Genomic DNA, 836,492 nt, shown 5'->3' with positions numbered 1-836,492 from the left:
GATGGTCCTTGTTTTTCTCCCGGTTCCACTTCACTCTACATTATCTCGCCGGGGAGAAGAACATTCGTGCTGACGCTCTCTCTCGCTCCCTGGTGTCAACTGAGGAGGAGGAGGACGAGCCTCGGCTCATTGTCCCTTCAGAGAGTCTGAGAACCGTAGCTCCGGTATCGCTTGAGTCTGTGCTCCGGGCAAGACTTTTGTCCCCATCAATTTGCGTCCGGAGGTTCTCTCGTGGGCTCATTCATCCAGAGTGGGTGGACACTTTGGGGCAAAGAGGACATCTGAGTTGTTGGCGAGAATGTATTGGTGGCCACATATGGTTCGTGACGTTGGAGACTACGTTCGGGCATGTGTCTCTTGTGCCAAAAATAAGTCTCTCCGTCAACGGCCAGCTGGGTTGTTATACCCTCTGCCGGTGGCAGACAGGCCCTGGGAGATGGTCGGGATGGACTTTGTGGTGGGTTTGCCCAAGTCACGTGGCTGTACTGTCATTTGGGTTATCACCGACCATTTTTCTAAAATGGTGCATTTGGTGCCGCTTCCCCGGCTACCTTCTGCACGGGCCTTGGCAGCATTGTTTGTTAAACACATCTTCCGTCTTCACGGTATGCCAGACAAAATTGTCAGTGACCGGGGTCCCCAGTTTGCGTCTCGGTTCTGGAGAGAGCTTTGTCGCCTTCTCAGTATCGAGTTGAATCTCTCTTCGGCATATCATCCCGAGATGAATGGGTTGGTGGAGAGAGCCAACCAGACCTTGGTCACATATCTGCGACATTTTGTCTCTGCTAAACAAGATGACTGGGCATCTTTGCTACCGTGGGCGGAGTTTGCTCTTAACAATGCTGTAGCTGATTCCACTGGACAGACCCCATTCCTCCTTAACTATGGTCAGCATCCGCGGGTACCTGTGCCCATGCCCGTGTCTTCCGCCGATTCCAGGGTGGCAGACTGGGCTGTGGAGGCACGGGACATTTGGGATCGCACTCAGGATGCCATTCGGGCTTCCAAGGAGAGAATGAGGTCCTCCGCCGATGTTCATCGGCGCCCCGCTCCGACCATTGCTCCTGGCGACTTGGTGTGGCTCTCCGCCCGTAACATCAGGCTGCGAGTTGAGTCCACTAAGTTTGCGCCTCGCTAGTTGGGTCCCTTCAAGGTTCTCGAACAAGTTAATCCTGTGGTCTACCGCCTGGCTCTTCCTCCACGCTTGGGTATCACCGACACCTTTCATGTGTCCCTCTTGAAACCCGTATACATGTCCCGGTTTTCCGAGTCATCTGCCGGGACATCGGGTTCGTCTATGGACGATTACGAGGTGAACGCTATTTTGGGGTGTAAGGTGGTACGCGGCAAAAAGTTCTATCTGGTGGATTGGAAGGGTTATGGTCCAGAGAACAGGTCATGGGAGCCTGCTGAAAACATTCGGGCCCCACAGCTCATTGCTGCCTTCGAACGTAGCGAGGCCCAAGGAGGGGGGGGCCCTAGGAGGGGGGGTAATGTTAGGAGTCGAGTTTCCTCTGCTGCACAGGGGGAATCTCGATCCGTCTCCGCTGCGGTCTCCCATTCTCCTCCAGCCGCAGTGGAGCCTGCTCAGCAGGGACGTCGATCCCAGCATCTCGCTCAGTCTGACTCTGTGAGAAGAGTTACTGCTGCTTCTCCAGCTTCTGCCTGTAAAGCCTATACTGGTCAGCAGCGAGAAGACTTCTCTGGGACTAAGTCCTTGTCTGCGCACACTGAGCATGCCCAGGGCAAGATCTCCCGTTGGAGATCGAGGGTCATGTGCTCAGACTCTGCAGCGCATTCTATTGGTCCTCTTGGCAGGTCTTGGAAGGGCAAAGTTTCTGTGGCCGCTTCCTGTCCTGCAACTATATAAACTGCGCATGACCGCACGGCCATGCGCTAGTGTACAATTTAATACGTGTGTTTGTTGTGAGTGCAAGTCGTTCTTTAAATACCCCTACCCTATTGTATGACTGTTCGCGTATGGAGTATGGCTGCTATCTAGCGCCCGACTTATCACTCATCACACACGTGTCAGCGTCTACTGCTGTGACCGCCAGTGCGGTGCCACGCGCCTGTGTGCGCTTCCTGACCCACATCTGGGTGCTTAGTGGTGCCTGCCAGCACGGCACAGTTCGCACTTCGGTGCCTTAATTATATTATTCCTTTCACACCCAGTAGCGGTGTAGTGCCAGCAAGGGTCTAATCGGACTACAATCCCTGTTGGGGTTTAGTTCGCTGACCACTTGCTTGCGCTCTATGTGCGGTACCGCGGTCCTGTGACGCAACAGGATCGCTTTCTTCACACTGGGTGAGGATTAACCCACGCGTGTATACTTTTGAATACCGCCATATTGTCTGTCATATCCTAGCAGCAGGTTTCACCTGCACGGTGGACCCCGGACTGCGAACGCATCTATATTATCTCTCTTGGTGCGTTCCGCCAGTCCTAACAGCGCCTGAATCCACAAATGCCATGACAGAATAGGGAGACAAAGAGCAGATCAAAGTAACGGACAAAAGAAATTTCGACTGTACCATACCAATGGTGGCAGACCTAGCGAACCGCTTAGTGCGCTAAGGACAATCGGAGATAGCATGAGTGGAATCACCACAGTAGAAACAGCCCATTCTGACGTCTGTGTTCTTGCCTTTCAGCTCTGGTCAAAGTCCTATCGCACTGCATAGGCTCAGGTTCATGCTCAGATAATACCGCCAAATGGTGCACAGATGTACGCTCGCGCAAGCGTCGACCGATCTGAATGGCCAAAGACATAGACTCATTCAGACCAGCAGGCATAGGAAATCCCACCATGACATCCTTAAGGGCTTCAGAGAGACCCTTTCTGAAAATAGCTGCCAGCGCACATTCATTCCATTGAGTGAGCACGGACCACTTTCTAAACTTCTGACAATAAATCTCTATCTCATCCTGACCCTGACACAGAGCCAGCAAATTTTTCTCTGCCTGATCCACTGAATTAGGTTCGTCGTACAGCAATCCGAGCACCAGAAAAAACGCATCAATATTACATAATGCAGGATCTCCTGACGCAAGGGAAAATGCCCAGTCTTGAGGGTCGCCACGTAATAAAGAAATATTGATCTTAACTTGTTGTACTGGGTCACCAGAGGAGCGGGGTTTCAAAGCCAGAAATAGTTTACAATTATTTTTAAAATTCAAAAACTTTGCTCTATCTCCAGAAAATAACTCAGGAATAGGAATCTTAGGTTCTAACATAGGATTCTGAACCACTAAATCTTGAATATTCTGTACATTTATAGCGAGATTATCCATCAAAGAGAACAGACCTTGAATGTCCATATCCACACCTGTGTTCTGAATCACCCTGATGTAAAGGGGAAAAGAAAGACAGAACACAGTGCAAAGAAAAAAAAATGGTCTCAGAACTTCTCTTTTCCCTCTATTGAGAAGCATTAGTACTTTGGGCCTCCAGTACTGTTATGAACAGGTAATTCAGAACCACAATGGACATTGAAGTTCAGAGCACACAAAGTGACCTGACAAATACCAAAAATAAAGGACGGGCTCTGAGACGTGGGAACTCTGTTGACCGCAATCCCTAATCCTAACACACCACACTAGAGGTAGCCGTGGATTGTGCTTAACGCTCCCTATGCAACTCGGCACAGCCTGAGAAACTAACTAGCCCTGAAGATAGAAAAATAAGCCTACCTTGCCTCAGAGAAATTCCCCAAAGGAAAAGGCAGCCCCCCACATATAATGACTGTGAGCAAGATGAAAATACAAACACAGAGATGAAATAGATTTAGCAAAGTGAGGCCCGACTTACTGAATAGACCGAGGATAGGAAAGATAGCTTTGCGGTCAACACAAAAACCTACAAACAACCACGCAGAGGGGCAAAAAGACCCTCCGCACCGACTAACGGTACGGAGGTGCTCCCTCTGCGTCTCAGAGCTTCCAGCAAGCAAGAAAAACCAATAAAGCAAGCTGGACAGAAAAAATAGCAAGCAAAAATAACACAAGCAAAACTTAGCTTATGCAGGAAAGACAGGCCACAGGAACGATCCAGGAGGAAGCAAGACCAATACTAGAACATTGACTGGAGGCCAGGATCAAAGCACCAGGTGGAGTTAAATAGAGCAGCACCTAACGACTTAACCTCATCACCTGAGGAAGGAAACTCAGAAGCCGCAGTACCACTCTCATCCACCAAAGGAAGCTCATAGACAGAACCAGCTGAAGTACCACTCTCGACCACAGGAGGGAGCTTGGCCACAGAATTCACAACAGTACCCCCCCTTGAGGAGGGGTCACCGAACCCTCACCAGAGCCCCCAGGCCGACCAGGATGAGCCACATGAAAGGCACGAACCAGATCGGCAGCATGGACATCAGAGGCAAAGACCCAGGAATTATCTTCCTGACCATAACCTTTCCACTTAACCAGACTGGCCTCCTGTGCTACATCCTGGTTTCATTCTACGTATGTCTTTTCCCTCTCCACTCACAGTCATTACTTATGGGGGGCTATCTATCCTTTGGGGATTTTCTCTGAGGCAAGATAGTTTTCCTGTTTCTATCTTTAAGGGTAGTTAATTCTCAGGCTGTGACGAGGTGCCTAGGGAGTGATAGGAGCATCCCACGGCTACTTCTAGTGTTGTGTTGAGCTTAGGGACTGCGGTCAGTACAGGTACCACCTCCTTCAGAGCTCGTCCCATGTTGCTCCTAAACCACCAGATCATAACAGTACAAGTGGCCAAAAATGAATTAAATGCATCTCAAAAGAAGGAAAAAAAAATTCTGAGGCATTTTTTTTCTGTGCTCTGTTTTGTCTTTTTTTTCCTCTTGATCGCTGGGTGGTTCAGGATATATGCTTTGGCATGGATGTTCAGTAGTGTTGAGCATTCCGATACCGCAAGTATCGGGTATCGGCCGATACTTGCGGTATCGGAATTCCGATACCGAGATCCGATACTTTTGTGGTATCGGGTATCGGTATCGGATACATAGAGATGTGTAAAATAAAGAATTAAAATAAAAAATATTGATATATTTACCTCTCCGGCGGCCCCTGGACTCAGCGCGGGTAACCGGCAGGCTTCGTTGTTCAAAATCAGCGCTTTTAGGACCTGAGAATCACGTCCCGGCTTCTGATTGGTCGCGGGCCGCCCATGTGACCGCCACGCAACCAATCACAAGCCGCGACGTCACCGCAAGCTATTAACGCGCTCATTTTTAAAAATGAGCGCGTTAATGACTTTCAAAGACGTAGCGGCTTGTGATTGGTCACGTGGCCGCGACCAATCACAAGCCGCGACGTCACCGCAAGCTATTAACGCGCTCATTTTTAAAAATGAGCGCGTTAATGACTTTCAAAGACGTAGCGGCTTGTGATTGGTCGCGGCCACGCGACCAATCACAAGCCGCGACGTCACCGCAAGCTATTAACGCGCTCATTTTTAAAAATGAGCGCGTTAATGACTTTCAAAGACGTAGCGGCTTGTGATTGGTCGCGGCCACACGACCAATCACAAGCCGCGACGTCACCGCAAGCTATTAACGCGCTCATTTTTAAAAATGAGCGCGTTAATGGCTTTCAAAGACGTAGCGGCTTGTGATTGGTCGCGGCCACGCGACCAATCACAAGCCGCTACGTCACCGCAAGCTATTAACGCGCTCATTTTTAAAAATGAGCACGTTAATGGCTTTCAAAGACATAGCGGCTTGTGATTGGTCGCGGCCACGCGACCAATCACAAGCCGCTACGTCTTTGAAAGTCATTAACGCGCTCATTTTTAAAAATGAGCGCGTTAATAGCTTGCGGTGACGTCACGGCTTGTGATTGGTCGCGTGGCCGCGACCAATCACAAGCCGCTACGTCTTTGAAAGTCATTACCGCGCTCATTTTTAAAAAATGAGCGCGTTAAGGACCTGCGAATGACGTCACGGCTTGTGATTGGTCGCGTGGCGGTCACATGGGCGGCCGGCGACCAATCAGAAGCCGGGACGTGATTCTCAGGTCCTAAAAGCGCTGATTTTGAACAAAGAAGCCTGCCGGTTACCCGCGCTGAGTTCAGGGGCCGCCGGAGAGGTAAATATATCAATATTTTTTATTTTAATTCTTTATTTTACACATCCCTATGGATCCCAGGGCCTGAAGGAGAGTTTCCTCTCCTTCAGACCCTGGGAACCATGAGAATACCTTCCGATACTTGATGTCCCATTGACTTGTATTGGTATCGGATATCGGTATCGGCGATATCCGATATTTTTCGGGTATCGGCCGATACTATCCGATACCGATACTTTCAAGTATTGGACGGTATCGCTCAACACTAATGTTCAGGGTTTGTTTTCTTGTGTGGATCAACTTGCTGCAAGAGTACAGAGTATCCAAGATTATGTTGTCCAGACTCCGGCTTTGGAGCCTAAAATTCCTACTCCTGATTTGTTTTTTGGGGACAGATCCAAGTTTTTGAACTTTAAAAATAACTGCAAATTGTTTTTTGCTTTGAAACCCCGTTCTTCTGGTGATCCCATTCAGCAAGTTAAAATCATCATATCCTTGCTGCGTGGTGACCCTCAGGACTGGGCATTCTCCCTTGAATCTGGGGATCCGGCAATGCTGAATGTAGATGCATTTTTTCAAGTGCTCGGATTATTGTATGACGAACCTAATTCTGTGGATCATGCAGAAAAAACACTGTTGGCCCTATGTCAAGGTCAGGAAGCGGCAGAATTATACTGCCAGAAATTTAGGCAATGGTCTGTGCTCACTAAATGGAATGAGGATGCTCTGGCTGCTATTTTTAGAAAAGGTCTTTCTGAAGCCCTTAAAGATGTTATGGTGGGCTTCCCTACACCTGCTGGTTTGAGCCAATCTATGTCTCTAGCCATTCAGATTGATCAGCGTCTGCGCGAGCGCAAAGCTGTGCACCATATGGCAGTGTCCGCTGGGCAGAGTCCTGAGCCTATGCAATGTGATAGGATTTTGACTAGAACAGAACGGCAGGAATTCAGACGTCAGAATAGGCTGTGTTTTTACTGTGGTGATTCTGCTCATGTTATTTCTGATTGCCCTAAACGTACTAGGAGGGTCGCTAGGTCTGTTACCATCAGTACTGTACAGCCTAAATTTCTCTTATCTGTGACCCTGATTTGCTCACTGTCGTCCTTTTCTGTCATGGCATTTGTGGATTTCTGAACTTAATGGACTTAGAATTCGCCAGGCGCTGTGGTTTTTCCTTGCAGGTTTGCAGAGCCCTATTCCTTTGAGGGGCATTGATGCTACACCATTGGCCAAGGATAAACCTCAGTACTGGACGCAGATGACCATGTACAATGCTTACAAGTAGTATTCAACCCCCTGCAGAATAACAAGTTTAATAAGATGCAAATAAGTTAGAGCCTTCAAACTTCAAACAAGAGCAGGATTTATTAACAGATGCATAAATCTTACAAACCAAAAAGTTTTTTTGCTCAGTTAAATTTTTATAAATTTTAAACATAAAAGTGTGGGTCAATTATTATTCAACCCCTAGGTTTAATATTTTGTGGATTAACCTTTGTTTGCAATTACAGCTAATAATCGTCTTTTATAAGACCTGATCAGGCCGGCACAGGTCTCTGGAGTTATCTTGGCCCACTCCTCCATGCAGATCTTCTCCAAGTTATCTAGGTTCTTTGGGTGTCTCATGTGGACTTTAATCTTGAGCTCCTTCCACAAGTTTTCAATTGGGTTAAGGTCAGGAGACTGATGCTCCCAACAGTGGAGACAGGTAGGCCCAACTCCTTGGAAAGGGTTTTGTACCCCTTGCCAGCCTTGTGACCCTCCACGATCTTGTCTCTGATGGCCTTGGAATGCTCCTTTGTCTTTCCCATGTTGACCATGTATGATTGCTGTTCACAAGTTTGGGGAGGGTCTTAAATAGTCAGAAAAGGCTGGAAAAAGAGATAATTAATCCAAACATTTGAAGCTCATTGTTCTTTGTGCCTGAAATACTTCTTAATACTTTAGGGGAACCAAACAGAATTCTGGTGGGTTGAGGGGTTGAATAATAAATGACCCTCTGAAAAGACTTTTCACAATTTAAAAAAAAAAATAAACAAAGAAATAACATTCTTTTTTGCTGCAGTGCATTTCACACTTCCAGGCTGATCTACAGTCCAAATGTCACAATACCAAGTTAATTCCAAATGTGTAAACCTGCTAAATCTGCAGGGGGTTGAATATTACTTGTAGGCACTGTACATGGCTCCAGCACATCAGGAAGATTGCCGTTTTCTGGTGTTGCATAACCTGCATGATGTTGTTGTACTGGGTTTTCCATGGTTACGGGAACATAATCCGGTGCTGGATTGGAAAACTATGTCTGTGACTAGTTGGGGTTGTCAAGGGGTACATAGTGACGTTCCTTTGATGTCAATTTCCTCGTCCCCCTCTTCTGAGGTCCCTGAGTTTTTGTCGGATTTCCAGGATGTATTTGATGAGCCCAAGACCAGTTCCCTTCCTCCACATAGGGACTGTGATTGTGCTATTAACTTGATTCCAGGTTGTAAGTTCCCTAAGGACCGACTTTTCAATCTGTCTGTGCCAGAGCATGCCGCCATGCGGAGTTATGTTAAGGAATCTGTGGAGAAGGTGCATATTCGGCCGTCTTCGTCACCATTGGGAGCGGGTTTCTTTTTTGTTGCTAAAAAGGATGGCTCCTTGAGACCCTGTATAGATTATCGTCTTCTTAATAAGATCACGGTCAAATTCCAATACCCCTTGCCTTTGCTTTCTGATTTGTTTGCTCAGATTAAGGGGGCTAGTTGGTTTACTAAGATTGACCTTCGAGGGGCATATAATCTTGTTCGTATTAAACAGGGTGATGAATGGAAAACTGCATTTAATATGCCCGAAGGCCATTTTGAATACCTCGTGATGCCATTCGGGCTCTCTAATGCTCCATCTGTGTTCCAATCTTTCATGCATGATATTTTCCGTAATTATCTTGATAAATCCATGGTTCTATGTTTGGATGATATTTTGATTTTTTCCAATGATTGGGAGTCTCATGTGAAGCAGGTCAGGATGGTATTCCAGATCCTTCGTGATAATGCTTTCTTTGTGAAGGGGTCTAAGTGCCTATTCGGAGTTCAGAAGGTCTATTTTTTGGGTTTTATTTTTTCTCCCTCGTCTATGGAAATGGATCCTGTTAAGGTCCAAGCTATTCATGACTGGATTCAACCTACATCTGTGAAGAGCCTTCAAAAATTTTTGGGCTTTGCTAATTTCTATCGCCGTTTCATTGCCAACTTTTCCAGTGTGGTTAAGCCCCTTACTGATTTGACGAAGAAAGGCGCAGATGTGACGAACTGGTCCTCTGCGGCTGTTGAGGCCTTTCGGGAGCTTAAACGCCGATTTACTTCTGCCCCTGTGTTGCGTCAGCCGGATGTTTCTCTTCCTTTTCAGGTTGAGGTTGACGCTTCTGAGATTGGGGCAGGGGCCGTTTTGTCTCAGAGGGATTCTGATGGTTCTTTGATGAAACCGTGTACTTTTTTTCCAGAAAGTTTTCGCCTGCGGAACGCAATTATGATGTCGGCAATCGGGAGTTGTTGGCTATGAAGTGGGCGTTTGAGGAGTGGCGACATTGGCTTGAGGGAGCTAAGCACCGCGTTGTGGTCTTGACTGATCATAAGAATCTGATTTACCTCGAGTCGGCCAAGCGGCTGAATCCTAGACAGGCTCGATGGTCCCTGTTTTTCTCCCGTTTTGATTTTGTGGTCTCGTATCTTCCGGGATCTAAGAATGTTAAGGCTGATGCCCTCTCTAGGAGTTTTTTGCCTGATTCTCCTGGAGTCCTTGAGCCGGTTGGCATTCTTAAGGAAGGGGTGATTCTTTCTGCCATCTCCCCTGATTTGCGGCGGGTGCTTCGGGAATTTCAGGCTGATAAGCCTGACCGCTGTCCAGTGGGGAAGCTGTTTGTTCCTGATAGATGGACAAGTAAGGTAATTTCTGAGGTTCATTGTTCAGTGTTGGCTGGTCATCCTGGGATTTTTGGTACTAGAGATTTGGTTTCTAGGTCCTTTTGGTGGCCTTCTTTGTCGCGGGATGTGCGTGCTTTTGTGCAGTCCTGTGGGACTTGCGCCCGGGCCAAGCCTTGCTGTTCCCGCGCTAGTGGGTTGCTTTTGCCTTTGCCGGTCCCTGAGAGGCCCTGGACGCATATTTCCATGGATTTTATTTCGGATCTTCCTGTTTCCCAGAAGATGTCTGTTATCTGGGTTGTTTGTGACCGGTTCTCTAAAATGGTCCATCTGGTACCTTTGCCTAAGTTGCCTTCCTCCTCAGATTTGGTTCCATTGTTTTTTCAGCATGTGGTTCGTTTGCATGGCATTCCGGAGAATATTGTGTCTGACAGAGGTTCTCAGTTTGTCTCTAGGTTTTGGCGGGCCTTTTGTGCTAGGATGGGCATTGATTTGTCTTTTTCTTCTGCGTTTCATCCTCAGACTAATGGCCAAACTGAGCGAACTAATCAGACCTTGGAAACCTATTTGAGATGCTTTGTGTCTGCTGATCAGGATGATTGGGTGGCTTTCTTGCCGTTGGCCGAGTTTGCCCTTGATAATAGGGCTAGTTCTGCTACTTTGGTTTCAACTTTCTTTTGTAATTTTGGTTTTCATCCTCGTTTTTCTTCGGGGCAGGTTGAGCCTTCTGATTGTCCTGGTGTGGATTCTGTGGCGGACAGGTTGCAGCAGATTTGGACTCATGTGGTGGACAATTTGACGTTGTCTCAGGAAAAGGCTCAACATTTTGCTAACCGCCGTCGGTGTGTTGGTCCCCGGCTTCGTGTGGGGGATTTGGTTTGGTTGTCTTCTCGTCATGTTCCTATGAAGGTTTCTTCCCCTAAGTTTAACCCCTTTACCCCCAAGGGTGGTTTGCACGTTAATGACCGGGCCAATTTTTACAATTCTGACCACTGTCCCTTTATGAGGTTATAACTCTGGAACGCTTCAATGGATCCTGGTGATTCTGACATTGTTTTCTCGTGACATATTGTACTTCATGACAATGGTAAAAATTCTTTGATAGTACCTGCGTTTATTTGTGAAAAAAACGGAAATTTGGCGAAAATTATGAAAATTTCGCAATTTTCCAACTTTGAATTTTTTTGCAATTAAATCACAGAGATATGTCACACAAAATACTTAATAAGTAACATTTCCCACATGTCTACTTTACATCAGCACAATTTTGGAATCAAAATTTTTTTTTGTTAAGGAGTTATAAGGATTAAAAGTTGACCAGCAATTTCTCATTTCTACAACACCATTTTATTTTAGGGACCACATCTCATTTGAAGTCATTTTGAGGGGTCTATATGATAGAAAATACCCAAGTGTGACAACATTCTAAAAACTACACCCCTCAAGGTGCTCAAAACCACATTCAAGAAGTTTATTAACCCTTCTGGTGTTTCACAGGAATTTTTTGAATGTTTAAATAAAAATGAACATTTAACTTTTTTTCACAAAAAATTTAATTCAGCTCCAATTTGTTTTATTTTACCAAGGGTAACAGGAGAAAATGGACCCCAAACATTGTTGTACAATTTGTCCTGAGTATGCCAATACCCCACATGTGGGGGTAAACCACTGTTTGGGCGCATGTCAGAGCTCGGAAGCGAAGGAGTGCCATTTGACTTTTCAATGCAAAATTGACTGGAATTGAGATGGGACGCCATGTTTCGTTTGGAGAGCCCCTGATGTGGATAAACATTGAAACCCCCACAAGTGACACCATTTTGGAAAGTAGACCCCCTAAGGAACTTATCTAGAGGTGTGGTGAGCACTTTGACCCACCAAGTGCTTCACAGAAGTTTATAATGTAGAACCGTAAAAATAAAAAATCATATTTTTTCACAAAAATTATCTTTTTGCCCCCAATTTTTTATTTTCCCAAGGGTAAGAGAAGAAATTGGACCCCAAAAGTTGTTGTACAATTTGTCCTGAGTACGCTGATACCCCATATGTGGGGGTAAACCACTGTTTGGGCGGATGGGAGAGCTCGGAAGGGAAGGAGCGCCATTTGACTTTTCAAAGCAAAATTGACAGGAATTGAGATAGAACGCCATGTTGCGTTTGAAGAGCCACTGATGTGCCTAAACATTGAAACCCCCCACAAATGACACCATTTTGGAAAGTAGACCCCCTACGGAACTTATCTAGAGGTGTGGTGAGCACTTTGACCCACCAAGTGCTTCACAGAAGTTTATAATGCAGAGCCGTAAAAATAAAACAAAATTTTTTTCCCACAAAAATTATTTTTTTAGCCCCCAGTTTTGTATTTTCCTGAGGGTAACATGAGAAATTGGACCCCAAAATTTGTTGCCCAATTTCTCCTGAGTGCGATGATACACCATATGTGGGGGGAACCACTGTTTGGGCACATGGGAGGGCTCAGAAGGGAAGGAGTGCCATTTGAATGCAGACTTAGATGGAATGGTCTGCAGGTGTCACATTGCGTTTGCAGAGCCCCTAATGTACCTAAACAGTAGAAACCCCCCACAAGTGACACCATTTTGGAAAGTAGACCCCCTTAGGAACTTATCTAGATGTGTGCTGAGCGCTTTGACCCACCAAGGGCTTCACAGAAGTTTATAATGGAGAGCCGTAAAAATAAAACAAAAATTTTTTCCCACAAAAATTATTTTTTAGCCCCCAGTTTTGTATTTTCCCGAGGGTAACAGGAGAAATTCGACCCCACAATTTGTTGTCCAATTTGTCCTGAGTGCGCTGATACCCCATATGTGGGGGGGAACCACTGTTTGGGCGCATGGGAGGGCTCGGAAGGGAAGGAGCTCCATTTGGAATGAGGACTTAGATGGAATGGTCTGCAGGTGTCACATTGCATGTGCAGAGCCCCTAATGTACCTAAACAGTAGAAACCTCCCACAAGTGACACCATTTTGGAAACTAGACCCCCTAAGGAACTCATCTAGATGTGTTGTGATAGCTTTGAACCCCCAAGTGTTTCACTACAGTTTGTAACGCAGAGCCGTGAAAATTAAAAAAAAAAATCTTTCCCTCCAAAATTATTTTTTAGCCCCCAGTTTGTATTTTCCCGAGGGTAAGAGGAGAAATTCGACCCCAAAAGTTGTTGTCCAATTTGTCCTGAGTACGCTGATACCCCGTATGTTGGGGGAAACCACCGTTTGAGCGCATGGCAGAGCTCGGAAGGGAAGGAGCTCCATTTGGAATGCAGACTTAGATGGAATGGTCTGCAGACGTCACATTGCGTTTGCAGAACCCCTAATGTACCTAAACAGTAGAAACCCCCCACAAGTGACCCCATATTGGAAACTAGACCCCCCAGGGAACTAATCTAGATGTGTTGTGAGAACTTTGAACCCCCAAGTGTTTCACTACAGTTTATAACGCAGAGCCGTGAAAATAAAAAATCTTTTTTTTCCCACAAAAAATATGTTTTAGCCCCGAGTTTTGTATTTTCCCAAGGGTAACAGGAGAAATTGGACCCCAAAAGTTGTTGTCCTATTTGTCCTGAGTACGCTGATACCCCATATGTTGGGGTAAACCCCTGTTTGGGCACACGGGAGAGCTCGGAAGGGAAGAAGCACTGTTTTACTTTTTCAACGCAGAATTGGCTGGAATTGAGATCGGACGCCATGTCGCGTTTGGAGAGCCCCTGATGTGCCTAAACAGTGGAAACCCCACAATTATAACTGAAACCCTAATCCAAACACATCCCTAACCCTAATCCCAACAGTAACCCTAACCACACCTCTAACCCAGACACACCCCTAACCCTAATCCCAACCCTATTCCCAACCGTAAATGTAATCTAAACCCTAACTGTAACTTTAGCCCCAACCCAAACTGTAGCCTTAGCCCTAACCCTAGCCCTAACCCTAATCCTAACCCTAGCCCTAACCCTAGCCCTAGCCCTAACCCTAGCCCTAACCCTAGCCCTAGCCCTAACCCTAGCCCTAACCCTAGCCCTAACCCTAGCCCTAGCCCTAACCCTAGCCCTAACCCTAACCCTAACCCTAGCCCTAACCCTAGCCCTAACCCTAGCCCTAACCCTAGCCCTAACTCTAACCCTAGCCCTAATGGGAAAATGGAAATAAATACATTTTTTTAATTTTTCCCTAACTAAGGGGGTGATGAAGGGGGGTTTGATTTACTTTTATAGCAGGTTTTTTAGCGGATTTTTATGATTGGCAGCCGTCACACACTGAAAGACGCTTTTTATTGCAAAAAATATTTTTTGCGTTACCACATTTTGAGAGCTATAATTTTTCTATATTTTGGTCCACAGAGTCATGTGAGGTCTTGTTTTTTGCGGGACGAGTTGACGTTTTTATTGGTAACATTTTCGGGCACGTGACATTTTTTGATCGCTTTTATTCCGATTTTTGTGAGGCAGAATGACCAAAAACCAGCTATTCATGAATTTCTTTTGGGGGAGGCGTTTATACCGTTCCGCGTTTGGTAAAATTGATAAAGCAGTTTTATTCTTCGGGTCAGTACGATTACAGCGACACCTCATTTATATCATTTTGTTATGTTTTGGCGCTTTTATACGATAAAAACTATTTTATAGAAAAAATAATTATTTTGGCATCGCTTTATTCTCAGGACTATAACTTTTTTATTTTTTTGCTGATGATGCTGTATGGCAGCTCGTTTTTTGCGGGACAAGATGACGTTTTCAGCGGTACCATGGTTATTTATATCTGTCTTTTTGATCGCGTGTTATTCCACTTTTTGTTCGGCAGTATGATAATAAAGCGTTGTTTTTTGCCTCGTTTTTTTTTTTTTCTTACGGTGTTTACTGAAGGGGTTAACTAGTGGGCCAGTTTTATAGGTCGGGTCGTTACGGACGCGGCGATACTAAATATGTGTACTTTTATTGTTTTGTTTTTTTTATTTAGATAAAGAAATGTATTTATGGGAATAATATTTTAATTTTTTTTTTCATTATTTTGGAATATTTTTTTTAATTTTTTTTTACACATTTGAAAAATTTTTTTTTGACTTTTTTACTTTGTCCCAGGGGGGGACATCACAGATCAGTGATCTGACAGTTTGCACAGCACTCTGTCAGATCACTGATCTGACATGCAGCGCTGCAGCCTTCACAGTGCCTGCTCTGAGCAGGCTCTGTGAAGCCACCTCCCTCCCTGCAGGACCCGGATCCGCGGCCATCTTGGATCCGGGGCTCGAGCAGGGAGGGAGGGAGGTAAGACCCTCGCAGCAACGCGATCACATCGCGTTGCTGCGGGGGGCTCAGGGAAGCCCGCAGGGAGCCCCCTCCCTGCGCGGTGCTTCCCTGCACCGCCGGCACATCGCGATCATCTTTGATCGCGGTGTGCCAGGGGTTAATGTGCCGGGGGTGGTCCGTGACCACTCCTGGCTCCTGGCACATAGTGCCGGATGTCAGCTGCGATAGGCAGCTGACACCCGGCCGCGATCGGCGGCGCTCCCCCCGTGAGCGCCGCCGATCGCGCTGAACGTACTATCCCGTCCATGGTCATAGGGGCCCACCCCACATGGACGGGATAGTACGTCCGATGTCAGAAAGGGGTTAAGCCTCGGTTTATTGGTCCTTATAAGATTTCTGAAATTATCAATCCGGTGTCTTTTCGTTTGGCTCTTCCAGCCTCTTTTGCCATTCATAATGTTTTCCATAGATCTTTGTTGCGGAGATATGTGGTGTTGTGAATTCTGTGGCTGAATTCACTCCTGTGGTCACAAGTGGTATTGCAGCTTCTGGGCTTCCTCCCTCAGGTGTTCTGGTGAGCTCGTTGGCTGCCTTGTTATTTAACTCCACCTGATTCTGTCTTCCTTGCTCCTTGTCAATGTTCCAGTGTTGGATCTGAGCTTCTGGATCTTTCCTGTGGCCTGCTGCTCTGCTTAGATAAGTGCTTCTTTGCTTTTGTTGCTGTTTTTTCTGTCCAGCTTGTCTATTCGTTTTTGCTGGAAGCTCTGAGACGCAAAGGGTGTACCGCCGTGTCGTTAGTTCGGCACGGTGGGTCTTTTTGCCCCCTTTGCGTGGTTTTTTGCTTTAGGGTTTTTTGTAGACTGCAAAGTTCCCTTTGCTATCCTCGCTCTATCTAGTATATCGGGCCTCACTTTGCTGAATCTATTTCATCCCTACGTTTTGTCTTTTCATCTTGCTAACAGTCATTATATGTGGGGGGCTGCCTTTTCCTTTGGGGTATTTCTCTGAGGCAAGTCAGGCTTGTATTTCTATCTTCAGGCTAGTCAGCTCCTCAGGCTGTGCCGAGTTGCATAGGTAGTGTCAGGCGCAATCCACAGCTGCCTTTAGTTGTGTGTAGGATAGGTTCAGGTATTGCGGTCTACAGAGATTCCACGTCTCAGAGCTCGTTCTATTGTTTTTTGGTTTATTGTCAGATCACTGTATGTGCTCTGATTACTGGCACACTGTGTTACTGGATTGCCTTCATAACAGTACAAGGAGCCAAACTAATGATTCTCAATAGAGGGAAAAAAGAAGTTCTGACATCATTTTTTTTTCTCAGCTCTGTGTTCAGTCTTTTTTTTCCCCTAGACATTAGGGTGCTTCAGGACACAGCTGTGGACATGGATATTCAGGCTCTGTGCTCTTCAATGGATAATCTCGTTATAAATGTACAAAAGATTCAAGATACAATTGATCAGAAATCTATGCTAGAACCAAGAATTCCTATTCCTGATTTGTTTTTTGGTGATAGAACTAAGTTTCTGAGCTTCAAAAATAATTGTAAGCTATTTCTGGCCTTGAAACCTCATTCTTCTGGTAATTCAGTTCAACAGGTTTTGATTATTATTTCTTTTTTGCGCGGCGACCCTCAGGACTGGGCATTTTCTCTTGCGCCAGGAGACCCTGCATTGAGTGGTGTCGATGCGTTTTTCCTGGCGCTCGGATTGCTGTACGACGAGCCTAATTCAGTGGATCAGGCTGAGAAAAATTTGCTGGCTTTGTGCCAGGGTCAGGATGATATAGAAGTATATTGTCAGAAATTTAGGAAGTGGTCAGTACTCACTCTGTGGAATGAATCTGCCCTGGCAGCTTTGTTCAGAAAGGGTCTCTCTGAGGCTCTTAAGGATGTCATGATGGGTTTTCCTATGACTGCTGGTTTGAATGAGTCTATGTCTTTGGCCATTCAGATCGGTCGTCGCTTGCGCGAGCGTAAATCTGTGCACCATCTGGCGGTATTGTCTGAGATTTAACCTGAGCCTATGCAGTGCGATAGGACTATGACCAGAGTTGAACGGCAAGAACACAGACGTCTGAATGGGCTGTGTTTCTACTGTGGTGATTCCACTCATGCTATTTCTGATTGTCCTAAGCGCACTAAGCGGTTCGATAGGTCTGCCGTCATTGGTACTGTACAGTCCAAATTCCTTCTGTCCATTACCTTGATATGCTCTTTGTCATCGTATTCTGTCATGGCGTTTGTGGATTCAGGCGCTGCCCTGAATCTGATGGATTTGGATTATGCTAAACGTTGTGGGTTTTTCTTGGAGCCTTTGCGGTGTCCTATTCCGTTGAGAGAAATTGATGCTACACCTTTGGCCAAGAATAAACCTCAGTACTGGGCCCAGCTGACCATGTGCATGGCTCCTGCACATCAGGAAGTTATTCGCTTTCTGGTGCTACATAATCTGCATGATGTGGTCGTGTTGGGGTTGCCATGGCTACAAACCCATAATCCAGTATTGGATTGGAACTCTATGTCGGTATCCAGCTGGGGTTGTCAGGGGGTACATGGTGATGTTCCATTTTTGTCTATTTCGTCATCCACTCCTTCTGAGGTCCCAGAGTTCTTGTCTGATTATCAGGACGTATTTGAAGAGCCCAAGTCCGATGCCCTACCTCCGCATAGGGATTGTGATTGTGCTATCAATTTGATTCCTGGTAGTAAATTCCCTAAAGGTCGTTTATTTAATTTATCCGTGCCTGAACACACCGCTATGCGCAGTTATGTGAAGGAGTCCCTGGAGAAGGGACATATTCGCCCATCGTCATCACCACTGGGAGCAGGGTTCTTTTTTGTAGCCAAGAAGGATGGTTCGCTGAGACCGTGTATTGATTACCGCCTTCTTAATAAGATCACTGTTAAGTTTCAGTATCCCTTGCCATTGTTATCTGACTTGTTTGCTCGGATTAAGGGGGCTAGTTGGTTCACTAAGATAGATCTTCGTGGTGCGTATAATCTGGTGAGAATCAGGCAGGGAGATGAATGGAAAACGGCATTTAATACGCCCGAGGGTCATTTTGAGTATCTAGTGATGCCGTTCGGACTTGCCAATGCTCCATCTGTTTTTCAGTCTTTTATGCATGACATCTTCCATGAGTATCTGGATAAATTCCTGATTGTTTACTTGGATGACATTTTGATCTTCTCAGATGATTGGGAGTCTCATGTGAAGCAGGTCAGAATGGTTTTCCAGGTCCTGCGTGCTAATTCTTTGTTCGTGAAGGGATCAAAGTGTCTCTTCGGTGTGCAGAAAGTTTCATTTTTGGGGTTCATCTTTTCCCCTTCTACTATCGAGATGGATCCGGTTAAGGTCCAAGCCATCCAGGATTGGACTCAGCCGACATCTCTGAAAAGTCTGCAAAAGTTCCTGGGCTTTGCTAATTTTTATCGTCGCTTCATCTGTAATTTTTCTAGCATTGCCAAACCATTGACCGATTTGACCAAGAAGGGTGCTGATTTGGTTAATTGGTCTTCTGCTGCCGTGGAAGCTTTTCAGGAGTTGAAGCGTCGTTTTTGTTCTGCCCCTGTGTTGTGTCAACCAGATGTTTCTCTTCCGTTCCAGGTCGAGGTTGATGCTTCTGAGATTGGAGCAGGGGCGGTTTTGTCACAGAGAGCTTCTGGTTGCTCAGTGTTGAAACCATGTGCTTTCTTTTCCAGGAAGTTTTCTGCTGCTGAGCGTAATTATGATGTGGGCAACCGAGAGTTGCTGGCCATGAAGTGGGCATTCGAGGAGTGGCGTCATTGGCTTGAAGGAGCTAAGCATCGCGTGGCGGTATTGACTGATCATAAGAACCTTACTTATCTCGAGTCTGCCAAGCGCTTGAATCCTAGACAGGCCCGTTGGTCGTTATTTTTTGCTCGCTTCGATTTTGTGATTTCGTACCTTCCGGGCTCTAAAAATGTGAAGGCGGATGCTCTATCTAGGAGTTTTGTGCCCGACTCTCCGGGTTTATCTGAGCCGGCGAGTATCCTCAAGGAAGGAGTCATTGTGTCTGCCATCTCCCCTGATTTGCGGCGAGTGTTGCAAAAATTTCAGGCGAATAAACCTGATCGTTGTCCGGCGGAGAAACTGTTCGTCCCTGATAGGTGGACTAGTAAAGTTATCTCTGAACTTCATTGTTCGGTCTTGGCTGGTCATCCTGGAATCTTTGGTACCAGAGAGTTAGTGGCTAGATCCTTCTGGTGGCCATCTCTGTCACGGGATGTACGTACTTTTGTGCAGTCCTGTGGGATTTGTGCTAGGGCTAAGCCCTGCTGTTCACGTGCCAGTGGGTTGCTTTTGCCCTTGCCGGTCCCAAAGAGGCCTTGGACACATATTTCGATGGATTTCATTTCTGACCTTCCCGTTTCTCAAAAGATGTCAGTCATTTGGGTGGTCTGTGATCGCTTTTCTAAAATGGTCCATCTGGTGCCCTTGGTTAAATTGCCTTCCTCCTCTGATTTGGTGCCTTTGTTCTTCCAGCATGTGGTTCGTTTGCATGGCATTCCTGAGAATATTGTTTCTGACAGAGGTTCCCAGTTTGTTTCAAGGTTCTGGCGAGCCTTTTGTGGTAGGATGGGCATTGACCTATCTTTTTCCTCGGCTTTCCATCCTCAGACTAATGGCCAGACCGAACGAACCAATCAGACCTTGGAAACATATCTGAGATGTTTTGTTTCTGCAGACCAGGATGATTGGGTGTCCTTTTTGCCGTTGGCTGAGTTCGCCCTTAATAATCGGGCCAGCTCGGCTACCTTGGTCTCTCCATTTTTCTGCAATTCTGGGTTCCATCCTCGTTTCTCTTCAGGACAGGTTGAGTCTTCGGACTGTCCTGGTGTGGATTCTGTGGTGGACAGGTTGCAGCAGATCTGGACTCAGGTAGTGGACAATTTGACCTTGTCCCAGGAGAAGGCTCAACTTTTCGCTAATCGCAGACGCCGTGTGGGTCCCCGACTTCGTGTTGGGGATCTGGTTTGGTTATCTTCTCGTCATATTCCTATGAAGGTTTCCTCTCCTAAATTTAAACCTCGTTTTATTGGTCCATATAGAATTTCTGAGATTCTCAATCCTGTGTCCTTTCGTCTGACCCTCCCGGACTCCTTTTCCATACACAATGTATTCCATAGGTCGTTGTTGCGGAGATACGTGGCACCTATGGTTCCATCTGTTGAGCCTCCTGCCCCTGTTTTGGTGGAGGGGGAATTGGAGTATATTGTGGAGAAAATTTTGGATTCTCGTGTCTCTAGACGGAAACTCCAGTATCTGGTTAAATGGAAGGGTTATGCTCAGGAAGATAATTCCTGGGTTTTTGCCTCTGATGTCCATGCTCCAGATCTTGTTCGTGCCTTTCATGTGGCTCATCCTGGTCGGCCTGGGGGCTCTGGTGAGGGTTCGGTGACCCCTCCTCAAGGGGGGGTACTGTTGTGAATTCTGTGGCTGAATTCACTCCTGTGGTCACAAGTGGTATTGCAGCTTCTGGGCTTCCTCCCTCAGGTGTTCTGGTGAGCTCGTTGGCTGCCTTGTTATTTAACTCCACCTGATTCTGTCTTCCTTGCTCCTTGTCAATGTTCCAGTGTTGGATCTGAGCTTCTGGATCTTTCCTGTGGCCTGCTGCTCTGCTTAGATAAGTGCTTCTTTGCTTTTGTTGCTGTTTTTTCTGTCCAGCTTGTCTATTCGTTTTTGCTGGAAGCTCTGAGACGCAAAGGGTGTACCGCCGTGTCGTTAGTTCGGCACGGTGGGTCTTTTTGCCCCCTTTGCGTGGTTTTTTGCTTTAGGGTTTTTTGTAGACTGCAAAGTTCCCTTTGCTATCCTCGCTCTATCTAGTATATCGGGCCTCACTTTGCTGAATCTATTTCATCCCTACGTTTTGTCTTTTCATCTTGCTAACAGTCATTATATGTGGGGGGCTGCCTTTTCCTTTGGGATATTTCTCTGAGGCAAGTCAGGCTTGTATTTCTATCTTCAGGCTAGTCAGCTCCTCAGGCTGTGCCGAGTTGCATAGGTAGTGTCAGGCGCAATCCACAGCTGCCTTTAGTTGTGTGTAGGATAGGTTCAGGTATTGCGGTCTACAGAGATTCCACGTCTCAGAGCTCGTTCTATTGTTTTTTGGTTTATTGTCAGATCACTGTATGTGCTCTGATTACTGGCACACTGTGTTACTGGATTGCCTTCATAACAATGTGGTGCCCGTTGTTCCCTCGGTTGATCCTCCTGCCCTGGTGTTGGTTGAGGGAGAGTTGGAATATGAGGTTGAGAAAATTTTGGATTCTCATTTTTCGAGATGGAGGCTTCAGTATCTTGTCAAGTGGAAGGGTTATGGCCAGGAGGATAATTCTTGGGTTGTTGCCTCCGATGTCCATGCCGCCGATTTGGTTCGTGCTTTTCACTTGGCTTGTCCTGATCGGTCTGGGGGCTCTGGTGAGGGTTCGGTGACCCCTCCTCAAGGGGGGGTACTGTTGTGAATTCCGCTCTTGGGCTCCCTCCGGTGGTTGTAAGTGGCACTTTTGTGAGTTCTGCTCTTGGGCTCCCTCCGGTGGTTTTAAGTGGAATGGCTGCTCCTTGGATTTAGCAGTCTGCAGCTGCTTCCACTGATTGTCTTTCTGCTCGGCTATTTATACCTGGCTCTTCCTTTAGCCAGTGCCACTTGACAATGGTTCCTGGTTGGATTCACATCTCTCTCGGATTTCCCTGATATCCTGACCAGTTCTGCAAAGATAAGTCCTTTCTTTGCTCTTTTCTGTCCACTTGTTGTGGACTTATTCATTCTGTGCATTCTATGTTTTGTCCAGCTTGTATTAATTCAGTTTAGCTGGAAGCTCTGGGAAGCAGATTTACCCTCCACACCTTTAGTCAGGTGTGGAGATTTTTGTAAACTCTGTGTGGATTTTTGTAGTTTTTTATACTGACTGCACAGTATTCCGTCCTGTCCTATCTATCTAGCTAGACTGGCCTCCTGTGCTACATCCTGGTTTCATTCTACGTATGTCTTTTCCCTCTCCACTCACAGTCATTACTTGTGGGGGGCTATTTATCCCTTGGGGATTTTCTCTGAGGCAAGATAGTTTTCCTGTTTCTATCTTTAGGGGTAGTTAATTCTCAGGCTGTGATGAGGTGCCTAGGGAGTGATAGGAGCATCCCACAGCTACTTCTAGTGTTGTTGAGCTTAGGGACTGCAGTCAGTACAGGTACCACCTCCTTCAGAGCTCATCCCATGTTGCTCCTAAACCACCAGATCATAACACGCCCCCTGTCGGCTGTACCCGGGGCACATGCCCCGGCTGCCCCCCCTGGATACGCCACTGTCATATTGTGTATAGGGAAAAGGAATTTTGGGGAATTGAACTATGCATAGGTAGTGTGTGAACATCATACTTTGTAAAAAGGAGCTAAGTTGTAAGTTCAGCTATGTACAGTTGTGCTCAAAAGTTTACATACCCCGGCAGAATTTTTGCTTTAATTGCCTTTTTTCAGAGAATACGAATGATAACACCAAAACTTTTTCTCCACTCATGGTTAGTGGTTGGGTGAAACCATTTTTGTCAAACTAATGTCTTGTTTTTTCTTTTTTAAATCATATTGACAACCAAACACATCCAAATGACCCTGATCAAAAGTTTACATACCCTGGTGATTTTGGCCTGATAACATGTACAGAAGTTGATACAAATGGGTTTGCATGGCTACTAAAGGTAATATTCTCACATGTGACCTGATTGCTTGTAATCAGTGTGTGTGCATAAAAGCTGAATGAGTTACTGGGATCCAGACAGACTCTTGCATCTTTCATCCAGCCACTGACGTTTCTGGATTGTGAGTCATGGGGAAAGCAAAATAATTGTCACCGGATATACAGGAAAAGGTAGTTGAACTGTATAAAACAGGAAAGATAAAAAAAGATATTCAAGGAATTGATAATGCCAGTCAGCAGCATTCAAATGGTGATTAACAAATGGAAAATCAGGGGCTCTGTAAAAACAAAACCACCGTCAGGTAGACTAACAAAATGTCTTCCACAACTGCCAGGTAATATGTTCGGGATGCAAAGAAAATCCCACAAATAACATCAGTTGAAATACAGGACTCTCTGAAAACTAGCAGTGTGGCAGTTTCAAGATGCACAATAAGGCTACTTTCACACTAGCGTTAACTGCAATCTGTCACAATGCGTCGTTTTGCAGAAAAAATGCATCCTGCAAAAGTGCTTGCAGGATGCGTTTTTTCCCCATAGACTTGTATTGACGACGCATTGCGACGGATTGCCACACGTCGATTCGTCGTGCGACGGATGCGTCGTGCTTTGGCGGACCGTCGGGAGCAAAAAACGCTACATGTAACGTTTTTTGCTCCTGACGGACTGCTTTTTCCGACCGCGCATGCGCGGCCGGAACTCCGCCCCAACCTCCCTGCACCTCACAATGGGGCAGCGGATGCGCCAGAGAAATGCATCTGCTGTCTCCGTTGTGCAGTGCGTTAAATGCTAGCGTCGGAATCTCTGCCCGACGCATTGCGATGGGGAGATTCCGATGCTAGTGTGAAAGTAGCCTAAGGAGGCACTTGAAAAAAAATAGACTGTATGGTTGAATCGCCAGAAGAAAGCCATTACTGGTCAAATGCAACAAAGTATCTCACCTACAATATGCAAAACAGCACAGAGACAAGCCTCAAAACTTCTAGAACAAGGTAATTTGGAGTGATAAGACCAAGATTGAACTTTTTGGCCACAGCCATAAACGATACATTTGGAGAGAGGTCAACAAGGCCTGAGATGAAAGGAACACCATTCCTACTGTAAAGCATGGAGGTGTATTGCTGATATTTTAGGGATTTGTAAGCTACAAAGGCACAGGAAACTTGGTCAGAGTTAAAGGAAATATGAATTCTGCATGTCATCAGCAAATAATGGAGGCAAATTTGCACTCATCAGCCCGGAAGCTGTGCTTGGGATGTACTTGGACGTTCAAACATGACAATGATCCAAAACACGAGGCCAAGTCGACCTGTCATTGGCTACAGCAGAACAAAGTGAAGGTTCTGGAGTGGCCATCTGTCTCCTGACCTCAATATCATTGAGCCACTCTGGGGACATCTCAAGTATGCAGTTCATGCTAGACAGCCCAGGAATTTACAGGAACTGGAGGCTTTTTGTCAAGAAGAGTGGGTAGCTTTACCACCTGAAAAAATAAAGAACCTCATCCATAACTACCACAAAAGACTTCAAACTGTCATTGATGTTAGAGGGGGCAATACACGGTATAAAGAAATGGAGTATGTAAACTTTTGGTCAGGGTCATTTGGATGTTTTGGGTTCTCATTATAACTTAAAAAGTGAAAACACAGTAGTTTGACAATAAATGGCTTCACCCAACCATTAACCATGAGTGGAGAAAAAGTTTTGGTGTTATTCATATTCTCTGGAAACAAATGCCAAGAAAGCAAAAATTCTGCTGGGGCATGTAAACTTTTGAGCACAAAAATGTAATAAGCTTGGCCCTATTAAATAATCTTTATATTAAGCTTGGTTCTAGTCTTGTATATTTGTAGTAAGCTTGGTTCTGTTCCTATATCTATTTAACAAGTTTGGTTGTAATATCTATGTAGTCAGTTTGGTTTTGGTCCCATATCTATGTAGGAAGCTTGGTCCCATACCTATGTATAAAGCTTGGTTCTGTTCCCATGTTTATATTGTAAGCTTGGTTCTGCTAATAGATCTATGTAGTAAGCTTGGTTTTGTTCCTGTAACCATACAGTAAGCTTGGTTTTGTTGCAATAAGCTTTATTCTGGTACAATATCTATGTAATAAGCTTGGTTCTAGAATAATATCTATGTAGTAAGCTTGGTTCTGTTCCTGTATCTACAACATGTAGTAAGCTTGGTTCTGGTCCTATATTTCTGTGTAATACGCTTGATTCTATTAACGTAGTGTCACTTTTCTGGTAAAGATGAGTCTATTTATAGTCTGATGTATTGAGTTTGGTGTAGTTGGCTAATAGATTTATATTTGGGATGCTGATGTTCAACATCTAAGACAACCTTATATCTAGTTGTCTATCATGGTCTATATCACTGAACTATGCTCCATCACCTACTATGATCCGCTAAAAAGTGACAAGGGCATTCTTCGTGCTGAATGGCATCATGGTGGACTAGTACAGTCTGAATGGGATGATATAAGCAGAGCATTCCCATGCCTCCCAGGTCAGGGGAATCTGCCAATATCCCCAGCTAAGATCCATGTTGGTCAGGTACTTGGCCCCTGATCAAGCAACTCATCTATGCTTGCATTGGGTACCCATGTTTGACAGTGACAGCATTGAGGTCCCTGTTGTAGTCCATGCTGAATTGGGTTGTCCAGTCTTTCTTTGGGATGAGGACAACAGGTAAGGTCCAAGTACTGCTGGATGGTTGGATGACCCCCCGATTCAGCATCTCATCTATCTCCTGGCACATGTGCTGCTGTACCTCAAGGGCGACCTGATATTCTGAACACCACATTGGTGGGTGATCCCCAGTGTCCATGTGATGGATGGCTGACTCTGTCCTTCCAGGCTTGTTGCTGAACATATCCCAGAAGGGGTGTAGGGTTGCCCACAGCTGGGACTATTGGTCCTACATGAGCTGGTGACAAACCTACACATCCTTGATGGTCCCACTCACCCTAGCCTGAGCAAGCATATCCAGGAGGGTACAGGCCTCTAGCTCATGGTATGCAGTCATCGTGTTCACATGGAAGGTCTGCCTTCCCCTGGCGTGGTCCAGGGTGACCAGGTACATTGCGGCATTGAGCTACTGGTGCATGAGATACGGGCCATCCCAGGCCACCTGAAACTTGTCCTGGAGTACAGGGATCAGTGCTCACATCTTTTGACCTACCAGGTAGGTCCTCTCACATGCATGCTGGTCGTACCATCACTTCTGGAAGGCCTGGGCTCAGGTCATATTATCGTGCACGAGTTGTGCCAAGGTCAGCATCTTGTCACTGAAGCGTATGACATTCTCTATGACCAACACTCCAGGAGTGGCTATATCTACTTCCTAGACTTCTTTCACCAAAGCCAGGGGCCCCCGCACACGTCGCCCACACAAGAGCTCAAAGAGGGAGAACATTGGTTGAGGACTGTGGAACCTCCTGGTAGGCTAATCGCAGGTGAGGGAGGTACTAGCCCCAGATGCACCCGTGGGAGTCTACCAACAGTTTAAGTATCTGCTCTAGGTTGCCAGTGAACCGTTTGTAAAGGCCATTGGTCTGTAGGTGGTAAGGGCTCTAGATGTTGCACCTGTATCTGCTAACTGAGGGACTCCATCAGGTGCGACATGAACTTGGTCCTCCAGTTGGGGAGCATTTCCTGGGGAAAACCCACTCAAATGGATGACAAGGCTATCACTTCTGGGTACTAGGTGGCATATTCTACTATCATCAGTACAAAGCTTTTTCCGGAGCTGCTGGGAGTGGCCATCAGACCAACCAAATCTACAGCCACCCTTCTGAAAGGCTCTTCAAAAATGGGCAGAATTACCAGTGGGGCTTTTGGGCGCCGCTCTGCCTGTCTCATTATCTAACATGTATCGCACGAACGGCAGTGGATAGCCACATCGGTCCCCATCCTTGGCCAGTAGATAGAATTGTTGAGCTAGCATGGCCTTTGTCTAAATGATCCCTAGATGTCCGGTCATCGGAATCTCATATGCAATCCTCAACAACTCTGCCCTGAATGGATAGGGTACCACCAACTGTCGGTCCCTAGGCCACACCACAGTGAACCCTGCTGGACCGTTGCCCGGTTCCAGACCACCCTCTCAAGGTATAAGTCCAAGGAAGACTGTGCCACCTGCTCCTTGAGAGCTTTCAGACTGTTGTCAGTTTCCAATGCAGCCTGAAACGCCTGGCTAGACGTGGCCATAATAGGCAAGACTGCCACGTCTTCTGTCAGTTCCCCAGGACTTGTCTCCTGGCTTCCGTCTGATCTGACAACAAAAAACCATAAGAGGAAAAACCTCCACTAACTATAGACAAAAAAAACACCAGTACACAGGCAAAGGTGCTTACCTGTGACGACCTCTGACCAATTGCACTATCAAGGTGCAGCGGACCCAAGTTAAGATGGCAACTGTACAGGTGCAATAATACCGATGAGGCAGCCAGTCTACAATCAGGGATTGGCCGCTTGGTACACCAGAGCAAACAGATAATCTGTATGTGGCATGTTCACATAGAGAATTCAGAGCATATGGCTCAGCCTATTAATGACGCCATATGGCGGGCTAACTAGTGCTGACTAATACATCCTGTGTGAACAGAGGCCACAGTTTACAGAGCCATCTAGGGCCCAATTGCACCACGAAAAATATAAAATGCATAACAATGTATGCAAGGTATTGGTTGATACTATGGCCACAATACTTAAGCTGGCAACCCACATCAAGGGTCCTTACATCTTGCCAGTCCTAATCTAACAACAAAAAACCATAAGAGGAAAAATCTCCACTAACTATAGACAAAAAACACCAATACACAGGCAAAGGTGCTTACCTGTCATGGCCTCTGACCAATTGCACTATCAAGGTTCCGTCTGATCTGGCAGCCATTTGATTGGAAAAGGGGAAGCCGTCAGACCCCTGAGGGGCCCCTGACAGTGGCCACATTTGCGGCAACCATGGGTAGTGCACACTTCTCATCTGCTTCCGACCAAGCAGACTTGACTTGGCCCTCTGACATCCCAGTTGTGGAGGAACCCTGCAATGAGACCTTACCTGGAAGCCCTACATCTCCTAGAACAGCCCTGCCCTCAATTGCATGCTCCTCCTTCACAGCTGTCTGCCCTGTTTCGTGACAACCTCACAGGACAACTGGTTCCAGCATGCTGCATACAGCTTGCTTGATTGATTTCCATCGCCAAGGGGAGATGGACACAGTCCATCACCCACCCGCACATCCTCATCAGTAGGCATGCTAATCACATTGACATCAACACGGGTGGACATTACATTGCTGTCTGGAGGATCAGGCCATGGGCTAAGAAGCCACATACTGGGACACTAGCCACCCTAAGTCTGTTCCAAGCAAAACAATCGTGGGAATATTCAAAGTTAACTCCACTTCCAGCACTCCCTTCCTGGTGACTGAGTCCAAATACACCTTGGTGATGGGCAGCACTTGTTCAAGTCCTCCAATCCTGGAGACAGCAAGCACCAAATCCTGTGGAGACACCAGCTCAGGCTGCACAAGAGTCATCTCAGCGCCAGTGTCCCATAGTTCCATGGCCATGGCCTGACCTACATGGGTTGAAAGTTGTCAAGGGACCTCCCACCACCCCTGCTCACACAGAAAACAGTAGATGTTTTTTGGGATGGGTATGGGCCTTTCTGGCGCATGGGACACATGGCTTTGAAGTGTCCCGGCTGTTTTCAGAGATGACATAGTCAGAGTTCCCCCACCGATGTGGAGAGGGAATCATGAGCAGGTGCCCCCTTGGGCTTGGGGGCAGGGACAGCAGGCACCGCATTCATCTTACTCCCTCTCCAGCCAGGTTTCTTGGCCTCTGGAGTCGTTTCTAGAGTATTCGTCATCAAGTGTTGCTGTTGCAGAGGCAGAGGCAGCTTTAGGCTTCCAATCATGGAGATACTGCTGGAGGTCCTCCGGGCAGTTCTAAAAAAACTGCTCAGTGGTGATGAGCTCCTTCAGCTGCTAGAAAGTGGTAAACTTCAATCCCGTAGTCCATTGGCCGACTGATCTCATGTGATCAGCCTAGGTGTCTGCAGGACCCAGGGGTTAAGTCATACTGCTGGACTAGAGCCTACTTGGTGTCCTTATAGCTCAGGCTAGTCTTGCTTGGCAAGTACCCAAAGATTTCCGGGACCTTACTCCTGAGGTGAGGAGTTAAGAACAGTAACCACCACTGGTCTTCAGGCAGATGGTACTAATGGCAAGTACTTTGAAATGCCAGCAAGAAAGTGCCCAAGTCCTCTCCTTTGTCCAACAGGGAGAAGTCCTCTGCATGTAGCTGGAGTTGAAGCATTTGTTGCTGGTGCTTGTGTTTCTGCTGCATCTTCCTTGCAACGTTCTGCTGCTTCCAGTGCCTCATCACATTCTGCTTCTGCTCTGAGGGTCTCGTATGAACCCTTGTCTCCTTCCTTCTGGCCAGGACAGTTTGTGGCCAGGACCGTTTGCAGAAGTGTATCCGAGCCTGCCTGGCTGAGGGGATGGGCAGGTGGTGAGTGGCCGACTGTAGGACCAAACACTGGCAACGGGCTCCTTGTGGAACCTGGGCTGGACTCCCCCTCTGCTTGAGCAACATCATCTTCCACCTCCTCCCCAACATCCATAGCATTGGCCAACTCCCTGGATCTGTCCCTGGAGCCACTGGCCATCCTTGCAATCTTTTGTCACTGACACAGTGCTGCAACCTGATGTACCCACACACCTTACAGTATTTGAACATGGACTGTGTAGTGCTGAGCTGATCTTAGGACCTCAGCTGCAAAAGATACTGCTGGTATTCTTTAGAGTCTGGGAGTATGGGTCCAACACTCTCACACACTATTATCTCGATCCCATCGCTCTGCCACCACTTATGAAGGATAGCACCACTTATGAAGAGATCACACAGAATCCCACCGATGCCACCACATGTGATAAACCCGCATAACACTGTTACGTCAGATGGATCACATAATGTGGTTTCCCCACTTTTACCAATGTGATGTTTCAAACACCCTGGAGACATGTAAGGTCAGCTTGATGCAGTTTTCCACAGACACCCCATGTCCACACGGGCACAGGAAGACAAGGGGAATGAGAGGATGTGGCCCACGCAATCACTGAAGTGGCACCACACTGGCTCACAACCCAAACAGACTGAGAGGCCCCTTTCACTAGCACCAGTGAAACAGAGCACTGCCAATCTGGTAGTACTGCCATTAGTTCCTCGTTAGATATAAGCCCGGTCCATTAATGGGACTATATCGGGCCAGAAACTAGCCCAGGTGGCATGGAAAGTTAAACCAATAACAAGGATGTGTGGATTCATGGATTGAGATAAAAGAGCAGCCCAAGGTTAAATTACATATTTAATCACATTAATGGCACACTCGACAATACACTACATACACACTGGTTATGTATATACACTGCTCAAAAAATAAAGGGAACACTAAAATACCACATCCAAGATATCACTGAAGTAAATATTCCAGTTGCAAATATTTGTTCATTACATAGTAGAATGTGTTGAGAATAATAAAACATAAAAATGTTTAATGTAAATCAAACTTAATATCCCATGGAGGTCTGGATTTTTAATGATACTCAAAGTCAAAGTGGAAAATCAAATTACAGGCTGATCCAACTTCAGAAGAAATGCCTCAAGACAAGGAAATTATACTCAGTAGTGTAAATGCTCTCACCCCTAGAGGAACAGTAGCATGAGTCAGTGTCTACAACCCACATTAGTTGCTCAGGTAGTGCAGTTTATCCAGCATGACACATCAATACGAGCCGTGGCAATAAGGGTAGCTGTGTCTGTCAGCACAGTGTCAAGAGCATAGAGAAGATACCAGGAGACATGGAGGGGGCCGTAGGAGGGCATCAACTGAGCAGCAGGACCGCTACCTCCTCCTTTGTGCAAGGAGGAACAGGAAGAGCAGTGACAGAGCCTTGCAAAATGACCTCTAGCAGGCCTCTAACATCCATGTGTCTGCTCAAACTGTCAGAAACAGACTTCATGAGGGTGGTATCAAGGCCTGACATCCAAAAGTGGGTGTTGAGCTTACAGCCCAACACTGTGCAAGGCGATCGGCATTTGCCAGAAAACACCAAGATTGACAGATTTGACAATTGCACCCTGTGCTATTTACGGATGAGAGCAGGTTCATACTGAGCACATGTGACAGACATGAGAGAGTCTGGAGATGCTGTGGAGAATGTTCTGCTGCCTGCAACATCCTCCAGCATGAACGGTTTGGCAGTGGGTCACTAATGCTGTGCAGTCATTTTTTTTTAGGGTCGCATAGCCCTCTATGTGCTAGCCAGATGTATCCTGACTACCATTAGGTATCGGGATGAGATCCTCAGACCCATTGCAAGGCCATATGCAGGTGCACAGGGTCCTGGGTTCACTCTGATGCATGACAATGCTAGGCATCATGTGGCTGAGGTGTGTCAGCAGTTCCTGCATGAAGAAGGCATTTATGCTATGGACTAGCCTGCCAGTTCCACAGACCTGAATCCAATCGATCACATCTGGGATATGTTGTCTCGTTCCATCCACCATCACCATGTTGCACCACAGATTGTCCAGGAGTTGACAGATTCTTAAATCCAGGTCTGGGAGGAGATCCTCAGAATAACATCAGTTGCATCATCAGGACCAAGTCCAGGCATTGCAGGGAGGTTATACAGGCATGTGGAGGCCACACACATTACAGAGCATCATTTCTTTGTTTTGCGGCATTTCTACTGAAGTTGAATCAGACTGTAATTTAATTTTCCACTTTGATTAGTTTTGATTTACATAGATCATTTTAATGTTTTACTGTTCTCAACGCATTTCACTATATAATAAATGAAGATTTGCAACCGGAATATTTCATTTAGTGATATCTAGGATGTGATCTTTTATAATTCCTTTTATTTTTTGGAGTAGTGTACAATGGTCAGATATGCAAATACAGATAGTGGTAGGACAAAAGATATAAACAGATGAATCGTGTCAATTACCAGGTTGATGTTCGACCATGTGTGCACTGTGCTGCAGGGGGCATGGGCTGCCAGCTGGTTCCTAGGTCCTTCACAGCATGTTACTCGACGTGACCCCCTTTTGAAGTGGACCACATACATACAGTAACAGAGAGAGGCCACATGGCTTTACACTAGCCTTTATCCCTTTTGGGATATTTCCCTCCTGCCCTCTGGGCTGAACCTAAATTATTATTATTATTATTATTTATTGTTATAGCGCCATTTATTCCATGGCGCTTTACATGTGAGGAGGGGTATACATAATAAAAACAAGTACAATAATCTTAAACAATACAAGTCATAACTGGTACAGGAGGAGTGAGGACCCTGCCCGCGAAGGCTCACAATCTACAAGGGATGGGTGAGGATACAGTAGGCGAGGAAATCCCCTACCCTTGCCTCTAGCAGCTAAAAACCCCCAAACTGAAAATGGGTCATAACTCTTTAATGGACAGTCCTAGAGAGGCGGTTTTGGTGCCATTGGATCCAGCCGGGCCCCCGCTACGCATCGAGGCTAAACACATCTTTGCTACCTGGTTCTTACCAACCACCAACCTGTGGTGCTAGAATAGATCGAGACCCTAGAAGGTGTTCGGTCCAATCCAGAGATCTCGAAAACATCGGTGTGTGACCAGAACATATGATAAGTCCATATTCTTCTTACGAAATCATAGCTGTTGGAATAAAGGAGTTAGACCGCATGGTACCCACATGGCAAGCAAGCCTTTTGTTCTGACCTTAGTTGGCTCAAGGCATGAGATCTGTCACAGCCTTTTGAGGCTTGACCACCTGGCATCCTGTTACAGCTGCACATGGGAGGGGGTTTTATAATCCCCGAAAAATAGGATACCAATGATTGACATAAAACTATATCTCCAATTTTATTCACACTTACCAGTAATGCAAAAAAAATTACAAAACAAAATCTTGGTTCTTCTAAATGTTTGTGTTTTTACTAACAGCTAAATAATGTATCTAGGATTGTAAATGCGTGTGTGATTCCAATAAAAAAATAACACCAGTCATCATTTTTTTAATGCCCTATTAATTCAGCTGCTTTAATGCAGCCACCAGACGCAAGCAGGCTAAAGATGGGCTGCCAGAACTCATGGACAAATGTTTTGTTACTGCCCCTAGTGCAAAAATTTGTTAGCGAGAGGCTGGTTTGGTCCATCATGATGTTTGTTCATTGCTCGCTTTTGATTAAAACCAGTTAATGTCACACTGATAAGAATAACTGGTGTATTATCCAATTGTCTGGGGATCAGTCTATGTGCCAGTATTGTTCTGTGTTTACTTGCATTTAGAAATGTTCCTGTTTTCTTATACACTCACTATAATGATAAAAGATTCCACACTGTTCATATCTGTCTTCTAAGGTTTTTTTTTAAGCAATACTGGAGAAAGTTCTTCTAGCTGAAACAATTGCCAGTGTTTTTATCTAGATTGAAGGAGAAAAATAACAACCATCAGAAAAAGAAAATAGGAAAACGTTTCTGACAACTGTAGGGATAGAAAGAAAAGCTTCTTATTGTTGCAAGAAGAAAGATATCTTGAAAGTGGCAAGACTTCTGCTACATCTCCTATAAATGGTCGACCCTTAACTTGACAGCAAAAACAGTCTATTTTCATTCTGTGGGTAAAATGCAGGATTATCTGAAAACTTTAGTAAAATATATTTCTTGCTGTTTTTGAACATAAAATTGCATTTTACCTTTGAAAAATATATAAAAAGAAAAATAATGGCAGGCCAATATTTTTTTTTATATGTATTCCTTATCTTAAAATTGAGGATCTACATTACATATTTGGCTGTAACAAAATATGTTCTTGAGAAATAGCTTTAAGATAATGAAGAATCTGCTTGGTGGATAATTTGTGGTGGATGATGATCCCATGGGAGACTGATTTATATAATTTACTGTAAAACTTCATTCCAAAATGAAAAATCTGCTGTCACACAGTGTTTGTATGTGTTCTCATACATTTCATTGGAATAGCTTTCTGCTTCCTATATTAACTATAAATGTAGTAAATTTGCTGCGGATATACAGTATATAGAGCTGGGCTATACATCTACATGAAGTTTTTAAAATCTATGCATATTCTTCAAAAACTACCACATGAGCTGGGAACGATTTTTAGCCAGAAATTTCTGCAACAAATCGAGTGTGAATTTATTCCAACAGTATAGGTTCTATAATAAAGCAGCTCATGGCTGATATTTTTTTCCACTCCAGGAGTTTACGAGCTGTATATTCATCTTTACCTTTACCTACACAGATATGAGTTGTTACGGCAGGTGCACAAAGTGATATCAGATTTTGCTGTGTAGTAAATGACAGCTACACTGAACTAACAGGATATATACTAATTACAATTAGAGTTGAGTGAATTTTTCAAAATTCGGTTCCGATTATGATCGTCGGCGAATATTATTTTTGCATTATTCACTGAACACAGCCAAACGTCATTGGAGTCAATGGGAGTAGAAATTACCAAACACGTTCAGAACCGATCATCAAACATAAATTTGGCATGAATAGGGTACAAATATGGCACGAATATGGCAATTTCAGATTCGGCGACCAATTCTGAACATATTTGCTCAACTCTAATTACAATGTCAATCTAGCACACAAATCAGTGATCAAACCAACATACCAATAAAAATTAGCATGTCATTTGCTACCACAGAGCAGTCTAATGGGCATCGTTTCCTAGCTTCAATGACATATTGGAGAATTAAAGGGGCCATATATTACATGGCATATGTACATTGACAGGAAGGGTTGGATAACCCATTTAATAGGGAGGTACCTTTTAAGATAAAAGTGACAAAGATTTACCATATAACTAAAGACATGTCTTAGCAGTTCAATAAGAAGATTAACAGTTGTAAAATTTGAGTTCTTTACTAGGCCTTACAGGTCTCCTTAAAGTGGCTGTCTAGGTTTGGCAAGCTTGCCTTCAGTCACACTACATGACTATGTCACTATGTGACTGTCTCTGATGATGCAACTGGGCGGAACTTCTGAGGTCATTTTGATTGACAGCCAGCTCCCAAAGTTAAGGAGCGGGGATCCATCTACTAATCATAATGACCTTAGAAGTCTGACCCCATGGACAGGGCGGACTGGAGAAGAAGCTTTTGCTCCATAGACATGACTTCAGCAGAGGATTCTGAATCCCCGGCAGGAGTGGTCTGTGACTGCCCTGTGCCGGGGAAGAATGGCTCCAGACACAACAGGCATCTAAGCTGCAATTACCTACCTGTTAGTGCTTAGATACATGCTTTGTTTTTTCTAAAGTCCCAGATACCACCTTTAAAATTATTCTTAGTAATTAATATCAAACAGATAACATATTTCTTTTAAAGACAGTGATGTAAATAATACGTCGCCTTAGATCTCTTCATCTAATTTTTCATGTGTTCATAGCATTTCTATATAATATGAATGAAACCGCTCATTGATCTCATTAATAAATTAATACTACATACAAATTATTATTGTTACTATTCATTCAGGCATTTTTATCATACAAGCAAACGACGTGTTCATAACTTTTTTTATTGCAAAATTATTCTCAGGGTAAAACTTTAATCATAAATTTCTCTGACAATTGAAACATTCATTTTCTTTAAAATGATACAAATGTTAAGCAGTGACTTTGAATGTACAGTATTCAGCGGCAGAAGCTTTTTCTCCCTTTTGAACATGCATATTTTATTTAAATGTTCCTCAACGTCTATTCAGTCAGCTTTATGCTCACTTTCCACATTTGGATATCAAAGGAAAAAAGTCACAAAACAATAAGCCGTGTTGCTGCGGATGAAGTACAGAAGAAAATACACAGAATTTACATTTTTTTAATGTACAGTCGTCATCGGTCATTCAATACTAAAACATTGAAAGCTGAAACACCCAACAAATGAGACCACCCCCTCCCCCACAAAAACCTTTCTTGGTCAAATATTATTATAAGAAGTACGGACCCATTGTATTAAAAAATACATATGATTTAGAGAGATCCTCCAAGATTATATGTACATTAATTATCAATAATATACAGGATTCAAATCATTGCTTGTTTGCTTCCAATATAAAATTCGTTCAGCGATAAGACTCCATATAAAGAAAAATACAAAGCAGAGCGAAACAATGTATAATATAAAACATACTGGAATAATTCAAAATTTCTCATAGGATTTGTAAAACATATTGAAAGTGATATAATTATACATATAAAAGAACTGGGATAGGCATTATGGTGCCCTTGATTTTCTACATGCTTTAAGCAAAAGCCTAAAGGTCTGACTCTTGACCTGGTTTCTGTGTCAATTCTTGCTATAATTGAATATTATTTTGGAAACATATAATGGGAATAATTTTTTTGACATTTAGACAAAGCATCGTCAGCACATCAAGCTTGTGCTAAAATGATCGTTAAATACCTTGTCCAAGACTTAAATATAGGATAGATCAAACATATCTCATCGATCTAGATATGCCACTAAGCAAATCCATCGATCTGCTGTTTGCAGCTCCCACAGTGGACAGATGTAAGCAGAGAATGGAGCTGGAATGGCTCCATGGAGTGTCATGGCTGCTCTCGGGCGCTGCAGCTCAGCTAGCATTCACTTTTGAAGGAACTGAGCTGCAGCACCTGGGAACAGGCACTACAATGTACAGAACCCTACTGTTGTAGGTCTGTTCAAAGTTTACATCCACCTGTCGTGGGAGCTACAAACAGCTGATTTGTGAATTTGTCATGTTTTGGACCTCTACCAATTTGAAAGTGATGACCTATCTCACAAATAAGTCATCATTAAGTCCAGTACAAACCCTATAATAGAATTTTATTTTTTTTACAGATTTGCTAAATTTCTCCATAAGTGTTTGGATAACTTTGTTTCATGTCGTGCACAAATCCACAATTCAACCACTCTTATCAAATGGTCTTTCTTGGATATCCGTCTGATGCTTATTAGATTTTTTGCAGCGATGCTATACAGAATGTCATGCCACAGTTGCACCTTAATACACTATGCTGCAGTAGCATGTCATTCTATTTTTTACTATGTGTAATTCTGAATGAGTGTTTTAAAAAGTTACCAAAAATCTTCAAATTTTGGCATAGGATCACAGTCACATGTACAAGCATTAATTGGCCTTGAAACCGGTTAGAGGTCAGCTTTCATTTCTTAATTGCTCTGGAAACATGAAAGCTGCAATGTGACTGGTTACTTTGGACACAAAGGTAGTTTTTCTGTTAGTTTTGGTAAATTAGAAGCATATTTATGTAATAAAATAAAAAATAAATAAGTTTTCCTAACATTACAATTCCCTGTTAGATCAAGGAGAATATAGCAATTTTCTAATTGGATTTTGTTTGATAAAAATATATGTTTACGAGATCTATGAAATAATTTGATGGTGAGACTACCCTTTTAATCCAATAAAGGTGATCAGCAACAAACACCATTCTTAGTCATTTATTTTTCTTACATTTATAGACGGTAAGAAAGATCTCAGCAAGTAGGAGGTGTTTTATTCACATAAATATAAGGAATGTTTCAATTAGAGATGAGCGATCTCCTAAATGACAGATTTGCTCAATTAAGCTGACATTCAATTTGTCTGAAATAAATAACCATATCATAACTGCCACAATTGACATGAAAAGACGTTTATTATGCTCTGACTCTGAAGTCATTCCAGATTAAAACAAATACATGATACTCACCTGTCCTTAGTTCTCCCTTATACTTATGTACTTTCTACCACCACCACAGCTCTCCAGGCCTCCAGGCCTTCTGTTCTTACAATACATCCTTCTGCCATAAAGGCCACAGATTGGCCTCACCTCCATGACATGAATTGCCTCCCACTTGACCATGTTGACCAAAGCGTTGAAAGTACTGAAGATTGGAGTACGGGATCAGAGAGCTTCAGTGGGGTGGCAGAGAGACAGGTGAGTGCCTAAGACAGGTAATATGTATGTTATAATTTTTAACCTTATCCCAGGAATACGGTAAGTCAAAAGAAGTCAGCAAAATGCCAGCCAAGTCGCCATGATTTTCCTGGATTCATGCTAATCTGAAATTTTGTAAAGCATTCGATTCATTACAGATTGATTTGCTAATTTCCGTTGTCTTCCCAATCTGTGGTTGTTCTTACGCAAACAAGAATTATTATACAATTAATACTAAATACACTGCAAAGATATGAGGAAAATACTATTAAGATACTTCTTTGGGTTGCCATATTTTCAAAGTATATCAAAGTACATCAGCCTCATCAGGTCAAAGAAATCTGTTCAGTAATGTACTCAGTTTACAAGCTTTCATTGAATAAGGGCTCACTCAGATGTCCTTTTCACATACGTGTTCTATCCGTATTTTTCACAGAACTCATACCCCTTATAGCCTATAAGGCTGTTCACATTTTTGTGTATTTTAGCCCAAATTTTTATTGACATGTAAGTAACTTAATACTTTGCTACTTCTGGGGAACGCAGCAGTCACTTGAAATTATTAAAAATTGTAGAGATACACTAAAAAATGGCCCCAACCTTATTCATACTGCCAAAGAGCAAATCTGTATAGTGTTAGATCTTTCACTCCAAGGCCGGTTTCACACTAGCGTTTCTGTAGGCTGCATACACCTGTGTACAGAAATGCATGCATCTTGCATACCTATGTTTAACATTGTGTACGCAGGTGTAAGCAGGGGCATGCGTTGTATGCGGATGCATCCTCATGCGTCGTTTTGACGTGCCTGCCGAACACAACATGATGCGTTCGGTGGACACATCAAAACGATGCACGGGGATGCATCCGCATACAACGCATACACCTGCGTACACTATGTTAAACATAGGTATGCAAGACGCATGCGTTTCTGTATGCAGGTGTATGCTGCCTACAGAAACAGTAGTGTGAAACCGGAGTTATAGTATTGCAACTAGGCAGTCACATATTCATTGGAGTTGTACTGGGTTCCTTCCAGAGACAGATACCTAAGAATTTGCTGAATAGAATCAAGAGCCTGGGAGCTATGGAATTACTGGCGGCCCAATATGTCTTCTATGCAGTCAAATTTGGAGTTCACACACCGTTTTCTTTGAGGTGCTAGCGAAATGGGAGTGGATTCTCAAGATACAAGAAGTATTCACTGCACACTAGGTGCTGTACAGCATCATATAAGATGTCCTACTTCTTGTGGCTCCACAAGGCGACTTGTGAATCGAAACGTTGCAATCCGGGAGCACCTACGTGTATTTGTACATGCTTGTAGCACTTTAATAAAATAATTTCACCTTAGCAAGAAACTAGTGTGCAGTGAATGCTTCTTCTTGCAGTATGTCTTATAAACATTATCTAAACAGTAAAGATGCCAGTACATACAAAACAGGGTTAACTCATTGCTATAATATTCAGGATATGTTCCCAGGTAGCACAAAGTATTCATATTATGTAAATGAGTGTAATCAGTTTCTAAAATAGAAGAGAGAACAAATTTGAGTGGAACTGAATTCTACTTGAATTTTTACTAAAATCAGCATTGCTAAAATGCGGATTTTTTGTAATTTGCTTCTGCGCACATTCAGCAAAATAATAGCTGCTGGCCATCAAAAGGTAAAAAAAATTTCAAAAAATCCTTACAATCAAGTTACCACTCATTTTTCCAGCTCTTCTGCTTCTCACCATCGCTCATCCAGCCCTCCTTGTACAGGTGCTTCTCACAAAATTAGAATATCATCAAAAAGTTAATTTATTTTAGTTCTTCAATGCAAAAAGTGAAATTCATATATTATATAGAGTCATTACAAACAGAGTGATCTATTTGAAGTGTTTATTTCTGTTAATGTTGATGATTATGGCTTACAGCCAATGAAAACCCAAAAGTCATTATCTCCGCAAATTAGAATACCTTTTAACACCAGTTTGAAAAATTATTTTAAAATCCAAAATTTTGGCCTACTAAAATGTATGTTCATTAAATGCACTCAATACTTGATCGGGGCTCCTTTTGCATCAACAACTGCATCAATGCGGAGTGGCATGGAGGCGATCAGCCTGTGGCACTACTGAGTTGTTATGGAAGCCCAGGTTGCTTTGATAGCAGCCTTCAGCTCATCTGCATTGTTGGGTCTGGTGTCTCTCATCTTCCTCTTGACAATACCCCATAGATTCTCAATGGGGTAAAGTCAGGCGAGTTTGCTGGCCAATCAAGCACAGTGATAGGGTTGTTTTTAAACCAGGTATTGGTACTTTTGGCAGTGTGGACAGGTGCCAAGTCCTGCTGGGGAATGAAATCTTCATCTCCAAAAAGCTCGTTGGCAAATGGCAGCATGAAGTGCGCTAACATTTCCTGGTTAGACGGCTGTCCTGACTTTGGTCTTGATAAAACACAGTGGACGTACACCACCAACATGGCTCCCCAAACCATCACTGATTGTGGAAACGTCACACTAGACTTCAAACAGCTTGGATTGTGTGCCTCTCCACTCTTCCTTCAGACTCTGGGATGTTGATTTCAAAATGAAATGCAAAATTTATTTTCATCTGAAAACAACACCTTGGGCCACTTTGCAACAGTCGGGTTCTTTTTCTCTTTGGCTCAGCTAAGACGCTTGTGGCATTGTCTATTGGTCATGAGAAGCTTGACACAAGGAATGCGACACTAGTAGCCCATGTCCTAGATATGTCTGTGTGTGGTGGCTCTTGAAACAGGGAGGGACTCCAGCAGTAGTTCAATTCTTGTGAATCTCCCCCAAATTTTTGAATGGCCTTTTCTTAATAATCCTTTCAAGGCTGTGATTATTCTGGTTGCTTGTGCACCTTTTCTACCAAACTTTTTCCTTCCACTCAACTTTCCATTAATATGCTTGGATACAGCTTTTTAGCAATGGCCTTTTGTGGCTTACCCTCCTTGTGGAGTGTGTCAATGACTGCCGTCTGGACATCTGTCAAGTCAGCAGTCTTTCCCATGATTGTGGAGCCTACTGAAACAGACTAAGGGACCTGTTGTGAATTCTGTTGTCGAACTCCCTCCTGTGGTCGTGAATGGTACTTCGGCGAGTTCTGTCCATGGACTCCCTCTGGTGGCTGTGAGTGGAGCTGCTGCTTCTGAGGTTCCTTACACAGGTGACATGGTTTATCCTTTGGTTGGCTGCTCTATTTAACTCCACTCAGATCGTTACTCCATGCCAGCTGTCAATGTTCATGCATTGGTTCAGTTCGCTCTTGGATCTTTCTGGTGACCTGTCTACTCCAGCAGAAGCTAAGTTCCTGCTAGTTATTATTTGTTCATTGTTTCCTTGTCCAGCTGGATATCATGATTTTGCCTTGCTAGCTGGAAGCTCTGGGATGCAGAGTGGCATCTCCGCACCGTTAGTCGGTGCGGAGGTCTTTTTGCACACTCTGCATGGTCTTTTGTAGTTTTTTGTGCTGACCGCAAAGATACCTTTCCTATCCTCTGTCTGTTTAGTAAGTCTGGCCTCCCTTTGCTGAAACCTGTTTCATTTCTGCGTTTGTGACTTTCATCTTTACTCACAGTCAATATATGTGGGGGGCTGCCTTTTCCTTTGGGGAATTTCTCTGAGGCAAGGTAGGCTTTATTTTCTATTTCTAGGGCTAGCTAGCTCTTAGGCTGTGAAGAGGCGTCTAGGGAGTGTCAGGAATGCTCCACGGCTATTTCTAGTTGTGATAGGATTAGGGGTTGCGGTCAGCAGAGCTCCCACATCCCAGAGCTTGTCCTGTGTGAGTTTAACTATCAGGTCGTGCCGGGTGCTCCTAACCACCAGGTCCATAACAGTACAGCTGGCCCAAAGTATTAATGCATCTCAATAGAGGGATAAGAGAAGTTCTGAGATCATTTTTTTTTTCTTTGCACTGTGTGTTGTCTTTCTTTTCCCCTAAACCTTTGGGTGGTTCAGGACACAGGTGCAGATATGGACATTCAAGGTCTGTCCTCTTGTGTGGATCATCTCACTGCAAGGGTACAAAACATTCAAGATTTTGTGGTTCAGAATCCGATGTTAGAGCCTAGAATTCCTATTCCTGATTTATTTTCTGGGAATAGATCTAAGTTCCTGAATTTCAAAAATAATTGTAAACTGTTTCTAGCTTTGAAACCCCGCTCCTCTGGTGACCCCATTCAACAAGTAAAAATCATTTTTTCCCCTTCTACTATCGAGATGGACCCTGTTAAAGTTCAGGCCATTTATGATTGGACTCAGCCGACATCTGTGAAGAGCCTGCAGAAGTTCCTGGGCTTTGCTAATTTTTACCTTCGCTTCATCGCTAATTTTTCTAGTATTGCTAAACCGTTGACTGATTTGACCAAGAAAGGTGCTGATATGGTCAATTGGTCCTCTGCGGCTGTAGAGGCTTTTCAGGAGTTGAAGCGTCATTTTTCTTCTGCCCCTGTGTTGTGCCAGCCAGATGTTTCGCTCCCGTTTCAGGTCGAGGTTGATGCTTCTGAGATTGGAGCGGGGGCTGTTTTGTCGCAAAGAAGTTCTGATGGCTCGGTGATGAAACCATGTGCCTTCTTTTCTGGAAAATTCTCGCCTTCTGAGCGCAATTATGATGTTGGCAATCGAGAGTTGTTGGCCATGAAGTGGGCATTCGAGGAGTGGCGACATTGGCTTGAAGGAGCTAAACATCGCGTGGTGGTCTTGACGGATCACAAGAATTTGACTTATCTCGAGTCTGCTAAATGGTTGAATCCTAGACAGGCTCGATGGTCGCTCTTTTTCTCCCGTTTTGATTTTGTGGTTTCATACCTTCCGGGACCTAAGAATGTGAAGGCTGATGCCCTGTCAAGGAGTTTTGTGCCTGACTCTCCGGGTGTTCCGGAGCCGGCGGGTATTCTTAAAGAGGGGGTAATTTTGTCTGCCATCTCCCCTGATTTGCGGCACGTGCTGCAGAAGTTTCAGGCTGATAGACCTGACCGTTGTCCTACGGAGAAACTGTTTGTCCCTGATAGATGGACTAGTAGAGTTATCTCTGAGGTTCATTGTTCGGTGTTGGCTGGTCATCCTGGAATCTTTGGTACCAGAGATTTGGTGGCTAGATCCTTTTGGTGGCCTTCTTTGTCACGGGATGTGCGTTCTTTTGTGCAGTCCTGTGGGACTTGTGCTCGGGCTAAGCCCTGCTGTTCTCGTGCCAGTGGGTTGCTTTTGCCCTTGCCGGTCCCGAAGAGGCCCTGGACGCATATTTCCATGGATTTTATTTCTGATCTCCCTGTTTCTCAAAGGATGTCGGTCATTTGGGTGGTTTGTGATCGCTTCTCTAAGATGGTCCATTTGGTACCCTTGTCTAAATTGCCTTCCTCCTCTGATTTGGTGCCATTATTTTTCCAGCATGTGGTTCGTTTGCATGGCATTCCGGAGAACATAGTCTCAGACAGAGGTTCCCAGTTTGTTTCGAGGTTTTGGCGGTCCTTTTGTGCTAAGATGGGCATTGATTTGTCTTTTTCTTCGGCTTTCCATCCTCAGACTAATGGCCAAACCGAACGAACTAATCAGACTTTGGAAACATATCTGAGATGCTTTGTTTCTGCTGATCAGGATGATTGGGTGTCCTTCTTGCCTTTGGCTGAGTTCGCCCTTAATAATCGGGCCAGCTCGGCTACTTTGGTTTCTCCTTTTTTCTGTAATTCTGGTTTCCATCCTCGTTTCTCTTCAGGGCAGGTTGAGCCTTCGGACTGTCCTGGTGTGGATACTGTGGTGGACAGGTTGCAGCAGATTTGGACTCATGTGGTAGACAATTTGATATTGTCCCAGGAGAAGGCTCAACGTTTCGCTAACCGCCGGCGCTGTGTTGGTCCCCGACTTCGTGTTGGGGATTTGGTTTAGTTGTCATCTCGTCATGTTCCTATGAAGGTTTCCTCTCCTAAGTTTAAGCCTCGTTTCATTGGGCCATATAAGATTTCTGAAGTTATTATTCCTGTGTCATTTCGTTTGGACCTTCCAGCTTCTTTTGCCATCCATAATGTGTTCCATAGGTCGTTGTTGCGGAGATACGTGGCACCTATGGTTCCCTCCGTTGATCCTCCTGCCCCGGTGTTGGTCGAGGGGGAGTTGGAGTATGTGGTGGAGAAGATTTTGGATTCTCATATTTCGAGACAGAAACTCCAGTACCTGGTCAAGTGGAAGGGTTATGGTCAGGAAGATAATTCCTGGGTTTTTGCCTCTGATGTTCATGCTGCCGATCTAGTTCGTGCCTTTCATTTGGCTCATCCTGATTGGCCTGGGGGCTCTGGTGAGGGTTCGGTGACCCCTCCTCAAGGGGGTGGTACTGTTGTGAATTCTGTTGTCGAACTCCCTCCTGTGGTCGTGAATGGTACTTTGGCGAGTTCTGTCCATGGACTCCCTCTGGTGGCTGTGAGTGGAGCTGCTGCTTCTGAGGTTCCTTACACAGGTGACATGGTTTATCCTTTGGTTGGCTGCTCTATTTAACTCCACTCAGATTGTTACTCCATGCCAGCTGTCAATGTTCATGCATTGGTTCAGTTCGCTCTTGGATCTTTCCGGTGACCTGTCTACTCCAGCAGAAGCTAAGTTCCTGCTAGTTATTATTTGTTCATTGTTTCCTTGTCCAGCTGGATATCATGATTTTGTCTTGCTAGCTGGAAGCTCTGGGATGCAGAGTGGCATCTCCGCACCGTTAGTCGGTGCAGAGGTCTTTTTGCACACTCTGCGTGGTCTTTTGTAGTTTTTTGTGCTGACCGCAAAGATACCTTTCCTATCCTCTGTCTGTTTAGTAAGTCTGGCCTCCCTTTGCTGAAACCTGTTTCATTTCTGCGTTTGTGACTTTCATCTTTACTCACAGTCAATATATGTGGGGGGCTGCCTTTTCCTTTGGGGAATTTCTCTGAGGCAAGGTAGGCTTTATTTTCTATCTCTAGGGCTAGCTAGCTCTTAGGCTGTGAAGAGGCGTCTAGGGAGTGTCAGGAATGCTCCACGGCTATTTCTAGTTGTTGTGATAGGATTAGGGGTTGCGGTCAGCAGAGCTCCCACATCCCAGAGCTTGTCCTGTGTGAGTTTAACTATCAGGTCGTGCCGGGTGCTCCTAACCACCAGGTCCATAACAGGGACCTTTCTAAACCCTTAGGAAACCTTTTGCAGGTGTTTTTTGTGAAATATTCTAATTTACTGAGATAATGACTTTTGGGTTTTTGTTGGCTGTAAGCCATAGTCATCAACATTAACAGAAATAAACACTTGAAATAGATCACTCTGTTTGTAATGACTCTATATAATATACGAGATTCACTTTTTGTATTGAAGAACTGAAATAAATTAACTTTTTGATGATATTCTAATTTTGTGAGAAGCACCTGTATCTTCTGTTCCCCATGCTTGCACTGTAATCCCTGGAACTCACACACTGAGCCAAAATTTCTGTGTGTTCTGTGTATGCACGTGCAAAGGCGCGGCACAACGTTGTTACTTTTGTGACCTTCCTCACACTTGCGCAAAACCCTCTTGGGCTTTATCAGAGCTAGAAGTCTTGGCTCAGTATGAGAGGTCCTGGGATTTCAGCGCAAGTGGCAGGGATCAGAAGATGCAACAAGGACTGAACGGATGACAGTGAGGAGCGCAGACAACAGCAAAGTGATGAAATGAGTATAAGGATATATTTTATTTTTTACATCTTTTAAACCTTTAATTTATTATGCTCTGGTGTCTGAGAAAGACCCCAGAACATAAAAAGAAACATAGTTCCTGGGAAAATCTAGGCGAATAGGCAAATTCAAAGTTTGACTTATCTGCTAATCTCTAGTCTCTATAAGTAAAGCATTAATGGTTAATGTGAAAATATATGAGTTTTAAGGATTGCTTGTTAAGTATCTTGGAACAATGTACATACATTATAAATACAGCTAATTCAGCAAAAATAGCTCAGAGCTAGTGCAATCAAAGTGCCTGCAACACATGGCATTCTGTATTGAAATGTATACGCATTACAGAAGACTCGTAGTGCTCAACCCCCTACCCATTTCAATGGGGTCTAACCTTGGAAGAGCAGTTTAAATTGATTGTTGCAATCTATATCAGCCTAATTTAACAATTGGTGAGAAGCCCAGAGTTGAACCCTGGTAATTTTATTATGACTAATGTATTAACACTCATACTCATAGGAAAAGCTTTCCTTTATCTTGGATGTAGATTCAGGTATGTGTGTACAAGTCATTCTTGTTGTCCTGGTCCTGCATCTTAATATTATAGCTTCTAGGTGTCCCCTCTGACATCCAGCATCCAGGGAATATAATACCCCAGTCTCTGTTCTGCACGCAGTATGTAAAAAAATGATATGTGTGTTTTCAGGAGCTCCTTTATGCTAAGCTTCTTGTGATTTCAAAGCAGGAATGATAGGCATCCTTCTCGTTTCCGCTGTGATTGCTTTCATAGTTTTGTATCAGGGCATAGCTAATTGAGTTTTGTAAACATAAGAAACTAATTTACAGGCTATAAGGAAAAACATGAGATGCATTTTTTAAATAAATTTACATTTTCCTGCAAAAAGTAATCAGCACATATTTTATCTTTTCTTAGATCTGAAAATAAATAATTTTGTAGTTATCTAATCAGGGACATGATAGCAGTAAATAGATTAAATGTACTATTCATTGCATTATTTCACATGACAACAGTCTTCCATATTTATCTCTTAAAATAAGATTGTTATATAAGGCTGGGTTCCCACAAGCATATTTGGGGGTTTGTATATGGACCGCCACCATGTCAAGACTGACAGCGTGGCTCCTGACTAGAGAAGAACAAACCTGAATTTAAAAGTTTGGGGTTCGTACCTGACAGTGTCTGGTGCTAAACACCAAACACTGACTTCTGTTGTAATGTTCAGAGTTCCGGGGAAGTCTGTTGCAGAGAGACCGAACTTTCACGGGTCCGCTCATCGCTACCCTTGACCCTAACTTATAGCCTTATAGACTTATATGAGGCTGTAGAGTTTGAAGGGAATCTGCATATCATTTTTGCATACTCAAATAATAGTCTCATGATATAGCGCTTGGGCAACCTTTTCAGGATATGTAACTTTTATTAATGTACGTTGCCCCGCTGTGTTGCTAGAAGCCCCAGACAATTTATAGTTGTGTGTCATCTATTCAAAGTATGTTAATGCGAGAGGAATATTCACCAATTCCCCATCCAATAATCCCTCCCCTCTGTGCCGGTGTCAGTGAATCAGTCAGACTGCCATATGCCTAAAGATCGCATTACATCCTCGGACTGGCCGTCTGCTCTCCTGCCCTGAGCTTGATAGCTGCATAGAGATGCATGCTGTCGTGCACCGATCAGCAATGGCCAGTCTGGGGATTGTGATGCAATCTTTGGGCGAGTAATATGGCCGTCTGTCTGAATCAGTGATGCTCATGCGGAGCAATGAGCGGGATTATGTGTGGGGGAAGGGTTAAATATTGATCTTGCATTTACATGGGCACAGGCTAGCCAAGTGTATGTAATGCTAAATGAATATTCAACCCTTCCCCTGCCCATAATCCTGCTCTCCCCTCTGCATGATTGAGTGCAGTAAGACTGCCATATTACTCACTCAAGGATCGCATCGTAATCCTCGGCCTGGCTGTCGGCTCACATGACCTGAGGGTGACCGCATCCATTTCTATAGGTCAAGAGAGCAGACGGCCAATCCAAGATTGCGATGCAATCCTTAGGCGTATGACAGTCTGACTAAATCACTGACGCCCTATTTCAGGATACTAGTAGTAGTACGCAAAAATGATTTGACACATTCTCTTTGAGTTGGGAGATCCGCTGCCAGAACGGGTATTGTGATCCGTATACTGACCATAAAAAACACTCATGTTAAGTCGGTCTAACTTTTTGGTGGGAATTTATCAAGTCTGAACACTAGTCTTGAATCTATAGCTCACTGGAGCAAGGTCTACAAGATGTATTAAGAAGTGCACACCTCTTAGTAAAGGTGGCACCTCTTTTGGGCTACAATATACACCAGGTACAGCTATAGAATATGCCAGGTCTCTAGCTCACATTATAGTAAATTTGTCACACAATAGGCCATGACGCTTCTGTTAAGTCATGGGGCTAATGCGAATGTCACAAAATACCTCGTGTGACATTTTGTAACTTTTTATAATACCAATTTCTGGCATGGAGGGATGATAAATCCTGGCCTTTGTGCACAAGTGCCATACATAGTATTAGTCAAACATCCCAGAAAAATGTATTTCTACCTGATAGTAAATGTAACTGCAAGTAAAATATATCAACCTTAATTTGATCTATTTCATAGAATTCACCCTTTTTATGACAAATTACATTATTTGAAAACCTGGAAATGTAGAAATGTGACACCACACAAGCTGGACATGTACAATAATAACAAAACACAATCTGCAAAATATTTTAGCTACCTGATACACTTAGGCTACTTTCACACTTGCGTTGTTTTCAATACGTCGCAATGCGTCGTTTAGGGGAAAAAACGCATCTTGCAAAGTTGTTTGCAGGATGCGTTTTTGCCCCATAGATTAACATTAGCGACGCATTGCGACGCATTGACACACGTCGCAACCGTCGTGCGGCGGTTGCGCCGTGTTGTGGCGGACCGCCGGGAGCAAAAAACATTACATGTAACGTTTTTTGCTGCTGACGGACCACTTTTTCAGACTGCGTATGCGTGGTCGGAACTCCGCCCCCACCTCCCCGCACCTCACAATGGGGCAGCGGATGTGATGAAAATCTGCATCCGCTGCACCCGTTGTGCGGCGCTAACAACGCTAGCGTCGTTGCATCTGCATGTCGCATCGCGACGTGCAGCGCACAACGCTAGTGTGAAAGTAGCCTTATACACATATGATCTATTTGTACTTGTCTGAGAGCTAGCTGTCACTCAAAAATGATGACATTGCGCGAGGTCTACTAATCAGAACAGGTACCAGGGATGCCGGCATATAGGAAAATGTTCGCAGGGTACTGGTCTAGCGGTCATGGATTACCAAGGTGGCCATTGGACCAGGTTCCCATGAATCTTTTTGCGCAACTCTAATCGCTATCGATGTGTGAAAAATAATCACATGAAAATCTAAACTCTTGCCAATTTCTAGAAATTCGGCTGAAATGAGATTGCAGAAGAATGACAAAAACTATAAAATTGTAGTTTTGGATAAACATTAGAAAATAAATGTAACTAATATAAATTTATAAAAATAGTTTTGAGAGTTAATTGGCTGAAAAAATAGTCCCAAGAGGTATTCCTCTCAGCCTCTCACATCTACCTTAGCAAGTGTCCTAGTTATGGACTAATATTGACACCCATAGGAAATCTGCTGTGTCTAGAAAATAATCCATCCTTGATATCCAGAAATCGTTCAAAAGAATAAAATTACCGCAACCCCAATTAAATAATCAGTTAACAGTTTGTAGGAAATATCTATAGAGAAATGTATGCAGAGACAAATTTACTATCTTACACAACTCAACAGTAGCATATTGACTTGCAGCAATTATTGATCTAAATTGTCCAATGGAAAATTCAATCTTGCCCATAGCAGCCAAATGGAGCTCAAAATGAAAGCTACATTATGATTGGCTGCTATCAGCAACAGGGTCAGGTTTTTTTTTCCCTATTGGACGATTTTAATAAATTAGGCCAATTTGCTTCATGTGGCTCAGCACCCAGGCTAGTGATGAGAAATGTCATGATACAGATGCAACAGAATGGAGTTTCCATCAATAGGTTTATATTCAATATGCCACTTTACCAAAGCTATGTATCTGAGCATTTGGGTTTGCAGCAAAGCAGCCAATTACGGGACAGCTTTCATTTTTTTCTGGAACATTTTAAAGAAATTTAAGCTGGTCTTTGATAGGTGGCAAAGGTAAAAAAAAGTTGTTCCGTTAGATGGTTTTAATAAATAGAGTAAAGTAAAAGACTAAAATGTATAGCTAGGTATAAGCAAAGAACAAGCCACATTTATTAAAGGAGCATTCTCAAGCACTGCATAAATATGCAGTCTAATCACTTCCTGGCTGGTGGGGAGGTGGGCACTCCTCCTTGATTTACATTTCTGGTCAGTAGTTTCTTCTGCTACTGTGAAACATTAATGACATTTGTTCTTGAATGTGCACTGTTATTACTATATTTTCATATAGATATAACAGGACATTTGAACAAGTTAGCAATGATTAGGAGAACTGCTCTGGAAAATGATGATGCTGGTGGTTGGTGATTTTGCAGGAATGATAACAGGTCAGGAACTCAGAAGGGAAGTTGAGAATCTAACTGCTGTATAGAAATCAATGGGCTCGAAAGAGGAGGCTGGGATATCACAAATTAACTCCTCCGCCTGGAATGTAGCTACTCCACATACTCGGCCAGGCTCTGATGGTCGATATCCTTGGCATAAAGCTGTACACTGTTTAAGATAAAAGATGTCATAGCAGGAGAATGACAGCAGTTAGAAGAAGCAAGTCAATTACAAACTTGCTCATTCTCATCATGGTTAAAATACTTGTTCTTGAGACTACACTGTTATCACTGTATTTGGATACAGAGATAAAGCCTTTGTACAAGTGAGCAGTAATTAGCAGAACTGTTCTGAAAAATGCTGATGCTGGGGGCTGGCAATTTTGCAGGACTTATAACAAGTCAGGAACTGAGAGGGAGGGGAACAGCTAACTGCTATATAGAAATCAATAGGCTGTGATTTGATAAATTAACTCCTCAGCTTGGAATGTAGCTACTGCACATGGCCAGGCTTTCTTCATCTATCTCCTTGGCAACAAGCTGTATACAATGTAAGATAAAAGCTCTCACAGCAGGAGACTAACAGAAGATAGAAAAATCAACTCAATTAAAAACTTGCTTATTTTCATACTGTCTAATTAACAAAAGCAATTTAATAACATGAGACTACTCCTTCAACTATCAAGGACAGTGGATACAAAGAATAGAAACTTGAAAGACTTGTGATAACTCTTACTATGTAGATTTACTCGCATTGACTTCCACGAAGCCTGTGAAATAGAGACCATTTTTTGTTTGTTAAATGTTAAGAGGTAATTCCTTTGTTGTTAGTAAATGATACATTTGAGATTCTGGTTTTGGAATTTGAATTAATAGACTAAATAACAATTAAGGACCAAAAAAGCATGAAAAAACTGACGCAGATAAATGTTACAACCTAAATTTCATATCACTGAAAATATGTTTGTTTCTTTTTTTGCTGTTCCACCTTACTTTTCCTCATCCTAAATTAAAAATTTGCATTATTGAGTACATGGAACCAGACCATTCTCATACATAATACATAACCTTTATGATACTTTATTTTAAAAGTACTACCACCTTTGAGTCTTTAGATGTTGTGGAGCTTTATAATCAGGTATTGTGCAGCTGCAGGTTAGCCAGGACTCTTTACGTCTTGTCATTTAAGTCATTATTTATTGAATGACCATTGGTCAAATGGGGTAAATAGTGAATTAGTCCGACACAAACTATATGAGTTACAGGATATTAATGCTGAACATCAAAACCGACACCACCAGCACTACAAAATAATAAGCGTAACGTCACAAGCATTCCAGACCAATAACAATCAATTTTCATGCATGTTCCAGAATCGAAGAATTCTGTAAAAACCCCTCCCCTAAAAACCATCACTGAGCTAATATAGCTATTATCTCTGCTTATATTCAGATTTTCTTTTCAACCAACACAAAGTAACAGAAGTAGTGTGATTAACCGGTGAGCACAGATATCCGTTTTGAGTGTGAAACCAGAGTTGTCATTGAACACCGCTAAGAATATGAAATTAAATAGAGACTCGTGATGGAGCAAACACACAGTTATTGCGCTTGTTGCCAAACAAGATAACCCAACAAGAAAACAACAGGGAAACGCTATTTATGTACAAGACATCATGTGATATCAGAAATACGGCCCTGTTCCCACCACGCTTTTGTTTGTCTTTGATACTGTAAACATTATTCATCCAGTTCTGAGCGCACTGAAAGGCCTTTTTCTTAAATAATGTTTGGTGGAAACAGCTTCAATTATCTCAAATCCCTGCTCTGAAGAATAGCTGCATGCATTACTGATGTCATTTCAATAAGTACAAATATACTTGCTATGCATGTTCTTTCATACTCATTATGCTATGGAACGTTCAATGTTCCCTCTAGGGAAAACATAATCACAATGTTTCCATTGCTGTAATGGTAATTTTTACTACTCCAAAAGACTTCCTTTGCAGGGATTTCTTTTTTTTTTAGGTTTTCATATAAAAGTGTTGCATTAGTAAAAGGAAAGAGAAAGCAAAAACAAAAAGGGAATCAATGGGCGATCTTTCATTGTGCTCATATATGTAGTCACACTTCTACTGGATTGGAAGATCTGCTGTAAGGTCCCATTGCATTATTCAAGTCTGTTATTATTAATATGCAAATCATCCATCGCTTGGAAATCTCAGGGAGACTGAACAGTTTTCATTTCATTTACGAAAAAAATATCATCTTTAATCACGGTTTAAAGTGCTGACACTCTCACAATGTTCCTCTGTCGATAATCTGGGGACGCTGATCTACCATCCTCCTCGGGCGAAGTTACTGGTGATGTTGGGATACTTATTACAGCTGTTGTTACATATGGAGGCTCACAGTTTAGTTTGATGGTTTCCTCCACTTTGGCATTTAGACTGGACCTGCTGTAAGAGAAAGATGGAAGATATTTACACTGAAGCCTAGTACTTTTCTCATTTTCATGTTAGGTTATTTCATTTTCAAAGGTATTAAAGGGTATGTATACTTATAACACTTATGAAGATCTGCATAAGTCCCCATGAGCACAGACTACAAACAAATCCACTGTACTCTCACCCACTTACGCCACTTGTGAAAACCTACATATGCCCACGTGAGCACAGAATAGAAACAAATCCACTGTACTCTCACCCACTTATGCCACTTATGAAAACCTACATATGCCCACGTGAGCACAGAATAGAAACAAATCCACTGTACTCTCACCCACTTATGCCACTTGTGAAGACCTACATATGTCCACACGATAACACACTACAAACAAATCTACTGTATACTCCCCCACTTACGCCACTTGTGAAGAACTACATATGTCCACATGAGCACAGACTACAAACAAATCCACTGTACTCTCACCCACTTACGCCAGTTGTGAAGACCTGCATATGTCCACGTGAGCACAGAATAGAGACAAATCCACTGTACTCTCACCCACTTATGCCACTTATGAAAACCTACATATGCCCACGTGAGCACAGAATAGAAACAAATCCACTGTACTCTCACCCACTTATGCCACTTGTGAAGACCTACATATGTCCACATGAGCACAGACTACAAACAAACCCACTGTATTCTCCCCCACTTACGCCACTTGTGAAGACCTACATATGTCCACACGATAACACACTACAAACAAATCTACTGTATACTCCCCCACTTACGCCACTTGTGAAGAACTACATATGTCCACATGAGCACAGACTACAAACAAATCCACTGTACTCTCACCCACTTACGCCAGTTGTGAAGACCTGCATATGTTCACATGAGCACAGAATAGAGACAAATCCACTGTACTCTCACCCACTTACGCCACTTGTGAAGACCTGCATATGTTCACATGAGCACAGAATAGAAACAAATCCACTGTATTTTTCCCCACTTACGCCACTTGTGAAGACCTACATATGTCCACACGAGCACAGAATACAAACAAATCCACTGTATTCTCCCACCACTTATGCCACTTGTGAAGACCTACATATGCCCATATGAGCACAGACTACAACAAATCCACTGTACTCTGACCCACTTACGCCAATTGTGAAGACCTACATATGCCCACATGAGCACTGACTACCAACAAATCCACTGTACCCCCACCCACTTACGCCACTTGTGAAGACCTACATATGTATAGCACATCCTGAGTCGCTGCTTTAAGTCTCCTAAGGGGACTATTAATTAAGATAAAAAGTGTAACATTTTTTAAAGTATAAAACCCCCACAAAAGTTAAAATCACCCTTCTTTTGCCCCACTAAAATAAAATAATTAAAAAATACACATATTTGGTATCGCTGCTTTGAGAAATGACCGATATATCAAAATATAAAATAAACCAGTCTGATCAATAAATGGTGTAATGAGAAAAAAAATCAAAACGCCAAAATTTTGTTTTTTTTGTTGCTGCAACATTGCAATAAAATAAAAAATGTCAGCTTGGGGCGAAAGAAAAAGCTCTCACCCAGACCACAAAGACCACTTGCAATTCCCTGTTAGGGTAATGTATTCATTTATTTTAACTACCGTATGTTCCATTTTATTTTATCAGTTTATACATCTAGAATTAATCTAGTTAGCAGATAAAAAAATGGTAGCACTTCAAACTGCAATGTGAAAAAATGTGGTAGTTTATTCAACCATATAAAATAAAAATTACAATTACAACTCGGCATATTGTAGATTGTGGTATTTAGTACTGGGAATGGCTCAGAGTTGGGATCCACTTTCTAAGCACCATGCTGCTTTACTTTATTTTTTATCTCTATATATTAACTAGCTATTGAACCCGTTCTACGCCCGGGTGGCGAGCATTTATATTGGTATATGGTCTCCATCATGTGCTGCTGCCATCCTGCGCCCATTCTGTCATGTGCTGCTGCCATCCTGCGCCTGTTCTGTCATGTGCTGCTGCCATCCTGCGCCCGTTCTGTCATGTGCTGCTGCCATCCTGCGCCCGTTCTGTCATGCGCTGCTGCCATTCTGCGCCCGTTCTGTCATGCGCTGCTGCCATCCTGCGCCCGTTCTGTCATGTGCTGCTGCCATCCTGTGCCCGTTCTGTCATGTGCTGCTGCCATCCTGCACCCGTTCTGTCATGCACTGCTGCCATCCTGCGCCCGTTCTGTCATGCGCTGCTGCCATCCTGCGCCCATTCTGTCATGTGCTGCTCCCATCCTGCGCCCGTTGTCATGTGCTGCTCCCATCCTGCGCCCGTTCTGTCATGCGCTGCTGCCATCCTGCGCCCGTTCTGTCATGCGCTGCTGCCATCCTGCGCCCGTTCTGTCATGCGCTGCTGCCATCCTGCGCCCGTTCTGTCATGTGCTGCTCCCATCCTGCCCCCGTTCTGTCATGCGCTGCTGCCATCCTGCGCCCGTTCTGTCATGTGCTGCTCCCATCCTGCGCCCGTTCTCTCATGCGCTGCTGCCATCCTGCGCCCGTTCTGTCATGCGCTGCTGCCATCCTGCGCCCGTTCTGTCATGCGCTGCTGCCATCCTGCGCCCGTTCTGTCATGCGCTGCTCCCATCCTGCCCCCGTTCTGTCATGCGCTGCTGCCATCCTGCGCCCGTTCTGTCATGTGCTGCTCCCATCCTGCGCCCGTTATGTCATGCGCTGCTGCCATCCTGCGCCCGTTCTGTCATGTGCTGCTGCCATCCTGCGCCCGTTCTGTCATGTGCTGCTGCCATCCTGCGCCCGTTCTGTCATGTGCTGCTGCCATCCTGCGCCCATTCTGTCATGTGCTGCTGCCATCCTGCACCCGTTCTGTCATGTGCTGCTTCCATCCTGCGCCCGTTCTGTCATGTGCTGCTCCCATCCTGCGCCACTATTGTATTATATGCCCCCGTATGCTGCTGCCATATAAAAAAAAAAAATACCATACTCACCTATCGTCCGGCTCCGCTGCAGGTGTGTCTTCAAGAAAATGGCGCCGGAAAGCGCTGACTGCGCAGGCGCCGATTCCTGCTGCCGGAATCGGCGCCTGCGCAGTCCGCGCTCTCCGGCGCCATTTTCTTGAAGACACACCTGCAGTGGAGCCGGAGTGTGTCTTCAAGAAAATGGCGCCGGAAAGCGCGGACTGCGCAGGCGCCGATTCCGGCAGCAGGAATCGGCGCCTGCGCAGTCTGCGCTTTCCGGCGCCATTTTCTTGAACACAAACTCCGGCTCCTCTGCCTGTGACTGGACTCTGTCACAGCAGAGGAGCCGGGAGACGGAGCCGCACGCAGCGCTGGAACGGAGGACAGGTGAATATACTTACCCTCCCCTCCTGGCGCGTCCACGGTCCCTGACTCTCCGGTGGAGATCGCGGTGTGCGTTCAGTGCTTACGCATACCGCGATCTCCTGGGAGCGTCACACGTTATATTATAGATCTGACTTTCAAGCTATCTATGAAAGAAATAAAGTTCTGCAATTACAATCTCCGTCTATCCTGAAATGGAAGAAGAGTGCAGCTATGAGACTTTATGACTTTCATGACCTATCACGTATAGGTATGTCATAGATCGTGCCTCTGTATTGTATGTGGGCTCCGGTGCTGAGCCCGAATCTTTTCCGGCACATAACAGCTGATTTGATCAGCTGTCATGTGCCCCTAACAGCCACAGGTGGAACTGTGAGCCACTCAAAGCTGTTAACATGTTAAATTTCTTGACAGCGGAATTTAAGCTGCACTTACAGGAGGCACGTCACAAACCTCGCCCATCGGCGGCCTTGTCACATGATCGCAGGGCACTGATGGGCACTGATGGGTTGCATGACAACCGGGGGGTCTGTAGAAGACAGTGCTTGTCATTGCAGATCTCCTATGAGTGCTGGCCCGTGGCAGGAGTTCATAAGAGATGATTTCTGCAACACATTTCTGCTATGAGTAGCATAGGCGATCAGATGATCGCAGCTTTAAGTTTCCTAAGGAGACTAATGAAGCAACTAAACTGTACAAAACATTTTTACTAAAAAAATATAAGATCAAATCACCCCCTTTTGCTCCATACCAAAAAAAACATTAAAAAAATACACATATTTAGTATCACTGCATTCAGAAACGCCCGATTTATCAAAATATAAAAACAAATAATGCAATCAGTAAACGGCATTACAAGGAAAAGAATCAAACACCTGAATTTTGTTTTTTGTCCCCAAAACATTGCAATAAAATGCAATAATAGGTGATTAAAACAGCATATCTACTTATAGCATATCTGGTATAAAAAAATGTCAGCTCAGCGTTCAAAACAAAAAGCCTTTACCTGGCCCCAGAACCAGAAAAATGAAAATGCCACAGGTCTTGGAAAATGTTGCTGTTTTTTTTTTTTTTTTACAAACTTTGGATTTTTTTCCCCATTTAAATAAAAAAGAAAAAGAACCTAGACATGTTTGGTATCTGTGAACTTCCTCTGACCTGGAGAATGATAAGGGCAGGTCAGTTTTAGCACACAGTGGACATGGTAAAAGAAAAAAAAATCAATTGTGGAATTGCACTTTTTTTTTTGCAATTTCACCGCACTTGGATTTTTTTCACCCTTTTCCAGTACACTATATGGTAAAATCAATGGTGTCATTCAAAAGTAAAACTTGTCCCACAAAAAACAAGACATATTGACAATAGAAAACCTCACATGTGAAACCTGCTTTACTATTGGAGGAGACCGATGGACAGATTTGATCACATGGTCCTCCACCAGCGGCAATTTTATGAACAGGAGTAACGTGTAGTCTATGAGGAAAGAGCAGGAGGATAACCGGTCATACCATAACTGCCATAAAAAATCATGTCTCCTACATGTCTGTTAAAATAAAGATAGCATGGTCATCCCATTAACTCTTTCTGCAGCCAGCAGTAAACAGTGTAAGGATATAGTAACACTATCAGTATTTGATCAGTATGTTACATCTGTGTTTGTAAGCCAAAACCAGGAGTGGGTGATAAATACAGAAGTGGTGACGTGTTTCTATTATACTTTTCCTCTGGTTGTTCCACTCCTGATTTTGACTTATAAATACTGATGTAAAATACTGATCAAATACTGAATGAGTGACCGTAGCCTAATACAGAGGCCACGAGAGGCAAACAGTGCAAATCTTTTGATGAAACACAACTGCAAAAATGAATTTTAGCCCCAAGTGCATTCATAAAAGTAAGAAAAAAGTTCCTAAAGGTGGACAAACCCTTTAAGGACAGTCCCACCTCAAACAGACCACTAATATTACTTGAGCCACAGAAATAAGATAACTGCTCATCCAAGTCATACAGGCACATTTTTTTGGAAATGGGGCAATATATATTGCAACTATGCAATATAGATTTTCAGCTCTACATATAAATATGAATGCATCAGGGCCCGGAAGTGGAAGGGGGCCCCGGCAGGGCGGCTAACACTGAGGGCAATCTGGTCTTTCTCCGACCCCAAGGCTCCGGAGGGCCCCTGGCCAGATTGCGGTGGGCAATCCTGTGAGTGCTGTGTGTGTATGTGTGTGTGAAGGTAGTGGAGAGGGAAATGATGGGATGGTGAGGGAGAAAGCAATGATGCAGGTGGTGGAAAGGGAAATCATGGGAGTGGTGGGGGAGAAAGCAACGACAGAGGTGATTGAAAGGGCAATGATGGGGATGATGGGGAGAAGGCAATGATGGAGGTGGTGAAAAGGGCAATGATGAGGTGGTGGGGAGAAGGCAATGATGAAGGTTGTGGAAAGGGCAATGAAAGGATGGTGGGGGAGAAGGCAATGATGGAGGTGATGGAGAATCCAATGATGGGGGAGAAAGCAATGATAGAGTGGTGTGTGTATGTGTGTGTGTGTGAAGGTGGTGGGGAGGACAATGATGGGGTGGTGATGGAGAAAGCAAAGATGCAGGTGGTGGAAAGGGAGATGATTGGAGTGGTGAGGGAGAAAGCAATGATAGAGGTGGTGGAAAGGGCAATGTTGGGAGTGGTGGGGGAAAAAGCAATTATAGAGGTGGTGGAAAGGGCAATGATGGGAGTGGTGGAGGAGAAAGCAATGATAGAGGTGGTGGAAAGGGCAGTGATGGGGGTAGTGATGGAGAAGGCAATGATGGACGTGGTGGAAAGGGCAATGATGGGGTGTGGGGAGAATGCAATGATGGAGGTGGTAGAAAGGTCAATGATGGAGGTGGTGGGGAAGAAGATAATGATGAAGGTGGTGGGGAGGACAATGATGGTGGAGGGGGAGAACAATGATGGAGGTGGTGGAGAGGGTAATGATGGGGGTGATGGAGAGGACAATGATGGAGGTGATGAGGGAGAGCAATGATGGGGAGAAAGCAATGATAGAGGTGGTGGAAAGAGCAATGTTGGGAGTGGTGGGGGAAAAAGCAATTATAGAGGTGGTGGAAAGGGCAATTATAGGAGTGGTGGAGGAGAAAGCAATGATAGAGGTGGTGGAAAGGGCAGTGATGGGGGTAGTGATGGAGAAGGCAATGATGGAGGTGGTGGAAAGGGCAATGATGGGGTGTGGGGAGAATGCAATGATGGAGGTGGTAGAAAGGTCAATGATGGAGGTGGTGGGGGAGAAGATAATGATGAAGGTGGTGGGGAGGACAATGATGGTGGAGGGGGAGAACAATGATGGAGGTGGTGGAGAGGGTAATGATGGGGGTGATGGAGAGAACAAAGATGGAGGTGATGAGGGGGAGCAATGATGGGGAGAAAACAATGATAGAGGTGGTGGAAAGGGCAATCATGGGAGTGGTGGGGGAGAAAGCAGTGATAGAGGTGGTGGAAAGGCGCAGTGATGGGGTAGCGATGGAGAAGGTAATGATGGAGGTGGTGGAAAGGGCAATGATGGGGTGCTGGGGTAGAAAGCAATGACAGAGGTGGTGGAAAGGGCAATGACGGGGGTGGTGGTGCAGAGGGTAATGATGGAGGTGGTGGAATGGGCAATGATGGGGTGTGGGGGAGAATGCAATGATGGAGGTGGTAGAAAGGTCAATGACGGGGGTGGTGGGGGAGAAAGTAATGATGGAGGTGGTGGGGAGATGGCAATGATGGAGGTGGTGAAGAGGACAATGATGGGGTGGAGGGGGAGAACAATGATGGAGGTGGTGGAGAGGATAAGGATGGAGATAATGGAAAGGGCAATGATGGAGGTGATGGGGCGAGAAATGATTGGGGTGGTGGAGAGGGCAATGATGGAGGTGAATGAGAGGGCAATGATGGAAGTGGTAATGTAATAGATAAACCATTATTTCTTATTTTTAGGGACTCTATAGCGACAGGGTCTGTTCCGCAGGACTGGCGCATAGCAAATGTGGTGCCAATATTCAAAAAGGGCTCTAAAAGTGAACCTGGAAATTATAGGCCAGTAAGTCTAACCTCTATTGTTGGTAAAATATTTGAAGGGTTTCTGAAGGATGTTATTCTGGATTATCTCAATGAGAATAACTGTTTAACTCCATATCAGCATGGGTTTATGAGAAATCGCTCCTGTCAAACCAATCTAATCAGTTTTTATGAAGAGGTAAGCTATAGGCTGGACCACGGTGAGTCATTGGACGTGGTATATCTCGATTGTTCCAAAACATTTGATACCGTGCCGCACAAGAGGTTGGTACACAAAATGAGAATGCTTGGTCTGGGGGAAAATGTGTGTAAATGGGTTAGTAACTGGCTTAGTGATAGAAAGCAGAGGGTGGTTATAAATGGTATAGTCTCTAACTGGGTCGCTGTGACCAGTGGGGTACCGCAGGGGTCAGTATTGGGACCTGTTCTCTTCAACATATTCATTAATGATCTGGTAGAAGGTTTACACAGTAAAATATCGATATTTGCAGATGATACAAAACTATGTAAAGCAGTTAATACAAGAGAAGATAGTATTCTGCTACAGATGGATCTGGATAAGTTGGAAACTTGGGCTGAAAGGTGGCAGATGAGGTTTAACAATGATAAATGTAAGGTTATACACATGGGAAGAAGGAATCAATATCACCATTACACACTGAATGGGAAACCACTGGGTAAATCAGACAGGGAGAAGGACTTGGGGATCCTAGTTAATGATAAACTTACCTGGAGCAGCCAGTGCCAGGCAGCAGCTGCCAAGGCAAACAGGATCATGGGGTGCATTAAAAGAGGTCTGGATACACATGATGAGAGCATTATACTGCCTCTGTACAAATCCCTAGTTAGACCGCACATGGAGTACTGTGTCCAGTTTTGGGCACCGGTGCTCAGGAAGGATATAATGGAACTAGAGAGAGTACAAAGGAGGGCAACAAAATTAATAAAGGGGATGGGAGAACTACAATACCCAGATAGATTAGCGAAATTAGGATTATTTAGTCTAGAAAAAAGACGACTGAGGGGCGATCTAATAACCATGTATAAGTATATAAGGGGACAATACAAATATCTCGCTGAGGATCTGTTTATACCAAGGAAGGTGACGGGCACAAGGGGGCATTCTTTGCGTCTGGAGGAGAGAAGGTTTTTCCACCAACATAGAAGAGGATTCTTTACTGTTAGGGCAGTGAGAATCTGGAATTGCTTGCCTGAGGAGGTGGTGATGGCGAACTCAGTCGAGGGGTTCAAGAGAGGCCTGGATGTCTTTCTGGAGCAGAACAATATTGTATCATACAATTATTAGGTTCTGTAGAAGGACGTTGATCTGGGGATTTATTATGATGGAATTTAGGCTGAACTGGATGGACAAATGTCTTTTTTCGGCCTTACTAACTATGTTACTATGTTACTATGTTACTATGTAGAGAGGGCAGTGATGGAGGTGATAGGTGAGAACAATGATTGGGGTGGTGGAGAGGCAATGATTGGGGTGGTGGAGAGGGCAATGATGGGGGTGGTGGAGAAGGCAATGATGGAGGTGATGGAGAGGGCAATGATTGAGGTGGGGGAGAGGACAATTATGGGATGTGGGGGAGGAGGACAATGAGGGATGTGGGGGATTGGGATGGGGAAGGGGGACTTATAATGGACTTACAAACAGGGGAGGTGGAGGAAGACGTTAGATATGGATGTAAAATGAATTGGGTGGTGGAGGAGGGTGCTAAGCCACAGATAGTGTCCTTCCCATCTCACAATTCATTGTGATGCTATCGGAGACTTAAAATTTATTGGGGAGTGGGAGAGGAGGTGGTAAGGTGCATAGGACACTTTATAATGAACTGAAAGGTGGGAGAAGACGCTGTCAGGGACTTGTAATGAATTGGAAGGTGGAGGAGGATGTTCAGTACCCAATAGTGTCTTCTCCCACTTCCAAATTCATTATGATGCTATTAAGAACTTATAATGAATGATGGGGACACAAGACAGGGAGTAAGATTATGTGCACACGTTCAGGATTTGCAGGAGAAAATTCTGCTGCTATCCTAATGTGTTGACAGGAAGAAAGTTGCGTAAAATACATTTATTTTTTTTCCACATTTTTACCACTTTTGTTACTATTTTCCCCCCATTAGTACGGGTGGAATACGCTGCAAAAATTAAAATTACGTGTATAGATTTTAATCTGCTGCAGATCTGCAAGGAAAAAATATGCAGCGTGTGCATGGGACTTCAAGGATCTCATTCACTTCGCTTGTACTGTAAAACCTTGCATATTTTCAGTGTGCACATAGCCTTACAATTAATTGGAGAGAGTCACAGACTGAATAATTTGTATTATTGGGAGTCAGATTATAGTTAATGGGGGGCACAGTGCTTATCACTTTATATTTTAAATGGTGCGTGGCTAATAGTATAATAATGGTGGGTGTGCTGCATTGACCCCTGTTACAGCTAGGGGGCGCTGTGTGCGCTCAGCAGGATATGCATGGAGGCGTAACTGTGGTTATAATGATGGTGAAACAGTGACTGGTAGAACTGTAATTGGCCGATATGTGTCGTAAAGGGAATCTGTGCTGTCAGCCTCAAGTAAGGTTGTTCTGGGACCTGTAGTCCTACAAGTAATTGTGTTGTTTTAGAGGGAGGCTGGCAGTGGTAGTTCTGAGAGCTGGGTGGGTCAAACAAGCCACACACACCACCCATCTATGGGAGTGGTTACAACTACATAATGTGACCAGGGTGTGGGTCACATGGTTCCTGTGGTCTCTGCAATGGAGTCAGTAGTGGTTCCTGTGCATGGACCTGAGTGGTCTCTTGTTGTGAATTCTGTGGCAGAGCTCCCTCCTGTGGTCACAAGTGGTACTTCGGCTGATTCTCTCTGGGAGCTTCCGTTTGTGGAGGAAAGTGGTACTGCGGCTTCTGAGGTTCCTCCCTCAGGTGATCTGGTGAGGTCGTTAGGTGCTTCTCTACTTAACTCCACCTAATGCTTTGATCCTGGCTTCCTGTCAATGTTCCAGTGTTGGACTTGTTTTTCCCTGGATCATTCCTGTGGCCTGCTGCTCTGCATAGCTAAGTTCTTCTTTGCTATTTGTTTGCTATTTTTTCTGTCCAGCTTGTCTAATTTGTTGCTGGAAGCTCTGGGACGCAAAGGGTGTACCTCCGTGCCGTTAGTTCGGCACGGAGGGTCTTTTTGCCCCCTTTGCGTGGTTTTCTTTAGGGTTTTGTGTAGACCGCAAAGTTATCTTTCCTATCCTCGCTCTGTTAAGAAAGTCGGGCCTCACTTTGCTGAATCTATTTCATCTCTACGTTTGTCTTTTCATCTTAACTCACAGTCATTATATGTGGGGGGCTGCCTTTTCCTTTGGGGTATTTCTCTGAGGCAAGGTAGGCTTATTTTCTATCTTCAGGCTAGTTAGTTTCTCAGGCTGTGCCGAGTTGCATAGGCAGAGTTAGGCGCAATCCACGGCTGCCTCTAGTGTTGTTTGGAGAGGATTAGGGATTGCGGTCTGCAGAGTTCCCACGTCTCAGAGCTTGTTCTATGATTTTGGATTATTGTCAGATCACTGTATGTGCTCTGACCTCTATGTTCACTGTGGTACTGAGTTGCCTAATCATAACAGTACAGGAAGCCAAAGTACTAATGATTTTCAATAGAGGGAAAAAAGAAGTTCTGAGACCATTTTTTTTTTCTCTGCACTGTGTTTTACCTTTTTTTTCCCCTAGACATTTGGGTGGTTCAGGACACAGGTGTAGCAATGGACATTAGAAGTCTGTCTTCATGTGTGGATCAGCTCTCGGCAAGAGTACAAAAGATTCAAGACACTATTGATCAGAAATCTATGCTAGAACCAAGAATTCCTATTCCTGATTTGTTTTTTGGAGATAGAACTAAGTTTGTGAGTTTCAAAAATAATTGTAAATTATTTCTGGCCTTGAAACCTCGCTCCTCTGGTGATCCAGTTCAACAGGTTTTGATTATTTCTTTTTTGCGCGGCGACCCTCAGGACTGGGCATCTCAATGGAATGAATCTGCGCTGGCAGCTATGTTCAGAAAGGGTCTCTCTGAAGCCCTTAAGGATGTCATGGTGGGATTTCCTATGCCTGCTGGTTTGAATGAGTCTATGTCTTTGGCCATTCAGATCGGTCGACGCTTGCGTGAGCGTAAATCTGTGCACCATTTGGCAGTATTACCTGAGCTTAAACCTGAGCCTATGCAGTGCGATAGGACTTTGACCAGAGTTAAACGGCAAGAACACAGACGTCTGAATGGGCTGTGTTTCTACTGTGGTGATTCCACTCATGCTATCTCTGATTGTCCTAAGCGCACTAAGCGGTTCGCTAGGTCTGCCACCATTGGTACGGTACAGTCAAAATTTCTTCTGTCCGTTACTTTGATCTGCTCTTTGTCATCATATTCTGTCATGGCATTTGTGGATTCAGGCGCTGCCCTGAATTTGATGGACTTGGAGTATGCTAAGCGTTGTGGGTTTCTCTTTGAGCCCTTGCAGTGTCCTATTCCATTGAGAGAAATTGATGCCACGCTTTGGGCAAGAATAAGCCTCAATACTGGACCCAGCTGACCATGTGCATGGCTCCTGCACATCAGGAGGTTATTTGCTTTCTGGTGTTGCATAATCTGCATGATGTGGTCGTGTTGGGGTTGCCATGGCTACAAGCCCATAATCCAGTATTAGATTGGAAATCCATGTCAGTGTCCAGCTGGGGTTGTCAGGGGGTACATGGTGATGTTCCATTTCTGTCAATTTCATCATCCACCCCTTCTGAGGTTCCAGAGTTCTTGTCTGATTACCGGGATGTATTTGATGAGCCCAAGTCCGATGCCCTACCTCCGCATAGGGATTGTGATTGTGCTATCAATTTGATTCCTGGTAGTAAATTCCCAAAAGGTCGACTGTTTAATTTATCCGTGCCTGAGCACGCCGCTATGCGCAGTTATGTGAAGGAATCCCTGGAGAAGGGGCATATTCGCCCGTCATCGTCACCATTAGGAGCAGGGTTCTTTTTTGTAGCCAAGAAGGATGGTTCGCTGAGACCTTGTATAGATTACCGCCTTCTAAATAAGATCACGGTTAAATTTCAGTACCCCTTGCCATTGTTATCTGATTTGTTTGCTCGGATTAAGGGGGCTAGTTGGTTCACCAAGATACAGTGGGGCAAAAAAGTATTTAGTCAGTCAGCAATAGTGCAAGTTCCACCACTTAAAAAGATGAGAGGCGTCTGTAATTTACATCATAGGTAGACCTCAACTATGGGAGACAAACTGAGAAAAAAAAATCCAGAAAATCACATTGTCTGTTTTTTTAACATTTTATTTGCATATTATGGTGGAAAATAAGTATTTGGTCAGAAACAAACAATCAAGATTTCTGGCTCTCACAGACCTGTAACTTCTTCTTTAAGAGTCTCCTCTTTCCTCCACTCATTACCTGTAGTAATGGCACCTGTTTAAACTTGTTATCAGTATAAAAAGACACCTGTGCACACCCTCAAACAGTCTGACTCCAAACTCCACTATGGTGAAGACCAAAGAGCTGTCAAAGGACACCAGAAACAAAATTGTAGCCCTGCACCAGGCTGGGAAGACTGAATCTGCAATAGCCAACCAGCTTGGAGTGAAGAAATCAACAGTGGGAGCAATAATTAGAAAATGGAAGACATACAAGACCACTGATAATCTCCCTCGATCTGGGGCTCCACGCAAAATCCCACCCCGTGGGGTCAGAATGATCACAAGAACGGTGAGCAAAAATCCCAGAACCACGCGGGGGGACCTAGTGAATGAACTGCAGAGAGCTGGGACCAATGTAACAAGGCCTACCATAAGTAACACACTACGCCACCATGGACTCAGATCCTGCAGTGCCAGACGTGTCCCACTGCTTAAGCCAGTACATGTCCAGGCCCGTCTGAAGTTTGCTAGAGAGCATTTGGATGATCCAGAGGAGTTTTGGGAGAATGTCCTATGGTCTGATGAAACCAAACTGGAACTGTTTGGTAGAAACACAACTTGTCGTGTTTGGAGGAAAACGAATACTGAGTTGCATCCATCAAACACCATACCTACTGTAAAGCATGGTGGTGGAAACATCATGCTTTGGGGCTGTTTCTCTGCAAAGGGGCCAGGACGACTGATCCGGGTAACATGAAAGAATGAATGGGGCCATGTATCGTGAGATTTTGAGTGCAAACCTCCTTCCATCAGCAAGGGCATTGAAGATGAAACGTGGCTGGGTCTTTCAACATGACAATGATCCAAAGCACACTGCCAGGGCAACGAAGGAGTGGCTTCGTAAGAAGCATTTCAAGGTCCTGGAGTGGCCTAGCCAGTCTCCAGATCTCAACCCTATAGAAAACCTTTGGAGGGAGTTGAAAGTCCGTGTTGCCAAGCGAAAAGCCAAAAACATCACTGCTCTAGAGGAGATCTGCATGGAGGAATGGGCCAACATACCAACAACAGTGTGTGGCAACCTTGTGAAGACTTACAGAAAACGTTTGACCTCTGTCATTGCCAACAAAGGATATATTACAAAGTATTGAGATGAAATTTTGTTTCTGACCAAATACTTATTTTCCACCATAATATGCAAATAAATTGTTAAAAAAACAGACAATGTGATTTTCTGGATTTTTTTTTCTCAGTTTGTCTCCCATAGTTGAGGTCTACCTATGATGTAAATTACAGACGCCTCTCATCTTTTTAAGTGGTGGAACTTGCACTATTGCTGACTGACTAAATACTTTTTTGCCCCACTGTAGATCTTCGTGGTGCGTATAATCTGGTGCGAATCAGGCGAGGCGATGAATGGAAAACTGCATTTAATACGCCCGAGGGTCATTTTGAGTATCTGGTGATGCCATTCGGACTTGCCAATGCTCCATCAGTGTTTCAGTCCTTTATGCATGACATCTTCCGAGAATACCTGGATAAATTCCTGATTGTGTACTTGGATGACATTTTGATCTTCTCGGATGATTGGGAGTCTCATGTGAAGCAGGTCAGAACGGTTTTTCAGGTCCTGCGTGCTAATTCTTTGTTTGTGAAGGGATCAAAGTGTCTCTTTGGTGTGCAGAAGGTTTCATTTTTGGGGTTCATCTTTTCCCCTTCTACTATCGAGATGGATCCTGTTAAGGTCCAAGCCATCCATGATTGGACTCAGCCGACATCTCTGAAAAGTCTGCAAAAGTTCCTGGGCTTTGCTAATTTTTATCGTCGCTTCATCTGCAATTTTTCTAGTATTGCCAAACCATTGACCGATTTGACCAAGAAGGGTGCTGATTTGGTCAATTGGTCTTCTGCTGCTGTGGAAGCTTTTCAAGAGTTGAAGCGTCGTTTTTCTTCTGCCCCTGTGTTGTGTCAACCAGATGTTTCTCTTCCGTTCCAGGTCGAGGTTGATGCTTCTGAGATTGGAGCAGGGGCTATTTTGTCGCAGAGAGGTTCTGATTGCTCAGTGATGAAACCATGCGCTTTTTTTTCCAGGAAGTTTTCGCCTGCTGAGCGAAATTATGATGTGGGCAACCGAGAGTTGCTGGCCATGAAGTGGGCATTCGAGGAGTGGCGTCATTGGCTTGAAGGAGCTAAGCATCGCGTGGTGGTATTGACTGATCATAAGAACTTGACTTATCTCGAGTCTGCTAAGCGTTTGAATCCTAGACAGGCTCGTTGGTCGCTGTTTTTTGCCCGTTTTGACTTTGTGATTTCGTACCTTCCGGGCTCTAAAAATGTGAAGGTGGATGCTCTGTCTAGGAGTTTTGTGCCCGACTCTCCGGGTTTGTCTGAGCCGGCGGGTATCCTCAAGTAAGGAGTAATTGTGTCTGCCATCTCCCCTGATTTGCGGCGGGTGCTGCAAAAATTTCAGGCTAATAAACCTGATCGTTGTCCAGCGGAGAGACTGTTTATCCCTGATAGGTGGACCAATAAAGTTATCTCTGAGGTTCATTGTTCGGTGTTGGCTGGTCATCCTGGAATCTTTGGTACCAGAGAGTTAGTGGCTAGATCCTTTTGGTGGCCGTCTCTGTCGCGGGATGTGCGTGCTTTTGTGCAGTCCTGTGGGATTTGTGCTCGGGCTAAGCCCTGCTGTTCTCGTGCCAGTGGGTTGCTTTTGCCCTTGCCGGTCCCGAAGAGGCCTTGGACACATATCTCTATGGATTTTATTTCAGATCTTCCCGTTTCTCAAAAGATGTCAGTCATTTGGGTGGTCTGTGATCGCTTTTCTAAGATGGTCCATCTGGTACCCTTGTCTAAATTGCCTTCCTCCTCTGATTTGGTGCCATTGTTCTTCCAGCATGTGGTTCGTTTACATGGCATTCCGGAGAATATCGTTTCTGACAGAGGTTCCCAGTTTGTTTCGAGGTTTTGGCGAGCCTTTTGTGGTAGGATGGGCATTGACTTGTCTTTTTCCTCGGCTTTCCATCCTCAGACTAATGGCCAGACCGAACGAACCAATCAGACCTTGGAAACATATCTGAGATGCTTTGTTTCTGCCGATCAGGATGACTGGGTGTCCTTTTTGCCTTTGGCTGAGTTCGCCCTTAATAATCGGGCCAGCTCGGCTACCTTGGTTTCGCCATTTTTCTGCAATTCTGGGTTCCATCCTCGTTTCTCTTCAGGACAGGTTGAGTCTTCGGACTGTCCTGGTGTGGATACTGTGGTGGACAGGTTGCAGCAGATTTGGACTCATGTAGTGGACAATTTGACCTTGTCCCAGGAGAAGGCTCAACGTTTCGCTAATCGCAGACGCCGTGTGGGTCCCCGACTTCGTGTTGGGGATCTGGTTTGGTTATCTTCTCGTCATATTCCTATGAAGGTTTCCTCTCCTAAGTTTAAACCTCGTTTCATTGGTCCGTATAGGATTTCTGAGGTTCTTAATCCTGTGTCTTTTCGTCTGACCCTCCCAGATTCTTTTTCCATACATAACGTATTCCATAGGTCATTGTTGCGGAGATACGTGGCACCTATGGTTCCATCTGTTGACCCTCCTGCCCCGGTTTTGGTGGAGGGGGAATTGGAGTATATTGTGGAGAAGATTTTGGATTCTCGTGTTTCAAGACGGAAACTCCAGTATCTGGTTAAATGGAAGGGTTATGCTCAGGAAGATAATTCCTGGGTTTTTGCCTCTGATGTCCATGCTCCCGATCTTGTTCGTGCCTTTCATGTGGCTCATCCTGGTCGGCCTAGGGGCTCTGGTGAGGGTTCGGTGACCCCTCCTCAAGGTGGGGAACTGTTGTGAATTCTGTGGCAGAGCTCCCTCCTGTGGTCACAAGTGGTACTTCGGCTGATTCTCTCTGGTAGCTTCCGTTTGTGGAGGAAAGTGGTACTGTGGCTTCTGAGTTTCCTCCCTCAGGTGATCTGGTGAGGTCGTTAGGTGCTTCTCTACTTAACTCCACCTAATGCTTTGATCCATGCTTCCTGTCAATGTTCCAGTGTTGGACTTGTTTTTCCCTGGATCATTCCTGTGGCCTGCTGCTCTGCATAGCTAAGTTCTTCTTTGCTATTTGTTTTGCTATTTTTTTGTCCAGCTTGTCTAATTGTTTTGCTGGAAGCTCTGGGACGCAAAGGGTGTACCTCCGTGCCGTTAGTTCGGTACGGAGGGTCTTTTTGCCCCCTTGGCGTGGTTTCTTTAGTGTTTTGTGTAGACCGCAAAGTTATCTTTCCTATCCTCGCTCTGTTAAGAAAGTCAGGCCTCACTTTGCTGAATCTATTTCATCCCTACGTTTGTCTTTTCATCTTAACTCACAGTCATTATATGTGGGGGGCTGCCTTTTCCTTTGGGGTATTTCTCTGAGGCAAGGTAGGCTTATTTTCTATCTTCAGGCTAGTTAGTTTCTCAGGCTGTGCCGAGTTGCATAGGCAGAGTTAGGCGCAATCCACGGCTGCCTCTAGTGTTGTTTGGAGAGGATTAGGGATTGCGGTCTGCAGAGTTCCCACGTCTCAGAGCTCGTTCTATTATTTTGGGTTATTGTCAGATCACTGTATGTGCTCTGACTGCTATGTCCATTGTGATACTGAATTGCCTATCACAACACCCCCCCCTTGAGGAGGGGTCACCGAACCCTCACCAGAGCCCCCAGGTCGATTAGGACGAGCCAAATGAAAGGCACGAACTAGATCGGCAGCATGAACATCAGAGGCAAAAACCCAGGAATTATCTTCCTGACCATAACCCTTCCACTTGACCAGGTACTGGAGTTTCCGTCTCGAAATACGAGAATCCAAAATCTTCTCCACCACATACTCCAACTCCCCCTCGACCAACACCGGGGCAGGAGGATCAATGGAGGGAACCATAGGCGCCACGTATCTCCGCAACAACGACCTATGGAACACATTATGGATGGCAAAAGAAGCTGGAAGGGCCAAACGAAATGACACAGGATTGAGAACTTCATAAATCTTATACGGACCAATGAAACGAGGCTTAAACTTAGGAGAGGAAACCTTCATAGGAGCATAAAGAGACGACAACCAAACCAAATCCCCAACCCGAAGTCGGGGACCAACACAGCGCCGGCGGTTAGCGAAACGTTGAGCCTTCTCCTGGGACAATGTCAAATTGTCCACCACATGAGTCCAAATCTGCTGCAACCTGTCCACCACAGTATCCACACCAGGACAGTCCGAAGGCTCAACCTGCCCTGAAGAGAAACGAGGATGAAAACCAGAATTACAGAAAAACGGCGAAACCAAAGTAGCCGAGCTGGCCCGATTATTAAGGGCGAACTTGGCCAAAGGCAAGAAGGACACCCAATCATCCTGATCAGCAGAAACAAAGCATCTCAGATATGTTTCCAAAGTCTGATTAGTTCGTTCGGTTTGGCCATTTGTCTGAGGATGGAAAGCCGAAGAAAAAGACAAATCAATGCCCATCTTAGCACAAAAGGACCGCCAAAACCTCGAAACAAACTGGGAACCTCTGTCCGAGACGATGTTCTCCGGAATGCCATGCAAACGAACCACATGCTGGAAAAACAATGGCACCAAATCAGAGGAAGAAGGCAATTTAGACAAGGGTACCAAATGGACCATCTTAGAGAAGCGATCACAAACCACCCAAATGACCGACATCCTCTGAGAGACAGGAAGATCTGAAATAAAATCCATGGAAATATGCGTCCAGGGCCTCTTCGGGACTGGCAAGGGCAAAAGCAACCCACTGGCACGAGAACAGCAGGGCTTGGCCCGAGCACAAGTCCCACAGTACTGCACAAAAGAACGCACATCCCATGACAAAGAAGGCCACCAAAAGGATCTAGCCACCAAATCTCTGGTACCAAAGATTCCAGGATGACCAGCCAACACCGAACAATGAACCTCAGAGATAACTCTACTAGTCCATCTATCAGGGACAAACAGTTTCTCCGCTGGACAACGGTCAGGTCTATCAGCCTGAAACTTCTTCAGCACCCGCCGCAAATCAGGGGAGATGGCAGACAAAATTACCCCCTCTTTGAGAATTCCCGCCGGCTCAGGAACACCTGGAGAGTCAGGCACAAAACTCCTTGACAGGGCATCAGCCTTCACATTCTTAGAGCCCGGAAGGTACGAAACCACAAAATCAAAACGGGAGAAAAACAGCGACCATCGAGCCTGTCTAGGATTCAACCGTTTGGCAGACTCGAGATAAGTCAAATTCTTGTGATCCGTCAAAACCACCACGCGATGCTTGGCTCCTTCAAGCCAATGTCGCCACTCCTCAAATGCCCACTTCATGGCCATCAACTCTCGATTGCCAACATCATAATTGCGCTCAGCAGGCGAGAACTTTCTAGAAAAGAAGGCACATGGTTTCATCACCGAGCCATCAGAACTTCTTTGCGACAAAACAGCCCCTGCTCCAATCTCAGAAGCATCAACCTCGACCTGAAACGGGAGTGAAACATCTGGCTGACACAACACAGGGGCAGAAGAAAAATGACGCTTCAACTCCTGAAAAGCCTCTACAGCCGCAGAGGACCAATTGACCACATCAGCACCTTTCTTGGTCAAATCAGTCAACGGTTTAGCAACACTAGAAAAATTAGCGATGAAGCGACGGTAAAATTTAGCAAAGCCCAGGAACTTCTGCAGGCTCTTCACAGATGTCGGCTGAGTCCAATCATAAATGGCCTGAACTTTAACAGGGTCCATCTCGATAGTAGAAGGGGAAAAAATGAAACCCAAAAATGAAACCTTCTGAACTCCAAAGAGACACTTTGACCCCTTCACAAACAAGGAATTTGCACGAAGGACCTGGAACACCATTCTGACCTGCTTTACATGAGACTCCCAATCATCCGAAAAGACCAAAATATAATCCAAATATACAATCATGAATCTATCCAGGTACTCTCGGAAGATGTCATGCATAAAGGACTGAAATACAGATGGAGCATTAGAAAGCCCGAATGGCATAACCAGGTACTCAAAATGACCCTCAGGCATATTAAATGCTGTTTTCCATTCATCGCCCTGTTTAATACGCACAAGATTATACGCCCCTCGAAGATTTATCTTGGTGAACCAACTAGCCCCCTTAATCCGAGCAAACAAATCAGACAGCAGCGGCAAAGGGTACTGAAATTTCACTGTGATCTTATTAAGAAGGCGGTAATCAATACAAGGTCTCAAAGAACCATCCTTCTTGGCCACAAAAAAGAACCCTGCTCCCAACGGTGATGACGACGGGCGAATATGACCTTTCTCCGAGGATTCCTTTATATAACTCCGCATAGCGGCGTGCTCTGGCACAGAAAAATTGAACAGTCGGCCCTTAGGAAACTTACTACCAGGAATCAAATTAATAGCACAATCGCAATCACTATGGGGAGGTAGGGCACTGGATTTGGGCTCATCAAATACATCCCGGTAATCTGAGAAAAATTCAGGGACTTCAGAAGGAGTGGAAGGCGAAATTGACAACAATGGAACATCACCATGTACCCCTTGACAACCCCAGCTGGACACAGACATAGATTTCCAATCCAAAACTGGATTATGGACCTGTAGCCATGGCAACCCCAAAACGACCACATCATGCAGATTATGCAACACCAAAAAGCGAATATCCTCCTGATGTGCAGGAGCCATGCACATGGTCAATTGAGTCCAGTACTGAGGCTTATTCTTGGCCAAAGGCATAGCATCAATTCCTCTCAATGGAATAGGATACTGCAAGGGCTCCAAGAAAAAACCACAGCGCCTGGCAAATTCCAAGTCCATCAAATTCAGGGCAGCGCCTGAATCCACGAATGCCATAACAGAATAGGACGACAAAGAGCAAATCAGAGTAACGGACAAAAGAAATTTATACTGTACCGTACCAATGGTGGCAGACCTAGCGAACCGCTTAGTGCGCTTAGGACAATCGGAGATAGCATGAGTGGAATCACCACAGTAAAAACACAGCCCATTCCGACGTCTGTGTTCTTGCCGTTCAGCTCTGGTCAAAGTCCTATCACATTGCATAGGCTCAGGCCTATGCTCAGAGAATTCCACCAAATGGTGCACAGCTTATCGCTCCCGCAAGCGCCGATCGATCTGAATGGCCAAGGACACAGACTCATTCAGACCAGCAGGCGTGGGAAATCCCACCATGACATCCTTAAGGGTTTCAGAAAGACCCTTTCTGAAAATTGCCGCCAGGGCACACTCATTCCCCTGAGTAAGCACAGACCACTTTCTAAACTTCAGACAATATACCTCCGCCTCATCCTGACCCTGACGCAAAGCCAGCAAGATTTTCTCTGCCTGATTCACTGAATTTGGTTCATCATAAAGCAATCCAAGCGCCAGAAAAAACGCATCTACATCACGCAATGCAGGATCTCCTGGCGCAAGGGAAAATGCCCAGTCTTGAGGTCACCACGCAACAAAGAAATAATGATTTTTACTTGTTGAACCAGAGGAGCGGGGTTTCAAAGCAAGAAACAGTTTACAATTATTTTTCAAATTCAGGAACCTAGATCTATCCCCAGAAAACAAATCAGGGATAGGAATTCTAGGCTCTAACATCGGATTCTGAACCACAAAATCTTGAATGTTTTGTACCCTTGCAGTGAGATGATCCACACAAGAGGACATACCTTGAATGTCCATATCTACACCTGTGTCCTGAACCACCCAGAGGTTAAGGGGAAAAGAAAGACAAAACACGCTGCAGAGAAAAAAAAATGGTCTCAGAACTTCTCTTATCCCTCTATTGAGATGCATTAATACTTTGGGCCAGCTGTACTGTTATGGACCTGGTGGTTAGGAGCACCCGAAAAGACCTGATGGTTAAACTAACAAAGGACAAGCTCTGGGAAGTGGGAGCTCTGCTGACCGCAACCCCTAATCCTATCACACACACTAGAAATAGTTGTGGAGCGTTCCTGACTCTCCCTAGACGCTTCTTCACAGCCTAAGAGCTAACTAGCCCTAGAGATAGAAAATAAAGCCTACCTTGCCTCAGAGAAATTCCCCAAAGGTAAAGGAAGCCCCCCACATATATGGACTGTGAGTTAAGATGAAAGTCACAAACACAGAAATGAAACAGGTTTCAGCAAAGGGAGGCCAGACTTACTAAACAGACTGAGGATAGGAAAGGTATCTTTGCGGTCAGCACAAAAAGCTACAAAAAGACCACGCAGAGTGTGCAAAAAGACCCCCGCACCGACTCACGGTGCGGAGGTGCCACTCTGCATCCCAGAGCTTCCAGCTAGCAAGGCAAAATCATGATAGCAAGCTGGACAAGAAAACAATGAACAAATAATAAACTAGCAGGGACTTAGCTTCTGCTGGAGTAGACAGGTCAACAGAAAGATCCAAGACCGAACTGAACCAGTACAAGAACATTGACAGCTGGCATAGAGTAACGATCTGAGTGGAGTTAAATAGAGCAGCCAGCCAAAGAATAAACTTAATCACCTGTGGAAGGAACCTCAGAAGCAGCAGCTCCACTCACAGCCACCAGAGGGAGTCCATGGACAGAACTCGCCGAAGTACCATTCATGACCACAGGAGGGAGTTCGATAACAGAATTCACAACAGCCCCCATCCTGGTATGTGTGCCCATCCTGGTATATGACTTCTATATCCTGGTATATGGCCCCCATCCTAGTATACTGCCCGTCCATCCTGGTATATGGCACCCATCCTGGTATATTGGCCCACTGTTGTTCAATACACAGGAAAAAAAAAATGCTCCTGCTCACCTTCCCAGCGCTCACATGCCGCGCGCAGTGTCCACTTCTGCGACGAGAGCGCATGACTTGACTGCCATGCATCCTCTGTCACAAGCACACCAATGTAAGCTGATAGCTTCTGATTGGCTAGCAGTGTGTATTGCATTGCACAGACCCAGCAAGTTTGTATGCTGCAATACACTTCAGCTGAAGTAGGGGCTCACGTCGCAGGGCCCCTGACCCGCCTATATAGTCAGACTGTGGTCGTTACACCACTGCTTAGACAACCTCAGACTCACTGTAAACGCTGAACTGTAGTGACAGGTCATAGCTCTCCTCTTATGGTCTATGTTACATCCTCAAAATGTCCCTTTATTCATTATGTTGGAGGCCTCCCTTCGGTCAACTTCTAACTTTTCAGTCAAAGTGAGGAATGGAGACATTGATACCAACACATATGCCCCGGATTCAACATTTACGTTTTTATAAGTCACTTTCCTTTTTTGTATTGTGGTAGTAGTTGTCATTTTTGGCAGCAAATTCATCAAATTTGGTGCAAAGTAAAATATGGTTTTTTATGCTTTTTTGTACTGGTTTTGAGACTTTTCGCAATTTGTCGCCAAAAGTTTTCCACTGTTTTAAAAACTGACAGTTGGCGAATCACCTGAAAACATCAGGAATTTCAAAATGCTGTACTCAAAGTGGAAAACAAAAAAAAACAACAGGCAAGCATATGTAAAATAGAATGATGAATTTGTTGCAAGCAAAAAAAGACACAAAACTACCTAATAAACAGGCTAAAAGGCAATGTTGAATTGGTACCTTAAAGGGGTATTGCATTCTCCATGATCCTATTCCAATCTGTAGGAGGTATAATAATAATAATAGCAAGTATCTCATATTAGAAATGTATAGTTCTTCTGATATGGTATGTTGCTTACCCCATGTGCAAGGCATTGTAGTAGTGCAGGTATCCATAGTTACGACCATTAACAACTAGCTGTCACTATATGAGTGGCCGTAACCATGGGTACCTAAGCTGCTGCAACTGCCTGCACATGGGGTAAGCGACATATCTTATCAGAAGAACTATACTACTACATTTCTAGTTGGATGTATTTGCTATTATTATTATTATTATTACACCTACTACATATTGGGATAGGATCTTTTAGATTGGAATACCACTTTAATTTAAGAGTGTCAAGCAATTGTAATGATTAACAGACGTTTCATACCTGTTTGGTAGTGGGTTTCTTTCCAGACATTGGATCTGGATAGCACTAAGCTCTTGAAGACTCCCATGATGGCTACATGTTGTAGCATTTGGAATGCGCAAATTCTTTTTATTTCGTCTTGAGCAGCAAAAACTCCGGCCTTCATGCTGAGATGAAATAGAGGGACTGTGATTCCTTGGTTTATTTATGGTAGATACTTCTTTGCAGCTGTCTTCGTACGTCTGTTCATCAATAAATTCGTGATTCTAGGTTATAAAACAAAAAGTAATGAATTAAAAGGCTACATATATACAACATATTGTACCAATATACATGAAAACATTATACCTTCTAGGAGATAAAATATACAAATAAACTATGCATAATAATAAAATAAACTATGCTGCACATATTGGAAATTTTAGCCTTTAGAGTTAGTTATGAAATCTAGTGAAGTGTAGACATCCATACACATATTATTGCAGGACAATGACCCAAAAATGTAAGACAAAAATAAAATTAAAGTTGGAAAAAAAAAACAATATATACAAGACTCAGAAGAAGACTGGAAATAGCAGACATCAAAATATAATATGTCCAGTGATAAAATATTAGGAAACTTCTATCTAATAAGTTAATTCTGTATATTACAAAGATATATGCAAGTAATAGGTTTCCAGAAAGATATTGTAAGGGGTTGTCTAGTTTAGAAAACCTATTTTTAGAGTGACTCTGTCAGCACATAATGATTGGTTGAAACAAAGTACCACAGCTCAGTGCATCATAATGTGTCCGCTATTAAAGAGCAATGAATATTCACTGCCCTCCACGTCCATAGTCTCGGAGTGGAGAGCAGTGAGTATTCCAGCCGCTGTCCTCTGCTTGTAAGCAATGTATGACGTCACTGCCATGCGCTACTCACAAGCATAAATCAGCTGCTGGCATTGGAACAAGACGCTGCGAGGGAGCACAGGGAAGGTAAGTATGATGGTTTTTCTTTGTTTTTTTTTCTGATGGGGGCCATGCATACCAGGAAGGAGATGAGGGGGCCATCTATACCAGGATAGGGATGAGGGGCCATCCATACCAGGATAGGGATGAGGGGGGCCACCCATACCAGGATAGGGATGAGGGGGCTTTCCAGTATAGGGATGAGTATGAGTATATTAGACTCAAACAAAGACGACCCAGGAAAACATACTCAGAAGGGAGGTAAGAACATTTCTAAAACAATCCACAGTGAGGAGATTGGAACAAGATGGAAGAACTAGAAGCAGAAATATCTACAGGTAACTTTGACATAGTGGGAATAACCGAGACATGGTTAGATGAAAGCTATGACTGGGCAGTTAACTTACAGGGTTACAGTCTGTTTAGAAAGGATCGTAAAAATCGGAGAGGAGGAGGGGTTTGTCTCTATGTAAAGTCTTGTCTAAAGTCCACTTTAAGGGAGGATATTAGCGAAGGGAATGAGGATGTCGAGTCCATATGGGTTGAAATTCATGGAAGGAAAAATGGTAACAAAATTCTCATTGGGGTCTGTTACAAACCCCCAAATATAACAGAAAGCATGGAAAGTCTACTTCTAAAGCAGATAGATGAAGCTGCAACCCATAATGAGGTCCTGGTTATGGGGGACTTTAACTACCCGGATATTAACTGGGAAACAGAAACCTGTGAAACCCATAAAGGCAACAGGTTTCTGCTAATAACCAAGAAAAATTATCTTTCACAATTGGTGCAGAATCCAACCAGAGGAGCAGCACTTTTAGACCTAATACTATCTAATAGACCTGACAGAATAACAAATCTGCAGGTGGTTGGGCATTTAGGAAATAGCGACCACAATATTGTGCAGTTTCACCTGTCTTTCACTAGGGGGACTTGTCAGGAAGTCACAAAAACATTGAACTTTAGGAAGGCAAAGTTTGAACAGCTTAGAGATGCCCTTAATCTGGTAGACTGGGACAATATCCTCAGAAATGAGAATACAGATAATAAATGGGAAATGTTTAAGAACATCCTAAATAGGCAGTGTAAGCGGTTTATACCTTGTGGGAATAAAAGGACTAGAAATAGGAAAAACCCAATGTGGCTAAACAAAGAAGTAAGACAGGCAATTAACAGTAAAAAGAAAGCATTTGCACTACTAAAGCAGGATGGCACCATTGAAGCTCTAAAAAACTATAGGGAGAAAAATACTTTATCTAAAAAACTAATTAAAGCTGCCAAAAAGGAAACAGAGAAGCACATTGCTAAGGAGAGTAAAACTAATCCCAAACTGTTCTTCAACTATATCAATAGTAAAAGAATAAAAACTGAAAATGTAGGCCCCTTAAAAAATAGTAAGGAAAGAATGGTTGTAGATGACGAGGAAAAAGCTAACATATTAAACACCTTCTTCTGCACGGTATTCACGGTGGAAAATGAAATGCTAGGTGAAATCCCAAGAAACAATGAAAACCCTATATTAAGGGTCACCAATCTAACCCAAGAAGAGGTGCGAAACCGGCTAAATAAGATTAAAATAGATAAATCTCCGGGTCCGGATGGCATACACCCACGAGTACTAAGAGAACTAAGTAATGTAATAGATAAACCATTATTTCTTATTTTTAGGGACTCTATAGCGACAGGGTCTGTTCCGCAGGACTGGCGCATAGCAAATGTGGTGCCAATATTCAAAAAGGGCTCTAAAAGTGAACCTGGAAATTATAGGCCAGTAAGTCTAACCTCTATTGTTGGTAAAATATTTGAAGGGTTTCTGAGGGATGTTATTCTGGATTATCTCAATGAGAATAACTGTTTAACTCCATATCAGCATGGGTTTATGAGAAATCGCTCCTGTCAAACCAATCTAATCAGTTTTTATGAAGAGGTAAGCTATAGACTGGACCACGGTGAGTCATTGGACGTGGTATATCTCGATTTTTCCAAAGCGTTTGATACCGTGCCGCACAAGAGGTTGGTACACAAAATGAGAATGCTTGGTCTGGGGGAAAATGTGTGTAAATGGGTTAGTAACTGGCTTAGTGATAGAAAGCAGAGGGTGGTTATAAATGGTATAGTCTCTAACTGGGTCGCTGTGACCAGTGGGGTACCGCAGGGGTCAGTATTGGGACCTGTTCTCTTCAACATATTCATTAATGATCTGGTAGAAGGTTTACACAGTAAAATATCGATATTTGCAGATGATACAAAACTATGTAAAGCAGTTAATACAAGAGAAGATAGTATTCTGCTACAGATGGATCTGGATAAGTTGGAAACTTGGGCTGAAAGGTGGCAGATGAGGTTTAACAATGATAAATGTAAGGTTATACACATGGGAAGAGGGAATCAATATCACCATTACACACTGAACGGGAAACCACTGGGTAAATCTGACAGGGAGAAGGACTTGGGGATCCTAGTTAATGATAAACTTACCTGGAGCAGCCAGTGCCAGGCAGCAGCTGCCAAGGCAAACAGGATCATGGGGTGCATTAAAAGAGGTCTGGATACACATGATGAGAGCATTATACTGCCTCTGTACAAATCCCTAGTTAGACCGCACATGGAGTACTGTGTCCAGTTTTGGGCACCGGTGCTCAGGAAGGATATAATGGAACTAGAGAGAGTACAAAGGAGGGCAACAAAATTAATAAAGGGGATGGGAGAACTACAATACCCAGATAGATTAGCGAAATTAGGATTATTTAGTCTAGAAAAAAGACGACTGAGGGGCGATCTAATAACCATGTATAAGTATATAAGGGGACAATACAAATATCTCGCTGAGGATCTGTTTATACCAAGGAAGGTGACGGGCACAAGGGGGCATTCTTTGCGTCTGGAGGAGAGAAGGTTTTTCCACCAACATAGAAGAGGATTCTTTACTGTTAGGGCAGTGAGAATCTGGAATTGCTTGCCTGAGGAGGTGGTGATGGCGAACTCAGTCGAGGGGTTCAAGAGAGGCCTGGATGTCTTCCTGGAGCAGAACAATATTGTATCATACAATTATTAGGTTCTGTAGAAGGACGTAGATCTGGGGATTTATTATGATGGAATATAGGCTGAACTGGATGGACAAATGTCTTTTTTCGGCCTTACTAACTATGTTACTATGTTACTATGAGGGGGACATGCATACCAGGATAGGGAAGATGAGCCATGCATGCCAGCATAGGAATGAGGAGGTCATGCATAACAGCATAGGGATGAGGAGGCCATGCATACCAGGATAGGGATGAGGGGGCCATGTATACCAGGATAGTGATGAGGTGGCTTTGCATACTAGGATGGGTATGAGGAGCCATGCATACTAGAATGGGGATGAGGAAGCCATGTATACCAGGATAGGGATGAGGAGGCCATGCATACCAGGATAGGGATGAGGGGGCCATGCATACCTGTCTAGGGATGAGGGGGCCATGCATACCTGGATAGGGATGAGGGGGCCATGCATACCAGAATAGGGATGAGGGGGCCATGCATACCTGGGTAAGGATGAGGGGGCCATGCATACCTGGATAGGGATGAGGAGGCCATGCATACCAGGATAGGGATGAGGGGGCAATGCATACCTGGATAGGGATGAGGGGGCCATTCAAACCTGGATAGGGATGAGGAGCCATGCATACCAGAATAGGGATGAGGGGGCCATGCATACCAGGATAGGGATGAAAGGGCCATCCATACCAGGATAGGGATGAGGGGGCTTTCCAGTATAGGTATGAGGAGGACATGTATACCAGGATAGGGAAGAGGAGCCATGCATACCAGCATAAGGATGAAGAGGTCATGCATACCAGGATAGCGATGAGGAGGCCATGCATACCAGGATAGGGATGAGGGGGCTTTCCAGTATAGGGATGAGGGGGACATGTATACCACGATAGGGAAGAGGAGCCATGCATACCAGCATAGGGATGAGGAGGCCATGCATACCAGCATAGGGATGAGGGGGCCATGCATACCAGCATAAGGATGAGGGGGCGATGTATACCAGGATAGTGATGAAGTGTCTTTGCATACTAGGATGGAGATGAGGAAGCCATGCATTCCAGTATGGGGATGAGGAAGCCATGCATACCAGGATAGGGATGAGGAGGCCATGCATACCATGATAGGGATGAGGGGGCCATGCATACCTGGATAGGGATAAGGGGGCCATGCATACCATGATAGGGATGAGGGGGCCATGTATACCAGGATAGGGATGAGAGGGCCATGCATACCAGGATGGTGATGAGGTGACTTTGCATACTAGGATGGGGATGAGGAACCATGCATACCAAGATGGGGATGAGAAAGCCATGCATACCAGGATAGAGATGAGGAGGCCATGCATACCAGGATAGGGATGAGGGGGCCATGCATACCAGGATAGGGATGAGGGGGCCATGCATACCAGGATAGGGATGAGGGGACCATGCATACCAGGATGGTGATGAGGTGACTTTGCATACTAGGATGGGGATGAGGAGCCATGCATACCAAGATGAGGATGAGAAAGCCATGCATACCAGGATAGGGATGAGGGGACCATGCATACCAGGGTAGGGATGAGGGGCCATGCATACCAGGGTAGGGATGAGGGGCCATGCATACCAGGATAGGGATGAGAGGGCCATGCATACCAGGATGGGGCTGAGGGGGGCGTGCATACAAGCATAGGGATAAGGCTGCCATGTATACCAGGATGGGGATGAGGGGACCATGCATGCCAGTATAAGGATGAGGGGGGCAGGCATACAAGGATAGGGATAAGGGGGCCATGCATAAAAGGATAGAGATGAGGGAGCCATGCATACAAGGATAGGGATGAGGGGACCATGCATACCGGCATAAGGATGAGGGGGCCATGTATACCAGGATAGGGATGAGGGGGCCATACATATCAGGCTTATACTCGAGTCCATAAATTTTGCCCTGTTTTTTGTGGTAAAATTAGGTGCCTAGGCTTATATTCGGGTCGGCTTATACTTAAGCATATATGGTAGGTAAAAAGATGAAGGGGATGAATATTTTTGCAAGCCACTGTATTACAAAGTTGCTTATTTTCATGTGTACTATTGATTTATGAAATGCAAATTAAAATGTCACTTGCTCTTTAAGCTCACCTTCCCAACAACTTGTTTTATATTTATCTCTATCAAACCATTTCTTTGATTGACAGCTCTGGCTTCATAGAGCCAGAGAAGGGCAGGGAAAGATGGAAAACAAGCAGGTAGGAAGGTGCACTTAAATGTTTGGCCACGCTGTGATGCACCGAGCACCTGTACTTGGTTTCAACAGTCATTCTCTGCTGACAGAGTTCCTTTAATACACTAAAGGAGAATTCATAAATGGAGATCTGCTGATGAAGCCTCTTGTTTTCTGTTTCAACAAGTACATTCTTCAGGAGGTCCCAACACCTCTTTAAAATACATGGACAACCCACTGATTTCCGTGGACACCATCTGTCATGTTTTAGTTGCCGCAGGGAAACAGAACATGCACTTCTGGTGATATCAGTAACAGCTCACCGTGTTATCAGCTATGTGCTGAAGCAGCCATCTATCAAAATTGTATTGTTCAAAGAATTTGAGTAGTCGACCATTGACCAAATGTTTAACCGTGTTCTTTTTATTTTCAAATTTTATATCCAAGAAACCTAAGAATGGTCACTGCTTGTATAAAGTAAATGGACCTAGTAGTCTTAGATCCACATAGCAGAACATGGATTTTCTAAGAAATGCCTTACCTGATACACCAAAAAGTACTACCATCTGCTGATTTAATAGGACTTTGATGGTTTATTACATTTGCAATTGTTTTATGTTGAGTTTTTTTTTACCACTTTCTTATATTTTTGCTATAAAACTCTAAATAATGCATATACACAATGCACTCCATACCTAATATTTGATTTTAAAAAATAATATGTGGTAATGTATCTCAGTTTGCAGATAAAGAATTTAATTTTTGCACTTATCCTAAAGGGATCATTCGGGCTACCTTTACTGAAGGTCCCTATAAATGTCCAATGGCAGCTGGATAAACACTTGTTCAGTCAACATCTATCATTCTTGAGTCCCTCATACACATGCATGCTTGGCTCTGTTTAGAGAGCATGACCAGACTGCATTGGCAGCAACATAGTTGAAAGCCCACATGCCCAGATGCTCTTTGCTTTGGCATCAGCTGTCAGCACAGGGTTGGGACCACCTATAATCATTAGACAGTCAGCTGGTCCCACTGAATAGAAGTTGGGCAATGTGTATGAGCTGCTAAACACTCATTTGTCTCAGTATATGTGTAGAGAATAGCTGATCCTCCTATTCACAATTATGGTTCATTAAAGGGAAGGTCTGAAGTCCATATTCAATTTACTCCTAAATTTCATTCTATTTTGTGTCATAATCTAAACTATTTTCTAATATAGTAACATAGTAACATAGTTAGTAAGGCCGAAAAAAGACATTTGTCCATCCAGTTCAGCCTATATTCCATCATAATAAATACCCAGATCTACGTCCTTCTACAGAACCTAATAATTGTATGATACAATATTGTTCTGCTCCAGGAAGACATCCAGGCCTCTCTTGAACCCCTCGACTGAGTTCGCCATCACCACCTCCTCAGGCAAGCAATTCCAGATTCTCACTGCCCTAACAGTAAAGAATCCTCTTCTATGTTGGTGGAAAAACCTTCTCTCCTCCAGACGCAAAGAATGCCCCCTTGTGCCCGTCACCTTCCTTGGTATAAACAGATCCTCAGCGAGATATTTGTATTGTCCCCTTATATACTTATACATGGTTATTAGATCGCCCCTCAGTCGTCTTTTTTCTAGACTAAATAATCCTAATTTCGCTAATCTATCTGGGTATTGTAGTTCTCCCATCCCCTTTATTAATTTTGTTGCCCTCCTTTGTACTCTCTCTAGTTCCATTATATCCTTCCTGAGCACCGGTGCCCAAAACTGCATAATATACTTGAATTAAAAAATCCCTACCCTTCCCTAACTACACTATCTAACTGCTTTTCTTTTTTTTCACTCCCTATTAGATGACTCTTTGTTTGAGAATCCCAGCACTTGCTGGTATATTGAAGCAAAGCTTCATCAGGGAGGCAGAGGCTGCAGTCACCGCCACAGCCCCTGCCCCCTCCCTGTAATGAAGTGTCATCAGCGAAGCTCGTTAGTCCCTGTGCGATGTGCACTGTGCGATGTGCGCTCTCTGTTGCCGGCTTAGATCAGCATTGACAAGCTGGCAACAGAGCATGATGTCAGAATACCTGGCATGCAGAGACCAGTGACATCACTTGCGGGGGCGATGCTGGTGTCTGCACGCTGGATATTTTGACAACGTGCTCTGATGCCAAGCATGCACTAGGATTCTCAAACAAAGAGTAATCTAAAAGGGAGTTAAAAAAAATAAAGCCCGTTAGATAGTGTAGTTAGGGAAGGATAGGGGATTTTAATTAAATTATATTAGAGCATAGTTTAAATTATGGCACTAAATAGATAGGGATTTAGGGTGAAAATTATTTTGGACTTCGGATTGCCTCCTTAAAAGGGTTTTCCACTGTCAACAATGTGGACTCTAAACGTCTACAGGCATGTGAAATAACAAAAACAAATGGTACTTACCTTCCCCAGCTCAGGCCCATGTTAAGGTCTCAGGTTTTGATTACAGTGGTAGGTGATGCCAAGTACAGCATCACCTATAGGTACCTACTTACATGTTATTTTTTAGATCATACCTGGAAAGTTTCTTTAATGTAACTTAATAACTTCATACTAGAATGGGTTTAAAAAGCATTCCAAAGAACAAAAAGAGTAAATTCTTTAGGGTTAAAACACAACAGCACAATCTTTGTTTTTGTCACTTCTCATCAGGCATTTATTGTTGTAGCAATAGGCAATGTCAACATACTTGAATGTCAAATGAATGGTCTTAAATCTTATTCTAAAAGTTCAAAAAGATTTTATTCCTTGTTATTGTCATCATGGTGTTAACTACAGAATTAACATGTGTTGTGGAGATTAGAGCATTAGGAGTTGGAGAACACAGATAATCTTTTTGCTGTCATTTAAGACCAAGATGGACCATATTGTATTATCAGTCATGGACCGATGGCTGCTGTTCATGTAAGGAGTCAAAGGTAAGTAATACAGAATCAAATACAGCCTATACCATGCAACCAGATTGTTGATGTGTAAAGTTCAGTTACTAAATCTTTTTTTCTGACTGCATACGATTACTTTGAAGCCTTCAAGTTAGAATTCAACCAAAAGATATCATTATGCGAGGGGAACTTTAAAATACGGTAGCTGTTTTTAGAACAATCCAACGTTGTGTGCTTCTTTTCTACCCTAATGATTCCTCAAGTGTCTGGTGTTGTCCAATAATTAGAGATATAATACTGAGTCAGTTCTGGAGTACTTGGAACATAGAGCGGAGATGGAACGCAGGCACTCTGACTTATGGAGATCTACGGCAGAATTCATTTTTATGACCAACATAATATTATTCAATTTACTACACCTAGAGGAGCACTAAACCCATAGGACTGTTTGTCTAAGTGCCATCTAATCAGCAATCTGGACTTGATTGTGGACTTGTTGTATTTGTAGAGCTATGAGATGTTGCTAACTTTCTATGTTTTGGAGCTGACATTTCCATTCAAGTAATTCTTTCACCAAAATAACATTATAAATTTGCTGAAAGTCTGATATTATGTCGAGTAAAACATTTTAATATTACAGCTGGGAACAGACTGGCTCTCTAGGGACTTTTGAACCCTCTGATGTGCTAAGCTTCTGACATAGTTATGGAGCTCATAGAGCTAATCTGCTTATCACTGATATAATTCTTATGCAGTTGATTCACAAATAACCTCCTAGAGTTTACCTGTTGGCCAATAACGGCCTAGTGTAGGATGTAGATAAAAGTCTGTATGGATTGATGGAGCATCTTTAGAGCATATTTAATTGCTGTGGCTAAGGTAAAGTAGTTCAGCACTGACCTAGGTACAGCTTTGTCAATTTTTAATGTACTCTTTCAGATTATTGGTCTGAATAAGTTGAGGGTCTAGCAGTTGAAAGTACACATTAGAATCAGGGGACATACATATCATTTTCTATGTACAAAAAGTGGCCTTGTGATCTTCTCGAGCCAAAATATAGCAGACAAATTCACAATTTAGATAATAATCATTCAGGGTTCATCCTCTTTTAGAAACTCCTGGTCCCAATTTTAAAAAGACGTTAGTCTTTTCCCTGGGACCACCGCTGAGTCTCTGCCGCTTCTATGTCTGATATTGGCTGCATCGCTAACACGACACATTAAAAGTGCAGCAGCCAATCAGTGAGCTCACTGGTTCTGCCCATATAGATGGAACGCCCCACTCAGAGCCGTTAACCATGGTGATTGGCTGCCATGCTGTCAACATGACGTGCATGCTGTAGCCAATATCAGACACCATGACCAGCCATGGAGACTCAGTGGTGGACCAGAGGACGAAAGTAAAGATGTTTTATTTTCTTTTACAACAATCCGCGCCCAATAATTGGGGTTATATGAATGGGGCAAACCCCTTTAACATCACCTAAAAGAACAGTTAACCAGTGTCTGTCTGAAAATCTCAATAAATATTTTTGATTCTCACTTCTTTTTATGCTTCAATAGTAAGTGTCTATCGCAGTCTCAAAAATGTAGAATAGTAATTTATTTTACACTTAGGGACAAATGCATAAGTTGGACTCACATTGTTTTTTCCATTTTTTATGTTCTTTTATGGTCTAATAAAAAATGTAAAACTATAAAACAAGGTGCCCTCGCCACTTACATAAAACTTTATAAAACTTAATTTTTTAACACAGTAGTGCATCCATACAGCCCTCATCCTGCTGATTTTTATTAGGCTTATAATTCATAAGGATAAATCACTCAAGAGACAAGTGACAAGTAAATATTGCTGGATGCTGCAGGATAATCAAAAATTCTTCTTGCAGTAATAACCATTAAGTTACATTAAGTATTCCTGCTTTCAGGCAGTCTAAATAGATACACATTACAAATGTAACTTCTAATTTACAACTGATTTAAAAAATGGAAATGATTCTGCACTGAAACCTCATTTAAATCTACTTAATAAGCACACAAGACTCGCTGATAGTTAGGAAAGGTGCATGTGTTGCACATTAGACTCCAGCACACTGTTCTGCTGGACCTTGCTGTCTCAGATGTGTCGTGTTTCGTGTACTAAGAAATTGCTAACATCTGTGAACAGATCGCCATCAACACTGAAAAACACCATTAGATGTAATAGCACACGTGTGGCAAGTAAAACAAGGCAACACGTAAGTAAACTTTTAAGCAGCGGAGGCTTTATTGTAGGACTGATCAAAATAAATTACATTATATATAAATGTATATACAGGTGCTTCTCACAAAATTAGAATACCATAAAAAAAATAATTTATGGCAGTTCTTCAATACAAAAAGTGAATCTCACATATTATATAATCATTACAAACAGAGTTATTTATTTCAAGTGTTTATTTCTGCTAATGTTGATGATTATGGCTTACAGCCAATGAAAACCCAAAAGTCATTATTTCAGTAAAGTAGAATAATTAACAAAATAAACCTGTGTGTGGTGACTCTTGAAGCAATGACTCCAGCAGCAGACACCTCCTTGTGAATCTCCCACAATTTTTATAATGGCCTTTTCTTAACAATCCTTTCAAGGCTGTGGCTATCCTACTTGTTTGTGATCCTTTTTCTACCACACTTTTTCCTTCCACTCAACTTTCCATTAATATGCTTGGATACAGCACTCTGTGAACAGCCAGCTTCTTAAGCAATGACCTTTTGTGGCTTACCCTTCTTGTGGAGTGTGTCAATGACTGCCTTCTGGACATCTGTCGAGTCAGCAGTCTTCCCCATGATTGTGGAGCCTACTGAAACAGACTAAGGAATTTTTATAAATGCCTAAGAAGCCTTTACGGGTGTTTTTTCATTAATTATTCTACTTTACTGAGATAATGACTTTGGATTTTCATTGGCTGTAAGCTATAATCATCAACATTAACAGAAATAAACAATTTAAATAGATCACTTTGTTTGACCACTTCCTTTGTTTGATTCTATATAAAATATGAGTTTCCCTTTTTGTACTGAAGAACTGATATAAATAATTTTTTGATGATATTCTAATTTTGTGAGAAGCACCTGTGTGTGTGTGTGTGTGTATATGTATATATATATATATATATATATATATATATATATGGATCGCCTCCTCAGGGCAGCAGGGTACTCGGTACCGGGTCCTGCGGTTCACGGAGGGATGTCACGGTGGCTGACCCGGTCCGTGGCCCTGGGACTTCCGTGTTAAAGGGAAAGGTCTTTAAAGGGGAACTGTTCGTGATGTCACCTGTGGTATTCAGTCAGGTGACCAACGCTGCTTTCAGGGGCCCACTGGGGTGATGTCATGGCAGCTAGATGGTATACCTTCCCACAGGTGAAGTATGTCACCAGGCCTTCCCAGTGTGTAGATGGTGGATGGTGAGAGGCGCAGTGAAGAACGAGGACACACGGTTGCAGTCTCTTTACCTTTAATAAAGACTTCAGCATCCACAGTCCAGAGCACCAGATCACAGGGTAGGCAGAGTCCGGCAAGTTTGGAGGCAAGTCCAGAGTTCTCTTGTCCAAGTGGAAATCAGTAGCCTTCCTCTAGCGCTGTAGTGTTTTAGTCCCTTACTGCTAAGCTTCTCATAAGGTCCTCGCAGATGTTATAGATGGTATGTCTCACTCTCTCTGTCCCCCAGATAGGATAGGACAAACCCATATGACCGCTGGCTTGAAGCGTTTTACAGGGACTCTATCATGCCCCAGCCTCTAAGGGGTGCCACCTTGCCTCCTGGGTATAGTGCGGGCAGGTAATGTGAAATTAGCTGTCCTGCCGGTCTCTGGAGCAGGGCATAAAGGGTCGTTGCTTCCTCGGTGTTCCGGCTACCGGGATCCTGCTCCTCAGAAGGAAGCAGCCTGTGTAGGGCTGGTCTCCTTCTGGTATCCACTCCTTTGCTACGACTTCTTTCACCCTCTCTGCAATACAGTTCTCCTTCAGTGTCTCTTTCTGGAAGCTGCAGCTCTCAGGGCATGCACAGCTCCGTGCCCTTCTTCCTCGATTTCTGACAGGATCCCACCCCTGTCAGGAACCAACTCCCTGAGCAAAGCTCAGCCAGCAACTAACTAACCTTCCCTACAGGTCACCAGTTTTTACCTAAGTGTGGGGAGTGACCTAAGAAATAGGAGCAGAGTTCCCCCTGGTGGCCTGGAGTGTGAAATGCGTTGCTTGTTTGTGATACCTGGATACAGTTGTCCTTCTTTGCCTCCAAATGTAACACCACTCTCCCCTAGAGGAGAGTGATATTACTGCAACGACCAGGACCCTGGGGCACTGCATATATATACAGTACCGTTGAAACCAGAAGCTTACATACACTATATAAAAAGACACATATGCATGTTTTTCTTTAGGTGAATTAGGATTACCATAATTATTAATATTTGCCAAATGTCAGAATAATGAGACAAAGAGAATGTTTTAAGGCATTTTTATTACTTACTGCAAAGTCAAAAGTTTGCATACACTAACATTACTATGCCTTTAAACAAATCTGGAATGTCCATATGATGATATCATGTGTTTGGAAGCTTCTGATAAGTTTTTTTTGGCAACATCTCAGTTAATTAGAGACACACTTGTGGATCTGTTTTAATGCATACCTGAAACACACTGCTTCTTTGTGTAGCATCATGGGAAATACTAAAGACATCAGCCAAGATATCAGGAAGAGAATTGTGGACTTGCACAAGTCTGGCTTACTTGAGTACAATTTCAAGATACCTGAAGGTGCATCATTCATCTGTACGAACAATTGTACGGAAGTACAAACAAGATGGGAATGTCCATTCATCATACCGCTCACGAAGGAGACGGGTTTTGTGTCCCAGAGATGCACGTGCTTTGGTCTGACATGTGCATATCAACCCAAGAACAAAAGAAAAAGACCTTGTGAAGATGATGGCGGAAGCTGGTAGGATTGTGTCAATATCCACAGTGAAACAAGTACTGTATCAACATGGGCTGAAAGGCCACTCTGCCTGGAAGAAGCCATTATTCAAAAAAAAAACATAAAAATGCCAGATTAATGTTTGCCAATGCACACAGGAATAAAGACCTTCATTTTTGGAGACATGCTCTGTGGTTAGATTAATTGAAAATTGTACTTTTTGGGCATAAAGATCATCATTATGTTTGAAGGAAAAAGGGAGAAGCTTGAAAGCCTGAGAACACTATCCAAACTGTGAAACAAGGGGGTAGCAGCATCATGTTGTGGGGTTGTTTTACTGCAGGAGGGACTGGTGCACTTCACAAAATAGATGGCATCATGAGAAAAGAAGATTATGTGGCAATAATGAAGCAGCATCTCAAGACATCAGCCAGGAAGTTAAAGCTTGGGCAGAAATGGGTCTTCGAAATGAACAATGACCCGAACCATAGTGCCAAAATGGTAACAAAGTGGCTTAAGGATAACAAAGTCAATGTTTTGGAGTGACCATCACAAAGCCCTGATCTCAATCCTATTAAAAATTTATGGGCAAAGCTGAAAAGACAGGTGCTTGCAAGGTGACCTACAAACCTGGATCAGTTACACCAGTTTTGTAAGGGTACCGTCACACAGTGGCACTTTGATCGCTAGGACGGCACGATCCGTGACGTTCCAGCGATATCCTTACGATCTCGTTGTGTCTGACACGCTACTGCGATCAGGGACCCCGCTGAAAATCGTACATCGTAGCAGATCGTTTGAAACTTTCTTTCGTCGCTGGATCTCCCGCTGACATCGCTGAATCGGCGTGTGTGACGCCGATTCAGCGGTCTTCACTGGTAACCAGGGTAAATATCGGGTTACTAAGTGCAGGGCCGCGCTTAGTAACCCGATGTTTACCCTGGTTACCAGCGTAAACGTAAAAAAAACAAACACTAAATGCTTACCTTCCGCTGTCTGTCCCCCGGCGCTGTGCTTCTCTGCACTGGCTGTGAGCGCCGGCCAGCTGGAAAGCACAGCGGTGACGTCACCACTCTGCTTTACGGCTGACCGGCGCTGACAGTGCAGAGGAAAGCACAGCGCCGGAGGACAGACACGGAAGGTAAGTATGTAGTGTTTGGTTTTTTTACGTTTACGCTGGTAACCAGGGTAAACATCGGGTTACTAAGCGCGGCCCTGCGCTTAGTAACCCGATGTTTACCCTGGTTACCAGGGGACCGGGATCGTTGGTCGCTGGAGAGCTGTCTGTGTGACAGCTCTCCAGCGACCAAACAGCGACGCTGCAGCGATCAACATCATTGTCGTATCGCTGCAGCGTCGTTTTAGTGTGACGGTACCCTAAGGAGCAATGGGCCCAAATTCCAACCAACTATTGTGAGAAGCTTGTGGAAGGTTTATTCTGATTTTATGACAGATATTGAGAAAATGCACCCATATCTGTATTTTTATATAGTGTATGTAAACTTCTGGTTTCAACTGTATATATTGTGGTAGAACGGCTTACTGGACTGCACACAGAGGTAGACGCAGGAAGGCTGTCTCTAAGTTTTCCACTGGTTTATTAAATGTACTGCATAAATCAGTGCAGAGTAAGCAAAATAAACATGGCCTTTCAGGCCTAAGGCCAGTCTCACATGTCCAGATAATTCCGGTACCGGAAAAATCGGTACCGGAATTATCCGTGTCCGTGTGTCCGTGCGTTTATGTGGCACATCAGTGTGGCACACGGGCGGCATCCATGTGCCGCCCGTGTGCCGACTGAGGACCACACGCACCGTGCAGGAGACAGCGCTACAGTTAAGCGCTGTCCCCTGCATCTGGTGCTGAAGCCGCCATTCATTTCTTCTCTCCAGCATCGTTCGCTGGAGAGAAGATATAAAAAAATCTTTTTTTTTTTTGGGGTGTTTAAAATAAAGATCCCTGTCCCCAAACCCTCCCACCCCCTGTGCGCCCCCCCGCTGTTAATAAAATACTTACCCGGCTCCCTTGCTGGCGCTGCTTCCTGTCCTCACCGCAGCTTCTCCTGTATGAGCAGTCACGTGGTGCCGCCTATTACAGTGATGAATATGCGGCTCCACCTCCCTTAGGGAACAGGATTAGGCAATCCCAGTCTTGGCCATCCTTACCCATGGCCTTCTTAAGCATGGACTTCAGAGTCTTGTTGAATCCAGCACCAACATCCTGAATTGTGTAATCTGGAGAGCCTTACATAACTTTCTCATTACTTTGGACATGAGTGGCGTTCCTTGGTCTGTCAGGATCTCCTTTGACAGGCCAAACTGGGATGAAATATGGTTTAGCTCTCAGGCTATACTCCTGGCGGAGAAATTTCTCAGTGGTACCGCCTCTGGGTACTGTGTTACTTAGTCCATGACCACTAGGATATATTGGTGCAATAATTAACAATCTCTCTATGACACCAAGGCCAGTAGAACCTTTGAAGGACCCGTTCTCAGATATTTTTTATGCCCAGATGCCCACCTAAGACAGGAGAATGGACCATGACTAGTACCCTACACCTATAGGGTCCCAGTACTAACAGCTGCTCTAGTACTCCCCCCTCTCAGTTTAGAAACCCGATATAGCAAATCCTTTTACTGCTAAATATGGAAACTTGATGTAAGCCCCTGGCTCTTGGGCCACCCCGTTTATCACAGTAACATTGTCCAATGCCCCTTTTAATGTAAGTACCTCCATTTGAGGAGTCCCACAATTCCCCCCAGAAATCCCCAACTCACTAATTTTGGCCTCATGGGTCACCATCTCGTCCACATCACCAGCAAGGATACACAGGGGGAATTCAGCCTCCTCCATCTGTGATTGGGATTCTTCATGGTTGGACTGGCCCTTGTCTGAGTAACTTGGTACACCCGCCTTTCGCAATAGGTTCCAGAACAAGCTAAAGTTCTGCCCTATTATCATTGGGTGCAGCAGGTCTTTAACTACTCCGACCTCATGGGGATCAATTGATAAGGGAGTGTGGCCCTTGCCAGGGTAACCAAACTCCCCGAGATAAAACTTCCATACCCCATTAATTGTCACAGGACATGCCTGTGTTTCCTCCAAGGGCTGATAGTCCACACTGCAGGTTGGATAGGCATATTACAAACAGCGTCTCCCCATGCTGCACTCCATCTGTTTGGAGGACATAGGACAATGGACGGCTATGTGGCCGGGACCGTGACATTTCCAACCAATTATGTCCTTAGCAGCGGACTTTGGCAACCCCTCAATGACCCCTTGGGACCTCAGACTCCCCCAGTTGTGGCTTTACTTCCCTTCTTTTGAGAGTCAGGCTTCAACCCCACCCACCCATATTCCTTAAGGACTTCTCGACCACCTGGTACTTTTTTCACTAGGTTAACCAGGTCATTGGCATTCCAGGGGTCTCCCTAGGCAACCCAGGTCAGCAATGGCCTAGGAAGAAAGTGAAGAAATCTGTCCATAACAACACGCTTGACCATATGGGCTGGGAGTGGAGGACTCCGGCTGCAAACACTTCTGTACCAGATGCAGCAGGTCGAGCATTTGGTAGCAAGGGGGTTTGTTACTGCAATACACCCAGTGGCAGACCCTTTCTGCTCTGACATAGTAACTCCAAAGCATATCAATATTTCAGTTTTTAGTTTGGCATACTCTGGTGCATCCTTTAAGGTCAAGTCATAATAAGCCTTTTGGGGTTCGCCAGTTAGATAGGGGGCCAGTACCTCTGCCCACTGCTCCAGCAGCAGGTTCTACTGCTCTGCTACCCTTTCAAACACAGTTAAAAATGCCTCAACTTCATCACCTGGGGTCATCTTTAACACAGCCGTCTTACCGCCTTTTGGGCATATGAGCCATCACCTGGACCTGGGAGATTTCTCTGCTGTGGACACAACCTTGCAGGAGCTCCATATGCCGTTGCTGCTATTGGATCTGCTGCTGGTGCTGCTACTAGAGCTGCTGATGCTGTTACTTCTGGCTTAGGCCCAGATGCTTGATCAGCTACTCCATTTTGTCTGAATGCTGTTCCATCCCTATAGGCTGACTATTTACCTTCTAAACCCCACCCTGGGGTATAGATATGGTGAATAGCCTCCTACCCAGTCTTCAGCTGTTCACTAAACAAACCCCTTAACATGGCCTATTAACCCCACTCTCTTAGTGTGCTGGAGCATTTTCCTAGGTTCACATCACTGAAGCGAATAACCTCAGTGAACCATATCTGCCCTCCAGTACTTTGAAAATTACTTTGTCACTATACATATACACACAGATGTATACACACACAAGTGCTCCTCACTAAATTAGAATATCTTCAAAAAGTTACTTTATTTCATTTCTTCAATACAAAAAGTGAGACTCATATATTATATAGAGTCATTACAGAGTGATCTATTTCAAGTGCTTATTTCTGTTAATGTTAATGATTGTGACTTACAGCCAATGAAAACCCAAAAGTCATTATCTCAGTAAGTTAGAATAATTACAAAAAAACGCCATGTTTACAAAAGTTCCTTCGTCTGTTTCAGTAGGCTCCACAATCATGGGGAAGACTGCTGACTCGACAGACGTCCAGAAGGCAGTCATTGACACACTCCACAAGGAGGGTAAGCCACAAAAGGTCATTACTAAAGAAGCTGGCTGTTCACAGAGTGCTGTATCCAAGCATACTAATGGAAAGATGAGTGGAAAGAAAAAGTATGGTAGAAAAAGGTACAGAAGCAAATGGGATAACCGCAGACTTGAAAGGATTGTTAAGAAAAGGCCATTCAAAAATTTGTGGGAGATTTACAAGGAGTGGACTGCTGCTGGAGTCATTGCTCCAAGAGCCACCACACACAGATGTATCTAGGACATGGGCTACAAATGACTCATTCTTTGTGCCAAGCCACTCATGACCAATAAACAATGCTAGAAGCATCTTACCTGGGCCAAGGAGAAAAAGAACTGGACTCTTGCTCAATGGTCCAAGGTGTTGTTATCAGATGAAAGTACATTTTGCATTTAATTTGGAAATCAAGATCCCAGCGTCTGGAGGAAGAGTGGAGAGTCACACAATCCAAGCTGCTTGAGGTCTAGTGTGAGGTTTCCACAATCAGTGACGGTTTGCGGGGTCAAGTCATCTGCTGGTGTATGTCCACTGTGTTTTATCAAGACCAAAGTCAGCACAGCCATCTGCCAGGAAATTTTAGATGGAAATTTCATTCTCCAGCAGGACTTGGCACCTGTCCACACTGTAAAAAGTACCAATACCTGGTTTAAAAACAACAGTATCACTGTGCTTGATTGGCCAGCAAACTTGCCTGACCTTAACCCAATAGAGAATCTATGGGGTATTGTCAAGAGGAAGATGAATGACACCACACCCAACAATGCAGACGACAAGCTGAAGGCTGTTATGAAAGCTCAGGTTACTTTGATAAGACATCAGCAGTGCCACAGGCTGATAGCCTCCATGTCACGCCACATTTATTCAGTAATTGATGCAAAAGGAGCCCTGACCAAGTGCATTTGCTGAACATACATTTCAGTATGCCAAACTTTCGGATTTTAAAATCATTTTTCAAGCTGGTGTTATAAAGTATTGTAATTTACTGAAATAATCACTTTTGGGTTTTCATTGGCTGTAAGAAATAATCATCAACATTAACAGAAATAAACACTTGAAATAGATCACTCTGTTTGTATAATAAACGAGTTTCACTTTTCGCACTGAAGAACTGAAATAACTTTTTGATTATATTCTAATTTTGTGAGAAGCACCTGTATATATCCATAGGATGACCAAATTTAATTAAATTTGAATGGATATATTCGCTCAATTTCAGCCAGGAAATTAGATTTTTTGTGAATCTATTAAAAAATAAAAGAATATTATACTTTGTCCCTCATCTGTCCGGGCATTGGAGTTCCCCATCTGGTCCTCTGTTGATTCACTACCCGTATTGGCTCCCTTTTTGGTGTCATTACGTGCTCATTAGGCCTCACACAACATCATAACATCACTCAAAGCTTAGTCAAACATTATTTAACTCCTTAATGGTCTGTGATGTACATCTTTATCACAGGTTGCATTCAGGTTTATGGGGCTGTCTCAGGTACGAACATCCAGAGCGACTGGAGACAGCTTCTATTGCTGCTGTTTAACCAATTGAATGAAAATATCAATTCCAAGCAGGTGCATTTTATTAACCTGTTTGCCTTTGTGGTCTGTTCGACTGCGTGCAACACAAATGAAGGAGGTAAGCTTCATACAGTGGCTTGTGTGATGTATCAGCACTAAATAGTCTAAGTTGGTGAAGTGAAGTGAGAAAAATATAGGCATAAATTAAGTTTATAGGATCAAATAACTAAGAATTTTCATGTGCCTATGTATTCACCGCTTTTGCTATAAAGTCCCCAAAAATTTCTGGTGCAAATATATGTCCATAAGTCACATGCTTAGTGAAAGTAAGTCCACCTGTGTGCAATCTAAGTGTCACATGGTTTGTCAGTATATACACAACTTTTCTGAAAGGCAACAGAGGCTGCAACACAATTAACAAGAGGCACCACTAACCAAATAACACCATGAAGACCAAGGAGATCTCCAAGCAATTCAGGAACAAAGCTGTTGAGAAGTACAAGTCAGGGTTGGGTTATAAAAAAATATCTCAATCTCTGTTGATCTCCCTGCCAAGAGAGGGCCACCCACCAAAACTCTCAACCCAGGCAAGAAGAGAATTAATCAGAGAGGCAACAAAGGTAACCCTGAAGAAGCTGCAGAGTTCCCAAGCAGATACTGGAATATCTGTCCATATGAACATAAGAAGCCGTACTTTCCATAGAGGAGGCCTTTACAGAAGAGTGGTATCATGCAGTGGTAGCACCCTATGCAGTGATGAGGCAGTGACCCAGCAAAGTTCAAAGTAAAACATCTCTTAATGTTCAACTCACGGCACTACACAGTACACGATATCCTCTGGATCGCAGCTGGGAACCATATCGTCCAGATTGCAGCCAATAAACACACCAGTCCGCCTTCGAGACAGGTTGCCGTGGGTGACTGCACCGCCATGTATGCTGTAGGTGCCAGGCCTCTCAGCTCTCTTGGCTGTTTGGCCCCGCTTGCCTGTGTTGCCTCACACAGGTGGAGCTCTGCAAAGCAAGAGGCTCTACACTCCTGCAAACACCAGACTGACACTGACTCTGACCCTGCCACACCCAAACCCTTTACTGCAGGGTTTTTAAATGGTATCTGTGGCCTTCAGCCACATGAAAAACCCGGCCAGGAAGGAAACGGATTGCCCCACTACCATCCTGTAGTCTGTTATAAAAAATAAAAGCCCACAGGTAAGACTAACACTTACTTTTATTCTGCATTGCATTCACAGCTACGCCTGTGATGGCAAAGCACTCCCATGGCCTCAGTACGCCTCCGTGCGCATCCTGAGGGGAAACACACAGCGACCCTCACATGTAACACCGGTCACTCCCTTACGTTGGGAAGAAAAAATTCTTTACTTACAGACAATAATTGAAATGCTCGTTTGAGTTTGCCAAAAGACATTTGGGAGACTTTGTTATTTGTTTCTCAATAAAAAGAAATTTAAAAAAATGGAAAATTGAACACAGTAGAAGCACGGGGTAACAACATGGCGGATATAGCAGCCAAAGAAGCAGCCAAAGGAAGGCAAAATGGAGAAGTGGGAGAGGTCGCAGAGCTGGATGGCTACTACATGATGACTGAAACCTGACCAGATGACGTCCTGGGATCTGCTCAAAAAGCTGCAAGAGCAAGCCCCAAAAAAGGACAAGAAGGAATGCTAGATGCGGAAGGGAGCAACACATGAAGAAGGAAGGGTGTAAGCAATGGACTACAAACCCTGTTCATCCCGAAGCATGTAACCTATGGTGGTCCAGTGGGTACATGGGCCCACACACAGATCAAAGACACAGATGAATGATCTGATTGGTGCTTACTGGTTCGCTCCAGGGATCTCCACCCTAACAGCCAAGTTCACTAGCAGCTGTCTGACCTGCGGCAAATGCAACCCTGGAAGAATGGAGAAAGTTCCCACACATCATCTTGCCAGCCCACTGTACCCCTTCCTGAGGATCCAGATAGACCACATCCAGATGCCGCCAAGTGGAGATTTTGAATATGCCCTTGTGGTCGTGGACGTGTTCTCAGGATGGCCAGAAGTTTTCCCAGTGAGGAACCAGTCAGCAAATACTCCCCACCGGACTACACCTGCTCCAATGGATAACACTCCCTATTATTCCTGTTTTAACAAAGTAATAAAGAAGGAACCCATGAATAACTTTCTGCACCACGATGCATTCCAGAGATCCCTTAGTGTCCATTCTCTTTCTCAGAGTCCCGCTTTGAATCTTACCATGCCGAAAAATGATCAGACCATCCCGTATAAAGCAAATGGGGCATTGCTGCCTTTTGATAGAACAAATTCAGAAGGTCTTCAAAATTTGTTTATGAAGAGTGAGAAAAGCGGCTTAACAAATGGTCTGGATAAGAGAGATTATTACGGTGTCCAATCAAGCAACCTGGGTTTGAAGAACCTACATGAGCCAAATAAGCAATGGGGACCCGCATTAACAGCAAGTCTCACACAAGAGATCTGGTCAGCAGTAGGGTCAGACTTAGGCCTACACACTCCCAATCACACTACTTAGTGTTAGGCACACTCCCAGAGGCCCAGAAAAGCTGTCACCATATGAAATTTTGTTTGGGTCTAGTCCCAGGTTAGGGGTATTCTTTCCCTCAGCAGCTGACTATGTAATATGATACTTTGTCTGCTTATGTAATTGAACTCACCAAGAAACTTGGTAACATCCATTCTCGAGTTTTTTCTTCATTGTCAGATCCAGATTCAGTGTCCGGTACGCACTCCTTGAAGCCAGAAGTCTGGGTGTTGGTGAAAAAAGTTTGTAAGGAGAACATCACTCGATCCCAGATCTGATGGTCCTGTCCAAAGTGCCGCTGATGACACCAACCTCTGTGAAGCTGGAGGGAAGACCCACTTGGATCCACGCATTGCATTTCAAGAACGCTCCCCTACCAGAAGATGACACCCAAACCAGAACGATGTTGTGGATGCCCTGCCTGACCGAATAGATGACCTACCTGATAAAGAATACACTACACATGCTATTGACTAAGAGACTGATTGCAACTAACCCCCGTTAGGGACATATCTCCTGACTGCCCATTTGCGAAAAGTCTGTATGGAGTGGGGCATGGGCACTAGGCTTGCGTCAGTTCACCGACAGCACAAAAGAGTTGCAGCACTTTGGGACAGGAGGCTAGGTTTAGGGCAAGTGATATCTAAGGGGGGCTTGTGATAGAAATATTTATATCATGTAGATCTCACTTGCATGTATACTCCTCTATAATCATATATACTCATATAAACGCAAATATATCTATATACACTATAATCAATTGCTTAAAATAGCTGACATAAACTGATATAAGCCAGACAGACTGTTCGGTGATTTCCACCCAAAAAAGCGGAAGAACTCCAGATGTCTTAAGTGCTGATGAGATGTCTCAACTTTGTCCTAGATGCAGAGATACATTTTAGTTGCTTAATCAGCAATCATATGTGCATTAATCACAATATTCCATATATATTCAGATAACCAATAACAGATAATAACACTCATCAGGAGGGCGTTAAACTAGAAGAAGAGGGGACGGGAAGAAAAACATTAGACTCGAACAAAGACGACCCAGGAAAACATACTCAGAAGGGAGGTAAGAACATTTCTAAAACAATCCACAGTGAGGAGATTGGAACAAAACAAAATCCTCTGAACTGCATGCTCGCAAACGCCAGAAGCCTGACAAACAAGATGGAAGAACTAGAAGCAGAAATATCTACAGGTAACTTTGACATAGTGGGAATAACCGAGACATGGTTAGATGAAAGCTATGACTGGGCAGTTAACTTACAGGGTTACAGTCTGTTTAGAAAGGATCGTAAAAATCGGAGAGGAGGAGGGGTTTGTCTCTATGTAAAGTCTTGTCTAAAGTCCACTTTAAGGGAGGATATTAGCGAAGGGAATGAGGATGTCGAGTCCATATGGGTTGAAATTCATGGAGGGAAAAATGGTAACAAAATTCTCATTGGGGTCTGTTACAAACCCCCAAATATAACAGAAACCATGGAAAGTCTACTTCTAAAGCAGATAGATGAAGCTGCAACCCATAATGAGGTCCTGGTTATGGGGGACTTTAACTACCCGGATATTAACTGGGAAACAGAAACCTGTGAAACCCATAAAGGCAACAGGTTTCTGCTAATAACTAAGAAAAATTATCTTTCACAATTGGTGCAGAATCCAACCAGAGGAGCAGCACTTTTAGACCTAATACTATCTAATAGACCTGACAGAATAACAAATCTGCAGGTGGTTGGGCATTTAGGAAATAGCGACCACAATATTGTGCAGTTTCACCTGTCTTTCACTAGGGGGACTTGTCAGGGAGTCACAAAAACATTGAACTTTAGGAAGGCAAAGTTTGAACAGCTTAGAGATGCCCTTAATCTGGTAGACTGGGACAATATCCTCAGAAATGAGAATACAGATAATAAATGGGAAATGTTTAAGAACATCCTAAATAGGCAGTGTAAGCGGTTTATACCTTGTGGGAATAAAAGGACTAGAAATAGGAAAAACCCAATGTGGCTAAACAAAGAAGTAAGACAGGCAATTAACAGTAAAAAGAAAGCATTTGCACTACTAAAGCAGGATGGCACCATTGAAGCTCTAAAAAACTATAGGGAGAAAAATACTTTATCTAAAAAACTAATTAAAGCTGCCAAAAAGGAAACAGAGAAGCACATTGCTAAGGAGAGTAAAACTAATCCCAAATTGTTCTTCAACTATATCAATAGTAAAAGAATAAAAACTGAAAATGTAGGCCCCTTAAAAAATAGTGAGGAAAGAATGGTTGTAGATGACGAGGAAAAAGCTAACATATTAAACACCTTCTTCTCCACGGTATTCACGGTGGAAAATGAAATGCTAGGTGAAATCCCAAGAAACAATGAAAACCCTATATTAAGGGTCGCCAATCTAACCCAAGAAGAGGTGCGAAACCGGCTAAATAAGATTTATTTAGGCATACACCCACGAGTACTAAGAGAACTAAGTAATGTAATAGATAAACCATTATTTCTTATTTTTAGGGACTCTATAGCGACAGGGTCTGTTCCGCAGGACTGGCGCATAGCAAATGTGGTGCCAATATTCAAAAAGGGCTCTAAAAGTGAACCTGGAAATTATAGGCCAGTAAGTCTAACCTCTATTGTTGGTAAAATATTTGAAGGGTTTCTGAGGGATGTTATTCTGGATTATCTCAATGAGAATAACTGTTTAACTCCATATCAGCATGGGTTTATGAGAAATCGCTCCTGTCAAACCAATCTAATCAGTTTTTATGAAGAGGTAAGCTATAGGCTGGACCACGGTGAGTCATTGGACGTGGTATATCTCGATTTTTCCAAAGCGTTTGATACCGTGCCGCACAAGAGGTTGGTACACAAAATGAGAATGCTTGGTCTGGGGGAAAATGTGTGTAAATGGGTTAGTAACTGGCTTAGTGATAGAAAGCAGAGGGTGGTTATAAATGGTATAGTCTCTAACTGGGTCGCTGTGACCAGTGGGGTACCGCAGGGGTCGGTATTGGGACCTGTTCTCTTCAACATATTCATTAATGATCTGGTAGAAGGTTTACACAGTAAAATATCGATATTTGCAGATGATACAAAACTATGTAAAGCAGTTAATACAAGAGAAGATAGTATTCTGCTACAGATGGATCTGGATAAGTTGGAAACTTGGGCTGAAAGGTGGCAGATGAGGTTTAACAATGATAAATGTAAGGTTATACACATGGGAAGAGGGAATCAATATCACCATTACACACTGAACGGGAAACCACTGGGTAAATCTGACAGGGAGAAGGACTTGGGGATCCTAGTTAATGATAAACTTACCTGGAGCAGCCAGTGCCAGGCAGCAGCTGCCAAGGCAAACAGGATCATGGGGTGCATTAAAAGAGGTCTGGATACACATGATGAGAGCATTATACTGCCTCTGTACAAATCCCTAGTTAGACCGCACATGGAGTACTGTGTCCAGTTTTGGGCACCGGTGCTCAGGAAGGATATAATGGAACTAGAGAGAGTACAAAGGAGGGCAACAAAATTAATAAAGGGGATGGGAGAACTACAATACCCAGATAGATTAGCGAAATTAGGATTATTTAGTCTAGAAAAAAGACGACTGAGGGGCGATCTAATAACCATGTATAAGTATATAAGGGGACAATACAAATATCTCGCTGAGGATCTGTTTATACCAAGGAAGGTGACGGGCACAAGGGGGCATTCTTTGCGTCTGGAGGAGAGAAGGTTTTTCCACCAACATAGAAGAGGATTCTTTACTGTTAGGGCAGTGAGAATCTGGAATTGCTTGCCTGAGGAGGTGGTGATGGCGAACTCAGTCGAGGGGTTCAAGAGAGGCCTGGATGTCTTCCTGGAGCAGAACAATATTGTATCATACAATTATTAGGTTCTGTAGAAGGACGTAGATCTGGGTATTTATTATAATGGAATATAGGCTGAACTGGATGGACAAATGTCTTTTTTCGGCCTTACTAACTATGTTACTATGTTACTATGTTAGAGGCTCTAGACAATATGTTAATTAACTAACCACCCCTAACCACTCCTTTCTATATGCAATTATAAAACTATATATCAGGAAAGAAAGGATAAGTATTGATGGAATGCTTTCCTGTCACAATGGTGTACAGACTCATTCTTGAGCACTCAAAATACTCAGTCTTATTGGGAACGGCCGCAGCACACACGGGATAGATTTATCCAACCCAAATTTCCATATCATATGTGCTATTATTCGGTCACTGTGGTGGTAATATGTTGTCCGGCCATGGCGTGGCAGTATTTGTCCCTTGTATGTGCTATTATTTGGTCACTGGTAGTAATATGTGGTCTGTATGCGGTATTATTCTTCACCATGTGGTTGTAATATGCGGTCTGGTCATGGTGTGGCGGTATTTGTTCCTTGTATGTGGTATTATAGATCATTATGTGGTGGTAATATGGTGTCTGGTCATGGTGTGGTGGTTTTTTGTCCCTTAGGATATGATATTATTGGTCATTTTAAAAATTGAAAAATAAATAAAAATATACCTAAATTGTATTGCATATTTTAACAAATTTTTAATAGGTTAGCATAGAGTAGGACCAGCCAAAAGAGTCTACCTTGTCTCAGCTCCCTCAACTGCTCTGAGATCCAGCCTATCATGACTTGTCAGAGTTTTTCAAAGTAGACTATAAGTAGCAGGAACAAGGGGAAAACATCTTCCTGCAACACCTTGGACTTCTCAACTAATACCATAGCAATACATTGCTTTTTCACCAAGCCATCGGCAGTTCCTGCTACTCAGGGGAGTGAAAACATGGCCGATGGCTCTTCTAGCTACACGGCGGTTGATTCTTCTTGCACTGGTACGAAATTAGAATAGCTGATGGAGTTAAACTCCCAACAGAAGCCAGCTCATCTACCTTCTCTTTGGGGCTTGTGAGTTACAACCACATGTTCCTGATGCAGGTGGCGGGTGGAGTTGCTACAGAGTAGCCTGGCCTGCAGATCGCATTGGTCCACTCCTTCAATACAAATCCCCTGGAGGCCTTTCAACATACAGATCTGGGTCCACAATGTACGTTGAAAAAGAACACTTTATCACCTTGGACACGGGTTTCACCTGAGAGCCCAGAACTTGATACTCTTTTGGGGTCAGCCCAGGAACAAACTTTACTTCCCTTTGATTCACCTCCTCTGATAGCAACATCATAGAGTACCATTAACCATGGTAATGGTTTCGGTATGGACATGTCTCCACTTAATAAAGGGGTTGGTCAATATATCACTCACTCACTCTATAGGATATGAAACATCTCAACCTGCTACACAGGGCATAGGTGTGATGGCTGAACTTAGAGAGCTGCATTGCCACATCACAGTCAGTCCCACCAGGGAAGACATGGATGCATACATAACTAGACTTGAAAATGCTTACCGCACAGAACTATCCGACCTATGTGCAGATGTTCAACAGGTCGACACCCAAGTTCAAGCCTGCATAAAATCCAATACCTGGAGACCCAGATGCACTCTTACCAGACACATACACATTTTCACCAGCGCCACTATATAATAGAGGCCCTAGATGATGAAGATGCCAAAAACCGGGGAAGACTTAACAATCTCAAGAGTTCGGGGCCTACCTGAGACTGTGGAATTTAAAAATGTCCCTCTGTTTTACAACGCATTTTCAGCAAGGCCCTGGGTGAACTCACTGATAAGGCACTTGAACTGGATAGGGCTCATAGGACCCTTGGCCTTAAATTCATGGATCCTGATCATCCACGAGATGTGATCTGCATGTGCACTACTATATATAAAAGGAAGCAGAAGCTCTGATATGGGTCTTCTGCCAGTTTCCAAAAGTCAAAATGACATATTTTGCCTGACTTGTCTTGTTTCACTCTACAAAATAGAAGAGCTTTGAAATCCCTGCTGGACATGCTTCGGTCTCATCATAACCTGCCATATAGTTGGTATTCCTCATTTTGCCTCCAAGTGTGCCATGCAGGCCGGAGGCATATCCTTCAATCTCCAGTGTACATTACATGATTTACTGCAGACATGAATTTCTCACCTGATTAAAATTGCTGACTGGCCAGTTATACACTATACTGACTTTATTAACAAGCTTAACAGATGGGTTCTTGGTCATGGGTGGCGATTTCAACTTTTCTTTTGACAAGGGATTAGATACTTCCTCTGGCCGCCATTTCCTGTCCCACAGACAGATTAAAATGCTTAAACATTCTATTCAGAGTCTGCATTTTGTTGATGTCTGGAATGTGTGGTACCCTACAGAGATTACACCTATAATATCCCAACACACTCATCCTACAGTCGTATTGATATGCTTTTTCTTAGTCAACATGCCCTGACATGGCAACTACAGACGTCAATAGGACATGTAACATGGTCAGAACATGTCTTCCTCCATCTCACTGCTCTTAATAGCCTTCACTGTCTCCAACCTGGTGTCTCAATGATAAATAATTTAAAGATCATATCTACATTACGGAAGTTCAGAGTTCAATCACAGAATTTCTGGTAATCCATTCTCACAGCTCAACATCTTTTCCTACACAGTGGAAAACACTTAAATATTCTAAATAAACATGGTTCTAGGCTGAAAAGGAGACTCTCTTTTCCTCCTTATTGCAGCAAATCAGTGTTTTAAAATCCTCCCATAAAAAGGTAGTACCACCCTCTGTATAGGCTGATCTTACAAAATAAAGGGAACAGCTTAAAAACCTTTTAGACCACAAATTCCCTCACCAAAATGTTAGACCGCGTTGGTTCTTATACAAACATTCCGATAAATGTGGGAGACCACTGACCCCTGTTTTAATCTAAAAATAAAAACCATAAAATCACATTGTATGATTTTTAAATAATTAAATTGCATTAAATCACGTGAAATAAGTATTTGATGACTTAACAATCAGCAAGAATTCTGGCTCTCGCAGACTTGTTAGTAAGCTCTCCTACACTGCACGCATTAACTATATTAACTGCACCTGTTTGAACTCATTACCTGTATAAAAGACACTTGTCCTCACACTCAATCAATTACACTCCAAACTCTCTACCATGGCCAAAACCAAAGAGCTGTCTAAAGACACTGGGGACAAAATTGTAGCCCTGCACAAGGCTGGGATGGGCTACAGGACTGTTATGAAAGGCAATTCAGAATCACAATGGACATGGAGGTCAGAGCACATACAGTGAACTGACAATAACCCAAAATAATAGAACGAGCTCTGAGACGTGGGAACTCTGCAGACCGCAATCCCTAAGCCTATCAAACCACACTAAAGGTAGCCGTGGAGCGCTCCTGACCAGAACCTAGGCGCCTCGTCACAGCCTGAGAAACTAGCTAATCCTGAAGATAGAAAAATAAGCCTACCTTGCCTCAGAGAAATTCCCCAAAGGAAAAGGCAGCCCCCCACATATAATGACTGTGAGTAAGATGAAAACACAAACATAGAGATGAAACAGATTTAGCAAAGTGAGGCCCGACTAGCTGAACAGAACGAGGATAGGGAAGATAACTTTGCGGTCAGCACAAAAACCTATAAAAAACCACGCAGAGGGGACAAAAAGACCCTCCGCACCGACTAACGGTATGGAGGTGGTCCCTCTGCGTCTCAGAGCTTCCAGCAGGCGAGAAAAATCAATAAAGCAAGCTGAACAGAAAAATAGCAACAAAATAACATAAGCAAAACTTAGCTTTGCAGAGCAGCAGGCCACAGGAATGATCCAGGGAAAAAACAAGTCCCACACTGAAACATTGACAGGAAGCATAGATCAAAGCATCAGGTGGAGTTAAGTAGAGAAGAAGCTAACGAGCTCACCAGATCACCTGAGGGAGGAAACTCAGAAGCTGCAGTACCACTTTCCTCCACAAACGGAAGATCCCAGAGAGAATCAGCCGAAGTACCACTTGTGACCACAGGAGTGAACTCTGCCACAGAATTCACAACACAGGACAATAGGCAAGCAGCTTGGTGAAAAGGCTATAACTGTTGGCACAATTATTAGAAAATTGAAGAAACATAAGATAACTGTCAATCGTTCTCTTTCTGGGTCTCCATGTAAGATCTCGACTCGTTGGGTATGGATGATTCTGGGAAAGAACAGGAATCAGCCCAGATCTACACAGTAACATGATTAAGGCTTCTCACTGAAACACATTGGTCTGTACTGCTGTTTATCTTCACTTGTGGTGTCCAGTGATCCGAATTTTTTTGTGGAATATTAAAAGCTACATTTTAATCCACTTGAAGCACGTTTTCTTCTGATGTTGGAAATTTTCCTGTTGCACTCTTCCATTGATTATCTACGTCTCTGACTAGGATGGTTCCAGGCGTCTATTTCCAATAAGGTGCAGACAACAGGGTCAGCTGAGCAATTTTCGTTTTACCATTAGAACTACACACTTGGACCTGGTCAATGACCTGAAGAGAACTAGGACCACTGTCTCAAACATTACCATTAGTAACACACTACGCCATCATGAATTAAAATCCTGCAGGTCACGCAAAGTTCCCCTATCTCACATCAGCACATGTCCAGGCCCATTTGAAGTTCGCCCGTGACATCTGGATGATAATGACGAGGTATGGGAGAAGGTCATGTGGTCAGATGAGACCAATATACGACTTTTTGGTATCAACTACACTTGTTGTGTTTGGAAGAAGAAGAAGGATGAGTACAACTCCAGGAATACGTAACAACTGTGAAGCATAGTGGGGGAAACATTATACTTTGGGGGAGCTTTTCTGCAAAGGGGACACAAAGACTGCACAGTATTGAAGGGAGGATAGATAGGGTCATGTATCGTAAGATTTTGGCTCACAACCTACTTCCCTCAGCATGTCAATGACCCAAAACATACAACCAGAGCAACTAAGGTGTAGCTCAATAAGAAGCATTTCAAGGTCTTGGAGTGGCCTATCCAGTGTCCAGACCTGGAACCCAATAAAAAAAATCTTTGGAGGGAGCTGAAACTCAATGCTGCCAGTGACAGCCCCAAAACCTGAAAGATCTGGAAATGATCTCTATTGAGGAGTCGGCCAAAATCCCTGCTGCAGTGTGTGCAAACTTGGTCAAGAACTACAGATAATGTGTGACCTCTCTAATTGTGAACAAAGGTTTATGTATCAAATATTAAGTTCTGTTTTTCTATTGTATCAAATACTTATTTCTTGCAATAAAATGCAAATTATTATGTAAAAATCATACAATGTAATTTTTTTTATAAGATTCTGTCTCTCACAATTGAAGTATACATACAATAAAAATTACAGACCTCTCCATTTTTTGCAATTGGGAAAACTTGCAAAATCGGAGGTGCATCAAATACTTATTTTGCCCACTGTGTCTCGGGATCAGCTTTCCTCCTTCCTAAAGTCTACAGTTTTGTCTGCGAGGGCTTCCCCTTTGTTGCCCAGTCCCTGGAGACTAACAACAGTGTTATTCCCAAACAGGGAAGGATCCCACAATTTTTTCTATCAACCTATCGCGTTGATAAATGATGATATTAAGTTATTCTCCAAGGCAAGTACCAAAAGGCTCACTCTCCTACTACATTCATTCATACTGACCAAGTGGGGTTTGTTAAGGGTCGAGACTGAGGCTAGGGATAATAAAAACATTTCTCCTGATGGCCCTGGTGATGGCCAAATCACTTCCTAATTGCTTATTGTCAGTAGATGCAGAGAAGGCCTTTGACTGGTTCAACTGGAGCTTTATGTTTGCCTCCTTATGTCAACTGAGGCAGTGTACCAAATTCTCATTATAAAGAGGCTTTTCAGCCAGATTTAAAGTAAATGGGTTTTTATCTTCCTCAATCTCTATACGTAATGTTATACATCAAGGGTGTCCCCTACTTTATGTGGGAACAATGGAGCACTTAGCTGTAGCCATTTGAAACAACCCCAATATACATGGCATATTGCTGGGAGATTGTCAATGTAAATCAGCCCTATACACTTTCTCATGTTTATCTCAAATTCTCACATTTGCTTTCATGCTTCCCCTCCATAATTAAAAAATTTGGGGCTTTTGGCCATTTGAGTAACTTTAAAGTAAACAACTCAAAGTCTGAGGCCCTCAACGTCACCATACCAAATATCAAAGTAACCCATACTAAAAAAAACCTTCCCATTTAAATGGCCGAATACAGCCTTAAATTGCTTGGAAGTGGCTGTTCCATCAGATCATACTAAAATATATTCTCTAAACTATCACACTATCATGATAGGACTGAAAGATTCAAACAGTTATGGTAAACGGAGACTCTCCTGGTTTGGATGTATTAATGTTCTTAAAATGGATGTTTTACCCTATTTCCTGTACATATTTCAGACTGTCCTCATAATACTCCTTTCCCTTTTTGTCTCTATACTTCAATCAGCCCTTGTGGAATTTGTTTGGGAGCAATCCTCAGACTGGTCGTTGGTTCGATTGACAGATATTGAATTTCTATGCAGCTGTCTTGTCATGCTCAGGTCAAGAGAGCCGATGGCCAGTTCGAGGATTTTGATGTGATCCTCGGATGAGAAATTGCTGTTTTCCTTCAATTTTGCTCCAAAGTAATTCTATAGATGATCCTAGAATGAATAATATGGCAGCCTGACTGCACCCTAACTATCCATGATGTCGGTCCAGAGGGGAGGGCCTGATTATGGGCAGGGGTAGGGGTGAATATTTAGTTTTGATTTATATACGCATGACTAGTCGGCGCAACTCAATTTTCTGGAGCTTAGAGCAAGAAATCGGGACAAGGTACAGCAATAAAGGTTCCATATTCTGAAAGGGTTGGCCAAGCCCTATTTCATGATATTATTAATATGCTATGAAAAAATCACCAGACAGATCCCCTTTAATGCCATCTCTCTATCAAACCAGAGGAAAGATTTTCACTTTATATGATAAATGTCTGACAATGATCAATAAATGCTGGGATACTATTATCATTTTCACTGTCAAGTGACATTTAATCAATTGAGAGCAATATCTGCAATTTTTAATGTCTAGATTTAATGCAAAAGTACAAATATACCTTAGACAAGTGCATGGATATCTATATACATCGCCATAGGCAGTAAATATTTAGAAAGTATACAGAGTATGTTTATTTGAAATTAAATTAATATTTTTGCTTGACTGTATATGGTATCTCATATTATAATATATTATTATATATAGTATGAATTATTAGTATAGTATATTATATAGTATAATTTTTAAAAAACAAAACAGCAAGCGTAAGTAGCAGACAAAAAATGTAGAAGTGGGTTGGAGAGTCATACACTTACAGTCTTGACCTCCTTTGTATTTAATGTCTTCCTATGGTGCATATAAATGGCCACAACGACAGCACCATGCTGATATCTGACAGAATAGCTCCTGAGTCCTTACATCTTGAACATTTACATCAATTGTACAGAGACAAATTACTTCTTCATTTTGATTTGGCTTTCTAATTTTATTTCCAAGGCTGAATTCTTAGGATTGTTTTGATTCTCATCCCTGCTTTTAAGGTTCTTTGTGATAATGTCAAGCTTTATTTTTAAGTGGAGCAGAGTGAAAAATAGGGGGTCAACTGATTGTCTTGTGTTGCAAAGCTAGCAATTTTGAAAAATTACTATTCCGAAAAAAATCTGCACTGTTAATTCTACACTCTTGTAGTAATGAAATATGATTTCTTTTATATTTCTGACTGTTGTGCTTATTGATATAAACCATGTTTTTTTATGGCTAGCAATTGCAAATAGTCAAGCTTTCATTCCTATTGGCAAATGAATAATCTTTGTTCCAAGCAACCTTGCTTGAAAAGGACAAGTAAAAAGTGAAGGGCAACACATGCTAGACAATAAAAAGACGGTTATATTCCACAGACTGCTGATTTAGTCGGATACAAAGCAATGTTCCTGGCAGCTGTGTAAGTCAATGAAAGAAGAAACTGTTTCCCTATAATCTGCAATGTTAATTTGTAAGGAAGCATAGTACTAGTATATTGATGAACAACAACCTCATAGCAAATATCAATCCTATTTTACTTAATTTACCCTAGAGGTGAGAAAATGTTTTAATACAACCTAAATGCTTGTCCAACTTTTAGGAATTCGCTGAACTTGTCAATTTGGACAATTTTACTATTCACTTTATTTGAATTGCCAAAACTGTTCTCCACTCACCCTTTTGCACAATGCAAAAAGATTGCAACAGTACTCACATGACATAACTTTCAACTATTACAGTACAAGGCACAGCACAATCAATTAGAAGGAACCGTCATAGCCAGCATAAAAGCAGAAACAAGGAATGCAGCAGCCAGTTTGTGGTGAATCTGGATTTCACACCTTAGCCATAAAAATATGCAGAGAAAACCATAAAACATTGGTCAGACTGTAAATAATGTGTGTGTTTAAGTATAATTAAGGCTGCTTATTACTAGAAGTTGTCATACATTTTCCAATAACCATACATGTTAACGTCACGTTGACATTATTAAGACTATGTTTGCATTAAAAAGACTGAGAGGGGTTCAGCACAGTCCTAGAATCCTAGGAGACCTCAGAGTGTAAAATCCATCTTACCAGGGCAGTTGTAGGCTTTGCAGTACTTGTGATTCAAATTACTATTAAAATCCATGTTTTGGATTAATTTAAATTTCTAATTGACTTACTATACTTGCTAACAATTACTGACATCAAGCCGTAGTGCTGTCTAATACAGAAGCATGACTATTTTATAGCTTTACTATTTAACACATATCTTATATTGAAAAGAACTATGCAATCTGTGGATAGTGCTTTCATTGAATGACTGTTATATATTGGAGTCAATTCCCCAAAGCTACCGATTCCCACTAATATTTATTAGTATTGCTCAAAAGGCTGTCAATCTCCAAATAAATTCTGTATCTCTCTTAAGTAAGTGACTTGCTGACTTGTAGAGTCTGAGGACCTCATTAACTCTAGATATATATGTACTAGTGAGTGTTGCTATTTTCTCTGGACTTCAAGGGAAGCATCTTGTGTCTGGGAATTGTAGACTGCTTTTCCAGCACTTTCCAACCTTCACATTCATTAAAATTAACATAATAAATAAATCTACAATCTTAAGTTGTTATCTAAATGCACTGACACATGTATTAATTTGGCAAAGCTCAATCACTTATGTTTTATTCGATGCATTGTTTATATATTTTGTGTAATTTCTTGGTGTTTAGAAACATCTTCAATCACAACACTGTTTTGCTTTAAAAGTAAAAAAAATACAAGTAATGTATAAGATCAGCCTACTAGATTATACATTAGATTATACAAAGTACTGTGCATACATTTTAGGCAGGTGTAGACAAAATGCTTCAAAGCAAGAATGCTTCCAATAATATAAGTTTTAATAGTTTATTTTATCAGCAAAATGTAAAGTGATGATTAAACAAATGAGAAATCAAAAACAAATTTTTCAATTTTTTGGTGTGCCACTGTTTCCCTTCTAAAAAGCATCAGTTCTTCTAGGTACACTTCTGTAAAGATTTTGAAAGAACTCTGCAGGGAGGTGGTTCTAGACATCTTGGAGAACTAACCACAGATCTTCTGTCAATGTAGGCTTTTACATATCCATCTGTCTGTTCATGTAATCCCAAACAGATTAGATGATGTTGAGGTCAAGGCTCTGTGGGGGCTGTGTCATCACTTCCAGAACTCTTTGTTCTTCGTGCTGAAGTCAATTCTTAATGTGATATATTTGGGGTCTTTGTCCTGGTACAGAACAAATTTGGAGCCACTCAGATGCCTTCCTGATGATATTGCATAATCTCAACATTATTGTGTGTGTTTAGGATTAAATTCAAGGATAAAAGTATTTGCCCAAGCCTACATCCACAGGAGATCTGTGGTTTGCTTTCCAAAATGTGTAGAGGTACTGTCATACTAAACGATATCGCTAGCGATCCGTGACGTTGCAGCGTCCTGGCTAGCGATATCGTTCAGTTTGACACACAGCAGCGATCAGAATCCTGATGACGTCACCGCTCTGCTTTCCGGCCGCAGTGCTTACACAGGGCAGAGAAGCAGAGCGCCGAGGGACAGACAGCGGAAGGTAAGTATGTAGTGTTTTTTTTTTTTACTTTTACGCTGGTAACCAGGGTAAACATCGGGTTACTAAGCGCGGCCCTGCGCTTAGTAACCCGATGTTTACCCTGGTTACCGGCATAGTTGGTTGCTGGAGAGCTGTCTGTGTGACAGCTCTCCAGCGACCAAACAGCGACGCTGCAGCGATCTGGATCGTTGTCGGTATCGCTGCAGCGTCGCTTAGTGTGACGGTACCTTAGGACAACCACTCTGCCAAATTCCATCAAAAAGTAAGTGGACCTAGAAAAATTCACGCTGTTTTGAAGGCAAAGGGTGGTCGCACCAATTATGGATTTGACTTAGATTTCTAGTTGGTTCATTCAAATTTAATGTAAATAGATAAAAACAAACTATTTACACATCTATTTTTGATAGCATCCTAACATTTCTTACACACATGCCTAAAGGTACCGTCACACTAAGCGGCGCTGCAGCGATACCGACAATGATGTTGATCGCTGCAGCGTCGCTGTGTGATCTCTGGAGAGCTGTCACACAGACAGCTCTCCAGCGACCAACTATCCCGAGGTCCCCGGTAACCAGGGTAAACATCGGGTTACTAAGTGCATAAACGTTAAAAAAACAAACACTACATACTTACCTTCAGCTGTCTGTCCTCCGGCGCTCTGCTTTCCTCTGCACTGTCAGCGCCGGTCAGCCGGAAAGCAGAGCGGTGACGTCACCGCTGTGCTTTCCGGCTGGCCGGCGCTGACACAGGATGCAGGAGGAGTGCAGAGAAGCACAGTGCCGGGGACAGACAGGTGAAGGTAAGTATGTAGTGTTTGTTTTTTTAACATTTACGCTGGTAACCAGGGTAAACATCAGGTTACTAAGCGCAGCCCTGCGCTTAGTAACCCGATGTTTACCCTGGTTACCAGTGAAGACATCGCTGGATCGGCGTCACACACGCCGATCCAGCGATGTCAGCGGAGATCCAGCGACGAAATAAAGTTCTGGACTTTCCTCAGCGACCAACGATCTCCCAGCAGGGGCCTGATCGTTGGTCGCTGTCACACATAACGATTTCCTTAACGATATCGTTGCTACATCACAAAAAGCAACGATATCGTTAACGATATCGTTATGTTACGGTACCTTAAAACCTTTCCAAAGTACTGTATATTTTAAGTTGTTGTGAATGGTCAACAATACCAAACCTTTGTTCATGGGAACAAAAAGGTTAGATGCACAAAGATGTTGAGTTATTTTCCTATTTACACTGATATAAACATGTATACTTGGCCGACTTAGAGCAGATATGTAATGTGTATGGATTTACCTTAGCTAAGCCATATAAAAAGTAGTTTAGAATCATATAGCCCCATAGACATAAGTGACATTTCTCAAATAATACTTCTTTTTTAATATTTCACTTTGTACTATCGTTTGCTATGTGCCTTTATTCCGTGTTATTAAGTTTTCAATGATGGACAGAGGCAGAGTACCAAGTCAAAGAATTATTAGATGTACAGTATAAGACTTGCTTTTTGAATAGAAATACCTGCCTCGACCAAAATATCTTCTGATATCTTGACATCTTGATGTGCTCCCAGCAAATCTTAATTAGTTCTTGAGAAAAACTGCTCATGAAATTTGCATTTCTGGTGAATGTGACCAGCAACATTAAATGGTTTTACTCTGTTGTCGGATACACTGCAGACTGTGATGGTATAGTGATACAGACATTTTCTCAAATGTGGCCTCCACTGTATATCTCATATTCTGAGCCACTTTGATTTTAGTGGCAGACTAATGAAACAAAGATATACATCTTTCATGGAAATAGAAATTTAGCTTTAACAAAAGACAGGTAGCTCCATTGTTGCTCCATTGTTTTAAAAGTGTCATTGTAAATGCAAAAGCAATAGATTAAAGCAATGTTTGATGTAGAAGAAATATCACAATTAAGAAGAATACGGAGTATAACTAATTGATGCACATACACAAAGAACTCAAATTAATAGCAGGGTTGTAAGGAGAATAATTCCGGTGACTTATGATGATGGCAAGTATTTCCAAACTAATTTCCTGAATTATCAAGTAGATCTGGAAACTGTAGCTAAACGAGTTTCAAATTAGTTTAGAAAGCCATTTCCAGCTAATGCCAGGGAACTCGTACAGTGTGCTAAAAAAAGAATGCCCATTGAAAGGTTAGTGTTAAAGTGTCCATATATTATGGAATACATTTTCATAATGGATGTAATAATCTAGTGTCTGCTTTTCAGAACGGTATCCAGCCACACTGTACACAGTTACCAAAGCAGGAGAAAAGAATGTATGCAGATTTCTGAATTCTCAATACTTAATTCTAGAGCAAGGGAGGGTAATGGGATCCAAAATGGAAGCCTAGTAGTATGTATTACAAATGACTTTTTGGTGCAATGATGCAGATCTTACATATTGGCCATCAGCCTTTTTTTAAAGGGCTAGTATTCTTTGAGATAAAGTTCGGCCTAGGCGGCAATTTGTTAAAAATGAACAAACACTAGTACTCATCTTCCCCTGGTCCACCGGCCAGTCTCCACTGCCGCTCTTAGTGTTTGGCACTGACTGTGGTGCTGATGTCACGTAGCTAGAGCAGCAGCCAATCAGAGAGCTCAGTGGCTCTGAAGGGGGTGTTCCGTCTACACTGGCATAGCCAACCGATTGGCTGCCATGCTGTCGAGATGATGTCAACACCACCAGCCAATTCCAGGCACCGAAACCAGCAGCTCACGAGTGAATCCAGGAAAGGTGAGGATAGCTCAGGGTTTTTATTTTTAACAAACTGTAGCCAGGACCAAACATTATCTGAAAGGGAACAAACCCTTTAAACCCAGTAACAATATGTTATTTGAGTTTATATGAAGAGGTTTTTAAAGCATGTGTACACTAAGCTAAAAGTTAAAGCAGCGAGTGCTGAATGATGAGGTTTTATGCTACACCAGAGCAATCAAACATGAAAATGGAGGAATGTCAAAGTAATATACATTCTTAATGTCTTTAAGGTTTTAATATATAAATTATTCATTTTTCAAGAAAATACACTTATCTTTATTGTTTACAATACAATTCATTAGAAATACAATTATATGAACCCTGCATATTCCATAATTTGAAACAAAGGGCAAATTTTAAGGAGAGGTTCATGTCACAAAACCCTCTACATCTTGGGACGATACAGTCTGGTGCGTCATATCACGTTACTCAAGACTGTTGTAGTCTGCAGCCGAGCCCTGCAATAGGGGCCTTAATGAAATGGGAAGGGGCAATCCTAAAATGGAGCTCCCTACTCCCATAGATCCCCTAGAAGACACAAATGCTCTTTACACATATCATTTCAAATACCCTTATTTTTGTTCTGTGACATTTGATATACTTAGACTGTACTGGATTTATTATGTGTCATGTATACACAAAGATGATTTTAAATATGCTGGATAAATTATATTTGATTCTAATAGTTTCTTGAGCGTGAATATTTTTATTAATTGATATTATGTTAAATATTTAGCTTTCATTACTGCTACTTATTTTTTTCACTTTTTATTAGCTTTGCATTTATGTTATATCCCTGTTTTTTTTTACCCTCCTTTTGAAATGTCGCATTCATAAAATTTCAAGGGCTCATTATTAGTAGTCATAATTTCAGATTTTCACATCCTGTAAAGGGAATCTGTCACTAGAAAAAATGCTAATGAACTGCAGATATGGGGTTAATCTACAGCGTTATTACCCTGCCTGGCGAATGCAATTGGCCGAACGCTGCAGGGAGAAAGTTAACATTATACCCCCAGGCAGATTTTGGCTTCTGATCACGGGTGGGTGGTGGTGGTGGGGGAACCAATGGAGGTTCAGTCACTGTTTTGAGTGCCACCCGGCCCTGAGTGACAGCTGGCCCCAATGCAGGGCCAGCGTCAGTCAGTGCCAGGTGCACGTTTACAGTTGCCGCTCTCTATACTAAGAGCCGTGACTGAACCTGAACCGTGCTGCCCCCGACTGGAAGTCAAGTGCTGCAGTGTTCGGGAGTCGGGCAGGTTAATACTGCTAATAACCTGAAGATTAACCCTATATTTGCAGGTTAATAGTGTTTTTTCTGGTGACATGTTCCCTTTAATGGGAAAAAGGGATAAGTGACAATCTGAAACTATCAACTAACATACTTCTCAAAGGACTGGGCAGGCATAATTTTCGTCATTCATCAGGTTTTCCCCACTTATTTCATACTAAGAAACAAAGGCACCACTGTAAATGTAATATGAAGGTGTGCTGCATATATGACGCTGCACAGACTTTCTGGACTATAATAATATTGCGGCAAAATGTATCCAGCATGCCCTGGATAAGCAACAATTGATAAAAAAAAGTAACTTTTATTTAAAGTACAGGAATCTTTACGCATAATTAAATAGGCCACGTCATAATTCCTGCTGATGTGTAGGTATAAAATGCCAGGGGTAGTTCAACAGCAGGCGCCCGTAATGTTACTACCAAATTTCTTTGGATCACTGCATTGTGATTCTCCGATTCAGGGCATTGTGAAGTAGAAATCTGCTGCTGTATATAAAGATCTGGAGGAAATGCATAGCTTCTTCATTTGTAGCTCGGTTTAGGTATCACATTTCAATTATATATAATGATTATTATATTTTACATATACAGCTGTTCCCTCAGTGGCAGACCAGTCTTATAATGGTTATGGCTCATGCTTTATGATTTGTAAATGTAGCGCAGTGTATTTTATGAGGATAATATCTTGTACATAACTGCTGCATACTTGATTTGATGTCTGATGTCACCTCCATAAGCAGTGAGATGGAAATTAAAAGTACTGCATATGTATAAATCAGAGTCTTGTGCTTATAGAGCATTCATCATGCATGTAAAGTAATGTAGGGCACGGTTTCAGGTCTGCTACTTTACACCAGGAACATACATGGCCAAGTACAATGACATAGAAACTATATTACAACGGAATTCAGCGACAATCCTCAGTAGTAGAGATGAGAGAATCGATTCTCAGGACTTGATCCATCGATCCGGTGGAAGTTTGTGACAACTTGAAAAGAGTCTTCAAATCTCCTTATCTCTCATCATTCCCAGCTCTTTTTTTGATTAGCCATGCTGGCATAGTGTCATCATTGTGGAGTGACATGCACACAATGTCGCTCCACCAGAGCTAAACAAAAAAAGAGATAGGAATGCTGAGAGGTAAGGAGATCCTCAGGCCTCCATTTCAGCGATCACAGATTACTGAAGTGACCAATGTACCAGAGTCCTGCAAATCGATTCTCTCATCTCTACCCAGTAGCCATATGGAAGGAACTTTTCAATAGATGACTGTTGCAAAAAGAGTGCTGTGAATTATGTTTTTTCTATATGCAAAAAAAACCCAACAAATTCTTGGTTGCCGTAAACCAGCCATTGTTTACCATTCAGATATTGGTGGCTTCCATTAGAGACTTTAGAATAGACACTGTACTAATAAAACATGTCAGTATAAATCAGCAGGACTAATCATTGTTGAAGAATTTTTACAGTTGGGGCTTGGGACCGAGCAATTTGAGAGACCTTTTAATGACTCACTTGACTTCTAATGTCCAGACGTGTGGATTCTTTCTTTTGCGTGTAGTTTCTACATATGCACACTCAACATTTGTTGCAGAAAACAATATGAAAGCAATTACCGTATATACTCGAGTATAAGCCGACCCGAGTATAAGCCGAGACCCCTAATTTTGCCACAAAAAATTTGGAAACTTAATGACTCGAGTATAAGCCTAGGGTGAGAAATGCAGCAGCTACCGGTAAATGTCAAAAATAAAAATAGATACCAACAAAAGTCAAATTAATTGAGACATCAGTAGGTTAAGTGTTTTTGAATATCCATATTGAATCAGGAGCCCCATATCATGCTCCATACAGTTTATGATGAGCCCCATAAGATGCTGCATACAGACATTTCCCCCATATAATGCTGCACACATGCTGATTATGGCCCCATAAGATGCTCTATAGACACATTTGCCCCATATAATGCTCCAAAAATTCTGATTATGGCCCCATAAGATGCTCCATAGAGATATTTGTCCCATACAATGCTGTTCAAATGCTGATTATGGCCCCATAAGATGTTCCATTGACACATTTGCCCCGTATAATACTCCACAAATGCTGATTTTGGCCCTATAAGATGCTCCATAGAGATATTTGCCCCATATAATGCTGCACAAATGCTGATTATAGCTCCATAGACACATGTGCCCCGTATAATGCTCCACAAATGCTGATTATGGCCCCACGTGATGCTCCATAGAGATATTTGCCCCATATAATCCTGCACAAATGCTGATTATGGCCCCATAAGATGCTCCATAGAGATATTTGCCCCATATAATGCTGCACAAATGCTGATTGTAGCTCCATAGACACATTTGCCCCGTATATTGCTCCACAAATGCTGATTATGGCCCCATAAGATGCTCCATAGAGATATTTACCCCATATTATGCTGCACAAATGCTGATTATGGCCCCCATGAGATGCTCCATAGACACATTTGCCTCATATAATGCTCCACAAATGCTGATTATGGCCCCATAAGATGCTCCATAGACTATTATGCCCCATATACTGTTGCTGCATACCCCTATGGGAGTGGAGTCGGGTCCATATTCATTACTGTAATGAGCGGTACCATGTGACCGCTCTGTACAGGAAGAAGCTGTCAGCGCCAAGAGAACCAGGGACATGCAGACCGTGCCAGGAGCAGGTGAGTATTATTACACAGCTGCTGCTCTCCCTCCCCTGCCGACCCCTGGGAATGTCTCGAGTATAAGCCGAGAGGGGCAATTTCAGCCTAAAAAATGGGCTGAAATTCTCGACTTATACTTATTTTTCTTTAAATATGGCAAAACTTATTAAAAGATACAAAAACTAAAGTGGAATGATCCTACATTTCATACCAAAGAAGAATCTCTAATATATTTTTAAACATAGATTTCCTTTCAGTAATTCAAAAATAAAATTTTCACCACTGTTATCATTATTATTGTTTTTATTTCACAATAAAACAGTAGAAGCTAATAGATTAGACTAAGTTTTGGGACTACTGAAAATTGATGAGGGCAAGAGTTTACTGTATTTTTTTGACTACAAGAAACATTTTTAACAAGAAAAACTCTTGCTAGAAAGAAAAGTATGCCTACACAAGCTCTGAGTTAAAACTTGTAGAATTGGTGCACTCCTCACAAGGATACTATTTCTTTAGTACAGGGAATAACTGCTTAAACCAAGTACTAATGCTCTAATAGAAGCAAAAAAACCCCTCTATTCCATCGCTTGTCACCGACACATGCAGCACATTCCGGTTTCTTAACTCAATGCCACGACTCATCAAACACATGGGGTGATGAGTCCCCAAAATATGTTTCTACCAGACAATCAAGGTCACACATTCTTTAACCCCTTTCTGCCATTAGACGTACTATTGCGTCCATGTGGGGTGGGCTTTACTTCCCAAGGACGCAATAGTACGTCATATGCGATCGGCAGCGCTCACGGGGGGAGCGCCGCCGATCGCGGCCGGGTGTCAGCTGTTTATCGCAGCTGACATCCGGCACTATGTGCCAGGAGCGGTCACGGACCGCCCCCGGCACATTAACCCCCGGCACACCGCGATCAAAGATGATCGCGATGTGCCGGCGGTACAGGGAAGCACCGCGCAGGGAGGGGGCTCCCTGCGGGCTTCCCTGAGCCCCCCGCAGCAACGCGATGTGATCGCGTTGCTGCGAGGGTCTCACCTCCCTCCCTGCTCCCTCCAGCCCCGGATCCAAGATGGCCGCGGATCCGGGTCCTGCAGGGAGGGAGGTGGCTTCACAGAGCCTGCTTAGAGCAGGCACTGTGAAGGCTGCAGCGCTGCATGTCAGATCAGTGATCTGACAGAGTGCTGTGCAAACTGTCAGATCACTGATCTGTGATGTCCCCCCCTGGGACAAAGTAAAAAAGTAAAAAAAAAAAATGTCAAATGTGTAAAAAAAATAAAAAAAAATATTCCAAAATAATGAAAAAAAAATAAAAATATTATTCCCATAAATACATTTCTTTATCTAAATAAAAAAAACAAAACAATAAAAGTACACATATTTAGTATCGCCACGTCCGTAACGGCCCGACCTATAAAACTGGCCCACTAGTTAACCCCTTCAGTAAACACCGTAAGAAAAAAAAAAAGGGAAAAAACAACGCTTTATTATCATACCGCCGAACAAAAAGTGGAATAACACGCGATCAAAAAGACAGATATAACTAACCATGGTACCGCTGAAAACGTCATCTTGTCCCGCAAAAAACGAGCCGCCATACAGCATCATCAGCAAAAAAATAAAAAAGTTATAGTCCTGAGAATAAAGCGATGCAAAAATAATTATTTTTTCTATAAAATAGTTTTTATCGTATAAAAGCGCCAAAACATAAAAAAATTATATAAATGAGGTGTCGCTGTAATCGTACTGACCCGAAGAATAAAACTGCTTCATCAATTTTACCAAACGCGGAACGGTATAAACGCCTCCCCCAAAAGAAATTCATGAATAGCTGGTTTTTGGTCATTCTGCCTCACAAAAATCGGAATAAAAAGCGATCAAAAAATGTCACGTGCCCGAAAATGTTACCAATAAAAACATCAACTCGTCCCGCAAAAAACAAGACCTCACATGACTCTGTGGACCAAAATATAGAAAAATTATAGCTCTCAAAATGTGGTAACGCAAAAAATATTTTTTGCAATAAAAAGCGTGTTTCAGTGTGTGACGGCTGCCAATCATAAAAATCCGCTAAAAAACCCGCTATAAAAGTAAATCAAACCCCCCTTCATCACCCCCTTAGTTAGGGAAAAATTAAAAAAATGTATTTATTTCCATTTTCCCATTAGGGCTAGGGTTAGAGTTAGGGCTAGGGTTAGGGTTAGGGCTAGGGTTAGGGTTAGGGCTAGGGTTAGGGCTAGGGTTAGGGCTAGGGTTAGGGTTAGGGTTAGGGCTAGGGTTAGGGTTAGGGCTAGGGTTAGGGCTAGGGTTAGGGTTAGGGCTAGGGTTAGGGCTAGGGTTAGGGCTAGGGCTAGGGCTAGGGTTAGGGTTAGGGCTAGGGTTAGGGCTAGGGTTAGGGCTAGGGTTAGGATTAGGGTTAGGGCTAGGGTTAGGGCTAGGGCTACAGTTTGGGTTGGGGCTAAAGTTACAGTTAGGGTTTAGATTACATTTACGGTTGAGAATAGGGTTGGGATTAGGGTTAGGGGTGTGTCAGGGTTAGAGGTGTGGTTAGGGTTACTGTTGGGATTAGGGTTAGGGATGTGTTTGGATTAGGGTTTCAGTTATAATTGGGGGGTTTCCACTGTTTAGGCACATCAGGGGCTCTCCAAACGCGACATGGCGTCCGATCTCAATTCCAGCCAATTCTGCGTTGAAAAAGTAAAACAGTGCTTCTTCCCTTCCGAGCTCTCCCGTGTGCCCAAACAGGGGTTTACCCCAACATATGGGGTATCAGCGTACTCAGGACAAATAGGACAACAACTTTTGGGGTCCAATTTCTCCTGCAACCCTTGGGAAAATACAAAACTCGGGGCTAAAACATATTTTTTGTGGGAAAAAAAAAGATTTTTTATTTTCACGGCTCTGCGTTATAAACTGTAGTGAAACACTTGGGGGTTCAAAGTTCTCACAACACATCTAGATTAGTTCCCTGGGGGGTCTAGTTTCCAATATGGGGTCACTTGTGGGGGGTTTCTACTATTTAGGTACATTAGGGGTTCTGCAAACACAATGTGACGTCTGCAGACCATTCCATCTAAGTCTGCATTCCAAATGGCGCTCCTTCCCTTCCGAGCTCTGCCATGCGCTCAAACATTGGTTTCCCCCAACATACGGGGTATCAGCGTACTCAGGACAAATTGGACAACAACTTTTGGGGTCGAATTTCTCCTCTTACCCTCGGGAAAATACAAAACTGGGGGCTAAAAAATAATTTTGGGGGGAAAGATTTTTTTTTTTAATTTTCACGGCTCTGCGTTACAAACTGTAGTGAAACACTTGGGGGTTCAAAGCTATCACAACACATCTAGATGAGTTCCTTAGGGGGTCTAGTTTCCAAAATGGTGTCACTTGTGGGAGGTTTCTACTGTTTAGGTACATTAGGGGCTCTGCAAATGCAATATGACACCTGCAGACCATTCCATCTAAGTCCTCATTCCAAATGGAGCTCCTTCCCTTCCGAGCCCTCCCATGCGCCCAAACAGTGGTTCCCCCCCACATATGGGGTATCAGCGCACTCAGGACAAATTGGACAACAAATTGTGGGGTCGAATTTCTCCTGTTACCCTCGGGAAAATACAAAACTGGGGGCTAAAAAATAATTTTTGTGGGAAAAAATTTTTGTTTTATTTTTACGGCTCTCCATTATAAACTTCTGTGAAGCCCTTGGTGGGTCAAAGCGCTCAGCACACATCTAGATAAGTTCCTTAGGGGGTCTAGTTTCCAAAATGGTGTCACTTGTGGGGGGTTTCTACTGTTTAGGTACATTAGGGGCTCTGCAAACGCAATGTGACACCTGCAGACCATTCCATCTAAGTCTGCATTCAAATGGCACTCCTTCCCTTCTGAGCCCTCCCATGTGCCCAAACAGTCGTTCCCCCCACATATGGTGTATCATCGCACTCAGGACAAATTGGGCAACAAATTTTGGCGTCCAATTTCTCTTGTTACCCTCAGGAAAATACAAAACTGGGGGCTAAAAAAATAATTTTTGTGGGAAAAAAATTTTGTTTTACTTTTACGGATCTGCATTATAAACTTCTGTGAAGCACTTGGTGGGTCAAAGTGCTCACCACACCTCTAGATAAGTTCCTTAGGGGGTCTACTTTCCAAAATGGTGTCATTTGTGGGGGGTTTCAATGTTTAGGCACATCAGTGGCTCTTCAAACGCAACATGGCGTCCCATCTCAATTCCTGTCAATTTTGCTTTGAAAAGTCAAACGGCGCTCCTTCCCTTCCGAGCTCTCCCATCCACCCAAACAGTGGTTTACCCCCACATATGGGGTATCAGCGTACTCAGGACAAATTGTACAACAACTTTTGGGGTCCAATTTCTTCTCTTACCCTTGGGAAAATAAAAAATTGGGGGCAAAAAGATAATTTTTGTGAAAAAATATGATTTTTTATTTTTACGGTTCTACATTATAAACTTCTGTGAAGCACTTGGTGGGTCAAAGTGCTCACCACACCTCTAGATAAGTTCCTTAGGGGGTCTACTTTCCAAAATGGTGTCACTTGTGGGGGGTTTCAATGTTTAGGCACATCAGTGGCTCTTCAAACGCAACATGACGTCCCATCTCAATTCCTGTCAATTTTGCATTGAAAAGTCAAACGGCGCTCCTTCCCTTCCGAGCTCTCCCATCCGCCCAAACAGTGGTTTACCCCCACATATGGGCTATCAGCGTACTCAGGACAAATTGTACAACAACTTTTGGGGTCCAATTTCTTCTCTTACCCTTGGGAAAATAAAAAATTGGGGGCGAAAAGATAATTTTTGTGAAAAAATATGATTTTTTATTTTTACGGTTCTACATTATAAACTTCTGTGAAGCACTTGTTGGGTCAAAGTGCTCACCACACCTCTAGATAAGTTCCTTAGGGGGTCTACTTTCCAAAATGGTGTCACTTGTGGGGGGTTTCAATGTTTAGCCACATCAGGGGCTCTCCAAACGAAACATGGCGTCCCATCTCAATTCCAGTCAATTTTGCATTGAAAAGTCAAATGGCACTCCTTCGCTTCCGAGCTCTGCCATGCGCCCAAACAGTGGTTTACCCCCACATGTGGGGTATTGGCATACTCAGGACAAATTGTACAACAATGTTTGGGGTCCATTTTCTCCTGTTACCCTTGGTAAAATAAAACAAATTGGAGCTGAATTAAATTTTTTGTGAAAAAAAGTTAAATGTTCATTTTTATTTAAACATTCAAAAAATTCCTGTGAAGCACCAGAAGGGTTAATAAACTTCTTGAATATGGTTTTGAGCACCTTGAGGGGTGTAGTTTTTAGAATGGTGTCACACTTGGGTATTTTCTATCATATAGACCCCTCAAAATGACTTCAAATGAGATGTGGTCCCTAAAATAAAATGGTGTTGTAGAAATGAGAAATTGCTGGTCAACTTTTAACCCTTATAACTCCCTAACAAAAAAAAATTTTGGTTCCAAAATTGTGCTGATGTAAAGTAGACATGTGGGAAATGTTATTTATTAAGTATTTTGTGTGACATATCTCTGTGATTTAATTGCATAAAAATTCAAAGTTGGAAAATTGCGAAATTTTCATAATTTTCGCCAAATTTCCGTTTTTTTCACAAATAAACGCAGGTACTATCAAATAATTTTTACCATTGTCATGAAGTACAATATGTCACGAGAAAACAATGTCAGAATCACCAGGATCCATTGAAGCGTTCCAGAGTTATAACCTCATAAAGGGACAGTGGTCAGAATTGTAAAAATTGGCCCGGTCATTAACGTGCAAACCACCCTTGGGGGTAAAGGGGTTAAAGGGCTATTTGATTCATTTAGAGCATCCAAGGTCAAACTTATTAAAGATTTTAAGCGTTAATATAAAAATATACAGTGCTTAAAATAAATACATAAAAAGTTAAAAATGAAACGACATACAAATATGCAAAACAGTTCTGAAAAAAAGGGAGCAATAACAGAAATAACTAAACAATTCCGTCTTCAGTTATCATTTGTTTTCCTGAGGAACGGAGAAGTTAATTATGGAGCACATCACCCTTCCTAGTCCTCACATGTGAACCCTTCTCTATGTGTCATCTAGCTTTTTATAGCCTTGATCATAGGCTCATGTTTCCCGAATGACCCAGATTGGCCCATTCACAGGTTGCTGTCTGTGAATGGACGATGAGCCAAGTTGTGGCATTTCAAATACCCTGTGTCTTCTCTTGCTCTCTATATACATACAAATAGGAAGTATTCCTTCTAGTTACAATCATCTGCTAGCTCTGTGAAGCTGCCATGTTTTACATGTCTAAATGCTCCCACGCGATTCCCACCTGTGTCTGAGTTCCTGTAATAAGAGCAGGCAGATGCTGTGTCCGTTGTGTAGAGATAATATACAGATGCAGCCATTTGTTTAAACATTATTCTACCTTACAATTATATACTTTCTTCACACCACACCTTTAAGGAAAAAAAACAAATTACCTATTAAAGGGAACCTGTCACCCCGTTTTTTGAGATTGAGCTATAAATACTGTTAAATAGGGCCTGCGCTGTGTGTTCCTATAGTGTATGTAGTGTACCCCGATTCCCCATGTATGCTGAGAAATAGCTTACCAAAGTCGCCGTTTTCGCCTGTCAATCAGGCTGGTCAGGTCGGGAGGGCGTGGTGACATCGCTGGTTCTTCCTCAGCTTTACATTGGTGGCGTAGTGACGTAGTGGTGAAGACACAGCGCGCGATCTGCGCTGTCATCCCTTTCGTCGGTGGGGGCGGCCATCTTCCTGGGGCCGCGCGTGCGCAGATCGAGTGCTCTGCTGCACGGGGCTTCAGGAAAATGGCCGCGGGATGCCGCGCGTGCGCATTAGAGATTGCGGCGGCCATTTTCCCAAAGCCGAGTTTGCATCTCGGCTTTGGGAAAATGGCCGCCGCGATCTCTAATGCGCACGCGCGGCATCCCGCGGCCATTTTCCTGAAGCCCCGTGCAGCAGAGCACTCGATCTGCGCACGCGCGGCCCCAGGAAGATGGCCGCCCCCACCGACGAAAGGGATGACAGCACAGATCGCGCGCTGTGTCTTCACCACTACGCCACTACGCCACCAACGTAAAGCTGAGGAAGAACCAGCGATGTCACCACGCCCTCCCGACCTGACCAGCCTGATTGACAGGCGAAAACGGCGACTTTGGTAAGTTATTTCTCAGCATACATGGGGAATCGGGGTACACTACATACACTATAGGAACACACAGCGCAGGCCCTATTTAACAGTATTTATAGCTCAATCTCAAAAAACGGGGTGACAGGTTCCCTTTAAGATCAAGCCTATCAATAGGAGTATTTAAAAATAGAAAAGCCAAAAAGAATAATGGCTCTAAGGAATATATTTCAAAGGAGAAGTTCAGTTTTGGAGAGGTTGAATTTCAGATAGAGGGCGGACATGATGTTGGAGACTGCGGACAGACAGTCACTGGCGTTCTGTAGTACAGAGGGGGTAATGTCAGGGGATGACGTGTATAGTTATGTGTCATCAGCATAAAGATGGTACTGAAAGCCAAATCTGCTGATGGTCTGCCCAATTGGGGCTGTGTAGAGAGAGAAGAGAAGGGGGCCAAGGAATGAGCCCTGAGGTACCCCAACAGTGAGAGGAAGAGGCGATGAAGTGGAGCCAGCAAATAAAACACTGAAGGATCGGTCAGAAAGATAGGAAGAGAACCAGGAGAGGACAGTGTCGTTAATGCCTAGTTTCTGGAGCCTAGAGAGTGGGAGATTGTAGTCAACAGTGTCAAAATGTTACTATCAATTAGGTTCTGTAGAAGGACGTAGATCTGGGGATTTATTATGATGGAATATAGGCTGAACTGGATGGACAAATGTCTTTTTTCGGCCTTACTAACTATGTTACTATGTTACTATGTAACTAAAAGCTGCAGAAAGGTCGAGAAGAATGAGCAGAGAATGATCACCATTACATTTTTCTGTCAGAAGGTCATTGATCACTTTGATGAGTGCAATTTCTGTCGAATGTAGGGGGCGGAAACCGGACTATGAAGGGTTTAGGAGGGAATGAGTGGAGAGGTAACGGGTAAGGCGGGAGTAGACAAGGCGCTCCAAGAGTTTAGAGATGAAGGGGAGATTGGAGACTGGTCTGTAGTTGTTTGTGCAGGATAGGAAGAGGGCAGGTTTATTTAATAATGGAGTAATAGAGTGTTTAAAGGAGGATGGGAAAATGCCCAAGGAGAGGGAGAGATTAAAGATTGTAGTTAGGTGAGTAGTGACGACTGGAGAGAGAGACTGGAAGAGATGTGAGGGAATGGGGTCAGTAGTGCATGTTGTAAGATGAGAAGAAAAGAGGAGCCTGGAGACTTCTTCTTCTTGTGTCATGGGATCAAATGTGGAGAGTAAGCCAGGGGAAATGCAGGGAGGGCTGGGAGTCACTGCACTAGGTGGCTGGGAGCAGATTTCCTGACGGATATTATCTATTTTCTCTATAAAGTGGGAGGCCAGGTCATCATCATATAATATCTTATCATCATATAATACATATGATTAGAGAGCGCAAAAGCAAATTCAAATTAACCCATGCACATGTTAATCCTGTCTGTATACAATGGAAATAAATGTGTCACAGGTAAGTAAGTCCACGTACGTGTGCATGTGTATACTGGACTAATATATAACAACCAATTGGTATAAATGCATAGAACAACAAAATAAAAAAAAATGTAGGCCAAATGTAATAAAGTGAAGAAAAATCATAACTTTATTGATCAAGCAATTGGTACACAGAAGAAATGCAACGAGAAGAAAGTGGACACACATCCAAGTAAAAACACAGTAAATGATCCAGAACTATAAAAATAAATATCTAAGATAATATATCAAAGGAAGCTGCTGAGAGCCAAAATCAACTAATATAATAAGCAAAGTACAAAAATAATGACAACTATGCATAACACATGTGAAAGTGTCATTAATGTTTGTACATGGAGATGCAATGATATAATACACAATGACGACCAGTATGCTTTTCTGTGGAATTGTTATGCTGTAATATTGACCCATAGAGAATAGTCTAAGTATATGTTATAGAAAATATTAAAATCTCTAAGACCCTAGTGAGGGAGGCATTCACCCCCCTTCCCTCCTCATCTCTCAAACAGAATTGCAGCTGGAAAAAGGGCTTACAATCTACAAATCTATTTTAGTAGTTGAATTACACAGTTTAACCCCTTTCTGACCTCGGACGGGATAGTACGTCCGAGATCAGAAGCCCCGCTTTGATGCGGGCTCTGGCGGTGAGCTCGCATCAAAGCCGGGACATGTCAGCTGTTTTGAACAGCTGACATGTGCCCGTAATAGGAGCGGGCAGAATCGCGATCTGCCTGCACCTATTAACTAGTTAAATGCCGCTGTCAAACGCAGACAGCGGCATTTAACTACCGCATCCGGCCGGGCGGCCGGAAATGACGGCATTGCCAACCCCCATCACATGATCGGAGGTCGGTGATGCTTCTCCATTGTAACCATAGAGGTCCTTGAGACCTCTATTGTTACAGATCGCCGGTAGCTGTGAGCGCCACCCTGTGGTCGGTGCTCACAGCACACCTGATTTTCTGCTACATAGCAGCGAACATAAGATCGCTGCTATGTAGCAGAGGCGATCGCGTTGTGCCGACTTCTAGCCTCCCATGGAGGCTATTGAAGCATGGCAAAAGTTAAAAAAAAAAGTTAAAAAAAATGTGAAAAAATAAAAAAAAAATAAAAGTTTAAATCACCCCCCTTTCGCCCCAATCAAAATAAATCAATAAAAAAAATTCAAATCTACACATATTTGGTATCACCGCATTCAGAATCGCCCAATCTATCAAATAAAAAAAAGCATTACCTGATCGCTAAATGGCGTAGTGAGAAAAAAATTTGAAACGTCAGAATTACGTTTTTTTGGTCACCACGACATTGCATTAAAATGCAATAACGGGCGATCAAAAGAACGTATCTGCACCAAAATGCTATCATTAAAAATGTCATCTCGGCACGCAAAAAATAAGCCCTCAACCGACCCCAGATCATGAAAAATGGAGACACTACAAGTATTGGAAAATGGCACAATTTTTTTTTTTTTTAGCAAAGTTTGGAATTTTTTTTTACCACTTAGGTAAAAAATAACCTAGTCATGTTAGGTGTCTATAAACTCGTACTGACCTGGAGAATCATAATGTTAGGTCAGTTTTAGCATTTAGTGAACCTAGCAAAAAAGCCAAACAAAAAGAATTTTTTTCCCGTTTTCTAGTACAAGACATGCTAAAACCAATGATGTCATTCAAAAGTACAACTCGTCCCACAAAAAATAAGCCCTCACATGGCCAAATTGACGGAAAAATAAAAAAGTTATGGCTCTGGGAAGGAGGGGAGTGAAAAACTAACACGGAAAAACGAAAAATCCCAAGGTCATGAAGGGGTTAATATATGAGAAATGAGTAAGACTGTGATTTATAGATTGGAGAGGAAAAGAAGTGACAATCTTAACATGCAGGCAGCTCTTTTTGAAGAGATCCTGGCAGTACTAACAAGGTATATAGATTGAATGGGTAGTTTAGACAGGAAAGGTCTTTTCAGAGGGCTGGTAACAAAGGTAGATGTGTTTACACATAGATAGAGAAGTGAAAGAGCCTCTTTTGTCCCCAGGAAATACTTTGCTCCTTCAGAGGAAATGTTATACACTGACCCCAGACTTATGACTCCAAAAGAAAATTATGAATAATGGAGTTTGTATGGATTCTATAGGGATGGAAAAATATTTTCAGCTTCAGGACAAACCAGGGAAAAAGATTCATGTTTTTTCATAAATGTAACCTCTGACTATAAGCCACAAATCAATAGATGGCAGATAACGGACAACAGCCATGTATATTTTGGTCTCTGTGTAAGGGTAAAATCACAATTAAAAATATGGCGGCGATCTTGAACTTCTGCGATCATCAGGAGTGAAGTTATCGCATAGGTTGGCAATTTCATAAAATCCTGAAAGGCTGAGAACTTTCCACAACGTGGCCCATGTGAGGTCATCTCGGTGGAGGGTGTCTGGGTGTAACTCGGGTGCTGATAAAAGATCAAAGCAATTTTGATCTGGTTTCCTGTAGACAGATACACACCGGTGTATGTATGAATCCCATTCACTGAACATCTTCAATTTAAGTGCTCTCCATCACTAGCTGAGTAAATACGCTTTGTTGAGGCTTAATAAGTTTTTTTTATCCTTTTATTTTATGTAATTGCACATACTGTATTGTTTTTTCCCCTTTCTAAAATCTTTTGTTGTGGATACTTTTTTACCCAATGATGAGAAAAGTATTCTCGGAGTGGGACCTTTATTGGCTAACCAGAAAATAATATATGTTTACATGTTTTCAGAGCACAGAGGCTCTTTCTTGCAGGATTGCAAATACATTAATAAGAATAATCTTTTGTATATTTTTTTAAAACACTGCCTATCATTTTGGATTAAATATAAAATGTAACAGTTCTGTTCCTTTTGTTCTGTAACCCGCACCCTAAAGCCATACACTGCAAGAACCAGAACCAGACCTCCAGTCATCTTGTATAAAACACGATTGGTGGTGGTACCGGGTAGTCTGGGGTTATCGTGGAGTTCGCAGTGACTGTATCAGGGGTATATACATATAGTGCATAGGTTGAAATCGGAGGTGTATGTACCATATGCTCACTGTTAGTTTCCCGATAACCGGCCTATTAGTGGAAACAGACTAAGGCCTCTTCTGTTGATCGTCGGTCAATTACGCAATTGTCTGGACAATAGGGGGCAGGGGAGAGCTGTTCTCTCCAAAGATAACAGTGGGTGGATTTGTGCAACTTCTCAGGTTGCGATCTTTGACAATGTATAATAGTATGTTTATTAGTATATTAAAGTGGAAAAGTGCATAGATATATGTGGAATGAATCACCCCTTGTAGGTAGATATTGTGTAATAATAAATAGTTAAGATAAGTATATACCTATGCGGGGGACACAAGATGCTTCAATGAGGATAGGAAACATTGTCATCCATAGTAGATTATCCCACTAGAGGGAGACAATGTTTAAACTTCTGTGATCACAAAAGTAGTTCTCCGAGGTCTTCTTTCACAGACTCCAGGTCTACATTTGTCTTGTAAGTTGTTGTAAGTTTGTGTTAGGGGTCGAATTCCCACCTCTGCACAGGGGGAATCTCGAGCCATTTCCACTGCGGTCTCGCATTCTTCTCCAGCCGCAGTGGAGCCTGCGCAGCGGAGATGTTGGTCCCAGCATCTGGCTCAGCCTGATACTGTGCGGATGGTTACTGCTGCCTTTCCAGGCTCAGCCATTGTAGCCAGTACTGGTCAGCAGCGAGCAGACGTCTCTGGGACTAAGTCCTGTTTTTCCCCTTCTGAGCATGCCCGGGGTAAGACCTCTCATTGGAGGTCGGGGGTCACATGCTCAGGTACTGTGGCAGCTCCCATTGGTCCTCTAGGAAGGTCCTGAAGTTGCTCAGGTACTGTAGCAGCTTCCATTTGTCCTCTAGGAAGGTCTTGAAGTTTCTGCAGCTATAAAAGGTTTGCATGGCCGCATGGCCATGCGCTAGTATCAGCTTATGTTATGAGCTTTAGCTACTCAGTGGTCTTGTCTGCTTGTGGTCAGGGTCTGGCTGAAATAAGCCACTAGAATACCGGCACCTCCGGTGAGGAGTTTGTATGGTGGATTCAGGGGTGGCATAAAGCCATTAGAATTCCGGCTCCACCGGAGAGGAGGTGTTGTGTGCTTGCTACTCCCTGACCACTGATTGCTTTTGCTCTGTTAGGCAGCTGTGTTCCCCTGTGACGCTAACAGGGTACAGCGTTTTCCCTTCTGTGCGACTCTGTGAAATAACAGAGTTTGCTTCTACCGCCATATCGTGCCACCATTTGCTAGCAGCAGGTTGGTCTCCTGCACGGTGGACCCCGGGCTGCGAACACACCAATAATAATATCTAAATATACTTGGTGCGTTCCACCAGCCCTAACAGTTTGGCTCTATACAAATTTCTCCATGTGGGCAATACTATTTATTATATGTGAAGATGTTGACATATCTGTTATATTCCTTTGGATTCAACCTGATCAAAATTAATAGTAACCACATCAATAGTGACATTTACCTAATCAATTAGACAAAGGGCTCCTGAAAGGGAACCTGTTAGCAGGATTTTGCTAAGTAAACTACAGGCATTGTCAGGTTGGCATTGTTGCACTGATTAAAATGAGACCTAGGGTACAGAAATCAGTCTTGCTGATCTTGTGTAATCAGTGTTAGAAGTTTTCAGCTAGTGAGAGGTTCGTACTCCAGAGCGGGCGTGTAGGTTGAGTCTTATCTTCATGCTCTAGGCCAGAGAAACCAAAGAAAGACCGGCCCACAGGCCGCCCTGAAGCACAAACATGTTCCTTATCATAGAGACAGAGAGGGAGACAGACTGTTTATGCTTCGGGGTGGCCTATGGGCAGCTCTTTCCTCAGTTCCTGTGACCTAGAGCACCAAGATAAAACTCTGGCTACAGTCTGACCCCGGAAAAGGGGCATATCATTAACTGAAAACTTCTAACATGGATTATACAAAACCCCCATGTCTCATTTTAATCAGAGTAACAGTGCCAACCTGACAATGCCTGAAGTTTACTTAGCAAAATCCTGCTGACAAGTTTGCTTTAAGTCACCTTATGAGGAACCCCTTGGACATAATCATCACTGGGCTCCATGTGCATTTGCCTACTAGGCCAATAACAGGCAATAATCCACCTCAATACAGGATTTAGTGTTACAATAGATGAGCAATGATAAGCTCACACCATTAATTCCCAAAATGGCACAAAAAAAAGAAAAAATAATAAAAAAATAAACTTACAAAATTAAAAATATAAAAAGGTTTAAAACAAAAAAATCGTAATATTAAAACATATTAAGATAAAAAAAATACATATTTGTTATCCTTGCATTCATAATTATGTGTATAATGAAGATAAAACCATTATTAATACAACATGGAGAATGCTGTAACACTCCACCGCTCCCAACTAGAGTTGAGCGACCTTGACCTTTTTAGAGTCGAGCCGGGTTTCGCGAAACCCGACTATCTCAAAAGTCGGGTCGAGTGAAATCGGCCGATTATGACGTAAAGTCGGGATCGACCGAAACACGAAACCCAATGCAAGTCAATGGGGCAGCATAGTCGGCAGTGAGTGGGGGCCAGGAAAACACCTAGAGTGCCCATTTTAATGTCAAAACCATCCATTCTTCTTAATGAAGCTTGTCAAGCGTAATTTACCTTATAATAATTGGAAGGCATTTGAAATTGGGGGTCATTTGGCTAAAGTTGTGGTGGGTAGGGCTGGTTCAAGTAATTAGTGGGCCCAGGAAATCTGGACCACGTCACGGCAGTGGAGCAGGGAGAGGTAAGTATTTCAACTTTGCAAGTGCTGTGAACCTGAGCAAGCAGGGGGGGCCCACTCGTTGGCATTGGCACTGGCACAGGGCCCCTCAAAGTACAGCGGTGTGTTTGCACGGCGGGGGCGCCTCCCACCGGCAGCAACACTTTTGCGTACCATGAGAGGCCCTGTGCCAGTGACGTCGCCAACTAGTATTCCTCCCCCCACCTGATGAAGGAACCTGCACTTTCATCTGCACCTTCCTGTTTGTCCCCGTGTAAGGTGGTATGGTATGCGGGAAGATGGACCTGACTTTCAGCAGGGTCACAATCTTGCAGTGTAGCGTGCACGGGAAATGTTGCGTTATGGGTCAATGTACCAGCAGACTCATCTATCACTGGCTGGGCAGGATGAGGAGGAAACACAGATATAGGCCCAAAGAATAAAGTGGGCTAAATGCAGTTCAAAATTGGTAACACAGGACTAATCAGGGGGCATTGCAGTGGAGGACAACTGGAATGAGAGGCTGACACAGAGAGTAGGCCCAAATCAGTAAGTAGTCGAAATGCAGTTCAAAATTGGCAACAGTAGTAAACAGGCGGCACAGCTTTGTTCAGTGGAGGAGAACAGCAAGGAGTGGCAGACACCGATAGTAGGCCCCAACCCAACTAGTAGGCCAAATGCAGTCTAACATTAACAACTACTTAACGAGCGCCTGAAAATGGAATTTCAGGACAGGAAACCAGGAGAACAGCAAGGAGCGGCAGACACCGATAGTAGGCCCCAAACCAACTAGTACGCCAAATGCAGTTGTTCCGTTTAACCACAATTTAATGAGAGCCTGAAGATAGAAGTTCAGGAAAGGCAACCTGGAGAACACCTTGGAGTGGAACACACCATCTCTCTACACCCCATACCCAATTTGTAGGTCTAATGCAGCGTAGTTTCCAACAACTACTAAACGAGAGCATGATGATCGAAGCATTGGCGAGGAAACCTGGGGAACACCTTGGAGTGGAACACACCATCTCTCTACACCCCATACCCAATTTGTAGGCCTAATGCAGCGTAGTTTCCAACAACTACTAAACGAGAGCATGATGATCGAAGCATTGGCGAGGAAACCTGGGGAACACCTTGGAGTGGAACACACCATCTCTCTACAGTGGAACACACCATCTCTCTACACCCCATACCCAATTTGTAGGCCTAATGCAGCGTAGTTTCCAACAACTACTAAACGAGAGCCGGAAGATCGAAGCTCAGGAAAGGCAACCTGGAGAACACCTTGGAGTGGAACACACCATCTCTCTACACCCCATACCCAATTTGTAGGCCCAATGCAGCGTAGTTTCCAACAACTACTAAACGAGAGCCGGAAGATCGAAGCAATGGAGAGGAAACCTGGGGAACACCTTGGAGTGTAACACACCATCTCTCTACACCCCATACCCAATTTGTAGGCCTAATGCAGCGTAGTTTCCAACAACTACTAAACGAGAGCCGGAAGATCGAAGCAATGGAGAGGAAACCTGGGGAACACCTTGGAGTGTAACACACCATCTCTCTACACCCCATACCCAATTTGTAGGCCTAATGCAGCGTAGTTTCCAACAACTACTAAACGAGAGCCGGAAGATCGAAGCAATGGAGAGGAAACCTGGGGAACACCTTGGAGTGTAACACACCATCTCTCTACACCCCATACCCAATTTGTAGGCCTAATGCAGCGTAGTTTCCAACAACTACTAAACGAGAGCATGAAGATCGAAGCAATGGAGAGGAAACCTGGGGAACACCTTGGAGTGGAACACACCATCTCTCTACACCCCATACCCAATTTGTAGGCCTAATGCAGCGTAGTTTCCAACAACTACTAAACGAGAGCATGATGATCGAAGCATTGGCGAGGAAACCTGGGGAACACCTTGGAGTGGAACACACCATCTCTCTACAGTGGAACACACCATCTCTCTACACCCCATACGCAATTTGTAGGCCTAATGCAGCGTAGTTTCCAACAACTACTAAACGAGAGCCGGAAGATCGAAGCTCAGGAAAGGCAACCTGGGGAACACCTTGGAGTGGAACACACCATCTCTCTACACCCCATACCCAATTTGTAGGCCTAATGCAGCGTAGTTTCCAACAACTACTAAACGAGAGCCGGAAGATCGAAGCAATGGAGAGGAAACCTGGGGAACACCTTGGAGTGTAACACACCATCTCTCTACACCCCATACCCAATTTGTAGGCCTAATGCAGCGTAGTTTCCAACAACTACTAAACGAGAGCCGGAAGATCGAAGCTCAGGAAAGGCAACCTGGGGAACACCTTGGAGTGGAACACACCATCTCTCTACACCCCATACCCAATTTGTAGGCCCAATGCAGCGTAGTTTCCAACAACTACTAAACGAGAGCCGGAAGATCGAAGCTCAGGAAAGGCAACCTGGGGAACACCTTGGAGTGTAACAAACCCTCTCTCTACACCACGGAAGGGCTGATTCTTAGGAAGGAAGGCTGTCGGAAAGAAGCAGGGCGCGTCCGAGGGTGATTATATTCTTATTAGGTATATACTCACCCTCGGACGCGCCCTGCTTCTTTATTTGTAATGAATGTTTATTTGCAATGTGGTTTTGACTTACTCTATTTTTTTGGTAAATAATGATTTTATTATTTTCATTGTTTTGCATCTTCTTGGCAATAATATAAAGAAGACGCGACAGGATAACACTCGGTGGATGCCATATCTGTGTTTAAAATTGAAAAAACCTTTCAGTTAACTACTTGCAGGAGAAAGTTATTGTAGCTGGTGGCCATTTTTAGTACTGTACCAGATTTTTGTTGTATGTGTTTGTTTTTAATGTTAAAATGTCTGCATTTGATATCTCTCCAGTATTTTCTTTTTTATAAGCAAAATACTTATTTTTATATTTTCTGATGTTGGTTCCAGGGGTACACGGGCAGCAGTGGTGTGGTCAGTGGAGGCCTAGTGGAAGGAGTGACCGCAGACAGGCATCGAAGGCCTAAAATAATAACACATGGCTGTAGGCAATTTTAAATTGGTTCCAGGGGTACACGGGCAGCAGTGGTGTGGTCAGTGGAGGCCTAGTGGAAGGAGTGACCGCAGACAGGCATCGAAGGCCTAAAATAATAACACATGGCTGTAGGCAATTTTAAATTGGTTCCAGGGGTACACGGGCAGCAGTGGTGTGGTCAGTGGAGGCCTAGTGGAAAGAGTGACCGCAGACAGGCATCGAAGGCCTAAAATAATAACACATGGCTGTAGGCAATTTTAAATTGGTTCCAGGGGTACACGGGCAGCAGTGGTGTGGTCAGTGGAGGCCTAGTGGAAGGAGTGACCGCAGACAGGCATCGAAGGCCTAAAATAATAACACATGGCTGTAGGCAATTTTAAATTGGTTCCAGGGGTACGCGGGCAGCAGTGGTGTGGTCAGTGGAGGCCTAGTGGAAGGAGTGACCACAGACAGGCATCGAAGGCCTAAAATAATAACACATGGCTGTAGGCAATTTTAAATTGGTTCCAGGGGTACACAGGCAGCAGTGGTGTGGTCAGTGGAGGCCTAGTGGAAGGAGTGACCGCAGACAGGCATCGAAGGCCTAAAATAATAACACATGGCTGTAGGCAATTTTAAATTGGTTCCAGGGGTACACGGGCAGCAGTGGTGTGGTCAGTGGAGGCCTAGTGGAAGGAGTCACCGCAGACAGGCATCGAAGGCCTAAAATAATAACACATGGCTGTAGGCAATTATAAATTGGTTCCAGGGGTACACGGGCAGCAGTGGTGTGGTCAGTGGAGGCCTAGTGAAAGGAGTGACCGCAGACAGGCATCGAAGGCCTAAAATAATAACACATGGCTGTAGGCAATTTTAAATTGGTTCCAGGGGTACACGGGCAGCAGTGGTGTGGTCAGTGGAGGCCTAGTGGAAGGAGTGACCGCAGACAGGCATCGAAGGCCTAAAATAATAACACATGGCTGTAGGCAATTTTAAATTGGTTACAGGGGTACACGGGCAGCAGTGGTGTGGTCAGTGGAGGCCTAGTGGAAGGAGTGACCGCAGACAGGCATCGAAGGCCTAGAATAATAACACATGGCTGTAGGCAATTTTAAATTGGTTCCAGGGGTACACGGGCAGCAGTGGTGTGGTCAGTGGAGGCCTAGTGGAAGGAGTCACCGCAGACAGGCATCGAAGGCCTAAAATAATAACACATGGCTGTAGGCAATTTTAAATTGGTTACAGGGGTACACAGGCAGCAGTGGTGTGGTCAGTGGAGGCCTAGTGGAAGGAGTGACCACAGACAGGCATCGAAGTCCTAACATAACAAAAATGTCAATACAATGGTATTGTCAGTGGCAGGCATTGAAGGATGTCAGCGCATAGACTAAACATTGGTGGAGCTGTGAGATAATTTTGCAAGTGGTAGAGCACTGTTTGAGCTGGGGTGGGGGGAAACTGTCTTGTGGCCGGCGGTACAGGCCCAGGGCCCCTCATATTACAACGGTGTGTCTGACGTTGGGTGCGCACCACCACCGCCAGAGACACTTTATTGTACTAGGAGGGACCCAGTGGCAGTGCCGTCGACCAAAAGCGGGCTCACCCACCTCTTCAGACAAACTGCACTCTCACGGGTGCTGTCGCCAAGTGTCGATACCACGGCCCCGTGTGGGGAGTTTGGCCATTTAGTGAGGTGTAAACATGTCGTATGCTGGACAATCAGGTGCAGAAAATTACGAGATTGGAAAAGGCATTCAGAATAGTCCACAGGCAAGGCCTTTTTCATAGGAAAGCTAGGTGTCAGCCGGGCAAGGTGGGGCAAAAGATTTCGAAATCCAGTTGTGGTTCATTTTAATGAAGGTTAGATCATCTACATTTTGGGTAGCCAGACGAGTCATTTTTTCTGTTAGTATTGAACCTGCAGCACTGAATACTCTTTCTGATAGGACACTAGCTGCCGGGCAAGCAAGCTCCTGCAATGCATATTCTGCCAATTCTGGCCAGGTGTCTAATTTTGATGCCCAGTAATCAAATGGGAATGACGGTTGAGGGAGAACATCGATAAGGGATGAAAAATAGTTTGTAACCATACTGGACAAATGTTGTCTCCTGTCACTTTGAATTGATGCTGCAGTACCTGTCCTGTCTGCGGTCATAGCAAAATCACTCCACAACCTGGTCAGAAAACCCCTCTGGCCAACGCCACTTCTGATTTCTGCCCCTCTAACTCCTCTGGTCTGCTGGCCCCTGCAGCTCGTGTGAGAACGATCACGGGCGCTGTGTGCAGGGAATGCCAGAAGCAAACGGTCAACAAGAGTTGATTGTTTGGTTGCTAATATTAGTTCCAAGTTCTCATGTGGCATTATATTTTGCAATTTGCCTTTATAGCGAGGATCAAGGAGGCAGGCCAACCAGTAATCGTCATCATTCATCATTTTAGTTATGCGTGTGTCCCTTTTGAGGATACGTAAGGCATAATCCGCCATGTGGGCCAAAGTTCCAGTTCTCAAATCTGCGGTTGTGCTTGGTTGAGGGGCAGTTTCAGGCAAATCCACGTCACTTGTGTCCCTCAAAAAACCAGAACCCGGCCTTGCCGCGCCACCAATTTCCAGTGGCCCCGGAAAAGCTTCCTCATTAAAAATATAATCATCCCCATCATCCTCCTCGTCCTCCTCCTCCTCTTCGCCCGCTACCTCGTCCTGTACACTGCCCTGGCCAGACAATGGCTGACTGTCATCAAGGCTTTCCTCTTCCTCAGCTGCAGACGCCTGATCCTTTATGTGCGTCAAACTTTGCATCAGCAGACGCATTAGGGGGATGCTCATGCTTATTATGGCGTTGTCTGCACTAACCAGCCATGTGCATTCCTCAAAACACTGAAGGACTTGACACATGTCTTGAATCTTCGACCACTGCACACCTGACAACTCCATGTCTGCCATCCTACTGCCTGCCCGTGTATGTGTATCCTCCCACAAAAACATAACAGCCCGCCTCTGTTCACACAGTCTCTGAAGCATGTGCAGTGTTGAGTTCCACCTTGTTGCAACGTCTATGATTAGGCGATGCTGGGGAAGGTACAAAGAACGCTGATAGGTCTGCATACGGCTGGAGTGTACGGGCGAACGGCGGATATGTGAGCAAAGTCCACGCACTTTGAGGAGCAGGTCGAATAACCCCGGATAACTTTTCAGGAAGCACTGCACCACCAGGTTTAAGGTGTGAGCCAGGCAAGGAATGTGTTTCAGTTGGGAAAGGGAGATGGCAGCCATGAAATTCCTTCCGTTATCACTCACTACCTTGCCTGCCTCAAGATCTACAGTGCCCAGCCACGACTGCGTTTCTTTCTGCAAGAACTCGGACAGAACTTCCGCGGTGTGTCTGTTGTCGCCCAAACACTTCATAGCCAATACAGCCTGCTGACGTTTGCCAGTAGCTGCCCCATAATGGGAGACCTGGTGTGCAACAGTGGCAGCTGCGGATGGAGTGGTTGTGCGACTGCGGTCTGTGGACGAGCTCTCGCTTCTGCAGGAGGACGAAGAGGAGGAGGAGGGGGTGCGAACGGCTACAGCCAATTGTTTCCTAGACCGTGGGCTAGGCAGAACTGTCCCAAACTTGCTGTCCCCTGTGGACCCTGCATCCACCACATTTACCCAGTGTGCCGTGATGGACACGTAACGTCCCTGGCCATGCCTACTGGTCCATGCATCTGTTGTCAGGTGCACCTTTGTGCTCACAGATTGCCTGAGTGCATGGACGATGCGCTCTTTAACATGCTGGTGGAGGGCTGGGATGGCTTTTCTGGAAAAAAAGTGTCGACTGGGTAGCTCGTAGCGTGGTACAGCGTAGTCCATCAGGGCTTTGAAAGCTTCGCTTTCAACTAACCGGTAGGGCATCATCTCTAACGAGATTAGTCTAGCTATGTGTGCGTTCAAACCCTGTGTATGCGGATGCGAGGCTAAGTACTTCCTTTTTCTAACCATAGTCTCATGTAGGGTGAGCTGGACTGGAGAGCTGGAGATCGTGGAACTAGCAGGGGTGCCGGTGGACATGGCAGACTGAGAGACGGTGGGAGATGGTATTGTTGCCACCGGTGCCCTAGATGCAGTGTTTCCTACTACGAAACTGGTGATTCCCTGACCCTGACTGCTTTGGCCTGGCAAAGAAACCTGCACAGATACTGCAGGTGGTGCGGAAAATGGTGGCCCTACACTGCCGGAAGGGATGTTGCGTTGCTGACTAGCTTCATTGGCCGAGGGTGCTACAACCTTAAGGGACGTTTGGTAGTTAGTCCAGGCTTGCAAATGCATGGTGGTTAAATGTCTATGCATGCAACTTGTATTGAGACTTTTCAGATTCTGTCCTCTGCTTAAGGTAGTTGAACATTTTTGACAGATGACTTTGCGCTGATCAATTGGATGTTGTTTAAAAAAATGCCAGACTGCACTCTTTCTAGCATCGGATACCTTTTCAGGCATTGCAGACTGAGCTTTAACCGGATGGCCACGCTGTCCTCCAACAGGTTTTGGCTTTGCCACGCGTTTTGGGCAAGATACGGGACCGGCAGATGGAACCTGTTGCGATGTTGATGCCTGCTGCGGCCCCTCCTCCTCCGCTTCAGAACTGCTGCCGCCTGCACCCTGTTCCCCCAATGGCTGCCAATCGGGGTCAAGAACTGGGTCATCTATTACCTCTTCTTGTAGCTCGTGTGCAACTTCGTCTGTGTCACCGTGTCGGTCGGTGGTATAGCGTTCGTGATGGGGCAACATAGTCTCATCAGGGTCTGATTCTTGATCAGCACCCTGCGAGGGCAATGTTGTGGTCTGAGTCAAAGGACCAGCATAGTAGTCTGGCTGTGGCTGTGCATCAGTGCACTCCATGTCAGATTCAACTTGTAATGGGCATGGACTGTTAACTGCTTCACTTTCTAAGCCAGGGACGGTATGTGTAAAGAGCTCCATGGAGTAACCCGTTGTGTCGCCTGCTGCATTCTTCTCTGTTGTTGTTTTTGCTGAAGAGGACAAGGAAGCGACTTGTCCCTGACCGTGAACATCCACTAACGACGCGCTGCTTTGACATTTACCAGTTTCACGAGAGGAGGCAAAAGAGCTAGAGGCTGAGTCAGCAAGATAAGCCAAAACTTGCTCTTGCTGCTCCGGCTTTAAAAGCGGTTTTCCTACTCCCAGAAAAGGGAGCGTTCGAGGCCTTGTGTAGCCAGACGACGAACCTGGCTCCACAGCTCCAGACTTAGGTGCAATATTTTTTTTCCCACGACCAGCTGATGCTCCACCACTACCACTACCCTCATTACCAGCTGACAATGAACGCCCCCGGCCACGACCTCTTCCACCATACTTCCTCATTGTTTTAAAAATGTAAACAAACTAACGGTATTTGTTGCTGTCACACAAATTACACGGTGAGCTATAACTTCAGTATGATTTAGCTACCCCTTTACAGGTGAGTGAGACCACAACGAAAATCAGGCACAATGTTACACACTCTGTTGTTGGTGGCAACAAATGAGAGAGATGCCACACACGCAGGACTGTCACTGAAGCACAAATGTAAATATTAATCTCCCACTGATTTGATTTTTTTTTTTTTTTTAAGGGAGACTTTAGGAAAAAAAAATAATAGAATAAAATGATTTTTTCAGGAAGAATTTAGAAACCAAATAAAATAAAATGATTTTTTCAGGGAGAATTTAGAAAACAAATAAAACAAAAAAAGGCTTTCTATGGCCCACTGAGTGAGAGATGACGCACACAGGAGTCAGGAGTGGCACACAAGCCCAGAGGCCAATATTTATCTCCCACTGATTGATGTAGTGATTTTTTCAGGTAGATTTTGGAACCCAAATCAAGCTAAAAAAATAATAGGCTTTCTATGGCCCACAATTGGAGAGAGAGAGAGAGATGGCACACCCAGGAGTCAAGACTGGCACACAAGCAGAAAGGGCAATATTAATCTCCCACTGATTTGTTTTTTGTTTTTGTTTTTCAGGGAGACTTTAGGAAAAAAAAAATAGAATAAAATGATTTTTTCAGGAAGAATTTAGAAACCAAATAAAATAAAATGATTTTTTCAGGGAGAATTTAGAAAACAAATAAAACAAAAAAAGGCTTTCTATGGCCCACTGAGTGAGAGATGACGCACACAGGAGTCAGGAGTGGCACACAAGCCCAGCGGCCAATATTTATCTCCCACTGATTGATGTAGTGATTTTTTCAGGTAGATTTTGGAACCCAAATCAAGCTAAAAAAATAATAGGCTTTCTATGGCCCACAATTGGAGAGAGAGAGAGAGATGGCACACCCAGGAGTCAAGACTGGCACACAAGCAGAAAGGGCAATATTAATCTCCCACTGATTTGTTTTTTTTTGTTTTTTTTTCAGGGAGACTTTAGGAAAAAAAAAAAAATAGAATAAAATGATTTTTTCAGGAAGAATTTAGAAACCAAAGAAAATAAAATGATTTTTTCAGGGAGAATTTAGAAAACAAATAAAACAAAAAAAGGCTTTCTATGGCCCACTGAGTGAGAGATGACGCACACAGGAGTCAGGAGTGGCACACAAGCCCAGAGGCCAATATTTATCTCCCACTGATTGATGTAGTGATTTTTTCAGGTAGATTTTGGAACCCAAATCAAGCTAAAAAAAATAATAGGCTTTCTATGGCCCACAATTGGAGAGAGAGAGAGAGATGGCACACCCAGGAGTCAAGACTGGCACACAAGCAGAAAGGGCAATATTAATCTCCCACTGATTTGTTTTTTTTTTTTTGTTTTTCAGGGAGACTTTAGGAAAAAAAAAATAGAATAAAATGATTTTTTCAGGAAGAATTTAGAAACCAAATAAAATAAAATGATTTTTTCAGGGAGAATTTAGAAAACAAATAAAACAAAAAAAGGCTTTCTATGGCCCACTGAGTGAGAGATGACGCACACAGGAGTCAGGAGTGGCACACAAGCCCAGAGGCCAATATTTATCTCCCACTGATTGATGTAGTGATTTTTTCAGGTAGATTTTGGAACCCAAATCAAGCTAAAAAAAATAATAGGCTTTCTATGGCCCACAATTGGAGAGAGAGAGAGAGATGGCACACCCAGGAGTCAAGACTGGCACACAAGCAGAAAGGGCAATATTAATCTCCCACTGATTTGTTTTTTTTTTTTTGTTTTTCAGGGAGACTTTAGGAAAAAAAAAATAGAATAAAATGATTTTTTCAGGAAGAATTTAGAAACCAAATAAAATAAAATGATTTTTTCAGGGAGAATTTAGAAAACAAATAAAACAAAAAAAGGCTTTCTATGGCCCACTGAGTGAGAGATGACGCACACAGGAGTCAGGAGTGGCACACAAGCCCAGAGGCCAATATTTATCTCCCACTGATTGATGTAGTGATTTTTTCAGGTAGATTTTGGAACCCAAATCAAGCTAAAAAAATAATAGGCTTTCTATGGCCCACAATTGGAGAGAGAGAGAGAGATGGCACACCCAGGAGTCAAGACTGGCACACAAGCAGAAAGGGCAATATTAATCTCCCACTGATTTGTTTTTTTTTTTTTTTTTTTCAGGGAGACTTTAGGAAAAAAAAATAGAATAAAATGATTTTTTCAGGAAGAATTTAGAAACCAAAGAAAATAAAATGATTTTTTCAGGGAGAATTTAGAAAACAAATAAAACAAAAAAAGGCTTTCTATGGCCCACTGAGTGAGAGATGACGCACACAGGAGTCAGGAGTGGCACACAAGCCCAGAGGCCAATATTTATCTCCCACTTTTTTTTTTTTGTTCCAGGGAAAATTTATAAACCCAATAAAAAAAATAGTAAATAGGCTTTCTATGGCCCACTATCTGAGAGACAGAGAGAGATGGCACGCTTAGGACTGGCACACAAGCCCAAAGGCCAATATTAATCTCCCTTTTTTTTTTTAAGGGAGAATTTATAAAACCAAAAAAAAATAAATAAATAGGCTTTCTATGGCCCACTATTTGTGAGAGAGATGGCACGCTCAGGACTGGCACACAAGCCCAGAGGCCAATATTAATCTCCCACTTTTTTTTTTTTTTCCAGGGAAAATTTATAAACCCAATAAAAAAATAAATAAATAAATAGGCTTTCTATGGCCCACTATCTGAGAGAGAGAGATGGCACGCTTAGGACTGGCACACAAGCCCAAAGGCCAATATTAATCTCCCACTGATTGATTTATTGATTTTTTCAGGTAGAATTTAGAACCCAAATAAAGCAAAAAAAAAAAAAAAAGGGCTTTCTATGGCCCACTGAGTGAGTGATGATGCACACAGGAGTCAGGAGTGGCACACAAGCCCTGAGGCCAATATTTTTCTCCCACTGATTGATGTAGTGATTTTTTCAGGTAGATTTTAGAACCAAAATCAAGCAAAAAAATAAATAGGCTTTCTATGGCCCACTGAGTGAGTGATGATGCACACAGGAGTCAAGAGTGGCACACAAGCCCTGAGGCCAATATTTTTCTCCCACTGATTGATGTAGTGATTTTTTCAGGTAGATTTTATAACCCAAATCAAGCAAAAAAATAAATAGGCTTTCTATGGCCCACTGAGTGAGAGATGACACAGACAGGGATGGCACTCTAGCAGAAATGTCAATCTTAATCTCCCACAAAAAAAAAAAAAAAAACAGGGAGTGTCCTTCAATTACTATCTCCCTGCAGTAATCTCAGCCAGGTATGGCAGGCAGCAATAAGGAGTGGACTGATGCACAAATTAAATAAAAAGTGTGTACAAACCAAAAAGATAGCTGTGCAGAAAGGAAGGAACAAGAGGATTTGTGCTTTGAAAAAAGCAGTTGGTTTGCACAGCGGCGTACACACAGCAATGCAGCTATCAGGGAGCCTTCTAGGGCAGCCCAATGAGCTACAGCGCTGAGGGGGAAAAAAAAAAAATGTAGCTTCCACTGTCCCTGCACACCGAAGGTGGTGTTGGGCAGTGGAAATCGCTACAGCACAAGCGGTTTGGTGGTTAATGGACCCTGCCTAACGCTATCCCTGCTTCTGACCAAGCGGCAGCAACCTCTCCCTAAGCTCAGATCAGCAGCAGTAACATGGCAGTCGGCGGGAACGCCTTTTTATAGCCCCTGTGACGCCGCAGACAGCAAGCCAATCACTGCAATGCCCTTCTCTAAGATGGTGGGGACCAGGACCTATGTCATCACGCTGCCCACACTCTGCGTTTACCTTCATTGGCTGAGAAATGGCGCTTTTCGCGTCATTGAAACGCGACTTTGGCGCGAAAGTCGCGTACCGCATGGCCGACCCCGCACAGGGGTCGGATCGGGTTTCATGAAACCCGACTTTGCCAAAAGTCGGCGACTTTTGAAAATGAACGACCCGTTTCGCTCAACCCTACTCCCAACATATAGCATTATTGCTGTTTTTCCCATTGATAAAATAAGATTATTAAGTTATGTGTGGCCTCAAATACAAAAATAAATATAAACAGAACTATACAAATATTGTATTTCTCATGTATGGGCTTCTATAAGCTTAATAGTCACATACAATTGACAAGCAGTGCAAGAACATTGTCTAACATTTAAACTTGGTAGGAATTACAGTTATTAAAGAGTGACAATATAAAATAATATCTAACTAAGACATTTAAATAAATCTGGAAACGAGAAATGTAATTCTGGTAAAAGATCAGAGTTTTCTACCAATCAAATAAGAAAAAATATAAAAAATCAATATCAAACAAATTGCAAAAAAAACCTTTCCCATAGTAGATATAGAAAAGAACAAATCTTTATTTAAAGTGACACTATCATAGGTTCATGGCACTTTTAAAGCAGTCATTTACAGGATGTCTATGACCAGTTATGACAGGCAGGCATTATGCAAGTTGTACAGCCCTGTGCTTTTTGCTTCTTCTCTAGTCCTGATAAAATGCCACGTGTGAGCATGATTGTGGGGAAAAGCCCATGGGCCAGTTCACCTCTGATCAGATGTGCCATCCACATGCCCTTTTCCTGGGCACCATGGATGTAATGAAAAGCATGACGTCCTTTTCAGTTCATGCTGCCCCTACCGTTCAAACGGGTTATATACATTTTATAGATGTCCGCATTTAAAGTTCCACCATCTGGAGAAAGTGACACTTTAATGGAAACCTGTCACATTGAACATGTTCTCTCATCTGCCAGCAAAATACTATAAAGAAATAGAATATTAAAAAAGAAATAGAAGCTGAACAAATTAAAATATAAATATGTGGGAAATGATTTTACATTACTTTTTTTTCTTTATGTGAAATCTTGCTCATTCTAGGGTTGGCAGTCAAGAGGGTGGTCATATCAGTGGCTCTATACTCACACTTGTACAGGAATGGCTGTCGATTTCTGATTAGGATCGGCCAATGGACTTCTAAGCCCAGAATGAGCTTAGATTTCAAAGAATAAAATCTGAATCTTTTCCCACAATCCTATATATCATTCTGCCCTATAATATGCTGCCCATAGACTCAGAAGGACATTTCCAGGCTGACAGGTTTCCTCTGATATGCACACTCTTTTATAATAACAATGCCATGATTAAGTGTTTCCGAAGCCAGGTTTCCTTTTCTTATACGCGTACCTCGTTCAGAAGCAATGTTCACGAGGTCTAGGTAAATTACATTTCTGCCAGCTAATTTTGATTTATTTAGACTCTGGTAACATTAGCTAAATTTAAAGTCAGAAGAGTTAGGTCTATTTAAGGGTTTTCCAAGTAGCGGAAAATGTATAGTTGTACCATTAACTATTCTTGTACTTTATATCACCTATTATCTACATCCAGGATAAGGGATTGCGTGCAAGTAAGTTTTTCTTCTAAGCAGCAAAATGCTGCCATACCCCTCCGCTATACAAGTATGGGACATTCAGGGGTGAAGTATACTATATAATGCCATTTGCACAAGAAATGGGCACAAAAGTGCACAGATTTCCATACTGGAAGTTTTTAAAGATTTGTAATGTCATGATACGGACTGCACAATTTAGGGTGTAGCTTGCACTAATAACATTAAGCTACTGACAAGAACAAGGTAAGTAAAGTAGCAAGTCAAACGGGAAGATAAAATGAAGGCCAAGGAGACACTTACACAACATTCTTATTATAGAAATCTGCTCCCTAGATAAAATTAATGATTTGACACTAACCAGTTTTCTTACATTGCATAGGAATTACAATATAGGCACAATATACTGGACATTATTTATCAAAAATACAGACAAGAAGTAAAACTTTTCTAAACCAATAATTCAAATGTCTATTGAATAGGGAAATTATAGACACTTTGGCCCTGATTCATCTAAGTGTTTCTGGCAGAAATATGGTGTAAAACACTTTGATAACTCCCAACATTTTTGTTCAACATGATGTTGTGCCAAAATTTTACGTATTTTCATGCCAGCTTCACACAGCTCTGCTAAAATTGGTGGAGCTGGGGTGGAACGAGGGCATAACCCTCAGTCAACTAATTCATGATGAGCTTTGACATACCCTACAACAGAAATCTTAGTCCGGTCACTGCACGGAGGTGAGTCAGGAGGGTCTGACTGCAACATGTCCCTTCATCAAGACCAATGTGAATAACACTAGTCTTGATGAATTGAGGCCTTTGTATTTCTCACTTACATTGAGCTACCTAAATGGTTATTGTCATCTTAACAGGTCATCTCATATGCAGAAAACATTATTGTTGAAGGTTCATCAGCAGTAGCTCCCACCAATCAGGGGACTGGGGGGCTGAAATGTCTCACCAGAATGGAGAGGTGGTCGCATTGGTCCAACACTGCATTATTCATCATCTGGAATTGACTATCTCTAGCAATCCCATAAACAATGAGTAGAGCTTCCACTACTCTGTTTATTCAGAGCACCATTCTCAGGATTGGTGCTGGTCCCAGTAGACAGCAAGTTATCACTTATCCTTTGAACATGTAATAACTTGTTAAGATAGGAATAACATTTTAATATTTCATATGACCAGCTTGAATATTGTGTTAAAATGCCTGAAAACTCTCATAACATGGCTATGTATAAGTAGTTTAGTTGTCTATCAGAGATCTTGATGGATCATAACTGGTCATACACGTGTGGTGATTGTCGGCCAAACAGTCACCCAGATAATGGGAAATTCTTGCCATAAATATTCAGTGTACTAGTGTATTAATGATGTATTTAACTTCGGAGGAAAGCAGGGAGGTCACCACACAGAAGATCGCTGGGTGATCTCTTCAAAATGTCCATGTCACCTTTACCCAATGTGTATAGACGGCCTAAGATGTTCAGTACAAATTTTTGTTGAGGGACAGATTTGAAATGACAGAATTTTATGCATGCAAGGTGACACTTTTCTAATATGGGCTCATTAATTATACAATATTGTGATAACAGATTTCCATATTTGCACACAATGTGACAACATTCACAACAAACAGATATCTGATTTTTTCAGATGTAGGGCACCTTCAGATTTGTTCAGCTATAAGCAAACCAGCTCATGAAGAAATAGAATGACATGTTATCGCTAAATATGAAGGTGGATCCTAATCTTCCACAATCAGAAGTAACATTGAAATGGTACCTGAAGTTTGGGTGAAGAACTTAGTGGTAAGATGGACTCATCCAAAACATGAGAAAACCCCTACATGCAACATGATAACAGAAAAATAAGGGAAATGGAGATTATTTGAATGACAGAGACAGATAAGCATGAGACAGAAGCCATCATGTAGCAATATATTTACATGAATAAAAGACTGGAAAATAAATCATATTCATGGAGACACAATAACTTATGTAGAAAATCACATTACAGATCGGTCACCTATCCAAAGTATCCAGGTACTATCACATGTCAACACAGAAACATCACATTGTACAGTAAATCCTCAGAACAGTAGAATAAAGTGTATCAGTATATACATTCCATAGTGTAGCAATATATACATTCTATAGTGAAGCAGTATATACATTCTATAGTGTAGCAGTATATACATTCTATAGTGTATCAGTATATACATTCCATAGTGTAGCAATATATACATTCTATAGTGTAGCAGTATATACATTCTATAGTGTATCAGTATATACATTCCATAGTGTAGCAGTATATACATTTTATAGTGTATAGTGTCTACAAATATGTCAGTCTGCAGAGTGCACCATACGAGTTCAACATAGAAGTGTGGAGCTCTGAATTAATCCAGAATTTAACCAGAAGGGAACTGAAGGTAACTGGATACTTAGTCACAGTAAACAATGTTTCCATTTGTTTTGACTCTCACACCTATAATTCTTCACTTTCTACTAACCCCCATAATCCCTACACCTAGTAAGGAACTGGTCATCTCTCCCTCCATCCTCCCCATCCATCTCACCTCCTCCTCAGATCTGTTCCTCAACATACAATCCTGTGTCTCCAAACACAGACAGCCACCTCATGCCCGCTCCTGCTCCCACCTGCTATCATTTCTCTGCTCTTCCTCACTAACGATGATATTTTGTCAAATCCTGGTCCTCCTCACCACATCCCCACAGTCATTTCTACCTCCCATCCATGATCTATCCCAACTTTCCGTAACTTCTCTAACCTTAAATCTGTCACAACTCCCAGGTATAACTGCTGAGGCGAGAACTGCGTGCCACAGCAAGGGAGTTGATAATAGAGAGGCAGGGAATCCACCAGGTAGCAAACAGGACCTGAAACACATGACAGGGTAGGAGGTGGTTGAGGGTGGGGCCATATACCGGGGTGCAGGGGAGACGATATACACATAGAGTAGTTAGACGTGCCAAGATCAAAACCAGGAGATAACGAGGTAACAGAGGGGTGAGGCGGAGAGAAAGTCAGAAAGGGAGCCAAAGGTAAGAAAGCCAACAGAGAGCAAAACAAGCAAATGCAAGCCGAGCACACACTCAAAGGGTCAGACACACAGACTAAATGAAAGTATAGCTGACAGCGAATCCTAGTCTGGAGTGTGTATAAATACCCCTCCCAGATCCAAAGAAAGGCCAGCAATATTAACCCTGAGAGAGCAGGACATGAACCATGTCCTATACCATGACAATACCCATTCACCCAGCCCCCGCTTCCTCAGTCCCACTAACAGGAGCTCTATGGAACGCTCACTCTGTCTGCAACAAACTTTCCTACATCCATGATCTTTTTATTACTAACAAATTTTCCTTCCTCGCCATTATTGAAACCTGGCTCACCCCCTCTGACACAGCCCCTTCAGCTGAACTCTCGTATAGTGGATTCCACTTTTCCCATTCCCCACACCAAAGCATAAGTATGGTGGAGGAGTTATCTCCTGTCAGATAACTGTCCCTTCACCCAAATCCCACTGCCACCCTCTGTTACCCTCCCTTCCGTTGAGGTGCACTCTGTGCACATCTACTCCCCCTCCAACCTCCAAGTGACTGTCATTTATGGCCCCCCAAGGCCAGCCACCACCTTCTTCAACCACTTCACCACCTGGCTACTTCATTTCCTCTCTGCTGACATCCCCACTATCATCATGGGTGACTTCAACATCCTGTAGGTGACTTCAACATCCCCATTGACACTTCCCGCTCAGCTGTCACTAAACGTCTACTGTATCTCTCACTTCCTCCTTTGGCCTCGCTCCATGGTCTTCGGCAGCCACTCACAAAGATGGCCATACACTAGAACTAATCGTCACCCGCCTCTGCTCTCTATCTAACCTCTTTAACTCACCGCTACCTCTTTCTGACCACAATCTACTTACATTCTCTTCCCTAAACTCTCCGAGTACACAATACCCACTCCACAAACTTGCAAACCCTTGCAGAAATCTAAAACACCTCGATCCACACTAACTCTCTGAATCTCTTCTCCCTCTTAGAAACATAAGTTCCTTTCACAATGTGGACGCTGCTGCCACTTTATATAACACCACAATAGCTGTAGCTCGAATCGGTTGCCCCCTCTCACACATACCAAAGCTCGCAAAATCAACAGACAACCCTGGCACACCAGCCTGACCAAAGAACTGAAGTGGGCTTCAAAGGGTTGCTGAGCGGAGATGGAAAAGATCATACTCCAACAAGCACTACTTCTCATCTCTCATATCCTCCCTGTCTCACAAGCCTAAACAGCTATTCAATACTTTCAATTCTCTCCTCCTTCCCCCAGCAACTCTTCCCTCTCCACTCATCTCAGCTGAAGACTTTGCCTCATTCTTCAAGAAAGAGAAAGCTTTGGTCTACAACCCCCACAACCCCTCTTCCACGTACTTAGACCTCCTACTCCAAAACCAACTTCTCCACCATTACAGATCAACTTTCCGCTCAACTATCAAGATCACATCTCATCACCTGTGCACTTGACCCGATCTCATTCCACTTTATCCCAAACCTCACCACAGTCTTCATCCCAACCCTAACCATTCTATTTAACCTATCACTAACAACAGGTGTTTTCCACTCATGCTTCAAACATGCCTCTATCACACCCATCCTCAAAAAGCATTTTCTTTTTGCCAAAGCTGTATATACATTCTATAGTGTAGCAGTATACAGCTCTGGCAAAAATTAAGAGATCACTGCAAAATGTTCAGTTTGTCTGATTTTTATCTTTCTAGGTATATTTTTGAGTAAAATGTAAATTGTTCATTTATTCTTTAAACTTTTGACAACATGTCTCCGAATTTCCAAGCTATAAATTTTGTTTTTTTTTCTGACAAAGTAAAATGGTCAAAATAAAAAAAAACACACTGCTTTCGGATCTCAAATAATGCAAAGAAAACAAGTTCATAATCATGTAGAAACAACAATACTAATGTTTTACCTCAGGAAGAGTTCAGAAATCAATATTTTATGGAATACCCATGATTTTTAATCACAGCTTTCATGCGTCTTGGCATGCTTTCCACCAGTCTTTCACACTGCTTCTGGTGCAAAAATGTAAGCAGTTCTTCTTTGTTTGATGGATTGTGACTATTCATCATCCTCTTGATTACATTCCAGAGGTTTTCAATGGGGTTCAGGTCTGGAGATTGGGCTGCCCATGACAGGGTTTTGATGTGGTGGTCTCTTAATTTTTGCCAGAGCTGTATACATTTTATAGTATATCAGTATATAGATTTTATAGTGTATCAGTGTATAGATTTTATAGCATATCAGTATATACATTCTATAGTGAGTCAGTGTATACATTCTATAGTGTTTCAGTATATACATTCTATAGTGCAGTGTTCCCCAACTCCGGTCCTCAAGAGCCACCAACAGATCATGTTTTCAGGATTTCCTTAGCATTGCACAGGTGATTGAATGCTTGCCTGTGCAGGTGATGCAACTATCACCTGTGCAATACTAAGGAAATCCTGAAAACATGACCTGTTGGTGGATCTTGAGGACCGGACTTGGGGACCACTGCTATAGCGTATCAGTTGTAGTGTGGCTAAGGGTTGCATAGTCGATGGGAGGTATGTGTCGCAGAGATGGCTTGTCTCTGTGATGTAACCCGGAGTATTTTCTCTAGTGCATGAAAGCACTAAAGGTACCATCACACTGGACGATATCGCTAGCGATCCGTGACGTTGCAGCGTCCTGGAAAGCGATATCGTCCAATGTGACACGCAGCAGTGATCAGGCCACTGCTGTGATATCGCTGGTCGCTGCAGAAAGGCCAGGACTTTATTTCGTCGCTGGACTCCCGCTGACATCGCTGAATCGGCGTGTGTGACGCCGATTCAGCGATGTCTTCGCTGGTAACCAGGGTAAACATCGGGTTACTAAGCGCAGGGCCGTGCTTAGTAACCCGATGTTTACCCTGGTTACCATCGTTAAAGTAAAAAAAACAACCACTACATACTTACCTACCGCTGTCTGTCCCCGGCGCTGTGCTTCTCTGCTCTGGCTGTGAGCGCCGGGCAGCCGGAAAGCACAGCGGTGACGTCACCGCTTTGCTTTCCGGCCGCTGAGCTCACAGCCAGAGCAGAGAAGCACAGCGCCGGGGACAGACAGCGGTAGGTAAGTATGTAGTGGTTGTTTTTTTTACTTTAACGATGGTAACCTGTTGTGAATTCTGTGGCCAAGCTCCCTCCTGTGGTCGTGAGTGGTACTGCGGCTGGTTCTGTCTATAAGCTTCCTTTGGTGGATGAGAGTGGTACTGCGGCTTCTGAGTTTCCTTCCTCAGGTGATAAGGTTAAGTCGTTAGGTGCTGCTCTATTTAACTCCACCTGGTGCTTTGATCCTGGCCTCCAGTCAATGTTCTAGTATTGGTCTTGCTTCCTCCTGGATCGTTCCTGTGGCCTGTCTATCCTGCATAAGCTAAGTTCTGCTTGTGTTATTTTTGTTTGCTATATTTTCTGTCCAGCTTGCTATATTGGTTTTTCTTGCTTGCTGGAAGCTCTGAGACGCAGAGGGAGCACCTCCGTACCGTTAGTCGATGCGGAGGGTCTTTTTGCCCCTCTGCGTGGTTGTTTGTAGGTTTTTGTGTTGACCGCAAAGCTATCTTTCCTATCCTCGGTCTATTCAGTAAGTCGGGCCTCACATTCATCTCTGTGTTTGTATTTCTTCTTTACTCACAGTCATTATATGTGGGGGGCTGCCTTTTCCTTTGGGGAATTTCTCTGAGGCAAGGTAGGCTTATTTTTCTATCTTCAGGGCTAGTTAGTTTCTCAGGCTGTGCCGAGTTGCATAGGGAGCGTTAGGCGCAATCCACGGCTACCTCAAGTGTGGTGTGTTAGGATTAGGGATTGCGGTCAGCAGAGTTTCCACGTCTCAGAGCTCGTTCTATGTTTTTGGTAAATGTCAGGTCACCTTGTGTGCTCTGAACTTCAAGGTCCATTGTGGTTCTGAATTACCTGTTCATAACAGTACTGGAGGCCAAAAGTACTAATGCTTCTCAATAGAGGGAAAAGGGAAGTTCTGAGACCATTTTTTTTTCTTTGCACTGTGTTCTGTCTTTCTTTTCCCCTATACATCAGGGTGGTTCAGAACACAGGTGTGGACATGGACATTCAGGGTCTGTCCTCTTTGATGGATAATCTCACTATAAGAGTACAGAACATTCAAGATTTAGTGGTTCAGAATCCTATGTTAGAACCTAAAATTCCTATTCCTGAGTTGTTTTCTGGAGATAGAGCTAAGTTTTTGAATTTTAAAAATAATTGTAAACTGTTTCTGGCTTTGAAACCCCGCTCCTCTGGTGACCCAGTTCAACAAGTTAAAATCATTATTTCTTTATTACGTGGCGACCCTCAATAATAATAATAATAATAATAATCTTTATTTTTATATAGCGCTAACATATTCCGCAGCGCTTTACACCCTCAAGACTGGGCATTTTCCCTTGCGCCAGGAGATCCTGCATTATGTAATATTGATGCGTTTTTTTCTGGCGCTCGGATTGCTGTACGACGAACCTAATTCAGTGGATCAGGCAGAGAAAAATTTGCTGGCTCTGTGTCAGGGTCAGGATGAGATAAAGATTTATTGTCAGAAGTTTAGAAAGTGGTCCGTGCTCACTCAATGGAATGAATGTGCGCTGGCAGCTATTTTCAGAAAGGGTCTCTCTGAAGCCCTTAAGGATGTCATGGTGGGATTTCCTATGCCTGCTGGTCTGAATGAGTCTATGTCTTTGGCCATTCAGATCGGTCGACGCTTGCGCGAGCGTAAATCTGTGCACCATTTGGCGGTATTATCTGAGCATAAACCTGAGCCTATGCAGTGCGATAGGACTTTGACCAGAGCTGAAAGGCAAGAACACAGACGTCAGAATGGGCTGTGTTTCTACTGTGGTGATTCCACTCATGCTATCTCCGATTGTCCTAAGCGCACTAAGCGGTTCACCATTGGTATGGTACAGTCGAAATTTCTTTTGTTCGTTACTTTGATCTGCTCTTTGTCTTCCTATTCTGTCATGGCATTTGTGGATTCAGGCGCTGCCCTGAATTTGATGGACTTGGAGTATGCTAGGCGCTGTGGGTTTGTCTTGGAGCCCTTGCAGTGTCCTATTCCATTGAGAGGAATTGATGCTACGCCTTTGGCCAAAAATAAGCCTCAGTATTGGACCCAGGTGACCATGTGCATGGCTCCTGCGCACCAGGAGGATATTCGCTTTCTGGTGTTGCATAATCTGCATGATGTGGTCGTGTTGGAGTTGCCATGGCTACAAGTCCATAACCCAGTATTATATTGGAAATCAATGTCTGTGTCCAGCTGGGGTTGTCAGGGGGTACATGGTGATGTTCCATTTCTGTCTATCTCATCATCCACCCCTTCTGAGGTCCCAGAGTTCTTGTCTGATTACCGGGATGTATTTGATGAGCCCAAGTCCAATGCCCTACCTCCGCATAGGGATTGTGATTGTGCTATCGATTTGATTCCTGGTAGTAAGTTTCCTAAGGGTCGACTGTTTAATTTATCTGTACCAGAGCACGCCGCTATGCGGAGTTACGTGAAGGAGTCTTTGGAGAAGGGTCATATTCGCCCGTCATCGTCGCCATTGGGAGCGGGTTTCTTTTTTGTGACCAAGAAGGATGGTTCGCTGAGACCTTGTATTGATTACCGCCTTCTAAATAAAATTACGGTCAAATTTCAGTACCCCTTGCAGCTGCTGTCTGATTTGTTTGCTCGGATTAAGGGGGCTAGTTGGTTCACCAAGATAGATCTTCGTGGTGCGTATAATCTTGTGCGTATCAAACGGGGCGATGAATGGAAAACAGCATTTAATACGCCCGAAGGCCATTTTGAGTACCTGGTTATGCCATTCGGACTTTCTAATGCTCCATCAGTGTTTCAGTCCTTTATGCATGACATCTTCCGAGAGTACCTGGATAAATTCCTGATTGTATACTTGGATGATATTTTGGTCTTCTCGGATGATTGGGAGTCTCATGTGAAGCAGGTCAGAATGGTGTTCCAGGTCCTGCGTGCTAATTCTTTGTTTGTGAAGGGGTCAAAGTGTCTCTTTGGTGTTCAGAAGATTTCATTTTTGGGGTTCATTTTTTCTCCTTCTACTATCGAGATGGACCCTGTTAAAGTTCAGGCCATTTATGATTGGACTCAGCCAACATCTCTGAAGAGTCTGCAGAAGTTCCTGGGCTTTGCTAATTTTTATCGTCGCTTCATCGCTAATTTTTCTAGCATTGCTAAACCGTTGACTGATTTAACCAAGAAGGGTGCTGATGTGGTCAATTGGTCTTCTGCTGCTGTGGAAGCTTTTCAGGAGTTGAAGCGTCGTTTTTCTTCTGCCCCTGTGTTGTGCCAACCAGATGTTTCGCTTCCGTTCCAGGTCGAGGTTGATGCTTCCGAAATTGGAGCAGGGGCTGTTTTGTCGCAGAGAAGTTCTGATTGCTCAGTGATGAAACCATGCGCCTTCTTTTCCAGGAAATTTTCGCCTGCTGAGCGAAATTATGATGTTGGCAATCGAGAGTTGCTAGCCATGAAGTGGGCATTCGAGGAGTGGCGTCATTGGCTTGAAGGAGCTAAGCATCGCGTGGTGGTCTTGACTGATCACAAAAACTTGACTTATCTCGAGTCTGCCAAACGGTTGAATCCTAGACAGGCTCGTTGGTCGCTGTTTTTCTCCCGTTTTGACTTTGTGGTTTCGTACCTTCCGGGCTCTAAAAATGTGAAGGCGGATGCCCTGTCTAGGAGTTTTGTGCCCGATTCTCCGGGTTTGTCTGAGCCGGCAGGTATTCTCAAAGAGGGGGTAATTTTGTCTGCCATCTCCCCTGATTTGCGGCGGGTGCTGCAAAATTTCAGGCTAATAGACCTGACCGTTGCCCAGCGGAGAAACTGTTTGTCCCTGATAGGTGGACGAATAAAGTTATCTCTGAGGTTCATTGTTCGGTGTTGGCTGGTCATCCTGGAATCTTTGGTACCAGAGATTTGGTGGCTAGATCCTTTTGGTGGCCGTCTCTGTCGCGGGATGTGCGTTCTTTTGTGCAGTCCTGTGGGATTTGTGCTCGGGCTAAGCCCTGCTGTTCTCGTGCCAGTGGGTTGCTTTTGCCCTTGCCATTCCCGAAGAGGCCTTGGACACATATCTCTATGGATTTTATTTCGGATCTCCCCGTCTCTCAAAGAATGTCGGTCATTTGGGTGGTTTGTGATCGCTTCTCTAAGATGGTCCATTTGGTGCCCTTGTCTAAATTGCCTTCCTCCTCTGATTTGGTGCCATTGTTTTTTCAGCATGTGGTTCGTTTACATGGCATTCCAGAGAACATCGTTTCTGACAGAGGTTCCCAGTTTGTTTCGAGGTTTTGGCGAGCCTTTTGTGCTAGGATGGGCATTGATTTGTCTTTTTCCTCGGCTTTCCATCCTCAGACAAATGGCCAGACTGAACGAACCAATCAGACCTTGGAAACATATCTGAGATGCTTTGTTTCTGCTGATCAGGATGATTGGGTGTCCTTTTTGCCTTTGGCTGAGTTCGCCCTTAATAATCGGGCCAGCTCGGCTACTTTGGTTTTGCCGTTTTTCTGCAATTCTGGGTTCCACCCTCATTTCTCTTCAGGGCAGGTTGAGTCTTCGGACTGTCCTGGTGTGGATACTGTGGTGGATAGGTTGCAGCAGATTTGGACTCATGTAGTGGACAATTTGACTTTGTCCCAGGAGAAGGCTCAATGTTTCGCTAACCGCAGGCGCTGTGTGGGTCCCCGACTTCGTGTTGGGGATTTGGTTTGGTTGTCATCTCGTTATATTCCTATGAAGGTTTCCTCTCCTAAATTTAAGCCTCGTTTCATTGGTCCATATAGGATTTCTGAGGTTCTTAATCCTGTGTCTTTTCGTTTGACTCTTCCGGCTTCTTTTTCCATCCATAACGTGTTCCATAGGTCATTGTTGCGGAGATACGTGGCACCTGTGGTTCCATCTATTGATCCTCCTGCTCCGGTTTTGGTTGAAGGGGAATTGGAGTATATTGTGGAGAAGATTTTGGATTCTCGTGTTTCGAGACGGAAACTCCAGTATCTGGTTAAGTGGAAAGCTTATGGTCAGGAAGATAATTCCTGGGTCTTTGCCTCTGATGTCCATGCTGCCGATCTGGTTCGTGCCTTTCATGTGGCTCATCCTGGTCGGCCTGGGGGCTCTGGTGAGGGTTCGGTGACCCCTCCTCAAGGGGGGGGTACTGTTGTGAATTCTGTGGCCAAGCTCCCTCCAGTGGTCGTGAGTGGTACTGCGGCTGGTTCTGTCTATAAGCTTCCTTTGGTGGATGAGAGTGGTACTGCGGCTTCTGAGTTTCCTTCCTCAGGTATGAGGTTAAGTCGTTAGGTGCTGCTCTATTTAACTCCACCTGGTGCTTTGATCCTGGCCTCCAGTCAATGTTCTAGTATTGGTCTTGCTTCCTCCTGGATCGTTCCTGTGGCCTCTCTATCCTGCATAAGCTAAGTTCTGCTTGTGTTATTTTTGTTTGCTATATTTTCTGTCCAGCTTGCTATATTGGTTTTTCTTGCTTGCTGGAAGCTCTGAGACGCAGAGGGAGCACCTCCGTACCGTTAGTCGGTGCGGAGGGTCTTTTTGCCCCTCTGCGTGGTTGTTTGTAGGTTTTTGTGTTGACCGCAAAGCTATCTTTCCTATCCTCGGTCTATTCAGTAAGTCGGGCCTCACTTTGCTAAATCTATTTCATCTCTGTGTTTGTATTTCTTCTTTACTCACAGTCATTATATGTGGGGGGCTGCCTTTTCCTTTGGGGAAGTTCTCTGAGGCAAGGTAGGCTTATTTTTCTATCTTCAGGGCTAGTTAGTTTCTCAGGCTGTGCCGAGTTGCATAAGGAGCGTTAGGCGCAATCCACGGCTACCTCTAGTGTGGTGTTTTAGGATTAGGGATTGTGGTCAGCAGAGTTTCCACGTCTCAGAGCTCGTTCTATGTTTTTGGTAAATGTCAGGTCACCTTGTGTGCTCTGAACTTCAAGGTCCATTGTGGTTCTGAATTACCTGTTCATAACAGTAACCAGGGAAAACATTGGGTTACTAAGCGCGGCCCTGCGCTTAGTAACCCGATTTTTACCCTGGTTACCGGCATCGTTGGTCGCTGGAGAGCGGTCTGTGTGACAGCTCTCCAGCGACCAAACAGCGATGCTGCAGCGATCCGGATCGTTGTCGGTATCGCTGCAGCGTCGCTTAGTGTGACGGTACCTTAAGAGGTTTGTTTGTTGCTGCTGTGAGCGGGTTGGGGTAGCTAAGAGAGATGGGCGGGTCTGGCTACCCACATACCTCACCTCTGAATGTGGTTAACAGCCTATGTAATGGAGGCTGTTCTTTGGCACATTGTCTGTGTGCTGGGAGGGAGAAGGCCTCCTGTGTGTTTGGCTCCAAACCGAGACTGAATACTGGCCACAGACCTGGTGGAGCAGAGCCCTGCTATGGTCATTGTTACTTTATTTTGCCTGATCCAAAGGCTGTTTTATTTTCTATTTGTACTTCTGGGGTTCATGAAGCAATAAACCCATATGAACTTTTGAAGGAACGAGCCTCCTGTTTTCCTCCCGTTGCACCCAAGTGAGAAAAAAACCTACATAGTATATGCATTTTATAGTGTATCAGTAGATAGTATATACATTCTATAGTGTAACAGAATTTAGATTCTATGGTGTAACAGTATATACATTCTATAGTGTAGTAGTATATACGCTCATCTCACTTCTATTGTGTTCATTCGACAATGGGGGTTACTGAGTCAATCATATTGACAGAGAATGATGTAAAATGGGAAATGTTCCACATCTATGGAGAGAAATCAGTCCTATCCATGAAACAACACTGTACAGGGGCATAGATGACTCTGTATTGTAGGGAACTATTATTAACTCCTTCGGAGTTTAAATATTTTCTGAAACTAAGAGATGGCACAGTTTAATTAATGCACCACTCCAGCTTTTTTTTATTTTATTTTAACACAGAGGTGGTGGCATCTAATCTAAAGGTACCGTCACACTAAGCGACGCTGCAGCGATACCGACAACGATACGGATCGCTGCAGCGTCGCTGTTTGGTCGCTGGAGAGCTGTCACACAGACAGCTCTCCAGCGACCAACGATGCCGGTAACCAGGGTAAACATCAGGTTACTAAGTGCAGGGCCGCGCTTAGTAACCCGATGTTTACCCTGGTTACCATCCTAAAAGTAAAAAAAACAACCACTACATACTTACCTACCGCTGTCTGTCCCCGGCGCTGGGCTTCTCTGCTCTGGCTGTGAGCGCCGGGCAGCCGGAAAGCAGAGCGGTGACGTCCCCGCTCTGCTTTCCAGCCGCTGTGCTCACAGCCAGTGCAGGAGGAGTGCAGAGAAGCAGAGCGCCGGGGACAGACAGCGGTAGGTAAGTATGTAGTGGTTGTTTTTTTACTTTAACGATGGTAACCAGGGTAAACATCGGGTTACTAAGCGCGGCCCTGCGCTTAGTAACCCGATGTTTACCCTGGTTTACCAGCGAAGACATCGCTGAATCGGCGTCACACACGCCGATTCAGCGATGTCAGCGGGAGATCCAGCGACGAAACAAAGTTCTGGACTTTCTTCCCCGACCAGCGATATCACAGCAGGGGCCTGATCGCTGCTGCGTGTCACAATGGACGATATCGCTAGCCAGGACGCTGCAACATCACGGATCGCTAGCGATATCGTCTAGTGTGACGGTACCTTAAGTTCTCTGCATCTAAACTCATACTTACCAGTTATTGTCTTCATAGATTATCAGCGCCGCTCCAGTTGCTTTAGTGTTTGCTGGGAGATTTGTACTGAAAACTTGTGAAGGTGCGGTCACAAGATGGCGGCGTGGGTCAGGAGCAGAGCCAGGAAGAGCTGAAGATGACGGCTGGTAAGGGAACTTACATTACTGGTACCATTTCAGGGTTAAAATATTAAAAAGGCTGGAGTGGTGCTTTTAGCTCAGTTCGTATAATGTGCACTAATACTTCATAGAGTCTAATCCTTCACAATATATGAAGAAACATCAATTCTACACAATTCCCTGATTGCAGAGATACTTTAGCACCACAACCTGCAAATGTTTAAAATAAATGTGTCACCAGGTTTTTATCACCTAATCTGAAAGAAGCATAATGAGGAGGCAAAGATCCCGATTCCAGTGATGTGTCACTTACTGGGCTGCTTTTTGTAGTTTTGATAAAATCATTGTTTTATCATCAGGAGATTATCACTCGAGGACTAGTTGTCTAGTGCCAAGTAGTCCTCAATATTCGTCAGCTTTTGTATATGCAGAAAGATGCCAGTCAGTGAAGTGGGCAAGGTTAGGCTGGTTTCACATTTGCGGTTGTATCCGCATCATTTCTTCCGCAATTAACTGCATGCATTGTGTATCCCTATTTTTAAAATTAGGGACGCATGTGTCTGCGTTTGATTGCGTTTTGCCGCATTTGACGATGCATGCGTTGTTTCGTCGTCTGCGGTTTGGCGCGGTAAACGCTACATGTAATAATTTTAGAGGCGTCAATTTGCCGCCTAGAAACGTATGCAGATGGAAAGCGGCATAAAAACGCATTGCTGTCTATGTGAACGCATGCGGCCGCAAGCACATGCGTTTGTGAACGCATGCGTTGCACCAGAGAAAAACATGTCTAGACACTAATTAGACACCCCCCACATACAAGGTGATAAAGGGAGGGAGTGAACAGTTGCAGGTCACTACTCAGCAGACAGAGAACCAGACCAGAACGCCAAAAGCACCTTGGAGGAAACAAGACTGAACAATGTGAGTATATCCTAGCCAATGCCTTTATTTTCTATGTTCTGTCTCTATATTTCCTAATTTCTGCCATTTCTTTCTTTCTGCATGCATCAGAATGTCTTCTTCTTCTGATGAGGAGCAACGTCGTGGGCCTTCTCAAGCCGAACATGTCAGTGAAGTGAGTACTCACCTCCTCAGATTGGTAAGTATTCACCGTCACATCTACACATGTGACAATTTTTTTTTCCTTTTTTTAGAACACTTCTTCTACTGCGGCAGAGGGTGAGCAGGAGCAGCGGGGTCACGGTCGGGTGCAAAGGCGGCAGCGTGTAAGTATACCTGGCTGACTGTTTACTGTATCCTCAATTTAGTATTCTTGAATCTTCCTTTCTTTATTTTCCTCTTTCTTTACATTTTTCTTCTGGACTCCTTTTTTATCTTGACTTTCATTATTCATGCCATTTCTCAGCCTCTGTTTTCTTTCTTTTCCTTATGTTAATGTATCCAACACTAATGTCTTCATTTATTTTTTAGGTTCCAGAACGGGATGAGGACCTCATTGACAACGATATCCTCATCTCCCTGGTCCATGAGCGAGTTCCGTTGTAGGACACCCGGGTTCCACAGCGCTCGGACAACGTGATGATCCGGTGGCTATGGAATGAGGTGGCCAAAGTGATGTGGGATGGCTGGGATAATGCCCCGACTCGGGTCCAAAATGCATTTTGTAAGTATTGCAATGCAGTGTGAAGCAGCAGAGACCTTGGCCGTGCTCACACAACTGTGTGTGATGAGAGAAACTCTCAGGAGTTTCTCTCATCACACACAGTTGTGTGAGCACGGCCAAAAGTCCATTGTCTAACCATTATTTTTTGTTTTTTCACCAGTGATCAAAGTCAAAACACGTTGGCGTTCGATGAAGGACCGCTTCAACAAGGACCTGCGTCAGGAGAGCCGTGTTCCCAGTGGTTCTGGAGCAAGGATCCGAAAGGATAAATACCACTGCATTCTGGCATTTTTAAGACCGGTCCTTGCCCAGAGAACGTAAGTATTTTTCCTGTGTATTAGGTTGTGTTGTATTGCCATAATCTGTATGTTTCTATTTAACAGGAGTTGGCGTTTTTTTAGTTTTTGTTATTAATTTTTTTTCCTTTTTTTCACAGCACATGAAGCAGCACTGTTGACCCAGGTTCTGGATCGGTCCTTCATCAGACAGCCACGGACCCGTCCCAGCCATCCAGCAGTGCTGCAGCAGGGGGGTCTACCACACTAACTGGAGACCAGGAAGCTGGTCTATCAGGTGTTCCCCTTTCCCTGTCCTCTACCTCTGTCCCCTTTTTTTGGGCTCCTCCCAGCAGTGGCAGAGGGCATCGGACAGGTCACTAATGCCTGAGTTTTTGCACTTGAGCTCGGTTTTTCACGATGGACTCAAGGCTTTGGGTGACCGACTGGATACTGCCATTATCCATATGAATACACGTATCCAGGAGGTCACCAAAAGCCTTGACCAAGTAAAAGCTGACCTCCAGAGGCCATTTTTTTTAACCAAATTGAGCAGGGCATGTCGGGACACCTGACTCCTGATCTCCAGCTTAGTGTCATGCAGGCCTGCAATGTTGCTTACATGCAGGCTATGCAGCAGAGTCGGTATTTTCAGCAGACAGTGGCGGCATATCCACCTGTGCCTACACTGCCACACTTTACCTCAATGCCGACCTCTGCAGCATATCACTGCACGGCAACCTCCATTCCTAGCACTGCCGGACACCACTACAGCACCACCACCATGCCGAGTGCTGTTGGACAGCCCACCGTCACCATCATGACAACTGCTGCTCCTGCTTGGACTTCATCCACTGCCACGACCATGCAGCAGCAGGACCCTGGCATGGCCTTCTGCTCCACCACCACCATCACGATGCAGCAGGACCCAGGCATGGCCTTCCGCTCTACCACCACCATGATGCAGCAGGACCCAGGCTTGGCCTTCCGCTCTACGAGCACAATGGACCCTGGCATGGCCTTCAGCTCTACGAGAACTATGGACTCTGATATGGCTGTCCACTCTATGAGCACAATGGACCCTGGCATGGCCTTCCACTCTACAAGCACTATGGACTGTGATATTGCTGCCAGCTCTACGAGCACAATGGACCCTGGCATGGCCTTCCGCTCTACGAGCACTATGGACTCTGGCATGGCCTTCCGCTCTATGAGCACTATGGACTTTGGCATGGCTGCATGCTCTACGAGCACTATGGACTCTGGCATGGCTGCATGCTCTACGTGCACTATGGACTCTGGCATGGCTGCACGCTCTACAAGCACAGTGCAACCAGACCCTGACAGGTCACCCACCATGACCATGCTGCGACAAATGAGCCCACCGAGGCTTCACAGAACACGTAGATCCCAGAAAGGGAAAAAAAAATAAAAAATTGCATACTATCAGTATTCCTCCCCCCTCACCTTCCAGTGTGTCTGTAATGTCAAGTTTGTCTCACCCCTCCAGTGCGTCTCAGGCGTCTCAGGTGTCAAGCCCCATCCCCGAACTACCAGACCCCACTAGTTTGATTGCCCCTTCTCCTGCCACCTCTGCGTCGTCCACACTTAGCCAGGCCTCACAGCTACACCCCCTCCATTTCCATCACTCTGCCCCAAGCAGGCACAGTTAAATAAATATTTTGTTAGTTATAAAATAAATACTATTGTTTTTTGACCCCAATTATGTGTGGTTAATTGTGTATTTCGCCGCTGGCAACACACACCGTGCGCCAAATAAAACACTGCGCCGCACACTTTATTTTTGGCCACATCATAGCTCCATAGCTCCAGTAGTTAGCAAGTACAACACTGCAGCTTTGTGTGTCTTTAGTATAGAGATATGAGCTGGGCCAAAAAATTTATACTTGTATTTTCTCCATAATCTCTTCGTTCTGCTTAGTCTGTGACTAGTGTGGCAGACTGAAGAGAAAATGGTGGCAATACAATGCAGAACTATACTCAACAGGTCATGTGTCCAAAAACGAATTAGTTAGGACGCCTGACCTGGTGAGTAGAGAACTGCCTTGTATAACCTCCATTTTCTCTTCTGTGTACGTAATCTATTTCACACAAAGTGAAGGGACGATGGCAGTCATACAAGGCATATCTATGCTCACATGGACATAGTAACATAGTAACATAGTTAGTAAGGCCGAAAAAAGACATTTGTCCATCCAGTTCAGCCTATATTCCATCATAATAAATACCCAGATCTACGTCCTTCTACAGAACCTAATAATTGTATGATACAATATTGTTCTGCTCCAGGAAGACATCCAGGCCTCTCTTGAACCCCTCGACTGAGTTCGCCATCACCACCTCCTCAGGCAAGCAATTCCAGATTCTCACTGCCCTAACAGTAAAGAATCCTCTTCTATGTTGGTGGAAAAACCTTCTCTCCTCCAGACGCAAAGAATGCCCCCTTGTGCCCGTCACCTTCCTTGGTATAAACAGATCCTCAGCGAGATATTTGTATTGTCCCCTTATATACTTATACATGGTTATTAGATCGCCCCTCAGTCGTCTTTTTTCTAGACTAAATAATCCTAATTTCGCTAATCTATCTGGGTATTGTAGTTCTCCCATCCCCTTTATTAATTTTGTTGCCCTCCTTTGTACTCTCTCTAGTTCCATTATATCCTTCCTGAGCACCGGTGCCCAAAACTGGACACAGTACTCCATGTGCGGTCTAACTAGGGATTTGTACAGAGGCAGTATAATGCTCTCATCATGTGTATCCAGACCTCTTTTAATGCACCCCATGATCCTGTTTGCCTTGGCAGCTGCTGCCTGGCACTGGCTGCTCCAGGTAAGTTTATCATTAACTAGGATCCCCAAGTCCTTCTCCCTGTCAGATTTACCCAGTGGTTTCCCGTTCAGTGTGTAATGGTGATATTGATTCCCTCTTCCCATGTGTATAACCTTACATTTATCATTGTTAAACCTCATCTGCCACCTTTCAGCCCAAGTTTCCAACTTATCCAGATCCATCTGTAGCAGAATACTATCTTCTCTTGTATTAACTGCTTTACATAGTTTTGTATCATCTGCAAATATCGATATATTACTGTGTAAACCTTCTACCAGATCATTAATGAATATGTTGAAGAGAACAGGTCCCAATACTGACCCCTGCGGTACCCCACTGGTCACAGCGACCCAGTTCGAGACTATACCATTTATAACCACCCTCTGCTTTCTATCACTAAGCCAGTTACTAACCCATTTACACACATTTTCCCCCAGACCAAGCATTCTCATTTTGTGTACCAACCTCTTGTGCGGCACGGTATCAAACGCTTTGGAAAAATCGAGATATACCACGTCCAATGACTCACCGTGGTCCAGTCTATAGCTTACCTCTTCATAAAAACTGATTAGATTGGTTTGACAGGAGCGATTTCTCATAAACCCATGCTGATATGGAGTTAAACAGTTATTCTCATTGAGATAATCCAGAATAACATCCCTCAGAAACCCTTCAAATATTTTACCAACATGACATGTGTCAGAAATAGTGAATTCATGAGGCTGTTATATGTGCATCATGAATTCAATATTTCTGACACCTGACTTGATGAGTATAGATCTGTTTTGTATTAGACCACCATCGTCTCTTCAGTCTGCGTGCAATAGATACTGCAGAACAGAATCAGGACGCAATGACGTCAACAACCTTACCACTAACAACCTGGCTGCCGTCACACTAGCAGTATGTGGTCAGTATTTTACATCAGTATTTGTAAGCCAAAACCAGGAGTGGAACAATTAGAGGAAAAGTATAATATAAACAGATTTACCACTTCTGCATTTATCACCCACTCCTGGTTTTGGCTTACAAATACTGATGTAAAATACTGACCAAATACTGCTAGTGTGACGGCAGCCTTGGTTTGTAGAGGAAATACATAGGAGACACAGTCAAGATACCAAAAAATAAAGTTTATTAACAACAAATATTAGTAACATTTAAAAAAAATAACTGGTACAGACCAAATCCCAACAGGACATTTACACAACATTGTACTGACACACGTCCAATATCAGAATCAAAAAAGGCAGCAAATTGGTCCCACATGTGGCCAACTTCAGCAGTTGACCGCAGCGGGTGATGCTGGTAATCTGGCAATGGGTTTCCGACTGGTTCATCCAGTTCAATGTTGGGTCGCTCCTTAGCCATTATGTAATTGTGGAGAACCACACAGGCTTTGACCACCTTATCGACTGTCTCCATTTTTAGATTAATGGCTGTTGCAAGAATGCGCCGTTTTGAGACTAGAATCCCAAAGGTACACTCTACTGTTTTTCGGGCCCTGGTCAGTCTGTAGTTAAAGATCCTTTTAGTGTGGTTCAAGTCCCGACTGGAATATGGCTTCAGTAGGTTTTCACACATCTGAAAGGTCTCATCCCCAACCATAACAAATGGCATCGTGGACCTTGAGTGTTGTGGAGAGGTTGTGGCCATGGAAAATTAAAATTTTTGCCATACACACGGCGCCCCATATCCGAGTTATTGAAAGTCTGGGAATCGTTGCCACGGCCAAAAGCTCCAATGTCTACGGCGATGAAGCGACAGTCCGCATCTGCTATTGCCATGAGCACAACAGAAAAATATTTTTTATAGTTGAAGTACTCCGATCCTGTTCTGGCTGGTTAAATAATGCAGATGTGCTTTCCATCCACCGCTCCCAAACAGTTGGGGAAATCATACACACTCCAGAATTTATAAGCAATTTCAATCCACATGTCCGCGGTGGGTAGGGGTATAAACTCATCCCGGAGAACATTCCACAAAGCCAGGCAGGTGTCCGCAACTCTTCCGGACAGGGTGAAAATTCCAAGTCGGTATTGGAAGTGGAGGAATGGTAAACTCTCTCCGGTTGCCAGAAATCTGGAATAAAATAAATAAAAAAAAAATTACAATCAATTCTATTTATGGTATTGTTCTGCTAAAGACATAAAGGAAAATACAAAGAATACACGTCAGAGCACCCAAAATTAGCACTGGCATTTGTTTAGAATTGTTACGTACCTTAATGTAACCAGCAGACGTTCCTCTGGTGGAATCGCTCTACGGAGCTAGGTGTCCTGTCTCCAGATGGCTCCTTGGATACAAGCAAGCAAATCCCAGAAAGAGTCTTGCGACATCCTGGTATATTCTGGGAATTTGTCCGGGTTGGCATTAAGCTCGCCATATAGCGTGTGATAGGCTCCACGGCTCTCACGTAGTTCAATAATGGGGTGTCGCCAAAAAGGCCTATGCCGTGTCCTTCTCCATTTCTCGCGATTTCTGTGTTGCTCCCAAGCAAACGCACAGGCAAAAAACACCTTGATGCTTAAATCCAGGTTGAAATAAAAGCTCTCCATGCGAAGATCCATCATGACACAGGATACAGTAGCACACTTTTAAGATTTCAGCAGTCCTAGGGTCTATATATAGAGATCGCATAACACACGCCCTTTGTAGTCCCATTGGCGGTGTCTGGTTATCTAGATTTTTCTCCTGTAAAATTTTCCACCATGCGCACAAAAAATGCAAAGGCATGACAAAACGCATGGAAAAGCGTGAAAACACAGCGTTTTATTAACCGCATGTGTTGCCGCATGCGTCTAAAAAACCCTGTGTTTGTATGTGTTTCTATGCGTTTTTTCCTGCACTTGCGGATGCGGATTAAACGCTGCGGATTCGAACGCAAATGTGAAACTAGCCTTACACAGAGCTCAGCATTAGGAGAACTGCTAGGTCTGCAGCTGTAAAAACTGTGATTTGATCAATACTACAGCAAGCAGCCCAGTAAGTAAGGCCTGTCCCACACGTCCAGATAATTCCGGTACCGGAAAAATCGGTACCGGAATTATCCGTGTCCATGTGCTCACGGGGCACATCAGTGTGGCACACGTGCGGCATCCGTGTGCCGCCCGTGTGCCGACTGGGTACCACACGCACTGTGCAGGGGACAGCGCTACAGTTAAGCGCTGTCCCCTGCATCTGGTGCTGAAGCCGCCATTCATTTCTTCTCTCCAGCAGCGTTTGCTGGAGAGAAGATATGAAAAATCTTTTTTTTTTTTTTTTTTTTTTTTGGTGTTTAAAAAAAAGATCCCTGTCCCCAATCCCCTCCCACCCCCTGTGCGCCCCCCCCCCCCCCCGCTGTTAATAAAATACCCGGCTCCCTCGCAGCTTCCCTTTCTCGCCACAGCTTCTCCTGTATGAGCAGTCACGTGGTACCGCTCATTACAGTGATGAATATGCGGCTCCACCCCTATGGGAGTATTTTATTAACAGCGGGGGGGGTGCACAGGGGGTGGGAGGGGGTTGGGGACAGGGATTTTTTTTTAAACACCAAAAAAAAAAAAATTTTCATATCTTCTCTCCAGCGAACGCTGCTGGAGAGAAGAAATGAATGGCGGCTTCAGCACCATGCTGGGGGGACAGCGCTTACTGTAGTGCTGTCTCCTGCATGGCACACGCACTGCATACGGACAGCATCCGTGTGCGGTACGTGTTTTACACGGACCCATTGACTTTAATAGGTCCGTGTGATCCGTGCGCTCCCATGACCACTGACTGGTCTCCGTGTTTTCCAAACGGACACACGGTCCGTGAAAACACGCTGACATGTGCAGAGACACATTGATTTTAATGTGTCTACGTGAGTTAGTGTCTCCGGTACGTGAGGAAACTGTCACCTCACGTACCGGAGCCACTGACATGTGAAACCGGCCTAACACATTGCTGGAATCAGGGCCTCTGCCCCTCAACATGCAGCTCTCAGATAAGGTATCAAAAATCTCATGACGTATTCCTTTTAAAGAAAGTAGATGCTGGCTTTCCTGACATGTCTGTTATAGCAAATCCTTGCACTCCCAGTCCCCACACATAATTATTGGTGAGCATCTTTCCTTACAATGCTGCATTGTGCTGTCCCCGTTCTTCCTGGAACCAAATGACTACGGTATATTCCATCTGTCATTAGGCAGTGCACCTACAGGGTGTCACGCTGACAGTACTGATTGGACAATGTCAGGAATTCTATTCATATACACATTATATAGTCACTCATTATATGTTGGCATGAGTCATTGCTATGGATAAAAGGATGACAGGCAAGGGATGAAAAAAGCTGCAAGACTGCAATTGAGTGCAAGCTGTGTATGGCAGTAGCCTCATATTTGCGTATTACTGCTATAACATGTAGAATTGAATCATTTTAGTTGGTGGAAATAAGAAATGTGATATTTGATATAACTTAGGACAGTCTCAGGCAAACATGTTCAGCCTTTGACATAGCACATAGCGTCAGTCATTGCAGGAGTTGTACACTACCTGGTCTGCATGTTTGGAGACCCAGCTGCGGTGTACTAATAGAAAACCTGATCTCTTTAATTCTATAGATGAAATGCTTTCAACAATAGCTGTTTAACATAGTGCAGTAATTTCATCATAGACATTATCAGGGTTAGTGTTCTGGTATCATGGTAGGTCCGGATCCCGACCCTTGAAAAAAACCCAGTTGTGACTAGTATCCCCAGATGTGGCAAGTGCAAGTAGATATATTATTACATAGCGCCCATTCTCCAGTCTGGCAGGTAAGAAAAGAAGGAGACTTACCTCTATTGAATCAATATGGCATCGTAGAGCATATGGACAAGGGTTGTCCTGATGTCACTATTTATCTCTGAAGACTCTCTTCCAGTAGCTATAATGATTGCCTGAAGCACAATTCTTTCATTCTCAGATAAGACCTCAATAGAGGTGTCCACTGATCCCATTTAGCAGTCATTCACCCTCATCCGAATTTCCATGTTCATGGCTGAGAAATGGCTATTCCGCCCCATGGATAGTTTTCTTTTTTATAGTTCAAAAAGTTATGAGACCCCCCTGGCTTTTGTCATTGTTTGGAGAATATTGTGGTACAGCATTGTAATTTCGCCTTGTTTATGCTCATTTCCACATTTTGGATCTTACTATTATACGATTATATTACACTATATATATTACACTTTATACAGTAATATAATTTTCATAACAAGTAAAGAGATTGTCCACTATGTTACCATTGATGACCTTTCCTTAGAATAGGCCATCAATGTCTGATCAACACCCACCATTCCCCTTCCTCCAAGTAGCTGTTCTTGGTGTTCATAGCGGAGGTCGGAAATGCTCTATTGCGGAGCTCCTCCATCTTCTGATAGTGGCTGCAGCTATATACTACAAATCCACCTCCTATTGATTTGATTAAGAGGCGGGTGTGCAGTACCCAGTTGCCGCCACGATGAAAAGACAGAGCAGCTCCGCACTTCAGCATTTTCGACCGGCCTCCACCGATACTGAGAACAGCTAATTGGTGGCAGCGCCGGGTGTCAGACCCTGACCGATCAGACATTAATGCCCTGCTACCTGCCACCATCGCACTCTAACAAGCATCTCTATTCTTCCAACAGGTATGTTCATCCACCCAGCTCTGCTGCTGTCTTTCTATGCAGTGCACATAGTACATCACTCAGCTTTGCACATAGATTTCCCTCTGCTCCTAGCTTCCACATAGTATGCCTTTCAGCTAACCCCAGCTTTCCCTGTGATATTTATGACCTTGTTTACTCAGGCTTGATTGTATGCATCTGGTCCACTATTAATTCTCTGACCAAGATGAGCAGAGACCACTCCTCTCTGCTTCACACCTGAACGCACTTAGTTTTCCATATATTGCATAGCAAAAGTCTGCATAGACTTCAGACTGCAGTGTGATCCCTAGAAGTGTGTCCTAAAAGTGTGGATTTCATTAGAATTAAAACCTGAATTGAACCTGAAGGTAACTGGCCAGTCACTATAAACAATGTTTCTGTTTATTTTCACTTTCACCCCTATAATCCTTCAATTTCTGCTACCTCCCCAATCCCCACACCAAGTAAGGAACTGTTCATCTCCTCTTCAATCCTCCCCATCCACCTCACCACCTCCTCAGAACTGTTCCTCAACATACAATCCTCTGTCTCAAAGCACAGGCAGCCCCCTCATGCCCTCTCCTGCTCCCACCTGCTAACACTTTCTCTGCTCCTTCTCACTGCTGGTTATATCTCTCCAAATCCTGGTCCTCCTCACCATATTCCCACAGTCATATCTACCTCCCATCCACGCTCTATCACAAACTTCCATAACCTCTCTAACCTTATTCCCATTCGCCCAGCCCCCACTTCCCCAGTCCCACCAACAGGAGCTCCGTGGAACGCTCGCTCTGTCTGCAACAAGCTATCCTACATCCATGATCTTTTTGTTACTACCAAACTTTCCTTCCTCGCCATCACCGAAACCTGGCTCACCCCTTCTGACACAGCCTCCCCTGCTGCACTCTCTTACGGTGGCTTCCACCTTTCTCACACACCCCACCCAAACATGGCGGAGGAGTTGGTTTTCTCCTGTCAGATAACTGCTCCTTCACCCCAATCCCACTTCCACCCTCTGTTACCCTCCCTTCCATTGAGGTGCACTCTGTGCGCATCTACTCCCCCTCCAACCTCCAACTGGCTGTCATTTACCGCCCCCCAGGGCCAGCCACCACCTTCTTTGACCACTTTACCACCTGGCTACTTCATTTCTGCGGACATCCCCACTATCATCATGGGTGACTTCAACATCCCCATTGACACTTTCCTCTCAGCTGCCACTAAACTTCTAACTCTCACTTCCTCCTTCGGCCTCACTCAATGGTCTTCTGCAGCCACTCACAAAGATGGTCACACACTGGACCTCATCTTCACTCGCCTCTGCTCTCTATCTAACCTCTCTAACTCACCTCTTCCACTCTCTGACCACAACCTTCTCACATTCTCATCTCTCTCCACTCCATGCCTACAATCCCCACCCCACCCACAAACTTTCACACCCTCGCAGAAATCTTAAACATCCTGACCTACATTCATTCTCTGAATCCCTCCTCCCTCTCACAGACATAAGTTCCATACACAATGCAGATGACGCTGCCGCTCTATATAACACCACAATAGCTGTAGCTTTGGAATCTGCTGCCCCACTTACACATACCAAAGCTCGCAAATCAACAGACAGCCCTGGCACACTAGCCTGACCAAAGAACTGAGGCGAGCTTCCAAGGCTGCTGAGCGCAGATGGAAAAGATCCCACTCCAACAAGCACTTCATTGCATTCAAACAGTCCCTCACTACTTTCAAGACCACACTCGCCACAGCTAAACAAACCTACTTCTCATCTCTCATATCCTCTCTGTCTCACAACCCTAAACAGTTATTCAACACCTTCAATTCTCTCCTCCGTCCCCCAGCACCTCCTCCCTCCCCACTTATCTCCGCTGAAGGCTTTGCCTCATTTTTCAAGCAGAAGATTGATAGCTTCAGAGACAGTTTTGGTCAACAACCCCCAGAGCCCTTCCTCCCGACTTCCCAGCCCTCCACCTCCAAAACCAACTTCTCCACCATTACAGAAGATCAACTCTCCACTCTACTCTCAAGATCGCATCTCACCACCTGTGCACTTGACCCACTCCCATCCCACCTCATCCCAAACCTCACCACAGTCTTCATCCCAACCCTAACCCATCTCTTCAACCTATCACTAACAACTGGTGTTTTCCCCTCAAGCTTTAAACATGCCTCCATCACACCTATCCTCAAAAAGCCCTCTCTTGACCCATCCTCTGTATCTAGCTATTGCCCTATATCACTTCTCCCTTATGCCTCCAAACTACTGGAAAAACACGTTCACCTTGAACTCTCCTCCCATCTCTCTTCTTGCTCCCTCTTTGACCGCTTACAATCTGGCTTCCGGTCACACCATTCCACTGAAACTGCCATAACTAAGGTCACCAATAACCTCCTAACCTCCAAGAGAAAGCGACACTACTCTGTCCTCCTCCTCCTGGACCTGTCGGCTGCCTTTGACACAGTGGACCATTACCTACTATTACAGACCCTCTCATCCCTTGGCATCACAGACTTGGCCCTATCCTGGATCTCATCATACCTAACAGACCGGACATTCAGCGTCTCCCACTCACACACCACCTCCTCACCTCGCCCCCTATCTGTCGGAGTCCCACAAGGTTCAGTCCTAGGGCCCCTGCTCTTCTCCATTTACACCTTTGGCCTGGGACAGCTCATAGAATCTTATGGCTTTCAGTATCATCTCTATGCTGATGACACACAGATCTACATCTCTGGACCAGATATCACCACCCTACTAACAAGAATCCCTCAGTGTCTGTCCGCTCTTTCATCCTTCTTCTCCGCTAGATTTCTGAAACTTAACATGGACAAAACATAATTCATCATCGTTCCCCCATCTCACGTGACCCCCCAACGAACCTATCCATTACAGTAAATGGCTGCCCACTCTCCCCAGTCCCACAAGGTCGCTGCCTCAGGGTAATCCTTGACGCTGATCTCTCCTTCAAACCACATATCCAAGCCCTTTCCACTTCCTGCCGACTTCAACTCAAAAATATTTCACGAATCCGTTCATTCCTCAACCACGAATCTGCAAAAACCCTAGTCCATGCCCTCATCATCTCTCGCCTTGACTACTGCAACCTCCTGCTCTGTGGCCTCCCCTCTAACACTCTCGCACCCCTCCAATCTATTCTAAACTCTGCTGCCCGACTAATCCACCTGTCCCCCCGCTATTCCCCAGCCTCTCCCCTCTGTCAATCCCTTCACTGGCTCCCCATTGCCCAGAGACTCCACTACAAAACCCTAACAATGATGTACAAAGCCATCCACAACCTGTCTCCTCCATACATCTGTGACCTCGTCTCCCGGTACTTACCTACACGCAACCTCCGATCCTCACAAGATCTCCTTCTCTACTCCCCTCTTATCTCCTCTTCCCACAATCGTATTCAAGATTTCTCTCGTGTATCACCCCTACTCTGGAACCCTCTACCACAACACATCAGACTCTCGCCTACCATCGAAACCTTCAAAAAGAACCTGAAGACCCACCTCTTCCGACAAGCCTACAACCTGCAGTAACCACCGATCGACCAAACCGCTGCATGACCAGCTCTATCCTCACCTACTGTATTCTCCCCTATCCCTTGTAGATTGTGAGCCTTCGCGGGCAGGGTCCTCACTCCTCCTGTACCAGTTATGACAGTTGTTTAAGATTATTGTACTTGTTTTTATTATGTATACCCCTCCTCACATGTAAAGCGCCATGGAATGAATGGCGCTATAACAATAAATAATAATAATAATAATAATCTGAAGGATTGGACGACCTCTTTAAGTGATCTTGAAAATAGTGCTTTATTATTGTAATGATCCTGGACATGATCCTGAACCTGCACAGCCTGATTAGGTTAGCGATTTTGTTATGATGCAATATCAGAAATCAATGAATTCTGGAGACGTGGAATCCCTGATTAAAAATCTCCAATTCCTATATTGCAAATAATCACAGCAAGCTCTGTTCAATGAACAAGCAGGGAGTCCTGTGAGAACTTAAAGGGTTATAGCGTTATCCAACAAATTAGCACCTATCTGACATGGGATAGTAATAACTGAGAGATGGGTGTGAGTATGACCACTGAGATCCCCTCAATGAAGTACTTGTGTCTACTATTTTTATTTAAATCTCACCTACCCACAAGACTGTGACTAGAAGGAGTTGATTGGAGCACATTTACCTATGACACTAAGGCCGGGGTCACACTTGCGAGTGCAATGCGAGAAATTCGCACGGGTCTCTCATCACTACCTGGCACTGCCGCCAGCACTCAGGACCAGAGCGTGCAACTGCATAGAAGTACATGTAGCTGCACGCTCTGGTCGCAAGTGCTAGCAGCAGTGTCGGGTATTGAGGCGAGAGACTCGCGCTAGTTTCTCGCATTGCAAGTGTGAACCCGGCCTAACTCTAGGACACCATACCCTTCAACTTTTGAAGAACAGAGAGAGGAACAAATCATGCAGCATGCACAGTGTGCCAGAGCAAATTTTAGCCATGCCCCTGGCCACACTTCAATCCACGCCCATTTACCATTTCTTTCTACCTTGCCAAGAGGAGATGTCAGAGGGGTGGTGGCAGTGAGGGAAATTCAGTGGACACCCAAGACTGCAGGGCGTAGATCCAAATCTAGGACTGTTCACTTTATTTGGGATGTTTTGTACTAGTGATAAGTGGATCGATTCATGGGGCTATGATCCAGTGGGCAGGTCAGTGGTACCTGGCGGCTGGATGAGATACCTTCACTTTTTGATCACCAAGGGCTGCCACTACGTCATCTGTGCTTTCTGCTCATCTCTAGTTGGGATATGGATTTATTTTTTGTTCATTCATTCTCAGTCGGAGCCGCCAGAACTTTTTCATCTTTATTTAAGTTTCACTATGCAACATCTGGCTTCTTTATGTGAAAATTACAAAATGACCATGCATACAGTTGTGGCCAAAAGTATTGACACCCCTGCAATTCTGTCAGATAATACTCAGTTTCTTCCTGAAAATGATTGCAATCACAAATTCTTTGGTATTATTATCTTCATTTAATTTGTCTTAAATGAAAAAACACAAAAGAGAATGAAGTAAAAAGCAAAACACTGATCATTTCACACAAAACTCCAAAAATGGGCCAGACAAAAGTATTGGCACCCTCAGCCTAATACTTGGTTGCACAACCTTTAGCAAAAATAACTGCGACCAACCGCTTCCGGTAACCATCAATGAGTTTCTTACAATGCTCTGCTGGAATTTTAGACCATTCTTCTTTGGCAAACTGCTCCAAGTCCATGATATTTGAAGGGTGCCTTCTCCAAACTTCCATTTTTAGATCTATCCACAGGTGTTCTATGGGATTAAGGTCTGGACTTATTGCTGGCCACCTTAGAAGTCTCCAGTGCTTTCTCTCAAACCATTTTCTAGTGCTTTTGGAAGTGTGTTTTGGGTCATTGTCCTGCTGGAAGACCCATGACCTCTGAGGGAGACCCAGCTTTCTCACACTGGGCCCTACAATATGCTGCAAAATTTCTTGGTAGTCTTCAGACTTCATAATGCGATACACACAGTCAAGCAGTCCAGTGCCAGAGGCAGCAAAGCAACCCCAAAACATCAGGGAACCTCCGCCATGTTTGACTGTAGGGACCGTGTTCTTTTCTTTGAATGCCTCTTTTTTTCTCCTGTAAACTCTATGTTGATGCCTTTGCCCAAAAAGCTCTACTTTTGTCTCATCTGACCAAAGAACATTCTTCCAAAACGTTTTAGGCTTGTTCATGTAAGTTTTGGCAAACTCCAGCTTGGCTTTTTTATGCCTCGGGGTAAGAAGTGGGGACTTCCTGGGTCTCCTACCATACAGTGCCTTTTCATTCAGACGCCGACGGATAGTACGGGTTGACACTGTTGTACCCTCAGACTGCAGGGCAGCTTGAACTTGTTTGGATGTTAGTCGAAGTTCTTTATCCAACATCTGCACAATCTTGCGTTGAAATCTCTTGTCAAGTTTTCTTTTCCATCCACATCTAGGGAGGTTAGCCACAGTGCCATGGGCTTTAAACTTCTTGATGAGACTGCGCACGGTAGACACAGAAACATTCAGGTCTTTGGAGATGGACTTGTAGCCTTGAGATTGCTCATGCTTCCTCACAATTTGGTTTCTCAAGTCCTCAGACAGTTCTTTGGTCTTCTTTCTTTTCTTGATGCTCAATGTGGTACACACAAGGACACAGGACAGAGGTTCAGTCAACTTTAATCCATGTCAACTGGCTGCAAGTGTGATTTAGTTATTGCCAACACCTGTTAGGTGTCACAGGTAAGTTACAGGTGCTGTTAATTACACAAATTAGAGAAGCATCACATGATTTTTCAAACAGTGCCAATAAATGTTGTCCACCCCTTTTTTATGTTTGGTGTGGAATTATATCCAATTTGGCTTAAGGACAATTCTTTTTGTGTTTTTTCATTTAAGACATAGTAACATAGTAACATAGTAACATAGTTAGTAAGGCCGAAAAAAAGACATTTGTCCATCCAGTTCAGCCTATATTCCATCATAATAAATACCCAGATCTACGTCCTTCTACAGAACCTAATAATTGTATGATACAATATTGTTCTGCTCCAGGAAGACAAATTAAATGAAGATACTAATAACAAAAAAATTGTGTTTGCAATCATTTTCAGGAAGAAACTGAGTATTATCTGTCAGAATTGCAGGGGTGTCAATACTTTTGGCCACAACTGTAGAATAGAAGGACATCATCCAAGCTTGAGCAATGTATTTGGCGTAATAAAAGAAGATTTATTTACTTCATCCAAGTTTGAATGTTGTCCTTCTATTATCTCTGGCTTCTTTGTGTCTGTAAGGCCTTGTTCACACATAGCGGAAATACTGTGTCTTATTTTCTTTTCCCACCAAACTACGCAATCTTCTCTAATTATTGAATTTTTGCTGATTTTTTATGCCTTTTTTCTCCTTAATTGATGAGTTTCTAATGCAGATGTGAGTCTGCATTTTAATGTTTTTTTCTAGTATAGAAAACCTTTGATACTGCACTTAAAAAAAGTGACTGCAATTATTTAGATGCTTTTTGTTAGGCTACACATAGAAGCCTGCAGAGAAACACACAGCAGGAGCAGTGATCCTGACATCACACACACTTTGCTTGGACAGTTAAATGCAGCAGAATATCTGTGCAAAAAAAGCAGCAGAAAATAAGCAGCTTTTACGCTACATGTGAACACAGCATAAATGTCCAAGCAAAGTGGAAACTCCACCCTTGGTGTGTCTAAAGACACTGCTGAACTGTGCGGTTAGGCTTCTATGTGGGGTCTGAAAAAATACAAGGAATGAAAAAACACAGTTGCATTTTTAAATGGAGAATCAAAGCTTTTCTGTACTATTAAAAAGGCATTAAAAATGCAGAATTAAATCTGGAGTAAAAACACATCAAATATGGAAAAACATGCATAAAATAAAAGCAGCAAACCCGCAATAATCAGAGAAGATTGCAATTCCGCTGAGTGGTATGAAAACCTACAGAATAAAAGCAAAATTTACTTTACATGTGAAAACAGCCTCAGCGTTACATTTTATAACATTTTTTATGGATTTAATAGAGAAAAATATCAATCACGCCATTTTTTTTACGTCATTCACCGTCTCCGTAATTAATAATCTAATTGCTTTGTTGTGCCAGTTGTTACGATTACAGAGACACCAAATATGTCCATGTTATTTGCTTATTTGTGATATTTATTATTTTTCTTAAAAAAGAGCATTAAACCTGACATTATTGTAATTGCTTCATTTTTTTTTAGTAATTTTATAGGAAGAAAAAAAATATTTTATTCCATCTCTAGAATACAGAGACATAGAAATACACTGTTATATTCAACTAGCTATTGAACCCGTTCTACGCCGTACCCGTTGGTATATGGTCTCCATCCTGGTATGTGCTGCTCCATCCTGCGTCCCCATCCTGTCATGTGCTGCTCCATCCTGCGTCCCCATCCTGTCATGTGCTGCTCCATCCTGCGCCCCCATTCTGTCATGTGCTGCTCCATCCTGCATCCCCATCTTGTCATGTGCTGCTCCCATCCTGCGCCCCCGTTCTGGCATGTGCTGCTCCCATCCTGCATCCCCATCCTGTCATGTGCTGCTCCCATCTTGTGCCCCCGTTCTGTCATGTGCTGCTCCCATGCCTGCATTACAGATCAAGTACACAAAGTTCTCCCAGTGACATCACTTTAGCTTTAGCTGCCTGTAAGGATAGACGTTGTGGCTTCAAGTCCCATGGAGACTCACAAAGAAAGAAAAATTACATTTTTATAGTTATTTCTCAATATTTTTAGTGGTTAAAGCTGTGGACTGCGCTCTATGTTCATTGGTCCAATAGTCTTAAATCCATGGCCAGCTCCTCACACTGACTTTTTCTTCACCTGTAGAATACAGAAACATAGAAATACACTGCTGTATGCAATGTATCTCTATATACCAGTATAATCTGCTTCTGGGATTATTGTATGGAATACAGCTTGAGAATACCAAATTCTCCAATATTTATCAATGTGGTCTGTGGCTCATAGCTAGAGCTGCTGCCTGTGAACATGGAGTTGTGAGTTTGAGTACGGATGAAACAAGATCACAGGAGAAGAAGGGAATAGATTATTTCATTTATGTTGGTGAAGGGAGATGTGGCCCCACCTTCCGACGAGGAGGAGCCACAGGGTGTTTGAGACAGTTGAGTATTAGAAGTATGGACAAAGCCCTGATGTGTCGGGACAGTCCTACTGAATTCAGGATGGTTGGGAGCTATGTGATACTGAATATGTACTGCACTAGGCTATCTTAGTGTCATAAACATTCAACTCCTTTTGCAGCCACATCACAGTTTCCAGTCCTTGTGATCCGTGGGGGTACCAGCTATGGGAACTACTCCAATTTAACACCTCTCAATTGTTTACTGAATATGTAACAATTTGACGTATCAGTCCTGCCTTCTTATCAGTCACTGTTTACTTGACTGTAGCGATGTTGTGCCATATTAACACATGTGACCACTTCATCCACCATTTGTCCTCAATGATACATCACTGTGGACAAGATTCACTGAAACATTCTGTTTCAAAGGCTGTTTAGCGATCAGGTTAATCCTTTTTTTTTTATAGATCGGGCGATTCTGAACGCGGCGATACCAAATATGTGCAGGTTTGATTTTTTTTATTGTTGAATGAGGCGAAAGGGGGGTGATTTAAACTTTTATATATTTTTTTTTTTTTCATTTTTTTTAAAACTTTTTTTTTTTAAACTTTTGCCATGCTTCAATAGCCTCCATGGAAGGCTAGAAGCTGACATAGCCTGATCCGCTCAGCAACATAGCAGCGATCATGAGATCGCTGCTATGTAGCTGAATTACAGGCTTGCTATGAGTGCCAACCACAGGGTGGCGCTCACAGCAAGCCGGCATCAGCAATCATAGAGGTCTCAAGGAGACATCTGGTTGCTATGCCGACGCATGGCTGACCCCCGATCATGTGACAGGGGTCGGCGATTCGCTCATTTCCGGCTACGCGGCCAGAAGCACCGATTAAATGCCGCTGTTAGCATTTGACAGCGGCATTTAACTAGTTAATAGCGGTGGGTGAATCGTGATTTCACCTGCCGCTATTGTGGGCACATGTCAGCTGTTCAAAACAGCTGACATGTCCCGGCTTTGAGGTGGGCTCACAGCCGGAGCCCACATCAAAGCAGGGGATCCGACCTCTGCAGTAATAGTACAGTGGAGGTCGTAAGGGGTTAATGGAACATAAGCCAGTCAGTGCTGCACCCAAGCAAACAGAGCTCAATGAGGAAGACTGGACTATCAGCATTTAAGTGGCATTGAGATTTATCCAGCTAGTACAACCCCTGGCAAAAAATATGGAATCACCGACCTTGGAGGATGTTCATTCAGTTGTTTAATTTTGAAGAAAAAAAGCAGACATGGCACAAAACTAAAATAATTTCAAATGGCAACTTTCTGGCTTTAAGAAACACTAAAAGAAATCAAGAACAAAAATTGTGGTAGTCAGTAATGGTTACTTTTTTATCAGGCATAGGGAAAAATTATGAAATCACCCTGTAAATTTTCATACCAAAAACTAACACCTGCATCAAATTAAATCTGCTCGTTAGTCTGCATCTAAAAAGGAGTGGTCACAGCTTGGAGAGCTGTTGCACCAAGTGGACTGACATGAATCATGGCTCCAACACGAGAGATGTCAATTGAAACAAAGGAGAGGATTATCAAACTCTTAAAAGAGGGTAAATCATCATGCAATGTTGCAAAAGATGTTGGTTGTTGACAGTCAGCTGTGTCTAAAAATCTGGACCAAATACAAACAACATGGGAAGGTTGTTAAAGGCAAACATACTTGTAGACCAAGGCAGACGTCAAAGCATCCAAAACAGGAAATGCACAACAAAACAAATGAGGAACGAATGGGTGGAAACTGGAGTCAACGTCTGTGACCGAACTGTAAGAAGCCACCTAAAGGATATGGGATTTATATACAGAAAAGCTAAACAAAAGCCATCGTTAACATCTAAACAGAAAAGGTTACAAGGTTACAATGGGATAAGGAAAAGCAATCGTGGACTGTGGATGATTGAATGAAAGTCATATTCAGTGATGAATCGCGAAGCTGCATTGGGCAAGGTGATGATGCTGGAACTTTTGTTTGGTGCCGTTCCAATGAGATTTATAAAGATGACTCAGTCCACAGAAAAATCGATGAATCCAGCAGGAATGTAGTAAAATCACTAAATTTATTTCTTCATTTTTTTTAGAAAAAGGAAAGGGTTGTATCCTATGGTACACCACTTGTAAATAAGTATAATTTCTTACAGCATTATGCACACATGGCAGCGTTCTAAGACGTTAGTCGGAAGAAGGCTGCCATGTGTGCATAATGCTGTAATAAATTATACTTATTTACAAGTGGTGTACCATAGGATACAACCCTTTCCTTTTAAAAAAAAAATGAAGAAATAAATTTAGTGATTTTACTACATTCCTGCTGGATTCATCGATTTTTCTGTGGACTGAGTGCTCAACTTTTCCGTGCAGGAACAGGTGTGGAATAGCCGATATTCAGGTGAGCTGATTATCTTTTGTTTTTTTGTGGTTATAAAGATGACTGCCTGAAGAGAACATGCAAATTTCCACAGTCATTGATGATATGGGGCTGCACGTCAGGTAAAGGCACTGGGGAGATGGCTGTCATTACATCTTCAATAAATGCACAAGTTTATGTTAATATTTTGAACACTTTTCTTATCCCATCAATTGAAAGGATGTTTGGAGATGATAAAATCATTTTTCAAGATGATAATGCAACCTGCCATAGAGCAAAAACTGTGAAAACATTCCTTGAAAAAGACACATATGGTCAATGTCACGGCCTGCAAATGGTGGAAGTTGAAGAAAATGGTTCATGACAAGGCTCCAACCTGCAAAACTGATCTGGCAACAGGAATCAGAGAAAGTTGGAGCCAGATTGATGAAGAGTGCTGTTTGACACTCATTAAGTCCATGCCTCAGAGACTGCAAGCTGCTATAAAAGCCAGAGGTGGTGCAACAAAATACTAGTGATGTTTTGGATTGTTTTTTTGTTTGTTTGTTTTTCATGATTCAATAATTTTTTTCCTCAGAATTGAGTGACTCCATAGTTTTTCTCCTATGCTTGGTTAAAAAAGTAACCATTACTGACTACCACATTTTTTGTTCTTGATTTCTTTTAGTGTTTCTTAAAGCCAGAAAATTGTCATTTGAAATTATATTAGTTTTGTGCCCTGCCTGTGATCTGCTTTTCTTCTACAAAATTAAACAACTGAATGAACATCCTCCAAGGCCGGTGATTCCATAATTTTTGCCAGGGGTTGTATGTGTTCTTTTATTATTATTATTATTATTATTATTTTTTTTCTTCATATTTTACCTCTTTGGACAAATTTCTCAGGAAGACAGAAAACTCATTCAACACATTTGGAAATACAGCTGTGCAGGAGAATTGACTAATATACAGACTGCGTGCTGGATCAATACAAGAAAAATAAAACAATATATTCAGAAAGTTAGAGTGGGGGCCATACTTTATAAGGCAGATGGTGTTTTTTCTGGGGAGAGAGCAGGTATAGAGATAATTGGCATCAGTTGGGGTATCTTCTACTTAGTTGTGGCTAGTATGACTTCACCTGGATAATGTGTAGAGTTAATAAGATAGATAAATTCAATACTCCCCCACAGTTATCTGGTACTGTTTTTGTAGTATTTGTTAACAAATTCTACAAGAAAGAACGCCATGTGTGAGCAGGAAACTTTTGTCCACCTTACCTGCAGAAGACCAGCCTGCAACATGGCCAAATTCCACCTTCCAGAAAAACATTTTTAGTGGTTGTTTATATTCTGTATTTTCTATTATAATTTTACATTTTAATATTATTTTGTAATATATATATATATATATATATATATATTTATATATATGTATATATTTATTTATTTGTAATATTGCTTATATCTGTAGTGCAGCCAACGTACAGGTAAGGTGTTTTTGTTTTTAAATGTTAAATCATTTTACATGTAGCTGTAAATTATATTAAAAGATAAAAATAAATGTTATAAAATAATGCTAAAAATGTCTTACTTTACTAAATCATGCTTCATAGATTAACTTTTAAAGGGAGACGACTGTTACACAAAAACTAACTTCGAAAAATGTTAAAACATAAATGATAAAGGGCACAGTAAGGTCAACGATAATTCTTCTTTGGATAAAAAAAATAATGTAATGTAAAAAAAAAAAAAGAATTGGACTCAGCGATTGTCTCGGCATAGCAAGACAGTAAACAATTTCAAGTGCGACTGTAGCTCATCTGGAATAAAGCTCATGTTATTCTGTTTTCGACAAAAGGAAATTGTTTCAATTTCCCTACCGTGGTCTTTTCCAGACAGTGAAGCAAGTGGTGATGCTGTGTTGCAAATGTAGATCCGGTTTTGGTAACAAGAGCTTGTTCCTCTTCCCTGGAACCCTGTAAATCAGAGAAATACAATATTTTAACTTTCAGCTACTTTTTAAAATATAAATGCGAATCAAATATTAAAGCTAAAACTTATATGTTTACATTAATAAAGAAAGAACAATTCACATTTTTAAAGATTTTTTTTTTCAATTCCCATGTAGTCATATTGACTTATATTAAAGCAATCCGTTATTTCTATGGTGCCTCTTTAGACACTACTACATATGCATCTAGCTTCTAGCGTACAGTATGCACAGTTTTGATTTGCTATGTGAATCAAGGGAGCAGAAGAGCATGTAACAAATCTTCCATGTCCTTTTGGCCTTGCTCCTCTTGCATTTAGCCTCTATAAATACTTTAATATACCAAATGTATTGAAGAAGATCTCTCATTGATTTTTTCTTTCTGAAAATTATCTGAAGACTTGTATTATTACGGCACAATATGGACCTAAGGCAATATTTTTTTCTATGCCAATACTATAGAAACTAATTACTTTTCAGCTTTTATTTTTGAAATGTAATAATTGCTTTGATTCTCTATTTTATTTACTTGCTTACAAAACATTATTCTCATAACATGGATGTTCAGCATGTATACATTTTTAATATTTTGGTTAAAACCCTTCTCCCCCTAAATAACCAAGCGGAAGTTTCTCTCTTGCGGAGACTTAACAAAATTGACATGCTGTGGTCTGGAAAGATGCGCTGCATGTCCTTCTCAATGAGTGATCCGCAGTCGACCATGGATGCATAGTGGACATGGGATTTCTTGAAATCCTATCCACTATGCTGTCTCAGCTGGCCGCTGTGGATTTGACGCGGCATAAATATGCAACATCAAACCCACAGCAGTTGCTGATCATGGGCACATACCCTAAATCTCACTGAGCGTGGTTCTCATTGGTGGCAAGCTAGATACACAAGCACACTGTATTACAATATTAAAATATTAAAATATCTTCAGTGCATTAACATGAAAAAATGTAATAATATACAGTTGTGCTCAAAAGTTTACATACCCCGGCAGAATTTTTGCTTTCTTGGCCTTTTTTCAGCAAATATGAATGATAACACCAAAAGTTTTCCCCCACTCATGGTTAGTGGTTGGGTGAAGCCATTTATTGTCAAACTACTGTGCTTTCACTTTTTAATTTGTAATGGCAACCCAAAACATCCAAATGACCCTGATCAAAAGTTCACATACCCCATTTCTTAATACCGTGTACTGTCTTTTGTGATAGTTGTGGATTAGGTTCCTTATTTTCTCAGATAGTAAAGCTGCCCACTCTTCTTGGCAAAAAGACTCCAATTCTTGTAAATTCCTGAGCTGTCTAGCATTAACTATGCGCTTGAGATCTCCCCACAATGGCTCAATGATATTGAGGTCAGGAGACTGAGAGGGCCACTCCAGAACCTCCACTTTGCTCTGCTGTAGCAAATGACAGGTAAACTTGGCCTTGTGATTTGGATCGTTGTCATGTTGGAACATCCAAGTATGTCCCATGCGCAATTCCTTGGATATCTTTTTGTATCACTCTCCTGTTTTATACAGTTCAACTACCTTTTCCTGTAGATCCGTTGTCAATTCTTTTGCTTTCCCAATGACTCACAATCCAGAAACATCAGTGGCTCGATGAAAGAATGAAAGATGCAACAGTCTGTCTGGATCCCAGAAACTCACTCAGCTTTTATGCACTCACACTGATTACAAGCAAACAGGTCACAGGTGAGGATGTTACCTTTAGTAGCCATTCAAACTCATTTTATGTCAACTTCTGCGCTTGTTATCAGGCCAAAATCACCAGGGTATGTGAACTTTTGATCAGGGTCATTTGGATGTTTTGGGCTGTCATTATGATTTAAAAAGAGAAAACACAGTAGTTTGACAATAAATGGCTTCACCCAACCACTAACCATGAGTGGAGAAAAGGTTTTGGTGTTATCATTCATATTCTCTGAAAAAAGGCCAACAAAGCAAAAATTATGCCAGGGTATGTAAACTTTTGAGCACAGCTGTGTTTACAAAAATGTGAGGGGTCTACTCACTTTTTGATATACTGTACATATACATAGATAAAAAATAAAGGGAACACAAACAACACAATGCAACTCCAAGTCAGCACACTTCTCTGAAATCAACCTGTTCTGTTATGAAGCAACACCGACTGTGAATCAATTTCTCCTGCTGTTGTGCAAATGAAACACACAACAGGTAGAAATGACAGGAAATTAGAGCGACAACCCCTATAATGGAGTGGTTCTGCAGGGGGGGACCACAAACTATTTCTCTGTTCTCACCCTTTTTGGCTGTTGTTTTGGTCACTTTTACATTTTGTCATTACTCTCACCCCTAGAGATACTGTACAGCAGCATGAGGCAGTGTCTACACCCACAGAAGTTGCTCAAATAGTGCAGTTTATCCAAGATGACACATCAGTGTGAACTCTGACAAAAAGGGTAGCTGTGTATGTCAGCATAGTGTCCAGAGCATGAAGCAGATACCAGAAGACTGGGCAGTAGACCAGGAGATGTGGAGTGGGCTGTAGGAGGGCAATAACCCAGCAACAGGACTGCTAACTCCTCATTTGTGCAAGGAAGAACAGGATGAGCAGTGCCAGAGCCCTGCAAAATGACCTCCAGCAGGTCAATAAAATCCCATGAGGGCCCAACACCGTGCAGGGTGATTGGCATTTGCCACAGAACACCAAGATTGACAGATTCGACATTAGTGCCCTGTGCTCTTCACGAATGAGAGAAGGTTCACTCTGAGCATATGTGACAGATGTGATAGAGTCTTGAGATGCCATGGAGAATGTCCTGATGCCTGCAACATCCTCCACCATGACCAATTTGGCTGTGGGTCAGTAATGGTGTGGGAAAGCATTTCTTTGGAGGGCCGCATAGCCCTCCAGGTTATAGTCAGAGGCACTCTGAATGCCATTAGGTAATTAGGTATTGTGATGAGATCGTTAGACCAACTGTGAGATCATATGCAGATGCAGTGGGCCCTTGGTTCCTTCTGATGCATGATAATGCTAAGCCTCATGTGACTGAAGTGTGTCAGCAGTTACTACTTACTAGCAGTGACTACAGTGGCCTATATAATCTTTCAATGGAAGAAGTTTGGGATCAATCAAAGTCTTCCTAGACCTGGTAATCCAGCTAAACTGAGCAATTGTGGGAGAAGAGCCTTGGTGAGAGAGGTAAAGAAGAACAACAAGATCACTGTGGCTGAGCTCCAGAGATGGATTAGGGAGATGGGAGAAAGTTCCACAAAGTCAACTACCACTGCAGCCTTCTACCAGTCAGGTTTTTATGGTAGAGAGCCCAGACGAAAGTCTCTCCTGAGTGCAAGGTATATGAAAGCTCATGGAGTTTGCTAAAAAACACATGAAGGACTCCCAGACTATGAGAAATAAGATTCTCTGGTCTGATGAGACAAAGATAGACCTTTTTGGTGATAATTCTAAGCGGTATGTGTGGAGAAAACCCAGGCACTGCTCATCACCTGCCCAATACAATCCCATCAGTGAAACATGTTGTTGGCAGCATCATGCTATGGGGGTGTTTTCAGCTGCAGGGACAGAATGACTGGTTGTCATTAAAAGAAACATGAATGTGGCCAAGTACAGAGATATCCTGGATGAAAACCTCTTCCAGAGTTCCCTGGACCTCAAATTTGGCTGAAGGTTCACCTTCCAACAAGACAATGACCCTAAGCACACAGCTAAAATAACAAAGGAGTGGCTTCAGAATGACTTGGTGGCCAGTCTTGACTGGCCCAGTCAGAGCCCTGACCTAAACCCAATTGAGCTTCTCTGGAGAGATCTGAAAATGGCTGTCCACCAACGTTCACCATCCAACCTGATGGAACTGGAGAGGATCTGCAAGGAAGAATGGCAGAGGATCCCCAAATCCAGGTGTGAAAAACTTGTTGCATCATTCCCAAGAAGATTCATGGCTGTATTAGCGCAAAAGGTGCTTCTACTCAATACTGAGCAAAGGGTCTGAATACTTATGACCATGTGATATTTCAGTTTTTCTTTTTTAATAAATTTGCAAAAAATACTATATTTCTGCTTTTTTTCAGTCAAGATGGGGTGGAGAGCGTACATTAATGAGAAAAAAATTAACTTTTTGGAGTTCACCAAATGACTGCAATGAAACAAAGAGTGTAAAATGTAAAGGGGTCTGAATACTTTCCGTACCCACTGTATATGTGGGATTATGTGATTTTGCATTCCTTATCACAGCTATCTGACCCTAATTCCTGACATGTTTGACTGCATTCCTCTTGTTCCATGAAACCTGCCTGATCTCTGCTGCTAACCACAAATAGCTTGCCTACAGTGTATGTCAACTTGCTCTTGTATTTCCAGCTTATTAAAGTACCCTAATGTCTTGTATCGTCTGCTGTCATTGCACCTAGTAACTGTAACTTTAAACAATCTCTGTATATTACTTTTCCATCTGCACTAGATGCTAGAAGAGAATGAAATAACACGCAGCTGAGATAGATGGAATTTCTATAGATACATTGTGCAATTCATTCTGGGTTTATTCTTCCCCTGGTGTTGCAGGAACCGGACAATAGCTCATACACAAGAATGGCACTTTTTCTTAAATGAAAAAAACAGCTCCTTTTTCTGATGTCATACAGTACACTGTCTTTAAGTGCAGATGGTCATAATGATGCATGAATGTAGCTTCCAGGATTTTTACCCTTCTAAATTCTGCTGAGTAAATGACAACTCCGAGTGACATACAAATCAATGATCGCTTTTTACAGCTTTTTTTCAGTTGCACTACTTGGTGATAGCTGAATCAACAAAGTTCAATTTTTAGTCCTTGATTTCAAACTATGGTTTTCTTATTCTGTGATAACCTTCTATATGTCGTAAGCTATAAATATTGAGGAGGATTGTCTTTGTGCCTGCAGGTTTTTGCTATATTGCTCAAATTGTCTGGAATACTTTATTGAAACAATCAAGCTGGAGGATCAATGTATGACCTCTGCATGTATGGTGATGAGGCATTTGAGATATCAGGTTATTTGTAGGACAAATGTATTCTTTAATCGGCTTTTGTTCACCTGCCAGTTTATCTATTCGGAAACTAGTGGTAAAACTAAGCAATTTACTGTTGTGTTGTTATCACCTCAATGTCATCCGTCCATAAGGCACATTGCCGTATTATGACTGTTGTGTACAACGTTGCTGTAGGACTGTGCTAAAGATGTGTGAGGACTCTACTGAGCCTTTGTAAACCCTAAAATTTATACAAGCGTTTTTCATTGGAATTCCATAAAAATCCAAAATAAAGAAATTGTGACATGCTCCACCAGACTCCACGTATATGGTATATTTCTTCCCCAATGCAGACAATGGGACACTGATTTTATATAGATTTCAATCCAGAAAAATCACATCAAATTTTATGTTTTTATTTTAAGTACAACTATTATCAGACAATGTTTTTTTAGGGCACTATTATGATTTCAGTAACCGTAAAATCCAGGCCTGTCAGTACATCAAAAGCTCTAAGTGGGATCAACTGCTGGTAATTTTTGCCAGCTCATCCATCCCTTATTGAAATGCTCCCTCCACATGTTAGCTGCCATTGCTCCAGATTAGAGAACTGGTCTTTGTTTGTTGCAATTTTTTAGGAATTTGTTGATCCAGGTAAATTCAAATAATTTGCAATTTGATCACTGTGAAATTCCTGTAAAATGGCCGCAGAAATTTTGGCTACTACCTCCATATTTGATTAAGCACACCTTCCATCAGTCTAAGGGCTCATTTAGACATCAGTGCATTTTTTTACCATTCATCTACCCATACCATATTTGTATTTATATTAAAGAGATTAATTCATCTAAAAAAAATAAATATTTTTTCCATTTTGTTAGTGTTTTCCTGCTAAAAACGATTAGTAAATAAGTCTAACACACCAATGTTACATGCTTACACGCATTATGAGGTTTTAGGAAAAATTAGCTGCTAATAAATTTACTACTCATGTACTGGATTACTTCCACATATGCTTAATTGTAATTGTTTGGGCAATATACAATTTGTTAATATGAGGGAGAGTTAGAGGAATAACAACTGATGCTTATGTATTCACTGTACATGCCAGGTCTGCTGTTCATTTAATCTACCTGTAGACATAATCAGACATGAATATTTAACAGTTATATGATGGATTGAATTGTGACAGGAAATCAACACCAGCCAATGTTCTGTTCGAGAAAAAATTCTATGAAACATCTGTTTATTGTCTGAACTTTACATCTGCTGATGACTGGTAACAGCAGCTCCGTAAGACGAGATATATTAAACTGCTCAATAATACTTACCTGTAAATAGATAACCTACTTACATTAAAGCCAATTCTCTGCAGATAACTCATTACTCCCTAAACAAAAAATGAGGTGCATATCTTTGTCTTGGGTCTTGTCAGCAGAGTTAATTTTAAAGAAATTGAAACCCTGGGAAAAATTCAAAGTGGGGACCCTCTCGAAGAGCCCACGTTTCATTTACCTACATGATTGTAATGGATGATGAGTGTAGACACCTGAGATCAATGCTACCGATGTACTGTGTCCTCACAGGTACTGCTGTGTAATGTGATGGCTATATAGGATTGGCACGTTACAGCCATTGTGAATATTATGTCCTGAATGATGCTGAATGGCACTTTCCAGCATACAGTACAACATAGTCAATGCGGCACCCAGGTAGGAGCAGGAGGAGGATTGGCAGAAGAGCATTCCAGACCTCTGCTGTATTGGCATACCTCACAGTTTGGAGGTATATAAATTGTGGGCCTGGGCAATTTGTTTTGACACTAAACCACTCATCTAATCTCATCCAATTATTTCTATGTGTCCTCATTTCAAAAAGTGAAAAGCATTAGTGTTCTCACTCACTGCAATAACCTTTGCATGGTCTCACACAGTATGATGCCCCCACAGTGTCCCCACACATACAATATGATGCCCCCATCCTCATGGAGAACATGCTCCCACAGTGTTTCCCACATACAGTATGATTCCACCACAGTTGAAGTATGATGTCTCCTACCTCATATCAGGATATCACTGGGATATCATACTGTGTGGGGAGAAGGACTGTGAGTGCATTACACTGTGTGTTGGTGGCTGTGGGGCATCATACTGTGTGTAGGGAGCTGGGGGGAAAACACTGTGATAAGCATCATATTGTGTAGGGCCTCTGCAGGGAGTTGAAACTGCATGTGTGCGACATTGACAGCAGCATACTATGTGTGGGAGGCTGTAGGCCATGTATGGAGGAATACACTGTGGAGGTGGTGTACTCTGTGTCCAGGAATGTACTGGGTGGCATATTACTATCACACATAATGTAGTAGGGTAGGTTAGGGAAATAATTTAGTGTAAAACATAAATTGTGTGGTGCGCTACACGCACTGCAGTGTGGGTCTCTCTTTCTTATCTTTCAAAGTTGGGGACTGTGTGATGTGCCTCTACAAATAATCATCCTATTTGGCTATTATATCACCCCACAAACTCCCTATGTTCTCTAGTGTACTGATATTCAATTCTTCTTTTTCCCTATATATTTACCTGTTAAATGTACTGTCACATCTTCAGCACTTTCCTCAAACTCGAGCCTCTGCTACTGATATATCTCTGCTACTGAGTCATGTTACTTGAGCATTTTACATGACCAGAAGCTACTTGCAGATACTTCAACCTTTACTCACACTGAATGGTGGATTAGTGATTTTCTGGCTCCCTGCCCCTTCATTATATCCACCTTGTTTGTGTTTTGCAGACAGACAGACAGTCTACAGACTCTAAGGCACAGTTCGGCAGGCAACTGTTTGCTGAAGTGCATCAGGATGTTGCAGCTGTACAGGGTCACAGAAACTGCCCTGTACCCCAAACACGACCCAATTAAGTGATTGCTTTATTGATCAGTAAATATTGTCATATATACCTCATTTGTCTGGTTATGTTCAAGTTGCCCTGTATGCTGCTATACGTATATAGAATGTTAGGGAAAGCGTAGTACCTCAGTTGGTCCACAAGAGGGGGCACATTGGGATTAACTAGTTTAACCCTGTAAATTGTTTACATAGGAGGAGCTATCTGCGGGTAAGTCGGTGAGAATCAGGCATTAGTTCAGTAGGGCGGTCAGCTCCGTAACGTTAAAGCTAGAAGCCCAGTCGTTCAAGGCCAGTGGGCCAGAAATTGCCAGTGGGCCAGAAATTGCAGCAGCACAGGAATGCAGGTGGCTCTATCATGTGGCAGCTTACTATGTGGGCAGATGCCCTTATGTCTAGTGTGAAACAGACAGGGGAACCCCTAAAGGTTGTGAAGCTGGACAGGGAGGATGCTTCGGTACCGAGCAAGACAGTATGACCCAGGAACATGCTGAAGGACATGAGGGAGAGCACAGGAAGAGTGAAGGATGTAAACTGTGTGGAACGCTATGTTGATGCTGTAAATGATTTTGACGTTCTGAGGAAGGAAACCAGTAAAGTTACTCATTTAAAGTTGGAATTGGACTCTGCCACTATTTGTGCGCAATCGATGGGAGTTAGCCCGCAACACGCTAGAGGTGACTCTGATGTTTCGGAGAATGCAGAGACAGGCACGCTGACAAAAGGACATTGTTTTCATGTGATGGGAGACCAGGGTGCGTATAAACAAGTACTCTCAGCCATTACTACAGCCCTGGCCCCCTCACACTTGGCATATTGCGGCAAGATCCCACAGCCTTGCGATATGGGAATGCCATTGATGTGATAGAGAAAGATGAAGATACCCTGGATGTGACTGATAACATGGACGTGACTGACATTTGGATTATGACAAAAATGTCAGCTTTGAAGATGGCAGAAAATGGCACGTAGATAGAGGATGACAACTTTGTTTCCACCCCTTGTGGGCATCCTGACTCAGAGATGATGCGAAAATCTGCCTGGTGGAGCCGGGGCCTAAACTGGTGAATAGTGGCCGCCCATGGTGGGCATGTTTGAAAAGAAGAAAACCTCGTCCCTTGCCACAGATTACAGAGAAATGGGTAGAGTGGCTGGGAGTGACCCCACCTTGGAACGGGTGGGGCCCAGAAGAAAACCCAGGGTGCAACTGCATGGTGTCATTGGGAGAAACGGCACTGGTAGCAATGGACCACTCCTGTATCTGTTTCCATGGCGTCATACTCCACGTTGAATGTGGTGGCAAGAAGAAAAGAAGGCCTGACTGGATGAAAAAGGGGAGTCGCCGATGAATTTTGGACCCACTGTTTCCCCGTACCTGCAGAGGAGTCAGAGCCAGGACGCCATCAGGAGCCAGGACGCCATTGGGAGCTGGAGGCAGGTGAACCGGAAGCAGCGACTGCCCCGGAGGAGCCTGCACAGGAAATGGAGGCCGTGCCAGAACTTCTTCATCGGGAGCCGTTGTGCACAGCTGTATCGGCAGAAGAATCCAATGGTCACGGGATGGGCGTGGCCAGGATGCTGGAGCAGGAGGTGGTGAGTGTACCTCAGTCCCTGATCCCAGAAGGCTGGATTGTACCTCGACCCAAACCTCAGAAAGCAGGCCCACGTCCAATAACATCTCGTCCCTCAGCACATCACGCTTCCATCAAGCGGTGGAGGGCCCTTTCCCATCCCCAGGCAGGCCGCCTGGATAAAGAAGGTGATACATTTGAAAAACAGCAGAAGAAGGAGGTATGGGTGGAGCTGGGCCAATTTGGAGGGAGCACTATGGCTGGACGACGCACCAGTGGACAGCTGGTGTACAAGGACGTAGACCAGGACTATGGTTTAATACGTGAGATGGAGACCAACGCAAAAGTCTACGTAAATGCTGCCTCCATGAAATTTGGCAGACCCTTGCATGAGGAAGATTGGGTCAATTTTTACAGGGAGGATGGCCCTCGCCGGTATTATGCTGTGGCCGTAAGGCTGTGGTCAGAAAATGATTTAGAGCTGTATGCGGGCCCGGAACAGGCTCAGTCAGCTCCCTGTTCCATTGCTGCTGCCCAGCCAGGCCCTGCTTCTGCAATGTCCTGGCAACCCACGATGTCTGTGGCTGCAGAGTCCTCAGCCTGAACCCGGTCATGGAGCCCGAAAGCTGACAAAGCGGCATGGGATGCATGCCACTGAACTACATACGGCTCAGATGTTTGAATTTCACTAGTGCTCGTTGCACAGTTTGCTAATAATGGGACTGTTCCGCATCCTTATAGGCAAAGGAGCCCTGCAGCACCCCAAATCCGGGTGTAGCGTGACCAGGCCGGGTCACGGTAAAAACGTTGACTGTGTGTTATTTCCCTTTTACTCCAGTTTTGTTGTACCCGTTCCACTTTTCCTGCTGGATGGCAGGACCTTGCCCTTGTACTTGGAATAGAATGTGTGTGGCTGTGGCAACAGACTGTACCTCAGCTACAGACAGCACACATGTGAAGGAAGGGCAGTGTTTTACACAAAGGAAGGGGGTAAAGCCCTCATAGACTGATGACTTGACAAACAGGTCCTGTTAACAAGGAGCAGGGTAAGAAAAGAAAAGGTTATTGATGGACAGCGTATATGCTTGGGTCCTGTGAAAGGACGGGACCAGAACCTAATGGACTGCAGGTATACCTGGGCACTGAGAATCAGGCACAATTTTAAGAGAATGAACTCTTATGATATGTTGAAAGGACCCTACTCACGTTGAGCTAGTTAATCTACCTTGTTCATATGTTTTTCTCCCTCCGTGGAGTACTGGAATGTAAAAATATTAAAGTTTTGAATCGTTATATGGTCAGGGATGACCATCTTTAAAGGAAGGAGGAGTGTAGGGGGTCACAGAGACTGCCCTGTACCCCAATTGCTTTATTGATCTGTAAATATTGTCATGTATACCTTATTTGTCTGGTTATGTTCTTGTTGCCCTGTATGCTGCTATATGTATATAGAATGTTAGAGAAAGCATAGTACCTATGTTGGTCCACTAGAGGGGGCACATTGGGATTAACTAGTTTAACCCTGTAAATAGTTAACATAGGAGGAGCTAACTGCGGGTAAGTCTGGGAGCATCCGGCATTAGTTCAGTAGGGCCTTAGAGCCCGGACAGGGTGGTCAGCTCCATAACATTAAAGTTAGAAGCCCAGTCGTCCAAGGCCGGTAGGCCAGAAATTGCAGCAGCACAGGAATGCAGGTGGCTCTATCATGTGGCAGCTTACTACGTGGGCAGATGCCCTTATGTCTTTTGCGATACGGATAGGGGAACTCATAAATGTTGTGAAGCTGGACAGGGAGGACACTGTGATACCGGACAAGATGGTACGATCTGGAAACATGCTGAAGGACCTGAGGGAGAGCACAGGGAGAGTGAAGGATGTAAACTGTGTGAAACCCTATGCCAATGCTGTAAATGATTTGAACGTGCTGAGGAAGGAAACCAGTAAAGTTACTCATTTAAAGTTGGAACTGGACTTCGATTCTATTTGTGTGCAATCGACGGGAGTGAGACTGCAACAGACAAGAGGTGACCCTGATGGTTCGGAAAATGGAGAGACAGGTACGATCATTGTTTTCATGTGGCGGGAGACCGGGGCATGTATAAACATGTACTCTCAGCCACAACTATGGCACTGGCCCCCCTCACGTGTTGGTGGATAAAATATTTTGCCCATCATGTCATATACTGTATATTGCAATTGCTGCTTCTACCATTGCTACTTGTCCTAACCTTACCGATGGCACAGTCAGAGGAGCACTGGCTATACAAGATGTGGATAGGGGTATCTTAGTCTTCATTAGTTTCATTCTGTGAGCCTTGTTCTTTGTCTGTCTCTGAGATAACTCGATCTCTCCATCCACATCCACCTGTAGTTGTTATTTCGTTCCATCCCATTCTTCACATTATGCTGCATGTAACACTGACTTTGAGCATCCCTAATCGCCAAGGGCAGCAATGAACATGTAGAAGATTCTGATCTTTCTCCATACCCTGTTGCATTCAAGTGAGTATATTTCCAAGATACATATGAGTTCTCCCTACTGACAAGTTAAATAGATTCTTTGAATTGCTTCAGTAGGCAATACGTGACCCTCCTCAGCTGTCAATGGCTGATTTCAAAGTAACCCAACCTACAGTTTTCCAGCTGCATGATATAATCAGTCACCACTTTACAGATGCTTCAAAATATGCAGTTTTGAATTTCAGTGGATTGCAACATAGCAAATCATGAGGCAAGAATGTTTTGCTTTTCTTCCTAAAGGGCATGCTTTGCCAATTAAGAACAGTTAACATTGTTAGACTTTTTCCTGGCTATAAGCAGGTATAGTTCTTAAAGTAATTTTGCACAATTAAATCCATGACGTGTGTGCAGATGGCAGGAGTTGCATTGCTCAAACTTAAGTGCTAACCAATGTCACTCATGGCAATGCCTATTGCAGTTTATGGTAGGAAATAAAGAGGTAGATTTGTTACAGAAGAATAACTTGTCTGTTGACAGAGCTACACCTTTCACGAACAAAAAGAGTGAAGTTGGGTTTACTATAATTGTATACCTTCTTCGACACACAATCAGGGATTGGATATCTGGCAGCGTGACGGAAAGGTGGTATATGATGAAGAGGAGAAGTCTGTGTACGACATGCAGAAGATGTAAATGACAATGTTAGTAATGATTACTTGAAGATGCACCCTAGTTACCAGAAAAATAAGAGTGAAGAGAGGTGTTGCAGAGATTGCTGGCCAGCTTGCCATTCCCAAATGAGCCGGTGACGCCACTTCATGTAACATAGAGCTGTTGTTCTTTGTCTATTTAAGTCTGGATGTTCATGGCTTATTTCACTACTGCAGAGTGTGCAGACTGCCAAAGATTAGTCTGTCACCAAGATGGAAAAGAACTTCCTCATCTGATATACTAGCATGTATGAACCACTACCACTACGACCATTACCAGACATTAAAGTACAGTTAAAGCTCCTCTACCTGCAGCATATGCAGCATCACCTGCCCCTAAGTAGACCACAGAAGAAGCAGATTTTGCCTCTGTGAATATTTTGGATGCAAGTTGCCTCCACTGTTTACTGGCAAAGCTGACACGCTTCTGCAGCACAGTGTCATCTGATAACAAATGCTGACTGTCCATCTCATTCAATAAATCAACTGGAAAAAGTAGTTGTATTGGAATATCTTCCTTAACCTCCAGAATGCAAAACAAATACAAGTGTTTTTGATGGAATAGAAAGTCTGGAATGTAAAAGGTTAACTGTTATGGTGATGGTAGAGGTGGACTATGCGGAACACTGAAGATGTTGCTGTCAGAGTTAACATCATCAAATTCTATCATGTTCTCCACTTCCTCCCCACTGTTCTGCTTGGAAAAGGAGGCCAATTTTGAGCTGCATTTGGTAGGAATACTGATGGATTGTGCGAGTGGTATTCCCATATGCTTAGCCTTGGTATGCTTTTTTTTCTTTCACACTACCCCATACATTGTCATTGCCATTTTTCTCTTATTATGCATTTTACACACAAGTATAATTAATGTTTGCAAAAATGTTCAGCCACAGTTATTCAACCATTGACTAACTAAAGACTGAACAGGAAATGCTAGTGATGGCTCAAAAGCCTAGTGATCTATCAGCTCATGGTACAGAGGTGCAATAACAGACCTGCACAGTACCAGTATAGATTTTTGTTATTTTTTTTCTTCTATTTTGATTAAAAAAAAATCCTAAAAGGACATAACAAAAAATGCCAGGTAGGTGAAGTTGGCAAATTGAAACTCTCATCTCTAGTAGCTACAAAAAAAAAATCCTGCAACAGCCTGCATTATCGATGTGGAATGAACAGTTGGCAAAATGCACTAGTAAAAAAGGTATGCTAACAATGAATGTGTTTACTTAACTTTTTTAATTTTTAAAAACACTATCCTTCCTTTATTGAAAACAAGGCTCTAACAAAAGATGCTACATTGGTAGGTTGCAAAAGCAAAATGAGGCAAAAGACTGCAGTATTTTTGTTGCATGTACGGTTGACAAACTGCACTAGTGAAACAAATATGTAAAAAGTAAATCATGTATATTTAAAAAAAATTGTTCTAATAAAGTACAACCCAATATAACATATAAAAATTTCTAGTTAGGTACACATCCCAAAAGCCAGAACCAGCAACAGGGCACGGTATTTTTGTCGTAATTACTTATATGTCTTGATTGTTAAGGATTGTTTAAAAAAATAAATATTCACTTCTTCAAAAAAAGAATTGCACAAGAAATGCAAAAACTCAGAACACTCGCTTATCACTAGTTACAAGCAAGCACACTTTGACTATCACTGATTTTTTTCAGGAAAAAAATTGTGCTGAGTACCTTGAACCGCAATCCTGATTTATAGTGATTAACGAAGGAAGACAAAATGTGTTATTCCCAAGCAGCAGGACAAGGTCCAAGTTACAGTTGAGTATATCACTGATCAATCACATCGAGTTTGTTGCTGTTTTCACTAATTTATATTTCTCTCCCCCTATCAATGGAACCTACGTATTATTCACAGACTACTTCTCTATCTTTAGTGCTACAGTTGCACACCAGTTCTGTCTTGAGTAGTTGTCCAATGTTTTAGCCCTTTCTCCATCTCTAGTGCGGAGCTTTGGCTTTGAGTTCCTCTCTACAGCCTATATCACACAAAAATAGCTGCTTCATTTTCTTCTTCAGCTTTTATATTGGCTTGCATGTTCCCTCCTGATGTGACAGTTGCAAGACTTTATCGCTAAACCTGTCCAGCTGCCCTAAGGTAATAATTGGCAATGTGTAAAATAATGCCAAAATTTGCACAAATCAATTCGCAAATTGATTCATGAAATTCGATATGAAGACAATTTGCATCCAGTCAATTTTCTCTAGTTTTTGCTTTATTCCTTTCTGTTTGTGGCATTTTAATTGGACCCTAATCTGGATGGTTTTTTTTTCAGCAACTTGCAGACTTACATATACAAATACCAACACATGCACACATAAGATATGATCCAATTTTCTGCTTCATAGCATTAAATAATAATCATGGTTTTCAAAACATAAAATAAGTATTGGAGAATTTTACAGAGCGATGATAACAGCCAATTATAACCAGTAATTACAAATCTAAGAAACCTCTAACGCAGACGTTTCCATACGATTATGGTGACTTTTATGTATATACAGACTTTGGACTTTTAGCTTTTAAAATACATACAAGAAATACTTTTTTGGGCCGTCCCTTGTTTTAAATCTCGTATCCTATCTTGTACAGTAATTAGCTGTTTTATCTGTGCTGGGCAAAGTGTCAATAAATCTTTATAGTGCCCATCACAGTTGCTGTGCCCACACAATTGGCAGCAGGTCCAGACCTATAATATACAGCAAGGCTCCTGCCACAATTGCTGGGACATGAGGTAACTTAAATCATGGCAATTTAAGCCCTTTTAATTAAACAATCTTCTAAACTCATTTATGAACTTTGATTTTCTCATAAATCAGCTTAGAAGATCATTTATACGCTCACAAATAAGGGTTACAAACCGTGACATCAGAAAGAACTCAGTAACTAATTCATTGCTATGTCATACTGCAGTCTGCACTGTGATGCATACAGGCTGTAGAAACCAAATGGCAGAACATTTTTTAATGAAGTTTTATTGCCAAGTTTGCAAATTATCGCCTATCTACAGGATATTTGATAATGAGCTGATCAGTGGGGGTCTGACAGGTGGGACCACCACTAATCCCAGGATTGAGTCTCTTAAATTACTTGTGTATTGGAGTGCTAGAAAATCTCCGGCAGTCCCATAGGCAGCAAATGGAGCGGCAGCACATACTGACTGACCATTTCAGAGCCCTGTTCTAGGTATCAGTTGAGATTCCAGTGGTTGGACCATTATAAACAAATTTGGCAAGGCTTCTTTATGCATTGGAATGAATCTATCTACTATACATCTATCCTTACATTTATATTCAAACGTTGGAAAAGAAGAAACTAAGCAATGGAAAAGAACTGACTTTCACCTGTAGCGTCTCGCTCATTAAACCGTTGCGCTTGCTTTGTAAGTAAGCATTAGCACTTCCACTTTTCGCCACCCGGATTCTTGCCAGTCTTGCTTTCTGTAAAATAAAGACACAGTTTTTAAGAAAAAAAAATTCTCGCATAGACCATTACTGTTTAACTGTATAGAATTTATGTAATAAAGCTCCTCCTAATAATCCAGGATCTTTCCAATATATCTTTAGTTATTAAATCCATGAAGTTTTCACTTATTTTTCAGTTCATTTTTTTTTTGTCTTCTTGGTGTGGAGAAAAATCTCTGTTGCTACCTGGAGACAAGCTGACACATTGTTACTCGTATGCAGGATGCTATAACTTGTGTGGATGCTCACGACAAGTCAGCTCAAAATCATACCGGATGTTCATTAAAACTGGGGGACAATAAATCGGTTGTCTCATTAGCTTCTGCTCTCGGCGCTCGCAGCACACCGGCAGCTTTGCAGAAGGAATCCTTATCTGACCAGACATTACCCTTCCTGTGCCTGTTGCAAGTGGAATGTGGTATTATATTCAATATGTCTCTTACAGAACAAGGGACCCCCCTCCTCGACAGCAACAAGCTGGGATAACAGTTCACGAGACCACCCCATGGAGGTGGTGATGAATCAATCGGACACAACCCATCCAATACAAGTGTAATATAAGTATGTTCACACATGTCAGATCGGCATACGTGCCGCATTACACATATTGAGATCTGACATGAAACACGGGTGTGCAGTAAATCCAGCTAGTTGTTATTTAGTGGTTTTTGCATGTGGAATCCGCAGACATAAAATGCATTCTACTTATTACTACTTGAAATGACAGTCCGCATGCCTAATGGAAATTAATAAATGTAACATCGATCTACACAGTCAAAATAATATGAGGAGGTAAAGATGCAATAAAATAGGCGAAAAATGTAATAAAGTTATGTGACAATGATGCCTGATTTTACAGTTATTAATTAGCTGGAAGTGGAGCGCAAAGGTGTCATCCAACAGAAAAAAGAGTTTTAATCTGTTTAAAGTGAAAAAAAGCAGAATCTTATTAATTATCTGTCCATACCAGTGTTTCCCAAACTCCAGTCCTCACGGACCCCACGGGTCATGTTTTCGGGATTTCCATAGTGTTGCACAGGTGAGACAATCCTTTATGCCTTGATGATACTTGCACTACTTGAGCAATACTAAAGAAATTCTGAAAGCATGACCCGTGGGGTCCGTGAGGACTGGAGTTTGGGAAACACTGGTCCATACGAAAGGCGCCTAAGTGCCGATATATCATGGCTGGTTACAAGTGCCAGCAGTTCCATCTAGCTTTGTTTTGACACAATAAAGAACGTTCTTCTCACTTCCTGTGTCAGCGACGTGCATGGGGTGGGAGAGGGGAAGGACAGCCTGTTAGCAGCTAAGCCAGCCCCCTTCTCTGTTTCTGCACCACCATTGATGGAGAAAGGGATTGGCTTCGGTTTTGAAATAAGCCAGACTATAGGCCTCTTATACATTTCACTGACAAATGAAGGGAAAGAAACCAACAAATTTACTGCAGTTGTAAACACTGTATATCCAATGTAATTAGACACCACAGGTGTAATGTGGCTAGAATCCTTAAAGGATTAAACAGCATGAGAGAGTGGGTATTTCTAATAGATGGCACTAGAGACTCAGCCTCCTTCCGGTTAGAAGAGGCTATTTGCATGGAAGCACATCTAAAAGTCTTCATTTATTTTCATTTTAAAAAAAAATTAAGTTTGAAAACCAATTTATTCTATATTTGCCTATGCAAACATTTTTCAATGATGCAATGCATCTATGGTTAGAAAAAAATGAATCAACTTTGCAAATAGTCTTAACCCCTTCACCCCGAAGCCTGTTTTCTTCTTCCTAACAAGGACATTTTTTCAATTCTGACCATCAACAATTTATGAAGTAATAACTCTGGAATGATTCAATGGATCCTAGTGATTCTGAGAAAGTTGTCTCGTGACATATTGTACTTCATGATAGTTGTAAAATTTCTTCGATATGACTTGAATTTATTTCTGAAAAAAATTAGAAATTTGGCCAAAATCTTGAAAATTTAGCAATTTTCTAATTTTACATTCTTATGCCCTTAAATCAGAGAGTTCTATCACACAAAATAGTTCATAAATAACATTCCCCACATGTCTACTTTAGATCAACACAATTTTGGAAACATTTTTTTCTTGTTAGGAAGTTATAAGGCTATGTTCACACTTTGCGGCGTCCCTCTGCGGGTTCTCCCGCAGCAGATTTGATAAATCTGCAGGGCAAAACAACTGCGGTTATCCCTGCAGATTTATCGCGGTTTGTTCCACGGTTTCCGCTGCGGGTTTCCGCCTATACTATTGATGCTGCATATGCAGCAATATGCAGCATCAATAGTAATGTAAAAAATAATAAAAATTGGTTATACTCGCCCTCTGATGTCCGGATCTCCTTGACGCTGCACCCGGCGGTCCAGTTCCAAAGATGCTATGCGAGAAGGACCCTTCGTGATGTCACGGTCATGTGACCTCGACGTCACCGCAGGTCCTGGTCGCACAGCAACTCTGACCGGACGGCCGCGTGCAGCGCTGAGAGGTGAGTATAACATGATTTTTTATTTTTATTCTTTTTTTCACCCCAAATATGGTTCCCAGGGCCTGGAGGAGAGTCTCCTCTCCTCCACCCCGGGTAGGAACCGCACATTAGCCGCTTACTTCCCGCAACGTGGGCACAGCCCCATGCGGGAAGTAAGCGGTTCAATGTATTCCTATGGGTGCAGAATCACAGTGATTCTGCACAAAGAAGTGACATGCCTCGGGTTTTAAACCGCTGCGTTTCTGCGCGGTTTTTCCCGCAGCATGTGCACAGCGGTTTGCGGTTTCCATAGGGTTTACATGTAAATGGAAACGCTATGGAAACTGCTGCGGACCCGCAGCATCAAAATCGCGGCGGTTCCGCAGTAAAAACCGCAAAGTGTGAACCCAGCCTAAGGGTTACAAGTTGACCAGCGATGTCTCATTTTTACAACAAAATTTACAAAACCATTTTTTTAGGGACCACATCACATTTAAAGTGATTTTGAGGGGTCAATATGACAGAAAATACCACAAAGTGACACCATTCTAAAAACTTCATCCCTCAAGGTGTGCAAAACCACATTCAAGAAGTTCACTAACCCTTCACATGCTTCACAGAAACTGAAGCAACATGGAAGAAAAAAATGAACATTTCACTTTTTAGTAAAAAAAAAAAAGGATCTTTTAGCCCCAATTTTTTAATTTTAAGGCACCAGGAGAAAATGGACCTCTAAAGTTGTTGTGCAGTCTCTCCTAAGTACGCTGATACCCAACATGTGTTGGAAAACCACTGATTGGGTGCATGGCAGGGCTCAGAAGGGAAGTAGCACTGTTTGACTTTTTGAACCCAAAATTGCCTGGAATTGAGAGTGAACACCATGTCACGTTCGAAGAGCCCCTGATGTGCCTAAACAGTAGAATCCCCCCACAAACTAAACCCCTCATGGAACTCATCTAGATGTGTCATGAGCACTTTGAACTCGCAGGTACTTTGCACAAGTTTATAACGTAGAGCCATGAAAATAAAAAAAATCACCCAGCACCAATCACAGCATGTCAGATTTTTTTTTCAAAACTTTATTGACACATTGACTAGCCAATCACTGCGATCCCTGACACAGGGGGAGGGGTGGTACAGACCCCCAGGGCGACATGCATGGATGGTCTCCTGTTGTGGAAAGCAGCCATCTTGACCCAGCGATCGGAAATAGCGGCGCCGTACATATACTGCACTTTGTGGGAACGCAGCTCACAGCATATTGGGAAGGTGTTAAAGTAGGATCAAACAACATAAGCCATTTAAATGAACATGTAGGTCATAGGAAGCTGAACAAAATGATACAGTTAGGGCCAGAAATATTTGGACAGTGACACAAGTTTTGTTATTTTAGCTGTTTACAAAAACATGTTCAGAAATACAATTATATATATAATATGGGCTGAAAGTGCACACTCCCAGGTGCAATATGATAGTTTCCACATCCAAATCGGAGAAAGGGTTTAGGAATCATAGCTCTGTAATGCATAGCGTCCTCTTTTTCAAGGGACCAAAAGTAATTGGACAATGGACTCTAAGGGCTGCAATTAACTCTGAAGGCGTCTCCCTCGTTAACCTGTAATCAATGAAGTAGTTAAAAGGTCAGGGGTGGATTCCAGGTGTGTGGTTTTGCATTTGGAAGCTGTTGCTGTGAGCAGACAACATGCGGTCAAAGGAACTCTCAATTGAGGTGAAGCAGAACATCCTGAGGCTGAAAAAAAAAAGAAAAAATCCATCAGAGAGATAGCAGACATGCTTGGAGTAGCAAAATCAACAGTTGGGTACATTCTGAGAAAAAAGGAATTGACTGGTGAGCTTGGGAACTCAAAAAGGCCTGGGCGTCCACGGATGACAACAGTGGTGGATGATCGCCGCATACTTAATTTGGTGAAGAAGAATCCGTTCACAACATCAACTGAAGTCCAGAACACTCTCAGTGAAGTAGGTGTATCTGTCTCTAAGTCAACAGTAAAGAGAAGACTCCATGACAGTAAATACAAAGGGTTCACATCTAGATGCAAACCATTCATCAATACCAAAAATAGACAGGCCAGAGTTAAATTTGCAGAAAAACACCTCAAGAAGCCAGCTCAGTTCTGGAAAAGTATTCTATGGACAGATGAGACAAAGATCAACCTGTACCAGAATGATGGGAAGAAAAAAGTTTGGAGAAGAAAGGGAACGGCACATGATCCAAGGCACACCACATCCTCTGTAAAACATGATGGAGGCAACGTGATGGCATGGGCATGCATGGCTTTCAATGGCACTGGGTCACTTGTGTTTATTGATGACATAAGAGCAGACAAGAGTAGCCGGATGAATTCTGAAGTGTACCGGGATATACTTTCAGCCCAGATTCAGCCAAATGCTGCAAAGTTGATTGGACGGCGCTTCATAGTACAGATGGACAATGACCCCAAGCATACAGCCAAAGCTACCCAGGAGTTCATGAGTGCCAAAAAGTGGAACATTCTGCAATGGCCAAGTCAATCTCCAGATCTAAACCCAATTGAGCATGCATTTCACTTGCTCAAATCCAGACTTAAGACGGAAAGACCCACAAACAAGCAAGACCTGAAGGCTGCGGCTGTAAAGGCCTGGCAAAGCATTAAGAAGGAGGAAACCCAGCGTTTGGTGATGTCCATGGGTTCCAGACTTAAGGCAGTGATTGCCTCCAAAGGATTTGCAACAAAATATTGAAAATAAAAATATTTTGTTTGGGTTATGTTTATTTGTCCAATTACTTTTGACCTCCTAAAATGTGGAGTGTTTGTAAAGAAATGTGTACAATTCCTACATTTTCTATCAGATATTTTTGTTCAACCCTTCAAATTAAACGTTACAATCTGCACTTGAATTCTGTTGTAGAGGTTTCATTTCAAATCCAATGTGGTGGCATGCAGAGCCCAACTCGCGAAAATTGTGTCACTGTCCAAATATTTCTGGCCCTAACTGTACATCAATATCTGTGAAACAATGTTTTATTCAAGAGAAATCCACTTTTTTTTATGGAAATGAGATGTTAAGATCTACAGACAGGACCCTGATCTCCCTGGAAATCTGTCTCCAAAACATATTTTAATTGAAAGGGGGCATTACAAGTGTGTGACTTGTAATGACTGAAAATTTGCTTTCAAAAATTATCTGCAGTGAGATTGATGTACAATAACAAATTGTATTCTGGTGCCGTGTTAGCCAGAAAAATTGATGTGAATACTTTTCTGCCCAATGATGACAGAAGTATTCTAGGAGTGATACCTTTATTGGCTAACCAGAAAATATCTTTCCGGTTAGCCAATTAAGGTATCACTCCTAGAATACTTCTGTCATCATTGGGCAGAAAAGTATTCACATCTGCAGTGAGATTAAAACTAACACAGTACAGGAGAGCTAAAACAGTACAGCAGAAGTGAACACTGTCTCATTGCAAAAAAATCTGGTAACACCACATTTTATTTAAAATAAGCTCTGCTGTCAGAATATTATGCAGATCCTTGCTCAGACTATAGATATTTATGGCCATTTGCTTAAAACAAAAATGTGGATTTCTCTGGAATAAGATATTGCAGATATCAAGGTATTGTTTCATTCATCTTTCTATGACCTGCATGCTCAAAAAGACTGACAGATTCCTTTTAATAAAAATAAGTTACCACTATATGTCTACAATTGCTATATAGACTTATACAATATCCCTATAATTCCAGATGGAAAATAATCTTTTTGCCTGCTCCTGCAATAATACTATTTTATCACATGTGTGTTAGAAAAAGTAGGGGATATCTTAATTGGAGAGCAACTTCAGGATGAAATCATATAGGTTTGGTATGCAGTCTTTTACCAAAGAATCGCGATGTCACCTTGGCTGATTAACCCTTTTGGTACTGATTGGCTGAGCAATAGTTAATGACCAATCAATGCCGAAATGGTTAATCTAAAATAGCGATCACTGTTGTGGATTCTGTTTTTGGGCTCCCTCTGGTGGTTACAGATGGTACTGGGTGACTTGTGTTCTCTGCGGTCTCTGGTGTCCACCTGTTCTATCAGGATATGGGAGTTTCCTATTTAACCTGGCTTTCTTGTCATTTCCTCGCCGGCTATCAATGTAATCAGTGTGTCTTGTTACCTCTGCTTCCCGCTTCTGTATTCTTCAGGACAAGCTAAGTTTTTGATTTTCCTGTTCCACGTTTTGCTTAATTTTTGTCTTAGTCCAGCTTGCAGATATGTGATTCCTTTTTGCTGGTTGCTCTAGTGGGCTGATATTACTCCTCATGTTCCATGAGTTGGAACATGAGTTCAAGTAATTTCAGGATGGTTTTTGTAGGGTTTTTCGCTGACCGCGCAGTTCACTTTTGTATCCTCTGCTATCTAGCTTTAGCGGGCCTCATTTTGCTGAATCTGTTTTCATAACTACGTATGTGCTTTCCTCTCATTTCACCGTCATTACATGTGGGGGGCTGCTATTTCTGTGGGGTGTTTCTCTGGAGGCAAGAGAGGTCTGTGTTTCTTCTAATAGGGAAAGTTAGTTCTTCGGCTGGTGCGAGACGTCTAGGAATCATCGTAGGCACGTTCCCCGGCTACAGCTAGTTGTGTGTTGAGGTTCAGGATCGCGGTCAGCTCAGTTTCCATCACCCTAGAGCTTGTTTTGTTTTTTGTGCTTGTCCTTTTGTGATCCCCTGCCATTGGGATCATGACAGTATAGCCGGCCAAAAAGTGGTAATCGTATTGGCTGAAGTAGGAGGAAAAGTAGTCTGAGGAAGTTTTTTTTTTTTTTTTTTTTTTCCCCTCAGAGTTTGCTGCATAGCCTTAATTGCAGCCTTGCTGTGTCTTACCTCCTCTTAATCCTTGAATGGCTCTGACTTCAGCTGTTTATCATGGACGTCCAGAGTTTGGCTTCCAGCCTGAATAATCTTGCTGCTAAGGTTCAAAATATACAAGATTTTGTTGTACATGCTCCTATGTCTGAACCTAGAATTCCTATCCCAGAGTTTTTTTCTGGAGATAGATCTAGTTTTCTGAATTTTAGGAACAATTGCAAGTTGTTTCTTTCTTTGAAATCTCGCTCTTCTGGAGACCCTGCTCAGCAAGTCAGGATTGTTATATCTTTCCTGCGGGGTGACCCTCAGAATTGGGCATTTGCATTGGCATCAGGGGATCCTGCGTTGCTCAATGTGGATGCGTTTTTTCTGGCATTGGGTTTGCTCTATGAGGAACCTAACCTAGAGATTCAGGCTGAAAAAGCTTTATTGGCTCTCTCTCAGGGGCAAGATGAAGCAGAAATATATTGTCAGAAATTTCGGAAATGGTCGGTGCTTACTCAGTGGAATGAGTGCGCCCTGGCTGCAAGATTCAGAGATGGCCTTTCTGAGGCCATTAAAGATGTCATGGTGGGGTTCCCTGCGCCTACAGGTCTGAATGAGTCTATGACTATGGCTATTCAGATTGATCGGCGTTTACGGGAGCGCAAACCTGTGCACCATTTGGCGGTGTCTTCTGAACAGGCACCTGAGACAATGCAATGTGATAGAATTCAGTCCAGAAGTGAACGGCAAAACTATAGGCGGAAAAATGGGTTGTGTTTTTATTGTGGTGATTCAGCTCATGTTATATCAGCATGCTCTAAACACACAAAAAAGGTTGATAAGTCTGTTGCCATTAGTACTCTACAGTCTAAGTTCATTCTGTCTGTGACTCTGATTTGTTCATTATCAGCCATTTCCGTCGATGCCTATGTGGATTCAGGCGCTGCCCTGAGTCTTATGGATTGGTCATTTGCCAACCGCTGTGGGTTTAGTCTGGAGCCTCTGGAAGTCCCTATTCCTTTGAAAGGAATTGACTCTACACCTTTGGCTATGAATAAACCTCAGTACTGGACACAAGTGACCATGCGTATGACTCCCGTTCATCAGGAGGTGATTCGCTTCCTGGTACTGTATAATTTACATGATGTCTTAGTGCTTGGTCTGCCATGGTTACAAACTCATAACCCAGTCTTGGACTGGAAAACGATGTCTGTGTTAAGCTGGGGATGTCAGGGGGTTCATGATGATGCACCTCCGATTTCTATCGCTTCATCTACTCCTTCTGAGGTTCCGGTATTTTTGTCTGATTATCGGGATGTTTTTGAGGAGCCTAAGCTCAATTCGCTTCCTCCTCACAGGGATTGCGATTGTGCTATAGATTTGATTCCTGGCAGTAAATTTCCTAAAGGTCGTTTGTTCAATCTGTCAGTGCCAGAGCATACTGCTATGCGGGATTATGTTAAGGAGTCCTTGGAAAAGGGACATATCCGTCCATCTTCGTCCCCTTTGGGAGCAGGTTTTTTTTTTGTGGCCAAAAAAGATGGTTCCTTGAGGCCTTGTATAGATTACCGTCTTTTGAATAAGATTACAGTTAAATATCAGTATCCTTTGCCATTGTTGACTGATTTGTTCGCTCGCATTAAGGGGGCTAAATGGTTCACTAAGATTGATCTTCGGGGTGCGTATAATCTTGTGCGGATAAAGCAGGGTGATGAGTGGAAAACCGCATTTAATACGCCTGAGGGCCATTTTGTGTATTTGGTGATGCCTTTTGGACTTTCTAATGCTCCTTCTGTCTTCCAGTCCTTTATGCACGATATTTTCCGTGAATATCTGGATAAATTTATGATTGTGTATTTGGATGATGTTTTGGTTTTTTCGGATGACTGGGAGTCCCATGTTCAGCAGGTCAGGAAGGTGTTTCAGGTCCTGCGGGCCAATTCTTTGTTTGTAAAAGGTTCAAAGTGTCTCTTTGGAGTCCAGAAGATTTCTTTTTTGGGGTATATTTTTTCCCCTTCTACTATTGAGATGGATCCCGTCAAGGTTCAGGCTATTTGTGACTGGACGCAGCCTTCATCTCTTAAGAGTCTACAGAAGTTCTTGGGCTTTGCTAATTTTTATCGTCGTTTCATAACTAATTTTTCTAGTGTTGTTAAGCCTTTGACGGATTTGACTAAGAAGGGTGCTGATGTTGCTGATTGGTCTCCTGCGGCTGTGGAGGCCTTTCAGGAACTTAAGCGCCGGTTTTCTTCTGCTCCTGTGTTGCGTCAGCCAGATGTTTCGCTTCCTTTTCAGGTTGAGGTTGATGCTTCCGAGATTGGAGCGGGGGCGGTTTTGTCACAGAGAAGCTCCGATTGCTCAGTGATGAAGCCATGTGCGTTCTTTTCTAGAAAGTTTTCGCCCACTGAGCGGAATTATGATGTTGGTAATCGGGAGCTTTTGGCCATGAAGTGGGCATTTGAGGAGTGGCGTCATTGGCTTGATCACAAAAATCTGATTTACCTTGAGTCTGCCAAGCGTCTGAATCCTAGACAGGCTCATTGGTCACTGTTTTTCTCCCGTTTCGATTTTGTGGTTTCATACCTGCCAGGTTCAAAGAATGTGAAGGCTGATGCTCTTTCTAGGAGTTTTGTGCCTGACTCCCCTGGAAATTCTGAGCCCACTGGTATCCTTAGGGATGGGGTGATTTTGTCGGCTGTCTCCCCAGACTTGCGACGTGCTTTGCAGGAGTTTCAGGCGGATAAACCTGATCGTTGTCCGCCTGAAAGACTGTTTGTTCCGGATAATTGGACCAGTAGCGTCATCTCCGAGGTCCATTCTTCTGCGTTGGCAGGTCATCCTGGAATATTTGGTACTAGAGACTTGGTGGCCAGGTCTTTTTGGTGGCCTTCCTTGTCGAGGGATGTGCGTTCTTTTGTGCAGTCTTGTGAAGTTTGCGCTCGGGCTAAGCCTTGCTGTTCTCGGGCCAGTGGATTGTTGTCACCTTTGCCTATCCCGAAGAGGCCTTGGACGCACATTTCCATGGACTTTATTTCGGATCTCCCTGTCTCTCAAAAAATGTCCGTCATCTGGGTTGTGTGTGACCGCTTTTCTAAGATGGTTCATCTGGTACCCTTGCCTAAGTTACCTTCCTCCTCTGAGTTGGTCCCTCTGTTTTTTCAGAACGTGGTTCGTTTGCATGGGATTCCGGAGAACATCGTTTCTGACAGGGGATCCCAGTTTGTGTCTAGATTTTGGCGGACGTTCTGTGCTAAGATGGGCATTGATTTGTCCTTTTCGTCTGCATTCCATCCTCAGACGAATGGCCAGACGGAACGAACTAATCAGACCTTGGAAACTTATTTAAGGTGTTTTGTTTCTGCTGATCAAGATGACTGGGTTACCTTTTTGCCGCTTGCCGAATTTGCCCTTAATAATCGGGCTAGTTCTGCTACCTTGGTTTCTCCTTTCTTTTGTAATTCGGGGTTTCATCCTCGTTTTTCCTCTGGTCAGGTGGAGCCTTCTGATTGTCCTGGAGTGGACATGGTGGTGGATAGGTTGCATCAGATTTGGAGTCATGTGGTGGACAATTTGAAGTTGTCCCAGGAGAGGGCTCAGCAGTTTGCTAATCGCCGTCGCCGCGTGGGTCCTCGACTTCGTGTTGGGGACTTGGTGTGGTTGTCTTCTCATTTTGTTCCTATGAAGGTCTCTTCTCCTAAGTTCAAGCCTCGGTTCATCGGTCCCTATAGGATCTTGGAAATTCTTAACCCTGTGTCGTTTCGTTTGGATCTCCCGGCATCGTTTGCTATTCATAATGTGTTCCATCGGTCGTTGTTGCGGAAGTATGAGGTACCTGTTGTTCCTTCGCTTGAGCCTCCTGCTCCGGTGCTGGTGGAGGGAGAATTGGAGTATGTTGTGGAGAAGATCTTGGATTCTCGTGTTTCCAGACGGAGACTCCAGTATTTGGTCAAGTGGAAGGGTTATGGTCAGGAGTATAATTCTTGGGTGGTTGCCTCTGATGTTCATGCTGCTGATTTGGTCCGTGCATTTCATAGGGCTCATCCTGGTCGCCCTGGTGGTTCTCGTGAGGGTTCGGTGACCCCTCCTCAAGGGGGGGGTACTGTTGTGGATTCTGTTTTTGGGCTCCCTCTGGTGGTTACAGATGGTACTGGGTGACTTGTGTTCTCTGCGGTCTCTGGTGTCCACCTGTTCTATTAGGATATGGGAGTTTCCTATTTAACCTGGCTTTCTTGTCATTTCCTCGCCGGCTATCAATGTAATCAGTGTGTCTTGTTACCTCTGCTTCCCGCTTCTGTATTCTTCAGGACAAGCTAAGTTTTTGATTTTCCTGCTCCACGTTTTGCTTAATTTTTTGTCTTAGTCCAGCTTGCAGATATGTGATTCCTTTTTGCTGGTTGCTCTAGTGGGCTGATATTACTCCTCATGTTCCATGAGTTGGAACATGAGTTCAAGTAATTTCAGGATGGTTTTTGTAGGGTTTTTCGCTGACCGCGCAGTTCACTTTTGTATCCTCTGCTATCTAGCTTTAGCGGGCCTCATTTTGCTGAATCTGTTTTCATAACTACGTATGTGCTTTCCTCTCATTTCACCGTCATTACATGTGGGGGGCTGCTATTTCTGTGGGGTGTTTCTCTGGAGGCAAGAGAGGTCTGTGTTTCTTCTAATAGGGAAAGTTAGTTCTTCGGCTGGTGCGAGACGTCTAGGAATCATCGTAGGCACGTTCCCCGGCTACAGCTAGTTGTGTGTTGAGGCTCAGGATCGCGGTCAGCTCAGTTTCCATCACCCTAGAGCTTGTTTTGTTTTTTGTGCTTGTCCTTTTGTGATCCCCTGCCATTGGGATCATGACAGATCACACTCTGTGCGCCATGTTTTCCTCAGAGTTGGTGTGCAGAGGGGTTGTATACTCACTCTGTGTTACCTGAGAGGAATTCTTTGGTGGCCAGTGGATCCTCCTGCACTCTGTCTCCTGCCTCCTGTTTCCTGCGATCTCCTGGGCCGTGTGCGGTGTGTCGTCTGTGTGCAGTGTGACAGATCTGTGATCACAGTTCCTCAATCCCAGTTACAGTCCACCCCCCATGCCCTCACTCCAATCCCCCACTCTGAAATGTATTTTTTGCACGCTATTTTTGTGGCGTTTCAGTGTTCGGTGTGTTCTGTGCTGAGCATTCATGCTTTTCCCATGGCCGCAGTGCTCTGATCTGATTCATTTTTTAGATATAGGTAGAGTAGGGGATGTTGCTGTTTAAGTGACGTCTGATTTTTTTTTAGAAAAAAAAAAAAGTAGTTAGTACAGTGTAGCTTTATAGGTAGGGAAGTGGCACATTAGGGGAGCGGACGTTGCAGTATAAGTGACATCCGATTTTATTTTAGAAAAAAAGTAGTTCGTACAGAGTAGCTTTATAGCTAGGTAGGTAGCGCATAAGGGGACCGGACATCTCAGTGTGATGTATGATCTTCTCTTAGAAAAAAAATATTAGTACAAAATAGCTTTATAGGTAGGGAGGTAGCACATTAGGGGAGCAGACGTTGCAGTGTAAGTGACTTCTGAATTTTTTTATTAAAAAAAAAAAGTAGTTAGTAGCTTCATAGGTGGGGAGGCTGCGTTTTTTTGAAAAAATTAAAAGTATTGTGCCGGATACATGTTTAGCTAGGAGAGCATATGTCGCAGTGTTAGTGATGACAGTTTTTCTTTGGCAAAAAAAAAAGAATAGAGTTGAGTAAATATTTAGCTAGTGCACAATGGGAGCATAAGGCGCAGTGCTAGTGATGCCCGTTTTTCTTTCGCAAAAAAATAAGAATAGTTAGCGCCAGGTAAATTTATAGCTAGTGCATTAGGGGAGTGTACCTTGCAGTGGTAGTGACATTCTTTTTTCTTTTGAGTAAAAAAAAAAAAGAATAGTTAGCACCAAGTAACTATAGGTAGGGCATTAGTGTAGTGAATTTCACTGTAATTTTTTAATACTTTTTTAACATCTACAGATTTTTGTTTTCATTTCTTTTCTTCTAAGTGTTTCTTCAACATTTTTCCTTTTGACTTTTTTCTCTACTTTTCGTTTCTCTACTTTTTTTCTCTCTACTTTTTATAATAAATAGTACCAGCATGTGAAATTGATTGTAAAACAGTGTAGCTACCTAATTGGACAGTCTTGCAAGCACTACTATTTTGAAGTCTAGCCACAGATTTTCAATGATGTTCAGATCAAGGGACTGTGAGGGCCATTTTAAAACCTTCAGCTTACGCCTTTTGTGGTAGTCTATTGTGGATGGATTTTGATGTGTGTTTAGGATCATTATCCAATTGCAAAAGCCATCCTCTTTTCAACTTTAGCTTTTTACAGATGGTGTTATGTTTGCGTCAAGAATTTGTTGAAATTTAATTGAATCCTTTCTTCCCTCTACTCAAAAAATGTTCCAAATGCCATTGGCTGCAACACAATCCCAAAAGCATGATTGACCCACCCTCAGGCATAATGGTTGGTGAGATGTTCTTTTCCTAAAATTCTGTGCCCTTTTTTCCACAAATACCTTTGATTGTTGTGGCCAAAGAGTTCTATTATAACCTCATCGGTTTCCAAAATGTATCAGGCTTGTTTAGATGTTGTTTTGCATACTTCTGATGCCTAATTTTATAGTGAGGATGCAGAAGAGGTTTTCTTCCGATGGCTCTTCCATGAAAGACATATTAGTGCAGGTGTCCCTGAACCGTAGAAAAATGTACCACAACTCTAGAGTCTGCTAAATCTTTCTGACGTTCTTTTGCAGTCAAGGGGGGTTCTGATCTATCTCTCTACCAATCCTATGAGCCGCTCTCACTGAAATTTTACTTGGTCTTCCAGACCTTATCTTGACCTCCACTGTTCATGTTTACTGCAATTTTTTAATTACATTTCAAATTGAGGAAAGGGAAACTTCAAAAATTTTTGCTATCTTCTTATAGCCTTCTCCTGCTTTGTGGGCCTCCACCATTTTCATTTTCAGAGTGCTGGCAGCTAGTTAAAAGAGCATATGGCTGCTGTTTTTTGACACAAGGGTAGAGGAGGCTGGGATTTTGTTAATTTGGGTAATTTGCATCACTTGGCCTTTCCTAACAATGATAGTGAACAATTCTTCACCCTAACAGGCTAATAAAGGTCTGAAACCTTGGTCAAAGTTATTTGTTCACACTAATCTCCGCAGATGACCAAACTTTTCTATCAGCCAAATTTCCTTTTTGTAATTTTAAAAATGTAAAAGATGAAAAAAAAAAAAAAAAATATATATATATATATATATATATATATATATATACAGTGGGGCAAAAAAGTATTTAGTCAGTCAGCAATAGTGCAAGTTCCACCACTTAAAAAGATGAGAGGCGTCTGTAATTTACATCATAGGTAGACCTCAACTATGGGAGACAAACTGAGAAAAAAAAATCCAGAAAATCACATTGTCTGTTTTTTTAACATTTTATTTGCATATTATGGTGGAAAATAAGTATTTGGTCAGAAACAAACAATCAAGATGTCTGGCTCTCACAGACCTGTAACTTCTTCTTTAAGAGTCTCCTCTTTCCTCCACTCATTACCTGTAGTAACGGCACCTATTTAAACTTGTTATCAGTATAAAAAGACACCTGTGCACACCCTCAAACAGTCTGACTCCAAACTCCACTATGGTGAAGACCAAAGAGCTGTCAAAGGACACCAGAAACAAAATTGTAGCCCTGCACCAGGCTGGGAAGACTGAATCTGCAATAGCCAACCAGCTTGGAGTGAAGAAATCAACAGTGGGAGCAATAATTAGAAAATGGAAGACATACAAGACCACTGATAATCTCCCTCGATCTGGGGCTCCACGCAAAATCCCACCCCGTGGGGTCAGAATGATCACAAGAACGGTGAGCAAAAATCCCAGAACCACGCGGGGGGACCTAGTGAATGAACTGCAGAGAGCTGGGACCAATGTAACAAGGCCTACCATAAGTAACACACTATGCCACCATGGACTCAGATCCTGCAGTGCCAGACGTGTCCCACTGCTTAAGCCAGTACATGTCCGGGCCCGTCTGAAGTTTGCTAGAGAGCATTTGGATGATCCAGAGGAGTTTTGGGAGAATGTCCTATGGTCTGATGAAACCAAACTGGAACTGTTTGGTAGAAACACAACTTGCCGTGTTTGGAGGAAAAAGAATACTGAGTTGCATCCATCAAACACCATACCTACTGTAAAGCATGGTGGTGGAAACATCATGCTTTGGGGCTGTTTCTCTGCAAAGGGGCCAGGACGACTGATCCGGGTACATGAAAGAATGAATGGGGCCATGTATCGTGAGATCTTGAGTGCAAACCTCCTTCCATCAGCAAGGGCATTGAAGATGAAACGTGGCTGGGTCTTTCAACATGACAATGATCCAAAGCACACCGCCAGGGCAACGAAGGAGTGGCTTCTTAAGAAGCATTTCAAGGTCCTGGAGTGGCCTAGCCAGTCTCCAGATCTCAACCCTATAGAAAACCTTTGGAGGGAGTTGAAAGTCCGTGTTGCCAAGCGAAAAGCCAAAAACATCACTGCTCTAGAGGAGATCTGCATGGAGGAATGGGCCAACATACCAACAACAGTGTGTGGCAACTTAGACTTACAGAAAACGTTTGACCTCTGTCATTGCCAACAAAGGATATATTACAAAGTATTGAGAGGAAATTTTATTTCTGACCAAATACTTATTTTCCACCATAATATGCAAATAAAATGTTAAAAAAACAGACAATGTGATTTTCTGGATTTTTTTTTCTCAATTTGTCTCCCACAGTTGAGGTCTACCTATGATGTAAATTACAGACGCCTCTCATCTTTTTAAGTGGTGGAACTTGCACTATTGCTGACTGACTAAATACTTTTTTGCCCCACTGTATATATATAGCGCCTAAATTGCAGAGGAGATGTATCATCTTTAACTTTAGGTCTTGTATATATCATTTCATCTTCAACTTGCTTAAGGCTTTGTGCACATGTTGTGGATTGGTGTGCGGATTTTTCCGCACTGTTTTTGCAAAATCCGCAGGTAAACCGCACTACGGATTACCCGCGGATTTGTTGCGGATTTTTCTTGGTTTTTGTGCGGATTCCAGATGCGATTTATACCTGCGGATTCCTTTTGAGGAGCAGGTGTAAACCGCTGTGGAATCTGCACAAAGAATTGACATGCTGCGGAAAAAACAATGCTGCGTTTCCGCGCGCATTTTTCCTTAGCATGTGCACCGCGGATTTTGTATTCCATATGTTTACAAGGTACTGTACAACGCATGGAAAACGTCAAATCCGCTGTGGATCCGCAGCAAAATTTGCAATGTGTGCACAGAGCCAAACTGTTCCAATAACAGTAACTTTTACCAGGGGTGCCCAAACTTTTCCATGCTACTGTACAATATGTCAGAAGAAAACAATCTCAGAATCATTAGGATCCTTTGAAGCGGTCAAGATTTATTACCCCATAAAGTGACACTTGTCAGAATTTAAAAAATTGACCTGGTCAGGAAGGTGAAAACAGGCTTCGGGGTGAAATGGTTAATCATGTTTGCAGCACTTTAAATCTATGGTGCTGTTAGTTCTGTTAAGTTTTGGAGTCAAAGAATATAGGTCCAAAATGCCTATGTAAAGTTTAAAAGAAAATCTGATTAACTGCAGTGATATTGAAGCATGTCTATAGATGCATTAATATGACAAAACATATCTAACAGCTTTTTAAATTTTGCTTGTTAACTACTTCAAGATGATGACAATGATTCATGAACGATCAATTTTATTTAATGCACCATTCCACCCTTTTTTTACTTTAAATTCAGAGCTGGAGTGGTGTCACTATTTTACCGTCCCTGCCTCTAGTATTACAATTACCAGCTGAATTCTTCATCTGTTCTCAGTGCCTCTGTGGTTGTCTTTTGCTGTTTATAACCTACCAGATTGCGCCAGTATTTGTGGGGAGAGTTGATCACTCCTCAGTGTAAGTCTATGAGAGCCAAAACAAGGTTCTCATAGACTTATATTGAGAGCTTGTGACCGTTACGTCTGATTTCCGACCAATCAGGAGCTCCAGTCAGAACATGATGGAGGGAGACCAGAGTGGCACTGGGAATAGCTGAAGATAGCAACAAGTAAGAATATTACTAGAGGCAGGGAACTTACATTAGTGCCACCACTGAAGTGGTGTTTTAATAATACACAATAGTTTAATAATTCACACTTGGTTATTCTATTTTTTTACATTGTGAAACTATTCCTAGAATCACCCAAAAACAGAAATCGTAACACTGACTTGAAAGTAGTGAAAGTAGTGAGCTATAATAGTCACTATATAACATTCAAAATTAGGGGCATTTAAGATTCCTAAAATAAGTCAGTATCACAATGTAATTTCTTCTGATTATCTTCTCTTTTTGGTGTACTCTACATCATGTTCCGAAATCGTCATGACTCCTGAGCTCAGTGATTGGCTGCAGGGGTCACATTCTGTAGCAGATCCATCACAAACTGCTGTGCCAGCACAGACCGGGGACCACAGGGGTGGAAAAGCAGTGGCATAAGGTTAATTTCTGATTTTTATATTTTAGATTACTGTTAAGCTAGGACAGAGAGTGCGCTAAAAATATATCTGGAAAGCCCCTTTAATGCTGAAAGGTAATCCTAATGCACTGTGCATTCTACAATTTAAGGTATAAATTGACGATCATGAACCTCTTGACAGAAATCTATTTGCAGATCCTTTATTAGATTGTATTGTAATCAGTTTCTTATACCTTTTATCCCTTAAGCTTTCCACTGGGGACTCATCATTTATGGAACATGTGGACCTTCTGCCCACATTAGTTAAAATAAATACATTTCATGTGTCACACTGAGCCAATACTCACCAACAATTATATATAACAGGTAATGTAGAAATCTACATTAATTAAAGGCTGCAACACAAGATATGTGATGTTTCATTTCTCAGGCCTCATACCAAAAGAGAAATAAATTGATATAGCAAAATTAATTAGAAGTGTATTCTCTGGAAATGTCAGGTGACTCTTTTTTTTCTGTGGAGTTCAATTTCTTCCCTATTTTTGCTATGCTGTTCAGTTAAAACTGAGAATGAACTGCTAGCACTTTGACATCTGGTTTTTCAGAAAGGCAAATTGATCTGTTCATAAATTACTCCCCAGTTGCTCATATGGCTGATGTATTAGCTCAGCAGTGAAGTTCCTAGTTAAAAGTGAGAAAGTAATTGTTCAATTTATCCCTGTAAAACCCTGTGTCTCTACCTTAGCATTGTGCTGATGAAATGTTCATTGACAAAACGTACAATCAGATATCAACATGGACCTCCAGTCGATAGCATTGCAGACCAACTGCATAAGTGATAGATTTACTTTAATAGATCGGCATGATGGTTGTTAAGAACTTTGCAGAAGTAATTTAACACAAACTATTGATGGTGTTACAGCTGATTCTTTCATCTACGTATTGTATATTAGACAGACCATTTAGCATATATACTAAACAGCAATAAGGAGTGACTGATGTGTAATGTACTTGCAGTGGATAAAAATGTTTACAGTCTCCTGTTAAAATGCCAGGTTTTTGTCATGAAAAAAAAAAATACAAAAAAAACCCCAAAAGAAATATGATTTTGTTAGATAAGTGTGATCATTCTCAGCCTAAGTGTGAACACTCTCTTATATCTGAAGATGTGGTTGTGATCAAAATTGGGTAGGCAAGCAAGGTCAATAACGTAGAATCAATACAAGCAGACACATAAACAAGCAACTACAGATGAACAAGCTAAGAACCAATATTTCGACAAAGAGTGGTAGGTGGAGCTGGCTCACATAGACCCTCTTAGCACTGGGAACCTAATCTCTGGAGGACACAGCAGGGTTAAATTCCTGCAGAGTTCATCCCTAAGGCTAGATGGAAGCCACATGGAGGTTCAGCAGTGCTGAATGAAGCAGCCTCAGCAAGATGGACAGACATGAGGAAAAACCGCATAGTGAGCAGAGCGGCGCTGGGAAGGCCAGCAAGTCACCACAGTGACACAAGTATGAGTCAATTCCGCAGCAAAAATTTGCAACAACAATTTCAGGCCTCTGCTAAAAAGATGAATTATACATTTCAATATCCTCAAACATCCCTCCAAATTAACAAAAGAGGTTTGGAGTGACCCTGCCAGACCTCAGACCTTGAAAACCTTCGGGTTGATCTGAAGAGGGCTGTACACAGGAGATGCCCTTGCAGTCCACTGTAACCACTGAGCAACTAGTAAAAAGAGGTAGAGGAGCCTGCCCACACAGGATTATAATCTATGGGGTATTGGGAAAAGAGACAGAAGGTCAAGGGGTTGAAGCAGCTTTGGTGTCAATGATATGACAAAGGTATTATTGCAGGCTTTAAGCATTTCTAAGGAGATGCATTTTCAGATTGCGACTGAAGGCTCCAAATGTGGGAGACAAACAGACATGTTGAAGCACTAAATTCCAAATGATTAGGGTTCTTTGATAAAAATCTTGGAGGTGATTAGGTGAAGAACAAACAACAATGTAGGAGAAAAGGAGGTCTTGTGAAATTCAGAGACTATGTTGGGGATCTGGAGATTATATGGAGAAGACAGATTGTAGTATTTCACCTATGAAAAGTGGTGAAATATTACAATCCAGCCATGGCCGATGCTGCAATATCATCGGCCATAGCTGGAAACCCTGATCTGCCCCCCGCCGCCGCCACCAATCTCCTCCCCAGGCCTCCGTTCTGTCCCGTACAGTGGTCCGCTCCTGTCTGCTTCCCCATCCTCCTGTCCGCCCCCCGTGCTCCGGTCCGCCCCCCATGCTCCGATCCACCGCCCCGTGCTCCGATCCCACCCACTCAAACTTACCGAGCCTCCCGGTGTCCGTCTGTCTTCTCCATGGGCGCCGCCATCTTCCAAAATGTCAGACGCATGCACAGTGCGCCCGCCGAATCTGCCGGCTGGCAGATTCGTTCCAGGTACATTTTGATCACTGTGATAAAACCTATCACAGTGATCAAAATAAAAAAAAATAGTAAATGAACCCCCCCTTTATCACCCCCATAGGTAGGGACAATAATAAAATAAATAAAATATATTTTTTTCCACTAGGGTTAGGGCTAGGGTTAGGGCTAGGGCTAGGGTTAGAATTAGGGTTAGAACTAGGGTTAGGGTTAGAATTAGGCTATGTGCACACGGTGCGGATTTGGCTGCGGATCCGCAGCGGATTGGCCGCTGCGGATTCGTAGCAGTTTTCCATCAGGTTTACAGTACCATGAAAACCTATGGAAAACCAAATCCGCTGTGCCCATGGTGCGGAAAATACCACGCGGAAACGCTGTGTTGTATTTTCCGCAGCATGTCAATTCTTTGTGCAGATTCCGCAGCGTTTTACACCTGTTCCTCAATAGGAATCCGCAGGTGAAATCCGCACAAAAACACTGGAAATCCGTGGTAAATCCGCAGGTAAAATGCAGTGCCTTTTACCTGCGGATTTTCCAAAAATGGTGTGGAAAAATCTCACATGAATCCGAAAAGTGCGCACATAGCCTTAGGGTTAGGGTTGGAATTAGAGATAGGGTTGGAATTAGGGCTAGGGTTGGAAATAGGGTTAAGATTAGGCTTGTGGTTAGGGTTATGGTTAGGGTTAGGGGTGTGTTGGGGTTAGGGTTGTGGTTAGGGTTGGGATTAGGGTTAGGATTAGGGTTAGGGTTGGGGTTAGGGGTGTGTTGGGGTTAGGGTTGTGGTTAGGGGAGTGTTGGGGTTAGGGTTGTGATTAGGGTTATGGCTACAGTTGGGATTAGGGTTAGGGGTATGTTGGGGTTAGTGTTGGAGGTAGAATTGAGGGGTTTCCACTGTTTAGGCACATCAGGGGTCTCCAAACGCAACATGACGCCACCATTGATTCCAGCCAATCTTGCGTTCAAAAAGTCAAATGGTGCTCCCTCCCTTCCGAGCCACAACGTGCACCCAAACAGTGGTTTACCCCCTCATATGGGGTACCAGCATACTCAGGAAAAACTGCGCAACAATTATTGGGGTCCAATTTCTCCTGTTACCCTTACGAAAATAAAAAATTGCTTGCTAAAACATAATTTTTGAGGAATGAACAATTATTTGTTATTTTTACGGCTCCGCGTTATTACCTTCTGTGAAGCACTTGAGGGTTCAAAGTGCTCAACACACATCTAGATAAGTTCCTTGGGGGTCTAGTTTCCAAAATGGGGTCACTTGTTGGGAGTTTCTACTGTTTAGGCACATCAGGGGCTCTGCAAACGCAATGTTGCGCCCGCAGACCATTCCATCAAAGTCTGCATTTCAAAACGTCACTACTTCCCTTCCGAGCCCCGACGTGTGCCCAAAGAGTGGTTTACCCCCACATATGGGGTATCAGTGTACTCAGGATAAACTGAGCAACAACTATTGGGGTCCAATTTCTCTTGTTACCCTTGTGAAAATAAAAAATTGAGTGCTAAAACATCATTTTTGAGGAAAGAAAAATTATTTTTTATTTTCACGGCTCTGCGTTGTAAACTTCTGTGAAGCACTTGGGGGTTCAAAGTGCTCACAATATAGCTAGATAAGTTCCTTGGGGGTCTAGTTTCCAAAATGTGGTCACTTGTGGGGGGTTTCTACTGTTTAGGCACATCAGGGGCTTTGCAAACGTAACATGATGCCCACAGACCATTCCATCAAAGTCTGTATTCCAAAACGTCACTGCTTCCCTTCTGAGCCCCGACGTGTGCCCAAACAGTGGTTCCCCCCCACATATGGGGTATCAGTGTACTCAGGACAAACTGGACAGCAACTTTTGTGGTCCAATTTCTCCTGTTACTCTTGTGAAAATAAAAAATTGCGGGCTAAAAAATAATTTTTGAGGAATGAAAAATTATTTTTTATTTTCACGGCTCTGAGTTATAAACTTCTGTGAAGCACATCTAGATTAGTTCCATGGAACGTCTAGTTTCCAAAATGGGGTCACATGTGGGGGAACTCCAATGTTTAGGCACACAGTGGCTCTCCAAACGCGACATGGTGTCCGCTAACGATTGGAGCTAATTTTTTATTCAAAAAGTCAAATGGCACTCCTTCCCTTCTGAGCCCAAACAGTGGTTTACCCCCACATGTGAGGTATCGGTGTACTCAGGAGCAATTGCTCAACACTTTTTATGATCCATTTTATCCTGTTGCCCATGTCAAAATGAAAAAATTGAGGATAAAATAAATTTTTTGTGAAAAAAAGTACTTTTTCATTTTTACGGATCAATTTGTGAAGCACCTAGTGGTTCAAAGTGCTCACTATGCATCTAGATAAGCTCCTTGGGGGGTCTAGTTTCCAAAATGGGGTCACTTGTGGGGGAGCTCCAATGTTTAGGCACACAGCGGCTCTCCAAACACGACATGGTGTCCGCTAAAGATTGGAGCCAATTTTTCATTGAAAAAGTCAAATGGCGCTCTTTCCCTTCCCGGCCCTGTCGTGCGCCCCAACAGTGGTTCCACCCCACGTATGGGGTATCAGCATACTCAGGACAAATTTTACAATCATTTTTGGGGTTCAATTTCTCTTTTTACCCTTGGGAAAATAAAAAAAGTTGTTGCTAAAAGATCATTTTTGTGACTAAAAAGTTAAATGTTCATTTTTTCCTTCCATGTTGCTTCTGCTGCTGTGAAGCACCTGAAGGGTTAATAAACTTCTTGAATGTGGTTTTGAGTTCCTTGTGGGGTGCAGTTTTTAGAATGGTGTCACTTTTGGGTATTCTCAGCCATAAAGACCCCTGAAACTGACTTCAAATGTGAGGTGGTCCCTAAAAAAATGGTTGTGTAAATTTCGTTGTAAAAATGAGAAATCACTGGTCAAATTTTAACCCTTGTAACTTCCTAGCAAAAAAAATTTTGTTTCCAAAATTGTGCTGATGTAAAGTAGACATGTGGGTAATGTTATTTATTAACTATTTTGTGTCACATAACTCTCTCGTTTAACAGAATAAAAATTCAAAATTTGAAAATTGCGAAATTTTCAAAATTTTAGCCAAATTTCCACTTTTTTACAAATAAACGCAAAAAATTATCGACCTAAATTTACCACTAACATGAAGCCCAATATGTCACGAAAAAAAAGTCTCAGAACCGCTAGGATCTGTTGAAGCGTTCCTGAGTTATTGCCTCATAAAGGGACACTGGTCAGAATTGCAAAAAATGGCCAGGTCATTAAAGGGACTCTGTCACCTGAATTTGGAGGGAACAATCTTCAGCCATAGGGGCGGGGTTTTTGGGTGGTGTTTGATTACCCTTTCCTTACCCGCTGGCTGCATGCTGGTTGCAATATTGGATTAAAGTTCATTCTCTGTCCTCCGTAGTACATGCCTGCACAAGGCAATCTTGCCTTGCGCAGGCATGTACTATGGAGGACAGAGAATGAACTTCAATCCAATATTGCAGCCAGCATGCAGCCAGCGGGTAAGGAAAGGGTGAATCAAACACCCGAAAACCCCGCCCCTATGGCTGAAGATTGTTCCCTCCAAATTCAGGTGACAGAGTCCCTTTAAGGTCAAAATAGGCTGGGTCATGAAGGGGTTAATTAATAAAAGATTATCTTTCTGAAAAAATGGTGTTGGTTCCAGTGTAATTTTCATAACCAGCAGAGGGAAAACCGATGGCTGGAGGCAGATGATTATTGCCTGGGAAGGGGGTAATACCCATGGAGCTTCCCAGGCTATTAATATCAGCTCACAACTGTGTACTTAGCCTTTACTGACTATTAAAATGGGGACCCTAAAAAAAATCATGCAGGGTCCCCCTATAATTAATAACCAGCAAAAGCTATGCAGATAGCTGCGGGCTGATATTAATAGTCTAGGAAGGGGCCTTTGATACTGCCCCCAGGCTAAAAACATCAGCTCTCTGTATTTTTTTTAAAATTATTTATTTACAGCACAGGAGTGGTCTCACTGTTATTAGCGGCAGCAGGTGTCAGCTGATGGGAGCTGTGGTCCTATCAGCTGACACCAGTGACCCGAAGTAAACTTTATACCTCCGATCACAGCTGAGTACTCACGCTGTCTTCTGACAGCGTGGGAACCGCAGCTCTCTGACTGGCGGGGATGATTTCACCGCCGATCAGTAGCACTACGCTGGTGTTTCCCATGCTGTCACACACACCAGCTTTTTTACTGTGTATCTTCGGCTATATTTGGCAATTTAATCGATGATTAAATCAGCAAATATTGCAAATTCGGTGACTGTGAGCTGAACCGAACATTGAAATGTTGGCTCATCTCTAGTCAGGAGGTCACAAAGAATAGCTAAGGTGGGAGATTATGAGGGCATGTACTAACATTTTAGTAGATTTGGAGTTGAAGAAAGGGCAAATTCAGAAAATATTTTAAAGTTGGAGGAGGCAGGAGATGAGAAAAAGGAAGAAATGGCTTATAGACACTTGTGAATTCTGGACAGCAGAAATGCACCAACTGGGTCAGACAGGTACATTTGATGTTATGAACTGCCTCAGGTCAAAGTATAGATGGAGAAGAATAAGGGTCTCAAGACAGAGACTTGAGGGACAGCTACCTAGAGAGCAATGAGGAGATCCAACAGAGGGCTTGGTTTGTGATTCCATGAAAAGAGAGGATCTGTAGTAGGAGGGAGTGATCAACTGTGTCAAAGGTAGTGGACAAGTCTAGGAGGAGGAGTATATATTATTTTTTGTTATCTTTGACAGTTAGTAAGTCATTAGCAATTTTGGTTAGGGCAATGACAGTGGTGGGAATGGATTGTAGGTTGTAGAAGAGTGTATTGAATGAGCTGTGGGATGAAAGTTCAATGGGGACGTACAGTTCTAGGTGTTTGCAGGTGAACAGGAGTTGTAATATGTTTTGGATTAGGAATACATGGTAGACCGCAGCCTCTGCTTACATCAGCGCCATTGGTAGCTCCAGAATTAGATCATAAAGACAAGGTGGACAGCAGTGTGAGCGGCATCTTTTTAACTCAGCAGCTATGGTATCTCTAGTATTAAATCTGAATATCTGCTGGAAACAGATCTTTCTACATATTCAAGAAGTCAGAGCCTCTTACTGTACAGACTCGCAGGCACCTGTCCTATTAACATTCATAACTTTCTAAGGCAAGATTCTGTCACTGCAACAAGGCAGTAAACATTTTAATTATATATTGATTACCTCCCTAGACTTAACAAGTGTGATTTGTTAATTAAAGGCATTTAGGAGCTTGTTTACAATTACATTTCCTTTGGTTAATTATTTTTTTTTCTGTTCCTCAAGAACTCCATTGAATTTAAGAAGGTCTTAGCTCTAAGTTTGGATGTAATCACTTCAGCCCATGATATTGAGTTGGATGCAGCTTGATGCACTACTACTATTTACAGAAACAGCCAAGCTGAGTTTGACATTTTTACATCAAAGCCCTACAAAATACAAAAACCGGGATTTTTATCTACCATACACAATTTAAAATACAAGAGTCTGTTTCTATGGCCAATGAGCTTTTGGGTCCCTTTGGGCAGGTTAACCCCTTAGTGACGGAGCCAAATTTTTGAAATCTGACCAGTGTCACTTTATGTGGTAATAACTCTGCAACGCTTCAACAAATCCCAGTGATTTTGAGATTGTTTTTTCGTGACACATTATACTTTATGATAATGGTAAATTTAGGTCAATATGTTTTATGTTTATTTATAAAAAAGATCACAAATTTGAGAAAAATGTTAAAAAATTAGCAATTTTCAAACTTTGAATGATTATCCCTTTAATCCAGATGGCCATACCACAGCAAACCACTAATAAATACCATTTCCCACATGTCGGCTTTACATCTGCACCATTTGTAAAATGTTATTTTATTTTGTTAGCATTTTAGGAGGATTAAAAATGTAGCAGCAATTTTTCATTTTTTCAAGGAAAGTTACAAAATGCATTTTTTAGGGACATATCCATGTTTGAAGTGACTTTAGAGGTCTCATATATTGGGAAACCCCCAAACGTGATACCATTTTAAAAACAGCACCCCCTGATATATTGAAAACTGCAGTTAGGTAGTTTATTAACTCTTCAGGTGCTTTACAAGAATTCATGCAAAGTGGCATGATAGGAATGAAAATGTGCATTTTTACCACCTAAATGTCTCTAACTTCTGAACAGAATACTACAGCAATCTGACTCTAAGGCCACTATTTGGTCATGAATTGCCATGGCAAACATCAGGACCACAAAATCAAGATCTGAGGGCACCAATTTGGTTAAATAGGAAGCCCCCACACTCTGTTAGCCATTTATAATGATGTAGTCACTATTGACAGCAGCATCTAAGAGGTTAAACAGAGTTGGACGGTGCAAACACTGATCGTGGCTGATGCAGCAAGGTGTCAGCTATAGTGGACAGCCGACAGCTGCTGGATTGTCACCTGTATGAGGAAGCTATTCTCTTATATCTCAGGTCAGCTAAAAGACGTATTGGCTGTCATTAAGGGGTTAAGCTAGAGGGGTTGTCCCATAATCAAAAAATAATTTGAACCAATAGATATTGGAATAATAATAACTTAATAATAATAATAATAATAATAATAGATGTTTAAATAAAATGTTCCTGTGCTGAGATAATCTTATAAATGGCTGTGTAATGTCTGTGTCTGACTGTACAGGGACATGGTCTGATCATACCACAGCTCCTGGGGGGGAAAGCATACATACATATTACAGCATGGGATCGCAGCGGATTCTTTCTTTGCAGTAAAACATTGTTTAAAAACGAGCAGGGAAATGTTTTACCTCACAAAAAGAATAATTTGCAATCTCCTGCTGTAATGTCTGTATACCCTTTTGCTTCCTCCCCTGCCCAGGAGATGCGGTATGATCACACCATGTCCCTGCATGGTCAGACACAGCCATTACACAGTGCACAGCAGGGGCACATTTATAAGATTAAACAGACGTGGCACTCACCCAAGTACGCTGAAATCAATGTCCTTTATTCATCTTCATGCAGTAATGGACATTAGTGGAGAGGAGGCAGGTAAATGAGGGGGTGCGGGGAGTGAGGACAGGACGACGGCCGTTTTGCGCAAATGCGCTTCTACTGCACCTGGACCCATAGAAGCGCATTTGCGCGAAACGGCCGTCGTCCTGTCCTTACTCCCTGCACCCCCTCATTTACCTTCCGCCTCTCCACTAATGTCCATTACTACATGAAGATGAATAAAGGACACTGATTTCAGCGTACTTGGGTGAGTGCCACGTCTGTTTTATCTCAGCATCGATTGTGATTCTATTTTTCCTGATACATGTTGAGCACCATCCCCGAAACGCATAGAATACTCGTGTGAAAAAGAGTCTTAAGAAGAATCCATCCTCATCAATGGAGCCTGCAAATATATTATTACCTGGTACCATTCATTCCTGGATCTTTTGTTAACCACATTTATAAGATTATCTCAGCGCAGGAACATTTTATTTAAACACATCCAGTTGTGGAAGTTATTATTATTAGAAGATGCATTGATTAAAATGAACTTTTGTTCATGGGAAAACCCCTTTAATTTAGGAAAACTACCTGCAGTTCTCTCCAAGCTAAAGAGATTTGACTGTGATATTACATCATGTGACAAAAAGCAAACTCATATCTTTTGTATTAAAGACAAACAAGAACTCAAACAGGACTCAACCTGTAGCGTAATACCAGCATAATTAGATTAGTTTTGTACTTTATTACCTTTTGTGCTCTCCGCTTGTCTGCTCGTTGGTTCTGGTGGTATATCCTGCTGAAGTTGGAAACGATTACAGGAACTGGTAATGCAATGACCAATACTCCACTCAGGGAACATATGGAGCCAAATATCTTCCCAGCTATAGTCTTTGGAACCATGTCACCGTACCTGCAGAAAACAAACCAACATGTAAAGCTCATTCAGAAATGTGATCAACATGCAATTTAATTGCATACAGCCACCGAACCAAAAAGAATCACAAAAAGGCCGGGGTCACACTAGCAATGAATACGGACAAGTGCTATGCGATAAAACAGTATTCCTCTATGGGGCATCTCACATCAGCATTTTTTATCTCGTCCGTTTACAACGTGTGAGTGAAATCGCAGCATGTTGTGATTGTCACCGACACTGACGCATCATATAAACTTATGGGTGTGAATGAGGCAACGTACATCACTCGGATATCATCCGAGTGATGTGCGTTATACGCTGACCCCAGCAATTGAGGAGATGGAGAAATTCATTTCTCTGCCTCCTCCGCAGCTGTGCTCCGATCCGCTCTCTGCGAGAGGCTCGGATCACAGACGCATGACACGGCTAACGCTCTCAGCAGAGCAGGAGCCGAGGGTCATTAGCATATCTCACATCGGATGCCATATGCTCGTCTGACCCCGGCCTTATCAATATCTTCATCATTCTGTGCTACAAGAAAATCCAAAATTCAGCAGAATATAACAAATGTCAAAACAACCTATTAGTAAGAGAACTGGAACAATTATCTATCTTGGGCCTGGATTAATTAAACGCAGAATAGAAAGCAAAGTATGTTGTGCCAAGTCTCCCATTTGGCAGATACTGATAGATTTATTCGGTAGTAACATCAATGCACACTGAACTTAAACAGTATTTTACAGAAAAATAATATCTATGTCAAGAAATGTCTCATAAACAAGTCAAGTAATATTCATTGTCAACAAAAGTAAGAATGTTGTCTGTTTCAACTAGCACTTGAGATTCCATAAAAATCTTAATTTTTATTATCGATCCAAAACAGCACATGACAAGCATCGTTAAGATCAGAGAAACCAATACATTTCAATTAAAGATACCACTTTTATTCATGGCATATAACACAAATTGTGCATATGCCCTCTTTTCAAACAAACTCGATAGGAGTGAGAACCAAATGCCAAAATGCAGTGCATCAATCTAAACCTAACCAATTTTACAATGAACACATGAGAGCTTAATGTTAAGAAGACAAGAAATGAAGGCGCAATAGATATTGAACTTATACATAAAACTGCAATAAAGACGGTTAGGGTGTGTACAAACACTAGGAATGAAATTGTTATCATCAATATATTAAATGCAAAATAAAAATCACCCAAGATTTCCTATTGAGAACAGGCAAAAAGTGAAAATATTGTATACGAAAGACACTTTAGTTAAGTATAAATTTCTGAAAAAGCACATATCGAGAGGCACGAGTATGCAGGGTTATCTATGCGTATTTTCCAGATGGCCCATGATTAAGAAGATTAATATTCCAACCCTCTATATAAAAAAATTAGATTTATCCAATCATAATATTTCAATAAAGATAAGCTGGTATATGTTAGGCATTGGGATTTTCCCACTGCTCGAGATAAATTCCAAGCATTGCCTGGTGCCATGGTCTCCCACACTGGTCCCACCCCTGCGGGTGCTGCTCAGCACAGATGTAGGTCCCAACATCTTGCTCAGGCTCATGGTATTCGTTTGGTTACTACTGGCTTTCCAGTCAAGCCTACAGTAACCAGTGATATGCAGGCACAGCCTGATGCTCAGGAGTCTAAGTCCAGAGATCCCCCTACTGAGCATGTCTGTGATGTGGTGTCTGCTTATTGGTGGTCGGACGGTTGCTGCTCCGGTGAGGTGGCAGTTCCTGATTGGCCCACTGGCGATGTCTCGGCCGACTGGGCATGAGTGTTTGGGGTGCAGCCTTTTGTATAAAAGACCCCCAGTGGTTCACATGGGCGTGATAGTATCACTTATGTGTGGTGTTCGTGAGTGGATACTCTACCACTCTATTTGCTAGTGTCGCTCTGCACACTGAGAGTTCTTACATTAGGACTGGGTAGGTACCTCTTGGCTTAACATCTGTTTGTTACATGTTGGGGATAGCACAGTTGAGCTAAAGAGCAAGTCCAACCCTCAGGCTGCACCTCTCCAGGAAAGCGTCAGGGCTTTGAACCCAGCATCACATGAACTCTTCCTTTGGCTCAGCATCCGCCTCATTCTTGTGTGCGATTGACACAATTTAGTTGCAGATCGAGCAATCCATGTGCTTGCATCCCTATGATGTTTAACAGGGTATAGTACTCAGCAGTCACAGTGCAGTACCTCTCAGTGAAGTAACGGAGTTTGGTGCTTTGCGTTCTGTTCATAATGTGAGGAGTTAAAGCAGTCTGATTTAGGTTAACCCTTCGTTCCGCCATTGTTCACACTAGCAACAGTTATACAGTACATCTCTGCACGGTGGACCCCGGGTTGCGATTGCACTTTAATAATTTATATTTTATTTAGTGCAATCCACCAACCCTAACATTATATTTCAATTTCATACCAATGGGATATCATGTATTAACGTGGGTATCCATGACTCGGATAGATTAAGGAAGCTTTTCTCAAATCACCATGTCTTTTGGGTCTGAGGAAGAGAGCTGGGGAATATTTAACTGGTATACATTATCTACATGGAATCTACATGGAATCTGGAGCATCTTAACACTTTTGTGGTCAGATGTATTGATAGTTTAGAAACAATACATAATACCCTGCGGATATTATTTAGCTTATTTATATTGAAATAATATGGATTGATAAATTTAATTTCTCTATATGGTGGATTGGAATATTAGACTCCTTAATCATGGGTCATCTAGATAATATGCATTGTGAGGGGTTGATTCACTCAGCTCCTTGCAAAAGTAAACACAGGAATGCTTCTTAGGTAAGTTACCTGCTGGTTTATTATTAGACAGCATAAACCGTAGCATGGTTCAGTAAAATAAACGTGGCCTTTCTCGCATAACAACAAAGCATTATTTCTGAGGGGTTCACCCGCTCAGACTACCATGTGTTTTCAGCTCCTCCTGGAGGCACTGTCTGGAGATTCTTCTATCCAAAACACAACACAGAGATAAAAAAACAGTGGCAGTACATTTAACTTCCCAGCCACACCCTTGCGGTGGAGATATGGTGAGTAGGCATCCTGCTCATCTTTGACCTACTCACCTACAAACCCGTCCCTTATCATGGCTGATTAACTCCTTCAGCACATAGCATGCTGTAGAGAAACTTATGGATTTCTAGATCACGGAAGAAAGCAATCTCCCTGATACATATCTCCCCTCACATACAGTGCCAGTGACTCTGCCCAAAGCCAGGGATTTTGGCACCTTCAGACACCAAACGGGATTTGTGAGAGAGCTTCTGCATTACCATGTAACTTGCCTGGTCTATGCTCAACATGGAAACTGAAATCTTGAAGGGCTAAGAACCACCTAGTCACCAGGGCATTCTTAACCTTATTTTCTCTTAGCGATCTCAGAAGGGCATGGTCTGTCACTAGTTTGAACTTTTGACTTAGTATGTAATATTTCAGTGTATCTATGGCCCACTTTATGGCTAAGCACTCCTTCTCAACAATCGCATAGTTTTTCTCCCAGGAAGAGAGTTTCTGGCTCAGATACAGGATGGGATGCTCTTCTCCATTTATTTCCTGAGACAGCACGGCTCCCAACTTGATTTCTGAAGCATTCATCTGGAGCATAAATTCTTTGCTAAAGTCCGGTGCACCCAGAAACGGATGCTTGCACAGAGCCCGCTTAAGCTCCTGAAATTCCATCTCTGTGTCAGTAGTCTATTTCACCATCTTCAACTTGGTGCCCTTAAGCAGATACGAGATCCATTAATGGTGCGACAATAATGGCAAAAATAGGGATAAACCACTGGTAATACCCCACAATTCCAAGAAATGCCCTCACTTGCTTATTGGAAAGTGGTTGCGACCACTTCTGAATTGCCTCGATCTGGTTTAACTGTGGCTTGATTTCGCCTCTCCCGATAAGGTAGTCGTAGTACTTGGCCTCTTCCTTCCCTTTGTCACACTTTTTCGGATTTACAGTGAACCCAGGTTTTCCTAATGCATCTAGGATCGCCTGTACCTTTGGTAGATAACTACTCCAGTCCCGGCTGAAGATCACAATGTCATCAAGTTAGGCTGAGGCATACCTCTTATGTGGAGCCAAGATCCGATCCATTGCCCTCTAGGAGGTAGCTGGGGCCCCCTGCAGTCCGATGTGCATTCTGGTGGGCTGGAAACACCCATCGTGCGTCGAGAAGGCCATCTTCTTCTTGGCACTCTGGGACATGGAGATCTGAAAGTAGCCCTTTGCTAGGTCGAGGGTTGTAATGTACCTTGCGGGTCCAAGTCTCACAATGAGTTCGTCCGTGCGGGGCATTGAATTTGCATCAAAACTGGACACCTCATTCAGCCTGCGGTAGTTATTACAAAACCGACACTCACCATCGGGCTTCAGCATGAGGATGATGGGACTCGACAATCCACTTTTTGATTCTTTTATCATCCCAGCCACACCCTCGAGGTGAAGATATGGTGAGTAGGCGCACATACAGTGCCAGTGACCCTGTCTCAGCATATATGGTATAACAATAAGCCAACATATCTTTTTGATATGTCTTTTTCAAAAAAATCCCATGAAACTAATGTGGCTTTAGTATATTTGCCCTTGTTGCCTGTTTTTGATGTTCAAATATTCTCTTCAGGGGATTATAAGTCTCCTTAGACTGCCTTGGAACAATTCATAAGGAGAAACTTTCCACCTAAGTCCCCATGTTTTCAATAGAAACTGCTGATTGCTATATTGCCATTTAATACATTGCTAACAGTTTCATTACAATTGTTTGTACCATAGCTATTTTTTTAATTGAGATTTTATGCATAAGTTCATTATTTATTGCTCCTTCATTTTGTTTCTGTTTAATGATATACTAACACGTGCTCTATGTAATAGTTATTAAGTTTTAATTCATGCACTCAAAAATGTTTGTTATATGCCAAAAGTGTCGATCCACTTGAAACGCTTAGGATTCTCTGATTTTAATTAATGTTTGTCATGTGCCATTTTGGATAAATGAAGAATTAAGATTTTTATGGAGTTATTATTTTCAATTAATTCCAGTTCTATGGCACTGACAAGTGAATGTATAGGACATATTTCCTGGATGCCTTACCTATACCCTTAGTAAGCATCTCATACTTGATCATTATAACTTCAATTTATTGACTTGTGCTGCAAATCGCTCACAGCTGGGATAGGGAATTTATAAAAAGTGAAAGCCCAAACATAATGGACGTTTTTCAAAAACCAGAATTAACATTTGCAGAAACTTAAAAGCTGTTTCCCCAGATAACAGCAGCAAAAATAACTATAAGTTTCATAGCTCCAGGCAAAACGTTCAAAAAATCTAAGCCACAGCCATACAATTAGAAGATTTTTTTTACCTTCCGTTATGCCAAGCTTCTCTCAGGTACAAATAAAAATAGAGGTGTTATTTAACGTAAAAGTGATAGCAAGGTTAAGCATCACTACACTAAAAAGATAATAAATAATAGATATTTTTCTGTAACAGTAATAATACAAATGTGTTCGATGTGATGCAATTTAGTTGCTTAAAATGAAGTAACGGAGACTATGAGGGAGAAGCAGAATAAGCTAACCAGTCTGGTGCATGGCAATAGCAGTCTTCAAACATTATAAGGATCCATGTAAGAGCCAGCAGTCAATGTCATCCATAAAAAATCACATGCTTTATTGGATCATATAAGAACTTAGATGGCTGAGAACAACAGTATAAAAAATAGATTTATCGGAAAGAAAAGAGCGCAAACCTTTCCCCGTTTCTGACTAATGCGGTCCTCAGTCATGGGTCAGAAGCGTAGTGACTGGGAAAGGTTTGCGTTCTTTTCTTGCCAGTATATGTATTTTTTTATGCTTTTATTCTCAGCCACTTACTGTATGTTTTTAATAAGATCCAATAAAGAATTTCATAGGTTTTAATTAGTAAAAGCAGAAAACAGAAAAGATCAAATATGATCATAAAACACTGTTCTCAAATATAAGCATGGTTCATTGTTCTTTAGAACAGCCAATCTACTAAATTAGTGGCCAGCCAGCAGTTTCGGTATAGATCCAGTCATTTTGTCTATATAACAGCCATTTCATCTTAATTAGCTGATCAATGATTTACTGTCTTTCTACCTGTACTAAACTCAAATCCACATCTAAAGCTCTGTATTCAAACATATTACCCTTGTCTATAGCATAACTGTATCATGTCTAACCAAATCCTGTAATCACTCTAGTATAAACGCAGCAATTCCAAGCCTTGCTGCCTCAATCAATAGGTTTGTCATAGAAAGCTGTGTTCCAGTGGATGGTAATGCATCTATTTCTAAGATTGGGAAACTTATATTTAAAAAATATATATATATATTTAGATTTTTGCTAATTGACCTTACTTTACAAATGAAGATAGATCTTTGCATATGCACAATAAATTTGTATGGAAAAATGTTGCATTCTTTGTGGTGCATCCAAGGCAGGGCTGTGGAGTCGATAAGCCAAACCTCCGACTCCGACTCCTCAATTTCCATGACACCGACTCCGACTCCACCAAAATGGGCTCCAACTCTGACTCCATGACTCCGACTCCACAGCCCTGACAGGGCTGTTGAGTCAGTAAGCCAAACCTCTGACACAGACTCCACAAAAATTGGCTCTGACTCTGACTCCACAACTTCAACACCGACTCCACAGCCCTGACAGGGCTGTGGAGTTGGTAAGCCAAACCTCCGACTCCAACTCAGACTCCTCAATTTCCATGACACCGACTCCGACTCCTCGACTCCGACTCCACAGCCCTGATCCAAGTGCTTACAGCACAGGCCACATGTGCCCCGGCATGTGCTACCAACAGGGCTCAATGTACCTCAGGCCACATTACATGGCTCTATTCAGTTAGTGCACTGATGCTCTGCAGAGAACTGAATACAGCATGACGCTATGCAAAGCAAGAGTCTGCTGAACTAAAACTTTAATGATTTTATCTTTTTTTTCATATTTAATGAATAAATTAAATAAATAAATACCCCTTTAAATATTTCAAATTACATATCATTTTGTACTCATTCTATATGAGAGAACAGAATTATACAAATTCTATCAACCTTTACTTGACTCGCATTTTAAAGTCTCGTTTACACACATGACATTTTATTGGTATCAGTGACTTTCCCATTTTTCCCTCTCTATTAAAAAAAGGAGATAGGAAGAATAAATGGGAGAAATTATAGAGAATGAGAAATCATTCATTCTGATGGTTCCTTATTATCTATCTCATACCCAGCATTTGTTCTCCACATTTTTAAACAATGGTCCAACGTTGTGAAAAGTGAGAAAAAAAATGCACATGCCTCTATTTACCACCAGTAATTGGTAAGCATGAAGAACGGGTAGAGCTTAGAGAGGACCAAAGAGATATCAATAAGGGAGGAAAAAAAAGAAAATTAAATAGGAGCATTCATCAAAGTAGATATGGACCTTTTATCTCCTAAAAGCCATACATACAATACCTGAAGGAACCTGTCCAACATCTCAGAGTGGCTGCTCAAGCACTTAGATGTTGTAACTTTTCTGGATCATTTTTTCTGCCTTTCAAATTCCCAAACGTCTACACAATTGAAATAACTAGACTAGTAAAGCTAAGTTTTAGTATAGACCCTCTATTGCTCAGCCTTTATTATTGTACATGTCAGGATTTCCTCCTACTAGTCCCTAAGCCCAACACCCCATACACAATAGATATCTTGGTAGAGCTTAGGCTACTTTCACACATCAGTTATTTTGCTGTGAGGCAGGATCTGGCAACTTTTTGAAAAAAACGGATCCGTTGTTTGTTTTTTTAGCTGGATCTGTTTTTTTTAAAAATGAACACGGGGATAGAGTTTGGACTTCCTGGGGGAGGGGGGGGGGGGAGAGAGAGAGAGAGCGCGAGAGAGAGAGGGAGAGAGAGACCCCAGAATGGAAAATGTGCATGATTTGTATGGAGAATGCCTGAAAAAACGGATTTGGAGGCCGGATTCATCATTTCACATCTCAGTTTAATCCGTTTATCGCTGCAACAATCGCTGGGCGTTTTTTCGACGGACAGAAAAAGCGTTCCTCTGTACCTTTTTGTCCGTCCGCCGTACACAGCTTTTTTGATGGATTCGGCAAAAAATGGATGAAACGTGTGGCCATCAGGCGCAATCCGGCGCTAATACAACTCTATGAGAAAAAAAAGAATCCGGCAAAAAAAAAAAACGTGATGTATGAAAGAAGCCTTACAGCTATGTCTCCCTACTCCTCCATACACAAGTGCTCAGCTCTCTTCACTATGAAACAGCCAAGAATGAAAGATCAGCTGTCTATAATTGGACATGTTGGATCCTTATCTCCCCAACATCATCTGTAGCAGAACAGTTGGGAAGCCCCCATACACATCTGACTGCTGCCAAACTTACCCATAACAGTGAGTTCAGTTGACAATAGTCTGTGTTTCAAAGGGTTATTCTCACAATTTGGACCTCAAAGGGTTATTCTCACAATTTGGACCTCAAAGGGTTATTCTCACAATTTGGACCTCAAAGGGTTATTCACACAATCATATTATTTTTCAAAAAGCACAGTAAATGTATACAAATTGTAAATATGCTAACTAAGCCCAGCATAAAAATTCTTTCTTGAACCTTTGTATTTTTTTAATCTCTATATGCCTCTGTTTATATTCAGCTTCATATTGCAGAATGAGATGGTCCTAGTTTCATCAGCTAAAACAATATTTTCTAGTTGCATCAGCTAAAACAATATTTTCTAGTTGCATCAGCTAAAACAATATTTTCTAGTTGCACTTGCTTCTTTTCAGTGCTGCAGACCCCTTCCCCTCTGCTCTGCACTCTTGACGAGATATCATCAAGCTAAATTAAAAGTAGAATTCAGATTATGCTTTTGTGCACTGTCTGCTCCTGTAAAGTATTTGGCCTGACTGATTTTATCTTCTGCCATCTACACTAGTATATCTCTTGTGTGATATTCTCTCATACCCTCCCCTCTATACAAAGCCCCATCCTGCAGTACATTGCTCCTTTCAGCCCCATCCTATAGTACATCTTTCCTCTCAGCCCTCTACAAAGAGCTCCTTCAGCAGGTTATATGTACAAAACAGGCAGAGCATATTTAAAAATGTATGTGTATATATGTGTACAATGTAAGTTTCAGCAATCCTGCTTACAGTTAAGGGAGAAATCAATATTTTTTTTTTTTTTTTTGGGGGGGGGGAAATTTTGCAAGTACCAAGTAACTGAAGACATAAGCCATGTCTCCAAGGAGAAAAGTTGCAGCTAACAGTTTAAGCAAAGCATAATAGATAAATACCATATTTTTTGGATTATAAGACACTTTTATGATCCCAAAATTAGGGGGAAAATGGGGGCGCGTCATATAAACAGAACACTTTTCTTACTGAGGGGTCAATGCTGCGGGCTATTAGCTGGGGGGTCTTGCAGTGGTGGTGCGGTGGTCCTGCGGTGTGCGATGGTGCTACGGCGGCAAGCGGTGGTCCTGCGGTGGTGGTATGGTGGCAAACGGTAGCCCTGCAGCGGGGGCATATGGCGGCCGCCATTCTTCTTCCGGTGTTTGGCTTCCGGCTTCTCACTCGGCGCAGATGGAGGAAAGCCGAGATCTCCATATCTACGAGATGTCTCTAGAAAAATGGCAGCGGACGCAGCGCAGATGGAGATCTCAGCACCAAGATCTCGGGAGATGAGATGTCAGTGCCAAGATCTCCATCTGCGCATGTGCCGCCCCAGCAGTCATTTTCCCGGAGTCCACCGCATAGTAAACAGTGCGGGGGCTCTGGGCTTTCACAAAATGTCGGCAGAGCCCCCGCACCACTCTTGCCTCCTCCAGCAGTGACCCTGGGACCCTGCTCCACTGCGGCCTGCACCACCAAACACCCGCAGCATCGCACATCAGAACACCTGCAGCACTGCACATCCGAACACCCCTTTCTCCCAGTCTGGGGTACGCAGCATCGCCCCACTCCTGCCTCAGCCAGCAGCAACCCTGGGACCCCGCTTCACCGCAGCCATCACCCCCGGTAAGCAATGACACCTGGATTGTAAGAAGCACCATCATTTTATTAAAAAAATATTTTTTTCCTATTTTTCTCCTCAAAATTTGGGGTACGTCTTAAAATCCGGAGTCTTATAATCCACAAAATACGGTCATTTGCAATATTAAATGTACCTGTGTTATTTCAATTTAAGCCTATAATAGTTACCTATATACTATAAAAATTCCCAAACACAAAACCTGAATGGCAGCAAATAAAAGTGGAATACAGTAGAGATGGGTATCCAATGATGACAGCCTGATTGAGCACCATCAATGGCATATTTAGTTATTTATTTTTTAATTCCAGTACTGAACACAAACTATCGTAATTGAACTCCTTGGATATTAGAAAGAAAAGGTAAAAACTGTGTGGTGGAGCAGTTATAACCAGGGACTTGAATAGTCTTCATCTTTTGTAAATCTATTTTCATGAACTATGAGGCCGGCGTCACACACAGCGTAAAACAATACGGTCCGTATATTACGGCCGTAATACGCTGAAAAGTCCCGAAAAAAGTGGTCCGTAGCTCCTCCGTAGGCAGGGTGTGTCAGCGTTTTTTGCGCATGGCATCCTCTGTATGTAATCCGTATGGCATCCGTACTGCGTGGTTTTCTCGCAGGCTAGCAAAACCAACATACCGCTATAGAAGTGATCCATGTGTCCCAAAAAGAAAAGAAAATATATATATACTGTCTATATATATATATATATATATATATATATGTGTCAGTAGACACATATATTAGAGAGAAAAGCCGGTAATTCAGTGCGGTGTACAGTAAAATCACACTGACAGCTTACAGTAGAATAGGTAGAATAAATGTGTACACATAGAATAGGTATATATATATATATGTCAGTGAGACACATATATGTATATATATTAATATTTATTCCAGCGCTAGACAGCTTGAAAGCCGGTAATTCAATTACCGGCTTTTTCCTTCTCCTTCCTAAAACCCGACATGATTTGAGACATGGTTTACATACAGTAAACCATGTCTTCTCTCCATTTTTTTTGCAGATTCCACACTACTAATGTCAGTAGTGTGTATCTGCAAAATTTGGCCGTTCTAGCTCTTAAAATAAAGGGTTAAATGGCGGAAAAAATTGGCGTGGGCTCCCGCGCAATTTTCTCCGCCAGAGTAGTAAAGCCAGTGACTGAGGGCAGATATTAATAGCCTGGAGAGGGTCCACGGTTATTGGCCCCCCCCTGGCTAAAAATATCTGCCCCCAGCCACCCCAGAAAAGGCACATCTGGAAGATGCGCCTATTCTGGCACTTGGCCACTCTCTTCCCATTCCCGTGTAGCGGTGGGATATGGGGTAATGAAGGGTTAATGCCACCTTGCTATTGTAAGGTGACATTAAGCCTAATTAATAATGGAGAGGCGTCAATTATGACACCTATCCATTATTAATCCAATACTAGTAAAGGGTTAAATAAAACACAAACACATTTTTTAAAATTATTTTAATGAAATAAAAACAATGGTTGTTGCAGTATTTTATTCAACGCCCAATCCAGTCACTGAAGACCCTCGTTCTGTGAGTAAAAAAACATAATAAACCAACAATATACTTACCCTCCGCAGATCTGTAACGTCCAACGATGTAAATCCTTCTGAAGGGGTTAAAACATTTTGCAGCAAGGAGCTGTGCTAATGCAGGCTGCTCCTCGCTGCAAAACCCCAGGGAATGAGGCTAAAAATAGATCAATGATCTATATTTAGCTTCATTTGCGGTGAGGCGCCCTCTGCTGGATGTTTATAGATCGTGGGAACTTGCCTAGAAAGCCTGGGAGCTTTCTAGGTAATTTCCCACGATCTATGAACAGCCAGCAGAGGGCGCCTCACCGCAAATGAAGCTAAATATAGATCATTGATCTATTTTTAGCCTCATTCCCTGGGGTTTTGCAGCGAGGAGCAGCCTGCATTAGCACAGCTCCTTGCTGCAAAATGTTTTAACCCCTTCAGAAGGATTTACATCATTGGACGTTACAGATCTGCGGAGGGTAAGTATATTGTTGGTTTATTATGTTTTTTTACTCACAGAACGAGGGTCTTCAGTGACTGGATTGGGCGTTGAATAAAATACTGCAACAACCATTGTTTTTATTTCATTAAAATAATTTTAAAAAATGTGTTTGTGTTTTATTTAACCCTTTACTAGTATTGGATTAATAATGGATAGGTGTCATAATTGACGCCTCTCCATTATTAATTAGGCTTAATGTCACCTTACAATAGCAAGGTGGCATTAACCCTTCATTACCCCATATCCCACCGCTACACGGGAATGGGAAGAGAGTGGCCAAGTGCCAGAATAGGCGCATCTTCCAGATGTGCCTTTTCTGGGGTGGCTGGGGGCAGATATTTTTAGCCAGGGGGGGCCAATAACCGTGGACCCTCTCCAGGCTATAAATATCTGCCCTCAGTCACTGGCTTTACTACTCTGGCGGAGAAAATTGCGCGGGAGCCCACGCCAATTTTTTCCGCCATTTAACCCTTTATTTTAAGAGCTAGAACGGCCAAATTTTGCAGATACACACTACTGACATTAGTAGTGTGGAATCTGCAAAAAAAATGGAGAGAAGACATGGTTTACTGTATGTAAACCATGTCTCAAATCATGTCGGGTTTTAGGAAGGAGAAGGAAAAAGCCGGTAATTGAATTACCGGCTTTCAAGCTGTATAGCGCTGGAATAAATATTAATATATATACATATATGTGTCTCACTGACATATATATATATATATATATACCTATTCTATGTGTACACATTTATTCTACCTATTCTACTGTAAGCTGTCAGTGTGATTTTACTGTACACCGCACTGAATTACCGGCTTTTCTCTCTAACAGCGCTGCGTATTTCTCGCAAGTCACACTGCTTGTCCGTGTGTAATCTGTATTTTTCACGCTTCCATAGACTTTCATTGGCGTATTTCTTGCGCAGTACGGTGACAAACGCAGCATGCTGTGATTTTGTACGGCCGTAGAAAGCCGTATAATACTGATCAGTAAAATACGGCAAATAGGAGCAGGGGCATAGAGAATAATTGTGCCGTATTTTTTGCGAGTTTTACGGACGTAGATTCTGCGCTCTTACGTCCGTAAAACTCGCATGTGTGACGGCGGCCTGATACAAATTACATTTCTGAAACAAAATGCCCGGCAGATGGCATAATGAACCATTACAAGCAAACCCTGATCCCTTACCTCCATCATATATACTAACAGCTAATTATAATACAGCTGAGACTTTTTAGAGCTATTGTATTTGAAGTTAAGATTGAAGATTTCAGTACTGTCTTGTAAGCTTTCTTAAAGGGAATGTGTCAGGTTTTTGCTACCCCCATTGCTAGAATTGGAATCTCTGTCTCTACATCACGCTGCTCTTAGATTCAGTGGTAAAAACCTGGTGACAGATTCCCTTTAAGGTGAGTGCTACATTTATTATTTAAAACTTACATTATGCAGAAGAGTAATATACTGTATATTTTCTACACTATGCTGTATATCACTATAACTGGACATCTCACATTCCCCATACAGAATGGTACAGTTGCACAGTATACATCTTTTCCTGCATACTGCAGTAAAATGACACAAGGGGTTAGATGGTCAAAGAGCATTGGAACATAGTAGGATTTCTACTATGAAGCACAGGGAGCTACTCCTTTAAGACTTTTTTTTGTAATGAAGGGATAATTATTGACACTGCATGATGAAACCATTCTCTGCATATATACAGTGAGGAAAATAATTATTTGATACACTGACGATTTTGCAAGTTTTCCCACCTACAAAAAAGGCAGAGGTCTGTAATTTTTACAAATCAACTGCGAGAGACAGAATCTAAAAATAAAAAACAGAAAATCACATTGTATGATTTTTAAATATTTAAATTGCATTTTACTGCATGAAATATGCATTTGATCACCTACCAACAAGCAAGAAGTCTGGCTCTCACAGACCTGTCATTTTTTCTTTACGATGCCCTCCTACTCTGCGCTCATTATCTGTGTTAATTGCACCTGTTTGAACTCGTTTCCTGTATAAAAGACAACTGTCCACTCATTCAATAAATCACACTCCAACCTCTCCACCATGGCCAAGACCCAAGAACTGTCTAAGGACACAGGAACAATATTGTAGATCTGCACAAGGCTGAGATGGGCTACAGAACAATCAGCAAGCAGCTTGGTGAGAAGGCAACAACTGTTGGCACAATAATTAGAAAATGAAAGAAACACAAGAATGGCAATCAATGTCAATCTTCCTCGGTCTGGGGCTCCATGCAAGATCTCGCCTCTTGGGCTAAGGATGATTCTGAGAAAGGTCAGAAATCAGCCCAGAACTACACAGGGGGACCTGGTCAATGATCTGAAGAGAGCTGGGACCACATTCTCACATTACCGTTAGTTACACATTATGCCGCCATGGATTAAAATCCAGCAGGGCAGGCAAGGTACACCTGTTCATGCCAGCACATGTCTGCGCCCATTTAAAGTTTAAACCTAGAATATAAGACATAATTTCAGTTGTTTCACACTTTTTGTTAAGTATATAATTCCACATGTGTTAATTCATAGTTTTGATGCCTTCAGTGTGAATGCACAATTTTCATAGTCATGAAAATACAGAAAAATCTTTAAATGAGAAGGTGTGTCCAAACTTTTGGTCTGTACTGTATATTTTATTATATTTTTTGAAACTTTTTTTTACTTTTTTGCATGCTTCAATTGTCTCCATGGGAGACTAGAATCTGCACTTGTCCGATCGACTCTGCTACATACAAGCAATGATCAGATCGCCTGTATGTAGCAGAAATGCTCACTTGCTATGAGCACCGACCACCAAGTGGCGCTCATAGTAATCTGCCTCTGACAACCATAGAGGTCTGTTGGAGACCTCTGGTTGTCATGCCAATCCATCAGTGACATGCGATCATGTGACAGGGTCACTGATGGGCGGGATTTCTGGTGCTCTTGCCGGAAGTGCTAGTTACATTCCGCTGTCAGAGATTGACAGCGGCATGTACAGTGGGGCAAAAAAGTATTTAGTCAGTCAGCAATAGTGCAAGTTCCACCACTTAAAAAGATGAGAGGCGTCTGTAATTTACATCATAGGTAGACCTCAACTATGGGAGACAAACTGAAAAAAAAAATCCAGAAAATCACATTGTCTGTTTTTTTTAACATTTTATTTGCATATTATGGTGGAAAATAAGTATTTGGTCAGAAACAAAATTTCATCTCAATACTTTGTAATATATCCTTTGTTGGCAATGACAGAGGTCAAACGTTTTCTGTAAGTCTTCACAAGGTTGCCACACACTGTTGTTGGTATGTTGGCCCATTCCTCCATGCAGATCTCCTTTAGAGCAGTGATGTTTTTGGCTTTTCGCTTGGCAACACGGACTTTCAACTCCCTCCAAAGGTTTTCTATAGGGTTGAGATCTGGAGACTGGCTAGGCCACTCCAGGACCTTGAAATGCTTCTTACGAAGCCACTCCTTCGTTGCCCTGGCGGTGTGCTTTGGATCATTGTCATGTTGAAAGACCCAGCCACGTTTCATCTTCAATGCCCTTGCTGATGGAAGGAGGTTTGCACTCAAAATCTCACGATACATGGCCCCATTCATTCTTTCATGTACCCGGATCAGTCGTCCTGGCCCCTTTGCAGAGAAACAGCTCCAAAGCATGATGTTTCCACCACCAAGCTTTACAGTAGGTATGGTGTTTGATGGATGCAACTCAGTATTCTTTTTCCTCCAAACACGACAAGTTGTGCTTCTACCAAACAGTTCCAGTTTGGTTTCATCAGACCATAGGACATTCTCCCAAAACTCCTCTGGATCATCCAAATGCTCTCTAGCAAACTTCAGATGGGCCCGGACATGTACTGGCTTAAGCAGTGGGACACGTCTGGCACTGCAGGATCTGAGTCCATGGTGTCGTAGTGTGTTACTTATGGTAGGCCTTGTTACATTGGTCCCAGCTCTCTGCAGTTCATTCACTAGGTCCCCCCGCGTGGTTCTGGGATTTTTGCTCACCGTTCTTGTGATCATTCTGACCCCACGGGGTGGGATTTTGCGTGGAGCCCCAGATCGAGGGAGATTATCAGTGGTCTTGTATGTCTTCCATTTTCTAATTATTGCTCCCACTGTTGATTTCTTCACTCCAAGCTGGTTGGCTATTGCAGATTCAGTCTTCCCAGCCTGGAGCAGGGCTACAATTTTGTTTCTGGTGTCCTTTGACAGCTCTTTGGTCTTCACCATAGTGGAGTTTGGAGTCAGACTGTTTGAGGGTGTGCACAGGTGTCTTTTTATACTGATAACAAGTTTAAACAGGTGCCATTACTACAGGTAATGAGTGGAGGAAAGAGGAGACTCTTAAAGAAGAAGTTACAGGTCTGTGAGAGCCAGAAATCTTGATTGTTTGTTTCTGACCAAATACTTATTTTCCACCATAATATGCCAAAAAAATGATAAAAAAACAGACAATGTGATTTTCTGGATTTTTTTTTCTCAGTTTGTCTCCCATAGTTGAGGTCTACCTATGATGTAAATTACAGACGCCTCTCATCTTTTTAAGTGGTGGAACTTGCACTATTGCTGACTGACTAAATACTTTTTTGCCCCACTGTACCTAGTTAACAGCCACGGTTGGATCGTGATTCCACCCACAGCTGTTGCGGGCACATGTCTGCTGTACAAATGAGCTGTCTTGTGCCTGGAAAGGTGCAGGCTCAGCGCCAAAGACCTCACCAAACAGGGGGAGCCCGCCATCGGTATAGTGTTATGCCCAATGTTGGAAAGGGGTTGAAAACATTACCTTGCATTTATTTTGACATAATCTAGTCTTGACACTTAACATATGACTCCTATTGTGATCCATATTATGGATTATGATAACAATAATGTGCTGTATTTTAAAAAAAGAAGTACAATTCTCCAAGATTTGATGATAAGGATGGGATATCTACAGACAATGTTTAATTTCAATTAATGTATTTATATAAATGTTTGAATATCTGAGATTTGTGAATCAGTTCACACCATTAAAAAATGTTAGTTGCCCAGTAAAGTCATTTAGGGTTCTCCACAATATAATATACCTTAGGAAAAAACTATCCTGCACATCTCATTGGCCTTAAGTGGTTTCATTATCATTTCAATTATTATAGTTAGAGCACAATACACACTAAATTACTGAAGATGTATCAGTGTAACATAATAGTTTTCAGCTGAGATAAATGGAAATACATGTATAACTTTGCTTTAATTTGTGACCTCTAATTGAGCTGTGTTCTCGGATAATTGCTGATAATTTTCTGAATTGTTATATAGAACTTTATTTATTTTATACTTCTTTGATAAAAGTTCGCTTCACTCAAAAAAAAAAACAGTTCAGAGCATGTGATTTTTCAGTTCAGTTCATTATTTAATCCCATTATTTAATCCCTTAGGGTACCGTCACACAGTGGCATTTTGATCGCTACGACGGCACGATTCGTGACGTTCCAGCGATATATCCGTGACGTTCCAGCGATCTCGCTGTGTCTGACACGCTCCTGCGATCAGGGACCCCGCTGAGAATCGTACGTCGTAGCAGATCGTTTGAAGCTTTCTTTCGTCGTCTAGTGTCCCGCTGTGGCGGCATGATCGCATCGTGTAACAAAGGTGTGCACGATATTGTATACGATGTGCGCATAGTAACCAACGGCTTCTACATCGCACATACGTCATGAAATTATCGCTCCAGCGTCGTACATTGCAAAGTGTGACAGCAGTCTACGACGCTGGAGCGATATTGTTACGATGCTGGAGCGTCACGGATCGTGCCGTCGTAGCGATCAAAATGCCACTGTGTGACGGTACCCTTAGACCTCAGTCCAGAGCCTCTCACCTAGCCAAATCAGTTCTCATGCTTCGCACTGACGAGGGCCAACAGCCCGAAACACCGTGTCTGCGAATTGAGATACTGATTTGGCTTTTATCCTAAGTCATATTGCACGACTCGTTAAAGGGTTGATTGTGACTTGTAGGATCGCTACTTCCAACAGGTGGCGCTATAGAGTTTAAGTCCTCTTTTTCTCAGAAGAGGCCATTTGCTTATTTAATCCCATACATTCATAATCAGTCTTTGGTATGTAACATGCTGGGCTACAAATGATTAGAATAAAGGCCCTACATCTACAGCTCTAGCAAAAATGAAGAGATCACTGCAACATGTTCAGTTTGTCTGATTTCACTCTTTATAGGTATATTTTTGAGTAAAATGTAAATTTTTCATTTATTCTATAAACTTATGACAACATGTCTCCAAATTTCCAAGCAATACATTTTGTATTTTTTTCTGAAAAGGAGAAGTGGTCACAATAACAAAAACCCCAGTGCTTTCAGACCTCAAATAATGCAAAGAAAACAAGTTCATAATCATTTAGAAACAACAATACTAATGTTTTACCTCAGGAAGAGTTCACAAATCAATATTTTGTGGAATAACCATGATTTTTAATCACAGCTTTCATGTGTCTTGGCATGCTTTCCACCAGTCTTTCACACTGCTTCTGGCACAAAAATGTAAGCAGTTCTTCTTTGTTTGATGGCTTGTGACTATCCATCATCCTCTTGATTACATTCCAGAGGTTTTCAATGGGGTTCAGGTCTGGAGATTGGGCTGCCCATGACAGGGTTTGATGTGGTTGTCTCTTAATTTTTGCCACAGCTGTATATATTAGATAGCTATCAAGTGTACCATCAGTCATCAGACAAATATATCACCTGACTACTCCATACACTGGAATGCTCCTGTGTTCTCTAGGATAAAGCTACTGCTGCCTATCTCAAGGGAGAACAAAAGGATCATCCACTGAAATTCAATAGGCAGGGTGCATCTCTCCTGTGACATCATCTGTCGGGAAAGGTTTGGTTTAGGGGTTTGGCTGATTTTAGTATGGAGCACTCAAATCTGTAAAAGCGGGGGATTAGATTAAAAAAAAGCCAAAAGCAAGATTTTTACCACAAAAGATTAATAGAAAAGTAAAATAAAAATGGTAATAAAGATATATCTTAAAGATGCAAAATTTCACATATGGTTATTATATAGCCAATGCAAAGTGAGTAATCAAAGGTGGAGTTCAAAGGATCTCCAACTCAAATAAACAACTGAAGAGGCAGGAATTTCTTTTCCAGGTGTAGTCAGATGGCCACACAATATGGACGACGATCTCATCACAATGCTCGGACTGGCCGTCGGCTCTCCTGACCTGAGCGTAAAAGCTACATAGAAATACAGTATAAGTACAGTACAAGTATTGCTATGCAATTGTAGTCCGTTATACACCACGCCCTTAATGTGATAGTTTACACTATTCAGTTTTACAGTGTCTCAATAGTTAATACATATAGATCAACTAGCTGAAGAGCCCGGCGTTGCCTGGGCATAGTAAATATCTGTGGTTAGTTATAGCACCTCACTTCTCTTATTTTCCCATCACGCCTCTCATTTTCCCAATCACATCTTTCATTTTCCCCCTCACATCTCTCATTTTCTCCCTCACACCTCTCATTTTCTCCCTCACTCCTCTCATTCCCCCCTAACACTTGTCATTTCAACCTCACATCTGTCATTTTCTGATCACTCCACTATTTTTCCTCACTTCTCTCATTTTGCACTCACACCTTTTCATTTTCACCTCACACCTCTCATTTTCACCTCATCACCTCAGTATATACATGTTTGTCATCTCCCTTATATATAGTATACATCTGTATGTCATCTCCTGTATATAGTATATACCTGTATGTCATCTCCCCTGTATATAGTATATACCTGCTGTGTGTCATCTCCCCTATATATAGTATATACCTGAATGTCATCTCCTTCTATATATAGTATATACCTGTATGTCATCTCCTCCTGTATATAGTATATACCTGTGTGTCATCTCCCCTGTATATAGTATATATCTGAGTGTCATCTCCTCCTGCATATAGTATATACCTGCATGTCATCTTCTATATATAGCATATACCTGTATGTCATCTCCTCCTGTATATAGTATATACCTGTGTGTCATCTCCCCTGTATACAGTATATATCTGAGTGTCATCTCCTCCTGCATATAGTATATACCTGCATGTCATCTTCTATATATAGCATATACCTGTATGTCATCTCCTCCTGTATATAGTATATACCTGTATGTCATCTCCTCCTGTATATATATGTACCTATATGTCATCTCCTCCTCTATATAGTATATACCTGTGTGTCATCTCTCCTGTATATAGTATATATCTGTGTGTCATCTCCCCTGTATATAGTAAATACCTGTGTGTCATCTCCTCCTGTATTAGACCTCGTTCACACGTTATTTGCTCAGTATTTTTACCTCAGTATTTGTAAGCTAAATTGGCGGCCTGATAAATCCCCAGCCAACAGGAAGCCCTCCCCCTGGCAGTATATATTAGCTCACACATACACAAAATAGACAGGTCATGTGACTGACAGCTGCCGTATTTCCTATATGGTGCAATTGTTGTAGTTTGTCTGCTTATTAATCAGATTTTTATTTTTGAAGGATAATACCAGACTTGTGTGTGTTTTAGGGCGAGTTTCGTTTGTCAAGTTGTGTGTGTTGAGTTGCGTGTGGCGACATGCATGTAGCGACTTTTGTGAGATGAGTTTTGTGTGGCAACATGCGTGTAGCAACTTTTTGTGTGTCGAGTTACATGTGACAGGTTAGTGTAGCAAGTTGTGTGCAGCAAGTTTTGCGCATGGCGAGTTTTGCGCGTTGCGAGTATTATGTGTGGTGCCTTTTGAGTATGTGCAAGTTTTGTGTGAGGCAACTTTTGCATGTGTTGCAACTTTTGTGCATGTGGCAATTTTTCCGCGTGTGCAAGTTTTGCGTGTGGCGAGTTTTTCATGAGGAGAATTTTGCACTTGTGGCGAGTTTTGCAAGAGCCTAGTTTTTGCATGTGGCGAGTTCTGCGCGTGGCGAGTTTTGAGTGGCGACTTTTGTGTTTTGACTTTTATGTGGCGAGGTTGGTGTATTTGTGGTGAAATGTGTGCTGAGGGTAATATGTGTTCAAGCACGTGGTAGTGTGTGGCGCATTTTGTGTGTGTTCATATCTCCGTGTGTGGTGAGTATCCCATGTCGAGGCCCCACCTTAGCAACTGTACGGTATATACTCTTTGGCGCCATCGCTCTCATTCTTTAAGTCCCCCTTGTTCACATCTGGCAGCTGTCAATTTGCCTCCTACACTTTTCCTTTCATTTTTTCCCATTATGTAGATAGGGGCAAAATTGTTTGGTGAATTGGAAAGCGCGGGGTTAAAATTTCACCTCACAACATAGCCTATGACGCTCTCGGGGTCCAGACGTGTGACTGTGCAAAATTTTGTTGCTGTAGCTGCGACGCTTCCAACACTTTTCCTTTCACTTTATCCCCATTATGTAGATAGGGGCAAAATTGTTTGGTGAATTGGAACGTGCGGGGTTAAAATTTCACCTCACAACGAAGCCTATGACGCTCTCAGGGTCCCGACGTGTGACTGTGCAAAATTTTGTTTCTGTAGCTGTGACGCCTCCAACACTTTTCCTTTCACTTTTTTCCCCATTATGTAGATAGGGGCAAAATTGTTTGGTGAATTGGAAAGCGCGGGGTTAATATTTCACCTCACAACATAGCCTATGACGCTCTCGGGGTCCAGACGTGTGACTGTGCAAAATTTTGTTGCTGTAGCTGCGACGCTTCCAACACTTTTCCTTTCACTTTATCCCCATTATGTAGATAGGGGCAAAATTGTTTGGTGAATTGGAACGTGCGGGGTTAAAATTTCACCTCACAACGAAGCCTATGACGCTCTCAGGGTCCCGACGTGTGACTGTGCAAAATTTTGTTTCTGTAGCTGTGACGCCTCCAACACTTTTCCTTTCACTTTTTTCCCCATTATGTAGATAGGGGCAAAATTGTTTGGTGAATTGGAAAGCGCGGGGTTAATATTTCACCTCACAACATAGCCTATGACGCTCTCGGGGTCCAGACGTGTGACTGTGAAAAATTTAGTTGCTGTAGCTGCGACGCTTCCAACACTTTTCCTTTCACTTTTTTCCCCATTATGTAGATAGGGGCAAAATTGTTTGGTGAATTGGAACGCGCGGGGTTAAAATTTCGCCTCACAATATAGCCTATGACGCTCTCGGGGTCCAGACGTGTGACTGTGCAAAATTTTGTGGCTGTAGCTGCGACGGTGCAGATGCCAATCCCGGACATACACACACACACACACACACACACACACACACACATACACACATTCAGCTTTATATAGTAGATGTTAACCAAGGTAGTGAAAAGTTACAGTGCCATGGTATCCCATGACCACCTATGGGACAGGATAATATCATAGCATTTCTACATGGACAAATCTAACATGTGTAAACATATCCTATTGGTGGCTTTACGACCCAAAAACACATAAAACACTGAATTTCCTAAATGTCATTTAAAAAAACATGGTAGAAGAAATAGAACGGTAATAAAAAAAGTAGTTCTTTTAGATTTCTTGATTAATAATCTACAAAAAAAAAGAAAGGTATTGCATATGTTAATAATGAAAATTAAATTACTCCTGAAATTAATTAAAACGGAAGAATATTTTAAGTCTTAGAAATTAATTTCTAGAGGTAGGAAGCCAACAACCTGTACAAGCAGTGTAGCAGCACCCAAACATGTTCCATATTTTATTTTAGTATAATCTCTGTAGTTTAGAAGCTACAGCTAAAACTATAATAAACCTTTATCTGTGCCCAGATGCAGCGGAGAACATTCTGAGATCCTGAGATGAATAAATGCTCAGGGAAAAGACTTCAGGTACAAAGGGAATTTGCATAAAGCATTGTTAGATTTATTCATCTAAGAAATAGATCACAATGCCAAATTATCCCCCAGAAGAATGTTTTACCGCCACTTTCTGCAGTGCAGAACCCAGAGCAAGTTGTATCTCCAAAAGCCTGAAGCGCCAATAACAAAGACTGCATCATTTTTATTTCTAAATAATCTGTACGTTATGGTGGATACGGGGGTTAGTGTGCTATGGAGATATTACAATTAGCATGCTGCAGACAACCTGTTTCAGATTGCAGATTCCGCACTGATAGTCTACTCTATTAGGCTTTTAAAAATGCCATAAAAGTCCCATTCTGTAGAAACCAAACACAATGCGGAAAAATTTCTTTATTTGGTATTTAATATTTCTGCTTATTTAGTATATCTTTAGTATAAAATATTTTTATAAGATATGTAAAGATAGCTTGCTTGTAACACTTTACAGTACTGATTTTTCATTCTGAAATATTGGATTGCACACACACACAAACTTACCACAAAATACAAACATAAATACGCATTGTCTAAATATATAATACTGGTCCTGAACCTTGCAGCTGGCAATCTAGTTAAATGGGGCTCAAATGGAAAGTGAAAAAAAATATATGTTACTTTCCAGGATTGTACATTATATCAATTGAATTATTTTACATTAGGGGCGTAGTCTTTGGCAAAGTACAATGATTGGCACCAAAGTGATGACACTGGAGTATTGTTTTCTGGCTTCTGCATGGAATCATCATTTATAATGCCATGTGCTTTGTACTTGTACTGTACAATTCTGACACTTTCCTCCTGAGCTCCACTGAAATGGATTATAGTGATTAGCGAACATGCTTGGATAAGGTGTTATCCGATCACGCTCGTCTGCTAACGCAGTGTCTTCGGCGTGCTCGAAAAATATGCTCAAATCTTCACGGCTGCATGTCTTGTTGCTGTTCGACAGCCACAACACATGCAGGGATTACCTGTTTGTTAGGCAATCCCTATATTTGTTGTGCCTGCCGAACAGCCGCAAGACATGCAGGTGTGGGGACGCAAACATATTTTTCAAGCATGCCAAAGACTCTCGGTTAGCGACCGAGTGATCAAATAACGCGTTATCCAAGCATGTTCGCTCATCACTAATATATAAAGTTATATACCTTTAATTGCAGCCACACTAGATTGTTTTGAAAAAGTGTCATACCTTGTGATCGTTTCCATATTTTTTTCACATTATACTCACAAATGTAAATGTTTTCATTGGGATCTTGCCACAGATTCTCAATGGAATTTAGGTTAGGAATTTGATTTGGCTGTTCAAACACATAAGTATTATGCTTTGATCTAAACCATTCCATTGTAGCTCTAGCTGTCGGTTTAGGATGGTCGTCCTGCTGCAAGATGAATCTACGATCTAGCCTCAAGCCTTTGTAGACTCTAATAGGGTTTTCTTCAGGATTGCTCTGTGTTTAGTTCGATTTATTTTCCCATCAACTCTGACCATCTGCCACTAACATGTGTGACGTGGGGATGGTGTTTTCAGAGTGATGTGTAGTGTTAGTTTTCCACCAAACATGGCATTTTGCACTTGGCCCAAAAAGTTCCACTTTGGTTTCATCTGGCTAGAAAACCTTCTTCTACATGCTACCTTTGCCCCTACATGGCTTTTTGAAAACTGCTTATGGCTTGCTTTCAAAAATGTCTTTCTTCTTGTTACTCTTCTATAAAGGCCAGTTTTGTGAAGTATACAACTAATAGTTGTGCTGTGGGTCTCTGCAGCTCCTCCACATTGACTGTGGGCCACTGGGTTGCTTCTCTAATTAGTGCCCTCCTTGCTTGGGATGCCAGTTTAGATGGATGGCAAAGTCTTGCTACGTTTGCAATTGTGCCATACTCCTTCCATTTTTGAATTTTGAATGGATTGAACAGTGCTCTGTTTGGAGCTAGGGCTATTTTTTTTATAACTCAACCCTACTTCACTCTTCTCCACAACTTTATCCCTGACTTGTTTGGTGTGTTCCTTGGTTGTCCTGATGCTGCTTGATGCATTTTCTCAAACAAATCTCTGCATCCTTCACACAACAGCTGTAGTTATTTTGAGAATAAATTACACATAAATGTACTCAGTTTACTAATTACAGTATGTTTGTCATGACCGACAAGGTAAAGTCCAGCGGACAACATAACTTATACGTACAACGGAATGGAGTGGGAGAAGAAGGCCATAACCATAGGGAAAGAGGGATGGGGACACCTCCTAAAAGCCAACCTGAACCTGTCTCTAAACTCCCCTAATGCCCTTAGCGGGTCTTCCCCCCGTTATGTGCCAAGTCCTTGATTGTCACCTCACTAACCCCTGGCTAGTACACTGGCCGGCAAGGATGCTAGCCTCACCACTGCAGATAATAAACAACACAGGGAGAGTGACAAAACACAAGATAGACAGATAGAGGGGAACTTATACTTAACAACTGACTCTGCTGCAAAGCACCACACAGCAGGCACCAGGACCATGAACTCCACAAAAACAGCGGACTCAATTCTACAACCGGAGAGGTGTTTACTCCAGGCTTGGTCAAAATAGATTAATCTATTACTGACAGTGAGCTGATGGGTCATGTGACTTTTTAAAGGATGGTGGAAGTGGTTACCACCCACATCAGCTGACTAGCAACAAAATAGCTGCCAGCAAGGGAAACTGCCATTAACCCTTGCTGGCCCAAAAGGAAAAAAAAGCTACATTTACATTATAGTGGAACCAGAGCTGTCACAAATCCAAAAATGAATTATGACAATGTTACTTCTGGAGGCAATTGGTCACTTAGGATTTTATTTAGGGGTATCAGACTACAGGAGGCTGAACACAAATGCATGTCACAATTTTCAGATTTATATTGTTAAAATAATTAGAAAACCATGTATCATTTTCTTTACACTTCACAAACACATGCTACTTTGTGTTAGTATATCACATAAATTCATAGTAAAATATACAGTTAGGGCCAGAAATATTTGGACAGTGACACAAATTTTGTTATTTTAGCTGTTTACAAAAACATGTTCAGAAATACAATTATATATATATATAATATGGGCTGAAAGTGCACACTCCCAGCTGCAATATGATAGTTTCCACATCCAAATCGGAGAAAGGGTTTAGGAATCATAGCTCTGTAATGCATAGCGTCCTCTTTTTCAAGGGACCAAAAGTAATTGGACAATGGACTCTAAGGGCTGCAATTAACTCTGAAGGCGTCTCCCTCGTTAACCTGTAATCAATGAAGTAGTTAAAAGGTCAGGGGTGGATTCCAGGTGTGTGGTTTTGCATTTGGAAGCTGTTGCTGTGAGCAGACAACATGCGGTCAAAGGAACTCTCAATTGAGGTGAAGCAGAACATCCTGAGGCTGAAAAAAAAGAAAAAATCCATCAGAGAGATAGCAGACATGCTTGGAGTAGCAAAATCAACAGTTGGGTACATTCTGAGAAAAAAGGAATTGACTGGTGAGCTTGGGAACTCAAAAAGGCCTGGGCGTCCACGGATGACAACAGTGGCGGATGATCGCCGCATACTTAATTTGGTGAAGAAGAACCCGTTCACAACATCAACTGAAGTCCAGAACACTCTCAGTGAAGTAGGTGTATCTGTCTCTAAGTCAACAGTAAAGAGAAGACTCCATGACAGTAAATACAAAGGGTTCACATCTAGATGCAAACCATTCATCAATACCAAAAATAGACAGGCCAGAGTTAAATTTGCAGAAAAACACCTCAAGAAGCCAGCTCAGTTCTGGAAAAGTATTCTATGGACAGATGAGACAAAGATCAACCTGTACCAGAATGATGGGAAGAAAAAAGTTTGGAGAAGAAAGGGAACGGCACATGATCCAAGGCACACCACATCCTCTGTAAAACATGGTGGAGGCAACGTGATGGCATGGGCATGCATGGCTTTCAATGGCACTGGGTCACTTGTGTTTATTGATGACATAGGAGCAGACAAGAGTAGCCGGATGAATTCTGAAGTGTACCGGGATATACTTTCAGCCCAGATTCAGCCAAATGCTGCAAAGTTGATTGGACGGCGCTTCATAGTACAGATGGACAATGACCCCAAGCATACAGCCAAAGCTACCCAGGAGTTCATGAGTGCCAAAAAGTGGAACATTCTGCAATGGCCAAGTCAATCTCCAGATCTAAACCCAATTGAGCATGCATTTCACTTGCTCAAATCCAGACTTAAGACGGAAAGACCCACAAACAAGCAAGACCTGAAGGCTGCGGCTGTAAAGGCCTGGCAAAGCATTAAGAAGGAGGAAACCCAGCGTTTGGTGATGTCCATGGGTTCCAGACTTAAGGCAGTGATTGCCTCCAAAGGATTTGCAACAAAATATTGAAAATAAAAATATTTTGTTTGGGTTATGTTTATTTGTCCAATTACTTTTGACCTCCTAAAATGTGGAGTGTTTGTAAAGAAATGTGTACAATTCCTACAGTTTCTATCAGATATTTTTGTTCAACCCTTTAAATTAAACGTTACAATCTGCACTTGAATTCTGTTGTAGAGGTTTCATTTCAAATCCAATGTGGTGGCATGCAGAGCCCAACTCGCGAAAATTGTGTCACTGTCCAAATATTTCTGGCCCTAACTGTATGTAAGTTTATGGGTGTAATGTAAAAGAAATGTGGAAAAGTTCATGGTGTATGAATACTTTTTCAAGGCACTGTATTTGGACAAAATAACTAAAAAAAATCCAGAATTAAGGTAAACTCTTCATAAAAACATACTAAAATCCACATGGAGCCTGTGTGTAGAGTCCTTTATAGACTATACACGTAGGTTTCATGTGGATTTTATTATGGTTTGAATAAAAATGGATGTTTTTATGATGAGCTCCAGGGATGCTGGATTATCTATTTTTTAGTTTGCTGACATTCAGTATTGGGGATTCCGCGAATGGAAGCAATTCTAACATCATGAGGAGTTAGCTGGCAATATTTGCTTTGCTTAAGACACCTATTCTACACCCCAATTCCTGTGTTATGTTGCCCAAGATCTTCAGCACTTACACCAACACAATTGGTAATTTTCAGAATGATCAAGCATTAAAAGGGATGTTTAGTAATGTTATATTGATGACATATCCTTAGGATGGGTAAACAACATCATATTGGTGAGTGTGTGACACCCAGCATGCCAACCGATCAGCTATTCCCGCTGCCGGTGGTATCCACATATGATCAGGTACAGAGCAGTACTGAACAGCTCTGTCAACGGTTTGCTGGCTGCCACCAGGTACAGCACATCCACCATTATTTGAATGATTAGGGGGTATCTGCCCAACACTGATGTCCACTATACAGTTGATAGAGCAGTTTGGTTCTGCTCCCCAACTAAGCACATCTGGCAGCTACTGACGTCACCAACAGCGGATCGGCGGGTATCACACCCCTACTGATACGATATTAGATAAAGTACATACTGTATCTTAAGGATAGGCTAACAATATTAAAGGATTTACTTTCACACTTGCCAAACTGACAGGATTTCTGGCCGAAAGGTGCTGGATTAATGGAATTTAGTGGAATTTGATTGCAATAGTTGTTTTATAAATAGTGGATAAAGATATCGATAATGCAATGGAAATATATTTACATGCATCTAACCTATTAATATACCCTGATATACAAATTGTGTATGTTTAGATTGAATAAGGAATTGTATACTGAACAGAAATGATCTATGACGTAAAACAAGGCAGATCACGTAACACTTATGTTCATATTAACCTCATACAAACTGTTTTGTGGACACCTCTGATGTATTTATTCTAATGTTCTATTTTCCTTTCTATTTGTATACACATTCTATATTGTAATTCTGTTTGTTTCCCTTTGGCGTGAGAAAAAAGAAAGAACCGGTGTGAATTTTCCATTGCACGTGCTGTACTTTTCACTGTTGAATAAGAGGTCATTAAAATGTGAAATTAATGTTGGAATGCTGAACCAGTTCATTGCTAAGCAATACAATTAGAATGAAAGTGTTATCGTGGCAACTATTTTCATCAATTAGATATGATTTTGATCTACATTGCCTTCAATTACCACTTAAGAATTGTAATTTATGTTCACAATCCATGTTGATTACGCCTTTCTTGCTAGGCATGAGTACATTCTAATCACATGGACATAATTAATAAATCTACAATGTCTAAATACTAATATTAATAATAATTGCAACTTTTATGCATAAAATATAACAATTTCCTGCGGAATGAATAATAGTAATATTAATTATGCGTTTATTATGTCTGAATAACAATTGCAACATTTCCATTTTATACAAAAGTTTAACTATGTCAAATGTAGGAATTAACTGTAATATTAATCACTATCTTTATCATGTTACCTTTGCTAAATCCAAACAAAAACTTAGGGCGCTTCATTTATTTAATATTAGTTCTGGGCGGTCTTCCTGAAACTTAGGAAATCTAATGCAAGCCCACCATATGTCCTTGAATTTTACTTTGCTCTTCTTTAACAGATGAAACTTGCCACTTTTTCGACTGCATGCTGACACATTGATTTACAATACTCTTGCTGAGGAGGACTAACTCTGTTCATTACATTTCGGATTTTGGTATTTTTAGACAAAATTTTGATTGATGACATATGCATGTACATGATTGATAAGTATGCAGTATCATTTCCTATGGAAACACAGTAAATCTTGAGTTGACAGCAGATTTTATGCAAATGTGCAGTGGCCTAGACCTTAGTGTTATCTACAAAAGTCCAAACGTGCGAATATTGGACACATTGTCCAGAGCAGCATTTTATAACATGGAAACCGTAATCTGTGTCATTTTCATATTTAATATGTACAGACCACAGTTACGGTATATAGAAAGCCATTTAGCTGTGGTCAATGTTTATGGTTATATTAAGGAACTTCTAGTTACTTCAAATGAGGATGGAGCTAAATATGACAGCCAATCTTATTTGGTGTAATCATATAATATCATATTAAAGATGAATATAAGAAAACTAGGCTGCAAAATAATTTTTTTACATTTTATAAAGGGAAAATAGAGGAGTATCACTGTTAACTTTTATAAGAATGGAATAACAGTAAAATGACAGACTGTAAAAAAAAGAGTAAATTTACAGTCCTCTTTGTCTTTTCCTAGAAACCTAGTTCTAATACATTAGATTCCATTCAATATAAAAGTTTAACAGAGGTCAAAAAAGAAGACTACAGTATATACTCGTGTATAAGCCGAGCTTTTCAGCACATTTTTTTCTGCTGAAAACGCCCTCCTCGGCTTATACACGAGTCATTGTCCCAGAAGACGGCGGGGGAGGGAGAGTGACAGAGCAGCGGGTCACAGAAGGCAAGAGCCTGCAGCTGTGGCTAAAGCCTGTGCCCGCTGCTAAAGAGAAATGAATGTTCACTGCACTGGCAGTGAATATGCATTTCTCTTATAGCGCGCACAGAGTCAGCCACGGGTGCCCACTCATTAAGGAAATGAATATTCACCTTTCTCCACTCTCATAGGCATGAAGATAGGTGAATATTCATTCCCTTAATGAGTGGGGACACGTGATCGCTCGGCCGCAGGAGCTTCTGGCATCAGAACAAGATGCTGCAAGGGCTCTCAGGGAAGGTAAGTAGGATTTTTGTAATGCTTTTCTCATGGGAGGCAATGCATTCATGGATATAGTTGAGTAATCATGCATACAAGGATAGGGATGAAGAGCCATGCATACAAGGATAGGGATGAAAAGCCATGCATACCAGGACAAGGATAAGAAGGCCATGCAGATAAGGATGGGGATAAGGAGCTATGCAGACAAGGAGTTAATAAAGAGCCATGCATACAAGGATGCTGATGAGGAACCATGCATACCATGATAGGGATGAGGGGATAATGCATACTCGTCTTATACTCGAGTAAATACATTTTCCCAGTTTTTCATGGCTAAATTAGGTGCCTCAGCTTATACTTGGGTCGGCTTATACTCAACTATATAGGGTAATAAGTCTATGGTGCTCACTTGGCCAAAAAGTTTTAGTTACTTGCACACAACTGTTCTGGGAAATCCCTCGTTGTCCTCTACTAACATCTAACAAAAGACTTAGGTGCCAATAATTATTGAGCAATGCTATCAACAGTCACTTGGGAGATAGCATAAGAAAAAAAACAACTGTGGAATTATCAGTTCTTGTTTAAAGATTATTGAATACAAGCTTACAATATGCTTACAATAAGATCATGCATTAGTTATGGCTTCCATATACTGTACAGGTCCTTCTCAAAAAATTAGCATATAGTGTTAAATTTCATTATTTACCATAATGTAATGATTACAATTAAACTTTCATATATTATAGATTCATTATCCACCAACTGAAATTTGTCAGGTCTTTTATTGTTTTAATACTGATGATTTTGGCATACAACTCCTGATAACCCAAAAAACCTGTCTCAATAAATTAGCATATCAAGAAAAGGTTCTCTAAACGACCTATTACCCTAATCTTCTGAATCAACTAATTAACTCTAAACACATGCAAAAGATACCTGAGGCTTTTATAAACTCCCTGCCTGGTTCATTACTCAAAACCCCCATCATGGGTAAGACTAGCGACCTGACAGATGTCAAGAAGGCCATCATTGACACCCTCAAGCAAGAGGGTAAGACCCAGAAAGAAATTTGTCAACAAATAGGCTGTTCCCAGAGCGCTGTATCAAGGCACCTCAATGGTAAGTCTGTTGGAAGGAAACAATGTGGCAGAAAACGCTGTACAACGAGAAGAGGAGACCGGACCCTGAGGAAGATTGTGGAGAAGGACCGATTCCAGACCTTGGGGAACCTGAGGAAGCAGTGGACTGAGTCTGGTGTGGAAACATCCAGAGCCACCGTGCACAGGCGTGTGCAGGAAATGGGCTACAGGTGCCGCATTCCCGAGGTAAAGCCACTTTTGAACCATAAACAGCGGCAGAGGCGCCTGACCTGGGCTACAGAGAAGCAGCACTGGACTGTTGCTAAGTGGTCCCAAGTACTTTTTCTGATGAAAGCAAATTTTGCATGTCATTCGGAAATCAAGGTGCCAGAGTCTGGAGGAAGACTGGGGAGAAGGAAATGCCAAAATGCCTGAAGTCCAGTGTCAAGTACCCACAGTCAGTGATGGTGTGGGGTGCCATGTCAGCTGCTGGTGTTGGTCCACTGTGTTTCATCAAGGGCAGGGTCAATGCAGCTAGCTATCAGGAGATTTTGGAGCACCTCATGCTTCCATCGGCTGAAATGCTTTATGGAGATGACGATTTCATTTTTCAGCACGACCTGGCACCTGCTCACAGTGCCAAAACCACTGGTAAATGGTTTACTGACCATGGTATTACTGTGCTCAATTGGCCTGCCAACTCTCCTGACCTGAACCCCATAGAGAATGTGTGGGATATTGTGAAGAGAAAGTTGAGAGACGCAAGACCCAACACTCTGGATGAGCTTAAGGCCGCTATTGAAGCATCCTGGGCCTCCATAACATCTCAGCAGTGTCACAGGCTGATTGCCTCCATGCCACGCCGCATTGAAGCAGTCATTTCTGCCAAAGGATTCCCGACCAAGTATTGAGTGCATAACTGAACATTATTATTTGTTGGTTTTTTTGTTTGTTATTAAAAAACACTTTTATTTGATTGGATGGGTGAAATATGCTAATTTATTGAGACAGGTTTTTTGGGTTATCAGGAGTTGTATGCCAAAATCATCAGTATTAAAACAATAAAAGACCTGACAAATTTCAGTTGGTGGATAATGAATCTATAATATATGAAAGTTTAATTGTAATCATTACATTATGGTAAATAATGAAATTTAACACTATATGCTAATTTTTTGAGAAGGACCTGTATGTGTGTGAGCAAGTTAGTGTTTTCATAAATGTAGTGATTAGTGGTCTGCAAACTGTGATTCTCAAGCTGGCATGAAGTCACAAGTCTCAGCACATCATAACAATCTGCAACTTTAAAATCATGCTGCGACTTGCGATATGCTGAGACTTCAGAAGAGTTACAGGTTGAAGACCACTTACACATATATGCCATACTTGCTACCTCTTTAAGTTGACTTTCTTGAATGTGGCATGACAAGCTCATGAACAGACATTTTTACTGGTGATAATGCCCCTTTTAATGCCACACCCTATCCAGTTCCATGCCACCTCAAAAGCTCAGGCACAGAAGACCTTCTGGTATAGTTTATTTGCAGAAGGTTTCAGAGGGGATTATTAAGTGCTAAGGAGATTTTTCAACTTCTCCGGTATAATTGGCATGTATGCTGTTGTCGGCATTCCAACATTAAAAATGAAGGAAGAATTGGATATTTCTTCTCAACCTATAAAATGTAAAAGCAGCTCCATACACTATTATGGGTAGGCCCTTTTGAATATTCTTAGGCCATGTTCACACTATGCGGTTTTTACTGCGGAACCGCGGCGATTTTGCCGCTGCGGGTCCGCAGCTGTTTTCCATGCAGGGTACAGTACAATGTTACCCTATGGAAAACAGAAACCGCAGTGCACATGGTGTGGAAAAACCCGAAAAAAAAACGCGCAGAATTGCTGCGGAAAAAAAGGACCATATCACTTCTTTGTGCAGAATCGCAGCGATTCTGCACACATAGAAATGCATTGATCCGCTTACTTCCCGCATGGGGCTGTGCCCACCATGCGGGAAGTAATGCGGATAATGTGCGGGTTATACCCGGGGTGGAGGAGAGGAGACTCTCCTCCAGGCCCCGGGAACCATATTTGTATTAAAAAAAGAATTAAAATAAAAAATCATGATATACTCATCTCTGAAGTCTCAGCATTGCACGCGGCCGTCCGGTCTCAGGTTTGCTATGCGACCAGGACCTTCGGTGACGTCGCGGTCACATGACCGTGACGTCACCGAAGGTCCTGGTCGCACAGCATCTTTGGAACCGGACCGCCGCCGAGGAGATCGGGACGTCAGAGGGTGAGTATACCATGATTTTATTATTTTTAACACTACTATTGATGCTGCATATTGCTGCATATGCAGCATCAATAGTAGGGGTAAATCCCGCAGCGGAACCCGCAGCGGAACCCGCAGGACAAACCGCGATAAATCTGCAGGGATAACCGCAGCGGGTTTGCCCTGCAGATTTATCAAATCCGCTGCGGGAGAACCCGCAGGATAAAAGGGAATGTGTGAATGTGGCCTTAAAAACTAGAATCTCTGATGTGGTTTAACAGATGTCCTTCCAATACTATCAGGAACATGGAACTAATTTCTTATGACACTCTAATTAATTTCCTGGTTAAGTGTGTAATTTACATATAGCTTTATCTCCTCTCCCTCCCCACTTACACCAGTACCATCCAATGTAGATTTCATACTTGGACAAGAAAGCCACGAGTCCACCAGCCATTTCACTGGTGGATTCAACAAAATCTCTCTACACTATATAAGTTTAGCATTTTTGGTCAAACTATGACCACCCAACACTTGACCCCAGTACCAAGGCTTTACATATTCGGCAAATTTTCCATGTTTTTAAAATCATTGAGTAATAACTGCACACTACACTCTTGAACCACTTTTAAAAGAATGTGTATTTTTACACTTCTTAAAAGGGGGGACTATTTATTTTCTATGTTCTACTTTCAACCAACCATTCCAAGAGCAATATTCACTATTCTCTGAAACTGCTATAGCAACAATTCCAAGAGCATAAACTTTCTTTTATGTGGCAATGGGATTCAGACCTGCACATTAGTAATAATATTGGCTGAAACAGTTCTACTAGAGAAGCATTCCCATAACATTTTTTATCCTCTTAATAAATTGCAATCATCATATTATATAGCACTGTGTACTTACAATTGCTTATTTTGCCTTTCTACCCAGCTAATTCTTCTTTTTTCTCTGCTCTGTGTAGAAATGGGAAGTATCTGGTCCCTGCCATAGACTTTTGCAGTGACTCATGATTTGTGGAGAAAAATGTACATCCTTTTTCTAGCCTAGAAGGGTTTAGCTAGTTACTTTTTAATCATGTGATGTCACAGACCTAATGGAAAACTGAAGAATTAGCATGGTAGCAGGGCAAAATGAGCAATTGGAAGTACACAGTGCTATATAATATGATGATTGCAAGAGGATAAAAATTTTGATGAGAGTCCTTCTTTATTATTCTCCATAAAATCTATTTAGTACTGCAACAAATTCATCATATATACCCTACATGATCTCCATTGTGCTTTAGGGAGTGCTCTGAAAGTGGTTCCCATATTCACATTCGTTGGTCAACAGTTTCCAAATTCTAGACTTAGGTGGTTCAACTACTATCCAGTGTCTTAGATAAACTTTACCACTACATCCTACAGTGTTAAGAGATAAATTACTCGACCTTCATAACCAAATACATAAATACTTTTTAACCACACATCATGGGCCAGCAACTCAAGCCACAGGTTATTGGGGACCCCTGGTCTACTTGATCCCTTACTGTTTCTACTTATCATTTTTGTTTCTGACCAATTATATTGGGGGTATGTGTTAGGTCTCGAGTTCCCGCTTCTGCACAGGGGGAATCTCGAGCCGTCTCCACTGCGGTCCCCCATTCCTATCCAGCCGCAGTGGAGCCTGCTCAGCAGGGACGTCGGTCCCAGCGTCTTGCTCGGTCTCACTCTGTTCAGAGAGTTACTGCTGCTTCTTCAGCTCCTGCCATTAAAGTCAGTGCTGGTCAGCAGCGAGTGGACTTCTCTGGGACTAAGTCCTTGTCTGCGCACACTGAGCATGCCCAGAGCAAGATCTCCCGTTGGAGATCGAGGGTCATGTGCTCAGACTCTGCAGCGCATTCTATTGGTCCTCTTGGCAGGTCTTGGAAGGGCAAAGTTTCTGTGGCCACTTCCTGTCCTGCAACTATATAAACTGCGCATGACCGCATGGCCATGCGCTAGTGTACAATTTAATACGTGTGTTTGTTGTGAGTGCAAGTCGTTCTTTAAATACCCCTACCCTATTGTATGACTGTTCGCGTATGGTGTATGGCTGCTATCTAGCGCCCGACTAATCACTCAACGTGTCACACACGTATCAGCGTCTATTGCTGTGACCGCCAGTGCGGTGCCACGCGCCAGTGTGCGCTTCCTGACCCACGTCTGGGTGCTTTGTGGTACCTGCCAGCACGGCACAGTTCGCACTTCGGTGCTATAATTATATATTTCCTTACACACCCAGTAGCGGTGTAGTGCCAGCAAGGGTCTAATCGGACTACAATCCCTGTTGGGGTTAAGTTCGCTGACCACTTGCTCGCGCTCTATGTGCGGTACCGCGGTCCTGTGACGCAACAGGATCGCTTTCTTCACGCTGGGTGAGGTTTAACCCACGCGTGTATACTTTTGGATACCGCCATATAGTCTGTCATTTCCTAGCAGCAGGTTTCACCTGCACGGTGGACCCCGGACTGCGAACGCATCTATATCATCTCTCTTGGTGCGTTCCGCCAGTCCTAACATTACACTAGCGCCAGGGTCTGGCTAGTGATGACAGACAAACAGCAATGTCTGCGGTATATCCAGCAGCTGGAGGGTAGGTTGGCGGCTCTCGAGAGCGCGACTTCAGCTGTGGATGTTACTGCAGTAGCTGTACAGGCTGCCAGCGTGGCTGCAGCTACTATGTCCATTGTCACCCCTGTTCCGACACTATCTCGCCTCCCGCTGCCAGAAAAATTTTCTGGTGATAGCAAGTTTTGTAGGGGATTTGTGAGTCAGTGCTCTATTCACCTCGAGCTCCTGGCTGCACGTTTTCCCACAGAGCGGGCTAAGGTGGGATTTATTCTGTCTCTATTGTCGAACAGGGCGTTGGAATGGGCTACGCCGCTGTGGGAGCGTGGCGATCATGTGGTGCAGAGTGCTCCGCTGTTTCTGAGCGCTCTGAAACAGGTCTTTTTAGGACCTCAAGCCACCCATGATACTGCGCTCCAATTGCTGGCATTAACTCAGGGTGAGTCCTTGGTCAGTCATTTTGCCGTCCAATTCCGCACCTTAGCATCTGAGCTGGATTGGTCGGATAAAGCTCTTATCCCCATATTTTGGAGGGGCTTGGCTGACCACGTAAAGGACGCTTTGGCCACTAGGGAGATTCCTGCCACACTGGAGGAGTTAATAACTGTCTCCACTCGAATTGACCTCCGTTTTAACGAGCGGAGGTTAGAGCGAGCCCAGTGTAGGCAGAGGTTTCGGCTGGCTCCTACTTTCGCCAAACCTCTGGAATCTCCGGTCCTGGTTCCTGAGCCACATGAGGCCAGGGAAGTGTCACAAGCAGGATCTAAGTCCCGGACCGCTTGTGCACTCAGGGTCTGTCATGTTTGCCAGCAGTCAGGACATCTAGCCACCAGATGTCCTCAGCGGTCGAGGAAATGTCAGCGTCTAGTGGTAGTAGGTGGAGGTACACTAGACACGGCGACGTTTGCCTCTAAGTTGTCCTTTAAGGGAACAATTACTATTGGCTCATTCTCCCACTCGGTAGAGCTCTGCGTGGATTCTGGGGCGAAGGGCAATTTTATGTCTTCTGCCTTCGCCCAACGTCACGCAATACCCCTGGTAATGCTTGCTCAACCAGTAATGGTGCGAGTGGTGAATGGGTCGACATTGCCCTTACAGATAACACACCAGACCATCCCTTTTACTCTGTCCATGTCGCCATCTCATCAGGAGATAATTTCTCTGCTCGTCATTCCGGAAGGAATTGATGAGGTCCTGTTGGGAATACCTTGGCTACGGTACTACTCTCCTCATATCGAGTGGTCCTCAGGCAGAATTCTGGGTTGGGGTGAATCTTGTGGGGGTAGATGTCAGAGGGAGTGCGTTCAGGTTGCTACTACTGAGGTACCCGCAGATCTATCCTCTCTCCCCAAGCAGTATTGGTCTTATGCAGACGTGTTCTCCAAAAAGGCGGCGGAGGTCCTTCCGCCTCATCGCCCCTATGACTGTCCTATTGATCTCTTGCCTGGTGCTGAGCCTCCCCGGGGTCGAGTTTATCCGCTATCTCTCCCGGAGACAGAGGCAATGTCACAGTACATCCAGGAAAATCTGGCAAGAGGATTCATTAGGAAGTCAGTGTCACCTGCTGGGGCAGGGTTCTTCTTCGTGCAGAAGAAGAATGGGGAATTGCGCCCATGCATAGACTACAGGGGTCTTAACACCATCACCGTTAAGAATAAGTATCCTTTGCCCTTGATATCTGAGTTATTCGATAGACTTCGGGGAGCAAGGGTATTTACTAAATTAGATCTGCGGGGTGCTTACAACCTGATTCGCATCCGTGAGGGGGACGAATGGAAGACGACCTTTAACACCAGGGATGGGCACTATGAATATCTGGTGATGCCCTTCGGGCTCTGTAATGCCCCAGCCGTTTTCCAAGACTTTGTGAACGATATCTTCCGGGAAATGCTTTCCACCTCTGTCGTAGTCTATCTGGATGATATTCTCATCTACTCTCCAGATATTGACTCCCACCGGAGAGATGTTTGCAAAGCCTTCGACCTCCTACGGGCAAACTCCCTCTATGCCAAGTTGGAGAAGTGTATGTTTGAGCAGGAGTCTTTACCTTTCCTGGGCTACATCATCTCGGCCCAGGGATTGGCTATGGATCCTGCCAAACTACAGGCAGTGATGGACTGGCAGGAACCCCATTCTCTGAAAGCGGTGCAGCGCTTTATGGGGTTCATAAATTACTATCGTCAGTTCATCCCCCACTTCTCAACCCTGGTAGCTCCCTTGGTATCCCTCACTAAGAAGGGAGCGAATCCTAAATTGTGGTCCAAAGAGGTCTCCAAGGCCTTCACTTCTATTAAGTCCCACTTTGCTAGCGCTCCCATCTTACATCGTCCCGATGTGGATAAGCCATTCCTAATGGAGGTGGATGCCTCATCCGTTGGTGCAGGAGCAGTCCTCTATCAAAAGGATGCTCAAGGTCGGAAGCACCCATGCTTCTTCTTCTCAAAGACCTTCTCACCAACGGAGAGAAATTACTCCATCGGGGATAGGGAGCTGCTGGCAATGAAGTTGGCCTTTTCGGAATGGAGACATCTCTTGGAGGGTGCTCAGTTCCCATTCCAAGTCTTCACGGACCACAAGAATTTGGTCTATTTACAGACAGCCCAGCGGCTGAATTCTCGTCAGGCCAGATGGTCCTTGTTTTTCTCCCGGTTCCACTTCACTCTACATTATCTCGCCGGGGAGAAGAACATTCGTGCTGACGCTCTCTCTCGCTCCCTGGTGTCAACTGTGGAGGAGGAGGACGAGCCTCGGCTCATTGTCCCTTCAGAGAGTCTGAGAACCGTAGCTCCGGTTTCGCTTGAGTCTGTGCCTCCGGGCAAGACTTTTGTTCCCATCAATTTGCGTCCGGAGGTTCTCTCGTGGGCTCATTAGTCCAGAGTGGGTGGACACTTTGGGGCAAAGAGGACATCTGAGTTGTTGGCGAGAATGTATTGGTGGCCACATATGGTTCGTGACGTAGGAGACTACGTTCGGGCATGTGTCTCTTGTGCCAAAAATAAGTCTCTCCGTCAACGGCCAGCTGGGTTGTTATACCCTCTGCCGGTGGCAGACAGGCCCTGGGAGATGGTCGGGATGGACTTTGTGGCGGGTTTGCCCAAGTCACGTGGCTGTACTGTCATTTGGGTTATCACCGACCATTTTTCTAAAATGGTGCATTTGGTGCCGCTTCCTCGGCTACCTTCTGCACGGGCCTTGGCAGCATTGTTTGTTAAACACATCTTCCGTCTTCACGGTATGCCAGACAAAATTGTCAGTGACCGGGGCCCCCAGTTTGCGTCTCGGTTCTGGAGAGAGCTTTGTCGCCTTCTCAGTATCGAGTTGAATCTCTCTTCGGCATATCATCCCGAGACGAATGGGTTGGTGGAGAGAGCCAACCAGACTGTGGTCACATATCTGCGACATTTTGTCTCTGCTAAGCAAGATGACTGGGCATCTTTGCTACCGTGGGCGGAGTTTGCTCTTAACAATGCTGTAGCTGACTCCACTGGACAGACTCCATTCCTCCTTAACTATGGTCAGCATCCGCGGGTACCTGTGCCCATGCCCGTGTCTTCCGCCGATTCCAGGGTGGCAGACTGGGCTGTGGAGGCACGGGACATTTGGGATCGCATTCAGGATGCCATTCGGGCTTCCAAGGAGAGAATGAGGTCCTCCGCCGATGTTCATCGGCGCCCCACTCCGACCTTTGCTCCTGGCGACTTGGTGTGGCTCTCCGCCCGTAACATCAGGCTGCGAGTTGAGTCCACTAAGTTTGCTCCTCGCTACTTGGGTCCCTTCAAGGTTCTCGAACAAGTTAATCCTGTGGTCTACCGCCTGGCTCTTCCTCCTCGCTTGGGTATCACCGACACCTTTCATGTGTCCCTCTTGAAACCCGTATACATGTCCCGGTTTTCCGAGTCATCTGCCGGGACATCGGATTCGTCTACAGACGATTACGAGGTGAACGCTATTTTGGGGTGTAAGGTGGTACGCGGCAAAAAGTTCTATCTGGTGGATTGGAAGGGTTATGGTCCAGAGAACAGGTCATGGGAGCCTGCTGAAAACATTCGGGCCCCACAGCTCATTGCTGCCTTCGAGCGTAGCGAGGCCCAAGGAGGGGGGGGGCCCTAGGAGGGGGGTAATGTTAGGTCTCGAGTTCCCGCTTCTGCACAGGGGGAATCTCGAGCCGTCTCCGCTGCGGTCCCCCATTCCTATCCAGCCGCAGTGGAGCCTGCTCAGCAGGGACGTCGGTCCCAGCGTCTTGCTCGGTCTCACTCTGTTCAGAGAGTTACTGCTGCTTCTTCAGCTCCTGCCATTAAAGTCAGTGCTGGTCAGCAGCGAGTGGACTTCTCTGGGACTAAGTCCTTGTCTGCGCACACTGAGCATGCCCAGGGCAAGATCTCCCGTTGGAGATCAAGGGTCATGTGCTCAGACTCTGCAGCGCATTCTATTGGTCCTCTTGGCAGGTCTTGGAAGGGCAAAGTTTCTGTGGCCACTTCCTGTCCTGCAACTATATAAACTGCGCATGACCGCACGGCCATGCGCTAGTGTACAATTTAATACGTGTGTTTGTTGTGAGTGCAAGTCGTTCTTTAAATACCCCTACCCTATTGTATGACTGTTCGCGTATGGTGTATGGCTGCTATCTAGCGCCCGACTAATCACTCAACGTGTCACACACGTATCAGCATCTATTGCTGTTACCGCCAGTGCGGTGCCACGCGCCAGTGTGCGCTTCCTGACCCACGTCTGGGTGCTTTGTGGTACCTGCCAGCACGGCACAGTTCGCACTTCGGTGCTATAATTATATATTTCCTTACACACCCAGTAGCGGTGTAGTGCCAGCAAGGGTCTAATCGGACTACAATCCCTGTTGGGGTTAAGTTCGCTGACCACTTGCTCGCGCTCTATGTGTGGTGCTGCGGTCCTGTGACGCAACAGGATCGCTTTCTTCACGCTGGGTGAGGTTTAACCCACGCGTGTATACTTTTGGATACCGCCATATAGTCTGTCATTTCCTAGCAGCAGGTTTCACCTGCACGGTGGACCCCGGACTGCGAACGCATCTATATTATCTCTCTTGGTGCGTTCCGCCAGTCCTAACAGTATGTTATTCTAACATAAATAATCATTAAAATATTTTGACAACAATGGTAAAGATACAAATAAACTAAGAAGTATTCTTGGTGAAGTTTTCGTTCTCATTGTACCACTGTTCTTACACAGTATCTGTATCTAATAGTAGTAATGCAAACAATGTGACTTAGTAACAGACTATATTTGATTTTTCAAAGTTGGGTACAAAACATCAATTTGTGGGACTCTTTAGTCAGCAAGATCAAGAACTCTTTAACCACTTGTATTCACAATTGAAGATTATAAGCAGCATGTTTCAATCCCGCAAAGAGATTTTCGTCAGACATAATGATAGAGAAACCTAACAAAAGGCATACCATGCTTTATATATAATAACATGAATATGGATTATGCATTCCTATAAGCAAAATCCTGTTGTACTGTGATATATTAACACTATAATGTATACATAATGTAAAACTTTAAACCACCTTTCATTATGCAGTCCATCCTAATTTATGGTAACCAAAGAAATCGTATTAGTCTTTTTTTTAAAGGAGGCAAATTAAATTTATTTTAATGCATTGAATGGCAAAGTTTGACTTGGACATATTTCTTCATTACAGGCTTAATGTATGAATGTCAAGAGGTTAGTATATTTCAGAGAACACTAACAATTTTCAAGAACTATGTTATCTTTCAAAAGACAGTATTCATTATCCCCAACTCAACTTTTCACAGCATAATGGGATAACAATTTCAATACATAATAAAGAAGGATGGTACTAGTTAGGGTTGAGCGAAACGGGTCGAACATTTTCAAAAGTCGCCGACTTTTGGCTAAGTCGGGGTTTCATGAAACCCGATCCGACCCCTGTGCGGGGTCGGCCATGCGGTACGCGACTTTCGCGCCAAAGTCGCGTTTCAATGACGCGAAAAGCGCCATTTCTCAGCCAATGAAGGTAAACGCAGAGTGTGGGCAGCGTGATGACATAGGTCCTGGTCCCCACCATCTTAGAGAAGGGCATTGCAGTGATTGGCTTGCTGTCTGCGACGTCACAGGGGCTATAAAGAGGCGTTCCCGCCGACCGCCATCTTACTGCTGCTGATCTGAGCTTAGGGAGAGGTTGCTGCCGCTTTGTCAGAAGCAGGGATAGCGTTAGGCAGGGTCCATTAACCACAAAACCGCTTGTGCTGCAGCGATTTGCACTGTCCAACACCACCCTCGGTGTGCAGGGACAGTGGAAGTTTTTTTTTTTTTTTTTTTCCCCTCAGCGCTGTAGCTCATTGGGCTGCCCTAGAAGGCTCCCTGATAGCTGCATTGCTGTGTGTACGCCGCTGTGCAAACCAACTGCTTTTTTCAAAGCACAAATCCTCTTGTTCCTTCCTTTCTGCACAGCTATCTTTTTTGTTTGTCCACACTTTTTATTTCATTTGTGCATCAGTCCACTCCTTATTGCTGCCTGCCATACCTGGCTGAGATTACTGCAGGCAGGGAGATAGTAGCTGCCTGCCATACCTGGCTGAGATTACTGCAGGCAGGGAGATAGTAATTGTAGGACATTCCCTGTTTTTTTTTTTTTTTTTTTTTTGGTGGGAGATTAAGATTGGCAATTTGGCATTTCTGCTAGAGTGCCATCCCTGTGTGTGCCATCTCTCTCACATAGTGGGCCATAGAAAGCCTTTTCATTTTTCTGTATTTTTTTTTGTGGGGTGTATAAATTCTCCCTGATAAAAATACAGTGGGAGATTAATATTGGCCTTTGGGCTTGTGTGCCAGTCCTGAGTGTGCCATCTCTCTCACAAATAGTGGGCCATAGAAAGCCTATTTTATTTTTTTTGGGGTTTTATAAATTCTCCCTGAAAAAAAGGGAGATTAATATTGGCCTCTGGGCTTGTGTGCCAGTCCTGAGCGTGCCATCTGTGCCAGCCCTGAGCGTGCCATCTCTCTCACAAATAGTGGGCCATAGAAAGCCTATTTATTTTTTTTTTGGTTTTATAAATTCTCCCTGAAAAAAAGGGAGATTAATATTGGCCTCTGGGCTTGTGTGCCAGTCCTGAGCGTGCCATCTGTGCCAGCCCTGAGCGTGCCATCTCTCTCACAAATAGTGGGCCATAGAAAGCCTATTTAATTTTTTTTTTTGTTTTATAAATTTTCCCTGAAAAAAGGGAGATTAATATTGGCCTCTGGGCTTGTGTGCCAGTTGTGAGCGTGCCATCTGTGCCAGTCCTGAGCGTGCCATCTCTCTCACAAATAGTGGGCCATAGAAAGCCTATTTAAATTTTTTTTTGGTTTTATAAATTCTCCCAGAAAAAAAGGGAGATTAATATTGGCCTCTGGGCTTCTGTGCCAGTCCTGAGCGTGCCATCTGTGCCAGTCCTGAGCGTCCCATCTCTCTCACAAATAGTGGGCCATAGAAAGCCTATTTTATTTTTTTTGGGGGTTTTATAAATTCTCCCTGAAAAAAAGGGAGATTAATATTGGCCTCTGGGCTTGTGTGCCAGTCCTGAGCGTGCCATCTGTGCCAGCCCTGAGCGTGCCATCTCTCTCACAAATAGTGGGCCATAGAAAGCCTATTTATTTTTTTTTTTTGTTTTATAAATTTTCCCTGAAAAAAGGGAGATTAATATTGGCCTCTGGGCTTGTGTGCCAGTTGTGAGCGTGCCATCTGTGCCAGTCCTGAGCGTGCCATCTCTCTCACAAATAGTGGGCCATAGAAAGCCTATTTAAATTTTTTTTTGGTTTTATAAATTCTACCAGAAAAAAAGGGAGATTAATATTGGCCTCTGGGCTTCTGTGCCAGTCCTGAGCGTGCCATCTGTGCCAGTCCTGAGCGTCCCATCTCTCTCACAAATAGTGGGCCATAGAAAGCCTATTTTTTTTTTTTTTGGGTTTTAGAAATTCTCCCTGGAAAAAAAAAGGGAGATTAATATTGCCCTTTGGGCTTGTGTGCCAGTACTAAGCGTTCCATCTCTCTCTCTCTCTCTCTCAGTCAGTGGGCCATAGAACGCCTATTTTTGGTTTTATTTGTTTTCTAAATTCTCCCTGAAAAAATCATTTTATTTTATTTGGTTTCTAAATTCTTCCTGATAAAATCACATTTTTTTTATTATTTTTTTTTCTAAAGTCTCCCTGAAAAAAAAAAAAAAAAACAGTGGGAGATTAATATTGGCCTTTCTGCTTGTGTGCCAGTCTTGACTCCTGGGTGCGTCATCTCTCAGTCAGTGGGCCATAGAACGCCTATTTTTGGTTTTATTTGTTTTATAAATTCTCCCAGAAAAAATCATTTTATTTTATTTGGTTTCTAAATTCTTCCTGATAAAATCACATTTTTTTTATTATTTTTTTTTCTAAAGTCTCCCTGAAAAAAAAAAAAAAAAACAGTGGGAGATTAATATTGGCCTTTCTGCTTGTGTGCCAGTCTTGACTCCTGGGTGCGTCATCTCTCAGTCAGTGGGCCATAGAACGCCTATTTTTGGTTTTATTTGTTTTATAAATTCTCCCAGAAAAAATCATTTTATTTTATTTGGTTTCTAAATTCTTCCTGATAAAATCACATTTTTTTTATTATTTTTTTTTCTAAAGTCTCCCTGAAAAAAAAAAAAAAAAACAGTGGGAGATTAATATTGGCCTTTCTGCTTGTGTGCCAGTCTTGACTCCTGGGTGCGTCATCTCTCAGTCAGTGGGCCATAGAACGCCTATTTTTGGTTTTATTTGTTTTCTAAATTCTCCCTGAAAAAATCATTTTATTTTATTTGGTTTCTAAATTCTTCCTGATAAAATCACATTTTTTTTATTATTTTTTTTTCTAAAGTCTCCCTGAAAAAAAAAAAAAAAAACAGTGGGAGATTAATATTGGCCTTTCTGCTTGTGTGCCAGTCTTGACTCCTGGGTGCGTCATCTCTCAGTCAGTGGGCCATAGAACGCCTATTTTTGGTTTTATTTGTTTTATAAATTCTCCCAGAAAAAATCATTTTATTTTATTTGGTTTCTAAATTCTTCCTGATAAAATCATATTTTTTTTATTATTTTTTTTTCTAAAGTCTCCCTGAAAAAAAAAAAAAAAAAACAACCAAAAAAAACAGTGGGAGATTAATATTGGCCTTTCTGCTTGTGTGCCAGTCTTGACTCCTGGGTGTGCCATCTCTCTCTCTCTCTCTCTCTCTCTCTCTCTCTCTCTCTCTCCAATTGTGGTCCATAGAAAGCCTATATTTTTTTTCCTTGATTTGGGTTCTAAAATCTACCAGAGAAAATAACTACATCAATCATTGGTAGAAAAATATTGGCCTCTGGGTTTGTGTGCCACTCCTGACTCCTGTGTGCGTCATCTCTCAGTCAGTGGGCCATAGAACGCCTATTTTTGTTTTTATTTGTTTTATAAATTCTCCCTGAAAAAATCATTTTATTTTATTTGGTTTCTAAATTCTTCCTGATAAAATCATATTTTTTTTATTATTTTTTTTTCTAAAGTCTCCCTGAAAAAAAAAAAAAAAAAAAAAAAAACAGTGGGAGATTAATATTGGCCTTTCTGCTTGTGTGCCAGTCTTGACTCCTGGGTGTGCCATCTCTCTCTCTCTCTCTCTCTCTCTCCAATTGTGGTCCATAGAAAGCCTACATTTTTTTTCCTTGATTTGGGTTCCAAAATCTACCAGAGAAAATAACTCCATCAATCATTGGTAGAAAAATATTGGCCTCTGGGCTTGTGTGCCACTCCTGATTCCTGTGTGCGTCATCTCTCACTCAGTGGCCCATAGAAAGCATATAGTTTGTTACATTTGTTTTCTAAATTCTCCCTGCAAAAATCTTTTTTTTTTTTTTTGGGGGGTTTCTAAAGTGTTCCTGAAAAAAATAAAAATAAAAAAAAAATAATAGTGTGACATTAATATTAACATTTGTGCTTCAGTGACAGTCCTGCGTGTGGGGCATCTCTCTAATTTGCAGCCACCAAAAAAAGAGTGTGTAACATTGGGCCTGATTTTCGCTGTGGTCTCACCAACCTGTAAAGGGGTAGCTAAATCATACTGAAGTTATAGCTCACCGTGTAAGTTGTGTGACTGCAACAAATAACGTTAGTTTGGTTACGTTTTTAAAACAATGAGGAAGTCTAGTGGAAGAGGTCGTGGCCGGGGGCGTTCATTGTCAGCTGGTAATGAGGGTAGTGGTAGTGGTGGAGCATCAGGTGGTCGTGGGGGAAAAAATATTGCACCTAAGTCTGGAGCTGTGGAGCCAGGTTCGTCGTCCGGCTACACAAGGCCTCGAACGCTCCCTTTTCTGGGATTAGGAAAACCGCTTTTAAAGCCGGAGCAGCAAGAGCAAGTTTTGGCTTATCTTGCTGACTCAGCCTCTAGCTCTTTTGCCTCATCTCGTGAAACTGGTAAAAGTAAAAGCAGCGCGTCGTTAGTGGATGTTCACGGTCAGGGACAAGTCACTTCCTTGTCCTCTTCAGCAAAAACAACAACAGAGAAGAATGCAGCAGGCGACACAACGGGTTACTCCATGGAGCTCTTTACACATACCGTCCCTGGCTTAGAAAGTGAAGCAGTTAACAGTCCATGCCCATTACAAATTGAATCTGACATGGAGTGCACTGACGCACAGCCACAGCCAGACTACTATGCTGGTCCTTTGACTCAGACCACAACATTGCCCTCGCAGGGTGCTGATCAAGAATCAGACCCTGATGAGACTATGTTGCCCCATCACGAACGCTATACCACCGAACGACACGGTGACACAGACGAAGTTGCGCAGGAGGTACAAGAAGAGTTATTAGATGACCCAGTTCTTGACCCCGATTGGCAGCCATTGGGGGAACAGGGTGCAGGCGGCAGCAGTTCTGAAGCAGAGGAGGAGGAGGGGCCGCAGCAGGCATCAACATCGCCACAGGTTCCATCTGCCGGGCCCGTATCTTGCCCAAAACGCGTGGCAAAGCCAAAACCTGGTGGAGGACAGCGTGGCCATCCGGTTAAAGCTCAGTCTGCAATGCCTGAAAAGGTATCCGATGCTAGAAAGAGTGCAGTCTGGCATTTTTTTAAACAACATCCAATTGATCAGCGCAAAGTCATCTGTCAAAAATGTTCTACTTCCTTAAGCAGAGGTCAGAATCTGAAAAGTCTCAATACTAGTTGCATGCATAGACATTTACCAACATGCATTTGAAAGCTTGGACTAACTACCAAACGTCCCTTAAGGTTGTTGCACCCTCGGCCAATGAAGCTAGTCATCAACGCAACATCCCTTCCGGCAGTGTAGGACCACCATTTAGCGCACCACCTGCTGTATCTGTGCAGGTATCTTTGCCAGGCCAAAGCAGTCAGGGTCAGGGAATCACCAGTTTCGTAGTAGGAAACACTGCATCTAGGGCACCGGCGGCAACAATACCATCTCCCACCGTCTCTCAGTCTGCCATGTCCACCGGCACCCCCGCTAGTTCCACGATCTCCAGCTCTCCAGTCCAGCTCACCCTACATGAGACTATGGTTAGAAAAAGGAAATACTTAGCCTCGCATCCGCGTACACAGGGTTTGAACGCCCACATAGCTAGACTAATCTCGTTAGAGATGATGCCCTACCGGTTAGTTGAAAGCGAAGCTTTCAAAGACCTGATGGACTACGCTGTACCACGCTACGAGCTACCCAGTCGACACTTTTTTTCCAGAAACGCCATCCCAGCCCTCCACCAGCATGTTAAAGAGCGCATCGTCCATGCACTCAGGCAATCTGTGAGCACAAAGGTGCACCTGACAACAGATGCATGGACCAGTAGGCATGGCCAGGGACGTTACGTGTCCATCACGGCACACTGGGTAAATGTGGTGGATTCAGGGTCCACAGGGGACAGCAAGTTTGGGACAGTTCTGCCTAGCCCACGGTCTAGTAAACAGTTGTCTGTAGCCGTTCGCACCCCCTCCTCCTCCTCCTCCTCGTCCTCCTGCAGAAGCAAGAGCTCGTCCACAGACCGCAGTCGCACAAACACTCCATCCGCACCTGCCACTGTTGCACACCAGGTCTCCCATTATGGGGCAGCTACTGGCATACGTCAGCAGGCTGTATTGGCTATGAAGTGTTTGGGCGACAATAGACACACCGCGGAAGTTCTGTCCGAGTTCTTGCAGCAAGAAACGCAGTCGTGGCTGGGCACTGTAGATCTTGAGGCAGGCAAGGTAGTGAGTGATAACGGAAGGAATTTCATGGCTGCCATCTCCCTTTCCCAACTGAAACACATTCCTTGCCTGGCTCACACCTTAAACCTGGTGGTGCAGTGCTTCCTGAAAAGTTATCCGGGGTTATCCGACCTGCTCCTCAAAGTGCGTGGACTTTGCGCACATATCCGCCGTTCGCCTGTACACTCCAGCCGTATGCAGACCTATCAGCGTTCTTTGAACCTTCCCCAGCATCGCCTAATCATAGACGTTGCAACAAGGTGGAACTCAACACTGCACATGCTTCAGAGACTGTGCGAACAGAGGCGGGCTGTTATGTTTTTGTGGGAGGATACACATACACGGGCAGGCAGTAGGATGGCAGACATGGAGTTGTCAGGTGTGCAGTGGTCGAAGATTCAAGACATGTGTCAAGTCCTTCAGTGTTTTGAGGAATGCACACGGCTGGTTAGTGCAGACAACGCCATAATAAGCATGAGCATCCCCCTAATGCGTCTGCTGATGCAAAGTTTGACGCACATAAAGGATCAGGCGTCTGCACCAGAGGAAGAGGAAAGCCTTGATGACAGTCAGCGATTGTCTGGTCAGGGCAGTGTACATGACGAGGTACCGGGCGAAGAGGAGGTGGAGGATGAGGAGGATGATGGGGATGAGTATATTTTTAATGAGGAAGCTTTCCCGGGGGCACGGGAAATTGGTGGCGTGGCAAGGCCGGGTTCTGGTTTTTTGAGGGACACAAGTGACGTAGATTTGCCTGCAACTGCCCCTCAACCAAGCACAACCGCAGATTTGACAACGGGAACTTTGGCCCACATGGCGGATTATGCCTTGCGTATCCTCAAAAGGGACACACGCATTACAAAAATGATGAACGATGACGATTACTGGTTGGCCTGCCTCCTTGATCCTCGCTATAAAGGCAAATTGCAAAATATTATGCCACATGAGAACTTGGAACTAATATTAGCAACAAAACAATCAACTCTTGTTGACCGTTTGCTTCTGGCATTCCCTGCACACAGCGCCCGTGATCGTTCTCACACGAGCTCCAGGGGCCAGCAGACCAGAGGTGTTAGAGGGGCAGAAATCAGAAGTGGCATTGGCCAGAGGGGTTTTCTGACCAGGTTGTGGAGTGATTTTTCTATGACCGCAGACAGGACAGGTACTGCAGCATCAATTCAAAGTGACAGGAGACAACATTTGTCCAGTATGGTTACAAACTATTTTTCATCCCTTATCGACGTTCTCCCTCAACCGTCATTCCCATTTGATTACTGGGCATCCAAATTAGACACCTGGCCAGAATTGGCAGAATATGCATTGCAGGAGCTTGCTTGCCCGGCAGCTAGTGTCCTATCAGAAAGAGTATTCAGTGCTGCAGGTTCAATACTAACAGAAAAAAGGACTCGTCTGGCTACCCAAAATGTAGATGATCTAACCTTCATTAAAATGAACCACAACTGGATTTCAAAATCTTTTGCCCCACCCTGCCCGGCTGACACCTAGCTTTCCTATGAAAAGGTCTTGCCTGTGGACTATTCTGAATGACTTTTCCAATCTCGTAATTTTCTTCACCTGATTGTCCAGCATACGACATGTTTCCACCTCACGAAATGGCCAAACTCCCCACACGGGGCCGTGCTATCGCCACTTTGCGCTTGGACCCTTGAGAGTGCTGTTTGTCTGAAGAGGTGGGTGTGGCCGCTTTTGGTCGACGGCACTGCCACTGGGTCCCTCATAGTACAATAAAGTGTCTCTGGCGGTGGTGGTGCGCACCCAACGTCAGACACACCGTTGTAATATGAGGGGCCCTGTGCCTGTAACGCCGGCCACAAGACAGTTCCCCCCCCAGCTCAAACAGTGCTCTACCACTAGCAAAATTATCTCTCACAGCTTCACCAATGTGTAGTCTAGGCGCTGACATCCTTCAATGCCTGGCACTGACAATACCATTGTTTTGACATTTTTGTTATGTTAGGCCTTCGAAGCCTGTCTGCGGTCCCTTCTTTCTACAACTACTACACTGACCAGGCCACTGCTGGCCGTGTTACCCTGGAACCAATTTAAAAGTGCCTACAGTCAGCCCAATTTTGTTATGTTAGGCCTTCGAAGACTGTCTGCCGTCACTCCTTCCACTAGACTTCCACTGACCATACACTGCTGCCCATGTACCCCTGGAACCAATTTAAAGTGCCTACAGCCAGCCCAATTTTGTTATGTTAGGCCTTGGAAGCCTGTCTGCGGTCACTCCTTCCACTAGACTTCCACTGACCAGACCACTGCTGCCCGTGTACCCCTGGAACCAATTTAAAAGTGCCTACAGCCAGCCCAAGTTTGTTATGTTAGGCCTTGGAAGCCTGTCTGCGGTCACTCCTTCCACTAGGCCTCCACTGACCACACCACTGCTGTCCGTGTACCCCTGGAACCAATTTAAAATTGCCTACAGCCATGTGTTATTATTTTAGGCCTTCGATGCCTGTCTGCGGTCACTCCTTCCACTAGGCCTCCACTGACCACACCACTGCTGTCCGTGTACCCCTGGAACCAATTTAAAATTGCCTACAGCCAGCCCAATTTTTTTATTTTAGGCCTTCGATGCCTGTCTGCGGTCCATTCTTTCAACTACTACTACACTGACCAGGTCACTGCTGCCCGTGTACCCCTGGAACCAATTTAAAATTGCCTACAGCCATGTGTTATTATTTTAGGCCTTCGATGCCTGTCTGCGGTCACTCCTTCCACTAGGCCTCCACTGACCACACCACTGCTGCCCGTGTACCCCTGGAACCAATTTAAAATTGCCTACAGCCAGCCCAATTTTTTTATTTTAGGCCTTCGATGCCTGTCTGCGGTCCATTCTTTCAACTACTACTACACTGAGCAGGTCACTGCTGCCCGTGTACCCCTGGAACCAATTTAAAATTGCCTACAGCCATGTGTTATTATTTTAGGCCTTCGATGCCTGTCTGCGGTCACTCCTTCCACTAGGCCTCCACTGACCACACCACTGCTGTCCGTGTACCCCTGGAACCAATTTAAAATTGCCTACAGCCATGTGTTATTATTTTAGGCCTTCGATGCCTGTCTGCGGTCACTCCTTCCACTAGGCCTCCACTGACCACACCACTGCTGCCCGTGTACCCCTGGAACCAATTTAAAATTGCCTACAGCCAGCCCAATTTTTTTATTTTAGGCCTTCGATGCCTGTCTGCGGTCCATTCTTTCAACTACTACTACACTGACCAGGTCACTGCTGCCCGTGTACCCCTGGAACCAATTTAAAATTGCCTACAGCCATGTGTTATTATTTTAGGCCTTCGATGCCTGTCTGCGGTCACTCCTTCCACTAGGCCTCCACTGACCACACCACTGCTGCCCGTGTACCCCTGGAACCAATTTAAAATTGCCTACAGCCAGCCCAATTTTTTTATTTTAGGCCTTCGATGCCTGTCTGCGGTCCATTCTTTCAACTACAACTACACTGACCAGGTCACTGCTGCCCGTGTACCCCTGGAACCAATTTAAAATTGCCTACAGCCATGTGTTATTATTTTAGGCCTTCGATGCCTGTCTGCGGTCACTCCTTCCACTAGGCCTCCACTGACCACACCACTGCTGCCCGTGTACCCCTGGAACCAATTTAAAATTGCCTACAGCCAGCCCAATTTTTTTATTTTAGGCCTTCGATGCCTGTCTGCGGTCCATTCTTTCAACTACAACTACACTGACCAGGTCACTGCTGCCCGTGTACCCCTGGAACCAATTTAAAATTGCCTACAGCCATGTGTTATTATTTTAGGCCTTCGATGCCTGTCTGCGGTCACTCCTTCCACTAGGCCTCCACTGACCACACCACTGCTGCCCGTATACCCCTGGAACCAATTTAAAATTGCCTACAGCCAGCCCAATTTTTTTATTTTAGGCCTTCGATGCCTGTCTGCGGTCCATTCTTTCAACTACTACTACACTGACCAGGTCACTGCTGCCCGTGTACCCCTGGAACCAATTTAAAATTGCCTACAGCCAGCCCAATTTTTTTATTTTAGGCCTTCGATGCCTGTCTGCGGTCCATTCTTTCAACTACTACTACACTGACCAGGTCACTGCTGCCCGTCTACCCCTGGAACCAATTTAAAATTGCCTACAGCCATGTGTTATTATTTTAGGCCTTCGATGCCTGTCTGCGGTCACTCCTTCCACTAGGCCTCCACTGACCACACCACTGCTGTCCGTGTACCCCTGGAACCAATTTAAAATTGCCTACAGCCATGTGTTATTATTTTAGGCCTTCGATGCCTGTCTGCGGTCACTCCTTCCACTAGGCCTCCACTGACCACACCACTGCTGCCCGTGTACCCCTGGAACCAATTTAAAATTGCCTACAGCCAGCCCAATTTTTTTATTTTAGGCCTTCGATGCCTGTCTGCGGTCCATTCTTTCAACTACTACTACACTGACCAGGTCACTGCTGCCCGTGTACCCCTGGAACCAATTTAAAATTGCCTACAGCCATGTGTTATTATTTTAGGCCTTCGATGCCTGTCTGCGGTCACTCCTTCCACTAGGCCTCCACTGACCACACCACTGCTGTCCGTGTACCCCTGGAACCAATTTAAAATTGCCTACAGCCATGTGTTTTTATTTTAGGCCTTCGATGCCTGTCTGCGGTCCATTCTTTCAACTACTACTACACTGACCAGGGCACTGCTGGCCGTGTACCCCTGGAACCAACATCAGAAAATATAAAAATAAGTATTTTGCTTATAAAAAAGAAAATACTGGTGAGATATCAAATGCAGACATTTTAACATTAAAAACAAACACACAACTAAAATCTGGTACAGTACTAAAAATGGCCACCAGCTACAATTACTTTCTCCTGCAAGTAGTTAACTGAAAGTTTTTTTAAATTGAAAACACACATATGGCATCCACCGAGTGTTGTCCTGTCGCGTCTTCTTTATATTATTGCCGAGAAGATGCAAAATAATGAAAATAATAAAATCATTAATTACCAAAATAATAGAGAAAGTCAACACCACATTGCAAATAAACATTCATTCCAAATAAAGAAGCAGGGCGCGTCCGAGGGTGAGTATATACCTAATAAGAATCTAATCACCCTCGGACGCGCAATGCTTATTTCCAACAGCCTTCCTTCCTAAGAATCAGCCCTTCCGTCGTGTAGAGAGACGTTGTGTTACACTCCAAGGTGTTCCCCAGGTTGCCTTTCCTGAGCTTCGATATTCCGGCTCTCGTTTAGTAGTTGTCGGAAACTACGCTGCATTAGGCCTACAAATTGGGTATGGGGTGTAGAGAGAGGGTTTGTTACACTCCAAGGTGTTCCCCAGGTTGCCTTTCCTGAGCTTCGATCTTCCGGCTCTCGTTTAGTAGTTGTTGGAAACTACGCTGCATTAGGCCTTCAAATTGGGTATGGGGTGTAGCGAGAGGGTGTGTTACACTCCAAGGTGTTCCCCAGGTTGCCTTTCCTGAGCTTCGATCTTCCGGCTCTCGTTTAGTAGTTCTTGGAAACTACACTGCATTAGACCTTCAAATTGGGTATGGGGTGTAGAGAGAGGGTGTGTTACACTCTAAGGTGTTCCCCAGGTTTCCTTGCCATTGCTTCGGTCTTCCGACTCTCGTTTAGTAGTTGTAGAAAAGTACACTGCATTAGGCCATACAAAATGGGTATGGGGTGGAGAGAGATGGTGTGTTACACTCCAAGGTGTTCCCCAGGTTGCCTTTCCTGAGCTTCTATCTTCAGGCTCTCATTAAATTGTGGTTAAATGGAACAACTGCATTTGGCGTACTAGTTGGTTTGGGGCCTACTATCGGTGTCTGCCACTCCTTGCTGTTCTCCTCCACTGAACAAAGCTGTGCCGCCTGTTTACTACGGTTGCCAATTTTGAACTGCATTTCGACTACTTACTGATTTGGCCCTACTCTCTGTGTCAGCCTCTCATTCCAGTTGTCCTCCACTGCAATGCCCCCTGGTTATTCCTGTGTTACCAATTTTGAACTGCATTTAGCCCACTTTCTTCTTTGGGCCTATATCTGTGTTTCCACTTCATCGTGCCCATTGCCCAGCCAGTGATAGATGAGTCTGCTGGTACATTGACCCATAACGCAACATTCCCCGTGCACGCTACACAACAACATTGTGACCCTGCTGAAAGTCAGGTTGCTCTTCCCGCATACCATACCACCTTACACGGGGACAAAGAGGAAGGTGCAGATGAAAGTGCAGGTTCCTTCATCAGGTGGGGGGAGGAATACTAGTTGGCGACGTCACTGGCACAGGGCCTCTCATAGTACGCAAAAGTGTTGCTGCCGGTGGGAGGCGCCCCCGCCGTGCAAACACACCGCTGTACTTTGAGGGGCCCTGTGCCAGTGCCAATGCCAACGAGTGGGCCCCCCCTGCTTGCTCAGGTTCACAGCACTTGCAAAGTTGAAATACTTACCTCTCCCTGCTCCACTGCCGTGACGTGGTCCAGATTTCCTGGGCCCACTAATTACTTGAACCAGCCCTACCCCCCACAACTTTAGCCAAATGACCCCCAATTTCAAATGCCTTCCAATTATTATAAGGTAAATTACGCTTGACAAGCTTCATTAAGAAGAATGGATGGTTTTGACATTAAAATGGGCACTCTAGGTGTTTTCCTGGCCCCCACTCACTGCCGACTATGCTGCCCCATTGACTTGCATTGGGTTTCGTGTTTCGGTCGATCCCGACTTTACGTCATAATCGGCCGATTTCACTCGACCCGACTTTGGACATAGTCGGGTTTCGCAAAACCCGGCTCGACTCTAAAAAGGTCAAGGTCGCTCAACTCTAGTACTAGTGAATACATATAAGGTCATGGCCTCCTTGTGTTTGTGCTGTTGTTAGATGTAATTGAAGACTTTTTTGAATTTATTGAAGAAGGGATGTCCATTATGTTGTTGGTTTGCTTTATTGTTTTGTAAATGAAACACCTTTAATATGAGACTAAGGAATGAGGAATTATCTGTACTGGGAAATGTATGTTATACCTCCATTGCGGTAGGTTTGATAATCTAAAATATTGACAAAGATGCTCACTGTCATGGCTATCCTCTGCTTTGAAGAAGCAATCTGATTGCAATGTTTCAAACAATTTCTTGACACATTCCTTAAGTGGACTGATCATTTAAGAATTTGGGCAGTGCCTAAAAACCCATGCCTAAATTGAGCCCCAAAACCCTTAGTTAGCTAGACCCCTTTCTGAAGTTGTGTTAAGCCCACAAAGAACATGAGTAATCTAATTGTCTAACTCATTGTGATATGTCAAGAGTTTAATGTCTGAGGGCTCAGACCATTTTCAGTCTGTCCCTAATGCAATGTTATTGTATAACTGGAAGACTTTTACCTTGATGGAGGCCTGCCAAAACAAAATGTAAAAATATGTTTTTAGAGATTAACTACTAGAAGAATTGAGTAAAGCTAATTCATTGTGTATTTTTAAATTGTAAGGTTACATTTCTTATCCCTATGTCAATTTCAGGCATTGTTGTTACAGACATACTGTGAGAAATACATTACTCCTTGTGTTCTTATGACAACACATAATTCCATATTTTATACGATTAGTGTTATCATATAGGCAATGTAGGCAATGATCCACAAGGAAAGCAGTCAAAACAAGCTTTGATGTTCTATCAAAGGTAAGTGAAAGCAAAGGTTCCATTGCCTGACCCTGAACAGAGTTGCTTGAGTAGTCTCCTCAGGGACTTCATTATTTTATGTGTTAAGGCAATAGCGTTTTATTCTTTTTTTTATTTCTTTTGCATCACTGTGGTCTACGAATTATAGCTTTTAAAATATTTGCCCATAAAATATTTTTTTCAAATATTTATTTTACAACTATTCCAAAATTTTTGGTTGGGTTTGTTTTTATAGTCCAAGTGAAAAGAAAAAAGAAAAAGAGGTGGCACTCGCCGGAATAAAATCCAAACTTTATTGGTCCAAAAACTGTTAAAAATATCTCAGGCAGGTGGGCGGCTCGAGAGTGCAAAGAGGAAGGCTGTTTCGCACTCTGTTGCGCTTCTATGGGTCTTCTACGGGAGTGCCACCTCTTTTTCTTTTCACTTGGATTATACTTTTTGCTCTGGTGTTCACCTAAAGGAAAAAGGTTTCTGCCTACGGTAATTTTGTTCAGCTGATGGTGTTGGCTCCGTGGATCGCCGGTGGTGCTCGGCTTCCTCTACTATTGTGATGCAACATTTGTTTTTATAGTGTTCACTGTCAAGTGAAATTGACATGACTTTATTCATCTGTGGGTCAGTATGATCAAACAGATAAAGGGTCATTGCACACAGTACATTGCACTATTAAGCCCATACTTCTCAGCACATGACATGGGTGCGACGTCAAGAGTTAAATTTAGAGTATCTCTACTCACTCAATCTCAATTTAACATATTAAAGTTTTAGTTATGATTTTAAAAAGAATAGTGCTTATAATAAAAAGTGGAAAAGTATCAAAACAAAGCGACATATAGATATGCAAAAAAGATATAAAATAAAAATGAGAATAACTGAAAACACTTAAAAGTTTCAATCTACAGATACTCTTCTGTTTTCCTGAGGGTAGCAGAATGATGAAACACTCAGACCTGGTCCAAATCATCTTTTCATGTCCCAAGTCCCGTACACAGGTTAACAGGATGCCCTGTCATTTTGCTAAGAAAATTTTAGGACTATAACAGGATAAGTAAGTTAATAAGGGGGTAAGTACAATGAATAGTTAGTTTTCTTATATCCCTACTATAGAGAATATCTTGATAGGATAACACATATCTATTCTATCTGTCTATCTTATTTTGCTTTAATTATTGTATTGTTAACGTTGTTACTTATGACTTTTGTGTTTGAAACTGTTAAACTGTAAAGCGCTGCGGAATATGTTGGCGCTATATAAATAAAGATTATTATTATTATTTATTATTTAAAAGATTGGACCAACCAGACCCAGATGTCAAGAATGACACTCTTCTGATTCCTACTCACACCATGGCACTAGTAGCAATGTCTCCTAAATTGCCAGTCAATAGCATCGTAAAAGGCTCATGTTGCTAGGAGGAAAAGGTTATGGACACTTTTCCACTAGCCCCATGTATCAAAAATTGAAACGTTACGGCTCATGGAATATGGTATCATAAGCAAATTTTTTTTTTTTACAATTTCAGAATTTTTTTCCCCAAATAGAGCAAAAAATATGCATGTTTGGAATCTCTGTAATCTTACTGACCTGGATAATTATATTGTCTGGTTATTTTTACCATAAAAGGAATGTTATGAATAATAATAAAAGGAAAAAGAAAAGTGGACATTTTTGCTATTTCGCCACACTTGTCATTTTTTACCACTTTCCAAGTAAAACTTGTCCTGCAAAAAACAAGCCCACATATGACTATGCCGCTGAAAAATTGAAAAGGTATGGCTCATTGGAATAAAGGGAGGGAAAAACAAAAGTGCAAAAACAAAAAAATTGCCCAGTCCTTAAAGGGTTAACAATATTTATTTAATTTGCTATTGTAGAATCTCAACCAAAACTGAAAGAAATGAACTGGAATATAAGTTGGTATGCATACCTTAGTATTCTCTGGCCAAGAGAAGGAAGATAAGACTCTACCTACAGTCCGGCCCCGAAGCAGAGGCATCTCATTAAATGAAAACTTATAACACTGATTACACAAGAACTACAACATGGATTTCTTCACCCAGGTATCATTTTAATCAGTTTAACACTGCCAACCTGACAATGCCTGTAGTTTACTTTGCAAAATCCTGCTGACAGGTTCACTTTAAAGATATGAAAGACCTTTGTCCCAACACAGTATCGATGATAACATGCTTATCGCTGGAAGGTTCCACCTGTTTGGACCCGTCCAAATTTTGAAGTTCCCAGTTAGAATGGACTAATGTCCAGGCATATACGTTATAGTACTATTTATTGTCTATGGGAATTTTGGATATAGCTGCGCGCTATAGTAAGGTATCTCTGGCAGTCCCATTAGTACTAAAATAGACTGCAACCATCTAAAAAGATGTCAGCTGTGTAATGGTTATTCAACCACTTACCAACTTCTATGTAATGTGTAATGCAATCTTTAAAGGGACTCTGTCACCTGAATTTGGAGGGAACGATCTTCAGCCATAGAGGCGGGGTTTTTGGGTGTTTGATTCACCCTTTCCTTACCCGCTGGCTGCATGCTGGCTGCAATATTGGATTGAAGTTCATTCTCTGTCCTCCGTAGTGCATGCCTGCGCAAGGCAATCTTGTCCCTTTAAGGTAATCTCTCACGTCAGATAACACTATTTACTTGCAGCTATAGGGTTAAACTGCAGGTAAATAGCAATAGGAAGGTTCCTGGCTGCCATACTAAGAATGCCGCCGGCTTTCAGTTATACAGGTGTGTCGGTGAGGCTACAGTCACCACTCACAGCAGTGTTGATGGCGGCTATAAGCTTGTCCCCAACAACCTGGCTAATAGCACTGTGAGCCACTAGCGTTCAGTCGTACAGACATTCTGATGGCTCCTGGGAGGAATAATCTCATTTTCTCGGCAATGGCAAAAGTCGCTACGTTTTTGAGCAACTTTGAGTTGCACAAATAATTTATGACATTTCAAGATATTTTAAGACAGAAAACTGGGGAAAACACCTTGATGAATCCGAGCCATATTGATAGATAAATTGGCTCCATACCAAATCAGCCCTAGTATTTCCATGGGTAGTTTAGCAATTAGCATGTAAGACTTTGGCGATAGAGACTAATGTTAACGATGACAAACGCTGTACAGTTTCTGTCACTATACAAGAGACATGATATAAATAAATAGATAGGCCGCAGAGAGTAGGCTTTGTGATATCCATATTTTGTAACAAAGAAATATTTAGAATATCTGTTATTGTCTGACATGAAGGTCAATACTTTGTAGACCAGCAACAAACATATTGCATTTTAATCTGTCCATGAAAAATATAAGATAAATGTGCAACTCAATGTGAATGCTTTCCTAGAATGGCTGTTCATTACAGGGCAGGTCTCTAATGGACAACTTTGAAAGTCTGAACTTTATTTTCTATTTCACATTTATTAATTCTCATAGTTGGAAGGGATAGACAAAAAAAAAGTTCAAATAAGCTACAATGTCAGCAAATCTGCTGACAAAATAGAAAGACAAGCAATTAGGCAGTAAGTATTCATTTCTCCACTTAACAATGTACGCCTAAATGCTGATGTCAACACTACAGCAACAAAGAATTATGTATCTATTTCTATGCTCTGCAATATGGAAATGCCTTTATACTGGTTATTGTTCAGTTATTGCCGGTTTACATTGCTTACACAGAAAATATAGGTGCACTGAGAAGAAAGGATTAGCTAATATATTTTGGACAAATAGGGTACGCTCACATAAGCTTAGATTCTCTAATGCCAGAGAAATGGGCTGATTATGCTAATAAAACTCGGCTCAAACTCTGCCAGAGTCCTCCATTTCTCCATTTTCTCTGTGCGTGTACATCAGACTGCACTTGAATGACATCTGAGTGCAGACCGATGTTCCAAAGCGCCCATAGACTTTTATGGGTGCATGTGAGCCGAATATCGGAGCCACTCAGAGCATTCTGGGGCTGTTTTTTCATCCTGAATCGGCATGAGAAAACAATCTCAAATCTGCACTGCCCCGTACTATACAGCATCGGAGAACACTAACCCTTGTTATATGCCAGTGTGAGAGAGCCCTTGCTCTGTGCCTCATATTTTTTCCTTGATATATATTTTATCTCTACTGAATATTTTTACGAACTAGAATTATAAAGAAAAGAACTTCTCAGTAACCCCTGCGGAAAAGATTTAAAATATCCAACAATTGCACATATTTTAGATCAATTTAATAATTTGTATGCAAAAAAAAAAAAAACAGCATCAGTGGCGCATATGTATCAACCTAAATGCACCAGAATTCTTGCATAATTGCACTAAAACACTGTTTTTCATTATTTGCAGCAAATGTAGATATTGCAGGAACGTGAGATGTCATCACAGACAGGAGGCAAATCAAGAGTTAACCGGTTTATTAACAACACGTATAGTCCACGCAGGGAGTGGTAGGACATGGGAGGTATGTTAGGGAGAGGGCAGAACTGGGAGATAGGACGGGGTAGGGCAGGAACGAACGAGAGTTCGATAGGAAGAAACAACGGCAATAAAACTTATCAGTCTGTAGTCTTCTTGATTGGAGCGTCTCGGTTCTCCAATGGTGGCACGTGATGTCTCGGAGGTGTCAGTAGAGGACGGTGCTCCAATCCACAGAGCGGGTAAGGAGTCATTGAAGGGTGCAGGGAGTTCCTGCACTCACGAACGCCAAACACTGCTCAGTCCAGTACGAAGAACTGCCGCCGGAACAAGGCTTTGCTCCACGGTGTATACAGGTACTTGGCTAAGAGGCTCTGGTGCAGGTCACGTTACAGTCTCTGGTTGCACCTGTGAGTCACCTCTTGGCACGGAGGTTAGCGAGGAACTGGCAGTCTATCGTCCACTTACACTAGACCGGTACACAAGGGATCTGTCAAGTCGGCCGGCGCTAAAGGGATGTTCCGCTTTCACAGCCGACACTGCACCCAACTGCCCGCTTAGCTTTCCCATTACTTTTAATAAATCGTGATTAAAAAATAGTAAATTTTGAATCCACTGTGCTTGTGTGCAGTAAGACCCCTATTACAGGGCGTCACAAAGGGATCTCTATTAAATTGTAAATACAGTGCTAATTATTTTATATTAGTGTCCTTTGTGATGCTCTTTAATAGGGGTCTTATCGGACAGACTGCACACAAGCACGGCGGATTAAGTGTTTAAGAAAGAGACAGGGTTGATAAATATGCTACTTTGTGCATAATGTTGGCAAAAAAATATGCTGCCCTTGGGTTACTCGATTAAACTGATCATATTGGCTTCTCTGCAGCCAGAAGATCATGACATGAAGTTGATGGGTATTTTTTATCGGCGTAATTTCCTAGGTAAGCGCAACTATATTGGGGAAGATTTATCTAACCTGAAGCAAAGAAAAGTGGAGCCTTTGGCCATGGCAGATTCAAGCTTTCATTTTTCAAGAGTGACTTTGAAAATGAAAAAAATAATGTGACTGTGATCGGTTATAAATCTTCCTTGATGCACTTGTTTTTTTGTCAAAGATTTTATGATATAAAATTCTTTAAAAGTATAACTGACATAACTGGTGTTAAATAATGGCGATAATATATTATTTGTAACAGGTAATAGCTAAAATACAGCTAATGCCTGAAGTGGAGGTGCCCATGGGATTATAAGTAGAGAAAAGGGAATACATTTGACTGGTATTGCATTCTAATTGAATTTCACAAAAAACCCACATTTGCCAATATACAGATTTTTTGTAACTCGCTCCCACACAGAATTAGGAAAATTTCATACTTCACCCTTGTATTCATCTCACTGTTCACCTCTTCAGCCACTTCGCTCCTCACCGCTACCCGTCCAGTCCTCGTCGTATGTTTGGATCGCCAATGGACATTAAATTCTCAAATAAGAACTTCTCTGCTTATCGAATTTCCTGGGAAAAACTGTGCAAGCAGGAAAAACTTTGCCTAATCTGCTGATCTCTAAGACATATACCATATTTTTTGGACTATAAGATGCACCGGACCATAAGATGCATCTAGGTTTTAGAGGAGGAAATTTGAAGAAAAAAAATTAAAGCAAAAAATGTGGTCAATTCTGTACTATTATCCTCTATGGTATGCATGGCCCCCTCATCTCTACCCTGGAATGCATGGTCCCCTCATCCCTACCCTAGAATCCATGGCCCCATCCCCATCCTAGTATGCATGGCCCCCTCACCCCTATCCTGGTATGCATAGCCTCCTTATCCCTATCCTGGTATGCATGGCCCCATTCCCATCCTGCTATGCATGGCCCCCTCATCCCTAACCTGGTATGCATGGCCCCCCTCATCCCTATCCTGGTATGCATGGTCCCCTCATCCCTACCCTAGAATCCATGGCCCCATCCCCATCCTAGTATGCATGGCCCCCTCATCCCTATCCTGGTATGCATAGCCTCCTTATTAGTGTTGAGCAATACCGTCCGATACTTGAAAGTATCGGTATCGGATAGTATCGGCCGATACCCAAAAAATATCGGATATCGCCGATACCGATATCCGATACCAATACAAGTCAATGGGACATCAAGTATCGGAATGTATCCTGATGGTTCCCAGGGTCTGAAGGAGAGGAAACTCTCCTTCAGGCCCTGGGATCCATAGTGAGGTGTAAAATAAAGAATTAAAATAAAAAATATTGATATGCTCACCTCTCCGGCGGCCCTTGGACATCACGCTGGTAACCGGCCGGCTTCTTTGTTTAAAATGAGCGCGTTTAGGACCTGCGAATGACGTCACGGCTTCTGATTGGTCGCGTGCCGCTCATGTGACCGCCACGCGACCAATCAGAAGCCGTGACGTCATTCGCAGGTCCTTAATTCCTAGAATTAGGAGTTTAGTGAATGAGAATGACGTCGCGGCTTCTGATTGGTCGCGTGGCGGTCACATGGGCGGCACGCGACCAATCAGAAGCCGCGACGTCATTCGCAGGTCCTAAACGCGCTAATTTTAAACAAAGAAGCCGGCCGGTTACCAGCGTGATGTCCAGGGGCCGCCGGAGAGGTGAGCATATCAATATTTTTTATTTTAATTCTTTATTTTACACATCCCTATTGATCCGATACCGATACCCGATACCACAAAAGTATCGGATCTCGGTATCGGAATTCCGATACCGCAAGTATCGGCCGATACCCGATACTTGCGGTATCGGAATGCTCAACACTATTCCTTATCCCTATCCTGGTATGCATGGCCCTCTCCCCATCCTGCTATGCATGGCCCCCTCATCCCTATTCTGATATGCGTGGCCCTCTCATCCCTATTCTGGTATGCATGGCACCCTCATCCATATCCTGTTATGCGTGGCCCCCTCATCCCTACCCTGGTATGCATGGTCCCTCGTCCCTATCCTGGTATACATAGCCTCCTCATCCTTATCCTGGAATGAGAAGGCCATACAGCTGCCACTGCCCCACCTCCCCATCCACAGCCAGAGCAGGTACATCCAGACTGTAAGACTCACCCCACATTTTCCTCAACATTTTTGGAGGAAAAAAGTGCATCTATTAGTCCAAAAAATATGGTAAGTCCTAAATAAACAACCTCTGTAAACAATAAAATAATAATGAAAGGCAAGTAGAGACTGATCTTACAGTTGTGTGAAAAAGTGTTTGCCCCTTCTTCATTTCCTGTTCTTTTGCATGTTCGTCACACTTACATATTACAGATCACCAAACAAATTTAAATATTAGACAAAGATAACACAAGTAAACACAATATGCAATTTTTAAATAAAGGTCTTTATTATTAAGGGAAAAAAATCCAAACCCGCAGGTCCCTGTGTGTTCAAAAGTGATTGCCCCCTAAACCTTATAACTAATTGGCCACTCTTAGCAGCAACAAATGCAATAAATCATTTGCAATAACTGGCAATGAGCCTTTTACAACGCTCTGGAAGCATTCTGGCCCACTCATATTTACAGAATTGCAATTCAGCCACAACGGAGGTTTCTAAATATGAACCACCTTTTTAAGGTCATGCCACAGCATATCAATCAGATTAAGGTCAGGACTTTGACTAGACCACTCTAAAGTCTTAACTTTGTTTTTCTTAAGCCATTCTGAGGTGGACTTGCGTCACGGGGTTACCGCGTGTGGAGCTAGAAGTCTACAGCATCTGATTGCTCCTACTCTGGTGCTGAGAAGAAGCATTTCTTCATTTTAAATGTATATATTTCATCTGGCAGAACAGGGGTTAATCGGCCATGTTGGACATCCCTGTGCTCACAGCTGTGCTCAGTACTTATGAGAAGGAGAGTTGAAGGAGTTATTAGTGACAGTTGCTTGGTTTGTATGCGTGGTAATTCCTTATCCTTCTCTATTTTGGTTTATTCCCCTACCGTCACACCCTGGTGTATTCCTCTGTTATATGGGAGTGAATATTTTGTATGCCTGGAGTTTTCAGTTAACCTTTGTCTGTGTTGCCTTGTTTGTCAGGTTGGTGTACTACAGTGCATAGTAGCGCCCCCCTCTTCCTGGGTAGGGGAAGAGAACAGTCAGAAAGCTAACTTAGGAGATAAGGCAAGCGCGGTGACGCCGACACCTTCGCCATCTGAAGTATCCCGGGCGAGTTAGGGCACCCCTTAGTGTTAGGGACAGGGAAGGAGCCCCTGGTCCTGGGTCACCCGACAGCTGTGTCGTGACAACTTACTTTTGTGTTTTGGATCTTTGAGCTGCTGCATAACCCAAATGCGCTTCAGCTTGAGGTCACAAACAGAAGGCAGGACATTCTCCTTCAGGATTTTTTGGTAGACAGCAGAATTCATGGTTCCTTTTACCACACCAAGTCTTCCATGACCTGAAGCTGCAAAATACTAACCTTAACTGAGACAATGGATGTTGTTGTGGGGACTTTTTTGTGATCTCTTGGATGAGTCAACGTTTCTTGGACAAATTTTGGTCGGCCAGCCACTTCTAGAAAGGTTCACCACTCTTCCATGTTTTTGCCATTATTTACCATTTATTGTTTGAGTTAATTCATTTTACATTTTGATAGTTTGGACTTTTATGTATGCAGTGATACCATATGTGTATTTTTTATGTAATTATTTTTAATGAAGGAAAAGGGAGTAATTCAGATTTTGATGAGTTTTTCATTTTTTGTTAGTATATTTTATAACTTTTTTCTTACTTTTTACTTTATTTGTTAGTCTTTTGAAAGGACTAGAACCTGTGATTATTTAATGGCTTGTACATCATTGCAGAATGTAGGAAAAATAATGATCTCCTTTGAAGCCCACCCACAGGCATTTTGTCTATGGATATGAACAATAGATTTTTATTTTAACCTTATGTGACATTTTGCCTCTATTTTAACTTTTTGTTACTAAGGGTTTTTCAGAATTTGGAGCACCTCTTGTTTCTAAGATAATTTAGACGTTTTTGTCATGTACAAATAAAACCTGCATTACTAAATAATAAATTGATATTAACCCCATACCTATTTATTTTCTGAAGAAAAAGACACCTGGCACATTGTTAAAATACCACTTAGTAGTTTATACAAGCAGGTACCTTCATGCAGTTTTCCATCAAAGTGATTTTTTTGTAAAAAACACATAAAATTGTATATTAGTAGCTGAATATAAAAACATTCAAATTTGAACATTTAACATTAACCCCTTCATGATCGGAGGTATTTTCTGTTTTGTGTTTTCATTTTTTGCTACCCATCTTCCCAGAGCTATAACTTTTTTATTTTTCCGTCAATATGGCCATGTGAGGGCTTGTTTTTTGCGGGATGAGTTGTACTTTTGAATGACACAATTGGTTTTAACATATAGTGTCCTGGAAAACAGGAAAAGAATTCAAAGGGCAGTAAAATTGCAAAAAACGTGCAATCCCACAGTTGTTTTTTTTTACTTTTTTACTAGGTTAACTATTTGCTAAAACTGACCTGCCATTATGATTCTCCAGGTCATTATTAGTTCATAGACACCAAATATGTCTAGGTTCTTATTTATCGAAGTGATGAAAAAAAATTCCATACTTTGTTAAGAAAAAAAAATTGCACCAATTTCTGATACCCGCAGCGTGTCCATTTTTCATGATCTGGGGTCGGTTGAGGGCTTATTGTTTGCGTGCCGAGCTAGTGTTTTTAATACCATTTTGGTGCAGAAAAGATCTTTTGATCGCCCGTTATTGCATTTTAATGCACTGTCGCTGCAACCAAAAAAACGTAATTCTGAAGTTTTGACGTTTTTTTCTTGCTACGCCGTTTAGCGATCAGGTTAATCCTCTTTTTTTATTGCTAGATCGGACGATATGTGTATGTTTGATTTTTTTATTGTTTCATTTTGAATGGGGAGAAAGGGTGGTGATTTGAACTTTTATATTTTTTTTTATTTTTTAATATTTTAAAAAACATTTTTTTCACTTTTGGCATGCTTCAATAGTCTCCATGGGAGGCTACAAGCTGCCATACTCCGATGGGCTCTGCTACATGCCGGCGATGATTAGATTGCCTGCATGTAGCAGAATACCTCACTTGCTATGAGCGCTGACTACCCTAGAGGTCTCTAGATGCCAACTCATCTGTGACCTGCGATCATGTGAAGGGGTAACCGATGGGCAGATTTCCAGCTCGATTGCCGGAAATGCATGTTAAATGCCACTGCCAGCGTTCAAAACAGCTGACATGTTCTGGGAAAGATATGGACTCACCGCTGGAGCCCACATCAATGGGAGGGCATGCAACGTGGGTGTAGTTTTATGCCCAATGTCGGAAAGGGGTTAAATTACTTGCTAAAAAACTATACTAATGGTCAAACAGAAGAGCCGATGTACCACACCTCCTTAAAGGGAATCTGTCAGTAGGAACATCCCTCCTAAGTTGTCTATATGGGCATGTAGGTCATAGTAAGTGGAATAAAATGATACCTTGAAACCTGTGATCCGATGTCTTATTCTAGAGAAATCCATGTTTTTCTTATCAGGACTATAGGTAGGACACTAATCTGCATTAGAAAAATGTAAGTTGGCACATTAAGGCGGGCTACGTTGCCAGAATGAAGAGCCTTGGGATTCAAAAATGGGTTTTATTATTACCAATGCATTTCTGCTCCAGACCGGCGTCATTTTCAAGGCATAAAAACCAACCAATCAACCTCATTATTTATTCAAGTAAGCACAATTTTAATTAATTTGTGCACTTATGCACATTATTATTTCTACAATCATGTAATCATTGTGTGCTTTGATTTATGAAATTTACCATTGACAGATACAAGCCATGCTTGTTTATTTGAATGTTTTTAAATTATGATATATGAATTATGAACACGAAATTGCTACTAATGTATAATGATGTATGCAATTAATGCATTCTAAAATTTGTGATGAGTTCTCCTAATTAACTGCTTGAGAAAGGTTCAAACTGAAGTAAAATGTCACCATAAATGCCGGTAAAGTCTTATAACTATTGCACCTTTTTTTTGGAGTGCCACATCCAATTTTTACTTTTACGCAAGAGACTGGGTAATTACCTTGGCACCCAGACTTTGTAATTCTTTAGTAGAAAGTGGGCTAATGTAATTACTGACAGTATGCTTCCCTGATCTACATGTGTCACACTGGTAATGCCCCCTTACTTTTAAAATAAGCTCTGGAGGCGGGATCTCTGGGAGATCTATGTCCGGCCCATAGATCTTAACAGCTAATTTACATATTAAGAACAATGTGGATTTCTCTACAATAAGATATCAGATCACAGCTATCAAGGTATACTTTTATTAATCTACCTGTCATCTACATGCCCATATGGACGACTTGGGGTTGATTCTACTGACAGATTCCCTTTAAGAAACATTTAACCACTGTAAATCATATCAGTTGCATGTGAATGCTTCATGTCATCCCTTTGAATATATCTTCTGCTAGAGAAAGTCCCAAAATACCAGTGTTTGCGGTCTTCATACAGTACAATTTACACATTTTGCAAGCATACATATTACCATGTATATCCAGGGGCCTCCTTTGTAAATGCAGACATTTCAACTTTCCATCTCAAGTCATGTAGCATGAAATGCATCTATTGCAGAGTCATAAATGAGGATTTTCAGTTTTTCTGATTCTTTCACAGAAAAATGTGTCATATTATATCATTCTGAAACAACACATCAAAACTAACACATTTCTTTTGAACTCGAAGTAAAATTGAATCTATTTGTATGCGATCATGCTCCCAAATGTTGCCCAGTCCACCCACTCTGTTCTGGGAATGCATTTGAATTTCAAAAAGACAGGAGGAAAATAGGGCAGCCGGCTAAAGAAATTTCCTAAAAGTTAGGTTTTTGCTGAATAAACACTTGTATGCCCAAGATTGTGCCAGGAGCTACATGTTCCCATGAGACAACACAAGCAGCAGTTTTCTTTTTCATATTCTTATAACCTTAAAATGCTCATCACTTTATTTAGTTTCCTGTCGCTTAGGAAAGGGACAACAAAGAACAATTCTCGCATTTGCCCTCATGGGGTGGCCCATTATAACTGTGTGTTTATGCCGTGCAAAATCACCCATCCTTAATACTCCGTTGTAAGGTATGAAAAAAAAGTCACACTGTATTTTACATGATGCTCTCTGCATCAAAAGCCTAAATATATGTAGACACACAAAAAACATGTCATTCTAAAGTTATTTTTACAAGAATCCAGTTAAACGGGCAGTATCACAATCAGTGATATTAGGAGAGAAAAGTATATATAGTTGTGTGAAAAAGTGCTTGCCCCCTTCCTGATTCCTATTCTTTTGCATGTTTGTCACACTTAAATGTTTCAGACCACCAAACAAATTTATTAGATAAATTAGACAAAGATAACACAAAATGTAGTTTTTACATGAAGGTCTTTATTATTAAGGGAAAAAGAAATCCAAACCTACAGGGCCCAGTGTGAAAAAGTGATTGCCCCCCTAAACCTAATAACTGGTTGAGCCAGTCATTAGGATTGCAACAATTGCAATCAATCATTAGCGGTAACTGGTCACAAGGGTCTTTTATATTCTGGGGCTGCTTTGCTGCATCTGGCACAGGAGGTCTAGAATCTGTGCAGGGTACAATGAAATCTCAAGACTATGAAGGGATTCTAGAGAGAAATGTGCTGCCCGATGTCAGAAAGCTTGGTCTCAGTCGCAGGTCATTGGTCTTGCAACAGGATAATAACCCAAAACACATAGCTAAAAACACCCAAGAATGTCTAAGAGGAAAACATTGGTCTATTCTGAAGTGCCTTCTATGAGCCCTGACATGAATCCTATTGAGCATCTTTGGAAAGAGCTGAAACATGCCATCTGGAAAAGGCAACCTTCAAACACGAGACAGCTGGAGCAGTTTGCTCTTGAGGAGTGGCCAAAATACTCATCGAGAGGTGCAGAAGTCTCATTGACAGTTACAGGAATCGTTTGATTGCCTCAAAAGGTTGTGCAACAAAATATTAAGTTAAGGGTACCATCATTTCTGTCCAGGCCTATTTCACGAGTTATATTTTTTTTAAAAAATTCTGTGGAAGCATGGTTGAAAAGCAATGTCTGACTTTCATTTGTCCATTTTCTTAGATCTTTTATTTATTATTACTTTTGTCAAATTCAAGTTTTTTTCTGTGACCATTGTGGGATTTTCCGTCATTAAACAAGGGGTACCAACAATTTTGACCACGTGTGTAAAGTGAATCTGTCAGCAGGTTTTGCTATGTAATCTAAACACAGCATAATATAGTGCTAAGAGTCTGGTTAAAGGGGTGTATCACATACTGGACTGCTTGGTGTAGTTTTGATAGAATCCCTGTTTATCTGTTGTAGATGTAAGAGTGGTCCAAATAATGAGCTGTGTATAACCCCACCCACACCCCTGATTGTCAGCTTCCTGTGTACACTGTACAATGTCAGCAAGCTACCAATCAGTGGTGGGGAGGAGTTACATGGACTATCTGGACTATGCAGCATCAATAGTAAAATGATCTAATGTTAAAAATAATAAAAAAAATAAAAAAATCATTTTATACTCACCTTCCAGCATCTTTCCCGCTCCTCTCGACCCTCCAGGCCATGCATTGCGGTCTCGCGATATGATGATGTAGCGGTCTCACGAGACCGCTACGTCATCATCTCGTGAGACCGCAATGCATTCTTGTGACCAGAGCGTTGCGAGGAGCATCGCTAAACGCCTTGCCTTGATCCGGGGGCCGACGGAAGGTGAGTATATAACTATTTTTTATTTTAATTCTTTTTTTAACAGGGATATGGTGCCCATATTGCTATATACTACGTGGGCTGTGTTATATACTACGTGGGCTGTTATATACTGTGTGGGCTGTGTTATATACTACGTCTCTGTGCTATATACTACGTGGGCTGTGCTATATACTACATCGCTGTGCTATATACTACGTGGGCTGTGTTATATACTGCGTGAGCTGTGTTATGTACTGCGTCTCTGTGCTATATACTACGTGGGCAGTGCAATATATTACGTGGCTGGGCAATATACTATGTGGCTGTGCTATATACTGCTTGAGCTGTGCTATATACTATGTGAGCTGTGCTATATACTACATGAGCTGTGCTATATACGTAGCTGTGCAATATATTACGTGGCTGTGTTATATACCGCGTGAGCTGTGGTATATACTACAAGAGCTGTGCTATATACTTCGTGGCTGTGTTATATACTACCTGGGCTGTGCTATATACTATGTAGCTGTGCAATATACAGTACAGACCAAAAGTTTGGACACACCTTCTCATTTAAAGATTTTTCTGTTTTCATGACTATGAAAATCGTAAATTCACACAGAAGGCATCAAAACTGTGAATTAACACATGTGGAATTATATACTTAACAAAAAAGTGTGAAACAATTGAAATTATGTCTTATATTCTAGGTTCTTCAAAGTAGCCACCTTTTGCTTTGATGACTGCTTTGCACACTCTTGGCATTCTCTTGATGAGCTTCAACAAGAGGTAGTCACCGGGAATGGTTTTCACTTCACAGGTGTGCCCTGTCAGGTTTAATAAGTGGGATTTCTTGTCTTGTAAATGGGGTTGGGACCATCAGTTGTGTTGTGCAAAAGTCTTGTGGATACACAGCTGATAGTCCTACTGAATAGACTGTTAGAATTTGTATTATGGCAAGAAAAAAGCAGCTAAGTAAAGAAAAATGGGTGGCCATAATTACTTTAAGAAATTAAGGTAAGTCAGTCCGAAAAATTGGGAAAACTTTGAAAGTGCCCCCAAGTGCAGTGGCAAAAACCTGCAAGCGCTACGAAGCGACTGGCTTACATGAGGACCGCCCCAGGAAAAGAAGACCAAGAGTTACCTCTGCTTCTGAGGATAAGTTTATCCGAGTCACCAGCCTCAGAAATCACAGGTTAACAGCAGCTCAGATTAGAGACCAGGTCAATGCCACACAGAGTTCTAGCAGTAGACCCATCTCTACAACAACTTTTAAGAGGAGACTTTGTGCAGCAGGCCTTCATGGTAAAATAGCTGCTAGGGAACCACTGCTAAGGACAGGCAACAAGCAGACGAGACTTGTTTGGGCTAAAGAACACACGGAATGGACATTAGACCAGTGGAAATCTGTGCTTTGGTCTGATGAGTCCAAATTTGAGATCTTTGGTTCCAACCACCGTGTCTTAGTGCGACGCAGAAAAGGTGAACGGATGGACTCTACGTGCCTGTTTCCCACCGTGAAGCATGGAGGAGGAGGTGTGATGATATGGGGGTGCTTTGCTGGTGACACTGTTGGGGATTTATTCAAAATTGAAGGCATACTGAACCAGCATGGCTACCACAGCATCTTGCAGCGGCATGCTATTCCATCCGGTTTGCGTTTATTTGGACCATCATTTATTTTTCAACAGGACAATGACGCCAAACACACCTCCAGGCTGTGTAAGGGCTATTTGACCAAGAAGGAGAGTGATGGGGTGCTACGCCAGATGACCTGATCCCAATCGAGATGGTTTGGGGTGAGCTGGACCGCAGAGTGAAGGCAAAAGGGCCAACAAGTGCTAAGCATCACTGGTAACTTCTTCAAGATTGTTGGAAGACCATTCCCGGTGACTACCTCCTGAAGCTCATCAAGAGAATGCCAAGAGTGTGCAAAGCAGTCATCATAGCAAAAGGTGGCTACTTTGAAGAACCTAGAATATAAGACATAATTTCAGTTGTTTCACACTTTTTGACAAGTATATAATTCCACATGTGTTAATTCATAGTTTTGATGCCTTCAGTGTGAATGTACAATTTTCATAGTCATGAAAATGCAGAAAAATCTTTAAATGAGAAAGTGTGTCCAAACTTTTGGTCTGTACTGTACATGGCTGGGCAATATACTACGTGGCTGTGCTATATACTTTGTGGCTGTGTTATATACTAAGTGGACTGTGTTATATACTACGTGGCCTGTCTTATATACTACATGGGCTGTGTTATATACTACATGGGCTGTGCTATATACTGTGTGGGCTGTGTGATACACTGTGTGGGCTGTGTTATATACTATGTGGGCTGTGCTATATCCTACGTGGGCTGTGTTATACACTACATGGGCTGTGCTATATACTATGTGGGTTGTGTTATACACTGCGTGGGCTGTGCTATATGCTGCGTGGGCTGTGCTATATACTACGTGGGCTGTGCTATATACTACATGATTGTGCTATATACTACGTGGCGGTGTTATATGCTACGTGTCTGTGTTATATGCTACGTGGGCTGTGCTATATGCTACGTGGGCTGTGTTATATACTACGTGGCCTGTGCTATATACTATGTGGCCTGTGCTATATGCTACGTGTCTGTGCTATATGCCACGTGGGCTGTGTTATATACTACATGGGCTGTGTTATATGCTACATGGGTGTGGTATATTTCTCTGCTGTATCTGTGCATCATGAATCGTGGTATGTGTTAAAGAGGGGGGCCCACTGAGACTCTTTCTCCCTGGGCCCTCAAAAACCTGGAGCCGGCCCTGGCTTCACTGATTGGTCATGCCCGGCCAGCCGCGAACAATCAGCGACAGGCGCAGTCCGGACGCAAATTGGCGAAGAATTTGAACCATGCTTTGCTAATTGGTCGTGCCTGGCTGGCCAAATCTTGTGTATAAATTGCATTATTCTGAAAACTTCATAAATAAACTACATACATATTCTAGAATACCCGATGCGTAAGAATTGGGCCACCATCTAGTGAATATATATATACAGTATGTATAGGTTTTCATGCTGTGTTTTTGTCTCTTTTTGATATGTAATGTTTTAAACAAAGCTGCTTTGCTTTTGATGCTTCCTGATGTTTTGTATTTGACAAAACATATTTGATACAGTCATGTCATGTATTACCCATCATGGAATAATTAGAAGTATAGTCCATAATGACTGTGAGAATCTTTACAAAGTATAGAAAAGGATACATTCTATGTACAAATTTAATGATTTTTAACGTCTATGACACCTTGTCATCAGCAGCAATGACATAACAACATGCCACATGGTAACATTTACTTACATCTATGGTTAAGAAGTACAAGAAAGGCTGAAAACTTAAAATGTTTCAGCATCAAAGTAAACAGGTGATACATGTCTTCCTCTGTTACCAGCAAACTTAGCGAAATGTGCTGGGTATTGGTAGCTTACAATAGATTTCTCTATTAATGTTTTGGTGTCAGTTCTCTAGGGAGGAGAACAGAATTAAAGCCTCAGGCACTGTAGAGAAAGAATGCACTCCCATGCCCTGGGGTCTCCAACCTCCAAAATAGAAAGGCTTTTCATTCCGATAGATGTATGTGTTTTTAATTAATAATGCAATCAAGATGCATCTTGGGATCCCATTGGAGTTCACTACCCAAATTACTCATCTGGTATAAAGAAGTAGCTAAAAAGTAAAGAAAATACTTAGCAACACATAACAGTATTCATTATATATCAGCTTATGCTAATTTTATTCTCCTGATGCTCAGGTCATAGATTTTGAAGTAAAATCTAAAACTAAATAATTTTACTAATTCTATATCCCAGATTTATCATCAAACAGCATGATCCCATAAATGTTGCACATTTTAAAACTTGCACCGTCTAAAAATGATTTAATAATTATAAATAGACCCCAATGTCAAGAACTGAAATATTGAGGTTCATCACTTAAAACTGAAGACTTTTTAACCCCTTTCTGACATCAGACATAATAATCCGTCCCTGTGCCCTGAGTCTATTTGATCAGGGACAAATTATTACATCTGAGCGATCGCCCGTGTACACAGGCTGTGCCGGGAGTCACCTGATTCCCGCAGCTCACACCTGGCACTAACAGCCGGAAGCGGTCACAGACCGTTTCCGGAACTTTAACCCCCGAATTGCTGTAACTGAATACGAGTGAAGCATTCTGGAAGCCGGCAGAAGGCTGACAGTCCCTCTGCCTGTGGATCGGAGACCCCACGGTGTGATGCTGCTACATCCCCATGCTGTAGAAGCAAACAAACTGCAAAAAATTATTGTCGCATAGCGGGACAAAGTAAAATAGTCCATCTGCAATGACCCGACTTATTAAATTGTCCTACTAGTTAACCCCTTTAGTGAACTCCATAAAAAATAAATAAAAAACAAGGCAAAAAACAATGCTTTATCATCATACCGCCGAACTAAAAGTGGAATAAAAGGTGATCAAAAAGATGGATATAAATAAACATGGTACTGTTGAAAATGTCCCTCAAAAAATAAGCCATCATGCAGCTCCATCAGCGGAAAAATAAAAAAAGTTATAGCTCTAAGAATAAAGCAATTCAAAAATAATTATTTTTTCTATAAAATAGTTTGTATTGTATAAAAATGATAAAATACAAAAAAAAAAAGTGGGGTATCATGGTAATCATACTGACCCTCCAAATAAAGCTGCCTTATCAATTTTACCACACATGAAATAGAATAACCCCCCCCCCCACCAAAATACATTACTGAATTGCTGTTTTTTTGTTCGCTTTGCCTCACAAAAAATGGAATATAAAGCGATCAAAAAAAGGCATGTGCCTGAAAATGGAATCAATGAAAACGGCAACTCGTCCTACAAAAAACAAGACCTCACATAACTCTTTGGGCCAAAATATGGAAAAATTATAGCTCTCAAAAAGTGGTGATGCAATAAAAAATGTCTTTTAGTGTGTGACAGCAGCCAAACATAAAAACCCGAAATAAATCTTGTATTGCTGTAATTGCACTGACCCGAAGAGGAAAGTCGCCTAATCACTAATACCACATAAAGAACGGCGTAAAAAATAAATTAAACCAATTCTTCACATGCGGTTGATTTTTTCATTCTGCCTCACAAAGATTGCAGTAAGGCTCGGTGCACATTTATCCTGAGCTCAGCTTCGAGCTCTTACATCTGGGTTTCTGTAAAAATCTCTGAAATACGTGATTCAGATGGAATCTCTGGCGGAAGATTCCCTATAAGAAGGCAGATGGAGGCACTGTCGACACTGTCTTACCTGTGATCCGGCGGTGTTCGTCTTTTTCGAATTGCATAAAAGTGCCGTTGCCACAGTTTTGCGCACTTCTGAAAAGAAGGACACCGCCGAACATAAGCCAGATGGAGTCTAGAGTAACTCTGCAATAGTTTGTGCTAAAAACATATTTATGGGGAAAACGTGTTTTTTTTTATTTTTACGACTCAACGTTATAAACTTCTGTGAAGTAACTGAGGGTTCAATATGCTCACCACACTTCTCGATCAGTTCCCTGAGGGGTCTAGTTTCCAAAATGGTATAACTTGTTGGGGATTTTTACAGTTTAGGCACATCAGAGGCTCTCCAAACGCGACATAGCATTCGCCAATTGTTGCAGCAAATTTTGAATTCAAAAAGTCAAAAGGCGCTCCTTCCCTTCCAAACTCTGCTGTGCGCCCAAACAGTGGTTTTCTCCCTCATACGGGGTATCAGCATACTCAAGTAAAATTGCACAACAAATTTCGGGGTCAATTTGTTCCTGTTACCCTTGTCAAAATAAAACATTTTGGATCTGAATTCAATTTTTGGGGAAAAAAAATAAATGTTCTTTTTCTTCACATTCCCACATTTCCTGTAAATCATCTGGAGGGTTAATAAACTTCTTGACTGTGGTTTTGAGCACCTTGAGGGGAGCCGTTTTTCCAATAGTGTCACGTTTGGGTATGTTCTATCATATAGACCTCTCAAAGTGACTTCAAATGTGATGTGGTCCCTAAAACAAAAATTATGTAAAAATGAGAAATCGCTGGTCAACTTTTAATCCTTAGAACTTCCAAACAACAAAAAACTCTGGTTCCAAAATTGTGCTGATTTATAGTAGGCATGTGGGAAATGTTACTTATTAAAGGGAACCTGTCACCTGAATTTGGCGGGACCGGTTTTCGGTCATATGGGCGGAGTTTTCAGGTGTTTGATTCATCCTTTCCTTACCCGCTGGCTGCATGCTGGCCGCAATATTGGATTGAAGTTCATTCTCTGTCCTCCGTAGTACTCGCCTGCGCAAGGCAGATTGCCTTGGACAGAGAGTGAACTTCAATCCAATATTGCGGCCAGCCTGCAGCCAGCAGGTAAGGAAAGGGTGAATCAAACACCTGAAAACTCCGCCCATATGACCGAAAACCGGTCCCGCCAAACTCCGGTGACAGGTTCCCTTTAAGTATTTTGTGTGACATATCTCTGAGATTTAAGGGCATTAAAATTCAATTTGGAAATTTTTGAAATGTTCAAAATTTTCTTCAAATTTCCATTTTTTCACAAATAAACACAAGTCATAACGTGAAAAACCAATCTCAAAATCACAGAGACCCATTGAAGCTTATCAGAGTTATTATTTCATAAAGGGACAGTGGTCAGAATTGTAAAAATTGTCCTGGTCATTAACGTGCAAACCACCCTTGGGGTAAAGGGGATAAAGTACAAGCCATTGGCCACATATCTGTGGGGCCAGCACAGATTTTAATTGAATTCCAAATTTACAATGATACAGGAAAGATATATATATCTTTGTACTGTGTTAGCCAGTAGATAGAAAATATTTAGAATTGAGAGTCCTCAGTGGCTGATACCTTTTAATGGCTACCATATATACTCAGGTATAAGCCGAGATTTTCAGCCCACTTTTTTGGGCTGAAAGTCCCCCTCTCAGCTTATACTCAAGTCATACCCAGGTGTCGGCAGGGGAGGGGGAGCGGGGACTGTCTAATTATATTCACCTACTCCTGATGCGGTCCCTGGCTTCCCCAGCGCCGGAAGCTTATTCCTGTAGTCAGCGGTCACATGGTACCGCTCATTACCGTAATGAATATGCGGCTCCACCTCCCAAAGGAGTGGAGCCACATATTCATTACTGTAATGAGCTGTAACGGTGACGCTCAATACAGGAAGAAGCTGCGGGGAAGCAGGGACCTGCAGGGACCGCGCCAGGAACAGGTGAGTATAATGGGGAGGGGAGCACTGCGCTGCGTGATAGTCACCTGCATCCCGGTTCCGGCGCCACTCCATCTTCAATGTCTTCTGTGGGGACGCTCAGGGCAGAGGGCGCTGTGACGTGGTAGTGTGCGCCCTCTGCCTGAACATCAGTGCTGAAGACGCTTTAGATGGAGCAGCGCCGGAACAAGGAGCAGGTGAATATAACAAGTGCTGGGAGCCTGTGCGACAAGAGGTGAGTACGTGATTTTTTTTTTGTATCGCAGCAACAGCAAATGGGGCAAGTGTATGTATGGAGCATCTAAGGGGCCATAACGTTTGTGCAGCACTGTATGGGGGCAGTGTCTGTATGGGGCTATAATATTTGTGCAGCACTATATGGGGGCAGTGTCTGTATGGGGCCATAATGTTTGTGCAGCACTATATGGGGGCAGTGTCTGTATGGGGCCATAACGTTTGTGCAGCACTATATGGGGCAGTGTCTGTATGGGCCATAACTTTTGTGCAGCACTATATGGGGGCAGTGTCTGTATGGGGCCATAACGTTTGTGCAGCACTATATGGGGGCAGTGTCTGTATGGGGCCATAACGTTTGTGCAGCACTATATGGGGGCAGTGTCTGTATGGGGCCATAACGTTTGTGCAGCACTATATGGGGCAAGTGTCAGTATGGAGTATCTTATGGGGCCATAACGTTTGTGCAGCACTATATGGGGCCAGTGTCTGTATGGGGCCATAATCAATGTTTATGCAGCACTATATGGGGCAAATGTCTGTATGGAGCATCTTATGGGGCCATCAACGTTTGTGCAGCACTGTATGGAGCAAATATCTTTATGGAGCATCTCATGGGGCCATAATCAACATTTTTGCAGCATTATATTGGGCAAATGTCTCTATGGAGCATCTTATGGGGCCATTATTAACCTTTATGCAGGATTATATGGGGCATATTTTAATATGGAGCATCTTATGGGGCCATCATAAACTTTATGGAGCATTATATGGGGCTCCTGATTCAATATGGATATTCAAAAACACTTAACCTACTGATGCCTCAATTAATTTTACTTTTATTGGTATCTATTTTTACTTTTGACATTTACCGGTAGCTGCTGCATTTTCCACCCTAGGCTTATACTCGAGTCATTAAGTTTTCCCAGTTTTTTATGGCAAAATTAGGGGGTCAGCTTATAATCGGGTTGGCTTATACTCGAGTATATACGGTAACTGAAAAAATGGTAACAAATTGCAAGATTTTGAGACTACGCAGGTCTCTTCATCAGGCATAGAATAATGCGAAGTCTGAAGAATCACATATTCATACACAACAGGGCACAAGAATAATGACATAGATAAGACAGGTGACGTGAAGCAGAACTACCAATATGGGAGAATGATAAACAGTTGTGTCCATAAATATTGAAACAGTTCATAGATAAGGAGTGTGAATGTTTTATGATCCTCTGAATGGGTCTGGTTCTGTGTTGTGATATCCCTACAAGGTCTGAGGAGCAAATTCCTTAATTGATGTAAAAAGACATAAATCCATGTGACACATTCATTCCTGCAGTGAGAGTGTCAAAGGTTGTCATAAGTTTATACTCCCAGACTCTTCTGTCTCTCTGAGATTTGAAGTTATCTGTTCCAATATTTATGGACTCAACTGTTTATTACTCTCCCATATTGGTAGTTCTGCTTCACGTCACCTGTCTTATGTCTTATCGATGTCATTATTCTTGTGCCCTGTTGTGTATAAATATGTGATTCTTCAGATTTTGCATTATTCTATGCCTGATGAAGAGACCTGCGTAGTCTCGAAAGCTTGCATTTGTTACCTGCTTTTCAGTTAGCCATTAAAAGGCATCAACCACTGAGGACTCTCAATTCTAAATATTTTTCTATTTACTGGCTAACACAGTACAAAGATATATATAAATCTTTCCTGTATCAAAATGGAGGATACCAGAATGTCCTGCATCTTTATGGAACTAAAGCCACTTCTGAAGAAATGTGCAGAAATGGACAGCGACATTTTTTTCTTATCGAAATGCAAAAATGAGAATCTAATTCCTAAAGGACTCTGGATTACAAACCCAATTCTTCATACCTACAATACCCATTATGCACAAAACCTTTGTCACAGGATTTCTGAGAGACTAAGGAACCACCTTTTGCATGTCTGCTACACCATAAAGAGTAAAGTCCAAGGGTAATTTGAAACTCTGAGGAAACACTTACAGAAAACACAGAGCAAAAATTACAACAATACCTCAACAAATTACGGACCTTTCTGATTCATAACAAGGAAAAAAAACTACACAAATTGTGCCTCAATTCAGGGCTCTATACAAACAGATACAGAACAAAGCCAAAACCTGACAATTTGGACAACCACTCCATTCCAGACACAAAAGCATCTGTGTCATCAATCTCTCAGATTATAAACCCAACAAAGTGGAGCTGGCAGTGGTTTCCAGAGGACTCTCATTTTGTCCCACTAGGCCCTAGATAAAACTGAACTCTGCAGTGATATGGAACATTTTTTCAGGAGACTGCGCCTGAGGGAATATTTTAATGATACAGAAGATTTAGAAAACACTCGGGCTGAAGGAAAAGGGATCCTAACAACTAAGAAGAGGTCAGCCTGGACACCTCCACCTGGACGCAACCCTCAGTTGGATAAATATATAGATTCCTTCAGACATTTGATAAAATCCACCATCATAGACTCTAACAGGAGACAAGTATCCAACATCAGTGCCCAAGAGAGAAAGGCCATACAGTCTTTGAAAACCAACAAGGAAATCATCATTAAACCCGCTGACAAGGGAGGTGCAATAGTGATGATGAACACATCAGACTATATGAAGGAAGCAGACACGCTACTACAAAAAAATTGGAGTTGGATCCTACACATGACTATTACAAAGAACTAAACAAGTTGGTATCTTGTATGCCTGACAAATCCATAAGAGCCAATGACCTGATACCAGAGAGTCCAAGAATAGGGACATTCTACATGCTTCCCAAAATCCACAAATCTGGAAATTCAGGAAGACCAATTATTTCATGTGTGGGCACCCCTACTGAGCAGGCATCTGGATGGGTAGAAGGTATTATTAAGCCACTGGTGAAGGGTACACCCAGCTACATTCAGGACACTACTGACCTATTGAATAAACTATCAGCAATATGTCCTCTACCAGAAGGAACCATCCTGGCCACCATGGATGTGGAATCTTTGTACTCTAATATCCCACACCAGGATGGATTAAATGCCTGCAAATTCTTCATGGAAAACACAGGGACTGATGCTGATTCTTTGGTGAAACTTATAAAATTCATCCTCATATGCAATTACTTTGAATTTGACAACAAGATATATCTACAGGAGACTGGCACAGCAATGGGAAGTAAAATGGCTCCACAGTATGCAAATCTTTTCATGGCCAAGCTTGAAAGTGACTTTGTATACCCATGTCCCATCAGGCCTCTAATCTACTACCACTACATTGATGATATTTTAATCATCTGGACGGAGTCTGAGCCACAACTAAAGACATTCCATGAACAGTTTAATCAATTTCATTCCACCATCAACTTAACACTTAACTACTCCAGCACTGAAATTAACTCTTTGGACACCATCATTAAGCTGCAGAACAATGAAATAGAGATATCCTTGTATCAGAAGCCTATCGACCATCCAACATACCTTAAATGGACAGTCTCCATCCAAAACACATAAAAAACTATTGTCTACAGTCAAGCCATCAGATACAATCGTATATGTTCCAACCCCATGGAAAGGGATGAACACCTTGGTCGCCTCAGAAAGACCTTATTGAATAGGGCTACCATCCAAGAACAATTCAAAACCAAATTACAAGAACAACTATAATATCAAGGAATCAGCTCCTACATTACAAAGCTAAACAAGAAAATAACCGCGTGCCTCTAGTAGTCACCTAAAATACAAATCTGCAGGTGCTAAGGGGAGCTGCACAGAGATACATAGTAACATACATAGTTAGTAAGGCCGAAAAAAGACATTTGTCCATCCAGTTCAGCCTATATTCCATCATAATAAATCCCCAGATCTACGTCCTTCTACAGAACCTAATAATTGTATGATACAATATTGTTCTGCTCCAGGAAGACATCCAGGCCTCTCTTGAACCCCTCGACTGAGTTCGCCATCACCACCTCCTCAGGCAAGCAATTCCAGATTCTCACTGCCCTAACAGTAAAGAATCCTCTTCTATGTTGGTGGAAAAACCTTCTCTCCTCCAGACGCAAAGAATGCCCCCTTGTGCCCGTCACCTTCCTTGGTATAAACAGATCCTCAGCGAGATATTTGTATTGTCCCCTTATATACTTATACATGGTTATTAGATCGCCCCTCAGTCGTCTTTTTTCTAGACTAAATAATCCTAATTTCGCTAATCTATCTGGGTATTGTAGTTCTCCCATCCCCTTTATTAATTTTGTTGCCCTCCTTTGTACTCTCTCTAGTTCCATTATATCCTTCCTGAGCACCGGTGCCCAAAATTGGACACAGTACTCCATGTGCGGTCTAACTAGGGATTTGTACAGAGGCAGTATAATGCTCTCATCATGTGTATCCAGACCTCTTTTAATGCACCCCATGATCCTGTTTGCCTTGGCAGCTGCTGCCTGGCACTGGCTGCTCCAGGTAAGTTTATCATTAACTAGGATCCCCAAGTCCTTCTCCATGTCAGATTTACCCAGTGGTTTCCCGTTCAGTGTGTAATGGTGATATTGATTCCTTCTTCCCATGTGTATAACCTTACATTTATCATTGTTAAACCTCATCTGCCACCTTTCAGCCCAAGTTTCTAACTTATCCAGATCCATCTGTAGCAGAATACTATCTTCTCTTGTATTAACTGCTTTACATAGTTTTGTATCATCTGCAAATATCGATATTTTACTGTGTAAACCTTCTACCAGATCATTAATGAATATGTTGAAGAGAACAGGTCCCAATACTGACCCCTGCGGTACCCCACTGGTCACAGCGACCCAGTTAGAGACTATACCATTTATAACTACCCTCTGCTTTCTATCACTAAGCCAGTTACTAACCCATTTACACACATTTTCCCCCAGACCAAGCATTCTCATTTTGTGTACCAACCTCTTGTGCGGCACGGTATCAAACGCTTTGGAAAAATCGAGATATACCACGTCCAATGACTCACCGTGGTCCAGCCTATAGCTTACCTCTTCATAAAAACTGATTAGATTGGTTTGACAGGAGCGATTTCTCATAAACCCATGCTGATATGGAGTTAAACAGTTATTCTCATTGAGATAATCCAGAATAACATCCCTCATTACAACCTTTAATACAAAAATATGCCCACTTACAATCTATTTTCCAGACCCCCCACTACTGTGTTTTAGGCAGGCCCCAAATTTAAGAAGCATCATTGTCAGAAGCTCATTGTCCTCTCCAACAGCTGCAGGAACCTTTCCCTGCAACCAGAAAAATGTAAAACCTGTATATTCATAATGACCGCGGACAACATAAAGATCCCCAATTCACATCAGAACTACAAGATCCCAGGTACTTTCAGCTGCGTCACTTCTAATGTGGTGTACTTAATTATTTGTACTAACTGGGGGTCTGTATGTAGGGGAGACAGGGCAAAAACTGAGGACAAGGATAAATTCCACCACCACACAATAAGAGAAAAAAGAATGGATCTACCTGTGGAAAAACATTTTTGTATTCCAGATCACAGCATCATGGACATGAGATTACTTGTATTAAATGGTAACTTCAAATCTCAGAGAGACAGAAGAGTCTGGGTGTATAAACTTATGGCAACCATTGACACTCTCAGTGCAGGAATGAATGCGTCACATGGATTTATGTCTTTTTACATCAATTAAGGAGTTTGCTCCTCAGACCTTGTGCGGACATCACAACACAGAACCAGACCCTAATCAGAGGACAATAAAACATTCACACTCCTTATCTATGAACGGTTCCAATATTTATGCACACAACTGTTTATCACTCTCCCATATTGGTAGTTCTGCTTCACGTCACCTGTCTTATCTATGTCATTATTCTTGTGCCCTGTTGTGTATAAATATGTGATTCTTCAGATTTTGCATTATTCTATGCCTGAAGAAGAGACCTGCGTAGTCTCGAAAGCTTGCAATTTGTTACCATCTTTACAGGTAGCCATTAAAAGGTATCAACCACTGAGGACTCTCAATCCTAAATTTACAATGCAAACTAACAAGTTGTATCAGCAATAAAGTTCAATTACAAAATACAGAATATAATATAGTAAATAAATATAAAATAATATATAATTAAAAAAATAATGTAAACTAATAATCATCAGTACATTTACAACATTAAAACAGGTATAAAAATAATAAAAATATGGTCTAGTCTATTTAGTGAATCTAATATAATTAATACTTTTTTCTTGCTCTTGGTGATGTACATGCAAATGAAAATTTGGCTGCCGAGCAGTCTACAAATATCAGATCATTGTGGAATGAATGGTTGGGTTACCAGCTCTGATGCACCTAAACCGCACACATGTGTTATTTAAAATAATTGAAATATAATAGGTTTCCAAACCCATTAGCGAGAGAGCATTGGAGCAATCCTAACTTAAACAGATGATGCTATTACTTTTAGGTTCTAGAATCAAAGCAATGTTTACCATTGGGAATTGTATGCCTATGCCCATAGTGGCACAGGTTCAACTGGCACTCTTACAGTAGTGCATCACTATAAATCTAATTTATTATATTGGCCATGAAAAATGTATTATAAGGAAAACTAGTCTAGGAGGCCATTATGTAACTAAATTGTTCATGATTAGTTCAAAAAGAAAAGTACTTTTATTCCCTATGTTACTTTAATGTAAAAGCTTCCATAATTGCCAAGGCGGTGGAATTATAAAACGTATGCTAGCTATGAACTGCAGACAAGATATCAATGCAAAGGCTGTATTTAATCTGTTACATCCTATTATTACATTTCTTAAATAAGCCAAAAAGTGCTAAGAAAATGTAAGCTTTACAAGAAGATGTGTAAGCAAGAGATAATAGAGGTTATGCTACATTTTATACATTTAACTCTTCAGGGGTGTTACGTGTATATTTCGCAAGCAGATATACTTACATTTCTTCATAACTGATAAAAAGAGCTGCGCGGCACTCCAAAATTAAGGGGTGGACAAATAGGATACAACTCCAATAATATAGAAGAACAAAATTCAGCACTCCCAATTGAGATGCAAAAAACAAAAATAATTTTATTGATATAGGTACATCCACTGTTTGACATTTCGGCCAAAAATAGGCCTTCATCAGAAATTGTTTTCAGCTCTTGAAGATGAAAATGTCAGGTACACTTGAGCAAGGCAAACATGGAGAATCCAAAACAAGCACTGGAAATGCAATGCCGTGCCAGGGGTAAGCTTGCCATGGTCAGGTGTTCCTGACATTTTCATCTTCAAGAACTTTTTCATGACTAATAATTCATCAGAACAATTAGCAGTGGAAATAAGTTAGGAGATTCTACAGATTCAAAAAGTAACGTTATAATGGGAAATATGGTATTGCATTGTATTTTCAGTTTTCTGCTCAAAAGGGGTTGTCCCATGAACAACATTTATCTACCATTCTTAAGACCGATGAAGAGTGTGTAATCTTGAGGGTCCAGATGCTGAGACCTCCACCAACATTGAGAATGGAGGTACAAAGTACGCTGGATGAATAATGTGGTCGTGAGCATGTAATACCATTCCTGTACATAGTGAATTTAGCAATGTTCGCATAAGCTCAATACTCCTCGATTCACACAGGGAGCTTTGGGTATCCTGTTCTCTAATCATCGGGGGTAACATCACACCACCTCGTAATACATTTATAATTTTAATCTGTGGGGATAATGACCCTCTAAACATTCTAAAATATCAGATATTTAAGCACTTATATAAACTTACAGCAGAAAATAAGGAGGACCAGGAGTGATCATAAATAAAATAGAAATACTTATTGGACACAAAACAAAATAGCTAGAACTTAAAATATAGTATAAAACAAGAGCGCAATCCGTAGGCCAATATTCCTCTGTGGATTAATGCTGACACAAGATAAAGACAATTAAGAGAAAACTCCCACCGTTCCTGCAGTGCCAGCACTCACTCTCCCCGGGGCTCCCGTGCAGTTGTTGTGACACCTGACCCCGGTGCCCCATCAGTACTTGCATCACTGTCCTCTTCTGTCGAATTGAACATGAAGAGGAAGTCAGAGAGCAGCTGCAGCTCAAACATCCTCTTCAAGTTCAATTTGTCTGAAGGCGGGGACAGTGAGTGCCAACTCCGCTGGAATGCCGCCAGCACGGGAGGTGAGCATAGGCTTTTATATTTTATTGGGGCGAAGCATGGGGTAAGAGAACAGGTTGTCCTAGTTAGTGGACAACCCTTTTAACAATATTTGGACATTATGTATTTTAATGATCTGTTCACATTTTCATTTGGACTTTCAACTGTGGGTTTCAACAAAGTTTCCATCATATTTCATGGCAAAAGAAGTGCAGGATTCATCACAAACATTACCATAACAAAAAGGACCCTTACCAATTCCATAAGAAATCAGTGCAGTCTAGCAGGTGTTGCTCATATCCATCATGTAATAAAAAATGTAAGTAATAAAAAATAGAGAATCATGGCTAATGTGAACAGTGTCTTAAAGAGTTTATATGTTTCTATTATGAACCCAAAATTAGAACAGCTCTATAGAAAAGGTATTAAAGCTTACAGGTTTTTTTTTTTGATCCTCAAAGCAGATCTGTTACAAGATTTCACACTACAAAATAGTTTTAAGACCTGATAAGACTGGTATACTTATGTCATATACTTACTACTGTCAAAATAGCTGTATACTCTTAATATTTAAATTTTCATCTTAGCTCTAATAAAGAGGGAGTCAGCTTGTACTGAGCAGTGTGAAATTTCAGCAGCAGCAGGGAGCAAGGTCAATGAGGAGCTGTCAGTCAGCCTAGGTGGGCGGAAATCAAGCATACATTTTCAAAAAAAGATTACACAGCCATTCAGACATGTATTAAAAATGTAAGTACACCAGTCGCATAAGGTTTATGAGATCTATTTAATAATGTATACCTCTTGTCTTGGGAAATCTAGCAACATATCTACTTTAAAATCACTGTGAAATGCTCAAGATGTAAGCAAAAAATATTTTTTTTCATATACCTTGTTGTCTTCGCAGTTTGACGTGATTTATCACTACATGGCCATTGCAGCTATACAGGACCACTGCAGCTAATCACCATTGATGAAAATCAATGGTGTTGTTAACTGTCATCCATTGCAATATTACTGCCAGGAAAATAGGGTTGAGGGACACAGGTTTTCAGCTTTGAAAACATAGATTAATTGAAAGGTTAAAAAAAAGTATTTTGAGCTATTATAGCATACCTTTTTAAGGAAGCCACTAAAGCTATCAATTGAACAATACATGGTTGGCTTCTAAAAGTCCTGGTGATCACCTCACATCCCCTACAGCAGAGAAGTGTAAAATTACATATATCCATTCAAATTGCTTACCATGTAATATTTTGTCAGGACAAGTATACAAAGGTGGGAGACACTCTAAATTACTGGTTCTTTTTCTGGATCTACACATACCATGTTTACAGGAGTTGTCTACTTGTGACAAACCCTTTCAAAATGCAGATACCAGGTTATCTGTTGATCACAGCAACTCCTGTCACAGTTGGTGGGTGGACATTAACCAATACCACTTGGCGGGGGGGGGGGGGGGCAAACTCTTACATGGAATCCATTCAGATGAATAGTTAAATACTATATATAGAAGGAGATGACATACAAGTATATACTATATACAGAAGAGATGACATACAGGTATATACTATATACTGGAGGAGATGACACATAGGTATATACAATATACAGGAGGAGATGACATACAGCAGGTATATACTATTTACAGGGGAGATGACATACAGGTATATAATATATACAGGAGATGACATACAGGGGTATACTATATATAAGGGAGATGACAAACATGTATGTACTGAGGGGAAAATGAGAGGTGTGAGGTGAAAATGAGAGGTGTGAGGTGAAAATGAAAAGTTGTGAGTGCAAAATGAGAGGAGTGAGGGAAAATGACAGATGTGAGGTCGAAATGACAAGTGTTTGGGGAAATGAGAGGAGTAAGGGGGAAAATAAGAGGAGTGAGGGGGAAAATGAGAAGTGTAAGGGAGAAAATGAGATGTGAGGGGGAAAATAAAAGATGTGAGGGGGAAAATGAGAGGCGTGATGGGAAAATAAGAGAAGTGAGGTGCTATAACTAACCACAGATATTTACTATGCCCAGGCAATGCCGGGCTCTTCGGCTAGTGTAATATAAGGGACACACTAAGAGGGCATCTGGTCAAGGGTTGCTTTCTTGAGACAAACCCAATAACCCTACATTTTCCTACTTTTCAAGAAAGAGCAATTTGACCATAAAGATTGCCTTGTGTCTTCCCAGTAAATAATAAATGTGTAGTTAATAGATCGTTTATGGCAAGCGGTTAGTAGTGTAACTACCTTACCAAGACATCTGGCAACTACTAGACTATTATGCAAGCCAATGCTCAAGTCTGTATAGGTAACTTAATGTACTGTATTAAATCTTTTCAGAGTTCTAGCTACTTCTGTAGCTTTTTTCCTAACACACTGACAACAATAACTCCTCAGGGACTGTGTTCATACCGCAAGGAGGGACTGATTAGCCCTCTTGGGGCTTTTTTCTAAGGATAATCAGCTAGATGAACAACAAAGGCCAGACACAGATCTGGGAGTAGACGTCTCGCTCTGCCACCTTTATCTGTATTACATGAAACCTATTTTAATAAAATCCATTGGGAAAACCATCATCTATATACAGAATTTGAATGTCTGTGCTTTATACATTTATTTCAGCAAGATATTTCATGTTTCAAAGTTGAATTAGTCATTTAACTCTTTTAGGCCGTGCTATTTCCTAGAATAATGCAACTCATGTAATTTTCTATGTGGAGCTGCAATTAGTCCATGACAACCTAGTGACAAATTAAACCGATTTCTCTTACATCTGTACCCTAAAATGAATTTACGTAAAGTGTTCATATGTTTCTCCACTTAGCAGTTTAAACAGCATATACAGTAGGTCATGATGTACTCAATTCTAAAAAGATATTTCAAAGTTTATGGAAATACTGCATGCTTGAAAATTCCCTTTAATAGCTTGGAGTCCGCAATGCCATTTAATTCATCCAAGCAACCAGCTTGCAGTGTCTAATTTATGCATTTGTCTAAGTGTTTATAAGGAATCTGGGAAGTGAACTATTGAAAAATCTTTAAATGGTATTTGTTTTCATGGGCATAAACAAATGGCTTGAAACAATGTGATGAAGAATCAGGATTAATTCATTAGCTATTCCGCTCAGGCACATTTTCATTCAGCTAGGAAGCAATTGATTGAATGCGCATATTGATATCAACAAAAGCAGCTCCTAAAATGAAATACAGGTTTTTACATGACAAAATTGATGTGAAAAACACAGACTATTGCACACAGCATTACATATGGTGCATTTGAGATTTTTTTTTTGTTTATTTGTAAGGGTTTTGCTTTTAGAACTTCAATTTTGCAATTTTCCACGTGTGCAAATACATGGTTTCTGAGATAACAAAGCTTCTTTTTTATGTAAAAATGATTTCTTTACGTAAAACATTACTAAGGAAAACAGTATAATTTATGTAAAACATTGAAAAAAAAAATATAAAACAAAATAAATGGCAAGGTTGTTAAAAGAACCGAGTACAAAGAAGTCGTGTGTTAGTTTGAAGTCTTATCTATACTTTACCAACCCCTGTATGGAGTATGTGTTTTGTTTATCATTTTCTAGGATTTTAGAATAGCTATTGATGAGAAAAACGCAGAGCTTATTAGGAAAATGACTAATTAGAAAAATATTGCAATCAGCGTCTTTTTATCAAACAGCAAATCCACTTTACTAAATGTTGTACAATTTGCCAATTTAAAGCCCTAGGGTTTCAAGGCAGGCCAGGTCTTAAGTGCATCTCTATAAGACTCCAATTTGCATACTCTAAAATCTAATTATGTTTAGAGTGAAGTAATTTGATTTGGTTTGTCCTAAAAATCAGGCCTGTAGGGAGGCCTTGAGGACAAGAGTTTAAAGACGCTATTCGGAATAAAATGAGAAGCTAACGATTACAGTATCTTGATTTAAAGGATCATTAGAAAAGTTCAAAGAAGTGTTGACATCCCACTGAAGCATTAAAGGATTAGTGTTTCTTAGGTTAATTCTAAAGTTTGAAAAATTACGCTGATGGAACAAGAGAACTGAAAGCAAAAGACTTCTAAATAGCAATCTATCCAAAAAAACATTGGCTACATATTCTGCTTTTGATTATTTGATTAAATATTCCACTTATCTAAATATTAAACCTTTATCCCATCTTTCATACCTTTGAAAATGAATGATTACTGGTTCCTTACAGATATCCTGTAAGATTCCTCATAGTACGTCTTATAACACTTATATAAAAGACCCGTTATTTGATTCACTGATAAACTCAACATTTGGTGAACTCAAAAATCTGCTTCCGCAAATTTTATTATTGAGATGAAGGATATTTGATATGTCATCTGTCAGTATAAAATATAAAAATGAAGTTACTTTATTTAAATGAATTACGGTAATTCTTTCGAGATTGAGTCTTTGGTCCATAGGAGAACTTGTACATTTTTGTAAATTTGGAGCTTATTATATTTATCAGTTTATTCTTATTAATATGAATTTATTATTATTAATAATTATTAATCATATTTATTATATGTGACTGTATTATATATAACTTTGCTATGCTGTTGTGTGATGTCCTGTGTTTTAACCCTCATTTTACCTAAAGAGACAAAGTATGAGATATATCTCACATTATCTCTGTTGCCCTATCACTGGCTGTACAACTAAAGGCCCCTTCACATTAAGCGACGCTGCAGCGATACTGACAACGATCCGGATCGCTGCAGCGTCGCTGTTTGGTCGCTGGAGAGCTGTCACACAGACAGCTCTCCAGCGACCAACGATCCCGAAGTCCCCGGGTAACCAGGGTAAACATCGGGTAACTAAGCGCAGGGCCGCGCTTAGTAACCCGATGTTTACCCTGGTTACCAGCGTAAAAGTAAAAAAAAACAAACAGTACATACTTACCTACCGCTGTCTGTCCCCGGCGCTCTGCTTCTCTGCACTCCTCCTGCACTGGCTGTGAGCACAGCGGCCGGAAAGCAGAGCGGTGACGTCACCGCTCTGCTTTCCGGCTGACCGACGCTCACAGCCAGAGCAGGAGGAGTGCAGAGAAGCAGAGCGCCGGGGACAGACAGCGGTAGGTAAGTATGTACTGTTTGTTTTTTTTTACTTTTACGCTGGTAACCAGGGTAAACATCGGGTTACTAAGCGCGGCCCTGCGCTTAGTTACCCGATGTTTACCCTGGTTACCAGTGAAGACATCGCTGGATCGGTGTCACACACGCCGATCCAGCGATGTCCACGGGAGATCCAGCGACAAAATAAAGTCCTGGACTTTGTTCAGCGACCAACGATCTCCCAGCAGGGGCCTGATCGTTGGTCGCTGTCACACATAACGATTTCCTTAACGATATCGTTGCTACGTCACAAAAAGCAACGATATCGTTAACGATATCGTTATGTGTGAAGGTACCTTAATACCCTGATGTCAACAGGTAAGCCATTACCAAATGGCTATGACAGCAGGGATCTAATGCTGGAACAAAAGATCAAGCATTTTGAGTTCCAGGATGCAGAAGTAGGTGAAGTAGGCTGCCTGATTTCTATCTAGTCTATATTGTAACCAATGTCCTCCAGAACGGCATCTCTAGAATGAAGCTACAGACTGCTCTGCAATGAGAGTGGATATTTCCGAAGGGATGGTAAGATCACCCTTGGGAGTTTTTGTAATAAAGCAGCACAAGAAGTCAGAATATTGGCTGCTATATTTGCACATAGTAAGTACTGTGGACAGCCTCTAAACGTCACAGCCTAACCAATGGTAGCAATTTGCCTACAATTAAAGCATTAAAAAGACCTTTTGAAATTTAAAGGGTTCTAATCTTATAGAGATAAAAAATAAAATAAGAAAACAAAGAAAAAAATGTGCAAATCTGAATAAAAAGTAGTCCAGCAGAAATCTGGTTCAGAAATGACTGTTTTTCTCTTATGAAATGTCCTCAACTAGCTCACAGCTGGAAACAGTACAATGCCCATTTTAAAATTCAGCTTGCCCACTTCCCTGTTACCCATTGCAAGGAGACATGACAGCTAAAGGTACCTTCACACTAAACGATATCGCTAGCGATCCGTGACGTTGCAGCGTCCTCGCTAGCGATATCGTTCAGTTTGACATGCAGCAGCGATCAGGATCCTGCTGTGATGTCGTTGGTCGGGGCTAGAAGGCCAGAACTTTATTTGGTCGCTGGCTCTCCCGCTGACATCGCTGAATCGGCGTGTGTGACGTCACCGCTCTGCTTTCCGGCCGCTGTGCTCACAGCCAGTGCAGAGAAGCAGAGCGCCGGGGACAGACAGCGGAAGGTAAGTATGAAGCGTTTGTTTTTTTTACTTTTAGGATGGTAGCCAGGGTAAACATCGGGTTACTAAGCACTGAGTAGTAACATGTCAGATTAAAAAACTCTGTAATAAAACAGAATCACTTGAATGTAGCCCAACATTTTACTGGTTGGTTTTACTGTTTCATTCCGTTGCAGTGATTTGCTGTTTTGCCGAGATTTCTGTTCAATGCTATAAAATGAAATGATGTGGTTTAAGGGCAGAAATGTGCAAGTAATGATGCGTTCCCTGGTCTTAACATGGAATAATGTTAAGCAGGCACCAGGCTCCATTTTCTACAGTGCAACATTCGTGCTTATGATGATAAATCTTTACTCATTCTGTCTCATAGTTTTGCACTAATGTTTATATTTAATTGTTAAAGCAATCTCTCTTATTGCAAAAAAACTAAAAATGGTAAGAATAGTGAGGTCAAGAGACTTAACTAAACCATGCAAATGATTACTACTGCAAAGATTTATAAACCTTACAACTTTAGTAAAGAGCAAGAAAATTCAACTCAAGACAAATTCTGAATGTAAATATACATATTTTTATTAGCACAACCATAAAAAACAATACTTGTTATAGAATCGTACATTGTATGTAGTTTTATGGCATCATTTGTCTAAAAAACTTACTTAGTACATAAGCATCTTCCACATACAGTGGGGAAAATAAGTATTTGATACACTGCTGATTTTGCAAGTTTTCCCACCTACAAAGAATGACGAGGTCTGTCATTTTTATCGTAGATACACTTCACCTGTGAGAGACAGAATCTAAAAATAAAACCAGAAAATCACATTGTAGGATTTTTAAATAATTAATTTGCATTTTATTGAAATAACTTATTGAAATAAGTAGGCAGAGAAAATGATTGCATATACAAAAGTGTAGCATTCGCTTAACTGTTAGTGTTTCTGTCCTTCATGCTACAGGTCCTGAGTTTGGTACAATATATTCTCATTTTCTTAGTCGATTTAGAATATGGTTAAAATTGCACATTTATCTTATTCTGGTGCTGCTTCTCCATTTTGTTTGTTGTAGATTACATCATAGGTGAACATCGCTATTGTGATAATCATGTTATCTCAACAAGGCTGACAAGGTTATTAATGACGTAGCATCCAAATTTATATCGGAGTCATAGATTTTATGCCATAAAGTGGACAATCCTGTCAAAGAAACAAAAGGAAACATGTCCCAATAGTTTATTTTTGTTTAAAAAAATTTACCTTACATTTGTTTTGACAGAATCTAGTCTTGACACTTAACACATGATTCCTATAGTGAGCATTATTATGGCTTATGATAACAATAATGTGCTGTATTTAAAAAAAAGAAATGCAATTCTCCAAGATCTGATGATAAGGATGGAATATCTACAGACAATGTTTAATTTCAATTAACGTATTTGTATAAATGTTTGAATACCTGAGCTTTGTGGATAAGTGCACACCATTCAAAAATGTTAGTTGCCCAGTAAAGTCATTTAAGGTTCTGCACAATATACAGGTCCTTCTCAAAAATTAGCATATAGTGTTAAATTTCATTATTTACCATAATGTAATGATTACAATTAAACTTTCATATATTATAGATTCATTATCCACCAACTGAAATTTGTCAGGTCTTTTATTGTTTTAATACTGATGATTTTGGCATACAACTCCTGATAACCCAAAAAACCTGTCTCAATAAATTAGCATATTTCACCCATCCAATCAAATAAAAGTGTTTTTTAATAACAAACCAAAAAAACATCAAATAATAATGTTCAGTTATGCACTCAATACTTGGTCGGGAATCCTTTGGCAGAAATGACTGCTTCAATGCGGCGTGGCATGGAGGCAATCAGCCTGTGACACTGCTGAGATGTTATGGAGGCCCAGGATGCTTCAATAGCGGCCTTAAGCTCATCCAGAGTGTTGGGTCTTGCGTCTCTCAACTTTCTCTTCACAATATCCACAGATTCTCTATGGGGTTCAGGTCAGGAGAGTTGGCAGGCCAATTGAGCACAGTAATACCATGGTCAGTAAACCATTTACCAGTGGTTTTGGCACTGTGAGCAGGTGCCAGGTCGTGCTGAAAAATGAAATCTTCATCTCCATAAAGCATTTCAGCCGATGGAAGCATGAAGTGCTCCAAAATCTCCTGATAGCTAGCTGCATTGACCCTGCCCTTGATGAAACACAGTGGACCAACACCAGCAGCTGACAGTGGGTACTTGACACTGGACTTCAGGCATTTTGGCATTTCCTTCTCCCCAGTCTTCCTCCAGACTCTGGCACCTTGATTTCCGAATGACATGCAAAATTTGCTTTCATCAGAAAAAAGTACTTGGGACCACTTAGCAACAGTCCAGTGCTGCTTCTCTGTAGCCCAGGTCAGGCGCCTCTGCCGCTGTTTATGGTTCAAAAGTGGCTTTACCTGGGGAATGCGGCACCTGTAGCCCATTTCCTGCACACGCCTGTGCACGGTGGCTCTGGATGTTTCCACACCAGACTCAGTCCACTGCTTCCTCAGGTTCCCCAAGGTCTGGAATCGGTCCTTCTCCACAATCTTCCTCAGGGTCCGGTCTCCTCTTCTCGTTGTACAGCGTTTTCTGCCACATTGTTTCCTTCCAACAGACTTACCATTGAGGTGCCTTGATACAGCACTCTGGGAACAGCCTATTTGTTGAGAAATTTCTTTCTGGGTCTTACCCTCTTGCTTGAGGGTGTCAATGATGGCCTTCTTGACATCTGTCAGGTCGCTAGTCTTACCCATGATGGGGGTTTTGAGTAATGAACCAGGCAGGGAGTTTATAAAAGCCTCAGGTATCTTTTGCATGTGTTTAAAGTTAATTAGTTGATTCAGAAGATTAGGGTAATAGGTCGTTTAGAGAACCTTTTCTTGATATGCTAATTTATTGAGACAGGTTTTTTGGGTTATCAGGAGTTGTATGCCAAAATCATCAGTATTAAAACAATAAAAGACCTGACAAATTTCAGTTGGTGGATAATGAATCTATAATATATGAAAGTTTAATTGTAATCATTACATTATGGTAAATAATGAAATTTAACACTATATGCTAATTTTTTGAGAAGGACCTGTAATATACCTTAGGCCGGAGACACACTAGCATTTTAAAAATTGGTCCGATGTTGTTCCTGAAAATCAGGCAAGTGTTATGCACGTGGCATGCAATTTTCATGCGAATACACTGCAATTTTTATTATTATTATTATTTTATTATTATTTACTTATATAGCACCATTAATTCCATGGTGCTGTACATGAGAAAGGGGTTACGTACAGGGTTATAGATATCGTTTACAGTAAACAAATTTACAGTGACAGACTGGTACAGAGGGGAGAGTACCCTGTCCTTGCAGACTACATTTCATCACCTAGTATCCGAATGACATGCAAATCTGATACATATGCAATGTGAGTTTAACATCAGCTTTTACATAGTTATTCTCAATGTCATTTAAATATAGTATTCAAAGGAAATATTTTTTCAATACAAATATATACACTGGTCAAAAAATAAAGGGAACACTTAAACAACCGAATATAACTCCAAGTCAATCAAACTTCTGTGAAATCAAACTATCCACTTAGGAAGCAACACTGTTTGACAATCAATTTCACATGCTGTTGTGCAAATGGAATAGACAACAGATGGAAATTATTGGCAATTATCAAAACACACTCAATAAAGGAGTGGTTCTGCAGGTGGGGACCACAGACCACATCTCAGTACCAATGCTTTCTGGCTGATGTTTTGGTCACTTTTGAATGTTAGTTGTGCTTTCACAGTCAGACAGGCCAGTACACCAGGAGAAGTGGAGGGGGCTGTAGGAGGGCAATAACCCAGCAGCAGGACCGCTACCTCAGCATTTGTGCAAGGAGGAACAGGAAGAGCACTGCTAGAGCCCTGCAAAATTACCTCCAGCAGACCACAAATGTGCATGTGTCTGTACAAATGGAAAGAAACCGACTCCATGAGGATGGTCTGAGTGCCCGACATCCACAGATGGGAGTTGTGCTCACAGCCCAAAGCCTTGAAGGATGCTTGGCATTTGCCATAGAACACCAGGATTGGCATATTCGCCCTGGCGCCCTGTGCTCTTCACAGATGAAAGCAGATTCACACTTATCACATGTGACAGACGTGACAGAGTCTGGAGATGTCGTGGAGAGCGATCTGCTGCCTGCAACATCCTTCAGCATGACAGGTTTGGGGTGGCATTTCATTGCAGGGCTGCACAGCCCTCCATGTGCTCACCAGAGGTAGCCTAACTGCCATTAGGTAACAAAATGAGGTCCTCAGACCCTTTGTGAGACCATATGATGGTGCGGTTGGCCCTGCGTTCCTCCTAATGCAGGAAGATGCCACACCTCATGTGGATAGAGTGTGTCAGCAGTTCCTGCAAGATGAAGGCATTGTGATAACATACCAGAACTGATATAGTATGACCATATTTAGAGGAAAACTCCACTAGAACTACAGAAAACATATGAAAAAACCAGAGCTTTTAAATTCCAAAACATAACCAAAAATGCTACAAAAAAATAAATAAACTAGTGTAAGTCAAGAAAGGGGTGTATAAAAATGTATAACTTTATTATAGTACAAATATTAAAGCCAAACACACAAGTACAAAACATAAAAACAAAAAAAACAAAAAAAAAAAAACTGGACAGGTCTACAGAATGATGATACAAACTGGCAGGGGCCGGCAATCCAATAGAACAGAGGCGCTCACAAATATATGATAAGTCTACATACAAAAAAATGCACAATAAATATAAAGGCAGAATGTCATATCACATGGCATGTATGGAGGACAGAGCAACCTAATGGAAATCCACTAAGATAAATGGGGATAGAGTACGCCACATATCACAGGCAAAAAGAGACCAGGATGTGAGTGGGAAGTAACATGTAATAACCCAGCCACATTATAATAGCTGACAGTGCAACGGCAAAAGTACATAGGCATGAAATGATAGGCAAATCTTATCCGTGGACGCCGTGACCCACCGCACAGATACCCCAACATGCGTTTCGCTGCTGCTTTTTCAAGGGGCAGTGCTGGCTTTTTTGGAAAACACTGTGTACATGTTTTTATCATGTTTGTGATGTACATTGACCTGTTTTTGTCTTGGTTTTAACTGTTTCATGTTTCTTCCTTTTCAGAACCGTTAATTGTACCCCACGCACTGAGAACTGGTCTTCCCTCACATGGTATAGTATTCCTTCACAATGCCATTTCTATGTAGAGTGTTAATCTGATCTCTATATAGTGCTCCGGTGTGACCACCGTCTTAGGGACCTGTTTTCACTCTCCTTTGCCATCTGTGCCACTGCGCAGTATGCCTGCAGTACCTATCCTCAGCCGTGTCCAGCCCCAGCACTTTTCTACGATCCGGCTTCTCTCCCGATATCCCCTGCGCTGCGACCCTGGTGATATACGGCCTCTTATCTCATAGACTCTTTTGTTTAGTGTCTAGCCCCACTGCACAGGCGCCGCCTCTTCCCGGCTTTCCTCCCCGTTTTTTTCCCCCTTCTTTGCGCATGCGCGGCTGCTCCGGTCATGTGACCCTGTGACGCGGCGCGTCAGCTGATCTCCAGGCGGCGGGCACTTAAACCCGGAAGTGCCGCTGCCATTCAGCAGTCCCGGGAGAACGCGACCCCTTCTGCACGGCGCCGGTGCCCTTTGAGGATTCAGGTATATCAGTGCCCTCTCTTTGCGACGCTTGCCCATACTCCCCGCCCTCCCCTTCCCACCTTCTCCCCACACCCCCCCGCCTTCTGGCACTCTCCTCGGCATAGTTACCTACTCCCTGCTTCCATTGTCCACAGCGCTACCACCACTGCGAGTATCTCGCCCTTCTGCAGCGCTCTGCTTCCGCATTTCCAGACTCTTTAGGTAACTGCCGTAATACTATAGGTGACCCTCCTGCCTTAGGCCGCTCATCCTGTGCCACACTATTTATCATGCGTTGTACCTTACTTCTCTCAGGCGCCTTTCTCTCCCGGACTCTGCCGATTGTTGGCACCCCTGTGGGCCCACATTTACTCTTCGTGGCTTCCAGGTATTCAGTTGGGGACCTCGGGGGGGCTCCTTACCTTCATTTTATTTTATTTATTTTTTCACTTATTTTATTTATTTTTTCGCTTGTATGTACTACACTGTGCTACTGCAGCCGCAGATCTAGTATCTTCTCATGCAGGCTCCTGGTGGTCACGCACTTGGATTAGTCTGATCATATAGTACGCTCAGCCGGGCTTCACGCTTAGTCGCCCTACACGATACCTGTTATATGGCATTCCTGTATGTGTTTTTTTATGTGCTCATGTTTTTGTGTTGTAGGCACCCCATCTCGCACCCTAGCCACTTGACCCCGCATATTGGGAGGTCACCTCATTCGCTGTATCCTTCATTTTTTTATGTGGGGGTGGTCATTCCATATTCCACTCTGTTAGTCCTTTGCTGGGACTCTATGCCATCACCTGACTATATTCCTCTCCTATACACGTTCACAGTCCGTAGCATCGCCTGAACGAGGCTCACGACTCACGGAACACCAGGCCGGATCCACCTAGTCCGCCACAGTCGTCTGTCACTTCTCAAGTGATGTATTTGATTTTTCCAAGTACAATGTAATACGCCTGTATTGAGACTGTGCATCATGTTACCTGTCTTAACAGAATTTCTTTGTATTTCTACATATGTATTTCAGTACTCCAAAACTGTTTCTGATGAAGGTCTTTTGATTAGACCGAAAACGTTTAATGTTTGAGCTGGATGCACTAAATAAACGAATTGTTCACTTCTGATCATGCATAAAGATCTCCTGAGTGCCTAGTAATTTATTGCTTTGATTTGACGGGTTGGAAACCTAACTTGTGCACCTCCAAGAAGCCAAGAGTGCCGTGCTTACTATTGCTACATGCTCAATCCTTCCACAAGCACCTTGGATGATGTCAAGTGAGACCTTCTCCTTCAACGCAACAGAGGCGGCGGAAATTCTTTCCAAAGTAACCGCGCCCAGCGACTTTCTTCAGATTCCTACTAAAGAACTTAAGAATCGCGACTTGGAACGCGAGTCTAGAAGAGCAGTTAACTTAGAATTGCACATCATTACAATAGCTGAATACCTCCGAGTCCAGAGAATCCCACGGGGATTGCGGGTCCCCTTACAACTGATCTTCTTCAGGGAGGATAAAGACTACTGCACAAAGTTCGAACACATTTTAAACAAATGTTCAGCAGACCTTATGACCTTAACCCTTTCCTATCTCCAAAAGAAACTGGATACGGTGAATGCCCAAATCAACGCGATCGAGAGCCAGCTGACCAGTACCCTGCCTCAAGAAGAGTTCCAGGAACTCAAGTCAAAGAATCAAGAATTATTACGATCAAACAGACTAGAATTGGAAAAGAGGAAAAGATCCAAATTTCTGAGAGACACCGAGGACTACTTACAGAACCGAGTCTACCAGTGGCGAGACACTCGGCATTCCACCAGGCGACACAGCTCGCTAAGCTCTTCTGGTTCCATCGACAGCAGGCCCGGCACCTCAAATTCTTCTTCCTCCCATTCTTTTTTAGGGAACAACCGCGGCCGTCCAAAGGGAAAACGAGGCGGGGGGGGCCAATGCCGCCGGGGAACCCAGAAACCAGATGGCAACACGCTCACAGGTAAGGACCTCCTGCTGGTAGTTAACATCTCCTCTAAAAACCTGGACACACATCAACTGGCTGTACTCCAGAAGGGTCTATCTTTTTGCCCTATGTACAAGTTCAATTCGTTTGAACTCACAATGGACCTGCAGAGGTTCTATCGCAACATTAGATTGCGTGTACATTTCTCTGAACAACCTGCCGTACTGAATTCTTCAAGGCAGGACAAGACTTTACTTGAACTCCGTGATCTGGGGTTACGGACTCCTAGCTCCTACATGCCACCACGGTCCAATCCACCAGTGGAAACCTTCGTTTCCCTTGTCGAGAGGGACATCCACACATTGACTCGGGAGATGGACCGGGGAAAGTTCCAGTTTCACACCAATCTCACACACTCGGAGAGACTCTCACTGGAGCAACTTTGATAATCAAACCAGCAGATAAGGGCGGGGCGACGGTAGTTATGGATAGGTCTGACTATCTTGAGGAGGTGTTTAGACAACTGGGGGACACTACGGTGTACAAAATAATACCACATAACCCTCTGAACCAATTGGTCCAAAAAATCGCACCTATCGTAGACTTCCACTTCCAAGCAGGCACCATTGATAGTAAAATGAGAGATTTTCTCATCAAAAGGGATCCCATTACCCCTATATTTTATGTTCTGCCTAAAATACACAAAAGACTAGTCAAACCACCTGGCCGGCCTATTGTATTCCTGACCGATTCGGTCCTGTCACCTTTATCAATGGTACTGGAGAAAATTCTTACGCCATTAGTTAAAACCACCCGCTCTTTCTTGTTGGACACTAATGATTTCATTCAGGTCATTAAATCTTTGGGCCCCGTATCCCCTTCTTCCCTTTTGATAACCTGGGATGTCAACAGCCTATACACATCGATAGTCCATGAGAAAGGCTTAGCAGCTACCGATAGACTCTTAAGTGACAACAAAGTAGACATCAAAATCCGTCATCTCTGTGCCGACCTTTTGGGCCTGGTACTCAAAGAAAATTATTTCTTGTTCCAGGACACCTTTTATGCCCAGCAACAAGGCACCGCGATGGGCGCGAACGTAGCGCCCCCTTACGCCATAGCGATTTTCGAACAAGATTTCGTGTATAATCATCCCCTATTCATGACTCACTGTAAGGTTTGGCGGAGATATATCGACGATATATTTTGCATCTGGGAAGGTCCAATTGAATCACTCCTGCCTTTTGACCAACATATCAATGGTATCTGGCCTGAACTAAAATTCTCCATACAACATGACACACACAGGATCAGCTTTCTGGACACTTTGATTTATAAGGAGAGGGGGGTCACTTGGCGATCGATTTATACACTAAACCAACAGATCGCAATGGCCTCCTACTCTTCACCAGCTGCCACCCACCCTCCATTAAGAACTCCATTCCAAAATCACAGTTCCATAGGGTTGACAGGATAGTCTCCGATGAAAATTTTAAAAAAACCCAGACTCATCGAGATGGAACATAAATTTGCTGACAGGGGGTATCCTCAGGGGGTACTGACGGAGGCCAAACGCAACATGTCAAATAGTAAACCCAAGGACAATCCCAAAAGAATCCCCTTTGTCTCTACTTTTCACCCTTTTTCTGGCCTGGTACAGTCGACCATCCGGAGGCACTGGAATATTCTAACCAAAAGTTATCCTAATATTACAGAGTTCAAATTGCCATTCCTGTCATGTTTCAAGCGAGCTAGGAACCTCAAGGACAGGTTGGCCAAGGCAGATGTTGGCCCAGGTACCCTGGTCCCTAAGCAGATTTTCCTTCAAACTCAGAGACGAGGCACATTCCCCTGCCTAAACTGTCTACAGTGCAGTAATGTACAAAAGGGTCCCTCTGTTTTTCACCCACAAACGGGTAAGGCTATTCCCATTAAGGGCTTCTATACCTGCGAGTCTACATTTGTGGTCTATCTTATCAAATGCCCTTGCAGCTTGGCCTACGTGGGGGAGACTACACAAACGGTGAGGGATAGGGTGGCCCAACATAAGTCAACGATCCGATGTAATAAGACGCACCTCCCCCTCCCATACCATTTTTCCGCAAAGAATCATAATATCGCCCAACTCCGGTTCCAGGTTCTTGAACAGGTAGACATCCCTAGAAGGGGCCAAAACCGCATTAAAATGCTCCAGAGAAGGGAAGCATACTGGATTTATACTTTACAGACCCTAGAACCAAAGGGATTGAACAGGGACTATGACGTTTCAGCTTTTTTGTAAAATACTGTGTACATGTTTTTATCATGTTTGTGATGTACATTGACCTGTTTTTGTCTTGGTCTTAACTGTTTCACGTTTCTTCCTTTTCAGAACCGTTAATTGTACCCCACGCACTGAGCACTGGTCTTCCCTCACATGGTATAGTATTCCTTCACAATGCCATTTCTATGTAGAGTGTTAATCTGATCTCTATATAGTGCTCCGGTGTGACCACCGTCTTAGGGACCTGTTTTCACTCTCCTTGGCCATCTGTGCCACTGCGCAGTATGCCTGCAGTACCTATCCTCAGCCGTGTCCAGCCCCAGCACTTTGCTACGATCCGGCTTCTCTCCTGATATCCCCTGTGCTGCGACCCTGGTGATATACGGCCTCTTATCTCATAGACTCTTTTGTTTAGTGTCTAGCCCCACTGCGCAGGCGCCGCCTCTTCCCGGCTTTCCTCCCCGGTTTTTTCCCTCTTCTTTGCGCATGCGCAGCTGCTCCGGTCATGTGACCCTGTGACGCGGCGCGTCAGCTGATCTCCAGGCGGCGGGCACTTAAACCCGGAAGTGCCGCTGCCATTCAGCAGTCCCGGGAGAACGCGACCCCTTCTGCACGGCGCCGGTGCCCTTTGAGGATTCAGGTATATCAGCGCCCTCTCTTTGCGACGCTTGCCCATACTCCCCGCCCTCCCCTCCCCACCTTCTCCCCACACCCCCCCCGCCTTCTGGCACTCTCCTCGGCATAGTTACCTACTCCCTGCTTCCTTTGTCCACAGCGCTACCGCCACTGCGAGTATCTCGCCCTTCTGCAGCGCTCTGCTTCCGCATTTCCAGACTCTATAGGTAACTGCCGTAATACTATAGGGGACCCTCCTGCCTTAGGCCGCTCATCCTGTGCCACACTATTTATCATGCGTTGTACCTTACTTCTCTCAGGCGCCTTTCTCTCCCGGACTCTGCCGATTGTTGGCACCCCTGTGGGCCCACATTTACTCTTCGTGGCTTCCAGGTATTCAGTTGGGGACCTCGGGGGGGCTCCTTACCTTCATTTTATTTTATTTATTTTTTCACTTATTTTATTTATTTTTTCGCTTGTATGTACTACACTGTGCTACTGCAGCCGCAGATCTAGTATCTTCTCATGCAGGCTCCTGGTGGTCACGCGCTTGGATTAGTCTGATCATTTAGTACGCTCAGCCGGGCTTCACGCTTAGTCGCCCTACACGATACCTGTTATATGGCATTCCTGTATGTGTTTTTTTATGTGCTCATGTTTTTGTGTTGTAGGCACCCCATCTCGCACCCTAGCCCCTTGACCCCGCATATTGGGAGGTCACCTCATTCGCTGTATCCTTCATTTTTTTATGTGGGGGTGGTCATTCCATATTCCACTCTGTTAGTCCTTTGCTGGGACTCCATGCCATCACCTGACTATATTCCTCTCCTATACACGTTCACAGTCCGTAGCATCGCCTGAACGAGGCTCACGACTCACGGAACACCAGGCCGGATCCACCTAGTCCGCCACAGTCGTTGTCTGTCACTTCTCAAGTGATGTATTTGATTTTTCCAAGTACAATGTAATACGCCTGTATTGAGACTGTGCATCATGTTACCTGTCTTAACAGAATTTCTTTGTATTTCTACATATGTATTTCAGTACTCCAAAACTGTTTCTGATGAAGGTCTTTTGATTAGACCGAAAACGTTTAATGTTTGAGCTGGATGCACTAAATAAAAGAATTGTTCACTTCTGATCATGCATAAAGATCTCCTGAGTGCCAAGTAATTTATTGCTTTGTAGCATTTTTGGTTATGCTTTGGAATTTAAAAGCTTTGTTTTTTTCATATGTTTTCTAAAGATGAAGGCATTGAAGCTATAGACTGGCGCGCCCGTTTCCCAGACCTGAATCCAATTGAACACATCTGGGACATCATGTCTCGCACCATCCACCAATGTCATGTTGCACCACAGACTGTCCAGGAGTTGACGGATGCTTTAGTCCAGGTCTGGGAGATCACTCAGGAGACCATCTACTGCCTCAGGGTCATTCCATATCAAGTGATCCAAATATGAATATTTTTTTTGACCTGACGCCTTTAGATTTTTTTTTATTTTTTGTTTTTCGTTAATTACAAATGAAAAGTTTTGAATTTTTTTCCTAATCAGTTAATTTTTTACAGATTTCTAAAGTTGCCAAAAAGCGCGGATTTTAGCCTGGTACGGCTTTACATTTTTTATCATATCTCGGGCTAGAATTAAGATATAGAGGTGGGAGTGTTAGGGGTCGAGTTCCCGCTTCTGCACAGGGGGAATCTCGAGCCACCTCCGCTGCGGTCTCCCATTCTTGTCCAGCCGCAGTGGAGTCTGCTCAGCAAAGACGTCGGTCCCAGCGTCTTGCTCATTCTCACTCTGTTCTGAGAGTTACTGCTGCTTCTCCAGTCTCTGCCATTAAAGTCAGTGCTGGTCAGCAGCGAGCGGACTTCTCTGGGACTAAGTCCTTGTCTGCACGTACTGAGCATGCCCAGGGTAAGATCTCCCGTTGGAGATCGAGGGTCATGTGCTCAGGCTCTGCAGCACATTCCATTGGTCCTCTTGGCAGGTCTTGGAAGGGCAAAGGTGCTGTGGCCACTTCCTGTGCTGCAGCTATATAAACTGCGCATGACCGCACGGCCATGCGCTAGTATTGTCTTACAATTGCTAATGTGTGTATGTTGTGAGTGCAAGTCGTCCTTGGATACCCCTACCCTATTGAATGTCTGTTCGCGGAAGGTGTATGGTTGCTATCTAGCGCCCGACTTATCCTACAGCACTAATCACACATTACAGCGTCCAGTTGCTGTGACCGCCAGTACGGCGCCGTGCACTTCCTCTGTGCTTTCCTTACCCAAGCCTGGGTGGTTAGCGGCGTTCATCAGTGCGGCACCGCATGCACTCTTGTGCCTTAATATTGTTGTTCAGTTTCCTTACACACCCAGTTGCGGTGTTGTGCCAGCAAGGGTCTAATCGGACTTCAATCCTAGTTGGGGTTGAGTTCGCTGACTACTTGCTCGCGCTTTAGGTGCGGTACCGCGGTCCTGTGACTCAACAGGATTGCTTCTTTCACGCTGGGTGAGGTTAACCCATGCGTGTATACTTTAGTGTACCGCCATATAGTCTGCAAATTGCTAGCAGCAGGTTTTCACCTGCACGGTGGACCCCGGACTGCGAACGCATCTATATCATCTGTCTTGGTGCGTTCCGCCAGTCCTAACAGGGAGAGGCATCATTTTCCTCACAACGGTAGCAGCTTTCATTTGACATGTCACAAGACTATGTGTCTTGATATTTTGTTTTGGAGAAATCAAATTCAAAATTTTGATGCGCAATTGTGAAAAAAACTTATGTTTTAAAATTGTGAAAAAATGCGTGTGTGTTACTTGTGTTCTTGTTTATATTTGTACAGGGATTCAACTTGGGACCTATCAAATTTGTATTTTTTTTAAGCCTTGAATCATCTGATTTTATGTTTGTGTGAGTTTCTTCTTTTTCTTTTCAAATTACAACTTATTGCATTCAACATTTATATACAACAATAAAGAAACACAAAAAACACATACCGAAGTGCCAGAATAAATATATCTTAATCATCATAACACAACTTGCTCAATGCATTCAGGTTGAAAATGCTGAGCAAGCCAAAAGAAAAAAGGTGATCGTATCCTCAAGTGTGATTTTCCAAATACAGTATCATCCTAATTATATGTTAAAAACAAGATTAAAAGAACCAATATTTTTACGACCTTTTTATACTTGGAACAATTTTTTTCTATTATATCACTAAACATGTCATTTATGAAGTGTTTAAGAAGAATAGTACAGTAGTTAAATCCTTGTTCTATAAAATATGAACTAATCAAACAATTAATAGTAGGTTTTTACACTGGCCTGTTATCATCAATATGTCCCTTCTAGTGGATGAAATGTCATCTTGTCCAAAAGCGCTCACTAGCCATGGCCGTTTCCTTTTGTGCCACAGTATGTACGGCCTGTCATAGTGCTCGGCTCCACCTGAGTTAATATCTGATTTTTGTTCACTTTTAAAATGTCTGGTTTTCTTGGATACACAAAGGATGGTGCTGGACCAGAAGGTGCAGAAAAGTCAATTCTACTTCTTCATTTTCACAATCCTTAGAGAGTCCAGTAGCCGCCGCCACCAGCTCCAATCACATTCACAGGTCACATCACCAGTTGTGTCATCCATGGCCAATCTCGTGCCGCCTTCTTCTACTTCATGGTCGTCACTGTCTTTATTTCCACTACATGGGATGACAGTGCGGTATTGCTGAGTCCCTGTGATGGGTTCTGCTTCCTGTAACCGATGTTATAACAAGCTCTCCTCCTCTTCGTAGTCCTGGTTTGTACAATACATGAACTGGATGTTAAGAATATTTTTCTCCCTCCATTTGAGGAGTTGCCTGGGTGTTAAGATTTGGTGTGAATATGGCCTCTGGAGGCCCGAGCTGCCGGCCTGTCATCTGCTCTGCAGTCACCATCTACCCCTAGTCATTCTCAGCCCTAACAAAGCTTTCTCCTATCTCCTCTCCTGCTTTTAATACTCTGTAAAATAATAAAATAATACAGTAATATCTAAAAATCCTGGATTATTTGGTAAATATGGACCCACATATCTACACCACAGGCTGAAATGATCTGAATTGGAGCATTTCGAACTGACACTGTAGTAGTTTTATTTTTTAAAATATGATCCCATCATGATCCCAACATGTATTTTGGTACAGATGTGGCTAGGAGCATAGCAGGCACATGTGCAGTTTTTGAATTTTTTAAATTAAACGTTTTTTTTCGGAAATACATTTTAAAGTCTTGCGTTTGCATTCGCATAGGTAAAATATTATCAAAGATACTCTTATGACATATCTGGTGAAAGCCTGTACAGTTCTGAGTAGAATGGTGTTTATTTTGTTTCTCTATCTTTTTTCTAGCCGGAGTTATGAGGAGAAATGTAAAGGCAGTCAACACCAAAATTCACACTTTTTCCAAAATTTGAAAATCAATTAATATATATATATATATATATATATATATATATATATATATATATATATATATATATATATATATATATACCTATAATTTTTTTTCTTCACATTTTGCATTCTCTGACACAATATTACCAAATAACAAAATCTCAAAAGAATTAAAAATATAGAGGTAAAAATCATTGGTTCACTTGACATGGAATGACCCCTCATTAGGAGCATACCCAGCTGTTCTAGGGAGGTCTGTCATGATCCCAATGGCAGGGGATCACAAAAGGACAAGCACAAAAAACAAAACAAGCTCTAGGGTGATGGAAACTGAGCTGACCGCGATCCTGAACCTCAACACACAACTAGCTGTAGCCGGGGAACGTGCCTACGATGATTCTAGACGTCTCGCGCCAGCCGAAGAACTAACTTTCCCTATTAGAAGAAACACAGACCTCTCTTGCCTCCAGAGAAACACCCCACAGAAATAGCAGCCCCCCACATGTAATGACGGTGAAATGAGAGGAAAGCACATACGTAGTTATGAAAACAGATTCAGCAAAATGAGGCCCGCTAAAGCTAGATAGCAGAGGATACAAAAGTGAACTGCGCGGTCAGCGAAAAACCCTACAAAAAACCATCCTGAAATTACTTGAACTCATGTTCCAACTCATGGAACATGAGGAGTAATATCAGCCCACTAGAGCAACCAGCAAAAAGGAATCACATATCTGCAAGCTGGACTAAGACAAAAATTAAGCAAAACGTGGAACAAGAAAATCAAAAACTTAGCTTGTCCTGAAGAATACAGAAGCGGGAAGCAGAGGTAACAAGACACACTGATTACATTGATAGCCGGCGAGGAAATGACAAGAAAGCCAGGTTAAATAGGAAACTCCCATATCCTGATAGAACAGGTGGACACCAGAGACCGCAGAGAACACAAGTCACCCAGTACCATCTGTAACCACCAGAGGGAGCCCAAAAACAGAATCCTCAACAGAGGTCATACAGACACGTGGAGGGCACACACACTACTGATCATCATTTCCTTGTCTTGAGGCATTTCCACTGAAGTTGGGTCAGCCTGTAACTTCATTTTCCCCTTTAATTTTGAGCATCATTCCAACTCCAGACCTCCATGGGATATTAGTTGTGATTTATGATGATAATTTTTAGGTTTTATTGTTGTCAACACATTCCACTATGTAATGAATAAAGATTTACAACTGGAATATTTCATTCAGTGATATCTAGGATGTTGGATTTTAGTGTTCCCTTTATTTTTTTGAGCAGTGTATATGGAATACATAGATAGAAATAGATAGATATAAATGTGGGTGAGATATATAATTAGTGCTTTGCATGTGTAGCTTACTGTACAGGATTTTAGAAATAAATAAATACCGTATATACTCGAGTATAAGCCGAGATTTTCAGCCCACTTTTTTGGGCTGAAAGTCCCCCTCTCGTCTTATACTCGAGTCATACCCAGGGGTCGGTAGGGGAGGGGGAGCGGGGGCTGTCTAATTATACTCACCTACTCCTGACGTGGTCCCTGCACATCCCTGCTTCTTCCAGCGCTGCAGCTTCTTCCTGTAGTGAGCGGTCCCATAGAGGTGGAGCCGCATATTCATTACTGTAATGAGCGGTAACGGTGACCGCTCACTACAGGAAGAAAATGCGGCGCCGGGAACAGACGTGCAGCGTCCGGGAACAGACGAGCAGGTAAGTATGATGGTGGCAGTGCACGATACTCACCTGCTCCTCGTTCCACCGTCGGCGCCGCTGTGTCTTCCGCAGTGACACTCAGGTCAGAGGGCGCGGTGACGTGATTAGTGCGCGCCGCCCTCTTCCTGAACGTCGGCACAGAGGATGGGAAGACACAGCGGCGGTCAGCGGTGGAACAGGAAAGGTGAGTATAGTAAGTGCCAGGGGCCTGAGAGGTGAGCATGTAATTTTTTAATTTTTTTAAACGCAGCAACAGCATATGGGGCAAATATCTGTATGGGCCATCTTATCCGGCCATGTGCAGCATTATATGGGGGCAAATATCTGTATGGGTCATCTTATCCGGCCATGTGCAGCATTATATGGAGGCAAATATCTGTATGGGTCATCTTATCCGGCCATGTGCAGCATGATATGGGGGCAAATATCTGTATGGGGCATCTTATGTGGCCATGTGCAGCATGATATGGGGGCAAAAATCTGTATGGGGCATCTTATGTGGCCATGTGCAGCATGATATGGGGGCAAATATCTGAATGGGGCATCTGTATGGGGACATGTGCAGCATTATATGGGGGCAAATATCTGTATGGGGCATCTTATGGGGTCATAATCAACATTTGTGGAGCATTATACGGGGCAAATATCTGTATGGAGCATCTTATGTGGCCATGTGCAGCATTATATGGGGGCAAATGTCTGTATGAAGCATCTTATGTGGCCATGTGCAGCATGATAAGAGGGCAAATATCTGTATGGGGCATCTTATGTGGCCATGTGCAGCATTACATGGGGCAAATATCTGTATGAAGCATCTTATGGGGTCATAATCAACATTTGTGGAGCACTATACGGGGCAAATATCTGTATGGAGCATCTTATGTGGCCATGTGCAGCATTATATGGGGGTAAATATCTGTATGGAGCACCTTATGTGGCCATGTGCAGCATTATATGGGGCAGTTATCCGTATGGAGCATCTTATGTGGCCATGTGCAGCATTATATGGGGGCAAATGTCTGTATGGAGCATCTTATGTGGCCATGTGCAGCATTATATGGGGCAGTTATCTGTATGGTGCATCTTATGGGGCCATGTGCAGTGTTATATGGGGCAAATATCTGTATGGGTCATCTTATCCGGCCATGTGCAGCATTATATGGAGGCAAATATCTGTATGGGTCATCTTATCCGGCCATGTGCAGCATGATATGGGGGCAAATATCTGTATAGGGCATCTTATGTGGCCATGTGCAGCATGATATGGGGGCAAAAATCTGTATGGGGCATCTTATGTGGCCATGTGCAGCATGATATGGGGGCAAATGTCTGTATGAAGCATCTTATGTGGCCATGTGCAGCATGATATGAGGGCAAATATCTGTATGGGGCATCTTATGCGGCCATGTGCAGCATTACATGGGGCAAATATCTGTATGAAGCATCTTATGGGGTCATAATCAACATTTGTGGAGCACTATACGGGGCAAGTATCTGTATGGAGCATCTTATGTGGTCATGTGCAGCATTATATGGGGGTAAATATCTGTATGGAGCACCTTATGTGGCCATGTGCAGCATTATATGGGGCAGTTATCCGTATGGAGCATCTTATGTGGCCATGTGCAGCATTATATGGGGGCAAATGTCTGTATGGAGCATCTTATGTGGCCATGTGCAGCATTATATGGGGCAGTTATCTGTATGGTGCATCTTATGGGGCCATGTGCAGTGTTATATGGGGCAAATATCTGTATGGAGCATCTTATTGGGCCATGTGCAGCATTATATGGGGCAAATATCTGTATGGAGCATCTTATGGGGCCATAATCCACATTTGTGGAGCATTATACGGGGCAAATGTCTGTATGGAGCATCCTATGGGGTCATAATCAACATTTGTGCAGCATTATATGGGGCATATTTTAATATGGAGCATCTTATGGAGCCCATCATAAACTGTATGGAGTATTATATGGGGCTCCTGATTCAATATGGATATTCAAAAACACTTAACCTACTGATGTCTCAATTAATTTTACTTTTATTGGTATCTATTTTTATTTTTGAAATTTACCAGTAGCTGCTGCATTTTCCACCCTAGGCTTATACTCGAGTCATTAAGTTTTCCCAGTTTTTTGTGGCAAAATTAGGGGGATCGGCTTATACTCGGGTCGGCTTATACTCGAGTATATGCCGTACATTTCTGAAAAAAATGGAGTGTCAATCCCCCCAAATATTATTAACCAGGCGAGGGAAAGCAATCAGGTGAGGGCTAAGGTTTATTGCCTGGGAAGGGGGTAATACACATGGGGTTTCCAAGCCTAGTAATATCAGCTCACAGAAGCATACTTAGCCTTTATTCATTAATTAAAATGGGGACCCTCTCAAAATTGATGTGGGGTCCACCTATAATTAATAACCAGCAAGGACCAGGCAGACAGCTGTGGGCTGATATTAATAGCCAAGGACAAGGCCATGGATATTAAGGAATAGGAATGTTATTATTTTTTTACTCTTTTATAGGTGACATGGGCTTCAGTGGATTAGATGTTAAGGTGAATATATTTTGTTTTTGGTTTAATTTAAAATAAAGGTGTCAGTGTCTTTCTTTCAATTAAAGTACTTTATTCTGGGTGTTTTTTTCATTTATAATATGACTATAGGGTTAGTAATAGGGTTGTCTTACAGACAACTTTCCATTACTAACCCGATGTTAGCTGCCAATGCAAAGCTGATATCAATCTCAATACTATTACCCGACTTGCCAACGCACCAGGGTATGTAAGAAGAGTGGAGGCTAAGCTCCAGAATTGGTGCTTCTTATGGATGAACCATTTCTGGGGTGGCTGAGAGGTGATGTTTTTAGTCTGGGAGGAGGCAAATATCCATGGCCTCATCCTGTCCTATTAATATAAGCCAGAAGCTGTCTGCCTAGCCTTTGCTGGTTACTAATTATAGGGGGTGTTAGGGTTGGCGGAATGCACCGAATATAAATTTATTAGAAGAAGTTGGTGCGTTCGCAACCCAGGATCCACCGTGCAGGAAAGCACCTGCTGCTAGATATGGCAGGTCAATAAAGCAGTATAAACAGACTCTGTTACTTCACAGAGTCTGTTAGCAAAGATAACGCTGTGCCCTGTTTGGCTCACAGAGGAACACAGCTACTTAGTAGAGCAGATGGTGGTCATGCAGTCAAATGCAAACATGAAACTCCTCGCCGGAGGTGCCAGCATTTTAGGGGCTATTTCAGCCGGGTCCCTGAATACACACACACGAAACTCCTCGCCGGAGGTGCCAGCATTCTAGGGGCTTATTTCAGCCGGGTCCCTGACTGCATACAAACATGACCACACTGGCGCTGAGCTCATACATAAATTGATACTAGCGCATGGCCGTGTGGCCATGCAAACCTTATATAGCTGCAGCACGTACAGGACCTACCTAGAAGGACCAATGAGAGGCTGCCACAGAGCCTGAGGAACTTCCGGACCTTCCTGGAGAACCAATGGGTCTTGCTGCAGTATCTAAGCATGTGACCCTCGATCTCCAATGAGAGATCTTACCCTGGGCATGCTCAGAAGGGGAAAAGCAGGACTTAGTCCCAAAAGCGTCTGCTCGCCATTGCCCAACACTGGCTTCAATGGCAGAAGCTGGAAAAGCAGCAGTAACCCTTTGTACAGAGTCAAACTGAGCGAGACGCTGGGACCGACGTCTCCGCTGAGCACGCTCCACTGCGGCAGGAGAAGAATGGGAGACCGCAGCGGAGATGGCCCGAGATTCCCCCTGTGCAGAGGCAGAAACTCAACTCTTAACAGGGGGGACCCCACAACACTTTTTTTAGCGTCCCCCATTTTAATAACCAGTAAAGGCTAAGTATACAGCTGTGAGCTGATATTAATAGCCTGGGAAGCGCCATGTGTATTACCCTCTTCTCAGGCTATATACATCAGTCCCCAGTTGTCCGCTTTCCCTCTCATGGTTGACAAAATTTCAGGGGATCCCAGGCTATTTTTTCCTTTAATATATTGATTTATAAATTAAATACATGTTCAGTAAGCTACACAAGCACTGTCCTAATTATATGTGTAATTGACATTTTTCTATCTATCTATTCTATATATATATATATATGTACATATATATATATATTATATTCTGATTTGTGAACTGTGATTTTACTGTACTTGACTGTCATGATATGTCAGGTTTTCTAGGAGATGGGTGCATAAAAATCAGACAGCACACGCATGGTCCGAGCACTGTGCAATTTTTTTCTTGCACCCATTGACTTGTATTGGCGATTGTGAAATTTGCATCCACTTGCAGCATGCTACGATATTTTATAAGTCTAATTTCAATCCGATCCGAGCTGATTAAAAAATCGCACATGAGCACTGAATCATTGAATAACATCGGTCCAAATGCAATCCAATTTTTTATGGGATTGCATTCATCCAATTTCATCACAAGTGTGAGTGAGATCTCGAAAAAAATCTATCCTGCACATCTCATAAGACTTGAGTGGTTTCATTATCATTTAAATTATTATAGAGCACAATACACACTAAATTACTCAAGATGTATCAGTGTAACATAATACTTATACATAGGGTTGAGCGAAACGGATCGTTCATTTTCAAAAGTCGCCGACTTTTGGCAAAGTCGGGTTTCATGAAACCCGACCCGATCCCTGTGTGGGGTCGGCCATGCGGTACGCGACTTTCGCGCCAAAGTCGCGTTTCGTATGACGCGCTTGGCGCCATTTTTTTCAGCCAATGAAGGGGCGTGGGCAGAGTGATGACATAGGTCTTAGGGGCGTGGACGCCTATCGCCATGTTGTCGCTTGTGCGCTGTAGCGATTTGCACTGTGTAACACCAGCTTTTCAGTTCAGGGACGGACGGACGGAGGGGGAGAGAGAGAGAGAGAGAGAGAGAAGAAAAAAAAAATAATAATAATTGCCATTGGCTTTGCATTGGGTTTCGTGTTTCGGTCGATCCTCGACTTTTCGCCATAATCGGCCGATTTCACTCGACTCGACTTGAGATAGTCGGGTTTCGCGAAACCCGGCTCGACCCTAAAAAAGTCAAGGTCGCTCAACCCTAACTTATACATTTATAACCTTGCTGTAATATGTGATCTCTAATTGAGCTGTGTTCTCTGATAATTGCTGATAATTATTCTGAATTGTTGCATAGAAATAACTTTATTTATTTTATAGTTCTTTGGTAAAAGTTGTGTGCACTACAAATAACAGTCCAGAGCATATGATTCAGTTCATTATTCAGTTCATTATTTAATCCCATATATTCATAATCAGTCTTTAGTATGTAAGATGCTGGGCTACATTTAAAGAAGTACTCTACTCGGACAACTGCTTCTCAATCCCCATATTTAACTCTTGTAAAATAAGAGAGAGAGAGAGAGAAAAAAAAAAAAAAATCCCATTGGCTTTGCATTGGGTTTCGTGTTTCGGTCGATTCTCGACTTTTCGCCATAATCGGCCGATTTCACTCGACTCGACTTTTGAGATAGTCGGGTTTCGCGAAACCCGGCTCGACCCTAAAAAAGTCAAGGTCGCTCAACCCTAATAATAATGCCTTGTGATCCCTGCTGCCAGTCATTGCTGGCTTTACTCTCCCTGGCTTGAGACAAATCACATACAGCAGGGAATTTAAGTTTTTGATTCACTTCCGATTTTGCAAGTTTTCCCACCTACAAAGAATGGAGTGGTCTGTAATTGCTATCGTAGGTACACTTCTACTGCCAAAAAATCACATTGTATGATTTTTAAGTAATTACATTGCATGAAATAAGTATTTGATCACTTACGAGACTGATACAAATGTTGGTTGTCACAAAGTGTTTTGTTTCTGTGTTTTTAGATCTTTTAGTCAGATGTTTTATGGTTACTGAAGTATAATTATAAGCATTTGATAATTTTTTATGCTATTAGGGAAAAATAAACAAGTTTATGCAAAGACTCAAAATTGACAGTGTTAACCTTTATTCTCCAAGACTTTTGTTATTCGCCAGGAAATGCTGGATATCAGCTCCTGGACCAAATCCTGACTGATGAAAGCACATTCTGTTTTAATCAGTGCCGGATGATGATTCAAACAGGCCAGGATGAATTGCATAAGTATTGGAAAATGAGGGTCAAATGTAAATATTGAGGCTTTGCATTAAATTGATGTATTTAAAAAGGTATAAAATGCTTAAAATTGTACTTCAGCAATGATAGAAACATCCAACTAAAATATTCAAAAACACTGAAGAAGCAAACTCTGTGAAAATCTAAATTTTGTTGTATTTGCCTTATCTAAAGGCTGTTCACTTTTCTGTTTTGCTTCCTAGGTTTATGAAGCAATAACCCCCCCATGAACTTTTAAAGGAACAAGCCTCCTGTTTTCCTCCCATCGCACCCGAGCGAGTAAAACCCCTTCAAGTGGTGTTAGACCAGTGGGCAGAGTTCCCAGAAGAGATGTGCGACTGCTACAGGAAGTACTGCATGTTCTGGGCTAAGTCTGTTGCAAGCCAGCAAGCACTGCCACATAAAATGGAGGACCTGCTGAAACACCTGGTCCAGTCGCAACAGCAAGAAACCAACAGGCTGTTGTTACAGCAGAGCCAACAGGAGCAACAGCAGCAGATGCAACTTCTGGCAACCACCATCCAGGGAAGGGTGAGTGCCATGAGTGCCCCAAACCCAAGTCCTGCTGATGACCCCCATGTCCGGAAGGCGGTAAGATGGGCTTTGCAGAAAATGACTCCCGGGGATGATGTCGAGGCCTTCCTGATGGTGCTTGAAAGGGTCACCTAGAGGGAGAAACTCCAGCCAGAGCAGGGGGAAGAGGTACTGGCGCCATACTTGATGGGAGAACCCCAGAAAGCATACTATGATTTAGCTTTGCAGGATGGCAAAGAGTATGGCAAGCTAAAATGTGTGATTCTTGCATGCTTGGGGGTGATAATGACTCTCAGGGCATAGCGGGTTCACCGTTGGTGTATCACCAGGACAAACCACCACACTTCCAAATGTTTGATCTGTTGCACCAAGTCAACAAGTGGCTGCAGCCAGTGTCCTCTATGCCTGCGCAGATGGTAGAATGGGTGGTGATGGACCGGTTTGTGTACTCCTTGCTGAGGCCTGTACAGATTTGGGTTGCCCAGGGTGATCCCCAGAATGCCGATGAACTTATTGGACTGGTCGAGAGATATCAGAGGGTTAAAGGTTCCGTGTGAAGGCAGCCCACTCCCACCGGGAGTCCTAACTCACGCCCACTGTGGGTCCTAACAGGGAGCGGAGGCCCAAAAGGGGGTGGAGCATCTATGGTTCAAAGGGGGAGGTGGTGGTCAAGGTCCCTACGGGTGATATTATTTGCTGAAGGTGCCATGGCCCAGGTCATATAGCCTGTTGTCCCCTGACCCCTGAGAAGATGGACTTCAGCATAGGACACCAAAGTTCATATTATGTGTATCCAACCTGCAGTGTGAACTGTTCACCCAGCAAGGGGCCTCAAGCATGTCACATGAAGGTGAATGTTAAATAAATAAGGCAGCACACTGCAGCGCTAGAACATATAAACTTGAAATACGAAATTTGAACTGCATTACTGCACTAGAAATATGAAAAATGAGAGCGTTTAGCGCATAAAAATGGCCAATTTTATGTGTACCTGGTAGCCACTTTACGGCATCTCTCTTATACCAGGTCCTACGCTTGCCTTACCTCGCTGAAAATAAACGTCTACATCTAAATGGGTACATGTGAAACCTCTTCCTAGACTAAAATTCTCTCTCTCTATGGAGGGGTATTGGACCTGCTGTAATTAAAACACCTGTGGCTAGAAGGCGGAGTGCACGATCAGAAGGCTAGAGAATACATTTCAAAAACCTGACCTGCACATCCAAACATAGACTAAGTGTGAACAGGTGCTGAACAGCACCTGTTCACACTTAGTCTATGTTTGGATGTGCAGGTCAAGTTTTTGACATGAAGGTGAATGGGCGGGAGGTAACGGAACTGCTAGACTCCGGGAGTCTAGTGACGCTTGTGACGGCCACCCTTCCATTCCAACTGATCCTGAAAAAAATGTCAGCATATGGTGCATTCCTGGTGATGCTAAGGACTACCCTATGGCCAGAGTGGACATTGAAACGGCCCACTGTACTGAGTCCCATGAGGTAAGCGTCATTCGAGACTTATTACACCCTATAATTATAGGCCGGGACTTTTGTTTATTTTGGGATCTGTGGGGGAATGGTTCTGAATTTGCTAGCACAAATAGAGAACTAGTGAACCCTCATATGGTATCACCACACCCAGAGGTAGATGGGTTTCCCTTTTGTGTCCTTGTGGATGAGGAGTAAGTGTCCCCTGAATCTGACATTCCGGAGTTAGGGGTGACCAGTGAGAATATTGGGACTGTCAAACATAGGGACCCAACTCTGAAAGAAGCCTTCAATAATGTCAGTGTCATTAATGGGGTTGCACAGAAGCCGGGGGCTGACACAAGGTTTCCCTATTTTATGATGAGTGGGGAGTTGTTGTATCAGGTCACGAAAGTGAAGGAGGAGCTCGTGGAAGTTAATAGTGCCAGGGCCCTATAGATGGAAGGTGTTGAATATGGCCCATTCACACATCTTGCGGGGACATCTGGGAGTGGAAAAAATGAGAGAACAGATCATGCAGAAGTTCTATTGGCCCGAGTGTCACTGGGAAATTGTAAATTATTGCAGGTCCTGCCCTATGTGTCACTTAACTGTCCCCACCTCTAACTTTCAAACTCCCCTCGTACCACTGCCCATTATTGAAGTACCATTTGAGAGAATTGCTATGGACTTGGTCGGTCCCCTGCTGAAATCTGCTCGTGGGCATCAATACATATTGGTCATCCAGGACTATGCCACATGCTATCCGGAAGCAATTCCCCTGAGAATCTTCTCTGCAAAGAGTATAGTCTGTGGGTTGGTACAATGTTTTTCCCAGACAGGTTTGCCAATGGAGATCCTGACCGACCACGGAATACCTTTTATGAGTAAGGTGATGAAGGAGTTGTTCAAGGTCCTGCAAATCTCCCAGTTGGGGACTTCAGTGTACCATCCTCAGACAGATGGCCTTGCCAAAAGGTTTAATAAAATGCTGAAGAGCATGGTCAGGAAATCCATAGAAAAAAACAGTAGAGACTGGGACTGTCACTTACTGTATCTGTTGATCTCCATCCATGAGGTTCCACTGGCCTGTAAGGGGTTCTCGTCATTTGAACTTCTGTATGGCTGACATCCATGAGCTCTGATGGATATAGCCAAGGAAACCTGGGAAGCCGAAGTCATTCCCCACCAAAGCATCATCGAACACGTGGCACTGATGCACCAGAGGATTGCAAATATGATGCCCATCATAAAAGGACACCTCCTCCAGGCACAAAAAGCTCAGGCCAGGGTTTGCAACCGGTCAGCTAGAGGGAGGCAGTTCAATACGGGAGATCGAGTCCTTGTGCTAATTCCTACGGTGGAGAGCAAGTTCTTGGCCAAATGGCAAGGGCGTATGGGGGTGGAGAAGCTTGGTGATGTAAACTATAATATTCGTCAACCAGGTAGACGGAACCCATATCAGGTCTACCATGTGAACCTTATCAAGCCATGGCAAGACAGAGAGCTGGCTGAAACTCTGTGATTGATTGGCAATCCAGAAGGCGAGGTTGGAGGTGTTGTCATAGCGGACTCACTGTTGAAGGCCCAAAAACAGCAGTGCCAGGAGTTTCTCCAGAAGAACAGGGACCTGTTCTTGGAATTGCCGGGGTGCACAAAGGTCATGGAACACGAAAATCAAATAGAGCCACATGTGCGTGTAAACGTGAAGCCTTGTCGGATTCCGGCGGCCCATTGAGAAGTGATCTCCAAGGAAGTGGAGCGTATGTTGAAACTTGGGTTTATTGAGGAATCTAAGAGTGGTTGGTCAACACCAACTGTCCTGGTCCCAAAGCCCAATGGGGAATGGAGGTTCTGCAATGACTATCAGAAGTTGAATGAGGTCTCCAAGTTCGACGCATATCCCATGCCACATGTCGATGAGCTGATCGAGAGACTTGGGTGTGGTTACAGCCTATATAATGAAGACTGTTGTTTGGCACATGGTCTGTGTGTTAAGAGAGAAAAGGCCTCATGTGTGTTTGGCTCAAGACCGATCCTGAGAACTGGACACTAACCCCACCTGTGTGCCCACAGGCCTGGCGGAGCATAGCCCTGCTATGGACATTTTGTGTTGTATTTGCCTGATCTAAAGGCTGTTTATTTTTCTGTTTTGCTTCTGGGGTTTATGAAGCAATAAATCCCCATGAACTTTAAAAGGAACAAGCCTCCTCTTTTACTCCCGTCGCCCCCCGAGTGAGTAAACCCTACAATATACACATATCACTTTTGTTTTTGCTCCCATTTTTCAGGAGCTGAACTCAAAGATCTAAGACTTTTTCTATGCACACAAAAGGCCTTTTTCTTTTAAATATTGTTGACAGATGTGTCTAAATCAATGTCGCTCTTTGAGCAGCATATATTCAGAAGTGTCTTTTTTTTATTTCTCTAGCTGCTTTATTAAATTGTTCCTACTGACTTTTCCGGCCATCTTAGATAATTAAAGTGCCATAAACAATTGATTTTGATTTGCATATATCCAATCAACCTTACAACCTATTTTTATTTTCTTGCTTTAAATATATAGTCTACATAACTTACAATACATTATGTCTTACTTTTGTTATTCCCATTATTAAAAAAAAAAGAAAAGACAGGCAGCTCTGATCATTAATGTGATCCTGCCATATAAGAGGCTTTTAACCTATAGATATAGGGTTAATATGCAGGTTAACAGCGATAGGAAGATGCTCAGCCATCGTACTGAAAGTGATTCATTGATGCATGTCAAAGTGCCAGGCGTGCTTACTCCTGCCACTCACAGTGCTGTGAATGGTGACTGCAGCTGCAGTGGCACAATGAGTTAAAGCTGTCAGCTCCCAGGAGAAATAAAGTTTATTTTCTCACAGTAGCTGCACTTTCAGTATGGCATCCGGGCACTTTCAGTTCCTAGCACTACTAACCTGCATTTTAACCTTATATCTGTAACTTTATCCCATTATCTAATGTGTCAGGATTCTTTTAAACCACCAAAATGGCCCAGCACAGCAATAGTTTTGACCAACTACCCAAGCAATCGAGATGACATACACACTGGGACAAAATTGTTGGTGCCCTTTGTTAAGTCAGAAAAACCCACAATGGTCACTGAAATAACTTGAAACTGACTAAAGTAAAAACAACTAATGAAAATGGCCTGGACAAAAAAGAAGGTACATCTAACAAAGATTGAAAATAATTTGACTTTAGGCACATATTAAACTAAGATGTGTCCTGTAATTGGCATCACAGGTGTCTACAAACTTGAAATCAATCTTTCTGCCTATTTGACAAGAGAAAAGTAGTCATTGTGCTGTTTGTAGTCACTGAACATGGATAAAAGAAATCTTATAAGAGAGTTGTCTTAGGAGATTAAAAAGAAAATTGTAGATAGACAAACATGTTTAAGGTAAGTGCTATAAGATCATTACCAAAAAGCTTGATGATCCTATTACTTTAGTTGCACATATTGTTCAAAAGTTTAAGGTGCATCAGACTGTAGTTAACCTCCTTGGATGTGGCCACAAGAGGAAAAATGTTAACAAATGGAAGAGAAGGATAATATGATTGGTAACCCAAGGTGCAGCAAGGACCTGACTGGTGATGGTGAAGAGTGGATGATTGGAGAAGTGGGGTGAGTATAAGTATTTTTGTTCCATTTTAAGTTTATTATTCTCTAGTGCCTGGAGAGACCCCCGAGCATAAAAAGGGATATTAAATTTGCGGAGAATAATGTATTAATTTAATAATTAATTGATTTATTTAATAAACTAGTTAAAAAATGAGTCTGATGGTCACAGCCAACTTTATTTGCACTCTTCTAACCTGCATTAGCAAAATCACATTTCCTGCATATGGATCCATAATTTAGTGCCTGTACAAGATGTCGTACCTAAACTGTACATTGATCAAGGTTTCACTTCCATACACTAACACACAGATTACAGATACCAGTCATTTATAGGGGTACCCCTTCCTGGAACTAAGAGTACAGTGCCATACAAAGACATGGAGTGCCTACAGGTCCAAAGAGATGGGATGTGTTGCTGCACAATCTTCATGAATTAAGCCATAGCAATTTTCTTGATTTCTTACCAACCTTTTGCTTTGTGGCTAAAGAAAACAACACCTTTAAAGTGAATGAAAATTTCTGTTCTCTTGTGGTAAAGTAAAAAATAATAAAGGCATTAAAACGTATGACAATCCAGACATGAGTACAACAGTACTGTGACAAGATTAAAGCATACTCTCCAGGTTGAAAATAATGGTGACCTCTTTCCTTTTCCATTTAACCATAAAGGATCAATCCTTAATGTCAACTGTCATATATTCTAAAAGTATTCATTGAAGGAAGAAAAAAAAGGCATAGAAGATTGGCTGACACCATTGTACCTGATATATATACATTGTAAAGGACTTGTTCACATGGAATTGGATGGGACATGTGCTTCAAGTGCAAAAAGTACTAAGAAAGTGTAGTTGAGAAGCAGGCATTATATCTTACTTTCAGTAAAAGATAAAAATGGCCTTCTCAATAAAACATGGAAGCTCTATAGGTTTTAAATCACTATAAACAAAGCTATAAAGGTGATTGAAGTCTACACACCAAATGTTAGACACAAGACAAAGACTACCAAATGCATCAATAATGTACAAACCAAACAATAATACCTGGGACACACATCAAATCGAGCTGAAAGGATCTGTCTACACAATGTTCTTTGTTCTACGGCTGCATTGTATTACCAATATTTATGATATTTTTTCACATTGCATCAAATGTTAGTTCCATACATTCCTCTCGTTTTAACACCTATTGATTTCTTCACTGAATAAAACTAAGCACATTCTCTCTTTAAAATCCATTGTAGATCTGGAAGAACGAACATCTGAATCAGATAAACCTTCTGTCAATTAATGCTGCTTGAAAGTGTCCAAACTCCTTAGTCTTGCCTAAAGGTACCGTCACACTTAGCGACGCTGCAGCGATACCGACAACGATCCGGATCGCTGCAGCGTCGCTGTTTGGTCGCTGGAGAGCTGTCACACAGACAGCCCTCCAGCGACCAACGATCCCGAGGTCCCCGGTAACCAGGGTAAACATCGGGTAACTAAGCGCAGGGCCGCGCTTAGTAACCCGATGTTTACCCTGGTTACCATCGTAAAAAAACAAACAGTACATACTTACATTCAGCTGTCTGTCCCTTGCCGTCTGTTTGCTGCACTGACTGCTGGCCGCAAAGTGAAAGCAGAGCACAGCCACAGCGGTGAGTCACCGCTGTGTGACTCACCGCTGTGCTGTGCTTTCATTTTCACTTTGCGGCCAGCAGTCAGTGCAGGAAATAGACGGCAAGGGACAGACAGCTGAATGTAAGTATGTACTGTTTGTTTTTTTACGATGGTAACCAGGGTAAACATCGGGTTACTAAGCGCGGCCCTGCGCTTAGTTACCCGATGTTTACCCTGGTTACCAGTGAAGACATCGCTGAATCGGTGTCACACACACCGATTCAGCGATGTCTGCGGGGAGTCCAGCGACGAAATAAAGTTCTGGACTTTCTTCCCCGACCAGCGACAGCACAGCAGGGGCCTGATCGCTGCTGCCTGTCACACTGGACGATATCGCTAGCGAGGACGCTGCAACGTCACGGATCGCTAGCGATATCGTCTAGTGTGACGGTACCTTAAGCTTGATTGTTTCTCATTTACAGAAGTCTATTACAGCCTGACGCTAGTTTTAACTAGCTTCCATACAGAGAATTTACCCTCATCACATATGCGGTAAAGCAGATAACATGTCTATTAAAAAAAAGCCCCACCTTTGAATATTGGCTTCATAGAAATAAAATGCAAAATCTAGTTGTTATAAAATATTGTCAATATTCAACCATTTCTTTTAGTTTCCCATTTACTTTTTTCTTTTACTTTCAGAAATGGATAAAAAAAATCTCTCATCGCTAAGTCAATAATCTTGCTTAAAGCAAACCTATCATCAGATTTGGCCGATATGAGATAAGACCACCACCTTTCAGGCCAGATGTACAGTAGTCTGCCCCCAACCTGACCTGCAAGACAAGAAAAAGACCTTTATTATACTCCCCTGCAGGGCGGTCTGGTATGAGGGATGTTGATGTTCTTGGTCTGGCACCTCCCATCTTCTTACGATCACTGCCCTCCTCCTCACTTCAGGTGGAAAATGCATCCCTATGTCATCCACACAGTCTCCCCGGCATTGTGCTCCGGCACAGATGTACTCCTTTGTTGAGGGCAGTACTGCAGTACATTGCTCTGTCACTTTAAAATCTTTGATGAATCTGTTATTACTTTTATCCTTTGCTGCTGGCTCGGACGCTGAGCCCGCATCTTTCCCCGCATGCGACAGCTAATTTAATTAGCTCTCATGTGCTTTTTACAGTTGCTGTTAATCAGTTAAATCCCGCTTTCAATCTCTGACATCGGGAATTAAAAAACGTTGACAGGAAGCGCGTCATTAATTCCGTCCATCAACACCCCTGTCATGTGACCTGCAAAAGACTCCTGGCCTTTCAGTACGATCCTCCTCTGTACACCGTCTTGTGGTCGTCATTCATAGGAGATCATGATTTCTGCCATACATAGCAGAGCTGAAGCCCTGCTATGTATATCACAGGTGATACAAAATGCTTAAAAATATGAAAAATATAAAAAAAAGTTAAACAGTTTTGCCCCATTGAAAAAAAAAAGTTAAAAAAACATGAAAAAATTTTGTATTGCTACAGTCAGAAATGTCCGATTTATCAAAATATAAAATAAACTAATCTGATCGGTAAATGGAGTAACGAGACATATGGTAACATTTTTTTACTGTAGGTTAAGACGGTATCGAATAGGGTCACCTTGATGAGATGGGATGAATTTTACATTTTTTTAGCAAAATTATGTTAAATAAGTACGCTATATTATTTTCATGCACTATTGCTATTTTTTATTTACTGAAGTACATGTGCTCATTTTGTTTTTAGCTTATGTTTTGTCTTTACCACAGATTAGTAGCTTTCTATGAACACTGTGCTTTGACAGACAGCTTCTAATTAGTGCTGGGGCATGGTTAGACTATGAAGCATGAGACAGCTTCTCTTGTAGTGCTAATTCTCTGCTGATAAAACACTGATTGTAGCAAAACACAACCTAGTAAGCTAAAATCAGGGTTTCTACAACTACATCATGGTGCTCCCAGATTACGTAGCAAAAACCTGCTGACTAGTGTTGAGCGATACCTTCCGATATCCAAAAGTATCGGTATCGCATTGGATCGGCCGATATCCAAAAAATATTTGTGCCTGTGCACGGCACATTCTGTCCAGTCTTCTGCGGGGAGGTACGCCTGTCACCGGCCGGGACGGCGACCCCCAAAATATTGGCACCTGCTATCTAGTTTTTCCATCAGCCATTTTTTGGCACTCGCCAGCATTCTTTTATTAGCATCTACGGACATTATCTACAGGACCTTTCACCATAAGGGGACTCACGTCTACATACAGCCCATAAGGACTAAGGTATGCCATATGCGAATGCACCCAATTAACACTTGGTTTACATGGTGTTATATCTTTATTTATATTTTTATACTGACGTTTTAGCGCAAATATACATTTTGTAAAGGTTCTATGTGACATGATAAAAATACAATGCTAACTTCCACCCCAAAGTGTTTATCTTTTAATGAATAGGGTGGTCTTCATCATCATATTTGCTGCAAATTGATTCAGTTTTAAGGGCAGCGCCTTCTGGACACTTGTTTATTTTATAGATATCCAAAAAATATCGGATATCGCTGATACCGATATCGATACCAATGCAAGTCAATGGGACACAAATATCGGAATGTAAATAAGCCCTTTCTGTCCTTCTACATCCTGTTCCGGATGGGAGAAGAGTGTGGGCGGTGCGTGGGTGGACACTGTGCATGTCCGTGTGTGTGGGCGGGGTCTATGCGGGCCTTCCGGGGATCTGTACGGGCCTCTCGTGGGTCTGTGCGTGCTTGCCGGGGATCTGTGCAGGCCTGCCGGGGTCTGTGCGGGCCTGCTGGGGGTCTGTGCGGGCCTGCCGGGGCTCTGTGCGGTGTCCCGGGGCTCTGTGCGTGTGTGCCAGGGCTCTGTGCATGTGTGTCAGGGATCTGTGTGGCGTGCGGGGCTCTGTGCAGCATGCGGGGCTCTGTGCAGCGTGCCAGGGCTCTGTGCGGCGTGCTGGGGCTCTGCGGTGTGCGGGGCTCTGTGCGGCGTGCCGGGGCTCTCTGCGGCATGCCGGGGCTCTGTGCTTGTGTGCTGGGGCTCTGTGCGTGTGTGCCAGGGCTCTGTGCAGCGTGCGAGGCTCTGTGCGGGCCTGCCGGGGCTCTGTGCAGCATGCGGGGCTCATTGCGGCATGCAGGGCTCTGTGCAGTGTGCGGGGCTCTGTGCGTGTGTGCAGGCATTGTCCGATGGGACTGCAAGTCCCATCGGACGATGCCTACTACAGTGACAGTGATTGACACATTAGCCAATGATGGGACAGTAGTAGTTCCATCATCCGGCTAATGTGTTGAATGAAAAAAACATACATACAACATACATGCTACATGCATGCTACATACATGCTACATACATACTACATTCATGCTACATACAATACATTCATACATTACATACAATACATACATACAGACATACAGTACATTAAACATAGAGTTCATATTCACCATTACTTGTCACTTTGTTCCCTGAAGCCAGTGTCATCTGTAAAAAAAAGATTAAAATAACAAACAACCAATATACTCCCTGTCTGCAGAAATCCATGAGTGTCCCACGACGATCTCCCGTGGAGAACGGCAGCATCAGAGGTTGCGACCGCTCTCCAGAGGCTCCAGGAATACAATGATGGGAGGTGGGTATCCTTCCGCACTGTATTCCTCTGCCGCTGGAAAAAAAAATAGTCCCTAGTCTCACTTTTGGCATTGCTGTGTGAGAAAGTTTCCCACGCAGCAATCGCCATAAAGTGAGACTTTGTCCTAAGGTAACCTCAGTGATGCACTGCAGGAGCCATTGTCTCCTGTCAGTGTGCCACTGAGGGTCCTATAGAGCAGTGACATCACCCGATGTCACTGTTCTATAGGGGAGATTGTCGTGGGACACTCGTTATTAATTGGACTACGGTGGACAGGTAGTATGCGGTTTATTATTTGACGTTTTTTACAGGCGCTGAAGTATGGTAAGTATGTTTCAAGGAAGAATATTAAAATACTTTTTTCCTAATGTGTGTGTGTTTTATTAACCCTATATTACTATTGGATTAATAATGGATAGGCGTCTTATTGACACCTCTCCGTTATTAACCCGGCTTAATGTCACCTTACAATAGCAAGGTGACATTAACCCCTTATTACCTCATATCCCACTGCTACACGGGAGTGGGAAGAGAGGGGCTAAGTGCCGGAATTGGCACATCATACAGATTTGCCATTTCTGGGGCAGCTGCGGACTGGTATTTGTATCCGGGAGGGCAAATATCCATGGCCCCTCTCTAGGCTATGAATATCAGCCCGCAGCTGTCTGCGTAGCCTTTCTGGCTATAAAATATAGGGGACCCCACGTCATTTTTTGGAGGGGTCCCCCTATTTTAATAGCCAGGAAAGGCTACGCAGAGAGCTGTGGGCTGATATTCATAACAGGCTACAAATATTGGCCAGCGGCCGTCGGCTTTCCCCCTCTGGCGCAGAAAATTGCGTGGGAGCCCTTGCCATTTTTTTCCATTTTTTTTTATTTTTAAATTCAACGCTCATTAAGGCCTCTTCCACACTTGTGTCGGTACGGGTCCGTCGCTATGCGTCGGGCTGACGCACCAACGCACGTTGTGAAATTTGTGCCCCGACGTGGGCAGCGGATGCAGTTTTTCAATGCATCCGCTGCCTATTCTGAAGTCCTGGGAGGAGGGGGTGGAGTTTTGGCCGCACATGCGCGGTAGAAAATGGCGGACGCGACGGACAAAAAATCCTTCACTTGAGTAGGACCACACAGAGCCCCGCACGCCGCACAGAGCCCCGGTAGGCCCGCACAGAGCCCTGGCATGCCGCACAGAGCCCCGGCAAGCCCGCACAGAGCCCCGGCAGGCCCACACAGAGCCCTGCACGCCACACAAAGCCCCAGCACACACGCACAGAGCCCCGCACGCTGCACAGACCCCCGCATGCCACACAGAGCCCTGGCACACATGCACAGACCCCCGGCATGCCGCACAGACCCCCGGCAGGCATGCACAGACCCCTCCATGGTCATGCACAGATCCCGCCCGCACACACACATGCAGTCTCCGCCCATGCACCTCCCACACTCCATTATAGTGCATCATTGCACTATAGGAACTTCCAATTCCGGTATCCGATATCACAAAAATATCGGAACTCAGTATCGGAATTCCGATACAGCGAATATCAGCCAATACCCGATATTTGCAGTATCAGAATGCTCAACACTACTGCTGACAGATTACCTTTAATGTCCATGTCCTACTTGAGTGGTACTTCAAAGGGACTTTCCATTCTATCAATTGTTTGTAAAGGTTCTATGTGACATGATAAAAATACAATGCTAACTTCCACCCCAAAGCTTCTGTTTCATCTCTCCCTGGGTCCCCCATTGGTCTCTGTGTCATGATTCAGCTTTGCAAGCAGAAAACCCTACTAAGTAAATTATTATTTTAGGCAGGCCAGCACTGCATGGAATTATTTATTGAGATCATTTCTTGTGTGTTGATATGGGGTAAGGAAAAAGAGACCAGTTGGGACCTAAATAACAGTGGAATACAAATATGCACTGTACATACAGTATACGTGTCATTATAAATTATAATTGGCAGCATAACCGCATTAATCTACTAAAATGAAACTCCTAACAAGGATAAGGGCTTATGCACATAATTACCAATACCTGGTCACAACACTGTTGTACTGTGTGCTGCCTCTTTCCTTTATCAATTAGCATTGTCACCAAGTATTGGTAATTATTAGTGATGAGTGAGTGTGCTCGTTACTCAAGTTTTTCGATAATGCTCGGGTGTTCTCTGAGTATTGTTGGCGTGTTCGTAGATTATGTTTCACAGCTGCATGATTTAGACAACCTAAATACATGTGGGGATTCCCTAACAAACAGGAAATCTCTGCATGTGTTCAGGCTGTCTAGCAGCTGCAAATCTTGCAGCTGCAGGGACTCAAACATAATCTCAAGCACACCCAAAATACTCGGAGATCACCCGGGCATGCTCGGAAAACTCAAGTAACGAGTACACTTGATCATCACTAGTAATTATGGCTTGCTTTAATGTGATATTGCATGGATTTCATGTCCTTTTTGGTGAATTTCTTATGCACATGACCATATTACTGCTCTGTGCAACCTAGAGTTCAGATTTCAAACAAGGATTATGTAAATCTGATAAGGCTTGGAATCATGTCTAGAGGTCAATGGTATGGACTGGCAGAGCTTTTGTATGATAAGATCCATCAATGGCATCATTGCTACAGTATATTGTAATCATTATTGCCTGTAAGAAATGTACAAGTATACCTAGTTTGGTATTGGCCCACCTACTGGTATCTTATAACAATCAGTATTCCAGTGTATGAGTTAAAAATGTCATACCATTATGGGTTTGCTATGAAAAGCCACACTTTACTCACATAATGATATTGATGTCACTTATTTGAAAAGAAAAAAAAAATCACCCCATGTTTCATCTCTTTTTAAATTGCATTTTACTGTGACTTTTGTGAATAAAATGTCTCTTTTTAAATCCTAGATAGAAAGTTATAATTTCCTAAAATATTAAATTGGTCATAAAGTGTGCCCAACTTTCTACTGTATCATTTATTACGAGTAATATGCTGATGGCAAAACCATTTTGCATGTTAACATACCACAAGATTAAAATATAATTTAAAGATTGAAATGTTGCATTTCAAATTGAGTTAATTTTTTTTTATCTTCCCAAGTTGTTCTGAAGTCATCATAACTCCCGCTGAATGGTTTTTAACTTTAATGAAACAATTTTCAACCAGACTGGGATAGAAGTGCTATTTGTACCGACATACAGAATAGTCCCTGCATGAGCCATAAAAATGAAATGAGTAACAATTTTAATGCCTCAACTCTTGTTCTGTACAAATCAATATATCAATCAGACGTCATATCAACATTTAAAGGAGAACTTTCTTGTAAGCTTTCTGACCTCAGCAGCAGTTAATGCGGTTATTACTGCTTGTAATTTCAAAATGTGGATGTGAAAAGAGAACAGAAAAAACAATTGTACATTTATTTATTTCCCAAAGCGTGCTATGTTCTGGAGTGTTGTACCTACATTGTAATGTGTCTTGTCAGGTCCTGTGATACTCACTAATCCATTGCTCTAAATCTGGACATACACATCAGAAAGCTGCAGACTGAACACTTTTTTGACCAAAATCTATATTATCTGACTCATCCATATATATGCACACTTGACAAGCATGCGGATGTTTTGTAGGTTCTGTTCTATATCTGTAGTGTGTTATTCTAGTCCTTCACTTATTAGTGTGATGTATGGAGAGAGGCTATTAAGCTTATAAAATACAATGCCACTGGTTAACAAAAAATGGTTGCTTATCTCCTGAAAGAACTAAAGGATTTGGTGCTTAAAGAAGACGTCCAGCAATTTAGCTTTCTCCTTCCGTGCAGCCCTTATCCTGATTGGCTGTCACACTCTGCAATTCCCTTATACATGAGCTACTTAACCCCTTTCCGACATTGGGCGTAATAGTACGCCAATGTCGGGTACTCTCACTTTGATGTGGGCTCCGGCGGTGAGCCCACATCTTTCCCGGGACATATCAACTGTTTTGAACAGCTGACATGTGCCCGCAATAGCTGCGGGTGGAATCGTGATCTACCCGTGGTTATTACCTAGTTAAATGACACTAAGTTAATCCAATAAATAACCACTTGTATGAAAAATAAATGTCATGCACTGCTAGACATAAATCATCACAAAGAAAACATGCAACACAAAGACTGATATAAAAATAATTAATTTTATTAATAATACAAAGTATAGAAAAATAATATTATACACAATAAAGCTGATGAAAATAAGAGCACACTATAATGGTATGAAAAGATACCCCACAAAATAGACCCTATATAGTACAACAAAGTTGCACAAAATATTGCACAAAAAAATATAGATGGATACCCAGATACACACTATATCATACACTGCAAGTACTAAAATAGGAAAATTATATAACAAATTACTAAATACTACTGTGCATAATAAAAAGTATATATAATATGCATATGTTGCACTACCCAACTATGATATGTGTAAAAAGTGAAATACAAAAATTGAGATATAAAAAATATATAAAAATATATAAAAATTGTAATATATAATATAGGATATGCAGAAAAAATTCTTGCATATAATGAAGAAAAAAAAAATATATATATATATATGTGCCAATATAAAGTGCAACAGTGCCAATATAATATTAAATCTGGGTCCCAAATTAATGCAACCACATGCAAATATAATATACTAAGTACCACTAATGAAAATACAAATATATAAAAAGGTAACACTAGGTATTCATATAGCACAAAGCCACACTGCAGATCTCTGCATAGAATATAAGGTTTGCCAATATAAGGTGCAACAGTGTCATATAAATGGAGAGAAAACCTAGGTCCCTGATACAGATACCAGACGTATTGGAAGGTGCAAAAATATAAAATGCATATACTATACTCAATACCGCATTTAAAATGCGGATATACTAAAAGGTATCACTCGATATTTTGCACACTGCCACACTGGGACTAGTAAACTCACACAGCAGAAAAAAGCAGCGATAGTAAAAAAGCTAAAGTGCAGGCAGTGCCCTGTTATATCCGCCACTTATTAAAACACCAATAGCGGCAAAAATAACGTAAATAAGATCTAGATAATTATAAGAGGTTCCACATACCTATAGGTGCTCAGTCCCTACGTACGTTTCGGCTGAATGCCTTCTTCCGGGGGCGTATCTAGTTAAATGACACTGTAAAATGCTGATCGCGCCGGAAATATGCACACCGGTGACCCGCGTCATGTGATCGCATTTCACCGGTGTGTCGGCATGACAACCCGAGGTCTCCTTGAGACCTCTATGGTTGTTACTGCCGGATTGCTGTGAGCATCACCCAGTGGTCGGCGCTCATAGCAAGTCAGCAATTCTACTACAGAGGCAAACTAATTATTGCCTCTGTGTAGCAGAGCCGATCGACTTGTGCCAGATTCTAGTCTCTTATGGAGACTATTGAAGCATCGCAAAAGTAAAAAAAGTGTTTAAAAATATAAACATTTTTAAAAAAAGTAAAAGTTCAAATCACCCCCTTTCGCCCCATTCAAAATAAAACAATAAAAAGAAAATGAAACATAGGCATATTTGGTATCACCACGTTCATAATCACCCAGTCTATCAAGAAAAAAAATAATTCACCTAATCGCTAAACGGCGTAGCGGGAAAAAAGTCAAAATGCCAAAATTAAATGTCTTGGTTGCCGTGACATTGCATTAAAATGTAAAAGATCGTATCTGCACCAAAATGGCATAATTAAGAATGTCAGCAAAAAATAAGCCCTCACTCAACCCGAGATCATGAAAAATAGAGACGGGGAGCGAAAAACAAAAATGCAAATCTGAAAAAAGCTCCGGTCATGAAGGGGTTAAATCCATATAGTTCAGCCTCCTATTTCTTCTCTTCATTCTCCATCTTGATTCTCACATTTCACACTGCCATTTGTTCCTTTATGTTCTTCTATCAATCCTATGTTGCATCAGTACAGCATCACATGGGAATCTAGAGTCATACAATCTCTGCCTGTTTGATGATTCCCCATTTTATATTTAAGTAAGTTAGCTGATAAAATAAAAGTCAGAAAGGCTGAACTGTGATGTTCTATGTTATAACTGTAATTCAGGAACTGTGCAATTTTAACCATTATTTGTGATAGGAGCTTCTGTCTTTCCTTGAGCTTTCAACCTCCGATCCTCACAAGATCTCCTTCTCTACTCCTATGTTATCTCCCACAATCGCATACAAGATTTTGCCTGTGAATCCCCTCTGCTCTGGAACTTCAACATATCAAACTCTTGCCTACCGTGGAATCCTTCAAAAGGAACCTCAAGACGAACCTCTTCCGACAAGCCTACAACCTCTAATAACTATCGGTTCACTATACTGCTGCACAACCAGCTCTATCCTCATCTACTGTACCCTTACCCATCCCTTGTAGACTGTGAGCCCTCGTGGGCAGGCTCCTCTCTCCTCCTGTATCTGTTATGACTTGTATTGATTAAGATCATTGTACTTGTTTTTTTATTATACCCCTTTTCACATTTAAAGTGCCATGGAATAAATGGCACTATAATAATAAATGATAATAATAAACTGCTCTTTCCTTATCTCCTCTAGCATCATCTATCTTTAGAGAGTCTGGGGTGTCCTCATATGTAATAGATGGTCTTTCGGTCACACTAAAATTGGGAAATCATTGGGTTAAAATGACTATAACCTTAACTTAGATGACCCCATAGAGCTAATCTCTTCTTAAATCTTCTTAAATAAGATATTTTTTAAAGAAGCACTCCTACTAACTTTTTATTGCTTAAATATCGGTATAGGTGGATGTAGTGTGAGTGTATTAATATACTTAGCCACAGCTGCTCTCTCCAGTGTCCAGTGGCATACTTCTGCTCTCATGAATGACGTTACCGATCTACAGATGCCTCTGCATGACCCAGAAGTGACTTCTGCAATGTAAGTCTATGGAGTGGCAGAATGATGCTCAGCCTTTCATTATCACAGCGACTTTTGGCTCACACAGAGAGGATAGAGTGAGCCGGCAGGTTTCATTTGTGGTGACGTCACTGAGAAGAGCAGAAGAAGACGCTGGACAGTGGCGGCCTGTGAGTATATTAATACAATGACGCTACATTATATGCATGTACACACACATTTAAACAAAAAAAATATTAGTGAGAGTGCTTTTTTAAGCAAGATAATATTAAAACTATGTGTTTAATGTGTAAGAATTACTTTACATAAGTTGTCTAAATACAAATAGAAATAGGATTGATTTAAAATACTAATTAGAACACTTGTGCTCAATTTAGGACATAATGACAACAAACACATTAGGATGTAAAAAATGGAGAAAAAAGAAGAGATCTACCAGTAAAGTTAGACGTATATAATTTTTATTACAATTAAATGTAAAAGCAAGAGATAAAAAATCACTTGATATATCGCAAAAATACCGTAGGGGACACTGGGCATATGAGAAAGGGCAAAAAAAAAAATAAAAAAATATCATATGTATAATTATAAATAGAAAGAGGACAACTATATTGTTGGGCAAATTTTCACTAATGCCACAGAAGATTAATTTTTGTAAAAAATGTATTTCGTCTGAATAATTTGATTCAGTAATTTAGTTGGACAAATATTGACTCCTATTTTGTCAAGTGGCATGCCTTAGCAGAATTAGGAGGTAACATAAGTATTTCCAGGAGCCACGTGACAGAACACTGACTGGAGGTGATGATAAATATTAGATAGCCCATGTAACATCCTGTGATAAAACCACACACAGAACTGTTAAGTGGTAAGTAAAGTAAAATCTTAAAGAAACATAAATGTCACTGTAATATCCTGAGTGCACAAATATGCAGTGATCTTACAGTGGTACAGACACTGTAATGTTCAGTCATTTGTATATAAAAAACCCAACAATGATTCTGTATTACTCATTGATGCACCAAATATACAGTAGCTCTGAAAACTGCCTTATGGAATAGGGTTTTTGTACTTTTTTTTTGTATGAGATTTTTATTATGAGTGGAAATTAAAAAGATCAGAGCCTTATTTTCTCGTGAAGCTGTGATACAAAAAGATAATAGAAAACAATAAAAGAAATGCGTGCACTTATAATATTTAGCCTGTATAATTGTACATTAGTTCAGCTATACCTATTAAAGGTTTTAGATATAAATCTGAAAAACATTTTGGTCTGGTATGGAGAAAGCATAGTTTCAAAATCTATATGAACAGAAAAGAGAAATCTACCGTAATTAAAATTAATAATTGGTGTGACTAGCTTTTGTCTTTAAAACAGCAAAAAAACATCATCTCTTCTAGGTACACTTGCAAATGGTTTTGAAGGATCTCCGCAGGGAGGTTGTTCCAAACATCTTGGAGAACTAACTACAGATCTTTTCTGGATATAGGATTGCACAAATCCTTCTCTCACTAGGGCTCTTTGGGACCGATATCATCACTTCAAGAACTTGCTGTTCATTTCAACACTGATATTATGAGCATGTTTGAGATCAATCAGACACCTTCCTTATTATATTTCATGATAGACATATAACTTGTATTTCTCAGCGTTAAGGACATCATTAATCCTAAGGCTGCTTTCACACATCAGTTTTTTGCCGTCAGTCACAATCTGGTGAATTTTGAAAAAAATGGATGCGGCAAAAGATGCCAACGATCAGTTTTTTTCTCATAGACTTGTATTAGCGACGGATTGCGACGGATGGTCTCACGTTTCATCCATTTTTACCCAGAGCTGTCAAAAATTGTTTTTCTGGTGGCCTGAGAAAACGGATACAGTAACTTTTTTATGTCCGTCGCCCTCCGTCGTTTGCTAGAATGGAACCCTAAAGCGCCGGATCCGTCAAATGACGGAGTCCGGCGCCGGATTCCATTTTTTTTAACTGAGCATGCTCTGATTTTTTTAGGATCCAATTAGTTGGATCAGCTAGTCAGATCCGTTGAAAAAAACGGATCCATCGCATCAGTTTTTCACAATCTGTGACGGATCCGTTTTTCAACATTCCACGAATTGTGACTGATGGCAAAAAACTGATGTGAAAGCAGCCTAACCAAATCCCCAATTCCATTTGCTGAAATGCAGGCTTGATTTCCATGGAACCACCAACTATGCTTTACCGTTCTGCAGACACTCATTATTGTGCCTATTGTGCCACTCTCCAGCCCTTCACCAACACACTGCCTTCTGTTACAGACCATTATTTCACATTTAGCATCATGAGTCCAGAGCACAATTGCTGCCATTTTCTGCATCTCAATTCTTATATTTTCATGCACAGATCAGTTACTTAGCCTTAATTCCATGTCAAAGGTACGTTTTTTTTCCACAATTCTTCCACGAAGTCCCCTTTTGGCCAGATTCCTTTAAACAGTCTTTGGGTGTAGCTACTGTAGGTTCCACTGGTTGCTGTCACTTCTGAGCTGATGGCACTGCTGTATATCTTCCGATTTTGAAGGAAAGTAAGCATGATGTGTCTTTTATCTGCTGCATGAAGTTTCCTTGACCAACCACTATGTCTAAAACCCTTAATGTTGCTAGTTTCTTAGTGTCTTCAATGCTAAGCGGTACAGACAGACACTTATCAATCATACAATACCATCAGAAAAGTGTTTGATTGGTTCCAAATTTATTGTGCAGGACAACTCTACACATACAACCAACGTTGTTAAAGGGAACCTGTCAGCAGGATTTTGCACAGTAACCTACATACAGTGTCAGGTTGGAGTCATTATACTGATTAAAATGATACATTGGTTGATGAAATTCATCTTGTGCTTGTTGTTTACAGGGACTCTGTCACCTGAATTTGGAGGGAACAATCTTCAGCCATGGAGGCGGGTTTTTTGGGTGTTTGATTCACCCTTTCCTTACCCGCAGGCTGCATGCTGGCTGCAATATTGGATTGAAGTTCATTCCTTGTCCTCCGTAGTACATGTCTGCACAGTACATGCCTGCTAGAAAAATATTGTCTCCGCTAAGATCGTGCCAGACCACGCCTGCACAGTGGTATCTATCGGCGATCAGATAGATGCTACTGTGCATGCATTGGAAGCACCATCTTGGAGAAGGAATTTTTTTTTATCTAGCAAGATGGCGCCTGCGCAGTAGCAGTTATCGTATCATCAGCGCCATTTGCAAACTGATTTTTTTAAATTAATTTATGTATACCATCAAATAAAAGAATTAAACACAGATAATAGATGGGATCATGCTGCAGCGTCAGCTCCTGCCTGTGGAAGGTGATTTAGTTTTCTTTTCAATATATATAATTTTCATTATGTAAAACCTGTCAGAAGCCATACAGATCAATAGCTAAGCAGAGCACCACATGAGTGAGCACTGTCCATCACAAGCTAAGGCAGTCCCCAAGATGAAAAACTGCAATGTCCATGAGCTGGGTGCAATGATGCTGTTTGTCAGTTGTCACAACGTGAAAAAGTGCAATGATGCACCGAGCACAAAGCCCCCTCATTTGCACATGGATTAGAAGTTATTTTCACATGCACTATACCAATAAACAGGTACAGTACTACTAAGATTTTTTTAGGAGTGTAGTCCCCTATATCACAGTATATTTCGTCTAAATTGCATTTTGGAGTGAAAGACTCCTTTTAATTAATATTGCACTTCCTTAGCACATCACAGTTAACAGCTTTTTTATCTCTAACTAATAAGCATTATTAGTTTTAACCCCTTAGCGACCGCCGATACGCCTTTTAATGGCGGCCGCTAAGGGTACTTAAACCACAGCGCCGTTAATTAACGGCGCTGTGGAAAAAGTGAATAGCGCCCCCCAGAGTCGGATTTTCTCCGGGGTCTCGGCTGCCGGGGGTAGCCGAGACCCCAGAGAACATGATTCGGGGTTTTTTTTACCCACCCCGCATTTGCGATCGCCGGTAATTAACCGTTTACTGGCGATCGCAAAAAAAACCGCGATCTCTTTTTAATTTCTTTGTCCTCCGATGTGATCGCACATCGGAGGACAGAGAAAAGGGGTCCCAGGTAGCCCCCCAATACTCACCTATCTCCCCCGATGCTCCTCGTGTCTCCCGGTGGGCGCCGCCATCTTCAAAATGGCGGGCGCACGCGCAGTGCGCCCGCCGGCCGGCACCGGGAGAATCTTTGGGGTCTCGGCTGCCGGGGGTAGCCAAGACCCCAAAGAACATGATCGGGGTCGGTTTTACTGACCCCTGTTTTGCGATCGCCGGTAATTAACTGTTTACCGGCGACCGCAAAAAAAAAAAAAGTAAAGTGTAATTCTCTGTCCTCTGATCGCACATCAGAGGACAGAGAAATAGGGGGATTCGGGGACCCTAGCATACTCACCTGTGTCCCTGGGTCCTCCTGCTGCTCCTCATGGCTGCCGGGGAAAAGAAAATGGCGGGCGCATGCGCAGTGCGCCCGCCATCTGTCTCCATCTGCTGGCCGGCAGGAGAACAGCAGTTGGGGCTAAAATTAGGGTTAGGGGTAGGGTTAGGGGTAGGGTTAGGGGTAGGGTTAGGGCTAGGGGTAGGGTTAGGGGTAGGGCTAGGGTTAGGGCTAGGGTTAGGGCTAGGGTTAGGGCTAGGGGTAGGGTTAGGGGTAGGGCTAGGGTTAGGGCTAGGGTTAGGGCTAGGGTTAGGAGTAGGGTTAGCGCTAGGGGTAGGGGTAGGGTTAGGGCTAGGGTTAGGGCTAGGGGTAGGGCTAGGGGTAGGGCTAGGGTTAGGGCTAGGGTTAGGGGTAGGGTTAGGGGTTGGGTTAGGGCTAGGGGTAGGGGTAGGGTTAGGGCTAGGGTTAGGGCTAAATTTAGGGTTAGGGTTGGGGCTAAATTTAGGGTTAGGCTTCTTTCACACTTACGTCGGTACGGGGCCGTCGCAATGCGTCGGCCCGACATACCGACGCATGTTGTGAAAATTGTGCACAAGGTGGGCAGCGGATGTAGTTTTTCAACGCAGCCGCTGCCCAATCTATGTCCTGGGGAGGAGGGGGCGGAGTTACGGCAACGCATGCGCGGTCAGAAATGGCGGATGCGACGTACAAAAAAACGTTTCATTGGACTTTTTTTGTGCCGACGGTCCGCCAAAACACAACTGATCCAGTGCACGACGGACGCGACGTGTGGCCATCCGTCACGATCCGTCGGAAATACAAGTCTATGGGCAAAAAAACGCATCCTGCGGGCACATTTGCAGGATCCGTTTCTTGTCCAAAACTACGGATTGCGACGGATGCCAAACGACGCAAGTGTGAAAGTAGCCTTAGGGCTAGGGTTAGAGTTGGGGCTAAAGTTAGGGCTAGGGTTGGGGCTAAAGTTAGGGTTAGAGTTGGGATTAGGGTTAGGGTTTGGATTAGGGTTGGTATTAGGGTTAGGGTTGGCATTAGGGTTACGCTTGGGATTAGGGTTAGGTTTGGGATTAGGGTTAAGGTTAGGGTTGTGATTAGGGGTGTATTGGGATTAGGGTTAGGTTTGAGGTTAGGGTTGAGATTAGGATTAGGGGTGTGTTGGATTTAGGGTTTTGATTAGGGTTATGGTTAGGGTTGACATTAGGGTTGTTTTGGGGTAAGGGTTGTGATTATCGTTAGGGTTAGTGATTAGGATTATGGATCAGGTTGGGTTTAGGGTTAGGGGTGTGTTGGAGTTGGGTTGGAGCTAGAATTGGGGGGTTTCCACTGTTTAGGTACATCAGGGGGTCTCCAAACACGACAGCCAATTTTGCGCTCAAAAAGTCAAATGGTGCTCCCTCCCTTCCGAGCTCTGCCGTGCGCCCAAACAGTGGGTTACCCCCACATATGGGGCATCAGCGTACTCGGGATAAATTGGACAACAACTTTCTCTTGTTACCCTTGTGAAAATAAAAACTTGGGGGCTACAAAATCTTTTTTGTGGAAAAATAGATATATTTTTTTATGACTCTGCATTATAAACTTCTGTGAAGCACTTGGGCATTCAAAGTTCTCACCACACATCTATATAAGTTCCTTGGGGGGTCTAGTTTCCAAAACGGGGTCACTTGTGGGGGGTTACTACTGTTTAGGTACATCAGGGGCTCTGCAAACGCAACATAACACCCACAGACCATTCTATCAAAGTCTGCATTCCAAAACGGCGCTCCTTCCCTTCCGAGCTCTGCCGTGCGCCCAAACAGTGGTTTACCCCCACATATGGTGCCTCAGCGTACTCGGGATAAATTGGACAACAACTATTGCAGTCCAATTTCTCCTGTTACCTTTGTGAAAATAAAAACTTGGGGGCTACAATATCTTTTTTGTGAAAATTTTTTTTTTTTATTTTCACGACTCTGCATTCTAAACTTCTGTGAAGCACTTGGGCATTCAAAGTTCTCACCACACATCTAGATAAGTTCCTTGGGGGGTCTAGTATCCAAAATGGGGTCACTTGTGGGGGGTTACTACTGTTTAGGTACATCAGGGGCTCTGCAATCGCAACATAATGCCCACAGACCATTCTATCAAAGTCTGCATTCCAAAACGGCGCTCCTTCCCTTCCGAGCTCTGCCGTGCGCCCAAACAGTGGTTTACCCCCACATATGGCGCATCAGCGTACTCGGGATAAATTGGACAACAACTATTGCAGTCCAATTTCTCCTGTTACCCTTGTGAAAATAAAAACTTGGGGGCTACAATATCTTTTTTGTGAAAAAAAAAAATATTTTTTATTTTCACGACTCTGCATTCTAAACTTCTGTGAAGCACTTGGGCATTCAAAGTTCTCACCACACATCTAGATAAGTTCCTTGGGGGGTCTAGTTTCCAAAATGGGGTCACTTGTGGAGGGTTTCTACTGGTTAGGTACATCAGGGGCTCTGCAAACGCAACATAATGCTCGCAGACCATTCTATCAAAGTCTGCATTCCAAAACGGCGCTCCTTCCTTCCCAGCTCTGCCGTGCGCCTAAACAGTGGTTTACCCCCACATATGGGGTACCAGCATAATCAGGACAAATTGGACAACAACTTTTGGGGTCTAATTTTTCTTGTTACCCTTGTGAAAATAAAAACTTGGGGGCTAAAAAATCTTTTTTGTGGAAAAAAAATATTTTTTATTTTCACGACTCTGCATTATAAACTTCTGTGAAGCACTTGGGCATTCAAAGTTCTCACCACACATCTAGATAAGTTCCATGGGGGGTCTAGTTTCCAAAATGGGGTCACTTGTGGGGGATTTCTACTGTTTAGGCACATCAGGGCTCTCCAAACGCGACATGGCGTCCGATCTTAATTCCAGCCAATTCTACATTGAAAAAGTAAAACGGCACTCTTTCTCTTCCAAGCTCTGCGGTGCGCCCAAACAGTGGTTTACCCCCACATATTGGGTATCGACATACTCAGGAGAAATTGCACAACAACTTTAGTGGTCTAATTTCTCCTGTTACCCTTGTGAAAATAAAAATTTGTGGGCAAAAAGATCATATTTGTAGAAAAAATGCAATTTTTTTTTCACGGCTCTACGTTATAAACTTCTGTGAAGCACATGGGGGTTCAAAGTGCTCACCACACATCTAGATAAGTTCCTTAAGGGGTCTAGTTTCCAAAATGGTGTCACTTGTGGGGGGTTTCCACTGTTTAGGCACATCAGGGGCTCTGCAAACGCAACATGGCATCCGATCTCAATTCCAGCCAATTCTACATTGAAAAAGTAAAACGGCACTCCTTCTCTTCCAAGCTCTGCGGTGCGCCCAAACAGTGGTTTACCCCCACATATTGGGTATCGACGTACTCAGGAGAAATTGCACAACAACTTTTGTGGTCTAATTTCTCCTGTTACCCTTGTAAAAATAAGAATTTGTGGGCGAAAAGATCATTTTTATGTAAACAAAAGCGATTTTTTATTTTCACGGCTCTACGTTATAAACTTCTGTGAAGCACTTGGGGGTTCAAAGTGCTCACCACACATCTAGATAAGTTCCTTAAGGGGTCTAGTTTCCAAAATGGTGTCACTTGAGGGGTTTTCACTGTTTAGGCACATCAGGGGCTCTCTAAACGTGACATGGCGTCCCATCTTAATTCCAGCCAATTCTACATTGAAAAAGTCAAACGGCGCTCCTTCACTTCTAAGTTCTGCGGTGCGTCCAAAAAGTGGTTTACCCCCACATTTGGGGTATTGGCGTATTCAGGAGAAATTGCATAACAAAATTTATGGTTACATTTCTGTTTTTACACATGTGAAAATAAAAAAAATGGTTCTGAATTAAGATGTTTGCAAAAAAAAGTTAAATGTTCATTTTTTCCTTCCACATTGTTTCAGTTCCTGTGAAGCACGTAAAGGGTTAATAAACTTCTTGAATGTGGTTTTGAGAACCGTGAGGGGTGTTGTTTTCAGAATGGTGTCACACTTGGGTATTTTCTATCATATAGACCCCTCAAAATGACTTCAAATGTGATGTGGTCCCTAAAAAAAATGGTGTTGTAAAAATGAGAAATTGCTGGTCAACTTTTAACCCTTATAACTCCCTAACAAAAAAAAATGTTGTTTCCAAAATTGTGCTGATGTAAAGTAGACATGTGGGAAATGTTATTTATTAACTATTTTTCGTGACATATCTCTCTGATTTAAGGGCATAAAAATACAAAATTTGAAAATTGCAAAATTTTAAAAATTTTCGCCATATTTCCATTTTTTTCATAAATAATCGCAAGTAATATTGAAGAAATGTTACCACTAACATGAAGTACAATATGTCACGAAAAAACAGTCTCAGAATCAGCAGGATCCGTTAAAGCGTTCCAGAGTTATAACCTCATAAAGTGACAGTGGTCAGAATTGTAAAAATTGGCTTGGTCATTAAGTACCAAATTGGCTCTGTCACTAAGGGGTTAAGAACCTTAAAAGCCTACCACCAGCAATATTGGATCACCCAGTATGACTTTGCCCAGAAGGAATTGTGCATGGGTCGGTGTGCCTGGTGAATTCCATTATGCTCACTACACACACACTTTAGATAGCATCATCCACCTACGTTACACCTACTTTTTCCCATCTGAAGATTCCATAAATATTAGACCTTGCAATTTTTCTTGCCGATGGGCAAGATAAACGTGAGTCACTGAAAGATGTAAAAAAACCATTCCTTGTTCTAAACGTAGTGCTATCCAGCACATTTCTACCATTCCTATGCTTATGTATTGAATTTAGTTGCATTTTTTTGCCAAATATAATTTCTCTGATGGTAAATAAATGACCCAATAAAAGGTAGACTTACAAGGCATTACACATTGGGGAATGTACTACTATATGCTGTATCAGAAGAAAAAGGCATTCTTTACATGCGACTTGCTCCCCAGAGTGCACACAGTGCATGGGAACTGAACAAAGGAAAATTGCCTCCTTGAACGTTCAATATTTCTCTACACAGTTGGCAGATTTTTAGGACACTGATCCATACAGGAGATTAGGGATTGAAAAGATTTTCTTAGTGGAAAGTGTTCCTGCTGTTTGTACTGTAAATACTACTTAGAGGTTTTTTCTTAAACAGCTTGATATGAAGCACACTGTTTAATGGATAAAATATTCAGATCTAGGAAGCTTTATTATGCGTTAAGGCAGGTGGTGCGGCGATTCCAATCAGGGAAAGAATAAGCCATGGAAGGATTCAGAACAAGAAAACTATAATCACTTTTGTTGAAGGATTTTGCATTAGTTCTAAGGAAGGTTCCTAGCTCATAAATTTCCATTATGGCTTTTGTGGCTATTTTCGAGGGAGATTTGAGGTGAATAGCGGTCCAGCAGTGTTCTGGGAGAATCTTAATATTAAGGCTACAATACAGTTCTTTCTTTCCTTCATAAAGTGAAAGTAAGTGCTAATGTAGCTCATTTACTGGCCATTCATGCTACAGATAGCAAGAAGTTATTTATTATTGGGTGTCATGAATGTTGATAAAGTTCGAAGAAATTATAGGAATACATTTTTTCCAGAATGTCCTGTTTTGTCTTGGGGTTTCCTTGATTTCTGTGATCGAATCAATCAATCAATCAATCAATCAATCAATCAATCAATCAATCCATTATTTTTCCCAATAAGCTCAGTGTTTACATAATAAGCCCAATAGCATACTGTAGGGACAGGACTACATCTATTAGCATTTATTGAACATAACTGCTAAAGCAATATCTACTCTCTTACAAAGTGCTTTCATTAGCTTTTCGAAAATTGTGGATGCAATTTTCACCTCTTTAGTGACAAGAACATTGCTGTAATTAGACAATAAGGATTGGTTCCAGCATTTCACTAAAGATTTAGTGGGGAAAAATAAAAAAATATAAAAAATAGGGCCCGTACAACTTTAGTATTAAATTAATGCATATATTTTTATTTTTTGTTTAGCATACACCGGTGGTGGCCCCTCCAGGGCTCAGGACACTTTTCGACCTATCTGTCCCACATAAGGTTTTAATTGCGAGCTAGGCCTGGCTTCCTTTTCAGTCCCCATTCACTTGAGGCTCCTTTGGCATATATTGAAGTAAGCCATTTAGTGGTTAGGGATGATCAATATTAATGGGTCACCTTGATTTTGTTGGATGGCTTTTGTTCTCTTTAATCAAAAAATGCAAACTAACTACCTTTACGTTTCTATATAGGATATAGGATTGGTGGCATTTCACTGAAGCACCTCTGATGATTAGCTGTTAAAGGGAACCTGTCACCTGAATTTGGCGGGACTGGTTTTGGGTCATATGGGCGGAGTTTTCGGGTGTTTGATTCACCCTTTCCTTACCCGCTGGCTGCATGCTGGCTGCAATATTGGATTGAAGTTCATTCTCTGTCCTCCATAGTACACGCCTGCACAAGGCAAGATTGCCTTGCACAGGCGTGTGCTATGGAGGACAGAGAATGAACCTCAATCCAATATTGCAGCCAGCATGCAGCCAGCGGGTAAGGAAAGGGTGAATCAAACACCCGAAAGCTCCGCCCATATGACCCAAAACCAGTCCCGCCAAATTCAGGTGACAGGTTCCCTTTAAAAGGGCTTGAATACCCACCTCGTTGTTTACCAAGTCACCAATACTGTGGTTTTGTAAATGTACATCACAGGGCTGGGTTCTCTAAGAGGACTAAAGAAAAAGTTGAAAAAAGGTTTTAAAAATGTTCAGAAAACTAAACAAATATTAACATGTAAAACATAATTTCCCACCCATTTTCCCAATTAAAAATAAAGAAATGTAAAATGTAAAAAATACACATATATGGCATTACTGCATCTATAAAAGTATCATCTATTAAAATACGGTAAGTCATTAATTAACCCAATCACTCAATAAATGCCACAAATAAAAAAATTAAAAAATCAGAATGCAATAAGAAATTATCAAAACATCAAATCTACCCCCAAATGATATGAATAAAAACATCAGCTAGCCATGCAAAAAACAAGCCTTCACACAGCTCCATTAACCCCTTAGTGACCGAGCCAAATTTTTGAAATCTGACCAGTGTTACTTTATGTGGTAATAACTCTGCAACGCTTCAACATATCCCAGTGATTTTGAGATTGTTTTTTCGTGACACATTATACTTTATGATAATGGTAAATTTTGTTCAACATTTTTTGTGTTTATTTATAAAAAATATCAAAAATTTGAGAAAAATGTTAAAAAATTAGCAATTTTCTAAATTTGAATGATTATCCCTTTAATCCAGATAGTCATACCACAGCAAACCATTAATAAATAACATTTCCCACATGTCTGCTTTACATCAGGACCATTTGTAAAATATTATTTTATTTTGTTAGCATTTTAGGAGGTTTAAAAATGTAGCAGCAATTTTTCATTTTTTCAAAGAAATTTACAAAATTTATTTTTTTAGGGACTTATCCATGTTTGAAGTGACTTTAGGGGTCCCATATATTGGGAAACCCACAAACGTGATACCATTTTAAAAACAGCACCCCCTGATATAATGAAAAACTGCGGTCAGGTAGTTTATTAACCCTTCAGGTGCTTTACAGGAATTAATGCAAAGCGGTATGACAGAAATGAAAATGTATTTTTACCACCTAAATGCCTCTAACTTCTAAACAGATTACTACAGCCGTCAGACTCTAAGGCCGCTATTTGGTCATGAATTGCCATGGCAAATATCAGGACAACAAAATCATGATCTGAGGGCACCAATTGGGACAAAGAAGAAGCCCCCACGCTCTGTTAACCATTTATAATGATGTAGTCACTATTGACAGCAGCATCTAAGGGGTTAAACAGATTTAGATGGTGCAAATACTGATCGTAGCTGGTACAGCAAGTTGTCAGCTATAGTGGACAGCGACAGATGCTGGATTGTCATCTGTATGGGGAGGCTATTCTCTTATATCTCAGGTCAGTTAAAAGACGTATTGGCGGTCATTAAGGGGTTAATGTTAAAGTGAAAATGTTATGGGTCTTGGAAAACAGAGACACAAACTTTTTTTTTTTGTTTTTTACAAATTTCTGAATTTTTCACCACATGAATGATTAAAAAAACACTAAACAAATTTGATATCGCAATTACATTGACAATGAGAATTTTTACAGCACAATGAAACAAAACCTAAATAAAAAATTACACAATTGCATTTTTTTGCAATTTCACCATAAATGGAATTTTTTTCCCCAATTTTCCAGGACATTGAAATAAAGAAAGAATAAATCTACAACTCACCTTTCAAAAAACTAAAAAAATATTTGGCTCTTGAAAAAAGGGAAGGAAAAATATGGAAAATTGTCTGGTCAAGAAAGGGTAATAGCATTTTAGACAGAACCACTGCCCTTTCCATACAGGATACAGAACAATCGCCAATAGCTTGTTCTGTACACTTAAGGTACCATCACACTCAGCGATGCTGCAGCGATATAGACAACGAGCCGATCGCTGGAGCGTCGCTGTTTAGGTCGCTGTAGAGACGTCAAACACATCAACTCCAGAACGATGCAGGAGCGATCCAGTGACGTAACGGCGACTCACTTATCGTTCTCGCTGGTTGTTAGCTCCATGTAAAATATTGCTGGCATCGTTGCTTTTGATGTCAAACATGATGATACATGCCGACCTGATGACCAAATAAAGTTCTGGACTTCTAGCTCCGACCAGCGATGGCACAGCGGGATCCAGATCGCTGCTGCGTAGCAAACACAACGAGATCGCTATCCAGGACGCTGTAACGTCACGGATTGTTGTCGTTCTCGTTGTAAAGTTGCTGAGTGTGACGGTACCTTTAGATTCTCATTGTTCTTGGGAGCACGTCCTGTTTACATGGGACGTTGTGCTGCCGAGAACAATGATTTTTAGGGAAGTCATTTCACCCAACAAAGAAATGTTTTTGCAGCCTCTCTCTTCTATCTGATTACCAGCTAGGAATGCTCGTTGTGGATAAATGGCCGGTGTAAATGCACCTTTAGACTACATTGTATTTCTCAACCGTGAGATCATTTGCAAGCAATAAAATTATCCAACTTGGCAAAGGCTTTCTGCTCACCATAAATCTAAAGCCGGCCATACATGGTACAATCTGCCATAGCTTGTTCTACTATTTGGCATCTGGTTGTTAAAGCTGTAAATGCCGTGACTGACGTTGTCATATCAGCATTACCTAATGTAATAACTTATTACAACAGGCTGTCAAAGGTCCTAGTGCAACAGTAAAACTGATAATTAGTGCACCAGCACAAAGAAATAAAACTTTAAAAGTCACATACGGGCACAAGATTACTAGAAAACTAGTGTCACTTTAACTGTTCTACTACTAGGACTTATACCGTCCTACCATGTAGAGGTAAGCTCATCCTACCAGGTTCCTTTGAGTGATAAGAAAGAACTTACAATAAATGTAATATACGGTATGTATGTCCCCAACTTTATGTGTAAATTTGTATATAGGTCCAAATTTCGATTCTGAAAACTTTTATGATACAAAATTGTAGGATTTTAAGCTGTTATTTTTTATATAGCTATTATAATTTATTCTATTGATAGACATATAGACAAACTAAATATTTGTTTACAACATACATATAGTAGGAGCCTCGACCATACAATCTTACGAACTATAAGGTGTCAAGGAATGGTTTAAGTAGCTATAGACATGAGGCAGAAGTAGTGTTAGACTACTCGTTAGGCTATGTTATTTGCTAGTCACAAAAGAGACTTTTCAGTGACTGTTCACCGGGATAAGGGATGTCAGTAATGAGGGCCAGTATTACAAAGGAGAAGAGAGGAAAAGCCCAAGAGAAGGCTTGATGAACGTGTGTAAGAAGGTGATTAGATTGCATTCGAGGAGTTGGTATTTGGCAGAGCACAGATTGGGAGTGAGGTGGAATTTGTGAATTAGAACTGGATAGGTCTTTGTAGGCCGAATGATTGGCAGACAGTGGAGGGACTGGGAAGTGGCTGATATTACAGGAATAGGAGGTGAGGTGGATGAGTTGTGCAGCAGTGAAGGATATGTTGGAGAGATTATTATTATTAATAATAATAAATAGTTAAATATGACCTATATAATAATAATCTTTATTTTTATATAGCGCTAACATATTCCGCAGCTCTTTACAGGTTGCACACATTATCATCGCTGTCCTCGTTGGGGCTCACAATCTAAATTCCCTATAAGGCCATGTTCACACAGTGCGTTTTTTACTGCGGAACCGCAGCGGTATTGCCGCTGCGGTTCCGCAGCAGTTTTCCATGCAGGGTACATAACAATGTAACCCTATAGAAAACAGTCACTGCTGTGCACATGGTCCGTAATTTCGTTTAAAAAGCCGCGCAGAATAGCTGCGGCAAAAAAGAAGGAGCATGTCACTTCTTTTTCCTGAACCGCAGCGGTTCTGCACCCATAGACCTCCATTGTGAGGTCAAAATCGCAGTAAAACCCGCAGATCAAAAATATATCTGCGGGTTTTACTGCGAATTGATGTGCAGAACCGCTGCAGCAGGAAGTGCGGGGGAGCGGGCGGAAGTGCGTGGGCGGAGTGTGGCTGCCCCCCCGTGCTCCGATCCCGCCCCCCCGTGCTCCGATGCCCCCCCTGTGCTCCGATGCCCCCCCAGTGCTCCGATGCCCCCCCCCGTGCCCTAATCTCCCCCCCTTATACTTACCCGGCGTCCCGGTGTCCGTCCGGCCGTCTTCTCCCTGGGCGCCGCCATCTTGCAAAATGGCGGGCGCATGCGCAGTGCGCCCGCCGAATCTGCCGGCCGGCAGATTCGCTCCAAAGTGCATTTTGATCACTGAGATATAACCTATCTCAGTGATCAAAATAAAAAAATAGTAAATGACACCCCCCCACTTTGTCACCCCCATTGGTAGGGACAATAAAAAAATTAAGAATTTTTTTTTTTTCACTAAGGTTAGAATAGGGGTAGGGGTAGGGTTAGGGGTAGGGTTAGGGGTAGGGTTAGGGGTAGGGCTAGGGTTAGGGTTAGGGGTAGGGTTAGGGTTAGGGTTAGGGGTAGGGTTAGGGGTAGGGTTAGGGGTAGGGTTAGGGGTAGGGTTAGGGTATTTTCAGCCATTTTAGCCCTAAAAAGCTTCCTAGGAAACACACAGTCTCTGCATAGAAAACTGCATAAAAAAAGGATAAAAAAACGCATCAAAAAACGCATCAAAAAAGGACAAAAAAAGGACCAAAAAAAGGACCTGCGTTTTCTGCCAAAAGCTGCAGTTTTTTAAAAAAACTGTCCTGAAAAAAAAAGGATGGAAATCCTGAACGTGTGAACATACCCTTAGTATGTCTTTAGAACCTATATCAATTCTATCACAATTAGCTCCCTGTTGTGGTGTCTGAAGATAACTTGAATTTTATCACTTCAATCAATGGCTATATTTGGAACCTTGCAAGAGAAAGAATGGACCAATATCGTTTAATGATATATAGTGAACATAATCAGCACACAATGTTGGACTTGAAATGAAATTATAGTCATAGATCAATCCCTTAATTAGGCTGCCATTCTCTATGCCATAACATTAGTTTTCTTCATGTTTCCATTACATTGCAACCTTATATTGAGTAATCTTCCTTGTAGGCATGTTTAGATCATTGTCATCGACAACTATGAATATAGTGTCATCAGCATATTAAAGTTACTCATCTGTGAAATCATAGTATTCAATTCACCAGCTCAAATAATAGTCTACACTGATATGGCATTTACCAAACATTATTAATAGTAAATGTGAGCACAAGCTCCTTACTCCATTAACAAGTCACTTAACTATGGATTAATCACTCGTGAGAGTTTGAGTTATTATAACTGTGCTCATGTCTCGTTTTAACGTGCGTTAATTGGGGGTTTAATTTTAATAGTATTCACAAATTGCTTGAACAACATTATAGCATCAACTGATCCATTGAATCTATCTGACTCCAGAACTAATTATTTTTAATTCTCTTAAGCAAATTATGCACTCTAGTCACATGGCCACATATTAATATTTACCATAACAATGGGCGATTAGGAAGATTAGTCCTGAGGAAAGAGAGAGTAGGAGAGGGTCAAGCAACAAGGGAAATGATTAAACATTTGAATGCATTTTTAAACATTTTGGCCAGAGAATATGAGTCCGAGTATAATGTTACGAGAAGGGGGAACTTATTATAATAATACCGCAATAACATGGATCATAGCCAATAATAAAGGTTTATAACATATATGATAAATCAGATGATTAGAACGGCTCAGTGCTCAAAACTTCAAGTTTTAATTCCTTGGAGAACCCATAAAAATACAGTTTTATTTGTTTAGCAGGTAAACAATGTAACAAACCTTTCTTGCTTTTATGTTGCAATAAAATGGCAAGCTGAGGTACTCATGATCACACCAAGCTATGTATAAATGCAATCATTAAGAAAAGACATAATGATCCATGATAATAAACCCTGCCAGCATGATTTTCTGTATTGTGGGCTCTTTTCTCTGCTTCTTCAACCAACACATTTACTGATATTGCACATATTTGTCTATCCATAAAAGGTTTTCTCTACTGCTCTCTTTTTATTTGTCTCTGGTTAGTAACATTTCAACCACATTATATTCATGCATTATAAAATAAATGTTACTACAGGAAATGGTTACTCAATTTCAATCCCAAAAACAAATGTTTGGTAGATGCATGAATAGTGTACCCAATTTTTTACTGTTTGTGGTACAACTTCATGTAGGTAATTTATTAATCTGAAATGTAAAATGCAAGCATGGAATTAGAGAAGATGGATTTCCAATGCAAAATAGTAGCTTATTGGCAAGTGAGTGGACAAGTGATGATAAAAGATGATAGATGGATAGATAGATAGGGTCTACAGGAGCACCTGTCCCAGTCACTCTAACGACAACTCTAAATGCTCAGAGCCTGAGCTTGTCGTCAGGGTCCATTCTGAGACAACTTGCAAAATTTGATGGCAATAACATGGTAATCGAAGAATGGGCCAAAGTACATACAGACTGTACAACCTAGTTGAGGAGCTGAACTCTGATGTCACGATTCACATGTTAGAGGGAGAAGCCCGAAAACATTGACATGGGGTTCCACATCAACACAAAAAACTCTAGAAGACACTGTTGCAATATTAGAGGAGGTTTACGGAGAGAGATGCTCGGCTGATAGTTTCTGGGTGCACTTCTTTAATTGGAGTCAGCAAGAAAACGAAAGCTTTTCCTAGTATATAATTGCTTTACAAAAGATGTTCCATACCTGCCAAAACAAATGCAAGGCTGGAGCCTCTGTTTTCACTGATCCTGAGACCATCTTCTTTGTTTAGGGACTGATGGATTAATCGCTGAGACAGACATTGCGGGATCAGATACAGGGGGAATGAGACACTTCAGTTTGCCCAGGTCGCTGCAAAAGTTTTGGCTTGTGAAGGTGAGGATGATATATGCTTTCGCATTGTGCAAATGTATGGCCTCAAAGAACAGAGAGTCCAGGCTGAAAATCAGCAGTCCGTCTCCTTGGCTAAGACGAGGGCATCAATTCAGGAACTAACCAGGCAAGTGGATCAGCTAAGAAGGTCTCATGCCCCATCGCCCCATCAAGTGGGGGGGTGGTCCATTTGACGTATGATCTGTCACCCCGAGAGGTGGGAAGAACTGAGACATCCGACAAATGTCCTTTCATATAGGTCACAAGAAAAGACCAGAGACTGGACGGCCTCAATGCAGACTGACCCATTCCCAAGGACAACCTCGTCGAAACCAGGACCAAACCTGAGAACACCTGAACACTCTCTACCCTGGGGACCAATATGCTGAATGTGCTGAGAAAGAGGGCATGTCTCCCAGAACTGCCCCCAGCTCAGACAACGGATGGTAGAGTGCGAGCCTGGACATTTAAATGAGGATCACCTAAGGTGCACTGGAGGGAATACCCCATGTAGGCAATGCCTGAAATGCCCTAAGAACCTGGTTTCCTGAAGTTCAGTGATGGATGTATTGATTGAAGACAAGGCCAAGAGCAGCTTAGTTGACACAGGAGCTGAAGTCTCCACAATGCCACTGAAGTGCTTTGAGACCCATTTTGGTCATTTAATTAAAGCTGAGTGATGAAAATGATTAAGCTGATGGCCATTAACCAAACGAAGATTCCAGTCCACAGGATAGGATGGATTCACATGAAGATTGGAGACATGGATGTGGGTTAAGAAGGGGTCCTGCTGCTGGATGAGGATTCACCAGTGCAGGCAGGATATGTAGTGACACATAAAGGAGGATTGTGGTGCAGAGGACAAACGGAGATAGCATAATGAACTACCTACTGGGGGAATATACGTTTCCAGTATGTACTCCCAGTACCTCAAGTTCTCCTCTGGAATAATAAATAAATTAGAGACAGAAGACATTCATTTCTCAACTGGGTGAGAACCAGCAGCCAGTGGTCAGCCCGTCCTTCTTCACTCTGCTTCCAGAATAGTTCACTATGCTAAATCTGTTTGTCCTTTGCACTGTATTCCTCCTTTATGTGTCACTACTTGTCTATTCACATGAGATGCATTTAGATTGCGCTGGCCAGCCCGCCTGATCTAATAGTATGGGCTGTAAACCAGATGCTGTGCACTACCTGTATGTCAACAGAACATTATACAAGCCTCTTTTGTGCAATCATATACTAAGCAATCATCCTCTCCATGGATTGGTAGGCTGTGAGTGGTTGTCTCATCAGTATTTTGCACCTGTGTTGCCACCATCTTTACTGTATTTTGCTGTATTTTGATAGTGCATTTGTTTGGAGACCTGGGCAGGTAAACATTGCTGCCCTTTTTCTGCTGTATTAATTCTTGAATTTTTAGAGGATTTTTAGTCCTCTTCTTGATTTGCTGTTCAGTCTACTACACATCCTGCCTTCATAGGGCAGAATACTACATACATTCCCAATGGCAAGTGCAAGGCTTTTTCGTTCGCTGGGTCAGTTACCTCCTCTGGTGCCTTCACTTTCAGGTTCCTTTCATATCCTTCTTCTACCTACATTGTAACATGGGACTCGCATTCCACTTTTTATCTCCCTTCCTTTTTTCTTCCTAATGTATCATGTTTCACAGACACACCAAATGGTTAGGAATAGGCATTAATTCTGCATTTATATCTTTCTTTCCTTTTGATGGGTTCAATTGTGTTCCTGTTTGACAAGCAGATTCCATTTGTTTTTAGGATCTCCAAAATCAGGCACTGGTGTAGTGGCACACAAGTGTAATAAGTTCTCCAATTAGGAATTTGGCTGTCCTGATCCAGTTTGATCCCCCTCTGGCATTGTTCTTCTTAGATATTTTATCTTATTTTCACACATCGTGGACAGGTTCTTCCCAACATTCCATTTTTAATCATTTTTCCCAATATTTTAATTAATTTGATGTTAGTTTTAATAAAACGTGTATAAATGTTTTAATATTTGTTATAAGATTTATATGTTATATGTTACTTAACATATATCCGGATTAACTGTTTGAACTCTGCTCAGTTATGTGCCCGGTTTGGCGTTTTTTTTTTTTTAAATGACAGCTTAGAACTCTGCTCAGTTATGTGCCCGGTTCAGCGTTTTTTTGTTTTTTTTTTAAATTACAGCTTATAAGATGAACATTTCTGTCAGCTATACTTAGGGTTTTGCTCAGATGAAGTGGTCGGGCAGAACCTTGAAACATGTTGACTTATAAAACATGTATAATTAAACTCCTTGGATTTTATCTCGGCCATCGAGCTTTTATCAGCAGCGCAATTGAATAACACCACCTTCTTGCACAAGAGGATCCTCAGCTTCTTCACCAAGCACAACATTCTCAGTAGTGATGAGCGAACGTGCTCAGATAATGTGTTATGGGTGCTAACCGAGTAACTTCGGTGTCCTTAAAAAATATGTTGTAGTCCCTGTGGCTGAATGTCTTGCAGATGTTCGACAGCCGCAACACATCCAGGGATTGCTTTTGTGTTAGGCAATCCCTGCATGTGTTACATATTTTTCACTCTGTTTTATTGTAGCCATTTGATAAATTCAAAAAAGTTCATTTTTTTCCTTATTAATGTACACTCTGCACCCCATCGTGACTGAAAAAAAAACAAGTGTACAAATTTTTTCAAATTTAATAAAAAAGAAAACTGAAATATCACATGGTCATAAGAATTCAGACCCTTTGCTCAGTATTGAGTAGAAGCACCCTAGATAGATAGACACTGCAGATAGATAGTAGTTGTAACAATTTAACCCCTTAAGTCTCAAGGGTGGTTTGCACGCTAATGACCGGGACAATTTCTTCGATAAGACCTGCGTTTATTTGTAAACAAAATTGAAATTTGGCAAAAATTTTGAAAATTTCGCAATTTTCCAACTTAAAATTTTTATGCCCTTAAATCACGGAGATATCTCACACAAAATACTTAATAAGTAACATTTCCCACATGTCTACTTTACATCAGCACAATTTTGGAACCAAAATTTTTTTTTTTTTTTAGGGAGTTATAAAGGTTAAAAGTTGACCAGCAATTTCTCATTTTTACAGCACCATTTTCTTTTAGGGACCACATGTCATTTGAAGTCATTTTGAGGGGTCTATATGATAGAAAATAACCAGGTGTGACACTATTCTAAAAACTGCACCCCTCAAGGGGCTCAAAACCACACTCAATAAGTTTATTAACTCTTCAGGTGTTTCATAGGAATTTTTGGAATGTTTAAATAAAAATGAACATTTAACTTTTTTCACACAAAATTTACTTCAGCTCCAATTTGATTTATTTTACCAAGGGTAACAGGAGAAAATGGACCCCAAAAGTTGTTGTACAATTTGTCCTGAGTATGCTGATACCCCATATATGGTATACCCCATAGTGGTAAACCACTGTTTGGGCGCATGGCAGAGCTCGGAAGGGAAGGAGCGCCATTTGACTTTTCAATGCAAAATTGACTGGAATTGAGATGGGATGCCATGTTGCATTTGGAGAGCCACTGATGTGCCTAAACATTGAAACCCCCCACAAGTGACACCATTTTGGAAAGTAGACCTCTAAGGAACTTATCTAGATGTGTGGTGAGCACTTTGACCCACCAAGTGCTTCACAGAGGTTTATATGCAGAGCCGTGAAAAAAATAAAAAAATCATATTTTTTCACAAAAATGATATTTTCGCCCCAATTTTTTATTTTTGCAAGGGTAAGAGAAGAAATTAGACCCCAAAAGTTGTTGTACAACTTGTCCTGAGTATGCTGAAACCCCATATGTGGGGGGGGAGCCACCGTTTGGGCGCATGGCAGAGCTCGGAAGGGAAGGAGCGCCATTTGGAATGCAGACTTAGATGGATTGGTCTGCAGGTGTCACGTTGCATTTGCAGAGCCCCTGATGTAACTAAACAGTAGAAACCCCCCTCAAGTGACCCCATATTGGAAACTAGACCCCCTAAGGAACTTATCTAGATGTGTTGTGAGAACTATGAACCCCCAAGTGTTTCACTACAGTTTATAACGCAGAGCCATGAAAATAAAAAAGAATTTGTTTCCCACAAAAATGGTTTTTAAGCCCCCCAAACTTTTATTTTCCCTAGAAAAATTAAAAGGTATAACAAGAACTGGATCCAAAGTTAAAGTGATCAAGATAAGGCAAGCTTACCCATACTAAAGTCTGTGTGATGAGATGTCCAGCACAGCCCCAAATATTATTTGGTATATATTTTGGTATAGTTTTGATATGATTAATAATATACAACAGATGAGTATAATTTTAAGATAAAATGTAAAAAAATGAGTCCTATTTAAATAATGTAAAAAAAAACATGAATGTGACTTTGATGAAATGGTAATTTATCCTACAGAATGGTTGGATGCATACACACAGGAGAGCAAATATTGCATCTATGTTATTTTATGAAACATCCCCAAAGCATGATGTTGCCACCCCCATGCTGCACAGTAGGTCTGGGGTTCTTTGGATGCAACTCAGCATTTTGTCTCCTCCAAACATGACGCGTTTTGTTTCTACCAAACTGTTCTACTTTGGTTTCATCAGACCACATGACATTCTCCCAATACTCTTCTGAATAATCCAAATGCTCTCTAGCAAACTTCAGATGGGCCCGCACATGTACTGGCTTAACCCCGTCATGACCCAGCCTATTTTGACCTTAATGACCTGGCCGTTTTTTGCAATTCTGACCAGTGTCCCTTTATGAGGTAATAACTCAGGAACGCTTCAACGGATTCTAGCGGTTCTGAGATTGTTTTTTCGAGACATATTGGGCTTCATGTTAGTGGTAAATTTAGGTCGATAATTTTTGAGTTTATTTGTGATAAAAACAGAAGCTTGGCGAAAATTTTGAAAATTTTGCAATTTTCACATTTTGAATTTTTATTCTGTTAAACCAGAGAGTTATGTGACAAAAAATAGTTAATAAATAACATTTCCCACATGTCTACTTTACATCAGCACAATTTTGGAAACAAAATGTTTTTTTTGCTAGGAAGTTATGTTTGACCAGCAATTTCTCATTTTTACAACGAAATTTACAAAACCATTTTTTTAGGGACCACCTAAAAAAAAACCAGTCTATATGGCTGAAAATACCCGAAAGTGACACCATTCTAAAAACTGTACCGCTCAAGGGCTATTGCAGCATCGGCCATGGCTGGATTGTAATATTTCACTAATTTTCATAGGTGAAATATTACAGATTGCTCTGATTGGCTGTTTCACTTTCAACAGCCAATCAGAGTGATCGTAGCCACGGGGGGGGGGGGGGGGGAAGCCTCCACCCCTGTGGTGAAGTACAACTCCCCCTGTCCCTGTAGGTCAGGTGAAATTGGAGTTAACCCTTTCACCCAGCCTGCAGGGATGCAATAATTCTGTGACACAGCATATGCTTCACAAGTCGGATTGGCACCGACTTTCATGACACATACGCTGTGTCACAGGTCGGGAAGGGGTTAAGCAGGGGGACACGTCTGGCACTGCAAGATCTGAGTCCCTGGCGGCGTAATGTGTTACTGATGGTAGCCTTTGTTACGTTGGTCCCAGCTCTATGCAGGTCATTCACTAGGTCCCCCATGTGGTTCAGGGATTATTGCTCATCGTTCTGCGATCATTTTGACCCCACAGTGTGAGATCTTGCGTGGAGTCCCAGAACAAGGGAGATTATCAGTCGTCTTGAATGTCTTCCATTTTCTTATTATTGCTCCCACAGTTGATTTCATCACACCAAGCTGTTGCCTATTGTAGATTCAGTCTTCCCAGCCTGGTGCAGGGCTACAATTTTGTTTCTGGTGTCCTTCGACAGCTCTTTGGTCTTCACCATAGTGGAGTTTGGAGTGTGACTGTTTGATGTTGTGGACAGGTGTCTTTTTTTTTACTGATAACAAGTTCAAACAGGTGCCATTACTAAAGGTAATAAGTGGAGGACAGAGGATCCTATTAAATAAGGAGCTACAGGTCTGTGAGAGCCAGAAATCTTGCATGTTTTTAGGTTATTTTTGCAAAATAAATCTTGCTAAATCAGACAACGTGATTTTCTGGATTTGTTTTCTCATTTTGACTTTCATAGTTGTGGTCTACCTATGATGTCAATTACAGGCTTCTCTCATCTTTTTAAATGAGAGAACTTGCACAATTGGTGGCTGACTAAATATTTGTTTTCCACGCTGTAGATAGATAGATATATAGATAGATATGGGATAGATAGATATGGTGTAGATAGATAGATAGATAGATAGATAGATAGATAGATAGATAGATAAATAAGATAGATAGGATCATTGTTACTAAGAGTGGAAAAAGAAAACATGCTAAAAAATAGTAATACCAAGCAATGGTAATGATAGTTAGCCAACACTTTATTGCTGCTCTGTAAAAATGGCACTGCTAATTAATAATAATTTTATTTATATAGCGCCAACATATTCCGCAGCGCTTTACAAATTATAGAGGGGACTTGTACAGACAATAGACATTACAGCATAACAGAAATACAGTTCAAAACAGATACCAGGAGGAGTGAGGGCCCTGCTCGCAAGCTTACAAACTATGGGGAAAAGGGGAGACACGAGAGGTGGATGGTAACAATTAATCTCTAATTAATTAGAGGTTAGGTATACATGCTTAGTAATAACACATGATATACTAGACTAATTGTATGAGATAGATGATAGATAGATAGATAGATAGATAGATAGATAGATAGATAGATAGATAGATGCAAATAAACATTAATCAATTGGCCAATAATTGTTTTGTGCTTTACTGTGCTTTGAAACATAGATCAAGCAAGTTAAAATCTTTTCACTTTCTATTTTCAACACTACTAATATGGTATCAGTCACGTAAGTTTAAAAAATCTTTGGCTACAAAATATGTATTTATAGAGCATCTTTCACCTTTCTATTTTTTCCATGGTACAAAAATTATGTCTCATAAGAAATAATGTCAATCACAGTTTTTAGTATAGCTAAAAACTGACAAAAAATGCACAATTGGGTATCACCAGGACAATAAATGTTGTAGATTGCATGGTATTGCTCATCTTGTTGGGTTTGTGTTAGGCACAACTCCTATGCAGATATACAGTATATCACAAAAGTGAGTACACCCCATCATATTTTTGTAAATATTTTATTATATCTGTCATGACTCAACAGAGGTCGGTCAAGCGGACGGCACAACACACAACGGGATGGTAAAGGAGAGAGGAAGGCTCTAACAATTAGGAACGAGCGATGGGACTCCTCCTGAGCTACAACCTGAGCCTGTCCCTGAAATCCCCTAGTGCCCTAAGTGGTTCCTCCCCCCTGCTTTCATGTACCTCATCCCTGTCACCTCACCGCACTGGCAGGCAAGGGTGCTAGCCTCACCAGGGGATAGTGACAAGCATGAGACAGACCAGGTAAATACACAAAACTTAGCTTCAGACTCCGCTGCCAAGCTCCACACAAGAAAAGCATATGGATAACCAGCCATGCTAAAACTGACAGCTGGGTGTTGCAGCCAACAGCTGTAAGTTTTGCCATGCTGGATATCAAAAAATACAGTAGGACCCACATCATACTTTTTTCTATTATTTATTTATAGTGCAGGGACTGGCTGATAAATACTTCCATGAGCCGTGCCTGCTCACTGCTATCTGCAGTAGGCGTAGAATGGTCAGAGTGGTACTCACATCAGATGACACTTCTGTGACCGGAGGTAAACTTTTTACCTCCTGTCACAGCTGCTGTCTTACACTGTCATCTGACAGTGTGGAAGCTGGAGGACTCTGACCGGTGGTAATCTTACCACTGATCAGAGCCGCCGGTGTTTGTTGCGCTGTCATGCAATAAAACACCCATTGTTTGGGTAGTAACATGGTTTGCAGTGCCCGAACAATAGGTGTTCAGTACGGGCCCCAAACTTTACTGTTCGAGTTCGCCGATCTCTAGTTCTGAGTGGAATGTGTCTTTTTAAACTACAGTATGATCTTGGCCACTGTGCTGCAGCTCAGTTTCAGGGTCTTGGCAATCTTCTTAGAGCTTTGACCATCTTTATGTAGAGCCAAAATTATTTTCAGATTCTCAGAGTTCTTTGCCATGAGGTGGCATGTTGAACTTCAAGTGACAAGTATGAGAAAGTGTGAGAGTGATAACACCAAATTTACTACACTTGCTTCCAATTCACACCTGAGACCTTGTAACACAAATGAGTCACATAACATCGGGGAGGAAAAATTGTTACTTCGGCCATTTTCCCTTAGGGGTGTACTCACTTTTGTTGCCAGCGATTTAGACATTAGGCTGTGTGTTGAGTATTTTAGAGGGTACACCACACTTACTGTACACTGTTATATAAGCTGAACACAGCCGACTATACATTGTATCAAACTGTTATATCTTCGTTGTTGTCCCATGAAAAGATAAAATAAAATATTCACCAAAATGTGAGGTGTCTACTCTTTTTTGTTATATAATGTAGATTAGGAAAGAAACTCAATGAAGGTATATGTTTTTCTACTATTGCAATCACAGTTTTTAAATATACCAATGATAACTTTGTATTTATACAAAGAAAAAATTATGAAGAAAATTAAAAAATAAATGTTTTATTAAAAAAAGGAATAATTCACACAACACGCTTACACGGGTAGGTGTAACATTGCAGCATAAAACTATAAGGAGGGAGGAAGAGGAGGAGATAGGGGGAGGAGAAGGACTTAAAATGTTCTGTTTAGATTGTTAACCACTAATTACAAAGTCTATTTTTGTAACCCTAATGTAATTTTCTTTTTTTTTAATTTAGTGATAAGGTCTGCAGTTTAAATTTTCCATTATTCGGTCTTCCATTCATCAAGGTGATGCTACTAATTATACTAAAATGGTGTGGATATATTAAAATTACAAAGAAAAGAGAATATGAGTAATATGTCAATTCAAAGATAATGTATATGTACATACATGATAACATAAATGCTTCCTATTGTTTGCTTAGAAATACTGCTAAAATCTATCTTCTTAAGAATAAGTGGACTCCTAGTTCACTGAGAGATCAGATTACAGCTGCCCGTTGAATCAGAGATTGTGCTTCTGCTTTCTAGTACAGTGACATGTAAAAGTTTGGGCACAACTAGTCAAAATTACTGTTATTGTGAACAGTTAAAGGGAACCTGTCACCCCGTTTTTTCCGATTGAGATAAAAATACTGTTAAATAGGGCCTGCGCTGTGCGTTACAATAGTGTATGTAGTGTACCCTGATTCCCCACCTATGCTGCGAAATACATTACCAAAGTCGCCGTTTTCGCCTGTCAATCAGGCTGGTCAGGTCGGGTGGGCGTGGTCAAATCAGGCTGGTCAGGTCGGGTGGGCGTGGTCACAGCGCTGTTTCTTCCCCAGCTTTTCGTTGGTGGCGTAGTGGTGTGCGCATGTCCCAGTGCCGAATCCACTTGCGCGCACGTGAAGAAACAGCGCCACGATCTGCGCTATTACTGTCTTCGGTGGGGGCGGCCATCTTCCTGGGGCCGCGCGTGCGCAGATGGAGTGCTCTGCTGCACGGGGCTTCAGGAAAATGGCCGCGGGATGCCGCGCGTGCGCAGAAGAGATCGCGGCGGCCATTTTCCTGAAGCCGAGTATGCAAACTCTAGATTCTATTCTATTCTGCCTACAAATTATTTTATTTCCTCAGCTGATTTGAGGTGCTATAGCAGTTTGTCCATCCTGCTGTCTTAATATGTACAGAGTATTCTGAGTTGAATAATGTATTATTTTGATACATAGGACCTCAACCACACCTCATTGTCCATGATAACAAAATGCAATCATGGATAAGAAGTATGGATCAGTATAAACTTGAAGTCTAATTTGCATTGATTAAAAGAAAAGCACTTTTTGGGGTTCATGAACAGTATCCAAAAATACAATACTGTGCACGGTACTAAACGAGAATTACTAGTAAAAAAAACAGTGGTGCAAACTTCAATTCATGGCTCATTTGTTTCTGTAAGCATATATGAATAAATTCTCTACAGGAAAATACAAGGTTGTATTGAACTTTCTTTTTGTATTTGTGATTGTTTGTAAAAGTCTCCGTGACTATTATTCCAGTTGGTTGAGTGCCTCTGTGATCCACTTTTTCAATTGCTAATAACTAACTCTACATCAAAGATCTCAAACTCTAATGCCAAATTATTTTAAAGGAGTTTCTCGAGAAACACAAAAATCAAAGCCCTTCTATCAACAAAAAGCTTTATATTTTGCTACCTCTTATTAGAACTCGCAAAATAAAATGATGAGATGTATTCCTGTTGCAGCAGGAGATGAAATGACAGTCATTTTGAAAGTGGTAAAAGCCTTCCAATTTATAGTCCTACATTCCTGGGCTGAAATGAAAGGTAACGATTCATATTGAGTTTTATGGTCTTCCAATAAGGCATCAAAACCCTATCAAAGATGCAATTTGATATTTTATAATATTCCCTTTTATTTATAGTAGTACATAACTGTAATTACATAAATGGAATCAGAAAAAAACTTCAGTGAGAATGATGCACCCAAATCTGTCAATAACACTGTCACGATATGGTATGAAATATCATATAAGTAGTTTCTCTTGCTAGCAGGCTGTGGGCTAAAAAGCCCCCCCTTCCCTTTTGGCTCAGCCAATAGCTGCCTTGCCAATGTACTGGGGGGAGTTTTATTGAAGAAAGGAATTTACGATCGCTTTGGAAGGCTCCAACTCTTCTCTAGCTATAACTGGATTAGAAATTTCCAGAATCCATGAAAGTTCTTTGTTTTGTTTTTGTAAGATATTACGCAAACCGTTTACGTTAAGAACATGAAAATATATATTCTTAATCTCCCTCGGTGGATCTACCCATCCCTCGAAACACGGGCTTCTAACTCCATCTGGTAAAGAAGTAGGGATTTCTCTGTAAATATGTATCCCAAATAGGACATATTTGATCTCATTAGAATGCCCACGTTAATCCGAGATGAATGCTGGGTTTGTTATGACTATGACATGTTTTGTAGCAGAGTTATAGAAATTAGATATAGGTTAGGGTAAAATTAGTTAACTGAAGAGGTAGGAGGGACGAGGTGATCCAACCCCTTTCTGGGATGTTACAGGCCGCAGCTATAACTGTCTGCCCAGATCCCCAGCAGTCACTTCTTGTCTTTTCCTGGAGAGCCCTGAGCACGTCCAATGAACTGGGACGTATGGTTGCCTGCAATGCAATGAACTGAGAACATGTGAGTGTTATCTTTTCTCCTTTAATCCCCTTTATGTTATAATTACCTTGTACATATTTGCAATTGTCTCATTTGTAACATCTTTGTAAAATATTTTGATAAAGCACTGCCTAACTTTTGTGGGGTATATTATTTCATGCCAGTTCTTTCTCCATGCTCTAAAAACGTACACTAAGTCTCCTTAAGGGAATTACGCTACTGTTGTGTTGGGCTAGCTTTGGACCCGTTTAATCGAAGCTGGTGGCAGCGATACCGTGTGCAGGCTTTTGGGTGATGTTGTAGCGACTGCGGCGTTGATAATTATTTTTCCTGCCTGAGTGGGAGTAGTCAATCGCATCGCCGCAGCGTGCCCAATAGCCAGTACATAGCAGGCAGCCCGTCTGGCGACTAATTACCCAGGGTGCAGTACCTAATCTGACCTGAGAGTAAGGGGGGCGCCAGAGAGCTGCAAGTGTTAAGTGGAACTGTAAGCGGGATATACATAAATCCCTGCAGTTTGTGGTATATTGAAGAGCAGTGGGATACCTAGAATAAGCCCCTGCTGTAAACTAAGAGGTCAATAGCCTTGTGTGTGTTGTTTCATCACATTGTGGAGTGGAGGGATAACTAAGATAAGCCCCCCTGCACATGTGATAGCCGTCTGTTGGCCTAAAGCCACCCCGATCTGTGACGTAGGGGTGACGGTCATGGTGTGAATCGTGACAAATTGGTGGCAGTGGTCAGGGAATCCTGACAAACACTCAAGTCTACTTACCGTATATACTCAAGTATAAGTCGACCCGAGTATAAGCTGACCCCCCTAATTTTGCCACAAAAAACAGGGAAAACTTAATGACTCGAGTATAAGTCTAGGGTGAGAAATGCAGCAGCTACCGGTAAATGTCAAAAGTAAAAATAGATACCAATAAAAGTAAAATTAATTGAGACATCAGTAGGTTAAGTATTTTTGAATATCCATATTGAATCAGGAGCCCCATATAATGCTCCATACAAAATACGCCCCATATAATGCTCCATAAAGTTTATGATGGCCCCATAAGATGCTCCATACTAAAACATGCCCCATATAATCCTGCATAAAGGTTAAGAATGGTCCCATAAGATGCTCCATAGACACATTTGCCCCATATAATGCTGCACAAATGTTGATTATGTCCCCATAAGATGCTCCATACAGATACTTGCCTCATGTAGTACTGCACAAACGTTATGGCCCGATACAGACACTTGTCCCATATAGTGCTGCACAAACATTATGGCCCAATACAGACACTTGCCCCATATAGTGCTGCACAAACGTTATGGCCCCATACAGACACTTGCCCCATATAGTGCTGCACAAATGTTATGGCCCCATACAGACACTTGCCTCATATAGTACTGCACATTTGCTGTTGCTGCGATTAAAAAAATCACATACTCACCTCTTCGTCGCTCTGGCCCCCGCCACTTTCAATATTCATCTGCTCCTCGTTCCGGATGCAGCTCCATCTTCAGTGTCTTCTGCACTGACGTTCAGGCAGAGGGCGTGTACTAATCACGTCATTGCGCCCTCTGACCTGAGCGTCACTTCAGAAGACGCTGAAGATTGAGCGGCGCCCGGAACAGGGAGCAGGTGAATATCACGCAGCGCAGTGCTCCCCTCCCCGTTATACTTACCTGCTCCTGGCGCGGCGCAGTCCCTGCTTCCCCGCAGCTTCTTCCTGTATTGAGCGGTCACCGTTACCGCTCATTACAGTAATGAATATGCGGCTCCACCCCTATGGGAGGAGAAGCAGCATATTCATTACTGTAATGAGCGGTACCATGTGACCGCTCAATACAGGAAGAAGCTGGGTCGCCGGGGAAGCCAGGGACCAGCAGGGACCACGCCAGGTGCAGGTGAGTATAATTAGACAGCCCCCGCTCCCCCTCCCCTGCTGACCCCTGGGTATGACTCGAGTATAAGCCAATAGGGGGACTTTCAGCCCCAAAAAATGGGCTGAAAATCTTGGCTTATACTCAAGTATGTACGGTATGATCTTTTTGAAAAAACAGACTCCAATGTAATAACAATGTATGATATATACCAGGTCAGCAGATAGAGTTGTTACGGTACTACTATCTTGTTGAATCTATAATTGAGGCTATCTGTTGGCAGAAACATTGATCAATGGCTTTAACTTCCACTGTTCTGTGACAGGAGCCAGATGTTAACTACTTCAGAGGAGTCCACATACTAGAAAAATACTGGTGACTGTACACAAGCATGCTAAATAAAAACTCCTCTACAGTAATTAGAATTGTTCTGAATATTTGCATTGCCAAACATCTAATAGTAAGGTATAAGAATAATTACTAATAACAGAACAAATGTTACTAACTGTCTTTTAAATGTTCAATTACTAAAAAGTTAACAAAAAAATGGAAAGATTAATTAGGGATGAGCAGCTCTATAAGTAAATCAGAAACAGTTGTAAGGTGCTTTTACACTGAAGGGTTATCGTGAACGGCATTCTTAAAAACACTCATTTCACAAAAATCAGGCTGACGATCACCCGATGAACAAACAAAACGCTAATGGGACAGGTGGAACGATCTTTTATTCAGCACTACTCTATGAAATCTGGCGTTTATTATTTGTTCCAGCGCCTCTCTATTTCGGAGATATGGTTACCTCCTACCTGTATGTAATCGTAGTCTTTTTATGCAACTAGTCATGGTTGGAAACTATTCTCATGGACTATATTTCAGCAATGGAGAGGCAGATGAACAAATGTACAACACCATATTTAGGACACTATAAGAATTTATACCAGGTAACACATGACATACCTATGGCAAGTAACAGGTCCTCTTTAGTGATGAGCCAGTATGCTCGTAACACGAGTTTCTACGAGCATTCTCGGGTGGTCTCCGAGAATTTTGGCATGCTCAGAAATTTAGTCTATGTCAATGCAGCTGCATGATATGTGGCTGCTAAACAGTTTGAATACATGTGGGGATTGCTTGTTTGTTAGGGAATCCCCACATGTATATAAGCTGTCTAGCAGCCGCAAATCATGCAGCTGCGTCAACATAAACTAAATCTACGAGCATGCCGAAATACTCGTAGACCACCCAAGCATGTTCGGAGAAACTCGAGTAACGAGTATACTCGCTCATCACTAGTCCTCTTTAACATCCCAAGGGATTTCAAAGTTTGTGTCCTCTATATAACGTGTTTAGGATTTTTAGAGTTGGCAAAGTTTTCTCTTAGACTCTGAATGCAAATCTGCAAATCAAGGATGTAGACTATCTAAATATACTGTATATACTCGAGCATAAGCTGACCAGAGTATAAGCCGAGACCCCTAATATTGCCACAAAAAACTGGGAAAACTTATTGACTCGAGTATAAGCCTAGGGTGGGAAATGCAGCAGCTACTGGTACATTTCAAAAGTAAAAATAGATACCAATAAAAGTAAAATTGATTGAGACATCAGTAGGTTAAGTGTTTTTGAATATCCATATTGAATCAGGAGCCCCATATAATGCTCCATACAGTTCATAATGCGCCCCATAAGATGCTCCATAGAAAATACGCCCAATGTAATGCTCCATACAGTTCATGATGGGCCCCATAAGATGCTCCATATTAAAATATGCCCCATATCATGCTGCACAAAAGCTTAATGATGGCCCCATAAGATGCTCCATAGAATATTGTGCCCCATATAATGCTGCACAAAGGTTGATGGCCCCATAAGATGCTCCATAGATTACGCCCCATATAATGCTGCACAAAGGTTGATGGCCCCATAAGATGCTCCACAGCATATTATGCCCCATATAATGCTGCTGCTGCGAAGAAAAAAAAATGACATACCTCTCATCGTTCAGGCCCCCAGCACTTGCAACATTCACCTGTCACCGTTCCACCACCGCGTGCCGCTGTGACATCCGTCTTTCTGCAGTGAATGTTCAGGCAGAGGGCGCGCACTAACCACGTCATCGCGCCCTCTGACCTGAATGTCACAGCCAGAGAACACAGAAGACGTAGGCCGGTGGTGGAAAATGGACAGGTGAATATCGCGCAATGCTCACCCTCCCCAGTCATACTCACCCTCCTGGCACAGTCCCTGCTTCTCCATCGTCCTGGGCCAGCAGCTCTTCCTGTGTTCAGCTGTCACTGGTACCGATCATTAAAGTAATGAATATGCGCTCCGCCCCTATGGGAGTGGAGTCACGTCCATATTCATTACTTTAATGAGTGGTAACACGTGATCGCTGAACTCAGGAAGAGCTGCCGGTGACCAGGGACCATCGCATCGCATCAGAGAAGCAGGGACCGCGCTGGGCGCAGATCAGTATGATGTGACAGCTGCCGCTGCCCCTCCCCCACTGATACTCTGGGAATAAATCGAGTATAAGCCGAGAGGGGCACTTTCAGCCTAGAGAAATAGGCTGATAATCTCGGCTTATACTCGAGTATATATGGTAGTTAAACATTATAATATTTTAGCTGTTTAAAGAATATTTCTCTTTCTACTCAAAAGCCTTCAGGGTGGAAATCATGATGTATATTATATAGAAGCTGTCATTATATTCTTAACCCCTTAATCCCATATGACGTACTATCCCGTCCAGGTGACCTGGGACTTAATTCCCAGTGACGGGATAGTACGTCATATGCGATCGGCCGCGCTCACGGGGGGAGCGCGGCCGAGTGTCAGCTGACTATCGCAGCTGACATCCGGCACTATGTGCCAAGAGCGGTCACGGACCGCTCCCGGCACATTAACCCCCGGCACACCGCGATCAAACATGATCGCGATGTGCCGGCGGTACAGGGAAGCATCGCGCAGGGAGGGGGCTCCCTGCGTGCTTCCCTGAGACGATCGGTACAAGGTGATGTGCTCACCTTGTACCGAACGTCTTCTCCCTGCAGGCCCCGGATCCAAAATGGCCGCGGGGCTGCATTCGGGTCCTGCAGGGAGTACTTCCGGGTCGCCTGCAGGTGCTGGTAAGCCTGCAGCGATGTCAGTGAGATCGCCGATCTTACAGAGTGCTGTGCAAACTGTAAGATCGGCGATCTGTGATGTCCCCCCCTGGGACAAAGTAAAAAAGTAAAAAAAAAAATTCCACATGTGTTAAAAAAAAAAAAATAATAATTACTAAATAAATAAATAAAAAAATAATATTATTCCCATAAACACATTTCTTTATCTAAAAAAAAAAAAAAAATGTACACATATTTAGTATCGCCGCGTCCGTAACGACCCGACCTATAAAACTGTCCCACTAGTTAACCCCTTCAGTGAACACCGTAAGAAAAAAAATAAAACGAGCCAAAAAACAACGCTTTATTATCATACCGCCGAACAAAAAGTGGAATAACACGCGATCAAAAAGACAGATATAAATAACCATGATACCGCTGAAAACGTCATCTTGTCCCGCAAATAACAAGCCACCACAAAGCATAATAAGCAAAAAAATAAAAAAGTTATAGTCCTGAGAATAAAGCGATGCCAAAATAATTATTTTTTCTATAAAATAGCTTTTATCGTATAAAAGCGCCAAAACATAAAAAAATGATATTAATGAGGTATCGCTGTAATCGTACTGACCCGACGAATAAAACTGCTTCATCCACTTTACCAAACGCGGAACGGTATAAACGCCTCCCCCAAAAGAAATTCATGAATAGCTGGTTTTTGGTCATTCTGCCTCACAAAAATCGGAATAAAAAGTGATCAAAAACTGTCACGTGTCCAAAAATGTTACAAATAAAAACGTCAACTCGTCCCGCAAAAAACAAGACCTCACATGACTCTGTGGACCAAAATATGGAAAAATTATAGGTCTCAAAATGTGGAGACGCAAAAACTTTTTTGCTATAAAAAAAAGCGTATTTTAGTGTGTGACGGCTGCCAATCATAAAAATCCGATATAAAAAACGCTATAAAAGTAAATCAAACCCCCCTTCATCACCCCCTTAGTTAGGGAAAAATAATAAAATTAAAAAAATGTATTTATTTCCATTTTCCCATCAGGGCTAGGGTTAGGGTTAGGGCTAGGGTTAGGGTTGGGGCTAGGGTTAGGGCTAGGGTTAGGGCTAGGGTTAGGGCTAGGGTTAGGGCTAGGGTTGGGGCTAGGGTTGGGGTTAGGGTTGGGGCTAGGGTTGGGGCTAGGGCTAGGGTTAGGGTTGGGGCTAGGGTTAGGGTTGGGGTTAGGGTTGGAGCTAAAGTTAGGGTTAGGGCTAAAGTTAGGGTTAGGGTTGGGGCTAAAGTTAGGGTTAGGGTTGGGGCTAAAGTTAGGGTTAGGGTTTGGATTATATTTACGGTTGGGATTAAGGTTGGGATTAGAATTAGGGGTGTGTCAGGGTTAGGGGTGTGGTTAGGGTTACCGTTGGGATTAGGGTTAGGGGTGTGTTAGGGTTAGGGTTTCAGGTAGAATTGGGGAGTTTCCACTGTTCAGGCTCTCCAAACGTGACATGGCGTCCGATCTCAATTCCAGCCAATTCTGCGTTGAAAAAGTAAAACAGTGCTCCTTCCCTTCCGAGCTCTCCGGTGCGCCCAAACAGGGGTTTACCTCAACATGTGGGGTATCAGCGTACTCAGGACAAATTGGACAACAACTTTTGGGGTCCAAGTTCTCTTGTTATCCTTGGGAAAATAAAAATGTGGGGGGCTAAAAATCATTTTTGTGGGAAAAATAAGATTTTTTTATTTTCGCGGCTCTGCGTTGTAAACTGCAGTGAAACAGTTGGGGGTTCAAAGTTCTCACAACACATCTAGATAGGTTCCTTGGGAGGTCTAGTTTCCAATATGGGGTCACTTGTGGGGGGTTTGTACTGTTTGGGTACATCAGAGGCTCTGCAAATGCAACGTGACGCCTGCAGACCAATCCATCTAAGTCTGTATTCCAAATGGCGCTCCTTCCCTTCTGAGCTCTGCCATGCGCTCAAACAGTGCTTCCCCCCCCACATATGGGGTATCAGCGTACTCAGGAAAAATTGGACAACAACTTTTGGGGTCCAAGTTCTCTTGTTATCCCTGGGAAAATAAAAATGTGGGGGGCTAAAAATCATTTTTGTGGGAAAAATAAGATTTTTTTTATTTTCGCGGCTCTGCGTTGTAAACTGCAGTGAAACACTTGGGGGTTCAAAGTTCTCACAACACATCTAGATAGGTTCCTTGGGAGGTATAGTTTCCAATATGGGGTCACTTGTGGGGGGTTTGTACTGTTTGGGTACATCAGAGGCTCTGCAAATGCAACGTGACGCCTGCAGACCAATCCATCTAAGTCTGTATTCCAAATGGCGCTCCTTCCCTTCCGAGCTCTGCCATGCGCTCAAACAGTGCTTCCCCCCCACATATGGGGTATCAGCGTACTCAGGACAAATTGGACAACAACTTTTGGGGTCCAAGTTCTCTTGTTATCCTTGGGAAAATAAAAATGTGGGGGGCTAAAAATCATTTTTGTGGGAAAAATAAGATTTTTTTTTATTTTCGCGGCTCTGCATTGTAAACTGCAGTGAAACACTTGGGGGTTCAAAGTTCTCACAACACATCTAGATAGGTTCCTTGGGAGGTCTTGTTTCCAATATGGGGTCACTTGTGGGGGGTTTGTACTGTTTGGGTACATCAGGGGCTCTGCAAATGCAACGTGACACCTGCAGACGAATCCATCTAAGTCTGTATTCCAAATGGCGCTCCTTCCCTTCCGAGCTCTGCCATGCGCCCAAACAGTGCTTTCCCCCCACATATGGGGTATCAGCGTACTCAGGACAAATTGGACAACAACTTTTGGGGTCCAATTTATCCTGTTACCCTTGTGAAAATACAAAACTGGGGACTAAAAAATCATTTTTGTGAAAAAAAAAAAGAATTTTTATTTTCACGGCTCTGCGTTATAAACTGTAGTGAAACACTTGGGAGCTCAAAGCCCTCAAAACACATCTAGATAAGTTCCTTAGGGGGTCTACTTTCCAAAATGGTGTCACTTTTGGGTGGTTTCAATGTTTAGGCACATCAGGGGCTCTCCAAACGCAACATGGCGTCCCATCTCAATTCCAGTCAATTTTGCATTGAAAAGTCAAATGGCGCTCCTTCCCTTCCGAGCTCTGCCATGCGCCCAAAGAATGGTTTACACCCACATATGGGGTATCAGCGTACTCAGGACAAATTGCACAACAACTTTTGTGGTCTAATTTCTTCTCTTACCCTTGGGAAAATAAAACAATTGTGGCAAAAAATCATTTTTGTGAAAAAATGTGATTTTTTATTTTTACGGCTCTGCATTATAAACTTCTATGAAGCACTTGGTGGGTCAAAGTGCTCACCACACATCTAGATAAGTTCCTTAAGGGGTCTACTTTTCCAAAATGGTGTCACTTTTGGGTGGTTTCAATGTTTAGGCACATCAGGGGCTCTCCAAACGCAACATGGCGTCCCATATCAATTCCAGTCAATTTTGCATTGAAAAGTCAAATGGCGCTCCTTCCCTTCCGAGCTCTGCCATGCGCCCAAACAATGGTTTACACCCACATATGGGGTATCAATGTACTCAGGACAAATTGTACAACAACAACAACTTTTGGGGTCCATTTTCTCCTGTTACCCTTGGTAAAATAAAACAAATTGGAGCTGAAATAAATTTTGTGTGAAAAAAAGTTAAATGTTCATTTTTATTTAAACATTCCACAAATTCCTGTAAAACACCTGAAGGGTTAATAAACTTCTTGAATGTGGTTTTGAGCACCTTGAGGGGTGCAGTTTTCAGAATGGGGTCACACTTGGGTATTTTCTATCATATAGACCCCTCAAAATGACTTCAAATGAGATGTGGTCCCTAAAAAAAAATGGTGTTGCAAAAATGAGAAATTGCTGGTCAACTTTTAACCCTTATAACTCCCTAACAAAAAAAATTTTGGTTCCAAAATTGTGCTGATGTAAAGTAGACATGTGGGAAATGTTAATTATTAAGTATTTTGCATGACATATCTCTGTGATTTAAGGGTATAAAAATTCAAAGTTGGAAAATTGCAAAATTTTCAAAATTTTCACCAAATTTCCGTTTTTTCACAAATAAACGCAAGTTGTATCGAATAAATTTTACCACTATCATGAAGTACAATATGTCTCGAGAAAACAATGTCAGAATCGCCAAGATCCATTGAAGCGTTCCAGAGTTATAACCTCATAAAGGGACAGTGGTCAGTATTGTAAAAATTGGCCTGGTCATTAACGTGCAAACCACCCTCGGGGCTTAAGGGGTTAATGTACTGTGTTATGCAATGTAAATAGCTTTTTTAGCCACTTTAAGACCTTTCACATACTTGATGTTAAAAGTCGTGTCCCTGCCTTTCATGCAGGGTCACACGCCAAACCTTCATCTTTCCAAAACACAAGATGACTGATATAATCAGCCATCAAGTGCCTTTAACAGGAGCATCTGGAGTGGAGCTCCACCTGCTGCTGTTAACCTGTTAAATCCCACTGTCAATCTCTGACAGCATTTAAAAAGCGCTGGCTGTGGTGCATATCAATCCACGTTCCCATTGACACCTGTAAAGTGATCACATAGCGCCAATAGGTTGTAATGACAGCGGGGCACATGCGGATGACCCCAATGCCTGTCATTATGATTGTTGCACTACTATGTATAGCACAAGAAATCGGGTGATCGCAGCTTCAAGTCACCTAACGTGACTAATTAAATAGAGTTTAAAGTGAAAAAAAACTTTTTTAAAAATATGAAAAAAAAATTAAAACAAAAGTTTTTGCCCCATGTATTTGGTAATGCTGTGTTCAGAAACGTCCATTGTATCAAAGTATAAAAGAAAAATGAATAGGATCGGTAAAGAGCGCAATGAGAAAAAGCTTGCTGATGCAACTTCGCAATAAAGTTGCTGAAAAAATGCAGACACCAGCAATTTTTTTTTTTTTACAAATTTCTGATTTTTTTTCACCAGTTAGATAAAAAAAAAATCTATACGTGTCTAATGTCTGCATACTGACCTAGAGAGTCATATTGGCAGATGAAAAATCATTTTCACCGCACTTGGAATTTTTTTCCCACTTTCCCGGGAATTACATGATGAAATGAATGTAGTCATTCAAAAGTACAACTCGTCCTGCAAATTACAAGCCCTCATACGAATAAAAAAGTTATGGCTCTTGCAAGGAGGGGAGGAAAAAAAAACCGGAAAAAATGGAAAATTGCACGATTGTGAAAGGGTTAAGGTATCTGTCTAGCGGAGATTTTGGATAAACTGATTCTTACTCGTTTAAAAAAAAAAATTTTTTTAAATTTTATTTGTGTTGACCAAAAAAAAGTACCCCAGTTCTGAGAAATGATTCTTTCATGGCTTATATAGAGGCAATGTCATGTTAACTAAGTACCCTATGTTACTTACATATACTATGACTTTTTATTTAATAACTTTTCACAGAATATTTGCTCATTTTGTTTTTATCTTTGGTTCTGTCTGGCCACAGTGTGAATCTACACTTACACTTTGTACTAATTATACAAACGTGTTCCAGCTCATTTACTAGGTTTTGCTTTAGTTTTTTTGTACTTTGTACAAATAGGGGCGTGGCTTCCCCTTTTTGGCCCCTATCCCCAGGCAGGTTGTCTGAGCAGTTAGGTCTGAGAAGTGCTCTGCCACCATTTATTTTGAAGTCTGAGAACACATAGTGTTGTGAACTACAAGAGTTAGGGTCGTTCCTGATTGGACACACCTTTTCACAGAGGGATGATTTTTACGCTTTTTTGATCTTAATGGTGTCAAAATGAGTGCTCTATGGTATTTACATGCACTATTACCACTTATGAATTTACTTACTACAGAGTATTTGCTCATTTTGTTTTTATCCTAGATAATATCATGAAAACAGTTTTAACTGAAAAGAAAAAATGTAGATATCGCTCTGTACATTCCCTCTTGAAACATGGAGTCTAAAATCTAACATATGGGAATGTTAAATTCCCCTGAAAATGTTATTCTCTATTGCTGAGCTAAAATTGCAATATGATATGTTTATACTTTATAATATCTATCATATTCCACCCACACAGTTAATACAAGAACGGCCTTGATTTTCTATGAAAGGGACGCTGAAAGCCATTCTGTGCACAACAATGTTATTATGGTCGGTAGCTTGTTGACCACATATTGACATTTCTCTGAATGTATGTAGGTTAGTGCTATATTTATTCACAGATATGAGATTGTCTACCACAACAGAGTTTAATCACTGCGTGTTATACACTTTTAATAACATCTTTTACACTTGATGCCCCTGTGTGACCTTTGTCTTTCTGTCAAAGGTAGTTGCTGCATATGGCACTTCTCGGTGAAAATGGCAAACATTTTATCTGGTTAAGTAGTTCACAGAAGCTGATTATCAGGACATTGCAACTCACATTACGTCAGCAACTCTAAATATCTGCCTGCCCAGCAACCTATACAGTATATCATTGATGTGATCATTCAACCTTTCCCTCACTTCCGGTATTTTCCATCCTCATTTAAGCATGCCATCATACATCCATTACTTAAAAAACCATCCCTCGATCAAAACTGTGCCGCTAATTATAGACCTGTCTCTAATCTTCCCTTCATCTCTAAACTCCTCGAACGCCTGGTCCACTCCCGTCTTACCCGCTATCTCTCATATAACTCTCTTCTCGACCCTCTTCAATCTGGCTTCCGCTCTTTACACTCTACTGAAACTGCCCTCACTAAAGTCGCCAATGACCTACTAACAGCTAAATCTAATGGTCACTATTCCATGCTAATTCTCTTGGATCTCTCTGCAGCATTCAATACTGTGGATCATCAGCTCCTCCTCACTATGCTCTGCTCCATCGGCCTCAAGGACACCGTTCTCTCTTGGTTCTCCTCCTATCTCTCTGACCGATCCTTCACTGTATGTTTTGCTGGTTCCTCCTCCTCTCACCTTCCCCTTATTGTTGGGGTTCCTCAAGGATCAGTCCCAGGCCCCCTCCTCTTCTCGTTGTATACTGCCCCTATTGGACAAACAATCAGTAGATTTGGTTTCCAGTACCATCTCTATGCTGACGACACCCAATTATACACCTCTTCTCCTGTTATCACGCCGACCTTTTTAGAAAACACCAGTGATTGTCTTACCGCTGTCTCTAACATCATGTCCTCCCTCTATCTGAAACTGAACCTGTCAAAAACTGAACTCCTCATGTTCTCTCCCTCTACTAACCTACCTTTGCCTGACATTGCTATCTCCATGTGTGGTTCCACCATTACTCCAAAGCAACATGCCCGCTGCCTTGGGGTCATCCTTGATTCTGACCTTTCATTCACCCCCCACATCCGATCACTGGCTCACTGTTCTTATCTGCACCTCAAAACATTTCTAGAATTCACCCTTTTCTTACTTTCGACTCTGCAAAAACTCTTCCTGTCTCACTTATTCATTCTTGTCTGGACTATTGTAACTCTCTACTAATCGGCCTCCCTCTTACCAAACTCTCCCCACTCCAATCTGTCCTGAATGCTGCTGCCAGGATCATATTCCTCACCAACCGTTACACCGATGCCTCTACCTTGTGCCAGTCATTACACTGGCTACCCATCCACTCCAGAATCCAGTACAAAACTACTACCCTCATCCACAAAGCACTCCATGGCTCAGCACCACCCTACATCTCCTCTCTGGTCTCAGTCTACCACCTTACCCGTGCCCTCCTCTCCGCTAATGACCTCAGGTTAGCATCATCAATAATCAGAACCTCCCACTCCCGTCTCCAAGACTTTACACGTGCTGCGCCGATTCTTTGGAATGCACTACCTAGGTTAATACGATTAATCCCCAATCCCCACAGTTTTAAGTGTGCCCTAAAAACTCATTTGTCCAGACTGGCCTACCGCCTCAATGCATTAACCTAACGATCCCTGTGTGGCCTATTTAAAAAAAAAAAAACACAACATAATCAGGTTTCTCGCATCATGTTCTCATTCACTTTATGCAGTTAATAGCCCTCTGTGTCTGTACTGCTACATACTTAGGCAGTTAACTGGTTCATGCAGCTTTACACGAACAACTGAGCCTTACACTATGGCTGGTCCGAATAACTAAAGCAATTGTTACCATCCACCTCTCGTGTCTCCCCTTTTCCTCATAGTTTGTAAGCTTGCGAGCAGGGCCCTCATTCCTATTGGTATCTGTTTTGAACTGTGATTTCTGTTATGCTGTAATGTCTATTGTCTGTACAAGTCCCCTCCATAATTTGTAAAGCACTGCGGAATATGTTGGCACTATATAAATAAAAATTATTATTATTATTATTATTATTATTATTATCATTCTGTACAATGGCACCCAATGAAAGAAAATACCCTTAGACAACCAGTACTGTTCAATTATGCTGCGTCTATTCCTGCAACTGTAATAAAACTGAGATGGAGGAATATAACTTTTACCTTTGTATTTTGGACGATTGAGCCCCAAGTTCAAGATAGATGCAAGATGCAGGTTTCAGATATTCATGGCATATACTGTCAATAGGCCATACATGTCTGAGATGGGACAACGCCTTTAAAGTTTATACAGTATAAATGGAGTCAAGTTGTGAAAAATTTTCAAAATTGCAATTTTGCCGTCCATACTTTTTTCATATAAGAGCCATAACCCTAAGCATCAATCCAGATTTGAAAGTGAATATTGGAAGAATCATATTTTGCTAAGTAGTGATGAGTGAATATACTCGTTACTCAAGATTTCTCGAGCACGCTCGGGAGTCCTCCGAGTATTTTTTAGTGCTCGGAGATTTAGTTTTCATCTCTGGAGCTGAATGATTTACATCTATTAGCCAGGCTGAGTACGTGTGGGGGTTGCCTGGTTGCTAGGGAATCCTCACATGTAATCAAGCTGGCTAAGAGATGTAAATCATTCAGCTGAGGTGAGGAAAACTAAATCTCCGAGCACTAACAAATACTCGGAGGACCCCCGAGTGTGCTCGGGAAATCTCAAGTATTCGCTCATCACTATTGCTAAGCTGTCATCTACACATCACTAATTAAGACAAGCAAAATAGAAAGAGAAAAAAGTAACCAAACCCACTTCAGGATACCAAGGTTACAAATAAAAATATTAAATGAAAAAAAAATTCTTTGAAACATTTAAAAAAAAACTTATTGAGAAAACAAATACCCCTGTCGTGGAAAGTATTAAAATTTACAGTAAAAAACTTAACTGCAAAAATTTTACTGTAAAGTTTAATACTTTTCAGAACAGAGGTATTCGTTTTATCAATAAAAAAAGTTTTCAGATTTTTTTTCATTCAATACTTTCATTTGGAGCCTTGGTATCCTGAAGTGGGAGTGCCCCTATCCTGGTTATCTTTTCTCTTTCTACATTCCACGTTGGAACCTTATTAAAGAGAACCCCGTTTTTTAAAGATTAGATAAAAATAGTGTGAAATAGGGGCAGAGCTGGGCTTTACATTAGTGCCTTTTTGGTGCCTTTATTCCCCCGTTAGGCTGCCGAAATACCTTTGTGAACTGGCTGTTTTGTCCTGTCACTCAAGTTGGTCAGGTCGGATGGACGTGGTCAAATAGCGGTTCCTCCCCCCTGCTTCTCGGCGTGTCTGTCGTAAACGCGATCTGTGAATCGCACAGATCACGCTCTTTCTTAGCAGTTGCGCAGTGAATTCGCCTCTGGCGCCTGCGCATTATGCTTTGCCCAACTGTGGGCATAGCATAATTTACATCACTGCGCATGCGCGGGTCGTAACTTTAGCCTGGGTGCCCCGGAAGTGATCATATGGGCATAGTGTTTATCTGGATGCCGGTAAAATTTTCTCAGCCCGAACTGCGAGCGTAAGTTTGGTGCCAAAATTACGCTCTCAGTTCGGGCTGAGAAAATTTTACCGGCATCCAGATAAACACTATGCCCATATGATCACTTCCGGGGCACCCAGTCCATATTAATGTGTAAAATAAAGAATTAAAATAAAAAATATTGATATACTTACCTCTCCGGAGGCCCCTGGACATCACCGCTGGTAACCGGCAGCCTTCTTTGCTTAACATGAGCGCGTTTAGAGCCTTCCATGACGTCACGGCTTCTAATTGGTCGCGTGCCGCTCATGTGACCGCCACGCTACCAATCACAAGCCACGACGTCATTCTCAGGTCCTAAATTCCTAGAATGAGGAGTTTAGGACCTGAGAATGACGTCGCGGCTTGTGATTGGTCGCGTGGCGGTCACATGAGCGGCACGCGACCAAACAGAAGCCGTGACGTCATGGAAGGCTCTAAACGCACTCATTTTAAGCAAAGAAGGCTGCCGGTTACCAGCGGTGATGTCCAGGGGCCTCCGGAGAGGTGAGCATATCAATATTTTTTATTTTAATTCTTTATTTTACACATTAATATGGATCCGATACTGATTCCCGATACCACAAAAGTATCGGAACTCGGTATCGGAATTCCGATACCGCAAGTATCGGCCGATACCCGATACTTGCGGTATCGGAATGTTCAACACTAGTTACGACCTGCGCATGCGCACTGATGTAAATTATGCTATGCCCACAGTTGGGCAAAGCATAATACGCAGGCGCCAAATTAGACATTACTGCGCAGGCGCTAAACACAACGCCAACGGTGGGACTAAATTGCGAAGGGAAACGCAAGAGATGGGGGAGGAACCGCTATTTGACCACGCCCATCCGACCTGACCAACTTGAGTGACAGGACAAAACGGCCAGTTCACAAAGGTATTTCGGCAGCCTAACAGGGGAATAAAGGCACCAAAAAGGCACTAATGTAAAGCCCAGCTCTGCCCCTATTTCACACTATTTTTATCTAATCTTTAAAAAACGGGGTGACAGGTTCCCTTTAAGAATTCATCCACAACAACCATATTGGCAGCAAACCACCACAACGGACTTACAGAGGGGGAAATTAAGTATTTGATCCGTTGCTGATTTTGCAAGGTTGCCCACTGACAAAGACATGAATAGTCTGTAATTTTAAGGGTAAGGTGAGTTTTACCATCATAATATATAAGGAGCTGTGAGGTGTACCATCACACTATATGGGAGGGATGTTGGGGGGACCTTCATACTATATAGAGGGCTGTTGGAGGGACCATCACACTATATGGGGGGCAGGAGGTGAACCATCATACTATATAGGTGGCTGTGGGGGGGACCGTCATACAGTATTGGGACTATGCGGGATCTATCATAATGTGTGGGGTGGCTATGGGGGGACGATCTTACTGTATGGGGTGGATGTGTTGGACATTATACTGTTTGGAGGTCTATGGGATACATTATACTATGCTGGAGCAGTGGTGACCATCATACTGTATTGGATGGTTATAGGGGACATCATACTGTATGGGAGATGTGGTGGATATCATGTTGTATAGGAGGCTATGGTGACAATCTTACTGTGTGGGGTGCTGACTTAATGTCAGGTTTGTAGAGAAATCATACACAGTATGCGCTATGAGGATTCAGAAGTCTGAAGTTACATAGACTTTAACCTCAACACCTTTAATGATCAGTATGGTGGCATTATTAGTACTGCATATGCTGGCAATATTTGGTTATACTTTGTTGGTATTTGCCAGTAATATTGCAATATTATTATTTTTATGTTATAATTATTTAATCTTATATAGCAATATTATTGAAATGATTAGAAATATTGGTCTTGTAATGAATCATTATTTCCTCCAGACAGGGTAATAATAGTAATATTTCTCAATCTGGGGCTTGGGAGCGAGGACAGCATGGTCCTCTGTGATTTGAAATGCCAGGGCTGAATTTCAGTCCCAGTCCGTCCCTGCTGGATGTCCAATCTTTCCAGAGTTGTGCCTGCATGCACAATTCTACAATGTGAGAAAATACACAGGATACCAAATGAAATTGAACAAGACATGCGTAATCTATATATTGTCATGAGAGGTGTAATAATATTATATGTTCTGAACAATAGATACAGGAAAGATATATATCTTGGTACCGTGTTAGCCAGTGGATAGAAAAATATTTAGAATTGAGAGTCCTCAGTGGTTGATACCTTTTAATGGCTAACTGAAAAGATGGTAACAAATTGCAAGCTTTCGAGACTGCACAGGTCTCTTCATCAGGTAAAGACTAAAACAGAATTTGTATCAACCACTGAGGACTCTCAATTCTAAATATTTTTCTGAACAATAGAAACACTTAAAAAACAAGGAGTTTGTAACAACCTGACATGGGCGAGGGGAGTAAACGGATTTACATAGATGGATTTAAATTATGCAGGTGGAGGAGTGCTTATAGTATGTCTGCTCCTATTACACAGAATAAAAGGCGCAAGCAACAACATATTTTGTACCACAAGGATTTGTGCTGTTTGGTGTATTGAGTGTAGAAGGAGCAATTTAATGTAGCAGCAGAGTGTGCCACATACAGTTATAAGTATGTTCCTACATTCTGAGAAGTGCCACTGTGTGATAAAAATTTCCACTCTAATATTCCTGCTGCTGCACGGGGAGCGATCACGTTCTACACTTTCTTTGCTGATTCATTGTCATGACATATATTATTTGTTTTAGTCCCTGAATTGTTGAAAGAAGCACTCTCATCACACTTTTTATCCTCCAATACATCTTTTTACTGACCTGAGATATGAGACTAGCATCTCCATACAGGTGACAATCCAGCTGCTGTCGACTGTACACTATAGCTGACAACTTGCTGCATCAGCCACGATCAATGTTGTCACCGTCCATACCTGTTTAACCCCTTGAATGCTACTGTCAATAGTGACTATTGTACTTAAAAGGTTAACAGAGTGTGGGGGCTTCCTATTTAACTTTATCGGCACCTAGATGTCATGATTGATTGATCCTGATGGCAATTCACGCCAAAATAGCGGAGTTAATGTCTGCCGGGTACAGCAACCTGTTAGTGATAAGCGAGTGAACTCGTTGCTCGGGTTTTCCTGAGCACGCTTGGGTGACCTCCGAGTATTTGTTAGTGTTTGGAGATTTAGTTTTCATCACGGCAGCTGAATGATTTACAGCTGCTAGTCAGGCTGAGTACATGTGGGGGATGCTTGGTTGCTAGGGAATCCCCACTTGTAATTAAGCTGACTAATAGCTGTAAATCATGCTGCTGATGTGATGAAAACTTAATCTCCGAGCAGTCATAAATACTCGGGAAAACCCAGGCAACGAGTACACTCGCTCATCACTACAACCTGTAGTACATAAGTTAGTGACATTTAGGTGGTAAAAATACCATTTTTAATTTCTGTCATGTCACTTTACATTAATTCCTAAAATCACTTGAAGGGTTAATAAACTACCTGACAGCAGTTTTCAAAATGTCGAGGGGTGTTGTTTTCAAATGGTATCATTTTTTGGGGTTTCCCAATATATAGGACCCCCAAAGTCACTTTAAACCTGAATAGGTCCCTAAAACATAAATTTTGTAAATTTCCTTGAAAAAATGAAAAATTACAGCTACAATTTAAACCTCCTAAAATGCAAACAAAATAAACTAACATTTTACAAATGGTGCTGATGTAAAGCAGACATGAGGGAAATGTTATTTGTTATTTAATGTTTTTTGTGGTATGACTATCTGGATTAAAGGGATAATTTTTCAAAGTTTAAAAATTGCACATATTTTAAAATTTTTGTCAAATTTCAAATATTATTTTCTAAATAAACACAAAACATATTCACCTAAATTTACCATTATCATAAATTATGATGTGCCACGAAAAAAAAATCTCAGATTCACTAGGATTTGTTGAAGAATTCCAGAGTTATTACCACATAAAGGGACACTAGTTAGATTTAAAAAATTTGGCCTGGTCACTAATGGGTTAATATATTGCAATCATTATATTATATAGAGTTGGCACGGAAAGTATTCAGGCCCCTTTAGCCCCTTTACCCCAAGGGTGGTTTACACGTTAATGATCGGACCAATTTTTACAATTCTGACCACTGTCCCTTTATGAGGTTATAACTCTGGAATGCTTCAATGGATCCTGATGATTCTGACACTGTTTTCTCGTGTAATATTGTACTTCATGATAGTGGTAAAATTTATTTGATAATACTTGTGTTTATTTGTGAAAAATATGGAAATTTGGCGAAAATTTTGAAAATTTTGCAATTTTCCAACTTTTAATTTTTATGCCCTTAAATCACAGAGATATGCCACACAAAATACTTAATAAGTAAAACTTCCCACATGGCTACTTTACATCAACACAATTTTGGAGCCAAAATTTTTTTTTTGTTAGGGAGTTATAAGGGTTAAAATTTGACCATCAATTTCTCATTTTTACAACACCATTTTTTTAGGGACCATATCACAAAAGTTGTTGTCCAATTTGTCCTGAGTGTGCTGATACCCCATGTGTTGGGATAAACCCCTGTTTGGGTGCACGGGAGTGTTCAGAAGGGAAGTAGCACTGCTTTACTTTTTCAACACAGAATTGGCTGGAATTGAGATCGGATGCCATGTCGCGTTTGGAGAGCCCCTGATGTGCCTAAACAGTGGAAACCCACAAATTCTAACTGAAACCCTAACCCAAACACACCCCTAACCCTAACCATAATCCTAACCACACCCCTAACCCTAATCCCAACCCTAATCCCATCCGTAAATGTAATCCAAACCCTAACTTTAGCCCTAACCCTAACCCTAAGTTTAGCCCCAACCCTAATTTTAGTCCCAACCCTAACCCTAACTTTAGCCCTAATCCTAACTTTAGCCCCAACCCTAACCCCAACCCTAAGTTTAGCCATAACCCTAACCCTAATTTTAGCCCCAACCCTAACCCTAGCCCCAACCTAACCCTAACTTTAGCCCCAACCCTAACCCTAACTTTAGCCCCAACCCTAACCCTAAACCTAACCCTAATGGGAAAATGGAAATAAATACATTTTTTTAAATGTTATTATTTTTCCCTAACTAAGGGGGTGATAAAGGGGGGATTTTCAGCGGTACCATGTTTATTTATATCCGGCATTTTGATCTCGTGTTATTCCACTTTTTGTTTGGCAGTATGATAATAAAGCATCTTTTTTTGCCTTGTTTTTTTTACGGTGTTCACTGAAGGAGTTAACTAGTGGGACAGTTTTATAGGTCGGGTTGTTACAGACGTGGCAATACTAAATATGTGTACTTTTATTGTTTTTTTTATTTAGAAAAATAAATGTATTTATTGGAACAATATTTTTTTTTCTTTAGGAATTTTTTTTTACACATGTAAATATTTTTTTTTTACTTTTTTACATTGCCACAGGGGGGAATCACATTATAGTGACAGATTGCTGATATGACACTTTGCAGCCACCTCCCTGCAGGACCTGGAAGGCCCCCCGCGGCCATTTTGGATCCAGGCCTGCAGGGAGGAGGTAGGAGATGTGATATTTCAATTTTTCTTTTTTAATAAATTTGCAAAAATTACTACATTTCTGATTTTTTTCAGTCAAGATGGGGTACTCTCTTGTCTCTGAATGACTCATTCCCATGTTCATTTCCTGACCCAGCTGCTCCCCAGCCTGGGAATTTGCAGTGGAAACAGGGAAAATTGACATACTGTTTCTACACATAGTTTAAAAGGATTCAGCTAGTCTGTTTTTAATCATGGGATGTCATAGACCTAATAGAAAAGAGAAGAATGAAATTGGTAGAAGGGTAAAATGAGCAATAGTAAGTAAAAAGTGTTATGCAATGACTGCAATATATTAAGAGGATAAAAATATTGATAGGAGTGCTTGTTTAACTGTGAATACATGAGCAGTAGTCAAGAAATATTACCAGACTAAAGTCTAGCTCTACCATCTGCAAATACATCAAGTATCATGTGCTAGATATGCTCTTCAGCTAAAGATTTGTTTTCTATCTCTCATGAGTAGAAAGTGTTTCCAGCTATGCCAAAGTTTCCAATTTGTTGCTTTAAAATTAAGATTAAGTGCAGGTTGTTGTTTTGTGTTGCAGTCGTAATAACATTATCAATAAAACCAAAGGAAGTTTATAAGATGAAATACGATGCACGTGGACTGATAGCATTTCCTTTATTTTCGACACTGACCTTACTATGACCCTAATGAACAAGCCAGTCTGTATATCAGAGTAGAGTAAAGGCAAAAAAATCTTAGAGAATGTGCTTACATCTCCTGCCGATCGAACAAGCCATTACTAATAAAGAGGAGTTCAACAGCATAATTTACGAAACACAATAAGGTGCACAAAGTAATCCGGAGCAATGTAATCCTTAACACTCTCTACACATAGATAAAAGATTCAAACTCAAAGACAAGACTCCACAAAAGAAGTATCACAAGTGATGAGACGAAACAAGGTGTAAGGATCTATCTCACAAAGTCATTACACTTTAGCTGATGTACCAATTATTACTAATAATCAAATTCAAGGGAAAAGAAAGCGGCCACTAGGGAGCGCTGTGAGGGTCACAGTTAAAATTGAAAGCAAAAGGTCCACCACAGCTCCAGCCGTTAACCTTCTAGGAGGATACAAAATGCAGTAAAGAATAGTAATAACGGTCCTAGGAGCGCTGGAAATGAGACCAAAACAAGGCTTTTAGTGTTGAACCACAACGCGTTTCAACGGTTAAACCGTTAAACTTCCACCTGATGAAGACGGTTTAAGCGTTGAAACGCGTTGTGGTTCAACACTAAAATCCTTGTTTTGGTCTCATTTCCAGCGCTCCTAGGACCGTTATTACTATTCTTTACTGAATTATTACTAATAGTCAGCAAGATGAAAAAGGGAGAAATTCCTGGAAAAATAGAAAATTAAATAGATTTAAAATTAAAACAATAATTTTGAAATCTCTAACATTGGTCAATAGTCAGTGGGTCAGTTTCATCTTGCATGTTCTGTGCTGCTCTACTTTTATCATTGATTTATGACTTTGTAACATCTAATAGAATCAAAGGTTTTTTTTACACAACTCGGACAACCCTATGTTCAGTATGTCCCCACCCAAGCCCGGTAAAATAATAACAGCTGTACTCATCTCTGGTGCTGGTGCCTGTCCACTGGTGTCATCATTTGTCCTCAGCATTAGCTTCACTCTCTTCTCTCTTGGACAAATCAAGACATCAAGAGATGCTCTCACTTCCTCTGGATATCAATTAATTTCATAGGAGAGGAAAGTGAGGAAATTGCAGGGATTGTGTAACATAGCAATGTCAAGCAAACCACCAAGGAGAGCTAGCATCAACGTCTCTAGAATGCTCCAGAAAAGAGTAAAGCTGTTAATATTTTATTTATAAAGGGGTTGTAAGAGTAGAGTGGTTTCCTTTCAGAATCAACATGTTTTATGGGATACAAATGTGGATCATTGATTGCAAACAGGATTTGTAATTTGCACAAAAAATTATTTCCCTATCAATTTCATTCAAGGCTGTGTTGCAAAAATGAGTACAAGTTAAGTAAAAAGGGCAGCACACTGCAGCGCCAAAACATGCAAACTTGAAAACACGAAATTTGAACTGCATTACTGCACTAGAAATATGAAAAATGAGAGCTTTTAGCGCATAAAAATGGCCATATTTATGTGTACCTCGTAGCCACTTTACGGCATCTCTCTTATACGAGGTCCTGCAAACTTGAAAACACGAAGAGAGATGCCGTAAAGTGGCTACGAGGTACACATAAATATGGCCATTTTTATGCGCTAAAAGCTCTCATTTTTCATATTTCTAGTACAGTAATGCAGTTCAAATTTCGTGTTTTCAAGTTTGCATGTTTTGGCGCTGCAGTGTGCTGCCCTTTTTACTTAACTATATACGAGTTGGTGACTCTGGGTTCAGCACCTGTTCACACTCAGTCTATGTTTGGATGTGCAGGTCAGGTTTTTGAAATGTATTCTTTAGCCTTCTGATCGTGCACTCCCCGCCTCCTAGCCACAGGTGTTTTAATTATAGTAGGTCCAATACCCCTCCACAGAAAGAGAGAATTTGAGTCCAAGAAGAGGTTTCACATGTACCCATTCAGATGGAGACGTTTATTCTCGGTGAGGTAGGTCAAGCGTAGGACCTCGTATAAGAGAGATGCCGTAAAGTGGCTACGAGGTACACATAAATATGGCCATTTTTATGCGCTAAAAGCTCTCATTTTTCATATTTGTAGTGCAGTAATGCAGTTCAAATTTCGTGTTTTCAAGTTTGCATGTTTTGGCGCTGCAGTGTGCTGCCCTTTTTACTTAACTATATACGAGTTGGCGACTCTGGGTTCAGCACCTGTTCACACTCAGTCTATGTTTGGATGTGCAGGTCAGGTTTTTGAAATGTATTCTTTAGCCTTCTGATCGTGCACTCCCCGCCTCCTAGCCACAGGTGTTTTACTTATAGTAGGTCCAATACCCCTCCACAGAAAGAGAGAATTTGAGTCTAAGAAGAGGTTTCACATGTACCCATTCAGATGGAGACGTTTATTCTCGGTGAGGTAGGTCAAGCGTAGGACCTCGTATAAGAGAGATGCCGTAAAGTGGCTACGAGGTACACATAAATATGGCCATTTTTATGCGCTAAAAGCTCTCATTTTTAATATTTCTAGTGCAGTAATGCAGTTCAAATTTCGTGTTTTCAAGTTTGCATGTTTTGGCGCTGCAGTGTGCTGCCCTTTTTACTTAACTATATACGAGTTGGTGACTCTGGGTTCAGCACCTGTTCACACTCAGTCTATGTTTGGATGCGCAGGTCAGGTTTTTGAAATGTATTCTTTAGCCTTCTGATCGTGCACTCCCCGCCTCCTAGCCACAGGTGTTTTAATTATAGTAGGTCCAATACCCCTCCACAGAAAGAGAGAATTTGAGTCCAAGAAGAGGTTTCACATGTACCCATTCAGATGGAGACGTTTATTCTCGGTGAGGTAGGTCAAGCGTAGGACCTCGTATAAGAGAGATGCCGTAAAGTGGCTACGAGGTACACATAAATATGGCCATTTTTATGCGCTAAAAGCTCTCATTTTTCATATTTCTAGTGCAGTAATGCAGTTCAAATTTCGTGTTTTCAAGTTTGCATGTTTTGGCGCTGCAGTGTGCTGCCCTTTTTACTTAACTATATACGAGTTGGTGACTCTGGGTTCAGCACCTGTTCACACTCAGTCTATGTTTGGATGTGCAGGTCAGGTTTTTGAAATGTATTCTTTAGCCTTCTGATCGTGCACTCCCCGCCTCCTAGCCACAGGTGTTTTACTTATAGTAGGTCCAATACCCCTCCACAGAAAGAGAGAATTTGAGTCCAAGAAGAGGTTTCACATGTACCCATTCAGATGGAGACGTTTATTCTCGGTGAGGTAGGTCAAGCGTAGGACCTCGTATAAGAGAGATGCCGTAAAGTGGCTACGAGGTACACATAAATATGGCCATTTTTATGCGCTAAAAGCTCTCATTTTTCATATTTCTAGTGCAGTAATGCAGTTCAAATTTCGTGTTTTCAAGTTTGCATGTTTTGGCGCTGCAGTGTGCTGCCCTTTTTACTTAACTATATACGAGTTGGCGACTCTGGGTTCAGCACCTGTTCACACTCAGTCTATGTATGGATGTGCAGGTCAGGTTTTTGAAATGTATTCTTTAGCCTTCTGATCGTGCACTCCCCGCCTCCTAGCCACAGGTGTTTTAATTATAGTAGGTCCAATACCCCTCCACAGAAAGAGAGAATTTGAGTCCAAGAAGAGGTTTCACATGTACCCATTCAGATGGAGACGTTTATTCTCGGTGAGGTAGGTCAAGCGTAGGACCTCGTATAAGAGAGATGCCGTAAAGTGGCTACGAGGTACACATAAATATGGCCATTTTTATGCGCTAAAAGCTCTCATTTTTCATATTTCTAGTGCAGTAATGCAGTTCAAATTTCGTGTTTTCAAGTTTGCATGTTTTGGCGCTGCAGTGTGCTGCCCTTTTTACTTAACTATATACGAGTTGGCGACTCTGGGTTCAGCACCTGTTCACACTCAGTCTATGTTTGGATGTGCAGGTCAGGTTTTTGAAATGTATTCTTTAGCCTTCTGATCGTGCACTCCCCGCCTCCTAGACACAGGTGTTTTAATTATAGTAGGTCCAATACCCCTCCACAGAAAGAGAGAATTTGAGTCCAAGAAGAGGTTTCACATGTACCCATTCAGATGGAGACGTTTATTCTCGGTGAGGTAGGTCAAGCGTAGGACCTCGTATAAGAGAGATGCCGTAAAGTGGCTACGAGGTACACATAAATATGGCCATTTTTATGCGCTAAAAGCTCTCATTTTTCATATTTCTAGTGCAGTAATGCAGTTCAAATTTCGTGTTTTCAAGTTTGCATGTTTTGGCGCTGCAGTGTGCTGCCCTTTTTACTTAACTATATACGAGTTGGCGACTCTGGGTTCAGCACCTGTTCACACTCAGTCTATGTTTGGATGTGCAGGTCAGGTTTTTGAAATGTATTCTTTAGCCTTCTGTTCGTGCACTCCCCGCCTCCTAGCCACAGGTGTTTTAATTATAGTAGGTCCAATACCCCTCCACAGAAAGAGAGAATTTGAGTCCAAGAAGAGGTTTCACATGTACCCATTCAGATGGAGACGTTTATTCTCGGTGAGGTAGGTCAAGCGTAGGACCTCGTATAAGAGAGATGCCGTAAAGTGGCTACGAGGTACACATAAATATGGCCATTTTTATGCGCTAAAAGCTCTCATTTTTCATATTTCTAGTGCAGTAATGCAGTTCAAATTTCGTGTTTTCAAGTTTGCATGTTTTGGCGCTGCAGTGTGCTGCCCTTTTTACTTAACTATATACGAGTTGGCGACTCTGGGTTCAGCACCTGTTCACACTCAGTCTATGTTTGGATGTGCAGGTCAGGTTTTTGAAATGTATTCTTTAGCCTTCTGATCGTGCACTCCCCGCCTCCTAGCCACAGGTGTTTTAATTATAGTAGGTCCAATACCCCTCCACAGAAAGAGAGAATTTGAGTCCAAGAAGAGGTTTCACATGTACCCATTCAGATGGAGACGTTTATTCTCGGTGAGGTAGGTCAAGCGTAGGACCTCGTATAAGAGAGATGCCGTAAAGAGGCTACGAGGTACACATAAATATGGCCATTTTTATGCGCTAAAAGCTCTCATTTTTCATATTTCTAGTGCAGTAATGCAGTTCAAATTTCGTGTTTTCAAGTTTGCATGTTTTGGCGCTGCAGTGTGCTGCCCTTTTTACTTAACTATATACGAGTTGGCGACTCTGGGTTCAGCACCTGTTCACACTCAGTCTATGTTTGGATGTGCAGGTCAGGTTTTTGAAATGTATTCTTTAGCCTTCTGATCGTGCACTCCCCGCCTCCTAGCCACAGGTGTTTTAATTATAGTAGGTCCAATGCCCCTCCACAGAAAGAGAGAATTTGAGTCCAAGAAGAGGTTTCACATGTACCCATTCAGATGGAGACGTTTATTCTCGGTGAGGTAGGTCAAGCGTAGGACCTCGTATAAGAGAGATGCCGTAAAGTGGCTACGAGGTACACATAAATATGGCCATTTTTATGCGCTAAAAGCTCTCATTTTTCATATTTCTAGTGCAGTAATGCAGTTCAAATTTCGTGTTTTCAAATTTGCATGTTTTGGCGCTGCAGTGTGCTGCCCTTTTTACTTAACTATATACGAGTTGGCGACTCTGGGTTCAGCACCTGTTCACACTCAGTCTATGTTTGGATGTGCAGGTCAGGTTTTTGAAATGCAAAAATGAGAACATCCCAATAAACGTTTTAGGTGAAAAGCTAAAGTTTAGACTACAAAATTCTAATTTACATGATTTCAACCGCAGGTAAGTCTAATTATTAATTAAACAGGTGTAAAGCAGATAGTTGTCGATAAAAATGCATTAAAGAAAAATCCCTTCAAATTTCATGTTGTCAGCAAAAGTTATACAAAAATTTAACAAAGTGGAACTGCAACTATCACACAGTAAGTCCAGGCCAACCATGGGAATTAACACAGGAGCATCTTCTGATGAGAAAGGTTGAAGAAAATTGACATGCAAGTTCACAGCTGTTAGCTAAAGAATTAGAAAACCAAACTAGGGTGAGAATTTCCAGTGACACAATGCGGAATGAACTGCAGAGGAATGGCATGCATAGGTGTTGTCCATGAAGGAAACCTCTCCTGAACACCATGCCTGAGAAGGCCCATCTACAACTTGCTACAGCCCATGCTAAAAAATATGAAGATTACTGGGACACAGTGATAATACCAAAATAAACTGATAGTTTCAACACTATATTGTGTGGCAAAGGTGAAGAGTACAAAGAAAAATGCATGGTACCTACAGTGATAGTGGTAGTGTCCTTATGTGGGGCTGCATGAGTGCTGGTGTTTGGGTGCTTCATTTCATTCATGGTATCACGAATTCACAGATGTACTGCTCTAAATACTTAGGTAGTCATGCACTTTTCCAATGTAACAATGATCACAAACACACATCTAAGGCTACTGTTGCATTCCTGAAGAAGAATAAGATGAGTATCCAGGCTCGAAAAGAAGTCGTTCTTGAAGAATGGAAAAAATATAGATGATGCAATATTTATTTATCATTATTTTAAGCATTTATATGTTGCCAACTTGTTCATTTCATGCCTAGAAAAATTGGTGCTGTACTTAAAAATCATGGAGAGTATATGAAATACTAGATGCAGTAGTTTTTGATGCTGGATTTATTTATGATTGCATGAACTAATTTGAGTAAAACTAAAGATTTTCTAATGAAAGCAATATTTCTGACCTTACTTCCATGTTATGGTTTTTAAAAAATGTTCTATAAAACTAATTTCTTGTAAAAATGTTGGACATTTTTCTTGTGTTCAGTAAGATATTGATGACATTATTACTTTATCAAAAGAAGGTTTTCTCATTTATCCTGCGCATCCAGTAACCCATCTTGTTTTGCACCAAACAGATCCAAAATACAGTAATTACGATGAGTTTAGCAAAGTTACCTTTAAAGTTCTCTTTTCCAGTTTTATTTATGAAAAATTCTCATGTTGTACTGTCATTTGTGTTTTATTCTACTAAAAACGTTTAAAAAAATGCCCAAAAATTGTTGGACAATATTTTTATTCAGAACATTTTTAACAAAGAAATACGCTAAAATCACTAACAACAGACTTTGTTGTGTAAAAATATCCACAGTTCCACGTGTCTGTTTACAATTTAACATCTTTAGAATAATTACAACCTGTCAAACTCTAGACAGAACAATTGTAGTTTGTGGAAAATTCCCACTACAAGTGCACCCTACTTTCAAGCAACGTTTGTCATATCTTCAAATGTACAAATGATCTAAAAGGAAATGTAAAATATAAAACTTAACAGCTTATTCATCACCCGGCAATTTCTGCTAATAAGAATTTCTCAGTCTAGTAGAATGAAGAAGAAATAGTGATGGGATACCCTCAGGACCCCTGCTTCTTTGTAGCATGGCACCACATCTAGCAAAAGCCACATTTATTGAATGAGTTTTGGGGGTTGTTTAGACAACCTATGCAATCACCATAAGCCAGATTGGCCAACCTGGGATTTGATAAGGGGTGATCATTTGATCCTGAAACTTGCAGACCCTTTTGGTTCACAGGTTAAGACAATAGATCAAGTTTTCTTCTATTGGACTGGCCTTGGTCAGATCACATTCTTTTGCGCACTTTCTTGACAAATCTTGGCATGATCTTGGGTTTTACAAGTAAGAAAAATTGGTTTCTAAATCATATCACCATAATATTTGAAAAATCTGGAAATCATAAGAAATCCATTTTGCCTATTCTGTTGCATAGGTTCTGAAATCAAAGCAGTAATATGTTTACATGATCATTACTAGGAACAAAAAACAAAATTTAGACTTTGGCATCAATAGTTTGAGGAGACCATTCTCTAATTATCTAGTTAGAACATTCTTTAGCTCATCTCATCACCAGAGAGAGAACATACAATTTGCAAATTATAAATTAAACCCTTTTCGGCTTTCTCTACAAAGACATTTACGGGATTAAAATTAAAAAAGCTTCTGATGCTTACAAGCTTCAAATAAATTACTAACATTTTAACTGATGATGTTGTGAGATTAGCAAGGTGAAATGTTCAGAGGCAAGGAGGTTCACAATTACATAATAACCCAATTTGCATTATGTATCTATCATTACCTACATTCCTAGATTGCTGAGTTTTTTTCCCTTAAAGAAAAAGTACTCAGGTTCTGACAGAAATCATTCGAAATGTGTTACTACTGGAAATAAATCAGGTCAACATCAATAACTATGGGTCCTTGCCAAAAGTTCACTTAGGGATTTCCTGGAAATTGTTTAATTTCCCTATTTTTAACTTACTAAAGCCCCCATTCCCTGATAAACAATAAACAGGTTTTGGTAAACCATCATGTGGAGGATTTTTCATCTGATACTTATCTTTCTCAAGTCCCCGATACACATAAACATTCTGTTAAGTATTTATGTGTTCTTTGTGAGAGGGCCACTGCCAGCCTCTTCTGGAGGTGGCTTACCGCCTGCATACACTTTAGGCTGTCGGCCAATCCCGGCTATACCAGGGGGTTTGGATGATTTTAATCTAATATGCATTGGTACCTTAAAGAGGACTTATCAATAATGGTGATTTAATGCAGATTGAATTACTTTTTTTAAGAAATCAGTGTTTCTATTGTTCAGTAATCACCCACTGAAGTTATATGCTAATAAGGCACAAGTGCAGTGGAGTGCACTGTGAGGATCCACTGGTGCCATCAGTGAGACAGGGTGGTCAGATTACTGCAAGTATTCAATATTCATATTCACAGCCACATCCTGGCTAGACATGTGCATCCTCGCTCAATTCATTCGTATTGAGCAAGGCCAGACATGCCTAGTCTGAATGTCAGAATATTAATATCACATCCTTGCTGTAAAATGACTACCCAGTCTCACTGATGGCACCAGTGAATCCTTGTTGTGAGAAGTCCCAAGTCTACAGTCACATAGAGTGACTGAAGACTTTCGTGAAAAATCTGGACAACCCCTATAAGCAGAAGAATAGAAGAATATACCACTGTAAATGCCATATAACTAAAAAAATCTAGAATGACATGCTTTATGTAGTGATACTGTCGTTTACTCAGTACAGCTTGTGTCAGGGGTAAGGCTATGTTCACACACAGCATTTTTTATGCGTTTTTTCCTGCAGCCAAAAACTGCTCTTTTGGTAGTAAAAATGCTGCATTCAAAATTCTTTGGGGTGGATTACATGCGTGCGTTGTCTACAATACATGTTTAATAAAGTTAGTCGTATTCACCAAAAATGCTGTGAAAATGCAGCAAAAATGCTGTTGCATATTTTCTTTCATTTTTCACTTTCTCATTGCTTTCTATGGGTGAAAAAGTGCTGCAGAAACACAGAAAGAATTGACATGCTATAGATTTAAAAAATTCTGCAGTTCTCAAATTCAGTCAGGAAAAAAAATGAAATGTGTGCATGAGATTTCTGAAAAGCAGTAAAAGCAAATTGCATTAAAAAAGCTGAAAAAACACTGCATGTGAGCATAGCCTAAGGCTGTCTGCTATAGCAAAGATATCTGATACATTTCTGAAAGGTCACAGTGAACACACAAGTTACTCTCTGTCATAGTTTAGTAGGATGAATTATTTTCCTTTTACAATGTGCACCTAATTGAGAGGTACAGCATTACTCCTGCTGATGAAATGAGTAAATCTGTTCCATAGAACTGTCTCAATAACATTCCGAGACAAAAACTGTCCTTCTCCATCGCCACACAATAAGAGAAAAAAGAATGGATCTACCTGTGGCAATACATTTTTGTCTCCCAAATCATAACATTATGGACATGAAATTACTTGTGTTAAAATGTAGCTTCAAATCTCAGAGAGACAGAAGAGTCTGGGAATATAAACTGATGACGACCTTTGACAGTCTTAATGCAGGAATGAATGTGTTGCACGGATTTATGTCTTTTTACTTCAACTAAGGAACTTGCCCCTCAGACTATGAGGAGTCATCACAACAGAGACCCTAATCAGAGGACAATAAAACATTCCTTATCTAAAAACTGGTCCAACATTTATGGACATAACTGTTTATCACTCATGGTAATTCTGATTCATGTCACCTGTCTTATCCATGGTTTTTTTTTCTGTGCTATGTTGTGCATAAATATGTGATTCTTCAGAATTTCTCTTAGTCTTTGCCTGATGAAGAGACCTGTGTAGTCTCGAAAGCTTGCATTTTGTTACCATCTTTTCAGTTAGCCATTAAAAGGTATCAACCACTGAGGACTCTCAATTCTAAATATTTTTCTTCTCCAATGAAGTCTTCCATATAACTAGAGCTGATTGTTGATACTTAGATGGGAGTTTAAAACATACCTATGAATGCAAACCTGTCTATATTGCGACAGGGTCTCAATGTATAGAAATAAAAAACTTCTGCACTCAAATGATAAATTTATTACCAAATATTCATATGAAAAATGAGGCAAACCACCACCATATAAAAGAAGGAAAAAACCCAGGTTTAAACAGATGTACTTCTGCTGCAACATTTCGGCAACAAGATGCCTTTTTCAAGCCATATCTGTGTGGAAAAGGGTCTCTGGTCATGGAATCTAATCTACAGGCATGCCTGTGTGGTACAGAGGCCCTTTTTTTTCTTTTGGTAATAAATTTATCATTTGAGTGCCGAAGTTTTTTGTTTCTTTACTGTTTGAAATTATTGTTTCTTTACTTCTTGGAATTTTCTTCAGAGCACCACGATCCACTAACAGTGAGCACCCCTTATATTACATATATGGTCACAATGTGCACCAATGTGTCCCTGAGTATCGTACACCATGTGCTTTTTGTTACTCCAGTAATGTTGCAGCTCTGAACTATGGCATAACTGGTGGCAAATGGCATCTTGGCAGCTTCACGCTTGATTTTCCTCAATTCATGGGCAGTTATTTTGCACCTTTTTTGCCCAACACGCTTCTTGCGACCCTGTTGGCTATTTGCCATGAAACGCTTGATTGTTCGGTGATCACGCTTCAAAAGTTTGGCAATTTCAAGACTGCTGCATCCCTCTGCAAGACATCTCACTTTTGGACTTTTCAGAGCCCGTCAAATCTCTCTTCTGACAGATTTTGCCAAAGGAAAGGAAGTTGCCTAATAATTAAACACATCTTATGTAAGGTTTTGATGTCATTAGACAACACCCCTCATCATTACAGAGATTCACATCACCTGATTTACTTAGTTGGTAGTTGGCTCTCAAGCCTGAACAGTTTGGAGTCAGACAACATGTATAAAAAGTATTATGTGATCAAAATACAACTTGCCTAATAATTCTGCACACAGTGTATGTGGGGGGAGGTACATGGCGCAAAGGTTGTTATCCTGTGTGATGTGAAACCCAGAAGTTTCCCTCCACCATGATATGTGCTGAGAGTAAATCAGTCATTACGTTAAAAGGGTCTGGATTTTGTTGTGAGTAGGTGTAAGAGATGGGTGTGAAGCCTACGCTCCATACCTGCACCTCAAGCATGTGGTTAGAGGGGGTTAAATGCACAGCTACTGTTTTTTTTATGTCTGGTCTGTTTGGAGGAAGGAAGCCTCCAGGCTGAAGCTCCGATGAGAGCTGCCGTGTGTTTTGTCCCAGAAGGCTGGAGCCATACTGGGGAGGACGTCTGTATGGATTTTTTATTTTCATTTGTGCCAGAAAGGCTGTTTTTGTGTTACTATTTTGGCTTTATGAAGCAATAAACCACCCAGAGATTTCAATATAATAATCTTTATTTATAATAATCTTTATTTTTTATATAGCGCTAACATATTCCGCAGCGCTTTACAAGTTGCACACATTATCATCACTGTCCCCGTTGGGGCTCACAATCTAAACTCCCTATCAGTATGTCTTTGGAATGTGGGAGGAAACCGGAGTACCCGGAGGAAACCCACGCAAGCACAGGGAGAACATACAAACTCTTTGCAGATGTTGTCCTTGGTGGGGTTTGAACCCAGGACTCCAGCGCTGCAATGCTGCTGTGCTAACCACTGCGCCACCGTGCTGCCCAATATAAAGTGTTCCTGTGTCTACCTCAGGAAGCAGTTGAGTGAGCGGACCTTCCACAATATATTGAAGATGTAAGTATAAAACATGGATAAATACAGATCTTTCTAGAATAAAATATATGCAAATCACATTTTACTAGCACAATGGTTTCCCCAATGAAATAAAATAAAATCTTGTAGTGAAAGATTTTTTACCTTTAGTTGAAAAAAAGCCTAGAAATCGATCGTAATAAGGAAAAGACGTTAAAGGGATGAATATACAAATACATCTCATGTGGCAAAGAAACAAATTATAATTAAGTACTTCTAAAAATACAATGGGAGAATCTATAAACTAGCAGCAGACTTCCTAAATTGATATAAATCGAGCTTCATCATATATGAATTTGAAAATCCCTATTGTAATTAGAGGTGCAAATTGTGGAGCCCAATGGGAAAAGAAACAAAATCCTATATACACAGCAATTAATTGGGGCAGAAGAAAGGCTACATCCTACAGTCTTTGTTAAATTAGAGCTGGTGTTAGGAGGCACAGTGTCTTTCTAAATTTGTGGGGTGATTTGTAATGTATTACACTGAGAAAATGTAAAGCAGACACGGCACTGATCAATATAAAATATTCTCTACATTATGACCCTCTGTATGATAAATGACCCTGTCATTATATCTTAATTCTGGAGACAGCAAACACATCTGATTAAATCTTTTTTCAGGTAAATAATCACAGAGTAGAAGTAGGAGACACTTTGAATATAGCAAATTATTTTAAACAATCAATGTTTTTCCCCATCTCCCAAAGGACCTTTAGTTCACCAACTTTTAGCTTGTTATTTCTACACTGACTGTTTTCTCCAAACCAGAGAAGCAAATGTTATTGATTGAAGAACACAGGAGGCATTGCAAATACTTCACATTACCTTGTCCAGGTTGATAGCCCTAGGAATAATGTAAGACCTAGAGAACATATTCTCCATGTTGTAGCACTTCAGCTACTGAAACATGCATGGACCTTTAATCAATGCATTCAAGTAGAACAGTCTGAGATTTCACAATAATTGACTTTGTCTTTAACACAAGTGACTAATTTATGGTCATGTTTGTTCGGTAAGCCGCAACCTTCCATGGGCTGTTTAGAATTCAGTTTGTAACATTTTGCGAGGAAGCCTTATACCAATTCTTGAATTATTTATTAACTTGCTTCTAGGCCAGAGATAAATCCAAATGTGTACCTTGGCATAAAGACTAATATTTATTTCTGTAACTTTGACAAGCACAGAAAGAGTGACTGTCTTACACTATTTTGATCAAAAGGTTTAAAGGAGATATCCATCATTGAGATGCTTACATTAGTCAGAAGAAGGATATTGACAGGAAAAGTATATTGAGCTAATATGATTTAAAGTTGGCTCCAATACATTTCTAACAAATATCTTCATCTTTCTTACAAATAAGATTCCTAGTAATACATCAATATCCAGTAAGATTACTGCTTGATCCTGTCTCCCTCTAACATTACTCTGCGTCAAGAGTACATTGTAAGCTTCAGCCAACATTACCATATTAGCAAGAAAGCAACTAATCATCGCTAGTCAATATCGCTACAAGAGACACTACCTTTGAGCCTCCGAGATAACTGCACAATAAAAATAATTTATCTCTTCAAAGCACCAACGCAGCATTATTTTATTGCAGCAATGCCCCACTCACATATTTACCAGCTGCATTCTTCATCTTTTATCAGCGCCACTCCGGTCGGTCTTCTGCAGTTTGTGACATGCCTGATCGCTCTAATTTTTGCACTGCAAACTACAAGAACATCTCAATACAAGTCTATGGAATCCAGAAAGATTCCAGAAGGAGGCAATCATAGACGTACATTGAGACCTTGTGACCAGTAGCTCTGACTTCCATTCAGGCAGAAGATGCGTGTCATGGGACCTGAGCAGTGCCAGGAAGATCTGAAGATGGTGGGTAGTAAATATAAGACTAAGGAATGGGAATTTAAATCAGTGGCACCACTCCAGGGATGAAAAAAAAATCATGTAGTGATGCTTTAATATTTGTTTTTGTGACTTTCATAGCGCCAACATGTTCCGTAGCACTTTAACAGATGCTGTAATCTCTAATTGTCTGAAATGGATCTCATAGTCTAAATTATGCAGGAGAAGGAAAGTAATGCAAAGACGATTAGGACATAAAAACGCCATGGTGGTCATTGCAGCCTTTTTACTTACTTCTGTGCAGTAAATTTGGTATTATAGTCTGCTATTTGACTCTTCTTATTTATAGGGGTTGACCCATTGTGCACAATTAATGCATATCCAATTTCAAAAATTGCCAAACATTTGCTCTTTATTTATTTACTTTCCCTGCAATTCTCAGAATTCTCCTACAAATTAAATGAAAAAAGTGGCCAACTCTTCATTACCAGATACCCCTTTCTTCAGACAGAGGCAGGTCTCAGTGTTGTGACCAGCACTTTGACATATATGGCGTATCCTGCAGAAGCACAAGATGGAATTCCACTTCAACTACACCATACTTCCAGCTTCTGGAATCCAAACCTGCGTTGACAGGTCCTCTGATTAAAATTTGTATGAACCTAGTATAATAGTATATAAAAAATGAAAAGTGCAGCATGGAAAGATAAAGGTCATCCCAACTAACTTGCATATTTGTAACCTAAATATTGCATCGTCACGTAGGTGGATATTTCCTTCCTTGTACAAATAAAAAGTCTCTAATTGGAGGCTGTTAGAAATGACAGAACAAAACATTCACAAGTATCATCACAAAATATTATTTCCAGTCCCATCCTGTAGTGCTAAATAAATGCTGTTTCTCTAGGGTATGGAAGATATGAAAATGAGCAGTAAACTAGATCTGAACATTTGTTATCATGATAAATGTTTTAAACTTTTCAAAAGTGAAAAAGTTCCACATATAGTACCGCTCTAAGGAGCAATTCTCAAGATTTATAGCTGACATCACAAAAGATGAGCAAGTATCTCATTCCCTACTATAAATTTCCCAACATATCTAATTGCTCTGTTTGCTCAGAGGCAAATGTTTAGAATATGGATTTTGCATGCACAGCCATATATCAGCTAACAACACGTCCAGGTTTCTCACTGTCCATGAGAAATGTCCAAAGAAATTCCAAAAACAAAAGAACAATCCATGTCTATTGAAAGTTATTATTCCCCTAGACTGAATTTAAATTTTATGCCCCAATAGTTGTACGCTAAGAAAATAAATATATGGGAATAAAGTACATGCTCACCTAGTAAACCACTGTTCTGTGTGACTTGGTGCTGCAGGGTGGATTGGGCAGGCACACAGAAGCCAATTCCATAGACGAGACTGCTGACTTTTTCGACATCAGCACTAGAGATGAGCAAACCTTTCAAGGTTCAGTTCGGTTCGATTTGCCTAATGTTTAGGTGTTTGCCAAATGTACCCAAACCACACTAGATTCAATGGGAGGATAAACCGAACGTATACAACAAAAAGCTTCCCAAATAGCTAAAATTAAGGGCAGACACCATGAAAAGTGGTATCAATTGACCCACAGTAGAAATTTGCAAATGGCACAGTAGCAGTCAGCCATAGGCCATTCATGAGGTATCAAGGTCTGGATCAGCATTTACAGCTTGGAATTGAAATTTCAATGAGAACCTGGTGCTTAAGGGAGCGGTGTAAGCCTTCCTAGCTGGGAGACCTGACACCTCATGCAACGCCTCCAATTTTATATTTATTTTTTCCCAGCCACACTCAGATGGCACAAACATCAGCTTTATACAGTAATATTGGTAGAAAAATTTAAGGAACATAACACAGGTAGTTGACTGAAAGTAAGTGCAGACCTGCCTGACTGTGTGCCCTACTTACACAGGCAACCCACCAGATGGAGACCGAACTTGGAGTCTGCACATTTCAAAAAATGATTGTCACACACCACTAAAGTGTCATCAATTTCGACAGAGTAGAAACAATATAATAGGCCGCTGACCCATTATGCATGTGAGATCAATGTATAACACTAAAAACTACACCATCACCTAGTCTGCCCAGTCTGGAACTGTGGTGCAAGAGTCATTGAAGATCCATGACTTGTTCATTTTGATGAAAGTTAGGCACTCTACACTTTCAGGGGACAGCCGTATGCGCTTATCTGTCAGGACACCACCGGCAGCTCAGAAGGTACATCTGAGAAAATGCTGGCTGCTGGACATGACCAAACCTTTAAGGTGTGACAGGCGAGCTCAGGCCACTCTTCTATTTTTGAAGACCAAAATGCAAAAGGGTCCAACCCCCAATGGCATTCATATCGAGCTCAGGATACTCCTGCACCATCCTCTCCAGGCATTCACAATGTGTCAGACTTGTACTTTGTTGTGCTGGTCTAAAAAAATGTTTGAAACGACTCACACAAATTGCTTATGCCACTGGCACTGCTAATGTTTTATCTCGGGGAAAAAATGTGTTGTCTCGGGGAATACACCCTTAAGATTGTTTACACTCCAGCATGTGCGCGTCCCTTTAAAGGGGGAACCACCTGGCTAAATTTACTCCTGTATCGTGGATCTAACAGAGTGGCAACCCAGTAGTCAGCACTATTTCTAACCCTAAGAAAACGGTCATTATGTTGAAGATAGTGCAGAAAAAAGGCATTCATGTACCAGGTGCTTCCATGAGGTCCAAGTCCATGGTGTGTTCGTGGCAGGGTAACACTCAAGGTTCCAAAACAAAGAAAAAAATGGAGTGCATTCACCGGTCCAAAATGCAAATAGTCCTTTAATCAACACATGTGCAGGTACACTGAGAGAACGTGGAACAGAAGGACCTTCTGTTCCACGTTCTCCCAGTGTACCTGCACATGTTTTGATTAAAGGACTGTTTGCGTTTTGGACCGGTGAGTGCACTCCATTTTTTTCTTTGTTTTGGATTATCATGGACTGACAGGCGTGCACCCAAGTGTCCAGCAGCAGGCATATAGGCACAACAGCTTGGAATTTCTGTGGTGGTATTAGAAATATTTAGTAGCAGTGCCATGCATCACTTTTTTTCTCTCTATATCTATAATATTCAAACACTCAAGGTTCCTTCCTTAGACCCCGCTTGCCAATCACAGACAACAGAGTGGGGATCATTATCCTCTTCATCTCCTGACTGTTGCGTGTCCATCACCTCATCGCCCTCCATTTGTTCCTCAGCTCCTGCACTTTCACTAACAGTTTGTCTGGTACCATGAGTCCCCCTTGAGCTCTGTAAGCCACTCTCCCAATGCACCCGCATGTGCGAAGACAGTCTGGAAATTTGAGATATTGTTATCCCTTCTGTATCATCCTCTGCTTTCACCTCTTCCTCTGGGACTAGCAACTCTTCACGGAAACTATTCAAATTGTGCTCCGGCATGTAGATGACTGGATAAGTGATGCTGATGATGGCATCATCAGCGCTAACCAACTTAGTAGCCATTTCAAAACGAACTAGAAGGGTGCAGAGGTCCTTCATCTGTGCCCACTCTGCAAGCATGATTTGCACCAAGTTTATACTGTGTTGGGCCAGGCTATGCAAAAGGACATAGTACACCAGGACTCGTTGCTGCTGCCACAGTTGCTGCAACATATGAAGTGGAATTCCATTGTGTCAGAACATCACTAATCAAATGGTTAACCGATAGGCTAAAAACCTCTGCATCGATGCAAGTCAATGACCTGCAGGGTGCGATCAACAGACGTGAGCACACAGCAACCATGTTTTCTGCAGCAGTGTATCCAGGCTGGCATAGTGGCAGAGAAATTTTTGTAAAGCCAGGTTGAGGATGTGAGCCATGCAAGGCATGTGTGTAAGATTGCCCCAGTGTAGGGCCACCACGTTTGCACCGTTATCGTACATGGCCTTCGCTCCAGGTTCAGTGGAGACAGCTATTGCTCTATCTCGGCCTAGATAGCAGACCACAACTCTGGAGCAGTGTGACTGCGATCTCCATGGAATATTAATTTGAACACTGCCTGATTGTGGTGTGCCATATCTATGCAGTATGGAGGTGGCAGGGATTCTGTCTGCACTGCTGGAATGTTGATGAAGGGAGAGGTTGAGGCACTGGTGGAGGCCCTAGAGGAAGTGGAGGAGGCAGAAGCAGTGGAGGAACTGTTAGATACAGAGGATTGTCCCACAAGCCTTGGGGATTCAAAGACTTGTGGAGCAGCCCCTTGACCCCCTACAGCCACCAGAGTCACCCAGTCCCCAGTCAGTGAGATGTAACGCCCCTGCCCATAATTGCTTGTCCAGGTATCAGTGGTGAAATGCACAATTGCAGAGAGATTTTTTCAGGGAATGGGTGATGTTGTCTGCGACATGCTGATGTAGCGCAGGTACAGCTTTCTTAGAGAAGAAATTGCAACTGGGCAACTGGTGATGAGGGACTGCAATGGCCATCAACTTTCTGAACCCATTTCTATCCACCAAGCGGAAATGCAGCATTTCGGTGGCCAATAGATTGGAGATGATGGAGTTCAAGCTCTTAGTATTGGCTTGTGTAGGAGGAAACATTATTTTATGTGACCACAACTGTGGGACCGAGGGCTAGCTGCTGTGCTGAGAGAGAGCGGAGTATGGAGAACAGGGCAAACTGCTAGACTATGAGTGAGGTGTAGGCGGAGATGTTATGGTGGACTGAGAAAGATGTGTTGTGCTCGGTGACCACTTCCATAACAGCTTACAGGGTCTCACTCACCTCAAATGTAGGGGGTAAACAAGTTGAGTTTCTGTGGTCGTTGACCTGTATGAGAAGATTTGGCATGGTAATGGAGGAAGAAGAAGCAGCAGATGTGGTTGATGGGTTGGCCGGTGGTTGATGAAGCCAGCTAGTCCGCAGTTTAGAGCAGTAAGATTCCCAGACTCAGGCATGTTGACCACGCATGTGCTGGTTCAGACATGTAGTTGTCAAATTATTGCAATTTTTGCCCCTACTGAGATTTTTGTTGTTGTTGCAAATTTGGCAGATAACGTGAGTTGGGTCATCCTGTGCGGTCTCAAAAAAGGCCCAGGCTAGGCAACCCTTGCCACCCCTGCGAACTGCACACTTGTGACCAATGCTGGCCACAGCCAGAATGGGGCTGAGGATGCATTGCTTGTCATAGTTGCCTCACTTTTGTCTGTTTGTGATCCACATTGCACCTCTTCATATTCCTCTTTATCCACCTCATCTGCTGAGCTACTGAGCTGTGTATCTCTGGGTTCACACCAAGTGGGATCTACAACCTAATTGTCATCATCTACTGTATGTTCTCACACTCCTCACTCTAAGAGTCATCCTCCTCATCTCCCTGCCCTGACACCACAGTACAGTCCGCGTGCGCCTCTGGTATGAGTCTCGTCAGGATCACCTCCACCCCCAGTGGTTAATGTCTGGTGATGAGAGTCTGGATTCTGCTCAGATCCTACTTAGCCAAGCTCTGGATCCAACATGAAAAATTTTTGGGCATCAGTGCAGCTGCTTTCCTCCTATGGATTCTGATAAACTTCGGAGCAGAACTCTGATGCCCATGGAATAGAATGTGTGCATAATGGCTCATCTGTGGTTCCCCACAGTCAGTTGGGCATTTGGAAATGTGTGACACAGAGGGAAACAAGGGTGATTGAGGTGTCACTTCTGAGGATTGTTCTGTGTGTGATGTTAAAGGGGAGGAAGAGGAAGGGGGCCACCTGATGCAGCGCTTGCCATCCACTGGAGCACATGCTCTTTCTGAGCTGCATCTACAAGGTGTACCGTTGTGCGGTTGTCAAAGAAAAGGCATTGAGTAGCCCGTCCAGTAACAGATGTTGTTAGTGGTCTTTGGATAGGACAAGATGGTGTTTGTTTCAATTGAGCTTTCATTGACATTAACACCTAATTCATGTACACATTGAACACCAAGCCTATTCCCCCTTCCAGTATAACCTCTCTTTTGCCTTCCCCTCTTATAAACTGCTGTTATAAGCTGTCAGTCACTAGTCACTAAATTAACAATCACTATTTATTTTCTAAGATAGTGTGCAGGAACAACACTGTTAAACCTAACAATTTTTAAGTGAAAATCTGGCCTTCTGATTTGTCACTGAAACACAGTTTTATCACAAACTATTTGGATTAGCTAATTGGGACTCCTGGCTGCACCCCAATATTATGCCTAACGAATTTTAGGTGAAAATCGGGCCTTCTGATATCTCACTGAAATACAGTTTTATCACAAACGATTTAGATTAGCTAATTAGGCCTCCTGGCTGCACGTCAATATTAAGCCTATTAAATTTCAAGTTTGAGGTTGTAAAAGCTTTGGAGGGATGAATTACCTATTAACAAATTGGGGAGAGCTCCAAATAAACCCTCACTAAGAAGCCTAAAAAATAACTTTTATTAATTAAATCATTTAAATTAGCTAGGGTACATAAAATACAGTATATGCCTCTACTCTTCATAATTTATCTTATACTATTATCATTAAATTGCTCACTGCTAGCTTATAAGCAAATCCGGTAGCACCCCAGGGTGCCAACCCCTATTTGGCAGAATAGGACTTAAAGTTTACCACATCAGTCCCCCAGACATGTTTCACCGCTGATGCGGCGTCATCAGGGGATTGAACATAAGCTAGCGAGACTTGGCTAGGGGATAGGGCATAGATTCTCCTCAATATTAGGGCTAACATTTTTTAAGTGGAAATCTGGCCTTCTGATTTCTCATGGAAACACAGTTTTATCACAAACAATTAAGGTTAGCAAATGCGGCCTCCTGAGACTGGAACATTGTTTTCGTTTTTGCACAATCTAGTTAGATGCTGGAAGATACTGTATTTTTCTGACCATAAGACGCACTTTTTTCCAAAAACTTTTTTGGGGAAAATAGGGGTGCGTCTTATGGTCGGAATACATTTACAAATACTATGGCGGCGATGCCTTCCCAGGATGGTGCGGCTGTGGGGTGGCAGCGGTGGTGCTTCACTGTGGGGTGGCCTCAGGGGTGATGCTCTGTTTGGTGGCAGGGCTCCGCCAGCATTTCATGAAAGCCTGGAGGCCCCTGCAGATTCAGTGCTGTGATGCGGTGGTCTCCAGGAAAATGGACACTGGGGCGGTGCATGCTTAGATTTAGATCTCGTCTCCCTAGATCTTGGGACGAGATCTCGCTGCCGAGATCTGAATCTGCGCAAGCGCTGCCCCGGTGGCCATCTTTCTGGAGGTCACCCCATTGCAGCACTGGATCTGTGGGGGCTTCTGGGCTTTCATGAAATGCCGGAGGAGCCCTGATGCCACACAGAGCACCCCCACCGCCGCAACCCCACAGAGCACCTGCCGCAGCAGCCCCACAGAGGAACACCACCGCCGCCTCACAGAGGTGCACCACCTCCACCGCCCCACAGAGAAGCACCACAGAGCACCACCCCTGCCGCACCACAGAGCACCACCACCGCACCAGCCTGGGTTGAGAATTCCCAGAGGCCACCACACTAGCCTGGACCACCAAACAACCCCTGTGACCACTCATCCACCTGTGCCGATCCCTCCTGGTAAGCTGAATTCAGACTGTAAGATGGACCCCCATTTGACACATTATATTTTTGTCCCTATTTTCCTTCTGAAAATTTGTGGTGCGTGTTATGGTCCGATGCATCTTATAGTCTGAAAAATATGGTAGATTTCACACAGGACAGGATCCTATCTAGCTAACTGACAAGTTCACTTGCAGCACTTGCAGGAGTGGCTTATCTGCACTGGGACACTGAGAAAATGGCACCAGCAAAACAAGATGTTAGCTTTTTATATGGCCACGGACATGTGATTTCAGCAACCAATTCCAGAAAACCTTGGCTGCCGGAATGTACACACAGGTTATTAAAGAAAAAAAAAAACATTACACTTTCGCTCTCCTCTGACCTCCCCTCATCAAACACGTCTTCCCGTCATCCCCGCTCATCATACAGCACCACTATCCTAGCCAAAGTAATAACAAAATCATTATTGGCAACACAATGATTTACCCAATTGTGAATGACTTTTGCTGACTTTGAGTAAAAATGCTTGAGAAACCAAACACAAATCCAAGGTGCTATGTTCATGCTGAATTTCAGATTGCCGAACGTTTTCCAAACAAGTTCGCTCATCTGTAATCAGCACAGTCTCTGCAGCACATTTACACTACAGTTTCATCCTCAGTCCCAAGGGGTGAACGGTGATTTTAAGTTATGGCAATGCCTATCTCCTGAATGTGCACACTAGTCACAGAAATAAAGATGAAGTGCTTAAAAAAACTATATGTCCCTAATCCCCTGATGTTTTACAAAAGTTGAATGTCTCCCTAAATATTTTAACTAAATGACTAAAATTTATACAAACATACAAATGCTGAATATTTTACAGCTGCATTTTTTAATTATCTGTATGTGTAGATGAGATTTATTCAGACCCATCTATTTGACTGTTACTATATCTATAATATAACGCTGGGAGCGTTACTCTGTCTGAAGCCTTTATAGACTGCGCAAGCGCAAGCGCCGGCGCAGTCTGGCCCCCACAGAGTGACGCTCCCAGGAGATCGCGGTATGCATAAACACTGAACGCACACCGCGATCTCCAACAGAGAAGCAGGGACGCGCCAGAAGGGTATGTATCAGCTATATTCACCTGTCCTCGTTCCAGCGCTGCGTGCGGCTCCGTCTCCGTGTCCCAGTCCTTGGCCTCTGACGTTCAGTTCAGAGGGCGCGATGACGCGCAGCAGTGGAACGGGGCCAGGTGAATATAGCAAGTGCTGGGGGGCCTGAGCTGGCGGCGATACCGGCACCTGACCCCCCACAGCGCACCGGTGTCCCCGCCTGCTCAGGCCCCCCAGCACTCGGCGCCCAGCGACGATAGGTGAGTATGGAATTTTTTTTTATATATTGCAGCAGCATACGGGGCATATATTATGGAGCATCTTATGGGGCCATAAACCATAATGCAGCAGTGTACGGGGGCATATACAATGGAGCATCTTATGGGGCCATAAACCATAATGGAGCAGTGTATGGGGGCATATACCATGGAGCATCTTATGGGGCCCATAAACCTTTATGGAGCAGTGTACGGGGGCATATATCATGGAGCATCTTATGGGGGCCATAAACCTTTATGGAACAGCGTACGGGGCATACACTATGGAGCATCTTATGGGGGCCATAAACCTTTATGGAGCAGCGTATGGGGCATATGGATGGGAGCAGCAAATTAAAGAATGGTGGCGCAGGATGGGAGCAGCACATGACAGAACGGGGGCGCAGCATGGGAGCAGCACATGACAGGATGGGGGCGCAGGATGGGAGCAGCACATGACAGGATGGGGGTGAAGGATGGGAGCAGCACATGACAGAACGGGGGCGCAGGATGGGAGCAGCACATGACAGAACGGGGGCGCAGGATGGCAGCAGCACATGACAGAACGGGGGCGCAGGATGGCAGCAGCACATGACAGAACGGGGGCGCAGGATGGAAGCAGCACATGACAGAACGGGGGCGCAGGATGGGAGCAGCACATGACAGTATGGGGACGCAGGATGAGAGCAGCAAATGACAGAATGGAGGCGCAGGATGGGTGCAGCACATGTCAGAATGGAGGCGCAGGATGGGTGCAGCACATGTCAGAATGGAGGCGCAGGATGGGTGCAGCACATGTCAGAATGGAGGCGCAGGATGGGTGCATGCACATGTCAGAATGGGGGTGCAGGATGGGAGCAGCACATGTCAGAATGGGGCGCAGGATGGGAGCAGCACATGACAGGATGGGGACGCAGCATGGGTGCAGCACATGACAGGATGGGCACACAGGATGGAGCAGCACATGACAGGATGGGGACGCAGGATGGAGCAGCACATATCAGGATGGAGACCATATACCAATATAAATGCTCGCCACCCAGGCGTAGAATGGGTTCAATAGCTAGTTATTTTATATTTGCAGCTGGAAAAGTAGAGCAGCAATTTTTTCAGCACATATGACATGTGCATAGCGCCTATGTCGGGGGTGGACACAGACAGTTTGGAGCCCCTGTGCAGGAAATGTTTCTGGGCCCCCTACTTTTAAGGCAAAAAAGCTAAGGGACTGTGCTATACATAAGTGAGTACATGTTATACTAAGGGACTGTGGTAGACATAATAGTGATGAGCGAGTATACTCGTTGCTCGGGTTTTTGTTGACTCAGCTCCGTGATTTATAGCTGATAGCCAGCCTGAGTACATGTGGGGGTTGCCTGGTTGCTAGGGAATTCCCACATGTAATCAAGCTGTCTAATAGCCGCAAATCATGCAGCTGCGGCAAGAAAAACTAAATCACCGAGCAGTCACAAACACCGGCGATGTGCTGCTGAGAACAATTATTTCTGTTCCGACATAAACAATCCAATCACTCGAAGAATATGCAGCATTTTGCTTGTTTAGTATAATACACCCCATACTCCTCCATGTATTATAATGTGCACCACAGTCCTCCATATTGTAAAATGCACTCCCCATAGTCCTCCATATAATATAATATGTCCCATAGTCCTCCATATAGTATAATACACTCCCCAGTCCTCCATATAGTATTATACACTTCCCATAGTCCTCCACATAGTATAATACACTCTTCAAAGCGCTCCATATAGTATAATGCACTGCCATAGCCATCCATGTAGTACAATTCACTTCCCATAGTATAATGCACTCCATAGTTCTTCATATAGTATAATGTATTCCCCATAGTCCTCAATACAGTATAATGCAGCCTACATATAGTATAATGCAGCCACCCCATAGAGCCTAATGCAGCCACCCCACAGAGTATAATGCAACCACCCCACAGAGTATAATGTAACCACCCATAGAATATAATGTAGCCCACATATAGTATAATGCAGTCACCCCACAGAGTATAATGTAAACACCCCACAGAGTATAATGTAACCACCCATAGAATATAATGTAGTCCACATATAGTATAATGCTGTCACCCCACAGAGTATAATGCAACCACCCCACAGAGTATAATGTAACCCCCATAGAATATAATGCAGCCCCCCTCATGGAGTATGATGCAATCACCCCTCATAGAATATAAATATAATGTAGCCCCGAATAGAATATAATACAGCCCACCTCCCCATAGTATATAATGTAGCCCCCCAGAGAATATAATACAGCCTCTCATAGTATATAACACAGCCTCCACCATAGAATATAATGTACACCCCATAGTATATAGCACAGATTCCCCCATAGAATATAATATACCCCCAATAGTATATAACATAGCCACAAAGAATATAACACAGCTCACATAGTATATAGCACGGCCCGCATAGTATATAACACAGCCCGCATAGTATATAGCACAGCCCACATAGTATATAACACAGCCCTCATAGTATATAGCACAGCCCACATAGTATATAGCACAGCCCGTATAGCATATAACACAGCCCGCATAGTATATAAAACAGCCCGCATAGTATATAATACAGCCCGCATAGTATACAGCCCAGCCCGCATAGTATAGAAAACAGCCCGCATAGTATACAGCACAGCCCGAATAGTATACAGCACAGCCCGCATAGTATATAGAACAGCCTAGCCTCATAGTACACAGCACAACCCGCATAGTATATAGCACAGCCCGCATAGTATATAGAACAGCCTAGCCTCATAGTACACAGCACAACCCGCATAGTATATAGCACAGCCCGCATAGTACACAACCCGCATAGTATACAGCACAACCCGCATAGTATACAGCACAGCCCGCATAGTATACAGCACAGCCCAGCGTCATAGTATATAGCACAGCCCAGTCTCATAGTATATAGCACAGCCCAGCCTCATAGTATATAGTACAGCCCAGCCTCACAGTATATAGCACAGCCCACATCTCCCTCGCCCCCATAGAATGGCCCCACAGTCCAGTACTCACTGTATAGTTAAAAAAAAACAACACACTCCTCATCCCTCCTTGTGCCCGCGCTGCTCCCTGCTCCGGTCTCAGTGAGTGGCACACACAGTCAGTGTACGATGACGTCATCGCGCACCCGCAGTGTCAGAGTGGGAAATTATGGGAGAGGGAGCTTCTGCTGACGCTCTCTCCTCCATCATTGATTTGAACTGTACCGGCACATGCCGGTATAGTTCAATGCGGTGGGGGAGTCGGCGCTGGCGGCAGATGGGCCCCCCTGCCTCACAGAGGTCCTATACGGCTGCGTGATTTGCCGCTAGCTGGGGGCTGCTGGGGGAGCAGGGGCCCTAGGCAGCTGCCTGCCCCTAATGCCGGCCCTGCCTGCAGGGGCTACCCAGAGCCTCCGGGCCCCGGTGCAGCCGCACCAGTTGAACCGGCGGTATGTCCGCCCATGTCATTAGTGTATGTTCAGCACTACACAGGTACAGATGGTACAGATGACTAAATTTAGGGAAATTGTGCAATTTAAAACTGTACTTCTCCAAATTAAGCTGAATTTCCACCATGAGTATTTGGTAAGTTTTTGATCTTGCAGAATTTCTGGAGCATTTCTGCACCAATTAGGTAAGTTCGATTACTTGTGTTTTTTTAATTGTGTTTATTTCCATGCATTTTTATCATGTCCTGAATCTATGGGTTTTGTCTCTTTTTTGGTATGTCCTGTTTTAAATAAAGCTGCTTTGGTTTTTTTTTATACTTCTTTGTATTTGCTTTTTAAAAATTTATTGATACAGTCATATGTGGCTTACGTGCATTTTTTGCTTGACGATTTTCTGCATCTAATGCAACTGTATGGGGAAATCCACACAAAACTCACAGGAGAAATTGACATACTGCAGATTTCACACATGTACCGCAAGTCAGTTTACACAGCTTTAAAATAAAAGTAAAGTGAGCATGAGATTTCTATAAATCCAATCCACTTTGTTGGAGCTGTAATACACTGGGGTTGTTTCTACATCCTATCATCGTCTGAAGTCATGATTCCTCAAATATCAATAAAAATTGATTTTATTATCACTGCATAAAAAAGTTCAAAATAGACTATACATATGCATATATAAAGTAAAACCCAAAAGGTAAAAAATATGAAATTCACATTCAAGGAAGGAGAAAACAGTTACAGATCAATTACATCTCATGACAAACTCAAAATATATAGACAATTGTAATAATCAGAGAAATTAATATATGCAAATATGGATGAAGTGATCAAAGTCTGAGTAAGTAGTCCATATGCACGACAAGCAAGAATTCCTGGATATACCATATATATACATAGTATGATAAAAGGTATTAACTCTTGATTAAGGTGTCTCAGTGCACTCTTCCAAACCCCATCACGTATTTTGCGCAAGCTTCCTCAGGGGTTTTTTCACTGCATTTTTTGGTCAGCGATAATACGCAGCGTCAAATATTCACCAAAAACTCATCGTGGGAACTTACCCTTATAACAACATTGGCAAAAATAGCAGAACTTATAGTATTTCAGTCTCCATTGTGTTATGTGGCTGAAATATGGTTCTGTTTTTGGACATATGGAAAGGGCATCCATCAGTTAACTAACAAACAGCTGAATTTGCTTGTTTCTTGCCTTAACCCATGAATAAAATATCTTATAGAAATGGAAAATAAAAATAATGGTTTGCAGCCTATCAATACAAACCAATAATGTAGTTTTGTCTGTGAATTGCTGACACGTCATGCTATTAAAATGATATATAGTCCCACAAACCATAATTTGAACATAATTTGGTATGAGCTGAACTGGAGTATATGCTGTAAAATTGGCAGTCGTTTCATATGCAACTCATTTCTGATGTTTTCTGTGCCATAGCAGTTGAAATCAAAATAAAATACATGAACAGTTTTAAGCAAATTGAACTTTTGATACATTGTACTGAATGTAATGCATGCTAAACCATGACAAAAATGGAATTATAACCGTGTCTTGATCTGATCTGGGATTCAGCTGACACATTAGTTTACACACAAGGAAATGTCGACTTTTGTTTGTAGAGAGTAAACGTTGAATACACACACAATACACACAAAAAAGAGATAGCTTAACATAATCTGGAACGCATAATGTGAAATTGTCACATTATGGTTAGGATAACACAACCGTTTTCTCTCCATCCAAGTAAAACGGTTTGATTATGTTAAATTACACTCTGATCACTGTTTGATCAAAGTGGGATCTGATTTTTTGGAGATGGAGAGAAAAAAAAGGTTTCTCCAACTTCTCCATGTTTTGAGAAACAAATACAATACTAGCACAAATCAATACATGTGATACAATTCAATATATACTAGAAAAAAAACCTTTACAAGCTGCAGTCCACATCATACTTGGACACATAAAAGGCAACATCTCTTTTCATAGGTGGTCATTTCAAGTCACACATCCTGAAATATGTAAGGACAGGTAAGAAAGAACACATCTGTACACCAAAATGATGCATATGGAAAGTACAACTTTTCACTTAAAAATACGAGACCACATATATATCTGTGTTAGTTCAAAAATAAGTGTACCACAATGACAACGTAGAAAAATTAGAGTGTAAAGCTAAAATATTTAATGCTTCATTTTCCCTATGGTAGTGTTGTCCGTGAATTTGAACGCTCACTTTGAATACCTGGCTGCTCAGGTTCCTATGGCTTGGCCATGATTTGAGCAGATCATCATTTAGGACCTTTCTATCAATAAAGTATAGAAATAAGTGAATATGCTGAAATTCGAACTTGCAGTTGGCTGTGGGAGCAAATCAAGCGCAATAGGATGTCATCCAGATAACAGTGCATAAAATAAAGAGGTATTGCTCACCTAGTGGGGTTGTGCCAGACACCACACTAGTAGGGTTTCAAAATTAAGACTTTTACAGCTGCTGTAGCTCCACAAGTTGGCAGATTCAACGTGGTATTAAAATAAATCCGAGATGAGGGTAACCTGCACTGCTGGTTGTGTGTCCACAAAATATGCCAATATTAAGTGTATACAGTAACAGCAAGGTTTATTCTCAATGCATTTTTCAAAGTTCTGAGACTTTTTTTTTTTCAGGAGAACCACAAATATACTTTGTGGGCCTCCTGAAGAATAAGTCAGAGAAATTTGAACTTTGCAATTTGCTCAAATTTGGCAGGGAATTTTAATTTTCTTAAATGTGATTTGATGCAAACTGAATGTTCCTTTTTATGTTCAGGAGTCTCTCTAAACATCAAAGCATACTAGAAGTCAGGTATATATATATATATATATATATATATATACACAGACCAAAAATTTGGAAGTTTGGACACACCTCATTTTTAGATTTTTCTGTATTTTCATGACTATGAAAATTGTACATTCACACTGAAGGCATCAAAATTAACACATGTAGAATGATATACTTAACAAAAAAGTGTGAAACAACTGAAATTATGTCTCATATTCTAGGTTCTTCAAAGTAGCCACCTTTTGCTTTGATGACTGCTTTGCACACTCTTGGAGTTCTCTTGATGAGCTTCAAGAGGTAGTCACAGGGAATGGTTTTCACTTCACAGGTGTGCCCTGTCAGGTTTAATTAGTGGGATTTCTTGCCTTATAAATGGGGTTGGGACCATCAGTTGTGTTGTGCAGAAGTCTGGTGGATACACAGCTGATAGTCCTACTGAATAGACTGTTAGAATTTGTATTATGGCAAGAAAAAAGCAGCTAAGTAAAGAAAAACGAGTGGTCATCATTACTTTAAGAAATGAAGGTCAGTCTGTCGAAAAATTGGGAAAACTTTGAAAGTGTCCCCAAGTGCAGTGGCAAAAACCATCAAGCGCTACAAAGAAACAGGCTCACATGAGGACCACTCTGCTTCTGAGGATAAGTTTATCCGAGTCACCAAGCTAAGAAATCACAGGTTAACAGCAGCTCAGATTAGAGACCAGGTCAATGCCACACAGAGTTCTAGCAGCAGACACATCTCTACAACAACTGTTAAGAGGAGACTTTGTGCAGCAGGCCTTCATGGTAAAGTAGCTGCTAGGAAACCACTGCTAAGGACAGGCAACAAGCAGAAGAGACTTGTTTGGGCTAAAGAACACAAGGAATGGACATTAGACCAGTGGAAATCTGTGCTTTGGTCTGATGAGTCCAAATTTTAGATCTTTGGTTCCAACCATCGTGTCTTTGTGCAACGCAGAAAAGGTGAATGGATGGACTCTACATGCTTGGTTCCCACGTGAAGCATGGAGGAAGAGGTGTGATGGTGTGGGGGTGCTTGCTAGTGACACTGTTGGGGATTTATTCAAAATTGAAGGCATACTGAACCAGCATGGCTACCACAGCATCTTGCAGCGGCATGCTATTCCATCCGGTTTGCGTTTAGTTGGACCATCATTTATTTTTCAATAGGACAATGACCCCAAACACACCTCCAGGCTGTGTAAGGGCTATTTGACCAAGAAGGAAAGTGATGGGGTGCTACGCCAGATGTCCTGGCCTACACAGTCACTAGACCCGAACCCAATCGAGATGGTTTGGGGTGAGCTGGACCGCAGATTGAAGGCAAAAGGGCCAACAAGTGCTAAGCATCTCTGGGAACTCCTTCAAGATTGTTGGAAGACCATTCCCGGTGACTATCTCTTGAAGCGAGAATGCCAAGAGTGTGCAAAGCAGTCATCAAAGCAAAGGGTGGCTACTTTAAAGAACCTAGAATATAAGACATATTTTCAGTTGTTTCACACTTTTTATATAAGTATATAATTCCACATGTGTTAATTCATAGTTTTGATGTCTTCATTGTGAATGTACAATTTTCATAGTCATGAAAATTCTGAAAAATCTTTAAAGGGAACCTGTCACCCCCAAAATCGAAGGTGAGCTAAGCCCACTAACATCAGGGGCTCATCTACAGCATTCTGTAATGCTGTAGATAATCCCCCGATGTATCCTGAAAGATGAGAAAAAGAGGTTAGATTATACTCACCCAGGGGCGTTCCCGCTGCGGTCCGGTCCGATGGGAGTCACGGTCCGGTCCGGGGCCTCCCATCTTCTTATGATGACGTTCTCTACTTGTCTTCACGCTGCGGCTCCGGCGCAGGCGTACTTTGTCTGCCCTGTTGAGTGCAGAGCAAAGTACGGCAGTGTGCAGGCGCCGAGAAAGGTCAGAGAGGCCTGGCGCCTGCGCACTGCAGTACTTTGCTCTGCCCTCAACAGGGCAGACAAAGTATGCCTGCGCCGGAGCCGCAGCGTGAAGACAAGAAGAGGACGTCATCTTATGAAGATGGGAGGCCCCGGACCGCAAAGCCCATTGGATCGGACCGCCCGCCCTGGTGAGTATAATCTAACCTCTTTTTCTCATCTTTTAGGATACATGCTTATCTACAGCATTACAGAATGCTGTAGATAAGCCCCTGATGTCGGTGGGCTTAGCTCACCTTAGATTTTGGGGGTGACAGGTCCCCTTTAAATGAGAAGGTGTGTCCAAACCTTTGGTCTGTATTGTATATATATATATATATATATATATATATATACTAGATTGTGGCCCGATTCTAACGCATCGGGTATTCTAGAATATGCATGTCCCCGTAGTATATGGACAATGATTCCAGAATTCGCGGCAGACTGTGCCCGTCGCTGATTGGTCGAGGCAACCTTTATGACATCATCATCGCCATGGCAACAATTTATGACATGTACGTCGATACTGTGCCCGTCGCTGATTGGTAGAGGTGAATTCGCGGCAGACTGTGCCCGTCGTTGATTGGTCGAGGCAACCTTTATGACATCTTTTCCATGCTGTGCCTGTCGCTGATTGGTCGAGGCCTGGCGGCCTCGACCAATCAGAGATGCGGGATTTCCAGGACAGACAGACAGACAGACGGAAAAACCCTTAGACAATTATATTTATAGATTAACTCTCCTCATTGCTCACCTGTGTCTGGTCCTTTGCACCATCTGGCTTCTTTCCTCCAGCGAATTTTGTTTGCTTTCACCATCTTCACTCTCTGTTAAGGCTTCCAATGGGTTTTAGATATCAAGACATGTGCCACCTGAGGTACTGACTAGATGTTGGGCACCACATCAGAATGTCAGAGACCTACTGAAGGATGAACGCTCCGGCACAGAGTGAAGATATTTGAAGAGGACATTGGGTACTGGAAGAAAGAAGAGGCCAAACAGAGTGGAGAACCAAATGGTGGGATGGTGTGTCAAGACCGGTGTGCAGGAAGTATCAATTTTTTTAAACACTTACCAGGCCCTTTAAGTTTCAGGAAAAAGGCACCAGGCTAGCTAAATTTTCTGACAGATGTCAATTGCTGAATTTTGACAGATTCACTCATCACTAATCAAATGCTTTACTGTTAGAAGGCTCCTCAATTACCTACTGAGCAAAGCGTGTCCCATTTATAGACCCCCAGCTGTCAGCTGTTCAAAGTGAATGTTCAAGCTCACTGACAGAACGTTGACCTCTGAATTGCAAACAATTTGGATTCAGGAGAACCAGAATTGTTTGTAAAATTTAAGGCAAATTCAATTCGCCTTAGACAAAGTCGATATTCTCTAGGTTTGATCCAGTCGGACAACCCCTTTCATAAATATGTTTAGTGTGAATTTAAAATCCAGACACCAGTTACAACACAGAATCTGGACTAGATTGCAGCTACTCTGCAGTGAAATTCACTCTCTCGGAAATGTGAACAACTACGACATACGCAATCTACTCTAAGATATTGATGAAAATTTGGCAGTTCATCCAGGTCTTTTAGGGCTTCTATTTTATTCTAACAAATCAAATCCTTTGAAGCTATTTAAATAATGTTGGCACAGTTCATGCAGCAGAAAAGCTTTTCGTGTGACCTTTAAAAATTAATGTAAGGTGAAATTTAATTTTCATTTTGTGTTCTTCTGAACTTGTACTGAATCCCAAATCGTTTTGTTGCATTCGACTTATAGAGTAATTTTCAGGCATGTCTTTTTCTTACACCACGTATATGAATCAAGCACTTTTGCAATATAAAATATTATAATAAATGACACAACAGCCTGTCCAGAGGAACAGAAATGCTCTACTGTCCATAATGGCAACGTTGACACATTGTGATAAAATGTCACCAATTTCTTTTTGTCTATAACATTTTTCACGCAGAACAGATTGTATTGAATTAAATGAGCAGACGTTGGCAAAAAAGGTTACTTGCATATCCCTGGACACAAAATCTGCACCGAGATATAAATAGATAAAAGCCATATAAAGGAAACAAATTGAATTTAACCTGAGCTAACTAGTGACTCATAATACGTAATGATGGCAAATGTTACCCATGCAAGGGTTCATCTGGAAATTTACAGTAGAAAAACAGAAAATAGAAGTACAACTTACAGTCTGAGCTACATACAGTCCTTTCTAAGACGTATAAAGCAGTCATGGGATTCATTCGATAATAATATACATGTGATATACTGTATGTGTTTGCATGTATACAGTGGGATGACTTCAACCTCTTGAGCTTCAAGGAAAATATCCAACATGGCCACTGGCTATCTGTGGTCTTTAACAGTATTGGTTTTCTCATATGGATATTGATATTTTGCCCCCCAATCTTCAGGACCCGATTAGATTGCTGCCTATAGTTACGCTTCTGCATTTATCTATTGGAATGCACATGTTTGAAATCAATAATAATATTTTTTCAAGATTATTATATATTGCATAATTGTAATTTTATACTGGTTAAAAATGATGGTTAAGGTATTACTAACTACAAATCACTGCTTAAGACTGTAAAGCAAAAATTGTTCCATTGTCCAATTGGGAAACTGTCCAGTAAAATGAATCAACTGAACTCTCAAGAAGGAAAGTTGTAAATATATTTTTTATGTTGTACAAACACATAAGAAATATGGAATGAGATCAAACATAAAGGCAGAAAAGCGACCTTGGTCTTTGTCGTAGAGTCGCTGAGTCCTGAGAGTAGGATAGAAGGAGTATGGCAAGCGCTACCAGCACTATCGCAGAGGCTGTACCCAGGGACTACAGCAAGAGGATATGGCAAGCCCTACCAGCCTCCACAATAGCATTGGTAGCGCTTGCCATATTCTTTCTATTCTACTCACTGGACTCAGTGACTGCTTTTCTTCCTTTATGTTTTATCTCACGACATATTTCTTGTGTGTTTGCATAACAGAATAAATATATATTTATTATTATTATTTATTATTATAGCGCCATTTATTCCATGGCGCTTTACATGTGAGGAGGGGTATACATAATAAAACAGTACAATAATCTTGAACAATACAAGTCACAACTGGTACAGGAGGAGAGAGGACCCTGCCCGCGAGGGCTCACAATCTACAAGGGATGGGTGAGGATACAGTAGGTGAGGGTAGAGCTGGCCGTGCAGCGGTTTGGTCAATCGGTGGTTACTGCAGGTTGTAGGCTTGTCGGAAGAGGTGGGTCTTCAGGTTCTTTTTGAAGGTTTCGATGGTAGGCGAGAGTCTGATGTGTTGTGGTAGAGAATTCCAGAGTAGGGGGGATGCACGAGAGAAATCTTGTATGCGATTGTGGGAAGAGGAGATAATAGGGGAGTAGAGAAGGAGATCTTGTGAGGATCGGAGGTTGCGTGCAGGAAAGTACCGGGAGACGAGGTCACAGATGTATGGAGGAGGCAGGTTGTGGATGGCTTTGTATGTCATGGTTAGGCTTTTGTACTGGAGTCTCTGGGTGATGGGGAGCCAGTGCAGGGATTGACAGAGGGGAGAGGCCGGGGAATAGCGGGGGGACAGGTGGATTAGTCGGGCAGCAGAGTTTAGAATAGATTGGAGGGGTGCAAGAGTGTTAGAGGGGAGGCCACAGAGCAGGAGGTTACAGTAGTCAAGGTGGGAGATGATGAGGGCATGGACTAGGGTCTTTGCAGATTCTTGGTTTAGGAATGTGCGGATCCGTGAAATATTTTTGAGTTGGAGGTGGCAGGAAGTGGAAAGGGTTTGGATATGTGGTTTAAAGGAGAGATCAGTGTTAAGGATTACCCCAAGACAGCGGGCTTGTGGGACTGGGGAGAGTGGGCAGCCGTTTACTGTATTGGATAGGTTCGTTGGGGAGGTCGTGTGAGATGGGGGAAAGATGATGAATTCTGTTTTGTCCATGTTAAGTTTGAGAAATCTAGTGGAGAAGAAGGATGAAATAGCAGACAGACATTGAGGGATTCTGGTTAGTAGGGAGGTGATATCTGGTCCAGAGATGTAGATCTGTGTGTCGTCAGCATAGAGATGATACTGAAAGCCGTGAGATTCTATGAGCTGTCCCAGGCCAAAGGTGTAAATGGAGAAGAGCAGGGGTCCCAGAACTGAACCTTGCGGGACTCCGACAGATAGGGGGCGAGGTGAGGAGGTGGTGTGTGAGTGGGAGACGCTGAATGTACGGTCAGTTAGGTATGATGAGATCCAGGATAGGGCCAATTCTGTGATTCCAAGGGATGAGAGGGTCTGCAGCAGCAGGGAATGGTCCACTGTGTCAAAGGCAGAGGACAGGTCCAGGAGGAGGAGGACAGAGTAGTGTCGCTTGCTCTTGGCGGTTAATAGGTCATTGGTGACCTTAGTTAGGGCAGTTTCAGTGGAGTGGTGTGACCGGAAACCTGATTGAAAGCGGTCGAAGAAGGAGCAGGAAGATAGATGGGAGGACAGTTCAAGATGGACATGTTGTTCCAGTAGTTTTGAGGCAAAGGGGAGAAGTGATATAGGGCGATAGTTAGATACAGAGGATGGGTCAAGAGAGGGCTTTTTGAGGATAGGTGTGATTGAGGCATGTTTAAAGCTTGAGGGGAAAATGCCAGTTGTTAGTGATAGGTTGAAGAGATGGGTTAGGGTTGGGATGAAGACTGTGGTGAGGTTTGGGATGAAGTGGGATGGGAGTGGGTCAAGTGCACAGGTGGTGAGATGCGATCTTGAGAGTAGAGTGGAGAGTCCGTCTTCTGTAATGGTGGAGAAGTTGGTTTTGGAGGTGGAGGGCTGGGTAGTTGGGAGGAAGGGTTCTGGGGGTTGTTTACTAAAACTGTCTCTGATGTTCTCAATTTTCTGCTTGAAAAATGAGGCAAAGTCTTCAGCTGAGATGAGTGGGGAGGGAGGAGGTGCTGGGCGACGGAAGAGAGAGTTGAAGGTGTTGAATAACTGTTTGGGGTTGTGAGACAGGGAGGATATGAGAGATGAGAAGTAGGTTTGTTTTGCTGTGGCGAGCGTGGTTTTGAAAGTAGTGAGGGACTGTTTGAATGCGATGAAGGGCTCGATGGAGTGGGATCTTTTCCATCTGCGCTCAGCAGCTCTGGAAGCTCGCCTCAGTTCTTTGGTCATGCTGGTGTGCCAGGGTTGTCTGTTGATTTTGCGAGCTTTGGTATGTGTGAGAGGGGCAAGAGATTCCAAAGCTGCAGCTATCGTGGTGTTATATAGAGCGGCAGCATCATCCGCATTGTGTAGGGAGCTTATGTCTGTGAGAGGGAGGAGGGATTCAGAGAGTGAGTGAAGATCAAGGTGTTTAAGATTTCTGCGAGGGTGTGAGAGTTTGTGGGGTGGGGGTTGTAGACAAGGAGTGGAAAGGGAAGAGAATGAAAGTAGGTTGTGGTCAGAAAGAGGAAGAGGTGAGTTTGAGAGGTTAGATAGGGAGCAGAGGCGGGTGAAAATGAGGTCCAGTGTGTGACCATCTTTGTGGGTGGCTGTAGAAGACCATTGAGTGAGGCCAAAGGAGGAAGTGAGGGATTGAAGTTTAGTGGCAGCTGAGAGGGAAGTGTCAATGGGGATGTTGAAGTCGCCCATGATGATAGTAGGGATGTCAGCGGCGAGGAAATGGAGTAGCCAGGTGGTGAAGTGGTCAAAGAAGGTGGTGGCTGGCCCTGGGGGACGGTAGATGACAGCCAGTTGGAGGTTGGAGGGGGAGTAGATGTGCACAGAGTGCACCTCAAAGGAAGGGAGGGTAACAGAGGGTGGCAGTGGGATTGGGGTGAAGGAGCAGTTATCTGACAGGAGAAAACCAACTCCTCCGCCATGCTTGCTGCTGGGGCGGTGTGTGTGAGAAAGGTGGAAGCCACCGTAAGAGAGTGCTGCAGGGGAGGCTGTGTCAGAAGGGGTGAGCCAGGTTTCAGTGATGCCGAGGAAGGAGAGTTTGTTATTGATAAAGAGGTCATGGATAAATGACAGTTTATTGCAGACAGAGCGTGCGTTCCATAGTGCTCCAGATAGGGAAATTGGGGACGTGTAGAAGATCGTGGCAGGGGATTAGAAATGAGTGTGGGGATGTGATGAGGAGGGCCAGGATTTGGGGATATGTCGCCAGCAATGAGGAGCAGCAGACTGAGCGTTAGAAGGTGTGAGCTGGTTAGGTCATGATGTGGCCGTGTGTGCCTGGCGAGAAAGGATTGTATGTGGAGGAATAGTTCTCTGGAAGAGGTGAGATGACTGGGGAGGATGGAGGGAGAAATGACTAGTTCCTTACTGGGTGGAGGGACTACAGGAGATAGGAAGAAATAAAGTAGTATGGGGGTGAATGTTAAAAGAAACCAAAACATTATAGTGGTTTTCTATTCCTTTACCTTCCAGTCAATTCCAGTCCAATTCTAGTCTAATTCATAGCAATTAAAAAACTGCAATTTCTAAGATGGTCAGGCACGTCTGGTCAGACTCATGGCTATGAATTTATGTGCACCTAAGGGCTCACAGCTGAGAGGGAGGATGTAGGCGAGTGTGTCCAAAGCACATGTTCTCAGTTAAGCCAGGTCATAAAGAGGGGGTGGGGTAGATGGCCACTCAGGTATGCAAGGAAGAAGCAAGAGAAGTGAAGTACGAATGGATAGAAAATAATGGGTAAGCAAAGAATGCCATGTGGCAATTACATGCACTTCATATAGCCAGACAGAGCAGGAAAGCTGAGTGAATCATACCAGGTGGGAATTATATGCACTTCATATAGCCAGACAGAGCAGGAAAGCTGAGTGAATCATACCAGGTGGGAATTATATATTAGAAATTCCCACCTGGTATGATTCACTCAGCTTTCCTGCTCTGTCTGTCTATATGAAGTGCATATAATTCCCACCTGGTATGATTCACTCAGCTTTCCTGCTCTGTCTGTCTATATGAAGTGCATATAATTCCCACCTGGTATGATTCACTCAGCTTTCCTGCTCTGTCTGTCTATATGAAGTGCATATAATTCCCACCTGGTATGATTCACTCAGCTTTCCTGCTCTGTCTGTCTATATGAAGTGCATGTAATTGCCACATGGCATTCTTTGCATACCCATTATTTTCTATCCATTTGTACTTCACTTCTCTTGCTTCTTCCTTGCATACCTGAGTGGCCATCTACCCCACCCCCTCTTTATGACCTGGCTTAACTGTGAACATGTGCTCTGGACACACACGCCCACATCCTCCCTCTCAGCTGTGAGCCCTTAGGTGCACATAAATTCATAGCCATGAGTCTGACCAGACGTGTCTGACCATCTTAGAAATTGCATTTTTAAATTGCAGTTTTTTAATTGCTATGAATTAGACTAGAATTGGACTGGAATTGACTGGAAGGTAAAGGAATTGAAAACCACTATAATGTTTTGGTTTCTTTTAACATTCACCCCCATACTACTTTATTTATTCCTATCTCCTGTAGTCCCTCCACCCAGTAAGGAACTAGTCATTTCTCCATCCATCCTCCCCAGTCATCTCACCTCCTCCACAGAACTATTCCTCCACATACAATCCTTTCTCGCCAGGCACACACGGCCACATCATGACCTATCCAGCTCATACCTTCTAACGCTCAGTCTGCTGCTCCTCATTGCTGGCGACATATCCCCAAATCCTGGCCCTCCTCATCACATCCCCACACTCATTTCTAATCCCCTGCCACGATCTTCTACACGTCCTCGCAACCACAGTAACCTCATACTAATTCATCCAGCCCCCACTCCCCCAATTTCCCTATCTGGAGCACTATGGAACGCACGCTCTGTCTGCAATAAACTGTCATTTATCCATGACCTCTTTATCAATAACAAACTCTCCTTCCTCGGCATCACTGAAACCTGGCTCACCCCTTCTGACACAGCCTCCCCTGCGGCACTCTCTTACGGTGGCTTCCACCTTTCTCACACACCCCGACCCAGCAGCAAGCATGGCGGAGGAGTTGGTTTTCTCCTGTCAGATAACTGCTCCTTCACCCCAATCCCACTGCCACCCTCTGTTACCCTCCCTTCCTTTGAGGTGCACTCTGTGCGCATCTACTCCCCCTCCAACCTCCAACTGGCTGTCATCTACCGTCCCCCAGGGCCAGCCACCTTCTTTGACCACTTCACCACCTGGCTACTCCATTTCCTCGCCGCTGACATCCCCACTATCATCATGGGCGACTTCAACATCCCCATTGACACTTCCCTCTCAGCTGCCACTAAACTTCTATCCCTCACTTCCTCCTTTGGCCTCACTCAATGGTCTTCTACAGCCACCCACAAAGATGGTCACACACTGGACCTCATTTTCACCCGCCTCTACTCCCTATCTAACCTCTCAAACTCACCTCTTCCTCTTTCTGACCACAACCTACTTACATTCTCTTCCCTTTCCACTCCTTGTCTACAACCCCCACCCCACAAACTCTCACACCCTCGCAGAAATCTTAAACACCTTGATCTTCACTCACTCTTTGAATCCCTCCTCCCTCTCACAGACATAAGCTCCCTACACAATGCGGATGATGCTGCCGCTCTATATAACACAATAGCTGCAGCTTTGGAATCTCTTGCCCCTCTCACACATACCAAAGCTCGCAAAATCAACAGACAACCCTGGCACACCAGCATGACCAAAGAACTGAGGCGAGCTTCCAGAGCTGCTGAGCGCAGATGGAAAAGATCCCACTCCATCGAGCCCTTCATCGCATTCAAACAGTCCCTCACTACTTTCAAAACCACGCTCGCCACAGCAAAACAAACCTACTTCTCATCTCTCATATCCTCCATGTCTCACAACCCCAAACAGTTATTCAACACCTTCAACTCTCTCCTCCGTCCCCCAGCACCTCCTCCCTCCCCACTCATCTCAGCTGAAGACTTTGCCTCATTTTTCAAGCAGAAAATTGAGAACATCAGAGACAGTTTTAGTAAACAACCCCCAGAACCCTTCCTCCCAACTACCCAGCCCTCCACCTCCAAAACCAACTTCTCCACCATTACAGAAGACGGACTCTCCACTCTACTCTCAAGATCGCATCTCATCACCTGTGCACTTGACCCACTCCCATCCCACTTCATCCCAAACCTCACCACAGTCTTCATCCCAACCCTAACCCATCTCTTCAACCTATCGCTAACAACTGGCATTTTCCCCTCAAGCTTTAAACATGCCTCAATCACACCTATCCTCAAATAGCCCTCTCTTGACCCATCCTCTGTATCTCGCTATCGCCCTATATCACTTCTCCCCTTTGCCTCAAAACTACTGGAACAACATGTCCATCTTGAACTGTCCTCCCATCTATCTTCCTGCTCCTTCTTCGACCGCTTTCAATCAGGCTTCCGGTCACACCACTCCACTGAAACTGCCCTAAGGTCACCAATGACCTATTAACCGCCAAGAGCAAGCGACACTACTCTGTCCTCCTCCTCCTGGACCTGTCCTCTGCCTTTGACACAGTGGACCATTCCCTGCTGCTGCAGACCGTCTCATCCCTTGGAATCACAGAATTGGCCCTATCCTGGATCTCATTATACCTAACTGACCGTACATTCAGCGTCTCCCACTCACACACCACCTCCTCACCTTGCCCCCTATCTGTCGGAGTCCCGCAAGGTTCAGTTCTAGGACCCCTGCTCTTCTCCATTTACACCTTTGGCCTGGGACAGCTCATAGAATCTCACGGCTTTCAGTATCATCTCTATGCTGACGACACACAGATCTACATCTCTGGACGAGATATCACCTCCCTACTAACCAGAATTCCTCAATGTCTGTCTGCTATTTCATTCTTCTTCTCCACTAGATTTCTAAAACTTAACATGGACAAAACAGAATTCATCATCTTTCCCCCATCTCACACGACCTCCCCAACGAACCTATCCATTACAGTAAACGGCTGCCCACTCTCCCCAGTCCCACAAGCCCGCTGTCTTGGGGTAATCCTTGACACCGATCTCTCCTTTAAACTACATATCCAAACCTTTTCCACTTCCTGCCGCCTCCAACTCAAAAATATTTCACGGATCCGCACTTACCTAAACCAAGAATCTGCAAAGACCCTAGTCCATGCCCTCATCATCTCCCGCCTTGACTACTGTAACCTCCTGCTCTGTGGCCTCCCCTCTAAGGGTACCGTCACACTATACCATTTCAATCGATACGACGGTACGATTCGTGACGTTCCAGCGATATCGTTACGATATCGCTGTGTCTGACACGCAGCAGCGATCAGGGATCCTGCTGAGAATCGTACGTCGTAGCAGATCATATGGAACTTTCTTTCATCGCTGGATCTCCCGCTGTCATCGCTAGATCGGTGTGTGTGACACCGATCTAGCGATCTAGCGATGCGATCCAGCGATGCGTTCGCTTGTAACCAGGGTAAACATCGGGTAACTAAACGCAGGGCCGCGCTTAGTAACCCGATGTTTACCCTGGTTACAAGCGTAAAACTAAAAAAAAACAAACAGCACATACTTACATTCTGGTGTCCGTCAGGTCCCTTGCCATCTGCTTCCCGCACTGTGACTGCCGGCCGTAAAGTGAAAGCAGAGCACAGCGGTGACGTGCTTTCACTTTCACTTTACGGCCGGCAGTCACAGTGCGGGAAGCAGACGGCAAGGGACGTGACGGACACCAGATGTAAGTATGTGCTGTTTGTTTTTTTTTAGTTTTACGCTTGTAACCAGGGTAAACATCGGGTTACTAAGCGCGGTCCTGCGCTTAGTTACCCGATGTTTACCCTGGTTACCCAGGGACCTCGGCATCGTTGGTCGCTGGAGAGCTGTCTGTGTGACAGCTCCCCAGCGACCACACTACGATTTACCTACGATCACGGCCAGGTCATATCGCTGGTCGTGATCGTAGGTAAATCGTATAGTGTGACGGTACCCTAACACTCTTGCGCCCCTCCAATCTATTCTAAACTCTGCTGCCCGACTAATCCACCTGTCCCCCCGCTATTCCCCGGCCTCTCCCCTCTGTCAATCCCTGTACTGGCTCCCCATCACCCAGAGACTCCAGTACAAAGCCTAACCATGACGTATAAAGCCATCCACAACCTGTCTCCTCCATACATCTGTGACCTCGTCTCCCGGTACTTTCCTGCACGCAACCTCCGATCCTCACAAGATCTCCTTCTCTACTCCCCTATTATCTCCTCTTCCCACAATCGCATACAAGATTTCTCTCGTGCATCCCCCCTACTCTGGAATTCTCTACCACAACATATCAGACTCTCGCCTACCATCGAAACCTTCAAAAAGAACCTGAAGACCCACCTCTTCCGACAAGCCTACAACCTGCAGTAACCACCGATTGACCAAACCACTGCACGGCCAGCTCTACCCTCACCTACTGTATCCTCACCCATCCCTTGTATATTGTGAGCCCGCGGGGGCAGGGTCCTCTCTCCTCCTGTACCAGTTGTGACTTGTATTGTTCAAGATTATTGTACTTGTTTTATTATATATACCCCTCCTCACATGTAAAGCGCCATGGAATAAATGGCGCTATAATAATAAATAATAATAATAATAATAATAATAATTATATGCACTTCATATAGACAGACAGAGCAGGAAAGCTGAGTGAATCATACCAGGTGGGAATTATATGCACTTCATATAGACAGACAGAGCAGGAAAGCTGAGTGAATCATACCAGGTGGGAATTATATGCACTTCATATAGACAGACAGAGCAGGAAAGCTGAGTGAATCATACCAGGTGGGAATTATATGCACTTCATATAGACAGACAGAGCAGGAAAGCTGAGTGAATCATACCAGGTGGGAATTATATGCACTTCATATAGACAGACAGAGCAGGAAAGCTGAGTGAATCATACCAGGTGGGAATTATATGCACTTCATATAGACAGACAGAGCAGGAAAGATGAGTGAATCATACCAGGTGGGAATTATATGCACTTCATATAGACAGACAGAGCAGGAAAGCTGAGTGAATCATACCTAAGGGCTCACAGCTGAGATTTGCAATTTTTTTGCAATTTTTGCAATTTTATTTGCAATTTTCCTTCTTGAGAGTAAAGTGGATTCCTTTTCCTGGACTTATTGGGACAGTATCCCACTCAACCAGCAGCTCCAATTACCGAGTGCTGACTAATATTTTCTATACAATTGAGAAACTATGATGCCTTTTTTTTTTCACATAATCTATGCTTTCCCAGTTTTTATTAACATTTTAATTACATTTATAGTCTTTTGGGACTACAATATTGATGGCCTGATCTTAGGATACAGCACCTCTGAGGTGATCTGCAGTACATGGCGGCCACCACTAAACAATGCAAGGAACTGCGCCATTCACTGTTTATATCCGGACGCTGCCCTATCTGGGAATAGCTAATTGGTGGGGTCTGACAACCCGGCAGTCCCATCAATCAGCTTTTACACCACTGGCAGCAGCCAGATGTTAACAGTCTATGGAATGGAAAAGAGCTCCACAGTTCCTTGCACTTTTTAGTAGCCACAGTCAGGTATACCCTATATTATGCCCTATCCTAAAGAAATACAGTCTTGGAATAGGCCATCAAGATAAAACTAGTTAAAAAAACCCTTTAATTGCCATGAATTGTGACTGACAGCAGTGAAGTACCAAATGAAAAGTAAACATTCGTGTAAGTTGGAATCCAGCAAGACTTTGAGCCATGGTGTTTGGAGAATAGGTAAATCAAAGCATACAACTCCTACTCATAAATCACTATGTAAAAGAAATGTAACAGAACATTTTCAGCCTCTCTTTTCAGTAAATAGATGCAAGAGAGAGAAAAAACATATTGTACAATAGTAGGTTTAGTTCTTTCAGAGCTACATTATTTCCAGATAACAAAGGTGTGTGCAGAGGAGTCAATATTCATCTAAAACCATGATATGTTCATATTCTCTACAGTCACAACACAATATGTTACTATACCACGTGACTGGAAAATAAAGGCCTATATAATATTCACAGTTGCCAACCTAACTACTTTTTCTGGAGTACATACAAAAAAATCACACGCAGCTTCTATTTGTTGCTGAGAAACTGATGAATTAATATAAGTCATAAAGATTATAAGTAAAATATGTCTACAGTAAAAATACTGATAAGAACAAACTAGCTGTAATTACTGTGAACTGTAAAATCAGGATAATTACAATAATCTGAACAACATTCTCCAGCTACAAAAACATGGTTCAAACATTTTTTCCCACAGACATGGGAAAAATGTCCTTTATTTTTAATAGATTGTCACAGAATTTAGGGGGCTGGTTAGTAACTACTGATCAGAACACTGGCAGACGCAGACCGAAAAGGGCCCCTGGGCAAGAACAATATATAGGCCCTTTCTAGACCAATAGCTTATCATAGTGCACAATTCCACCTGCATTGGAGGTGGTAGTGGGCCCCTTACCTCTTGAGCCCCTGTATGGCAGCACTGGTTGCACCAAAAGTATATCCCTCCGGCTCATAAATATGCAGCTCAGAAGGCAAAAGTTCTCACTTCTGAAGATACGTGCACACAGAGCAGAATACATATAAAATTACAAGTCTTTGGGTGTGTACTGTGTGCATGCTCAGCAGGTGAGCGCTTCTGAACTTTGTACTTCTGAGTAGTCTATTGAGTGATCACTGGTGGTCTTAGGAATGAACTACAAGATATAAAATAATGCACCAAAATTTTAAGATCTACCTGTCATATATATATTTTTAAATGATATTTGCTACCTAACAAGACCTGCAGATCGGTGCTAAAACTGCCTTGGAGCTCTCACAAAGGAACTCTCAACTAGGCAGCTTATTAGGTTGAACCGCTGAGTGTGCACATAGGGTGGTATACAGGTCTATAGAAAGCCTATACACTAAGTGAAGTATGGCCTCATATACCTTCTACTGAGCAGGGAGGTTGCTCAGGCAGAAGTCAAAGCATTCTATGTAGTGAAATAAACAAATATTTGTTGGTACAAGTAGTCATTACAGAGGCATTGTGTGCAAAGATTTGAATAAAGAAACCCAAAAGAAAGACTTGTAGCAGCGTCATGACAAGCCATCAACTTCATAACGTTACATTCACACTTATTAACAGACCAAATTATTTGTAGCAGGAACCCTAATAAGCAGATCATGTGAAAAAAGGAGTTTATACAAAAGCCGTAAAAAAACTAAACGTAAGGAAGAAAGCATACTGAGAAAAAAACACTATTGCCTTCAAAAATGCTCCACAAGGGAGTCAAAGTTCTAGACAAAAAACAACACTTCTAATGTGCTTTACAATTCCCTGCTGGATAATAATAACTAACATCTAAAAAAAGGCATAAAAACACAAGGTGTGAAACCACTCCAGTAGGATCTTTGATGAAAGTAACTAGGTATGAGATAATAGGGTTTGGGAAAGCTCACAACCAAAAAACCAAACACAACAAGGATCCTTAAAATATAACTTTTACTAATTCAAGCTAAAAACTGTTTGTTCCAATTCCTTGTTGTGTTTGGTTTTTTGGTTGTTTCTAGGATCCTGAAATTATTTGTTTTGAGTGGTTCCTTTTTTGGGAAAGCTCATCAAAGCTCCATTCAATGTGTAGAGGCCGCTGAGGGTTCTGCAAATCTGCTCCTTTTTAAAAGATTAGCAGCTGATCTGCAGATCTTGGCACTGGTGGCTACATATTGAATGAAACTTATGCTTTTCCACTCTATTTAATGGTTACATGGGGTTTGTCGCCAGAGCTGCTATTTTTTTTTAAAAACAAGAGGACCCAATTTGATAAGAACTTTATACTCTGCCTTCTTTATGTTCATGTATGTTCTAAATCATAACTACTCTACATCTAATGGGAGTTACTGCCGCCAGCTCAGGGGCACAACAATGCACACAACATAACCTAACTTGGTCCTGGGAAGACACCATAGTTTTTCATGAAGATGTCAAGTGGTGCTCCCAGATTTATTTTTGGGGGTGCTACACTGATAAAATCCTTACCATTTGGTCTGGGGGGTAGATAATTCAAGACTTTGTAGCTGGGCTTAACATCAAAACTATTGGTCTGAGATTCACATTTGAAGTAGGTAGGGACAGCAAGTAATTCCTAGATATTTGCATACTGAAAACTGACTGCTACGAATAGATTCCTTATGTGGGATAGCCATCATCCGATCAGCCAGTAGAAGGTTACAGCCAAGGCATGATACCATCAGGCTAGGAGAAATTCCCCCTCCCTTGCCTTCTATGCCCATTTGGCCAGAAACCTGGTGGAAAGGTCTGCGTGTCGGGGGTTACCTACAGGTGGTTCTAAAACAGGTTGATAAACATGCCTTGGGATATGACAGGTAATTCTTTATTAGGAACAAAACTAAGAATTAAAACACAACCACATACTCATCTATTTTGTATTTATGACAATCAAATTGACAGGATGAAGAGCATCCCGAGGTTGACCCAGATCTGCCATAATCTCAGAACACCACCTGTAGCCTTTGCAACAAGGAGCTCCCTTGGTAATAAACTGGTGCATAGTCTTAATGAAACACCGAATCCAGTGGGCACCTGGCAGGACCAGAAGATCATGAGGACTTTTCAGTGTTTCCTATGTAAATTTTGCTGTTACATGAGACAGTCAAAATCCTTTCCAAGTGTTTCTACCAAAAAAAAGTATTGGATAAGAAATTTTGGGACCTATAGGTCAAATGAGATAGTGTACCTCTGTACATGCCTCTGTGTCCCTTACTATGCAGGCAAAACAAAAAAGGAGGTCAAAAGAGAGATAAGAGAACATCTAGGAGACATCAGACTTTGTAGAGACACCCTTATATCAAGTTAAATCAATAATGTGTATATTGATGATACAAGTTTTCTTTTGGATTCATAAAGGCTGTGTCATGATCTGTTCCAGGGTTTATTCCTGTCTGCCCTTTTTCCGGGTGGATCATATCAAGGGTTAACTTTGCTCTGCCTAATTCTCAGTTCAGGTTTGCTATTTAGGTCCCATGAATCTTGCTGGCAGTGTCAGCTATTGTTCTGCCTTTGGCGTGTGAACCTGACTCTGGTAGCTCCTGATTTGTCTTGCTGTGAACCCTGACTTGTCCTGTGTCTGTTAACTCTCTCTGTCTGCCCTTTTCCCAGCGTTTCTCTGTTTGTCTGTTTATCTGCTTGATTCTCCAGTTCTGACCTACTGGCTTGGCTATTGACTTCATTACTGTTTGTCCCTATTGTACCATATATAGCCCGTTCTGGTTTACTGATTTCTTGCTACGTCCTGACTATCTGTTCAGTCTAATACTTTTATACTGTCGTGCCAGCTCGTGCTTTTGACTCGGCTTGTTTGACCACTCACTCGCCACTTGGTGGCATCTGTTCTGCTGCTCTGTGTGTGTGCAGTCTCACTTCCCTCTCAAGCTCCCTCTAGTGGAGGTTGTGCTGTACTGCACTGCAGCAGCATGACAGGCTGTCCCTCTCTGGGAAACAAGGTGGGGATTGGAATAGAAAAATTCTGCAAGCAATGTTAACTTTACACTGAGTCAAAAGGAATTAAATGAACAACCAAATTTTGTAAGTTTTATTTGATCACGTAAAATTTTAATGTACATATACTTTTTTCAATAGCAATGTGCTACCACTTCTTCCCTATTTCTTTCACTTTGCTATTTTTTTCTTATTTTATGATATATGTGGGGGAATCTGCCTGTGGCTGCGTCGACCTTGAATAGTCACGGCTTTCTCTTAATTACTCAACTTTTATTCAAGTGGGTGTTTTAGTTCTACAAGCATGAGCTACATTTTCCCGAACTAAAAGTCAGAACAGGTACCCCTTCCCACAATATCACAATTATTATTTAACAAATTATCTAGACATGTGCCAGTACGACTCCAGTTGCTATGATATGGGCACTAATAGTTGGCTGAGCATTTCATGTTTTATATCAAGAAGTGATGTGTGCATTGTAGAAATTCCAGTAAATATGTAATAAATATGTTTATTCTATCCATATCGCATATGCATAAGCAAGGATGCCGAAATGAAACAATTATATTTTTTGTATGTATCTTGTGGAAGTAATATAAATATCTTTGTGGTATCCATGAAATGCATTCACCTTTGCTTCCACCTTCTATTAACTCTTGTATTCACGGCTCTCTCCCACTTAACTCCTTTTCTCTCCTACATAGAGGATGCCTACTTTAACTTCATTGAATAGATCATGTGCGCTATTTAAAGCCCCAGACAATTTGATGGCACACAAGTTAGTGTAGATTGAGCAAAATGTGTGCCCAATATTCTTTCTGTGCTTTGTACTGAATCAGCACTGAGTACTTGCTTGTGCCAATAAGTGTTGGTATGCCTAACTGTTTTCTGCACTCTAGTGCACCGTTACACGATAAGTAAGACAGTACAGATGCGCAGCTATTGCTGTCTGTATAATCATCACCACTCATAAAAAGAAAAATGCATCTCTTTTACGGTGATGTGAAGCCATTCTATTTTCTGGTGCAGTTATTTGAAGACAGAGAGAATAGATGCTCCACGATCTCTTTTTGTATAATACTCTATCCTAGTTTTGGCGCATGCTGGTGGTATGCACTCCAAAAATCCATGGCCGTGGTTTAAATAAGAACTGGCTGTCTATTCACATCAATTTACTGCCCAGCCTCCTGTGTTTTAGACATACACGCCTTGAAGGAACATATGCACCTAGAAATGTGCCGGTCTCGGAGGAGACACTGTAGCAGGATGCCTAGGTCCTCCTGTTATGTTGGGTTGTGTAGCCCCACTTTATTGTTATAAAGAACCTATGAATTCTAGAGGGGAAATGCATTGGAGCCAGAACCCCTGAAGACAAACACATACTTATATAGTTATGAAGGGGTCAGAGGGACTATAATATACACAGTATACTTAAACACTTTCCCAACTTTTTGCGATTTGGCACTTCACACACACACACACACACACACGCACATACACCCACACACACACACATATATATATATATATATATATATATATATATATATATATATATATATATACAGGTCCTTCTCAAAAAATTAGCATATAGTGTTAAATTTCATTATTTACCATAATGTAATGATTACAATTAAACTTTCATATATTATAGATTCATTATCCACCAACTGAAATTTGTCAGGTCTTTTATTGTTTTAATACTGATGATTTTGGCATACAACTCCTGATAACCCAAAAAACCTGTCTCAATAAATTAGCATATCAAGAAAAGGTTCTCTAAACGACCTATTACCCTAAAACCAACGTATACACCTAAGTGCATACAGGTACGCGCTGGGTGTTAGCAATACAACCGTTACCAAATGACCTAAATGACAATCTGCAACGGTGCAATAAGGGTCATATGCAATCGAATAAATAACACTGTGACATAGATAGCAGTCCACTGGAGAAAATAAAGTGCAAGAGTGTATCTACGTCTTCCTACCTCCGGTAATAGGTCCTTGAAGCACAGCAGGGCTGAAGTAATGCCGATATGACTCCAGAAAGTCTCCCCGTGTCCTTCCAATAGATAAGGAGAAAATCCAAGACGAATAACTGCCAACATGCAGGGAAAAAGTCCAAGACGGGTGGCTGCTCCGGCCGGTAGCAGCCACCTAAAGCAGATCTCCGGATAATAGCGTGGTCCGATGAAATCAGAACGCCGCCGCGTGTAGTGAAAGCGGTGCGCAGGACCTGCGTGACGTAACCAGTCACGTGACCGCTTACCCGGACCCGCAAGTGAAAAAAAGGAGAGATACGGAGTGCTGTGAGATCAATCAAACCGACGCGTTTCGGAGACAGCTGTCTCCTTCATCCCTGAAGAAGGAGACAGCTGTCTCCGAAACGCGTCGGTTTGATTGAATTCACAGCACTCCGTATCTCTCCTTTTTTTCACTTGCGGGTCCGGGTAAGCGGTCACGTGACTGGTTACGTCACGCAGGTCCTGCGCACCGCTTTCACTACACGCGGCGGCGTTCTGATTTCATCGGACCACGCTATTATCCGGAGATCTGCTTTAGGTGGCTGCTACCGGCCGGAGCAGCCACCCGTCTTGGACTTTTTCCCTGCATGTTGGCAGTTATTCGTCTTGGATTTTCTCCTTATCTATTGGAAGGACACGGGGAGACTTTCTGGAGTCATATCGGCATTACTTCAGCCCTGCTGTGCTTCAAGGACCTATTACCGGAGGTAGGAAGACGTAGATACACTCTTGCACTTTATTTTCTCCAGTGGACTGCTATCTATGTCACAGTGTTATTTATTCGATTGCATATGACCCTTATTGCACCGTTGCAGATTGTCATTTAGGTCATTTGGTAACGGTTGTATTGCTAACACCCAGCGCGTACCTGTATGCACTTAGGTGTATACGTTGGTTTTACAGTTTTTACATATATTTTTACAGACTATTTGTGGAGGTCTGTTGGTGTCGCTGCAGGGATTTTTAGCATATTGATATTTTGCGCCACCAAGTTTTTGTTGTAGACCTATTACCCTAATCTTCTGAATCAACTAATTAACTCTAAACACATGCAAAAGATACCTGAGGCTTTTATAAACTCCCTGCCTGGTTCATTACTCAAAACCCCCATCATGGGTAAGACTAGCGACCTGACAGATGTCAAGAAGGCCATCATTGACACCCTCAAGCAAGAGGGTAAGACCCAGAAAGAAATTTCTCAACAAATAGGCTGTTATCAGAGTGCTGTATCAAGGCACCTCAATGGTAAGTCTGTTGGAAGGAAACAATGTGGCAGAAAACGCTGTACAACGAGGAGACCGGACCCTGAGGAAGATTGTGGAGAAGGACCGATTCCAGACCTTGGGGAACCTGAGGAAGCAGTGGACTGAGTCTGGTGTGGAAACATCCAGAGCCACCGTGCACAGGCGTGTGCAGGAAATGGGCTACAGGTGCCGCATTCCCCAGGTAAAGCCACTTTTGAACCATAAACAGCGGCAGAGGCGCCTGACCTGGGCTACAGAGAAGCAGCACTGGACTGTTGCTAAGTGGTCCCAAGTACTTTTTTCTGATGAAAGCAAATTTTGCATGTCATTCAGAAATCAAGGTGCCAGAGTCTGGAGGAAGACTGGGGAGAAGGAAATGCCAAAATGCCTGAAGTCCAGTGTCAAGTACCCACAGTCAGTGATGGTGTGGGGTGCCATGTCAGCTGCTGGTGTTGGTCCACTGTGTTTCATCAAGGGCAGGGTCAATGCAGCTAGCTATCAGGAGATTTTGGAGCACTTCATGCTTCCATCGGCTGAAATGCTTTATGGAGATGAAGATTTCATTTTTCAGCACGACCTGGCACCTGCTCACAGTGCCAAAACCACTGGTAAATGGTTTACTGACCATGGTATTACTGTGCTCAATTGGCCTGCCAACTCTCCTGACCTGAACCCCATAGAGAATCTGTGGGATATTGTGAAGAGAAAGTTGAGAGACGCAAGACCCAACACTCTGGATGAGCTTAAGGCCGCTATTGAAGCATCCTGGGCCTCCATAACATCTCAGCAGTGTCACAGGCTGATTGCCTCCATGCCACGCCGCATTGAAGCAGTCATTTCTGCCAAAGGATTCCCGACCAAGTATTGAGTGCATAACTGAACATTATTATTTGATGTTTTTTTTGTTTGTTATTAAAAACACTTTTATTTGATTGGATGGGTGAAATATGCTAATTTATTGAGACAGGTTTTTTGGGTTATCAGGAGTTGTATGCCAAAATCATCAGTATTAAAACAATAAAAGACCTGACAAATTTCAGTTGGTGGATAATGAATCTATAATATATGAAAGTTTAATTGTAATCATTACATTATGGTAAATAATGAAATTTAACACTATATGCTAATTTTTTGAGAAGGACCTGTACATACAGTGTATTAGGATGTAAAAGCATTTTCTTAGGGACAGATGAGAAGCAGCAGGGAAGCAATTACTTTTTAAAGTGTCAACTTCTAAGGCAAGGATGTCAAACTCAAATACAGAGGTACAAAATTAAAAGCTTGGACAAAGTTGCAGGCCAACCTTGATATTTATTAAAAAAATATGTCTACAATTGAGGAAGTGTTTCCTTATCAAATATAACAATTAACTTTTTCATATGAAAACAAACTTAAAGGGGTTGTCCCACAAAAAACTACATTTTAATGAATAGATCTTAGAATAAAATATTAGAATAATATGTTATGTAAGAGCAGTAAAAAGCATATGGCCCAATGGCCTTATTTAAATATGTAATAACAACAAATAAAAAATCTTGAATAATACAGATAAAGTATGATGCAAACAAAAGTGACTCCAAAAACTGTAAGACACCCCACTGTGAATTTTGCCACAGTACACGCCACAAACATGGCATGATTACCCTTCTGTACTGCACACCCTCAATCCACCCGACAAAGAATGGTGACCCTAACACAGTATGATTATGTATAATGGCCACAAAAAGTGCTCCAGACAGTATGATAGGCCCCTCATAGTCCTCCTTACAGTATAACATGGCCCTGCATTGTCTTCCATACCTTATAATGGCCCCATTATATTGCTCTATACAGTATAATGGTCCCACATAGTGCTCCATACAGTATAATGGCACCACATAGTGCTTCATACAGTATCATGCCACCACATAGTGCTCCATACAGAATAATGATACCCCATAGTGCTCCAAACAGTATATTGGTCTTATATAGTGCTCCAAACAGAATAATGGCCCCATATAATGCTCCATACAGTAAAATGGGCCCTATACAGTGCTCCATACCCTATAATGGCCCCACACAGTAAAATGGGCCCGATATAGTGCTCCATACAGTATAATGGCCTCACATAGTGCTTAATACAGTATAATGGCCCAACAAAGCGCTCCATACATTATAATGGCTTCATATATTGTTCCATATAGTTTAATGGCCCTACACAGTGCTCCATACAGTATAATGGGCACAATGTAGTACTCCATACAGTATAATAGGCCCTATATAGTGCTCCACACAGTATAATTGTTAGGACTGGCGAAACGCACCGAGTAAATAGTGAGATGTTATTAGGTGCATTCGCAATCCACCGTGCAGGAGAGAACCTGTTGCTAGCAAATGGCAGAGCTATACGGCGGTGGAAGCGAACTCTGTTAAGTCATAGGGCCGCGGTACCACACAAAGTGCGCAAGCAAGGAGTCACCGAACTCAGTCCCAAGACTCGGGATTTGAGTCCGTCTAGACTACTTGCGCTCGACACCGCTACTGGGTGTAAGAGATTAACTGCAATAATAGTTTTGAGCACAAGAGTGCGAGCTGTGCCGTACTGGTGGACGCCACCAACCACCCAGGCTTGGGTTAAGAAAGCGCTCTAATGGCGCGTGGCACCATACTGGCAATCACAACTGTTGTGTGTTATAATGCTGACAGTTCAGATGGGCGCTAGATAGCAGCCTTACACCGTATGCGAACAGTCATACAATAGGGAGGGGATTTTAAAGAACGACTTGCACTCATCAACACACACGTATACAAATGTACACTAGCGCATGGCCATGCGGTCATGCGAACCTTTTATAGCTGCAGCATGTACAGGACCTTCCCAGAAGGACCAATGGGAGGCTTCCACAGAAATTGAGCACCTTCAGGACCTTCCTAGAGGACCAATGGGATCTGCTGCAGTATCTGAGCATGTGACCCTCGATCTCAAACGGGAGATCTTGCCCTGGGCATGCTCAGAAGGGGAAAAGCAGGACTTAGTCCCAGAAGCATCTGCTCGCCGCTGCCCAGCACTGGCTTCAATGGCAGAAGCTAGAAAAGCAGCAGTAACCCTTTGCACAAAGTGAGACTGAGCAAGACGCTGGGACCGACGTCTCCACTGAGCAGGCTCCACTACGGCAGAAGAAGAATGGGTGACCGCAGCGGAGATGGCCCGAGATTCTCCCTGTGCAGAGGCGGGAACTCGACCCCTAATAATAATAGGCCCCATATAGTGTTTCATACAATATAATGGCCCACATAATGCTCCATACAGAATAATGGCCCCACTCAGTAAAATAGGCCCTATATAGTGCTCCCTAGAGTATAATGGCCCCACATAGTGCTCCATACAGTACAAAAAACCCCACATAGCGCTCCATACAGTATAATGGGCTGCACATCTAAAAACAATAAATAAATATTCACCTCTGACTGTTCACCTGCTGCTCTGGTCTCTTCCTGATGTGTTCATATCCCCTACACATCTCCGTACAGCAAGTGCATTGTAATGACGTTATCGTGTCCGCTGCTCTGAGGTGTCAAACACAAAGGGGGAATGATGGGAGAGGGGGCATCAGCTCCTTCCTCCATCATTGCTTTCAACTCTATCGGTATCTAGGATGCCAATATACTGTACCTGAAAGTGTGATGATGTGTTATAGTATGATGCCTACCTGGCGTTAAGGGAATATACTTGGGGAAAACCGTTCGGTGTCGCGGGCCAAATATACTCATCCTGCAAGCCAGATATGTCCCTCGGGCCAGAGTTGGACATATGCGCCCTAAGGCAATGAAGCGATATTTTTGAGGGTTGGAGTCTAGCAAGAAAGTCCTTTTACTCTTTTTCATCTGTTATTGATGTTCTCTGTCTGGACACAGGGGCTGATATACGTATGACTCTGGTTAAAGTGACGGCCACAGATAATAATAATAATAATAATAATTTTTATTTATATAGCGCCAACATATTCCGCAGCGCTTTACAAATTATAGAGGGGACTTGTACAGACAATAGACATTACAGCATAACAGAAATACAGTTCAAAACAGATACCAGGAGGAGTGAGGGCCCTGCTCGCAAGCTTACAATCTATGGGGAAAAGGGGAGACACGAGAGGTGGATGGTAACAATTGCTTTAGTTATTCGGACCAGCTATAGTGTAAGGCTCAGGTGTTCATGTAAAGCTGCATGAACCAGTATGTAGCAGTACAGACACAGAGGGCTAATACTGCATAAAGTGTATGAGAACATGATGCGAGGAACCTTTTTTTTTTTTTATTATAAATAGGCCACACAGGGATCGTTAGGTTAATGCATTGAGGCGGTAGGCCAGTCTGAACAAATGAGTTTTTAGGGTACGCTTAAAACTGTGGGGATTGGGGATTAATCGTATTAACCTAGGTAGTGCATTCCAAAAAATCGGCGCAGCACGTGTAAAGTCTTGGAGACGGGAGTGGGAGGTTCTGATTATTGAGGATGCTAACCTGAGGTCATTAGCGGAGCGGAGGGCACGGGTAGGGTGGTAGACTGAGACCATGGAGGAGATGTAGGGTGGTGCTGAGCCATGGAGTGCTTTGTGGATGAGGGTAGTAGTTTTGTACTGGATTCTGGAGTGGATGGGTAGCCAGTGTAATGACTGGCACAGGGTAGAGGCATCGGTGTAACGGTTGGTGAGGAATATGATCCTGGCTGCAGCATTCAGGACAGATTGGAGCGGGGAGAGTTTTGCAAGTGGGAGGCCGATTAGTAGAGAGTTACAATAGTCCAGACGAGAATGAATAAGTGAAACAGTAAGAGTTTTTGCAGAGTCGAAAGTAAGAAAAGGGCGAATTCTAGAAATGTTTTTGAGATGCAGGTAAGAAGAGCGAGCCAGTGATCGGATGTAGGGGGTGAATGAAAGGTCAGAATCAAGGATGACCCCAAGGCAGCGGGCATGTTGCTTTGGAGTAATGGTGGAACCGCACACGGAGATGGCAATGTCAGGCAAAGGTAGGTTAGTAGAGGGAGAGAACACGAGGAGTTCAGTTTTTGACAGGTTTAGTTTCAGATAGAGGGAGGACATGATGTTAGAGACAGCGGTAAGACAATCACTGGTGTTTTCTAAAAAGGTCGGTGTGATATCAGGAGAAGAAGTGTATAATTGGGTGTCGTCAGCATAGAGATGGTACTGGAAACCAAATCTACTGATTGTTTGTCCAATAGGGGCAGTATACAACGAGAAGAGGAGGGGGCCCAGGACTGATCCTTGAGGAACCCCAACAGTAAGGGGAAGGTGAGAGGAGGAGGAACCAGCAAAACATACAGTGAAGGATCGGTCAGAGAGATAGGAGGAGAACCAGGAGAGAACGGTGTCCTTGAGGCCGATGGAGCGGAGCATAGTGAGGAGGAGCTGATGATCCACAACTACCTAAACTACCTAGCTTAACCCCTTAATGACCGCCGATATGCCTTCATTAAGGGTACTTATTCCTCAGCGTCGCTTTTTAACAGCGCTGAGGAATAAGAGAATAGCGCCGCTGAGCGGGTGTCACGTGTACATGACAGCTGACGCCCATCAGTATTGAACCCAACTGCTTTTGCGACCGATCGGGGCTGATTAACTCCTTAAATACCGCTGTGGTATTTAAATTGTTACAAGGGGATCACAAGACCACTTTCGTAACCATTGGACTCCCCCGACGAGAATCGCGGGTCCTGATGGTTAGCATGGTACCCTGAGGTCATGTGATGACCCCAGGGTACTTTGGTCTGTGAGATCCCGCCATAAGCTGGCTCTTACAGGCTGAGTCAATGAGACACTGACTGCTCTCATGCACTGCTGTACATGAGTACAGCAGTGTATGAGACCAGTGATCAAAGTAAAAATTATACACATCTTACAGTGAAAAAAAGTACAATAAAATATGTTAAATAGAAAAAAAAACACAAAATAAGCACTCAAATCACTAAAATCCGTTTCACCACTCAAAACGCAGCCTTTCTGATAAAAAAATAATAAACAAAAATATGTACACATAATTGGTATCGCTGCGTCCCATCATTTTAGGTGTCTTTTTAGAGCCCAAGTGTGGGCGACCACAGATCTGTGCACGCCTAAAAAGATGGAGACCGCTGGAACAGACTCCAAACAGTGTACGAAGTGTCTCCATCTGCCTCATGATGGGTGGTTCCCTTGGGGTTTCATCTAAATCACATTTTTGTGGAATTTACACGGAAACCCCCATGTAAGTGCTCAGTGTAGAACACAAGAATTTGATCCCAACCTTGATCAAATAATATTATGTACCCCAAAATGTTACCCCAATATATTATGTACCCAAAAATGTTACTAATAGAAACCCTAATTTATCCAGCACAAAACCAGTCCCCACTCAGGTCAGTCATCTGTCACTGGAATTATAGGGGGTTCCCATGTTACTGGTAGAACAAAGACTCTGGAAAAGCGACATGACTCCCACCCCCTCAAACAAAATCCAGTGAATTTTGCACTCCCAAATCCAAATGCCCCCCTCCTAAGCTCCACTGTGCCTAAACCACAGTAATAGGCCATATGTTTGGCATTACTGTAATGGAGATAAAGCACTTAATTTACGGGTGTTTATCGCCAGATGAACAAGCTGGGCACAATGCATGCGGGCACTACAGTATATAGTAAAAAAGTGGCGGAGACCCTCAGTGCTCCCTCTCTCCTTACATACTGGTACCCTCCTGTCACCCTTGTATTTTGCACTGTTACTTATACTACATGTACTGTAATGTTTGCTAAGTGTATTAATGTTATGCTAATATGATGTGCTGTGTTTGCATTGTTTCAATGTTCTACTCTTATAATGTGCCTGTATTTGATCTGTGATTAGTTCAGGGTAAGCATAGGTTAATTTAGGAGGCTGTTTGCCTGTGCTGTAATGACTGTGGAGAAGAGGTAATTCATCCCAGTTATATCTGTCCTGTCCATTTCATGTGCAAGGGGCCGGGGTGCTCGCTGACTCTATTCTCAGTGGACTCTGTTTGTGGACTGTAGCTTTAAGTGACTCGGCTAGGACTACCACCTCGTGCCACCTTGTTACACCCCTATGGGTTCAAAATACTCACTAAACCACTAGATGAATTCCTTGAGGAATCTAGTTTCCAAAATGGGGTCACTTGTGGGGGGTTTCTGTTGTTATCGCATTTCAGGGGCTCTTCAAATGCGACATGGCATTCACAATCTATCCCAGGCAAATAGCACTGCGCAACAAATTATGGGGTCCATTTTCTAATATTACCAATTGTGAAAATGTATACATTTGGGGCTAAAACAACATTTTCATTAAAAAAAATGAAAAATTTTCAAAATTACTAGCTACTGTTATCAAATTCTGTGTAGTACCTGTGGGTTCAAAATGCTCACTGTACCCCTGGATAAAATTCTTGAGAGGTGTACTTTCCCAAAAAAATGTTTTCACAGTGGTTTTCCTCCATATATGGGGTATTGGCGTACTCAGGAGAAATTGCACAACATATTTTTTGGTCAATTTTCTACTGTTACCATTGCGCAAGTAAAAGAATTGGGGCTAAAACTACATATTTGCTGGTAGAATGTGATTTTTTTTATTTTCACAGCTCTATGTTATAAACTTCTGTGAAGCACCTTGGGGTTCCATGAGCTCATTACACCTCTAGATAAGTTCCCTAAGGGGTCTTGTTTCCAAAATGGGGTCACTTGTGAGGGGTTTCCACTGTTTAGACATATCAAGGCATGGTGTCCACTCTCGATTCCAGACGTTTTTGCGTTCAAAAAGTCAAATGGCGCTCCATCCCTTCCGAGTCCGGCCATGTGCCCAAACAGTGGATTTCCCCCACATATGGAATATCAGCATACTCAGAGGAAATTGCACAACAATTTTGAGGTCCATTTTCTCCTGTTGCCCTTATGAAAATAACAAATTTGGAGGTAATGCAAAATTTTTGTGAAAAAAGTTAAATGTTCATTTTTTCTTTCCACATTGCTTTAGCTCCTGTGAAGCACCAGAAGGGTTAATACATTTCTTGAATGTGGTTTTGAGTACCTTGGGGGTGCAGTTTTTAGAATGGTGTCACTTTGGGGTATTTTCTGCCATATAGGCCCCCAAAATCACTTTAAATGTGAGATGGTCCCTAAAAAACTGTTGTAAAAATAAGAAATCGCTGGTCGACTTATCTACTATATAATTGTCTAAGGGTCACTTCCGTCTTTCTGTCCTTATGTCTGTCTGTCTTTCTGTCTGTCACGAATATACATGGGCGCAGCCTCTGTCTGTAATGGAATCCAAGTCGCTGATTGGTCTCTGCCTGTCATGGCTGCCGTGACCAATCAGCGACGTCCACAGTCCAATTAGTCCCTCCCCTGCAGTCAGCGCCCGGCGCCCGCTCCATACTCCCCGCAGTCAGTGCCCGAAGCCAGCTCCATACTCCCCGCAGTCACCGCTCACACAGGGTTTATGCCAGCGGTAACGGACCGCGTTATGCCGCGGGTAACTCACTCCGTTATCGCCGCTATTAACCCTGTGTGACCAAGTTTTTACTATTGATGCTGCCTATGCAGCGTCAATAGTAAAAACATCTAATGTTAAAAATAATAAAAAAAAATAAAAAATCATTATATACTCACTTTTCGCGACGCTCCGGTGACCGATTCATGCAAGCGGCAGGTTCCGGTGCCGTGTATGGGAGAAGGACCTGCCATGACGTCACAGTCATGTGACCGCGATCTCATCACAGGCCCTGCGCGCCTGCGCGAGAAGGACCTGCCATGACGCCACGGTCATATGACCGCGACGTCACCACAGGTCCTTCCCGCGCAGGCCCTGCGATGACGTCGATGTGACCATGACGTCATCACAGGTCCTGCGCACCTGCGCGAGAAGGACCTGCCATGACGTCACGGTCATGTGACTAAACTACAAGGGGCCCTCGGAAGGTGAGTATATGTTTATTTTTTATTTTTTAACCTGTGACATACGTGGCTGGGCAATATACTACGTAGCTGGGCAATATACTACGTGACTAGCCAATATACTACGTGGCTCTGTTCTATATACTACGTCGCTGTGCAATATACTAAGTCACTGGGCAATATACAAGATTCAAGATTCAAAGATACTACGTGACTGGGCAATATACTACGTCACTGGACAATATACTACGTCACTGGGCAATATACTACGTGCCTGGGCAATATACTACGTGCCTGGGCAATATACTACGTGCCTGGGCAAGATACTACGTGGCTGGGCAATATACTACGTGGCTGGGCAATATACTACGTGCCTGGGCAATATACTACATGGGCTGTGCAATATACTACGTGGCTGGGCAATATACTACGTGGTCTGTGCAATATACTACGTGACTGGGCAATATACTACGTGGCTGTGCAATATGCTACGTGGCTGGGTAATATACTACGTGGCTGGGCAATATACTACGTGGTCTGTGGACATGCATATTTTGGAATACCCAATGCGTTAGAATATTGAGTATGAATATTAAGACTACTATGTTTGCCTGCATGAGATGTGGACTCCCAGGATATACCTATTGTATATCTGTATTTTTACACTCATTCTACTTTTGTCCATCTGTGTGCTTGTACATTTTAGATATAAATGTGAATTTCTCGATTTATTTGGAATTAATTTTAGCAGTGGCTGAATGAAAAGGAACCTGTCATAATTGCAGGTACCATGTTATAGAGCAGGAAGAATTGAGTAAATGGATATACAGTTTTGAGAAAAAAAGATTCAGTATAACCTGTAATTTTATAATGTAAACCTTAGCTCTTCCTAGAATTTTGGGTCCAGTGGGGGTCCTATCACTGACTGAGAGCTGTCTTTGTATAAGTGTGCATAGCGGCATAGCTGTCAGTCACTGATAGAACCGGCCACTGTACCGAAAATCCCAGAAAGAACAGAAGACGAACTGATAAAATTACAAGTTATACTGAATCTGAAAACTATATACCAATCTACTCAATTCCTCTTGCTGTAGAACATGGTGCCTGCAGATTGTCATGGTGAACGGTTCCCTTTAAAGTTAAATTCTAAAGGTTTTTTTTTTCAACCTTATTTGGATGTCACCACTAAAACGGCAAAAGAACTGATTGATGGGAGAGCCAGGTGCCGAAGTCCCTCAGATCTGAAATAGATGACTTATCCTAATGAAAGGATTAAAATCACTCACACATTTTATGCTTCAAATTATAAATCTTAATTTGGAAATTGACTACTTTTACAACTGAATAGGAAACTGAAGAATCACTGCAAGTCATGTAGAATAGAAATAAAGCAATGTATATTACATAAAACACATATTAACATTTGCACATGGTATTTCCTGAGGCTGTTAATTTCCAGGTACAAGTGTCTGGTTTCACAATACACTCAGCAGTAATGTATCAACAGTGGAATATAAATCACCAGTGTTCAGGGAGTGTGGCACCATGACAGATTAATGGAAAGGGTTGTAAAGCACAATGACATACATGCATTAGCGATATCCAGGAGAACCTCTATTTGTTTTTCCTATTTTCTTTAACATACATATGACAAGATGGTGACAGAAATATAATGGTAATATAGTATTCATGTAATATTGTTCTGAGCTCGGAGATTGCAATGCCACACAGAAAGGATATTTATGAGGAGTGACTGATATTAATATACTGAGTTTTAGGATATTTGTACTCTAGTGTATAGTTTATTGTGTTTGTTGATATCTGTATACAAATTAATCATTAAAGATGCTCAATTTCATTTGTTTTTTCAACAGATGTGTTTTTTCTTAATAATATTATCAATACAAACCCTCTAAGTGGCCCAGAATGGTAATTGTTATCTCTATTTAAGAGTAGATAATGCTTTCTTCAGAATGTGGAAATATTCTTGTAGAAAGTGAGTATGCTACATGGGGGTAGGAGGCTGTTTGTCATTATGGGATAATTAGTCTATTTTCCAATCAGTAGTCTATCAGAATGTGTCTCTCCCATATATTTTATCAGACACTTTATGAAAAACAAAAATGTGTCTAAGCACTAACAGCCTGCTGTGCACATATCCATTCTTCTTTAGCACAGACCACTCCTGCCAGCAATTCAGCTGTCACTGCTGACATCATGTTGACAGAGCGGCTGCTTCTCTTTCACCCTGCTCTGTCAATGAGTCGTTACTTCCGATGTCATTATGATTGACCGCCAGCTCCCCCAATTAGGCAGCAAGAATCCCGCTGTCAACCAGAATGACATTAGAAGTCCTGACCTGTCAACAGAGCAGAGCAGAAAAGAATCCTCCGCTCTATCGACGTGACCTCAGCAGAGGCAGCTGAATCCTTGAGAGAAGTGGTCTGTGACTGCTATGCTACAGGAAATAGCACCGAGCACAACAGGCAGGTAGATAGCAACAAACCGCCTATAAGTGCTTTGGCACCTTTTTTGGTTTTCAGAAAGTCCCGGATACACTCTATAATATCAATAGCAGGAATGGCACTATGTAAAGTTCATAAGGTGCAAAATCAAATATTATTTTATGCAAGCAGTCTACTCTGGCAATATTTATTAATATTTATGACTAACTTGTAGATTATTGGAATGTATTATTTATTGAGGATATCTACACAAAGTGGCCCTGAGTAGAGATGAACAGATGTTTTGAAATTTGAATGTGCCAAATTTCCCCCCTAATTTGATTTGTGACGTATTAATTTGCACGGATTTCACTATTGGAAAGGAAAGGGGTAAGGAATAGGGGGAGGGGTGGAGAGAAGGGAAGAGGAGAGAGAATAATTTATTTTCAATACGATCTATCAACGCTAGTTGCCCGGTGAATCTGGAGATGGATTCCAACTCTGTTGTACATTCTACCCGACTGTTCCACTGGGAAACGCTGATCTCCAATGATCCAGTGAAGTTCTGACCACTAGTGTACAAGTGTACTAGTGTACAAGATAAAAGGATGTAGCTCACCAGCATGGTTCCTTAGGCATCTCATCAATGCACGGTGCAAGGAACCTGCCTGCTCACAGGTGAAACTAGAAAGAGGAGGAAGCATCCAGGATCCTGGGAGACTATAAAATGGGAAACTACAAAACACAATCCAGCACATGCATGAGGAATATTACAAATGATCTCATTAATGTGCAAGGTATGAATATCTGATTTATTAACTGGCATGTAATGTAACAGCTGCTGGGCATAATGAGGAAACCCAGTAGGTAAACAGACTTTATCTTGTTCACTTGTGCCTCAGCAGTGTAGGAGACTTTTTTTGCGAATCGCTAATTGAATCTCAAAGTGTTCACATTTCCATGAAATCACAAATTTCTGGAAATTCAACTTGATCTTGATCCTTCAGAAATCGATCCGCTCATCTTTAGTCCTGAGCCTTTACTAGTAATTTATTGATCAACAGTGCTAGTCATATATTTTTACATACCAGTTTCTTCTTTTAAACAAAAGCATAGTGGGAATAATGAAACATGTAAAACAAAAGAAGGTTTTGCTTAAAATAAAATGGAAAAATCAAAGCCTAAAATATCATGTAGCATTCCTTTCTATCCCAGTTTGAAATCATTGTTAAAATCCTCCTGTTTTTTTAATTGCCGTTATATCAAATGTACTTTAGTGTGGCACAATGCCCGGAAACTGTTTCAGTAAATTACACACCAAGATGATCCAATCTTTGGATTTTCTCCAGTACAAAGGATGTGATGTATAATTAAAACCAACCAACAATTAACTCCAATCAATGTGTAACATGATAAACAAGCACCCAAGTTCAGTAAATCTACAATGACCTGTATTACAGTATCACAGAAATTAGATGACAATTATAAAACTAAAATCACAATATTTAATGTAGATATCTCATAAAAAATAATATAAATAAACTGCATTTAAAATGTACCTCCTATGGTGATGTGAATGTAATATCTTACTACACCTTGTGCACCAGTGTAGCTACTAGCCCACAATCACCTTGTGTCTCTAAAGACTTTGGGTTCCCTTGAGATCAAGACTTCCGCTCGATAGGACGCTATATCACTACAGATGAAGCACCGTTGCAGCCTACAGGCTATCTATGATTTGGCAATATGACAGTACTGAATTTAGGCAGTAGTAAGTATATTATATTAAGTATAGCCTACAACCTGCAGTAACCACCGATTGACCAAACCACTGCACGACCAGCTCTACCCTCACCTACTGTATCCTCACCCATCCCTTGTAGATTGTGAGCCCTCGTGGGCAGGGTCCTCTATCCTACTGTACCAGTTGTGACTTGTATTGTTCAAGATTATTGTACTTGTTTTATTATGTATACCCCTCCTCACATGTAAAGCGCCATGGAATAAATGGCGCTATAATAATAAATAATAATAATAATATTTTCTATGTTTTGAAGGCTGTAAGAATGTTTGGGTACCAGAAGCTACATTACACTGGGGAACAATTTGAAAAAAAAATTCTGTTGAGTTAGGTTTTTGAGCTGATTTATACTAAAATTGGCATGCTGATTCCAAAAATGTAGTCAGTTTTTTTCTAGCACGTCAAGTTTTTCCTCCACAACTTACCTGCCAGAGAAGCACAATTGCACTGATATCTGTAATAAGACTTGTTATCTGATTACAATTCGACTCATATAGAGCTACGTGGTAACTTGTAAGAGTAGTCACAACTGAGACAGTGTGGTGAGAGGTGTGTGCAGCTCCCAATACGTCATAATTATCAATATCTTTACACAAAAAATTTATTATAGTAGGAATAAATAGGATTTGTGATAGCTTTTCTCCTTACATTGGGTGCTTAGTTGTAATTTATATATCTTTTATGATTTTTTTCTTTGTTAGTTTTCAAAGCTTGTAACTTTTCATCTCAGTGTTTTATTTACATATGTACATATTTCCTTTGTTTCAGATCATGTCTGCTCCTTCTTCCTCTCGTCGTAAATGCCTATTTGTACTATTTAAAAAAACAACACTTTTTAGGTACAGTAGTTTACATATTTTTGAGAAGACAAAAATCCTATAGTTCAAAAACTTGACGTGATAGAGAAAAACTGAGATCATTTCTGGATTCAGCATCCAAAAATTAGTTAAGAACAGTTGTCTGACCTGACTCCTAAAAAATTGTGTTCCCCAGTGTTATTTATCTTCACACGATCAAAGTTTTAGTTTTCTAATACAGAGCTTTAATGTCCTTGCTTCACTTTACACAACCATATAAGAAAATGATAACATTTTGGCTTACGGTAAGATCCTAGTATGTGTGAGCAAATTAAGCCAATCATGGAATATAAATCGGAATGAAGTATCCAGAGAATTTGACACTCTAGTTGTGTAGGTATGCAAATGGAAGTACTACGTCAGACAAACTGAGCAACAAACGAAGCTAAAGGTACCGTCACACTAGACGATATCGCTAGCGATCCGTGACGTTGCAGCGTCCTCACTAGCTATATCGTCCAGTGTGACAGGCAGAAGCGATCAGGCCCCTGCTGTGCTGTCGCTGGTCGGGGAAGAAAGTCCAGAACTTTATTTGGTCGCTGGACTCCCCGCAGACATCGCTGAATCGGCGTGTGTGACACCGATTCAGCGATGTCTTCACTGGTAACCAGGGTAAACATCGGGTAACTAAGCGCAGGGCCGCGCTTAGTAACCCGATGTTTACCCTGGTTACCATCCTAAAAGTAAAAAAAAAAAAACGCTACATACTTACCTACCGCTGTCTGTCCTCCAGCGCTGTGCTCTGCACTCCTCCTGCTCTGGCTGTGAGCGTCGGTCAGCCGGAAAGCAGAGCGGTGACGTCACCGCTCTGCTTTCCGGCCGCTGTGCTCACAGCCAGTACAGGAGGAGTGCAGAGCACAGCGCCGGGGACAGACAGCGGTAGGTAAGTATGTAGTGTTTGTTTTTTTTTACTTTTAGGATGGTAACCAGGGTAAACATCGGGTTACTAAGCGTGGCCCTGCGCTTAGTTACCCGATGTTTACCCTGGTTACCAGCATCGTTGGTCGCTGGAGAGCTGTCTGTGTGACAGCTCTCCAGCGACCAAACAGCGACGCTGCAGCGATCCGGATCATTGTCGGTATCGCTGCAGCGTCGCTTAGTGTGACGGTACCTTTAGAGTGGATAACTACTTGCAGAGAGGCCAATATACTGGCTGAGATATACCTGATGGTCTAAAACAAAAATATAGTACGCAAATTAAATGTCATCATGGTTTGTGTTGTCTTACATCCATTCTTTTTGCAAGTCCAAATGACCAGACCAATCTGCAACAAATTTTGCACATAGGTAAATCAGGCACCTTGGAATGCTTTGGACATTTCAATTCTGTGGGACCAAGGACTCTAAAGATATTTGAAAAAAAAAATACAGAAAATGGAATACTAAGCAAATATTAATTAACAGCTAAATGACTGGACCAATCTGCACTAAATATGTCAGGTAAGTAAATCAGTCACTGTGGAAGGTTTTATGCCAGGTTTTGGCTCTTTCAGACCAACTGTTGTAATATTCATAAAAAAAAACCACAAAAGCATCCTCGACATATTCACCAAAAAATGGAACACAAGAGCAAATATTGATTTATGACCAAAAGACTGGACCAATCTGATCCAGATTTCTCACGTAGGTAAATTACAGTTTAATCACTACAAAAGGGTTAAGACTGGGTCTCAGCTCTCTTGAACCTACCATACTCAAGATATTCGCCAAAAATGTAACATGAAAGCAAATATTAATTTATAGCCAAATGACTGGACAGATGTGCACCAAGTTTGGCACAGAGGAAAATCAGGCACTTCCAAAGATTTTGGATAGATTTTAAACAAGACTTTATTTCTTTACAACTTGATGTTCTCGAGATATTCACCAAAAAAACAAACACAAGCATAAATAATATTTTACAGCCAAACAAGTTGACTAATATGCTTCAAATTTGCCACATAGGTAAATCACGCACTTCGGAAGGTTTTACATCACGTTTCTGCAAACATTATTCATATATTCACCAAAACACAGAAGGGAGCAAATATTAATTTATATGCAAACGATTGGACCGATTTGATATGTAAGTAAATCAGGTGCTTTCAAAGGTTTCAGACAATAATTCTGCTTGATAATGTGTACAGTTTTCAAGTTATTCGCCAAAAAAAACAGAACACAAATATTAATTTACAGCCAAACAATTGCCAAAAATGCAAATCGTAGAGTTTGGTTGAAATGTGGGTCAGAATCTAACATTGTGTGATTTGAAAATACCATTTTGTTGTCAAATGTCTTTAACACACTATTTTGTCAGTGTGCATGGTTACAAGGTTTGCTATATTAAAGTGCTTCAACTTTTAATGGATTCTTTTATGTGTTGCTTTGGTTGGGAATAATATACATATAAGAATTTTGTGAACAATTTTGGAACTGGTGTACAAGAAGAACATAGCTGAAGTAGAGCAGATGCTGAAAACCAAAAGCATGGATTGCAGTACCAAGACAAGTTATCATTCATTTTGGAAATAATACATCGCAGGGATGATTTCATTAAATTACACAAACATATGAATGGACAGAGATCTTTCTAACGATCTTTTCACATCTAGGCGTGTAACCATGACAAGTGGATATCTTTTATGTCTGTGAAATGATCATCACAGATGGTAACTATCAACAACAAGAGCAGTGAGACTTTGGAAATCTCTGGCACAACATGTTGTGTGATGCTTGATTCACTAAAGAAGTAGGGCCTGGATGCCTTTATTGAAAAATAATGATAATACAGGGTGATTCAAAAAGGATGGTGCAAAATTATAGCCTCAGTATTTATAACTGAGAGAACAGAAAACAAATTAACATAAATTACACACTATGTAGCCAAGTTTTATCTGTACACTACAAATGTTCAAAGTGATTTCCATTGGTGACACAGCAGATGTCTAGGCGGTAGTCCAGTTCTGTCCAGACATATGCCAGCAAATCCTTGGGTATGGACTCCAGTGTTTCAGTGATGCATTTTCTCAGGTTGATTCACCAATAATGCGCTGGCCTACACAATCTAACACCCTGCTACTTTCTGTGGTGTTACATCAAGGACTCAGGACCAAAACTATCTGAGAAAATACGTCACCAAAACACTGGAGTCCATAAGCCAGAATATGCTGGCACTCAACTGGATGCAACTGGATGACCGCCTAGACATCTTCCATGTCACCAACATTGAACATTAGTAGTGTGAATATATATAACTTGGATATCTCTTCTTGTTACTAAATTTGTCGTGTGTTCTCTTGGTTATGAAAACCAAACTAATCTTCTGCACCATTATTTTTGAATCACCTTTATTACAAGGTGTGGGTAGTAGATTTTTGGAGATGTGAGGTTGATTCAGGGATTTATGCCGATTGCCATATTTGGTGCTGAGAAGAAACCAAAGTTATTGGTTACAACTATATGGCAGATTGAAATAGATTCTAAGCATGCTCAAATCCTAATACATACAAGTCACCCTAAGCCCACACATAGTGCCGCAATATGGACCTTAAATATAGGTGAAAACCCTAGAAGATATCAAAAGATCTATAATGTCCTTAATAAGGTCCATATTGCGGCACTATGTGTGGGCTTAGGGTGACTTGCATGCATTAGGATTTGAGCATGCTTAGAATCTATTTCAATCTGCCATATAGTTGTATTTAACGTAAGGGGCCTCTTATCTCTGCATTTGGTCTGTTCTTATACTACACTAGATTGTGTGCTACTATTCAGTCCCATCTGTATTGCATTATTGTGCTTTTTTCAGTATGCTACCATTATAATCGGGTCATTTAATATATGAGCAAGAGATGTTTTGTATCTCTATAACCAACTGTACTATTTAAATTGACTTGTATTTGTAACTTATGTCTCGGCTATGTTATATTATGTATGACTTCTATAGGGGTGATGGCTACTGGTCCTATATTTAGGCATTTTTAAATGGTTTTATTGTGTGTCTGTTTTCCTTGAGGTGTAATAAAAGTTGTCCTATTTTTCTTACTATCCATGGGTGTGCATACCATTATTAGTCGAGTCTTTTTTTCTTTTTGTATCAATCTTTTTTTAATCTTGTCATTTAACTAGGAAATTCTGTAAAACGCTGTGGAATATATGGGGCTATATAAGCGAATAAAAGACATAATATAAAAACATATACAGTTCTCAAAATCCTGAAGAGGGCTTCTACCTGACCTCTTTAGTTTGTTAAACAGTTTGGCTTCTTTAGCAGGTCACATAGGTGATTAATCACTCGTGTAAGATATATATTTTAAACATAGATACTTTTTTTTGTAGCCTGTTTGCTTATTATCGGCAAACAAAAGAAAAAAATATTAATTTACGAATGATCAGTGTCTGCTCTCAGTGTGGTTATCAAATCACTTGTACGGGGATGAAAGTCAATTCCCTTCTAGAGCTTGTTTCAAAATTTAAACCATCACTCACAGAAATCTTCATTGTAATGACAAACATTGCTGAAAATACAGAATGACTCAGTGTGGTTTAACTTTTACGATCAAAACAAATTAGACTTCCTGCACAGGGACACATATATGTTATAATAACACTGACATTTTAATCAGTTTTACATGGGATTGTTTACTCCTAAATAAGCTTGTTGGAGTTCAATTTGTATATTTTATTTTTCGCATAATTTTTGAAGAAAAGTTTCCGTGTTTTCTTTTCATGCTCAATGGAAGAAGCAATTTATTGTATTCATTTTTTTTCAAAGAGAAACTCGATTTCAAGGAGCTACACGAGAGACGCAAGTGTAAATATCTGTTATGGCCTATTTTACAAGATAGTGTGGTAGAAACTTCCCTTGAATGAACACATACATTAGCTAGGGCATCTGTTTTCCCAGATGTTTTTGAGCACAATCGTTGGATCATTAGGTAGAAGGTCAGTTTAGATTTTTTCCTTCAGGAGCTGGTTAGTTTTGGGCTTGTCTCCGCATGGTTTGTGATAATGGAGTAACTTATACAAGATGCGTAGAGCAAAGTCCATGTTCAAAGTATTTAACAGGACGTAACTGTTTATCACCCATGGTAATTCTGCTTCATGTCACCTGGCTTATGCATGGTTTTTTTTTTTCCCTTTTTTTTTTTTCCTATACTATGTTGTGCATAAATATGTGATTCTTCAGAATTTGTTTTAGTCTTTGCCTGATGAAGAGACCTGGGTAGTCTCGAAAGCTTGCAATTTGTTACCATCTTTTCAGTTAGCCATTAAAAGGTATCAACCACTGAGGACTCTCAATTCTAAATATTTTTCTAACAGGACACAGATATTTTAGCATCAGCTTCAGACCAATCATGGCAAATTGAGGTGATCTTTGGTAAGAAATATATTCAAATGAGAACCTTTTGTGAGGGCTGCAGACATCTCAATTACCTCCCCTCCTAAGGGGAGTATGATCTAGTGACATAGGTTGAAAAAAGGTCCAAGGTCAATTTTTCTCCACCTGTAATACATTCTTTATCGTTAGAGTATTTATAACCCACAACGTGATTTGTTGTATGAAAAGCATCCAATCCTTTCTTAAATTCTGTTATAGTAGCTGCCATCACTACCTCTTACAGAAGGGCACTCCACAGTCCCACTGCTCTCACTGCAAAGAATCCCTTCCAATTTCGAAGCCAAAATCCAATTTTCTACACAAGTAATGAATGTCCACTGGTCCTTTGTAAGATCTTTGTAAGGAATATGTAAGGTGCCAGTCCTTTGTATTCACCACACATGTATTTATACATAACATTGAACCTTTTTTCTAAGCTAAACAAGCCCAGCATTTCCAACCTCTCCTCATAGGAGATATCTCCTGTAATAATCTATATGCCCACCTTTGAAAATGATTGTACAGGCATATCTACAAATGGGCGTTGTGTGGTATTGTGCCATGCCTAGACAGCTTTCATAATATGGTAGCTTGTCTTCTTTGTATCTGGAAATGTATGTTCTACATATTGTGCATGAGCATTCAGAAAACCAAATGAACGTTCGTGGTGCACTGAGCATTTGTTAAAGAATGCTATATCTGTGCGTGCCGTAGACAATGGAATTGTCACTGTTAGGAAGTGTTATTAGGATAGAAAGCAAATACCTGCCATGGAAATGTTCTGCTAAATACTGTGATATTCCACTTGTGAAATCTCAGATTAAAATGCTAGTGTATTCTTGGCAGTCTTCAGTACTGCCTCAATACTTTACTAAATTGTCTCCTTAATCAAGATATTCAATGAGTGTTCAACTTCCAGCTTTGGATTGTTGATGCTAGAAAAAGTGAGAGATGGGGAAACAGAGAGCAGACAGTGTGCAAGGGGGAAGCAGTCTGTAAGAGAGTTCTAAAGAGCAGCTTCTGTGTTGTGGGGCCATGTGACGCTCTATTAGGAGACACCGAAAGCCGATTGTGTAAGAGAATGGTTCAAAGAGACAAATCTGTATCACAGATGAAGGCATGGCAAGCAGTTTGTGAGAAAGAAAATAATGGGGAGTAGTTTTTAAGAGAGAAAATAAAGGGGAGCAGTCTTTAAGAGAAAAAATAATGGGGAGCGGTTTTTGAGAGGGAAAATAATGGGGAGCAGTCTGTGAGAGGGAGAATACCGGGGAGCAGTCTGTGAGAGGGAAAATACCGGGGAGCAGTCTGTGAGAGGGAAAATAATGGGGAGCAGTCTGTAAGAGGGAAAATAATGGGGAGCAGTCTGTGAGAGGGAAAATAATGGGGAGCAGTCTGTGAGAGGGAAAATAATGGGGAGCAGTCTGTGAGAGGAAGAATACCGGGGAGCAGTCTGTGAGAGGGAAAATAATGGGGAGCTGTCTGTGAGAGGGAAAATAATGGGGAGCAGTCTGTGAGAGGGAAAATAATGGGGAGCAGTCTGTGAGAGGGAAAATAATGGGGAGCAGTCTGTGAGAGGGAAAATAATGGGGAGCAGTCTGTGAGAGGAAGAATACCGGGGAGCAGTCTGTGAGAGGGAAAATAATGGGGAGCTGTCTGTGAGAGGGAAAATAATGGGGAGCAGTCTGTGAGAGGGAAAATAATGGGGAGCAGTCTGTGAGAGGGAAAATAATGGGGAGCAGTCTGTGAGAGGGAAAATAATGGGGAGCAGTCTGTGAGAGGGAAAATAATGGGGAGCAGTCTGTGAGAGGAAGAATACCGGGGAGCAGTCTGTGAGAGGGAAAATAATGGGGAGCAGTCTGTGAGAGGGAAAATAATGGGGAGCAGACTGTGAGAGGGAAAATAACGGGGAGCAGTCTGTGAGAGGGAAAATAATGGGGAGCAGTCTGTGAGAGGGAAAATAGTGGGGAGCAGTCTGTAAGAGGGAAAATACCGGGGAGCAGTCTGTGAGAGGGAAAATAACGGGGAGCAGTCTGTGAGAGGGAAAATAATGGGGAGCAGTCTGTGAGAGGGAAAATAATGGGGATGAGTCAGTGAGAGGAAAAATAACGGGGAGCAGTCTGTAAGAGGGAAAATAATGGGGCAGTCTGTGAGAGGGAAAATAACGGGGAGCAGTCTGTGTGAGGGAAAATAATGGGGGGCAGTCTGTGAGAGGGAAAATAACGGGGAGCAGTCTGTAAGAGGGAAAATAATGGGGAGCAGTCTGTGAGAGGGAGAATACCGGGGAGCAGTCTGTGAGAGGGAAAATAATGGGGAGCAGTCTGTGAGAGGGAAAATAATGGGGAGCAGTCTCTGAGAGGGAAAATACCGAGGAGCAGTCTGTGAGAGGGAAAATAATGGGGAGCAGTCTGTGAGAGGGAAAATAATGGGGAGCAGTCTGTAAGAGGGAAAATACCGGGGAGCAGTCTGTGAGAGGGAAAATAATGGGGAGCAGTCTGTGAGAGGGAAAATAATGGGGAGCAGTCTGTGAGAGGGAAAATAACGGGGAGCAGTCTGTGAGAGGGAAAATAATGGGGAGCAGTCTGTGAGACGGAAAATAATGGGGAGCAGTCTGAAAGAGGGAAAATACCGGGTAGCAGTCTGTGAGAGGGAAAATAATGGGGAGCAGTCTGTGAGAGGGAAAATAATGGGGAGCTGTCTGTGAGAGGGAAAATAACGGGGAGCAGTCTGTGAGAGGGAAAATAATGGGGAGCAGTCTGTGAGAGGGAAAATAATGGGGAGGAGTCAGTGAGAGGGAAAATAACGGGGAGCAGTCTGTAAGAGGGAAAATAATGGGGCAGTCTGTGAGAGGGAAAATAACGGGGAGCAGTCTGTGAGAGGGAAAATAATGGGGAACAGTCTGTGAGAGGGAAAATAATGGGGAACAGTATGTTAGATGGAAAATAACGGGGAGCAGTCTGTGAGAGGGAAAATAATGGGGAACAGTCTGTGAGAGGGAAAATAATGGGGAGCAGTCTGTGAAAGGGAAAATGATGGGGGGCAGTCTGTGAGAGGGAAAATAACGGGGAGCAGTCTGTGATAGGGAAAATAACGGGGAACAGTCTGTGAGAGGGAAAATAATGGGGAACAGTCTGTGAGAGGGAAAATAACGGGGAGCAGTCTGTGACAGGGAAAATAATGGGGAACAGTCTGTGAGAGGGAAAATAATGGGGAGCAGTCTGTGAGAGGGAAAATAATGGGGAGCAATCTGTGAGAGGGAAAATAATGGGGAGCAGTCTGAGAGGGAAAATAATGGGGAACAGTCTGTGAGAGGGAAAATAATGGGGAACAGTCTGTTAGAGGGAAAATAACGGGGAGCAGTCTGTGAGAGGGAAAAGAATTGGGGAACAGTCTGTGAGAGGGAAAATAATGGGGAGCAGTCTGTGAGAGGGAAAATGATGGGGGGCAGTCTGTGAGAGGGAAAATAACGGGGAGCAGTCTGTGATAGGGAAAATAACGGGGAACAGTCTGTGAGAGGGAAAATAATGGGGAACAGTCTGTGAGAGGGAAAATAACGGGGAGCAGTCTGTGACAGGGAAAATAATGGGGAACAGTCTGTGAGAGGGAAAATAATGGGGAGCAGTCTGTGAGAGGGAAAATAATGGGGAGCAATCTGTGAGAGGGAAAATAATGGGGAGCAGTCTGAGAGGGAAAATAATGGGGAACAGTCTGTGAGAGGGAAAATAATGGGGAACAGTCTGTGAGAGGGAAAATAATGGGGAACAGTCTGTGAGAGGGAAAATGACGGGGAGCAGTCTGTGAGAGGGAAAATAATGGGAAACAGTCTGTGAGAGGGAAAATAATGGGGAGCAGTCTGTGAGAGGGAAAATAATGGGGGGCAGTCTGTGAGAGGGAAAATAACGGGGAGCAGTCTGTGATAGGGAAAATAATGGGGAACAGTCTGTGAGAGGGAAAATAATGGGGAACAGTCTGTGAGAGGGAAAATAATGGGGAGCAGTCTGTGAGAGGGAAAATAATGGGGAACAGTCTGTGAGAGGGAAAATAATGGGGAGCAATCTGTGAGAGGGAAAATAATGGGGAGCAGTCTGTGAGAGGGAAAATAATGGGGAGCAGTCTGTGAGAGAGAAAATAATGGGGAGGAATCAGTGAGAGGGAAAATAACGGGGAGCAGTCTGTGAGAAGGAAAATAACAGGGAGCAGTCTGTGAGAAAATAATGGGGAACACTCTGTGAAACAGAGAATCATGGGAAGCAGTCTGTAGGAGAGGGTGGGAAATACTAAGTAGTTATTGAGAGATGGCACAAGCTGCTGAGCTTAGTGACTAGCTACAATGATGATACATGCTGTCAACATGACACCACCACCCCAGCCAAGCCACTAAGACCTGAGCAACATCAGGTGCCATCCCTTGACTTGGGGAGGGTAAGTACCTGCTCTATTTGTCATTTGAGAGCATTTGAGTTTCCCTTTCCCGAAAGTGGAAAGCCCACTTATACCACAGATTGCATAAACCTAGTCATGTTTAAAAGGAATCTGTCACCCCTGGACAATTTTTATCTATTACTATGGGCACACATGATAAACTACTGGGCTCAAAAGGGCCCTGATGTTCCTGAACAGTGGCCCTCTTCTGTCTGTGTCCACCAGTGATTGTATCCACTCCCCAGCTGAAAGCAGGACTAGTAATATACCAGTTTCCTGCCTCTGCATATAGACAACTACTTGAAAATTGCAACATGCTGCGATTTTCTGCAAGAATCGCATCGTACTTGCCAATGCAAGAACAAAGATCACACGGCACACAGGCCATGTGTGTGCTGTCAGATTTTTATGTACACATCTCAAAGGTAATCCGACATTTCATCAGCCAAGTACCTTAAATTCACAGCCCGAACCATCAGAGTAGAGGGATAGAATAGAAAGATAGCTAGATAGAAATATGTCAGTGAGAGATATAATCAGTGCTTTGCATGTGTAGTTTTCTGCACTTGTATTTAACTAATAAATAAATGAAAAAAATGGTGTGCGGTCCCCACTATTTTTAATAACCAGCTAAGGGACAGCAGATAGTTGTGAGCTGGTCTTATTAGTCTGGGCTGGGGCCAATAATCTTGGAGCTTCCCAGGCTATCAATATCAACCGTCACCTGTCTGCTTAACCTTTACTGGTAACTAAAAAGGGAAGACCCTAAGCAGACAGCTGTGGGCTTATATTAATAGGCTGGGAAGGTCCATGGTTATTATATAAGACCAGCTCACTAAGAAAGAGAGAAAAAGAACAATAGAAGATTTTCTGGTTAAAATATCTAAAATAATTAAAGGTTATGCTAACCTGATAATGTTGTGTTTATACAACATTTTAATGAGCATGTAATCCCAGCTGCAGCAGGTCCATGGGTCCAAAGACCGAGTTGTAATATGCAGAAAGAAAAAAGGGGAAAATTCTGCACTGCTGGTACATAGTAACAAATCCTGGTCCACACTGGGATAATATGCATTCTTTTTATTTTATTTACGCATTTAAAAGTGCCGTACTACTTCCTCCGGACAGAAAAACATATCATATTTTTTTTTTGCCCTGAGGAAGAAGTATGATACTTCGAAAGGACTGTCTGCTTTCCCTTAGCTGTTTAATAAAAATAGGGGGCCCCACCCTTTCTTTACATTTATTCCTAAAAATCTGATTGATGCGCTCCATAGAACATATTAAATATGTGACGACTATCTATTTATCTCTCTCTCTCTGTGTCTATCTAACAATCTATCTATTTTTGGATATAAGATTGCTTTATTAGATAGAACACTAGCTTTAAACTACATAGTGATTTACAGTATGTCAAACCTGACGTTAAAAACGCATTACGTATGGATTGCAAATTCATGTCATGTGGATGTCATATGGATGAATCTGAGCAATTTTATATATGCAGATCGGAGTGAACCCTAAAAAGAATACTCCTGTGATGATATCCAGAAGGTAAGGACAGGACCTTGTTAATTGCTTATATGAACAGTGTTATGTTCCATATAAAAACAAGCAAAGGTAAAAACTCCTACTACCCAGAATGTCCATCCATATTTCAATGTTACACAAAGTGTTTCATCACACTGATAAGTGTTTTTATGCTATATACATTTTATTATGCTTACCTTTCAATATTTATTGAAAAATGTGATTTCATCTCTCTCCAAAATACACTAAAATGTAAAATAAGAAATCAATGTAGTAATATTTCATCTAGGCCTTCAGATTGTGTTATTTTTATCTCCTTTCCAAATTGCAGATAGCATCCACCCTCCTGATCCCGTCCTAAATGTGTAGGTGTTCTGTTGCTGTTTTTAGCCCCTGCATCAGCTGCCTGCAGTGCTACAATAAGGGCGGCAGTGTGAAAGCTGTGGTCACGATTGCTGAGACTTGTACAGTTCTACAGCACATTAGTAGTATATGAAAAATAAATCTGAATGTCTAAAAAGTGGACATACTGATAAAAAAAATAAAAAAAGTCTTGAATATTTTTGCACGGTTAGTAACGCTGATTCCAGACACTATGAAAGAAGATAAAATGTGACTGTGGCATCACACAAAAAAAGCATTAACATGAGGGTCCTTGTGATTTCATAAGTGACATTTGCAGTCGCCTGCACAGATGGCGTGCAGCGGCTTTCTACTGAGGCCGGCGTCACACACAGCGTAAAACAATATGGTCCGTATATTACGGCCGTAATACGCTGAAAAGTCCCGAAAATAGTGGTCCGTAGCTCCTCCGTAGGCAGGGTGTGTCAGCGTTTTTTGCGCATGGCATCCTCCGTATGTAATCCGTATGGCATCCGTACTGCGTGGTTTTCTCGCAGGCTAGCAAAACCAACATACCGCTATAGAAGTGATCCATGTGTCCCAAAAAGAAAAGAAAATATATATATACTGTCTATATATATATAGTGTGTACAGTAAAATCACACTGACAGCTTACAGTAGAATAGGTAGAATAAATGTGTACACATAGAATAGGTATATATATATATATATATGTCAGTGAGACACATATATGTATATATATTAATATTTATTCCAGCGCTATACAGCTTGAAAGCCGGTAATTCAATTACCGGCTTTTTCTTTCTCCTTCCTAAAACCCGACATGATTTGAGACATGGTTTACATACAGTAAACCATGTCTTCTCTCCATTTTTTTTGCAGATTCCACACTACTAATGTCAGTAGTGTGTATCTGCAAAATTTGGCCGTTCTAGCTCTTAAAATAAAGGGTTAAATGGCGGAAAAAATTGGCGTGGGCTCCCGCGCAATTTTCTCCGCCAGAGTAGTAAAGCCAGTGACTGAGGGCAGATATTAATAGCCTGGAGAGGGTCCACGGTTATTGGCCCCCCCCTGGCTAAAAATATCTGCCCCCAGCCACCCCAGAAAAGGCACATCTGGAAGATGCGCCTATTCTGGCACTTGGCCACTCTCTTCCCATTCCATTTTTAGCCAGGGGGGGCCAATAACCGTGGACCCTCTCCAGGCTATTAATATCTGCCCTCAGTCACTGGCTTTACTACTCTGGCGGAGAAAATTGCGCGGGAGCCCACGCCAATTTTTTCCGCCATTTAACCCTTTATTTTAAGAGCTAGAACGGCCAAATTTTGCAGATACACACTACTGACATTAGTAGTGTGGAATCTGCAAAAAAAATGGAGAGAAGACATGGTTTACTGTATGTAAACCATGTCTCAAATCATGTCGGGTTTTAGGAAGGAGAAAGAAAAAGCCGGTAATTGAATTACCGGCTTTCAAGCTGTATAGCGCTGGAAAAAATATTAATATATATACATATATGTGTCTCACTGACATATATATATATATATACCTATTCTATGTGTACACATTTATTCTACCTATTCTACTGTAAGCTGTCAGTGTGATTTTACTGTACACCGCACTGAATTGCCGGCTTTTCTCTCTAACAGCGCTGCGTATTTCTCGCAAGTCACACTGCTTGTCCGTGTGTAATCCGTATTTTTCACGCTTCCATAGACTTTCATTGGCGTATTTCTTGCGCAGTACGGTGAGAAACGCAGCATGCTGCGATTTTGTACGGCCGTAGAAAGCCGTATAATACTGATCAGTAAAATACGGCAAATAGGAGCAGGGGCATAGAGAATAATTGTGCCGTATTTTTTGCGAGTTTTACGGACGTAGATTCTGCGCTCTTACGTCCGTAAAACTCGCAAGTGTGACGCCGGCCTGAGTAGGTAGAGTGTTATTCAAATGAATGGCTGCCCTTGGAATGCAGAATGGACCTGCTAGCGGCCGTCTACTATGGCTCAGAGAATGGGTATGGAAAGTTGTCATACAGACAAGAAAACTACTTCAAATGAATGTATTATTTGGTAAAAGGATATTCCCGTCTCAGACAGTTACAGCATATTCACTGTCTGGGCCATAAATATCTGATAGATGCAAACTTCTGCAGGGCTATTTTCAGCACGCCTATATAAATGAACAGGGAGTGTAGTGCATTGGGTGGGGTGCACCTTTAGCAGACATTTATGTCATGTTCCATACATATGTAAGGTATGACAAAGACTGAAAAGACCCCCACCCTTCTCTCGGTTAAATGTTCTTACTGTATATGATTTACTAATAAATGCTGCTATGTATATTGTATTATCTTCCTGATTGCTGTGATCTGTATATTGTGAATAGGGAAAGTGCAGTACATTGATTAGGACACTAGGTGGAGATACCTTAATACAGTAGCTTCAATAGGAAGAGTAATAGTTAACATAGGAGGGGCCAGCTGTGGATAAGATAGGAGCATTTTCTTGTTGTAGTTTAGTAGGGCCAGAGAGCCCAGTCAGTCCCGGAGGACCCTAGAGCCTGAGGCAAGACAGTGGGCCCCGTAACATTGGAAGATAAAAGCCCACACATCCAAGGCCATGAGATCAGAAATTGCAGCAGCACAGGAACGCAGGTGGCTCTATCATGTGGCAGCTTACTACGTGGGCAGATGCCCTTTTGTCTGGGGCGAAGCGGATAGGGAAATCCTGAGAATAGTGAAGCTGGACAGGGAGGACGCTGCGATACCGGACAAGATGGTATGATCTGGGAATGTGCTGAAGGATATTAGGGAGAGCACAGGGAAAGTAAAGGATGTGAATTGTGTGGAACCCTATGTAAATGCTGCAATAGATATTGATGTGCTGAGAGAAGAAACCAGTAGTCTGTTTAAGTTGAACTTGGACTCCGTCTCTTTATGCATAACAGCAAGCACCAGCAGCAGAACTTCAGCAGCCCTGATGGGACCCTGATGGTGCAGAAGGTGAAGCAGAAGGTATGCTGACAAGGGGACACTGTATTCATGTGACGGGGAACCAGGGCGCGATTGAGCAATATATGTCAGCCACGACTACGGCCCTGCTACCGCCTCACACATAAATGTGTGAGACTGGAACATGTCATTAATTGAGCTCTGTATGTGTAATAATAATAATAATATATTTACATTAATAGTTTTAGTGCTAAAAAAAAGAGAATGGACGGCACCTCCAAAAATCATACATTGATCTAATGGCGCTAGGCAAAAATCTATATAATTGAATGTGAGGTTCTGAGTTTAATATTCTGATCAGACTGTATAAAGCCAACTGCCACGTCACGGCAAACCTCTCAGTGGGTTGTAACTTTTATTGATTTAAAGGAGCAGCGTCGTGCCCTAACCACCGGAGCAATGACCATGAACAAGCAGGGCGGACGGTCTGGTGCCTCACAGCGCCCATAATGCAAAACTGAGTCCAGACCACACCACCCCACAGGCACAACACCACAGCAACAATGTCAGCAGTATCAACACCAAATGAAAAGAGCATTGAAACTCACCTTCTGCAAGCTCTCAAATAAGAGGAAAAATATGCTGGACCCCCTCTGGAGTCTCCTAATAGTTTTACAATTTTTTACAGAATTGGAATTTTCTTTCTCCTATATTTTTTAGGAGCTCAGAAAGTATTAATAGTATTGTATGAAGCATTCAGGAGTCAGAAAATAGCTGGAAGGAAAAATGTATGAACAGGTGTTTGAAGTCTGTTAAATTAATACCACATATGTGTCTGGTTGCCAATAGAAATATATAATTGGAAATTCTGTTCTATTTCCATAATCCTATTTTCTCACCTTCTTTTATGGCTCATTTTCTGCAGAAATGCCAGAAGTGAAACAGAAAGAAATGCTAATAATGCACTTTTTCGCAACTCAGAATGGAAGAGGGTTATACATATAAAGTAGAGAGAACTTTGTTGAAAAATACTATTAGATTTTATGACTGTTGATGCTGACTAGCTGCGATATGTGCTTTAGGGTGCAGTGCAATTCACCGTCCAGTCTGAAGGTAACCTTAAGTTCCTTTTCCAGTGATTAGGAAAGACACTGACCATTTATTATAAGATCACAAAACATAGGCGCTCATGCACACTGGCACGATGCCTGTATGACTCCTTTTGAATGCCGCATGCCTTCTGCTCACTGTCAACCACGTTCTGTCAGAGTCCTTGTGTATAGTAATATTCCTCCACAGAGAACAATGCCTCCTAGAACATATCATCATTTTTATGTAGTATTCATGTGGAATCTGATAGAAAAATACTCTGCATGTAATGGAGGCATAATGAAGTCCCATACACCTTTCCGGCAGCCCTTTTGCTGCTCATATAAAATTAATCTATATTTGTCCTTGTACGAATGGAGTTTTTATGTACAATTTGTAGAGGACAAATTTCAATATCAAGTAAAAAATGTGAATATACTGTACCTTTAGAAGCTTTCATATTTTTATAGCGTAAAAGTAGCCAAAGGTATTATGTGACATATCCATAGATTTCTACAAGCCAAACACGTGCTAAGTGTGTTTTTGGCGTATGTCTGACAGGTAAACATCTGGATACATTCTTTGTGTGGTATAGAATAGCCTCAGCTTTTATTGTATTCAATGCAACAAAACAAAACAAAAACCCATATGTGACAGTACAAATTTTTCAAAGTAAGAGTGAATGAAAGACAGTATATAAATGTATGTCAGCATTGCTTCTAAGAGAGAACCAATATGGGTTCATATCTTGGACCAATATTGTGGTCAGGAGATTTTTAATGTTATAAATTTAAGACAGTTTAATGTTTCATTCACACTTTTCAATGAGGTGTTGCAAATGACAAATATTTGACAATAGCAGGATATATATATATATATATATATATATATATACACTGTTCTAAGAAAATAAAGGGTTCACTAACATCCCACATCCTAGATAACAGTGACTGAAATATTCCATTTGTAAATCTTTATTCATTACATAGTGGAATGTTTTGAGAACAATAAAATCTAAAAATGATCAATGTAAATCAGAACTAATCCCACGGAGGCCTGGAGTTGGATTGATGCTCAAAATCAAAGTGGAAAATTAAGTTACAGGCTTATCCAACTTCAGTGGAAATGCCTCAAGACAAGGAAATGATGCTCAGTAGTGTGTGTGGCCTCCACATGCCTGTATGATCTCCCTACAACGCCTGGGCATGCTCCTGATGAGGCGGCAGATGGTCTCCTGAGGGATCTCCTCCCACACCTGGACTAAAGCATCCGCCAACTCCTGGACAGTCTGTGGTGCAACGTGGCATTGGTGTATGGTGCGAGAAATGATGTCCCAGATGTGTTCAATCGGATTCAGGCCTGGGGAACGGGCGGGCCAGTCCATAGTTTCAATGCCTTCATCTTGCGGGAGCTGCTGACACACTCCAGCTACATGAGGTCTGGCATTGTCCTGCATTAGGGGGAACCCAGGGTCAACCGCACCAGCATATGGTCTCACAAGCGGTCTGATGATCTCATCTCGGTACCTAATGGCAGTCAGGCTATCTTTGGCAAACACATGGAGGGCTGTGCGGCCCTCCAAAGAAATGCCACCCCACACCATTACTGACCCACTGCTAAACCGGTCATGCTGAAGGATGTTGCAGGCAGCAGATTGCTCTCCACGGCGTCTACAGACTCTGTCACGTCTGTCACATGTGCTCAGTGTGAACCTGCTTTCGTCTGTGAAGAGCACAGGGCGTCAGTGGCGAATTTGCCAATCCTGGTGTTCTGTGGCAAATTCCAAGCCTCCTGCACGGTGTTGGGCTGTGAGCACAACCCCATCTGTGGATGTCGGGCACTCAGACCATCCTCATGGAGTCAGTTTCTAACCGTTTGTGCAGACACATGCACATTTGTGAGAAAAAAACACAAAACTGAGCTTAACTTGAGTTGATACACATGCAGAGGTTAAATGCATGTTAATTGGCCACAAAACATTAAAACCTACAAGAGAAAAAAGTAAACGAAAACCCTGATGTAACTAAGTAAAAAAGCAAAAGTGCATTTAAAAAACACACAGTTTTTAGTAATACTGTTTTTTGATTAAAAAAATAGCACAAAAGCCATCCCACCTCGTCACGGTAACTCTAATCGAGACAGTCCTACACTGTTTAATATTAAAACCTTACATTGTGTCAATGTTGACCTCAGTGTGAATAAGGGCAGACAAAAGGACTGGGCCCAACCAGTGAAACACTAGACTGGGGACGCCTTATATAGTCTCTAGCTCAGAAATATGCCAAATATGCCAAATATGCTCATCAATCCGCTGTGAGTCGACTTCAAGTCAAATTTCCTGAAATTCACAGCTTTTGCTGAATTCGAACAATTTGCGATTTGATTAGCGTAGATTGAAAAAAGAAACGAAAATGCCCGAAGACATTTCACAAAATGCTGAAGATTGCATCAGCCAGAGAGCATGCTCATAATGTCATGCACGTCTGCAAGAGCTTTCCGATAATGCCTTACAGCTCAGCTATCCCTTCCAATGAAGTGGGGACAATCACAGGCATATTAAGAGATGAGGCCATGGAAAGCAGCAGACATTTTAGGATTTTCCAGGGTAGGGATTGGATGTCAGAGTTAATAGTTCACCATTACGGACAGAAGATATAAAGTTCTAAATATGATGGTGCAGCACTGAAAAAATTGAAAATGGGAGAGGTAGTCTCGGTCTGTGAATACTAATATTAAAATACAAAGATTCAATTGATAGGGAGGTGCTGGATCTGCACAGTAAGTTTAACTATGAACTGATTGATCTGTGAAATACTACAGTACAGCACCTTAACAGAATTATTTTTTATTCTAGATGCACTGGAAACAAGTTTAATATCCCTCCGTCCTAATTTTGAAATTGCATTAAAGAGCACAAAAGAGGTTCAGTGCATTGCTAGGACACCACAAAGTGTTACATGTCTTTTCCTGGCAGTTAGAGGCTTTGCAGTATTATGACTAAAGGTACCGTCACACTAAGCGACGCTGCAGCGATACCGACAACGATCCGGATCGCTGAAGCATCGCTGTTTGGTCGCTGAAGAGCTGTCACACAGACAGCTCTCCAGCGACCAACGATGCCAGTAACCAGGGTAAACATCGGGTTACTAAGCGCAGGGCCGCGCTTAGTAACCCGATGTTTACCCTGGTTACCATCTTTAAAGTAAAAAAACAACCACTACATACTTACCTACCGCTGTCTGTCCCCGGCGCTGTGCTTCTCTGCTCTGGCTGTGAGCACAGCGGCCGGAAAGCAGAGCGGTGACGTCACCGCTCTGCTTTCCGGCCGCTGTGCTCACAGCCAGAGCAGAGAAGCACAGCGCCGGGGACAGACAGCGGTAGATAAGTATGTAGTGGTTGTTTTTGTTACTTAAACGATGGTAACCAGGGTAAACATCGGGTTACTAAGCGCGTCCCTGCGCTTAGTAACCCGATGTTTACCCTGGTTACCAGCGAAGACATCGCTGAATCGGCGTCACACACGCCGATTCAGCGATGTCAGTGGGAGATCCAGCGACGAAACAAAGTTCTGGACTTTCTTCCCCGACCAGCGATATCACAGCAGGGGCCTGATCGCTGCTGCCTGTCACACTGGACGATATCGCTAGCCAGGACGCTGCAACGTCACAGATCGCTAGCGATATCGTCTAGTGTGACGGTACCTTTAGAGTGAATTTATTTGTTCCAAATCAAATTTTTGGGGAAAATTTGGTGAAGCTTGTAAATTCAAATTTAAAAACATTTTCTTATCTCATTCCAGTATCAATACATAAAAAATCAGCAACTGTCTAAAATGTAAATACACATATAATTTTCTCTTTTTGATTTACTTTTTCTTCTTCTAATGATTAGTAATTGAAGCTGGCGCGTAAAAAAAACATCTCATTTGAAGGAGCGCCAGAAGAACATAGTCAAGGAGCATGTGCAAATGGAGAAGGTGACCAAAGAGAATGGTTCAAGCCATTTGGAATTACCATATTTTTCGGATTATAAGAAGCACTTTTTTCCCCCAATTTGGGGGGAAAATGGGGGTGCATCTTATAATGCGGATAAACCTTACCGATACCGTTGCTTCAGGCTGCCGGCTGGGATTAGGAAGTGCCCGGCAGTGCGGCAGGGGTGTTCGGTGCTGCTGATGGTGTCTCCGGTGCTACGGGGGGTCTGCCGACATTTTGTGAAAGGCCAGAGCCCCTGCAGTTCCATGGTTTCCTTTGTGGTGGACTCCAGGAAAATGGCTGCTGGGGGCGGTGCATGAGCAGATGGAGATTTTGGCACCAAGATCTCGGGAGATGAGATTTTGGTGCTGATATCTCATCTCCCGAGATCTTGGTGCTGGGATCTCCATCTGCGCATGTGCCGCCCCCCTAGTGGCCATTTTCCCGGAGTCCACTGCACAGGAAACTATGGAATTGTGGGGGATCTGGTCTTTCACAAAATATCAGCAGAGCCCCCACAGCACTGGAGACACTGGCGGCAGCAGCACTGGACACCACCACAGCAGCACTGGACACCCACAGCAGCACTGGACACCCACAGCAGCATCGGACACCCACAGCAGCATCGGACACCCGCAGCGGCGTGCCTCACATCAGAAAATCACCTTATCCCAGCCAGCAGCATCACCCCATTCCTGCCTCCTCCAGCAGCAGCCCTGGGACCCCGCTTCACCGCAGCCACCACCCCCGGTAAGCAATAAGACACATCTACTATATAATTGTCTAAGGGTCACTTCTGTCTTTCTGTCTGTCTGTCTTTCTGTCTGTCACGGATATTCATTGGTCGCGGCCTCTGTCTGTCATGGAATACAAGTCACTGATTGGTCCCGCCAGCTGCCTGTCATGGCTGCCGTGACCAATAAGCGACGGCCACAGTCCAATTAGTCCCTCCCTACTCCCCTGCAGTCAGTGCCCGGCGCCCGCTCCATACTCCCCTCAGTCACCGCTCACACAGGGTTAATGCCAGCGGTAACAGACCGCGTTATGCCGCGGGTAACTCACTCCGCTACCGCCGCTATTAACACTGTGTGTCTCCAACTTTTTACTATTGATGCTGCCTATGAAGCGTCAATAGTAAAAGGATCTAATGTTAAAAATAATAAAAAAATAAAAAATCATTATATACTCACCTTCCGCCACATTTCCTGCTCCTTGCGACGCTCTGGTAACCGCTCCATGCAAGCAGCAGGTTCCGGTGGCAAGGATGGTATGTGACAAGGACCTGCCATGACGTCACGGTCATGTGACCGTGACCTCATCACAGGTCCAGCGCGCCTGCGCGAGAAGGACCTGCCATGACATCACGGTCATGTGACCATGACATCATTACGGGTCCTGCGCTACCAACCCTGGGACCGGAAGCTGACGAGTGCAATGCACACAGGCGACATGACTACAAGGGCTCCCTCGGAAAGTGAGTATATGTTTATTTTTTATTTTTTAACCTGTGACATACGTGGCTGGGCAATATACTACGTGGCTCTGTGCTGTATACTATGTCGCTGTGCAATATACTATGTGGCTCTGTGCTGTATACTACGTCACTGGGCAATATACTACGTAACTGGGCAATATACTACATGGCTCTGTGCTGTATACTACGTCAATGGGCAATATACTACGTGGCTGGGCAATATACTACGTCACTGGGCAATATACTACGTGACTGTGCAATATACTACATGGCTGGGCAATATACTACGTGGCTGGGCAATATACTACGTAACTGGGCAATATACTACGTGACTGGGCAATGTACTACATGGCTGGGCAATATACTACGTGGTTGGGCAATTTACTACATGGCTGGGCAATATACTACGTAACTGGGCAATATACTATGTGACTGGGCAATGTACTACGTGGCTGGGCAATATACTACGTGGTTGGGCAATTTACTACGTGGCTGGGCAATATACTACGTCACTGTGCAATATACTACGTGGCTGAGCAATATACTACGTGGGCTGTGCAATATAGTACGTGGCTGAGCAATATACTACGTGGGCTGTGCAATATACTATGTGGACATGCATATTCTAGAATACCCGATGCGTTCGAATCGGGCCACCATCCATTTTATAAAAAAAAAATGCTCCTCAAAATTTGGGGTGCATATTATAATCCGGAGTGCCTTGCAATCCGAAAAATATGGTAAACATTACATAGATTGCCGGAACGACAGGAATATTTGAGTGGTTGTTGTTTCATCAGTATTTTGCACTTGTGCTGCCCACTCCTTTAATTCAAGGGGTCTGCTACTTCCTATAGTGCATTGGTATTGTGACCTGGTGTTGGTAAATAAGGCTGCCCTTTTGTCTGTGATTTTTTTTAAATTTTATGTCCTTTTCGGGGAGTTGCTTTTGATTTTAGTGTAAGGACTTGCAAAACATGAGGACCTTGATGTGATGAGAATTTGCGTATTTTGGCTAAAATATCACTAAATACCTCATACATTTTATATATCTTTTTATTGCAAAATTTTCCATTTTTGTGGCTGTGTGACTGGTGCCTTATCTGTGTACATTTATAATACTAGGCAACAACCCCGTCCATGAATGGTAGGTGTGTGTGAGTGGTTGTTTCATGAGTATTCTCCATCTGTATTGCCCCCTCCTTTATCATAGGGGTCTGCTGCACCCTGTTAGTGCACTGCTATTGTGACCAGGTATTGGTAAGTAAGGCTGCCTAATAAATAATAAGGAAATGAAAAATGCTAACAATATTACATTGTAAATTTATTTTTTTTTACATCAAAAGTAACGTTCATGACTTGACCATGGTCCATATAGCTAATTTGTTATTTTTGCTTTACATACCTATTAATAGCAGCAGCCAAATAAAGACTAGATCAATTCTATCATTATAGTTATGTTGATTATTTCTTGTATTATTTCATAATTTTTAAATTACACACCTGAGCTTTTGATTGTTTCCTTAACAACTGACCATTCGGCATCTTCTCATTGATAAATGCTCCTAGTGTTAAATTTGGCATAGAACCTTTCTACTTGCTCCTTGTCACCAGGCCGCTAATTGTTTAGTAAACCAGCCTTGTGATAAGCAGCAAAGTGCTGCAATTAGCAGAAAGATGTGATAGCACGCCAAAGCACAGATCAGTAAGGCGACACCATAATGTAATTATTCCACATCAGTTCTTTAATACATTAATATTCAACACTCATTAATATATTTACGTACTACTGCACAGAGAAGCTTCCCAAAAAATCTAATATCCTGGACGGTATAAGAATTTTATGAATTAAAATCTGAGTGTAACAATGACTGCAGGAAACTTACAATCCTGTATGCATTTGTAAGCGTTATGGGAAATTGATATATTCTCAGCATCATGGCAGTGTGAATTCTCTGAAGATTGCAATGTGCTGTACAGAATGTCATATGTAGTGCTCATCATCTAGTCTTATTAGAAGAGCCATAACCTGTTTGCAGTTATACTGAGGACTATTGATCTACTATCGCCGCTTCAGGGAGTAAATGATTATAGCCTTTTAAAAAGGAACATGAAATGTACCTATTGGAAATGTCATTTTTACCTCCACACATCATTCTACCTAATTGGGAAAGGTTTATGTTTGCTCTGCAGCCAAGGCTGAACAAAATCCCAAAAATAGTTATGAAAATATTAAAGGGCTATCCTACGAATCATTTTCATACCAAAAGTCCTGAAAGGCTGTTGGATGTCAACATTGCATATTACTGTGTTTGTAGCAAAAAAGAATATCCTTTTTCACCATTTTTTCATGTCTCCCTCTTTGTGATACTGCTAATCTCTCCTGTTGTTGGTTCTGAATGAGTTTCCTTCCCCTTCTGGCAGATGAAAATATACTTCACAATCACAAGCAGAAAAATATGCTGCTTTGCAGTGAACAGAAAATCAGAACAGAGACCTGGATATGTCCAAAAGCACACCACTCTTTAAGTGGAAGTCCACAGTTTCATGTGTGATTTTCATATTGCCCACCACTGTTACTTGCCACAGTTGAGTTTGGACAAGCATCACATAGTTGAATCAAATTTGTTTACCCACAATTTTGTAAAGGTGCCAATAATTTTGTTTAAGGTTTTGTGTGAAATTATGTTTGATTTGCCTGTTTTTCTCGTTTTGGGGAAAAGTATTTAGCACACTGCTTATTTAGAAAGTTTCCCCACCTACAAAGAATGGAGAGGTCTGTAGTTTTTATCCTAGGTACACTTCAATGGTGAGAGACAGAATCTAAAAATAAAACCAGAAAATCAAATTTGTAGGTAGCAGAATGTGGTGTCCCAACAGAAAATTATAAGTGTGATATAGCAATTGTCAGTAGGTCATGAAAATAATTGTATATGAATATGACTCTTTGTACCTAGTCAGGGGTACACATCACTAGTAACTATTGAGTCTTGGAATGTCCCAGCAAGAGTCAATGGGATTGGGCTTGATTTACAGGGACTCACATATGTTTCAATGATTATGCAGTATTATATTGGGGATGCTAATAGCGATCTATACTGAATTTTTTACCACCATCTATACCAGATAAATCTGTGATGGAGAACTAACTATACCTTCTTTTCTTTGAAGAGGCAATTTGCATATTAAATTTCCCAGAGGAGCATTGCACGGCGAATAAGCCTCCTTACCTTGACAACCCAGAGCTGGTATGTCACTCTCCACATGGAGAAACCTTACCCCTTAGACCTCAGCCTAGAGCCTCTCACCTAGCCAAATCAGTTCACATGCTTCACACTGACGAGGGCCGACAGCCCAAAACACCGTGTCTGCGAATTGAGATACTAGTTTGGCTCTTATCCTAAGTCATATTGCACGACTCGATAAAGGGTGGATTGTGACTTGTAGGATTGCTACTTCCAACAGGTGGCTCTATAGAGTTCAAGTCCTCTTATTCTCTGAAGAGGCAATTTGCATATTGAATTTCCAAGAGGAGCATTGCACGGCGAATAAGCTTTTTTACCTTGACAAGCAAGAGCTGGTATGTCACTCCACACAAGGAGAAACCTTACCCCTTAGACCTCAGTCCAGAGCCTCTCACCTAGCCAAATCAGTTCAAATGCTTCGCACTGACGAGGGCCAACAGCCCAAAACACCGTGTCTGCGAATTGAGATACTGATTTGGCTCTTATCGTAAGTCATATTGCACGACTCGATAAAGGGTTGATTGTGACTTGTAGGATTGCTACTTCCAGCAGGTGGCGCTATAGAGTTCAAGTCCTATTTTTCTCTGAAGACGCAATTTGCATATTAACTATGCTGTAGACACCCACACCTGTTATACAGCCTGTCAACTGCATCTTGCACCGGGGGCTTACATGGCAGAATGAATGTACTCCTGCACTTACACAATATTCGAATGATAAGACAGAATTGTACTTGGAGTTGGTCATATCCACCAATTGCCTGCATCTTCATATGGCTGTCTGAACTGAGTCTTACATGTACAGTAGACAGCCTCAGTATTTGGGGATGGGGGCGGGGAGTGCTCCTGTTTTTGGAAGTGACTACAGAAAATGTACAAGATGTGGCACAGAAAGCATAATGGGCTCAAACAAATTATGCCAGGCTACAGTCCTGATCCACATCACATTATCATTATCATTTATTTATATAACACCATTAAATCCATGGTAATGTACATGAGAAGGGGTTACATAAAAATTACAGATATCACTTACAGTAAACAAACTAACAATGACTGACTGATACAGAGGGGCGAGGACCCTGCCCTTGGGGGCTTACATTCTACAGGATGGTGGGGAAGGGGACAATAGGTTGAGGGTTGCAGGAGCTCTGGTGTTGGTGAGGCAGTGTATGCGGTAGTGATGAGGAGGCAGCGGGGACAATGAAGGCTGTAGGCTTTCCTGAAGAGGTGGGTTTTCAGGTTCCGTCTGAAGGATCCGAATGTGGTTCATAGTCGGTCGCGTTGGGGCAAAGAATTCCAGAGGATGGGGGATATTTGGGAGAAGTCTTGGAGGCAGTTGGATGAGGAGCAAATAAATGTGGAGGAGAGAAGGAGGTCTTGGGAGGACCGGAGATTATGTGAGGGAAGATATCGGGAGATTAGTTCAGATATATATGGAGAAGACAGGTCGTGGATGGCTTTGAAGGTCAGTATTGGTAATCTGAACTGGATATGCTGAGGAAAGTTGAGCCAGAGAAGAGATTTGCAGAGGGGGAAGCAGAGGAATAGTGAGGAGAGAGATGGATTAGTCGGGCAGCAGAGTTAAGGATGGACTGGAGAGGTGCAAGGGTGTTACCAGGGAGGCCACAGAAAAGGATGATGCAGTAGTCAAGGCAGGAGATGATGAGGGCATGCAGAAGCATTTTAGTAGATTGACGGTTTAGGAAAGGACGGATTCTGGAGATATTTTTGAGCTGGAGGCGACAGGAGGTGGAGAGAGCTTGGAACATTAGATCCATTCTCCTATTAGTGTTGGTATATCGAAAGGATAACAGCAAAAGGAGGAAGAGATGTACTTCTTAATATTTCCTTTTGATCTAAAAATGACTTAGGGGAAATTGGATCTATCATCAATGTGTAATTTCATACTGTTCATTATATATCATGATATCATGATTCATCTGATTCATCTGTACACATCATAGAACTGAATCTGTGAAGCCTAGTAGTTAGACAAATGCTTAAATATGTAATTATAAAATATTCAAACTTACTAGTAAACTATTACATCAGTAAAAGATGTAAGCAACTGTAATTCTCTAATAAGTTTACCATATTATCCTCGGAGCGTAAAGAAGTATATGGTTTTGTAGCCTAGGTAAAAATGTGAAATGGACAGTAGTGTTCTTTTAATATAACATGTGCAAAGATTAGGCAATAAATAAAATAATCAGTCAAGAGTAGCACAAAGTGTCAAAAAGAAGGCAGGAGGGTCTCATCAGACATCTTCTATCAAGCTTGATGTACACACCAGACATCTGAACTATGATTAAGGAACCAATTTCGAAGACACATAAGTACACTACTAACATATATTTGATGAATTGTGACAACAAAATGAACCTGGCATGAACTGCATGTTGTGTTCCCTGCTTAGCCTCTATTTTAATAATTCATAACTTTGTGGAAAATGGGGTTTTAAAGGTCAGTAGTTGACTATTATGTTTGATCTATTATTCTGATTGTGTGGGGGTTTAACAGAAGCCAGCTATTCATTAACATTTCCAGTGATAGATTATTTTATTCTATCTCCTACTTGCATGAGCAGTCAGGAGATTTAAGCATAGGGCTATGGTGAAACATTTTGTAAATAAACTGTTTGATTTATAACTATTGAGCAGCTTTTCAGAAAAATAGATTAACCCCTTAGTGACAGAGCCAATTTGGTACTTAAAGGGACACTGTCACCTGAATTTGGAGGGAACAATCTTCAGCCATGGAGGCGGGGTTTTGGGGTTTTTGATTCACCCTTTCCTTACCCGCTGGCTGCATGCTGGTTGCAATATTGGATTGAAGTTCATTCTCTGTCCTCCATAGTACATGCCTGCACAAGGCAATCTTGCCTTGCGCAGGCGTGTACTATGGAGGACAGAGAATGAACTTCAATCCAATATTGCAGCCAGCGGGTAAGGAAAGGGTGAATCAAAAACCCAAAAACCCCGCCTCCATGGCTGAAGATTGTTCCGTACAAATTCAGGTGACAGTGTCCCTTTAATGACCAAGCCAATTTTTACAATTCTGACCACTGTCACTTTATGAGGTTATAACTCTGGAACGCTTCAACGGATCCCGCTGATTCTGAGACTGTTTTTTCGTGACATATTGTACTTCATGTTAGTGGTAACATTTCTTCGATATTACCTGCGATTATTTATGAAAAAAACGGAAATATGGCGAAAATTTTTAAAATTTAGCAATTTTCAAAATTTGTATTTTTATGCCCTTAAATCAGAGAGATATGTCACGAAAAATAGTTAAAAAATAACATTTCCCACATGTCTACTTTACATCAGCACAATTTTGGAAACATTTTTTTTTGTTAGGGAGTTATAAGGGTTAAAAGTTGACCAGCAATTTCTCATTTTTACAACACCATTTTTTTTAGGGACCACATCACATTTGAAGTCATTTTGAGGGGTCTATATGATAGAAAATAATGAAGTGTGACACCATTCTAAAAACTGCACCCCTCAAGGTTCTCAAAACCACATTCAAGAAGTTTATTAACCCTTTACGTGCTTCACAGGAACTGAAGCAATGTGGAAGGAAAAAATGAACATTTAACTTTTTTTTTGCAAACATTTTTTTATTTTCACATGTGTAAAAACAGAAATGTAACCATAAATTTTGTTATGCAATGTCTCCTGAACACGACAATACCCCATATGTGGGGGTAAACCACTTTTTGGGCGCACTGCAGAACTTGGAAGTGAAGGAGCGCCGTTTGACTTTTTCAATGCAGAATTGGCTGGAATTGAGATCAGACGCCATGTCACGTTTAGAGAGCCGCTGATGTACCTAAACAGTGGAAACCCCCACAAGTGACACCATTTTGGAAACTAGACCCCTTAAGGAACTTATCTAGATGTGTGGTGAGCACTTTGAACCCCCAAGTGCTTCACAGAAGTTTATAACGTAGAGCCGTGAAAATAAAAAATCGCATTTGTTTACACAAAAATGATCTTTTCGCCCACAAATTCTTATTTTCACAAGGGTAACAGGAGAAATTAGACCACAAAAGTTGTTGTGCAATTTCTCCTGAATACTTCGATACCCCATATGTGAGGGTAAACCACTGTTTGGGTGCACCACAGAGCTTGGAAGAGAAGGAGTGCCGTTTTACTTTTTCAATATAGAATTGGCTGGAATTGAGATTGGACGCCATGTCGCGTTTGGAGAGCCCCTGGTGTGCCTAAACAGTGGAAACTCCCCACAAGTGACCCCATTTTGGAAACTATACCCCCCAAGGAACTTATCTAGATGTGTGTTGGGAACTTTGAATGCCCAAGTGCTTCACAGAAGTTTAGAATGCAGAGTCGTGAAAATAAAAAATATTTTTTTTTCACAAAAAAGATTTTGTAGCCCCCAAGTTTTTATTTTCACAAGGGTAACAGGAGAAATTGGACCATTAATGTTGTTGTACAATTTATCCTGAGTACGCTAATGCCCCATATGTGGGGGTAAACCACTGTTTGGGCACACGGCAGAGTTCGGAAGGGAAGGAGTGCCGTTTTGGAATGCAGACTTAGATAGAATGGTCTGTGGGCATTATGTATGGTTTGCAGAGCCCTGGTGTACCTAAAAAGTAGTAACCCCCAAAAGTGACCCTATTTTGGAAACTAGACTCCCCAAGGAACTTATCTAGATGTGTGGTAAGAACTTTGAATGCCCAAGTGCTTCACAGAAGTTTATAATGCAGAGTCATGAAAATAAAAAATATTTTTTTTCCACACAAAAGATTTTGTAGCCCCCAAGTTTTTATTTTCACAAGGGTAACAGGAGAAATTGGACCCCAAAAGTTTTTGTCCAATTTATCCCGAGTACGCTGATGCCCCATATGTGGGGGTAACCCACTGTTTGGGCGCACGGCAGAGCTCAGAAGGGAGGGAGAACCATTTGACTTTTTGAGCGCAAAATTGACTGTCGTGTTTGGAGACCCCCTGATGTACCTAAACAGTGGAAACCCCCAATTCTAGCTCCAACCCCAACCCCAACACACCCCTAACCCTAATCCCAACCCGATCCATAATCCTAATCACAACCCTAACGATAATCACAACCCTTACACCAAAACAACCCTAATGTGAACCCTAACCATAACCCTAATCAAAACCCTAACCCTAATCCCAACTCTAACCCAAACTTTAGCCGCAACCCTAGCCCTAACTTTAGCCCCAACCCTAGCCCTAACCCTAAATTTAGCCCCAACCCTAACCCTAGCCCTAACTTTAGCTCCAACCCTATCCCTAGCCCTAACTTTAGCCCCAACCCTAACCCTAGCCCTAAGGTTACTTTCATAGTTAAATAAATAAGGCAGCACACTGTAGTGCTAGAACATACAAACTTGAAATACGAAATTTGAACTGCATTACTGCACTAGAAATATGAAAAATGAGAGCGTTTAGCGCATAAAAATGGCCAATTTTATGTGTACCTGGTAGCCCCTTTACGGCATCTCTCATATACTAGGTCCTACACTTGCCTTACCTCGCTGAGAATAAACATCTCCATCTGAATGGGTACATGTGAAACCTCTTCCTAGACTAAAATTCTCTCTCTCTGTGGAGAGGTATTGGAACTGCTGTAATAAAACATCTGTGGCTAGGAGGCGGAGTTTTTTTGTACGTCGCATCCGCCATTTCCGACCACGCATGTGTGGCCGTAACTCCGCCCCCTCCTCCCCAGGACATAGATTGGGCAGCGGATGGGTTGAAAAACTACATCCGCTGCCCACGTTGTGCACAATTTTCACAACGTGCATCGGTATTTCGGGCCGACGCATTGCGACGGCCCCGTACCGACGTAAGTGTGAAAGAAGCCTAACCCTAAATTTAGCCCGAACCCTAACCCTATATTTAGCCCCAACCCTAACCCTAAATTTAGCCCCAACCCTAACCCTAAATTTAACCCTAACCCTAAATTTAGCCCCAACCCTAACCCTAAATTTAGCCCTAACCCTGATGTTAGCCCCAACTGCTTTCTGCTGCCGGCCGGTCATAGTCTCAGGGTTCTGTTTGTTTCCCAAAGAAGACGCCGGCGGCCAGGAGAAGAAGCAGGAGGACCCAGGGACACCGGTGAGTATAATAGGGTTCCCGAATCCCCCTATTTCTCTGTCCTCTGATGTGCGTTCACATCAGAGGACAGAGAATTACACATCGCTTTTTTTTGCGGTCGCCGGTAAACAGTTAATTACCGGCGATTGCAAAACAGGGGTCGGTAAAACCCCGGCAGCCGAGACCCCAAACATCCTCCCGGTGCCGGCCGGCGGGCGCACTGCGCATGCGTCCGCCATTTTTTTGCCGGAAAAAGATGGCGGCGCCCATCGGGAGCCACGAGGAGCACCGGGGGGAGACAGGTGAGTATCGGGGGGCTATCTGGGACCCCTTTTTTGTGACCTCTGATGTGTGATCACATCAGAGGACAGAGAAAATAAAATGGAAATCGCGTTTTTTTTTTGATCGCCGGTAAACGGTTAATTACCGGCGATTGCAAAAGCGGGGTCGGTAAAAGCCGACCCGAATCATGTTCTCTGGGGTCTCGGCTACCCCGGCAGCCAAGACATCAGAGAAAATCGGACTTTGGGGGGCGCTATTTACTTTTTCCACAGCGCCGTTAATTAATGATGCTGTGGTTTAAGTACCCTTAACTTCCGCCGTTAAAAGGCGTATTGGCGGTCGTTAAGGGGTTAAAGGGGTTGTCCGGTCCAAATCAATAAGTCTGCAGTTACTCTGTGTGACTGCAGACCTATGATTCCCCGAACACCGGACATCCCCTTTAAAAGATGTATGCAATCTTGTGTCCTTCAGCTGTCATTCAATAGTTAAAAGACAGTAATACTCCAAAATGTTTCGCCGCAGGCTCAGCCTAAAGTTTACGTGATCAGTATTTAGTCAACAAATATTCTTCACTACCCTCTCATAATTGATATTAATTCCTTTGAGCACCCTAGCAAAACTGTATGTCATGATCATGATGTCCGTGTATGAATTGAGTTCAGAGGCTCAGATTGCTCCACACCAGGAAGATGCCAGTTTGCATGCAACAGCAGTAACCAGAGGCAGCTCCGATTGCTGCTGTTCAACTATTAGGATGCCACTTTCAATCACTGACAGCAGTATTTAAATATCCTTTTTGCAAATGCACTCATGTTGTGGCTACTATCAGACACTCCCATTGTGCAATTGCAGGTTGCCATTGAGTTCGCACAGCAATAGGGGACCTAAGGCTCCATTGAGAGCAGGTGTCCAACTATATTCTCCAAATCTATATTATTATATCAATATTGCAGTATTTCAAGTCTCCTAGAAAAACTAAACAATAAATAAAAAATTTAAGAAAAGTTTTAAAAAATATATATAAAAAAGAAAATATAACAAACTTAAAACATTCCCCTTTTCACAGTTCAAATGTAAGGTAATTAGACAAAACATACAGTGCCTTGCGAATGTATTCGGCCCCCTGGAACTTTTCAACCTTTTCCCACATATCATGCTTCATACATAAAGATACCAAATGTAAATTTTTGGTGAAGAATCACAACAAGTGGAACACAACTGTGAAGTTGAACTAAATTTATTGGTTATTTCACATTTTTGTTGAAATTCAAAAACTGAAAAGTGGGGCGTGCAATATTATTCGGTCCCTTCACTTTCAGTGCAGCAAACTCACTCCAGAAGTTCATTGTGGATCTCTGAATGATCCAATGTTGTCCTAAATGCCTAATGATGATAAATATAATCCACCTGTGTGTAATCAAGTCTCCGTATAAATGCATCTGCTCTGTCATAGTCTCAGGGTTCTGTTTGAAGCACAGAGAGCATCATGAAGACCAAGGAACACAACAGGCAGATCTGTGATACTGTTGTGGAGAAGTTTAAAGCTAGATTTGGAAACAAAATGATTTCCAAAACTTTAAACATCACAAGGAGCACCGTGCAAGGGATCATATTGAAATGAAAGGAGTATCATACCACTGAAAATCTACCAAGACCCGGCCGTCCCTCTAAACTTTCATCTAAAACAAGGAGAAGACTGATCAGAGATGCAGCCAAGACTCCCATGATCAGTCTGGATGAACTGCAGAGATCTACAGTTGAGGTGGGACAGTCTGTCCATAGGACAACAATCAGTCGTACAATGCACAAATCTAGCCTTTATGGAAGAGTGGCAAAAAGAAAGCCATTTTTCAAAGATATCCATAAAAGGCGTTTAAAGTTTGCAACAAACCACCAGGGAGACACACCATACATGTGGAAGAAGGTGCCTGGGTCAGATGAAACCAAAATAGAACTTTTTGGCAACAATGCCAAACAAAATGTTTGGCGTAAAGGCAGCACAGGTCATCAGCCTGAACACACCATCCCCACTGTCAAACATGGTGGTGGCAGCATCATGGTTTGGGCTGCTTTTCTTCAGCAGGGACAGGGAAGATGGTTAAAATTGATGAGAAGATGGATGGAGCCAAATACAGGGCCATTCTTAAAGAAAACCTCTTGGAGTCTGCAAAAGACCTGAGACTGGGATGGAGATATGTCTTCCAACAAGACAATGATCCCAAATATAAAGCAAAATCTACAATGGAATGGTTCACAAATAAATGCATCAAGGTGTTAGAATGGCCAAGTCAAAGTCCAGACCTCAATCCAATCGAGAATCTGTGGAAAGAGCTGAAAACTGCTGTTCACAAACGATCTCCATCAAACCTCACTGAGCTCGAGCTGTTTGCCAAGGAAGAATGGGCAAGAATTTCAGTCTCTCGATGTACAAAACTGATACAGACATACCCCAAGCGACTTGCAGCTGTAATCGCAGCAAAAGGTGGCGCAACCAAGTATTTAGTTAAAGAAACTGAATAATATTGCACGCCCCACTTTACAGTTTTTGAATTTCCACAAAAATTTAAAATAACCAATAAATTCTGTTCAACTTCACAATTGTGTTCCACTTGTTGTTGATTCTTCACTAAAAATTTACATTTGGTATCTTTATGTTTGAAGCATGGTATGTGGCAAAAAGTTGAAAAGTTCCAGGGAGCCAAATACTTTCGCAAGGTACTGTATTTGGTAGAGTTGTGTCCGATCTACCAAAATGTAAAATAGTTTCAACTCTACATAAATACCAAACAAAATTCAAAGTTTCGTTTTTTTTCAGTTGCTTCATTTACTTCCCAAAAAATTGCAAACAAAAGCAATTAAAATACTATATCATGGAGCAATAATTCAAAGGGAGAATATGCTGCTTAACAGTGAATTCACAGATAACTACAATCTGATTTTTCTCTATAGCAGACAGACATGCGCACGGGCCAATATGCATTGACAGACGTGTGATTCTTAAGACATAATGAAAATAAACTAATTCAACTGAAACAGAGGTTTATCTTTTTTACTCACGAATTGTCATAGAATTAATATATTTTGGAAAGATTTTTGGCCAAGAATTTTTTAAATAAGTCAGAAAGTATCTGTATGTCTCGATCAGGCACGTCAGATTTCGGACAACTGATCGCATTATTCTCCCAGAGATACGCCACTAGCCAACATGTCAGTTGGCAACTTTCTCAGTGACAACACGGGAGCAATCGGCTGAAGAGTAGGCATGAAACTTAGTTCATCTAACAGCCAACTAATGTGTATGTCCGGCTTTACTGTTATCCTGCCCGCCTTTGATAGCATGCAGATACATATATAGCAAAGGTTATCATGATTCCCAACACAACATCATGATAAGTTGCTACAGAAGATTATCTCACTTAAAGAGGACTTTTTACTAGATTTTTCATGTTGAACTAGAAACACAATATAAAAGTGGCTGCAGAGCATAAAAAAAAAGTTTAATTGGCTTATTTTTCACGTTTCTGTTGTGGAGATATTAGCAATCTAAGTACCGTATATACTCGAGTATAAGCCGACCCGAGTATAAGCCGACCCCCCTAATTTTGCCACAAAAAACTGGGAAAACTTATTGACTCGAGTATAAGTCTAGGGTAGGAAATGCAGCAGCTACTGGTGAATTTCAAAAATAAAAAATAGATGCTCCATACCGTTCATTAATTATTGCCCCATAGATGCTCCATATAAAGCTGTGCCACATATACCTGGAAAGGCAGCAGTAACCAAGTGCACAGTATCTGCCTGAGCCAGATGCTGGGACCGACATCTCCGCTGAGCAGGCTCCACTGTGGCTGGAGGAGAATGGGAGACCACAGCGGACATGGTTCGAGATTCCCCCTGTGCAGCAGCGGGAACTCGACACCTAAGATACCCCCACCATAGCTTAGAACCGATTTCTCAGTGTATGAGATGTATAAAGGCCCCGTCACACTTAGCAACGCTAAAGCGATCCCGACAATGATACGACCTGTCAGGGATCGTTGCTGAGTCGCTATGTGGTCGCTGGTGAGATGTCAAACAGTAAGATCTTCCCAACGACGCAGCAGTGATGCGGCGACCTGTAGCGACCTGTACAACTATGTCGTTGGTCGTTGTGACCCTGTCACATGGCAGCTATTATGACAATTCAGACCTCGATGAGGGACGTCCTGTGTGACGTTGTAGTCACACAAGCGAGCATTTGCGTTGCCTTTTCCGCGCCCATTCAGTTCCGATTGGTGGTCGCTACTGCATTCTGATTGGTGGCGGCCTTGCCTTATGAGGCGACACAATAGCCCTTCCGTCCTTTGTTCCTGACCGCGTGGTGGTTTGCAGATCATTGTAGAGTTCTCTGGCCTGCGACTCCTCTTCGATTTATCTATTCTTCAACGGTTCTTCTGACACCTAGGATGGAAGCGCTACTATGACGCCTTCTGTTGAAGGCATGACTGCCAATCAGAACGCAGTAACGACCACCAATCGGAGCAGAGGGGTGCGGAAAAGGCAACGCAAATGCACGCCTATGTGTCGGTGTCTGAGTCGTCAACGAGGTCGTTGGTAAGGTGTCAAACACAGCGATGTGTGCTACCCAGCGGGACCTTAACGATCAAAAAAAGGTCCAGGCCATTCCGACACGACCAGCGATCTCACAGCAGGGGCCTGGTCGCTGCTACGTGTCAAACATAGCGAGATCGCTACTGAGGTCGCTGTTGCGTCACAAAACTTGTGACTCAGCAGCAATCTCGCCAGCGACCTCGCTTAGTGTGAAGGTACCTTTATGCCGGACAGACTGGTCTCCTGGTCTAATATCCTGCATGATTAGAAAGCACAGATGACTCACATCTTTCAGATAAGGCAACTGTTGGGGAGGGGTAAAACCACGGAGCTTAGCTGTGTCATATTGCAATCTCTTATAACAGCTGTCCTCCTCTCATAGCAGTGTCAGCTATGCTGTACTACCCCATCCACCAAGCTGCCAGTACAGAGATGTGTCCATAATTACTTATGTCTGTTCAGCTCAACTTGTTCTCACTACATAGGAGATGCAGCTGTTATTTTGCTATATAATCAGTCCTCCTGCCCCACTCACATTACTCCCTGACGAAGCGGTGAGCGAAACGTGCGTTGGAGTGGTGTGTGCCGGGCAGGCTTCCCTATATTGGTTGGTGCAATTTATATTTGATGTTTTTGCATTGTATCATATATGTGTGGTATATTTTGCTATATATGTGATCTGGCATAATATTATATCTCAGTGACTTATTTTGCAAACACATTATTTCAGTTGTTATCTATTTGGATTGTCACATTATGGGCACTCTATTACAGTTTATTATTATTTATTATTAAATATATAATTATTTTTATATATATATACACAAAAAGTTTTTTATATATTTATTCACATATATAACTTCTTCACATATTATTATTTTTTACATATTTTTTTTGTGGTCATTTTAGATATGTTTTCTGGATCACATATGCTCTCATATAGCATACATATTTTGTAAAAATATATTTATTTATTTTTACAATATTATTCATTTTTTATATATATTTTTGCATGTATGTACTTATGTACTTTGTACCAATCATTTGGGGTTTGCCCTGTCCTGCACATACAGGGATTATGTTTAAATTTAATATTAATTAAGATAATGAAATAAATTTAAGAATAACATCAAATAAAAAATACTTAATCCCTAAATAAATAATTTCTCTGTCATTAAGTTTGACATCTACGCATGGATTAATAAGCATTCAAATATATTGTTTTTTATATATTTTTTATGGTTTTTATTTTGTTATTTGTTATATATTTTTTCTTATTGTATGGTCTCAATAAAGATTTCCTTTTTATATGTTTATGGTTATAGTAATATTACTATGTTTTTATTATTATAATATTGTATAAATAAAATATTTTATAAATATTTTTTGGTCTGATGAATTTTTTAGGAGGTTAAGACTGGTCTCCTGGTCTAATATCCTGCATGATTAGAAAGCACAGATGACTCACATCTTTCAGATAAGGCAACTGTTGGGGAGGGGTACAACCACGGAGCTTAGCTGTGTCATATTGCAATCTCTTATAACAGCTGTCCTCCTCTCATAGCAGTGTCAGCTATGCTGTACTACCCCATCCACCAAGCTGCCAGTACAGAGATGTGTCCATAATTACACTTATGTCTGTTCAGCTCAACTTGTACTCACTCTACAGTGAAAGCAAAGCAGGATTTCATTATATCTCCCACAGGAGTTGTCCAGAACAGGCAGGATATGCCTGTGTGAAATCTAAGGACAGTATGATCTCACTGCAGAGTGTGTTTGAGAACAACAGACATAGGTGTGATTACTGAAACACTTAATAATTAGGAGAGCTGACAGAAAGGTTTATAATTTGACACAGCTAAACTCAGCTGCAATGACTCATGCAGGAGGTTAGACCAGAAGACCAGAGCTGTCTGTCATTAAATGTCTGACACACTGAAAAACCTACTCTAAGCAATGGTGGGGGGTGTCCTTTTCTTTGCGCATTTCCTACACCGGAACTTAAAAAAGTTGTCAAATACTTTGATTGCTATCATCTCCACTATTGAGAGGCAAATGAAAAAAAAAAAATTTGATTCCTCTCTGAAGCCACTATTACATTCTATGGCAAGTTCAACATCAGAAATTCGCTGAAAGGTCCTCTTTAAGAGAATTATTTTGCATAAGCCATTGATTGATACCATGTTACGTGTCAAATTGCACTGTTTTAATATCCCAATGCTGTCTTATCTGTGTCAAGGTAATCTCTGTTAGATTTGTATGTACTGGACAAAAATAATTTTTCATTTTTCTTTTTAAAATCACCACTCTATGAAATGAACATATCTGTAAACACTAACATAAACAAGCAAACACTAACATAAACAAATACACATGGTATAATTTGAGCAATTAGAAAAAAAGAAAAAAGAACCTCTTACAAAATTATTTCAAGTTGTAACAAAACTTTATTACACAAATAGATTTCAATAAAAACCTAAAAACATAGGGTTCTTTTCCTATTCCTTGTTTCCTTCAATGACATTTCCCTTATGCTCTTACAGTGCAGAAAATAAGGATTTGATACACTTCCGATTTTGCTAGAAAGAATGGAGAGGTCTGTAATTTTTATTGTAGGTACACTTCAACTGTGAGAGACAGAATATAAATATAAAAATCAGAACATCTCATTGCATGATTTTTAAATAATTAAATTGCATTTTATTGCATGAAATAAGTATTTGATCACAGACCAACCATTAAGAATTACCTGTACAAAAGACACCTGTTCACACACTCAGTCACACTCCAACCTCTCCACCATGGCTAACATCAAAGAGCTGTCTAAGGACACAAGGGACAAAATTGTAGATCTGCACAAGGCTGGGATGGGCTACAGGACAGTAGGCAAGCAGCTTGGTGAGAAGGCAACAACTGTTGTCACAATTATTAGAATATGGAAGAAACACAAGATGACTATCAATCTTCCTTGGTCTGGGGCTCCATGCAATTCCTCGACTGTTGGGGTAAGGATGATCCTGAGAGAGGTCAGGAATCAGCCCAGAACTACACATGAGGACCTGGTCAACGAACTGAAGAGAGCTAGGACATCAGTCTCAAACATTACTGTTACTAACCCACTAAATAGTCATGGATTAAAATCCTGCATGGCACGCAAAGTCCCCCTGCTCATGCCATCACATGTCCAGGTCCATTTGATTCAAAGGAGGCATGAGAGAAGGTCAAGCGATAAGATGAGACCAAAATAGAACTTTTTGGTATCAACTCCTTATTTGGAGGAAGAAGAAGGATGAGTACAACCCTAAAAACACATCCCCAACCATGAATCACGTTGGGGGAAATATCATACTTTGGGAATGCTTTTCTGCAAAGGGGACAGGACTACTGCACCATATTGAAAGGAGGATGGATAAGGTCATGTATCATGAGATTTTGGCCAACAACCTCCTTCCCTCAGTTTGAGAATTGAAGATGGGTCGTGGCTGGGTCTTCCAGCATGACAATCACCTGAAACACACAGCCAGGTCAACAAAGGAGTGGCTCCATAAGAATCATTTCAAGGTTCTGAAGTGGCCTAGCCAGTATCCAGATCTGAACCCAATAGAAAAACTTTGAAAGGAGCTGAAACTCAATGTTGCTCAGTGACAGCCTCAAAACCTGATCTGAAGAAGATCTGTATGTATGAGTGGGATAAAATCCCCGCTACAGTGTGTGCAAACTTGGTCAATAACTACAGGAAACATCTAACCTCTGTAATTGCAAACAAAGGTTTCTGTACCAAATATTAAGTTCTGTTTTTCTATTTGTATCAAATACTTATTTCATGCAATAAAATGCAAATTAGTTATCTAAAAATCATACAATGTGATTTGCTGGATTCTTTTTTAAAGATTCTGTCTGTCACAGGTGAAGTGTACCTATAATAAAAATCACAGACCTCTCTATTCTTTGTAGGTGGGAAAATATACAAAATCAGCAGTGTATCAAATACTTATTTCCCCCACTGCATGTTTATATGAAAACTGTGTAATAACGTTTTGTAACAATTTGAAATAATTTTGTAAGAGGTTATTTTATCTTTTTTTTGGATTGCTGAATCTATGGACTTTTAAGTATCATAGGGCTATATTGGTTTACTATGGTATAATTTGAGTTTGAAGGCAGCAGTAGAGGTTACAGGTTGTGCAGTATCTAACTCTATGCTATGACATATATAAACCCAAGGTCAAAAATTAAGAAGAGGATGTGTAGAGCCAGAGTCGCAATCTTGTTCTAGTTGTAGGCTATATGGGTATCCTGCACACATTGCCCTTTATAGATTTCTGCAATGTCAAATAAAACTGACATGAAAAATATGATGCACTAAGATTGCTTTTAGTCTTCATAAACTAGGTTTGCTTGCAACGTATTAAGTGTATAAAGAGCACTTTAAGAAACATTAGAGAAATTGCCAAATACACACTAAGCTTTATCTGCTAGGTTCAGTGAATGTCTACACTTAAAACTGTCAATTTTCCTTTATTAAACAACCCATCAACTGCAAGGTTAGAGGGTAACTCTAAGCTTCAAAGTCTCCTATCTGCTGCAAACACAAAAAGCACGAAAATCTTGATAATCAAAGTATATTTAGAAAGTGCCTTTTATTCTAATAGATGCCTGCAGGTATGTTCAGTGTCCCAGAATGTACCTGCTGGTTACTTCAAAACCAAAACCTATACAAGATCAAATTTATACATAATTATAAGTTCTGCTTCCTGCGCAACAGAAAAATCTTAACCGTAGTCCTTTAATGGCAGTTAACATTGAGGTAACGTATCTGGGAGAAAAAAAAAACTGTGAGCACTCTAGCTACGACAAAGTCTCCATACATAGTCAGCACAGAATGTTAAATGTTATCCGCAAGTCGAGAACATTGGACATGGTAGGTTTGGAATATTGAAGGACATTTACTAATGCTAGATCGTTCACTTGTTGTATCTTATGTTCGTCAATGGGAGTTTTCCAGATGTTTTCAGCTCATTCTGGTGCGACTTTTTAAAACTTGAAGTTCATTTTAGGTGCATCTAGACTTTTTGTGCAAATTTTATGACATTTTAGCAAAACATGCATCTTTTTGTTCTAAAGAGCTGCAAAAGAAGGTAACAACAAATATAAAGAGCATGTGTAATTTTGTGCAGAATTCATTAACCGCATATACCTGTACAAAAAAAGTCAATGAATACTAGATAAAAAAGGAAAAAGTGAATTGAAAAAAATTAAAGAATTACAAAATTTATGTACTGAAATAAGCATCCGGATTCTCTTGTGTTTTTAAATATGCATTTATATTTTGATGCAGACAATTCTAAAGCAAACCAGTCATCAGTATTTTGCAAATTAAACTACAGGCATTGTCAGGTTGGTACTGTTACACTGATTAAAATGATACCTGGGGTGAAGAAATCTGTCATGTGTTTTTTTTAAATCTTTGTTTGCAGTTTTGAGTTAATGAGATGCTTGTGCTCCGGGGCAGCCTGTGGGCAGAACTGTGGGGAGGTCTTTTTTCATGCTCTGGCCTCATCGTCATCCCTATGGGCTTAAATGACAGGTTACTGAACCTTGCTGAATTTTTTTTTAGCTCCAATTAAAATGAGGCTGTGCATGCTCAGTAGCATCTATAGCAGTAGCAATACTCTAATCTAGCAGCCCGCTGTGTTCTGATGACCAGTGTGGGACCATTGCTATGGTCAGTGGCGACGGTTTCCTCTTCTTGTGCGTGCTCCTGCCTGTAGTTTACATTGTGAAATCCTCCAAGGTGGCCTGTGGGAGAGAATGAGGGGAGGTCTTTTTTTCATGCTCTGGTCTCATCGTCATCCTTAGTGGCCAGCGCATGCACAGATTGCGAGCATCGCATACCGATAGATGCTATTGCGCATGCGCCGCCAGCGTCATTTTGTTGGTGCTAAATTATCATTTTTTTAATACAAGTGTTAAATGCGCAGTCGCAGTATTTAACTTAGGAGGCAGGTCACTTTAGGTTCAGTGAACTGTCAATTAAGCCCATAAGGATGATGATGAAAAAAGACTTTGCCCCAGCCCTGCCCCGAAGCACAAGAATTTCATTAACTTAAAAATGCAAACAAAGATTAAACATCAACCACAAGACATTTTTCGTCACCCAATGTACCATTTCAATCAATGTAACAGTGCCAACATGACAATGCCTGTAGATTACCTAGCAAACTCCTGATGACAGGTTTGCTTTAACAATGCTTTTTATATACATTTTTCAAGTCCAATAGGAAGTGACCAGAAGTATTTGTCTCTTCTTTTAACTGCTTCATGTCTTTACAAACATCAAGCAGTTAAAAGACAATCAAAAACTGATCATATGCACAGAAATTCGTTTTTACATTTTACATTACAGTGCATATTTTTCTTATTTTTAAAGGCAATCCTGTCAGCATAATTTCACACCCCAAACTATTGATATGTGCATGTAGTTCTTTGAAAGACAGGTCCAGCAATACCTCTACGTGATCAGCCTGTTTCTCCATTCCTGAGAAATCAGTGTGTGACTTGGTAAGCAAATGAGAATGAAGGACTGCAGTAGATCTGAAGCCTCTGTCACTATACTGTAGCTCTATTCCCCATCCAGTCCCACCTCCTCTGGCTTAAGGTAAAGCAACAGTTAGTCAAATGGAAGGAGGCACTAGGTGGAGAATAGAGCTGAAGTGACGGAAGCTTCAGATCTACAGCCCCTTATTTGAATATCAATTCAAATGCTGATTTCTCAGTAACGGAGGAGCGGACTGGTCATGTAAAGGTATTACTGGACTTGTCGTGGAAAAATCTGAAAGCACATATCAATAGCTTGCTGACAGATTCCCTTTAATGTTTATTGAGAGCTTTGTCCATTTTTATCTATGGAGTTGGTCTACCTGGAAAAGACCCTAGGAGCTGTAGGTTAATACTATTTATGTCCGGCACCTAAGGGGTGCATTCATAACTGTCCAAGAAAAAAAGCAAAGTAAATGTTTTGTTGTTCTCTGCTTCTGCTGTATCTGAGTATTTTGTGCTGCTGCCTTGATGGGTGGGTTAATTTTGCCTGACGTTGAAGCAATTGATGGAAACATTGGTGCACCTGTCATGTTTACAAAGGTTAACACAGAATTGTGGACCTTCTGCTTTCCGCAGCACTGATAACACTACTTGAATACTTAAAAGTGTTCTCCTCTTGACCATAGTGAGTTCGGAGCATAGTCAAGATGTTAGGGCACGATCTGTGTGTATATGGGAAGCAAGCAATTTTCACCGATTCTTTCATCCAGGAAAGCTTGGAAGTAATTGGTTCCTTTATGCTTTCTAGGTGATCTACGTGGAATGCAAATAAGCCCACATAAATGAATCATGAGAAAGAAAATCTGTGTCGGGCACACGGCACCTCATAAATATTGGTTACGACATGTAACTTCTGTAACTGTTTTAGAGGACGAATAATACATAAACTAAGTATTTCACATGTGTGAAGATGTCAAGGAACTTAGAAAAGGCTTAAATAATTCATTCAGAAGCTCACCATGCACACACTGTTAAAATATTATATTACTGGAATAAAAGAATGCTTGATATGAGAAAAGGATGAATCCTGATTAACATAACTGCACTGATCATCAAAACCATGATTTTAACCTAAGGAGTGATGAGGTCTTTCTTCCACATTCATTATTAGTGTTTTTGCTGATAGCCTCAAAATATAAAGAACTGAAAAATGCTCATTCCTAAAATTTGCTTTTCTGCATAATATTTTTGCAAATGAATCGAATAAGTTGTCAATTTGTATTTAAATGTGTGTTACAATCTTCACAAGTCTTTCTCCAAATTCCCATAACCTATTAAAAATATGATTCACGGTTAAATTGATGCATTTTTATCTTTAGAGTGATGAAGACAGTCTTCATTGTACTAAAATCTTTTAATCAAATCACGGCGGCTCATTGAAATGTCATTTGATTAGAGCTGACAGGATTAGTTAATATGTATGAAAGTGAAATGCTTACACCCTCTGAAAGCATTATTTCACTGACCTCATTGGAGAAGTGTTCATGATGTTAACACCGTGTTCAGCCTTTAGGTACAGACTAAAGAAAATTACTCAGTGTCCTTATGGAGATCCAGCAAGGGTAGGTAGTTATTTAAGGTATGCAAACAAGCTTTCCAGAGATGGGGTTATAACCAGAAAAAAATCAAAAAGGTCACCAAACCAGATGGAATAGAGGTTGTAAAACAGCTAGGAAATGGCCAACTGGTCAACTGGCTGGCACTCTGATAAGCTGTGTGTACTAGAAGGGATAAACAGCATAGAAGTTCTGCAAGGAAAGTTCATTACGCATAGAAAATGTAGTACTAAGTAGGAGATCTTATTATTTTTTTTGGAACCCTTCCTCATTAATATATATTATATTTTAGACATATTCTGGTCTAATGAGAATGCCGATCTGACATTGAAACATCACCATTTGTACTTTGTGACCAATGTTTAAACTTTGATATTATTACCTAAAGTCCCCAACTTTTTTCTTTTGAAGTTGGCCAGTGCTTGACATTGGTGATCTGTAAGCCGTCTGCTTTAGAAGTTTCTGCAATGAGAGGTGTTGTCCGGCTTTAGGCTACACGTCTGCAGTCACTCAATGTGACTGCAGACTTGTGAATCCTCACATCACTGCATGCTGTGAGGATTCTTCAGTGCCAGGGACATGACAGAAAGTATGTGATCTGCTTGCATGCAGTCACGTGCCGTCTAGATACGCAAAGCCTCACTCAACGCAAGTGCATTGAGCAAGGCCAGACAAGTCTAGTCAGAATGAGGCCAGAAGTATGCATATAGCATGGCCGCACGCTAAGGCTACGTTCACATTAGCGTTGCGCCGCCGTGCGTTGGCGACGCAACGCGCGACGCACGCTAAAACGCGCGCAAATGCGCGCAAAAACGCGCGCGTTTTGCGACGCGTGCGTCGTTTTCCGACGAAAATCAGACGCACAGAAAATGCTACATGTAGCGTTTTCTTGCGTCCGACGCTAGCGTCGGAAATGACGCACGTGGCGAAAAACGCCACCAAAACGACGCACGCGTCCCCTATGTTAAACATAGGGGCGCGTCGCCGCTGCGTCGCCGCTGCGTCGCCGCTGCGTCGCCGGCGCAACAGCGACGCACATTGGCGGAACGCCAATGTGAACGTAGCCTTAGTGTGTCGGCATTGGAGAATCCTCACATCACACAGTTTGCACGATGTGAGGATTCACAAGTCTGCAGTCACAAAAATTGACTGCAGACTTGTAGCCTAAGGCTGGACAACACCTTTAACAATTACTATGACTGATATCAGAATTGAAATAATGTCAAGGCATAACTATTGACTTGGTGACTTATTTTCTAGATGCTTACGAATCGGTTACAGAATGCTATGCCCTACAATACGTTGCCTCTCCATATTACACAAGTCTGTTGTAGAAAAGTATGAGAATATGGCAAAACAAATCATGGTGCTACAGTACAACAATAGGAAATACGGGCAGGAAAAAGAAATGATGTACTGTATGTGAAGCGAAAGGGAGGCTTATGTGGAGACACTGAGGAGGATAGATATTCTTTGAAAAGCCTAGATAAATTCTATCTTTTCCATACCTGACTATGTCATAATGGGGCATAAAGTTATTCTGCCTGTTTTTCTTCCATTTTTTCATGTTCTTATATATCTAACCATATCTCAGTTTTACTGCAGTCTATGATTTTGGAAAGCAAGAAACACAATATGTTTTAAAGGCGTCTTTACTTTATATGATCTGTATTTTATTAGGGGAAATAAAATGTGTGATTTTTATATATTTTAGTTATTCCTATTGTGAAGTTATATGCATGTTTTCCAACTGTTACTACATATCTTTTCGCTGTTACATGTTTTTAGGTGTTAAGTTTGGTAAGTTTCAAATAGAAAACTTTCTTCCTTCACAGACTCCATAGAAACAACATAACCATAAATGATGACACGTAGCCTGCAGTTATGCCTCATTTCTGTTGAATCATAAAGGAGTCTATGGATGGAGTTGTGCATACTGACTTTTGCTGGAGAATATAAACAATAAAACAATAATAGAAATTGGGCTATGCATAAATCATCATAACATGGAAGCTGCTATAGGCCACTCCGCTGTCCACCATTATCTTTCTGATATAATAGTAGAGATGCCAGGTGTGCTGAGGTGAGAATAGGCTGCTCACACTGCTGTCCACCCTTATCTTTCTGATATAATAGTGGATATGCCAGGTGTGCTGAGGTGAGAATAGGCTGCTCACACTGCTGTCCACCCTTATCTTTCTGATATAATAGTGGAGATGCCAGGTGTGCTGAGGTGAGAATAGGCTGCTCACACTGCTGTCCCCCCTTATCTTTCTGATATAATAGTGGAGATGCCAGGTGTGCTGAGGTGAGAATAGGCTGCTCACACTGCTGTCCACCCTTATCTTTCTGATATAATAGTGGAGATGCCAGGTGTGCTGAGGTGAGAATAGGCTGCTCACACTGCTGTCCACCCTTATCTTTCTGATATAATAGTAGAGATGCCAGGTGTGCTGAGGTGAGAATAGGCTGCTCACACTGCTGTCCCCCCTTATCTTTCTGATATAATAGTAGAGATGCCAGGTGTGCTGAGGTGAGAATAGGCTGCTCACATTGCTGTCCACCCTTATCTTTCTGATATAATAGTGGAGATGCCAGGTGTGCTGAGGTGAGAATAGGCTGCTCACATTGCTGTCCACCCTTATCTTTCTGATATAATAGTGGAGATGCCAGGTGTGCTGAGGTGAGAATAGGCTGCTCACACTGCTGTCCACCCTTATCTTTCTGATATAATAGTAGAGATGCCAGGTGTGCTGAGGTGAGAATAGGCTGCTCACACTGCTGTCCCCCCTTATCTTTCTGATATAATAGTAGAGATGCCAGGTGTGCTGAGGTGAGAATAGGCTGCTCACACTGCTGTCCACCCTTATCTTTGTGATATAATAGTGGAGATGCCAGGTGTGCTGAGGTGAGAATAGGCTGCTCACACTGCTGTCCACCCTTATCTTTCTGATATAATAGTAGAGATGCCAGGTGTGCTGAGGTGAGAATAGGCTGCTCACACTGCTGTCCACCCTTATCTTTCTGATATAATAGTAGAGATGCCAGGTGTGCTGAGGTGAGAATAGGCTGCTCACACTGCTGTCCCCCCTTATCTTTCTGATATAATACTGGAGATGTCAGGTGTGCTGAGGTGAGAATAGGCTGCTCACACCGCTGTCCACCCTTATCTTTCTGATATAATAGTAGAGATGCCAGGTGTGCTGAGGTGAGAATAGGCTGCTCACACTGCTGTCCACCCTTATCTTTCTGATATAATACTGGAGATGTCAGGTGTGCTGAGGTGAGAATAGGCTGCTCACACCGCTGTCCACCCTTATTTTTCTGATATAATAGTGGAGATGCCAGGTGTGCTGAGGTGAGAATAGGCTGCTCACACTGCTGTCGACCCTTATCTTTCTGATATAATACTGGAGATGTCAGGTGTGCTGAGGTGAGAATAGGCTGCTCACACCGCTGTCCACCCTTATGTTTATGATATAATAGTGGAGATGCCAGGTGTGCTGAGGTAAGAATAGGCTGCTCACACTGCTGTCCACCCTTATCTTTCTGATATAATACTGGAGATGTCAGGTGTGCTGAGGTGAGAATAGGCTGCTCACACCGCTGTCCACCCTTATTTTTCTGATATAATAGTGGAGATGCCAGGTGTGCTGAGGTGAGAATAGGCTGCTCACACTGCTGTCGACCCTTATCTTTCTGATATAATACTGGAGATGTCAGGTGTGCTGAGGTGAGAATAGGCTGCTCACACCGCTGTCCACCCTTATGTTTATGATATAATAGTGGAGATGCCAGGTGTGCTGAGGTAAGAATAGGCTGCTCACACTGCTGTCCACCCTTAGGCTAGGTTCACATTGCGTTAGCAGCAGCCCGTTCAGCACATACGCTAACAGGCTGCTGCTAGCGCAAGTGCTGATGTTACTTCGCGCTAGCGCAGATAGAGCATCTGCTAGCTCTATCTGCACTAGTGGTGACGGACCCGGAAATGCTGCAGCCGATGTCTCAGGGTCCGTCACTCAATGACGGCACATCGCTAGCACACGCCCATTGTGGGCATGCGCTAGCGATGCGTCCGACATTGCAATCTATGGCGGCGTTAACGGACTATGTTATACCATGTTATGCCACGGTGTAATGTAGTCTGTTAAATGTACCACCATAACGCAATGTGAACCTAGCTTTATCTTTCTGATATGATACTGGAAATTCCAGGTGCGCTGAGGTGAGAATAGGCTGCTAACACTGCTGTCTACCCTTCTCTTTCTGATATAATACTGGAGATGCCAGGTGTGCGGAGACAAAAATCTGCTCACACTGGTGTCCACCATGACTTTCTGATCTAATACTGGAAACATCAGAGGTGCTGAGTTAAGAAGAGACTGCTTACACTGCTGTTCCCCTCCATTGAGGCACGTGAAAATGTGCTTCTATTGTACTTTTAAGGCAACACCATCAGGACTATTCCAAGTGGACTAAACATTATATAGTCCATACCTTATATATATACTGTATGTTATGCCATACTGTGTATTTTAAATATATGTTACAACATTTACATATGCTCACTACTGTTTTTTATGATATTTTAAGTGCCAGTTTGAAAACACATGTTTATGTTAATTTCTTCCTTCATTCATCATGTTCAGTGAATAGCGCAACAGATTCTCTTTTTGTTTTTCCAATTTATTATTTACAGATTTTCACACAGGATCCGTATTTTTGTTTTGCAGCTTCCTCACTTTTATGCACATTCTTTACTCCCACTTCTTAGGGTGCTAGTGTTTCTATGTTCTATGAAGTAAGATGCTGCTCGTAGTGCTGTCTCCCTCCCTTGTGGTGTAGGAAGATATGTTTCTAGTTGATATTCTGATCTAATACTGAAGATACCATGGCGCTGAGGTAAGAAGAAGCTGCTCACACTGCTGTCTTTCCTATCTATCTGATCTAATACTGGAGATATCAGGGGAGCACAGGTAAGAAGATGCTGTTTACACTGCTGTCAACATTGTCTTTCTGATCTAATACTGGAGATACCAGGGATGCTGAGGTAAGAAGAGACTGCTCACAGTGCTGCCTATCTGATCTCATACTGGAGATACCAGGAGTGCTAAGTTAAGAAGAGGCTGCTAACACTGCTGTTCCTTTCACTTGATGTGTGTGAAGATGTGCTTCTATTGGATAGAACACATGGCTGTGTTCCCAATCTATCTGATCTAATACTGGAGATACCAGGGGTGCTGAAGAAAGAATAAGCTGCTTACACTGCTGCCCACCCTCTCTTTCTGAATGCTGACTGACTGCTGTTACCTGGGAATAGCCTTTGCCAAGAACTGTCATAATATTACCAGGCCGCAGAAGTGGAACTTTCATTTACACATGTTCAGACTCCTGTCCTATTACCATACAGGACAGATTTCTGTCAGCATGAGAAGACAGCAGTCATTTTAATGTAAAATTAAATGTAAACGTATTTAGGAATATATTTGTAATGATGTTTATTTTATTTCCTTCTTTTTTTGAGAACCCCTTTAGTCTGCCAAGATCCCTGTGTGTGTGGGAGGGGGAAGCTATGTAGATACATCTTGCTTATTTAAAACTATTGAGAAAAAGGTCCTAAAAATATTTTGAATTTTGTAGCCATTTCATGTGCATGGCATATAAAGTGGATTTCCAAATAACATGAGAGAATCATGAAATTGTTCTTTGTTACACTCTTCTGATATGAAAAGAAATTGTTGGCTGAAATGAGCTGTGTGCAGAAAAAATGCAATTTTCACCAGACTGGAGAAGCATTTTATTCCACCTATCTTTATTGACCATTTGTGGTATATACCTACGAGCTTTACATTCTGAGGTTAGATATTGATTTTTTTTTTGTTTGCTTCAACATTTTTATTCTTTTAGAAACATGACATATGCTGTGGGGTATTCAATTTGAAATGTTGTAAAGAAGATTAAACTGTTCTCTGCTAATAACATTTTCTGGTGTATTACCTAAATGACCAACCTGGGAGCAATGAAAATGACATGCTAATCTCATACCACAACTACTCAGCACGCACTAAGAATCCCAGTTTCTGAGACAAAAGTGTATATTACTAATGCATATTTTAGTGAAATAATTACACAAGGTTCTAATTAGATGCAATAATTTAATAACCCGTTAACCACTTCATGGCCTAGTGATGAGGTGGTAAAGATGTTACGGTTTTTGGTTTTCTGCTTCTGTTTTTTCCTTTTTCTTCAAATAATAACTTTATGTAATGTACTGGAAAACAGGGAAAAGGTTCCAAGTAGTGTAAAATGCAGGGTAAAATGCAATTATGTAATAATTTTTTAGGTTTCCATGTAAGGAGTACATTGTGCAGTAAAAATGACCTGGTAACGTAATTCTTAATGCCAATTCTGTAAATTACAAATATATAGTTTTTTAATTGTTTTAGTGATTTTAAAAAAATCAGAACTTTGTAGAAAAAATGGCTTGAATCGTCATAACTTTTTATTTTTCAATCAATAGAGCTGTGTGAGGGATTTGCTTTCTACATGGTGAGCTGCTGTTTTTCTTGATACCATTTTGTGTTACATAAATTGGTTTGATCACTTTTTTTGTATTTTTCGGTTCAAGCATTTCCCTGGTCAATGATGTAAGAGGCAGAGGATAACACAGCTAAAGGTACCTTCACATTAAGCGACGCTGCAGCGATACCGACAACGATCCGGATCGCTGCAGCGTCGCTGTTTGGTCGCTGGAGAGCTGTCACACAGACCGCTCTCCAGCGACCAACGATACCGGTAACCAGGGTAAACATCGGGTAACTAAGCGCAGGGCCGCGCTTAGTAACCCGATGTTTACCCTGGTTACCATCCTAAAAGTAAAAAAAAACAAACGCTACACACTTACCTACAGCCGTCTGTCCTCCAGCGCTGTGCTCTGCTCTCCTCCTGTACTGTCTGTGTGAGCACAGCGGCCGGAAAGCAGAGCGGTGATGTCACCGCTCTGCTTTCCGGCTGACCGACGCTCACAGCCAGTACAGGAGGAGTGCAGAGCACAGCGCTGGAGGACAGACAGCGGTAGGTAAGTATGTAGTGTTTGTTTTTTTTTACTTTTAGGATGGTAACCAGGGTAAACATCGGGTTACTAAGCGCGGCCCTGCGCTTAGTTACCCGATGTTTACCCTGTTTACCAGTGAAGACATCGCTGGATCGGTGTCACACACGCCGATCCAGCGATGTCAGCAGGAGTCCAGCGACCAAATAAAGTTCTGGACTTTATTCAGCGACCAACGATCTCCCAGCAGGGGCCTGATCCTTGGTCGCTGTCACACATAACGATATCCTTAACGATATCGTTGCTACGTCACAAAAAGCAACGATATCGTTAACAATATCGTTATGTGTGAAGGTACCTTAACACCTACTCTGTTTAGATAGAGTTAGCTTCCTAACCCACTATGTAGACATGCACCTAACTGTGATGTATGTAGGGGTTAACTTTATTAGGATTACTTTATAACAAGACATTTTAAATTAGGGAACACATTGGATCAATAGAATATGGATTCATTCCCTAAATTAGCTGTCCAGCAGCATAAAATTCAGTAATTTCATACAAAGCCACTGATTTTTCCCACATCAGGCACTAGAAAGAGTGCCGACCCTTATCATGGAAAAAAAACTGTGTACAGCACTATAAGTTATGCAAGGGTTAGCTAAACAATGGCAAGTAAGTACATATGTTTATGTATTTTATTCATCATGATGATAACATAGTTTCAAGATTTAGATATGGTTAGAAAACATTATTATATAGAGGTAGTGTCAGTTGATCTAAACATTTGAGTTACTCAAATGCTCTCCTGACTCTACATCATTTTCCATTTACCACTATGTCACAGTATTGGAGTTGTATTATTCACTTTTAGTATTTTTGAAGCGCAGTAATGGAAATTTCTGCTTGCACTTCAACTGGCCACTTTTTCAGAATCTTCTCATGTGCTTTCCTTCCTCCCTTCCAGATGCTGCCAATCACAGTTGAGCTGCTGATTTAGCAGTCAATCAGTCTCAGATGCTACCCAGCTGTGATTGGCAGCATTCCAACCCCTTTCTGACCTCGGACGGGATAGTACGTCCGAGGTCAGAACCCCTGCTTTGATGCGGGCTCCGGCGGTGAGCCCGCATCAAAGCCAGGACATGTCAGCTGTTTTGAACAGCTGACATGTGCCCGCAATAGCAGCGGGTGAAATCGTGATTCACCCGCCGCTATTAACTAGTTAAATACCGCTGTCAAACGCTGTCAGCTGCATTTAACCGGCGCTTCCGGCTATGCGGCCGGAAATGAGCGCATCGCTGAGCCCCGTCACATGAGCGATGCTTCTGCATAGTAACCATAGAGGTCCTTGAGAACTCTATGGTTACTGATCCCGGCTAGCTGTGAGCACCACCCTGTGGTCGGCGTTCATAGCACACCTGCATTTCTGCTGCATAGCAGCGATCTGATGATCGCTGCTATGTAGCAGAGGCGATCGAGTTGTGCCAGCTTCTTTTGAAGCATGGCAAAAGTAAAAAGAAAGTTAAAAAAATGTGAAAAAAATAAGAAAAATAAAAGTTTAAATCACCCCCCTTTTGCCCCATTCAAAATAAATCAATAAAAAAATCAAACCTACACATATTTGGTATCGCTGCGTTCAGAATCGACTGATCTATCAATAAAAAAAGGCATTAACCTGATCACTAAACAGCGTAGCGAGAAAAAAATTTGAAACGCCAGAATTGTTTTTTTGGTCGCCGCGTCATTGCATTAAAATACAATAACGGGCAATCAAAAAAAACGTATCTGCACCAAAATGGTATCATTAAAAACGCCAGCTTGGCACGCAAAAAATAAGCCCTTAAAAGACCCCAGCTCATGAAAAATGGAGACGCTACGGGTATCAGAAAATGGTGCAATTTTCTTTTTTTTTAGCAAAGTTTGGAATTTTTTTTCGCTACTTAGATAAAAAATACCCTAGACATGTTTGGTGTCTATGAACTCATAATGACCTGGAGAATCATAATGGCAGGTCAGTTTTAGCATTTAGTAAACCTAGCAAAAAAAGCCAAACAAAAAACAAGTGTGGGATTGCACTTTTTTTGCAATTTCACCACACTTGGATTTTTTTCCCGATTTTCTAGTACACGACATGCTAAAACCAATGATATCGTTCAAAAGTACAAATTGTTTCGCAAAAAATAAGCCCTCACATGGCCATATTGATGGAAAAATAAAAAAGTTATGGCTCTGGGAAGGAGGGGAGCGAAAAACACGGAAAAACGGAAAATCCCAAGGTCATGAAGGGGTTAAAGGTAGGGGTAAAAGCACACACACACAGAGAAAACTCTTAAGAAACATTCTGCTGCACGACAAGCAGAGATTTCACATAATGCTCAACAAAAACAACAACTGAGAATAGCTCTGCTCAGCGCACAACAGAAAAGAGCAGTAAAATCAAATTAGCTCAGAGATTTTTACTCTTTAAAAGAGTAAAAGAGGTGTTATCTGTACAACTTTGCACATCTCACTTATTTTTGTAAAATAACTGTATACTGCAAGAAGTTATTTTGCTCCTTGGCTTCATTGAAAAATCTGTAACAAGACTCCAACTTTTCATATCTTATTTATAAAATATTTGCCTTTAGATGTGGCCTCTTCAGGCACCAATGACCTAAAATTACAGCCTTGTGTGTCCCAAATTTGTGTAATTAGTGTTTTCCATTGCATGCCATTTAATAGTCCCTCATGTTACAATTAAGATAAAAGCAAAACGAGATGACTAATACAGATAATGCAACTCCTTACTTACAGCAGCCAGAAAGAGAGGTTGGAAGCTGTGGTATTTTTTATGATGAAGACAAGAACTTCTTTGGATTTTGTACAGTATCAGAAAACATCAAATTAAGTGACCCTCGTCTGGTGTCAAAAGCAACAGCAAACTTTTACTAGTCCCCCAAAATCTTAGAGCTAGAGAATGGTCTTCAGCTGATTGTTTATAGCTGATAATAAAGTCCATTATTTCTAGCTGGAAAAAGTTTTAAAGATGGCCTGAAATTAAGCAGAGCTGAAAGCTAAAGCTATGAGCGGCACACTAATTAAAATGAATAAAAGCAGCAAGGTGACCTCATTACTGTTATGTTTCTCACCGGAGCTATGAATCCTTTAAGTTAGAATTGGTTTGGCTCTGCAAAGAGACTGGGTTGTGGAGTCAAATGGAATGTCCTCATTCTCGACTCTTAACCTTGATGGGTAGTTATGGTCTATTCAAGTTGGATTCCTAGGTGGGCACCATCAAATCTCTAATTGTGGACAGGTGTACTGTGGTAAATGGAACCAAAGTCAGGAAATAAACCAAAAGTTAATACTGGTAGAAGAACAACAAGTAATAGGTGATAAAACTATAGACATAGAAAAATTCCAAATCTGGAAGCAAGGAGGAGGTCAAGATCAGAAGGTTAGGCACAGGAACAAATAGACAGGCAAGAATTGTACTTTAAATTTCAGGAGAGGTGCAGAAACCAAAGTTCCTCTAAAGTAAGCCGTCATTGGCCTGATGCCAAGTTTGTTGCCAAATAGACTGCAAATTGGAGCTTTGTGTTCATCCAGCAGGATAACGGCAGAAGATAATGAAATCGCTGGTGCAAAGGTTTTTGGTTGCCCACTAGTGGAAATCACCACAGGATCTGTGTAATGTGGGTAACAATTGCTTGCTATTCTGCCTATTAAATAACATGCTGATGTATATTATTTTTTTCACCTCAACATATTAAGTCTCTTTATAGTTACAAGGAACTTTTCATTTGATTCATGCTGTCCAAACCACAGTCAGCATGAATCAGAGCCAGGCTGCACAATTGCAGCCAGGTATATTATCTTTTGAAATGCTCCGGTGTTCTAGAGAAAATAGAGATAGTAGTTCCTATGTAGACATGAGGGAGATACCCTTGAATCACCTCACACAGTGCTGGGAAAAGCCAGCTAGGGGTTAAGCTAGACTAAAGGTACCGTCACACATAGCGACGCTGCAGCGATACCGACAACGATCCGGATCGCTGCAGCGTCGCTGTTTGGTCGCTGGAGAGCTGTCACACAGACAGCTCTCCAGCGACCAACGATCCCGAGGTCCCCGGTAACCAGGGTAAACATCGGGTAACTAAGCGCAGGGCCGCGCTTAGTAACCCGATGTTTACCCTGGTTACCATCCTAAAAAGTAAAAAAACAAACACTACATACTTACCTTCCGCTGTCTGTCCTCGGCGCTCTGCTTTTCTGGTCTGGCTGTGAGCGCCGGGCAGCCAGAAAGCAGAGCGGTGACGTCACCGCTCTGCTTTCCGGCTGACCGACGCTCACAGCCAGAGCATGAGGAGAGCAGAGCACAGCGCCGGGGACAGACAGCGGTAGGTAAGTATGTAGTGTTTGTTTTTTTACTTTTACGCTGGTAACCAGGGTAAACATCGGGTTACTAAGCGCGGCCCTGCGCTTAGTAACCCGATGTTTACCCTGGTTACCAGCGAAGACATCGCTGAATCGGTGTCACACACGCCGATTCAGCGATGTCTACGGGGAGTCCAGCGACGAAATAAAGTTCTGGACTTTCTTCCCCGACCAGTGATCTCCCAGCAGGGGCCTGATCGCTGCTGCCTGTCACACTGGACGATATCGCTAGCGAGGACGCTGCAACGTCACGGATCACTAGCGATATCGTCTAGTGTGACAGTACCTTAACTTCTGTCTCTGGTCCCCAGCCAGCACTTCCCAGACATTGACAGGTCTCTCTCTCTTGTTACATAGAGAGAGATCACCTGGCGGCATTGGGAAAAGCAGCACTTGGAAGGGTAGATCTTCTAAATAAACACCAGGGTGTTTCAGATAAAAATATACCTGGCTATACCTGCACCAGAAGTATCCTCCTATGTGTTGTGCTGTGCTTCTATATTTCAGCAGCTTCCTACAACTTTCTGGTATTACTTAGTCAGAAGGAAATAAACTGTCTGTCATGCTTCTGGATTTGTGCCCTTGGTTCTGTGGTTGGCATCTCTTTCCACTGGGCCACAATACATAACCTTCTCATTGGGTGTTTTACTTCTGCTATATTTGTTTCTGTCAGTTTTGGGTAACAGGTGTTTTTAATTGACTCTAATTGTCTGTCCTATCACCTTTTGGGTGCACCTTCCCCTACTGATGTTTCCTGCTGGTGATAGATTTTGTTTACTTCATTCACGTTGCTGTAGTTTGTGTTGGTTGCAGTAGTTTTGTGTGTGATTCCTTTACTCATTAGGGAACTGCTACTCTAGAGATCCTAGGAGTTGCTAAGGACATTCAGGGTAACTCTCTTTCATTTGGGGGCACCATTACGTTATCTTAAGGTGCCATCCTCTGTGGTCAGGCACAGACAGACAAAGTTAGAGAGGGGCTTTTCCTAATCTGAAATGGAACCTGTCAGGTTCAGGTATTTGACTTTGTGCTTCATACGTTACCCATATCAATGTGCTTTGGCAGTCATAATACCTCCTCTTATTTGTTTATAGTAGATATAACATAACTACTGTATTGGGCTAATAGAAGACCATTCACTACTCCTAACAGATGTTATATACTTAGTTTGGTGAACCATTACCATTAATGAACAATTCTGCAGTAACTCTTCTTATAGCTCTGCCTTGTGCCTTTGTTATTCTTCCTCAATATTTAAAAAAATATATTAACTGGTGGCAACCATTCCCCTTGTTAAAAGGATAAGTCCTTACACTGACAGCACTGATTGGACACTGTTAGGCCGGGTTCACATTAGCATTTCTGTACGCAGCGTATGATCCGCATAGATCCACATGCGTCAGGTGTACATATCTTTAACATGGTGTATGCAGGGACATGCGTTTGCATGCGATTACATGCGGATGCGTACGCACGCATTGTTTCGCGGTGTACGGCGGTGACCGGCGAACGCAGCATGTTACATTTTTGAGGCGTCAAACATTGTGCAATCATGCGTATGTGGATGATTGCAGATGAGGGCGTAAAAAAAATGCATTACTGTCTATGGGAACGCATTGGTACATAGGGACATGCGTACGCATGCATTCGATACGCATGCATACTTTAGACTGTGCATGTCCAGAAAATGATGTCACCACCTCCATCAAGCAATAAAAAACGCAAACGCATGCCAAAACGCATTTAAACACATGCACACATAGCGTTTTTTGCGTCATGCATAAGATGATGCAGAGGTGTAAGCATGCGTTTGCGCATGCAGATGATACGCTGCACACAGAAACGCTAATGTGAACCTAGCCTTAGAGAGACACACACCAAACTAGAAACTACTAGCTGTTAATTTATTAAGATATTTACAGTAGGAATAACAGATGAAATGCAAAACTTTGAACTCTAATAAAGATGCTCCAGAACTGTCATTTCATGAAGAATTGAACTATTTATCAAAAACAGATCTCACACTGACAAGTTCTCATTAATAAGGTCAAGTGATATATTATTGTTACAATATTGGTTCCTACCACATTATAGATGTATATTTAGGTATGTTTTTTTTTATCGGTTGGTTAGACAATGAATCTAGTCTATTGAGGGAAATCTGTCATGCCATTGGTGCATTCTGTCCAGTCTCACAAGGGCCTAGTTCCAGCTCCAAAGCAGCAAGAAGCTTTTGTCACATAAAGAGTTGCATTGTAATGAGCTACTGGACTGGAAAGGGCCCATATATAGTTCTTAGACAGGCCCCTCTTCTGTCTGTCCCTGTGTTTCGGGACCCAGCACCTTCACTAAATTTTAATGTCCAGCTTTTAGATTTACTAAATTCACAGAAGCACCCGTTCTGTGAAGGTGTCAGGTGGAACACTAGACACTTGTATATCCATTTTAAAAGAAAGTATAAAGATTATAAATTATTATAAATTATTATTGATGTCAGGATAAGTTATGTTATTATTATTTTTATTTTGTGACCATGTAATAAGAATTTCCATAGACAGCAAAAGAAAAATAACGTAAAAAATAGATACTAGCAGGGAATTTCTAGTCATACTGGTTTCCTGACTTCTGGGAATCTGATACACCAGCTACCCATGGAAACATACAAGTAATAGAGAGTGTCAAAGGAGGAACAAGGAGAGTTTTGGCATAAAGTCCTGAGATTCTTCTGACAACCCGGTACATATGGCTCTATAAGGGCGATGACTGTTGGGCAGATTATAGCTGCACTTTTTTGATTAATTTGTTTTAAAGCATGACTCCAGATTTCTTTTGAATTATTTCAGTGCTAGAGTGGTATTACTAATCTAAGTTCACTGCCCCATGTCTTATCCTCACAAGCCGCTGTCTTCAGGTCTTCTTGGCGACACTCTACTCCCACGACTGCAACAGCAACTTCTGAATGACCGGAAGCAGGTAATGGTTACAGCATACACTGGAGAGATCCGGCAGGTCACAAACTTTTGGAGACTGACATGAGCGGTGCCAAGATCAGCTGAAGATGGTGTCTGATAAGCATAAGACCAGAGGCAAGGAATTTAGATTAGAAACACCACTCCAACACTGCATTAGAAAAACACTGGAGTGGTGCTTTGTGGACTTTGTCCACTACTTTAACATTGATGACCTATCCTTAGGATAGGTCATCAGTATCAGATTGGTGGGGGGTGCAATATCCAGAACCACCACAATCAGCCATCCTAGATGCCGGTGAAAGCAGGAACTGCTCAGTTTCTGAGCTGCTCTGTCTACTGTCAGTGACTGCAGCCGGGTTCTACACATCAGCCACCTATTTAAATCAATAGGGGTCAGATGTGCAATACCCTGCCATGGCCACTATTTGTAGACAGAGCAGCTCTGTAACTGAGCATTTCAGGAAGTCACAGACAACAAGGATAGCTGATCAGTGGGGGTACCAGGTGTCACACCCCCACTGATCCAACATTGATGGCCTATCCCAAGGATAGGCCATCAATGTTAAAATAGTGGACAGCCTCTTTAAACAAATAAATGGCTTCCAGGTTGATAGCTGAACTTTAGGTGCAGCTTTTGCATTGTCATGTAAAGTATATAAATCAGTCAATGCATTAACGTGTGCTATACTTAAGTGACAAGAGGCAGCCAGCTATGCTGTAGTGGAAACCTGATCAGGAACACTTCCCAAATCATAGGGATTTACCAAACATCTTTAAAGACCTGTCAAAATAATTAATAGGTTGTGTGTAAGTGCTTTACTAGCAATGAGTTTGGAACAATGCCAGTTTCTTACTTATGAGAATCTTGGAGACAAACCTAGAAAATTACAGACTTGTAACTGTAAACTACATTTTCCACTGTACTTAATCTCTTCCATACAGAAGACAGGAGGAGAAGAAAAAAACTGTCTACAGTGCCTGGAAATAAAATTGACTCTACAGGCAATATTAAAAGCCAGTAAATGTCAAATAAACCCAATACTTTCCCAACTTTCCATGCTGGTAAATTATGTATATTTTGCTGTTGTAAATGATTTTGTGATTTATGGATAATTTTTTGGAATTTATTTTGGGGTTATAGAATTTGATATTAATTATATTTTAACTAAAATAATTTTTTTCTAAACATTTTAAACTGTGCTGCAATTACAGAGGAAACACAAGTGAATATATTATTGCAAAATATACCTGCAAAATATACCTGTCACAGTTCTACCTCTCAGGGTGTCTGGGATGCAATTACTGAAAGCTCGGATGTCCAATCTGGTATAGGGGTGTGCTGAAGCTGTCAGTGTGTTGATTGACAGCTCGACTATCCAATCTGAGACTGTGAGGCGTCGGCTGTCTCCAGGTGTTCATTGTTTCAGGTAATTACCATGCTACTTAACTGAGTCTCCCAGAACTCTGTTAGACGTACATTCAGCTTGTGAGGTTTGTTATCCTGTGCCTTGAGTTCTGTTTGCTTGATCTGTTGCCTGACCTTGGACTTCATTCTGACCATCTGCCTGTATAACCCCTTCAGCTCTGATCTGTTATCATCCCGGTACTCTGACCTTGGAAGGTTACCTGACTACACTTTTGTCTCTATATAGAAGCTGGGCATAAATCCAAGAAAAATAATAAAGTGAAATAGCAATTGGATAAAACGTAGCCTTTAATAGGTATAAGTTAAAAAATGGTAAACATACAACATATAAACAGGGGAGGGACACCCGTGTGTCTATGTGACCCTAACCAACACAGAAAGGGGAAGAAAAAACAAAATACAAAAAAACACATAAAATACTGACAGTACCGTAGCCACTAAATACTGTTGGGTTGATAATCCAAAGTGCCGTTTAAACTGTACGGCCAACTATTGTTATACTTCAACACCAGATACACTGTCATATATCAAAATAGAGCACATATGTGAAGTACCCTATACACCATAAATGGTACATAGATAAGTATGTCTGGATATATCATAGGTGTATAGACCCAAGAAAAGGTGAGGCACCACAATACTATATAGACACCCTGTACTATTACACCAAAGAGATAATATACTTATTTCTCATGCTTGATCATATGCCATAGGCCCAGAATAATATAGCCTGCTAGGGTCCGTAGCGTTCAAGGGTAATGAGTTAGTATAGATATAACGGTGCCGTAAACATTGGGCGCCGTGGGTAACTGTCAGTAGTCTAGCAGCATATAAGAGGCATATAATAGACCAAAGGTTAATGTCACCATGACAAATAACAAGACCGGGACCACGCTGCCCCATGAATACCTTTCATGAGCATCCCCCTTGTGTATATTGGTGCGGTCTAGAACCTTATAACACAATTCTGGTTGTCATAGAGCGGCACCTGTCCGTGCCAATTTAACATAAGGTACAATTATAAGGGTGAGAAGGCCTCTGTATAAATTGGCGTCTCCCAAAGACGGAATGGGAGACGCAAATTTATACAGAGGCCTTCTCACCCTTTGAGAGACAGGATGACTCTCTCCATCATCGGGTGAGATCTACCCATATAATTGTACCTTATGTTAAATTGGCACGGACAGGTGCCGCTCTATGACAACCAGAATTGTGTCATAAGGTTCTAGACCGCACCAATATACACAAGGGGGATGCTCATGAAAGGTATTCATGGGGCAGCGTGGTCCCGGTCTTGTTATTTGTCATGGTGACATTAACCTTTGATCTATTATATGCCTCTTATATGCTGCTAGACTACTGACAGTTACCCACGGCGCCCAATGTTTACAGCACCGTTATATCTATACTAACTCATTACCCTTGAACGCTACGGACCCTAGCAGGCTATTTTATTCTGGGCCTATGGCATATGATCAAGCATGAGAAATAAGTATATTATCTCTTTGGTGTAATAGTACAGGGTGTCTATATAGTATTGTGGTGCCTCACCTTTTCTTGGGTCTATACACCTATGATATATCCAGACATACTTATCTATGTACCATTTATGGTGTATAGGGTACTTCATATATGTGCTCTATTTTGATATATGACAGTGTATCTGGTGTTGAAGTATAACAATAGTTGGCCGTACAGTTTAAACGGCACTTTGGATTATCAACCCAACAGTATTTAGTGGCTACGGTACTGTCAGTATTTTATGTGTTTTTTTGTATTTTGTTTTTTCTTCCCCTTTCTGTGTTGGTTAGGGTCACATAGACACACGGGTGTCCCTCCCCTGTTTATATGTTGTATGTTTACCATTTTTTAACTTATACCTATTAAAGGCTACGTTTTATCCAATTGCTATTTCACTTTTGTCTCTACCATCTGTTTATGACTTACCCTCCTGGCTTATGACCTTGGACTCCTTAACCATTCTGACTCATGGCTTGGCCTTGAGAAGTGACTAGCATCACAATACCCTTAAAGGGCTTTCCTGGAACTACGACATTGATGACCTATCAGTAGGAATTCAAGTGAACGGGAGGTAAATGGCATTACTTGATAGTGATTATAAAACAATGTGCAAAATGGAGTGGGGAATACATCTGGCACATCAAAGAATTAGCTGCCTGCTCTAGCAGCAGGCAGATGAAACTAATGAACAGCACAGATATGTGAATTATTTAGTGGCAGACACCGCAAGGGTTGACATAACATAGGTTCAATCTGTGCAGTGACAAAGGGGCTATTGTACTGCAAAAGGCCCACCCATATACTATTCTTGCACAGGGGCCATCTTCTGCCTATGTCTGCCAATGAGATGCCTAATACTATACTATAACTGGAATTCATTTGGTCGGTTATCAGTACGGTTGTTCAACAGTAAAATAATTTTTCTTCAGACAGGGATTGTTTGAAAATAACAAATGGAGGAATATTCGCCATCTTTGTACTTTTTGGATCCAGTGTTGGAAACTGCAGAAGCTTGATCTGGCTTCAAAATCAGTGTTTGCTCCACTCAGAAGTCACAGCACCGCTTCAGCCCATTATTAGCTTCAGTGGTCAGCTGACTCAAAGAATGTTTCATTGGATGTTTCCCTGATGATGCACTCTTCTAGTCACCTGACTGCTACAGCCAATTACAGGCTGCGTTGCTGAACCTTTCAAATGTGCAGATACCTAGAGCTGAACACACTGGATCCATGGAGACCCTGGAAGATCAGTATGTCTATATTCTTTTTTTTTTTAAATGTTACTATTGGACAAGCCCTTTAGGCTCATGCACTCATATTACATATTACAGATCTCTTTTCTATTGTACTGCATCTCATGATTTTATACAGACGTTTATACAAACGCGAAAGAAAACAATTGTGGCATGTTCATTGTATTCTGTTTGCAAACTAGTAATATCTCTATGCAAGTGGCGTCATATTGAGCTTGTAGAGCTTTGTAGTAAAGGAGCAGTCTCTGTACAATACTGCACAGCTTTCTGCCGGTGCATGGAGGATCCTAGATGCCAGACATCCAGCAAACATTTCTTTTGCTGACTTCAGACAACTCCTGTGCACCACAGAATAATGGAACCATAAAATACAGCCTGTAAAATATTACAGATTTTATGTTTTTAAAAACTAAATGATCTAAAACAAACCACAAGAAATAACGTCTAGCATGCTATTTATTCTGAAAAATTGTATAAATACAATTCCAAATAATTTCCAGATAGTACGTCAATTAATGTCATAACTACATTACACAAAACTATTATTTAAAAGCCAAAGTTCTGAATATCGACTGGGACCAATCTACTTTCCTCCAGTTTATGCAAAGTATAAAATAAGAAGATGGAGCTTCTATCTGCATTCATTCACAGTTTCTAACTCAATTTCCTCCTTGTCAAAATATAGGACAAATGAACGTTGAATACTTTTATAGCACTGGTCAGAAGAACTAATAAATATAATGCATTATGTCTTCTTTTTCCTATTTGCTATCTCAACAGAGAAGCAGTTTTTACTAAGGAAGCAGCAAAGCTGATGTTACGATTATACAGTAGGTTTTTGCAGCAGTCCCATGTAAAATCACAATAACATGCGTTCAATTTCACATTCCAGCATACTGTGTACTAAAATAATGACTAATGGAATCATGTTGATACTTAGAAACACCAACTATAACCACAACTCTCACCTAAATACACCCCTAAAATTTGCAAATTTAATAAAAAAATTTTTTACAAATAAATATTGATTCTTACCATGTTTTCAACATAAAAATGAAGTCTTCAAAACAGGCTGCTTTGTCTGGTCACTTTCTGGCTGGCTGGTCTCATATAGGAATTGAAGGGGCCTTTGGCTACAAGTCTCCAGTTAGGCTACTTTCACACTTGCAGGATGCAGTGCTTGCAGGATGTGTTTTTTCTCCATTGACTAACATTAGCGATGCATTGCGACACGTCGCAACCGTCGTGCGACGGTTGCGCCGTGTTGTGGCGGACGATCGACAGCAAAAAACGTTACATGTAACATTTTTTGCAGCGTTGTATCCGCCATTTCCGACCGCTCATGCGTGGCCGGAACTCCGCCCCCACCTCCCCGCAAATCACAATGGGGCAGCGGATGCGCTGGAAAAATGCATCCGCTGCCCCCGTTGTGCGGCGCTTGCACAGTATGCGTCGGTACGTCGGGCCGACGCAGCGCGACGGCCCTGTACCGACACTAATGTGAAAGTAGCCTTACTCTGTGCGACAGCAGACTTGGGAATCCTCACATCACGCACATTGTGCACTGTGAGGATTCTCCGCTGCCAGCACCAACACCACACAGTCATGTGACTGCAAATATGTGATTTGCATACCTCTGGCCACATTCAGACTAGACTGTTTACAGTCTCGCTCAATCCACCAGCATTGAGAGAGGCCACGTCCATCTAGTCTGCAGTTGACAGCATGTATGCAAATGACATCCTCGCAGGCACAAATCCTCATAGCATGTACTGTACGTGATGTGAGGATTCACGAGTCTGCAGCCACATAGAAGCCAGATAACCCCTCTAAAATTAGCCATGATGCAATCTGTCAAAAATGTATATTTATCACATACAGACAGCTTGCAAAATGCTCGAGATATTTATGTGCCTTATTTCCTAGTGATTCTGACAGGAGATTAGCACTGCCGAAACCATGGTCATCATGAATTACATATTGGCTGCGGTATTCCAGCAAACAGGTCTCTCCCAATGTGTGTGTATAATGGGAGACCTGTCAGATTACAAGAGTGGGGAGTAGGGTTGAGCGAAACGGGTCGTTCATTTTCAAAAGTCGCCGACTTTTGGCAAAGTCGGGTTTCATGAAACCCGATCCGACCCCTGTGCGGGGTCGGCCATGCGGTACGCGACTTTCGCGCCAAAGTCGCGTTTCAATGACGCGAAAAGCGCCGTTTCTCAGCCAATGAAGGTAAACGCAGAGTGTGGGCAGCGTGATGACATAGGTCCTGGTCCCCACCATCTTAGAGAAGGGCATTGCAGTGATTGGCTTGCTGTCTGCGGCGTCACAGGGGCTATAAAGGGGAGTTCCCGCCGACCGCCATGTTACTGCTGCTGATCTGAGCTTAGGGAGAGGTTGCTGCCGCTTCGTCAGAAGCAGGGATAGCGTTAGGCAGGGTCCATTAACCACCAAACCGCTTGTGCTGTAGCGATTTCCACTGCCCAACACCACCTTCGGTGTGCAGGGACAGTGGAAGCTACTTTTTTTTTTTTTCCCCTCAGCGCTGTAGCTCATTGGGCTGCCCTAGAAGGCTCCCTGATAGCTGCATTGCTGTGTGTACGCCGCTGTGCAAACCAACTGCTTTTTTCAAAGCACAAATCCTCTTGTTCATTCCTTTCTGCACAGCTATCTTTTTGGTTTGTACACACTTTTTATTTAATTTGTGCATCAGTCCACTCCTTATTGCTGCCTGCCATACCTGGCTGAGATTACTGCAGGGAGATAGTAATTGAAGGACACTCCCTGTTTTTTTTTTTTTTTTTGTGGGAGATTAAGATTGACATTTCTGCTAGAGTGCCATCCCTGTCTGTGTCATCTCTCACTCAGTGGGCCATAGAAAGCCTATTTATTTTTTTGCTTGATTTGGGTTATAAAATCTACCTGAAAAAATCACTACATCAATCAGTGGGAGAAAAATATTGGCCTCAGGGCTTGTGTGCCACTCTTGACTCCTGTGTGTGCCATCTCTCAGTCAGTGGGCCATAGAAAGCCTATTTATTATTTTTTTTATTGGGTTTATAAATTTTCCCTGGAACAAAAAAAAAAAAAGTGGGAGATTAATATTGGCCTCTGGGCTTGTGTGCCAGTCCTGAGCGTGCCATCTCTCTCACAAATAGTGGGCCATAGAAAGCCTATTTATTTTTTTTGCTTGATTTGGGTTCTAAAATCTACCTGAAAAAATCACTACATCAATCAGTGGGAGAAAAATATTGGCCTCAGGGCTTGTGTGCCACTCCTGACTCCTGTGTGCATCATCACTCACTCAGTGGGCCATAGAAAGCCAAATTTTTTTTTTTTTTTGCTTTATTTGGGTTCTAAATTCTACCTGAAAAAATCAATAAATCAATCAGTGGGAGATTAATATTGGCCTTTGGGCTTGTGTGCCAGTCCTAAGCGTGCCATCTCTCTCTCTCTCAGATAGTGGGCCATAGAAAGCCTATTTATTATTTTTTTTATTGGGTTTATAAATTTTCCCTGGAACAAAAAAAAAAAAGTGGGAGATTAATATTGGCCTCTGGGCTTGTGTGCCAGTCCTGAGCGTGCCATCTCTCTCACAAATAGTGGGCCATAGAAAGCCTATTTATTTAATTTTTTTTTGGTTTTATAAATTCTCCCTGAAAAAAAAAGGGAGATCACTACATCAATCAGTGGGAGATAAATATTGGCCTCTGGGCTTGTGTGCCACTCCTGACTCCTGTGTGCGTCATCTCTCACTCAGTGGGCCATAGAAAGCCTTTTTTTGTTTTATTTGTTTTCTAAATTCTCCCTGAAAAAATCATTTTATTTTATTTGGTTTCTAAATTCTTCCTGAAAAAATCATTTTATTCTATTATTTTTTTTTCCTAAAGTCTCCCTGAAAAAAAAAAAAAAAACAAATCAGTGGGAGATTAATATTGCCCTTTCTGCTTGTGTGCCAGTCTTGACTCCTGGGTGTGCCATCTCTCTCTCTCTCTCTCCAATTGTGGGCCATAGAAAGCCTATTATTTTTTTAGCTTGATTTGGGTTCCAAAATCTACCTGAAAAAATCACTACATCAATCAGTGGGAGATAAATATTGGCCTCTGGGCTTGTGTGCCACTCCTGACTCCTGTGTGCGTCATCTCTCACTCAGTGGGCCATAGAAAGCCTTTTTTTGTTTTATTTGTTTTCTAAATTCTCCCTGAAAAAAATCATTTTATTTTATTTGGTTTCTAAATTCTTCCTGAAAAAATCATTTTATTCTATTATTTTTTTTTCCTAAAGTCTCCCTGAAAAAAAAACAAACAAACAAATCAGTGGGAGATTAGTATTGCCCTTTCTGCTTGTGTGCCAGTCTTGACTCCTGGGTGTGCCATCTCTCTCTCTCTCTCTCCAATTGTGGGCCATAGAAAGCCTATTATTTTTTTAGCTTGATTTGGGTTCCAAAATCTACCTGAAAAAAATCACTACATCAATCAGTGGGAGATAAATATTGGCCTCTGGGCTTGTGTGCCACTCCTGACTCCTGTGTGCGTCATCTCTCACTCAGTGGGCCATAGAAAGCCTTTTTTTGTTTTATTTGTTTTCTAAATTCTCCCTGAAAAAATCATTTTATTTTATTTGGTTTCTAAATTCTTCCTGAAAAAATCATTTTATTCTATTATTTTTTTTTCCTAAAGTCTCCCTGAAAAAAAAAAAAAACAAATCAGTGGGAGATTAATATTTACATTTGTGCTTCAGTGACAGTCCTGCGTGTGTGGCATCTCTCTCATTTGTTGCCACCAACAACAGAGTGTGTAACATTGTGCCTGATTTTCGTTGTGGTCTCACTCACCTGTAAAGGGGTAGCTAAATCATACTGAAGTTATAGCTCACCGTGTAAGTTTTGTGACAGCAACAAATACCGTTAGTTTGTTTACGTTTTTAAAACAATGAGGAAGTCTGGTGGAAGAGGTCGTGGCCGGGGGCGTTCATTGTCAGCTGGTAATGAGGGTAGTGGTAGTGGTGGAGCATCAGCCGGTCGTGGGAAAAAAAATATTGCACCTAAGTCTGGAGCTGTGGAGCCAGGTTCGTCGTCTGGCTACACAAGGCCTCGAACGCTCCCTTTTCTGGGAGTAGGAAAACCGCTTTTAAAGCCGGAGCAGCAAGAGCAAGTTTTGGCTTATCTTGCTGACTCAGCCTCTAGCTCTTTTGCCTCCTAAGCGCGTCGTTAGTGGATGTTCACGGTCAGGGACAAGTCGCTTCCTTGTCCTCTTCAGCAAAAACAACAACAGAGAAGAATGCAGCAGGCGACACAACGGGTTACTCCATGGAGCTCTTTACACATACCGTCCCTGGCGTAGAAAGTGAAGCAGTTAACAGTCCATGCCCATTACAAGTTGAATCTGACATGGAGTGCACTGATGCACAGCCACAGCCAGACTACTATGCTGGTCCTTTGACTCAGACCACAACATTGCCCTCGCAGGGTAATGATCAAGAATCAGAACCTCATGAGACTATGTTGCCCCCTCACGAACGCTATACCACCGACCGACACGGTGCCACAGACGAAGTTGCAGACGAGCTACAAGAAGAGGTAATAGATGACCCAGTTCTTGACCCCGATTGGCAGCCATTGGGGGAACAGGGTGCAGGCGGCAGCAGTTCTGAAGCGGAGGAGGAGGGGCCGCAGCAGGCATCAACATCGCAACAGGTTCCATCTGCCGGGCCCGTATCTTGCCCAAAACGCGTGGCAAAGCCAAAACCTGTTGGAGGACAGCGTGGCCATCCGGTTAAAGCTCAATCTGCAATGCCTGAAAAGGTATCCGATGCTAGAAAGAGTGCAGTCTGGCATTTTTTTAAACAACATCCAATTGATCAGCGCAAAGTCATCTGTCAAAAATGTTCAACTACCTTAAGCAATGGACAGAATCTGAAAAGTCTCAATACAAGTTGCATGCATAGACATTTAACCACCATGCATTTGCAAGCCTGGACTAACTACCAAACGTCCCTTAAGGTTGTAGCACCCTCGGCCAATGAAGCTAGTTAGCAACGCAACATCCCTTCCGGCAGTGTAGGGCCACCATTTTCCGCACCACCTGCAGTATCTGTGCAGGTTTCTTTGCCAGGCCAAAGCAGTCAGGGTCAGGGAATCACCAGTTTCGTAGTAGGAAACACTGCATCTAGGGCACCGGCGGCAACAATACCATCTCCCACCGTCTCTCAGTCTGCCATGTCCACCGGCACCCCCGCTAGTTCCACGATCTCCAGCTCTCCAGTCCAGCTCACCCTACATGAGACTATGGTTAGAAAAAGGAAGTACTTAGCCTCGCATCCGCGTACACAGGGTTTGAACGCCCACATAGCTAGACTAATCTCGTTAGAGATGATGCCCTACCGGTTAGTTGAAAGCGAAGCTTTCAAAGCCCTGATGGACTACGCTGTACCACGCTACGAGCTACCCAGTCGACACTTTTTTTCCAGAAAAGCCATCCCAGCCCTCCACCAGCATGTTAAAGAGCGCATCGTCCATGCACTCAGGCAATCTGTGAGCACAAAGGTGCACCTGACAACAGATGCATGGACCAGTAGGCATGGCCAGGGACGTTACGTGTCCATCACGGCACACTGGGTGAATGTTGTGGATGCAGGGTCCACAGGGGACAGCAAGTTTGGGACAGTTCTGCCTAGCCCACGGTCTAGGAAACAGTTGGCTGTAGCCGTTCGCACCCCCTCCTCCTCCTCTTCGTCCTCCTGCAGAAGCGAGAGCTCGTCCACAGACCGCAGTCGCACAACCACTCCATCCGCAGCTGCCACTGTTGCACACCAGGTCTCCCATTATGGGGCAGCTACTGGCAAACGTCAGCAGGCTGTATTGGCTATGAAGTGTTTGGGCGACAACAGACACACCGCGGAAGTTCTGTCCGAGTTCTTGCAGAAAGAAACGCAGTCGTGGCTGGGCACTGTAGATCTTGAGGCAGGCAAGGTAGTGAGTGATAACGGAAGGAATTTCATGGCTGCCATCTCCCTTTCCCAACTGAAACACATTCCTTGCCTGGCTCACACCTTAAACCTGGTGGTGCAGTGCTTCCTGAAAAGTTATCCGGGGTTATCCGACCTGCTCCTCAAAGTGCGTGGACTTTGCTCACATATCCGCCGTTCGCCCGTACACTCCAGCCGTATGCAGACCTATCAGCGTTCTTTGAACCTTCCCCAGCATCGCCTAATCATAGACGTTGCAACAAGGTGGAACTCAACACTGCACATGCTTCAGAGACTGTGCGAACAGAGGCGGGCTGTTATGTTTTTGTGGGAGGATACACATACACGGGCAGGCAGTAGGATGGCAGACATGGAGTTGTCAGGTGTGCAGTGGTCGAAGATTCAAGACATGTGTCAAGTCCTTCAGTGTTTTGAGGAATGCACACGGCTGGTTAGTGCAGACAACGCCATAATAAGCATGAGCATCCCCCTAATGCGTCTGCTGATGCAAAGTTTGACGCACATAAAGGATCAGGCGTCTGCAGCTGAGGAAGAGGAAAGCCTTGATGACAGTCAGCCATTGTCTGGCCAGGGCAGTGTACAGGACGAGTTAGCGGGCGAAGAGGAGGAGGAGGACGAGGAGGATGATGGGGATGATTATATTTTTAATGAGGAAGCTTTTCCGGGGCCACTGGAAATTGGTGGCGCGGCAAGGCCGGGTTCTGGTTTTTGGAGGGACACAAGTGACGTGGATTTGCCTGAAACTGCCCCTCAACCAAGCACAACCGCAGATTTGAGAACTGGAACTTTGGCCCACATGGCGGATTATGCCTTACGTATCCTCAAAAGGGACACACGCATAACTAAAATGATGAACGATGACGATTACTGGTTGGCCTGCCTCCTTGATCCTCGCTATAAAGGCAAATTGCAAAATATAATGCCACATGAGAACTTGGAACTAATATTAGCAACCAAACAATCAACTCTTGTTGACCGTTTGCTTCTGGCATTCCCTGCACACAGCGCCCGTGATCGTTCTCACACGAGCTGTAGGGGCCAGCAGACCAGAGGAGTTAGAGGGGCAGAAATCAGAAGTGGCGTTGGCCAGAGGGGTTTTCTGACCAGGTTGTGGAATGATTTTGCTATGACCGCAGACAGGACAGGTACTGCAGCATCAATTCAAAGTGACAGGAGACAACATTTGTCCAGTATGGTTACAAACTATTTTTCATCCCTTATCGATGTTCTCCCTCAACCGTCATTCCCATTTGATTACTGGGCATCAAAATTAGACACCTGGCCAGAATTGGAAGAATATGCATTGCAGGAGCTTGCTTGCCCGGCAGCTAGTGTCCTATCAGAAAGAGTATTCAGTGCTGCAGGGTCAATACTAACAGAAAAAAACACTCGTCTGGCTACCCAAAATGTAGATGATCTAACCTTCATTAAAATGAACCACAACTGGATTTCGAAATCTTTTGCCCCACCTTGCCCGGCTGACACCTAGCTTTCCTATGAAAAGGTCTTGCCTGTGGACTATTCTGAATGCCTTTTCCAATCTCGTAATTTTCTGCACCTGATTGTCCAGCATCCGACATGTTTACACCTCACTAAATGGCCAAACTCCCCACACGGGGCCGTGGTATCGACACTTGGCGACAGCACCCGTGAGAGTGCTGTTTGTCTGAAGAGGTGGGTGTGCCCGCTTTTGGTCGACGGCACTGCCACTGGGTCCCTCCTAGTACAATAAAGTGTCTCTGGCGGTGGTGGTGCGCACCCAACGTCAGACACACCGTTGTAATATGAGGGGCCCTGGGCCTGTACCGCAGGCCACAAGACAGTTCCCCCCCAGCTCAAACAGTGCTCTACCACTTGCAAAATTATCTCACAGCTCCACCAATGTTTAGTCTATGCGCTGACATCCTTCAATGCCTGCCACTGACAATACCATTGTATTGACATTTTTGTTATGTTAGGCCTTCGAAGCCTGTCTGCGGTCACTCCTTCCACTATGCCTCCACTGACCACACCACTGCTGCCCGTGTACCCCTGGAACCAATTTAAAATTGCCTACAGCCAGCCCAATTTTTTTATTTTAGGCCTTCGATGCCTGTCTGCAGTCCGTTCTTTCTACTACTACTACACTGACCAGGCCACTGCTGCCCGTGTACCCCTGGAACCAATTTAAAATTGCCTACAGCCATGTGTTATTATTTTAGGCCTTCGATGCCTGTCTGCGGTCACTCCTTCCACTAGGCCTCCACTGACCACACCACTGCTGCCCGTGTACCCCTGGAACCAATTTAAAATTGCCTACAGCCAGCCCAATTTTTTTATTTTAGGCCTTCAATGCCTGTCTGCAGTCTGTTCTTTCTACTACTACTACACTGACCAGGCCACTGCTGCCCGTGTACCCCTGGAACCAATTTAAAATTGCCTACAGCCATGTGTTATTATTTTAGGCCTTCGATGCCTGTCTGCGGTCACTCCTTCCACTAGGCCTCCACTGACCACACCACTGCTGCCCGTGTACCCCTGGAACCAATTTAAAATTGCCTACAGCCAGCCCAATTTTTTTATTTTAGGCCTTCGATGCCTGTCTGCGGTCACTCCTTCCACTAGGCCTCCACTGACCACACCACTGCTGCCCGTGTACCCCTGGAACCAATTTAAAATTGCCTACAGCCAGCCCAATTTTTTTATTTTAGGCCTTCGATGCCTGTCTGCAGTCCGTTCTTTCTACTACTACTACACTGACCAGGCCACTGCTGCCCGTGTACCCCTGGAACCAATTTAAAATTGCCTACAGCCATGTGTTATTATTTTAGGCCTTCGATGCCTGTCTGCGGTCACTCCTTCCACTAGGCCTCCACTGACCACACCACTGCTGCCCGTGTACCCCTGGAACCAATTTAAAATTGCCTACAGCCAGCCCAATTTTTTTATTTTAGGCCTTCGATGCCTGTCTGCGGTCACTCCTTCCACTAGGCCTCCACTGACCACACCACTGCTGCCCGTGTACCCCTGGAACCAATTTAAAATTGCCTACAGCCATGTGTTATTATTTTAGGCCTTCGATGCCTGTCTGCGGTCACTCCTTCCACTAGGCCTCCACTGACCACACCACTGCTGCCCGTGTACCCCTGGAACCAATTTAAAATTGCCTACAGCCAGCCCAATTTTTTTATTTTAGGCCTTCGATGCCTGTCTGCGGTCCGTTCTTTCTACTACTACTACACTGACCAGGCCACTGCTGCCCGTGTACCCCCGGAACCAATTTAAAATTGCCTACAGCCATGTGTTATTATTTTAGACCTTCGATGCCTGTCTGCGGTCACTCCATCCACTAGGCCTCCACTGACCACACCACTGCTGCCCGTGTACCCCTAGAACCTATTTATAATTGCATAGAGCATCCTTTTTTTAATAGTAGGCGTACAAAGTCTGTCTGCGGTTCACTACTGCGGGGTTTGTCTCTATGTAAAGTCTTGTCTAAAGTCCACTTTAAGGGAGGATATTAGCGAAGGGAATGAGGATGTCGAGTCCATATGGGTTGAAATTCATGGAGGGAAAAATGGTAACAAAATTCTCATTGGGGTCTGTTACAAACCCCCAAATATAACAGAAAGCATGGAAAGTCTACTTCTAAAGCAGATAGATGAAGCTGCAACCCATAATGAGGTCCTGGTTATGGGGGACTTTAACTACCCGGATATTAACTGGGAAACAGAAACCTGTGAAACCCATAAAGGCAACAGGTTTCTGCTAATAACCAAGAAAAATTATCTTTCACAATTGGTGCAGAATCCAACCAGAGGAGCAGCACTTTTAGACCTAATACTATCTAATAGACCTGACAGAATAACAAATCTGCAGGTGGTTGGGCATTTAGGAAATAGCGACCACAATATTGTGCAGTTTCACCTGTCTTTCACTAGGGGGACTTGTCAGGGAGTCACAAAAACACTGAACTTTAGGAAGGCAAAGTTTGACCAGCTTAGAGATGCCCTTAATCTGGTAGACTGGGACAATATCCTCAGAAATGAGAATACAGATAATAAATGGGAAATGTTTAAGAACATCCTAAATAGGCAGTGTAAGCGGTTTATACCTTGTGGGAATAAAAGGACTAGAAATAGGAAAAACCCAATGTGGCTAAACAAAGAAGTAAGACAGGCAATTAACAGTAAAAAGAAAGCATTTGCACTACTAAAGCAGGATGGCACCATTGAAGCTCTAAAAAACTATAGGGAGAAAAATACTTTATCTAAAAAACTAATTAAAGCTGCCAAAAAGGAAACAGAGAAGCACATTGCTAAGGAGAGTAAAACTAATCCCAAACTGTTCTTCAACTATATCAATAGTAAAAGAATAAAAACTGAAAATGTAGGCCCCTTAAAAAATAGTGAGGAAAGAATGGTTGTAGATGACGAGGAAAAAGCTAACATATTAAACACCTTCTTCTCCACGGTATTCACGGTGGAAAATGAAATGCTAGGTGAAATCCCAAGAAACAATGAAAACCCTATATTAAGGGTCACCAATCTAACCCAAGAAGAGGTGCGAAACCGGCTAAATAAGATTAAAATAGATAAATCTCCGGGTCCGGATGGCATACACCCACGAGTACTAAGAGAACTAAGTAATGTAATAGATAAACCATTATTTCTTATTTTTAGTGACTCTATAGCGACAGGGTCTGTTCCGCAGGACTGGCGCATAGCAAATGTGGTGCCAATATTCAAAAAGGGCTCTAAAAGTGAACCTGGAAATTATAGGCCAGTAAGTCTAACCTCTATTGTTGGTAAAATATTTGAAGGGTTTCTGAGGGATGTTATTCTGGATTATCTCAATGAGAATAACTGTTTAACTCCATATCAGCATGGGTTTATGAGAAATCGCTCCTGTCAAACCAATCTAATCAGTTTTTATGAAGAGGTAAGCTATAGACTGGACCACGGTGAGTCATTGGACGTGGTATATCTCGATTTTTCCAAAGCGTTTGATACCGTGCCGCACAAGAGGTTGGTACACAAAATGAGAATGCTTGGTCTGGGGGAAAATGTGTGTAAATGGGTTAGTAACTGGCTTAGTGATAGAAAGCAGAGGGTGGTTATAAATGGTATAGTCTCTAACTGGGTCGCTGTGACCAGTGGGGTACCGCAGGGGTCAGTATTGGGACCTGTTCTCTTCAACATATTCATTAATGATCTGGTAGAAGGTTTACACAGTAAAATATCGATATTTGCAGATGATACAAAACTATGTAAAGCAGTTAATACAAGAGAAGATAGTATTCTGCTACAGATGGATCTGGATAAGTTGGAAACTTGGGCTGAAAGGTGGCAGATGAGGTTTAACAATGATAAATGTAAGGTTATACACATGGGAAGAGGGAATCAATATCACCATTACACACTGAACGGGAAACCACTGGGTAAATCTGACAGGGAGAAGGACTTGGGGATCCTAGTTAATGATAAACTTACCTGGAGCAGCCAGTGCCAGGCAGCAGCTGCCAAGGCAAACAGGATCATGGGGTGCATTAAAAGAGGTCTGGATACACATGATGAGAGCATTATACTGCCTCTGTACAAATCCCTAGTTAGACCGCACATGGAGTACTGTGTCCAGTTTTGGGCACCGGTGCTCAGGAAGGATATAATGGAACTAGAGAGAGTACAAAGGAGGGCAACAAAATTAATAAAGGGGATGGGAGAACTACAATACCCAGATAGATTAGCGAAATTAGGATTATTTAGTCTAGAAAAAAGACGACTGAGGGGCGATCTAATAACCATGTACAGTATAAGTATATAAGGGGACAATACAAATATCTCGCTGAGGATCTGTTTATACCAAGGAAGGTGACGGGCACAAGGGGGCATTCTTTGCGTCTGGAGGAGAGAAGGTTTTTCCACCAACATAGAAGAGGATTCTTTACTGTTAGGGCAGTGAGAATCTGGAATTGCTTGCCTGAGGAGGTGGTGATGGCGAACTCAGTCGAGGGGTTCAAGAGAGGCCTGGATGTCTTCCTGGAGCAGAACAATATTGTATCATACAATTATTAGGTTCTGTAGAAGGACGTAGATCTGGGTATTTATTATGATGGAATATAGGCTGAACTGGATGGACAAATGTCTTTTTTCGGCCTTACTAACTATGTTACTATGTTACTATGTTACTATGTTACTATTGAAATTGTCCTCCACTGCCCAGAGCACTGCAGCTTGTGTACCCCTGTAACTTTTTTCTGCTGCAGTGAGCCACATTTTTGATTTGAGTCCTACTACCTGTGTCTGTCTGCGCCACTCAATTCAGCTGTGTTCCTTTGAAAAAAGCTGAGCGTCAATAGCCTTGTTTTCAGCCTCTAGGAATTTTAAAACTGCATTGGGTGTACAACTTTGGTAGGGCCTACTAACGGTGTCTGCCTCCCCAAGGTGTTCCCCAGGTTTCCTCTCCATTGCTTCAATCTTCATGCTCTCGTTTAGTAGTTGTTGGAAACTACACTGCATTAGGCCTACAAATTGGGTATGGGGTGTAGAGAGATGGTGTGTTCCACTCCAAGGTGTTCTCCAGGTTGCCTTTCCTGAGCTTCGATCTTCCGGCTCTCGTTTAGTAGTTCTTGGAAACTACACTGCATTAGGCCTACAAATTGGGTATGGGGTGTAGAGAGATGGTGTGTTCCACTCCAAGGTGTTCTCCAGGTTGCCTTTCCTGAGCTTCGATCTTCCGGCTCTCGTTTAGTAGTTGTTGGAAACTACGCTGCATTAGGCCTACAAATTGGGTATGGGGTGTAGAGAGATGGTGTGTTCCACTCCAAGGTGTTCCCCAGGTTTCCTCGCCAATGCTTCGATCTTCATGCTCTCGTTTAGTAGTTGTTGGAAACTACACTGCATTAGGCCTACAAATTGGGTATGGGGTGTAGAGAGATGGTGTGTTCCACTCCAAGGTGTTCTCCAGGTTGCCTTTCCTGAGCTTCGATCTTCCGGCTCTCGTTTAGTAGTTCTTGGAAACTACACTGCATTAGGCCTACAAATTGGGTATGGGGTGTAGAGAGATGGTGTGTTCCACTCCAAGGTGTTCTCCAGGTTGCCTTTCCTGAGCTTCGATCTTCCGGCTCTCGTTTAGTAGTTGTTGGAAACTACGCTGCATTAGGCCTACAAATTGGGTATGGGGTGTAGAGAGATGGTGTGTTCCACTCCAAGGTGTTCTCCAGGTTGCCTTTCCTGAGCTTCGATCTTCCGGCTCTCGTTTAGTAGTTGTTGGAAACTACGCTGCATTAGGCCTACAAATTGGGTATGGGGTGTAGAGAGATGGTGTGTTCCACTCCAAGGTGTTCTCCAGGTTGCCTTAACTGAACTTCTATCTTCAGGCTCTCATTAAATTGTGGTTAAATGGAACAACTGCATTTGGCGTACTAGTTGGTTTGGGGCCTACTATCGGTGTCTGCCACTCCTTGCTGTTCTCCTGGTTTCCTGTCCTGAAATTCCATTTTCAGGCTCTTGTTAAGTAGTTGTTAATGTTAGACTGCATTTGGCCTACTAGTTGGGTTGGGGCCTACTATCGGTGTCTGCCACTCCTTGCTGTTCTCCTCAACTGAACAAAGCTGGGCCGCCTGTTTACTACGGTTGCCAATTTTGAACTGCATGTCGACTACTTACTGATTTGGGCCTACTCTCTGTGTCAGCCTCTCATTCCAGTTGTCCTCCACTGCAATGCCCCCTGGTTAGTCCTGTGTTACCAATTTTGAACTGCATTTAGCCCACTTAATTCTTTGGGCCTATATCTGTGTTTCCTCCTCATCCTGCCCATTGCCCAGCCAGTGATAGATGAGTCTGCTGGTACATTGACCCATAACGCAAAATTCCCCGTGCACGCTACACAGCAAGATTGTGACCCTGCTGAAAGTCAGGTTCCTCTTCCCGCATACCATACCACCTTACACGGGGACAAAGAGGAAGGTGCAGATGAAAGTGCAGGTTCCTTCATCAGGTGGGGGGAGGAATACTAGTTGGCGACGTCACTGGCACAGGGCCTCTCATAGTACGCAAAAGTGTTGCTGCCGGTGGGAGGCGCCCCCGCTGTGCAAACACACCGCTGTACTTTGAGGGGCCCTGTGCCAGTGCCAATGCCAACGAGTGGGCCCCCCCTGCTTGCTCAGGATCACAGCACTTGCAAAGTTGAAATACTTACCTCTCCCTGCTCCACTGCCGTGACGTGGTCCAGATTTACTGGGCCCACTAATTACTTGAACCAGCCCTACCCCCCACAACTTTAGCCAAATGACCCCCAATTTCAAATGCCTTCCAATTATTATAAGGTAAATTACGATTGACAAGCTTCTTTAACAAGAATGGATGTTTTTGCCATTAAAATGGGCAGTGTAGGTGTTTTCCTGGCCTCCACTCACTGCCGACTATGCTCCCCCATTGACTTGCATTGGGTTTCGTGTTTCGGGCGATACCCGACTTTTCGCGATAATCGGCCGATTCCACTCGACTCGACTTCTAAGATAGTCGGGTTTCGCGAAACACGGCTCAACTCTAAAAAGGTCAAGGTCGCTCAACCCTAGTGGGGAGCATACAAGCCACAGGACACATGCTAGTCATCGGGGAGGTCCGATGCATAGTCCATGGCCGCCTTTTCAAATAATGCTTTTTCTGAATACTGAAGAACTTCCGAACAACACATACACTGCAGTAGTAGCGCAGCACAAATATCCTATCAGGTTCCCTTTAAGGGTATATTCCCACGATCTGAAAGTAGCAGCGCTTTGTACACAGCACATGTTCGCTGCGTTTGAATACTGTTGTCTTGAAAGATGTGCCACACGTCAGTGTCCGCAGGTGAGCCGCAGGCGCACATACCTGCAAAGTGGAGATTGGATTTCTAGAAATCTCATCCTCTATGCTGTAACATCTGGCCGCTGTGGGTTTGATGCCGCATAAATACGCAGCGTTCATCCCGCAGCAATCACTGATCGTGGGCACGTACCCTAATAGAACAAAATGTCTCAGACTTTGGAATCCGTTTCTAGCATAAAACTGTGTTTCTAACAGCTCTAATTAATATAAAAAACAAGACACAGAAAACTAAGGTCAATATGAGTTTAAGATGTAATCGTAATTTTATTTACTTATTTTTTTTATAAATCAATAGCACATAAATAAATACATTTGAAGTACATCTTACTATAGAAATCTGCTTCTTTCTCCTACTGAACCGATTTTTCAATCTCTACATTTTCACTTCTTGGGTAAAATTAGTCTTCTGTGAATATAGATTTTCCAATTACTGAGATAGGAGACAACAGTTGGTGCTCATAAAGTTCTATGGAGAACTGTAACTGTCTTTTCCGGTTACTTGCAGCAGACTATCTGCCTCTAGCTCCTTTCACCCCTTCAATAAAATTTTAAAATAAAAACTATCATCTTTTAGCTCAGTGAAGAGGAAATTTGTCTTCATTGATTACAGTTTTTAAAGATTTTATCCACGAATTGGGAATGAAAAATCAGTCCAGCAGGAGAAAGAAATAGATTTTCTTTTTTTCTGTATTATTAATTTGAGAAATATAAATTAACACAGCGGTTATTCCTTAACCCCTTACCGGCATCGGACGTACTATACCGTCCGATGCCGGCTCCCCTGCTTTGATGCAGGGCTCCGCGGTGAGCCCGCACCAAAGCCGGGACATGTCAGCTGTTTTGAACAGCTGACATGTGCCCGTAATAGGCGCGGGCAGAATCGCGATCTGCCCGCACCTATTAACTAGTTAAATGCCGCTGTCAAACGCAGACAGCGGCATTTAACTACCGCTTCCGGCCGGGCGGCCGGAAATGACGTCATCGCCGACCCCCGTCACATGATCGGGGGTCGGCGATGCTTGTGAATGGTAACCATAGAGGTCCTTGAGACCTCTATTGTTACTGACTGCCCGTCGCTGTGAGCGCCACCCTGTGGTCGGCGCTCACAGCACACGTGCAATTCTGCTACATAGCAGCGATCAGCAGATCGCTGCTATGTAGCAGAGCCGATCGTGCTATGCCTGCTTCTAGCCTCTCATGGAGGCTATTGAAGCATGGCAAAAGTTTAAAAAAAAAGTTTAAAAAAATGTGAAAAAAATAAAAAAAACATAAAAGTTTAAATCACCCCCCTTTCGCCCCAATCAAAATAAATCAATAAAAAAATATCAAATCTACGCATATTTGGTATCGCCGCGCTCAGAATCGCCCGATCTATCAATTAAAAAAAAGTATTAACCTGATTGCTAAACAGCATAGCGGGAAAACAATTCAAAACGCCAGAATTACGTTTTTTTGGTCGCCGCGACATTGCATTAAAATGCAATAACGGGCGATCAAAAGAACGTATCTGCACCGAAATGCTATCATTAAAAACGTCATCTCAGCACGCAAAAAATAAGCCCTCAACCGACCCCAGATGATGAAAAATGGAGACGCTACGAGTATCGAAAAATGGCGCAATTTTTTTTTTTTTTTTTTTTTAGCAAAGTTTGGATTTTTTTTTCACCACTTAGATAAAAAATAACCTAGTCATGTTTGGTGTCTATGAACTCGTAATGACCTGGAGAATCATAATGGCATGTCAGTTTTAGCATTTAGTGAACCTAGCAAAAAAGCCAAACAAAAAACCAATGTGGAATTGCACTTTTTTTGCAATTTCACCGCACTTGTAATTTTTTTCCCGTTTTCTAGTACACGACATGCTAAAACCAATGATGTCGTTCAAAAGTACAACTCGTCCCGCAAAAAATAAGCCCTCACATGGCCAAATTGACAGAAAAATAAAAAAGTTATGGCTCTGGGAAGGAGGGGAGCGAAAAACGAACACGGAAAAATGAAAAATCCCCCGGTCATGAAGGGGTTAATATCATACTTGTGCTAGAATTTTGCTCGGGTCTTTCTTGCAGAAGGTTCTTTAGCCTTACAGTTCCTATATACTTTACACCAGAAAATCGGATAATCCAACAGGTTCCATAGAAGCATTATTTTTATTAAAGGAATTTTACTGTGCATGGAATAAGTACACATGATATGAGTGCAGTATCGCACATACTTGTCGCCAACAGATTTAAGAATATTCCTTAGGACATATTGCTTATTTTTTCCATTTTGGAGAGTGAGATTCTTGCGTCTGTAATCCGCAGTAAGCCTAAACACTGTTTCAACAAGTTCATATGAAGATCTTCGTCAACTCGAGAAATGTGTGTGATGATAAATTTAACTGCAGAGTGTGAAATAAATTAAAATGCAATGATATTCTTGCTGAACAGTTATGTAATTGTTTTATATATGTGCACCCCTTATGCAGGATACACAGCATATTATATAACAACACCCAAAAGCAGGAAATACCAAAAACGACCAGAGAGTATAACAAAAATTCCTACAATAGAAAATATGCTGCAAAATACTCCAGTAAGAAAATTAAATAATTAAACCAATATATATCATGAATTATTCTTTTATTAATGCAGAAAAAAGATTAAAAACAGCATACAACAAAGACAAATTAAAAGTTGAGGTAGGCAAGAGGAGCAAAAAGTCACCAAAAACAATACATTGTCAATATCAGATGTAATGGAATGCTGAAAAAGCATGAAATAATAATGAACATATGAAAAAAAGACTACATCAAACGGGAGGCACAAGGTGACATCAAACCAAACAATCCCTGAAAGTTTTGTTGCATATGATCTCTGGGTCTTGTTGAATGGGCCAATATTTGCGACAGATCTGCATTATATCATTCCATCTTCCATGAAAATTTATAATGAGTCAGCCTGAATCTTTTGTTAGGTGTTTTGATTTTCGGAATCAATAATTCATGTCAATCGCCATTGAGAGCATATTCATATCCACAGCAAATGTTGTCATGACTATAACCCCTGTGTAAGAATTTCTGGCTTAGTTGTTCAACTTCACTTTCAAAATCTTGGTTTTGATCACAAATATGTCCTGCATTTGACTGGTGGGTGCTGAATGTATAATGTGATGGATGTGTCAAAGATGCATGTAGATACGGTATGAGATGACACTAGTGTCTTTACGGGAGACAGTGGTATGACTTGTCCCATGTGGACCAGAAAATATTTTAAGATCAAAAAAATCTATTGATTTTTATTCATTTGTGCATGAAAGTTTGATATTTTGATGATTTTTGTTAAGAACAGCCAACAAAGATTCCAATGCCGATCTTCTACCTTGCCAGATAAACAAAATTTCATCAATACATCACATCCATGAAACTAGCAAACCATCAATAGATAAATCAGCTGTTAAAATGTGATCAATTTCCCATAAACAGAAAAAATGTATGCATGTTCCGATGTCATTGAAACTAATGTTTCATAATTCTACACAGGAACGTGAGTTTACAATTTTACACCACATAAACTGTAGGACCAATGTATTTATCTATGAGATATATTGATCACATTTTGTTTTTTTGGCAGTGTTAAAGATCTGCTTTGGACTCATTTTGGCTGTTCTTAACAAAAAACACCTAGATCATGCATCAAACTTTCAGACAGAATTAAATAAAAATCCATTGAGTATTTTTGGATCTCAAAATACTTATTGATCTGAGTGGGACAATGCATACCACTATCTTCTGTGAAGACACTAGTGTCAACTATTATCTACATCTATTTTTGGCAAATCCATCATATGTTAAACATTCAATACCCACCGGTCACAAGATTCAGTCCAACTCATTACGAATTATCATGGGAGAAGGAATGATATTAAGCAGATCTATTAAAAATATTGGTCCGTTCTACAAGACCTGGAGATCAGAAAATATATTTCAATGATCCCTACATTACAGCCAATTGCAACAAAACATTGACGGATTGTTTGGTTCAAAGTCACTATGTGCCTCTCATTTCTAAGTTCATTTTCCAATCCACGAGGCCCAAATTGAGTTCTTAGAAATGTGGCAGCTATTCTGCAGGTTCCTAATCTTTTACATAGTTCTTCACCAGACCGTGAGTTTCAGATTTTACACCACATAATCTGTAGGACCAATGTAATTATCGATGAAGCAACTTGTTTCTCTCATATATGTGGGCATGATCTTCAGAGAACAGAAAGTCCATACTTTGGAACACATTTAGGATATCAAGTTAGCATGCAAGTTTAAATCTAATAATCTAGAGGCCATCCAGACCTCTAACCTCTTGCAAGATATTTTTGAGACCAAAATCCTCATTCTTGGTCTCAATTGAAAATTAAAGAGATTGACCACATGCTTCTGGAATCAATAGGGCATGACATGATGACTTATCTCACAATAAAGGAGTGTGGTGGATCAAAATCCTTAGAACTATATGATAACTATGATAACACAAGGTCTAAATGAACAATTTGGCATCAATAGCTTTTTGTAAATTTTATTCTGGCTTGTTGATCTTCTGCGTTTTTCCTATTTACCTCAATTGACTCTTCAGCAGGGGGCTTTCAGCAGCTTGTCTGGTGGTTTTAGTCAAGTAAGTTGGCGACTCTAGGTTCAGCACCTGTTCACACTGAGTCTATGTTTGGATGTGCAGGTCAGGTTTTTGAAATGGCTGGTGGTTTTAGGCTTCAGTAACCATTCTTTCATGGTTTATTATCTTCCTTCTTATCATTACTATTTATCTTTCAAAACATTTTTTTTTCTTTTCGTGATGCCTGCATATGATGCGCATTGCATTTCCTTGGGATTGGCAAGCTCGGTTGTGTGGAATTGATGTATGCATGTATATTTGTGCTGGTAGTTGTGTTCAGCATGCACACATATATATTTAACCCTTAGTGACCCAGCCAAATTTTTGAAATCTGACCAGTGTCACTTTATGTGGTAATAACTCTGGAATGCTCTAGCATATCCCATTGATTTTGAAACTGTTCTTTTGTGACATATTGTACTTTATGTTAATGGTAAATTCATTTTGAAAAAATAGCAATTTTCGAACTTTGAATAATTATCTCTTTAATCCAGATAGTCATTTCATTGTCTCTTTGTGCTTTTCATTCACTCTGACACTCATCTGCTCTCGCCTTTTTACACATACTCCCTCTTTTCAACTTCCTTTCCATTTATTTTTTCACAATCAGTCACCTTTTGTTTGTCATCTCCTTTCCCCTTTGCTCTTTTTATTATAATCTTTTTTCCCCACACATTTTTTACACAATTAATACTTATATTGTTTTTTGTTGTTCTTTAATTTAACTATTTTCTTTTTTCATCAGTTCATGTTTTACTATACATTATTATTTTTCATCATATTTATACATATTTTTTTCCGTATAATATATTCTTATTACCCTATTGTTTGCATACACTGTATTTTTTACATTTCTGCAGGCACAATTTTTGTTCTTTTACTATTTTCATATACAGAATATATCATGTACTTTCAATTAACCCTTTCTTTTTTCTTTTCACTATTTTATACTTTATTATTCATTTGTTTATTCTGCCTTTATTTTTTTTGCTTCATAATATAATTATCTTTATTTTCAGTTCTTTCCTCTGTTATTTTTTTTATTCTGTCCCTTTAACTATTTCTCTGTGCCACTGGTACTGCACGCTTGTCTAGGTTGCGTTAACCTCTTGGTGATGTCACTCTATGAGCCATGGCATTCTAAGTTCTGCTAAATATGCAATAAAGGAAACTGTGATTCTACCATAGCTGCTGCAACAAGTAAACTAAGTGATACATAGCTGAACGTGAGAATAATGACCAAACAACTCAAAATGTACAAAAATGCATTTCTGACATTTAAACAAAAAAAATTAATGACCAATATAACCACCTGTCTTTCCAATAACAGTCATAAGCCTTCCATCCATGGCGTCATTCATTTTCTTAATCTGTTAACAATCAACTTTTTTGGGCAGCACTAACCACAGCTTCCAAGACAATGTTCAGAGAGGTGTACTGTTTTCCATCATGGTAAATCTTTAAGAAGTTTCCATAAGTTTTCAATAGGGTGTCAGTCAGGTAAGGAAAAAGCCATGTCCTTATTCTTTCCTCTCCAATGAAGTCCTTTACTGGCTAGGCAAGGAGTAGACAACTTAAATGCATGTGATGGAGCAATGTTCTGCATAAAAATCATGGTTTTCTTGAAAGATGTATACTTTTTTTCTGTACAACATCTTGAAGAGAATGTCTTCTAAAAACTGACAGTAGGTTTGGGAGTTGATTTTGAGTCCATTTTCAAAATGAAAAATTCAATTAGCTCATCTGCACTAATACCAACCCATAGTAGCCCACCTCCACCTTGCTGTCATCTGAGTTGAAGTGGAGGTCTGTGTTCATTACTGATCCAACCACCAGCATCTGGTCTATCAAAAGTCATTCTAATCTCATCAGTCCATAAAACCTTTGAAAAACCTGTCTTCATATAGTTCTTGGCCCAGTCTTGGTGTTTCAACTTATGTGCCTTAGTCAGTTTGGTCGGGTTTCAGCCTTCGTTACCTTGGCCGTATCTGAACACTGAACACCTCGTACTATTGGGAACTCCAGGCAGTTGTATCTCTGCAATATGACAGCACTCAAGGATAATGGGTTAATCATCGTTTCACATTTGATTCTTCTCAAATCTTTGAATGTTAATAACTTTCTTTTTTTCCTCAACACGTTTTTTTACAACTTTTTTAAGTATTTGCAGCAAAATTTTGATGTTTCTGTGATCACAGCCCCAACTTGTGATGTCTGCTACCACCCTATGTAAGTCTTTAAAAAATGTCTGACTTTTCCCAGTCAGTTAAATCTCTTTCTTGGCCTCTTTTGCTTGATGAGAACAAGCTGCCTAATAATTCTTCACACCTTGATAAAAAATGGTGATATCCTTAGGCCACACCCTCCCTCATTACACAAATACACATCACCTGATCTCCTTCATCCAATGAGCATTCATGTTTATACAGCTTGGAGGTGTAGAATCTACTTAAAAATGATATGGTCAAATGCTCACCCGCCTAATAATTCTGAACACAGTGTATGTCTACATAGTATCTATACAGTATATATAAACAGTGTTTCTACATCCCCTTGTGTATATGCTATACAAGTATGCAACTATAAATTCACAGAACATCCATAAATCCAGTGTATAGATACTTAATCCATTACATATAGTTGTTTTTCTTGTGCTCTGTTCTTTGCAATGTAGCCATGTACATTCTTTGGCCCTGTAACAAATTGTGTGCGAGGCTCCTAACTGCCATACACTGCATGACAACTGGATGATTTCCTGGAATATCGATATATTAACTAGTACTAAGGAATAACAAAGCATCATTAAAATATCAAACTGTCAAAGGAAGATCTCTACTTACAGAATATAATTATTTGAGCATTTCAGGGAAAAAAGCCTCATTAAATATGGGACAGGTCGGCTTTCTTTAGTTTTGGGAAGCATTACCCATACTCTAATGAATTCATCATTGTCTGCGGTTTCTTCTTCACTACAGGACATCAAGGCGTTAGGAAATAATAAGCCTCTTGTGAAAAGCAGTTTAATCTGTGCTTGACAAATAAATATTAGATGTTGTCTTTTAGGCAAACAATGAATATCTGCATTTATGTATTAGTTTCTGATGCCCTGCTTCACCTGCTTCATTTTCAGAAGGATCTTCTATGCAGTAGTGATAACTTCAGTATCTATTATGATTAGTGATGAGCAAGTATACTCATTACTCGAGATTTCCCGAGCATGCTCAGGTGGTCTCCGAGTATTTCAGCATGTTTGGAGATTTAGTTTATATCGACGCAGGTGCATGATTTGCAGCTGGTAGACAGCTTGAATACATCTGGGAATTGCGTGACAAACAGGCAATCCCCACATGTATTTAAGCTGTCTACCAGCTGCAAATCATGCAGCTGCGTTGATATAAACTAAATCTCCAAACACGCCGAAATACTTGGAGACCACCTAAGCATGCTCGGGAAATGTTGGGAAATAAGTATACTCGATCATCACTAATTATGATGCATTGTGCCACCTACAGCACTAGCAATAGAATATAGTTTATTAAAAAAGGATTTCCACTTTCGAAATGCAATTGGATACTTAGAAAACACTAAACACAGACAGTACTCACCTCCTTGTGTCCAGCGCAGATTCTCCACGAGACTCCTGTCTGTATTGGCTGTAACAGTGGTGTTTCAGCTACAGCCTACATGACTACTGCAGCTAATCACAGAGCTCAGTGGGCTATACTATCTACTTCGGTAGAGCCGAGAAGCTCAGTGATTGGCTGCAACAGAGATTTGCTCTCAAGATGTGACATCTCTACTGCAGTCAATACACAGAGACCAGAGTAGCAATGGAGAGTGGTTGCTGGACATCACGTTGTGTATATAGAAGTCACCTTGGGGAAATGAGTACTATCTGTGTTTGTGGTTTTACAAGTATGCAATCTTTTGGGCACACATTTTTGAAAGTGGAAAACCTTTTAATCCTTTTATAAAAACTCATTCAGTCTTAAAACCTTTTCATCTCTTATACATTCCTTTTTCCTCTTCCACTCATTCATCAACCCACTGTGGTGGCAATCCTAAAATGACAAAAAGGTGAGGTTGATCTTTCCTAGAATATAGGTACTGTATATAAGTGTGTATAAGGCGACCCGAGTATAAGCCGAGGCACCTAATTTTGCCTCGAAAAACTGGGAAAACCTATTGACTTGAGTATAAGCCGGGTATGCATAGTCGCATCATCCCTATTCTGGTATGCATGGTTCCTCATCCCCATCCTTGTCTGCATGGCTACTTGTCTCCATCCTTGTATGCATGGCTCCTTATCCCCATCCTTGTGTGCATGGCTCCTTATCCCCATCCTTGTGTGCATGGCTCCTTATCCCCATCCTTGTATGCATGGCTCCTTATTCCCATCCTTGTCTGCATGGCTCCTTATTCCCATCCTTGTCTGCATGGCTCCTTATTCCCATCCTTGTATGCATGGCTCATTATTCCCATCCTTGTCTGCATGGCTCCTTATTCCCATCCTTGTATGCATGGCTCCTTATTCCCATCCTTGTATGCATGACTCCTTATCCCCATCCTTGTATGCATGGCTCATTATTCCCATCCTTGTATGCATGGCTCATTATTCCCATCCTTGTATTCATGGCTCCTTATCCCCATCATTGTATGCATGACTTCTTATTCCCATCCTTGTATGCATGGACCCTTATTCTCATCCTGGTATGTATGGCTCCTCATCCCCATCCTCGTCTACATGGCTACTCATCCCCATCCTCATCTACATGGCTACTTATCCTCATTCTTGTATGCATGGCTCCTTATTTCTATCCTTGTCTGCATGGCATGGATACTTATTCTCATTCTGGTATGCATGGCTCCTTATTCCCATCCTTGTCTGCATGGCTCCTTATCCCCATCCTTGTCTGCATGGCTCATTATTCCCATCCTTGTATTCATGGCTCCTTATTCCCATCCTTGTCTGCATGGCTCCTTATCCCCATCCTTGTATGCATGGCTCATTATTCCCATCCTTGTATTCATGGCTCCTTATTCCCATCATTGTATGCATGGCTTCTTATTCCCATCCTTGTATGCATGGCCCCTTATTCCCATCCTGGTATGTATGGCTCCTCATCCCCATCCTCGTCTACATGGCTACTCATCCCCATCCTCATCTGCATGGCTACTTATCCTCATTCTTGTATGCATGGCTCCTTATTTCCATCCTTGTCTGCATGGCATGGATACTTATCCTCATTCTTGTATGCATGGCTCCTTATTTCCATCCTTGTCTGCATGGCATAGATACTTATTCTCATTCTCTTATGCATGGCTCCTTATTCCCATCTTTGTCTGCATGGCTCCTTATCCCCATCCTTGTATGCATGGCTCATTATTCCCATCCTTGTATGCATGGCTCCTTATTCCCATCATTGTCTGCATGGCTCCTTATCCCCATCCTTGTATGCATGGCTCATTATCCCCATCCTTGTATTCATGGCTCCTTATTCCCATCATTGTCTGCATGGCTCCTTATCCCCATCCTTGTATGCATGGCCCCTTATTCCCATCCTGGTATGTATGGCTCCTCATCCCCATCCTCGGCTACATGGCTACTCATCCCCATTCTTGTATGCATGGTTCCTTATTCCCATCCTTGTCTGCATGGCATGGATACTTATTCTCATTCTGGTATGCATGGCTCATTATTCCCATCCTTGTGTGCATGGCTCCTTATCCCCATCCTTGTATGCATGGCTCATTATTCCCATCCTTGTATTCATGGCTCCTTATTCCCATCTTTGTCTGCATGGCTCCTTATCCCCATCCTTGTATGCATGGCTCATTATTCCCATCCTTGTATTCATGGCTCCTTATTCCCATCATTGTATGCATGGCTCCTTATCCCCATCCTTGTATGCATGGCTCATTATTCCCATCCTTGTATTCATGGCTCCTTATTCCCATCATTGTATGCATGGCTTCTTATTCCCATCCTTATATGCATGGCCCCTTATTCCCATCCTGGTATGTATGGCTCCTCATCTCCATCCTCGTCTACATGGCTACTCATCCCCATTCTTGTATGCATGGCTCCTTATTCCCATCCTTGTCTGCATGGCATGGATACTTATTCTCATTCTTGTATGCATGGCTCATTATTCCCATCCTTGTATTCATGGCCCCTTATTCCCATCCTTGTATGCATGGCTCCTTATTCCCATCTTTGTCTCCATGGCTCCTTATCCCCATCCTTGTATGCATAACTCATTATTCCCATCCTTGTATTCATGGCTCCATATTCCCATCATTGTATGCATGGCATCTTATTCCCATCCTTGTATGCATGGCCCCTTATTCCCATCCTGGTATGTATGGCTCCTCATCCCCATCCTCATCTACATGGCTACTCATCCCCATCCTCGTCTGCATGGCTACTCATCCCCATTCTTGTATGCATGGCTCCTTATTCCCATCTTTGTCTGCATGGCATGGATACTTATTCTCATTCTTGTATGCATGGCTCCTTATTCCCATCCTTGTTCGCATGGCTCCTTATTGCCATCCTTGTCTGCATGGTTCCTCATCCACATTCTTGTATGGCCCCCATGAGAAAAGCATAAAAAAACCCATCCTACTTACTTTCCCTGCACTCCCTCGCAGCATCTTGTTCTGGTGCAAGCAGTTCCTGCGGCTGGATGATCACGTGCCTCCACTCATAAAGGTAATGAATATTCACCTCTCTCCACAACTATGGGAGTGGAGAGAGGTGAATATTCATTACCTTAATGAGCACGCACCTGTAAGAGCCCAGGAGCTGCTGGAAGCCGGTGGCTGCAGCTGTAACTGTGCACGCTGTAAGAGAAATGAATATTCATTGCCAGTGCAGTGAATATTCATTTCTCTTTAGCAGCAGACATAGGCTTTAGCCTCAGCCGCCGGCTTCTGCCTCCTGTGGCCTGCTGCTCCGCTGCTCCCCCTCACCCGCCATAAACTGGGACAATGTCTTGTGTACAAGCTGAGGGGGCATTTTCAGCACAAGAAGTGCTGAAAAACTCAGCTTATACATGAGTATATATGGTACTTCTTATGGCAGTCTATACTTTAACGCTGGAGAGAAGAGAGGATATGGCTCACTGCACAGGATTGCTTGGTTTATTGTGACACTATTTCATTGTCTTCCATTCACCAAATTCACAGCACTGGTAAAGACTTACAGGGAGTCGCACGGGAAATTAGTTGTGTTACTGCAGCAGTGTATGTTTTACTCTGAGACAAAGTAGCATTTCAGAGAAAGCATACTTTGAAAAGCCTACTGAAGATGATGCACTTTAGATGACTGGTCGAAGGTAGATCCTCGGCAGCTTCTCCCTGGCACTTGATATAGAAGGGTTAATAGTTTGCCTTTAAGTGCCTTTTGCCTTTAATTGCTAGAATTACTAGTATCTGTTGATGCAGTAGTCTTCAAGGAGACTACATTTCTTATCATGTATGTTCTCAATAGTCACAACATGCTCCGGGTACGTGAGAGAATAAAGGTCAGTATGACCCTGGTTGATGGTGGGGGCTACATGAATTGCATTGAGAGTAACATTTGTTGTAAATGGTATAAAATATTGCTTCTTGCTCTATTACTTCAGATAAAAGTGAATTTCACACAGAACAACGTGTGCGATTCTTTTGTCTCCAAGCGCTTGTAAAATGACGGGCGTAATTCCACAATTTGGCCCTCACTGGTGATCTGTCAGCTGACATTGGGTCAGAACGAAAACAGCTACGACACACTAGACTGACCGGTATCTTCCTATGTGTGTATAAGGAGAAACCTATCATGTTAGGGAAGCAGGGCTGGAAGAAGCTGCTGGGGGACCTGCCTTGAACTAGCCATCTAAGACACATCATCTCAAGATGGCTTTTCAAAGCATGTTTTTTTCTGAAATGCTACCAGGTTTCAGAAAAAACATACATGGTTCTCACTAGTGACTATTGCATTTCTTTTAATGGAAGTCTTCAATCAGAGATTGGACAGACATCTGTCTGAGATGGTTTAGTGAACTCTGCATTGAGCAGGGGGTTGGACACAATAACCCTTGATGTCCCTTCCAACTCTAACATTCTATGATTCCATGATGGCTGTAATAATGTAACCAGAGTCTGATTCATAATGCCCGTGGTTTGGGCAAATGAAGAATAGATAGGGCCAGGTGCACTACTATAGCACTACCTAGTGTAGGGAGGTGCAATACCCAGTAGTAAAAGTAATGAAAGGAGAAGAAAGCACTACTGTAAGGTATGCGCACTACACCAAGAAGTTAGATGACAAAAAGTGATCTTTATTGACACACACTACAATAGTGACTTTAAAACATAAGTAAAAACAGATTGGTACAACCACTCAAGCCCCTTCATGGGTGATTCATGTGAAATCTGGACACGGTGCATGTATATATACATAACAAATCATGTGGAAAACAAGCTCATGGTCCAAATGAATGATAACTAGAGCTTCCTGAGATCTATCCAACATTGGAAAGCACAACCTATAAGCATTTGAACTTATAATATATCCCTGTAAAAATGCGCATGTTCCAAGGACCCGGACGAAGGACTAGAACACTAATGCTGTAAGCTCTGGCGTTAGTGAGAACCCCTATAAAATGAATGTCATAATTGACAAAAGCCCAGACAATATTGGGCTGTGCTAAGTTGCAGTGCAAAGATGCACTGAAAAGTAACCAATGGCCCCATGGCCAATATAACTGAGGCAAATGCAACCAGAATAACACTTATGACAATGCAGGGGGCAAAAAGCCACAGGGAAAGGAGTCCTGGCAGGTGGGGACAAGAGTGGAGGACCCAGACGTGGCCCTGTAACTTTTGCATTTCTATCAATGGAAGTCTTCAAACAGAGGCTGGACAGACAGCTCTCTGAGATAGTTTAGTGAACTCTGCATTGAGCAGGGGGTTGGACACAATGACTTTTGAGGTTCCTTCCAACTCTAACATTCTATGATTCTATGACGGTTGTAATAATGTAACCAGTGGCTGATTCATAATGACTGTGGTTTGGGCAACAATACTTTTCTGTTAAGTGCCCTTTAAGGGAGTAGATGCTATGGACCTTAAAGGAGTTGTTAAGGAAAGAGAATATACTACATACTTATATTATAAATGTAATGGCATCCAATGTCTATTGTGTTAATGAAACACTAACGATCAGTAACCACTTCCTCTTTAATTGTTAATTAGCTGTCTATAGCAGTTGAAGACACTAACAGAGCAATTTAATACTTTTATCATACACTTCAGACCTCCCATTTTCAAAAACTCTGGGGGTCTCGTAAACCAGACCAGTTTTGCATTTGTGTTAATAGGATAACCCATTTAAGTACGCTTCCAAATTTGGAACACATATACTGTATTTTGGGGGGTGAGGGGAGGAATAGGAAAATGTATTTTAATTCTCTACATAATAAAGCATCTTGCAAGGACAAAAAATGTTTTGTTTTTAATTTTGGATTTTTTTGTGAACATTTTCTTTTTGACTCTTTTTAGCCCCATTATGTGTAAAACGTCTGCACTGCAATGTATTACTGCTCTCAGTGCATAATTGACTAATATCCTAATAGGACCTGCCACAAAGTTGTTAGGGTGCCAACAGGGGGACAGAGGAGGCAGAGGAGGCCTTTTCCTGTCTCACTGCTTAGAGCTGGCCATTGTTATTGCTGTTATTTCCAATGATGGTTACTGCAGAAGACCACAAGCCGTAATGTGCAGCTGACATACTGTGGATGGTAACCACATGGCTATCCTTGCTGCACCACACATTTATCTACATAACAAGTGGCACCAAAGATTCAGGGGAATCTTAATTTAAAATGCAAGTCACTTAGCTTTTGAAGCCCTTATTAGTATGGAAAAAATGGCTTTTTGAAGTAGGGTTTGTGGGACACCGCTGGAGAAATAGTGAAGACATAGGGGTATAGATTAAAAAAAAGGAACTATACAATGGACATAAAGTCTACACACAAGTCTTCACCAGGCCAGGTTTTTGTAATGTAAAAAAATCACACTGTATTCCCAAGTTTTGAGACGCTACCAAAACTTAAATATGGTAGTTTTTAGATGCATAAATGAAATTATAAAACACCTTTAAAACCTTATATACAATGGATAAAAGTTTTTTATTTTATTTTAAAATCATACCAGTTACTTCTGCATCTATAAAAAAAAACACTGTAAATGGGGCTAGGTTAAAAGGGACAGTTTTTACTCTTATTTTATTCTCACATCATACCTGTATATGCTGTTGTTTTTTTTTAAATCCGCCATATGGTTACAGAGATATTTTGTATTTAGTGCTTATTTTTATGGTCTTTATCAAGGGGGCATTACACGCAGGACTCCTTAGAGGTGTGGGTTTAGGCTGCTCTGTAAAATTATCCTGTAAGCAACGCCCACTTAGTAAAGACTGCAAAAAGTAGCACTAAATAGAAATGTCTATAACTCTGGAACCATATGGCAGAATTAAAATAAAGGAAAAAAAAGAATATTTGGGAGCAGCAGTAAGAAAATAAGACAAAGACTGGCCAATTTTTACCTAGTCATCTCTTTAAATATAGAGGAACGCTATTTTTGGTGGTCATGAAGCAAGAACACTGGATAAGGCTCCTTTCACACTAGCGTCGGAATCTCCCCGTCGCAATGCGTCGGGGAGAGATTCCGACGCTAGTGTTTGCTGCATTGCACAATGGGTGCAGCGGATGCATTTTTCCGGCGCATCCGCTGCCCCATTATAAGGTGCGGGGAGGTGGGGGCGGAGTTCCGGCCGCGCATGCGCGGTCGGAAAAAGCGGTCCGTCAGGAGAAAAAAACGTTACATGTAGCGTTTTTTTCTCCCGACGGTCCGCAAAAGCACGACGCATCCGTCGCTCGACGGATGCGACGTGTGGCAATCCGTCCCAAATGTGTCGTCAATACAAGTCTATGGGGAAAAAACGCATCCTGCAAGCACTTTTGCAGGATGCGTTTTTTCTGCAAAACGACGCATTGTGACGGATTGCAGAAAACGCTAGTGTGAAAGTAGCCTAAAATGACATAATAGATACATGTTTACATAATTAGGATTATGGAATCACACTAGTGCTGTACTGTATATAGGAAACATGCTGGATAAAAGATCCATATACACAAACCATTCAGCATCATTAAATGATCTCCAATCGATAAATATTTGTTTTTTGACGGTGGTTTAAAAGACTGTTTAGACTGCGAAACCACAGATATAAAGCCATTGTTCTTGGAAGTGCGAGTCCTGTTTACACAGGATGCTGTGCCACGAGCATCTTGCCCATTTATCGGGTGATCATTAGTAGAAATGAGCGAATCAATTAGCGAAGAATTGAGTTTCAGACGAAGTTCTTAAAATTCCTGGTTTCGTGTGAATTCAAATATATTGACATTCGTTTTGCAAAAAAAAACTAGCCCTATACCATTTTCCCAATCAGACAGAAAGGATAATGCCATTTTTCATTGCCATAAAGCCCGGCAGCTATGACATTATTGTCCCCTGTACAGTGTTGGTCAGTACCTCAGCCATCATAGATCAGTGGTTCCCTTTGGAGCACAGATTATATGACAGAGTCATTTTCCATCTCCAGAGTCACTAAGCAAGTCTTTCTCTTCAATAGAGAGTAAGCTCATATTAAGAGCATGGTGCTTTTTCTCTTCTGTAGAGAGTAAGCTCATATTAAGAGCATGGTGCTTTTTCTCTTCTGTAGAGAGTAAGCTCATATTAAGAGCATGGTGCTTTTTCTCTTCTGTAGAGTGTAAGCTCTTTTGAACAGTGGGATTCTCTCCCCTATAGAGGGTGCAAGCTCTTATGGTGAGCGTTGTACTCTTCCTCCAATAAAATGTACATTCCTATAGATAGTGGGCTCATTTCTCTCTCACACACATAAAGTGCAAGTCCTATGGTCATCGAGATTCTCTATCTCTCCTCTCGTCCATGTGTATCCTAGAAGCTTTCCAGTATTGATATCTGTACAAGTGTATTTCGTCGCAAATCAAAATTTTTAGTCAAATTCTGCGAATGCAAATTTCAAAACGGTCCACTCTCCTCTAATCATCAGCCTATTTACGCTTCAAGATTGCCATGAAACAATCACTTCAGAGAAGGCTCGTTCACGATAATCTTTTAGAATAAACACACCTTTAGTATTATATAGGATCTGGGGAAGAAAGAAGGGATGGGTGGGCTCATGTCTTTGTATTCAACATTTAGAAATCAGCAGCTTCAGGAAATAAAGGCGATTTAAAGAATGAAATAATCAGAAAAGTAGAAAAACATGTTATTCCCTATAAAGCTTTAATGTCCATACTTTCATTTTACCTGGCCGTAGGGATTATTTTATTCTACACTGTGGCCTAAACTGAGGGAAAACCCAAATGGATAAATGATCCAGATGTCACATTAAAATCCACCCGTAATTGGACCATTAGGTGCAGTCTCTTTATAACAATCTTTTTTACAGAACAATTAAATATTTCATGTGCATGAAATGATACTCATGGTAACACAACACCGACTTTATTTCTCTATTACAAATTAAGAAAAAAAAAATTCAACAAAAGTCCACTAAATGATTGCGCACAATTGTAAAGATAAATTGGGATTTGTTATAGTTCAATACAATGTGTTCATGAATAAAAAATATGGTAAAGATATGATTGGGCCATGGGATAACGCTTGGCTTAAACCTTAATATGCCCTAAATAGTTTTTGCTGAAATCTCTGCAAATTTGCTTTTACTAATACCAAGTAAATAGGAACCTTCTGGCCTCTAAGTTGTATTTTGGGCTTGAAATTCACTTAGTTTACTCCAACAAAAGAAAGAAAATCACATTCTAAAAGAAACGGCAACAGATGCATCGCAGCCCGAATACATATCAAATCTTCACATCGAGAAAGTCATAAGACTAGCAATTACGGTAATTCCCATCCTAAATAGATTTCATTGCAGATTAGCAAAATGCTACTGGAGAAATTTCCATCTCTCCGTCTGTAGTTGGTAAACTATCAACCCAAATATGAAATAATACGGAAGATTTCAAAGTGTGCTAACTTCATTTATTCTGAAAATGTGGCTTCAAGTTTTTTATCAGAAGTGACAAGTTTTAATAGATGAACACATTGCAGCTTATTCAAAAACCAATATGGTTTACAGCAGAGTTTTAGGAAGTTACATATAAATTCAATATAAAGTTCTTAAGTAGTTTATTCTGTTCCAACCGTAGATTTAATAATCGTGGCTGAAAGGCAGTGATTTTTCTTTAGTATTTGACATTCTGTTTTTTTTTATTTTTTAAAACTACGAGTTATTAATATTCAGGATATGATGGTGGGAGTTTGCAAAATGGAGATTTGTTCATGTAAGTCTGTGTAATGTATATATATATATATATATATATATCCAAAAGACACAAAGGTAGTCTTAAAGGAGCACTCCCATAAAAAATGTAATGTCACGGTATATTTGCATTAGTATTACATCATAGAAGGTAAATAGTACAGATGATAATTTGTTTGCTGGTGACCTTTTTTCCTGAATTATTGATTGTGTTGGTTCCTCATTGTGTCCATGTGACCAGCAATAACTGAATCACATTGCATCTTAAGTGTGCACTGAGTTCCAGCCATGGCTGTTAAAGGGAACCTGTCATCTGAATTTGGCGGGACCGATTTTCGGTCATATGGGCGGAGTTTTCAGGTGTTTGATTCACCCTTTCCTTACCCGCTGGCTGCATGCTGGCCGCAATATTGGATTGAAGTTCATTCTCTGTCCTCCGTAGTACACGCCTGCGCACGGCAAGATTGCCTTGCACTGGCGTGTACTACGGAGGACATAGAATGAACTTCAATCCAATATTGCGGCCAGCATGCAGCCAGTGGGTAAGGAAAAGGTGAATCAAACACCCGAAAACTCCACACATATGACCAAAAACCGGTCCCGCCAAATTCAGGTGACAGGTTCCCTTTAATCTCTGACAGCAGCATTTAATTGGAAAGCGTGCTATTGTTTATGCTTACCAAGTCCCATTGACGCCCTATGACAAGATCGTGGGGTGCCAATGGGTTACTAACGCAGCCAAGGGCCTGCTGAAGGCCCTCATTGCTGCTATCAAGACAAAGATTTACATTATATACTGCAATATCTCTCCCTTTTCCCCCTATGGAAAATAAAAAAAAAACATATTTGGTGTGGCTGCATTCATAAAAATCTAAAAAAAAAAAAAATATAATATAAAATGAAACCAGATAGAAAACGTGATAATGAGAAAAATAATAAAAATAACAGGAACGTGGATTTTTTTCACTGCTCCTCCCTAAAAAATGCAAGAAAAATAGATTAAAATGTTTTATATATCTAAAAATGGTATCAATAAAACTATCAACTTGTCATGCAAAAAACAAGCCCTCATCCCTCTGAATCGATTGAAAAAATGTTAAGGGTCTTGGAAAATGGTTATACAAACCCAAAAACTGAGATTTTTTTCTTTACAAAATTCTGAAATGACAATTATAAGAAAATAATTGATTTCTTCACTTAAATTAAAAAAAGCTATAAAAGTTCAAAATAACTTTTAGCACAAAATGTACATTTGCATACACAAAAAACCATGGCAGAAATGCACTTTGTTTCCCAATTTCATCACACTTGGAATTTTATTCCCGTTTTTCACTACATTGAATGGTAAAATTAATAGCGTCATTCAAAATTACAACTTGTTGAATAAAAAACAAGCCGTCATGCAGCTAGGGGGACCGAAAAATAAAAAAAGGTATGGCTCTAGAGGAGGGGAGGAAAAAAGTACAAAAATAAAAACTGACTGCAGTGGGAAAAGCACCATTCTAGAGGGTTTTTTCAATGCTCGAGTGGTGCAAAGGTTCCTAACCATAGTCTAAGGCTACCTTCACACACACATCAGGCTTTTGCCGTCAGGCTCAATGTGGCGAATTTTAAAAAAACTGAATCCGGCAAAATATGCTGCCGGATCCATTTTTTTCTCATAGACTTGTATTAGTGCCGGATTGCGACGGATGGCCTCACGTTTTGTCCATTTTTCACCGGATCCGGCGAAAATTGGTTTTCCGGTGTCTGGAAAAAATGTTAAAAAAGTACACAGTAACGTTTTTTGTCTGCGGTAAAAAACCGGACAGTGCCGGATCCCGCGCCTTCCAGCTTTCGCTAGAATGGAAGGCTATGGGTGCCAGATCCATCAAATGATGGAATCCGGCGACAGATTCATTTTTTTTTAACTGAGCATGCTCCAATTTTTTGGGATACAATTAGCTGCATAAGCTAGTCGGGTCCGTTGCATCAGTTTTTCACAATCTGCGATGGATCCATTTTTTTCAGAATTCGCCGGATTTAGCTTGACGGCAAAAAACTGATGTGTGAAAAGAGCCTTATATTTACCCGCTACCATTTTCACCTTCCTTCTGCGCCACTTCGCTCTCAATGTAAGTCTATGAAAGCAAAAACGAGACTCTCATAGACTTCCATTGGTGAGCTGGAGGTCACTTTTCAATGCAACACTGAAGGGATCCGGCAAGTCACAACCTGTTGGGGACTGACAGAAGCAGTGGCGATAGAAGGTGAAGACAGCGGCGGTTAAGTATGAGAGTAGAGGCAGGGATCTTAGAATAGAAGCACCACTCCAGCACTGTAAAAAAACAAAAAACATGCAGGAGTGATGCTTTAAAGGGAATCGGTCACTAGGTTTTTGCCAAGTATTCTGAGAGAATCATAATGTAGAAACAGATACCCTGATTCCAGTAATGTGTCACTTACTGGACTGCTTGCTGTTGAAGTGCTAAAATCATGATTTTATCAGCAGGTTATTAGTAGATGACTAGTAAACCTGCTGTCATGTAGTCCTTCACATTCGTGAGTTGAGTATAATGCTGTCCCCACCATAGATAGCCAGCTTTCTGCCTATGCACAGTGTACACAGAAAGCTGCCAATCAGTGGTGTAGGCAGAGTTATACAGAGCTCAGCATTCAGACAACTGGTAGATCTGCAGCAGATAAAAGTGATAATTAGTGATGAGCGAATATACTTGTTACTCGAGATTATTCGAGCATGCTCGGGGGTCCTCCGAGTATTTTTTAGTGCTCGGAGATTTAAGGTACCGTCACACAGTGCAATTTAGATCGCTACGACGGCACGATTTGTGACGTTGCATCGTCGCTTAATTATCGTTTCAAACATCGTAGACTGCGGTCACACTACACGATGCACGACGCTGAAGCGATAAATTCATGACGTATTTGCGATGTAGAAGTCGTATGGGACAGTCGTACGGTCGTGTCACACACGACGATTCAGAGCAAATTTTGCATAATCTGTGCGTGACGTTGTTCACAAGGGGCGTGTTGTGCCACTAGTTAGTGTGGTGATAGGCCAAAGGTTCTGTGCACACAATTGGTTGGAAAATTTGTCACCTGAGCGCTATTGTTCCCAATGCCACTTCACTGCTTTCAAAATTTCCTTTCTTCACTTCGTACTTGGACACTTGGTGGACCTGGACATCGGAATTTTGTACCTCGCTGAATATACCACGCTTTGCACCGCTGCTTCGAGGTATGTAAACCGCTTGGGCGTGGTGGATGGAACGCTGTATGGACGGCATGAGTGCTTCGTTCCACCACTGAAGCGAAGTGGATGGTACACTGTTGTGACTGGAGGGCTACAATGTGGCAGATGGTACGCTGTTGTGCTTGGTTGTGACTGGTGGGCTACAGCGTGGTAGATGGAACTCAGTTTGTTCGGCATGACCGCTTCGTTCCACCGCTGAAGCGATGCGGATGGTACGCTGGTGTGACTGCTTATGACCGGTTGTGTGTGATGAGCTAGAGCGTGGCAGATGGCACAATGTATGGTCACCATGAGCGCTTTGTGTGGCTGCTGTAAGGAAGCGGGCGGTACACTGTTTTGGGTTATGGTGGACTATAGGCGCGGCAGATGGAAGAAGCGATGCGGATGGTACGCTGTTGTGACTGGTCGTGACTGGTGGGCTACAGCGTGGTAGATGGAACTCAGTTTGTTCGGCATGACCGCTTCGTTCCACCGCTGAAGCGATGCGGATGGTACGCTGTTGTGACTGCTTATGACCGGTTGTGTCTGTTGCGCTACAGCGTGGCAGATGGTACAATGTATGGTCACCATGAGCGCTTTGTGTGGCTGCTGTAGGGAAGCGGGCGGTACACTGTTTTGGGTTATGGTGGACTATAGGCGCGGCAGATTGAAGAAGCGATGCGGATGGTACGCTGTTGTGACTGGTCGTGACTGGTGGGCTACAGCGTGGTAGATGGAACTCAGTTTGTTCGGCATGACCGCTTCGTTCCACCGCTGAAGCGATGCGGATGGTACGCTGTTGTGACTGCTTATGACCGGTTGTGTCTGTTGCGCTACAGCGTGGCAGATGGTACAATGTATGGTCACCATGAGCGCTTTGTGTGGCTGCTGTAGGGAAGCGGGCGGTACACTGTTTTGGGTTATGGTGGACTATAGGCGCGGCAGATGGAAGAAGCGATGCGGATGGTACGCTGTTGTGACTGGTCGTGACTGGTGGGCTACAGCGTGGTAGATGGAACTCAGTTTGTTCGGCATGACCGCTTCGTTCCACCGCTGAAGCGATGCGGATGGTACGCTGTTGTGACTGCTTATGACCGGTTGTGTCTGTTGCGCTACAGCGTGGCAGATGGTACAATGTATGGTCACCATGAGCGCTTTGTGTGGCTGCTGTAGGGAAGCGGGCGGTACACTGTTTTGGGTTATGGTGGACTATAGGCGCGGCAGATGGAAGAAGCGATGCGGATGGTACGCTGTTGTGACTGGTCGTGACTGGTGGGCTACAGCGTGGTAGATGGAACTCAGTTTGTTCGGCATGACCGCTTCGTTCCACCGCTGAAGCGATGCGGATGGTACGCTGTTGTGACTGCTTATGACCGGTTGTGTCTGTTGCGCTACAGCGTGGCAGATGGTACAATGTATGGTCACCATGAGCGCTTTGTGTGGCTGCTGTAGGGAAGCGGGCGGTACACTGTTTTGGGTTATGGTGGACTATAGGCGCGGCAGATGGAAGAAGCGATGCGGATGGTACGCTGTTGTGACTGGTCGTGACTGGTCGTGACTGGTGGGCTACAGCGTGGTAGATGGAACTCAGTTTGTTCGGCATGACCGCTTCGTTCCACCGCTGAAGCGATGCGGATGGTACGCTGTTGTGACTGCTTATGACCGGTTGTGTCTGTTGAGTTAGAGCGTGGCAGATGGTACAATGTATGGTCACCATGAGCGCTTTGTGTGGCTGCTGTAGGGAAGCGGGCGGTACACTGTTTTGGGTTATGGTGGACTATAGGCGCGGCAGATGGAAGAAGCGATGGTAGGCATGAGCGCTTTGTGTGGCTGCTGTTGTTAAGCGTTTGGCACACTGGCAAAAGTATTGTTAATAGGACGCTTTGTCAACCATGTAATTTTTTTTTTTAATTACTTTTTAGATGTCAAATCGTGTGGAGTTCATCCGGGATTTCATCGAGATTTATCAGTCTTTTCCCTGCCTCTGGAAAATAAAATCTCCTGAGTATTGTAACAGGGAAAAGAGGAGGGAGGGTTACTTACAGCTCATTGAGCTTTACAATCGTCAGGCACCAGATGAGGCAGCTAACGAAGCAGTTATTAAAAAGAAAATCCAGGCGCTCCGCACGGTCTGGAGGAAGGAGCTGAACAAGGTTCTTCAGACTACAAGGTCCGGAGCTTCCACTGAAGAAGTTTATGTGCCAAAACTGTGGTATTTTGAGCATCTTAATTTTCTGAGGGACCAAGAGGTGCCACGGACTTCAACGTGTCTTCGATTGTTGGCACCTGTGGAACCAATAGTTTCGGAGAACCACGCCGAGCAGGAGTCACAAGGGCAACAAGTAAGTAGCTCTTTGGACGAAAGTTCACCAATGTGTCCTATAATTACATAATTTTTCTCTGCATTTTAGGTTTTATACTTCTGATTATCACATCAGTTTAAAGTTGTTACAAAAACATGTACACATAAGTAACCCTGTTGCAGTCAAGAATTATAAGGGGAACGTAATATGTATGAAATGGAGATATATGTAAACCATACCATCGAAGCAATATAGAAAATAGTATCGCGTCAAGCTGCCGATGTACTCTTGTTGAGACTATTTAGACTATTAAATATTGGTCAGGTTCCCATAGCAGTCAGAACAGTGTAGTTCAAAGTATTCAATAAAAGGGAGGGTTAAAGAATATTACTAAGCATCAAATATATTATAATCTTTTTGTTACCTACTACGAATATATAGTTTGGATGCGGTTATGGTGGTACTACTTTTTGTTGCCGGGTTCATAACTTTTTTTTTTTTTCCCCCCCCCAGGATGACAGTGCGCAGGAGAGTACACTTGACTGTTCACAGGACTGCACAACAACAGATCTAGTGGAGGCTGCACCTGCCAGGAGTCAATCGAGGCAAGTTCAAAGAAAACGGAAAGCCACCTCAGACGCCTCAAATGAACTATTGAGCCTGGCAAAGAAGGTGTTGACAAGAAATGTTAGCCCTGCGTTAGAGGGGTTTGGACACTATGTGGTTGACAAACTGGCAAAAATGGACGACAACCAAAGAATACTAGCAGAGCGTCTGATTCTGGAAGCAGTAAACAAGGGTACTGATGGCGATTTGGACAAGAACACTTGTTTGGTCTCTTCCCGGCCAATACAGCGGACAGAGCCATCAAATTTCAATGGTTGGTCACAGGGTCAGACATCGATGCGACACAATCCTCACGTTTCCCACTTCGGCCAGCCACCCCCTAATAACTCCTACACACCAATACCTTTACATATGGCTTCGCCCATCAGGCACCAAAATTTTCAGCCGGAACAATCGTCGTATCATAATTTGTGATTTCCTAACTACTTTTACATCCCTTTTTTTTTTTTGTCTTGTTAAAATAATGTTTGAAATAAAAGCTTTTATTATACATTCTATCACTACTTTTTGATTGGTGTGTCTCAATCACAGCACTGTATGAGGGAACAAATTAACGTAACAAATTCATGTACAGTTAACTAAAAAAAAAAAATCGAATGAAAGTTTAACTAAATCTTTTAATTGGAACAACAAAAAATGGATTATTGGCCCGCCTACAACTGCTGGCACATGTCCCGCAGCTTCTGCAGCTCCTCCATTGCCACATTGTGCTGCTCCTGAATATGTGCCATAGTGTGGAGTAACTTGTCTATGCCGGCTTCAATATCCTCTTTGTTGACAGTGACGAGAGCTGTGGGTCAAAAAACATAACATTAATAACACTGTAGTCTCCCGATGTGTCTTTGCTTCTGTGAATGAAAAAAAATAAAAAAAATAAGCAAAGGGGGGGGGGGGGGGGGGGGAGGGAGGGTGGTTGTTTGGGTTGGGGGTGAAAGAGTGGGCCTGCAACAAAATCCAAATAACTTAATTGTGGGAACCTACTAGAATGTTGAGGCACGGAGGGCACTTCTGGATCTGAGTCGCTGTTGAATGCCTCGTGCTGTCGGCGGCGGCGCTGTCTCTTTGCCTCTGTGAAGGAAAAAAAAAAAACAAGGTCTGTCAGCATATATGGCAACAGTGGCTGCCGGGGGAGGGGGGGGGTGTTAAGAGGGGACCTGCAACTTAATCCAAATCACATAATTGTGGGAACCTACTAGGATCTGGAGGAGTTGACCCGGAGGGCACAGATCCAGGAGAGGCTGGGCGGGATGCCTCGTGGCGGCGGTGGTGCTGTGTCTTTGACTCTGTGAAGAAAAAAAAAAAAAAAATTTTTTTAAAAGTTCTGTTAGCATATATGGCAACACTGGCTGCCGGGGGGGGGAAGGGGACCAGAAACAAAATCCAAATAACATTTTTGTGGGAACCTACTAGGATCTGGAGGAGTTGACCCGGAGGGCTCCGGGACATTGGACCCTGAGGGCACAGAGCCAGAAGAGGCTGGGCGGGATGCCTCGTGGCGGCGGCGGTGCTGTGTCTTTGCCTCTGTGAAGAAAAAAAAAAAAAAAAAAAATTTTTGAAAAAGGTCTGTTAGCATATATGGCCACACTGGCTGCCGGGGGGGGGAAGGGGACCAGAAACAAAATCCAAATAACATTTTTGTGGGAACCTACTAGGATCTGGAGGAGTTGACCCGGAGGGCTCCGGGACATTGGACCCTGAGGGCACAGAGCCAGAAGAGGCTGGGCGGGATGCCTCGTGGCGGCGGCGGTGCTGTGTCTTTGCCTCTGTGAAGAAAAAAAAAAAAAAAAAAAATTTTTGAAAAAGGTCTGTTAGCATATATGGCCACACTGGCTGCCGGGGGGGGGAAGGGGACCAGAAACAAAATCCAAATAACATTTTTGTGGGAACCTACTAGGATCTGGAGGAGTTGACCCTGAGGGCACAGAGCCAGAAGAGGCTGGGCGGGATGCCTCGTGGCGGCGGTGGTGCTGTGTCTTTGCCTCTGTGAAGGAAAAAAAAAAAAAAAAAGGTCTGTCAGCATATATGGCAACACTGGCTGCCGGGGGGGGGGGGGGAGGAGGGGACCTGCAACCAAACCCAAATCACATTATTGTGGGAACCTACTAGGATCAGTTGTCTTTGACCCGGAGGGCTCTGGGACTTCAGAGGCGGTGTGTGATGCCTCGTGTCTACGGCGGCGCTGTCTCTTTGCCTCTGTGAAGGAAAAAAAAAGTTCGGTCAGCAGTTAGCTGTGCCACATAGTACTTTTCACCGTTCATACTGTCCCATAGCTGTGGCACATAGTGGCTCTGCAACGTTCAAACTGTCCCATAGCTGTGGCACATAGTGGCTCTGCAACATTCAAACTGTCCCATAGCTGTGGCACATAGTGGCTCTGCAACATTCAAACTGTCCCATAGCAGTGGCACATAGTGGCTCTGCAACGTAGAAACTGTCCCATAGCTGTGGCACATAGTGGCTCTGCAACGTTCAAACTGTCCCATAGCAGTGGCACATAGTGGCTCTGCAACGTTCAAACTGTCCCATAGCAGTGGCACATAGTGGCTCTGCAACGTAGAAACTGTCCCATAGCTGTGGCACATAGTGGCTCTGCAACGTTCAAACTGTCCCATAGCTGTGGCACATAGTGGCTCTGCAACGTTCATACTGTCCCATAGCTGTGGCACATAGTGGCTCTGCAACATTCAAACTGTCCCATAGCTGTCCAACATACTTTTGGGTACCTGAGTACTAACCTCTGCTAATCTCCTGGCGAAGCTCCTGCAGGCGCTCTGGGCTTTTCGACTTGAGATCGCCCCATTTTTTAACAATCTGGGCCTTGGTCCGAGTTATCCCAAACCGCTTCCTGAGGCCCTCAGACACCACACGGACAACTTCCTCCTTGTGCTGGTTGCGGTGCAGCACCATCCCTGTGGTTTCATACTGCATCCTATCCATTGTTCCAATAAGGAACTTGAGCTCTGGGATGCCCATAGGTGGACCACGGCGACTGGCAGCCATTATCACGATGTCAGGGGACAAAAACAAGCTAGGGCAGGCACGCAGGAACGCTGTAACGTCATCACGCCGTCATAGACCACGAGCGTACTTAACGTGCCGCTCCGGCGTTATATAACGATACTTCGAACGGCATTTACTATGTGCGTTCCTTTCTTAACGCTCAGTCGTCACAAATGTGACGCTGTTCATAAACGGCAACGCTATTGCGATGCCAATGGCGCGGCAGGACGGCGGAGCGCAGCTCCTCCTCTGGGCGTTGCTCTTCAGGGTCATTCCATCTAAAATGGCGGCGAGAATGCGTTCTGCTCCTCTGGGGCAGCCAGAACTCCTTTTTTTTATTTCCCAGATGGATGCCATGGATTACGAGGGTCTGGAGAGCCGCCCTGCCCACCCACACATCCACAAGCGAGAAGTGCTTGGACAAATAACAAGAATGATGGAAAGGAGGTTTGGTGTCTGCCGCAGTCAGCTTCAGCTGCGTAAAAAATGGGCTGACCTCCGCTATAAAACGCCACAAATGTTTGCGGAGTTGCGTGCGGAGGCAAGGCGAGGCAAGTACTAGTACTAGCTTTGCTCTGCAGCACTCAACATTTGTGTGTAAACATTGTGATTCTTTACTTTAGGTGTAGAGAGACAGCGGCGGCAAGTCAGACACACCATTGCCACCAGTACCCCATCTTCAGGCACCAGTGGGAGCCCACAGTCCGGGACATCACGTAAGTTCACAATCATTTATTGCATTTTTTTTAACATCACACGGGACATAACAGGGTACCTGAAATATTTGAAGACATTACAGACGCAGTAATGACCCAGCGGCCTACCACACCTCCACCATCTGTTGCGACCATGCACCCTCGCACCCCTGTGAAGTGTGATATAAATTTTATGTTTCAGTATATTGTTAGCTTTGATCTGCAGCACTCTACATGTGTTTTTAAAGATTGCGTTTGTAAACTTTCTGTGTAGAGAGACAGCGGCAGCAACAGGTACCTGCCATTGCCAGCAGCACCACAGCATCCAGCACCAGCGGGAGCCCACAGTCCGTGACGTCACGTAAGTTAACAATCATAGATTACAATTTTTCAACTGCATACGGGACATAAGAGGGTAGCGGAAATATTTGAATACATTACAGACGCAGTAATGACCCAGCGGCCTACCACGCCACCACCAGAGAGCAGACGGCCTCGCACCCCTACACCACCCTCAACACCTCCCTTTCGACACTCCTCTTCCTCCCCCGGGTCGGCGGCATTCTCCCCAGAAGCTAACATACGTAAGTGACCAAAACTGCGAGCGCTTCCCAACGGCGTGTTCCATAGTTAACCAGATCTGTTATTATTTGCTTTTAGGTGCTGCAGCAGTGGCCAGATCGCTGGGATGGGACATTAGCAGCTCTGGTTCTGGCAATGAGGAACCGGCGTCCCTTCTCCGTAAGTATCAAGATAATGCGAGTGGTTTTCTGCTGGATGTCACCATAGACAACCAAAACTGTAAAATATATTAAAATTTACATCGCCCTGTGGTGCCAGACCAAATAGAAATTTACAACACAGAAAATTCGGTCCTGCCCCAGAGGTCGAGATGTATTTTCAGAGGAATCAACGTTGGTTCTCCAACCTCTTCTATCCACAGAAACGGCCACCGTAAGAGAGCTCCTGGCGAGACAATTGCGACTGGAGCGGACAGCAGCGCTCCTGCAGCAGACAGCAGCGCTCCTCCAGAGTCAAGTGGAGCAGCAGGGCGTGACGCTGCGACACCTCTTGGGCAGGAGATAATATTTTTTTTGGTGGGGGGGTTATGTTATATTTTGTTGTAAAATAATTTAAAACCAAGAAGTGTTACAAAAAAAAACAAAAATCTTCGCATTCTTTCTTTAATGTTTACCAAGCTATAAGGGTTAACAGCACCATTTTATAGGCATCACATTTAAAGTTATTTAGCGAGGTTTATATGACAGCAAAGCAAAAAAACAAATTTTTATGTTATACGGCGCGATCCTGCCACGGTACAGCTCCAGAACCATTAAAGTACTGACAGTATTTTTCGCGACAGTCCCTTGCATCGTCTGCCTGTCTGCCAGATCCAAGAGCTTGAAGAGCTGTAAAATTTTCAGGTTGTGTACGCCATTCCCCGGGCACAATATCTCCGGTTCGTGCGTCCACTGCATCAATAAACGAAGGAGGAGAACAGGAGTTCGTATCATGACGTCTCAGGAAATTATGGAGCACACAGCATGCCAAAACCACAATGTCTATAGACGGCAGCTTCAAGTTGATAGCTGTGTGGAACACTCTAAACCGATTTGCCATTATCCCAAAGGCATTTTCAACCACACGACGGGCCCTCGACAACCGGTAATTAAAGATTCTGCGCTCCGGTGTGAGTGTTCTCTGTGCAAATGGCTTCAGCAAATGTGGATGAAGAGGGAAAGCTTCATCAGCGATGAAGACAAAATTTAGGTTTGCTTTTGTGTCTTCATTTAGTGGCAACAGCAGTTCATTGTTCCTCAAGCTTTCCCCAAATGAAGTGTGTTCAAAAACACCACCGTCGGAGACTCGACCATTCATGCCAACATCCACATCGACAAACTCATAGTTTGCATTGACAAGGGCCATGAGGATCACACTGAAATATCCTTTGTAGTTGAAAAAAAAGGATCCAGAGTTGGCTGGTTGCGTGATGCGCACATGCTTTCCATCTAATGCACCACCGCAGTTTGGAAACTGCCACAGCTCATCAAAATCGGAACCAATCCTCTTCCAGTCATCCGCCGTCTTGGGAAACTGCAAGATGAGAAGGAAACATGTACAAATTTGGTCAAATATATTATGCACATACACTCTCATGTGGACATCCTACAGCGATTGAGGCGCAGTATGGATTAGTATAACAAAGTCAACAACACAGAGTATGCAGGCAGCCATTTTTTTTACAGATGGCTTCGGTCACTCAGAGGGGGTGCTAAACAATATATCTAAATAATAGAATCAATAAAATTACGTTGGGAGCAGCAAATAAAAAAGGGTGGCGCAGGGTTGGAGCAGCACATATCAGAATGGAGACGCAAAATGGTAGCAGCACATGTCAGAATGGAGGCGCAGGATCACAGCAGCACATGTCTGAATGGGGGCGCAGGATGGGAGCAGCACATGATAGGATGTAGAACATATACCTATAGAAATGCTCGCCATCAGGGCGTAGAACTGGTTCAATAGCTAGTATAATATATCGACATAACACAGCAGCCAAAAAAAAATAGTAGTACCTCCATATAATGCCTTAAGCTCTGCACAATGGCCTCGCATGTCTCCGGAATCACAACGCTCAGGAAAGGTCTGGAAACAGCTGCGGAAAACTGCAAATCCTGAAGAGACCTTCCTGTTGCCAGGAAGCGCAGTGTCACCGCCAACCTTTCCTCCACGGGCACGGCTGCACGCATCGGCGTATCACACCTTTGTATGAGTGGCGTAACAGCAGACAGTATTATTTTAAAGGATTCCTCGGACATCCGAAGGTAGTTTCGGAAATCTTGAGGGTTATTGTCACGTAACTCTCTTATGAGACCCATGTGTGACAATGTGGATCTTTTCTGCAGCCAGCTCCGGGTCCACATGCGACATTTTCGTTTAGGACGTCTCTCCTCTTGGAGACGTGCTGCCTCAAACACCAGGGCAGCAGCAACAACAGAACTCTCATCGGAAGTGAGCATAGTTCCTAAAAAGAAAACAAACGTACAATAAATACACGTGCTTACAAAACAATGTTCTGACCATTGATCTAATAACTATATATGTTACTACTGGTATTAAATGGGGCAGTCAACCATCTCGATCTGTAAAAGGATTAATTAATTGGGCCACGCAACAGCTGTGTACCTGAGGTTCTCAGGCCTACCCTACTCAAAGGAACAATCGACCACACTCCAGCGTTTATCCCCGTTGAAGCGCAACATATGCTACGCTGTAGCGTTATACATACCTTTTGCGGTAAAAGTCTAGTAGTTAAAAGTCCAGGGAATCCAGCGAATTTAGGAGTTCTGTTCACAGCACGTGCTACAGAGAGAAATGAATAGCGCGCTCGAGAGCTCCGGTTTTATCCGCTGGGAACAATAGTCCTTTGTCGAATGAGCGCACAGTATTGTACCGCCCAATCAGCACACGGGAGGTGGAGAATTCAGCGCTCCTACGTAGCCAGCTCCTCCGCCCTTTACATCGTATACAATATCGTGCACACCTTTGTCACACCATGCGATCATGCCGCCACAGCGGGACACTAGACGACGAAAGAAAGTTTCAAACGATGTGCTACGACGTACGATTCACAGCGGGGTCCCTGATCGCAGGAGCGTGTCACACGCTGCGATATCGTACCTATATCGCTCGAACGTCACAAATCGTGCCGTCGTAGCGATCTAAATTGCACTGTGTGACGGTACCATTAGTTTTTCTTGCCGCAGCTGAATGATTTACATCTGTTAGCCAGCATAAGTACATGTGGGGGTTGCCTGGTTGCGAGGGAATCCCCACATGTACTTATGCTGGCTAACAGATATAAATCATTCAGCTGCGGCAAGAAAAACTAAATCTCCGAGCACTAAAAAATACTCAGAGAACCCCCGAGCATGCTCGAGAAATCTCGAGTAACGAGTATATTCGCTCATCACTAGTGATTATACCAAAACTGCAGCAAGCAGCCCAGTAAGTGATACATCACTGGCATCAGGGTGTTTGCCTCTTTATCATGCTACTCTCAGTTGAAGCATCAAAAACCTAGTGAGACAGGTTCCCTTTGAACACATTACACACATAAAATTCAATATCATTTTTCCTGGAGTGCTTCTTTCATGAATAATCTGCTGGTAGCCGAGGATTGGATCTATTGATAAGAACATTTTAGCTTGGAGTCGAGCACAGCAATGTCAGAAAAATAATAAGAATCGCTGAAGTATTTCAAAGTCAGAGGCAAGAGAAGAGGGGGCGATTGCAGAGACTAACAGACTAAATTACGTATAAGTTTGTTTGTTCTCTGTAACCATGGAGACACATAGGTCTGCAATTAGCTGTAGAGACAAAACCATACACAGATAGAAGAATGTGTCAGGTATTTGCTGTAGGCATTGTGAGAATGTACCTTATGTTAAAGGGAACCTTTCACTCTGAAAATGCAGTCCAATCTACGGGCATTATGTTATGTACCGGGAGCTGAACGGATTAATATGTAGTTTTATGACAAAAATATACAATATAACCTGTGTTTTAACCATTTAATCCTCGGCTCTTTCAGGGGTTTTCAGTCCAGTGGAAGGTTCTATCAGTGACTGACAGCTTCCTTCATTCCTTGCTGTCAGTCACTAATAGGACCACCCACTGGACCCCAAATCCCAGAAACAGCAGAGGTTTAAATTAGTAGAACACAAGTTATACAGAATCTTTTCTCGCAAAACTATATATCACTCTGCTCAGCTTCCCAGGTTCTATAACACGATTCCTGAAGATTGGACGGCATTTTCATGGTGATGTGTCCCTTTTAAGATGCAATAAGGTGGCAGAAACAATAACATCATATTTACACTCACAGATATGTTTTAGATATTTGTAAGACTGTTTCATTCATCTCACTGGAGCTTCCAGTCTCAACAGTTTCAGAAGAGCAAAATTGTTTCACATAAATTCACACTTATAGTTACCGTATATACTCGAGTATAAGCCAACCCGAGTATAAGCCGAGATCCCTAACTTTGCCACAAAAACTGGGAAAACTTAATGACTCGAGTATAAGCCTAGGGTGGAAAATGCAGCAGCTACCGGTAAATGTCAAAAATAAAAATAGATACCAATAAAAGTAAAAGTGTTTTTGAGGCTGTGTGCACACATAGCAGATTTTTCGCGTATTTTTCGCTATAAAAACGCTATAAAACCGCAAAAAAAAACGCTCACATTAAGCATCCTATTTAATAGAATGCAATCCGCATTTTTTGTGCACATGCTGCATTTTTTTCCTGAGCGGATTCGCATTCCAGAAAAAAACGCAGCATGTTCATTAAATTTGTGGAATCGCGGGGATTCCGCACACCTAGGAATGCATTGATCTGCTTACTTCCCGCATGGGGCTGTGCACACCATGCAGGAAGTAAGCAGATCATGTGCGGTTGGTACCCAGGGTGGAGGAGAGGAGACTCTCCTCCATGGACTGGGCACCATATAATTGTTAAAAAAAAGAATTAAAATAAAAAAATCGTGATATACTCACCTTCGATGGCCCCCGGAGTCTTCCTGCCTCTCATCACTGCACATGGCCGCTTCCGTTCCTGTAGATGGTGTGTGAAGGATCTGCGATGACGTCGCGGTCACATGACCGCAATGACGTCGTGGTCACGTGACCGCGATGTCATCGAAGGTCCTGCACACACCATCTATAGGAACGGAAGCCGCTGAGGAGATCGGCTGTTTGTGGTAGGTGAGTATAACCATTTATTTTAATTTTTTTTATTATTTTTTACATTCTATCTTTTACTATTGATGCGGCATAGGCTGCATCAATAGTAAAAAGTTGGTCGCACTTGTCAAACACTGTTTGACAAGTGTGACCGACCTGTCAATCAGTTTTCCAAGCGATCGCTTGGAAAACGCTAGCATTCTGCAAGTTAGTTATGCTTGCAAAACGCTAGTTTTCTGCGGGAATATGCATGCCAATTCCGCATGCGATATAGCCGCGGCAGGGGGCACTTAGCCTGAATATCCATATTGAATCAGGAGCCCCATATAATGCTCCGTACAGTTCATGATGGCCCCATAAGATGCTCCATACAAAATATGCTCCATATAATGCTCCATAAAATTCATGATGGGCCCCATAAGATGCTCCATATTAAAATATGCCCTGTATAATGCTGCTCAAAGGTTAATAATGGCCCCACAAGATGCTCCATAGAGATATATTTGCCCCATACAGTGCTGCGTAAAGGTTAATAAGGGCCCCATAAAATGCTCCATATTAAAATATGCCCCGTACAATGCTGCACAAAGGTTAATAATGGCCCCACAAGATGCTCCATAGACATATTTGCCCCATACAGTGCTGTGTAAAGGTTAATAAGGGCCCCATAAGATGCTCCATAGAGACATTTGCCCCATATAATGCTGCACAAATGGTGATTATGGCCCCATGGGATGCTCCATAGAGATATGTACCCCATATAATGCTGAACAAATGGTGATTATGGCCCCATAAGATGCTCCATAGAGATATTTGCCCCATATAATGCTGCCCAAACGTGATTATGGCCCCATAAGATGCCCCATAGAGATATTTACCCCATATAATGCTGCACAAATGGTGATTATGGCCCCATAAGATGCTCCATAGAGATATTTGCCCCATATAATGCTGCCCAAACGTGATTATGGCCCCATAAGATGCCCCATAGAGATATTTACCCCATATAATGCTGAACAAATGGTGATTATGGCCCCATAAGATGCTCCATAGAGATATTTGCCCCATATAATGCTGCACATGGCCCCATAAGATGCCCCATAGAGATATTTGCCCCATATAATGCTGCACAAATGCTGGTTATGGCCCCATAAGATGCTCCATAGAGATATTTGCCCCATATGCTGTTGCTGTGATTAAAAGAAAAAATTACTCTCGTCGCTCAGGCCCCCGGCACTTGCAATATTCACCTGTTCTCGTTCCACCGCCGGGCTCCGTCTTCAGCGACCTCTGCACTGATGTTCAGGCAGAGGGTGTGCACTAACCACATCATCACACCCTCTGACCTGAGCGTCACAGCAGAAGACACTGAAGATAAAGTCCGGCGGCGGAGCGAGGAGAGGTGAATATCGCACAATGCTGCTCACCCTCCTCATTATATTCACCTGCTCCCGACTTGGTCCCTGGCAGCTTCCCTGATGGTCTTCTCTGGGCGCGAACAGCTTCTTCCAGCGTGGAGCGGTCACCGCTACCGCTCATTACAGTAATTAATATACGGCTCCACCTCTATGGGAGTGGAGTCGCGTCTATATTCATTACTGTAATGAGCGGTACCATGTGACCGCTCAACGGTGGAAGAAGCTGTCAGCACCCGGAGACCATCGGAGATGCAGAGACTGCATCAGGAGCAGGTGAATATGTGACAGCCACCGCTCCCCCTCCCCCGCCGACCCCCCTGGAACAATGACTCGAGTATAAGCCGAGAAGGGGCACTTTCAGCCCAAAAAATGGGCTGAAAATCTCGGCTTATACTCAAGTATATACGGTATATATAGTATGACAAGGTGCTGCACTAGTCCATTGGTTATGCCAGAAATAGAGACACAGATATGTACAAGCATCTGCTCATGGATATACACAGAAGGGGTTATGGTATGTCTCCATATTACCACTAATCAATAGGGTCTTAAGATACAGACATTGATGGTTTATCCTAAGAATATACTATCAATGTGTTTTTCATGTAAAAACCTTATAGCTGTAAATACTCTTTTATATACAGTTGTGCTCAAAAGTTTACATACCCCGGCAGAATTTTTGATTTCTTGGCCTTTTTTCCAGAGAATATGAATGATAACACTAAAATCTTTTTCTCCTCTCATGGCTTTTTAAATCATAATGACAACCCAAAACATCCAAATGACCCTGACCAAAAATTCACATACCTCATTTCTTAATATTGCCCCCTCTAACATCAATGACAGTTTGAAGTCTTTCGTGGTAGATGCGGATGAAGTTCTTTATTTTCTCAGATGGTAAAGCTGCCCTCTCTTCTTGGCAAAAAGCCTCCAGTTCCTGTAAATTCCTGGACATGAACGACCATCTTTCGTGACGTCTAGCTGAATAACACTTGAGTTATGAAACAGGACAATGATCCAAAACACACAAAATTAAGACTTTGGAGTGGCCTAGTCAAAATCCTGACCTGAATCCAATTGTGCTGCTGTGGCATGACCTTAAAAAGGTGGTTCATGACCAGAAACCCTCCAATGTGGCTGAATTACAACAATTCTGGAAAGATGAGTGGGCCAAATTTCCTCCTGAGTGTTGTAGAAGACTCATTGCCAGTTATCACCAACACTTGATTGCAGTTGTTGCTGCTGAGGGTGGCCCAACCAGTTATCAGGTTTAGGGGCAATCAGTTTTTCACACAGGGCCCTGTAGGTTTGGATTTCTTTTTCCCTTAATAATGAAGACCGTCATTTAAAAACTGCATTTTGTGTTTACTTGTGTTCTCTTTACCTAATATTTAAATTTGTTTGGTGCTCTCAAACACTTACATGTGACAAACATGCAAAAGAATAAGAATCAGGAGGGGGGCAAATACTTTTTCAAACCACTGTATATCCTTTAGTTAAAACAAGAACTATACACCTGATAGATGTGAACAGAGCCCTAGATATTATTACAGTTAAAGTCTTTGCGGAATAAAAAATAATGTACGAGAGTCTCAACCCATAACCAAAAGCTAAGCATTTTACAGAAAACTCTCATGAAAAAGTAAAAAACAAATTTGCACATGTGGTAGTTCAAATATTTTGCAACTTTTGCAATTTTTAATCCAGCTCCAGTATCTTTTTGAAAAGTGGGTGAAGATTAGCAGAAGGGGCATGGTTTAGCACTGCCTGATAGATTCAATATAATTTATATTTATACCAAAAAAGTAGTATAGATTTTAGCAGAAATGTTCTGTCCATGTCTAGTGTATATTTTCTGACACTAGTGCATGGACAGCAAATAGAGGTGCAAAATTTACTAAAGGAAATCTGTCACTAGGTTTATGCTACCTCATCTGAGATCAGCACAAGGTGGGAAAATGTAGGAAAAGAGATCCTCATTCCAGTGATGTGTCACTTAGCTTACTGGGTGCAGCAGTTGTGACACAATGTGAGTTGTTAGATGTAGAATGTAGCAGAGCTTATAAAGCTAAGCCCCCAGCTTTCTTTGCACACTGTGTAACTGGTGCCAGGGTGGTAGCCGTACCGAGGGATTGCTGCTGCTTCCTCATCACACCCTGACGCTCCACTACAGAAATATCATGTCCATTTTGTGGTGCGCTGTGTGTGTCAAGTAGTTCACCCACCTGTGAGTCAGAATCCTTCACAGCATACAGGGCTCCAATCCGTCGCAGACACACACAAATGTTATCAAAGTCCCGATTCATTTTCAATAAAACTTTACTCAATTCGTGCATCTTCATAACGGACTTAATCCAACAATCTTCAAAAGACATAAGAACTTCTCCTCCTGCCCTTTCCCTGGTCTTTTTCTTCAGCTTATCTTCTAGCACCCGCAGTCCCCTGGGAATTCCAGCTTTCTGATACTAGGTGCTCCCTGTCCACTTTCCCCATCCTGGGCGAAAAATCAGGTTGCCTCTGCAATTCCTGTTCGGGCCGTAAGTCCCGGACGTCAGGGGAGGTAACCCACAGACAAGCCACCGACCCTTCCAGACTGCCTCGCTTTTCACGTGCTGTAAGATCTAACATCTCCAGACCTGCTTCCCTCAGTGCTTCTTCTGTCTCTTTCAACTGTAACTCACCACACAACTACTACCACTCCTTCTAGAACAATTCTCCTCACACTGCTCTAGCTCCTCTCACTACCTGAAAATTACCTCAGGAAGGCACGCTCCCTGCACTACACTGGCTCCACCCCCTTTCTCAACGGTCACTACTCCGGCTGAAACCAGTTCTCAACACAATCTAATCTCCTACTCTACAGTGCCCCTTAACACTAACCCACAACTACACTGCCATAACCCTAACCAATGCTGACCTACCACTGCCACTGTCCCTATTTGTGTCCCTAACAAACAAATATTAGAACAGTGTCAGCCATTATTATATTATACAGTGTCAACTATCATAAACTACACAGGGCACACAGTAAACACAAAACATACCCAGTTTCATTAGGTAGCCATGCACAGGAATGCAGGGCAAAAACCAGCCACCTGCACACTCCCTTACCCCCTTACACATTGTCTATCGATAGACAGCTGCTTATCACAGGAGTGGGAGAAGTCAGTCTAGCACACATGAGAGCTGCAGTCTGGACAGTGATAATCTCCTAGTTATAAAGCATCAATTGTATTGAAAAAACAGGACATAAATTTGTTGCATTTTATTCCAGTGTACCCTGAATCAAGGTTTGTGTAAAAATGTTAACCCCTTTCTGACATTAGACGTACTATCCCGTCGAGGTGGGGTGGGCCCCTATGACCACCGACGGGATAGTACCTCATATGCGATCGGCAGCGCTCACGGGGGGAGCGCCCCCGATCGCGGCCGGGTGTCAGCTGTTTATCGCAGCTGACATTCGGCACTATGTGCCAGGAGCGGTCACGGACCGCCCCCGGCACATTAACCCCTAGCACACCGCGATCAAAGATGATCGCGTTGTGCCGGCTGTATAGGGAAGCTTCCCGCAGGGAGGGGGCTCCCTGCGGGCTTCCCTGAGCCCCCCGCAGCAACGCGATGTGATCGCGTTGCTGCGAGGGTCTTACCTCCCTCCCTGCCTGCTCCAGCCCCAGATCCAAGATGGCCACGGATCCGGGTCCTGCAGGGAGGGAGGTGGCTTCACAGAGCCTGCTCAGAGCAGACACTGTGAAGCCTGCAGCACTGTAAGTCAGATCGGTGATCTGTCAGAGTGCTGTGCAAACTGTCAGATTACCGATCTGTGATGTCCCTCCCCCCGGGACAAAATAAAAAAGTTAAAAAAAAATTTCCAAATGTGTAAAAAAAAAATTAAAAAAATATTCCTAAATAATGAAAAAAAAAAATATTATTCCCATAAATACATTTCTTCATCTAAATAAAAAAAAACAATAAAAGTACACATATTTAGTATCGCCGCGTCCGTAACGACCCAACCCATAAAACTGGCCCACTAGTTAACCCCTTCAGTAAACACCGTAAGAAAAAAAAAAAAAACGAGGCAAAAAACAACGCTTTATTATCATACCGCCGAACAAAAAGTGGAATAACACGCGATCAAAAAGACAGATATAAATAAACATGGTACCGCTGAAAACGTCATCTTGTCCTGCAAAAAACGAGCCACCATACAGCATCATCAGCAAAAAAATAAAAAAGTTATAGTCCTGAGAATAAAACGATGCAAAAATAATTATTTTTTCTGTAAAATAGTTTTTATTGTATAAAAGCGCCAAAACATTAAAAAATGATATAAATGAGGTGACGCTGTAATCGTACTGACCCGAAGAATAAAACTGCTTTATCAATTTTACCAAACGCGGAACGGTATAAACGCCTCCCCCAAAAGAAATTCATGAATAGCTGGTTTTTGGTCATTCTTCCTCACAAAAATCAGAATAAAAAGCGATCAAGAAATGTCACGTGCCCGAAAATGTTACCAATAAAAACGTCAACTCGTCCCGCAAAAAACAAGACCTCACATGACTCTGTGGACCAAAATATGGAAAAATTATAGCTCTCAAAATGTGGTAACGCAAAAAATATTTTTTGCAATAAAAAGCGTCTTTCAGTGTGTGACGGCTGCCAATCATAAAAATCCGCTAAAAAAACCCACTATAAAAGTAAATCAAACCCCCCTTCATCACCTCTTTAGTTGGGGAATTAAAAAAATGTATTTGGACAAAACTGGGGGCTAAAAAATAATTTTTGTGGGAAAAAAATTTTGTTTTATTTTTACGGCTCTGCATTATAAACTTCTGTGAAGCCCTTGGTGGGTCAAAGCGCTCACCACACATCTAGATAAGTTCCTTAGGGGGTCTACTTTCCAAAATGGTGTCACTTGTGGGGGATTTCTACTGTTTAGGTACATTAGGGGCTCTGCAAACGCAATGTGACACCTGCAGACCATTCCATCTAAGTCTGCATTCCAAATGGCGCTCCTTCCCTTCCGAGCTCTCCCATGCGCCCAAACAGTGGTTTACCCCCACATATGGGGTATCAGCGTACTCAGGACAAATTGTACAACAGCTTTTTCGGTCCAATTTCTTCTCTTACCCTTGGGAAAATAAAAAATTGGGGGCGAAAAGATAATTTTTGTGAAAAAATATGATATTTTATTTTTACGGTTCTACATTATAAACTTCTGTGAAGCACTTGGTGGGTCTAAGTGCTCATCACACCTCTAGATAAGTTCCTTAGGGGGTCTACTTTCCAAAATGGTGTCACTTGTGGGGGGTTTCAATGTTTAGGCACATCAGGGGCTCTACAAACGCAACATGGTGTCCCATCTCGATTCCAGTCAATTTTGCATTGAAAAGTCAAATGGCACTCCTTCGCTTCCGAGCTCTGTCATGCGCCCAAACAGTGGTTTACCCCCACATATGGGGTATTGGTGTACTCAGGACAAATTGTACAACAACCTTTGGGGTCCATTTTCTCCTGTTACCCTTGGTTACCCTTGGTAAAATAAAACAAATTGGAGCTGAATTAAATTTTTTGTGAAAAAAAGTTAAATGTTCATTTTTATTTAAACATTCCAAAAATTCCTGTGAAGCACCAGAAGGGTTAATAAACTTCTTGAATATGGTTTTGAGCACCTTGAGGGGTGCAGTTTTTAGAATGATGTCACACTTGGGTATTTTCTATCAAATAGACCCCTCAAAATGACTTCAAATGAGATGTGGTCCCTAAAAAAAAATGGTGTTGTAAAAATGAGAAATTGCTGGTCAACTTTTAACCCTTATAACTCCCTAACAAAAAAAAATTTTGGTTCCAAAATTGTGCTGATGTAAAGTAGACATGTGGGAAATGTTACTTATTAAGTATTTTGTGTGACATATCTCTGTGATTTAATTGCATAAAAATTCAAAGTTGGAAAATTGCAAAATTTTCATAATTTTTGCCAAATTTCCGTTTTTTTTTCACAAATAAACGCAGGTAATATCAAAGAATTTTTACCACTATCATGAAGTACAATATGTCATGAGAAAACAATGTCAGAATCACTGGGATCCGTTGAAGCGTTCCAGAGTTATAACCTCATAAAGGGACAGTGGTCAGAATTGTAAAAATTGGCCCGGTCATTAACGTGCAAACCACCCTTGGGGGTAAAGGGGTTAATATTGGTGAGTCGTCCACCATGAAACCTAGGCTGGCTGATCTATTTCAGCAACTGGACAGCTCCCTTACTATGTCCAGTTAGTTCTCTGCATTTGTATCTCATGATTTCTTATCAAACCCTTTCCCAGCCACATCTCATAACTTTATGGGCCAATAACATGTTCCCTATGCCAGAATCCTATATGTGTGCTGTTTGTTATATCAACAGCTTAGTCCTGTACTTTGACAAGTTACGGAAAACTAAATAAAGTTCTAATTTTAAGTACTATTTTCACAAACAGAATGTTGCTAAGAAACTTTTTGAGAGGGATTTATTTTGCAGCAATGACTTGTCTGCTCTTGTATCCAGATTTGTACCTGGATTATTATCTTCCTGCAGAAGCTGCATCAAAAACAAAGTAAGAAAGATTTGACTAATATTTGTCACTAGTCATAAGAAAATGTATAGATTAATATTTAGGGTAAATATTATTTTACGAAACACCTGTAAAAAAATGCATTATATTGATGATATACTATATTTTTATCCGGTGTTTGACAATTTGTCCGCAAAACCTTAAAAATTGATATCCAAGTTTAAGTAAAAATTACATGTCTTTAAAAAAATAAAGAGCATACAAATAATAAATTAAAACTATTTCATGTTTTAAATAAATGATTCTAAAAAATAAAAATTTACTTTGGGCCTGAAAGAGAGTAACTCTCATCTGTGAAATGACATAAGTCTTTGCAGGAAACTTGTCACACAGTACAGTATATGCATCCCTATCTGCAGACAGTATGCTATACAATAGAAAAAGCCAAGCAACTGATATTTAGTTTCACAAAAAAAAACTGAATCACTTTTGTTTTATTCATATAAATTCCAGCTCTCTCTATGCTTAGGAATACTATATTTAGTGATTGACAGCTATCTTTCTATGCACAGTCATACAGGCTTTCAATCACTAATTAGAATCTCCCACTGGAGTCAGTTTGCTTTTGCAGCAGTACACTTTACTGTTTGCTGATCAAATTGCAGTGAGCCACGGGGGAGGATGTCACAGTAGCTGAAGTGGGTCGCTGGACCCATAAATACTTTGTTTAAGCCAACAACAATTGTCAATAGTAGGAGGTGGTAGTTATGGAGATGGTATAGAGCCTTCCGGGGACACTCTTGAAGTGGTGGTGTCTGGGTGCAGGTATTGGAGCACACATGATAATTCTGCAATTAAAAGCAACCAGACACACGGGTGAACTTATAAACATAACACTTTACTGAAGGAGAAAACAGGGAACAGTCTCTCTCTTAGGCCGGGGTCACACTCGCGAGAAAGTCGCACGAGTCTCGCATCTCAATACCCGGCACTGTATTTCTATGCAGATGAGCTCCAGTCCGAGTGCCAGTGCCGGGTATTGAGACACGAGACTCATGCGAGTTTCCAGCAAGTGTGACCCCAGCCTTAAAGGCAAATAGTTCTTAGAATACGTTACACTGCATATTGTGTGCATGAGATGGATGTGCCTTCTCCTTATGAAACCAGCAAGTTTAGGGCGGCTGGAGCACAGTTCTTTTCACCTGCTCTTGGAGGAAATATTATGCATAGTCCAGGTAATGCTTCACTGATGGAGGGACCTTCATAGGTTGGATTATAGTGGCGACCCACTAGTGGTTGAGGGCAGAGCAAAATACTGCAGTGCGCAGGCGCCGGGAAAGGTCAGAGAGGCCCAGCGCCTGCGCACTGCAGTACTTTCCTCTGCCCTCAACAGGGCAGATAAGTACACCTGCGCAGGAGTGCCAATGCCGGGGAGCCATGAAGAACTCAAGAGGGCGGTGATCATAAGAAAATGGAAGGCGCTGGACCCGTACCTGCGACACCCATCGGACCGGACTGCTCCCTGGGTGAGTATAATAAAACTTATTTTTCCTATCTTTCAGGTTGGATCAGGGGCGTATCTACAGCATTATAGAATGCTGAAGATAAGCCCTGAAAGGTGGTGGCCGTATCTTATATTGCGCTTTAATCAATCCAATTAGTAAACACTGTTGAGAGAAAAAAAGAAGAAAAAATGTCTGAAATCCGTTTTTTAGTAGCTGCAACTCCACAAAAAAAAAAATACTGCAAGAAGCTATCAAGCACATAACCAAAAATGGTACCACTAAAAGCACAAACTTGCTTTGCAAAAAAAAAGCCCTCGCACAGCTTAAACAACAGAAAATTAAAAAATTCATGGGTCTTGGAAAAAAGGCGACAACATTTTTTACAAATTTCTGCATTTTTACCCCTAAAATAAATGAACTACATAATGTAGGAATTGAGATTTTTTTTTGCAATTTCCCAATACTTTAATTTTTACAATCCAAGGTTAAATGAATGTAGTTATTCAAAACTACAACTTGTCCTGCATACAACATCCCCTTACATGGCTGTGGAAAAAAAAAGTTATCACTCATGGAAAAAGGGAGGAAAAAATGGAACTGTAGACACAAAAATTGTCTGCATCAGGGATGGAGTTAATCTTGCTGGTGTTCCTGACTTCATTCTTGATGGTTTCTGTTCTATATTGTTGCTTGCTGTGATTACTCATCTGTACGACAAACCCTGCCTGTTACAGTGTGTTTATTATGATAACTTCCCACCCACTCGCTTTGCCTGTTTTGTGCTTCAGCCTTTGGATTCAACATTACAGACATTATATCAATACTATGTTGTTATTTGTGTATGACGCATACTGTAAAAGTCCTATTTTATACACCTAAATGTTTATTGCCTAATTCTTTCTCTATACAGTTAAGGACAAAAGTTTTGTGATTGACACAAATTTTGATTTTCACAATCTTTGCTGTTTCAGTGCTTTTTAGATCAACTAATCCCAACTATCCAGGAGCAATTTAGTGATGAGCAAAGCTTTTGCCAGCAATCTGGAGCACCATGTCACAAGGAAAAAGTGACAGCTGAGTGACTTGGTGAACAAAACATGGAAATTTTGGGTCCTTGGCGAAGAAGCTCCCCAGATCTCAATCTTATTGAGAACTTTTGGTCAATCCTCAAAATGCAAGTGGAAAAACAAAAGCAAAGAAATCGTGATAAATTACAAGCATGGGGTTTCCATCAGTCAAGATTTGACCCAAAAGCTTGGATACAGCATGTCAGGGTGAACTGCAGATGTTTTGAAAACTAGGGCTCAATACTGGAAATAACCTTGATGTCTTTAAAAACTAGTTACCGTAAATGTTTATGATTGTATTTCAGTAACCATAGAAACATACAACTAAAAGATCGAAAGACACTGAAGCTGCATGTTTGTGAAAACCTAAATTTGCGTCAGTCTCGAAACGTTTGGCCACGGCTATATATCTGTTGTTTAGTGTAATTACTGTATGTTAAAATACTCTCCTATCGCCATCTTCCCTGGTTCCCAGCATCAACTCAGTCCTCTTTTGAAACATGTGACAGCAAATCAGACTAACTGGCTCTCTGTGTAGAGCAGAAGTCACTGTTTGTATGTAAGTCTACTATATAAAGCCTTACTTTGTAGACTTTCATTGGGAAAGCAGTTACTGCTCCACACAGATGTGGGAGTCATCTAAGTCAGACGTAGGCAAAGTGTGGTTCACTAGCCACATGTGACTTTTTAGCTGTTCCAGTGTGGCCTGTGGATCGAGACAACCGAAGGGCTTTATTTAGTTGCGTCCAGTATCATGTAGCCCCCCTTAACCCAGCATCTCACTTTCACCAGTATCTGCACACAACAGTGAATACAATGATTTAATAGAGAATCGTCAGCTGCCTCTTCCATCATTGAGCATATGTGTCTGAGAGCACAGTAGGCGCAATGTTGTCACTACATCGTGTCAGCACAGTACACAGTGCAGACGGGAACAGTGGTGAATGAGTAGGTTTTTTTTACATAATTTTGCAGGTGAAGGGAACTGTGAGGAGACATAATACTGTATAAGGGGGTTGTGTGGGGTCATAATGCTGTATAAGTGGGTTGTGTGGGAACATAATACTGTGTAAAAATGCTGTGTGGGAACATAATAATGGGTAAGGGGGCTGTGTGGAGATATAATTCTGAATTTGTGAACATCTTTTTGCATGGAGCTGTGTGACTACATAATACTGTGAAAATGGTCTGTGAGGGGGCAAAAAATTGTGTAAGGGCGCTATGTGGGGACATAATTCTAAGTAGGTGTCTGTATGGGAGCTGTGTGAGGACATAATACTGTATAAAGGGGCTGTGTGGGGGACATAATACTGTGCAACGGTGCTGTGTGGGGACATAATACTGTGTAAGGGTCTGTGTGGAAGGACATAATACTATGCAAGGGGTCTGAGTGGAGCATAATATTGTGTAAGCGGGCTATCTGGGACATAATACTATGTAAGGGGGCAGTGTGGGGACATAATACTTTATAAGGGGGATCTGTGGTGACATCATTGAGTGAGTGACTGTGTAGGGACAGAATACAGTGCAAATGGGGCTGTGGGGGATATAATAGTGTATAAGTGGGCTGCGCGGGGGACAAAATTTTATGCAACTGTGCTGTGTGGGGACATAATACTGTAAAACAGGGCTGTGTGAAGACATCATTGTGAGTGGATGGCTGTGTTGGGACATAATACTGTGCAAGGTGGCTGTGTGGAAACAATACTGCGTAGTGAAGCTTTGCTAGGACATAATACCACGTAGTGAAGCTTTATGGGGACATATTACTATGCAGTGAAGCTGTATGGGCACTAAATACTGTGTAGGGAGGCTGTGTGAGGACGTTACATATTGCAGGGTTGAAAAAAAGAATATGTGAGCGGGCACCACTGAAATAACGTCTATGATAGATGCCAGGTGCTACATATGCGCTAATAAATACTTGTACAAAAGAAAGAGAGAAAAGAAGCGCAATAAATGTGCACACTCAGCTGTAATTTAGAAAATGTGAACAATGCTTTATTGAGGCCGAAAAACACAGTGCCTATACATATAAAAACATTTAAAACAGCATGTAAAAACATACCCAAACATATCACTACCGTACCCTCTGGATAAACGAATACGGTCAAAAAGCAGACCCCGTAGGGAGAAATAATCCCTCAAGACTAGATGGTGAGTATATAGAAAAGATGTTTTAATAAATGGTGCACACAAAATGCTGCAGGGCATGAAAATCAAGGCTTGCAGGGTTGAATAACAGGAGTAGCATGATTAACTGTTTTATATAACATTTACAAAAAGCAGTACATTATATGGCTTTTATTAGCTGCTACAGGTAAGAATACATGTTAAAACAAGCTCTATTGTAACATGTATTAGCAGTAATTAGTCAACAGACTTACCGTATTTTTCGGACTATAAGACACACCAGACTATAAGTCGCACCCAGGGTTTAGAGGTGGAAAATGGGAAAAATATATTTGAGGCAAAAAATGTGGTAAAATATTGAATAACATAAATAACATACTATTATATATAACAACACCACCACATATAATAGTATGTTATTATGTTGGAAGCTACAGGTAGAAGATGGTGCTGTGGGACCAGTGTGGTGTCTGTAAAGTACTATATGAAGATGCTGGAGGGTGAGTATAAGAATGGGGGCACAGGGCTTATATTTAAAGTACCACACCAGCACTGAAAAATAACACTGGAGTGCTGCTTTAAGATCCCATGTAAGACATAACTCCCAGCATACCCTGCAGATTCTATGGCATGCTGGGAGTTATAGTGTACCACAGGAGTGGCAGAGTGCTTTTTTATGTGCTGTAATCACTAACCTTTTAATAATTTCTTTATTGTACAGGCTGTGCTCAGTGCGGGTCCTGCAGCCAGCCATGACCGCACAGTGCCCTCCCTCTCATGACCTCACCACAGATCATGTAAGAGGAAGCTGCACTGTTTGTAGCGAGCTGTCTGCTGGACCTGTGATGACATCAAGAAGAGGCAGGGCTTTGTGCGCCATGTAATTAATGCTCCAGCCCACCCTCTTTATGACCTCAGCACAGGTCCTCCCCAGAGCATTCAGCAATGCATCAGCGCTGTCAGGTATGCGGCATCCGTCCCTCCTGTAAAACTCTGCTCCTGACCCCTCCTCCACCGGACACAGATCTCCCCAGCTGCTGCAGGAATCCGGCACTGGGGAAACCATGTGTGTCCACTGTTTGAGTGAAGGAATATTCATTTGCTGTTCCCCGCTCACTGCTTGGTGCTGACAGGTGGGCGGGGAAGCGGCTAATGAATATTCACCTCACTTTAAGCATAAGGACCATATTGTTTCCCCAGCACCGGATTCCAGCAGCAGCGATATTTTCCTTCCTCCTGCGATCTCACTCTGCCGCTGCCTCCTCCCCACATGCTACATTCCCACCATAAGACGCACCCACACTTTCCTCCCAAATTTGGAGGGAAAAAAGTGCATCTTATGGTCCGAAGAATACGGTAATTCTGCTCAATATGAAGTGTTAAAAATGAATAAAACAACAATAATAAGCAGAATTAAGTTTGGCCAGTTGGCTTGGCCCTGCACACCAATCACAGTATCCCATGTTGGACCTTCGGAAAATGAATTGCCCACCCCTCGTTTTTATCTGATCTGCAGTCACGTGGTTCAGAAGAAGACCAGAGTAGGGCTGGAAACTGCAGAAGAGGCCGATCAGTGAGTGATTTACCATATATGTCCTACACTATAGAAATATTAAAAAGGGATAAGATATTAGTTGTGAGCTTCTTTAAGGTCAAATATACTCAATTGGAAATGTAGAGGCTTCTGTAAGGCTATGTTTACACTGTATTCAGCAAGTACATTCAAGGTACGCAGAAAAATGTTCCCCCAGCATTATTACCAACTCTAGCCATATAGTAATAGTGCCATACAAATGTATAAAAAGGGCCTTATTATAGTGTATCTGGGTGCTATGTGACAGTATCTTTCTTTTTTAACAGTACTGAATAGCAGCGTCATATACAGTATGCTTATTGATGCATGGGCATTTTGCAAAAAGAACAGATACCACCTGTACAACTGTTTTTTGGAATGTGAGTGTATGTCATACAGTTGCACAAATCAGTGCTATATTTTCCAAATACATAGGTAATCTCTGGAATCTGTATCACACCCAAAGTAAAAAAGTAGAGTGAAAAATGCCCTATTTGCTGCACAAGAATAGTAATTAATAAAGGGTCAAATTTTCAGATTTTGTAATGGATTTGTTCCTTGAAATGTAGAACACGCAAGTCTTTATAAGAGCAATGCGGTAGACGTAACACAATAATATGATTGACAGCTTCTACACCCCTACTAATCTTTAGTAATATTATACATTTTATTAGATATTATTTCATGTTACATAATTTATCTGTCACATGTAAATCATTACAATAGGCTTCTCGTATTTTACACTTGCGTTCTACAAGCTGCATAAAACTGCTGTGAAAGTCATATTCACAGGAGAAGAACAGCAATATATCACTCGCTATGTAACATTGCTGAATTCCATTGCCAGTAATGATTGGCCATCCCTTACAATTGTCCTGGGACTTGAGGGGATAATTATTCATCTGGCTAGCAGCTCCTATTAGGAAGAGTTTGACTGAGGTCACACCAGTGTGCAACCATTACATTCTGGCTTAACCCTATTGACAATGCATTATTCTCTCAACTGGTGTACTCAATCTCACCGAGGCACAGGATTCTGCAGGTGACTGCGTCCGGCTGTGTCATACATCAGTGTTCTATAGGTCCTGTCCAGGAATATGGTTTCCATAAAATGTTTGTAAATTGTTGATCCAAAGCATGTTTTGAGCATTCTTACAAATCAACCCACTAAATAAATTTGCAATGGAAAACTATTGTTTGCAATAAGACCTCATAGAGATGGTTGTTTTTCATGTTTCTGTAATGTGCTTGCTTTTCACAGATAGAACACATATCTATAATAGTCTATAGTGCTGTTCACATTCTCATGTTTTTTTTGCGGACAGTGTTTCTGCAAAAAAGTCAAGGAGATGAATCTGTTTTTGTGGGCAAGCGAAAAATATAAAGGAGACGTGACTGTTTTTAACAAAATCACACAGCAAAATCACCAATACAAATCTACTGGTCCGTAAAAATCATGGACAGTCAATGGACAGTCATCAGTGTGCAAGCCGTGTGCTGTCTGCTTTTCACATTGCAATGGATAGAAGCGCCACAATTTTTTTTCTCCATACAAGAAAATTACTAATAAAACAATGATAGTTAAAACTGACTCATGATTGGGCTGTAAATCTTCCTGATTTTACACGCTTTTGGAAAGGCAGGGCAAATATAAAAGGAGGAAGAGTATGTCTGTATGTTAGGAGTGAAGTGAAAACAAGTGTGACAGAGGAAATAAAGGAGGGAGATTGTGAGAAAGATGAAATCTTGTTGGTAGAAATACAAAGAGAAGTAAACACTGAAAATATTTTTTTGAGTAATCTATAGACACCCAACATCACTGAAGAGTTTGAAGATCAGCTGCGCAGGCTGGTACATTAGTAATTATGGGAAATTTTAACTATACAGATATTGACTGAGGTCATGGTCCTTCTTCATCTGCAAAGAAGAGAAAATTCCCCCGCTTGTTGGAGAATAATTATATGGGAAAGATTGTGGAAGATCCAACAAGAAGCAGCAGTCTGTTGCATCTGGTCACTTCTAACAATGCAGAGCTTGTCGGAAATGCAGGAAATGTTACTGTTCCTGAAAACCTTGGCATCAGTGACCACAATCTAATTTAATTTTGCTTATACTGTAAAAAACACACTTAGGTACTGTCAGATAGTGATAGAAATGATAAATGGAACAGCTTTAAATTCATATTGGTAAGTCAGACTGCAAAATGCAGACCTACAGGTTACAAAAATAGAGGACACAAATTAAATCCTACAACTAACATTATAAAGGTCATTAATGATGTATAGAATATATATATATATATATACTATACATATACACATATATATGTTAGGTGTCGAGTTCCCGCCTCTGCACAGGGGGAATCTCGAACCATCTCTGCTGCGGTTTCCCATTCTTCTCCAGCCGCAGTGGAGTCTGCTCAGCGGAGACGTCGGTCCCAGTGTCTTGCTCATTCTCACTCTGTGCATAGGGTTACTGCTGCTTTTCCTGCTTCTGCCATTGAAGCCAGTGCTGGGCAGCAGCGAGCAGATGCTTTTGGGACTTGCTTTTCCTGCTTTTCCCCTTCTGAGCATGCCCAGGGCAAGATCTCCCGTTGGAGATCGAGGGTCACATGCTCAGATACTGCAGCAGATCCCATTGGTCCTCCAGGAAGGTCCTGAAGGTGCTCAACTTCTGTGGCAGCCTCCCATTGGTCCTTCTGGGAAAGTCATGTACTTGCAGCTATATAAGGTTCGCATGACCGCACGGCCATGTGCTAGTATACAATTGTAATCGCGTGTGTGTTGATGAGTGTAAGTCGTTCCTTAAAAAACCCATCCCTTGTGTATGACTGTTCGCATAAGGTGTATGGCTGCAATCTAGCGCCCGGCTGAACTCACAGCGTTAACACACGAAACAGCGCCTACTGCTGTGACCGCCAGTACGGTGCCACGCACCATTAGAGCGCTTCTTTAACCCAAGTCTGGGTGGTTAGTGGCGTCCGCCAGTACGGCACAGTTCGCACTCTCGTGCTAATTAATTATATGTTTTGTTACGTGCGGTACCGCGGCCCTGTGACACAACAGGGTTTGCTTCCTTCACACAGGGTGAAGTTAACCCATGTGTGTATTCACATTGTACCGCCATATAGTCCGTCATTACTTGGCAGCAAGTTCCATCTCTGCACGGTGGACCCCGGGCTGCGAACGCACCTTATTCTATCTTATTATTTGGTGCGTTCCGCTAGCCCTAACATATATATATATAGAGAGAGAGAGAGAGTAGAAGTTTGCACCCGTTCAGCTACGGTTGAGGTAGGCACAGGAAGCGGTATTGCTGCAATGTCCAGGCAAGTTTATTTAACTTCATAAAGCACTCAGGATAGGAAAATAAAAGAACAGCCTTTTCCAGCACAAAGTGAAAACATAAAGTTAAAGTAAACTTGTCACCCCCCAAAATGGAAGATGAGCTAAGCCCACCAGCATCAGGGACTTATCTACAGCATTCTGTAATGCTGTAGATAAGCCCCAGATGTATCCTGAAAGATGAGAAAAAGAGGTTAGATTATACTCACCCAGGGGTGGTCCCGGTTCTGTTCGGGTCCGATGGGAGTTGTGGTCCGGTCCGGGGCCTCCCATCTTCACAAGATGACGTCCTCTTCTTGTCTTCATGCTGCGGCTCCGGCGCAGGCGTACTTTGTCTGCCCTGTTGATGGCAGAGCAAAGTACTGCAGTGCGCAGGCACCGGGAAAGGTCAGAGCGGCCTGGCACCTGCGCACTGCAGTACTTTGCTGCACTACACTTCTATAGCGGGTGGTTTTAGCTTTCCAGGAATCCTGCGCCACATCCAGGAGTCCTCGACGGTGTCGTCCATAGAGCAGTTCAAATGGGGAGAAGCCAGTGAAAGCTTGGGGAACTTCTCTAATGGAGAACAACAGGTAAGAAAGCAGACAGTCCCAGTCTTGGCAGTCCTTCTCCACTGCTTTTTTGAGCATAGCCTTCAAGGTTTTGTTAAACCTTTCCACCAGTCCATCAGTCTTGGGATGGTACACTGAGGTTCTGAGCTGGAAACTTTGCAGGGTCTTGCACAACTCCAACATAACCTTCGACATGAAGGGGGTCCCTTGTTCAGTTAGTATGTCCTTCGGCAACCTGGTTCAGGAGAAGATATGGATCAGCTCCTTAGAGATACACTTGGCAGAGGCATTCCTTAAGGGTACTGCCTCTGGGTACAGGGTACCATAATCCAGGACTCCCAATATGTATTGATGTCCTCTTGCGAACTTTATGAGGCATCCCACCAGGTCCATCGCTATTCGCTCGACTGGCACCTCGATGATGAGCAATGGTACTAGAGGACTGCAGAAGCGGGCTACTGGGGAGGTCAGCTGGCACGTGGGGCAGGAACAACAATAGTTCACAATTACTCGGTAACATCTAGGTCAGTAGAATCTCTGCAGAATGCGTTCCTGTGTCTTATCTTCCCCCAAGTGACCACCCAACACATGAGAATGAGCCATGTCTAACCCCCTGAGTCTATAGAGCTCTGGTACCAATAACTGCTCTATCCCCTCACCTCTCAGCTTGGCTACTCTATAAAGCATATCTCTAATCACAGCGAAATGAAGGAACCAATTGTTGGCCCCCGCCTCCTGAGGCACACCATTTAAAGCAGTTACATTTTCAAATGCCCCTTTAAGAATTAGGTCCCTGAGTTGGGCAGTTCTAAAGTTTCCCCTGGACACCTCCAGCTCAGGAACGTTGGCCTCAGTTGATCCTGCCTCATGCTCATCACCAACCAGCACACAAAACGGAAACCTGTCAGCTACGGCCTGCATGAGGTTTCTTTAGGAGCAACCTGGCTGTTGTCTGGACAACCAGACATCTTCCCTTTCCCCCACAAGTCCCCAAATAATGCAAAGTCCCACCCTATTATAATAGGGTGCAATAGGTCCTTGACCACGCCGACCTCATGGGACTCAGTGCCACAGTTTGTGTTTATGACCACTTGAGCCACGGGGTAGTCCTTAGTGTTGCCATAGATACAGCGGACGCCCACTCTCTTTTCAGGAATCAGTCTTCACTAAGGTTACCAAACTCTCAATGTCCAACAGACCAGTCATTTGTACCTCGATTACTGTCACAGGGAATTTCTGCGGTCCCTCGCCTGGTTGAGAGACAGCACTGCAGGTGGGATATGCAAAATATGAGCAGTGCTGTCCTATGCTGCAGTCCATGGGCTCGGTGGTCATGGGGCAATGGGCAGCTATGTGACCTGGGGTATGACACCTCCAACAAATTACACTATTGAACGGGGCCCTTGACTCAGATGCCTCCAGGGCTCGTGGACATCCCCCCTCTTTTGGGTGTCAGTTACCCTTTGGGAACCCCAGTATGAGAATGCTATGACCCCTTGCTTCCCCAAGGAACTCTCGACCGCCTGGTACCTCTCCACTAGACTCACTAGGTCATCAGCATTATGGGGATCTTCCTGGGCAACCCAGGATTGCAGCGGCCTTGGTAGGGAGTGTATTATCCTGTCCATGCCATCCTTCTCCCTCATCTGTGTTGGGGAAGAGGATTCAGGTTGCAACCGTTTTTGGACTAGGTGTAGGAGGTCAAATATTCGGGACCCGGGAGGTTTGTCACTGCGATAGACTATCCACCATTAAACTTTTTTTTAACTCCTCAACACCACACTGGTCAGCTCCCTAGCTGACTTACAAGTTCACACTCATCCTGGCCCTCTAGACATATCTAGCCAGGTGTGCTGTTCTACCTGTCCCTTCACTTTTGTCCCACAACACGACAGGACATTAGGTCTGGCAAATTTCAGGAAAGGATAATTGGCTCCCGATACCTTGTGAACACCATTTAACACACTTACATTTTCCAGAGTAACTCCTATGGTTAAACCACTGAGCTGCGCAGTTCCAAAATTGATCTGAGACTCCTCCAGGTCAGGGATTTTGGCTTCAGTGGATGCTTCCTTCTCCTTTCTAGTTAGCACAGTGAAAGAAAATTCCCTGTTTAAATAATGCAACATTGTTACCATAGCCGACTCCTGGAGTCTTACTGAGTTACTGGGTGCTTCATCTTTTCCCCGCAAGTCCCAGAACAACGGAAAGTTACGTCTGATAACAATAGTTTTCAATAAGTCTTTGACCACTCCCACTTTCTGGGACACAGAGCCACCGTCTGTGCGTATGTTGACCGGGGTCATGGGATAGTTCTTGGTGACTCCATCGATACACCTCATCCCCACCCCATTTTCAGGGCCAAGCACATATGGAGGTGTGGCCCTTATCAGGATCACCAAACTTCCTGAGTCCAGGAGTCCTTTCACTTGGATACCGTTCACAGTCGAAGTCCCTCACCAGGGTAAGATATGACAGTGCATGCGGGATATGCAAAAAATGATATGCATCAGTCTATGTAGCAGTCCATGTGCTCTGATACCAGCGGACAATGATTTATGACCTTGGGCATGACACCTCCAACAGACAATGGCACAAAAAGCACCCACTGAATCTGGGTTTCAGCACATCAGGTTTGAATACATCACTAGATCATTCCATACAATGTACAGAGTGAAGCAGCACATTAGGGAATGGAGGCAGGTAAGTAGGATTATATTTTGATTTACCAGTTAGTACTTCTGGAGGGAAACTGTAAAGCCTGTCATACTGTGTGAGGAGGCTTTTGGTTTTTTTATACTATGTGTGGGGCCTGATAGGACTATCATACTGCATGGGAGGGATTTGAACTTAATCATACTATGTGGCGGGGCACGGGTGGTCATCATACTGCTTAGTGGGCTGTGGGGTACATCATTCTATGTATGGGTGCCTGTGAGAACCGTCGTATATGTGGGGGCTATAGTACTCTTAGGGGGCTGTGGAGCCATCATACTGTGTGAGGGATGTTGGCCTCACAATTTGTGGAGGGGGGCTTTGAGATACATCATACTGTGTGAGAGTGGCTGTAAGTGATGTCATACTGTGTGGGAGGCTGTGGGGGCCATACAAACTGCGGAGGGGGTTTTAGAGTACATAATACTGTGTCATCATAATTTGTGGGGCCATCATACAATGATGGGTAACTGTTGGGGAAATCATATAGTGTGGGCGACTGTGAGTACCAACATTCTGTGTGGATGACTGTGGGGCCCATCATATTGTATGTGTGAGGGGCTATGGAGGCATTATACTCTGTTGGGGGTCACTTTGGAGGACTTGTGTGGGTGTGCATGAACTCTGGGGACCTACTTCTGTGTGAGGGGTGATATAGAGGCATCATAATGTGTTGAGGGCATTGTGAGGGTATTATAATGTGTTGGGGCATTGTGGGTGTATTATAATTTGCTGGGGGCAACAAAAAGGATATTACAGCAGGTGGAAACAAGGGGCTTTAGTTTTGTCACAGAACAAGTTGCTCTTCTTGTCATTAAAATTTAGGAGGTATGCCCTCCTGTGACTGGGACAATGGGTCATAACACCATCAAAAGTAGGGAGGGGGACTTAAAATAGACTTTTACTTTAGAGCCAATGATTTTTATGTATGCTCTTGTCTACCTATCCCACAACTTGTAGATGTTCACTGATTGGACTACTCTCTGTTATCTATTTGCCTTAAAATGAACATGGAGAGGAATTGTATTGATATGACAAATTCCTTACATATTTTTTAACGCTGATTGTCCAAAATGTTAATCTTTCTGATTCACTGAAAATCTTGTATTTTTTCTACCATGTCTGTCCATTCAATAAAAGTATGACTGATATGAAGCTTTGGAAATGATGTATTCAGGACACCATGCTATCTCTAGGATTGCGTGCTAGTGGAATACCACAGTTTTATCCATAGAACAAATGATGGAACTGTACTAGGCCTCCTGCAGGGTGACTATTCCTAGTAATGGAAATTTGAAACACCTATTGTAAAGCCATGTTCAGCCACAGTTTGATGTAGTGCTATGTTCCACTTTATTCATGTGGACAATGCATGCATTATTCATGTTGCTGCAGTTTGGTGTTATCTGATCAATGTATACACTGTGTGACAAGTGAATTCACTATTTAAAGCACCATTCCATAGGTTTTATTTTATTGCAGCCCTAGAGTGGTGCTTCTAATCTAAGGTCCCTAACACTAATCTTATACCTACCATCTACCTTCTTCTCTTTCTATCACCGCTGATCTCACTAATCTCCAAAAGCTATTGTATTTGTTATCACACACAAATCACAATATTTTCATGGATGAATTATCTGAAAAACTAGAACCAACTCAGCAAAAGTAATGAGATTTTTTTTTATTCAGCACCCACAATATACCCTAAATCCATTCAAAAACTTTGGAACCTGAAAATCATTTTTTTTGTAGACCTGTGAATTATCATAGTACTGGTAAAAAGTTTAGACACATCTAATAATGCAATGACTTTCCTTGCTTTTATTGGAATTTGCACATTGAAGATTCAGATTTAACACATTAGTGACGGAGCCAATTTTAACCTTAATGATCAGGCCATGCAAAATTTCTTAAATATGACCAGCGTCAAATCATAAAATAAATCTGGAGTGCTTCAACGCATCCCAGGAATTCTGAGAAAGCTTTTTCATGACACATTGTACTTTATGTTAGTGGTAATTTTAGGTCAATTTGCTTTGATTTTATTTGTGAAAATATTGGAATTTTGAACAAAATCTTAAAAAATTTGCAATTTTCAAACTTTTAATTTTTATATCCTTAAATCAGTTAGTCATGCTCTAAAAAATAATTAATAAATAACATTTTCCATATGTATAGTTTATATCTGCATCATTTTTTAAATGCAATTTTACTTTGTTAGTATATTAGTAGGGTTAAACTTTTCAAAGCAATTTTTCAAGAATCTTACTGTTAGATGTTGAGTTCCCACTGCAGAACAAGGGAAATCTTGAGCCACCTCCGCTGCGGTCTCCCATTCTTTATCAGCCGCAGTGGAGACTGCTCAGCGGAGACGTCGGTCCCAGTGATTGGTTCAGGCAGATACTGTGTGCTTGGTTACTGCTGATCTTCCAGGCTCAGCCATTGTGACCAGCACTGTTCTGCGGGGAGGAGATGCTCCTGGGACTAAGTCCTGTTTTTCTGCTACTGAGCATGCCCAGGGGACGACCTCTTATTGGAGGTCGGGTGTCACATGCTCAGGTCCCGAAGTGGTTCCTATTGGACCAGTAGGAAGGTCCTGGAGAGCTTTCTGTATAAAAGGTTCGTACGGCCGCATGGCCATGCGCTAGTATCAACTTATGTTTATGAGCTTAGCTACCTTGTGGTCTGTGTCTGCATGTGTTCAGGGTCGGCTGTATAGCCACTAGAATTCTGGAACCTCCGGAGAGGAGTTTGTGTATATGAATTTAGGGCTGGCATATAGCCACTAGAATTCCGGCACCACTGGAGAGGAGTTGTTTGTGTGCTATGCTGACTGTATGACCACTATATGCTACCTGCTCTGTTAGTTAGCTGTGATCCTCTGTGAGGTTAACAGGGCACAGCGTTATCCTAATCCTGGCGACTCTGTGAAGCAACAGAGCTCGCTCCTTTATAGACCGGGTGACTGAACCCGTGTCTATTCAGGCGTTGTACCGCCATAAAGTGTCACCATATACTAGCAGCAGGTTCCACTCTTGCACGGTGGACCCCGGGCTGTGAATGCACCTATATTATTTCAATATTTACTCGGTGCATTCCACCAGCCCTAACAGTATACTAGCGACAGGGTCTGGCTAGCATGGCGGACGAACAGCAACTGCAGCAGTACATCCAGCAGCTGGAGGGCAGGTTGGCGGCTCTCGAGCGCACAACCTCAGCTGTGGATGTAACCACAGTAGCTGCTCAGGCTGCTAGCGTGGCTGCAGCTAGTTTGTCCACTGCCACCTCTGTTGCGACCTTATCCTGCCTCCCGCTGCCAGATAGGTACTCTGGCGATAGCAAGTCATGCAGGGGATTCGTGAACCAGTGTGCAATACACCTTGAGCTCTTGGCTGCACATTTCCCCTCAGAGCGGGCTAAAGTGGGATTCATTATATCTCACTTGTCGGACAGGGCGTTGGAGTGGGCTACGTCACTGTGGGAGCGTGACGATCATGTGGTGCAGAGTGCTCCGTTGTTTCTGAGTACTCTGAAACAGTTCTTTTTAGAACCTCGAGTCACCCATGATACGGCGCCCCAACTGCTGGCATTGACCCAGGGCTCAACCATGGTCAGCCATTTTGCCATCCACTTCCGGACTTTAGCATCTGAGCTGGAGTGGCCAGATGAAGCCCTCATCCCTATATTTTGGAGGGGGCTGACTGACCATGTGAAGGACGCTTTGGCCACCAGGGAGATTCCCGCCACACTGGAGGAGCTAATAACTGTATAAACTCGCATTGACCTCCGTTTTAGCGAGTGGAGGTTAGATCGAGCCCAGTGTAGGCAGAGGTTTCGGCTGGCTCCCACCTTCGCCAAACTTGTGGAATCTCCGGTCTGGGCGTCCAAGTCACATGAGGCCATGGAGTTGTCACGAGCGGGATCTAAGTCCCGGACCGCTCGTGCACTCAAGCTCTGTCATTTTTGCCAGCAGTCAGGACATCTTGCCTCCAGATGTTCCCAGCGGTCAGGAAAATGTCAGCATCTAGTGGTTGTTGGAGGAGGTACACTAGACATGGCCACGTTTTCCTCCAAACTGTCCTTCAAGGGGACAATTACCATAGGCCCATCCACTCTTAAAATCAGGCTTTGCGTGGATTCTGGGGCGGAGAAAATTTTATGTCCTCTGCTTTCACCCAACGCCACGCAATACCCCTGGTGATGCTCGCCAAACCGGTGACTGTACTAGTGGTGAATGGTTCGACACTGACAGCAAAAATAACACACCAGACCTTCCATTTTCATTATCTATGTCTCCATCCCATCAGGAGATTATTTCCCTTCTTGTCATTCCCAAGGGAATAGATGAGATTCTGCTAGGGATACCCTGGTTACGATACCACTCCCCTCATATAGAGTGGTCCTCAGGAAGAATTTTGCGATGGAGTGAATCTGGTGAAGGAAGATGTCTGAGGGAGTGCGTTCAGGTTGCTACTACTGAAGTACCTGCAGACCTTTCCTCTCTCCCTAAGCACTATTTGCCCTATGCGGATGTATTCTCCAAGAGGGCTGCGGAGACCCTTCCGCCCCACAGCCCCTATGACTGTCCTATTGACCTCTTGCCTGGTGTAGAGCCTCCCCAGGGTTGAGTCTATCCCCTGTCTCTCCCGGAGATGGAGGCGATGTCCCAATACATCCAGGAGAATCTGGCAAGAGGATTCATTAGGAAGTCAGTGTCAACTGAAGGAGCTGGGTTCTTCTTCATGCAGAAGATCGGAAAACTATGTCCATGCATTGATTACAGGGGTCTTAACGCCATCACCGTTATAAACAAATACCCTCTGCCTCTAATATCAGAGCTATTCGATAGGTTGCGGGGAGTGAGGGAATTTACTAAACTTGATCTGCGGGGTGCTTACAACCTGATTCGCATCCGTGAGGGGGACGAATGGAAGACAGCATTTAACACCAGGGACGGGCACTATGAATACCTGGTGATGCCTTTCGGGCTCTGTAATGCTCCTGCCATTTTCCAAGACTTTGTGAATGATATCTTCCGGGATATGCTCTCCACCTAGGTTGTAGTCTATCTGGATGATATTCTCATCTACTCTCCAGATATAGACTCCCACCGGAGAGATGTTTGCAAAGTCTTCGACCTCCTACAGGCAAACTCCCTCTACACCAAGTTGGAGAAGTGTGTGTTTGAGCAGGAGTCCTTGCCTTTCCTTGGCTATATCATCTCCGCCCAGGGATTGGCTATGGATCCTGCCAAGCTACAGGCTGTGATGGACTGGCATGAACCCCATTCTCTCAAAGTGGTACAGCGCTTTATGGGGTTCATTAATTACTATCGCCAGTTCATTCCCCACTTCTCAACTTTGGTAGCTCCCTTGGTTGCCCTCACCAAAAAGGGAGCAAATCCCAAATTGTGGTTGGAGGAGATCGCCAAGGCCTTCCTCTCTATTAAGTCCCGCTTTGCTAGCACTCCCATTCTACATCGCCCTGATGTAGATAAACCTTTCATAATGGAGGTAGATGCCTCATCTGTCGGTGCTGGAGCAGTCCTATTCCAAAAGGATGCTCAAGGTCTGAAGCATCCTTGCTTCTTTTTCTCAAAGACCTTCACACCAGCGGAGAGGAATTATTCCATCGGGGACAAGGAGTTGCTAGCTATGAAGTTGGCTTTCTGGAGGGGGCTCGCTTTCCCTTCCAAGTTCACACCGATCACAAGAATTTGGTATATATACAGACTGCCCAGCGGCTAAATTCTCGCCATGCCAGATGGTCCCTGTTCTTCTCCCAGTTCCATTTCACCCTCCATTTTCTCTCTGGGGAGAAGAACATTCGTGCTGATGCTCTCTCCTGCTCCATAGTGTAATCAGCGGAGGAGGAACCTCGGCTTATTGTCCCTTCTGAGAGCCTGAGGACTGTGGCTCCAGTTTCGCTAGAGTCTGTGCCCCTGGGCAAGACGTTTGTGCCATCAAATTTGCAAGCAAAGGTCCTCTCTTGGGCTCACTTGTCCAGGGTGGGTGGACACTTTGGGACCAAAAGGACATCTGAGCTTCTGGCGAGGAAGTACTGGTGGCCGCATATGGCCTGTGACATTGGAGACTATATTCGGGCGTGTGTCTCCTGCACCAATAATAAGTCTCCTCGACAACGGCCAGCTGGGTTACTCTACCCCTTACTGGTGGCAGACAGACCCTGGGAGATGGTCGGGATGGACTTTGTGGTGGGCTTACCCTAGTCCCGAGGCTTGCACCATCATTTGGGTAATTACCGACCATTTTTCTAAAATGGTGCACTTGGTGCCTCTTCCACGGCTACCTTCTGCAGGGCCTTGGCAGCATTGTTTATAAAACATATTTTACGCCTACACAGTATGCCGGACAAAATTGTCATTGACTGGGGTCCCCAGTTTGTGTCTCGGTTCTGGAGAGAGCTCTGTCGTCTACTCAGCATCGAGCTGAATCTCTCCTCTGCATACCATCCTGAGATGAATGGGTGGGTAGAGAGGGCCAACCAGATCTTGGTCACATATCTGCAACATTTTTTTTGCTGTAGGCAGGATGACTGGGCATCCTTGCTACCGTGGGTGGAGTTTGCGCTAAACAATGCCATAGCCGACTCCACTGGTCAGACCCCATTCATCCTTAATTATGGCCGTGGGTTCCTGTACCTATGCCCGTGTCTTCCGCCGACTCCAGGGTGACAGACTGGGCTGTGGAGGCACGGGACATTTGGGACCACACTCAGGATGCCATCCGGGCCTCCAAGGAGAGAATGAGGTCCTCCGCCGATGCACATCGGCACCCCCCTCCGACCTTTGCTCCTGGCAACTTAGTGTGGCTCTCCACCCGTAACATCAGGCTGCCAGTTGAATCCACTAAGATTGCACCTCGCTACTTGGGTCTCTTCAAGGCCCTGGAACAGGTTAACACTGTGGTCTACCGTCTGGCCCTTCCTCCACGCCTAGGTATCACCGACACGTTTCATGTGTCTCTTCTAAAGCCCATTCACATGTCCCAGTTTTCTGCCCGGACATTGGGTTCATCTACAGATGATTATGAAGTGAACGCTATCTGCAGTGTAAGGGGTACGTGGCAGAAAATTTTATTTGGTGGATTGGAAGGACTGTGGCCCAGAGGACAGGTCCTGGGAGCCTGCTGAGCACATTCGGGTTCTGCAACTCATTGCTGCCTTTGAGAGTAGCGAGGCCCAAGGAGGAGGGCCCTAGGAGGGGGGGAATGTTAGGTGTTGAGTTCCCGCTGCTGCACAAGGGGAATCTCGAACAACCTCTGCTGCGGTCTCCCATTTTTCTTCAGCCACAGTGGAGCCTGCTCAGCGGAGATGTCGGTCCCAGCGTCTGGCTCAGGCAGATACTGTGCGCTTGGTTAATGCTGATCTTCCAGGCTCAGCCATTGTAGCCAGGACTGTTCTGTGGCGAGCAGATGCTCATGGGACTAAGGCGTTTTTCCGCTATTGAGCATGCCCAGGGGACGACCTCTCATTGAAGGTCAGGGGTCACATGATCTGGTCCTGAAGTGGTTCCTATTGGACCACTAGGAAGGTCCTGGAGAGCTTTCTCTATAAAAGGTTTGCATGGCCGCACGGCCATGCGCTAGTATCAACTTATGTTTATGAGTTTAGCTACCTTGTGGTCAGTGTCTACATGTGTTAAGGGACGGCTGTAAAGCCACTAGAATTCTGGCACCTCTGGAGAGTAGTTTGGGTATGTGAATTTATGGCTGGCGTATAGCCACTAGAATTCCGGCACCTCCGGAGAGGAGTTGTTTGTATGCTATGCTGACTGTATGACCACTGTATGCTACCTGGTCTGTTAGTTAGCTGTGATCGTCTGTGAGGTTAACAGGGCACAGCGCTATCCTAATCCTGGCGACTCTGTGAAGCAACAGAGCTCGCTCCTATATAGACTGGGTGACTGAACCCGTGTCTATTCAGGCATTGTACCGCCATATAGTGCCACCATATACTAGCCGCAGGTTCCACTCCTGCACAGTGGACCCTGGGCTGCGAACGCACCTATATTATCTCAATAATTACTTGGTGCGTTCCGCCAGCCCTAACACTTACAAAACCTGTTTCTTTAGGGACTTATTCAGATTTAAATAGACTTTGATGGACCTATATATTGGAAACACCCCTAAAGTGATAACACTTTAAAACTCATATCTATGAAGTACTTCAAAACTGCTGACAGCAATTTTTTTAACCCTTCAGGTGCTACACAGGAATTAATGCAAATAAGAAAAATTGAAAATTGTTCTCTAAAATGTTCCTTAGCCCCCATTTTTTCATCTTTACAAGGAATAGCATGATAAAATGGACCCTACAATTTGTTACCCAGTTTATTCTAAGCTTGCTGATACCCCACATGTGGTCTGAAACCTATGTCTGGACAAATGGCAGGTCTAGGAAGGGAAGGAGCACCATTTGTATTCTGGAACATAAATATGGCTAAAATAGAAGGCGGGTGTCATGTCACATTTGCAGGACCCCTAAAGTGCCTAAACAGCAGAAACCCCCCACAATCTACCTCATTTTGGAAACCATACCTGTGAAGGATTTTATCCAGAGGTATAATGAGTATTTTGAACTCACAAGTATTACACAAAATTTGCTAACATTCGGTGGTCATATTGAAAATGTTTATTTCTTTTCAAGAAAATGTTCCTTTAGCTCCAAATTTACACAGAAATCCCATCATAGGTGCTTAGTGGAGAGCACAGGATAAATGTGACTCAAGTCTTGTTTTCCGATTTTTGGGAGGTAGAATGAACAGATAGACAGCAGTACAAGAAAGGTTCCTATTTGTATTTTTGTGAGAATCAAAAATGTGGTAAAAGTGATAAAGCAGGTTTCTTCTTCAGGTTAGCGTGATTACAGCGATACCAGATTTATATTGTGCTTTTTATGTTTTGCTGCTATCACACGGTGAAAATGCTTTTTTATTATAAAAAAAAACAAAAAACAAATACATTTTAAGTTGCCATATTCTGAAAGCTGTAACTTTTTAATTTTTTCACAGACAATACTCTATGAGGGCTTATTTTTTTTGCATAGTATTGTAGATTTTTTTGTACCATTTTGAGAGACATAATGTTTTTTGATTGCGTTTTAATCAGATTTTTCAGAGCCAGAATGAACAAAAACCAGCAACTCAGTTACTCTTTTTATTTTTTTATTTTTGTGCGGTAAAAGTGATAAGACAGATTTTTACCTTGGGTCAGTATGTTTACAATGACACCAGATTTATATCTTTTTTATGCTTTCCTTCTTTTACAGACTAAAAACTATATTTTACAAAAATAAATTTGTTTTAGCATTGCCATATTCTGAGAGCAGTAACTTTTTACGTTTTTTACCGAATAAGCTACTATATATTAGAGCTTGTATCTGCAGGACAGTTTGACGTTTTAATTTATGCAATTTTTATAACATATGACTTTTTGATCGCTTTTTATTTTTTTAATTTATTTTTTTGAGTCAGTATGTTGAAAAAACCGCATTTTGAGTGTTTTTTTTTACAGTGCTTACCATACAGAATAAATAACATTCCAGATTTACAGATCAGGTCGTTTGGGAAGCGACAATACCAATACTGTACTTCTTTTTAGTTTATTTTAGTTTTAACTCAAACGCTACGTTTTTAGTGTCATTTTTGTGATTTGTGTACTCTTCCTTTGCGTGCTTTATTTTTACTTTTTCACATATTTTATTGTACTTTTTCACTTAGTCTCACTGTGGGACATGTATATTTTTTACTTTGGATCGCTTGGTCTCATGCAATGCAGTACTCGTGTACTGAAGTGAGACCAGCCAGTGACTCACTGACACATCCTAAAAGACTCTGCTTATAGGAGGATCTTACAGATCTTACAAGCCACCACACCCTAGGGTCATCAGATAACCTCAGGGTTCCATGACAACAATCGACACCCGAGATTACGATTCCGTGAGGTCGCTCCTGCCAAAGGAAGTAGTTTAACCCAATTTTAACTTATATACCGACCAGTTTTGTCTCTGATAGAGGCCGACTCCGCAGGCTGTCAACTCTAACTTATTCCTCAGGCCATTAAAAAGTGCCCCTTAATAACTGCCGTTAAAAGGCGTATCGCTGGTCGTTAAGGGGCTAAGGCTGCATAACTACGAAGTTACACATATAGAAATAAGGGGAAAAACAAATGTCAAACAAAACAGAATGGGTATAAAACCTTAGATTCCTCAAAGTACCCCCTTCTACTCTGAAGACAGGTTCACGTCCTCTTGGCACTCTCTCAAGCAGCATCATCATGTTGTCATCTGAAACAGCTTCCAATTAACAGATAAGCCTAGCCAAGTGTACATTTGTCGAATCACTAAACCTTCAGGGATTGTTTCTGCGATTATCAGTTGTGGTTTGCAGATGCGGTACTGGTACATGGATCCATACAGCGCTGAGTCCTATTGCACAACTGTTTGGACCCTCGCAGTCACTAAGTTATCATCTGTGACATGGATACGCGATGACTTCTAAAGATTGGAATAACTCTATAGTTAATAGTGGCAGTGGACAGAGACTAAATTTGTTATGATAGAAAGCTGAGTCAGCCCTTCATTCTACTCAGTGCTCAGAAATGCTCTAAATACTGAACTGCCAACTGCAATCATCATGTGAGTAAGTGCTAAGCTTAACTTTCTATAAAGTGTCATAATGCCCGGGCATCACAGACAGCAGCAGCTGGGCCAGACAAGACTTTACACTAATCAAATTCACTACAAATTAACTGATTTTTAAATGATATTCTAAATTATCTGCTTTAACCACAAAAAGCCAAATGTATATTGTTAATCATCTCGAATATGCACACAGGAGGAGATCAGCTTCATCAACGTCTCATAAAGTTTGTTAAATGTGATAGCAGCTCTGGTTATGAAATGATCAGCACAGTGCGACCAAAGGTCAGCCACAATAAAGAAATCAAGCCATTAATTGGTGCCATTTTCAAATAATTTTATAACGGCTCAGTGGTTGCTATGTAAAAAGCATTTTGTAACCCCAAAACTGTGTGATTATTAACTATGTGATAATAGAGACAATTTGTGGTAAAACTACATGTGATTTTGTCACTTTCTTTTTCCAGTTGTCTAATGGGTAAAAGGTTTGTCTTATGGAGACAACCCTTGTTCATCTGCCATATGAAGGAAAATCTTCCTGAATCGTGTCGTCTCTTCCATTACATGACCCGGACAATACCGCACTTTTTTCTTCCCTGTATAATATATTAACCCCTCTGTGACCTTAGACGTACTATCCCGTCGAGGTGCCCTGGGCTTATCTGACCCTGGACGGGATAGTACGTCATAGCCGATCGGCCGCGCTCACGGGGGGAGCGCGGCCGATCGCGGCCGGGTGTCAGCTGCTTATCGCAGCTGACATCCGGCACTATGTGCCAGGAGCGGTCACGGACCGCCCCCGGCACATTAACCCCTGGCACACCGCGATCAAAGATGATCGCGATGTGCCGGCGGTGCAGGGAAGCACCGCGCAGGGAGGGGGCTCCCTGCGGGCTTCCCTGAGCCCCCCGCAGCAACGCGATGTGATCACATTGCTGCGAGGGTCTTCTCACCTCCCTCCCTGCTCGAGCCCCGGATCCAAGATGGCCGCGGATCCGGGTCCTGCAGGGAGGGAGGTGGCTTCACAGAGCCTGCTCAGAGCAGGCACTGTGAAGCCTGCAGCGCTGCATGTCAGATCAGTGATCTGACAGAGTGCTGTGCAAACTGTCAGATCACTGATCTGTGATGTCCCCCCCTGGGACAAAGTAAAAAAGTAAAAAAAAAATTTTCCAAATGTGTAAAAAAAATAAAAAAAAATATTCCAAAATAATGAAAAAAAAAAAAAAATATTATTCCCATAAATACATTTCTTCATCTAAATAAAAAAAAAAACCAATAAAAGTACACATATTTAGTATCGCCGCGTCCGTAACGACCCGACCTATAAAACTGTCCCACTAGTTAACCCCTTCAGTAAACTCCGTAAGAAAAAAAAAAAAAAAACGAGGCAAAAAACAACGCTTTATTATCATACCACCGAACAAAAAGTGGAATAACACGCGATCAAAAGGACAGATATAAATAACCATGGTACCGCTGAAAGCGTCATATTGTCCCGCAAAAAAAGAGCCACCATACAGCATCATCAGCAAAAAAATAAAAAAGCTATAGTCCTGAGAATAAAGCGATGCAAAAATAATTATTTTTTCTGTAAAATAGTTTTTATCGTATAAAAGCACCAAACCATAAAAAAATGATATAAATGAGGTATCGCTGTAATCGTACTGACCCGAAGAATAAAACTGATTTATCAATTTTACCAAACGCGGAACGGTATAAACGCCTCCCCCAATAGAAATTCATGAATAGCTGGCTTTTGGTCATTCTTCCTCACAAAAATCGGAATAAAAAGCGATAAAAAAATGTCACGTGCCCAAAAATGTTTTCAATAAAAACGTCAACTCGTCCCGCAAAAAACAAGACCTCACATGACTCTGTGGACCAAAATATGGAAAAATTATAGCTCTCAAAATGTGGTATTGCAAAAAATATTTTTTGCAATAAAAAGGGTCTTTCAGTGTGTGACGGCTGCCAATCATAAAAATCCGCTAAAAAACTCGCTATAAAAGTAAATCAAACCCCCCTTCATCACCCCCTTAGTTAGGGAAAAATAAAAAAAAATGTATTTATTTCCATTTTCCCATTAGGGCTAGGGTTAGGGCTAGGGTTAGGGCTAGGGTTAGGGTTAGGGCTAGGGTTAGGGCTAGGGCTAGGGTTAGGGCTAGGGTTAGGGCTAGGGCTAGGGTTAGGGTTAGGGCTAGGGTTAGGGCTAGGGTTAGGGCTAGGGCTAGGGTTAGGGCTAGGGCTAGGGCTAGGGTTAGGGTTAGGGCTAGGGTTAGGGCTAGGGTTAGGGTTAGGGCTAGGGTTAGGGCTAGGGTTAGGGTTAGGGTTAGGGCTAGGGTTAGGGCTAGGGTTAGGGTTAGGGTTGGGGCTACAGTTAGGGTTGGGGCTAAAGTTAGGGTTAGGGTTTAGATTACATTTACAGTTGGGAATAGGGTTGGGATTAGGGTTAGGGGTGTGTCAGGGTTAGAGGTGTGGTTAGGGTTACCGTTGGAATTAGGGTTAGGGGTGTGTTTAGATTAGGGTTTCAGTTATAATTGGGGGGTTTCCACTGTTTCGGCACATCAGGGGCTCTCCAAACACGACATGGCGTCCGATCTCAATTCCAGCCAATTCTGCGTTGAAAAAGTAAAACAGTGCTCCTTCCCTTCCGAGCTCTCCTGTGTGCCCAAACAGGGGTTTACCCCAACATATGGGGTATCAGCGTACTCAGGACAAATTGGACAACAACTTTTGTGGACCAATTTCTCCTGTTACCCTTGGGAAAATACAAAACTGGGGGCTAAAAAATAATTTTTGTGGGAAAACAAAAAGATTTTTTATTTTCACGGCTCTGCGTTATAAACTGTAGTGAAACACTTGGGGGTTCAAAGTTCTCACAACACATCTAGATAAGTTCATTGAGGGGTCTAGTTTCCAATATGGGGTCACTTGTGGGGGGTTTCTACTGTTTAGGTACATTAGGGGCTCTGCAAACGCAATGTGACGCCTGCAGACCAATCCATCTAAGTCTGCATTCCAAATGATGCTCCTTCCCTTCCGAGCCCTCCCATGCGCCCAAACGGTGGTTCCCCCCCACATATCGGGTATCAGCGTACTCAGGACAAATTGGACAACAACATTTAGGGTCCAATTTCTCCTGCTAACCTTGGAAAAATACAAAACTGGGGGCTAAAATATAATTTTTGTGGAAAAAAAATATTTTTTATTTGCATGGCTCTGCGTTATAAACTGTAGTGAAATACTTGGGGGTTCAAAGCTCTCACAACACATCAAGATGAGTTCCTTAGGGGGTCTACTTTCCAAAATGGTGTCACTTGTGGGGGGTTTCTACTGTTTAGGTACATTAGGGGCTCTGCAAACGCAATGTGACGCCTGCAGACCATTCCATCTAAGTCTGCATTCCAAATGGCGCTCCTTCCCTTCCGAACCCTCCCATGCGCCCAAACGGTGGTTCCCCCCCACATATGGGGTATCAGCGTACTCAGGACAAATTGGACAACAACTTTTGGGGTCCAATTTCTCCTGTTACCCTAGGGAAAATACAAAACTGGGGGCTAAAAAATAATTTTTGTGGGAAAAAAATTTTGTTTTATTTTTATGGCTCTGCATTATAAACTTCTGTGAAGCCCTTGGTGGGTCAAAGTGCTCACCACACATCCAGATAAGTTCCTTAGGGGGTCTACTTTCCAAAATGGTGTCACTTGTGGGGGGTTTCAATGTTTAGGCACATCAGTGGCTCTCCAAACGCAACATGGCGTCCCATCTCAATTCCTGTCAATTTTGCATTGAAAAGTCAAACGGCGCTCCTTCCCTTCCGAGCTCTCCCATGCACCCAAACAGTGGTTTACTGCCACATATGGGGTATCAGCGTACTCGGGACAAATTGGACAACAACTTTTGAGGTCCAATTTCTTCTCTTACCCTTGGAAAAATAAAAAATTGGGGGCAAAAATATAATTTTTGTGAAAAAATATGATTTTTTATTTTTACGGTTCTGCATTATAAACTTCTGTGAAGCACTTGGTGGGTCAAAGTGCTCACCACACATCCAGATAAGTTCCTTAGGGGGTCTACTTTCCAAAATGGTGTCACTTGTGGGGGGTTTCAATGTTTAGGCACATCAGTGGCTCTCCAAACGCAACATGGCGTCCCATCTCAATTCCTGTCAATTTTGCATTGAAAAGTCAAATAGCGCTCCTTCCCTTCCGAGCTCTCCCATGCGCCCAAACAGTGGTTTACTGCCACATATGGGGTATCAGCGTACTCAGGACAAATTGGACAACAACTTTTTGGGTCCAATTTCTCCTGTTACACTTGGTAAAATAAAACAAATTGGAGCTGATGTAAATTTTTTGTGTAAAAAAGTTAAATGTTCATTTTTATTTAAACATTCCAAAAATTCCTATTAAACACATGAAGGGTTAATAAACTTCTTGAATGTGGTTTTGAGCACCTTGAGGGGTGCAGTTTTTAGAATGGTGTCACACTTGGGCATTTTCTATCATATAGACCCCTCAAAATGACTTCAAATGAGACGTGGTCCCTAAAAAAAAATGGTGTTGTAAAAATGAGAAATTGCTGGTCAACTTTTAACCCTTATAACTCCCTAACAAAAAAAAAAATTGGTTCCAAAATTATGCTGATGTAAAGGAGACATGTGGGAAATGTTACTTATTAAGTATTTTGTGTGACATATCTCTGTGATTTAATTGCATAAAAATTCAAAGTTTGAAAATTGCGAAATTTTCAAAATTTTCGCCAAATTTCCGTTTTTTTCACAAATAAACGCAGGTACTATCAAAGAAATTTTACCACTATCATGAAGTACAATATGTCACGAGAAAACAATGTCAGAATCACCAGGATCCGTTGAAGCGTTTCGGAGTTATAACCTCATAAAAGGACAGTGGTCAGAATTGTAAAAATTGGCCTGGTCATTAACGTGCAAACCACCCTTGGGGGTAAAGGGGTTAAGCAAAATGGAAGAAGAAGGCTGCCTGAGATTTCTCTCTATCAGCCAGAATGTAAGATCGCTCTGTAAGACAGAAACAACAACCACATCTAGTAAAAGGGAGCCCACTCTACCAAGTAAGAGTTATATTATCCAGCAAGATCAGCTTATTCCAGTGGTGTGAGGAGCCAGAATAGCTGATCATCTACATGGTTTAAAACATAATGGGATTCTACAAAAACACTTTCTAGGAAGAAGAGCCATCAGTTATTGCAAAAAAGTGCAGAAATGTAATTTACATATATATATCTATAATATAACGCTGGGAGCGTCACTCTGTCCGAAGCCTTTATAGACTGTGCAAGCGCCGGCGCAGTCTGGCCCCCACAGAGTGACGCTCCCAGGAGATCGTGGTATGCGTAAACACTGAACGCACACCGCGATCTCCAACAGAGAAGCAGGGACCGCCAGGAGGGTAAGTATCGGCTATATTCACCTGGCCCCGTTCCACCGCTGCGCGCCACCATCTTCCGGGTCCTCTGCCTGTGACGTTCAGTTCAGAGGGCGCGATGACGCGCTTAATGCGCGCCGCCCTCTGACTAACCAGTCACAGCCAGAGGACCTGGAAGATGGCAGCGCGCAGCGGTGGAACAGGGCCAGGTGAATATAGCAAGTGCTGGAGGGCCTGAACTAGCGGCGATACCGGCACCTGACCCCCACAGCGTGCCGGTGTCCCCGCCTGCTCAGGCCCCCCAGCACTCGGCGCCCAGCGACGATAGGTGAGTATGGTATTTTTTTTTCATATATTGCAGCAGGGCATATACCATGGAGCATCTTATGGGGCCATAAACCATAATGGAGTAGTGTACGGGGGCATATACAATGGAGCATCTTATGGGGCCATAAACCATAATGGAGCAGTGTACGGGGGCATACACTATGGAGCATCTTATGGGGTCCATAAACCATAATGGAGCAGTGTACGGGGGCATACACACTGGAGCGTCTTATGGGGGCCATCAACCATAATGGAGCATTGTACGGGGGCATACACAATGGAGCATCTTATGGGGCCATAAACCATAATGGAGCAGTGTACGGGGGCATATACAATGGAGCATCTTATGGGGCCATAAACCATAATGGAGCAGTGTTTGGGGGCATACACTATGGAGCATCTTATGGGGCCATAAACCATAATGGAGCAGTGTACGGGGGCATATACAATGAAGCATCTTATGGGGCCATAAACCATAATGGAGCAGTGTACGGGGGCATATACCATGGAGCATCTTATGGGGGCCATAAACCATAATGGAGCAGTGTACGGGGGCATATACCATGGAGCATTTTATGGGGGCCATAAACCTTTATGGAACACCGTACGGGGACATATACTATGGAGCATCTTATGGGGGCCATAAACCTTTATGGAGCAGCGTATGGGGCATATGGATGGGAGCAGCAAATTAAAGAACGGTGGCGCAGGATGGGAGCAGCACATGTCAGAATGGAGGCGCAGGATGGGTGCAGCACATGTCAGAATGGAGGCGCAGGATGGGAGCAGCACATGACAGGATGGGGATGCAGGATGGGTGCAGCAGATGACAGGATGGGGGCGCAGGATGGGAGCAGCACATGACACGATGGGGGCGCAGGATGGGTGCAGCACATGACAGGATGGGGGCGCAGGATGGGTGCAGCACATGACAGAATGGGGGTGCAGGATGGGAGCAGCACATGACAGGATGGGGCGCAGGATGGGTGCAGCACATGACAGGATGGGGGCGCAGGATGGGTGCAGCACATGACAGGATGGGGACGCAGGATGGAGCAGAACATTCCAGGATGGAGACCATATACCAATATAAATGCTCGCCACCCGGGCGTAGAACGGGTTCAATAGCTAGTATATATATATATACTGTATATGTAAACACTCCTCAACATTGAATTTGCAACAACAAGAAGGTAAAGCTGTGGAATAATTACATGATCAAAAGACATGTTAATAATATGTAAGCCATATAAAAAACCATATCGATTTATTTAGCATTGAGTATGAGCACCATATAAAGAAATACACACACTTACATGCCTTGGCATGCTATCGATGAGGTTATTAATGGTTCTCAGAGGAATTCTCTGCCATGCTGAATGCACTTGGGCATGGAAATCATGAAGATCTGTTGCAGGCAGCTCCCTATGCAATTGACAACCAATGAAGTCCCATATGTACTTGATGGAAAATTGCAGACCATGGAAGGTCATGTGACATCACATCCGTCCTACTCCCAGGATTATGGCATGTGTGGTGCCATAATGTACAGTAGCCGAACATTAACACCTAGTTTTCATTCCAGGTACACTACCAACTCAAAATTACATTGATTTAGTCATAGAATGAGTGCTACGACCCTCTCTCCAAATTGTTCTAACAATGTAAAGTATGTTGGTTGTTCTGCTGTGAGCAGCCTATTTGATAGCATGCCCTGCAGCATCTCCGATCTAAAACATCTGGGACGTCATGGGTAACAATTGCAAAAGAGAGCTGCCAACAGCAGATCTTGATTGTGTGTTCAAGTGCAATCAGTGTGATCGAACATTCCTTAGTCTCCCATTAATAACCTCATTGATAGCATATCACATCATGCAACTGCGCTCATTTCTGTGCGTGGGGGTCATACTGTAATTGATAATGAATAAAGCAAGATGTTTTGAAGATTTTGTTTTCATTTTTTAAATAATTTGCATATCATTTACATGTCCATTCTGTGATTTTCACAACCCTAGAACTTTTCCTTCTTGGTGTTGTAATTTCAATGTTGTGGAGTGTATTTATTAGAGCTGAGGAGAAAGATTTGTGATCATGTCCAGCATCCAGTCTGATCCTCAATGGCAACGTACCAGGGCAGTCTCAACTTCTCTGGCTAGCATTCTCAGCTCGACATCAAGGTAGTCTGATCTTCCATGACCTTTCTATAGTAGTACAATCCTAGGTATTTTCCGGGGGAAGCATCCAGGCCCCTTTTGCACTTACTAGGTCCTGCATCTTAAGGACCTAATAAGTGCAAGAGGTGACCAGGAAGCCAGGCCAAGCATGCTAAACCAGTACAGTCTGGTCCTCAGTGGCAACAAAATCAGGACAGTCTTCACTTCTGTGGCTGGCATCCTTCACCTGGTATCCTGTGCACCTCTTGCACTTACTTGGTTGTGATGTCACAGGGCCTAAAAAACACAAGAGATGCAAAGGATGTCGGGTTGGGATATTGGAGGCAGATGGGAAGACTGCCCTTGTCCGGACTGGATGTAAATGGAAAGGTGGAAAGACTGAGGTAAAAGCAAAGTCAGGGTCCGTTATTTGTCCACCTCCAATAGCAACTTTCAATTTCTTTTCGAATCTTTAGCATTTCAAGGAAGTACTGAAATGGTGCTATTGGAGATGGGAAAATAAAGGAGTTTCCCTTTGATTTAGAACCTTTGAAAGCTGCTGCCCATCATTTGTATATATATGAGATCTAGTCAAGGTCATGGAACTTACAGCCAACCACTGCTATGGTGTAGCTTCCACCTTCTGAAAACTATGAAAACTATATCTAAGCAGTCCTTTAGAGATTGAATGGAGAAGTGGTGCACTGCTCCATTCAGACAGCAATCTGCAGAGCCCCGTTACCTGGATGAATGGAAGCCCTAGCACTGAGACCTGCACCAATCATTAAGTTACTTCCCGTCACTCCTAAGAGCAGTATGAGAAGTATAGGAGAAACGATTTTACATAGAACTGATCACAATGATCCTCTAATAGACAGGGTGAAGGGACATTGAGTTTTTTCAATAGCACCTCGTAGACCATTATCTGGAGACCTAATTGCTTTATTTCAAGAGATTCTTTTAGTTCCAGATATAAAAAGTTGCAAAGAAATCCACAACGGTAGTGTTCACATGTACAGTACTACTGGTGACATTGGTGGTTACATTTGCTATTTAACTATTGCGAATAAAGTTTATTATTTTTGTGAAAATGAAAGCCTCCTTTAATACAGTGAAAGAAGTGCAGTGAAAGCTCGGATCATTATCACTGCCGTTAGTATTGCCACTCAGTACATACTAATAACTCAGGGGACTGGTGACACCAAAAGGGTATATAAAACAGCTATTGACAAAAAGGTGAGACTTTTATTGTATAATTGAATAGTACCATTATTCGAATGCTTAAAAAAATCACTTCTGCCTCTTCTTCAATTAAAAGAGAACAGAAATTTAAAAAAAATAAATGTAAATTGGAAGTAGAAGCAGAGCAACAACAAGATAAATCTGCTCTTGATTTGATGTTAACGTAACCGTTTGGGAATAACTAAGACTGCAGCGCTACAGATAAATAAATCTAATAATGGAGGGAAAAAAAACCTTTCCTCGAAGCGACTCTGATGTTTAAAATGTAAAATAGAATCAGTCCCCATGGGGCTTTATGTTTCTATTTCACCACTGGGAAGATCTATTGATTTTCTAATCATCTCTCTTTTTGGATCAGTTTTTTTCATGGGTACTCTCTTTGGATATGCTTTTAAACGCTAGTCTCTGCCAATGCCCTAGTTTAAGACCAAAGAGACATTGTGAGGACACATCTGGGTGCTTTTCAAATGTAAATGAATAGTGAATTAATATGTTTTAGATGGAATGCTAATATATACGTTCTATTGAGCTGAATATACATTAACGCAATCAGTGTAACAGCAATTGGATGTTAGATAAGGAAATATGAGATCATGTCCACGTAAATCAGTTTTAAATATATGTTTATGATGAACTCACACCCAGAGCAACAGAAACTGATCATTTATCCAGTGTCCGACAGGAGCAAACAATGCAGTTATGTCTTATGAAAAACACGGACAGGAAGCAGCAAACCACTAATCATATGGTATTTAGGTATGCAAGTACGCAACTCAGAGGACAAGAAGTTCCAAACATTAGGACAAAAATGCTTTTATTCTTCCATCACTGATACAGGGGGACAGCAACATTGTGACCCCAGCAAATACATCTTGGTCACACATGCATGTTTGCTGAGGTCGAAACATTGTTGCCTCCATGCATCTGTTATGGAAGAATAAAAGCATTTTTTGTACTCTGGATGCTGTCGCCACCTATAATATAAATAATATTTTTTTTTTTATAAAGCGCTAACATATTCTGTAGCGCTTTACAGTTTGCGCACATTATCATCGCTCACAATCTAAATTCCCTATCAGTATGTCTTTAGAATGTGGGATGAAACCGGAGAACCCGGAGGAAACCCACGCAAACACGGGGAGAACATACTGACTCCTTGCAGATGTTGTCCAAGGTGGGATTTGAACCCAGGACTCCAGTGCTGCAGTGTTAACCACTGAGCCTCCAGGTTGCCCTCTACAGTATAGTGCCTGTACTGTTATTCTAATAAATTGGGATTGAATCAGTTATACAGGGCTCTATGACATTTTAATGCAGCAAAAAAAAAAATCAAAAAAGTACTGCAATGCAACCACAATGTATGACCTTGAGATACAAATATAAAAACAGAAATCTGGATTCTGATTCACAGATCGCTCCTATAGATCCATCGTGTACAGCTCCATAGATCCCCTATGGGGCCATCCTGTACCTCTGTGGTCCTTGCATTATTGTATGAATCTATGAGGACTTTGTATGCTTCACTATGGATGTGTTCCCATCTAGGGGCACTGTGTTGGAATAAAAGGAGCGAGAACAAAGCACGGTTTAGGAGATTATTGAAAGTCGCGTGGCATATACATAACAGGAATATTTGCAGCTGTCTGGGACTGGTATGGACAGCAGGGAGACGCTGTACATGAACAGAATAAATATGGGCCCCTGGCTTTCTAATATCTTATCATAAAGTACCCACTCATTTATGTAAAGCATTGTCTGCAACTTTAGTGTAGGGATACGAAAGACCGTTGATGCGGGTTATGAGCGGGGGCATTTTGGCCAAAATATCTTCTAATACGTCTTGGACTTTTTCATCTTTGCAGGATGCCGCAAAGCCCCATATAGTGTTAGTGGGGTAATTGGGGTCAGTGGGGTGCACTATTTAGTGCTGTGGAGTCCACTATCAGTATTTGGTCAGTAATTTACATCAGCATTTGTAGCCAAAACCAGGAGTGGAACAATTAGAGGAAAAGTATAATAGAAACATATGCACCACTTCTGCATTTATCACCCACTCCTGGTTTTGGCTACAAATACTGATGTAAAATACTGACCAAACACTGAATGTGTGAATGTGGCCTAATACTTAGATGGTAGGTGTGTTAGTCAATGATCATCAGTATTTTGAACATTTGCGTCTTCCACTTTTTTTGCGGGGGTCTGCTGCATCCTGCAGGATATTGGTATTTTTACCAGGTATTAGTTAATTATGGCTGATTTTTTCTTTGGTGTTTTTTGGATTTGATTTCCCTTTCAGCTAATTGTTTCTAACAAATTCCTAGTAATCGAATACAAGTAGGATGCTACTTAGAAGACGGCAGTGGGCCCCCTATGCTCCTGGGCCCTGGTGCAGTTACACAGATCACACATTTGATATGTCTGCCTCTGGCTGATGTTACGTTGGCGTGTTATTTTAGATTCTTACTATCTTCTTGCACATTCCGTACAACAGGTGCAGATTCTAAAAAATGGTAAAAAAAGGAATAATCAAAGTAGTATTAAAGGAATCTTTTATACAAGAATCTGGTGTATGAAGATTTCCCTTACAAAATGATGACTTTTGCTTTATTTCCAATGTGTTTATAGACATTGATCTGATTTTCTACAAATCAACATAACTAAACGCACGCAAAGGTGAGTTCTGTTACATGTACCGACAAACTCTCAAAAGCAGTGATGGACCAACATCAATGTATTGGTAAATTTACAAGTAATTAGCTGAAATAGAAATATGTTGAAAAATGTTGTAGAAGAACATATTTGATGATGATAATCAGAAATCAAGATAAAGGCAAGAAGATGACGGACAGAAAATGATACGCAGCGTATCGAGCATATTGCTATAGGGAAGCTGACACCACTCCATGTTGTGCGCTCTAAATAATATAGCCACATCGTGAATTTTGTAATGACTAGAAATTACAAACATGACTTTGGCATGTTAGATGACCGCTGCAGCCAATCAGCGGCATAACAATTTCATGTGACCGTCAGGAGACACCGCGCTGACATCTCAGGGGCCGGGCCGGTCTTAGAGATAATGCATTTTTTAAAATTTTATTCTGCAGTCTGATGCTAATAAGGGGGTGTTCAGTACTGGTCAGCCCCTTTAAGATATGCTTCTAATCTGTAGGCATTACAACCCACACATACAAGCTGTATGTTTACAGCCAACAGTTAAATGTGGAGGCAACTTCTTAACTTGGAATATATTAGTCATTGAAATATTCTGTGCAAAGTAAAAGTTCCTGTAATCAATCGGAATGATTTCTTTTCTTATTTTCAACATCTGGAAATAGATTAAAATGCATTATAGCTAATGGCAAAAAAAATGATAAAACAAAGAAAATCTCCAATTTTATTTCTGGCATTTTCATTAGTACATAGCGGTGATTTTGACATAAGTCAGTAATGATGTAACAGTTTTCAAGAATATATCGCAATTACTGTTTCTTCTTAGACAAATCCAAGAATAATCGGTTGTTTATAGCCATTTAAGCATTCCAAATGAAATCACACGCTGTGCGGCAAATATGATTGTATTTCTCACAATTCACACAAGTGGTTTCTACTTTAATTGGTCCCTGAACAAAATATTGTAAGAGTATATAAGAAGGGCAAGTGCAATTGTTTGATGCCTTTCTAGTAGATTCCCTATTGTTAAGCTGTTTCATGAATTAATTCTGAACCTTTATGGGATCTGGATACAAAAATAAAAATAAACATTTCTTTATGTAAATCCATGACAATCTTATTCACTGCAATGATACTTCTTGCCTCAGAGATAAATTTCTGCAGCAGCCAAAGCATGTGGAATTTCTGAAATTAGCTTTTTTTCTTAAATTATACTGCTGGAGCAATGCCACTAATCTAAGTTCCCTGCCCCTAGTATTATACTGACCAGCCGCAGTCTTCATCTGTTATCGGTGCCGCTCTTCTCATCTTCCACAGGTTGTGACCTGCCGGATTGCTGTAGTGTTCGCTGGGCGAGCCAGAAGTCACAACTCCATATAAGTCTGAGAGAGCCAGAACGAGGGCAGAACAAGGCTTCCATAGACTTACATTGAGTGGTTGTGACCATTGCCTCTGACTTCCCGTCAGTCACAAGATGGCAATGCAGGATCTCAGTGGCATTAGGAACATATGAAGACAATGGCTACTAAGTATAATACTAGGGTCAGAGAACTTAGATTAGCAGCACAATTCCAGAGCTGAAATAAAAAGAAATGCTGAAGTGGTGATTTAAACCTACATCTTATACAATTAGGTATACCGTATATACTCGTGTATAAGCTGAGTTTTTCAGAACATTTTTTTGTGCTGAAAATGCCCTCCTCGGCTTATTCACGAGTCATGGTCAAGGTACAGAAAGCCGGAGCAGCAGGGGGGGCAGCGGAGAAGCGAGTGCGAGGAGCCGGCGCACACATCATACTCACCCACCTGCACGCCCTCGGTGCTGGCACTGCATCTCGTTCCAGCCACCGGAGCCTGCCTGCAGCTCTACCATTGCTCAGCGGTCACATGGTACCGCTCAATAAGGTGATGAATATGAACACGTCTCCACTCCCATAGGCGTGGACTGCATATTTATCAAAGTAATGAGTGGTACCATGTGGTTGCTGAGCACAGGAAGAGATGCATTGCCAACACCCAGGGCACGCAGATAGGTGAGTATGATGTTTTTGGCTTTTTTCAATAGGAAACATGCACACAGGGATAGGGGATAAGGAGTCATGCTTACAGGGACGAAACAGGGGAGGCATTCATACAAGGACAGGCAAGGGAAGGCATACATACTACATACAGGGATGGAACGGGGGTGGCATGCAGACAGGGGCATGGATGGGGAGGCATGCATACAATGACAGGGACAGGGGAGGCATGCCGACAGGGATGGGGAGGCATTCATATCAGGACAGTGACGGGGGAGTCACACATAGCAGGACAGGGATGAGGGGCAATGCATACCCGGCTTATGCTCGAGTCAATAAGCTTACACAGTTTTCTTACCAGTGGCAAAAGTAGGTGCCTTGGCTTATACTCAGGTCGGCCTATACTCGAGTATTTACGGTAGTTCTCCGCAGAACTAAGTGACACACACAAATCCTACTTTCATGATTGCTGTCTGACTATGCTCTTCTTGCTATTAAATATTATATGTATATTGTAAAGATATCGATTCCCCAACATACAGTTAAGTATGGAATTATTATTGTTATGATTAATATCATCAGTAAGAGAAGCCAGAAAATAAACATCAAATTTAGGTGATTTGTCAACATGTAGCTTGCAGACAGGGCTTGCTTAACAGGACAGGCTAGTTTGAAAGAAGCTGTCCAAGATTAACTCCTTAATGACCAGAGGTATTTTTGTTTTTGCTTTTTCATTTTTTGCTCCCCTTCTTCCCAGAGCCATAACTTTTTTATTTTTCGGTCAAAATGGCAAAGTGACATTGTACTTTTGAATGACACCATAGGTTTTAACATATCGTGTACTGGAAAACTGGAAAAAAAAATTGCATCTTCTCAGCATAGACAATGGCCTTACGATACGAGATGTGCAGCATCAGGAACAACGGATACTGGAAGCCTGTGCTAGCATTTCTTCTGCGGTGTTGCTATCAGTGTGCCAAGAGTAGGAGAAGAGGATTGCATTGACAATCCAACACAATGGGCAGCACTTTGAACACATTTTATAAGTGGTCATAAACTTGTAAATAACTCATGAAATAATAAAGTTGCGTTAAAACCAAGCACACCATTGTTTTTCTTGTGAAATTCTCAATAAGTTTGATGTGTCAAATGACCCTCTTCCCATTAAAAAAAAATAAAGTTGGATCCAAAATGGCCAACCCATCTTGAAAAGTTTTCCCTCTCCCATATACTAATGTGCCACAAACAGGAAGCTGATATCACCAACCATTCCCATTTTATTTAGGTGTATCCATATAAATGGCCCACCCTGTATTACCAAGTTCTTGTCAGAGTTAGCTCTTGCTGCATGGCAAAAGGAGGGAGAGAAGTTGGTATAAAGGAGTGCTGAAGAAGTTATAAGCGACTGTTGTTTAATGTGTATGCTTGATAATGCCTTATCCTTCCCTGTTTTGCTTTCTACCCCTTCCTGCACACCCTCGTGGATTCCTCTGTTATATGTGAGTGAATATTTTGTTTGTGTGGAGTTTTCAGTTTCCCTTTGTCTTTGTTGCCCTGTTTGTCGGGTTGGTGAACTGCAGTGCACAGTAACGTCCCCTCTTCCCTGGGTGGGGGAAGGGGACAGATGAAGGGCTAACTTAGGAGATAAGGCGAGGGTGGAGGCCCCGGAGTCTTCACCATCTGAAGAATCACAGGGAAGAGGGCAAGCTAGGGTGCCCCCTCTTGTTAGGGCCAGGAAAGGAGCCCCTGCTCCCAGGTCACTCAACAGCTGTGTTGTGATGCATGGATTAAAATCCTGCAGGGCACATAAGGTCCCCTGCACAAGCCACCACATTGCCAACGCTCATTCGAAATTTGCCAAAGACCATCTTGATGATCCAGAGGAGGCATAGGAGGTCATGTGGTCAGATGAGACCAAAATAGTACTTTTTGGTATCAACTCCACTCTCCATGTTTGGAGGAAGAAGAAGGTTGAGTACTACCCCAAGAACACATTCACAACCATGAAGCATAGTGGGGGAAACATGTGTGCTCTTCTGAAAAGGGGACAAGATGACTGCACCTAAGTTGTGGCTGGGTCTTCATACAAGCAAATGACCTAAAACACAGCCAGAAAAACTAAGGAGTGGCTCTGTAAGAAGCATTTCAATGTCCTGGAGTGGCGTAGCCAGTCTCTAGACCTGAACCCAATAGAAAATCTTTGTAGGGAGCTAAAACTCATTGTAGACCAGTAACAGCCCTGAAGCCTCAAAGATCTGGAGAAGATCTGTATGGACGAATGGGCCAAAATCCTCGCTGCACTATGTGCAAACTTGGTCAAGAACTACAGGAAACGCCTGAATTCTGTAATGGCAAACAAAGGTTTCTGTACAAAATATTAAGTTCTGTTTTTCTATTGTATCAAATACTTATTTCATGCCATAAAATGCAAATTAATTATGAAAAATCATGCCATGTGATTTTCTAGATTTTTATTAAGATTCTCTCTCTCACAGTTGAAGTATGCCTGCTATAAAAATTACAGACCTCTCCATTTTTTGTAGAACTTGCAAAATCGGCATTGTATCAAATACTTATTTTCTCCATTGTACATCACATGAAACACACTGAGACTGCTGTATACATCCCATAGGATACACTGAGACTGTGTTGTATACATCACATACAGTATAAAATACTTAGACTGTGCATTACATATGTACATTACATAGGATAATCTGAGACTACTGCATATACATCACATCGATACACTGAGCCAATTTCATACACCAGAGCACTAGTGAAAACTTAACAGTGGACCTGGAGAAGATGAGTATAGCATGGTTTCTAAGACGCTTCCATTACTATCCCCAGAGTAAGATTGTAATAAAGACACAGTAAGAATAAATTCTTTTACTTGAAATAAAACGCTCTACCCTGTTTTACCCATTTATTACTGTAAAAAATGTAATAAAAAAAAAAATTTCTCACCCGTCTGACAAGAAGATAATCCATATCTGTCCCACAACGATCCGAATGGTTAGGAGAACAGTCAGTGATGCAACTGCTCTCCACCACATCAGACATAACGCACTGAGCAGAGCGTGAGAAGCTGTGTCTGTGACCAGCATTAAGCTCATAGGTCACAGGCAGCCAGCGCTACTCATACTCTGCTAAATTGGTTCCAGCAGGGGTGCATCACTGATGTGACTGCTCTCCAAATCATCCGGATCGTCGTGGGACAGATATAGATTATCTTTTCCTCAGACAGGTGAGGAAAAGGATCTTTTATTAATCTTACTTTTTTTAAATAAATGGGCAAAAGAGGGAAATTTTATTTCAAACAAAAGGATTTCATTCTTGCTGTGTCTTTATTACAATCTTACTATGGGATTAGTAATGGGTATGTCAGGTAACCTTTAGCAGAGTTAACAGCCACCGCATCTCCCAGTAGCTGCGAAGCCTGGAATCCTCATGGAAAACTTTAAGGAACATTTTAAGGTTACTGAAGTTTCCAGCTGCTGTAACGCTGTGATCTAAGGTTACCTTGGGTGTGTATTTTACTGTACTTGTTAATAAATGAAAAAAATTATGAAAAATTAAGTGGGGTCCCCCATAATTTTCTTAACCAGCAGAGGGAAAACTGACGGCTGGAGGCAGATATTAATATTTTGGGTACGAGTCAACAGCCATAAAGATACCCAGGCTATTAATATCAGGTTACAGCTGTTTGCTCAACCTCTATTGGTTATTATAGGGGAGACCCCCCCAAAAAAATTATGTGGGGTACCGCCTCTATTCTTTAACTAGCAAACACAGCTGTTGACTCTCACACGCTGTCATCTGTATGACAGAGTGGGAACTGCAGCACTCTGATTTCTCTTTGTAATGATGGTGGTCCTGGTGATGTACCCATGTACTGATGGTGGTTCTGATGATTTATTTATGTACTGATGATGGTTCTGATAATGTATTCATGAACTTGATTTATTCAAGTACTCATGATGGTCATGGTGCTTTATTTCTGAATTAAAAATACAGTAAATTTTAAAAATTTTAAATATTTGGTATGGTTAATATAATTTAAAGTACCATCTATCAAAATGATCAAAATATAAAATAGTTAACCGATACGGTAAGGAGAATCACATTGACATTACAAAAACATTTTTTTTTTACAAAAAGAAAAAAATTCTATGAAAGTTTGGTATTCACACTGGCCTGGAGAGTCATGGTCACCAGTCTCTTTTGCCATGAATGAATACCTTAAAAGCAATCCCAAAAATGAAGTATGAGAAGCCAAACCTTTGACATTCAGATGTTCACCTTGTTGGCTTTGTCTGAAAAAGAGGTTGCACTGTTGAAACAACACTTTTGTTCACAGTAGTTTGAGATGGTAATGTGAATATGCCATCCTGACATAAACAGCCCAGTGTTTATAAGCGCCCACGCTTCATGCTTGTGTGCTATCACCTTTACCCATTCTTTCCTCAGCATTTTAAATGCACCATTTAGTGAAACCATTTCAAAAGCAATTTGAACAAATTGATTTCTAAGTTTAATGTATGATATCTAGTTTCTGCCTGATTTTCTTTAGATGGTATAATGAAAGAAGATTAGAAGTAGCAAAGTTTAACTGTTAAAGTAAAGATTTTACATTATGTTTAGGATATCATTTAGCATTTACAGACAAAATAGTAATCGGCATATTGCAATATAACATAATATATTTATTTGGTAAATTTCACATGATTATTGCAGAAATTGTTGAAAATGAACAAAATTAAGCTATTTGAGAAAACCCAATCAAAGGTGAGACATCGATCTATGGAATATTGATATTCCTTAAAGCAGCTGTCAGATTTCTGCTGAAATTCTTTAAAGAAATGTAATGGTACATGAGATGCTAAAACCACTTATGTACAGCCGCACACATATAAAAGCCACTCTGCTTCACATGGATACTCTGTCCTTGATTAATCTTGATGCTTACACCAGAAATCTATTTTTTTAATGGAGGTTGGAGCTACTTACAGTGATTTGGATTGACAGTGGCACATTTATTTGTTTATTTTTTACCTGCCATGTTTTATTGATTAATTTTATTTTTAAATTATTTACCACACTGTGTCTTCTAGAAGTTTATTAAAAACTTGTGGTAGGGAATTTCAGTATTTTTATCTTAATTCCCTTGTAACTGGGGAAATACAGTCTGCTGACTGCATAGCAGATTTGTCTGGGTGTCCTATGACCCAGCAGCTCCAACTCCCTCCCTTTATACAGCAATCAGCAGATGACTACTATGAATCGAGGAGTAAGCACTGTCAATGGTTCCTATTACTGCATACAGTGGCATGTAACAGTTTGGGCACCTCTGGTCAAAATTACTGCTATTGTGAACAGTTAAGCAAGTTGAAGATAAAATAGTAACATAGTAACATAGTTAGTAAGGCCGGAAAAAGACATTTGTCCATCCAGTTCAGCCTATATTCCATCATAATAAATCCCCAGATCTACGTCCTTCTACAGAACCTAATAATTGTATGATACAATATTGTTCTGCTCCAGGAAGACATCCAGGCCTCTCTTGAACCCCTCGACTGAGTTCGCCATCACCACCTCCTCAGGCAAGCAATTCCAGATTCTCACTGCCCTAACAGTAAAGAATCCTCTTCTATGTTGGTGGAAAAACCTTCTCTCCTCCAGACGCAAAGAATGCCCCCTTGTGCCCGTCACCTTCCTTGGTATAAACAGATCCTCAGCGAGATATTTGTATTGTCCCCTTATATACTTATACATGGTTATTAGATCGCCCCTCAGTCGTCTTTTTTCTAGACTAAATAATCCTAATTTCGCTAATCTATCTGGGTATTGTAGTTCTCCCATCCCCTTTATTAATTTTGTTGCCCTCCTTTGTACTCTCTCTAGTTCCAGTATATCCTTCCTGAGCACCGGTGCCCAAAACTGGACACAGTACTCCATGTGCGGTCTAACTAGGGATTTGTACAGAGGCAGTATAATGCTCTCATCATGTGTATCCAGACCTCTTTTAATGCACCCCATGATCCTGTTTGCCTTGGCAGCTGCTGCCTGGCACTGGCTGCTCCAGGTAAGTTTATCATTAACTAGGATCCCCAAGTCCTTCTCCCTCTCAGATTTACCCAGTGGTTTCCCGTTCAGTGTGTAATGGTGATATTGATTCCTTCTTCCCATGTCTATAACCTTACATTTATCATTGTTAAACCTCATCTGCCACCTTTCAGCCCAAGTTTCCAACTTATCCAGATCCATCTGTAGCAGAATACTATCTTCTCTTGTATTAACTACTTTACATAGTTTTGTATCATCTGCAAATATCGATATTTTACTGTGTAAACCTTCTACCAGATCATTAATGAATATGTTGAAGAGAACAGGTCCCAATACCGACCCCTGCGGTACCCCACTGGTAACAGCGACCCAGTTAGAGACTATACCATTTATAACCACCCTCTGCTTTCTATCACTAAGCCAGTTACTAACCGATTTACACACATTTTCCCCCAGGCCAAGCATTCTCATTTTGTGTACCAACCTCTTGTGCGGCATGGTATCAAACGCTTTGGAAAAATCGAGATATACCACGTCCAATGACTCACCGTGGTCCAGCCTATAGCTTACCTCTTCATAAAAACTGATTAGATTGGTTTGACAGGAGCAATTTCTCTTAACCCCCTGCTGATATGGAGTTAAACAGTTATTCTCATTGAGATAATCCAGAATAACATCCCTCAGAAACCCTTCAAATAGTTTACCAACAATAGAGGTTAGACTTACTGGCCTATAATTTCCAGGTTCACTTTTAGAGCCCTTTTTGAATATTGGCACCACATTTGCTATGCGCCAGTCCTGCGGAACAGACCCCGTCGCTATAGAGTCCCTAAAAATAAGAAATAATGGTTTATCTATTACATTACTTAGTTCTCTTAGTACTAGTGGGTGTATGCCATCCGGACCCGGAGATTTATCTATTTTAATCTTATTTATCCGGTTTCGCACCTCTTCTTGGGTTAGATTGGTGACCATTAATATAAGGTTTTCATTGTTTCTTGGGATTTCACCTAGCATTTCATTTTCCACCGTGAATACCGTGGAGAAGAAGGTGTTTAATATGTTAGCTTTTTCCTCGTCATGAACCATTCTTTCCTCACTATTTTTTAAGGGGCCAACATTTTCAGTTTTTATTCTCTTACTATTGATATAGTTGAAGAACAGTTTGGGATTAGTTTTACTCTCCTTAGCAAAGTGCTTCTCTGTTTCCTTTTTGGCAGCTTTAACCCCTTCATGACCCAGCCTATTTTGACCTTAAAGACCTTGCCGTTTTTTGCAATTCTGACCAGTGTCCCTTCATGAGGTAATAACTCAGGAACGCTTCAATGGATCCTAGCGGTTCTGAGATTGTTTTTTCGTGACATATTGGGCTTCATGTTAGTGGTAAATTTAGGTCAATAAATTCTGTGTTTATTTGTGATAAAAACGGAAATTTGGCGAAAATTTTGAAAATTTCGCAATTTTCACATTTTGAATTTTTATTCTGTTAAACCAGAGAGTTATGTGACACAAAATAGTTAATAAATAACATTTCCCACACGTCTACTTTACATCAGCACAATTTTGGAAACAAAATTTTTTTTTGCTAGAAAGTTATAAGGGTTAAAATTTGACCAGCGATTTCTCATTTTTACAACGAAATTTACAAAACCATTTTTTTTAGGGACCACCTCACATTTGAAGTCAGTTTGAGGGGTCTATATGGCTGAAAATACCCAAAAGTGACACCATTCTAAAAACTGCACCCCTCAAGGTGCACAAAACCACATTCAAGAAGTTTATTAACCCTTCAGGTGCTTCACAGCAGCAGAAGCAACATGGAAGGAAAAAATGAACATTTAACTTTTTAGTCACAAAAATGATTTTTCAGCAACAATTTTTTTATTTTCCCAATGGTAAAAGGAGAAACTGAACCACGTAAGTTGTTGTCCAATTTGTCCTGAGTACGCTGATACCTCATATGTGGGGGTAAACCACTGTTTGGGCGCACGGCAGGGCTTGGAAGGGAAGGAGCGCCATTTGACTTTTTGAATGAAAAATTGGCTGCACTCTTTAGCGGACACCATGTCACATTTGGAGAGCCCCCGTGTGCCTAAAAATTGGAGCTCCCCCACAAGTGACCCCATTTTGGAAACTAGACGCCCCAAGGAACTTATCTAGATGCATAGTGAGCCCTTTAAACCCCCAGGTGCTTCACAAATTGATCCGTAAAAATGAAAAAGTACTTTTTTTTCACAAAAAAATTCTTTTAGCCTCAATTTTTTCATTTTCACATGGACAACAGGATAAAATGGATCCTAAAATTTGTTTGGCAATTTCTCCTGAGTACACCGATACTTCACATGTGGGGGTAAACCACTGTTTGGGCACATGGTAAGGCTCGGAAGGGAAGGAGCGCCATTTGACTTTTTGAATGAAAAATTATCTCCATCGTTAGCGGACACCATGTCGCGTTTGGAGAGACCCTGTGTGCTTAAACATTGGAGCTCCCCCACAAGTGACCCCATTTTGGAAACTGGACCCCCCAAGGAACTTATCTAGATGCCTAGTGAGCACTTTAAACCCTCAGGTGCTTCACAAATTGATCCGTAAAAATGAAAAAGTACTTTTTTTTCACAAAAAATTTATTTTCACCTCAATTTTTTCATTTTCACATGGGCAATAGGATAAAATGGATCCTAAAATTTGTTGAGCAATTTCTCCCGAGTACGCCGATACCTCATATGTGGGGGTAAACCACTGTTTGGGCACACGGCAGGGCTCGGAAGGGAAGGCGCGCCTTTTAACTTTTTGAATGGAAAATTAGCTCCAATTGTTAGCGGACACCATGTCGCATTTGGAGAGCCCCTGTGTGCCTATGCAATGGAGCTCCCCCACAAGTGACCCCATTTTGGAAACTAGACCCCCCAAGGAACTTATCTAGATGCATACTGAGCACTTTAAACCCCCAGGTGCTTCACAGAAGTTTATAATGCAGAGCCATGAAAATAAAAAATAATTTTTCTTTTCTCAAAAATGATTTTTTAGCCTGGAATTTCCTATTTTGCCAATGGTAATAGGAGAAATTGGACCACAAATGTTGTTGTCCAGTTTGTCCTGAGTATGCAGACACCCCATATGTGGGCGTAAACCACTGTTTGGGCGCACGGCAGGGCTCAGAAGGGAAGGCACGCCATTTGGCTTTTTAAATGGAAAATTATCTCCAATCATTAGCGGACACCATGTCGCGTTTGGAGAGCCCCTGTGTGCCTAAACATTGGAGATCCCCCACAAATTACCCCATTTTGGAAACTAGACCCCCAAAGGAACTAATCTAGATGTGTAGTGAGCACTTTGAACCCTCAAGTGCTTCACAGAAGTTTATAACGCAGAGCCATGAAAATAAAAAAAAAAAATTATTTTCTCAAAAATGAATTTTAGCCCGCAATTTTTTATTTTCCCAAGGGTAACAGGAGAAATTTGACCCCAAAAGTTGTTGTCCAGTTTCTCCTGAGTACGCTGATACCCCATATGTGGGGATAAACCACTGTTTAGGCACATGCTGGGGCTCGGAAGTGAAGTAGTGACGTTTTGAAATGCAGACTTTGATGGAATGCTCTGTGGGCGTCACGTTGCGTTTGCAGAGCCCCTGATGTGGCTAAACAGTAGAAACCCCCCACAAGTGACCCCATTTTGGAAACTAGACCCCGAAAGGAACTTATCTAGATGTGAGGTGAGCACTTTGAACCCCCAAGTGCTTCACAGAAGTTCATAACACAGAGCAGTGAAAATAATAAATACGTTTTCTTTCCTCAAAAATAATTTTTTAGCCCAGAATTTTATATTTTCCCAAGGGTTACAGGAGAAATTGGACCACAAAAGTTGTTGTCCAGTTTCTCCTGAGTACGCTGATACCCCATGTGTGGGGGTAAACCACTGTTTGGGCACACGTGGGGGCTCAGAAGGGAAGTAGTGACTTTTGAAATGCAGACTTTGATGGAATGGTCTGCGGGCGTCACATTGCGTTTGCAGAGCCCCTGGTGTGCCTAAACAGTAGAAACCCCCCACAAGTGACCCCATTTTGGAAACTAGACCCCCAAAGGAACTTATCTAGATGTGTCGTGAGCACTTTCAACCCCCAAGTGCTTTACAGAAGTTTATAACGCAGAGCCGTGAAAATAATAAATACGTTTTCTTTCCTCAAAAATAATTTTTTAGCCCAGAATTTTTTATTTTCCCAAGGGTTACAGGAGAAATTGGACCACAAAAGTTGTTGTCCAGTTTCTCCTGAGTACGCTGATACCCCATGTGTGGGGGTAAACCACTGTTTGGGCACACGTGGGGGCTCAGAAGGGAAGTAGTGACTTTTGAAATGCAGACTTTGATGGAATGGTCTGCGGGCGTCACATTGCGTTTGCAGAGCCCCTGGTGTGCCTAAACAGTAGAAACCCCCCACAAGTGACCCCATTTTGGAAACTAGACCCCCAAAGGAACTTATCTAGATGTGTGGTGAGCACTTTCAACCCCCAAGTGCTTTACAGAAGTTTATAACGCAGAGCCGTGAAAATAATAAATACGTTTTCTTTCCTCAAAAATAATTTTTTAGCCCAGAATTTTTTATTTTCCCAAGGGTTACAGGAGAAATTGGACCACAAAAGTTGTTGTCCAGTTTCTCCTGAGTACGCTGATGCCCCATGTGTGGGGGTAAACCACTGTTTGGGCACACGTGGGGGCTCAGAAGGGAAGTAGTGACTTTTGAAATGCAGACTTTGATGGAATGGTCTGCGGGCGTCACGTTGCGTTTGCAGAGCCCCTGGTGTGCCTAAACAGTAGAAACCCCCCACAAGTGACCCCATTTTGGAAACTAGACCCCCCAAGGAACTTATCTAGATATGTGGTGAGCACTTTGAACCCCCAAGTGCTTCACAGACGTTTACAACGCAGAGCCGTGAAAATAAAAAAATCATTTTTCTTTCCTCAAAAATGATGTTTTAGCAAGCAATTTTTTATTTTCTCAAGGGTAACAGGAGAAATTGGACCCCAGTAATTGTTGCGCAGTTTGTCCTGAGTATGCTGGTACCCCATATGTGGGGGTAAACCACTGTTTGGGCACACGTCGGGGTTCGGAAGTGAGGGAGCACCATTTGAATTATTGAATACAAGATTGGCTGGAATCAATGGTGGCGCCATGTTGCGTTTGGAGACCCCCTGAAGTGCCTAAACAGTGGAAACCCCTCAATTCTACCTCCAACACTAACCCCAACACACCCCTAACCCTAATCCCAACTGTAGCCATAACCCTAATCACAACCCTAACCCCAACACACCCCTAACCACAACCCTAACCCCAACACACCCCTAACCCTAACCACAACCCTAATTCCAACCCAACTCTAAGGCTATGTGCCAACGTTGCGGATTCGTATGAGATTTTTCAGCATCATTTTTGAAAAATCCACGGGTAAAAGGCACTGCGTTTTACCTGTGGATTTACCGTGGATTTCCAGTGTTTTTTGTGCGGATTTCACCTGTGGATTCCTATTGAGGAACAGGTGTAAAACGCTGCGGAATCCGCACAAAGAATTGGCATGCTGCGGAAAATACAACGCAGCGTTCCCGCGCGGTATTTTCTGCACCATGGGCACAGCGGATTTGGTTTTCCATATGTTTACATGGTACTGTAAACCTGATGGAACACTGCTGCGGATCCGCAGCCAAATCCGCACCGTGTGCACATAGCCTAATTCTAAAGGTATGTGCACACGCTGCGGAAAACGCTGCGGATCCGCAGCAGTTTCCCATGAGTTTACAGTTCAATGTGAACCTATGGGAACCAAAAATCGCTGTACACATGCTGCGGAAAAACTGCACGGAAACGCAGCGGTTTACATTCCGCAGCATGTCACTTCTTTCTGCGGATTCCGCAGCGGTTTTACAACTGCTCCAATAGAAAATCGCAGTTGTAAAACCGCAGTGAAATGCGCAGAAAAACCGCGGTAAATCCACGATAAATCGGCAGCGGTTTAGCACTGTGGATTTTTCAAATCCGCTGCGGAAAAATCCGCATAGGACCAGAATACGTGTGCACATACCGAAACCCTAACCCTAGCCCTAACCCTAGCCCTAACCCTACCCCTACCCCTAACCCTACCCCTAACCCTACCCCTAACCCTACCCCTAACCCTAACCCTACCCCTAACCCTAACCCTAGTTCTTACCCCAACCTTAGTGAAAAAAAAAAAAAAATTCTTTATTTTTTTTATTGTCCCTATCTATGGGGGTGACAAAGGGGGGGGGTCATTTACTATTTTTTTTATTTTGATCACTGAGATAGGTTATATCTCAGTGATCAAAATTCACTCTGGAACGAATCTGCCGGCCGGCAGATTCGGCGGGCGCACTGCACATGCGCCCGCCATTTTGGAAGATGGCGGCGCCCAGGAAAGAAGACGGACGGACCTCGGGCGGCCAGGTAAGTATAAGGGGGGGATGTCAGGGCACGGGGGGGGCGTCGGAGCACGGGGGGGTGGATCGGAGCATGGGGGGGTGGATCGGAACACGGGAGGGAGGATTGGAGCACGGGGAAGGATTGGAGCACGGGGTGAGGGATCGCTGTGCGGGGGGGGTGGATCGGAGCACGGGGGGGTCGCTGTGTGCGGGGGGGGGATCGGAGTGCGGGGGGGTTTGATTGGAGCGCGGGGGGTGTGATTGGTGCACGGGGAAGCGGACAGGAGGACGGGGGAGCGGAGCACAGGACGGAGGGGAGCGGACCACAGATCGGGGGGCTGAGGGGCGATCGGAGGGGTGGGGTGGGTGCACATAAGTGTTTCCAGCCATGGCCGATGATATTGCAGCATCGGCCATGGCTGGATTGTAATATTTCACCAGTTTTTTAGGTGAAATATTACAAATCGCTCTGATTGGCAGTTTCACTTTCAACAGCCAATCAGAGCGATCGTAGCCACGAGGGGGTGAAGCCACCCCCCCTGGGCTAAACTACCACTCCCCCTGTCCCTGCAGATCAGGTGAAATGGGAGTTAACCCTTTCACCCGGCCTGCAGGGACGCGATCTTTCCATGACGGATATGCTGCATCATGGGTCGGAATGGCACCGACTTTCATGACGCAGCGTATGCGTCAAAGGTCGGGAAGGGGTTAATTAGTTTTTTTTTATCTAAAAAAAGGCCTAAAGTTAAAGATGACACATTTGCTTTGTAAATGTGGCAAAAAAAAATTGTAGATTTTTTACATTTTAAAAATTATATAAAGGAAAATGGCCTGATGCAAAAGTATTGGCATCTTTGGAGATTTGTGTGCTCAGATAACTACAACAAAATTATAAAACCGCAATTAGCCTGTTAGGCTTATGGCTTGTTCATTATCATCATTAGGAAAGGCTAGGTGATCCAAATTTCCCAGCTTTATAAAAACCCAGCCTCCTCAAACACATCTTCTGCCAAAAAAGAGCATCCATAGGTTCTTCTAAGCAGCTACTTGTAACAACCCTGCCGACATCACTGCATGGCCTTCCATCCCCCACCTGCCTGATACATCAACTCACTCACCCTGTGCCATGCTGTGAGATCTGTCTGCTGCCAGCTCCATGCCGTGTGCTTCATGCCCCCTTGCTCTGTGTACACTTCCTGGCTGTGTGCCTAGGGGGGCGGCGCTGGCAAATCCAGATTCTTATTGAGCCTGTGTGCACCTCCCTAAGGTGTCCCTGGCCAATTGCCTAGAGACCTCTGATACTTAAACCATCCTCATTCATTGGAGGACGCCTCAGTTAATATTTGCTACTGAGCTTCCAGGTCGTGCCTGTCTCTGTCTCTGAGGCTGCAATACGCAGGTCTATATCTGTGTCTAGTTCGTGTATCCGTGTCCGTTCCTGTCTGAACTCTGGTTTATGTCCGTTCCTGCAGTTTCTTTATTTGTTTGCCATTTCCTTTCCGCTGTGTGTACCTCAGTGTTCTCTCTCTGTTCACCACTACCAGTGGCTCTGCACCTCTCTGTTCAGCTCGCCACCGTCCGTGGCTCTACACTTCTCTGCTCTGCTCGCCACTACCTGTGGCTCAGCACTTCTCTGCTCTGCTCGCCACAACCTGTGGCTCTGTGCCTTCTGGTTCTTGGCTTTGCCTCCTGAGGTTCTGCTCTTGGCCCCGCCTTCAGTGTCTCCGCTCTTGGCTCCACCTCCTACTCTTGGCTCTGCCTCCTGCATTTCTATTTTGGCTCTGCCTCCTGCTCTTGGCTCCGCCTCCTGAGTTTCTGTTCTTGGCTCTGCCTCCTGCTGTTGGTTCCGCCTCCAGCATCTCCACTCTTGGTTCCCCGTCCAGCGTCTCCACTCTTGGCTCCATCTTCAGCATCTCGCTCTTGGCTCTGCCTCCAGCAGCTCCGCCCTTAGCTCTGCCTTTTCCCTCTCTGCTCTTGGCTCCACCTCCTATGTTTCTGCTCTTTATTCCATCTCCTTTGGTTCCGCCTTGTATCTGCTTTTGCAGTCTTGCTATACCTCTGTTCAGCAACTTGCCGTACAGGTCTCTACTTGTTTCTTTACATTCTCCAGTCCGAACAGGACAAGAAGAGGACGTGATCGTATGAAGATGGGAGGCGCTGAACCAGGACCGCGACGCCCATCGGACCGGACCGCAGGGGGACCGCCCCTGGGTGAGTATAATATAACCTGTTTTTCTTATCTTTCAGGATATATCAGGGGCTTGTCTACAGCATTAAAGAATGCTGTAGATAAGGCCCTGATACCGGTGGCCTTAGTTTATAGGCCATTTTTGGGGTGACAGATTCCATTTAACTTTAGGTCTTTTAGAGATAATTTCACCTCAACTTGCTTAACTGTTCATAATAACAGTAACAATGGCCGGGGGTGCCCAAGGTTTTACATGCTACTGTATGCAGCAGTGGTTTAGTGCTGGGTACATAGCAAAACATGTTAATAAATCATTTGCGCCCTCTCAGTAGGGGCTCTGGCAGTCTCTGACAAAGGATCCCCACTCTTGCAGTTACATGATCACTTGTAGCTATGCAATGATGTTTTAGAATGTCTTTGCAAAGAAGGAGCCGAACCGCCCGGATGTTTAAAGTCTATGGGCAGCTCACAAGGTGATTAATTTGTAAAATATCACAGGCACATTTTTTTTAAATATGATGTCATGTATTATAGCTGGATTAGGAAGGTTTAAAGCTCATTTATGTTACAATTTATTGTATGCATACAGGTGCTTCTCACAAAATTAGTATATCATCAACAAGTTAATTTATTTCCATTTATTTCAGTTCTTCAATACAAAAAGTGAAACTCATATATTATAGAGTAATTATAAACAGAGTGATCTATTTCAAGTGTTTATTTCTGTTAATGTTGGTGATTATGGATCAAAGCCAATGAAAATCCAAAAGTCATTGTCAGTAAATTAAACACCTTCAAAGGCTTCCTAAGCATTCAAAAAGGTCAGTTAGTCTGTCTCAGAAGGCTCCACAATCATGGGGAAGACTGCTAACTTGACACATGTCCAGAAGGCCATCATTGACACACTCCACAAGGAGGGTAAGCCGTAAAGAAGCTGGCTGTTCACAGAGTTCTGTATCTAAGCATATTAATGGAAAGTTGAGTGGAAGGAAAAACTGTGGCAGAAAAAGGTGCACAAGCAACCAGGATAACCGCAGCTTGAAAGGATTGATAAGAAAAGGCCATTCAAAAATTTGGAAGAGATTCACAAGGAGTGGACTGCTGCTAGAGTCATTTCTTCAAGAGCCACCACACACAGACATATCCAGGACATGGGCTAAAAGTGTTGTATTCCTTGTGTGAAGCCACTCATAACCAATAGATAATGGCAAAAGCTTCTTACCTGGGTCAAGGAGAAAAAGAACTCTCCTGTTGCTCAGTCATCCAAGGTGTTGTTTTCAGATCAAAGTAAATTTTGCATTTCATTTGGAAATCAAGGTCCTAGTGACAGGAGGAAAAGTTAAGAAACACACAATCCAAGCTGCTTGAGGTCTCATGTGAAGTCTCCACAATCAGTGATGGTTTGGGGAGCCATGTCATCTGCTGGTGTATGTCCACTGTGTTTTATCAAGACCAAAGTCAGCATAGCCATCTACCAGGAAATTTTAGAGCTATGCCGACAAGCTTTGTGGAGATGTAAATTTCACTCTCCAGCAGGACTTGGCACCTATCCACACTGCCAAAAGTACCAATACCTGGTTTAAAAAAACAACAGTATAATTGTGTTTGATTGGCCAGCAACTCACCTGACCTTAACTCTTATTGTGAATCTATGGGGTACTGCCAAGATAAAGATGAGTGACACTAGACCCAACAATGCAGACGAACTGAAGGCTGCTATCAAAGCAACCTGGGCTTCCATAACACCTCAGCAGTGCCACAGGCTGATCACCTCCATGCCACGCCGCATTGATGCATTAATTGATGCAAAAGGAGCCCCGACCAAGTGTTGAGTGCATTTACTGAACATACATTTCCGTAGGCCAACATTTCAGATTTTAAAATCGTTTTTCAAGCTGGTGTTAAAAAGTATTCTAATTTACTGAAATGATGCATTTGGGGTTTTCATTGGCTGTAAGCCATAATCATCAACATTAACAGAAATAAACACTTGAAATAGAGCACTCTGTTTGTAATGACTCTGTATAATATACGAGTTTCACTTTTTGTATTGAAGAACTGAAATAAATTACGTTTTTGATGATATTCTAATTTTGTGAGAAGCACCTGTATCTGCAAATTATTTCAAACTTTGCTTTTCTAATAAGTAAACCACATTAGTAGAATTAGTAGAATTAGAAAATAATACAGAAAATGTTTTCCAGCATGTCATTTTTTCGTTAGTTCATCCAAAGCAATGTTTTTAAAAAATCCTCATTAATGATAACAATGTGCTGTCTGTGTGATCAAGGTTAAGAGCACTGATTCAATAACAACCAACACATTGTTACATAGACCCATGGTCTGTGTGAAGAAAATCACAACATGCACTAGTCTGGCCTTAGGGTACCGTCACACAGTGCCATTTCGATTGCTACGACGGTACAATTCGTGACGTTCCAGCGATATCGCTGTGTCTGACACGCAGCAGCGATCAGGGATCCTGCTGAGAATCGTACGTCGTAGCAGATCGTTTGGAACTTTCTTTCGTCGCTGGATCTCCCGCTGTCATCGCTGGATCGGTGTGTGTGACACCGATCTAGCGATGCGTTCGCTTGTAACCAGGTTAAACATCGGGTTACTAAGCGCAGGACCGCGCTTAGTAACCCGATGTTTACCATGGTTACCAGCGTAAATGTAAAAAAAAACAAACAGTACATACTTACATTCCGGTGTCCGTCAGGTCCCTTGCCGTCTGCTTCCCGCACTCAGTGACTGCCGGCCGTAAAGTGAAAGCAGAGCACAGCAGTGACGTCACCGCTGTGCTGTGCTTTCACTTTACGGCCGGCAGTCACTGAGTGCGGGAAGCAGACGGCAAGGGACAGACAGCGGAAGGTATGTATGTACTGTTTGGTTTTATTTACGCTGGTAACCAGGGTAAACATCGGGTTACTAAGCGCGGTCCTGCGCTTAGTAACCCGATGTTTACCCTGGTTACCCGGGGACCTCGGCATCGTTGGTCGCTGGAGAGCTGTCTGTGTGACAGCTCCCCAGCGACCACACTACGATTTACCTACGATCACGGCCAGGTCGTATCGCTGGTCGTGATCGTAGGTAAATCGTATAGTGTGACGGTACCCTTACTTACAGAGAAGTGCAATTCAATAACAGGCAGTTCCTGTGCTTGTCTACTATGCAAACAAGCACATAGAGCTTGCATACGAAAGATTGCAGACATGACTGGCTTGAGTTTTAGTACAGCCATCTAAATCCAACCAGAAGATGACATAACACACAGGAAAAAAGTAGCACAATTATTTACTTATTTATAATTTACTTATTTATTTACTGGCATGAAAGCCTTTGAAAAGGCATACTTTTTTGTGAAATGTGGGGTTGTTCAAAAATTGAGTGACTTTTGGCACATGTAACTTAAAGAATTTGCGCATCTTCTGAGTGGCATGCACCACCTTGCGCCTCACCAGAAATGCCATTTTTATTGAAATTGATGTGTGGGCATAACCACTCCCCATCCCAGCTGCTCTCACTTTGGCAGCTACTTCAAACTAGTCCCCACAATAAACCTTCATCTACTATATAATTGTCTAAGGGTCACTTCAGTCCGTCTGTTTGTCTGTCTGTCACGGATATTCATTGGTCGCAGCCTCTGTCTGTCACGGAAATCCAAGTTGCTGATTGGTCGTGGCAAAACGCCCATGACCATTGCCATGACCAATCAGCGACGGCCATAGTCTGGCAGCGAAATGGCCGCTACTTTACTGCCATACAGTCAGTGCTCAGCGCTCACACAGGGTTAATGCCAGCTTAACGGACTGTGGTGTAACGCACTCCGTTACGCAGCTATTAGCCCTGTGTGACCAACTGTGACAAATAATAATAAAAAAAAGGTTATTCTCACCCTCCGACGTGGTGCGCTGTCCTTGGCAATGCAAGTGGCAGGTTCCGGTGCTAAGGATGCTATGCGAGAAGGACCTGCCATGACGTCACGGTCTTGTGACTGAGACGTCATCACAGGTCCTGCACTCATACCAACCCTGGGACCGGAAGCTGCCGCGTGCACCGCACGGAGGCGCCAGGCGCCTTCGGAAGGTGAGTATATGTTTATTTTTTATTTTAAGTCTTTTTTAACCACGCATATAGTGCCCACATTGCTATATACTACGTGGGATGTGTTACATACTGTGTTGGCTCTGTTATGCTGTGCAATACACTACGTGACTGTGTTATATACTACGTGGCTGGGCAATATACTACGTGCCTGTGCAATATACTACGTGGCTCTACAATATACTATGTGGCTATGTTATATACTACGTGGCTCTGCTATATACTACGTGGCTGACCAATATACTACATACCTGTGCAATACACTACGTGGCTATGTTATATACTATGTGGCTGTGTTAGATACTACGTAGCTCTGCTATATACTATGTAGCTATGTTATATACTATGTCGGTTGTGTTATATACTAAGTCACTGTGCAATATAGTATGTAGCCTGTGCTATATACTACCTACATATTCTAGAATACCCGATACCTTAGAATCGGGCCACCATCTAGTATGCCATAAAACTCTGTAAGAGCAGCTCCCACTCTGGTAGGTCTGTCATAGACACAATGCATTACTACAAATTTCCTTCAGCAGTCTGGCCGGTCTTCAAAGGATGACATACATTTTCTCAGGTTTAAAATCCTACAAAATTTTAAGGAAAAAAATCTGTTTTTCGTCTGTATTGAATTGGAGGCACAGTATCGGCTCACAGCAGACTACACTATCAATGATGTATTGTTTACCTGGAATATAAGAATACACACTAATGTAGTTATATGTTCCCTTGCCACTGCTGTAAGAAAAGCTGAGTAACCTTTTATTTAAGGGGTGATTTAAAATGGGCTATACGCTCTTATCCTATGGCTGTTTGCCTCCTTTGACTTCATGACCCAAGGCTTTTTAAGGCAGACCAAGGCATCTTTGCATTCACTCAAATCTGTATTTCTGGAGTTTGCCTTACTTTCCATTTCTTTTTCATTTCTCCCCAGGATTGCATAGATAGAGACTTCTAATGTTTTGGGCGCCTAATTTGCTAATTTCTCCTTCATCTAAGGGTGGAATTTACAGATATTCTTACTTAGAGCTACAGCTCTCCTCTCCTGGCACTATAATGGCATTCATAAAGTAATATCATTGTTGGAAGTGGAGAGCTGCAGAAGAGAGCAGTGATGAAGATGATCATGTGAGCAGTGTTTGTCCCGCATAATGCTCTGGATTAGTGAAGAGTAGTGTTGAGCGATACCGTCCGATACTTGAAAGTATCGGTATCGGATAGTATCGGCCGATACCCGAAAAGTATCGGATATCGCCGATACCGATATCCGATACCAATACAAGTCAATGGGACACCAAGTATCGGAAGGTATCCTGATGGTTCCCAGGGTCTGAAGGAGAGGAAACTCTCCTTCAGGCCCTGGGATCCATATTAATGTGTAAAATAAAGAATTAAAATAAAAAATATTGATATATTCACCTCTCCGGCGGCCCCTGGACATCACCGCGGGTAACCGGCAGGCTTCTTTGTTTAAAATGAGCGCGTTTAGGACCTGAGAATGACGTCGCGGCTTCTGATTGGTCGCGTGCCGCTCATGTGACCGCCACGCGACCAATCAGAAGCCGCGACGTCATTCGCAGGTCCTAAATTCCTAGAATGAGGAGTTTAGTGCCTGAGAATGACGTCGCGGCTTGTGATTGGTCACGTGGCGGTCACATGAGCGACACGCGACCAATCAGAAGCCGCGACGTCATTCTCAGGTCCTAAACGTGCTCATTTCAAACAAAGAAGCCTGCCGGTTACCCGCGGTGATGTCCAGGGGCCGCCGGAAAGGTGAATATATCAATATTTTTTATTTTAATTCTTTATTTTACACATCACTATGGATCCGATACCGATTCCCGATACCACAAAAGTATCGGAACTCGGTATCGGAATACCGATACCGCAAGTATCGGCCGAGACCCGATACTTGCGGTATCGGAATGCTCAACACTAGTGAAGAGCGAACGTGCTCGGATAATGAGTTATCCGAGCATGTTCGTGTGCTTACTGAGTGTCTTTGGCATGCTCAAAAAATATGTTTGAGTCTCCGCGGCTGCATTTCTCGCGTCTGTTAGACAGCTGCAACACATGCAGAGATTGCCTAGGCAAAGACAATCAGCATACGAGCACATTGGCTCATCACTACTCTGGATCAATCACTGGTATTGGGTCATTATTTCCTGATACCTGTGATAAATAGAGAGCTTTCATTGACTTTACTGCAAAGCTCTCCTCTCTTTCCGCAGACAGTAAAGAAAGGGATCAACATCAGTTTTACCAAATCACACTAAAAAGCCTGTTCTGACCTTCTCTTGTGGCATTTGCTTTTTTTATCTTCTATGACACTGCCATCTTATGATGGGAAAATTGGCATATTAGCTGCCCTAAACTTTACAAGGTAACATATCACCAATGGAGAGGAGAAATAAAAAACAGGAAAGCTACATTTTATTCAACTTTTCAGCCACTCTATCATGATGTAGCTAATTTAACATGGTGGAAGGTGAAAATCCTTCTTTAAGTGGTTGTCCTAGTCAACCTTATTCTAAAATAGAGTTAGTGTGGCTACTGCCAGAAGTACACCTTATTCGACATTCAATGATCAGCCATACATTTCTTTATGCATGTACCAAGTTTGCAAAAGCAAAAGCTATCCCTTCCACATAACTACTTCAATTACTTCCTAGCAAACATAGAAAAATTAATCTCTTGTACTAACAAAATCTCTATGATTTGCAGTATTCATGTTTTTTAAAATATATCAAAAGCAGTCACCTTCTACTATATAATTGTCTAAGGGTCACTTCCGTCTGTCCTTCTGTCACGGTTATTCATTCGCTGATTGGTCTCGGCAGCTGCCTGTCATGGCTGCCGCGACCAATCAGCGACGGGCACAGTCCGATTAGTCCCTCCCCTACTCCCCTCACTCACTGCCCGGCGCCCACTCCATAATCCCCTCCACTCACCGCTCACACAGGGTTAATGGCAGCGGTAACGGCCCGCGGTGTAACGCACTCCGTTACCGCTGCTATTAACCCTGTGTTTCCCCAACTATTTACTATTGATTAGTAAAAATATGTCATGTTAAAAATAATAAAAAAAACAAAAAACCTGCTATACTCACCATCCGCCGCCTTTCCCGCTCCTCGCGACGCTCCCGGGACTGCTCCATTGCAAGCGGCAGCTTCCGGTCCCAGGGCTGGTGTGCAACAAGGACTTGCCGTGACGTCACGGTCATGTGACCGCGACGTCATCACAGGTCCTGCTCATACCAGCCCTGGGACCGGAAGCTGACGCTTGCAATGGAGCAGTCCCGGGAGCGGATGGTGAGTATAGCAGGACTTCAACGGGCCTTCGGAAGGTGAATATATGTTTATTTTTTTTAAGTCTCTATACTACGTGGCTCTGTGCTGTATACTCCGTCGCTGTGCAATATACTATGTGGCTAGGCAATATACTACGTGCCTGGGCAATATACTACGTGACTGGGCAATATACTATGTCGCTGGGCAATATACTACGTGGGTTGTGCAATATACTACATGACTGGGCAATATACTACGTGGCTGGGCAATATACTACGTGGCTGGGCAATATACTACGTGACTGGGTAATATACTATGTGGCTGGGCAATATACTACGTGACTGGGCAATATACTACGTGGCTGGGCAATATACTACGTGACTGGGCAATATACTACGTGGCTGGGCAATATACTATGTGACTGGGCAATATACTACGTGACTGGGCAATATACTATGTCGCTGGGTAATATACTACGTGGGCTGTGCAATATACTACATGAGTGGGCAATATACTATGTGGCTGGGCAATATACTACGTCGCTGGGCAATATACTACATGGCTGGGCAATATACTACGTGGCTGGGCAATATACTACGTGACTGGGCAATATACTACGTGGCTGGGCAATATACTACGTGACTGGCAATATACTACATGGCTGCCTAATATACTATGTAACTGGGCAATATACTACGTCGCTGGGCAATATACTACATGGCTAGGCAATATACTACGTGACTGGGCAATATACTACGTGACTGGGCAATATATTATGTGGCTGGGCAATATACTACGTGGCTGGGCAACATACTACGTGGCTGGGCAATATACTACGTGGCTGGCCAATATACTACGTGACTGAGCAATATATTACGTCGCTGGAAAATATACTACGTGGACATGCATATTCTAGAATACCCAATGCGTTAGAATCGGGCCACCATCTAGTTGTTAAATATTTATGTATTACTGTATGAATAGTTGGATGATCAATATGTTTGCACTATAATAAATTATCAAGCAATATAATCTGATTTTTCAGGAAAAAAATAAATCAATGTTTGCCCTTAATTAGCCTTTACTTGGATGTGTCTATACTGTATAGTATGTTAGCAAATCTTCATCGACAGAAGGGAAGGAAACCTGAAAGAGAAGTTTGATTTAAAAGGACCTGAAAAATTAAAGAAAGGAACTAGTAAGAGTTAAACAAGCCTATAAGACATTCAATACTAGTCATAGTTGGGTGATATTGTCATATACTTATGATTATAGAAAATATGATCTTCAGCACTAAATCTGTCATACAACAATATATTTTCCAGTCTGAACTAATGTTTACAACACATAATACAATTCTGCTCGCAGCACATTTCCACATGAACAGCTAGTAAATATTTTCATACCATTATTGTTAATGTTTTGATCAGACATCATGCATAATTTGTAATGTCTGCTTATAACGAAATAACACAGAGTTGCAGGAGAAATAATATATGCAGCAGACTTATATTAAAAAGGAGGGATAAATAACTCAAACTGCATGGAGTATGCAAGATTTCCTGCATGATATTCTTCTGTCCTCTCTATCTGCTAATTCTATGGACAGTCCAATTGATTTCACCATGTATGTCAGCTATGATGGGAAATATCTAAGCAGTCTCATTTATGACCATGACTATAAAGCCAATCTAGTCTTCACACCCGTCAGCTTTTTCATAAATGTGATCACATTTTTTTATTTGACCTTCTCTAAAAGCAAGTCCATGTTTTAACACATCTGATGACCATCATTTTCCTCCTTTGTGATTACATTGGCACATTCTTTTTGTCCTTTCCTAACACGGTAATTCAGGAGAATTTGTCTCTTACCATATTATCTATCAATACAGTCATGCATATTACTTTCAATGCGCTTGCCTTCTTTGTCACCAGATTTCTAGAGTTAAAATGAGATATGTAAATATGTCTGCATCCTGCAAAAAGAGTAATTATCTTATTTTTTTTTTTAAAAATCACACAAATTGAAAGATTGCCAGTTTAGAAGTAAATGCATGCTTTTAACTAGAATTGAACATAAAATGAATGGGGTTATCCATCTTTTGATGAAATTGTAAAGTCAGCTGCAAATATTAGAAAACAGAAAAAGTAAAAAATACTTTTCCCAAACTTCTCCAGTGGCAAAGATTTGACAGTTTTTCCAATTTTCATCTACAAGTGGCCGGTACAGGACTGCTTCAGCCAATCAGTGGTTGCCAAAGCAGTAAGGTACCATCTCCACTCAATGATGGACGCCATACCAGTAGCACATGACCAAAGACTGTATAGATTGGCTGCAGCGGTGACATACTGGCTGCATGTAAACAAGGAATGAGAGGACTGTGGGAGTTTCTACACACAATCTTTAGGGAAATGAAGCAGTGAGTATGTTTTTGTTTTGCTAATACTTGCTTCGGCTTATAAAAGATTTAAGACTTGGGTGCGTAACAAAGCATTTCAGATTGACAATTGATATAGGGCATTGTAACCAAGAACTCTATCAAGTGACTATATATTGATGAAAAAGAAGAAAGACTGCACTTCACGGGGTAACACCATTTTACAAATTAGAGTAAGGTGGCAGAAGTACAGTAATACACTCACCTACTTAGGTTTTTTCTGGGGATAAATAGAATGCTCGATTTTTCTATTTTTTTTTTCTGGTGAACAGTCTCCACAATGCATCTCTTCTTGAGATGTCAGATAATGTATCCACTCTCTATCTCAGGAGTAGGACTCTGATAAGACCCAGAACAGGGTCATTAGGCATGATGGTACTTCCAACATGGAGGACTACATTTTTGTACAATAATGAATTCCCCCTTTGGTATACTTGAAGTACACGTATGGGACATGGGCAGGATGTAGACATTGAGCAGGAAATATTCAGGTTGAGGGCTCCAACGTTTCCTTGAAGCTTGGAGGGGGGTGAAATTCTATTTATAGTAATAAGACACTGCATAATTTGTTTTTTAATTGTGCTTTTATATATAAACCTGAGTTTGTCTTTAGTTGGATAACTATAACTACTAGAATATCTTGTCTAAAGTAATTAAGGCAAACTGTTACTTGAACCTCCACTACAGAAGAGGAAGAAAGCTGCAATCTCCTAACCATAGAGGAGCCTAAAATAATGTATATGGCAACCATTACCTTATGTCTCATTCTAATAGAAAAAAGTGAGCAAGGATAAACACTATTTGACTGTGAAGCAGTAGAGTAGTTACAGGGTGGCAGAAGGGGAGGTCTACCTAGTGCACACACATGGTTGGACCCACCAGTGCAAAGCATGCTGATACATCAATACTTCATGGTTAAGTGGAAGCAATGGACACCCTTCCCACCACACTCCATTCTGTAGACACCCGGTGGCATTGGGCTTCCAATCTACAGAATGGCAAGAGCATGAACAGAACATTAGAATCCTGGCACAGGTGGTCTGATGGCACCATATGGCTCCTTCTGAAGTGGGACACTGATTGTGATTTGGACTCTTGAAGACCCAGGCTTGAATATGCAATGCTTACCTGTAGGAGGCTGTGGGCCATCATATTGAAAGATGAGAACTACTATAGGACCATTTTACTTTGTGCGAGAGATCATACTCTGTGGAGTGACCAAAATACATTTGACCTATCTAAACTATTAATGGGGGCATATAGTCCTACCTGTATGAATCATCAGATACCTTGATGTAAAAATAGAATCTTTTATTAATTTATATAAATGACTTCTTCCAGGCTCTGGGGAGGATGTTCCCCTGGAAGCTATCTCTGCCTCCAGAGTTTATTTTACTTGAAGGGGGAGTTACCAGTGAGAGACATGTAACTATACATTTTTTGGCTCTCTCTGACCTCTGCTCTATTGCAACAATCTTACAGCCCTGTCTGTCTGTGAGATGGAAGTTGAGAGGAACCTGTAGATGTGCCAGGCATAATCACACACAGTTCTGCGGTGAGATCAGGAGAGAAGAGAGCGGTCATCACACTTGTAACTAACACTTCATATAAAACAAGCTCTGGAGGCAGTTATCTTCCAGACAGCATCTGCCCCATAGCCTTGAAGAGGTAATTTACATAAAATGATAAAAGATGATTTCTCAAAAACATGGCATCTGATATAAGGTGTACAGGTAGGAGTTTTTTGAACATTCTATAACCTATATGACTCATATTAATAGGTTACATCAAATATAGGATAGATTATCTTTAAAAGGGTTTTCCTATGAACAAAAGTTAATTTTAATCAAAAGATCATGGAATAATAATAACTTCCACAATTGAATGTGTTTTAATAAAATGTTCCAGTGCTAAGATAATCTTATAATTGTGCCCCTGCTGTGTACTGTGTAATGGCTGTGACTGACTGTACAGGGACATGATCTGATCACACCACAGCTCCTGGGCAAGGGAGGAAGCAAAAGAGTATACAGACATTACAGCAGGGAATCACAGCTGATTCTTTTTATGAGGTAAAACATTTCCCTGTTGTTTTTTAACCCCTTAACGACCGCCGATACACGGGAGTTAAGGGTACTTATGCATCAGTGCCTCTTTTTTACAGCGCTGAGAAATAAGTATATAGCGCCCCCCAGAGTCGGAATTTCTCCGGGGTCTCGGCTACCGGCGGTAGCTGAGACCCAAGAGAACATGATTCGGGTTGGTTTTTACCGACCCCAGTGTTGTGATCACCATTATTAATTGTATAACGGCAATTGCAAAGGGAAAAAAAGTCTGATTTCCCATTTAATTTCTCTCTCCTCTGATGTGGTCACACCTCAGAGTAGAGAGATATGGCATCACCCAATCCCCCCGATACATCCGATGTCCCTGAATCATCTTGTGAAGTCTCCCATACCCCCCGGCGTCTTCTTCTGGGAAGAAAATGGTGGGTGCCCGCCGAGATCTGCCGGCTGGCACCGGGCAACAATATGAAATTTTTCCTATTGGTTCATTTTGATCACTGTAATAGACACATTGATCAATATAAAAAAATAGTCCATAAAACCCCCCTTTATCCACCCCTTAGTTAGGGAAAAATAATAAAATAACAAATATATTTATTTACATTTTTCCATTAGGGTTAGAGTTGGGCTAAAGTGAGTTGGGTTAGGGTTGGGCTAAAGCTAGGGTTAGGGTTGGGGCTAGGGTTAGTGTTGTGGTTATGGTTAGGATTACGGTTAGGGTTGGGATTAGTGTTAGTGTGTTTTAGGGTTAGGTTTATGGTTTGGGTTATGGTTAGGGTTGAGATTAGGGTTAGGGGTGTGTTGGGTTTAGGGTTGTGGTTAGGTTTGGAATTAGGGTCAGGGGTGTGTTGGGGTTAGGGTTGGAGTTAGAATTGGGGGGTTCTACTGTTTAGGTACATCAGGGGTCTCCAAATGCAACATGGCCCAACCATTGATTCCAGCCAATTTTGCGTTCAAAAAGTCAAACGGTACTCCCTCCACTCTGAGCCCTGCCATGCGCCCAAACAGTGGCTTTCCCCCACATACTGTGTATCGGCATACTCAGGAGAAATTGCTCAACAAATTTTGTGGTCCATTTTAGTCTGACACCCTTGTGTATCAGATTTTAAAAAAATGGTTCCAAAGTAAATTTTTTGTGAAAAAAGTAAAATGTTCATTTTTTCCTCCCACATTGCTTTAGTTCTCGTGAAGCACAAGAAGGGTTAATAAATTTCTTGAATGTGGCTTTGCGCACCTTGAGGGGTGCAGTTTTTAGAATGGTGCCACTTTTGGGTATGTTCTGTTATATTGACCCCTGAAACTCACTTCTAATATAAGGTGGTCCTTAAAAAAAATGGTTTTGTAAACTTTGTTGGAAAAATGAGTAATTGCTGGTCAAATTTTAACACTTATAACGTTCTAACAAAAAAAAGTTTCCAAAATTCTGCTGATATAAAGTAGACATGTGGGAAATGTTCTGTATTACCTATTTTACCTAATCTCTGATTTAAGGGTACAAAAAATATTGCAAAATTTTCTAAATTTTGGCCACATTTTTGTTTTTTTCATAAATAAACGCAAATTTTAGTGAATACATTTTACCACTAACATGAAGTACAATATGTCATGAAAAAAAAAATAATCTCAGAATCAGTGAGATACGTTGAAGCGTTCTAGAGCTATAACCTCATAAATTGACAGTGGTCAGAATTGTAAAAATTGGCTCATCATTAAGTACCTAATTGGCTCTGTCACTAAGGGGTTAAACAATGTTATACCTCACAGAAAGAATCATTTGTGATCCCGTGTTGTAATGTCTACATACCCCCCCACCTTGCCCAGGAGATACGGTATGATCAGACCATGTCCCTGTACGGTCAGACACAGACATTACACAGTACACAGCAGGGACACATTTATAAGATTATCTCAGCACAGGAACATTTCATTTAAAAACATCCAGTTGTGGAAGTTATTATTATTACAAGATCTACTGATTCAAATAAACTTTTGTTCGTGGGATAATCCCTTTAAGTATTAAGATTATCCCATTTTTGTAGTGAAGTGCATAGTTTTGGAAAATATGGGATTTTACTTTAGCTGACGCAGACCAAACTAGTTTCCGAAAACCCAGTCTAACTGACAGTCCTCCGACTAAATAGTTTATAGGCATATATGAAGCAATTAGCTCAGGTTACGAGGCTTGAAGGTTGGGTCCGATCTTTGGATCACACTACAGTCCGTGGTTCATGGATGTGTGAAATCTGCCTTGTTGAACGGAATCTTTGAAAGGGTTCAAACAATTTCCCGTCCCCTTTGAAAAGCATATGATCACACAAATACACGCTGTATTTACTTCTAATCCCTGCCTTTCTTGACATCCTATTAAAAATAGGTCAGTGTACGTATAAAAAGTATAAAGATAAAAATAGCTATTTTGAGTAAGCCATAAAATGTGCTATGTACGTAAAGCAAGGTTACATTCAATATCTTGTATGTGAGCATTTCTCGTCCTGTTCTGATCACTCACACTAATCCAAGAAGCTAATGCATATTAAAAGGAACCAATTTCCATTCATATATTTTAATCTCAGTACAAGAAAGCTGATACAGCACAATAACCTGGCAGTTATATTAAAATTCATAGCATGATTCCTTTTGAGCATAGTTTCAACAGCTGAATGCATATGTTAAACTGCATTTGACCTCATACAGCTCCTTTTCATTGCAAGAAATATTACATCCTGCATTATTTATGGGCAAATTAATATATTGTATGACTCCTAGGGCAGTATCCACCATGTAGGCTCCTATGTAGGGCAACTATGTGAAGATAATGGCAGGAAAATGTTCCTTTTTCATTATGATTATGCCGAGTGAGATGCACATCCAGCGCTTTATACAGCAGAATGTGTAAGGGCAATGAGATTTGGTATGCAGAATGTGGCTTGCATTACTAACAACCATGGCCAAATTTATTCATAGGGTAATATGTAGTATGCTTTGGAACTGAAAAGGTAACCTTACCTGAAAAACAGATACATGCAACTTTCATATATTTTCTACCATTTTTCTCTATGCTAATTCAATTAGAATATCATCCAAAAGTTAATTTATTTCAGTTCTTCAATATAAAAAGTGAAATTCATATATTATATAGAGTCATTACAAACAGAGTGCTCTATTTCAAGTGTTTATTTCTGTTAATGTTGATGATTATGGCTTACAGCCAATAAAAACACAAAAGTCATTATCTCAGTAGATTAGAATACTTTATAACATCCGCATGAAAACAGATTTTAAATTCGAAATGTTGGCCTACTGAAATGTATGTTCAGTAAATGCACTCAATACTTGGTCGGGGCTCCTTTTGCATTAATTGTCACATGACAGAGGGTAGCTGATGGACTGGCATGACAACCCCCCGGACTGCAGCAGACCCCCGTGGTTGTCATAGCTGGATTGCTATGAGCGCCGCCCAGCGGTCAGTGCTCATAGCAAGTGAGCATTTCTGCTACACAGAAGCACAATCTGTAGCACAATTGATCAGATGATCGCAGCTTCTAGTCTCTACTGAAGATGGTGTAAAGTAGAAAAATGTTTTTAAAAATATAAAAAAATAAAAATATATAAAAGTTCAAATCACCCCCCATTTGCACCATTCTAAATAAAACAATAAAATAAATGATAATTTTTATATAGCGCTAACATATTCCACAGCGCTTTACAGTTTGCACACATTATCATCGCTGTCCCCAAAGGGGCTCACAATCTAAATTCCCTATCAGTATGTCTTTGGAATGTGGGAGGAAACCGGAGAACCCGGAGGAAACCCACGCAAACACGGAGAGAACATACAGACTCCTCGCAGATGTTGTCCTTTGAGGGACTTGAACCCAGGACTCCAGCGCTGCAAGGCTGCAGTGCTAACCACTGAGCCACCGTGCTGCCCAAATAAAAATAAAATATACACATATTTGGTTTTGCGGTGCTCAGAATATGCCGATCTATAAATATATAACAAGAATTAATCCGATTGGTAATTGGCGTAACAAGGAAAGAAATCAAAACTTTTTTTTGGTCGAAAAAAATGGTATCAGTAAAAACGTCAGCTCGGTGCACAAAAAATAAGCCCTCACCCGTCCCCAGATCACAAAAAATGGAGAAGCTTTGGGTCTTGGAAAATGATAACTTTTATTTTTGACAAACTTTTGATTTTTTTTCACCACTTAGATAAAAAACAACCTAGACATGTTTGTTGTCTCTGAACTCGTAATGACCTGGAGAATCATAATGGCAGGTCAGTTTTAGCATTTAGTGAACATGGTAAAAAATTAAAAAAAATTGTGGAATTACATTTTTTTTTGCAATTTTACCGCATTTTGAATTGCTTTCCAGTTTTCCAGTATACGATATGGCAAAACCAATAGTGTCGCTCAAAATTAAAAAGTTATGGCCATGGGAAAAAGGAGAGCAAAAAAATGAGATGCAAAAACGGAAATACCCCTGGTTCTTAAGGAGTTAATGGGTAGTCTGTGTATGGTTTTTCTAGGGGGTAAGAACAGTCATGTTTTGGAAAAATAGGTGTCAACAGAGAAATACATTTTTTTCTTACAAATGAAGCATATGCCCTATTGATAACATTTTTAATTTACCTCATGTATGCCATTTTATAGGGGGCTCTATGACCTCACAGTTTCATGTACCACCTTACTGGCATCACAATGGGATACAGATTACTTTTAGGAGCAAGTAGGACTGCTAATCAGCACAACCCTGCTGAATGCATACACAGGAGTGTAAATCATTCTTCTGTTCTGAATGGGTTGGAGGAATAAAAGTACAAGAACGCATTGATAGAGGTGTCTGCCTATGCTTTGTAAAGACCGCTTCACATAAAGGATTCGGCCGGCGTCACACTAGCGAGTTTTACGGATGTATGAGCGCATTAAATACGTCCGTAAAACACGCATTCCACACAGCCCAATTATTCTCTATGCCCCAGCTCCTATCTGACGTATTTTACTGATCCGTATTATACGGCTTTCTATGGCCGTAGAAAATCGCAGCATGCTGCGTTTGTCACCGTATTGCGCAAAAAAATCGCCAATGTGAACCATGTCTCAAATCATGTCGGGTTTAGGAAGGAGATAGCAAAAGCCGGCAATTGAATTACCGGCTTTTAAGCCATCTCGCACTGGATGAAATATTAATATATATATATATATATGTGTCTCACTAACATATATATATATATATATATATATATATATATATATATACAGTTAAGTCCATATATATTTGGACAGAGACAACATTTTTCCAATTTTGGTTATAGAAATTACCACAATGAATTTTAAACAAAACATTTCAGATGCAGTTGATGTTCAGCCTTTCAGCTTTCATTTGAGGGTATGCACATTAAAATTGGTTGATGGGTTTAGGGGTTACAGCTCCTTAACATGTGCCACCCTGTTTTTAAAGGGACCAAAAGTAATTGGACAATTGACTCCAAGGCTATTTCATGGACAGGTGTGGGCAATCCCTTCATTATGTCATTCTCAATTAAGCAGTTAAAAGGCCTGGAGTTGATTTGAGGTGTGGTGCTTGCATTTGGAAGATTTTGCTGTGAAGTAAACATTCGGTCAAAGGCGCTCTCCATGCAGGTGAAGCAAGCCATCATTAAGGTGCGAAAACAGAAAAAACCCATCCGAGAAATTGCTACAATATTAGGAGTGGCAAAATCTACAGTTTGGTACATCCTGAGAAAGAAAGAAAGCACTGGTGAACTCATCAATGCAAAAAGACCTGGGCGCCCACGGAAGACAACAGTGGTGGATGATCGCAGAAAAATCTCCATGGTGAAGAGAAACCCCTTCACAACAGCCAACCAAGTGAACAACACTCCCCAGGAGGTAGGCATATCAATATCCAAATCTACCATAAAGAGAAGACTGCATGAAAGTAACTACAGAGGGTTCACTGCACGGTGCAAGCCACTCATAAGCATCAAGAATAAAAAGGTTAGACTGGACTTTGCTTAAAACATCTAAAAAAGCCAGCACAGTTCTGGAAGAACATTCTTTGGACAGATGAAACCAAGATCAACCTCTACCAGAATGATGGAAAGAGAAAAGTATGGCGAAGGCGTGGTACAGCTCATGATCCAAAGCATACCACATCATCTGTAAAACACGGCGGAGGCAGTGTGATGGCTTGGGCATGCATGGCTGCCAGTGGCACTGGGGCACTAGTGTTTATTGATGATGTGACACAGGACAGAAGCAGCCGAATGATTTCTGAGGTATTCAGAGCCGCCATACTGTGTGCTCAGATCCAGCCAAATGCAGCCAAACTGATTGGTCATCGTTTCATATTACAGATGGACAATGACCCAAAACATAAAGCCAAAGCGACCCAGGAGTTTATAAAAGCAAAGAAGTGGAATATTGTTGAATGGCCAAGTCAGTCACCTGATCTCAACCCAATTGAGCATGCATTTCACTTGTTAAAGACTAAACTTCAGACAGAAAGGCCACAAACAAACAGCAACTGAAAACCACCACAGCGAAGGCCTGGCAGAGCATCAAAAAGGAGGAAACACAGCGTCTGGTGATGTCCATGAGTTCAAGACTTCAAACAGTCATTGCCAACAAAGGGTTTTCAACCAAGTACTAAAAATGAATATTTTATATTAAATTATTGAATCTGTCCACTTACTTTTGGTACCTTTAAAAAACAGGGTGGCACATGTTAAGGAGCTGATACTCCTAAACCCTTCATCCAATTTTAATGTGGATACCCTCATATGAAAGCTGAAAGTCTGAACTTCAACTGCATCTGAATTGTTTTGTTTAAAATTCATTGTGGTAATGTCTATAACCAAAATTAGAAAAATGTTGTCTCTGTCCAAACATATATGGACTTAACTGTATATAGACAGTATATATGTTTTTATTATTTTTTGAGCACATGGATCCCTTGTATATCCGTATGTCGGTTTTGCAAGCCTGTGAGAAAATCTCACAGTACGGATGCCATACGGATTACATACGGAGGATGCCATGCGCAAAATACGCTAACACACCCTGCCTACGGAGGAGATACGGACCACTATTTTGGGGACTTTTCAGCGTATTACGGCCGTAAATTACGGACCGTATTTTTATACGCTGAATGTGACGCCGGCCTTCTTCTGATTTCTACAAGGGGACTTGATGGTAAGATAAGCCTAAATAGAAAGTAGAGAAGATGTAAATGACAGCTTATGTTAGTGTATACTATGCCATATAGGCCACATGATGTGTGATTTATATATCTGATGTGCACTTCTCCTTCAGGACTGTGTGGGTCTACTAGAAGTAACCTGACTTGAATATGTATTTGCAAATATTGATCTGTAGAACAACACATGAACAATGTCAAATTGTTAATGCAGTCTCTAAGGGAATATTACTCACTAAGACCTCAATGGCAGCCAGTCAATATGTTGCAGTAGAAAGAATCAAGAAGACAAATCGTCATCTTTGTTTCTTGAGTGTAAATAGCTGTTAGTTTTATAGAAGTATGCGATACAGCATGATATCACAGGGCTACCATTAGCACGATGAAGAATTATTGATAGGCATACATTTTCCAATTTGCTTTGTGTATAACCAAAGCTCTAAATGAGATCAATCATGTTGATATTAAGCAGATCATGTCAAACCTCTGCTGAGAAACGTAAATCTTAGCAATAAAGGTTACGATACAGAAGGAATATGCAGCAGCCCATGGCAACAATCGTAAAATTCAGCTTGAATTTTAAAAAAATCTAATAAATCTAAATTAGCCCATAAATAATATTAGAAGGAACAACAAGATTCTGAATGAAGAATTTTCAATCTTCAGCTAATAAAACTTGTATTTTAAGGGAGAAAGTTGGTTGGATGGATGCATGGATATAGATAGAAATGTTGATTATTATTCTTGAGGTCCAAAGAAACTTGGCAGGAGAAAACAGTCATCAGAAAATACTAAAGGAGTTGTCTGATATAGATAAAAAATCTTATTTTGAAGATATGTATGCATTTAAAATAAAACCTGGTGTCAATTCCTTCCAGCGCCCCATGGATCAATGCTCCATTTGGAATTTAGATGACGGCTGTAGCCTCTGATTGGCTGCAGTGGTCAGGTGACTATGAGCAGTCCATGGTCAGAAAATATCTGATAATGTGTTGTTCTAGTCCTCTGACTTCAGAACGGAGCAGTCATCGCTTCTGGAGTCGGTGCAGTCATCCGTAGCGGCATAGATCTGGTGGTTGAGCTGGAAGGGAAGTATGCCAGAAGTTAACTTTTTTAATTAAGCAAATGCACGCCTGGAAAATGTTTTTTTTTTTTTTTTTTAATATAAGAACCATTTTAGCTACTTCCCAATATCTGTTACAGAGAAGTTGGAAGAAGTTGTATGGAGTTGGAATAGGAGCTGAGCCTGCTCTACATGCAGCAGGAAAAGACTTACCGTATATACTCGAGTATAAGCCGAGATTTTCAGCCCATATTTTTGGGCTGAAAGTCCCCCTCTTGGCTTATACTCGAGTCATATACTGGGAGGTCGGCAGGGGAGGGGGAGCGGGGGCTGTGTAATTATACTTACCTGCTGCGGCGCGGTCCCTGCAGTCCCTGGCTTCCCCGGCGCTGCAGATGCTTCCTGTAGTGAGTGGTCACATGGTACCGCTCATTACAGAAATGAATAGGCGGCTCCACCTCCCATAGGGGAGGAGCCGCATATTCATTGCTGTAAATGATCGGTAACTGTGACCGCTCAATTACAGGAAGAAGCTGCAGCGTCGGGGAAGCAGGGACTGCAGGGACCACGCCAGGAGCAGGTAAGGGGAGCGCAGCGCTGCGCGATATTTACTTGCTCCTCGCTCCGGTGCGGCTCCGTCTGCAGCGTCCTCTAGCAGTGACGCTCAGGTTAGAGAGCGCTGTGACGTAGTCAGTGCGCGCCCTCTGCTGAGCGTCAGTGTTGGAGACGGAGCCGCACGAGGAGCAGGTAAGTATTGAAAGTGCTGGCGTCCTGAGCAAGAAAGGTGAGTATGTGATTTTTTTTTATTGCAGCAGCAGCAGCATTCTATATGGCACAGCATTATATGGAGCAACTATGGGGCAATAATCAACGGTGCAGAGCATATATATATATGGGGCACAGCTTTATAAGGAGCATCTATGGGGCCATAATCAACGGTACAGAACATTCTATATGGCACAGCTTTATATGGAGCATCTATGGGGCCATAATCAACGGTACAGAACATTCTATATGGCACAGCTTTATATGGAGCATCTATGGGGCCATAATCAACGGTGCAGAGCATTCTATATGGCACAGCTTTATAAGGAGCATCTATGGGGCCATAATCAACGGTACAGAACATTCTATATGGCACAGCTTTATATGGAGCATCTATGGGGCCATAATCAACGGTGCAGAGCATTCTATATGGGGCACAGCATTATATATGGAGCACCTATGGGGCCATAATCAACGGTGCAGAGCATTCTATATGGGGCACAGCATTATATATGGAGCATCTATAGGGCCATAATCAACGGTGCAGAGCATTCTATATGGGGCACAGCATTATATATGGAGCATCTATGGGGCCATAATCAACGGTGCAGAACATTCTATATGGCACAGCTTTATATGGAGCATCTATGGGGCCATAATCAACGGTGCAGAACATTATATATGGCACAGCTTTATATGGAGCATCTATGGGGCCATAATCAACGGTGCAGAGCAATACATATGGGGCACAACTTTATAAGGAGCATCTATGGGGCCATAATCAATGGTGCAGAGCAATATACCGTATATGGGGCACAGCTTTATAAGGAGCATCTATGGGGCCATAATCAACGGTGCAGAGCAATATATATATGGCACAGCTTTCTATGGAGCATCTATGGGGCCATAATGAACGATGCAGAGCATTCTATATAGCACAGTTGCATATGGAGCATCTATGGGGCAATAATGAACGGTGCAGAGCATCTATTTTTATTTTTGAAAGTTACCAGTAGCTGCTGCATTTTCCACCCTAGGCTAAGGCCATGTTCACACAGTGCGTTTTTTACTGCGGAACCGCAGCGTTTTTGCCGCTGCGGTTCCGCAGCTGTTTTCCATGCAGGGTACAGTACAATGTACCCTATGGAAAACAGGAAGCGCTGTGCACATGATCCTGAATTTCAAAAAAAAAAGCCGCGCTGAATAGCTGCGGGAAAAAAGGAGCATGTCACTTCTTTTTTTGGAGCCGCAGCGGTTCTGCACCCATAGACCTCCATTGTGAGGTCAAACCCGCAGTAAAACCCGCAGATCAAAAATATATCTGCGGGTTTTATTGCGGTTTGTGGTGCCGAACCGCTGCAGCAGGAAGTGCGGGGAAGCGGGCGGAAGTGCGTGGGCGGAGTGTGGCTGCCCCGATCCCACCCCCCCATGCTCCGATGCCCCACCCCCATGCTCTGATGCCCCCCCCCGTGCTCCAATGCCCCCCCGTGCTCCGATGCCACCCCATGCCCTAATCTCCCCCCCTTATACTTACCCGGCCTCCCGGTGTCCGTCCGGCCGTCTTCTCCCTGGGCGCCGCCATCTTGCAAAATGGCGGGCGCATGCGCAGTGCGCCCGCCGAATCTGCCGGCCGGCAGATTCGTTCCAAAGTGCATTTTGATCACTGAGATATAACCTATCTCAGTGATCAAAATAAAAAAATAGTAAATGACACCCCCCCCCTTTGTCACCCCCATAGGTAGGGACAATAAAAAAATTAAGAATTTTTTTTTCCCACTAAGGTTAGAATAGGGTTAGGGTTAGGGGTAGGGTTAGGGGTAGGGTTAGGGGTAGGGTTAGGGGTAGGGGTAGGGTTAGGGGTAGGGTTAGGGGTAGGGTTAGGGGTAGGGTTAGGGTTAGGGTATTTTCAGCCATTTTAACCCTAAAAAACTTCCTAGAAAACACACGGACTCTGCATAGAAAACTGCATAAAAAAAAGGATCAAAAAACGCACCAAAAAAGCACAAAAAAAGGACCAAAAAAAGGACCTGCGTTTTCTGCCAAGAGCTGCGGTTTCAGTCCTGAAAAAAAAAGGATGGAAATCAGGAAAGTGTGAACATACCCTTATACTCGAGTCAATAAGTTTTCCCAGTTTTTTGTGGCAAAATTAGGGGGGTCGGCTTATACTCGGGTCGGCTTATACTCGAGTATATACGGTATATCACTGACATCCTAGCTATAGAGATGAAAATTAAAAGGTGCTTTTTACAATACTAGTATAAACTAACAACTGTATAAAAATCTCATGCACGCTTTTTTTAAAATCCTGACTGAAGTTGAGAACTGCAGCATTTTTTACATATGCAGCATTAGGGTTTTTGCAGCATTTTTTCAGCCATAGAAAGCAATAAGAAAATGAAAGAACATTGTAAAAAAACACAACAGTGGTTTTTAGCAATGTTGATTAAATAAAATTAACTATTAAACATGTACAGTACAAAAACATACATGTAATCTGCACCCAAACGTAGAGAAAAATGTAGTGAAAATGCTGAAAAATGGACATTTTAAATGAAAGTAGTGTTTTTACTGCTAAGAGGACATATTTTGGCTGCAGAACAAAACGCAGTAAAAACGTGTGAACATAGCAACACTCCAAAGTGTAAAAACGCTGCTTTTTTCATCTGCATCTTTTCTGCAGATGTCTGCACCAAAACACGCAGTAGTAATCATATCTCATTATTGTATTTTTGCCATGCTTTTCCTGTGTTTTTCCCTTTTACTGCATTTTTGTTGAAGCAATTTTAAGAGTTTTTTAAGTACAGGATTGATATAATACTGCCTCAAAATTGCAATAAAATTTCTAAATACATTTTTTCAGGCTCCAGATAGAAACCCAAGAGGAAAAAATGCACACAAAACACACAATTAGGCTATATGCACACGTCACACGTTGCAGATTTGCCTGTGGAATTTTCTTTGCAGATTCTATCCTCTCTTGCCAGAAAACGCAGGTGCGGATTAGATGTGTTTTGTATGCGTTTTTGATGCGATTTTTTTCATGCAGACTTATATGCATTTTTGAAAGCTAAATAATCTATTATTCAGCAAAAACAAAAAGAATTGTGATGTCATTTCTGGTCCAACCTCCTCTTTAACATTTGCCCAACCCACAATCTATTACAAACACAGATAGATAGATAGATAGATAGATAGATAGATAGATAGATAGATAGATAGAAGGAATGAGACAGATAGACAGATAAATATATCTAAATAAATAGATAAACAGATCTATAGATACATACAGTATATCTATAGATACATCTGTAGATAGATATATCTATCTATAGATATATATCTATAGATATATCTACTGTATCTATATCTATAGATGTATCTATAGATATATGTATCTATTGTGATACAGTGAACCCTGTTACAGGTAGGGGGTGCTGCATAGTCTCCCCAGAATATGCATGGAGGCGTATGAGGTCATAGGAATGCATGGCAATCGCAGGCATAACAGTGGTAATGAGTTAAAATCCAGCATTATTGTGAATGACCGGTATGTGTGTCGCAGAGGAAGACACTCTGCACTCTCAGCCTGAAGTAAGGATGTTCTGGGACCTGTAGTCCTAAAAGTAAATTGTGTTGTTGTTAAAGAGGGAGGCTGGCAGGGCTAGTTCTGAGAGCTGGGCGGGTCGAACTAGCCACACACACATCTCCCACCTGTGGGAGTGGTTACAACTTCATAATGTGACCAGGGTGTGAATCACATGGGATGGAGAGTGTTTGGACCTGAGAGGTCTGTGCTGGAGGTCCTGGAAAAGCTTATGTGTTGGGAGTGCTATCTCACTGAATAGCATGTGGTGGGGCTTTGGGCCTGGTGGCCTGGGTGTTGGACAAATGTCCTGAATAGCACCCAGACAGACCACATGCCTGTGTGCTGGACGGTCCCAGGTGGGCACGGACGTCCTGAACAGCGCACATAGAGACTATGGACCTGGACGGTCTGTGTTGGAAGCTCCTGTGAGTGGAGTCTTCCTGGAAGCACCTGAGAGACCATGGACCTGGACGGTCTGTGTTGGGGAAGCTACTGTCCTTCGGTGGGTCTGGACTGACTGAGGTGTGCCTGCCAGGCAAGTTGATGATCCCCATAAGGCAGCTTTCCCAGAAATTCAGGACTGACAAGGAGTCAGTGTGAGGATTGGAGCTCCTGGAAGGTAACCCCAGATAAGGGGATTGTAATATATGGCAGAGAAGTGTATCTGCTATATGTACTGTGCGGTCACCCTTGGCAACTGTCCAGAGCCAGACCAGCGTGTTTAGTTGCTGCAAACTGATGATGTGATGCCTTACGTAAAGACTGTTTGCCTTTGGTGCATGTTTCTATGGTTTATGATACCTGAATAAACCTGATTAGACTGCTTAAAAAAAAATAAATGCACTCAATACTTAGTCGGGGCTCCTTTTGCATCAATTAGGTCATCAGTGCGGCATGGCATGGAGGCAATCATCCTGTGGAACAGCTGAGGTGTTATAGAAGCCCAGATTGCATTGATAGCAGCCTCCAGCTTGTCTGCATTATTGGGTCTGGTGTATCTCATCTTCCTTTTGACAATACCCAATAGATTCTCTATAGGGTTAAGGTCAGGCTAATTTACTGGCCAATCAAGCACAGTGATACTGTCACGATGTGACACGACCCAATAGTGGGTCGGTCAGCGGACGGCGCAACAAACACAATGGGATGGAAATGGGGAGAGGAAATTCCTACTGAGTGGAATGGAGGATGGTCACCACATGAGCTCAAACCTGAGCCTGTCCCTGCACTCCCCTAACGCACTAAGTGAGTCCTTCCCCCCATTCACCATCAGGAATCTCGTCCCTCGCTGTCACCTAGCACTGCCCTGGCTAGTTAAATGGCTGGCAAGGGGCGCTAGCCTCACCACTGCAGATAGTATTACACAGGGGACAGTGACAAACATGAAAGGTAAGAGGTGAAAACACCACACTTAGCTTTGAGACTCCGCTGCGAAGCTCCACACTGCAGATGACACAGAAGCCGGACTCCAAACTCCAGAAACATCAAACACCAGAGAGCTGCCACTGCAAGGCTGGTCTCCATAAAGAAACTCTATCACCAACAGTCAACTAATGGCTAAGGTGACCATTTAAAGGATGGTGTGAGTGGTCACCACCCACATCCGCTGACCCAGCAACTCTGCAATTGCAGTAGTTTGCAAGTGAAGGAAAAGCTGGCATTAACCCCCACTGGTCCTGAAAGGAAAAAAGCTACATTTAAAATCGAGTGGAACCAGAGCTGCCACAAATCCAAAAATGGATTGTGACAGGAACTGTTGTTTTTAAACCAGGTATTGGTACTTTTGACAGTGTGGGTGCTAAGTCCTGCTAGAGAATGAAATTTCCATCTCCATAAAGCTTGTCGGCAGAGAGAAGCATGAAGGGCTATAAAATTTCCTGGTAGACGGCTGCGCTTACTTTGGTTTTCCATTGATTGTGGAAACTTCATAATAGATCTCAAGCAGCTTGGATTGTGTGCCTCTCCACTCTTCCTCCAGACTCTGGGACCTTGATTTCCAAATGAATTGCAACATTTACTTTCATCTGAAAGCAAAACTTTGGACCACTGAGCAACAGTCCAGTTTTATTTCTCCTTGGCCCATTTAAGATTCTTCTGGCGTTGTCTATTAGTCATGAGTGGGTTGTGTAAGCCATAACCATCAACACAAACAGATACAAACATATGAAATACATCACTCTGCTTGTAATGACTCTCTATATAAAGGCCTCTTTCACTCATCCATTTCTACTTTACGTGTGGTGACAGTTTTCTCACGTACTGTAGACACTGATACATGTAGACCCGTTGAAATGAATGGGTCTGTGCACATGTCAGTGTGTTTCCATGGGCCATGTGCCCCACACATAGACATGTCCATTTTTTGCCATTAGCATGGGTGGCAAAATGTCCCGCACACATGCACACGGAGAACACAAATTGACGTCATCTCTGTGACATGCATCAGCACCATGGAAGAAGTGCTACAGTAAGCTCTGTTCCGAAGGGGCGGGTGCTGAAGACAGCTGTCATCATTCTTCCCTGCTCTACCGGCGATAGGTGGGAGCAGAGGAGAATGATGAGAGTTATATTAAAGTCAGAACGATGACAGCAGGTGGGGAATTTTGGGACTATTGCTCCCATCATCCGACACTTGCTGATGCTAATAATGGTGACAGCAGGAGCGGATGCTCGAGGTATTCCTCAGCTGCCGCCTGCGATATAACGAAATAAATGAATGAAAAACCTGGCGTGGGTTCCCCCATATTTTCTTTTACCAACCAGGCAAAACTCACTGCTAGGGCTACAAAAATTGATGCATCTTACAGATGCGCCATTTCTGGGGCGGCTGTGTGGTGGTGTTTGTAGCCGGAAGGCCAATATCCATGGCCCCTTTCTAGGCTATGAATATCAGCCCGCAGCTGTCTGCGTAGCCTTTCTGGCTATTAATTATACGTGGACCCCACGTCATTTTTTGGGGGGTCCCCCTATTTTAATAGCCAGTAAAGGCTACTTAGACAGCTGCTCCATTTTTTTTAAATTAAACAGATATTGCATTTAAGGCCGGCTCACACTTGCGAGAAACTCGCAAGAGTCTCACACCTCAATACCCAGCACTGACGTCGGTACTCGGGACCGGAGTGTGTGGCTGCATGTATTTCTATGTAGCTGAATGCTCCGGTCCGAGTGCCGGCAGCAGTGCCAGGTATTGAGGTGTAAAACTAGTGCGAGTTTCTTGTAAAGTGTGACCCCAGCCTAGCACAGATTTTTTACTATCTATAGATAGATCTATCTATCTATAGGTCTATCTATCGATAGATAGATAGTTAGATAGATCTATAGATAGATACAGAGATCTATAGATAGTGTGGTGTTGCGCTCACTGCAACCGCTCATGTGACCGCGACGTCATTGAAGGTCCTTCACTCACCGCATTCTCAGGAACGGAGGCAGATGCCAGCAGCGCTGTGAGCCAGGGCCCGTCCGGGGGTGAGTATATCCATGTTTTTTGTTTTTATTCTTTACATGAATATGGATCCCAGGGCCTGAAGGAGAGTCTCCTCTCCTCCAGACCCTGGGAACCACACGCCGAAATGCAGGATCGCTCCCTGCACACGCCGTACCTGGCGTATAAGACGACCCCCGACTTTTGGGACAATTTTTAGGGGTCAAAAAGTTTCGTCTTATACGCTGGAAAATACGGTACACAACTACAGTAACATAGCATATTGCATAGTTGTCTTTTTTTCACTTGCCATTTTCTGGCTTTAATGTCACATAATGATCTTTGCAAACATGTTTGAGATTTTGTAACACATTGTAATGCAAATGTTAAACTTTAAAAAATATCAATAATACAGAAAATCACAACACTAAGTACAACTGTTCAGTAAGCAATACTTGGCACTTCCTAAAGGGAGTCTGTCAGAAGAAAATCACTGTTTAAACCATGCATGAGCACCCGCTGTACCCTCGGCATGGCAAAGCGGTTCAGGGCACCCTCCCATCTCGGCATGGCAAAGAGCTTCAGGGCACCCTCTCACCCCCATGTGTACCATCTATGTCCCTTAGTATTAGACACCAATTTAATTGTATGACATGAAAAGCAAGTCAATTTTTGGTTGATGTGGGACATACATTATGTGAAGGAAAGAAAGTGATATGGAAACAATAAATACTATATTGACATTACAAAAATAAAAACAAACAGGTATTTACATATACAGTCTAAAATTCATTAGTAAACTATGATATAAGGGTTTTATATAAGTTGCATTAATCAAATGAGCAAAAACAATTTCTTGGATAGACATAGCTTTTCTTGTGTTTCTTGCACTGGTAAATCAACTATCATTTTTTTATATTACCAAGGATTCAGTTTGCTCGCTAATAGTGTGGGATAGCTCTATGGCTTTTATGTGCAGTTTGCTGTTCAAGGAGATTACTATATATAAATCTGAGCTACACAAGAAAGGAGAGAAAACTAGCAGTTATTACTGTAGAAGAAAAAATTCTTTCTCTCCCATCAGAGGAAGGAAGGAAGAAATGGGAAGAAGCCCAGAATGCATATAAAAATATTCTTAAACATAAAGCCCAAATATAACTTTCTCTTATGGACTAAAATACTTCACGGGATCAGGTCACCCTGGGAAATATGTATTTAAAATAATAAAAAGACAGAATATAATAGAATAGGATTTCCTTCCTGTTCTATGACAGAAACTATAATAGTCTTTAAAACCTGGTAAAGACCCGACAAAAAAAGCCCTATAGCACTATTTAATACCAGAAAAAAATCATTTTCAAAATATTGGCCTAAGTTATTAAAAGGAACTTGCTATGGTACTCATGCTGCCCATTTTTTATGTCCGTATGTGGTCCGTTTTTTAAGGACCGCAAATAATAAAAAATAATCTTTATTTTAATATAGCGCTAACATATTCCACAGCACTTTACAGATTGAACACATTATCATTGCTGTTCCTGATGATAATCTAAATTCCCTATTAGTAAATACGGACACGTGCACACCCAATGTATAAAATGGCTGTGCACACGTCAGGTATTTCACTCGGACAATGTGGTTGTGTGAAAAACCTGAAGACATGTCCCTTTTTTTCACACACCACAGACGAAATGCGTATTGCACACATGCACACATCTGTGTATCATCAGTGTGACACATATCGGCAACTGAGAAAAAGCAGTAGAGTTACTGCTGTTCCCAGGTGCTGGGTGCTGAATTAAACTCATCATTGTCATCTTGTCTCCCTGTGATTAGTTAGACCAGACAATGCTGATTGGAGTTGGAGTCCACACTCTCTGTGTATATGTATCTTGAGTACTAAATAAATAAAAAACAAAATAGCATGGGGTCCCCCTTCATTTTCCTAACCAGCAGACGGAAAGCAACAGCTGGGGCTGATGTTAATATTCTAGGTAGGGGCCAATAGCCATAAAGGTTCCCAACTTATTAATAACATCTCACAGCTGTTTGATTAGCCTTTACTGGTGGTTGTAGGGGGGGACCCCACATCATTTTATTTACTAATCATCAAAGGCTAGACAGACAACTGCGGGCTGATATAAATGAGCTGGGAAGGGGCCATGGATTTGGTCCCCTCTGAGACTAAGAACATCAGCCCTCAGCTGCCCCAGAAATGGTGCATACTTTAGATGTGCAAATTCTGATGCTTAGCCTCCGCTCTTCCCACTTTCCCTGGTGCAATGCCAAGTGAGCTAATAGTTGTGGGGTTGATGTTAGCATTGTAATTTCATCTGAGTTTCCTAGTTTATTAATAACAATTTACAGCTGTTTGCTTAGCCTTTACTGGTTATTATAATAATAATAATCTTTATTTATATAGCGCCAACATATTCCGCAGCGCTTTATAGAGTGACCCCACAATACTAGCAAAGGCTAAACAGACAGCTGGGATGATTTAATAGGCTGGGAAGGGCTTTGGGTATTGGCCCCCTCCCAGACTATGAACATCAGCCCTCAGCCAGCTCAGAAATGGCACATTCATTAGATGAATTCTGGAGCTTAGCCTTCCCACTTGCTCTGCTGCGGTGGCAAATGGGGTAACTGGGGTAATAGTTGTGGATTTGATGTCAGCTGTTTATGGTTGCTGACATCAAGCTCAAAGGTTAATAGAGAGGCATCAATACAACACTGTTACTAACCCTATAAATAAATTTAATAAAGACACAGTGTTAGGGCTAGCGGAACGCACCAAATAATAAGACAGATAGAGTATGGTGCGTTCGCAGCCCGGGGTCCACCGTGCAGAGATGGAACCTGCTGCCAAGTAATGACGGACTATATGGCGGTACTCATAAGTATACACACGTGGGTTAAACTTCACCCAGCGTGAAGGAAGCGATCCTGTTGCGTCACAGGACCGCGGTACCGCACATAGAGCGCGAGCAAGTAGTCAGCGAACTCAACCCCAACTAGGATTGAAGTCCGATTAGACACTTGCTGGCACAACACCGCAACTGGGTGTGTAAGGAAACTAAATAATAATATTAAAGCACAAGAGTGCATGCGGTGCCGCACTGACGAACGCCACTAACCACCCAGGCTTGGGTAAGGAAAGCACAGAGGAAGTGCACGGTGCCGTACTGGCGGTCACAGCAACTGGACGCTGTAATGTGTGATTAGTGCTGTAGGATAAGTCGGGCGCTAGACAGCAAACATACACCTTCCGCGAACAGACATTCAATAGGGAGGGTTATTTAAAGAGCGACTTTCACTCACAACATACACACATTAACAATTGTACACTAGCGCATGGCCGTGCGGTCATGCGCAGTTTATATAGTTGCAGCACAGGAAGTGGCCACAGAAACTTTGCCCTTCCAAGACCTACCAAGAGGACCAATGGAATGTGCTGCAGAGCCTGAGCACATGACCCTCGATCTCCAACGGGAGATCTTGCCCTGGGCATGCTCAGTGTGTGCAGACAAGGACTTAGTCCCAGAGAAGTCCGCTCACTGCTGACCAGCACTGGTTTTAATGGCAGAAGCTGAAGAAGCAGCAGTAACTCTCTGTACAGAGTGAGACTGAGCAAGACGCTGGGACCGATGTCCCTGCTGAGCAGACTCCACTGCGGCTGGATAAGAATGGGAGACCGCAGCGGAGATGGCTCGAGATTCCCCCTGTGCAGAAGCGGGAACTCGAGACCTAAGATTACCCCCCCTCCTAGGGCCCCCCCTCCTTGGGCCTCGCTACGCTCGAAGGCAGCAATGAGCTGTGGGGCCCGAATGTTTTCAGCAGGCTCCCATGACCTGTCCTCTGGGCCATAACCCTTCCAATCCACCAGATAGAACTTTTTGCCGCGTACCACCTTGCACCCCAAAATAGCGTTCACCTCGTAATCGTCCGTAGACGAACCCGATGTCCCGGCAGATGACTCGGAAAACCGGGACATGTATACGGGTTTCAAGAGGGACACATGAAAGGTGTCGGTGATACCCAAGCGTGGAGGAAGAGCCAAACGGTAGACCACAGGATTAACCCATTCGAGAACCTTGAAGGGACCCAAGTAGCGAGGAGCAAACTTAGTGGACTCAACTCGCAGCCTGATGTTACGGGCGGAGAGCCACACCAAGTCGCCAGGAGCAAAGGTCGGAGCAGGGCGCTCATCGGCGGAGGAGCTCATTCTCTCCTTGGAGGCCCGAATGGCATCCTGCGTGCGGTCCCAAATGTCCCGTGCCTCCACAGCCCAGTCTGCCACCCTGGAGTCAGCAGAAGACACAGGCATGGGCACAGGAACACGCGGATGCTGGCCGTAATTTAGGAGGAATGGAGTCTGACCAGTGGAGTCGGCTACGGCATTGTTAAGTGCAAACTCTGCCCACGGTAGCAAGGATGCCCAGTCATCCTGCCTGGCAGAAACAAAATGTCGTAAATATGTGACCAAGGTCTGGTTGGCCCTCTCTACCAACCCATTCGTCTCGGGATGATATGCCGAAGAAAGATTCAACTCAATACTGAGTAGACGACAAAGCTCTCTCCAGAATCGAGACGCAAACTGGGGACCCCGGTCACTAACAATTTTGTCTGGCATATCGTGTAGGCGAAAGATATGCTTGACGAACAAGACAGCCAACGCCCGTGCAGAAGGTAGCCATGGAACAGGCACCAAGTGCACCATTTTGGTAAAATGGTCGGTGATCACCCAGATAATGGTGCAGTTACGAGACTTGGGTAAGCCCACCACAAAGTCCATCCCGACCATCTCCCAGGGCCTGTCCGCCACCGGCAGAGGATAAAGCAAACCAGCTGGCCGTTGCCGAGGAGTCTTGTTCTTGGTGCAAGAGACACACGCCCGAACATACTCTGCGACATCACGAGCCATATGCGGCCACCAGTATGTCCTCGCCAGTAACTCAGATGTCCTTTTGGTACCAAAATGTCCACCCACCCTGGACGAGTGTGCCCAAGAGAGAACCTCCGGTCGCAAACTGGATGGAACAAAAGTCTTGCCTGGGGGCACAGACTCTAGCGAAACCGGGGCCACAGTTCTCAAGCTCTCGGTGGGGACAATAAGCCGAGGCTCCTCCTCCTCCTCCGCAGATGACACAACGGAGCGAGAGAGAGCGTCGGCCCGAATGTTCTTCTCCCCAGAAAGAAAATGGAGGGTGAAATGAAGCCGGGAGAAGAATAAGGACCATCTGGCCTGGCGAGAATTCAACCGCTGGGCTGTCTGCAGGTACACCAAAATTTTATGGTCTGTGAAGACTTGGAAGGGAAAACGTGCTCCCTCCAAGAGATGTCTCCACTCCGAGAAAGCCAACTTCATGGCTAGCAACTCCCTGTCCCCGATGGAATAATTCCTCTCTGCTGGTGAGAAGGTCTTGGAGAAAAAGAAGCAAGGATGCTTCCGACCTTGAGCATCCTTTTGGAAGAGGACTGCTCCAGCACCAACAGAAGAGGCATCCACCTCCATGATAAATGGCTTATCAACATCGGGGCGATGTAGGATGGGAGCGCTAGCGAAGTGTGACTTTATAGAGTTAAAGGCCTTGGAGACCTCCTCAGACCACAATTTGGGATTTGCCCCCTTCTTGGTGAGGGCAACCAAGGGAGCTACCAAAGTTGAGAAGTGCGGAATGAACTGGCGATAATAATTAATGAACCCCATAAAGCGCTGCACCGCTTTAAGAGAATGGGGTTCCTGCCAGTCCATCACAGCCTGTAGTTTGGCAGGATCCATAGCCAATCCCTGGGCAGAGATGACGTAGCCTAGGAAAGGTAAGGACTCCTGCTCAAACATACACTTCTCCAACTTGGCATAGAGGGAGTTTGCCCGTAGGAGGTCGAAGACTTTGCAAACATCTCTCCGGAGGGAGTCAATATCTGGAGAGTAGATGAGAATATCATCCAGATAGACTACGACCGAGATGGAAAGCATATCCCGGAAGATATCATTCACAAAGTCTTGGAAAACGGCTGGGGCATTACAGAGCCCGAAGGGCATCACCAGATATTCATAGTGCCCATCCCTGGTGTTAAAAGCCGTCTTCCATTCGTCCCCCTCACGGATGCGAATCAGGTTGTAAGCACACCGCAGATCTAGTTTAGTAAATACCCTTGCTCCCCGAAGCCTATCGAAGAGCTCAGTTATCAAGGGCAAAGGATACTTATTTTTAACGGTGATGGCATTAAGACCCCTGTAGTCTATGCATGGACGCAATTCCCCATTCTTCTTCTGCACAAAGAAGAACCCTGCCCCAGCAGGTGACACTGACTTCCTAATGAATCCTCTTGCCAGATTTTCCTGGATGTACTGTGACATTGCCTCCGTCTCCGGGAGAGATAGCGGATAGACTCGACCCCGGGGAGGCTCAGCACCAGGCAAGAGATCAATAGGACAGTCATAGGGGCGATGGGGCAGAAGGATCTCCACCGCCTTTTTGGAGAACACGTCTGCATAAGACCAATACTGCTTGGGGAGAGAGGAAAGATCTGCGGGTACCTCTGTAGTAGCAACCTGAACGCACTCCCTCTGACACCTACCCCCACAAGATTCGCCCCATCCCAGGATTCTGCCAGAGGACCACTCGATATGAGGAGAGTGGTACCGTAGCCAAGGTATTCCCAACAGGACCTCATTCATTCCCTGAGGAATGACGAGCAGAGATAAAATCTCCTGATGAGATGGCGACATGGACAGAGTAAAAGGGATGGTCTGGTGTGTTATCTGTGAGGGCAGTGTCGACCCATTCACCACTCGTACCGTTACTGGTTGAGCTAGCATAACCAGGGGTATTGCGTGACGTTGGGCGAAGGCAGAAGACATAAAATTGCCCTCCGCCCCAGAATCCACGCAGAGCTCTACCGAGTGGGAGAATGAGCCTATAGTAATTGTCCCCTTAAAGGACAATTTAGAGGCAAACGTCGCCGTGTCTAGTGTACCTCCACCTACTACCACTAAACGCTGACGTTTCCTCGACCGCTGAGAACATCTGGTGGCTAGATGTCCTGACTGCTGGCAAACATGACAGACCTTGAGTGCACAAGCGGTCCAGGACTTAGATCCCGCTTGTGACACTTCCCTGGCCTCATGTGACTCAGGAACCAGGACCGGAGATTCCAGAGGTTTGGCGAAGGTAGGAGCCAGCCGAAACCTCTGCCTACACTGGGCTCGCTCTAACCTCCGCTCGTTAAAACGGAGGTCAATTCGAGTGGAGACAGTTATTAACTCCTCCAGTGTGGCAGGAATCTCCCTAGTGGCCAGAGGGTCCTTAACGTGGTCAGCCAGGCCCCTCCAAAATATGGGGATAAGAGCTGTATCAGACCAATCCAGCTCAGAAGCTAAAGTGTGGAATTGGACGGCAAAATGACTGACCAAGGACTCACCCGGAGTTAATGCCAGCAGTTGGAGCGCAGTATCATGGGTGACTTGAGGTCCTAAAAAGACCTGTTTCAGAGTGCTCAGAAACAGCGGAGCACTCTGCACCACATGATCGCCACGCTCCCACAGCGGCGTAGCCCATTCCAACGCCCTGTCCGACAAGAGAGACACTATAAATCCCACCTTAGCCGGCTCTGTGGGAAAACGTGCAGCCAGGAGCTCGAGGTGAATAGAGCACTGACTCACAAATCCCCTACAAAATTTGCTATCACCAGAAAATTTTTCTGGCAGCGGGAGGCGAGAAAATGTCGGAGCAGGGGTGGCAATGGACAGGGTTGCTGCAGCCACGCTAGCAGCCTGTACAGCAACTGCGGCAACATCCACAGCTGAGGTTGCACTCTCAAGAGCCGCCAACCTACCCTCCAGCTGCTGGATATACCGCAAGGATTGCTGTTTGTCCATCATTACTAGCCAGACCCTGGCGCTAGTGTAATGTTAGGGCTAGCGGAACGCACCAAATAATAAGACAGATAGAGTATGGTGCGTTCGCAGCCCGGGGTCCACCGTGCAGAGATGGAACCTGCTGCCAAGTAATGATGGACTATATGGCGGTACTCATAAGTATACACACGTGGGTTAAACTTCACTCAGCGTGAAGGAAGCGATCCTGTTGCGTCACAGGACCGCGGTACCGCACATAGAGCGCGAGCAAGTAGTCAGCGAACTCAACCCCAACTAGGATTGAAGTCCGATTAGACACTTGCTGGCACAACACCGCAACTGCGTGTGTAAGGAAACTAAATAATAATATTAAAGCACAAGAGTGCATGCGGTGCCGCACTGACGAACGCCACTAACCACCCAGGCTTGGGTAAGGAAAGCACAGAGGAAGTGCACGGCGCCGTACTGGCGGTCACAGCAACTGGACGCTGTAATGTGTGATTAGTGCTGTAGGATGAGTCGGGCGCTAGACAGCAAACATACACCTTCCGCGAACAGACATTCAATAGGGAGGGTTATTTAAAGAGCGACTTTCACTCACAACATACACACATTAACAATTGTACACTAGCGCATGGCAGTGCGGTCATGCGCAGTTTATATAGTTGCAGCACAGGAAGTGGCCACAGAAACTTTGCCCTTCCAAGACCTGCCAAGAGGACCAATGGAATGTGCTGCAGAGCCTGATCACATGACCCTCGATCTCCAACGGGAGATCTTGCCCTGGGCATGCTCAGTGTGTGCAGACAAGGACTTAGTCCCAGAGAAGTCCGCTCGCTGCTGACCAGCACTGGTTTTAATGGCAGAAGCTGAAGAAGCAGCAGTAATTCTCTGTACAGAGTGAGACTGAGCAAGACGCTGGGACCGACGTCCCTGCTGAGCAGACTCCACTGCGGCTGGATAAGAATGGGAGACCGCAGCGGAGATGGCTCGAGATTCCCCCTGTGCAGAAGCGGGAACTCGAGACCTAACACACAGACAGAGTAAAGCCCTTTAAATAAAATACTCTGCGACAATATTTTACCCATTTATTTATCAAAGAAAAACAAATAAAAAATCTAAGTTATACTTACCTCTCCGCCGATAATCCATAATGCTCATATCCCACGAAGATCCCCAATGTAGCTACATCCTGATGTGCCGTGATAGCGTTTACATCAGTGATGCCATCGCTCACCATGCCAGCCGGAACACACTGAGCTGAGCGTGAGAACCACTTCCTGTGGCCAGCCTCAACAAAATGATGTAACTCCCGCTCACAGGCAGCCATGTTCTCAAGCTCTGCTCAGTGTGTTGTAACTGGCATGGAGAGCGGTTGCATCACTGATGTCACTGCTCACCATACCATCCGGATCGTCAAGGGACATGGGCATTAATGGATAATCAGCAGAAAGCCGAGGATTCATTTTATTTTTTTGATTAGCAAATGGATAAAAGAGGGTCGAGAACTGTTTATATCAATTAAAGGACTTCTCTTTGTGTCTTTGTTAAATTCACAATGAGGTTAGTAATGGGGGTCTCCTATAGACATCTCTCCATTTCTAAGCCCTGGGTTTGCTGTCAGATGACATTACAATGCTGACATCAACCCCACAACTATTAGCCCACTTGGCAGCACACCAGGGAAAGTAGGAAGAGTGAAGGCTAAGCATCAGAACTTGCACATTTAAAAAAGATGCTTCTATTCTGGGGCGGCTGAGGGCTGATGTTCTTAGTCTTGGAGGAGGTCAATATCCATGGTCCCTTTCCAGCTTATCTCTATCAGCCCGCAGCTGTCTGTTTAGCCTTTGATGTTGGTAAATAAAAATTATGTGTGGGTCCCCCTATAACCACCAGTAAAGGCTACGCAAACAGCTGTGAGTTGTTATGGCCCATTCCCAGAATATTAAAATCAGCCCCCAGCTGTCCACTTTCTCTCAGCTGGTTAGGAAAATGAAGGGGACCCATGTCAGTTTTTCTTATTTAATGCATAATATACATACACAGCGGGTGCTGACTCCAACTCCAATAAGCGTCACCTGATCACAGGGAGACCAGGCGACAATGATGAGAGCTGCATTCTGCACTTGGGAACAGCACTCATTGTACTGCTTTTCCCAGGCACCGGCACGTGTCACACTGATGTGGCACATGGATGTGACACGTATGTTACACATAGACACAGATAGCAACGGTACTGGTTTTTCCACTACCAGTAATATCAGGACGTGTGAAGCGGGCCTAAGGGCAACATGAATAAGACCCTGGCTCTGAGATTGCAGCTTGTTATGTATTACTTTGAAACGTTACAGCGTTTCAGAGAAAAAATAGTTTGTGATGCTGGATAAGTCTAGTCTGATATGGTCACTGGCTGGTTTCTCTCCAGTTGCTTGCCATGACTATCCCTATGTTGTTTGGGTAGCATGAATGTAAAAAGAGGCTGCGTTTAAATAATTATTTTCAAACTGCAAATTTATATGATAGGGAGTCCAGATTGATCTTGTCACTTGTTGCTGCTATGGCTTTTAGCAAGGTTTAGTGGGACTTCTTATGGGATAAGATTTTGAATGTCTTTGACTACATTTTGTATTTCAATAGAATGTGAAGGGTGACCAAATTCAGGGATTCAGTAATAAGAGGGCAAAAAATAGGTTAAGTTAAAAATCCCAAGGATAGCGTATAATTTACTATGAACCTAAGCTAGAAATGTGTTATTTTTCTAGTTAAAAAATGAATTTGATAACATTTGTCAAAATCTATTTGGACCCAACAAAAGACCTCCCTTCTAATGAAATAAACATTGTTCAGCCAGTTTTGAGCTGATGGCACTGCTGCACATCTTCCAATTTCAAAAGGGACGTAAGCAAGTTGTGTCTTTTATTGGATGTACTAAAAAAAGAACAATTAAGTTTTACAAATATTCTAAAACAAGTTTAAATCACCTCCATTTCCCAGATAAAAGGAAAAAAGATATTTAGAATGGCCACATTGGCAAATGTTAAATCTATCAAAATATAAATATATTTAAAACATACAATATGATACATGATAAATGCCATAAAGGAAGAAAATTTGATATAAAAGAATTGCTGTGTTTTCTTTTACACCTCACCCCCCAAAAAATGCAATAAAAAGCTATCAAAATGTTCTATATTTCCCAAATAGGTATCAATAAAATTATCAGTTTGTCATGCAAGCCATCGAAAGCTCCATCGACAGAGAAAGGAAACGTTTAAATGTTTTACAAAATGGTGAGACAAGCCACTTTCTTTTTGTTATATTCCAGAATTTTTTTTTATCACTTTAAACAAAATTCACAAGTTTGGCATCCCCATTACTGTACTGACCTGAAGAAAAAAAATTTGCCAAGGTAATTTTAACTGCATAATGAATATCATAAAAATATAAAATACAATGTCATTCATTCTTTCTATATTAATTCACCGCACTTGATATTTTTTCACATTTTGCAGTAAATTAAACAGTAAAATTAATGGTGCTATTCTAAACTATAACTTACCTTGCAATAAGCAAGCCAGATAAATGTTATGGTTCTAGGAAGAGTTGAAAGAAACTACAACTATGTGATAATGAAAATTAGTCGTGTCAGGTAAGGCTTAAAAGGATTTCTAAGAGAGGAGGGATAGGGAGGTGCAGTATTTGTAGAAAATAAGCAAATGTTGTACTTTATCTTTGCAATAAGAATTTTAAGAAATGTCAGAATAAACTATCAGGGATATGTAATCTGGCAAATGCAGAAAACATGAAACCATTTACTATAGCAAAGGAACACCTTCTTAAAGGTCGACATGCTTTATGTATCATTGGACTATAATACAACTGAATTTTGTAAAATTCATTGGCCAAGCAATTAATCAGAGACTCTTACCAAGGTCTTGCGGGTTTAATCCTCATTTTATTCTGGTAGAATATGCTGCTTCGTGTCTGAAAAGTTACATTGCATGATTTTGGAAAATGCATAGATGCATTTTCCTATTTATCATGTCCTCTCACATGTTCCTGAGCATTAGGAGTGCTTTTACGCAGGGCTGTGGAGTCGGTAAGCCAAACCTCCGACTCCAACTCCGACTCCTCAATTACCATGACACCGACTCCGACTCCACGACTCTGACTCCCTCATACATGGCTCATGTTTAAATTTAAGAGTCAGATCTTTTGGAACTCCTAAAGTGAACCCACAGAACCACGACAATGAACCTCCCAAGGGTGAGCTGGCCTGGTGGACCACCCCAATACAGGGAGTGTTAGGGGCAGGCCCGAGGGAGACTATTGCCGCAGAAGCTGATACCTGGGGACAGGAAGTAGGAGCGGAAAAGACGCAGAACTGGCTATAACGGAGACACAGGACAGACTGGCAATGACTGAGACTAAGAATAGGCAGGATATGGCAGGATACCTTCTGTCTCTTCCCCACTATCCCATAGAATGTACTGTAAGTCCGCAAGGACAGGGTCCTCTCCCCTCTGTACCAGTCTGTCACTGTAAACCTGTTTACTGTAAACGATATCTATAACCCTGTATGTAACCCCTTTCTCATGTACAGCACCATAGAATTAATGATGCTATATAAATAAATAATAATGTGGCGGACGCCCAGGACAGACTGGATATGGCGGAAACACAGGACAGGCAGGGTATGGCGGAAACACAGGACAGGCAGGTTATGGCAGAAACACAAGACAGGCAGGGTATGGCGGAAACACAGGACAGGCGGAGTAGGTGGAAATACAGGACAGGCAGGGTATGACGGACACACATGACAGAGCAAGGTATGGCGGACGCACAGGAGAGAGCAAGGTATGGTGGACGCACAGGACAGAGCAAGGTATGGCAGATGCACAGGACAGAGCAAGGTATGGTGGACGCACAGGACAGAGCAAGGTACAGGGAGACCTGGGTCAAATGAGGACAAATGACAATCAGGCATGGAGCAGAGAAAGGAGTTACCTTAAATAGACCGAGTGCTGCAGAACTTCTGGGTCAAGATCCTCCAGAATCATAGAGTGGAGGAACAGAGCGTCTGCAGACCAGAGAGAGGAAGTGCGCGTGCACAGTGAGAGGCGCACACCCGACGAGAGCCAGGGACCAGCGGCAAGTCAGAAGAGACCGGAAGGCGTGTGCACACCGCTGTAGCGCGCTGGGATGGTTAAGTATGTCGGCGCGCAGAGAGAGCGGCAGGCGCGGCGGCAGGAGCTGAGGCAGGTGGCGCCGTGACATTAAGTGATAAATTTACTGTACTAAAATTGTAATATCAGGCTTTTAATCTTTATTATGATACAATAATTAAGCCATTTAGATAGAATATAAAATATATTTATTGGAATACAACTTTAGAACAAAAAAACTTTTGCATATTTACAATTTATTATACACTCTGCAGTAAGTGGATAAAACCAGTTTTCAACAAAAACGTACTGAATAGCATTTGTGCAGTCTATGAATTTGTTCAGAGAAATAGTATCGTCCCCATCAGATCCTCCTTTGTAGATTATCTCAAATCTGACCTAATTATTTTAAGGCTTGAGAACAACCTCTCTACACTAACTTGGGTTGGTGGTAAAGCAGTAACCACATGGGCAGCATCTCTAACAATTTCAGGGTATAACGGAATTGCCTCATGCACAGTCAGTTTTGTTTGAACTCTTCTACTTCTTTGAGAGCAAGTGAAAAATGTTGCTAAAATATAGTCAATCTGTTTTCTATGGGAGTGGAATCTTTTTCCATGTAGCAACGCTTTGCCTGCTCTATGTCGTCCAAATACTTGTCGAAATCAAACTCCTCATCTGATGAGGATGAAGGAACGGCAGCAGCAGCACTGGCAGGACCTGAGTCCTCTTGCTCTTGGCCATTCTGTAGCCCACTCATCCTAACTGATACCTCAATCAAAGCTTATTTTCCTTTAGCAAGCTGTTGATCATCCAGCATCATACGATGACTCGGGTCCACATAAACAGCTGCCACCAGAATTTTATTTTCTATTACCAGTGTCTCTCTCCGTTTTCTATTAGCAGTGTCTCTCTCCGTTTCAGTGAAGCAGCGATGCCATCTGCAATTAAACCTCCACTTTGGGACAGGCAAAACAACAAGTTATTCCACTCCTTTATAAAAATGCCAAGAGTTAAATCCTCAGCTTGTAACTTTTAAGTCACTGTAAATGGGTGATGAAGCAATTCCTTCAATTCAGCCACCTGTGTCTATTGACTTTCATGTAGTGTTACCTGAAGGTTGGCCATATCTACAAGGAAGGGTTTCAGCACAAGCAGTCGCTCAATCATTAAATAGGTGCTGCCCCACCGAGTAGCTTGATCCACAATTGCCCCTTTTCCAGCACATCTCTTCAAGATGGAATCCATTTTAGCGGTTCTGGCAGCAATAGCCAATTTCCTCACTTTACTAATCAGAGTTCCAGCATGTTCCTCTTGCAGACTATCTCTTATTGCCAGCTGCAGCGTGTGCACAACACAGCACATGTGATGAATAGGAAAGAAATGTGAAGCAGCTTCAACAAGATCATCTAATTGTAAAGAATCATTTTGCTGTTCTTCTGTAGTAAAATCTGTGCTGAATCACATTCCAGAACACACACACAAATATATATGTTCTCATTGATCCTGTTACTGTATTTCCAAATTTGAGATGTTAGAAAACATTTTTTCCCCTTATATTCAACGTATAGTGTATATAAGACATCGGAGCAGCTAATGTCTCCAAATATGAGCTAAGAGGAAAAACAAACTAACACATTAAGCATACAGAGACAGCATGTACTGGACTATTGATTTATGCACAGTTTATTGAAAGTTTAGATATGTTTTAGGAAGCACTTACCTTCTTTAATCCAGAAATTCTAAGATGAATGTAGGCTTTTCTTCCCTGTGTGTTTATTTTTTTCCCCTTATCTGTAGAGGAGGAGCGACACTACTTATCATGAACATAAACTGCAAGCACAGATTCATCTCAGCTAAAAGTCTAGACCTTAGATCAGGAATAAGACAGACAATTATAGGACATTTCATAACTCTCCTAAATTCTTATGAAAAAAATATTCCCCACAAACTGCATTGAACTACTGTACCGAATTTATTATATATTTTAGGAGTCGGTGTCGGTCCATTTTATACCGACTCCGACTCCACCAAAATGGGCTCTGACTCCGACTCCACAGCCCTGCTTTGTTCACATGTTCATTTCTGTTTTCCATATGTCTGTTCCGCTTTTAGATCGCAGGCAGAAATGTATCTTCTATTCTAAAAATAAATAACATAAGGGAAGCAGAATACCCCATATAAATCAATGGGGCCCTTCTGCTTCTATTTGAACCATGTCAGTATAAGATGCTGATTTTATTTCAAAGTTGTAAAAATAACAAAACCAACAGAAAACAAAGAGACGTGAACTTGGCCTTAGCATTTATTATTTTTTGCCAGGCATAACATAATTGTGGCGTTTTTGTGTTGACATAGTTTTCTACCACTTTTTCACTGAAAGTAGGCATGATCGTCATGACTGAGGCTTCATAAAATTGGCATCTGGTGTAAATATATTGATAAATCAAGTATACATTGTCAAAATCTAATACAACCATGCTGTTTGCTGAACTGTGGTTTCAAGGTACATATTTGATATATGTCAAACAAGTAATACATCACCACTGCCTGGCACATACGTTATAAAATATAGATCTCCTGTTACCTTAAAATAAGTTACGTCTGCAGAAAAAAATGTGCATTACAGATCAATGTCTAGAAATTGTAAAGAACAGCTAGGCATAAATGGTTTCTGGACTTCATAAGCAGCCATTCACCATTACTGTGCCCTCTGAGCTGGAGAAAGAATACAATCAGACCCTAGGTTAATCTTTGTAAAAATTATTTATTATATACTACCTAGCTGCTTGATATCTGGAGTATTAAGACACATCTCTTTCACTTTTGACAATATAATGATGGTGAGAAAACAGGGTGATGCACAATATAAACTTTTCCCTATGCTCTAACAAGAGCGATATGCAAAGGCGCAATGATCGAGGTCGCAAAGGGTGCGACCTAAGTGGGGCCAGCCGATATTAGCGCACATTTCAGCTGGATGTGGGTCTGAGGATGCACATTTAGCTGAAATACACTGCAGCGCAGAGACCCACTCGGTCCCTGCACTGCAACACACAGTGCTGGCCAATCAGAGGCTGGCAGCTGACATTGGCATGCAAGTCAACAGCTGCGCATGGCATTGACATCATGCGCCAACTGTCACTTGCGCCCTGAAGTCAGCTGCCAGCTCCTATGCCAGCTACAGAAGAGGGTGCTATGTGGCAGGGGAGCAGAGCAGGGTAAGTAGAATTGTTTATTTTTTATGTGCTAAAGAAAAGCGGCAGAACTAGGGTGTACATATACCAAGATCGGGAATTTATATACCAGGATGGGTCCAGAATAGAGGACTGTTATGACCTGGTGGTCAGGACAATAATGGACCTGGTGGTTAAGAGCACACGGAATGACCTGATAGTTACTGATAATAAAGGACGAGCTCTGGGACGTGGGAACTCTGCTGACCGCAATCCCTAATCCTATCACACACACTAGAAATAGTGCTCCTAACGCTCCCTATGCAACTCGGCACAGCCTAAGGAACTAGCTAGCCCTGAAGATAGAAAAATAAAGCCTACCTTGCCTCAGAGAAATTCCCCAAAGGAAAAGGCAGCCCCCCACATATAATGACTGTGAGTAAAGATGAAAATACAAACACAGAGATGAAATAGATTTAGCAAAGTGAGGCCCGACTTACTGAACAGACTGAGGATAGGAAAGATAGCTTTGCGGTCAGCACAAAAACCTACAAAAAGACCACGCAGAGGGCGCAAAAAGACCCTCCGCACCGACTCACGGCGCGGAGGCTCTCCCTCTGCGTCCCAGAGCTTCCAGCAAGCAAGACAACAATCAAAATAGCAAGCTGGACAGAAAAATAGCAAACCAAAGAAACACAAGCTGGAACTTAGCTTCTGCTGGGAAGACAGGACACAAGAACGATCCAGGAGTGAACTAAACCAATACTGGAACATTGACAGGTGGCGTGGAGCAAAGATCTAAGTGGAGTTAAATAGAGCAGCAGCTAACGAATTAATCTCGTCACCTGTGGAAGGAAACTCAGAAACACCCACCAGAGGAAGTCCATGGACAGAACCAGCCGAAGTACCATTCATGACCACAGGAGGGAGCCCGACAACAGAATTCACAACAGTACCCCCCCTTGAGGAGGGGTCACCGAACCCTCACCAGAGCCCCCAGGCCGACCAGGATGAGCCAAATGAAAGGCACGAACCAGATCGGCAGCATGAACATCAGAGGCAAAAACCCAGGAATTATATTCCTGACCATAACCCTTCCACTTGACCAGGTACTGGAGTTTCCGTCTCGAAATACGAGAATCCAAAATCTTCTCCACCACATACTCCAATTCCCCCTCAACCAACACCGGGGCAGGAGGATCAATGAATGGAACCACAGGCGCCACGTATCTCCGCAATAATGACCTATGAAATACATTATGGATGGCAAAAGAAGCTGGAAGGGTCAAACGAAACGACACAGGATTGAGAACCTCAGAAATCTTATACGGACCAATGAAACGAGGCTTAAACATAGGAGAGGAAACCTTCATAGGAACATAATGAGACGACAACCAAACCAAATCCCCAACACGAAGTCGAGGACCCACACAGCGCCGGCGGTTAGCGAAACGTTGAGCCTTCTCCTGAGACAATGTCAAATTGTCCACCACATGAGTCCAAATCTGCTGCAACCTATCCACCACAGTACCTACACCAGGACAGTCCGAAGACTCAACCTGCCCTGAAGAGAAACGAGGATGGAAACCAGAATTGCAGAAAAACGGCGAAACCAAAGTAGCCGAGCTGGCCCGATTATTAAGGGCGAACTCAGCCAAAGGCAAAAAGGACACCCAATCATCCTGATCAGCAGAAACAAAGCATCTCAGATATGTTTCCAAAGTTTGATTAGTTCGTTCGGTTTGGCCATTTGTCTGAGGATGGAAAGCCGAGGAAAAAGACAAATCAATGCCCATCCTAGCACAAAAGGATCGCCAAAACCTCGAAACAAACTGGGAACCTCTGTCAGAAACGATGTTCTCCGGGATACCATGTAAACTAACCACATGCTGGAAAAATAATGGCACCAAATCAGAGGAGGAAGGCAATTTAGACAAAGGTACCAAATGGACCATCTTAGAAAAGCGATCACAAACCACCCAAATGACCGACATCTTTTGAGAGACGGGGAGATCCGAAATAAAATCCATAGAAATATGCGTCCAGGGCCTCTTCGGGACCGGCAAGGGCAAAAGCAACCCACTGGCACGAGAACAGCAGGGCTTAGCCCGAGCACAAGTCCCACAGGACTGCACAAAAGAACGCACATCCCGTGACAAAGACGGCCACCAGAAGGATCTAGCCACCAAATCTCTGGTACCAAAGATTCCAGGATGCCCAGCCAACACCGAACAATGAATCTCAGATACAACTCTACTAGTCCATCTATCAGGGACAAACAGTTTCTCCGCTGGCAACGGTCAGGTCTATCAGCCTGAAATTTTTGCAGCACCCGCCGCAAATCAGGGGAGATGGCAGACAAAGTTACCCCCTCTTTGAGAATACCCGCCGGCTCCGGAACACCCGGAGAGTCAGGCACACAACTCCTTGACAGGGCATCAGCCTTCACATTCTTAGAGCCCGGAAGGTACGAAACCACAAAATCAAAACGGGAGAAAAATAATGACCATCGAGCCTGTCTTGGATTCAACCGTTTGGCAGACTCAAGATAAGTCAAATTCTTGTGATCTGTCAAGACCATCACGCGATGCTTGGCTCCTTCCAGCCAATGACGCCACTCCTCGAATGCCCACTTCATGGCCAACAACTCACGATTACCAACATCATAGTTACGCTCAGCAGGCGAAAACTTTATAGAAAAGAAAGCACATGGCTTCATCACCGAGCCATCAGAACTTCTTTGCGACAAAACAGCCCCTGCTCCAATCTCAGAAGCATCAACCTCAACCTGAAACGGGAGCGAAACACCTGGCTGGCACAACACAGGGGCGGAAGAAAAACGACGCTTCAATTCCTGAAAAGCCTCTACAGCTGCAGAAGACCAATTGACCACATCAGCACCCTTCTTGGTCAAATCAGTCAACGGTTTAGCAACAGTAGAAAAATTAGCGATGAAGCGCCGATAAAAATTAGCAAAGCCCAGGAACTTCTGCAGGCTCTTCACAGATGTCGGCTGAGTCCAATCGTAAATGGCCTGGACTTTAACAGGGTCCATCTCGATAGTAGAAGGGGAAAAAATGAACCCCAAAAATGAAACCTTCTGAACTCCAAAGAGACACTTTGACCCCTTCACAAACAAGGAATTAGCACGAAGGACCTGGAACACCATTCTGACCTGCTTCACATGAGACTCCCAATCATCCGAAAAGACCAAAATATCATCCAAATACACAATCAGGAATTTATCCAGGTACTCTCGGAAGATGTCATGCATAAAGGACTGAAATACTGATGGAGCATTGGAAAGCCCGAATGGCATAACCAGGTACTCAAAATGGCCCTCGGGCGTATTAAATGCTGTTTTCCATTCATCGCCTTGTTTAATACGCACAAGATTATACGCCCCTCGAAGATCTATCTTGGTGAACCAACTAGCCCCTTTAATACGAGCAAACAAATCAGATAGCAACGGCAAAGGATACTGAAATTTGACTGTAATTTTATTAAGAAGGCGGTAATCAATACAAGGTCTCAAATAACCATCCTTCTTGGCCACAAAAAAGAACTCTGCTCCTAACGGTGATGACGACGGGCGAATATGGCCTTTCTCCAAAGATTCCTTTATGTAACTCCGCATAGCGGCGTGTTCTGGCACAGATAAATTGAACAATCGGCCCCTTAGGAAACTTACTACCAGGAATCAAATTAATTGCACAATCGCAATCCCTATGAGGAGGTAGGGCACTGGCTTTGGGCTCATCAAATACATCCCGATAATCTGACAAAAACTCTGGAACTTCAGAAGGGGTGGATGACGAAATAGACAAAAATGGAACATCACCATGTACCCCCTGGCAACCCCAGCTGGACACAGACATAGATTTCCAGTCCAATACTGGATTATGAACTTGTAGCCATGGCAACCCCAAAACGACCACATCATGCAGATTATGCAACACCAGAAAGCGGATATCCTCCTGATGTGCAGGAGCCATGCACATGGTCAATTGGGTCCAGTACTGAGGCTTATTCTTGGCCAAAGGCGTAGCATCAATCCCTCTCAATGGAATAGGATACTGCAAGGGCTCCAAGAAAAAACCACAGCGCCTAGCATACTCCAAGTCCATCAAATTCAGGGCAGCGCCTGAATCTACAAATGCCATAAAAGAATAGGATGACAAAGAGCAAATCAGAGTAACAGACAATAGAAATTTAGACTGTACAGTACCAATGGTGGCAGACCTAGCGAACCGCTTAGTGCGCTTAGGACAAACGGAGATAGCATGAGTGGAATCACCACAGTAAAAACATAGCCCATTCCGACGTCTGTGTTCTTGCCGTTCAGCTCTGGTCAAAGTCCTATCACACTGCATAGGCTCAGGCCCATGCTCAGATAGTACCACCAAATGGTGCACAGCTTTACGCTCACGCAAGCGTCGATCGATCTGAATGGCCAAGGACATAGACTCATTCAGACCAGCAGGCATGGGAAACCCCACCATGACATCCTTAAGGGCTTCAGAGAGACCCTTTCTGAAGATTGCTGCCAGGGCACATTCATTCCACTGAGTGAGCACAGACCACTTTCTAAACTTCTGACAATATATATCCGCTTCATCCTGACCCTGACACAGAGCCAGCAAGATTTTCTCTGCCTGATCCACTGAATTAGGTTCGTCATAAAGCAATCCAAGCGCCAGGAAAAACGCATCAACATCACGCAATGCCGGATCTCCTGGCGCAAGGGAAAATGCCCAGTCTTGAGGGTCACCACGTAACAAAGAAATAATGATCTTTACTTGTTGAACAGGGTCACCTGAGGAGCGAGGTTTCAAGGCAAGAAATAATTTACAATTATTTTTGAAATTCAAGAACTTAGATCTATCACCAAAAAACAAATCAGGAATTGGAATCCTAGGCTCAGACATCGGATTCTGAACCACAAAATCTTGAATGTTTTGTACCCTTGTAGTGAGATTATCCATCCAAGAGGACAGACCCTGAATGTCCATGTCTACACCAGTGTCCTGAACCACCCAGAGGTAAAGGGGAAAAAAGAGACAAAACACACTGCAAAGAAAAAAAAATGGTCTCAAAACTTCTCTTATCCCTCTATTGAGATGCATTAGTACTTTGGGCCACCTGTACTGTTATGACCTGGTGGTCAGGACAATAATGGACCTGGTGGTTAAGAGCACACGGAATGACCTGATAGTTACTGATAATAAAGGACGAGCTCTGGGACATGGGAACTCTGCTGACCGCAATCCCTAATCCTATCACACACACTAGAAATAGCCGTGGATTGCTCCTAACGCTCCCTATGCAACTCGGCACAGCCTAAGGAACTAGCTAGCCCTGAAGATAGAAAAATAAAGCCTACCTTGCCTCAGAGAAATTCCCCAAAGGAAAAGGCAGCCCCCCACATATAATGACTGTGAGTAAAGATGAAAATACAAACACAGAGATGAAATAGATTTAGCAAAGTGAGGCCCGACTTACTGAACAGACTGAGGATAGGAAAGATAGCTTTGCGGTCAGCACAAAAACCTACAAAAAGACCATGCAGAGGGCGCAAAAAGACCCTCCGCACCGACTCACGGAACGGAGGCGCTCCCTCTGCGTCCCAGAGCTTCCAGCAAGCAAGACAACAATCAAAATAGCAAGCTGGACAGAAAAATAGCAAACCAAAGAAATACAAGCTGGAACTTAGCTTCTGCTGGGAAGACAGGACACAAGAACGATCCAGGAGTGAACTAAACCAATACTGGAACATTGACAGGTGGCGTGGAGCAAAGATCTAAGTGGAGTTAAATAGAGCAGCAGCTAACGAATTAATCTCGTCACCTGTGGAAGGAAACTCAGAAACACCCACCAGAGGAAGTCCATGGACAGAACTAGCCAAAGTACCATTCATGACCACAGGAGGGAGCCCGACAACAGAATTCACAACAGAGGACATACTGTATATAAAGATGGGGGTATATAAACCAGGATGACCCCAGGATAGGGAATATATATACTAAGAAGGGGCTGAGGATGGGGGACATATGTATCAAGATGGGGGCATACACACCAGGATGAGCACATGATAGGGGACATATATACCAAGATGGGACATATATACTAGGAAGGGTCTGAGGTAAAGTGACATTAGTACAATATGTGGGACATTACTACATACAGGAGGGATGGGAGGCAACACTTACTTAAAACACTATAAAGGCCCATACATCTGACCAACATGCGGGAGAGGCAGGTTCAATTCTTGCATCGGGGCCAATCGGACTCTAGTTGCACCACTGACTGTATGCAGCTTTATTGCTGTAAATGCCCAAACATCTGTCATTCCCAGAACATCTAATGTAATGAAACATATCTAAGAAATGTTTTTCTGGTAAAGAGACACTTTAATAAACATCAAAACATTAATAAACACATGTATTTCATATAACATGATTATCAATATTAGTGTATCAATAGTTTTACTATTAGTATCTTGAAATAAAAAATATAAGAGTTAATACACAGTATTAATATTTTTTTTCTGGAAAAGAAGATGGTATGACAAACATGTTTTAAATGTAAAACTAACCTTGACAGACATTGTACTATGCTGGCAATGAAGTGAAAAAAAATCCACTTACTATAAATATTTAGTAATGGAGAAAGTTTCCTAGTTCATGTATTAATCAAAAACATAAAGACAGGAATTTACAACTGAAAATGTAAGAAGGGTCATCCTTTTCACAGAGAAAATTTCAATGTTTTAATTGAACTGGACCGAAACTTAAGTTTGTCTTGCTGAGTCCATGCCCAAAAAATTAAAACTGCTTTTGAACCCATGCCAGAATATGTCCAGAATCTGTACAGATTCTCGTACTGTGTAACTGACTTTCTTCTGCACACTGTACAGTTTTTTGTTTTATCAGCAGTCAACCAGCACTAGTACTTCCTTTCCCTCATTTCCCAGTATGCACTGCTCCCAACATTGAAGTCTCCTCTCAGTTACGTTTTTTATGAAATTTGAGAGAATGAAGAACAGAAGGTAAGACAGAGCCCTCACTTCCTGTAATCAGTTTCAGTTTCTCAACTGCTAGAGATGGATTATACTTGACAACAGGCAGTGAACATCAAGTAATACAAAAGGGAGACATACACTATACAAATTAACGACGACAAAAAGGATAATAAAGAGCCCAGACTAAACATGCAAAAAGTCTAATTTATTTCACAAATGTTATATGATAAGCCCATCTCCCACTGTAATAAGTTGTTTTAACTTTAAAATCATCGACTCCATCAATTTTCTGAACTTCTTGATCTTACAACAATACTTTGATCACAATTGTAGTCAAGATCACTTTTGTTGGAGAATCCATGTTTCCTCATAAAACACAGGTTTTCTATCATTTTGGCTGGTTTTCATGCAACTCTAAAGATATATGCACACATCCAGTTTTTCAGGAAGGAGACACTTCAGGACATGTTGTATTTTTTCCTGTGTCTTTTTGGTCGTTTTTTGTCGTAGTTTTTTTTATGACTTGTATTTCATTGACTAATGAGCGGAATCCAACACCACCAGAAAAATGGTTACGTCACTTTTTTAAACCATGTTGCATATTTGGAAACTTTAAGTTGTTAAAAAAAGCTTAACCCCTTTACCCTCATGGGTAGTTTGCACGTTAATGACCAGGCCAATTATTACAATTCTGACCACTGTCCCTTTATGAGGTTATAACTCTGGAACGCTTTAACGGATGTTGGCGATTCTGAAAATGTTTTCTCGTGACATATTGTACTTGATGAAAGTAGTAAAATTTCCTCGATAAAACTTGCGATTATTTGTGAAAAAATTTGGGGAAAATTTTGAAAATTTTGGAATTTTCCAACTTTGAATTTTTATGCCCTTAAATTACAGAGATATGTCATGTAAAATAATTAATAAGTAACATTTCCCACATGTCTACTTTACATCAGCACAATTTTGGAACCAAAAAATGTTTTTGTTAGGGAGTTATAAGGGTTAAAAATTGACCAGCAATGTCTCATTTTTACAACACCAATATTTTTTAGGGACCACATCACATTTGAAGTCATTTTGAGGGGTCTATATGATAGAAAATAACCAAGTGTGACACCATTCTAAAAACTGCACCCCTCATGGTGTTCAAAACCACATTCAAGAAGTTTATTAACCCTTTAGGTGTTTTACAGGAATTTTTGGAATGTTTAAAAAAAAAATTAACATTTAACTTTTTTTCACAAAAAATTTATTTCAGCTCCAATTTGTTTTATTTTTTCAAGTGTAAGAGAAAAAATTGGACCCCAAAAGTTGTTTTGCCATTTGTTCTGAGTACGCTGATACCCCACATGTGGGGGTAAACCACTGTTTGGGTGCATGGCAGAGCTCGGAAGGGAAGGAGCACCGTTTGACTTTTCAATGCAAAATTGACTGGAATTGAGATGGGACGCCATGTTGCGTTTGGAGAGCCCCTGATGTGCCTTAACATTGAAACCGCCCACAAGTGACACCATTTTGGAAAGTAGACCCCCTAAGGAACTTATCTAGATGTGTGGTGAGCACTTTGACCCGCCAAGTGCTTCACAGAAGTTTATAATGCAGAGCCGTAAAAATAAATTATATTTTTTCACAAATATATTTTGCCCCCAATTTTGTATTTTCCCAAGGGTAAGAAAAGAAATTGGACCCCAAAAGTTGTTGTACACTTTGTCCTGAGTACGATGATACCCCATATGTGGGGGTAAACCACTGTTTGGGCGCATGGGAGAGCTCGGAAGGGAAGGAGTGCCGTTTGACTTTTCAATGCAAAATTGACAGGAATTGAGATGGGACGCCATGTTGCGTTTGGAGAGCCACTGATGTGCCTAAACATTGAAACCCCCCACAAGTGACACCGTTTTGGAAAGTAGACCCCCTAAGGAACTTATCTAGATGTGTGGTGCGCACTTTGACCCACCTAGGGCTTCAAAGATGTTTATAATGCAGAGCCGTGAAAATAAAAAATAAAAAATTTCTCCCACAAAAATTATTTTTTAGCCCCCAGTTTTGTATTTTTCCAAGGGTAACAGTTGAAACTGGACCCTAAAAGTTGTTGTCCAATTTGTCCTGAGTACGCTGATACCCGATATGTGGGGGGGAACCACCGTTTGAGCGCATGGCAGAGGTCGGAAGGGAAGGAGCATCATTTGGAATGCAGCCTTAGATGGAATGGTCTGCAGGCGTCACATTGCATTTGCAGAGCCCCTAATGTACCTAAACAGTAGAAACCCCTCACAAGTGACCCCATATTGGAAACTAGACCCCCCTAGGAACTTATCTAGATGTGTTGTGAGAACTTTGAACCCCCAAGTGTTTTACTACAATTTATAATGCAGAGCCATAAAAATAAAAAATCTTTTTTTCCCACAAAAATTATTTTTAGCCCCCAGTTTTGCATTTTCCCAAGGGTAACAGGAGAAATTGGACCACAAAAGTTGTTGTCCAATTTGTCCTGAGTACGCTGATACCCCATCTGTTGGGGTAAACCCCTGTTTGGGCACACGAGAGAGCTCGGAAGGGAAGGAGCACTGTTTTACTTTTTCAACGCAGAATTGGCTGGAATTGAGATCGGAAGCCATGTCGCGTTTGGAGAGCCCCTGATGTGCCTAAACAGTGGAAACCCCCCAATTATAACTGAAACCCTAATCCAAACACACCCCTAACCCTAATCCCAAGGGTAACCCTAACCACACTTCTAACCCTGACACACTCCTAACCCTAATCCCAACCTTATTCCCAACCATAAATGTAGCCCCAAACCTAACCCTAACTTTAGCCCCAACCCTAACTGTAGCCTTAACCCTAGCCCCAACCCTAGCCCTAACCCTAACCCTAATGGGAAAATGAAAATACATTTTTCAATTTTTTATTTTTTCCCTAACTAAGGGGGTAATGAAGGGGGCTTTGATTTACTTTTATAGCGTGTTTTTTAGCTGATTTTTATGATTGGCAGCCGTCACACATTGAAAGACACTTTTTATTGCAAAAAATATTTTTTGTGTTACCACATTTTGAGAGCTATAATTTTTCCATATTTGGGTCCACAGAGTCATGTGAGGTCTTGTTTTTTGCTGGACGAGTTGACGTTTTTATTGGTAACATTTTCGGGCACGTGATATTTTTTGATCGCTTTTTATTCTGATTTTTGTGAGGCAGAATGACCAAAAAACAGCTGTTCATGAATTTCTTTTGGGGGAGGTGTTCATACCGTTCGGCGTTTGGTAAAATTGATAAAGCAGTTTTATTCTTCGGCTCAGTACAATTACAGCGATACCTCATATACAACTTTTTTTATGTTTTGGCGCTTTTATACGATAAAAACTATTTTATAGAAAAAATAATTATTTTTCCATCGCTTTATTCTGAGGACTATAACTTTTTTATTTTTTCGCTGATGATGCTGTATGGCGGCTTGTTTTTTGCGAAACAAGATAACGTTTTCAGTGGTGCCATGGTTATTTATCTCATTCTTTTGGATCGCGTGTTATTCCACTTTTTGTTTGGCGGTATGAGAATAAAGCGTTGTTTTTTACCTCGGTTTTTTTTTTACGGTGTTCACTGAAGGGGTTAACTAGTGATAGTGATATAGTTTTATAGGTGAGGTCGTTACGGATGCGGCAATACTAAATATTTGTACTTTTATTGTTTTTTTTATTTAGATAAAGAAATGTATTTATAGGAAGAATATTTATTTTATTTTATTTTATTTTTTTTGGAAATTTTTTAAAATTTTTTTTACACATGTGAATATTTTTTTTTTACACTCTAACATTGCCCCGGGGGTGGTGGGGGGGCATCATGTTATATTGTAAGATCGCTGATCTGACACTTTGCTGTGCACTGTGTTAGATCAACGATCTGACGTGCACTTCTCCTGGCTTCCCGGCGCCTGCTCTGAGCGAAGTCACCTCTGAATGAAGCCACCTTCAGGACCTGGATGCCGTGGCCATCTTCGATCCGGGCATGCTGCAGGGAGGAGGAGGTAAGAGACCCTCGCAGCAACGCGATCACATCGTGTTGCTCCGGGGGTCTCAGGGAAGCCCGCAGGGAGCCCCCTCCCTGTGCGATGCTTCCCTATACCGCCAACACAATGCGATCATGTTTGATCACAGTGTGCCAGGGGTTAATGTGCAGGGGGCAGTCCGTGACCGCTCCTGGCACATAGTGCCGGATAAAAGCTTTGATAGTCAGCTGACACACGGCCGCAATCGGCCGCGCTCCGCCCGTGGGTGCGGCCGATCGATATGACATACTATTCCGTTGAGGGTCAGATAGGCCCAGGTCACCTCGACGGGATAGTACGTCTAAGGTCAGAAAGGGGTTAACAGACTGATCATATGTCCACCAAGTCGTTTTTACATTGCAATGCAAATGTTTATAGCATTTTTTTAATGCTTTTTCAGGCGGGAAACAGAAAATACCTACTTGAAAAAGTCCTTGTGTACACATATAATGTATGGCTGTGTTGTGCCGAAAACTCCATGATGTACTTGTTATTATGGCAAGTGATATGGAAATCTATGCTAAAAACAAAACACCTAGTCACAGGTGATTTGAATTAAAAGGATATTTATTTAGAATATAAGTTAGAATTAAAAAGGGATAGAGGAATATGTAAAAAGATATATATGAAGACTCAAAACCACAGGGATAAGAAGTCTACTTGCCCCCCAAAGAGTGAGGCATTCATCCCAAAATTCATGCACAGAACGATTGGTCTTCTGCACGCTCAAATCAAAATAACATAGCCCATCAGCAATAGTAAACCAATGCAAAAACAAAACACAAACAATTACTTTTCAAAGGCTTTCATCCACCTGAATCACAAAGACGTCAAGATGTCTGGTTTCTGTGCTACATATTAACTAGAAGACAATATCTTACAGAACATTACAAAGATGTCTGTAGGCCTAACTGGTTTATTTAGCTGAAGTTATCAATCATGATTTATATAGCTGGTATATAACAATATATTAAGTTAAAATAATAATAATCTTTATTTATATAGAGCCAACATATTCCGCAGCGCTTTACAGTTTAACAATTTTAAACATAACAGTCGATGTGAATACTTTTCTGCACAATGACAACAGAAGTATTCTAGGAGTGATACCTTTATTGACTAACCAGAAAATAATATGTTTGCAAGATTTCAGAGCACACTGGCTCCTTCTTCAGGCATGATTACAAATAGATTGATAAGAAAAAAGCTCAACATTTAAAGAATACTACAGTAGGACATTTGTTAGGGGGTAGGAAGTGTGATGAGTCCATAGATAAGCCAAGGTAATCAAATTAGGCATTTTCTTACAAATGGAGAGGTAATGGGAACAATGTTCTTAGTTATCTGGAGTAGGTCAGGTGGAGGTGTGAATTGTATCCATGTAGTGACTCATAAATCCAGGTGTTAAATTGAGTCCTAGTGTCAAGGAATTAAACATATTCATTAGTTTGTATTCCCAAATTTTTCTTTCCCTGTGGTCCTTAAAATTACCTTTTAGTATTAAGACTTTTAAATCTGTCATACTGTGTCCAGGTCCAGAGAAATGTTTTCCCACTGGTGTGTCCATTTCATTCCTGATTGTGCTTCTTGGGGTTGTTTTGGGCATTGAGTTCCTGCTGCTGAACAAGGGGAATCTCGAGCCATGTCCATTTCGGTCTGCCATTCATCTCCAGCCGCAGTGGAGCCTGCTCAGCGGAGACGTCGGTCCCAGCGCCAGCCAGGACAGATACTGCACGTTTGGTTACTGCTGCCCTTCCAGGTTAAGCCATTATAACTAGTACTGTTTGGCGGCGAGCAGGCACTCCTGGGACTAAAGGTACCGTCACACTTAGCGACGCTGCAGCGATACCGACAACGATCCGGATCGCTGCAGCGTCGCTGTTTGGTCGCTGGAGAGCTGTCACACAGACAGCTCTCCAGCGACCAACGATCCCGAGGTCCCCGGTAACCAGGGTAAACATCGGGTAACTAAGCGCAGGGCCGCGCTTAGTAACCCGATGTTTACCCTGGTTACCAGCGTAAAAAAACAAACAGTACATACTTACATTCAGCTGTCTGTCCCTTGCCGTCTGGTTCCTGCACTGACTGCTGGCCGGAAAGTGAAAGTGAAAGCACAGCACAGCGGTGAGTCACACAGCGGTGACTCACCGCTGTGGCTGTGCTCTGCTTTCACTTTACGGCCAGCAGTCAGTGAAGGAACCAGACGGCAAGGGACAGACAGCTGAATGTAAGTATGTACTGTTTGTTTTTTTACGCTGGTAACCAGGGTAAACATCGGGTTACTAAGCGCGGCCCTGCGCTTAGTTACCCGATGTTTACCCTGGTTACCAGTGAAGACATCGCTGAATCGGTGTCACACACGCCGATTCAGCGATGTCTACGGGGAGTCCAGCGACGAAATAAAGTTCTGGACTTTCTTCCCCGACCAGCGATCTCCCAGCAGGGGCCTGATCGCTGCTGCCTGTCACACTGGACGATATCGCTAGCGAGGACGCTGCAACGTCACGGATCGCTAGCGATATCGTCTAGTGTGACAGTACCTTAAGTCCTGCTTTTCCCCTCCTGAGTATGCCCAGAGGAAGACCTCTCATTGGAGTTCAGGGGTCACATGCTCAGGTCCTGTAGCAGCTCCTATTGATCAACTAGGAAGGTCCTGAACTGCTACAGCTATAAAAGGTTCACATGGCCGCACGGCCGTGCGCTAGTATCATTTGTGTTTGGCAATTGCCAATGGATACTCTGCCACACTGTATATGTGGTGTTAGTCTGCTTAGCCTTGGGGCTGTACACTCAGGCAGGCAGCTAGCGTCAGTGGGGGCAATTAGCCTTGGCTTAGCATCTGGTTCCTTCGTGTGTGCGGTTAGTACAGAAGAGTTCCAGAGCAAGCACAACTTTTAGTTATGGTTTTAGTCCCTGTGTACAGCGTGACTCTGTGAGGCAACAGAGCTCGCTTTCATTTCACACGGGGTGAAGTTTAACCCACATTTGAGCTCAGTGTCCATCCGCCATTACTTGCAGCAGGTATCTCTGCACGGTAGACCCCGGGCTGTGAACGCACCTCGTATCTATCACCCTATTACTTGGTGCGTTCTGCTAGCCCTAACAGGTTGTTGGATAGTGAGGAGATCAGGGTGGTGTAGTAGGTCTGTTTGGCGAGGTGAAGGGCAGAGTTATAGGTCCTTAACATAAATTTAAAGTGTATGAAGTCTTCTGGTGTGCGAGTTTTCCTCCATAAGCGTTCAGCACTCCTAGAGCATCGCTGGAGAAATCGGGTTTGCGATGTGAGCCAGGGCTGTTTTACTCTGTGTTTAGAGGTTCTGAGGGTGAGAGGCGCTACCTGGTCCAGGGTGCTTCTAAGAGTGTCATTGAAGTGATGTAAAGCGAGATCAGGACAGGAAAAAGAGATTGGGGACAATTGTGAGTGTAGGGAGTCTGAGAGTGTATGAGGGTTAATGGCGTGTAGATTTCTTACTGAATGGTAGGTAGGAGGTTGCTGGGGTGGGTCAGGAGAGAATGTTGTCGTCAGAGAGGGGATGCGGTGAGTTAGTTATAGATTATAATAGCTATAATATTGTGCCTATTGCAGGGTAGCAAGTCTTGCTAGAACATACTACCACCCCTTGATAAGAACTGTTGTTTGCAGTTTTGTCTTCTGGATAGCCAAATGATCTTCATTTAATCCTGCCTTCAAAGGAGTAGAGTGTTTCTTGTCTATCAGTTTTAAAGTATCCTCCAAACTTTGCTTTGGGTTGGTGTTTTGGGACTTTTCGGATGTTCTTAAAGGGAACCTGTCACCAGGATGAAGCTATGACCACCGATCCAAAAATTTGTGACAAGCAGGGTGAGACCAATAGTTAAAATTTAACTTTTAATAATTGTGCTTAAAAATTGTGTTAAAGAACCCCTGAAAAATTATTTGACCACACTAATTAACACTAAACTGCAGCTAACAATACTAAAAGGGTAAATCTATGATATTGTTACAGAAGTTATATATAACCTGTATAGTAACAACTGTGTAGATTAATCCACAATAAATATAATACAGAAACTTCCAAGAGTATAAAGCGGCTTTTTTCCCCCTATCTATATAATGGGTCTCTACAGGACAGTATAGATGGATACCCTCTGTTATTCTTTATTACAACTTCCCCTGATGAGTATTTAAAACGAAACGCATTGGGAAGAAAAATTTTGGGGTGACGGTATGGGTCCTGATTCATCTTGGGGCAATGTATGGATAAATAAGAGTTACCTCCCCCACAATATATGACACCAGTTTTAAAGATCCCTGTTTCTTTCACTGCATGAACAAAGGAATATGAGGTGAGATTGTTTCTTTTGTTAATTTATAACTTAGCGTGTTACTCTTCGTCCACAAATGATCGGTTATATATTAGCAGTAAATGTTTTTGCTTTGATCATGTATTTATGATTGTTTCTATATATGAGTATCATTGGGAACATGTGCTTCTTTGATAATTATACTCTTGGAGCTTTCTGTATTATATTTATTGTGGATTAATCTACCCAGTTGTGTTACTAGACAGGTTATATATAACTTCTGTAACAATATCATAGATTTACCCTTTTAGTATTGTTAGCATGTAGTTTAGTGTTAATTAGTGTGTTCAAATAATTGTTTTTCAGGTGTTCTTTAACACCATTTTTAAACACAATTATTAAAAGTAAAATTTTAGCTATTGGTCCCACCGAACCTGTCACCAAGGAATAACACTGTTCACTTGCAGATACGGGGTTAATCTGCAGATATGGGGTTAATCTGCAAATTAACAGTATTATGATGCTGTCCAGCGCCTGCACGCAACCAAATGCAGGGTGAAGAAAATGATCTTTATTCTCCCCACCAGGATTTGGTATTCAGTCATGGGGGTGGCGCCAGTGCTGGTTCAGTTACCGCTCTAAGTATACAGAATGGACCTGTAACCGCGCCCCCGCCCTGACTGACAGCCGGCCACAATGTAGAGCCAGTGTCAGTCAGGGCAAGGTTACAGAGGCCGCTATTTATACTGAAAGTGGTGACTGAACCGGCGTCGCTCCACCACTATGACTTAATACTGAATAAGCATATATGATGCAGTTCGCTCAGGTCAAAAGAATGGTGGATGAACAGGACATTGCAGTGTATTACAGCCATAACACAGACTGTAAAATACAATCATGTTGATGGCTCGTCAGACTAAAATTAAAAACAGGCAAGCAACAGAGAAGGACAGGAAGAATATAATAATATTCATTTGTCAGTACTAGTTTTTTAGACTATGACAACTTAATTTTAAAATAAAAGTAGTATACAGATTGTTAGAACATCATCCATCAAATGTGTACAAGTAGTCTGAAAGTACAATGACCCTTTAATCTTGCATTATTTTGAAAAGTGGCAAAAATAACTTAGTATAGTATATTGTCGAAAGATTTATAACTAGAAAAGATTTTGAAGGAATCTTTTCAAGTTATAAAAGACTGAATATTGCATCTGAGGCTGATCCATGCCCTTATTTCCTTTGCTGAAAAATAACAATGTCTGAAGTCATTTTTAAAGATATTGTTATGTTTTAAGCCATTTTTGGTTCTTTCATTCCATATTCAGTTGTTGTTTTTTTACATATAATGGGGTTTAACAGTCTATGTGAGCGGTCTATTTTAGCAAACTGGATGTACAACATTCTCTGATACATTTTGTTATTAATTAGAATTATTCCTTTCATTAAGTTGATTAGAATTCCTTCAAATTATGGGTCGTATTGAACATTCATTTCCCCCTGAAAATGTGCAAGAGATTAAAAGGGTAAAACTTTTATCATTTTTTTTAAATTTGAGTGCCCTTTTAATTGCAAGAAGATTTGTAGAGGTCTTAGTTGCGGACCATATTTTACTCAGTTATAGTGCAAAGGATTGCAACATTGCTGGATCTACTTTGATGGGAAAATACTTTCCACCAGCACTACGAAAACTACTACTCCTACAATTCCAAGCCAGTCAGACCCCACTGATCCCATTTTAAAACACTTAGTAAATATTGGAGAATATGCCTAATCTTAGCCACTGAAGTGGCCTTGACTGAAGTGTCTCATTTTGTATTAAACCAACATTAGAAATGAAAAATAATATGATCACAATGCCGACTAGACAGAAAGAATGCAGCAGTGTCTCCTTCAAGTAATCCATTTGCCCAGGCTATGGCACAGAGACATTTTAAGATAGTTTGTTTGTCTATATATACTGACATGTACAAAACTAATAATCCCAACACTGCTTGATTAAACATGTCCAAAGCAACACAAGTAAATACACATACATTACTATTATAAAACATTTTTGCACTCAGAAATATAATATATTTGGGGAACATTTCTTCTATGATTAAAATAGTTCTAATCTTTGTTTAATTAGATTTTATGCATTTAAAAGGCAGCACGGATACAAAGAAAAAATACCAATATGTGTTTGTTCACAATAATTTGCCCTTTGTCTAGCTATGTATAACACCATGAATATGTGCAGAAAGACAGGACTTTGCAGCTGTGTTGATTCATTTGGTTAATCTTATCCTTACTAGAGGCTGATTAGGGTGAATCAGAACTGAATCTTGCTGCTCTTTAGTTGGAAAATATGTGTGGTATTAACTAGTAGCTAAAAAGGAGTTGAATGTTATGTGTAAACCCCTGCTGTTCTGTTCGGTCTGGGGAGACCTATTTTGAACTTTGGTATTTTTTGGGGTGTTCAAGATGCGGTTCTGAAACTTGTGGTTGATTGACTTAAATGAGGATGGGTCGGTCGGCCACGGGTTTCAGAGCCGCATCTTGAATATTTTAAAGAATATTGAAGTTCAAAGTCGGTCATTTTTGACCAACAGAACAGCAGGGTTTTAAACACTAGTAATGAGCGAAAGTGCTCGGATAAAATATATCTTTGGTGTGCTCAGATAACATGCTAGAGAAACACAACACTCGTGGGAATTGCCTAACAAACAGGCAAACCCGCATGTGTTGTGGCTGTCTAACAGCCGCAAAACATGCAGCTGCAGGGACCCTAGGATATTATCTGAACACACCCAAGATACTTGGACAACACCCGAGCATGCTCGAATAGCACGTTATCCGAGCACCTTCACTCATCACTATTAAATACGGAAGGTAACATAATATCTTCTTTTTCTAATATGTTTAATATTATAAGATAAACAAAGGAAAAAGCTACATTTATGTTTGCCCAGACTCTGATACTTCTCACTCTCAATTTTAATAGGGGTTCTGATCAACTTAAATTTACCCTTATTTGGCGCCTAGGGCTGGCCTTAAGGCATGAATGTGACTAATACAATGCAGAGAATGAAGGTAGCACAAGTCCACCACCTGTGAATCACCCATACACCCCCATAAGAGCAGGTAAGGATACATTTACATTGTATTACAGTAATACTATGTGCTATGCTTTCCATCGGAAGTTGCATTTTGAATTCCTCAACCCCTTCATGACCGGGGCTATTTTCGGTTTTGCGTTTTCTTTTTTCGCTCCCCTCTTTCCCAGAGCCATTACGCTTTTATTTTTCCATCAATATGGCCATGTGAGGGCTTATTTTTAAAAGTTGTACTTTTTAACGACACCATTGGTTTTACCATGTCGTGTATTAGAACACTGGAAAAAAATTCCAAGTGCGGTGAAATTGCAAAAAATGTGCAATCCCACACTGGTTTTTTGTTTGGCTTTTTTGCTAGGTTCACTAAATGCTAAAACTGATATTATGATTCTCCAGGTCATTACGCGTTCATATACACCAAACATGTCTAGGCTCTTTTTTATCTAAGAGGTGAAAAAAATTCCAAACTTTGCTAAATAAAAAAAAAAATTGCCCAATTTTCCGATACCCGTAGCGTCTCCATTGTTCATGATCTTGAGTTGAAGGGCTTATTTTTTGCGTGCCGAGCTAACGTTTTTAATGATACCATTTTGGTGCAGATACGATCTTTTGATCGCCTGTTATTGCATTTTAATGCAATATGGAGGGGACCAAAAAACATAATTCTGACATTTTAAAAATTTTTATCGCTACGCCGTTAGCGATCAGGTTAATCCTTTTTTTATTGATAGATTGGGCGATTCTGAATGCAGTGATATCAAATATGTGTTTGATTTTTAATTTTTTTTAATTGTTTTATTTTGAATGGGGCAAAAGGGGGGTGATTTAAACGTATTTTTTTTTACATTTTTAAAAACTTTTTTTTATTTTTGCCATGCTTCAATAGTCTCCATAGGAGTCTAGAAGCTGGCACAACTTCATCGGCTCTGCTACATAGAGGCGATGTTCTGATCGCCTCTGTGTAGCTGAATTGCTGAGTTAATATGAGCGCCGACCAAAATATGCCCCCAAAAAATGATGTGGGGGTCCCCCTATTTTTAATAACCAGCAAGGCGAAACAGATAACTGCAGGCTGATATCAATAGGCTGGGAAGGGGCAATGGACATTGACACCCTCCAAGTCTAACCAGCTCACAGACACCTCAGAAATGGTGCATACATTAGATGCCGCAATTCTGGCTCTTAGCCTTGGCTCTTTGCATTTGCCCTGGTGCGTTGACGACAGCTGTGTAATGTCTGCCGACATCAAGACCAGGGGTTATTAATTTTGTAGAAAACACTCCCCAACCCTCTTTTACCCATTTATTACCTTTGCAAGATAAAACAAACCAAAGCACTTTGCCGTAAACCCATCCCATGTCACACGACAATCCCCGGCTCTGCTACATCTGGATGGTGTGTTCATCGGGAACATAAGAAATGTCAGCATGCCAGCCGGAACACACTGCATGAATCCAGCTTCTGCAATAAGAGCAACCATTAGTAAGGTTATCACAGTTCATAGCCAATGAACTGTGGTAACCTAGTGAACGTCAGCGCTCTTTGCAGCAGCCGGATTCACACCTTACTGTCAGTGTGTTCCAGCTGGTGGTAGAGCATACAGCTGAGGGCTGCAGCTCCCAGCCATCTGGTTTACCTTAACTGGTTATGAAAAATGGGAGAGGACGCCACATTTATTTATTTATTTAAATAAAATAAAAAAACAGTGTGAGGGTCCCTCTATTTTTGATAACCAGCCAAGGTAAAGCAGTTGAGGGCTTCAGCTGATAGCCTACTAATAACAGCTCACAACTGTCCAAGTAGCCTTTATTGGTTATTAAAAAGGAGCGACCCAAAAAAATGTGAGGCCCCCCTATTTTTAAAAACCAGCAAGGGCTAAGCAGACAGCTGCAGGCTGATATTAGTAGTCTGGGAATGGGACCATGGATATTATCTCCACCCCAGACTAATAACAGTAGCCCTCAGCCACCCAGGAAATTGCATATCTATTATTATTGTAGAGCTTAGCCACGGCTCTTCCTGCTTGCTCTGGTGTTTTGGCAAGCGGTTTAATGCTTTTGGGGTTAATATTAGCAGTGTAATGTCTGCTGACATCAAGCCTAAAGGTTAGTTATGGAGAGAGGTCTATCAGACACTCTCATTAATAACCCCGTAGTGAAAAGTAATAAACATAGAGAAAATTGTACAAAACACTCCAAGCCTTCACAAGGGAAAATATGAATATCACTGGCGGCTCCCAAAGCAGAGTGAGAGTCTATAAACACGCAGGTTCAGGTGTGTCAATTAGAGCCGGAGGGAGGATGTCAACTGGATCTAAAAAAATAAAAAAGAAGTCTAGCACTCATCTTCAGCAAACGTGGAATAGATTTATTTGTAGCACTTGAAACGTTTCAGTCCAAAGGGACTTTCATCAGTCACTACAGTATCATTAGAAAATAAAGAAACAAAAATGATGAAAAACCAGTACAAAAATAACCAAGGTATATACAGGATAACATACAGTAACATATAAACAATAAATTGACATACAACATTCGCTTGAGGCAAGAGGTCAAAATGGAATATCATACTAGAATAGGATATAAAGGCAGTAGGTTGAACCGCAAATATCTACCCCCCGTGTCAAAGAAAGTGAGACAATAAGTGACCATAAGAGCCCACACAATGGAGAACGTACCGTGCTAATGATAGCCAGTAGGGCTATGTTCATGGGAAAAGAAACAGTACCTAATCAATGTACCTAACATAAATAAACAGGAAACGAAAAGAATGTTTGTAAAGAATGCTTATAAAGGATATCCTGGAGAGGATGATGGTAACAGGAGAAAGAGAGACACGACCTCCAGACACGGTTATTTTTGTACTGGTTGTACATCATTTTTTGTTTCTTTATTTTCTTATGATACTATAGTGACTGATGAAAGTCCCTTTGGACTGGAACATTTCAAGTGCTACAAATAAATCTATTCCAGTCTATGCACCATATAGTGACTGTGCACACGGTGTTTTCACTTAACTGGATCTAAAAGTCAGAAGGATTAAGAAAGCATCTGCAATGCCAAACGCAGAGACCTTCTGCAGCCAGATGCAGAGTAAATGTGTTGCATCTGACACACCCGTGACATTAACACACTACTGTCAGTGTGTCTCGGCTATCACGCTAAGCGGTTACATTACTGATGTCACCACTCAGCACTGAATCTGGATGTAGCAGAGTTGGGGATTGCCCTGAGACATGGAATGGATTTATGGCGGACTCCTTTGGGTTATTTGATTTTTTAAAGGTAATACATGGGTAAAAGAAGGTTGGGGTGCCATTTGTACAAATAAATTACTTTTCTTTGTTTTTTTGCTTTAACCCCTTCCCGACCCATGACGCCACGTAGGCGTCATGAAAGTCGGTGCCATTCCGACCCATGACGCCTATGCGGCGTCATGGAAAGATCGCGTCCCTGCAGGCCGGGTGAAAGGGTTAACTCCCATTTCACCCGATCTGCAGGGACAGGGGGAGTGGTAGTTTAGCCCAGGGGGGGTGGCTTCACCCCCTCGTGGCTACGATCGCTCTGATTGGCTGTTGAAAGTGAAACTGCCAATCAGAGCGATTTGTAATATTTCACCTATTATAACGGGTGAAATATTACAATCCAGCCATGGCCGATGCTGAAATATCATCGGCCATGGCTGGAAATACTAATGTGCCCCCACTCCACCCCACCGATCGCCCCCGCAGCCCCCCCGATCTGGCCGGTACACTGCTCCGGCTCCCCTCCGTCCAGTGCTCCGCTCCCCCCCGTGCTCTTGTCCGCTCCCCCCGTGCTCCAATCACCCCCCCGTGCTCCAATCACCCCCCCGGTGCTCCGTTCCACCCCCCCGTGCTCCATTCCAGCCCCCCCGTGCTCCATTCCAGCCCCCCCGTGCTCCGTTCCACCCCTCCCGCGCTCCGATTCCCCCCCCCGTGCTCCGATCCCCCCCCCTGTGCTCCGATCCCCCCCCCGTGGTCCCCCCCCACCCCATCATACTTACCGATCCAGCCGGGGTCCCGTCCGTCTTCTCCCTGGGCACCGCCATCTTCCAAAATGGCGGGCGCATGCGCAGTGCGCCCGCCGAATCTGCCGGCCGGCAGATTCGTTCCAAAGTGCATTTTGATCACTGAGATATAATCTATCACAGTGATCAAAATAAAAAAAATAATAAATGACCCCCCCCCTTTGTCACCCCCATAGGTAGGGACAATAAAAAAATAAAGAAATTTTTTTTTCCACTAATGTTAGAATAGGGTTAGGGTTAGGGGTAGGGTTAGGGGTAGGGTTAGGGCTAGGGTTAGGGCTAGGGGTAGGGTTAGGGTTAGGGGTAGGGTTAGGGTTAGGGCTAGGGGTAGGGTTAGGGGTAGGGTTAGGGCTAGGGTTAGGGCTAGGGGTAGGGTTAGGGTTAGGGCTAGGGTTAGGGTTTCGGTATGTGCACACGTATTCTGGTCCTCTGCGGATTTTTCCGCTGCGGATTTGATAAATCCGCAGTGCTAAACCGCTGCGGATTTATGGCAGATTTACCGCGTTTTTTTCTGCGCATTTCACTGCGGTTTTACAACTGCGATTTTCTATTGGAGCAGTTGTAAAACCGCTGCGGAATCCGCACAAAAGAAGTGACATGCTGCGGAATGTAAACCGCTGTGTTTCCGTGCAGTTTTTCCGCAGCATGTGTACAGCGATTTTTGTTTCCCGTAGGTTTACATTGAACTGTAAACTCATGGGAAACTGCTGCGGATCCGCAGCGTTTTCCGCAGCGTGTGCACATACCTTTAGAATTGGGCTATGTGCACACGGTGCGGATTTGGCTGCGGATTCGCAGCAGTGTTCCATCAGGTTTACAGTACCATGTAAACATATGAAAAACCAAATCCGCTGTGCCCATGGTGCGGAAAATACCGAGCGGAAACGCTGCGTTGTATTTTCCGCAGCATGTCAATTCTTTGTGCGGATTCCGCAGCATTTTACACCTGTTCCTCAATAGGAATCCGCAGGTGAAATCCGCACAAAAAACACTGGAAATCCGCGGAAAATCCGCAGGTAAAGCGCAGTGCCTTTTACCCGCGGATTTTTCAAAAATGGTGCGAAAATATCTCACAAGAATCCGCAACGTGGGCACATAGCCTTAGGGTTAGGGTTGGAATTAGGGTTGTGGTTATGGTTAGGGGTGTGTTGGGGTTAGGGTTGTGGTTAGGGGTGTGTTGCGGTTAGGGTTGTGATTAGGGTTATGGCTACAGTTGGGATTAGAGTTAGGGGTGTGTTGGGGTTAGTGTTGGAGGTAGAATTGAGGGGTTACCACTGTTTAGGCACATCAGGGGTCTCCAAACGCAACATGGCGCCACCATTGATTCCAGCCAATTTCGTATTCAAAAAGTCAAATGGTGCTCCCTCACTTCTGAGCCCCGACGTGTGCCCAAACAGTGGTTTACCCCCACATATGGGGTACCAGCATACTCAGGACAAACTGCGCAACAATTACTGGGGTCCAATTTCTCCTCTTACCCTTGTGAATCTAAAAAAATGCTTGCTAAAACATAATTTTTGAGGAAAGAAAAATGATTTTTTTATTTTCACGGCTCTGCGATGTAAACGTCTGTGAAGCACTTGGGGGTTCAAAGTGCTCACCACATATCTAGATAAGTTCCTTGGGGGGTCTAGTTTCTAAAATGGGGTCACTTGTGGGGGTTTCTACTGTTTAGGCACACCAGGGGCTCTGCAAACGCAACGTGACACCCGTAGACCATTCCATCAAAGTCTGCATTTCAAAAGTCACTACTTCCCTTCTGAGCCCCGACGTGTGCCCAAACAGTGGTTTACCCCCACTCATGGGGTATCAGCGTACTCAGGAGAAACTGGACAACAACTTTTGGGGTCCAATTTCTCCTGTAACCCTTGGGAAAATAAAAAATTCTGGGCTAAATAATTATTTTTGAGGAAAGAAAACGTATTTATTATTTTCACGGCTCTGCATTATAAACTTCTATGAAGCGCTTGGGGGTTCAAAGTGCTCACCACACATCTAGATAAGTTCCTTTCGGGGTTTAGTTTCCAAAATGGGGTCACTTGTGGGGGGTTTCTACTGTTAAGCCACATCAGGGGCTCTGCAAACGCAACGTGACGCCCACAGAGCATTCCATCAAAGTCTGCATTTCAAAACGTCACTACTTCACTTCCGAGCCTCGGCATGTGCCCAAACAGTGGTTTACCCCCTCATATGGGGTATCAGCGTACTCAGGAGAAACTGGACAACAACTTTTGGGGTCCAATTTCTTCTGTAACCCTTGGGAAAATAAAAAATTCTGGGCTAAATAATTATTTTTGAGGAAAGAAAACGTATTTATTATTTTCACGGCTCTGCATTATAAACTTCTATGAAGCACTTGGGGGTTCAAAGTGCTCACCACACATCTAGATAAGTTCCTTTGGGGGTCTAGTTTCCAAAATGGGGTCACTTGTGGGGGGTTTCTACTGTTAAGCCACATCAGGGGCTCTGCAAACGCAACGTGACGCCCACAGAGCATTCCATCAAAGTCTGCATTTCAAAACGTCACTACTTCACTTCCGAGCCCCGGCATGTGCCCAAACAGTGATTTACCCCCACATATGGGGTATCAGTGTACTCAGGAGAAACTGGACAACAACTTTTGGGGTCAAATTTCTCCTGTTATCCTTGGGAAAATAAAAAATTGCAGGCTAAAAGATCATTTTTGAGAAAATAATTTTTTTTTTTTATTTTCATGGCTCTGCGTTATAAACTTCTGTGAAGCACTTGGGGGTTCAAAGTCCTCACCACACATCTAGATTAGTTCCTTTGGGGGTCTAGTTTCCAAAATGGTGTCATTTCTGGGGGATCTCCAATGTTTAGGCACACAGGGGCTCTCCAAACGTGACATGGTGTCCGCTAATGATTGGAGCTAATTTTCCATTTAAAAAGCCAAATGGCGTGCCATCCCTTCCGAGCCCTGCCGTGCGCCCAAACAGTGGTTTATCCCCACATATGGGGTATCAGCATACTCAGGACAAACTGGACAACAATATTTGGGGTCCTATTTCTCCTATTATCCTTGGCAAAATAGGAAATTCCAGGCTAAAAAATCATTTTTGAGGAAAGAAAAATTATTTTTTATTTTCATGGCTCTGCGTTATAAACTTCTGTGAAGCACCTGGGGGTTTAAAGTGCTCAATATGCATCTAGATAAGTTCCTTGGGGGGTCTAGTTTCCAAAATGGGGTCACTTGTGGGGGAGCTCCAATGTTTAGGCACACAGGGGCTCTCCAAACGCGACATGGTGTCCGCTAACAATTGGAGCTAATTTTCCATTCAAAAAGTCAAATGGCGCGCCTTCCCTTCCGAGCCCTGCCGAGTGCCCAAACAGTGGTTTACCCCCACATATGAGGTATCGGCGTACTCGGGAGAAATTGCCCAACAAATTTTATGATCCATTTTATCCTACTGCCCATGTGAAAATGAAAAAATTGAGGCGAAAATAATTTTTTTGTGAAAAAAAAGTACTTTTTCATTTTTACAGATCAATTTGTGAAGCACCTGAGGGTTTAAAGTGCTCATTAGGCATCTAAATAAGTTCCTTGGGGGGTCTAGTTTCCAAAATGGGGTCACTTGTGGGGGAGCGCCAATGTTTAGGCACACAGGAGCTATCCAAACGCGACATGGTGTCCGCTAACGATGGAAATAATTTTTCATTCAAAAAGTCAAATGGCGCTCCTTCCCTTCCGAGCCTTACCATGTGCCCAAACAGTGGTTTACCCCCACATGTGAGGTATTGGTGTACTCAGGAGAAATTGCCCAACACATTTTAGGATCCATTTTATTCTGTTGCCCATGTGAAAATGAAAAAATTGAGGCTAAAAGAATTTTTTTGTGAAAAAAAGTACTTTTTCATTTTTACGGATCAATTTGTGAAGCACCTGGGGGTTCAAAGTGCTCACTATGCATCTAGATAAGTTCCTTGGGATGTCTAGTTTCCAAAATGGGGTCACTTGTGGGGGAGCTCCAATTTTTAGGCACACGGGGGCTTTCCAAACGTGACATGGTGTCCGCTAAAGAGTGGAGCCAATTTTTGATTCAAAAAGTCAAATGGCGCTCCTTCCCTTCCAAGCCCTGCCGTGCGCCCAAACAGTGGTTTACCCCCACATATGAGGTATCAGCGTACTCAGGACAAATTGGACAACAACTTTCGTGGTTCAGTTTCTCCTTTTACCATTGGGAAAATAAAAAAATTGTTGCTAAAAGATAATTTTTGTGACTAAAAAGTTAAATGTTCATTTTTTCCTTCCATGTTGCTTCTGCTGCTGTGAAGCACCTGAAGGGTTAATAAACTTCTTGTATGTGGTTTTGAGTACCTTGAGGGGTGCAGTTTTTAGAATGGTGTCACTTTTGGGTATTTTCAGCCATATAGACCCCTCAAACTGACTTCAAATGTGAGGTGGTCCCTAAAAAAAATGGTTTTGTAAATTTCGTTGTAAAAATGACAAATCGCTGGTCAAATTTTAACCCTTATAACTTCCTAACAAAAAAAAATTTTGTTTCCAAAATTGTGCTGATGTAAAGTAAACATGTGGGAAATGTTATTTATTAACTATTTTGTGTCACATATCTCTCTGGTTTAACAGAATAAAAATTCAAAATGTGAAAATTGCAAAATTTTCGAAATTTTCGCCAAATTTCCGTTTTTATCACAAATAAACGCAGAATTTATTGACCTAAATTTACCACTAACATGAAGCCCAATATGTCACGAAAAAACAATCTCAGAACCGCTAGGATCCGTTGAAGCGTTCCTGAGTTATTACCTCATAAAGGGACACTGGTCAGAATTGCAAAAAACGGCAAGGTCTTTAAGGTCAAAATAGGCTGGGTCATGAAGGGGTTAAACTTACAGGGTTAATAATGGAGGTGTGCAATACAGTGGGGATAAAACAGTGGAGGAAATAAGTACTGTATTTTCTGGCGTATAAGACTACTTTTTAACCCCTGAAAATCTTCTCAAAAGTCGGGTGTCGTCTTATACGCCAGGTGTCGTCTTATAGGGCAGATGCGGAGTAATCTGCGGTCGCCACATATTGTGGGGGGAGCGGTCCCAATGACGAGGTGAGGGGGCGCCTCACCAGGAAGGTGTAAGTGAAGCAGAGGCAGAGGAGATAATAGGATACAAGGGCGAGCCAGATGAGTGAAAGAGGAGTGTTTTTCTAGGCACAGCATCGCTTTTTTGCATAACCCTGGCATCCCAGACGCTGACAGTTTGCTTCACTTACACCTTCCTGGTGAGGCGCTCCCTCAACTCGTCATCGGGACCACTCCCCTCCACTATATACGTCGACCGCAGATTGCTTCGCACCCATCCTATAAGACGACACCCGGCATATAAGACAACACCCGACTTTTCAGAAGATTTTATATTTTAACTGGAAAAGTTGGGGGTCGTCTTATACGCCCAGTCGTCTTATACGCCGGAAGTTGATCCTTTGCTGATTTTGCAAGTTTGCCCACTGACAAATACATTAACAGTCTATAATTTTAAGCGTAGGTTAATTTTAACATTGAGAGAGAATATCAAAATAAAATCCAGAAAATCACATTGTATAATTTATATAAATTTATTTGCATTTTGCAGTGAGAAATAAGTATTTGATCCCTCTGGCAAACAAGACTTAATATGAGGTTTGTGCACATGTCAGGAGGAATTTTGGTCCACTCCTCTTTGTAGATCATTTCTAAATTATTAAGATTTTGAGGCGGTAAATTGGAGCTTTAATTCCCTCCATAAGTTTTCTATGGGATTAAGGTCTGGAGACTGGCTAGGCCACTCCATGACCTTAATGTGCTTTTGTTTGAGACACTCCTTTGTTGCCTTGGCTGTATGTTTTGGGTTATTGTCTTGCTGGAAGATCCAGCCATGACTCTTTTTTAATGTCCTGGTGGAGGGAAGGAGGTTGTCACTCAGGATTTTACAGGTCACGGCTCCATCCATTCTCCCATTGAAGAAGTGAAGTAGTCATGTACCCTAAGCAGAGAAATACCCCCAAAACATAATTTTTCCACCTTCATGCTTGACAGTGGGTACGGAGTTCTTTGGGTCATAGGCAGCATTTCTCTGCCTCCAATCACGGCGAGTTGAGTTAATGTCAAAGACTCAATTTTTGTCTCATCTGACTACAGCACCTTTCCCACTCACAGAATCATCCAGGCGTTCATTGGCAAACTTCAGACGGGCTAGAACAAGTGCCTTCTTGAGCAGGGGGATCTTGCGGGCACTGTAGAATTTTAAACCTTTGCGGCATAATGTGTTACCAATGGTTTTCTTGGTGACTGTGGTCCCAGCTGCCTTGAGATCATTAACAAGTTTCCCCCATGTAGTTTTAGGCTGATCTCTCACCTTACTCATGATCAAGGATACCCCACTAGGAGAGATTTTGCATGGTGCCCCAGATCGATGTCGATTGACAGTCATTTTGTATTTCTTCCATTTTCTTACAATTGCACCAACAGTTGTCTCCTTCTCATCCAGCGTCTTACATATGGTTTTGTAGCCTATTACGGCTTTGTGCAGGTCTATGATCTTGTCCCTGATAGCCTTTTAAAGCTCTTTGGTCTTGCCCATGTTGTAGAGGTTTGAGTCTGACTGATTGAGTCTGTGAACAGGAGTCTTTTATAATGGTGACTATGTAAGACAACTGTCTTTAATACAGGTAACAAGTTGATCAGGTGCATCTAACTGGTCTGTAGGAGGAGGTCTTAGTGGTTGGTTGGGGATCAAATACTTATTTCTCACTGAAAAATGCAAAAAACATTTATATAATTTATACAATGTGATTTTCTGGATTTTATTTTTGATATTCTATCTCTCAATGTTAAAATTAACCTACCCTGAAAATTATAGACTGTTCATGTCTTTGTCAGTGGGCAAACTTACAAAATCAGCAAGTGATCAAATGCTTATTTCCCCCAGTGTAAGTATTTGTCGTAAGTACACTTCAACTGTGAGAGACATAATCTAAAAATAAAAACCAGATAATCACATTGTATGATTTTTAAATAACTAAATTGCATTCTATTGCATGAAATAAGCATTTGATCACATACCAAACAGCAAGAATTCTGTCTCTCACAGAACTGTTTCTTTAAGAAGCCCTCCTACTCTGTATTCACTACTATTTGCACCTGTTTGAACTCATTACCTGTATAAAAGACACACTCAATCAATCACGCTCCAACCTTCAACCTCTCCACCATGGGAAAGACCAAAGAGCTGTATAAGGACACCAGGGACAATATCGTAGATCTCCACAAGGCTCAAATAGGCTACAGAACAATAGGCAACTAGATTGGTGAGAAGGCAACAGCTGTTGACACAGGTATTAGAAAATGGAAGAAACACAAGAAGAATGTCAATGAATGTTCCTCTGTCTGGGGCTCCATGTAAGATCTGCCTCTTCTCCAGAACTACCTGATCAATGACCTGAAGAGAGCTGGGACCATAGTCTCAAACATTACCATTAGTAACACACTGTACCATCATGAATTAAATACTGCAAGACATGCAAGTTCCTCCTGCTCATGCCAGCAAATGTCCACGTAACCTAAAAGATCTGGAGATCTGTATGGAGGATGGGCCAAAATCCCTGCTGCAGTGAGTACAAACTTGGCCAAGAACTACAGGAAATGCCTGACCTGTAATTGCAAACAAAGGTTTTTTTTTACTAAATATTAAGTTCTGTTTTTCTATTGTATCAAATACTTATTTCATGCAATAAAATGAAAATTAGGTTTGTAAAAATCATACAATGTGATTTTTGAGAAATTTATTTTAGATTCTGTCTCACACAGTTGAACTGTACCTACGATAAAAATTACAGACCTCTCCATTATTTATAGGTGGGAAAACTTGTAAAATTGGCAGTGTATCAAATACTTATTTTCCTCACTTTAGATGCCTCTCCATTACTATCCCCTGGGCTTGATGTCAACTGACATTACAAAACTGACATTAACGCAAAATATTACCCTGTTTGCCAACGCTCCAGGGCATGTGGGAAGAGCCAGGCAGAGTGCCAGAATTGGCGCATCTAATGGATGTGCCTTTTCTGTGGCAGCTGCAGGCTGCTATGTGTAGACTGGGAAAGAACAAATATCCATGGATCTTCTCAGCCTGAGTATACCAGCCCTCAGCTGTCTGCTTTAGCTTCGCTGGTTAACAAAAATGTGGAGGGACCCCATGCGTTTTAATTATATATTTAAATAATTTTAAAAAATGGTGTGGAGGGACCTCTATTTTTGACAACTAGCCAAGATAAATCAGACAGCTGAGGGCTGCAGCCAGCAGCGATCTGTTTTACCTGAACTTGTTATCTAAAAAATGTCTTTTTTTCTTTTTTACATAGTTTGCAAGCCAATCATTGCCATTCCAATACTTCACATGGCTGTTATGGGGCTGGAAATGCCCAGAGAGGAAAAGATTGTTGATTGGCAGCCTTTCACAACAAGCTTTGTTCTCGCTGTCGAACCGTAACAGTAACATGGACTTCAGTGAGAAGCCCTTGTTTGGGGTCCATGCATGGACACAAGGTATCCAGTACTGACCCCGAACTTTGCTGTTCGGGTTCGCCCATCTCTACTTCTGAGTCTACATTTACTGTGCACACACTTTAGTAGCTTAAGCCCTTAATGCAATATACACTTACAGTATATAATGTCACTGAAAGTTATGTACTATACTGTATACATTTACACTACATTTATTGATGGATATGAGAAATATAGTGATACCTAATGGAGTACATGGGTGTTAAATTACAGTAAGCTTAATAACAAGTAAACAGATTTTATTATTCCTACACTTTAATAATAATGCATCTTGGTACATTTATGTAGGGTGTATACACTCTGCGTGACTGATTTACTTAGATTCAGCTGGAGTTGTTCATTTCTACTTGCTGTATTTCCCAGTAGGAGTGCCACAGTAAACCAGCTCTTCTTCACACTTCCCTACCATTCTGCAGTATTTTTTTTTTTAAAGCTCCCCTCTGTGTCTGATGATGTGCAGCAGGAAAATTGTTTTACCCACAGCTTGCCTGCTCTATTATCAGACTACTGGCCCTCAGTAAAATGCATTATTTTTTTGCACAATGTAATAAATGATATAACATCAGTCATTATCTCGTCTTGGGTTAATGTTGCTATGAGAAATGAGAAAGAATAAGCAACTATACTGCACTAAGTACATTCAAATATAATGTAAAGTCAATCTTTCACTAGGTCGCATCTGAGAGCAGCAAATGTAGAGGCAGAGATCCTGATCACAGTGATGTGTCACATAATGGGCTTTTTGCTAGTAGATCGGCCTGCTATGTAGTGCTTGGTATTCATTAGCTTTGGCTTTCCCGCCATTCCGTCACTAATTTGTCTGCTTTCTGTTTGTGCACAGTATGAAGGTGGTTAGGCAGACCTCATCAAGATGACTTAGAGCCCTGCAACAAATAAAGGTGATTTTTTTAAAGGCTACAGCAAGGAGCCCTGAGAGACACTGCTAGAATCAAAATCGCTGTTCCTGTTTATGCTTCTCTCAGCTTTGGAAGCAGTGGCGTACCTTGAAACTCATGGGCCCCGATGCGAAAGCTCCAACGGGGCCCTCAAATTTTTTAAATCTTTAATAGCAATAGTCTTTTTCTATAGGCCAAAGGGACTTTTAGGGTCCCCTAGGCTCCAGGGCCTGGGTGCGATTGCAACTCCTGCACCGGTTGTAGTTACACCCCTGCTTGGAAGCATAAACCTGCTGTCACATCAATACTTGGTTCTGCTTTAGCTACATCTGCTTCGGTTCCCAGGAGATGCCATATTCATTTTGTTGGTGGCACTAGTGATAGAAGAGAGGTATCACTAGATAACACAGATGCTGTCACGCCAGTTATTAGTATTACTGAGACTTGTGGTTTCACCTAGTCAGGTTGGGTGTGCTCTCCATCAGCCCAGCAATCAACTTCCTGATGGAACAGTACTGCACTCCATATAAACTCCCAGCTAACTGCTATAGTTGCCAGATTTTGTGCCTGGAAGTTCCCTGGACTCTGTTCTCGTAGTCCTGATATACAGCTCTGGCAAAAATTAAGAAACCACAGCAAAATGTTCAGATTGCCTGATGTTTCTCTCTATAGGTATATTTTTGAGTAAAATGTAAATTGTTCTTTTACTCTATAAACTTCTGACAACATGTCTCCGAATTAACAAGCAATAAATTTTGTATTTTTTTTCTGATAGAGAAAAATGGTCAAAATAAAAAAAACCCAGTGCTTTCAAACTTTAAATAATGCAAAGAAAACAAGTTCATAATCAATTAGAAACAACAATACTAATGTTGTAACTCAGGAAGAGTTCAGAAATCAATATTTTGTGGAATAACCAGGATTTTTAAATGCAGCTTTCATGCGTCTTGGCATGCTTTCCACCAGTCTTTCACACTGCTCCTGGCATAAAAATGTAAGCAGTTCTTCTTGGTTTGATGGCTTGTGACTATCCATCATCCTCTTGATTACATTCCAGAGGTTTTCAATGGGGTTCAGGTTTGGAGATTGGGCTGCCCATGACAGGGATTTGATGTGGTGGTCTCTTAATTTTTGCCAGAGCTGTATACCCATCTTGTATCTTGACGTCGAATGACTTTTAACCCAAGTATCCTGTCCAAGTCCTGATTGACTACACTCGGACTGATTACGTGGCATCTAACCCTGGCTATCAATCTATGGCTTTTGATTTTGGTTTATCTTTCTTTGTCTTGTTATTCCAGTTATTGATGCAGGAAGCTATACTTCTTTTGCTTTAGACTCGCTGCTCCAGCCAGAAGCCACTGTGTGGAAGCAACAGCAGGTACCCCACTATAAATAAACATTCCTGTGGTTCAAGGGTGAAGACTGGTGTTTCTTCTGGATATTGCCAGATGGATCATGAGGTAGCTAAGCGCTTCTGACAGACATAACAACTGTTGACAGATTCCCTTTTAAATCTCGTTTGAAGACAATATCTTTAGTGCAGGTTTATCACATAAATATTGCAATGTACATAGTAGGAAACAAGATATTATAACTATTACCATAAGCTCAATCTCGACCTAGCATAATTGCTTCCTCTACCTTTAATTTGGAGAAATAAATATGTATACTTCTGCACCAAATACAAATTAGCATATTACTAAGCCCCCCAAAAAATGTAGCCAGGAGATTGTTTCCAACTGGTTGATTTCTTGTGTAAGTTGTGAAATTAGCCTACTGGGAGAAACGATGCAGAATTTCTTTTGGGCACTTGTAATGTGTATAGGCACTTATGCTGCAGAACTAATTCCATTAATGTGTCATTTGAAAGGCTTTCTAATTTACTAGAACGTTTAGAGCAAAATTCTAATTCTTAAGGTTAATCATGAGAAAAAAAAAATGTTCAGCAGAAACGATCGGCAATTAGAGTGCACACGCGGGAACTATAAAAAATACGTTTGTTTAGGTGATAAGATACATTGTGTGAGCCAGATCTTTAATTCACAGTGTAATAATGTTTCTATAGCTTTAGTAGACTAGAAACGCTTTTAGAAAAGGTTCTAGTTATGTATTTGAGAAGGAAATTATTGAGATTTGCACGAGTTTATGCACCGCAAATCAAATTTTGGGTGGAAATTCGGCAAAGTTGTTGAATTCGAATTTCTATAGAGTACCTCATCTCTAACTCCAGCCCATTATTGGAGTACACTTTCTGATGCTGGTACCCAAGCAGCTGGAAGATGTGCCAAATTCAATAAAATTTTACCTTACTGGACTGGGGTTTAATATGACAGTTGTAATGAATTTTCCTCTATGTATTATAATTCATCAACATTTTCGAGATTTTACTGGTGTGAGTAATAGTGTGGCTGTACACATGCAGAAGCTGTATATTGCATCCAGTCAGATGACAGTCATAAATCTCTCTGGTAGTGTGCTACAACGATTCATTCAGAATTCCAAGTTGTAAGAGTAAGGGCAGACATGAGGTTCATGACACGGTTGTGATGCAGCTGAGAAACGCAATGGTCAGGTGTAGTGATGAGCGAATATACTCATTACTCGAGATTTCTCGAGCACGCTCGGGTGTCCTCCAAGTATTTTTTAGTGCTCAGAGATTTAGTTTTAGACCGCACATGGAGTACTGTGTCCAGATTTGGGCACCGGTGCTCAGGAAGGATATAATGGAACTAGAGAGAGTACAAAGGAGGGCAACAAAATTAATAAAGGTGATGGGAGAACTACAATACCCAGATAGATTAGCGAAATTAGGATTATTTAGTCTAGAAAAAAGACGACTGAGGGGCGATCTAATAACCATGTATAAGTATATAAGGGGACAATACAAATATCTCGCTGAGGATCTGTTTATACCAAGGAAGGTGATGGGCACAAGGGGGCATTCTTTGCGTATGGAGGAGAGAACGTTTTTCCACCAACATAGAAGAGGATTCTTTACTGTTAGGGCAGTGAGAATCTGGAATTGCTTGCCTGAGGAAGTGGTGATGGCGAACTCAGTCGAGGGGTTCAAGAGAGGCCTGGATGTCTTCCTGGAGCAGAACAATATTGTAACATACAATTATTAGGTTCTGTAGAAGGACGTAGATCTGGGGATTTATTATGATGGAATATAGGCTGAACTGGATGGACAAATGTCTTTTTTCGGCCTTACTAACTATGTTACTATGTTACCTTAAACGGCAAATTTCAGAAAATTCTACTTGAGCTTGATCCTCCATAGATCAATCCACTCATCCCTACAATGTAAGTCTGAGATATCTGTGCACCCTCAACAGAAAACTTTATGCAACACACTTAAATGTTATACATGATGGAATCCTGACCACTAATGATAAAAGCTTACAGCATATAATATATATGTACCGGAGATGAACGTGAAGGATCCAAACCATCGCCACCCCACCTGACTCCATATTACATCACATCGGAAAACAAATAAATAAGAAAGGGAAAATCAAAAAACGTGTAACATGTAGTCCCTTTAAAACAATATATATTTTATTTAGAGATAATCTAAAAAATACCACTTCCCAGTGAACACAGAAAAATGGAATACAAAAAACGAATCCACTAGTGCACCTTTCCTCACAGATAACCCTACACTCGCCTGCTATCCCTTCCTAGCAGTGGAGGTTGGCACCCTGATAGATATTTTGGCGCCCCCACTCGGCGACGGCTGACACCTGCTATCCCTGTTAATGAAACTAGTCAGCTATAGGAGGGAAAACAATAAGCAATAAAAAGAAATGAAGGAAGATGTAGGGTAGAGAAACTAAGGTGCACAAAAATCTATATACCGTCCTCCCTCAATGACATCTCATGTTCAGCCAACAGACACTCGAGAAAAAAAAAATATATATATATATATACTAGTGCGTGGAGCCAAACAAAACATGTGCTCCCAGCGTTGCAATACAGCAGTCCCGTTATGTATCAGCAAGGGACATAACTCCGTGCATCAAATGGCGAGATGACAGTGGGAGAACAGGTACAGAATAACAAATGACCTGATTTAGTCTAAGATAGACACAGTGCATGGTAGCACCCCCTTGGCAAAACAATCAATATATTTTAGAATGTGAAACAATGTAACACAACTCAGTATAGCTACAATTGTCTCTAGGTACACAGTAATAACATGATGCCACACTGGTACAAAGTCTTAAAGGGATATTTCAAGCTACACACTAGATGAGCTACCCAGTGGGTTCTAATAGCCAATAGTAGGTACCGATACACATGCACAGTCGGATAGACAAAAAATAGATGATTTCAGCAACAGCCAGTGAAAAAAAGGGGGTGGTTAACCCAAAAGAAACCAGACACTTAGCTGTCAGAATAACGCCCCGACGCGTTTCCCCGTCATACAGTTCCTCAGGGGGCAGAGATAATGATAAATCGGAGGTCATAGATACAGGTGCCCTGATGCCCAGGCAGACCTGATTAGATCCCCATATTACATCAGCAAGATCCCCACTTGTACCAACGTGACATTCCACACCCCTAGTGACATGTAAAGTCAGCTTGGCACAGTTTTACACAGACAACCCTGTCCTCACGAGCTCGGGGAGGCACGGGGAGTGAGAAGATGGCCCATGCAGCCACTAATATGGCACCACACTCGCCCACAACCCTGACAAGATGAGAGGCCCCTTTCACTAGCAGAAGTGAAACAGAACCTTATCAGCTTGGTAGGACTGCCACCAGTTCCTTGTTCGATATATGCCTAGTCCGTTAATAAGGTTATATCAGGCCAGGAACCAGCCACCAGTAGCATGTGAGATTAAACCAAGAAACAGACGTGCGGATTCGTGAATTAAGATAAAAGAGCAGCCCAAGGTTAAATTATACATTTAATCACCTTAAGGGCAAACTAGACAATACATTATATATACACAATGGTTATATATATATAATGGTCAGATATGTAAATACAATAGTGGTAGGACAAAAAGTATAAGCAGAACATACGGTCAGTTAGATGAAAGGCCTGGCTTGCAAAAGAGGGACTGCACATGGGAGGCTTGTGGTTCCCTTTGTGTTTGACTTCTCACATGTGTCCTCGCAACCTCCCAGAGAAAAAATAACAGGATATGCTTCACACAAGCATTTAACCCTCTGGGTCACTCCCCTCCTGCCCTCTGCGTTGCACCTAAATCCCCTACCCTGGAGATTTGGAGATAAATCTCCCAAAACCTATGAAAGATCGTAACTCCTTTCTGGGTGGTCCTTTAGCAGTGGTTCTAAGCCAACAGATCTGACTAGGCCCCTGCTACTCATAGACACTAAACACAATTTTGCTACTTAGCAACTAGTGGCTGTTCTATGTATCTCCCTTCTCGTGCGTGTTAGAATGACTTGAGACCAAGACAGGCATTCCTAGTTGGCTGAATGTGCATACCAGCTAGCTGGTGGGGGTGAGGGTGAGGGGGGAAGGGTGAATCCCTTTGATTGAAGCTGGCCAGGTGTCATGTTAACACTGCACGTGCTGAAGCTTTATTCCATTCCATGCATAATAGGGTACAGATGATTGACAAGGAATTATATCTCCAATATTCTTCACAGTACTATCATATCCAAAGTTTCCTTCACTTTTAATTTCTGCATAAGACATTACAACAAGATTTCTGCCTACCCCTTAGGCCTCAAGCTTCATTCAGACATACTTTATTTTTCAGTGTGCTGAATCCACTTTTGGTCTGCTTTTTGGTTTTTACAATTCGTGTGTCATCGATTTTTATAGTAAAAAAAAAAATCTAGAGGTCTCTGAAATCACCTACCAACAGCTCAGTGGAAAATGGTCAGCACTCAAATGACATTATTTGTTTCTTTCACTGACTAGCCATTTGAATGAGTAAGTGTGATCCTGAAATCAGATATAAAACTCACACATCTTCACTTTTATTCCAGATTGCAAGAAAAAAGAAAAAAACGGCCATGTAAACTTTCCAAAGACTGTAATAGGTGCATGCTCCAACCATATGGAACTTGAATGGCCGAGTGCAATCCGAATATTGAATCAAAGTCGGGCATGCTGTGAAAAATTGGACATGGGAATGGTGACATGGAATAACAATGGTCAGAGTGCGATTTACTGTTTTGTCGGAACTCACTCAGACCGAAAATACGGTTATGTCCACAAGCCCTATGACTGAGAATTTTCTATTGGACAAAGGGGTAAATTGGTTAAAGAAACAGTTTAAATATCTTAAATTTGCATACAATCAGGCATATCTATTTTTTAAAGGACATATTTAACAAAATCTACACTGTAATAATGAATATTGTTAACCAAGTACCCCATGTTATTTACATGTACTATTACTATTTACTTGCTGTAGGGTAAATGCTCATTTCTGTTTTTTTCTTGGGTTTTATCAGTGTAGTAATGAATCCACATAACAACTGAAAAGAGAGTTTCACATTCCCAACTCAAATGTTTCCCAGCTTCAAACTGGCAAAAGCACGCAAAGTAATTGCATCTAAAGTAAAAAGAAAGTGCAATTGTCTTCAAGAGTTTATATGATTATTTCAAGTATGCTGTAAGATAGTGTTGTTTTATTTGATCTCTTCCTGATACAATTGATTTTACAAAAGTGATGCATCTTGTGTCAAACCTACACTTTGAAGTTTCTGTAGTATTCAACCTCCATTTAGTGAATTAATGCTACTGGTATCCAATCTCATTATGTAAAAGGTGAAGTTTAGAGAGGACCTTTCACCAGTTTGAGCATTTAACACTGGCCCCATCTTGGAACAATGAGAGCACAGCTAAATAAAACATAATTTTTATTTCATAATTTCTCATTACCATTATGGAGATATTAGCTTGTGAAGTTTAAATTATAATTTATGATAAATCCATCTGGGCATTACCAGAGATTCTTCTCTGCAGGCATGTACCTTGTTCCCTGCTTGGCATTAAGCAATCATAAGCAGGATGCATTAAGCAAATGAGAAAAGAACAGGATGTGCGCAGCCCTGATCTCTGTATAGAGCAGAGCTGAGTGTGATTACAAACACTTCTAAATCTGCTCTCACAACAGTATTAGTGTAGGTGGAGTTGCAAAACTGGCAGAGCTGTGAGTTAAAGGGGTTGTCCAGTCTATGTTGATAAGTCTGCAGTCACTCTGTGTGACTGCAGACTTATGAATCCCCCCAGTGAATGAACTGTGTACTGCGAGGATTTGCTGGTTTCTGAGCTGGGATCGGTGAGTATATACAGTACAGACAAAAAGTTTGGACACACCTTCTCATTTAAAGATTTTTCTGTATTTTCCTAACTATGGAAATTGTACATTCACACTGAAGGCATCAAAACTGAATTAACACATGTGGAATTATATACTTAACAAAAAGTGTGAAACAGCTGAAATTATGTCTTATATTCTAGGTTCTTCAAAGTAGCCACCTTTTGCTTTGATGACTGGTTTGCACACTCTTGGCATTCTCTTGATGAGCTTCAAGAGGTAGTCACCGGGAATGGTCTTCCAACAATCTTGAAGGAGTTCCCAGAGATGCTTAGCACTTGTTGGCCCTTTTGCCTTCACTCTGCGGTCCAGCTCACCTTCAGTGTGAATGTAAAATTTTCAGGCAAGCAGGCAATCCCCACATGTACTCAGCCTGGCAATTAAATCATTCAGCTGAGGCGATGAAAACTAAATCTCCGAGCACTAAAAAATACTCGGAGGACACCCGAGCGTGCTAGGGAAATCTCGAGTAACGAGTATATTCACTCATCACTACTGAACACCACAAGAGAAGACTCTCTGATAATGCTAAGTTTGGCTTATCAAAAATTATAACCTCAACTTTACAAGCTAAATTCTCTGCAGCAGAGATAGGAAATTAAAAAAATATGTTACTTAGCTCAGCAGTCACTATTCCATGATGTGGCCATTTTAACATGACCAAACTGGTAAAAAGTCCATTTTAAGACAAGAGCATCTCCACTGGTTAAGAACCTACATTAGGCCAGTCTCACACGTCCAGATAATTCCGGTACCGGAAAAAATCGGTACCGGAATTATCCGTGTCCGTGTGCCCCTACGTTTCTGTGGCACATCAGTGTGGCATACGTGCGGCACATGTGTGCCGCCCGTGTGCCCACTGGGTACCACACGCACCGTGCTGGGTACCACACGTACCAGCATCTGGTGCTGAAGCCCCATTCATATCTTCCCTGCAGCAGCATTTGCTGTAGAGAAGATATGAATAATTGTGTTTAAAATAAAGATCTATGTGCCCCCCGCCCTCCCACCCCCTGTGCGTCCCCCCCTGTGCGCCCCCCCGCTGTTCTGAAAATACTCACCTGGCTCGCTCCCTCGCCGGCGCTGCTTCCTGTTCTGGCTGCATCTTCTCCTGTATGCGGTCACGTGGGGCCGCTCATTTACAGTAATGAATATGCGGCTCCACCCCTATGGGAGGTGGAGCCGCATATTCATGACTGTAATCGGCGGCACCACGTGACCGCTGATACATTAGAAGATGCGGCCAGAACAGGAAGCAGTGCCAGCGAGGGAGCCGGGTGAGTATTTTCAGAACAGTGGGGGGCGCACAGGGGGTGGGATGGCAGGGGGCACATAGATCTTTATTTTAAACACAATTATTCATATCTTCTCTACAGCAAACGCTGCTGCAGGGAAGATATGAATCGCGGCTTCAGCACCAGTGGGGGGACAGCGCTTAATGTAGCGCTGTCTCCTGCACGGCACACGGACTGCACACGGACAACGTCCGTGTGCGGTTTGTGTTTTACATGGACCCATTGACTTTAATGGGTCCGTGTAATACGTGCGCTTCCACAAACACTGACATGTCTCCATGTTTGGCACACGGAGAAACGGTCCGCAAAAAAATCAATGACATCTGAACAGATGCATTGATTTTAATGTGTCTACGTGTGTCAGTGGCTCCGGTACATGAGGAAACTGTCACCTCACGTACCTGAGCCACTGACGTGTGAAACCGGCCTTAAAGTGCTCACACAATTGGCCATGTGCATTAATATGCTTGCGCGATTATGTTCTGGCATAATATAAGAAATATCATGAATTTATTGTTACATTATTACTGCAATCTCATGTCTTGTAAAACAGTATATACCAAATACTAAGGTCTTAGACCCACATTTATTTACTGAACAGTTTATACCAGTTTTTGGTGCAAAAACGCACCAAAAAATTGCAAATTATGTTGCACCTCAAATTTGCATCAGATAGTGCCTTTTTTTCCGGCAAACTGTAAAAAGTAAAAAGTAAAAAATGGCCTCGGTCTCCAATCAGTGCTCAAGTTTTAATCAAATTTAGGAAGAAAAAAATCATTAAAACAACTAAAATTTTAGTGCAAATCTAAAGTTAAAGGGTTATTCCCATCTATGGAGGTAGGGCTATGGAAACAGTTGAGAAAGGCAGAGCTGTGCTATTTCTGTAAGCCACTTATGGGAGTCATGAAAAGAGTACAGTTTAGCGGCTTCCAGCATTTTCCATAACTACACCTCTCGTGGTCATCACCTGGATGGAGTTGTTCCCATTTCAGCCAGAAAAGACTATGATAGAAATAACCTTTAAAAAATCCCATCTTTTCTGGGGTAAGATACTGGGCTATAAGCAACTAAGCTGGTTCCAGAAAAAAAAAACATAGCACAGTTAGGCAATAGGAAATAATTTAATTACTTTTGTTAGGCCGGTTTCATACTTGCGTTCCCCTGATGTGCGGCGGGCTGCGGACTTCCTCCGTGAAGCCCCGCCCTCGGTCGCACCTCCCCGCATGCGACCTGCGTACCTATATTTAACATTAGGTACGCAGGTCGTGCGGCTGTATGCGGATGGTGCCGCATGCGTCGTTTTGACGATGCGGCGACCAGTGGAGACGCAGCCATGTAGCATTTTTTTTTTGCCGCATCGTCAAAACGACGCATGCGGCACCATCCGCATACAGCCGCACGACCTGCGTACCTAATGTTAAAGATAGGTACGCAGGCCGCATGCGGGCCGCATACAGATGTAGGGGGAGATAACAGCGGAGGTGTGGCCAAGGGCGGGGCTTCACAGAGGAAGTCTGCAGCCCGCCGCACATCAGGGGAACGCAAGTGTGAAACCGGCCTTAACTACACACGATACATACATCTCAGAGCTTATATCTACGACTGATATCAATGGCATCCTGGCAAGGCAATTCCCTGCTTTATATTTTTATCATGGAGGACTAATAGATATTCTACATACAAAATAAAAATAATGTTTTATGAGTAATTTGTGGTTCTTTTGTTCTCCAAAATAGGTAAGCCATACTGTATGTAGTAAATGCATGAAATCATTTAGTCAGTTTTTATCTCACATGCCGTTATTATTCCCACAAAATAGAGAATGACAAGGTATAAAGGCGCAGTCATGTACAATATGCTTGTAAAGCTTTGTAATGCACAGTAAATCCTCCCTCTGTTCCCCTTATTATCCATTCCTCATTGATTTGTAAATGTCTTTATGTTTGTGTGCTTGGTGCGCTGTCTTGTCTCTTCTCTTTGATAGCATTAAACAAGACAGCTGTGTCATGTGCTAGAGGTCTACTGCCCGGAGATATTATGAAAATTCGGTTTAACCCCATGCCTTCTATTATTGCAGGTCAAAGAACATGACTCTCATTGACTAGTATTACATCAATAAGTCCTCTGTGGTAGATATTATATACTTATTGATATTGATATGCTCTTATATAGTCAAACATAGTCAGTCCTTATGGAGCTGCTCTTAGAAGGCTCCAGTGATGAACAGTCTCAGAAGCATTGCTAATTCTATATTTTATTTTAAAAAAAAAATCATATTACCATTTCAATCTCTCCCTTTCCCTGTCCTCACACAATTTCATGCATTGCAGCACTCTGCTATCTGCGAAAGAACTCTCTGGCCTCTTCGTGAGCTTTTTTTTTTTTTTTACAGTGATTTTAAATGCTTGCAAAAATGCTACATGAATTTCATAGTGTTCATAAGGTTGATAGAATAGTTGAGCAAAAAGATTCATAGGACCCTGACAGAGGAGCCGTGTCCTGCCAACTGTCCCTGGTGCATCTTCTGATTACTAGGGTCTGCAATGTCATTACATTGTGGCATGATGAACAAATGATGTCGAGGGGGCTAATGATTAAAAGCAGTGTCGGGGATGTTGTAGGAAGTTTGCAGTGGTCTAGGACTTCCAACGTGGCTGATGGACCAAGGTTCTGCAAATGTTGGCTAAACACTAGTTGGAAGTAGACTTTCTTTTTTTAGACAAAACCCGAAGTGAATTAATTAGCAAAGAGAAAGCTAAGTTTTCTGCTAGGAATAATGTTTATAAGGTTAAAAGTCTAGTTGAGCAAAAAGATTTGTTGGACTCTGATAGAGTGGCTGTGTCCTACTATCTGCAGTATCCATGGCTCTTCTTTTTATTAGTAGGCTTTGCACTGTCATTACATTATGGCATGGCATGATGCATGCATTATCAATCAAAAGAGGTGTCAGAGATGTTGCATGTAGCAATCTCGCAGTGCTTTGGTCTGATGACCAAGTGCTTCCAATGTGACTTCAGGTCTAGGTCCTGCAAATTTTTGTTGAACAAAAAAATTCGTAGAACTCTGACTGGGCAGCCAATTCCAGCTACCTGCGGCATTCCTTCTGATTAGTAGGCTCTGAAAAGCCATTACATTACAGTATGATGAACTCATGGCTTACTAATCAAAAGAAGTGTTGGGGATGTTGTAGGTAGTAGGAAGTTTGCAGTGCTCTTGTCCAACTCCCAAGGACTTCCAAAGTGGGCCGAGGTTCGGTAAAGTTTTTCTAAACACTAGTTGGAAGTAGACATTTTAGGTATTTTTTAGACAAGACCTGAAGTGGATTATAAGCAAAGAGAAAGATAAGTCTTCCCCTAAGAATTTCATAGTGTCTATAAGGTTGGACGAATAGCTGAGCAAAATGATTTGTAGAACTCTGATTGGGCAGCCGAGTCCAGCTACCTGCGGCATCCCTAGCGCCTCTTATTAGTAGGCTTTGCAATGTCATTACATTACGGCACGGCATGATGCATGCATTACCACTCAATAAGTCTTCTGTTGATATTTTCCACTATTTTCAAATGAATATGCCGTTCCTGTTTTCTTTAAGTTGCACAGAGAAAAAAATGGCTTAAAAAAATCCATTGTCTTATTACACCAAGGCAAATAACTAAAATAAAGCATGAGAAGGTGCAGATTATCATAAAACTGTACAATCAAATAACAAATATTTTTAAATCTCGCCCACCATATGTTGGCACGATTCTGCCCATATTGACTACATGATTGTGTGAACGTACCCTACATAAACAGACAGCAGAATCTGGGTCGCATTGTAATAAGGCTAAAGACAGAGATTACGTGTGCTTTTTCTTTGAAACCATGACAATTCCAATAATTCATATCTTAAAAACATGGAAAGATAGGTGATTCCTGACACCTTATATTGCCTTTCTATGAGGACTGATAGAACCAGAATAAGAATCAGAGAATTCATTTTGCAAATGGGGCATGGAAGCAGTTTAGTCTTTTACAGTGATGTATGCCCTCGTAAAACTCTGGAAGGAGAATAGGCTTAGGTGACAGAGGCAGTATTTATGAAATTATTACTTTTATAAAGATAGGAGCTTTCAAACCATGCAATCTAAAAGCAGAAAAATCTAACTCTGGCAGACTTCCTGGCTTAACCCTATGAAGCACAGTTACACAGATTTATTATGTAAGGTCCTGGCCTACGAAACCTTTCTCATCGCCCCACAATGATGAGCATGGCTCTAACGGTACAATAAATGCAGATGATCATCTTATAAAACAGTAGAACATACAGTTCTTTGACATTTGAGATCCAGGGCCTGACTTTGTCTACTCTAGTTCATGCAATTGACCTGCATATTATAATTTGTATAGATACATTATAGCAATTAATCATTTATGATCTTTCCATAATTTGATGGTAAATTGCACAAAACATAGGTACAGTCTAAGGGTATGTTCACACATCACGTTTTTACAGCATTTTTTGTAACTTTTTCCATCTGTTTATCTGAATGGGTGAAAAGCGTTGCAAAAATGCTTAAAGAATTGACACTGTCTTGAGATTGTCTTGGCAGAAATGCAGTAGGGGTCAAAACATGTGTTAGCGAGGGCACAAGATTTCCAAAATCTCACTGATCATGCTGGCAGTGTAAAATGCTGCAGCACATTTTATGCACCAAATATTACGCGAAAAAAAAACTTTTGCCGCTTTTACCTAAGTCAACATTTTGAAAAGTGAGTGGAGCTTGGGACGGACGGGCCATGGCCAAGAGCCAACAAGTTTAACACAATTCATGCCTCAAAAGTGGCAAACATGATAATTAGCATGGAAGCCAGCCTCTGACTGCAATGGCAGTTGAAAGATGCAGCAAATTTATTATGAACTAGATGGCAGCCCGATTCTAAAGAATCGGGAGTCTAGAATCCATATATACTTTATTTATTCAAATGTAAGAATAATACAATTAATAAATAATAGTAAGAAAGAACAAAAATAATAGGCAGTATATGGAGAAAACACCAAACAAAAGTTCAAAATTGGTGTGAAAATGTCACTGAACCACTTCACAACTAAATATATATAGTTTTGGTAAATGGTATTATCATTTTTTTGACGAAATTCGGCAGGAGCTTGAAGAGCAACGTCACTGGGCCCGCCTCCACGCAGTAGAAACTTGCTGTGAGGTAAAAATTCAAAAATCACACCAAAATGGCGGGCGGAGTGTGTCACAGTACGGCACGTTTCTGATTGGTCACTCGCAGCAGGCGGCAACCAATCAGACACTGGACACTGTTGACGTCACTTATCTCCGGACATTAGCTCCGGACATTATCTCCGGACATTATCTCCGCACATTAGCTCCGGACATTAGCTCCGGACATTAGCTCCGGACAAAGCCACGGAAGTTGGCACAAATTGCAGGAAGTAGTATTCTAGGCAATTAATCTCCGGACATTAGCTCCGGACATTAGCTCCGGACATTATCTCCGCACATTAGCTCCGGACATTAGCTCCGGACAAAGCCACGGAAGTTGGCACAAATTGCAGGAAGTAGTATTCTAGGCAATTAATCTCCGGACATTAGCTCCGGACATTAGCTCCGGACATTAGCTCCGGACAAAGCCACGGAAGTTGGCACAAATTGCAGGAAGTAGTATTCTAGGCAATTAATCTCCGGACATTAGCTCCGGACATTAGCTCCGGACATTAGCTCCGGACAAAGCCACGGAAGTTGGCACAAATTGCAGGAAGTAGTATTCTAGGCAATTATATATTAGATTAATACACGAGTCTTAATGAATTTGGCATATTTTACTGCAGCGAACTGGTCATCAAGACTGGAGAACAAAAACCCAGTCTGAAGCCTAAATGGACCTATGTAGCCGAGAAGTCTTCTACATCCATCACCAAATACAATTAAATCACTTTTTTTTTTTAAATCTTATTTTGCAGTCAGCAAGCAGACACCTCAGAACTTATATAGGTCTGTAAAATGAGAAGTCTGTTTACCTCTGTGCACATTTATCTCTGAACAGGATGATGAAAACTGGGTAAAAAAATATACATTTATGTAACTTTATACAGCAGATTAGGAACTCCTGATGTATGATGATTAAATGACAGTTGTGCACCAGCTGCAAAGCTAAAATTCATAAAGATTTTCTTGGAATGTGCAAGATTTTTAAACGAATTACCATAAAAGCAGAGCTAGAAGATAATATATTTTCACCAGAGATGCAATGCAATCAGCAAATATAATAAAGTATATCAGAAGATGCTTTCTTAACTCCTACAGGACACAGCTGTTTTCAACCTAATGTATAATGTTTATTATTATTTTTTTTTATTATTAATATGCCCTTTAAAATTGTGCTCACAGGTTTCGGAGATGTATAAATTTATTTTGTGTCAAAAATGCAGCAAATCGGTGCAAAGAAAAAAATCTCAGCTGCAACGTGTGAACACAGCTGAAAGTCGTAATGGTTTCATTTTTTAGTCCATGTGAGGGCTTGCTTTTTTGCAGACAAGCTGTATTTTTTAATTGTGAAAAAAATATTATTTCTTATTTCAGGGAAATGAAAAAAGTGCAATTATGACATTTTTTCCAGTTTTTTTTTTTAGGTGGGGGGAGGAGGTAGATTTTTTTTAATGACATTCATAGTGAAGTGTATGTGAAATGTTATTCTACTAGTCGGTATCATTATGGTGATAGCAAATTGTATTAGGGTTTTTTTTATGATTTGTAACTTTTGCACAAAAGATTTTTTTTTAGTTTATCCATAATCCGAGGCCCTTAATTTTATAGTATTCTGTGAAAAGAGATGTGGAAGGACTTTTTTTTTTTTCAGGAGTTTACATTTTTGATCATTCGGGAAAAACACACATGTGCAAACACCCGTACACTATAATGTGTTCATTTGCTATACATTTAAAAATTATTTTAAATTGTGCTATTTAAAGAGAACCTTTCACCAGAAAAATCACTGTTAACCCACAGATATGGAGTTAATCTCCATAATAGCGTTACTAACCTGCTCGGCGCCCAGATATGAAAGGAAGATGAAAGGAAAAAAATAATTTTATTCCAACCGCAGCGTCCCGGTTTCAGTCACAGGGGTGGCGTTGGTTCAGTCACCACTGAGAATCGAGAGTGGTGGCTTTTACTTTGCCCCTTGCCCTGACTGACGCTAGCTCTACATTGGGGCTGTCAGTCAGGGCCGCAGGCACGATTACAGCTGCCACTCTATGTGTACTGGGCAGTGACTGAACCATCACCAGCGCCAAAACCAGAACACTGCCAGGGAGAACAAAGTTAATTTTTTCTCCACAGCGTTCGGCGATGGGTGGGTGCTGGGTAGGTTAATAATGCTGTTAACCTGCAGAATAACCCCATATCTGCAGGTTAATAGCGGTTGTCCTGGTGACAGGTTCCCTTTAAATTTGTCTTTGGCTGATCTAGGCCAAACAGGGCAAAGTAACTTCAACTTTAGTAGCCCGGTAGACCACGCCATGACCGTTTTAAGCAAAAAAAAAAAATGTATCTATAAGCAACATATTCCCAGCCACACTGGCAAACTGGCTCCCAGCATTTGTCCAGTAAAATAGAAAAACGGACCTAGATTGGAGTGGTTAGCATATTACAGGAAATGCTGAACATAAATGACAGACAATGACTAGATAGTGTGTAGCTGCAGTGGGTGTATTTATGTGACTGTATAGGAAGAAGGTATATCACATACCATTCATCAAGTCTCTTGGATATCACATGCAGAGATAAAAGAAATCTCTGATGGGTAGCAAGGCTTTACGGCAAGGAAAATGTTCTCTGTGAAGTTTAAACATCCTCTGCAGAATCAATATGGTAAATAAAAGTTGTGCGCATCATGAATGTTTGATAAATTCCTCCCTCTGGGTTTTATCCTTTTTTTATTGCACATATAAATATTGCATAGGTAATGCGGTTTTCTAAGACTTTAACTATCAGAAAGTGGTAGAGGATTTTTCTCTATCAACAACTGTGCAGCCATAGCCCCCCCATGCAGGTCAGCACACACGTTTTCCTCCAATCCAGGAATCCGAAGTGCTACTTTAAGTGAATAACATGGGTAAAAATATGAAATAAGATTATTCTGATTTATCATAGCCACATGTAATAGAAAAATTGGAGTTTGAATATCATTTTAAAGTAGAGTTTCATAGTAGAGAATTACATTGTTTTGGAAACTTAATTCCCTCCCCCCCCAGTGATGGCCTAAAAGAAGCAGCTTTTGATCCACTGACCCAAATAGGCTTCCTTGCAAGACCATGTCTAACTATACAGTATATACTCAAAACACAGGACATCCATTGTTATTTACAAAGTTCTTGGATAGCTCCCTTCATAACATTAGAGTGGGCAGCCGCTGTAAAAGAGTGATTCTGTTTGATACTTGAAATGCTTTCATTATTCCTTATGTACCATGCACACCTTTGAACATCTCTTACTTTGAAATGCCAGAAGATGTTCAGCGATAGTGCAAGCGCTGAGACACTGGAACTCTACACAACTCTGGTGTCAGACAGTTACATTTGGAAATTTCTATGTGGGAAGCTCACAAAGAATTTAATCCCCAGGGTAAGTGAGGTTAACTTAGTGATGCAGAAATCTACCATTGAAGATGAATAGTCACATCCCATCTTGAGTCATTGATCCTTACAATATCCTTACAATATCAACTTTTGATTTGTATCAGTGACATGAAAATATTTAATGTCTAATAGAGCCTGTAAGACTGGAGATCTTTACTGACTTCTATGTGAGAGTTTTCTAGACATGCTTTGTGATCTGTACAGAGGTCATTGTGCATGGGGAAGGTGAGGAACTAACTTTTACCTATTGTGAATGGTGTGATCTTATGTTATCAATATATGAGCTTGTGCAGACGACCATAGTTTCTGTCTGAGAGCAATCTGGCCAGACATATCCCAGCAGGCCCAAACCATGATGCTGCCACCACCATGCTTGACAGTGGGAATGGTTTGTTCAGGGTGATGAGCTGTGTTGCTTTACTCCAAACATATCGTTTTGCATTGTTGGCAAAAAGTTTGATTCTGGTTTCATCTGACCAGAGCACCTTCTTCCACATGTTTGGTGTGTCTCCCAGGTGGCTTGTTACAAACTTTAAACAACACTTTTTATAAATATCTTTGAGAAATGGCTTTCTTCTTGCCACTCTTCCATAAAGGCCAGATTTGTGCAGTGTACGACTGATTGTTGTCCTATCTGTCCTACCTCAACTGTAGATCTCTGCAGTTCATCTAGAGTAATCATGGGCCTCTTGGCTGCATCTCTGATCAGTCTTCTCCTTGTTTTAGATGAAAGTTTAGAGGGATGGCCGGATCTTGGTAGATTTGCAGTGGTATGATAATCCTTCCATTTAAATATGATCGCTTGCACAGTGCTCCTTGGGATGTTTAAAGTTTTGGAAATCATTTTGTATCCACATCTGGCTTTAAACTTCTCCACAACAGTATCAAGGACCTGCCTGTTGTGTTCCTTGGTCTTCATGATACTCTCTGTGCTTCAAACAGAACTATGAGACTTTCTCACAGAGCAGGTGCATTTATACAGAGAATTGATTACACACAGGTGGATTATATTTATCATCATTAGGCATTTAGGACAACATTAGATTATTCAGAGATCCACAATGAACTTCTGGAGTGAATTTGCTCCATTGGAAGTGAAGGGGCAGAATAATATTGCACTGTCTGTGTTAAATGTGGTTGCCCAAGAGTTGGGGGCCAACACCAGGTTCCTGTACTTTGCAGTTAATGAGGATTTGCTCTATTGGGCCACTGAACAGCGAGGGGAAGTATTAGAGCAGTTATTAGTCCTGTGAACCAATAGATGTAGGGTTCTGGATCTGGCCCATTGTCATGTTTTGGGGGGCATCGAGGAATAGATAAAGCCCAAGAGCGATTCCTTCAGAGGTTCTACTGGCCTGGGCGTCACAGGGACATTTTTAATTTCTGCCAATCCTGCCCTGTCAGCTAACTGCTCCCATATCCCACTTTTGCAGTCCCCTAGTTCCATTACTCATTATAGAGGTACCCTTTGCCCGGATTGCCATTGAATTAGTAGGAACTCTAATTAAGTCAGTCAGCCTGAGGCCATCAATGCATCTTGGTGATCATGGACTATGCGATACGGTACCCGGTTGGTGGAACCACTGAGGAACTCCTCAGCAAGGAGTATAGCCTGAGAGCTAGTCCATATTTTCTCCTGGATGGGCTTTCACAGGGAGATTCCGAGGGACCAAGGTACAACATTCATGTCCAAGGTAATGAGAGTTATGTAAAGCCCCCAAGATTACCCAACTCAGGACATTTGTGTACCATCCACAGACAGACTTCCTCGTGGACAAATTTAACAAGACCTTGCAGTCTATGCTGAAGAAGATCATGGAGAAAAATGGCTGGGACTAGGATTGCCTGTTAACGTACATATTGTGCTCCATTAGAGAAGTCCCACAGGCCTATACGGTGTTCTCCCTGTTTGAGCTGTTATACGGATGGCACAGACGGGGACTTCTGGACATTGCAAGGGAAACCTATGTAGCAGAGGAAACACCCCAACAAACCGTTATCGAAAATATGGCCCAGAAGGACAAGATCCAGGACAGGATCGCAAGTGTAATGCCAGTTGTGAGGCAGAGTCTCCTTCAAGCCCAAGAGGACCAGGCAAGGGTCTACAATTGGTCGGCAAGACTGAGACAGTTTAGTCCTGGAGACCGGATGTTGGTGTTGATCCCCACAGTTGAAAGTAAGTTCCTGGCCAAATGGCAAAGGCCATACAAGGTGGTTGAATAATTGAGTGACATCAACTACAAGGTCCACCAACCAGGGAGAAGAAAGCCGTATCAGGTGTACCATATTAACCTGCTGAAACTGTGGCAAGACAGAGATCCAGTAGAAGCAATGTGCCTAGTGGCCCATCCTGAAACCAGGGTTGAGGATTTCAATGTGGCAAAGACCATGTTTCCAGCCCAGAAACAACAGTGCCATGAGCTGTTTCAGAGAAACCAGGACCTGTTTTCAGAAATGCCAGGTTGTTCGCAGGTTGTGGAGAATGAAATACTGACAAAACCGCATGTGAGGGTGAATCAAAAGCCATATCACATTCCTGAAGCCTGCCATGAGGTGATCTCCAAGGTGGTGAGAAGGATATTGAGCTTGGGCATCGGAGGAGTAAAAGAGCGGCTGGTCTAGCCCTATTGTTCTTGTGCCAAAGCCAGAAAGAGAATGGCGGTTCTCTATTGACTACAGAAGACTGAATGAGGTGCCCAAGTTCGACACGTATCTGATGCCCCAGGACAATGAGCTCAGTGAGAGGCTAAGGTCAGCCAGATATATCACCACCCTGGACCTAACGAAAGGGTACTGGCAAATTATCCTGTCTCCAAGTGTCAAGGAAAAGACAGCTTTCTCTACACCTGATAGCTGCTTTCAGTATAACAGGAAGCCGTTTAGTCTGCAGGGAGACCCAGCTACCTTCCAGGGAGCCATGGACCGGATCCTAGCCCCTCACAAAAAGTACATCACAACTTATCTGGACGACGACATTGTGCTATTCAGCCAGGACTGGGGAATTCACCTTCAGAAGTTCCAGGCAGTCCTGGATGCACTGAAGACAGGGTTTACCATAAACCCAAAGAAGTGTGTCATGGGGAAAGAAGAGGCAAAATACTTAGGCTACATTTTAGGGAATGGTCTAAATAAAGCCACAAGTAGACAAGGTGGAGGCAATACAAAAGTGGCCACAACCGGTTTCCAAAAAGCAGGTTAGATTGTTTTTGGGAATTGTGGGATCAACAATTTACCACAAATTGTACCATTATCGCCACCCCTGACTGATCTTCTCAAGGGCACAAAGTTATCGATGGTCAAATGGTCCTCTGAAGTGGAGATGGCATTCCAGGAGTTGAAGCTTGCCCTGTGCAGACAGCCGGGCTTGGTTGCACTGGATTTCACTAAGGAATTCATGCTCCAGATGGACGCATCGGACATCGGGGTGGGAGCTGTGTTGCCCCAGGAGATAGATGGGGATGAACATCCAGTCCTATACCTGAGCAGGAAACTCTCCTCCTGTGAAAAGAACTTTGCCACTGTAGAAAAAGAGTGCTTGGCTATCAAGTGGGCAATCGACACAGTTAGGCAGGAAGTTCAGGCTAGTCTCAAATCATCTGCCCCTGAAATGGATGAGAGAAAGTTAAGGTAATAATACTCAGGTGACTAGATGTTATTTAGTGATCCAGGACTTTAACCCCTTCCCGACCTGTGACACAGCGTATGCGTCATGAAAGTCGGTGCCAATCCGACCTGTGACGCATATGCTGTGTCACAGAAAGATCGCGTCCCTGCAGATCGGGTGAAAGGGTTAACTCCCATTTCACCCGATCTGCAGGGACAGGGGGAGTGGTAGTTTAGCCCAGGGGGGGTGGCTTCACCCCCCCGTAGCTACGATCGCTCTGATTGGCTGTTGAAAGTGAAACTGCCAATCAGAGCGATTTGTAATATTTCACCTAAAAAACTGGTGAAATATTACAATCCAGCCATGGCCGATGCTGCAATATCATCGGCCATGGCTGGAAACACTTATGTGCACCCACCCCACCCCACCGATCGCCCCCCCAGCCCCCCGATCTGTGGTCCGCTCCCCTCCGTCCTGTGCTCCGCTCCCCTGTCCTCCTGTCCGCTCCCCCCGTGCTCCAATCACACCCCCCGTGCTCCAGTCAAACCCCCCCACACAGCGATCCCCCCCCGCACAGCGATCCCCCCCCGCACAGCGATCCCCCCCGTGCTCCGATCCACCCCCCCCGCACAGCGATCCCCCACCCCGTGTTCCGATCCACCCCCGTGCTCCAATCCACCCCCCCGTGTTCTGATCCACCCCCCGTGCTCCGACGCCCCCCCGTGCCCTGATCTCCCCCCCTTATACTTACCTAGCCTCCCGGGGTCCGTCCGTCTTCTTTGCTGGGCGCCGCCATCTTCCAAAATGGCGGGCGCATGTGCAGTGCGCCCGCCGAATCTGCCGGCCGGCAGATTCGTTCCAAAGTGAGTTTTGATCACTGAGATATAACCTATCTCAGTAATCAAAATAAAAAAAATAGTAAATTAATTTTTTTTTTGTTCCACTAATGTTGGGGTAAGAACTAGGGTTAGGGTTAGGGGTAGGGTTAGGGGTAGGGTTAGGGGTAGGGTTAAGGTTAGGGGTAGGGTTAGGGGTAGGGTTAGGGTTAGGGGTAGGGTTAGAGTTAGGGTTAAAGGTAGGGTTAGGAATGTGCACACGTATTCTGGTCCTCTGCGGATTTTTCCGCAGAGGATTTGATAAATCCGCAGTGCTAAACCGCTGTGGATTTATCGCAGATTTACCGTGGTTTTTCTGCGCATTTCACTGCGGTTTTACAACTGCGATTTTCTATTGGAGCAGTAGTAAAACCGCTGCGGAATCCGCAGAAAGAAGTGACATGCTGCGGAATGTAAACCGCTGCGTTTCCGTGCAGTTTTTCCGCAGCATGTGTACAGCGATTTTTGTTTCCCATAGGTTTACATTGAACTGTAAACTCATGGGAAACTGCTGTGGATCCGCAGCGTTTTCCGCAGCGTGTGCACATACCTTTAGAATTAGGCTATGTGCACACGGTGCGGATTTGGCTGCGGATTCGCAGCAGTGTTCCATCAGGTTTACAGTACCATGTAAACATATGGAAACCAAATCCGCTGTGCCCATGGTGCGGAAAATACCGCGCGGAAACGCTGCGTTGTATTTTCCGCAGCATGTCAATTCTTTGTGCGGATTCCGCAGCGTTTTACACCTGTTCCTCAATAGGAATCCGCAGGTGAAATCCGCACAAAAAACACTGGAAATCCGCGGAAAATCCGCAGGTAAAACACAGTGCCTTTTACCGGCGGATTTTTCAAAAATGATGCTGAAAAATCTCACACGAATCCGCAACGTGGGCACATAGCCTTAGGGTTGGGTTGGAATTAGGGTTGTGGTTAGGGTTAGGGGGTGTTGGGGTTAGGGTTGTGGTTAGGGGTGTGTTGCGGTTAGGGTTGTGATTAGTGTTATGGCTACAGTTGGGATTAGGGTTAGGGGTGTGGGGGGTTAGTGTTGGAGGTATAATTGAGGGGTTACCACTGTTTAGGCACATCAGGGGTCTCCAAATGCAACATGGCGCCACCATTGATTCCAGCCAATCTCGTATTCAAAAAGTCAAATGGTGCTCCCTCAATTCCGAGCCCTGACGTGTGCCCAAACAGTGGTTTACCCCCACATATGGGGTACCAGCATACTCAGGATAAACTGCGCAACAATTACTGGGGTCCAATTTCTCCTGTTACCCTTGTGAAAATAAAAAAATGCTTGCTAAAACATCATTTTTGAGGAAAGAAAAATTATTTTTTATTTTCACGGCTCTGCGTTGTAAACGTCTGTGAAGCACTTGGGGGTTCAAAGTGCTCACCACATATCTAGATAAGTTCCTTGGGGGGTCTAGTTTCTAAAATGGGGTCACTTGTGGGGGATTTCTACTGTTTAGGCACACCAGGGGCTTTTCAAACGCAACGTGACGCCCGCAGACCATTCCATCAAAGTCTGCATTTCAAAAGTCACTACTTCCCTTCTGAGCCCCGACGTGTGCCCAAACAGTGGTTTACCCCCACACATGGGGTATCAGCGTACTCAGGAGAAACTGGACAACAAATATTGGGGTCAACTTTCTCCTGTTACCCTTGGGAAAATTAAAATATTCTGGGCTAAATAATTATTTTTGAGGAAAGAAAACGTATTTATTATTTTCACGGCTCTGCATTTTAAACTTCTATGAAGCAATTGGGGGTTCAAAGTGCTCACCACACATCTAGATAAGTTCCTTTCGGGGTCTAGTTTCCAAAATGGGGTCACTTGTGGGGGGTTTCTACTGTTTAGCCACATCAGGGGCTCTGCAAACGCAACGTGACGCCCGCAGAGCATTCCATCAAAGTCTGCATTTCAAAACGTCACTACTTCAATTCCGAGCCCCGGCATGTGCCCAAACAGTAGTTTACCCCCACATATGGGGTATCACCGTACTCAGCAGAAACTGGACAACAAATATTGGGGTCAAATTTCTCCTGTTACCCTTGGTAAAATTAAAAAATTCTGGGCTAAATAATTATTTTTGAGGAAAGAAAACGTATTTATTATTTTCATGGCTCTGCATTATAAACTTCTGTGAAGCACTTGGGGGTTCAAAGTGCTCACCACACATCTAGATAAGTTCCTTTCGGGGTCTAGTTTCCAAAATGGGGTCACTTGTGGGGGGTTTCTACTGTTAAGCCACATCAGAGGCTCTGCAAACGCAACGTGACGCCCACAGAGCATTCCATCAAAGTCTGCATTTCAAAACGTCACTACTTCACTTCCGAGCCCCGGCATGTGCCCAAACAGTGGTTTACCCCCACATATGGGGTATCAGCGTACTCAGGAGAAACTGGACAACAACTTTTGGGGTCAAATTTCTCCTGTTACCCTTGGGAAAATAAAAAATTGCAAGCTAAAAGATCATTTTTGAGAAAATAATTTTTTTTTTTTATTTTCATGGCTCTGCGTTATAAACTTCTGTGAAGCACTTGGGGGTTCAAAGTCCTCACCACACATCTAGATTAGTTCCTTTGGGGGGTCTAGTTTCCAAAATGGGGTCATTTCTGGGGGATCTCTAATGTTTAGGCACACAGGGGCTCTCCAAACGTGACATGGTGTCAGCTAATGATTGGAGCTACTTTTCCATTTAAAAAGCCAAATGGCGTGCCTTCCCTTCCGAGCCCTGCCGTGCGCCCAAACAGTGGTTTACCCCCACATATGGGGTATCGGCGTACTCAGGACAAACTGGACAACAACATTTGGGGTCCAATTTCTCCTATTACCCTTGGCAAAATAGGAAATTCCAGGCTAAAAAATCATTTTTGAGGAAAGAAAAATTATTTTTTATTTTCATGGCTCTGCGTTATAAACTTCTGTGAAGCACCTGGGGGTTTAAAGTGCTCAATATTCATCTAGATAACTTCCTTGGGGGGTCTAGTTTCCAAAATGGGGTCACTTGTGGGGGAGCTCCAATGTTTAGGCACACAGGAGCTCTCCAAACGCGACATGGTGTCCGCTAACGATGGAGATAATTTTTCATAGAAAAAGTCAAATGGCGCTCCTTCCCTTCTGAGCCTTACCATGTGCCCAAACAGTGGTTTACCCCCACATATGAAGTATCAGTGTACTCAGGAGAAATTGCCCAACAAATTTCAGGATCCATTTTATCCTGTTGCCCATGTGAAAATGAAAAAATTGAGGCTAAAAGAATTTTTTTGTGAAAAAAAAGTACTTTTTCATTTTTACGGATCAATTTGTGAAGCACCTGGGGGTTCAAAGTGCTCACTATGCATCTAGATAAGTTCCTTCGGGCGTCTAGTTTCCAAAATGGGGTCACTTGTGGGGGAGCTCCAATTTTTAGGCACACGGGGGCTCTCCAAACGTGACATGGTGTCCGCTAAAGAGTGGAGCCAATTTTTCATTCAAAAAGTCAAATGGCGCTCCTTCCCTTCCAAGCCCTGCCGTGCGCCCAAACAGTGGTTTACCCCCACATATGAGGTATCAGCGTACTCAGGACAAATTGGACAACAACTTTCGTGGTTCAGTTTCTCCTTTTACTATTGGGAAAATAAAAAAATTGTTGCTAAAAGATAATTTTTGTGACTAAAAAGTTAAATGTTCATTTTTTCCTTCCATGTTGCTTCTGCTGCTGTGAAGCACCTGAAGGGTTAATAAACTTTTTGAATGTGGTTTTGAGTACCTTGAGGGGTGCAGTTTTTAGAATAGTGTCACTTTTGGGTATTTTCAGCCATATAGACCCCTCAAACTGACTTCAAATGTGAGGTGGTCCCTAAAAAAAATGGTTTTGTAAATTTCGTTGTAAAAATGACAAATCGCTGGTCAAATTTTAACCCTTATAACTTCCTAGCAAAAAAAAATTTTGTTTCCAAAATTGTGCTGATGTAAAGTAAACATGTGGGAAATGTTATTTATTATCTATTTTGTGTCACATAACTCTCTGGTTTAACAGAATAACAATTAAAAATGTGAAAATTGCGAAATTTTCAAAATTTTCGCCAAATTTCCGTTTTTATCACAAATAAACTCAGAATTTATTGACCTAAATTTACCACTAACATGAAGCCCAATATGTCACGAAAAAAAAAACTCAGAACCGCTAGGATCCGTTGAAGCGTTACTGAGTTATTACCTCATAAAGGGACACTGGTCAGAATTGCAAGAAACGGCAAGGTCTTTAATGTCAAAATAGGCTGGGTCATGAAGGGGTTAATTTTCATGTCGAACACAACCCATGGAAATTTATTTGGAATGAAGATGCACTATCCAGACTCCCCTGCTTAGCGAGTGAAGGTGTCAAAACCTCCAGATTTGGGCAGAGAAGGTGTGTGACAAAGTCACTGGTAGAGTGCTGGAGGGGAGATATGTTTCACTGAGCTTAATGGCATCAGTGATATAAAATCCAGATTTTCCTCCAGCACACTTTGTGTGGTGAGGGGTTAACAGCTAATTTGTATAATGGACTGAGTTTTATGTGGCCATCCATAGAGTGAGTGGGAGGATGTCCAGCTTATCTCCACCCTAGGGTGTGGTCTGGGGCTGAAGTAGCTGGCCTCCAGATGCCGTAGCTGTTGTGTCTGGAAAGGAACTCTCCAGAGAACTGGTAGTGCTGGAACTAACCTGAACCGTGTGTGTTCTGCTAGCGGTGAGTGGGAGGAACCCTGCTCTCAGAAGGACTGTGATTTGTGCTTACCATTGCCGTGCTTTTGTATTTTGTTTGTTTTCCCCAGAGGGCTGTATTTATTTTACTACACCTTGGCTTATGCTGTCTATAATAAACCAAAGGATGTTCTTAAAGAAAGTGTTCCCTTATCTACCCCTGTGTACAGCCGAGTGAGTCGATCTACAACACTGTACACAAACACCTTGTTCTATAGCCTGTGTAATATATACACCCTGTTGTATACACACTATAATGTAATGTATTTACGTATACATTTCTCTTCCCCACACATCCATTCATACTACAGCAGGGGATAAACTGTATTGCCAGTGCTGCTGTTCTGGTACTTTGTATTACTTCTATGCACTTTATCATTGACTTGACTGCAGCAGTGTACAATACATTATACTGATGATGTAAAACGGGGAACAGTGTCAGGGGTTTAGGTGCAATTACAGGGAATCTGATCACTGCTGGCTTGTAGTCCAGCATATGGGATGATAGGAAAGGTAGTAAGAAGGGAGCAGAGGACCCTTAAAAGGAAGTGATGGCTGTGAGCAACAGATCTAGTGCAAGGGCAAAGGCAATGAAGCAGAACATGAAAATTGTCAGAAAAGGTATGTGGGATTCTTTAGGGGCTTTATACTTAGGGATTTAAGGCAAAATCAGTTACTTTCTCTTGTTAGCGCAACTTTCCCCATGCACTTCTATCCATAAAATGGCCATTGGTGGATGATCGCGTGAGTAGACATGTCCATGAGCCTCCTCCAAAAGAAATGCAGCCTTACCATGTAAAGGGTTTCCAAATTGGAGGAGTCGGAAATACTGGTCCATCCATAAAATAGCCATCGGTGGAAGATCATGTGGGTAGAAGTGCTAGTTAATCTGTGAAGAACACTGCACTAACAAGAAAAAGGACCAACCCTTTAATAGTAATGCATAGTAATGTAATAGTAATGTAAAGGATTCTACTGGCGGCACTCACTTCCGATTTCAGGTGCATCAATGATGTGATATCTACAGATACTTGCCAGGATGTATGCGCCTTTAACATGTATCATGCAAATGTCCTACTCATTAGGTAAGTGAATGGTCCCGGGAGGAATAACCCTTTAATTCTCATTTTAACAAAGGTGCAACATGGAGTTCATTATAATCAACTGATTTCTTTTCATTAATTTTAAAGGGACACCAGAGATATTCCAGAAAAGAAAGTTGGTTGATTCTTAGTTCTGGCTTTTATAAGGGTATTTAAATTATGGGATCCCCTCTACAAGTCTTAAATAAAATATTACGATAGTTTGTTCTAACCAAAATGCTGTGAAGGAAACTAAATTTGTAGGATTGAAAACTCTAATCTCATCGTTAATCACCTTTTATTCATTCCAGTTGCATAATATAGAAAACGGTGAAATATCATCTGTCCTCTGGAAGGTACAGGAGAAAAGCCTTGGCGAGACATACAGTACACAATGTAGGGATTAGAATAGACAGTTATCGGGTTGCAGTTCCAATCAAATCTGGCAGAAGATAAGTATAAATTACAATGTGGTGCTTGTCACTGCATGTATACCTTAGTATTATATGTGTGTAAGCTAGGGAGGAATGCCAAGTAGCAAAAGGCATTGCATGAAACCTCTCCTATATACTCAAACAGAAATTTCTCATATGCCAAAGGTTATATATGAGAATCAACCAAAATTAAACATTATTATATAGCATTTACGTATGTGTGAATTCTGGGAAGAAAGTTGAAATGTAAAAGACTGTCCAATATTTATCAATAGATATGAGTAAATACATTGCTGAGGAACTGAATTCTACAGAAAAATCCACATTTGGCAAAATGTGGATTATTTGTAATTCACTTCTGCGTGGATTAAGCAAAATGGCCTCCTTTTTTGTGAGCCATAAAGGTCTATCAAAAGATTGAAAAATAAAAAAATACTCACCTTCTTGCACACATCTCGGACCCCTCTACTCATCACCGTCATACCATCTAATCTTCGGATTGGGAAGTTACTGTGCATGCACCCGCAAGACCACAGCGCACATCATAACATTAGGACGTTGCGACATTTAGCGCACTTGTGTAAAACCCTCCCAGTCCTCCGAAGGGGCCGGAAGTACCGGCCTATTGTGAGAGACCTCTGCATTTCAGCCTGACAAGAAGATGCAGTCAGAAAGGGACAAGTGGCGGTGAGGAGTTGAAGAACTTTAAAGGAAATCAGTAAGGTGAGTATAAGAATATGTTTTTCTTGCATCTTACATTTATTTTGCTCTATGGTCCAGAGAGACCCCATTGCATAATAAGGGACATTAAATTTGCGCAGAATAACTTCTCTGCAAACAAACTTTCCGGGGAATATCTGCATAAACAAGTACATTTGAATTTTTCCAGATTCACTCATTTCTACTTGTAACCCATGATTCGTTAGATCATAGCCCCAATATCTTACTTATGTCATATCCGAAGAACATAGCTGGTATTTCAATATCAGCGCAATAAATCATTTTATTACCATCATACTGTTTGCTAAACATGATTTGCTGCTTACTCCAATATTTAAAAGATATTTTCCAATTAATCTCCTCTTACAATGGACATATATTATTGTTTAGTCTTTAAATTATTATTAGTGAATGTAGCAGACACAAACTATTTTGAGGAGGAAAATGGTACTGTTCTAATTTATTTCGCCATCTAAATTGTAGACCTCTATTGACAGTTCGCCAATAAGAAGTGTTATTGAAAGGTTATGCCAAAGCTCATAAAGCTGCAATTTAATTAAAGTTTCCATTAAAGAACTTCAGCTGCTAAGCAAAAAGTCCCCTTTTTATATGAACTTTGAATTATATCACAAGCATCAATGTGTTGATGTAGCAGATGTCGGTGAACACTAGTCTTTTACTGTTGCAAAACCCAATGAAACATTAATTAATGATACTGTATTTCAAAGGCCATATTCAATTTAGAAGAGTGCTCTTTTCAGGTATCAGGTGAGGAATACTAGGTGACACCTGGAAGCAGGTGCTGCCGTGCAAGCGCACAACAAAACACACTTTTAAAGCGTGCTTTGTGGAATTTACCAGACACCTGAAATTGTTCCAGCAGATGGAGGACCATGTCATCTATTGTTATACGATAAATCTTGGATACACTTATAGAGACATTAAATACATCAGCGCTCGCCACGATTACAAAGACGGATAATTTATCTTGTTGCATCTTTTATTATTTATTTAGGTGATATTCTTTGTAATCCTAGAACTAAATGCAGCTACTGTCTATTGTGGTTAACGTTATGTCTGCATTTTATTCGGTAGGGGATATATTTCATCCAGACAAAAACTCATAAATGTTGGATGCTGTATTGTATGGGTGAGTTATTGACAAGAAATAGAACACTGTAAGCAAAATTTATAATAATAAGCATAAAAAGCACACTATAAATAAACACATTTTTTCATTGGCAAAATGGTACTGATATATTATAATTTTTGAAGACCCAACATTGTACCCTGAAGTTGTGTATCAACCATTGTGTCAAAAATAATGACAGCCAAAATAACCAACCTATTTTCAAAAGGAAAAGTCAGGTCCAGTGTAAAAATGAAGATTGGTGAAAATGTTTCGAAGGCATACATTTAGTAGTTCAAAGAGTAGAATTCACTAAGACACTGACTTGTATTTTAACCCTTTCATGACCCCAGCTTTTTTCAGTTTTGCGTTTTCGTTTTTCGCTCCCCTCATTCCCGGAGCAATAACATTTTTATTTTTCCGTCAATATGGTCATGTGAGGGCTGATTTTTTGCGGGACAAGTTGTACGTTTGAACGACATCATTGGTTTTACCATGTCATGTACAGGAAAACGGGAAAAAAAATCCAAGTGCAGTGAAATTGCAAAAAAAAGTGCAATCCCACACTTGTTTTCTGTTTGGCTTTTTTGCTAGGTTCACTAAGTGCTAAAGCTGACCTGCCATTATGATTCTCCAGGTCATTATGAGTTCATAGACACCAAACATGTCTAGGTTATTTTTTATCTAAGTGTTAAAAAAAATTCCAAACTTTGCTAAAAAAAAAAATAAAATTGTGCAATTTTCCGATACTCGTAGCGTCTCCATTTTTTGTGATCTGGGGTCGGTTGAGGGCTTATTTTTTGCGTGCCGAGCTGATGTTTTTAATGATACCACATTTGTGCAGATACATTCTTTTGATTGCCTGTTATTGCATTTCAATGCAATGTTGCAGCGACCAAAAAAACAATTCTGGCGTTTCAAATTTTTTTCTCACTACGCCGTTTACCTATTAGGTTAATCCTTTTTTTATTGATTGGGCAATTCTAAATGCGGCAATACTAAATATGCGTATATTAGATTTTTTTAATGTTTTATTTTGAATGGGGCGAAAGAGGGGTGATTTAAACTTTTATTTTTTTATTTAAAACTTTTTTTTTACTTTTGCCATGCTTCAATAGCCTGCATGGGAGACTAGAAGCTGGCATAGCCTGATTGGCTCTGCTATATAGGAGCGAAGCTCAGATCATTCCTATGTAGAAGATTTACTGCATTGCTATGAGCGCTGGCCACAGGGTGGCGCTCATAGCAATCCCACATCAACAACCATAGAGGTCTCAAGGAGACCTCTGGTTGTCATGCCGGCGCATCGCTGACCCCCGATCACGTGACGGGGGTCAGCGATGCGCTCATTTCGGGCCCGATGGCCAGAAGCGCTAGTTAAATGCCGCTGTCAGCGGCATTTATCTAGTTAATAGCGGTGGGTGGATCGCGTTTCCACCCGCCGCTATTGTGGGCACATGTCAGCTGTACAAAACAGCTGACATGTCCCGGCTTTGATGCGGGCTCACCATCAAAGCGGGGGTTATGTCCTTGGACGTACTATCCCATCCGAGGTCAGAAAGGGGTTAAAGATCACAAAAGTCAAGCTATTGGATTAGGACGGTCCAGAGAAAGGTCATCCAAACATTCAAAATATGCATGAATTCTGTAATGCTGTAGATAAACCCCGATGTATCTTGAAAGATAAGAAAAACAGGTTTTATCATACTCACCCAGGGGCGGTCCCGCTGCGGTCCGGTCCGATGGACGTCGCGGTCTGGCGCCTCCCATCGTTAACGATATCGTTATGTGTGAAGGTGCCTTTAGTTTATAGGCCAATTTAGGGGTGAAAGATTCCCTTTAATCTTGCTCACTCACTACTAGGACTGTATTGACTCAATGTCAGTTGGAAAGACTGCAGTCGTCTTCCAAGACAATCACACAGACAATCCTGGCGGATTAAAAATGCTTTTCTCAGGATTATTTCAAATATCAAATCTTTAATAGTTGGTGTATTTCTTGAACAGGAAATCTTGATCATAGAGGACAAGGGGTTGGGAGGTAGCCAGAAGAATATTACGTTTTGTAGACTGAACTATACTTTAATGAAGTAGATAAATGAAACTCCTACCTACAGATATCAATTCTTAAGGCAAATGACAGTTTTAGGGAATTCATCAAACAATTGAATTTTGGCCAGAAAACAGGTGAAGAAAAGTATCAAATTTTGGGGAAATGCAAACATCTTACTCGAACAAACTGGCAAACAAAATGCTCATATTGATATTGTAACAATGCTTCTCATTTGCGGGACTTTTCAGATCTATTTTTATAATTCAAAGTTGCAGATCATGTTGATAAAAGAAGACAAGAAGCTATATTCACCACAAATCTACTCTGAGCTTCAGTGCTACTGCTCCGCCGATTTCTGTAGGAATAGAGGTGATAATCTCAGGACCAGCAGTCACCTTAACGCTGAAGGATCAGGAGAATGATGTTCAGGATGTAATCGCATCTGGCCCAGTTGAAGCATTTGGAGTTGAAGTGCTAGAGCAAATAACATCTTCCATAAGAGTATAACATTTCAACATGGCTCCCCACTGTGATGTAAAAAAAAATCAAATGGAAAACCCCTATAAATATGGCTACAGCTGAAATTGAAAGTACACCAAAGACACTAAAAATTGTTTGTAGTTGTAAACCCAACTAAGACACTAAATGGGTTGTCCATCCCTAAACTTGTTTTTTTCCTAATCCATCCAGAATGGCATGAAAAATGGGTTTTACAATGTAGTTCATAACTCAGAAATGTGGTTAAACTAATATGCTGTTTAAATTAATCCTAACGTCTGTATATAGGAGCATTTTCCTCCATTTATACATCGTTAAGTTTTTTTTTACGCATTTGCTCCATAGTGTATATAGAACACGCACTTTACCCAGGGTTTCACTACATTAGAGGCAAAGGGAATTCTTTGAGTGGATGTACTTTGGATTCCTTCCTGCAACAGTTTTTTTTATGATAACATTTGCATTTGATTCCCGTTAGATACTACACTTCAATATTAATTTTAATAAAGAATACAGCACTAAAAGCTCTATTAGCTCACTGGTCATGTATACTGGATAATACACAAAAACCTCCTGTGCCATAGGTAGTGTTGGTGCTAACAAACGTAAAATTCTAAAAAAAAGAAATGATAAAATCTTGCTGTTATTAGTTCCACATCAGAGACTTATGGGCTTAAAGAGAAGGAATTGCTGATAATAACACAAATTTCATATGCTATTAACAATTCATTATTTGTTCTTTAGTTTATTACATGGTTATTTGTTTGACGGATGACTCACTATGAATACTGATCATGCACAGCTGTGCTTTACCATGAAGAGCCCAAACTGAAATTTACAGTGCCTTGCAATTAATGTTTATATACTACATAATTACTATATAGATTTTGTATGGATTAAATAACAGCGCTACAATGTGTTCTACTTACAGAATGAATAAAAGCAAGCTTATTCGTGAGCAAGTACAATAAACCAATTTACTGCTAAAATTAGCTTACATACAGTACTGTGCAGAAGTTCTAAGAGTTTATTTTTATCAATTACGACAATGCAATGCTAATAAACAAGGGACATCAAAATCACATCAATATTTGATGTGATCACCCTATTCCTTCAAAACAAAATCAATTCTTCTAGGAACGATTGAACAAAGTCAGGGATTTTATAGGATTATTGTCAAGTGTATGCGTGCAGTCAGATAGACTTAAAAATCAGACCGAGATTATAGGTGAAAGTGCAGCCAGCCAGTCCGTGCATTACATTACTATCTCAGTCCGATTTATACAGCCGTCTGACTGCTCCCTATCAGTGACAAATTATACCAGATGATAATGATCATTTTCATATGTGGTTCTCAGCTTGAAACAGAAACAGCTCTGTAGCAGGTTTTAAACTGGGTAATAGCCAAACTCTGTTGCAGCTGACGTTGCTGTTGACAGTTTTTTCAAAAGTCTTACATCATAGAAAGAAAAATTATAAGCAGGTTTATCTGCAGGCAACAGTGAAGCATGGTGGAGGTCCTTTGAATGTTTTGAGGCTGCATTTCAGCAAATGGAGTAGGGGATTTGGTCAGACTTAATGGTGTCCTCAGTGCTACAAAATACAGGAATGTACTTTTCAACATACAATACCATCAGAGAGGAGTCTGGTTGAATTTACTCTGCAGTAAGACAACCCGAAACATATAGAAAATGCCACTAAGAATTATCTTCAGTGTGAAGAACAAGGAGTCCTGGAAATGACATGGCCCTCACAGAGCCCTGATCTCATCATCGATCAGTCCGTCTGGGATTAATGTGAAGAGACAGAAGAATTAGAATAAGTCTACAACCACATTCTATCTCTCAATGTTGAAATTAACCTACCCTTAAAATTATAATGCATGTCTTTGTCAGTGGGCAAACTTACAAAATCAGCAAGGGATCAAATACTTCCCTCACTGTATATCACCTAAGCCAAACACAGCAAAATATGTTTAAAGGGAAGGTACCGCGTTTGTAGGTCATTAATAAGTCACTGTAATGTAGCATTTCATGCTGTTATAACCAAGTTTTAAATGCATGTGAAACAGATTTCATGTGTTATGAATTTAAAGAATGCACGGGGGGCTGACGTCTTGGTTTCACAGCAGTAGCACGACACTACCAGCGTCATATTACGGCACCCCATGGACATAGGAGATAATAGACCGCCGCGGACCCTATCTCTAACATTGCAGCAGCATTAGCAGTGAGCTGGGCACGCCTCTGTGGGCTGCACAACTCACTGCTGTAGGTGTGACTAGCTGCCATTTTATTATAGCCCAGTGCATCTGAGCTCCACTTACTCTCTATCGCAGGACAGAAGCACTCACTGGAACCGGAGGATAGAGAGTGGGGAGTGCAGGTGATTTACCTCCGTGCTCCTCTGTACTCCAGGCACTGTGCATCCTGAGCAGACATCCTCTGCTCCTCACACGCTGCCCTGTGTCCTTCTCCTGCTCTGTCTCCGCCTCCCCCCTCACACAGTCCTGTGATCTCTGGTAAGCTGCACTCACAGCCTGCAGAGGGAGCTGACACCTGGAGAGAGAGCAGGGCAGCTGACGGGACAGGGATTAAGGTGGGGGAAGGGGGATGGCAAGAATGTTATTCACAAAACAGGGGAGAGAAGTAGCATGCCCACAGCAGGGGTCATATAGCCTTACCCCATATATCTCCTCTGTGATCTTCCATAGGCCAGCACACTGCTCTCCTGAAATACTCTGTGCTGCAGTCACCCTGTTCCTTCCCCCATATATTCCCCCCTGTGACCCTGGAGGTGACTGGCTCTCCATATGGGTGCTGTCTCTCTCCCCATGTGTGCCCTCCATCCCCCTGTGCCTGGTCGCTCTCCCTCCTATGTAGTCCTCTCCCCCTTGCATGTCTCACTCCCCATGGGTCACTCTCCCTCCTCTCCCCCCTCCATGTCTCTCTCCCTATGAGTCGTTCTCCCCCTTGCAGGGTCTCACTCCCCATGAGTCGCTCTCCCCATTGCATGTCTTACTCCCCATGGGTCGTTCTCCCTCCTCTCCCCCTCCATGTCTCTCTCCCTATGAGTCGTTCTCCCCCTTGCATGTCTCACTCCCCATGAGTCGCTCTCCCCATTGCATGTCTTTCTCCCCATGCGTCACTCTCCCTCCTCTACCTCCTGCATGTCTCTCCCCCTTGCATGTCTCACTCCCCATGGGTTGCTCTCCCTCCTATGCACTCCTTTCCCCCCTGCATGTCTCAGTCCCCATGGGTCGCTCTCGCTCCTCTTCCCCCTGCATGTCTCACTCCCCATGGTTCGCTCTCGCTCCTATGAACTCCTCTCCCTCTGCATGTCTCACTCCCCATGCGTCGCTCTCCCTCCTCTCCCCCTGCATGTCTAACTCCCCATGAGTCGCTCTCCCCATTGCATGTCTTTCTCCCCATGCGTCACTCTCCCTCCTGCATGTCTCTCCCCCTTGCATGTCTCACTCCCCATGGGTTGCTCTCCCTCCTATGCACTCCTTTCCCCCCTGCATGTCTCAGTCCCCATGGGTCGCTCTCGCTCCTCTTCCCCCTGCATGTCTCACTCCCCATGGTTCGCTCTCGCTCCTATGAACTCCTCTCCCTCTGCATGTCTCACTCCCCATGCGTCGCTCTCCCTCCTCTCCCCCTGCATGTCTCACTCCCCATGGGTTGCTCTCCCCCTGCATGTCTCACTCCTGATCCTCTCCCCCTGCATGTCTCACTCCCCATGGGTCGCTCTCGCTCCTATGCACTCCTCTCCCTCACATGTCTCCCCATGGGTCGCTCTCCCTCCTCTCCCCCCTGCATGTCTCACTCCCCATGGGTCGCTCTCGCTCCTATGCACTCCTCTCCCCCTGCATGTCTCTCCCCATGGGTCGCTCTCCCTCCTCTCCCCCCTGCATGTCTCACTCCCCATGGGTCGCTCTCACTCCTATGCACTCCTCTCCCCCTGCATGTCTCTCTCCCCATGGGTCACTCTCCCACGTGCATGTCTCACTCCCCATGGGTCGCTCTTGCTCCTATGCACTCCTCCCCCCTGCATGTCTCTCTCCCCATGGGTCGATCTCCCCCCTGCATGTCTCACTCCCCATGGGTCGCTCTCCCTCCTATGCAGTCCTCTCCGCCTTCATATCTTTCCCCATTGCACACACAGCTCAGTGCGTGCAATAACAGGAGCTGCGTGGGTCATGATGTCACATGTCAGCGTGACCCCACAGGTGTGGCTGTCACCTGCGGTATGGCAGTATTATGAGAGAAGTATATGGCGGTATTATATGAGAACACTATGGCGGTATGTGTGATCTATATGATGGTATTATATGAGAACTATATGGCGCCATTATGTGTGATCTATATGGCGGTATTGTGAGAAGTATATGATGTTTATAGCTTAGGAAGGGGTTAATACCCATGGATCTTCCCAGGCTATAAACATCAGCCCGCAGCTGTATATTTAGCCTTTATTGGCTATTAAAATAGGGGGACCCTCCAAAAAACGACGTGGGGTAATTAACCCCTTCATGACCTTGGGATTTTTCATTTTTCCGTGTTCGTTTTTCACTCCTCTCCTTCCCAGAGCCATAACTATTTTATTTTTCCGTCCATTTGGCCATGTGAGGCCTTATTTTTTGCAGGACGAGTTCTACTTTTGAACGACATCATTGGTTTTAGCATGTCGTTTACTAGAAAACGGGAAAAAAAATCCAAGTGCGGTGAAATTGCAAAAAAAGTGTAATCCCACACTTGTTTTTTGTTTGGCTTTTTTGCTAGGTTCACTAAATGCTAAAACTAACCTGCCATTATGATTCGATCTGCTGTTCACTGCTATGTAGCTGAAAATCAGGTGTGCTGTGAGCGCCGACCACAGGGTGGCACTCACAGCTGCCGGCGATCAGTAACCATAGAGGTCTCAAGGACCTCTATGGTTACAATTCTGAAGCATCGCCGACCCCCGATCATGTGACGGGGTCGGCGATTACGTCATTTCCGGCCGCCCGGCCGGATGCGGTAGTTAAATGCCACTGATGAGGGGCAAAAACCCCGAAACAGCTGTCTGTGGATGGATACCATGTTTGGCATAGGTGGCTTTCCTTCATAGGATGCTGCCCTTCCCGTGGTTGTTCCTTCCCGGGGAAAGGCCTGGCTATTCACTGCTTGCGTCGAGAAACACGTGATGGTGTCTCCGCAGCTTCTTTACATGCATCTGCATATTTCCCATAAGGGATGGGGGCAGTGTTCTGGAATCACTGCTTTGAGAAACACGTGATGGTGTCTCCGCGGTGTTGGATGTTTTGGTCTCCCCGAGGCCTATCATCTGTGCCTTTATAGCCTTTTTACTAGGCACTGCTCCTAATAGGAAAAAACAAAATCCAGCTCACCATACCGACATTCCCAAGAGCTCGGAGCACGGAACCGCTGTGTCAGGGCGTGGACGAACAGGAAAGAGAAGGAGATCCAGCTCAACGAAATAGTGAAAAATCCATAATTTATTTCACTTAAAATATAGCGAAAGGACAAAACATCAGCATACAAAAAAATTAAAACCAAGGTCTGCAGCTGTGCTTTTACCTATTTGCTCCAACCTATTTTGGCTGTTACAGCTCCCTGTGTGGGAGATTCCTGCCATTGACTGTTCTGTTTTTCCATCTATGGTAGTCTGTGAGCTCGCTATTTTCAAAGGTACTAGGGAATTCTGTAGTTCTATTCATTACGAGATTTACATGTATGTCTTATTTTCTCAAGAACTCACACGAGTTTGTGTCTATTTAAGGATGGTTTTTTTTTTTTTTTTTTTCTTGACTAATATAGTTTTTTTCTATATTGTTATGTGGGTTCACGACATATGACACTGTGCATACTATGTTACTATCATATTCTTGGTTTTATTTAATGATTATTGCAATGTCATTTCGTTTTTTCATTCTGTATATAGTCCTTGTATTTTGTGCTATTTCTGTTTTCTCTGCATTTCTGTTTAGCTAAAACATTTGTTTTTGTCTTTCCATCAAGCTTGTCTTGCTTTCATTATCATGTGTGCCTATTTTTGCTTGATTAGACAATTCTACCAATTGCAACACTGGAGTGATGACCGGATACTAGTATAAAAGTATAGACATGTCTTGTACCAGGTATCATGATTAAGGGTGCTTAGTCACCGGAAACGCGTGACCTTGGTTTTAATTTTTTTGTATGCTGATGTTTTGTCCTTTCACTATATTTTAAGTGAAATAAATTATGGATTTTTCACTATTTCGTTGAGCTGGATCTCCTTCTCTTTACTGCTCCTAATAGCCAGATTCCTACTCCACACTGATGAGGGGCAAAAACCCCGAAACAGCTGTCTGTGGATGGATACCATGTTTGGCATAGGTGGCTTTCCTTCATAGGATGCTGCCCTTCCCGTGGTTGTTCCTTCCCGGGGAAAGGCCTGGCTATTCACTGCTTGCGTCGAGAAACACGTGATGGTGTCTCCGCAGCTTCTTTACATGCATCTGCATATTTCCCATAAGGGATGGGGGCAGTGTTCTGGAATCACTGCGTTGAGAAACACGTGATGGTGTCTCCGCGGTGTTGGATGTTTTGGTCTCCCCGAGGCCAATCATCTGTGCCTTTATATGCGTTTGACAGCAGCATTTAACTAGTTAATAGGCGTGGGCAGATCACGATTCTGCTCGCGCCTATTACGGGCACATGTCAGCTGTTCAAAACAGCTGACATGTCCCGGCTATGGTGCGGGCTCACCGCCGGAGCCCGCATCAAAGCAGGGGATCTGACCTCAGACATACTATACCGTCCGAGGTCAGAAAGGGGTTAATAACCAGAAAAGGCTATGCAGACAGCTGCGGACTGATGTTAATAGCCTAAGTGGCCATGGATATTGCACCTTCCTGGCTACAAACACCAGCTCAAAACTACCCCTGAAATGATGCTCTAAGATGCGCCAATTCCGGCACTTAGCCTCTCACTTCCCACTACCCTGTAGAGGTGTCATATGGGTAATATTTGTGTGGTTAATGTCACCTTTGTATTGTAAGGTGACATCAAGCCGACTTAGTAATGGAGAGGCGTCAATAAGACACCTATCCATTACTAATCCTATAGTTGTTAAGGGGTTAAATAAACACACAGCAAGAAGAAAGTATTTTAATGAAATAAAACACTACACAGTTTCTCATCTTTATTAGTCAGCTAGCCATGCAACGACCTCAATCTCCTGAAAAAATTTTTAAAAAATAAACCAGCAGTGTACTCCCTGTTCCCGCACACACACATACACGCAGATACACACAGACATGCACATATTCACAGCTCACAGTCTCCACACACACACTCTCCCTCCTCCCTATCTGCAGTGTTTATCGCATGCAACTCCGCAGCAAAACCTCAGATTTTTACACCTGCGGTTTTGGTGCGGATTTGCCTAACTCAATGGTAGTCAATGGGTGCAGAAATGCTGCAGAAAATAAAACCCTGCAAATCCGCACATATTTTTCCGCAGCATGTGCACACCAATTCTCAATTTCCCATTGACTAACATTGGTTGTGCACTACACTGCGGATTTGATGCAATTCCGCGCATCCAAAAACGCTGCAGAAACTCATCAAAATCATCAGTGTCTCACCCCAGCTGTTCCATGTGTAGCTCTCTCCCCATCACGCTCCATGTGTCTCACCCCTGCTGTTCCATGTGTATCTCTCTCCCCATCACGCTCCATGTGTCTCACCCCTGCTGTTCCATGTGTATCTCTCTCCCCATCACGCTCCATGTGTCTCACCCCTGCTGTTCCATGTGTATCTCTCTCCCCATCACGCTCCATGTGTCTCACCCCTGCTGTTCCATGTGTATCTCTCTCCCCATCACGCTCCATGTGTCTCACCCCTGCTGTTCCATGTGTATCTCTCTCCCCATCACGCTCCATGTGTCTCACCCCTGCTGTTATATGTGTATCTCTCTCCCCATCACGCTCCATGTGTCTCACCCCTGCTGTTCCATGTGTATCTCTCTCCCCATCACGCTCCATGTGTCTCACCCCTGCTGTTCCATGTGTATCTCTCTCCCCATCACGCTCCATGTGTCTCACCCCTGCTGTTCCATGTGTATCTCTCTCCCCATCACGCTCCATGTGTCTCACCCCTGCTGTTCCATGTGTATCTCTCTCCCCATCACGCTCCATGTGTCTCACCCCTGCTGTTCCATGTGTATCTCTCTCCCAATAACGCTCCATGTGTCTCACCTCTGCTGTTCCATGTGTATCTCTCTCCCCATCACGCTCCATGTGTCTCACCCCTGCTGTTCCATGTGTATCTCTCTCCCCATCACGCTCCATGTGTCTCACCCCTGCTGTTCCATGTGTATCTCTCTCCCCATCACGCTCCATGTGTCTCACCCCTGCTGTTCCATGTGTATCTCTCTCCCCATCACGCTCCATGTGTCTCACCCCTGCTGTTCCATGTGTATCTCTCTCCCCATCACGCTCCATGTGTCTCACCCCTGCTGTTCCATGTGTATCTCTCTCCCCATCACGCTCCATGTGTCTCACCCCTGCTGTTCCATGTGTATCTCTCTCCCCATCACGCTCCATGTGTCTCACCCCTGCTGTTCCATGTGTATCTCTCTCCCCATCACGCTCCATGTGTCTCACCCCTGCTGTTCCATGTGTATCTCTCTCCCCATCACGCTCCATGTGTCTCACCCCTGCTGTTCCATGTGTATCTCTCTCCCAATAACGCTCCATGTGTCTCACCTCTGCTGTTCCATGTGTATCTCTCTCCCCATCACGCTCCATGTGTCTCACCCCTGCTGTTCCATGTGTATCTCTCTCCCCATCACGCTCCATGTGTCTCACCCCTGCTGTTCCATGTGTATCTCTCTCCCCATCACGCTCCATGTGTCTCACTCATCATTCTACATGTCTCTCTCCCATCAATCTCTCTCGGCCATACCAATGTATCTCTCCCCTCCCTCCACAATGCCTGGCCATTCACTGCAGACCTGAATCTCCTTGTTATCTTACTGATGGATGAGTCACAGACAGCTCTGCTCAGACAATGCTGCTCCATACACACCACATGTCTTCACTCTTCCTCCAGTCCTCCATGCTGCTGAGTCCACCATCTTCTGCTCCTCTGTAAACAAGCTGTGCTTCTGATGCAGTAACTGCTGGTGATAGCAGATCACAGGGCAATCACACACAAAATGGCGCTGCCCTGTGATGCTGCTCTTCATTCTGCCCCAGGGAAATTAGACCACCCAAAAGGGGAGGGAAATGGTGATGTCAGCAGTTACTGCCCCAATTTTCCAGCTAACAGTAAAGCTGGTAAGTCTTACTATAGCTGCTTGAGGTCTAAAACGGAAAATGCTCCCCCTAGTGGTCAATATATATATTTGTAAGAAAATATATAATATTTTTCATACAGAAATGTTTGCAATCAGTGCAAAAATTGCATTAATACATTTTTTTTTCTATTTTAAGCTTAATTTCACAAAAAACAAACTACAAGAAAACTGGTGGCACCTTCCCTTTAACCCCTTCATGACCCAGCCTATTTTGACCTTAAAGACCTTGCCGTTTTTTGCAATTCTGACCAGTGTCCCTTTATGAGGTAATAACTCAGGAACGCTTCAAGGGATCCTAGCGGTTCTGAGACTGTTTTTTCGTGACATATTGGGCTTCATGTTAGTGGTAAATTTAGGTCAATAAATTCTGCGTTTATTTGTGATAAAAACGGAAATTTGGCGAAAATTTCGCAATTTTCACATTTTGAATTTTTATTCTGTTAAACCAGAGAGATATGTGACACAAAATAGTTAATAAATAACATTTCCCACATGTTTACTTTACATCAGCACAATTTTGGAAACAAAATTTTTTTTTGTTAGGAAGTTATAAGGGTTAAAATTTGACCAGCGATTTGTCATTTTTACAACGAAATTTACAAAACCATTTTTTTTAGGGACCACCTCACATTTGAAGTCAGTTTGAGGGGTCTATATGGCTGAAAATACCCAACAGTGACACCATTCTAAAAACTGCACCCCTCAAGGTACTCAAAACCACATTCAAGAAGTTTATTAACCCTTCAGGTGCTTCACAGCAGCAGAAGCAACATGGAAGGAAAAAATGAACATTTAACTTTTTAGTCACAAAAATTATCTTTTAGCAACAATTTTTTTATTTTCCCAATGGTAAAAGGAGAAACTGAACCACGAAATTGTTGTACAATTTGTCCTGAGTACGCTGATACCTCATATGTGGGGGTAAACCACTGTTTGGGCGCACGGCAGGGCTTGGAAGGGAAGGAGCGCCATTTGACTTTTTGAATCAAAAATTGGCTCCACTCTTTAGCGGACACCATGTCACGTTTGGAGAGCCCCCGTGTGCCTAAAAATTGGAGCTCCCCCACAACTGACCCCATTTTGGAAACTAGACGCCCAAAGGAACTTATCTAGATGCATAGTGAGCACTTTGAACCCCCAGGTGCTTCACAAATTGATCCGTAAAAATGAAAAAGTACTTTTTTTTCACAAAAAAAATCTTTTAGCCTCAATTTTTTCATTTTCACATGGGCAACAGGATAAAATGGATCCTAAAATGTGTTGGGCAATTTCTCCTGAGTACGCCGATACCTGATATGTGGGGGTAAACCACTGTTTGGGCACATGGTAAGGCTCGGAAGGGAAGGAGCGCCATTTGACTTTTTGAATGAAAAATTATTTCCATCGTTAGCGGACACCATGTCGCGTTTGGAGAGCTCCTGTGTGCCTAAACATTGGCGCTCCCCCACAAGTGACCCCATTTTGGAAACTAGACCCCCCAAGGAACTTATTTAGATGCCTAGTGAGCACTTTAAACCCTCAGGTGCTTCACAAATTGATCTGTAAAAATGAAAAAGTACTTTTTTTTCACAAAAAAATTCTTTTCGCCTCAATTTTTTCATTTTCACATGGGCAGTAGGATAAAATGGATCATAAAATTTGTTGGGCAATTTCTCCCGAGTACGCCGATACCTCATGTGGGGGTAAACCACTGTTTGGGCACACGGCAGGGCTCGGAAGGGAAGGCGCGCCATTTGACTTTTTGAATGGAAAATTAGCTCCAATTGTTAGCGGACACCATGTCGCGTTTGGAGAGCCCCTGTGTGCCTATGCATTGGAGCTCCCCCACAAGTGACCCCATTTTGGAAACTAGACCCCCCAAGGAACTTATCTAGATGCATATTGAGCACTTTAAACCCCCAGGTGCTTCACAGAAGTTTATAACGCAGAGCCATGAAAATAAAAAATAATTTTTCTTTCCTCAAAAATGATTTTTTAGCCTGGAATTTCCTATTTTGCCAAGGATAATAGGAGAAATTTGACCCCAAATATTGTTGTCCAGTTTGTCCTGAGTACGCTGATACCCCATATGTGGGGGTAAACCACTGTTTGGGCGCACGGCAGGGCTCGGAAGGGATGGCACGCCATTTGGCTTTTTAAATGGAAAATTAGCTCCAATCATTAGCGGACACCATGTCACGTTTGGAGAGCCCCTGTGTGCCTAAACATTGGAGATCCCCCAGAAATGACCCCATTTTGGAAACTAGACCCCCAAAGGAACTAATCTAGATGTGTGGTGAGGATTTTGAACCCCCAAGTGCTTCACAGAAGTTTATAACGCAGAGCCATGAAAATAAAAAATAAAAATTATTTTCTCAAAAATGATCTTTTAGCCTGCAATTTTTTATTTTACAAAGGGTAACAGGAGAAATTTGACCCCAAAAGTTGTTGTCCAGTTTCTCCTGAGTACGCTGATACCCCATATGTGGGGGTAAACCACTGTTTGGGCACATGCCGGGGCTCGGAAGTGAAGTAGTGACATTTTGAAATGCAGACTTTGATGGAATGCTCTGTGGGCGTCACGTTGCATTTGCAGAGCCCCTGATGTGGCTTAACAGTAGAAACCCCCCACAAGTGACACCATTTTGGAAACTAGACCCCGAAAGGAACTTATCTAGATGTGTGGTGAGCACTTTGAACCCCCAAGTGCTTCACAGAAGTTTATAATGCAGAGCCGTGAAAATAATACGTTTTCTTTCCTCAAAAATAATTATTTAGCCCAGAATTTTTTATTTTCCCAAGGGTTACAGGAGAAATTGGACCCCAATAGTTGTTGTCCAGTTTCTCCTGAGTACGCTGATACCCCATGTGTGGGGGTAAACCACTGTTTGGGCACACGTCGGGGCTCAGAAGGGAAGTAGTGACTTTTGAAATGCAGACTTTGATGGAATGGTCTGCGGGTGTCACATTGCGTTTGCAGAGCCCCTGGTGTGCCTAAACAGTAGAAACCCCCCACAAGTGACCCCATTTTAGAAACTAGACCCCCCAAGGAACTTATCTAGATACGTGGTGAGCACTTTGAACCCCCAAGTGCTTCACAGACGTTTACAACGCAGAGCCGTGAAAATAAAAAATCATTTTTCTTTCCTCAAAAATGATGTTTTAGCAAGCATTTCTTTATTTTCACAAGGGTAACAGGAGAAATTGGACCCCAGTAATTGTTGTGCAGTTTGTCCTGAGTATGCTGGTACCCCATATGTGGGGGTAAACCACTGTTTGGGTGCACGTCGGGGCTCGGAAGTGAGGGAGCACCATTTGACTTTTTGAATACAAGATTGGCTGGAATCAATGGTGGCGCCATGTTGCGTTTGGAGACCCCCTGATGTGCCTAAACAGTGGAAACCCCTCAATTCTAACTCCAACACACCCCTAACCCTTATCCCAACTGTAGCCGTAACCCTAATCACAACCCTAACCCCAACACACCCGTAACCCCAACACACCCCTAACCCTAACCACAACCCTAATTCCAACCCAACCCTAGCCCTAAGGCTATGTGCCAACGTTGCGGATTCGTATGAGATTTTTCAGCACCATTTTTGAAAAATCCGCGGGTAAAAGGCACTGCGTTTTACCTGTGGATTTACCGCGGATTTCCAGTGTTTTTTGTCCGGATTTCACCTGCGGATTCCTATTGAGGAACAGGTGTAAAACGCTGCGGAATCCGCACAAAGAATTGACATGCTGCGGAAAATACAACGCAGCGTTCCCGCACGGTATTTTCCGCACCATGGGCACAGCGGATTTGGCTTTCCATATGTTTACATGGTACTGTAAACCTGATGGAACTCTGCTGCGGATCCGCAGCGGCCAATCCGCACCGTGTGCACATAGCCTAATTCTAAAGGTATGTGCACACGCTGCGGAAAACGCTGCGGATCCGCAGCAGTTTCCCATGAGTTTACAGTTCAATGTAAACCTATGGAAAACAAAAATCGCTGTACACATGCTGCAGAAAAACTGCACGGAAACGCAGCGGTTTACATTCCGCAGCATGTCACTTCTTTCTGCGGATTCCGCAGCGGTTTTACAACTGCTCAAATAGAAAATCGCTGTTGTAAAACCGCATTGAAATGCGCAGAAAAAACATGGTAAATCCGCCATAAATCCACAGCGGTTTAGCACTGCGGATTTATCAAATCCGCAGCGGAAAAATCCGCAGAGGACCAGAATACGTGTGCACATACCGAAACCCTAACCCTAACCCTACCCCTAACCCTACCCCTACCCCTAACCCTAGTTCTTACCCCAACCTTAGTGGAAAAAAAAAAATTATTTTTTTTATTGTCCCTACCTATGGGGGTGACAAAGGGGGGGGGGGTATTTACTTTTTTTTTTTTTTTTTGATCACTGAGATATAACCTATCTCAGTGATCAAAATTCACTCTGGAACGAATCTGCCGGCCGGCATATTCGGCGGGCGCACTGCACATGCGCCCGCCATTTTGGAAGATGGCGGCGCCCAGGAAAGAAGACGGACGGGCCCCGGGAGGCCAGGTAAGTATAAGGGGGGGGTGATCAGGGCACGGGGGGGCGTCGGAGCACGGGTGGGGGTGGATCGGAACACGGGGGGGTGGATTGGAGCACGGAGTGGGGGATCGCTGTGCGGGCGGGTGGATCGGAGCACGGGGGGGGGAATTGCTGTGCGGGGGGGAGGATCGCTGTGCGGGGGGGATCGGAGTGCAGGGGGGTTTGATTGGAGCACGGGGGGTGTGATTGGAGCACGGGGGGAGCGGGCAGGAGGACGGGGGAGCGGAGCACAGGACCGAGGGGAGCAGACCACAAATCAGGGGGCTGGGGGGGCGATCGGTGGGGTGGGGTGGGTGCACATTAGTGTGTCCAGCCATGGCCGATGATATTGCAGCATCGGCCATGGCTGGATTGTAATATTTCACCATTTTTTTAGGTGAAATATTACAAATCGCTCTGATTGGCAGTTTCACTTTCAACAGCCAATCAGAGCGATCGAAGCCACCCCCCCTGGGCTAAACTACCACTCCCCCTGTCCCTGCAGATCGGGTGAAATGGGAGTTAACCCTTTCACCCGATCTGCAGGGACGCGATCTTTCCATGACGCATATGCTGCGTCATGGGTCGGAATGGCACCGACTTTCATGACGCAGCGTATGCGTCAAAGGTCGGGAAGGGGTTAAACATCATATTTCTGACCACCAGTTAAGCTCAGGGTTATATATATATCTGTGATATACTTGCACTAAGTGGAAGTGGAAAAAATGTCAGCGTAGCACTAGCCCTGAAGATAATACTACCTCTCCAGGTATTCTTTTCCTGAAAACACTGATTGATTCAGAGATTGAAAGCTCAGGTTTCTACTAACTGAAGAAACTGATATGTTAACAAACACTGAGTGTCCAGTTCATTATGACCAGTGGGATATTCCATGTAAAGTGATTATCATGCAGATATTGACGTCAGGTCAAAGGGAGACATTAGAAGGTGAAATCAATTGGCAACTACCAGAGTCTTAAACAAGACGTGATGGATTAGTGTTGTGATCTCACAAACTTTGAAAGTAATATGATTGTGGTTGAACGTCTAGTGCAGGCATTAGCAAAACCACAGCACTTGTTAATTGTTTCAGAGCAACATTTATTAATACTTTCAAAGTGTGGTGCATACGATAAAGAGATGAATGAATTCAATGTCTTTGGTAATAAACAGCTGTTATATCATGAAATTGAGCAAAGGGTTTTTCGATGTTAGACATGACAGGGAAATACAATGAAAACAGTCATATGGCAAAAAATCTGAATTAAGGAGCAAGTCTTATCTGAAACAGTACAACTTCTTTCATTACATTGTCTTCATGAGCAAAAGAGAGCCCAAGAAAGCACCATAATAAACTAATATAATGGGGTCATTGTTTATAGTCACCTGGCAGTTCTACATCTGGCTACCACAAACAAGTTTAGAGCTAGCAACTCAGTTTAGTAGAATCCCAGGGATTGCCCCTTGGCTTTCATAATCTCTTCTACAGGGATCTGATGTTACACAGAGACCCATGGGCTGGTGCCATGGGAACGGCTGCTGTTCGGTGGTGCAGGAGTAGTCAGTTAGCAATATCAGAAAGAGGAGGGCAGACGAAGGTACAAAACTGTCAGGCAAGCAAATGGTCAGTAAATGAGCTGACGTCAGAAACAACAGAATCCCCTAGAAAACTGGAGCAGATCAATGTGTATAAAACGAGCAAGCAGAACTATATCTTGCAGCTTCCAGCAGGACACTGATAGCTTAAGTAGGGTGTGGTGTTGTCCAATTGGACAAGGTAAGGGGCCGACTACCCAAGCTGATAACACACCCCGATGCTGCCAGACTGCAAAGCAATACAGGACCCAACCACCTTAGGGTTCCGTCACACAGTGGCATTTTGATCGCTACGACGGCACGATCCGTGACGCTCCAGCATCGTAACAATATCGCTGCAGCGTCGTAGACTGCTGTCACTGTTTGCAATGTACCACGCTGGAGCGATAATTTCATGACGTATGTGCGATGTAGAAGCTGTTGGTTACTATGCGCACATCGTATACAATATTGTGCACACCTTTGTTACATCATGCGATCATGCCGCCACAGCGGGACACTAGACGACGAAAGAAAGTTTCAAACGATCTGCTACGACGTACGATTCTCAGCGGGGTCCCTGATCGCAGGAGCGTGTCAGACACAGCGAGATCGCTGGAACGTCACGGATATATCGCTGGAACGTCACAAATCGTGCCGTCGTAGCGATCAAAATGCCACTGTGTGACGGTACCCTTAGTCAGTTTCTGGACAGAGCCTGTGCCACCCAAAGCTTATGGTCCTGGCATCTCCCAGATTGCCTGGTGACTGATGCAGACATCACAGGAGCAGGTCTCAGAGGAAATGTGACAACTACTTATGAGAAACGGTTTTTGGAGTTTATTAAAGGAGCCTTCCTCCAGACAAGTCTGTTTTTAGAAATCCTTTCGCTCTACAATAAACATGAATTTTGAAGTAATTGCGTTTAGAATTCAGCATGCTGTCATTCCTCCATTTCCCCCAAGAAATCTATTAATAAAATACAAACCGAGTGGGTTTCTATATCAAAAGGGTATATCACTACACACTCTAACACAATAAGGATACAAAAAGGGGTATGGCAACACTGAGCCGTGAATTTATTCATAGATTTCCAGAATAGCAGGAGCAGCACAAAGCAGAGTTCTAAGAAAAGATGCACCTTTGGTATTTTATGGTGAATACAAGAATTTAGCAAAGCAGACACATCAGGGGGGCTGACACTGCATCTGTAAAATAATTCAATAAAATAACTTCCTTCTCCCATTTCCGCTTTATATATTAGTCTCCGATGAACTGCTGTGGTTATACATATGTATCGCAGGACCTGTTGAAGCAAATGTTAAATTACATGGAAAAAGTTGTGGTAAAGAAGAGTCACATTATGGTTGCTATTGAATTAATACACATGTAAAGTCTCCATTCACCCACAATTTTAGAAATATAATCACAAATTGAGACAGCTTTTAAGGATCTAGCCATGTTCTTTCCTTAGTCATAATATGAAGATTAAAAAAAATGTAAAAGATGATTTATCCCTTTATTAAAACTTTTCAGTGTATATTTGGGTGGTATACATTGAAAAACCTTTTACGATATTGTATTACAAAGTGTAGTGGACTACATTCTTCAATATATGGAAATCCTGAGAAAAAATGTTTTATTACAGTGGTAGTCAATGAGTGACGTGTGATCTATTTGGCATAGTTTCATCTGCTCAAGCTACACGTTTTATACGTGCATTTGTTGACGTGTACAAGAATTGCTCCGGATTTCTTGTACCCTTGGCCATCAGTGATGAGATGTCCTCACATATTTAATAACACAGGGTGCGGTAGTAACCCATCATCACTGGTGGAGGACCAGGGTATAACCTTACCACGGCATTTTAGGCAATTCACAGCAACAAAATCTGAACCAAAATGCACACGATCTGGTGTGGACTTACCGTGTTGACTTCCCTGTAGCTTCTTCTGGATTTTTTTCAAATTTTTTTTGCAGAAAATCAAGTGCATGAGAACGTACTAAATAGACTTAAAGAATGTTTTCCAGGCGCGTTCAGTCTTAGAAATCTAAATGCTGTTTTTTACCATTATTGACATAAATATGTGAACCAATGCATACCACGGCTAGAAGTAAACTAACCAATGTCATTGTCAAGTCCTTACAATTTACATAACGATTACTGAACTGAAGTGGAAATTCATTGTTTACTATATATTACAACTTCTATACTTCTCATGAATCTGTCATGTATTATATGAAAACATAACATTTCTTATAACTGAGCAAAACATCAATTAAAGGGGAAAAAATCTACAGGAAACAACATTTAGACACACATTAGTGACACATTCTGTACACATAAATGGTAATGATGTTAATAGGATTTCTACCGTAAGCCTTCTTTGAACTAAAATTCTGGAAAGACAACTTGCCATTACCCATGAGGACAACAGATTTTAGATGAAAGGAAAATTATGTAACCAAAATATGTTTTAGACTGGCAGGAAAGAACCCCTGTTGTACTGTACAGATGGCATAGCTGAATAATTTCCAATTGCATGTGCCATCATCTACTGACATTCAGATGTACACTCAATAATTTCCCTAATCAGTCGCCTTTATTGAATAAGTCCTTTCTGTAGAGGAGCTGCATTGTATTTCGCATAGCTGAGCAAAAGACTGCCGACCCTTCACAGCTTCTAATTAAAATCCTAGAAAGCAGGACTGCTAGTGGTTAACAGTGTGAATGTGGTAGAGGAAGTCTCCTGTGTGGCTGAGGTCTTCACCTCCTCCCCAAACCAGTGTGGCAGCCGATATCACTGCAGTCAGTGACAGACAGGCGCCTGATTGTTGTTTACTCTGCTCACTTCCACTGCCTCCTCCGGCTGCATGCTGATCACTTTCCTCACACATTTTGCTGCTTCACTGGTGCTTACAATTACAACACTGCGGCTTTTATAGCTCATTGCTGGACAGGAAATCGGCCACTGCGGCTTGATTGATTTTAGTCTGCCACCCACAGTATTTAGAAGTCTTCATCGTATCAATCTATTATGCTATGTTCATGAAGAGCACCCTAATCCATCTACACAATTTCACAGTCAAACGAACATCCAGCACTTCCAAGGAGATACAAAAAAAATCTAAAACTTTACTCCAAATTCAGCACATGCTTAAAAACATATTCCACGTCTGCACCCCTAAGGCAAAGCTTTTCGAACATTGTGTATTTTATCAAGGTTTGACAAAGAACACCAAGTTCAAAACACAATGCCTTCTACTTCCAGAAGTGGAATATGTTATTAATGGAGTACGGAATTTGGAGGAAAGTTTTACATTTCTATGGTCCGTTTGGAAGTGCTGGATTTACTTTAGGCTGGCGACGACACACTGCAGCGTACCCTAAGGAACTTTATCTGCATTTTCCTTAATTTCACTTCTAACATACTTTTCTATGTTCTCACTATATGCTAGAAGCTGTCCACATTGATTTTCTATATCCTGGCATTATGTGGCAGAGTTGTACAGTGGTACATTGTGTTGGTGTGAGCGTCTGACTAGAGAGAATATAATAGCACAATGCCAGACTTCAGAATAGCCTCACTTCCTTTGATGTCTTTTTTGTAATGTATTTGGATGCGCAACTATGTACACATGACGTCAATGTTATTCTTTTAGTTTGGTGTTCTTTCTCTATCAGTCTTATTTAACAGTACATTTTCAATTGCTTTTGTATGCACTTCTTATGATGGCACCATAGTTAGCAACTAAGCCAATCAAAATAATTTGTTTTATCTTGCATACTTACTGTAGTGCATTTTCATGCACAAGGCATTGATAAACCTTCTTTTTGCACTATTAAAATGAAGGACATAATTTAATTTAATGTAAGTACAGTATGTTTACTCTTGAACACACACATCAAGTACACTATGTGCAACATAATGGAAAAGTTTTACCCCTACATTTACATCATTGGTCGTGTCCCTGCCTTTCATGAGGGCGCCAGCACTGAGCTTGCATCTTTTCCCACAATCAAGTGCCCATAACAAGTTAAATGCAGCTGTTAATTACTGATAGCGGCACTTAATACGCACCGTCTGGAAGAACGTCACAAATCCCACCCATCGGCACCCCGCGATCACATGGCAGGGGCGCCAATGGGCGGCTCATGGCTGACATTCATAAAACACCATGATTTTTTCTAAACATAGCAGTGCTGAAGCACATATTTGATATTCCTGCATTCAGAAATGTCCAATCTATCAAAATATAAAGTGAATTAATCCAATCAGTAAAAGGTGTAATGAGAAAACTAAATTTAAAACCCCCAGAATTAAGTTTTTTTTTGGGTGAATGTAACATTGCAATAAAATGCAATAACGGGCAATCAAACATCGTTATCTCCCACAAAATGGTATCAGTAAAAACATTAGCTTGGGATACAAATAATGAACTCTCACGCAGCCCCAGATCATGCAAAATGAGAATGTTACAGGTCTCGAGGAAAAAAGCAACACAGGCAAAAACTTTTTTTCATACAAATTTCTGATTTTTTTAATCACCATATAAATAAAATAAACTATTCATGTTTAGTATCTGTGTACTTACAGTGACCTGGAGAATCATAGTGGCAGGTCAGTTTCACCACATATTGAACATGATAAATAAAACACCCCCAAAAAATTGTGAAATTGCACTGTTTTTTGCAATTTCACAGCACTTGGAATTTTTTTCCCGTTTCTCAGTACACTTTATGGTAAAATGGTGTAATTGTAGTAGAACTCACACCGCAAAAAACAAGCCCTCACATGGCAATATTACCAAAAAGATAAACAAAAGTTATGGCTCTTGGAAGAATGGGAGGAAAAAACAAAAACGAAAAACAGAAAATTGCCCGGGGGTGAAGTGGCTAAAGGAGACCCACCAGCCGAAAACTGAATAAAGTCTCTTTAATGTAGGTTAGCAATATTAACACTTTAATGCCTTGCTTTAATGTGGCTATTTCATCTGTTAAATTTACAGACGTAAAGCCTAATGCCGTACTCCTGATACATGCTGATAACAAAGATTAAAACTTTGTAATAAACACCATGGCAACACAAACTGTTACCAAATCCCCCTTAATCCAAAACATCACATATTACATGCAAAAAAAACATTTTATATATAAAAAACAACTGAGAAACTATGAAACCCATTTAAAATCTTCATTTAAGTGTAAATTTGTAACTGGATCCATAGAATAGGTGATAAATGTATGAATACTCTTGGACATCCCCATTCTCAATATCGCTAGGGGTCCCAGCCATCAGGTTACCAGTGGTCATGTACATATTACACTGGTCTACAAAAAAAAAAAAAAATTATTGCATGGACATTAAGAATAGTTTTAGACTAATTTGAGGGTGCTGAATCCAAATCTGATCTTATAATTTCTCTATCACATCACGTTTTTGCTCTATAGGTATATAGCCCATTTTCATGAATTCCATGATAAATATAAGTAGTGTATGAAAAGTGCCGTTTATACGGTTCACTAAGGTAAATTTAGTCTCCCAATAAATGTGAGAATATCTTTGTTTTCTTTGAACATGCATATTTCCCATTTGTTATGATAACACCCTTGTTTTCTGTGTTACTGGGACAGTAGAGCTACAGCAGAGCATTGGGTGAAAACTGAATGGCCTCAGCAGCAGAGTTTGGCATCTGGAGATAAGAATGTCATCCATGATCCTCTAGTGGATAGGAAGGAATTGTCTTTCCTCCCTTACACATAAAACTTGGATTGATGAAGCAGTTCATCAAAGCTCTCAATCACAGTGGAGAATGCTTTAACTATATATGTTCAACTTTTCCTGGTCTTAGTGAAGAGAAGAAAAAGGCTGGAATATTTGATGGACCTCAAATAAGAACACTTATGAGAGACACAGATTTTATCACATGCATTTTGTAATGTGGTGCAGAATTTTCTAGGGAATTAGAAAGCAGACAACTATGAAGAGATTGTGGAAGATCTACTAATGAGTCTGCGAAATCTTGGACGTAGAATGAGTATCAAAATTCACTATTTACACAGCCATTTGGACTTTTTCCAGAGAACCTTGGGGATGTGAGCGAGGAACAAGGGGAGCGTTTTCATCAGGACACTAAAACAAGAGTGGTATCAAGGCCGTTGGGACTCACATATGATGGCTGACTATTGCTGGAGCTTGATGAGAGACAACCCAGAAGCTGTACATCACAGATCAGCCAAGAAAGGAAAGTTCAAATAACTGCCATTTGTCATTCATCTGTGTGCCATATATATGTGTTTTTATAATTTGTAGTTTAGTTCTGTAATTATATTTGATTTGCTGTACATATACTTTGTAATCTTTGTTATTCCTTGATTAAAAATGTAGTACCGAAAATCATGTGTTTTTATCATAAAACATTCAGAGTAAGTTTCATCAAAAATTGAAAATAACTCGAAATCCTGATGCGATAGCCAAAAAACAGAGTTCATATTCGTAATCAGCAGCGAAAATTGACTTAAAGTATGTTTTAAAACCTTTTGCCAGAAAAATTGTGTTGGCCAGTGTTATTTATTCTAAGTGGGATAACCACTCTAAAGAATAAATGAATTAAAAACTGATAAAAAAGGTATTTAAAGGGGCCTTTTGTGTCACAGCAAAACCCCTATTATATAGGACCATTACGGGGGTTCAGGGGCTTTAATCCCCCAATACTACAATACTACGATTTCTATGGGACCGCAAAAACGGGCCATATAAATTTGTCAGAGCGCCGTACGCCATGAGGGCCGTATTTATGGCCGTGAAAAAATATCGAGCCTGCTCAACAGTTTTCACAGCTTCCGGACACGGCCCCCTTTAAAAATCAATGGGGCCGCAAAAACAATGAAAGCTTGTTTTTGCGGTGCACCGTCAAGAACGCAATTGCAGATCGCCGTTTTATTTTTCCCTACTTTTCTAAACCACAAAAACAGCGATCCGCAAGATGATTTTTGAGGCCCAATTTTGCGGCAGATCGTGAAAATGACGGCAATGCGGCCTGCAATAATCGCAGCAAGTGTAAAAGAAGCTTAACTGTTTTGATCCAGAAAACAGAATTGATGACATCCAATTCTTCAGTCACAGACCTGAGCGATCAGGGTGGGCCCTGATCGCCATCCCTGGACTAACCACCTTGGATTGCCAACCATCCAGAAATTCCAGGGAAAGCAATAAAAATAGGGCACTTTTTTGTCCTGTCCGTAAAAAGAGATTGAAAGTGTCCGTGATTTTTTTTTAAGCTGAAAAAACTTATGCAGATTATTTTGACTGTAATTATCATTTTACAGGCCACAGTTCATGCAGCTGATGTCTTTATTAGAGAATTATGGTCTGTAGACATATATCAAACTTATAATCATAATGATTTATTATGACTTTCCATTCTGAAGTAAACAAACCTGTCTGTCCATGATTATTTGATAAGCTGTCCAGAAAAACTAAAAAGTCAAATTGGCAACTCTGGGACCACCAGAGCAGCATGTACTAAAGCAGCCAGTATAGCCCTCTGCCAAAACATTTTAGAAGTTAAGGAAACCCTTTAACTTACTGTTTATACTACACTAGATGGTGGCCCGATTCTAACACATCGGGTATTCTAGAATATGTATGTATATAGCAGCCACATAGTATATAGTACAGGCCACACAGTATATAACAGTGGCCACGCAGTATATAACACAGCCCAAACAATATATAACACAGCCCACGCAGTATATAACATTGCCCAAATAGTATATAACACTGGCCACGTAATATATAGCAGCCATGTAGTATATAACGCAGCCCACATAGTATATAACACTGCCCACATAGTATATAGCAGCCATGTAGTATATAATGCAGCCCACACAGTATATAACACTGCCCACATAGTATATAGCAGCCATGTTGTATATAACACAGCCCACACAGTATATAACACTGCCCACATAGTATTTAGCAGCCATGCAGTATATAATGCAGCCCACACAGTATATAACATTGCCCACATAGTATATAACACTGCCCACATAGTATATAGCAGCCATGTAGTATATAATGCAGCCCACACAGTATGTAACACTGCCCACATAGTATATAGCAGCCATGTAGTATATAACGCAGCCCACACAGTATATAACATTGCCCACATAGTATATAACACTGCCCACGTAGTACATAGCAGCCATGTAGTATATAAAGCAGCCCACGCAGTATGTAACACAGCCTACGTAGTATATAGCAATGTGGGCACTATATGCGTGGTTAAAAACGACTTAAAATAAAAAATAAACATATACTCACGTTCCGAAGGCCCCTTGAAGTCCTGGCACCTGTGTGCGGTGCACGCGGCAGCTTCCGGTCCCAGGGTTGGTATGAGCGCAGGACCTGTGAGGACGTTGCGGTCACATGACCAGGACGTCATGGAGGGTCCTTCTCGCATAGCATCCTTGGCACCGGAACCTGCCGCTTGCACTGCTGAGGACAGCACGCACGTCGGAGGGTGAAAATAACCTTTTTTTTATTATTATTATTTTTAACATTAGATCGTTTTACTATTGATGCGTAAAAAGTTGGTCACATAGGGTTAATAGCTGCGTTAATGGAGTGCATTACACCGCGGCATAATGCGGTCCATTAACGCTCCCATTAACCCTGTGTGAGGGCTAACTGGTGGGGAGTATGGAGCGGGCACTGACTGCGGGGAGGAAGGAGCGGCCATTTTGCTGCTGGACTGTGCCCGTCGCTGATTGGTCGTGGCAATGGTCGTGGGCGTTTTGCCACGACCAATCAGCGACTTGGATTTCCATGACAGACAGAGGCCGCGACCAATGAATATCCGTGACAGACAGAAGTGACCCTTAGACAATTATATAATAGATCTTCTACACAGTAACAAAAATATGATGACATGAAGACATTCAATAAAGTTTTAAAATAAAAGAGAGTGGTCTTTGTGTCTCACGTTTGTACTACCTAGAATTGATTTTATCGGTAGGTTTTAGGCACATTGGTTTAGTCACCTAAATCATGTATAAAACAGAAATAATGTTTGCAGTAAATGATCATTACAAGGGCTGTAAATTACAGTGTGCTGTTCAGTTTCAGTACCATGGACAGGTTCTGTAATTACTTCAGTGCAATCTGTGATGCACTCACACAAAACATGCTTGTGTTCATTACCTAATTACCCGATTAGCATATGTGACACGTGTAAAGTCATGACATTACGGAGTAGTGCAATAAAATATTTGAAATCTTATAGAATAAATATTTACAGTGGGTGTACAGAGATAGCACATCTACTTATTATCTTGATGATACACAACAGTTATTTTTTAAAGAAACATAAAAGGCACATAAATATTAGTGAAGGGACATCACTGTCATTGTAAGCAATTTACTCTACTCCCCATTTATTTGTGCACTCAATACAATAAGGCTTTGTTAATAACTGGCCATTGCACTTAGGACAGCAGGGGTGACCAGTGGAATATATGAACTTCTATTAGGACATGTCAAGCTCTGCTAAGGTGATTCCAATATATTGCTTTTTCTTTACTTTTTTTTTAAGCAGCCCAATTCACCCATAATAATGTCCATTGGGGTCCAGCACAAAAAGGAGGCTGTTCTATGGTTGACAGGGACAGGATTTACTGCACCAGAAAACTTATATTGCTGACAGTTTGATGTGTTCTGTTATATCAATTTTATTCTGTTAACACCCACAGGAATAAATGAAACCTTGTAGCCTCTGGAAGCCAATGATACCACTCAAGAGTCAACTTGACATTTAAGTGGCTTGCAAAAAGGAACATGCATAGACATTAAAGGGAATCTATCACCTTATTTTGGCCCTATAAACTGCGGCCACCGCCATCAGGGGCTTATCTACAGCATTCTGTAATACTGTAGATAAGCCCCCGATGTAACCTGAAAGATAAGAAAAACAAGTTAGGTAATACTCACTCAGAGGCGGTCCCGGTTCGAGTCCGATGGGCGTCGCAGGTCCAGGTCCAGCGCCTCCCATTTTCATACGATGTCATCATCCTCCTTGCTTCTGTTGCGGCTACTGCGCAGGCGTACTGATTTGCCCTGTTGGGGGCAGTGTAAAGTACTGCAGTGCGTAGGCACTGGGCCTCTCTGACCTTTCCCAATACCTGCGCACTGCAGTACTTTGCTCTGCCCTCAACAGGAAGCAAAGAAGAGGACACCATCGTATGAAGATGGGAGGTGCCGGACCCGGACCGCGACACCCATCAGACCCGGACCGCACCGCGACCACTCCTGGGTGAGTATAATCTAAGGCTGATTTCACACTTGCGTTTTAAAACGCATGCGTTTTTGCATGTGGTGAAAAAAACGCGGCGTTTTAAGGCATTTACATGCGTTTTTTTCATGCGTTTGCGTTTTCTAAACGCATGCAGATAAATGTGTGACAGCCGCCAATCATCAAAATAAAGTAAAAAACCCACTATAAACAGAAAGAGCTAGGGTTAGGGGTAGGGGTAGGGATCCTAACCCTAACCCTACCCCTAACCCTTAAAGGGATTAGGGTTAGGGGTATGGTTAGGGGTAGGGTTAGGGGTAGGGTTAGGGGTAGGATCCCTTTATCAATTTTATGGTGTGGGGTGGTTTATCAGTGTGTTTTTTTGTTTTTTTAAATAAAAACGCATGCGTTTTTAATGCATGCAAATGCATGTGGTTAAAAACGCATGCGTTTACATAGACAGCAATGCATTTTTTTGCGGCAAAAAAAACGCCGCTAAAATTACTACATGTTGCATTTCTGCAACTCAACGCATGCATAAAAAAGACGCATGCGGTGGCAAAACGTGGCAAAATGCATGTGTTTTTAATGTTAAGTATAGGGAAAAAACGCATGCGTTTTTTTTTGCGTTTTTTACCGCAAAAACGCAAAAAAAAAACCGCAAATGTGAAACCAACCTAACTTGTTTTTCTTACCTTTCAGGTTACATCGGGGGTTTATAGGGCCAAAATAAGGTGACAGATTCCCTTTAATTGAAAACAGCTCAAAAAGTCAGACATCGCTAGCAATTTTCTATGTACATTGGTTTCCAGCATTTGTCCAATTCTTACTATGCTAAAACATCCTGCATACAGCAAACAGTGTAAACCAGAAAATATGCATAGAAATAAAGAAATTCTAACAATTATCATACAGGTTCAGTTGTATGCTATAAGTGACTACTAAAACTACACATATACAAAAGAACAAGAAAAGAACATAAGATATCAAAAGACAAAAATGAAAGATGATATTAGGTGATTTCTATCTCAAACATTTATTAAATATTCTAGGGATATGCCATAAATGTTTAGTAACTGCAGATCTAAAATTTGGACTAATATCAATATTGAGGATGTGGCCCAGTCATACGCTGCAGTCAGTGGAAAAGAGAGTGTAATTCCTATACAAATGAATGGGAGTTCTGACAACCACTCCACTAACAGCAGCAACCAATGACCCCATTCTTGAGATAGATGCAGTTTTGAATATATGATGCATGTATTATATATATTGTGGATATGCCATAAATGTACAAAATGGGTATACTCTATTAAAGATTTACTAATTTGGCATGAAACATTCAGGAAGATATACTATAGCTAAAGTGTCAGAATAGAAATGTGACTATTGGTAATATATTACTAAATGATTGTGATTTCTTTACTAATTACTGTAATGATTTGAGAGTACATGCAATGACTAGGAGAGTTTGGAACAATTGAGCACATAACAGCAAATCTGAACCTCCCCTCAGAAATTAAAGTATCGTTCCAAGATTACAGATTACATAGCATTCCTTAGTTCCATAGCCCATACAATCCGTATATATATATATATATATATATATATATATATATATATATATACATGTAAACTGCCATACATTTTTTAACACTGACTAATATGTTCCAGTGAGGTTAAATTGCAGATACCGTATATACTTGAGTATAAGCCGACCCAAGCATAAGCCGAGGCACCTAATTTTGTCACGGAAAACTGGGTAAGCTTATTGACTCAATTATAAGCCGGGTATGTATTGTCCCCTCATTCCTGTCCCGGTATGCGTGGTCCCCCCGTCATGTTCTGCTCTGTGTGGCTCCCCCTGTTGTATGCATGGCTCCCTCCATCCCATCTTGTATGCATGGCTCGGCTCCCCTGTCCCATCCTTGTATGCATGGCTCCCCCCGTCCCATCTTGAATGCATGGCTCGGCTCCCCCATCCCACCCTTGTATGCATGCTCCCCCGTCCCATCCTTGTATGCATGGCTCAGCTTCCTCCCCTCCCATCCTTGTATGCATGGCTCCCCCCTTCCCATCTTGTATGTATGGCTCGGCTCCCCCATCCCGCCCTTGTATGCATGCTTCCCTGTCCTATCCTTGTATGCATGGCTCAGCTTCTTCCCCTCCCATCCTTATATGCATGGCTCCCCTGTCCCATCTTGTATGCATGGCTGGGCTCCGCTGGTCTCCCCGTCCTCCCCCATCATGCTAACCCTCCTCACACCGTCGCTGAACATCCCTGCATCTCCATTGACCCGGCACGGCAGCTTCTTCCTGCGCTGAGCGGTCACGTGGTGCCGCACATTAAGGTCTTGAATATGCGCTCCACGCCTATGGGAGTGGAGTTGTGTCCATATTCATTACCTTAATGAGAGGTACCAAGTGACCGCTGAGCACAGGAAGAGGAAAGAACTGCCGGCACCGGGACAGAGATGCAGGGACAGAGATGCAGCAACGGAGGGTGAGTATTGATGTTTTATGTAAGCCAGCGGCTGCAGCTGTCACTGTGCTACAGCCACCGGCTCCCCGCTACCCCTCCAGCTTTCTGGACCATGACTCGTGTATAAGCCTAGGGGGGCGTTTTCAGCACACAAAAAATGCGCTGAAAATATCAGCTTATACACGAGTACATACTTTTCACGTAGGTGTTTGTATTTCCTCTCAGAACCTACCATGTTCATTGTTAGATGGCAAGAAGCCACTGATTCTTCTTGGTTGGACTGCAAAAGAGCAGGAATCACTCTGCTGCGATCAATACTGTCAGACCGAGCTACTGAGCATATGTGTCCACCAGCACTGGATTCAATAGGTAAAGTTTTGAATAGAATGATGAAAACAAACAAAAAAACATCATTGGACGCCATATATATGTAACATTAAGTTACATAGATTGAAAAAGACCAAGATCCATCAAGTGTAACCTTTCTCCACCAATTGTACATTTTGTCACTAATTTAGCTATATCACACAATGTTATGTGTATCAAGGAAATCGTCCAGCCCTTTTTAAAAGCTGTTCTAGTGTCTGCCATTACTACCTCCTGTGGTAGGGCATTACACAGTCTGACTGCTCTAACTGTAAAGAACCCTTTCCTGTTTAGCTGCCATAATCACATTTCTTCCACCAGAGTGCTCACTAGTCCTCAGGTTAAAGGGAATCTATCAGCAGGTTTTTGCTACCTCATCTGAGAGCAGCCTGATGTAGACAAAGATGATTCCAACGATGTATCACTTAGATAACTGGGTGCAGTCGTTCTGACACAAGCCAAGCGTTTAGATTTAGAATGAAGCAGAGCTGAGAAAGCTAACCCCACCCTCACCAGGATCTCCATGTACAGGTGCTTCACACAGAGGGAGGGGCCTCGCCGGACTATTGTTGTGCGACAATGTTAATCTGCTAGTGATAAATCCTTCACTGTAAGTAAACAACAACATGCACTTTGATAAATGACACATCCCTGTACATGTATTCTGTGTTTCAGCCTTCACCTCATGCTGTCTTCAAATTACATAGGAAAAACCTGCTGACAGATTCCCTTTAATATTACGACAGGAACATTTTTCATAAAGGTAACCTGTCACATCCGCAAATGCAGGGTTAATCTGTAAGTTAATAGCACTCCAATGCAGTCCGGCCACCTTGCTGAAGTGCAGCAATAGGAACTTTATCAGTCCCAGGGAGCTGTGCTTTCAGTATCGCATCCAGACAGCATTTTAAGGGCTCATTTCCATTTGCGAGAAACACGTCCGTGTCTCGCATGTGAAAACCAAGCTCTAGCGCCGGCACTTTGGAGCGGAGCGTGCAGCTCCATGTGTTGCTATGCGGCCGCACGCTCCGCTCTGGAGTGCCGGCGCCAAAGCTTGGTTTTCACATGCGAGACACGGACGTGTTTCTCGCAAATGGAAATGAGCCCTAACATTAGTAACCTGAACATTGACCCTGTACCTGCAGAATAGTAGCATTTGGGGACACGGCGTGTTCCCTTTAATAATTTACTCTAGTTAACATATTTGTAGACAGTATCAGCATCCAACAATAAAGCACTTTATATTTTGGTCCTGAAGAATGAAAGCTTAATATGGGCAATTAATATATATTTTTAGACAGTAACTATGCCCCAACATTTCTACTCTGCCTAAGAGAGCAGTTATACAGTAGAAAGTGCAAACAGAAAACACACTGGGGCCCCAATTCATCAGTTTTTGCCAAAAATATGTACTTGAAATGTTGTAAATTTTTTGTAGAGTTGTCCAAAAGTTTTGAAACTGCTTTCAAGCCAGCTCTGCCATCGTTTTGAAAAGTGGGTAAAGCTCCAGATGTAGGTAGTATGGCTGACAAATTGATCAAAGAGGTGATGGAAGCTAGACCTGAAATGCACTCTTGTTTCTGATTGGAGAACGCTGCCGTATGGTAACTGACAGTGAGCCCCATTCATAAAAAGATGTACACCCCCTATTGAATTTGGAGCATCTTGCAGCACACCCTGGACCAAAACTACTGTGCGACGTCTTAAATCAGGGGCCTAAGACTCTTTAGAATGGGGACAGCAATTCAATGTCAATGATAGTCATTATTAATTAGGAGCAGAAATTCAAAGCCAGAGCCATCATTGGAAATGTAATCTGCATTACGGAAACTATACCGAAAGGAAGAAGGAATACAAGTGGCAGAAATGGCACAACAACACAAGACATACAGTACAGACCAAAAGTTTGGACACACCTTCTCATTTAAAGATTTTTCTGTATTTTCATGACTATTAAAATTGTGCATTCACACTGAAGGCATCAAAACTATGAATTAACACATGTGGAATTATATACTTAACAAAAAAGTGTGAAACAACTGGAAATATGTCTTATATTCTAGGTTCTTCAAAGTAGCCACCTTTTGCTTTGAAGACTGCTTTGCACACTTTTGGCATTCTCTTGATGAGCTTCAAGAGGTAGTCATCGGAAATGGTTTTCACTTCACAGGTGTGCCCTGTCAGGTTTAATAAGTGGGATTTCTTGCCTTATAAATAGGGTTGGGACCATCAGTTGTCTTGTGGAGAAGTCTGGTGGACACACAGCTGATAGTCCTACTGAATAGACTATTAGAATTTGTATTATGGCAAGAAAAAAGCAGCTAAGTAAACAAAAACGAGTGGCCATCATTACTTTAAGAAATGAAGGTCAGTCAGTCCAAAAAATTGGGAAAAATTTGAAAGTGTCCCCAAGTGCAGTGACAAAAACCATCAAGCGATACAAAGAAACTGACCCACATGAGGACCGCCCCAGGAAAGGAAGACCAAAAGTCACCTCTGCTTCTGAGGATAAGTTTATCCAAGTCACCAGCCTCAGAAATCGCAGGTTAACAGCAGCTCAGATTAGAGACCAGGTCAATGCACAGAGAGTTCTAGCAGCAGACACATCTCTACAACAACTGTTAAGAGGAGACTTTGTGCAGCAGGCCTTCATGGTAAAATAGCTGCTAGGAAACCACTGCTAAGGACAGACAACAAGCAGAAGAGACTTGTTTGGGCTAAAGAACACTAGGAATGGACTTTAGACCAGTGGAAATCTGTGCTTTGGTCTGATGAGTCCAAATTTGAGATCTTTGGTTCCAACCACCATGTCTTTGTGCGATGCAGAAAACGTGAACGGATGGACTCTACATGCCTGGTTCCTACCGTGAAGCATGGAGGAGGATGTGTGATGGTGTGGGGGTGCTTTGCTAGTGACACTGTTGGGGATTTATTCAAAATTGAAGGCATACTGAACCAGCATGGCTACCACAGCATCTTGCAGCGGCATGCTATTCCATCCGGTTTGCGTTTAGTTTGACCATCATTTATTTTTCAACAGGACAATGACCCTAAACACACCTCCAGGCTGTGCAAGGGCTATTTGAACAAGAAGGAGAGTGATGGGGTGCTACGCCAGATGACCTGGCCTCCACAGTCATCAGACCTGAATCCAATCGAGATGGTTTGGGGTGAGCTGGACCGCAGAGTGAAGGCAAAAGGGCCAACAAGTGCTAAGCATCTCTGGGAACTCCTTCAAGATTGTTGGAAGACCATTGCCAGTGACTACTTCTTGAAGCTCATCAAGAGAATGCCAAGAGTGTGCAAAGCAGTCATCAAAGCAAAAGATGACTACTTTGAAGAACCTAGAATATAAGACATATTTTCAGTTGTTTCACACTTTTTTGTTAAGTGTATAATTCCACATGTGTTAATTCATAGTTTTGATGCCTTCAGTGTGAATGTACAATATTCATAGTCATGAAAATACAGAAAAATCTTTAAATGAGAAGGTGTGTCCAAACTTTTGGTCTGTACTGTACACAAGAGCCTCTGGATTATCTAATATATAAAGCTGAATGTGTGTGTGTGTGTGTGTGTGTGTGTGTGTGTGTGTGTGTGTGTGTGTGTGTGTGTGTGTGTGTGTATGTATGTCAGGGATTGGCATCTGCACCGTCGCAGCTACAGCCACAAAATTTTGCACAGTCACACATTTGGACCCCGAGAGCATCATAGGCTATGTTGTGAGGTGAAATTTTAACCCTGCGCGTTCCAATTCACCAAACAATTTTGCCCCTATCTACATAATGGGGAACAACTGAAAGGAAAAGTGTTGGAGGCAAATTGACAGCTGCCGGATGTGAACAAGGAATGAGAGCGATGGCGCCAAAGAGTATATACCGTACAGTTGCTATGCTGGGGCCCCGACATGGGATACTCACCACACATGGGGATATGAACACACACACAAAACACGCCACACACTACCACGTGCTTGAACACATATACCACCCTCAGCACACATTTCACCACACATACACCAACCTCGCCACATAAAAGTCGAAACACAAAAGTCGCCACTCAAAACTCGCCATGCGCAAAATTCGCCACATGCAAAACTAGGCTCACGCAAAACTCACCTCATGGAAAACTCACCACACGCAAAACTTGCACACATGGAAAAATTGCCACATGCACAAAAGTTGCAACACATGCAAAAGTTGCCTCACACAAAACTTGCACCTACTCAAAATGCACCACACATAAAACTCGGCACGCGCAAAACTCGCCATGAACAGAACTTGCTGCACACAACTTGCTACACTAACCTGTCACATGCAACTCGACACACAAAAAGTTGCTACACGCATGTCGCCACACAAAACTCATCTCACAAAAGTCACTACATGCATGCCGCCACACGCAACTCAACACACACACAACTTGACACATAAAACTTGCCCTAAAACACACACAAGTCTGGTATTATCCTTCAAAAATAAAAATCTGATTACGGTAATAAGCAGAACAACTACAAGAGCAACAAATGTATCATATAGGAAATACGGCAGCTGTCAGTCACATGACCTGTCTATTATGTGTATGTGTGAGCTAATATATACTGCCAGGGGGGAGGGCTTCCTGTTAGCTGGGGATTTATCAGGCTGCCAATTTAGCTTACAAATACTGAGATAAAAATACTGACCAAATAACATGTGAACGAGGTCTAATACAGGAGGAGATGACATACAGGTATATACTATATATAGGAGCAGATAACACACAGGTATATACTGTATACAAGAGCAGATGACACACAGGTAAATACTATATACAGGAGGAGATGACATACACGTACATACTATATACAGGGGGAGATGACTTACAGGTATATACTATATACAGGAGGAGATGACATACAGGTATATACTATATAAAAGAGATGACACATAGGTATATACAGGAGGAGATGACATACAGCAGGTATATACTATATACAGGGGAGATGACATACAGGTATATGCTGTATACAGGAGATGACATACAGGTATATACTATATATAAAAGGAGATGGCATACAGGTATATACTATATACAGAAGAGATTACATACAGGTATATACTATATACAGGAGGAGATGACACATAGGTATACACAATATACAGGAGGAGATGACATACAGCAGGTATATACTATTTACAGGGGAGATGGCATACAGGTATATACTATATACAGGGGAGATGACATACAGGTATATATACAGGAGATGAGAGGTGTGAGTGCAAAATGAGAGGCGTAAGGGAAAATAGTGGAGTGATCAGAAAATGACAGATGTGAGGTCGAAATGTCAAGTGTTAGGGGGGAATGAGAGGAGTGAGGGGGAGATGAGAGGAGTGAGGGGGAAAATGAGAGGTGTGAGGGAGAAAATGAGAGAAGTGAGGTGCTAAATGAGAGGGGTGATGGGAAAATAAGAGAGTGAGGTGCTATAACTAATCCCAGATATTTACTATGCCCAGGCAACGCCGGGCTCTTCAGCTAGTTCTTAATAAGAATATATGCTGCACTGTATGAGCATTAATATATTACTGGCGTGCTGCTGTAAATATGTACAAGAAAAAACACCAGAAAAAGATATGCACAAACTGGGATCACATATATATTAAATTTTATTATAACAAATCTTAACAACAAAAGGCAATAAACAGAACACACAATTAAAAACATTTAAAACTAGAACAGACCAACCCTCCTCCTCTAGGATATAAAGTAATACAAATAGGTATACAGATATTACACAGGGCATAAAGTCAGAAAAATACACATACATATCATCCAAATATTTGTCACATAAGAGATCGACAAAGCCCTATATGAAAATCCGTCTAGACCCCTATTATAGCCATAGTCTCCAGCCCCTAGTGAAGCAGCAATAATGCAAAAAACCAAAAAAAATAAGCCCAACCAATGTGGTGCTATATCCAGTATCCACACCCCCGCCACACACCCAAACCTGGACAACCAACCTCATACATCACCTAGTCTGGAATAAATCCAGATCAATGCCGGAATGGTCCCTAGGTGGCCAAGGTGCTGGGCAAGCGTGGAGAGGGTAATGAGAAAAGCCGGTACACAGAATCCGTGTGTCCCTAAGCAAGGCTGGATGTAACCAAGGGGTGACTGACGGAAAAAGAAAATCCAAGAGGAGGGTGACGGCCCCACGCGTTCCGACGCTACTAAGGCGTCTTCGTCAGGGGAAGGTAGTGAGGAATGTGTCCCGCATACGCCTTTTAAATGTACAACATAATGAGCGATGGGTTTCACCTGTGAGGCTGCGGCGGCGTGTATCCTCAGATGCCGACATATGGAGGGCGAACACTTCCGGTCATGCGTACATGGTCCCAGAGGTTTGACATTGCTCTTTAGTCTAACAGACTACGCACGCGCTATGGTCTCCAGGGAAACGTCCAATACCAAGGAGGAGAGAAAAGAGCGCAGGCGCCGAACTAGTAAGCACAAGGGCGACCCAGACATGCGCACTGCCCATTACGCTTTCTATTCCTTAATGAGAATGAGTCACAATATGGTGAAACCCAATACGGGTCTCTTACAGATCTAGGAACACGCCAGATATTGAGCGGCGCAAACTATCTCAGTGATATCCAGCGGGGTCCGCATTGGTATAAATAGTTAACCTAATATACTTGCAAGCGCAAGCACATATGAATACTAAGGAGATGATGCCTACACAGTGTGCACACTGTATCAGTCGGTCAAGTGCCTAAATCTGGACAAAGCCATGTCCAAACACCGGCACCTAACCTCCTGAACATAGGGGTGACGCTAAGCGTCATTCCTGGAAGATACACTATTAGGGAATATCAGTCATATAGCACCCCACCTACACATCAGAGATGAATAGTTACAAAATCAATGTTTTAGTACGGCAAAGCCTGCAAAAGTGCCGTTTTGCCGGAAAAGATGAAACTTCGACAGTGCAAGATAGATGTTGGAATTATCCATGGTAGTGCCGATAATGTCGAAGCCAAAACATGTACAAATCTGTAGTGAATATAAAAAGAACGCATAACTGATTCAGCAATGAAGGATAACCAGATGGTAAAAGTTATCTATCCAAGCGCCACAGTATGCGTGCTGCACTACAGAATATGTACATCTGCATGTCCAAACCAAGTATAGTGATACATACAAAATTCAGTGACACATAAATCCCAGCCACTCATGATGAAAAGCAGGCCGGTATAAAGTTTAACCCTTATAGAACCTCACAGACACTCAATTGGTCCAGATGGCAGAACAATCGTCCCAGGATCCACGATCTAAGGTGAGGAAGTTACAAAAAAAAAAAAAAAAAAAAAATTTTTATACTCCCTATTCTGATTCTCCTTTCTATTACCTTCCTTCCCTTCTCCCTCTCTTCCCCTTTCTTTAAAAATATATATATTTAAGTCATCAATCATAAAAAGTATATAAGTAGACTCAATTAGCTTCTGATGGAAGAAAATGCTGGAAAAATATAGTTGCCTAAATCTGCTTATAAAACCCGGTAAATAGTAGTTCCTCATTCATCCCCCCTGGGGCCCGACTATTCAAGTTGTAAATCCACTTGGACTCCCTCCTAAGGAGGTCTAATGTAATGTTCCCGCCTCTTACATCGGGCCTAACTCCTTCCAGGCCCATAACCCTCAGGCTACTTGCAGATCCACCATGTTCCTGTAAAAAGTGGCCTGCTACTGACGATAGTTTCTTACCCCTTCCTAGATCTATCTTGGCCGTATTGATATTAGAGAGGTGCTGCTGCACCCGGCGCCTCAGCTCCTGTGTAGTATAACCCACATATAATTTGGGACAGCCACATACCAAAGCATATACCAAATATCTGGTCCGACAATTGAAGTACGCAGAGGGCTCAATTCTCTTAGGAATATGTGGTAGAGTTAGGCCCGTATCAGAGATCATCAGGCCACAAATACTGCACCCTCCACATGGATAGGACCCAAATATCTGGCCACATGTGCCGCTTTTAGTAGTTGCCCGTTTAAAATGACTCGATACTAAATCATCCTTTAGGTTACGTGACCTCCTGGCCACCATCCTAGGAGTAGAGGCTAGCCAGGGGTGGAGTTTGGGTTCCGTCAATAGAATGTTCCAGTTCTTCTTCAAGATCTCATGAACATCCCTCCACTGATTGTGGTATACTGTAATCAAGTTGATAGGCTGTGTAGTCTTTTTCTCTCTTGGTTTAAGGATATCCTCACGTACACAACGTTGAGAATGCTGGAATGCCTGTGCAACCACTCTGTGTGGGTACCCCCTATCCCGAAATCTTCCTGTTAGTTTTCTGGATTCTGCCAAAAAATCCTCCTTGGTAGAGCAGTTCCTCTTGACCCTTAGGAATTGCCCCTTGGGTATGCTGTTCCGAAGGTGGACCGGATGCGCACTCTTATAATGCAATAGGCTGTTAGTCGCTGTTTCCTTCCTATGGAGACTCGTGACAATGTGGTTATCTCTCAAGATTATATTAAGATCCAGGAAATCAACCCCCGTGGAGGACACTTTTGATGTCAGTCTAATATTCCAGGGATTCCTGTTGAGAGAATCAATGAAGTTGTTACACTCATCCAGAGTTCCTGTCCAAAAGAATAGAACATCATCGATAAACCTATGCCACTCCAGCACACATCTTTGGAACATATGTAACTGATATACATGGGTCTCCTCCCACCACCCCATGTATAAGTTAGCATACGAAGGTGCGCATCTGGCACCCATAGCAGTGCCAGACGCTTGTCTGTAGAACGTGCGATCAAATATAAAATAATTCTTTTCTAGAACCATTTTTAACAGATCAAGAATAAAGCAATCATGATCTCTATCCCTACTTGATTTCTTGTCCAGAAAGTAGGTGATTGCATCAAGTCCCAATTTGTGGTCAATACTCGTGTAGAGAGACTCCACATCGAGTGTGATGATCAAGGTATCCCTCGGCACCTCAAGTTTACCAATTCTCTCAATCAGGTGCATCGAGTCCCGTATATAGGACCCTAAGGAGAATACCAGGGGCTGTAGAAAATAGTCCAGATATACACACGGCCTCTCAAACAACCCCCCAATCCCCGATATTATTGGCCTACCTGGGGGGTTATCCAAGCTCTTATGCACCTTCGGTAGCATATAAAACGTAGGAATCCTAGGTGTTTCGGTGGTCAAGAAGTCTTTTTCCCTTTTGTTAATAATCCCCAGGCCAAGAGCAGTCCGAACCAATCCATCAAGGTGTTTCTTGAAGACATCCGTAGGGTCCGAAGGCAAAACCTGGTAATGAGAGGTATTAAGCAGCTGTCTCTTAGCTTCGACCACATATAAGTCCTTAGGCCAGAGGACAATGTTGCCCCCTTTGTCGGCCTCTTTGATCACAAAGGAGTCCTGTTTTTTAAGATGCTTCAAGCAGCGGGCCTCCTCCCTGGTCAGGTTACCCAATCCCTTTTTGATAACTTTTAAATTGGCAATGTCTCTACTCACGGTCTCAAAAAATATTTGTACGACCGGAATGAGTGAAAATATCGGGGATTGGGGGGTTGTTTGAGAGGCCGTGTGTATATCTGGACTATTTTCTACAGCCCCTGGTATTCTCCTTAGGGTCCTATATACGGGACTCGATGCACCTGATTGAGAGAATTGGTAAACTTGAGGTGCCGAGGGATACCTTGATCATCACACTCGATGTGGAGTCTCTCTACACGAGTATTGACCACAAATTGGGACTTGATGCAATCACCTACTTTCTGGACAAGAAATCAAGTAGGGATAGAGATCATGATTGCTTTATTCTTGATCTGTTAAAAATGGTTCTAGAAAAGAATTATTTTATATTTGATCGCACGTTCTACAGACAAGCGTCTGGCACTGCTATGGGTGCCAGATGCGCACCTTCGTATGCTAACTTATACATGGGGTGGTGGGAGGAGACCCATGTATATCAGTTACATATGTTCCAAAGATGTGTGCTGGAGTGGCATAGGTTTATCTTGATCTGTTAAAAATGGTTCTAGAAAAGAATTATTTTATATTTGATCGCACGTTCTACAGACAAGCGTCTGGCACTGCTATGGGTGCCAGATGCGCACCTTCGTATGCTAACTTATACATGGGGTGGTGGGAGGAGACCCATGTATATCAGTTACATATGTTCCAAAGATGTGTGCTGGAGTGGCATAGGTTTATCGATGATGTTCTATTCTTTTGGACAGGAACTCTGGATGAGTGTAACAACTTCATTGATTCTCTCAACAGGAATCCCTGGAATATTAGACTGACATCAAAAGTGTCCTCCACGGGGGTTGATTTCCTGGATCTTAATATAATCTTGAGAGATAACCACATTGTCACGAGTCTCCATAGGAAGGAAACAGCGACTAACAGCCTATTGCATTATAAGAGTGCGCATCCGGTCCACCTTCGGAACAGCATACCCAAGGGGCAATTCCTAAGGGTCAAGAGGAACTGCTCTACCAAGGAGGATTTTTTGGCAGAATCCAGAAAACTAACAGGAAGATTTCGGGATAGGGGGTACCCACACAGAGTGGTTGCACAGGCATTCCAGCATTCTCAACGTTGTGTACGTGAGGATATCCTTAAACCAAGAGAGAAAAAGACTACACAGCCTATCAACTTGATTACAGTATACCACAATCAGTGGAGGGATGTTCATGAGATCTTGAAGAAGAACTGGAACATTCTATTGACGGAACCCAAACTCCACCCCTGGCTAGCCTCTACTCCTAGGATGGTGGCCAGGAGGTCACGTAACCTAAAGGATGATTTAGTATCGAGTCATTTTAAACGGGCAACTACTAAAAGCGGCACATGTGGCCAGATATTTGGGTCCTATCCATGTGGAGGGTGCAGTATTTGTGGCCTGATGATCTCTGATACGGGCCTAACTCTACCACATATTCCTAAGAGAATTGAGCCCTCTGCGTACTTCAATTGTCGGACCAGATATTTGGTATATGCTTTGGTATGTGGCTGTCCCAAATTATATGTGGGTTATACTACACAGGAGCTGAGGCGCCGGGTGCAGCAGCACCTCTCTAATATCAATACGGCCAAGATAGATCTAGGAAGGGGTAAGAAACTATCGTCAGTAGCAGGCCACTTTTTACAGGAACATGGTGGATCTGCAAGTAGCCTGAGGGTTATGGGCCTGGAAGGAGTTAGGCCCGATGTAAGAGGCGGGAACATTACATTAGACCTCCTTAGGAGGGAGTCCAAGTGGATTTACAACTTGAATAGTCGGGCCCCAGGGGGGATGAATGAGGAACTACTATTTACCGGGTTTTATAAGCAGATTTAGGCAACTATATTTTTCCAGCATTTTCTTCCATCAGAAGCTAATTGAGTCTACTTATATACTTTTTATGATTGATGACTTAAATATATATATTTTTAAAGAAAGGGGAAGAGAGGGAGAAGGGAAGGAAGGTAATAGAAAGGAGAATCAGAATAGGGAGTATAAAATTTTTTTTTTTTTTTTTTTTTTTGTAACTTCCTCACCTTAGATCGTGGATCCTGGGACGATTGTTCTGCCATCTGGACCAATTGAGTGTCTGTGAGGTTCTATAAGGGTTAAACTTTATACCGGCCTGCTTTTCATCATGAGTGGCTGGGATTTATGTGTCACTGAATTTTGTATGTATCACTATACTTGGTTTGGACATGCAGATGTACATATTCTGTAGTGCAGCACGCATACTGTGGCGCTTGGATAGATAACTTTTACCATCTGGTTATCCTTCATTGCTGAATCAGTTATGCGTTCTTTTTATATTCACTACAGATTTGTACATGTTTTGGCTTCGACATTATCGGCACTACCATGGATAATTCCAACATCTATCTTGCACTGTCGAAGTTTCATCTTTTCCGGCAAAACGGCACTTTTGCAGGCTTTGCCGTACTAAAACATTGATTTTGTAACTATTCATCTCTGATGTGTAGGTGGGGTGCTATATGACTGATATTCCCTAATAGTGTATCTTCCAGGAATGACGCTTAGCGTCACCCCTATGTTCAGGAGGTTAGGTGCCGGTGTTTGGACATGGCTTTGTCCAGATTTAGGCACTTGACCGACTGATACAGTGTGCACACTGTGTAGGCATCATCTCCTTAGTATTCATATGTGCTTGCGCTTGCAAGTATATTAGGTTAACTATTTATACCAATGCGGACCCCGCTGGATATCACTGAGATAGTTTGCGCCGCTCAATATCTGGCGTGTTCCTAGATCTGTAAGAGACCCGTATTGGGTTTCACCATATTGTGACTCATTCTCATTAAGGAATAGAAAGCGTAATGGGCAGTGCGCATGTCTGGGTCGCCCTTGTGCTTACTAGTTCGGCGCCTGCGCTCTTTTCTCTCCTCCTTGGTATTGGACGTTTCCCTGGAGACCATAGCGCGTGCGTAGTCTGTTAGACTAAAGAGCAATGTCAAACCTCTGGGACCATGTAAGCATGACCGGAAGTGTTCGCCCTCCATATGTCGGCATCTGAGGATACACGCCGCCGCAGCCTCACAGGTGAAACCCATCGCTCATTATGTTGTACATTTAAAAGGCGTATGCGGGACACATTCCTCACTACCTTCCCCTGACGAAGACGCCTTAGTAGCGTCGGAACGCGTGGGGCCGTCACCCTCCTCTTGGATTTTCTTTTTCCGTCAGTCACCCCTTGGTTACATCCAGCCTTGCTTAGGGACACACGGATTCTGTGTACCGGCTTTTCTCATTACCCTCTCCACGCTTGCCCAGCACCTTGGCCACCTAGGGACCATTCCGGCATTGATCTGGATTTATTCCAGACTAGGTGATGTATGAGGTTGGTTGTCCAGGTTTGGGTGTGTGGCGGGGGTGTGGATACTGGATATAGCACCACATTGGTTGGGCTTATTTTTTTTTGGTTTTTTGCATTATTGCTGCTTCACTAGGGGCTGGAGACTATGGCTATAATAGGGGTCTAGACGGATTTTCATATAGGGCTTTGTCGATCTCTTATGTGACAAATATTTGGATGATATGTATGTGTATTTTTCTGACTTTATGCCCTGTGTAATATCTGTATACCTATTTGTATTACTTTATATCCTAGAGGAGGAGGGTTGGTCTGTTCTAGTTTTAAATGTTTTTAACTGTGTGTTCTGTTTATTGCCTTTTGTTGTTAAGATTTGTTATAATAAAATTTAATATATATGTGATCCCAGTTTGTGCATATCTTTTTCTGGTGTTTTTTCTTGTACATTGTTTATATGCACGTGGTTGATCACCGTTGTATTTTGTGCGGTGCCCGCCTACCTTTGTTGCTTATACTGCTGTAAATATGTCCCTCAATATTGTTGTCCATGCTGCAAATCACTGTTGTAGAGAAAAATAACAATGTGTAGCAATGGAAAATGTACCACAAAGTCTCACGGTTAAACATTTTTCTCTGGAAAATGTAATTGTGCATTTTTGGACAATTACTGAAAAATCTCAATTAATCTGGTGAACGATGTAACGGTACGTTCTGACATCTAAACATTTTCAGGCTATGCTGAAGGTTTCTGTCGTGTGCAAGATTTTCTCTGCATATCGATTGCAGTCCTAGTTCAACATGCAAGCCCCTTATCCATAATGTAATAATAAAATAAATTATGATATGCCACTCCAACCCTATATCAGTGACAGGCCTGAATATACATGTAATAGGCATATGACCTGAGATCAGCAATAATGGTCCTATGAACAACAGCAGCCTACCCATGATATAGACAAAAAAATAGCACCTGGGTGAAGTAGCTGAGAAGACAGGTGCTGAAAAGAGGGATGCGAAGAAGAATGCAGGTATATGGCACAGGTTAGGGGTTTGCCATATGGATACAGACCTCAGTCTCTGTGTAGTGAGGCTTTAAGGCAAGTCTACAGAAGGTTCACTCATCATATAGGTTTAAGTTGTCCAATTTTTGATTAAACAGTTGTATATAATGCTTATCAGAGTTCTGGTCTCACTTCTTAATAATGCCTAATACAACATTGCATCGATCATGCCTTGATTTAGTGAAAGAAATGCATTCTGTACTGCCAAGTTGCCAGAAGACAATAGACAGCTTTCTCTACATGTTAATCACTTTAAGAATAGGTTTCCATATGTTACGCTTAGCTTTAGATCTTCCTGCAGGCCATTATCATACAGAAGACTGTAGAGCCCTTCCATAACTGCAACAGCTGCCCCTACATACTTGACATGCAAGTGGACATAAAACATTTGTGCTGTATCATATTTTGTCTCCCGTAGCAGTCCATAAGACTCTGCTGTCCCATTGTATGGTTCCTGGATTCACACATTGTCTGGATTCTAACACCTTACATATGGATCCAAGAGAACACAGTAAAACTAAACTGATGTACACCAATGGAAAACTGGTTTGGTCATATATGAGAAAGATTCTTGGAGAGAAGAAAAGTATGAGTTATAGCCATTGCCTTCAGACATGTTAACATACACCATTCCACTGTTAATTCATTCTGCTATATACTGTGTTGCAGAGAGGCTGTAGACTCCAACCAAATCAACCTTTTTTTACAGAAGCCCTATTGCAAAAATGCTCAGACAAAAATACATCAGCTTCCTACACACAACACCGTGACTTTGTTCAGACTCTACTATGTCTTCTTGTACATCACAGAGACCCTGAACAATGTAATCCCTATAGAAAGGAGACTATTATTTGACTGGCTGGCTTCTCAGGTTGAGGCTCCTCAATATTACTGCTCCAGAAAACTAATAGGATAACATTTCCTTCTCACTGGACTGCTGATAGTTTTGATTTCAACTATTATAACAACTTTAATCTGTTAACAATGAAAGGAATGGATAAAACACTGTAGTCTCTAAAAGCAAATAGTACCTCTAAAGAGTTAAAGAGGTTGTCCACTACTAGGTCAACCCCTTCTTAAATGAAATGTTCGACCCCGATAAAATAATAAAGCCTACTGTATACTCCACTCCGGTGTCGGGTACGTTACAACGGTGTTGGCTCTCACGGTCCCGTGTTGTGATGCAGTGGAATGACACGTGATGCCGGGCATTCAATCAGCGCTAGCGTCACTGTCTCCGCCTTCGGACAAACTGATCATGAAAAGGAAGTCTGGGCTGCAGCTGATCCCTGGCTTCCTTTTCAATAACAAAGCCTAACTCACCTCCCGTGCTGGCGCCGTTCCCCTGTGTCGGCACTCGCTCTCCCTGGAGCTGTGGTTCTGTGTTATGACACGTGACGCGGGTGCCCAATCAGCGCTCGCGTCACTGTCTCCACCTTCAGAGAAACTGAACATGAAAAGGAAGCCAGGGATCAGCTGCAGCCCAGACTTCTTCTTCATGTTCAGTTTGTCCGAGGGTGGAGACAGTGACGCCAGCGCTGATTGGGTGCTGGGCATCACATGTCAGTCCACCGCATCACAGCCCCGGGGCCGTGAGAGCCAACTCTGCCAGAACGTACATGGCACGGGAATGGAGTATATGGTAGGCTTTATTATTTTATCGGGTTGAACATTTAGTTTTAAGAAGGTAAAACAAAAAATGACTAGAAAATACACCAGTGCCCTTATAGATAGGGAAGAAGATTGAGGGTGCTAAAAAGCTTCAGATAGTGGAATCTGTGTGTGGGTTCCAATGCTGATGAAACAGAAAATAGCCTATATTTATGGACTCTGTTGCGCTAATAGCTTTGTATGTTAATCACTAATAGGATGCGTGAGTCACACATTAGGCGGTGTAGAGGATCATATATTAGTGCTGTAGGCTACGCAAGCTTTTGTTGTTTAGGCCCCTTTCACACATCAGTCTTTTACCGTCAGTCTCAATCCGGCAAACTTTGAAAAAAACGGATCCGGCGAATATTGCCGCTGGATCCATTTTTTTTCTCATAGACTTGTATTAGAGATGGATTGCGACGGATGGTCTCACGTTTCATCCGTCGGTCGCCGGATCCGTCGAAAATTGTTCATCCGGTGGCTGGAGAAAACGGACATTTTAACATTTTTTGTGTCTGTGGAAAAAACAGACAGCGACGGATCCATCGTCATCCGTTGTTTGCTAGAATGGAAGCCTATGGCACCGGATCCATCAAATGACGGAATCCGTCGCCGGATTCCGTTTTTTTAAACAGAGAATACTCCAATTTTATTAGGATCCAATTAGCTGGATCAGCTACTCGGATCCGGTGAAAGAACGGATCCATCGCATCAGTTTTTCACAATCTGCGACAGATCCGTTTTTTTCCACATTTGACGGATTGTGACTGATGGCAATAAAACGATGTGTGAAAGGGGCCTTTACTGTCATCAAAACTGCTCCACACTTTTGCTAGAAGAAACAGATTTCCAAAAGAAGGAGTGATAACCTATCTATTATGATAAAAATGGCTTTATATATAACTCATTGTTCATCGGTGTAAGTGCACATGGTTCAAATAGAGTGAGTAGTGTAAGACGTACTAATTTAGTGCCACCGATTGAATATACTTTTACACTGATTTAACTGTTAAGCTGGCACTGATGGTGCTGGTGAGTACCGAACACTTCACACTCCCGTAATAGGCTGGCACTGCAGGTGCTTGTGCTACTGCTAGTCAGAACCGATAAGCGGATGGTGGACTTTCGAATAGCGACAGTTGCGGCAGTGTGTCTGTCCTGTGTTTATTCCATTGGAGAAGGAGTTCAGGTCAACGCTGTAGAATTTTAACACTATCTATGGAGCAGCTTTTTTTATTTTTAATTACGGTATGTTCCGATAGGTAAAACCATAGAATTCAAAGAGGGTGTACTTAGTTTTTCTCATGAATGTATTTATACCATGCCGGTGCATCCCTATATAATTTAGATTTAGGACTACATAGAGACTGCTCTCTGGACAACACATTTCTGAAATACACAAAAATAATCATTCACGCTGGAGTGACGGAATTATATGAAGACAAAATACCCTTTGATTAGCATGAGGAAACTTATTCACAAGGGACGTTGTTTCATATTCCTGTACAACGAAACATGAAATTGACTGAGTTGATGTGAGACTTGTAAAATATTTCTGAGAATATCTTAGTAGCTGTTGGACGGAATATGTTAAAGGCACACAAAACCCAAAATATGCCGCCTATAAAACACAGAGCACTTACAAACATTTATGCAAAAGTCTCTGTAGGACTTCTCGGACCTGGAGATATTTGGTATTTGTAAGAACATTACAGACATCCTATGAACAGTATGAAATAGCTGCATATATACAGGCATAATATGGGGACTGGTCCAAAGCCACTGGGACCCTGGAGATGCTAATGGAGTTCCAACTTTTGGTAGAGAGGATGCAATGAGCTCAAAGTTACTCTTGAATATATTGAAAAATACAGAAACAGCTGAGTGCAGAAGGTTCTCTGGGGAGAAGTGCCATCATGTACATAGTCACACTCCATTAAATACAACTTAGAATATGGATAAAGTCAAAACACATTGACACAACTGTATCTCACAATAGAGAGAGACTACTCCTCTCTAAGAGCCACCTTGTCATTTCAGTACTCGGGTTGGGAGTCTTACTTAGAAAATCCCTAAAGATTAACATGCCATAAAAGTTTCTTGGAAAACCCTATTCCTTCTTCAGCTTTCTGAGTGTAGGAGTAAAACATCACTGATGAATCAGAATTTACAAGCTTTGTTTTCAGACCTTAACTATGGAGAAACATAGGCATATTTAAAGGGGTTTTCTGGGGATATAGAACATTGGCCCTGAAGTAGGGAATGTTATAATAAAAACAAATATGAATTACTTAACCCTTCAATCCTCTTCCACTTCAGTGCTTCTGCTTGTGGTCCGCGGTGGTACCAAAAGTGATTAAGTCTGGTCTATCAGCCCAGAATCTCTGGCCTTCTTGGTCACTTGGTGTACATGCAAACGTCACGACAGAGGTGACTGATGAATGGGACATAGTCACTTTCTGGGACCATTGTAACATAACATTATGTATCCGTACTCCAACAGAGTTTTGTATATCCAAAATATCACAAAACATCATATTCTCACAATAGAAACAACTTCTCAACTGAGGTTCGGTTCTATATCTGCTTATGCCTACCCTGTGTTACAGTTCATCGTGACCTTTATGTGGACACGGTGAACTGCGGGACCGCTAAATATTCAAGGTGTTGCTATATCATTTATCACGAGATGGAGAAAACGATAAACTGTGGAGAGGTGGCAACATATGATCACTATTCATACAAGTCAATGGGATGTCTGAAAATAATCATCAGCTCATGAATTGTGTCCAGAAGTAGAGTCCTCTCCTGCCTAGACGTGCGGAGAATTCTCTCCAGGATGCATGTCTTTAATGATGGACGGTCAACAAGTGCAACCTCTAGAAGTTCACGGTCAAGGTAGGAGCTCCATGTAGTTTACTATTAGCCCTAGGAGTCTATGACATATTTACAGCTCTGGTCTAAGGGAACATGAAACAGTAAATCTTGACCTACTTCATGATGCTACTACACCTTATCGTCCGCTCATACACAGCAGCCCCAGTCAGGCTCAGGTACACATTCAAGATTGTTGCTCCACATTCCTGACTACATATGCTTGGAAGAATACATTATTACAAACGATGGTTTTTGGATTATACTACCATGAGCAAAGTCAACCAGAGAGCGTGCACATTGTGTCATGACAGGTGACATGCTTTGCCAATGACACATATAAAGAAATTAGTCAACAAGAAACAGAAATGTTAAGTATTTAGCACACAACGTAAAACTTACCCTAGTGTTGTCATGGTCACAATGGTGTACCAAAACGCCGCGGGTATACTAGTGAATTTGCTGTTTAGGGAGCCCTTCTCCGCATAAAACATTACGGTGGCAAAGATGATGATGGCCATAGTAAGGGAGAATAGCAGAAAGCCCAATTCCGAGGCACAGCTCTTAAGAGTATAACCCAAGATCCGCAGGCCTTGCGAGTGGCGGGAAAACTTAAAGATCCGAAATACCCGGAACACCCTCAGTGTTACAAAAGCACCACTCACGTCTTCGTTGTTTGTCATGACCAGACCTATGTAATAGGGCATGATGGCCACCACATCAATGATGCTCATGACACTTCGTACAAACCGGTATCGACTGGGCGCAGCCACCAACCGCAGCAAGTACTCCACAGTGAAAATCATGACACACGCTGTATCCAGACAGAAAAAGGCCACCACGTAACGCTCACCACACGGTAACTCCCGCACGGATCCCGGCATTGTACCACACGGCACAGTCTCCACCACATTGGCGATGACGGACACTGCAATGAAAAAACCAGTTACATAGTAGAATACTAAAGCGAGCGTACTGGTGTGTGGGTTCTCGAACGCTCGCCACATCTTCTGCCTTGCCGACATGGGGGGCAGGGGACCCTCCATTGTGCTATCGGATTCAGCATCGTCCAATAATCTCTCAGCATTCTCCCTTCTCCGATCCTTATATTCCTCGTAACAGCAGTCCCCGACAATCTCCGGGATGATTCCAAAAAATGCCAGTTCTTCATCGTATGCCGCAATACACTCATGGCGCGGGTAGTGAAGTTTACCTGTGCGGTAAAAGTTGAGAATGTTGCGGAAAATGTCCGGGTCCCTATCAAAGAAATATTCTCCTGTATCCTGATTAAAGAAGAAGTCTTTCTCCGTGCTGCCGAGGAGAGTATCCGGGTAGCGCTCTAGCGTGTTCCTCCATGTCTGGAAGCGGGTACCGCTGACGTTTAATACAATTAAGGAGTCCTGAGACCTTCGTTTTTCTCCTCGAGGTGGAGGTGGCATACGGCCTGAAGCTACCGGCATCCAGCCGATGGCCGCTGCCCGGGCGAAGGGTAGCCATGCTGCCACCCCAGCTGCCATGGTGGTGGTGTAGGCTTAGGTTTCGGATGGTACAGTAGGCTCTCTGTTTAGGAGGAGTTCTTCTTATAGGGTGCGATACCAGACAGTGCAGCAATCTCCATCCACATGTGTCTCAGCTGCGGCGTTCAGTCTATGCCCAGGGCTGGCTACCATGTGGAAGGGGCACAGGAGGGCACAGGTATGCAGCCTCTGCCAGGGACTGGCACACAACACACATACATGCAGTGGCATGGCTGACTTCTGCAGAGCCCACGCTGGGTGCCATGGCCAGCCTGGAAGCCTGGGAGGCAGCTGCTACCATGTCGTGCCCAGGTGCCGCACGCGTGGTCTGTGATGGACCGGCTCCAGCTCGTACCTGGACGGGACTCACCAGTCACCACAGCCCGACCGCCGGCAGCAACAAGTCGGCACAATCCCGGAGCGTGCACCGCGCTCCCAGCTCTCCGGGGCCGGCACGTCTCTGCTCACACCGGGCGGCAGTCCATCTCAGCAGCACGGGAAGCCCTCCCCCTACCGCCGGAGCCCAGACATGTGCGGTCCCCGCCGGACAGGTGTGTGTGCGGACATGCGGCTAGCGGGAGCGGAACGCCGGCATTCCGCAGCGTCCGTGCAGCAGCAAGACTGAAGGATGCGACATTATCGCTATATGGCGCACAGCAGCGTGGAACAACATAGACGAAACGGCTCTGCTTCACCGAAGAGTTGCACTGAAGTTGCAAAAAGTCCAATAGACGAAGAATATCGACCCGAGGAGACAAATCCGGGAGTCAGGCGCAGTGTGCAGTGCTGCTGGATGCCACAGGATAGATAACGTCCCCCTCAGGAGCACCCATTCTGACAGATCGCCGAAGACACGGGAAATCCCGCCATCTCACCGCTAGATGGCGCACGAAGTCAGATGACGGCGCTACATGAGGAGCCAGGTGGCATCACACAGCAGAGCTGAGGCGGCGCCTGCAGGAAGGAGTCCTCTTACCGCTGCACGCGGAGCCACTTCTGTTCTCTCCCTCAAAGACCGCAACACAAGTAGTATAAGTAATTCTAGCTTAAAGGGATTGTCCACACCTGTGGTCTGTTAAAACGCAGTCAAGCGAAGCGTGGTGAAAAATAAAAAATACAGCATACTTACCCAGCAATCTTACCCACCTGTCCCTGCCCATCGGTCTCTGGGCTTAGGATTGCTAGGTGACTATCCTACCCGCAGAGGATGGCTAGGTGAATATCTTAGGCTACTTTCACACTAGCGTCGTACGTCGCACGTCGCAATGCGTCGTTTTGGTGAAAAAAACACATCCTGCAAAGTTGGCTGCAGAATGCGTTTTTTCCCCATAGACTAACATTAGCAACGCATTGCCACACGTCGCAACCGTCGTGCGACTGTTGCGTCGTGTTGTGGCGGACCGTCGGAACAAAAAAAGTTACATGTAACGTTTTTTTGTGCGCCGTGTCCGCCATTTCCGACCGCGCATGCGCGGCCGGAACTCCGCCCCCTCCTCCCCGCAACTCACAATGGGGCAGCGGATGCGTTGTAATAATGCATCCGCTGCCCCGTTGTGCTGCGTTGTCACAGCATGCGTCGGTACGTCGGCCCGATGCACTGCAACGGGCCGACGCCGATGCTAGTGTGAAAGTAGCCTTTGGCCTCTTTCACACTTCCGTCTTTTCAGATCCGTTGCAATGCGTCGTTTTGGGGAAAAAAACGTATCCTGCAAATGTGTCCGCAGGATCCGTTTTTCCCATAGACTTGTATTAGCGATGGATCGCGACGGATGGCCACACGTCGCATCCGTCGTGCGACGGATCCGTCGTGTTTTAGCGGACCATCGTCTGGAAAAAACGTTCAATGTAACGTTTTTTGTCTGCGTCGTGACACGTCGTATGACGGAATCCAGCGCTGGAATCCATTTTTTTACACTGACCATGCTCAGAATCAGGAATTTGTAGCCAATTGGCCAGACAGGCCCCAAATCTATATAAAGCTGGCCTGGGGCGTCACCCCCAAATGTGCCAGCAAGACTCCTGCCAGCCTGAAGACAGCCAGCCAGTCAATATATTGGTTTCCCTATTTTCCAGTAGCCAATCACATTTGGGAGACTCCCATTTTTAGGAATGGAAAATGGATCCGTCAAAACAACGGATGAAACGGATGGTAAAAATGGACAAAACGGATGCAACGGATCCAGTTTCTCGACGGAACTGTCTAGCAGATCCGTCGAAATACTGGATGCGTTGTATTCGTTTTTCACTATTTTTGACGCATCCGTCGATACGTCACGCCGACGCATTGTGACGGATTCAAAAGAGCGGAAGTGTGAAAGAGGCCTTACCCGCAGAGGATCGCTAGGTGAATATTACCCGCAGAGAATTTCTAGTTGAACATCTTACCTGCAGAGGATCGCTAGGTGAACATCTTAGGCTACTAATACACTTGCGTTGTTTGCTGTATGTTGCAATGCGTCATTTTTTAGAAAAAAAACGCATCCTGCAAATGTGCCCGCAGGATGCGTTCTTTCTCCATTGACTTGCATTAGCGACGCATTGCCACACGTTGCATCCGTCGTGCGACAGATGCGTCGTGTTTTGGTGGACAGTCGGCACAAAAAAACGTTACATGTAACGTTTTTTTGTGCGTCGAGTCTGCCCCCTCCTCCCCGGACCTTACAATGGGGCAGCGGATGTGTTGTAAAACTGCATCCGCTGCCCCCATTGATCTTTTTTTCCACAGTTTGCGTCGGTACGTTGGGCTGACACATGGCGACGGCCCTGTACCGACGCTAGTGTGAAAGTAGCCTTACCTGTAGAAGATCGCTAGGTGAACATCTTACCCACAGAGGATCGCTAGGTGAATATCTTACCTGCAGAGGATGGCTAGGTGAATATCTTACCTGCAGAGGATCACTAGGTGAATATCTTACCTGCAGAGGATCGCTAGGTGAATATCTTACCTGCAGAGGATGACTAGGTGAATATCTTACCTGCAGAGGATGGCTAGGTGAATATCTTACCCGCAGAGGATCACTAGGTGAATATCTTACCCGCAGAGGATCGCTAGGTGAATATCTTACCTGCAGAGGATGACTAGGTGAATATCTTACCTGCAGAGGATGACTAGGTGAATATCTTACCTGCAGAGGATGGCTAGGTGAATATCTTACCCGCAGAGGATCACTAGGTGAATATCTTACCTGCAGAGGATGGCTAGGTGAATATCTTACCTGCAGAGGATGACTAGGTGAATATCTTACCTGCAGAGGATGGCTAGGTGAATATCTTACCCGCAGAGGATCACTAGGTGAATATCTTACCTGCAGAGGATTGCTAGGTGAATATCTTACCTGCAGAGGATTGGTAGGTGAATATCTTACCTGCAGAGGATGGCTAGGTGAATATCTTACCTGCAGAGGATCACTAGGGGAATATCTTACCCGCCGAGGATCACTAGGTTAATATCTTACCCGCAGAGGATTGCTAGGTTAATATCTTACCCGCAGAGGATCGCTAGGTGAATATCTTACCCGCAGAGGATCAATAGGTGAATATCTTACCCGCAGAGGATGTCTAGTCGAATATCTTATCTGCAGAGGATGGCTAGGCGAATATCTTACCTGTAGAGGATGGCTAGGTGAATATCTTACCTGCAGAGGATGGCTAGGTGAATATCTTACCCGCAGAGGATCACTAGGTGAATATCTTACCCGCAGAGGATCGCTAGGTGAATATCTTACCTGCAGAGGATGACTAGGTGAATATCTTACCTGCAGAGGATGACTAGGTGAATATCTTACCTGCAGAGGATGGCTAGGTGAATATCTTACCCGCAGAGGATCACTAGGTGAATATCTTACCTGCAGAGGATGGCTAGGTGAATATCTTACCTGCAGAGGATGACTAGGTGAATATCTTACCTGCAGAGGATGGCTAGGTGAATATCTTACCCGCAGAGGATCACTAGGTGAATATCTTACCTGCAGAGGATTGCTAGGTGAATATCTTACCTGCAGAAGATTGGTAGGTGAATATCTTACCTGCAGAGGATGGCTAGGTGAATATCTTACCTGCAGAGGATCACTAGGGGAATATCTTACCCGCCGAGGATCACTAGGTTAATATCTTACCCGCAGAGGATTGCTAGGTTAATATCTTACCCGCAGAGGATCAATAGGTGAATATCTTACCCGCAGAGGATCAATAGGTGAATATCTTACCCGCAGAGGATGTCTAGTCGAATATCTTATCTGCAGAGGATCACTAGGCGAATATCTTACCTGTAGAGGATGGCTAGGTGAATATCTTAGATGAATAAAACTTGGCACTCAACGTGAGAAGAAAAGCTTCTTATTTTATTGATGCATCTAGTCTCTCCTGGCTGCTGGCCACATTGCTCTCCTTGGATCCAGACCTACAGCGCCGTTATCCCCTCTAGGCTCTGCTCCTAACCGTGGCGCTCCCTCCACATATCAGTGTACTCCGATCCTTCAGCAGACACTTGCCGCAGTATTTCTCTCCTCTCTGATGCTCATCGATACTATTTAGCTTCCACATCCAGTCATTGTCAAAGAAACACTCTGACGAAGGTCCAGTGTAGACCGAAAACGTTTAGCAGTTTTGTTTGTCTGGATGCATCAATAAAATAAGAAGCTTTTCTTCTCACGTTGAGTGCCAAGTTTTATTCATCTATATTCTACGGGGTGGACACCCTACTTGAGCACCTCCAATCCCCATATCTATTGAGTGCCGTGTTCTCCAATAGTAGGTGAATATCTTACCCGCAGCGGATCGCTAGGGGAATTTCTTACCTCTGAAGGATGGCTAGGTGAATATCTTACCTGGAGATGATCGCTAGGTGAGCATCTTACCTGCAGAGGATCGCTAGGTGAACATCTAACCTGCAGAGAATGGCTAGGTGAACATCTTACCTGCAGAGGATCGCTAAGGGAACATCTTACCTGCAGAGGATCACTAGGTGAACATCTTACCTGCAGAGAATGGCTAGGCGAATATCTTACCTGCAGAGGATGCAGTGGCGTAGGAAGGAAGGCATGATTGGAGACACGGGGCAGGATTGGATCATGGGGCAGGATGGATACGATGGAGGCTGGTGGGGCAGGATGGGGAGATCATATGGGGTAGAATGGATACTCATGAGGGCAGGATGCGAGAACATATGGCTGGAGCCAGGAATGAGATAAACGGGGCCAGGGTGGGGAATAGTGTTACCATAGGGGATAATTAAGGGATATTATTACTGCAGTGATGTATTTATTTTATTTTTTGAGTATACTGTTTTAAATGGGGGGGCGGTCCTGTTACTGTGTAGAGTGACACTATATCACCTTTTTTTCTTCATGTGATGTAATGTAGAAGTTGTGAAAAATTAAGTAATGTGTTCTGCAAGCGGAGCTCGAGATAACTGTGTTATTTCCTGCAGAAACGAGTCCTGGCTGGAAGGAATGATGGCGGTCTGTGCTGGATGAAAGATGAAGGACTTCACCTAGAGACGTCACTGGTGAGTCAGTGTTACCTATACACTGACACTATACACTGTATACTATATACAGAGCTCCTGTGTATAATGTCACCAGTGATCTCTGTATTACCTCTACACAGACACTGCATACTAAGTACAGATCTCCTGTGAATACTGGCACTTATGGTGATAGTATTGTGGTTTTTTTTTATTACTGATCAGTATTGTAGTATTCAGTCACTATGTGGTGGTAATATGTGGTCTGGAAATGGTGTTGTGGTATTTGTCCCTTGTATGTAGTATTATTCGGTCACTATGTGGCCTGGTCATGATGTGGTGGTATTAAGTCACAGGTGTGGCATGTGGGGGTGACACCATTAGGCCCAGTTTAAGTTCTACAAAACAGGAAAACCATTTTTGGTAACCTTTGTGTGTATTGAGCCGGGGGGGGGGGGGGGGGCGCCAAACTCGGGAACAGCCCCGGGCGGCAAAAGCTCTAGCTACGCCTCTGAGAGGATGGCTAGGCGAATGTCTTACCTGCAGAGGATGGCTAGGCGAATATCTTACCTGAAGAGAATGGCTAGGCGAACATCTTACCTGCAGAGGATGGCTAGGTGAACATCTTACCTGCAGAGGATCACTAGGTGAACATCTTACCTGCAGAGAATGGCTAGGCGAATATCTTACCTGCAGAGGATGGCTAGGTGAATATCTTACCTGAAAAGGATGGCTAGGTGAATATCTTACCTGAAGAGGATGGCTAGGTGAATATCTTACCTGCAGAGGATGGCTAGGTGAAATCTTACCTCTAGAGGATGGCTAGGTGAAATCTTACCTCTAGAGGATTGCTAGGTGAACATCTTACCTGCAGAGGATTGCTAGGTGAATATCTTACCCGCAGAGGATCGATAGGTGAATATTTTACCCGCAGAGGATGGCTAGGTGAACATCTTACCTGCAGAGGATCGCTAGGTGAACATCTTACCTGCAGAGGATCGCTAGGTGAACATCTTACCTGCAGAGGATCGCTAAGGGAATATCTTACTTGCAGAGGATTGATAGGTGAACAACATCTTACCTGCAGAGGATCACTACGTGAACATCTTACCTGCAGAGAATGGCTAGGAGAATATCTTACCTGCAGAGGATGGCTAGGCGAATATCTTACCTGAAGAGGATGGCTAGGCAAATATCTTACCCGCAGAGGATGGCTAGGCGAATATCTTACCTGCAGAGGATCGCTAGGGGAATATCTTACCTCTAGAGGATGGCTAGGGGAATATCTTACCACTAGAGGATGGCTAGGTGAATATCTTACCCGCAGAGGATCGCTAGGGGAATATCTCACCTTTAGAGGATGGCTAGGTGAATATCTTTCCCACACAGGATGGCTAGGTGAACATCTTACCTGCAGAGGATCGCTAGGTGAACATCTTACCTGCAGAGAATGACTAGGTGAACATCTTACCTGCAGAGGATCGCTAAGGGAACATCTTACCTGCAGAGGATCGCTAGGTGAACATCTTACTTGCAGAGAATAGCTAGGCAAATATCTTACCTGAAAAGGATGGCTAGGCGAATATCTTACCTGAAGAAGATGGCTAGGCAAATATCTTACCCGCAGAGGATGGCTAGGTGCATATCTTACAGTACCTGCAGAGCATGGCTAGGTGAATATTTTACCTCTAGAGGATGGCTAGGTGAATATCTTACCACTAGAGGATGGCTAGGTGAATATCTTACCTGCAGAGGATCGTTAGGTGAATATCTTACCTGCAGAGGATCGCTAGGTGAATATCTTACCTGCAGAGGATCGTTAGGTGAATATCTTACCTGCAGAGGATCGCTATGTGAACATCTTACCTGCAGAGGATCGCTAGGTGAACATCTTACCTGCAGAGACTGACTAGGTGAACATCTTACCTGCAGAGGATCACTAAGGGAACTTCTTCCCTGCAGAGGATTGATAGGTGAACATCTTACCTGCAGAGAATGGCTAGGCGAATATCTTACCTGAAGAGGATGGCTAGGCAATTATCTTACCCGCAGAGGATGGCTAGTCGAATATCTTACCTGCAGAGGATGGCTAGGTGAATATCTTACCTCTAGAGGATGGCTAGGTGAATATCTTACCTGCAGAGGATGGCTAGGCGAATATCTTACCTGCAGAGGATCGCTAGGGGAATATCTTACCTCTAGAGGATGGCTAGGGGAATATCTTACCACTAGAGGATGGCTAGGTGAATATCTTACCCGCAGAGGATCGCTAGGGGAATATCTCACCTTTAGAGGATGGCTAGGTGAATATCTTTCCCACACAGGATGGCTAGGTGAACATCTTACCTGCAGAGGATCGCTAGGTGAACATCTTACCTGCAGAGAATAACTAGGTGAACATCTTACCTGCAGAGGATCGCTAAGGGAACATCTTACCTGCAGAGGATCGCTAGGTGAACATCTTACCTGCAGAGAATGGCTAGGCAAATATCTTACCTGAAAAGGATGGCTAGGCGAATATCTTACCTGAAGAAGATGGCTAGGCAAATATCTTACCCGCAGAGGATGGCTAGGTGAATATCTTACAGTACCTGCAGAGCATGGCTAGGTGAATATTTTACCTCTAGAGGATGGCTAGGTGAATATCTTACCACTAGAGGATGGCTAGGTGAATATCTTACCACTAGAGGATGGCTAGGTGAATATCTTACCTCTAGAGGATGGCTAGGTGAATATCTTACCACTAGAGGATGGCTAGGTGAATATCTTACCTGCAGAGGATCGTTAGGTGAATATCTTACCTGCAGAGGATCGCTATGTGAACATCTTACCTGCAGAGGATCGCTAGGTGAATATCTTACCTGCAGAGACTGACTAGGTGAACATCTTACCTGCAGAGGATCACTAAGGGAACTTCTTCACTGCAGAGGATTGATAGGTGAACATCTTACCTGCAAAGGATCGCTAGGTGAACATCTTACCTGCAGAGAATGACTAGGTGAACATCTTACCTGCAGAGGATCGCTAAGGGAACATCTTACCTGCAGAGAATGGCTAGGCGAATATCTTACCTGCAGAGAATGGCTAGGCGAATATCTTACCTGAAGAGGATGGCTAGGCAAATATCTTACCCGCAGAGGATGGCTAGTCGAATATCTTACCTGCAGAGGATGGCTAGGTGAATATCTTACCTCTAGAGGATGGCTAGGTGAATATCTTACCCGCAGAGGATCACTAGGGGAATATCTTACCTCTAGAGGATGGCTTGGGGAATATCTTACCTCTAGAGGATGGCTAGGTTAATATCTTACCACTAGAGGATTTCTAGGTGAATATCTTACCCGCAGAGGAATGCTAGGGGAATATCTTACCTTTAGAGGATGGCTAGGTGAATATCTTTCCCGCACAGGATGGTTAGGTGAACATCTTACCTGCAGAGGATCGTTAGGTGAATATCCTACCTGCAGAGGATCGCTAGGTGAACATCGTACCTGCAGAGAATGGCTAGGTGAACATCTTACCTGCAGAGGATCATTAGGTGAATATCTTACCTGCAGAGGATCGCTAGGTGAACATCTTACCTGCAGAGAATGGCTAAGGGAACATCCTACCTGCAGAGGATTGCTAGGTGAACATCTTACCTGCAGAGGATCGTTAGGTGAATATCTTACGCACAGAGGTATTTTTTTTAAATCATAAAATAAACAAAAAGGTGAAGAAAATAAAAAACAATAAATAGGTACATTCATGCCAAAAAAACACATATTTGGCATTGCTGTTTCCAGAACAACCTGACCCATTAGGCTGCTGTCACACTAGCAGTATTTGGTCAGTATTTTACATCAGTATTTGTAAGCCAAAACCAGGAGTGGAACAAATAGAGGAAAAGTAGAATAGAAACATATGCACAACTTCTGTATTTATCACCCACTCCTGGTTTTGGCTTACAAATACTGATGTAAAATACTGTCCAAATACTGCTAGTGTGACGGTAGCATTAGACTGGCACACTGTTTAATCGCTTCAGTAAACACCACAAAAACATAGTAGCAAAAACACTATGCTTTTTCATCATACCGCCAAAAAAGTGGAAAAGAACGCAATCAATAGTCAAATGTAAATAAAAATAGTATCTCTGAAAATGGCATCTTGTCTCTCTTAAATAACAAGCTGCCATAAAGCTCGATCAGTGTAAAAATAAAAAAGTTATAGCTCTCAGAATAAAACAATTCAAAAACAATTCTTTTTTTCTGTAAAAGTTTTTATTGTGTAAAACCATCAAAACATTAAAAAAAATAAATGTGGTATCACTGTAATTATACTGAAAAAAATGTATTTTGCCAAAAAAGCATCTTTTAGTTTGTGACAGTAGCCAAACATAAAAAAAAAAATTAATCTTTTATTGCCATAATTGCACCGACTTGAAGATTAAATCCATCTAATCACTTATACAATGCAAGAAATGGCGTAAAAAATAAATTATAACAATTTTTCACCTGCTGTAAATTTGTTCATTCCGCCTCCCAAAGATCGCTGTATGGCTCAGCTCTCATTTATCCTGCACTCTACGCTGAGTGCTGAGTAATGTAAATCTCTGAAATACGTGATTCAGACGAACCCCTGATGGAAGGTTCCCTATAATGAGGCACATGGAGGTACTGTAGACGCTGTCTGGCCTATGATCCATTGGTGTCCGTTTTTCTAAATGTGCCTAAAAGCGCGATCTGCCTTAGTTTTGTGGACTTCTGAAAAGAAGTACACCACTGAATAGAGGCCAGACGGCATCCAGAGTATCTCTGCTGCCTAATTATAGTGAATAGACCCATCAGTATTATATATGAATCATGTGGAGAATTAGATGGAAATTGTGATATAAGTGATCAGCGTAGAGCTCTGGATAAATGTGATCCCAAATGTTATCATTATGTGAAATGTTCCCAATAAAATCTTCAACTCAATCCACAAAAAAAGCCCCCATGTCAGGTCTATCATCTGTCAATGTAAATGGGGGGGGGGGGGGGGGGGAGGGCTGCCTCGTTACTGGTAGTTCAAAGGCTCTCTGGAAAAGAGCTATGGTGCCCCACCCCCAAAAGACATCCAGTGAATTCTGCACTCCCATATCCAAATGCTCCCCTCCTTTCTGAGCCCAATAGTGTACCCAAACCATATTTAACATCCAGATGTTTGGCATTTCTGTAGCAATGATAGCCCACTCAATTTATGTGGTGCATGTCTTCAGAAGCATGAGCTGGGCATAATATATGGGCAGTACAATGTACAGGGCACTAGAGTATACTGGGCACTACACTGTAAGATTTGAAACTTTCACTCAGAACATACACTGCTGCTTGTTTATGGAAAACACCCATGAAGTAAAGTCATCACTTAACCTGTAGAGATATTCCTATAGGGGTGTAATTAAAAAAATGGGGTCACTTGAGTGGGGATTCTGCTCTTCTGGCACTTAGGGGCTCTTTATATGAAGTCTGCAAAGTATTCTACAATAATTTGGTCTCCAAGAATCAAATGGTGCTTCTTCCCACCCCAAGCGTCGCAGTTTGGCTAAGGCCTCTTTCACACTTCCGCCTTCATTTTCATAATGCGTCGTTTTGTGGAAAAAATGGATCCTGCGAATTTGCCCGCAGGATGCGTTTTTTTTCTCATAGACTTGTATTAGCGACGGATCATGACACATTGCCACACGTTTCATCCGTCGTGCACTGGATGCGTCAGAATTTGTTGACACGTCGTCTGGAAAATACGTTCAATCAAATGTTTTTTTCTGTGTCTGAAAAACGTGCCACAACGGATCCTGCGGCATGCGTTGTTGGCTAGAATGGGAGCCTATGGAAGCAGGATCCATCGTGGTACATCACATGAAGAAATCCACTGCTGGATTCCGTTTTTTTACACTGAGCATGCTCCAAATCAGTATTTATTAGCCAATTGGCCAGATAGCCCCAAATCTATATAAACTTGCCATGTAGCTTCATTCCTCAATGTGCCAGCAAGAAGCATACAAGCAAGAAGCCTGCCAGCAACCTGCCTGATGGATAGATGTATAGATGGTCACAATATCTGCTATAGGGGGGCATGGTTTGCAGGGGACAGGAGCGGACTTGCTTCTGCATAGCTCCTGATAAATCCCTATTTTCAGCTACTTCAGCTTACTTATTTTGGGTATATTTGGTCCTAAAACCTGTAAGAATATGCCTGGACTGAGAAATAATAAGATAAAAGATGACACATCAAAAAAATTTCCTTTGCCGAGACGGAGAGGTACCGGAGGGAAGCCTTATGGAGGCCTGCGTTCCCCTGAGGTAAAAGTGACTGGACATTTACCTCATAAATTGGATCACTGCCAAAACCCAAAGGTATCAAAGCCTTATAGATCTAAGAAGACCTGTTGGACATCTGTAATAAAGACTCCTGCCATAAGGGGAAGGGAGTGCTGCAAAGCAGCGAAGCCTGTCAAAGGAATTCCATTCTGACAGGATAATGAGAGAATCCTCAGAGACTCATCATATACAGCAGGTCCCAGAGGGGAAGGTTATCTTGTTTACACAAAATGAAGGAAAACAGAGAAAGGTTCTCAGGAATGACACTTCTCGCCAACCATCTGATAAGATAAGCAGAATATATAAGTATATTCAGAGTATATAAGGGGACAATACAAATATCTCGCTGAGGATCTGTTTATACCAAGGAAGGTGACGGGCACAAGGGGGCATTCTTTGCGTCTGGAGGAGAGAAGGTTTTTCCACCAACATAGAAGAGGATTCTTTACTGTTAGGGCAGTGAGAATCTGGAATTGCTTGCCTGAGGAGGTGGTGATGGCGAACTCAGTCGAGGGGTTCAAGAGAGGCCTGGATGTCTTCCTGGAGCAGAACAATATTGTATCATACAATTATTAGGTTCTGTAGAAGGACGTAGATCTGGGTATTTATTATAATGGAATATAGGCTGAACTGGATGGACAAATGTCTTTTTTCGGCCTTACTAACTATGTTACTATGTTACTAATACCAATACTTAAATCCAAAATTCCTCATCAACCACCTAATATATTGAGTTATAACACTACTAAAGGACACATGACTAAACTACAGTTAAATGGGGCCAAACGTCTACCTAATGGTAATGTTGTAAATTTGCACCTTGGTTATTTACCAGGAGAAGATACCCTTTCTAATTCCATACATATTACCAGAGACTACAATTTGGAGAATATTAACCCCTTTACCCCCAAGGGTGGTTTGCACGTTAATGACCAGGCCAATTTTTACAATTCTGACCACTGTCCCTTTATGAGGTTATAACTCCGAAACGCTTCAACGGATCCTGGTGATTCTGACACTGTTTTCTCGTGACATATTGTACTTCATGATAGTGGTAAAATTTCTTTGATAGTACCTGCGTTTATTTGTGAAAAAAACGGAAATTTGGCGAAAATTTTGAAAATTTCGCAATTTTCAAACTTTGAATTTTTATGCAATTAAATCACAGAGATATGTCACACAAAATACTTAAAAAGTAACATTTCCCACATGTCTCCTTTACATCAGCATAATTTTGGAACCAATTTTTTTTTTTGTTAGGGAGTTATAAGGGTTAAAAGTTGACCAGCAATTTCTCATTTTTACAACACCATTTTTTTTTAGGGACCACGTCTCATTTGAAGTCATTTTGAGGGGTCTATATGATAGAAAATGCCCAAGTGTGACACCATTCTAAAAACTGCACCCCTCAAGGTGCTCAAAACCACATTCAAGAAGTTTATTAACCCTTCAGGTGTTTAATAGGAATTTTTGGAATGTTTAAATAAAAATGAACATTTAACTTTTTTACACAAAAAATTTACTTCAGCTCCAATTTGTTTTATTTTACCAAGGGTAACAGGAGAAATTGGACCCAAAAAGTTGTTGTCCAATTTGTCCTGAGTACGCTGATACCCCATATGTGGCAGTAAACCACTGTTTGGGCGCATGGGAGAGCTCGGAAGGGAAGGAGCGCTATTTGACTTTTCAATGCAAAATTGACAGGAATTGAGATGGGACGCCATGTTGCGTTTGGAGAGCCACTGATGTGCCTAAACATTGAAACCCCCCACAAGTGACACCATTTTGGAAAGTAGACCCCCTAAGGAACTTATCTGGATGTGTGGTGAGCACTTTGACCCACCAAGTGCTTCACAGAAGTTTATAATGCAGAACCGTAAAAATAAAAAATCATATTTTTTCACAAAAATTATATTTTTGCCCCCAATTTTTTATTTTTCCAAGGGTAAGAGAAGAAATTGGACCTCAAAAGTTGTTGTCCAATTTGTCCTGAGTACGCTGATACCCCATATGTGGCAGTAAACCACTGTTTGGGCGCATGGGAGAGCTCGGAAGGGAAGGAGCGCAGTTTGACTTTTCAATGCAAAATTGACAGAAATTGAGATGGGACGCCATGTTGCGTTTGGAGAGCCACTGATGTGCCTAAACATTGAAACCCCCCACAAGTGACACCATTTTGGAAAGTAGACCCCCTAAGGAACTTATCTAGAGGTGTGGTGAGCACTTTGACCCACCAAGTGCTTCACAGAAGTTTATAATGCAGAACCGTAAAAATAAAAAATCATATTTTTTCACAAAAATTATATTTTTGCCCCCAATTTTTTATTTTTCCAAGGGTAAGAGAAGAAATTGGACCTCAAAAGTTGTTGTCCAATTTGTCCCGAGTACGCTGATACCCCATATGTGGCAGTAAACCACTGTTTGGGCGCATGGGAGAGCTCGGAAGGGAAGGAGCGCCGTTTGACTTTTCAATGCAAAATTGACAGGAATTGAGATGGGACGCCATGTTGCGTTTGGAGAGCCACTGATGTGCCTAAACATTGAAACCCCCCACAAGTGACACCATTTTGGAAAGTAGACCCCCTAAGGAACTTATCTGGATGTGTGGTGAGCACTTTGACCCACCAAGGGCTTCACAGAAGGTTATAATGCAGACCCCATATGTGGGGGGGAACCACCGTTTGGGCGCATGGGAGGGTTCGGAAGGGAAGGAGCGCCATTTGGAATGCAGACTTAGATGGAATGGTCTGCAGGCGTCACATTGCGTTTGCAGAGCCCCTAATGTACCTAAACAGTAGAAACCCCCCACAAGTGACACCATTTTGGAAAGTAGACCCCCTAAGGAACTCATCTTGATGTGTTGTGAGAGCTTTGAACCCCCAAGTATTTCACTACAGTTTATAACGCAGAGCCATGCAAATAAAAAATATATTTTTTTCCACAAAAATTATATTTTAGCCCCCAGTTTTGTATTTTTCCAAGGTTAGCAGGAGAAATTGGACCCTAAATGTTGTTGTCCAATTTGTCCTGAGTACACTGATACCCGATATGTGGGGGGGAACCACCGTTTGGGCGCATGGGAGGGCTCGGAAGGGAAGGAGCATCATTTGGAATGCAGACTTAGATGGATTGGTCTGCAGGCGTCACATTGCGTTTGCAGAGCCCCTAATGTACCTAAACAGTAGAAACCCCCCACAAGTGACCCCATAATGGAAACTAGACCCCTCAATGAACTTATCTAGATGTGTTGTGAGAACTTTGAACCCCCAAGTGTTTCACTACAGTTTATAACGCAGAGCCGTGAAAATAAAAAATCTTTTTGTTTTCCCACAAAAATTATTTTTTAGCCCCCAGTTTTGTATTTTCCCAAGGGTAACAGGAGAAATTGGTCCACAAAAGTTGTTGTCCAATTTGTCCTGAGTACGATGATACCCCATATGTTGGGGTAAACCCCTGTTTGGGCACACAGGAGAGCTCGGAAAGGAAGGAGCACTGTTTTACTTTTTCAACGCAGAATTGGCTGGAATTGAGATCGGACGCCATGTCGTGTTTGGAGAGCCCCTGATGTGCCGAAACAGTGGAAACCCCCCAATTATAACTGAAACCCTAATCTAAACACACCCCTAACCCTAATTCCAACGGTAACCCTAACCACACCTCTAACCCTGACACACCCCTAACCCTAATCCCAACCCTATTCCCAACTGTAAATGTAATCTAAACCCTAACCCTAACTTTAGCCCCAACCCTAACTGTAGCCCCAACCCTAACCCTAACCCTAGCCCTAACCCTAGCCCTAACCCTAGCCCTAACCCTAACCCTAGCCCTAACCCTAGCCCTAACCCTAGCCCTAACCCTAACCCTAACCCTAGCCCTAACCCTAGCCCTAACCCTAGCCCTAGCCCTATCCCTAGCCCTAACCCTAGCCCTAGCCCTAACCCTAGCCCTAACCCTAGCCCTAACCCTAGCCCTAGCCCTAACCCTAGCCCTAACCCTAGCCCTAGCCCTAATGGGAAAATGGAAATAAATACATTTTTTTTTATTTTTCCCTAACTAAGGGGGTGATGAAGGGGGGTTTGATTTACTTTTATAGCGAGTTTTTTAGCGGATTTTTATGATTGGCAGCCGTCACACACTGAAAGACCCTTTTTATTGCAAAAAATATTTTTTGCAATACCACATTTTGAGAGCTATAATTTTTCCATATTTTGGTCCACAGAGTCATGTGAGGTCTTGTTTTTTGCGGGACGAGTTGACGTTTTTATTGAAAACATTTTTGGGCACGTGACATTTTTTTATCGCTTTTTATTCCGATTTTTGTGAGGAAGAATGACCAAAAGCCAGCTATTCATGAATTTCTATTGGGGGAGGTGTTTATACCGTTCCGCGTTTGGTAAAATTGATAAATCAGTTTTATTCTTCGGGTCAGTACGATTACAGCGATACCTCATTTATATCATTTTTTTATGGTTTGGTGCTTTTATACGATAAAAACTATTTTACAGAAAAAATAATTATTTTTGCATCGCTTTATTCTCAGGACTATAACTTTTTTATTTTTTTGCTGATGATGCTGTATGGCGGCTCTTTTTTTGCGAGACAATATGACGCTTTCAGCGGTACCATGGTTATTTATATCTGTCCTTTTGATCGCGTGTTATTCCACTTTTTGTTCGGCGGTATGATAATAAAGCGTTGTTTTTTGCCTCGTTTTTTTTTTTTTTTTCTTACGGTGTTTACTGAAGGGGTTAACTAGTGGGACAGTTTTATAGGTCGGGTCGTTACGGACGCGGCGATACTAAATATGTGCACTTTTATTGGTTTTTTTTTTTATTTAGATGAAGAAATGTATTTATGGGAATAATATATATATTTTTTTTTTCATTATTTTGGAATATTTTTTTTTAATTTTTTTTACACATTTGGAAAATTTTTTTTTTACTTTTTTACTTTGTCCCAGGGGGGGACATCACAGATCAGTGATCTGACAGTTTGCACAGCACTCTGTCAGATCACTGATCTGACATGCAGCGCTGCAGCCTTCACAGTGCCTGCTCTAAGCAGGCTCTGTGAAGCCACCTCCCTCCCTGCAGGACCCGGATCCGTGGCCATCTTGGATCCGGGGCTCGAGCAGGGAGGGAGGTGAGGAGACCCTCGCAGCAACGCGATCACATCGCGTTGCTGCGGGGGGCTCAGGGAAGCCCGCAGGGAGCCCCCTCCCTGCGCGGTGCTTCCCTGCACCGCCGGCACATCGCGATCATCTTTGATCGCGGTGTGCCAGGGGTTAATGTGCCGGGGGCGGTCCGTGACCGCTCCTGGCACATAGTGCCGGATGTCAGCTGCGATAAGCAGCTGACACCCGGCCACGATCGGCCGCGCTCCCCCCGTGAGCGCGGCCGATCGGCTATGACGTACTATCCCGTCCAGGGTCAGATAAGCCCAGGGCACCTCGACGGGATAGTACGTCTAAGGTCACAGAGGGGTTAAAGGGATGTTTCCCAATGTAACTTCCTGCTCTCCTAAATATGCTAAAGAAACAACAAATACCTTCTCCAAAGATGAATGTATTTTATCTCATAAAGATTCAGAAAATAATTTGGATCAATCAAATGGGTCCCTCAACTTATTGGGACATTTGGAGAGTATTCACTCTGAGGAATTTTTGAAGAGATGGATTCTTTTGGTGATATAGGTGGTTATTCATCCGATGACATGGATCCTGATCAAATCTCTTCCTTATATTCATATTCATTTCCTTCCTCATAAGATTCAAAAAGTTGTGAAAATTCCGAAACCATAGGAGAATTTCCACAAAAAAATGATTCTGGAAAATTGGTACAAAGAGAACTAGAAGGGCAATGTGCCTCTTATAATTCATTTATAGACAATATAAGAGCCACTGAGGATCATCCATCAGAAAATTTCATGATCAACATGTGCAAGGCCCTTTTATTATCGGTGAATATTCTAAGAAAAGATTCTATTAAAGATGACAACTCAAAAATATCTTCTGAAAGCGAAACAATGCAGGATCTCCCTACAATCTCAGATTCATTGGAAAACATCTAGAAGGATATTACTTCCTTCAGAAACAGTCTAGCTAATTTGGAAGACTTCAAAAGGAAAAACAATGTGAAGATCAGAGGGATTCCGAAGTCGGTCCAAAACTTCCAGTTAAGGGATTACATTTCTTCGCTAATTTCTCATCTAATTCCTAACTCCAAAAGGGAAAACTTAATTGAAAAGGCATTTAGAGTACACAGGCCATGTGCTCTTCCATCTGATGTTGTTACAAATGTTATTGTCTCATTTTACTGTACCCCAACTGGGTAAGAAACACACTACTGGGTATATCAAAAGAGCCAAGATTCCTCTCTTCTCCGTATAGTCATTTAACCTTTTTTAAAGACCTATCTAAAGAAACTGCAAAAGCGGAAATTATTTCAATCCACTACACGTGAGCTTCTAAAAGCCAGAATACCCTACAATTGGACTCAGTTCTCTACGCTACAAATTAAATTTGCATCTAAACTGATTACTATTTCTTCTCCAAACGGAAGGAGTTGACTTCCTGAAATGTGCCGGCATAGTTTCCTCCGTGGGCTCTCCTGGTCTCCTTTCTATGTCTAAATCAAACCTACTTCCCAAGTAGTACTACAATCAACATTTATTTAAGTCGGTAACTTTATTATTCAAGTTCCTAGAAAAGCGGTTTTCCATTTATTCTTCAATTGTGGCTTGTAAATGAACCGTACTTTGCCCCCACAAAGTCCTAGGATCACCTTTAGGTGATTCCAGACAGGACAGGCCCTTATATACATCATACAATGTACTTACTTTTTTATTGAGAAGTGACAGTTATATTAGGTTTGATAATGAGCTACGTTTAATCTGTTTGAGTAAGCTACAGTCGTTTTCTGTTTGTGTAAGCTACACTATATATATGTATGCCTGTCTTTTCTTTTCACCCTTTTTTCCCTTACCCTTTACCAATATTAAATTTATAAAATCAATAACATTTGTTGGAAAAACAATATCTGCTATAACTCCTTCCATTTCTGCCAATGGCTCTAAACCCTCTCAAAGATGGGGTGTTAAAAACACTCAATATATAGGTTTCCATTATTTTCCAGTAGCCAGTCACATTTGGGTGCCTCCCATTTGAAAAAATGGATGAAACAGATGGAAAAAACGGATAAGACAGATGTAACGGATCCAGTTTTTCGACGGAACCGTCTAGCGGATCCGTCGAAAAACTGGATCCGTTACATCCGTTTTACACTATTTTTGATGCATCCATCGATACGTCGTGCTGACGGATTGTGACGGCCGCCAGACGACGGATGTGTGAAAGATGCCGGAGCAGTACTGTAGAGCCACATGTGGGGTATTACCACGTTCAGCAGAAATTGTGTGACCCAATGTTGTGCCATTTTTACTAATTTCTCTATGTGAAAATATAACATTTTGATCTAAAGCAAAAGTTTGGTGGGAAAAATGTAATTATTTTTTCTTGCAGTGGGTCATGACAAAAAAAAACCCCAAACCATGACAACAAAATATGCACTATAATATGGCAATCCTTCCCTTTTGAGCAAACCATGACAACAAAATATGCACTATAATATGGCGATCCTTCCCTTTTGAGCTTTCCACTATGCCTGAAAAGTATTTCCTGATTACATGTAGCGTATTGGCACACTCAGAAGACATAATAATAATAATAATCTTTATTTTTATATAGCGCTAACAAATTCCGCAGCGCTTTACAGTTTGAACACATTACCATCACTGTCCCCAATTGGGCTCACAATCTAGAATTCCTATCAGTATGTCTTTGGAATGTGGGAGGAAACCGGAGCGCCCGGAGGAAACCCACGCAAACACGGAGAGAACATACAAACTCTTTGCAGATGTTGTCCTGGGTGGGATTAGAACCCAGGACCCCAGCGCTGCAAGGCTGTAGTGCTAACCACTGCGCCACCGTGCTGCCACCGTGCAGCCACCGTGCTGCGCCACCGTGCTGCCCCACATTGCACAACAATCTGTGAAATCAATTTTTCCAGTTAGCCCTTAACCCCTTAAGCCCCAAGGGTGGTTTGCACGTTAATGACCGGGCCAATTTTTAGAATTCTGACCACTGTCCCTTTATGAGGTTATAACTCTGGAACGCTTCAACGGATCCCGGTGATTCTGACATTGTTTTCTCAAGACATATTGTACTTCATGTTAGTGGTAAAATTTCTTTGATATTACCTGCGTTTATTTGTGAAAAAAACGGAAATTTGGCGAAAATTTTGAAAATTTTGCAATTTTCCAACTTTGAATTTTTATGCAATTAAATCACAGAGATATGTCACACAAAATACTTAATAAGTAACATTTCCCACATGTCTACTTTACATCAGCACAATTTTGGAACTAAAATTTTTTTTGTTAGGGAGTTATAAGGGTTAAAAGTTGACCAGCAATTTCTCATTTTTACAAAACCATTTTTTTTTAGCGACCACATCTCATTTGAAGTCATTTTGAGGGGTCTATATGATAGAAAATACCCAAGTGTGACACCATTCTAAAAACTGCACCCCTCAAGGTGCTCAAAACCATATTCAAGAAGTTTATTAACCCTTCTGGTGCTTCACAGGAATTTTTGGAATGTTTAAATAAAAATGAACATTTAACTTTTTTTCACAAAAAATTTACTTCAGCTCCAATTTGTTTTATTTTACCAAGGGTAACAGGAGAAAATGGACCGCAAAAGTTGTTGTACAATTTGTCCTGAGTACGCCGATACCCCATATGTGGGGTTAAACCACTGTTTGGGCGCATGACAGAGCTCGGAAGCGAAGGAGCGCCACTTGACTTTTCAATGCAAAATTGACTGGAATTGAGATGGGACGCCATGTTGCGTTTGGGGAGCCCCTGATGTGCCTAAACATTGAAACCCCCCACAAGTGACACCATTTTGGAAAGTAGACCCCCTAAGGAACTTATCTAGAGGTGTGGTGAGCACTTTGACCCACCAAGTGCTTCACAGAAGTTTATAATGCAGAACCGTAAAAATAAAAAATCATATTTTTTCACAAAAATTATCTTTTCGCCCCCAATTTTTTATTTTCCCAAGGGTAAGAGAAGAAATTGGACCCCAAAAGTTGTTGTACAATTTGTCCTGAGTACGCTGATACCCCATATGTGGGGGTAAACCACTGTTTTGGCGCATGGGAGAGCTCGGAAGGGAAGTAGCGCCGTTTGACTTTTCAATGCAAAATTGACAGGAATTGGAATGGGACCCCATGTTGCGTTTGGAGAGCCACTGATGTGCCTAAACATTGAAACCCCCCACAAGTGACACCATTTTGGAAAGTAGACCCCCTAAGGAACTTATCTAGATGTGTTTTGAGCGCTTTGACCCACCAAGGGCTTCACAGAAGTTTATAATGCAGAGCCGTAAATATAAAATAAAAATTTTGTCCCACAAAAATTATTTTTCAGCCCCCAGTTTTGTATTTTCCCGAGGGTAACAGGAGAAATTGGACCCCAAAAGTTGTTGTCCAATTTGTCCTGAGTGCGCTGATACCCCATATGTGGGGGGAACCACCGTTTGGATGCATGGGAGGGCTCGGAAGGGAAGGAGCGCCATTTGGAATGCAGACTTAGATGGAATGGTCTGCAGGTGTCACATTGCGTTTGCAGAGCCCCTAATGTACCTAAACAGTAGAAGCCCCCCACAAGTGACCCCATTTTGGAAACTAGACCCCCCAAGGAACTTATCTAGATGTGTTGTAAGAACTTTGAACCCCCAAGTGTTTCACTACAGTTTATAACGCAGAGCCGTGAAAATAAAAAATCCTTTTTTTTCCCACAAAAATTATGTTTTAGCCCCCAGTTTTGTATTTTCCCAAGGGTAACAGAAGAAATTGGACCCCAAAGGTTGTTGTCCTATTTGTCCTGAGTACGCTGATACGCCATATGTTGGGGTAAACCCCTGTTTGGGCACACGGGAGAGCTCGGAAGGGAAGGAGCACTGTTTTACTTTTTCAACGCAGAATTGGCTGGAATTGAGATCGGACGCCATGTCGCGTTTGGAGAGCCCCTGATGTGCCTAAACAGTGGAAACCCCCCAGTTATAACTGAAACCCTAATCCAAACACACCCCTAACCCTAATCCCAACAGTAACCCTAACCACACCTCTAACCCTGACACACCCCTAACCCCAATCCCAACCCTATTCCCAACCGTAAATGTAATCTAAACCCTAACCATAACTGTAGCCCCAACCCTAACCCTAACTTTAGCCCCAACCCTAACTGTAGCCTTAACCCTAGCCCCAACCCTAGCCCTAGCCCTAACCCTAGCCTCAACCCTAACCCTAGCCCTAACCCTAGACCTAACCCTAACCCTAGCCCTAACCCTAGCCCCAACCCTATCCCTAGCCCTAATGGGAAAATGGAAATAAATACATTTTTTTTATTTTTCCCTAACTAAGGGGGTGATGAAGGGGGGTTTGATTTACTTTTATAGCGGGTTTTTTAGCGGATTTTTATGATTGGCAGCCGTCACACACTGAAAGACGCTTTTTATTGCAAAAAATATTTTTTGCGTTACCACATTTTGAGAGCTATAAATTTTCCATATTTTGGTCCACAGAGTCATGTGAGGTCTTGTTTTTTGCGGGACGAGTTGACGTTTTTATTGGTAACATTTTTGGGCACGTCACATTTTTTGATCGCTTTTTATTCCGATTTTTGTGAGGCAGAATGACCAAAAACCAGCTATTCATGAATTTCTTTTGGGGGAGGCGTTTATACCGTTCCGCGTTTGGTAAAATTGATAAAGCAGTTTTTTTCTTCGGGTCAGTATGATTACAGCGATACCTCATTTATATTATTTTTTTATGTTTTGGCGCTTTTATACGATAAAAACTATTTTATAGAAAAAATAATTATTTTTGCATTGCTTTATTCTGAGGACTATAACTTTTTTATTTTTTGCTGATCATGCTGTATGGTGGCTCGTTTTTTGCAGGATAAGATGACGGTTTCAGCGGTACCTTGGTTATTTATATCTGTCTTTTTGATCGCGTGTTATTCCACTTTTTGTTCGGCGGTATGATAATAAAGCGTTGTTTTTTGCCTCGTTTTTTGTTTTTTTTTCTTACGGTGTTTACTGAAGGGGTTAACTAGTGGGCCAATTTTATAGGTCGGGTCGTTATGGACGCGGCGATACTAAATATGTGTACTTTTATTGTTTTGTTTTTTTATTTAGATAAAGAAATGTATTTATGGGAATAATATATATATTTTTTTCATTATTTTGGAATATTTTTTTAATTTTTTTTTTACACATTTGGAAATTTTTTTTTTAACTTTTTTACTTTGCCCCAGGGGGGGACATCACAGATTGATGATCTGACAGTTTGCACAGCACTCTGTCAGATCACCGATCTGAGAGATGTGCAGGCTGCTTCACAGTGCCTGCTCTGAGCAGGCTCTGTGAAGCCACCTCCCTCCCTGCAGGACCCGGATGCCGCGGCCATATTGGATCCGGGTCTGGAGCAGGCAGGGAGGGAGGTAAGACCCTCGCAGCAACGCGATCACATCGCGTTGCTGCGGGGGGCTCAGGGAAGCCCGCAGGGAGCCCTCTCCCTGCGGGAAGCTTCCCTATACCTCCGGCACATCGCGATCATGTTTGATCGCGGTGTGCTGGGGGTTAATGTGCCGGGAGCGGTCCGTGACCGCTCCTGGCACATAGTGCCGGATGTCAGCTGCGATAGGCAGCTGACACGCGGCCGATTTCATATGACGTACTATCCCGTCACTGGGAATTAAGTCCCAGGGCACCTCGATGGCATAGTACGTCATATGGGATTAAGGGGTTAATACAAAAAATAAAAACTTCGGGCTAAAATAAAATTTTATTAGTAAAAATTTAATTATTCTTCCTTCACTGCCCAATGGTATAAAATTCTGTGATTTAACATATAGTGTAAACATGCTCACTGTACTCCTAGATTAATTAATTTGGGGGTGTAGTTTGTAAAATGGGGTCACTTATGGGGAGTTCTGCTGTTCTGGACAAGGACCCTGCCAATATTACATGGCAACCTCAAACTAGTCCAGCAAAATCTGATCTGCAATTTGACCCTCCTTCCCTTCTGATCTTTGCACTCTGCCTCAAAAGTAGTTTTTGACCACAAACTGGGTATTGGCATGCTCAGGAGAAATTGCACAACAAAATTCAACGTTTTAGTGGAAAAAATGGTTACTTACCATTAACTGAGCCTAATGTTATACAATTCTGTGAATCGCCTGAAAGTTAAAAATATTCACTACATTCCAAGGTAAATTCTTTGAGAGGTGTTGTTTCCAAATTGGGGTCAATTGTGGGGATGCTGCAGCTTTGGTATGTCAGGGTCTCTTCAAATGTGACATGGCATCTGCAATTTATTCACGCCAAAATTGAGCTCCAGAATTCAGTTGGCGTTCCTTCCCCTCCGAGCCTCGCCACATGTGCAAGCAGTAGGGGTGTTTCGGCACATCAGGGGCTATGCAAACGCGACATGGCATCCACTATCTATTCCAGCCAATTGTGCACTTCACTTCTGAGCCCTGCTGTTTGCCCAAACAGTAGTTTTCCACCATGTAGGGGGTATCAGTGTACTCAGGAAAAATTGCAGAACAAATTGTACAGTCTGTTACCCCTGTGAAAATGAAAAATTTGGGCAAAACCAACATTTTTGATAGAAATTTTTTTTTTTCATTTTCATGGCTCAACGTTATAAAACTTTGTGACGAACCTGTGGGTTCGAGGTGCTCACCACACCTCTAGGTCAGTTTCTTGAGGGGTCTACTTTCCAAAATAGGGTCACTTGTGAAAGTTTTCCACTGATTAGGCATATCAGGGGCTCTGCAAATGTGACATGGTGCCTGATTTCTATTCCACCCAATTTTGTGTTCTAAATTCTAAATAGTAGTTTTCCACCACATACCAGGTATTGGTGTACTCAGTATAAATTGCACAACATATTGAATTATCAATTTTCTCCTGTCACCCTAGAGAAAATGCAAAATTTGAAGCTAAATCAATATTTTTGTGGGAAAAAGTAACATTTTTATTCTTTTTCTTCCACATTGCTTTATTTCCTGTGAAGCATCTACAGCAGGGATAATAAACCTTTTGAATGTGGTTTGGAGCACTTTGAGGGGTGACGTTTTTAAATTGATAGCACTTTTAGATATTTTCTTTCTTAGAGGCCACTTAAAGCCACTTTAAATGGTTTCAAATTGGTTTAGAAAATTTTTGATCAAGTGCCAACCACATTATCTTTTTGACTATTTCAGTGGACCATTGGAACATTGAGAGAAGCAAAAAGTGAAACTAGAAATTACATGATCACAAGCATACATGAAGACTTCTCAAACCCCCAGAGTGTGGTACTTACTTGAAAATCTGTAGAATAGTTAAAAAAAGATATATCAATAGTTAAAGAAAAGTCAAAGATGCTATAGGATTTTTACAGGATGAAAATGGTAAGTAAGGATTTCCGGCCGCTGTGCTCACAGCCAGAGCAGAGAAGCAGAGCGCCGGGGACAGACAGCCGAAGGTAAGTATGAAGCGTTTGTTTTTTTTACTTTTACAATGGTAACCAGGGTAAACATCGGGTTACTAAGCGCGGCCCTGCGCTTAGTAACCCGATGTTTACCCTGGTTACCGGCATCGTTGGTCGCTGGAGAGCTGTCTGTGTGACAGCTCTCCAGCGACCAAACAGCGACGCTGCAGCGATCCGGATCGTTGTCTGGATCGCTGCAGCGTCGTTTAGTGTGAAGGTACCTTTACTCGGGGATCGCAGACCAGGCTGTATAACAAAGTTGTTAAATTGACTAACAAAGCAAAGGGTAGCAATGGTCTCCTCACAGGGAGCTAATAACATTAACCAATTGGTAGTAACAAGGGGAGAAAACAAAGGATTAACGTGACAATCTGATATGTAAATGACACTTATCCTGGTCTTCTCTGGTCCTCATTCAAATACAGTCTGATGGTGGTTGTAGTACCAGCAACGGCCAGCATGGCATCCTTAGGTGGATCCAGTGAATCACCTTCCATCTTTTGGTGGCAATGGGCAATCACCAGTTTTACTCATTGAGCCCCTAGTCCATAAATCTGTGCAGCCAAAGTAGGGAGCGCTGCAGGAGTCGCTGTCCAACACGTGCTGCTGCTCTTCTATCGATGAAGGGGAACGCACCTTGGAACCCTGCACCTGGCACACACTCCTCCTCACGAGCACAGCCCTCTGCCTAGCTGGGCGCACGTAGCTCTGCACACTCACTGTCTATCTGGAGCGCTCGCTAAATCTCTGCTGTGGCTCGTCTCCGCGCTGTCTGTCACCCTGCGGAGCACACCGCACGCCTACTTCTGCTTGCTTTGCTGGCAGGGAACTAACTGTCACTTCGAGCGCATTTTTCTCTGCTTCCGGCTTAAATACGCCCCCTCTTCCCGGGTCATGTGACCTGTCCGGTCCTCTATTCCTTCCGTCAGGCAACATGGGACGCAGCCTCGACAGTTCCGGACCCAGCTCAATACAGGTACCCACAGCCTGGTCTTCCTCCTTACACATATACCATGCTGGGGGACCATATGCAAGGATGTGGAAGCATATACCAGGATGGGGGAGCATATACCAGGATGGGGGAGCATATAATAGGATGGGTGACCAGGCTGGGAGAGCATATAATAGGATGAAGAGGGAGGTTTCTTGTTGAGTAAATCTTACAGCGCTGCCTACAAACGTCCAGTCCAGCCTGAGAAAAGTAGGTTTTAAAAACTTTGATATGCTTGGCTGAAGAAGAAGCTGGAACTGCTCTGAAACATATAGCAAATAAAGTTTTTAAAACCTACTTGTCTCAGTCTGGATGCTTGTGATAGCGCTGTAAGATCAGTTCAACAAGAGACCTCCCTCTTCAATATGTTCTGGATCCTGTGAGGGATCCAGCGGGTGGAGCAGCAGCACTATTGATTCTCACATTTACTACAGGATTGTGCCTGGATGCACAACCACTAAAGGTGAACTTTTCACTAACCTTTATCATTGGTAGTCTTGGTTGATGTGCAGTTGGATCGCCCCCAGACACAGGGCCACGCGTTCTCGGTTCGGGCCTCTCTGGTTCAGTTCTGAGGCTGTCACGGTGGCTAGACCCGGTCCGCAACCCTGCTAAGGGGCGTCCAATAAAGGTGGTGCAGTCTGTCAGGGGTTCGTGATGCCACCTGTGGTGTTCGGTCAGGGTGACCGACGCTGCTGTGGGGTCCGCTGGGGTGATGGAATGGCAGCTGGATGGTACACCTTCCCACAGGTGAAGTATGTCCCCAGGGCTTCCCAGTAAGGTGGATGGTGATGGTGTGAGGTGCAGGCAATAACGAGGACACAAGGTTGCAGTCTCTTTACCTCTTTACTGAAGACTTCAGAATCCTCAATCCAGAGCACGTTTAACAGGGCTATCAGAGACGGGCCGGTCCGATGGGCACTTCCAGAATTCACTTTGCAGGTGGAAATCGTTGCCTACCAATAGCGCCTGTGTGTTGTAGTGCTACCCTGCTGAGCATTCGGAATAATCCTCACAACTGCTGTTCTCGTTTTATTCGTTCTTTACAGCTCTCTCTCTCTCTCTTTAGTTCCAGATGTTGCTAGTTTCTCGTCCCCAGTATGTTTTGGATAGGACGCACCCGTATAACTGGAAGGCCTGGAGGTCTTCCGGGACCCTAGAGACGCCCCTCTCCCACTATTGCCCCCTATGTCTTCTTAGGAAATTTAAGGTAGACAGCCAACCTATAATTAACTGTCCTGCGGAGTTTGAAGTAAGGCCTAGAGTCAGTTACTTCCGCGGTGTTCCGGCCACCGGCTACGCGCCTCAGTGGGATGTTGCCTCGGTCTCACGGCACGACTCCTACTGGTACTCCTTTTTGCTTGATCTCGTTTACACTGTTCCACAATATCCTTCCCTTGTCTCTTTCTTGGGATACCGCCGCAAGGAGGTGCAGGCGCGGCTCCGTTACGTTCTGCTCTGTTCGCTAGGCACCTGCCAGGTTCCCACGCCTGACAGGGACCCCCCTGTGTCTTCTCCCTGCAATACCCCCTGCCACGGGATGTTGCCTGAATCCAACCCAGTCAGCTTCTGACTAACTTTCTATCCAACCCCTAGTTTTACCAGTGTGAGGAGGGGCCCAATAAATAAGGCCTTTTGCTCCCCCTAGTGGCCGGAGTGTGAAGTGTAATGTGTGCTGGTGATACCTGGTCAGTAGAATTCCTTCAGTGCCATCAGACGTACCATTACTCCCCTTAGTGGCAGAGTGTCATACTGCAACGACCAGATCTCTGGGGCGCTGCACTCCCCCCCCGGTTAAATCCAGTACTCCTGGACTGGGAAGAAGAACAACAATACAATTCAGCAAAAGACATACAAAATTTTTGAAATGCTTGATACAAGTAAATAGAACAATGCTTCCCTTTATGGGAGGTGAGGACACTTGAACGTTACAAACAAAAACAGGAATAAATATATATATATATATATATATATATTTTTTTTTTTTTTTTAAATAACATTATGACTATAAATAACTCTTTTTACCCAACCGGGTATTCTACTTAGTGCAAATTCTGAATAATAAGTTAACTTCTCCTTTAAGGGCATATAAGCTGAACCCACTAAAGGCCTACTATAAAATACTATATAAATAACTCAACTTTTCTTTCTAGCTTCACCAATGCAGGACCGCCTAGCTCCTGGGTCGGGCCTACTGTCATTGTCTCTCTTTCAACAACCAACTGTCGTTCTACGGTTCTCAGGAGGACTCTCTCTCTAAGGCCGGCGTCACACTCAGCGTAAGACAATACGGTCCGTATATTACGGCCGTAATATGCTGAAAAGTCCCCAAAATAGTGGTCTGTAGCTCCTCCGTAGGCAGGGTGTATCAGCGTATTTTCCGCATGGCATCCTCCGTATGTAATCCGTATGGCATCCGTACTGCGTGTTTTTCTCGCAGGCTTGCAAAACCGACATACGGCTATACAAGGGATCCATGTGTAAAAAAAACAAAAAAAC

General features: G+C 42.5%; 2 protein-coding genes and 1 long non-coding RNA gene across 5 annotated transcripts; 1 reads left to right on the top strand and 2 right to left on the bottom strand.

Annotated features, from left to right (window-relative positions):
* Positions 1–51,411: 51,411 nt before the first annotated feature.
* On the bottom strand, positions 51,412–808,434 carry KCND2 (potassium voltage-gated channel subfamily D member 2). 2 transcript variants are annotated; one of them, XM_069764865.1, is made up of 6 exons: positions 806,476–808,434; positions 230,049–230,211; positions 201,855–201,956; positions 185,737–185,832; positions 76,497–76,741; positions 51,412–52,690 (listed from the first exon to the last, which is right to left on the bottom strand). In XM_069764865.1, exons 1-6 carry the CDS (start codon positions 807,588–807,590, stop codon positions 52,513–52,515), a joined length of 1,899 nt encoding a protein of 632 aa, XP_069620966.1. In that variant the 5' UTR covers positions 807,591–808,434; the 3' UTR covers positions 51,412–52,512. The 2 variants fall into 2 exon arrangements, with proteins under 2 accessions (XP_069620966.1, XP_069620967.1); XM_069764866.1 differs by having other exon boundaries at positions 51,874–52,690; positions 201,861–201,956; positions 806,476–808,417.
* Positions 579,671–581,573, top strand: LOC138676039 (uncharacterized). Its single transcript, XM_069764863.1, has 2 exons — positions 579,671–580,488; positions 580,963–581,573. The coding sequence occupies exons 1-2, from the start codon at positions 580,069–580,071 to the stop codon at positions 581,488–581,490; spliced, it is 948 nt and encodes a 315-aa protein (XP_069620964.1). The 5' UTR covers positions 579,671–580,068; the 3' UTR covers positions 581,491–581,573.
* Positions 581,626–582,956, bottom strand: LOC138676040 (uncharacterized). Of its 2 annotated transcripts, none has more exons than XR_011320738.1 (3): positions 582,484–582,956; positions 582,058–582,144; positions 581,626–581,866 (listed from the first exon to the last, which is right to left on the bottom strand). It is a non-coding gene; the product is annotated as an uncharacterized lncRNA (long non-coding RNA). The 2 variants fall into 2 exon arrangements; XR_011320739.1 differs by lacking the exon at positions 582,484–582,956 and adding an exon at positions 582,270–582,358.
* Positions 808,435–836,492: the final 28,058 nt, after the last annotated feature.

This window comes from Ranitomeya imitator, chromosome 4, assembly GCF_032444005.1.
Source record: "Ranitomeya imitator isolate aRanImi1 chromosome 4, aRanImi1.pri, whole genome shotgun sequence".
In the NCBI taxonomy this organism is placed as follows: Eukaryota; Metazoa; Chordata; class Amphibia; order Anura; family Dendrobatidae; genus Ranitomeya; species Ranitomeya imitator.
The sequence above is the reverse complement of the archived record's forward strand: the minus strand, read 5'-3'. Positions and strand labels throughout refer to the sequence as shown.

Coding starts and splice junctions, on each gene's coding strand:
- LOC138676039 (XM_069764863.1), top strand. CDS start 580,069: ATGTCAAATCGTGTGGAGTTCATCCGGGATTTCATCGAGATTTATCAG. Junction 580,489..580,962: donor AGGAGTCACAAGGGCAACAA/GTAAGTAGCTCT, acceptor TCCCCCCCCCAG/GATGACAGTGCGCAGGAGAG.
- KCND2 (XM_069764865.1), bottom strand. CDS start 807,590: ATGGCAGCTGGGGTGGCAGCATGGCTACCCTTCGCCCGGGCAGCGGCC. Junction 230,212..806,475: donor GTGACCATGACAACACTAGG/GTAAGTTTTACG, acceptor TGTTTTCTGCAG/GTACGGTGACATGGTTCCAA. Junction 201,957..230,048: donor ACAAGCGGAGAGCACAAAAG/GTAATAAAGTAC, acceptor TTTATTTTACAG/AAAGCAAGACTGGCAAGAAT.